This window comes from Pipistrellus hanaki, assembly GCF_964339955.1.
Source record: "Pipistrellus hanaki genome assembly, chromosome: 3".
NCBI lineage: Eukaryota > Metazoa > Chordata > Mammalia > Chiroptera > Vespertilionidae > Pipistrellus > Pipistrellus hanaki.
The window spans coordinates 17,736,538-18,889,970 of record NC_140505.1 but is presented as its reverse complement, the minus strand read 5'-3'; the positions used below and the strand labels follow the sequence as shown (position 1 = coordinate 18,889,970).

At 38.2% G+C, this 1,153,433-nt stretch overlaps 1 protein-coding gene and 2 pseudogenes across 11 annotated transcripts; 1 reads left to right on the top strand and 2 right to left on the bottom strand.

The window, feature by feature from the left end:
* Positions 1-8,715: 8,715 nt before the first annotated feature.
* Positions 8,716-9,174, bottom strand: LOC311620646 (large ribosomal subunit protein uL24-like; annotated as a pseudogene). The gene has a single exon. The product of its transcript is annotated as a large ribosomal subunit protein uL24-like (transcript).
* A 195,061-nt stretch (positions 9,175-204,235) lies between these two features.
* UNC5D (unc-5 netrin receptor D) lies at positions 204,236-700,234 on the bottom strand. 9 transcript variants are annotated; one of them, XM_084879252.1, is made up of 17 exons: positions 699,828-700,234; positions 426,309-426,527; positions 412,650-412,793; positions 384,170-384,273; positions 308,811-308,991; positions 307,811-307,978; positions 305,931-306,095; positions 289,347-289,379; positions 272,329-272,514; positions 265,463-265,840; positions 260,471-260,555; positions 241,275-241,443; positions 238,625-238,852; positions 230,904-231,053; positions 224,768-224,932; positions 219,393-219,571; positions 204,236-205,921 (listed from the first exon to the last, which is right to left on the bottom strand). In XM_084879252.1, the coding sequence occupies exons 1-17, from the start codon at positions 699,946-699,948 to the stop codon at positions 205,717-205,719; spliced, it is 2,880 nt and encodes a 959-aa protein (XP_084735378.1). In that variant the 5' UTR covers positions 699,949-700,234; the 3' UTR covers positions 204,236-205,716. The 9 variants fall into 9 exon arrangements, with proteins under 9 accessions (XP_084735378.1, XP_084735380.1, XP_084735381.1 ...); XM_084879254.1 differs by having other exon boundaries at positions 272,368-272,514; XM_084879255.1 differs by lacking the exon at positions 230,904-231,053.
* Positions 556,795-557,445, top strand: LOC311618539 (small ribosomal subunit protein eS1-like; annotated as a pseudogene). Its single transcript has one exon. The product of its transcript is annotated as a small ribosomal subunit protein eS1-like (transcript).
* Positions 700,235-1,153,433: the final 453,199 nt, after the last annotated feature.

Below are 1,153,433 nucleotides of genomic sequence, written 5' to 3'. Positions count from 1 at the left end.
ACTTATTTGCAGATACATTAAAGACAATTAGCAAAATATTATAGAATGTGTGGTTTATTTCTCCTATTAGCGCCTCCAGAACAGCTCTCCCACCTTTCAAAGTTCTCTCTATATCAGTCAGAATCCCAGAGGAAGCAGATGCCTTATTCACATTGGTATAGTTTGAGGAAATATAGTTTAGGAGCTATTTACAAGCCCTAAACGATTGTGCAGTGTGTGGAGACTAGTAACTATAGGAGAGTTCCTTGACTAGTTTTAAAAGGCAAAAAGAACAGCCATCTTAGCTGAGCAAACTTTGTGGAGCATGCTGACTGAACTTTGTTTAAGGGAAGCATCCAGGGGTAATGCTTCTGTAAGGAGAATACTAAGGGAATTAGTACCCTGGTCACATATGTCTCCCCTCCTTCCCTCCAGTCTCCTGGTGGTGCTCCCTATTGAAAAATCAAAACTGATGCAATGGCAAATGCAAAGTCCAAAGAGAGTCCATTGCTGCCATCTATACATATAGCCTTCCAAGGCACAAATCAAAGTGGAGAGTAGGGAATGGACTCATAGGGACAAAAGGAAGATATATATCACACCTCTGAGCCTCAGGTTACATATATACAAGACAGACCCAACCAAACTGGCATTAAATTAGAAATACTAATACATAACAGGAAGATATCTAAAATCCCCAACTATTTGGAAAATATTTTCCTAATTTCTCTGAAATTAGAAAGCACAACATATCAAGATCTGTGAGATGCATATAAGATAGTACTTAGAAGGAAATTTATAGCTTTACAATTAAATTAGATTTTTAAAAAAGTTTTCAACCTAATGACTTTAGTGTTCATGTGAAAAATGAAAAAAAAAAATAAACCTTAAAGAAGCAGAAGAAATAAAATAAGGTCTGAGGAAAAAAAGTACAATATAATGGAAAATAGAGAAAAATGATGAAACTAAAAGTTGGTTATTTGATATCAGTGAAAATGATAAACTTCTAGCTAGACTGGTCAGGAAAAGAGAAAAGCTAGAAATTGTAAGTATAATTAATGAGAAAGGGGACATTACTGTAGATTCTTCAAACATTAAGAGGACATAAGGAAATATTTTGAAAAAATGATATGCCAATAAATTTGACAACTTACATGAAATAGCATCTACCTGGAAACAAATTGAATTTATAGTTAAAAATCTCACACAAAAAAACAAAAACAAAAAAACTCCAGACCTAGATAGATTCACTAAGGCATTCTATCAAACATTAAAAAAAAAACCAATTCCACATAAAATCTTACAGATGAAAAATGAAAAGAAAAAATAATTTATAATTTGTTCTACAAAGTCATCCTGACACCCATGATACTTCTCTTTTCCTCACATGCACTTAGCTTTGACCAGCATGTCCTATTTGTTCCACCTTCCCAATATATTCTGAATCTTACCATGTCACCCTGCTTCCACTGGGGCAACTCTAATTATAGCTAGCATCACATCTCTCCTGGATTGCACAGCCTTCCTTCACTCCTATCCCCTTCACTTGGCAGCTAAAGTGATCTTATTTCATCTCAAACCTGAGGGTAGTCAAGACAAAATCCACATATTTGATCATTATCCATACTGTGATCTATAAAATACCTTCATACAGGACTTCTCAGTTCTTATATCTTATTTCCTACCCTTTTTCTCCTCTCACTTTGTCTTAGTAACAATGGTATTGGTTCTGTTCCTTGAATATACAAAGCTTATATCTGCCTTTTATACTTTGAATTTGCCACTTCCTCTGCCTGGAATACTTCTCTTGCACACCCACCTCCCCGCCCCGATACCTGCAATTCACTCACAATTTTGTTCAAATGTCACTTGATCTGACAGGTTTTCCCTGACCATGCAACTTAAAATAGCTCCTCAACATTTAATTAATTAATTGAAATTTAAGATTAATTAATTCAATTTAATTAAGTAGCTCCTCCTACTGTCACTTTCTATTTCCACATTCTGCTTTCTTTTATCTTAAAGCATATAAACCATATTAAATTTTGTATTTATGTGTTTAAGTATTTATGATCTGTCTCCCTAATAAGAAATTTAAGTTTTATGAGGGCAGGTCCTTTTTCTGTCCTGTTCATCTCTATATACCCAGTGCCGAGAACAATGTTTCGCCCATAGTGAGTACTCAATATATATATGTGTTTTTAGAATGAAATGTTGAGAAAAATATCATGCCAGATCAATACGGTATATTCCATTAAAACTTGACCCTGCATTGAGATTTAGTTATTCCCTTTTGTTAATTTCATCCTATAAGATAAAAAAGAAACATAAGTAATTTCAATGAAACAAAAGAAATTCAAGGCAAGTTTAGATTTAAATATTAAAAACATCAATCATAATAATGCCCTATGTTTCAATAACATTTATTGGTTTCCTTGGTACTTTCTTATATGCTATCTGATTTAATCCTTATAACAATCCTTTATTAGCATCTCCATTTTGCATATGAGAAAATGAAAACTCAGTAGAGCTCAGGGACTTGAATATGATCATGCTGCTGAGAAATGACAAAGACAAGATTAGAAGCTATGTTTATCAGACTTTTCACGAAGGATTTGTTCTTTAAATCACACTCCCAAACCTAACTTGAATCCTTTCTACTCTGTGCCAGGTTGAAGGTAAAACAGATAAACAAACAAAACAATAAAAAAAAAAATTAATGACATTCCAGGGCTCACGTTATGAAAATGTATATCCTCTTTAAAAGCCAAACTCTAATATGAAAAAGATTATTTTCTGATTCTGGGACCCTGAGAATGAGCTAGAAGAGGAGCTTGGTTCTGCAGATACAATTACAATAATGGGACTGGAGGCTTTATTATGGGTGTCAAGCAGAGAAGACCAGCAGGATGGAGTATGCTTGGACTGTATCTGGTAAAAAGTAGAGCCAGTGGGTCAAGAGTCAAGTGATTTAATTAAGAATAACAGCTGTAAATATGTAGCTTATGAGCCATATACAGTCCGAGTATTTTAGTTTGGGGTTTATTTTCATTTGTTTCCTACTAATGCAAAAAATTAATTGGTTCTTATTTTAAATAAGTTTTACATATTTCATATTAAAAGGACTTTATTTAAAGTCTGAGTTTCTCAGCTTTCTTTTAAGAATTGGAAGATAGAAAGACAGCTAGTTTACTATGTTAAATCATGACAAACCATAACATGGAGTTGCAGCTACCTTTTTCCATGGCACATGTATTTTCTACTCAACACATTTCCCATTTTTTAATTCTACTTTTCTGCTTTGCTCATTTATATTGTTCACTTGGCCTCTGTAGATGTTTGTGCTTGTGACTACTGATTTAACTATTCCTAGCTATGAAACAGCAGGATGAACCAGATAATCATCTGAGGTGATGTGATATGAATGGGCTGTAAGAACTTGAAGCACCAAATTAAATAGCTTTTGTTTGGGGAAAGAGTGTTCATAATGAATGCATTGTAGCTAGGCTAGATAAGGAGCCAAACAAGCAACTTACCTTGCAGGGCTGATTCCCCAACCTGCTGCCTTGATATATGAGCTGAGGGTATTTATTATGAATTACGTACTTCCCCTTAACTGTCTTCTCATAAAGGCTTGGGGAAAATCTCCAGAGGTACAATATAATACCTTATTTATAACTACCAACATACTACCCAAAATACAGATCAACTATTTCTGTTGGTAGCATATAGAACAAAGCCACAGGGAAATAGGAAACAAGAGAAAGGGGAAAGGCAGGTCATTAGCTATTTCTAGCAAAGACAATACTGGATTGGGTCATCTTTTAAAAGTCCCTGTGCAACTTAGGATAACACTTAGGCATTGGGTGTTGTGAAGAGAGAATATTACCTACAGTGGGAGGGGAGTTCTACTCTACCCACTGCTGCAGAAAAGAATGAGAAGAGCTCCCCAAAGAGGAGGAGGCACCTATGGTATAGATCTTATGTTACTAGAACATGCTCAACTCAGATTCTTCATGATAACTTCAGCCTGCCTGCAGAGGAAATGCATTTTGGGATATTCGCCACCATGAGATAAGTTTATAAATGTATACTCTACCTTTGAAAGGCAAAGCCTTTTAATGTGGGGGAGGAAATTCAGTTTGGGGGTGAGTAATAGGGTGTCCATATGGTCACAAATTAAAGTTATTATCTCTAATTAGCAATATTATCATTTTTATCTTTGTTTTTGTCACTTATGTCTCAACACCTTATTATCATGGGAGGGGATAAAAAGGGTTATTTATAAAGCTCCACAGGATCCTAATAATGCTGAGACAAAAATGAAAGAACGGAAAAATTATCTTTCTTTGCCTTGTATCTACCATTCTCTTGTTTAAATTGGAGGTTTTCAAACAGATGGGCTCTTGAATTAGGTGACATTTAATGTGTTTTTTTAATTCTACAGTTCTATAATTGTATAATAAGATATATGATTAGTAATTGATATGTTTTTTCAGATCTACAATATACAGTGAAAAAAGATGGAATCCATGACCGTATTAATCCATAAAGAAAAGCAAACTCTTTGTTCTTGACTCAACAGAGCCTAAAAGCTTGGAAGGAGCATATAAAACCATTTAGTTTTCAACGTTGTCAGTGTGCCCTTTCTTTCCATTTCCAACTACTAAACCCTCTACTTGGGCTTGAACAGATCCTATGATTGGAAATGTAAAACTGTTCTGAGTGACTGATCTTTAGATTGCAAGCTTTAGGAGTATAGATTTTTAGCACCATGTCAGGAAAAACATTTATATAACAGAAATACATTGAGCACCCATCATGTGCCAAACACTGTGCAATATATTGACAGTATAAAAGCAAAGTCTTGGAAGTCAGAAAAATTCACAATCAGTTTAAGAGAATACGTGTAGACAAATAATATGTATTTCATATATAATATGTAGAAGAATGCATATATACCTGACATGGTATTAATGGGAATTTTTCAATTGGGTTTTTTACATCTTTTTTTTTTAAATGTATATTTTTATTGATTTCAGAGAGGAAAGGAGAGGTAGAGAGAGAGAAACAACAATGATGAGAATCATTGATTGCCTGCAGGACTTCTGCTGGGGATTGAGCCCATAACCCAGGCATGTGCTATTGCTGGAATTAAACCCGAAACCCTAGGTTTGCCAAACGCAGGGTCCAGGTTAGATTCTGATCAAGGGCATTTACCTAATTTGCAGACTCCTCCCTGGCTGGGGCCAGGTTAGGGCTCATGCAGGAGACATCCAATCAGAGTGTTCCTCTCACTTTGATGTTTCTCTCTGTATTTCCCTTTCTCTTCCACATTCTCTAAAAATCAATGGAAACATATTCTCAGGTGAGGAGGAAGGAAGGAAGGGAGAAGGAAAGAAAGAAAGAAAGAAAGAAAGAAAGAAAGAAAGAAAGAAAGAAAGAAAGAAAGAAAGAAAGGATGTGTCCTATGAAAGACACATCTTGAAAATGCTAAAGAAAGTTGTCATTTTTTTCTTGGTGAAGGGACCAGGGTCCATTTTGATAAAAACACCTTGGTGGCTGCAGTGACTGGCAGTGGCTGCAGCAGCAGGGTGATGGTGCTGATGCCTTTCCCTGATCAACCTGGTTGTCTGCCACTAAGGGAGGCCAGACTGCAGCTTAGGCCTGATCCCCAAAGGAAGCGGGCCTAGGCCATCAGTAGGACATCCCCTGAGGGCTCCTGGTATGTGAGAGGGGACAGGCTGGGCTGAGGGAACCCCTCCTTAGTGCACGAATTTCATGCACCAGGCCCCTAGTAATTATATATAGTGCCAAATGGGTATTTGAAACACCAGGGGACAACTTTGCAAAATTTGGGTTTGTCTAACTACTCTGCTGTACATCTGAAACTAATACAAAATAATTTTGAATATAAATTACAGTTGAAAAATCAAATTGTTTAGCAAGAAAGCTAAAGCATCTTAAGGTATCAATAAGCCTGGTCCCAAGCTTTTAGATCCAAAAAACAAAACAAAAACAAACAAAAACCCTAAAGAACTATTTGCTTCTTATTTCAGGATCCTTATTGACATATCACCCAGGTTTTTGGTCTTTTCTAAATAATCCTAGAGACAGATTTTCAGCCTCCAAGTAAGAGACAATTCTCTGCCTGTAGAATCAGAAATCTTTAGCTCTGGCATTTAACATTCTTTCTATCATCTCAACTTTCTTTCATGTACTATGATATTAAGGAGTGGTTTTAAACCTCTTTTAGAGATCTGTATTTCCATACTGTAAAGCAGTGGGGACTGAAATTGATTCCCCCTCCCCATATTTACATTCCATGAATTTCTTGCATTTTACCATAAACATAGTGATACAGAACATTACTTTTTAATCACTTCATGCCCAGCAGTGATTTTCAAATGTCTTCATGTGGATGGCCTCCATCAGAATTTCCTGGGAAGATTATTAAAATTATGGTTACCTGGGCTCCATCCCATTCATTTTGGAAGAATTTTGGAACTGAGAGTCTTGAATCTGTATTTTAAGCTAGAATTAAGAAAATTCTTATTTCAAACCATTTTAGGAATTTATAAGAAAACACTGACTACCGTATAATTAAAATTAGCAGATACTATTTTTTAATTTAAAAAGCCAAGGAAGAGATCATATTCATAAGCATAAACAACAACAACAACAACAAATAATTCTTCTGAGCCTTCTAGAATCTTAACTCCAGACAAGAGAAAAATTACCATCTGTTTTTTATTGTTTTTGTTTTTGTGGTTTTTTTTTTTTTAGTATATTTTTTAATTGGTTTCAGAGAGGAAAGGAGTGGGAGAGATAGAAACATCAATGATGAGAGGGAATCATCTATCTGCTGCATCCTGCATGCACCCCAGGAACAAGTCCAAAACCCAGGCATATGCCCTTGACTGGAATCAAACCTGGGACCCTTTAGTCCGAAGGCCAACACTCTAGTCACTGAGCCACACCAGTTAGGGCTATCATCTATTTTCTTAAAAAGACAGTCTACATTTCTGCACATAGATTGTAGTGCACAATGGTAGATCAATGCTTATGCAGTAACAACCAGAAAAAGAACAAAAAACCCACATATTTCAATGCATCAAAGTGCTATGAAATCAATGATTATGGAATTATCTAAAATTCAAGAACAGTAGAATATTTCTAAGATGGTCTCATCATATTCAGCCTCTACCATCATCTAAGAGCATTTCCCACTTTTGGACAAGGGCTGATGAAAGCAATGGCTGAGCATCTCTTTTGTGGGAATAAAAACAAATAAAATTTGGGGGAATTTCTGTTGTGGTGCACTAAACTTAGAAACTTGAGAAAACAAAAATTTCTGGATAATTTTCCCTGTGAGACACTTGCTAAATTTTGGTGTTGTGAAAATAGTTTCTCTGGTGAATTCTTCTATTTAAAAAATAAACTATACAAATTTCATACAAACTCTTCTAAAAAATGCAAAAAGAATAAATACTTTGCTCCTATTTGCAATGCTAATATAATCTCAATTCTAAATTTTTTTCAGAGAACATTGCAAAACAGGAAAATTAAAAATTAATATCTCATAATTATAGGTACAAATATCCTTGACACTATTAGCAAATAAAGTTCAATATTTGTAAATGTATTTTTAAAAGATAATATGTAACAACCAACTTGAATATTTAGAAGTGCAAAGTTGTTTTCAAATTCAAAAATTAGTCTTTTTAATTTACTACATTAATAGAACAAATTCTAAATTTGTTCTATAATCACGTGATTGTTCTATAATCACGTGATCATCCAGATAAATGTAGAAAAAACTTACAAAATAATCTACTATGACTTAAAAAAAAACTTTTATCAAAATAGAACTAAAGAATATATTTAAAAAAACAAACCTAAACAAATATCATGTTCAATAGTGAAGTATAAGAGAGTTTGCTCCTGAGATAGAAACATGAACAGGATGCTCACTGGAGACCACTGTGTTCAGCATTGTGTACTTGAGGTGCTAAGCAGTGCAATAAGCTAAGAAAAGAAACAAAAGGCAAAATTATTACAAAGGAAGAGGTGAAGCTATCATTACTGACATTATGTGATAGATAAAATATGCCAATACATAGAATCACTTTCAAAAATATAGTGTAGCTAACAGGTGAATTTAGCAAGGTCATAAGACACTAGATCAAAATTTAAAAATCAATTTTATTTCTATATACTAGAAACCAACTTGAAAATTAAACATACCATCCTATATAATAAAAGGCTAATATGCAAATTGTCCCCACCTACCCCTGGAAGTTCGAACAACAGAGAGTTTAGACATGCACTTATCATCAGGAGGCGGTGCAGAACATGGTAGGCTTTGGCAATGTGGCACTGGCAGCGTGCAGCAACAGAGGCACTGCTGGCCCTGATGGTCCCTGATGAGAGCAGGACCACGGCGGGATGGTAGAGTAGGTGAGTGGGTGGCACCAGGCCAAGGCGGTTTGAGCAGGGGCCCTGATCACACTGCCAGATGCCCCACAGATTGGCTCTGATTGCCTGCCAGGCCTAGAGACCCTACCTGTGCACAAATTTTGTGCCCAGGCCTCTTGTATAGTATCAAACACTTTAAATGCCTAGAAAAATATCTTCTAAAAGATATGCAGAACTTAAAAACTGAAAGTTACGGCATGTTTTTGAGAGAATTATTTTTCATTTTAAATTTTTAATGAAAGTTGTTTTTAATATACTTTATTCTTGTATCTTCTCAATTGTTTCTTCCTTGTACTTTCCCCTTTCCTTTTCTGCTTGGCGAGATATGGCTTTATGTTCAAGGTTCTTTTTGCAGTCTTTGTTCAGCTTCAGTCTAGTGATAACCACCTTGCTGGGGTGAATGCCCACATGAACATTTGTACCATTAGCTCTCCCCACCTTGCACTCATTCAATGTAGATGACATATTTCTTCCTGTAAACCTGGACTACTTTGCCAATTTGCTGCCCTTTGTAATGTCCTCAGACAACCTGAACTTCATCATCCTTTAGGATGGGCATGGATCAAACATTGTTCTTCGGTCTCAGCTTTGTGGAAAGAAGAAAAGACATAATCTTCATTTGGAAGTGGGAAGGTGAATTGAAATGTTTTATATGGTTCTTGCTCCAGTCAAAATCACAAAGGGATTGACCTTCATTTTGACTGCTTGCGCTTCTATGATGGCCAACAAGAGGAATGTTAGACTAAATCATATTAATATTGTGATAACACAGTATTGCAATAAGGTAAGAAAAGAAACAAAAGGCAAAATGATTACAAATGAAGAGGTGAAGCTGTCATTACTGACATTATATACCAAATTTCTCCCAATTTTTCTCCCAATTAGTCTCAGAAATTGGCATTTTTTTTTTCTTTTTTAAAAGCAAGTCCTGGTGAAACTTGAAAAGCAATCTAGAATTGATGTAGAGATTCAAAGTCCTAAGAATGTTAAGACAGCTTAAAGAATAAAAAAGCTGAACTACTTTTTGGCTTAGTATTTTCCTAAATATTAAAATTCATTATAAAACTCTGATGCAAGGATAAACAAACAGAGCAATGGAACAGAACAGAGTCCAGTAACATATGCAAAACAATTATACTTCTAGTAATACACTTGATAAATATACATATGCATGTATTCACTGCTGTAGTAATCTTAAATAGAAATTGTCCCCAAACTGGAAATTATCAAAATTCCCATTAGCAGCTTAATAAACAAAAATATTAAGATAAGTTTTATGTAGTACTATAACTGAATAATTTATAAAAATACTACCTACATTTTTTAAGAAAATCTTAAAAATTTAATGTCGAGCAAAGGAAGTCAGTCAAAGCTATAGAAACAGGTGGTAGTTATCCTGAAACAAGGAAGCAGTGATTGGAAGAGAGAGAAAATGGGTTCTGTGGCACTGGTAAAATTGTATTTTTATATTTGAGAGCTGATCATATATCAATAATCAGTTTGGGAAAAATCATCAAAAACTAAAAGCTAAACCCTATCATATTTATAAATATGTATTTATAGGTATTTTAATAAAAAGTTAAATAAATCTGTATCAGCCTACATTACTAAAGAACTCTAAACTAAAAGTTATTCCAAAGCTTTATGCGTAAGAATTAGATAACTATGAAATGAATGAATGATGAACATATGATCTTACAATCATTCAAACAATCAAAATTTATGGAGAACTTACTGTACAAATGCACTGATGAATGTCAAAATGAATTGACCAAAATTTCTTAAGAAGTTCATAATATATAAGACATTACAAACTCATAACAGTAAGAGTATTAAATGGTGTGATATAATCAAAATGTCATATGGTAAACACCAATAACTTGCTATAGGATAGTATCTATTTGAGAGTGGGTGGGGGGAAAAGGCCCATAGTAGCATGGTATTGAAACAGACCTTGAAGGCTAGATAAAATTTCAGCAGCTGAAATAAACCCAAGTTAAAGTAGTATTCCAGGGCTGTTTGCTTCAATTCTCATTTTTATCTTATATTCAAAAATATAATAGTTCATAAAATAACACATTGCTTTCTATTTTGAAATATTTCTAAGTTAGGCAAATACACTTCCTCTCCCCCATCATAATAATATTTTCTTTTTAGAATGCCTCCCATTCTAGCTTCATTTTTGTGTGTGTGTGTGTGTGTGTGCGCACATTTCAGCTGTGTAGTTTTTGCCATTGTACTTTATCTTAGTATGTTCAAGGTCATTATTTTGAATTTTTTCTTATCTTACAGATTGTTAGCACTCATCACAATTTACACCAAATCTATATGATGGTATAAATTGACTGTAGCATGATCAATTTCATATTTTTAACTCTCTTAGTGATTGACCATGTAGCAATTGATTGAGTCGAAAGTATAAGGATTCAGCAATCTTTATCTGTAAGAGTAAAAATGGATCATATATCAAGGTTTATATATTTTGATTGTCTCACTTTGGTTTTCACACTTCATCGCAGTAAAATGATAAATTAGGAAAACACACTTTGCTCAATCGGAGACAAAATCCAATCTCTATGACTTTCTTACATACTGGGATACTTTTTTATTATATAATGGATGGGAGATATTATGCCTATTCCAGGCCTGTTTGCTCTCAGACCCATTGTCTGTGCCTCCTCTGCTTTACTCTGTATTTCAAACAAGGCAGAAAGCCTGTTTCCAGCTGTTTTAGTCAGTGAGGGTCCTGGTAAAAGGGTGAAGTGTGGAAATAAGAGAATATAAAGGTTTTCCTCCCCCAGCCCCATTTCAGGCAATGACTTTAGGACCAGCTCCAAGTAACATCAACAAAATGAATAAGACATCCCCTTGTTGTATTCTCCTCTCAACAACCACAATTGGTATCCATTCATAGACAAAAATGCTTTTATAGAAGTCATATGATCCAGCACCACATGACAAAGGACCCAGGAGGATCCTTAGCCCACCATGCATTAGGTGTTAGGCAAACAGATCTAGGTACCAGCTGAGGACTTTGAAGTGGCCCATGAGCTGGCTTCAGTCCCTCATGGGTACAGTCTGGAAGCCCTAGAGAACACTAACTCAGATAATCACCAATGGATAAGGGCCTTCATAGAAGTCTAGGAGTCCTGTGGAGAAATTCCAGCATACCTCTGAAACAAGCAAATAAACAAAAATCTAAGCTTGGACTCATTGGACAGGATAAGAGGAGCAGTTTGACTTTAACCTCATAATCCGCCCTCAAGGCAGCAGCTCACTGCCAAGGAACCCTCTGGGCCAGTGATTTTTTTTTTCCTGTGGGAGAAATTGGATGCATATGAATGAGTGCCCTGCTTCCCCAGCTGTGTGAGACTCTGCCAATGAGCCCCATTTCTCTCTCACCCCACTCAGAGTAATGACTCAAGAGCTGCACAACTAGGGGATGGTGAGCAGATAGGTGAATGGCAGCCAGAGCCTACATACTATCATTGCAGACTCCACTGGGAGGTCTGCCAATTGCTGAGGCATCTCACCTGTAGATACCCCCAACAGGCTTACAGATGGCCCTAGCACTCTATGAGCTTCACCCATACACCCCTCCACCCAGTGGCTGGCCCCCTGTGCATGCAGCTATTATGGCAAGGGCAAGTTTTGCAGAAGACTAGTGAGCACACACAGAAAGCTGGCCCAAATCTGCAGGCCAGAAACAGACCTCAAAGTTAAACACTTAGCATTGCTTTCGGGAAAACATATGGGAGGTTATTACCACCTGGTCTGATGCATTGCAGGATCCAAAGAAGGCATCCAAAGTTAGGGAATCTACCACAGAAGAGCAAAAAGTGGGAAGCAGACATATCCATAGAGGATCTAAGTTATATCCAGCATCTATAGCTCATCTATTGTCATGAAATATTTGACAAGGGAACCAAGAATGCCAAATGGGGAAAGATAATCTCTCTCTAATAAATGGTGTTGGGAAAACTGGGTAACCACATGTGCAAGAATGAAATTGGACTCCTAGCTTACACCACTCACAAAAATTAACTCAAAATGGACTAAAAATCTAAACATAAGGACTGAAGCTAGAAAAATCCTAGAAGGAAACATAGGAAAAATCCTTTTGGCATTGGTCCTGGCAACAATTTTTGAGAGATGTCACCAAAATGCAAGCAACAAAGCAAAAATAAATGAAACTGAATCAAACTAAAAAACTCTTCTAAGCAAGGAAACATTAACAAAATTGAAAAGTAACTTACAAAATTATGAGAAAATATTTGCAAGCCATATATCTGCTTAAAGGTTAATCTTAAATATATATATACATAACAACAACAAAAACAACAACAAAAAAAGCAATCACTCTTATTTTAAAATGAGCAGAGGACATGAATGGACATATTGCCAAAGAAGATATAAAAATGGTCAACAGGTACATGAAAAGATGCACAATCATCAGGAAAATGTCTATCAAAACCACAAGATATCCCTTTATACCTGTTAAAATGGCTACCACCCAAAACAAAAGAGATAACAGGTGTCGGCAAGGATGTGGAAAAAAAGACAATGCTGTATACTGTTGGTGGGAAGGTAAATTTGTGTAGCCATTATGGAAAACAGTATGGAAATTCCTCAAAAAATTAAAAAATAGAACTACTATATGACTTAGCAAACCCACTTCTGGGTATTTATCCAAAGGAAATGAATCAAAATATCAAACAGTTGTCTGCACTCCCATGTTTATTGCAGTATTATTTACAGCAGCTAAAATATGAAAACTAAGTGTTCATGAATGAATGAAGATGTGATATGTATCCATATATATTTATGTATGATGTATACATGAAGATTTACATAAAGTTCTGATATGTATATATGTGTATATATGTATATTGTATATTTGTATTCATATACAATGGAATATTATACAACCATGAGAAAGACAGAAAACCTGCTATTTATGACAACATGGATAGAACTTGAGGGCATTCTGCTAAATAAAAGAAATCAGACAAGACACTGAAATATTTCCCTTATATGTGGAACTTAAAAAAGCTGAACTGGTAGAAATAGAGAGTAGAAAGGTAGTTTCCAGGACCTGATGGTCAGGAGAAATGGGAAGATGTTAGTTAAAGGTACAAACTTCTAGGTATAAGATGAGTAAGTTCTGGGAGCGAATGCATAGCTTGGTGACTATAATTAACAAAACTATATTATTCACTTGGAAAGTTGATGTGTCAGGGGATATTAAATGTTCTTCACACACACACACACACACACACACACACACACATACACAAAGGTAATTAAGGTGATGGAGATCTCAACTAACTCTACTATAGTAATAATTTATCAATGTGTAAGTGTATCTATTCATGTTATTTTATACCTTAACCTCACACCATGATATATATCAATTGTTTCTTAATAAACTTGGGTGGAGAGGTGTGAAAGAGCTGCATCTGTTTTATTGTTTCAGTTCTTTCCTAACATAAGTATTATGGTTTTAGCTTCTGTTGGGACCTCCAGATTCTTGGCTTCAATTAAATTGCCTCCTTCTTCTATTCCCCTGATTTCCTTCTGAATGACCACCTGCCAGTTTTTTACTTCTCAGTCTTCTGTTACTTATATAAATAATGCCCTGCATTTAGTACTTCCTCTTCTAAATATTGTCAATACCGTTGGATGAATATGTCCTGACTAATATAGCTATCCATGTTTCAAATGATAACTTTACAACCATATTTTACTAACACAATTGTTGATTATTTCATTAATGTCACAAGGAGTAGGAGACCAATACTCTTATTTGACACAATTGACAGATCATGAATATGGAAATTATTGTCTTATTTAAATTAGCCAGATAAGCTCAAGACTGCTTAGCACTCACCAACATGTCATCACATATATCTATCAAATTTATAACAAGATAGAGAACAAGATGTGCATTACTTCCCTTTTTATAGATGTGAAAACTGAGTCATAATAAGGTATCATTTTCATAGACTCTTATGGTCTAAGGGATTAAAGAGATAATCTTGAACAGGATTCTCAAATCAGGGTAATATGTAGATTCTGTATTAGCATTTAATCTAAATAGTCTGAGAATTTTCATCCACCTATCTTCATTTATAAGTGTATGAACTGAGATCCCAAAAGACAAGAAGGCTTGGCCAAACAGAAGGTTCAAAACACTTATGACTCTTGACTTCCAAAACCAAATCCAAATCAAAGCAAGACTCCAAAACTACTCTTACACTTACCTCCAATATCCCTGTTCTTTTTCTGAAAAGACAAAGATAATGAGTTGTTTTTTTAATCATTGATACTAGATATTAATTTCATAATGGCAATTCCTGGGTTTTATATGATTCATAATCCTTGTAAATTCTAGAACAAGGCTTTCCATTTTAATCAGTGCATAATTACTAATTTTCTACTACATTCAAAATACCATGCTATGCACATTTATAGCCAACCAAAATTTAAATCAGGTTCTTGCTAGATAATTTGGACTAATAGACATATGCATTTATTTAATCGTTTATCAAATATATTTTGAGCATCTACAATGAAATAGACACACTATTTTATCTATTAGCTAGAGGCCTGGTACATGAATTCATGCACCAGTGGAGTCCCTCGGTCTGGCCTGGGGGGATCAGGCTGAAACTGGCTCTTACACATCCCTAAAGGGGTCCCTGATTGCAAGAGGGTGCAGGCCAGGCTGAGGGACCCCACTGGTGCACAATTGGGGCCAGAGAGGGCCAGATGGAGGGCTCCAGGGCCTGTCTCACCCAGTCCCAATTAACTGGACTGCAGCAGCAAGCTAACCTACTAGTCAGAACATCTGCCCCCAGGTGGTCAGTGCACAGCATACCAACTGGTGAAACATTCAAATGAATGGTCGGACCCTTAACATATTAAGCTTTTATTATATAGGATGGTATAGCAGTGAATAAGATAAGATAAAGATGGTCTTTGCCTTCCTAGAGCTTCTAAACTGTGAAGGAATAGACATAAATAACAATTTCAGCATGCAGTAAATATTGTATATGAAACAAACTGGACAGTATTATGAAGAATAAAGGATTTTAGAAATGCTGTGTACAACCATGCATATTTTACACAACACAACTCTAGGGGGCAAAATTCATATCATGGGCATTGCAGATTTGTATGTTTATTAATTTTCCAGCAGATGTCAGTAAAGTGTTCTGTTCAAATAAGTTTATATATGAAAATCATTTTCTAACAAGCAAGTAGACTCTTGAGGAAGGACTGAGTTGTTTTTTGTTTTGTTTTGTTTTTTCCAGTTTGCCCAAAGAGACCATGTGGACTAGCAAAAGCCCTGAAAGGGGGAAGTAACTTTGAAGAGAAAGTCAGATAAGACAATTTTGATAAAGTGACATTTAAGTTGAGATAAGTAAGAGCAAGTCATTTGGAGAGCCAGAATAAGAACACTCCAGAAAGGAGGGAAAAAAAAAAATACATGTGCTTAACATTATCCGCTCTTATTTTTGGTTGGTTTGTCTTGACATTATATTCTGACAATTAAAAATTATGAAGTTCTTTGTAGATGAATATACTTTCATTAGCAGAGTCTCTGTTTTGCATGGTTTATTTTTCTTCTGGTGATGACCTAGTATCCTTGCTGTCTCCCTTAAGCACACATATCCAGAGTTTTTTAAGGAAGTTGGGAATATAATCGTTCATCATATAACCTAGCCAGTTGATCTCATATGAATCGGGAGAGAGAAAAATAATAGTAGCAAAAATTTGAGAACTTTCATGACTATTTATACCATTTCTTGAGCATTTACTAAAAACAAGGCAATATATTAAACTGAGCAATTATACTAGACAATCTGACCTCATTTGTCACTACAAAGATAACTTCCACAGCTATATATCAATATTTATCTCTTTCACCCCCCCACTTTCTTCTATGTATCAGGTAAGGTATTTTTGCCTTTTATCTATAAAACAGTTAAAATACCTACAACTTAATGTTATTTTGATAGCTGCTAACATTTGTAAAGTGTTTATTGAATGTCAAGTACTATGCAAAGAGCTTTACTAATTTTAGCTCATTTAAACCTCAAAAACCTAGATCAGCTATTGTTGTAATTAATTTCCAGAGGAATCTGAAGCAAAGCATGCCTCTGATTTGTCTATTGGAATCCCCTGATTTCAGAACTCTTGCTATCAATTCTAACGATGGTACATGGTCTATAGAAATACTTTAATAAATATTTGCTATTACTAGAGGCATAATGTACAATGATAATGTATATAAACTCTATAAGTGCAGATCCCTGCCTCCAATGTGACTTTAATAATAACGCTAAGAGCCCTAGTTGGTTTGGCTCAATGGATAGAGTGTCAGCCTACAGACTAAAGGGTCTGGTCAAGGGCGCATGCCAGGGTTGCAGGCTAGATCCCCAGTAGGGGGCATGCAGGATGCAGCTGATCAATGATTCTCTCTCATCATTGATGTTTCTATAGCTCTCTCTCCCTCTCCCTTCCTCTCTAAAATCAATAAAAACATTTTAATAGTAATAATAACCCTATGAGAAGATACTTTAAGTCATCAAGATTTATTTAGCAAAACAGGCCAATCTATCTCAGCTACATTGTTTTATGTTTCTCTGTGCTTTCACGGGGTTTCTGACCTCCTTTGTTTCAGAAATAAATCTTCACCTTCCCCAGTGTACTTCTCAGGGTGAAGCACTCTTCAGTCTCTCCTTAAAAATACCCGATTTTAGGGAGAAGGAGAGATAGAACTTGATTATAATTGTCTGTATTCATCAGGTCCACCCTTCCAAGAGACTCCTACTGGCATCTCCTAGTTGATGCAAGTAAATGACAAAGAACAACAATGAACAAAAAAGTCCTCTCTCTCCTCTGATGTATTGTATAGGAATACTGTTAGAATATGTAGTGTTGTGTGGCAGACTTGGCAGAAATGTGCAGTTCTGAAGTACAAGGAAAACCCACATCATATATTAATTCGATAAAAAGACAATTCAAAGCCAAGAGACTATTTAGACATGTCATTTTATTAAACATCATAAACTCTGCTGTGTTATAGGCACAGTGGAAGCAATAAACCATTAATAAGGCATCAAGCAATAGCCAAGAGCAGAGTCTGAACCAGCTTTGATCAAGAGCAGGTGTGAACACAAAGCAGAAAGTAAATTGTTCAATCCATTAATGGGAATGGAGTTAAACAGTTTTGTCTATCAGTAGGTGATAAATCATTGCATCTCAGAGGGAAAGACTATAATAGTTCCATAACAAAGCTCAGTGATTCTAAGCACTCTGTGGTAAATCTTTTATCAACCTCAGCCTGGCATCTCTGTCCCAGGAGTCAATTTGTACTTTGTGTGTTCAGCCCAAATCAGTGCCCAGAAAAGATTTCAGTGAAAGGGACCTGTGAGCAAACTTCCAAATGTTCAAATACCAGATTTGGATAAATACCCACAAGTTCAGTGGCTTATATTAACTGTTGAAACATGAAAAGCCATGCTAGAATATGTGAGAATAGGCATTTGGGGTAGAATTAAATAAGCTCTTCAGAGAAACTAGGAAAAGTAAGTCCCTCAAGGAAATAGGCATCCAAATATTTTTAATTGTTTCAAATAAAATATTGAGAGGTATTTCTTCTTTTGTTTCTAGACTGTTGTGCTCCAGAATCTCTAAATATGGCTTTTTAAAACTGAGAACTCCCTCTGGCATTGCAGCTAAAATCCCAAATGAGCACCCTGAAAAAGCAGGGCTCTCACTTAGAAATTTAAAAATCACAAAGCAGACCTCGACCTACTTAGATCATTTGAAAATGGGCTCTTTTTTTCTTCTCTTGCTTTTGTCATTTTCATCCAGCTCTCCAGGTCATAATTACCTCAATATGCTTACTGAAATTCTGCCAAGAGAGCCAGCTTCTACTCAGACTCTGGAACTAATCTCTAACTAAATGAAGAACATCCACGAATTGCTGAAGTGTGGCAGTAACTCACTAGCTCAACCTCAAGGTCAGTTTTACTATCCAGTCTTTCTGACCTTGGAAATAAGCTTTCTGATAACTGGATTCTTGCCATGTTCTATAGTTATAATAAAGTTGATACCTTGAACTCCTGAATATCAGGGGCCAGATTACATCCCTGAACCTTAATTTCCCCAATATTTGTTTTGTATCTATATATGTCACCAACCTATTTGTATGTATTGTTTATTACTCTGCATTAGCTTTATTCTTTCTTTTCTCCCTTCCAAACTTTTATTGACTGTCTATATGGAACTGGAGTTAGAGAGAGAACCAAATTTCTAACCTTTAGAGGAATTGTAGCAACATCAAAATTTAGATTTTGGATAAAATCAGGAAACTACCTAAAATTTCGATTCTATTGTACTCCATTTAGGAACTAAAGCTGAGACCCTAAAAAAGACATTACATATGTTTCTTAAAGTTGATAAGCCTAGAGTCTTAATTGATAGCCTCTCCTAATGATGTTCACATTGCTAACTAATCTGAATTGAATTGGTTTCCTTTTTTGTAAATTTTGCCTAATTAGATTGGGCAATATCAGAGTAAGAGTTCATCATGAATAAATCTTTGCATTAAGGAAAACTATTTAGTCATTTTTATCATAGACATATAAACTTGTTCCCTGATTATGATAGTTTTTTTTAATTTCAATTAGAATGTTTGCTTTAGGCTCTGTTCTGTTGTGCCCTTTTTCCAAATGAAAGTGTGAGGTTTTCCACAAAGGTATTTCCACAAAGGAATTTTAGAGACTCGCCCAGTATTCCACCCAAAAGATTCTAGCTTTGAACTTGATTAACAACACATACATTTAGATTTAAACTCAGAAATTATAATCCTTCACAATAAAAGGATAACTATCTTTTTTCTTATTTTCCTTTCTTGCTGTGACATTTGTCCATGTTTCTCATGCCAACAGCAGTCTAAAGCATCTAAAGTCTCTGTTGTTGTAAGGAAACTCTCAAGCCAAACTGATCCTATGTGTTCTCTCTCTCTCTCTCTCTCTCTCTCTCTCTCTCTCTCTCTCTCTCTCTTTCTCTCTCTCTCCATTTTCATCTCCATCTGTCATCTCCCTTTCTACACACACACACACACACACACACACACACACACACTTCAAATTTTATTTATTCCTTTAAATAGAAGATAAAGTTGAAAAGCAACAAAAACACAAGTGCAGTTCCTCTGTGTTTTTGTGCTTTCGCCATGATGGAGGAGACATTCAGAACTGCATATCTAAAGCTACACACATTAATGAGAAGCAAGCATTGTGTATTAAATCATTAATGGTTAACTTTGAAAATTATGGATTTTACCAATTATCAAGATGTTGATAAACACATCCCTTATTCATGGAAATGGATTTGATTTTCTTCACCAAACCATCTGTTGCCTTATTCAGTTACCTTAGAAATAAAGAACCTGGAATTATTCTGGGCCCTGGGGTGAGTTTGTAAAAAGTTGTATATCTCTAGAAAAGAAACTAAATTTTCAGTCAAAGGACATGAGGTTGAAGCTCAGTCCCTATGTACTTTAATTGTATGCTATTGTACAAGATAGTTCACCTCTCTGTAGCCTGGCATTTCAATATATTTAGAGATTATTACCAATTAATAATAACTGCTATGTACATTTTATTAGACTTTGCAATTTTTAGTACATTTTTATTGTGGTAAAATATGCATAACAAATTTAACATCTTAACAAATTTTAACTGTACAAATCTGTGGCATTAACTACATTCACATTCACATTGTTTTCAAAGACCAGTACCATCTAAAATATTTCACCTTTCCCAAATGAAACTTGATACCTGTTAACTCCCATTGCCCACCATCCCAACCCCTGGAAACCCTATTTTCATAAATTTGACTATACTAGGAACTTCAGTAAAAGGCACCATACAATAATTTTTCCTTTTGTGATGGGCTTATTTCACTTAGCTTAATGTCTTCAAGGTTTATCCATGTTGCAGCACGTGTAGAATTTTCTTCCTTTTTAAGACAATAATATTACTAGAGGCCTGGTGCACAAATTTGTGCATGGGTGGGGTCCCTACACCTGGCCAGCGATCAGGGCCGATCAGTGCAAGGCCCATTGCAGCCTGCCAGCTGGGGGGAGGGGCTGAAGGCCAATTTGGGCCCGCTAGCTACGGGGAGGGATGGAGTATGGGAGGTTGGCTGCTGGCCCTTAGGAGGGAGCTGGCCCTTGGCACCCCTGGGAAAGGGACTGCATCCACTGCCACCCACCCCTGGTTTCTTGTCCAAGCCTGGGGCCCAAAGGTCCTAGCAGGGTTGGGAGAGGTGGTGACAGTCCTGGAAGGAATGGACACCAGATACCAATGCAGATGCCCGGCTGAAGGAGGTTGGCTGTGGGATTGCACTGACCACCAGGCGGCAGCTCCTACATTGAGCGTCTGCCCCCTGGTGGTCAGTGCATGTCTTAGCACTAGTCAACCAGTCGTTCCAGTCATTCTGGTTGTTCAATCACAATGGTCACTTAGTCTTTTATATATGATAGATACTGTACATTAATATACCACATTTGTGTATTCATTCACCTGCTCAGAAACTCTTGGAGTGTTTTCACCTCTGGGCTAATGTGAATAATGCTGAAGAGAATACAGGTGTTCAAATGTCTATTGAAGTTCTTTTTTTTTTTTAGTATATTTATATCCAGTAGTGGAATTTTCAGGGTCTTATGGTCATTCTGTGTTTAATTTTTTGAGGAATTACCATACCACTCTCCTTTTTGTGTTTTAAATAAGATGATTTCTGAAACATTTATTCTCTATAAAATATTAGGTTAGGTGACAGTATAGTCTGCATTTTTAGATAATACTTGAAGAATCTCTTCTTTTGAATTTTTCTTTTATTTGAGCCTCAGAATTGTCATAAAGTGAGGATCTTATTATAGACCTTGTAAGTTTGTTATGAAGTTTAAATATAATAATTGTAGATTAAACTTCTAAAAATTGTTGGAACAGGTTAACATTGGTCAAATATTGGTAATTTTATATACCTCCACCTATATCTATGTTAATATTTATTTTCATTTCCAGACCCACTCTCTGTATTTTGACATATACTCTACTCTGTATCCTACGAGACAGTTGCACAAACAGCTCTCCTGCTATTTGGCTTTCAGTTAATTCAGAAGGGATAGGCATTAGATTGCAGAGGAGAAAGTATGTTTAGGATATTTATTCCCCAGATTTCTCATTGCCAGATGACAGTTTGGCTAGCAGCTGCATTCCTCCAATAATCCCATAGTGCTTCCCAGGTGGCCTCCTAAAACTGTAGAAATAGCTTCAGCTTTATCCATATTTTTGCTCCTTCAGGCCTCAGGGTGCTAATAGCTCTCCGACATTGAGTCCCAGGATGCACCACCATCATTTGTTGGTTTTTCTTAAACATATCCTCACTTAAATAATTTTTTTATTAAACTCCTTTGAATTATCCTGTTTGAGTGTGCCATGTTTTGCCTGCAGAGACTCAAACTGATATAATATTTAATATCTTTGATATATTAGTATTTCCTTGCTTTGTAATAATTGTTCAACAAATGGTAGTAACTGTCACGAAAAGGACTGTGAATTTTTGCCTTATTATTTCTCTCTGTCTTTGGTTAACCATATTTCTTATCTCAGTTCAAAATTATTCAAAGTCCAGTGGCATGACCTCCAAGTAGTCAACAAGCTGGAAAACAAAAGAAAGGAAGCTGAATCTAGCTCCTGAGTCCTTAATTCTTTCTTTTTTAAATTTAAATTCTTTATTGTTTAAAGTGTTACATGAGTCTCCTTTTTGCCCCATCAACTTGACTTCTCCCCAGCCATTCCTATCCCTGCCCTCACCCCCATACTATCTGTGTCCATTGGTCATGCTGATATGAATGCATACAAGTCCTTTGGTTGATCTCTTACCCCCTCACCCCCTGCTTTCCCTCATAGGTTGGACAGACATAGATGCTTCTATCTCTCTGGTTCTATTTTTGTTAATATGTTTATGTTGTTCATTATATTCCACAAATGAGTGAGATCATGTGATATTTGTCTTTCTCAGACTGGTTTATTTCACTTAGCATAATGCTCTCCAGTTGCATCTATGCTATTGCCAATGGTAAGAAGCTCTTCTTTTTTAGAGCATCATAGTATTTCATTGTGTAGATGAACCACAGTTTTCTAATCCATTCATCTGATGATGGGCACTTAGGCTGTTTCCAAATCTTAGCTATGGTGAATTGTGCTGCTATGAACATAGAGGTGCATATATCCTTTCAGATTGGTATTTCTGTTTTCTTGGGATATATTCCTAGAAGTGGGATCACTGGGTCAAATGGAATTTCCATTTTTAATTTTCTGAGGAAAGTCCATACTGTTTTCCACAGTGGCTGAATCAGTTTGCATTCCCACCAGCAGTGCAAGAAAATTCCTTTTAATCCACATCCTCGTGTTGATTTATTAATGATAACCATTCCGACAGGTGTGAGATAGTACCTCATTTTCATTTTGACAATGAGTCATTGTCAAATGATCAGTGACTTTGAGCATGTTTTCATATGTCTGTTGGCCATCCTTATGTCCTCTTTTGAAAAGTGTCTATTTATGTCTTTTGCCCATTTTTTTATTTTATTGTTTATCTTCCTTTTGTTAAGTTGTATGAGTCCCCTATAAATTTTGGAGATTAAACCCTTAGCCGAGATAACATTGGCAAATATGTTCTCCTATGCAGTGGGCTTTCTTATTGTGCTTAATCTTTTCTTTGTTCCATTATCCTATATAATAAAGAGGTAATATGCAAATTGACCATCACTCCAACACACAAGATGGCCACCCCCATGTGGACACAAGATGGCTGCCACAAGATGGCTAGCTGGGGAGGGCAGTTGTGGGTGATCAGGCCTGCAGGCGAGGGCAATTGGCAAACAAGCCTATAGGGGAGGGCAATTGGGAAGTGGGGGGGGGGGGAACTCAGCTGTCTTGAATAGATATTGATAGGAACTAAGTTCTCTGCCTAAAATTTTATAGGGGAGGTCAGTTGGGAGTGACCAGGCAGGCAGGGGAGGGCAGTTAGGGGTAATCGGTCCAGCAGGAAAACAGTTAGGCATCAATCAGGCTGGCAGGGGAGTGGTTAGGGGTAATCAGGCAGGCAGGCAAGCAGTTGCAAGCCAGCAGTCCTGGATTGTGAGAGGGATGTCCCAGATTGGAGAGGGTGCAGGCTGGGCTGAGGGACACACACCTCCACCCCTGTGCACAAATTTCGTGTACCAGTCCTCTAGTTAGAAAATAATTTATTTGAGAAGCTAAATAATCCAAAGGTTACTTTGGGTTTCTATTTAAGGAAAGAGATTGACCTCTTGTTGAAGATGAACTGTCTTTTACCCAGTAGGTGTCAATAAGTGGAAGAACCTAATTGCAATACAAGTTCAGACAGAATAATGGATTTACTGTGAACTGCTGAATCTTAAGTTGTAGGACCCCTCACTTGTACAAGTTCCTTTCAAGACTGGCAGGAGGCCAAGAACTGTGTGCATAAGGTCATATGTGTTTGTAAATTTGCAAAAGTAAGACAAATTATTCTTTCCACTGTGCCTTCCCCACTATTATATTTTCTCTTATGATGGGTAGAATTGAAGTAGCTGTGGATATTTTGTGGGATAAAAGCAAGTTGAACTGGGCATTCATTGGGTTTAGTGGGAGACGATTATGCTGTTTAATAGTATTTCTCAGTAAAGTTAATTTACTGCTAGCTATTACATAGAAAAAAAAATTGCTCTGGGAATTCTATTTCTAGCCACTTTGCTGACTCAACCATTGTGACATTAAGATGCAAAAATAGAGGATGTATCACAATATAAATGTGTTCTTCAACACCTGGCACAGAAATCTGAATTGTGGCAGGAAAACTAGATTTGCAAATATGAAGCTAGAAGCTTGTTTATATAAAAATTCTTTTTTAATCATCAGACAAGTAAAATTTTAAGCAGAGAACTTAGTTCCTATCAATGTCTATTCAAGACAGGAATATAATAAGTAATGCAACATAAAAAATTGTAAAAGCACCATGTAGTTTTATTTTTGTACGGTAATCATACAGAAAATATTTTATCTGAGTTTATGTTATTGTAGAACATAAAACTATAGGAATACTAATCTAGTAATGAGTATTTCTGCAATAGCTCATAAATGAAAGAAACTTGACAGAGGTTTTTCATATTTTGGCTACATTACTAAAACAATTATATGACATTACTATAATGAATTGTGAAATAAAAAAAACTTTTCTAAACTGATTCAAAAAACAATATTGATCAATCATTTACTACTATTATTAAGTTTGTTATATCTTTCATGATTCTAAATGAATATTAACTCTAATTAAAATGATTTAATACCTATTTTATAAAATCTTCTGGAAAATATTAAAAACAGAAACATCAACACTAACAGATTCTCAAAGACAATACAACACCATTTTCAAACTGCTGAGAAAATAAAGTTGCTTTTAACATGAAATGCTGTACCCAGGTAGGTTACCAGGCAAAAGAAGAAAGCACAATAAACATACTTTCTGATAAACAAAAAACTGAGATAATTAATACAATACTAATTCCAAGTAAAAGAATTACTAAAAAGACCTATAGGGGAGAAAATCAAACTAGAAGGAAGCAGGGGGATATAAAAAATTTGTTTAAATAAAGAATTTTTAGAAAATATGTCAGTAGAATTTAAATAAGGATGACTATCCATAATAGTATTAATAATGCAATCTGTTGTGCTTAAAGTTATTTTAAAAACTAAAGCAATAATATAGTAATGAAAGTAAATCAGGGTTAAAATATTCCAAAGTTCATATATCATTGCATAAAAGGATAGAGATGTTGGCCAACTAGATTTTTACATAAAGAATGTTCATATTTTTAAGAGTAACCACTAAAAAGAATATTTAAGAAGTAAGAAAAAGCAATAAATAAAAAGAATGGCTTAAAAAGAAGATGTTACAATTAAATGTAAATTTGAGTGTGAGAAAGAGAAAGAAGCAGCATCTGAGATACAGGATTAGCCTGACAATTACAAGTAGACTTCAGAGCTGTTAGAAGTAGGCCTGTCACTCAAAGCCAGGCTATGTTGTTCCCCTGTTGGACATAAATAATCTCACAGAACACCAACTTCAGACAAAGTCACTGTGAAACCATGATAAAGTGAGACACAACAAGACCACTTTATAATATTGTCTAAACATTGTCACTGCCACTGGGCAATCCAGAAAATACCAAACATCTCCCTCTTCTGGCTAATATAAGCGAATGCTACTTTTTCTTTTAACAATCACAGCTTTAGTTTCACTCTAACAAGCTCTCTCTATAGCTCAATTATAAAATTGTCCCTATTTTGTAACAGTATTCAATCCAAAGAATAAACTTCCTGTTTTCTGAGATCCTCCCCCAAATCACCCAACCAAAGCCCAAATCTGATAACAGGTCCTTTATAACACCTTCTTACTGAGGTTACCCCTCCCCGTATTCCCAAAGGGGTATAATCTCCCATGATACAATGAGTTATAAATCCAAGTTTCAGTTATTGATACATTGCTGGGGTCTTTGGCTAGAGAGCATTATCATCTGTAATCACAATAAAATTAAGATAGTATTTTAGTTTACCCTTCTGATCAATTTGTTTCTTCATGAATTTTAGAGTAATTCTGCCAATAGTCCTCGAACCATGCATCTCCACATCTTTTGCACCCCCTAAAAAATACTGTTGGAACTTTTCATTTTCTTAAAAATTTAGAATAATGTAGTGAGAACTGACATTTTTTCAGTATTGAGTTTTTCCTTTCAGGAACATGATGTATTTCTCCATTTATATACATCATGGGATCCAGAACACAAGCAAGAGATTGGGTTTTGCCAACAGGAGGGAACGTTTAGCTATTGTAACATGAAGAATGAGAAGGAAGAATAGATGCAGATTAATTTCATAGACTTATAGAACAAATCCAGATTTTACCAACCCCTCCTTGGTCAGAAGAGCGACAAAGTCCTAATTCTGTACTTCAGAAAGGGATAAAGACTAACCCAATCAGACTTCTCCAAAATCTAGGCAGAGCCCTAGATTCTAACTTCTCCAGCTGCTCTCTGGAAGTCAGATACCAGATTTTGGATAACAATGCAACAGTGATAGTGAAAGGCAAATTCTAGAATACTTTCCCTGCATTTACTCACATATTGTGTAACTGATGTTATGAATTCTTTCTAATCAGTTTTATTTTGTTTTATTAATAGGGGTTTTAAGCTGTCATTTCTGTTTTAAACGTCTAAAAATAAGGAAGCACACACACACAGACTGGGAAAGTAATGCAGTATGTCTTTTGACTATACAATCACTGCACCAAAATGCTGAAGTATAAGACTACAGCATAGTTTGTAAACCAATGTTTATCATACTTTTATAAATTTTTTTTTTACATTATCTTCAAAGCAGTGCCTTGGGATTTTGAGCCATGACTAGTCTAGGTAGCTGGCACTGACATATTTTTTGTGGATACCTCTGACAACTCACAGCCCCACTAGTCAGCCAGCCTACAGTTGTATTTATGGACACCTTTGAATTCAGTCACACAGCAAGTAACACACACAGAAGAAGAAAAAGCAATGATAACTGTTAAATAACACTTGTTTTATTTTTCTATTTTTCTCAGGCATTATGTCAATAGTTAAAATGAATACATTAAAGGGGGGTAGGGAAGGCAGGGGGAGAGATCAATGGGGGGAAAAAGAAGACATATGTACTACTATTTGTAATATGTTAAACAATAAAATATTTTTTAAAACAACAAAACCAAAATAAAATAAAGGAGGGAAATGCCTGCTATTAAGGAAGAGTAAACTATAGAAAAATTAATAAAAACTTTCAAGAATTGTTACATAGAGGATTTTCTTTCCCCAAAATGAAGCATCATTTTATTTTTCCACCTACATATGTCAATTTAATTATAAAGCAGATTTTATAAATCAGAAGCAATAATGAGTGCTGGGTGAGTGTGTGTGTTTTTGTGTGTAATTTTAAAATATGCAGTGTGCAGATTTTGCACTCCAGAGAATTAATCAAACTGTCAGGACCAAGACCAAAAGCTGAAAAGCACACACAGTATGTCATGGTAACTTAGCAACCAGAGCTGAAGAGGTTAAGACAGAAATTGCTGTCATTTTCTTATATTTAAGAATTTCTACCTTGTAATCTCCCTGCCCCCTCACTGAACACACATTCTGATTCCTCTAGGTAGTAGTTCACTGCATCAAATCTTTCATATATTTTAATGGTCTTGTGTTTGACAATTTCTATTTGTGGAAGATAAGAGGAATTACCTACTGAGAATGAAATTTCAAAGCATCTGTGAATACTTCATTGATCAGGACTCAATGAAGTCTTTTGTGCATAACACAGGTGTTACCAAGTTGAGTCATAATTTTTTATCAGCTCATGAAACACACATATATAATGAGACATTCTAGATATATCAGTTTAGCAACAAAGCCACATGACGAGTCCCATGCCAGGTCTGTTCTGGAACTAATGGCAATCACCTCTGTCAGGATGACAACTGCAGCAGCCCCTGAGTGGGCACCACCATAGGGCCTTCGTATGGTAGGTCTTTTTGATCAAGGACATTCTAGCTTAAAATACATAAAGGAGTTGTTTATATTGAGGCTTGGGCAAAGAGCAAAAATTAAGAGAAAAGGAAAGCATTATTAGTGTATTTAAAATGCTGATATATTTTAGTTTTACTTAATGTCCCAAATGGTCTTAGATTAGTTGAAAGACAGGTGAAAGAAACACTTATCTCATTTCTCCTAATCTCATCAACTTTGGCCGGTTATACTGAGCTCTCTATTTAAGAAATATATATATTTCTTAGAGAAAGGGAGAGAAAAGGAGATGAGAGAGAATTATTAATCGGCTGCCTTCTGTTTAGCCTCTACTGGGGTTAGAGCCCAAAACCCGGGTATGTGCCCTAACTGGGACTCAACCCATGACCTCCTGCTTCATATGTCAAAGCTCAACCACTGAGCAACAATAGCTGGGCCTGAACAGTCTTTTTTTTATTTTTATTGTTGAAAGTATTACATTTGTCCCCTTCTCCCCCACCATCCCCATATCCCCATTGACATCTTCTAGCCTGCCTTTAATCCCTCACCCCCCATCCACGCCACAGAATGCATTCAATTTTTTATTCCTTATCCATTTATCCCAATCACTCCATCTTTTCTTCCCTCCCGCTCCAGCCTGTGCCTGCCTCCCACCCCAGGCCTTCACCACCCCATTGTCTGTGTCCATGGGCAATGCATATATGCATACAAGGTCCTTGATTGATTACCTCCCATTCACCCATCCTTCCCCACCTTCTTTCTGAGATTCTGTACTCTGTTCATTTGTGTCCATATCTCTGGATCCACTCTGTTCATCAATTTACTTTGTTACTTAGATTCCACATATGAGTGAGATCATGTGATATGTATCTTTCCCTGACTGACTTATTTCACTTGGCATGATACTCTCCAGGTCCCTCCATGCTGTCTCAAAGGATAGGAAATTCTTCTTTTTTTGCTGCTGCATAGTATTCCCTGGTATAAATGTACCAGAGCTTTTTTATCCATTCATCTACTGATGGGCACTTGGGCAGTTTCCAGACTTTAGCTATTATACATTGTGCTGCTATGAACATAATTGGTACATACATTCTTCTGATTAGTATTTTGGGTTTCATAGGATATATTCCTAGAAGTTGGATCAATGGGTCAAATAGAAGTTCCATATTTAATTTTCTGAGGCAAGTCCATACTGTTTTTCATAATGACTGCACAAGTCTGCATTCCCACCAGCAATGCACTAGGGCTCCTTTTTCTCTACATCCTTTCCAGCACTTGTCATTTGTCCATTTGTTGATGGTAGCCTTTCTGACAGGTGTGAGATTGCACCTCATTGTCATTTTAATTTGCATCTTTCTGATGATCAATGAGTTTGAGCATATTTTCATATGTCTCTTGGCCTCTTTGGAGAAGCATCTATTTAGGTCTTTTGCCCATTTTTTAATTGGATTGTTTGTCTTCCTTCTGTTAGGTTGTATGAGTTCCTTCTACAATTTGGATATTAATCCTTTATCAGATGTATCATTGCCAGATATGTTTTCCCATACAGGGGCTCCCTTTTTGTTTTATGGATGATTTCTTTTGCTGTGCAGAAGCTTTTTCTTTTGATGTAGTGCTATTTGTTTATTTTATACTTAGTTTTCTTTTTCCCTATGGACCTAAACATTCTTTACACTAGATTTTTACATCAAGAAAAAGAGACTTACTTGTGGGAAGCAATGGCCAAAAGAGAAGTGGCACCAACTGCATAATCCTTTCTTTTCCCCCTGGGCTGTTCCTATGACAGGTTGCTTATCCTATATAATAAAAGGGTAATATGAAAATTGACCCTAAAGATGAAATGACCAGGAATGACCAATCACTATTATGTGCACTGATTATCAGGGTGTCAGTAGCTCCCACAGGGGAGCTCCACTCAGCCACAAGCCTGGCTTATGGTTGTGAGTGCTCCCACCTTCTCAGCAGCACTAAGGATGTCCAACTGCCACAGTCAGACATCCCCCTGAAGGCTCCCAGGCTGCCAGAGAGATGTCTGACTGCCAGCTTAGATTGGGTCTAAGCTGGAAGGTGGACATCCCCCAAGGACTTTTGGGCTGCCATAGAGTACAGGCTAAGCTGAGGAAACCCCCTGAGTACACAAATTTTCATGCACCAGGACTCTAGTAAGATCATGTTATCTTTAAGATAGAAGTGGCTGGTAGTAGATTGAAGACTAATATCCCTTTTTCATTTTAGCATGATTATGCTTGTTTTTGGTGGAACTTCTAAAAGAAAAAGTCAGAACTTTTAGGTACAGTGTGAAAAAAGAAGAATGTGATTATGCCAGTCATGGTAACTCTGACTTGAGATTCAGTTCTCTTTGTGCCTTTTGCTATGCACCTCTCCATCCAAAATAAATGCCTGTCTCACTGGTTTATCATTCCCAAGACTGTTAAATTCAGAAGCAAGATTTGAATGTACATTGGTTTATTTACTCTTAAAATGAGCAGGACTTAATTATCAATCATTGGTTCATCTTAATTAAGAAGACACAGTAAAATAATATTCTAGAAACAAAAATAGTCTGGGGTCAGAATTTATTGGAAATAACTTCGTTATAAGTTTTTGTTTGCTGTTGTTTTGTGAAATCGTAGTTCTTCTAGTTCATAAAGATATTAATATTGGAGTTCTAGATAAGTTAGCCTTTCCAATTATTGAATAATTTAAATTTTAAAGTCTGAGGGCAAGTACTAGTCACACACACACACACACACACACACACACACACACACAGAATTCACTTTACAGATCAAGGGTTTGTTTCTGCAATAAATATTAATTTAGAATTAGCTAGTGAATATTCAGAATATTTAGTTGTTATTGGTAATAATGAAAAGTTGGTTAGGATAGAAAACTAAAATCTTATTTCTACAACTCAGAAAGTACAATTGCCAATTTCTCTAAGAAAATACTTGAGAAATTAATCAAGTTCCAACTGGCATAATTACATTGACCAACACCAGATATCTAAATTCATCTGCTTTTCTGAGGAAAGGTACTTTCTTGGCAGCTTCAACTATTTAGATCTCAGTGTCATTATTTGAAAAATGCTAGGATCTTTAATGCCTATTCAACATGCACTCTTTGTGCCTAGGCCATGTCCTCCACGCTGCTCTCAGCACATTCTATTGCCTCAGCCCAGCTCCTGGATGGCCCAGGGTTCTTTCTTTGGCCTAACATATTTAATTCTCTGATCTTTTATACTTGCTCCCCAAAGTAAATATAATTTAATTTTTACTGAAATCTATTTGGCTATATAGAATAATTGGGGCAGGGGAGATTCTTCTCTTTGATCTCTCTTGTGCAGATTACTTGGATTTGAGTTTGAGATGACATACAATGCCACACTGTTTTCCATAACCCAATTTCTTTATCAATAACTAAGGTGAAACTGGCAGGTGCCTTTGGTCAGGCATCCAGCCAAAGATATATCCAGGAGCAATTCACTGGAAAGAAAGAAGGAACTTTCTCTTCTGCCAAACTTCCCTCCATGCCTGCTGCTATTGAAAGGTATTTGTACAGGAAAAAAAAATCTCTAAAACAAATATAAAAAGCAACAGTTGCCTCTGTTTACATTCCCATGGCATGTGACCTGATTTTTTTTCAATCCTCCGTGAAGTCTGGACCCTTGTTTCCGAGTGAGAGCCAAAGCAAACTGCTTTCAAGAGTCTCCATCTCTGTCTATTTGCAAGCCATACCCAGTTTGCCCATTAGGCAGACATCTGGCATGGGTACAACAGCACAGCTTCCTCGTGGAGCCTCAGTCTGAGACAGGGGCCAAGCTGTAGTCTGTGAAAACTCATCTGAAGATACAGAGGTCAGTGTCGGATAGGATAAATGAACTTGTTTTTAGCACTAGAAAGAAACAGAAAACATTTGGGGACAATGCCTGGCCTGAGGCTGATACTGTTTACTGGAGAAGGGTGAAGAGTACAGTTGTCTGCCCTTGAAAATGCTGCTGCAAAGGGAAAGAGTGACTGTGGTGTGGAGGGTGTGTGTGTGTGTGTGTGTGTGTGTGTGTGTGTGTGTGTTCACGTGCATGCCCACATGCTAGAGAGGTCATATAAATATGTAATTATTACCTGAAAACTGAAGACTATCATCAAATCATTCCATAGTAATTCCCCAATTCCTTCAAACCATTCTTAAGATCTTTTTAAAAAGAACAATTTTTGTAGGAAGCAACATAAGCTTCCAGTCTATTTTGCTATCATTTGCTGTAGTCATTTATTGAAGTTACTTCCTGGCATTTTGGACAAAGCCAGTACTTTGAGAGCCAAATTTAAAATGTTGTGAAAGGATGCTTTTGTACTTTAGAAAAGAAAATTCTGCAGATCTCCTTTGTGTGTGAGAGAGAAAATTATGATGCCTGGAATTGCTTAAACTCAAGGACATGTCCTTGATAATTTAAACACTGATAAAAATACTACTTTTATCTGTTTGTTATTGTCCCCATGGGAGTTCAACCTGGAGACCTGGAGTTCTATTGGTCGCTATGATGTGCCCTGACCACCAGGGGGTGGTGAGGAATTAAGGAAGGCCCAGGCCAGCATAAAGCATGTGTGGAAGGGAGGCCCAGGCCAGCAGCCAAAGCCCTGATTGGCCCTGATCACCAGTCAGGCCTAGGGACCCTACCTGCGCATGAATTTCGTACACCAGGCCTCTAGTAATAGATAATCCCAGAACATCATGAATTAAACCAACATGAATTTATTTAGTTAACATTCCTGTGGATTAGAAATTTAAACTATTGTATCTACTGGTTCTTCTGGTCTCGGTGGGGCTCCCTAAGCAATCAAATCATCTCAGCTAGGTTACTAGGAGGTAGATGGAGGGGTGGTGGTGACTGGGCTACACTTCTCTCTTCTTCTAGAAGGCTAGCTGCAACATATTTACATGTGGTCACAAGGAGCCAAGCAAGCAAGTAGAGGCCTTGACTTGAAACCAGTGAAATGTCTATTAGTCCAAAGCAAGTCATAGACCGAGGCTCAATTTTACCAGGTGGGGAATTAGACTCCATGATTTAATAAAAGGAGATACAGTATTATCTTGGAAAGGGGTGGCTACAAAGAGGGAGGAACCATTTTTTAAATCTACCTTACTATTCAATAGTACATACAACATGCTAGGTAACATATTTTCATCAAATTTTATAAGAATCCAATAAGTTAAACATTAAAAGATTAAATATTTCTGCATTTTATTTTTTAAATATATTTCTTTTTTATATATTTTATTGATTTTTTTAGAGAGGAAGGGAGAGGGACAGAGAGTTAGAAACATCAATGAGAGAGAAACATTGAACAGCAGCCTCCTGCACACTCCCTACTGAGGATGTGCCTGCAACCAAGGTACATGCCCTTGACTGGAATTGAACCTGGGACCATTCAGTCTGCAGGCTGATGCTCTCAAACCAGTTAAGTCTAAATGTATTTCTTCATTGATTTCAGAGAGGAAGGGAGAAGGAGAAAGAGATAGAAACATCAGTGATGAAAGAGTCATTGATCGGTTGCCTCCTGCATGCCTCCTACTGGGGATCAAGCCCACAACCCAGGCATGTGCCCTTGGCTGAAATTGAACATGGGCCCCTTCAGTCCACAGGCTGATGCTCTATCCACTGAGTCAAGCTGGCTAGGGCTATTTCTGTATTTTAAAGTTGAAGAAACTGAGGTTTTAGAGACTAAAAGCTTGTGGAAGAACATATATAATAAGCAGAAAAGCTCAGTTTTGGGCAAGAATGTATGTGATCCAAAATCTTTTTCTTTATTAGATATATTTTTTTCATAGTTATCAAATTCTGCTTTAAAATTCTTATAACTTTATTCATCTCTTATAAATATTTATTTTATTTGATTTTATTACTGTATCCATATAAGTTATTCCCGTGTACTCTTATTAAAAGAAAAATTGAGAGATGCTAGATTTGGTGCAGATTGAAACCAAACATTTTACCACCTTACAAAAAAACTCAATAGTAATTTATACTCTAGATTAATGTCATACTGAAAATATTTCTTGACTATTCCATCTTTGTGACTACACAGGAGTCTAGAGATAGTAGGAGGAGAGAGTCTAAGAGGCAGGTAGATAAATTTAGGAGAATGAGAGCAAATAGATAACGAATGTCTTAGAATAGATGTGTAATTTTAGTGGATCCATACGTGTTGAGTCTCCCCCGGGAAGGTCTAGGGTGAGTGCCTTATTCATGGTACAGTGGAAAGAGCCATGTCTCAAAAATCTGCATACTGGCTCCCTGAGGCCCCTGCATGACTAACTAGCTGTTTGAAGTTGGTGTATCATTTTACTTCTCTTGGCCTCAGTTTCTTCAATAATAAATGAAGGGTCTTAGTATTTTAAACAACCTTTGATATAAACTATTCCAGCACTCTCATTCATTACACAAGAACACTTTGAAGAGGGAACTTCTAGGGCTGAAACTCAACCTGCCTGCCATGCTGTTTTCTGCCTGCCAGAATAAAGTGCTATCTTTTCTCAACATTAAAGAGTCAGCTTTTATTTTTTTTATTTTTTAGTTTAAATTCTTTATTCTTAAAAGTATTACATATGTCTCCTTTTTCCCCATTGACCTCTCCCTGGCTGTTCCCACCCCTCAGCACATGACCTTACCCCTTTACTGTCTGTGTCCATGGGTTATGCTTATATGAATGCATACAAGTCCTTTGGTTGATCTCTTATCATTCCCCTCCCCTGCCTTCCCTCTGAGGTTGGATGATCTGTTTGATGCTTTTATGTCTCTGGGTCTATTTTAGTTCATCAGTTTATGTTGTTCATTATTTTCCACAAATGAGTAAGATGATGTGATATTTATCTTTCTCTGACTGTTTTTTATGAGTCAGCTTTTAATAAGAATATGAATGTTCCATGTGCCTACCAAAAGAGATATATTTTCTTATTTCTCATAAATTGCCTTATAATTAGCCTTGTGTTACCCTTAATGGTCTCTAGTCATTGTGTTTGTAAAATGGTTGTGAGACCTGCACAGATTTTATGTTCTCCTATTGAACTGTGGATTAACATAATTATCATTTTGTTCTAATTGAGTACAAGCACATAGTGACAGCAGCAATGCTTCATCCTTATAAAAATATCACCTAATGTTCACTAATTGTTAGTGACATTCTATCAAGTTATACCAATGTCTGGGTTCAGTTTCTTTTGGAAGGTTCAACTGAAGAGAAGGCCTAAGGGGAATGTTTAGGGAAACAAATTCTCTTGGCTTCTGGAGGAACACTCTTGACTTGATTTTTTTTCTGGCTTTTAGATTAAGTTAGGGGATAAGAGCATGAAGAGCTCTGGTTTTGGTGGGGTGTTTCAGAATAACAAGTCACAAAGAATCCTCACACCCATCAGATGCTCAGCCAGACACATCAGGTTTGGCATTCTACACAGTGCTTGGGACCATAAAATTAGTTTTTAATAAGAATATTCATTGGCTGGCTTTGTGCCCTGTGTAGGTCTCACTCAAGAATCTGTAACACCAATGAGTTCGTACAAGATTCATGGTATCAGATCCTGGTCATTTGGGGCCAAAGTAATAGCAGTAAACTCTGATTTGGTAAAGTCTTACTGCTGATCTTTGCCATATCCATAAACTAAGCATTTCTATTTGCTTTACTATCTCAAGTTGCTTTTTTTAAATAATAGGATTAAAAACTCTGAGCATACCATATAGAGATGGTATTCCAAATCCGAGGTTTGTGATAAGATTTTCAAAATCAAATAGTTACTACTTAATAGTAATAATAGCTGTTACTGTATTAGTCTGCCAAGGCTATCATAACAAAATACCAAAGACTACATGGCTTGAATGACAGAAATGCATTTTACTCACAGTTGTAAATGCTAGAAGTCCAAGATCAAGGTATCAATAGGTTTGGTTTCTTCTGAGACCTCTTCTCATGGCTTGTGGATGGCCACCTTCTCACTGTGTCCTCACAATGATCTTTTCTTTGTGAGCAAGTAACCCTGGTGCCCCTCTTTGTATCCTAATCTCTCCAGTTGTATTGGATTAAGGCCCACTCTAACCACTTTACTATTTTAATTTAAGTATTTAAAGGCCTTATCGCTAAATATAATTATAACCTGGGACACTGGAGCTTCAATATATACATTTTGGGCAACACAATGTACACTGTAATATTTAATTTTTAATAGTCTTTATTTCTGCAAGGTATGATTCTAGTCACTTTAGATAAATTAAGTCCAAGGTTTCTCAAGCTCAGCAATAGGACATTTTGGACTAGATAATTCTTTGTTGGGTTTGGATGGGAGGCTGCCCTATGAATTGTAGTTGTTTTATATCATCCCTGGCTTCTACCCATTAGATGCCAGTAGTACCTCTAGTAGTGACAACCAAAAGTGTCTTCAGACATTATCAAATCCTAAGGCCAAAAATGGTCCCATTTAGACCATGTATTAGGTCTAATCTTTACCACCACGTTATTAGTTAACTTTTTAAAAATTGACTTTTTGACAGAGAGAGAGAGAGAGAGAGAGAGAGAGAGAGAGAGAGAGAGAGATCAGTTGTCTCTCATAAACACCCCAACCAGGAATTGAACCTGCCACTTTCTGGTGTATGAGACAATGAATGCTCAACCAACTGAGCCACATTAGCCAGAACTACCAATCAATTGGCCAGAACTACAAGTTAACTTTTAATATCACCACTTCATAGAGAAAAATTCTGAGATCAAGAAGAGGCGAATGATTAGAAAAGGTCACATGGAGAGTAAATGCCAGAATTTCAACTTATTCTTCTTTCCATGATATTAAGTTGCTCATTAATGGCTACTCTACACTTCTTCAACCTTCCACTATCTCCAATCAAGTTAAGTCAAACTCTGAAACTAAACTGAAAAAACAATTTAAAAAAAACTAATCAGTAATTAACTATATGATGATACTTTTTAATCTTTGTGAAAACCAAAACCATAAATGGGTTGTGCCTTCCCCAAATACTGATCAATTGGCATTTTAGGTCATCAACCTGACATCACACTAACAGTTCCATCTAAAATCATCATTAATAATTGGGAACTAGTCTTGAGGATATACTTCAAGGGCAATAGATTATAAATTTTAGCTTAATCTAACCAGGTGTCCACTCCTAAAATATATGACACCCCAATTTTTTTTTAAAGGAGAGAATTTAGGATATTGGCCTTTGATTTATGCAAAGAATTAGGTACAGAAATAATGTTCAAGTCATGCCTTGTGAGAAGTTTAAAAATGAAGGATCTTTGGATAATGCACCCCAGAAATTGTGGCAACTTCAAAGTGATGGTTATTTTTTTCTTCAGCCAAAGGATTTATCAGATATTACATGGACTTTTAATAATCTCCAAAGAGGAGAGAAAACTAAATGATCGTGCAATTGTGTAGGCTAGGGTATTCTGGGAGAGATCTCTTTCTAACTCTTGCTTCACTGTGAAGCACAAGACTTATCCTAGCATACCAATAAATGTTGTACTGGCCATAAAAACAGTCAGCTCTAGTATAAATCCAACTTCAGTATTTAATTCCTTGACCTTCCCTGACACTGATTCCCACAAGCAAGCTACATGCCCTGTGAAGTTTCTCCTTTTTATTGGCTTTAAATTTACCATCTGATCACTTTGTAGCTCCAACACTCACCATGCATGAGACAACATAAAAATGGACTATTTCAGAGACCTTCATGTTTCGAAACATCTTCATCTATCCTATTCTGACTATTCCCTCTGCCCCAACTCTTCCATATGGTAATGAATCTCTTGGGGGAAGGTGTGATTGTGGTGTTTTTTTGTTTTGTTTTATTTTTCAACACAGAGTTGAAGCAAATGAGAGAGAAATCTTCATTTCAATTCAGAATGATACTAAGCTGAGTCCTCTGGAACATTGTTTCTGCTTTATTAGGAAAACAATAACTTAAAATATTTCAAGTTCCCATTGTTCTTGCTACAAGTTTTTAAAGATGTTATTTTAAAGTATGAATTTTGGAGATGTCTTTTTAAAAAAAAAAAAAAAAGTAATTCTTTATAGGGATTTCAAATAGAGCCTTGTTTATTTACAAAGGTACTAGAGGCCTGTTGCATGATATTCATGCAAGAATAGATTCTCCTTCCCCTGGCTTCACTCCCAGCCACCTGGGAGCCAGCAAGTCCTCATTTTTGTCCAGAGCACCACTCCAGTAGCTCCCTCCACTGTCCCCCTTCCCCTCATAGCAGGCTTCACACTGCTCAGTGCCTGCATATGCAAATTAACCTCCATCTTTGTTTGCTTAATTTGCATACTCACTCTAATTGGGTGTGGGCATAGTGGAGTGATGGCTAATTTGCATGTTTCTCTTTTTCTAGTTAAGCTATTTTAAACAGTATCTCTGTTTCCCCCCTCCCCCTTGAAAATATTTCTCCTTTTACTGTTTTGAAATTTTAAGTTCTATTTTATCACAGTTGTTTTTCTTAATTATTAATTTACCAAGGAAAGATAAGACACACTTTTTATCCCAACCTAGGAACATCTGTGCTTATTATTTTTAATGAGAGGATATCAAAATTACTCCTGAGGATTTTTCTAAACTATACCCCATGATTCTCCTCCCTGCAGAGATGCAGATGCACTCAGATATGCTACAAATCACAGAGCTACTTTTACCATTGCAGCCATCATATCTCTCAGATATGTCTGGGGTGTAAAATAATATTGAGAACTGGTGGTCTGTATTAAATAAAATGTTTTGTTGAATGGAGTTTGTTAGAATATTTTTCCCCCTGAGTACTTTAACCTCTTCGCATATAAGCTTACACAAGCTGTTCCCTCAATCTTGAAGTCCTTTTCTACTTTTCTAGTTCAACTTTAAGTGCCTGGCACAGCCATCTCCAACCTGGAGTGCCTACTCCAGGCTCCCAGGCAGAAGGAGGTGTCCCAGCCTCTGTATTCTCGTTGTACCTTGAAGTCTGTCCTTCCTCTTACCAGACTTCAGGTCTTGAAAGCTAGGGATGATAGAGATCATCTTTCTATCCCAGGTACAGAGAAACAATTCTAAGACATATATTGGGGGCTCAGTAAATGCCTACGAGTGGGTGAAAATGGACACTTTAAGTTTTAGGGAAATGAGAAGTGGATTGTGGGGAGAAAGATAAACAACTTGAAGACAACCTGGTGGGCCCTTAACAGGGTTGAGGGATGGAGACCAAAGACACATGCAAGAAAAGGACAGAAAAAGGCAGGGAAAAGGTTCTCTTGAAGCACCGAGGTTGCTTCTTTAACAATCTGCTGTCCAGTAGACTCTTCTTCCTAATTTGGGTGAAAGTGTAAGTGGTAAAATTTCACCCCACCCAGAAGTACCAATACTTGTCTTGCTCCGGACTCAACATGGCAAGCCAGAGGAGCCTCACTGAAATGGATTAAAATAACAGAGATGTTCTGAAAATTTGATAAAAGCTTCAGGGTAAATGTTATTTGAACATCACAGGCTGCAACAGGAAGACTAAATCCTGGAACTTATGAAAAAATAATGAAAAGGATTTGAGAGTGTTGTCGTTTCTAATAATAAAAAGAAAAATGTTATCATTTAAATCAGTCAGCACTGAAAGAGCCTGGCAAGCCCCATGAGAAGCAGAGTTCTGAGAGCAGGAAACTCCCTCTGCTTTGCTTAGAGTGACAGAGGGAAATGCTCTCTCCTTCTTTGTGTTGAAGCAGAATAAATGCCAGAGCAGGACTCAGGGCTCTGCAGCAAGAAAAGACCACGCTCCTTAAATTTTTTTTTTCTGACTTTGTTGATAATCACTTGCCCAGCTGCCCAGGGCTAGTGAAAATTAAAATGGTCTTCGCCTATGGCAAAGACAGGATGGTTCCTCCCTGTCCCTGGCTTGCTAGCATATTTTTCATCTTAATTCCCATTCATTCTTTGAGTCTCAGCACTCTTTAAAAGCCAGAGAAATTGAAACACAGAGTTTGCTGTCACAAATTTGGAGAAAGTTCTGTTTGGAGAAAGCCTTAGGTAAAATTACACACACTTGCATGAGACCTGAAACACCCCAAGCAAGGGAGGAACATGGGAACTCAGGATAAGCAAGTTATCCAGTGTTCCAGGTGCTCTGGGACTACATCCATGGGGTCCCTGCACATTTCTTGGCAGCAAGTGGGGATTGAAATGGCAAGTGGAATTTTTTTTTCCCCTCTCTGTCTCACCTACTAGAGCTCCTATCTACAAATCACAGAATGGGGCAAAATACCTTGCTAGAATTTGTGTTAAATCATTATCACAAAATTGAATAGAGTAATGACAAATGCATGGCATTGAGGTGTCCCTGTCAGAATTCAAATTTCCAGATAAGGTCAAAGCTCATTTTGCCTCCCCGTTATCTGGCTGTTTCTTAAATCCTCTCAAGAGAAGCTGTGACTTTTAGAACGACTCGGTGGATGGTGAATAAATGGAATTTATGAATATGCCCTCTTTTCTAAGGAGGTTCCCTATGCTGAGGAATTTGACAAACTAAATTTAAAATTGGGGCTAAGAATGACTGCTAGCAAAGATGAAGTAGTCCAATAGAAAGAGCGGCCACATGGTGGTGAATCCAGATCTTGTAACTTCTTGCCCAGAATGCTTTTTACTTCAGCACACTCTCTATTATCCAGAGAGTAGTAATATTCTGAAAAATAAAAACAGTATTTTTTAATCTTAACTTTATATATAGTTTTTCTGTGCCTACACACACTAAAGTACCATCTATGGTCTTGAATGTAGCATGTGTCACCTCATATAGTTACTCACTTTGGGGGAGGGGAGTACAAGTAAAGGAGAAAAGCCATCATGCATTCCCTCTGTATATAGTGCATATGAACATAATGGAGAACAAAGTTGCCTTACACATATGGAAAAAGTAAGAACTTCAGAAGTTCTTACTTGGGAAGAGTCACATCATAAAAAAACATCAAAATATAGGCATCAGATTTGTTTGACAACAGCCTTTTACATCAATCATAGAAAAGCAGTTGGAAAAGAGTTGTCAACATAATAACACTCAAACCTGTAAGCTAATTTGCATGAGTTTATTTGAGCCAAACAGAAGACATCTTGAAAGCAAGATCTCAGCAGACAAAGAAAAATGCTCCAGAAAATTATAATTATGCAGGGTTTTTTTGTTTGTTTGTTTCTTTTTTAAAATATATTTTATTGATTTTTTACAGAGAGGCATAGAGAGTTAGAAGCATTGATGAGAGAAAAACATCAATTCAGCTGCATCCTGCACAACCCTCCCTGGGGATGTGTCCGCAACCAATGTAAATGCCCTTGACCTGAATCGAACCTTGGACCTTTAAGTCCACAAGTCGATGCTCTGTCCACTGAACCAAACCGGTTTGGGCCAGGGTTTTTTTCTTATACATTTGGAATTAAGGATGAAACTAAGGAAGACTGATTACATGGAGGTGGGAGAGAGCAAGATGGGAAAATCTCTATGATGGAATTACAGGCTAGTTGACATGATTATGTGTTCTCTTAGTGGTGGTTATTCTTCCCAGGGTTCTGAAAAAGAAGATCACTGGCATTTCAAATGTGCCTTAGCCTAGATGAACAAGAACAATGGACAGGGCAAAGATAAGCTTTTTATAAATTGTGGGTGAGATCTGCCCAGTTAGGCATTTATCATCAGTTCACCCTCTGAGATTACTTTTAGTCACTAAACTTGTCAGATTTATTATAGAGCCCCCTTTACATTCACAGAGACAACTGTAGATTTTGCCATTGATGGGTAGATACAGGATTCTTTGATGACATGCAATAGATCACGTTCTTTCTTGGCTTTTGGCTGAAGTTCCAAAGACTGAACACATCATTGCAGATGCATTCTGTCTTGCCTCTCTAGAATGTAACCTCTGTGAAGGCAGGATTGTTTTTCTTTTTGTGTGTGGTGGTGTCTTCAGCACTTAAAATAAAACCTGGTAGATAGTAAAAAAAAAAAAAAAAAGCTGTTGAATAAATAAGTGAGTGAATGAATGGTTGAGAAGTTAATGAATAGATGAAAGGCTTAGTGTGTCTGGGATTTGGGCAAATATTTATTTCCCTACTGTTTTAAGAACAACTTCAGGGTAGTGAGTTCCACAGTGGCAGCCTAAAGCAGAGTCTTTGTTTACACAGTATTGCTATTTTTCCCCTCTTGAATTAAATGCCTTTAGATAGATCATAAATGCTATTATTTAGCAAGCTTTCTGCCCTCATATGTCTTACACTTGGCTGACTTACATATTTATTTTACCTGCCTGCATTATTTTTGCAGGTGTTTTAGTTTGTGACCTGCTAATTTCACTTTAAAGATGTTCTGGAGAGCAATGTTACAGAGGCCAAAGCCATAATTCATGGATTCATTGTGAATTGAGCATTTGTTATGAACTGGGCTAGTAAGTGCGAGAACCAAAGATAAAAAAACCTCTTCTTCAAAAGGTGAAAACCTAATGTCACAAAGAGTCTGAATCCCACACTCAGTAGGCCCTCCAGTTTAATACCAACAGCCCTTCTTTTCTCCCCAGGAAGGCCATATTTCAGCAATACTCTCATTCTGATATATCATTAGTTATTTCCTTATTTCCTTTTACCCACGTTTTAAATTTTTTTTCATCTTTTTACTTATCTTCATTAAACAAATCTATCTCTCTCTCTCTGAGAAGTCAGGTTCCAAGCCAGGATCCTGTGTGTGATTTTTTAGGTTCACCCAGGCTTTGCCTGTCACCCCTCATGGAGAGAAGCTGCCCTCCCTGATGCAGACTGGCTGAGTAATCGGACAATGGGTCCATGCTGCCTGTCACTACTTGACCCAATTCAGCAGACAGGGTTCAATCATATATGAGCATTTATTCCAATACTGCCGGCCATATGGGAGAGTAGCAGGTCATCCACAAAAATCTGCTCTGCAGCCCCCCATAATCCAGCTGCTGATATAGGGTAAGACATTACAGGGAGAAATGTGCACTATAGGCATGGGGAAGTAGGAGGCAGGGGTGGGACTCCATTGTTTGGGCAACAAGGTTGTTAATCTTTCCATGATGATAGGCAGTTCTTGAATGAAAATGCTTCCAAGGTTGATTCCCAGGTCCAAGGTTGACTCCCAGTTCCCAGGGGCATACAACCCACAGCCAAGTTTAAATGTCCTTTCTTTAACCAGAACAAGGCAATCATGGTTATTAGAGCATTATTAATATTTCCCATAACTATAGCTAGTTCCCAGGATTCTATTTTTGCCCCTAACAACTGTAGTTCTCTGGAGAGACTTGCAGTCAAGTTCTCACCCACCCCCAGTCCTAGCGCAGCCATGCTCGTTCCAATTCATGCCTAGCTACATTCCTAGCCCAGGTTCCTCCATGAAGAGGCCACCTTCTCAGGGGCCTTGACTCAGGTACTTTTTTCTACTTGACTCAGTACCTTTCTATGCTTCCCTCTTTCCCAAGCCTGGGAGTTTATAAAGAGGCAGGAGCCTTTGGGGCTTTTCAGCAATGAGGTGATTTCCCTTTCCTGCATTGCTCCCATCTGACCTTTGCCTGTTTCTGTTCTGTAGGAGGAAGTTGAACACTAGGAGGCTGGAACTTCTTTGTTCCTCTTGCTTCCTTCTTTGTTCCTTTGCACCATCACAGTACATGAATAAAGGCTTGATTATTACTGATTTTTTTTTTACACTCTGTACATCCATGAAGGTTATGGGAAACAAAACTGACTCCTGATTCTCCTTGTCTCCCCACTTTTCTTTTTCCCTCTTTCAATATTCCAGGACAAGTAGAAAGCATAGCATTCTCTTGGTTTTTGCTTATTTGAGAATATGACTTCACTTCTGTTTATAATCCATCATAGTTTGGAGTTAATTCCATCTAGTGGAAGCCACTAATGATATCCAATTGTGCTTAGAATAACATTTAAATTCTTTATTATTATGGATAATAAAGCCCCCAAATATATGACCCTCACTTCTTCAAACTTACCCTCCTATTAGTCTGCCTCATTTGTTACATTTCAGTCATGCTGGTCTTCTTTCTCAATCACATACAACTCTTGCCTGTCAGAGCTTTTGTGCACAGTTTCACCCCTGCCTAAATGTCTTCCCATAGCTCTTAGCATGGCTATCTTCTCATTCCTCAGCTCAAATGTTGCCTCCTTCAGTAGTTGTTCCTTTTCCAGTGTGTTCTTCATCAGGTCATTCTTCATTCCATTGCTTTGCTTTATTTTTATAAGTTTTCACTGTTTTCAAATATGTTGTTCATTTACTTACTTGTTTATTACTAGAATGTTGCTCTGATTTATCTTATATTCCAGGGCTCAGGAGGAGGTCTGGTGCATGCATCAGTGTACTTTCCTCCTGTCCTCCTTTGACTTCCACCAACATTCAGGTCACCCATTGTGCTCTTAAAGCTCTGGGTCCAGGCCCCATTAATGGCCTATTCAGTGCTCTATTGTACAGTCCCATGAATTCCTCTCCTTAAGTGTATTTTATCATTACTTTATCTCAATGAGCCATTCTCAGAACTAGAATTTACCATCATTTCAAACTTCTAAAATTTTTCTCTCTTAGACAATAATTACCACATCCCTTTCTTCATTCCAACTTATTTTTTCCTTGAAGCTCTTACTGATTTTAGATACTAAATCCTTTTTCTTCTAATTCATAATAAGTCCGCTAAATTCTGTTTTTTTTTCTTTTGTGCTTAGAACTTATAACTAAATATTTCAGTTACTCTCTTAAGCTTCTAAAAGTTGTCTTTGTTATATGACTATACATTGGACTTACTTTGGCAATGTACTTGGTCTGACAATATCAATGTAATGGGCTTAACAATGAATGGACTTAGCAATGATGATATTCTTTTCCTTTCATCTTGTTCCAGGGTAGAGAGTACAATTAGAATCTCAGCTCTGTTTGGTAACCCTTTAATTCACCCCTGTTGTGCTCTTTCTTTGCTCAAGCCTCCAACTGTACCCTCATGCTCACGTTAAGACCATATCTTTTCTATTGAAAATAAAATTAAAAACAAAAACATCAGATTCCATCAGACATGAATTATTCTAATTCCTTGGTTCCAATTTTATCTTCAGAATCTCCAATCCTTTTTTTCTTCTGATTTATCTCAGAGCAGAAGTGTACGATTTATTCATTTATGGTCTGTACCTAGTACACTCTCTGGTAGACATGTATTATCTATTGATTGAATAAATGAAATAACAGCAGATGGGCAGTTCAAAGTTTATTAGCAGAGAGTGGGATGTTTAACATTCTGAACACCAATACAGATGTGCATGACAAAACTGTAGTCTGGACTAGAATGAAGCTAAGTTTAAAAAAAAAGCATTGCCTTGGTAAAATTTGTGGGAGCATTTAGCCCCACTATCACACTGGGAAAATGTGACTGTGTGATTAAATAGATGCCACCCTGGTCCTGAAGCCAGGAGACATGGTTTCTCGTCTTGACTCTGCTACTAGATGTCATTAGCTCTCTAGACCTTGATAACCTCATCTGAAAATTAGGGGCCTGATAGTCTCTAATTTCTCTGGCTCTAAAAGTTCATGATTCTTGTATTCCTTTGTCATTGTATCAAACTGACAACTAAAAGTGAGGACCTCATTATAGAATGGGTGAGCCCAGATGAGAGGGTAAATATCTCATGCTGGACCCCAGAAGGAAAGACAGCACTAAAGACATACTGAGTTTATTTTATTGTTTTATTGTTTTATTTGGGCCTACACATCGTGGGAGACATGAAAACTTGAGGCTTAAACCTCAATCTTTGTACTTATTTCAAAAAGCAAAGATATCAGTCAAGATGTAGATCTTAGTTAGAAGTATATATTATGCAAATAATTATGTACTTTTCATTTTGATGCAAAAGGAAAACATTGAGGGCTTTTATACATGAGATAGACCTTTATTTTAGACTAGGGGCCCAGTGCACAAATTCATGCACTTTGAAAGTAACTGTGGGCCTCGAGGCTGCAGTAGGCACAGGGACTCATCTCGGTCCATCCTCCATGCCCTTGCTTAGCCCCTCCCACCACAGCCCCTGGTTCCCTGTCTTCTGACAGCCCTGCTCCCACCACAACTGCTTCCACACACTGAAGGCGCAGGCCCCACTAACTTGCAGGACCTGGGCATGTGGGAACAAAGAATTTTCAGTAACCACCAGATGCTCACTCTGATGACAGTGACCAGCAACCTGCCTTGGTCTGGCGCTGCACACGCGTGTCCCCCCTCCCCCAACTCACCTGCTTCACCATCCTGCTGCAGCCAATGCCTGATGCTGATGTCTGCCATGTTCTACTCATGCTCCCTGGTGGTCAGCACACTTCATAGCGACCACTTGTTGGGTTGTTCAGTTTTTCTGCCGTTTGGTCTATTTGCATATTAGGGTTTTATATATATAGATATCATAGATAATAGTCTGGCTACGATGAGTACAGTAACACCTATTAATTTTTCAATTATTTCAAGTGGACTATAGAACAGAGTTAATTATAGATTTTGAGTGTGAAAGCTCTTAACTTGCTATTCACTTTTTAGTTATGGCCAAGAAAGATAAAGGAACTGAGTAAAGATGAGTAAAGTCATTATTCCTCACTTTTTTCAGAATATTAATGTTTTTATCCTTTACATACTCAAAAAAACATGATTTTAATTATTACTTGTAAAACTTGTAACATTATATTTTTTTTCTGTATATTATTTCTACTCTAAAGCTTCACTTAATCCCAAGAGAAATGTGTATAGGACTCTGCATGTACTCTTACTGATAAGCTCTGCCAGGACCAAGAGGATACAAATAGCAGAACCATATTTCTTTTTTTCTCAAGCATATTGTTTCTGTGTCGCTATGAAGCTGAGAATAACCTCAGTAACAAAGTTGTTGAGAAGGTAGATATCCCTGATGTTATTATTTTCATTGTGTGTGTGGGGGGGGTGTATTTATTCAAAGATAGAAGTTAATAGACTTTTTGTATAATCAGATGCAAAATGGTAGACACATTGGTGGGCAAAGGAGTGTGTACCTTAACTGGGCTTGTTGATTAAGATCATGTGGTAAGACCAAAATAGAACGTTTCATTTCCATCTGGAATAGCCAGCTTTAAAGGAATAAATTTTTTGACTCAGGAATCTAGAAATGAGTGCTGCCATCTGTCTTTCCACAAAGAAAATTGGGCAAAAGGGGGTAATTATGAAGACATATCTCATGAATATGATATTGTCTTTATATAAAACAAAAGCTACATATTTATTTATGTGTCCATTGCCACATATCAGCATGTCTGGGCCATTATTGGTTACTGGAAATGATGGATTCTTTACAAGCAGGGGTAAAGGCTATGAATTAAACTGCATTGGAAAGACAGTTGGATGTTTAATAAATGCTTTTATTTTTTAACGATTGAGAGCCACTTTCAGTTGCATTTATTTTATATTTACCTAGTGGCTATGGAGTGCCTGTCATTCTGCAAAAGCTACCCTTGTAATGCAAATGGTCAAATTTGGACACATATGCAGTCACAGTTTCATATACCCACAAAATGCACTTGTCTAAATACTACCTGGATTGGGTACAACTCTAGTCATCTATGGATGAATAAAAGTGATAAAAAGCAAAACAGATGCTGGTTTAAAAGAAAAGGCAATTCAATCACCTTTTAACTTTCCCCTTAATAGCACTAAAAATGATATAACATGGATTTATTCATTGTTTACTTGAAGGAACTTTTGCATCCCCATTCGGAGGTATTCCTTTCAAATAACCATTAGACATGCATTTTAAAACTCCTGTAAAATCACACACCCTAGCTCCTTCAGGCCACTGGTAGATAAAATACCAAATAAAAACTGAAACGGTTTCCAGTTTCTTCATTTCCCTAATAAGCAGAGAAGCCTATTTTAATACCTGAATATTTAGTTGTAATGTATATAATTTCATAGTCTTGCTGTAAAAAATGTTTTTTCTCCTGTACAAAGACATAACAGATGTAATCAGAGAATATTATGTTGTCTTATGCATCAGAGGAATAGAGCTGGTATTAAATATTCCACAAAGTACTCAGACAAAAGCATCAGAAAAAGGAAATGGCATGACTTAGAACTCCTTTCACCTTTCAACCCCGGGGGGCCTCATTATATCAGGGAAGATATTGGCAAAAGTCAAATGCAGACTGGGCTATAAATTGTCATGGGGAGTGGGAGTGGAAGGAAGAGCTCTCATCATGTCAAAAGCAGCACCCTCTCAAGGACCAAATAAAGTGCTGATTTTACATGCTTTGTTGATCATCCGGATACTGAGTAAGGAAGGGGAGGTTTGATAGATGAGACAGCCCATTTAAAATTGCAGACAGTGGTAAGTGATGGAGTTGAATAACAATGACCAGAGAACACTTCATGCTCCATCAGTTGCAAATCCTAATTACAGACAAGACACCTACAAGTGACTGAGATTTGGAGGTATCATAGTCCATGTTTATCAACAACTTGGTACAGCCTCTGTGGGGGCATCAACTGTCAATCTCCATTGTATTAATATTCTAGGTTTTATATTCATTCAGATGAAAAAGTAATGAAACTTCAAAACAATGTAATAATATTACAGTATGTCTAAACCTACCTTCTAAGACACTCTTTGTGCTTTGGATGATGCTTTGTGTCATTCAACAAGACTTTTTTTTTTTATGCTGCATTGGATAATAAAAGAAATTGCTATTGCAGAGAAATGGCAATGTCTAAAAACTTTTCTGATGGATATTTCTCAGTCCCTAAAATATATTCTCTTAAATAGAACCTTTTTCTTTATAAATGGGAAGAGAAACTGATTTGAAAGGAAATTAAATTATTTTCATATCCCAAAATGTATTTTTAATTTTATTGAGCCCCTACTAAATGCCAGATATTTTATATATGTTGTTTGTTTGTTTATTATTTAACAAATATCCATTAAGTAGAAAATCCTGTTCAAGAAAGTAGTGCTATAGCTGTAAAAAAAAAAAAAGTAGACAATCTTTCTTCTTTCATGGAAGTTGCCTTCTGTTTATGGTAGAAAACAAATGAACAAAAAAGCAAATAAAAACAAATATGGACTATGAAATTATTATAGTAGAAATAAACTATGTATACCAAATATTAGTTGAACATCTGTCATGCACAAAACAATGTACAAGATGCTTCCAATCACAGAAATGAACAATAAAATAAATTTCCTGCCCTCAAGGAGTTTACAGAAGTATAGAAAAATTCAAATCATCAATCCCTTAGTTCATTTAAAAGTATTATACATGTAACCTGATATGTGGTTTTACCTCTAAGCTTAATTTATAAAATATCTTCCTCAAAAAGTTTGTATGAGAGTAGCATAATAAACAGTGGATAAATTTTAGGAGATTTGTGTGCACATCTGAATTTAAATCTAAGAGAGAAATTTGACTGTATATCCAAGAATCCAACTGAATTATCTGAATTTAAATCCAAGAGAGCTGCTTAATAGAAAATTTTATATGCATAATTTTATAATGTCAACCTGTTTGGGGGAATACTAATGTGCATTTCTCACTTTTTCCAAAGTTTGATATTGGGTCAGATTTTTGAAGGAGGAGTACAAGTTGATTTGGTTGTGGAGGATAGAGGTGCATTATAGACAGATAAAATAGCATATAATGGCCCTGGGTTGGTTAGTTGGAGTGTGACCCATTCAAAGAATTGAAAGGGAGGGGAAAGTAAAACAAAATGAAGCTGCAGATGGAAAGGTGCATAAGAAGGAGCCCACAAATGTTTTTTTAAGTGGTACTTTAAGCAGAGGTCAATATGAGCATACTTGTTTTTAGAAAACATCACTATATTGTGAAATAGGGAACTGATTGAAGACAAGTATAATGTATACAAGTAGAAGAATTAGGTGGCTCTTGAGGTAGTCCACTCAAGGGATAATAGTTACTTAGGCCAAGTTACTGCAAGTTACTGGGCCAGAGATGGAGAATGGTAGATACATGAGAGATAATTAAAAGGTATAGTTCATAGGATTTTATTGTAGATTACCTATGGAGACCAAAAGAAAATGAGATTTCAAGGAAGACATCTGTTTGTTTGTTTTTAAGTTGTATAATTGGATGAATAGAATAAATGTAGAGCTATTCAGTGAGAAGACTAAGTTTGGATGAACCATAAAAATTTACACGCCTTGATGAATTTGAGTTGCCTTTTAACATTCAAGTAAAGTTGACAAATAAGTATTGATAGCTATTTTCCAGGTACTGCATCAGTCAGGGTTCAACCAGAGAAGCAGAACTATTGTAGTAAAAGCTATGCCTTGTCATATATATATATATATATATATATATATATATATATATATATATATATAGTTGTGTGTGTGTATGTTTTAGGAAATTGGGTAACATGATTTGGAAGCAGGTTAAGCAGTTGAGTCTCTTTAAGAATGCTGTCTCTGCATCTGATATGGAACTTGAAGTCCATAGGACAGACAGTAGGAAGAGAAGATAACAAGCAGACTGATTCTACAAATATAGAGAACTGGACTCCCAGGAGAACAGACTGAATCCCATATTTGTTCTTACTTCTCTTACCTTGGTGATGAAGGTATCTTCTATTGATAGAAGCCAGGACCCTTCATTACAGAGCTACACACACACACCCCACAGTCATATCTGGTGCAGGAGTCAAAGAAGCTGAGGGAAGATCTAGATTATAGGGGTGTCGAACTCAATCAGAGAAGGGGCCAAAATCTAAAATCCAGCCTAAATCGCGGGCCGAATGGTTTACTGAACAGTCATAAACTGACAATGTCATAAACTGACAACGGAGTGCAGTGATAACAGCGCGGTGCGGGCCACATTGCAAGGCCTGGCAGGCTGGATTTGGCCCACGGGCCTTGTGTTTGACACATGTGATTCTAGAAGAAGGAAAAGCAATTCCAGGCCCAGCTGCTGGTTCATGCCAGCAAAGTCAGTCAGCAGATTATAGAATTGTATGTAAGCTACAAAATGGCGATTACTTATTTTCTGCCTTTTAAATTCACCAAGAATCTCCTAGGTGGCCCACCCTAACAGGAAATATACAAAAAAAGCAAATTCTGGAAAATGTAGTTCAGCCCAGCCAAGTTGACATATCACAAAGTCCTCACAGGAACAGTGTTATTTTGAATAAGTACTATGATGATTAAGACCATTTTTTCTGTCTTTGTATACATGACAATTTTCATATCATTTTGTAGGCTTAAAAGTAGCCTCTAGGGACTTCTTTCCAAGCTTGGGAGTTTAAAGAAAACTTTCTAGATTGAGTGAAGTTTTAAATAATATGTGTAAGGGGATCCTAGACTGAAAATCTTGAGTTTCTCTTACTTTTGCCCAACTTCTGCAACCTAGGAATATCTTCTCTGTAACCTTGACCCCACTCTTTGTGGGTTCTTTATCTTCTCTTTGTCATCAGTCTCTACTGTTTCAAGTGACACTGGAGAAATGTGTCCTTGTTAAGAGATTCTAAGTCTGCTTCCTATTCATAAAATCTTTGGGGCTCCAGATTAACTACATTCTCTGTATCAATTCAGAGTTTTTAACAGAAAATTTGTTGGTAGTACCCTAAATTTGGACTGTGCATTAGACTGTGCATTGGCCTTTGGTATCCATGGACATTCTAGATTTTATATGTTACTAGTTAGAAATGGCAATCAATTGCATCTATAAACTCTGCAAGTCTCACAATTTTTGCATTTTCTATATTTCTTTAATTCTTTATCAACTGATTAGTTCCTATCTGAGCTATTTTTCCTTCAGTATTTTGTCAAATAATGCCAAAAGCAATCATATTTTTAGTATTCTTTATTTCCTTTTCATTTTCCTAAAGCCACAGGTTTACTATGCACATTATTTACCTTCTGGACCATTATAAGGAATTGTTTTACAAATTGTATGCTGGAACAATAGTGATAAAACATGTTTCTTCAATTTACCAATCCCCACTATGTGGCTTAGAAGTCAAAAGCTACATATTTTAATTCTGTTGTTTTTATGGAGGCACCAATTTTCATGTTAGATTCTCCTAGATTATGTAACAATAACAAGCACCCTCACACATTTTAATGGCTTACAGTAATAAAAAGTTTCTCACTTACATTAATGATCATTGTTAATTGGCTGTGACTTTACACACTCTTTATTTTGGGAACCACATTGAAGGAATAGTCCTGTCTAGAGCATGCCAGACAAATGGCAGAGGGAAAAAGAGTGAATAGTTACATGATTCAACAGCTCTTAAGGATTCTGGTTTGAAGTGGAAATTGTCACCATCATACACATTCTATTGGCTAAAGAAAATTATATGATCAAACAGCATTATGAAGCAGGAAAGTATTATGCTCTCTAAAGGAAGAACAACACATATTTTGAGTAAATACTGCCATCTAACAAAATTTAAGCTGAAAGGTGTCGTTCAGTAGTAATAGAATATAAAATAAAAGGACAGGAGATAATACTAGAGCATTAAATGCAGACATGTATTTAGCAGGGGCTCTATATAATGCTAAAAAGTACTTTGTTTTAGAAGCCAATGGGGATTATTAAAGGTCTTTAAGAAATGACATAATGATATTTTAGTTTATGCAATGTTAAAACAGTGATAGACATAGGAAGACCAATTAGGATGTTATTTATGTAGGTTCAATGAATGATGATAATGGCATGAACTAGAGCTATGGTAACAGGAAAATATGGGGGAGGGGGATGTTGTATTCTCATTTGGTAGGCAAGAATTGTATGATAAAAGGTAAATTTTAAGAAAGAAAGGAAAGTTGACAAAAATGAAAAAAGGATAATATATTATCTTTAGGGACATGGCAGGGAATAAATACAGTTAAAGATATGTTTTATAGGTGGCTTGTAAGTTTGGCTTGTTTCTTCATGAAGGCTTCAGATTTCTGTGTGAAATATAGGATGCTCACTTAGATGAAAAGACATATAATTTGGATAGAAGAATTTAAGGCAGTTTCTGAGAGGAGTATGAGAGAGAACAAATAAAAGTTAAAACTGTAAGGTAATTAAGAGTCCTGCCTACTGAGCGTGTAATGACTTGAAAATAGACATTTGGTTGTTTTTTTCCACCAATGCTAAACAACCTAGTGGTTTGAAGAGAATATAAAGCTGGGGTTATAAAAGAAAGAGAAGGTGGAAATGCTGAGTTTCAAGGTAATTGAGGATGTTAGTGAGAATGTGATTGAGGTTATAAACTAATTGGTTTTAGACAAGTTAGGGAAATAAGTCAGATGAGAATCAAGAGACAGCTGATAATCTGGAAAACAGTGAACAGTCATGGGGCCCTTCCCTCTCTGCAGTTAAAAAGTAGAACATGAGCATGATTGATAAGAGTCTGAGGTAAAAGAGTGGTATAGTTGCATTTAACGTTTTTGATTCAGTTCTCATTTTGGCTTGGTGATGAGGATTAGGACAAGGCAAAGTGCACAGCTTGAGTGGTGCTCAGGCAAAAAATATCTTCAGAATTGAGTGAGTAAAATAAATCTGAGAATAGTTGGAGTGATTATGAAAATTGACATTGAAATCATTCTTGGTGATGTGTAAGGTAGATAAAATTTATAAGGCTTTTTTTTTTTTTGAAGATGCCATTACTACAGGGATGGCTAGGGGGGGGGGGAAATAAGAGAATTATTAAACTTGTTGATTCCTGCTTGTGGTTGGAAGGATTCTAAAATTACCTTATAGAATGATGTGGGTTTGAATGTGGATGGAACCTATATCTTGTATCTGACCAATAGAACATGCAAAGGTGATGGGGTTTCATTCCCATGGTTTTGTAATGTATATGGCATAGATGAGGGCCTTTTGCAGATATATTTAAAATCCTTAATCAGTTCACATTTGGTTTATCAAGAAAGAGATTTTTTTTTGTTTTAGGTGAGCCTGGCTTTTACAGATGAGTCATTAAAATAAAATCTGGAGGTCAGAGATGGAAAAAGCAAAAGAAATGCTCCCCTGCTGGCCATTAAAAAGCCAAGAGCATGTCATTTATTTCCAATGGGCCGGGGAAGAGCCTTTAGGAGCTAAGGATCTCATTCCTATAATCACAAGGAAATTAATTCTGCCAACCACCACGTGAGCTTGGAAGAGAACCCAGCCCTTGATTGTATCCTTGTGAGATCTTGAACAGAGGGCCCAGCTAAGCAAGGCCAAGACTCCTTACCCATAATAAATATAAGTTATGCAGCAGTAGAAAGTGAATATACTAAGTTAAATCTACCACCTGTTAGTAGACTAAAGGGTTTTCATAAACTTGTGTATAATTCTATTTAAAAGAAAAAAAAAGACTTCAAATATTTATTTTTACATGAACTTTTATCCAGAGACAAACATGACATGGTTTCTAATTTAAGATTGTAAATTAGAGCATGAGAAACAAGCTGTGCAGTAGATAGATACAGAACAATAGGATGGATCTCAGTCACACTTCTCATTACTTCTACTCCTTTTATTCAATTTGTCTGCATGGAGCAGGAATGAAAGGAGCAGGCATGTCCAGACAGAGGAGCTGGATCTGCTAACAGTCAACACTTCAGGAAAAGAAGCTGGGTGAGGAGGGGAGTAAACAATGTGAAGTTGGTGAGGAATCTGAGACTGAGAATGAAAATAAAGTGGTAGAAAGGGAAACAGGGGCAAGGGAAGAAGAGGAAGAATCATCTCAGTGGCTGATTGATAGACACATGACTTCATGATGGCTTCTAGCATTTATCCTTTCCCCTAAAGTAATTTATCCCTCCAAGGACTATGGGAGAGCTTGCCTAGCTAGCAAACAGTAATAGCAATTTTCTCCACATTCTGAGTTCTACCCCTGCAAAATTATTAACAGTAACATTTAGCCATTCCAGGGCACCAAATAGATATGGATTAAATCTTCTATTTTTTAATATATTATATTGATATCTTACAGAGAGGAAGAGAGAGAGATAGAGAACTAGAAACGTCGATGAGAGAGAAACATCGACCAGTTGCCTCTTGCACACCCCCTACTGAGGATGTGCCCACAATCCATGTACATGCCCTTGACCGGAATTGAACCTGGGACCTTTCAGTCTGCAGACCAATGCTCTACCACTGAGCCAAACAGGTTTCGGCAAAATCTTCTATTTTTTATTTTATCATATCTGTCAGCTTCATTGCAAGTGAGCAGGAAAGGCTTTGTGTCTGTTGGCTACAACAAAAATTAATGACCATGCAAGAAGAAAGCATTAATGGTTAAATGGAAAAACGAATAAAAACGTTTAGTAATATATGAATTCACATCACTTCTACTTACATAAAACACATTTAACATTTCAGTTCTGTTCTAAAGGTTCACTTTAGAGCCAGAATGCAAAACTTTATGAAATTGCTGAGTGTTTCAGACTAAATTATGAGTAATACTTTGGGACATGGTTAAAGATTTGTTAAACATACCACAGAGCAATTTAAATTGTGCAATGACTCAATAAGGTAAAGGAGATACATGGGAGTGTTTGATTCATTATTTATGGAATTACACTTGAGCTATCGCTACAGAGTGATTTTTCAATGGTAAGCATATATTCTTGACTTCTGTGGCTCATGGTTATTGGCAAAGGAAATGTGGAGTTAATTAACAATTAAATATGGGGAAATGTCTTTATTGAACTCATAATGCTCTGGTGACTCACTGGCAGAATTAGAATAATAGCCAATATAAACTTTCACCATGGTGTATGATTTGAGAGTAATTTGAGAGTAATTTGTATATTTGAGATACTACTTTTAAAGCACAGTCCATTCATTCATTCAATAAATGTTTGATAAACATATATCCTTTATTCAGAATTATCATGACATACCTTTTATACAGTCCAAAAGATAAATTAATCCCTTTCCTTCCCCACTTATAAAAGCTCTTTGACTAATTACATTATATAATAATCTTGTCAAAAGTCCTTTACCTGCTGAGAATTCAATTATTTGGGGCAGGCAGAATTAACCACTAATATGTTTATAATCTGTGTATCCAACTGTGTTGCCAGAGTAGTCAGAGAGGAAATTTATTTGGCTAGTAAGTTAAAGATACTTCTTTGCTACTCCATACTATGTTAAACCAATGAAGTTGGTGTTCAGAAATGTATAAATTTGACTGAGCTAGAATAGGTATGCAGAATTTCAGAGTTACATACTTCATAAAGCTACATCAGATGTTTTGAATCTGTTAAGCAGATGAAAAATTAGTAGAAAAAATACCATCACCCCCCACCACCAGCCACCACTAGACAAGAGGAGGGAGGAAAAAAAGGTTCACAATCAGTAACTCACAGGTAGGCACCATGAATAAGTGTCCGAAGAAAATTGTACCAAGCCTGAAATAAAACCAAAAGATAATTGTGGAGATGGCTCAATGAGAGCTAGTCCTGTCTCTGAGACCAATGATTTTCAAGCAAGAAAAAGGCATTTCCTGACATAGAGAGAGAAAAAAATACAAAAGGTCAATGAAACCAAGAGCTAGTTCTTTGAAAAGATAAACAAGATTGATAAACTTCTAGCAATGCTCACCAAGAAACAAAGAAAGAAGACCCAAATAAACAAAATCAGAAATGAAAAAGGCAAAATAACAACAGACCCCACAGAATTACACAGAATTGTTAAAAAAAAAAAAAAATACTATGACCAACTCAATTAAAACAAACTAGACAACCTAGAGAAAATGGACATATTCCTAGAAAAATTCAACTGTCCAAAACTCAATAAGGAAGAATTTAAAAATCTCAATAGGCCAATAACTACGGAGGAAATTGAAGCAGTCATCAAAAAGCTTCCAGCAGCCAAAACCAGTTTGGCTCAGTGGTAGAGCGTCGGTCTGCAGACTGAAAGGTCCCAGGTTCAATTCTGGTCAAGGGCATGTACCTTGATTGTGGGCACATCCCCGGTAGGGGGTGTGCAAGAGGCAGCTGTTTGATGTTTCTCTCTCATCGACATTTCTAGCTTTCTATCTCTCTCCCTTCCTCTCTGTAAAAAATCAATAAAATATATTAAAAAAAAAAAAAAGCTTCCAGCAAACAAAAGCCTGGGGCCAGGCTGCTTCACAGGGGAATTTTACCAAACATTCAAAGAAGAACTAAAATCTATCCTCCTCAGACTATTCCAAAAAATTCAAGATGCAGGAACATTTCCAAGTTCCTATGAAGGCAGCATTACCAAAATCAGATAAAGACAACACACTGAAAGAGAATTACAGGCCAATATCTCTCATGAACATAGATGCCAAAATTCTAGCAAATAAGATCCAGCAGTACATCAGAAAGATCATACACCATGACTAAGTAGGATTTATCCTAGGATGCAGGGATGGTACAATATCTGTAAATAAATAAACGTGATACATAACATAAATAAATTGCAAGATAAAAGTCACATAGTCATATTAATTAATGCAGAAAAGGCATTTGACAAAATCCAACACCCTTTCTTGATAAAAACCCTCAGCAAAATAGGAATAGAGGGATCATACTTCAACATAATAAAAGCATTATATGACAAATCTACAGCCAACATCATACTCAATGGGTAAAAACTAAAACCACTTCCCCTAAGAACAGGAATGAGACAGGGATGCCCACTTTCACCACTTTCCCAGGAAGTGCTAGCCATATGGAAGTGCTAGCCATAGCAATTAGACAAGAAGAAGAATTAAGGTATCCAAATTGGAAAAGAATACATAAAACTGTCATTATTTGCAGATGACATGATACTGTACATAGAAAACCCTAAAGGCTCCACCAAAAAATTATTAGACTTACTAAATGAATTTGGCAATGTAGCAGGATGCAGAACTTATGCCAAGAAAGCTATGGCATTTTTATACACCAATAATGAACTTACAGAAAGAGCATTTAAAAAAAAATCCCATTTACCATCTCACCAAAAAAAAAAAAAAATAATAAGATACCTAGGAGTAAACTTAACTAAGGAGTTAAAGACCTCTACTCAGAAAACTATAGGATGTTGAAAAAAGAGATAGAGGAAGACATAAACAGATGAAAGAACATACTGTGTTCATGGTTTGGTAGAATCAACTTCATTAAAATGTCATACTACCCAAAGCAATCTATAGGTTCAATGCACTTCCTATTAAAATACCAATGGCATATTTCTCAAACCTAGAACAAACTCTCCAAAAATTCATCTGGAATGAAAGACACCAAATAGCTGCAGCAATGCTGAGAAAGAAGAACAAAGTAGAAGGGATCTCAATACAGATAACAAGCTGTATTACAAAGTCACTGTTCTCAAAACTGCCTGGTACTAGCACAAGAACAGATATATAGACCAATGATTAGAGAACCCAGAAATTGACCCAAACCATTATGCTCAATTAATACTTGACAAAAGAGGCAAGAACATACAATAGAGTCAAGACAGTATCTTTAATAGAGTTGGAAAAATTGGACAGATATATGCAAAAAAATGAAACTAGACCACCAACTTACAACATATACAAAAGTAAACTCAAAATGGATAAAGGACTTAATATAAGACAGGACAGCATAAAAATCCTACAGGAATACACAGGCAGCAACATAGACATTTGCTGAAGCAGTATCTTCACTGATACAGCTCCTAGGGCAACAGAAACTAAAGAGAAAATAAACAAATGGGACTATATCAAAATAAAAAGCTTCTGTATAGCAAAAGAAACCATCAATAAAACAATAAGAAATTCCCCACCCCCACTGCATGGGAGAACATATTTGCCAATGTTATCACTGATAAGGGTTTAATCTCTAATATTTAAAGGGAACTCATACAACTTAACAAAAGAAAGATAAACAACCCAGTCAAAAAATGGGCAATGGACCTCAATAGTTACTTTTTGAAAGAGAACATAAGGAAGGCAAATAGACATCTGAAAACATGCTGAAAGTCACTAATCATTCGAGAGATGCAAATCAAAATGATAATGCAGTACCATCTCACACCTGTCAGAATGGCCAACATCAACAAATCAACAAATGACAAGTGCTGGCGAGAATGCGGAGAAAAAGGACCCCTCATGCACTGCTGCTGGGAATGCAGTCTGGTGCAGCCACTGTGGAGAACAGTATGGAGCTTCCTCAAAATATAAAAAACAGAACTCCCATTCGACCCAGTAATCCCACTTCTCGTAATATATCCTAAGAAACCAGAAACACCAATCAGAAAGGATATATGCACCTCTATGTTCATAGCAGCACAATTTATCATTGCTAAGATTTGGAAACAGCCCATCAGCAGATAAGTGGATTAAAAATCTGTGATATAGCCCTAGCTGGTTTGGCTCAGTGGATAGAGTGCCAGCTTGTTGACTGAAGGGTCCCAGGTTTGATTCTGGTCAAGGGCACATGCCCAGGTTTTGGGCTCATCCCCAGTAGGGGGTGTACATGAGGCAATTCTCATCATTGATATTTATCTCTCTTTCCCTCCCTCTCCCTTCCTCTCTGAATCAATTAAATATTTATTTTTAAAAAGCTGTGGTATATCTACACAATGGAATAAAAAAGAAGGAACTTTGAACATTTGTAACAGTATGGATGGAACTGGAGAGCATTATGCTAAGCAAAATAATCCAGTCAGAGAAAGATAAATATCACATGATCTCACTCATATGTGAGATATAATGATCAACATAATTTGATGAACAAGAATAGATCCAGAGACAAATGGCAGGGGAGCAGTGATGTGTGTGTGTGTGTGTGGAGGGGGGGGGGGTTAGAGAGCAACCAAAGGTCTTGTATGCATGCATATTAGCATAACCAATGGACACAGACACTGGGGTGGTGGGGGCTTGCCGGGGTGGGAATGGCTATGGGAGGGGAGGAGGGAATCAAGCAGGGAAAAGGGAGACATATGTAAAATTTTAGACAATGAAAAAAGGCATTTTCTCACTCCCAGTTACCTTTTTCTGAATTTGAAAACCTTTCAAAGCAGAGAGCACAATTTTCTTATGCTCTATCTAAACTCATATGTATCTCCATATACAACTTCTATCTCAATCTACCTTTATAAAATTTTGTCATGAGAAGGAAGATTATATTTAAAGAACTTTTTCCACTCCCATCACCTTCAGAATAAAAAAAATCCTAATTGCTTTAGACTTAAGCAAGAACTATTATTTTTTTTCTACCATTCAGTCATCTCTTGTTTTCATTTCTGGACTCCATCCACTTTCCAGGCATTTCTCTTAACATCCTGACATTCAAGTTGTTCTGTTAAGATCTTGGCCACTTTTGAATAGCATCTGTGATTCTGCATCTTATTAAAACTTCAGAGTCATTGACAGTGGGTCTTTTTCACACTCAAGTTGAGTTTAGCCTGACTGAGCCCTCTTTATACCAGAACTCTTTGTCTGTGCTCACTGACCAAAGGAAGTTATGGATTCTTAGAAGGACCTTGGCTCTCTCTAGACATTATTGACATTGTTAGCTCATTGGCAAAGCACTTTAAGCAGTGTTTATTTATAGGCTCTCCTTCAGTGAGTTGACATGAGGCTCCCAAATGCTGCTCAAATCACTACATGATGAACTGCAAAACTAGATGATCTCATGGCACTTTTGCTATTAGCTCCTAAGACACTCAGACATGTGTATCTCCTTTCTGCAAACTGTGGATAAATCAAATAATAGTGGTTTGACTTCACAGTATTTACTAAAGCTGGTCTACAATATGATTTTGTACCTCATAGGAATAGTCATCAGCTGAAATTTTCTCTGGTAAAGTAATGAATTAAGCTGCCTAGGAATTCAGCACTTACAAAATAAATAGGGGAAAATACCAATTACAGAGACCTTTTATATTAGTTTTTAGTTATCTCCAGTGGTCATCTGCATGCCTTGCATATTGCTGTGTGATGGTATTTTTTTAATGCCAATTGTTTACATTACTTTAAGATATTCTGACAGTGTCCTTGATTTAAATATTGCACAAGTATTCACTGTTTTAAAGAGGTGATTACAAATGGGATTTGTATCCAAGCCATTTCCCCCAAGCAGCTTCTCAGCTGCAGGCCACTTAAGTGTGGTTAATTCATTAGAACAAGAAGAACTTGAGTTAAATGCATTAGTGATGAACTGTTCATCTGTAATAAGGCTGACTCATGCTGGTAATTTCTTGCATAGTTATTATTCAACGTGTACTCTAGAGTCCTGGCTGATGGGTAAGAAAACAATGAGAAATTCAGCTTATCTCTGAGTACCTGAGTTTAAGAATATTCATTCCATGGTGCCGGCATAATTTGAGCATCTTGGTGTAATACTTCATAAACAGATCACAGTTAAAATGGGCTAAGCACAATTCTATACTTCCAGACCATTCAGGGAAGTCTGGAGACCCATGAAATTTAGGGAATGATAGTAGAGGGTGGGTGAGGTTATTCTTAAAGACTTATGTCTTCAACTCTGTTTCCTAAAATTATCTCTTTACAACAAAGCAAGCCCTTCTAAGAGCCAGAGACACACCAGCAGTCCCTTATTCCCTGAGCAAATGAATTAATTTGGCAGTTGCTATTCCTCTCTCCAGACCAGCCATGTGCTCTAATTGCCTATTTCCTCTTTCCTAGTTCAGAATAAAAGACTCTCCTAACACTTCCTGTGTTAAATCAAAGCACATGTCAGCATCTGCTGGCCTCTAACAAATGTTCCTACTTGTCCTACTCCCTTCTTTTCCCCTCCCACCAACAAGCCTTCCATCCCAGTCAGTGTATTCACACCCCTCTCTTACCTCCTTTCATGCCCTTTCTAGAGATTGAAAGTTTCAAAGGTCAGGTCTCCAAATCTCATTATTTCTTCTTTAAGTGTTGTGCCTATAAAATTCAAACTTATAAAGTAATAATCAACTACATGAATAGATGTTTTTTAATAAAAAACCCATGACTGAACTTTTAAAATCAGTGATTTTCCTGCTAGTGGGTTTATAAGGCTCTCTAAGTCTCTCTCTGACCCTAATCAGATATTTAGAAATATGTGCATTGTAGGATTCCTATTATAAATCAGCATACATTGCACTACCAAGGATTAATCTCAAATTTTAAGAGAATCTTACTCTTTCTCCTAAAAAAAATAAGAAAACACTATGTAAGATGTATTTAAGAATGAAGATTAAATAGCATAACCATTAGGAATTGAAATATGTATCAAAGGAGTCAGCATTCTCTAGTACAGTGGACTCAAGACAAGACTAAATATCAAATGCTACTTGAGGTCCTTGTTAAAAATATATATTCCACATTCCAAAATCCTGACCTTCAACAGCATGGCTAACAGCGGAAAATCTTTGTTTTTCACCTATCAGGTAGTCAATGTATTTGTTCTGTCTTCATTTTTTAGGATGTTTTGTTCATGGTTATTCTGCAGTGACTGCCACATATCAGTGGCTCAGTGTTTACTAGTTGAATGAATCTCATTTGGAGGTGGGATTGAAAACCATTGAATTAGTCTATGGGACCTTGGAGCCAGATAATGATTGGTTTAAATCATAGCTCTACCTGTTAATACCTGTGTGACCTTGGGGCAGCTTTAATCTTTTTGAGCTTCAATTTCTTCATTTTTAAAATGATGATCAAAAATCCTAAAATAAATATTTTTTGACTTAGTGAATGAACCTTTCAGGTCACTATAAGGAATGGAGATGATAGTTGCTTAAAACAATGCCTCACTCAAGAAATGGCATCCATTGTTATTATTTAGACATGGAGGTAGAGAAGATTGGTTACCCGGGATTATTTTTATGAGAACCTAAGGAAGTTCAAGTGAGTACCAATGAGGTTGACATAATGAGGTTAATAACTGGCCCTAAGGACTGACACTGCTGGTCTTAACTCATGTCATTTAAAAGAATGAAATAATCAGGTTCTCTCTGTGATAGGAGTTTAGTGTAAAGACACATAAGAACTGACAAAGGAGGGTAATCAACCTCAAGGGTAGTGCAATGGAGCCCTGTAGAGAACTGGAGCTTTCAGAAACCCCTGAGGCCTCAGTATCTCCACAGAGTCTAACAATCGATCTTTCCCCACTCTGCCTCTGTACTCTGCTTCTACTCTGCAGTTGCCATGTGCTTGTCAACATAAACCATGATTCCTCTTTCAGCTTCCTTTCTGGACCTGTGCCTATCTTTAATACTCTATAATCTTTCATGGTAAAATTTGATCCTCACTTAGAAAGTTTAGTCACAGTCTAGTGTAGACCATTTGTACTGAATAGACTTTTCATGCCAAGCTACCTCACATACTTTGGGTAGCCTCCACAGGTGACTGCTTGTGCCAGAAATTCAACCCATAGCATAATCCTTAGTGGTGAGGGTAGCAAAGTCAAATGGCTCATAGTTTAACAACATGTGAATAAGGATTTGTTTTGGGACATTTTGTCTAAGAGAATTAAGAGGTTATTTTACTCTTATTGCTTAGAGACTGTATTGAAGAAGTATCTAGAAACTCTGTGTACCTGTCATCCTACTGATCCCTTCAGGGTAGTTTCTATTGAGAAAGGACATTTTATTTTATACTATATAATAAAAGCCTAGGTGGCATCCTGCCCTTGCGCAACATCATCACAAGATGGCTACCACAAGATGGCCACCCTCATGTCATCAAAAGATGACCACCATAAGATGGTCACAACAAGATGGCCAACAGAGGAGGATAGTTGTGGGTGATCAGGCCAGATGCGGAGGGCAGTTGGGGGCAACCAGGCCTGCAGAGGAGGGAAGCTGGGGGAGACCAGGTGTGCAGGGGAGGGTAATTGGGGGTGACCAGGCCTGCAGGGAAGGGCAGTTGGGTGTGATTAGGCCAGCAGGGGAGGGCAGTGGGGGTGACCAGGCCTGCAGGGGAGGGCAGTTGGGGGTGACCAGGCCTGCAGGAGAAGGTAATTGGGGGCAATCAGGCTGGCAGGGGAGTGATTAGGGGACAATCAGGCTGGCAGGCGAGCAATTAGAAGCCAGCACACAGGGATCATGCCTAAACCAGCAGTCCAACATCTCCCAATCTCCTGGATTGGAGAGGGTGCAGACCAAGCTAAGGGACACTCTCCACCCCCATGCATAAATTTTGTGCACCGGGCCTCTAGTATCATTATAATAACCACTAATGGTAATGCTAAACTTTATGTACCTTTAAAAAATCATCTGGTAAGATATTTTAGATCATATCACTATCTATTTTTTCAGTCCTTAATCTTTAATAATCTATCTTTACCATTATAGTTATATTGGTATACATGTGTTAAACTTGTAGATAATGCAAGCTTAGTTGGATTACTCAGAGGGAAAATGTATACAGACACCTCTGAGGCAAAGGTTAGTAGTCAGAGTGTAGAAAGATGCTGAGTGCTTCAGGGCTGTTGTCTCCCAGACTGTCTTCAGCTTTGCCCCTCAGGAGCAAGCTGTGTTATCTTCTTAGGAGGGGATGTACATGGACTATAGCACAGGTGAAGAGGAATAAATTTTCTCTAAATCAGCATGATAAGAGTTGGCACAGATAAAAGTAACAGCAGCATAAAGGGTATATCAGAGATTAAAGCCTCCCATGACTAGAAGAAGAAATCCAGGTGAAAAAAAACAGCATCATACAGGAGCCCTGGAATTCTGCCTCACCCCCTCTACACATGCACATACCCATAAATGAGAATTTAGGAGCTGGGTGCCAGTCATTCAACTAGCTCGGTGGTTCTCAACCTTTCTAATGCCTCGACCCTTTAATACAGTTCCTCATGTTGCGGTGACCCCCAACCATAAAATTATTTTCGTTGCTACTTCATAACTGTAATTTTGCTACTGTTAATGAATCGCAATGTAAATATCTGTGTTTTAGGCTATACAGTAGCTGTTCTCAAACTATGGGTCACAAACCACTGCTGTAGAGCCTAAGACCATCAGAAAACACATATATTTACATTACGATTCATTAACAGTAGCAAAATTACAATTATGAAGTAGCAACGAAAATAATTTTATTGTTGGGGGTCACCACAACATGAGGAACTATATTAAAGGATTGCAGCAGTAGAAAGGTTGAAAACCACTGAGCTAGAGGGTGATTATGCTTATATTGGTTACCTATTGGTGCATAGCAATTTGCCCCAAAACTTCATGTCATAAAACAACAAACATTTATATCTTACTAGAGTCCTGGTTCATGACATTCATGTACTGGGGGGGAGAGGAGAGCGGGAGCGGGGTCCCTCAGCCCAGTCTGCACCCTCTTGCAGTCCAGGACCCCTCGAGGGATGTCTGCCTGCTGGCTTAGGCCTGCTCAACATCCCTTGAAGGGTCCTTAGTGCTGCCACAGAGGCAGAGAGAGGCTCATGCCACCTCTGCTGCACTTGCCAGCCCTGAGCCCAGCTTCTAGCTGAGTGGCACTCCTCCTATGGGAGCGCACTGACCACCAGGGGGCAGCTCCTGCATTGAGCATCTACCCCCTGGTGGTCAGTGATATCATAGCAACTAATCCTTCCACCATTAGGTCAATTTGCATATAAGAGATTTATTATATACGATAGTTTCAAGGATTATGACTATGAGTGTTTCTGGCTCAAAGTCTCTCATGAGGTGGCAATGAAAACATCAGTTGGAATTCTGTTCTTGTCTAGTGCTGAATGATCTGCTTCCAAGATCACTTAGTGATGTTTGCCTAGTAGCCTCAGTTCTCACTCCATAAAGTTGCTTGAGTGTCCTTGTGATATGGTAGTTGGCTTTCCCCAGGCAAGCAATCCAAGAGTTAGTGAAAGGAAGAAGCTACAATGCCTTTTATGTCCTCATCACAGAAGTATCGCTCTGTCACTTCCACCTAACTGCTCATTAGAGATGAGGTCTGCCCACACTCAAAAGGAGGAATACTAAGCTCTACATCTTAAAAAGAGATGCATCAAGAATTTCTAGACATATTTTAAAACCACTGCAATTTTTACTCTGGTCACAATTTATATATTGTCCCATGTGTAAAATATATTCACTCTGCCCTCCTATAAGTATCCCAGTATTAGCTTGAAATCCAGAATGTTGTCTTCTAAATGACATTGAGGCATGAATTAAGCCTCTCAGATGTAATTCCTTAGGTATAGACTCTTGTGTATAGTTCCTCTTAACCAAAACACCTATGAACTAAAAAGGCAAGTTATTGCTTCCTCCCCATGCCCTATATTCAATGGCAGGATAGACACAAGATAATGGCTATAAACATGGAAGATACAATGGAATCACTGGTCTGTACCAAGTCTGAAATCCAATCTAGCATAGGTTGGCAGTTTCTTGATTGGGACACAAGGCCTGGAAATAATTTTTCATGATCCTTGGCCCCTTCTTTGTTTTGGTCTTTTGATTCATCCTTCCTTTTTAATGAAAAATAACATGTATTTTATGAAAGGTACATGAAAACAGTAATGTTATGAGCCCAATTCCTGTCAGCGGAATAAGGTGGGGAGTCCAAAGGCCTCTTTTTATTTAGTACTATATTTGGCCCTCTCAGTTTAAGCTAACAATGTTTCTGTTGATGTAATTCTTTTCCTAAAACTTTGCAGGTCTCTTGCAAATGTTATTGGGCTCCAATTCATTAGATGAATCTACACATATAAATCAAGATAAGCTCTTCTCTATGTGGGGTTCTGTTGAGAGACAATATCCTTAAGCTTCTTAAAGCAATATTGTTTAATTGAGGGGAGCTCTGAGACACACGGGCCTGCAAAGAGCCCCATTTTCTGACTAAGTGATATTCTGAAGCTGCACCATTAATTCTTATGAAATCTTAATAAGAGATTTTATTGTTAGCTTCATTGTTAAACCTGGCAGAAACCTTGATTTGTACAGAGACTATTTCTTAATTTTTCACTATCTGGAGAGGTTGGTAAATTTAAAGCCAAAAACACTAGCTTCTTTTTAATTTAGCAGACTTTCTATAAGCTTACCTCTCTCCTCACATTTTACTATACAGAGAAAGAAACCAAGTAGCACCTTCAATATTCCATGTAGAAATTACCTTGGCTCATTCACTCTGCTCATGAAGTCACTATGATTGCAGGTTACAGTGCTGTGAATCTGCCTGGCACTATCTAACAAGGAGCCCTTCCTTCCAATTTCTAATGAGATAGCTTTCACTTTCCTTTGAGCCTCACTGACAGTCTCCCTAAAATGTCCCAAAGTTTACTAACAGCCTGTTCAAAGTACACAAGCTCTCACCAACCCTCTCTTCAAATACTTTCTTCTGCACAGTATTTAGTACCAATCATTCCTCATTTTGGGGTATCTGCTATGGCAGCAGCTTATTTCCAGGTACTAAAATCTGAATTAGTTATCTATTGCCACATAACAAGGTATCCCAAAATGAAAAACAATAAACACTTATTACCTAACAGTTTCTGTGAGTCATATATTTGGAAATGGCTTTAACTGTGTATTTCACAGTTAACAGTATCACACGAAGTTGGAGTCAATTCCAGAAGGAAGCCACAATATTGGCTTCACATATTTCCACTTCTGTCACATACATTAGAAGCAAGTTATTAGGTTTAGTCCCCAGTTAAGAGAAAGGGTATTAAACCCAATCTTTTGAAAGAAAGTGTATCAAAGAATTGGTAATCATATTTTTAAACCACCAGAAACTGAAGACTACTTTGTAATTGGTATTGAAACCATATTGGCCAAGCTAGTGCTCCTCAGCAGTTGGGCGTAAACCTATGATCTGGGAGGTCACGGTGCACATGCCCAGGCTTGATCCCCTGTTGGGACATGTGGGAGGCAGCTGATCAATGATTCTCATCCTTGATGTTTCAATCTCTCTCTCCATCTCCCTTCCTTTATAAAATAAATAAAAGGATATATTTTTTTAGAAAAGAGAGAGAGGAAAAAACAACCAAGTGATGAAACAATATTGTACCTGAAGGGAAAAGTGACAGGAAAATAATGACTCCATTTATAATATCAGAATTTGCCAAAGCTTTCAACTACCAATAAACTCCACAGAGCTAAATCTCAGTCCTTGCCTTATTTAAACTATTAGTAACATTGGGCATAGTTGATCACTATTTCTTGAAATAGTTTTTTCACTTGGCTTCCAGGACATCCCACCCTTTTGGCTTTACTCTTTGTATAACTAGCTGCTTGCTTTCAGCCTCATGTACCACTTTCTCATCTCTTCAATGTCAGAGCCCTAAAATTCATGCCTCAAACATTTTTTCCCTACATTCAGTCCCTTGATGGCATCATGCAATCTCAGTGATTTAAATACAATATGCACTTATGATTGCCAGGTGACTCTTCCTCAACTCTAAAATCATACCCATCACATCTCTACTTGAATGTGGAATAGGTGTCATCAACTTCACTTGCCTTAAACTGAGACCTGGATCTTTGCCTCAAACTTACATTCTTCCTCATTTCAGTACTGGCAACCCCTTCCTTCCACTAACTCAGAATTTATTCTCATTCATATTCTCTCTTACTTTCTTTCTCCTCTTCTTTCATTCCCTTCCTCCTTCTCACGACACTTTTAACCAAAATCAGTTACTTCCACTTACAAATATGACCACTTTTCACAAGCTTCACTACTATCTCTGTGGTCGAAGCCCTGCTTTCTATCTCCTGGATTACCAAAGCTGCTGACTTCCCACTAAGGTTTCTTTCTATTCTGGGCCCTTATTATCTATTCTCAGCACATCATCAAGTAATCCTGTTAAACACAAACAGGTTCATGTTATATCTTTACTTTAACTATCCATTACCTCCCTATCTCATTCAGACTAAAAGCTGATATCCTTATAGTAATCCATGCGGGCCTGCAAGAATGACTTGTGTCACTTACCTGGTCTCATTTCCTCTAGTTCTCCCATTTGCTCATCCTGATCCAGTCACATTTCCCTGCCCACCCTTCTTCAAACATACCATACATGATTTTGCCTCCCCACCTGATTATTGCCTCAATACTCTGTTCTCAAATCCATTCGATCTGCTGGCTCACTGCTTCAGACTCAGATATCACATTCTAAATGAGACTCATTACTCAGATATCACATTCTAAATGAGACTTTCCCAAATTACCTTATTTAAAGTTGTTTCAGCAATAGACTCACATCATCTTTTTTGCTTTATCTCCCCCCCCCCCACCAAAACTCTTATCATCATTGAACAAACCACTCAGTTTACTTATTTTTATGGAATGCAAACTATGATGGAAGTGATTTTTTATCATTGCTATCTTTTGAGCACCTAGCACTATTTTTGGCGCATAGGCATCATTCACTGTTTTTTGAATGAATAAACAGACTATTGGTTTCTTTACTCTTCTCTGACTGGTGTTTCTTCTTTCTCTCCTCAGACCATCAACATCCCGAATTAACTCCACAGAGTGGTGAGTTATGATTTGTCTTCCACAGGAGCCTCTTCTCACTTATTTGGCCTTACATTGCTCTCCTTCGACTTGACTTTCTCCAGCACCAGAGTCACAGCCAGGACATATTATTCTACATTTGTGTGCTCCACTGTTCTTCGTCTTGCTCATATATTCATGCCTTGTTTATCTAAACAGTTCCTGAGAACTATATTCATTGCCTTTTTTTCCTGAGCCACCTTCTACTGTAGGGGTGTCGAACTCAATCAGAGAAGGGGCCAAAATCTAAAATCCAGCCTAAATCGCGGGCCGAATGGTTTACTGAACAGTCATAAACTGACAATGTCATAAACTGACAGCGGAGTGCAGTGATGACAGCGCGGTGCGGGCCACATTGCAAGGCCTGGCGGGCTGGATTTGGCCCGCGGGCCTTGTGTTTGACACATGTGTTCTACTGCTTTGTAATTATGCAACATGCTCTTGATAAATACCTACCTCAGAAACCACTGCTAACCCAAGGGAATGAACTTCCTAACCCCACGCAGCTGACAGAAGATGCTCCTTCAGGACAACACAGTGCTTTTGTAAAATGTGTAGAGTCATTTTCAATTTATACAGTAATAAGTTCCAGGCAGAACCACCTGAGCTACACAGACACTCTGTTCTAATGCTCGCACACTTATTATCCTGTCTTTAGGAAATGGAATCCACTTTTCCACATGGACTGGAAATCCTTAGATGTTAAAAAATTTTAAAAAGCTCCACTAAGATTTAGCTTCTTGCCATGATACCCAAAATTGTTTCGCCATTGTGTAAGGCATTATAAAACACTGCAATTTACATGCTCCTGAGCAAGTGCTTCTTAAAGTGCTTGCCAGTTAGTTTCATTTCAGAACCAGCTTCAACTATCCCTGAAGTTACATGAGAAAAATATCTTCATATGCAACCTGAGAACTATAAAACAATGTCAAAATCAGTTATGTCAGCTGAACATTGTCATAAGGACAGCTCTACATTTTTTGATACTTTGAAATATTAAAGAAGTTCATCAAATGATTACATAAATAATTATGCAAGAATTATACATAGATCTTTACTTCTGTGAATTTAACATAGTTTATTTTTTCCCCCTAAATGAATCTCCTTATTATATCATGACTCTGGTTTTTCTTAGGAATGAGATATATTGAAAATGTCTCAATCAACGCATCTTCTTATATCTCCCTTCACCTTTGATACTATGTTTGTCCACTTTGGTTGCAATCAATTTTCTTAGGCACATACAAAATCTAAATGCTTAATCAGGAATATTAGAGCTTATGCCTAACTCTTCCTGAAGCAAAAACATGACTATAATAAAAAGAAAACAAAGTTCTTAACTATATCCATTTGCTGAATTAGGACTATCTTCTAGTAGTTTATTAAACTTTAGTTTATTAAAATATCATTGAGTTTATTCACAAATAAACTAGATACTTCCTTTTTGCATTTAAAAAACCCCTCAATAATCTGTTCCTTCTTGTTGAAACTTTTGTTAACTTAATGTTTTAAATAATTTTGGAGACTATATAAAAATGTGAAAAATATTGATCATATATATCACTTTAATTTTACTGTTAAGTGTCTGGTGCCCCAGAGTGGGCATCCATTGATATCGGGGTTCTTGTCCCAGCATTAGGAAGGGTTCTCAGCAATCTGGAGAAAGGAGCTGCATGTAGATTCAATAAGGAGTCCAAGGATGAAAGATAGTTTTGAAAGGCATTGGGGGTCAGAGGAGCTTCAGCTAAAGGAGTTAAAGACTAACCCTTGATCAGGACCTCATGCAATTTATTAACGCAATTTCTCCTAAGGCAAGGTGGAGATTATACAATACAAAAGGTAGGGCTTCAAATAGTAGGGTTTACAGAAGCATTGTCAGTTTGGAGACTAGCCTATAGCTGTTCAGGTGATTTGGCCAACAGGAGGCAATAACATGTAGAGTAAAATGCTCTGGGCTGTCTAACAGCAAGCAATCTTATTTAGGTTTGGGAGAGATGCTTTTTAGCCTTTCCAGATGATCAGCCCTGCTGACATGCTGGAGTTGGCTTCCAGCAATTGTCTTATACATATAATGGGAATCTGTTGCTTTTGTTTTTATAAGAACTATTACTAAAGTATCATCTTAAAGACTAACTGTTAAAACAGGAATTTATCACACATAGCTACAAGATGCATATCATATTATATATATATATATATATATATATATATATATATATATATATATATATATGATTACAGAGATGCAAAGACCTCAGAGGTTTTCTAGCCCATGGATTTATGACCTTTATTTCACTCAGCATACCTGAGAAATACACTGATCATCAACAGAAACTCATGGTAGTATATATTATTTTCTTATAGCTACTATGAAAAATTACCAAAAACTTAGTGGTTTCAAACAACACACATCTATTATTTTATAGTTCTATATGCCAGATGTCTGTAATGAGTCTCAGAGCATTATTCTGGAGGCTCTGAGAGAAAAGGTATTCCTTGCCTTTTCCAGCTTCCAGAGACCACTCCACCTGCATTCCTTGGCTTGTGGTCAGGTCACTTGGACCTGACTTCTCTCACTCTATTGCCTCCCTCTTATAAAGCCATCTGTGATTACATTAGCCCCACCCAAATAATCTGGGATAATCACATCTGCTAAATCCCTTTGTAAATTTTAGGGATTTGAATTTAGACTCTTTTGATGGGGGCAAAGGAGACACTATTCTATCCACCTAAATAGAGTTCTCAAGAAAATGAGTGGGGAGTATAGCAACACATATTATTTGAAAAATAAGCAGTATGGTATCGTGGTTAAGACTATAGACTCTGGTGCCAGATGGCCAAATTGCAAATCCGAGTTTTATCATTTAATAGCTATGAAATCTTAAGCAAATATTGAAATCATTGTTTTCTAGTCTGTTAAACCAGAAATGACAATATTAGCAACTACCTCATATGGTTTTTTAAAGATACAATGAATTTATATATGTACATACATGTAGAAAAGTTCATAAGACATAGTTAATGTCCATTAACTATTTGCTCTTATGTGCCCTTGTGATATGAGAAGACTAATTCTATCCAAATATATTTTACAGTTGAGGAAATTGAGTTCCAAAGAATTTAAATTTAAGTAATTTACGCAAAATTATATAGTGACATTTAGATTATAAACTTGTCACATTAGGATTATTTTGTATTGTTGAATCAGCATTTAATGAAACAACTAGAAGCCCAGCAAGCCTTGCCTACCCCTGCCAGTCTTTGATAGTTATGGCTTTAGGGCCACAGGCTTTTTATATATATATAGATCTTTTCAGTGGTGTCATAACTGTAAAAGCACCTATTTTCTTATTACTAATACTTCTTAATTGACCTGGTGACATTAACACACTTCACTCTTGCCTTAGTAATGGGAACCCCATGGACATATTTTATTTCTTTCTCAATTTTCTGTAGCTTGGTAGGGTTATATTACATTCTGTAAAGGGTAAGATATTTTGACAAGCTGACAAGAATTTGAAAAGTCCCCGAGGCCTAGTATTTAAAATGATAAACTTGTCTTTGACTTTTTAACTAGATAATTTAGATGACTTTAAATTTCTATTCAAAATGTTTGTAAAATGTTCTTATGTTTATTGATTTGATGTTGCCAATTTATTAATTCTGCAACACAACCAACCACATAGCAAACTATTAGAATAGCCAAATTAACAGACCATTCAAAATGATGAATTTTGATCATTTTTATTATGTAGAGATTCTCATTGGTTTCTAATTTTTAAATATGCTTAAGAATATTTCCAATCTAGAGTTAGGATTCTGAGAGTATGTATTATATCTTTTGTACTTACAATTCTTCCACCTTTATCAGATCTGAAATAATTTTTTTGAAATCTCTTTTTACTGGTGTGTTATGCATAAAATACAAAGGAAAAACTATTTTATAGTGAGAATTACTAAGACAAGACATCTTTCTGATAAAATAGAAATTTTCTATTAAAAGTTAGTCTTTTGCCTCATCCCTTACCTAAAAAATTGAATAGAGACATAAAAAGAAACATAGAAATGTATTTGGTCAAAAAGCCCTCATGTTGTAGATGAGGAAAGATGCAGAGAAACATAAAATTGAGCAAGTTAATTTTAGACATCTGAAAAAAATTCAATCATAGAATATTTCTTTGGCTGTGGACCCATAACATTTCATTTGATTGTGAGTAAGTTACATTTTCATTCACTCTTAAGCTTTTTTCTCACTCGCTCTAATCTTTAGGAAGAGGCAAATAAGTGTTAATTATCATGCAGGTCTTGATGGCACTATACTCTTTTTATAAATGATTTTTGCAGTTGTTTTGCTGCCAGCTAAAGATAGTCTTGTACTCTTAACATATTTTGAATGACTGTTATATAAGAAATGTTTACATATTCCTAAACTACTGTGCTTATTAAGTTGTCAAGCATCAGCTTTGCATTCTTCTCCTTTTAATGTAATTTTTTTAATCCACTCTGAAAGAAAAAGCGTAAACCTTTCTTAGATTCTACGCCCTCTCTACCTTGTATCTCCCCTCACACTTCTGACCGTGATTAAGTCACTTAAAATACAGTGTTTGACTTTCCTCATCTGTAAAATGAGGCCAATGACACATACAAAACGGGATAATTATAAAATGAAGCATATATAACCACTAGTTGTGATTACAATTCATTCTTATTGTCAATTAGAATATTTATTTTGGGATGGCTCACTCCTGATGCTTCCTATAAACCTGATGCCCATTCTGGCACCCAGGTTTCCTCCCTTACTGACTGCCTGTCAGCTCTGCACACCAGTGCTCCTCCAGGAATTGACTGGCTGTGAAATCACAGAATTAAATACCCCCTTTTACCTTTTCTGTCTCTCTCTTTGTTTTTTAGGTCTCCCAAATTTTGAGCTGATTCTCTCTTTATGTCTTCTTTCACATTGCAGAGCCAGACTGACCTCATCCCACACATATTAATACTCAACTCTGTTGAGTACCTAGTTTGTTGCAGATTTCACATATAGTATTTCCTGCAAGCTTCAAATATACCTATGGAGGAAATGTCATTATATGTTATAAATGATGACCAAGACTCAGAAACATTAAGTGACTTGCCCAAGGTAATTCAAAATAAGTGACATTACACACTTTGAACCGAGCTCAACACCAGGTTTCTCAGAGTCCTAAGGAAGATTAGTTGTTTCATCTGAGGTTGTTGGTCTGGAAGGGTCAACACTTTAAAACCATCTTTGGTCCTCATTTTAACAGCTACATGCTGGCATTATCATGCCTCTGGAATAAACTGCAGTTTTTTCTTTAACCAAAGAAAAGGTAGTCTAGTCCATTCACTTAATTTTCACTTTAAAGTGATTATCATAGTTTGTCTATACAAGAAATAAGAATCTGAAAAAATATGTATCTGAGAGTCATAGAAAGACATGGTAGTACCTGTAACTATCGTGGTAGTAATGGGTATGGAGATAAATAGATAAATCCAAGAAATATCAAGGAAGTAAAATTCAGAGGAGCTGTTGTTTGACTTGGATGTAGAGAATGAGCTGGAGCAGAATGTCAAGAATAGGTTCTAAGTTTCTGATTTTTCAGGATGGTGAGTGACATTTATGAAGAGAGAGAGTACTAGAAGAGACCAATGTATCAGATGAGTTTTGCTTCACAACAAGAGTCCTCAAATCATTAGTGATGTAATAAACAGAGGTTAGGAAGCAGAAAGCAGCTTAGTGTTTACCAATAGCTGGCGGTAGGGATTAGGATAAGTGGCAATGGAAAAACACTGCTAATATATAGAGAGTTTCTTTGGGAGGCACTGAAAATGGTCTAAAATTATATTGTAGTGATGGATGCACAACTCTGAACATGTGAAGAAACACTGAATTAATTTTATGGTATGTGACATATATTTCAACCATGGTGCAAAAAAAGCCCTATAGTTCTATTTCTCATTTACACTGCCTGTCCATTTCATGTAAGACAGAGACTCTGTTCCACAGCATATTCATTTAGAAAACTAAGCTGATGATGTCTCCACCATGCCAAATGTCAGTGATTTCTTTGGCTGAAGGAGAGGGAATGTGACAGATTTTTACAGCAGCTCTTAAATGCTTATCCTTGGAAGTGATACATGTCATCACTTCTGCTCATATGCCATGACCAAAGCAATTTATGTGACCACACCAAACTTCAAGGGCACAAAGAAGTGCAATACCAGAAAGAAGAGATCCAGTAACAGCGCCAGTGACTATTCCCACCAGCACTGAGGAGAATGGCAGGAATTAAATTGAAGACATGTTGAGTTGAGGTGCCTTTAATATATCCATGTGTCAAATAGGCAGTTAGGTTTGTGGAGTTAGGAACTTAGAGGAGAAGTCTGGGCTAAAAATAAAAGACAGGTGGTCATTGATATGTATGTGGCTATTGAAAGTCATGGATATTGAAGAGATTCCAGAAGAAGATGCATCCATAAATATCCTATAAGGTCACAGTTCTCCACGTCATACACATAAGCACACACACACACAACACAACACATCACATCACATTTGATCCTGACTTCTCTCCAGAGCCATCTGGAATTATAACTACTATTAAGAGAAATGGAGAGGGTGTCAAACTCTCTTTGGTGTCTTAAAAATATTGAAGGTGACTAGAAAGCAATTGGTATTTTATGTCTGTCAAACTTTATTTAAAAGGCCACCTGCTCAATGAAGGCCCTGAAATTACCAATGCTCTCTTTGTTCTTTAAATTCCAAAGCACTTTATTTAGATCTCTTTTATTGTAAAATTTCTATTCTATCACTAAATGTGTTTTCATGCTGTTTTATCTCTCCCACTAGACAATAAGCCTCTTTATTTGTGATCTGTTTTCTAATCTTTTTTTTATAGTCATCAAAACACATACCACCATACCTTCTACATGCTAGAGCAAAACAAACAAAAAACATGTTACATAAACATTTGCTTCCCAGAAAAACTGTTAGCTCCATAAGAATGCCTTTAATTTATTTGTGGTTTGCTTTCTGCCTACCATAGAGATTTTTACATAGGCCAATACTTTCATAAATATATTGATTGACAAATTAATTTAGATAAAAATTAGAAACAGGTATCACATTATTTTTAGAGATTATTTGTGTTGTGTTGTTTCCATATGAAAATATATATACAAAAATACCTAATATGTTCCCTTCAGTTTTTAACAATTGAAACTTAAATATTCAAAGTTATTAGCTCTTATGAAGAACAGGATTAAAAAATAAGTTTACCTTCTTTGTCTCTGAAGTCTCAGACAAATAAGTTATTGTTTTATCAGATAGTTTATTCCTTATAAGGTATTTATGCCCCTAAAATTTTATAATCAAAATGTTAGGGATGCTCAGATAATTAATTCTTAGACAATTGAGTTTTTAATTAAATATTGTGTATTATATATTTATGTAATATATTCACATGTGCACATATATGGACATATAAGTGATCATTAATTCAGTCATCACAGTAAAGTAGTTTATAAGCACTTTAAAATATATTGAAATATTAGAGTTGCATAGACCCAATGTAATTGTACATGTAATTTCATTTGATAACACATATATAATAATTGATAGTAATAATCAGTTCAAGAATACAAATATATGAAATGAATGCTCAAGTAAAACAACTTACCTTGCAATGATTATTATTAAAAAGTATCAACTTAACTGCGATACCAAAATGTTATGGAAAAAAACACATAAAATATTAGAACAAAAATATCCAAGAAAGGTCATAGTCAAATATTATATATAAAATCTAAGCCAAACAGTTAATAAGTCTAGGAGACTAAATTTATTTGAATATTTTATAGAGTGATTAAATGAAGCCATAGCCTACAGATCAGTGGAATGGTCTTAAAGGCCCAAAACTAATTCAGCTAGTTTGTAATTGTTGCATAATCTTCCAGGCCTCATAATAAATTAGAAATTGTTCCCACCATAAGAGATCCTCCCAAGACATTTCTTTTTTTTTTTTTTTTTTTTTTTTTTTGGTTAATCCTCACCCAAGGATATTTTTTCATTGATTTAGAGAGAGTGGAAGGGAGGGGAGGAAAGGGAGAAAACATCAATGCAAGAGAGAAACATCCATTGGTTGCCTCCCACATGCCTCCAACCAGAGCTGGGATTAAACCTGCAACCCAAGTACGTGCCCTTAACCAGGAATCAAACCCAAGACCCATAGGCAGATGCTCTAAACTCTGTGTCAAATTCGCCAGGGCACAAATTCCCCTTTTGATTTGCACTACTTCAATCATTGCTTGATAAGTCCAATGTAAGTAAAGATTTATAAATTAATATATAAATCTACATTTATGCAAGGAAGTATGTAAAAATAAATAAATATAATACAAGTAACAAGAACAAGCTTGCTGTTGTAAATTTAATGGACCTGTGGGTATTGAATCACAGGAAGGTGGAATTGAATTGGACAGCACTGAAACAAATTCATGAACCAAAATACAATCCTGATGTGTGATTTGGCTTTCTTTTTGAAACCATGCTTCAGTGAAATACTGCAAATCTTTATTTAGTGCCTATTGTGTACGAGTTACTTGCCTATGATACAAAAATGAAAAGAATACAGTTTTTGCCTACAAGGAATTTAGACCCAAATTCTACATAAATCCTAGTTATTTTGAGAGTTGATTCTTTCTTTTCACTCAAGACTGAAATTCTAGTTTTCACTTCCTTACAGAATACCAGACTCTCACCTCCTTTGGACAATGAGTTAATTATAGTGCTGTGTAAACCATTTTACTTAGCAAGGTAAGTGAGTGTTGACTCTTCTTTTTGGGAAGAGTCTAGGTGGCAATCAAATATTTCTACGTGATGAGGCTGTCATCCTTAAATTTGCAAGAATAACCAGTCGCCATACTGATCCCAACAACAGATTAGCTCTGTCATATTTAATTACCTCAGTTTTAACACAATAAAAAAAATTGTCTTGCTTCTCCCTTTCCACATACATATAAGCCATGCAGGCTGATATCTCTTGAATGCCTTCGCTGGGCCGCTCCACGCCCCCTGAGCCATCCAGTCACATATAATGAACTGTAATGTAACTCACTGCTAACCTAAACCAAATAATCCCAGCCCTTGAGATTTAGCCACTCGGTTGAGGCATGAATTAATTCCCAATCAGATTCCAGCTCAGCATTTGCTACTGACGTAAAGTCATTTCCAATTACCAACAATGTCTAAAGATAATCATGGAAACTCACATACCCATTTGTATCCCTGGAACAGACAGGATACACATGGACACACTGTATTCCTGGATCAAAGTGGAGACCTACTGAGTGGGAATAAGTAGATGATATGAAGCTGAATCTTGGCAGTGGATGCGTTTGCTGTTAGAAAGACTGAGATTAGACAGTCAATTTAAGACTTACATGCCTTTACTTCATTTGGTAGGTACACTTTAAGAAATGTTATCTTCCTGCCCCACATCCATCACCCAATCACCAGCCCGCAGGCCTTCCACCAGCACCTATGGAGAGCCTGCAGGTATCACCAAGTTAAATCTCTTGACTTTGACCACATTTTATTACCAGGACCCAACTAAAACAATAAAAATATATTTTAAAAAAAATAAATAATGTTTTTCATGAAGCAGAAGTTTTTAATTTTAATGAAATTCAATCAATAAATGTATTATTTTATGGATCATGTTTTTGGTATCATGTCCAAAAAATATTTGTCTAATCCAAGATCAGAAAATTTTCTTCTATGCCTTTTTCTATAAATTTTATTATTTTAGATCTTACATCTAAGTTTATGATTCATTTTTAATCAATGTTTTGTATATGATATGAAGTATTAATGTTCTTTTTTGCATATAGATATCAGTTGTTTCAGTATTGTGTGTTGAAAACACCTTACTTTATTCACTGAGTTACTTTTGTACCCTTGTTCAGAATTAGTTATTCATATATTTATGGATCTATTTCTCAAATTTCTGTTTTGTTATGCTAGTCTGTGTGTCTATCTTTATACCATTAGAGTCTGTTTTGTTCTCTATAGGTTTGCTATATTCAAAATCAGGCAGTTATTAGTTCTTTACCTTTGTTCTTTCCCAAAGTTGTTTTGACAATTTTAGATTAATTGCAGATTCATATGATTTTTAGACTATAGATATTCCTTCTCTGACTGATTTTTTAATTTAATTCCAGTTTGGTCAGAGAATATAGTTTGTATGACTTGAATTATTTCAAATTGTTAAGACTCGCTTTACTTTCAGACTATGTTCTACCTTGATACATGTTTCCTGTGTACTGGAAAAGCATGTGTATGCTTCTGAATGGAGAGTTCTACAGATGTCACTTAGATAAAGTTGTGGATGGAGTTGTTCAAATATACATCTATATGGATTTTTTTTTGTCTACTTGGTTTAAATTATTGAGAAAGGTATTAAAATCTCTGACTATAATTGAAAAATTTTCTATTTCTCCTTGTGGTTGTAAAGCAAAGTTTTCTGCTTCGCATATTTTGTAGCTCAGTTAGGAACACAATATCTTCTTGATGAATTAACACCTTTATCATTATGAAATGGCCTTGTTTGTCCTCAGTAATGTTATATGCTCTAAAATCTGCTTTGTTTGGTGTTAATATGGTCACTTCAAATATTATTTTCAGTCTCTAATTTTTAAAATATTTTTATTGATTTCAAAGAGGAAGGAAAAGGGAGAGAGAGATAGAAACATCTATGATGAAAAAGAATAATTGATTGGCTACCTCCTGCATGTCCTACATTGAGCACAGAGCCCACAACCTTGGCATGTGCCCTGACCTAGAATCAAACCAGGACTTCCTGGTTCATAGGCCAATGCTCAACCACTGAGCCACACCTGCCAGGCAGTCTCTAATTTTTATTAAAGTTCACATCATTGTTTTATGCACCATGTGCAAGTAGCCATTTCATTCTGAATTAGTCTAGCAGCTTTTAAAATTTAGTGGAGGATTGTTAGTTTCTTAGGGAAGTGAATTAAATATTGAAGTTGCTAATGAAGGATATTCTAGTTGGATTTTGAAAGTCTGCAGTTGTGTTTGTTTGTTTGTTTTTGTTTATATTTTTGTTTTTGTTTTTTGGCATTTAAAATACACAATCTTCAATTTTTTTTCAAAGTTTACCTCCTTAAGGAACTTCTGCATTTCAGTTGGGGGAGAGGATAATTTCTGAGGCCAGAAAGAAAGAGAATTGGCTTTTGAAGTATAGATAAAGAATATATTGATTACTTGTGTTTTAATGCCTCCTTGTTAACTAGATGTGAAGGGGAGGAAATGTTGATAGCTGCTTATGATGCAAAAACACCCTTTATTTCTACTGAGATTAACTGAAAACTGCTGAACTAGTTATCACCAAACTTTTCAATGTAAGCTGTTGCCAACTCTGGAGCAAAAATGATTGTAACTTCACACTCTTAATACTAGATATCCAAGTATGTTAAAACACATATAATGCTAGTGAAATTGTACACTGGTATATAGAAAAGCTAACATTTGGCTTATAATTTCATATATGTCAAGATTTTTTGATTGAATGATTCAATATTTAGACTAAATGGTCATATAAGGGTCCTGAAATGAAGCTTTCCAAAATTTCAATTATAATCATCCCTCTCTCCAAATGCCATCTTTTATTTTCTTAGCTTGTGACCTCTAGTATGCTAACTCAACAGCCCATTGGCATTATTAGGACCTACAATTTATTGATCTACCACTTCTTTACCTCTCATGTCCTTCTTTTTCTCCTCATATATAATTCCATTGTCCCTCTGAGCTGCCTTACCCACTAACTGCACCTTTCTTACTACAGAGCATGGCCAGGATGCCCCTTTTAGGATAGAGTCATTTATTCACCCAACTGCTGTTGGCTCATAACTGCCCTCCACTCAAGCGAGTTGACTTGCCCAAGATTACACATTCTCCCCGGGACCACGTCATAATCAGTGACTGGTACAAAGGCCCAGCTTTTTGTTTGTTCAATCAGCGACATCTCTGAAAGGCCATTCCAACTCTGTCTTCTCAATGGAATTGGCTAAGGAGTTTACTCTGTTGAACCATATTGCATTTTAACTTCCTCTTTCAGATCCTGCTCTCCTTGCAGCCATTCAGGTTTATTCCCCAACTGCTTCCTATAGAACGCTGGTACACATGTACACAAATCTCCATTTTGGAGTGTGTATGGCAAGGAAAAAGACCTAAAAGTTAGGATGAGGAATGGTGCTAAGAGAGCAGATTATGAAGTCCACTTGGGGGGAAGGACAGTGTTACTGGTTGAAGGTGGAGTTATGATAGGTTCTTACATAATGCAATGGTGTAATTGTTAAACTAACTTTGGTGGTAAACTGAGTTGGAAGAGAAACCACTGAGAGCTACAATGCCTCCAGCATTTGAAAGCTATAAGAATTTCTAATTATAAGAACTATACAGTTGAATAGCTGTTACTGAGGGGTTGTTAAAGCACTGTAGAAAGATAACAAAAGGCCAAGGGTAATAAATCATCTATTTAAGGCAAACAGTGAAAGCCTCCTTGACAGCATGCAAAGAATCTGTCATCTGCTGCAGCTGGATAAAAAAGAAAGCTAAATATCAGGCCCAGGACTTCGTTGGCAGTGAGGTGCCATATACGGTTAAATTCTAAAACCTGAAAAGTTTGCTGCTCCAAGGTTAAGGCCATGATTGGGAAGTAATGTGACTCTGAGGCTTGAGATGGGAGCACATAGACATTTGAAAAGTTTGAATGCCTAGATTTCCCTGAGCATTCTTGGACTGCAGCCATGGCCCATTTCCTTCTATTAAAGGCTAATGCTCCCCTCTTGCTTGACTGGAGAAGAATCAGCTTCCAGATTCATTAAGGTTGCGTATGAATTGATTTCCTTGTAACTGTAAGACTTGGAGTTTCAGGTTTTCTCTGCTGTCATCCAGAGGATGCCCTCAGCTACTAGAGACTATCCATAGATTCCTGCCATATGTTTTTAGATAGTCTCACTATATACCCTGTTTCCCCGAAAATAAGACAGTATCTTATATTAATTTTTTTCTCCCAAAGTTGTGCTAGGTCTTATTTTCGTAGGATGTCTTATTTTCGGGGAAACACGGTAGAAGCATAGGGCCAGCAGAAAAGCAAAGATAAGTCTACTGGAAATACAGAGCCTTATATATTTTAATGTAATCATGAAAGTAGCATCTCATCACCTTTACCATAGTCTATTAGTTAAAATCAGTCACAGATTCTATCTATATTTATGGAGAGGAGACTGCATATACATAGCAGGTGGGAATCATTGAGGTCACCTTCGTATCAGAATTCATTTGCCAACTTTTCACAGGAACAGATGCAGTGGTCATGGCCTACAAGGAGCATGGTGACCAGGGGTTCAAATTTTCATGGATTTGAATTTCTCTATTAGGGTAACCACCTAGACTAACCAAGGTGGTCATCAAGGATAAGAGTAATCTAGCATGGATGATAGAGGATGAAGACTATGAGTATCAGTTGTGGCTCCAAGACCAGTAGCAGTAGTAGAGACTATAGTTTATCTTATCAATAATTATCTTATAAAATTCTCTAATAAAAGAAGCCATTTGGAATCCTGGAGAAGTTGGTCTCAAAACAATGAGAACTTATCATGCAAAGCAAATGGATTTAAATGGCACAAGAAGTGGACTGTAATGAATTCTGTGTTATGCTTTCTAGATCTCCCCTGTTGACACTGAAGCAGTTATTTTCCCTGCTACGAGAAGTGTTGCCTCTGGTGACTCACAACTGACGCCCTCCCCAGGCATTTTCCTCATCCAAATAAAATTCCTTGCCCAAATTGACCCTCACCCTAGAGGAGATCAGGCTCTATACCTCCTTTCTTAAATTGAGGACATTCTTCAAGAGTCATTCCAGTCTCAGAATACTGAAGACCTCTGAAAGGCCATACCAGGGATTAATTCAACTTCTACTCAAATCTGCTTTCCTTACTCATTTAAAGTGTTTTTCCCAAGAGTACTCCCTAAAAAAATCCACCTATAGGCAAATGTCTGCTTTAGAGTTTATTTCCCAAGAAACATAATTGATGCCACTTGTGCTAAACCACAACCTGGTTAAATAGAATTCTCTTCTCATTCCATGTTTACCTTCATGATGTTGATTATGTCCAGAAAAAAGAACACGGCAATGCTTACTGGACTCACTTTAAATTCATGACCACTAAACTCAAATAGATGTCTAGTGATGCATAGAAATCTTACTATATTTTCCTTGTCCATTAACTTTCAACTTCTTTTGGATTACTAGTTTATTTGTTTTCCTTCCCTTTTCATATCTCCAACACCACCTATCCATTCTCAGTTTCAGCTCTCAATCTTGTTGATATGTTAATGAGAAAATAGAAGAATAGGTAAAACTTCTACATACTTCCCCCATTACATGTACTCACCTGCCTGTATTTGTTCCTATTACTGTTCATACAATTCATGCCCTTAGAAAGGACTATTTCACAAGTAAAATTTTGTACCACACCCCTTTGTCTCAAGGACATTGCTCCAGAAGTTCTTGCTTCATTACCACGTGTAATACTGCTTTGCAGTCTTTATTAGATATTCCCCATCTGCACACAAACATGTTATTTTTCTTCTCAACAGCATTTTATTACCCAGTTACTGCCTAATTTTCTATTCTTCTTTTAAACAAAGATCCTCAAAAGGATTGTCTATGCTCTTATCCTCAGTTCATCTCTTCACATTTTGTCTTGAACCCATTCCAATAAGGCTTTTCCTTTAACCTCTCCTTAGAAACTACTCTTTTGAAGACCACCAATGACCACCATGTTACTAAATCTAACAGACAATTTTCTTGTTTAAAAATCTTTATTGTTGGAAGTATTACATAAGCCCCATTTTTTCCCCCATTGACCCTCTCCAGCCTACCTCCAACCCCGCCTCAGGCCTTCACAACCCTATTGTCTATATCCAGGAGTTATACATACAAGGTCTTTGGTTGATTACCTCCCACCCACCTACCCTCCACCGCCTTCCCTCTGAGATTCTGCACTCTAACAGATAATTTTCAATCTTTGTCTTATAATGTCAGGAGCATTTGACACAGTTAACCACTATCTTGAAACACTGTATTCACTTGACTAGGATTCCATGACATCCTGGATTTCTTTCTACATTATTAGACACTCTTAGTCTCCCTGCCAATTCCTCCTCCTTTTCATAATGTCTTATTTTTATAGTACCCTAAAATTCATTCCTTTTGCTTCTTCACTCCTGAGGCTTCCTGCCTTGATTAAGTTCATCCATCTTATGACCACCACAACCCCCACACACAAACAATATAAAAACTAGTAACCATCATTTCTATATCTCTTACCTAGGACTTTTCTCTGAACTCTTGATTCATCTATCCAATTTGTCTTTGTAACATCTGCACATGATGTCTCATAAACATCTCAAATTTTCAATATGCTTAAGCCTAAAATCTAGCTCTTCACTCCCAAACCTTCTCCTCCTCCTATCTCTCCCATCTCACTTATTTGATACTCAACTTTCCATTTGCTCCGTGTATAAGTCCTGGAGTTGCTCTGAAACTCATTCATGCACTCTCTTTTTGCATTTGGGCTACTCTAACAAACTGCTATAGATCCAGTAACTTATAAACAACATAAATTTATTTCTCATAGTCCAAGAGGCTGAAGATTTCAAGATCAAGGTCTAGTAGATTCAGTGTCCGTTGAGGTCATGCTTCCTGGTTTATAGACAACCATCTTCTCACTGTGTCATGTGGTGGAAGGGACCAGAGAGCTCTCAGTAATCATATACCAAAGGCCCCACCTCTGATTACATTACATTGGGGGTTAGGAATTCAAAATATGAATTTTAGAAAGATACCAACATTCATCTGTACTATACACTATATCCAGTCTACCAGTAAATTTGTCAAGTGTTTTTTTTCTAGAGGGTATCTAGAAGCTGACCGCGTTTCAACTTTTCTTCTGCCTTCTCTAAGGCATCAGTCTCTCCACTGCAATAGCCTCCTAATTGGTCTTTCTGATCTCTCACTCTCACTCCCCTATAGTCTATTCTCAGTACAATCCTCTTAAAACCAAAGTTTCATATGTCATTCTTCTGCTCAGTACCTTCCAAAGGTTCCCTGCCTAACTCAGGGTAAAAGTCAAAATCCTTCTAATGGCTTCTTTGTCATTTATCTCCTGGAACCCCTTGGTGCTCTGAATTCATCTCACAGAATACCCCCCTCTCGCATTTTATTCTAACATAATGTCCTCAAACATTCATGCACTCCGCTTCCCTTGGACCTTTGCAGTTGCTATTTCCTCAGCCTTTAATGCTTTCCCTAGATATCTGTGTGTGTGTGTGTGTGTGTGTGTGTGTGTGTGTGTTTTCTATTCTCCTACAATCTTTATCAAAATGCTACCTTCTCAGTGAGACTTTCCCTAACCACATTATCTAAAAGTATACCCTGTCCCTTTCTATACACTTTCTATCCCTCTTTCCTCTTATATTTTTATCTCCATAGCTTTCTCCACCTTCTAACATACTATAATTTAGCCACTACTTTTATGTATTATCTGTATCCCCTGACTAGACTTAACCTTTCTAAGGAGAGAGATTTCACATTTTTAAAAACAAAACAAAACAAAACCCAGTGTTTATATTCCTAAGGCCCAGAACAACAGATAGCACATAGTGGATATTTAATATTTATTGAAAGAATAAATCAATAAAGAGATAGGTGAATGAGTGAGTAAGTGAATGAATGAAGCTAAACTCTTTTATTAGTCAGGGAACCAGCAGGAAACAAGGGAAAGATTCAAGTGGGGAAATCTAAGTTTAAAAAAGGGAATATTTACAAAAGTGTGGACAGAAGTGAAAGAGACCAATAGGGGTGGTGACACACCCAGGTGCCAGGAACAGGGGAGGGGGGGGGTGTACTTGTTATTCCTGTACCTAAGGAGTAAGGAAAGGAGTCACATGCCACCATATGAAGAGAGTGGTTGTGAGACAAAGCTATCTAACAGGAGTTGTAAATGTCAGTAGAGGAACACAGCCAATCAGAGGTGACTCAGTAGGGAAAGAGCATAGAAGATAAATAACCAGACCTCTGCCTTCTCTTGCCCTCATATATCCTGCCAGTGCCTCCCATTAACTAAGCCCAACTGCCCAGAGGACAAAGAACCTGTTACATTTCCAGCGCCCATGCCCAGAGTGGGGTAGGAAAGGTCTGAGAGCAAATCTGGAAAGGCAAATGGAAACTATCTGCTTTTACCCTCTGTCACAAATAATATCTTATGGATGGGATGTAACAAAAGTATGTTTTGAAGTTAGCATACATTTTCTGTAGAAGATAAATTTTATTTATGCTAAATACTTCCTATCTCTTTGCCAATGCCTGTTCATCACTATTTTCTTTCCTTTTAAAAAGAAAATATTCATTCTTGGACAGTTTAGTTTTGTTTTTTGATTTTTGGTTTTTTTTTTACTTTAAATCACAATAGTTGAGATTGTTTTCCCTAAATCAAATAATAACCTTTAAGAGAATGTCTAAAGGCTACATTCTTTGGCCTATTTTATTTAGATGACTAGGAAAAAATCACATTGAAATTTGCTGAAGGCACCTTTAGAAATTTTTTGAAATGAGTCTTTTTTAAACAAATGGAAGTAGAATAAAAGAAACAGAACCAACCACACTGCTGTGGAAAGAAAACACAGCCCAGGCTTAAAATAGCATCCAAACTGCTGATGAGAAAGAGGAACATCTGGTAAAAAAGAATGCACTTGTCAGGGGGCACTTTTGAGAAGGTGCCTAAAGCATTTAGGACATCTGAACCATACCAATACCATAATCCCCTAGGAAGCTGGAGCAGGAAACAAAGGTTTGGAGTTGCTCATAATGTTTAGGGTATAATGTAAATGTTTATTAAATGTTAGGTTTCTGTCCTAAAGTATTGGGATTTCCTATACTATCAAAATTTCCCCCTGTCTTCATTGTGTTTTTTACTTTAATGGAGCTTAAAAAGAAAAGGAAAACACATACTTACAAAACAACAACAAACAAGGTAAACCTTGACTCAACAAGGAGGGTTGGTAAGATGAATCAGTCAGTGGAAAAACTTTGGTCCAATGCAGGAGACTCAAATGTAAGTTCTGTGGATGTAAGGGGTGCTGGCATAATACAGAATTGAGTAATAATACTGGAGAACTTGACAATGATGTTGTTTAGGGACTATTGATTGTATGGTTCTACTTGTGAGCCCTGAGAGGCATGCATTTGCTGTGAAAATGCTCAGGGCGGTTGTTTTGTTTTTCTTGAGTTTTGCTACTCTGCAATGTCTCTACTTTATGCCCTGAGTTACCAGGATTTGTGATCTATTTCTCTTTTCTCCCATTTCTCCCTTACAACTGAAACAAGCTAGTACCTTTTGCTCCCTCTTCTTTTATGTGTGATTTCTTCTCTACCATTCTTTATCAGCAAAGAACTTGTGTTTAGTGTGATGCTGCCTATTCACTCAGTAAATGTTAGGTCATTTCCAGTAAATCTCATTGCCAAATCACTTTCCTCTTTCTGTGAACTCTTGGCATCTCTGAATCAGTGACCCTCCCATATTGTCCTTCCCCATGTCAGTAATCTTATCTGTAAATGACAAAGGAATTTATCTCTAATAACTTCTCTTTATCCTGGAGACTCACTCAAAACCCCATTTTCTTCCTTTACATGCAGCTGAGAGCCCTATCCAGGCCTTTAATCAGTTTTATCTAACTTACTTGAATTCTGTTCATCTGTTCTCTTTAAACCTTACCCAGATTATTTTATCCATTATTATCTACAAAATCAGGTAATAACATAAGACAAACCTAGAACGACTTTGTTTGGGGAGGAGGTATTGAGTTGAATGTCACTGCCTTTGTGCCCATATACACATACATTTGCCTATAGGAACAAAAACTACGGTACCTATATCTCACTCCCACTCCATTCATGATGATGGCACACCCTTATAACTACTCTACAAAGAAGTTATTGCCCTCTCTATTACCACAAATAAAAATCCTGAGTTTTAAATGGGCAATTGTCCAAGATGATAGTGTAGGTAAGTGGAAGAAACAGATAATGAAACTACTTATTTAATTTAGTACTTTTCAACTTTCATGTTCATTGGAAACATGTATCTCAGTCTTTGTCAATATTTACTGCCCACAGAATTCACCTGGGCATCTTGGCAAAATGCAGATTATGATTTAGTAGATCTAGAGCAGAGCTGAAGATTCTGTAGTTCTAACCAAGTCCCAGGAGATGCCAAGGCTGCTCATGTTCATGGGGCTTTAAGTAGCCAGGACTTAGTATGGTTTTAAGAAAATATTTTTGCCAGGCCCCACCAAACTAATAAAATTTGAAGAGAGGGGCCAACCGACTCACTTAGAAGTGAATCAGAAATAAGATGGACTGATGGATGAATGCATAGATAAATACATGGGAAAGCAAGACTATAATAAAATATAAATATTAGAAGCTAATTGTTGGCTATATGGTTATTTACTGTAAAGTTCTGTACCTTTTTTCTTTTTACAATAAAATATTGGAAAAGTGAATTTGGAAGAAAAACATTTTGGAGCTTTGAAACCCTTCCTCTCCTTCAGTATATATTAGCCATATCGCTCTTCTCCTTTAAAATATCCCCATTTGTTACACTTTTTTAAAAATATATATATTTTTTATTGATTTCAGAGAGGAAGGGAGAGGGAGAGATAGTAACACCAATTATAAGAGAGAATCATTGATCAGCTGCCCCCTGTATGCCCCCTATTGGGGATCGAGCCTGCAATCTGGGTATGTGCATTTGACTGGAATCGAACCCAGTACCCTTCAGTCCGCAGGCCCACATTCTATTCACTGAGCCAAACTAAGGCATTACAACTAAGGCATTACAACTTTAAATATTTTTTATTTTATTTTATTTTTGCTATAATTTTTCATACTTGTTTCACTGAATGGGGACAGTTCAAATCTTTGAGGTGATTTGGTATATTGCAAAATATGAAACTTGGGGTCAACTAAACATATCAAGATTTACACTGTAAATCCACTTTGCCCTTCACTTACTAGTATGCAATTTTAGCTAAGTTAACTTGTTGCTTTTAGTTTTATAATATGAAATGTGGTAATAATGATAATAATAATAATTTTATGAAATTAATGTGGCAAGTTGGCATATTTTTCAAAATATATTTTTATTGATTTCAGAGAGGAGAGAGAGAGAGAGAGAGAGAGAAAGAGAGAGAGAGAGAGAGAGAGAGAGAGAGAGATGGAATGAATCATTGATTGGCTGCCTCTTGCACTCCCCTAACTGTGGACCACTCCTGCAACCAAGTAAGGGAACCAGGATCAAACTGGGATCGCCTGGCTCATAGGTTGATGCTCAACCACTGAGTCATTCCAGCCAGGCTGAAGTGGCATACTTTATATACTTTTGAAAAACACTGAACCCTGCCCCTAGTATGTGCTGTCCCAACCAGCCCGGTAGGACATGGCTTGCTGCTGAGGTACCACATGCCTCCTCAACACATCCACACAGAGGCACACCTGATTAGCCAAGCTTTAGACTAGTAGCCAGTGATACTGACTAATCAGTAACATCTGTCTTGTGACTTGGTTCAAAAAGATGCACTAAAATCATAAATATATCTTTTAGTAATATAACCAAGAGATTCAAAGAGAAGAGGTAGTTGGTAGTAGATTCTAAGCTAGAAAATCATATAAATATATGGTTTGGATATGCACCTCATTTGGGTCATATCTAAGATTGGTAAGTATAAAAAAGTTTATTGAGGGAGGAGGAAACAGTAACAGGTAGCAGAGAGAAGCAGAAAAGTGAGAGGCTGTGCATATTCTAAGATATGGATAAAATAGCACCACTTTCTGACTTAGTTTTGTATTGCAGTGAAACCTAAGTGTTCTTGGTTCTGACCTATATTGTGCCTAAGATAGATTTCTTATTGAATTTTCACTAAACTCCCCTTTTTTTGAGCAAGGTTGAATGGAGAGCTATCAGTCAGGATAGACTACAATATGCTGCTGTAACACAAAAATCACATTGGTTTATAATAACAAATATTTCTAACTCACATCATACTCATGGTTGACAATAACAAATATTTCTATTTCTCACTCAGCTCAAGTTATCTGGGACTGTGTTCCACAGTATTTTAGGGCTTGATGAACAAAAACTTCTTTCAGAAACATATCAATGATCAATTACATGGCTAGCCACCATGACTTGCTTCACAAAACTACTGCATGAAAGTCATACTTGTCATTTCTGTTGCCATTTCACATGACCACACCTGAGTTCAACAGGGCAGGGACCTATACCCTTAGGGATAGGCACTGATTACTCTATCACAAAATCTTCTTTTTTTCTTTTTTTTATAAAAATAGCACAAACGAGAGATAATATATAGAAAATGGCTGGCCCATAGGATAATAAATCAGTATGACATTTGTCCTTGTGGAGTTTTTTGCCTTATTAAAGGCCTTTATCAAAGTGTTGAAATGTTTTTTATTCAGTCATTCTTCAGATATATATATACTGTTTGTTCTATGCCAGGCAGGGTGCTAATGACAGAAATAAAATGAAGAACAAGATAGACACAGATCCTACACACATGGTGCATAGAGAATGATGGGTCATATAAACTAACAAATAGGCAGTTCCAAAGCCTATTATGACTCCTATAATAAAACAAGTACTGGGTATCTGAAAACATGGAGAAGGTAAATCTAATTTAGATCTGGGACACACAGATCTAATTTAGAGGGAGCGGCAACAGCTGGAACCAGACAAATGAGAAGGAATTATCCAGGAGAAAGATGAGGGGGTTGTTTCCTAGATAGAGGAGACAGCAATGTTACTGACCCAGATGTGAAGAGAGCATGGAACATGCAAGGAATTGCAAGAATGGAGAAAAGTAGGGCAAGCATTTGTAAGCTATGCTACAGAAGTTGGACTTTGTTCTAGGCAATGAGGGGCCATGAAAGGGTTTTAAAAAGAAAAAGAACTTTATCAAATTTGTGTTTCTGAAGCACTGAGAACATAAGCAAGTTTCTAGGGTTTGTGGCTCATTGTAAAAGCCATGCATTTATTGGCCAATTCTTACATCCTATGCACACAGTTGTGCTTATTAAACGAAAAAAGAATGGACCCATGTTTCTGCTTCACTATGTTTTCTCCATTCTTCATCATTACTGATTTGTACATGGCATGCAGCTGTACAGTGTGCAAAGGTGGGAGCAGAGGCAGAGAAATGGGAGTGAGACACACAGGCCCTCAGCCCATTACTTCCTCAAAAGTTGCTTGCACACAAGTCACTGACTACGCTGAAAACTCTCATAACAAGTTAATTTAAGGACTTTGGAAAACATAAATCTGTTTACTATGGGCAAGTTAGTGGGGAAAGTTTTGAGCACCTGTAATAAAAACAAACAAACAAACAAATAAATAAATATGTGCTATAATCTAGTTGTGGAACAAATTAATTTGGTATGGCATAATTCACTTGTATCATGTGGACATATCTTGTCAATAATCTTTTTGGAAAATAAGATACTAAGGTGGTACTCTTCAGATATTATTCAGATGTATTAACTGAAACCTTTCTTCAGTTATGTGGGTGATAGAGTAAGACAAGGGCCTTTGGGAGACTTGATTAGCCTGACCCCAGAGCCAATTCTGAATACTGAACTCAGTCCATTTACACACATTGTCCTTTCCTGGTTTAGGTTGGGTTTTCCAATTTGCATTTGAAATTCAAAATGTCAGGCCTAATACTCCCACTGCATCTCTGAGGGCATGACATGGCCTTTATAACTAAATGTTAAAACATAACTCGATGCCTGATAGTCGCAATTCCATTTTCCAATCCGTGGTGCTGTCACAGGCTCTGTGCGATATGCTGTCAAGCAGGTTGGTTGGGCTGCACAGAATCCAGTCTCCTTTATGGATAGTACTCGTGGCATGAGGAGCCTTTCAGAGGCACCCCCTTCATATCACAGCCTACTGGCAATGTCTAAAATTCACTTTTATATCTTCTTTGAAGATAATTCACCAGTTAAACCCTTTTGGACAATCCAGAGAGTCAGGCACCACAGATGTTGCTAAAACTTATTATTTATTATGAATTTGGGTATTTTGAGGCAACTACACAGAGAAAAGCTGTCTTGCAAATAGGTAGATTCACACGCTTGTTGAGGATGGCCTTCCACAGTATGCAGTTTGCTTGAGTAAGAGAAGCAGCGTAGTGAGTGTGTTCCAGGATAAAGGCAGCTTAAAGACTCCAGGGAAACATAGCTATCAGCAAGTTGAATAAGAGATGTCCACCTAAAAGCTAGAACCAAAATTATTTTTCATTTCAATGAACCAGCTTACTATGGAGATAATAAAAAAGCCACCTTAGTAGGACTGAATAAAGACTGACAAAAACATTTTGCCAACATAAGGATGAATGGTGAATCTTGATGGAAAAAAACACAGGTTGTGACTTCTCTTAAAGGAAATGGCATAAGTGTGGGGGAAGGGAAACAATTATTATATGTGTGTATATATGGTTTTGACCTGTTAGTGAAACTTAAATAAATAATAAATTTAGGGAAATGAAAATAATATAATAAAGAATGTTCCATTCTAGTAGTGGAGGAGTTTGTTGGAAACCAACTGTTCATCTAATGAGAAAAGCTGGGCAATTTTTAAAAATTGTGTCTGAAGACAAGATGGCATTACCATGGCAGCCAGAACTTGAGGGCTTGGGATGCCAGAGAAAATATTATTGAGACAAATGTTTTTCTCTTCAGTCATTTATCAAGAACCCAGGACAAAAGACAAAGAAGCTAAGTGGAAATCAGAGGCTGATTAGAAAATTTGACAAGACTTTCAACAATATCATGGGAATGGAATAACAAACGTATTTCAGGGCTCACCAAGTTGTAGGGACCCCTGTAAACATTACAGTCTGTTAGTTAAAACCCAGAAAGGCTACCTTTTAGGAGTAAGAGCAACAAAAAATAGACTCAGCATCACACATTTTAAAGCCTTATCTTGAAACAGCACAGTCCTAAATTCTAAATTCCTGTCCCAAAGCAAAAATAAATCTCTGGAGAATGATAACCATAGCCAGAGCCTCAAGATTTTTTTTTTTTTCATAATAATGTCTGACACTCAGTCAAAAAATATTTAATATGCCAGGCATAAGTATGAAATGACTGAAAACAAGGTAATGAAATTATTAAAAACAAAGTAAATTGATCCAAAATGTGTGTGTGTGTGTGTGTGTGTGTGTGTGTGTGTGTGTGTGTATGCCTAAGCAACCATTACAACTGAACGACCAGAACAACTGGAATGACCAACTGACCAGTCACTATGATGTGCACTGAGCACCAGAGGGCAAACACTCAATGCAGGAGCTTCCCCCTGGTGGTCAGTGCGCTCACAGGGGAAGTGCTGCTCAGCCAGAAGCCAGGCTCATGACTGGCAAGTGCAACTGCAGTGGCAGAAGCCTCTCCTGATTCCGTGGCAGCATTACTAAATGATGGTGGCAGGCATAGTGGGCTGGGATGAACGTGAGCAGTGCAGTGCCAGATCAAGCTCCTCCCTGGCCACCTGCTGCTTAGCACACTGCCACATCCCTCAGGGGATGTCTGACTGCCAGTTTAGGCCTGACCTACAGGGATTGTGCCTAAACCAACAGTTGGACCACCCCTGAGGGGTCCCAGATTGCAAGAGGGTGCAGGCCAGGTTGAGGGATTCTCCCCGCTCCCCCAGGCCCATGCATGAATTTGTATACTGGGCCTCTAGTATTCAGTACAAGCAGATTCTTATGTGATCCAGATTTTATAGTTATCAGATATGATTAAAATAACTGTTATTAATATGTTAAAGATACTAGAGGACAAGATAAAAAATTTCACCAGAAAATGAAAATGTATAAAAGTAGTCATATGCAAATTCTAGAACTGAAAAAATAAAATATAGAACTCAGCAAATGTGTTTAAAATAGATTAGACATAGCATAAGAGAAATGAACTCAAGATAGAACAAGATAAGGACCTAGAAAAATTAAAGGATGTAAGATGCATATGGGACACAGTCAAAGGCTATGATATATGTATAATTAGAGAGGAAAGGAGAAAGCAATATATCTATCAAGATTTTTTTTTTTTCAAAACTAATTTTTAAAAAATCAGACCCCCAAAGCAAAATAGGTTTCTAAAATCCCATGCAAGTCAATTACAAAAGAAACCACCTAGACATACTATGGTAAAACCTGTGAGAATCAATGACAGAAGGAAAATTTTTATAAGCAGCCCAAATGGGGAAAAGGGCATGTATCCATTAAAGAAACAAGGCAATGTTTAAAACTATTTAAAATAATCTGAGGATTGGGGCGGGGGGGGGGGGGGGGGAGAGAATAACTGTCAATATAGAATTCTACCTAGAGTAAAAATATAAAAGTATACTTTAGGAATTAATGCTAAAAAATGTTTTCAAATAACCAAAGACTTCAACAAGTGATATTTTTCACCAGTAGAATTGCATGAAAAGAACTATTAAATGAATAATTCAGGCATGAGAAAAATAGTCCCAAAGGAGAACATGAAAATACTGGGGAATTGATGAGTAAATGTAGAAGTAAATATGTATATAAGCATACATTAATACTGGTTATGTGAAATCAGTCTTTAGGGGTAGAATTTAGGTGGAATACAAAACATGACAAAATTGCACAAAAAGTAAAATGAGTAAAGGGAATTAAGTGTACTTAGGTCCCTGCATTTGTTTGAAAAATTATAACTATTTCAATTTATACCAGATTTAATAAATCATGCATTCATTTTATCTTCTCTAAAATAACTCAAAATGAGAAATTGAAAAAGTATAACTTACAAACTAATAAAGTGGGGAAATTGATTGATAAAAAGTATACTAATTGATCCAACAAATGTGAGCAGAGAAACAGGAATAGGCTGGGTGGGATAAAAGGAAAGCAAATAGTAGACAGATTTAAAACCAAATACATCAGTAATTACATTAAATTTAAATAGAATAAATACCCTAATTAAAAAACTAGGCTTACTGGGTTAGATTATATCATATATTCAATCATATGCTACTTATCTGAGACACACCTGAAATTAAAAAATACAGAAAGATTGTAACAGTAACCACAATATCCTTAGAGCATATCAATAATTTTTTATTATTGACCAAAAAGTAGACTTTAAAATAAGGAGTAGATAATGAAATCAATCATAAAAGTGGCAATTCACTCAGAGTGTGGATTTTTTATGAAGATAGAATAGTATTTTGAGCTTTCAGCTTCTGTCAATCTTTCTCAAGAGTTTACAAAGTTTGCCGGGACCGGTTTGGCTCCGTGGATAGAGCGTTGGCCTGCGGACTAAAAGGTCCCGGGTTTGATTCCGGGCAAGGGCATGTACCTTGGTTGCGGGCACATCCCCAGTGGGGGGTGTGCAAGAGGCAGCTGATCAATGATTCTCTCTCATAGATGTTTCTAACTCTCTATCCCTCTCTCTTCCTCTCTGTGAAAAATCAATAAAATATATATTTTTTTTAAAAGAGTTTACAAAGTTATAATTTATTAAATATTTGTTTTTATAATGATCAGTTTATGATTTGTCTCCCTAGTCATTATAGATTCAATAAGGGTAGAAATTTTACTCAGTGTTGTATACTCAAGATCTATCATAGAGCCAAGTAGTAGCTCAATAATTTTTAATTGAGTAATTGGATGGATGGATGAATGGATAGTCAGTCTGGGCCCCAGAAAAGCATAATATTTTGTTTACATGAGAAATAAGATTAAGCTCTTTGTGGATAATGTTTCTATAACTTTCATATATTTTAAAAAACTCTAATTATAGATTTGTATTATGTAATGAGGAAATACTAGGTATATCTCAATTATAAAAATAAAACAATAGGTTTTAATAATTATTATAACTTTACTTGATGAGTATTATAGCATCTTAGAAACTTCCTCAAACCTGATTAAACTTGACCCTCACTCTCCATTTATTTAATTTTCTCCTAGTTCTTTTATACACCTTTTTAAGATTTTCATGAGAAAACAGGTTGTTAGAAGTGAAACTGTGGACATTCCTGGATCCCCTGACCAAATGTCATTTTGTCTCACAATTTTTCTCTAATAATTACTTTAGCTAAACTTACTAGTTTGCGGTTGTTTTAAAAATATTTTTATTGGTTCTTAGAGAGAGAGGAAGGTAGAATGAGAGATAAAAATATTGGTGTGAGAGGGAAACATTGATCGGTTGCCTTTGGCAGGCTTCCCCCCGGGGATGGAGCCCAAATCCCAGGCATGTGCCCTGACTGAGAATTAAATCAGCAAGCCTGTGTGCATGAGATGATACTCAACCAACTGAGCCACACCGGCCAGGTTAGTTCTATGGCATTTTAAAATCATTTTTCCAGCTGCTTTACCTTTAATTCTTATACTATTTAGACTATAAGTATTTAGATAAGAAGACAGCAAAACACAAAAGGTACATGGAATTAAGACTATATTTTAATTGGAACCACAGTCTCCTAATTCAGTCATTCCCTATGGTTTTATTGCTGATCATGTTCCTACTTACCTCTTCTTACTCTATCACATTCATGGTCCATGTCACCAAACCAATTTGTTATAAAGAAAGAAAAGACATTCTTTAAGGAAATCTGTTCAGATAACACTGTGTTCTCTAGAACATTCAAATTATTTGGGCATCTGCTCAGCTTTAGTTTTTGCACAGAAAAGTACCTGTCTCATAGTCATAAATATGCTGCACCTTCCTGCAGACCTATAATTGAGTCAGTTTGGTTTCCCTGGCAACCACCACGATTAATTAGAATACTTGAGCATGGTAAGTTTATAGATGCAGAAAATACTTCATGTATAAATAGTGCAGTCTGTTTATGCTCAAAGGAGTTTTCCTCCTCAGTTGAGAAATGGGATTTTTTTTCCTCCTTTTTGTGTGGATTAATTACATTTTATTCCTCATAAACTCTGTAAGTAATATTCAAAGATTAATGTTGATTACACGCTTTCAGCCAGCATTGGCACTTGTTAGGTGATTTCTGGCCTGAGTCCAGGGCCCCTGCTGGGTGAGGCATGATTGTACCCACCCTGTATTTAGTGACAGAGCTGATGAAAGCATCCTCTGGGTCCAATCGACATCCCTGTTTTCCCATAAAATTAGCATGTGGTACAAGCAATTGTATGTAAAAATATTTGTGTTAAAATCTATTTCTCCCTATGAGAAACTGTGCACAACACTAAAAGGAGTTCATCAATTTGTTATATATATATATATATATATATATATATATATATATATATATGAAATTTGCATATATATAATTTATTTATCTATTAAATGTTTACTTAGCTAGTCAGTCATTTATTCAAGTGTATCATCCAGGCTATTTTATTTAATCTTCATAATATTCCTATGAGGTGTGTACTATGAATCTCATTTAGAGATATGAAAGTGGAGGCCTTAGTAAGTTGGGCAAGTCACAAACAAGCACTAAGTTTGGATTTTGAAGCTATGGAGGTTTATCTAAATCAAATCCCAGACATTCACATATCTTCCCTGGCTGTCATCACATTCCCTCTGCAGTGGCCATGGAAGAAGGAGTGAGACAGATCCTGACTTTATATCAAAAGTTTCTGACTCTCTCGGTTTGCACAGAATCCATCTCCACCCTCCTTCTAAAACAGATGAATCAGGGTACATGTATAATTTGTCCTTGTACTGAGACTTACCTGGCCCTAACCTGACTTTTTCAACCAGTGATAACTGGAGTTTTAAGCTGGTTCTAAAAAAATGTTTTTCAGATGTATGTGTAACTCTTATACACCCAGACTGGAGGTGGGATTGGGAAGGTCAGCTAGGTAGAGTGGGAAGTGCACTGAACTGGTGCTAAGAAGTGCTTTCCTTAACCAGTTGTTTGTTCAGGGAACTGCACTTCTTTATTGTTCAAAAAGATAGGACCATCTATTACCACTTAGAATTTTAGCTGGTAGAGGTTCTCGGCATTTCTTATAGAGGTGACACGAACACCCTCTATTCAGTCTATCCGGAAAATACTCTCTAGAGCTATCTAGTTCTTTCCAAGCTATAGTAGGTACAATGGAACTTCAGGTGTTCACCTTTTCCTACTCATGGCTAAGTGTATGACAGCCTGGGGGAAAAAGTTTAAAAAATTGTAAACACTAGCTGATTATTTCTGTGACTCATCCCACCAAGATTATGTTTAAGGTGTTGGCATCAGGCATAGTTTGGAGAGAAAATGGAATCTTTTTCAGTGTCAACCTTAGAAGTTAAGGATCTCCCCAGATGATAAACTTCTACACTAACTCAAATAATGAGGATGTTTTTTAAAACGGGGGGGGGAAATGGTTGAAAGCTCTATAACAACTTGGGCACATTATTACTTCCTATGTCAAAATTCTTATGAAATGTGCATTAACTATTTTCTCTTATTTTCTTTTTGTAACTTTTAAATGAGGCTCCTTAATTCTTACAGCTTGTGTTTTGATAAACATATGTCCATTTTATCCATATGCTTTGCTTTTTGATAAATATGTTATTACTAAAGGGTTGGTGCATGAATTCATACACAGGTGGGGTCTCTTGGCCTGGCCTGCAATCAGGGCCCATTGGGGCTGGCTGGCCAGCGGGAAGGACTGCGGGAGGTTGGCTGTGGAAGTGCACTAGTCACCAGGGGGCAGCTCCTGCATTGAGCACCTGCCCACTGGTGAACAGTGCGCATCATAGCAACAGGTTGGTCGACTGGTTGTTTGATCGACCAGTGGTTAATGTTGCTTAGGCTTTTATATATAGAGATATCACCTTTTATTTATTGTTTCTCTACTTATCCCCTTTTGTCTTATTTCATATGGCAGTCCTCAAATCTACAATTTCTTGAGAATTTCAGATTCTCTCATCAAATTCCTTCATATCATGAATCTGTATATAGTATTTTTTTACTCCAGAAAAGAGACTAAGTTTGGCCTAGGGTTCAAGAAATGAATCCCATAGATGTGCTTATCAGCAGACCCAGCTAGTGTCTGAGGCTCCAGGTAGACACAAATCATTGATGATGATCTAAATGCCCTATCTAATGAGCAGTTGAATTCACCAACATCAGTGGTTCTTCTTCATCAAAGAAGTGGCAGAATTGTGGTTGCATTGCAACCCAAGGACTCTTGGCCCAATATCCTTTGAATGCATATTAGCATGACATTTGTCCTCTCTGACGTGTCATTAGATTTTTGTTTGTTTTTTTTCTGGTGGTTTCCAAAATGGTATCTCACATGTCCAAAGACCAATCCTTTGGCTATAAGCAGCACATGGCATAGGCATGCTCTACTCTAGCTCCCACTTCTCACATCCATGAAGTCCCTTCACCAACACCGCTCAGATTCTCTGTCATGAGAACCACAGCACACAAGAGACAGGGGTACAACCTCTGATGTTTCCAAATCTGCCATTTCTCAGGGAGCCAAAGCAGAGTTGGATTCTGTGCAAAAAGTAGGGAGAGTTTCTTCCTTTCTATTGTTGAGCTGCATTTTGTCACCTGGTACCTAACGCAGCTTTGCTTAAGAATAGAGATCCACACATTTTCTCATAAATAGTTTTATAATTAACAGACCTCATCTCTTAATCACAGACTCCCAGCCCAGTACAATGAACAAGAGAATTGGAGTTATGTGTCAATTTTCCTCCTCGCCCTTCAGTTTACATTTAGAAGCTGCTCCTCAAAGAACACCATCTTGCCTATGTAGCAAATTTTTGTCTCCCCTTTAGAATCAGGATTCTTAAGCATAACTGTTTTAACAGGACCTATGTTTGAGGGAAAGAGGTAATAAATTAGCCTTTTATTTATCCAGAGAAAAATATAAAATCTCCATATTTGGAGAAGCATGACATGCATTTGCAGCTTTTAAGAAATAATTTTTCAGACTTCATCTACAATTCAAGAAAAATCAGAATTCAGAACAGGATCACCTTGGAGAAAAGGATCACTAGAGAATTCTTTGAATGAATTTCTGATGGTTCCATGGTTTGAACTGAACTGAAGTACTATGAGAAGAATGTACTCCCTCCAGAGAGGGAGAGAGTGGGGCAAAGTCCCAGGGCACTAGGGAGCCAGTGTGCAAGCCTAGAGCCAGGATAGAAACTTAAGCACAGAGACTGGACTCATCCCATGGGGAGTAGGGGGAAGAGCCAGTTCTGGAAAGGTTCTACCCAGGACACAGATCAATCAGACACCAACATAGCAGCATGCCAGGTTCAGCACTTATTGACTCACATGCAAGACTGGATTTTGACCCTCTTATATCACAGCTGGTCTTCAGGCAATGACTGACATGCCCACTACTATATATATATATATATATATATATATATATATATAGCCGGGTACACGGCATGAAAATTCGTGCACTGGGGTGGGGAAGGGTCCCTCAGCCTGCCTATGCCATCTCACAGTCAAGGAGTCCTCAGGGGATGTCTCACTGACAGCTTAGGCCCGCTCCCTCTGGCCACAGTCTGGGCTCCCTCTGCAGGAGGTGACCAGACAGGCTATCAGGGGACAGCACTGCCTCCATCACCCCACTGCAGCCACTGCCAGCTTCCCTCTGTGGGAGGTGACTGGACAGGCCAATGATGGGATGATGCTGCACCCCTCCATCGCCTCTCTGCTGCCACTGGTTGCCACTCCCATGTCCATTCCCTCCCTCTGCCCACTGGCATGTGCATTGGCTGGCCTGGCACGACCTGTTCGCCAGCCCTGCCCCCCCACTGACTGGTTGTTCAGCCCTGCCCCCCCACTGACTGGTTGTTCTGCTGTTTGATCAATTTGCATGTAATGCTTTTATTATATAGGATATATATATATATATATATTACATATATGTGTGTACACACACACACACACACACACACACACACACACACACATATATATATATATATATATATATATATATATATATATATATATATTTACATATAGCAACCAGAATTAAAATCTTTAGCACAGTTGAGGAAAAGCCCTCTCCATACTCAAATAGTATGGGACCAAGAGAGCAGCATTTGCTTTTTGGTTTCAGCCTTCTCCATGGTTATATTGTGCCTGTAATGGTCTGTATGCTACATAGTATGTTAGACAATAAGAATCCACTGGACATTTTTGAGCAGTCATTGTTTCTGTAACAACTCAGAGTGACCTTCAGCCTGGGGTCTGCTACTGCCTTTGAGACATTACAGTGTATTTATTAAAATTTCAATACTAATTATATTAAAGATAGTAATAAAATTATCTTTTATTGTGTCTGTACCTTGGAAAGTAGGAAGAGCACTGGGAAAAGAGCATAGGGACCAGGAAGTTCACCATACATGCTCATGATAAGGAGGTGTTTATTTTTGGTACTCTCCTGTGAGTGTCATCTGCACCAGAGTCAAGTTCCCTCTGTCATTTGAGTTGGAACTCCTCATGCCTAATATTAGTGACTAACTCGTGAAGAATAATCTAGTTCATAAACCCAGTCTCTTATTTTTTTTTAAATTTTTCAATTTACAGCTGACATTCAATATTATTTTATTTTCTGGTGTACAGAATAGTGATTAGATATTTATATAATTTACAAAGTGGTCCCTCCAATAAGTCTAGTACCCATCTTACATCAGACATAGCTATTATAATATCACTAGAGGTCGGGTGCATGAAAATTCATACACTGGATGAGGGGGTCCCTCAGCCTGGCCTGGCCCCTCTCACAGTCTGGGAGCCCTCAGGGGTGGGAGGCAACCTGACAATCAGGGGTAGGCAACACCCCATCACACTTCTGCTTCTGCCACTGCTAGCAGCACAAGCCTCAGCAGGCCCTGGTTACCTGAGCCTCAGGCAGCCCTGGGTGGATGGGGGTTTGAGGGGATTGGGGGACTCCACAGGCAGGTGCACAGTGCAGGCCCAGCCTTGCTGCTCAGATGCCACCCCAGCAGGGCCAAGGGGACTGAGAACTACCATCTTGTGTCTATGGGTGCTACCATCTTTGAGGGTGTGGCAGTCAATTAGCATATTCCTTCCTTATTGGCTATGGGCACCACCATCTTTGTGACAGCATGAAGGTCAAATAGCATATTCTCTCTTTATAATATAGGATTGACTATTTTACATCCCCATAACTGTTTGGAAACTGCCAATTTGTACCTCTTAATCCTTTTATCTTTCTTGATAGAACAATCCTGATAAGTTGATAAGATAGTCTTTTATCTCTACCCGCGCACACACACACACACACACACACACACACACACACACTCCTTTTTTCCAGAAGAGAAAAGTAAGACTTAAAGAGTACAGTGTAGAAATTGTGTATTCCAAATCTGACTTTCCTCAATATGCCCTCTCTTCCTTGCTATTGCTATCTCTTTCCCAAGTGAGTGCCCTTTAAGAGGACATTCTCTAGTACATTGCAGTAAGAACGGAAAGGGCACTTTAACTATATCAATACCAACAGACCATTCCTTCTATTTCCTTTTGAAAATCACATATTTGAAGGTCAAAAGTAAACTCTTTGGTGGCAAGTTTTTTGTGGTTTTTTTTATGCTTTTTTTTTGGTCCCTTCTCTTGGGTAGTACAAGCAGTTGGCACTCCATATGCATTTGCTCAATATACTGTAGGCCAGCTGCAGAGATGCAGTACGTCTGTGTGATGGAGCAGATTTCAAGGGCATATCCATGGAGGAGCTGCCTGCTTCCTATTTGCCAGTTTTCTGTGCTATTTGTTTGTGTTATTTAGTTTAAATTACCCAAGCACCCCTGCATCAGCTCCCATTTCCAGTTACTGTTGCTGTCTGTTTATTCATCATAGTTGCTATCAAAGCACAGAGCATAAATAAACTACTTAGTAAATACTTCTGAGCCAAGCATGAGGAATTGTTCAGCTGTGCAGAACCAGACAATCATTTACTCCCCGAGAGCTTCTGGACACAAGGCCTGATGTGCCTTGACAGAGGGTGGCTCTTTGGCAGTGAACTGGGCAGTCAAGTGCTATGCTTAATTGGCTCAAGGACCCACCCTCCACTAATCAGGTTATTCCCACTGGCTGGCCCTGGGCAGGTGATGCTGTCTGCACTTTCTCACAGCAGATTCTGAGAAAATGGAAAACAGACATACCACACACACCCACGACTCAACAGGCAGTGAGTGAGCAGCACTGCAGGGGAAGAAGCAACTGGAGAGCTCCTCACAGCCTTGGTAACATATCTTTCCACCAGGTCACTCTATGTCACCTGCACACATACAGACACAATCTCAGTGCCTCATGTCTATGTGCTTGATTGCACACCTGCATACACATGCACACACACACACACACACACACACGCATGCAGGCACGTACACAGAAACATATACTTGACAGAAATCTGTCGGCCTTTGGCTGGCTACTCAGTCCCAAAACAAAACATTAGAGATATGATTCATGCCTGAAATTTGACAGATCTTCCTTCAGCTTACACCTTGAAAAGATGCACATGATTGGTGTAGAACAGGTGCCCAGAGGCAGGTCATGACCAATGTCCCTGTCCACCAACTAAACTCACAGGCATCAGGACTCTGAGCCTCTGTCAGGAGAGGAAAATTTTTAAACAGAGCAACCATCAAGTCTCTCTAGCCCAAACCAGTGAATAAAACCGTCATCTTCCTGTAACCAGTTATAAAGAGGAAATCTTATGTTCCAGTGTCTTCGTGGTGTCCAATGCCATTGTGTGTGAGGTAGTCTACAGTTTGCTTTACTATTTAATCCCCTCAGTATAAATTGAGTTGAATTCTTGACATTCGGTAGCACACACAAATCCATTCATCTCTGTCCCTTTTTTGCTTCAGGAACCAACCTTGCATTGCAAAAGAAATGTACACAGCGTCCATAAAGACCCGCTGATAGGGTGATAGATCTTTTTTAAACACTGGGGCATTGCAGGATTTTATGAAGCAGTAAAACTTTCTCCAGGCACGAGAAGTGCAGACTGACAGAGACCATTTTATCTAGAAGGCATTAAAGTATAAGTGCCACATCAGACAAGCATGATAGAAGAGAGAAAAAAATAATAATTTTAGGAAAGGCTGCCAGCTCTTCCATCAACATGGGTCAGACCAGGAGGTACCTAACGGCCTTCAGGAAACCTGAGAAAGGGCCGGCCTCTGCAGTGTCTAACAGAGGCACGTTGCTCCTGCTCTGCCCTCTAATTCCAAAAAGCAGCAGGAAGTTTAAATAATTCCAAAAAGTCTTTTCTGAAGCAAACAGTTTAGCAACTAAGAGAGGAAATTGCTTTCTCATCTCATTCTATTTCATTTCCCCCAGCCCTTTAACAACTGCATGTCATTTTATTATTTCACAAGGATTTATTGAGCACCTACTATATACAAAACAGGGCATTATATAATGTGGGGCCATTTTCTGCCCTAGGGGATCACACATTCTTAAGGAAGGAGAGGCACCATACTAGTTACTAAACAAAATAAACTAGGTCATTTCAGATTAGCATGAGAACTAATAAAGGAGGATATTATGAGAGATTGGCAAAAGGAATGAGCAGGGAGAAAACTTTAGATTGTGTGGTCTAGAAGAAATGTAAGAAGAAAGTAAGGTGAGCTTTACTGGATGTCCTCACTCCTAAGTCTCATTAAGATCTCATTATTGGGATATCCCATAATCTCTCATTCATTCCACTTTTCTCTCTCTCCTTTTTCTCTTGATAGTTTGACTCAAAAACATTTTGTTAAGGGGGTGTCTGTCCCAATTTAAAGGAAGTGTTTTTGATATAATTCTAGGGTTCCAAATGTCTTTAGTTAGCCTCTTACTTTGATGCAGTTTCCTGCATTGTTTCAATTCAGCATCTCTTCAGTTTTAGTAGAGAAGCTGAAACCTCTTACCACCACGGTGTTTGTTCTTCAGATAGATATGTTTAATTTCTTTATATAACCTTAAAACATAGTTACCATTTCCCTAGTTTTGGTTTTTCTAAAAGTGACCTCTTCTGAGACACCTCAGATATTCTACTTTGCTATATAGAAATATGCATTTCCATAAAGTAAGGGCATGTAGTTCTTAGTTTGAACTCAGCATGCAAAGCCCAGCAACATAGCAATAGACTCAAATCACTTCCTCATCCAGGTTTACTGGTCATGTCCAAGACTGCCTAGAACAGAACGATTCCCCAGGCTTCATTTAATCTGTTTGCCTTCCTTGGTATGGCACTAACAGATTGAAGTTAGAGTTGGGCAAAGTGATTCCTTAAAACTGGCTTTATCATTTCACTTCTCTGCTCAAACCTGTCCAATGTCCCCTCCTTGCTGAATGTACAGTGCTTCCCTGACCTCTGACCGCCAGAAGATAATCCTCCTGCGATTCCTATCTACAGAGCTTTCTTTAGGCTGTGTCTGCACAAACTGCTTGTTTCTCTCACTCTTTCTAATCCTGTACCCCTCTTGCTTGCCTCTTCCATGAAGCCACTCTTGTTTATTTCATTGTTTTGTTTTTCTGAACTTCTATTGTGACTATTATTCACTTTTCTTTCACAAGAGACTTCATATATAGCAACATAAACCTGTTATAAAACTGGGAATGGAAGGTCCAGGCAGTATATAAACACACCCATATCACTATAATAAATCAAGTAGCTACATATAAAATGCATCAAAAGATAAATTTGGATAATACAAAATTATATTGCATATATTATAGTCTGCATATATATATTAGAATTTGCATATATGTATAACTTATTCTCTTTAATACATTCATTGGCAGATGGTAAGTAGTCACCAAAAACTTATTGAATGACAAAGATTTTCTTTTTTTTAACTTTTATTTATTTTCCAATTATGGTTGATATTCAATATTATTCTGTATTAGTTTCAGGTGTACAGCAAAGTGGTTAGACAGTCATGTACTTTACAGAGTGATTCCCCACTTCAAGTACCCACCTGGCCCCATTCATAGTTATCACCATATTATTGACTAAATTCCCTGTGTTGTAATCTACATCTCTATGGCTATTCTGTAACTACCAATTTATACTGCTTAATTCCTTTACCTTTTCACCCAGCCCTCCAACTCCCCTAACTTAAGTCTGCCCTCTGTATCTATAAGTCTGTTTCTATTTTGTTTATTTTGTTCATTATATTTCATATATAAGTGAAATCAGATGCTATTTGTCTTTCTATAAAATGACAAAGATTTTCAGTGTTATACTTTATTTTGCAACCCTGACTGGACTGGGTTTAAACACATGGGTAAAAGTATTTTCACAGATTTATTTCTTGCTTGGAAATTATTTTCACATAAGTTAAGTCGTAAGTGATTTTCAGGAAAAAGCATATTTTAGTGCATGTTTATTGGAAAAGAATATTGTATAATATCTGTATGTTTTATTAAAAAAAAAAAAAAGCTAGGAAGCATGGTACTACAAGTACAGCCTAGTCCAGTGGTCGGCAAACCGCGGCTTGCGAGCCACATGTGGCTCGTTGGCCCCTTGAGTGTTGTTCTTCCACAAAATACCACGTGCAGGCGCGCTCGTACAGTGCGATTGAAACTTCGTGGCCCATGAGCAGAAGTTGGTTTTTGGCCTGGGTGAGTCTATTTTGAAGAAGTGGTCTTAGAACTCAAGTAACCAAAGAGCCTCATGTGGCTCATGAGCCGCGGTTTGCCGACCACTGGCCTAGTCTGAGTATAAAGGTCATTTGATGTCAGTGGAAGATGGCCAGAGGTTGCAAAATTAAATACCTACTTATGTACATAACTTTCACCTGTCCTGGACTCCAGCTAAACATTTAAAAGTGACTTTTCACCTGGCCTTCATGGCTCAGTGGTGAGTGTAGATCTATAAACCAGGAGGTCAAGGTTCGATTCCTGGTCAGGGCACATGCCCAGGATTGTGGGCTTGATTCCCCAGAAAGAGGTGTCTAGGAGGCAGTCAGTCAATGATTCTCTGTCATCATTGATGTTTCTCTCTTTCTCTCTCTCCCTTCCTCTCTGAAATCAATAAAAATATATATTAAAAATAATTAAAATAAAAGTGACTCGTCCTCTAAGTAGACCAGTGCATGGGCCACAGTAATGTATGCCAGCTTGAGCGTGACTGCTGCCCAGGGTACAGCCATCTCCCTCCCAGCAGCATGCTGTGCTTTACACCAGCGCCAGCTGATGGAGATGTGCTTTATACCAGTGGCTATCTCATTGCATAAAGTTTAGTCTTTCTAGTACTTTTGCTGATCTCCATATCATTTAGCCATTGTATTCATCATCCTCTAGTCAAACACACCAGAGGATCCTAAATGGTGTGTAAAGTGAACATCTGTCCACTGCAGGATGGGCACATCTGCACCTATTAATATTTCATCATTTCCCCAAACCAGAGGTCAGATGTTCACAATGTGCTAATGTCCTGGCATCTCTCTCCCATGGATTTCATGCCCCTGAAGCAGATCTTGCAATTATGAGGAAATGGTGTAGCTGCGGCAGCGAGTGTGTAAGAGATGTGGGGAGCCTACCTCCCATTCTCAATGGGGGGGGGGGGAGCTATTTTTAAAAATTGCAACTTCACAGAGGATGGAAACAAGGAATGTATTTGCTGCTTATTAACATGAGATAATCATCTTTGTCTTGTATGATTGTTTAGAATAAGTATGATTTTCTTGCTTGAGAGCTCCCTCTTTTCTCTTGTTTTTAATGTAATGATCCATGACATTATCTTATTTTTCTTTCACCTTCTATCAGAATAGCTTACCAACTGTAATCTTTCTTCCTCTGGGCATTTCTCAGTCTCTTATGTTTTACTTCATATTATCATTTTACCCCAAACGAAGAAGGCAGTGATCTGCTTCTTCTGGACACCTTCTCTCAGCCACTCCATTTGCTTGGATTCCCTGGTCCTTTTCCTTGCAATTCTGTCATATTGGGTTTGGTACAACGTAGGAAAACAATTTCTAGCAATAAAGGTAATTGTGACCATTGGACATGGCTGGAAGGAATTAATGGCTGCAAAGGGCTAACAAATATTGGCTGTAGAGGAGAAAAATCCTCATGCAGATCCTTCTCAGAAACATTGCCCTGGTTAATTACCAATTGCATGATGTGTTAAATATCTAAAAATAACTATAGATTGGCCTTCTTTGCCGAGTTGAAATCACAGCATAGGGCCATAAAGAGAAAATACGTTTTTAAAACTTGGATGGTTCCCCAGGATGTGTGTGTGTGTGTGTGTGTGTGTGTGTGTGTGTGTGTGTGTAGGGGGGGTATGTGTGCGTGCGAGCACACATGCATGCGCATAGCTTCCCACTTTCCAAAAATACGAGGAATCTTCCGAGACCTCCCAAGCTGTCAGGAGGTTTGGAGACAGCACGTCCACATGTTCATTGCCCCTTAGGAAACGAGGCTCTGGTTTTCTTCCCAGCTTTGCAGTGTCTGTAAGCATCTTGTTAACAGCAGGTCAGCTGTGCAGAATTCTCGGTCCTTATCCACATAGACCTTTGTTATCAAGGGTAAGAGAATGCTTTTTTCAAGCCTGCTTTTTTTGAAGTCTCCCCTTTGTTAGAAATCATGGTTGCTACTGCTTTTGTGAATACATTTCCTCAAACAAACTTCCTTCCTTAAATAAATTGTCTGGCTCCATTCCAGGTTTGGCACAATGATGCTCCGCCACTCCCAGCAGCAGGCGCCGCACCCTCAGGTAACAGTCAGCATAGTCAGTACAGGGCTTTCTTTCTTTTCCTAACAAAAGAAAAAGAGTAGTTTCGCATCTGGGCAACAGTGGAAGCATTTGAGTATTTGCTATCTTTACTATTCATCTGTCAATCATTACAGACTTTCTGTATGTTCCCATAGAGCTAACTTTGATCAGGTGTTACAGAATGCAAAAGAGAACATACTGATGGCATTTTACATATGGACAGCACTCCGCAGTTTACAAAATATTTTCATAAGTGTCATGTTCTCCTTCCACTAACAGATTAGATATGATAAGCTATAGTAACATTCTATTTGGGGACAGAGGATTTATGTGTGTCCACTTTTTTTAATTGGGAAAGGAGCTAATATTTACCTAACATTGAACTAGGCATTGTGGTAAATTTTTACATATATTATCTTATTTTTCCTCCTAACAATATTGTAAGACAAAGGTTACTGTCCAAATCAGCCTCAGCAAAATGAAGTAACTTCTCCTAAATCACATATTTGAAGGCAGCTCCAATACTTGCTCCTTTCCACTAAGTCACACAAACTACTATTTGTAAAAGAAATGGTTTCTGGGTAATGTTTTTTAAAGGGTTCGTGCCAAGGAGCCACAGTGTTTTGGTATTTCAGCATTTTTCAGACTTTGGTGATGGTGATGAGGTCGCAATGGAGAGTGCCAGGTGGGATTTCATTGGCCATGGTGATCTTAGCCCAGACTGATTTTCAGCCTCTTTACATGGCCCAGTGCAAACGGAACTGCTGTCCTGATCTCCATGGCCAGTTTTCTGGGCTATGAGGATGGGTTCAGATTTCTGTTCTACCCATGAGACGGGGCAATTTGAGTTAGCAATTTAGATAATGCAAAGAAGACTGGGTTTGGTAGATTCTGACTGAGGTGAATAACCAATAGTCCTGCACATGACCCCTTTCTCTTGTCTTTAGTCCCATAATTACTAACTCCCAGAACCAGACACTGTCCAGTTTGGGAATAAGTTGGTTCTTCTCTATTACTAATTTACCCAGAAAATAATTGTATAGACCACAAAGTGACAAAGTGAGTTTAAGTCATACTAGTATAAAGAGATGCACAATGCCAGGCCCATGTGGCTCAGTGGTTGATCATCAACCTATGAACCAAGAAGTCACAATTCAATTCCTGGTCGGGGCACATGCCAAGGTTGTGGGTTCGGTCCTAAGTGCGCAGTATGCAAGAGACAGCGGATCAATAATTCTCTCTCATTTTATTGGTGTTTCTATCTCTTTCTCCTCTCTGAAATCAATAAAAATATTTGTTTAAATATGCACAAATAAAGAACTAACAAGCAAAATAGAGACAGACACATACATAGATACAGGCAGAAAGTTGGGGGGGGAGGCAGGCTGGTAATGTAGAGGGTATGAGCAAAAAAGAAAAAAAGAGAGAAATCCCACGGACACCACAGTGTGGTGATTGTGGAGGGTGGAGGATAAGAGGATAAATAATGATGGAGGGAGATTTGACTTTGGGTGGTGAACACACAATATAATGTACAGATGATGTATTGTAGAATTGTGTACCTGAAACCTGTATAATTTATAATTTCATTGCCACCCAATAAATTCAATAAAAAGGAAAAAAATAAATAAAATATAAAAGTAGGTTCACACTTGTCAAAAAATGAGCATACATTTATACTTCTAGTGGGACTCTAAATATTAAGATTTATTTGAAGGGCAGTTATACAATATGTGCTGAAAGTTCTGAAAAGTTCACACTATCCACCACTATCTTTCCTCCCCCAACCCCCAGGAAAATAGCCTCTAGGAATATGTTACATGAAAAAAATCTTTTTTAAAAAAATATATTTTATTGATTTTTTTACAGAGAGAGGGACAGAGAGTTAGAAACATGGATGGGAGAGAAACATCGATCAGCCACCTCCTGCACACCCCCTATTGGGGATGTGCCTGCAACCAAGGTACATGCCCCTGACTAGAATCGTACCTGGGACCCTTCAGTCCGTAGGCCGATGCTCTATCCACTGAGCCAAACCGGTTTCGGCTGAAAAAATCTTTTGTAAAAATAGATTTATGAACTCAGTTGATAATCACATGTCAACACACTATTGTCATGTCAAATTGAAGACTTTTAAATTACTTTTCTGAGGTATCATTTATGTACACTAATCAACATAATTAAAGTGTAGCACTCAATGACTGTGATTTACATTTTTCCCATGAAATGATCAGAAAAATCAAATACTGAACATTTCCATTGCCTCCACAGTTTTCTCATGCCCCTCCGAAATCCATCCCTCCTTTTTATTGCTAAGTAGTATTACATTGTAGATATGTAGCACATTTTGTTGATTCATTCATCTGTTGATGGACACTTGGGTCGTTTTTAGTTTGGAGTATTACAAATAAAACTGCTGTGAATATTTGTATATAATCCTTTGTATGGACAGATGTTTCATTTCTCTTGGGTAAATATATAAGCAATAGGATGTCTGTATCATGTGATAGGTAAATGTTGAACTCAATAAGTAAAAATTATTTACGCTAAACAAACAAAAAATAATAATTAAGTAAATTAATGATGCTACCTCCAAATGGAACACTATGCAATAATTTATCATTTTAAATTATGATACTGAGGATTATTATGAACATGAGAAAATGTTTATAATATATTGTTAAGTGAAAAAAATTAAAACAGGCTTTCCAACAATGTGCATGCTCTTTAGAAAAACAATGAAATTTTTATAATATTGTCAACAATGGTTATCTCTAAAGGTAGCTTTAATTTCTTTCTAGCTGCCTTTTGTTTCTAAATATTCTGAGACAAAAATGTATAATCAGAAAAAAGTAAATATATAATATATAATATAAAATATACAAAAAGGTAAATATATAATATATACAATAAAAATAAATATATAATATATACAATAAAATATAATCTTATATAATAAAATCCTAATATGCAAATTGGCCAAACAGTGGAATGACCGGTTGCTATGATGTGCATGACCACCAGGGGGCAGATGTTCAATGCAGGAGCTGCTCCCTGGTGGTCAGTGTGCTCCCTCAAGGGGAGTGCTACTCAGCCAGAAGCCAGGCTTATGGCTGGTGAGCACAGCGGTAGTGGTGGGAGCCTCTCCCACCTCCATGGCAGTGCTAAGGACCCCTTGGGGGATGTGTCCACCTGCTAGCTTAGGCCCACTCCCCATGGCAGGTGAACATTCCTCAAGGGGTCCCAGACTGTAAGAGGGTGCAGGCCAGACTAAGGGATGGCTCCACCACCTCCCAACCCCACTGCATGAATATCGTGCACTGGGCCTTTAGTAAAAATACAATAGATATAATAAAAATTAATATATACAATAAAATATTATAATAAGACTGTAACCTTTACCATAAAATATATAATATGTAATAAAATATTATACATATATTATATATATATATATATATATATATATATATATATATATATATATATATAGGTTTTTAAGTCTCCCCAAAGGCACATCTATTCTCTGAAGGAAGGAGCTTCCCAGTATGAGAACTCTGGGGAAAGAGAGAGTCAGAACAAATGTTTAAAGGTAGTATCCCAGTTGTTTTGCTTCTAGCCAAAAGGTAGACGGTCAGCTATTAATTTAAATATAAATTATAACTCTTAACTTCCTTCTGGAGTAAGACTTGGAATAAATAAATACATTCTAAAATATTTCTGCCATTTTACTATTTACCAAGTGTTTTTAACATGAATTAACCCAGGTTAATCCTCCCAACCACTCTTTAAGTGGCCCCAAACGAATTTATTGCTAGAGTAAAACTAAAAATTGTGACTTTAAAATTTAATAGCAGATAAAGCTACCCCTTCACATATTTTAATCTAAAGTATAAACTTTTGTACTAGCAGGTTTGGCACAGTGGATAGAGCATTGGCCTATGGACCAAAGGGTCCTGAGTTTGATTCTGGTCACTTACTTACCTTGGTTGCAGACTCCTCGCTAGCCCAAGCCCTGGTTGGAATTCATGCAGGAGGTAACCAATTGATATGTTTCTCACATCAATGTTTCTCTCTTTTTCCCTCTCTCTTCCATTCTTCCTAAAAATCAATGGAAAAATATCCGCAGGCAAGGATTAAGAAAAAAAAGTGTAAACTTCTAAGAAAGCACTTATTGGCTTACTTTGCACTGCCTGTGTTTACAGGTGCTTCATGGTGGTGCCAGAAAAGGGATAATTCTGAAATGCCGTTTGTGTTACTATGAGCAATTATAGATATAGAAGCAAAAATCTTGTTTCTGGGTTTCTCCATGTCTATACATTTAAGCATAGAAGTAGATCCCTACATGAGAAGATGAAGATTAACTCAGTTGGTGTGTATGTGTATGTGTGTGTGTGTGTTTGTTTCCAAAAAATGATTACACACTTTAACAGTTGACAGGTCAATTTTGAAAATGAAATGTATTTTCATAAACACTGCCTTTATAATTACTCAAAGTATGAATATATTTTTGGGGAATATAAAAATATATTAGAAGCCTAATGCATGAAGATTTTTGCAAGAATGGGCCTTCCTTTCCCCGACTGCCAGTATCACCTTCACTCTGGCCCAGAGCCACCTTTCTGCCTTCCCATGCTGCCCAGAGGTCCAGAGTGGCTGGAGCAAGGCAGGATGCTTGCGTTGTCACCATGGCAATGACATAGGCATTTTGCACCATTTAGTATCTGCATATGCAAATTAACTCGCCATCTTTGCTGGATTGTTTTGCATACTCACTCCTTATTGGCTGGTGGGTGTCATGAAGGTACAGTCAATTTGCATCTTTCTCTTTTATTAGTATAGATATATATTATACTTTTTGCCTTAAATTTACCATCTTCTGCTCTCTCCCCATCTCAAATAATATTTTGCTCAATGAATGATGAGTGATTTCAACTCTAAGATTCAAGTTGAGTAAATCCGGGTCAGTACTACAAAAGCTAGGATGTGTTTGGTAAATTTTGCAATGAATGTTCTCGCAATGATCCTGCTCCAACCTTGTTCAGGGAGAGGCTTATCCATTAACTTTCCATTGGAAACATCCTATATAATAAAAGCCTAATATGCAAATTGTTTGACCTGGAGTTCAACCACTTGCTATAATGTACGCTGACCACCAGGAAGAAGCACAGAACATGGTGAGTGTGGGCAATGCGGCACTGGCAGTGGGTGTCAGTGGAGGCACTGCCAGCCCTGATGGGCCCCAGCAAGAGCAGGACCAGGGCGAGATGGTGCAGCAGATGAGCAGGAGGTGCCAGGCCAACACAGGTGTGAACAGGGCCCAATCGCCCTGCAGATGGTGACCAGTGGCCGTGGTAAGAAATGGGGCCACTACCTAGCTGATGAGCCAGGTAGGGGGTCCAGCCTTAATAAATTGCCCCTCAGGCAGGATGATGGAGCAGGTGAGGGGTTGGTGCCAGGCCGCAGAGAGTGCCAGGTGGGGCTGTGGGGCTGTGAGGCTGGGGACACCAGCTGGGGCCCAATCCCTGCAGTCAACCCAGAGCGACCCCCACCCATGCATGAATTCATGCACAGGGCCTCTAGTATATAGTAATCAGAGATTAGAAACTCACACATATTAAACCATGCTAAAACAGCAAAGTCATCTACTTTCCTTCCTTTAAAATGTCTAATCTCTTAATATTGTCATTTCTTTATTTTTATAGTATTTATACAATCTATCTAACTTCATTCCAACTTATAATATGATTATATACAAATATTTTTCCACCTAAATTATAAGCTGTCTTATATTTGTCTTCTTATTCATATATGCATCATTTGTAGAACTCAGCATAATGACTTTGTACCTAGTAAGTGTTCAATATATTCAATATGTTACTTGAATTGAATTTGTTACATTGATTTACAGTCCATTTTATAAAATGCTAACAAATTAATGTACCTTAACAAACTGCTTTCATTGTACTTTTTCTGGCATAATGATCACGAGCTCCCCACTGTCACCTACTGTCAGTCTTTTTAGTGCTAGATTAATGCAAACAGTGTACTTCCTGTTTGCTCTGTGGATTTGCTCTATGTTGCCCCAAAATTCCTCTTCCTCTCACCACAGCAAGAGAGATACCTGCCAAGGTTTCAGCATCTTTAGAATGATCAGTTATTAGTCTTTCTAGTTCTATCATGTAACTGCTCTGTACCGTATCAAGGACTATGACTTTTACTCTACTTACAAGTCAGGAAGGTAACCTATCACAGCTTTGTGTATTTTTCGGTAGAAAACATAGCGCTCCTATGTCAGAGACAAAGAACATGTGTTATAGCAACAGCACGTGCCAGAATATTTGCATTTATGCTATTTCTCTGACCCAGTAACACAAAGAAGGGCGGATGAAACCATCACATGGAGTAGATTCCATTGCAGGGGAGGAACCCTGAGCTTAGGTGACCACAGTACATGCCTACCTGCTGCTCCAGATGGAGACGCTATGTCTGTCTTCCAAGACTCTAAATAAATGTCATTTGCTGTGGAGGGAAACACAACCTCTACCTTTCAAGGATATTTGCTGTGCAAGTCTAAAGTGAGGGCAGTCAGTGACTGCTTCACAAGTTGTGCAGAAATGCAAGAGACACCCGGAGAACTGTCTCCCAACAATTCTATGTCATCCCTAGTAATTTTGGTAAAATTCTGGTAAATTTTCCCATGAGTATCCCACTCCAAGGCCTACTCTAATTGATCTGGTTGACAGAGGCTAGGACAAAATCCATTCAGTTTATCTCAGATAGCATTTAATAAAGGCTATTAAGAACAAGGCCCCAAGCATCAGGAGGAAGCCACCCTGGGATCCAGGACTCCCAGGACCCCAGATCCAGCCACCTGAAGAGACCACATAAGCCATCAGATTCTACATTAGAAAGTCAAGTGACTTCCTCTCTAAGTTTCTGTATGGACTTTTCCATTTATTATGACATTAATCCAGGGGATAGTAGAGTGTATTGGGAATTTTCCAAGCTCTGCCTTGGCTTATAAGAAGTAAATTTAAATCAATTTTGTCATCCACAATAACCCTTGCCAAAGAATTGGGGTTAACCTGAATGTATTCTAGGGTAAAATTTGTGTAATTGATGGCATCAGCTTGTATCAGACACAAATTTCTAACCAGCTTTTCTAATTAGATGACACTTATCATTTGGATAGCTGTCCATCATTTAAATAACTATGCAGAGTGAACATAAATAATGAGTTAGTTATGTCACCCAGAAATGTCCCCTAATATTCAGGGATAGCTTTACATTAGAGAGAACTACAGTCATCTGAGGGCCGCATGATCTATTGTTGGTGTTTCCTTAAACATTTGAAAGTCTCTTTTATGTTCACAATAAGGTACAATCACCATGTTTTTAATAGGGGCAAGTTAATAAACGTGTGGATTTCTCACAAGAAGTACCATCCTGAGGGCACACTTGATATCACTTGAAAAAGTTTATAATTATTAGCGCCTGCCCAATAGAATTTACATCAGTCTGATGGCCGAGGTTGACAGTACCTCCAAGGCCTCCTAGTCACAGATTTAGGTTTTCCAATTTGACTTTAATCATTGTTTTTGGAGGAACTTCCAAAGGGCAGTCAGTCCAAGCTGTCATGTATATCCACACCACACTCCTGGTAGCATTTGTTTGTCCCATGGATTAACTGGGAATACGGTGGCAAAGACATCAAAAGGTGATGACAGGTAGAAACTGGGCCATCCTCTGTTGTTTCTGATGCACCTGTCAGGAAAGTTAAGAGAATATGTGATCAGCCCAGCTGGCATGGCTCAGTGGTTGAGTGTTGATCTATGAACCAGGAAGTTATGGTTCAATAACCAGTCAGGGCACATGCTCAGGTTGTGGGCTTGATCTCCAGTGGGGGTTGTACAGGAGGAAGCCAATTGATGTTTCTATCTCTCTCTCACCCTCTTCTTTGCTCTCTGAAATCAATGAAAATATATTTAAAAAAAAAAAAAAGAAAGTGTGATCAAGTCATGGTTGGGACTCTGTGGTCAAGAATGGCAACCCAAAACTCAGTTAAAATTAAGGCATTTGCAATAGTTTGGGAAAGGTACAACAGGGCATTTTTCTTTATGAGGAAGGCCCCGGAGGCAATTCTGAAACACAGAGATAATTACTATCTGTTCCCACCAATATCTCTCAAGGTCCAAGTTGTTCCCTCCTCAGGTGCCAAGATTGTTGTTTTTATTCTATTGAAAAAAAAAAAAAAAAAAAAAAAAAAAAAAAAAAAGGCATGTTCCTTACATGCACTCAGAAGTTCTGTCTAAGAGGGTCAGTGCAAGATGGAAAAAGTTAATTTTTATAAATTTTACAGAGACCCTTTAAGACCACCAATTTTAACCCTTCATGATTTCCAAAGGGGCATTCTGAAAGTGGAATACTCAACTAAGTAATTATTACTATTTTTTAAATTTTATTTTATGGATTAAACAAGAGAATATAAAGGTCTGAACCAAAAATAAATTTCAATCTCTAGGTCCCTTTGGGCTAGGTTATCATTCAAAATATATGCCAACTGGACTGACATGGGTTATCATTAGGGAAAAGAAAAAAAAAAGGAAAAAAAGATGTATGATGTTAAATTTCTCAGAAAAGTTTTCATGCCCAAGAATAGTCATGGAGGAATACCAAATTTTCAAAACAGGTTTATATTATTTTTTACTCCTTTTATCCTGATCATTACCCAGGAAGCAGCTAAGAGAAGATGAAACTTCTCTAGGGACAACTCATCCTCAGAGCAAACCGCCTTGTTAAGGTGTACAGAAAATAGGAAGATACAGTCAGAAATCCTTTTCAGTCGATTCTTGAGGCCATTCTAAGCACAGAAGCAGATGCCTCTGTATGAGGAGTATGGAAAGTCCATCAAGTGTCTCTACTATTAGCTTATTGCTGAGCAGTGTACCACTGCACCACAGTTTCAGTTTGAAAATGATATGGAAAGCTGGAAACATGGCACAGTTTATTTCAATAGCCACGTGATGTGGCCAGAGTTGGCTTATTGGGCTGGCAAGGCAGCACTGTTACCTGCATCAGCAACATAGAGTCCTCTCATCTGTGGTGTTCAATGTGCTGCTGTGTATGGCATAAGGATGGCCCCTGGCAGATAAGGAACCTTAATATAATGGACTAATTCAGGTGAAGGGATGCCCATTAAAGCTGAAAGTCCATCTATTATATAAAAGCCCAGCAACCATTACGACAGAATGACCAGAACAACTGGTCACTCTGATGTGTATTGACCACCAGGGGGTAGATGCTCAATGCAGGAGCTGCCCCCTAGTAGTCAGTGCACTCCCATAGCAGGAGCGCCACTCAGCCAGAATCTGGGCTCATGGCTGGAGAGCATAGCGGGGTTGGTGGGAGCCTCTCCAGCCTCCATAACAGCACTAAGGAGCAGTGAGCCAAGTAGTAAAAAACAAGCACAGGGGCAGTAAGGAGCAATGGATTCTGGACGTCAAGAGGGATATCCAACTGCCGGCTTAGGCTTGATCCCTGGAGGAATAGGGCCTAAGCCAGCAGTCGGAAATTCCTCAAGAAGTCCCAGACTGCAAGAGGGTACAGGCTGGGCTGAGGGGCCCCCACCTCCAGTGCATGAAATTTCATGCACCAGGCCTCTAGTTATATAATAAAATATGGTTTTTTTTCCAAATGTGTATGTTAAAGAACTAGCAAATTAGTTTGTTTACCTGTTTTTACTTATGTAGATACATTTGTATAATTAAAATTAAGTGTGTAGATAGAAAACATTTTATTTCACAGAAAGGTTTTCTATATGTATTATTGTAATTTTAAATTTATACTGAATAGGTCTAATAAATGTGCACATTTAACCAGACACCTCTAGTAAATAAATGCATATGGCTCAGGAATGGATAAGTTGAAACTGCTGCAGAAAGTCATGCGGCATGTAGTGTGATCACGTGCAATCATTCACCAAAAATTGTTTACAAGTGGTGACTCTTGGATTTAAATATGTAGACTATAGCTGTAGATATGTGGTATTTCCTTATGTTAGTGAAATTACTAGGAGGCAGCTGATCCATGATGTTCCTCTGTCATCAATGTTTCTATCTCTCTCCCTCTCCCTTCCTGTCTCTGAAATCAATAAAAAATATATTTTAAAAGAAGAATCTTACAAAAACAAAAGAAAAACATTTTCACCCACAGAAGAATCCTCATACCCATTAGCAGTCACTAACTATGCACCACCATTTCCACCCAGCACCTGGAAACCACCAATCTATTTTCTGTCTTTATGGATTTGCCTACTCTGGACATTTCATATAAAGAGAAATTTACAGTATGTGGCCTTTTGTGTCTGGCTTCCTTCCCTTAACATAGTGATTTCAAGTTTTAGCCTTGGATATTTTTTTTGCATTTTTTTAATATTTGAGATATAATTCACACAACATAAAATTCACCATTTTAAAGTGTACAACTCAGTGATTTTTAGTATGTTCACATTGTTGTGCATCCATCACTACTATCTAATTCCAGAGCGTTTGCACTACCCCAAGGGGAAGCTGTGATAGCAATGATTCCCAATTCTCCACTTTCTCCATCCTTGGGAAAGATTCATCTATATTATACCATGACTCAGTATTTCAATTCTTTTCATGGCCAAATGTTCCATATTTTATTTATCCATTCATCAGCTTGAGCTTTTAAGAATAATGCTACTATTAACATTCATGTACCAGTTTTTATCTGGGCACATGTATTTCAGTATTCGTGGGCATATAGTTAGGTGCGGAATTGTTGAATCATATGATAACCATTCACAATGTTTAACTCTTGAAGGAGCTGCCAAACTGTTTTCTAAATCAGCTGTACCACTGTAACATACCAGGAACAATGTGTGAGGGTTCTAATTTCTCCATATCTCCATTAATCCTTGTTATTATCTTTTTATTTTAGTCATCCTAGTAATTCTGAAATCATATCTCAATGTGGTCTTGATTTGCATTTTTCAGATGATTAATGATATTAAGCAATATTTAATGTGCTTATTTGTATGCTTATGTATCTTCTTTGGAGAGATATCTATATATATCATTTGCCCATTTTTAATTGGTGTATTTATCTTTTTATTAAGCTGTAAACATTCTTCATGTAGTCTAGAAGTAAATTCCTTACCATATATAAAATATTCAAATGCCATATCCTCTTCTATAGGTTGTCTTTTTGTTTTCCTCATGGTGTCCTTTGAAGTACAAAATATTTTAATTTTAATGAAGTCCAATTGTTCATTTTTCTTTCTTATTCTACTTAGAGTTATTTTGACATTTGGGCATGCTCTGTCTTTAAGGTAACTAAAAACATGGTTTTTGTGTAGTCTTATCTTTCCCTTTTTATTAATCTACATTCTGAAGAAAGTATTGTGAGAAAGAAAGCTAGGCAACCACACTTGTCTCCAGGTACCTAGAAGTCCAAATTAAGTACTGTTTATTAAAGCACTCCTAGGGTTTCTGATTCAGAAGGTCTTGCGTGGGGCTTGAAAAGTTGTGTTTCTAACCCATTTCCAAGTGTGTTTCTAACCTATTTGATACTGCTGGTCTGGGAACCCACATTAGAAAGCATTGTTGTTGTTTTTTCTGATGAAAACCAGCCACTTGAGAAAATGAGGAAAGAAGAAAGGATTATTCCCACAACAGAAGAGTGTGCACTTGACCCCAGATTAGGTTATATTTAAACTGATTGCTTCCATCTGACACATGGCTTTGGGGGGGGGGGGGAGCCAATGAAATTATCTTAGAAATTGAAATTGTGAAATTATGGCAGTAAAATATGAAACTGAAGCTGAAATAGTAGAGGTGAGGGTAATAGTTATGAGGCCATGTGCTTCTACTAGAGCTCAAAGTTTGTGAGAACAGACATAGAGAAAAAAAGGAGAGAAGCCAAGACTGAGACAGGTGCCTATTTAAAATAATGATAAAAGCTATAAAGAAAATGGAATAGGATTACCTAACTGAAAGTAAGTGGTTACAGATTTAGAGCTGGGCAGTGAGGCAGACAGCTTGCAAGTTGTATAAATAAAGAAAAAGGCTACCTCTGAGGAGGTAATATTTGAGCTGAGGACTGAATGATCAGCAGCAGCCAGCCATGCAAAAATCAAGGGAAGAGAATTCCAGAGGGAATACCAAATGTGAAGGAAGGTCTAGGAATGGGAATGTCAACAATAAAAATGGAAGCTTTGAATTAACATCTTTATAGCTCTATGACCAAAAGCCAAAATGTCACTTTCTCACCAGATCTTGCCTGAAAAATACTGGAATAGGAGACCTAGTGAATTGATTTGGTCCAAGTACTTATCACTAAACCAATTGCTGTGGTCAGGGAGTAGGATGTTATGTAAATAAGAGCTTGAGGCATGGAAACTGTCACCAGCGATGTGCTGGAAGCTAGGTAGCCACTCCAATTTGTATCTATTACATTAAGTCTCAAAGCTTCTGAGTGTGTATCTATACACACACACACACACACACACACACACACACACACACTCACACACACACTTTCCTAAGCATACAATTTGAAAAAAGTGCATGCTTATTATACTACTAGAGGCCCAGCACACAATTAAAATGTACACATGTAGGGTCCCCTAGGCCTAGCCTGTGATCAGGGCCATGTCCGCCAACCCAGCGACGCCTTGCGTGCACTGCAGATGCTGCCAGCACCCCACAATGCTCCACGGACACTGCCAGTGCCCCAAGATGCTCTGCAGATGCTGCCAGCACCTTGCAACACTCTGCCAATGTTGCTGGCACCACGTGACTCTCCACCAATACTACCGACGCCCCTGGGGGAATGGTGGCGGGGAGGACCCAACGGGTGCTCCATGCGTCTCCTGGTGACTGGTCATTTGGTCATTATGGTGTTACAGCGTTACGGCATTACAGCCACTAACCTTTTATAATATAGATGCTGCTTTGTATATAGCCTTCCTTGTGATTCTACCATCTTTGAGCTACCAAGCGTACCTGTTAATAAAGTGGATTTTTTTTCAATAGATGGAGTTACACATATGTTGCTATAGATGCGATTTGATATGTATACTATTTTGTTGTATTGAAAGAAAGCTTTAAAATTTCATATGTCAAATTTTCTGAAGGTGTTAACATCAATAGATACTTTAACACTTAAAAATGTCGAATTTCGTGCCAAAAAAGAGCATTTGTGGGAAGTTTTAATCCATTACTTTATTTTGGAGAAAAAGTTATTGTATTCTTCTGGAAGCTTATGGTGAAGATTCTCCATCTCAAGATACTTGTGAATGCTGGTTTAAATGCTTTAAAAGTGATTATTTCAATGTGAAAGACAAAGAATGTCCAGATCAACTGAAAAAGTTTGAAGACAACAATGACAAACATTATTGGATAAAGATCCTTATCAAACTCAAAAACAACTTGCAAAAAGATTAAACATTGCTCAGCAAACAACTTCTGATCATTTACAAGCAAAGGGAATGATTTTAAAGGAAGGAAAATGGATGTCTTATCAACTAAATTAAAGACAAATGGAAAACCAAAAAGTCATCAGTAAAATGTTGCTTCAACTGCACTAAAAAAAACATTTTTTGTGCATTGAATTGTGATTGACAATGAAAAGTGAATTTATTTTGAGAATCCCAAATGCACTAAATCATGGGTTAATCCAGGTCAACCATCAACATTGACTACAAGGCCAAATCGCTTTGGAAAGAAGACAATGCTCTGCTTTTGGTGGGATCAGGAAGGTGTGGTGTATTATGAGCTTCTAAAATCAGGTAAAACGATTAATACTGATTGCTACCAACAATAAATAATCAATTTTAATCATGCTCCGATCATGAAATGACCAGAATGTTCCAGAAGAGATAGCAAAGTAATTTTGCTTTATGATGACTCACCATCACACACTTCAAAACAAGTTAAATACATGATAAAAATATAATTGCCTGGCAAGTATTAACCCACCCACTGATTTCACCAGACCTTGCTTCTTCAGATTATCACTTGTTCTGATCGAGGGAACATGCATTTTCTGAGCAGCACTTCAAAACATATGAAGAGGTGGAAAATTGGATCTCTGAATGGTTTGCCTCAAAACAAGAGTTCTACTGGGTCAGTATCCACAAATGACCTAAAAGATGGGGAAATGTATAGCTAGTGATGGACGTTACTCTTAATAAAGCATTTTTTATATTTCTCTTGAAATTATCATGTTTTCTTTGATTACAAAATTTGCCATTATTAACCATTACACCTTGTAAAGTTGCAGCCATCTTTAATGCTTTCAGTTTACAAAGTGTGGGAAAAGTAGGATCATCACATTAAAAATGCCAGTGTAGAAAAGGGCAACGTGGAAAACAATATCTGTACTATATCCTGCTTTCTAGAAAAGCAAAGACTCCTGGCCACCCTCAGTGTTGTTCTTTAGAAGAATTTCTCTTGCCATAATCTTTCAAAACTAAGAAGGGTGCTGAACAGAGCTTTTCTAGTAGGGCCCATTTCCCTTGGTGGACCCTTTATTATTGATACACTTATAGAAACCCAGAGCTTACCTGTATAAAGATTAAAGTTATAAACCTTAAAATGTGGTTCTGGCTGAGCCAGCAGTAATCATAAGAAGTGAGCAGGAGCCCAGCTGACAGCTCAGTGGCTGAGCCTTAACCTATGAACCAGGTCATGGTTTGATTCCAGGTCGGGCACATGCCCAAGTTGTGGGCTCAATCCCAGTGTGGGGCATGCACCAAGAAGCTTATCAATGATTCTCTCTTATAATTGATGGTTCTATCTCCCTCTCCCTCTCCCTTTCTCTCTGAAATCAATTATATATATATATATATATATATATATATATATATATATATATATTTAAAGTGATCAGGTTATCAACTATGTTTAACTTACCTCTGACATGGGACTGACTCGGTGATGTTAAAGCAAACCCTGGTTCACTAGGGGTGGGGTACATCTGGCCAGCGGGGCTCCATGTGGCCCAAGAAATCATTTGATCTGGCCCTGCCAAGGCATCAATGGTAAGTTAATTAAATGTTTGACCAACTATAGGAGGCTAATTTTTAAGTTGATAATTTTGTATATCCTATAAATGATGTTATAAATATCCAATGACCCTTGGCAGAAAAAAAGGCTCCCTACCCCTGACTGGCAATGATTATATATGTTTATAATCTGTGGGAGATCTTAGCTGTTGGAATATGTGACACAATAAGTGAGAGAGTAGGAAACAGTTCTTAAATATTCATAACTTTGCCTTTATGGATTTACTATTCATGAACACATTCCTACTTTCAGTCTTGGGTATTGATTACAACTGGTGAACAAAAGAGAACTTGTAAAAGGATCATTTTCTTCTCTTACCAGGTTTAATATATCCTTTATTTACAGACCACTGAGGGAGAGGGGAGTATCAGCAACTCAGAATTATATAAAAGGAAAGGAAAAAATGATCTGAAGAATTTGATGCTATTAGAGATGCTGGATAAGTAACTTTACACACATCATATATGTAAAGTCAATCTAGTTAAAAAAAAGTCAATCCAGTTAAAAAAGTAGATGTCAGTATGCCTCAGTTAAAGTCAATCCAGTTAAAAAAGTAGATGTCAGTATGCCTCAGACACCTTAAAGTATTTTCCTACAGGTGGCTATTTTATTTATAATAGATGGTGGACAGTAGCTCTGAGACTTCTTCAGCATTCCTATTTATCTTTCTCTAGGTCAATGATTTTCAAACTTTGTAGACATAGAATCAGGTTTTGTAATGAGTTGCACAAAATTCCTAATAAACAAAAGTATGTTGATTAATATACTTACATGTACAAATATAAATAATTCCAAATTAATAACATATACTTGTGAAACAAATCAATAAGTAGTCAAGATAATGCATGGTCAGTTGCAATGTGTTAAATGTTCATATGACATAATTGAATGTGCAAACTTTCATTTTAATTGAAGTTTTAAAATGGTCTGAAATAAAGTGAAATGGGAGATTTGAGTCCTTTGTGAAACCTATCACAACCCTGAGGAATAAACATGGTTGGGTTGGAAAGGCACAGTCTATTTTACTTCAACTTTCTGTGAAGCAATGGGTGGCACTAGTTTAACTTGTTTGTTAAAAATTGTCTTTCTGAAAGGGAAGGTAGGGGACGGTGGTGGTAAGGAGGAGAGATCAACCAAATGACTTGTATGCATGCATATAAGCCTAACCAATGGACAGAGACACCAAGGGGTGGGGGTGAAGGCATGAGCGGGGATAGAGAGTCTATGGGGGATAAGAACACATGTAATACCTTAATCAATAAAGAAAAATTAGAAAAAAAACAATTAGGCGAAAGAACTAAAAAAATTGTCTTTCTATAGTTCTTTTAAGACCAGAGTATCTTCAGAGATATAAAATCACACTCTAAACAGAAACTATTCAGGCCCGACAGGAGTGGCAAGAAATATTCAAAGTGATAAATAGCAAGAACCTACAACCAAGATTACTCTACCCAGCAAAGCTATCATTCAGAATTGAAGGTCAGATAAAAAGCTTCACTGATAAGAAAAAGCTAAAGGAGTTCATCACTGCCAAACTAGTATTATATGAAATGCTAAAAGGTATTATTTAAGAAGAGGAAGAAGAAGAAGAAAAAGGTAAAGATAAAAATTATGAATATCAAATATATATCTATCAACAAGTAAATCTAAAAATCAAGTGAATAAAAAATTTGATGAACAGAATAAACTAGTGAATATAATAGAATCAGAAGCATAGAAAGGGAGTGGACTGATAATTCCTGGGGGAAAGGGTGTGAGGGGAGCAGAAAAAGACTGGACAAAAATTGTACACCTATGGATGAGGACAGTGGGAGAAGGGTAAGGACAGAGGGTAGGGTGGGAACCAGGTGGAAGAGAGTTATGGAGGGGGGAAAGAGGGGAACAATTGTAATAATCTGAACAATAAATATTTATTTTAAAAATCACACTCTAAAAAATTATTCTGGTTGGGTAAGTGACTCCCAAAGCCATCAGTGAGTGACATAGTTAGTACGTGCCCAGGAAATACTGTTCATAGTTTCTGTTATATTTTCCTTTATGTCATTACTCTTGGAAATTTGCCAACATAGAAATGGCTGTTTCCAATTTTCCATTGCTGTAATTCTGTTAAATGTCAATTTACAAGGGAGTAAGTATATTTGATATCCTATATGAACAAGTCTGCATATGGCAGTCCTCCCTTATCTGTGGTTTTGCTTTCTGTGGATTTAGTTACCACCGGTAAACCACAGTCCAAAATTTGTAAAAGGAAAATTGCAGAAATAAGCAATAAGTTTTAAATTGCACACTCTTCTGAGTAATGTGATGAAATTTCTCAATGTCCTGCCTTGGACATGAATCACCCCTTTGTGCAGCATCTCCATGTTGCCCATGCTCCCTGTCCATTCGTCACATAGTAGCTTTCTTGGTTATCACCTCGACTGTCCTAGTATCTCAATGCTTGTGTTCAGGTCACCCTTATTTTACTTAATGATGGACCCAAAGTGCAAAAGTAGTGATGCTACCAGTTTTGATATGCCAAAGAGAATCTGTAAAGTGCTTCCTTTAAGAGAAAAGGTAAAAGCTCTCAACTTAATAAGAAAAGAAAATAACCTTATGCTGTTGTTAAGATCTACGGTAAGAATGAATCTCCTACCATGAAATAAGGAAAGATATTTGGAAAGAGATAGACCATATTTATATGACTTTTATGACAGTATATTCTTATAACAATTCTATTTTTTAGTTATTATCTCTTATTGTGCCTTATTTATAACCTTTACCATAGGTCTGTATGTATTATATACATATATATATTATGTGTGTGGTTTGGTACTATCTGTGGCTTCCCCCATGGATAAGGGGGGTGGGGGGGGGAGCTACTGTACCCATCCATGTTTACATAGGAAATTAGAACTCTAGGTGGTGTATATAGGTTGGTGGGAAAAGAGGCATTTGGACAACTGTTGATAAAATAAAAAACAAAACATTAATGACCTAATATGGAAAGATTTGGACCATTTTTTATGCAAATATATAGACAACTAAGTGCTTGAAATACTTTCACTCTGTGATTTTTTTTTTTCCAAAAGATGGCTGGTAATTTAAAAACTTAATAGCCGTGGCCTGTGTGGCTCAGTTGGATGGAGCATCATCCTAGTCACCAAAGAGTGGAGGGTTCAATTCCTGATCAGGGCATATACCCAGGTTGCAGGTTCAATCCCTGGGTTAGAGCATGTGCAGGAGAGGATGTTTCTCTCTCACATTGATTTCTCTCTCTCTCTCATCTCTTCTCTCTCTAAGATCAATTTAAAATATCACTATATAAAAACTTACTGAAATGCAACAAAGTAAAACATTATTTAGGACTGACTTAAGTATTCAGACCTTTGGGTTAAAGTTCAAATTAGCCCTGTAACCTTAATAAGCAATGTAATTTCTCAGAGACTCCCTTTTGTGCATAAAAATTTATTTAACCATCTGGGTTTTAATAGGACTCAACTGGAATGTTCTCAGTGTGATACTGATTCTTGGAAGAATCAAAACAAATCAGAATTTCTGGAGCGGAAGCCAGATTTTGGTATCTGACTTGTTTTTTCCTCTAGGGGTTCTGACATACAGACTAGGTTGAGAACCATTGATTTGGTTAGAATCGAATTAGCCACTCAGAGCTTCTTCTCCATTAAGTCTTTTCTAATATCCTGGCTCAGTGTTCCTCAAACTTTCGGGTGTATTTTAGTCACCACAGGATGGAGGGCACTTATTACAATGCAGGTGTTGGGTCCCATCCCCAGTTTCTGATTCAGGAGGCCAGGGGTGGAACACACAATATACGTTTCTTACAAGTTTCCAGGTTCCTCCAGTTCCAGGGAGTGCACTTTGGCATTATTGCACTAGCCCTTAGTCAACTCAGGCCTCCTCCTGGAGGTATAGGTGGGCACACATATTTTCTATTTAAAAAAATTAGAAGCTTTCAGTTTGCAAGCAAGTTTTGAGATAATCTCCTAAACACTTCATTTTACAACTGCAATTTTGAAACTTTTAGAAAAAAACTTAGAAGTAAGTTTTCATAATCTTAGATTACATAAAGGCTTCTTAGATGTAACACCAAGAGCACAAGAGAAAAAAGAATAAAATAGATTACTTGAACTTGATCAAAATAAAAATTGAAAATGTTAAAAAAAAAAAAGAAAAAAACATTTATGCTTCACAGAAAGTCAAGACAACTTTCAAGAAAGTAAAAGAATTGCTCATAAACTGGGCCAAAAATATTTACAAGTCATTTATCTGATCAGGGAATTATATCCAGAATCTATAAAGAACATTTGCAATTCATTTATTAAAGGATACATAATCAAAATTTTAAAATATACAAAGGATCTGAATGGACATTTATCCAAAGAAGCTATATAAATTGTCAATAAGCATATGAATTGTTACTCAACATCATTAGTTATTACAAAAATAAGATATCACTTCACATCCACCAGGGTATGTATAATCAAATAGTTCAGTAAGTATTGGCAAGGATATGTAGAAATTAGAACCCTCATACTTTGCTTGTTAGGGATACAAACCAGTGCAGCTTTGGAAAATAATTTGACAGCTTAGGTTAATAATAGAGTAACTATATGCTATAGCATTTCCACTTATGATGAATAAATCCTTAAAAATGGTAAATTCATAAAAATAGAATAGTATTCAGTAATGAAAAGTAATAAAGCAATGATGCATGCTACTACACAGATGAACCTTGAAAGCATTATGTTAATTGGAAGAAGCCAGTCAAAAGAGAACACATATTGTATGATTCCATATAAATACAATGTTTAGAATAGGCAAATACATAGAGACAGAAAGTATATTAGTATTCTCTCAGGGATGGCGGGTTGGGAGGAATGGGGGAGGGGAGGAAGAGTAACTGCTAAAGTGAGGCTTCTTTTGGAGTCTGAAAACGTTCTGAAATTGATTGTGTGATGCCTCCACAACTCTGTGAATACATGATAAGTCATGCAATAGTGTGCTTTAAATGGGCGAATTGTATGGCATGTGAATTAAATACTCATATGCCTATATGAATTTAAAAAAAAAAACCTGCTTTAAAAACAAACTTGAGGAAAGAAGAAAAAAACTATACAACTCTATTAAACAAAAGCATGCCAAAGAGGGCTGTTTGTAGTGGAGGGAAAAAACAAAAATACCTATAAAGCAAATCCTGGGATGGCAGTGTCTTCAGACTGGAATTCACTTGAACCAGCTTCTGGTTAGTTGTGAATGACTGACAAGTTTGCTAGGACCAATAATGATAAAGATTTGCTTTCTAAATAACACCACATCGGGTAGCCTGGAATTGGAGTAAAAAGTCCTGAAGCAGCTTATGTATAGAGAAGAAAATAAATACATACATGGTAATAATCCAAGTAGACTTGATCTGGCACTCACCCCTGCAGCATCAAACATCCTCTGTAAACTTTATAGAAATGCAAGTTCCTGGGCTCCACCTTAGACCTACGGAATCAGAAATTCTGGGAAGGGAGACCAGAAATCTGAGTGTTAACTAGCCCTCCTCCTGACTCTGTTAAGTGCAGGATTTAAAATTACTGATCATCAAGAAGTTGAGAGGGAAAATTGTCAACTGATACCTGGAGAATATTTTCAAATTGCCTATCTCCAAGCCATAGGCATTCTGAAGTGTCCCTTTTATACACACCCACACACATACCACATAAAGGCAGAAATTCTAAAACAAATCACTTTTCCCATCTGAAGAAATCCATATTCATATTTTGTTTGCTTGCATATTTGTTTTTTACCACTGCTCTTGTCTGAGAGACCCAGTGTCTTTGCCCAGCACATTTTGCCATCCCTAAGACCTTCTATAAGTGCCTTGATCTGAGACCTACATAGAAAATGTTTGCTGATAAAGAGAGCTAGGATGGACTTCAAGTTAAATATCTTTTCTCACCTTTAGGAAACAGCAAAAATAAACAGATGCAATTTGTTATACTAGCATTGTTGACAAGATTACCATGAGTGCTACAGGCAAAGACAGCAGCAAAGAGCTTACTCTATCTGCCAACTGCTCTGTGTCTTAAGGGAACATGTTGACTCACTGAATGCCTGAACTAAGCCATTTTGCAGAATAAATGAATCTTGCCTCTGATCTCGGCACTTGATGACTAGTATGTCTTGGACTGTGTTCTCTGTGTCAGACACTATTTGTCACATGATTATATCACTAGCTCCTTTTCTCTCTTTCTCTTTCCATTTTTCTAAGTTTAAGAGAAGGATTCTGTCAGCTACCACTAATATCTGAATCTTTCATCTAATTCTCACAATCCAACCTAGAAGAGGGTATGGACCTCATTAATGTTTTAGGTTTCAGTAATAACTTCTTATGCTCCGGAATTCTATCATAATAAGATGATATTTGTTTGTCTATTAGTTCACTTTTATCAGCCCAGAGATCTGGAAAAGAATGTCCATAACACATGCTAAATCAATTGGAAAAGGCAATAATATTCAATGCATTTGCTTTGTTCTCTAAATCTTGGGGCCCATTTTAACAAGGAACACAATATGTAGTTAATTTATATCTGAAATCCCATTACTTTCATTTCCCTCCTTAGATTTTTCTGGTCTGTCTAATGTCCCCAGTGGAAATACTTTGGGTCCTCAACTTTATCCTAGTTCCTTGCTTTCTTCTGTACACATTTAACATATTCCAAGGATATATTTTATTGCTCTCTGGTCCAGGCGCCTTGTAAAACCAAACACTAAAAGAACCATAAGGACACATATGTGATACCTTAATCAATACAGAAAAAAAAAAAAAAAAATATATATATATATATATATATATATATATATATATATATGCCTAAGCAACCATTAGGACTGAATGACTAATGCAGCATCAGCATCTGGCATTGTTCCTTCCACACCCGACTGTCGCCTCTTCTCCTGACTCCACCAGAGCCTTTGGGGCTCAGGCTGTGATGGGGAACCAGGGTTGGTGGCTGCGGACGCAACTCCTTTCCCAGGGGGACTGAGGGCCGGCTCCCTCTTCAGGGGCCAGCGGCCAACCTCCCACAGTCCCTCCCCCTAGTGCATCCCCCAGGCTGGAAGGTCCCAATCAGCCTGGCCCAGATTGGCCCTGATAGCTGGCCAGGCCTAGGGACCCCACCCATGCACGAATTCGTGCACCAGGCCTCTAGTATTCAATAAGTATTAAGTCTCTCATTTTATTTTACCCCAACTAAATACATCATTAGTAGATGTATTTAAGGCTTAGGATATTAAACATCATTATATAATTCCAAATCTCAAGGAAACAAATAATGACATATGACTAAACTTCTAGTCATACAGCTCATCAAGGTAAATGAAATCATGAGGACATGATGCCATTGGCAGAGCTAATGACCCTCAACATTGCCAACTAACACACCTTGACATTTATTTGATTGAAGTAAATATAATGCTAAAGAACAACTAAGAATCTATTTCTCTGGCTCCTAGAGCAACAACTATGCACTATGTTTTTTAAAAAAATGAAATTGCAGTTCTCAGATGTTATGAAAACTACTAACTTATTTTTCCACAAGTTATTCTCCTATTCCACTATATTTTGCCCCACATTTAAATTAGCAAGGTAATTCGCAACTTAAAATTCTGTCACTTTTTGTGTGAAATGCCTGCATTGCAGAAACTTCTACTTCTGAATCACCAGCTTCTGTAAAATCACAGAGAATCGTGTGGAGCAAGCCTGAGGCTATCATTTCTAGCTTGGATTGGCCTTTTCCTCTGTAACCACCACAGATAGAACTTGTTGATTTTTAGGATCCTAAAAAGAAACAAAAGTCACAGAGCAATAAATACTGTTTACTTGGTTCAAACTTTCATTTGTCAAACTTTGAAAAGGTCACCTCATGTCCTAAGAGTCAAAGTTTAATTTTTCCTTTCAAATCTATGGGCCCAGCAGATCAATTTTCTCAGTGAAGTGTGTGTGTGCGTGTGTGTGTGTGTGTGTGTGTGAGAGAGAGAGAGAGAGAAAGAGAGAGAGAGAGAGAGAGAGAGAGAGAGAGAGGTCAGATCCTTTAAAAATAACATCCAAATAATTTCAAGTTGGGCACAACACTAGTATTTGTGGTTAAAATAAAAACAGAAGAATAGTCAGTTCTTAGCAACCATTTCTAATTATCACACAAGTCCTCTGTTTTCCTTCCTTCTGTCTTCCATCAAAGAAGAGGTATATATGCAAGAGAAAGCTGGAGGCATAACATCATTTACCTGAAAGGAAAGCTTGTGTGTCATGCAAAGGCACAATTTTCATTGCAAGGAAAGGGGGAGAGGGGGTGAGGAGGGGGGGAAGGAGGGAGAAAAAAATCAAGAGGGAAAAAAAAGAGACTAGAAAAGAAAGGCCGAATCATTTTGTTCTGTTTGCATTCTGTTGGATTTTTCACTGTCAGAACTGACAAGCTCTGTGCAACATTTAACATAACCCTCTTCTTAGACTGTTGGGCTTGTATTGATGAAATTAATGCTTTGCAATCAATCCTTTGAATGTAGATGGATTTCTGGTGCCCAGTTCAGCAGATCCATTAAGAAGAAAGTTAAGGTCTTGTAAACTGCACCTATCAGCTTCTTTTTATTTAGTGGCTGAAAGATGACAAATTTTCTTTTATTTCTGGCATTGACAAGATTATTCAAATTATAAAGGAAGAAATATAATTTTAATTTGAACTAAATGCTGATGTTTTGTCTACAAGGCAGTCCCAAAGTGCAGTGTTGATGGGCATTCTGTTTCCTAATCTGATCAAAAAATGGCTCTTTGAATCTCTCCAGAGATCCTATAACATTTTACACCTGCTTTGTCATCATTCATCAATATTCATAGACACATGTATAATTTTTAAGACACCGTACAGAGCTCTATTGAGGCTGCAGGGGGGGGGGGCGGGGAATAAAACAGCCTCTGTGAAGGAAGTAAACTGTGCCCTTCAAGACCACATACTCCTGCCCCACCTCTGCACTAATTAGGGTCCTTCCCCTGTGTACAGTGTCTCCCTGCTGTCCACTGCTACCCAGAACCCACCAGAAGTCCTGGTGCCTGCTGCTCCCTTTCCTCTCCATTCCCCAGACACCTTGCTACAATGCTAAAGGTCTCTAATTTGCATGCATATGTTAATGCTCTATAAGAGCTTTGTGTGTTCCTCTGCCAGGCAACATGCTTACATACTTGCGTTTGGGGGCTTTACACTAAAGAAGAAACCTAACATTCTCATGATGGTATTTGCTGATTTTAACAGAGCTCAGGGCCAATTCACAGACCATCTCATATCCAGACACTTGCAGGAAAAGCAACTTCGTTCTACCTCCTATTTCCTGAAATATGAAAAATGAATAACCGGCTCCTCAGAATGATTCTGCACCGGTGATTCCACCCTGCGCAGCAGGCGATGGCCTCTGGACAAACACACCAGCCTTGGGGACACCACTGGCAGAAGTCTAGATGTATTTGTCACTCTGACAGCACTGCCATGTGAGTGCCCCTTGGTAGCCACATCAGATGAAAGGTACAGGTGTTCCAGCCTAAAGAAAAGCACCTTCAGTAGTTATTGATGGTAGGAGAGGAGGATTCAGAGGGCTGTGCACTCTTCAAGTACCCTAAACTAAAACTCGTATGGGCTGATAGAAATATCTCCAGTGGGTCATTGCCATTGCCCTGATCCCTCCACACTTTGCAAACTTCCTGGCACCATCCCTTTCCCCTCATTCTCTATCATCTTAACAACAGCATCTAAGTAGGACCCATTTTAAAGATATATAAGATATTTGTCTTTTGTCACACACAGCTTTGAGACTAAAGAATAAGGCATTGGCAGGCCTGATTAATTTTCAAAGAATATGAAACTATGCCAAAACTGGTTTGGCTCAGTGAATAGAGCATTGGCCTGCAGACTGAAGGGTCCCAGATTCGATTCCGGTCAAGGGCATCTACCTTGGTTGTGGGCAAGTCCCCAGTAGGGGGTGTGCAGGAGGCAGTTGATAGATGTTTTTCTCTCATCGATGTTTCTAGCTCTTTATCACTCTCTCTTCCTCTCTGTGAAAAATCAATAAAATATATTTAAAAAATAAGAATATGAAACTACTTGGGAAGTTTTTCTTTTTTCCAAGTCCCCTAGCTTCAGGTATTCATTGGATAGATCTGTTTGGTGGCACCATTTTGTGCCGAAGCCACCATTCTGCTTATATTTTTTTCCTCCCCAAATAACTTGGAACCATCTGGCATGCAGTAAACAGGCTTATGCATTAACTGACTTTGCTCAGGAAACCTAGCAGTTAGTAATTAATTTTATCCCTGAACAATGCGGTGGAAGTGATAATCAATAGGACAAAAATGGACAGCATTGGAAAAGAGCTGAGAAAACACTGCATGTCTACAGATGTAGAGGTTCCTATGCATTCACTGAGATCAGAAATCAAATCCATGCCAGATTATCTTGTAGTTTATGGATCCTAGTTGGCTGCATAAGTGGCAACCTACTGATCATAAATTCCACACCATCTTCCCTTAATGACCTTAATGGGTTGCTATCATTTCACTGAGCTATCATTCAAAAAATGCCCATCTGGTATCCATAAATACATGCAGAGGAAGGTGGACCTTGACATTTATAAATGCAATTGGAGAATATCTTCAGTTCAGGTAGCCTCAGGAGTTTCTCTGGTAAAACAGTTTTCCTTCAGTGAGTTTCCATAATTTATTCAATAAATGCACCAATCCCCAAATAAAAATAGTTATAACATTAAAATTTTGTTTACATATGGTGAGAAATAGAATAATGCCCAGCATCAGGGACTGGTTAAGTCTATCATGGTTGTCTGAAATGATGAATTAAAACTTTAAAATATATTTACTTAAATTCAAAGATAATGAAAATAGTTAAGTGACAAAAGGATGGCACAAACTATATATGTACCAGAATCTCTACCATCTAACAAAACTACACAGACCTATTGGCAAGTGAATTTCACTCTCTTGGTCTCACTTTTTTCTTCTCTATAATAAGTTTCCTGGCTTGAGTTCTACCAGGAACCTGATCAAGGGTTTGAGTATAATAGTTTATCAAGCAATGACTCCAGAAGCACAGTAAATAGTGAGGAAGAGAGATACAGAAAAGAAACAAGGTGTTAAGCAATGAGTTCACCCTTTGGAAAACTGGAGATAAATCCATTTGAAGAGAATCAACTGGAAAGTGCACATCACGTAGGAGCTTTCTACTTGGGAATAGGGAAAGAATGGTAAAGAGAAAAAAATAGAAATAAAAGTAAAAAATCTAAACCTTCTGGAGAGCCTTTGAGATGACTGCTTATCAAAATAGTCCACCAGCATATTTATTCATTAACACTTCTGGCTTATTGTTTGCCAGTTGCTCCATTTGAACCAAACATGCTTTCACCACCACAGTACAAAGAGTTGCAGGAAACCATCTGAGTATAGGAGAAACCATCTAAGGTGGGCCAAAGAGATACAAGCAGGGTACCAAGAGCATCTGCCAGAAGGTAGTTGGATTAGATGACCTCTCATGCCTTCAACCCCTGAAAACTTATTTAGCAGATAGTGATGTTACTGAATGGTCTTAATACAATAAGCTTTAAAAGCCAGGAAAAAAAATAGCCTGGCCAGTATGGCTAACTGGTTGAGTGTCAGCCCAGGAACCAAGAGGTCACTAGTTAGATTCTGGTCAGGGCATATGCCTGGGTTGCAGGCTCAATCTCCAGGGGCAGCTGATTGATGATGTTTCTCTCTCATCAATGTTTCTGTTTCTCTATTCCTTTTCCTTTCTCTCTAAAAGTCAATAAAAGCATATATATTTTTTAAGTATAAAAATAAGTAGGTGATGGGAAGCTGGTAAAATTGTTCTTCGTTTGGATTTCCCAGAACTGACCCTTTGTCAGAGATCAAGTGCAAGTTGTGTAGCTAAGAGGATATTAACAATAAAAACAACAACAACAAATCATAGTTACACAAAAATGAGTATGGAATATATCTAATAAAGAATGTGCTACCAATTAGTTACCAGTTATAAACTAGCCCTTGATCTCACTGGTAAATTCTGAAAGACAGTGCAGGTTATGCCCCAGAAATTCTCTATGACAGCTGAGGAACCTGAATGTTTATCCACCACCTCCCATCAATTATTTGTGAAAAACTACTTCAAGTGGGGCATTAACTCCCCAATACTTCTGGCCTACACATGGGTGGCATCATGGGCTGGAGTGGTCAAAGAGTATAATTGGGCAAGGAGAGCTGGTGCATGGTGTGGGAAGTCAGCCATATTGCATGGCAATGGTTAGGACTGAGAGCCAATGGACACAGTGGTAACACTGAGAGCATCTGCTGTAGAGGAAGATCCTCTCTCATCGATATTTCTCTCTACCTCTCTCTCTCTGTACAAAAATGTAAATTATTTAAATCTTACTTGTATACAAGGATGAAAAAAAAAACCAGCAACAACAACAAAAAAACCCTCCTTCTTAAAATCTAATTTAACCCTATATTCATGACTGGATCTGTATAATATCAGAATATTTCAACTCTCAAATCATGTGGTGATTGGTTGCTTAAGTAATAATTATTTTTATATGCCCATCTAAAATAACCATGCTGTATTTCAACAAAGAAAAAAAAAAAAGAAAAAAAAGAAAAGATTGAGCAGATGACATAAATAGCTCACCCAAGTTAATTTCTGGGTTCTTACCTTGTTGCTTCTGGACCTCTCCCGATAACACAGAATAATTCCAAGTACAGTGCTAGCATGATTTAATTTAGAAACCAAAATACAGTTTAGTGTAGTGCCAAGCTTTAGGATGAGCTTTGAACTGTAATGACCCTCCTTAATTTCAATGTATCATTATAACTACCAATTTAATTTTTCATGTTTTAGAGAAATATAGGGTTCAATCAGCATATTATTAACAATTAATGGTCAGATTTAGAATGGGATACTCTAATTTTAATAAAAGCCTTCACAGAAAAAGTCAGTGAACTCTACGGAATCAATCATTTATAAGCAGTCTTTGGTTTTCAGTGAAATATTTATGAATGATAAAATTATTTTGACAAGGCAAAGTTTGACAGGGAGGCCATTACTGACAATATGACATGGTTTTATAAAAATTCCTGGTTACAATTAAAATAAGGTAAAAAGCTAAGCCAGAGGAAATGGATAAATTCTATTTTAAATTCCTCAAAAAAGAAGAGCATTAATATGAACATCCCCATGATCATATTTGCAACGTGTTCTCAGGATAAGACTAAAGAGTCAGCCAAAAATCAAATTTGAAATCTACATATATAAAAGCCTAAGTGACCATTTGACCATTTGACCACTCAACAGGTAGCTATGACGCACAATCATCACCAGGGGGCAGACACTCTGACCAGTAAGTTAGGTTGCTGCTGTGGCCCTGTCAGCCATAAATCTGATTCACCTGCATCCCAAAACCAAAGAGGAGGGAGGAGAGAGACTGATTCCTTGTGGAATCAGCTGTGGGTTAGCTTGCCACTGAGGCCCTGTCGACCCCGAATCTGATTCACTGCACCATATTACCCTTCAATGTGCGTGAATCCATACACCAGGCCTCTAGTAAATATATAAGAAAATAAAACTATTCTCCAGTGTCTTAGTAAGCAGATGTTTGGATGTTTCTACAGTGTAAGAATGGCATTTGGTTTTTAGCTGGTTATACACATGAAAAATCGTCAACTTTATTTTTTAATATAGAATTGCCTACCACTCCCATGACAACTTGCTACCACAGAAACAAACAACATCATGTTATTCAATACAAGTGTAGCAGAGATCATAGCAGGTAAAATTAAGAATGTGCATATCATGGGCAGAGTGAATTGGTGCCACCACCTTGGAGGGTCACTGGGAGAAAAATTTGCCTTTCAAGCTCTTTCTTTAATATATATATATATATATATATATATATATATATATATATATATATATATATATATATCCTATCTAATAAAAGGAGAATATTGTAATTGACCATCACTCTGTCACAAAGATGACTGCACCCATAGCTGAGGCCAAGTTCCCATAAGGAGCTTTAATGAGCAATCAGTAGGGATCTGAGGCTACACTCTCCCCCGCCCCCATGGGGCTTGGCAGGGGACCTCAGGCCACATCCCCCACCCTGGCATCAGGCTGTAGGACCTCAGGCCGCACCCTGCCCCAATGCCAGGCCAGGGGACCTGAGGCCACGCCCCCCACCCAGAGGGACTTGATGGGGGACCTCAAGATGCTCTTCCTGTTCTGGTGCTGAGCTAGGGGACCTCAGGCTGCTCCCCCTGCCCCAGCTCCAGGCCAGGGGACCTCAAACCGCAACCTCTGCCAGGTGGGGCATGACAGGGGAGCTCAGTACCTGGCAAGGGGAACTGAGGCTGCGCCCCCCTGTCTGGCTGTGCTTGACAGGGGACCTCAGGTCGTGCCCCCAACCCAGCGGGGCTTGATAGGGGCCTTCAAGGTGCACCCCCAGTGCTGGGTCAGGGGAACTCAGGCTGCACTCCTGCCCATCGAGGCTTGACCGGGGACCTGAGGCTGCATCCCCCTGCCTGGCAGGGCTTCACAGGGGAACTTAGGCCACGCCCCACACCCAGTGTGTTTTGATAGGGGATCTCAGGTCTTGTCCCCCACCTGGCAGGGCTTGATGGAGGACCTCAAGGCACTCCCTCTGCCCCATTCTGGGCTGGGGGACCTCAGGCCATGCTCCCCGGTCCTGGTGCTGGGCCAGGGGACTTGAGGCTATGCCCCCTGCCCAGCAGGGCTTGACAAGGGTGGGACTGGCCGGGTCTGGATCTAGCCCAATAATGGCAGGGGCTGGCCAGGTGTGGGTCTCACTCGATTTTGAGGTGCATGTGGGTGGGCTGGGACTTGACTCTGGGTCCCATGCTGTGCCCCAGACTCTGACAAGAGGAAAGTTTTTAAATACATTTTACTGATTTTCTTTCACCTCTGACACTTCTATTATAAAGGGCAAATAGCAATATTAAATTATATCCTCTAATTAATCCCCTTTTAATGTGCACAAATTTCGTGCACCAGGTCACTAGTGTGTGTGTGTGTGTGTGTGTGTGTGTGTGTGTGTGTGTGTGTATTTCGGAGAGGAAGGAAGAGGGAGAGAGAGAGAGATAGAAACATCAATGATGAGACAGAGTAACTGATTGGCTGCTCCTTGCATGCCCCCTACTGGGGATTGAGCCTGGAACCCACACATGTGCCCTGAAGGAGAATCAAACCATGACCTCTTAATTTATAGGTCAATGCTCAACTACTGAGTCACACTGGCTGGGCTCAAGCTCCTTTCTTTCGATAACATATTATACATTTAGCTTTAGACTTTGGTAGCAATGCCAAACAAAATGATGGTTGATATTTGTTTTAATCTAATTTCACATGCAAACTAATAGGATTCCAGGAGTAAGCCGATCATAAATGGGTTGAGCGCACAGTAATTTGCCTACTGCTTCAAGGCTGCCCACAGCTCCACAGGACCGATGTAGATCAAATCAACAAAGCCTTGGTGTTCTTTGAGAACTATATTTTAGTTGAGGAGCAGAATTATTTATGGTGAAATGGATCAAACAACCTTAAAGGTCAGCAGCTTGGTTTATTCTCTTTTTGTAATATTCCATAATATAAAACATACCTAAATACATTAGAGTAATTTAAACTTTCTGGAACTAGTTCAAACTTATTTACACTTGTTTAACTTTGTTAAACATAGGACTTCATGAGTATGGTGAATGTTAAGAAAAGTAAAAAGATTTATGGGTCTGATATATAGATTTTAAGTGTAAGTAAAGTCACATTAATTTAGAATAATTGGGCAGATTGGAAATACACAGAATATAAGAATGTTAATGTTATTTTTAGCACACCTATATATAATATATAATTGAACTATTTTCAGGAGGCTGTGAAACACTCTAGTTGTAATAGTAATGAGACTTTTCTATTTTTTAACACTAATCATTGACTTGTTCAAGTGGTTTCAGATACATGGAAACCATTTCCTTTAGATTGTGCGGATGATGCTGGCCTACCTTTATTAGGAATCTGACTAAGGAGAAATTATTTTCTACAGATGGTACAGAATTTTTAACTAATAGATCCTACTTAAATAATCACAGATTTCAAATTAGTAAAATTAGAGCATAATCAATATTTATTCCATCTCCAAGATAATTTGTTTCTGGAGGAATAGGGTTCAAATTCCATCAAGATAATTACTAATACAAGCTTTCACTCTCTGGACTTATAAAAAGTGATTTTTAAAATGTGGGTGATTGTAAAACCATGGTGTTTCTGACAATCCAGAGTAAGCTCTGCCTACATTTCCAATTCCCTCCTTCTCCCAGGCAAGTTCATCACCAGCATATTTAAGGATTCTCATTTATAATCCTTTCGAAATCCTCCCTTCCTTTACATTCCATTCAGTATCTCACTGGTGCAGTGTCTTGTGCCTCCTGTGAACCTCCCTTCCTCACCCCTTACCCGCCCCCCCACAACAAACACACATGCACACACACTCACACACACCTCCTCCAAAACACTCTGGATATTTTCCCAAACACAGTTCTGATCTTGGTATTTTTCTATTCAGAAACAGAGATCCCCACCCCTGAGAAATAAAGTTCAAATTCATGAACATTAAGTGAATAAAGGTTGAATAACACAGTTAAACAGTTGTTTTGGTACAATGGGAAAAAAGTTGTTCTTTTCTTGTCATTTTGTTCTGTATTAATATTCTTATCTGTTCAATATCTACATTAACTGTATTCTAAAATAATTGGGAACATTAATTTAAAACATGGAAGTGAGAGTGCTCTGAAAGGTGTAAAACTCTAAATATATGCAGGTTGTCACTATATATATATATATATATATATATATATATATATTAATCCATTTTTATTGATTTCAAAGAGGAAGGGAGGGAGAGAAAGATAGAAACATCAGTGATGAGAGAGAATCATTGATCAGCTGCCTCCTACAGGTCCCACACTGGAGATTGAGCCCACAACCCATGTTCGTACCCTGACTGGAAATCAAACCCTGACCTCCTCACTTCCTGGTTCTTAGGTCAATGCTCAATCACCGCACCATGATAGCTGGGCACTATATGTATTTCTATGAAGCCTGTTGGCTTCTTTGCTTAACAAAGTTCTGGCATTACCGGGTTTCTTGGGTTATCAAATACAATATGAGGTGAGCCACTTCTTTCACTGGTTCTTAATTTCCCTTCTGACAGAAGTAAATAAGCTGAAGTCAGACACACTTAGCTCCTTGCTGTGAAAAACATTATTATTCTTTTCTATAATTATTGTGCTTAATTTTGTAATTCTTCCCTTGTATTTGACATTTTGGGACTCTGTGTCCAATTTTTGTGTAAATCCATTCAATTTAATCTCACTATCAGCCTCTTGAAACAATGGTTTCAAAACACCAGGCTTCAAAGTCTCTCTCACTCCTGCCTTCTCTGATTCCTCACTTGGCATTTCCAACATTCATATGGTCTCTTTCAAGATCACCACATAACAGAAAGGATGCAAAAGTCCATAAGGAGGCATTCCAAGATGCTTGTAAACCTAATTTTCTGGGTCCTTACTGAGAGGCACTTTTATAAAACATGCACTAACAAAAGCTCAGTCACCTATTATAGTGCATTAAACTTAATCCTCTGTGGACTTTCCTACTAGACTGAACTCCAATTTGTTTAGACATAGGAGATACCAGTTTAAAGCAGTTTAAACTGATGGGCACACACACTTGTGACACTGAATCTAGTTCTTTGGAAACAGCGCAGAAGACACATTCTGGCAAAGATTTCTCAGGACTCCGATTTGGCATTTTTATCCTCTGCATTTATATAGATTCTCATGTATCAGATCATTTTGTTGCATTTTATTTTTCTCCACCAAATTAAAAATGATGGAAAGAAGGGAAGAAGGAAAGAAGAAGAGAGAGAGGTAGTAAGGAGAAAAGACAAGAAAAGAGGTAAGGAAGGCAAAAGTAGCCAGTCCCAATTTTTTTTTAAATTCAAAATAGTGAGATAAGAGTGCAGAAAATAATCTCTTTAAAAGGCCAACTCTAATGCATCCTCTCCATCTCCTACATAAAGGATAGCTTTAGCAGTCTTTCATTTTCTTAGTTCACTTCAATTCTGATTTCTACTAATGATAAAGACATTCTGTCTCTGCAGCTGAGAAACATAATAAAATATTGTTTGTTAACACATATATTTGTGAATTAGCATGAGCCAACCCTGCTTTTGTATTAAGGCTCAGGGTAGTTCATTCAGATTTAAAATTTATAGAAAGACAGACATGTAACCTTTGTTCCCTTACATTCCCCATGTAGTTATTTGGTAATTAGACTAGATCCATCAACATGATATATGTTAGACCAGTGGTTCCCACTGTGGGACACATGCCCCACAGGGGGGCAATTTTATTTTTAAGGGTGGGGCGGGCAATTTGAGAATGAGTTACTAACAGTGAATTTTTTGCATTTCTTATGGCTCTAGGGGCTTCATATATATTATACAAATATATATTGTAACACATTTATTCATTTCAGTTCTCTATTATATGTTTTTAAACTTTATTTGCTATTTTTTCATATAATTTCATATTAGTATTATTTTTTAAAACAATTTCTTAGTGATTTATTCCTCAGCACTTCCACTGTTCTTGCTTCTTTTATTTTTCTCTTTCGTGGATGCCATGTTTTTTGGAAGCTTGTTTAGACGAAGTTAATGGTCTTTTAACCTTCCTCCATATGAATAGAAGTTCACTTTTTGAATAATAAGAATTATATGTCACAGGGTTGGGGAGGACAATAAGGATTTTAGAGATGCTTAGGTGGAGCATGGCCAAAAAAAGATTGGGAACCAGTAGTCTAGACTCTCTAGTGTGCACTCTGTGTGGTTGCTCCTGGCACTTACATTGTATTACAAAATAATGGCAAAATATGAGTTGTGTTGTGAGTCTTGGCATAAGACATGAAGTATAATTTTCAAAGGAAGTCTTATTGGAGAAAACCACATGCCTTGTCTTTTCCATTTACTCCACACCCATTCTGGCCAAACATCTCTGTCCCCAAGTGTGATTCTCAGCAAGTATTTTACCTATGCCATCCCACCTGTACTGCACACACATTAATCTTTCCTTTCTCCAGCTCCCTCCCCCCAATGTTTTACAGGGAACATGGATTTAATATCTGGTCTTCCCTTTTTTCCTTTCCTATGATTAATTATTAGCTAATTACAACCGTATTAGAAGGTGGGGGTTAGGACCTTCTTTCTTGTTTTAAAAAGTCCCAAGTAAATGTATTGAAAAATACATATAGTCAATTATTTTTGGTCTTTGAATTTGGATGAAATATTTAAAAGGAGATGCAGTGATAAACAATTATCATTAAGATAAAATATGTTTCTTCTAGTTTTTTTCTTGCTGTATTAATTGTCATAATTTTTTAAAGAAATAAAGTATGTTTCTTTCCTAAAATATTGTTGAAAGTTATTCTAGTTTATTACTCACCTGAATGACACAATGAACAACGCAGCTGAAATCAATAAACAAAGGAAGGGAAGTGAAAGCAGACTGAGTTGCATTATAAAACATAATCTACATTACAACAGGAGTACATTCATAGAGAAGAAAATTAACAAGGTTCTGTTAGTAGAATAATGAATAGTTTCAAAGGTTCACCACATCAAAACATCCTAATTGTGTTCATTAATTCCCAACCCAACATTACTGTGGGAAAACAAAATATGAACAAAGTAATAATGTTCCTCATATTCTCAGAAACCTTCACAAATGCCTGGAACTCATTACATTTACTTTGCAACAGCCATCTTAATTACCGTGGCAATATGATGGATACAACCATCTCTAAAGATGAGGACATGCATTGATCTGAAATATGATTTTCAAGGTTTGTATGGGGAGAGGTTGAGAAGAAGATATGTGACCTTACAAGTCAAGATAGAGTTTCAGAGCAAAGAAAGAAGGTAGTGTAATGAAGAATTTATAACATATAGTGTAGATTTAAATTCATTGTACCCCAAATATGAATATGAATCTAGGTTCTCAGAGAATAACTAAATTTATATAATTCATGGGAAAGCAAAATTAGTCAACTTGGTAATTTGGAAACATGTAGGCGAGATGTCCAGATGAGTGACTGGTGTTTTCCCTCCTCAAACTGGTTGTTTTGGCAATATTAGGCTCAATATTGATGTCTGTGTTCGAGGGGAAATAAGTTGCTGTGTTGCAATTTTTCACTTTTAATAATATTAGTTCAAATTTCTCCAGTGCCTTTTATTCCATTAGCTTAAAGCACTTTTCAAACCACTAATGAATTACATTTCCTGACATTCCAGCAAGGCAAAAAGCATCCCATTCATTTTCATAGCAAAATGCTTCACTTCTAGCAGTGCCAGCATTAGAGACTAGCCACATGTTTTTCTAAAACTATATTTTTATCATCTTCTCACTTCCAATTTTATTTTCTGTTTTATAGGTAATCTAAGGTGCTAAGAAGTTTAACAAAATTACCCAAAAAGGAAGAGTTCAGATTCCCCATCTTCATTAATTATGTCTGTTTTGCAGCTTAAATTATCCACAGGAAATTGATCTCCTCAGAGTTTCTAAAACTCTCAGTGGGAGCAAAGAACAAAGGAGGGATGCTCCCCAGCCCAGTCTCTTATCACCAGGCATCTCCATTATTTTCTCCTTATTCATCAGCCTGGAATACAAAGCACTGAAAAGAACACTTGGTGTCACAAATTATTTCCCAAAACTGAGTGAATCATTGACAACACCATCCATCATACCATGAGAGAGAAAGCAATTGCCAAAGAGAACAATGTTAATTTCAGGTTCATTTAAATTCTTCTAAGTCACTTCTTTGTAGAAATCTATCCTGAGTGAGTCCTTTTGGGTGTGTAAGCAAACACATGAGATGAGATGAGAGCAACTGAAGGAGTCCATTTTGTTTCTACTTCAAACAATGAACTGTAAGTTCTACAGTTATCATTTCTGCAATTTTTGTTTCTAGAACTTTTCATCAAGGGTAAAGGATGGCTCTTATCTGTTCTTTGTTTACTCTGTTGACCATATTAAAATACTAGAGGCCAGTGCAAGAATTTGTGAATAGGTGGGGTCCCTCGGCCTGACCAGTGATTGAGGGTGGAGGGTGGGTGGAGGGGCCAGCCACAGGAGGTTGGCTGTGGGTGCACAGTGACCATCAGGGGGCAGGTTCTGCATTGAGCGTATGCCCTTGGTGATCAGTGCGTGTCATAGCAACTGGTCATAATGATTGCCTAGGCTTTTATATAGAGAGATGTAAAATAACCATGATATTGTTGCCCCCAAGTAACCTACCATGATTACTGCATTTAGATCTTTAATTTCATGTTTGCATTACTAGAAAGTTAGATATATAGTTCTTTTTAAAACACATAGGCCTTCTTTTTTCCCCCTCTAAGTCAAAAGAAGTGGCAAGAGTGCTCTGTTCCAAGTGACATAATTATGGCTCCATAAACCTAAGAATTGCAGCGTTTCAGAGACAAGAACAGGGTAGAAGGAGGTCCTGATATATCTCTCAGAGGCTGTTATATTTCTGCTTTATACAAAGTGCATTAGAAGGTAAGGGAAGAGCAAGAGGATTCAATAGCAAAATTCAATAGCTTACTAGTTTTCTGAGTCAGAACTTTGTATAGTACAATAGAAATATATGATAAAGTCTAAAATTATTAAATGTATGCACAGTCCAATGGTAGTTCAAACATATTCTAGAGTCAAATTTAAATCTATAAAAATTATTTCTTGCCCAGCTGGCGTGGCTCAGTGATTGATCTATGAACCAGGAGGTCAGGATTGATTCCCAGTCAGGGCATATGCCCAGGTTGTGGGATCAATCCCCAATGTGGAGTGTGCAGGAGACAACCAATCAATTATTCTCTCTTATCATTGATTTTTTTTTCTCCTTCTCCCTTTCCCTCTCCCTCTCCCTTCCTTTCTGAAATCAATAAAAATATATTTTAAAAAATTATTTCTTAACGTGATAAAAACAATATCAAAAGGTACATAAGTTTGCAGAAATAAAGAACAGCCTGTCTGGATGTGTATAGTCTTTCTAAACACACACTAGAAAGCAGATGAGGTAGAAAACACCTTTCATAAGCTTCCACATAAAACCGTACCGGTAGTTACTCCCTAATGACACCAGATGGCCTTCCACAGCCAAGTGTTCACTTAGATTTCCCCCACATTATAGAAAGTTGAAAAATATTCAGGAAGCTGGCAGGGGGAAAAACAAAAACAAAACAAGAACTAAATGTAAGTGAATTGTAAGCATTTTTATATTAACACTAGAGGCCCAATACATGAAATTTGTGCAAGGGGCTCGGCTTCCATTGCCTGGATAGTCGTCTGGAAGGACATCCAGAAGGATGCCTGGTCTAATTACCACATTATGATTTTATTATTATAGATAGCCAAATTTAAAACTATAGAAAAGCTGAGACTACCTGTAAAGTTTTTTTTTTTATAAAACTCAATGTGTTATTTGATTGATATATTTACATGATATCATTGATATTCATAACCATTTCCTTTAGAAATAGAAAAATGGATATCATTCTATTTAACTAATGGATATCAATAAGATGCATGGAAATCAAGTTCATGCTAGAAGTCAGTGAAATAAAAAAAAAGAGAGAATTTAGGGAAATAGAAATCATTTGGACCTTGAAAACCTAAGTAAGAATTGGATAAAATATGAAATTATAAAGTCACCATATGCCATTTTCTATCTTCTTTTTGAAATTACCTTTCAAAGAAAGATCACTCTCAGACCCCAAGCACAATATGTTAAGATCCCAGAATAAAACATGCCTTACACTTTTTATTCTTATACTCCTATGCCCTCCCTTTGCTTTCTTTTCTTTAGATGTTCTCTTATGATACTTTGCTTAAGATGTTGAGAATACAAGTCACTGAGATATTTCTGTTGCTGTGTAGCTCAGACAACATGAATAATTGAAGCAGATTAAGACAGAGGGACCAGATGAGCTGCCCTTGAAAAGTTTCATGCCTGCTATTGAAGAAGGAAGTGCATCTTCAGATAAGCCCCTTGACACACACTCCTTGATAAAGGGCATCTCTTAGACTTCTCCAGTATGTTTCCCATGGTTTTATCAGGCTGTTGAATTAATGTCACTAACAATTTTCTGTCACAGACAATGGTTATTGCTTTCAGTTTGGGTGATGTGTGTTATTTCAAAGATGGACACATTCTCCAAAAGAAGGGAAAAAACACACACATTAAATTGGTGATCAATATGTGAATTTTTATTTCATCATCAAAGTTGGCTTGCATCTTGCATAGATCTTCACTTCCTGTGTTCATCTGTTTAACATAGAGCAAAATGCCATAGCTACTACCACTTTGTGTGAGCACTTCCAAAAGGAAGGAACATATATTTTTCTGTATCTATATCATAGAAAAAGGAGATAAGACCAAACCAGGTGCTTTGTTTTCCCTGTTCCTATAGGCAAACAAAGTGCCTTCCCTGCAAAGTCACTAAACAGAAGACAGGGTAAGAGTATTAAAGCCTAAGAAATATTACATTTGTACATTTTTTGAGGGGAGGGGGAGGGTGGTTTTAGAGTGTTCTAAGTTTCTCTTTAACAATGGTCTTGCCCTATAGCTCAAAGAAAGAAAAGCCATGTGTACACTTGTACAATTTTGCTTTTCTTTTCTTTTAGAAACCATGAATATAGATTTGAATTTCAGCCCCTACTGCCTACAAGTTTTGAAATCCTGGAAAATGTTAGTTTAAACTAAGTGTCTGTTTTTGTAAAATAGAGATGATAGTTTATTTGGTTTTAGAGTTAAATTTGAGGTTATAGTGAGAATTTATATACTATGGTAATTAAATGAGATTTTTGTATATAGACCATAGTAAGTGGTGCTAAATAAATATTGGCTTTTCTTATAATCCAAGATAAATGAGGGCTCCATCTAGACTTTCCCACTTTTATGGGCAATGTTAGGTTATAAGGCCACAATAGCTAATTTAAGAAATAGTAGTTTTTTCATCCTGGTTTGTTTCTCATAAAAATTAAAGAAAATTATCTGGTTTGCAGAGCATAAAAATAGAAACATTTTTCAATTTCTTCATCAAGAGCTTATTTTGCATAGAGCTTCATAAAACATTTTCCCTTTCTGCTTCCCTTCCTCTTCTCCTGCCTCTCTCCTTCCTTTCTCTTTTCTCCCTCTCTTCCTTCCTCCTTTGATCCTTCCATCTTTCCTTGCCTCTTACTCTTCTCCTCCTCTCTCCTTCATTCTTCCTTCCAGTTTGTGCAAATATCTCTTAATTCACTCCCCAATTCTCTATTGCTTTACAGTTGTTCCAGAGAGTCTCTCACATTCAAACAAAACAGAACTTTCTTCCAGGTTTTGAGAGTAAAATATGTGAGCAAACGTGTGTCTGACACTCACTTTGTAATAAAATACCGAGTCACAGGGTATATGTACCTATAACTTTGCCAGACAGTGCCAAATTGTTTTCTAGTGTGGTCTTAATAGTTTCACTTGGGCAGTATATCAGAGTTCCTTCTTTTTCCTGGTTCATACCAAACAATATGATGTTGTTCAATTGTTCATTTTTGCCCATCTGTGGGCATATAGTAATGATTTTTAGTAATTTAATTTGCATCATTGACAAGTTTGAGCTTCTTTTCAAATGTTCATTGACCATTGAATTTTCTCTTGACTAAAATGCTTACCTATATCTTTTGGACATTTTTCTATTAGGATTACAGTTCTGTGTTTGTTCTTGATACAAGCCCATTGGCAGTTCTAAGGGGCACATATATTTTCCCACTCTGTAACTTGTGTTTTTCTCTGTTTATGATACTTTTTATGAATAGGAGTTCTTCATTTTAGTGGTAATTTTATTAATAATTAATTTTTCTTTTTTAGTTATCTTTATTGTTAAAAATTAACAGATTTCCCCTTTTGATTCCCCCTACCCCAATTGACCCTCACCACACGTCCACTCCCCAGGTTTTCACTGAACTATTGTCTGTGTCAATGGATTAATCATTTTATTTATGGTTGGTGCTTCTTACCTGTTTTAAAAGAAATGCTGTGCTATCCTGATTTTGTCAACTCAACTCTCCTTTCCCTTGGTTTTCTAAGAAGACTGAGTTAACAGACACTTGAAAGTGCCGATTCAGGCTTAATGCAACAATGCTAAACCATACTTAGAACAATACTCCCATTAAATATAAAGTGATTCACTAGCAAAAATAATATTTTATCATTTTATTGGTATGATGGCATTGTCAAATGTTCTCATTGCTTGTAGACCTCTAGATTTGCTGGCCTAAAGCAAAACCCTTCATACAAAATCACTAGGGAAAAATACATTCCTACAGATAGCTTGATCTAAGAGAAAATGCTACAGAAATATTGTTTCTCTATCAGATAAAGTGGTAAGAGACAGAAGGAATGACAGGATTATTAACGTATCATTCACTGTACTTCAGTTTTACTCAGGAAGTAAGAATTTCTAGGCTATTAAAGAAGTTAAAAAAATTGATATAATCCCAGCTCTAAAGAGCTTAAAAATCTTGAGTAGGATAGGATAGAAAATTCTCTAGGACATGGTTAAAATCTCACAATGAGATTCAGCATCTTTCTGCCTGTTCTATATCACCAGAGAAGTTTGGTATTCTTTATTATATGGCTTTCAGGGTTGTTTTACTGTTTGTTTGTTTGTTTTTAATATATTCTCATTGATTTTAGAGAGGAAGGAGGATGGAGAGAGAGGTAGAAACATCAATGATGAGAGAGAATCATTGATTGTCTGCCTCCTGAGTACCCCCCACTGGGGATTGAGCCTGAAACCCCCACATGAGTCCTTGATTGGAATCAAACCTGGGACCCTTCAGTTTGTAGTCCCATGGTCTACCCACTGAGCAAAACTGGCTAGGGCTATGGCTTTCAGTTTTAATAGTGAAGACCTTCTTCTTAAAAGATACCCTCCAGTTACTAATGTCCCATGCTCATGCTCCACCATCCTTGTGCCATGATTAATGTTTATCCCTGGGCTCAAAATGCCCATTCTGATTGCTGAGGCTTATAGGCACACATCAAGAAAATACAGCTACAAATCATTCTCCCTCAATAAAAAGGTCAACTTGTATTAAATTAGTTCATTTACAGAACTCATTGAAATTAGCAGCATGTTCTTAAATTGCTTTTTGATTGAGGACATTTGCCTCATTAATTCTAAACAACCTGAGAAGACTATTAAAGTCTCCCAGAAAAAAATGACCAAAAGATAAGATGCACAACACACTTTACTTCAGGGGTAAATGCTAAATCCCAGAAAATGTACGTGCAGAGAGAGAGAAATCCAAGATTAAGGAGTTTAATTTCCACATTCTACTGTGGAAGTCTTCCACATTAGAATTTCTCATCTATTTTTTTTTCATTTATTTGTGCTTTCATTTTTCCTGCCAGAAAGAACTGTCTAAAACACAAACCCAGTAATATCATACAATGGTTTTTTTGGTTCCCCTTGCCTTTAAATAAAGCCATGGAGGATCTAGCTTCGGTTTCCCTCCAACTGCCCAGCTAGTCTCCACCACCACCACACCCTTTTTGTTCCCTAAATTTGCCAGGCTGTTTCACCTTGGGAGATTTTTATATGCTTTAACTTCAGCTTCTTAACCCAGGCTTATTTTACTCATCTTGTAGAACTCAACTCAAGTGTCCTTTCTCTGAGCAGCCTTCTCTGAAGTCAGCAAGCCTGCCCTGGGTGCCCCTTTTCTGCAGTTACCCTTACTATAGTACTTGTCACACTAACACAATGGCTTGTTATTTCTTCTGTATCACCTGCTATAAGTTCTGTAGGACAGAGACTATCTTATACACGATGTTATTCCTGGCCCCATTGTCTGAGCCCTGGTGGCAGCTCAATATGTCATAGATGAAATGAACATATGAATAAATTGATTAGCTCAGCACTTATTGAGCACTTTTCCTGTTCAAAGCTGTATTCATGTATAAGACACTTGATGTCACTGTACAGGGACATATCCTCCATGAGCATTCAGTATTGTCTTGGACAGGAGTCATGCATACAAAGTTCTGGAGTGTAAGGTAGCAGAAGCTTCTGAATAGGAGAGTTCTCAGAAGACAGCAATTATTTTGGAGACATCAGGGAATCCTCCTGGTATGGAAGTAGGTGGGCAATATGAATGCCAACTGATGCTCTATAGGATTTGAATAAGATAAAAAGGGTACTGGGAAAATCATTCTGATTGGGAAGAAACAATATGATCAAGAAGCCAAAGGAAGAACATTATTCATACATTCATTCATTTACTTATTAATCAGTAATTTGCCCTAGCTGGTTTGGCTTAGCAAATAAAGCAGCGGCCTGCAGATTGAAGGGCCCCAGATTCAATTCTGGTCAAGAGCACATGCCCAGATTTTGGGGTCAATCCCTGGCTGGGGCATGCAGGAGGCAGCCGATCAATGATTCTCTCTCACCATTGATGTTTCTATCTCTGTCTCCCTCTCCCTTCCTCTCTGAAATATATATATATATATATATATATATATATATATATAGTCTTTAAAAAGTTGTTCAACCCCTCCCTAGTATGGTGAAACACTGTGCTTGGCACTCAATTTTCAGTAATGAGTTAAACAAATCCAGTCCCTGCTCTATAACACTGTTATTAAGAGGAAAGAAAAACATTATGTAGCTAATTATATAAGTACTAGTGACCTGGTGCATGAAATTCATGCACATTAAAAGGGGATTAATTAGAGGAAATATTTTAATATTGCTATTTGCCCTTTATAATAGAAGTGTCAGAGATGAAAGAAAATTAGTAAAATGTATATAAAAATCTTCCTTTTGTCAGAGTCTGGGATGTGCTGTGGGACCCAAAGTCAAGTCCCCACCCATCTGTGGCACCTCAAAAACTAATGAGATCCAGACCCCGCCGGTCCCACCCCCATTGGGTGAGATCCAGATTTGGCTGGCCCCACCTCCATCAAGCCCTGCCCAGTGGGGGTGCAGCATCAGGTTTCCTGTCAAGCCCTGTCAGGTTGGAGGCACACCCACAGGTCCCCTAGCCCTGCACCGGGTTGGGAAGCATGGCCTGAGATCCCCTGGCCCAGCACCTGGGCAGGGGGGTACCTTGAGGTCCGCCATGAAGCCCTGCCCAGTGGGGGGCACAGCCTGAGATCCCCTGTCAAACCCCACTGGGAGAGGGGGCACAGCCTCAGGTCCCTGCCAATTGCTCCTTAAGGCTTGTTAGGGAATCTCTGCCTCTGCTGTGGGCGCAAACATCTTTTGTTATGGAAACACCACCTCTGCTGTGGGTGCAGCCATCTTGTGTTACAGAAACCCACCTCTGCTGTGGTTGCACCATCTTTGTGATGATGTGATGGTCAATTTGCATATTCATCTTTATTAGATAGGACTAGAGGCCCAGCACACGATTAAATTGTGCACGTGTAGGGTCCCCTAGGCCTAGCCTACCATCAGGGCCATGTCCGCTGCCGCACGATGCCTCACACACTTCGTGGACTCTGCCAGCGCCCCATAACACTCCCAGCTCATACCCTTCCCCCGGGGGGCGCCACCTCCCTCCACCTCTGGCCGCATCGATCCCTGCCCCACCACCTCCACTCACTACCTAGGGACTCGTGCGAAGCTTCCCACCCCCACCCGGCCAGTGCCGTTCCCCCATGCCCTTTTCACCATGCAGCACCCCCGCCAGCCCCGCTCGAGCCCCACCTCACTACATGAGCCCACCTCGCTGCATGAGCCAGAAGTCCTGGTCTGAGAGAGGACTTCTGGCTCATGCTTGTGATGCCATAATGGCATCACGACCACAGGCCTTTTATGATATAGATTATCTACTTATAATTGTAAGGCACTATATATGATAGGTAAGAGGATGTCATTGTTATCAAGGGAGTGGGATGGGGAAGGGTATATTTATAAGGGATAAAATGTGAGCATCCTGATAGCAGGGATATAGTAGGTAAGATAGAAATCAAAGAACAAATAACCAATAGCATAATGTCCCTTAAAAAGCTGAGGGGGCCCTAACTGGTTTGGCTCGGTGGATAGAGCATTGGCCTGTGGACTCAAGGGTCCCAGGTTCGATTCCGGTCAAGGGCATGTACCTTGGTTGCAGGCACATCCCCAATTGAGGGTGTGCAGGAGGCAGCTGATTGGTATTTCTCTCTCATTGATGTTTCTAACTCTCTCCCTTCCTCTCTGTAAAAAAAAAAAATCAATAAAATAGATATATTTTTAAAAAGCTGAAGGGGATGGTCTCTGGAGAACATGGAACATGGATAATCTTATATTAAAAACAAAACAAAACACAAAAAACTGAGAGATGCTGGGCCTAGGCATCAAGTTTAGAGCTTCGATATGGTAAATGGAGGATGCATCTGTGGTTTTATTTCTCTGTGAACGTGGAGAGTAAGTAATTCCCAGATGGTGAAAAAGAAAGTTATAGAAAGAGAATGTTGTAGGAGGTTTGAAGAGCATGAAAATAGGCATTTGTGGAAAGAAATCTACAATTTAGTTTGACTCAGGGTTTGAGTTGTGGGAAATTAAATTGGGAGTAGAAATTGGGGCCAAATTGTAGGGGGCATCAGTTATAAAGTTTAGCATGCCCTCCCTTCAGCTTCTGGCTGCCTTATTGGAAAAGTGAGAAAGGAACCTATCCTAAAAGCTACTTTAAAAACAAATTTAAATAAAGGAGACTTTTTAAAATACCATTATTCTTCTTGGCTGTGCCAGGGGAGAGAATGGAGTCTTGCCTTTTATTCTATGCTACTTCTAGACTGATGAGAGAATGAATTCTTGCTGAAAAAGTACATAGACCACCTCACAATCTCTGCATTATCCGTGGACAGAGATGGCCCTTATTGATGGTATGGCACAGTCTATGAGATGGTACTATCACAATAAAATTTAGAAACCATTCCATTCATGTATCTCAGATCCCCAATCACAAAGCACTGTTGGGAACAGAACACATATCATAGCTTGAGTCATGAGACCAAGGTTCTAGCACAGCTACTAAATGACATTTAAAAAACTTACTTTAGTCCTAACTGGTTTGGCTTAGTGGGTAGAGTATCGGCCTGCAGACTCAAGATCCCAGGTTTGATTCCGGTCAAGGTCATGTGCCTTGGTTGTAGACACAGCCACATCGATGTTTCTCTCTCATCGATGTTTCTAACTCTCTATCCTTCTCCCTTCCTCTCTGTAAAAAATCAATAATATATATATATATATATATATATATATATATATATATATATATATAATTTATTAAGTCCTGTCTTCTTCATTTATACAAAGAAATCCTTTGATTTGTCTAGTTATTGAGTATCTTGAATTGCAAATATTGTTAAGTCACTGTTTTCATTCCTATCACAGCTTCTAATCAGTCATGTTTTAACTGTGACTTTCCACACTATAGAGGTCAAAGAATTTTAGTGAGTCATGTTATGGCAACCTCTTAATTCTTCTAATCAGTCTGGTGGTCTTCTCTGGACCCTATCAAGACATGATATCTACTTTGAAGCATAATCAAGTATAGCATCTAATACCAGAAGGACAAACATGGTTTGGGAGAAAGATAGGATTATATTTTCTATTTTCATTCTAATCTGTCTCACCAACACCTTACATTATGTGTGGTGGCCTTCAGTCTAGAGAATAGTTTTAAGTTAGTATTGGGGGACAATCTACAATTTCCCCCACGTGTCATCTTTTCTGGCTTATTCACTTTCATTCTTTAACATTTTCCCCTGGGGACATTCTCTTGAACATGCTCACACTGAAAATACAGATAGACAATCCACCATCTTCTTAACCAGACTTTGGGACATGATCTCCATGTTTCTATCCCAAAATGCAAAGAAATAAAAGTAAAAGAAAAGCACAGGCATGAATCCAATCAACCTCTTCTCTTGCTCTGCTTCTGAACTTGACCAAGAACCTAGCTAACACTGACTTGGAGGGAATTATGAGGAGCATAATTGTAGAGTATGTGTCTGTTTGTTTGCATAGATAATTGTGTGCAAGATTATTCTTGATCTCTGAAACTACATGTAGACAGATACATTCCATAAATTGGAATTTGAGAGCATATTCTGGGCAAAGTTTGAATAAGTATGTGTCCCACTACCCCTTACTGTTTACTGACCTCCCCACCACCACCTCCCTAAGGTGTTACTTGCAATGAAATTATCTTGAACTTTATTTTTTTCATATGTACTAGTAGAGATCTCTTTATGTCAAACTATATAGTGTCAACCTAGAGGAGACAGGCATACCGTAAAACTGCATGTGCTCAGGTTACTATTAATTTAGCCCCAAATTTCAATTTCAGACAGCCTGAAGCTTGCCTCCCTAGTTACCAGGGCTCTCATCATCCAATAGCCCTCTGCACCCCCCAGAAACCTCTGGCTAACTCATTACCCTCTCTGCATAAATATAAGCATTGGGTAAATGAATTTCCCAGAAAAAAATGGAGAAAAGCAATGCATGAGACAGCATGGAAGGTTCTCTCTGCTGCCACCCCAACATGGTGGCACATTGGTCAGCATAACATAAGTGCCAAGTTAATTAGTAGAAATGCTCCTTATGTCTGCATAATTTCTTGCACATCTTAAAAAAATATCTCTACCTGACACTGTATTCCAAGGTTACGGTTTTTAATGAGCTAGTATGTGTGAAATATTAATCCTGACACATGAAAATGGAACTGCTGCTGACAGGAAAGCCCGGTGTGGTTTTCAAACTTTATTTTTATTATTTTTAACTCTAGGTTTTTATATGCATATTATGTTGTCTGGACACATAAATGATGCTAGATTCCAATAATACAAATTCTAAATGCTCAGTCCAATTGAGTGAGTTACACTTTATGGTTTCATTATAGCAGGATTTTATGCATCCTCTGACTGAGTCTAAAAATCCCTTTCTTTTATAGAACAACTACCCCATAATTTGCACATTTATCTTTGCAAATAAATAGAAAAACACATAAAGACATATGAGAGAGTCCAATCTACATCCATACTTTATTCTTTTCATGACCCAAGCTTGATATTCAACCAAACTGCTGATTGCCCAAGACAAATGAAAAAAAGCACTGGAAAAAAAGAAGCTATTAAGTACTTTTTGGGTTTACTTCTCTAACATATGGAGATGTGTCACTTAGGAATGCTACTTCTGGCTTCATGTCTAAGAGTAGCTTTGTGTAGAACAAAGAGTACACATATACAAGTGAGCAATAGTAATCTTGTAGTTATTTGTATGGAAAATACAGTAATTAATACGTAATAGCACAAGAAAAAACTGTTTCATGCACTCACTACTTTAAACTTACTTTTTCCCACCCCTGTATTTATTTTCTCCTTGAAGTGAACCAATGATAGACACTCCTGGGCTGATCATCAGCTCATCAGTGGCAATGGCACTGTCTTGACATTCTGTCTGCTCATCCTCATGCCTGTGGTCTCTTGAGTGCATGACACCTGCTAACCCCTTTAACAAAGGAGTCAAGGCATGAAATAAAAATGTGAGAGAAAGCCTTATTATTCCTAAAAATGATCTGTCTTTTTATTCTGGAAATGAAGTCTCCCCAGTTCCCACACCTCACTTTATGTCTTGCAGGCCAGGAGTGAAGCTTGGGCCCAACCTAGGGGGATCTCTGGCACAAGGGATGGCATGAGATCACCATGGCTGATTTACACCAAGCATAATTCATCCCCTGTCTCTAGGAACAGGGCTGACTTCCACTGGAATGGAGGGTCTCCTTCTACCTTAACATCAGGGGTCCTTTAGAAGATAATAAGAAAAGGTGGCTCTTGGGTAATCAATTAATCATGTAAGATATACAGAATGGACATTGTGCTCCCAACTTGGATCATTAGGAAGGTCTTCCTTCTACTGACAACAGTTTGCCTCTATATGCCTTCACCTATTAACTTCGGGTGACAGTTCACTCCTGGAAGACTTTAGGGCTTCAGAAACCGGAATCCTCATTCTCAATTCTAACACACTTATAACACCAACCATCTTCTCATAACATGTGATGATACTCTCTGAAGAAGCGCTGAGAGAGCATCCAGGAAATTATAGTGGATTTTCATATAAACTTCATAATCTATAAAGTTTTTCATCTGCATTATTCTATTTTATCATTAAAAGGGTAAAATTACAGCCCACACAGGGTCCACCTAGAGTTCCCAGCTCAGATGACTAGGGTAGCCCAGTCACTGGGCCCTATAGGACATTTACAACACAAAGCTACTCTACCAATTTCATGAGACATAGTAGCTCTACCTAATACATAGAAATAAATACAGGGAAGCAGTCAAAATGAAGAGACAAAGAAACATGTTGCAAATGAAAGAAAAAAAGAGAACTATCCAGAAAAAGAACTCAATGAAATAGAAACAAGCAAACTACATACACAGAGTTCAAAGCAATTATTATAAGGATGCTCAAGGAAATTACTGAGAACCTCAAGGAACTAAGTGAGAACAAAAACAACATAAGAAAGGACCAGTCAGGAATGAAGGACACACCAACTGAAATGAAGAATAATTTACAGGGAATCAAGAATAGAATAGAGGTTGCTGATAGTAAAATCAGCTATTTGGAATATAAGAAAGCAAAAAACACCCAATGAGAATAGAAAGAAAGGAAGGAAGGAAGGAAGGAAGGAAGGAAGGAAGGAAGGAAGGAAGGAAGAAAGAAAGAAAGAAAGAAAGAAAGAAAGAAAGAAAGAAAGAAAGAAAGAAAGAAAGAAAGAAAGAACCAAAACCAGAATCCAAAAATATGAAGACAGTGTAAGGTGCTTCTGACACAACTTTAAGCACACCAACATTCACATCATGGGGGTACAGAAGAAGAGAGGGAGAAAAATATTGAAAACCTATTTGAAAAACAATGACTGAAAATTTCCTTTACCTGGTAAAAGAAATAGACATATAAGTCCAGGAAGCACAGAGAGTCCTAAACAAAATGAACCCAAAGAAGCCTACACCAAGACGCATCATAATTAAATTGCCAGAGGTTAAAGACAAACAGAGAATCGTAAAGCAGTAAGACGGCAAGAGAAGAGCAGTTAGGAGGAGGAAAGGGAAGAAGAAGGATAAAGGAAAGATTAAAAATATGAACAATAAAATGGCAATAAATATATACCTATAAACAATTGAATGTAAAAATCCAAATAAACAAACAAGGAGTCTAATGAACAAAATAAACTGATAAAATAGAATCAGAGTCATGAAAACATTGAACAGAATGACGAGTCTCAGAGGGAAGGGAGTGGGTGGGAAGAGATTAACCAAAGAATTTACATATATGCATACATGCATTGCCCATGGACACAAACAATAGCGTGGTGAAGACCTGGGGTGGGGTGAAATCCAGGTGGAGGGGGGCAATGTGAGAAAAAGTGGGGGACATCTGTAATACTCTCAACAACATTTTTTTAGAGTGAAATTTCTATTTAGGCAAGACCTAGATGGAACTCAGGGGATGAAACTGGCTTGCTTGTCCAAGGTTACATAGCTATCTGGTTACAGAAGAAGAGCTTAACTAGAGATGGCCTGACCCTAATTCAGAGCCTTTTCCTCTTCTTCTCTGAGATTGCTATTCCTCTTTACTAGAGCCATCGTGCCAACTGCATCTCCACTGTCACTCCAGCCACCACTCCTGCCATGATGCTGGTTCCACAGGCACACTGTCTATAGAATCCTTCCCAGCATCTCTGAAGATAGTTATAATTAGCTTCATTTTTTTATACCAAAACCATGAGGTTCAGTTAGAGCTAAATTTACTTGACCAAAGGTAGAGTAAATGTCAGCAGGGGATTAAAATCCAAGCCCATATCACTCCAAATTCTACACTTTTTTCAATATGGGGATTTTCCATCACTTTTAGTCCCAAATGAAGGAGAAAGGGTAAAAGAGGAAATGAGGTCAGGAATAATACTTTTTTCTCCTAACATTAATGTAAATTCTGATCCAATGTGCTTTTTATTTTGAGATTAAGAGATTGGACAAATGGTTATTGGAGAGTACAAAGCAAATAGAAAATCTTATAACTTACTGTATTAATTGGGGTAATTTTTAAAGTGAAAGAAGGCCCTTGTGAAAATTCTGTCAGGACAATAGATGTAAACAAGGATTGTCCTAGGAAAATGAGGACATATGGTAGCCTGAAGTATAAACTACAAAAGTAAGAGCCTACAGAAAATAAAACAAAAGGGGAATAAAATCAAGTAATATACAGTTTAAGGTTCTGGCATCAATGTGCACTTTCTAGTCCCCAATTCTCTCGCTTAGACTATTCTCTGTTACTGCTCCTCATACAAAGTGCATCTGAATTGCTTTCACAAAGTATAACTCCCCTTATAAGATTTAAGTCAGGGATATGTTGGCTTTTTTGTTCCAGCAAATCTTGTTTATCTGCCTTTCTAGTCTCCCCAGCCTTCTTCTCAAGGCCAAGCTTTTAGGGAGAAGAGGTTTCAGAAGAGCCAAATGATGAAAAGAGCTTTGCCCGCTAAAACTGCGGGGAGCAATGCACCATGGATCCAAAAGAGATTTTAAGAATTCTGTTTGTGCTTGTTTTCTTCCAGTGACCTCTAGGGAAAACTTTCTTGGAAGAAAATTGGCACTTGAGCCTGACAAGATAGTGGGAAGATCTTTGTTCAACTCTACAGACTATGTTGAACTATTTGGAGGCTTTAAAGGAAATCCACCTGAAAGGGAGCTAACCAGGAGTCCCTACCAGTAAATGCAGATGTGATGTGATAAAGACGATAAAACTTGGTGTTTTTGTCTTATTGTTTCTGTTTTTCACTGTGTAAGTGAAGTCAAAGCTTTCGGCCATCTGGTTGCTGGGGAAAATGGGGAGGGGGTGAAAGAAATGATATCCCACTTAGTATGACCTTATGGGAATACTGAAAGAAATCCAAATAGCAGTTCTGTCACCATGTGTATCCTGTACGTCTGCTATGCTCACCAGCCTATCAGGAGTGAGTATGCAAATTAACCCATAAAATCCAAATAAACAAACAAAGAGTCTAATGAACAAAATAAACTGATAAAATAGAATCAGAGTCATGAAAACATTGAACAGAATGACGAGTCTCAGAGGGAAGGGAGTGGGTGGGAAGAGATTAACCAAAGAATTTACATATATGCATACATATTGATGTATTCAACCAAACTGCTGATTGCCCAAGACAAATGAAAGAAAGCACTGGAAAAAAAGAAGCTATTAAGTACTTTTTGGGTTTACTTCTCTAACATATGGAGAATAATAGAGTAATAGCGTGGCTTGGGGAACTTGGGTCCCCAAGCTGCCAGAGAGAGAGCAGAGATGGAGAGCTGGCGGTTTGGAGGACTTGGCAGAGCAGGAGGCCATGGGACAGAGATAGAGCAGGAAGGGAAAATTCAGAGCACCGGAAGCACCAGGAATTCTGGGAGTACTAGTGCTGGTGGCAGCCCCAGCACTGGAAGCAGAAGCCCAGAGTGCAGGGAGTACTAGGAATGCTGGGAATTGTGGTTCTGGTGGCAGGCAGATCTCCTAGACCAGGGGTCTTCAAACTTTTTAAAGTGGGGGCCAGATCACGGTCCCTCAGAGAGCTGGAGGGCCGGACTATATGAACTACTAATTCCTACTGTAACACCTCGGCTGCGCTCACTGCCCAAAAAACCTGGCGGGCCGGATCAGACTCCTCTGCGGGCCGCATGTGGCCCGCGGGCCGTAGTTTGAAGACCCCTGTCCTAGACACTTGACTAGAGCAAAGTGAGTCTGGAGCAAGTTACTATTGCGGTGGGGGATGGAGGGGAAGCAAAGGTGAGAGACATAAGGAATATCAAAGTGTCTAGGAAAAACTAAAGGGAAGATATCCTAAAACTTCCAGGAAATCTTCACCAATGAAGCAAAGTGGGGGAAAAGCCTCTATTATTCTGTAAGCAACAAACCAAACTGGGTTGGGGCCTCGGACAATTTGCTCATATGATTGCAAAGACAGACAGAAACTCCTGGATTGGAAAGGGCTCCCCTGAGGGCTCCCAGATTGGAGAGGGTGCAGGCTGAGGGGCCCACCTCCGTGCATGAATCTTCATGCAACAGGCCCCTAGTGTTATATGATGACAGTACAATGTTATTGTCTATACATCACTATATCAGCAATCATATTCCAATGTATAAATGTATCAAAGAAACATATTGTATATCTTAGACTTACACAATGTTACCCATCAAATTTATCCTATATAATAAAAGCTTAATATGCAAATCAACCAAATAGCAGAACAACCAGTTGCTATGATGCACACTGACCACCAGGGGGCAGACACTCAATGCAAGAGCTGCCCCCTGGTGGTCAGAGCACTCCCATAGGGGGAGTGCTGCTCAGCCCCAAGCCGGGTTCACAGCTGGTGAGTGCAGCAGTGGTGGCAGGAGCCTCTCCCACCTCTGCAGCAGCACTAAGGAGCAGCGAGCCAAGTGGTAAGGAGCAGTGAGCAGGTGGGCAGTAAGAAGCAAGTAGTCCTGAACTACAAGAGGGCACAGGCTGGGCTGAGGAACATCCCCCGGCCTCCTGCCCGGGGCACAAGTTTAATGCACCAGTCCTCTAGTTTAATAATAAAAAAAAAATTAAAGTAGCTGCACTTCTCTACTTGGTTTTGCTCAGTGGATAGAGTGTCGGGCTGCAGATGGAAGAGTCCTGTGTTTGATTCAGGTCAAGGGCACATGCCCAGATTGTGGGCTCAATTCCCAGGAGGGGACATGCAAGAGGCAGCCAATCAACGATTCTCTCTCATCATTGATGTTTCTATCTCTGTCTCCCTCTCCCTTTCTCTCTGAAATCAATAAAAACGTTTTAACAACAACAAAGTAGCTGTACTAAATACAACTCTGAATTAGACCACCCAGGAAGGGAGCTCCTGGCTGAGCAGGGGCACATGCCCAAAGGCAGAGAGGTGCCTGGCCTCTTTGATCATGTTCACTCTTTGTACACAGAGGTGGCATCTTGTATTCACGCCAGCCCTGACTACAGAGATGGGATGTGTTGATCGGGGCAGTCTGTGCCCTTTGGTTGTTCAGCAGGGTTGGAAAAACACAATCACAGCTCCGACCAAGCCGCCTGGTGCTGCACATGCTGCTTTCTTGCTACTCAGCGCCTGATTGATGAGAGAAGGTGGTTGGAGGGGAGAGGGAGATGAAGCGGAGTGCTTCAGGTGCTCCAAATTAGGGATAATTCAGCATATTAGCCTAATGAAGTCAAAAAGTTAATTTGTAGCTGCCAGCTGTTGAAAGGAATGTTGTAAGCTCTGCAGCCCCACACAGCCCAGTGGGGGCAACGCTAGGCGGAGCGAGGCACGCAGAGGACTTTGAATAAACACAATCAGTGGGGTCTGCTGAGAAAAGCTTGGCAGTGGCCAGGTGGCCTCATGGAAGAACAGATAATGGAAATAATGACAGTAGGTGTCCAGAGCTCCAATGGGGAGAGAAAGGAATATTTCTTTGCTCTGGCACTGGATCTAATCCCTGGTTTACAGCATGCTGTTGTCAGCTGGTGCCAGGCTCAGAGGCCGGGACTACTACAGGGATCACACAGTTAGTGTCATTTCTTGGTTTCCAGCCTGCTCTGGCAATTTATATTCAGGTCTCTCATCCTCCTAGCTTTTTTTAAAATCTCCCAACTAAATGTTTTTTGTTGTTGTTGTTGGTTTTTTTTTGTTTTTTGTTTTTTGTTTATATTTTTACTGATTTCAGAAGAGAGGAAGGGAGAAGGACAGAGATAGAAACATCAATAATGAAATCATTGATAGGTGCCTCCTGCATGCCCCACGCTGGGGTTTCAGCCGGCAACCCTGGCACATACCCTGAGCAGGAATCGAACTGTGACCTCCAGGTTCATAAATCAGTATTCTACCACTGAACCACACTGGCTGGAACTACCTAGATGGTTTCTTAGGCTGGCCCATTCCCTGCACTGACTCAGGAAGTGTGCCTTCTAAGACAAAAGCCATCGTTCAGGTGTCATGCAGGATGGGAGGTGGGTTCTTTCCCAGCTCAGTGTTGGGTCCCGGTTTCTATGAGCTCTTGGACTCACCATCTTCCACCCACATGTAAATCTTACTGGGCATGAGGATGGCCGCCAACTTCGGGCAATTATCCACCTACCTTTAAACCCTAGAGAAAATGCAAGTGGTGTGTGAAGGTTTAAGTACACTATAGTTCAAAAAGTGTACAGGTGAAAAAATAAAAAGACTTGCTGTCTTTGTAAATGTTTCTTTTAAATCCACAGCACGACCCTTAACCCCGCCATGCATTTAGTAGACATTCGAAATATAGCACATCTCATCCTGTGTCTCTGTGTGTTGTCGTCCAGTAGGCTACCATCTCCTCCAAGGAGCTCCCAGAGACTGCAAGAAAAAATAGGTCTGAATAGATATCTACTGAATGAATTCAGTTAAAACCTACTCTTCAGATGAAAGCCATCACAATCAACCCTCGTTCTTGCTTTACTGCCATCAGATAGGGAAAACGGTTCACTGCATGTGTTTGAATATTAATCATCCGCAAAAGTTTGCTAATTGCCTCATGTTCTCTTCTGTCCTGAGCACTGCTCCTTAAGAGCATTACCACTAATTCAAATGCATATGTAACTGGCCCGCTTTCTCTGGACTGAGTTTGAGTCTTAATCTTAGAAAAGAAAATGCTTCCATTAGGTCAGAGACCAGTCATATGCAAAAAGCGTATCCCCTTGCTTGTTGGAGAGTTATGCAATGTTGTGGTTGTAAAACTGGGGCTTAATATCTGGCTGGTGATTAAGTCTGTAATCACCCACTCAGGGTAGTGATTTAGGAACTCAGCAAGCGAACTGTTGAGGCTTTTCCCCTGGGGCTAGAGACTCCATCAGCTGCACTGCTTTTAATAGCAGCTCAGAGTTCCAAAACACAGATCTAGTGGGCACTCGGTATGTCTCAATTCATTAAGACCTCATCACAGCACCGCAATGTTGATTTTCTCATGCAAGCAGTGAGGATGATCATCATTTTACAGAGAAGGAAAATGAGGTTTACTGGTAGAAAGGTTAAGTAAATAGCCCAAGTTTGCATAGCTTGTAGGCTGTGAAAGTATCATTTGAGTCCAGAACCATGTAGATTTAAAAGCCCATTGTATCTGTTTTTCAGTCTGGGGTTCAGGTCTCCTATGTCCTCAGGCCAGTGAGATCACTAAGAAAGTGTGTTAATTTTTTGTTTAGTTACAATGATCGTCCTCAGGAGAAACATAAGCACTTTTATCATCATTCTAACCACGTTCTCACCAAAAGTAACCATGTCATAATCATGTAATTAAAAGTCCAAGTTTGTGTTTATGAGTATATTTCTTCCAAGTGATAACCAGATAATATCAGGGAGCACCTTATAATTCGGTATTTTACTTTGATATAAATAGTCAAAAGGTGTAAGAAATTAGAGCCATCCAACCCAGCAATCTCATACAAATTAAGCTGCACCAAAGCTACCAACACCACAGCCAGGTGGCCAGCCCCCCCCACACACACACACAAAGATGCCCATCTCTATGTATAGGCGTAGTAACAGAAAGGTAGTAGTAAATATTAAATTGGGACTAGTTCTCTCTCCTTTCTTAAAAATATTATTTTATTGATTTCAGTGAGGAAGGTAGAGACAGAAACATCAATGATGACAGAGAATCACCGATTGGCTGCTTCCTGCACACCCCACAATGGGGATGAGCCTGCAACCCAGTCATTTACCTTGACTGGTAATTGAATTGTGACCTCCTCCTTCATAGGTTGACGCTCGACCACTGAGCACACTGGCCAGGCTACTATTTCTCTTCTTAATCATAGAGAAAATTTACCATTTGAAGCAGACTTCAATAATGCAGCAATACTGAGATTATTAGGATCTTTAATTGAAGTAGACAACTTTACAGAATGAAACTTCATTAAAATTGGCAATTATGAATTGATTGGTGGCAGCTTTAAGTATGTGTTCTCATTAACTTGAATTAGCCAACAATGCCTTAAAGGTATTAATACTAATTTGTAAAACACAATTACAAATTAACATTTTCTGTATTATTGAAGTTAAAATGCTGAAATTAAATATAGGCCCAAACTTGAGGCTATATTGTTCAATCATTAAACCAAACAGTAATTTTGTTTCATCAAAACAGCATCATGTGTTATATTAGTGTTATTAATTTAAATTTTATTGAATTTAGAGTGTTGTTTTTATATTTAATTTATAAACTTGCTTTGGTTTTACATGAAAGATATAAACATAAATATTGAGTTATATGTTAGTACATATCAAGTAACATTTAAACAAAATAACTAAAGTCAGTAATCAGGGTTTACAATAATTTTATTTTTACTTTAAAATAATTCAAAATATTCAAGTATGAGTGAGATTGTATTGCTTTCTCTAGGAAAAGGCAAACATTAGAATATCAACTTAAAAATGAAGTGAACTAGAGTAATTCCAAATGGGTTTGCATTGTCAGTGAGTGGACAGGGGGTAGTCTCTCCATTAACCTATTTCAAAGGCAAAATCATGTTTGCATGTAAATACATTTGTGTGTATACATTTACATGTATATATGTATATATATGTACACACACACACACACACACACACACACACATATATATATTGATTCCCCACCCCAAAAGTTACTACAAGATAACGATAATCCTCTTGTATAGCAATATTAAGAGTCCCTATGGTTGAATTGGTGTGTTTTTGTTTTGTTTTGTTTTGTTTTGTTTTCTACTTGTGATTTCACAATCAATTTTAGCCCTGAACTCTGGAGTTTTTCTACTATTTAAGCTAAAGGCTTAAGACTCCTCAATGACATCAGACTGTGAGACCAAGTATCTAACATTAATGAGATGGTATATCAAGAAAATCAAAAGGAACAGGGATTGAGCCTGCAACTGAGGACCTGGGACCCTTCAATCCACAGGTTGACGCTCTATTCACTGAGCCAAACTGGTTAGGACTAATAGAACACTAATAAATAAATGGGCTTGAAATTCAAAGGAACAGGAAAAACATACGTGCAAATGGTCCTGTGTCATGTTAAAACTAAAATTCTATGATTGCTTATATTGCCCTATCTAATCCATTTATACACAAGATTTATAATTCATTGTATATTATAATATATAATTCATAACATATATTTTAATATATAATTCATATATTCACTAGAGGCCCAATGCACGAAATTCATAATTCATGCAAGGTCCTTGGCCCCAGCCTCCCCACCCCTCCCAGCCCCCACTGCTACTGAGGCCAGGGACCTCTCCTCTGGCCCCTACCCTCTGTGGCTTAGACTGGAAGAAAGGATGTCCAGAAGGACGTCCAATCTAACATATTATACTTTTATTATTATAAATAATATAAACATATGGTTTGATAACAGTTCTAGAGAAATGGCTCTTAGCCCCCTAGCCAAAGTAAATACATTAAAGGCTAGTCTCACACTGTGTTAGAGTTTCTACAGGAAAACCATGTTGACGGAGAGCCCTCTGCCAGGAATGTAAATTGCCATGTGTATAGGGGCCCCGCTCATGTTGCTATGCACCAGTGTACTCTCAATCAGCTTAGGCCTGTTGCAATGAAAGAAAGCCAGCCAGTTAAACTCTGCCACTTCCACTGCAAAGATAGATGAAGACTTCCTTCTCCCAATCATCAATTCACACTCACCAGGCGTGTACCACACTGTCCAAGCGTCTCCCGCCCTGAGTCTGGAAAGGAGAATGATGGCTGTGCACTCACCTGTGGCCCACCGGCCTGGTTACGTGGGGAGAAGTCAGCAGACGTGCTCCAGGTCCAGCTGCTTGGGTTGATGTTGAAAAATGTTGAATAATCAAATTGCCCATTTCTGCTCAATTGCTCTAATTTATTATCCCAGGCATTCTGAATGCTAATGAACACTACCTATCACGCCAGTCCATGTCACTCTTCTTTATGATCTTATTAAAATCTCCACGTTTCTTAGCCCAGTGAGGACGAGGAGAAAGTGGGACAGCTGTCCTCCTGCCTCCAGGGTGGTTCAGACACCCGCCCTGTCACTGCTAACGGCTGAATGATTTAGGCCACAGGAGCAGCCCCGGAGTGATATTTTTATACCCGTGACAGGATTGTATAACTTTGAGAAAGGCCATTAGCGCCTACAAAGGAATAAGCAGGAGCAGGGGAGCAGGTGAAAAACGGGCAAGTAAATCTTGGGATTTGACTCCTCATAATAAAATGCCCTTCACGTTTAGATTTAATGAGCTGGTTATCTCACCAAAAGGGAAGGGGAGTCTGTCACCCCAGCTCCCCGGCTCTCTTTAAGAGGTACCGGATTAGGGAAGGGAGATGCAGTACACAACAGATGCCTGGTCCTGCCTGGTGCAGGGTGGCATGGTGGCCAGAACGCAGCCCCGGGGAACAATTAGCGGCCCTCAGATCTTCAGGGTGGTGACTGGGAAGGGAAGCCAAGAGGTCATGTGTGTGACCCAAATAGGATAAAAAGGGAATAAGTTGTTAGTTAGTTAGCCTCTTAGCATATCTGTCAGTTCTTTGTATCCGCTTCATTGAAATGGAAATAACACTATTTTGCTAGCACCATATGGTGGGGACTATTTGACAGAGGCCTAAAGCCATATTGCCTGGTTGGGGAAGGGGGGTGAGCAAGAGTCTCCATTTTAATATTTTACTTTAATATTAACCATGAAAGCTTCCAGAGAAAAAGGATCACTACCATTTTCCATTTGAGGAGTGGCACATGCATTCAGTTTCCTCTTGGAAATGTTTTATTTGTAAAAGGAAAATAATATTTTTGATATTTATGTGTGCATAATATATATTAGTAACCATTTCTCTAATTTCTGTTTTTTAGGTATGGGGCAATCATTAGGTTTTGATTTAGATAAGGCTCATATATAAGGCTGTTTTTATTTTAAGTGATATATGTAATGTGCATGTATGTGTGTATGTGTTTGTATGTATGTATGTGTAAGCAAATACATAAACTTCCTTAATGCCTCCTAAACTTAGCAACTTATGGGTCCAAAGTCAGAGTCCTGAAGTACATCTATACTATAGGTAACCTTCTCCTACTGAACTGCAGGATACATTGTATTTTTCCAGGTGTTCAATGAGAGTTGTAAACAGGACAGAGAATGTGTTTTAAGTTATTTTGGTCCTGGATGACACATCTGCTTTTCTTGCTAGCCCAACATGTCCTAGTGGTTGTTAACCTATACCTGCTTAAAAGGGGTAGTGCCAATCTTCTTACTTCCATCCCCCACCCACCCACTCCCATACCTAGTCACAGACCCCTGGGTCGCTGTGCTCCCCTCTTTTTTTTTGTTTTTTGTTTTTCTTTTTTAATATATTTTCTTGATTTTTTACAGAGAGGAAGGGGAGAGATAGAGAGCTAGAAACGTCAATGAGAGAGAAACATCGACCAGCTGCCAACGTACATGCCCTTGACCGGAATCGAACCTGGGACCTTTCAGTCCGCAGACAGGCGCTCTACCACTGAGCCAAACCGGTTTCGGCAAGTGCTCCCCTCTTTACTGTTGGGCATTCTTACCTCATCTCTCCATGATGTTCATCTCTCTCTGTCTTGTAAGGATATTCCTTCCCACATATCCCCCTTTCTAGCATCATCAGTTTTACTGAGGAGGTGGAGAGCATATCTCAGTCCAGGTGCTGTCCCCACCCTCAATGAATGTAATCGTTATAAGTTTAACTAACACACACACACACACACACACACACACACACACACCCCTCTTCTCTCAGGGGAGCTGGGTCACCTCCAGGGGGCTGGTTGGAATGCATTTAAACATAGCCTCAGTGTACTGGGATGTACTTTCCTCTCCAATTTAACCCTGCTATTGGGCCAGACTCCTTTATGTTAATATTTTTCCTCAAAGCCCTGGAGTCCCTCCCTGCAGTCTGGTTTGCATCAGGATCTATTCAACCCCTAATAAAAATTAGTACTACTCTGAATCCCAGTTGTGTCAGGTTTATGTTCTTAACCATTGGCTCCTAAATTCCCCCAGGCAAATCATGAAACATGTCTCTACGTAGGGTGAGGTTAATAAAAAGTTTCATTGACCCCCACATTCTTGCATATCCCAGATTGAAATAACCAGCTAGCACCACTTAATATATGAGGAAAATAATTAGAGGAAAAGCAAAAGAAAGAGAGTCTGGAACTTGTTAGCTTGAGATTAACTGATTTTTCTGGACGTGATATATTAAGATCCAAGCTAAACAAGGGGAAATGTTATAAATGTTAGTTATGCAATGTTAAATCTTGTCCAAATAATCATGTTAATATTGACTGTGAAGATGTTACATTATTAAATTTGTCAAATTTAACAACAAAAAAGTGCCCACAGAGCACGCTGGTTGTCTATTGTATGTATCACCTGCAGTTCATACTTGGTTTTATATGTTTTAAGGTATCTGTGTGGATGCCAGCCAAACAGAACCATTTTAATATTAGTCTTAGCTTTTTTGTTCTACTCACAACACAGCTATGGGAAGAGAAAGACAGGATACAGCACTTGTTCTTATCAGCAGGCCAAAATCAAGCTACTTCATCTATTTCAACTCTCTTCTGGGTGGCTACCGTGTGAGAGGTATGTTTGTATATGCATGTATGCGAGTGTATATGTGCAGTGCACATGCATGCGATAATCGCTGCCATTCACCTGTGAAGAGAAATATTTAAAGAGAAATTACTGCTGAAACCGGTTTGGCTCAATGCATAGAGCGTCAGCCTGTGGACTAAAAGGTCCCAGGTTTGGTTCTGGTCAAGGGCATGTACCTTGGTTGGGGGCACATCCCCAGTAGGGGGTGTGCAAGAGGCAGCTGACCGATGATTCTCTCTCATTGATGTTTCTAACTCTCTATCCCTCTCTCTTCCTCTCTGTAAAAAATCCAATAAAATATATTTTAAAAAATAAAGAGAAATTACACTAATAGTCATAGCCTTTAAAAGCAAGACACGTGTACTATACATTCCAGTGAACGAGAGGTCATAAACGTTACTGTCTCAAATGTAATGCTGCTTCCTTTGCTTGGTACTTGAACAAGCGTAAAGAGCCCCATGGCAGAGCTGGGCAGCAGAGTCTGTGAAATGGAGGTGGCAGCATCTTCACTATTGCTGCCTGCCCCTTTCTTAGCCTTTCTATGCCATGCCCTTCCTCTGCCACAGAAGAAAAGAGGTATCATCCAGTCTTGCTACCATGTTGGTTATTCAAAGTGTTCTATTAAATGTGCACACATTTTCAAAGAAGGTCATTGGGAGAACCTAATAGCTCATAGAAAGAAATGAAGGGTTGAAAGTAAATCCAACCCTATATAATAAAAGGCTAATAAACAAATTGTCCTCTCAGGAGTTTGACTGGCGGGAGTTCGACCACTCGCTATAATGTGTGCTGACCACAATGAAGGAAGGCCCTGATCCTCCCTGATCTGCCTAGGGACCCTACCCATACACAGATTTTGTGCACCAGGCCTCTAGTGTATCAATAAAGACAAGGAGTAGATGTTCAAGGGAGTAGAGTGAGATATGCAGCCATAGCTCCTAATTCCTTTATGTAGGCTGTCACTTCCTTTGCCAATATTGACACACTACATGGAAAAATGGAGTTGATAGACTAAGTTTGGCTATTTCAGAGTTTTCCAGTTTGGGTAGAGAGCTTAGAGATTGCTCAGCATTATATATCTTAAAAGAAAACTACACACACAACAAAAATGAGGCAATTGTTAACTCCAGGGAGAACCAATGGCACAAGAAGACAGTGTATTACATTGCCCCACTTGGCTCATCTGTGAATGCTGAATGTATGTTTAATTAAAAAGTGTATTGGGAGGCTAGGAGTGGTTGTAAAAGTTATGTGGAAGTTGTAGCCTAGGAGTTAAATCCTCATCTTTTATTGAGAAAAAAAGGATTTTCTAAAACTGAAAATTTAGAATTAGCAATGTTATTTGGAAACCTGGAAGTAAATAGAAAAGTAAAAGCAGCTGCCTCTGCTGAATGAATGTTTGGAAATAGATGTGGCAGGGAACTGCTGTTTATCATTAGAACAATGTAGGGGATCACTTGATTTTTTTCAAGTTTGTTCATGTATTCTGATAAAAATAAGAACTACATTAAAATGTTTCTAAAAGCCTCAAGGCAGGAGAAGCAAGTATTGTCATCTTGCAAGATATGCTGTAGTTTTAGAAATTCAGACCAGTGGAAGAAAATATAGTGTGTTTTCCTTGTGCCTCTCTTTAATAATGAGGAGCCCTCTCCCAGACAGCCCACAGTAGGTCTCTTTTTATATAGTATCTAGAATTGATCAGATACCTGTCCTTAAAACAACTGCTGGCAAGGAAATGAGATACCATGTTTAATTTAGGCTAATCAGAATTTGCCTCCAAGTCACGTGGGGGATGGAAGAGTACACCAAAACCCAATAGGTGCTCCATTAGTAAGACACAATAAAATAATTGGCTGTGGGGTCAACAATTGCAGAGAGGAGGAAGTTGGGGGAAGATAGAAAAGGGTATAGAAGGGATAAATGGTGATGGAAAAATAAAGAAAAAAAAGTATTTTGTAAGAAAAAAGCGTCTATTTTCACACAAATAATTTTTTATAAAACCCACCTTGTATTGCTTTCCCCTCTCTTTTTGTTTTAAATCACTAAAACAATGCTGAAAGACTATAGAAGTAAGTAAGGCACATGTGGGTTCTTATCATTGTGAATGTACCAGGATTTGAAGTTTATCGGCTTTAGGCCTATACTCAAGATGAAGGAAAAGCATCGCATCTGTAATGCTAATATGTCAACATGTGGAACTGTGTTATTTGGTTTTATCCAGTTTTATAAAGGACATCTGATTTTTTAAATTTTTTCCTGTTATGTGTTGGTTCTCAGTACTTACACAATTTAACAGACCCATGGTTCTGACAACAACTAATATCTGTAATATGTACTAAGAAAGAGTCCTAACTCTTACATACCATATCCTTCCAGATAATGCTTTTCCAGAAACCACACTTTCTAAAGGAGTAGGTTTGCTTAGTATTGTTGTACAGGCAATATATATTATAATGGAATATTACTCACCCATATGTAAGAAGGAAATCCTGTCTTTTGCAACAAGATGGATAGACATTGAAAGCATTATGCTAAAGGAAATAAATCAGACAGAGAAAGACAAATACTCTATGTTCTCACTTATATGTAGAATTTGAAAAACCTTAACTCATGGAAATAGAGTGTAGAGGTAGATGTCAGGGGCAGAGGGGTGGGGGAAATGGGGAGATGTTGAACAAAGAGTATAAACTTCCCCTTAAATATGAATAAGTTCCGGGTATTGCATGGTGACTATAATTGATAGCATTGTAGTATATACTTAAAAGTTGTTAAGAAAGTAAACCTTAAATATTATCATGACACACACACAAATATAATTATTTTAGAGTATGAAGGTGTCAACTAACTTTATTGTCGTAATCATTTCACAATCTATATTTGCATCAAATCATGTTGTAAACCTTAAACTTATATATGTTCTGTTAACGAAAAAAAAACATTGAAACCTGTAAAGAATTTTAGTGAGTTTATTTGAGCCTTACTGTCGACAACTGCCTGGAAGCAGAACCTCAATGGATTGAGATAATGCTCCGAGGAATGGCAGGGTTACATTTCTATTTATACAATGAAATCAAAGAAGGGACATAGGTGGGTTACATGAAATTCATTGGTGATGGAGTAAGGAGGTGGGAGAAAACAAAGCTGTGGAAAACCCCTGGGATTGAATAAAAAGTAAAATGATGGGTGAGTACTTGTAAATAAAAGTAAAATGATGAGATGAGAGCAGGAACAATTAACATGATAACGAAGGAATTTGAGGCATGGTCCTGGCACCCACCACAATTGGTTGTGCCCCAAGGGCTTCAGAAAAAGGGAAGTTACAAGTTACCCAGGCATCTCATAGATATGTTATCTTAGAGGCAAAGAGGCAAATGGGCTCAGTAAAGAACATCTAAATTGATCTTTGTCAGGTGAGATATCAGCCTACAACATAACTACCCACTATAGCCTGTTTGTAGTTAGAGTTTTAATTTTCAAACCATCTTTTGTGGTTATTTTAGGTCTCTGAGTTTGCAAGACTGCCACGCAGTTCTTCCCTGAGCTTGTCAGGTTAGCATGTGGCTCTTTTCCTTCACAGTTCTATATTAATATTATTTCAATAATGTCGGAAAAATCAATAATGCACACTTATTATAAACATTTTAGAAAATTTTCAAGAATATCAGGAATTATATGAATGAAGATCACTAGGTATTGTGATAGAAAAAAAAAAGGCCCTTCTTTTTATTTTTATTTTTTTAATTTTTATTTCTTTTGCTGTAGCCTTTCACAATTTATGAGAAGCACCTAGTAATTAAACCTCAAGATTGTTTGTTCCTCTGGTTCAAACAACCTCTCTGTTCAAACCGCAAGACAAAATAACTTACTCTAGACTACATTCTTGCATACATACCCCTCCTTCCAGCTGTTTGAACAACTCAGGGATTATTAGGAGAAACTTCCCTTCTCCCCTCCCCTTGAAAAAAGCCTCTTTTGAACTTTTACTCTGAGAATGTTTTACAGGCTTTGGAAAAACACTGACACTTCCAACTCTTCTGTCTGGATTGCTTCCTGAAGAACTAACAAAGACGACCCCCCTGATGACTGCTCAATTTTAGCCCAAATTCTCCTCCCTTTCTTGTCACCTAGCAACAGCAGCCAAGGCTTTAACGGGGAAAGTAACTTTTGTTCTTTGCCCTTGTATTGATTAGCAATGAACCAGCCCTTTTCTTTCTGGGGAAGTAAAATAAACTTCTTATCTGCATCTATCACTTCTTTGAGTTGTGAATTCTTTCAGGGCCACTGTCATTGGCCAAAATCCTAAGGCTAGGGATCCCACTCCCCAGAAGTGACATCATTAATGGATTAATGGTAACAGCATGTTGAGGAAGTTCTTTCCTGGTCTTGTAACTGTGTGTACTGCTAAAGTGAAACAATAACTTGTAATCTGCCTTTGTTTTCTCCAGCACATTATGAATTCCACCCCCAACCCCACCCCCAAATCATTAAAGTCTCCGACAAAACAACTAAAAGAAAGACAAAAACAAAGAGAGAGTCATAAGAGGCAGTCTAAGTACAAGACTTTAAATGAGAGTAGCCAAAAATTCACCTCAATGTACCCCACCTCAGTCAGCATCAATTAATAAAAACAGTGAGGGTAATGCTCTATTTATTAGGAAATCAGATTTCAGGCATCATCAACCATCTGTAACGGAAGAATGACATTTTTCTTTTTGAGTAGAGAGGAATCCAAACACAATACACTGTGTAAATGATTCTGTTTTATGAGGTCTGTAAGGTTGCTCTTTTCATTATCATATATTATATATACTGCATTCCTTTTAGCAAATAGAAATTAACTTCTGTGTATATTGTATGGTTGTGTTAATGTCTTAGATTCCTCTTTCGAATGTTCTTTTCTTCTTAATGGTATATTAAACTAATGATGTTGATGACACCAATGAAGTGTCTAAATGTTTTAATAGCATCTGATATATGGTAGGCGTCCCATAAAGTTTAATTTTTTTATGTACCATCATAGAATGTACAGCTGTGCTCATATGTTCTTGGGTCATTTTTGAATATATTGCTATAATAGAGGCCCGGTGCACAAAATTCGTGCCCGGGGGGAGGAGGGAATGGCAGGGAGGGTGTCTCTCAGCCTGTCCTGCACCCTCTCCAATCTGGGACCCCTCATGTGATAACTTGAGAGGGCAGGGCAGGGCGAGGATGAGCTCCCAACTCCGCCCCGCAGGGCGGAGTTATCCCTAGCCCTCAAAACCCCTGGACTGGGAGAAATTCGCTCTCTTCGCCATGCTGCCGGCATGAGTTGGGGGGCCCATGCTAGCATGGAGAAGGCTCTTTTGTTTATTGCATCGGACTCGGCTCCCTGGTGGTCCTTGGGGATCACGAAGTCTGGGCGTAACATATGGGGGAACTCGTCCGGAATCCCCACCCAGGACCATGAGGGACCCCAATCCGGAGAGTCTGACTGGCCGCGGTAGGTGTGTGAGCGCTCTGGAGGGATGTAAAACCCCTCATGGAATTGGTGCCCGAAAACGCCTGGTGGACGCACCATGAAGGCCACGGGCAGGAGGATCAGAAGACGTTCTGACCTCCCTGGAGGGCCCTAGAGGGACCCTCATGGGGAGAGGAATGAATCCTCTCCAGGACGAGGTGAGCGGCGTGAGCCGTTGCCTCACCTGCGGAAAGTGAGCCTTTCCCAGGTCTGAGTTTGGTATCTGTGGGCAACATGGTGCACCAGGATGGAGCCGGCGAAGTGTGGCCGGGGTGGCGGTGCGGGGCCTCCTGGCGGCGTTGGGTCGGAGGGGGTGCTCCCGCGGGGCTCAGTCTGCGCGTTGGAGCGCGGCTGGGCAGTGGTGGCCTCGCTCGCGGAGCAGGCACCTGGGTTAATTTGCTGGCTGCCCGGAGAAGGGAAAGTGGAGCTGGGAAGCCGCTGGGGCGACCCGCGCTTTCTCTCTGGGGGCCGCCTGAGTAGCGTGGCTGGGGCTGCAATGGCAGCAGCCTTGCTCCGGGGGCCTGGGCTCTGGTGGCCTGGGCCGGCATGGAGGCATCTGGTCCCTGGGGACATCAGGTACTGGAGAAGAGCTCAAGGGTTAATCTCTGTGCTCAGTAAAGTGAAAAGGCCAGTTCAAAACGAGTGCGCATAGTTTTGGGCTGTGCTTAAAACTTTTCTGTGTACAGAATGAGCCAGAATGAGCTTTAAAAATGGTGAAGATAACCGGGAGATAAATTAAAACTAGTTTCCCAAGTCATTGTAAGCAGCTTTTGAAATTCCCAGCCTTGAGGCAGAAACTAGATGATAATGGCTGAGAGGCTTCAGGTAAAGAATGTGTTCATTTGCATTTGAAATGCTGCTCCAGCAGCAGGTGATTGGTGGTGAAGCAGCCCACAATGGTTAGTCTTCCTTGTCATTGGTATCAACTAAGCAGAGTCATATAGCTACTTAAGTATGAATTGTGATTGACCTATGATTTCCTGACATTGTCTTAAATCCTAGTAAACTGCCTCTGGTGTGGAGAGGTCTAGGGAAGGCCGGAAAGCGCAAGACTATTAGCTCTCCTACAAAGAGATTATTAGTGCTTTGTTTGAACTTCAGAAAAAAATAATTTGAGATCTGAAAAAAACTGTATGATTAGACTTGTTGCTGAAACTTTACCCTAAATAAGCAGGATGTATTAGAAATGTAATGTTATTAATCTAAAAAAATGCCAAATATATTTGACTTGCCAGCTTTAAAAGCTCAAAGTATAAATTGAATTAGGAAAAGTTAATTGCAGTAACTAGATGCCTAGAATATGGCAGGCTAAACTGTATTATATGTGTTAAGAATAAGCAGTAATGATCAAAGATCTCAAGGGTTGATTTATTCTCATTTGTCAGATGAAAAAGTATGTAATGCTTACACTTAAAAAATTATTTTAAGTCAGTTTTTCTGAAGTAATGTTTAATGTAACATGAAACTTTTATATTTGATTTGTTTTGTTTTGCTTTTCTCATATGCCATTGTTGTTGAATTTGGGCTTGTACCTGCATCTTGTATTTTGTTTAAACTTTGGGAATCGTTTTTAGTTTCAATCATGTGTATCTACTTTATAGGTTTAAGTAGACTTCATCACAAAGGTTTATAATTTATTTAGAATTGTGTTAAAACAATGTGAAAACAATTATTTGTATGATTTAACCCCCCAAGACTGCTTGGACAATTTTCACCGATGTTCTGCATGGGAGGAGTAGAGGGGGCTTAGAAATGCAGATAGATCTGTATCTGTAGGAAAAATGTGGCATTTTGAGTTTCAAGAGGCTGGGGGCCTGGGAACAGGTACTGGACCTGCTCCCTTCTCCCTTCTCCCTTGCCTATACTTTAAAATTTGAGGCATGGTTATGTATTTTCGGAAGATAAGATTTTTATAAAAATTATAAAGATTATGTCCTGGCAGGTTAGCTAGGCGAGGCAAGCCTGTTAGTTTCCTGATGGGCATTGGGGCACCCTATTTAGTCTTGAGAGAGCCAATAGGACCCGTACATCAGCCCAGGAAGCCACCGGACAAACTGCCTGTTTTCCTTGGACATCAAGAAGGACTGTGGTCCTCGGAAGGAACACGTACTGGGGGAATGCAGCTGTTGAACTGGTCCAAAGTGGAACAACGGGTCTTTGAGGAGCTACAGAAGGCTCTCATCTCAGCAGCTGCCCTAGCCTTGCTGGACGACGCGGAGCCCTTCCACCTCTACGTGAGTGAGGTAAGAGGCATTGCCAAAGGGGTTCTCATTCAGACTCTAGGTCCCTGGAAGAGACCTGTTGCCTATCTGTCTAAGAGATTGGACCCTGTGGCAGCAGGGTGGCCAGCGTGCTCCCAGGCAGTGGCCACCACAGCATTGCTGGTGAAGGAAGGAGGCAGATAAGCGGACTCTGGACCAGGAGCTAACCTGGATGGGTCAGGCTTTTCTCCTGGACCAGCCCTGTGTCTGGATTCATAAGACTCTGACCATCAACCCTGTCAGCCTGCTTCCAGATGATGATGGGGGAACCCATTCATGACTGCACGGAGGTAACAGAGGACAAGGTACTGTTCACGGATGGGAGCAGTTATGTTCAGGATGGGACCTGATATGCAGGGGCAGTGGTAGTCACCTTGGACCACACCATTTGGGCACAGTTCCAGAACTTTTGGCCTTAATCCAGGCCCTTTGATGGAGACACTGTGCCATCCACAGAGGAAAGAGGGTTACCAACTGTAGCCAGAAGGAATTGGCTGAACAGAAGCAAGCCACTGAAGGACCAGATGGTTAATGGACCCTCCAGATGACAAGACTGTTGGTACCAGAGGCTCTAGGTCAGAGTTGCCCGGTGACACCAGGTTAAGTGTCACCAACTTCTGAACTTCTGTGAGGCAGAGTTGCTAGAAGTACTATCTGTGCACAGGTAAATGCTAAGCAAGGTAAGGGGATCCCCCCTGGGAATTCAGGTCCCAGGGAACCTCCCCAGGAGAGCATTGGTAGGTGGATTTCAGAGATTAAACCACCAGCATTAAGGTCTAGTTTTTATAGACACTTCAGATTAGGTTGAGGTATACCCCACTATCAGATAACAGCCCCACCTTGGTAGCTAAGGTATCTCAGAGTATAGCTCTAGCCTTAGGACAGGTAGGTGCGACTCGGGAGGAAGGGGGTTTAACTAAATGTGTCTTAGAATCGGTGAAAATTGGACCAACCCCCTGTCCTTTGCCCTCTTGAGGGCCAGGTGTACCCCTTACTGGGACAAGTTTCCCCGTTTTGGGAGGGGATCATGTATGGTAACCATTTTCTTGCTCAAGTCCTTACAGGCTCTGCAGTTTGCTTGTTCCAGATGCACTGCCAGTGCCCACCGCAGACCCTGTAGCCCCGGAACTCAATGTGGGTAAAGAAATTCACTGCCCAACGACTCAAAGGGATGCTGCACTGTTATCCTGAGCACACCCACTGCTGTTGAAGTAGATGGCACCCAGACCTGACTACATGACTCCCAGCTCCTGCATGGCCTGGATCCTGGCAACTACAGGCCAGGAGGAGAACTGGTGCCTGCAGGAGGGGAACTGGACTTCAGTGAGGACAATACTGATGGGAACTGTGGTACTAAGGGTCTTGATAACTGTATTTGTTGTTTATGCTGAAAGGAAGTAGGCTGAGTCAATGATTTGACTAGGCACATTAGACAAGGGGGGAATGAGAGGGCAGGGTGGGGCGAGGATGAGCTCCCAACTCCGCCCCGCAGGGCGGAGTTATCCCTAGCCCTCAAAACCCCTGGACTGGGAGAAATTCGCTCTCTTCCGCCATGCTGCCGGCATGAGTTGGGGGGCCCATGCAAGCATGGAGAAGGCTCTTTTGTTTATTGCATCGGACTCGGCTCCCTGGTGGTCCTTGGGGATCACGAAGTCTGGGCGTAACAAACTGACACTTGGACATCCCTCTCACAATCCAGAACTGCTGGTTCCTAACTGCTCCCCTGCCTGTGTGATTGCCACTAACAGCTTCTGTCTGCCAGCCTGATTGTTTCTAATTGCTCCCCTGCTGACTTGATTGCCCCTAACCACCTCTGACTCTGCCCTGCACCCAGGACTCAGGATTCCCTCTTGCAGCCAACCACAGGCACCCGGGATCCGGGCTTCTCTTCCTCAGTTCAGCCATAGGTGCCCAGGCTGGCTGCTGACTCAGGGGATGGTGGGCAGGTGGCTTTGCCTGTGTGCAGCCACAAGTGCTGGCCCTAAGACTGCAGGGGGGGTGGCTTCTCCATTTCCCAGGCCACTGCCAGCCACAGGTACTGGTGCCTGGGACTGCTGAGAGGGCAGCTTATGCGTCTACCAGGCTATAGCCAGCTGTAGGTGCTGGCACCTGGACAGCAGGCAGGCAGCTTTTCCATCTTCCCTTGGATGCAGTTGGAGTAACCTCTCTAGCTAGCGGTGGCCTGGGATCCCATGGATGTGATTAGGGCAGGTGGCTTCTTCATCTCCCGGGTGCAGCCAGCCTCAGGCACTGGCACCCTGTTTCTTATCTCCCCGAAGACTTGGGGTGGGCAGCTTCTCCAGCTGGCTGTGGTCTGGGATCATGGGGCAGGCAGCTTCTTTGTCTCCCAGGTCACATCCAGCCTTTAGAGCTGGGGCCTGGTTTCTCAGTCTCCCTGAAGACGTGGGGCAGGAGGACTTGATGCTTCTGCTGCTGGCTGCAGTCTGGGATCAGGGGGCAGGCGGCTTCTTGGTCTCCATGGCTGCAGCCAGCTTCAACTGCTAGCTCTTGACTTCTCCAATCCCACAGGCTGGGAGAGGCTGGGGGGCGGGGCTGCTGCCATGTTTCCGATTAATTTGCATACTCACTCTGATTGGCTGTTGGGAGTAACAGAGTGGTGTGATTTGCATGTTTCTCTTTTATTAGTGTAGCTATTAAGTCCTTATAATATACTATTATAATATATTGCTAATATTAATTCCATAAGCAAGGTGGAATTCTTGATACTCATGCCGATGGAGCAGTTAGGGTGCTAGAAGGATAAGTACATTTTACAAAATTATGTGGATGTGTAAGGTGATCAGACATCCCACTTTTGGCGGGACAGTCCCGATTTTTAACAATTTGTCCCGCGTCCCGGGGCGTTTTAAAAAAGTCCTGATTGAATCTTTCCAAAAATCAGGAGTTTTTAAAAATGCTGCGGGACGCCGGACAAATTGTTAAAAATCAGGACTGTCCTGCCAAAAGCGGGACTTCTGGTCACCTTAAGTTGGGGTACAGGGGTGTGGCAGGAATCCAGGTTCTTTGGCCTCTAGCTGCAGGACTCTCCTTGGAACAATTGTGGTCTCTACATACAATAGAAGATTTAGGACAAAACTTTTCTTAGTTTTTGCCTAATTTCACCCCCAAATGATGTTCAATTCTACATTATTGAAAATGTAATTCTGTTAGCAAGCTCTGCCTTTACATCATAGAATTAATAATATCTTTAGACTCTATTTAAGGGACCACCAAAATGGAGAAAGATTACCACGGTGTAATTCCTGGGTATTTCCTAGGTCTAATAATAATAAAACAACTGACATTAATTAAGCATTTGCTATATACCTATCACTGAGCCAGTCACTTTTTATGCATTCTCTTACTCAGTCTTTAAATAAATAAATAACTTCCTTGAGATATGTACTGCTACTTTCCCCAAATTACTGAAAAGAAATATGGCTTTTCAAAAGTTAAGTAGCTTACCAAAATCAAACATTTAGTAAGTGAGGTGGAATGGGGATTCAGATCCAGGTTTTTCCAATTCTAAAACCTAGGGTCTAGTTCTCCCTGCTAATTTCAGTAAACAATTTTCCCGCTAAGAAAATGCTCTTTAGCTCTAAAATTCTATTACACTTTCTAAGCTAAGTCTTAATTCTCCACTTTGTCAAGACACAGTCATCTAAGCTTCTAGCCCTTGCTCTACAAAAACCTCAAGAAAACACAGTTCAGGTGTTTTCAATGATCATAGTCACTCGAACCTCATTACTTCATTTGCACTGACTTGTTCTGCTCTGATCTCGTCCTGTTAAGTGGTTACTAAGGTGAAACGGGGATATACCTACATTACCTTCTTATCATATTGTGATTTATAATATGAAGTATATATTTGGTCTAGTTCCAGTTTCTGGCACAGGGCTCTTAAAAGCCTTTGGAATTTCCTGTGACTAGAGTGGTGAAGGTGTCTTTGTTATGCTAATGAGCACCTTTGGGAAAGCACCTGAGGACAAGGTCTGGTTGCCAATGGAGCTAACCCTCTGATTGGAGGGTTGGGCCATTGACTCCAACCCCCCACCACTGCTTAGCCAATGGTTTAACCAATCCTGATTAGGTAATGAAGCTTCCATAACACCCCCCCCAAAAAAAAAAAAAAAAACCCGCAAAAAAAACAAACACAAGCACCTGAGTGCGTCCTCAAAGGCGCACACACAAAACGGGGTTTGTTGAGTTTCCCAGTAGATGAAGACTGGAAGGTTGGTGGAGAGTGACCAGCCTGGAGAGAACTTGAACACTCCCCACCCTTTCCCCCAACCTGCATCTCTTTCGTCCGGCTGTTTCTGAGTTACATCTTCTTATAACAAACCTGCAATCTGGTAAGTAAACATTTTATTTGAGTTCTCTGAACTGTTCTAGAAAATTAATCGAATCTAAGGAGGGGGCACCTCCTATCTGTAGCTTTGGGTCAGAAGCACAGGGGACAGTTGGGCTTTCAATTGGCATCTAAAGTGAGGCAGGGTGGGGACAGTTTTGTGGGAGAGAATGCTTAACTTGTAGGATCTGACGCTATCGCCAGATAGACTTGGTCAGAATTGAGTTCAATTGTAGCTGGTGTCAGAGACTTCTTGGTGATATGGAGAAAAAACCTACCTCTTGAAATTGGTGTCAGCATTGAATACCTTCTGGTTGGACATTTTGTGTATTCATTATTATTGTTGGTGCAGTTTGGGGTTTCTCTTGCTCAGTAGTTTGTATTACTGGATTTTGCCTACCAAGCAGCAGAAACATTTGTTCCCCTGCTTCCCCAGCTCCCTTTTGGCACCACTAAATCCAGTAATTAAAACTATCACTGCTGAAACCGGTTTGGCTCAGTGGATAGAGCGTTGGCCTGCGGACTGAAGGATCCCAGGTTCGATTCTGGTCAAGGGATGTACCTTGGTTGCCGGTACATCCCCAGTAGGGGGTGTGCAAGAGGCAGCTGATTGATGATTCTAGCTTTCTATCCCTCTCTGTAAAAACTCAATAAAATATATTTAAAACAAAACAAAAAAAACCAAAAAAAAAAAAAAAAACAAGACAAAAAACTATTATCACCTTCCTACTGTAGAATTTCCAGAGATCAGAGGTTCATATTAAAGAAACTCTTGTATACAACTTCCCCTTTTAGGTAGGAGTTCTAGACTGAGTCTTATTAACATTTACAGAATGCCCTGGCTATTCCTTTAGCAGCTCAGGAAACCTCCTGGCCCTGAAAGGTCATGCCTAAATTGGATTATTAGCTTTGCCTGGGCAAAGACTGGGGAGAAGGTCTATCAGGGGTCCTCAAACTTTTTAAAATGGGGGCCAGATCACGGTCCCTCAGAGAGCTGGAGGGCCGGACTATATGAACTACTAATCCTACTGTAACACCTTGGCTGCGCTCACTGCCCAAAAAACCTGGCGGGCAGGATCAGACTCCCCTGGGGGCTGCATGTGGCCCGCGGGCCGTAGTTTGAAGACCCCTGGGACTCTATACCCTGAGAGGCATTCTGAAGAACTGTGTAGTTGAGAGAGGTTAAAATAAAAGGAAAACAGCATACTCCAGGCAAGTGCTCCATACAGACCTGATATGCACACACAGTTAAGAATGGGAGAAGTGTGGGACACCTCTATCCGGAGACACTCCTTCCAGCCACAGGAGAGGCACATGGAGCCATTTTATTTTGTCCATTGACTAATCCTTGCAAATATCTTCTAAAATCTCTTGTTTCCTAAATGTAAAGTTGGGTGTGCTAGAGGACAGAACTCTAAATCTGTATTATTTATGGACTAGCATCAGATTACTAGAAATAGTCTGCATTCCTATTTAGCTGCAAACCGTTCTTAACCTAGTATAGAATCAAAGGACAAGTGGACTGAAATGATGAAGAGAAAGTTTTGTTTTTATACTCAGCTTGTCTGATGAATCTGAGATTAGAATTACTCATGATCCACTTTATAGGCCTCTGTGATTTCTGCCACCTATCTGAACATGTGAGCAGTGAGAACTTGGGGAATGCCATGATGGCCCATTGTCACCTGGCACAGCCTTGAAGTTCTAGCTTCTACAGGAATGGTTTCCAAAAGGCCTCATGGGAAGCAGTGACCCAGGTTGCTAATGGAAATATGTTGGCCTTGGAGAAGTAACAGTTCCACCTTGTGGTTTGTTCCCCCCATCTTGTTTAACATTAATAGTCAATTACTTTCCGATGCCTTCTTCACTTTCCAACACCCACCTTTCTACTAGGTCAGTGGTGGGCAAACTCATTAGTCAACAGAGCTGGTTCATCTAGTACAGTTTGCTGACCACTGTACTAGATGAACTGTTCAATGATGTATTCAAGACTGTATTTTGCAGTGAAAAATAACTTTACTAGGGAGAGGAATTCAATATATATTTTTTAAAAAATCACTGTTACAATAAAGGAAATTTAAAAGTAAGACAACATTGACAAATGTTTTTACCATGCGGCAGCTGGTGGATATTATGTAATAGCTATATACCTAGTCTCCCAAAGAAAAAGCTTAAAGGGTAGTTGTGGAAATATAACCAGGAATTAAAGTAAGTTTTTACATTCAATTCTGACCAGTCCCCTGTTTCTTCCACCCCCTACCTAAAAACAATATAATTGCTTCCAACTCAAGTGTCTACACATAATTCAAACCTCTTCCAATCACCAGCCCAAATTCCTACCCATTTCTCAAAGCCTCACTCAAGGCCACTTTCTCTATGAATTCATTTCCTTCTAATTTCCTTTCTCTGAGCCCTGTGCCATACTTCTTTGCCTTTAAATTGGTTACCTATTATAAGAGTGTCCAAATCCTTTCCTTATATTTGATATACTAGAGTCCCAGTGCACAGATTTGTGCACTGGTAGGGCCCCTTGGCTTGGTTTCTGGGGATTAGGCCAAAAAACGGCTCTCCAACATCTCCCGATGGGTCCCAGATTGGAGAGGGTTATTCTTGGGAGAAGCACCCTGGAATCAGGCTCCCTTCTCTCTTCTTCCAATATTATGTCACTTTCTCTCTATATCTGCCTCGCTTCTTTCATTTCACTTTACCTTAAGTTTAGCAGTAACTGATGGTTTGTGGGCATTTAGCTGCAAAATGCAATTATTTAGCAAATAGGATTTACTTAGCCTGGAATCTAGTCATCCTAGGACAGGATCCTGCTCAATGTCAGGCCCTTCTGCCCAGGTGGAGTCTGGTGGCACAAGGGAGGGGGGAGCTGGTGGGCCTCCTTCTTCCCACTCAAGCTGCTCCTTCACCCCTTTTCTTCCCCAGAAGTTGCCCGCTGGCACTAATGTCCACCCAGAAGGAGAGAAGCTATGGTCAGTTTCCCAGTCGAGAGAGGCAGTGGGAAAATTTGCTACCTTCACTGGAAATCATTATTAAGAGGATGGGCCAGCATGGGCGTCAAATGTTTGGGCCGCAGCCAGTTGGTCCTGCACATCTCATCATTTAGCTAATTGAGTCGAAAACTTTCTGTAAGGGCCAGACCCAAGACCTCTGCAATGGGCTAGACACCCAGTGGGGAGCCAGACCCGAGGTGGGGAGCCAATGGGCTAGAGGCTGGGTGCATGGATTTATGCACCAGTGGGGTCCCTCGGTGGGGTCCCTCAGCCTGGCCTGCAGGGATTGGGCCGAAACTGGCTCTCCAACATCACCCTAGAGATCTCAGCTTACGAGAGGGTGGTTCTTGGGTGATGCACCCTGGAATCAGGCTCCCTCCTCTCTATGTCACCCGAGAACTGCAGCTGCCAAGTCACAGCAGCTAGGCAACTCCTGCATTGAGCGTCTGCCCCCTAGTGGTCAGAGCGCATCATAGCTACTGGTCTGCTGGTCACTTAGGCTTTTATTTTATATATAGAGATATGCTGGTCATATCTTGTCAACTAGACTACATGCTTCTTGAGAGCAGGAACCATATCATATTTTCTATTTCATAAAGAATCTAGCACAATGAAAATAACAGAGATAATTTTGTTGAATGATCTAATTCCTTGTATATTATAACTCATGTTTCTTGATCAGAGTATTGTGAATATACACTCCCTGGGGCTTGAAATCCATTGAAAAAATTCAGAACAGAGAGGTGTTTGATGTATGATGACATACTTGGTCGTGTTTCTGGTTTATAACTCCATGTGATTTTAGGCAATTTATCTTTCTTTCTGCTACTCCAGCTCTGACCTGTCTGGGCTCCCACAGCCTGAAGTAATGTTACATCATTAATCTGACTTGCATTGAATCTTCTGTGTGCCAGAAAAAGGCATCTACCCATAGTATATTTTCAATCAGGCTTAATACATGTAACACACCGTACAAGCATTATGTATGTTGAAGATAATTATAATTTTAATTGCGTTTGTAAAAGTGTGCTTGGCATTGAACCCGATGAGAGAAGCTTGTAAAACCTCAGAGCAAAGATGATCGCACGGTTAACCTTTGGCCTCATGCTGGTTTCTGCTCAGCTTAATCAGGATTTTTAAATGTATTGATGTGATAAGTAAAGGTGCCTCCCCCCCCCCCCTTTTTTTTTTTTTTTTTTTTTTTTTTTGCATTTTCCACTTTAAAGTGAACAAATACATATAGGGGGCATTCCACATCAATTACACCTTATTCTTTTGGTAAATTGCTTTTGCCAAAGAAATCTTTTTCTTTTTATAAAAATGCCTCATTGTCTCTTGGTATATTAGTTCTTCCCTGCCCCTTTCTTTATCACAGTGAAATATACATGTAAATTTTAAATTGTTAAATGGTACTTTTGAGCTTACACTAAAAAATAGCAGGGTTTTTTTCCCTTCATACTATTCACTCCTAATTCTTGGTCCCCTGAGGAAACTCCTTTCAACTTTGTAAGCTATTCTTTTATATTTACTTCTAAACCTGTAAGTATTATTTCCATACTACTCCTTATTGGATTATATTTTAAGCTTTAAATAGTCTTCATTGAATGCCTACAAGGGAGGATGAGAGCTCAGATTTCTGCAATACTTAACAACACACCCACCCACACACATACAGACACAATGACATGCACATACAATGCAACTACATTTATTCATAAATACCCTATTTCAGTATATTCTTTTCAATGCAGCTTTATCACGTTTTTGTTAGAGTACTGTCGTGCTAATATTACTGAGACATTAAAGAAACATCATACACAGTTGAACCAGGTAGGTTATCACAATCACATTTTCTGATAGAATGTTAAGCCCTTCCTTAGATCTCATTATCACATTTAATTTTGCTTAGCTATCTCTGTATCAATCACAAGCTTATCTTCAGAGTCTCTAATGGATTTGGAGATATGCCCTGACTATGCTCAAGCACATCAGGTGTGTTATCTGTTTTATTTTCCTACTGGAGATTTTACTTCTGGAAACTACAGATTTCCTGCTCCAGCTTTAATTGGTTGCTGGCTGAGCTTGAAGCACAGCAGTCCTCTGGGACTTTTGCCAGCATCCGGGGTATTCCCTTCCTTCTTTGGTTTTGAATCTTTGTTTTCTGGATTCGAGATTTATCTTCTTCTAGTTTTATCTCTTGTTTGCATGTACATATTTGTTAGAAGTTTCCTAAGAAAAGAAAAATTCAAGAACTTTTCTGTCTGAAAATGTCTTTTCTGTGTATTGACATTTAGTGATGGCTTGGCTAGTTATAAGATTTCAGATTCTAAATTATTTCCCTTAGCATGGAGATGTACAGTGATATTTTTTCTCAAGTGTTTTATTTACTTATTTTTCTCTTTTTTACTCTGGAAACATTTAAGGACTATAAAAGGATTTCTATTTGAGGTGTTTTGAAATATCAAGGTAGTATGTCCAATTGTGGATCTTTCATTTTCTTTAATTATTTCATAAGTGTTCTCAATGTACGTCATGCTCTGCCATTCGAGTTGCATTTTATTAAAAAAATTCCTTTGGTAATTTCATCTTTAATGTTTATTTGTTCTCTCTGAGATTGCTGTTATTTGAATACAAATTTATAAGTTTAATTCTTTAATTTGCCTATACTTTCTTATCTAATTTTTATATATTTTGTTCTAGGTTTTGGAATTTTTTTTTTATCAATTCCAGTCTTTTTCCTCATTTTATTTATTTTAACTTCATTTGATATATCTTATTCTCACGCATGTTTACATCTTAATGTCCTACATGTAGCCCTAAGTAATTTGTGGTTTATTTTGTATGTTTGAAATTCTTTGCAAATGTTGTAGTAATATACATATTGTTCTGTAACTTTTTTTCCCCACTCAGCATGTTCTTGTGATGCATACATGTTGATGCATTCACTTTAACAGCTGTAAGGCATCCCATGCATATATTCTATATCCTTTACTTCTGTCTACCTTAGATTACAAACTACCATGGAACACAGATCAAGTCTTTAAAGCTCATTGCATTCCACCAGTACTAAAAAGCAGCCTAGTTTTAATTGCCTGAACCCTGGTGTCAAGTAGATCTGGATGCATATCTAGAATTTTTCATTTACCAGCTGTGTTACTTAGGGCAAGTTACTTAACATTTTAGGTCTTGGATAGTTATTTATAAAATTTTGAATACTAATAGCATAGACCTCATCATTCTATTAAATAAGTATGCAGATTTCAGTACAGTATTTGATAATATGAATAAGTCAAACAATGAAGCTGCTATTATTTTTTATAATTACTTATAGTAATAAATGGGTAATATGCTAATTAGACCAGACATCATTCCAGACATCCTTCCTGATGAAGCCAGGGCTGGAGAGAAGCCAGCCTGAGTCCCTAGTGTCTGTGGGTAGCTTGAGGAAGCAGCCTGGGTCCCTGGTGCCTGCTGGTGGCTGCAAGAGGGAAGCCTGTGTCTTGGATGCCGGCATCCAGGGGAAGGAAGACCTACTCTTGCACGAATTTTTGTGCATCAGGCCTCTAGTTATATAATAATCAACAACTTACTGACTCATAGAATTTTAGAACTTGTAGATCAACTATTTTAGGATGTTTGAATTATCTTTTACAAAATCCCCTCCAATAGTAGTTTGTTCTCTTATGGATATGTTTAGTGACTTGAAATTCTGAGAATACCCCTGATTTGGACAGTTCTATGAAAATGATGCTTACTATAAGGAAAAAATTTTTTAAGTTTCCCTGTAGTTTCTGTGGAATTGGTTCTAGTCCTATCACATGGGACCAGGCAGCCCTTCTCTAATCCCTCTCCCATATGACAGATTTTCAAATATTTGAAGACAAATATCAAGTTCCTTGAGTATAATTATATTGAAAATAGAAAAAATAGAACAGAATGAAAAGTTGGGGGACTGGAACATGTCAGTATTGGATGAAGCATTACATATTGAAACATAGGGGTAAAAGTAGATATAAGTACCTTAGAAATTCCTTTCTACTGCTTTCTCCAAATTGAAAAGTTTTCTGGAGACCATCCCTTTGAAGAAATCTTGTAAGTACTGTTGGAAATTTTTGTTACTACCTTTTGGGAACCTGCCTTGGCAGTATTAACTTAAGAGCTACCAAATGGACTGGGAAATAATCTTTATCTTATAAAGAGGGTCTTTATTATAACCTATTATACTTTAAGCCTGAAATGGATACTAATAGAAGGGTATGCTCTGGTTTTACATGGCAATAATGTGGTGTCTGAGCAGTCAAACTTTACTGTGAGGGAGGCTGCCCAGCAGTGTATCCCAATGAAGCTTTCTCTTACCAAGTGAGCTGTTGCCACTCTCACCATGTGACAGTCTCAGGGGTTTATTAACAAAGGCAATTCTGCCCCTACTTCCCCTACTTGAGCTTCTGACTTTTGTTCCAGGTAGTCTGTTCAAAACATACACACCAACAAAATATTTTCAAATGGAACCACTTAATAAAACTATCATCTTAGATTAAAAAAAAAACAAAAACATTGGGATATAAAGCCTTCTGATTGAGCCATATGCCTTTTACTGCCCCCAAATCTCAGCAGATTCTCAGCCTACTGGGCCGCCTTTGAGATTTCAATAGATTGCATGTAGGCTTTGACAAGTTACCATGAGAGGCTAGGACAGGTATTGGAAAACTATGGCTCTCAGGCCAAATTCAGGCTGCTATGTGCTACGCACATACTAATGAACTAAGAATAGATTTCAGGCCCTGGCCAGGTAGCTCTGTTGTTTGAAGCGTGGACCCCTACACCAAAAAGGTTGCGGGTTTGATTCCTGATCAGGGCACATATCTAGGTTGTAGGTTTGACCCCTGGTTGGGGTTGTGGGAAACAACTGATGTTTCTCTCTCTCCCTTCCTTTCTCTCTAAAGTCAATAGACATGTCTTCAGTTGAGGATTAAAAAAAAAAAAAAAAAAAATGAATAGCCCAACCAGCATGGCTCAGTGGTTGAGCATGGACCTATGAACCAGGAGGTCATGGTTTGATTACTGGATGGGGCATATACTTGAGTTGCAGGCTTGATCCCAAGTGTGGGGCATGCAGCAGGCAACTTATCAATGGTTCTCTCTCATCATTGATGTTTCTATCTCTCCCTCCCTCTCTGAAATCAATAAAATTTTACAAAAAAATAAGTTTTTATTTTTTATTTTTATTTTATTTTAAAAAAATATATATTTTATTGATTTTTTACAGAGAGGGAGAGGGATAGAGAGTTAGAAACATCGATGAGAGAGAAACATCAATCAGCTGCCTCTTGTACACCTCCTACTGGGGATGTGCCCGCAACCAAGGTACATACCCTTGACCAGAATCGAACCCAGGACCTGTCAGTCCACAGACTGACACTCTATCCACTGAGCCAAACCAGTTTCAGCAAGTTTTAATTTTTTAAATTGTTGAAAAAAAATGACCCAAAGAAGTGTGAAATTATGTGATACATAAAAAATTATACCATCAAATTTCAGTGTCCATAAATAGTTTTATTGCAGCACAGGTACACTCATTTGTTGATAATTGTGCTGTGACTGTTTTCCTGTTACAGTGGCAGTGCTGAGTAGTTTACACTTTAGCCTACCAACTACCTTGCTCATCCCTGAATTAGGGAATGAAGATGGGTAAATGGGAGGAAACAAAAACCTCAATCTGAAGGGGTAGATTAAAAAAAAAAAATCCTAGTGGCATCCTAGGAGGAAAGGACTTACCCCAAAGTAACAAACAGTGTCAACACAGAGAACACTATTTGCTTGTCTTAGTGAAAGCCATGAAGCTTTTTTTAAGGTTCCTGAAAAGCTACTCCCAGATTTGGGCAGCTCTATGAAAAGGAGCCTCGCTGTAAGGGATTTAAAAGTCTCCCTGTAGTTTCTGCAGAATTGGTCCTAGTTCTCCCATGTGGGACCAGACTGCCCTTGTCTAATCTGTCTTCCATATGACAGAGTTTCAAATATTTGAAGATAAATAATAAGTCCCTCTGAGTCTAATTGTATTGAAAATGGGGGTAAATAGGAAAGAAACAAAAGGAGGGGAATTTGTACTTGTCAGTGATGGATGGAACCTCACACACTGAAAAAGACTTTAAAAAAAAAATTTATCAATTTCAGTGCTGGAAACCAAATTCAGTTTCACTAAAAAAGAGATGTTGACAGGAAGCCAGGAAGGCTGGTCAACAACCTTAATTGCTCTAACCTTTAGTTGAGATATTGTTAGCTAAAACAGAATCTACCTTGTTTGTCCCGTGAAAGTTTGTTATTTCCTGCCTAAGGGCTACATGTAAATTTCTGTTTATATTGCTGAAGATGTTTTCCCCAAAGCTTCAATAAAAGGAAATGGCAGGGCCAGAGCAGTAGTAGTTCTCCCACTAGAGTTGGACTACTGCCTGGCCCCCATATCACCAAATTGAATTTCTTCAAGTCTCTTTTCATTTGTGTGCAGCCCTTCTCCAGAACCTGAACCCTGCATTGGAACACTTTCTATGCGGGCTGTGTAAGAGTCCTACTTTTCAGGATTGGCAATGGCTTAGATTTAGACAAGAATGGAGATAGTAGGAGGGGCCAAGCAACTTCTGTCTTCCCCTAGTGACTTCAGATTTTGAGTTACTGATGTTGATGATAAAGAAGGAAAACAGACCTGCCAATTCCTGGGGTAAGAGAAGGAGTAAAGCAGACAGCAGTGACTTGAAAAGTTGTTGAGAGCTGATGCACATTTAGTATTGTCAAGAAAAAGTTGCCGCCAAAACCGGTTTGGCTCGGTGGATAGAGCATCAGCCTGCAGACTTAAGGGTCCCGGGTTTGATTCCGATTGAGGGCATGTACCTTGGTTGTGGGCACAACCCCAGTAGGGGGGGGTGCAAGAGGCAGCTGATCAATGACTCTCTCTCATCGATGTTTCTAACTATCTCTCTCCCTTCCTCTCTGTAAAAAACCAATATATATATATATATATATATATATATATATATATATATATGTATATATGTATATTTATATGTATGTATATATAAATATATATGTATGTATATATTTTAAGTCTTTGTTTTTTTTTTTTTTTTTAAAGTTGCCAAACACTTGAACTTCCACTAAAGAAAGTTACCTGCTTGTCTTTTCAGTTAAGTGTTGGGTGTTGTTTATCTGACCTAGGGATTATTTGATTCCATAGGTGTGTGCTCCTTGGACTGTTCCTTGGATGTACTCTTTGACTTGCTTTCTAGTACATTGCAGCTCCTTAGCAGGGGAGAAATTAAACTAGAAAACTGGAAGGCACATGATTTTTATCGATAGCCGTGCAAATGAATTTTTTCCAGATATAATTGCGTTCTATTTCTACAAAAGATAATCATAAATATTACATTTTTATTGCACTCTAGGCTATCACTTATTGTTTATTCTAAAATTTGTCAATATCCTATAGGGCAGGGGTCCTCAAACTTTTTAAAGTGGGAGCCAGATCACGGTCCCTCAGAGAGCTGGAGGGCCGGACTATATGAACTACTAATTCCTACTGTAACACCTCGGCTGCGCTCACTGCCCAAAAAACCTGGCGGGCCGGATCAGACTCCTCTGCGGGCCGCATGTGGCCCAAGGGCCGTAGTTTGAAGACCCCTGCTATAGGGCATCGGTTATCCTATCTAATAAAGACAGAATATGCAAATTGACCAACACTCCACAACAAAGATGGTGGCACCCACAGCCAATGAGGAGGGAATATCAAAATTGACGTGACAAAGATGGCGGCGGCTGGGCCAGGGAATATTGAGTCATTGCTATGGCCGCTCTGGGCCTCTAAGCAGCATGTGTGTGCAGATGTGGAACGGCCGGGGCAGAACAGGACGCCTGCTATGAGGGGATTGTGGGGTGGGGTGAAGGGAGCTACAGGAGAGCAGCAGGAGGGCAGAGCGAAGGCGGAAGGCAGTGGCCAGAGCAAAGCCCAGGTCCTGGGTGCTGGAGCAAAGGCGGTGCCAGCCAGGAGAAGGAAGGCCTATTCTTGCACGAATCTTTGTGCATTGGCCTCTAGTTACCCGCTAAGATATTTAGCCCAAGAGACAGGGAGTGTAGAGCCCAAAAACTGGATAAAGAAATCTTATTATTTCATTATTTACCACCACTAGCCCAAAACCCTTGTCTTGTCGTCAGTTTTTCACATATTTATTATTTGTTTGAAAGGTATAACAGCTTCCAGTCTGTCACTTCTTTGGGACTTTATTCTCTTGTGAAGGCTCCCTTGTACACGTAAATATTCAATAACATTTGTATGCTTTTATCTGGTTAATCTGCTTTATGTCAGTTTAATTCTTAGTTTAGCTGGAGACCCAAAAAGGGTAGAGGGAATTTTTTCCTCCACCAAAAATTTTAACTCTGATTTTTGTTTTTGTTCCTTCCTTTTACTAAAACCTGGCTCTTCTTTAAAGAAACTTCTTCCTCTCCTAAACTTGCTATTCCACCAGAGGTGGCTGGTAATCCTCTTTCCTTTTCATGGTCACTTCTAGACTCTCTTTTCCCTAAAATTTTCCACTTTAATGCTCATATTTTGAGATGATACCAGCCACTGGGTCTCCTAGTTGCAATAGTCCACAGATACCAAAGTCAATTTCTATTATTCATATTCTGACTCTGTCAATCTATGCAACATATTCCGGTTTTGTTTTATTTTTTAATATATATATATATATATAATTATATATTAATAATAATATTATTATATTATTATTAATAATATATAATATTATTATATATTAATAAATATATAAATTAGCCCTGTGCAGGAATCTGTGCACCGGTAGCTCTTTGCAGGGCCTGGCTGCTCCAAGCCCACTGCACAGAGGCTCTCTGCGCCCTGGCCTGGCCGGACTCCCATCCACAGCTGAGCAAGGAACGCTTTCCTTATTGCTGCGGTGATGAAGCAAGCATTCCACTAGGCCGCTCATGCAGCCCACTCTCAGGCTCCCCCTTCTCCCCCACCGCCCCAGGACTGGGAGATTTCAGCAGGGCTGAGAAGGCTGGGTGCCGCCATCTTTTGGTTATGGGCACCACCATCTTTGTGATAGAGTGATGGTTAATTTGCATATTACCCTTTTATTAGATAGGATTTTTATTGATTTCTGAGAAGAAGGGAGACAGATAGAAACATCAATGATGCATGCCCCTACTGGGGACCAAACCCGCAACCTGGGCATCTGCCCCTGACCTGAACTGAACCCGGGACCTCTCAGTCCACAGGCCAATGCTCTATCCACTGAGCCAAACTGGCCAGGGCCATGCTCCTGTTTTAATTCTGGAGATTTTAGTACACGTATGATCCCTCTACTTCCCTGCCCTCTCAGTTTATTAAATTTTGACTCTCCAATGATTTTCACCTTTCACCCTGCCTTAGTAACACGTTACAGACAAGTGGTTCTCAACTGTGGTTGCTCTCAGAGGGTATTTGGGACTCTCTGGAGAAGTTTGTGATTGTCATAGTTGGTAGGTGCTATCGGCATTTAGTGGGTACAGGCTAGAGATGTTGCCAAGCATCCTCCATAACACATGACAGCCCCTCACAAAGAAGAATTATTGAGCCCCAAATATTAATAGTGCCAATATTCAGAAACCCCCAAATAAACCATGTTCACAACAAATACTCCTCTCCACAATCCCTATTTCAAGAATCTCACTTTCTCATTTCCTTTAAAAATCTCTCCTTTATAGTAAGGCTCATCAAACAAACTGATTAAACTTGCTTTCTTCATTTTCTCTACATTTTTTTTCTTGAATCTACTTTAAATAGATTCTCTCCATATACCATCTAGTAAAAAAAGGGATACATAACCAGAATCACACCCCTGAAACCTCATTCCTCTTTCCCATGTCTAACTTACTTTATATTTTACTTATTTAACCTTTACTCTCTGTCTCCTCTCAGAGAAATGAAATATCTGTGATAGTGGATATTTCACTTTTTTTTTTTTTAATCATTGTTCTATTTCATTGCCTAGTATAGTGTTTTCCCCATGGTAGAGAGTCATTAAATATTTCATAATAAATTCAATACCTGGGCAAACTAGTAAGCCAATACAATGCAAAAATTAAATAATAAGTTGGTGTTTTGTTTGTTTTTTGTTAAGAATATAAAGAACAACAAAAATAAAGGATAGTTTGGGCCCATAAAAGCCAGAAGAGAAGCATTAACTCTCCTTTTAGTGACAACAAAATGGTAGCTGACTTTAGCACTTTATATAATTTTTCATTTATGATGTCAAGAGCTCACTGATATTGATGATCTTTCTCAAAGTACTTCAATTTCTAGAGATACAATTCTAGGAAAAAATATCATTTTTGTTTTTCTTAGTATCCTAACCAAATTATTGAACCTATGGATCAGAGGAAGGGAAGGAACAAGTATAGGTTACTTATAATTTTTATATGCATGTCTTAACAAATTATTTGACCTAAAAGTATGAATTGATAGTCACTGTGTAGTTTTCTTTGTATTAAAATCCCTGCATAGGACTTTTACAATAGTAAGTATTTTTTCACACATAGTATTTCTTTTGATCACCGCATAGCCCCATGTAGGAAGTGTGGCAAGATATTCATGATATTGATTTAACAGACATGGAAACTGACGCTCAAAAAGTAAAATTGTTCAAGACTCCACTGATCTGCATGAGAGCTAAGATTAGAACCTTCCCCAGTTAGTGACTTCTTCACCTACTCTGGGCTCTTGCATGGCATCTTACCCCCCCGCACTCACACCTTTGAAAGGAGGGATACATTGACCTTTTCTCTGACCCTAGAGAGAGCAAGGTGATTGGCTCCAAGTCATTTCATTATTTGTAAAGATGCCTCCAGCTTTTAAAAGTAGTCTTTATAAGGTTGAGAGATATTTACAACTCATTTTCATCAGTTTTAAGGGTGCATTTGTAACTAGTTATACAGGAACATGGTTCAATCAAGCATTCACAGGCAAGCATTAAAATGTAAAGGTTGCCACGGACTTGCTCTATATGTAGAGATAAGAAATGCTACAAAGACCAAAGAAATGGGTTGATGAGAAAAAATAAATTGAAGAAAATTTGCACTAAGTTAATTTAGGATGGAGGACCCAATTTATCTCTTACACATCCTTAGAGAAGTGAATCCCCAAATGTGAATTGCAAGATGTTATCCCATGCTCATTAAATAGGAGTTAGTTGCTGATAAATATCTGAGAAATATTGAAACAATAGCCTTGGCTGAGTGATTAAAAATGCACATTAGCATAACTTCTCTTTTCTCAGATTTGCTATTTACAAAATGTGAGTAATAATGGCACTGACTTCAGTTGGTTGCTAGGGAACTGAGTAAATCCATGTAAAGTGCCTAGCACACTGAAAGTCTAGTCCCCTGCTCCCCTTATCTTGCTTGCTATCTGTGATTTACCTTTCCTCAGTTTGTTACCATTGTCAACCTCGGTCCAAAAATATTAAATGGAAAATTCTAAAAGGCAATTCATAAGTTTTAAATCGCATGCCATTCTGAATAGAATAAAATCTCTCTGTCCTGCCTGGGATGTGAATCATCTCTTTGTTAAGGGCCTCCATGCTGTCTGTATACACTACCTGCCCATTAGTCAGCGCCCTTCTTAGTTATCAGATCAACTGTCTTAGAAACACAGTGCTTGTGTTCAAGCAAGTTTCATTTTCCTTAAAAATGCCACCTTTTCATGACTTTTACTATAATATGTTATTATACTTGTTCTAATTTATTATTAGTTATTGTTAACCTCTTACTGTTCCTCATTTATAAACTATCGTAGCTGTGTGTATAGGAAAAAATATAGTATGTATAGGGTTTGGTATGATCCCCAGTTTCAGGCATCCACGGGGGGTTTTTGAACATATCCCATGAAATAAGGGCAGACTACTCTATTCAAAGTGTCAACTATTATGTACAAACCTTTCTCTCAAAGAAATAAAGAAATCTTAGCATGACGTCTTACTCACGTGTTTATGGTGACGCCTTCGTTGATAACAAACCTACTACACTGCACGTTGTATGAAAGAATGGACCATACAATTTATTATGTGCAGCTCATAATACTGGGTAATGATGATAAATGACTATGGTACTGGTTTATGTATTTACTATACTATACTTTTGATTGTGATTTTAGAATGGACTACTATAAAAATCAGTTTGCTGTAGAACAGTATGTATGCTACGCCTGCAGCAACCTCATAGATCATTCACCATGCTTCTCGATTGCATCTCCCCCCCCCCCCCCGCACTTGATTTAGTTTCATGTTGTTTTGTACAGTAACATGCTTTACAGGCTTGTAGCCTAGGAGCAGTAGGCTACACCATAGACCTTAGATGTGTAGTAGGCTAATACCTTTCAGGTTTGTGTAAGTGCACTCTGCAGTGTTCAGACACAAAATTGCCAAAGGACACATTTCTCAGAGCTATCTTCATCAATAAGCAGAACAGTACTGTATACTGTTCCTTGAACATTTATCTTGTGTTCAGTGAGCTTGATATGATCATCTCCTTGTAAAGATAAAGAGTTTCTTGGCTAAAGTCATGTATTCAGAGAAGGGCAGACTCAGAATTACTAACTATCCCAGCATGTGTTGGTCCAGTGCATTTTATTAACTACTATGCACACTGCCTCTCTAAAATAAGACAGAAGCTAGAGGCAGTTGGTTGCTTATTAAGAACCATGCTAAGGGCTTCACTTTTTTGTTATTCATTTAATCTTCAAATTTAGTAAATTATCTAAATTTCTTTTATCCCTATATTTCAGTTGAAATAGAAAAATGCCTAATATCAAATGCTAAGTGGTAGTCAGGCTTTGGATCCAAGACTCTGATACCATGTAGCAAATGCTAAATAAATATATATATATTTTAATGAATAAGTACCCTATCAGAATGTTTGATCAAATTCTAATAGACATTGGCTACATAGAACAAACATAAATTAGTTCAAAGTACCCTAATCCACTCAAAATTAGTTCCTAACAAGATCAAAATAATTTTAAAATATTTTAAAAAGTATCTTAACAGTTTATAACAGGTTCAAGTTGATCTGTGAAGTTTTTATCTGGATAAAAATAGTTGTGGCTGGATCTTTGTGTCAGTTACAGCATTTTTCTAGTTAAAATCTACTTTGACAAACTCAAATTGAATTTGTGCTATCAAATTATTCTGAATTTTCAACTTGGTTCTGCCTAATCATAGTGATTTACCTAGTTTAGTTAGTTAGAAACAATTCTCGTTTTACAAGTAACTTTTAAAATATGCTTAATCAGCTTTAAAGTGCTACATAACTTAAAGTGGTCAGAAATAACAGTTGGAACCACTCACAGCCACTATGTGGATAGTCTTACCCATTTTTACTAGTTCCACATGATGATCCAAAAAAATTACATAATCAAAAAAGTATAGGAAATGTTGCCTATACTCCCCTCTTTGAAGAACCATAAAAAATATGAGATTCATCATAGAAATAAAGAGTTTCAGAAATCTAGTTTAGAGTATGGTGTTTCATTTTCCATAGCTTTCCAAGCTTAGTTTGAAAACAAAAGAATAGCACAAAACAATCCTGTTATCTTTCTGTGGAAATGACATTGTAAGAAAAGATCTGAAAAATACTGGTTTATGGCAATTTTTAATCTTTTAATTTATACTCACTAATTTAACTAGATCAGAAATCATCTTTGAGTAGATCATACTGTTTAAACTGGCTCTGACCAGCGCTCCATAGCTATTGAGTTCTTGGGTGCGTCCAGCATTTAAAAACCATTTCTAACAGATTGAATCAGTGAAGATGTATCTGAAATGTACTTATTTTCTTAGTGGGAACATGGAGAGGCAGAACATTTTCTCTGCAGCCTGTAGAAATAACTCACACATTTTGAGGAATAAGGTGAATGGTTATCTCGGTAATGGTCTGGCTAGGATTATCTCAGAGTCCACAAAACTAGATTCTGTGAAAGTCGTGTATGTGTGTGTTGTGGTGAGGTGGCCATGAAAAATGATAATTCCATCTTTGCTTCCATAGCCTCAGAGGCTCTCCTTCTTGAGGCCAGAAGGAGAAATTAGGACCAATGTATTAACAGGTACATTGATGTGGAGGGCATTCCAGCCCTTGCCCAGATGTGGCAGGAGGTACATAGAAAGGGTCCTCATTGGGATTTCAGAGTTCTACTCATGGAGTATCCTAAAATGTCAATAAAAGACTCTTTATTCATAAATAACTGATAAGCAGGAATTTACGTCTGTACATTTATCTTGAAAAGTCTGTAACCATCCAGTTGTTTTGTTTTTTTTGCAAACTCTACATAAAACATCCAAACCGTCCATTTTGTTCAATACAATATAACACAGCTATTTGGCATTACCAAATATATATGTATATATATTTATAGATATGTACATGTGCTGAAAAAGAAGCCAGTGCAGCCTTTTCTAAGAAGTCCATCCAAGTATTTACTGTACAACATTCAGAATTTACATTGATAATACAAGGCACAAAAAGTGTGGTATGAAGCCAAGGCCATGCTTTATTCAAACTCTCTCCTCTGGCTTGCTTCACTCCTTCAGCCTCATGTTAAATTAAGTGTTCAGTTTTGTTGTTGTTTTTTTGTTGGCATTGAACATGTCAAATAAAAGGTGAGAGTGGTATGGGGTTGAGGTATGAATCACTTGAAAGACATTCCCCCACCTCCCCCCTCCCGCCCATACACCTTCCCCAAATAAACAGAACAAAATAAAATGTTTTGAAATTCTCCCATACAGAAATTGAGATAAATAATTAGTCATATTTTTTTTGAGTTTTGGTCAAAAGAATATGCCAATTTTTCTCTAATTGCTTATATTTGGGATGTTTCTAGGTCAACACTTATTGGATTGCATGTAACAATTAGAATCAGTTATGAAGAATGGGACTTTTTAAGTCAGTCTTTATTCTAATTTAGAAGATTGTTTTCCTGACCAGAAAGTTTCCACAGACTGAATTTTACCCACTTTCTTGCAGAGAAGTTTTGAATGGGAATGATTGACATAATCTAGGATGGGCCTCGGAGAGAGTTTCAGATTGAGATGAGGCTTAGATTAAGCCCCTGGCAAGGGGTGAGCTCCCTTTAGCATCATCAAACCTCCCTAATGGAGGGATATTAGAATTACTAGGTCTATTTTTTACTATAATGTCTTTATGTCAGTATCGGGGTCCTAATGCATGACATTGTGCTTACAAACTCCCTCAAAGATCATCTTTCCGTATCATGATTCAATAGAATCACAGGTAAAACTCTACTTACTATATCAAATAGTAAGAGAATTGTATCATTTGTCTAATTTTGGAATTTGTATGTATATGATGTTTGAAATAGTGAAATACATTTTGGGCTTAGTCAAATTTGAGGCAAAAGGACATTTTCATTAGAATCATGCCTTTTGTAAAAGTATTTAACATACATTTCCATTCATGCAAAGAATTACATTATCAAATTTAGTAACATTTAATAATTCAGGGCTATAACTTTTTTGGGGGGGAAAAGAAAAAAGATATACCCCCGACAAATTCAATATTAGGGGTGGGAGATTTTTAAACTTAGGCCTAAATATGAAGCTTACTGCCTATTTTAATCTTTGGGTTCAGATGAAGGGCTCTAAGACATTACGTTTAATGTTATTTTCTTAGGCCCACTTCATGAGGACATTCCAAATCCATGATCTTCACAGCAAAAGGAAAAAGCAAAGTAGCTGCTTCAAAAACCACAATTATTCTACTTGAGTTAAATTCCTACTTAGATCACAGTACTACACACTAGTGACTAATGGCCAGGTCTGATTTCCATCCCCTTTTGCGTTTTGAAAACTACAGTATACAAATTGATATTTTGGTTTTTGTGGACAACCCTGGAGTGGGGATGTGAGGAGTCTATGGTAGACACTGGCTCTCCTAGGACTGCTTTTGCAAAAAACACCACATGCTGTCAATACAGCCAAACAGCTTTATAACTGCAGCTTTTGAAAGAGTTTGGAAAGTAAAAACACAGAATATGCAACACGTCTAAACTCAGCAACGTTTTCACTTTGTGACATTTGACAAAATACATTTTTTTTGCGTGTAGTTCAGGAAAATTCTATGCAGACAAAACAGTGGAAACTGCGGAAACAGTGGTCATCCAGCTTTTGGCTAAAGCATCAATTTTCAAATACACAGCAATGGCCACTAATACCCAAGTGCTACTAAAATTTTGTCACTATCTGTCCAACAACATTTTGCTCTCCCATTTGCTATGGATGTGGACTCTGGTCCAGTCGATGGGAGTTACTAAGGATTCAGAAGTTTATAATGTTTCATGAGGAACATGAATGAAAACTGCCACACAATGGGCCAGAGAAGCACATTTCTCAGCTCCTTCATGATTCCTGGGACCTTCACAGATCTGGAACAAAGACTTCTGAGAGAACGTCACCTTCAACATATCTGTGAACTATATTATTAAACACTTTACAGAGGGACTAAGAAATTCAAGAGAAAAATGGCAAAAAAGACAAAAGCACATCAAAAGATTTTATGACATTTTTGAAATTCACAGGTGGATTTGCCAGAAGTTTGGCAAGTGGAGAATACTATCCAAAACTAATTATGCCATTATAACATTCTACCTTTGTTTATCAAATCTTGATGTTGAGAATTTCTGGATTTATTACAACTAAATTTTTTGAAGGAAATTAGTTGCAATATATCCAAAACGTTTAATCCAAAAAGAACCCCATTTTAATCACCTAACTTAATATCCCCTCTCAAAGTCAACTAAAAAACAATACAAAACAAAAAAAGAAAAACAGAGGGACATGACAAAGGATAACACACTCGAAGATGAAAAAATAATAAAAAAGAGAGAAATCTTCCCCTCTTTAAAGAGAACTGTGTCAATTCCTATTCATGTCTTACAAAAAGGCCAGTAAAATTTTTGTGAGAATGCATCTGAGTTTTATGAGACTTTCTGCATCAGTAAATGAAGTTTGCATTTAAATCCATAGTGAGCTTCCTTTTTTTTTTTTTTTTTTTTTTTTTTTTTGGCTTATACGGTTTTAGTGTAAACTACAAAGACTGCACAGGCAATGTTGTAAAAATCGTAAATTAAGTTGATAGTGCTGCAGTCTGGTGAAGCTGTGAAGTGTTCCATTTTGGTGGCATAATTTTAGGTCAAGTTTAAAACATGATTATTAGACGTAAATACATTTGAGGACCAAAAGACTTGGCATTAAGTAGGCTATTTTGTAAAAAATTTAAGTAGCCTCCCAAGTATTAAAGGGCACTTTTAATTTCTTGATTGATTTCACATTAGGATAGTAACACTTCTAAAGTAAGGGCTTGGAATGACAAGTAAATCTCTTTCAAGAGGGGGAATTTGTTTGGGTCACAGTGAGTACCCACCGTCTGCCAGTTCAGTCCACGTGTTCTGTAATTCTATGCTCCCCTGCCACACCCATCCACCCACTTTAGTTTGTAAATCTCACAAGCCTGGGTTCTTTTTGGAATTCTGTTGTAAAATAGGATTCAAACAATCCTGGCATGAAATGGGCACAGAATTTCATGCATTTCTATAGAAGTCATATGTGGGATCCTAGCAGAATTAAGAGAAATGTAAGGAGGGAACAAAACGGGCTGTAATATGGATTTGAATCTTGGGCTGAAATCAGAGGTGAATCATTGTAAACTGCTTCAAATGTTACTCAATATGATATGATGGTGAAATGCATTTATAAAACCTAAATAAAAAGAAAAAAAGTGGATGGAGGAAATTCCAAACATTCAGGGATTGATAACAACCTCTAAAAAATAAATTAGATAGATCCTAGGGAAAGCATTAAAGTTTTTTATCTGTTTTTTTTTAAGTATAAGAAATTTATCAAAAATCTAAAAAGGATCTGTGTGGATTCACAGAATAGATAAAACAATTATAAAGCCAATTAGAAGGGAAGAGGAAAAAAAGGGTAGGATGGTTAAAAACAAAAATCCTCCAAGAGGGATATTAACATAATATTTATAATGTGTCTTCTACTAATTATTTAACAGTTAATGCGGGTTCTTTCTGCATATCACCCATGCCAATTAATCTCAAGTTTACTTTGGGTGATTGACCATATATTTCCACTTCTTTCTCTCAGAAATTATATCAGGGATGTCAAATGATTTATACGTTTATGCTTTCTCTCTGTTGTTCCCTAGAAGGAATAAACAAGTTGAGCATACTAGCAAAATGATGTCTTGTGATCTCGATATGGTATGTTGAAAATATGCTTGATAGTTCTAAGAGGATTTGTTTGTTCTATGTAATATGCCTTTGGTTCCTGAGAAAAGCAAGATGCTTTTGAATTTCACGTAGCAGAGGCTTCTAGAAGATATAGGGAACCATACCCTATATACCACACATTAGGTAAAGAAATGGCCAATACCTTCAAGGGTTCTCCAGCCCCTTACTCATGGTATCATAAATTCATCTTATCTTTAGGTCTTTTTCCCTTACGTGGAGATTCACCACATTTTTTTTTTATTTTTATAAAACATGGGATCTACAAAAACATTGTTAAAAAAATTGCTCATATCACCAATGCCAGGTACTCCCCACCTCCCCCATTTCCTGACTATTTTTATTTTATTTCTATGTAGTCAACCTCTAGGTAACTGATCAGCCTTAGGACCTTGGTTGTGGACAGCTAATTAACACACCCACCAGAAGATGAGCAGGAGCAGAGTGTTTCAGCTTTAGTCTACCCTGACATCTTGTCAAAAACCATTCAATAGGATCAAAGATGGAGTAAAGCGTGACAATGGGGGTCATGAATTATCTGTGGATTTCAATTTTCCACGGTATCATAAAGCAGCATGTTAATGGTGTTATAGAGAAAGCATACTCGGTGAGATCAAGTTATCAGAGCTTGAAGGCTCCCCGAACAATGCATATGGTTTCTAGGACATTGTGGTAGAGGTCTATTTATTCAGATGTCATTTAGAGCAAAGGCTGTCTGCTAATTCCCCAAGAGGCAAAAGGAGGGGGAATATAGCCCTATGAAGAGATGTGGCGATAACATAGTCCCGAAAGGCTAGAAAAATGTCAAGAACTAGATTGTAAAGTTCAGTAAAACCCCCTTATACCTGTAGAATAACAATGTTAGGGAAGTGGATAAAGACCTGCATCCTAGAATTACAGCTTATTTGAGGACTGCTGCATCTGCAGTTCATGTTTCCTTGAGTCTAATTTAACCTCTCTTGTCTCCAAATCCATGCCATAATCTGTGTACTACTAACATTCTGCAATTTGAATGGCTTAGCTGGGAATAGAGATAGTCCTCTTTGTTGAGTTAGGAGAAGGAAATTTCTACATTGAAAAGTCTATGCTGCTTGAAACCCCTTCTCCACTATAATGGGTAAGGAAGGAAAATGTGGGTAGATTTGAAGAAAGTGAAGGTGGGGTATACTGCCAGAACTCTTTTATGGTCTGTCTTACCTCTCGATCTTGTTTCCATTTAGTGGCTAGGATAGGTAAGTGGCTAGGATAGGTGGGTGCTGGTGTGATGGACTCAGGTTCTAAACTCTAAATGCCCTCCTTGATGTTGTTCAAGTCATAGAAATGGGTTGGTAACCCTGTTCAGTTCTGAAAGCCAGTTTTACTATGATTGCCAACATCACAGATGCCAGGTGGTAGATATACCTTAATAATCTAGTTCCAGAATCAGCTGGTCCTTTGGGGGCACATCATTAAAAACATGTTTCAAAACATGCACTTATTCTCTGCCTTTATTGTAGCTCATCTTTTGCCAATTACTTCAGTCTAGTTATGCCCTTACTTTTATCCTTTACCATCTTAAATCTGAGAAGTTCATCAAGTGTTAACCTAAGTATGGATTCGGTGGACAGTAGAGCCCTCTTTTGTTTAAGAGAGCTTGTACTTTTGCCTACTAATATATTTTACCTATATTAAATTCAGTTTCTTCAACCAGAGATTCTCACTGGTTATAAATGAAGGCTGAATTCCCCAAATACCACTGGCAGAAAGCTGCCTCCTTCTTCCATTTTAAAGCATGTGTCCCGAAGCTGACCGTCACTCTGTCTCTTGAGAGGAAGTGGACTAGAGTCCATTTTGCCTGCTGTAGTTGAAGTCGGCTTCATCAAGCTGGGATTCCGTAATGTTTGAGAGTTTCGTGTGTGTCCTCCCAATCTCTTCAAGGGCACAGGCCAGGGAGTCAAGGTCACCATCATGCTGATGCCGAGCTTCCCACAGGTTCAAAATGACAGCAGATGGGCTACTTTGTGTAGCAAAATAAGATAAATTCCTAGACAGAGTTAAATAAAAAGAATTACAGAACAAAAATGAACATAGAAATAAAGGAACCAATAGAAACCACTATAAGAAAATTATAAAGGAATTGTAATGGATATTATTATAATAGAAGTACAAAGCTCTTGAGGCAGGTGATGGGGAACTCTAGTTTGTATCCCAGCACTGAACTGAAATTATACTTTGGGATATTACTAATGGCCTTCTTATCCTCCAATTCTTTACTTAGTCGTCATCTTCCTTGAGTTCTGGATGTGTGTATTTCTCCCTGATTAACCCCCTTAAAAGTCTCAATTTAATTAGCTTATGTGATGCTGTAACTCATTTCTATATTTTCAAAATAAGCTGGTTCCTCTTTATCTCTTGGTTAACATATGGGCTGCTGAATTTTTAATCTTTGATTTCTTCTTTCCCTCCTCAGTAGGCTCATGTACTAAGTGGATTAGTTACCACTCTACGTGGATAGTGTCTAGAGCAGCACCTCCAGTCTTACAGATTATGTGAGGCAGTTACAAACATCTAAATGGCCTTGAAATTACTCCAATTAGATCTCTCCTCATTATCCTCATCAAAAAATATATATTTAATTTCCATGCCTCCTATCTCAGTAATTACAACTATTGTTCTACTTTTTCACACTAAGGCATTTATTTTTGACTCTTCCCTTTATGTTGTTTGTTTCTTTTTAACATACTCATCAGCTTCAACCTTCTCCATTTATAGTACTTACATTTAATTTGTGCTCTATCATGTATAGCTTGAATCACAACAAAAACTTGATATCTCTCCAAACTCTAATATACCCTGCATTCTATTTCTTCCATTATTGTATCTCCTCCACTTATGTTCAGTGTATTCCTTAGTTTGTCTCAACCTAGCTCAGGCAACATGTGTATATTTTTACTCAATACTCTTTTTGTCCTTTCAGCCTTTAATGCTGACTTAGGTAATACTTCGCTTCTTGCTTTCATTCAATGTAATTTGTTCACTAGAAATCCCCACTTTCTTTACCCCCGTTTATCAGATCCTACACTCCAATAACCTGTTTCAATTTTCATCTCCTCTTTGCTCAAAGTGATTTATTTCTTCTCTGTACTCTTTTTATGCTTGTGCTTAAATTGTCATGTGAATAAAGTGGTTAATATATTTCCTGTGTATGAGCTTGGCCTTTCCAGTGTGAATACAGACAACTTAAGGGGAAGGATCACAAGTAGTAATTTTCTGATTCTGCAACAGCACTTATCATAATACTGTGACAGGCGTTTATTCAATATCCATCAACTGAGTAATTGATTGGCACAAGCTTTTTCTTAGATGATGGGATCTTTGGTGAAAAACAAAATGGTAACCTTTTTGATTATAACTCTGCTATGATAAAGACTAAGGCAACACAAAGTATTAAAGGTCACAGTTTTTCATAGGTACTTTTTACAACAGGGATAGAAATGTCACCTCTGGTAAAATTCTGATGAGTTGAAAAAGAATTTCTAGAGTAAACCAAGAATTGCCTATATTGAGGTTGGCACTACTTTTTATCACCACATTCAGTATATAATAACAAAATAAGTGGACTCATACAGTGAAGAACACTTGGAAGAGAAGACAAGCTTTTTAAGGGCACATTACCATTCACAAGCAATACATGGAACTTTTGAGTGAATAAAGTGCTATTTTATTCAAAGGTCTTAAGGGACTGTTTGATTGCCAAATAGTGTAAATATCAGGGTACTCTATATACTTATTACTACTTCTGAATCTTTAATTAGGAAAGGGAGAAGGCCAGCTTAAAATGTTCTCTAGTGTCTTTTTCTACTTATCTCCTCCTCCACCCCACCCCCCACCCCATCCCAAGGGCCCTCGAATCAATATTGTTATTTATTTTTACATTAAAATAAAAAATGGCAAAGCAACCTTAACCTCACTTGGGTAGTTGAAGGGATCCTAGTTTCTTTTATTAAAAAAACAAACCACCACAAAAAAACACATTCTTTTGAATACTGTCACTTCTTTCTAGTCATGTGGACTGTTTGTGGGAAAAGTTATATCACCAGGTCTAGACATAAATTGACACACCCCAACCAATATTTAGGCAGGGTGTACAAACTAGAATAGCTGAGAAAGTGGTAAACTGAGAGAGTAGGTCTGAGTAGACTCTGCATGGGCTGTGTAACCATCTTTTTCCTGTGTAACATATGAGAGTGAAGACCACAGAACATACACTTATTCCTGGCATGGGTAAACAGTTCTTTATCCTCTCCATTTTCACTTAAAAAAAAAACACAACAACAATTCTAGCAAACACATCAATAGAAGCACAGATTACTTGTCTTCTTGAGGGTTTATATTTGCTATTTACCAATAATGGACTATAGTCCTAAGGGAGTGACTTTTGGAATTCCTATGACTCCAGTAACCCCAGGTATTCTTTATTTTACTGCAAGGGTTCAGAAATATTTCTGTAAAGGGATAGATAAATATTTCTGACTGAATAGGTCTCGTGTCTCTACAGTAACATCAAAGCAACCATAGACAATACATAAATAAATGAGCATGGCTATGTTCTTGTAAGAATTTATTTAGAGTACTCAAATGTGACTGTTATATAGTTTTCCTATGCCACACAATATTACTTTTCTTTAATTCTCCCCCGCAAACCTCCTCCTCCCCGCCCCGCCCCGATCATTTAAAACATGTAAAACCTATTCTAGCTTCTGGGCTATAGACAGCAGATGGTGGACCCTTGCCCCCCACATTGTACTAAAAACCCAACCTGGGTCTCCAGAGGTAGTCACTGTCTGAAGGAGGATTAGACTAAACTTTTTTGGTGCTGCATTTGGAAAGAAGCACCTAGAGTAAGGTGACCAGAAGTCCCGATTTTTAACAATTTGTCCCGCATCCCGCTGCTTTTTAAAAGTCCCGATTTTTGGAAAGAATGCACGACAAGCTAGGGAACGGCGGGAGAACAGGAAGGGAATATACGGCTTTTGGCGGCCATGTGGCTATTTAGCCAGGATATGAGTTTTATATTGTTTTTATTAATTTTATAATGTTAAACTTTAATAATAACAAATAATTGTTGAGAACTGATTATCGAGAACTGCTTATCAAAGTTCCCATTGTTGATCAGTTGTTAAAATTCGACCACCATTGCTTGGACTTAATGAACAATGGCATTTTTTGGGATTGGCAACGACGAAATCATTTTGTAACTGTCTCTCAGACGATACACATCATACTGCGTGCTAGTAAGCTAGTTGAACAAGTGATGTCATTACAAATCAGCTATTCAAATAATTTAGGTAAGTAATTTACTTCATAAGTACATAAATTTTCTTGAATTTATCAGACAGTACTGGTATTATTTATATTTTATAGTGGCGGCAAAAATCTAGAGCCACCTTGAAAGTGACACTTACAACTATACATATTTATTTATTTATTTATTTATTATATCGGTAAATTGTACTTATGTTGAAATTTAAAAAAATATATTACAATACTATTTTTGTGTTCTATGAAAATTTTTGTTGCTCCATATAGACCAAATTTTTAATCAAGAAAACCCCCCTCCCCCGGTCAATGATGTCCCGCTTTACCAAAGTTAAAATCTGGTCACTTTAACCTAGAGGGCCAACATTGCAGAATCCCAGAGCCACATGTTCTGCCTCAAGTACTCTGTCCCCTTTATCCTCAGTAACTGCTCCAGATCTTAGACATTTCAAGACTAGCGAGGAAGACCTGGGCATAAGAACACAGTAAGAAACTTTAGGAGAGGCACACAGACCATGTGTGGGAGGTTGTAATGAATATTTGTCCCAACACAACATTTAAAAAAATTCATAAATCTGTGGGGGTGAGAGGGAAGGTGTTATACATACACCTGCCTAGCTGGAGAGGGAGTGGAGTGGAGAATGACTCCCGTCAGCCACTTGATTCTGAAAAGTCCTGCAAATGTCCTGCTATGTAAAAAAGGCACCCAGGGCTAAAGGAAGCTACATGATCCAAAGGGACAGAAATATAACTCTCATTTGGCACAGGTCTCTGAACATATTGAAGCAATAAAATGTGTTCCCCAAAGCACGTTCAGATTTATTCTCTGAATTTATATAAGGTTGCTTGCTCAGCATAACATACACAAATCTCACATTCTACTTAATTTTTAGTTGATACATATAGGAGCATATCAACCTTATTAAAAATGATTTAATTAGCTTTGCGATAAACAGACATCCTATTAAACTACATTTACCTATCTATGCCAGTATAATTAATATATAGAAAACCCTAAAATCCCAATGCAATAGGCTATTCCTCAGACATCTGAAATATTTTACTGCTTGCTTATGTGCAAATGCACTATGGCTTTTTGAAAATTAGTATACCATATATTCATTTGGTCATCTTCATACCACCCTTTTAAAATTATGCTGACCCAAATATATGTGATCCATTTTGCTTCCTAATTATACTGGTGCATTTGGACACCAGCAAATAAATGTACATGCAATTCAGAGAACATTGTTAATTTTAGAAAAAAGAATTCATAGCAATAGTCAATTTAAAATATTCCCTGAATATCTTTGCTTGTTTGAAATGAAATAACATTTAACAAAAACAGTAGTCCTGAAATTCAGGTTGAATGCCTCTAAGTAAAACTTACTTTTTTCTTTGAAAAATGTTTAAAGAAGTAAATGCTGTTTTCAGTTTAGATGCTTCAAATTGTTCTGTTGTATGTAGCAAACTTCGGGGAACCTTTTATCATAGAATTTTCAAATTCTGACTGACTGGGGTAATTTTGAAAAATAAGATTTTCTTTTTCGGTGATGTCCTTATAGCTGTATGCTATAAGATTATATACTCTGTAAATTTTAGGAATTTCCTTTGAACATTCTGTGTCCTCAGTTCTATTCACTTGTCCTAAGCCCTATGGATTCAGTGATTTTATATTTTCCCCTGGAACCCTCCCTGAAAGAAAACAGCTAAACTGTAAAAAAGCACACGCTAAGACAGCTTTAATAGAGGTATTCGCCTAAGTTCACTGAATAGTAATAGTTGATTAAGTTTAATTTTCTTTGCTAGCTTACATGTGTTCTATTCACTTGAGTTCCTGGGAGGTTGTTTTATTACCATGATTAATTTCATCTGTCTGAGACTTTCCCACCCCCCCATCCTTGAACCCCAGTTAAAATCCCATACTTAATGTAAAAACCAGGGCAGAATTAGGAACACAAATCTTGACCTTAATAATTTCACTAACCTGTGTGGGGGGGCCACAAACTGAATTTTTATATAGAATCTGTTTCCAAAAGGCACTAAATCGTGGAAATTAGGTTAGATTAATCATGGAAATTAGATTAGATTTTAGGATTTTTGGAAATATTTACTGCTACTTCTGTTTTGTTCTTTGGGTAAAAACAGGAGGGGAGGCTTGGAGGAACCATGAGACATGGTATGTTAGGTCTTTATATACTACTATAAGAGGGCTGATTTTATGAAAAGGAAAAATCACTAGGTGTTCATTCACTGTGAATTTAGAGATACCACCCTTTCTTTAGGTCTCGAAAGCTGTGATTCAAATGCAGGTGTCTTGGGAAAAGGTAACTCCATATCCTCAGTCAGTTAATAGAGGTCAGATAACAGCAATGGAGGAAGGCACAGGTCTGAAGCTCTGAAGAGCTACCCAGGGCACATTACACTTATAGCTGGACTTTTGCTCAAGTTCCAGATAACAAAGCTTTTATTTTAGCTGCTATTCAGAGCCATATTACCAGGGGGCCAATAAACCTATTCACAAGCTGTGAGCTATTCTTGTGACTGAGAATGATTTTCCTACTAAAATATAGAAGGGGCCGAAACTGGTTTGGCTCAGTGGATAGAGCATTGGTCTGCAGACTGAAGGGTCCTAGGTTCGATTCCGGTCAAGGGCATGTATATTGGTTGTGGGCACATCCCTGGTAGGGGGTGTACAGGAGGCAGCTGATTGGTGTTTTTCTCTCATTGATGTTTCTAGCTCTCTGTGGAAAATCAATAAAATATATTTAAAAATAAAATAAAATATAGAAGGGGACCACATTTGAGCTGTAGCATTCTATCCTTAGCATCAAAGATACCTCACAACTGGTACACGCCATAATTTCATTCAGAATTTAGGATCTCACTTCTCACTTTCAAGTAGAAGGGAGCACTTGCACCTGTAATATGAGTGCAGCAAATTTGTTTATATTCTATAAATATTGCCATGTATATTAAGACAACTACTTTTAATATTAAAAAGTATATTTTTTGAGTAGGCTGGCAGTATAAAAAAGTGAAAACTAAGCTTAGCTGCCTATAATCAATTGGGAAACATAGTTATAAGAATAATGCATAATCCTACTGTATAGTACCAAATAGGGAATTGAGACATAGTCATAATGAAAAAAAATCTTAATATCCCTGCTATCATCCTAATTGTCTCATTTAATGAAAGCCTCTCTTATGTGACCAAAACCAATCCTCTGACTGGTTTTTAAAATGCAAATAGAAAAGAAAAACACATGTATTGCATACGGTAGTAACTGGACACACCATAAGCATGTGATTTATTCATCAAGCTTTCATGTACAAATTTTATATATATATATATATATATATATATATATATATATATATATATATATATATAAAATTGATTTTTTTTTTTTTTTTACAGAGAGGAAGGGAAAGGGATAGAAAGTTAGAAACATCGATGAGAGAGAAACATCGATCAGCCGCCTCCTGCACACCCCCTACTGGGGATGTGCCCACAACCAAGGTACATGCCCTTTACTGGAATCCAACCTGGGACCCTTCCATCTGCAGGCCAACGCTCTATCCACTGAGCCAAACTAATTAGGGCTCATGTATAAATATCACCTCACTGGGCATTCAACAGACAGCAAAGCAGCTTTCAGGGTAAAGCCAGCCGGTTACATCACCAAAATGTAACCTGTGCCGATTGCCCTCTAGTGCCTTCAAGTGAAATAAAGCTGGGATGGAGCACCAGAAGGAAAGGACACAGGACTTTAAAAACATGCTGAGTTCCATACTTTTTGCCCGAAAAGTGCTACCTTAATTCTTTGTGGCCAACAAATTTGGCAATATACTTTCCCTCCTATTTTTTTCTTTTGCCTTTCAATTGTCTGGATGCTTCTTTTTTTTTTTTTTTTTTTTTTTTTTTTTTTAATGTATTAAGAGCCCTGGAGCTTCCAGGACAGCCTGTGAGTTGTCAGATGAGAACAAAGCCAATTGTGGGCCCTGTATCAGTTCTCCAGTTTTATTCCTGACAGGACAAGTCCATATTAATTTCTCATATGTGGAAATAAAGGGCATTGAAAACTAGCAAATCAGATCTCTACTTTTCTTCGAATTGGGGTATATCATGGACAAAGAGGTCTTATTTAAATTAATTTTCCTCTTCAATAACCTTGAGACATTTTGAAACATCCTGAGGGTGATGCAGAATGACCACTATTTGTTCCAAAAGGAAAGACCACTGTGCTAATCCCGAATGAGGGAAGGGCTGAATGTCCATACTTCTCCCTTTGCAAAATACTATGTGCTTGAATAAAATCTCACGGATAATTGAGGGAGAAAGTTAATCACCTAAAAGATACTGTAATAAACTAGGTATTCCTATAATAAATAGGAATATAGGAAGGACTATATCCTATAAATGAATTATAGGAAGGACTGTAATAAACTAGTCCTTCCTATAATTTCATTTTCCCAAGTTATGAAAACATCCTATTCAGACACCCTGACATTGTCTGGGTTTTCAGTACTGCTTGAGACAGCATTGTGCATGGGGGTTATTTAGACTCTAATGGGGACTTGATATGTCCATCTTTTCTGAAAACTAAATTATCTTGAAGGAGAAAAGCTTATTTCCTCAAAGATCAGGACACATTTACCCCTTGCCTAGAAGGTATGGGAGGATGACTTTGGTTTTCCTGGAGGAACATAAAGAGCTGTTTGCCCATACTGCCTTAAGGAGGGACACCTGCCACTTACAAACCCTATACAGCTTGTTCATGGCTAAACTTGTCTCAGGGCTGTCATTTTCAGCTTCATGTTAGTGGGGAGTTTCATGAGTCATTGACTTTGGTGGAATGAAGCCCAAATGCCATCACTTTACTGTGTTAGATCCCGCTGGCTTCACTGTAAGGGCTCTTTACATTTCAGACCCTGTGTAAGTCCACTGGGCCAGAACCTGAAAATCTGATTTGAACTTCCTCAGATTTTACCTCCAAGGACCTGCACAATGCTATATCCCCCATATATTAATCCTCCTTAAAAGAGTCATGAAGATTGTTTTTTTAGAAATGGCAGCCACCCACCCATTTCTACATTTAAGCATTAGAGTGTATTTCCTAGCCTCAAGCTTTTAGAACCAAGAAAGCTTAGTTTAGTGTAATCATAATAAATCCTGAAACACAGGAATGGAAACATCCAGTCTTAGTGGCCACTGGAGTGACCCTGCACAGTGGTCTTCCTGTCTTTTCTCATCTTCTCTTTCTCCTCTCTCCTTTCTTTGCCTATAAGAAAGTTGAAGCTGGGACTGTTCACTTCTAGTGAATTTTCAACAGTTATTCAGAGACAGATGAATAAGCTGCCTTGTGACCTTCCTCTGTCCTCTCCCACTGCCCTCTGGCCATTTCACCGTTGCTGTGTGTCCAATTAAGGGGATGGACAGAAAGAATGAAAGGGTATGACCTTAGGGTGAGAAGATTCTGCTTGTCATTAGAGGTCCTGTTAAAAGGTTTGGTGGAAAAACAAGTTATTATAGTAATGTGTGTATCAGCTGCGAGGTTTGATGTATTTCATTTGTTTATGATTTCTTCACCATCACCCATGAACACTACCATCTGAAATACACTTGAACTATTTCAACCAGTTGACCAATAAGAAATCTGTCTCTTTGGAAGTGCTTACAAGTTTTCAAATAAGTATACTATTATTTTCTTTAAAAGTGTTAATACGATGTAATTTATCTGCTGTTTTCCATTTTGGAATTCTTTCTTCCATTTTGGCTGCCTTCTCTCTATTTATCCTCCTATCTCTCATGCACTTTATCCGGCACCTGTTCCCATAACAACTTGGTCAAGCTGGCTATGGTTTCAGAAGGGTTTCTGGACAATGAAAATCATGAGATCTTAAAAAAGAATTATCTAATGCTTTCAGGTACTATCCATGATCTGAGAGAACAGAGGCATTCTCCACAATGTTCTTTTCAGACCAACTTTCAACATCCTTTGATGCTTGTTATAACTATTCTATTTATTAGAAGGCAAGTGTTTAAGGTCAAGTATACTATCTAATGAAAAAGTTCATGTCATTCATTTAAGAAAAGTTTATTGAATTTCCCCTAATATGATATGTGGAACTGTAATAAAAAAGTAAAGTATCATAAAAATACAAAGTGCTGTGGAAGTTTAGAGATGTGAGGATACTTAGAGTTGAAGCAGCTTCCATTATTATTTAATTTACCTAGTCCTCAGCACTGCTGCCTACCATCAACTCCTGTGCAATCAATTCTTCAGATCTCAGCCCTATCCCTCTACCCATCATGTGTGGTCAAGAACACTGAAACTGAGAATAATTGCAGCTGAATTTATAGAATAAATGTGCAATCTCAGCTTTGATATGCAGGAGGTATGGATTCTGAGTAATAGAGTTTGCTCACAGAATCTATTACCGCAACTGTTACTTATGACATTATTTGCTAGTCTGGGAGCTTATTTAGCGCGATCCATATGCCAGGCAAGTTGCAAGGCCACCTGTGTTGGTGCCTTATAGCACAGCACTGGCATTTTTCACATGTTCATCGATTGCTCTACTAAGCCTTTAACTTCATATTTCATCTCTTTTCTCTCCTATTCAGCTCTAAGTAGAAACTTGTTTGGCAAAAAAGGCAGATTATCATCAGTGACATTTGCATTTACCAAAAAGAGGGTAAGAGCATTTTCACAGGCAAGTAAATAAAAGCAAATGATTCCCTCCACTTCCTTTGCAAACTCTTCCTTCATGATTTGAGGGCTGATGCTTTACTAGCTTTTTAACACTTTTGGAAATTAAGAAGAGGGGATGAATCAGGTAAATGCATTGTCACAAAATCAATGTCGGTGAATTCTCTGCATAGAAAGATGAACTATGTGATTATCTTTCTCTTGTGATGCCACAGTTGATGAACTATCAAGCTGCAGAAAGCTTTCTTAGCCAAATACAGTATATGGGCATACTGACAGTGTTAGATTTCTGTGGTCTTACACACGTTGATGATCAGTTCTGTACTAGATCATTTATAACCATGAGAGCAAGACCAGTGATTCGGGATTACACAATAGAAAGTTGTGACAAATTGCATAGGAAAATCCCCTTCGTCTCTGTCACATGTTTCTTCCCATGTAGAAGAAAATCTATTTTCGGTACATTAATGAAAACATAAAAGGCATCCGACAGTTTCTGCAAAACGAGAATAAAGCTAACATGATGCAAGGTGATTCTCAGCATTCTTTCTCCTGTTCTCTGAATGCCTTGGTGGCCATCTCTGCTGGAAACACAGCAGCCTGCAGAAGACCCTACCCTGTGTTTCCCCTCCTAAGAGGCTGGGATGAGACTCTGACTGAAGCAATAAGATCCTATGGAAGTTTTACTGAGTAAGGGCAGGCTCATTTAAATGAGGGGCCAGCAAACTATGACAGATAGGGGTCCTTGCCTGTTTTTTAATACAGTTTATTGGCACACATTCATGCCCATGCTCTGTTGATTCACACTACTGGAGCAGAGCTGAATCATTGCCGAGTAGTTGCAACAGACCCCATATGTTGTAAACCAGTTGTTGCCAACCTTTTGGACCTCACGGACCACCAGTGATCCGTGGACCACCGGTTGGTGACCACTGCTCCAAACTGGTTTTCTTAAACCAGTGGTTGCCAACATTTCAGACCTCATGGACCACTGGTTGGTGACTGCTGGTCTAAACTATATACTGTGTGGCATTCCTTCCCAACAGAGGAATCTTGTAAAAGTTTGCTGACCCCTAGTTTACATCATTCTTACTTCATAATTAGAGTACATTTGGAGAGTTAAATTAGAGAATACAGGGGAGGGCAGGAAGTGCCATTCACTGATGTTGAATATGTTAACTAAATGAGATTTAAAGATAGAAGTAGATTACATATATACATATATTCATGCTATTCCAATTTGCTATTCATTGTGAAAATGTCAAAGGGAGTAACTAGCATTTTTGGAAAAATGACATTTTCTAGGGACCATGTTAGAAATTTCTCAGAAAGTAGGTCATCTATATTTCTTAGGTCAAGGAAGCTTAGACATTCCTGGAGAAGGGAATCTTCTAAAATAAAAGCAAGCCCACAAACAGACACATCAAGTGCTCACATTTCTTGACCTTGGACCCTGGAGGGGGGAAGTCTGCTCCTGTGTAGCCCTTTATTGCTCATTAGAGCTCAGAGACAAAAAGATGTGAACCCCAGTCTCCCAGTTTGAGATGCATTTTCCCTGCTGTTCAAGGTCAGAAACTAATGTCTTTAGAGGCAGTCATTGTAGTTCTCTTACATATACTGTAAATGGAGAATAAAATAGAACAAGGCAGGAACATGCACAAGCTCATTCAGCAAATTAATGACGGCATCCATGGAACCTCTGAAGAGTTTGTGGTAATTACTTCTTATAAATGATGAATTAAAAAACATAAATTATTCCCTGGCTGGCATGGCTCAGTAGTTGAGAGACAACTTATTGGAGGCCAGGGTTTGATTTCCCATTCAGGGCACATGCCCGGGTTTCAGACTCAATCCCTGGTGTGGGGTGTGCAGGAGATATTTGATCAATGATTCTTTCATCATTGATGTTTCTATTTCTCCCTACTTCTCCATCTCTGAAGTCAATAGAAGTATATTAAAAAATAATATATAAACTTTTATAGCCAGGTGGATTGAACAAGGAGGGCCCTGTAGATCTTTTGATTTCAAACACAATGTTATTTTAAACCAAAATCTGTTTTCTGAATTAGTTTATCATTCTTGTAGCCATGCTGCTAAGAAAGCAAACTTGCCATGGTATTCATCTTATAAATGAGATATCTTATCCTGTTTGAGTTGCTGGGAAATATTCAAATTAATTTTTTTTCCCTGTCCTCTGACTCACTTTTGTATATTTTCATTATCTATATATGTCCTTTCAAGAATGAATCTGTTCTTTTTGGGCCTGCTATCTCTGTAAATTCCATTTTCTCTTGCAAAATCCTTCTGATTTTCCTCGGTGAGCCTGACTACTTTCTAGTGGGGTCCTTACTCTTGCATTTTGGATCCCTTTTGGAATAGGAACAGCTCTCTGTTCTTTGTTGGCAGACATCTACCTCACTTTCATAGAAGAAAGAAACAGGTAGCATGTCTGTGACAGTAAAGAACAAAAAATGGAAATGACAGAGCCAGCCAAATAGTAGGAAACTAAGGCACTGCATAAAAAATAAAATAAAAAAATAGTCTCATAGAAAAGGGAAATAAAATGATCCTGGCAAAACTACTTGTTCTCTTTTTTACTCATTCTAGAGCAGGGGTCCTCAAACTTTTTAAAGTGGGGGCCAGATCACGGTCCCTCAGAGAGCTGGAGGGCCGGACTATATGAACTACTGATTCCTACTGTAACACCTCGGCTGCACTCCCCAAAAAACCTGGCAGGCCGGATCAGACTCCTCTGCGGGCCGCATGTGGCCCGTGGGCCGTAGTTTGAAGACCCCTGTTCTAGAGCATGCAAGGTGGATTCGGGAGAGAAGATATATTATTTGTCAATGCTTGCCCTTGCTAGTTACGCATTAAGGGCAGCTAAAACCTGCCTGCCCATCACTAGTGCTCTGGTGGCATCACCTTGAGTTTTCTTATTTACTCTCAATTCAACAACGTTAGCTCAATAATGAGCAGTGTTGATTTAAGCAGCAGATGCTTTCATGGTGCCTGAGCAAACTTTTGCTTGTCTAGTGCCCTCTGCCTACACACCTAAGAGTTATCCTCATACTTTCTTTTTTTGTATGGAGGTACCTACCTCTGTAGGCTGAGCTTTTCTCCTTTAAGGGTTAACTAATGCTTAACTGTTGGTAGGGAGGAGGTTTGAGAAACTTATTTCTTCTTTGTATATATCTGTCTCAAGACTGTGCTATGTTCCCTCACCAACGTGACATAGCCTAACCCTCCCATTTGTGTGGCTCAATTAGCAAGCCTGAAAATGGGAGTATGGCCAAAGGAGGGCTTTTTTGTTATGTCCCCAGAGGCAGAGTGGGGTAGCACTTATTTAGCTGGACCTCACATGAAATATGGCCAGAGAAATCAAAGAACCCAGAGCCTGGTAAGCACAAGGGCACCCCCAACCCACTTCATTCTTCAAAGCTCTTCGAGGAAACTACTCTTTCAAAAGTTGCCCCCAATTACCTGTTGATGCTGTTTTTCTGTGCTAACATCTGCCAGTCCTTGCCTTTGGCATTGGGGGTGTCAAATGTAGCACAGATCCGCTGTCTGATGGAGTAGGGGATTTTGAAGGCTCTGGGGCCAGTCTGTGCAGGGAAAGTGCTGTCCTCTTGTGCAAAGAAAGTGATGGTTTCTCTTTCACTCTGAAACCAGACAAGGAAGGCATGATCAGATCCAAGTGGAAGCATACCTGATTAACACTTCTATTTTTTAAAGAAAATCTGTGTTAACACATACAGACAAAAAAAGCTTGCCTATTGTGATGAATTCTATAAAATAGATTGACAAGTTCCCCTCTCTACTAAAGTAGTAAATAACTGCAGTAACATAGTGAATCATGTGCTGGAGATTTATAGCAGCCTCTTCCCCTCAGGAGAGTAACAATGATCAGCTTCCTACATCTGACTATATATCGGGTGAGAGAGACTTATATTTTTATGGTTTTTGTTTGCTTTGTTTTGGGGGAGAGATCTAGAATCACTAGAATGAAGCTACCAAATGGCAGATTTCAGCTCAGGGATGACGCTCTGAGAGTCAGGACAGACCTAAGATGATGGCTGGGAAGCCACTTGTCAGAAAAGCGACCAAGGGGAATAGATCGTATGTTGATCATCTTAAAGTTTATGTGATTCTATAGAAAAAAATGTGGTCTTTTTTTAGAATTAAATTGCTTCGGCAGAGTATGATCCAGGCATGAGTCAGTGATGAGACCTTGACTAGTCTGGAGTGGTGCAGGCTGGAAGGTTCTGCCTCCTGTTTGCACCTGTCCTTCTGATTTAGAGTTGTTCAGTGAGGATTTGTTATTTCAGTACATCATAGCAATTGGGTCATCATACCCAACATGAAATCACACAGAAATGGGCCACACTGGAATGGACACTGATAACTTTATGTAGACTGACACATTTTTAAGGCCTAAAAAGTACTTTATTGTATAATTGCCATGATTATTATGTTACAAGACATATTTCCTGACTTAAGGCAGGACAATGTGCTTAGATAGTGTGGTAGAAACTAGGAATAGATGAAGAAAAGGAATTCTGTGAAAACATGGTAGTTATTATAAAATAGTACCCAAATGTGTTAACATGAAAAGGTGTCTTGCTAATGAAGCTGAAATCATTGAAGGTAGCCATGCCATAGGCATGCAGTAGACAAAAAAATGGCTTCTGGAAGCCCTCCTGGTATCTAGGAATTGACCAAGTCACCAAGCTCTGTCTTCACTGTTGGTAGAAGAAAGATCACCTTGATATTTAAAGTCTTCAGAAAAAATGAATAGAGTGGTATAGCTTGAAGGTGAATGAAATATTATGAGATTAACTCTAAAAATAAGTATTTTTCTATTTACTAACACTTTACTAAGTGTGCCCTGTTTCTCTTATACATTTTCCAAATTTAAATATTTTCCATGCATAAGGATGACACTTTATGTAACATTTATGATGCATTCTAGAAGACATCTGGGCCAAGTAATAAGAATCCTGTAGATACATCAGATTTTTTGATTGTTTAAATTAAATATTCAGAGGATCAGTAGATTTTCATGCTCTGCACATCTGAGATAAGCAGCTGCTACCTGGTTAGCTTGGGAGTTGTAAATCAATGAGAAATTCCAAGTATTCTGTCTTTTTGTAATAGACAAATCATCCCCAACTTCCACACTTTTGGAAGAAAGATAAGGAAAATTGTTTGAAGGAAAAATTGTAACATATAAGATTCCCAATTAAAGTTGTGGCTACCAAAAATAGATTCTTCAATAATATAATATTAATAATGAGTGATGAAATAAGCTACTTGATGATTCTTCCCTTCTCTTCCATATTAGTATAATTTTTAGATCAGTGATACTGTTGCTTTATAGAGTGTAAATTGGTGATATTTGTTAATTCAGTTCGGTTAAATTTAAGAAGAACCAGCCTGCTTCTAAAGATTGACACAATAATAGCCACTCTAAAGAACAAAAAGATATATTATCTTGATTACTGAAATAATTTTTAAGTGTGAGAGGATATGAATGATTGTATTTATCTTGTAGATAAGAGGCCTGGAGGAATATGATGGATGTGAGGTTGAACATAAAGAACCAAATACTTTTAATGAGAATAATCACTGCATTTAGATATTTAAAAATCAATATTATTTTACATACATAATTATGTGTGTGTGTGTGTGTGTGTGTGTGTGTTTCTTTTACCTCTCATGGTTTCATTGTTTAATTCATGAAATAGAACACTAAGATAATCCATTAAAGTAAGGTAGGAATTGGGAGCCCTAAGCCTAAATATACAAGGACTTTGAGCAGAGGGGAGTTATTAAAAATGTATTTCAAATAAATCTTTAAAAATCTTCAAAAGTTTTAGTTACTTATTATATTATTATTATTATTATTTTATTAATGAATAAAACCCTATTACTAACTTATTAAAAACCTAGTGGTCATGAAGTATAATGCAATTTAATAATTGCTCTGTTATTCCTGATTCACTGATTGTTACATATCTGGTCTGAAATTTATTTTTCTTCCTCCCCATCTAATCTCAAATTTTCAGCAGTTTATGTATGTTTACTTTTCCTTGAACCATCTACCACAAAAAACAAGATATTTTTAAGGGGAAAAGGATGGTTTTTATTCATCAAATATATCACCAGCTGTATGCTTTTCCAAGGAGTGAGACAGTCCTAAGTTTGGAAGGACCTTGAGTGATATTCAATCAAGACAGTTCTTGTCAGGAAGATCTATATGTAAGAAATATGTTATTTCCTTCTAGATCTATAGAATACTAGTAAATACTTATTCTGGCCCATCTCACTAATAGTTACATCTCTTCCTTCTAAAATATTAAGGAAAAAACATACCAATGTTCATATATTTTTATACTCAAAGACAAATTGCTGTTTGCCACTAATTCCTAAGCCCCCAAAGAGGAGACTTTTATTATGGAGATGGCCCATAGTTAGGACTGATAAATTAGGCCTCCTTGACTGAGATTCTGGTGTAGCATGGTATGGAAATCCATCCAATTTGTGGTCTTGAAGTCATCTCAGTAGGGGACTCTGGCTATTCTATTACCTTGAACAAGAAGTTTGACATCTTTGAGACTGTGATAGCATGTATGATTGTTATAATAGTAATCCATGGAGTTGTAAAGGTTGTACTTGTATGTGAAAGCACATAAAATGGTGTTTGAAATATAATGGCTTTCCAGAAAGTTATCAATTTTCTTCTGACATAAGAAATTATAACGAACTAAATTTGCCTAAGAATTACAGTCTATTCCAAAGAGATGGAGATATACTGGGCCAAGTTTCAGCAGGAACAAAAAACTTGAGCAATTAATAAAACAATCTTTATAGGATCAAAAGTGTTCATAAAGCTTCTAAAAATGCAGTAGCTTACAAATTGGATGACTGACGTCAACACTGAATATCTAAGTATTATTCTCATACTTGTCTCCTTTTATCAAGATATACTATGTTATTACCTTCTTCAAGGCATTTCAAAGTGATTGTACACTTTGTGAAGCATTAAAAAAGTGACTGGAAAGTAAAGGATAAGATTATGGTTATTAGCTCATTTTTCTTTCATGCACTTCAAAAAATTATTTAAGCAAGGAGCAAAAGTACCAGGATGTATCAAATCATAGCAAAGATACCAGGATGTACCAGGATCTATCACAATTCCTTTTACATAAATATTCTGTAATAACAGAATTTGAGCTGTAATATCTGAGCACCTTAAAAAATAAAAATCTTTTAAACTTAAAATTCTTCTGTTGACCTGTTAACATATTTAAGGCAGTTTGTTTCAGAGGCATCTTTATGTTCTGACTTTTCCTTAATGCTCCTGAATACCAGAAGGAAAACTTTGGTATTTTTTTCCTTTGTTTTTATTTTAAAACTTTCCTCTGTTTTTTATTTTACTTTGAAATATATTGTGTTAAATATGCCATGGCTGTTCAAGAAAGATACTCTAAAAATATCCCACCTAGGTTTCTGGATATACCTTCCCTATCAAAACTACTTTAGCACATAATGCTAATTGACCATAATGAATGCAAATACCGTATAAACATGTCAGTTAAGACAGCTATCAATTTTGAGGCACAGTTCTTTGGAAAGTCACCCGCTCTTCAGAAAACTATTTGGGGAATTAGCAATACTCATTTTGCATGAACAATGAATTGACATGAGAACGAAGGAAAGTAATAATGCTATAAGGCTACATATTGTCAAAGAAAAAAAAAAAACCCCAAAATCTCTGAAATGGAATTGTATGTGTGCAAAATGTGTTTAACCTTCTGCCGAGTTGAAATGAATAAGTATATATTATTTATATCTTTACACAGAAATATGTATGAGTGTATGTGTATATGCACACACATATTCATACACACACACACATACTATAGGTGAACAATAAAATGTATGTGCTTTTCTAAACTAGGCAGGGATTACTTTAGAATTGCTAAAAAGAAGCATCACATGCCTCCCCTGATTCTATCCCTCGGCTACTCTCAAGTAACCAATGGGAGGGAATGCCTATCACAATCACGGCAGATATCTGGTATCTTTTCACAAAAGTTCCCACTGTGAATTCTCCTGTGACTCCCATTCTAATTCTGCCCTTCATTAGTGATACGACATTGGACAAAGTCTTTTCCATCTTTGCACTTCCATTTCTTTACTTTGTGGAATGAGATTAATATCTACTCTATCATATTATTATATTGTTGAGTCTAGGTTTAATGGAAATGGAGATGTGTAGAACCTTGAACCTGGAGGGTCTGAGAAACTGTAAGACAATAAGGAGCCAGGACCCTGAAGAAGAAATGACAGCTATGGGCAATTGACTTCTGGAAAACTAGTCAGAAGCACATAAAACTACACAGTGGTAACCTTGTGCCTCCTGCTGGCATGTGTGTGTCTCAATTGTACAGAGACCTAATAATGTGTTTCAAATGATGTTACAAGCCTACCATGGACTATTAGACTGCTTGTGGTTTTGTGTATAAAAAGCTCTGTATCTTCGCCAAAGGTCCCTTCACAGAGCCTAAGTTCTGAGGGGTTGTTTCCCTGAGTGTAATTCAAAGCCGGAGAAAAAGTATATTTTTCCCTTATCAGTAATAAGGATTCAAAAAGTTGACAAATGCCAATGAGAGGGAGATGGTGATAATCAGTTTTCAAAAGGTAGAGCTGCCAAAGGCAAATGACTTGTCCAATCAATAATGAGGATTAAAACAGTTAGTGCTACCTGTATAGTAGTAATATGACATGATAGGTATATTTTTCTTATTGTCCTTGAGAAATGGGGTCAGGAGGCCTGTAGACCTAGCTCTCACCTCTAGGATTGATGTCTGCACTTGGAGGATCTGTTCATGGCCTTTGAGCTGCCGGATGCAGATTTTGCAGGACAGCTGGGTGGTGGTGGGCGTGTAGCGCTCCAGGGAGAAGGCACAGTGCAGGGGCTGCCGGTTGCTGCACCACACGCGGGAGAATGGGACTTCCTGCAGGGAGACAGGGAGAGAAGAGGGCTATGGTGTGCAGAACCTGGCTCCAGTGAGACTTAATAGCAATAATTATGGTGATGATGACGATGATTGCAACAGAGATAATTGCCCGAGTGACTTTGGCGGAACTGTTGTAGAAATAATGTTCCAGCATATGCCAAGCAGCACAAAGGTAATTAATGTCAATTCCAATTGATAACATTTAAATTCCTCCAGCACACTGCAAGAGCTCAGATTTCACTTGGTGACACAATTAAAAAGAATGCATCAAACACAACTCAAAATGCTATTCCACTTAAAGATTCTTAGAACACTCCTATGGTCCATTTTCCTACCCAAGCCTGGGGAAGGATGATACCTTTTCTCACTGAAATAAAAATTATGCTACAGAACTGATTGCCCAGAACCTGTCCCAATACCACAAACTCATGCTGAATTGTGTTAACTGAACACAACAATGTTGACGTATCTAGCATAAAAATTATACCTACTGCAAAACCACATACATACATGCACATCTCAGAGAGAGACACAAACACAGTGGGCCTCCCACAACAGTCTAGTTTGCCAACTCTTCATTCAGTTATTGTAATTTCTCTCACAATTCTGTGTATGGTTCCAGCTAATGAGCAGACACTACATAAACAATAAGAAATTAGGTTTGGTCCCCACTCTTAAGGGATTATAGACAATTGAGTGGCAAAAACAATTGTTACTATATGAGGAGGAAGATTGTAAAATCTATATAGGTCACCCTTTACCCCATTACCACTTAGTGCCTGGCACTGAATGGAGTGTGCTCAGGCCTGTGACTTTATGATAATGTGAAATAGAGGTCAGTCGATATTCTGAGGTTAGAATATTTACTAAAAAGTCTCTTATGCCTACTTATACTGGGCTAGGTCCTTGGCAATGATCACCCTCTAGTACTGTTCATCCTCAATTTTTCTCTCTCTGTTCTCACTAATTTGCACTTTTAGGTATTGTCATAAATGTAGTTTTCTGTAATATTAACATTGAAAGGTGGCCTGGAAGTTAGATATTCTGAAAGTTGACTGGAAGTGAAGCCAGCATGTGTTATAAGACCAGGGGCCATGATTAGAATTCAGTCTACTCCCTTTGAGGAACTATGAGTTACCTGGTTATTCCTGAGCTCTACTGTACACACTTTGTTTCCTAATTTTCATTGCAGTAGTCTCACAGATCCTGATTTTGGATACTTTTGGGGGTGGGGGGCGGGGATAGAAGGGGTGTACTTTAAATAGTTACACAAATGAAGAGAGGAGAGTCAGCTTCAGGGAGTATGAGAGAAAACACTGAATCATTAACCCCACATCCCAGCAAGAAATGGAAGGGCTTTGGTTTTTGGTTTTATTTGTTTGCTCTTGATCCTGAATCAAGGAAAAGGCAGTGGACCTTTGTCTCAGGAAGTAGAAAAAAGGGCTCAGAAAATGTCTACGTGCGTGATACTGTGTGGTGTGTTTTCATTGCTGTTTGTTTTTGGTGTGTGTCTGTGTGGTGTTTCATTAACTTCAATCTTGGGTAAGATGTGGGCTGTTAGGATGCAACACCATCCTTGCCATCCTCAGTCCCCCCCCCCCCCCCCACATGGAAGGGGCTGGAACCTACATTTCACAGACTCTCTAGCTAGCATGGGCACCAGAATGGCCCCTTGATGCCTACCATGCTAAACCCAGTCCCCTGCCTGGCTCTCAAGGGCTCCCATCATCTGTGGCCCTATTCTTTTTTTTTTTTCCTTTTCTTTTTTTAAAATATATTTTATTGATTTTTTTTATAGATAAGAAATGAGAGGGACAGAGAGTTAGAAGCATCGATGAGAGAAAGAGAAACATTGATCAGCTGTTTCCTGCACACCTCCCACTGGGGATGTGCCCACAACCATGGTACATGCCCTTGACCGGAATGGAAACTGGGTCCCTTCAATCTGCAGGCCAATGCTCTATCCACTAAGCCAAACCGGTCTCGGCTATTGCCCTATGAACTCTCTTTTTCAAACCACTAAATATTTATAGAGCTACTTTATACCATCTCTTCAATAAAAGGAACTAGAACATAGGGCTCTCTGGTTAAAAGGCAGTTTTTCTTAACTAAGGTGGTTTTGCCTAACTAAGCTAGCTAAGGAAGTTTTTGTTTCTAAAATTCCAATTTAAATAATTACTGTGTAATATAAGCTCTTGGATTGCAGGTCCAGATAGAGCCGAATTCAAGGTCCAGCTCTTAAACAAATGTACATTTTTTTTTTTTTTGTAGTGGATGTCAGTCCTTGGTAAAGCTACCCGCCCCTTGCCTTACGCCCTCCCCCCCATGACATTGTCCATTTATTGAAAAATGTCTTCTCTAATATTACTGCTAAATTTCTTATATTTTCTTAAAAATACTGGAAGAAAGGTAGGAGAGTAATGCCCACTTCAGAGATAATCTTTCCTTCCAGAAAGATAAGAGCATCAGCGCACACAAATCCTTTTTTCTTTCCATTCCACTGCACACAATCAAAACATTCAAAAAATCTGATTTTAAGAGAGTATCAAAAGAATAAGTTTTATTGTTGACTTGAGTAGCAGCTGCCAATAGCACTCAACAAAACATTTTTAGAAAGAATTAGAAGCACTATGATTAGTGTGTTTTGAAAAGGGCAATCATCTTTGCTTGCATTTATTACAAAAACACAAAAAATAAAAGCCACCAAGATGCTCACTGAGCTGAGAGAAATTATGGGGAAAGTAATATGGAAGGACAAAGTGTAGCAAAGTTATGAGTGTTTAAAGAATTCCGGAAATGTTTTCATTTTGATTCCCATTATAATTAGGTTGCTGGCAGATGGAGAGAATGTAAATCATATCCTAGCAGGAGACAGACACTGGGTTCTCCAAGATACATAGCCTGCTGAAAAGACAGCTGCTTTTATCCTGGGGAGGTGACAGCCTGACTTTGTGTGTTGTAGGATTTAAAAAATAAATTAATATTTTATGGTGTACTGTTTATTACACCGTCTCCACCCCACAGCCAGCGAGGAATAAATGAAATCGTGATTAAGTGGCAGTCAGGTTCCAGGGACCTATGGAGAGCGGAGCTATTTACCTCCTAGGGGAGGGTTTCTAATCTGTGGAGGGCACAATAGCAGAACCCTAATTGTGGCAGGAGACTTAAAAAGCCCGAGATGACGATTTGAGGACTAGCACTGGGGGCCTCATTTTTTTCTTGGAATCAAATTTGATGGATGCTACTGCAGCCAGACCTAAGAACTCATAGCCTTCCCTGTCCTCTCACACATACCTGGCTTCATAAGCAATAGGGCTCTGTAGCATACTTCCCATAAAGTGTAACACCCCCCTCTCCCCCCCAGAACCACAACCAACAGGATTTAAAATCTATATAGGCTCTCATTCACAGCTCTGGATCCAACCTTGAACTCATAGCACTCAGAAAACATTTCTTGTGTGGCTGGTTGGTATCTTATAGAGGAAATGTTCTAGGTACTGGATTCTGCCCAGGCTTGGTACCTTCCTGGGACACTCCACCCTTCCCAGAAGCCAATGGGAATGATTCTTAGGAGAGTAGGTCTTGGGTACCAACTGGAATTTGTTGATTCTCATATTCCTGATTTGAAGTCAGAGAAAGGGAGGTGGGAAGAAGAAGAAAAGGGTACCAGAAGTCTTCCATGTATGAGGTTGAACGGTGACAGGGAGATTTCCATTTGCAGAAGAGATCCATGAAATACGTCAGGAACAGTCCTGAGATTTTCTATCCCACAGTAGCTCTGTTAGTTCCTGTCCACTAAGTCCTAATATAAAGCCATTCTCTGTTCTCTATACCCAGGATGTCAGTGCACATGAGGTTCAAGCAGGCCAAACACAAACCCTCCCCAAAATGCTTCCATCGGATGCCTGGGAGCAAGCTCAGCATGGCCATTAAGACACGCACAATCTATAGACACACAAGCTGGGAAATTTCCATGGTGACAAGGGCAAGAAAATTGGTGGTAAGGATGGTAGCGAGAGAGGAGGAATGAAGCAGAAAGCCATTTGTGGATAAGAAAAATGAAATGGAAATGAAAACTCAGTGGCAGGCCTCCTGGTATAGGGAAAAGTAAATTATTTCTCAGCCTTCCAAGACTCTCTAGAATTATGCTCAATTATAGAAGCCGATATATACATGTTCACAACCTCTAGCCCATTCCAACACTAACTTGTATTGGGTTTCCTGTAAGCCAATGCCCTTTGGCTCTGCCTGGCCCTGTTGTATCATCTGAGGTACGCAGGCACTTAACTCCCAAGCCTTCTCTACCCAGGGTTCTCTTAGAAATCCCTGGTATTGGAATTATTGTTTAAGTACTGCTAAAAGGTTATGGTTCTTTCACCTGGATTTTTATCTCAACGCGTTAAACTTAATAGTGACTTTGGACTGAGTCACTTGCATTAGATCCAGTGAAGTGATACCCTTAAACCTATAAAGATTAATACGGAAGAATTTACATGAATGTTAGTGCTTGTTTTTAATAATATCCTAATGTTCCATTTGGACTGGAAACTGAATACTGCTTTCTGGGAAATAGACACATAGGTCTAGGACATCTTAAACAAAGTCTTCATCCGTAGAAAACATCCCTCCCTGCGCAAAGATGCTGAATGTGCCCCCCAAAATCATTCAGGGATGTGAGAGACATTATTGTTCCTTTGAATTCACTAAAACTGTGCAGAGAGAGGCAATTCCCAAGGTAACAAAAAAGTATGAAAAGAAAATAGGAATGTACGGCCCTGTCTAATTTGAAAATTCTGTATTTTAGAAATTGAAAGGGTTGGCAGTTCAGTTTTTTTCTAACTCTTATGATGCAGTGAAGGTTTTTCTCTTTGTGCTTTGGCTTGTTCCCATTCTGACAAGCTGGTATGCCTTGTGCAAGATTTTTTTTTTTAATTTAATGAATGCTACAAGGATGAAAAGTTAAAAAAAAAATGCAAAGGGCTGTGCAGGTGATGTTGATGGACAGAATGAAAAAGTTTGAAAGCTTCCTGTGACTTAAGATCAATATGAGTCCACCAGAAGCCTTTTCAGAGTTAAGGAAGTGTCCGGTCACTTGAAGCATGGGGACTCTGACTTCAGAAACGATGGTAGACCAGCTGGCTGCAAATGATGACAAACCTTACTGAGAATTTCCATAGAATTCAGTGGTAGAGTCATATGTTAAGAGATCTTTTTATGCTAAGCAATTACTCCAATTCCCTAAAAGTTATCCAAGGAGACTCTAGGCCATTTTGCAATTTTTAAAAAATTATATAGTTATATGAACTATAGCTATATAATTTATATAAATATATATATATATATGAGAAAGGATTCTAAGGAGAATTATCCTTTATATATATATATATATATATATATATATATATATATATATATATGAGAAAGGATTCTAAGGAGAATTATCCTTTCTTTGCCTCTCAATTTATAATTTTCACATCTTTCCCAATTCATTTGATAGCAAGCAATTAATATATTCAGGATATAAACCTCTTGTTCCCACCTGGTCAGCCATAGTTCTTTACAAGTGAAAATCATCCTGAAGAGGTTTCATTAATGCTGAACATAATTAAAACAACATATTATAATGAACTGATTTTTAATAAAAACAAACCAACAAATAAACCTTGCTCTAAGTTATTAAATTGCTGCTTTCCACATGTCAAGTAACCATTTGAACATGAGAGAGGAGACATGTAGCATTACCTAAGTTGTAAGCTCCCTTTCTCCCACCAGTTAGAAACTTGCACATTTATGCTAATACGTTTAATTACCTGTGTGTGTAGCCCAAACTGTTACATTTTTCTGATAGTTCTGAGATTATATCCATACTTTTAAGGAGGAGGAAAGTCAAGAGTACCCTCTTCAAAGGTTGTGACACGCTTGCTGGTTAAAGCTAAGCTGTTTTGCTAGAAACCCATTTGGCCAGTACCTGGCAAGCAGTGAATGGTTTGATTCTCCAGAGGAATGGGGGGATGTCAAGGACAGAAATCTGAAGACTAAAGGTATTCCCTTTGAAATGCAGCAACTTTGGTTCTTCCAGTAGCTGTCCGCCTTGGTGCCTTTCATCTGACACCACTTCCTGTAGGACAGGGGGAAGAGAAGAGGCACAACAATGAAGTATCTAGTTACTCCTTCCATAGATGTGTATGCTCACCATCAAGTATCGCCCAGTTCTCCTTTAGTCTCCATACCCTTGCCTGGTCAAGACTAAGGATTAAGCTGAAACTGGTTTGGCTCAGTGGATAGAGCATCAGCCTGAGGACTGAAAGGTCCCGGGTTCGATTCTGGTCAAGGGCATGTACCTTGGTTGTGGGCACATCCCCAGTAGGGGGTGTGTAAGAGGCAGCTGATCTATGATTCTCTCTCATCAATGTTTCTAACTCTCTATTCCTCTCTCTTCCTCTCTGTAAAATATCAATAAAAATATATTTTTTAAAAAGAATTAAAAAAAAAAAAAGACTAAGGATTAAAACCTGTTAATAGGATTTGGGCAAAAGAAACAATTGTTCATTATGTTATAATGCTTAGGCTTTTAAACACACTATGCCTTTCTTTAAAAGACCTCCATTGCACCAAGCAAATTTTAACACTGTTGAATTTCCACAATTGTATGAATTCCATTCTGATATGACTGTAATCTGTATGTCAGGTTAGGGACAAAAACATCCCATTATATTTCACAATAAAGGTAGACACAGCGCCTCCTCTCTGGTTCACTTGTTGGTCACTAGCATAGGTATTATCCACATTTATTCTTTGTCTCAAAACAGATGTCACAGAGGTCATGTTCATTTGTTCTAATGTTCATAAAAGTTATGCCAAAGGCCAAGTTATGCCAAAGTTATGAGTCAATTTTAGCTCAGAAAAAAAATCAAATTTCCGAGATAAGTATGCCTGCATCTTTCACTGAGAAATTGTTATAAATACATTTCATGCAAACACAATGCACATACATTCTATTGAGTAAACCATTTAATTGGTTCCAAATTTGTGTTGTTCAGAAACATTGGGGAGGTGATACAGTAAGTGAGATAATAGATAATGATTTCTGAAAAATTTTAAACCACCATGGGCTGAGGCTTTTCCTGTTACTAGAGATAAGAGACCTACCTAAACCTATTTTTTTTTAAACCCCCATTAATTTAGTTATAATTTTCTTGCAAAGTTAAGATAAATACAAAAGCTGAAATCCCTTAATTATGTTCTGTAATCTTCCCAGATTCTAAAAAAGATTGTAAGAAGGCAAGCAAAGAGGTTTATAAGTACAGTATAAATACATTTTAATTATAAATATAACTTACAATTATCAGTGAGTAAAAGCTGCTCTGAAGGTGATCTTAATCTATCTCTTGTGTATGTATAAAATAACATTAATAAAAACATTTCTGACTGAAGCAGCTACCCAGCTTTAATCCTTCATGTGCATATAAATGGGTTGCTAAGTATCTTTTGTTAGGACTAAGTGTTTTCATTCTGATGGCATTTTCTCCAGCTCTTTTATCTTGTTACTGGGAGGGTGTTTCTGAAGCCCCTAAGTCAATGCTGACCTCTGGGATATGGAAATGTTTTCTGTCTAAGCTGTCTAATATGGTATTTATTCACTAGGCACAGTTCAACTTTTGAAAAGTGGCTAGTGACTAAGGAATTGAGTATTTCATTTTAATTACATTAAAATTAGAGTCCCACAGGTGGTTAGTAATTACTGGACCTAACAGTGCTATGCTAAGTGATTCCTTATGTTCTGGATCTAAGACTTGGGTAATACAACATGGTAAATAGTATCTGGTTGGGCCTCAAACCATGGAAAGAAGGTGGCAGGATGGGGAGAAAGGGAAATTCATTCCTAATGCCAGCTTGAGGTCTTTCATAGATGCTGGCTACTGGTTCCTTCTTTTGAGATTAATGAGTGTCCTCTGGAGCTATGCTTGAGCTGGACTTTGAGTGTCCAAAAATGAACAGTCTCTACCACCAAGAAGCTCACTGTCTATTGAGAGCATTGGAACAGTAGGCTAATATTATCACAGTACATGTGCATACAAATAGCACAATACATGTATGCCTAGAAGTTAAGGCAAGACAAAGGGTGCCTACCCAGATAGGAGGAGAGGCCAGATAGAGGAAGTGCTGTTTGAGCTGAACCTTAAAGTAAAATAGGGACTAGCCACCAGCAAAGGAGGGAGAGTGCATTCTGGACAATGGGCAGGGTTTGCACAAATGCATGGAGGGAAGACTTAGCTGGAGTGGAAGGTGAGGGTGGAAAGTGTGTGGCTGGAGATGATGACCATTTAGGGCAGGGATCATGAATTCTTACTTGCTATGCTAACATTGCATTAACATTAATCAGGATTTTAGCTGCGTAGGAATCTTCTGGGGGTTACGTATTCTTCTAAAGAGTTCTGATCTTGTAACCCAAAATGGAAACACAAGATTCTAATCTCATTTCTGTGTGGTTTTTGGCCTCTGTCCCTTACTTGAGTTCATTCATAGCTAGGCAAAATAATTAGCATGATAATAATACTGACCTTTTTTTGCAATTCTAGTGCAAGGTTAGAAACAAAGTACAAATAAAACATGTGCTTTTTAAAACCATATTTAAGCTGCAGAATTACAACAGTATCCACTCTTCACAGTATATTTGACCAGGTGTTCTACAGTGCACCCCTTTTCTTTATATCTATCCTGCCTGGTTGTACAGAGAAGTAAACCGAGGTGAGGAGGTGGAAGGATTTCTTTGAGGTCATGCATTACTTAGTGGAGAGCTAAGCTATTTTAATATTTTGAAACTACATAGACTCTTCCCACCAGAAGGGAACTTTCAAGTTTTCAATCACTAAGTACCTTTTTACAGTTGAAAACATGCAGATCCCCTCCCCACTTAAAGCCACATGGTTGGTTAGTGACCACGTTAAGACTAGAATAGAGAACCTGTTCATAGTTCAGTATTTTTTTCTACTAGATTTCCCTATGTTATACTTGATTTTTTTAAAAGAAAAGAAATGATGTGGTCAGACTACTATTAACCCTGTCCCATAAATAATTTTTCATTGATAAGATATATGTAAAGATGATACAAGTCAGTCTGTATTAGTTCTAGGGTTATATAGACTAAGTAGTCCCTGAAATGCAGAGTGGAGAATAGAAAAAGAAAAAGAAATTAAAAAATGGATACCTACTTATAATTATCACAGAGGAAAATGGTACCTTTTAAAAGTTTCTGCTCTAGTCTCCAAATTTAAATACAACCATCAGTTGTTTGCTTTTTTTTTTTTTTTAGCTTACTATGTATTGAACAGACTGTATACAATTAACAGCATCTCCTAATCTTGCACAAAATAGCAAGCAATTATAGTAACAAAAGAATTAATTATTAATTATTGAAATGAAGGAGCCCAATAATGAACTAATCCTTGCATTTATATATATTTGTAAAGACACAACCAGTGTCATAATTAAAGAAATAAACACCGAGTATAAGCTTTAAAACACTATTCAAGTAGAATAAACTGTACTTAACAGTTATGCCCCTGGCTTATTGTATTCTTCTCAGGGGCCAGGCCTGGACATCTGAATTTTTATATGCTTCTCAGCCGGTTCTGAATCCTGGCTAGGGTTGGGGATCAGTGATACAAATATCACTGCTGAGCTAGTTCTGAGTCACCCACAGGGATGCATCAATCAGGAGCGGGGCCTGATGTTCTTGTGTTTTCTCCTATCGGCTTCCTATATAACATGGACCCTCTGTTAAATCTATTGTAAAATTGATATTTGCATTAATTAAACTAGAAAATTGGGTCTGACCAGTTTCTTATATGTAATATGTCACTAAAGGCTCTGGGTCCTGTTTTTCCAGTCTCTGCTTCATCATTTCACATTGGGAGTTGCTAGTCATCCGGTTCTAGGAGTTGTGGCCAAGAAACTTGTGCTCTGTGCCTCACTGAGCTCTTTATGTTGATTTAATGAGACAGGCAACAAAATTCAGGTGTGCTTCAGGGATAGGAAAACAGGCAGACCAGATTTACATATTTATGAGACAAAACTGTTTGAACTTAAGCACACACACACACACACACACACACACACATACACACAGAAAAATTATGTTGCTGTGGTGTTTTCCTTTAAATGCTTTACGTGAACAATATTTCCCAAGGTTGCATTATTGATAAATACAAGAACTACATCTGGAGGAAATCCTTTGAAATTAGATTCTAAATCCACATTAATGCCAAGTAAGTAATGAGTACCAAGAGGTACTGAATAGGAGTGCTGGGACCAGCAGAGGAAAAAAAACAAAACACACACACACACACACACACACACACACACACAACACAACTAGTTGTGTTTTTTTTCCTTTCTTAGATAGGGCAAGTGCTTAATTTCTTCCTTTCTTTGTGTCAAGGTTTGTATGAGCTGTGTGTGTGTGTGTGTGTGAAAGAGAGAGAGAGAGAGAGAGAGAGAGAGAGAGAGAGAGAGAGAGAGAGAATACAATAACAAAAACCTAGTCCTTATAATGTTACTGCTTTGAAAAAAGATCACCAATCCTCAACCTCTGCTTTGAATTCACCAAAGGAGGTGATGTCAAACAGACATAAAATGGCAGCTCTAATTAGTGCAGAAACACAGCAGTGGGAAGGACACAAAGTCATTAGGCACTTCTCACCCTCTTCTCACCTTCAGGCAGATGGCATTTTTTGTTTTTAAAGACCATACCAGAACTGATGTGATTTTCATAGAGATGTTTTTAGATATATTTATCGCAACAGATCTGAAACTAATTGAATTATGTTTTGCCAAGGTGTTTGAGGCATTTGTTTTTGTTATTCAAAACTACTATGATTCAGATAAAACATTCCCAGAGCAAATGAGCAGCAAGAATCATTGTTCTGCCTACAGGAGGTAAAAGGAAGGAAAGTGTGGCTGAAAATGGAGCATGTTTCTGTTTGGTTACTAAAATCCTCTACAGGAACATTTTGTTGTTGTTGTTGGGACCATTATCTTGCCAGAGATCCTCACCTAGCTCTAAGAGGACTGGCAAGTGGGGTCTGGAAACTGTGGGCTTTTAAAGATTTTATGGGACATAATTTTCCAGTGAGATCTGAATGACAGGAAGAATGAATCATGCCCCTTAATCTGACTTCCTTCTTAGTTAAGAGCACAGGTCTAGTTGGGGATGTATTAGTTTTCTTTTAGATATAAAAAAAATGCACCACAATAAATATGGTGACTGTACCACCACACTTGTATCTATTTCCAAATCACAAGGAACATTTCCATTACAGTGGTAACTGAGGCAAATTCCTGGATAGGCTTTTTCTGTAGAAATGCTTCATGAAAAACTACATATTAATTTTGATGAAGAAGTCAGGGTTCTATCAGCATTGTAGAAAATGAGTCACTACCATATACAATATTTTCAGCTCAGACCACACAAGTCAGTAAAGCTCCTATTAACATGTGAAGTCTTTCAGAGATTCAACAAATGAACTGACATAAGGCTTTCTTAAAGGGGGACTGTTTTAATGGGTTAGTAACTACTGGTATATAATTCTCCCCTCTAATTAAATACTACATATGAAGCCATAAGAAAGAGATTATTTGGGATATTAAGGTTGTTTGAATAAAACCCATGTAAAGAGGTGTGAACACATGCACTTAGCAAGGGAAGAATCTAGAAAGCAAGATTCTTTTAGAAGCAACACCCAGAGACTAAGGCCAGGAAGCAAAACAGTTGTGTTCAGAAAAGCTAAAAGTTATATTTCAATCATTCCGTGGGTCACAAAAGTTATTCAACCAAGACCGATGCTCTCTCAGAACCCCAAGGGGGAAGCATGTCCTTTGCTGCTCATGACGGCTGTCACATACATCCTGTCAATAACATGTACAACCAAACCCAACTTGAACATCAGCTTCATTCGACATAACAGGAGCAGAAAAGCATTGCTGGAGGTAAATAGATTACAAAAAATGGGGTCAAAGTTATTCCCCCAGAAAAAAACACTTCTCTAAAGCAAAAATAGTTTGAAGGAACATCTCTAAGTGAAATTAAGGTCCTTTGATTCAATTTAGAGGGATTTTTTCATTTTTTCCTACATTTGACTAAGAAGAGTATATTACCCACAGTAGGGGATAGTGGTTGGGAAAGTTGTTTTCAGGACCTCATTCACACTCTTCTGTGAACGGTTGAGCTGTGGTGGAATCTGGTAGCAATTAACGGAAATAAAAATAGATATCTGGAAAGTCTATCAGAATAAACTCTTCAGGCAAATGTTTAACTCACTGGTAGACACAACAGCAGGGCGACCATTATTCAGAGAAAATTCCAAATTGGTTATGAAGGCTGACTTCCAAGGCGGCTGTGACGAACAGATCCTCACAATCGTACCAGGAGGCAGTGGGCTAAGCACATGAGCCAGAAGGCTGGCACTGCTCCATGGCCCTGCATGCTCCCCTCAGCTTCCTCAGCCCTTGGAATCTGGCTGAGTTACTGTACTAAACATCCAACTTGAGTTATGGTGCATTTTATAATTGTTAAGTGATGGTCATGCTCTCAGTACATCACTGAATGTCTTATGTAGTTTATTGAGAACTCCTTTCCCTAGAAGTGATAAAAACAGATGAAATGTGTAAAATGCCAATCATAGAATGAGGTGTAACTACTTATGCTGAAGTTCTTTACAGTGCAAAATGGCATCCCTGTGGTGAACAACCTTTTATGTATAGCTAGCTATTAAGTGTGTCCTTGACCTGTGCTACCTAAGAGATAGGGAAGGTTTGGAAATGCAAGTTGGTACTGTCATCTTTATGGGCTATGTTCAGGATTCAGGTGATGTATCCCTGGTCCCGGTAAACATGAGTTTTCCAGCTCAGTGTCTTAAACGCTAGTTACTGAGGAAGTGCTCTGCAGAATGGACTCAATGACCTAGGCCTGGGCTGGCAGGGATCTGGGGTGAGGTGTGTCAGAAGAGCTATGCTACTTAGGTGTGGGCAAAGCTTACACAGGCACTTCTGCACCATCCTTTCTGCTATTAATAAATCCACACTCTGTGGGTAGCTAATTTAAGATATATCTTACATGATTAAAAGTATCAAAAGTGGAAATGAACCTTGACCATCTCTGCCCCAGTAGCCCTGATAATTAATAGACTCTGATAGGTATGATTAATAATTGTTGTTCTCTAACTACAACCTTTGGTGAATTCAAGCAATTTTCTCCTTGCCCTCTGCACATCAAATAACTTGTATCTGCTGTTCATCCCGTTCTCCATTCTTGGCAGGGTAACCCTTTCTTTTTTGCTCCTAAATTTCATCCATCCATGAAGGTTCACAAAGAGTTCTCAACAACTCTTCTCCAGTTCCTCTACTGAATTGGGTCTCTATTTTTTGAATTCCGACTTCACATCTAGTCAGTTTTACAATTTAGCACACAATGCACTAATGTAACCCTTCTCTTTTTGTGACTGCCCGGTACCTGAGTGCCTTGTTGGACACACAGTAAACACAGCTCTCACTTCAAGATAGGTATCCCCATCAGGCCAGTGGTGTGGATTCATTTTCCAGGCCTTCCGCAATAGAATTCTCTATTGATACTGATCTTTAAGAAACCCCATGCTTTTATGACACCAGAAGAATTATAGAGATAGGGCTGACCTGAAATGCACAAGGGGTATTGTCCACACAGTAGACTCTCAGGTTGTAATCCAGGGAGTTGCAGGACATGCAGCCGAAAACTGCCACCTTGAGTTGCTTCACAGCACAGTCTGTGATTGGTTCCCCAGTGAGGGCATATGTCCCAAAACTGTCTAGGAGCACATGACATGCAAAGGGGTCCAACAGGCAGTAACAGGATGTGGATTCATCCTCCACTGACATCACCTCCTGTTGGGAAAAGGTGCATTAAATTCTCTCAGTTTAGAAATAAAAGATGTGACTGAATTTAACAATTACTTTCCAAGGACATAACTAACTGAACAAATATTTTCAGAATTAGGTCATTTTCATTGCCCAAATTTTCTTCTTCTTCTTATTTTTTAATCCTCCCCCAAGAATGTTTTTTCCACTGTATTTTTAGAGTGGAAAAGAGAGGGAAAGACAGAGAGAAACATCAATGTGAAAGAAACACATTGATTGGTTGCCTCCTGCACGAGCCCTGACCAGGGCTTGGCCTGGGGAGGAGCCTGCAACTGAGGTATGTGCCCTTGACCTGAATCAAACCTGGGATCCTTTGGTCTGCAGGACAATGCTCTATGTCTATCCACTGAGCCAAACTGGCTAGGGCTGCCCTAATTTTCTTGATGTTTACTATTCTTTGGTCAAAATAAATGTTTGGCCTAAACTGGTCTGGCTCAGTGGATAGAGCGTCGGCCTACGGACTGAAGGGTCCCAGGTTTGATTCTGGGCAAGGGCATGTAACTTGGTTGTGGGTACATCCCCGGTAGGGGGTGTGCAAGAGGCAGCTGATCGATGTTTCTCTCTCATCGATGTTTCTAACTATCTCTTCCTCTCTGTAAAAAATCAATAAAATATATTTTTTTAAAAATAAATAAATGTTTGCCTCAAAATTCAAGAAAATATATTCAGTGCTGGAATTCTACTTAATCTATATATATAAAAGCCTAAGTGACAATTATGATCCTCAACCAAAAGACCGGTTGACTGGTGGCTATTATGTGCACTGACCACCAGGGGGCAGATGCTCAATGCAGGAGCTACTGAGCAATGGTGACTTGGCAGCTGCAGTTTTTGGGTGACATACCAGGAATCAGAGAAGAGGGAGCCCGATTCTGGGGTGCATCACCTGAGAACTGCCCTCTTGCAATCCAGGACCCCTCAGGGGATGTTAGAGAGCTAGTTTTGGCCATATCCCCACAGGCCAGGCTGAGGGACCCCACCTGTGCACAAATCCGTGCTGGGCCTCTAGTATATTATAACAAACATTAGATTCAAAGTTCTATTTTTCGTTAATTTGTTCAATGCCAGATTTTTTTTTTCAAAAAAGTGTCTTAAACATTTACATGAATAAGTAAACATTTATGTTTTTTAAAAAAGGTATTTTTGATAAGGTAGTATATATATTTTTCAAATATTTTATCCTCTTTCATTTCACCAAAATCATTCACGAGGAACCATTAAATAAATAGTTTGATATATTCTTAGTACATCTTATCCACTTTCTCTGATAAGAATTTAGGTACGTGTGTGGCTGGTTTGGTAGAGCATAAATCTAATACCACCTGGATCTACAAGATTGTGAGGAAGTGCTGAGAAACTAAAGAGGAGGAATCCAAGCAAAGCAAAACTTAATAAAAAAGAGATCCAAACCTGGCTCAGCTATGAAACTCATGGAACTCCATGCCCCAGGAAATTTGCCTATGGTTTATGAGGACTGAATAAATAGCAGAATGCATTTTCAACAGAGAATATAGACCAGTTTGCAGACATAGCTGGGCAGAGTAAATGTAATCTATTGCAGCAACTGGCATTTTTCTTCTCATAGGAAAACACGATTTTCCTTTTACTTCTTTTGCTGGAAGTAACTCCTGGGAGGTCTGGTCTCAGCGCTAGCTGGAACAGGTCATTGTGTTCCAACAAGATAATTCACCTGCTTTCATGCAAACTGACTTCAGAGGGACAGAAAAGGAATCCCTATCAGACAGATAAATCAGAGGTTTCCCTTAAAACAGTAATTCCACTGCAATCTTTCTTTGCTGTGACTCTCCCTTGTTGTGACCCTTGTCTCATGTTTTCTCACTTTCTGTTCTTGTCTCTTTTGTTCTGTCTTTGTACTGTAACTCTTTTACAGATGCTCATAAACACAGGGAGGCAGACACTCAGAATAATTTTCAATGCATTCATTAATTTACCAGAATATATTTAGCACCTACTGCATTCCTGATTACTTAAACATAGATTTGTAATAATTCCTCTGATGATAAAACAGATACTGTGATTTTATATAATCCCTATTTATATAATCCCATATAATCCCTATGATGACAAAAACAGATATAGTGACACAGTTTTATGTCCCAAAGATATATCTATGAGGGTAATTACAACTGTATTCTAAAACCGAACAAAAATAGCGTGGGATTCTCTCATCTTTTTTCCATTATCCTGGAAAACCACTAGCCGATACCTTCGGGGGGTTATAAAACACATGTCACCAGCCCTCTGTAAAACAAGAAATGCTCTCAGATTTCACAGCTGACTCTTGGTATTAAGAGAGCATAAGGTTAAATCCATCCTGTAGGTGTAACCCAAATCCTGGTTTTCAAAAAAAGGAAAAATAGAGTCTCACCTCCCACGTGCCCTGCTGTGTCCTCTTCTTTAAATGGATATTCCAGTGCTCAGAACTGACATCTGCACAGTGTGGTATGGTCAATGCGAAGGGCGTGGTGACAATCATGTCTGGGGGGCCGCAGGTGACTTCAGGACTCAGGAGCACCTCGGATCCATCGGACTGGAGGCTTTACCATTGGGAAGGAAAGGAAGAGAGGGGCATGTAAAGGAGGGAGCTTATTTGAATGAGAATTTAGTTACAGAAGAGGTGAGGGTGGGGAGTGTGGGTTCTCTTCAGCCCGAGCACAGTCCTATCCCAGCATTCCTCTGGGTCAGCACCACATGCGGAGGGCTGGGCTAGGCCACAGCCATTCATAGGAGCTGCTCAGGCATCCAGACTGGGCTTCAGCCTAGATTTCAAATCTGGGTCTGAGAAGCAAAATGACAAATGCTTCTGCAGAAATAAAGGGCAGGACAGAAGAAAGCAAAGATGTGACCAGTGTGTCACGTGCCACCTATGGAATCCTTATTCTTGTTGATAACGTTGTCAATGACCAAAGCCAAGAATGTTATAGAAATGACTAATCTGGTAATCTTAGTATCAGATTCCTTTCTTCGAACACATTCTATAAATATGTTTAATGCTAGTAGAGACTAAAACAAAGTATTATGAAATAAAGCAACACTTGAAACACACCCAAACTGAGTATGTGTCTTCTGGTTTTAAAAACATTTACTTTTTGCCAAAGTATAGCAATAGCATAGTAAACAGCTCATTATAAATGTACACGATCAAATACATGTGTGTGTCTGTGTGTGTGTGTGTGTATGTATATATATATATATATATATATATATATATATATATATATATACTGTTTCCTATTTTATATCTAAATTTAAAATCATTTTACCCAAAGTTGGTGTTCGGATTTTTCTGCATTGTGAGTTATTTATGATGGGAATGCAGAGTCATGAAACAGATCAAAGAAAGTGAAGCTTAATTAAAGGGAGATAATACCACCTCAGTGAATGCCTCTCTCATTTTCTGTCCAAAGCTGACAATTCTTTCTATACAAGCAAAGCAAAAGGCACCTGAAAATATGTCTGCATTTACCTTTAAGCTGGGTAGGCAAGCTATGGGCTAGGTTTAGAAAAGTGGTGTGTTAGCAATAACAAATGCTCTATGAACATCCTATGAATATACTTGAGGTTTGAAAAAAAAAAAAAGCGGGGGGAGGGGGGAGGAGGGAAATGCCCATGTGAGCTATAACCAGCACGGAGTGGCAGCCTGCGTGTGGATGCCTGCCAGGCCCATTAGAGAGGGCTAAGCGCTTTCCCTGTAATTGCCGCCTGCCTCCATCGCTGACAGGAATAGCAGAGATGCTTATGAGTGACCGATGACAAGCTCTCCTAAAAGAACTATTTAATTGCTTTCAGAGAATCATCCCCCTTGCTGAACATATTGTTCAAACATATGGGGATTTGGGGAATTGTTTAATGCCAAATGAACTGAAATCAGCTAATTAGATGAACTCTCACACTCGTGAGCAGCGCGGCTCCTTTCCGTAATAACTTAAACGGCATTAGGAGTCACAGTACAGGCATGCATGGAGAGGGAGCTTCGCGTTAGGCAGGCATCAGGCATTTCCATACGTGGAATGGAAGTAAATCAAGATTTATATCTCATCACTCCGCTGTGAAACAGTGTCTGGGTATAGGTTTCTCTAGTGAAGGAACAGAATTTAAATCTCCATTTATCCCCTCCACGATTAATTAAAAAAATTTTTTTTTTGCCCTTTTCTGCTACCTTTTATTTGCAGCAATCAAGAAGATTTACAAAATATTAATTAAAGCTCTTCACACACCTGGGGAAGCAGGTGTGAACAGCAGAAGGTCACAGAGAAGTCTATCAAGGCAATGGCAGCAAAATATCCCTATATTTCTACTCGCAGGCTCCTGGTCTCTGTGACCAGGTGTACTTTCCTCCTCTGTTACCAGGAGGAGATGTCTGGTCCAGGTGCTGGCTACTGTGACATCCAAGGCAAGATGGAGGGAAGCGTAGTCTGAGGGTAGTCATGGATACAGACGTAGGGCCTTTGAGAACAGAGGGCTGGGGAGACTTAATTAGGCCTGGGCATAAATGAAGATTCATAAGGAAAGTATGGATGGCATTTACATTTTCCCAGATTATATAGTACATGTCAGGAAAGTAGCCATGCTCCTGCTATAAGAAAAGGTGACAGTTTTCTAAAATTGCTGAGAGCTAATAATAACTGTGAAATAATAACAGCAGCAATTTCAAGACCATAATGTGAACCTCTTCAGGGCATCTTTTACCACAATGTAGTTAGAAAAGTCTGGTTGTGTGGACTTTTGCTTCTTGTCCTTTTCATTGTATTCTCTGTCTCTTTTTCTCTATCTCTTCTATTTATCTGTCTATCTATCAATCTATCTATCTATCTACCTATTTATCATCTATCTGCTGTGCATGTTTATGAAAGCTTCTGGATGGGGAAGATCAATAATTTAAGAGTCAGGTCTTTGTAACCAGGTGGCTTGCTGAGCAACTGTATGGAAATATGGCTGTGAATTAAAATTTCTGCTCACACAGTGCAGCAGAGGGTTCTGGGAAGAACTGACAGGTCTGCAGCTTTGATGCAGAAAACACAGGGTGGGAGAGGGTGCACAGGAGCAGCCTGGTAATCTGGTCCCATGTTGCTAACCTTGTTTAGTCACCAGGAGGGGAAACCCACAATAGAAGTGGCTGCAGAGAACATAGGCAATGGGCCAAAAGAACATTCTTATGTCCTCACGGTGCTCTTGGTGGCATCATCCCTGAGACCTCATCCCTCTTCTTACCTTTTCTCTGTTATTAAAACCAGATGCTGTGGCAAAAGTACCTCACTTTCCTCACTTGTAAAATAACACCGACTCTAAGATTGCTCTGCGAGTTAAAAGAAACATAAACAGCACCTAGTATATACTCACTGGGGGGATAGTTCTGCTCCCAACTCCAAACTCCCAACTCCCACCCCTACTGACTTTCCACTTGTCCTACTACTATCATAACTGTGCTTCTTTGAGGTGGCTAATCTATTCCACAAAAATTGTCATTATATCAACACATGCTTTGACAAAATGTTCAGTGCCTTAGAGAAGTACTATGGGAATTTAAGGCATAGAATTTAAGGTAAGGATGCTTTTCCATCCTTACCTTCCAGTCTGAGCTCAACTCAGCAAGCAGAGGAATCCCACTAAAATGTCAATTTGTTCCCGCCTCAAGAATTCCAGCTGGTGCAGCTGCTCCGGAGTGCTCCGTGGGGCCTGGAAGAGTTTTCCTCCCGATCGCGTGGTTGGCTTCCCCAGGCCCTTGAGGTCTTGGCTCAAATGGCACCTGCTAATGAAGTATTCCCTGACTGTGCCTAAGCAATGCAATTAAAACACTCCTACACCAAAAGCTGGCCTTCTCCCATTCTCCACAACATGTATTGACCATTTGTTTACTTACTCTTTTTTTTTTTTTTCTTTTTGCCTTCCACAAACTAGAATGTAAGCTCTATAAGGCCATAATATTTTTTCCCTGTTCTGCTTTGTTTATTATTATATCCCCAAAGCTGGTTGTAAGCACTAAAATATATTTGTTGAAAAGGACATAGGAGCATAAGGTGGTTCCTACTAATGAAACCTGGAAAATTGTGAGCAAAATAAACCATGGTACCAAAGGATAATAATCCATTGAATAACTTAAGAACCCATTAACTACATGCCTATGAATGAGTGAATGAGAAGGGAAAGGTCTTGCATACAATAGGAAGCAGCTAATACATGTAGAAAAATCATCATTTGGCAACCAGCATTATTAACTTTTGACCCAGTTGAGAATTATGAATGGGTGCTCATCTATTTGGTGAACATTTAAAAACTAATAAGGAACTATTTATATGGTATCAGAGTATCTTTGAAACTAATCACAAAGGGTAAGATATGGTTTTATAATGGGAAATCTTGGCAGCCACTACCTAACCCAATTACCCAAGTTCACTCTGCCAGGAATGGGATGAGTCAGCAGAATATACCTCCTGTGATGACACAGTGAAAGAACTAGGCATCACTTCTGTAACATTCCCGCCAATAACACAAAACCTGAATTTAATTGTAAGGAAATATCAGACAAGCCCCATTTGAGGGGTATTCTGCAAAATAAGTGATTATCTTCTAAAAAACCCATATATATAATGAAATAGAGACGGTTTTAGGAACTGTTTCAAATTCATAGAAACTAAAGACATGTGGCAATAGAATGTAGTGAATGGACTTAGATTTTCATTTGCTGTAAAGGACATTCGGATAAAAGGTGAAATATGAATAACTGTGGAGTAGATGATAGTATTATATTAATGGTAATTTCTTAATTTTGATAATTGTGCTGTGGTTAGGTAAGAGAAATTGTTTTTCGGATATATGTACATGCTGAAGTATAGGGACAAAGGGAATCTTGTTCACAATGGCTAAAAAATAAGTAACTGTGTATGTGTGTGTTTTGTTTGTGTATACACGCATATATGGAGAATTCAGCAAATGAAGTAAATGTTAACATTTGTGAATGCGGATGTGGGATAGCTGGGAATTCTTTATACTATTGCAACACTGAAGGTTAAAATTGTGTCAAAAACAAAACAGCACAATGTTTCTTAAATAAATAAATGAATGAAAATAGAGGCCAGGGAGAATTTTTCCAGGTTTCTTACAATAAATCAGCCAGCTCACTGACTACAGTATAAAATGTATATTGGAGGGTGAGAAAAGTGCTGCATTGGGTCGTGATGAGGTGATGGTCAAACCTCATCACACAGTAACTAATATTCTGCCACCTGCCCCCACACCACTGCCACCAGAAGGTCATGCTGGTGAAGGTCAGCTACAGTGCAGCACCTGCTAACTGGCAGGCCTGGAGGTGATCTGTGCACATTTGGCTTCTGCTTTCAATATTTTTTTACCTGATTCTAGACTTGTAACCTGTCACTCTCTTTATGCAAAACAACCAGCTCTATATTTTGAGATGAGATTTTCATTATTGTTGTTTTCTGCCATGTTGAGCTTGGTAATTATCCTCCCCTCCTCTCCTCCTTATGGTCTATAGTATAGATAAATGTAGGTTTGATCACCTTACCCAGAGAATCACTCAGGAATGCAGGCAAGAGAGTAATGATAGTTTTACTATGCCAGACCCTGGGTCGATACATAATTAAATCATCTTTTAATGGAACAGACATAAAAGGCAGATAGATGGAAGCTGCACTTAGTGTTAAAATTAAAGCTCAGAAAGGAAGATAGCTCCAGTCTCCTACAATTTTCTACCCAAGAAGATTCAGAGTTTTAACTAATATTATTCTCTTTTCATTAAAACCTTCAGATATTAACCTAGGGTACTAACATTGCTGTGGATAAAAACCAAGATTTGGGGTTTATTATTTCTGTTGTTTTTCCTTGAATCAGAAACCTCTCTTCCTCTGGAGCTCTAAGATCAGCCCCAGGACAATAGTATTACAGAACTGATCTCCTGAAGAGATGGGCCTTGTAAAGCCAGCATGGTTACGATATCATGACCAGGTCTGAGGGCTGTAATTCTCTAGCTGCCATGTATGACTTAGGCCAGTGGTCAGCAAAATGTGACTCAGGAACCACGGTTTACAGCTCTGTTGTCTAATGAGTTTGCTGACCACTGACCTAGACTCTTGATTCCAATAATTATAAGCTGTTTTTGTTCCTGTGATTAAGCCCCTATCCCAATGGTCGGCAAACTCATTAGTCAAACGAGCGGCAACCCTCAGCTCACAAGTTGCATGTGGCTCATGAGCCACAGTTTGCTGACCACTTACAGGCAAACAGACTCCTGGAAAAGGAGATTAGGAGATCAGAAGCAGAATAGAGGGGGGAAAAGAGTGAGGATGAGCAAAATCTCCTCTTTATCCTAAAAGATTCCCTTTTTTTAATCTTTAAGTGGCTCTAAAACTGCAAGGTGGTTCCAAATTCCCTTAGGCAGCTTCTTTCGAATGATGTTTCTGGACACCACCAATGGAAATTCTGATCATTTCCCCTTAGGCCCCAGAAACCTGCTCTGTTTACTTGCATTCCCTACATGCAAAGGAGCAGTAGCACTAACATTTGAGAAAAGTTGGGCAGTTCTTGAGAAAATATCCAAAGCAACACCTCACACAGTGAAGGCTAGGAAGTCTGTCAAGTACCAACAGGGGAAGCTTTTCAAATGGAAAGTGGATGCCTGTTAAGTTGAAATGCTCAATATCAAGGCCTTGGATGATGCTACTGGGATGGAAAATTCAGCTGCACAGGAACTGGTCCTACATGCCTTTTCCTGAAGTAGCATCTATATAATAAAAGCCTAAGCAACCAGAAAAAACAGTTGCTATGATGTGCACTGACCACCTGGGGCAGATGCTCAACTCAGGAGCTGCCCCCTGGTGGTCAGTGTGCTCCCACAAAGGAAATGGCTGCTCAGCCAGCTCAAGGCTGACTGACAGTATGAAAGTGGTGGCAGCCTCTCCCGCCTCATGGCAGTGCTAAGGAGCAGCAAGCAGAGTGGTAAGGAGCGAGCAGGTGGGTGGTAAGGAGTGAGGGATTCTGGATTGCGAGAAGGATGTCTGCTTGCCCGCTTAGGCCTGTTCCCCCTGGGAATCGGGCCTAAGCCGGCAGGTGGACATCCCCTGAGGGGTCCTGGACTGTGAGAGGGCACAGGCCAGGTTGAGGGACTCTCCCTCCTCCCCCTCAACCCCTATACATGGCATGGATTCCGTCCACCAGGCCTCTAGTGTGTATTAATAAGCAAGGATGTCAAGTTAGAGGGTAGGTTAGCAGTAACTGGAAATAATGTTAAAGCTCATCAAGCCGTTATATTCCATTAGTTGGAGCTGGGAAAGGAGCAGTTAGAACAGTGGGTTACAACAGGCAACAAGTGTAATAACCAAGGATAGAAGCATATGGCTCTACTATTAAAGGGTTTAAAGATCTGGGTCACCCACCTGGTATTATCTGAAATAGGATCACAGGAAGGGAAATGGTACCAGGGGAACTGGCGAGGGAGGGAAATTACACACTAGAATAAGGATCTGATTTTGCTGAAATTTGAGCAGTACCACACTGAGAGATTAAACTGTTTGCATATGTTAAATGGCTTTGGTTTACACACATCCACACATAGGGTGTTTACCAATTAATATACTAACGGAATCACAAATCATGTGCAAATCACCAGTTCCTAGATGCAATTTAAGCCTCATCTCTCATGCAGTGTCAGGCTTGCGGGTAGCTTGTTTACTGCAAGTGGAATGATGGCTCCCTGAAAGTGCTTTAAAGTAAAAGCAGTGAGGGGAAGGGAGAGAGTGATCTATGGGGCACACAGCACTTTTTATATCTACTCGGCTGTTCATTCATTTACATTTTGAACGGGGAAAACAGCCTTTTCTAGAGGAAGTCCCATTTCACAGAATCATTTCATTTTAGGTGGGGAAAGGAGCTGGGAGTAATCAGGCCCAGGTCATTCTTTAACTGAGGAAACAAAGGGTGTGGCATGGTGTCAGGTGGAATGACCGGACCAAAGCCACACCTCACTGTTGACAGAGCTGGGACTAAAATACCCTGTCCTGTTAGCATTGGTGGCCGTGGGTTGGGTCGGGGGTAAGGCAGTGGAAAGAACAGATGTTCCCTGGGGACATAGTCTCCAAACTTAGGATTTTGGAGTTAAAACATTGGCATGGGAGTTGTTAGGTTTGTATTGATAGACACTGGAGGTATATAGAGTGCTCAGAGTAGTCTGGTATCAGTTTCCTATTAATGCCATACTGCAGACCTACTGACTTAAAAATATCACAGATGTATTATTTACAGTTCTTTAGGTCAGTACTCTCACTAACCTAACATAAAGGTGTCATCAGGGCTCCAGAGAAAATCCATTTCTTTGCCTCCTCCAGTTTTAGAGGGCACCTGCCTTCCTTGGCTGGAGCCCCTTCTTCTGGGACTAACAGGATAGCATCTTCACATCTCTGCATGTGACTCTGCTACTACTGCCTTCCTTGTATAGGCCTGTCTGCATAATCTCAAATAATCCCTTATTCTCCAGGTGCTTAACCTTCATTACATCAGTAAAGCCCCTCTGCCATGGACAATAAAATATTCACAGATTCCCAGGATTAGGATGTGACTTCTTTTTGGGGGGATAGGGTGGCATTCATTCTTCTGTCTACCACCAGGCTCTTTAAAAAAAAAATTATATATATATATAAAATTGATTTTTTACAGAGAAGAGAGAGGGATAGAGAGTTAAAAACATCGATGAGAGAGAAACATTGAATGGCTGCCTCCTGCAAACCCCCTATCGGGGATGTGCCCACAACCAATGAACATGCCCTTGACCAGAATCAAACCTGGGACCTTTCAATCCACAGGCCGAAGCTCTATCCACTGAGCCAAACCAGTTTCGGCTACCACCAGGCTCTTCATGGGTTATTCACTTTAGAGTTAGAACCTAGAGACCCCCTGCTATTGTCTCCTGGTCCAGCATTTTCTCCCAGACGCCATACAAAGAGACCAAGGTGTTGGCTGACCTTTGTGTTATCTTAGCTGTTTCAGCTGTCAGCAGCCTCACATAATTTCCAGGGTGAAGCTCCATGTCTGCATGCAACTTGGCATCCTGGGGAGTTATTATGGTTTATGCTAAAGATGGTAACCAAGGGAGTTAGAGGTTGATCACCGAGGTTTTGGAAGGGCTGTAGGGGATCACCTTAGAGGGCACAGAGGGTGGCCCCAGAGGGTGTCTTCTCGCAGCATTTTTATTTAGGCTATAACTAACTGAAGCGGAAAGGATGACATATATTAAATATCTTAATAGGACAGGTTATGTCTCCTTCCAGCATGGGCAATAAAAGAGATGGCACATACAAATAAAAATAATTACAGTCATGGTGTTCCTTTACAATGTGCAATTACACTCATGAACTGGTGACTCTCTCGTTGTATTAAGGCACCTTCCATTCACATCTATTAACCACATAAGCACACCGTTGTTAGCTTGTCAATGGCACAGTAATTAAAGATTTCCCTGGACCACGCTGCTCACTGCACTTTGTGAGCTCACAGGGCCTTCCAGAGCACTTTGATTAAAATGGCAGCAATGTTTATTTGTGCGTGTTTGTTTGTGGCCCGAGGGAGGTAAAGAGGAAGGGATGGTAAAGGGCATGATATGGGGAAATTTTCCTTCCCCCTCAAAAGGCGGATCATAAAATGACAATGTGAGGGTTCCCCCCTCCCCCCGCTTTTTTTATTTTCCCTCCTTTGTCTTCACCTCCTCAATTTTTTGTGGGTAATGGCATTATATTCTAACCTAAATGACTTTGTGAAGAAACTGTCAGGATTTTACTGAGGCAGAGAGCATAGTCTTCTAAAGGTGCATCAACCCTTCTAGGCCATTAGGATGCCATTTGATAAATTGCACCTTTTATGACACTGCATCGCACTGGTAGCCTGAAAGAATTAATGTGTTTTTGAAATAGCAGCAATTTACTCCCCTCACGCTGGCAGAAAGAGCCCCTTTGTTTGTAAGTTAGGAAGCCCCTTTTCTCCTCAGCAGCTCCCTGGGCCTGATATGAAGTTAATTAATGCCAAATTTCCTCCAGAGGATGGGTGTATGCCAATGGTCAGCAAACCGAGTCTTGGGAGCCACATGCAGCTCTCTAGCTGCGGTTTGCTGCTCTGTTATCTGAGTTTGCTGACCACTTGTATATGCCATCAATTGGATTCTTCCAAGAAAAATTTGTCAAAGTCAAAGAAACAATCTGGATTCAAATTCATGGCTGACCATTGAACAGAAATGGTGGCAGGAATAATTTGTTCATGTCCATCCATCTTATCTAGCAAAGAAAGCATGGCAAAGTGGACAGGGACAAAGCTTGTTCAAGGTGGCCTAAGCCACCTGCCCTCTTACCTGGCCATTGATCTCCTAAATCTAACACCAGCCCACCTGGCATCCAGAGGTAGGCTCATACAATCTACCTCTAATGTGTAAGTCATAGGCCAGAATGTTAAGGGAAATAAGAGGGAAATTCAAGGGAACTGATGTAGGGTGTACTTTGTATCTTCACAAAGCTCTTGATTTTACAATGAAGAGTTAATAGTGCTATCACTGGATTCATCTGGTATCGGTCAAAAAGGAAAGATCCTAAATTCTTTTGCATCAATGGCACGAGCTAAAACAAATCCCATGGACTTTAGAGAGCTTATCTATGTAATTAAAAATACAGCATTTTGTTTTATAGCAAAATATAGCATTTACACGGCACTTTTCAATTTTCACAGGACTTTTCATATATAAAGTCCCTTTATTGTCCTCACCCAAATCCTGGAATGCAGTTAATAATAGACAATAACAATAGATAATAAAATTGAGGTCCAGAGAAAGAAAATGAGTTGCTCAAAGCCTTTTAGGTTATAAGTGGCAAGGCAGAGTAGAATTCAGGACTTCTGAATCCCTGTGTTCTCTTCATTCTATGATGTCCTCTCATTTCTGATAATCCTTCATTTCCTATGTGATGCCACTGATCAAATCTGTATTACTTTCCTGACAAGTTATGTCATTATCAGTTCAATGAACTCCAGAACAGGCAGATTCTTTCCCAGCTAGGAAGGCACAGACCACAAAGGCAGGCACAGAATCTGCCCAAAATTGTGACATTTTTGCTCTGAGTGGTACTGCTACCATGTGCTATAGCCAAAATCTGACATGGAATTTCCATTCAGAAGTCAATATTTTCCTTGGTTATAAATATTACTTTTGCCTATTATTAATTCTTGAATCAATTTTCTTCCTGCCCCTTTTCTTATATGTCAAAGTGCTGTGTTTATTCCCTGGAAAGAAATCCAGAGTTGCTCCCCAAGCAGCTATTATCACAAACTCTCAGGTGACCTTCAGCTGGCAAATCTCTCTCTACTAATTAATCACCAGCTCCCAGGCCAGAATTCTGGGAATTATCTTCAACTTCTTCATCTCCTTCAACACACACTGCATATACACATGCACATGTGCACAGATGACCTTGCTGAGTTCCTCCCCAAGTCTCTCTCAAAACTCCCCACTAACAGCAATGTGAGGATTGGAGAAAGAATTTAAAATGTTCACAACTAGAGAAAAGGATATTCAAAAGTAGAGTGACTAATTTATTATGCAAATTGAGATACTTTTGAGGGTGAAAAGGGGGCATTATTAATAACTGTGCCAGGCAAAATGAGGCATACCATTATTTTCACTATGCTCACAAAAAGGGTGTGGGTATAATGAGACTTGAACTTGAGTGGTGGCAGTGTAGATGAAGCAGTAGATAAAATATATCTAAAACTAGAGGCCCGATGCAGTGCAAAGGGCATGGCCCTTGCATCTCTGGCTTTGTCTAGAACACATGTGTCAAACACAAGGCCCGCGGGCCAAATCCAGCCCGCCAGGCCTTGCAATGTGGCCCGCACCGCGCTGTCATCACTGCACTCCGCTGTCAGTTTATGACATTGTCAGTTTATGACTGCTCAGTAAACCATTCGGCCCGTGATTTAGGCTGGATTTTAGATTTTGGCCCCTTCTCTGATTGAGTTCGACACCCCTAGTCTAGAAGGTCATCTGGAAGGTCGTTTGGCTGTCCAGTCTATTGTAATTAGCCTATTACACTTTATTATTATAGATGTAAATATGACTTGGTCTCCAAATTCTTAAGCCTTACCCACTGGTTCAATTTACCCAGTTCCACGCTTTCATATTCTGTTCTAATTTGCTTAGTTCTAAAATATGTGATACTGTTTATTCATCTGTGCTTTTGTATGTTCTGTTATCTTTGGCTGGAATGCCTTTTACTCTCTTTCAATTTTTAAGTCAATTGTCACTTCCTCTCTGAACCTTCCCTGAGTCTTTGGATGGGGTTCATCCTTTCACTACTGGCAAACATTTGTGTATCTTTGTCACCACATGAATCACACTGCAACATCATTATTCACTTGAGGAACTGGGTTTGCTTTTGGCTTCATCTGTTACTGTATTAAGTATCTTATTTTCCTAGTAATTGCTAATAATTGTGTTTAGTGGAACTACCCATGGTAACATTTCATTTTGATTCTATAACTTTCAGTGACCTAATTATTAAAAAAAGTTTGATTTCATTGGTAGGACTCATTTTGTTCATTTTAAAACTTTAATCTTACATCTGATTCAAACTCCATTCCCATCACCCAGTACCCATGCACAGGGACACACACAGTCATGCACACGACCATTAGCATATACAAGGCTCTGGATTCTTGGTCTAGAGACAAGGGAGCAGGTTGAGCTTATCCCAGTGGCATGAGCTTATCCCTATGATAATGTGATAGAAAGGAGAAAGAGAGGAAACAAATGTCATCTCCTTACTTCTTCCTGGGGCAAGACAATGTTCTTTTTCATGAGTGACAAAAGTTTCAGAAGATAATCCTTCATATAGATGGGTGGGTGATTCCAAATGGCCTAACAGACATACGGTGCAGGTGGCTAGACTGCAAACAGTTGCCCTAAGCATCTGTAGTTCCTTGTGGGTGTCAGTTGCATCTGCCAACTGGCCCCCCACTGACAGCATCTTGACCCTGCTCTCTGAGCTTTTTTGCTTCATACTGAGGTGGCCCCTGGAAAACCTGTTTTCAATCTCCTTTACCCAACTCCTGGCCAGGGCACATCCTCTCTACTTCTTGGGAATATGGGAGCCTGGAAATTATGGAAGTGCTCTTTGCCCCTCTCCCCTTGGCTTTAGCAGTATGTCCTTTTTCAGCTTTTTCTTTTGCTGTTCTCTGGTAACATGGAACAAATCAACAAACTGATGGACAATGAGAAAGTCAGGTATCCATGTCCACTTCCTGCAGGTGACACAAAATTTTGAGTAATTCTCTTGGGGCTGTTTTCTTAGCAAGGGCAGGGACAGCCATTTTTGATACCTGTACTCCTCCAAAATGTGACTCCTCTTTTTGTCTCTTCCAGCCCCATTCTTATATTAATAGAAAGGGAAGGAGCATGGTGTGTGAGTGGATGGGTGAGTGGTAGTGCCCATTCTGATGAAGTGATGCTGCAGGTGCTACAGGGAGGTAGGACTATTAGCATTGGCATTATAGCTGGAAAATACCGGAAATTAGAATGTTGGAGTACTTAGTTCTTTTTTTAAGGGATCCTATATCCTCTACCAGAAATAAACAACTTCATGTAAGGGATCCTATTTTTCTTGGTCCACAGAACCAAATACATTTGGCACTTAATAGTCCTTGAACTGAGCTCAGAATATCAATAGTGAAGACTATCACAGAAGTCCACGACTTTCTTGTAGTGAGATAGTACAGTGTTTTTGCCATAGCTGGAGGATGGCTTGGGACAGAACCTGGTGGGGAAGTCCTCTAAGCCAGTGGTCACCACTGGTGGTCTATGAGGTCCAAAAGGTTGGCACACCTCTGGTTTAAGAAAACCTTTGGAGCAGTAGTTGCCAACCAGTGGTCTACTGACCACTGGTATAAGCTAAAGTATGCTAACAGATGAAAATCAACTCAGCAGGTCTGAGCCATGTTTTCTCCCTGTGGCAATGTCCTGACCTGGTGTCAGGGTAGAACCAAAGACAGTTGCTTTTATTCTGAGCTCAACAGTCAGACCACTGAACTAATTGTGACTTTATTCCCACAGTGACTTTCTTCTATCATTCTAGCCTTCTATTTGGTCGTATCTCATGCTTTGCTATGAAAGCCACTGCACCATCAAGACACCCCTGAAAAGTGAGTTTCATAATACCACCATGTCTGCCTCCCCTGAGATATACCCATTTGATAGCAAAAAACAAAACAAAACCAGAAAAAAAAAAAAACACAATAAAACAAAACAAAAACAAAAACAAAACAATAGAAGAAAAAAGTTAATTGAAATATTCCTCTGGGATGAGCCTAAATTCTAAAATATGTGCCTTTTTGTAAATTTTTCAGTAAGATTATTTACATTTCCAATTTTAGTCTAAGCATTTGGTCAGGAATATCCACATGACAGTGTAATTGAAAAAAGAAATGAATGTTTGCCTTTGGTTTCATTTTATTGCTTCTCAGAAGAAAGCTCCATATAATAATTTTCTGGTCCAGTTCTCCACTCTCCAACCATGGGGTGGGGAGGATGCACAAGAGAGCTGGGAAGACTATGGCACATCTATACCATTTTCTTTTTATATTTTTATTGATTTTAGAGATGAAGGGAGAGAGAGAGGGAGAGGGAAAAATCAATGATGCGAGAGAATCATTTCGGCTGCCTACTATGCGCCCCAAATATAATAAATAAAAGAACACCTAATGGATATATTTATATTTGTAATGGAAATATTTATATCTGTAATATGCATTTCTATTATTAAGCATAAGCACTGTCCCTCATCAAGCATATCTTACTGGGGATCAAGCCTGCACCCCAGACATGCCCTGACCGGAATCAAACTGTGACCTTCTGGTTCATAGGTCTACACTCAACCAATGAACTACCTATACCGGCTGGCTGGGCTCATTTTTCTTATTGGGATATATTTGGGGGAATTTCTGAAATGAGACAAATTACTTTTTTGATCCTCTTTTTTAAGCACTTTAATTTTATTTTAAAAAATCAAAACATAGTTAGAGAGGATCAAAAATTATCTCCCCCCATCCCCAATAGCTCCTAAAAAAATTAAAATAAAAAGACCCAATTGCTTTCAAACTAAAGTTTTGGAATGGAGACAGGCTTTTGAGAATGATGACTGCCCTGCCAGTTCTTGCCCTCTAAAAGGACTTGAGATAGAGGAGTCATGCTTGGCCATGAGCTAGCTGCTTAAATACCCTGATCCAGGAGGACACCTAGGGCTCATCACCACAATACCTAGCAGCCCCAGTGTCATGCCATTGAGTTTTTGTGAGGCCACTGTATTCCCTGCTCATGTGAGGTCACTAAATGCCCTCTGTTTTGTGAATGGGCACTGCATGCAACCTAACTTTGCTCTGTGGAAAGCCCTGGATTAGAGTTGGAAGGCAATGTTCTGGCATCAGAGTGACTTCCAAGCAGGGAATAGTGCCTGGCTTTAGAAACTCTTAAAGACTCCCCCCAACCTTGTACTCTATAGATACTAGAAAAATGTATCTGGAATCTAGAAATCATTGAGGGATAGCCCTTATACCTGTCTTTGTTTGGCTCATTTATACTGATCTTTTAGATTCAGTACAAGTGACAGACAACTCCTGAGAGCCACCCTCCCTACCATCCCCTCTGAAGTCTATCCTAGAATAGATTCAGGGGCCTTTCTCTATTTTTCCATTGTTTTCTGTGAAATCCTCTATTGCAGTGTAATTCCACAATGAATTACAAAGCTGTTGTCTTCCCAAACCCAGGTCCCTCTCAGTCCGTTTTATAATGTATTTCTATTATTAAGCATAAGCACTGACCCTCATCAAGCATGCCTTACTGGACTCAAGAATAATATGCTTAATTAAACCTAAATTGGGGAGTGTGAGATAGTCTAACACTACATTGTGAGACAGAAAATCTTGCTTTGGTGCTCAGTCTTGCCTAACTTTTCTTGGACTTAATTTTCAAATCTATAAAAATTAGGATGCCTAAGTTATTTACCATATAGAATTGATGTGAAAGTTAAAGGATATACTGTAGGTAGAATACTTAATCAAATATAAATATATCCATTAGGTTTTCTTTTATTTATCATCTTTGAGATGGTTGTATGACTTTATTTCCTACAACCCCTTATAATAGCTCTATAAGGTAGGTGCTATTGCTTTTCACATAAGGACACTCACAAAGAGCTTCCGTATCTTACCTAAGGTCACACAGATAATAGCAGGGAAGCTTAGATCTGAACCCAGGGCCTCTGATGCCAGAGTTCACACTCTTATTCACTGAGCTCAGATGTTCCCTAACGTGTCTGCTGAGATTCAGCCCTGGAGTGAGACCTGCTTCTAGTCTTTCTTCTCTCAAGTCTGTAATGTAACATGCCCTTCTAAGAAAAGTTCAACTTGATCCTGCCTTGCCTAGTTCTCAGTGCTCTGACAGAGCTGTTCCAGGAGATGCTTCCTTACAGAGGCCAGGAGGAGTGGGGATCCAACATCAGAGAACTGTCTCCTGCAAGTCCCCAGCATCAAGGAGAGGTGGTGTCCTTTAGTCCATGAGCTCTGGAGTTGGAGCCAGATACTCTGAAGGCAAATCTCCACTCGGCCAGTAAGTAACAAGCCTTGGAAGGCAGCTTTGCTTCTTAGAATCTTTTTTAGATTCCCCACCCTCTACATTTCTAAAACTGGGATAAAATCCTTCTCTTTGGAACATTACTGTGGAGATTAAATGAGTCAGAGGTATGTAAGAGTACATTGAAAAATTACACTTAAATAAAGGCAAGTGATTATTACCTTTTCAAGGATGTAAATTCCCCTTCCAGCAAAACATATAATGTGTGTATATATAGACAAAAAATGATCAGACATCATTTGCTAAGCACTATAACCAACCTGAAGGCCCAGATTGCTAAAAGAGGTTGGAAAAGCTTCATTAAGATGTGTGGTCAATTCTGAAAGTGTAGACAGAGCAGGGACATTGAGGAAGGAAAGCAACATCCTTCCACTTAATGAAAAGCACAGTGTCTCTCTCTGCTCTCCCAAGAAGGACAAGGTACATTCTGTCCTGACAACCTCACCTAAAACTTACCAAAATATCAAAATATAACCAACCATCTGAGACTATTTGAACACAAGGTGTTATTTTGAGTCTGCAATTCATCCCACACAGCCATATCTGGGAACCTGGTACAGAATTTGCATCAATGACATCAGTGACAGTTCCACTAAACCACCTCCCTGCTACACCAGGACTTAGTGCAGGAAGGAGCAACAGAAATGTAACATCAGTAGGAAAATGGAACAGACTTTAACTTAAATACAGCACCTAGGTGTTGTTTGGAAGATCCCAGGGTCATTCTGTGTGTGTGGAAGTGATGGAATCAGGAAATCCAATGCTCACACCTGTGAGCTAACAGGAAGGGCACTGTGATGGCTACAGAGGCAAAGATGAAGGAAACAGCAGCACCGCTGCATCGCCATGACATTGAGGAAGATGGGCCTTGCTCTAAACACACGTTCAGAATGACAGAGGGTGACATAAAGTGAAAATGGGTGTTTAAAAATATTAAAAAGAAAAGGTGACACTAAATGGCCTTCTCCTGATTAATCACAGGATGAAAAGCTGAAAAACTCAGATTCAAACAGCCTCCTGGAAGGATGGGGGGGTGGGGGGGATTAGCCTAAGCTTTTAAAAAAAAGAAACAGAAAGGCATTTGCTATTTTTAGGCCGATGCTCTAACCACTGAGCCAAACCAGTCAGGGCTAAACCTGTCTTTCAAGGTGTGTGTTCTTTCGTGAGTTTTTAAGTATTTATCCTTCTTACTTTATAATTACAAGATGCCCTAATCAATATTTCCCACATTTTTGAGCCATTGTATTTAATTTCTTGTACATTTGATGCCTTTTGGCACATTCTAGTCTGACCTCTTAGGAGGAAACGAGATATGGATGGGATGGAAGTGAGCTGTAAATTAGGTGCCTTTGAAAATGTGAACTATGCTTAACAATGGGGATATGGTTTGAGAAATGTCTCACTAGGCGATTTCATGGTTGTAAGAACATCACTGAGTTACTTAAACAATCTAGAAGGCACTCTTACATGACTGGCAGCAGATAGGTTTGTTACATCAGCATCACCACAAACGCATGAGTGAAGCACTGTGCTATGACACATCATTAGGTGACAGGAATTTTTCAGCTCCATTGCAATTTTAGGGGCAACTGTTATATATGTGGTCCGGCCTGTGCAGCGTTTAGGAAAACGTTAAGCGGTGCAGGACCATACTTGATTTTTGCAGGGTGATGTGTTTACAAGCATATGTGTAATTGAGCATGATCTCAATGTTAAACAGATACGGCTTCATATATAAATCAACCAAAGGGGAAAAAAACACGAGGTTTATTCTTATATACAGAACTACATTTTGGGGTTTTGAAGAAACTCCTCAACCCTCCTGTTCCTTAGTTTCCCCTAAGTAAGTGGAGATATTTAGACACTAGCATGTTTTCAAGTGCAAAGGTAAAGATCTAGCTTTACAGGACTGAGGAACTAACAGGAAATCCCAACAGAATAGAGTTTACATGCAAATCCTCTAAGAGCCTTACCCACAGCCAGTGAGCAGAGCCTTCTTCTATCCATTCCTCTCAAACTCTGTAGAGCATTATGTTAAAACCACTGGCCACCAGCAAATCCTTTTATGGAGATAGCTATCAAAATCTGTTCAACCATCTGTCTCTCTGGCTGTTTTTCCTTTCAGTGTTTTTCCTTCGTGTGTTCTTTGCTAAAAACAAAAAATCTATTCTAAAATAACCAAGATGCTAAGACTGAAAATGCCAGAGGTATGTATCCAGTTTGTGAGAGAAATTGCTTTCTAAAGAGGAGGTAGCTTTATCTTGTGCGGTGGAAGGCAACATTTCCGCAAATATTATAGCTGTGCTAAGAAAATAACCAACTCCTTTCATTAAAAGAATATGTGACAAGATTTGTATTTGTTCATGTAATTGAATTTAATGCTGCTGAAATTTGTCAGATCTGAAAGCTGTTGGAGCGTACACCATATTTTCACATGAGGTAAATTTCCTAAGAAGTTGTCTTTCTTGCTTATTGCAGCTCTTCTGCTGACCTTGAAAGGTCACAGGTCAATCATAGCCTGCATTTGCATAAACCCTAGCACCAAACAGTGCCTCCAGGGTTGATTTTTCTTTTTCCTTTTCTTTTAAGAAGAAAACTGAGGGAGGCAGTCTGTTTGTGGAGAAGCCCTGCTTAGGACTTGCCTACCAAGTCACTGTTTCACATTTAGTATCTGCTGTCTAGATGTCAGAGACTTACATTAATTACCTAAAAATGCAAGGCTGCCTGTGCTTTAATTCTAGCCAATAGTTTTGCAGCTGATTTTTCTTCTGTAAAGTCAATAGCTCATAATTGTACCTACACACCTCCATGTCACAGATCTCACAAACTTCAGATTTTCTGCAGAAGCTCTATTCCATATTCAAGATGTCACTGACATATCATTTCTTTCTGTCCCTTACCTGGGTTCACCTTGGTTGATGGACATATAAATCTCCCAAGAATTCTCCTCTGGGATGGCGCCATGTGGTATGAGTAAACTCACCCCTAAAACAGAAAAAAAACCGAAGGTTATTTGTAACTTTTCCAATTATTGGGCACCTTGCCGATGCTCACAAAAAAGGACCTTCTCAGAGCAGTCTGTGAAACCTCGATCCTTGCAAAGTTCATGAAGTCCAAGGTAATAATGGAGAACCCATTATTTACTAACAGTGACATAAAGAAAAATATATTATTCAAGTGTGTATTCAAATTAGGTTTCATTTAAAGTCTTCCTACCATTTTTAAATTCTCTTAAAAATTGGATGTCCTAGACTATCAAACATATCTGAGAATATAAAAGTTTTCCAATTATCAGTTAATCTACTCTGAAATTTAAAAAAAATGTTCCTCTCTATCTTGTTTCTACCCATTCATTTCCTGAAAGAGCATCTTGCAATGATGGGTGGGCCATTAACATTTTGCTAGAGCCTAGTATAAAATAGTCCTCTAAAATGTGCATCCTGAAGTAAGTTTAGGGAAGAGATTAGAGGAGAACTGTGTTTGTTTGTTTATTTGTTTGTTTGTTTTTTTGTCAAGAAAACTGGAGAAAGAAGAAGCCCAGATGAGCTTAGGAACCTGATAGATTGTTGCATTGGATCTTACAGGTTATTGCATGGCCACTATTTGGCCACTATTTGCAAACAGAAGTTCGGAAAGGTGACTGAGCCATATTCATCTCAGCAACAAATTGGAAAATACTCAGTAGCCTTGCTTCAGTAAAATCATGCAATGCAAGCAGGGATGGCATCGGGAGGGCACATGACGCTGGATTTGAAATGCCTCCTCTTTCTCTTGAATGCTGCGAAGTAAATATTTCATTTTGGACAAGAGAGAACAGTCTAGAGAGGGCAGATATTCTCTCTAATGTAGCCTTTGTTTATAAAAAGAAATGAAATAGAAACACAATAAGATCTCTATAAAATAAAATCTCAAGGCATCCTCTTATTCTTTGAATAATGCAGCTCTCACCTTTCCTCCTTTCATTTGAGCTAATGTAATCACACAGAAAGCTTTCTGCTTGCTGATGATAATTTAAATCTAGAGATGGCAGGCTTTAGTGACATCCTTTTCTGGGCCTGTTAGCTGCTACAGAATCAAGGAATGCAAGACTCATTGCAAAACAAGGTATTTGTGATTCGCATTATTCAGTGGCACACTAGTTATCATTATCATTCCCCAGCCCTGAGAATGAGGCGCAGTTAAATCTTGCTTATAGCTTTTCAGCAAGGGTATCCATTTATATTCTCAACCTTAATGCCAATCGTAGGAGGTTTGTCATGGTTATACTTGGGAGGCTCTGATCAGGCTCCTCCTTTCACTGCCCATTTTCCCTTAAATGTAGTTGGCAAATTAAGTGACATCTATTACTTCTTCCTTATGTTGAATAGAAACTGTAATCCACCAGATGTTCAGTGTATGTGGGTGTCAACCTGAATACATAGCCTAGACATTGTATATTCTCTCTCTGTTGCCCCTCATTCAGACTACCTAGGCAATTATGACAAGAGACATGAAGTCACTGTTGTTTAGCTATAGAAGTACAGGAGGCTAAGATCAAGCATTAATGTATTCTAGGCAATTGACCCAAAAGAACAACTTTGTATCTCACATTTCCCCTTCCCATGAGGTATAATTCATGTTGTAAGTGTATACATTAATGAGTTTTGACAAATGTATACCCTCCTGTAACCATAATCATAATCAAGATACAGAGCATTTTCATTGCCACAGAAAGTTCTCTTGTGCCCTTTAGAAGTCAGTTCTTTGATGGCAATCCCAAGTGATCACTTACTTGCTTTCTGACATGTTGATTAGTTTGCTTATTCTAAACATTTAAATACATGAACTCACACAGTATGTAAAAAAACAAAACAAAAAAAACACACACACAAAAAACCAAACACAACAATAATGGCTTATCACATCAATAACTCAGAGTACAATGCTTGGCACACAGTAGACCCTCAAAAGATAAATCATAAATATATTAATGAATGAATAAAATTCAAAATTCTGAGTAAAAAAAAAAATAGGTTAGGCTTTGAGATAAGCTATGTTCTGTATGTCATGAGGGCCTGACGGCAACTCGGATCGAAGCAGAATAAATATGTGTGTGGACTTAGGGGAAAGGGCTGTTTGTGGAACAGATCCTATCTTATTTCTTTCAAGTCAGCTTAATTCCCTGTGTTTAGATGGAAACATTCCTCATAATACTTCTAAATTCAATCTGAATCTATAGGATCATTGGAGCTTTACACTATTTTATCTTTCCTTCAATCAGAAAACATATGATTATCCTTCAAACATACTTCCCTTCTCCCAGGCAAACATGCAAATTCTACATGGAGATGGAAGATATTCACACATTGACAAGGCTTCTGGCAGGGTGATCGTGTTGGTTGCATGTTATGTTGTATGAAGGAGGAACGGCACTCTGGGGCATCTTTATACTCGTGTCTCCCTAGAGAAGTAGCCATTTTTAATATATCACTCACCAGTTATGTCTGATTAAGGAAAAATACACCCTTCCCCAAACTCTACCTGCTAACCTGACAGCCTTTTATTTGATACTACAACAGAACCACCTGTCTGAGTTTCTTGTTTCATATTTTGCATAATGAATGATTTTTATAGTGTGGGGACCACCCCAACCTTTTTGAGAAATCATTGCCAGACACCAGACAACAATTTGGGATGGACAGCATTAGAACAATTTAATTTCTCTGCCTTGCTTCCTTACACATTAGCTCTAGAGGCATATTTTACATTTTTAAAATATATTTTATTGATTTTTTTACAGAGAGGAAGAGAGGGATAGAGAGTTAGAAACATCAATGAGAGAGAAACATCGATCAGCTGCTTCTTGCACCCCTGCCCCCACACACACACTGGGGATGTGCCCACAACCAAGACACATGCCCTTGACTGTAATCAAACCTGGGACCTTTCAGTCCGCAGGCCAAAGCTCTATCCATTGAGCCAAACCGGTTTCGGCCATATTTTATATTTATGTTCTGTAAATAACAGAGCATATGTTTCACTTCCCCACACATATTTTTCCTAAAATTCATTCCCAGTGAACAGATTCAATTTTGTGTGGGACATCTTGTTAGAAACTTTAAAAATACCTCTTTACAGAGGAAGCATTTGGGAATCAGAGAAAATGCTATCAAAACTTTTAGGTTTCTTCTTCTTCTTCTTCTTCTTCTTCTTCTTCTTCTTCTTCTTCTTCTTCTTCTTCTTTTTGGGGGGGGGGGTTGTTTTCAGGTTCCTCATCTTTCTTTTTATTTTATTTTACTTTATTTTTTCCCATCATAATTTATCCCCTCTATAAAACTTTTAGTTTTCAGCAGCAGTACTTCTTAAGTCCAAAGGGAAGAAAAAGAAAAATCTGTTTCACCATGATTCCATCTCTTTTCTTTGAGCAACATTAAACAAACATAGCCAGTGAATGGGTTGATTTTGGCACTCCCTCCACATGTGTGTAAACACATATCAATAAGTGAGGGGATGGGAAGAGAAAGGATGGTTGTGGGCCAATTTATTCAACCAGTAACTATTGAAAGTCTGCTAGAATGGGTTAGAATGTGGACATAAGATTAATGCACAATAACTCAATGTACAACTTCTATGTTTCTGATTAATATATCCTACTATCTTTGAAAGGACAGGGTTTGCATCTTTTAGTTTCTCTTTTCAGAACCCACACTTCTAGTTCATAAGTTTCTTACATTGGGGCACTTGGTAAGTACGGCTGACCAATTCCCCATTAAGCTATCTGCCGTTATTACCAGAGACATGCATTCACATTTAAACCTTTGTCCTTACTACGTCCTAAAACGCTGACCAAGAAAAATGTAGAGTTTTGGAAGTTTAGAAAAAAAAATCATTATTAGATCTGTATAAGAGGGCTATTTGCCTGAAACGAAGTCTTTAAGAAAGCAGTTGATATAGTAGAATAAGACTATTCATCAACTTGAAACAAACAGGGGTCTCAAGTCGCTAAGCTAGCAGAGGGTCCGTCAGCAGGAATGGTCACATCAGACTAGTCCCATTACAGATTTCATTTTCTAAGATAAAATGTTTCACTTGGAGAGAAAGGTTCTCTCTCCCCTAGAGAGAAGTTTGACAAGACCCTAAACAATATAACCTGTTGTTTGGTCAAACTGGCAGATCAGGGCACTCTTTTTCCATAAAGTAGCCAGGATGATTCTGAGCACTTCCTATGTCTCCTTGCTTAGAAATCAGAGGAGAGATGGCCCTCTTTTGTCCTCCAGTTAGATCTTAGGTGTCTACTTTGAAGACTAATCTGAATATAGAGTAATTTTTAAAGTGTTCTGGGCTGTACAGATCATATAACCAAAAGGAGGAAAAAGATATTGAGAACTAAGTTATTTATGATATAGCCTTAAAACTGTAGTCTTGCTCATCATGAAGTAACCTAGCAAGGGCTGTGGACATCAGTGTTGAATAGGTCAGTCACTGGGGAAGTTCAACTCAGAATGTCATTTCACTAAATTACTTACTAGTGCATCAGCCATGCTTGTCCATAAACCTGGGGCTTTTCAAAGAATGTTCTCAGTGCTTTCTGATCATGTTCTAGGAAATATATTTCAAATGGGTTTAAACTCTGTGGACCATCCCAAATATTTTGAACAAATATGGCCACCAACTCTAGTTAAGGCATCAAATGGACTGTTCAGTCCATGATGGGATGAAGATTGCAAAATCTCATCTCAGCCTTGCTTCTTGTTTGCAGTGTAAATCAAGTAAACTGTTGGAGCCACGGTACTTGAAGGTCTGATAAGGGGATGGTAAACATATTAAGAATTAATCTGATGGGACTTAATTGTGCAAATACAAAACATTTAAACAAATGCTGGAAGATACACAAACGCACACTTACCACCCACCTGTATTTGGCATTACTAAGCGTCCTCCTAAATGGCCAAAGACACCAGTTGTCCTCAGTTCCGTCCTTGTGGGAAGCGATGACAGATTTTGGAGGTAGGGTGTTTTATTTCTGGGATGCACTGTACTGAAGTTGCGGTTGTTTCCATGGGGAAAGGTCCCAGGATGGTTCTTGCCATGGTACTCGGCTCTCTCAGACACTCCCAGCGAAACCATGAATGAGCTCTGAACTTTGACTTTGATGTCTGACAAAGGGTTGAAGAGTGAAGACTCGGTCATGAGTTCCTTGTCCAGAGGGTCCTGTAGACAGATGGGCCCACTGTAGGTGCGACTCACGGTCAGGTCTGGCTGCATGGAGGAATTCAGGAGCAGGGAGTTACCTGATAAAAGAAAAGGGCTCTGTCACTCAGAAACTAAAAGGTGTCACAGTTACCCTTTTGCATCTGCTTCCACGAATTGCATAACAGACTGTATGATTGCCTGCTGCTCCAATCAGAGCTAGACCTTCAGGGCCACCCCGAGCATCTAGATTGGCTCTGTGAGACCGGCCATTAGTGACCAGATCCCTGGTCTCTGGCTTTCCTAGGTGGTTCTCTGAATGCCACTAACCTAAATCATTCACTTTTTAGAGTTCCTTACAAGCTGTCTTTTCAAAAACAGGTATTTCTGATACACCATCAGGTATTTTTGTTGATGTGATTTTAACTGGCAAGAGAAACTTAAAAAAAAAAAAAAAAAAAAAAAAAAAGAGGAGGCGGAGGGAAAAAGATGTTTTATAATCCCTTTTGGAGCAAAAATAACATCTGTTCATTTTAAATGGCACGAGATGACACAGCATGGTGCCTGGGTTGTGCTGTTTATAACTGAAGCTGTGTGGGTGTCCACACATCTCCTGAATTTCTGGGCATTTTGGAACTTGGGGGCGAGAAATGATGTGTCCCCGGAGCAGGAAGTTCAGGAGACCCAAATTTGCTCTAATAATGCATATGTCACTCTGAGAGGGAAAGGAGGCATCACATGGGGCGAGGGAGAAATATTCTACCTGGAGAATGGCTTCCTTTTTGGTCTCAAAACAAATGGAAAAAACAAAACAATCTTTACAAAAACATGAGAAATTGGACTTACTCATATGTTGGGGCTTACCGATTTTTCCTAAGCCATATAATAAAACGAAATGCTGTGATATTTTCTTGTGATGAAGTAATCTCATTTATTACTAAATAACAAAATAACCCTCAGTCCCAAACCTCCCACCCATATCAGTCCGTCAATGTGACATCTCGAATTGAAACCCAAACCGTATTAAACCATTTTCCTTTCGCGGCTGACAAAAATGTTTAAAGTATGGTATTTTTGAAGATGTTGCAATTCCAGGACATATTGTATTAGACTCTTTTGTTTTTCCATTTTCATAATTTGTAGCAACCCCAGCAGGAAATCTGTAATTCTGATTTTCCCCAGTAAAGTTCTAATGCTCTAAGAATCCTACATAATAAGAGGTTCAGAATGAGGTGAAATAACCTCGTAGGCCTACAGGCTCCTTGGCGATGCATTTTTTCATGCCTAAGGCTCCTGTGCTAAGACACAGGAACGATCAAGGGGCTGTGCTTTTTTAACAGGACTGCATTGAATTCTACAGGCACTATCCTTGCTTTTATTTATGGTTTTCCCAGGCAAGAAGCAGGGCTTAAGATCCATCTAACATCTTGAAAGAGTTGGGAACAGGTATTTCCACTGAGACCTGAAAAATCATATCCCAGAGTTTCATGGCTATTGTATCTCAATCCCTCACCTTTTGAAGATTAATTTCTGGCTACTCTTAAAAGACCCTCCTAACTTAAGTGAATCCATGAAGCAAAAATATTTCTTAGAGTTGTACTTAAGCCTAACATATGCACTTAAATGGAAAATAGGATTATAGAGGAGAGGGGGAAAGTAGGTTTGCACTTGTAATGTAAATAAATAATACAATAATTAATAAATAGTAATACAAGAATAAATTCTGTGTTTCTTGTACTCACAACTGCAAAACTACTTTTGCCCACCCCTGGAACAGTAGCTATGCATAATAGAGTCCACAGTTGACAAAAGTTGGCTGCCAACTTGATTGAAGTCTGATCAGGAACAAACATCTGATTATCCCAAATTTCTCGCTGGAAATCCTTTTTATGAAGTTCCTGGTGTATTCTGAGTGTCTCATTCTATTGAACAGTCTCGCTTGTCACCTTGCTGGGTGCTAATTATATTTGCTCAAGAAGGATGTCTCCAAGACAATGGAGGGCAGAACCAAGGAGCATCAATGTGAGGTGTTATCACAACAATTAATAGGGTAGAGTGGAATTTGAATAGAGAATTCTTTCTTATATCAACTAGTTTTGTGAGACTCCTGGTTAGAAAATATTAAAATGGTAAAGATTGGAAAGGCTTACTATACACATAAGCTCAGAGAAGCGCCATAGTAAGGAAATGTGTTTAAGCTTCTCCCAGTCAGCATTCTCCAAATGAGCCACTGCTCTAGCCTGCTGCCTGGTGCTCTGTGAATGCAGTAGCCTCCAGTGCCCAGGCAATGGGAAATAACCAAGTTCTAGAACAATATTCACTACATTTATTGAGCAGTTTCCATATGCAAAGGGCTTGTAAGTCATGTTATTCCAGGTAATTTCATCCTCAGAAGAACCTTTGAAGTGGATATGAGTATCTCCATTTTATAGCTGTGAATTGAGACTCAGAGAAACTAACTGATTAACTAGGTCATTTAGCAATTTTGGACTCATCTTTATGACTTCAAAGATTCTGCACTTGTACACGCAGCTCTCATACCACTAGCTTTCCTCCATTTTGAAGTGCTTGGTCTAAGACACTGATATCTTATTATTTGATGATTATATATTTCTAGTTTCTTAATTTTTTTTTTATTTCAGTTGACATATAATGTATTAGTTTCAAGTGTACAACATACTTATTAAACATTTTATAACTTACAAACTGATCACACACCTGACACCATACATAGTTATTAGAATATTATTGATTATATTCCCTATGCTATACTTTACATCCCTGTGACTGTGTCTATAACTGCCAATTTGGGCATCTTAATCCCTTCACTTTTCATCCATTCCCCAAACCCCCTGGCAATCATTTGGCAACCATCAATTTATTTTAGGATTTATTTCTCTGTATTTCCTGTATATCCTTTGTAGAATTTTGCTTTATGGTTACCATGCACTTCCTATATAAAAAGCTATGTTAGGGGAAACCGGTTTTGCTCAGTGAATAGAGCATCGGTCTGTGGACTGAAAGGTCCCAGGTTCGATTCCGGTCAAGGGCATGTACATTGGTTGCGGGCACATCCCCGGTGGGGGGTGTGCAGGAGGCAGCCAGTCAATGTTTCTCTCTCATCAATGTTTCTGGGTCTCTGTCCCTCTCCCTTCCTCTCTGTGAAAAATCAACAAAATATGTCTTTAAAAAAAAAGCTATGTTATAGCAGTCTATTTTAAGTTGATGATGGTTAGGTTTGAACACATACTAAAATCACTATAGTTTCAACATTTTTTTGCTTCCTTTGTGCATATGTTTGTATGTATCTCTTAATTACACATTTCTCTTTCTATATTTGCCTTTTTACCTTTGTACTAGCTTTATATTGGTGTATCCACTGCTATTACTAAGTGTTTGGCTTTGTTAACAAAAAAAAATTTATTTCCTATATTTTGCTATTCATACTTTTGATCATCTCTTCTTAAAGAAGTCCATTTAATATTTTTTGTAATACTTTTTTTTGGCCAGTGAAACTCATTGTTTCCCCTTTCAATGTATATTATAGCCTTACTGGGTAGAGTCATCTTGGCCGTAGTTCTTTCCTTTACATAATTTTGAGTATTTTGTGCCAATCCCCTCTGGCCTTCTAAGTTTCTGTGGACACATCAGCTGACAGTCTTCTGGGAGTTTCTGTGTACATAACTATTTACTCTTGCTGTTTATAAGGGTCACTATCTGTTTCTAAACCTGGGCATTTTAATTATGTTGTATCTTGGTGTGGGCCTCTTTGGGTTCATCTTGTTTTTGACTGTGCTTCCTGGAGTTATATGCCTATTTCATTTTCCAGGTTTGGTTATTTATTCAAATAGGTTGTCAATCCCTTGCTCTCTCTCTTCCCCTGCTGGTACTTCTATGAAGCAAATGTTGTTACAATGTTGTACCAGAGGTCCCTTAACTATAATCATTTTAAAAATTCTTTTTGCTGTTCTGATTGTGTATTTTCCATTACCTTGTCTTTCAGATCACTGATTCAGTATTCTGCTTCATCTAATCTTATTTGATTCCCTCTAATTTATTCTGCATTTCTGATTTTTTAAATAGTTTCTATCTCTTTGTTGAAATTCTCCTCACATTCACCTATTATTCCCCTAAGTCACTTGAGCATCTTTTGAGCTTTCTATCTGATAGATTGCTTGTCTCCATATCATTTATTCTTTTCTGAATTTTTGCCTTGTTCTTTAATTTGGAACATGTTTCTTTGTCTCCTCATTTTGGCTGACTCCTTGTGTATATTTCTATGTATTAGGTAGATCTGCTATGTCTCCCAGTCTTGGCAAGGTGACTTTACTTAGTAAATGCCCTTTGGGGTCCAGTGGTACCATCTCTCTGGTCACCTGAGCTGAGTGCTCCATGGTATCCCTTGTATGGGTTGTGTGTGCCCTCCTGATGTAGTTGAATCTCGACTGCTGCTGTCACAACAATAGATGAGACTAATCTTTGGAAAGACTGAGAAATTTCTTGGGCTATGGAAACAAGGTACTGTGCAGGGTCTGACCCCATGTAGCAGGGTTCACTTTAGTTGAGCTCTGGTGTCTGCTGAGTCTGCCCTTGGGTATGTCATTTGTGGGACATTTGGGGGGGACTCTGGTGTGGCAAGAAGTTGGCCACTCAGGGTGTTGTGGGCTCTTGGGAGGGACTCTGATGCATCATCCCAGGATGAGATTCTACCTGTGTCTGGTCTGCAGCCACCAGTTAGAAACTTCAAAGTGACATGTGGTTGGTTGTCATCTGTGCTGGAAGAAGTTGGACTGTGAACTGCGGGTGGCTGTCAACTAATGCCAGACCTCGGGCCACTTAGCAAGAGGTTCAGGGCATTCTGAGGCCAGCTGCCATTTGATTGGGGTTTATGGACATTGAAAGATTTTAGAAAGTTAGCAGTATAAGCCAAGGCAGGACACCTATGTGAAAGAAACACTGCAAATAGTATGGTTGGTGAGGCAGCAGGGTGGGGCAGGGTCTCAGATTTGGCTTAGACCTATGCCTGAAGATTGGGAGGGGGAAGGGCTCAACAAAGGAACAATGGCCTCTACCAGTACTCTTCTCAGGGAGACAGCCACCTTGACTCCTGCCCCCACCAGCCCTCATTTTAAAGTTAGTCAGGTCACCTCCTCTCTGTCTGCCCCTGGTGCTTTGTGAGCTATTGCCCCATGGCTGGAGCTGAGCCAGTAAGTAAGTTTGTGTTCCAGTGAGTATGCTCATGGTATCTGTAAGTATTATAGCTGCTAGATCTGTAGCAGCCCTCCATCCCCCTTGATCACAATCCTGGCTTATTTTCACAGCCAGATGTTATGGGAACTTCTCTTCCAGGCTGTGGAGTTGTGGGCTGGAGAGCCTGGTTTGGGACTGAGACCTCTCAGCTGAAATAGCTTTTCTCATTTTTAACTGCCACACCAGGGCTGTGGGACATGCTCATTCTGCTTCTCAGCCCCTCCTACCTGTCTTGGCTTGGGTTCTTCTTATGTCCTTGATTATAGGAATTCCCTTCAGCTAGTTGTAACTTTGATGTGGTCACAGGAGGAGGTGAGCACTGTGATTGCCTACTCTGCCATCTTGACCTGAGTCTCTATTTCTAGTTTCTTATGGATCTTAAATATTAGATCTTAATTGAATTTATTTCTAATAAAATAATATATATTAATCCCTATATGAGGCTACTCAGACTCAGACATGAAACTTTGGTGCCTAGAAGTGAATGATGAGCCTTAAAGCAATGTTTCTCCCAATTTATAGTGATCTTGGGTTTCCACTTCAAAACCTGCCAAGCAGTGAGAATTCCTATTATCTGGTACTGGTGATATTGGTATGTAATAGCCAGAAATAAAGGTGATGATATTGACAACGAGAGGCCACGTAAAAAATCTTCATCCACTGAAGAGAATTTCTTACTTTTTTTCTTTTTTTTTCTCTGTAAAATTAAAGCTGTGTCTGTCTCATCACCAATCAGAAATAGATTTGGTTCCTAGAAGAGAATTCAATGACTCTTCCTTCATTTTGAAAATGAGCATTGCTGTAGTTTGGTATGATAGATGTTCTTTTGCCCACAACAAAAGATTGCTTGACTGGGCACAGCTGAGAGTTATTTAAACTAGGAATTTCATTTTTTTCTCTAGCAAACTGACTCATCCCATATAAAGAGTCTTCTTACTTATTTAGAACAGAAGTACAAAAATAATTATACCTAATAAACAGTGTAATATATATTTGGGAGGTTGCAGTATAGTAGTTGGTCTTGAATAATCAGAATTTCAGTGATCTAAATTATATATCCTCAAAGCAGTCTTGTTAAAATAGAAATTTGGATAATCTGTGAAAAAGGAACTTAACTAAAGATGGAAATGTCTCATTTAAAATGTTGCTAATGGTCCATTGAGAGCCATTTGTCCTCACAATAGCCAAGCACTTAGGTTTCCTAATTTATTAATACAATTTGGCAGCGGCCCCCAGTGCCAACTGCTATGTTCACATAGGGCCAATGAGCATGGAGGTCCTGTGTGAACACAGCCTTTGGTCCTGAGGACGTGGTGTTGGAGTAACCTATGCCGCTGACCTTGACGGACTGTTTTGAAGTTGAAGGTCTGGAAGCCACCTGTCAATGCAGAAGAGTCAATGACGTCCACACCATAGTCACTCTGGCTCCGTCTATAAAGGGTGACACCAATGACGAGGACTGCAACAGCCACGACTGCAGCACCCAAGCCCGAGTACAAAGCTATGTCGCTGGCATTCTCAAGGCCTGAAAGACACAAGAGAAATCCTAAGTGGCCAACATGGGCACAGAGCCGAAGAGCCACCCCATGATACAAAATGAAATGCTATAGGGTTTTTGGAGCTACTGCTCAAAGAAAATTATATATGCAGCTAGCCACAAGTTATACTCTCTTTCGCACAACCTTCACGCTTCTAAAATACCTCTGATAAATCAAAGGGATGCTAGTCAAATATCTTAACTGCATCAGGTAGCTTACCATGTAACAGAATCTTGAAGACAGTCAATTTTGCAAAGAATATAATATTTTCAAGTAAAAACAGGCAACTTCTCAGGAAGTCATATTTACCTAAACATTATTTTTCATAGTTTTATTTAGAGGGAAAACATGAGACCCACATACAATGACAGAATATGGGTGAACGGTTTTACGTATATATGGCCTGGGCACATGCATTCACAGAGAGTGATCTAAGGTTAGAAGATAACACGTGGTCTGTGAGTCAAAGGTGTAGACCAGAGTTCTCAATTAGGACTTCGAGCTGGGGCACACGTCGTTCATTTTAAGAGAACACATTAACATCTGTTTAGAATATATACAGTCATTATGAGAGACTTTCTGTTGTGAGATACGAAGAGGTCTTGGTCCTGGGTGCTCAATGTCCATGGTAAATGTTTTCTAGCACCAATTAGATGCTAGGCTTGAATACTTTTATTTGTGGAAGAGGACGGGTCTCTAAGAGGGCACATGCTGTTTCTCCCATACCTCTCCTACTCCATCCTATTGAATGCATGGGCAAAGCAAAAATAAAAGCATTAGTTGGAATTGAGACTGAAGGTGTCTCCCCATCCCCCAAGATATGTTGAAGTCGATTTTCAACTCTTTTGCTCAGTGCACATTGGGTATGGTTCATTCCTAAAGAGATGCAGCATGGTTATTAGAATTCAGCACGAGGATTATCCAAGACTACGTAATCCTAAAGGAGGTGTAATCTTGGAAGGTGTGTGGAAATGGAAGGTGGCAAATGCTAACTACGTATGTAATTAATCTCTCTACAGATTATGTGGTCAGTGCACTTAATAGGTCCAAAAGTAATTGCTGTGTCACCCTGTGCTGGGTTTGGAGGATAAAATAAACCCATTATATATTTATTTTGTAATTGCACAGCACTTACTATGCATTCACTGCACCCTAATTTGATGCTTATGTTATCAAATGAGTAATACTAACCGCACAAGTAAAGTGAATTTATTTTCAACAAAGTTAGTGGACTGTAAAATAAGGTGCTACCAAATTAAAGAGTGAACAAGGAAATCAAGCAGAACCAGTTCGGTAATAAGGCAGTAAACCCAGAAAAATTATTTGTGAGGGAGAACACAATCACCCAAAAGGTCAGAGGATTATCAGGCACTTTAAAAACAAAACTTCCCATTGATTTGAGAGAGAGAAAGAGGAAAGGGGAGAGAGAGAAAGATCAATGAGAGCAAAACAGGTGATTAGCTGCCTCCTGCATGCCCCCTACTGCAGACTGAGCCCACAGCTCTGACACGTGCCCTGAAAGGGAATTGAACTGGTGACCTTTGGTGCATGAGAATACACTCAACCAGCTGAGCCACACTGGCCATGGCTATCAGACACTTTGAATAACCACAATAGCCTAGGAGAAACAGGGCTATGTTTTAAGTTTTAATTCCGACTTTGTGATGGCCCAAAGGAAAGACAGGATGGAGGTATTTATGGTTGTTTTCTTTGACTAACCCTGGTTCATGATGAGTCCAAAATTCCAATATCTATCTGTGTCACATGGGGGGGAAAGTTCCAACATCTGCCTGTGTCTTAGCTCCTCTGGATTCTCATCTTTATCTTTATTAACCAATCCCTGCTACCCAGATTCCTTTGAGGGAATAATAAATTATTCTCAGAAGAGAGAGAGGACAGGGAACCTGACAGATATACCGTTTCCCCGAAAATAAGACAGTGTCTTATATTATTTTTTTCTCCCAAAGTTGCGCTTGGTCTTATTTTCAGGGGATGTCTTATCTTTCCATGCGCTAGGTCTTATTTTCAGGGAAACATGGTAGAAAGCCAGGGTACCAGGAGCAGTGAGAAAATTTTGGATTGAAACCATTGGCCTTTTCTCCTCTTCCCCTCCAGTTCCTTGGGTACCTATGACTGATGACACTTATCATCATAAAAGGTGCATCTGGGGAGAACACACCTGCTCAGCAACTGTGCACCTACAGAAAAACAGCCTGGCAGCATACAGAATGCAGCTGCTCTTTGGCTGAGTTGGCAAAGTACAGACAAAGACATCTTTAGCTTCCCAGGTCCTAAAATAGGAAGGGACAGAAGCCAGGAGAATGACCAGGGCAAATACGTCTGCTGAAAATGGACATGACCTGACAGGAACATTCTGAGACTAAACTGAGGAGCAAGAACAAGTTGTCTTTGCTCCTCTGGATTCTCATCTGTATCTTTATTATCCAATCCCTGCTTCCCAGGTTATCAGGTAACCAGAATTATTTTCCCTTCAGATATGAATTCTGTGTTTAGAAGAGGAATCTACATGTGCTTTTAGATTGAGGTTTAACTGTGTGATATGGATCATTGTGTTTCCTTTCTCAGGAATGTTTACAAAATCTACCTGACTTAAGGAAATTAAATACTAAATTATAGCATTAAAACAATGAGTAGAGGGTCTTTGGAGATAGAGTGGGTAAAGAAGGGAGAGACTTCTATGATGAGTTCCATTCATTATAAGGTTCTTCCCAGCATTTAGTGCAATCTAAATGCCAGAAGTCAATGGACTTCTACATAAAGATAAGCACAGTGGTATCTATTTTACAATAACAATCTGTCCTAGGAAGTACAAAGTTCAGGATCTAATATTTTCTTTTTCTTTTTTAAAAATATATTTTATTGATTTTGTACAGAGAGGAAGGGAGAGAGATAGAGAGTTAGAAACATCAATGAGAGAGAATCATCAATCAGCTGCCTCTTGCACACCCCCTACTGGGGATGTGCCCGCAACCAAGGTACATGCCCTTGATCGGAATTGAACCTGGGACCTTTCAGTCCACAGGCTGACGCTCTATCCACTGAGCCAAACCAGTTCCAGCAGGATCTAATATTTTCATTATTCAGTATTTGTTGACAGCCAACCATGCAATGGAAAAGAGGATGCAAGGCTGAAATAATACATGGTCCATATTCTCAGCTGTTTCTTGACTAAAAGTAGTAAATCCTGGTATCCAAGTACAACTACAGGTAGACACAAGTATTCAAAGCTACATGTGTATGTCTCAAGAGAGGGACCCAGCATCCTCACCTGCAGCTCAAAATCTCAAATGACTCACAGTGCTTCATTCTTCTTTGTCTTCTTTCTTTGCTCTTCTTTTCTCTATCTACCTGCTTTTATTTAAGTTAATGCTTTTATTTTCCTTAATTCCCCTCTACACCAATGTCTACTCTGTCCTTTCAAGAGAGTAGAGTCGTTTTCCCTATAAGAATTTCTGTGTGCTTATAAACACTCATTGATTTTTTTTTTCCTGACGTTTGTTCAGGACTGGCCCAGAAGACCTTGAGGTTTAGTTCCACTTTTTCTACCATGGGTATATGTGTGTCTGTGAGCACATGGGCACTTGGAGAGGAGCCACTGCAGAATCATCACATACATGTGTGCATATGCATGCACATAAGCACACATTCAGCTCTGGTAAGAACATCAGGAACTACTGCTACTTCCCTGAGGAACTGCTCTACTATTTTGACCACATGGTGAGGGCATTTCCAGCGCCTGACAGCCTCTCCACATCCATTCCTGTGCTCCTCCTCTTCTTTGCTGTATGTCCCAAATGCCATTGTAATTAATTTCCTGCTAGGTAGATGCCTGCTAGTGAAGGGTCCTATTTACCTTTCATATTACAGGGACAGGTCATTGCTACACATCCCTCACCCCAGCAGGCATCTAGGCATTCCCCATCTCTGTCTGCCTATCAGGTGACAGCTGAAGATCCCCTCCACCAAGAAAGTAACTCTGTCCTGGACAGTCTCATCCTCCCTGCCAACCCATAATCATCTAAACTCTTGTATCTCTTATGGTTCCTAGAACTCGTTTTGGATGATATTTTTATTGTAAAGTATATGAATGCCGATGCATTCTTCTTTATTGCATTAAACTTTAAAAAACAGTAATATCTCTATATTTGCACCTGAGAAATTTTGCAAGTCATTGTGTGAACCTATTTATTAATTACTTGCCTTGCCTCAAACTATGGGAAGAGAAACATTAAAGGAACCACAGTCTGAGGTTAGTTTTAGAACCCCTGCCACAGGGACTATTTTCTTATGCATTTATACACATGTACATTTACACCTGTGTGCTCGCTCACATGCCCTTGTGTTGCTGGTTTCTTTGCTCAAGTGATTTTGAACAAAAACTTTGGTACCCCATGATGGATTGGGCTATTCTGTCTTTTTTTTTTTTTTTTGGTGGGCACAGGATTCTTTTCTGTGACTTTCTATTTCATAGGCGAAGCTTGACAAATTGATGTCTTATTGATTTTCTCCCCTGTGTTTTCATCCTTATTTTCCTGTACCCAAGAATCACAAAAGCTTAGGCAAAACTTGGAAGGACCCAGCCTGATGGCAGGACAGATTGTTGTGTACAAGCTATAGGTCAGAGACAACAAACAAACCATCTGAGAACTGACTGAGAAATCTCTTTATCTTCAAATTGTTCAGAAAGTACTACGGAACATGTTCAATAGAGAGTTGGAAAGTAGGACCCTGGCAGGGAAATGTTTATGGGTTTATTTGGGCTGGAGAAAAGAGCTGTAAAGTGAGTTGTGATGATCTTCAATGCAGAAAGGGTTGTTACAAGGAAAGAACTGGCCCACGGTAGGTGCTCAATAACCCTTCATTTATGCTGAAGCTAGTAACCAACTCTCCCGCCATCTCTATCAGGGATGAAAAGGAGGACGTGGCCTTTTATTACAGCAACTGAGACTCTGGTTAGATATTAAAATGACCTTTTCTACAATGAGGGTTGTTAAAAACTTCACTGTAATTCTGAGGGAGATTGGAAATCTCCTTTCAGAGAGTCTCTAAAAGACAGCATGAATTTAAAATAGTCTGCAGTTATTTATTTTTGGGGTCAAGTCTGGTGAGAGGAGCTAAATGACCTTTTAAAGCACCTTTGAACTTCACAGTTCAGGAAGTGGCATTAACAAGTTCAGTAACTTTATGAATTACAACCATCTTAGTCATGTTTACTAAGCAGTGTCCCCACAGGATTAAGTAGAAGGGCCGTTTACTTAGTTTGCCTTTATCTCTGTACCTGTCTCCCATCTGAAATATATATTAACGCCACTGGTTAATGGAAATTTAACTTAATTCCCATGGGATAAGCTTAACTATATATCAGGTTAGAATCTATTTTACAGGATTGGATAGCAACACAAAATTAATGAAAGAACATAGCAAATGCCCTTCAGAACATGTTATGTTTTTTCTACCTCCTATTAGGTATACAATGACCATAGATCCCATTTCGTAAAGACAACAATAACTTGAACTGGTATATAGAGGAGACAGTGAATTACTAAGGCATCCACACAGGAGGTATTCACAAAGAGTGAGGTGTGAGAGAAGCTAACCAATGGACAATTAAAGGACCATCTGCTGTTCTGGACATAGAAGGCTATAGCCATTTCATGAACCCCACCCCCAAGTCTCCACCCCAGGCAGTGCTATGGATACAGTGATACGCCAAAATATTAACTGCATGCTGACATACGATATAATAGAAGTCTTTGTTAGAGCTATTTATACTTGCTGTCACCTAGAAGCAACATTTTTTTTAACACATGAGAAAATAGCTTTTAAATGGTCAACCATTGTGAGCAATTCCAATCATATTTGAATCTCTCAACCCCTTTTACCAATCAACAAACATCTCAGCTTCTTTTTCAATCTCCCATCCCCAAAAACATTATTATTGTGGTGATTGTACCTTTATTGTTCTAGTTAAAGACAACAATAGCAAATTCTTAAGTAGTGCTTATAATATTATATGCCAGGCACTGGCCTAATACGTTACACTTATTAACTCATTTTGATCTTCCAACAACCTGTAAAAATGTCCCCATTCAAACATGCAAACCAAGGCAAGAAAATCACTTGCTTTGCCCAAAGCTTTCTGGTTGGTAAGGAGCAGAGCTGGGATCCAATCCCAGGCACTCTGGTTCCAGAATCAATTGATTAGGATAGGTTCAGCCCCTCTCCAGCTGTTAACCCCTGGCCTTCTGACCACTCTACTAACTACCGCTGGACCACAAGAGTAACCCAGAAACTGAGCATTGCTTGTGCTCCAATTTTTGAAACCATAGATGTGACCACATTCTCATCCCACAACCAAATCTATTTGAAGATGTTATATTTCCTTTTTTACAGATATGACATAAGGTAGAAACCACGCAAGACTTTGTAATTAGACAATGACAAAGCCAGGGTTTAAATGCACATCTGTCTTCACTCCCAAGTTGCTTATCTATTTCCCTGCGTGGCTTCCTAGCCTCATCTCTCTGCTCTGTATTTTCCTGTGCCAGGTTACCTAGCCTTGCTTGGAGGAAGTCACAAACCCTACTAGCTAGCTGGGCCTTATTACAGCTGAATAATGACTTCATTCATGGCCCGTGACCAAAAACAGTTTTCATTAAAACAGTTACTCTGTCGAAACCGGTTTGGCTCAGTGGTAGAGCGTTGGTCTGCGAACTGGAAGGTCCCGGGTTCGATTCCAGTCAAGGGCATGTACCTTGGTTGCAGGCACATCCCCAGTAGGAGGTGTGCAAGAGGCGGCTGGTCGATGTGTCTCTCATCCATGTTTCTAACTCTCTATCCCTCTCTTTCCCTCTGTAAAAAAATCAATAAAATATATTTTTTTAAAAACTTCTCTCTCATCGATGTTTCTAGCTCTCTATCTCTCTCCCTTCCTCTCTGTAAAAAATCAATGAAATATATTAAAAAAAGAAAAAAAGAAAAAAAAAAGAACATCCATCTGCAGACTGAAAGGTCCCAGGTTTGATTTCAGTCAAGGGCATGTTCATTAGTTGTGGGCACATCCCCGCTATGGGGTTTGCAGGAGGCAGCTGGTCAATATTTCTCTCTCATCAATGTTTCTAGCTCTCTAACCCTTTCCTTTCCTCTCTGTAAAAATCAATAAATATATTTTTAAAAAAACACAAAACAACAACAACAAAAAACAACAGTTATTCTGAACTTTGTTTCCTTTTTTAGGATTCTTGCTTCTCACTACTTCTCTTTTAGGTGAAAAAATAGAGGTCCTCCCATGTGAGTTCTCTGCCCAACAGCTCAAACTCCCTCTGCTTCTCAGGCAGTCTTTCTTGCCTCTTCTCTGCACCCTGCAGAGCTGCTCCTCTTCTGTGTCAGGAAACCCTGATCACATCCTCTGCTGCCTCCATTGGGACCTGCCCTCCTTCATGGTTCCTTGTTTGTCTTGCATCTTCAAAAATTTCCTCCATCTTCCAGCCTTGCCCTTTGCCTATAAACATAGTCTAGTTTCCCTACCCACCTCTCCCCAAATCCTTGCTGCAGCTCATTTCCTAATAAATTTCTCACAGATGCAGCCTCCTTTACACCCATAGAATCCTTAGCTCTTTATTTGAAAAGAACTTTATGCATTTTTAACATTAATCATTTCTTAATACATGTTTCATAATTTTGCTAACCTTTTACCCCCTGCCCCTGTTAAAGGAATAAGTTGAATATAAAATAAGAAAATGTTTTAGGAAAAGTTTCACTATGCAAAGAGAAAACTTGTCATCCAACTACCCTTTCTCCAACAGTAGCTACTCTGGTTAATATCTTTGCAAACCTTTCAGAAAAAAAAAAAAGAAAAAAAAGAAAAAGAAAAGTAAATGTCCTTTATTTTTCTTTACCCAAGGAAGATTATACTTACTTTACTGTACTTCATTTCTTCTTATATTTGCCTAGTCCATTGATAGGGTGTAGGATAATTTGACAAGCCCACTATTTCTATATCATTTGATTGTTCTCTCTAAAGTCTGTTCTTTACCCAAACCACTGTCCAAATGTTATTTTCAATAGCAATGTCTCTGTCTTATTCTCTGCAGCAGAAAACAATAGCCAATCTACCTTCGAGGGGAAAAAGTCCCTTAAATTTGATTCTCCTGCCTTCATCTTTCTTATTGTTTAGTAACTATCCTTCAGTCTCATAGTTCTATAAATGGGCTTTAAAGTTAGGTCTTGGCCTTTCTTCCTTTCTCTGTGCTTACCTACTTGGGTAATCATTTACATACCAGCAGTGCTAAGTTCCTTAATGCATAATAGTTCCCCATCAAGATCTCCTGCCTCATCTCCTGTCTGAGATATCATCCCACATTTTTGTCCTGCTTGGTGAACAAAACCACTTGCATGTTTTTGTGTTACATCTCCAATTTGTCATCAGCTTAGAGGAAGTCACAAATTCATCATTCTTATTAAGTATTTTCTACTCATACATCTTTTTTTTTTAAAGGAAGTTTTTTTTTTTAATATATATTTTATTGATTTTTTACAGAGAGGAAGAGAGAGGGATAGAGTTAGAAACATCGATGAGAGAGAGTCATCAATCAGCTGCCTGTTGCACACCCCCCACTGGGGATGTGCCCGCAACCAAGGTACATGCCCTTGACCGGAATCGAACCTGGGACCTTTCAGTCCACAGACTGACGCTCTATCCACTGAGCCAAACCGATTTCGGCTACTCATACATCTTAATGATTTTTATCTCCAGGGCCTCTCACATTTCAATTTCAACAGTTGATGCCCACACTGTAGTCTGTTACCTGGTACGCATGCTCCCAGTCTTTGATCACTGAACCATTTTACACATGGAATACTCTTCTCAAGCTTGATTCTGGTACTGCCATTCCAATACCTTTCAGTGATTGTGCTGTGAGTCCATTCCAATAGGAAGTTAATTACAGCTCAAAATACTTTATGTTCTGCCCCAACCCATTTTTCAACTGCTTTGGCCTCTTCTCATCTATATGAACCCTACTCTGAGCAAATCTGATTACTCACTTTTTTCAAATAGACCTAACACATCAGTGGACGTTTTGCCCTTTTACTCAAAGACTTTGCCCCACTAATATTCATTTCAATTCTAATATTTCCACCAAAATTGTTAATAAAGGGAATCTCATTTATAAAATATTTCTTGATAGAGCCATGAAGACATGTTTTATTCTTCCTTTTAAGTTGTCAGACTTAGCAAATAAAAAATAGTAATTTTGTATTTCAGAGCAACAAAGAATAATTTTAGTATAAGTATTTCCCATGCTAATGCTAAAAACATTGATTGTTTATCTGACATTCAAATTTAAGTAGGAGGCCCTTTTGTTTTATCTGTTAACTACATTTGGAATGCAAAAGAACTGTGCTTTCCCCCATCAGATAGAAAGACCAAGTTAAAATGGGCAATAGAATAAAAAAGAACAGAATTTGAACTCCAGACTTTGAAAAAATGACTTTATTAAAGATGTTAACTCTATGAACTTTGAATATACTAACAGCTGGAGAGATGGGTGCTGTGAATTCACTTAAATAAGTAACCTGCATTTTTCTGTTGCTGAAGAACATGTTGGTTTACTACTTATTTGTAATTTCTATGCTTAGTCCTAAATTATTTCATGAACAAAATCCTATATCATGCCCATTAAGGGCAGAGTCAACCATATCATTGAAAATAGTAGTAAGAAAAGGCATATGCTTATGATGGGATAAAAATGAGATAATAAGAAAACTGAAAGTGGTAAGAACTATAGATATTGCACATGTATATGGGTTGAATTGATTCACAGTGGGAACAATTTTGAAGGATAAAACAAGTCATGCAATTTGTGTTAAGTGCTGTAGTTATGTAATCGAAAATAATCAGCAGGAGATGAAGGAAAATGATGGGCAAAATAGAAAATAAAAAAGGCATGGCGAGAAGATCAGCATCAAAGTCTGTAACGTAATGCTAGCATAAAAGAACTTAGGAGTCTGTTGGGAATTTAAAGATATTGCCCAAAGTTGCAGACACGATTCTACTATAGAGGAAGCTGGTATATCCTGGGAAAAGATGCGGAATGGAATGTCTAAGAGTGAGAAGCGCATTCCCAGTTTTCAGACTTTAAAGTAGTGGTTCTCAAGCTTTCTAATGCCGTGACCCTTTAATACAGTTCCTCATATTGTGGTGACCCCCAACCATAAAATTATTTTTGTTGCTACTTCATAACTGTAATTTTGCTACAGTTAATGAACCATAATGTAAATATCTGTGTTTTCCGATGTCTTAGGTGACCCTGCTAGTGGTTGTCAACCTGTGAGTTGCAACCCACAGGTGGAAACCACTGCTGTAGAGCCTGCATTAAAGGGTCGCGACGTTAGAAAGGTTGAGAACCACTGCTTTAAAGACACAATCAGGCTGTTATGGTGAGAATGCTTCTGGGAGGCATACATTTGGGCTTTAAATGATTATTAAACAGTGTTTCCTTCCCATTTTCCCAAATCATTTATTATCTTCTACTGGCTTGTATTGAAATTGGGGGGGAAGCAACTTTTCATATTTTTCCCCATCAAGCTTCACTGGGCAAAGACTATTATGTAGAATAATTGCATAATAAATATCTGCTACCTGAATGGGCAGCAATGGATATATAGAAACAAAGTCTTTATTTTCACATTAACAATAAAAGGCCCACTTGTGGAGTTAGCAGGAAGATGTCAGACCACAACTTAAATAATTATTGAATATCTAATACATATTAGGCACAACAGTGAATGCTACAGGTTAAGTGTCAATGACTATCTGTCTACCAGAAGGCAGGGCTTTCTGTCTATATCAGAAAGGGAATCCAGGCCAGTGTAAAGGTACTGAAAATATTCTTTAGAAAGAGGGAAATAATCTGATACTTGGCAAATTATAAGAGTAACTAATTCAGACTTGGTAGGGTGTTGGTGGAGGCCTAGCAGAAATGACACCTAAGCTGAATCTGGGAGGAAGAATAAGTTAAACAGATAAAGGATTAGGTGAGGAAAAGAGTTTCTAAGCAGAAGTAGCAAAGTGTACTAGTATAAGGTAAGATATGCCAAATTGGGCATACGTTATTCTGAAAACTAAGAAGCTTTGTTTGGCTGAAAAATATAGAAAGTGGTGAGAGGGCAGGAAGAAAAATGCTAATAATTAAGGTGATTAAGAAAAACTGCTGTGATTTTAAAAAAAAAGTTGAGATCAGATCATAAACATATTACTTACTTTTGACTTCATCTTAAAAGTAATGGAGAGCTATTGAAGAAGGTTAAAAACAGAATTGATGCCACCAGAATTTATTTTTAAAAGATCACAAATAAAATGATGTAGGGCAAGAATAGACACAGGGAGGACATTGTAAAAATCATGGTTAGGAATGAAGATGGCCTTGAACTTTCAAACTTTTCTGGGCTACCATTTCCTTATCATTTGGTTTTTCTCACACTTTGCTGGCTGTTACTTCTCTGTTTCCTCTGCAGTGACTTCTGACCTCTTCTACATCTAAATGTTGATATCCTCAAGGGCTCAGCCCTCAGATCCTTTCCCTTCTCTATTTGCACTCATTATCCGGTGATCTCATTCAAACTAATGGCTTTAAATATCATCTGGAAACAGACAAGCCCCAGATTTATGTATTTACCCAGGACTCACCTCTGACCTCTATACTCAAGTTTTCAACTTGCCTATTTAACCTCTCCATTTTGATGCTTAATAGGTATCTCAAACTTGGCATTTGTAACACTGAAGTCTTGTTTCTTCAGAATTTACTATGTCAAATTTTTCTCTTGTAGAAATGCCAATACCATTTTGTAGTTGCATAGCTAAAATTTTGGAATCATTCATAACCCAATTTGGCATGTAATACCTTCTACATTCTGTTACTTCTGCCTGAAACTCTTTCCTTCAACCTAATCCTTTTCTCTTAATCTCAATAGCCAGTCTACCAGCAAATTCTTTGGACTTTGCCTTTAAAAAATATGTAGCATATGATGTGTTTTGACAATTTCTAATGCTATCTATCTGTCTCAAGCCACAATAATCTTGAACCTGATACTGTAAATGTCTAGATAATTGTCATAAATTATTGTTACAATAGGTCATTCTAAGAGGTTTCCTTGCTTCTGCTCTCATTATATGTTTACACTCAGCACAGCGGGAACAGTTTATCCTTGAAAATATTCAGCCACATCACCATGGACAAAAACCCTCAAAGGCTTTCCATCTTGCTCAGAGCAAAGGTCAAAATCATTACAATGGCCTATACTATACTTGGCCATTTGTCCCACATCTCTGATCTCAGTTATGGTGGTTCCTCCCTTTGCCACTCTGCTCCATACATCCTGGCCTTCTTACTGTTCCTCAGACAGTCCAAGCGAGCTTCTACCTCACAGCTTCTGTCTCCTGCTGTTCCCTTTGCTGGGAATGCTCTCCCCCAGATAGCCAGATGTTTGTTTCATTGCTTTTCTTCAGGTCTCTTCTTAAACGTAATTCTAATACAGGGAACTTCCTCTCACATCTAATACACATAAAAGCAACATCCCCTCCAACCTTCCCTGAGCCCCTTACCATGCTTTATTCTTCCTCACAACATGTGCCCCATCTTCATGGCACTTAGCACTATATATTTTCTGGATTGTTGTTTTCTTCTCCCCTCACTTAAATCCTGAGCTATGTGGAAGCAGAAACTGTATCTGCTGTGCTAGGTGCCAACTCTCCACCATCTAGAACATTTCCTAGCACAGGGTAAGCACTCAATAAATACCTGTTGAGCCCTAGCCAGTTTGGCTCAGTGGATAGTGTCCACCCTCAGACTGAAGAGTCATAGGTTTGATTCCAGTTACTGGCACTGACCTCGGTTGCAGGCTTGATCCCCAGCCCTGGTTGGGGCACTTGTGGGAGACAACCAATGGATGTGTCTCTCTCACATCAATGCTTCTCTCTGTGTCACTCTCCCTCCCTTCCACTCTTTAAAAATCAATGGAAAAATATCCTCAGGTGAGGATTAACAGCAACAACACATAATATATAAATACCTGTTGAATTAAATGGAATTATGTACAAGAGTACAATGAAAATGGAAAAGTTTGATGAACTTGAGATCTCTTTATGTGGTAGAACAGAATGATTTATTGGGTGCTGAGCAGGAGAAAAGAGAGCAAAAAGATAGAGGGGCCAAGAAGGCTTGTCCAAGTTCCTAACCTAGACAACTGAGTTGGTGGGGTACTATTCACTGACCTAGAGAAGACAGGAGCAGGACTGGGACAAACAAGGATACATTCCAGTTTGAAAAAGTTGAAATTAAGTTCATTGAGAGATACTCAGCTAGAGATGACCTGGAGGTAGCTGACTCTGGCACTACTCGTTGGATTCATGCTTAACTCTGCTAGATACAAACAACTCTATGGAAAGCAGATGAAGAGAGAATCTGTGTTTCTAACCTAGATTCGAAGGAGAAGCTAAATTCTGTTCACCCCTAGGATGAACACGCTGACCTAGTCACTGCTCAGGTGCTTACAGCCTCTCCGCATATCCCAAAGGCTCCCAGAAATCTCATTGTCTGAATGCAGCCATTTCTCAGTCTGACTCGGGGGTGCATGTTTGCCATTCGGAGCCTACTATATTTTACTGCACCTCCTGACATTGTTACACAACATTTATTGAAAGCACATTTGATGGTAATGAAGTTTCTATTAACTATGATTAAATCTCATAAAGCACCTGAAGATAATTTAAGATGTGCAGAAGCAGAAAATGAAACATTCAGCTCAGTACATTAGAAAACGTAATTGATTAAATTATCTCATTTACAATAAGTGCTTTCATGAGCTATGCACTGCACATATTTTCCCCCGTTTGTCATTATGATTTGCCAACAGATATCTGAAGATTTCACTTTCTTTTTTTCTCTCTCTCTTTTTTAATTGAATTTATTGGGGTAACTGTGGTTAATAAAACCATATAGGTTTCAAGTGTACAACTCAACAAAACACCATCTGCATACTACATCATGTGCTCATCCCCCGAAGTCAAATCTCTTTTACCCACTATTTGTCCTCCCTTTTCTCTCTTCCACCTGCCTCTCCCCTTCATTCACTACCCATCACCACCCTCCTGCTTTCCTCTGGCAGTCACCATACTATTGTCTGTGTCTGTTTTGGTGTTTTTCTTTTGTTTTATTTTTTTCTTTTTATACACCTCTATGCAACTGTGTGTGTGACCTGAGTGATGTTTTCTTGCTACAGATCCTGTGCACAGCTATATATAGGAACAGGTTGTTTCTCAATTATCTTCATAATTGACTTTGATTTTGCATCAGTGATGATTCATGCACTCTTCAACCAACCCCCTCTTTCACTGAGCAACCGCAGCCCGAATTTGTATAATGCATGCCTAACCATGCAGCTTACAGAACCCCGGCTGGATTCCTCTGGGAGCCTTTTGCAATCACATTGATTCTGTTAAGGTTTTATTTTTAGGAAATGACAAATTAAAACAGTTTAAGCGATTCGGTTGCCGTATCTAGCAATTAAGCTTGGTGTTCAGGAGCGAGAACCCCAAGCAAAAACTAATTCAGGAGTCCCCGAGGACTAGGTATAGCTACTGTGGGGTTTATGGCTGAAAGTACAGATGTAACCGAATTAGAATGGCACAGGACTCACAAATTAAGCATGAAATTAATTTTTAAAAAAACACACATGCACTTCTAGGTAACTCTCACATGGGCTGCCACATGGATACCTATGATCTTGCTTGTGCTACACCCCAGAACTGGCAGGTGGCACAGGGTCTGTGAGCAGGTAGAAGTTGAAGGTCTACTTATCCAAGCTTGATAAGTAGGGTCTGTGAGCAGGTAGAAGTTGAAGGTCTACTTATCCAAGGTCTTGACTCGGGCACTAGTCAAACATGCAGCGACCTGTTCCCCTTCTCCCTCCCTCAACATGCACATATACAGACACACAACCACACACAAACAACCAGGTCTCTCCCCTCCAATCTTCCAGGGAGTTCAAAATCAAGCATACATGATGTAGGAGGGTTGCTACCCAAGTACTAAAGGTTACTTTATGGGCAGCAGACTGCATGGAAAAGAAGAAAGTGTTGTTGTTGTTGTTGTTGTTCTGCAAAGATTTCAGACTGCAAGAAATGGGTTCTTTATATCTCGAGCCTATAACTGAAGCAACATAATAAACTATGAACATAAATAGCTTTACTAACCTTTCTCTCATGTTTCCTGACCCCTGTCCCATGATACCTATTTGTGTCTATCTTCACAGCCTCTTAATTCTTTCAAAGAAGGTGGCTAGTAAGAGCTATTTGAATTTTAATACCCTAGAATTAAAAATATCAAAAAGCATTCATTTTATACTAAAATGGGCAATACTGACCAGGGACACCTTCCACAAGATTTACAGACCGAACCTGCCAGGCCCTTTTCTCTCTTCCCTACTGCTAAGAAGCCTTGTGATCTCAAGTATGCCTTACACCAAGCTTGTCAAACTCAAAGGCTAACATGGGCCAAATAAATGAGGCATGCGGCCCATGGGCCGTGAGTGTAACATGCTTGCTTTACACACTAATGGGCCTTGGGGAATATATTACAATGTAGATAGTCTCTAGACAGTGGTCGGCAAACTCATTAGTCAACAGAGCCAAATATCAACAGTACAACGACTGAAATTTCTTTTGAGAGCCAACTTTTTTAAACTTAAACTTTTTCTAATGCCACTTCTTCAAAATAGACTCACCCAGGTCTTGGTATTTTGTGGAAGAGCCACACTCAAGGGACCAAATAGCAGCATGTGTCTTGAGAGCCGCAGTTTTCAGGCCACGGCTCTAATGCCCCTCGCCCCATACCAGGAATTCCAATTCCTTTGTTTTAGTCTGAGGTGGGGCATATTTAACAAACTCCCGCCACACCCCAACATTCTCATGCATGTGGTCCCTGATCTACCCTTTGCGAAATATTTTTCTAAGAGGGAGGTTCTCAAGCCTAGCTGCCCACTGGAGTCACCTGGGGAGCTTTGTAAAGTAGAGATTGTTGGGGTCTAACCCCTACCCCCATTTTTATTATACTGGTTTGGGGTACAGCCTAGGAATTGGGATTTTTGGAAGTCCTCTGTGTGGTCCTCAAGGTCAATTAAGGCCTGACTATAAAATGGAATGCTGAGCTGCCACCCCTTCAATTTCTGTTCTTTTCCCCAAATCTCCTACCTGCATAAGATGGAGATAACACAAAGGTCCTCCCAGGAAGCAAGCCTGTAATTACAGGGCTCCAGCCAGCACCACCCTCTCATTTCCAGTTTCTGATGGTTTTACTGGTTCCTCATTTACCCCTTTGCCATGGATTTAACAGTTTGCATCTCAGGCACCCCCTCCTCCTCCTCCTAGGTGGAGAGGGGTGTAGTCAGGCTTATGTCCAAGCTGCTTTTCATGAAAGTGTGTGCTGATAGGTATTTATTAATTGTAATGCTGTAAATCTCTTCAGAAATGAGAATTCTAGATGACAGTTGTAGAGAAATGGGCTTACAGGCAGGCAGAATCAGGAGGAGAGATTTACTTTTATTCTGAGGGAGGAGAGGGGTATGCATATTTCTTTCTGATTTAAACCTCTGATATGTGACTCCAAACCCAATGAGCAGAAGCCCCGAAAGCCCTGGATCTTTCGAACAAACTTCAGTTCTGTGGGGCTCCTAAGCAAATACAACAGTAAGGCAGCAGATATGAGAATAAATTATAGTCACAAGAGGAAAAAGAACTTACTTTGGGGTTTTATCTCATGAAGAGGTTTTTTATCTAAAAGAAAGAAAGAGAGAAAAAAAGTTGCATTTAATAAATTTACATGGAGCAGATATATTTCCTATATCATTTGGTCTATCTCTATAAAGGAACATTTTGTCTATTTTTGCAGATTACATATATAATAGATTATATTGTCAGTATTTTTCCTTTTTGCTCTATTTCTTTATTTTTCTGTTTTGCAATATATATATATTTTTTTAGTATGATTGCCTCATTCCTTTCTTTTTCCTCAGGCTTACTGGAGTTTCTTTCTGTTGCATTTGCTTGATTCTGATCCGCATGATGAGAGCTGTAAGCTTGCAGGCTATCCCTTTTTATATACAGCCAGGAGACGGCTCAGGTAAGGGATGCTATTTCACTCTATATGGTAGAAAAATGAACCAGGGAATAAATATTTAAAGGGATCCTGCCTTGGTCGGCAGTTATAAAGGCCTAGATAAAAAAAAGTTCCAAACTGTGTTCTTTATGCATTCTCTTTGGGTATGCATGCGGTTTTGTGGGCATGTTTTAAGAAATCACAATTTTTTGTTTCATGTCTCTATTAATTGTTAAAATGTGCGCAGTTTCTCTCAGTGGAAAGGTGTCATTTTACAGTCATAATGTTAAGCAGTGAAGCAGTCAGATGAGGTGGGTACGGAGAAAAGACATTCAGACTTTTACTGAGGCGGGGCCACAGGAGCTAGAGCCCAGGTGAAATATTTTCTTAATTTTCCCCATTGCCTTCCATCCTGCCTGGTCTCCCATCACTGGATAACCATGCAATAACTTTCTTAAAAAAAAATATTTTATTTATTTTCTACAGAGAGGAAGGGAGAGGAATAGAGAGCTAGAAACATTGATGAGAGAGAAACATCGATCAGCTGCCTTCTGTACCCCCCCCCCCCCCCCACCGGGGATGTGCCCACAAGCAAGGTACATGCCCTTGACTGGAATTGAACCTGGGATCTTTCAGTCTGCAGGCCAACACTCTATACACTGAGCCAAACTGGTTTTGGCAATAATTTTCTAAATCACCCTGAGACTGGGTGCCTGGGACTTACGCTGTTTTATACCACATCCTCTCCACTCCCCATCTCCCCTACCTGGTCCCATCCCTGCCAAGGGCTCCTCCACATTACAGAAGCCTGGGAAGCGCACACTTCAGACACCAAGGCCAAGGTTCCAGAAGATTTGCATGGCGAGTCAGCCCTCTTCCTAGTCCTTTCAAGGGCTCAGACGTTAACAGTCAAACTCCAAGCACTGAGGCTGCTGCTAGGCGGTCACAGAACCACACTGTGATGGGGGGACCTGACAAGGTCACCTTGTGCAGCGCCCTTCCTCCGTTTGCCTGAAGGCAAGCCGCGCACAGGGTGAGACACTGTCATTTTGGATTATGTTTTTAACCGAGTCAAACCTAGTGCAGTCCCCACTTGAGATCTTCATAAATATCATCGCACTGACTGCACCATCACCTCTCCCAGGCAGATAGATGCAGCTCTGCTCGGAATTCTTCATGGAATTCTTCCCCTAACCCAGTCCTTCACTTAATACTGGTTTTGACAGGAAGCCCTGGCAGTGAGATGTAAGCCCATCTCCTGTGTGTTTTGCCGTCTGATTTGTTAAGGGAGTAGCTGTTAAAAAGTTGCACGTAAATCATGTTCTTGCCAATGGGCCCTCATTTTTTCTTCTTCTTCCATATATGGGGAAAGTTCACTGGCAAATGGCAATTTCTGGCAAATCTTTCTTCCAATGAACAATCCTCGTAAAAGATAATAGTTTGTTCAAGTTGGTATGCTCATATTCAGATTGTTATACAGCCAGGTTGCTTAAAACAGGACAATATTCGCATTCAGCTTCTCACATCAATTTAACGCCATCAGCTTTCCCCAGAGCAGGTGACGCCTGGCGAAGTCCAGATGCTAATGCACTCAAGAATTAGAATAAAGCCACTGTGGGGTCAAACCTAACCTCCGTTTTTTGCTTATTGCACGCTATCTGACAGCATTTGGCATGGGCACAGTGATGCTGGCAGGCCCGGGATGAGCCATCTAACGTGATGCATTGCTAGGGCTACACAGAGAGACATGCAGAACATCTGTTTAGGACCCTGGCTGAGCTAAACTGTATTATCTTCCTTCTAAACCACAGGAACGGAGGGTATGCCAGGTAGCAAAATGAAGCTCCATTAAAAATGGGTGCTATATATAACTACTCCCCAGAAAAATAAAATTGAATGCAGCCAGGCTGTGAAAAAATCAGGGTGGTGCGTTCCACTGGATATGGCTCTGCGGGAAACAGAGTGATTGAAGCTGACAAGCTGAGGGCAAAGGTCCCAAGATAGGCCTCAGGCCACAAGGCACATGTACAGGAGTGGGCATTTCCCCCCTGAACCGGCTCTGGTGCCCTCACATTAGCGGTGTGGTGTTGTGGGATTAGTGCAAACTCTCAGAGCCCGGACAGGATTTAAATATTGGATTGTTTGTCTCCTTTCTATGTGGTCTCTGTCCTTCTCCAAAGTAAAATGCGAATGATAATTTCCTTGAAGATTGATGCTGGCGACTAAACATGATGAATGTGAAGTGTGCAGCACAGGGCTGGCACAGGTGAAGCATCAATAAATGGTAGCTAATAACTAATATTGTCGTTTCAAAATGTTATAAAAAGGATCATCCTTGTCACTTGTTCAGAGTGAAAAAAAACTAAGAGCTGCATGATTCTTGGAGATGAGTCACCACCCCATGTTCTAAATCTAGTGCATTTCTGGGGTGCTGGGAAAGGAGTGAAGGCCCTTGTAGCTGCTTTATGGGACTGAGTCAAAACTTCAGCTTCTTGATAGGGATAAAAACGGGCAGGGACCAGAAGACCCTCGCAGGCTCCCTAGCTTTCACCCGCCATAAACTAGCAGGATAACAAGCAATGACATCCCATTTGAAATCTATTTGACATGACTTCTTAGAGCAGAGTAAGATTTATTCCAAGGGATTCTGCTGGACTGTGGGATTTGTTGTGTGAAGGGCCAGGGAGTCATGTGGGTCAGTGTGCAGACTCTCGTGGAAAAGCCTGGAAGCCTCTGGTGCCCAGGAGAGCTTTAGTCCTCTAGCATCAGCATCAAAATTGGGTCCTGGTGTATTTTGTGAAATACTGGTCTCATGCCATCAACCTGATAGCAGAAAGCATTTTCCCAGCTTGAAATGTCTAAAGAGTCTCTAATTCATGAGCTTGAGAGAGGGATGCCCATCAACCTCACTATCTTTTGTGAGGCCTGTCCACCCCACTGTCGATGTCCTTTTATTCTGTTTGCATAATAATTCTCTCACAAGGCGGAGGGCCATGCACCCACTTGGCCTTGGTCAACCAAAGCCTCTTTGCTTTGATTTTACCTCTCTCCAAGGCCATGTTCAAATGACTCCTTAGTAAATTAATCCATTAGGGCCATAATTCTATTCATGTTGGCTGCACATCAGAATCACCTGGGGAGCTTATTTTTTAAAGAAAATGCCCATGCCTGGGCCCTATTCCAAGAGCTCCTGATTAATTGGGGTTTGTGTTTTTGGAATTACTGAGGGCACCACCACTTCCTGGCAACACATCTGGGGGTTTGTGTACTGAACTTCTTTTGGTCCCTGCCTCCCTAGGAGGCTTTGGGGTAGCTACGGTATCTGATGGGCCCAGAAAGATCCCTTTTGTATTCTGCAGACAGAGAAATGTAATTTTGAGCCAGTGGCAGCTGAGCTTCAGTTTGTGAAAATTTTCCAAAGACCTAAGGTACATTCTAAGACATGTGTCAAACACAAGACCCGCGGGCCAAATCCAGCCCGCCAGACCTTGCTATGTGGCCCGCACCGCGCTGTCATCACTGCACTCCGCTGTCAGTTTATGACATTGTCAGTTTATGACTATTCAGTAAACCATTCGGCCCGCGATTTAGGCTGGATTTTAGATTTTGGCCCCTTCTCTGATTGAGTTCGACACCCCTATTCTAAGAGGTACATTCTGGGTAATTGGACATTGAAAATAAGTAATTAAAACTTAGTCTTATTATTTGTGTATTTATAAACTAAAGAAACTGGAGTGCTGTTCTTTTTTTTTAAATTTAATAGTGTCTTAAGTTATGTCATGTGTTCTTTAGGTTATCTATGCAAGCCTAGGCCTTTTCACTTTACTTTATACTAGAGGCCCAGTGCGTGAAAATTCATGCACTGGAGGGGAGGTCCCTCAGCCCAGCCTGCCCCCTCTCACAGTCCAGGAGCCCTCAGAGGCGGGAGGCAACCAGGCAATCAGGGGAAGCGACGTCCCATCACACCTCTGCTGCTGCCACTGCTGGCAGAACAGGCCTCGGCCAGCCTAGTTACCTGAGCCTCAGGCGATCCTGGACAGCTGGGCAACCATCATCTGAGGCTTGCCTGTGCTTCGGGCCAACCTTGCTTGGCTGGAGGGCTGAGGGGACTGAGTGCCGCCATCTTTGAAGATTTGGCAGTCAATTAGCATATTCCCTCTTTATTAGATAGGATATGTACTAGAGGCCCGATATATAGAATTCATGCAAGGGGCTCGGTCCTCACAGCCCCAGCTTTGTCCAGAAGGATGTCCACACTGTTGTTTGGCTATCTGGTCTAATTAGCAGATTATGCTTTTATTATTATAGATGAGATTATGTGCATGTGTATACTTATACACATTATATATATATACATATATATATTATGTGTATACTTACACACTTAATATATATATATATATATATATATCAGAAAACTGCATGAAATTGATACTTATTGATCATTTTTACCTACAAAAATATGGAATTATCTTTTATATATTATTCTGCAGTATGCTTTTGCTTCCTAGTACTGTACTATATTGCAAATATTGCTTTTTCATGTGCCATGTATTATGCATTTCTGAGAGGGAGAAGAGAAAAAGAGACAGAACAATTTATATATTTTTGATGGTGATTTGGTTCTTTTCCACCTTTCTTGCTTTCTTTGTTACATGGGATGCTCCTAAAGCATTTCCATGGTATCCATTGTTCTTAGGAGATATTTATAGCTGCACCCCTACCTTCCCTCCCACATGCCCACATCCAGCCTTATCTGCTCTTTCCCAGGAATAAATGTGGCCAGCTTCGTGCAGCCCACATGCTGCAGATCTAGGAGAGCAGGCCTGGGAGAAGTAGCATGTGTGGACGGATACAGTCAATCTCCAGCCTATAGATTGGGCAAGGAAGGGGCTGCTTCCTAAAACCTGTGGGCTGTGATTATTTGAAACCGGTTCCTATGAGTTTTGACAACTAACAAATATACTTGATACCAGAGTCTGTGTTCTTTTTTGAGATTCAGGCATAGAGCCGCACATTGAACTAAACACCCACCAGACAGAAAGCCCAGACAGATACTCTTCACCGGGCAATAATCACAGATGTCATTATAGTTAATGATTACCATTTTCTTCTTCACTAACCCAGCCATGTCCATTTCCATCTCCAAATATCATTTTTATGATTTCTTTCTTCATTGATCATATTCTTTGAAATCTTTTTCATCCCATAAAAAAACGTATTTGTTGACTATTTTATGTACCCTCCAGTCAGTACTTTTTAATGGTTTAGGAGGTGCTTCTGAAGTCTGTGGAATTGTCAGACTTCTCTGTCCCCTCCAGACTTTTCTGATCCTCTAGCATCAGCACACAGGGATCTACCATGATTCCACATTGCCCTAAAGTCACAGCCAACTGCCCTGCCTATCTTTATGGTCTCCTATTAGCTGATCCCACCACAACAATTAGGACTTAGTTTCCACAGCACCTCAGCACTAGTTCATGCCCTAGTCTGAGCAATCCATTACCGCTCCTGCCCATGCTGGTGCCTCTCCTTGGATGTCCTTTTCCCTCCAAACCTCCTACATAAAAATGTCCCAACTCCCAGGCATAGATCAATTAAAGAAAAACGAAAATTTTTCAATTAAAATTTATGTATTAATTATAATAATTTTAAGTGTACCACATACTGATTAGACATTTCTAAATCTTATTGTTCACCTGATAAATCTAGTACTTATCTGACACCATGCATAGTTATGACTATCTTTCCTACAGTGTACTTTATATCTCAGGGACTGTTTTTCTACTGGCAATTTGCACTTCTTAATTTCTTTATCTTTCCACACCAGTCCCCCTGAAGCCCCTCCCGTCTGGGGGACAATCAATTTGTTTTCTACTTCTGTGAGTTTATTTCTGTTTTGTTCATATATTTGTTTTTCAGCTTCTACATATAAGCAAATTTATATAGTATTTGTCTTTCTCTGTCTGAATTATTCTACCTAGCAAAACTCTCTAGGTCCATCCATGTTATCACACATGTTAAGATTTATTTTTATGGGTAAGTAACATTCCATTATATATGTGTACCACATCTTCTTATCTATTAGTCTATTAATAATCATTTAGGGTGCTTCCATACTTTGGCTATTGTAAATAATACTGCAGTGAATAAGTGGGGTGCACATATCTTTTCACAGTAGTGTTTTGAATTTCTTCAAATATATATCCAGAAGTGGAACTGCTGAGTCATATGGTAATTCTGTTTTCCATAGTGGCCACACTGATTTATAATACCACCAACAATGCCTGAAGATTCCTTTACTCCACATCCTGGCAAACATTTGTTATTGATTAATTTATTGATGGTAGCTGTTCTGACAGATGTGAGGTTATATCTCTTCGTAATTTTAATTTACATTTCTCTGATTATTAATGACTTTGAGTATCTTTTTATATGTACTGCCCATCTGTATGTCCTCTTTTGAGAAATGTCTAGTCATATCCTCTGCTCATTTTTTTAATCAAATTTTTTTTGTGTGTTTTGGGTGTGAAGATGTATGAGTTCCTTAAATATCTTCTCTCATTGAATACGTTCTTTTCATTTTGATGATGGTTTCCATCACTGTGCAAAAGCTTTTTTAGTTTGATAAAGTCCCATTTATTTATTATTTTTTGTGATGTAAATTTTTGGATTATGCTTTCTAAATCTGTGAAAAATCCCATTATATTTTGATAGGAATTTTATCTATAGATTTCTTTGGGTAGGATGGACATTTTAAAGATGTTAATTATTCCTATCTGTGAGCGCTTATCATCTTCCATTATTTTCAAATTTTCAATTTCTTTAATGTCTTATAATGTTCCAATTACAAATCTTAAAATTTTGGTTAAAATTATTCCTAGGAATTTTATTCTACTTGATGCAATTGTAGAATATATTGTTTAATAATTTCTCATTTTGATAGTTTGATATTAGTATAATATATAAGAATATTTTGTCAGTTTATTTTGTTCATTGGATTCCACATATAAGTGAGATTTCTTTGTAATTCTGTGGTGTCAGTTGTCACGTCTCTTTCATTTCAGATATTATTTGGTGTTGGGAGCCAGCAGAGTTGAGGCAAGCAACTCAGTCTTAAGGAAATAGAATTAAGTTCCTTCTAGCAGAAGTTATGTGGTGCCCTGAGGGCTTGGCCAGAAGATAAGATAACCTGCAGCTTAGCATCTCCTGTCTTCCTGCCTCTTCCCCTTCCTGATCCTCCCCCCTAGATGGCCCAGCCTTGGAATGTTGCACCTTGGAATGTCACACCGCCCCTGGCAGTTAGCCAATCCTGTGTTGCCAGGTACCAAAGACCCCCCTGCATAGGCAACCCTGCCCCCCTTTGTTTCTGCTGTATAAATACAGCCATTTCAGAGAATAAAAATCGGAGCTTGATCAGAACCTTGTCTTGCTCCCATTCTTTCGCGTTCCTTGTTTGCCTCATTCTCTTAGGTGGTTCCTGCGGGCCCCCGTTGTTGTCCCGCAGGCCGGGACAATTTGGGCTATCCTTTCCCCCCCCTTGATGAGTCTTACTATAGTTTTATCAATTTTATCATTTCAAAACACTGACTCTTTGTTTCATTGAACTTTTCTATTTTTTTTTAGACTACTTTGTTCCCACCCCCACCTATCTGATCTTTATAATTTTCTTCCTTTCCATTTCTTCAGACTTTTCTCTCTCTCATTCCTTTAGTTGTGAGGTCAGATTGTTTATATGAGGTTTTTGTTTGTTTGTTTTTTAATGCAGGCCTGTATTGCTATAACTTTCCCTCTTAGAACTTTTTTGGCTGTGTCCATAGATTTGGGATCATGGTTTTCATTTTCATATGCCTTGATGTCTCTTTTGAATTATTCCTTGATCCCATTTTTAACCCATTCATAGAATGTTATTTAGCCCCTATCTGTTTTTCAGTCTTTTTCTTGATTTCTAGTTTCATACCTTTATGGTCAGAGAAAAAGCTTGATATAATTTCATTTTCCTTAAACTTACTGAATCTTGTTTGGTGTCCTAATATGTGGTCTATACTAGAAAATGTTCCATGTACACTTGAAAACAGTGTATATTATGCTGCTTTGTGGTGAAATGCTCTGATGATATCAATTAAATCCATCTGATCTAGTGTGTCAGTTAAGGCAGCTGTTACACTGTTGATTTTCTATCTGGAAGATGTATTCACTGATGTCAATGTGGTGTTAAAATCCCCTCCTGTGACTATATTACTGTCAATCTCTCCCTTTATGTCCATCAAGATTTGCTTGATCTATTTAGGGTTTCTATGTCCGGTGCATAAATGTTTACAAGGGTTATATCCTCCTTTTGGATTGATGGCTTTATCATTGTGTAGTGTCCTTCTTTGTCTCTCTTTTAACATTTGATTTGAAGTCTATTTTGTCAGATGTAATTATTGCTGACCCAGCTTTTTAAATTTATTTCCATTTTCATTAAATATCTTTTTCCATCCTCCCTTTACTTTTAGTCTGTATATCTTTCATTCTGAGGTGGGTCTCTTGTGGACAGCATATACATGTGCCTTATTTTCTTATCCATTCAGCTACCCTATGTCTTTTGTTTAGTTCATTTAAGCCATTTGCATTTAAAGTGATTATTGTTGATACATATTTGTTGTCATTTTATTCTTTTTAACTATGCCCTCCTTTTGTTGTGTGATTCCATTTCTGGGAATATATCTGAAGAAACCCAAAACACTGATTCAAAGCATATATGTATCCCTATTTCATTGCAGCATTATTTACAATAATGAAGCTTTTGAAGAGACCCAACTGCCCATCAGTAGATGAGTAGATAAAAAAGAAGGAAATTTTACCTTTTGCAACAGCATGTTTGGACTGGGAGAGTATTATATTAAATTAAATGAGCCAGTCATAGAAAGACAAGTACCATATGATTTCACTTATATGTGAAATCTAATGTACAAATTAAACTAACAAACAAAATAGAAACAAATTCATAGCGACAGACTGGCAGCTGTCAGAAGGGAGGACTGATGGGGAACTAGGTGAAAAAAGTGGAGAGATTAAGAAAAAAAAAACAACTCATGGGGGTAATAGAAGAGGATAAAATGGTGAACATACAATACAATTTTAATGACAAATACACTTATTTTAATAGGTGCACTAGGAAATATTTTAACTAAATATATATAGTGTTACAATGTCAGTACCTCTGCAGGTCATGAAAAACATAAATTTTTCTGAAACAGGAATCACTTTACTAGAACACACACACACACACAGTTCTTGTTTTTACTATGGATGCTAAATGCTTTGAATGGATTTGCCTATTTCCTTCTAAAGAAACAAAACACATCCTTTCTATGTGGCACTATTATAACATTTATTTTATAGATAAATAAATTAAGGCTTAAGAAACTTGCTCATAGTGTTGTAATCAAAATTCAAACTCATGAAATCTGACCCCCAAACTCTTGAGTTTTCAGCCTGTTCTTTTCTAAACAGGGTAAATGTTGAATCCTGTAGGCCCAGCTCATTTATTTCTCGCAATTCTAGGTTCATGTTTATCCTTAATTTGCAAACAGGATAACCAGTATAAACTGAGAATCATAGAGGGCAGTGGAAGGCTATTCACCTTTTGCTCTGAATGCCAAATCAATGCAGATCTATCCTGGGTCAGCCTCATGGAAACTCAACCTCTGTGTCTGCTAACAATGCCTAGTTCAGAACTGCTGCCTTCCCTGTGCTTCTTAGGCATATATTAACTACAAAATATTTTTACTTTTGCTATAATGATTTGCATTTCTATCAACTTTCTGGTTGTATGGCTTAAATTTTATTTCCTTAAGAAATGTTTCTAAGTTTTCTATATAATAGGTTTTCTGTCTCCAGTTTACATTATCATGGGGATTGGTTCTTATTTGTCTCTTTAATTTTCTTGGGTTTTTGTTTCACTTTGCTTTGTTTTTGTCTTTTTCCACTGTAAGTACTAATGTGATCCTGCTTCTGCTCTCCAGATGCCCAAATTTAATTTTAAAGTCCTTCCTATTTACAGTGGAGGTGTTTTATTTCAATTCTTCTTCTAAAGTGGATAAAGTGAACAGGATGTGCCTGAGAGAAACTGCCAGAGATCATGTTTCTGAAGCAAGACATAGCACTTCCTGTCCAATTTCACCAAAATAATGTAAGGGTTGTACAAAACAAGTTGGGAAGTTGATATATATTGGGAAGTAAAGTAGATAGGAATAGGGTGGGGGGAAAGGTTAGAAGAGAGATGAGGGCAAATTAAATACCTTGTTTTCTATTGGCTGAAAAATAAATTTTTACTTTGGTTATTCTGTCATAACAATGTACATGTAGCACAGGTCTATGAGAAAATAAACATGGTGATATGGGGGAATTTCCTGGATACAAAAAGGTATCTTAACTGTTTTAGATCCCTTGCTCCTCAAAAAAAGCTTCACAGTTATGATACCCCTCCTTATTCCTAATGAGTATACTGTGGGTGTGGGACCTGTCCTTTTCGCATCTCCACTCCTCCTACCAGTCTTTTGTGGTTTTTTCTTTACATCCTTAAAGAATTCTGTTCAGTAGTCTTTGGGTGGTTCTCAATGATCATAAGTCTATAATTTAGTTGTGATTTTGATGTGATCATAAAGGAGGCTAGCACTGCATTTACCTATTCCACCATCTTGACCAGAAGGCTATCTTTAATTAACAGGGGATAAAAACAGAAAAGTCTACAGTGGGTAGATAACAAGACATTTTATGATAATTTGTTGTATATGGTTAATCTTCATTCTCTTTATGCTCAGTTCTACTCATGGCATTTAAATTTAAGCACAAAAACTAAACATTTAGCTTTATAGAATTAAAAAAATGCTTTTACTAGGACACATGAGTATGAGGCTCTCTCTGGTTTATTTTATTTTTTAATTAAGCACAATGGAAATTTTAGTCATTAGCCATTATACTCTTTCTCTTTAAAGCTTGTTAGTCACTGGTCTTCTTATTGCATCCCATAATGGTGAATGAATTGTTTCTTGGGGTATGGGGGAGAGATTGTTGCTAAGCTGCTAATGATACCATATGTTCTCAGTCCTACACTCTTATTTACTCTTGTGGATTTGCAATACTGTATTCACATTTGCTATGGAGTATACATGAAGGCAACTCTGAATGAATCAATTGTTTGTTATGCAGAAAGCAGCTATTATAAAAGGAGCACCTACTATGTACAGTAAATTGAATGAAAATGGGTTTTTAAAACTATTAAAACTACCTGGGAGAATTAGCAAGCAGCTGGAAATGTCATGACAATTTAAGAATGGATTGTGCTAGCATGTTATCTTGCTACACCATTTTCATTTCTTTGCTATATAAAGTTTACACTATAATTAAGCAATTGTGCAGTGCAGCTGGTTCTGAAATATGAACTTATCCAACAAAAAGTTTAAGAAGGAGTCAAGAATAATTCAGGACTTTTTGCCTAAAGAAAGGAAATAATGGGTTTTGTTAAGGTACAAGGACATCTATCCATTATAATCCTATATAAAAATAGGCATCCCACAAACCATTAACAAAATGTTAAAGTTGTTTCAGATGCACTCAGCCAACTCTAGAATGGTGTCCTAGGAAAGATAGAGAAGGGACGTGGGTAATTACTGTAAGAATGTCAATTGAGAATAGCCCAAGAGAAAATGCTTAGCAAGAAGACCTTTATTTTGATGTGATTACAGGCTCACCTTTTCAGGTGCTTCTTTTAGGTCATTTAAGTAAATCATTCAATAGGTAATATTATTAGATTATTAAATTCGAGCTTGGGGTTGTTTAATTGAACCTGCTATTGTCTTTGTCCTTGATGTGGTTTCCAAACTGTCAATTCAAACTTTTCTTATCAATGTATCCATTAGAAATGAAAAGAAACCACAATTTAACAGATATTTCAGTTTCTGAGCTATCAGCTTTGAACTGACCTATCTTACATCTTGACCAGAAGGCTGGATTAACTATCAGGTAGCTCAGCCTTGAAGATTTCCTCTCTCTTTCAGGCCCCTGTGGCATTTCTCTGGCTTCAGTCTTACTACACCTCAAGGCACTAATCCCCTCTGAAGCAGATCTATTTAATCTTCTCAAGTCAAAGCCCTTAGTGTTATATCTGTTGGAGTTAAGGAAGAGGGAGCAGGCTTTTTTTATTTCTTAGGATCAAGCTAAACACCCTGCCATTTTCATCCTTCTGTTCCTTTCAATGAGGCATGCATATGTCATTTACATCTGGTAGTGCTCCTTAGAGCACAGACAAGATAAGTTCAGCAAGCAGAAAGGACATGGTCAAAAAACTACCTGGCTCTGGTGTTTAAGTTTAGAAAACATGGATCTACACAAGTTCTTATTTCTCAACAATATGTCACATAATTATCTTTCTGGAAAGAAAAGCATCACAGGATTAGCTTATGCTTTCAATTTGGATCTTTGCACTAACTGCTATTGGCAAAGATGACCTAATCTTACTATTACCATTCTGGGGGCATGTGATTTCTTTATTTTTACTGATTTCAGAGAGAGAGAGAAAGAGAGAGAAGCATCAATGATGAGAGAGAATCATCGATCAGCTGCCTACTGCCCACCTCTCACTGGGGATCAAGGCAACAACCCAGACATGTGCCCTTGACTGGAATCGAACCCGGGACCCTCCAGTCTACAGGCCATTGCTCTATCCACTGAGCAAAACTAATTAGGGCGGGACATGTAATTTCTTGATGAGAACACCTAGGTGTGGCCATCTGTGACAGCTTCACACTAAAGTTTTGTGCTCCAGTCACAACTAACCAAGCAACAGTCACACCCAAATATTAAAGTGATCATTCAGAGCTGGCAGCTCCTTCTCTTGGATACTCTCAGGGATCACAAAGGCAACCCAGATGCTGTGTTGAAAGTTAAATAAAATAAAAGAATTATCGGTCTTCTAAGAGAAGTTGAGGAACTGTTTTAGGGTCTTGTTTGGCATAGATGAAAACATATAGAATGAGGATGGAGAAAATTCCCAAATTGTAACATGACCTAGATTCTTCACAAAATGACTGCTCCACAAAGCTGTAGGCAAGTGCTATTTTAATCAAACCCAGCATTCACTGAATCTCTATTCAGATAGTTTCACCAAGACCATTAAACAGAGTGCCAGGGGTATTGGCATCTTTTAACTAGAATGCTCTTCATTGCTTCCTGCAGAGATAGTAATCTGCTATCCATTTTTGTTAATATTGGTAGCCACTTTGAAAGGACAGAATATACCCTGGTGTTGGACTCATAAACATATCCCTTTTTAAATTATATCTATATAGCTATATCTATATATCTATATCCATATCCATATCTATATTTATATCTATATACATGCCTAAGTGATGGTTACAACCAGTTAACCGAATGACTGGTCACTATGACATGCACTGACCACCAGGGGACAGACGCCCAAAGCAGAAGCTGCCCCCTGATGGCCAGCTTACTCCCATAGCCAATCTCCTCTGGCCAGTCAACTTCTCATGGTCCCTTTCCCTGGAATGGGTGAGATAGCCCCGATCAGCCCCAATTGCCCCTGATAGCCAGTCAGGCTGAGGGACCACACCCATGCTCAAATTTGTGCACCAGGCCTCTAGTATAAATATATTTAATTAATTTCTAACTCTGAGGGACCACACCCATGCTCAAATTTGTGCACCAAGCCTCTAGTATAAATATATTTAATTAATTTCTAACTCGTAGCTATCAATATTCTTGATCACATCTGACAGAGTTACTAATATGCACACTATAGACAAAAGATGCTGAGAAAACATGCTTAAGCAGAAAAGGGAATGCAGGCATGAGTAAATTGAATAGAAAGAAAAGGCTCATGTAGCATTCTAAATTCACACCTACAATACTCCAAACCTTATTGTCTTCCTGGTTATATTATTTTCACTATGAGTAATGGGAATGAGATACCCATTAAACCACACACATGTGACTAAAACCATACATGGTCAATGCCCACAGGAATTGCTTAAAAGCGACTGTCTGAACATGGCCATTTCTGCTCAAAGGAAGGAACTAAACTTTGGAACTTCTCAACTACACATGCAACTTTGTAATGGATAATTTTATGTGTCAGCTTGACTGGCCATCTGCTGCCCAGGTAATTGGCTGAACATTACCTGGGTCTTCAAAGATGAAACCAGCATTTAGATCCACAGATGAGGAAAAGCAGATTGCCCTCTATAATTGCTTCCCAAGGCCTCACCCAGTCTGTCTAAAGCTTGATCCTTCTCATGGTAGAATTCTCCTGCTTGCCAGTCTGTCAACTGGGACATTGGCTCAGCAGATCTGGGACTTGCCAAATTCCATAATCAAATGAGCTTATTCCTTATAATAAATCTCATTTATCTATCTATCTATCTATCATCATCTATCTCATTGGTTCTCTTTGGAGAAGCCTGACAAACACGTACCTCAAATTTTAGAGTTAGGATCTAAGGTGTCCAATAGCCTCTCAGTGCTGGTAATTCATTTCAGCACTAAACAACTCGATCACTGAACTTGATAACAATTCTTTCTTACCTGAAGTGCTAACCATTATCCATCTTCAATGGTAACTGAACTAAGTATTAGTCAACTAAGGTTTAGGGCTGATATCCTTTAGTGCAAACCTTACTGGTGGTTGATGGGAAAGTTACAACTATGATTATCTAAAATTCAGTTGATAACTAAATAGTTATATTATCAATGCCTCTTTAGAAGACTTGTAAGTATCACACTTCTAACTGTATCTATATGGCTACATGTTAAAAAAGTCATACTTCCAAGGTATATTTCAGAAAAATCTGGTAATAGTCAAGAATAGTCAGAAACATATTTCCTCTTGCTACTGAGTTTGTTTTAGGTTTCCTTACATTTTGGAAGGGAAAAGGCATTTTGAGGAAGACAAATGGTTGGAATACATTCATTGGAGTGCAGGGCCCTTTCATCGCTGAGACTGGGGGCTAGGTTGCATTCTATTTCAGTCCTGTGTATTGTATCTGACATACGCAGCTACTCAATACTTATAATAGCAACAACAACAACAAAAAGGCACCATTGTTGCTCATTTAAAAACATATTGTTTTAACTAATGTATTAAACATATAACCTTTTTAAAAAATATATAAGGTAGCATGTTTCAATATGCTTGCTATCAAAGGTACCCAGTTGTATTGTTTTAGAAAAATAAATCCAACTTAGAATAGCTATTTTCTTCATCCTGCCATCTTCCCAAATAAAAAGTGACACACTAGTATTGAACTATGTTATTTTTTTGTTCAATCCCCTGAATCTTTTGTTCCTTAAGGACCTAAGCAAAATCAGTACACCTTAGCTCACTGATTGGGCAGATGGAGAATAGGTTCATATTTACTGAGCACCTACTCTGTGCCATGAAATATCAAGTATATATTTTTTGTCACTTAGTCTTCACAATAACCAAACATGGGTACCATTTGGATTACTTACAGTCAGAGACATAAGCAACTTATCCAGGGTCACAAAGGTAGAAGGGACAGCACCAGAGGAAAACCTGTCTCTGTGTGACTACTGGATCCTCCCATACTCAGGCAGAGTCACTTGGAGATGGAAGAATGTAATCTCAGGAATAGTGGCTTGGGAGTTTTGAAATGCACATTCCATTTCTTGCTCTGCCAGACCAATTTGATACAAAGCCACCCACCTCCTCAGGTATCATAAATCCCAGCCCCCACTTGTAAGATAACAGTCACAACACATCCCTTGCCACAAAACCATGGTCTCTGAAGATGATTAAGTGCTTTATAGTGCTATATAATTCTTGGAAGAAATATAGGCGTGGTGATAAGAATTTCACCAAACTTAAAATGAAGACTACTAAAAGAACTGCTAGGCTAAAAAGTCTAAAATGTCTTCTTACATCATTTCTTCTAAAACCTTATCTAGTTAAACAAATGTATACACTTATAAAACTTATAATGATAAATCATTCCAAGTCACCCAAGCTTTACTAAAAATGTTTTTGTCTGCTTTTCTACACTTTTCATCTATTTTCTTTTTGCTCTTGGAGATTTTGCTTACTTTTCTATACTTTCACCCTTGAAGATTTTGCTTTCTGTTAACATATTTAACACAAGGAACAATTATGATGTTTCTTTTCATATTACCGACAAAGACTGAAGTTGCTAAACAGAAGGTGTTACCTAGAATGCAGAGACCATCTGTGCAGTTTTCGGATTCCTGGCTTAGCCCTTCGCAGAATTTGCCCCCATTCCTTGGGGGTGGTGCTGTGCACTCCCGGATCCTCAGATGCTCACACTCTGGGCTGCATACTGACCATTCGCTCCATACTTCCCAGCTCCCGTCCACTTCAAAGAGAAACCAAAGGAACCACCATTAGAATGAATCTGGCAGTGGTCAGGAGACTCACCCCAGGACTGCTGTTCTTAGAGCTGAATTTTAAAGCAATAACCACCACAACAAGAAACAAAATAGCACATTCATTTATCTAGTCTCCATGGTTTCTTTCCTAAAGAGATAGACTAGCAAAAGCAGTGGTATAATTCTCTAGCTCTTTCAGGATGAGACCAATTACTGAACTGAGGCAAGCATTCGTCTTACCAATGCCCTTAGGTTGGCTAACAATGTCATTATCCATTCTTCCCCAGTCTTTCATGCTCAAGTGCAGCTTGGATGGACAGATAAACAACGTGCGGTAACCAGTGGTAGTCACCATGTCCTTGGGTGTTGACAGTTTAGAACAGAGAGCAGAATGAACTATCTCTAAGCCCTAAAACCCCCTAAACAATAAACCCATATATATTGATAGTATTAAACTAAAACAGGTCAGTCAAACCCCAAGATACCAAGACTTATATAAATAGATTTCTTGGATCAGAAATTGCTGCTGTATGTAGAAATGAACAAAACTGAATTTTACTAAAAATCAACCCTAGAGATCATGACAGCTGTTCGAGGCAATTGTCCTATTACCTCCTAGGAATACACCAACCCTGTTTATGTGGGTTATGGATTTTCAGTTTTTAATCAAGAGCAATTAGGAATAGGGTAACAAAAAATACTGAACTTGAAACAGAATGACTGAGTCCTTGACTTCCAGTTTATTGGCTGAGCAACCCTGACAAAGTCACTTGGCCTATTTCTGTCAACTTGGGATAATAAAACTCACAACACAGAGTTAAAAGAGATTGCTATATAAAAGTATCTTGCACATAGTAAGCACTCAATAAATGCAAAATGAAACTCCAAGAAAGACACTGCTGGTGAAAGCCTCACCTTAGCTTTGAGTGGAACTAGATTTGAAATTTTAGACAAGAGGCCCTAGTCCAGTGTCCTTGGAGTTAATGTTTCATAATGCATATGAGACCCAGGATCAATTTGTTTCTCAGTGGGAGGATATGTTTTCCATAAAGAAAGTCATCTTCCGTCTCATCTATTTCTCATTGTATGAATTGGGTTAGAGCCAGTAAGAGACGAACAAAATAACTTAAGAAAGCCATATTTGGCAAGTGTAGTGTATCTCTATTCAGAAAAGGAGGCAAGCATAGATCAAATGGAGAATCAACCGCTGTGATGCTGTACAATCTCTGCCAATTTTATTGCAGATAAATACAGAGCTAAAACTGGTAAGCTTTGTGGATTGACAACAGATATAATAAAGAGTCAAATTTTTGGTTCCTGGTTTGTGTTCACAGACAACTTAATTTCTACTAGCTATTATAAAAAATTAATGCCACAGAATGGGAGAACCCAGGGAGAGAAGGGTATGGCTTAGCCCAATCAAACACAGTAGATACAAAAATATTTCAAAGCATTTGGATTATAGATGGTGTGTGTTCAAGGTCAATTGAGTATTAAAAACTACATATGCCCCCAAACAGAGGTATTTCACCCATGTTCTTGCTATTACATTGAGTTCTACAGTAGCCTTTTGGACAAAGGCTCTCTTTGAACTTGGGAGAGGGTTACTTTGAGCAAGAAGGGCTTATGCTGAAAGCTTCACACCAGCTTACTAGTGTTGGTGGGTCAGAAGGGGAAAGGGAGGAGTCTGTGGATATCTCACCAGGACAAAGAGAAGTGCAGGTAATTTTCTGCACTGACATTCCCTCACAAAAGGCCCCACCATTGAGAGGAGCTGGGTTGGTACAGGTCCGGGAACGTTTCTGCCATCCTCTACCACAGCGAACATTGCAGGCTGACCACTCTGTCCAGGAAGACCAGCCTCCATTCACTGAGAGAGAAAATGGGGAGGGGAGAAAAAAAAGGAGAAAGGTTTTTACTGATTGCCTACTATGTGCAAGCCACTGTGCCAGTTGTTGTGAGTAAGGCATCCAGGGACCAAGAGACCCTGCAGACACACACAGTGGCTGCTCCATCATGAGGTGAGCGACTAGGCTTATCTCATCTGTGCCCCTCAGCCTATTCATCTGATATAAGGAGGGACACAGATCATTTTCTTTGCTGGAAAATTATGAAAAATAGAAAGAACTCATTACCATATCTCTAAAGCACTTGAAAATCCAGAGTATAAGAAGAAAATATCAGCATTTGAATTTCTATTACTTTAAGTTCCTCAAAAAAATAAATCCCAGGGCTTATCTATTGTAGAAAGGAATGCCTTTACTTAAATAGCTTGGTATTTCTTTTAAACAATACCCCAGATATTCAGCAAATAGTGATGTTTGTTTATGGTGGATTTTATATGCCAGGAGAGAAAGCAGGTCTGGGGAGGCTGGGGGAGGGGAGCAGAAGTTGCCCACCTCAATTCTTTTCCAATGCAAACACAATGGAAGAAAATAAACAGCTTCTAAAATTATTTTCTGATCAAAAGTGGTTGGAAATGTCACTGCCTACCTCATGGAAGTCCAATATTGAATGAAGGAGCAAACATTAATAGCAATAGAGATGTGTTCTCACCTGCCAAGCGGGAGAGGCAGGAGAGAACACAGTGGTGGATGACCCCCTAAGACCTTTCAGCTCTGAAAGTTAAATTGTAATAAAACACACATCCCTCTACTTCTCTGCTTTCTGTACTCCATTCCTGGCCTTTGGGCTGGTCTTACCATAAACTACCACTGTGGCGGACAGGCTCCTCCTCTTGGCCACAATGTTGGCTGCCATGCATGTGTAATTCCCAGAGTCTGAGAGCCGGGCCTGCCTGATGATCAGGTTATGGTCAGCCCTGGTATCAATGTTCTCATCTTGTTCAGAGTCAATGGGCTCCTCGTTTTTCAGCCATTCCACCTATAAGAAGAAAGAATGTTAACTTTACCAGTCATTTAAAAAACAATAACACTTTTTTTTAATTGGAAGGTGAGCAATTTTGATGTGTGGAAAAGAGCAACAGCAATGATCCTCCTCCCCCCGCCCCCCTTTAGTCCATATCCCATCCCTTTTAATTAGAAACTTTGGTATATTCAGGAAATGAATCCTCAAGTTAATAAACTGGAGGCAGGGAAAGGACTGCATCCTATTGACTTTGACCCATTTTCTAAAAACGCAGTGGAAGAGAGAAAAGAGGTGACTGCAATTAGGTCATTTCATTAAATTTCATTTTATTAGAATTCTGAGGACTAGGATGATGTTTAAATACTGGTACAAAATGGAGCCCAGAGAGCAGCACGTGTACTTTGTGCTGAGAGAATATTATGTTGTCAGACTAGTTTCAAGTCAGAACGTTTCACTTTAAACAAATGTTAATATAGGGGTGAAAATGTGTAAAGGCCACTGTCATATATATTTGGACAGTCATAGGCACAATAATTCAAATTTCAGTGTTCCCTAGTTTGGGGTATAAGTTTCTTTGGTGATCATTTATATCATTCCGTCATTGATTCAGTGGCTATTTAGATGGGGTTAGACATCTACCACATTTAAGGTCCATCCTGGCTTCTGGGGAAGCTCACTTCCCACATCCTCTGAGCGTAGGCTAATCCCATCTCAGATTTGCTTTTTCTAACCTACTTTCTTCTTCCAATTCTATCTAATCCTATCCTTGATTCAAACTTCTCTTTACTATGGGCATCTGAAGAAGACAGAGATGGAACCATCGGCTCCCTAAATCCTCATCCTCCCCCGAGTTGGGGTGCACTACCTGTACCTCCCCTATTTCACTGAGCAGGCCAGTCCTCCCCTGAACTAACACATCTCCTTCCTCATTGTGTTCTCTGCTTCCACATCTGAATGACATCTTCACTGTTCACACCATCTTGGTAGCACTGCACACATCTCTTGCTTGATAGTAACCACTTAGCTCCAGTTATTAGCATATGCTGCACACAGTAATTACCTAGCATGGAAAGCAAGGGCAGTGGCTACCCCAGAGCCATCACACAGTAGCATATGCACAAGAGCATTGTTCATCATTCTGCCCACCATTAGCACAGATCACTGAGTTGCTTTTAGAAGAAGATGCCTCATTTCATGCTTAAATCTTGAGAATTCTAATGAATCACAATAAACAAGTGGCATCTGTTATATAACAATTGGATGTAATCAAGATATGCTAATCTCTATAAAAAGGGATTATCAGAAGAAAACCTTTAATGATATTTATCTCAAGTGCCGACAAGTAATTGAGAGTTTAGAGTACCCTAAATCATAACCATCTCAAATCCTCCCTAGAAGAAGTTAATATGAAAAAGAAAATGGTAGCAAATAGACCAAAGAAGAGGTCTGAGAACTGCTTAAGAACATGGAGATGAGCTGAAAAACCAATGCGATGCAGGGTCATGAAGGGAAGAAGCAAGCTGACTACCCACCCCACAGCCTAGCCTGAAGGTGTGGCACTGGCTAATGACCCAGGGCCCAGAAGCACTGCTCTGATGAGCGAAGCAGGACAGTGCAACCAAGTTTATGTCGCATCTGGCCACCAGTCTGTGACAAATGTCCTCCATTCCCCACTAACCAGCATAGTTTATTCTTTCACGAATTTTATATTTTATGGGTACGATGAAAATAAGCATTTCAATGCACATCCCCCCAAGACAATAAAAGCTGGGAGTAACACTGTCACCAATACCTGGGATGAAACACACACTGAAAGCCAATAGGACTGGATTTTTTTTTTTAATACATTTTATTGATTTTCCACAGAGAGGAAGGGAGAGGGATAGAGAGCTAGAAACGTTGATGAGCTGCCTCCTGCACATGCCCTACTGGGGATGTGCCTGGAACCAAGGTACATGCCCTTGACCAGAATGGAACCCGGGACCTTTCAGTCCGCAGGCCAACGCTCCATCCACTGAGCCAAACCGGTTTCAGCAGGACTGGAGTTTTGAAAGAATAGATCTGCCTGCTAAAAGTAGGTCTGGAAGTTCTGTCCCACCCCACTCTCTTCCTGACTTTGAAATTCAGAGTGTAAATTGCCTGGTTTTCTGATTAATTCCCGACTCCTGAGATTTGTGGCACTTAGAAAGCTGTTCCCTTGTGCCCCCACCTCAGTGATCATTTTCCTCAAACAGCCGGTCAGGAAGCCAGGAAAGTCAGCCGTGGTCCATAAGTAAATTATTCCTAGTGAGTTAACTAGCCCCCCCAAAAAACCCTGTGGGCAGTATCCCTGGAGACAAAGCAAAAGGAAGGCCCAGCACCTGGAAACAGAGGAAAGCTCTCCTGACCAGATCTCCTACAGATTATCTACCACTGTGCTGTACACCTGGAACTAATATATATATTGAATTTAAACTGTGATTGGGAAAAATAAAACCAACCAAACAAAAAAACTTGGCCCAGAGACTATTAAAGCCATAATCAAGTAGAGCAGCGTTTTTCAACCGCTGTTCCGCGGCACACTAGTGTGCCGCGAGATGTTGCCTGGTGTGCCGTAGGTGCAGACAAGACAAGAATTTTATAATTTTTCACTATTTTGTTTACTTAATATTTCATAATAAAGTAATTATAAAATACTTTCTTTGTGTTTATTTGATTCCTATTCAAGAGAATTACTTTATATATAGTCAATATAGGCACAGAGTTAAATTTTTTAACATTTTCTAATGGTGGTGTGCCTCGTGATGTTTTTCATGAAACAAGTGTGCCTTTGCCCAAAAAAGGTTGAAAAACACTGAAGTAGAGGTTTGGCTTTAAATTGAAAATTTAAATCATGTACACAGTGCAGTGGCCCATAAACTAAGAAAACACTTGCCACAAATTGGATAGGTAAGAGGTTAATGCTGTGATGATCTGAGGGCAATCTGAATAGTTTAAAAACTACTATATGCATATGTGTGTGTGTGTGTATATATATATATATATATATATATATATATATATATATGAAGATTAACAAAACACACACACACACATACACACACATATATGTAGCAAGTTCTCTTCCCTTCACTTCCCTATCCTGCTTTAATTTATCTCCATCAGCTAGTCTTAAATATAGTAATGCATTTTGTTCTTATAATTATGATCCCAGGAAGTTACGGAAAAAAGTAGTAGGGCTATAAACAAAACCTTAACCACAATAAGTTATTTTTTGTTAAGAAGAAAGAAAAAGGGAGAATTATGCCAAAGTTACATTCATGCCAAATAGAGCTTTGTTTAAATAAATCGTGTTTCAACAATGCATTAAAAATCATGATTTCAACTAGTGAAAACATGAAATGCTCATAATACATTACAGTCAAAAGGCACAATTGAATGATTACTGTTATAAACCTATAAAACAACAATTATATATATATATATATATATATATATATATATATATATATATATATGGAAGAATATGTGGTCATTGAATTTTTCAGAGAAGACTAGGGAAATTTCTTTTCTTCCTATTGGTTCACTATGGCACCTTCAAGGAAAAGCTATTTAGTGATCTGAAAAACAATCACTTCATGTTAGAAATAACTCTTTTACTCTCATGTAGCACAGTAGTTTTCAAACTTATATTTTGCCATAAAATGTTTCCTCAAATTAGTTTATCTGAAGCTTAAAATTAAAAACAGGTTAACAAGGAAAGATCTTCTGACTGGTGCAAAAGTGAGGGGCCCTAAGCTGTATAAGCTTGGCCATCGCCAGGACCAAGTTTGCATAGTTCCAGGGGAGATCATTCACATTTTCCCCCTTCTACATCAATCATACCCTGCAGAGATGTCCAGTGCACATCTTTTGCCATCTGTCCCTGTCATCTAATCTATCCCCCTACCCACTTGCATGTACTGTGGACATATACCATGATCTGCTGTTGGGTCTCCCAAATCATAGTTTGAAAAACATCGATATAGGATGAATGTGGTGTCATAGATATGCACATTCTGGTACCCTTGATGGTTATGCTGTCATGGCTGAGGCCCATCAATCCAATTATGCCAATAAACAATCAACACATTAGTAGGCTTATAATTGTTGGGCAATTTTTATTCATAACCTAATAGTTTATCCATTTAACTGACGGCAAGATCTTTATGAGAAAATCAGTTTGGTATTTTCTGGGCTAATAAAAGTGACAGATTGCTTTTGGGATTTATGCTTTTGTCACTTAGAGAAATTTTAAAACATTTTTGATGAGCTAAGTGCTCCTAATGTAGACTAGTTTAATAAATAAGGTAGAAAAAAAGCATTCCCTACACCAGCCATTCCAAACTCAAATGGTCCTGGGGGCCAGGGAAGTAACATAAATCACAGCAGTGGCCCTGTGTGTGAGACATCCATGTGCATTGCTTGCATATTAATGACAAGGGGCCATTCTTCATTTCCACGAAGAAATGAGCTCACTCTCATTTTTCTTAAAAAAATGTTACCGCTTTGCTTCTCCTTTTGTTTTCCCACTTTAGATAGAAACAAGAGTATTAAAAAAAATAACAATGCTAGTGCCCTAAAAAATGACAATGAGCTCATTTTGCTTAAAATCTCTTTCGCTTTTCATGTTTCACAACGGTCTTCAAATTTATGGACTATTTAGCATCACTATGTATGGGAAGTGGTGGCAACTGTGACAAAATGAAGATCACAGGACCTGTGCAAATATGTACCCACCAGGCAGGTCAGACTGGGGTTGCCAGTGTAAGTGGATCTTGCATCTTTCATGAGAAGCCATGGGTGCATATTTTAATGTAACATTCATTGATACTAACATGATGGATCAGATATTACAAAATATATTGTAAGGGCCAAACATAGCATATACATGAATCAGAAGCAGATTTACTTTCTCTTTTCCACATACCAGCTTTCTGGCTCCTCGTGATTGTTTCACAAAAAGGAGCTCACTGTCCTCCCTAAAGTTAATTCTTTTTCATTAGTTAGGAATTCCCCCATCATCCTAGAATATTACTGTTCATGCCTCATGACCCACTCTCAAGGCTTCCTCACAGAAGTGACTGGAAGGAATCAAAAACCTTTTGAACTTATGTACAGTATTCTTTAAGTATCATAAAGGCATCTGTACTGAGTTTAGAAATTATTTTACAAGAGATTGTCAACAAGAAAAATCCTAATTAAACTCTTAACAAAAGCAATACAAATTTTCAAATTAGCATTATGGGATCAATACATTGACTACTTCCAGGCTAAGGAACATTTGTTTCATTGATCCAAATGACCTCAGGCAAATAGGTCATCTCTTTGACAGAGAGGCTTAACATTCTGACGGTTGTTGGAAATAAGCACTCCTCAGAGAAACACGTCTTCATCTGGTTTCTATTTATTTCATTTACATGGATGATCCAAGTTAGAAGCACGTACAGAAACACGTTACTTAGAGATAATGAGCTGATGGGTCTGCAGGATGTCCACATTCATGAACATAGTGCCAGGTGCAGATGGTCTGCAATTTGTAGATTTTATCAGTTTATAAACAAATCTGGAAAAAGCAGACCACCATGCCAGACAGTTCCTGATCCGTTATTTTAGTTAGCTGGGGACAGGAGGTATATAATTGACCAGTCTATAGATTTTTCTCAACAATAGTCAGCATGGTATAATTGGATGGGTGGGAGGGAGCCATCTTTGAAAGAGTGGTAGATTATTTTGCCTGAGACCTGGATTACATTTGAAAATGTCTGCATGAGTCTGATATTTTATCTCTTCTGACCTTTTGCGAGATACACTTATTTATACACATACATAAACCTTACACCTAAATATTTATTTCCATCAGATAGTAACTCAGAATTCCCAAGTTCCTGTTCTTAATTTTAATATTCTGTAAAAGAATGAGAAGGTAACTGATGTTATTAACCATTTATAAATGGGGAAGAAAATATTAGACTAGAAAGAAAAAGCCACTTTAATAGGCAGGATCCAAAGCCTTTTGTCTTTTGACTCTAGATGGTATCAACTTGAATTCTCCCTTCATATTCCACAAAAAATGCCAATGAACACCTGTTATTGATATTATCTGCCAAGTGTTTCTATGCCCCAATTCCAGTACTCCAGTTAGATTCAATATAAAATAAATGTAACTTTAGATTTATAACATTTGAAGCTTCTCAGTCCATCTACTTATTACCTCTGATCACTTTCTCCACTACTCACTGGCAAGCTCCTTAAGAACATGAACAATTAAAATCTTTTTATATATTATACTAGAGGCCCAGTGCACAAAATTCACACACTGGGGTGGGGGGTGGTGGTGAGGGGGTTCCCTCAGCCTGGCCTGTGCCCTCTCACAGTCCGGGAGCCCTTGGGGGATGTCCGACTGATGGCTCTCACAGGAATTGGGCCTAAGCCGGAAGTCAGACATTATTAGTGCTGCTGCAGAGGCAGGAGAGGCTCACCACCACTACTATGCTTGCCAGGCATGAGCTGGGGTTCTGGCTGAGCTGCACTCCCCCTGTGGGAGTGCACTGAACTGCATTGAGTGTCTGCCCCCTGGGGGTCAGTGCACATCATAGTGAGCAGTTGAGTGGCCTTAGCATACCATTAGCATATTATGCTTGGATTGGTTGAATGGCCAAATGGACACTTAGCATATTAGGCTTTTTTTATTAGGATAGCAACTACTTCAGAGCATGTTCACTGGCACCTGTGGAATACATGTTCTAACCCAAATTGAGGTACATGCAAATTTAGAGACTGGGAATAGCACATACACACATACAACAAAGGCTCAAACAGCATTTTAAGGTAGGGCCAAAGGAGAGAGAGATTATTATTTGCTTTAGATCCCACAGTCAAGTATAGATATGATCTAGCAGAAACATTTTTAAAGTAGTTGCTAAAAGAAGGCAACCTTGCCTGATGAAACTGGGTAGAGAGATAAGACTACACTAGAGGAATGTAGAGTATATCTAGGGAAATATTGGAAGGCCACAGCAGTTCACAATGTGGTCACAGCCTCCATACATACCTTCTCAAACTTTTTGTAAAGGTACCATCTTAGCAAATAGCAGGTGTGATTGTATTTCTGTGAGAAAACAGAAGGCTGAGGTATGCATTTTAGTGGTGAAGGGCTAAGATGGCACCCATGGACACAAGGGTGGGGACACAGTGGAAAAGGCAGAATGAAGATGGGGTTCCACAGTAACTATGGGTGGGCCTCTGGAGTTCCACGCCAAGGAATTGATCTAACCAATAAAAGCCTCAGTCACTTGAAGTCACATCATGGCTGTGCCCAGTCATCCACATAGTTTGCCAGATGTGGATGCAATGATCACATGTTATTTGCAAAATAATATTCACTTATATGTGCAATCTAAGAAATAAAAGCACACATAGAAAACCCCATGCTCGTACATATAGTGAACAAATTGGTGGATGCCATAGACAGAGTGGACTGGGAGAAATGGGTGAAGGGGTCAAAAGATATAGACATAAAAAATGTCACAGGGATGTAATGTACACCACGGTGATTAAAGTTAATACTCCATTGCATATTTTGAAAGTTACTAAGAGGGTAGATCTTGAAAGTTATCAGAAAAAAATATTTTGTAGCTATGTAAGGTGATAAATGATCACCTCAATAAGTCTAGTTAACATTTCACAGTGTATGCAAATATAAAATCATTGTGTTGTACACCTGAAGCTAATAATGTTGTGTGTTAATTATAACTAAATGAATGAACAAATGAAATTAAACAATATTTGTCCCCATGTAGCTCAGACAAAATTATGGTAACCCTCTTGATGTTATCTGCTATCTTATTTTGCTTTTTGTTAATGAGAATAAATGAGTGGGACAAGTAGTCCCTATAATCTGATACAGTCAGCAGTCTTAAAATATTTAAGGAGGCTGGTTGCATCTAAACCTATTGGGTGACTTACAGAAAAGCACTTGCTTTCCTGAGTAAAGGGGAAGGCATTTGTGGTGTTCACCTCTATGGACAAGGATGTGATTCTGAACAAATAGTAGCTGTATTATGATCTTGAATAAAAGGCAAAGAAACACAGAGAGATACTGGTTTCATGTCTATACTCACAAGGGCACACATAGCTATTCAATACATCATCTCACTTAATCCTCACAATACCTACCCCCCAAAAAATAAGTAGGCCAAGAAAATCTTATTCCTCCCATTTTGCAGATTATGTGATCTAAGTCAACATAGTTGAGAAATCGTAGAATTTGACCTAGTAGTCTTCAAATAATTTTTCTACCACAAGACATGAGCCATTTTTTTCATGTCTCTTGTTGACCAAATAAATGGCGGCTCCTTACCATTTCCCACAGTTTGACTTGGCATATCCACATGTGTCTTAATTGAGACTTCACCACTGATAAGCATGACATCTCTTTTCGCATAAGGGAGCAGATTATCTTCTAATGTTAGTTTAGGCCATTACTCTCTTTCCCACTTTCCAAGATTAGATGTCACCTGTCCTCTCTCCTTGTTAACATTTCCTTCAAGTTATTTATAGCAGTACTATCATGTTTCCTCTTCGTCTTCCTTCCTTTTCCAATCTGTGTAGATTGGTTTTAAAGCCACCTACACAGCAGTTTCGTCAATCTAGCTCTACTTATCTGATTATGCATCACAAAAGGAAGCAGAAATTCAGCTTAATTGGGAAGCCACAGCAGCAGAACCAGGCAAGCGATGGAAACCTAATGATCACAGAGAGAATCACACTCCCTGATGCTGAATGAAATGACAGACCTGAGGATCTCTGTAGAGACCTGACTTCTAAGGAACTTTATGTTTTGACATTGTGTGTCTCTTGTCAGATCAGTGTTGTCCTTTCACTTCCCTGCTTCAGTTATGAAAGTCAGGAGCAGCCTCCTGTTAGTTATTTATATTTTATTCATTTTGACAGGTAAATGGTCACGGGGACAGTGAACACCAATGTTAACAGAAAATGTAACATTGTCATGAGTACAGATGAGACATGTTTGCATGAATGTAAAGCATTCTCAAGAATGGTGATCAGAGAGAAAAGGTAGCATTAAATGGATGAAACATAGAGATGAAAATGGAAAGAGAAATGCAATCAGAAGATGATTTTTAAGGGTGGGCACAGGCTGCCATTTGCCATTCAGCCGTGTTTTCCACAGTGCAAGGGCTCTCACTCCTGGCTAAGTCCACCTTTGCTCACATAGCTATTCAATACATTATTTCACTGCCATCTGCTAGGGCAAAAGGAATTTTGGTTTGAATATTTGATGAAGCAACCTGTAGAAGATGCTTCCAAAACTTGGTATCCTAGGGAATGACCTAAAATACAGTGAAATGTGCTGATTCATTTTGAGGGGTTATTTTAGGACGGGAAGAACTCTCTAGCCAGATGAGAAAGAGCTGGCTTTCAGGGAGCCTCATAACTGTTTCTGTATTCCTCCTGCAACTTCTGATATCTAAATAAGGTTTTTAAGGAGGTGGTGAGAGGATATTAATGAACAATTCCATTTCCCTATTCCTTACTGTCATGTAATATATACTCAGGTGCTGAGACAATAGCCATCTCATTAATGATTAGAACATTCACGATTCTAAATGTTCATATCAAACTGGTTTAAAATGCTGACATAGAAGTCATATACTTAGATAAAGAATGCAAACACAGATCACTTGCATATACTCTACACACACCATCTGAGAAATCAGATCTGTTCAGAAGAACAATTCCATCAGCCACAGTGAGAGGCTAATCATGTAATGATCTGCCAAGGAAACGCTGGGACAAATATGGATTAGCTCAGTTCCATATACTGGGTGGCTGAGGATGAATTAGCATAATCATAAATTTGTTCCAATTACAGAAGGCAGTTATCGGAGACCAGCTTATAGCATTATCAAAATGAAATCAGCAAAGTGCACTGACATTCCAGGTAGATGCCATTGAGTTAATGGTGCTTAAAAAAAAAAAAAGGCTCTGCACCCATTCATCTTTCATTCCTTTGATTACTGTACAGTCCATACAAGTTTCCTTTCAGCTGACAGACACAGAGCCATTGTGAAAGAAGAACAACTACATACTATAAGAAAAAAAAAATGCTTAACGTAACAACACAACTGCAAAATAACCAAAGTCTAAAGTCTCCTGTGTGTAATTTCTCCAGGTCAGTGGTTCAGAGACTGCTTTTAAATTTTAGACAGTAATGCACATCATCTCTTGTGTTCTTCCCAAAATATTGATCAGGAATAAAGCTGTGACTAAGCCTGTCATTACCTGCTCCAAACAAAAGTTCTTTGTGCAGAAAGGTAGCGCTGTTTTGCAAAAGTGCTATTTTGCAAAGGATAGCCTTATTGCTTTTTCCCCATTTTGCCTTCCGTTATAAATAGGCCATTTCTTTGTTAACCATTGCCAACCTGGAAAGTGTGCAGAGCAGTGGAACATATTTTTTAAAGGATGCAGCAGACTTAGTCTTAAAGTTTTAGAGCTGAAAGGGCAATTTCATTAAATAGCTAAGATGTGGCATCCAGCACTTAAGAAAACAGGCATTAGGAGATACTCAAGAGATGGCAGATGAATCAGAAGGCAAAATCTTAAGGCAAAAGGGTATTTCTATTGTTAACTAAATGCAATAGGCTTTACAAACATCTTCCTTTTATTGATGGTCTGCTCTGCATAAGATTCTAGGCTTTTTCCCATCTTAAACCACTTGGTGAGGTGGAAGTTAATTATGTTTTTATAATAATAATAAAACTAACCATCAAAGAACTGAAATATTTAGACATGCTCAAAATTCTGCCATCCTTTTAAAAATATGTTCTTTTTATTGATTTTTAGGGATAGAGGAAAGGAAAGGGACAGAGATAGAAACACTGATGCAAGAGAAACATGAGCCTCTGCCCACCCCATACTGTGGATCAAACGCACAACGTGGGTATGTGCCCTGATTGGGAATCAAACTGGTGACCTCTTGGTTCATGGGTTGATCTTCAACCACTGAGCCACATAAGCCAGGCTCTGTCATCTTAAAATAAGTAAACAAATGAAAAATCATTCCCCCCCGCCACAGACATCTCTCCTGAATTCTTTACTCATCCCTCATCATTACATTTCACTTTGCCTTCCCCCCCATCAAGTCACTGAAATTGCTCTTCCTAAAGTCACCAATGATCTCCAAGTTGCTACATTCAGAGCACACTGTTTTGTATTCTTAGTTGATTTTCAGGGCTAATGATACCTTTCTTGAATTTTCTCTTCCACTGGTTTTTGTAATACCACATAGTTTCTGTGTATACCTCTTGCCAGTCCTGCTGTTTCTTTTCTTGGTTTCTTCTCTATCCAGACATGAAGCATTGTATTTCTTAAGGTCTCAGGATTAGGCCTTTCTCCACATTTGGTTATACAATGTACCTCCCCTGCCATATGATAACTTCAGACTCATGTATTCATGGCTATACACTGAATATTCCCAAGTTGATATATTTTTAAGATACAGATTCTTATAATCAGGTGCCCATTCAGCATCTACTTTTGTATGCTTCAAAGATACATTAAACTTAACAGGTGGAATTGGATTTAGATTTTTTTTTCGCTTGCAGAACTAAAGGGATGGATGATTTCCTTACCTGTTGGTCTGACATGAAAATATTTGAATGTTATCACTAAGATTTTTGGATAAAAACCACATAAAAAATTATATTCTTGCCATAATGTATGGAACATATGGGATAAAGAGAGGCAGAGAAAGTTAGGAGCAGAGATTATTAGGAGATTGACAATAATCCCGTGAAGAAATTGTGGTGGAATGAACTGTAAGGTTATGATTGGGTATACAGTAAAGAGCCTTGATAAGAATGAATACAAATTTGTGACTGATCTAAGATTTGAAGACAGAGTAATACAAATTTGGCACCCATACTTCTGACTTGGACAAGTGATATAGGAAAAGGACATTTTTAGATTCTATACTGACATGCATTAACTAAAAATCACCCTGGTCCCTAATATACAAAGAGTACTCTCAAATTAATAAGAATAAATAATGGGAGAAAGACCAAACATGGTAACAGAAAAGTAGTCCAAATACTTGAAAATTAACTCAGTGATACATACAGATAGGTTTAAGATGTATATGATGCATTTAATCAGCTCCAGACTGATATAATCAACTACTTTTTGAGCATATTTACTCCTCAGCCTTCAGCACAAATTGTATCCCAAGCTATAGGCATATATGAAATTATGCAGAAAGTGTAAGATGGGGAAAAAGAGTTTCAGATGCAACCAGAAGAATAGCAGCACTTTAAGATCAGAAAATGGGGAAATGAGGATTGATCATGAGGTAAGGTAGAAATCAGAAATGTTTGTGTCATAGAAACCAAGAAAGAAAAATATTTTAAGTTCATCCATGCTCCACTTAATCACAGGAATATGCTGAGAAATATGTCATTAAGTGATTTGTCATTATGCCAACATAGAGTGCACTTACACAAACCTAAATGGTATAGCCTACTATACACCTAGCCTGTATGGTAGGGTGTATTGTTCCTAGGCTGCAAACCTATACAGCATGTCACTGTACAAAACAACACTAGATTAAATCAAGCACAAAAGAAAATGATGCAATCAAAAGAAGCAGTAAACAAACTGTGTGAGGCTGCTGCTGGTGTAACAGAATATTTTTTTTTACAGGAAACTTATTTTATAAGTTCAAGAGTACACTCTAAAATAATGACAAAGAATATAGTATAGAAATACATAATAAATGCCTAAACCAGTAACAGACACTTATTATCATTATTAAGTACTATGAACTATCAAAATTGTATGTGCTATACTTTTATAGGACTGGCAGGACATTGACTTTATTTACTCCAGCATCACCACAAGCACATTAGTACTATGTTATACTATGATATTATGACCATGACATCCCTAGGTGACAGGAAATGTTTTTAGCTTCATTATAAACTTAAGTAGTTTGTCAGTGGTGAGAAAGTTGTTGTGATCCAGAACTGCACTTAAAATCACCACTGAAATAAACGTGAGCGTAAGTAAAGCCCCAAGTTCTAGTTTAATATGAAGATCCTTCTATAGCACGTTAAAGGATTCCACTCTTATCTTTGTTAATTTCACAGTGAATAATAAAAAAAATGCTCTCTTCTTCTGTTCACTTGCCTCAATATTCACTAAAACTTCCCCAAAGTCAATTGGCCACTTGAAAAATAAAGTAGTATATCTATCTCACTCCTTAGAACAAAACTAACACTAGGTATATAAAATCTTATAGAATAAAAGGCTAATATGCAAATAGACTGAATGGCAGAACAACCAAACAACCAGTCACTATGACATGTGCTGACCATCAGGGGGCGTGTGCAGAACATGGCGGGCATTAGCCATGGTTGGACGGTAGAGCAGGTAAGTGGGGGCATCAGATCAAGGTGGGGCTGCAGTCACTGTCACTGGGGCAAGCCTCTGGTGTTACTGAAAATCCTTTGCTCCTGTGTGCCACGGTCCCACCTGGCACTCGCACCTACTGCAGGTGTTAGCCGTGCTTGCACCCACTGCCAGCACCGGCCCTGCTCGCACCTGCAGCTGTCACTGGAGCCACTGCTTGCACCTACTGCTGGTGCCCAGTGCTAGTCCTGATCACTTGGTGCCATTAGCAGGTAGGAGCAGTGGCTGAGGAAGCTAGTCTGCCGGCAGACAGAGGACTAGGAGCTGCGGTGGGAAGAGCTGGGCAGGTAGAGGATGAGCTAAGACATGCTCCTGTGCTACTGCAACCTCTCAGCCCACAGTTCCTTTCAAGGTGCATGAATTTGTGCACTGGGCTCCTAGTATTAAAAATATAATAAGTGAAGCCATCAAAGAACTGTATGAAAGCATGGGTGAATGTATTTGTAATTTTACAATAGAAAAGAATTTCCTGCATGGTGTACCAGCCAAGTTCATAAATATTGACTACTAGTGACCCGGTGAACAAAATTTGTGCACATTAAAAGGGAATTAGAGGAAATAATTTAATATTGCTATTTGCCCTTTCTCTATCATGGAAGTGTCAGAGACGAAAGAAAATTAGTAGAATGTATATGAAAATCTTCCTCCTGTCAGAGTCTGGGGCTCACCATGGGAGGTCTCCTGTCAAGACCAGGGTCAAGTCCCCACCCTCCCTTGGCACCTCAAAATCCCGTGAGACTCAGATCTGGCTGGCCTATCCCCCATTGGGCTAGATCCAGACCTGGCCAGTCCCACCCTTGTCAAGCCCTGCTGGGCAGAGTGCATAGCCTCAGATTCCCTGGCCTGGCACCAGGACGGGAGGCATGGCCTGAGGTCTCCCAGCTAAGACTGGGGTGAGGCATGTGCCTTGAGGTCCTCCATCAAGCCTGCCAGGTGGGGGACACTGCCTGAGATCCCCTGTCAAGCCCCGCCAGGCAGGAGGGGTGTAGCCTCAGGTCCTCTGGCCCAGCACCAAGAGGGAGACATAGCCTCACGTCCCTTGTCAAGCCCCACCTGGTGGGAGGCGTGGCCTGAGGTCCCCTGTCAAGTTCTGTTGGTTGGGGGTACTGCCTGAGATCCCCTGTCAAGCCCTATCAGGAAGGGGTACAGCCTAAGGGCCCCTATAAAGCCCCATAGGGGTGGGGGAGGGTATAGCCTCAGGTCCCTGCTGATTGCTCCTTAAGGCTCCTTATGGGAACTTGGCCTCAGTTGTGGGTGCAGCCATCCTTGTGACAGAGTGATGGTCAATTTGCATATTCCCTATTTATTATATAGGATTAAAGTTCAATATAACAAAAGGATGCCCCAAGAAGGATAAACATGAAAAAAAAATTGTAACATATTACAAAGGGTTATTATTATCATAATCAAGGGAGATATCAAATAAATTTTGCAACTTGTACAACCAAATAAAAATGAATGCCACTTAGTATGTCTGACCAGTATCTACTGAATATCAGCTTGGTTCCTATTATATAAAAATAATGCTAAAAATCAATAGGGAACAAGCATTCTAATAGAAAATGAGCTAAGTATTTGAATAGATTATCTAGAAGAGAAAAATAAAATGGATAAGTAACATAGGAAAGCTGTTCAACCTTTCCAATAATGAAACTGAAAATGAGATATTACTGGTAGCTTATTACCATGGCAAATTCTGATACTATATACGGTTGGCAAAAGTGTAAATGAATGGGTGATATTTTATGTGATAGTCTAATTTTAATAGAATGAGGAATGTTTCCATGAGACATTACTGAGTGTAAAAAAGGCAGATTATAAAATTATATTTTTATTATCTCTATATTCAAACACACTCAAAGATCTGGAAAGCAGTTCATGAAATGTTATTTGGGTAGAACAATTTTCAGGGGTCAGAATTTTCTTCTTTATAGTTCTTAGATTGCTGTAATTTTTGGTATGAGCTATTCACCAGGTATTTCTGGCTTTCTCTTTTACATGTACAGTTGCACTTCCTGGTCCCTGTTTAGTTTTTTCTTGGGGGGGGGAGGGGGAGGATCATGCTACATGTGCTGGCCACTGAGTTGCAGTAAAAGTGATTTGTCATTTGTAGGACTGAATCTTTAATTTCCAATAGAGGCTCCTTAAAGGTTTCTTTCTCTGCCAAAACAGCACATAGTTTAGAGCAGTGGTTCTCAATCTTTCTAATGCTGCAACCTTTTAATACAGTTCTTCATGTTGTGCTGACCCCCAACCATAAAATTATTTTCATTGCTACTTCATAACTGTAATTTTGCTACTGTTATGAATCATAATGTAAGTATCTGTGTTTTCTGATGGTCTTAGGTGACCCTATTAGCAGGTGACCCTGATATTTACATTATAATACATTAACAGTAGCAAAATTACAGTTATGAAGTAGCAATGAAAATAATTTTATGGTTGAGGGTCACCACAACATGAGGAACTGTATTAAAGGGTCGTGGCATTAGCAAGGTTGAGAACGACTGGTTTAGAGAATGGCTACTGTCTTAGCTTTGGAACTGTAGTAAGAGAGTCAGTGAAACGGAGCACCAGGCTGACATGTGATGGCCATGTAATATGAAGGAAAAATAAATCTTTGTTGTTTTAAGTAATTGGAATTTCTAGGTTGTTACCTAGCCTACCCTATTTTCTACAATCCACATTATTTTACAAGCAGATATAAAAGCTCTTTTCATTAAATAAATATATGGTCCCAAAAATATTTTTAATACTCCTTGTCTCTAAAAAGTAAACACATTATTTGAAATTGCATATCCTTCAATTTCGTAAAGTAATATATTAACTAGAAAAACAATTCATTTCTAGATAGGTAGGAGTCTAAGTAACTGTCCACATGGCATTTTTTTCTTCATAGCTGTCCTCACCTGACTATTTTAGACAACTTGATTTTTGCATAAACTTACACTGTCGTAGATCATAGATCACGAGTCATTGCATTAAAAAAATCTAACCTCTAAATTCAAGGAGAAAAACTTAAGTGAAATTCTATTATTTTTACATGTCATACTTTGCTTGACTATACAGTTGCATTAACACAATTGAGTTTTTCATTTGTTTTTATTTTTTAAAGTAAGTTTCATGGATTGTCAACATTCCACTAGAGATCTGAAAAGAAGTGACTTTGCATACCCAACATATTCTCATTTGGGTAGGGTGTTTACCTTTCTCATTTTAATCAGCCTGGTCAATTAAATTGGATGCTTTCCTATTTGTTTCTATCTAGTTTATCCTCCTCTGCCTTGCATTCTGGTTTTTATGAACTAGCTCAAAGCTGCTGTTTGGTCTTCATAACACTACAGGGAATGCTTAAAAAATAAACTAAATTGCCTCGTGCCTTTTTTTTCAAACTTGCTGAAAATGAGATTTTTCAACAGCTTCTATTCCATAACCTTCTCCTTCCTTTTTAATTTAAATTTTGGTACTAAAGTGAGTTTACGATATTCCATTAATATCACTAGGGAAGACACTTGTTGTTTATGCAATGTACAGATTAGTCTACAATTCTTCCCACTCCTATCCATCACTGTTGTAGGATTTCACAACACTCATATATAGCATATAAGCAGTTTAGTTGCATTAAAAAATCCACCTTTTCAGTTTTGATAATATTATTATATTTAAAATCATTTTTCTTGAAATATTAATGTCTATTGCATGTAACATTATTATATTTAAAATCATTTTCTTGAAATATTATTTAAAACAAAAAGAAGACAAACTAAGCTATGGAAACAGAAAAAAAAATTCACCTTTTCATATTACTTATTTATTCATGATTGTACATTTACAAAAAAAAAATAATTGGCAAATAAAATCACTATGCAATCCCAAGACCACCATATACTGTTGTTTGAAAGAGGTGGTCCTTATAGATTTCAAAACACTTGAGGAGTTAATCTCGAATAGCACACTTAACAAGGAAAAACCATGATCAAAACCGTTAAGAAAGGTAAAATCTACTTTGAAATTAAATATTTCACTATCCATTTGGGGAAAACAAAACATGCATGTGTATATCTCAAATGAGTGTAGAGTTCATGAAGAATCAGCTGAACAAAGGATTTAGAAAATCGGTAGGATACTAGACCATAAAAGTATGCACTGCACGAATTCTAGAATCTACGTAAAGATTATCAAGAGTTGATTTTGTGTTGTACTTGCCTATTAAGTCAGTGTGGAGTTAATTTCCCATTCTTCCTCTGTAGAACGACAACAATGTTCCCCTACCTCACAGGGATCTCAGGAGATTGAAAATGAAACTGTGGATAAATGGATTTTTGTAAAAGTGTAAAGCAATAAATTAATGTAATGTGGTAGCAGATTCCAAGAACACACAGTCTCATGTGGCTCCCATTCAAGGGGCCAAAAGTTTTAAATGAGAGCAGAACAATAGCAGGCTGAATACAGGCCCTGCAGGCTAATCAAAGAGTTCAAACTCAACCCTGAAGGCAATAAGGAGCCACTGATAGGTTTTAACTAAAGGAGTTTCGCTTAAGAAAAATCATTCTGGCATCAATGTGAAAGGTGACAAGTGATACTGAGGATTAGAAAGCCCAGACAGGAAGTCATTACTCCACTAAATGAGAGAAATAATGAGGGCCTAAATAAGGCAGTGTGGTAAAGATGGAGAAGACAAAATGCAGAATAAATAGCATTGATAAGCAGTGATGATGGAAAATGAGAGATAGCATGAATGAAGAAACTAAGCATGACTCAGAAATTCCTAACCTGAACAACTGGGAGCCTTAACTAAGACTTGGGGTCTGGACTTTCAAAGTCAAGTATGTCTCTTGGACCTGTTAGCATTTTGTGCCATGAGACATTTTTAAGAACTGATGGTTTACTTAAGCAACCGGACTCACCCAGCTAAACAGACATCCCAGCTACATGCAACAGCTGGTGTTTTTGGTTTGAGAATAAAGCAATCTGTAGAGTAATCTTCAATGAAAACAACACTTATTTGGGACTTCAGGTTGGTGGTGATAATTTTATAGGTCAAACTATAAAATAACTTTACAATTCTTGAGTTACAATGAAGCCACTCTGACCTTTAAATATATCTGCCTTTTTTTAATTTTATTGATTATAGTCTCACATAATTGTCCTTATTCCCCCATTCCCATCCCAAACCCCTCCCTAGATATGCCCCCCCCCCCAACTCCCGTCATCCATGGCCACTGGCTAGGCCCATATGTATGCACACAAGTCCTTTGGTTGATCTCTTCCCCTTACCCCTATCCACCCTTACTTTCCCTCTGAGGTTTGAGAGTCTGATTGCTGGTTTTCTTTCTCTGGGTCTGTTTATGTTGTTCATTATTTCCTCTAGATGTGTGAGATCATGTGATCCAAGAAATACCCTTGTAAGAACCTAAACTGCAACAAGTCATAATGGTTATGCTGAGAGGCAAATGAATCAGTCTGTAAGTGAGTTCCTTTTGATTGTGGTCAACAAGTGAGGTATACAAACATCAGAAGCATCACATCTAGGATGTCAGCACTCCTTGAAGAGAGCAATCAATCATTTATTTTCTGGATGCAAGATAAAACTGTAACTGATTTAATGTAGAAAAGGGCAACATCTGGCTGGTGGTCACAACTCATTTTCATATAGCCTGTTCTTTTAGGTTTATACACCATTAAGTAGAAAACATAAAAATAAACAACCACTTCATACTTATTTTCATCATTTTACAAAGTGCATTGTACCTGGGATAGAAAAGAGGGCATTGTACTTGGAAACACTTATGATCAAACTAGAAGCCTTTTGCACAAAATTCGTGCATAGGGGGTGTGTCCCTCAACTCAGCCTGTACCCTCTCCAATCTGGGACAGCCCTCTCACAATATGGGACCACTGGTTCCTAACCGCTCGCCTGCCTACCTGCCTGATTGCCCCTAACTGCTTCTGCCTGCCAGCCTGATGGCCCCTGAACCACTCCCTTGCTGGCCTGATTGAGGCCAAATTGCTCCCCTGCCAGCCTGATCGCTCCCAACTGCACTCCCCTCATGGCCTATTTGCCCACAACTTCCCTCCCCTGCTGGCCTGATCACCCACAACTGCCCTCCCCTGCCAGCCATCTTGTGGTGGCCATCTTGTGATGACATGAGGGCGGCCATCTGATGATGATATCATGCGAGGGTATGGTGCTACCTATGCTTTTATTATATAGGATTATTTCTTCCATTTTGAAATAACAATCTCTTTTCCCTTTTCTGTCATTCTCTCTGACACATCTACACATAATCACCCTCCTTACCACCACTACCACCATCACCTGAATGCTATAGATAGATTTTCAGGTGTGATTACTGATTGGATCCATCTCTGGAATACAAAAAAATAAAAAATAAAAATAAATAAAATAAATAAAAAATTTGAAATATAGACAGGAAGGTTGTTTGGCCAGGAAGTGCTAAAAATACCAAACAATCATCTTCTACCAGGCTCTGGGCCACCTGAAAACCAGATATGTGTCAGCTGTTTTTCCTCCACCCTGACCACTGTTCTCAGGCAAACATCAGTAATAGTTCAAGTCCATCCACTTGTTCATATGTCTATGCACACTGGTTGGTAATAAATAAATCCCCTGAATGACTCCCACTCTTCTAACTTGCCACTGCAGGGTGACCTTATATTATCTTTTCCTCTTTGGGGCTGCTTATCTTTAGCCTGATTGAAAATGTTATAGGGATGTGATCAACCTATGTTACTTGTTCTTGGTTCTGCATTATCGTCCTCTCCCCTTCAGGACCCTGGAGTTAGAAGACCATTTCCTTTCCTTATGCTTATTTTTGCTTTAAAACCAGACTCTTCTCTCACAAGCTCATATTTTTTTTACACCAATCACAGACTGAGTGGAGTTGTTCACTTCCTCACCCACACATCAGTAATCCCTATGCGTGGTGGAAGGGCAGTAGCACCAGAGGGCATGATGGCTTTATGAACTACTGCGACTTCAATAATGCACAGGGCCTGCCTTCCCTCCACCAGGCCAGTCTGTAGGTCTAACTACTGATGGGGCTGCCCGACTGCATCTTATTCCAGGACCAGATTTCACTTAAATCTGTCCAGACTACTGTGTGCAGTTTATTTTTTAAGCTTTTGTTTTGTTTCCTTTTGACTCTGCTTAATGCAAGAGGTCCAAAGGATCCCGCTTCCTCTGTATTTCATACAGAGAAAGTGCTAGAATTGATACATTTTTTTATGAGAGTGATCATTTCTGGCAGCAGAAAATGTATTTTGCTACCCTTTGTCCTTTTTCCATTGAGAAGATAATGTTGGCACAATGACACAAGGTCCTCAGCCATGGAATCCCGGGTGGCAGGAGGGAGGCCCTGTCTGTGAAGGAGGAAGCACCTTCTGGGTTAAAATAGCCTCAGGTCCCATTGCTGGGGTTCAGTCAGGAGACCCTGACAAGAAGCTTATAAGAGTGAGAAAATCACGATCTAACTTACTAGATACAGTGACTGGTTTGATTATTTCTCAAATTGTATATATTTCACTTCTGACTGAGGGGGTTTACCCAAAGGTGGTAAAATGTGGCGAGACCATGACAGACAGGGACAGATAATGGAAAAGGTCTACTTGGGGCTAATGGAAAGGCTGGTATGTCTGCATGTTGAATAGGTTGGCCTGCGGTTCCTCAGATTTCTCCAATCTTGGGGAGGATTGGTTCCATAATCTGACATCAGGGACAACTTAGACTTGGGGCCAATGCTCCTGAACATAAAAAGAAAGAAAACTAATCATCGCAGATATAAGGTTGACTGTGTATGATAGATTTTTTCTGTGGTTTCTTTCCCTCAAATTAGGCCAATAAGGGCCCATTCCCAAGCTCTTCCGATCCACAAGTCTCCTACCGCCTGAGATTTAAACAAGAAATAAGATTAAACCATTAACGAGAAATTTAACAATCAAACCAGAATAAAACTATTAAAATTAAAATTTAAAAGTAATTTAAAGAATTAAATAATAAAGTAAACATTGAACTAGAAACAAGACACTAGAAGTGACATGCCTAATCCAAAACTTGGATTTAAAATCCTGAGTTTTTTGTCTTCTCAGCAAAAAAAATAAAAAAAAAATAAAAATAAAATAAAAAAAAAGTCTCATTATCTCAACCACTAGAAGTGAGCAATGGATCCTCTATGCCAGTACCTTTCAATCGAGCTTCTCTCTACAACAATGAATTTCATAAGTATTTCTTGTCTGAGGCAGCTCAGCTGTGCCTTGCAGTGTTTAATGAGAAAGGACTGCCTGAGGAATTTACAAATCATCTTTAATTAAAAATATCCTCACCCAAGGATATTTTTCCATTGATTTTTAGAGAGAGTGGAAGAGAGAGGGAAAGACTGAGAGAAATATAGATGTGAGAGAAACACATCTATTGGTTGCCTTCTGCACAGGGCAACCGAGGTATGTGCCTTTGACCAGAATAGAATCTAGACCCTTCAATTGTCAGGCCAATGATGCTCTATCCACTGAGCAAACTGGCTAGGGCTACAAATCATCTTTTTAATTGTCCTTATTTACTCAGCACCCTCACCTTGTGATCAGAATTTTTAGGTATGCACCTTACACCTATGAATAATGTGGGGAGAGGGAGAATGATAGCTTGCTCTAAGCACATTGCATGGAATAAGAGAAATTAGAACCCAGCCAGAGTCAGGCAGGAGGCAGTTGGTTGTTGTCAGCCAGAATTGGCCTTAAATAGACAGCCCTGAGGGGAGGAAATCCATCTATTTCAAACTGCCTTCCCTCCCTAATTGTCTAGCTCCATGGCATTATTTTATCTCAATGGATTACTGGGTATCTGCAACTTTCTTCCCCTCTAGCTTCCTTCTTTCCCATTTCCCCTGTTTTACAACAGAAACTGACTCCTAACTGAGGGAGTCAGAGTGATGAAGGGGTGTCTTTGGTTTGGCATTCATTACAGGGCTCAAAACTAAATGCTGGGTGATAAATATCACCAGAGAGCACAGCCTGCCCCAGGAGAAATGATCTTTAATGGACTTGCTCTTAAAAGTATCTGCATGTGGCAGCACTAAATACCATGAAGTCTCAGGTACATATCACAGACCTGAAATGCATGAATATTAAAGAAGAAAACAGCAGTGGAGCAACTAAAAGTAGAGGAGGAAGCTAAGGGAAAACCACATCCATCAGCCTTACTCTCTTTCATAAGGCCAGCTCTAGGCAAAACCATAACATAGGTAACACTTTTTTTCTAGAACATTCTTTCACCCTTTCTCTCTTCTTCCCATGCTCCTTCATCATTCCATTTCTATCATGTTCTACCTTCAGAGAAAATAATTATTTGGAGAGTATGCAAATGACAGAGCCCCGGATGTCTGTGTTTTAACTAAAGTGAAAGGTTTAATCTACAAAATGATTCTCCAATAGTAGAATTTCAGGCAAGAATGGGAGAATGAATGCCAGGTGGGAACGGATGGAAGTTTTGGGAAATGAAACCTTCCTTAAATTATACCACATAAATGGTTTTCCTCATTCATACAAACTCTTTTCCACGGGGCTAACTGCTGTTCTAACTCTTTTTATTCTTTTCCCTTCCAAGAATGGTGGTGGGATGCTCAGAGATTGGAGATTATCAAGCCTTTCAAGTGTTATGCTGTAAAAGTCCAATTACTACTCATGTCATTGATCACACTCTCTCCATCACTCCAGCCAAGTAGAGGAATCTTAGAAACCATGCTTGTTGACCATGTATTTACAATACCATTTAAACAGCTGTCACCTACAACATAGAGCGTGAATTCATACCTCTGTGTGTTGTATACATGCGTGTACTTACAAAAATGGACTTTGAGGAGGCTAACTGAAGTGCTGCAAGGAAGTTAGCAGCATATAATGTAACATACGTGCTTAAACGAACCTCCACAGTCTCCAGAACACATCACTTGGCTTACTAGTTCCATCTTGTGCACGTTGGCTTCTATGATCATATTGTTATGTCACCAGAATAATAAAAGTCATAAATCTTCATTTCAGAATTGATCACAAACCTAGGCGAAGAGGAGGCCGCCATACCTGCTGTATTGTCTAAACAAACCCATGGAGGGATCTTGAGTCGTTTAATCATGGTGCTGTCACTTGGTTCGGGTAAGCATATTTTCCCTTCATTAGATTTAATATATAATCTCATTATAGAAATCTGACACTCTGCACCGACTCTCAACTCATAAATCAGCTTCTACTTCTATTCCTGAGGCCGGAGGAAGGGGGGGAAAAATAAGCAGCAACAAACTGTGCTAAAAATGCATAGCACAACACGATTTTATCCATTCAGAGGATGCTGCTTGGCCGCTCTGCTTATTTTCATTGTTGATTTAGCCTAGTCCTGCTGTCACATAGACCGTCATGCTGACTTCCAAAGATTCATGCGCCATCATACATTTTAAAGCTTTTACTCATGAATTTTTTCAAAAGGTCACTTCCTAACTTTCCCCCCATCTAATCACATCAGTTACTCTTTTTATATAATATCATGCAACATCTGGGTGCTTTGGGACCATCAACATATCTATTTTTATAGCACGTTTTCAACATGTCCTGTACCTTGTCTGGTGTTAAATGGGATGGAAAAGAAAAGATGACATATACCCTGACTTCAATACATTTTTTGGGGGGGAAAGATCATTTAATCCCAACTAAAGAGGTTTTTCTTTAAAAAAAAGTTGGCATGTACATGCTGACATATCTATAATGAACAGACATCCCTTATAAAATTCATTTTGTGGACATAATACTTCTTATAAATTTTAAAAATTGTTCTAACATCAATATTTTTTTGAACAGACAAAATGATGTTGTTCCTTCGTTTTATATCTTGTCCCCTAAAACATCACACTGGTCAACTGAAACCATATAATATGCTTCAGTTCCAAAGAGAAACAAAGCCAGCCTCAGAAGATGTGAATTCTATTAAGGATTCGAAAGATATTAAAATACCAGTATGTGTTAACTCACATGTAATGTTAACATGCATTCCTGTGTTATATGTATATAGTCATAATGTCTTTGATGGTAACAAGTTACAGAGCATTTCATCTCAAACTTTTCTCATCTTAACTTTTTTACCTCCCCAAGCTAATTTATGTTTCAGTTATCAAGTTATAACAGTGTGCCTTATTGGTTCAGTGATTCTTTATAAAGGAAATAAAATCCTCCTCTCTTGATTTCAAATTTGTAGATCTGCTAAAATGAAAGTACTATAAAAATAATCACAATATAAGACAAAATGATGGAAATGTCCAAGAATGATAATTTACAACTAGAACGTAGCCCTTCAGGTTTCTTGGATAAGGACAATAAACTTTCACACTGCCCCCTGTTATATATGGAGATTAGTATAAGTACATATTATATTTAAGGATCTAAGCTGGCCCAAATGCAAACAAAATATCCCCCGCAATTTCAAACTTTCAGCCAGGTCTTTGTGTAAACTCAGAATGGGCCTCAAAGAGCAACTGGTATATTGTTGAATTTGGTTCCAGACTACTGTATCTGAAAAATTATACTTGTTTTGGGTGGAGTGTGTGTATGTGTGTTTTATATGTGTACGTCTTTTTGTCTGTGCCTGCCTGTTTGTTATATTATTGAAGCGATGCTAGAAGACAGGAAGATTGAGAAGGCATATGGGCACTTTACTCTTTCATGGAGATTGACAAGCTATAACACCAAATTCTACTCTGAACTGTGCTGCTGAAGCTTCCCTGTGTGCAGGCAAGATTGAATAATTCAGACTTTGGGGAATGTTCTATTATTGGCAGGTATGTTCCTGGGATTGCAAAAGCAAGGGCAGGAAGCTAAATTCTGGACTTCATCCAAACCCTACACTAGTGGAGCTTTGGAGTGGAGCTCCCCAAAGAGGGTTAAGATTTGCATTGTGTAAGTTCAAAGGTGACTTTATGGTCTGACTTGAGGATAAGGAGGAAGGAGAACAAGGAAAGGTCAGAAATGGAATACTTTCAGAGGGAGAACCCTATGAAATATTTAACTCATAGCTTTTTTTCTTTAATGATGAGAAAAAATATATTTAATTTACTGCTGTTTTTTTGCTTTCTATACTGAAATCCCCTTTCATTAACCTTCAACTTCTCAGTAAGGCCTAATATACCTTTTTTTTTCTGATTATACTAGGAGAAATAAAGATTTGAGACAATGAAGTATGTTCTAGCACACATCCTTTGCATTGAAGCTGACTGCACTGCAGCAGTTTCAAGAGGCCAGGAGCAAAGCAAGCAGTGTTCTTAGCTGGAGAAGGGAATGGTGAACAGGTGATCGTGACTCCTTCATGTCAGCTGACAGGAAGATGGTTCAGGAGTGGGTGTGAGACACATTCTGTCTCTACCAAATAAAGAAGAAGAAGGTGACTGGAGAGGAAGTTTGATGGTAAGACTACATAAGAATAACTTGAAAACTATAACATGTTCTTTCTACTGAACATAGAAAAGGTTAATATCAAGAACCAAATTGGCCGACATAGGAGGGACTTGGGGGTAAGATCAGGCCAGCAGGGGAGGGCAGTGTTTGGTGGAGCCTTCAGTGGGTCATTACAGACCCTGGGGTTTTATTAGGAGTAGAGGCCCAATGCACAAAATTTGTGTAAGGGGCTCAGCTCTCACAGCAGCCCCAGTGGCTGCCTTGGCTCTCTCAGCAGCCCCAGCTGCCTCACAGCCCAACTCACTGATCATTCTGGAAGGTCATTCTTGAAGGTTGTTCCAGAAGGTCGTTCTGCCCTCTGGTTGGATTAGCATATTAGCTCTTTATTAGATAGGAATAGAGGCCCAGTGCACGAATTTGTGCACTAGTGGGGTCCCTCGACCTGGCCTATGGGATCAGGCTGAAACTGGCTCTCCGACATCCTCCAAGGGGTCCCATATTGCAAGAGGGTGCAGGCCAGGTTGAAGGATTCCAATGGTGCATGATCGGGATCAAGGAGGGACCACAGAAGGGCTCCAGGGTATGTCCAGCCCATCTCACTCAGTCCTGATCTGCCATGCCCCAGCAGTAAGCTAACCTACTGGTCAGAGCGTCTGCTCCCTTGTGGTCAGTGCATGTTATAGCAAGCGGTTGAGTGGCCTTAGCATATTATGCTTTGATTGGTTGAAAGGATGACAGGATGACTTGGCACTTACCATATTAGGCTATTATTAGATAGGAGGATATGACTCACATTGGACCTAATTTTACACTATTCACATTTAGAATATAAAGCTTCATCTAGCAAAATTGGTGAAATCTAGATAAAAGCTTACACCTTGTAACTCTTTACCCATTTTCTCTTCTTGTATAAACCATGCTATTTGGATAGACTGCCCCTACTCATAAATAAGTTAGTTGTCTCTATCAAACTATTTTACCTTCCTCCTCAAATTTTCTAGAGCAATTACTGTGTGTATGCCAAATGAGTACTTAGCTACTTCTGTATTTTAAATTATTTTTTCATAAATCCTATCTCAACTAAATTAAAAATTTCTTTCTGTTTTAAAAAATTTCTTAAGGCATGAAGTACATCTCAGGGGACAAATAGTTATTTTTAAGATGTGACTATATTGCTTCTTCTTATGAATAAGTGCAGAAAAGATCTATATCATTCTAATAGAGCTGCTGAAGTATAAAAGGATTTAGATGGTAACAAAGTCCATTATTTTTATGCATGACTTCTTAGATACCAATTAAATACCCTAGAGAATTGGATACTCACCCAATATCACCAATTGAGAAGACAATGTGTATGAATACTAGGTACAATACCAGGGGACATTCATCTCAATAAGATATCATGATATTTTTGGCTATTATCCAGATGATAGCTGGTTAAACCCAGTTGAATATGTAAAAATTGTGGAGAGAATGATAGCTTGACCATTTTTAGGATCCATATAAAACCATTGGTAATCCAATGAACTCTAAAAAATTACTCTAGGAAGCAGGCTGAAAGAAACTTTTGTAATATTATTACTGTTTATCATATTAGAAAAAACTGATGAGTTGAGTTTCATGAGCAAGCATATTAAACATGACCACTTATTTCTGTTCAGTGTTCTAGTATAGTCGGTTTAATCAATCGTCTACCTGAAGAGATCTTGTATGTCACCTTCACCACCTTCAAGTCATAGGATTTCAGAGATGAAAGAGATTTAGAGTCCATCTAGCTCAAGTTCCCTGTTTTTGATCTGAGAAAAGTGGGGACAGAGGACTGATGCAAGTAACTTGACATTATACAACTAATCTATAATTTTTGGCCTGGTATAGTAACTGTAGTTAGCTAACTACTCACACCAGAGAAAGATATACCAAGTTCTACACTACACCCTTCTCCCCCACAACCAAATAAAATGCTTAGAATACTGGTTCTGTAAATGTGCACTACACAGAACAGATGTGTAGAGAAATCCTTACTAGTACAGAGCAACTAAAAAATAGTACATAACATGAAAAAAAAAACCTTTTTTTGAAAACATAGCTAAGCTGTGATAAAATAAGATTAATAATTAGAGGCCAGGCATCACAAGGAGTTTCCTGAGTTAAGTGAACCAAGGAACAAGCACTTCCTACCATGTTTCCTCCAATCCCCAGGGTATTTTAGTCACACAAACAGGGCAGGGACAAAGCTTGGCATTCCAGTAAAATAGGTGGTCATCAGAGACACCTGTACAAAGCAGTACCAATAGAGGGCAACAAATGACAGAAGATGCACCAGGAAAAAAACACAGTCTATAGAAAACACCCTTTCTTAGAGTTGATAGTAAGTGGAACAGAGCAAATAATAATAATGATAATGATAATGATAATAATGATAATAATAATAAAGTCTCACTTCATAGTTCCTTACAGTCCATTTTCCAAAGAGGCCAGGATTTATATAATAAAAATGTCAGGGAAAACTTAAGCATCAAATGAATAGTAGTCCAAGTCTAAGTAGTAGAACCAAGTTACAAATACTCTCTAGAGAAAGACATTCTAAGCATAGGCCACAATGAATCCCTACAGATAAATTCCAACAAACATGAGCTCTTTGTAGAAAAATATCTCTTCAGTATATAAGGAAATAAGTCATGAATGAATCAGTAGAAGTCTCAGATTTGTAAGACTGATGATATGTAATTAACAAGAACAGGATATGAGTCTTGATATAGTCAAATAAAAACATATTAAAGTATAACATGAAAATAAATCTATTAGAATTGATCAGAAAATACTAAAATAAAATTCAAATTTAAAACTCGAATGAATAAAATTAAAAATGTAAAATTTGACATAGTTGAAGAGAAACTTTATAAACTGACACATACATATCAAGAAATTATATACAAAGTTGTACCAAGATAGAGAGGGAAATAAAGGCATATATAGTCATGTGGTTAAGAGGCATGGAAAAATTGAGTGAAATGCTCTAACATAGTTGGGTCCACATGTGGTCCATGGACTAATAGTACTGGCATTAGCATATTCTCAAGACATAAAGTAGACCTACTATGTAACAGGAATTTGTGCTATAAGTATATAAACAAACAAATCCATATGATACTTTTTTTGTCAGGTAAATTTGGGAAGCATTGGTCTAATATATCTCTAATCCAAGTTCTGTTCAAGGACATATAAAATAGTGGATTGGTAACATTGCAAAAGATAGTTGAACATTTAATTAAATTAACACACTACATCAATCCTCGAGCTTGAACTATTCAATGGCTCTCCAACAGGATAAATAAAAAGAAATCCTCACAATGAAAATGAAAAACACCAGACAACAAGAAGATTTTTAAAAAAATTTCAGAGAAATTTTTCAATTTAGAGTTATAGGTTGCAAAATACAGTCCAGCCTAGAGGGAGATCAATCCAGAGAAAAGCAGACAAGAAGGCTAGAGGAAAGATTTCTTCAAGCTAATATCCACTAAACACTCAATATCTAAAGTCCTTTAATGTATAAACAGAAGATTTTCACACCTGACAGAAAATATTGGGGGTTGAATGACTGATAGTCACATAGAAAAGTGAGAAAATGAAAGAAAAAAAAATCTTATATTTACTCTCTAGTGAAAACAAAATTTTGCATAATGACAGGAATCATGCCACATCTTGCTCACCTGTGACTAGCTTTTACATAGTCCTACTGATAGAAATATCAGATAATGATCTTGAAAAGTATAACTACATTGGGAAGACAGGGGAGACTAGAAAGTGTGCCTATATAAGGAGAATCAAGAGGAAAGGGAATGGTAAATTCCCCTTTTTTATGAGTAAAGCAGTAAGCACTGTCTCAATTTGACAAATGAAGGCACAGCAATTGAAACTTAAGTGGAAATACCAAACCAAAAAAAAAAAAAAATGTTAAAATGATTATAGGTAGTCAGTTCTGAAGAGCAATGAATGAATTTTTTAAAAAATAGCAAACTTCCTTAAACTAGTTGACTAAATACAAGCATGCTTAACTTTCATACAATACCATTTTATCTACATCCCTGCTCACTGGCAAAACATTGAAAGTTTGAAAATATAGATTGTTGCTGAGTATGTGGAGCCATAAAGATTGGTTATGGCTGGCGAGAGTTCACTTTTACATGTAATTTGTCATCGAATGGCAAAGTTGGATATGCACTGACTCTCTTATCCAGCAATTCTTATGAATGCACCCAAGAGAAACTCCTGCACATCTGCACAGGAAACATGTCAAGAAAGGAAATGACAGTGTTGTTTGCATATATCTAAGACCTGGATACAATCCAAAGGTTCTTAAGTAGGAGAAAGACTACATAAAATGTGACATATAATGAAACAGTATGCAGCAGGGAGCCTAAATGAACTAGAATTACACACATCAACTTGCATGAGTCGCAGTCATAAAAAAAGGCATGAACTAAGACCAAGATGAGCACAATTTCACTTACATGAAATTCAAATCCAGACAATACTAAATGGTATCATTCAGGATATATTTTATATGATACAACAGAAAATTAAGGAAATGATTAGCCAAATTTCAAAATAAAAGTGATCTTTAGTGGGAAGAAAAAGTGGCTGTATGGCAGGATGGGGGGAGGGGATGTCACCCAGCAGTCTTTTATTCTGTAAATTGTTTAGTGAGTAGTTTTTTCTCATTTAAACAAAAGCTGTAAGTTACATGTCCTCACTTATTTTTAAAATATTTTATTGATGTTTAGAGAGCAAGAGGGAGATGTGTAGATGTGAGAAACACCCAAAGCTGCCTCCTGCACACTCCCTACTGGGGATTGAGGCTGCATTGAGCATGTGTCCTAACTGGGAATAGAAACAGCAACCTTTTGATGCATGGGATGACACTCAGTCAACTGAGCCATATCAACCAGGGATGTCCTCTTTTATATTTCTCATTAAATTAAAGCAAACCTATCTGATTCACCCACATATCAAGAATTTGATTTCTCAAATAGACTGATCACAGCCTCTTCAAACCTAGCTTCTAGCTCTGTTCTCAATTTTGTTCACTTTCTCTCCATTTCCCACTTCCATCATTCCCTTCATTTGTGCACCTGGGATGGTGATTCTTAGCTTCTAAGCTTGGGTCCCTCAGCAATGCTTTTCAACTTTTACTTCCTATATTTACACACAGCCTTCCTGTTCTATACTGGCCCCTGGGAACTCCTCTTCACATATACTGTTTCCAAGGAAAATCCCACCTGGATTGACCCAGATTATAAATAGATACCAGGAAAAAATAAAGGTTGTGTGTCTTTACTCCAAGCGTCCTTTAAGCCACATTGACTCTGCTGTGCCAAGCAATGCAACGAGGGAGACAACGTGAGCATCTCACTATCTCGATAGATAAGAAAAGTTCTATGAGCAGAGCCTGCTATTTGTTCACAGAGCCAAACACCTGCAAGGCCACTGAGACTATAAGAACGTGAAGGAATTTAAAGAAATAGATTAAACAAACAAGTGAGACAATTTCTTGACAAGGTATCTATCTCATTCTCAAAGAGAGCATCATGACTTGTAAAGATGCTTTGGATTTTTAGCAATGAATGTTTAAACTCCCTGGCTTCTTTGCTATAAATACTGTCCCAGTATTACATAAAAAAATTAGTAGCCCTAGCCAGTTTGGCTCAGTGGATAGGGTGTCAGCCCACAGGTGGGCTGAAGGGCCCTGGGTTTGATTTTAATAAAGGACACTTACTTTGGTTGCTGGCTCAATCCCCCACCATATTTGGGATGGGTGTGGGAGTCAAAAAATCGGTGTGTCTCTCTCACATCTTCCCCTCCCCCCCTCCAAACTCCCTCCCTGCCACTCTCTCTAAAAATCAATGGAAAAATACCCACAGTTGAGAATTTAAAAAATGATAAGAGACTACAACTTTTAAAATATACTAGGAAGTCTAACCAGTGGTCAAGGACAAAGGGGGTTGGAGGTATGCTTGGGGAGGGGTTTGGGATGGGAATGGGGGGGGATGAGGACAAATATGTGATATGTTAATCAATAAAGAAATTTTTTTAAAAAGAAAAAAATATATTAGGAAAATAAATTAGTAATCTTTTTTCTATAGGTCCTCCACTTTGTACTCCAGGGTAGTGATCATTAAAAAAGAATGAAAATACTCCTGCTCTCAAAAACCTACCATGGAAAACTGCTTTATCAGGGTTAATAAAGGCTCCAGACACTGATAATAAGATATTACATCAAAGAGGAAGCAATAATAATAGAAGGAGCTAGGTGACCACAAGCCTTCCCCGAAGTCAATAGCAGAGCAGAAACCAAAGCCTCAATCATCAGCCACTCTCCATCCTAAATTCCTGGTGCTACAGAGTTTTAGGTATGCTTTAAGTAGTTGCTTTTCTTACTCAGTCTTCATAGTTTGGGTTGACAGTTTGCAACTTCGTTCTATTATTTTGAGAAATTTCCTTCATTCCAGAAATATCTTCCCATGAGGATTCTCAAACTGATGTACAAATGTGATTATGTAGATGTGACAAGATTCGTTTTTTCCCCTAAGAACAAAATCTTAAAGACAAACCAAATCTTAGCATGTGACAAAAATGCAATATCACCTCCTTGTGATATTTTCTTGTTCTTGACATTGTATTGCCTCAATAGACCGTACACAGTTGCTTGTACTTTTTATAAATGCCAAAATCAGTTAAGTATTTTAGATTATAATCTCTTGCCTACAGAGGCAAGATTTACCTTGTCCAACAGACTTCCCTGGCATAACATCATGCGGGAGTATAATGAACTCCATTTGTCAATGACATAACTTTACAGTATTAGATCCTGAGTTGAATATTGCTAAGAGTTATCACTTTACCACTTGCTCTCTGCAGCTTCTGTCACTCCTGACTTTAGAAGGAGCTGGGGATTCTTAATTTATTTAAGGTCTCAGACCCTGGAGGATACTGTGGGAGCAGGTACCATTGTCCCATTCATTAACGGTGTTAACAATCGTAAGATTAATGTTGTTTTAGGATATAGCGCTCCAATTCTAGATTTAGGCCACATCATTACATAATAATTTTGTACTTGAAAGATGAGATCAAATCGCTAAAGGAACAACACATCCTACAAAGAAGAGATCTTTGGGATTTCTTTTCTGGCTTAATTGGAATACCCACTCATTCTTCCCTTCCTGCAGATGCTGTACAATGATTCACTGTTGGCAGAAGGGACTCCAGATAGTTCAGGTGGAGCAGTTGACTTCAATTATTTTCTAGTAAGAAATAAATGGCCTGGCTACTGCTGAACTCTGGATGCCTTTACTGTAATGCCTGGGAATGAAAAGAGCACATGACCTCGGTTGCCTTAGAGAACAACTTTTATCTTGCTAACTTTGGAAATAAAGATGTAGAGAAACACAAAGCCCTGCTTTTTATAATGGCTATGATGCATATTTGTAAAAATCTAGATTAATAGATAAAAGAGGTCCAAAACCATTGTCTATACTTATTTCTAGTTTGTCTTCATTTATAATTAACCAGACAGCATCTGCAAATTGCCAATAGATAAACCATGCAAAAGGACAGCTGTAGATAAGATTGAGGTGATAGTATTTTTGTATAATCTACTAATAAACCGTTTGTCTATGCAATGCTCATTTCAAAGATTAGGATCTGGACAATAATCATAGAAAACTAATGCTATAAATCAGTGATCTTTTTCTTGCATATCTCCCATTCCATAGCATGAAGATTAAACATTAAAAATACAATGTAGGGGGGAAAAAAGAAATACTTGTATAATGTTGGAGTTTCCTAATAACACATAATTGAATATATACAATCACACAAAGCACTTTGTTACATGCACACGCACATACACATGCACACTATAAGGAGCTCAAAACCAGAATTTTTCATGATAAGGAAGCACCCTGATAAATGTGCCATAGTCTGAAAAAATAAATTATTTTCCCTCTGCTGGCTTGTGTGGCCCTTATTTCTATTATAGCAGCAACTTGAATATTTCTGCACTGTGTATAAAAGCAATAGAGTTTACATATGATTATGCTTAGAATTATAGCTAGCCAAGAAGGTGCAGATATAAGATATTTTCTCTTGATGAACAGTTGCTTTCAAAAATATATATATATTTTTTGTTTGTTTTAAAATGCTGGTGAAGTCAGACAGAAACATCATTAAGATCTGCTAATGAATCATCCTATTTGCACTGGGAATATGTGTTTGAACTCAATGCTATATCTGTGTTTGAAGAAATACAATCACTGGTTAACAAATGTGTTACATTTAAGGTGGTATGGCTGGATGAATACTAACTACAAGCTAGAGTTGGGTCTGTTATGCTAGAAAAATACAGTACATCAGTGGCAACATTACATTTTCACCTAAGCAAATACACATTTATATTGTTATGTTAAGTATATTTATCATGTCCAAGTTAGTGTTTTTAAAATTAATATTGCTCTTTATCACTGACATTTATTATAAAAAAACAACAGATAATTATCATAAATGATCTCATCATTCAGCAATAAGCGCTATTACAATTTTGGTGTCTATGCTCTTCTATTATAATACAAAAAGTCATTTGTATGTATACAATGTACCCATATTGGGAGCAGAGGGAGAGATATTAGTAGATATAGAAGTATGTCTTTAAGTCCTACAATACATATTTAATCCCCACCCTCCCAGTGCATAACTCACAAATATCAATCATGCTTTTACAATCACGGTGTTTATGGATTTACAATCACTGTTCATGTAGAGAGCGCCTGGGAAGGCACACGGGCATTTCTTTAATTATTGTCAGCTGAATCCAGTGGCATGGCAAAGCTAAGTCCTGGAAACACACTTTGCCAGAGGCAGGAGTGTTGTCAGCTTGACCTTCAGCCCAAATGCCAGGGGGTGGGTTTTGTTATTTAAATCCAGCCAAGCACAGGAATGAATAGACTGGGGCCCACCTAAGAATGCACATAATCTCTTTTGTCTTGACTTTTAGTAAAACTTCCTGTTTTTCCTTGTTGTATAAAATAAACACACTGTATTGGCTTAGGGTCCCTGTGTCTGCCCCTGTCCCTGTCCCAGGATAGTGGTCCCACCCAGCCCCAGTGCTTTCCTTCTGTCTCTGTGTCTGTCTCTTTCTTTCATTTTCTCCATCCCCAGCGGCCCTTACTCAGTAATGGGATCACTCTCTAGCCAAGCTGATGCAGAAAAGAAATATTCACAGGTTCAAGCAGTGTTGTGGCAATAATATCCAAATTAAAGATGACATCAGGGCAAAGAGAGAGAGATATGTGTGCTGGTTTTAATTGGCTCCTGACCAGTTTTCAATGTTCTTCCAGTATTCTCTCTGTGCTTCATTCTACAGTTGTTGTTTTGTTTTGTTTTGTTTTTTTTTTTTTTTGAATTTAATAATAAATTTAATTTATTTGAGAAGGAGGATAGAAGGGAAAGTGACAGATAAACATTGATGTGAGAGAAACATCAGTTGGTTCCTTGGCACCCTGCCCAGAGATCAAACCCACAACCTGGGTATGTGCCCTGTCTTGGAATTGAACCCACAACCTTTTTGGTATACAGGGTGATGCTCAACCATTAGAGCCACACCTACAAAGGCTCTAGAATCATTATTGATTCACATTGCTTCTGACATCCTACCACTTTTGTAAAGGAAGTTTTAACCATGTAGGAAAAATGTGCAGTGTAGTTTTCTTTGATTTTTCCATGTGTAAATGGGCACCTCTTATTTCTCAACTTCACTTATCTTCTAATTATCTGCACGTCTAAAAAGCAGAGAATAAATTCTATCTGCCTTTTCTAAATCTAGCATAACACCTATTCAGAAAGTGTTAAATTTGCAAAATTGTAAACCAATGCTTTGCATTATTTAAAACTTTATTTAATACTATGTACTCTAGTCCTCCTCCCCGCACCCTGTTTTTTTTCTTTTCAGATGTTCTTATATCACTTATAGTATTCCACACATGGGTCAATAGTCTCTGCTGACCTCAATAGAGAGATGATACTGCTGAGTTGGTTAGAAATCCTTAGTCTCTTGAGTCAAGGAGATAGCTATCTTCTAAAACCCGAATCCCCCAAAGTAAAATACTTTTAGGGAACTAAATCCCAAAAGATATGAGTAACACAGTATCTAGATATAAGTAACACATATGTTACTCATATCTAGACCAGTGGGTTAAAGACAAAAGGGGTTGGGTCTAAGTCTTATTCTTTGACTTAAATGTCTTATCTGTCTTGCCCTTGACCAGCAAGAGTCTAGGAAGACAGAAAAATGAACAGAACTCTATATAATAATGTGATTTGTTTGCCTTGTCATTATGGATTTTCAAAAGATGACCCATATCTACTTGAATGTATCCTGATGTAAAGACCCTCAGATAATGCTACTGTGAGAAAGTGAGGCTGCATGTGTTCCACCCAGGAAAAACACCTCCCTGACATTACATATGCTGAAATTAAGAGTGGAAGAACTAGAAACAACAGAATTCATGCCTAGCCAGCTTGGCTCAGTGGTTGAGCATCAACCTATGAACCAGTCGGCCACAGTTCGATTCCCAGTCAGCGCACATGCCCAGGTTTGGGCTTGAGTTCCCAAAGTGGGGTGTGAAGGAGGCAGCCTATCAGTGATTCTCTCTCATCACTGATGTTTCTGTCTTTCTCTTCCTCTCTGAAATCAATTTATATACATATTTTTTAAAAAGAGAATTCACTTAAAAGGGGGGTTTGGTTTTTTTTTTTGATGGAGAAATGTTGTAAGTGGGTTCAAGGAATCTTCTAGTTTGCATGCCTTTCTTTCTCCAGTTTCTTTCATCGTTCTGCTAAAAGGTCACCTGGAGGCTAAAACTGCAAACCAGACAGCAGGCATGCATCTTCCCAGCAGAACACAATGCGGGCCCAATAGATTAAAAAATTGATTAATTAGAGAGACCAGGCTGCTGCTTCAGCTTCCTCAGAAACAATACATTAAGCCCAAATAAGGGGTCTGTCAACCTTCCAGAGGAAAAGCTTCCATGTAGCTAGCTCAGGAAAACTTGTCCAAGAGTTTCAAGATGCTGAGACATTTATATTAAGACAACAAAATCAGACTTTTGCAGAAAGAAGGAGTGGGGAAGTGGGGAAATATATCTATTTGAACTCTCAAAATACTAGACACGGGAGGCATTAAACCCAGCTAGGGGGCATTTCAACAACCCTGTCCAAAAGTCACTCTCTGATTGCTCAGATTCTTAGATTGCTCAAAACAGAATGGTGGGTAGACAGACAAAGACCTCTAGAATCCCTATATATTACGTTTATTTCAGCTATCATGTATATTTCTATCCCAGCTCTATCTGGGACTGAAGAGAATTAGTCCCAGAATTTCACTAGTTACTGCTAAGTCTCACTGATCTGTGTCTGCCTCAATGGAAATTCTAATCATCAGACATCTGACTCTTAATGAATTCACCTCAGATTACACATGTTGAAAAGAGTGCAAGTATGAGAAACAAGTGAGAATGCACTTGCAAATCTTTTTTTCATGGAGTAATGCTGCAAGTGGGTTCAATAAATTTATAGTTTGCATGCATTTCTGCTAGCAAGGCACAAATGCGATTATTCATAACCCTTCAAGATGATCAGAGAAAAACTTACACATGAAGGGAGAATATGTAATACATCCTTGAAGCAAAATCTGAGACGCTTTTATCAGTGAGGACAGAAGCAGGCTCAAAACAGGCAGACAACCTGGGTGAGGGTTATAGCAGGAGCATTCTGAGCGCTCAGTTATTTTCAGTTGATATAATTAACCCAGAGACCTTTAAAAATGCTCACAGTGGTGCTAATTTGTAGACCCCGGAACAGAGTGTGATCATAAACTTGACACTGAGGTCTACAATCAACTTTAATTCTCAAGGTCTTATAAATATCAAGGGGAAAGAGGGCAGGAAGAAGAGGGAGGGAGAGGAAAGATGTTGAATGAGCATAAATCAACAAGGCTACACTGAAGACACACTCCTTGGTTCCCCGTTGATGGATTACTGACATCATGGTGCTAATGAGAAATAAGGGTTTTCTTTAAATGTTCAAAGCATGGTCATGGACTGTTTGCAATGGGCCCGAGGGAAATCCCATCCCCTCTTTCTCTGTTAACTACTTGTATTTCAATCTTGTCTTTCTCTTCTTACTAAAAGGATCAGGAGATCAAAACCTCTGACTTTTATATAAGCCTCGGTTTTAACCCAGCAAAGCCTGGATTTTGACTATTAGCAATTACAAATTCCATGACACCATGATTTCTCAATTTGTGGAGAAAGAATTTTGAAATTTACATAGTGAAACTGTGGGGAGGATTGCATCTGAAACTGGTGAGAAGCATAGTTGATGGCCCAATACCTGAACAACCTTTATTGTTTTCCCCTTGTTTCATATAGGTATTATGACTGCAATGATGGGCTGCACTTGAGGTTAGGGAACGATGATGGTCTCAAGTTACCTGCCTAGAAAAGACTAGGGATTTGTTATTTATCATATATCAATTTTGATCTACAGCTTAAATAAAATGATAAAACAACCTCTCTGGTTTTCATTCTCGTCTCCTTCCTAACCCATTAGCATTCTAAAACATCTTTTAGACATTTAGAAGACACTAAATTATTTTGAATCATGTATGGACCAATATGCTTTATAAATCTCAATTGTAGAACTTTTAAAACAGAGATGGACTGAATGAAGAAAGAGATTCAAGACATGAAAACAGATTTAAGGCAGTAGTTCTCAACTAAGGGTTGATTTTGCCTCTCCCTCCTCCCTCCCCAGGAGGCACTAGGTAATATCTGGAGATATTTTTCATTGTTCATAACTGGAGGGAGGTACTAGTGGCATGTAGTGGAGAGAAGACAGGGATGCTATAAAACATCCTACTCTGCACAGGGAAGCCATCCAAGGCTGACTTATCTGGCCCCAAATATATAAGTGCTAATGTTGAAAAACTCTAATTGGTGTATATTAAGAACTTTCCCTCTCCTGTGGACAAGAATTAGTAGGATGACCAAAAGCTGTGTTCCTTTCCTTAAGGATAACTTCCTAGCAGGTTTCTAAGCTTGAGATATTTAACATCCCAGTAGGTGTTAACACTGTTACACCATACTTTACCAGATTTGGAATGGAGCAGGAAGAAGAGGACACCAATTCCTTGTTACTAGAGATAGGAAAGAAAGGCATTTTGAATTATGCAGAAAATGCATCTTCTAGAGTTTAAGTGCAGCATTAAAATGTCTCATAGGTGCTCAATGCCTCATTAAAATTAAATGTGTACTTGCCAAAAAACAGTACTTCCCGTTAATCTTTGGAGTATATACTAATTAAGGTCAACAAATGCTTTGAGATTAGCCAGGAACCCAGCTAGAAAAGCAATCTATTCATATGCCCCTCTTCAGATTGATTTGATTTGGGGTTCAGATGAGCCCACTGGCCAGTGCCACTTGGTTTACCATGAAACATAGATGCCCATTGGCTCAAGCCTTAGTGAAAACCCTAGGAGCACAACTACAGTTCATCCAGTGAAAGACTTGGGGAAAGAAGGAAGACAAAAACATTTCTAAGAATATATTTTTCTATGTGATTTCTATTGCTTTTGTGATAAGAGACCTGTAAAACTCAATAATATGACCCATAATATACTACTAGTAAAATACAAAGAGAAACGACACAGTAAAAGGAAAAATCTCTTGATCCTAGAACCTGGTTTCTAACACTGCTTTCATTAACCCCCTCAGATCCTACAGATCACGTGCTAAATTTGCAGCTATAAAATGAGGTGAGAGGCAGCAGCACTCTTGTTAATTCTTAGTAATGCAAAGATACTGCTTTAAGATCTGCATTATCAATAAGACAAGTAGAACAAGTGTTGTAAAGGCTATGGAGAGAAAGGAATTTTCATTCACTGCTGGGAATATAAACTGGGAAACAGCCACTCTGGAAAACAGTATGAAAGCGCCTCAAACATTAAGAATAGAGTTACCATATGACCCAGTAAGCCCTCTTCTGAGTACCTAATGGAAAAATTTGAAAACAAATGTATTAACAAAGATATATGCACCTCTATGTTCATTGCAGCATTAGTCACAGTGGTCAAGACATCTATCCTTTCATAGATAACTGGATAAGGATGATGTGGTACATATATGCAATGGAATACTACTCAGCCATGAGAAAAGGTGAAATACTGCTATTTATGACAACAAGGATGGATGTTGAGAATATCATGGTGAGAAAAAAAGTCAGAAAATATTAAAAGAACCATATGATTTCAAACTTACATGGGATATAAACTGAAAGCAACAAATGAACAAACAAGAAAAACTAAAAACTCCTGGACACAGACAGTGATGTGGTGGTTACCAGAGGGGAGGGGATAGGTGGGTGTAGTAAAAGGTAAAGAGGATCAAATATATGGTGACGAAAGAAGATTTAAATTTGGGTGGTGGGCACAGGGTGCAATATACAGATGATGCATCTTAATATTGTACATTGAAACCTATATGATTTTATTAACCAATTGTCACTGCCAATAAATTAATTTTTTTTAAATGGCAAAAGAAGAGATCTATATTTCTATAGATCAACAGGAGTAAAATCAACACTCAGCGCATTGCTCTTAGCTGCCTGTCCTGGAGTGGTTGGAGGATTTTCAGGGTATTAAATTATGATATGGTGCTACCATATGCACCCAGGAAAGGGCCTGGAGACATAAGGTCCCTATGAAATTGTGCCAGCCCTTTATCTTTCGATTAAAAAAAATCATGGACAGTACTTACAATTGGAATCTGTGAACCTAAACAATATTCTGTTTTCAAAATCTGTCTACTTAGAGGTCCCGCACTCCTATTTTCCCAAGCAATCTTGAAATAGTGGTATTTTTGCATTGACTCTGTGACTGGAGGCAAGAACTGGAGTCCCATTTTCTCTTTTCCTTTCTTTCTATGAAATGATAAAGAACATATTATGCTGACGATCATAAAACCTTACAAGTTGTAGAGTATGACTCAATTTCTAATGAAGGCTGGCATTACTTTTTTAAATGAAGTCTGTATGTGTTCTCACTAAGGGAAAGAATATGCCTTGCACAGGCCACGGACTTAAACAGGCTTCAAGATTTGACCAGGCCCACCATCCCAGTGACCTCTGACTTCCCAAATGGTGTCCACTCTTTTTTTTCCTGCCAGGCAGAAAGGTAAATAGCTATGCAATCCTGCTAGCCTAAAACTGAAAAGAGAGTGAATGATAAGATCTTTTGGCATCAGTAACATATAACTTAATAGACTTTGATTTCATATCAAATGAGAATTAAATGGGAATATGGAGGAAAATTCTGCTTAGTAGTCATATCCTATATGATAGAAGGCTAAGATGCAAATTGTCCCCTCACGAGTTTGACTACTCACTATAACATGTACTGACCACCAGGGGATGGCATGGAACAAAGCAAGGCCTCATCTGGGAACTGGAAGCCAGGGGAAGGAAGACCCTGGCTGGTGGCCAAAAGGCCCCGATCGGTCCTGATTCAGCCAGGCCAAGGGACTCTACCCATGCACGAATTTTGTACACCAGGCCTCTAGTATATAAATAATTATATATATGATGACTAATGACTAATAGAAGTCTAGAAATGTGACCTACTTGTCTCTCTGAGAAACTTTGGAAAACTTTCTAAAGCATAACCTATAATTTATGAATGTATATATTAAACAACTTAACTAGGCTTTGAGTGGGCCCAAATTCTAATCAACTTTCAAGTTTCTAAAAGGCCATCTTATAAGAGATGAGAAACTAAAAGAAAAGACATGCCCTAGGGGGGTTAAATTTACAGTTCAGATGATCATTACAGAACAAGAGCAAAAGAGATAAAGGGTCAGAGAGTTAGGTTTAAAGGACTAAAGAAGAGAAAAATAATGTCTAACAAATTAATTCCACAGAATATATTCCTTTACTCATGGTGGAACTAGAACAAATTTTAAAATTTGTAGTTTATTAAACAGGAACTGTTCAGTAGATCAGAATTCAAGAGATGTGATAGTTAAGATGACAAGTGTGAAAAGATTTCTGAGCTTCTAGGTAGGTACTTCAGATTTTGAAAGACACATTATTTGGAATCGGAGCAGAGATTTTAAGTTTGACCTTTGACTGAGTGGCCTTCAAGGTTATCTTTCTCCAGGCAGGTCTGTGATAAAGAGAGATACCTGAAATTGCTAATACTAGGGCTCCTGTCATGACAGCTTGTCATTCTCTAAAGATCAAACTCTTTAATCAAACCTGAATTGAAGCTACTCAGTCCAGAGAGCATCATACCAGGAAGGAAAAGGATAGGTCTGACATAGTACTAATTTTGAGTTACAGTCTTTGAGTACATGGAGTCTTGAAGGACTGTGTTCTTTAACTCCACAATCCTGTGTGGAAAGATCATAATTTGATCAGAATATGAGTGATAGGTCAGGAAGTGAATAAATCCTCAATTTTGTGTAACTGAGGAACTTTAAGACCTGGAAAATATTTGGCCTGTTTTGGGTTTAACACTGTTACACACAAAGTTGGAATTAAAGTATAAGCAGAAATTGGGCTTTTATAATTGGTATAACTGCCACTTTTGCTTTTTTAAAAAACATTTTAAAAAATTATGAAATTTTATAGAGACATTGTAAATATTTTTCAAAAGAATAAAATGAACCCTATACATAATTTTAAAGGTCAAAATATTTTGGGGGGCAGTTAAGTGCAATCAGGCAGGCATGCAGGTGAGCAGTTAGGAGTCAGTGGTACCAGATTTTGAGAGGGATGTCAGACTGCCAGTTTAGGCCTGATCCTGGGGATCTGGCCTAAACCGGCAGCCGGACATCCTCCAAGAGGTCTTGAATTGGAGAGGGTACAGGCTGTGCTGAGGGGACCCTCCCCCCTCCCTCCCGCCCCGGCAAGAATTTCATGCACTGGACCTCTAGCTAATAATTAATAAACAAGGATAAACTGTTTTTGCATATTCATAATCATAAACCTACTTGGCCCCACCCTGTATGTTACCTGTCAGATACTACTACAGGCATTGTATTCTCATTCTGAAAATTCCTTCTGTCCTAAGAGAATACATATATTACACATTTTATTACAGTGGTGCCTCGCATAAAGAACGCCTCGCACAGCGAACGCTGCACACAACGAACTTCATTTCATGATTCATACAACGAACTTCGTTTCACAAAACGAAGTCGCCCGAGCTTCCACGACCGCTTTGCCCGAGCTTCCACGATCGCTGCCGATGTATTGCATCCTTCCGCGCAGGCACTGCAGGCAGTCGTTAGTCACTGCGCTTAACTTAAGCACGTATCGCGGCAATCGTTCTTCATTACGAATTAAATCACGCACATATCTCGGCAGTCGTCCTTTTAAGTTAAACTCAATACACTGTATCCGGATTCAGCTGAAGCAAACAGGATCAACGATCTTTACTCCGATACTCTTGTCCGTTATTTCTGGCAGATGTTGGAGAAAAGAGAAAAACAAACGACTTTGGACAGGTTTTTCATGAAACCATCGGCCAAAAAGCAGAAAATGGATGAAGATGTGCAAGATTCGGTAGACTCTACTTAGTCTGTCTTAAAATTAAAAAAATGTGTGTTTTTTTAAAAAAAATTATGTTTTTAGATGTATCTAAATAAAAATAATAACAAAAAATTTATCTTTTTTATGTCATCTTAGCATATTTTATGCTACAGAACGAATTATTTTTTTTAACATGTATTGTTATGGGAAAACGCGTTTCACATAACGAACTTTTCGCATAACAAACTTGCTCCTGGAACGAATTAAGTTCGTTGTGTGAGGCACCACTGTACTATACACATCTTCACAGGCAGACATGATACCTGCTTTAGCTGAGTCCCATCATCATCTTTCTCAAAGCCCAGCATTTAAGCTGCTATGCCTTATGGTTTAATGGCTATGAGACAAGTGTCTGTTCTCAAAACAAAAAGATATGTAGGAGATGTAGAAAAAAATATTTCATTCTTATGGATCAAAAAGGAAATAATTGTGTTGTTTTTTTTTTTAAGATGGGGAAAAAAAGTGTGAAAAACCTTGATTGGTACACAATCAGTTCTTAGAATAAAAATAACAAAAAGATCCCATGCAAGGCTGTACCATTGGCTTTTTCATCCTTTCCTTTCTGTCCTTCTCAAGAGCAAGAGAGCATCATGGCAAGGGGTAAGAGTGACAACTGGTCCCGAATCTGAGCCATAATAAAGGGCCATGGTCTATCATGTTATGATCATACTGGCTTGTTGCTGTTGCCAGGGGCCTAAAGAGCAGGATCAGCAAACTCACAGTTCAAACAGCAGCTCTTGAATAATACCAGAGTGTGAGAGTCTTTTGAGATCATCTTTTTTTTTTTTTTTTTGAACCTGGCAAGGATGAAAGTGCTCTCTCCTACGAAATGGAGCACACCATCTCTTTCACCTCTGATTTAAATCTAAGAAAAATCCTAATTAGCACCAAGAGATGCCAATGCCAACAGAATAGGCTAAATACTCTTGTTAAGAGGTTACCACCATTTTATTTCATTATTATAGTTTAATGTACTGACAGTGTCTAATCCAATACAGGCCAGACCAATCAGAGAAGATTATGAGAAGGTGAAAACTATTCCCACCTCTCACATCCTTCCCGAAAATGGGCTCATTATAAAGCTCCCTCTAAGTTTTACAGGTAAAAGGGCTAATGGAAAGATATATACATATATAATACCTTAAAAAAAAAAAAGAAAAAGGCTACTGATTAGGTGCCTCAGGCATTTTAGATGGAAGGTGAAGTCTAACTACAATACATAGAAACTCTTTGAGGCTCCTACCTGCTATCTAAATAAGGGTATTTTTGGTTCCTGTGATAACTGAACCTGAACTCAGGTAAAGAACAAGTTTTTGATTCAATTACGAAGAAATGGTGTGAGTATTTAAAAAATAGGAAGAGGCAAACTCCTTCAGAATACAAAGCTGTATTTGGACTTGACCTACAAAGAATGTGTGCTACTGATTAGAAACCACTTTAGGAAAATGTGATGAGACCTCTATTTGGGAAACAAATAGCAATGGACTGTACTATGTGCTCAGATGTGATCATGTTGTAGTTCAACTTTCTATGCTACACACATTTCTCTCTCATTGGTTGAATTAAGGGGTTTATCAGTTTTTTTCTCCATAGGAAGCCAGAATGACTGACCTCAGGCAGAACTGCTCCCACCAGGGTGTGGAACCTGTGAAAGTGGCCTGTGATTTATGGACTGTCTGAAGGAACACACAGGGATGCTGCAGCTGGAGTTAGGCTGCATTTGCTGAGTTAGTAGGAATGCGACCAGAGGCTCCAAATGTTTGGATGGTCAAGATACACAAAGGCCTCATGAGAACAGGAGGGGAGGATATGCTTCCAGAGGGCCCCAGGAAATTCCCTTGCTATAGAGGAGACAGCCAGGGAAGGCCTTTGTGGTGGCACCTGCTCTGTGAGGCAGCCTGTGTCCAGGTCTTTACCTAAATCAATGGCTACACTGGGAGAAATTTCAGCCACTAACCAGGGGGAACATTCATCAATGTCTGAAGACATTTCTGATTGGCCCAACTGAAATGGGGTCAAGGGGCATGTTCTACTTCATCAAGTAGGTGGAGCCCAGGGATGCTACTAAGAACTTCCTACAATTCACAGAATAGCCCTCATGACAAGGATTATTGGGCCCCAATTGTCAACAGCACTGAGGCTTAAGGAAGCCTTACCTAAATCAAAAGAAGATATCCTTTACTTGTTTAATTTTAAGATACTCACCATCTCCATTGTGACAGATGTTCAGTTACTAAAACTGTTACTTATAGTTATGAAACCTATTGTTATATTCTGTTTGCTTCTCCCTCCCAGAAGAAATAATTTACACAAATGAATAGCTTCCCCATAATTCCAGGCAAGTGCAAAATAGCATTGGGGGAAATGGGTGATCAGAACTCTAATGTAATTAGGAAAAATATAATCGCTATCTAGATTTGCTTACTCTATAGCGTCCTTCTATACCTTGTCTCAGGCAACAACAAGATCTTCCAAGATTTCTGCTTTCTTTTTTCCAAATATAGTTTCCTCCCCTTGTGCACCTTTAGAATGTTACTTGTTTTATTTTTGTGAAGGGTGACTGGCATGTCTCTTCTTCAGCACAAAGTAGTGAGCCTGGGGGCGGGGGAGGAAGGGCTGAGAACATAATCTTCTATGGCCTTGATGAGGAAACACTACAAACATCTCTTTTCCTTCCTCCTTTTCCCTGTGATTTTTGATCTTCCATTCCTACATACATAACAATCTTATTGTCTATGTGTCTTTTATTGTCAGCCAGCTCCAATCCCTTTGTGAAAGCAGGCAGGGTATAAATTACAAATAAATAAATGCCACCCAGAAGAACCCTTGCCTACATGCATCATGTGCTATTTATAGCAGGTTTCACATAGCCTTCATCAATGAACTGCCACCAGTCAGTGTTGTTAAAATGATTTCTTACAACTAAGGAGCATTATCATGTTTTCCAAGCAGGCAAGGCAATGAGTTATTGTAACTTCTGCTCAACTTCTTATTAAGAGCTGAACTGCCTCAGAGCCAGTGTGGGTTTCCTGGATAGGTGAGTAGACCTTGGATAAGTGACAAAACAATTGGAAGACAAACACTTAATGGGTCAAGGAAAAATGGGTATCCCTTTCTAAGTCAAACGATTTTGTTGTGTATGGATATATGGGGTGACAGCCCCAGAAGCCATGTGTAGATGTATCACTGTTACCCACAGGAAACACCTGGGTACAAATACTCCAAAGGAGACACCTGAGACTGAGGCAGGACGGGGGCATCAGGAGGAAGAAAGAATGGAAGGCCCATTCTTTCCCCAATAGGATTAGGTTATGGCGCCAAAGAAAGAGGGTAGGCAGGGGACAGAGCCCTAGAGGCCCCTTTCATGAAGTCTGTTTTGTGTAACTTTGTAGAAAAATCCAGAGAGGGGAAAAAAAAATCAACCATAAGAACCATTCCCTTATTTACTTTATAATTGCACAAAAAGCACTTCAAAATCAATATGCACTACCACGTTCTCTTTTCCCCTTGCATCAGTATTTGTAACCTTTCAAAGCTAAATAATTTGTCTCTCTGTACTCTAGAACTGACTATGCTTCTTCTACTGCTCTTAATTCCACCAAATAGATAGATGTAGGTCATGGGAGGCGCAGGAAATGAATTCACACAGCGTTAGCAGGAGCTCCCTAGTCAGAGCCCGGGACCTTGCGCTGCAGATTGTTCTCATTTTAGCGCTCCCCATGCTAGAAATATGTTTTGTTCCGTTGTTCCTATTTTGTACCCTTTGCTAGTCCTTTGTGTGTTGCTTTGTTTAGTTTACAGTTTAACACAGAAGCAAAAATAGGAAATCTTGTTTCTTAGGAAAAATGAGTACCATATCACTTGCCTTGATTAAATGGAAATTCTATGTGATTCTACAAAAATGCATAAGCTCAACAGAACAAAATAGCTAATATTTTTAATCATACTTGTTTATAAACCATTTTCTAACTGATTTAAGATTTTAACACCCTAGGAAGATAGATATTATCTGAGCTGAGATTCGGTGATCATCAGATCACATTGTGAATGAGTGGTAGAGTTAAAATCAAATGCCAGGGTTTTGTTTTGGTTTGTTTGCTTGCTGTTATTTGTTGTTGTTGCTTTGCTTTTTTACTACAAAGTCTGTGTTCTCCTCTGTAAATCTAATGGGTGACTGGTATGAACCAACTATAGAGTTTTGATCTATTCTGGCCACTGTAACCTATAGGTGAGTGGCTCTCTGCCTCATGCCTGACCCAGATCTGTGACACCACATCGCTGAACCCACTGCTCTGGGCCTCCATAGGACTGGACACTAGAATTGCAGGTCTAGCCATTCTGACCAGACACTTTAAAGGCTGTATCTGGGATCTCAACAGAAGGTGACTTTCCTCTCAGGGAACAAAAGAATGTACTCAGCGTTGGACTGGAAGGTGTATGTGGACCTAAAATTTTTGGCTGTGGTTTAGGAAAAGTTTGTGTATCAGAAAAAGGTGGGGCATGAGGGATCACTTATAAGGGAATATTTAGGTTTTAGACCTGGCAGCAAGCTAATAAGCATATAGACTGCTGATTTACCTAAACACTGTGGAGCTGTAATCCAGTCTTTTCCACACTATGTCGGGTCCCCAAAAACAGCATTGCAAGTCAGGGAGCAGACAACCGAGCTGCGGTGTCAATGGCACCATCAAGGGAGGCAGGGAGTTGTTCAGAGCAGGCCCCAAGCACAATGACCTGGTGAGAATTACCTGGGACCTGGACTACAGGAACTGCCGGGTGGCATGTGAGAACCAACTTCTCTTTTGTAAGAAGGGAGCTGATTACTAAAGCTGGAGTCCTAGCAAAGAAGGTGAGACTCCATTAACAGGCAGTTTGTAGAGATGTGGGATGACAAGGGGTAGTTTTGTCTGAAATGAATGATCCAAGGACAGCAGGGTTAGATCAGCCACTGGCTTCACCTCAAATATGCAGAGTAAACAGTTTGCTTATAGCTGGTTCTTGCTCTTAAGTGCAAGAAGGCCCTGGTTTCTCAGTGGAAATGCAATAGATTTTTATTCTTGAGTATGGGAAAAATGGTGACGCTTTTATCATGAGCCTGATAAATAGAGAGAAATGCCAGACACATGCAGAGTGCAAATGCTTATATGGACCCGTTAGAAATTCATCTTGTCATGAGAGTATTGCATGAATGATGCATAGGAATTATTTTCTGGCTAATATAAAAGCATATTTAATATGAAAATATTCATGTTTAAGCCTGCCCTGCAGAAAGAGCAAGAGCTATGAAATGTGAATCTCAAAGCAAAGCTCTATAACAATGGTAAATAATCCCTGTACGTAATCACGTAAGGTCAGGCTCAAGGGTTATCATGCTCAATATCCTCATAGTACAGGTGAAGAAACTGAGGCCCATGGAGACAAAATATATTGCTTATGAGCTCTAAGCAGAACCAGAATAAGTTCCTCCTTCACCTATCCTGCTGCTGTGGGAATGGGCATCCTTAGGCACTTTTCCTCTTCAATAAACACTGTGTCCCCTGCTCTGTCCGGGTGCTGCAGCGACAGAGACAAATGCAGCTGAGAGGACCCATGACCAGGGGATCAGAAGAGCTGGTTGAGTGGCTGCCATGACCTCACCAGCTGTGTACTGGGTGGAAACCATCAGGCCCCTCTGGATCTCACTGCACCTTCCATAAAAGGAGGCAGTCAGACCAAATGCTTCCTAAGACTCCTTCCAGTTCAAATAGTGTGTTTCCACAGAGCAGAGATGACAGGCCCACCGCCCAGAGAAACTGCTTCCCCTCCCAAAGGATGAGATGTGCAGAGAGGGCAGTGCTGTCATGATGCCCCACCTTAGGCCCTTGGCAGAAGCCTGGCTGAAATTTGGGAGAAAGTTTGTGACCTTACGGCATATTTTTCATTTTTCCTAGTAAACTATTCTGGCTCTGAATTAATCATAATAGCTCTGGTCCAGCACTTTAAATCAGTTAACTGAATTAGATGGCGACAATTTAGTCTCTCTCTCTCTCTCTCTCTCTCTCTCTCTCTCTCTCTCTCTCTCAGCTTCTCTCTCCCTCCCTCTATTTCTCCCTCCCCCTCTATCTCTATCTCTATCTCTATCTCTATCTCTATCTCTATCTCTATCTCTATCTCTATCTATCTCTATCTCTATCATCTCTATACAAGGAAGAATTTGGATCAGAAGGTGCACTCCTAAAATTCCAGAGAAAATCCTGGGAAATGGAGCGATAATTCTCAATGTGGGCCCTGGGGAGAGCCAGACCATTGTCAAACATGCCCACTGCCATGATACACCTCAGTTGCTGGATGATGGTCAGTGTCAGAAGGGCAGTCAACTCTCCATGAATTCTGAGATATGACTACTACTCCTGATTCGAGTGCCTACTAATCCCTGATCATTTACTGATTATACAAAGCAACTGCAAGCAGGAAAAAAAAATAACAACAGAAAAAAAACAATGTTGCTGGTCAATGAGGGCGAGAATGTTTGACCCTGGTCCAAATAGCTGTAGCACAATTTTCCCCACAAATTATACTGTCATAATAACATTCCCTATGAAAGGTAGATATGGTCCAGCATAAAAAGTTCATCTCAACTCAATTCAGAAAATGAAAGGCCAAACTAAAGCCTTTTCTACATGTAAACAGCCATTATCTGTTCATTTCCAAGTTAAATATATACTAGAGGAGGTGGTCCCTTAGCCCAGACTGCACCCTCTCACAATCCTGGGACCATCACTCCTTACTGCCCGCCTGCTCACTGCTCCTTACTACTTGGCTTGTTGCTCCTTAGCACTCCTGTGGAGGTGGGAGAGGCTCCAGCCCCTATCACTGAGCTTGCCAGCTGTGAGCCCTGCTTCTGGCTGAGTGGCGTTTCCCCCAGTGGGAGCACACTGACCACCATCGGGAAGCTCCTGCATTGAGCATCTGCTTCTTGGTGGTCAGTATATATCATAGCAACTGATTGTTTTGGTCGTTTCACTGTAAAGGTCATTTAGGCTTTTATTATATCTATACTAATAAAAGCCTAGGTGGCCCTCATGCCCTTGCATCATCACAAGATGGCCGCCCCACATCGCCACAAGATGGCTGCTCTCACTTCATCACAAGATGGCTGTCACAAGATGGCTGGCAGGGGAGGGCAGTTATGGGCTATCAGGCGGGCAGGGGAGGGCAGTTGGAGGCAACTGGGCCAGCAGGGGAGGACAGTTGGGGGCCATCAGGCTGGCAGGGGAGAAGTTAGGCATCAATCAGGCCATCAGTGGAGCAGTTAGGGGGTGATCAGGCTGGCAGGCAGAAGTGGTTAGGGGCAATTAGGCAGGTACACAGGCAAGTGGTTAGGTGCCAGTGGTCCTGGTTTGCGAGAGGGATCCCAGATTGGAGAAAGTGCAAGCTGGGCTGAGGGACCCCCCCTCCCCATGCACGAATTTCATGCAGTGAGCCTCTAGTAGATATATATGAAGTTGCCAGGCAAGAAAATATTCTAAACAAATAACTCAATAAAAAAGGGAAATAAAAAAGCAGGGAATTAAAAACACACACACAAAAAAAACAACAACTCATGGTTATTGTAGAATTAAAACACAACTCTGGATCTAGGCATCATACAATTACCTCATTTGTAATGATCTCAACACTTTTATGACTTGGAGGAGAACTTAGGATAGTGATAAATAGATCAGCACAGTGACGTTATAGCTGCACGTGGATATTCACTTTTGTGAAGGTGAAAGGATACGCCTTCTAATTATGGAGTGGCTGACAGATTTAAAATAGAATAAAATGCCCAAGTTGAAGTAGCTTCTGCTCTTTGATTTAAGACAACACAAAACATTGCTGCCATTACAGTAAAACCTCAATAAAATGGGCTAATTCAGGCGAGGAGGAGGAGTGTCTGTTAAAGCTGAAAGTCCCTTATATAATAAAGTAGGTTTTCCAGAGGCATGCGTTAAAAATTTGACAAATTAGTTTACCTGTTTTTACTTATGTAGATACATTGTGTCATTGAAATTAAGTATTCTGAAAAGTTTAATTTCACAGAACAGTTTTCTATATATGTACTACAGTAATTTTATACTGAATAGGCGTGGTAAATGTGTGCATACACCAGTCACCTGGAATAAACAAATGTATAAGACTGGGCATGGCTTAGCACACGTGGGAACATCAGCCAGCATATGTAAAAACTGCTGTGGAAAGTCAGGCCATGTGACAACAGAACCAATTATGTACCTCACCCGATATCGTGTGACCCATTCTAAGCATTCACTGAAATTTGTTTATGAGCGGTGACTCTTGGGTTTAAATATGTATAATAGACTATAGGTGTAGATATGTAATATTTATGCCAGTGAAAATACTACAGTGTTTTTTTCCAAATAATGTGAAAATTTGTGAAAAACAACAGTGAATTAATAACAATAAAAAATAACATTTTAATTTCATTATAAGCAAGTATTGGTTAAAAGCACTTATAAATTAGCAGGGTTTTAATTTTCATATATGACATACAGACTGGAAATTCTGCCCATTAAATTTGAAGTTTATTAAATCAAGGTCCTTAAAATTGAAGGTTTACTGCATTTGGGTGAGCAAAGGTTTGCTATGGCAACAGTACTGGTAGTTTGGGAGGAGAATGGCAAACATAAAAGGCAGGGATTAGAAGCTCTGGGTGGAAAGTGAACCATGGGTCTGTATCTGACCTCAGCACCTAGGAAAACCACAAGAAAACCCACACAGAGGATGGGGTCTCAGCCCAGACCATGACTGTGCATGCATCTAAGATAGGTGTCTTCATCTGTAGAAATAGGGGCTGGCCAAATCTATATTATTATTAAGATTCTATCTGGGTTTGACAATCACCGATTCTATGAGTTATGTATTTTCTGCTACCCTGTTGCAAATTTCTATTTTTCAAGGGTAAGTCTCCTACTGCAATACAACATTAAGCCAACTCCTCATAGTGTCTATGATAGCACGCTTGTTCTTTATCCCCTTCATACACCTAACTTCTTCTTGAATCCATAGAAACTATCAACTATCACTTTAGGTTTATTTAGTTCACCTAGTAATTTAATACCTAAACCATTTCTGAAAATAATTAAGTTCAGATATCTTTTTAAGACGATTGTGTATCGAGTGTAAAGTCTCTCAGGTTCAATACTAAGGAAAAGGAAAGAAAGAAAATCTAAAGGAGAAAAAAGAAACAGTACCCATTACTCTGGTTCTATAATATTCATGCCCACTTTTTACACTGACATCTTCAAAATCAGGATGAATTTTATAGTTGATACAATCTTAAAATTAAGTGGACTTTTTTAGTGGCATATAAAGTAATGGTTCTTTTTATAATAATGTCATCTTATAGTCTACAAAATATGTTATTATTTGTCACATGTAGATCAAACTCCAATTGAGAGAGAGAGAGAGAGAGAGAGAGAGAGAGAGAGAGAGAGAGAGAGAGAGAGAGAGAGAGAGGGCAGGGGAGCAGGCAAATTTTTATTGATTAACTGAGAATGGCATTTGAAATTTTCTGCAATGATGACCATTTAAAAATCTTGGGTTGTTTTTCACAGAATCAAAGGACTAGATTTTGTTAAGCAAAGCTGCCCACTTCTGAGGCAGAAGAATACCCATATACTATAAATTATCCTCCAAGCAAGAGACTGCATGACTGCTGTGTAGGGAATGGTGACAAATTAATACAATAATGATGCCCTGAGCGTGCTAAGAAGTGGCAGCCCCTGCTCCTCTGTCATAGCAAGATGATGAATCAAATAAATCCGGGGAGAAATTACTAGATTAATTAAGCTAGGTGATTATGTCTGAACATTATTGTTTGAAACCCGTAACTATTCTTGAAAGGTCATTGGGTTTGACTCAAGAAGGTGTGGATAAAGCCGATAAGAAGAATTAGGGAAGAAGAGACTCATACGATGGAATCAATGGAAAGCTTTTTTCACTTGGGTCCTGTTTTAAAAAAAAATAAATAAATCTCTGAGTACGGTTTTTTTTTTTTTTTTTTTTTTTTTTAACATCTGTATTTAACTTAGGGAGATGAATAAAGTTGTTGCATTTGTCACTATTAGTAAAGGGATGTTGGGGTAGGTGGGAGCAAGGCATCTGTTTTTGTGAATAAAGAGGTAGGTTATAAGCAACTTGGAGTGTTCACCAATGTGCCCAGAGCCAGCCTCGATTTTCACTTGAGTAAAAATATATATCTGACACCAACAGGTCCAAAGTCTGGGAGAAAACACAGCAATTGTAAACCAGCCAGGCGGCTGCATATAGAGACCTGGTCTCTACATGCAGATGCAGGCTTGCCTGATTGTATTATCGGAAAGTGTTTGAACTCATACAGAGAAATAATGAAACATCTCTTTTGCTAGAGCTCTGGGGATGCCTGGATGATACATATTCCCAGCCGGTGCTCTGGGGAAAGTAATAGCCACACAGCAAGTGGAAATCGTACCTTGCGAGTCTCGCTTTAATCATTTTCAAGCACTCGAATCTTTCAGATGGCTTTGAACCCAAATGAGCTGAAGGCTACGTGTGCCCTGCAATCAACGCAACACCTTACAGAATCTAATTAATCATCTTCATTCATTTCTAGCCTAAGAGCATGGTTTCCATGGTTTACCAAGCACCATCATCACATACAGTAAGTGCAAATAGCTAACCAGAGACTTAAATTCCAATGGGGAGGCTGTGTTTTAATCTTTTCGTTATAATTACAGTTTGAAAGTAAATCCTACATAGAACACATATAGATATTTTATGGGTTTCTAAGATATTATGATGATCTTTTAGTATGTGTAAGATGCTCTGGTGTGCTTTGCAGAGTTTAGATCTTGAGAGATGCTTGTATATTTGATTTCTTTCTTTGCATTTTTTTTTAAATCTGAGCAGCCCGAGGGAGAAAAATCCATGTGGTATTTTGCAGACACAATGGAACACGAGGCCAGCTGCCCCTGTACGAAGCACAGTTCCTATCAGTATGAATGGAAATGACACGCATACATCAAGAGGAAAAAGAGACCCCACGGGTTCTAAACCCAAAGCGGAGAGACAGCCCTGCTTCTCTGCCATGAAGCCATTTAATTAAACTCTTATTTATTGCCACCCACTCCAGCTTCATGGGTTTCAGAGAGCAGCGGCGGCGGCCGCCGTCTTTGCTTATTACAAAACCAGCCTTGCTTACTTTCCAAAGGGTTCGCAGATCAATAATCATTGAAACATATATCGCACAGTCTGACTTGAGGACTGAAGCCGCCGGTATGCCTTCAATGAAAAATGAAGCACACTTATTGTATTTGTAACTAATGTTCCTTAAAGTAAAGCAAATATTGATATTCCAGGCACACATAAAAACCAAGATCTATAACGAAGTGTGTAAAACGCACCCTGCATGCATTTAATAATCATACTCCATTTTCAATAACGGGAAACAAGGCACAATGACTGCTATAATTCACCAGCCCCTTTTTTTCCCCTCGGCAAGCACCACATTGTTTTATTACAATATAGCAATCCTGCCGCATTACATTTTACAGTATGTGTACAAGAACCATAAATACACTAGCCCCGTCTAAAATATGCAGCCGCAGACTCTCCCGGCTCTGGTGATGCTTGCAATTTTGCTTTTTATGTGGATTTCACATTTTGTTGATACGTTTGCAATGAAATCCGTCCTGCCCAGCAGAGAAATTATTTTCCATTTCCATTAAAAGCTACAGCAGTAAATAAACCCATCAGAGTTTATGTAGATAGCCACTTGAATGTCGAGGGCCGCCCGTTAAAGTGCCAAATCCTGTGTTAAACATTTGATCAAAGAGAACCTGGAAGGTACACTTTCAACATTTTTTTTTTCAAGTGATGGAGTTTTAAAGGTATTTCATAATACTGTGCCAACCGCTGCAGAACCCTCAAAAATCAGGGGAGGTTTAGGTTTGTCAGTGAAGCAACTGTATAGCTTATGGCCACCGAATGCCCCGTCGGGCAGGAAATGAAATGGTAGGTGACACTGGAAAGCAGAGAAAGGCTACCAGAGAAAACTCAAGTTCAAAGACGGCTGGCTTGGCACACGCAGGCATGTGCACTCAAAATAAGCATGCAATAGGTTACAATAATTAAAGGTGATAAATAATTAACAGTCCCGTAATTGAAACGATCCTCTTTTAAAGAATAAATTAACAAGGACACTTGGGTAGGCAAATACATATATGGAATATGGGTCAAAACAGCTGGCTGAGGAGAGGGAAGAGCCACAGCAATTAGTTAATTTAGAGAGATTACTGTGAATGGTTTTGCGATGTCCCACTTAGGTTTTCCCATTAAAAAATGTGGTTGCAATAAAATGAAAAAGGACAAGGGGATGTTTGTATCCCCTAAGGCTACGTGCCATGCAAGGCATTAGTCATTCTTGCCATTCTTGCATACTTCCTCCCACTGCAACCTTAGGACAGTGAGGAAGTGGGCACTGCCAGGCTTTTATTTCTGTAAGTGGGCAAATCAGCTTAGAGGGAGGGGCTTGTCCAGGGGCAGAAGTAGGGTTGGGATTCCTGTCTGTTGGTTCCAAAGCTCAGGTGTTGGTGCATGAAGGTGCACATCAAATACAAAACTGAAGCACTCATCATAAGTCAGGTGTGCTGAGAATGAATAGATGATATCAATTGTAAAGACCGATCATGTTCTCTTATGTAACTCTGGTGTTTAACACTGACTTTGGCTCTGTACTGAGCTGCAATGGATGCTCTAGTGGGTATCTACATAAACTCTGGTGGTTTATTTACTGCTAGAGCTCTTAATGGAAATGATAATTTCTCTTCTGAGCAATAAAATGTGAAGAGAGGTATTCCTGAAAATGAAAGGCATGCATAGTAATTGATGAAAGAAGGAAAGAGGTCTTCAGTTCTACCCCCCTAACCCTGTTCTTGTCTCTAACCTGATCTACCCATGTGGCAGGGGTGAAGAGAGCTGCTGCCATGTGTCAATCATGCACAAAGGGTATGACCTAAGATGATTTTCTGTTAGTTTCATAGCGGAAACAGAGAGAGAAAAAACCATACTGAATTTATATATAGTTACATTTATTTAAATTTATAATTCTGCAATTGCATGTTGTGAATGTCCTTTGGAAAATTAAATAATAATTAAGACATAACAAGAGCCATGTTCCTTAATGTCTTTTCCAGGAAAAGAAATTAAAAGTGGGCAAGACTCAGGGAATCCCTTCACTGAGGGAGAGGAATCTAGAAGGGAGAGGAATCTCTCTGAAGGAGAAAGGCCGAGCATTGGCATGAACTCACTTCCATGCAGCTGGGGTAAATAAATGGAGAAGCTAAAGAAGAGGATGCTGAAGAAAGAGGAAAGGAGAAAAACAATGGTGGGGGGAAAATGCAGGCATAAGGGAATAATGAAGTCATCAGAAAAATAATAAAAATAAAATAGAACATACGCCTCGGGTGTTCACAGCACATTCTCTGTTTCTGAGCCCAAAGTAATAGAGATTTTACTCAGCCAAGGAAAGTAATAAGGGGAACAAATAAACATAAAAATGACTCAACGCTTGACATGCTGGATGTATTGACCAAGTGCTTCCCAGACTTGGCATGTGATTGGTCTGACAGCAGTTGTGGAGAACAGGAAGGCGACTATCACCGATCAGACACTGAGGAGAAATTACCATCCCAGAGGCATGGGGAAGTGATAATTTATTCTTCTTGCTGACTCTATCACTTGGAGCTGAGATCCATTAGTCATATTGATTCTAGACCTTCCACCTTGACTGGTACAGAGCACTTGCTATGACAAAAGCAAGTTGTTCCCATTCTTCATTGTTTTACTTTGAAAATAAATGTGTTTGTCTATGTGCAACCATGACTCCAACAGCGGCTCCCTCCCTAAAACCAAAATACATCACTATTGTTTAGGAAGAATTCATTAGAGCTGATCAGAAGATGATGAGCTATTATAGGATAAGTGTGGTGAGGATGAAGTTGGACTGAATTGTTTTAGAAAGAGAGAATAACAGATGCAAAGCTCAATGTGATCTGGAGGCAGCAGCATACTCTTTACAATGTGAGAACTACATAGCAGCAGAACTGGTGCCCCAAACATGCCAGTGACGTGGTATGGACAAGCAGCAAAACAGAGAAACAAAGGGTTAACGGACTTAATACTACTACTAATAATCATAACCATCTGCTGTGCTATGTGATATAAATATATCATCTCACTTAAGTTAATCTTCACAGCACCCATATGAAGCATTGTTATCCCATTTTACATACGAGGACCCTGAAGTTGAAAAAGGTTAGAAATTAATGCAAGATCAAATAGCTAATAATAGGAGGTACCTGGATTAAACTCCACCTTATCTGCAAAGTCCACCCTCTTAAACAATATGATTATAATAAATAAAGCTTCTGTTCATTTATATGGGGCCCTCTAAAGATTCTTTTTTATACCTACTTGCTTTCTAGTAGAAAAAAGTAATAGTTCCACTTCAAGAAATCCCAATGGATTATACTTTGCTAGTTATGAGGTTGAGAAGGGAATCTAAAACTTATGTCTCCTGCCTTCAATATGTCACATTTCCTCAAGTCATGGCAAGTGGAGCTGAGATGTGAGAGTGTGTGTACATCTTGGGTTTGAAGGGACCACCCTAGTGGAGACTGAGGTACACATTCCAGAAATGTGTTCCACAGCCCACTGTGCACGCACTGAGGTGCTGACATGGTTCAGCAGGCTCTCTCCTTTGAAGTGACTTCCTCTGCGGGATGGTGGCCTATTGTGATTCACCCATTGTGGGCCTTTTTGACCCACCAGTTCAAGGCTAGTCTACAGCTTTGCAATGTGTGTTTTATGTCATGTGAAGCAAATTGGGCCTTCTGAGATGTAGAGGTGGAATGCAGACAATGAGCACTCTTTGGGAAAGAGAGCATATACCTGTCAGACCCCCTGAGCTCCTCATTCTGATTTCCCCTTTATCTCTTTTATACAAATTTATTGCATCCTTCACTGTCCCAAGCTCATGTCCACCCAACACATGTAACTCCTTGATTAATCTGCAAAATCTAAGATAATCATTTCCATGAGGGATTTTTGCCTTTTTTTTTTTTTCATTTAAGCATCCCCTAAACATATATTTTCTGAGTGCCTATCACATGCCGGGTATTCTGCTAAGGGCTGGATGTAGAGAGCTCTATGTGACAGGGTTTCCACTGCCTATAATGTGATCACAGGCCAGCGGGCGTATGGTAACAACTACCTATTTAAAAAATATATATATTTTATTGATTTTTTATAGAGAGGAAGGGAGAGGGATAGAAAATCAGAAACATTGTTGAGAGACAAACATCGATCAACTGCCTCTTGCACACCCCCTACCGGGGATGTGCCCGCAACCAATGCACATGCCCCTGACCGGAATTGAACCCGGGACCCTTGAGTCCAAAGGGTGATGCTCTATCCACTGAGCCAAACCGGTTTCGGCAACAACTACCTATTGATGCTGGGCTCAATTCAACAAGAAAATTACAGGGCACTTGCTATATGGCAGCCACTATGGTGGATACGTACAGCATCTTAGATTCTAAACTACTTGTGAGCAGAGACTCTGCCTTCTGCATTCTCAAGGACAGGTGACATTGGACAATGATGTCTGGAGATAGTTTTGGTTGTCACAACTGGGGGTAGAAGGCAGGGTAGAGGTGCTACTGTGCTCCAATGGGAGAGGCTGAAGATGCTACCACATCCTCCTACACGGAGCAGAAGGGCCCTCACCACACAAAGGAGTACATAGCCTTTGCCGTCGATAGTGTTGAGGCTACAAACTCCTGCTCTGTCTTATGCTCCTTCAAATCCGAGTCAGAGTTTAGTATTGACTGGCCAGTAGCAGAAAAGGGAAGGAGATTATCTTTGGTAGAATCTGTCCTCAATTGCCTCATGGATCTGCAGTCACTTCTGGGAGCCAGGAAAGCAATTCAAGCCAGGAATAAGAGCGTGATTAGACCCAGGTACAGCAGTGATTCAAAGCAAAATTTCAGACTTCAAAGCAGGCAAATGAAAGGGATAATGGTCCTGGCACTTTAAATGGAGCAAATAAGCTAAGCCACAATAGCATGAAGGAGACTAGATTAAATAAGCCTGACGGAACAAATGCGAGCAGGGTAAGAGCAGATGCAAGGAGCGACCTAGACAATGGGGAAAGGGTAGGAAGAGAGGAGAAACTCTTCACATGATGAATGACAGAGGTGATCTGGGAGAAAACAAAAGCTCTTTCTAGGACCATGGCACCAAAGGACCTGTGAGAGGATATCTCCATTATCTGGATGAAAAGATCCTGCCTCATGACAACACTCTTGTCTTTTGTCTGCCTTGAACCCAGGCTTTAGCGAAATACGAAAGCAACTTGGCACAGAGCCTGCCAAGCCAAAGCTTTACCGGCACTTCTAATGGGCTCAAAAATCACTGGCAAAGAGAAAGATCTCAGCACATTTTAAAGGAAAATGTGGAGCAGGTACAAAGGAAGCCAGTGAAATCTTCAAAGGCTCTGTCAAATAGTGGGGAAGTCCGCACTGAATACAGAGGTGAAGGGCTTGGTGAGGGGGCATCTAATGACACGAAGATCTCTGACCCCTCTCCTCAGCTGCTACCTTTGTTCTGCACCAGGGAAGAGAGGGTGCCCATTAGGTAAGCAGTGCAGAGTGAATGGGGGTGAGTCAAGGCCACGTTGCTGAGCGGCAGCAACATCAAGACGGGGAAGCATAAATGTCTGCATTGTCTGCACTTCTGCCAGTCAGCGCTGAGCGACCTCTGCAACAGAAAGAACAAGAGGCCCAGGAAACACAAGCCTGCTTCTTACAGGGGTGATGGAGGCCGGGGTGGTCCTCCCAGCACCAGGCAGGGTACTACTGAGAGCAGGCTTCTGCCTCTGCTTTCTTTTTTCTTTTTTTTTTCTTTTTTTAATATATTTTATTGATTTTTTACAGAGAGGAAGAGAGAGGGATAGAAAGCTAGAAACATTGATGAGAGAGAGACATCGATCAGCTGCCTCTTGCACACCCCCTACTGGGGATATGCCCGCAACCAAGGTACATGCCCTTGACCGGAATTGAACCCGGGACCTTTCAGTCCCCAAGCCGACGCTCTATCCATTGAGCCAAATCGGTCTCGGCTGCCTCTGCTTTCTTATTCTAGTTCTTGAGAACTTTCTGCAAGTTCAAAATCACTTACAAATAAACAGTTCTTAAGAAGTTAGTTCCCATGATGGCATAGAGAAATACATATTGAAAACTTCTTACCAGTTTCTCTGTTGCAGGGGTCCTGAACTAAAAAAAATCATATAGACATTGAAAAACAAAGAGAGACAAATTACCAGATGTACTGATTAATAATGCGGATTTTCTTCAATAGATGGGGTTACACATATTTTGATATATACGTGATTTGATATGGATGCTATTTTGTTGTATTGACAGCAAGCTTCAACACTTCATATGTCAAGTTTGCTGAAGGTATTAACATCATAGATATTTTTACACTGAAAGATGTGGAATTTTATGCCCCCCAAAAAAGAGCATTTGTGGGAAGTTTTAATTCATTATTTTATTTTGAAAGTTATTCTATTCTTCAGGAAGTTTACACTCAATATACTTGTGAATGTTGTTTTAAATGCTTTTTAAATGATGATTTCTATGTGAAATACAAAGAACGTTTAGGTCAACCTAAAAAGTTTGAAGACCAACAATTACAAGCATTATTGGATGAAGATAGGTGTCAAACTCAAAAACACCTTGCAGAAAGATTAAACATTGCTCAGCAAATAATTTCCAATCGTTTACAAGCAATGGGGGAGATTTTAAAGGAAGGAAACTGGGTGACACATCAACTGAACAAAAGACAAATGGAAAACTGAAAAGACATCAGTAAAATGTTGCTTCAATGGCACAGAAAAAAAGTCTTTTTTGCATTGAATTGTGACTGGCTATGAAAATTGAATTTATTTGAGAATCCAAAATGCATAAAATCATGGCTTGATCCAGGTTAACCATCAACATCGACTGCAAGGCCCAATCACTTCAGAAAGAAGACGATGCTCTGCTATTGGTGGGATCAGAAAGGTGTGGTGTATTATGAGCTTCTAAAACCAGGTGAAGCTGTTAATACTGATCACTACTGACAACAAATAATCAATGTGAACCATGCTTTGATTGTAAAATGACCAGAATGTGCCAGAATACAAGGCAAAGTAATTTTGCTTCATGACAACACACCATCACACACTTCAAAACCAGTTAAAGACACGTTAAAAGATCTTGCCTGGGTACTAACCCACCCGCTGTATTCACCAGACCTTGCTCCTTCAGATGACCACTTGTTCTGACCGATGGCACACACACTTTCTGAGAAACACTTCAAAACGTATAAAGAAGTGGAAAATTGCTTTGTTTTCCTTTTTCTTCACCTATCATTATGATCACCCCCTCTACAGAACTGGTTCATGTTGCTTATTATTTGAATGCTTTAATTAAAAAGGAAAATGTAAGTTCCCTGGCTATCAGGAAGGAGACACATTTTCCCATGTAAACCTGTAATGTTCATTACCATGTAACACGTACCTCCTCTAAATATACCCAGATATTGTAACTAAGCCTCCCACCCCCTTATCTTCAGGGGACATGATAGGCTCCTAGAGACCCCATGGATGCCCAAAACCACAAATAGTATCAAACCCACATGCACTGAATATTTTTCTTTATACAGACATATCCTTTAACTTACAGGAAGCACTTTATGGCTTCTCTTAGGCATATCAGGATTGACAGCATTGCTCCTTTTTCACTTTGGGGACATTATCCAATAAAATCAGGGTGATTTGACTACAAGTACTTTGACACTGGGACACCAAGATGGCTACTGAGTGTATAGTGGCAGGAGCATCTACAGGCAGATATGCTGGCCAAAGGGAGGATTCATGGCCTGGGCAGGATGGAGCTAGCTGATGGCACTGATCTCATCGTGCTACTCAGAACGGCATATGGTTTAAAACTTATGGAATGCTTATCTCTGGAATTATCTATTTAATATTTTGAGATTGGGATTGGCATGGGTAAGTGCACCCAGAAAACAAAGCCATGAATAAGGGGACTACTGTAGACAGATGACCCTGTTGAAAGGGAAGATTCAATGACTACCTAGCCTCACACATAATGTATGCACCAGAGTGACTGCTCCTATTAAAATTTGGTGACATTATCTGTAGGAAATGTTCTTTTGGTAGATCTGTTCTTCTGTTTTCCTGCAGGGCCATGTCAGAGATGCCTTCTGAAGGTGACCTTCAGATAATACTGGTGAGCCAGCACATGAACCCTCAGCTGACACTTCCTGCACCCAGAAATCAAGGCGTAAACCATCACTTGTCACTGGCGTGGACCAGTGCTGGCAATCCATGCAGAATGAGGAATATCACACACGACTAATAAACACATCTACAGAGAGAATCTGTTGGGAGGACTGACAGCCAGATCCGCGAGCCAATACTGAATCAACAATTAAAAGAACAGTTCCAACTCAGTGAAGTCAGAGCCAAAAGAGATTCAGTTATATTTAAATAAAAAAATCTCCACAGCAGGGGTTTATCAGCTGTTCGGCTCGGAATGGTGGATGTTTTTCTTGGAAGCTTAACTGATATAGCCAAGTGCATCTGAGCTCTGTGTGCATCTGCAGTTGCTAAGCCAGGGCTGGTGTGCCTGTGATCTGTGGCGTGGAAGCCACAGCAAATTATACGAACCCAAGCCCTGGGAGTTTCACTAAGTTACTCTTTCCCTCGCTGCACTTACTGTGCTGAATGTAAGGTGGCTCCGAGAGAAGATCGTGGCTCCTGAGGAGTTTTATTAAGCGGGGGAGCTTAAGAGCTGTGCCGCACAATGAAAGAGGCCCTAGATTCTGGAACAGAAGCTCAATTGCAATAAGATCTCTGGGTATACCTCAATAGCACCTGTAGGCAGGTGTTTATCCTGCGGGGCTAAACTACCCAATGAAGGAGAAATGGACACGCTCTATTTTACTAGCACTTATGTGAAAAATGGCCCACGGTGCCCGTGTACTTTCTAGGTGCCCACAGTTGACTAAAAGCAAGAGACGTGACCGAGCGTGGCATTACTGCCCACATAGACTATAGCGTCAGCCGTTAGGATTTGGGAAACATGGCAAAGGATTACCAGGAGAAGCTGTTGCTGTAGTGCTGCTGCTTCTGTCGTTTTATGAAGTTCTGCTTAAAAAAACAAAGGCAGTCCGCGGTTACTAAGTGAATCAGGATGGTGTGTGTGTGCTTCCTAGAAGCATAAAAATCGGTGCTGCCTCAGCAGGACTGGGATGGAGTTCGTGATTCCTGCCCGTGAGCATTCCTGCTGAATTACGGAACTGTGGCTTTTTATGGGGAGACCTCCCAGGCTGTGTCACTCCTGCATAATTCAAGATATAAAGACTGCTTATTGCCACTAAACTGTGTAAGAAGGCACAGGGCAGAGAAAAAGGTCTATGCCTTCATTATGTTCATTTGGAACTCATGCATTTCTTTTTCTTATGTGTTTTCTTCTGTACATTTTTACTATTGATTGATTGATTGACTGATTACTAACCTTCTAATTTGCCCTCCCAACTGCCCTCCCTCTTAATCCATTTGCATTTTCTCCCCCAATTTGAGAAATCTTAGGCACAGTATGACAATATGTTTTATTTGGAGGGAAAAAGAATGTAATTTCCTACCAGGAAAAAAAAAACAAAAGGAGGATAAAGAAATGGTCTGTTAACAGTGTCTCTCCATCCCATCACAGTCTGTCCAAAGTCCTCACTACTGATACTGAACAATTCGGCCAAACAATCTCTAGAACTTGAACACGATGCAGATTCCAATGTCACAAAATAACAGGGTTTAATTGCCACTGACGAACAGTAAGGCTAGACATAGATCATAGAATGAGCACAAAATAGAGGAGAAGTAATAGGTGCGCATGTATTCACATATGGCCTTCTATTATCTTAACACTAGTCACTGAATATGTGCGAAAGGAGATGGTGGGCCACTTAAGGACAGGCATGCCATCTCCCTCAGCATGTAATGTCCAGCACATAGAGAAGCTTCATCAGAGTTTAAAAGAACAGGCTTAGCCTTGGCCAGTTTGGCTCAGCAGTTATAGCATCGGATGCCTGTGACTGAAGAGCCTTGGGTTTAATTTTGATTAAGGGCACACACCTTGGTTGCAGGCTTGATCCCCCAGCCCCAGCTGGGGCACGTGCAAGAGTCAACCAATTAACACATCAATGTTTCTCTCTGTCTATCCTGCTCCCTTCCACTCTCTAAAAATTAATGGAAAAAAATCCTTCGGTGAGGATTAACAAAAACAAACAAACAAACAAAAAGAGAGAGACAGAGAGTAACCGGCTCAGAAGCCAGCTGTTGGGGTCACCACATCATGAGGAACTGTATTAAAGGGTGGCAGCATTAGAAAGGTTGAGAAGCACTAGCTTAGAGAGATGCAGAGAATGTTGTCCTTAGTTGAGCAGTCCATTCCATTAAATTACTCTCTTTCTCAGATACTTCTGAGAAAGACATGTGTCAGCTGGGATGGCCCTGGACGAAGTCAAGGACTGGCTGGCTGTAAACAGACCCTCCAAGGCTGTGTAAAGTACAGGTAGATGGAGGAGGCCAAGGACATTCCCAGCAAGGAGAAACGAAGAGGCACAGAGACAGGGCTGTAAGGAACACAGTCAGAGTGGAGTGTGTGGAGCTATTTAGCACATAGAAAAAGTAAAGGGGAGGCAAGACCAGCAGCCAGCAATCTCATTAATCTCATCTGGGGCCTCACCCCTTGCCTTGAAAAGTGTACAGTAGTCCCCTCTAATCTATGGAGCATATGGTCTAAGACCCTCAATGGATGCCTGAAACTGAAAATAGTCCCAAACTGTATATAAACTATGTTATTTTTCCTATATATACATGCCTATGATAAAGTTAAATTTATAAATTAGACACCGTAAGAGCTTAACAATAACTAATAATAAAATGGAACAATTATAACAATGCTCTGTGATAAAAGTTATGTGAATATGGTCTTTCTCTCAAAATATCTCAACTGTCCTGTACTCATTCTCTTACTGTGACGATGTGATTTGATACAATGCCTATGTGATGAGATTGAGTGAGGTATTCAGATTGCCACATAATTTGGAAAGGTAAAAATTATTTATCTAGAATTTCTCATTTATTATTTTTAAACCCTGGTTGACCATGGGTAACTGAAACAATGAAAAGTAAAATAGTGGATAAGGGAGACCACTGTAATTTTCTCTCCCATGTTTCACAGTAAAAATAAATAAATAAATAGGAAAATAAATACAAATCAGGAACTTTAGATATTTTCTATCCTTTCCTTCCTCAGTAAGGAACTAGAGCTTCCTAGATATGGATGTGATAAAAATTAACACATTAATATAATTTACTTATGGACCAATATTAATGACGATGGTATTTGGGCTGTAGACATTCACTTTTTAAATAACTTATATTAACCTCATTTCCCATCTCCCTTACGATAGCAAATTTTTTAGCAGAAATATTTTTAGAGAAGTAATTTACTGGCACTTAATTACTAGTATTTAAGCAATTCAATATTCTCTTTTCTTAGAGTCCATTAGGTTTCTATTACAATATCATACATTTGAATGAAATGTGGCTTTCTGCAAAGGTCCTCATTGTCAGTCTCCTCAAGGCAAAGTTTATCTGGACTATTAGACATTCTCTTGGCTTTGGCTACACCAAATTAGATTAATTATTTATACCTGAGGTCCGCTGCTTCAGAACGCGGGCGCCTCACTTAGCATTTCCCCAGTGAATTATTAAGAGTCTTAGTTTTTAAATAAAATCCTCATTTCATAGTCTGTTTGATTGAGCTTAAACACAATAGTCTAGCAATTCTCATATTAAACAGTTCAATGTCATAAGATTCTCTCCTGGGTTTCATGCCAATGAACACGTCTGAAATAAAGGAACCTTTCATCAAGAATACCCTCCCAGGGCAGAAGGGCAAAGGACTTCTGACCTGCAAACTGTCTGGCATCGGTCTGGGCTGAATTATTAAAGCAAGTCATTGATAGCATGCAGACTGTACTGTTTATATATCAGGAATAAATTAGGTGAAAGGGGCCTTAGGAGCACTCTAGTCTCCTTCCTTATTTTCCAGAGAAAGAAACACAGATTAATATCTCACACATGGCCTTTAGCTCATAGTGACTTGCTTGTTCCAATGGCCCCCTTTACATATTGGTCAAAGGCATCCTCAGATAGTAAGAGATGGCACAGTCACTGTTACAGGCAGGACCCTTCATTGCACACAAGAAACTCTGCTCTGGAAAATTTCTGCAGGAAAGGACTTTATTAAAAATGAGTGTGCCAAGACTCCAGAAAAGCCAAAGTGCCAGGTCTATCTTTCAAGCAGCCAGAAACAATGTCCAACGATACTGCAGGGAAGGCGACAGTCACTTTGCAACACCTTTACAGTTTAAGAAACCAACCTGGATCACACTATGAGACTTAGGATGGGTGCACATTCTTCCAGATGCCAACAAGAGCTGGCATCGCCACACCACCCTCTCCAGAGGAGGTTTCTGCACAAACACCACCCTCCACTGCTCACTCCTCCATCCCATTGTGTGTGAGAACACCTGACTAGTGTGGCTGAACCATGAAAATGATGAGAAAAGCATTTTTGGGCTTTTACCTGAGGGAGGTAAGATTTACAAAGAAATTACCACACATCAGGAATCATGATAACAACAACAGCATCCACCAAGTCTACCAAGATTAATAGAACCCCTTAAAAAAAACCCACAAAATACACTGATTTTCACAAAGGCATCTAGAAAGGGAAATGACCTTTTTCCCCTAAACTCTGCATCCTCTTCCCCAATAATTTGGCTTCTAACACTCATATGGCTCTGGCACACTTTATAACGTAGAAAATACATTATTTCATTCCACTTCTAGACTTTCCCTCTCTCTGTTATACAAGCATTCTGACCTAGTGAGCAGGCAATGACAAAACTCAAGTGGTGGACAGCAGAGAGAACCTTTTCCTTACCCATAATGCATTGTTCTAGGTCCATGATCTTTTTGAGTTTCCTAATTCCAGCTCAGTCTTGACTTCTTGATGAGATAAAAACAAGAATAGTGTCTGGTGGCTCAAGTCTAGACTGCCAGTTTCTTAGCTCTGGGGCCCTGGTTCCCAGACACAGAAATGTTTTGAGGAGCTGTTTACCTTGATGTGAGCAGAATTAGCCTTAGACACTAAGCCTTTATGGCAAGTTTTATTGTCCAAGGCAAATATAACCTGTTAAGATTTACAGGCTTTATTAACAGCAATAACCATTTTATAGCCAACATCAGTAAATCAGGGTTTATTGAGAACTCTACAATTTTTATCTGTGGAAAACCATTAAAACGTCGGATTTTCATTGGACATAATTTCTAACTTTTATGAAAGATAGATTTTCCATTTAATGGGGGAGCATAAAATAGTGCAGTGTGGGATAATGAATTGTTTTGAAAGGAGCAAATTGGTTTTAGCTAAACAACAAGTGTCAAGTCCTAAAGTTGCTATCTTTAGTTAGAACTGCCCCAAGGTTAAGGTTAAAAGTACCTGTAGTGGCAAATACAGTCCAGTACATATAGCTATAGGGTGAGCTCACAGAATTTAGAAAGGCTTGAATTATTATCCATTCACATTCTAGTATTTTGGAGAAAGAGTGTGACCTATTATTTCATCCAAACCAGTATCTAAATGAGTCTGGTGAGACTCTTCAAGTTCATGCACCATTTTTCCAAAGTGTTTTTACTAGCAATACTAGCATTCATAAGACTCTTTAATGGGGCAAGTAAGGTGAATAAACATTGATAGTCACAAGTTTCTGTCAAAACCATTTATTTCTTCCCGTGTGCTAGATTATAAGAGAGGGAAGCAGGGAGCTTTTTGGTGAGTGTCTTTGTCCTTTGATGAAATTGAAGGACAAGAACAGAGGGCCCTGGCTGGAGAGGCAGAGCTCATGGGCAGCCCAGGGTAAGGAGGGATGGTCTTAGCAGCATCCTGTTCTTCACGGGGCAGAAGACATGTTAGATATTGGGAGAGTTTCAGTTTTAATCTGGTTCCCCAACCATAAGACAGCCCAGCACTTTATTTTTATTTATTTATTTTTTTTTTGAGAATCAACAGTTCATGAAACTTTAGAAGAGAAGGAACACAAATCACAGTAATCTCTACTATTTATTTAGTATTAGAAATTGTGCTAAATGGCCCAAACCGGTTTGGCTCAGTGGATAGAGTATCAGCCTGCGGACTAAAGGGTCCCAGGTTTGATTCTGGTCAAAGGCATGTACCTTGGTTGCTGGCATATCCCCAGTGCAAGAGGCAGCTGATCGATGACTCTATCTCATTGAAGTTTCTAACTCTCTATCTCTCTCCCTTCCTCTCAGTAAAAAAAAAAAAAAAAAAAAAAAAAAAAAAAAAAAAAAAAAATCAATAAAATATATATTTTTTTTTTTAAAAAAAAGAAATTTTGCTAAATGTTTTGCATATTCTTGAGGTTGTTTTCTCTTTGACTCACAGCAATCCTAGAAGAAAATTATTGTTGTGATTTTCAGATGAGGAAGCTGACGCCCAGAGTGGCTAGTAAATTGCTAGCATTTCTCAGTGCTAGTCAGGGTTTAACCCTGGGCCTATTTGACTCCAAATTTCATACTTTCCCCCCACTGTGTCACATTAACAATCCTCAGTTCCATTTCTACCTCACTGATGTACACCAGGAAAGAGAACCCTGTGATAGACATTACTATACATTTATCAGAATACATCTGGTAAATTCATGACAGTGAGGTATGTCCGGGCCATGACTGAATGTAGGAAAATTGTAATGAGGGAATATAACCCTTAGCCTTCTCACCTTCCCTTTTATATGCCCCTTTTCTGCTCCTCCAGGCACACATGTCTATAACTAGAAATTCTATACTTCTCTCCCCTAGGATAACAGCAAGCCCCAGCTCTTGCCCCCATCAACTACAAAAGCATCTATTCTCAGTAGTCTTAGTCTTAGTTTTATCATAAGATTATCTATTTCCAATAAAGAAACAGAATTTACAGCAGGTTTAGGATTAGCATACTAGTGAGAAGAGATTTTAATCCAAATACCTCTAATTCTAAGGGTGGACAGCCAAGTATTATAGCAAACATGTATGCTCTCACTGACCTATGGCTCCCAAGCTCCAAAAAACTCAGGAAAGGAACTAAACCCACAGTTGCATTAAAAAACAAACAAATAAACACACACACACACACACACACACACACACACACACACACACACACACCCCAGAAACTATTCCAGAAAGGAATGACTGAAACTTTAAGGTTAGATTGGCTTCCTAGTGATCTGAAAGCTTGAACAAGGCCCTGTAAAGGGGGTGTGAAAACACCCATAGTTTTCTAGAATCTCATGGAAGTCTTTTGCAAATTAAATTACATAAAGAAACCACTAAACATAGTACCTGGCACCTGGGGGCATTCCATAAATGGTAGTTCTTTCTATTCTTATATAAACCGCCTCCTTTGGTCACATAGATGAGTTAATTGCCAAAAAGTTCTATCTTACAGTAAGAAGACCATTGTGTATGTCTTGTTAAAACAAGACTTGGACTTGCCCCCAACTGCCTTTCAATGTGCTAAGTAGGAGACCTCCTATGCCACTGCAGGGCAAACCCAACAGCCCTGCCTGCCACAACCCTTTTCAGTGAGGGCCCCTCAGCTCCCTCATCCCCCCCCTCAACCCCCCTTACCCCAGGAGGTGGGCAGTGGGGAGGGTGGAGCATGGACTGCTCAGGGAAGATGCATAATACTAATCACAGTGACAGTTAGATAACCAATCCATTTCCAAGCACAGTTCCCAATTACTACCATTCCCAAGAGTCATTCACTGCTGGCTCCTCACAAGACTCTGAAGACAGGATGTACAAAGATACACTTTTCAGGAGCTGCAGACCACCTGATAGGCCTTGGCAGACATCCCCACCCCGGGAGACCCCAGCTGTGGAAGGTTATGCACGTTTGCACTTTCCTTCCCCATCCTTCTCTTCCTCAGCTCTCAGCTCTCTTTCTGCCTTCCCTTCCCCAACAACACAGATGGTGGTAATAACTACAGTGTGAGCTACTGCTGAGACAAGGAGCTGTAAATACTGGTGCGCAGATAGAGGTAGGATCAGCTCATAAACAAGTGAAATTCCAAATAACTCAAGGGCTGGGAGCGGGGACGCTTGCCTGCATTAAGATGATGCTATAAATGCTTGCTAGGGCCCCACAATAGCCCAGTCCACAGTGTGGTTGAAACATTCTCCATATCCATCTATAATATAAAATATAGGAAACAGAGCTTTCCCCCTGCTCCCAGCACAGAATTTGTATCTTAAACCACCCTCTAACCCCAGTTGCTCCTCAGAATCAGAATAGCCCTCTTCAATTTTAGCCAGCCTGACTCGAAAATGTATTCCTAAAACTCATACATGATTAACATGAAAAAGTGATGTGATGTCAAAGGGAGGATGGGAAGTGCGCTGAGGTGATCAGTGCCCCCTGCAATTTCACGTCCACAGGGAACTTGTGCCTGTGACCTGATCTGGAAATAAGGTCTTTACAGATGGACTGTGACCTAGAATAGTAACATGAGGTCATACTGAATCAGGGTTGGCCCTCAGCCAGTTACTGTGTCCTTATCAGAAGAGAGAAATTCAGCCCAGCGGAATGGCAGAATGGCTCAGGGGTTGAGCGTCAAACTATGAACCAGGAGGTTATGGTTCAATACCCAGTTAAGGACACATGCCAGGTTGCAGGTTGGATCCCCAGTGTGGGGCGTGCAAGAGCCAGCCGGTCAATGATTCTCTGTCATCACTGATTTTTCTATTTCTCTTTCCCTTTCCCATTCTCCCTGAAATGAATAAAAATGTATTTAAAAAAGAAGAGAGAAATTCAGACACACAGAGAGGAAAGTACCATGTGAAGACAGAGGTACAGACTGGAGTGATGTGTCTACACGAGGGACACCACGTACCACCGAAAACCCCTGGAGCTAAGAGAGAGGCACAGACAAATTGTCTGCCAGAGCCCACAGGAAGAACCAATCCTGTCTTCACCCTGATTTCTGACTCCTAGTGTCCAGAACTGTGAGAGAATACATTTTTATTGTGTTAGGCTATCTAGTTTGTAGTAATTTGTCACAGCAGCCCTAGGTAACTAATAGAGAAAGTGAATCCCTACAGTTTGGAAATTTGACAGGAGGGTAGGTACCACAAAAGAAATTACGCTTTCTTTTGGATACGTCTGTGCTGCATCCTCTCTCCCCTGTTCAGCATCTGTCCCGAACATTTTGCCACTGACACTGGTTTGTGTGGCCACTGGAAGTTTTCAGATCCGCTCTGCTCCTGTGGTGACAGCTGAAGAGCACCCTCAGAAGCTAATGAAGATGGAAAATGAGTTGAGTGAACAGGCAGAACTCATTTGCCTTCAAGAACAGAGGCAAGAAGTGTGAAGGGATGTGCAAAGAGCTGTTTCCAAGCTTCAACTGGGTAAAGCCCTGCCCCAGTGGTTGAACAGATAGGAATGCTGCTTCCCAGAGGTCAGCCCATGTCCCCACGGGAACCCCCTCTTCCAATGACAGCCCTGTGGAAGATGTTTTACTCACTTGATAGATAATGGGAGAAAAACGCCAGTCTAATGGATTTCACAGTTTTGTCTGAGGTAGACCCTCCTATAACCTCAAATATTCGTCAAAATAGAAAACTAGTTTTCATTCACAGCCAACAAATATGTACTGAACTTCTGGATCTAAAAGTAGTCTCTTATTTTCTAGAGATACAGCAATAGAAAAATAAAAGAAAATGTCTCTCAAGAACTATATATTCTAGTGGAGTAGACAGACAATGAGCAGAGAGAATACAGTAGTGTGTTTATGATAAGGAGAAATTATAAAGCAGAGAAGGGAGCTTGAAAGTATCGATATATGCAAATGGGTGGGTTAGTGACCCTTTCAATTAAGTGTCCAGAGCAGGCATCACTGAGCAGGTAATATATGAGCAAGCCTAAAGGGAGGAATGTGGAGAGGGCCACCTGGGAAGGCACATGGGTGTTTCTTTATGTTGTTGTCAGCTGAGTCCCAGATGACTGGAAGGGTCTCGTCTTGGATACACAGTTCCCAAGATGGCGGAGAGTGTAATCAGCTTGGCCTTCATATCAGCCCAGGAGTAGGCAGGGGTGGGTCTAGATATGTAAATCCAGTCAAGCACTAGGAATGCTAGGGCCTACTTAAGAATGCAAATAAGCTCCTTTGATCCTAAGTTTTGGTGATACTTCCTGGTTTTGGGGGGATATAAAATAAATATGCTGGGAGGGCTCATTGCCTCTCCATCAGATAGAAGAGTGTCCCACCTGGCTCCCAGCTTGCTTCTATTTCTGGGTCTTGCTTTCTTTCTTCTATTTCTTAATCCCCAGCTCCCCCACCCAGCAACTGGACCCATTTCTTTTCCATGCTGGATTCGGAAAAGAGAGAACACCTCCACAGGAATGAAGCAATCTATTAGCTGCAGAAGGATGTTCTAGCAGAGGGGCCATCATGTGCAAAGGCCCTGGGGTACAAGCATGACTGGCACACCTGAGAGGGAGTGAGGAGGCCGGTGTGGCCATAGGGAGGTCAGATGAAGAGGAGCAGAAGATGAGGTCAGAGAGAACAGCAGGACAGATTACGTTGGGCCACGTGAGGCACCAGGAGAACAGAGACCTTTACCCTGAGTGCTTCCAGGAGCTGTTTAAAGATTTTAAACACAGTTAGCCCTTGAAAGGCTGCAAGACCTTTGGTAGGTCATTGACTGGAGCATCAGTTTTCTTGCCTTTAAAATTCAGAGGCTGTGCCAGGTAAATATCAAAGTTCTCCTCCAGCTGTAAAAATTGATTCCTAGACATGTGAGAATGTTAGGTTCCCACAGACAGGGAGCTAATGAAAACGTGACCTTCCTCCCCGTTTCTCTGCCAAAGTTGACAGTGGCGACCCGACTGAGGCTTGGAAGGCAGCCTGGCTGTTAGTGCAGCCAGTGTGACACGGGCGAGACATTTTTATGCGTGAGCGTTTGGGAACAGGGATTTTGAGAGATGGGTAGTGACTGGAGTGAACTGCTGATGCCCAAATTAGACTCCCAGGAGCGCTTAGGGTGTCCCTTAAATGAGGCTGACATGTTCACCTGTGCACCGAGCACTCTGCTGCCTGGCACCTGCTCAGGAGCAAGGTGGTGGCAAAGGAAAAAATCAAATATATTTCTTTCCCATTAAATAAAAACCTAAAAAAATAAGCCTTTTCCTTTCTAATCACTTCATATCATGCATGGAGTATTCGCTTTAATTTTCAAGTCCCTTTGCTTCATTTCTCTGAACCATTAGAACCTTGACTACTGTCCGCCCAGCACACTTTCTGTCTACACAGGCCAGTGTGTGTGTCTTTTCGTTCCCCTGTATGTTTTCCGCCCTTTTGTCTGCTCAACCATGAAATCCCACAACAACTTTAGCTAGAATGTGAAGCAGAGGCTCCTTTTGTTTTCCGTTGTTTGACTTTTTGAAATACCTCTTCTTCTCAATGAATAAACCAGAGCTCGAAGGACAGCTCCCCAGCTTCCCAGAGAAAAGCCACACTGTGCAAGGCTCCCCTCGGGCCCGTGTTTATGAACTTGCACTCCCGGTATTTCTGATGCACCAGCGTCCGCCAACACTGCTTTAGTCACTGTATTACTGGCCTCTCAGAACATCTTTAACAGCGACTGGAAGGTTCAGGAAACCATCCTGTCATCATAGTCTCCTATTACTGACAATTATATTCAAAGAGTATGGCAGAGCATGCAAAAAATAAAGTCCTCACTGAGGAGAAAGTGTAACAGATCGCAGTTGTGTGGCTTCAGCCCCTTTTACATCATGTGAGCACAGTGCCCCAAACCTAACGAAGGCTCCCTGATGTTCCAGGAGCCAGAGAAGAATGGACACATGCAAACACCACTGAACATGGACACTCCTTCCCTGGACACTCACTCACACGGCCTTGCTGGCTAGAGCTCAGATCGGTCTATAAACCATGTGCTCATCAGCATGCCCAAGGTGACTGGCAGAGGACACAGAGGGTGCCACCTACATGATCTGAGGCCACCAAAGCAAGAACACAGACCAAATTCTATCCAGGCTGCCCAGAAAGAGCTCAGTGTCAACAAGAAAGTAGACGAGAGGCAATTTCCTCTTCCAACTTATTGCCTTCGCTATTTCTTCACCACCTTTATCATTTGGATCCAGAGGGCACGGATGCCAGACACAGGCTTTCACTCCACACGGATGAGCACACAGGACTCGCCCTCCCTCTTGGGAACAGGCCTGGCCCAGGCGCCTCTCACCTCGGCAGCAGGAACTCCCTCTGGCGGCCGGCAGTGCAGCACAATCATGCCTTCGATGGGAACCTCCTTTCCCTGCGGATCTTGCTCGAAGTTCTTCCGTAAATCTGCAAACAAGTGGGGGATATAGGACACTTAGCTCCAGGGCCGGAAGGACTCTCATTTGCTCCAAATACAGTAAAAACATGAGCTTACTGTCACGACCTAGATACACACGCAAAACTCATTGTTTCAGGAGTTCCAGAATGCGAGGATCATTTCCCCAAATATGCACAGGCCCATTTAAAATAAACCTTAACAAAACTGTGCTTAATGCTTGATATTGATAAGAGGATAAAAGATTTACTGGGGAGCCGGAAAAACAAAACTCATTTCATGAGTCTTTGCCGGCATTATCTGCTTAGCAACAGATGAAACACTTGGCCCAATAAATTGCCATCCACAGCTATTATGCAGCTGAGATGTGTGTGATTTTTTTTTTATTAACTAAAGAATACATTATTAATCTGTAACCTCTGGCATTTCCTTAACCCTCTAAGGGGCTCTAGAAGATGATAAGAGTAAGATTACCTAATAGTCTTTTATTTGTAACCAGGGAGAAGGGGCCACATGGAACCACAATAAAATCTATAACCCAGCCAACCAAACACATAATTAGAAATGCAGTGCCCTCTATTCAAACACAAGTGCTGGGTATCTGTGTAGTGCCCTTCACAGAGGGCTCCGGGCACATTGCAAAACAAGTGGCGCTGTTAACCTTTTACACGTGGAAGGGAGATGTGTGGAGAGGGTCATTGGCTGGCCAGCGGTCACAGAGAACATCCATGCCAGTGAGAAATTCACCACGCTTCCGGACATGCGGGCTGACTGCGCACCAGCAAAGCTTCCTCAGGGAAAAGGACGCATGGACAGTTCAGAAAGAGCTTCATTTGCATGGCTTTCCACTTGAGCAGATGCTTCATGAACAACAGGGGACTTGACCTTTGCTTCCATCGAGGTGTCATAACAACACTTGAGTAGTTTTACAGCACCAGCTGAATTCTTGCAGTCACTTGAAAGCCCGGCAGAGGAGCGCACAGACAGGTTTACAAGTCCTCCTCCATGGAAATGAGCCCCCTCCCTCCCTGACAATGTATTTTTTCTTCAATTGAGTATCTCAAATTACAGGCTGTGGATTTATTGATTTAATTTTCTTCAGTGCTTACAATAACATGAAATATGTTCCCTGTAAAGAGCAGAGCTCCAGAATCAGTTACATCTTTATAAATTTTATAAATACATTAAGCTTGCTTTTAGCAAGTCAAAAACACTCGATGAATAACAAGCACAGCAATCCATGAATTCACTTGCTTTTGAATTTTACTCCTAATGTTTTCCCTCCCAGAGGCAACCGATGTCTTCTGTCAGTGGTGCTGTACATTACGAGATCTGCATGAGTGTCTAGGAGGCAAAAGATCCTCAAATAGGCTTGTATTGCAGGCAAATGGCTGGACCCATTTTCATATTTCTCTGTTGTCCCCAAATGGTAAGGCCAGCTTCCTTCTGTTGGAGATCCATATATTGTCACAGCCTTTATGATTCAGATTTCTCATGTTAAGTGTGATGAAGGTCACATAACTGATGACAAAACTGTGAATGAAGGGAGTGTGCGTAAACTCCAAATTTTTTAAAAAAAATCTCACGTTTCCTCCACACTCTTACCACAAACTCTCTTTTGCTCTCCCAACAAGATATCATTGAGTCAAAAATCCCTTCTCCACCTGACTCATTTATTAGAAATATACAGAAATTAGTCTAAATGAGAGAGTAAGTGACTAACATAAGACATCAGTTTGCTAATGGAAAGGGTTATGTTTTGTGGTGACTTTTGTTTAGTACTGTGTTTGCCACTTTTTCCTTCTCTTTGATTGCAAGATCTCTTAAAGAAAGTCTTGCTCAATGGTGCTAAATAAAGATTGCAGGCTGACAATACCAGGTAATCTGTAATCAACCTGATGAAGCACAGAAAACCAATTGTTTAATAATTAGATATTTACTAGTAAATATGTATATAAAAAGGAAAGCCCTGTATTGACAATGGGATATAAACAAGAAACTTTGAGACCTTTCTAGTAGATCCCATACAACCAAGATCATTTAAAGAAAGGATCTACCCAACCTCTTGCTCTCCCCAATTGACCTTTGAAATAACTGGAAGAGTTCCAACAGGAAGCATATCAACACCTCTCAATGTGGAGATCCAAAGATTAAATGGAGTAGGAGGTTAGAGAACAACTGGGGTGTCATATATCTGGTCCAGCTTCTAACAGGCAGCCATTTAGGAACCAGACATCTCACCCAAATACCACGAAGGCCTGGCTTGCACCTAACACTGGTAGCAGGGACACTGACATTCTGGACTCCCAAACGAGGGCAAATATACCAGACAAATTTCTGCTAGATACTGAATATAATCCCAATTATGGAAATAAACTCTTAGAATCAGAGGTAAACGATTCCACCTCTGATTCCCACCAAAGGTCACCCAACCTAATTGGCTTCTGAATTGGTAAACTAAAAACTTTTATCGCCTGTCTGACATCCAAGGCTTGAAAGATTCAGATGGGAACCTATGCAACTTCTACTAGTACAGAAAACATCCCCATCCACATAAAGAGGATTATAATAAAACTAGAAGCCCAATTCATGAAGATTCGTACTAGAATGGGCTTTCCTCTCCCTGGCTGCCAGCACCACCTTCCCACTCCAGTCCAGCCCCTTTCAGCTTAGGCCCCAGAGTCCCCTTTCTGTGCTGGCCCTACGTTTCTATGATGCCCAGAGGCCCTGAGAGACTGGGAGTGGGGCAAGTATCCCGCCCCCATCATTCAGTACCTGTCTATGCAAATTAACCGCCATCTTTGCTGGGTTAATTTGCATACCACTCCTGATTGGGTGGTGGTGTAGCAGAGGTATGGTCAATTTACAAGATTGTCTATTATTAGGTAAGATGAAAAAGATGACCTGACTAGTGTGGCTCAGTGGTTGAGCATTGACCTATGAACCAGGAGGTCAGGCTTCAATTCCCAATCAGGGCACATGCCTGCGTTTAGGGCTGGATCCCCAGTGGGGGGCATGTAGAAGGAAGCTGAGCAATGATTCTATCTTTCATTGATGTTTTTATCTCTCTCTCCCTCTTTCTTCTTCTCTAAAATAAATAAAAATATATTTTAAAAAATGAAGGAGACAGACGAAACCGGTTTGGCTCAATGGATAGAGCGTCGGTTTGGGGACTGAAGGGTCCCGGGTTCGGTTCCGGTCAAGGGCATGTACCTTGGTTGCGGGCATATCCCCAGTGGGGGTTGTGCAAGAGGCGGCTGATCGATGACTCTCTCTCATCGATGTTTCTAACTCTCTCTCTCTCTCCCTTCCTCTCTGTACAAAATCAATAAAATATATTTTTTAAAAAATGAAGGAGACAATTCATAGAACTGATATTAAGTGGCTTCTTCTTAAGATACAAAACAAGAGACATTTTAGATAATTTGTAATTTAAGTTCTTTAAATTTAAGTTCTTTAAAGCTAAAAGGAAATAGCAACTGAGAATCTAGAATAGGGAGTTATATATAGAATAACATCTGACATCAAGGAAATTGACAGTATGCATAAAAAATGTATACAATAAAAACTGCTGAATTAGTAATATAGAGGTGGTAAATAGCATGCTGAATATTGCAGAAATCTGAACTAATGACACAGAAGACAGGTGTAAAACATAGCAAGGCAGTTGTTTTAACAGAAAATATTAATGTAAATAATAGGAGAAATAAAAAGTCAAAGGGGAACTGTGGGAAGCAGGCCCCACCCTAGAAGGTGTGTGTGTGTGGGGGGAGATGCAGGAACAAAGGGTGAGGTTGGGGTTATAGCATTTTGAAGCTTAGAGAGATATCAAATGTCTAAGGAGGGAATGGTGAGTACTGGTGCCTCAGGACTTAAGGAGTCATGACCTAGACCTCCAAAGAATGATTGCTCGCCAAACTAGTGCTGGCATCTCAAGGGGGCACCATTAAGCTGGTTTTGCAAGCATTTGGGGGTTGGGGGAAGCTGGAAATAAGGGTCAACTGCTACTTCCCTGATGAAGAAATTCTGCTAGGATGATGCTGACAGAGACAAAAAATGAGCAGGAAGAAGTATCCTTGCCTCCCTCTTCCTGTGGCTAGTCTCTTCTGATGCTCCTATTGGTGGATCTGGCTAGAAAGTCCCAGCCCAAGTGTCCCCAATTATGGACCAGTGATTAGAGTGATGAGAGGCAATAGCTTGGGAACCAAGAAATTTCAGTTTAGGAAATTCTCTCTAATACAGCTCTTATAATTGCTTACCCCATTTGTTTTCCTCACTAGATCTGGTTTTATGAAAGTGAGTTGATATCTGAAATTCTCCCCCTTAAATCTCCACTGCCTATTGAACATCGGGTACAGAGCAGGTATTTAATAAATACATGCTGATTAAGTAAGCTAAGAGAAAAATAGCACAATGTTAATGATGAAGAAAAGATGAAATAATTAACAAGAGATAATGCTGAGATAGGGAAATACAATAGAATATAATAGGAAAGTTAGAAGACAATAAGCTGAAAGAAATGATAATTAATACAATCATCATAATTAATCCTTAAGCTAAAAAAAAAAAAAAGACTTGTGTTTTCAAAAGAGGTCATTGGATACATGGCAAAATCATTTTAAAAAGAAAAAAAGATACTAGATATGTCATAGTTGAAAATTTGAATTTTAACATAATTAAGGAAATTTCAAATAATTATTTTACAAGTTTATTTGTAGTAAATAAGAAGAAGTAACTAAAACTTTCATGAATAGGAAGAACTAACATTGTTAAAATTTCCATGCTACCCAAAGCCATGCATATATTCAATGCAATCTCTTTCAAAATTTCAATTTTTCACAGAAATTTTTAAAAATCCTAAAATTCACATGGAACCCCCAAAAGACCCCGAGGAGCAAAAGCAATCTTGAGAAAAAACAAAGCTGAAAGTTTCACACTTCCTAATTTCAAATTTTATTACAAAGATTTAATAATCAAGCGTATGGTACTGGCATGGAAATAAAAGAGACCAATAAAACAGAATTAAGAGTCCAGAAATTAACTATCAAATATACATCAAGTAATATTTGACAAGGGGTCCGAGCATATTAAATAAGGAAAGGGTTGTCTCTTCAATAAATTATGCTGGAAAAGCTGGATATTCATATGCAAAACAATGAAATTGGGCCCCTAGCTTCCACCATTCATAAAAATTAACTCAAAATGAATTAAAGGCTTAACTGTAAGAACTAAAACTATAAAGCTCATAGAAGAAAACGTAGGGGGAAAGCTCTTTGATATTGGTTTTGATACGAAAAGCATAAGGAACAAAAGCACAAATAAAGAAGTATGACTATATCAAATTAAAAAGTTTCTGTGCAGCAAAAGAAATGACCACCAAAGTGACAAGGCAACCTACAAAATGGAAGAAAGTATTTGCAAACCATATGTTTGATAAAAGGTTAATATCCAAAATACATAAGAAACATATTCAACTCAATAAGCAAAATACAAATAATCTGGGGGGCTGGGAGAAAAAAAAGGAAAAGGAGCTGACTAGACATTTTACCAAAGAAGGCATACAAATGACCAACAGGAACATGGAAAGGTGGTCAACATCAGTAATCATCAGAGAATTGCAAATCAAACCCACAGTTAGATATCATTTCACTCCTGTTAGAATGTCTTTTACCTAGAAGACAAGAGATAAGTGCTGGTGAGGATGTAAAGCACAAAGGACTCTTAGTGCTTTGGGTGGAAATATAAGTTGGTGCAGTCACTTTGAAAAATAGTATGAAAGTTTCTTAAAAGTTTAAAATATTGCAACTATAGGGTCCAACAATCCCTTTTCTGAAAATTACCTGAAGGAAATAAAATTGCTACCTTAAAGAGATACCTGCACCTGTACGTTGAGGCATTATTTACAGTCATGGAAACAACCTAAGTGTCCATATATGGATGGATATGTCACACACACACAAGAATTTTACTCAGTACTATTTGCCACACATAGATGAATATTAAGGGCATTTACTAGATGAAATAAGTCAGATAAAGGCAACTATTGTATGATCTTATGTATGTGTGGAAGCTGAAAAAGCTGAATTACTAGAAACAAGGAATAAATTGGTGGCTACCAGAAGCTGGGAGGTGAGGGAAATGGGAGATGTTAGTCCAGTTATAAGATAAATAAGTTTTGGGGACCTAACATACAGCATGGTGACTATACTTAATAATACTGTATTAAATACTTGAAAGTTACTAAGAGAGTAATTTAATTAAAAAATTTTTTTACTCCTCATCCCAGGGTAAGTTTTAATTTATTTTAGAGAGAGAAAAGGGAAGGGAGAGAAAAGAGGGGTATAAAGAGAAAGAGAAAGAAAGAGAGAGAGACAAATGTGAGAGATACATTGAAGGTTGCCTCCCCTACAAGCCTGACCAGGGATCAAACTTATAACCTGGGTATATGCTTTGACTGGGAATTGAACCCACAACCTTTTTTGGTGTATGGGACGATGCTCCAACCAACAGAGCTACCAGGCCAGGGCCAAGAGAGTAAATTTTAAATGTTATCACTACAAAAAAAAAGGAAAAAAAAGAAAGAAAAAAAAAAGTATGTGATGTAATGGTTACATTAACTAACCTCATTGTGGTAATCATTTCACTATATAAACATATACCAAATCATCATATTACATACTTTAAAGTTACCTAGAATATAATGTTATTTGTCAAATATATCTCAATATTTATTTTAAAAAAGTAACTGACAATGAAAAAATAATCAGTCTATGACTAGAACTTTCCCCTAGAACTCTGATGTATACCAGAGTATAATTAATCAAATCTGTTTTTGTTTTTTAGGAAAAAAACACATAGGTACTAAGTTTGTATTCCCAAACAAGCTATTGTTCATGAGCAAACTGACAATAGTCTCAGACATCATTGAACCAAGCGATTTTAATCAGCCTCATATCCTTCCTGAAAACATTACCTTTTTAAATAAAACAAATAATGAAAAGACATGCAAAGCAATGAATTAAGTAATTGGAAGTCTGGTTTTTATAAAAACTGGCAGTGGGCAATTAAAACCACTTACGTATAAATTGAAATACCTTTTGTAATATATAAAATTAGTCATGTAATTATCCAAAACCTCTGAAAAAAGAAATGCGTAACATATCATAAGCATGCATAATAACTAACCTATAATAATAAAAGCATAATATGCTAATTAGACTGGATGGCCAAATGACCTTCCTGATGAAGCCAGGGTTGCGAGGGCTGAGGCAGCTGCTGCAGCTATGAGGGCCGAGCCCCTTGCATGAATTTCGTGTATCCGGCCTCTAGTGAATAATGACCATTTAAATAGGTCTTGTGGCCCAGATATTCACTAGGCAGGACTGCAAACCATGGAAGAGGGTGGGGCCTGGAGACAGAGCAGAGTATCTAGTTGAATTTTGGGTCTTGGGCTTACTATCACCTTTATCTCTCTTTGCCTCAGTTTCCTCATCTATAAAATGAGAATAATAATTCCTTCTATAGATTTTTTTTTTTTTTTTTTTTTGTGTGTGTGTGTGTGTGTGTGTGTGTAAAAATGAAATGCCAATACATGTAAAATCCTTTTAATAGCATAAAAGCACAACAGGACAAAACTACAGCAGCATTAAAATATGTGTTGTATGTTAGGATGGGGAAGATTGTTCTAAACCTAAATTGAAGGAAGAACAAATGCTTAAGAAAAGTAAGGATTGATAGATAATATTTTGTCAAAATTAAACATCAGTTTCACCTAAAACATTATAAGCAAAATTATAGGCAGAGGCTTAACAGCTTTAATATAGAAAGGACACTTGTGAAGGACAGTGAGAAGGATAAGTACCTGAAAATAAAATGGCAAAGGGGCACGAAAACAGTATTTACAAAAAAAGAAACAGAAATGGCTAAGGAAGATATTTAGAAGGACCAATATCACTATTTATTAAAGAAACATTATTTTTTTACATCAATTAGAAAACCATTAATATACCCCTTTACTTATCCAAATAGCCTTTACAGCTTCCAGACTCAAGAGACCACATGCTGTATGATTTCATTATTTTTTAAAATATATTTTTTGTTGATTTCAGAGAGTAAGGGAGAGGGAGAGAGAGAGAGATAGAAACATCAATGATGTTAGAGAATCACTGATTGGCTGCCTCTGCATGCTCCCCACTGGGGATTGAGCCCACAACCCAGGCATCTGCCCTTCACCAGAATCAAACCCAGGTCCCTTAAGTCCACAGGCCAATGCTTTATCCACTGAGCCAAACTGACTAGGGCTGTATGATTCCATTTAAATAAAATGTCTATAACAGGTGAATCCATGAAACCAGAAAGTGGATTGGTGATTACCCAGGGCTGTAGGTGGATGTGGGATAAGAGGCATTGAAAACAGTTTCATATTTTGGTGTGATGCAAGTGTTCCAAATTTGACACTGGCAATGGTTGCACAACTCTGAGAATACCAAAAATACTGTTAAATTGTACACTTGAAATAGGTGAATTTATTACTGGTATTATGGATTATATCTCAAAAAATCTACTATTTAAAAATTCAGTTATATTATTTAATAACTAGAGGCCTGGAACATGAATTTGTGCATGGGTGGAATATGACTGGCTGGGGTGGGTGGGTGGGGGATTGGGGGAGGGGCTGGCCAGGGGGAAAGGCTGTGGGCAGTTAGCCCCCTGGTTGAACTCCCTGTTGAACTCCTGGTTGAGTGGACATTTTGCATATTAGCCTTTTATTATATAGGATTTACTCTTGAAAAACAAAATTAAGACAATGATTAGATAGCTACATAAAAATGTAGTATAGTGATTTTGCTCAAATCTTCATTTATGATGCTGAACAACTGCTAACAATCTAAGTATTTAATAATATAGGAATGGTTAATAGACTTTGGGGCTTTCATATAATAGAATATCATGCAGACATTACAAATGATACAAACAATTAATACAACAATGACCAAGATGAATGTGCAGAGAATAATGCTGAGTGCAGAAAGCTAAGCCCCCAAACTTACATACCATATGATTTAATTTTTATATAACACTAGAGGCCTGGTGCAGGAATTTGTGCACCAGTGGGGTCCCTTGGCCTGGCCTGCAGGATTGGGCCGATACTGGCTCTCCAACATCCCAAGGGGTCCCGGATTGTGAGAGGGTGCGGGCCAGCTGAGGGACCCCACTGGTGCACAATTGGGGCCGAAGTAAGACACAGGATGTTGGCCAGCCAGGGAGGGACAGCAGGAGGGCTCCAGGGCATGTCCAGCGTGTCTTTCTCAGTCCTGATCACCCAGAATCCAGCACCATGCTAACCTATCAGTTGGAGCCTGTGCCCCCTGTTGGTCAGTGAACGTCATAGAGACTAGTTGACCAGTCGACTGTCTACCCCCCAAGTGGTCAGTGCACATCCATAACAAGCAATTGAGTGGCCTTAGCATATCATTAGCATATTGTGCTTTGATTATTTGAACGGATATCTGGACAACCGGACACTTAGCATATAGGCTTTTATTATATAGGATGACTTAAATGACAACAATGTAGATATGAAATGGTTACTGGGGAATTAAAGAAAGGGGAAAGGCAGGAGGGAAGTGGATATGCCCATAAATGGGCAACATGAAAGATTATTTAAAATGATATAAACGTTCTCTATCTTGATTTTGTCCATGTCAATATTTCAGTTGTTAAATTACTACAGTTTTACAATTTATTACCATTTGGGAAACTGGCTAAGGGTACACAGGTTCTTTTTATTACTTCTTGCAACTGAATGTGTCTGCAATTATCTCAAAATTAAAAATGTAACTAAAAAAAGAATATTTAAAAGTTTACAAGTAAATGTTTGAATATAAAATAGTTTTTAGTGAATGAGCTCTATCTTTAATATATTTTTAGCAAGAACTTTCTTCCTTCAAATCAGCAATTATATCTTTACAGAATGTATCTACTTACCTCCCAAGATAGGTACATCTGCATTAAAAACTGGTTTCTGCTGGTAGCTATTCTCTTAATTTACCTTTAGTTTTCAGTAAATGTGCTGCAGCCTCCTACATTCACTCAGCTGCCAGGCAGTGGGGGTGCATTACTGAACTTGACATAGACCATTCTAGCCCTCCCACAGCATATGTTTCAGCAGGAAGGATAGACATTAAAGAAGTGATTATGAGGTATTTAGATGACTGAGGAGATAGAGGGTTGGAAAAAGTTCTCTAAAAATGCATCACAGTGGGACCTACCTTACTAAATCTAGTGAGTGATTCCAGGAAAAGATTCTCAGAAAAAATCATAAGTAAGCAAAGACAGAGCAACTCACAGGCCTACATAATACACAACAGAACTCATTTATTGTTTCGATCAGAGTTTTACTGGCTTAATGTGTTTTTTTTAGACATCTTTATGCTCTCTTGTTCCTTTCTTGCAAGTCTCTGCAAAATGCTTGCCTATCTACCGCTCTTTCCATATGTTAACGCACCACATAAGGACATTCTTTTATTAGACTTGGTCTTCTATTCATATATATTGTGAGGTTGGAATATCAATAGATTCCCACTTTGTGCTCTCACTTATAATCATGCTCACATGGTCTATGGGCAGAAGAAAAATAATAATTGTCACATTCTTTGGTATAAGGAGACTCAACCGAACTGCACACATACACATCAAGATTGATGATTTAAAGATTTTAAAATAGCAACTGGTGTGGGATTACTATATATGTTATAGGAAAAGCCCGACAGAGAAACCACTCAATATTTCAAAGATCTGCAACTGGATGATTATGGGTATATCACTCATCTTCTTCATTTCTTTCTATAGTTTCCAAAACTTCTAGATGAACATGCGTTACTTTTATAAGCAGTAAAAATCAATGTCCAAAAATTTTCTCTTTCCTATTAGCTCCTGAGATCCTCTTAACTAGACTGAACTGAATCAGAATCGAGGGAGGAAATATTTTGGGTTTGGCTTTTATTATACAAGTTTCACTCCTGCGATGTCTATTAAAGAAGGAAGCAAGAAGCACTGTATTTTTAAATCTTCAGTGAATTCCAAAATATCCTCCTTTAATTTAATTTTCATCATGGGAATCTGTGCACAAGAACACCTTTTTTTTTTTCCCTGCTGATTACCTTGCCTTTAGTACTGGCAAGAGTATATATAGTAATCACTTATCAGTAAATACTGACTGAATGAGTGAGCTGATTTCAATTCATCTAAATATTTATTCTAATCCAATATACAACAAAATCTCCAAGAATTAAGATGACTAGGAAAAGCAAACACATGAATGGATACATGTACTATAATGATGTTAAAGTAACACACATTCATTCACTCACCTTCACGCATGTGAGTATGTGTGTTTGAATGACACTGACAAACATCAGCCCTGGCCTGGTTGGAGCATCATCCTGCCTACTGCTGCTCCTGCTCCATCTCTCTGCCCTAGTCAGCTCTAAAGTAGAATGCCAACATGGCCAAGAATAACTGGAAGCCAAAATATCAGAAAGGAATAGGAGGGCAAGGTGATGGAGCCAGACCCTAGATTAACTTGTAAATCACGTAATCAGCAACAGGATCACTCAGAGTCAGCAGCACCTGCCAGTAAGTGAATTTGGGGCTAGAACATGGGAAGCAGCAGCCTCCCTTTCCTCACCCGGTGCCTTATTTGGCCTTTTTCTAATTTTCCTTTCATGCTACTATGTTAGGAAAGTCATTGTAGCACAAGAAAATCAATAAAAATTCAATTGCAAATAATAGCTCTTTGCAACTCAGCAACACTAGGGAGTTATTGGCTCATTCAATGTTCTGGACATTAATGCAATGAAATAAAAATAATTTACTCATTCACACCAAATCAGCCAGTGAAAAATCATAATCCTTTTTTTTTTTTTAAATAGGCATGGTCATAGTCATTTAAGATTGCCAGAGGATGATACAATGTCCTATTAGTGTCCAACTACAATGGTATTCAAATCAGCTTTGAATCTTCCCCACCCATATTTTTTTCTGAATAAACAAGTCACATTTGTCATACATAAAAGGAACTTGTAAGTTGGCCAAATACAGATCAATTGTAATGAAAGGGCTGTTTTAAATGCAGAAAAGATGGATGAAAATCAAGGTCTGGTGCCCTCATTTGGTTCTGCCTCAGTCTCCAGCCCTAGATGGTTATGGCCTGAGAAGTCAGCTACTCACTTCAGTTCCCAAAGGAAGCATAAAAAAGGCTTCCTGTCAAGCCAGTCCTTTCCTAGAAAATAGTGTTCTTGTATTTGGCACATTATATATGCCTCTCTTGCCAGCCTGGCTTAAACCTTATGCCTTGCTTAGATCTATGAATTCTTCAATTTTCTTAACCCAGTCATCCATATTAAGACTATGCTGCTCTTATCTGTCATTTCATGTCTTTGCTGTGGATCTTCAAGTTCTGATCTCGCCAGTCTCCTTGAAAGAAACTCACACTGAAGCACAATTTAATGTGTAGATTCCCATATGTCAGGGGTGTACAGGTGACATCTGTTAATTCCTAAGATTTGTGAATATAGCAGAGGTAACTCCTGCTGAGTAAATCTTGCTCGATAGGGAAGAAAAGACATCTTTGGCCCTAATTGAATTGCCTGGGTCTCTTCACGTTCCCCTTGACCTCACCTTGGAACCAGGTAATGAGCAGGATCTAGGCAAGCGAGCAGTTGGGCTGAAGCCAGCACTCCTGTCAGGCAGGCTCCTGAAGGCTGTTTTCAGGGCCCTGGAATAACCTGGGAGCATTGTTAGAATCCCATCCCTGCCTCTGTGATCTGCAATTTCTCTGCGGTTATCAATCAATCATTTTATAACCAGCACTGTGTGACATTAGCCCTTCCACAACAAGCAGCACAGTGAGTCAGGCAACAGTGATGGTGCAAAGGGAGTATCCAGAAGCAGGGACGCATGGTGATGGGCAGAAACAGCTGCAATTTTACAAAATGCTTAGGCACTAATTTGACCTGCCTTCAGTTGACCTATTCCCTTATTACATTCCACTATATTTGGCCGCTTTTGTTTACAAGGACATGCAAAATAATTCATTGGTATCCCCCAAATTGAAAATTTATTAAAAATCAGGAGGATGACAATCTTAATTTTGAGTCCAGGACTAATTGGAAACCAAGAAAGACCACAGACCAGGCTTGAAAAAAGAGAGTAAGGATCACAAAAGAAAGCAGGCCTTAAAGAGACTGTACCATGGCCTGATGAGAGGATGAAGAGATCCAGTGCCATTTCCATTAACTGGGTGATTTCATAGTTTTTAGCACAGATGTTGCTCCTCTTACTTTTGTTCCTCTTGAACAATTGCCTCTCACTCTGTGCTGTCTTAATGGCTTCTGCTTTTACTCATGGCTTCTGATAGTTCAGGGTCACTGCTGCCTGCTTCTTCATCTGTCTTTTTTCCTTCTGTTGCCTCTATCAATGGCAGATTCTCTTTCAGGATCAAGTTATACTCAGAGGAGCAATAATCTACAAGCACATAGTTACTTTATCCTTCTTGAGTCTATTCACATGCAGCTAACCCGCCTAGTTGTACATTCCTGGACCCATGGACATGACAGTGGGCATCTGTGAGACACAACATGGCCACCTCCATCTCAGAAGCCACTCAGCACTAATTCTTCCTTCAGGGACTATGGGCGAGAACTCCATATATGGAAACCACTCTTGGGGAATGATTTGTGGGGTTTGCTTTGTTTCCAAGTTCCATAAAAGGCACCTTTTGCACATTGATTACATTGATTTGGCCATGTCAATACATCAAGGACAATTGAAGCTTGACCTAAATAGCAAATCTCAACAACCTTCAACAGAGAACAGTTGTTAGGTGAAAAATCCAAAATCCTCTGCTCCCTTGTTCTTAAGGCTTTAAATCAAATTAAAAAAAAAAAAAAGCTAATAATTCACATTTTGTATCTTTACATCATTTTCTACTGAAAGGCATAGAGGTAGAATATCCATAAGCTCAACGTTATATATTTTTGTATTATTGCTATATTTAATGTGCTATTGGGAATATTGACTCTTGTTTGAATGCAGAAATAGCTACTGAAACAAAGTACTTTTGATGTAGATATTTTGTTGTTGTTGTTGTTAAAGTGAAGCCCCAGAAACCATTGTCTAGACCAAGCTGCTCAGTTGTCCAGAAGCATACAGAGAGATTACACTGCTCATATTTCTACTTTCCAGATTCCTATCCATGATGTTAGTTAAACCCCACACCCCCTGCAAAAGCACCAGAGCATGTGTGCAGCTCAACATACTGATGAACACTTGAATGCAAAAAAAAAAAAAATCAATGGTTGAAGGGATAGAGAGTTTCAATAACAACACAGACATGAAGAATAATTCCTGACTTTCCTCAGCACTCTCCTAGCCCTCCACAGGAAATTAAAAGGATATGAACTAGCAAGGAATTAAGAAGAAATGACTTAAAAATAAACTTAAGCTTTACTATTAGTGCTACAGAGGGATTGGGGCAGGAAAAAGGGAGGGAAGAGTAAAAAACAAACAAACAAAAAAAACCCCCAGCAACAAAAAGTCATATAAGTTTTGAACTACACTTAGTTTTTTTATCTTCCCCCAACCCACTCTTGACTCAGGTTTCCCTAAAGCCAGAAGGTCTTGAGCATGTGCATTATGGGATATGCTGCCAAATATCCAGCACACCTGCCTCCTGCTTGGCTGTGTAGAGCAATTGAAGGTAAGTTGCAGTTTGTCTGACCTTCAATCAACCTTTCCAAAAGGATCTAAGAGAACAGTTTAGCCAGAAGTTGTTCACTTTTTGGGTAATAAAATCCATAACAAATAATGCAGATAAAACTAAAGCTGACAGGAAAGAACTGACCATTCAGAGGTCTGGGGGATGCTTTTAAGAAAAAGAGAACAACATAAGATTCTGAAATAGCATCCAGCAGGGGTGTTTGAGGAAGAAAGAAGTCACTGGGGCTGGACAATGAAGGGGAGCATTGAGGTGCAAGGAAGGTACCAGGGATCTGGGTAATTCCCAGGGGGCCAATAACAAGAAATTCGGAAAGATAGTCAGGGAAGTTTAGCCAAGAGAACAGTGTGATCTGGTTTGTATTTTTAAAATAATCTTTCAGGCCACTGTGTGGAGAATGGATTTTAAGAGGGCAAGAATAAAAGCAGTAAGATTATCACAGTAGAGAAATAACAATTGTTTGCACCAGATGGATAGAAGTGGATACATTCAGAATATGTTTTGGAGATAGAGTTGACAGGACTTGATGCTGGTGGGATGTGGCTGAAGGAACCTGAAGAACCTAGATTGTGATACCAAGGTCTTTTCACAACATTACCAAACCAGGAAAGGGTGGATAAACACAGCTTTGCAGGAAAGTTGATGATAAGGAAAACCAAGAGAGCTCTCTCTGGGAGATACTGCATTTGAGATGACTAGTAGAGATCCAATTGGATATTATCTCAGGTGGTCAGTGAGCAAAGAAATTGCGAGATGAGATGCAAGCTCAAGGCTTCAAATAATTAGCAGATAGGCAGTAACTAGAGCCACAGAGTGAAAATTTTCACCTAGGGAAAGTCTGTGGATTAAGGAGAGGCATAGAATACCACAATATTTAGAGGTGGGAAGAAAGGGAAGAATCTGCACAGGAAAATAAATTTTGGTCATTAGAAAGGAAGAATACAGAAGACAGCAAAGTTACAAAACATTCCCAGAAATTGTGTTCCTAAGGTCATAAAGATGGATAGCTTTTATTAAATACTGGAGGCCCAGTGCACGAATTTTCGTGTACTGGATGGGTCCCTCAGCCCAGCCTGCACTCTCTTGTAGTCTGGGAGCCCTTGGGAGAGTAGGCCTAAGCCTTCAGTTGGACATCCTTAACACTGCCGCAGAGGTGGGGAGAGGCTCCTGCCACTGCCACTGCGCTGGCCAGTCATGAGCTGGCTTCTGGCTGTGCGGTGCCCATTCTGTGGAAGCGGACTGACCACCAATGGTCAGCTTTTGCACTGAGCGTCTGCCCCCTGGTGGTCAGTGTGCATCATAACCACTGGTCATTCTAGTCGTTCCGCCCTTTTATTATATAGGATTAACCTGTTAACCAGGGAGCTCCCTTTTTAATTACGCAACTTGTAATGGGCTCGTACTCTTTCACTAGGACGTGTCAGTACTTCACGCTTGGAGGACGTAATTTCATATTATTATTTTTATTTATTTATACTTAATTAAAATAAATGATATATATATATATTTTTTCATTTATTTATATATAAAGCACAAAGGAAAATACAAAATTACAAAAAAATAGAAAAGAATACCAACAAAAAATTTGAAACATTGAATTAAAAAATTATAAATTTTACAAACAATTATAAAGATTACAAAAAATATATACCGTCCCTCTCAGGGCGCAACATATATTTCCAGGACATATTCATACGTCCTACCCGTTCCTGATATTGTTTACATTTGACGTATTTATAGGTCCTGCTCAGTTAACAGGTTAAGAGCTCCATGCATGATTTTCACACGCAGCAGGTTTTAGTCTATAATAGAGTGCAGAGCTAGTTACTTGAACCAAGAACTCAAATCCAGCTCTTCTTGATGCTATTGTAATAACCTGGTTATTATTTAACAGGAAAGGAGGAGATAGAAAGCTAAATAATATAGATGTGCCATTTATACAGCTCTGCCAAAAAGATGCATTTAACACTCTCCAAGTGTGTTCCCTGCTAATTGATGGGGGAAGGGACTGGACAAAGGCAATTTAGACATATCCCCAGTAAGGTCTGAGTGATGTGGGTATGAGCTTTCCCGTCAATCACATATGGAAGCGAGTCAGAGGCCACAATAGGGTGACCGCTGCAAGTATGAAAACCTGAATAAACTTCTACACAAAGAAATGCACTTTCTTGGTTTTTACTCACTAGTGTGCTGCGTTACTGTGATTTCTGTTGCAGGGGGGTGCACTCCTCTGCATCCACGTGACTCATGGCCACATGGAACACCCACAATGGACTAATGGGCTTTAATTAGCTTGGATGCTGGACCACACCAGGTTGCAACATGGAACGGAAGTTCTGGACACTGGCCTTGCTTTCGGCTCTGAATCCCCAGTTATCCCTTTTTCTAGGACTGGTTTAAGAAATAGGGGACTTTGCAACCCAAGGAATGTAACTTCATGCAAATAAAGTATTTTCCCACATTTTATTCTCCTGTGGGGAATTCTAAAAATTCTTATTTCAGTGGTACCTCAAGAACCTTAACCTCACTCCCATGAATGAGGGAGGAATTTGATTGCTGGGTAACATTCTCACATTTCTGCACTCCTATGAGCCCATCTAATCTTCATGCTTAAGATGGTGTATTAAATCACCATCTCTTCCTTAAATAGCTAATTGCAGCTATCATTTCAGTTTTTCTATCTTCAGTCAATTTTTTAGAAAAGGTTGTGCAAACCATCTCTGCTTTCTCATTTCCCGGTGATCCCTATAGATCCTCTATAATCTCACTACTGTATGTTGCTTTGCCCAGGTCCATGGAGGCCTTTGTGCTTCCAAATCTCATTGATCCTTCTCACTTCTTACCTTAATCTTATGGTGATAATGACACTACTGACCATTTATTTCTTTACGAAAACCTCTGGTTCCCCTCGGATCTCTCAGCACAACTTCAACTTTCCCCCCACAGTCTTCTTCATGGCTTTCCCTCTTTTTGCCCTCCCACCCCCTTAACCATTCACAGAATTTAATGGGCCTGCTGCTCCTTCTCTCCTCACCGGCAGTTTGGGAGAATGTATAGTATGGGAAAACACCTTAAGCAATTCTGATAAAACTCTACATCTCTGACCTTCTTGAGGAAGATCTACTGTCCTAATGACTACCTACTTGGCAATGACTCCCAGTTATGAGTTTGATGTTAATTCCTGGGCTTCAGACTCAGAAATGCGACAGCAGGATGAAACAGTTCACTGAATAGTCATTCCGTGGGTAGTTCACACATACCATGATCAAAAACTGAACTCTTAGTTTTGTCTCCTCTGTTTGCGATGTCATTAATGAATCATTATCAATTCAGGCAATTAAGCCAAAAAACAGAAAACCCCAAACCTGGAGGAATTTCTAAATGCCCACCTTCCCTTCCCTCAGCCAAGCAGCCATAGACACTTGTTAATTTTATCTTCCTTGAACCTAAAATGTGCTACCTCCTCTTCAACTTACAGCTGTCCCTGCAAAAGTTCAAGTCCCATCAGTGGCCTCATAGATGGGCACAAAGCTTCTTTGCCTTGAGTCTTGTTCTTCTCTGGCTGTGGTAAATGGGAGGGTGGGAGGCGGCTTTGAAAACATGTTCACATCACTGCCCTGCTCACGACACTTCAGTGGCCCCAGACCACATAAACAGAGAATGCAAACACCCTCCATAATCCAACCCATCTACTTGCCCCAGTAGCCCCATCTCCTTTTTTCCCCACATAGACCCATGTAGTTCCCATAGTGTTCCATCTTTCTGTGCTTTTAACTCAAGCTCTCTCCTTAACCTGTATACATTCTTTAAACTGGTAAACCCCTTCTTCCTTAGGAATTAGCTCAAAAATTGCATCTCAGACCTCAAGGATGAGTAAACTGTCCCTTTTATGGGTTCCTAAAACACACCGTGCTTTCCATTAGCCCAGCTCAATGGAAAAGACTTGTTCATACATATATCCCTTCACTAGGCTATAAACTCCTCAATGGGAGGGATGGGATTTTATTGTTGTGTTACCCAGAACAAGGTAGGTAATTATTCACGGATGGCCAACACTTCCACCTCTAAGCACTTCTGCACCACTTAACAAATCTCTAGAATGCACACTCTTGACTTTACTTACTCTGGTGGTGAGATATTAAACTGACTTAGAAATAGTATTACCAGGCTCAAGATTCCTCAAAGTTTAACAAAGATAAGTTTTGTTTTTGTTTTTCTGGCTTAATATCTGCCTGCATTATCTGTGAGAATGTTTCTTTAGTGGAGAAAATGAGAGCTGAATCAAAGTAAAATCTACACCTTCTTCCATGATAAGCTTTCACTGAGATTTTTTTTTATAGAAATGGCCATTTTCCAGGAAGTTTAAAGTTTATTTTACCACAAGAATGGCAGGCTGAATTTAGTTGCAATTTCCGTAAAAGGTTGTGGCCATATTTCTGCAAATTCTTCTTGGTAAAATAATGGTTGGCAATAAATAACATGAAGGAAAATTATTTGGGGAAATTCTTTTCATCATCCACAGAAGAATATATCATAAAGCAATGTGATTCTACCTGGTAGTTCTCATCTTTAAGTTTGATGTACTCCATTGTGTACATGGTAAGCAAAGGTAATACAATTTATATCAATTCCAAACAGATCATTCTGCTCTGTTCATAGAATCACCATTGTTTATAGTTCAGTGTTTCTCACACTTTCTACTGAAGTGCCCATATTGGCAGAGCAAAATAAATTCACATCCTCAAGACATTTACAGGTAGAGTCTAAAAAGATGTGGCATGCACAAAATAAATAGTTTTGAAGTTCCAAGCTTCATCTTCCCAATTCAAGAAAAGTTTGCATCCCACCCCACTGGGCACCACTGCTTATATTTTAAGACGTAAAGGGGATGATAATTGATGCTTCAAAAAATGGACTATCTTGTGGCTTTTTATTTCCCAGAATACCCAGCAGTGTTCTACAGGAGGCTAGCATTTTGAGAGACATGATGTGTGTAGTTAAAAATGGCCTATTATGTAAAATGCTTCTCAATGTAGGTCATTTCAGTGTTTTCCTGTGGTTCAATACACAGTAGACATGTTTGGAAGGGATGTCTACAGACTTCTCAATTCACCACATCAGGAGATATATGCTATGGATTTGCTCATTGGTGATTATATCAACCCCAATCACTTGATTAAAGTGGTATAAGGCTGGATTTTCTACTACAACATCACTGATTCCCCCTTTGTACTTTGCAAGTATATTGTGGATTATGTAAACATCCTGTTCCTCCTGAAACTTTCATCCACTAGGTTTAGCATCCATAACGCTTGTCTGAGTCAATTTATATATGATAGAGGCTAAATCATAATTTTCCTTTTCCTTCATTCCTTCTACACTTATTCATTTATTCTACTGTAAGCAAGAGCTCTTTCTTTCTCTCGTTTATATATTTACATATTCACCCATTCATTAATTAAAAAAAACAAACATATGAGTATAGAGTCATAGATTCTTTATCCCTCCCCTTCCCACCCTGACTAACTTTATTAAGCAATTCATGCATTGGGCAGCATCCCCTCTACCATCCCAGATTCATGGATTCATATTTAATGAGTTATAATATCTCACTATCACTTATTTTGATGGTCAAATTGTCCCAATTTGGTCAGCGGGAAGCCCTTCTATGTGGCTGCTATTTCCTTTTTACATGTTCAAACTGAGGGACATTATGAAAAATGACTGACAATTACACTTTAGAAACTCGGTGCAATGAAGGACCAAGGAAGGCAGGGACTGTTTGGATTAAAGTAGGTTACAGAAACCTCTCCACTGGATGCAAGCGATGCTCTAGTATTTTTGTTTCTGTTATAAAAGACATTCCTGAACAATCAATGAAATGTGGATAAGGTCTTTAGATTACATAATAGTATTCTATTAATGTTAATTACTTAATAGTTATGCTACAGTTGTGTAAAAATATCTTTGTTTTCTTAAAGACATACACAATAGAGTATTTAGGAAAAAAGGGTATCCTATCTGCAACTTAATCTTTAACAAGCCAACATATGGATCACAATTGTCTATATTCAAACACATACGTAGATAAACAGAGGACGACAGAGAATGCCCAAGCAAATGTGGTGGTAAAATGTTAACATTTGAAGAATACCAGTAAAGGGTCCCAGGGAATTAGTTGTATTATATTACAACTTTTCTGAAATTCTGAAATTATGTCAAAATAAAAATATTTAAAAAAAGCTGCATTAGTCCATACCTTGCCTCCTCACCTAATGCAGCAATTCCTTCTAAGGTATCAACAACAGACATACATCCCTATCTTGTCCACAGTTCCCAAGAGACAGTGGCCACAGGAGACTGTTCCATCACTAGGTATTTCTAGTTGCCAGCTTGAGCCCCCCCGCAATATGCCATCTTAAACTTAGCTCCGGGGATGCTGCCTCTGACATAGGAGCAAAATGGAATACTCCTGTCTGCAATTCTATATGGAGTCAGTTTGAATGTGTCCCTTATCTTTCTTTTTTTAATTATTTTATTATTATCTGTGTACATATTTTGTCCCTCATCTTTCATGATATAAATGAAACAATTTCCTGAACTATCACCATGGCTGCCACCTACAGCCTGTTCCATGGACCAGTGTGGTTGCACAGGCCCCATTCTTGATTGAATGCTCTAATGTTGATGGCTTGAAACTCTTAATAATTTTTAAACAAGAGGCCCCACATTTTAATTTTGCACTCGGTACACAAATCACGTACCCAGGTCTACTACGACATGCCTATGTGGCACCTTGGTGTAAACTGGATCCCTGTGAGCACAGGTGTGCCCAGGAAACAGCACCTAGTTCCAAAAAAAAAAACCAAAAAAACAAAACTAGCTCCCTCCTCCGATGCTTACAAACACATTCTAGGGTGCACATGCATCCCCTTCCTTGGCTACGTGCTCTTACACAGCACACAGCTTCATCAGTAGGCCTGAACTCTCATATTCTTCAGGAATATTCGTATAGATCAATTTCTACCTGAAAGCCAGGTTGGACTTTGGGTGGAGTAGAATATTTTCTCTTGACTTTGGTTGCATTCCTCCATGGGGAGGGAGGAAGTTTCAAGCTTTTGTGCAATTTCTACGAAGTGCTCAGAATCGGTCTTCACATATTTTCCATAATGTGGCTGAATTCCATGTTGTGAAAAGCAGGAAGGGGATAGTACATGTAGAGCAGGCAACCTCAAGCTGTTTTTAGAGCTGTACGGTGCACATCACAGACCTATATGGTTGTAATAACTCATCTGCTCCCAATTCCCTCTTCTTTATTGCAGTGAAAATTATTAGGAGATGTGCAGAAACCAGGGAGAAATAAGATGATCCTTATCATAATGTCCTTATGATCTAGGGATTGTCTAAGAAGTCAGATGCCATGTCAGCCCCATGGCACAATCATGACACATAGCTAACAATAGCCCTTTCATGGAACCATAGCTGGTATCAAACATTTATAATACAGAGGATATACATAAGGCTCTGTATTAGACTCAGAGGTCAAGACAATGAAGGTAATGCAGTTGAATCTTAATGCAGGCTATAATCTAATAAAAAGAATCCAAAAGTAACTTCAAAATAACTCTGATTCTGGGAAAACTATAAATACCATGGGAGAAGTACTAAGTAAATGCTATGAGAATTCTGAGTTGGATATTGATCATTTATCAAACTTGAAACTGGAGATGCTAGAAGGTTATCTTCTTCAATGGCTCAGCTGGTATGTCAGGCTGGTGAGATCAGTTCCTTTAAGGGATTTGGTAACTTGGTTTAGTAAAGGAGACAGCCCACAAGATGGGGCTTGGATGTAGGAATTAGTTGGGAAGACATTCCTACGCTCCCAGGAGGGGAAGAAATATGAGCATGTCTAGAAGGGGGAAAGCAAGTCACGTGTCCCAGAGTCAGAGCTGTGCTAACTCAATTGGCATTCAGCACACCTATATGAATGTAATAGATGAAGCTGAAAATGGAGGTCAAGGTTGAATCTGAATACCAGACAGATGTGGCTATATTCATGTATTTTTATAATTAACTATGCAATTAGAGGGGGGCCATTTACAGTTTTAGCAGCTGAAATTATATATCAAAGTCATTAAGTAGAGATCCATATTTGAGATTTAATTGGATATCTTTCTTATGTAGTTTTCAAAAAGATAAGACTCCCCCCCCAAAAAAAATCCCCGAATGAAAATACCATTTTTACCATGTGCCTATAAAATTAGCTAGGGAGTTTGACAGCTTTGAAATGAGATTTTCCTTTAAGTTCTTCACTTATTCTTGGCATAATTGCATAGATATTTTAGGAGTGTTTCAAATAAACAGCATATTTAAATTTTATTCTAGATGTATCATTTATGTATAATTTTAAAAAATCAATAAAATAGTGGTTTCCTGCTGTGTTTGATTCTAAGTAGTCAAGAAGCTATGTGACTGTAACAGGCAAATGTTTCCTTCATTCCCTAAAACCTCAACTTTCACACTAAAAAAATAAAAGGCCCCAGTGTCAAGAAGGGATTGATGGACCAAGGGTTAATGATATAGGCAAAACATTTTGTGAGCAGATGAAGAAGAGGGAGAAAAACAGGAAAGAAAAGCAATGGCTAAGCAGCCAAATGTTTGCCCGTGAAAAGAAAGAACAGTGCCTAATTGAATATTCCCAGTTTTGACAGCCATCCAGCAGCAGCGGTAACAGATGCCGCAGCAGCCCAGCTCCCTCCAGCTGGATTGAAACAGACAAACTGGAGAAGGCCTGTGGGAGCTGCTCCCCAGGGATGGACTTCTGCCAAACTGGTAGGGTAAGATGTGGGCCGGCTTTATTTATTTTTTACCTTTAGAAAAATCACCTTTGAAATGGGGCCTCATCTCTCTCCAGCCCCAGGCAGTTGGATGGGCAGCCAACATCTCTGACACCATGTGAAATTACTAAGAGACATACAAGTTTAAGATGACAAGAACACTGGCTACATATTATTTTATAGCCACTAAGGCAACAGCAATGTGTTGTGATTTTATATGTATACTAGGGGCCCAGTGCACGAAATTCATGCACTCGAGGAGGAGGGGGTCCCTCAGCCTGGCCTGTGCCCTCTCAAAATCTGGGAGACCTCAGGGGATGTCCAACTGATGCCCTAGGCCAACTCCTTGTGCACTGCTGTAGAGGCGGGAGAGGCTACCACCACCACTGCTGCGCTTGCTAGTCATGAGCCCAGCTGGGAGTACACTGACTAGTTGGGTCAGACTCTGGAGGGGCAGCTCAGTCAATTTGCATATTACCCTTTTATAGGATAAAATATTATATTATATTATATTATATATATATATATATATATATATATATATATATATATATATAAAACTATATATGACTACATATAATATAAATATATAATACATAAATGTATAAATAGATAAATATATAAGTTTAATACATAATAAAAGTATATATAAGTATCTACACTAATAAAAGAGAAACATGCTAATCGACCATACCTTCATGATGCCCACCAGCCAATCAGAAGTGAGTATGCAAATTAAGCCAACAAAGATGGTACATTAATTTACATACACAGGTGCTGAGCTGCTGGGGTCAGGAGTTCCACATCATCCCAGCTGCTCGGGACCTCTGGGCAGTGTGGGAAGGTGGAAAGGCTGCTCTGGCCAGAGCAGAAATGTGGCTCTGGCCAGAGCAAAGGTTGTGTCTATAGTGAGGGGAAGGAAGGCCCATTCTTGTACATCTTTGTGCATCCGGCCTCTAGTACATACATATAAATATACATGCAAAAACTTGACGGTGAGGAGGAATGCAACTAACTCAGAAACAGATCAGGAAAGCAATTGCTGCTTTTCTCAAGGAGATACTCAAATGGCCATGAAGTTTTCATTGTATTTGGTTTTCAAACTTCCATTGCAAAGAATAAAATGAGCATGGCCTAGGAATAAGAGCACTCAGGGAGGGGTAAAGGGATGTAAGGTCTGGTTTCTTGTACTCCCATCCACTGGTGGCCCTTGGTCAAGTCAACTAACCTTTCTGAACATCACTTTCTCAGCCAGTAAGTGATAGAGTTGGATGAATGGGTTAAATCGACATTTCCCAAATAGTGCTTTCTAAAAGTTTTTGAGGGTCTTGCTACTCAAAGAATGGCCAACAGACCAACTAGCTGGGTCAGCATTATCTGAGAACTGTGACTTTGGACTGGACTTACTGCATCATTTTAATTGAGTCATCTGTATTTTAATAGGATTACAGTTTATATACATGCATGTTAAACACTTTTAAACACTGGTCCTGCATCCAAAGCAGCCTGATCATAGAATCACGTCGATAACTTCATACAAACACAACTCCCTCCAGAGTCTGACCCAATCAGTCTGCACTAGAAGCCAGAAATCTCCATATGTCACTAATTTGCCAGGTTGGTCCTTGTCAATGAAAGTATGAGTTATATAAATAAATAAGATAATTGTTTTATATTTTTTCCCTTTAAAATAGAAGGATCTCAAAGGGATATCATGCCACTGAGCTTCCTGGTGTTTTTGCAGAGATTAGCTAACCATTTCATGTCCACCTACTCCAGTCAACACATCCCTCAGCTGAATGCCCCAGCCACCATGAAGGTAGTGCTCACTATGGTTTTGAAATTGTTAAATTCTTAATGGATCACTGGCTAAATGTTGGACACGATAGCAGTTCTGTTGTTGGACTACAATAATTTAATGAATAATATAAAAATGACATGAATTTTGCAAAGTCCCTTCAAGAAAAATGTCATCAGATTCATAAGCTACATTCATCTATCAAAATCCTTATTTTGCACATTAAAATGTCTTTAGCACTTTAAAAACCAATCTTAAAAATAACATAGTGACAATTATATCCAATTTGGTTATTCATTTTTTGGAAATAAAGACTCTTCTCAGTGCAATGTGTTATTTGCTGGGAAGTGCTTGCAAATAGCAGCCAGAAATCTCTTATTTCAACAAAACATGAAAATTATAAAAAATGTGTGTTTGTGTGTGTGTGTGTGTGTGTGTGTGTGTGTGTGTTTGTGTGTATGTTTTCTTCTACAAGCAAATCAAAAGAATTCCAAGCCAGGTCCTAAAGGCAGTTTTTTCCCCCTTCACTTCTGATGTCATTAAACATAGTTAAATTCCAATTTGCATTTTAATGTATACTGGTCCCTGAGTCAGATGCAATATTTAATGACAAATCAAGTCTTGACTTGCATAATTTTAAATAAATTCAAGAATCTGCCACTAGTGGCATATGAAGAAATAAAAAATGTGTTTCAAATAATATTAGCGATTATATTAATTACATAATATAGGCCTTATTGATATTGCTTTTATAACTTGAAACTTCAATCTTTACCAGTTCATATAAACATATCATAAACAATAATGACAAAATGAATTTTATTTGATCCCTGAAGAGATTTATAAGATTATTAATCCAATGATATCAGGTGACTCCAAAAAAGTCAGAGGTGAGAAAAAAATCATTTTCCATTTCTAACATTCTTTGATCCTGTCACACTTGGGAGAGCTAGATAGCTACTACTGGCCTAGAATGGGTTTTTGGAATCCATATAGCCATAATCTGAAAAAAAAAAAAAAAAAAAGGATCAAGGCACTAAAATTTTAATTCTGTTTTATTAGTTTCAGTAAGTATTTATGCACCTACTGGTGAATGATGCTGGTGCAAGGGAGGCTGAACTACATCACAAAATAATAACTAGTGATTGATAAGAGCTGACTCTGTGTCAGGTAGAGTTTTAAACACTTACAGTTATCAATACTTCTACTCTTCCAATAAATCTATGAATAGGCACACTTTTGCCTTTGAAGACATTAAGACTCAGAGAGATAAATAAATCATCCATCATCACAAAACTCAAGTAGTGGAACTAGAATTGGAAACTGCAGGGGCAAAGGCACATGCCAGCCAGGAGAGGGGTTTCGCAGAACAACAAAGTGCACACCCTTGGAGGTTATAGGAAATCAGTAAATGTGGGTCTGCGCCATTCATTGCCAAGCTTTTTAGGCCAGGGGAAAAGCTTAGAGATTTCTAGCAGGTACCCGCCAATCAGGAATTAAGTGAGCAAGTATGGAAGTGAGAGAGACGAAGTAGATAGATTAGGGAGATGCTACTGTTAGTAATTCATAGAATGTGTCAGAGAAGTAGAGGAAGACAAAGAGAGGAAAAGTGACCTTGAGAAGAAGAAATTTGATGGAACCTATGTTGAAATCCCCTATGCTGTATCGCCTCTCCCTTCTTTAGACAGAGTCCAGTGGGCAATCTGCTTCCCCTTGACGAGGGTCAAATCCCCTAGTTAGCCTGGATGAGACCATGCAGGGAATTCAGAGCTAGATGTATTAAGGGAGAGTAAAATCAAACATAGTCCCTTTCTCAACTTACTTGTGACTTAAAGTCATAAAGTATTTGTTGGCTAACATTAACTAAATAAGTATAGAAAAAATGTTTCCCATGGCTCTTACATCAAGAGTGCGGTTTACAAGATGTCCGTACTCTGGGCTTCCTGGGGCCCCGTTGACACCAAGGAGAGGGACCCCCAAATTGCCAGTGCAGTGACGATGAAATGCACATTTCGAGAAAGAGATTTCATTTCCCAAGAAGCATACATGTCTCCGCAAATAGCAATTCACTCCTATTCTTAATCCCTAAACTATCGACAACTGCTATGAAGAATTTCTTGAGTCTCAAATAAATCCCCCCTGTCCGATATTCTCCACGACACTCTCAAAAGGCAGCATTTGAATAAAACAACAAGAAGCATCTCTGCTCTCTGCCTCTCAATTTCTTTCCTGAGGGGCTTTTACACTCCTGAGCACACAAAGGAGGTTTTATGGGGATACATGGGGGTGGGTAAAATGAAGACACTCTAAAGGAGGAGAAAGGAAGTTGTGTATTTCTCAATAGTCTTGAGATAAAGAAAACACTGATGCTGAAACATGATAAAGAAATCTTGGACTCCCTTGAAAAGCAATTTTGTTCTTTTTTTGTTGTTGTTGTTCCAAGTGTCTATTTTTTTAAGCCCTACTTGGGGCAAAGAAATGCAGTTTTAAAACCCATTTTCATGTTTTAAGATTCAGGGTAAAGAGGTTTAACAGCAGGCTATAAAAATCCTTTACTCTTTAATGTCTTATTTTTGCAGATTTGCTGGAAAGTACAGTCAACAGTCGTTGCTCAATTCTTCCCATCCGTGCCCCTTGAACTTCACCATTGATGGTGAACAGCAGAAGCCATTTGTGTGGGTTTTCTTTCTCCCGAGACCTGTTCTTTCCTGGCATTGTTGAGACACTTGCACTCTGACAATCTAGGCAGCCTATTTAGCCAAAATGATTCGCTGGTTTTACTCTAGAGGAGATTATCAAACACTTAATGGACAACTTTAGAGGAGTCATTTAGTAGAGGTAGAGGCAATTCTGACAGAGTTCTACTGTCTGCTAATGCATGTTCTGCAGAAGCACCCGGCATGCCCAACCCCTCTTCAACCCTTTAAGTCTTGTCTGTGTTCCCCCGGGACGGGGAAGTCACCCAGTACTCACAAGCTATGCGCACAGAGGCCTTCCTGCTCTTGGAGGTCCCCAGGTGGCTCCAGGCCACACACTGGCACCAGTAGTCTTCTGGCCCGTGGAAGTCCTCCACCTGCTGCCTGGTGACGTTGATAAACACCTCCCGGACCTTCAAGCCTGATGGGGAGACAGAGCAAATCCACTGAGGCTGCTGCATTTCTCAAATAGAAAGGAAGGGCTAGCCAAACCTTCCCTTGTTAATTAAACCGTCCTGTTTTTAATCAAGGAGCAGTTTTAATTACTCTGACAATAATATATTACTGCTAATTAAATCCCAACAGTGGACTAGGCTGGAAAGAAGGAGAATAAAATATCACCAACCAATGACGCTCCAATACAATATAATAGTTGCCCTAGTGCCTGGACATAGCAATTTTTTTTTTTAACCTTCCTTGGTGTAAAATCAAGTATGAGAAATGTAGTACCAAATTAGGTGCTGGGATTCTAGAAGCTAAAGAAGCCTCAACATGCCAACCCCAGTGACAGAGTTCCAGGTGGTTCTAAATGCCACACCCCTGAGTGTGGCAGTGGGGACAGGGTCCCTTTAGCAGTGTGGCTTAGAGGCGAAAGGAGACAGCAAACATGTAGGGTCCAAGGAGGGGCCAGCAAGTATGAGGCAGACCAGTGGAACTAAGCTAGTTTGCAGGCCCTGAGCGGTGGAGTGAGGAAGTCCTTTGGACCCGTGGCGTGAGGAGATGAAAAAAAAAAAAAAAAAAAAGAGAGAGGGTTTTGTAGAAAGAGGGGCTGAGGGTATTTTTGTAAAATGAGACATAATGACGATCTTGACCTTTTAATATTGTTGCTGCTGTTATTATCATCATTATGATTATCATTATAATCATCATAAATGCTTTGCATTCTCCTTCTACTACTTAGAAAGTCTGCTAGGTGCTGCCTACTGGGGAGTGGAAGTTTCTTCCAAAACTCTGACCTAGGACTACCAGCCTTTCTTTCTTGGGAAGGACAGTCACCTTGACTAAAATGCCAGGAATGAAAGGGTACACCCCTCACTAGCCAGTAGTTAAATCATCACAAGCAGGGTCACAGCCTTCACGGTGGGCATGCTCTGCCCATAGAGTGAACACTTGCCCAGGCTGGGCCTTGTCAGGAGAGGCAGCGTGGGAGAGGAAAGGCGATGCCTGGTAAATTTCACTGAAGGGTCTAGCATCATGATAAGCCTTCAACCGATTCACTCACTCCATTTCTACAATGCACCAGTGTAGCCGATGTAATGGTATCCCCACTCTGCAGAGGAGAGAACTATGACTGAGAGAGACCCGGTCACTTGCCCAGTCACACTATCTGTAACCAGAAGACCTGGAGTTTGGTCTGTATCTATCTTACACCAAAACCAGCACTGCATGCAGGTCCCTCTTAAAAAAAAAAAATCAATTCTGTCCTGAATTTTAAGAGCATATACTTCAATATGGAAATAAGACTAAATATGGAACATTTAAAGAAAAGTTAAATGCATAACTATACTTTTTAAGTTCCAAAGACATTCAGGGGATAGATCTAAGTGAGCCAGGGACGCTCAGTGGAGGAGGTGGACTGTGATTATACATCTCAGGTGGGGGTAGGATTTAAAGAACAGGAACGGAGGTGTGAGATTAGTCAGGCTAGGGGAACATTCCCTTCCACCCAGTCAATAACATGCTATTTAGAGTGTGTGATGAGAGAGAGCATCATGGTCACATAAATTACCGTGTACAATTTTGGTTATACTTTCTAAATTTGTAGGAGGAACCACATATAGGACATCATGTTGAAGATAGTCGATAACTCACACTTCTGCTGTTTGTGCAAAGTGTGCAAGTGTGGCTTAGAGGAGAAAGGAGACAACAAACATGAAGGGGGGGGGTCCACAAGAGATGGAAGGGTCCTGAAAGTTTTATCCTATATGGAATAAAAAAGAAGCCTTAGAAGCATTTTTATTGTTGTTGCTGCCCCCCACCCCCACCCCCACAACACACACCACTTTGCACTTAAAAGTAGTGTGAGTCGGAGGATAAGAAAAAGAACAAGGCAAAGTTGCCCAGTGAAGAGAAAGGGAAAATGTCATGGAAAGAGAGAATAAAAATGGCTTTCTAGGTCCTGACTGGTATAGCTAAATGGTTAAAGTGTCAGCCCCCTGAACCTAAGGGTCTCGGGTTCAAATCCAGGTCAAAGGCAAGTACCTGGGTTGCAGGTTGATCCGTAGTAGGGCGTGTAGAGAAGGCAACCAATCTGTGTCTCTTTCATATCTGTTTTTCCCTCTCCCTCTCCCTTTCTATTTTCCTCTCCCTCTTCCTCCCAGTCTCTCAATATCAGTAGAAAAAACAACAACAAAGACTTGTCAGAACAGAAAGGCTGAATAAACAAAAAGAAGGAAGAGGGCTGTAGAGAAGAGGGCTTGTTTTATATTTCTGTCTTTGATTTGAGGCAGATGGAGAGTATCCACTTTGAGTAGTGAAAAGGGAGGAGAGAGAACACCATAAGAGTTAGAGAAACAATAACATGACAGAGCTCCCCTGCCATAGCACTCGGAGACATATTAGCACAGAATACATCACCATTGGGGGAGCAGGGGTCTCACTGGAAGATTTTGATAAGCTTGAAAAGCCAGGCATGCCTTCAAGCCAATGGAGAACAAGTCTATGTCTTTACAAGAGTATGTAAACTGTTGGATTCCTGTCTTTGGGAAATGAAGGCAAACATCTTCGCAAAAATGGTTCAAGATTATCAAGTTTATCCAGCAGTAAGTTTCCACATCCAAACCTCAACACTTGCTAGGAGTTAATCCAGGCAGTTGGAGTTCTAAGGGTACCTGGGATCACTTTTAATGAGTGTGGTAAGACACACAGAAACAGAAATGCCTGCCATAAAGGATGGAGGAAGGCCTTTAGACGGGGCTAAGGGTACATTTGTAAAATGAGATAAAATGAAGACCTTTACCTTTCAAAGCTTACTCCCACAAATCCCTGGGAACAGGAGGCACAGCACACCATGCAGGGCCACACAAGGAGGCACCAGGGTCCATCAGCAGGTGGAAGGGCAGGGGAAAATGTGGGCAAGAGCCTTTTATGTCATTCCCAGTGGAATGAATTGGAGAGGCAGGGTAAAGGGATTTAGAATTGGATAGTTTGAATTCCAGTGGGTTCTGGGACATAATGGCTATCCCAGTTGTTTGATACCTGTCCTGGGTTAGGCCAGAGAAATATTATTGGTCTAGAGCAGGTGTCAGCAACCTGCGGCTCCAGAGCCGCATGCGGCTCTTTTGAAGCTTTACCGTGGCTCCGACAACTTGCAAGCCTGTGTGAAAATGAAGGCAACGTCTTACAGCCCTGATGTGCTGACACTGTGCACTGAGGTTCAGGAGCAAAAATCCCATTAACCAGGTAAATTAAATATTTTAATTAGCTATTAATTTGCAAAAATATATTTTACATTGTTAAGTGAAAAAGTCCTTTTTTTCTTCAGATTGACAGCTAATTGCATGATCCGGTATATAGCATTAAGGTAAGAAACAATATATGCAGTGTTACATTTGTTTTAAATGTCGCAATGGTTTTGCGGCTCCCAGGTTTTGTTTTCCTTTGGAAACGGGTCCAAGTGGCTCTTTATGTCTTAAAGGTTGCAGACCCCTGGCTAGAGAGTAAGAGCTCAATACAAGACGTAGTTGGGAGTAATAGCTCTGGATTGGTTGGTGTACATGTGAAAGGCATGCTCACAGGCAAATTGTTTGTTCTCTGGAGACATTAGCCAACCCGTGGCAGGGCAGTCCCTTCTGAGTTGGCTAAGCCCCGAGATGCCAGGGCTCCATATACAGAAACCAGAAAAAAGCGATTCTTAAACATGGTAGACAGCTGTGCATCTGCTTTGTAAAGCATAAACAGTAGGCCATTGGCCCCACTACTAAGGGCATAAGTGTTCTGACCCTATTCTTGTCTGGAAATTTACAACCCCTCACTCAGACTAACCAGAGTCAAGAGGAAAATGTTCATATCCCAGTTTCAACATTGGAATGGCTCAGTTACAGGTCCTTCTCTGAGCTTCCCAGTGATTAGAAAAACAAAAGCAATGCAGCATCAGGTGGATGGCTTCTTTCAGAGGCTCCAGTGACATTACCATCTCCTCTTCCCTGCAAAAGTAGTATGTCATCTCTCTGGATTAGACCTTCTTTTTCTAACATAAGGTCATCTATCTTGTCTAACCATACTGTCCAGAGACCCTTGGAAAATCATGAATCCTTTGTTATCTATTATAATTTTTATATCATAACAAGAAATAACTGTATTGAATAACAATTTTAAAGCTAGCATATTCACTCTCAAATCTTCATTATAGCTCTGTCTGGTGATATATGCATATATATCTATATCTATATCTTATATATGTGTATGTATATATACATATATGCCATAAATAAAAATCACACACACACACACACACACACACACGAGAAGCCACACATAGAAACCATCCACAGAAGCAGCTCTAAAGGAAACTCAACCCACCTGCCTGCCCTGACATTCACCAGTGGTGTTGCCAGAGAGCCATCTCTTTCTACATTTTCAGAGCTGGCAGCTCACCTGCTCATAGGATATGCTATAGGGGAGCAAAAATCCCAGGCCAACTGAAGATGGCATCCCACACCTAAGAGTAGCCTTCTACCTGATAAGTTGTGTAACTCGAATAAGCATGGAAAAATCCAACCCTTTTAATTATTGTGTAAATTAAAACCATCGGCCTTTTTTATGGAGTAGAGTTTTACAGAATATAAAAATACGACTATAAGACTGATATGCTAATAAGCTCCCAACACCGGTGGATGGTTTAGTTGCAGATAGACTAATGCTGGCAGCAGTTGAATAATTGCTCTGCATGTACTAAACATAACAGAGCAGCACAGAGCTTCATCATTTGTCAGCTTTATTTGTTTAAATGAGAAAAATGCTGACAGCATTTATTGCTGTAATCCCCTTACTTATCAGATAGAAAACACTAGTGATTCTTAGCAGGTCTAATCCTGTTGGGAGACTAAACGTTAGAGAATCTTCAAACTAATTGAAGGTATATGCTCCCTTGTTCAAAGAAGAGAAATATAGAAGATAGGAGGAAAGAAATAGAAAGAGAAAAAAAGAATGAAAATCATTTATTTCTGGTCAATTCTAAATAAAAGGACTCTGGTCTCAGTGCCATGTTGTTCTGCAGAAAATAAAGGATTCTGGAACAGTATTTAACATTCAGCACCATGCCAACTGCAGCCCTGTGCCTACTAACAGCATCCCCACGCCTCTTATCTACTGTTCATTATCACGCCTCCACAAAGCCCATCAGCGGCATTCTGCCATGGCGATAGCTGCCAGCCATTGTTCAGACACACCTGGTAATGGGCACTTGGGGAGGGCTTTAACCCAGTTCTCCAGTGCTTACCATTCCTCACAGCTTTATGTTCCTGAACAGTTTGGATGTTCTCTGTAGTAGGACACTTGGCATAATAAACCGAGTAAGTAAAATCAAGAAGGGACATGAGAATTCCTCTCCAGCCTCTAAAATGTTTTTCATTTCTCAAGCCGCATGGAAGCAAAAGGAGACCAGCAATGAGGTTTTGATGAATTGTTTTCTCATTCAAGTCTCAGTTCCTGTTTCCCTGGGCCATTTAGTCCAGTGGTTTACCCACTCTGTGCCACGGTTTACCGTACTGTCATATTTCATAATTGAGAATGAATCAAGAGAATTTTTCGGTAGCTCCCATAGACAAAACTCAGAAACACTATTCTAAAACAATTCCTGAGTAGTATAGGGCTTCTTTCAATTCTCTGGAAAGAAAATAAGAATCGAACTCCCATGAAAAGCCACCCTTGTGTATGAAGAGCCTTCTATAAGGGACCATCATCTCCTTAAGAAGCTCAGTCCTTCTGATGCTTGGCTTTGGCTCTGAGAAGAGCAGACTGACAGAGAAGAGCAGACTGAGACAAGGTCACACAACAGCAGCTTTTCACTCACCCTCAGCAATGGCAAAACCTTCTGGGAATAGCTACCAGTCTACCAAGAAATTGAAGGCTCTGTCCTCACCCAATATTTAGCTTGGCTTCAAGGGCAAGGCTTCAAGGGCAAGGCTCTGGTAAGGAAACAGAAATCTGAAACATAGTTGAAGTTTCAAAATTATGAGATGAAGGAGAGCATTTTTAGGGAATCAAGCCACCATTTCTTGGAAGGAGGGGCTTATATATCTCCAGGCTACTGAAATAGGAAATTAAAGGTAGATAATTAGGAGTTAGAACCATACTTCATTTTACTGGCAGATGCTTAATTAGGGCTAAATGTGTTTTGCCACTTCATTCCAGCAACAAGATTAAAATATGTTTTGATTTAAAAAATTGTCCTCCTTTGAATGTGCACCATGCCTAACGAACACTCTCTAGTTTCCTGGATAACAACCACTCCACATATCCCTCAGAAGCACAGCAAGTTCAGTCTTAAGTACAGAAACTAGAACACACCCAAGCTCTCCAGTGTCCTCCACACTAGAGATTAGAATTAATCAGTACCAAGGTCTCAGGCAGAGGAAAGCAAATTAACATGATTGTGTTGCTTGATAACACATAGAAGGGAAACTTAAGAGGCAGAGTGGGCATGGGAGGGTTATTTCGAGGACAGCACCCTGTGAATGACTCACATAGACATCACACTCCTGATCTGGTGAGAAATACCTGCGTGATTTCCAACCCTGCTGCCCCAATCAATGACCTTCCATTCCGGAAGTCACTAAAATCAACCCCTGTTGGGAGATCATGTCCGGAGGTAAGGACATTTTATCATACAACTTATATCTCCCACAGTGCTGCCACGGGCTCTGAGAACAATGTAAAGGCCAAATGTAAATGGAAAGAGTGAATCCCAGGCAAGTAAAATGTTATTCTGGAAAAGACAATTGTTTACCTGTTAATAATATTGGCCAGTGTATCGTTCTAGAATTGTACAAGTCCATAATTTTGTATTGTTGAAGTATAATCACCAGGCACTTGCCCCCCTTTTTTTAAAATGGCAAATTCATATGTATCACTTTGAAGGCTAACCTTGATTGAGTACTTGCTACACAGCAGGCCCTGAACTGAGCATGTCATGTATATTAGTTTCTGGAACCCTCACAACAGGTCTATGTGGCAGATATAATTATTATTGCTATTTACACAGGGGGAAAATGATGTCAAGGGAGGCTAAGTAACATGTCTATCTGAAAGATTTTGTAGATGGAGAGCCAGATTTCAGATATGGTGGCATCTAACACTCACACCCATGCTGTTTTATTTTTTAAATAATTTTTATTGATTTCAAATGGGAGAGGGAGAGAGAGACAGAAACAGCAATGATAAAAGAGAATGAATTGGCTGTCTCCTGCATGTCCCACACTGAGGATCAAGCCTGCAACCTGGGCATGAGCCCTGACCAAGAATTGAATAGTGGCCATCTGGTTCATAGGTCAATGCTCATCCACTAAGCCATGCTGGCCAGGCCTCATCCATGATCTTAACCACTGGACTAGCCTCATTTTTTTCTTTTTTTAAATATATTTTATTGATTTTGTATAGAGAGGAAGGGAGAGAGATAGAGAGCCAGAAACATCGATGAGAGAGAGTCATTGATCAGCTGCCTCTTGCACACCCCCTACTGGGAATATGCCCGCAACCAAGGTACATGCCCTTGACTGGAATCGAACCCGGGACCCTTCAGTCCCCAAGCCGACGCTCTATCCATTGAGCCAAACCGGTCCCGGCCTAGTCTCATTTTTTAAAAAATAACCTTATACATCCCACTTCAAGTAAAAGAAAACCACTTCTGAATGTTGCACGAACGAAAAGAGTGAAAAAGCCCAAAGACACTGGTCCAAAATTCAGGGTTTAGAGTAAAGCTCTGCTCAGTGTCAGGAATTTTTATTAGGTTACATAAAAATGGCTGGCTGCTTTCATATCTCTGCTAGCGATGGAGTGAGAGTAAATGATTTCCAGATTTTTTTTTTTTTAGAAAAGGTTAAATTAGACACAAGAGACAAGTAGTCCTTCATACTGTGTCACAAGTTTACAGGAGGAATGCATATGTTTTCCTGAGAATCTTTACGATTCTGTCAGCTCTTCCTGAGAAGCAGAGTGATGGACAAAGTGCAATCTGGGATGGGATGGGAGAATATTTCTGTGAAAGTGAGTTTTAAACCCACAAGCTGTCAACGCAACATCTGAGAAACTGACTGTTTCTGTGCTATGTGGTCTAAAATATATGTTTCCCGAATGTACCGTGGTGATTTGTGAATCATTGAAGGCAACTTCAAATTAATGGTTTTGGGGAAGGTACTATATTTAAATCCCCATCATCAGGGTAGCAAAGTTCTTAGACATAAACTTGAAAGATTTAATACATTTTTAGTTCTATTCTTCTCCCTTTTTCTCAACACACTCCATTAACCTCATATCCCCAGAGAGTGCCTCCAGTTGTTTAAAGAAGAAATCACACACAATGAAATCCCTGAAATGATATTCTTTAAGAAGAAAAATATTAGTTTCCTGGAGTTGAGACTTTTTCCATAATGCCCTGGAATACACATTATTTCACTCATTGGAGTTCGGTATCTCTAAGGTAGAATAAGACACCATTAGGGAAACGCTTGTCTTCATTGCACATAAAGAAGTGGTTTTGGTTATTGATAACTCAAGCTTCCCACAGGCTACATTATCTTGATTGCCAATGATGGTTTTTGCTGGTGGTGGTGGCGACTGTTTGTGTGTGTGTGTGTGTCTGCTGATTTGTTAGATGAAAACTTGTCAGTTCTGTGTTTCTGATCACGCCACCCTTTTCTCAGAGGTATGATTCCTGGATTGGGATTACCTCTCAACTCCAGATGTTAGCAGAGAGAAACCACGAGGGAGAAGAGTTCCCATATTTCCAGACGAAATAAGGCAGAACAAATGAAAGTATCCCCCGCTTGTGCTGAGAACGGAATGTGTACATTACTAAGAGGTATAGCCATGGCTGTGCAAACATGCTCACTCCTGTCAAATAAATTGAACTTTTTGCAGGAAGGAACTGGAGCCCCGGGTTTTTCCCAGCTAAATTGCATGAAAACACACAATCCTTTTTCTTCTTATTTGAACTGTTAGATGACGGGGCCAAATTACCAGAAAGACCAAAGGCAGTTTGCAGCCTTTAGCAACTGAAAGGGCTTACTGCCTCCAATTTGGAAACACAAAAGATTCTGTGTCTTACTCCAAACACTCCCAAGGTCCCATGCCTTTCCCATTAGTTCTGCAAAGAAAGAAACCTGTAAGTAAAAAGAATATCAAAATGATCTGGGATTTTAGAAACCGAGAGGGCATTGGCCAAAGACATATAAGCAGTTACTTCTAACTTCTTAAAAGAATAGAGATATTTTTTTCTACCTCTGGCCAAAATGGGGGTCCCAATCCTTGCTCTCTCAGCTCACTCACTGCTGCTGGACTGGCAGGGATTCTTTTACAAACCCAATCAAAAGTCATTAAGTTTGTAAGGACCATGATGCCCTGAGCTCAAGTTCAGCACCGAAAAACCCGAGGGAAGCAATGCATCTATTTTCCAATACCTGAGGCCATTTTGCTTCCAACTTTAATTGCACTTAGGTATTGGTTCTGGGTACAATATCCCCACTCATCTTGCTCCACTTTCCACTATTCGACTATTAATACGGAGCTTAGGAAACATAATTGCCGTGCGAGGTAGACAGCAGTTTTCATTAACTGCACAGACGAAAACTGTTTAGCGAGAGGCCTTTCTTTCCTATTGATTCAATCAAAACGACTCGGAAGAAAAGGTTGTGCTTATTAAATTCTTTTCAAAAAGGTAGCTGTTAAAATTTAAATTCTTTCTCAACAGCAATTAAAACATGGTATATAATCTCTTCAGAGTTTGTCGTTGATGACTTTTTGTTCTTTCCAGCTCCTTGAAATTTGTGGCTTTTTATTGGTTGTTTTTTTTTTGTTTGTTTTTTTGCTTTTTTTTTTTTTTTTTTTAATATAGAAAATGGAAATGGAAGGCTTTTACATGGAGACAGAAAATATAATCAGCGCTGCTACTTGCAAGACAGAGAGTTGCCTAGCAATGCTGGGGGAATTCAAAGGGGGAAGCAATAACAAAACAGGATGTTGTGAAATTACAAGAGGGTACAGTGTCAAAGTGGCTCACAGCACTCATCCACAAGTCTTTAAAGGAGAGCGGATATGGGATTTTCTAGCAGTGGCATTAAAAAATAGCTGATCATTTTTCAATGTTCTTCCTCCCTTTCATTTGGAGCAGCTTACCCAAGGGAACTCTACTATTTTGAGTTAAAAATCTAGGACAGACACATCTGAGGATAGAACAGACAGCCCCACTGAGCCACTGGTATGTATCCTTCCCAGTTGGACTAATTGAGTGCATGGTGCGTACACCTTCTATATGCTTCCATTGTTTCATAGGCTTTTGCTCCTGTGGTAACTACTGTTCGCTTTGTTGCCCTCTCCCAAATTTGAGGGTCATCCTTTAAAATTTTCATACCCAGATATCTGTCCCAACACCAGATCTATCATGATCCCAACCTTGGGGACACAAAAGCAGAATCTTCCCTGATACCAATATTCCATGTGCTGTCTTATTTTGCTTCAATTAGGACAAATCCATTGTGGGTTTTTTTTTTGTTTTTTTTTTGTGTGTGTGTTTTTTTGTTTTTTGTTTTTTGTTGTTTTTTTTTTTTTTTGTGTGTGTGTGTGTGTGTTTTAAAGACTAACAACAACAAAAAATACCCAACTGTACCTGGAATCCTGGAAATCTCCAGGTATCTTTGGTTGTAATAAACTTTTGTCTAGTAGTGCCAGCAACATGGCACAGAATAAGAGACTGGCTCTTAAAGAGATTTCAGAAATGGTCAGGAATAAATAAATTCCACAGGAATGACTAGGAGATGATACACTTAAGAAATGAACAAATTGTGTTCATGGAAACAATGAACAAATTGTGATGGGGAATGCTTAGGCATGTGCTGAAACCCATCCTTTTGTCAGGAAAGGGATTTGGCAATATTCCGACTGAGAAGGAGAACATAGGAATCTGGATGTCAAGGTGGCTTATAGTGTCAAGGAAGCACTAGTATATCTGAAGTGCAAACCAGGAGATACAGGTTCTAGAAAGAGCCATGTCATGGACTAGTTGTATTTCCTGGAATTTGAGACTTTTAGTGCCTGAAACAGGGATGTTAGGATATCACAAAGATACCTTCTAGTTCTCACATTTAGATTCCAGAATTCTAAATATGCTTTTGGATGACAGAACAACATCTGTAAAACAGGCACATTTTCTTTTATCTTCCTCACACCAGTTCCACATCGGAATGAACAGGAAATTGTGATAAGATTTTAGGTATTTATACTGGAATTCTAAATTAGTTCAGAACTGTATAATATTAAATACTGCACACACACACACACACTCACACACACACATTCACACCTCATATATGTAGCTTTTTGCCTTCCCTGTTACTGATTCCTAAGCAGAGGCAGAATAGTGCATGAAGATGTTTTTAAAATAATTTCTCCCTTTTGCTCTGGAACACAGCACACACTCAGGTTACTTCCTTTTTGGCTGCTGATAATACTCTCCCAGACACCTTAGAAGGTATGACTCTAGATCCATTTCCTTTTCATATTATCTGTTCTCTCTTAACAACTTCTCCATCTCCGTGGCTTCATTCTTTACTGATAATTACAAGTTTACTTTTTTTATCTCTGAACTTTACCAAGTTCCAGGTCTACAGCTCCTCATTATGTTCCATAAACATTTCAAATTCAGCTTGCCCAACCAATAATCCCACACTTTTCTTCTTGCTGTAGTAATTAATTACATTAATTGCAATCCCCTTCTGATCCTTTAAGAGATTAATTTTTATTTATCCATCTTCTTCAATCACTCATTAATCATTAGTAAGTCTGATATGTTAAAGCGCTTCTCACACCAGATATCTCATCTTTATTTCTGTGGCCACTGCTCTAAAAATAGACCCTGCTTTCTCTCAACCAAATTATCCAAGTCTCCTAACTTCCCTGTTCTTTCTTCTCCTTACACAAACACTTGTGCCAGACTCATCCTTTGAAGCAGAGCTCCAGCCACTGTCAATATAATCAATCCCCATGCCCAGCAAAATATCCACAAAAGTAAGTAAAGAACACCTCACCCTGATATTTAAGGCCTTTCATACCATTAATTGAACAAATGCTTTCAGCAATCAACTGCTATTCTCTAACATCAATTTTATTTTTTAACGAAACCAAACTTCCTGTTGAAAATATACCAAGCTTTCTTTTGTTTGCTGATGTTGATTGTAAGACCACTGAGACTCCTCTCTGTCTACTTAGTATAGTATCAATGACAGCTACATGAATTTCATATTCATCAATGTCCCTTTCAAATGCTATTGCTTCCATGCCTTTCCTGATAGTCCAAATCAGATGTGGTGTTTTTCCCCCCTCCATAACACTATCTACCTCTCTTAGATGTTTAATTTGCACTGTACTTATGAGTATATTGACCTTACACTTATCAGTAGGTATAAAGCTCTAGAGATGAGTATTTGCATCTTACCATTCTTGGAATACTTTGAAAAGCCTCACCTACTGTATTAACATTGGGATATAGTTAATAAATTAAACTGAATTAAAACTTCCTAATTATACGTTGGCTTTTTGACTTATTTAAAATCTATTGATTTGGAACTAATAAAATCAATAACTTAGGGTGATACTAGATTGGATTTATAATTATATTAAATTTTCAGGTAGTTTGAGGAGCCAAACTTCAAAAGCATATACTATTTCTGTTATACAGTAAAATATAAAAAGCTGTAATTTTTCTAAGTTTTGAGTCAAATGATCTTGCTATGAGATCCAGGACAATCCCATAGTTTACATAATCTCCTTGAGCCTCAGTTTCCTACCCAGAGGACAATTGCAAAGACAGTAAGATAATGTCTATCAAATGCTTAGATATGTCCCAGTAAATGGTAAGTGCTTGATAAACATTAGGAGTATGATCATTATTCCCATCATCATCATTCATTAGCCAAAGTAACCAAACTAATAAAGAAAAAAAATAGTCCTAAACTTCTTTTACATTGGAAATCCCATTCAAATTTGGCAATCTACTTTGGACTTTGTCATTACACATTGAAAGAGCTTAAAGAACACTCAGAAACCACCGACTATGGAAAAGGAAGTATGCAAAAACAATATCTAGGAAGAAAGACTAAAGAAACTGAAATTCTGCTACTTTAAAAAGGTATTTGTTTGATGGAAGATTTGTCTTAAAATATTTAAAATTCAAGAAAGAAAACAGGGACTGCCTAACTTCATTTCCAATGAGAATATTAACTCCCATGCAAAATTAGGCATCAAAGTTATACAGAACAGGAAAAAGCAATGCTTCTGTACCATACTGGAATAGACCAGCAGGGAGCTGTGGAATCATTTAAAGATAGGACTGCACCTTATTCAATAAAGACAATGGTGGGTGACTTACACAGTTTTTCCCAGCCATATAACAATGTGAGGACCTGAAGAGCTATCATGGATTCTTCTGATTGCTTCACATTCTTACCTGAACTCTCATCCAGACTCTCCTCAGAGACATGCTCATTTTGATGGACCCACTCGCCATTGCATTTGAAGAATATTTGCATGGCTGGCCTTGCTTTGCATCTCAGTGCGATGGGATTGCTCTTGATGATATAAGCATCGTCTGGCTCCTCTATGAAATGGGGCAGTGTCCCTGGAGCTGATGGGATGGATTCAGGGAGGACTTCTCCATTGTCAGTTCCTGTGAAATTGAAGAGGACATTAGAACAGAGCCTGCATAGGCAGCACATACATCAGGACACAAAGAATAGCCACACCAATTCTAAGAGTCTTTGCTGAAAAACTTTGCATCATATTAATGCAGCATGCTTATAAGCTCTTGTACATAAATTATCTTCCAGTGTCTCTGGACAAGCGAGAATAATGAATAGGAGTCCCCCTCTTACTATAGCTTCAAATCCGCATGTCTTTGCTGAGAGAAGTGAGACATAGTGAGAGGCTGGCTCTTAAGATTCAGTCTGATTTTTTATAACAGAGTAGTATTCCATTATGTAAATGTACCACAGATTTTATTTTTTACAACATGGAGAACATTATACTAAGTCAGAGAAAGGTAAGTACCATATTATTTCATTCAAATGTGGAATTCAATGAACTACCACCTAAAATAGAGACAGACTTACAGGCAGAGAGCAGGCAGACAGCTCTGGTTAAGGGAGTGAGGGGATTGAAGGATAGAGGGATTGAGCAAAAAAGAAGAAAAAGAGAGAACTCACGGACATGGACAACAGTGTGGTGATGGGAAAGAAAGAAAGAGCAAGAGAGTGAGAGAGCAAGAGTGAGAGCAAGAGAGAGAGAGAAGGATGGATGGAGGGAGAGGGAGAAGAAATTAACTAAAAAAAGTGATTTAGTCTGGTGAGTGGTTACCTGAAAGTGAACAATAAATAATGATGAAAATAGATTTTGTTCTCCCACAATCAGTGTGAATAATGGTTATGTTGGTGGAGGCTGCTCAGTCATAAGACACATCTAGAAAACTCCAAATTGTCCACTTTCCTTGCCTATGAGCCTTTGGAGGTTGTCTGTTATCCTATTTAGATAGGGCTTCTTCCAAATACTTATCAACTTAACTACTCTTGCTAGAATGAATGTATGTTTTTCTTCCTGTCATTGGCCATCACTCTTTATCCCCAGCACTCCTTCCCTATTTACTATGAATCCCATTTTCAAAACTAAGAACTAAAATGAATCACTAAAATAGCTATGCACTTTTAGTTGAGGATTTATAATGACATCTGTTCAAAAGGAAGACATAGGTATGATTTTCCCCTAAATTGAGGGAACTGATGAGTAGAGTGAAGCAATATAAAGGGGGGGAGGGGGGGGAGCAAGAGCCCAGATGTGGCTTCATTGCCTATCCATTACATTTAGCAAGGACCTAAGTCCAAGAAAACTCCCTGAAAGTCAAGGAGGAAAGTGGAGACTGCTGAGCAATGTGAGATGACCAAGGGAATGAGATTTGTGCCTTCCAATGAGAAAGAACAAAGAACACAAGCACTAAGATTCCAATACCAACATCAACAAGGCCCTGGAAAGATTCATTCCCATTCAAAGCAAAGCAGTCTTAGGCTGAAGCTGGGAAAAATAACCTAGCAAAACCACTGGAAGAACCATCCGGTTCCTCAGAAGAGAATCTAGAAAACAGGGTCCACCCTGTGACCTACTCTGGCTTTCTGTATGCTTTAGGTGTGATTATGAACAAACAGAACCTCTCATTCACTCCACAGTGAACACTGTAAATCATCCACCATCATCAATGTGATAAAACATACTCTCAACCATAAACACACACACACACACACACACACACACACACACAAACAACAATGTAAATCAGTAAGCATTGTCAAAGGCAAATATAATTCACAATATTAAGAGTACTGTCTTAAGAGCTTTTTAAGGGGGCATTCTCAATTGTCAAAAGAAGGGGGGCTAACATACAGAGGCATGGCTGCCTACAGTTATATTTTTTGTGCAAAAAAGAAAATAAAGGAAAAGTTATAAAAAAGAACACACAAGCACTTGCCAATAGGCACACACAGCACTGTTTGTGCCACTACAATAAATTAAATATAAAATAGTATGATTCTTCAAATGATTTTTTCCATAAAATACATCAACTTAAGGGGGGAAATAATAATTTAAGATGCTATAAGCTTTAAAATACACTTGTAATAGAAAAGTTTACTCATGTGTAAGTAATTGGAAGTACCAAAAAAATCACCATAAAGCAAATACTCTAGTTAAGAGAGCAAATAGTATGTCATAAAAGTATAATAAAGTGACTCAAAAAATGAAATATGTATAGAAATACATGTAATAAGATGGGTTTCAGGATAGAATATGATAAGGTTTTTAAAAAATGCTTTAAATTATATTTACAATGGACTTCATAAAACATATATATTAATTCATTTTGTTGCTGACTGTTCATGCCAATTTCCCTCCTCAATAAATACCAAGTCCCCTCAGGCTTTTATAAATCAATGCATTAGAGAAAATGACAAAGGTATTAAAAGATTTTATATGGGCATCGAACAGCTCACACTCATCAGGGACTCCAGCTCTGCCCAAAGTAATTCATTGGTGCAGAAAATGGTCACTGATAATGTACTGAACCGTATGGTAGCCTCGGAGGACAGCCATGGGGACACATTTTGAATGATGCGTTTTTGCTGAACTGGTAGCAATGCATGGATGTCTAACATAACTACTGAAATGGGGGACAGGGATCACACAGAATAATCTCTTAGCAAATAGCAAGACCACATTTACCCGGCTTCAATAAAACGACAAATAAAGACATTAGATCATCAGATAAATCAAGTTTTAACCATCCGATTCGCGAAAACACAGAGAGATCTGAAAGCAATTAGGTTGCCCTCCTGCTACGTTCATAAATGCCCTGTAGATAAAGTAACAAGTCAGCCTTCATCTGAAACAGAGCAGGGGAAGGGAATGGAACAGTCGGCAGGCTAGCTCAAGGACCTCCATTAAGAATCAATCAATCTTAATATTCAAAGGAGAAAAAAAATTTTAAAGGCAGAATGCAACATTATATCTTTATTACTGAAGCCATGTCAAAATCACATATAAGTAGGAAAAGGGCCAGGACCCATGAAAACAAAAAATAAAAACAACAACAACAAAAAAGAAATGTATTAGGGTGGCATTGGGAAGGTGAGAGATGACAGGTATACATTTGTACACATCTTACCATTTATTTGCATCCTTCCAACAAAGAAATGACATAAATGCAAGCAGAAAGAAGTCTGATATATTTTTCTTTATTTTTTTGCTTTGCATAGGAAAGTGTTGGGAGTCATGTTTACCTGACGCGGTTGCCTATTCTCCTATCTCTCCCACAAGTTTCTCCCTGGGCTCAAGCTCCAGATCCTGCAATGCCCTGCCTTTCAGGTGGCTTCTTCGCAGCAAGAAGTCTCGATTCTTCCAGCAGGTTTTCCTTCCTTACCCAGGGCACTGAGTCACCTTCCTCCCTCTAGTCCAGTGGTTCTCAACCTTTCTAATGCCACAACCCTTTAATACAGTTCCTCATGTTGTGGTGACCCCCAACCATAAAGTTATTTTTGTTGTTATTTCATAACTGTAATGTTGCTAATGTTATGAATTGTAATGTAAATATCTGTTTTCCTATGGTTTTAGGTGACCCTGCTAGCGGTTCTCAACCTGTGGGTCACCAGGACATGAGGAACTGTATTAAAGGGTTACCACATTAGAAAGGTTGAGAACCACTGCATCTATCATGCTTAGCCCCACCTAGTGGTTTAGAACGGAACTGTTCGGGAAATTCTAGGGAAAGGGAAGAAACTTAAGGGGGAACTTTTAAGGGGCTTGGTTGCTGACAGATTCTGTTCTTTACAGGAGGAGCCAGGAGTGAAACATTAATACATGGCTTGTGGAAGACTGCACGGAAATTTTGGCTTCCAGGTAAATTTACTTGTAATCTCCTACAGTTGCCACTGCTGTATAATTCAGATAAAAGTTTTAAAGCTGGTGTGAAAAATGTTGGTGACTGGCTCAGCCCACTGCCTTCTCCCATATCACTTTTATAGCAGAGACTGGAAAAGTCACAGATTTTATCCTTTTGCAGGTAAGAATAGTTACCAAGCACTGATCTAGCAAATAAGTCATAAACACAAGTTTCTGAGAAAGCTTTTATTTTCCTGACCCTTCTGTCTTTTGTCCCTGCCCTTAACTGGGAAAGATTATGAGGGACACAGATGTACCAGCACTGACAACACTGAGGGACTCAACTAACACCAGCCACAAGGAATCCACCTCCTGATAATTTTATTTTTAAATCTTCACCTGGGGATGTTTTTATTGATTTTAGAGAGAGAGGAAGGGAGAAAAGGAGAAGGAAAGGGACGAGAAGAAGGGCCAGAAGAGGGGCAGAAATCAATGTGAGAAACACTGATTGGTTGCCGCCCTTACGTGCCCTGATTGGGAATCGAACCTGCAACCTTTTGGTATATGGGATGATGTTCCAACCAACTGAACCACCTGACCAGGGCAGAACAATTTTGTTTTATATCTCAATTTTTTAAACTACTGATATTCAGATTTTCTCTTGTTTTTGCAGAAAACATCACTTATTGATACAACTAGATCTTTCTTCTTAAAGCCAGAGCTCCAAACTTCAGTTAATTAAAATAAAGAATTTTGGTAAGCTAAAAAAATGTGGAAACTCTGTTAGCAGAAAGGAAATATCAAAGCTGCCATTTATTGAGTGATTGCAGGTTATGGTAATAAGCCTTGTATATAGATTAAGCCATTTCAGCTTCACAGCAAGTGGCTGAGGTGGGTACAGGAAATGTCCCATTTTGCATTGGAGGAAATGCTTCAATGATGTGTTTTATCTAAACTCATATAGGTAAATGAGAATTTGAACACAAGTCTCTGACTCGAGCAAGCTCACAATTCAATTTCAGTTTAGAAGAATGGATTCTTAGAAGCCTGATACTGTAATTTAGTGCCTGGCTTATGACCATAGCATGCAGTTCATAAAAACCAAAGGATGATATAAAATGATGTACTATGTGTGTGGATAGTCATCTTAAAGATTGTTCATTTATCTTGTCAGCTAGACTGCAATTCCAGGTCAGGATGGGTGTGTTACAGACACATGCAGAGAAACTGTTGAAAAATAAATATTTTTGAGAGAACAGCACAGCAAGAACTCAACTAATTATATTCAACAGACTAGGCATCCTCACTGAAGTCAGAAGCAGACAAAAAAGTCAAAGAATAAATGTTGTTTGAGAATAAAATAATGAGAAGGATTTGTCTGTGTTTCATTTGGCAATAGTTTCATCTCCTTTTATGTGGAAATATTGAACTTCCAAAATGCCAATTAAAATACAAGGAGTATAACAGTAGACAGCGAACCTCAGCAAGATGAAGGGACTGGTACCAGGTATTGCATTCCATTATGTTTAACCAAAAATCTCCCAAAATGTGACCATTTGATCTGTTAAATCTGTAATGGGATTGGGAACCCTGGAAGCCACAGTCATTCCAAACTGGAATTTATAAAACCCTGGTGAGGTGTGCTGGTGTTCCATGGGATAAGAATAAAGATAAAATTGAGTTTCACCAGATTTTGAGAAATTCTAAATTATTTTTATACTTTTTTCCCAAGATACTTTGAAATACATTTCATTTTTCTTTTCTATTTCCAACATACGCTTGTCTTCTCACTAGTACAAAATATTATTTGTTCCAAAGTCCTATTATAAACAAATACTACATCTGGTGAAACAAAAGATCTTTATAATCAAATAACCAACAATCTGGGTTAACTCTGCAACCTTGAGTGAGTAACTTAATTCTGAGGTTCCATTTTCTCATTCATAAAAATGGGCAATTAAGATTTATTAGTATTTTGTGACATTAAAGTATTTTATGATGTTAGAAATAGTATGTGGTAAAATGTTACCACCATCAGCATCACTGCCTGGATAAATAAGAATAAACAAAGAAAATAATTATAATTATGATCTCTATGATTTCCATTTCCAAAATTATTATTCTAATATTTATATTTCAAGTTTCTGATTACTATTATTTTCACACCAGAGGCCTTATGAGATAAACTATAGTTTATAACATTTCCTTACTATTTACTATCTAAATATATGTTAGTAAAATTATTTTAGTAAAATCTCTGAAAACATGCTGTGAAGCATTTATTTATTCATTAAATGTGTAGTGAATGGGTATACCATACACCGGGCACATGGGCATCCTATAATAAAGCAATGTGAGGATACACAATGGATTTCCTGTTGGCCAGATCTGAAACTACTGCCTATGATAGGTAAGCAGTCAGGCAATTTCGTAGTATTCCAGAACACCTCTCACTGCAATATTTAGATAAAGCAAGACACCTATTGCTCTTTAAAGTCTACTCAATGTCTGTGAGCATATTGGCCCACAGAAATATATGCAAGTCAGAGTAGAAAGCCTTGCTAGGGAAACCAAGTTACATAGTCTAAGACAATGCAGTGGAGCTGGATTCTCTGCTTTTGTTTATGTAAATGTGACTTGTCTCCATATGGTTACTTAATTATATGGGGGATGCATTATACCCATTTAATACAGAACAACAGCCGGAATTTTACATACCAAATATTTAATGTAATTTATGAAACACAGACTTTTTCCCCCATGCCAAAATAAAAGTTCCTTTTTTTTTTTAACTCAGAAACTATTCTGCCTTCCTCCCAACCTCTAATAGAAATGAAAATGTTTTATATCACTGCATTTGCATAGTTCATCTCACCTGTGTAGATCTTAGATACTATGAGCCTAAGATATTGTTCTACCGAGCAGATCTTAAATTCTGCAGAGTGGAAGATGGTAAATACTTACAACACAGTCAAAGAAATCTGAAGATCTATTCTTAGTCCTTCAAACAAGAAACTCCAGATTTCAGTTTAGCTTATAAAAACACATTAATTATTCCCCATAATTACCACAATGTACTTTAATTAATATATTCAGTTCTTTGTATCTGACAGATGTGTGCATGCCTACTAAGGTTAGGCAGTTCTAGGTGCTCTGGATTCAAAGGTCACCCAGACATAGCTAATTTCCTCAGGGAGCTCATGGAGTAAAACTAGAGACGAATAATTAAAGAACGAGGACAAACATCCAGCAGCACACTGGAAGTATATACTAAGTGCCACAGCAGCACATAAGAGAAGGGAGCAGAGGAGGCGGGAAGAAAAGAGAGAGAAAAAGAGAACCAGATCCCAACATTCCTCGGGAAGGTTAAGACAGGCATCTCAGGGAAGATTATAACCCAGCAGGATTTGGATATAAGCCAAACAGGAGAATACAGGAGAGGGCTCTCTAACCCAGGTCATGGCAGGTGCCCACATGTGCCATGAGCATTCAGAGTAGAATTTAGGTGGAGCTAAATATTACCTTCATTAGAGTCAAAGAGTTTAAGATTTATACTAAACCATCAGCCCTATTGAGTTCCAACATTTCTCCTTCTAAGTGCTTTTCCAGAAGGGCTTTCTGAGATGTAGGCACAAAGTAACTGTCGAATGATAAACAGAGAGCTCTCTTGGTTTGCAGCATGATCCCTACGGCCAGTGTAAAGGGATTCTGTGTGTATACTTGGAATGAGGGAGGAACCAAGCTGGTTCTTGAACAGATAGCACAGGGACTCTTTCCACTTCAGTGGCACAGGTGACATAGCTTCCCAGGGTCAAAGGGGAAGTTTTTGTTTGGGTTTAGTTTTTAAATTGCAACCACCATTTTAGCTCCCACTTGAGTCATGCACAAAACCGAGTTGTAAAAATTGGGTCTAAGCCAGTTCCTATGGCAGGCCTTGTCTCTTAATGGAAAGGAGCAGCATACAATCAGATTCAGCATGAGGCTGCTGTCCCATAACAGCTTCTCCAAAGGAACTACGAAGAGGCCAAGGTTAGCCCAATAGTTTTCTATGTGTCCTGGGATTATTGATGACTTAAAATTTTTAAAGTGTTTTGCTTTTTCTATATGTTCAAGTGTGTTCTAAAATAAGCACTTTGAATCTGGAAAGATATACACACAATTCCCTATTCCAATGAAAGAATATAAGACTCTCTATACTACAGAAACTTCTAGATTTTACTTCCTAGCATCTAACTTCTAGTGTACTAAAATGTAGAAATCAGGGAAAAACTAAATACATATTTCCCTAAGGAAAATATATAAAGAATTAGGTTATAAGATTTAGAAAACATAATTATTTTAAGATGAAAAAAAGTAATATTTTGCTGAAAATAGTGGATGAGATGGAGCTTATAAATTGTTTCTTAATCTCCCCCCAACAACGGATACATTTGTATATGAATGTGTACCTCTGACTAGTTTTTAAATTCATCTAAAAACCTTGTGGGGTTTGGGAAAGGTTTTGCTTTCACAATGTTATCGCCTTTCATTTGTAAGTGACAGTTTTCAAGAGTGAGGCCATTCATAGTTATGGAAAAATGGTTGTTTTAATACAACATTGAATGACAGAAAACCAAACAATCAAACACCATTCTCCTATTTTTCATCCTTGGAAAATTACCTTTTGGGAAGAGCTTTGTGGTTTATGTTCTGCACACTTATACAGCAGGGACTTTCAATCTTTTTTTATGACAAAAAGAAGAAACAAAAGGGTGGGAAACAAAAGCATGAGGAACAAACACTAAATTCCCCTTGAAATGTATACATCTCTATTAGATGTCAGGGCACATTTTAAGAGCTCAGATTGTGACCATTTATTTTCATATCTCACAATTTGAATGTGGCTTGATTTGACTGGAACACATTGGATAGGATTTGCTGTGTGTGATCTGGACTCAGGCAAAATAGACTGGGAGCTTATGATAGATAAAATCTGAGCCAACTCTCTTATCTGAGAAGCCATCTGGGCCCTCACAGGTTAAACAATTTGCCTTAAGAGGTCTATGGAGCAGGCTTAGTTAACGTCTCTCTAGTGACATCTAGAATAGTATTTTTTCCCCATTATTCTATGCTGCTTTTGTTTGAGTGAAACACAAAAGATTAAATTTACAACTGAATTTTGTATTATTTTATATTGAGAAACTATACCCAGAAAATCTCTTTCATGATAGCCTTGTAACTTGCAAACATTCTAGTAATCAAGTAAAATGAAAAATAAGAGTCTTTAACATTTCATGATGTATTTTCTATTGAAAATCATGGCTTATTATAAAATGCTAAGTTATAGAAAGAGCAGACACACACACACACACACACACACACACACACACACATATATATATAAAATTTGTTTATAATCACACATATGTGTGTATATATATATATATATATATATATATATATATATATATATATATTGTTATCTACTGTCACCCAATTTCCAAAGACTAATACTATATAATAAAAGGCTAATATGCAAATAGACTGAATTATGGAACAACCAGAACAACTGAACAACTGGTTGCTATGATGTGCCCTGACCACCAAGGGGAGTATATGGAACATAGTGGGCATTGGCTGCAGTGGGATGGTGGAGCAGGTGAGCGGGGTGCCAGACCAAGGCTGGGTGCTGGTTGCTGCCATCGAGGCAAGCCTCTGGTGGTTACTGAAAATTCTTTGCTCCCACACGCCACAGTCCTACCTGGTGCTTGCACCTGCTACCAGTGCCAGCCCTGCTGCTGGCCTCAATCACCCCTCAGGATTTCTCCAACTCCCCCTGCTCCTGAGGAGAGATTGGGGCCAGCAGCCATCAATCGAATCCTCTGCTGGTAATGGGCTTGCTTGCTCCCACTGCTGGTGCCATCAGCAGGTGCAAGCTGTGGTTGCTGGCCTTGATCCCCCCTGAGGACTTCTCCACCTCCCCCTGCTCCTGAGGGGTGATCAGGGCAGTAGCTGCCACTCATACTCGCTGCTTCTGCCAGCCTCAATCACTCCACGTCTTCAGCCAGTGCTAGTGGGGCCAGCTTTGTCAGTGCATGGGAGCGGTGGCAGAGGAAGGGGGGCTGCAGGCAGACTGGACCTGGGGCGGTCGTGGGAGGGGCTGGGCGGGGGCATGGAGGATGGGCTGAGACCTGCCCCTGTGCCTACTGCAGCCTTACAGCCCAAAGTTCCTTTCAAGGTACACTAATTCATGCACTGGGCCCCTGGTAATATTAATAATTTGGTAGATATCATTCTCATATCTTTCTTTTTCAGATTTATATTTAATATCTTGGCTTTCTGTATATAGGGTATATATATGTTCATAAGATTTTATTTCATTTTTTCATGGTATTATTCATTTTTAATTAAACTAATTCTTAATGACTGACAGAATTGTCAGTTTTTATCTTGCTATTTCTTTATTATTTAACATTCAGTTATTTCAAAATTTTGATTTTATATTGATATTATGATTCTCCACTTATCAAATGTACCCTAATTTTATCTGGATTTATAAGTTCAGCAGAGTTCTTAGAATCTCTCTACCTGGAGCTTCAAATCTTTACTTTAAATGGCCTCTAAATGTTCTTACCTAAATTTCCCCACTGATCCTTCAAACTTCTGCCTAAAACAGTACTTATTGCTTAGCACCTTAGACCCATTCTTTGGCCTAGATTCCCTAAATCAAAAAATGGCCCTAATACTCACTGAGTTCCCCATGTTACAACCAGGGTACCACCTACCCTTTACCTGCTCAGCCCCTACATCCAATTCAACACTAAGCCCTACTGGTTCTTTGTCCTAAATATCTCCCAACTTCAGCAACTGGTCTTCATGCCAACTACCCTGGTCAGCACCATATATCCCTAAATTACTATGATTGACCTTAACTATCTTCTCCAGCACTCTTGCCTGCCCTCATTCTATACACTATGAGCAGCATGAGGTTTCCCAAAACGCACATTCGATGCCATTTTGTCTTAAAACCCTTTATTTGGATAAAATCCATATTTGATATGGCTTTCTTTATGATTTGGTTCATGCTTACATCTCTAGCTTCATACCTTATCTCCTTATCACCTGGAGGCTATAGGGCCTGTCTCTCAAATATTTCTGGGATCAAATGCTCTTTGCTGTGACCTGCACCCATGACTTTCCTTCTGCCTGGAGTACTAATCCCCGCTCTGTTGCCTAAAGCCCATTCTCATCCTTAGCTTAGTTGACACATATGTGAAGCCCCACTGTAACATTAAGAATTCTAGGTGGCATTCCCCTTCTTTGTTCTTCCATAATACATTGTCCTACTACATAATTACTCATGTACATCAGTGTACCTTCCTCTAGACTCTAGGTTCCATGAGGCAAAGGAAATGAAACTCTAAATAACAATCAGATAAATGCAACTGGGATGAAACTTTGTGACCATTACCTTTGCAATAAATATGTCTTAAGTACATATGATGTATGGATAAAATAATTTTCAAATGGACTTTGAAAACTGGCACAGCCACCTATATATTTTTCTCATCCTCACCAGCATTAAACAGAATATTTTGGAGAATATTTGATAATTTAATAGTAAAAGTAAATAGTAATTGTTTAATACATCCATCTCTGCTACCAGCAAAGTTAAATATCAAAACATGTTTATTAACTAATTTATTTTTTATAAATTGCATAGTCATATTTTTACCATTTTGGTTTTGTTTTCTAGTATTTTAAGATGAACGTAGGTAGCTGTACTATCTACATTTATTTTACTGTATTAAAAGTAAAATGTAACTTGGATGTATGGATTCCAATGTTTAAGTATCAAGTGCTTAAAAATATCAATAACTCCTTGCTTTTTATGTTATTTCTTCCAATCAATTAATTCCTTCATTCTTCAGCTATTTGGAGTAATAGTAATCAAGAAATCTGTTTCACTATTCCAAAGGCAACAGAATATTGACTCAAATGGTTAGTTCTAGATAAAAAAAAGAATGCCTTATGCAGGAAAAAGTTACATTTTCTAAAAAAAAAAAAATCAATATTTTATGTGGAAGATTCATAAAGCAAAGAAAAAGGAATAGGATTTCTCTTCAATTTCTAAAAGAGATGACTTCCTTCTAGAAATCATCTAAGCTGTTGATATGAGGATGATGCTCATATGAAGTTCTTTAATTCCTGTGTTATTTTTCCTAATTTACAGAATTAGTAATTAGAATTGAGCCTGCTGGGATGTGGTACTTAGTAAAGACTGATCATACACCTCAAGGCAGTAGTGGTCAGTAATAGAAGTTGTGTCCTGATTTGAATTGACAGTCATCTGATAAAGAGGTGGGGCCCATAGAACAGAAGGGACTTAATTTCCTCATTTTCCTTAGAGAAGATGCTAGACACTGTCAGAAACAGATTTATACTAAGTTGTATCGGAAGCAAAAAATATTCCCCATGATGTATTTTATCAAGAGGCAGACTGATGCAAAGGAACAAATGTGGGCTTCGGAGTTAGTGCTAGACCCAAATCCAGGCTTTCTTATTAATTAGTTATATTATTTTTAAAATATCTAACCTACCTCAGGCTCCATTCTACCCCATGTAGAAAGAGAAAAATATAGTACCATGAGGCTACCGTGTACATTCAAGTAAATAAATAGAAATCGACTAGGATATTATATGACATAAAATAGGCAATAAATATTTAGTAGAAATGATTGTTAGGATTTTATTATTAATTATTAAAGGAATATTAAGGAATGAATGGACAGGTGAAGAATAAACAGAGATATGTTTGCATCCTGTAAATTGTTTTGTAAGGAAGAAATTGCTAGAGCAAGAGCCCAGTCTACTCAGTGGCACTTCAAGCAAGGTTTGAAAATGTACCTCCTTTTTCTTTAGGAAGCAATATCTAAGGTCATAGTCCAGTGACCAATTTTGGAGACTTGAGTGTTCTTGGAGGATTAAGGCCACTGGTCTTTTGCTGTAATGTGTTTGGTAAAGAGCTCTATGTATATCATTTGAAGACCTGAAGTTGTACCTTGAAAATCTGGCATTTGACTTATGGAACTTAGAAGAAGAAGAAAAAAAGAAAAAAAAAAAAAGCTTACCACATACTTGAGTTGCTTAGTATTAACTATTCAGCATAATTGCACTGGGGTGAAGCCTGGTATGAATTCTGTCAGCAAGAAGAATGGGTGGGGGGAGAGAGCACTCTAATAGAGCCAGTTTAATTACATTATGTGATTTAATTATTTAGCTGTCTCAGCATCCTATCTCTATGTATAAATGAATATGAATCAGACAATCACATGCATATGGTTAGGCCATTTCGGTTTGCTATTTGCCATCAATGGGTTGATTGCTTGCAGGTATCTATGGCTTACAGCAAGCACTTAATTTTGTTGGCATCTAAGGTGTGGGTCAGGAGATGGGAAATGACCTGTGTTACTACTGAACAGGTTTTGAAATTAAAAGAAACAACCAACATTAGTTGGTACTTTGGGAGAAGATATTAAACCATCAATCAAATGGGTCAATGTGCCCTAAAAGAAATGAAACATTTCCTAACCTAGAGGTGACTTTCAGGGCAAAGAGTCCAAACAGGATCAACATTTTATTTTTAGGTAAATAGAGAGAAAAGAAGAGGAAAGAATGGATGTATATATTATTACACTATCATCTTTTTCCTCCTATTGCTAAGAATAGTTTTTGTAGCCCTAACATACATTAAAACAATTTTATCTACAGTGCTCTCCTAGTCAAATACCGTTTCTTTGGCCATTTAAAATATAAAATTAGAGAAACAATGGCATTGCAAAATCCCAGGACGAAAATATTTTCCGGTGATCTTACTTAAAAATGGGACTATATGCCTTAGCTGGTTTGGCTCAATGGATAGAGCGTCGGCCTACGACTGAAGGGTCTTGGGTTCGATTTCAGTCAAGGGCACGTATCTTGGTTGCAGACTCCATCCCTGGCTTTGGTCTAGGCTCATGTAGGAGGCAACCAATTGATGTGTCTCTCTCACATTGATGTGTCTCTTTCTCTGTCTCTTCCTCTCCCTTCTACTCTCTCTAAAAATCAATGGAAAAATATCCTTGGGTGAGAATTAACAACAACAACAAATGGGATTATATACTTTTCATATAGTGTCAGATACATCTAAATCATGAGTTTATTAATATATATGCTTATTTAGAATTGATCTTTAAGGAAATCTAGAATCATTAGCCCAAGGGCTCACAATCAGGAGACCAATGGGATGCTTATAGCAAGGGTTAGAATTTAACATCAACAAACTGCAAAGGAGACAAAAAGCATACTTAGTACCTATAGCTAAAGACAACATAACAATGTCAAGACATTAAAAATTAGTGTTAAGACTGTGTCCACAATAGTGCAACAATGGCAAAAGAAAACTAAAAGTATGATATCCTAATTAGACTGGACGTCCTTCTGGATGACCTTCCAGGTAAAGCTGGGAATGCAAGGGAAACACGGGTCCAGTGCCTGACAGCTGCCAGAGGAAAACCTGAGTCCCCAGTGCCAGAGAGAAGCTGGTACTGGCAGCCGGGGGAAGGAAGCCTACTCTTGCATGAATTTCATGCACCCTGCCTCTAATCTAGACTACAAAAATGAGCAGTTAATTGCAAAATTCACAGTAAACCTGATTGGAGTTGCTCACTTTTTGGAAAAAATTCTCTGCAATACAATGATTGTTAACACCTACAAGGGATTAAAAGACAAAAAATACCTCCTTGTTCAGCAGCTCTATATAATGCCACTGGTAAGAAAAAGGACTAGCTCTGGAGGTCCTTGAGGCAAAGTATATGGGAAGATCCTAAAAGTCTCAGTTCCAAACAAAGAGAAAAATAGTAACCAAAATGTCTATAACTGTTTACTATTTAATGTCTCAGAGTGCAGTTGATAAGGTTTTTAAAATTTTATATTTTTTCCAGGTGATTTCACATTACAGAGAAAAACCTATAATAAAATATGATGAAAGCAGAAGTGAAAACGCATCCAAATTTGAACCATAATAAATACTAGGAATCATTTACTCATTTGCACATGACTGGGTCAGGAGAAGGCGAGTGTGCCTGGCCATGTGGCTGGAACAGAGGCGGTCATAGAGGGTATTGAAAGATCAGATATATCAATATGCGACACCCACTGGAGCAAACTAGTTATTCACGTGTCATATGTAAAAAATTGGGGAGGAGGGGTCTCAAGTACGCAGGGACAAGCAGTGTATTCGGGATAAACATTTACCTCTCCTGCTAAATTCTCTTTTCCCAGATCACTGAAAATAGAGTTTCTTCATATAGAAAAAAAAATACTACTTCATTTCTCAACAGTTCAAGTTCTTGGAAATAATGCTGTAGAACTTAAAATGATAACATTGCAGAAAAAAAAAAAGAACTCACTTGTTTTCCATTATCTTCTGTCTGGAGTCCCCACCCCACCCTAATTCCACATGCAACTATGATAGCCACAACAACTCAGGAGGCCCTAGATCTAGGAATTTGCATGGCTTCCAAGGAACAACGTTTCTGAGGCCGCCTCTGCTTTCAACAGAACCAGGTAAGATGGATGAGGCGAGTTCCCGCTCTTATTATAACCCCAGGGTCCAAGGACTCCTGGAACCACGTTCTGAAGAATGTGCTGCTCCCTATGCCTGCAGAGGACAAAACAAACCTTCAAGATAAAAGTGGACCCTGGGTTGGGCGAAGGCCTGGGCTTGTCGCAAGTGCCCATTATGGGTTTCCTATTAGTAGATGGAGAAGACTAGACTTCACTTAGATTAATTATACATCAAAGCAATGTGATCAATTGACAGCAATGGACTTAAAAGGAAACTACTAGAACAGAATCATGCTTTTCCCCCCCTTTGTTTCTCAGGGAACTGTTTCACGGCAGGGCCACTGTCACACGGCAGCGAGTCACAGAAGAATGCAATGCTTAATGAGCCAAATATGAAGATAATTGCGCTAGTTATATTTGGGACACACACAGAATAACATAGGTTCTTTATGAACACTCTAGGGCGAGAGGAGAAAAGAGGATTTTCTTTTTTAATAGCTGAACTGAATTTTACTATGACTAAATACCTTTGAAGTAACACATTAACTTTTTTTTGTCTTAATTGGGCAGAAAAGCAGAGTCAAAAGACCGCATTCATAATTTCAGAGGTTCTAAAGGAATTTTAAGTTGTGCTGAAACTCCAAAAGGATTTTATCCATGTGACTCAAGTGAATAATCAGATCTGTCATTTTCTGAAAATTATCTGCTAAAGCAGTATCTCACCATAGTTGCTTTATAATTGTGAATCAATTTTCTCTATAAGCCAATCACAATGCTATTGTGATTATGAGTAAAATGTGTTTTAAATCATTAAAATTTATTGAAAATGGAAATATGTCTAGATCCGCTTAATATATTTTACTATGTTCAGTGGTTAGTAAGCAAAGATAATCATTAATAGGTAAACACTGTTAATCAAGTCTCTATAAGCAAGTTTCAGAGCAAGGGTAAAAGTCAATATGATGCTGTGTTTTGAAATAAAAATGTGCTTAAGAGAAAGACTAGATGGATATTGGGTTCCTGTAAAAGCAGAAAGGGTCAGAGTGGTCCAAATCTATCTTCGGAAGCTTTGCAGGTTAATGTAGAAATCATTTCATTTAATGTATAGTTTACAAACAAGGAAAGTGTCAATCATAGAACCCAAGTTGTCTAGACATACCCAATGAGTTCACAACAGAATCAACATTAGGGGAATAGAAAGACCTCAATACATATAATACTGAGGTTCAAATACAATAAAATAAAAATCTGACATTTAAACCCAAAGTTACCTTAAACTTTTGCATAAACAGTGTGCAAGATAAATATATCCCAAGGCGTTTTAGGAACCGGTTGAAATCACAGAGCTCACTGTAATCATCTATGCAAGCTCTTGGAGTTCTGTGAGGGCTCCACTGATCAGAAAAAGGGCAACTGAACCATCTCCCTTGGAGGGAATTTAGACTTGGCTCCAGATGAGAGCTCATCAAAGACTAGGAGAATTGAGTTTGGATCATATTACTGCCAAAGGATGCACACCTGATTAGCAAAGTGATTCCTGAAATCTGACTTTAGACATCTAAGTAAGACCCCAGTTATCTAAAGCATTATCACAAAATCTATTCTAAAAATAGTCTAAGAACAAATAAACACCTTTAAAGATTAATTTTTAGAATTAGAAGATATTCTATGAGGATACTAGGAATTGGGAGGGGGGTTGCATGTAGTGCTTGGGTGGATGGGGAACATGATGTCCTTCAACCTATGACTTTGGATGCTCAAATAATAATATGAATTGTTCCTCAAGGGATCTGAAGTTTAATATCTGAGAAGCACAGAGAGCCTGATAGCTGATCACTGCTCTAATTTTTAAAAACATTTTGATTAAGGCTGGGTTATAGAGAGTTTGTTCATTAAGATGTTGATGAGACCCAATTTAGATAAGTGTGTAACCACCTCAGAGCAGCAGCTTAAAATATCATGTAACTTTACAGCACTGAAGTGTGGGCATATAACAACAGAAAGACACATTAAAGAGGTCAATAGAGATGTTTTAGATGCAAGAATCATCTTGTAACCCAGGATTATATTATTTTATTAGATTCGTATTGGGCTAAAAATGAAATTCTCACCAACCAAAGGATTGATGGGGTTGGAAATCACAGAATCGGATCAACTGCTCTAAATCTCTGTATTTCTTAGTTCCTGTTTTTTTTTTCGTGTGTGTGTTTTTTTTTGTGTGTTTTTTTTTTTTTTTTTTTTTTTTTTTTTTTTTTTTTATCTTTCTCTAAATTAGGTCAGTTTTTCTACTAATTTTTTTTTTTTTTATGTCATGGCTGCTGTTCCTTTTCTGTGACAGGACTACCAATCTTAAAACTTGGTCTGTTTCCAAGATTTCTTTTAAAAAAAACACACAAAACAAAAACCAAACCCATCTGCACAGCAAAGAAAATCAGCAACAAAAATGAAAGGACAATCTACCAAATGGAATAAAATATATTTGCAAATCATATATTCAATAAGGGCTAATATCTAAAATAAAGAACTCATGTAGTTCAAAAGCAAAAAACTCAAACAATTATATTTTTACAAAATGGGCAGAGGATCTGAATAGACGATTTTCCAAAGAAAATAGGTAGCCAATGGATACATGAAAAGGTGCTCAACATTACTAATTTTCTGGGAAATGTAAATCAAAACCACAATGAGACATTAACACATACCTGTAAGAATGTCCATTAACAATAAGACAAGAAAAAAAATAAGAGTGTTGGTGAGGTAGAGAAAAGGGAACCCTTGTGCATTGTTGTTGCACTTATAAATTGGAGCAGCCACTGATAAACAATCTAAGGAGTCCTCAAACAGTTAAAAATAAAACTACCATATGATCCAGCAATGCATCTTCTGGGTATTTATCTCAAGAAAATGAAAACACTAACATATCTGCACTTGTATGTTCACTGAAGCATTATTTAACACACACACACACACATATTTACATGCACAATGGAATATTTTTCAGCCATAAAAAATGAAATCTTGCCATTGTGACAACATGAATGGAGCTTGAAGACATTATGCTAAGTGAAATAAATCAGATAGAAATACAAATACCATATTTTCTCACTTACATGTGGAATCTAAAAATAAAATAAAACAAGTTTAAAACCCAGAGCTAATAGATACTGAGAACAGATTGGTGGTGGCCAAGGTAAGGGCTGAGGGGTGGGAGAATGAATTAAGTGGATTGAAAGGTACAGACTCCAGTTGTAAAGTAAATCATAATGACTGCAGTTAATGATACTGTATTGAAAATTTGAAAAGTTCTCATCACAAAAATATTTGTAACAATATGTGGTGATGGATGTTAACTAGACTTATTGTAATTATTTTAAATATAAACAAATATCGAATCATTAGGGTGCACACCTGAAACTAATATAATATTATGTCAATTATACCTCAATAGAAAAAGAACAAATAATAAAAATAAATGTCTAATTTACTCATATCTTAGTTGGATAACAGGATTATTTTAATGCCCCTAAATCTGGGAGGCATTTAAATTTTAGGATAAATTGGGTATCAGAGAGTCATTTCCATAAAAGTCATAGGTCCACTCCACCATTTAGTTTTGACATTTTTCTCTCACCCTTACCTATTCCTCTTCTGCTTAATTACTCTTAAAGAACAAAACCAAACCAAAGCCCTTACTTTCAGAAAAAAAAATGTTTCATTCCCTCTATTTTCTAATATAGAACAATTAAGATTTGTACAACCCAAAACACATTAATTTAGTGGTTAAGCAACAGACTATCTCTAATGGATGCCACTCTTTATCCCTCCCTAGCAGTGTCTCCCAAGATTCATAATCTCTCTCTCCCATTTTTTTCTTTGGGGGTGAGGAGGGGAGGCAACCAAAATTTTTTGGTGGCCTTGTCTTGATAAGGCAAAAAAACCCACAAACAAACAAGCAAACAAAAAAACCACACACACACACACACACACACACACACACACACAAAAACAAACAAACAAAAAAAAAACACCAACAAAACATACACACACACAAACACACACACAGAAAACAAAGGATCAGAAATAGTATAAACATATTGTTCCACTAGTACTATCATCTTCAAAAGGTAGACAGGCTGTATTCAGATTTTTCATATAAGTATTTGATGCAGGTAATATTTTAGTAATAAGCATTGATTAAAATAATTATGTAATAAAGATCAGGAAAAATAAAAGAAACATACCACTCAACTTAATAAAACATTTTCAACACCTTTGTTCTGTGATTTTCTCTGATATGGTCCAGTTTCAGAAACTCAGTAGTAACAACCACCACTCTATGCTGTGTTTTTTTTTCTACATCTATTCCTCCTTAATGATTGTTTTTTGTTTTTTTAATATGGGTATGCAACCCTAGAAAACATTTAAATGATTGTTTCTGAACTTTACAAAAATTGTAATAGAGTGTATTCATTCCTGATTATTTTTTCAAATCTTGAGATATAACTCCCCTACCTTAAAATTCACACACTTAAGTTATACAATTGGATGGTTTTAAGATATTCACAGAATCTGTACATAGTACCAGGTGCCCACCACTCAAAGGCAAATCGTCTCCTGTCACCTCATATACAGATTTTGTAATTTAGAAATCCAAACAGAAGACCTATATGTTCATGTTGACCAATATCACCCCAATAAAATTTAATAAAAAGGTAAAAAATAAAAAAAGAAATAAAAAATAAGATTTAAAAAAAAGACATTCACAGAGTGTGTAACCATCACTAAATCTAAATTGAGAATATTTTCATCAGCCCCCAAAAAGAAATTCTATACCCACTGCAGTTATTCCTCCTGCCATGACTCCAGCCACTGGAGACCATTCATCTACTTTCTGTTTCTATGAATTTGGCTATTCTGGACATTTTGTGTAAATGAAATGATAAAGTATGTAATTATTTGGAACTGGCTCCTTTCATTTAGCATGTTTTCAGGGTTCATCTTTGTTGTAGTATAGCTCATTGCTTCCAGTTTTGCTTTTTTAAATTGTCTTTAGAGAGAGGAAGAGAGAGGGAGAGAGAGAAAGAAACATTGATGGCTGCTCCCTGAATACACCCTACTGGGGAATGAGCATGCAACACAGGCATGTGCACTGACCAAGTATGGAAATGATGACCTCCTGACGCATGGGACAATGCCCAACAACTAGGCCACACCAGGCAGACACATCCTATATAATAAAGATGTATTATGTAAATAATCATTACACCTGAAAGCATAACAATTGACTGTGTAACAACCAGATCACAAAACAGCAGGAGGGTGGGGCAGTGAGCTGCAGGAGGGGGCGGGGCAGCAAGCTATGAGGGGGTGCGGAGGGATGGGGGGAGCTACAGCAGGAGGGCAGTGCAGCAGGCAGAGTGCTACTGGAGGGCAGTAGTGAGCTACTGGCGCACAGATCTGTGTGCCATTGGATGTGATATATATTGTTTGTTTATCCACTCTTCAGTTGATAGATATTTGGGCCATTTTCACTATTGTGAAAAACTCTGCTTTGGCTATTTGTGAACATGTTTGTGTAGACATATTTTCCTTTCTTCTGTATAGCCTATCTAATAAAGAGGGAATATGCTAATTGATCATCATGTCCTCAAAAAGATGGCGGCATCCAGAGCCAACAGGAGGGATTATGATAATTTACTGCTATGCCCTCAAAGATGCCTGCGCCCACAGCCATGAGGTAATGGCGCCCAGTGCCCTCAGCCCCACTAGGGCAGCAAGCATGAGGCATGGTCGGGCCCACCCCCAGACGGGTCCGGCCACTCTGCAAACCTGCCTCTGAAGTCCCCCAGTCCCCTCAGCCCCCCAGCCACCCGGAGCCAGCCCAAAGCATAGGTAAGTCTCAGATGTGGCTGCACAGCTACCCAGGGCTAGTCCAAGGCACGGACAAGCCTTGGATGGCAGCTTCCCAGCCAATGTCCAAGGCGCAGGCAAGCCTCAAATGCCAGCTTCCCAGCTGTCCAGAGCTGGCCCGAAGTGCAGGCAAGCCACACATGGCTGCTGCCCAGCCGCCCAGGGCTGGCCTTAGGCAAGCTTGAATGGTGGCTGCCCAGCCAACCAGGGCCTCCCCAGGCTTGGATAACCAGGGCAAGCCAAGGCTTGCACTGCTGGCAGTGGCAGCAGTAGAGGTGTGATGGGGGCATCTCCTTTCCCTGATTGCTGTGTCGCTTCCAACCACTGAGGGCTCCTGGACTGTGAGAGGGGGCAGGCCAGGCTGAGGGACCCCCACTCCAGTGCATGAATTTTGAAGTGAAAATACTGCGTCATATGATAACTATATGCTTAACTCTTTTAAAAACAGCCAACTCTTTTTCATAGTGGGTAAATCATTTTGTATTCCCACCAACAATGTATAAATGTTTAAATTTATCCACATCCTCTTTAACACTTATTTTTTCTTTCATATTACAGCTATCCTATTGAGAGTTAAGTAGTATCCCATTTTGGTTTTGACTTATATTTTCCTAATGGCTAATGGTATTGAGCCTCTTAATATATTTATTAGCTATTCCTATTCTGATTTTTTTTTTTGTTTGCATTCAACAATGTTTTTAAAATTCATCTTTGCCAATGCATGTGGTGAGAGTTCATGCATTTTCATCACAGTATCCCAGCTATTTTCAACTACTGTGCTGCAAGAATTTTAAAACATGTGATACCTGACTGTTTAGTCAGGGGCACTGACCTCTTTTCCCTTAGACTGTAAAATCAAACAATGACAACAGCCAACACAATGATAGCCATCTGCTGTGAATGAATAAAAATTATACCTATTTTTTTTGTCAGATTGGCAAAAAACAATGTATTTTTGACATGCTACAGAATTCTAGTAATTAGTTTATGTGTGACATGAGGTGAAAAAGGTTGAAAATTGCTGCAAAATTTTATTGGGTGAATATATCATGATTTACTTATCCATTCTTCTGTCAATAGCAATTTAGGTTCACTTCATTTACTTTTGCTCTGCTATTGAGCATAATCCTGCTTTAAACATTCTTTACATATTTTTGGGTATACTCTAAATAATCCCCCATTTCTTTATCTGTTCAATAAATGCCTACATAGTGAAAACTGGCTTTGTACAACATAGCAGAAGGTAAAACTGTGCAACCTAATAGGCCACATGCTAAACACATACATCCAGGACTATTGGTGCATGAGTATGTGTGCTATAAACATGAAAGGCTGCTAAGCAGAAGGGACATGATATTTATGTTCTAAATAAAGGGACAGGTTTATTTATATGTACACATAAATATAAATATAGAAATTCATATATAGAATGTCACATATATGATATTAGAGGCCCAGTACATGAAATTCATGCCTGGCCTGTACCCCGGGGGAAGTCTGACTGCCAGTTTAGGCCCAATAGGGGTATCAGGCCTAAACCAGCAGTTGGACACCCTCTTGCAATAGAGGACCCTGCATGTACCAATGGCCATACTTTTCATACAGGTGAAAGGCACCTTGCTGTTGTATGGGCAGCTGCATTTTTTTGTCCTGATTATAAAATGTAGTGCATAACATGATCCTCATGATCCTTCTGAGGCAGTAATACCATTTCCCCCATCTTATGGGTAGGAAAACTGAAGCAGAGAGAAGTTAAGTAATTGGCTTTGTCACATAGTTGTAAGTGTCAGAATCAGGGCTGGCCACAAAATGTACATGCATGTCATTGCTGCATCATCCTGTTTTTCAGTGTTAGAGTAGCCTTGCCAGGTTTTAATTTTTAAATCTAAGAAACTGTTCCCAATATACTAGTATAAAGTAGGGGCACTAGGTCTAGCCAGCCATTAGGGCTGATCTTTGGGGTGACCTGCGGGTAAGGTGATTGGGGGAGGGGTATCCCTACCTGGCACCGCCCACTGGCTGGCCCCACCCCCTGCCGCCACTGCTAGTCACCTCTCTTTGGGGGGTCCTGTGCTGAGCATCTTCCTCCTGGTAGTCAGTGCACCTCATACTAACTGGTCATTTCTCTGGTTGTCCCTCCAAAGGGGGAAAAATCTATAAACTACAAAAAGGCTAGACCACATCACAATCTTAAATCAGCACCTTACAAATGTCTGCACTAACATAATCCAATGGCCGAGAATAATGCATGCAGCCTCTTGAGTGAGGATGAGAACAGAATCAATGATCATAAGATGTTTTCTTGGCTATCATCTAGCTCATCTTAAAATTCAGGCAAAGCTTGAACTTTGTTTTACAATAATGTAATTAATTTAAAAATGCTCTTGTATTTTTTAGTAAAATTGCCACTCTGAAAAGGTGAGCATGTTGAACTTGGGATTTCTCATACACTTGCACACTGCCACTTACGCAGGACAGTTGAGCTCTTCTTGGGGAACTCCAAATAAGAAGACAGAGATATCCTCAGGATTGCTGCCCAGATAGAGAGAGGGAAAAGGGCCCAAAACTGGAGCCTGCAAGGGAAACTGGGCAGGTGCTTTTGGGAAGAGCAGTACAGACACCTGAGGGAAATTAGAAGAGTTTATGACTACCTTTTCCATTCTGTATCTGAGGTGCACCTAGCCTAATGTTGTGCTTACATCAATTCAAAATATAAGAACAAGATGGTCAACACAGTGGCTCTGCCAGTGGTGGCTTGGCACCAAATGACAAGCCAGGTGACACCATCGAGCTATGCAAAGAACAAGCATCCAGTACCAACCAGAGCAGATTTCCAGAGGAAAACATGCCCAACTCATTCTGGAGCAAGGCCCATTATGTCCACAGTAATGACATAACAAAATTCTTTCCTGATAGAATCTGTCTTGTTCTAGATCTGTACACAGCTGATGGGAGTGAAAAATATAAACTGAAAGATTCCATAAGCAATGTCCACAAAGTGGTCTGAGTTCAAAAATGAGACATTATTTCCAGCCACGTTTCACAGATTGCTTTTTTGGAGACTAGAATCTGCGTTAGGCCAGGAGGGGTGGGCAAAATTTAAATTTGATAGGAAAGCACGATTTGAAACAGCGTGGACAAAAGCATGGGGATTGGGTCATTTGTGAGGAATATGCTGGGGATAACAGTTCCGTTTAACTGGCTAGCCGGGTACACGGGGCAGTGGAAAATAAGATAGAAATGCCAACTCAGCATCTCATTACTCAGCGATGTGAAAGGCAGCCCACAAATACGATCCCTTCCCCCAGGGGCAGCTGAGGCGTCCTGATACGGCTTGGTAAAATCTATACCTCAGGAACATTCTTCTGACAGCAGCAATATTATCATTACTTATGATGTTCATAAAGTGTTTGAAGAAACAAGGGGAAAAACAGTTTTATATTTATTCTGACAGTTTAAAAGGTTGCTGCCATTATGTATGAATTTTTGAAATCTGTTTTTTGTTGATTGCGCTGCCTAGGCCAGCTCTATACCTAACGAACTACAGAGGAACATAAAACTCAATGGAGACAGTAAATTACTTGAACCCGAAATCAAATGACAATTTCATCTGTACCTTTGCACTGCCAGTGCTTCTATTGGGTTCCATTTACCAGGAAGATGAACAACAATAATTTCAGGCAATTAATTCAGATCTTTGGCAAGGCTGCAAGAGTTCTGCTGAACACACGAATGCTGCTACAGCATAAAGGATAAGAAACATAATTTGCCATGCGTCAAGTTGAGAACTCGTGTGTGTGTGTGTGTGTGTGTGTGTGTGTGTGTGTGTATGTGTGTGCGCGAGCGTATATGCTACTAGAGCTAGCTGTTCAGAAATTGCCCTAACCCTCAGAAATCCATCCACTGTTTCATAGACACTCTAGCAAGCTGGACTCTGATATCAGGGTAGCAGTTTCATTAGACCCTCTCTCTTCCGAAGGATCCAAGGTATAAACTTTCAGAGCCGGCAACATAATCCTTCTCGTCAAATATTTGGGCGACAGGTGGAAAATTGTTCTGCCAGCTGAAGAAGACAAAATCCATTCCTTCTGGCAATTTTCTGCAATAAAAACTCCAGAAATGAATGTGCAATAACTTGTGGAAATAAATTTCAAATATTATCACACAAAAGCAGTGTGCTCCAAATCACTAACTGTAAACCAACTCCTGCTTATCTGAATTTTAAAATGTTGATTTCTCTTTGTGTTTGAATTGCCACTAAGGAAAGGAAAAACATTTTCAGACATAAAAAGCCAAGGCAATGCCAAATTCAAACAAAAGAAAGGCATGTGGAAAGCGGTGTGTGGTGAGTAGCATCTCTCAGGTCAGGATGTGAGGACTCAAAGACCGTTTTTGCCCATTACTCCATTCCCAGCCACTGGGAGATTGTCCCTCAGATTAGAATGCTGCGCACAAGCCAGCCTGGAAATATATGCCGGGGTCTGACTCTTCCTGGTTGGTTACAGCAACTTCCATCTGCTGCGAGATGCAGAGATGGATGGCTCTGGCATTCGGATAATGGGTCTTTTAAAGGTTTCTCTCAAAAGGCCTCATTTGCTCACTTCCTAACTGTAAGAGCTTGGCAGATGGGTATGGGATGGCATGGGGAGGCTAAAAGGGTTTGCATCCAGTTAATGACAGAGAGGACTGCGTGTCAGCACTCTGGGTCTGTAGTCTTGCACATAAACTGCTCAACCCTTCTTCTATGTAAAGGGCATCCGTAGGTCAGCTCACGGGGCTGCTGAGATGCCTAATGGATCCAGTTGAGGGACAGGTGGGGAGAAAGGGTTTGGAATACCATTCTGAACCACTGAATTAAATATATTTTCTTTGATTTGGATAATCCGTCCCCTCCTTTCACTTCTAGTTTACTTATGTGGTTTATGTTGGTAATGATAAGCTATTGATTCCAATTTATTTAGTTGGAATTGTATGAAGTTCATTTGTTAAGTGTATCTTTAAAATCGCTTACTAATATTAAATAAATCATGTCAATAAAATTACCAGATAAATGTACTATTTATTGTTAAAAAGCAAATTATTAAATTTTCAAAGACCCCTTTGCCAGGTAAAACACCATTTTACATACACCATTTATTAATGCAACAATTTCTCTGGTGCCATTTCTTTGTCAGGAATGTGAAATGTAGCAATTAGAGGAGACAAAATCCCTTCCCTTCATGTAGCTGACTTTTTTTTTTGGGGGGGGGGATATAAAAATGCCTATATTATCTAGCATGTTTTAAAAAATAGCATGTTAGATGATGATGAAGTGCTCTAGAGAAAAACAGAAAAGGGAAGAGATTAGAAGTACTGCATCAGAGGGAATTGGAACTTAAGACAGTGTGGTTTGAGAATGACCCAGGAAGGCAAAGGGCAAAAGGCAAAGGAGGGAGGAAGCAACACACATGGATACTTATGGAAGAACATTTTAAGCACAAGTGCAAAGATCTTGAGAAAGGAGATTGTCTGTAATATGTTCCATGGTTTTGGTTACCCACCATCAATAATACCTGAGAATATTAAATGAAAAAAATCCAGAAATAAACAATTCATATGTTTCAACTAGTGTACCATTGTGAGTAGCATGATCAAATCTCACCACCCTGTTTCATCAAGCCTGGATATATCTCATGCCTGTCCAGCATCTCCACACTCTAGAAGCTCCCTGCCTAGGTTAACTAATTGAAGGTTGCAGGATCCCATGGTTTATATTCATGTCATCTATATTTTATCTAATAATAGCCCCAAAGCCATTCACATACATTTTATGACAATATATTACTATACTTATTCTATTTTTTATTATTAGCTGTTGTTGTTAATCTTTTATCATCCCTAATTAATAGATTAAACTTTATCATAGATGTCTGGGTATACCATAGAAAAAAAACATAATATAGAGTTCTGTACTGTCCAGGTTCAGGCCTTGGACCATATCATCTGTAGATAAGGTGGGATTGCTGAACTAGAGAAGTCACAGGAAGTAAGTGTGGAGCCAGGTGTATATGTGGGGGAGGGTGGAAAAGTGGCAAAGCCCAGAGTGGAGGAGAAGAGAATTTAGAAGGGGGAGGAGTTAGCGCAAGCACACACACAGCCTTTTAGGTCCTGGAATTTGAGTTTGAGTCTGAGTGAGATGATGGATGTTCAGAAGTTCTGGGCAGAGGAGTCCTGATCTCACCTTCTTCACAGCAGCTCAGATGTTGCCTTTCCACTAAGGTCTATGCAACCAACCCTACTTTAATACCACAACCTGTGTCTCTCTTCCTTCTCGACTCCTCATGCACTGACCTGCTTACACTTTCTTTTGCCACAGTACTTTCTTTCACCTTCTAATTGTCTAGATCTTTTTTCTCACTATAAGGCATATTGTTTACTCCCTGTCTTCTCTACTAGAATGTCAGATAAACAAAGGCAGAGACTTGTATCCAGTTTTCATTCTGACTGCCTTAAGAACCTAGACACCTCCCTGGCACTCAGTAGGAGCTTAGTAAGGCTGTGAACTTTATAAATTGCTCTTACTGAGTCATTAAAGCAGATGTGAAGGATGTTAAGAATGCCTTCAAGACAGCTCTAGAAGGCTTCTATATTTTGAATGACAGAGGGTTATTGTGTGGAAGTGGGAACCAAAAAAAAAAGAATGGGGGTCCTTTATCCTCCAGGTAGAAGAGAAAGGGTGGAATGAGGTTGAAAGTACTCACACCTTGAATGAGTTGCTGTGAGAAGGAAGCAAAATGATTTGCCAGTGTTTCTCTTCAAAATTTCCTTTCCCTCAAAAGTTCAAAAAATTGTTCTTGGTCATTTATAAAAATCCTACCTAATAGACTGCAATAGAAAAAAAAAATGTAATTGAAACTCTTTTTTAGTAAATCTAATTCATTTTCTTGTAGAAAATGGTAAAAGTTTCTAAGAACCAACAAGAATGCAGCCAGGTAAGTAATGAAGTGACTGAAGGCCTGATTATTCTTTCAGTGTCTACATATGTGGAGAGACAGCTGCCCTTCCCTTATTCATTATTTCTATATAAGAATGTGTCTTTGAGTAATGGTCCTCAGAATGCATAGTTAATTGAGGTCTAGTACAACACAATTACACTGCAACCTGTTTTCAAATTTAATCATTTAATAGACATATACAGTAAGTATCCTTAATTTATACCCTAATTAGAAGTTGTTATACTTTATAATGATACATTTCTATATTCTCAATAAAAGTAGAGCTTGCCAAGCAAACAAAAAAATGTAAATAAGACTGTGGGAAGAGAAGTCTGATGAAGCTAGTTCAAAGACTTGTATTTCAAGGATTTCATAAATCTCCATTCTACAGAGAGTCTAATTTCTCCATTTGGTAATCTACTCAGATAACTCAACTTTACTTGCATGACTATCTATATAATAAAAGCCTAAGCAACTGTTACAGAATAACCAGAACAAGTGGTTGCTATGATGCACACTGACCACCAGGGAGCTGATGCTCAATGTGGGAGCTACCTCCTGGTTGTCAGTGCACTACCACAAGTGGGAGCACGGCTCAGCCAGAAGCTGGGCTCACAGCTAGCAAGCACAGGGGCAGTGGCAGGAGCCTCTTCCACCTCTGTGGTAGTGCTAAGGAGCAGTGAGCCGTAAGGAGCAATATGCAAGTGATCATAAGGAGCGAGGGGTCCAGACTGCAAGAGGGTGCAGGCCAGGCTGAGGGATCCCACCCCCAGTGCATTAATTTTGTGCACCAGGTCTCTAGCATAAAATAAAAAAGTTATAAAATCGCATTTTTTTAAAATTTATGGTTTAGATTTTTAAAATGTCTTTTACCATAGTAAAACATCAATAACCCCCATTAGTTGATATTCTATGGGAATGAGGTATTTTAGGTGGGTGTGTTTTCTGCTTAAAATTATAGTATCATGCCCTAACCAGTTTGGCTCAGTGGATAGTGTCAGCCTGTAGGCTGAAGGGTACCAGGTTTGATTCTGTACCTTGGTTGCAAGCACACCCCCAGTAAGGAGTGAGAAGGAGGCAGTCTTTTGCTCTTTTTAATAATCAGATGTTCAGAAGGTTCTGGCAATGGTGAAGTGCATTGGGCTACCATGGTATATTACTCATGTATTTGTGGTGATGCTGCTGTAACCAAACTCACTGTATCGTCAGTTGTATCAATTACAGTAGGAGGCTACATCACCTAAGTTTCTGCAAGTTCATGCATTGAGAAAATCAGTTAATGATGAATTCCTCATAATGTATTCTCATTGTTAAGTGTCTCATGACTGTACTCACATGTTTATGGTGATGCTTGTATAAACAAACTTACCGCATTGCCAGTCATAGAAGAGTACAATACATATAATTATGTACAGTAAAAAAAAGTTAATAAACAATCCTCTTACTGGTTTATGTATTTATTATGCCATACTTTTTATATGATGTTAGAGTGTACTCTTTCTACCTACAGAAAATGTTTGCTGTAAGCGAGTATGCCATGCTATGCTGGCAGAAGCCTCATATACCTCAAGTTTATTGCATCTCTTGATTGTATCATTTTCTCTGTGATTGATTTAATTTCAGGTTATATTGTATAGTATCCTGCAGTACAGGTCTGGAGGCTAGGATCAATATGCTATACCATCTAGCCTAAATATGTAGTCGAATACACCATCTAGGTTTGTGTAAAAGCACTCAATATTCTCACAATTATAGAACCACCTGAAAAAAACAAAAACATTTCTCAGAACGAATCTCCATCATTAAGCAGTGCTTCATTGTACCAGACTTCATTTCAGTCATTTCTTGTTTCAGGATTTTGCATAAGTTCATGGAGGTAGGTAGCAGGAATGATCAGAGTTCAGTAAAGAGGTACTGCTCTGGTATCGGCCCTCAGGCATAATGTAGAAATCACTTTTGAGAGAAAAGACCCTGGGAGCTTGATTTGCTCAGAGCTGTGAATTCTCTTACACATGCAGGAAGACCAAGAAATGATTAATTGAGGTCTTGTTGGTTGGGTTCATTAATGGAGGCTCTACTATATAATTGGCCTTTTCCTCAATTAGTCCAAATTAGTAAATTTTACTGTACATTTGTCCTTGTCAAGAATGAATTAATAATTTATGTGTGACATTAAATAAATACCAGACATGGATTTATGTGTATCATCTTTAGTATCTTCAGTACATATCAATTTTCCTGTCAAGTCCTTGATAGTGTCAGTGCCAGTAGCCTCTGTTGGAACAAGCTGTCCTGTTCCCAATGAACATTCCCTGCCATAATGTTCCCTCCACGGACCTAATCAGCACTCTCAGACTCCAAAATAGATACATGTCCTACCTGAATCAAACAAGTCATCAAGAGGAACTTTAAAAAATATATATTTGTATAGATTTCAGAGAGGGAGGGAGGGAGGGAGGGAGGGAGGGAGAGAGAGAGAGAGAGAGAGAGAGAGAGAGAGAGAGAGAGAGAGAGAGAGAGAGAGAGAGAGAGGAAAAAACACCAATGCTAAGAGAGAATCATTAATTGGCTGCCTCCTGCATGCCCCCTACTAGGAAGCCAACCGTGACCTCCTGGTTCATAGGTAGATGCTCAACTACCGAGCCACACCGGTTGGACCATCAAGAGGAACTTTCTTGGGACCTCTGTAAACCAGTTAGGAAGAAGTGTGCAAAACTCAGCCTTAGAACAACAAGGGATTTGCTTCTGATTTATAGAGAGCTGGGCCAGCTGTCTGTATCCGATACCACTGATGAGGCTATGGTGGTAGTGAATCACCTGTTTCTTGGGTTTGGGGCAAACTCCTAGGACAGAGGGTGGAGAGGTTATTTGCCACAATCTCAACTATGAAGCTCTGTTTTCCCCAAACAAGTCATAGCTAGGAGGTGAGAACTGGTCACAGGTGAGAAAACATACAAACACTCAATGGGTGATGCCTATTTCTATATACTAGTGTTACTGCTGAGAAAGACTGGGGAAAGTATTTAGTGGAAGGGAAGACTACCGAATAAGTGGTGTATTATATGTCCCAGAGTCTGCAAAAGGTATGCTTCCCTCACTTAAAACATTTTTTTTTCTATTCCCCCAGAAAGTCAGATAAGCTAAAATCTTTACATGGGATCTAAATTGGCCCTGGAATCCTTTCCAAGCTGCAGGGCTCCAGCAATATGTACCCTTTCCTGGACCTCCCTTCTCACTTCTTGGCCCTCATGCATCTCCCTGTATCCCATGCAGGGCTGAATCCAGGCCCCTTGCCCTTTTCCCCATTAACTTGATAATACATGTATTTGTCTTGATTGATCCATATGAAATGAAGTTGTGCTCCTCCTGTGGATTCCAATACTCTCTTCTGGCCCTCATTCCACCATGCACTACTTTCCTGTGCCCACAATTTCTGAGTATAGACATTTATCCTATGACGCAGCTGAAAATATGAGTAAAGGGCATGTGTCAGCAGCCAGGCACACCTGAACCAGCACCACTTCAACCCCCAAGCCTCCCAGGCCTCCATGTCCTCCTATCTAGTACCATGCAGTTTATAATATCTACCTGGAGGAGTGGTAGCAAGAATCAAAGGAAACAAGCAACTAATTTTCCATTTTCATTAGACATTAGCTATTACTATGAATACATTGAAATTATTATTTGTTAAGTTTTGAAAACACGCTTGCTTAATCAAACCTGAGGCATCCACACTGCTCAATTTCATTTTCTGAAGATGACAGATTTCTGCCAAATACCTCCAGTTCACTTCTAGTCTGCCAAGGAAGCCATGCATCTATATTTACCAATGCTCTCCCTTGCAGCTCTGCCTAAGCTCATCACTAGGATGTGTAATTAAGGGCTTACTGCTCCACTGGCATTCCAAAAGGCATAGCCCCTACCCCCGTGCCACCTGGCAATGTAGCAGAAGTTGTTTCTTGTCATTTCCCTACCTGAAATCCTCTTTGTGGGAAGGAAGTTGGGAGAGATGTGAAGCCAGTGTCTACTTCCCAGTGGTAATTCAAAAAATATGCAATTTGGCTTTTTTGGAGGGCTTACTGTTGACTTGCCTATTTAGTAATTACATGGTTAGACTTAAAGCAGTGGCTTGGTACTAACCATCTCTGTCTCTAAAGCTCATTGGTCTCTAAGAGAAACACAATCTTTCTCATTAGAAAAGTCCCCATGCTCTCTGATAAAGTAAAAATGTCAGGCCCTCGGCAGATGAGGATAATTTAAAAAATTGAAATGATCTAGACTTAGGTCAGATTGCTCCCTTTTCTTCCCAACTGCATCTGAAAAATAACCATCAACTTTAAAAAGAACAAACAAAAGACCCTCCAAAGTCACTGTATTAAAATGCACTGATGTCCAGAGAGTGAGATAACACAACAAGGTGCCAGGAAGTTCTCAGGTAAGAATTTTGAACTTTCAAAGCATCCTCATCTCCCCAGGCATTAGCCAATTCTTAGAATGGCACTGGGAGCTGCCATTATTAAACTCATTTTACTGAGAAGAAGATTGAAGACCCACATCTGCCATCAGGCCCAGTGTTGTTCATTAAACCCGAGCCCTCACAACCTGCTTAGTTCCCAAAGCAAGGTTTCTGTGTGTTTCCTTCCTCCTCCTCTTTTATCAGGAACAGACACTCATAATTTCTCCACCTGAGAGACTGAACTGTCCTTGTCCTCCAGTACCTTCTCCAGAAAGCCAAGTTTAATCAGAATTGAAGGCAGACTGCTCTACTGGCACCAAGAACCATGGCACTGCACCCACAGGATGAGTCTCTCAACAGGGATTGATGAGGAGGAAAGTGCTGATGGAGATGTTCTCAAAAGACACCCCTATAAAACCACTTTCAAAGGGGATGGAAGAATTTGTCAAACAGGATTCTGAAAGGCCAGGACACCATTAAATAAATCAGTCAAAGCAACATGGCCCATCTCATTTCCTCCTTGTCCAACAGCCTGGACCCACAGTCAAGCCTGCCCCACTAAGGATTCACAGGCCTTTCCATCTCACACTGCTTAGATGCTTAGATGCCTACAGAGTCACCGCCACAGCTGGACCAAGTGGTCCTGTTCTGAATCCCCTGCTCCCACAATATTCCATACAAGGACTTAATCAGTGTTCGCACACTCCTAAATGGATGTGTCCTCCCTGAAGCAAACAGCTCTAGGAAGTATATGATAAGTTACAATCTTTGAATTATGAATTTTAGAGTCAAACATTTCAATTCAAAAACTGGCTCATTTTCCAACTGTGTAGCTTTTGCCAAACTATTAAAATCTTTGAACTTCAGATCCTTTGTCTCTGGTACTGAATGATTATATCCATCTCTCTGGTGGGTTCTTACCAACATTTCCCTCCTTTTGAAGAGAAACCTTCTCTACACTCCTCCTTTACAAAGCCCTTCACATTTTTAGCCCATCAGGATAATCCCAACTCTATTTCCCTTACCAGTAAAAGGCAGAGGAAACCATGTTGACTATTACGATGCGAATGACAATAAGTTAAGGGATATTGGGACTTTAAAAAGATAACACCCAAGAAGAAAAGACCTTTGTTCTCCTGGTAACTGGCATGTCCAGATGTGATGGCTGGAGCTATCTTTATGATGCGTGGAGCAGCCTGAGTACACATTCAACTCACTGAGGATTACAGAGTTCAAAAGTACTTGGTTTTCTGAGATCCTCAGTGAACTGCTGAATTAATGACTTACATTGCATAACATAATAAATAGCCTTAGATCATCTGAGTCAGGGTTTTTATTCCTACTACCTGAAGCTTGATGACAACGTAGTAAATGAATATAATGACAGTCTCTAACATGAAGAAATTTCTCAAGGTCAGTATTATTTGAAACATTTCAGTATATTAACTTCATTATCAAACCAATGCTCTGGGGCTGTTAGGAAACAGCACAGGGAAGCTGAGTAACCTGCAGCATTCACTCAGCAGGGAGCAGCAAGATGGGCATTTGAGCACAGGCAGTCTGGTCAAGAGCCAACCACTGTGCAAAATCTCCTTCCTTCCCACACACTATCTGCTATGGGGGTAGTAAACTTAGTTTTAAAAAGCTAAAACCATAGAGAGTCCATAATGCAAAGTAGGAACAACTCAAATATACTGGTAGGTTTGCAATCATTGTGTCCCATTGCTTCCTACAGTATCAGGCTTCTTCTCACCCACTGTGAAACCTCCGAGTGGTATCCTGGTGGCCCAAACCACTATCACAGATGTGGTCTCAAATTATTCTCTCTTATACCCGATTCTCAATGCTAGCTTTTCTTCCGCTGCTTCAGGCTACTTAGACTCTCAAGGTATTTTTTGAACAATTGATTCAGTTTCTTCCAGCTGGCCTACCAGAGCAGCTTTTGACCAAAAGCACTCGGATCCAGTTTCTTTTCTTGTCTCATAAATAATCCCCTGAATTTCTGACATCGTTATCCACTGTTCCCAAATAATTTGATCCAGATCATCCTGAAGGAGTCCCACATGATTGTATCTTAGTAAAGTCTAGAACAATAACTCCTTTATCATGTAGGTGTCTACAGGAATCCAACTTAGCTGTTCTGCCATTTGCAGAGGGAACTGGAGGATGGAAACAGGAAGCTGCTTGGTGAGAGGGAGTTGGACTCTGTTTTACTGTGAGGGAAGAAAAGCCATCATAGAACCACCTTTACCAGATGAGGGCTTTATTAGAATTCTGATTCTGAAACCTACACCAGACTCAACTGATCAAAATTTTAGAGACAGGGCTCAGGAAGATGCATTTTCAACCTTTCCCCAGGTGATCCTAATGCATGCTCAAATCTGGGATTTTCTATCATAATGGCCAGAAAAAACAAAAGAGCCAACAGAGTAGACAGAGGGTTTGAGTGGTATTTAAGCACCTTCATATGACATCTAAGCATAGGGTAGAACTGCCTTCTCCTTCTCCTCTCTTCATGTGCTCTCTTACAATGTCACAGTCCGGTTGGGGGCCTCTCCACCATTCACATAAGATCAGGTTTACAGTGAGACAGACTACAGTAAACCTTTCCTACTGGCAGAGGACGCATTCCAAGACCCCGAGGGGATGCCTGAAACCATGGACAGTGGAGAATAGTACCTAACTCTTTCTCTTTCTCTCTCTCTCTCTCTCTCTCTCTCTCTCTCTCTCTCTCTCTCTCTCTCTCTCTCTCTCTCTCATATATATATATATATATATATATATATATATATATATAATCTCCCCCAAATTGCCAGCATCACTACTGTTGAGCTTTCAGGCCATTATTAAGCAAGACAAGGGTTACTTGAACACAAGCACTGAAAAATCATTGCAGTTGATCTGATGCCCAAGAAGGTTACTAAGTGACTAATTGGTGGGTAGCATATACAGGGTGCAAACACTGGAAAAATGGATGATTCACCTTCTGTGGGGATGGAGCAGGATGCCCCAAGATTTCATCATGCTACTCAGAATGGCAAGTTATTTAAAATTTATTTCTGGAATTTTCCTTTTAATATTTATGACTACAGTTGACAGCAGGTAACTGAAAGCAAAGATAAGGGGGACCTAATGTATATCTAATACTTCTTGGTATCCCCAAAATGGCTTGAAAACTAATAACTAACACTTATGGAGCAATGCCTATGCACTTAGGTATATGAACTCTTTTAACCATCCTTACAATCCTATGCAACTGTTATTTTTCTATACTACTAAGGTCAAAGCAAGAAGGTTAAAATCACTAAGGTTGCTCAGCTGGTCACAATTGATTCAGGATCTGGGCCAGAATCTAGTTCCAGAGTTGGTGTTCTTTAACAAAAGTCTGTAAAACAGAACTAAGTGAAAACTTATGTGAAGGACTAAGTGGTTGTTGCTTCTTTCCAATCAGAAAGTCCTGTGAATGTGTGACACTCCCTCTCTGTAAACTTTATTTCATCACCCCCTTCTCTCCCCTGCCTGGGGTACTCTTACATCTTCATTACTTTTCTGCCTACCTCTTACCCATCCTTCAAGGCCTATAGCTAATTAAGGTCAGCCAAATATGGCAATCATTACATGGGTTAAAGTCATAGAAGACATTTCCTAGTTTATAGGTTTATTTCAGGACATTTATATCTTATGTGTTAAATGCTAAGCCCTGTACTGGGCACAGAACTAGCCTGCGTAACAGAGAGCTATATTTAATGTTCTTTTCACTGTCCCGGAATCTTTCTTTAAATGTTAAGATAGCATCAGACACAAAAGACACATTTTATACCTACTCTTCTAAAATGATGATTCAGAGGGAGGAACACTAGGACTAGGAGTGGGAATTAAAATTCTAACTCCCTTCCTATTAAGAAAACTTCCAATACATTTTTAAGCATTCTAATTAACAGAAACTTATGCTACCCATTAGTCTTAATTTCTCCATAAGGGAATGCAGCTATAACAGAGAGTGAAATACACATGTTGAGCTCAAATATTCTCTGACACCTTCCCACTATGTGATCTCAGACGAGTCATTTTACTCAACTGGGAATTTGATGTCTGAGCCCTTGCTTTGCTGTGTGAATTGGGCAATGCTGCAAGTCACATGGGGATCTTATTAAAATAAAAGTTCTAGTTAAGTCATTCAGGATGAAAAACATGACTTTTCCCCACTAAAATATCCCAAGGGATATGACTGATGCCCTTGGCCTACAAACCACACTTTGAGAAGCACAGTTTCCTCGACTGATTAAAGAAAATAAAGGTAGCAGTATCTGTGTGATAGAGTTTAGTAAGGTTTAAATGAGATAATCCATATAAAGCACTTAGTGAACAGCCTTAGATAGCAACATGGTGCACTTGTAGATATGCTATACAAAAGGCTGTTTATTAAATATTAGAGATCCAGTGCATGAATTCATGCACCAGTGGGGTCCCTCAGCCTGGCCTGTGGGATTATGCTGAAACCAGCTCTTCGACATCCCCCAAGGGATCCTGGATTGTGAGACGGCACAAGTCAGGTTGAGGGACCCCACCAGTGCATGATCAGGTTTGGGGAGGAATGTGGGAGGTTGGCCAGCAGGGGAGAGAGTACAGGAGGGCTCCAGGGCATGTCTGGCCCGACTCTCTCAGTTCAATTTGGCTGGACCCCAGCAGCAAGCTCACCTACCCTGTTTCCCCAAAAATAATACAGTGTCTCATATTAATTTTTGCTCCCAAAGATGCGCTAGATCTTATTTTCAGGGGATGTCTTATTTTTCCATGCGATAGGTCTTATTTTCAGAGGATGTCTTATTTTCGGGGAAACATGGTACTAGTTGGAGCACCTGCCGCTTGGTGGTCAGTGCACATCATAGTGACTAGTCAACTGGTTGACTATCTGTCCCCTGGTGGTCAGCACATGTCATAGCAAGCAGTTGAGCAGCCTTAGCATATCAGGCATTGATTGGTTGAATGGACAACCATACAACCAGACACTTAGCATATTAGGCTTTTATTACATAGGATTAAGAGGACTGAGTTCGGGGAGATTTCACTTCCATTTGGGTGGTAGATCAAGCCTAAAATTTGATCTTGATCACACACAGGTATAAAAACACTGGATAGACATAAACAGTACCTATTCTTTGTACTGAGAAGGAATTTGGCTTATAGGAAGGACAGTTAAGTCCTCACTTAATGTTGATAAATAGCGACTTATAACAAATCCTGTTTTACCAGAGCCTAATGATATAAAAAGAGTTAAGTTACTATGGAATCTCATCAATATTATAATAAAATTATGTTGAAGGAAATAACTTATTTAAGGACCCGCTATATGTATCTCTCATCTCTAAATTTCCCACACCCTGGGACTCTATTGGTTCAATTCTGTGTATGCATTATTGATGATATGCCATGATGTCCTTACCTCAGTGAGATTGTGCAGAAATTAAGTAGGGTCAACTCCCCATAAATTGTGTTTATAATTGGTTGTGAGAGTCTAACATATTTATTTCAAACAGGATTAATAGGCTCATGAAACACTGGTAGCAGCAGCCTCTCTTATCTGCTGAAAACAATGCCTCATCCTATTGCAGTCTCCTTTGTATTTCAAATCTGTATTTTATTAACATAAATATATATACATACATATTCACAAAACATTCAAAATTTAAATATTAAGTAGTTTGCAAGCTTTGCAAATAATCACGCCTCCCACACTTATTTAATGCTCAGATTAAGAATGGAAACCACATTCAACAAACAGGAATCGTTCCTCAAACACACACAAACTTCTAGTGAGTGAATAGATCAAAGGAATCGCAAGATAGTATTTGCTCACAGGCACAATAAATACCCAAGCAGGAAGTCTGTAAGGCAGCTGGGAATTTTGTATTCATTAAATACATTCTAATGATGATAAAAATGGGGTAATTTAATCCAAATCGTTTATTTCAATTATTTCAGTTCTGAATGAGAAGAGATATGATTTTTAAACATCTTTTCTTTCTTCCTTGTCTTTTCCTTTTTTTTAAATGCATACTACCCAAGACTAGAGAGGATCCCTGACATGTTTGTTTTATAGCACGTCTGCTGCCCTTGCACAAATTCTTCAAAAACAAGGACAGACACCATTAAGCTCTGGCTCTGGGACACATGGGAGATGGTCCCCCATGAGGAGCTCCTTTTCTCTCCTGCACAGCACTCCCCTGCCTCCGCCCAGCGCCTTGGTCCACTGTGACCTACACAGGGAACGCTTCCGCAGGATCCCTTCCACAGGCGCATAAAAGCAAGCAGCCATCACCACAAAAGCAACACCTACAAGACAAACATGCTCTCAGTGAGCCACAGAGAGCTCTTCTGCCTTTAACCTTGGCCTGACAGGTCCTGGAAGTGATGGAGTTCTTTAGAGAATTTATTTCTGACACTAAGCCTCTGTATACAGATGGGCTTATTGTGTCTGCTTGAGCAATCACATTCATTAAAAAGTTATTTTTATTGCTGAAAGTATTACAGAGTTTTTTTTAGTTTTATTTTTAACTAACCTAATTTTTAACATCATACTTATCAGGGGTCCTTACCCCTCAGTGTAGACAGTCTCTGGTGAATTTGATAATCATCAGAGTTGATTACTTGCTTTAACTCATTCATTCATAAGAACACATTCAACCAACCATCCATCCTTTTTGGAACAGCCATGGAATGGAAAACTTTGATGTAAGCCGGAACATAACAAGCAACCCTCAAGATGCCCATGGCCGCCCTTTCTGGTTTGGTTCAGTATTGGCCTGAGGACTGAAAGGTCCCAGGTTCGATTCTGGTCAAGGGCATGTATTATACCTTGGTTGCAGGCACATCCCCAGTAGGAGGTGTGCAAGAGGCAGCTGATCGATGTCTCTAACTCTCTATCCCTCTCCCTTCCTCTTTATATATATTAAAAAAATCAATAAAATATATTTTTTAAAAAAATAGATGCCCATGGCCTCGTCCACAAAAGGGAAACACTCTTGGTGAATCGGATTGGATGTATAGTATAACGGGAAGTTCAGAAAAGAGATGTCAAGGGTAGCTTCACAGAGGAGGAAATATTTAAATCATTGGTTAATGAGCATACACCTTGACTAGAAACATAAGGGTTTAATAGAAGTATTTTTCATCTTATAAGCCTAATATTGTCAGTAAAAGAGATAAAGACAAATCTTCTTGAAAGTAAGCAATAGAATACATGGCCTAAGGCCATTCAAAAATGAAATCTATTCTTTAAAATAAAAGATGATGGTACTAATTTGTTTTTGTTGTTGTTCAATGCTGTCTCGGGTTTGCATGGTGCAAGACAACTTTTATTCATTGCCAATTTGATATCTTCACTTGCACAAAATTCAATTAGATTATAGATGTTTTACCTTTCTAGCATTAACATTATTTATTTGGTGGCAAGATTTGTCATTTTGGTCATTAACAATGAAAAAATGTCCATGAGGGGGAACTAATGGACAGCAAGGCTAAAACTCAATCTTCCAAAAGGTTGACTAAGCCAAGTTTCTTTCTAAGTGCAATTATTGACTTAAGGTAGGTAGGTGCTTATCAGGTGTCTGGTCTGAACTGTTTGCTAATGTAATGCAAGGACTTGCAAACTGGCAGGAGGACAGTAATAAATGAAACCAAATCCTGCCTTTGTCACAATTGCACCCAAGTTGTGCTGTTGATTCTTAGCTAGAAAAACTTTTCATTTCCTCAAGCTATTGGTCTGATCCAATCCCTAATTTCTTTCCTCAATTTTATTTGAAGATCAATTGTCAAGATTACAGTTAGGGTATTTGAAGAAGCCAACTGCTGATTTAAACGTGAGAGGTGCTTACAGTGGTATTATTCACGTCCTGCTTCTTTAGTTTCTGTTTCCAAGCAAGGAAGTTGCAAAAAATTGCTGAACATTCTGAAGCAAGTGTTGGGGAGGAAGAGCTACCCAGGGAAATAAGAGCACAGGAATGAAAGTAATGAAAGAATAGGTAAGTTCTAAATAACTGAAATTTTTGTCAACTATGGTATGAGTTCACATTTTCTTTAGTGATTTTCAATTTTGAGCTAATGAAGCTAGGTTTGTAAATCTCCTATACCCATCCAACCATGGCTCCATGGTCATGCCTAATGACTAAATCCAGTCAACCCCCTTTAGTGGAACAGGCTAAGCATCAACACCCAGGTTGTCAACAGGGCTAAAACTCAAGTCCTGAAACCAAACATAAACCTACTTGCTTCTCCACCCAGCCTTGCATTCTCTTCCAGGTCTACTAGAGGGTGTACATCTTCCTGTTCCTACAAGTGTGCAATGATTCTATTTCTCCTGCTTTCCCAGGATGCTTATCTATCATGTTTGCCTTTCTTTCCTCTATATAGTTTTCCAGTTTCCCTGTACTAATCCTTCTAGTCAATATTGATCTGTTCTAAAACTCTATTATGTATCAAAAAGAATATCTGGATTATATATTATTCCACTCTTCTTCACAAAATGGTAGCCTACACTCATTACTCCTTGTAATCTAACCATTAATCTACTTAATCTAGAATCATTCTACCAATACAGTTTTCACAAACATCACTGATGGCTTCAACGGCAAGAATTTCAATAAAAAGTTTAAGTTCCCAACTTAATTTACACATATAAGGACACATTTAACCACTTCCTTATTCTTGAAATGTTGTCATCAACTTTTCTAATTTTCCCTCGAATCTAAAGGGATATATCTTCTTGGTTTCCTTCAAAGCCATGCTCTAGTCAACCATTAAAATGTCAGAATTCTTCAAGGTCTAGTTCTAAGCCATCTTTTTTCTTTTTACCCAGGCTCAGAGCTGTAATTACCTCCTGTAGATTGGATAGTTCCATTAGATGTCTAAAAGGAACACAGACTGTAGACTTCAATATACATAAAATGTCCAGAAATGGAAAATTTACAGATATCTAAAGTAAAGTAGCTGTTGCCTAGGGCCAAAGCAGTTGAAATGGGGAATAACTAAAAAGGAGGAGGTTTTTATGGTGATGGAAGTCTTTTAAAATTAGATGATGATGTGGCAATGCAGCTCTAAAAATATAGTAAAAATTATTGATGCAAATTACCCTATATAATAAAAGCCTAAAATGCTAAGTGTCTGGTCGGCCGGTTAATTGTTCAACCAATCAAATCGAAATATGCTAATGATATGCTAAGGTCACTCAACTGCTTGCTACAATGTGCAATGGCCACCAGGGGGCAGACGCTTTGATCTGTAGGTGAGCTTGCTACTGGGGTCTAGCCAATCAGAACTGAGTGAGATGGAGCCCTCCTGCTGTCCCTTCTCAGCTGGCCAACCTCCTGCATTCCTCTCCAACCCCAATCATGCACTGGTGGGATCCCTCAGCCTGGCCTGCACCCTCTAGCAATCCAGAACCTCTCAGGGGATGTCAGAGAGCTGGTTTCAGCATGATCCCACAGGCCAGGCTGAGGGGACCCCACTGCTGCATGAATTCATGTACAAGGCCTCTAGTATCTTAATAAAACTTAAACAGTTACATAGGTAGAGATCATGTTTGTTTCTCATCCATTTCTCTCACCTCCATTTGCAATCTATTTCCAACTTCTACCAATTAGACTATGAAAATATTTCATCACTCAGTCATTTCTATCATGTTCTACTTTAAGTTAGCATCTTCTTTTCCCTGATCTACTGAAATACTTTTTTCACTAGTGTCTCCTATCAGTTCTGGTACCCACAACAAATGGTTCTCCACACTTCAGCCAGAAAGATTTTTTTTTTTCTGCTTAAAAACCCTTTATTGGTTTCCAAAATCCCATTGATAAAGATCGTATTCATTAAATTGATCTAAACAACCCAAAGTGAAGGCCATTGACTCCTCTCCAGTCCCTCTCACCCTAGCCTCCCCCTTCCCCCACCTCTGCTGGGGCAGCCACATGTTTCTGTCTGCAATGCTCTTCTACCCAGCTGTGCTTAATTCTACTCCTCCTTGGGTAGTAGCCAAACTTGAGGGTAATTACCCTGATCCCTATGTCTAAGTCAACTATCCTGGCTATTGTCCTCACAGAAACACAATTTCTGTCTTCAGAAAGCTACCTCTAGCTTATAAACATTCACCACTGTAATAATTTGGGGTAATGTCTATCCCTCCCAACCTCACAATGAAGTTGCATGAGAGCAGTGGGTACAAATGCTTTTGCCCTTTTGCTCACATAGTATCTTCAGCACTTAGACTAGTGCCTGCTTGTAAATGATTATTCAAGGAATAACTTCTCTGCCAGGAATAGCTAACAGCAACCCCTTTCATTAATGAATATAAAATCCCTTTCCTTATGAGAGATTCAAAGGATATTGCAGCTATTTTGTATTATTTCCATGACATTTTCATATATACACACTCATGACCCTTAATACACCTGTGAAATAATCTAGTTTTCTGATCTCCATTGAACCCAGGTAAACTGAGAGCTGAAAAGAACTTGTTAGCTGGTCTCAGAGAAGCCCAGAAAAGAGCAGCCAGAATGGAAACATGGTGAAGCATCAGCTCCAGTAAAATGAGGTGGAAATCACTTTAAAGCTTTGCTCCTATTTCACAGAGCCTCTGCCAGCCAAATAGAAATATTCACACACTTCCAAAATTCTGTTAGGAAAATATGTTTTGACATCCTTTCCTTATCTCTGCATACACTGACTTTTCCCGGTACTTCTATTCCGAGCTATGACAGCACCTATGGCAAGTCCAGATTCCTCAGCCTCTTTTCCTGTGATTAAAAATAAGCTTCCAGCCATCACTTGGCAATAAAGTTAGCTGTCAAGCATCCAGTCCCAACTCAGTCACTCCTTTTTATGCCCTGGGCAGAACCTTAAGCTTACGGGGGCCCATCCCCATAGCACCATCCCCAAATCCAAACCCAGAGAAAGGAATTGGAAATACTAGGAAGAAAAAGTAGCAAATCTACCTTTCTAACATTATTCTACTAGAGATTTTTAAAATAGTTTTTTAATAGAATAAGATTAAAACAGGGCAAAGGAAAACTCCTTTTATAAAATAGAATTTAAAAAACTTGAAAGATGAAGAACTAAAATCACAAAAAAAATTTGGTGACAGACATATTTTGATGGAGATGGGCACAACATTATAATCTGTCAGAATTATTCTGGACAATTGCATCTGAATAAATACCTCAAACACTGGACTCAACTTATGCAAGGCACATGCTTTAGACATTAGAATTCCGCCAGTGTGTAAAAATGGTTTGAATAGCAAATAGTTGAATGGAGAGTATGCTTTTCATCACGGTGACTATCTGCAATTCTTAGGAAATCAATTCTTTCTAGAGATTATAGATTTCCTATCTGTAAAGTGAGCATAATAACACTTGGCTTTCACACAGGATTCGTTGAAGAGTAACGAAAATATTGTAGCATAAGGAAAGGTTCTAGAAGTTTAGGAAAGATATTATAATACTATGTTCCCTTCATTAGGGCAAATAATCCAATCATGTATAAAAGTTCATTATAATGCAAAAAATAGTGTTTGAGGTTAACAGCATGCTTAACACCTTATTTAATTTTCTTTAGAAACTTTTTAAACTAAACTCTTAGGAATTGTTTTGAAGAGATGCCAACAATTTAATTAGACACTTTGTTCCTGGAAAACACATAATGTTGTATTTAACTTTAATACTAAATGCCAATAATCTCATGGAGAAGATAGCTTATATATTTGCTTATCGTTTAGGAGAGAAAAGGCCAACTAACTGGAATCTGCAAACATGTGGAACAGACAAGCAAGATGGGAAGATGAAAAAGGTCATTTTGAGAATTCGACTCTTCAGGCAGCACTCATTTTATTAAAGGGATTCATCGACTAGTAAACTTTACCTAAATCATCTCTCACAGTAATCAAATGGTAGCTACTTGACAACAAAATTTTATGGAAGTAAGCAATAAATCAAATTAATTTCTAACTATTTTAATGGATGCTCCCTTTGGTTAAGAGAAAAATTCATCTATGAATTTCAGTAATTTTTCCCTGCTTTATTCCAATAAAACTTAAAAATGCAGGGTCTGCTGTTCACAGAAAGATGTGGAATAGTTTACAAATTAAAAGGGGAAAAAAGTATCCATTAAAACCCACTACAAAGCATTCTGCAAATCAGACTTCAGATAGAAAAAAAAGCAACAATATTCTATTTAATTGAAAAAGTCCCAAATACTCAATATTAGATTTTTTTTCTTGCATCTTTGTAACACTAGCAGCTCTCTCTCTCTCTCTTTCTGTTTGATCCCATTTAAGGGTTTGGGTTTTTTTGTTTTGTTTTGTTTTGTTTTTTTGGTTTGTTTACATTTTTTGCTTTGCAATCCAGACACCGTAAAGTTACCTTTAAATTATCTGTCAAGTGGAAAATCACATTTAGTGATTATAATCATGAGACCAACAGCGTAAGGAAATGCTATAGAGTTTTACAGCAGTTAGCTTCTAGAACCACGTGACACGTTTCCTGACACGCATCCAAGACACACCCTCTCATATAGATGGATGGCATGCTCCCTAGTTTTAAGACTAGCAGCAGACGCTAACTTCAAAGCAAATGTGTTTTGTGAACAAGCTTCCCTGAAGCAAATCTTTATTGTGAACAAAATCACAATATAGATAAGAGCAAATTTTCGGTGCCATCATGCATATGACAGCTTCTGGGACTCCGAGTTCTCAACCACTGGGGGGCCAACTCCAGCTTTTCCTCCCTAAGGATGAAAGTGCTGGCCCGAGAGTCACTTTATATGTCCCTCCTTTGCATTCTGATGGAGTAGCATGCTCCATTGACAAAGTCATTTCTTCCAACTTACATCTTGTCATAGTGAAAATAAAAAGTAAACTGATGAACTACAAGATGAAGAAGTCTGTGTTCTGGGAGCAGAGCAATGACACAGCTATCTGCTGTCTTTGACCTAAACTTGAGGCTCATTCTTTGCTGAAGGAAATAATGGCAAGAGAATGAAGACTTATATTTAGATTCTAGGAAAGAAATTAAGCAAGATAAATTCAGCATTCAGGAAGCAAAGGAAAATAAAAAAATTGGGAAGTAGAATATTTGAGATGATTTAATTATTATTTATCAAGTGTTTGCTTCATGAAAAGGAGCTGCTGAAGGAAGCTGAAGGACACTTGTCTTCTTACAGGGTTACTATAGTGATGAGAAGAAAGTGGGAAAAAATACATTAAGAAAGAAGGGATCTGATTAATAAGTATTCCCACATAAGCTAATGACAGTAATATACATGGTTGATAGACAGTTGGATTCTGGCAAATAACAGGTGCAGTTATTTGGAAAGCAACCACCTGAGAGTATAATAAGAAAATACTATTAAAATGGTGGAAGCATATGGCAGGGGATAGGGGGAATCTAGCAAAAGGATACACTTGCCATGACATGCCATTTTGACAATCGCTATAGACCCATGGTCAGCAAACTGCGGCTCTCCAGCCACATGTGGCTCTTTGGCCCCTTGAATGTGGCTCTTCCACAAAATACCACAGCCTGGACAAGTCTATTTTGAAAAAGTGGAGTTATTAATAGAAGAAGTTTAAGTTTAAAACATTTGGCTCTCAAAAGAAATTTCAATTGTTGTACTGCTGATATTTGGCTCTGTTGACTAATGAGTTTGCCAACCACAGCTATAGATTATTCCTAGAGGCTGCAAAAACAGAAATTTATTTTGAATTGTGGATTGTACCCCACAAAGGAATAATTTCTAAAGTGTTGCCTTCTTCTGGGGGTATATTTTTGAGCATTTTCATTTACAAGCTACTAAGAATAATAATGCTGCAGTTCCTCATTTTATGAAAGTAAACACATAAACCATTCAACTTAAAAAAATAATTAAAATTAAAGGACATGGTGATATAATGACCTAGTATTGGGCTATCATTAAATGATGACATATTTTGTGTAATTCAGGTGGAATCTAATTTACCAAACAGAGGGCTATTGTTTAAACCCAAGTCTGTCATGCGAATAGTCATATTGATAGTCAACATCTCTCTAATTCATTTAATGTATTATGAAAAACTAGACATGGTAAATTAATTATCATATGTTCTCTATAACAGAACATTTATATTTCATTTTCTCAAAAGCTCCAAACATGAAGAGATATCTTCTGGAAAGACAGCCCTGCTTGATGATACCTATTAGAAAAATACTCTCTTTCCCTAACTTCACTCTGAGTCTCAATGTAAATACTTCAATGTAAATAAGCAAATCGAAACCACTTTAATATTTTTTTAAAAAAACTAATATTAAAGCTGTAAAGCCCTTGCACTTAACATTAGTGGTTTATCATCACAGTCTATTTGTGGTTGCTTTCCAAATAACTGCACCAATTCAATTATTTAAGCACACTGAATTTTTTAAAGTAAATAATGAATGGGGAAAGGGATGCTATAGGTGACTGGATAAAAAGAAAAGAAACAGAAAAAAATTGTTAAAGAAATTTTTGGTTAAATAAAAGTGTAAAACTGTTTCTAAGATTTCAAGGTACAGAGCAACCTGCAGCCATCCAGTTGGAATGAGAATCAGGAATAAAGGCTTTAGTGTCTCCTGAGCCCCCCCTTTTCCCAGAGTCCAGTAGAACAATAATGTTCATAATGAAAACCCTAAGTCACTCAAACACTAAATGCAGGTCTACTCTATCTGCCAAACCAAGCAAAGGCATCTTAGAATTGCTTAAAGACATTTCCAACCAAGATTATCAAGGTGCTTGCACCAGTTTTGGTACTATAAAGAAAACTTTGGTTATCTAGAAATTCCTCTCCCATGAGAAATCAACTCTTTCTAGAGATTATACATTTCCTATCTGTAATCTTAAATAAAGTAGAACAAATAAGGCATTTCTATAGTTACATTCCTGACAGCTAAAATAAAATGGTATTGCTAAATTACAAATTCCCTGGTTACAAATAAAGAGTTATACATGGCCTCCCTGGATCTTCACAATTTTAAGAACAAAAGATGCTATAATAATTATAGTAAAACAGTGGTTATATTTAAGTTTGTATGAATAGTGAGCTCTCTCTCTCTTTTTTTTAATTGGTCAGTATTTATTAACTGTGGAAACTAAAAGATAATCCTCAATAAAAATATGCATGAGTACAATAAAACTGAATATAATTGTCATTGAATGTACGTCTTTGATAGATTGTCTCAGATGATGTATCATGATTTCTTAGAAATTGGAATATCCTGGGCTGCTATTGTAACCTTTGCTATAACCCAAAGAATGATGTTAATCTCATCCAAAAGCACCTTCATAGAACTACCCTGAGTAGTATTTACTTGCATATCTGGACATCATGGTCCAGCCATGTTGACACATAAAATCACTCAATACCAAATTTCATTTCAGTTTCATAAGGCATATGCATCAGGTGGGATACTACACTCTGCTGTAAGATCAGCAGCGACTGTAATGTTCCACAGACTCTGACAATTGTCACCTTCTAAGAAGGGTAACTGGACTAAAATTGCTTAGGTGTTGAACACAGAATAAAATCATCCACCAACCGAAACAGGTTTGGCTCAGTGGATAGAGCATCAGCTTGCGGACTAAAAGGTCCCAGGTTTGATTCTGGTCAAGGGCATGTACCTTGGTTGCGGGCATATCCCCAGTAGGGGATGTTCATGAGGCAGCTGATGGATGTTTCTAATTCTCTATCCCTCTCTCTTCCTCTCTGTGAAAATCAATAAAATATATATTTTTAAAAATCATCCACCAAATCCTACTTATAACATTGCGACCTGAGTTGTATACTATGGTTTGGGATTCTGCCAGGGTCTAGCACAAGGGTTCCATGATAGGAAGTCTCAAGACTCAGTGTCCAGTCTCATGAACAGTGAGTTGTATGATCCACAGAAAGTCACTTACCCCCTCTCAGCCTGGGTTTCATTGGAAAATAAGGCTTCTCTGTCTCTACAATGGTAACACTCAGGGGAACCTCTCCAGCTATCTCCAGAATCTCCCATGAGTTGGAAATTGGAAATGTGTGATACTTTGTTTTCTTTTTTTTTAATTAAACTTATTGGGGTGACATTAGTTAATAAGATTATATAGGTTTCAAGTGTACATTTCTATGATATATGAGCTGAATAGTGCATTGTGTGACCAATACCCAAAGTAAAATCATCTTCCATCACCATATATTTGACCCCTAATCCTTTCACCCTATACTTTCCTACAAACAATAATGCTAAACTCATTTTGCCTTGTTTTCTAATTTTAAAGACAGACACGTTATTTAATCATATTTCCTTACCTAATTCCCTTCTGACAAATCTGTCATTGTCACTATCACTGGATTTGATCTCATGGATGATTACAATAAAAGCAAGTTAAAAATAATGGTTTGTTATATTTTGACTCTAAGCTTAATTCTTTATTCAGACTCAAATCCTTACAAGTTTCTCATGAAGTAGGAAAGGGCAAAGAGCTTTTTTCATATTTATCAGAAAGTGACAGACTGAGATTTCCCAAGTCTCCTTGGGCCCCATGCTTAATCAGCATCAGTACCAGGATCGAACATCCTCTGGCTCACTGTCCTCAATCTGGGCACTCAGGTATGCATTTAGGGGATGAATAGCATCAGATGGTGCGTGCTGGGCAAATTACTATTGTAGAGGCAATTTAGCATACGTATGCATAATAGAAATTAGAAGATGCTCCTCGCAGGGCTCAGCAAATGGCTTTTATATCTACTCATGCTAATTAGGAAATTACTGAAAATATTTTCCATATTTAAAACAGCAGCACTCCTCATTGATATGCCACTCTCTCCTTATATGGCAACCCTTCTATGAATCAGAGCTGAATAATAATCCATCACTGTCAAAGGTAAATGACTGCCTAGAAAAAAAAAAACAAAAAAAAACCAGTATGACATTTAAAGCATTGAGAAATAGTCAGCTAGTCCCCCGTGTGATCCCCACGCTGCAGGAAGACACGAGTGAAATGGGCACCAGGGAGGATCCACAGCCAGGGAGGCCATGTACAACTCATACCTCAGACATCAGGGCCTGTCGCTACCATTGTGTTACATGTGATATTTCCATGTTATTCGTGGAACACCTCTTTAGGTTCTGATAGCTCCATTTTATAGATCAGAAAACCAAACCACAGCAAAATTAAAACACAGGGCCTAGCTGTTATTAAAAAGGACAACACAGATTGGCAAGCAAAGTCTCTTTATAGGCAAAGCCTTTGCAATTTTCATTGTTCCATGTTGCCTGCACTACCTGGAAGATTGCAGATATCTTAGTGGTAGAATCAGGGTAGGTGGCTTAGCCCACTGGAAATCAATCTAGGCCCATGGTCAGCAAACTGGGGCTCACGAGCACATGCGGTTTCTTTGGCCCCTTGAGTGTGGTTCTTCCACAAAATACCAGGTCCTGGGCAAGTCTATTTTGAAGAAGTGGCATTAGAAGAAGTTTAAGTTTAAAAAAATTGGTTCTCAAAAGAAATTTCAATTGTTGTACTGTTGATATTTGGCTCTGTTGACTAATGAGTTTGCCGACCACTGATGTAGAATATGGAATAAAAAATGACCCAAAGCAGTCTGTGCATCAGATTGTACCACCATTTAATGGGGTAATAGTTTCCTACCTTTGGGATTAAATGAGATGTTTCTCAAATAAAGTTACATTGTGTAGCATACACTAAAAGTTTCTTCCTAACTCTTTCCAAGTCCTGAAAATATTAATACATTTTAGAGAAAAAAATGTATATTAGTTGTTTATTTCTCAGTAAGGTCACTCTGAAGGTATTTAGGAACAAATATTGCCTCATCCCTGGGGATATAGATACAATTATTATTATAATCATCAGCATCAGAATAAACTTTGAGGCAAATAGTACTAGTAAGGTGGATGGTAATCAGTCTTTAATTACTATATCACTAACACCCTCCCACCTACCCTGTTTTTGTATTTTGCTTCTCAGAATTTGTATCTCATGGCCTTTTGAATTTCTCCTATCATAGAGGCATGGCACTCAATGAATATTATATAAAACAGCACAGTGACTTAGAGTGTCACTACCACAACATCCTTGCCTCCTAAAAAATAAAATAATTTTATAAGGAGGGCTCTTTAAGTTCTATGTATTTATTAAAGTCTTATGATATCAAGGCTCAAGCAGAGGCCATATTAGTGTGACGGAGCCAAATGGTGCTGGCCCTTGAAGGATAAAGTAAACATTTCATGGTAAAGTCAGTGAAGAACCATCAAGGGGTCTAAGAAGGGGAGTGATGCCATCCAATTTACCTTCTAAGATCACTTTTCCAGGTAAAGGATGGGATGAAGAATTGGCATCAATGAGGCCAGTGTAAGAGATTGGTTAGGAAGCTGTTTCAATGACAGGGACTATGAAATGGTGCCTAGTGTGGAGGAAATAAAGGCACTAGGAATACAGTTTGGAGCATAGGTGGTAAAATTTACTCACAGGTTGGGATAGAGTGAGGAAAAGAGGGAAACTGAGGGTAACTGGTGAAGCCAGGGCAGTGTGAGCAGAGGCAATACTATGCTCTGGCTCTTAGGGAAGGCTCTGACAAAAGCAGAATAATAGATATCCCGTGGGGTTGCAATGTCTTCCTTTTTTCTTTTTTTCTTTCCTTTCTTCCCCTTAACAGACTCTGACATGCAGCTTGACATTGATGTCTTGGTGATTGAATATAGTAAATATGCTTAATTCATTATAGGCAGAGATAACAGACCTCAGCTTTCCCTTAAGGGTCATTCTCTAGATATGATTATATCTTACGCTGAAGCCAAGTCTCTGGAGGCAGCCAATCGATTGGCCAGTTCACCAGCCCCTCCCCATCTCCCTGCATTTAGAGGCAGCACACATTTCCTGCCTGGAGTCTCTACCACTCTGAGCCTCTCAAGCCAGAAAAAATAATTAAAAAATTTTTCTCTGTTCTTGAGATTCATCCTAAGCTAATATATTGATCTTCCCACTGCTCCTGTGAATGGTGTTTTTCAATCAATACCTCTTAGGATCACGGAGGTTGTAGGTAGGTAACAAATACATTAAAATAAAATAAATGAACCAAAAACCCTTAGTGTTCTCTGTGCCTTGACACTTACCTGTTACAATAAATGGAAGAATATAAATTCTCGAGTCACTCTGCTAAGCAGGAGTTTAACATTGCGGGAAGAACTACTACTCAGAAGAATAATGCAAATTAAAATGTGTCCATTTCCACGTTCCAAGCCTAATTCCCTCAGTAAAAGCCACCCTGATGGGTAACTCAATTTAATCTGCTTCAGCACAACTTCTTTGGTACCAATGTTTGAAACAGAGAGACTATGACCACTTGCGCTCACACATACATACCTTCAACTGGTGGTGTGGAATAAAGACTGAATATATTGAGCTCTTGATAGCAAATGAATTTAGCAGATACACAAATCCATCTAATTTGGCCACTATCAGTAGATGGCACTACCAGTTGGTTGTGAGATGTCACTCTGAATTTAGGAAGGACCAAACGTTCAGAATCTAATTTGTTCACAAGGATTAGATGCAGTCTGTTTCACTCTGTGATGATCATGGATGAATCTGCAATTTGGAGGCCTGGCCACTAAGACTTAAAACTCCTGATGGCCAGGGTTTCTTTCCTATTTCATTTGGGACTGAACAGACACACTAAAAAACTTGGAAGGATTTTTTTTTATGCCAATTAGTTGCCTTGACAATAATGCCCATTTTTAAATTTAATGTTTGTATTTGTGGTCTCTCCTGTTTCATGAGGTTAGTATCTATACCAAACATTATTAATCTGGCACGTATTACTGAATCATCACAAAGTACTGAAAATTGCTGATGAATTAATAAATTCTTTTTATTAGGCTTCATTTAGACAAGTGTTCTAAATTCTAAGGTCCCAATTTTAAGAGGGTTTTTAGTGTATCCAGAACTGACTGACCAATATAACAAAATAACTAGAATGTGTGTTATATTAGCAACATAAAAGTCATCAGTTACTCTCTGGAATGGAATGGAATGGAATGGGGGTATAGTAGTGCTCATTTTGGATTTGAAAATTATGTCTTGAAAAAGTTACACTGTTTCTGAAACTTCAAAAGGAAAAATTAAAAATAAACATGTGAAAAAGCAATAAAACTCATGTTTACCTCAAGTTTAGAAAAAAAAACAAAACATGCTAATAATCTGAATTACCTAAAAAATCAAATATTTCTCTAAGGAAGAAATGTAAATTCCATGAATACATACACTGAGTGGCCAGATTATTATTAATATGCTCTCTGAATAAATAATAATCTGGCCACTCAGTGCGTGTGTGTGTGTGTGTGTGTGTGTGTGTGTGTGTGTGTATTAGAGGCCTGGTGCAGGAATTCATGCATGGATAGGGTCCAGCCAGCCTGGCCAGGGGGAGGGGACAGGGGCAGTTGGCTGGTCTGTTTGCTGGTTGAGCTCCTGGTTGAGGGGGCAATTTGCATATTAGCCTTTTATTATAAAGGATATACACTGAGTGGCCAGATTATTACGCATTCAGAGATCATAATAATCTGGCCACTCACTGTATATCCAAGCCACTGCTCAAACACAGCCTTCTGAAATGCATGAGAAAATGCCTTGAACTAAACAATGTTCCTTACTCTTAAAATGCTATTGCTAAGTGACTTTCAACCTCTAGATTAAAAGGTATATTTTGGCTTGTTTTAGGCAGAAAATTACATACTTATAACTTGTTCTACCAGATTAATTTGGTAATTAATCAAATACATCCTATTTGATGGACTAAGGCCAAAAGCATGCACTTCCTGAAGTCATAAATATCTCAACTAGGATGATAAAAATGAACATAAAAAGAGAAAATATTTGGGGGAATTTGGGTAGAATACAATCCACATATGCTTGTGACTAATGAGATTATCAAAGTGTTAAAAAAAAAAAAAAAGTACAGGATAGCCGAAATCGGTTTGGCTCAGTGGATAGAGCTTCAGCCTGCAGACTGGAAGGTCCCAGGTTCGATTCCGGTCAGGGGCATGTACCTTGGTTGCAGGCACATCCCCAGTAGGGGGTGAGCAAGAGGCAGCTGATCGATGATTCTCTCTCATCAATGTTTCTAACTCTCTATCCCTCTCTCTTCCTCTCTGTAAAAGATCAATAAAAAATATATTTTTAAAAAGTACAGGATAATAATCAAATTTCAGGCACAAGTGAGTCAAGGAATATGGACAATATTGATTTTTTTTTTAAATGCAGTTAGGGGGAACTAACTTTGGAGGAAAGATTCACGTTTAAGTCAAAAGTTTAGTGTGAAACATTGTGCTTAAAGAAATATCTATCATAAGGTCAGACCCTGGGCTCAAATTCAAGGGGTACTTAAGACTCAAGAAGTGCTTAGCAGTTACAACTAGAAAGGCGAGGAAGAAGGAAAAGCTGTATTATGGAAGTTATAGTAAATGACAGAGCATAGGCTTACGAGATAGAGAGAAATGTGCTCAAATTTTGGCCCAGCACTTATTATGTTTTAAATTTGTCAAGTGTAACAGCTTGCATTTATTGTGTGCTTCCTCTGTGCCAGATACTGCATAAAGTGCTTTAGAAGCAATACAGTGAGTATAGAAAAAAATAATAAAGGAAATTCATCATTATTGTCCATCCATAGAGAAACAATTAAAATATCACAGAAAATTTATAACCTGGAATATTGTGTGGGTATTAACAACAATCATTACATCTGTATCTATAAACCTGGATAGATAATCACTATTCAATATAGCTACAAATAAATTTAGATATCATTATCCTAAAAGGATCACAAATTATACATATTCCCTACCTACCTTTCTTTCTACCTGCCCACCCACCTATCTACCCTCCAGCCACCGATCTATCCACCTGTCTACCTCTATGACACTTCAAATCCAATTTTTTCAGAAAAATGTTTTGTCTATTTAATAAGCTGTAAACCCTAGTTGTCTTGGAAACTGGAGGGTGTTGGAGTGAGATATTTAAAAACAAATCAAAACCAAAACAAAACACAACCGAACAAAATACTATTATAAAGTTAAATGAAAATATAAAATTCTATCCATATTAGCACAAAATTGAATTATTACATATGCATATGGATGATGACTGGAAGTTCACATTTTTTAATAAAAGCATTGCCTTGAGATGATGATATTGTGCACAATTTTAGTTTTAAATTTAAGTTGCTTTAAATATTTTTCAATATTAGAACTTCTTAAAAAGACTAATCCTTATTTTATTTCTGAAATCAAAGATCAAAAACGATGTATGGTCAATGTAGAGTTTAGAGTACCTATTATAGAGTTTAATACAGCAAAATACAGATAAAACTAAAAGTTTCCAAGCCTTAAATATGTAAAGCACAAATCTGCTGTATAAGGTGGGTTTTCATTTTAAGTAATATTTATATATATTTTTTGTGGATTTCCATTGCACTAATTGCAAAGTTAAGGACAAATACACCTTTCTGAGCTCTGATGAAAACAGGAATGCTATCACCCCTCTGCTTTCTGCTCCTAATCCTCTGTCCTGTCAGATGGGCTTTGAGCACTTTATTCAGTGTTAAAGGTCAATCCCTTTTCTGGTAGAACAAGTTTGCCCAGTAAAATATGTGCAAGGCTTTACGTGTCAAAAAGCAAATAAAGTCAGTTAGTTGGCTTCAACAAAGAATCTTTTTCATCCAGAGAACCAAGTAAGAGACTTTGCCACTGAGACCCCTTTGAAAGAACCTACTGATATCCCAAATTTTCACTCAGTTCACAAATTGCAGATGTTTAGAGAAAACTCCAAATCTCCACTTGAAAGTCCAACTGTCATTTTAAACAACATATCCAAGCTGAAATCCTCAGTCCACACCCCAATATACTCTAACAAAAAAATTTCCTCCATCTCAGGTAAGGCAACTTTATCCTTTTAAATACCTAGACCAAGACATGAGGCATCACTGTTGATAGATGTTCTCACATCCCAAATCCAGTTATCAGGAAATCTTGTTGGCTCTCCATCCAAGGTATATCCACATTGTACCTGTTTCTTGCCAAATCCACTGCTCTTGCCCTGATTAAAGCAATCAGAATTGATTGCTTAAACAATTAATTGTAATAGCCTCATGCCCAGTCTCACTACTTTGTCTCTTAGGCTCCAGCAGTCTGACAGAAGCCAGAGTCATGATTTGAAAAGGTAAATATCATTTCATTCCTCTCTCAGAACCCTCAACTGATTTCTCCCCCCCTCCCCCCCATACTTCCCCTGATAACTGCACACTTATTCTACAACCCCACCGGATTCTCCCACGGTAGAGATCCTGCTTGAGCTCTTCCCTCTGCCTGGAATGTTCTTATTTGACATCCAGCTAGCTAACCCCTTTAATTTCAATGGTTATCCTCTCAATAAGGCCACCTTAACCACTCCGACCAAATGGCAACCTCTCTTGAAATCTTTTATCTTGCTCTATTCTTTTTTCCACATCACTTTGACATTCTAACTTCTATAATTCATGTGGTAATGAGATTTATTTATTTCCTGCAGCACCTCTACTAGAATTTAAGTCCTATAGAAACAGAAATCTGTGTCTATTCTAATGACTGATGTATCCCAGTAACCTACAATAGAACAGACTCAGATAGTAGACTTCAATTAATATTACTTAGTAATGATTTCTACTTTACTTTATCATACCAACTCAAATTAAACAATGAAAAGTAATTTCTCTTTACCTTTCTCTGCCAAGAAATCTCTTCAAGATTCCTAGGAACTCCACCAAAGAAGGATCTGATTCCTATCATGCTTAAACAAAACAATTCTCAAAATCCCACAAATTCTTAATCCAGTCAACAATTCTCCTAACGAAACTCTTCTAGGTATTCCAAAAGGCCTCTGGGTTGTTTTGGTTAGCATCACTATTTTTCCCATTGACTTAAAGTTTCATTTATTTTTTAAGTGACAAAGTGTGTACTGCTGTTGATAACTTTAGTTTCTCTTTGTTTTAGAACAATAGTGTTACCAATAGTATAATCACATCATATATTTAAGAGCAAATATAAAAAAATCTATTATAAAAAAAAACTAATCTATTATCAATATTCTACATCTAAATCACTCTTACTAAAGAACTGAACACTAAAAAGATCTTGAAAATAGTCTTAGCACTTCATATTTTTATAGGAGTTGTAACTTGTTAGGTATCACCATTAGAAACCTATGTTATGTTAAAGGGATCCAATCAGTAATGCATTCCTGAGGACCCAGTGAAGAATATATATATATATATATAAAAGGCTAAGGGAGTAGATATGACACCTAGTGACCACCAGGGGGCAGACTCTCAATGCAGGAGCTGCTGAGTGACAGTAACTTTAGAGTGCCTGCTAGCATTCTGGGACCCCTTAGGGGATGTTGGAGAGCAGGCTGATCCTCTCAGACCAGGCTGAGGGACCCCAGCTCACTCCACCAACATCCTTTCAGCCACAATGCCACCCTAGGTACAGCTGGCTGGGGAGGGCCCACGGGAGGTTGTCTCAAGAGCATGTCCATCCAGTCTTGCCTAGTCCCGTTCCTGCTGACCACCTTCTAATTAATTTTCTTTCAATGTGCACAAATCTGTGCATTGGGCCACTATTCCCCCATATTTTAATGTGCATATTAATGTTAATCCTATGACCATTAATCCACAAAGAATTGACACGTTTGTCCCAATAATAAGATATTGAGAACAGCAATTACTGACTTCAAATCCTATATATTTCTTCTCCAAAAAAAGAAAATTATTTTAGTCCCCCTTATCCAAGGGGATACATTCCAAAGCCCTCAGTAGATGCCTGACACTGTGGATAGTAAGGAGCCCTACATATACTGTTTTTATCTTATATATGCACTAGATGCCTAGTGCACAAATTCATGCACAGGTGGGATCCCTTGGGGGGAAGGGACCACAGGAAGTTAGCCAGCCCAGGAGGTTGGCTGTGGAAGTGCACTGACCACCAGGGTGCAGCTCCTGAATTGAGCATCTGCCCACTGGTGGTCAGTGTGCATCACAGTGACTGGTCAACCGGTTGTTTGGTCATTCTGGTCCCTTAGGCTTTTATATATATAGATACCTAAGCTAAAGTTTGGTTTATAAATTAGGCACCATAAAGAGATAGCATAACTAATAAAACCAAACAACATTATGACAATATACTATAATACAAGCTATGTGAATATGATATTTCTCTCAAATATCTGATAATATGACTACTAAGCATGCAGAAGGGGAACAATTATGGTGTGGCTACACTGGACAAAGTGATGATTCACATCCCAGGAGGAATAGAGCAGATGGCACCAAGATTTCATCACATTACTCAGGATGGTATACAATTTAAAACTTATGAATTGTGTTTTTTTTGTTGTTGTTGTTTTTTATTGATTTTTTACAGAGAGGAAGGGAGAGAGATAGAGAGCTAGAAACGTCAATGAGAGAGAAACATCGACCAGCTGCCTCTTGCACAGCCCCTACTGGAGATGTGCCCGCAACCCAGGTACATGGCCTTGACCGGAATCGAACCTGGGACCTTTCAGTCCGCAGACCGACGCTCTACCGCTGAGCCAAACCGATTTCGGCCTAAAACTTATGAATTGTTGATTGGGATTTTCCATTTAATATTTTCGGGCCACAGTTGATGTCAGGTAACTGAAACCATAGGAAGCAGAACTGCACATAAGGGGGGACTGCTGTTACTTCCTAATGAATCACAGCCTCTCAAAGGCTAACAAATAATTTATTGGAAATTTCAGGAGACGTTCTGCTCTGGTTTGAGGTAAAGCAGCCTTTCTGGTTCTGTGTGTGTCCTCATTCCCAGAAGCCAGGGACAAAGCTCGTCAAAGCTTCTGAGAGCAAACAGTGTGGGTTCGACACAGAAAATGCAGCAATGATGTCCTGAAGATATTTCTATAAACTGCATTCCTATCTCCAAGCACCAAAGACAAATAACCTTTCTACAAATCTCTCATTCTAAAAAGAAATCAATCTCCAAAGAGTTGCCCTTTCTTTAACTCAGAAAAATTGCTAACTCCCTCTTCAACAGTGACTAGTTTGAAATGTAATTTAAATAAACTCAATAGCTAAAAGTGAGGATCTACGGTATAATTCAACCAATAGAGCCTTAAATCCCTAATGATCTAATTAAAAACAGGTTAGAAAAATGCTGTTTTTGACTTTTTTTTGCTTCCTCCCACTTCAAAAAGCATAGAATGTTTAATGTTATTAACATATTTCAATATTATCAGCTTCAGATTGGATATTCATAAACATTTAAACTAAAGCCCAAAATTAAAGGCCAAATTTCAGTGTCGATTCTTCTTTCAGAGATGAATATACAACTATAAGTGAAGTGTGGTATTCTGCTTGAAATCTAGTTCCCTTACAAAAAAGTAAATTTAGCACCAAGCAGTTAGGGTTGGGAAAACACAGGCTTCTGAAATAAGAATCTCAGTGAGAAAAAATATTGAAACCTAAGTTTGTTTATATGTATTTTTGTCAGAATATTAACAACTTTGCAACTATTTCATAACAAATCACTTTTTGTAAAAGCTGCTGAAGGAAAAGAGGATTTCATATGAATGTCTCTAACCTATAGAGTGTTGCTCTGATTAAATATGTTTAGTCACCAAACTGAAAGAACAAAGTGGATACATCAACACTTAAGCTAAGGACACTGTGCTAGGCTCACATAGGTTGTGTCACATTTTGAAATAGGCTAACCAAATGTAAACACTTTTGAAGCAGTAAACACAAATGTGTTGATTATTTTGGATATATATCTTACTTTATAATAGAGATTCTGAATATTGGCCCCTGATATGTTAATACTTGAGGATTATGAAAAGGATGAGCATTGATTAAATGTATGTATTTTAAATCTGTATACAATTATTTCTGAAAATGAAATTATCTGTTTCTGAACATAAGGCCATTTGTCCATTTTCATTATTGATGTCAGCTCCCTGGTGAGGAATTAACAATTCCTTAACAATATTTACTTTCATTTACCAATGATCATGCTCAAAGATTATGCTCCTACTTAAACCACTAGTATTGGAAAAGAAGAAAAAGAAAAATGCGTAATTACTTTGTGACTAGCTAGAAGCACTGAAGACATGGTAGAATTATGTAATTTTATAAGTCACACTGTGTATCCAGATGCAACTGCTGAGTGACAATCAGTGTGTGCTTGGTAAAAAGTGAATAATAATGTAATATTAAGCTTTTGGTTCATGAGATGAAGCTAGTTTTAAGTTTTTGTTTTTTTTTATTTTCTGTGTTGCTTACTAGCCACACAAGATTGTCTTTGATTCTGTGTCAGAACAGTCTGTGCATAGCTCCATTCCAATTTTCTCCACACACACAGATTCAAGAATAATTTTTTCTGGCACAAGAAAACATCATCATTAGCAGTGGCATCTCTAAACAGTGAACATCATAAAAATCATTCTGAAAAAAAAGAGAAAATAAACTGATTTTCAGTGATGTGATTTATACTTTGAAATTATGCAGGTAAACACCCAAATGCTATGCTGGAAAGAGGAAACTGAAGGAAGGGATGCGGGGAGAGGCAAAAGAGAAGATACAATCATATGAGTCTTGGGCTTATGGAAGCAATATGCACACTGGGAATAATCATTATGGAGAAGGAAAAGTTAATTCTTAAACTCATCAGAGACAGGGGGAGGGGGGCAGAAGGCTACATTCTAAGGTTTGAATACAAGAAAATTAGGCCCTAAAATAACTTCAAAATTAGGTGAAATGAATTACACACACACACACACACACACACACACACACACACACACACGCACACACACAGAGGCAAATGTCTTTTCAAGCACAAAGAAAATTAACTTAGAAGATTAGAAGGAGTGTCATTTAAAGTGCAGCACATCAGATAAGCCACAAGGACCCACAGGGGGCTGGCTGCCTGGTAAAGGCAATGGATGTTGCTAAACATTCAAATGACGGCCCTGCTATAATGGTAACAGGGGGAATGAGAGGCAGGCATTGGAAAGAGGGAGCTAATTTCAGGAGCAGGGGGTGGGGGAAGGAGATAAGAGTACAGAATGAAAACCAATATTAATGCCAGAATAGGTTTCAAAACATCACAAATCAATGTCCAGATCCTGGGCTGTGAAGCCTAAAAAACACACAAAACTACATATGCTTAACCCTTCCTTTATTTATCCTGCCTGAGCTTTGAGGAGAAAAATAAACAGAAAGGAACTGTAGATGGAGGCTGTCTTAAGTTCCAGGAGAGGTCTGGGTTTTCCTGGAGGCTAGGCATAGGACATGTGCCCTTGAAGAAGGCAGGACAGGAGATAACAGAGACTGAAAGTTGGTCTGGAAATATACTAAGGCAGTGGTTGGCAAACTCATTAGTCAACAGAGCCAAATATCAACAGTACAATTGAAATTTCTTTTTAGAGCCAAATTTTGTAAACTTAAACTTCTTCTAACGCCACTTCTTCAAAATAAACTTGCACAGGCCGGGGTATTTTGTGAAAGAGCCACACTCAAGGGGCCAAAGAGCCACATGTGGCTTGAGAGCACAGTTTGCCGACTACAGCACTAAGGGAAGCGGCTAGTTAGTGGTGGTGTTGGGGAAAGACGGTTAGTTTCTGCTCTGACCTTGGGTTGTGAGGTTGCTGGTGAATGCCAGAACGTGTTCATCTCTCCCAGAATATAACCCTTGCTCCTTATCAGTCTTCACAGACAACACCCCAAATCATGTCCCTACTGATTGAAAAATAACCAGAAATGTGTCAAAGTTTAGAAAGAGGAAACTGCAAGTATTTAGTAGGACACCTTTAAGCTAGACAAATAAAGTAATACCCAGAGAGATGGCATGTCTGGTGGCCTTCACAGCAGAGTCAGGACTAGACCCTAGCATCCCTTCATCGAGGTGGGTATCCTACATTCCAGTACACTTGCCGAGGTCCATGGCCTACTCAGTGGTTCTTAAAAACATGTGTTTATAGCAGAGTCAGTTGGAGGCTTGTTAAAAGATGACTCCAGACAGGCTCGTATGCTCAGTGGTTGAGCGTCAAACAATGAACCAGAAGGTCACAGTTCATTCCCAGTCAGGGCACATGCCTGGGTTGCAGGCTCCATCCCTGGTGGGAAGAGTGCAGGAGGCAGCCAATTAATGATTCTGTCATCATTGATGTTTCTCTCTCTCTCCCTTCCTCTCTAAAATCAATAAAAATCTCTTAGAAAAAAAAGGTGTCTCCAGCAATACTGGCCCTAACCCAATAGCATGAGAGAGCAAGTAGGCCTGAGCCAGAAAGAATCACATACTCCAGCTCCCACACGCCACCATGACACAAGGGACATTAATTGAGGTCTCTATATGTGCACGATACTGCCTGATATTGCAGAGTTGATGATGCTACAAACTCTGCCCTCAAAGAACTTTCAATCCAGTAACTGCACTATTTATTTTGGGGAAAGCACCCAGTGGGCACTCTGTAAACAGCAGTTGAAAGTGATGGTGCCAGGACCCACCAGCTGGTGCTCAACCATGTTCAATAGTAGAATGGAGTGATATCTTTTCGAGCACAATATGGATTGCAAACTCCCCACAGATGTTCAGAATAGAAATGGGCAGGGTCATTATGGTCATAAGTGCCAACAACATGGATCTAGGCCACATTTTTAAAAATATATGAAAGAGGGACAATAAATTAGGACCCTGACCATCTAGTTGAAACAAAAGGAAAATAGTACATAACTTTGGGGACAAATAATTATTATGTTTGCCTCCCCTCCCCCTTCTCCCATGCACCTGTTCAGAGGGATCAGGCCTGCCTATAGCTGAGTCCTCTGGGAAATCAATGGAAAGCACTGTTCAAAGCCAGAAGCTGTTCAGAGGCACCAGGTAAGCCAGTGGCACTTTGGAAAGCTAAAGGTCTTACACACCAAATACAGAAGCAGAGGCAAGCCCGAAGTTTAAGTCCAGGAACAGTCAGCACAGAGGAGGAAGGACTGGGTCTGGGTGGCTATGGTAGCTTCTAAGTCTTTGCCATTCCAATGTTCAACTACAACTGGGTCCCTGAACCACATGCCTTGTTTATTTGACCCTTTTGTTAAGGTTTAGGATAAATAAAAGTAAACCAAAACCAACCAAGCAAACACTGGTCCCTAAATATTCTTCCTGAAACTCCCAAATGTGAACATTCCAGGTTAATCCTCCCAGACCCTTCCAATGAGGACCCTGAACTCAATCTAGGCTTTCTCCTCAGACTTCAATCCCCGACGATTGGAAGTCATTTACCTAATGAACGGCCAACTGACTGAGGCTCAGATAATCAACTGCAACCACCTAAGGAGATGTTTATAATCCACTCCTCTGGTGGGCCTCCTCTCCTCCACTATAAAGTGGTTCACTCCACTAAAGCCTTATATAAAACTTTAGTAGCGGAGATAATTTATCTTAGCTACCGCAACCAGCAATGAAATCTCAGCAGCCTAATACAATGAAGGGTTATTCCTTGCCCCAATAAAATCCAAAGCAGGTCAATGGGGGGCCTCCTCTGTGGAGAACTCAGGGACCCATAACCCTGCCATCTTCCGATGCCACCATCTCAGCATGTGGCCTTCAAGATGCTGAGGCAGAGAAAGTGAGAGGCCAGGAATCACGCTGCCTTTTAACTGCCTCCGCCCAGAAGTAACAAATCATACTTCTGTTCATTGACCAGAACTAGTCCCCTGGCTTCATCCTAATTACAAAAGAGGCCAGTAAAAGTAAGGAAGCCCGAGGAATATATAATGTGCACAAATGCTGCTGTGATAGCACTGGTTCTTACATATGTTAGCATACAAATCTTATCCAGAGGGTCTTAGTCCACTTTTCAACAGTTGCTATCCCTGTTCTGGGAGCTAGGAAACATTCTGTTTGGGTGTTTTAGTGAGGTAGCTGGGTAACTTGAAAACCATTTACAAATCAAAACAAAACCCAGTGTCAAACAAAAAACTCATTTTGTTATCTAATATATTAAGGATCAGAAAGTAGACAAGATTAAGAATGAACTGTGGTAAATTTTCAGGAAAGGGGCGAATAGAACAAGAAAGGAACCATCACAATCGATATTTCTGATGAACACTTTGCATGGATTCACATCTGAATGTAAATATCCTGTGCTACAAATACACACACACACACACACACACACACACACACACACACCTTTAGTTGTATGTACAAATGGCAGGTACCTATGTAACACTTCAAAGAAAATGGTATGGTATCTATTATTCTATTATTCTGGTGGTTTCTACCTGTGACCATTCAATATCTTTGATTGAGAATGCAGACTTAAGAAAAAAAATTTTTTAGATGTCCTTCACATTGGTTTTGAACTATAGGGGGGCACTAAGTTTGTTAGGGGGGAAATGAGTGTCTGAGGCATTTGCTCAGCATCCACCGACCTATCTACTCATCATCCATCAAATGCTGAATGACTGCTGGGTGACAGGCACTATTGTGAAGTTTTGAGATGCAGCAGTGAATGAACCTGACAGAAATCCTTGTCTTCATGGAATTTACCTTCCAAATTAAATCTGGATTCCTTAGTTTGTAAGATTATTTTTTCTAGTTGGTTGTTTTCTTTCAGTCTTTCTTTAGTTTCACATGGGTAAACTTGAACATTTCCAGATTCTACATCCTCTCTCATTCCTCCCATGTTGTCAGATGAGGTTGACACTTTTCCTGTAATTGAGGTCATCAGAGCATTGTTTCTTAGAGGTTCTGTCACCCACTGTCAGGGCAATCACATATCACATCTGAAGAAACACTACATTCTGCAGTGGACAACTTCAATGTTATTGCCCCGTTTTGTTTGGCTTGGTTCAATGCTCCATCATTCTGGTAGGATGGTGACTCTGGTTTACCTCTCTGATGTGCTTTTGTTACCCTTACACCCATGCCATTAACCCCCCAAGGAAAAGTTGGTTTCCCACCCTCATGCATGTCTTCCATCCCAATATCATTTTCATATTTCTTTCTTCCCCATTTTCTACTCATCATTCTTTGTGTCAGGATCAGTGACATGTCATGGAAAGGTCCAATGTGAGAGGAAATAAGGGTTCTATGCTCATCTTTGCCACTAAATACTTTTGTGACTTCAAGCAAGCCACTATTACTCTTTTGTGTCTCAAGAGAATTCTGGGTTCAGAGTTTCTGAGCACAGAGCATTTTCTCCATCTTTTATTTACCAAGGATCTTTAGGGTAATCGTGGCTACATGCTCTGTTTTTTTATTTTCTTAAATTGTCTCTATTTCACACACCTTTTCCCATAAGTATGCTATCATTCTTGTCAGACTGCCTTAATCCCCATTAGAAGCACAAGGTTACAGTTCATATGGTTGCTTACCAGGGCATTCTGCATTCAGATCAAAAGCCTTCCACTTTTCTCAAAGTTTTTTCCAAATAGTCCTTTTTCTAGCTTCCTCCCACTCTACCATTTATGTCAGCTTAAGACCACTTATCAGCTTACTGTTCATCCTGCCAACCCACTCATGTCTCCAGGAGACACTCATCATTCCCTTGTTTGTGGGCTGTTCTCCTAAGCTGAAGCTCACCAAACCCTCTCCCCATCTTTAGGACACAGGCTCTGAACTCCTGCTGTTCCCTCCTGCACCAGCAGCATTTCCAACTATGCCTCAACCACCTACTCACTCTTTCTCTCCTCCTTCCTCACCCCCTCTCTCCTTTATCATCAAGTTTTTCCTGACCTTTGGAGATTGTTCAATGTTCTTTTGAGGGAAACATTTTGTGTAACTACACAAATCTCAGTACTCTTGATTTCTTTTGAAAAGAAAATAGATATTTTTTTTTATTAATTTCAGAGAAGAAGGGAGAGAGAGAAAGACAGAAAGATCAATGATGTAAGAGAATCATTGACCAGCACTTCTTGCACACCCCATACTGGGAATCAAGCTCACAACCCTGCATGTATGTAGACCAGGAATCAAACCATGACCTCCTGGTTCATAGGTCCCTGCTCAACCACTGAGCCATGCCACCCAGTCTCCTTTTGCTGTCTGATAATAGATTTACTCCCTAATTTCTGCATCAGTGAGAAACTTCATTTAAACACTGCATATTTGAGGTCTGTCTAGGTCTTACAGTCTCTTTCCACTTTGTTCGTGTTGTCTAACCTCCTTAAAGACGGGATCTAGGAAAATTAAACAGCTTTTCTTGTCCAGTACTGAATCACAAAGCAAACACTTCAATGTTTGCTTGTTTTGTTTTGTTGTAATTTATATAGCCATTAAATGGTTGGCAGTAATCCACAGCAAAGCATCAATATATCTCATTGTAATGGCAGCTTCCTCTTTTAATAACTCAATGGATCTTTAAATACTCACCAAATGCCACATTCTACAATAGCCATGAGGCAAAAGATGTGTCGGCTAGTATATGTTTGTTTGATTCATTAAGTAAAACATATAAAAAGTGGATGTGGTCTACTGAATCATGATAGCATTGCTAGCTCCCAGAATATTAATTAAGTCTTAGCCAAGCTGGAGGAAAGAATAAGAATACACACTAATAAGAGAAAAATATGATATGATGATATGTGATAAAGCAACAGCTGGATGTTTTTACTACTTTTCTTTTGGTATTAATTGCTTTAAGGTCCATTGGGGAACTTGCATCAGTCCAGTAAAAAATTAGTCAGTGTTTTTCTCCCCCCCCCCCAATATTTTATAGGATGGTTTGCAAGGTGTTGCAATTCGTTTTAATTTTAGCCTCCAGTAAATGCTTTCTTAGCTAAGATAGGAGAAGCTCTATGCAGAGCCTTCCAGTTGCAGTGATGGGGGTGGCAGGAAGATGCTCTCATTCCTCAAGTTCCTATTTCTCATGAGATAATTTAATCAAAACTTCTACAGCATAAAACCAATCCACAGAGGTATTTATTTACTTAAGAAATCTCCTCGATGGCCATTCCCTGGATATTGGGTGTTTGAATTAAATGTGCAGTAATGAAAAGTAGTTAGTGGCAAAACATCATCTGTCACCTCTACTTGCAGAAGCAAAGTAACCAATAGTACTTCTCCCGCAATGGCTCTGAAACAGAGGGGGGAATTGAGCAGAGAGCTGTGATCAAGGAATCAGCTCCATGGTATTAGAATCAGGAAACCCAGGTTCAAGTGCTGGGACCCCTATTAGCTTTCTCTGTGAACTTAAGACTATTCCTGTGACCTTCCTGAGTCAGTTTATACAATTACAAAATGGAAATCCGTCTCAAAGCATGCTTGCAAACCTGAAGTGAGATAATCTCTATGAAAGCATGTTTTAATGATCCACAAATTACAAATGTGTAACCTTGGTGGGGAATGGAATTGTGCTTCTCCAATCAATGTCATACAACCCCTATGCTAATTCTTTATACTAAGTGTATATGTACACATCTCCCTTTCCCAGCTAAATGATAATCTCCTTAATGTCAGAATCCTTGATGTCTACTAGCATATGTGTGTTGAATTCATTAAGTAAAACATATAAAATTGGTTGGGATCTACTGAATCATGATAATACCTATTGCTTGCTCCCGCAAGTCAGTTACCCATAGGCCAATTTCCCACAGGAAAACAAAGTTACTCTAACCAGAAGAAAAGATGCCCAATAAATCATTGTTATATTAATGCATAATTTACACAAAACTATATCATGTTATGTTTTGGTCACAGAATCATATTTGAAAGAAGAAACACTCTGTAAGATCCCAAGCACCATCCCATGTTGTTTCCAAATAATTTTTCACAGATCTGCATTAATACCTGTCTCAGTTAATTGCAATTATTTGCATATATGTTTGTCTCCTAAATTACTAGTTGCTTTTGTTTACTTTTTTTATTCCTAGCTCATAGACAAATATTTATGCATGATTTTACTAACTATTCTGCTGGAAAGTCATTAAAAAATCAAATTCCTAAAGTATTTACTTAAACCAGTGATTTGTCCAATACTATGTTTAGAACATCCCTCACCAATGGTACACAAAAAAACAAGGAAGGAGTGGCTTGGTAATTATGCAGAATCCATTATGCATTCAAGAAGGACAAAAAGTTCAGCATTCTTTCCTTCATTCTCACACTCCGAAAAAATGTCTGTGCCATATACTTAAATCTCTATCATATTTTGAGATTTCTTCCTCCCTTAAGGTGTAAAAACTGTGCTGTATGTCAGACACAAATGTAATCACAGGGTCAGGAAAACTGATTTTGAGGTGAAAATCTCATATTGATCATTCAGGTCTTCTTGGGGAAAAGCATTATAGTTTCCTTCAAATGCCTTTTTTGGTTGAATGGAAATATTACGCAGATTCGTAATATCTACCTTTCCAACTTCTCTGAGGTAAGGGAGCAGTTAGTGCCATCAAGCTCCTAGAATAGTAGGGGAAGTAAGGCACAGAAATGGAATTAAGTAGGTTATTCTGAAGTGAAGCGAGTCATTAAATCAAGACTGCATAGTTTCTTTCCCCCAAGTATATGCACTCAATGTGGGCCATTCCAGTGTGTTGGTTTTTTTGGTTTTTTTTAAAGACAGTGTTTTTGGTAACATAAGTTTCTCAGCATGGGTCCTGAAAATACCATTTAATTCTATTTTTTGCATACTCCCTACAGATGGATAGTAGCCTAAGTGCCTTCCATACATTATGTCATTTACTTTAACTTGCAAGATAATGCAATTAAGGCAAGTATCATTACTCCCACTTTAAAGATGAATAAAATGAGTCTCCTGGAGCCTAAATGAATTGCCAATGTTGAAGCTGAATCTAGTTGGTTCCAAATTTTAACCAAGGATTTGTCCTGATATTTAGAAGGATTTACCTATGCTAGTCTGATAATGAATTATATTCATAAAACTTGATTTAAAAAAAAATCATAATGGGATGGGAGTTCCTGTCAAATCATGAGAGCATTTTTAACTTTCTGAGAGAGGTGTAATAATAGATTATTCCATATTATCAGCTACCACCCTCTGCAACTCCCACCTTCCACACGGCAGAAAAAAATTTATTTTCTCTCTGGCCAGTTTTTTTCCATTTCTAACTCCAATTACCAAGGGCTCCCCCATTTTCAAAGAGCTCCTCCACTCTCAGTGTTCTTCTAACCACCTGTGAATGCAGCACACCAAAGAGCAGAATCCTAATTAAAAAGTTGTCAGCACTGTCCCTTGGTGATCACACCTTCTCTGCCTGGAGGTGTTCAGTGATGACATATGCTGGTATCCAGGAATGAAAGCTAAACAAGACTCCAGTCACTTTGTAAGATTAAAAGTCCCAGAGCAATTTGCTGCCACTGGCCAGGTGATAAGCCAGTTAGTGCACTAAACTCCTCATTTTGGATTGTGACATATTTTGAATGAATGGAGAACACTGGCCTCCATAAATACAATCCTTTCAGGAGACTGAGGCCACAGACAATAGAACCACCAACATGGGGATCTCCACTGTGTATGGGAGAGCTCAGGATTGAACATTCAAGTCTGACAATTTATTTCACTTCACAGGGGGAAAAAGAGCACCTAAATACAACTTAACCACAGTGAAGTTGTGCTACTCAACATGAGGGATGATTACGGTTTCCTAAAACAGGGCAGGCAAAAATAAAAAGAATTACTGGTGAGAGAGAGAGCAGAGAGGAAGGATGGAGAGGGAGAGGCGGGGGAGAGAAAGGAAAAGAGGGAGAAGGAGAGGGAGAGGGAGAGAGAGATATCCTTATCTTTACCAAACTCTAAAACCCTTTGACATCTTCTTAATGGTTACTTGCCACTCTAGCATTGGCAAACCCTGGACCACAATCCTGCTTTCAGGTTTAGTTGGTTTCCTCAATTACTGTATTAGGATCCTGTCTTAGCTTGATTTATCTGACTCAAGTCAAGAACAGGCAAAGTCTGATCCAATAATAACTTAAATTGGGATTATTATCCTTAAAAATGATTTGGCACATTTCTGAATTTCTTTTCAAAATACAAAATTCATATAGAGACTGTGTGTCCTTTTGATAATATCACATAATTTAAGACTTGGTGTGAAGAAAAATAGCAAAGGTAATCCAATACTACCTTCCCATCCAAACTTTCCTAAACAGGGATCACCAGTGTTGAAAGCCTTTGGTTATCAGAAGTGTACTGCAGGATTGGATCCCACAGACTTGTTGAAATATGATGCTTTGTGATGGAGAATGAACTCTGCCTACTCCCAACATCTGCCCACAAGTTCTAGTTTTGCCTTAATAACACACTGAATGTGAATTTTCTTTCTTCTCTAGCTAAAGTTATTAAATATTTGGAGACAGTTATTAATAGATAACTCAAATGAGTCTGATCCCCCTCTTCCCTCCCTTCCCCGGTTATAGTGCCATTATGGCTGAAATGCCTTTAGACATAAAATAGTGGCACTCGAAGACTCTGAACATTAATGCTGCTCACCTGAAAAGGATGAACCCAGCAAGCTCATGGACTTCAGAATTTAAATGATCTTCTATCCTTCCTCCAGAGCTTAACTTGTGCTTTCAAACTGTCAATCCACCCACTTTGAAACCAAGTAACTTGGTATGTCCACACACCTCCCACACGTCTTCTCATCCTTTTCCCAGAATACAGTTCCATGACAAATTTGGCATTCGAAAGAGAAGAGCAGGTAGCTACAGCTGAGTCCTCAGGAAAGGACATTGGATGTTATAACATGGCCACCCATTACCTAATGTAAATACAATTGGCACTTGAGTTAGGGGCAATTCTTAAAGAAGATGAGGGCATATTACACATTGAAAACCTGTTTGTCAAAAGACATAAGTGTCTTCACATTTGAGCTTTATTACAGCTATTCACACAACCTGGAAGTCCACCCATTGGCATAGAGTCTCTAGGAGAAAGCATCTTTGACACTGATTTGTATTATAGTAGAAAATGTGAAATTAAACTGTAGCAAGCGAGACAATTTCCCCATTTCCTCCTGACCTCTTGCTAAAGGGAACACAGTAAATGTGCTATGTAATACAACTACGCTCAATGAAACACAATACATCATTAGCCTGCACTGCACATGTGAACGTGCAGCTCTACTGTTTATGAAAGTTTGATGGGCAAATAGATTTTAAAGTCTAATGTATGTGCACATCAAGTTTTAAAATGATCAAAGGATTTTTCATTATATAAAATATTTTTAAATCCAAAAATTATGAATGTAAATGCAAGCATGTTGAAATTCAATCACTCATTTTCAAATGAAAATAACTGAATTTATGTTTTAGAAAAGGGTCAAAGAGAAATGATCTCCTGGGCTAATAGAGATAATTTTTTTAAGGAAATATCTCCATCTTGTGGGCATTTAGGACTCTATGTTCTGCATCATTTCCTCTGTGTTGCATTTTTACAATTTGTTTCAAAAAGCATGCACTTGAATGTAAAGCTTTTGATGGGGGATTCAAAGATAATATACAAATCCTATTTTCTGAGCACTCACAATCCAAGGTTGAAGAGAGAGAGACACACACACATAGCTGACAAAAGAGAGAAAGTGCTAATACAAGACCTAAGGTTTTAGGTAAGTACAGCAGGGTTGGAGAGAAGAATTTTGACTGCCAGGTGAGATTATATTGACCTTAAAATCTCTACCAGATTTCAATAAGTCAGTATAAAGAAGAAACTTATTTTCAACATTATGATCAGCTTGAGTAAAAGTGGGAAGGTGTGTATAGGTTTCCCACTGCTGCTGTAACAAATTAGTACAAGTGTGGTGACTTAAAACATAAGTTCATTATCTTTTGCTTCTGTGGTTTAGGAATCTGACATGGGTCTCACTGGGCTAACTCAGGGTCAGCAGAGCTAAATTTCCTTCTGGATATGCTAAGGGAGAATCTGTTTTCGTCATTACCAGCTAGTATCAGCTACTCACATGCCTTGGCTCATGGTTCCTTCCCCCACCTTCAAAGCCAGCAACAGCAGATCGAGCTCATCTTACATCCCACCACATGGCTCTTCTTCCACAGTCACATCCCCCTGAAGCTCCTCTCCAACTTTTAAGGACACTTGTGATTACATCAGGCCCATCTGAGCAATCTGGGATACTCGCCTGGATTATGAAACCCAGCTGATTACCATCCTCAGTTCCTCAGTTCCACCTGAACTTTAATTCCCCTTTCCCATGAATCCTAACAAAGTCACGGTTCTGGTGATTACACCCTATGCGGGAGGATGGGGGAAGCATTATTTTGCATATCACAATGGAAGAGGACCCAATGAGAGACGAGTAGACTGGGTTTCACATAAAGAAACAAAGGCATATGGGAAGGATGTAAGGGAACAAAAAATTGGAAATGAGGGGAATGAGACCCCTCAGAGGCTTTTCATCATGGAGAAGTATAATCTGATTTTGTGATGAAGAACATAACTCTGGCAGCTGTATGGAGACCCACTAGAAGGCAATCAAAGAGCCCAGGTGGTACTCTGAAGGATCTGAGCTGATACTGTGAATGTGTGAAGGAAATCTCAAATGTGAAAAACAATATAAAGGAAAAAGACAAGACTTAGATGATGACCAGGGTTCTGGGAGAAAGAATAAAGGGTTCTAACAGCACTCAAGTTTCAAATTGGAGAAAAATATGACTCTGTTATCTGGGTTTGGGAACATGTAGATAATATGCAAATATGTTTGTGGGGAGACTATGACTTAAGAGGTGGTAAGGGATAGGGACAAAGGGAGGTTTACTTAAGGTCATAGGAGTCAGTAAGATCAGTCAGGAAGACTAGCTGAAATATGAAAATACTGGTAAACAGCCAGACTGACCTTCAAAGACTACCTCCACTTAAAATGTGCGCAAAGGAGGAAACTAGAATAGAGAGAGTCAATGAAAACTTAAGGACAAGATGGCTCACAGGAAAAAAAAACACACAATAAAAAAAGAAAGCTTGAGCATATGTTGAGCAGGATAACAAAGACCTATAAACCCAGAAAATTACAACTAACCTGGGTACCCAAGTGCTGGAGTCATTCAGCTTAATAGAGGTCCTTCTCTAGGTGAAAGTGGTATCACCCTTCACAAATACACACAGGTGTGAAGCTACCTGGGAGCGAATCTTTAATCAACAATAGATCAGTAAAAGGTTGGAACTCTGCATGTGACTGTGGGCAAAGCATATCATAGCCAAATTTGCTGGACATTTTCTACATTCCGATCACTGTTTTAAGCACTTCATATTAAAACAGATGCCTGTTTGAGGAGAATCCAAGATGGCTGCTCGGGTAGGCAACTAGCCGCAGCCGCACACAACAATTTTAATAAAATACAACTAAAATATAAAATGGACATTACCCAGAACTACAGGAAAGTCGACTGACTGGAAATCCTACAACAAGAAGCAAGGAGAAAACCAGAAGGAAGCACGGAGGAGCTGTAAAAGCCTAAGGTACGGAGACACGCGGCGCACGCGAAGAGGACGGAGCCGGAGAGGAGGGAGGCCGAGTGCCTGGCGGGCGTTCCCTAGCGGAAAGGAGATAAAACTCTGACTGTGCTGGGCCCCTGACTGCTCTGAACCCCCGTTCTGGGCCAGATCCCGGGGACTCAGGCTCAGCCATAGGGAGCTGGGCTGTAAGTCGGAACCCCGGGGGAGCGGAGAAAGGAGGTCCCGGAGGCGCGCACACTGCCCCCAGAGAAGGGACGGTCGGCTGTGCCGCGGGATTGCCCTGACGGAAAGGAGACTGGGGCTCCAGACTGCTGTGAACGCCACCTCCAACTCCACTTCCAACTGAACTGAACCCCAATACCGGGCTCATTGTGGGAGAGCATAGACTGTTTGGCAGCAGGCGAAAATCGAGGGCACCTTTCTCTCAGAGGCGCCGGCAGCGAGCACTGAAGGACCCGCAGAGGGCGGGGCTGACGGAAGCCAAAGCTGCAGGCTCCACCCTGAAACCCCGCCCCATCTGTAACTGCGAAATGCGACAACAAAATAGATCACAAACGAAAGAAATGGAGGACAAAAAGCGTCTGGATATAGAGTTCAAATCTACGCTTATAAGGTTTTTCAAGAATTTCCTAGAAAAGATGGATAAGGCCTATGAGGATATGAAAAGAGACCATCAAGAAATGATAAGGGAACAACAAGAAATAAAGAATACATTGTCTGAAATAAAAAATATTCTACAGAGTCCTAAAAACAGAAGGGAAGATCGCAAGAATCAAGTCAAAGATTTGGAACATAAAGAGCCAGAAGACACTCCTCCACAGAAGCTAGAAGGCAAGAGAATCCAGAAAATTGAAGATAATGTAAGAAACCTCTGGGACAACTTCAAGCGAACCAACATCAGAATTGTGGGGGTTCCAGAAGATGAGAGAGAGCAAGATATCGAAAACATACTGAAATAGTGACAGAAAACTTCCCCCACCTGGTGAAAGAATTTGACTTACAAGTCCAGGAAGTGCACAGAACTCCAAACAAAAGGAATCAAAAGAGGACCACACCGAGACACATCATTATTAAAATTCCAAGAGCAAAAGATAAAGAGAGAATATTAAAAGAAGCAAGAGCAAAGAAGGTAGTAACTTATAAAGGAGCACCTATACGATTGTCAGCTGACTTCTCAACAGAAACCATGCAGGCCTAAAGGGAATGGCAAGAAATATACAAGGTGATGAATAGCAAGAACCTACAGCCAAAAATAAGCTACCCGGCGAAGCTATCACTCAGAATCGAAGGCCAGATAAAGAGCTTCACTAATAAAAAAAAGCTAAAGGAGTTCATCACCACCAAACTAGAATTATATGAATTGCTGAAGGAGGTTCTTTCAGAAGAGAAAGTAAACAAAGATAAAAATTATGAACAACAAATACGTAATTATCAACAAGTGAATCTAAAAACCAAGGAAATTAAAAAAATCTGATGAACAATATTAACTGTTGAATATAATAGAATCAGAGGTATGGAAGGGGAGTGAACTGACGATTCTTGGGGAAAAGGGGAGAGGGGGGCGTGGGAAGAGACTGAACATAAACTGTGCACCTATGGATGAGGACAATGGGGAGAGGGGAAAGGGCAGAGGGTGGGGTGGGAACCTGGTGGAGGAGAGCAATGGTGGGGGGGGGGGGGAAGGAACATTTGTAATAATATGAAAAATAAAAACTTATTTAAAAAAAATAAAATAAAAAAAAATAAAAAATAAATAAAAATAAAAAATAAAACAGATGCCTGTTTGTTTTTAACATATACAATATCCAGGCACCATTCTAAATGCTAAAGAGACATCAATAACCAGACAAAGTTATTGTCTTCATGAAATTTCTACTTTAGTGGATACAACCCATCCAACAGCCCATTAAGGCTTGTAATTGTTGTTTTCTGTTTTCTAGAGGAGTTACCTGAGCAGCTATTACTGACAGAGGCAGGAGAGTCCGAGTGGGAAGCAAAGCTAGGCAGTACCACTATAGGTACTGCCTCTTGCGATGAAATCTGTACCCAGTGTGAAAAAGTGATTCCTAATAGACTTTTAAAAACAGTTTGTTGTTTCCATATTAGCTTTAGTGGCTTTCTAAGTTGCATAAACACTTTGATTTACTTTCTCTCTCATAACTCATTTATTTTTAAACACTGATCGTTATATCAGTAAAGGAAACATAGTGGGACTCTGCAGGCAGCAGCAGAGAGGAGGTGGCTTGCCACGTGGTAGAAACAGGACAGTATTTCAGTTTGTGGAAACACAGGAAGGCAAGGCCTCAAGAGTTGCAAATTCAGTTGGGAATGCTTTTAATACATAATCTCTGTAAGTTGTAGTTCTGCCAGTACATTTGTCAAGAGTACAGCTCCAACACCTACCCAACCCACAGAGGCACTGGCTGTATTACACAGGGTATGATGTTCTGAATAAGGAAAAGACATCCTCTGTCTTAAGAAAGTGCCAACGATATAAAATCCACCTGCGTTAGCTACATGCCTACTGATGGTTACAGCTGTGAGGGAAAAGACCAAGAACTTAAAATTCCAATATCACTTAAATCTGAAATCAAATACCTTTTAAAGTTTTTGAATCCCTACTTTATTGCATCCATTATTAGGTGATGTCTTTGGCAAGAATCAAGCTGTTTTTCCAAGTCCATATATTCGTAGACTAGGATGGGGGCCCATTTTCCTTGCTTTGTCATTTCCTGTCTCTTATTAGGTGAAAGTGTCATTTAGTCCAAAAGAAATGTAGAATAAAGTACTAATATTATGAAGTAGAGGAATCCCAGCAAATTATTATTTTTTGTTAAATTTAAGAATTTTCTGTGTATAATTGATATTTTAAATGCATGGTTTTTATTGGTTAAGAGAATTCAACATATTTAAAATATTCTCTGTATGATTAAAATTTTAAATGATTGATCCATAATTAAAAACTACTAAAACTGTAAATTTAAATTGGTAGCTATAAGAAAAATTTTTTGAAATTGTAATTAACATTGTAATATGCAGCAGAAAAAAGATCAACTATATTCATAACTTTAATTCATGAGATTTATAAGTGTTATTTAAGCATGGGGAAAGTTTATTTATTATACAATTTAAGTACAGTAAAAGAAAATGGTATATATTAAATTTATATGCAGTTTAAAATATTTAAGTGATTTAATTAACTAGGTTGTAAAAAACACCTCTTTAAAAGTGCTTGCTAAAGTAGCTAGATTTAGTAAAAGAATAATTAGATTTGTAAATGGAATTAAAATGGCTTAAGAACTCGGTTTCTGAATTTGTAATTTTAATAAACCAACTATTAATATTTGAAATGAAAGTAGGCCTTAATCTTTCCAAGCATTAAAGCCACGTTAAAGGATACCAAAAAGTTCACACATATATCATGGGACTACCCAGGGTGTCTGTTTCCTAATCTATCATGAAAGGTCTGAATTAAAGAATCTCTAAAATCCCTCCCAGCTCCTTCTAAGCATCCATAGGTCTCTGTCCATCCTGCTGGGCAGTGTGTAAAGTTTATTCATTGTCGGTCACATTTACAGTCTTCAACAAGGGGCAACCGGATCTAATTCAGTTCTTATCACAGAAGCACAGTTCTGACCTTAGGCAAGCTGTTTCCCACCCACAGTTATCTGCCTCTCCCAGGAGCAGCCTTCCCCGCACCTGCTGGCTGGGATGATGTGAGAACTAATGGAGAGGTGCACTTCCTCATTCTTCTGGAGAATGCTTCTCTACAAGATCTGCTGGTAACAACTTTCTGTTTTGTTTGCTCCTACAATGCTGAAAAGCGTGAACAACTTTAAAAGGGTGGGATGAATGTGCCTCTTCTCCAGTTGGAATGGAATTGCTATTATTACGTGTTGCAGCCCATTAATGGGTCTGTATATCGGATCTTTTCACCTCCTCCAGTTGACTGATGGGCTCTCCACCCCTGCACACAGCTCCACGTTGCTTCTGTTCATGGAACCTTTCCAGAGGCAGCCCTGAGCAAGCCTCCTTCCATCAGAGTGCAGCACAGAAGTAGGTGAGCGGGACTGTGAGCAATGCAGAGGCATGCCACAGAAACTCAGAGAGAGGAAACTCTGGAATGAAAAGCCCACTCATCTACAGAAACGATGGAATATGGCCTTGTCAACAAATGCCCTTCATTCTCTACCCAAACCGCCCATCACCACTCTTGTCAATGAGTATAATACACTGTAACTTCTGCGAACTACCCCATGGACTCACCATGTTGACAACCTTGTAACCTCCACGGAGGATCTTTGTTCTCAGAACCCCCACATCTCACACTCAGAACACAGTGTCACAGCCAGCCAGGCAGCCAACCAGAGGGATCTAATGGGCTTATTTTGCATTAATGCAGAAGTGAAATGTGGTAATAATAAGCCAAGAGCTACTCATGAGCCAATGGTGAAAATCATCCCGGCCATATTCCCTGCTTCTATTTTTCCAAAGAAATAGACTACAGGATGGACAAAGTCTAAAAAATATTAACAGAATGAATCACTCCGTTGTGGATGGAGCTGACAAGTGAGCCTTCTAAATGCGTTGAAGTAAAGGGCAAGGTGATCCAAATTAGCCTGAAGACATATGCACAGAACACAAGAAAGGGAGATAAACAGGCAGAAAGAGAGCAATAAGGAAAAGTGTCTGAATGTGCCAGCCAAGGTTTAAGAGATGTGCAAACCTTTAAAACCTTTATTACACTCTAAACAAAGAGGGGGGGGGGAAATGCAGGGGTGATTAATAAAACATACCCTCAAAAATCAATGAATAAAAATGAATTGGCATTGTGGTTTAGCACTGTAGCCACTGTGTCTTCCTGGTTCAAACCTTATCTACCCAGGGGATTCGGAGTAATTTGATGAAGCCATGTGCATTTCAGAGGTTTTGTGGCCCTGGTGTAATTTCAAATGAACAAATTCAGGCTTTGCATTTCATGTTGCAGCATCTGGGATAGTTCCTCATGTGGAATTTGTCTTATCCCGAATCTGCATTAGGAATTTTGAGTTGATTCCACTCTGGTGTTTCCCGAAGCTATGAAGACAGTCCCGAGGGAGATTCTGACCTCTTCTAGAGATGTTTTGAAAACTGGAATCCTCCACCCCTGTCTTAGAAAGCATCAGAGCTGGTATTCCCCATCTCACTGTCCAATTAAGAATCTTAATTTTCTGGGAGTAAATAAGACTTGATAATCCCATTTTTATAAATGTGGTGTTTGCACATGTAAAAAGCAAGCTTAATGTTTCCTCCTCCTCATCCCAAACTTCCAAATCATTAGGGACCAGCTCTCCTGTTCCTCTGAGCTGGCGGACACTCAGGGGCTGCTATCACCACCCCCAATGTTCATGGAGCTAAATCACAAAGGACAGTGACACTCCTCTGAAGACCGGGGCATATTTAAAAATACCCAACGATCCATCTTCCTGATGGCATAAACTCAGGCTAAAAATAGATGTAACGACAAGTTAGAAATCAAAACAAAGGCTCATTATTGCAAAAGGAAGGGTCTAAATTTGAAGTAGGGTACTTTCCCATTTGACACTTAGTACAAGTAGATTCCACCCACCCCCATAATTAAGCCTGTTTAAAAAAATAATAAAAAGAAAAAAAAGAGAGAGAGAGAACATTTCCTTTACCTGATCTGATAAATAATGCATTGGTGACAGTGACAGGTTTGTAAAGACTGGGCTGGCCACTGTGGGGTTTATGCATCTTCTTAATTCTCTTCTGTCTGATACATGCCATGACCTTCAACTCTGTGATTTGAACATTTGGCCTCAAATGTCAAAAGGCTTGTGCAGTGAGCGCAGCAAATTCAGCTCTGTGTGACTGGATTCACCACAAATTCTGAAATGAATGTGTGTTCAACAAGCAGTTATACTTCAGTAACGTCTCAGCAAGAAAAAAAGATTGGGCCAAGATTTAGAAATTGAAATGTTATTAGCTAGCCTCTCCTTGTTATTGGAAACATTATCATTTCTGATTAGAGGCTTAGTATCATTGCTTGAAATTCTCTAGCCTCACCTCACCGACTAAGGATGTCCCAAACGAATGAATGCAATAGTCCCTTGAGTCCACAAAGAAACAAAGGGTGTCACCCATAGAAAACCAGAACAACTTGTGAAGTCAGATAAAATTAGCCTCTCCAATAATACCTCCTTTTCCATTTTACTGCTTTCTGTAAAAGAGCTAGAAAAATGATAGGTTGATACATCAACCAGTGACTTCGACTGAGATAATCTACAACTCATGAACCTTCTAAAATGCTTTCCCCACAAATGAACAGAAGGAGAAAGACAGAGACAGAGAGAAAGAGAGAGCCAGAGAGCGAGCAAGAGTGGGAGAGAGAGAAAGAACAGAGGGGGAGAAAAAAAGTTTTTATACCTAATAAAGATGCTACCATTTGGATAAGAGTAAGAAAAAAAATAGGAAAACACAATAAAATATGAGACTTGCTTGAGGTACCTTGGCTTTAAAAGGCTGCTCATACTGTTTTATTCTATTGCTTCCCTTTTGAAGCACGTCTCTGATGCTGGATATGTACCAACCACTTCCAGCATCCCTAGGCTTCGCTCCTGGTGCACCTGTTTTCATCCATCTGGAAATGTCTTGTTATTTAAGATCAGCATCTTTGTGGCATAAGGGAAGGCTTCCTTGCCAGCCTTTTTCTCTTATTTATTTCCCTTCAGATGCTATTTATTAAAGATTTTGTGTTGGAGTGAAGGGAAACTGAATCCCATAGCTAACAGGTCAGTGATGGTGGCCTCAGAAAATGGTGACACTATTTAACCACTGATCATGGTGAGTCCTCAGCAGCAAGCAGCTGACAGGGTCAACAACCACCATTAGCAGTGCTTTTCTGCAGAAAGTATCCTGATGATCACTTGTGCTAAATCACTGAAGTCACAGCTGGGGTCAATAAAAGGTAGGGAAAGGTCTTGGTAGGTATGAGTGTGTCAGAAAATTGTCTTTTCCGGAGATCAGTGGGTTTCCTCCTCTGCTACACTAGGGTGTCACCCTGCGCAACCTCCAAGGCCCTGCTCTAATATCCTGTTCTTATAAGTGGAGACTCTCCTGCTGCCACATTATCAAGGCGTAGAGCAGGCAGCAATGCTCTTCAGCCATCACCAGAATTCCCAACGCCCAGTCCACCACAGAGCTAATGAACAAATAAAACTTTATAGGTTTTTATAGGAGGCTCAGTTTTTTGTTTTCAATTTGAATATGTTGTTGGAAGATGTGCTTGCCAACCATTCATGAGATTCTAGGATCACTTGGGACTGTGTAAAAATCCCAATGATATGGGGCTATTTTTATAAGCTCCTTCATCCCAAAACAATGATTGAACCTGTACTGTGCAGACAGTGGGCAAAGTACTGAGGATAAGAGAGTAAATAAGACCCAATCAGTGTCTATAGGTAGAGTATTCCCTTTAGGTTCTTAAGGGACTCAGGTTAAGTGCCTTGCAAACATATTAAGACAGTAGAGATCTGCCTCAGACATGTCTCTTCCCTATGGGTCTGAGGCAATAAATGCAGTCCCAACACTTCTCCAAACCCCCCACTTAGAATCAGGCTCCTTATCCCTGCCCAAAGGGAGCACCCAAAGCAAAAGGATGACCGACCACATTTCAAACAGCGTGAAAGACCCTTGTAAAAATGGATATGTGGTTCTATTACAATAGAACTTGGTAAGTTATGTGTACCTATCAGAACTGGAAGGCATATTCACACTTGTTAAGTTGGGAATGATAAATGATTTGATAAGAATCAACAGTAGTTGGAGATAGTTAGGCCCTGGTCATTGTCATCCATTGAGACAGAGGAGGAAAGACAATAAAGGGAGTAAGTGGTCAGAATTTGTTTCAATCTTTAAACTGAGAAGGCACCAGTCTGGGGCTTAAAAGAAAACTAAAACAACAGGAGCCCAAAGAATCTGTGATTATGTTTGGAATCAGAAAATATCACTTAATTTTAAAATATTTAATTTTAAGTAAGTGTCATAAAAAGAGAAAGAGGAAACCCTGGCTAGGTGGATCAGTTGGTTGGAGCAACATCCCATATACCAAAAGGTTTCAGGTTAGATCCCAGGTTGGGGCACATATGGGAGGAAACCTTTCCATGTTTCTGTCTCATCTCTCTCTTTCCCCTCCCCAAATTCCTCTCTCTCTCTAAAATCAATAAAACCATATCCTTAGGTGAGGATTAACAAAAGACTGAGAGAAAGGGGAAGAATTAAGTATGTGTCACATGCTGGTCATTTCACAAGCTATGTGATTTAATTAAGGATGGGTATTATCATCCTGTTAACAGAGCTAAAAAATGAGGCCATGTCAGAGACAACAAGAAAATTTGCTCAAGGACATGCATTAATAAACTTCTGAGCCAAGACCCAAAACCCCATCTAAATCCACTACAAGAAAATAGGTAGAGGCATGTCATGCACTAATAGATTACAGCTGCTAAGAAAATTAAAAGTGAGATACATGTTTAGCGGTTGCGATCTTGCAATACCTCAGAGAGTGGTCCAATACCCACACCATAAATCATGTTTCCCATTGTCCTTCTCTAACAAGCCAGAGAACATGACTAAGAAAGTGCAGCATGAAGGCCCAGATTCTTTTGTAATGAAGTGAGGCACAATGGATTTAACAACTCTTGACTTTTACCAAATATTCTGACAAATAAGGTCAATTACATCAATAACTCTTTCTCCCATAGCCCACTGTGGTCAGGCAGGTCCTGCCTCATTTAACATGTTATTCGTTTTCAGCAGGGTGATGCTGTGACAATCGCACTGAAATCAAAGCTTTCTGGGGTAACATCATCACTACATTCTCACAGAGCTGTGAGGACACAATGTAAAATCTCAAGTAGAAGTGAAGATCTGCAACTGCATAGGCATCCACAAACAGAACTAATTTTGCCTAAATTTGTGGTGACTTCTTGTGTCCTTGAGTAGTGGATCCAAAGTGTGTTTCCTGCTAAAACCGGTTTGGCTCAGTGGATAGAGCATCGGCCTGCAGACTAAAAGGTCCTGGGTTTGATTCCAGTCAAGGGCATGTGCCTTGGTAGCAGCCACATCCCCAGTGGGTGGTGTGCAGGAGGTAGCTGATCGATGTTTCGTTGTCATTGATGTTTCTAACTCTCTATCCCTCTCTCTTACTCTCTGTAAAAAAATTAATATATATATATTTTTAAAAAAAGAACTAAGTATGCTTCCTTACCCAGCAGCATTAGCAAGCAGCACACAGAAATGAAAGATTTTGGCTCTATCCCAGATCTACAGCATCAGAACTTCTCCAATGCAGTCCCAGCAATCGGTGTTCACAGCCCTCCAGGTTAATTGGACATGCATCCAAGTGTGAGAACCACTGGCCAAAAGAGAACAGAAGTCTAGTAACCCTACAATGCTAGGTCACATTTTAATGAAATTCCTTCCAGAACACAGGACCAGAAACATGCTTGCCTCTTTTGAGAAATGAATTATCTTTCTTAAAATAAAAACAATCTCAATGATGCAGCCCTCGGGAGAGATACCTTTACTGCTGAAACTATAATCTTTAAATGCCTGGTTATTTTATATGTTTGTTTCACAACTGCCATCCTAGACTTTTTAAACTTTATTTATTTAAACTAAGATGAAAAATAAAATAAAAACCCACCCATATTTCCATCTCCCACACCCTGCCTCTGGCAACCACCAATCTGTTGTGTATTCTATGAGTTAAGTATAGGATGAGGCAAAATAGGCTTACAGTTGTTCATATGGAAAATAATACAATCATTAGCCGAAACCGGTTTGGCTCAGTGGTAGAGCGTCGGTCTGCAGACTGAAGTGTCCCAGGTTCGATTCCAGTCAAGGGCATGTATATTGGTTGTGGGCACATCCCTGGTAGGGGGTGTGCAAGAGGCAGCTGATCGATGACTCTATCTCATTGAAGTTTCTAGCTCTCTATCCCTCTCTCCTCCTCTCTGTAAAAAATCAATAAAATATATTAAAAAATAATATAATCATTATAATAATACAAGAATAAACTCTGTATTTCATGTACTCACAACTGTAGCCTACTTTTGCCTCACCCTGTATGTGTGTCTGTTGTGTTGGGTATGTATATGGTTTCACATATAAAAGAGATTACACAATATTTGACTTTGTCTAACTTATTTTATGTAGCATAATGCCCTCTAAATCCAACCATGTTATTGATAATGGCAAGATCCATTCTTTTTTTATTGCTGAATAATATTCCATATCTTTACTATAGTACATAATGCACAATGAACATGGGGTGGAAATCTCATCTCGAGTCAGCGTTTTTGTTATCTTACAATAAGTACGGAGAGGAGGAATTGCTTGATCATATGATACTTCTATTTTTAATTTTTTGAGGAACCTCCGTAACATTTTCCACAGTGGCTGCACCAATATACATTCCCACCCATAGTGCGCAAGGGTTACCTTTTCTCCACATCACACCAGCACTTACTATTTGTGTTTATAACAGCTATTGTAATAGGCTTGAGGTGCTATCTCATTATGGATTTGATTTGCATTTACCTGATGAGTAATGATAGAATATCTTTTAAAAAATATATTTTATTGATTTTTTTACAGAGAGGAAGAGAAAGGGAGAGAGAGTTAGAAACATTGATGATAGAGAAACATCAATCAGCTGCCTCCTGCACACCCCCTACTGGTGATGTGCCCACAACCAAGGTACATGCCCTTAACCGGAACTGAAACTGGGACCCTTGAGTCCGCAGGCCACGCTCTATACACTGAGCCAAACTAGTTAGGGCGATATAGAATATCTTTGAGTACCTGTTGGCCATCTGTATATCTTCCTTGGAAATATGTCTAGCCAGATATTCTGCCCATTTTACAATGGGTGTTTCTGTGTGCAACCTTTTTTTAGGATCTGAAGATCTACCTGTCCAGGCGGGAGAGGTTGAAGAACCTCTATGGCAAGAGTCATGGCCACTTCTTGCTATGTAGCATGAAGACATTGAGACAAAAGAGGAACTCTGTCAGGTTGGTAGAACTCAGAGCATTTCATATGTAAATCCAGGACTTTAAAATCCAAGTATAGTGTGTGTTTAAATGTGCTAGGCAATTAAAAGAAAGCAGGTTCAGTATTAACATTTTTTTCTTATACGCTTTTATCTATTTCTCTGATTCTGTATTTTTCTGCAGTTAGGAGAAATGCAGAGAGAGTGGGGAGGGAGGGGGAAAAAAGAGGACTTGCAAAAAAAAAAACAAAAAAAAAAAAAAAAACAAAGCCAGCCCCCTCTCCTGAGTGTAGGCAGAAGGTTAATTTTATACTCCAGCTAAGGAAAGATGAGGGATGTCCTAGTAGGCAGGAGAGTGGGTGGATGGCAGATGTCTCACTCTGCCTTTTAGAAACACACGTTGGAAAGTGGAGTCCTGAATATTCTACCCTCTTGAGATGCAAGGCAGCAAAGAGGCTGCAAAAGGGAAACACAGAAAAAAAAAAAGAACTAGGCCAAACAGCAATTAGGAGAAGAAATTAACTGAGAAAATGCCAGAGGACTTTATCCTCTCTTTTTTTTTGTTCCCCTGATACAAACTTAAAACTTAATGTTAAGCAACAAAATTATTCTCTTATTCAATTTGCACTTCTCTTTAGTGTTTTTAGGACTCTGTAGCCAACCTGGACCCTGCATGTCCCTCAAATTACAATCACTTAAATTGGTGTGACTGCAGGTTGCTGGAAATTTGAATACTCACAGGCACTGCCACACACTTCCAGATTAACTTTGCCTTAGATATCCTTTTTAGTGCATCCATTTTTCAATGCCCTCAAAATGCACACATTCACTTTGTCAATCTTCTCTCTCTCTTTCTCTCTCTCTTTCTCTCTCTCTCTCTCTCTCTCTCTCTCTCTTTCTCTCTCTCCCTATCTATCTATCTATCTATCTATCTATCTATCTATCTATCTGATTTCAGAGAGGAAGGGTGAGGGAGAGAGAGAGATAGAAACATCAATGATGAGAAAGAATCATTGATTGGCTGCCTCCTGCAAGCCATCTACTGAGGATTGAGCCCACAACCCAGGCATATGCCCTAACTTAGAAGTGAACCATGACCTTCTGGTTCAGATGTCAGTGCTCAACCATTGAACCACACCAGCCAGGCTTTATTCTCCATTTTGATGAAGATAACACACAGAATGGACATTGGTAATGACTAAGAGAGAATTCCAGATGATAATTCACTTTTCTCAGTGCTAGAAAATGCTATTGGTGACAGCAATAGAAATTCAAATAGAAAAATGTGACTTTATCCACTTGCCATTCATCTGAGGTCAGTAATTAAATAGATTTTCTTACATTCCAATGAAGACATCCAGCATTCAAAAAAGAGGCTGTGGGGATTGGACTGATTTTTGCATAAGTGTATGAGCCAGAAGCCTGCAGGACAAATGCATTATTTAATTTTCTACTATCTCACACTAAACAGCTTTTCTGGACTCTAGACATCAATTTGTTCCAATACTAAAGGCTCCAGTGGTAAAAAGGTATAAAAATATTCAAAGTAAACTAATGCCTCTGAAAGTCTTGGATCAGAATACTAATGCCTCCATCTGAAGAGGCCATAAGTCTGTTATCTTTCCATTAGAAACCTTTCACATAAGTCCATTCGGACAATAAATACCTGCAGCTCATGGAACGATAGTCAGCAGTATCCATTTATTTTTTTATGTAATGCCCTTCTTTGTCTGCAGGTCTTGTGCAAATTCATCAGCAACACTGTGGTTGAGCTTTAAATCCTAAAGAATTCAAAGAAAGCTACCACAGTATCTCTTTTTAGCTAACAATGGGTGGTAACTAGGAAACATCAAGTAGATTAGATGCTTGATAATGTCTGTTAATGAAGGAAATTAGAATTCTCTTTTACACACACACACACACACACACACACACACACACACACTGAAACTCTAAGCAATTAAGTTAACAAATTGTATGGTGCACTTGTGACTCACACCATTGATTCATACACTAATTCATTAAATATTCATTTAGTGGTTGCTCTATGTCAGGCACTGAACTGCACTTTGAATTGGATAACTACTGCCTTGTCCATAAACAGGTTACCATATAAGGAGAAGTAATTGATATAACTCTTTAATTAAACAAATGTGTTAAACCACTATTCATTGCCTGGTAATGGGGAGTAAGGGAAGCAGGATCCACAGGAAAGGTTAGAGGCTTTCCAAAAGAAAATACTTGAAGTCGGCCTCCAAGAAGGAAGTGACTTTTCCTTATCAAACATTTTTCAAATTTATTCTTTCACTGTCACAATGTGCAGAACAAACAATGGGGATTTAAAGACAGAACTCAACTGCCAAAAGACCATAGGCACAGAACCCTCCCTGACAGAGCTAGAGACTTTCAGAAACAAGTGCAGACTAAAAGCAACTTGTATTCAGTAAAAAGGGGGAGGTGAATCAGGACTCAGCCTTTGCTACACACAGACACGAATACAGGAGCAAAATTACAACACAGCATATGGGAGCAACCAATCAATGTTTCTCCCTCACATCATAGCTCCTCTCTCTTTCTCTCCTGGCCCCCTTCATTTCTCTCTAAAAATCAATTAACATATACTCAGGTGAGGGTAAAGAAACAAACAAATAAAAAATGGAAGCGTGCAGAGAGAAGAATATGGAGTTGGGTCCACTTAGAGTGGGGAGCTCAAGACAGTTATCACTAATCACATTAGGAGTTGAGGGGAAGAGAATATGTCACCTCCAAATGCCACTTTGGCATACTGATTATTTTGAATTAAAGGTACTTGAGAAACAACCAGTGCAAAGAGGACACTCAGACCCTTCTTTGTTCCCCTAAAAGCAGGAAATAAATACCTTATGTGAAAGGTGTCCTCCTGTACCAGGAGGGTAGGAAGCATCAATATTGCCAGAAAGAGAATAAATATAAGCAATTAGAATTGCTGGATCATCTGCTATTTTCATTTCTAATTTTTTCATAAGCGTTTGAAGCCTTTAATTCTTTAGTTTATCTTCATTTAGTTGTGACAAAGACCAATTCTGGTTTGCCTAAATTAACTCATGTATATATTTGTAACTTTACCCAGCCATCCCTACCCTCTCTCCTTTGGCAACCATCAGCTTGTTTCATGACTTATACTTGTCCCCAAACTCATCAAGTTGGATATATTAAATGTAGAACTTTTTACATGTCAGTCATACCACAATAAAGTGATTATAAAACAAAGATATGTTGGTACAAGAAAACCAAATGTTCATGGTAGAGAGTAAGACATCAATTTCAACATCAGGAAACCACATGCCTAAAGATCTGGAATCTTCCCCAGCCAAATTGTAAAAACATTGAAACAGAAAATCTTTATTAAAACTTAGTCGAGGGGTTGAAATCTGGTCCTTGACCACCCCTTAAAACATCTGTAGTTTAACTATAGAGATAAGATCACCATGTATGAATCACTGAACCATATATTTGAACCACATGATTTGAACCGGGAACAATATTAGGAAAACAAAAATAGCACTCATTCATCAAAGAATATATACAAACCAATTTTTGACAAATGGTTATGTGGCAGAGTTGTTTAGGGAAGATAAACATTGGCAATAGCAACTAATACTTGCATGGGCATTACTATTCCTGGCTCTAATCAGGGTCAGAGCAGAACAGGAAAGCTTCACACAGGTGAGATTCAAAGGGCTTCAGGGTCTGGTGTGGTTCAACTTTAACAAAGGGCCTGAACAGACTGGGAAGGTACCAACAGAAGTTAGTCACTAGACTATTTGTCTACCTGGAGACAAGCTCGAAAAATCAAAATACAATAATGAACATGAAATTTAAAAAAAGACCAAAGAATACAAAAATCTTAAAATTCATGTTTTAATTTTTTCATAAAACAGGCTTCATGAAAAGCTGCCAAAAGCGAATGTATTTTCAGAGAGATCTGGTCTGACTGGGTTTGGAAGATGCACCCTCTACCAGTGATTTATGTTCCTGTGATGATCTCCAAGCACACACTACGGAGTTAGGAGAATGAGACCATCAACACACACACACACATTCAGAAGGTTTTTAGGATCGCAGAGAAGCCCAGATGGCTATGCTTAGATTCTGACCTATGAAGAAACATTCCTCCAAAACAAAGGGATGGAGTGAGAGCCCCCAGGGGCCCATTGCTACTGCTTATCATTACAGGTCACCAGAGAGACAGAGTTGAACTTGAGGATGACTGTGGTTAGAAAACAGTGAGAATTAGTGAGCAGGTTGGGGAGAACATGTACTGGATCTTAATACCTTTAGGTCCCTACATAGTATAATCAGGTATATTTTCTTGCAACTGAAAATAGGTTCCTTATCTCCTTTAGTTTAGCTTTAAAAGATGAATGATGTCAATGTGAGAGATGTTCAATACTCTGATTCAGTTAAGAATTATGTTGTAGATTTTTTTGGTTTTGTTTTGTTTTTCTTCAGCAACCCAAAAGGTCCTGGGGAGTAGATACTTTCCATAGCTAGAAAATGACACTCTTCCTAGAAATGACAGGGATAATGTTGTCTATTTCCCCTTTTGCAGGAGGTAAAAATTAAGCCTGAGATATTAAGGAGTTGCTTTTCCATGGCTTCAAGAGGCTTCTGCTAAAACAAGCAATCATTTATCACAGATCCAATGTTCTAAAACGGACATTGGTTCTTAAATTTGCCCAAGTAGTGATACACTTGGAATCCACTCATACTGCTCATTTGTGTGGCCATCTATTGCTGCCCACTGGCAGACAAGAAGCAGTAAACACCAATGGTGAAAAACACTGATCTCAGAGAAACTGTCAAAGGAGAATATCCCACCAAATTAAGGTTTCTGCAGATAATAAAATGCTACTCTCTTATTTTAGTAATAACAGGACACAGTGGACTGGCTTTCAGGATGCAGTCACTCTGCTGGGATACAATGATGATTACTATTTATTGAGATCCTTTTGGTCAGCATTTTAAGTATCTTTCAAATGTTTACAGAAACCTGTGAGGGTATGAATGCATTATTATCCACATCATAAAATCTAGAATGAGGACTCAATTTAAATAACTTGCCCAAGGCTACTCAGTGTGACAAAATCAATATTGGAGTTGGACTGTCTAATAATGTATCAGGGCAAATTTCCAGACTCTCATCATACTCTCCCTAAACAGAGGTCCCTTCATTCCCACACATGGGCTTTGCTGTCTCTACAGCTAGCCCTGACCTCAGAATTACCTGTCATTTGCCTACCACTTCATGCCCTAATTCTGGTAAACAGGATTCTAATGGTTTTATCCCTGCTCATATAAACCAATATCCCAATTCTCTAGTTCTGGTTCTCTGCCTTACATGTTCCTGATAATCACTTAACTGGTTTTAACCTAAACTTTAACCTTATATTTTAGTTCTTGTGATTTGCCACAGATTTTGCCAAAGGAAACTATGTGAAAACCAGGATCAACACAAACCTCCCACTGAAAGTGGTCTGTTTGACTTGTGTTAAATACTACCTGCAATATATAAAGAGAGATATATCTACATTTCCATATCTATATCTGTAGATGATACATGATAGATAGATGATAGATAGATAGATAGATAGATAGATAGATAGATAGATAGATATTAGGGAGTTATTGCCTATGTGAGTGTAAAGTCATTTATAGTTTTAGATATCTAAGGTGTATGTACAGCTTTGCCTAGAACAGACCTGATTTCATACCAATTTTCCTGACATAATTGTTAATAATGTTCCACTTAACTCACAAAACAGTCTCTGTTTGAACAATACATTTTTTAAAGTTACCTTAATCATGTGCAGTATTAAGTTATTGCAAAGGCACTGCACAAACATAATTTAATCTTTTTATTTTAATTTTTTATTGATTTGAGAACACACACACACACACACACACACACACACACACACACACACAAGAGGCCCGGTGCACAAAATTCATGCATAGGTAGGATCCGTAGGCCTGGCCAGCAATCAGGGCCAATCTGTGGGGCAACCAACAACCAGCAGGGCGATCAAGAGACCCACTTTGGCTGGCTTGGTGCTGCCTGCTCCCTGGACTTGTCCCCCCTGACACTGCTAGTTGCCTCTCTCCATGGGGCAACCAGCAGGGTGGTTAGAGGGTCCCACTGGCACCTGTGTTATCTGGCCTAGGGCCTGAGGGCTGGGGGCAGCTCCTGCATTGACTCTCTGCCCCCTGGTGGTCAGTGCACATCATAGAGACTGGCTGTTACACTGTTTGGTCAATTTGCATATTAGACTTTTATTATATAGGATGTATTACTTGGAATGGAAAAATTGTGAATTAATTTATAATAAATCAGAAACAGCTAAAGAGAAAAAATGAGCTGGTGATATTATTTGTAAGAACCAAGCAGTATGTAGTGCAGACAAAGATATGAACAAGAAAAAAAAGGAAGGTCTGAGACAGGAGAATACAGGGTGAAGGAATAACATATATTACTTGGAGTTCTACGAGAAGATGATTGTAGAAATAATGGGAAAGAGGCAGTCTTCAAAGAAATAATGGCTAGCATTTTCCAAAAATTGTTAAAAGATTCCAAAACTCAGATCTAAGAAACACAACAAGTTTCAAACAAGATAAATTGAAGATGACAACCATATAAAATCTTGTGAAACTGCAGAACATCAAAAACATAATTAAGTATACATTTTATTCCTTTTGCTACATTCTCATGTTAATGCACTCCTTTATATGTATATTTCACACACAAATATTTCAATAGCAAAAATAATCAAAATAGTTTCTAGATATTTTCCTTCTCTTTTTCAACATAGAATCATATACTGGTTAGTTCTAGTAAGTAGGAAAAAAAAAAGTCTCCAGGTGTATTTTTTGGTTTTGCTTTTTATTTAATTTTATTTTTAAATATGTTTTTATTGATTTTAGAGAGACAGATGGGAGAGAGAGAGAGAGCTATATACCCCAATTGGCTGCCTCCTACATGTTCCCTACTGGGGATCCAGCCAGCATCCTGACTGGGAATCTAACCAGTGAACTCCTGGTTTATGGGTCCATGCTTACTGAGCCACACCCACTGTGTGCTTTTATGTGTGTGTGTAGGTTTTGTTTGTTTGTTTGTTTTGTTTTTAATTAAACCCAGAAAGGATTCAGACTCTAAGCCATCATTACTTTTAGATATAGTCCCTGAAAGTTTGAGAGTTACCAGAAATCTTCAGCTCCTGATATATTGAACAAATTGTGATTACTTCCTATTGTGAGTTCCATATGGAGTTATTGATCAGTATTTACATGGCAATAATCTATGTCAGTTTTAAAGAGTTCTGGATAGTTTCACCTGCCAGCAAAACTGAATGCAACTTGTTGAAAGTACCAGTATCTTTTTCAGCTAAATATGTTTTATGAAACATCAGGAGTAGTTTTTAAGTACAGAAAAGGCTATTCAGGAATTTAATTTCTGCGATAAAATTCAATTTAAAATATTTATAAGAGCCAAATATAGATTTTTTTAAAAGTATATTTTTATTGATTTCAGAGACGAAGGGAGAGTGAGAGATAAAACATCAAAGATGAGAGAGAATCATTGATCGGCTGCTTCCTGCATGTCCCCTACTGTATGGAGCCCACAATTGAGGCATGTGCCCTTGACTGGAATTGAACCTGGGACTCTTCAGTCTGCAGGCCAATGCTCTATCATCTGAGTCAAACCAGCTAGGGCTAAACCTAGATCTTTTAAAAAATGGTTAAACAATTAAATATTATTTTTTATTTATAGATCTAAGAAACTTATTATTTTATAGAGTGCTCTGAATATTTGTTTTTATTATAAATTTAAACATATTCAAACACTTGAAACTACATTTATACTTATAATATTTAGAGTATTTTAATGGTCTCACTGATAGATATTAGTAAATTACTGTTAGAATCAAATATATTTAGCTGATAATGTAAAGAAATGAAAAATTTATAAATCCAGTACTCAATATTTACAAGTTTACTAAGAATGAATTTTAGATCATGGTCCTAAATTAATTATTCAAATTACAAACTTATTAAGTTAGAATTGAATAGGATAACCTATTTTTTCTAATAGTCCAAATATTCTTAAATATTCTAAGTGTAAGTTTTTATGAACTTACTTTTATATAAATATTAATATAATGAAATCAATGCCTCTCTTCCTTCATGTTAAAACTTTCTAAAAGTATTTTATGCATGCTTACTCCTAAAAAAATAATTATTTCAGCCCCCATATGTTACCTTCCAAAGTAAATTTGAAATTGATTTCTCAGTATACCTCATAACCTCATAAAATGGCCAGAAATTCAAGCTAAGAGGCTGACTGCATCTTGATATAATTATAGGACCAGAACACTATTTATAATTTCCTTGTCAACAACTACCTAAAAAAGGTGGATTCAAATATGTGATATTCAAGTCTTATAGCATCTTCCCATCCACAGTGATGCTATATTAGTTGACTGGATTTTACATCACTTTGTCCTTTAAGGTATTTTTACTTTATCTTCAAATAAGATTTCCCCACTTATATAGATTTTTACCATTTCATGTGGTTAGAAACATTATAATCATACTAGGGTTCCAGTGCACAAATTCGTGCCCCTTGAAAGGAACAGTAAGGCATCGAGGCTGCAGTGAGCTCAGGGCCAGGTCTCAGCCCATCCTCCATGGCCCTGGGTGTCCTGTCTGCCAACAGCCCTGCTCCTGCCACCGCTACTTATATGTACTAGCAGCACCTGTCCCTCTCACATCTGCTGAGTGTGTGGAGCTATTGGGGCCTGTGCTAGCAGTGAGTGTGAGCAGCTGCTGCTGCCCTGATCACCTCTGAAGAGCAGAGGAAGGTGGAGAAGCCCTCAAGGGCAATTAGGGCCAACAGCTGCTGCTCGCAGCCACTGATAATGCCAAGCAAGTGCAAGTGCCTCTGGCACTGGCTGTGGGTATGAGCGGGGCCAGCAGTAGGTGCAAACACAGATCTGGTGCTGGCAATAGATGTGACTGGGTCCATCACCAGCAGTGTATGTGAGCAGTGGCTGCCAGTCCTGATTGCCCCTCAGAAGCAGGGGGAAGTGGAGAATCCCTGAGGGGTGACTGGGGCCAGCAGCACTGTTCGCATCCACTGAGGGAATTGAGCAACCAGGGCTGGTGCCAGGCGCCAGCAGTAGGTGAAAGCAGTGACTCCAGCACTGGTAGCAGGTACAAGCAGGGCTGGTGCAGGCAGCAGGTGTGAGTGCTGAGTGGGACTGTGGCACGCAAAAGCAAAGAATTTTCAGTAACCACCAGAGGCTCACCCCAATAACAGTGACCCGCACCCTACTTTGATCTGGTGCCCCCACTCACCTGCTCCAACATCTCACCATGGCCTACATCTGCCATGTTAAACACTCTGAAGCCTACTGCCAACACTGGCTATGTTCCACACGTGCCCCTGGTGGTCAGCATGCAACATAGCAACAGGTTGTTTGGTTGTTCTCCAGCTTGGTCTATTTGCATATTAGTCTTTTATTATATAGGATGTCTAGTTAGATTATGATCATCTCACATGGCTCTGCTGTACTATTTGATCACAACTTCCAAGGTCATTCTATCTCTAATTTTCAATCCTTCAAAACAGGAAGATTTATGTATTATCAGGTCAGTGACATTTTTTGCTGACAATTAATTTTTCCAGTTGTTCCAATACTACATGAAAAAATTACCAAAATTTAAGAGTTAAAGATAAAAAATGTTTTAATACCATTGTAAATTTGTAATATAGCATCTTCTCTATTCCTGGAGTGAAGTGCAATCCTAAACATCTGCATTAGTGTGTGGATCATACTTAATTGTTCATGAGGATTCTTTAATTAATCTATTTACTGTATTTAACATATTCTAAACAAAATTAAGACTCCACCTTAATTGAGCTGTTGTTTATGAAATAGAGATAAAATGATTAAGACATACCCATATAATCAATGAAAAGAGCATTTTCCTAACCCAAATAATTGCACCTCCTTCAAAAAAATAATACTCCTCAATTTTTCTAATTTTAAAGGTCATTAACATTATTTTGAAGGTGAGCACTAGTTAATGAAAAAGGAATCATGAATTATACTGAAAAACAAAACAAAATTTGCATGCATGTACAAACACATCTAGTCATACTACCTGAACAATACCAGACCAAGGGCTGATTCCCATTCTTTCATTCATAATTGATAGCATCACTGTTTTGAGTCTCTCATTTGCCAGAGAAAATTTTTTAACTCTAACAATATAAAATATAAGCCTTTGTTATTTTAATAGATCTTGCTCTAGGAAAGTACTTTAATAATACTTTTCAGGAACCTAACTTGCTTTTAAATTTTGGAATATTATTAAAAATGCATGATTTTGAAAGAATGGTATAAGAGACACTTCAAAATTAAATTTAAACTATAGGAGATAACCACTCAAATTTATAGCATGATAATAAAAATTATATAAGGAGAAAGACAAGAGGAAAACAAAGAGCAAGAAGAATAAAAATGATAATCTTATTTTTATGAAACAGTTTCTTATAAAAAATATATATTGTATAATAAAAATGAAAAGATTTCTCTCTCATCGACGTTTCTGTCTCTCTATCTTTCTCCCTTCCTCTCTGTAAAAAAATCAATAAAATATATATATTTAAAATAAATAAATAAAAATAAAAACGAAAAGAAAATTTTCTACAGTTCCAGGTCAAAAGTTTAAAAAATTGTTTTTCTTGCTACATAGGTACTACTTATAACCAAAATAATTTTAAAACTACTCTTTTTCGTTTCCACTCCATACTCCCCACTACCTTGACCAAAGAAAAACTATTTTCATTTTGAAGAAAGTCTAAAGCAACAACTGATATCTTTTAGAATATAAAATTAAACCAGTCAATTTTTTAGTAGAAATTTCTGTTTTAACTAAAATGTTATCTAATTTATTTTTATATTTCTGTATTATGGATGTATGAATGAACTAATTTATAGAAAGCTATACACTATAGCTTTCTTAGATTTAATTAGATTTAATTTACTCTTAATCTATCCAAATATTTTATAAAGTTCACTTGGTTTTTCAATAAAGTCTAAAATTCTTACTCTCCCACGTCAAGTATCATGCTTTATTATTTTATCCTAAGACTTACCATTATGTTAAACATTTTAACTACTTAATAAATAAATAAACTAGCTTAAAACATAATTATAATATGTCACAAAATAGGCTAGGAGTCAGAAAAAGAAAATTTGATAAATATCACTTAACTGATATAAATAATATTTTATATAATTTATATTTTAATTATCTACTTTATTTATATAAAAATATAAATTAAAATATAGTGTTATTATCAGTAAAAATGGTCTTCTTTATAACATAAAGCCAATACTTATTTTACATTATAATATCTACAATTACATTTTCCTTATTCTTATGGCCTCTGACTACAAATGATTTATAAAACAAAAAATAAATATATACATACTGTTCATGTGTGTTCTATTCACTTATGTTAATATTCTATGCTAATAAAATATGCAACTATTTTTAATAGTAGTCTTTCACAACAGAATTAAGTAAATTTATATGATTATATTTTTGTTGGAGAAGATAGCTAGAAATTAGTTCATTTCAATTTTCATAATCTTTTTTTTCTTTAGGCAGTCATTAGTGAGTTTTTCTTCTTATACATTATTCTCATTATGATCCAAGATATAAATTTTAGAAATCCAGACAAAGTTTTATATAATTTAAGACTCAATATTATATCTTTAATAAATGTGCTAAGGACATAAACGTTTTGATATGAAAGAGGAGATTCCAAGGTACCTGTGAATAGTATAAATTGATCCATCTCATTTTAGGTCCTAACCACTGCATTAGATTATCCATCCTATAATTTGATTCTTGCTATTTTTAGAGAAATTTGGCATACCAATGAAAATTTATCATTCAAGATGTCAGGCAAAGAAGATAGCCAATGAAGATTAATTTCAGCTTCCAGATTCAGAATTGGAAATCAAGTAATTACTCAATTCAATTACAAATTTATGGGCCTACTGTGTGCCAACACCATTAATTGTCACAGGTATATTAATGTATAAGACATAGACTCCTACTTCAAGAAATCTTACAGATAACTTTTGAATATCCATCCCTTTGTTTATTTGTTTAACTACAAACTCACTATTTACCTGTGTAACCAACTGAAACAATCTTTATTCCAGTCCCAAGAAATTAATTGTTCCTGTCACTAGACAAAGCTGCCTTGGCCTTGAAAGTGATTGAAGATCAAAAGGGCTCAGCGAGGACAGCCAACTGTTTGTTGAATTGAATTGATAAATTGAAAACCTTTACTCTCCATGTAAAATTGAAAAATATGTAAAATGCAATTTCAGTGCAAGTGAGATAAGAGATCGCTTGTTGTTTCACTGACAAGTGACCCACTTTTCCAAGTCTCTCCACCATCAAACATTCCCCCTGATTTTCCACCACTAAGCAGACATTAATTTCATGGAATGATGCAATAAACCCAGGATGCTTCACCCAAGTGATTCTTGTTAGAATTAAAATATTCAGCATAAACAGTAACACAGTGAAAGGTTACTGGGCCTTTTCAGCACCGCGGACAGCGTCACAGAACCAGAAAAGGAGGAAGTGTAGACCTATCTCAGGGATGTTGAGTTTCAGATCACTGTAATAAGTAATATAGTGACTATAACAATAAAGCGAGTCATAATCTTTTCACTGGTGGAGGGTCTCACCTTCATTTTGTAAAAATGCAACACACATGAAGCGCAATAAGGTAAAGTGCAATAAAATAAAGTGTTTCATAAAACAAGAAAATGAAAATTAGAGATTTTCCAGTTGAACCTTTGCCAGGTTTTACTGAATTATAAAACGGTTCCATAATAATAATATCTTCAAAACTTGGAGAATTAAAATTGTTTGGGGGAGGTCTATAATAATAGAGGTCTTCCTATAAACCTGATTCTATTTTAAATATTTTACATGGCCAAAATTGTTTAATCTTCCCAACAACACTACAATGTACATTGGCATTTCTTGGCATTACTTTCCTATTTTATAGATAATACAATGAGATTAAATAACTTCCTCAAGGTTAAACAGATACATTACAGATCCAGGATTCTAAGTTAGATCTCCAGATGCCAGAAAGCATGCTCTTCCTCTGTGACACAATAAAGAAGAAAATTTAGTAAGTTAAAATCAATATGTTTTAAAATACTATGGCATAACACTCTATTTAAAGTTAATTATAATTTGTGGAGAATATTGTTTCCTTTCTTCCATTTACCAAGTGTCTCATGTTGCTTCATTTATTTCAACAATACATTATTATTATCTTAAATAAAGCACAATTTAAAAATTATTTTAAATTAGATATTAAATTGCAGTAGGTTGGAAACCAAATACATCTTATAAAATGTAGACTGTAACTTGACTATGTACTACTGTATAAAAATAGTACAAAACTGCTGTCATTATCTGATGTGCAGAATTCTTGTATTTTATTCATAAAAATATCCTCTAATATAAATTTATAGTGTTTGTGTTTTATTTCTAAATGATGACATGAAAGAGGTTTTAAGATATTATTTTCAAGCTTTTCTTCTTACACAATCTGTTATATTTATACCCTTTATAGCCCGCAAATAAAGAGCTGAACTGAAGATGATTTTTACTATATTCTTCTTTCTAAAATTTGTTTGTCCAATGTGGAAGCATTAGGTCTTGAAATTTTAAAAGGCAGTTTTAGGGAAAATTCAAACAAAATGTTAATTGTTTGCAGTAGTAAAATAATAAGATCAGTAGTTATCATGGACTGGAGCTGGGCAGGTATAAACCACAAAGATATACCAAGAAATGTTTGGAGGTTATGGAAATGCTCTGTATCTTAATTATGGTGGTGTCAGACTCAACCAAGAGTTTGCTTTAAGTGAGTATACTTTATTATACATAAAGTTTGCTGTAATGACATGGATAAAATAGGGGAAAATATTATTTTATGCTTTGAAAAAAAAGCTTATGGAACTCATTTCTCTCCAAAATAGTTTCAACCTAAAGAGTTAAATAACAACAACAATAATAATGAGGGACTTGGATTCAAGACATTACAGATGGTATAGCATAAGTATCTAAAATGTTAAGATTGACAGTGTAAACAACAATTGGGGTTGAGCAAACACACCTGTCTCATAAAACACTAAGTTATTGGTACATGGATGAGCCACTGAAATAGTCACATAGGAATAACAGGCTACATGGAGAATAAAGTAGCTAATTACGATTTATAACCTCCATTTTTCACTACTGCTATGGAAAATCTATAGTTCAAAATCTTTGGCACAACACTTGATCTCTTATAGATGCTAACATTCACAGCAACTTAGGTCTGTATTAACAAAGCAAAAAATGAGGGGACAAATGCAACTTTGAAAAAACAGGCCATATTTGTGCTGACAATCAACTGTGATGTGTGTTTTACACATGTAAATGAAGCATAAAACAGCCAACAGATTTCATGTTCACTGCCACCACATTTTCCATTTAACTAGCAAACTTAGGCAAAGGCTTAATTTCAAGAGCTGGATTTACTCCAGCTTAGCAACACCTCCCCATTATCCCAATAAGTAATCAATTACCATATTACATTTATTTGTAAATTGCCTACTTTTCCAGTGATTATTTACTATTTATTTGAAGGACATAAAGCCTTTAACAAAAATCAAAAATGTTCAGGAGAGTAGCCACTATCCCACCCAGTGAGGGTTGGTTTCTGCTGATATTTTCATTAGTGAGCTATCTTTTCTCACTACTGTGGATTCTCCCCACTGTCCCCCAATTAAGCTTTGTTAGAAAATTCTAATGAATGAATCCTTGCTGCTTAATAGACTCAACATTAACTTGTTAATCTCAAATATTCATTCATGGGTATCCAACAAAAATATAATATATAGTGCTACCTGTTCTGAGTGCTGGTGTAGGGTTCATGTTATACAACAGAAAATAAGTCTTAAGTGAGAAAGACGAGAGCCAGGAAGAAGCACCATCATTATTCTACAAGAAATAGGATTAAAAATAGGATTTGACAAACTTGTGTCAGTGAATGAGGACAAAGAAGTTTGAGCAAGTTTCTCGCCATATCAATGCTTTTGCAATATAATCCCCTAAACACTTAATTTCTGACTATTCATCCTCATTTCAACTGGAGACCTGCTTCAATGATCTCTATTAAATATTGGAATTCCACAAAAGATTTAGTTTGGGGGGAAAAAGTTGGCTGTTGAAAGTGTTTGTAAACTACACCAGTGACACATTCACCAGACCCAAGGCAATAATGAGCTTCAAATGCACAGGCTCTAAGTGGCCCTGCGCCTGAATGCCCAGCAATTATATTAGCAGGAAAGGGTGAATATATCCCAGAAGCTTGAGTCTTATGGATGAGCATTACAGGGAGATTCTTAGGTTGGTCAAGTTGACTTCACACTGGAGGTTATTAGTGAAGACAAAATTTTCAAAGAGAACCAATTAAGTTACCCAAGCCTGGTCAGTGTATAGGGGTTGAAGAGGAACTCTTTCAGGATCTTAAAGCAGAAAAATCCTAACTCAACTAATCTCTGACCAACAATTTCTCCATATTTTACCACATTCACCTCCTCCATATCTAATAGCCTCACCCATTTTTTTCTGAGAGCAGCATAAATCCCTTTGTCTCTGGAGGCTGATGATGGACAAAGATACCCATCCCTATTTGACATATATCTTGCTAAAACACATGAAAAAATCTTTGCCAATAAAAGCAGTTGGGCACGTGGAACTTTCTATAGCTGCAGTCTGGAAAATACCTGGGTTTTTCATTCTATTTTCCTACCTGTGTAGATGCTGCCCCAGGTAGTCACAGCCGAGGTTTTGAGGATAGTGTTCACCAGCACATGTATGTATGTACACTGACCTATGTGTGTGGGAACAAACACTCACTAGAGCAGTGGTTCTCAAGCTTTCTAATGCCTCGACCCTTTAATACAGTTCCTCATGTTGTGGTGACCCCAACCATAAAATTATTTTCGTTGCTACTTCATAACTGTAATTTTGCTACTGTCAATGAATCATAATGTACATGTCTGTGTTTTCCAATGGTCTTAGGCTCTACAGCAGCGGTTCTCAACCTGTGGGTCCTTACAGGTTGAGAACTGCTAGCAGGGTCGCCTAATACCATAAAAAAACACAAATATTTACATTAAGATTCATAATAGCAGCAAAACTACAGTTATGAAGTACCAATGAAAATCATTTTATGTTTGGGGGGGTCACCACAATATGAAGAACTTTATCAAAGGGTCGAGGCATTAGGATGATTGAAAACCACTGCACTAGAGGAAGAGAAATAAGGGACTTGGGTAAGCAGAGGTGAAAACTGGCATCGAATCTCAAGCATGTCAGCATCTCTTTATAGATTTCATGTAGCAAGCTTGACAGAGTAATTCAAAAGGAAAACAAACCAAAACCAAAACCCCTAAATTCTGCTTACTGTATCTAACTAGGTCTAGAAGTCCTCCAATTCTACCAAAGCTGTTTTGGCAATGCCAGAGGAATAAATCAAGAGAGATGTATTTCACCTTTAATGGAGCAAAATGATTGTAAAAATCAACTCATTCATCATTTTCCATCAGTGGGAAATTTAGTAAATAGGAACAGAATAGGAGTCGATAAGTGTGCCTGAATGATACCTTGGCTTTTGCTTGTATACTTTTAATTTGGTAAATAAATGCCTTCCACTGGGCATGCACCCTAGAGTCCAAGCAATGACGTGGATTAAGTACTATGTTAGCTCTGCAAAGCTGAATGCGTCTCCGAGGTCCAGCTAACTATAACGGGCCTGGAACATTCTGCCTAAATCTCCCTGCTGCTTAATTTCAAACACCAAAAGGGGGCATGTGGGGGCAACAAAACCCTGAAGTTAAAAATACCTCTGCTAACTGCATAAATAAGAGATACACACCTTCAAGGTAAGAACTACAAGTGTATGGATGCCTAAAGCCATCGTAAGCTATCTTAAGCATGATCATAAATGAATCTCTAAGCAACTCTCCAGGTATAATATTGAAAGGGATATTTAGCAAAGGAAAGATGCCCACTGTCCTCCTACTTGGTTTCACAAAAGGAATGCAAAACGCAAAATGCTTGATGATTTTCTAAATTCCCAATTCTAGGATATTCAGAGGAGAAAAGCAAACCTTCACATAGGTTTTGTTACTCCTTTCTTTTCCTTATTTATTCCTTACTTATTTTCCCTACTCTGCTGGTCAGAGTGCATATAAAGTGTTACACTTTAATATCTATTCCCTAAGTCCATTCAGGGGCGAGGAAGAAAACTTTTATGAGAAACATTTGAAAAACTCAGAATTACTCAGCCTAAAAAAGAAAAAGCCAGTGGAATATATTGGTTAAGGTCCTTCTTTCCAAATAAATTTGAAGGGCTACCCTAGCCCAGAGGTCGGCACTCATTAGTTAACAGAGCCAAATATCAATAGTACAATGATTGAAATTTCTTTTAAGAGCCAAATTTTTTAAACTTAAACTTCTTCTAATGCCACTTCTTCAAAATAGACTCGCCCATGCCATGGTATTTTGTGGAAGAGCCACACTCAAGGGGCCAAAGAGCCGCATGTGGCTCGCGAGCCGCAGTTTGCCAACCACTGTCCTAGCTGTTTTGGCTCAGTGGATCATATCACATGTCGGCCTGTGGACTGAAGGGTTCCAGGTTTAATTCCAGTCAAGGGCACATGCCTGGGTTGCAGGTTCAATCCCCAGTAGGGGGCGTGCAGGGGGCAGTCAATCAATGATTTTCATCGTTGATGTTTCTAACTCTTCCTCTTCCTTCCTCTCTGAAATCTACAAAAATATATTTAAAAAACAAATTTGAAGGGCTGTCATATTTGGAAGTCATATACAGCTCCAAAGGCTAAAAGTTATAGGAATAAATATATCAGATAAATTCAAGGGGAAAGTGAACTGCTTACACATGAAATGAACTTAGGAAGTGGAGAAATTCCTATCACTGGTGTTATTAAAAAATAAATGTGAGAATTAAGAATCTGGGCATTTAAAAATGTGTTCAAAAAGTATAGTAGGAGTTAAACGAGATGGTTTTCAGGCTTTTCCCCACCTGAAAGGGTTAGAAAACAAGACATCTGTTATGTCACCAAAAAGCAAACTAAAAGCCTGCCAAGGTAGCTTTTCTGAAGGGGGTAGCTGGGCAGGACTGTGGGAAAACAAGGGATTTGAAGAGTTAACAGGAGAAAGTCCATTGGTTCTGAGGGAGAAGAGTCAGATCCCTGGAGGAACTTACCATACTGTCCTTGAACGAGTCAACTTGACCTTCTAAAGTACAGCTTTGTTCAAATTGATACAAACACTTACTTAACTTACAGGCATGCTGTGTAGCTTACCATAATCCTGAATGACACAGTATACTGAGCACAGCAGTGTTTTCACCTGGGGGTCTCTGAGGCTGTGTGCATCAGCATTTACCACATTTTGTGAATGGATAAACAGAAGCACCAAGAAGCTAAAAGTGTAGCTAAAAGAATAATGCATTTAGCCAGGGGCTGAAACACAACATTCCCAGATTTCAGCCTTTTTACTGACTCTGTTTCCACAGAGACTTAAAAAGTGATGAACATTTGAACAAGGGAAAAACAAACAGACAAAAACAGAGTGAAAAGGACTTCTCTTTCTCACCTTGGCTAGAAGAGGAACAATTTCACTCTGTTCTGGACCACTCACACTCCAATAAATATCTCCACCACTATCCCACAACCAAGGGTTAAACAAACAGAAAACGTTAGCGATCCTATAGAATCCACTATTTAAGTTTCAGCCTCTAATATGCCAATTTCTTGCTTATATAAAGATAAATTTATTATATGTGAAGTGACCTGCTGAAAAACCGAGGTTAGAATATGAGGAGGCCTGAGGCCCAAGTGTCCCTATAGAGCCATTCATGAGGCGCTGGACCTCAGTGTCACCTCAAAATCACCTAGAGAGCCCCAGTGTGGCTCAGTGGTTGAGCATCCACCTATGAACCAGGAGGTCACGTTTCAATTCCAGTCAGGACACATGCCTGGGTTGGAGACTAGATCTCCAGTGGAGGGCATTCTCTTTCTACCTCTCCTTTCCTCTCTGAAATCAATAAAAATAAAAAAATTTTAAATCATCTAGTGAACTTCATCAACAGATGCTGAGGCCTCACCCTAAGCTTACCAAGACAAAAACTAGAACAGTGTCTAGGAAACATTTTTTTTTCTAAGCTTTATAGATGATTTGCAGTTCATACAAAAATCACATGGCTTGTATCACATTCCTGACCTGATACCCCAGCACTGCCTTGTCCAACATGGTAGCCACATGATTCCCAAGCACTTGAAACATGAAGGATCCAAACTGAGATGCATTGTGCATGCAAAAAAACACACCAGATACCCCAAACTTAGCACTAAAAAGAGACTCTAAAATATTAATTACATGTTAATAATATTTTGCATATGTAATCTTAAGTGAAATATATCATTGAAATGAATTCCTCCTGTTCCTTTTCATTTTTTAACATGATAATTAGAAAATTTTAAACTATATATTTAGCTTCTGGGTAACGTATTAATTACCTCTTGCATGACTATAGACTTTCGTATTTTCAAAGCGTATGCCTTCCCAAGTGTCTCATTTGTCTCATTGTCCAGACAAAGACCTCAATGGAAGGAAATTACTCAGGCTCACTCAGAACTGTACCCTTTATTAACTTCTTTCAGTATATAAACCTCTTACTGCTCTTTTATGCCTTGACTCACTCCAGCTCCTCTGAAACCTTTAGCTTCAATTAAAGGCAACAGTAGTCACCCTTCATGCTTCTGCAGAAAAGACACTGCCCTTAGTTCTCCATCCTGCAGGGAGGGGTTTTCCAATGACTATCTTCAAAGCATGGTGCCTATTAAACATTACAGTCACAATTACAAATTGGCCGATCGATTATTACTTGCCTAAATGGTGTTGCCTCACTCATTTGTCACTTTCCTATCTATTGTGCCCAATTATTGAACACTTGAGTAAATTTCTATGCTTATGCATTTATTAATCAACTGTTGGAAAGAGGTAAGTCACGTGGTTTCTAAGCTGAAGGAAGTTTCATCAGTTAGGTGTGTTTGTAAGAGATGATTGACTGACTCTACACTGGAGTAGGAGCAGCTGGCACAACAGGAAGGACATTTCAGAGAAGAAAAATGTCATGAGTGAAGGTCAGGAGGCTTCCATAACAAGGACTTGTGTAGGGTACCACAAGTCCAGCCTGGCTCCTGGGAAGGTGCTTAAAGACACCTGTATTGACAGTAGTGTGCATGCGTGTGTGTGTGTGTGTGTGTGTGTGTGTGTGTGTGTGTGTGTCTGTATAGGGGAGATGGGTGTTAATTCTGAGGAGGTGCCCTACTCAATACAATCATGCGGTATGCACTTGCCTCCTGAACTGAACAATAAACATGGTTCTCTGTGCAACTGGAATTAGCTCATGCCATATAACTGCCACCAAACCAATGGCTAAGTTACATTGCAGCTGCTTCTCAAAAACAAAAGGTTTTCACTTGTTGGGGGTCAGTACTGAAGGAAGAAGGACACTCGGATTCCAGAAGCTGCTCTTTAAGTAGAAACACAGTTACTGAAACACGGTGGCTTTCTGTGTCCTCCTCTGTGGGACAATTAAGAAATTTGTACCCCTTGGCACTTTAATTTACAATGACCAAATTATGGTAGACTTGAAGGAATAGACACTTTGGAGATAGACTATTTAATTAATACTTCTCAATCTCAGTTTCCAAACTCTAAAGAGAGACAGTACCACGTATCTCATATGATAACTATTATAAACTTACAAGGGATCATTTATATAAAGCACAGCATGCACTCAATAAATGACTTCTCTCATTACTATTATTTCAAATGATGTCAAGCCACAGCCAAATGTTTATGCACACAAAATCAGCATTGGTTTTACCCAAATATGAAAAATAATTCCCTGTGAGCACAGATATTGACAATAATAGGAAAACAGAACTACAGCATTCATGGGAAGACAAGTCATCTTTTGTCATTTTCTATTGTGGAGGCAATTCTTCCACTCATTAGTGCTTGAATCCAATGAGTGGTCTCCTGCTAGGCATTGAAACTAAGTTTCCTGACTTTCATTGACAATGGAAGAAGATTGTTTCTTTAAACAATAGCCCAACCTTCTCTGACACCAGCAACAATTCAAACACACTCTGCTCAGCAAAACAAAGAGTAATGGAGAAAATTGTCTCCTGCTGAAACTCAGTCCTCTCCAATGTCATTTTAAGCAGGGCATGTTTTTATTAGCACGATCTTCTGCTTTGCTGTTTCCATAGAATCCCATTAACGGCCATCCAACTGCTGTCATTGTCGTCTGCCATAAGCTCACAGGAAAGGGGCCGCTACAACTGGCGCAGACTTAGAGAGTATAGGGTGGGTCTCTCTGTGCTGCGAACAGCTCCAGGCATCCTATGCATATACCCTCAGTTAACACACCAATAATCACTTCAGAATTAAAACAGCTTAAAAATTATTGTTGAGAAAGCGTTTTATTAGTGGACATGAAAAAGGCAGTAGGTTCTAAGTTTGGCTTTTATCTTTGTCTTTCAGGGGGGCCTCAATGAAAATGTCATATTCAGAAAGGTCCACTCCAGAACAGGTGGATATACAGGGTGGGACAAAAAGTAGGTTTACAGTTGTTCATATGGAAATAACACAGTAATTAATAACAAATAATACAAGAATAAATTGTTTCATGTACTCAAAACTATAAACCTATGTTTGCTCATCTACTGTAAACATATATTTGTTTGCATTTTTTTCATTATTTTTTAAAGCTAAATGATGGTATAAGAAAAATTCTAGATTAGTCAAAAAGTAATCTAAAACTGAAGGTTGGAATTATTTGTGCACACACACACACTAGTATTTTATGGCTATAAAAATGTATGTTCACAAGAAAAGAAAATAATGCAACCAATACTGCAGTGTATACCATATCACACTAGTTTGTATACAATACTGCTGACAAGTAACAAATGGGTCTGGCGCCTTAGACCACTCGGCCATCCTGACACTTCAATAACTTATGACAAGTAACAAATGGACGAATTACTAGAAAATCCCCATTATTAAAGCATAAATTAAAAGTCTCTAAAAACAGCCCTTCTACTCCTTCACTGAATCTCTTCCATAGAGATTTGACATGTATTTGTCAACAATATAAGTGCCTTCCTTCCTAAATCATGTTTATTCCCTCTTTCAAATGCAGTTGCCAGGTGAGGCCTAGAAATCAATGCCATGGCTGACTCTGCAGGCAAAGCTGGCTGAGCAGAGGCAGGTCTCTCAAGTACAGAGGGGAGAGGAAACTGCATTTCAGACTATGCAGTTTTATTTTATTTTTTAATATATATTTTTATTGATTTCAGAGAAGAAGGAAGGGGGAGAGAGAGAAACATCAATGATGAAAGAGAATCATTCATCGCTTGTCTCTTGCACATCCCACACTAGGGATCAAGCCCACAACCCAGGCATGTGCCCTGACTGGGAATAGAACCGTGACTGGTTCATAGGTCTGTGCTCAACCATTGAGCCATGCTGGCCAGGCCAGCCCGTGCAGTTTTAGATGTACCTAGAAGCCATGCCTGGCCACAAAATGCCACAACTCACTCACTCACTGCTACTGTGCTTTTCAGATTACATACTCAGACTAAGATTAATGTCATGACCTTTCCTGAAATCAAACTTTGATTGGTGAAGTGGGAAGAAGGAGGTAAAAGAAATAGCATTTGGGGGCAAAAAAGTCCCTAAACGAGGATGGGGTGAAGGAAAAGGTACATATAGGGTGGGAGTAAGGGACATTTTATACCTTCACAATTTCCCCTGCATCCAATCCTACAGAAAAAGATAGCAGCCATCACACTATAACTTAAGTCAGAGTGGTCATGCCAGAACAAAGGGGTCACATATCATTTCTGACCTGTACCCTACTTGACTTGTCAGACACTTTATATAATGGCGATTTTTTATAGCTCTCCAGGGTTTACCCCTTCTCTACTGAGGCATGAGAGAGATATACACATTCCCTTCCAAAGTACTGAAATAGCAGTCTCTCCAGAAAAAAAAAAAAAAAAAAAAAAAAAAACACAAAAAAAAAACATGGTGTTAATGCATTTAATGAATATGGCATCCTTACAATTGTTCCACTCACTTACATCCTAAACTGTAGGCTATTAAGGGAGGAGGGCAGGGCAGGAAGCACCTCTGGCTCCCTAAGGGGGGATTGGTGTCTGCACTAATGCATTTGCCAGTCTATTCTTGAGTTGTGGCTTCCACAGGCTCCAGACTAATTGTATTCCAATTAATGGCAGTCACAGGCACTTTACCTGTGTTCTATTTTCATAGGTGGCTTCCAGATACATCATAAGGCAGCTCACACAGTTCCACGCTGGCCTTCACCTTTATGAACAGCCAGAAAAGCATCAGTGGAGGGCAAATAAATAGGAGGAGATGCTGTGTTTGTTGATTCTAATGAGAAGTTTCCTAGGAGATTAGATCTTGTTCTTAAGTCTTTGATTTAGAGGATGCTTATGAGTTATTCACCAGATTGTGAATGCTATTAAACTAAATATGTACAATACACTTCTACCAGAGAGAAGGGGGGGCTTTAATTTCATATTTTATTTTGTACCAAAAAAAAAGAGGAAAAGGAAAAATAGCTGTGCAAATAATTCTTCATTAGCTGGCCGCAAAGATGCGGGATCCCTCCTGGCAGGAAGTCCAGTCAGCTGTTTAATTGGCGTGACTTAAGATGCTAGAGCGTTGTGGCCGCACAGAGACCCACATGCAATGTGTATCACACTGATTGCGAGGCACTGATGCCCCTTAAGAAGTGCAGTGGTTCAGAAGTCCGTGCTAATGAGCCAGTTTGTTGGCTCTATTTTGGGAAACAAGCAGAAATGTGAGTTCTTCTACTATTCCTGATTCTTGAAGATTCTGGCTGCTTCTGCCACCGCACCCTGTTTGTTCAAGTTTTCTAAGTCCCGATGCCTAGCGGAAGTCAGTGACCATCCGTGGGAACTCAGGCTGTTTCCACCCCAAACCAATTATTAAATATTGACACCCGCCTCCATCACTTTATCCATCCAACCCTCAAAACACTTCCTTGACCCAACAACAAAAGGTCTAGGGATTTGTGCTGAAGTTTTTGGACATGACTATACAGAGAGAAGACCAATGTGTCAGAGATGGTGAGAATAAGTGCATTCCATCAAGTTAGTTTTTTTCTGTATTGATTAAGGTATTGCATATGTGTCCTCATTGCCCCATTCTCCCCTCCCCCCCCCGCCCCATACCCTTGCTCATGCCTTCACGCCCCTGGTGTCTGTGCCCATTGGTTATGCTTATATGCATGCATACAAGTCCGTTTGTTGATCTCTCCCCATTATCCCCAACCTCTCCTACCTTCTCTCTGAGGTTTGATGCTTCTCTGTCTCTGGATCTGTTTTTGTTCATCAGTTTATGTTGTTCATTATATTCTTTTTTATTACAGGAATATATCCCAAGAAACTAGAAATGCCAATCAGAAAGGACATATGCAACCCTATATTCACAGAGGCACGATGTACCATAGCGATGATTTAGAAACAGCCTAAGTGCCCATCAGCAGATGAGTGGATTAAAAAACTGTGGTACATCTACACAATGGAATACTATGTTGCGATAAAAAAGAAGGAATTCTTACCAAATTAGCTTTATGGAGAATATGATATTACTGCTGAGAGATAAAGGCTAGTGGGGTGGGGACTTTCCTGGCAAGGTCCAGCTCATTTCCATTATTATTGGTTTTTTAATTTGTTGTTGACATTTTTGTTTTTGTTTTTTGTTCTTTTTGCATCACAATCAGCAACCCTGACCATGCTTTGTATTATACTCTAACATTTATCTTAAAGACAGGAGAACAAATGCTGTAGCATTTGTCCAATTCAACAGATTACTTCCCTGCTAAATCGGGCTGCCACAGGCTCTGAGCCATGGGGCAAGGTGGGACCACAGTGAGGGCTTTAATATCATCACAAATATACACTGTGATGAGCAGCAATATGCCCAAATGTCTTTACATGTCAAGTATGGAGCGAGCTTCTGGCAACTGCAGGTGAAACAGAACTGAAATGAAATGCTGGCAGTAACTCCACAGGCTTGTGAGAGGGCAGGTTGAGTCTCTGATAACAACTGCTCCCTGGGGACTGTAAGATTGCTGTTAGCAAACCACCAAGGGAGGCAGAGGTTACTGTCATAAACCACTTGGATAACCACTGAACAACTGAGAGGAATCCTGAGCAGTGAGAGGCAGAAAGGAAGAGGGCATACTCTTATAAAAAATTAAATTAAATATTTTAGAGAAATTAGCTCCAAGGTATCCAATCCCCATCTCTGTTTTCAAAACGTGTCATTCATTCTGCAGCAGGCTCAGGGCCTGGAAGGAAGGCTGCTGGTGGCTTTCATCAAGAAATGAAGGCACTCACCTGATTTAAACTAGCTCACCTCAGCACTGCTCGATGGAGTGGAAAATGAGCATAGTTCACATCCGGAAATCAGAGTCAAAAGTCCCATTGTCTTCACTCCACTGATTTACTGTGTGACACAAATCTGCCTTGGATGCTCTCATATCTGTGAGTCAGGGATAATGACTCTTTTGTTGGTTTGCTTAGAAATATAGAAGCAGAAATATAACGTGCCTCGGGTGTCTCTTAGGCAATCACTTCTAAAAACGAAGAGACAGTTTCTTTTCAACAGGGAGATTTAATAACCAAAAGGTGAATACATGCCATAACAAATAAGTATATGAAATGGCATTAGCATGTTTAAAAGAGTAAATGTGTTTGTGTAACACCTAGACTTCTGTCATTTTAAAAAAAAATCTATTTGTTTGACCTGTTACTTTAAGTAGAATAAGAATGGAGAATCAGTACTGGCTGATTTGTTGCATGTTACATTGCTTTTCTGCACACTAACTATTTTCAATTGGTTCTGTTGGATAAAATAAATCATTTATATAGTCCACTCTTTAGCCACATCTAATCTTGCCCTGTGGAACTTATCTTGCCCTGTGGAGTCTGATGTAAAAACCCAACACAACCTTCCTCAATGGAGTTCTGGATGCTAACTTCTAACAGCAGATCCCACCTTCAAATGGTTCCTTTTAAAGAACCCTCAAATTGCCAAATTTCATCTCAATAATGACTGAGCTTGCTATCCAATCATGAACATTAAAAATTATACAATTACCATCACATATGTATCGGCTGCCTTTCAGGTGAAGTTTGGCATGGTATCATCAGTAAATCAAAGTCATGCTCATTTTCTTTTCTCCCCGTTGGAAAAATCACAATAGTTACTTCTGACTTGATTCATATATGAGAAAGAAAACCCATCAACTCAAATACACAAAGGTAGAGAGAGTGAGGCCACCTGTTTGTTCTTCACACACTTATCCACAGAGATATTTTTAGGGTCATCCTCAACTGTATCTCTTCTGATTGATTAGTGATTTTTTATATTTACATCGTCCAGGCATTTACAGATCAATTTGTTTCTGAAACACTGATGAAGACAAAGGCCAGATTTAAGTGTGTTTTCAAATGGTCATTTTTAAGAGGGGTAGCTCTTTCTTTTTTCATCTTGCTCCCCACATCTTTCTGTGCCTGACATCTGGTTCTCCTTTTCTAATTTAGTGACTAATCTAGCAATGTAGCCAGCAGGTGCAATCTCTAGACCAAGTCAATTTTCCTATGATTATGCCTGACCCTTCTTGGTACTTTGGAATCTTGCATCGATCATATAAGGGTGATGTAATAGCAAAAGCAATACCAACACTTCACTTTGCTTAGTGCTTTACAGTTTGCAAGGTGCGTTCCCAGAGGAAATTAAACCCAGATCTTTCAATATAGGCTCAGTTTTGTTCCTACTCCATTGTAGTTCACTTTTTTATCCATAAAATAATTCCAAAGGTTAGGTCACTTGCATGGTTGAAGATAAAAAAAGGGGGGGTGAGCATAGAGGGGGATATATCATTTTCTCAATTACTTAATACTAAAAATGGTGTAAATAAAAGTGGGCACAAAAATCAGGGAAATAATAGGAACAGCTGATGATTGCAAATTCAAAATAAGTTGGACATTTCTCCATTAGCAAGTGTGAGGAAAACACATGTACCCTCTAGGGTCAACATGTAAGAGATGCATGTAGCAACCTAGTGAAAAAGGAGTCAAATAAAAAATATTCAAGAAACCAGAGTAATTGCTTTGTGAAACAGGGAAAAACTAAGTGGCCAGGAGATAAGAGAGAAGAAGACTTTTTCCTCTCTAACTTGGAATATATTTTAAATAATTCATGGTGTGCATTTATCATTTATTTAATACATAAATAAATACAATAAAAAGGAAAAAAAATGCTAGATTGCATTGTCCAAGACCATATGGATATTCACTTTTCAAACCTGACTTCACATTAGAATCAGCTATATATTGAGTCACTTAGCTGTTTCTTTAGAAAAAAAAACGTTTTGCATATAACTTTTAGCAGAAAATTTGTAACTTTTGATAGAATACCGGGAAAGGCAACATTTTCTAAGTTGACCCCTAGATACTTTTGCTTTAATACAGACACCTAAGCCCCAGATCTCACCTTCCTCAAACAAACTTCTGATTTAGTGGGTCTGAGAGAGGTCTAGCCTCCTGTACCTTGAAAAAAGTCCCTGCATAATTTGGATTCACACTCCTAGTTGAGATACATTTAGTACTGTGGTAGTTATCAGAGATTTTTCCAATATATGACAAGAGATAAAGAAAAATAATGATGCTCAACATCCAGGGCCTATTTCTATGTTCAAGTTTATTATGATTCAGAAAACTGACCCTTAAAACATTGAAGAAAAACTAGGAAAAAAATAATAACTGTGATAACAATAACATATCTTTAAAGGTAAGTTCTAAAACTCCACACAGGCCAGAGTTTACAACGTGGTGAAATCAGACAAACAAAAACAATGCTGTTTTATTTTCAAGAAACAACTTCCTGTGATTTTTTTGGCCATATTAAAGCTCCTTGGTTCTTAAATCTCCCTTCTTTAAAAATGAAATTATCATGATAGCAAATCAGGTCTGTCTTCCCTCTACAGTTTTTGGTTGCTAAATAGGAGCTGGAAGACCTTCATTAAACTAACAACCATGCTAGATGATTTTTGAATACAATAAATTAAGATTGTTAAAAAGAGTGCATCAAAGGTACAAAAAGTAGGCTACACTTTGAGAGTAAATAAAATATCATGTGTTAGAACTACATCACAACAAAGCACTTGCCATAAATTTTAAACTTTAATGACAACTAAATCCTGAACTAAGACATGCCATGTAAATATCCAAGAAGACATGAATAAGACATAAGGCAGTGTTTCTGCTGTTGAGTCTCAGGCTTAACAGAACTTTAAAACAACCTCTTGGGTTTGCTTCTAATCAAGATGGCTCTAGGACAGTGGTTGGCAAACTCATTAGTCAACAGAGCCAAATATCAATAGTACAACAATTGAAATTTCTTTTGAGAGCCAGATATTTTAAACTTAAACTTCCTCTAATGCCACTTCTTCAAAAATAGTCTTGCCCAGGCCATGGTATTTTGTGGAAGAGCCATACTCAAGGGGCCAAAGAGCCGCATGTGGCTCACAAGCCAAAGTTTGCCGACCATGGTTCTAGGACACAGGTTTTTTTGTTTTTGTTTGTTTGTTTTGTGTGTTTTTTAAAGCTCTCAAAATGATTCTAATTAAGACCCATAGGTGTAGAGTCTACACTTGATGAAATTCTACACTATAGGAATTATGTAGACATATTCTACTGGGGTACTGGGGCATGAGGTGGGGGGGTGGGGGTAGACAAAAACTCTGCTATTACCAGTTTAAGAGATGGATCAGAGTAGCTGCTTTTTCCTGCACTTTTTGTGGTTTCCTAGGCCAGCCTCAGTACTTTCATGTGAAATGTACAAAGATCTTAGCCAGCCTTTCAGTTGAATGGGAAGATTTGAGGAATTGGAAATAAGTATTGTGGGCTTTGCACATTATTTCAAGTTCCCTGGGTGGAGAGGACCTTTCATCAAGATAAAATTGTCTACTTTTACATTCTGTCATGTGACCTAGATGATGGCAGAAAGTCAAAGGAAAATCACTCATCATCATCACTGCCACATCCACCACCATCTTCATCATTCTCATCACCAGCCCATTTAATGCCTGTCATCAGCACAGTGATAGCAGCTATTTTTAGTTAGAATGGTACAGTCAAAGGCTCTTGTTCTGGCTGTATTCCTAATGAGTTTAAGAGAGGAGGAAACAAACAGCTGAAGATTTTTCTTTTCTTTTTTTCTTCTCTTTGCAAAGTCTTTTAAAACCCCAGTCTCCAGCTGTCCAAGTCCAATTTGTCTAAAACTGGGAGGAGGAGAGAAAACAATCACAACCCCTAATTAGGAAACCTGAAAGGTGTATCTTCAGAAATCCAAGTGCAGCGACATGGAATAGATGTAATGCAGATTCCTTGTGCACTGAGGGCACGGTGCAATTCACAGTTGCTCTTCCAAGTAAACAAACCCAAACTGGTACTGGCAAGTTTTATATTCAGCTCCTAGCATTATTCTACTACATGGGCCACTCGCAGCCACACAATGTAAACAAGAAACTACCTTGCAGTGAAGATCAATAGGACCGGGACTTTTTAAATGTTGAGAAGGAATCCAGTGTTAGCAGCACGTGCAATAAAGTTCTCTCTCTCTCTCTCTCTCTCTCTCTCTCTCTCTCTCTCTCTCTCTCTCTCTCTCTCTCTCTCTCTCTCTCCTCCATACCTGCCTTCCTCCTTCAAACTTTTCTGGGGCTCTCAATGGTACCAGAGATTGGTTCTTTGTCTAGATTACTAATCTTGTGAGTGGAACAGACATCCTACTAGCTGTGCATGATAAACAGGGACCTGCCAGAGCAGCTCCCAGTACCTGATAACAGGCAGTCTACTCAGTAGATAAGGTTCATCAGAACAATGGCAAAATACCAGGTCTTATTCGAGAATTTCCTTTCTAAAAGGCTCCCGGTGCTTTATTTGCATGCACTGATTCATTAAAACAAACGAAATACCTTCCATTTCTTAAAAAATACATCATTTTTGTCACATTACAGAGGATAAAACCATGGCAGAGATAGGTTAAATATTCTGCCTGTCGATATAAAGAACACTGTGGTATTTAGGATTGGAAGTCAGATCTTTCTGGTTTGTGGTTCACATTTTCTGTCATTGCATGCAAAAAGCAAAGGACCAAGGCAGTGTAAAACAGTGAGCAACTTTAGCCAAAGGGGACACATCGGAAGTTTCTGCCTGATCATTTGTTTTTACTTAACACAATAGTGCTTATATTTTTAGCTAACATCTGATCAGAAGAGCCAGTACCAGCAATCCAAGCAGAACACTTTATCCCCATTATTGTCAGTGTAGACCATTAAAAAATATTCCTAAATGGTGCCCATTGGACAGTTCAAAAAATAGAGACAAGGGGCAGGTGCTCATGGAACCTAATATCCAATAAAACTGCATTCCAGATATATCTGAAACATTTATATTGAAATAGATGTAAAGTAGAACACTAGACACTTACCAGAGGCAGTTTATACACCAATAAAGTAACTGGGAGATAAAAACCACCAGGAAGGACAAGGTGGTAAACTACAGTAGGTAAAAACTTCTTACCATGAAAGACGTTCTGCTCATTGTGAAAGACCAATCTTTCCCCTGTTTTTAGTATTCTCCCAGTGTCACAGAGATAGGATAGGACCTAAAGTGACATATGATTTATTCTTTCATTTTGTATAGAATCATTCTGAGCAGAGAAGAATCATTTCCTATGTCCAGTCACGAACACCTATGGAGCTCTTTTTAATACAATATGCCAAGAACCATTCTAGGTGTTGTGGGTATAAATGGGTAATGAAAGCAAACACAATTCTTGCCCTCCTGGAGATTGCATTCAAGTGGAGAAAGGGAGAAAATAAATAAATGTATGCAGTGTAATCTCTATACTATTTATACCATGAGATTTTAAAACAGCAAAGTTGGCTAATGGAATCAAGACTTGACAGAGGCTATGTTGACAGGCAAGTTGGCTGGGGTGGACTTCTCTAACTAGGTGACATTCGACCCCATATCTAAATGAGAACTATTTCATTCACTCCGTCATTCAATTCATGAAATACTTGGTCACAGTCCACTTTTTGCTCGGCAGTGTCCTGGTCATTCAGTTAACATTAAAAAGCGCCATTTGAAAAGCCTGGGCTCCAGTAGAATTATTTAGGAGCATGGGAGGAAAGAGAGAATGCTGCTTCCCTGACATTAGAAATGGTATTTTTAGTTTTAATAGGACTCATCCAATTTATGTTTGCAGCTTTCTCATTTCTTCACAAAATATCAATAAAATCCAATTCACATTTTTTAAAAAAAATCACAAATGCACCTGGTTTAAACAGCTTAACTGGTGAATCTCAGCATGACCTGTCATCCATGCTGAGATAGGACACATCTGACTCCAAGGTAAAAACAAACTCTTGGAGCCCAGAAGCACCTGCAGAAATTTTCCAGTCACAGGGGGAAACGCGCTCTCCTCACCAAGAAGCCTCCTGAAACTAACCTGACAACCAGCTTTCAGTGCTCTCTCTCTCAAATCGAAGGGCATTTTCCACCTGGATCACAGGAATAATACAAACTCATAAAATACTGGTCCTGCAGACTTAGCAATCAATAAGGGCTTCTTTCTAGGAAGGGGGGTAGGGGGGGGCTGCACTCAAGATAACCTCCTCTCAATTCACTGAAGTTAAGATAAAGTCCAGTCACATTCCTCACTGTGGCATACAAAGAAAATAAAAAACACAGTTCCCATAGAAACACAGAATCCATCTTGAGGAAAATCTAAAAATGACAGTCATTTGGAGTTTTGTCCTAAGAATCAGAAGATAGAAATTCTATTTACGCTTCTGCACCAATTTGTTGTGCAAGCCTGGGCAGGTTACATAATCTATTGGAGGCTCAGTTTTCTCATCATTGCAGTAATGACATGAGGCTTTCAAATGTCTCCACAGAGTCCAGAGCAACCTGAGCAGCTCTGCTTTTATCTGTGTTGACTGTATTTCTGCATAAGATTTCACTTGAAAACATGTGCCCTGATGTAAAAATCAATTTCATAATCACTGGAAGAGATGTTCTCTGAAGCCTCTTTCTACTTCATAAAACCAAGATTCCTAATGGCTCTCAGATCTGTGGTGTGGCCGGGCAGGAATGGGAAAAACTTTCTGAAAAAAACAACTCTTATTCTTCCTTACAAAGCCACTCGCTACCTTCCCCTTTTCAAAGGTAGAAGAAACCACTATGGTACCACCAACGTGTTGTTTTGGCAACTGAGCTTGATTGCAGTGAGCTTCCTAAGGCTTTTGCTCTTTTTAAAATTGTGTAGCTTAACCCTAAAGGTTTCCCTTGCTTGAAGTGCATAAGGAGAAAAGGCAAAATCAATAGCATCTTTGCTAAGCTGATACTTTATCTAATAAGTATATGTTAAATGCTTACTATATATCAGGTACTACTTGCTCTTGGAAGTTAGATTTTCTCAAAATAGGGCACAATCCCCAATAAAATCTGAATCCAAGACCCAAACCAATGGGGAGTTGTTCATGTTCATGGATTAGAATACTCATTCTTGAAATTCTCCCCAATTTTATTTAGCGACTCAACTCATTTTTTGTAGATATTGAATGTTGAATCTCCAATTTTATGGAAAGCTAAAGGCACTAAATAGTCAATATTTCTGAAGAAGAATAAAGTTGGAGGATGAAGATGACTTAATTTCAAGACTTTCTATAAAATGATAGTAATCAAGAGAATGTGGAAGGATGGAGCTATAGAACAGTGGAGCACAAAAGAGAACCAAGAAATAGAATCACACTAATACAGTCGACTGATTTATGACTAAATACAATGGCAAATTATTGAAGAAAATATAGTTTTTTAACAAATGGTGCTTTAACAATTGGATAATCTATATAAGTAAACAAATAAACCTAAACACATAAATCAAACTCTACAAAACTAATTCAAGATGGATTACAGACCTACATGTAAAATATAAAACTATAACATTTCTAGAAGAAAATAAATGTGAAATGCAGTGATGCTGGATTTAGCTCTGACATCAAAAGCATGATCTTGATAAACCAGACTTTGTAAAAATAAAAACTTTTGTTCAGCTAAACACAGTGCTATGAGAAAAAAGAGAAGCCACAGACTAGGTGAAACTGTTTTTTAAAAAAAGAAAATCACATTCAGAAAATACATATAAAACTCTCAAATTCAAAAGTAAAAGCAAAAACTCAAATTTTTAAAAAAATGTGCAAAAGATTTGAGCAGCCATATCACCAAAGATATAGCTAAGTCAAATAAGCAGATTAAAATATTCTCAACATCGTGAGTTATTAGAAGAACATAAACATAACAAGATATCCATTGCTATTCTTTAGGATGCTAAAGTTAAAATAAACACCAAAAGATGACAACAGCAAGGATATAGTGGAGCTGACAATCTCATCCATTGCTGGTGAGAATGTCAAATGCAAAATAATACGGCCAGCTTAAAAGGTAGTTTGGAAGTTTTGTTAATTATGTACCTAAGATCTATCATTCTAGCACCTTGACAATCAAACTGTTTATGCTAAAAAACCATATATAATATATATATATATATATATATATATATATATATATATATATATGAATTCATACACACATATATACATACACTACATATTCCATATTACAGGGTGGGATAAACATAGGTTTACATGTGTAAGAATGCAAAACACAGTTTATTCTTATATTATTATTAATTATTGTATTGCTTTCTATTCAAACAACTGTAAACCTACTTTTTCCCCCCCTATATATGTGTGTGTGTGTATAAAATTCTAGATGTGTAAATTTGTGGTACAATGAAAATTACTGAAATACATTCAAGACTAGGACACTAGGAAACTATAATTGTAAATGCCACAGACTAGCTGTAGAACACGTTTTTTTGTTTTGTTTTGTTTTGTTTTGTTTTGTTTTTTAATCTTCAATTTCCTAAGTCTAGAGGGTTATTTCAAGTTCTAAAGTGATATCTAGGGGAATCCTCTCAAAGAAACATAGCACTTCCTGCATATTTTCCCCACCTGGACTTTCTCATACCTTACCCAGTAGCAAATTCTCCCTGGGAAATATTTTATGAAGCCAAGACTAATACTGTCTTTAACTCTTAAAACTTTTTTTAGACTAAAAGATATTTTTAGGACCAGCCCAATATGACTGAAATAAAGCACATTCTTGTAAATTTAAGGTTACTACATTTTATTATGGTAAAGGCATCCTTGAAAAACAGTATTAGTAATAATTCTCAGTAGGCAATGTAAAAATATCTAAGGTCTGCTAAGTATTGTCATCTTTAAAAACAAAAATCCTCACTGAGGATATGTTTATTGATTTTAGAGACAGAGGGAGAGAGGGAAGGAGGGAGGGGGAGGGAGGAGAGAGAGAGAGAGAGAGAGAGAGAGAGAGAGAGAGAGAGAGAGAGAGAGAGAGAGAGAGAGAGAGAGAGAGAGAGAGAGAAACATCGATGGGTTGCCTCCCCTATGTATCATGACTAGGAATGGAACCCACAACTTATTTTTGTGATGCTCCAACTAACTGAGCCACCTGGCCAGGCCTATTGTCATCTTTTGATATGACATTCAATTGATATAATTAGAGAAGACTCAGTTGTTGTTGTTTTTTTTAAGAAATAAAAGATAAATTATAATCAGAAGATTAATTTGTATTTTCTTGTCTATCCTATCTGAGACATTATTTCACCAAAAAGTCTGAAATATTATAAAAGGGAAGAAGAGGTGAAATCTCAGCAAACCCAATGGATAATTTGTATCCCACAATTAATTTGACTAATATTATATTCATAAACATACAATGCTCAGAAATATATAACTTTACATTTCCCTCTCTTTCAGTCCATTCAGATCTGCAAACTTAGAATATGGCTAACACTTGAAGTTACATACACCAGGATTCTAAATTCAGCAGATAATATTCATGTAGGTATTATTTTTACATATTCCAGTTTAGCACAACAAAACAAAATATATCATCACATGTAATAATATTTTCTTACAGGAAAGAAGTGCTAAAAGCTGGTCAGAGTTGTAAATAGAAATGAAGTTGAAAATTAGAAAATAAATCAACTCAGATAATGTGATTTCATAAGTTATAAAAAAAAAAGTTGTGAATAGAATGTCAACTCCTAGAAACAGTTTAACATTAAGGAGGCCTTCATTACCAAATAAACAGGCACCTTAATGGAATTTGCAGAATTTTTTTTTAACATCTAGCATCGGTTAAGCATTTCCAATTACCATCAAATATATATTTCCGTAACCAGGCCAGCTTTCTATGCAATTTAAAGCCAGTCAGTCAAATCTAACACAACGTGAACCACAGGTTCAGCTTGAATCTACACCTGTGAGATTTTGTCTTCAGGACGTCTAGAATTTCAGAACAATGCAACATATTAATTAGGGTATAAAGTTCATTTTCATTGGGAAGTAATATATTCTTATCATGTATGACATGATTTCTATCATAAAAACTACCCCTCACTCCCAACCTGGTCTTCTAATTGCTCCTCCTTTTCCCATCATCTGGGTGAAAGCAGCTATTGTTACTTGAGTTAAAATTGCTGCTGGTGTTGAAAATGAGATTCCTTGTAGGAAGTCTTTCAAATCCTGGTTTCAACAGCTTTCTGCTTAAATATTGCTTTTTTTAAAAAAAGTTTTGTTTGAATAAGTGTTTTATTTGTAAATATTTACAAAAATATTATAGAATATAAAATCCTACTTTTGCAGATAAGAATATTGAAATACCAGGAGCTTAATATATGAAGTTATTTCAGCAGCTGCTAGTACAGTCTGTCTTTGAATGACATCATTTTGTTCAACACTGTTCCCTTATAACTTTGATGTGATGCCATAGGAATGCTTGTTTTTTTTTTTTGTTTTTTTTTTTATCAAGAAGCCTACAGTAAATCTGGTTTCATTACAAATGTTGTTTTGCTTAAAGTTGCAGAACCTGTTGATGACAGTAAGTGAGGACTTACTGTATACACCAATGTTTATCAAACTGGAATATACTTAAAAATCCTCGATTTGAGAAATCTTGTTAAAATAGAAATTTTAATTCTGGGTATGGGGCCTAAAAATATGCATTTCTAAGACTCTTCCAGGTGATGTCAACTCTGCTGGTGTCAGGGCATATTTAGAGGAGCAAAAGTAGAGACAACCATTGAACCTGTCTTCTTCCAAGTCCAAGCACAGAAGAAATCCACATCTTTTGTAACTGTATCTATTTCTTCTCTTCATCCTCAAACCTGCTGCTGGTTGTTGGGATAGTAGTGGGTATCTCACATATGGGACTCAATTTTGAACAGCTCTCTTGGCCTCTTCCCAAACCATGTAGAAGCCCATTCCTCTACAAATATCTACCCTGCTGGGCAAACCCTCTCCCTCATACTCTTGTGTTCGTTTTCTAATAGACCGGCCAAAAGTTATCATCTATCAGAATTATTGTATTTCTTTTAATATCAGAGAGGCTAAAGGGACTTCATGTCCTCTAGCAGGCTCTCTTGGGCCCACAGGGAAATGAGGTTGGAGAAGGGAACACCATCTGCAGGACCACAGGCTAGCAGAACAAGTGTAAAGAGCACATGTCAACACCCACGCACTAATCTTTACACAAGCCAGCTGGAGAGCTGGCCTGAGATTAGATCTGGTGGGAGGAAGGGAGAGAAAAGCAGAGGAGGAAATGGAGGGAAGATGGCCAGGGGAGCACAGAGCAGGGACAGGGGCACTCTGCCCATCCAGCTGTGACCGTCTGGATTTAGCTTGGCCTAGTCAATCAGAGGGTAGTTGAAGAAGATGGTGGTGATGATGATCCTTTCTGAAATAATCCTCCATATCAGCAACATAGTTTTCTTATTGTAGGTGAATTCAAGACACTGGTGTATTTACATGTTTCTGTACTTCAAGTACCTCTCAAGACTCTCCATGTCCCAGTGCCTAGTTCACTGTCATCCACACAGTAGGTGCAATATGTGAGGAGGACAGAGGACACAGTACACTACATAGAGTTTTCCTCCTCCAGCTGTCTTTCCAGAGCAAACAGCAATATCAAGGCGTGAACACACAGCATCTTCCCTGAGGAGGTGCCCTGAATGCAGCTTTTATAAATGTGACACCGTGACAGGGGACCGCTGACCAACAAGCTTTAGTAAAAAGTGAAAGCATTACAAATGGCTTACGCTTTCACTTCTGTGATTTACACCGTGTAATGTGATGGCTAGGCCTGATTAATAAATACAGGTGATGGAAAGCAGAAACAGGAAAAAGGAGCTAATGCTAACTCATGTATTCCCTGACTCCCAGGACCTGATAAAGCCTGCCTCGTAATGACCTAGCAGTGTGTGACTATAGCACTAGAAGGAAAGAATGGGTCTAGGAAGCAAAATGAATGTTCACAAGGAGTGATTTCCAATATAGTACTGGAAGTGAACACTAGACCAATGGAATCTAAGGGGCTACAAATATGGAGAAACCTTAAATTGAACTTGATAGAGACTAGAATAATTTAAGGGGTATTAAACTTTTCAATCTCTATTGTTTTGAGCTAATACAGAAGAAGAGGTAAGGACATTATAGGTAGTCTGAAGAGTAAGAATTAGTGATAAAGAATTTATAATTAGGGTCCTAATAGAGAATCCTATCCTCCACCATCTGAAGTTCAAGAGGAGAAGCCATGGCCAGACAGCTAACGTGCTCATCAAGTTAGCGGATGGCCCAAGGAATCCAGTCTCCTAGAGTCTCCTGAGACTATACAGTTTGCATCAATTGCAGATTCCTAGGATGCATCTGATAAAGAACCAGTTTCCTGTGGACCACTGATGATATCATCAGCAGACCAGACTCCTTGCAGGTTAGAGTGTAATATTCAGAAAACTGGAGCCTTTCAATGACCTACCTGGAGCAAGAGTAACAGAGCAGAAAAGCAATCATGCACAGACTGATCAGAGAGTGCATGGGTAAGCAAGTGAGCAAAAGCTTTCCCGGTTTCATCCATTATTTACGAGGCAAAATTAAGATCAGTATTCCTCGCCTTTCACTACGAGTCCAGCAGTGGAAAGTAAGCATAAAGGATCGCAGCATTTGCGCAGATAATGCTCACTTTGCTGGTTACTGATGAAGGCTTCTAAAAGGATCTTTGCTGTATATCTTCATCCGAGGCAGTATTTTAGAAGGTTCGTAACATTAGACATATTTTCTTTTGTTCTAGACTATAAACTCAGGTGATGATTTTAGCCCACAGAGATTTAGCAAGTCACCTCTGTGTCCTAGTCCAATTTCTGCCTCACCGCCTATCAGGTTAGGTAAAGACAGCTATGAGGTCGAAACAAGCAATGTCTCTTCCCCTCTTGCAGTTTTTCTTAAGAAAACCCTTGATGGTAACAAGGTTTAAACAGGAGATACACAAGCAGAATGAGGTGTCTTTCTACTGCAGAACCACCTTAATTGTCTACTATTTCTCCCTCAATGCATTTTCCTCATTTTTTAGCAGTACCTATGGTATGGTTAAGTGGACTATTCATTTTAAATTATGAATATTTCACCTTCTTTTGTAAGAAGGGCACAGCTTGTCTGGGCTGGCATTCCTAAAATTATATAATCCTAGTGGTTCAATTCTGGCAATTCTAAGAAATATTATGGATGTAGGTTGGATTAATACATTCATATCAAGATGTTAGTGAGACTGACTGCTTTCTGGGGACTCTTCTATGCTAATAAGCAAGCAATATCTATCAGCTGTATATCCTTTATGGCCCACACTCTGTATGCACGCATGGCTCAGGAAGACAAATAACTCTGAAGGAAGGGCAACAGTGGAAATTGCCATTTTTCTAATCCCACTTCTCCTACCTTTCCTTAACAGTTGAACTGATCAGGGAGGGGTTGTGAATGTCTGTAATTGTAGTCAGTTTAGAGAGTGGGTGGAAGTGATCATGGTGGTAGAATATTTATAAAACTTTGTCAAAAATTTTCACTTTCCATAAGTTGGTCTAGAAAGTGTCCATCGAGAAATCAAATAATACCTGTATTAATTTTTAAAATACACACAACAACAAAAATAACCCTCCACACCATGTTGTTCTAAAGGTCCAAAGCAAAACACAGTTAGAAAAGATGGATGTCATCTTTTGTTTTATGAGCCCAAAATGAACTCTGTATCTGTGGGTAGGCCTATAAGTAAGGAAGATAAAAGGCCAGCAAAGGAGAAAGAATCCTAGCTAACAAAATTATATCTTAGTTGCTGTCAGAATAATCCAGGATAAAGAACACCATGATTGTTAAGCACAATAGTAAAATATAGATCATCTGAATTCAGATACTGGCTCAAATATTTCACGAGGATATGCACACGAATACACACTCAAAGTGGATATCTTAAAGATACATTATAAATGCATTTGAATTTTTGAATTAATTTTCCCAGTTGCTTAGCATGTGTTTTTTGTTTGTTTGCTTTTGACTCCAGAAACAGAACCTCAACTAAAGTGGCTTTCAGGTTAGGTAAAGATAGCAAGAAGGTTGGAACAAGCAATGCCTCCTCAACAAGGACATGTACTAACAGGCAAGAGTCGCAGCGGGCCAAGTGCTTCCAAGATAGCCGCTGCCCTGGTTGTCATTAAAGACCCATCGGTTTCCTTCTTGCCACGTGGCCATTCTCAAGCTTGGTTTTTTGTGGTTGAAAGAGGGCTGCCATTGCTCAAAGCATCACATCCTTATTAACTTTACCCAAAAGCAGTTTCTCCCCACACTGCTGTTCTTATCATCAGGGAACTATTTCCAGGAGTTCCCAAGCTGACTGTGCTCAGACCCTGCTGTCAAATGTCCTCGAAGGTACTATTGTGCCACATGCCCACCCCCTGGCTGCTGGGGCTTCAGAAGAAGTGACTATTGTATCTTTGAGCCATACAGACAAGAATAGCAGTGCTGGCAAAGAGGAACCCTAGAGCGTAGGCAACCAACTGTGTCCACAGCCAGCTTTCACAATCAAAATGTAACGTGTTGTATTGAATTAAGATCAGTGAAAAACCTATCTGGCATCATTAAAGCAGTCCTAAATTCCAACTCTCACTTTTCTTCTTACCTCTTAAAGAGACAGAGATGTTAAGTATACAGACTTCTGACATACGTATGCCTGCAAATTTGTGATGCCTGATGTAGAAATTGGCGTATAAACAAATTCACAGAGAGAATGGAAAATTGATATGCAAACCCTTCACTTTGGGTTGAGTCTGAAACAAAGTAAAAGCTCTGACTCGCTGAGAAGATGGTCTCAGAACAGCAGGATGACAGCAGCTGAGATGAATTTTAAATTCTCCCCTAAACCTGCAGACCTCTTTGACTTGTTTTGGGCCTTTGAAGAAGAAAAAAAGGCAGTGCTGTCTGCATCACCAGCCAAACGGTGGGGAAATGCCAGAGGGTCTTCCTAGCATTCTCAGTATATTGCTTTGTTCATAGAAACCAATTTTGTGCTTGACCACTTCCAGGAAATGAGAGCAAATTCATACCTTCAAGGATAAGATAAATTAATTGATATAAAGAGAATTTTTTTTATTGAATAGTACCATTATTTTTTAAGTACTGAAATGAAATTTGGAGCATGTCCATGTAATCTAAAATGCACACAAATCACCAGCAAACCGGTATGCCTGAGAACTTTTGCAGAGGTGTAACATTCCAACACATCATCAAATTAATTCTTTATACATTCTGTAGGTCAGCCACTGAAAGAAAAATCCAAGAATTTAATGAAGAGCTCCCAGAAACATCTTCAGTGATGGGGTGTGGGGGGGTGGTGGAATAAAGCAAGTTGAATGGAGACTGACCAACAAATGCCTGTTAGGAAGCACTGCTATCATCTACTGATGAATTTAAGGACTAATGAAATATCACCTGGCAGAGCTGGATGCTGTCTACACTGCCCATGATCTTGCAAAACTTCACAGCATAGTGAGGGTAAAAAATGTTAAACAAATAGCCACGTAAATCTATAATAATAAAAGTATAATATGTTAATTAGACTGGATGACCTTCTGGACAAAGAAGCTGGGGCTGCTAGGGAAGCCCGGGTCCCAAATGCCTGTGCCAGCAGCTGGGGGAAGGAAGGCCTGCTCTAGCATGAATTTTGTGCATTGGGCCTCTAGTTAGTATATAATTAATGATTATGACATAGTGGTCTGAAGTAAAATGGCAAGTTGTTACAGAGACACCGTGATCCCATTTAGAAGGAGGGGTCAAGAAGCAGCTCTGCAAGGGACAGGCCCATGAGCATGTTGATGCCATTTACAAAGTCACACCTGCTGACCTGGGATTATTATAAACAACCCCCTCTTTTAGGCTCTAGACAATTAGTAGGTGTTAGCCCAACAACAACCAAGAAATACTAGTGCTCCTGGTATATGAATAAGCTTGTTCAGCGCCTGAGGATGGGGAGAGCTTGGTGAGTTTAAGAAATGGAAGACCAGTAAAGCTGTGAAATAACAGAGCGAGTGGTCCTAGATGGGGTTGGAGGGTCCGGATGAGCTGATGGCATACCGTATTTTTCGGACCATAAGACGCACCGGACCATAAGACGCACCAGTTTTTAGAGAAGGGAAATGAAGAAAAAAAGATTCTGAAACAAATAGTGTCCTAAAATATTTTATGTGCATTAAAACCCAACATCACAGTCATAAACACATGTAATCAACCCTGTAAAGTAAACAGCAGCATTTAGAACCATTTTAGAGCCGGGCAAGCACACAGAGACCACACAGAGCTGGGCAAGTAAAAAAACTTTTTTTTTACAGTATATGTGTAGGCTATATTTGGACCATAAGACGCAGGGACTTTTTCCCCTCACTTCTGGGGGGAAAAAAGTGCATCTTATGGTCCGAAAAATACGGTATTTGGGATTTTGGAGTTCATCTTAAGCAACATGTGAAGTCTTAGAAGAATTTAAAGGATAATGTTATCCAGTTTTGAGTTTTAAGAAACAGTCTCAAGCTGCTTTGTGGCATATGGATTAGCAGAGGGCAAATGTTGAATGGAGAAGCTGGTTTGGAGAAGCAACCTCCAAGCAAATGTTGATGGGAGGCTATGGTAGCTTTCCCATCTAGAGCTGCAAGTGCTTGAACCAGGATGTCACAGGGGAGAGAAAGATACTGCATGGACTACAGATATATTTCAGCTGAAGAGGATATATAACTTGGCAGGGGGCTGTGTGTTGGTGTGAGGGAGCAGGGAAGAAAAGCACCTACTAAGCGTTTAGCAAGATGTTAGGTATAACAGAGTTTTCAAGTAGTTCCTGCAGTTATCTAACAAATCAACATCTCTAGTAAGCAAGTTGAGAAGATTGTAAATTATTTTACAAATTGTGAAAAACAAGGCTAACATGGCAGGCCAGATTTCTAGCCTTTAAAATGTCTATTTACAGTGTTGGCCCATCACTAGCCTCTATAAACTGGAATTTCAAGACAGTTTCTGCTATTCCCAGAACTGATAAAAATGACACCCTGTGATGAAACTGTTTATATAACAACACAGTTTATGTGGAACACCTGCTCTCCTATGAGGGTCAGGAATTTTGGTTCATGCCACATAGAGAGTGTCTACTCTATCAGCCCCCAATAAACATCCTGGGCACCGAGTCTCTAATCAACTTCCATGATTGACAGCACCTCATGTGTTGTCATGAATAGTTTCTGGAGATTAAGTGGCTCCTATGTGACCATATTGGACCAGAGCCAGGTGACAATTGTACCTAGTTTCCCTTGGATGACACACTTTCTCCCTGTAATATATTGTAGCCATGAGTACAAACGGGATGCCTCCAAATGAACTATCAAACCTGAGGATGGTCTTGATACGATGACCAATGCCAACGTGTAGATTTCAGACTGAAATAGAATAAACTAGGACAGGATATCAGAGAAGAGAGAGTGGACAATGCAGGGCAAACACTTTAGGGATATTACTTCAGGGGCTACTGAGTCATATATCAATATCATGACATATGATATTGATATATGACTCAGTAGCCCCTGAGTCATATACCAATATATATGACTCAGGGGCTACTGAGTCATATATATTGATATATATATATGACAAATATCCAGTTCTAAGTGATCTCTCAACTCATGGTTGCATGGCCCCAGCTCTCGGGCTTTTATCTTCCTGTCCCCAGGGAGATAAAGTCACCAAACCAAGAAAGGAAATGATTGGCAACAATATTTTCTTGACATTCACGTTAAACTTCCCAGTGTCCCAGTGTCTGGCTCTCCACTTTGCTGAAGAATCAAGTTTACATTCTGTAGCTGCGAGCCACACAGAAAGCTCTAGGGAGTGTGATAGAAGGGAGAGAGGAGGACATGCTGATGTCTGAGGAAAATAATGTGAGAGGCTGAGGAAGTACCTGAGGATTGTCTCCTTAATAAGAGATGCTTTCTATAGTGTTTTCACTATAGAATGAGCCATTGTCTCTATCTGGATGGAAGGAAACTACCATCACACATAGAAATAGACACTTTGAGCAGTTTGGGGGATAGTATGTTGATTATTCATGACCTCTCCAAGAATTTGAAATGATTTACTCTCTAGTATTAAATCTAAAAATAAGTATTTCAGAGAAAATCTTTTAATGCAAAGTAACAATTCTGGCAGCATAGGCAAGAAAAGTCACATATACTTAAGGATGATTATATTAAGACATGGGCTCCACCTCATAGTCTCTTCTACTAGCTTTCTCTCTTTTTTTTCTTTTTCTTTTAAATGATACTGAAAGGCTGCTCAAATGAGTGTTGTCTCTTATGCTATCACATTTGCAAATACTTTATATGGTTAAAGTCCTCTATTTTTGATAGCCACATCATTAGGGAAAAACAATATTTATCTCTTCTTCATTTCACAACTAAATAGATTTAGTAACTGTCTAAATATTCAAGGTACAATGCTAGAGATTAGCAGTGGGAAAAAAATAAAAATAGTTCCTGGTATTTTGGTTTTTTGTTTTAGATTTTAACATTGGACCACCATTGTTTTGAAGAAAAAAGAAAAAGAAAAAAAAGGTCTCCCTTCTGACCTGAGATTTCCAAAGCCCTCATTACATATTATCCATGTATTTTCTGATTAGTTCCATGAAGAAGGAAGGATAGCCTGATGATTATTTTTTATAAACATAAGTACTGAAAGCACATTAAAGGGAAAACAAATTAATATCAGCCAAAGAAAGCTGAAGTAGGCTGAGGTATTCCCATTCTTCCCTTCATCTATTCATCCCACACACATATCAGGTGACAAAGACCAGGTTGTCTGCTAGATTCTGGAGATACAAAAGGGTATGACATTCAATTTACATTACCCTTGATGTAAAGATTGTCCCTTGTGCCTTTCTCACTACTAATGTGACAATTATAATGACAAGATTTCTTGCATTACATGGAATAATAGCTCTTCATATTTACATAGAAACTCTCCCCCTACTTCCTTAATACTCATTCTACCTTGATGACACAGAAGCTGGGATAGTTTGATGCATTATTTGTAATAATATTTTGTAGTTTGTATTTTTGTGTGTGGTTTAAACAGATCAATTGAGCTATGTTATATAGCATAAATTCAGCAGTCACCTTAATTTGTATTTCTTTAGACAGTAAAAATAAATGGTTATCATAAATTCCAAATTATCAACATGTATATAAAGTAGGGAGTAAAAGCCCCAATACTACCCGAATCCTATTGTTATTAATTTTTAAATATATCCTTCCACATTCTTCTAGGCATAAATATAATGCATAGTTTTAGAATACTATTTAAAATAAAATGTGCATTCACAAAGTGCACATCATGAAAGTACAAACTTTGTATTTTCATACCTTGAAACTAGTTCCCTGACAAATCAACATTATAAATGTACCACAAATTGGATTCTACTGCTCTGCAACTTTCCGCATCAGCATATATTCACTAGCTGCATCGCTTTCATACATTATTTAACTGTACTCTATTCCATGGGCATTTAGGTAATTTCCCATTTTTCATCATGTAAAGAATATATAGGAAATGTTTTTATGCATTTAATTTTCCTCGGCTTGGGAAGAAGTACTTCTGTTACACAAACCTTGTTGTTTCCATGACAGAGTGGTCAAGTGGTTTGCTAAAAATAGGTGTCATTTAGATTCCTGGGACTGAAGAGAAAAGAGAGGGGGTGGGGGGGAGAGAGAGAGAAACAGGAAATATAAGGTAGAGGAAGAATGGGAGGAAGAAAGGGAAGAAAAGGGACAAAACATATTTTTTATACCAGGTATATATTTTTTTTATTTTTTTATTTCAACCACACCAGTTTAAAACTACATCATCTTGATTTAAGTCTATAGGGAGTTATCCAATATAACTATAAGCTACTCCAGAAAAATGCCTTCTTGACACTTTCAAAGCAAGTTCTTTCTCCTTTCTTTAAAACACACATCACCTAGGCCTTCTGGCTCTCTGAGTAGCACCATGAGGGTTGGCAAGAACAAGCACCTTACAAAGGGTGACAGAAAGAGATCTGATTGGTCTATTTTCTAAGTAAGATTGGTGATGTGAAAGCACCAGCTATGTTCAATATAAGAACTATTGGAAAAACACTGGTTGCAAGAACTCAAGGAAACAAAATCACATCTGAAGGTCTCCAGGGTCGTGTTTTGAAATGAGCCTAGCTGATCTGCAGAATGATGAAGTTGCATTTAGAAAATTCAAGCTAATTACTCAGGATGTTTAAGGCAAAAATTGCCTAATTTCCATGGCAAGGATATAACCAGTGATAAAATATGCTCAATGGTTAAAAAAAACATGGCAGACCATGATTGAAGCCATGTTGATGTCAAAGACTACTGATGGTTATTTGCTTCATCTAGTCTGTGTTTTTTGCTTAAAAATGCAAGACGCAGATTCAGAAGACCTCTTCTGCTCAGCCTCATCAGGTCTGCCAAATCCATTAGAAGATGATGGAAATAATGATCCAAGAGGTGGAGACAAACGGCTTGAAAGAAGAGGTCAATAAATTGATTTCAGATTGCAATGGAAAAGACATAGAAAAGGCTTGCCAATCTATTTATCCACCCTAAGATGTCTTTGTTAGAAAAGTCAAGATACTGAAGAAGCCCAAGTTTGAATTGGGAGAACTCATATAGCTTTAAGGTGAAGGTCACAGTTCAGAAAAAGCCACTGGGGATGAGACAGTTGCTAAAGTTGACCGAGCTGAATGATATAAGCTCCAGTCCAGAATATGTTCAAAATCCAGGCATTGAATGATGGCAAATAAAAAAAAATCATCTATTTTTAAAAAACAATCAAAAAATACTATACTTCACATAGGAGCTGCAATATTGTCTTAAGGTGATTTAAGGTTTTAGTGAGAACACTTTCCTGGCAGAAAGGCTGCATGATAATAAAAAACAGAGGAGAGAATGGTCCCTGTCAGAGCTGCTTTTTGTTTTCAGTAAATAAGGTAGGACCCTGGAATCTGTGCATGTCACTGGTGCTTTTCAAATATGCAAAACTATACTGTTGTGTACCATTTGCAAGTGCCTGAAAGGTGTATTCCTAATTTATGTAAAGCATTACTGAGAATGATCTATATGACAGTGTGATATAAAAAGCAAAATGCAAGTCATTTCTCATCAAAGATAATTTGAAATAGTATTGTGTCAAGGGAGTCATTACATTACAGAAAATAACAAGTAGAAATAGGTATTCAGACATTTAGTTATATTTGCATAATCATAGGAAGTAGGTATCCCATGTCCTCTTGGGGCTAACTAGCATACAAATAACAGAGTAATTTCCTTTAAAGAAACACAGAAATATTTTTTAAAGAAAACAAAGTATGAGAGTTATCAAATAGATACCTCTGACATCCATCCTTATTCCAAGAAGTAGAAGCCATATGATTCCTTTCTTTTATTAACATAAATGGGAACTGATTAATAAAATCATAGAATGATCTGCACCATGAGGTCATTTTGGTAGCCAAAGGCTGCAAGAAGATCAGGTTTTGTTGTGTGTTGTTTTGTTTTGTTTTTTTCCACTTTCTGTGGATTCTATTTTCCAGGTGGTAGTCAAATAGTGACACTACCTCTCCCCAGAACCTGTCTGTATCTTATTTTACAGTGGAAAGGGACTGGAAAGGGGACTTTGTGGATGTGTTCTGCAATGAGAGAAATGAATTATCAGAGTGGACCCAATTGAGATTCTTAAAAGTAGGAAATGGAGATGAAGCTTTGAGAAAAGGGTCAGAGGATACAACTTTGTTGACTTAAAGATAAAAGAAATGGGCCATTAGATAAGAGGTGTGGGTAACCTTTAAAAGGTGGAAAGGAAGCCCAGCCAGCACGGCTCAGTGGTTGACGCCAACCTATGAACCAGGATGTCATGGTTAGATTCCTGATCAGGGCATATCCCTGGTTGCAGGCTCCATCCCTAGTGTGAGGCATGCAGGAGGCAGCCCAATCAATGATTCTCTCTCATCACTGATTTCTATATATCTCTCCTTCTCTTTTCCCCTGTAAAATCAATATATATATTTTTTAAAAAAACACAAAAAACACCAAAACCCCTTTCTCTTAAAAAATAAAAGCAGGAAAGGAAAAGCGTTTTCTTTAGAGAGCCTCCAGATAGGACTGTGGCCTTATTAACACCTTGTATTGAGTCTAGAGAGACCAATCCTGGAATTCTTACCTAAAGAATTGTGAAATAAGAAATCTGCATTGTTTTAAGCCATTAAGATTATGGAAACTTGTTATGGCAGAAATAGGAAAATAATGTATATATAATTTCTTCATCAAGTTTGGAGAATTAAAATCATCACATTCTCCAGTTCCTGTTATAAAGAGTAAAAAAAATACAAATATTTGTATTTTACACTGAAAGATAAGACTATACACTAGGTAAAATAGATGACTCACTAACAAGACTAACATTTTGCTCACTAACTGGCCCTGTTGACCAGTTTTCATGCCCAAAACTGCCTAATCCTAACTAGTTCTTCACTTTCCAAGACCCAACTCAAAATTACCAACACAGGCTTTGATCTTGTAAATATCCTCCCTCATTTTTCTCCTTTTGGGAAGCTACCAAGAATCCTTAAGTTGGCACTCTCTTTTACAGCAATAAGTCTACTATGCTAAACTTACTTTGCCTTGTCAATATTCCTATTTTAAAGGAAGTTACACACAACATGGGGCAGGCCTTCCATTGGCATAACTGAAATTTTCATTATATAACTTTAAAGATAAAGGCATTTGAACCCAAAATATACTTTAAATTCTGACTAAGGTGAGAAGGGAACTTCAAGTATAGAATCGTAGAAATGCAAATATATGTTGATTAAATACCACATTTTTTTTTCATTTGTTTGTTGTTGCTTTTAATTATATATCCAAATTTTAGATGTATTGTTTGTGACGTTAGGATAAGTCAATCTCAAAAAAAAAAAAAAAAGAAAAAAAAAAGAATTTGCTTGGCTTATGCTACAAAAAAATAAAACAAAACAAAAAAATGAAAAATTTAATCTGGAGTGGAGAAGTGATGATGGGGAAGAAGACTCCTGCCTAAGGAAAATATAAAAGGTGGATTTTCCCCCCCATTTCATAGCCTTTTGTTTCACAGCCTTAAGTCTGAACAAATGTCTCACCTTAACAGAATTAGGTCCAATCACAAATGACTGTTCTATCTATGCCTAAGGTATCCTACATGAATCTCTCCCAAGTTGTGTTCCCTCCACTACATGCCTGGTTGCTAGTCACAGATAAGCTCACATACGCTCTGACTTCCTACAAACAAAATGGTTCACAGATTGCCTTAAAACATTTGGAGATTGCAACTAAAAGCCAATTGCCTTTTTACATGTGGACTTTAGTGTTTGTTCTTGGTCTTTTTTTTTTTTTTTTTTTTTTTAACTCTTTCTGAACCGTAAGGCAAGTAGATTGGTACATTAGTTTAAGCAGTTCACATGACAATGAAGAAGAGTTATAATCCATTACATCCAAATTACATCTGTCAGTTGGAATCAGGTTTTCACTAGTGAACATGAGCATTTAATCCATAGAGAGTAATTAATGAGATATTTGAAAATGGAATCTACACATCAGTAAATTTAGAGAGACTTTGCTAGGATTAATGAAATGACAGAGTGGTATCAATGAACAGGAAAATATTTCTTTTTGTTGTTTATGTAACAAAAAGGGTATTTTTTTTTTTTTTGCTTAAAAAAGTTTTCATAATATTTCATTTAATCTTATACCTTAAAGATGTTTGATTCTCAAAACTTTCTCTTCAGAATTCTTTTTTCTTATACTGTAACCAACACTGAGAAAGTTCTTTTATAAGAATCTTATGAAAAACTAGAGGTCTGGTGTATGAATTTGTGCACTGGGGTGGGGGTCCCTCAGCATATCCTGCACCCTCTCACAGTCTGGGACCCCCAGGGGGACATCCCTCTCGCAATCTGGGATCCCATGCTCCTTATCACCAACCTGCTCACTCACCACTCAGCTTGCTGCTCCTTAGTGCTGCCTTAGAGGTGGGAGAGGCTCCCGCCACCAAGGCTGTGCTGGCCAGCCATGAGCCCTGCTACTGGCTGAGCAGAGCTCCCTCTGTGGGAGCACACTGACCACCAGGGGGCAGATCCTGCACTGAGTGTCTTCTCTCTGGTGGTCAGTGCACATCATAGGTACTGGTCCTTCTGGTCGTACCGCCATTGCTTAGGCTTTTATTATATAGAAAAGCACTGCCATCACAGAAGATAACACTAACCTCACCAGTAATAATGAGGACAATCACTGCTAATTATTGAGGATTTGCTATGCATTTAGGCTTTTTAAAAAAACTGGATTTGTTGGTGTGACATCGATTAATAAAATTATATAGATTTGAGATGTACAGTTCTATAATACATCATCCATACATTGTATTGTGTGTTCTCCACTCCAAGAGCTTTTCAAACCCATTTTAAGTTAATGCTCTAAACAGGTCTGCATAACAAGGCCCCTTAACAGGCCGTGATAATTATAATTATGTAGACATAATTGTATCTGGATATCCACATAGATATCCTTGCTCATTTCCTTTAACTTCTCATTGCTTCCATACATTGCTCCACAAGACTGACTTTTTTATCAGTCAGAACATTAACTTCTAGAATTCCATTAAGGAGGTGAACCGTGGTTGCAAAATCTTTTCTATACTGCAAAGTAGTTTTCAGTTTTGGTAATATATATTTAGTCATGTAAAGAAAGAAAAGGGAAATTATTTAGCAAGCTGTAATATTTTCTGTGGTTATAAAATAAAAAGGGGGAAGAATGTGAGGGTTTTGTGGATTAGACAATGGATACCGGCATTAACAAAATTACAATCATGTATGGTCCTGTTTTCCAAAGAGCAGATCATAAGCTAGTTCTTTACTACTCTAATTTTGTGCTGAGAGCCTACAGCATCTGCATGATCTTGAACATCTTAAAAATGTAGATTGGTATTGGTACTAAACCCCATCAAATCACCACAGTCATGCCATATACTTGCCATGGATCTATTTGACCTTAAACCCGTTTATTTGGACTGCTATTGCAAGACTTTCTGGTTTAAACCCTTGAAGCTGTGAAAACAGGAAACCCACTGCCTGCAGGACTACAGGTTGAGCATGCACCAAAGAATGGTGGACTGAAGATTCAGTGCTGGGCTATTTAGGAAAAGGAGCCAGTGTAAAGCTCCCTGAATTAGCTTGCATTTTAAAATCACCCTGCTTAATAGAAAGCTGTTTCCTGATGAGGACTGAGGAAATTCCTCTTGGTATTATTTGTTACTCATTCTGACCCTTTCCTCAATGCTTATGTCCTCCTCTTTTGGAAATCTGGTATTATTTACCTTCTTGCTCCTTCTCCCACCAAAGGCTGCTTTTAGAAAAGAAACCCATAGCATTCATTTATACAATATTATACTACTAAATATATAGATGACTCATCCAAAGTTATTTTTTTTAGTTATAATTAAAATAATAGGTATTTTTATTGCATACTTACTAGGTTCCAGGCACTGCTGCTAAATGTATGTACCCACAAAACCTATTGGAATGGGGAATGTATTGATCACTGCATCATCCTATTCTACCCAGGAAAACAATGAAGATCAAAGACCTTAAGGAAGTTGTCCATGGGCACACCTACGAAGGGACCATAGTAGGATTCAAATACAGAGAGTCGGGGTCCTCCCCCTGGATCACAATTCTATTTGTCTTTCTACTAGCTTTTGTGTACTAAAAGCATTTATTCAATGTTAAAGTACTTTGCGGCATTGGCAAACAAAGAGATGTATTTTCAGCAGGTGTAGAAGGTGATTTGGAGTCTAGAGAAGGAAGGGTTTATCTATGAAAAACTTAGATTTTTTTAAGTGCTTAGACCTCAGGTTCTCTTATTTCAGACTGCCCTGATGGGCCTGAGAATCTGCATATGTAGCCATGCATCATTTGCAAATTACAATAATCACATTTCAAAAGTCACTTCTCACTTTCAGTCTTAGACTCCCACTCATCATCACCTTCTGAGTTCCAGTTTTAAAAGAAAACAAACAAACAAACAAACAAAAAAACGGTTAGCCCTGCCTCTATCATTTTCCATTAGAGCTTTGAAAGAAACTCCAAAGGTCCCTTCCCCACAGTCACAGACTCAGCCACTTATGTTTAAATTTAATGTGGCAAACCTCATGCCATGTTTGATAACAAATAACCCAGGGTACTCTTCAATGCCATTTCCTCAATTATATTTTCTCTCCTGCTCAAACAAGATAAATGGGGGGAATCCAAGCCATTTTTCATAGGTCAGAGATTCTTTGCGGACCAAGTTTAACAACAGAGCAACAGCTCTTCTAGAATTATGACCTGCGCCCTGTTTCCCTCCTCCAGCTCTCAGTCGATTTCCCTTTCACAGCACTGAATCTCCTCTCTTTTCACACACACACACAAAAAAAAAAATAATTAACAGACGAAATCGCTCAATCTTCAAGTTAAAAAACAATGAGGTACTGTTGTGAAAAAGCTGAGCAATTGATTTATAGGCTCTCGGGCTGAGTGATTTCCTTACTTAAATTGTGTGTGTGGGGGGGGGGGGGCATGTCTGTGTCCCTCTAATGAACATTATGCCATATTCTGCTCTTAGCTAACAATTTTAATAACTCCTTATTAGAAAGTCCATCTTTAAACATGAGCATATAATGCTCTTACAGTGTTTGGGTTAAATGGCTCGAAAAATCGGTGATTGCTGATTCTATTTTCTTCTTCCCCTTAGAAATGTTTACTGGGGGGGAAAAAATAGAAAATCTGAGAGGAAAGTAAAAAAGAAAAATCAAATTAAGAATGAGTGCTGACATTCCAAATGGAGAATTATCACCTTTATCATTCTGAGTACATAGAACAGTTGTTCTGTGCTACAAGACATGTCTGAGGAGTAAATGAATAAAATAAACCAACTACATATGGCATCTGAAATGGTAGTGAAACTGAAACAATCTACTACAATCATCTACTGCATTACTGCCTGCATATGATTAGAGGTCTAGAAATTGGAAAACATAAGAAAAAATTTCAGTTAGAAAGAACATAGTCCTTTTTTTTTTTTTTTAGCTAAATATCGACATAAATCTGACGAGGGTGCCTACCGTTGTCTTTGCTGAGAAGAGGAAGGCGGAAGGAAGTGAACACAAAGCGACTAGTGTGACCCTGTCGAACAGAGTTACCAGCCCTGTTGAAAAACTGGTGGCATGTAGGTTTCAGGTGGTGTAAGAATTTTAACAAGGAGCTACACACAAGTTTGTGTGCAGAATGACAGCATGAACAAATCAAAAGAAGTTCAGCACTGGGAGAGATCGATATCTTATCACTTTCATCATTTAAAAGTGGACTGGACAAAGAACTGAGACTCAACAGTAACAAACAATCTCCAGGCTGGTGCACAGAGAAGGGGTGGATGGAATGGAATAGACCTTTCCCATCTTAATTTCCATTATTCCACAGCTCTAGCAAAGCTCAGAGATTTACACTAAGGGAGCAGGGTGCTGTGAGCAGCGGCTTCTTGCCCAGGTTGCCTTGGACTTTACATGGCATTCTCAGAATACCCGTTGGAGTACATTTCAAGGCATGGCAGGGAAGATCTTGACTTTGTTCACCACCTCAACTTCAGGGTGTCCTCAAGAGCTCCCACTAATACACTGCCCATTCATGCAGATTCCAAGCGGAGTCCCAGGCTTTGCAGAGTGTCACACTCACAGGGTGGCCACACCGCTGTGAACTCAACAGACCTAAAAATGGAAACCTTCAGTCATTCAAGACTCTAGGGCCATATCTGCGGTAGGAAGATAAACCTTCCTTGTGGGAAGCAAATACCTTCCCTGGGCCTGTCAAGTTAAGGAATAAGAAAGAAATAAACTGCAACTTTTACTTGCTAATTAATTAGCACACGCTCTAAATGTGGGTCAATTGCTCACCTCTTTCTTCTCTTTGTCCCAGTTAGGGTTTGTACAACTGCTGCCATCTGTAACTTTGATTAAGAGGCCTGCATTTCATTAGGCAGCCAAAGCGCTTCAGGGAAAAATCAAGAGCCATTTGAAAGCAAAGTCCCACCAAATAAATGGGCATTCACACCAGAAGGTTGACTCTATCAGCATGGATCTGAAAGATAAAAATTACTTTCACGTTAAACAGGAAAAAGAAGAGAGAAACTGGGACACAAGGCAAGGCGTCTTTGAATGTCTACATATGGTGCCCACACATTTATAGCCCATTCCATGAATCAAACCAAGTCTTCAATGAGCCCTATTCTATGTGCACAACCCATTCCAAACACGGTGGGAAATAGAGCTGCTTTATAAATATACCCACCAGTTTCTAAGGCCATGGTTTTCTAATTATTATTATTATTTTTTTTTTTTTTTTTTTTTACTGCTGTCACATACATGTGTGTGCAATGGTCTTAGCTTTATTAAGAAATTGAGGACATTTCAATTACAAAATGAGCCTGGGAGCTAAGCTTCAGTCTAGAATTTACTTTAAATCTAGAATTTATTTTAAATCTAAACCTGCTTAGACTCAGTTTCTACTATTTCCTCCTGTGCTCAACCACAGCCCACTCTCATCCATAAGCCATATTATTTCCCACATTGTTCCCCAACATAACATGGGCTTAAACTGTTTGTTTGTCTTTCAAGACAAACAAACAGTTTGTCTATTGCAAGATCTTCAGAAACCTCTCAGACAAAACCAGTCAGTTTTTCCTATATGAACTTAAAGGGATGGGTATACTTCTCAAACTATCTTATAATTTTCATTCCCTCCATGGGACTGTGGGCTCCTCAGTGCATGATCCAATTACTGTAATATGTATTCCTAACCCTTAGCAAGGATATTTAACTAGGACACTTGTTTGTGACAAGTATTGCAGGAAATGCCTCAGATGAGTAAAAGCAACACTGGCCCTAAAATAAAAGGCGTGGATTTCAGCCAGGGCGCTGGTTTGACTGGTGGCAGGCTGTTAAACAAACTGCTTAATGTCACTGTGATGATGTTCCCTTGTCCATAAAATCAGGAAGATAATAAACTGACCTCTTGTTAAATTGCTTTAATGTGGTCATTGATATGAAAGAGTTCTTCAAGTTGCAATGGCCTGTTAAATCATCACTAAATGCATGTTATTTTCTCCTACTTCCCAGCAGGGAGATAGAAGAGAATAAGCCTAGTCCCATCCAACACCTGCAATCACAGAGATTGCAGTCTTGTAGCAAAATATTCCGTGTGCATTCAATCAAAAGTAGATGAGAAAGGTATTAACAAAATGTCAGCAATATCCAGACATTAGAGAAGTGATTGTGATAAAGGATATAAAAGTGAGATACAAACTTTCTTTTCTTTTTTTAATTGTTAGTCCTTAACCAAGGACATTGTTTTCCTTGACTTTTAGAGAGAGTGGAATGGAGGGGGAGAGACAAAGAGAAAAACATCAATGTGAGAGAGACACAACTATTGGCTCTTATCCAACTAGAGACAGGAATCAAGTTTGCAACTGAGGTACATGCCCTTGACCAGAATCAAACCCAGGATCCTCCAGTCCATGGGCCAACACTATCTACTGAGCCAAACTGGCTAGACAAGAGACAAGCTTTCACAGAAGCACCAGAGCCATGGTCTCACTCCAGGGACACTCACAACCTCCCCAGCACGCTGGGCTCCATAAGTAAGCACTGCTGAAACTGCAGGGGCTCATGTCCTTCTGGAGATGGGGCCGTGGGAAGCAAGTCCTGACACAGTGGCTATCAGACCACAAAGCAAACATCTCCTTTGCAATTCTGACTCATCTGCTGGAGTTTATTACCAATGAAATATTAAAGCTCAGCCTCAAGACAATACAAAAGATAAAGTAACTTAGCCAGTAAATTCTATGGTGAATAAAAAAACTATACTTTAAAAAAAAAAATAATATCCATGAAATCCCAAATTAGCAAAAAAAAAAAAAAAAAAAAATTACTTTTTTTTAAATAAAAAAATAAAAAGTAATAAAAAGAGCCATCTCATCATGTGTAAACTAAGGACCCTGAACGAGTGAGTTCAGTTTTCTTGTAGTAAGAGTGACTTGAAGCAATTCAGAAAGTCTCCCCAATGTTCTTTGCTTTTCTGTTTAAGGGCATCACAAACACTTAAAGGAGAGTAAGAGATACAGTTGTCTGGCCCAAGTTACATATCAAAGAATGTCATCAACTGCCAAAGGGAAAACACAGCACCTCCTCCTCCAGGCTTCCAGATGCCTTTCACTTCACCTTGACAGATGCTATCTCCCTCTGCGCAGAGCAGTGAGGGAGGCCTAAAGGTTATTGGAGATTCCTTTACACCAGGTCTCTCCTGTCAAGATTTCCAGGCACTGGTTACTGAAAAATGTATTTGCACTGAAACAACCCATAACACAAAGCTCTTGTAAAACCCCAAAAGATAAATGCGCTCTTTCCAACCGCTGCCACACTCGCTTTTGATATCACATCCCACCTTCCAACATGTGATCCTGGTGGTGTGGCTGCACTGCATCCCCTCACCTTTCAGGTTAATGAAGATTTAATATGAAATGAAAACGCTGGCACAGAACAAAAGCAGCGGAATCAGTGACAGGAAAGCAGGGAAGGGAAAGGTGGCTCAAACTCTGTTAAATCAAGCCCAAGCAGGTGTGCAAAGCACAGGGCGACTCTGTGCTGTGATAAAGCTTTAGGCGAGAATCAAGGGAGCACAACTTCAATATTTCATGCTAGCACAGTGGCTTGGCAGGACAAAAAAATTAATAAGTGCTGTGGGAACCATGTGCTTCAGACTGGAAATAGAGAGATGCATGAGATACAGCATACTCATGACGATTTGATGAAACTGGAAAGAATATAGATCATTTCCTCTTGAATTAAATTTGAATTATTCAGTCTTAATAACAACAGTTAAAAACACACACAAGATAGGTCCATTGCTAGATCCTTCAGAAGATTCGGTAGCAGAGCTGGTGAGAGGATCTCCCCAAGGCTGGATCACCAAGGAAGGGCTGGTGTGATCCCATGGCTGGGAGGGACCTGGTAAGAGAGCCAGCATCCTCTCCAATAGGAAAGTCTGTACTTACAAATCACCCAGGAGGCAGGGCCCTGAAATCAGCCCAGGTAAAAAGAACAAGATAAATTATTTGGACTGTCCCAAGTAAAGGCAGCATTTAAGAGTCATTTGCTCTGTAAAAATCTTTCACGGCCACCCCAGTAAACCCACACAGATCTCATTCTAAATCCTCAGAGTTTTTCCTCCACTCATCTGGAACATTTCAGAAGCTGATTTTTACATTGATTAGCATACTAATTTGACTACCTTGTATATTTAACTAGATCATTATTCTTCCTGACTGAATATTTTAATGCGGGCACACACACACACACACACACACACACACACACACACATACATATACACACACACCTTTGTCTCTCTCTCCACAGAGTTTAGCACAGTATCTTCCATCTTATTGTCCAATAAACATTTGTTTAGTTAATTAGAAGGTAACACCTTCAGCAAGAAAATAACAAATAGTGATCTTTGACTAATCACCTCATGGTTACCTTATTTCTCTTAAAATTGACAAAAAACAAAAAAACAAAAAAACAAAAAAACAAAAACAAAAAAAACCTGCTCTTGATTAAACAGAAGAATTATAACTATGGCATACATACTGTTGGTTTTAGTAATATGCACAGATCAATTGATATATTGCTATAATTATCAGTTTATATCAATATCAACTGTATATGATCCTGACTCTTACTTCTTCATCTAATTTGTAGTTCTACAGCAAATGTTTTGTTTACTCTGCTTTACAAGATCAAATTCAAATAAGTGTCCCTTTCGATTTGGTTTTATACTAAAAAGGCATGATAATTTACAATAGAGTAAGGCAGTATTACCAATTTACAATGTTATAATCAATATTAAGAAAAATGATCCCCAAGTAATCCTGAAAGGGTATTCCTCACAAAAGCTTTCAGCATTCCCCTAAATAAAAGATCATGCCTTATAAAGCAACATCATTATTTCACACACAATGGAGAGTTCATATATTAAAATATGTGCCCCACGTTATAATATATTCAAAAATATTAATGTATGATGTTATATGTGTACAAGATTATATATGTGCAAATATATATTACAGAGGCAGCCTTTTATGCTAAAGTGTACATTGTTTAGGCTAAGAGACAATGAAAGCTAAAAATTATGAAGTCTCAATATCCCTTTTGTGACTCCACACAGGAGCTTTTGTATAAATGTGAGCTGTAGTTTTTCCTTTGTCCTCATTAAGTCACTGGCTTTCTTAACTTGGGATCAGATAGAGATGCTAAGGCAACAAAGGGCACTTAGATGACAGGGGATGCAGGAGATAAATAGGAGTGCAGCCATATGCTTGGCAGGTGGATCCGGCAGTTGGATTGTAGGGCAAGATACCCCAGAAAGTCAGGCAAACCCATGGGGAACTCTACTGCAATTAATCTGGGGAAGGGTCATGCAGACACAGTGCCAAGTATGAAGAGTACAAAGATAATAAAAGGAACAGTGAATATAATGACGAATCTAGGATGGCAGAACCCATCAGGCTCAGTGGGCTCTTTATACTGACAGAGTATAAAGAGAGAGGGGGAGAGGATGTTAGGATCTCCCACTTAGGGTTGTGATACCATTCAGGAAAAGAGGGAAAAGAGGAACATAAACTGATTCACGGGGTTGTTGGAAATAAGCTGAAATATAATTAAACAATTGGAATAGTGTCAGAGAAAATGGGAGAAACACTAAAGAGGGTGTCAAATGCCCTCACCAAGCAGCATTGTGACCTTGGCAGGACACGCAAGACCTAGGCTTCCATTATCTCCTGTAAATGAGCAGGTGGAATTAGATGGCTTCTATTCCTTACTCAGCTCAAGACACTGCAACACTAATATTGTCACTCCTATTTCCCCAATCAGCAATATAGGCAATCAAAAGTCATTTTCCTTCACATGGAGGTAGCTCTGCAAATAAGATTAGAAAATTTTCTTCTCCCCTTTCTAAGGTTTTCCCAATAATCAAGGACATCTGCTGGAGGACACTTACACACCTACAACCTGATACAACCAGGGGCTTTGCCGTTCACTATTTCGGGGTGCAGGTGAAGCCCAATGGGAAAGTAATCTGAATAGGACCACCATAGAAATTCCTGAGACCACAATGACAACTCCAGGATATGATGTTCCATTCCATTCTTCACCCTTCCTTCCACAGCACCCTGCCACCCAACAACACCTTTACAGGTAAGGTGTAAAAGAGGAATACCCAGGTTTTTTCTGCTCTCTCTACAGCTTCCACTAGCCAATGCTGTGGAATGAGTTCAAAAACCAAGGGACTTTCCAGGAAAGGTGAGGACCAGACACTGGGCAAGAATGAGGCAAGTGCAGCCAAAATCACAGAGACTGGGTCATGTAGTAGAGAAAGGATGCTTCCTACTCTTAGCAGGAGACATTGGAATGCATAAACACTCAGGGTAGAGCTGGGTCTTAGATATGGGATGAACTGGAGTTTGTAAACTTCTATACACCAACTTAACTTGTAGTTCAAGGGCACAGGCAGGATCTGGCCTCAAACAGAAAGGCTAGGCAGCAGCCTAGGTCACAGGGATTGGCAGATGCAAGAACCTGGGGCAAACAGCACACCCAGGACTTGACTATTGATCCCAGGGGACAGGAGCCTCTGCTCCACATGAAGTATCGTAAGGCCTTTATAATCTGACAGGAGATGGAGAGCTTGTCTCCTACTTCAGAATTGAGCCGATTTCCTGAAGTCCTTTATGCTCTGCCCTGACCTGATGTTCCAGGGAAGTACTGTGAGAGAACTGAAGGGTTGAGACCCAGGGAAAAGTGAGTCACAAGGTAAAATGTCCTGTTTGGGGAGAAAATGGCACTCAGCTAGAAAGGAGATATATTTAAGAACCACATGTGCATGCCCTTGTAGGAAAAGCTGCCACAAGACATTACAGGCAAGGAAATAGGAGAATAGGAGTTAGGAAGCCAGCGTGTCTATCCTCACAGCAGAGATCTGAAAAACACTAAAGGTTTTGGGGGGGAAAGGATGAGAGGTGAGTGATGAGATAGCAGTGCCCGTGGTTTATAATCACGCAATCACCGGGCACCAAATGTTACACAAGGAGTTCTGGAAAGCATCACACAATAGCCGCCAAAGCCCTGGATGGCCCTGGAGTGCCTGCAATATGGTGAGAGATAAAGGATGAACCTCATAAAAAGGGAAACAGAAATAAAGTGTATGTCCTAGCAATGGACAACTTCCCTCAGGAGGAAAGAGAAGTTTTAACTGTAAACTCGAAGCCAGTGGAGAGACTCAGAAGAAGAGCACATAAAAAGGCGCAGATACGACCCTTCTGTGGAACCCTTCAGAAAAGTGACCCGCCATGTCCAGTGATCCAGCAGTGCCCACCTATTATAAATGACTTCCCCGGGGCTTACCTGGAGACTCCTCTGATCTGTATCAGGACTTTCCCATGTAAACACAGATAAACTGGAGGAACAAGGGCAGATGAATCAAAGGGACTCCAGCTGTCCCTGTAGTCCTGTAGAGGATTACTAACTCAGCCCCAGGCTGCCCAGCAGGAAGCTGGGTCAGCAGACAGGAAGGTGACATGGGGAGCTTTCCCACTGTGCTGCAATTACAGAGATACTCTGCTTTAATCACCCCAAACCCGGGACCTGCAGAGACAGGCAAGCACTCTCTGTCCCGCTGCTCCTGCTGGGCTCTGCAGGAGGCTGTGTGCAGCCAGGGCTGAGTTCTGTGGCTCTTGGAGGATTGCAAAGGCAGACAGGACACCTGTGCTCCACAGCACAGGACGACAGCCGCTCCACACCTGAGCCTGGACAGGGTTCTACCAGGAAGGGTCTCTCTGGCACAAAGGTGAGGGGACTACTGTGCTCTGGGTCATGCTGGACATCCAAAATCAATTCTGTGATGAAGGTCTCCAATGATCCATGTTGCCAGACAGAGAGTTTTTGCTGGGCAACAAGGCACCATGCAGGGTATGATCAAAGAGACAAATTAAATAGCACATGGTACTCTTTTTGCAGAAAAGCCTCATATCCAACTGGAGAAGATGATATGCATAAAAATAAATAGGTGAGGAGAGGCAAGAATTCAATGGATGACAACCCAAGGTTACCAAAGGCAAGTAGAAAGAGAACACGTATATTGACATGTGGTGGTCAAGGACCTTGTTATGAGAAATGTATGGCTTTGCTATCCAGAGGAGATGGTGAGTACACGGATTGAGGGAGGTGGGACAGTGGCTGATGGACGGTTATAAACAGAGGCACAAAGGAAGAGGACTGCTGGTTAGATAGCACAGAGATCCACAGTGCAGAAGGCTTGGGAGGGAGTCCATCATCTGGTATGGCAGCCACTGAAAACTTGGGAGTTGGAGAGTGCCTTCCAGAGGAGTCACAGGTTTTAGGATTTGTCTTCCCACATATTTCATCAGCTCTCTTTTCTATTAGTGGCAATCATTTGCATAAAAGTTTCTTCTTTCCCTCCTTCCCCTCCAAACAGCCATACTTACAAACATATAACTTGAGCTGCCTAGCCCCATGCTCTTCCCAAGTCAAACTAGCCACCATTCCATGGGTTTTACTCATTCATCACTTTGCCCTATGTTTGTTCTGTCATGCAAAGGACATTTCATAAGCCAACATAATTTTTTTCACTAAATACTTCATTCTGTAGAAATTCTCTATGGCCTACTGTCAGAAATTATGATAAACAAAGCACTTTAAGCAACGGTCTTTAGAGAGAGGCTGAAAATTCATACGTGCCCGTCTTTGTTCTCATCACTTCTGCTTCCATGCTTCCTTGTGCCAAGAGAAAGTGCATGGTACAACTGATCACACAAATCTAAGGGGTTCCCCCCAAAAATGTCACACTTAGCATGCTCTTTTTATACTCCAGTAGTACTAAGGCACATTTTAAGTCGTTTTTAGAACTTCAGTTTTACTTAAGATAGAAAGTGGTAAGATCTTTCGTGATTAAAAAAAAAATAACACAATATAAACACTTCTTCAGTACAAAGAGATACAGGCTGTAGTTGGCAAAAATAAACTTCTGAGGATGCCTCACATTTTCTCTGAGATTCAGAGTGAGGGAGAGTGTGAGGAGGTGGTTTTACCAGGAATTTTTTTATATTGAAAGAGAATCTAAAAATAATCAGCATTTGGGATTCCAAATACCACCCTGGGCTCTTACTCTGAAGGGATTAAATATAATTCCCCCTTTCAAAAATGCAATAGAACTAATGGGACAAATTCAATTGCCCAGCAATCCCACTGTAGCTTTAAGAACTGCAGAGTCCATGAAATTTGCCTGAATCAATAGTTTGGGTTAGAGAAGAAAATTCTCAATGACCTTTATTTATTCCAGTGCTTTCTCTAAAATGTTGGTGATTTCTAACAAATGGAACTCCCACTGCTAAAATTAAATATAGATTGTAAAGCTACCACCATTAATCTTATTTGTTACTTTTGCTATTGCATGAGGATTGGTTTGCCATCATTGCGCATGGTCTGAACTGTAACTCATGTTTATTTTTCTTGTGCGTGTTGTCTTCTTTATTAGATAAGATTTCAACTGTGGAAGAGGGGGTTTTATCCCTATTTTTTATAGGCAGTATTTGTCATGCGGGCTTTCTTTTTCCTCTCTCTCTCCTTCCCAAGCACAAAATCAGTGTGGCAATTAGCAAGGTGTAAATCATTAGAAGGCATACTTCAGGAATTCATAGGAATTATCTTGTTCCTGTTACCAAAGTGTTGGCAACAGACAGTTTTACTTCAAATAGTTTGTGGTTCCTCTGTGGACAGTCTTACACAGAAAACAGACTTACAAAGCTGATTCCTTTCACCTTCCCATGGCAGGTGAAATGGCACAAACTCACATGTGAATTTCTTTCCCATATTAGATCGTAGTTATTATTTCTCCCTAAAAGGCAACCCCACTACCTTCATCTGTTTATCAGTCTCCCATAATTTATTGTAGATATAATTTATAGATGAATTCTACCTTTACAGTACACATGTTTTTTTAATTAACTACAAAAATAAGAGACATAGAAAAAGTTATAAAACGAACATTTAGTTCCTAATAATAAAATGAATGTTCTCATTTTTTCTTAAAAGTTCCAATTGTATATTAAAATTTGACCTGCTAAGCTAATTAGAGAGCTGGAAGACAACTCTAGGAGTAGGGGTGGAAGGTAATGGGTGGAAAGATTGAGAAAAAAAAAACAAAAACAGAAACTCTTGGGCATGGACAACAGTGTGGTGATTGCAAACATTGAGGGGCATGGATGGAGGTGGTAGAGGGCATAGAAGGAATAAAAGGTGAGAGAAAAAATTAAATTAAAAAAAAAACCTAGTCTTACCTCCTTATTAGGGCAGAGCTTCAAAGAATCTCAGGCAAAGCTATGAACACTTAATGCTCAATCAATGTATTACACAGCAATGAACTGTGTTTTATTTTTAAAATTACATGCCCAGTGCATAAAATCATGCACAGGTAGAGTCCCTCCCTAGCAGCTGCTGGCTGCCATCTGGGGCCTCTTTTCACACCCACCATGGCCTGGTGCTGACCACTCACCTGCTCCACCATCCTGCTGTGGTCCTACTCTCCTGGGGGCCCATAGGGGCCAGCAGTACCTTCACTGCCAGAACCATGTCTCTGACACCCTCCATGTTCCATACTGCCCCCTGGTGATCAGCACATCTCTAACTTCCAGTTGGTCAAACTCCTGCCCATAGGGACAATTTGCATAATTAGCCTTTTATTATTTGGATTCTACAATCCCAAATTATCGCTAATTCTGCTTACATCAATCAAGTATTTGGATATATATTTGCAATCTCTGTTAGAATCTAGAGGAAGATTAGTTACCACCTAAATGAGATTATAGTGTGTCCTTCCCAGATAGCAACAAGTAAGCATCTGGGACCCTGGGCATGAGGTGGGTGGAAGGAAGTGGGAAGGGAGTTAGGAGGTTGCTAATTCCTACTAACCTCCTTTTGGTTTGGTCACTTTATGGGCCAAATCTAGTTATACATCAAGCATGCCAAACTTGCAGGCCATGTGCTGCAAGTATGTAAGAAATGTTCTAATAAAAATTTCATAACTTAATGTTTACAATAACCTATTTTACATAATCCTATATAATAAAAGGGTAATATGCAAATTGACCAACTGGGGCAATGACCAAAATACCCTAGCCCCTTGCCTCAGCCAGCCCCGCCCTCAAGCAGGCATCCCCACCCCAATCCGGGGTAGGGACATCTGCAAATTGCCAGCATACCCTTGTCCTGGCCAGCCTGCTCCCAATGGCCTCCAATGGGTGGGCCGGCTGGATCCAGCAGTGCATGAATTCATGCACTGGGCCTCTACTAATATATAATAAAAGCCTAATATGCTAAGTGTCTGGTCATCTAGTCTTTCGTTCAATCAATCAAAGTGTAATATGCTAATGATATGCTAAGGCCACTCAACTGCTCACTATGACATGCATTGACGAACAGGGGGCAGAAAGTCCACTGGTCAACTAGTCACTATGATGTGCACTGACCACCAGGGGGCAGGCACTCAATGTAGGAGCTTCCCCCTGGTGGTCAGTGCGCTCCCACAAGGGAACATTGCTCAGCCAGAAGCCAGGCTCATGGCTGGTGAGCACAGTGGCAGTGGCGGGATTCTCTACCTCCTCCATAGCAGCACTAAGGATGTCCGACTGCCAGCTTAGACCCACTCCCCGTGGGTTCCTGGACTATAAGAGGGCACAGGCCAGGCTAATGGACCCTCTCCCCAAGTGCACAAATTTCATGCACTGGGCCTTTAGTTATTAATAACTAACTACAGTGTTCACTAACGACTGATTATTATAATCATGTTGCATTCATTTCCCTTACGCACCTTATGTGCAGTCGCACCATTTCTCTCCACTAATACTAGCAATGAATATTTTAGCAGCTGATTGCCATGTCATTAGTCTTATACTGACTTGTTTGGTGTATACAACAGAAAATATTTCACTTTCGAAGAAGAAGGAAACTAGGTTTATTTGCATTATGCTTATTTATTTGTGCAGTTATTCAGTGTTTGGTAAGTTAATGTTCAAGAGAAATATTAATTTTTATTAAATGTTCTATTATTTTATGTTAATGATTACTCATTTATTTCAGCCCTTTGTATTCAGCATGTCTCTATCGAAATAAGCCTACGTTTCTATGAAAATTTAAGCTTTTTTTTTTTTTTGCAGCCCACATAAACTGAAACCTCGTTTATTTGGCCCGTTTTAGGCTTTGAAACATACCGTGTTTCCCCGAAAATAAGACATCCTCTGAAAATAAGATCTACTTACGGGTTTCCTTCTGAGTGAAATATAAGACATCCCCCGAAAATAAGGCCTCCCCTAGGCTAAACATGAGAAATTTGGTCCACTGATTCTGAAAGAAATGGCGTCACAAGAAATTCACCAGGAAATTCAGGAATTGGATTGTTATGATGATGTTCCAGAAGATGATGACATGATTGTCATTGAATAAATGAGTAAATTCTTGATACCGTAGGATTCACAGTTTGTCCGTGTTGACAACTACTGTACTACCGTAGCGTATAAAAGTATTTTCATTTAACAATAAATGTGTACCGTGTTGTTCTTCATGATAAAATAAGACATCCCCTGAAAATAAGACCTAGCGCATCTTTGGGAGCAAAAATTAATATAAGACACTGTCTTATTTATGGGGAAACAGGGTAGTAAGTTCACTCTTCATGCACAAGAGCTTTCTGCATTCTCTAAGCTGTACACAACTCTCTAGTAACATCCCAGGAGGCTGTTTTCATAGTAGCTGTCATCCTAACCAGAAATGGGTGAATAGCTCTGGAAAAGCATTCTCCCTGGTGTTTCTTTCCTCCAGCTTCTTTAACCATGCAACTTTAAACGCCGAACATTGCATCCTCATCATCTCTGGACACCTGGCTGGGAGCACTGCACAAACGCTATTTAAAACACTTTCTGTCACCACTGAAGTGAATTACTTCTTGTATGAAACAGCAGAGGGACAGTTTACGGTTAAAGCAAAGTACAGCAACAGTGGTAATTTCTCCAACTGAAACGCAGTATCATCAATACACATTTAAGATGTACATAAAGCTCCTGGCATGTCACCAGAAAGACATGATTTCCCTACAAAGTTCATAGTGTTTTCTTTAGCTAATCCGTTGTATTAAAAAAATAGCCTTTTAAATCCACATCACTCACTTGCTTATTCCTTCCCTGAAGACAAACAATTCCCAGCGCATTTTGGAAAATAAAGCACACCAAAGGAAGAGAGATCGGTTTGATCTCCGGAACCCTGGTGCTCGAATAAGATAAGGAAGTGCTTGTTCTGATGTGTTTATCAACATTATTAGTTTTTTTCTATAATGATATCAAAAAGGGGAAGATAAGTTTGGACTCATGAATTTTTGAGCTAACTCTGGGATTTAAACTTTGAAATAGTGAACAACCACAGACAGTTGATTCTGGTCCTTTCTCTTAACTCTCTATTCCCTTCTGGATATCTTACCTTCTGGGTAAGCAATCCTAAAGGCAGGACAGGGTACATTCAAATAAGGACATCATCTGCCTTATCAGGGGGCCTTTGGCTGCATGAACTGTTGGTTTTATTGCACTAGAGATAGTAATTAAGCCTTCACCAGCTCAGGCATATGCCTCAGAGCCAGCAGAACAAGCATGGGGCTTCATATTATGGGATGCTTATTAACTAGAAAATAAAAACTGTATTCAAGAATATGTCTGATAGGAGAAGGGGAGGATAAACACACCCATGCTTTATTGCTACATGTACCTTTTGTTGTTGTTGTTGTTGTTTTTCAAAGAAATGCCTATTGTACGGTGGAGTAGGTAACATTTTCCCGTGCATTTGCAATCATTCAGTGTAGCACCATATGGTGCGGTAATGTCCCTGAACAGTGGGGCACAAATAACTCACAACTCACTTCACCTTGTACTCATTTGTTTAAAAAGTAAAACTATTCTGAGATGCAACATTGCAGCTTGAGGTCCTACAGCATAGGATGGGCAAGGCACTTGTCAAGTTACCCTTTTTCACACAGGAAGCCACTGAGGAAAGGAAATACAAGAGGAAAGGGCAAATCCTTTCTCCCAGAAAGGATATCTCTGTGAGCCACTGCATGGGAATGGGAGTGTACCAGGCAAAGGGAACTGCGATTCAGTTTAGCTGGCCCACACAATAAAGCAAGCTACAGTTGGCTCTAGGACTATTTTTTTTTCTCCTGGCACTCCATTGGGTTAAATAAAGAGACAATTCAGTAAATATATATGTGAATTGGGTGGATTAAAATTTTGGGCCTTTTGACCCATTTTGAAATTGGGTGCTTATTCCTCTATTTCAAGAAGTTTCAACTTCAAATATCAAACAATAGCTATGGTAGATAAGCCACCCTGCTTGTGTGAAAGTACATTAACTCTGACCTCTGACCGGCCAGTGTGGCTCAGTGGTTGAATGTCAAGCTATGAACCAGGAGGTCTTGATGTGATTCCTGGTCAGGGCACATGCCCAGGTTGCAGGCGAGATGTCCAGTTTGGGGCATGCAGGAGGCAGCTGATTGGTGCTTCTCATCACTGATGTTTCTATCCTTCCCTCCCTCTCTCTTCCTCTATAAAATCAATAACAATATATATATTAACTTCCAAAGATATACTGATTAGTCAGTATCGAAGAGCCAAATTAAGTGATACATCTTATCATGCCATTATCAAAGAGGGAACAGTAGACTTAGATCAGAGGCCAAGATCAACAATCCAAACAGTAGACATAGGCCCTTGTGACTCCTCCAAAACCCACCCAATTAGACAACTGTTCATGGTTCATTCGTGTTTGTTCAGTTCAGAGAACCATGAGCCCACAGGTCCTAGTTATGAAGGCTTATAGAACTCTCATTAACTCTAAGCATCTACTTCCTTATGAGACACTTTGCCAAAATGCTCAGCATAATACACCATGAGGCAAGTAAATCTACAAACAAGCAAAAAAAAAAAACAAAAAAAAAAACCCACCAACAAACCAAACAAACAAACAAAAACACAAAAACCTCTAAAACCCAGAATGATAAAAGGCTGTATGAGAAATGTCCAAAGATATACACTTCAAGAATTATGACCTAGACCCAATTTTCTTTCTAAAATGAGTCTCCTAAAGTGATGACCGCTATTAATATACAGTGGTGCCTCGCATAAAGAACGCCTCGCACAGCGAACTTTGGACAGGTTTTTCATGAAACCATCGGCCAAAAAGCAGAAAATGGATGAAGATGTGCAAGATTCGGTAGACTCTACTTAGTCTGTCTTAAAATTAAAAAAATGTGTGTTTTTTTTTAAAAAAAATTATGTTTTTAGATGTATCTAAATAAAAATAATAACAAAAAAATTATCTTTTTTTATGTCATCTTAGCATATTTTATGCTACAGAACGAATTATTTTTTTTAACATGTATTGTTATGGGAAAACGCGTTTCACATAACGAACTTTCCGCATAACAAACTTGCTCCTGGAACGAATTAAGTTCGTTGTGTGAGGCACCACTGTATGACAAACTGTAATTTGGTTCCAGTTCCTCTTAACCTACCACATAGATTTTCAACCAGTGCCAATCCCTCTCCTGCCAGGTGTTACCAGACAAAGGCTTTATTTCCAGCTCTAATCCTTAATGAGCTTTGCATGTCTTTAACATCTGTATTTTTAAAAAAATGATAATGTCAGCCTAACATGTGCCAAAATTGAGAATATCATCATATTCAAGGGAAGGAACTATTAAAGAATATTATCCTGGACATAAGAACCCAATTTTACATTTCTCTCTTCCGCACTAATGGCACCCAGGTGTTAGAATCATAACTAAGATGTAGCAATCCAACATCAATCATCATGAGGTATAAATGAGAACATATCTTTTTTATTATTTAATATGTTTCCATTGATTTCAGAGAGAGGAAGGGAGAGGAAGAGGCAGAAACATCAATGATGAGAGAGAATCATTGATCAGCTGCCTCCTGCACGCTCTTACCAAAGATCCAGCTCACAACCTGGGCATGTGCCCTGACTGAAAAATGGAATCCTGACCTCCTGGTTCATGGGTCCACCCTCAACAGCCAAGCTCAGAACACATTTTAATCGCTATGCTCACCATCATTTCAGTCTAATACACCTTTTAAAAAAATTTAAAATAAGTTTTGTGTGAAATGTTTTAACAGGTACATTATAATTAATTCAAGAGAAATGTGACTTGGGTTTCTATAGCTGTGATTGACGCGGCTGTTTTACCACCTACTTAGTGACTTCATTTATTCAGCCTCACTCCGTGAAGGATAACAACCCTGATTGTGCTACAACCATCATTTCTTATATTGTTAGGAAACTATTGTGGTCCTTGGCTCCATGCCAACAAACAGATCGGATTCAATGGCCTCAGCATGACTTTCATGTGTGATTCATTTTCATTATTTAATTCCTTTCTTTTTCAGCTAACAGGAAATAAAGAAGAGGCTGACAGACTGTTAAAAAATATATACAACATTCTAAACAACACAAATCAAAGTGAACCATAAAAATCTTGGGAAAATTACTGTTGTGTGTGTGTGTTTTGTTTTTGTGTTTTTTTCCTTCAATAGCAGTTTTAATTTTAAACACTCAATACTCTTATGAAATCTTCTAGACACAATTACTTTGAAAAGGCTTCATATATTTTAAAGGGATATGACAGAACACTTAGTTAAATGTTATATTAAAGATTCATTGCGAGTTAAATATTAAAAACTATTCAACAGATTCCAAATGTGGTTCAAATCCATCTGTTACTAGAAACTATATTTTTTCTTTATCTTAGCATTGCCATATGCCTGGCAGAGCACCCAAGATCTTTCTAATTATCCATTGGAAAATTCTCTCTAGAAAAGAATATCCACAGTTAATAGACGGCATTTAGTCTACACTAAAGATTATCACAGAATCATATTTCAGGAGGTTCAAGACAGGAAGATCACAGATATGATTTAATGAGAAACAGCCTTCCTCCCAAAGGTATGTTAGCTTCTCTGAAATTCTGGATAAAAAGTCATCAAAACTTGGTCTCGAGGCATAAGGGAAATGAAGAAAAGAAGAAAGGAAAACACATCTGGAATAGTCCTAAGAGTGCGGGTGCAAGGAGCAGAAAGGAGATGGTTCCCAAATGTAAAGCAAAAAGTAAAATCCTGCTGAAACCGGTTTGGCTCAGTGGCTAGAGCATCGGCCTGCAGACTGAAAGGTCCCAGGTTCGATTCTGGTCAAGGGCATGTACCTTGGTTGAGGGCACATCCTCAATAGGGGGTGTGCAAGAAGCAGCTGATCGATGATTCTCTCTCATCTATGTTTCTATTATAGCTCTCTATCCCTCTTTATCCCTCTCTCTTCCTCTCTGTAAAAAATCAATAAAATATATTTTTTAAAAAGAAAAATCCTGCAATGCAGAAAATATATGGGTGGATTTAATTCAATTTAATTCATCATTGCTTATGCCATTAAGAGTATGATTATTCAATAAGGATAGCATGGCAGAAAGAGATCTAATGAAATCCTTACTAAACCAAAGCTTAAGAGACATAGTTCTGCTCAAGATAGTCTATTCTGAGGAAAAAGAAGATACAAATAGACAGAACATCTAGAATCATCTATATACCTTCCCACAGCAACCATAATACATATTCCTAGAGGAGCTGTTTGCAAACAAAATAGACACACCAAAAGAGAAAGAAAACTTTACAGGACAGACCTACAGATGGACATAGCTAACTAGACAAACGCTTAGTATGGCACTCAGACCAACCAAGAGACGCAAACTGCTGAGACAGTAGATTTGCACTTAATAGGGGTTCAAGACTTCTCTGACAAAGGCAAGAAAAAACCTGAGGGATCAAATACATCTTCCCAACTCCTCTTCATAAACTACTGCTAGTGTTTTTCACCTAACTGTAAACGCACTATCCCTGAAGGGTATATATACTTGAATTCTATTTCAAAGGCTCTGAAACCTGACATTGAAAGAAATACCACTCTACCTGTTCATTTAAGTAAGACTAATTCAAAGTGTAGCTCAATGTACCATGTTTTCTGTGCTCCAGTCAGCATGATCCAGATGCTGAAAACCCAAAGCTAAAAAGCAGGTGACTCCCAAGGGACCTTTGGAAGCTCATCTCCAGGCGGAGAGACCACCTGAGAGACAGGGAGTGTCATCACTCTGAGTCACCATGGTTCGTTCTGAACTCCCAATCTTTGCATCATTAGGTAAAATGTATTTAAAGTAGAATTAAATATATTACATTAAATATGTCATCTATAGTATCATCTTAATATATTTTACAATGTCTTAGCTCAATGTGCTATAATGAAATACCAAGATTGGGTGGGTTCAACAATAGAAATTTATGTTCTCACAGCTCTGGAGCCTGGATGTCCAAGACCAGGTTACCAGCATGTTCGAATTCTGATGAGAGCTCTCCTTCTCGCTGTTTCCTCACATGGCCTTCCTTTGGTATGTGACGTGGAGAGAGCATGCTCTCTAGTGTCTCTTCTTACAAAGGCTCTAATCCATCAGAGAGGCCCCAGTCCCATAAACTCACATCATCCTAATTACCTCTCAGAGGCCCATCTCCAAATACCATCACATCGGAGATTACGGCTTCAATACCTGAATGTAAGAGGACACAAGCATTCAGCCCATAACAAATACCTAATATAAGTAATATATATTGTTTATGTGCATCATGTAATGTAATATATTTGATTATGTTTTATTAAATTTATATTACATCTTAATTTCTAGTATATAAATTTATATTAAATATTTAACTTTACAGAAAAAAAAGTGTAATATGAAATGTGGTTATGTAACAAAATGCCTAGTCAAAGATAAACTGTAAATATATTTGCAAATTTCTTTAAAATATTTAAGTTTAAAAAATCTTGTGCATGTGTGTATGTATGAATGTGTGTGTGTGTGTGTGTGTGTGTGTGTGTGTGTGTGCTGTAAAATATTAGTCGTTGGTTTGTGGTTCTTTTAATTTCTCTGTAGGCTTGTGATTCTTCAAAACAAAATTTGAGAAAAATCAAATTAACCAGAATGATGTTTTTAATCTAAATAATATTATGATTACAATTACCCCACCTTTAAGGTTTCTTTTTTTGCTAGGCTTTTGGAAATATGTCACGTAATGGACCTACCTTGATTTGTTTTGTTCCCTCATGAGCTCTACCACATTATTAAACCACTACTTACAATTAGAAACAAAAGCAGAATAGCACCTGTGCTCAGAGGCACACTGTACAGGAAATCTGCTTGTTAAGAAACAGCAGAGGAAAGTATAGACAAGTGGAGACAGGGAGGAAGCAAACAAGGCAGAGCGAAAGGAAGGAGCGAAGGGCACTGTAAATGACATGTTCCCGCAACCTCTCTGTTGCGTCCTGCCCCACCATGACAGAGTGATGAATGAGTTTGGCTCATTTGGTCCAGCAGCTAAGGAGACTAAGTCGAGCCACTGTCAAGGCTCCTGCAGTCCACAGTCCTATCATTATAAATGCACTCTTCATGCCTATTTTGTTTTATGAGTGTTTGACTAATATCATATTTTCTGTCTTAATGTTTGATTTCACTATTTTTATACTTGCCATTTTGTACTATTATAGAAACAGAATGGAAGCATTTTTGAGTTTCCATAATTGAGCTATGCATGTTCTATTATGGTCTTAAGAGTGATGAATATTTTCCCCTCAGGGAAAGTGTAGGTGAACATTCCCTCATGCAATACCAACATACTGAGACCAGCATGATTCATTTACGGTCAAATTATCATCTGGGGAGGGTTCAGTTACTACTGTGGTGACCAAGCATAGTGTATCCAAATATTTTTTTTTAAATATAGAAACAAGATGAGAAATTAGAACAAAGAAAATTTAATGGCAGATAGGAATTGTAGAAGGACATGAAAGCAGGAGGATAAAAGGAGGTAAGAATTCAGCAATCGGCATGGCTCAGTGATTGAGCATCCACTTATGAACCAGGAAGTCATGGTTCAATTCCTGGTCAGGGAACATGACTCGGTTGCGGGCTCAATCCCCAGTGTGGGGTGTGCAGGAGACAGCTGATCAATGGTTCTCTCTCATCATTGATGTTTCTCTCTTTCCCTCTCTCTTCTCTCTAGAATCAATAAAAATATTATAATAAAACCTCAGTAATCATTCCCTCTATAGGTAGGTAGGTAGGTTGATGGCTGATAGAATTTATCAAAACATAATAGATAGTTACATAGGTAGATGATGATAGATGATAGATAGCAATAATTACTAGTTCTAGAAGATGCTTCGTTATAGGGGAAAAGACAAAGTGATCCATGATCTTTTTGGAAATGCTGCATGCTATATCCTCTGCAAGATTCACAGTGACAAGAAGAATAACCAGGTTCTGAGTAACAAAAACACTGGTACCATTTTAAGATATGCAGCCTGTTGTTACTTCCACTAACTAAATTATAACCACTACAGGCATGTCAAATAGCAACACATTTCAAATTGTTTTATTAATCATATCCTACTTGGAGTTGTACAAAAGAAGATTGCACTAGGCTGATGATCTCTATTATGACATGAGCTAAAAAAATAATTTCCATTAATCTTAAGTGATTAGGCTTTTTATCAAGCTGTCTACCATGAGACAAAGTAGAATATGTAATATATCTTAAATGACAGTAATCATGCTTTAATAACCCTGTTTTCTTTTATTAACTGCTTTTCAATACATTTCCAATTATACCCAGAGCTTCTAAATTACTCATGGGAAGGAGGCTCCAGGTTTTATATTTCTAGCATCCTAGATTTCTAGACCACTGGTGAATTCATTCACTTCATAAATATGTTGTAGGTGGTGAATACTGCTCTAAGTGAATATAATGACGTATACAACAGATCTGGCTTTTGCAAAGATGCAGAGGAAAGAGTTAGTGAACACTTATGTAAGTAAATACAATGTGACTTGCTAGGTGCACTGATAAAACAAATACAAAACAGAGAAATCACACCAGTTTTGGAGGGTCAGAAAAAAAATTCTTGAAAATTACATGTCAGTGAGACACAAAGGAGTGAAATTAAGATAAAATAAGAGTGATTATGTGTGCATGGGATGGGGTGAGGTGGCCAGGTAAAGTGCATATGCAAATGCATGAGGCAAACATGAGTTGGAACACTAGGAAAAATAGAAGTTCATTTTTATCTCTAAAAGAGGATGGGCATAGGCAAAGTAAAAGAGAAGGTAAGTTCACTCTATATGTTCTCACACACTCCAAGATGTCTGTCTGCTTTAAAACATATATATGTGATTAGTTCATTAAAACAAATTTAATTTCAGCTCAGCCAGTGTTGCTCATTGGTTGAGCACCAACACATGCACCAAGATGTCCTAGTTCCATTCTAGGTCAGGGCACATGCCTGAGTTGCATGCCCAATCCCCACTAGGGGGCATACAGGAGGCAGCTGATCAATGTTTCTCTCTCATAGATGTGTCTATCTCTCTTTCCCATCTCCCTCTCCCTTTCTCTCTTTCTAAACATCAATAAAAAATATTTTTAAAAAATTTAATTCCAAGTATGACAACATTTTGGTCAAGCATCCCACAGGCCCATAGAGGATCACCTATTTTTCCCTCCCTCCCTCTTTTCCTCCCTTCCTCCCTCTCTCCCTTCTCTATACCACTCAAATTCACAACATTTTTGAGGCAGTGTGTAGGGTGTAAAATGACTTAAATATTACAGTGGCTTCTTTGGCTAGAGATTTAATTCTTATGTTTATGTCTGTCTTAATTTCTCTATTGCCCGCCTCTCACCATCACCAAAGCAGGACAGCTCTTTCATATCATAATTAATATACACTATAGGTGAAACATTTCATTTTCAGTTGTAAGTTAAGGCTTCTGCATCATTATTTGTTCATTAAACATTAATTTTTCCCCCAGCAGGTTATTTGCAAAGTGTTGACTAGTTGACAATCTAGCTAGCCTCTAGAAAAAAGAACTGCAAATTACACCCAGTACTAGGATTCTATTCCCACTCATCAGTGTGTGGTATCTGCAGGAATCACTCCTACCACCTTGACCACGGGTATTCTCAAACCCTCATCTCCCCTGACGGTAAATGACTGGTGACTGTGTTACTTTGTTTTCCCTCACACTTGTGGTGGTTGGTAGGTTTGTTTGCATAAAGACTGCAAACTAAAGAGATAATTCTCCACAGGCAGAATTTTGGACAAGAAGTGGTAGGGAAAGAATTGTGTGAAAGCACATGCTATTGGGTCTTCCATCTGAGAACTTCTCTTAAAACTACTCCCTCTGTACTTGTTCGTCTTCCCTTAACAATATATTCTAACATTATCTCCAAATCAATTCATCAAGCTCTTCATTTTGGTAACAGCCACATAGAAAGCACTCCACTGTGTGTGTATAATGTACAATGGTAAATTCAACCTCTTTTCTATGTGTGGACATTTAGGTGTTTCCAATATTTTGCAATTACAAACAATGCTACAATAAATAACACCTTTATACCTATGTAATTTCTACTGCTGAACAAAGAAGAGTGCATACAAATATCCCTATACCTGCTCACTTATATAAAACGAAATAGAAAAGATGTTCTAGGCATAAACGGGATAAGTTATACCCAAGGGGTAAATGGGAACAGAATGGAAAGAAATGATTAAATAGGATTCAGGTAGAAGGGATGGGGGAGTGACACTTCTCTAAGTAGAATTTTTCATGTATTTCTGACTTTAGAACTAGGCTAATGTGTCACACATTATATAATAAATAATTCAAATTAATAAATATGGGAAGATGGTATTTAAACACTAACAAATATAATTAACTTTATTATGAATGAATGGCATAATCACAGTGAAGGGGGTAACTGAAGTAACCTTGGAATATAACATATTGACTATATAATCTAAAGCTAAAGACCCCCAAATAAAATGCACACCAATAGTCGGTTTGTTGGCACAGGAGTACAGGTTAACAACTTCTATCTCATAGATAATGGGAGTCAGCTTTCCCATTGGGGGAAAAAATTATAGATAAGAAAGAAGACTGAATTCCTGTGATGCTGGATTGAAATGAGAAGTACTTTTAATATATATACACTGAGGGGTATAGGCAAAATACAAATGTGCACATGTATATGTGTGTACACTTTTGTGCATATATATTCTAGCTCTGTAGACTGAGGAGGCCTGAAGTCACTGGTACTCCAGTAATAATAATACATGTATGTGTAACTCTGATCATGGCATCTAAATGCTATGCTTTAACAAAAGGAAGCAGGAGTCCTAGTAAAATGCCCTGATCCCAGGACTGGGACAAGCAAAGCACAAGATAAGCTTGCAACATCTCAGGTGCCAATCATAAGAATTTGCTTTTAAAATGTGCCTGAAAATGATGGGGACATTCCAAAGGATACACCACTAACTGGAAGCACCTCCCAGGAGCCAAATCTGAGATCATTTTAAGAAAACAAAATAAATAGTGACAGCAATAAATCTTAGCCCAAAGTATAAGAATCCATGATCTCATATTAATACAAACAAATGAAAATGAGGAAAAGCAAGATCTTTATAGTAAATCCCAACTGATAAATGAAAAAAGAAAAATGAAACCACCTGGCAAATTTCGGAGTATGAACTGTGAGACCAACAGTTACTAAGGAAAGAATCCATAATGGACACTAAAATTAATGTGTAAAAGTATGAGTACAGAGCCTCCAAGTACGATAATTACAAAGGGAAAATGGTAACTTTTCAGTTACAAATAGAAAAAGAATCATCCTCCAGTGGAGAAACCTAGCCGATAACATACTAACTAAATGGCCCATGTTCCCATCACCAATAATGAGATAAGGAAACAGGATGTGCCTCCTGGCATAATGTCCAGAGAAGGTCGCGATATTAACTTGGTGTTATTCTAAAAATGTGCAATCTAAATATAGCCATGAAGAAGTATCAGAAAAAAGCCCCAAATGACAGATAACCTTCAACATATCTGGCCAATACCCTTCAAAAGTTTTCAGATCATGAAGTAAAAAAAACAGACAGAAAGCCTGTTTCAACTGAAAGAAAACTAAAAAGTTATGACTACATGTGATCTGGGGTTGGATTCTGGACCAAAGTAAAAACAGCACTGGCGAAACTGTCAAAAGTCTGTAAAAGGTCTATAGATTTAATGGATGGGCCAACTAAGGCCAGCTGCTCACCTATTTTTACGATTCAAATTTTTTAAACACACTCATTACCATTCTCTTGCACTAACACGCAGATGAGAAGAAGCTACACTGACCCTACAGCCAACACAGCCAAACAATTTATTCATAAACAATATACTAGTCTCTGGATAAAAATAGAATATTGGGTAAAGGTGCATTTCATGATTTTGATAATTGCACTGTTTTCTTTATTTTAAAATGTTAATTTGGGGAATCTGAGAGAATGGTTTACAGGAATTCTGGTTGTTTCCTGCAACTGTTTGGTAAGCCTAAAAATATTTCAAAAGGTAAAGTTCAAAAATAAATCTATACCTTGGAGCCCAGTTATTTCCACTGTCAGAGTGGTCTGGTCATTTGTAAGATGAATTCTTCCATGGCTTAAAACATTGAAGTTGGGCCCTTCATTGCCTCTGGTGAGAAATGGCTACCCTTACAGAGGGCTAAATATGGAAATGCAAACCCATGCACTTAACCAGAAAGGGCTCTTACACAGAAGCCCTTTATGGTCACCATCTATTCCATGCCAGGCTCTAGGCTGAGTGCTTTATACCTATTTTCTTGTAAAGAACTGCATTTGCAAAGAGGAAAATCCATTTACTTTAAATATGTCTAATTCCATACATACACTTTTCAGTAGATAGTAAAGTAAGCGAGCAAAAGCTAGAGACGAGCAGCAGGAGACAGTGATTCAACTGTCAACTGGGTTATTTTTAGCAAAATCCCTCCATGTCCTGCAGCCCAAACATATTAATGAGGTTTTCTGCCTCTACTTTGTTATAAATATTATCTGAATAAAAGGACTCACATCAAGCCCTGTGATACAGGTTAATACCATAATCCATCAGATCTAAGGTTGTTATAAATATTATCTGAGTGAAAGAACTCATATCATGCCCTGTGATACAGGTTAATACCATAATCCATCAGATCTAAGGTATCTCACTGGTTATAAATTGCACCAGTATTTTATGTACCACTAAGAAAAAACTTTTCCCGTTTTAATTGGACAATGTCATCAATTACCAATACTTCCCAATTCAGAGATAATAAAATGTGTTTCTTTGAATAAAATACAACATATGTCATATGGTCAACATATATTTTTGGAAGTTCCTTTTACTAATTTGGATTGTTCCATGTATTAAAGAATGATATTCCAGGTTTAACTTAACAAAAAAAGTATTGACTGAAGCAGATGATCAGTTAAAAGTTGTTGCTAAGACTCACATTAACAGTCAAAACTAGAAAATATCAGATCTGATGGATAGAGGAAACTTCACAGGTGGTTCTGAGAATCCAAATTACCTCCTGCATAGCCTTTGTTGGAAGCTAATGTCTTTCTCATACATCTCTTTCTCATACATTGCAAGCTAATGGCTTTCTCATACATCTCTGTGTTCCTATTGGTGTTCTACTCCAGTATCAATGACAGTCAATATCCCACCTGAAAGAAATCAGTCCATTATTTCTAAGCGTTCAGAGTTGGCATCTTGAAGACACTGGAATAAATGGCTAATTATTTTGTGCCTGTAGTTCTGAATGTTTGTTATTGTGCAGAGGCTGCATGGTCTCATAACTTAAGGTGAAACTGCCCTATTTCTTTATTTGTATGTTTATTGTCCATGTTCAAATCAAGGGCAGACAGGAAATTTCATACAAAGTATTCATTAGTATTCATCTAGCCTAGCTCCTTTATACCACAAATGAGAAGACAGAAGCAAAGGAGGGTGAGAATAATTGCCTAAGAAAAGGAAATAAGATCGATTAGAGCAATGTCCACCATATTCCAGGTCTCTCCATGCTTGATCCAACAATTCCATTCCATCATGCAGAGAACTTCAGTTCAATATTTGCAGCCACCTTGAAATTCCTCCACTACCAACATACCATTATCACAGTCCTAACTCTTTTCAGATATTTTGGCACCCAATGAACTTATTTTCCTTCTAAAAAATGAGTTCAAAATGTTGGTGTTTGAAAAAAAATTATATATATATATATATATATATATATATATATATATATATATATATATATAATGCTTTAAAAGCCCACTTGCATAAAAAATAAAGCCATCTGAAGCAACAGCAATTTTGCAACACAAAGCTCCCATCTGGGGAGACCAATCAGGAAACACAGTAGGAGTTTTAAACTATTATCAGTAGCTGTAATTTGAATTCTTAAAAAATATATTGCCAATTTCATATCAGTTCTTGGAATGTATATTCATGGAAACACATAGCCCTACTATATACCTACCATTGTATCGGCTTCCAGACTCCTAAACTATGTACTCAGAGAGCAGAAATTAACAAACTGAAACCAGAGAGGCAGACAATTGACTTATAATGCAGCTGCAGTTAACACTCAGATGCATGGAACAGCGAAGACAATCTTCTTTCCAAGTAATGACGGGTAAGCTATAGACAGTGCACTAAACAAGATAGATTATGGAATTCTGGAACACACTCAGCATTCCAGAAAATATGTCAAGCAACACATCAAGCCAATCAGCAGCTCAGCAAAGCCCAAGGTCAGAGACCACGTCTTCCATAACTCTGACTTAATGAAGTTCAAGAAAACCACTTTAGAGGAAGAGGTACTTGACAAAATTTAGGGTGCAGAGATTTCTAATTAAAGCCCTGCCTACAGCCCAGAAGTCTTCTGGTGTGAATGACAGGGATTCAGCATGTTACAACCATTTGGAAAGGCTATTCACATTGGCACGTGAGAGAAAACAGGAGATACTGATAGAGGACATGTGAGATAAGCACAGCACCTGACGGGGGTTGATAAATGTACTGAGGTAGAGCCTTCAAGGAGAGAAAAGAAAGTGGCAATGGTGAAGGGACACACACACACACACCCTAGAAGAAAACAGATTTCTAGTGCATTGTTATTTGAATCTGCACACTAACTAGAATCATTTCAACTGATTTGCAAAAAATGGAAAGTAATCACAGTCAGCTAATGCATAGAAAATCTCCATTAATGCTCACTTCTAAGCATTTGTGGCATAATGATAATTAGTATTCATAGATTTAGATTCAATATCACTTCATGAATCATCATAGAAAATCATCAGAAACACATCCATTTAATGATATAATGTAGAGTATTCTTTGAATTAAGCAACTGTACTCAATACTGAGGGACTAGCCGAAACCGGTTTGGCTCAGTGGATAGAGCATAAGCCTGCGGACTGAAAGGTTCCAGGTTCGATTCTGATCAAGGGCATATACCTTGGTTGCAGGCACATCCCTAGTAGGGGTTGTGCAGGAGGCAGCCAATCGATGTTTCTCTCTTATCAATGTTTCCAACTCTCTATCTCTCTCCCTTTCTCTCTATAAAAAAAATATGTCAATAAAAATATATTTTAAAAAATACTGAGGGACTAGGAAATACAAAGTCATAATATAGGTATTGAAAGAAAAGACCTAATAATATTGTGCTGCATCAAAACCTGGTGATCCACATATGATACAAATGATAACTTCATTTATCAGGATATTCAATTCACCAGAATAACCCTTGCCAAAGGTGAGTATTTACATAGGATTGCCACATGGCCCACAGTCTCCAGTGATATAGATACATGCAATTGTATATGCATAAGTCTTCTCATCCCATAATTTGCAATCAAATGGAAGTTGGTAGCTATGTAAAGAATTGCTGTTTTGAGCCGGGACCGGTTTGGCTCAGTGGATAGAGCGTCACCCTGCGGACTGAAAGGTCCCGGGTTTGATTCTGGTCGAGGGTATGTATCTTGGTTGCGGGCACATCCCCAGAAGGGGGTGTGCAAGAGGCAGCTGATCGATGATTCTCTCTCATCGATGTTTCTAACTCTCTATCCCTCTCTCTTCCTCTCTGTGAAAAATCAATAAAATATATTTTTTTTAAAAAGAATTGCTGTTTTTAGAGCATTAATGGTCCATATGAACATGCAGGGTCATGGACATGCTCATACCATAATGCCTTTGCTAAGTATTAAAGCAAGAACGTAAAATTAAGTAAAAATATATGCATTCAAAAACAAATATTTGCTTAAAAAGATACAGCCTATAGGTCCATTTTTCCATCTACATCATATATTTTCATAAGCAATCATAATGAAAAATAAGTTGATTTTTAACTTATTTATATAAAAATACAGTTTCCACGTATCCCAGTAAGGACTTGCTGTGATATCAGCTCTATAGGGCACTAGAACATATAGTACGAATTCTTACAACTTTATGTAATTGGGTATATCACAAATCAACGACTATTTCATAAGAAAAAAGATAGTTGGAATGGAATGACTCAGGAGTTACAACATTTCTTAAAGAGGAGATGGAAACTGAACTATGATTTAAATACATGATATAGCAGATAATAACACAGGGAGCTTGTCCTAAAATATCTGGATAGTAAGCAATGATCCGGAGCCTAGACAAAATTTTCCCATTGCTCAAAATGTGATATAAATATGGAAAGGTGCTATTACAGATGACAGTAAATCATGATTCATCTGGAAGGCAGTCATATAGAAATCTCAGCTATTTATATTAAAACAATATCAATAAGAAAAGAAACAGAAGGAGGGTGGGGAAGGAGGGGAGAAAACAGGGAGGAGGAGAAGAAGAAGCGAGAGGAGGGGAGAAAATGAAAGAGAGAAAAACAAAAGAAAAGGAAAAGAAAGTAAAGAAAAGAGAAAAGGAAGAAAACTAGCTAGCTGGCTAGTTTCTGGTCAATAAAAAGCATGTTGTCAAGACAACAAGTTAAATTGCTTTACTTAAAGAACTATTAGCCAAAGCATGTTTACTTATTCACACAGCTGAACTTTATGTGGGGCCTAGCATGTATGAGGCACTGTGCTAGGCACTGACAATATAACACTGAAAAAACTGAAGTGATACTGAAATGAAGGCGTTCATTTGCCTGTGCACATCAAAGCTCAATAAGACATGAACAGGAGTCCCCAGCAAAGGAAGTAAAGATTTATTTAAGGAAATGGCACCAAATCCGGAGTGACAGATGAGCTTGTGCCCAAAAACCTGTTACCTGATGCTTTTAGGGAACAGAATTGTAGATTCTAAGAGAAGATATGGACTGGCAAATCAGCAAAGCCAACATAGTAGTGTGCAATGATATCTATCATGGGGGAAATAAGCAGGTGGAAGAGGAACACATAAAAGTGAAATTAACCCAGGTTTGGTGGGCCAGGGAGTGGCACAGAAAATTCATCTCTTTCCTTTTTCCTTTCTTTCCTCTTGATTCAAACTGGCCTTGTCCATCTAATAGCATGCTGACTCACTGGCCTCCCTCTTTTCTTACTTATTCACTCCCTTAAACATTAAGTCCTTAGGACATCAGATCAGCATCAAACAGTCTTAAGAACAAAGCCTCAGTTCTATGGACCACAGAACAGAGATTCAGTGAAACTAAAGATTAACATCTAGGCCTCTGTTGTGTTTCAGTTTTAGACCCAGAAAAGGGAACAACCCAACTGACCACATCCTGGAGAAGCCAGACACAATGACGCCATGGCTGACATCAGGACCAGATACACTGATAAACTACCCTCCACCCTGGCTCCAGCCAATCACAACCCTAACTCCCATAGATATTCCCTTAGATTAATGACTGTCCCCTTATAACCCATCCCCTAAAACTCACCAGGAAGCCAGGTTTTTAGAGCATTGGCTCACTCACCTATGACTCTTGGTTTGGCGCTTTTTCCTTAAATAAACCTTTACTTTCTTTGCTGCAAGCTCCTGTCCGTGTCTTATTGTCTTTGATGTACGCAGGCAAACAAACCCCTTTAGTTTGGTAAAACTTGAAGAAAATGTCCTCCAACTTTAAGAATGGTAGGGGTGAGAGAGATAAAAAAGGGAGGGAAGAGTGAGGCAGGCAGAGGCATTATCATGCACAGAGACATGAAGTTAAGAATAAACAAATAGCAGGAACATCAAATGAGAGGGGCAACTAGGTCATGATAGGGCCAGAGGAAATCAGGGGCCAATCACGCAGAGCCTTGTACATTACTTGACTTTACTCTACCGGCAACAGAGCCATTAAAGAAATTTAAGCAGAAAAATCGCATCATTAGACTCTCACATTAGGATGATCACTTCAGCTGCAATGTGAAGAAGAGAATAGAAGGCAGGCAAGACTGGTATCAGGGGAATCAATTAGGAAACTGTGGATGAACAAGATAAAATATAATAGTAGCCAAAACAGAAATGGTAGGGGGAAAGGGAGGGGTGTAAGGGTAAGGATCAGAAAAGTTTAGAGAGAATAACTGTTTTTATTACCATTCATTTGCATACCTAACATATTGAGCACTGGCCATATTCCTAGTGCCAGTGCTGCTTGGTGCTAGGAAACACACAAATAGGATGCAAAGCATACTGTTAGACACTGTTTGAATAACAAGAGATGTGAGGAATTAGAAATGAGCCATAGTGTCCTGTGAATGGGGACATTGCATAACTAGGTTCTCAGTGGCTACTTCAATCTGTTTGACAGATCAAGATGGAAGACCAACAAAGCTATTTTTAAAAGGCTTTCTGGAATGGTTTTGTCACTGGGAATCAGGTTTGCAGGCTGCTACAATTTAGACAAGGAACAGAGGCTGAACTCAATATGCAGAGTTCCCATCTGGACACACATTTACTAATAAAGTAAAAAAAAAAAAAAAAAGTAAGTGTGCCGAAACCAGTTTGGCTCAGTGGATAGAGCGTCGGTCTGTGGATTGAAAGGTCCCAGGTTCAATTCCGGTCAAGGGCATGTACATTGGTTGCGGGCACATCCCTGGGAGGGAGTGTGCAAGAGGCAGCTGGTCGATGTTTCTCTCTCATCGATGTTTCTAGCTCTCTATCTCTCTCCCTTCCTCTCTGTAAAAAATCAATAAAATATATTTAAAAAAAAAAAAGTAAGTTGCTTTGACTTGGCACAGAAATACAGGTTGATTGCTAACACTGTAGGAAGGTACACTGTGGGGTTTGAGCTGAATAACGGCATTTAAAAACTTCCCAAAACAGTCCTTAGATATTTTCAAAGTTCTTCACAAGAAAGGAGTTGTGGTGGATTAAAATTGGACACAAATTCATTAACATCATCCCATCCAGAGGTTGGTTCCATACCCCGGACGTTTGAATCACACTAGACTCTGACTGCACTGACTAATGGGCCAGTTTCCAGGTCCAGTCCCAAAGAGATTGGCAGCTCTCACTTCTTGTCTCTTGGAGCACTTGCTCTTGGAAATTGTCGGCTATGGGAGAAGAGTGAATATCCCGATACAAACTGTGAGAACTGTGAGCCACATACAAAGCCATTGGAGCACAATATGTTGTGTGTAGAGAACAGCCGCAGAGAACTGAGGTGCTGAGCATTGAGTGAAGAACACATCTCAGAAATAGATCAAAAGCAAGTCACACAGTCCAGCCCTTCCTAACCTACCCAGAAAACTCAGAGCTATATAAAATTGTTGTATAAGCCACTGAATGTTCATGTGGTTTGTTATGTAGGAATTATCTAAAGATAATTAGAATGGCCAAAACCGGTTTGGCTCTGTGGATAGAGCGTTGGCCTGTGGACTGAAAGGTCCCAGGTTTGATTCTGGTCAAGGGCATGTACCTTGGTTGCGTGTGCATCCCCAGTGGGGGGTGTTCAGGAGGCAGCTGATCTAGCTCTCTATCCCTCTCCCTTCCTCTCTGTAAAAAAAAAGAAAAAGAAAATAAGATAATTAGAATGGAATTATAAATAAATGAAGAAAACAAGGCCATCTTTGGATCCTAGGTAAAAATTTACTTCTTGGGATCAAGTGAATGTCTCCCTCACTTTGGGGAGATTATATTAGCAACAAAATAAGTGCCATGGCCAGTGATCTTGGATACTATATGGACTAAGCCAGGTAAGATGAATTATGCATAACAGAAAGGGAAGAATCAGTTACTTTGAAAACACATGCATATGAAATAGCTTGAGTTGCACTTAAGTTCACTATACCCTTCTGTTAACATCCTGCAAGATGTTAATTTTAAGTGCTTATTAACAAAGATGTCATAAGCGCATAACGATTTCCACAGTGAACTTTTCCAATGACAGCCTGTCACTCATGCACTGGGGCACTGTCCCTGCTTTGCCTAATATATGAAGGATGAAAAGACAAGAGGGGGAAGAAGAAAGAATAAACACATCAGCACAGAAAGAAATGACCCACTTATTTTATCCTACTTGGAGTGTAATAGCAAATAAAGACTTTACAAAAGGGAAAAAAATAAGAATATTCTTTGATTCCAATAAATTTTCATGTATTCAACACAACCTTGCAAATAATTACTGAACATACCCAAAACAAACTGTGGGCAGTCATTAATATTTTATTTATATTGCGTTTTAAAAATAAAGTTTTATTGATTTCAGACATGGAGAAAGAGGGAGAGAGAGAGAGAGAGAGAAACATCAATGAGGAGAGATAATCATTGACTGGCTGCCTCCTGCACGACCCACACTGGTGATCAAGGCCACAACCTGGGCATGTGCCCTGACCAGGAATTGAATCATGACCTTCTGGTTGGTAGGTGAAATCTCAACTACTGAGCAACACCAGCTGGGCTGTATTTTATATGTATATTTCACTTATTTTCAGACTAAGGAACACACATTATTTAAACTCCAAACTTTGTATAGAGCACATAGAGAAAAGTTACCCTCTCAACCCTATCTTCAGCCACTCTATGCCCTTCCCTGGAGAAAACAAATATATTCCGTTTCCTGTGTTTATTTCCAAAAATATATTAGTCTAAGAGTACGCATGCTTTAACATAATTATATTTAAATGTATTCCATATATATTTGGTATATATGCACATTTTATATAAAAAATTTATGTATATGAATGTAGCTACATAGATGTAATTTTCCACCTTCTCTGCACAACAATTATATAGTCTTAAACCTTTCCACTCCAAATACATTTTTGGAGGGTTTTCAATATTAACACACGTAGAGGTATTATATTCATTTTTAGGGTAATAGAAATAGCATAGCTATTGTTATTCACAACCCTATGGGTAAACATTAGGATGCCTGCAGTCTTTGCTCCTTTCCAGCAATGCTGAGATGACTGTACTTTTAGATGCACCATTTGCTAGTATGCAATACATTTTCAAGATGTAAAACTTCAGGGTAAAATGGTGTATGTGGTTATAATTTCGATAATTACTGTCCATTTTGCATATATAGATACTATATAAAGTTATAATCCTAAAAGCAATAGATGATTTTATCTATATACATGACCATAGCATTAAATACTGTTTAGATTTTGCCAATTTGATACGTGAAAACTTAGTGTTTTGGTATGTTTGATTTTATAATTCTCCTCTGTATTATTCTGGTGTGTGTGTGTGCGTTTTAATATATATATATATATATATATATATATATATATATATATATACACACACACACACACACACACACACACACACACATATATATACACACACACATATTTTCTTGATTTCAGAGAGGAAGAGAGAAGGAGAGAGAAATAGAAACATCAATGATGAGAGAATCATTGATTGGCTGCCTCCTACACTTCCCCTACCAGGAATTGAGTCCACAACCCAGGTATGTGCCTTGACCAGAACCCATACCATGACATCCTGGTTCTCACTGGGCTTATTCTTCATGTTTAAGAGCCAACTGTGCTTCCTATTCTGTGAACACTTGGCTCATATCCTTTATCTACTTTCCTATCAAATTATTGTTTTTTTTTTTTTTTTTTAAATCTTCTAGGAATCCTTTGTTAATGAAGAAACTAGCTTTTTGACTGTGATAGGAGTTCCAAAATCACTTTCCTAACAGCATTATAATTTACTTATGAGGGTTTTGCTATGAGAGTTTTTGTTGTTGTTGTTAATCCTCATGCATTAATTTTTAAAAAGAGTGGAAAAGAGAGAGAAATATCCATGTAAGAGAGACAAATTGATCAGTTGCCTACTACATATGCCCCAAGCCAGGCCAAGATCAAGCCTGCAATCCAGGATATGCCCTTGACCAGAAGTCAAAGCTAGACTCTTTGGTCTGCAGGCTAATGCTCTAATCACTGAGTAAAACTGGTCAGGACAAGAATTTTCTTAAAGTAGTTGAATTTATCAAAGTTTTCTCCAATAACCTGGACATTTGCAGTCATAGTTGTGAAGACAACCTTTGTTGATTTATTTTGCTTTAATGAATCCACTATTTTGCCCTATAGAAAACAAAGAGATATTAGTGAAGTGTCATTAACAAATATTATCATTGAGAAATCTTTTTACAACAACAAAAAAAAATGTCTTCTAAGATCCTTTTAATGAATCCTTTATTCCCAACAACACTTGAAGCAATGCAATTATAGTGTTATTTTTTAAAATGGAGACAATTTCTTGGTATTCACTACACAATAGAATTTCAGGTGCTGGTAGTTTTTATCTTATAAAATTATTGAGAAAACGATGTCAGCAAGATGGAGGACTAGAGGGTCTCAACACTTGTCTCCCCCACAAAACAGCAAAACAATAAGCAACTACAAATCAGATGAAAATGGCTCCGGGAAAGCTCTGGAACATAACGAAGAAGTGGAAGAAACCTTGCAGAGCTCAGAAACCAAGGACAGCTGTAAAGGCAAACACAAGAAGCATTTTACCTTCCCACCCCCTCTCTGAGTCCAAGCACCAGAGTTGAGCTACTGCCATTCTTCCACTACCCCAGTGGCCAGAGTTGGACACTGAGCCATCATTGCCATGCAGGCTACTGCTTCACCCTGACCCCTAGGCCAAGAGCACCACTGTGCCCTGTCATCCCAGGACCTGTGCTGCTCTGGTCCCCACATACTCATAGGGTCCACGTCACTGCAATGAGCCCCAGAGACCCAGACTTCACCTGCTCCGGAAACACGCACAGGCCTGCATCTCAGACACCAAAGGAACCACCACAGACAGTAAGTTCGCCTATGTCCCCAGACCCAAATGCTGCGGTTGCTCTGCAAGCACCTGACCCCTGTGACCCTGGCTCTGCTGCTGCACAGAGTGTCAGCATACCAGGCCTGGTACCAGGATGGGTACACTAAGATAAGACATCTCCCCACAGGCATAAAAAGAGAGAGGACCACATCATCCTTCACCTCTGATTATAACAGCCCTAGCAGCCACTGCCACTCAGAGATCCTCTACAGCGGGGGCCGCAGAAAACCCAAAAGATGACATCAGCTAACAGAGATGTACAGAGACTGTGCCACTGTGGCCTCCCAGAAACCAGAGATGCTGAACCCCGCCCACCTGGCACTCTTGCAGTCAACTTCAAGTGAAACTTTTCCTCCACCAGTCAACCCAAAAAAGGCTAGAAGAGGAAACTGCTCCCTCAAAAGCACAGATATCAATGCATAGCCATAAGAAGCATGAGAAGCAAAAACAGGATACCGCCAAAGGAAAAGAATAACATCCCATTAACTGACCCCAAGGAAATGGAATGAAAATAGCAAACTTCACCTTTTGTAGGTGATGGTTATTTAATGCTACAAACTTTTTCCTTCCTGCACGATAATAATTCTCAGGTAGGTATGTGTGAGCACACACTGTAATTTAGCATTCCATAATATGTGAGGCTTTAAAATATTTACAATGGCATATGTCAACATGTCCACCTTTATAAAATGTAATTAAAGTGTACAGATATATTTAATATTCTGAGCTCAGCGCTTTAATCATCAGAAATAGTTTATAAATCCCTGTTTAAGATCACTTACCACTTCTAAAAGCTATATACCTGTTTAAAAGTTTTATGAGACATGTAGGAGACTAGGAGAGTAAGACAACCAAAAAAATAAAGGATCTTTCAATGACCTTTTGTTTTCAAAAGGACGTTTCATGGCTTTGGAATTGAGGCCTCTGATACAAGTTCTTGCACATGTGGATCCCTGCAACTAGTGTTCATCCATCAAAAGCTTATGCATACTTATGCCAATGTTTCAACTTGGCTTGAAATTAATAAAGTTAATTTCACACACACACACACACACACACACACACACACACACTGTTCTAAAACCTGCAGAAATATCCTCACAAAATAATGTGGAACCTGAAGACATAAATTTCTATTTAAAAAACACATAAAACTTTTTTGAGTAATTTGCAGAATCCTTTCTTTCCCATTCAATAGGATCTGAACATGGTCTACTTAATGAAAATAGACAATTATGTTGGAAACAGCAAAAACTGTAACAAATGCAACAATCAGCAAGTACGAATTGGTCACAAAATAAGGTGCATGGATTGGCAATTAATGCAAATGCAAATGCAGATGACAGCATGTTCTTACATATATTTCCAAACATAACTTCCTCATTCCCATTACATTAAATAAACTATAAACCTCACTTTAATAAAGAATTAGAAGAAAGATGGAGCATGAAACATTTCACTATTTGTAAATAATCATTTGGAAAATGTAAACTCATTTTGGGGTTGATTTTAAAGATTTGTTTTGAAATGAAAAGTGGGGAGGGGTAAAGGAGTTTATTATTTCCTCTATATTCTCTAAATCCAGTATTATTGAGTTTTACATGCTCTTGAATTTTATTAATGTAAACTAGGGGCCTAATGCATGAATTTGTCCATCTTGAAAGGAACTATGGCTCTGAGGCTGCCATAGGCAAAGGGGGAGGGTCTCAGCCCATCCTCCACTCCCTCATCAGTCAAGCCTCTCCTGCCACAGACTGCGCCCCCCCCCCCCCCCCCGGCCACAGGCCCCTGTCTGCTGGCACCACTCCCACATTCTGATGGCCCCAGCCCCACTGGTACCCACTGATGGTGCAGAGCAATTGCAGCTGGTGCCAGCAGGAGGTGCAAGTAGCTGCTGATGCCCTGATCGCCCCTCAGGAGCAGGGGGAGGTGGAGAAGCCCTCAGGGGCAATCAGGGCCAGCAGCGGCTGCTCGCATCCACTGATGGTGCCCAGTGATCAGGAATGATGCCAGGCACCAGCAGTGGGTGTGAGCAGTGGCTCTGGCACCCACACAGTGCTGGGTGGGACTGCAGTGTGTGGGAGCAAAGAATTTTCAGTAATCACCAGAGTCTCACCCCAATGACAGCAATTGGTGCTTTGCCTTGGTCTGACGCCCCCCCACTCACCTGCTCCACCATCCTGCTATAGCCAATACCTTCCATGTTCCACACATGCCCCTGGTGTTCAGCATACATCATAGCAACCAGTTGTTCAGTTGTTCTGTCATTCAGTCTATTTGCATATTAGCTTTTTAGAATATAGGATTATTATTTCATTGAGAAAAATACTTGTTGAGAAAAAATTATGTGCTAGGCACTTTCATTTAGTTAAGATAAACACATGAATACAATTGACAAAGACACCTCCTCTCATGAAGTTCAAATTTTAATCAAGGAATCAGTTTGCTATAATCATTTTCACTTCTATTTTTTTTCACCTAACATTATACTCTTGGGACAGACCTCCATTATATGACTACATCACAATTTACCCATTCTCAAGTTAATGGTCATTGAGATAATTTCTGAACATTTTCCTATAATGTACAATTGAACTGTAAATACATTTGTACATGTAATTTGGTAAACATATGCAAGTTTTTCTGAGGCAGTTATTTTCAAAATATGGTTCCTAACACTTCTTCAGGGGACCCAGAAAGAAAAAAAGTACTAACAACACTAAAATGTGACTTTCTCTTACATAGCACTGATGGTGTGAAATCAATGGTGGGTTAAACTGTGGGCACCTTAGCAAGACTGACACAGTGGAACCAACCTCTACTACAATCACTCTATCTTTCACTGCCACACACTTAACAGCAGAAAAAAAAATGCTTGTCTCAGGTCCTTGATGAAGCAGAAAACAGTCATTCATTTTATTAGGTCTCTAACGTTGAGTACATGTCTTTTTAAGAACAAAAACTACAGCCCTGGATAGTTTGGCTCAGTGAAAAGAGCATCAGCCTGCGGAAGGAAGGGTCCCTGTATCTCTCTCTCCCCTCTCCCTTCCTCTGTGAAATCAATAAAAATTCATTTAAAAAAAAAAACAAAACGAACAAACAAACAAAAAACTACACAGAAACCCTTCTGTTGCATATTGAAGTAGAATGGTAGTCTTAAGGAAAAGCCCTTATATAATTGAGTTATACACTAAACTAGCATCTCCCCTCCCCATGAGACACCCTGTTTTACTTAAAAGATTGAAAAAACATATATTCTGACCTGGGTATTTAGCAGTAATTTTCATGAAAATAAACAGTGAATATATTTTCAAATTTAAAAATTGACAGAACTTATGCCAATAATAAAAATTGTGCATTCATTTGAAAATTGGGATTTTTAAAAAACTATTTTCAGCCACTGTGAATTTTCCAGCTTCCTAAAATTCAGACTTTTCAGTGGAAATATTTATGAACATCGTTTTAATATTGCTTTATGAATTGTGTCAACACTTGGAAGGTCTCTTACAGAAATCAGTGAAGCAGTATCTTTAATCGACATTTGCATGATGTTAAAATACTATGCATGATGCCTTGGCTGCTGTGGCTCAATTGGCTGTGCTTCGTCCCACACAACAAAAGGTAGACAGTTCGTTTCCCGTTCAGGGCAGGTTCAGGGCCTAGTGGAAGAGGAGGTCAAACAGGAGGCAAACAATCTGTTTTTCTCTTACATTAATGATCTTTCTCTCTCTTTCCTTTCCTCTCTAAAAATCAGTAAAAATTTTTTAAAAAATTACGCAAGCTAACACTGTAGAAATAGAGTATAAAAGTTCTTTGATAGTGTTTCAGATTTCTAACATTAGAAAACTATCACTTGTCATGTTTTGGTGTAAAAAGGGTCATGTGAAAAAGCTATAAGAACACTCCTTTTGTAAAGTGCATGTGTGTACACACATCAGTGTGGGGCCAGATTTCCTTCATATATTGCAACCAAAATAACATATCACTATAGACATTAATCCCAGAAGAGATCATTGTTGTTTCCTATTAAGTCAAACATTTATAAGATTTGCAAAAGAAACAAAACAAAACAAAAAAAAACAGCCCACAAACACATACACATACAAACAGTAAAATAATATTGATTTTTTTGTAAAGTTTTGTTTTTTAAAATAGCCATTTTTCATTAAAATATGCCATTCATATTTTTATATGAATAATATATAATGGGTTAAATTATTTAAATCTCTAAATATAATAATACTTTAAATTTGTCTAAAATCTGGTGTCTGATGTTGGTAAACATCAATAGAAAAACCTGCATAAGTAAAAGATATTTGTGGTTCTCAGTAATTTTTAAAACTCTGAAAGGATTCTGAGAAAAAGTATTTGAGAATCTGTGTTCTCAGATACATTTCTAGCAGAAAAATGCTGGGTTCAAAATAAACATACACAGCTTCAACTTAATTAGAAAATGAAAAATCATTTTTTAAGTTTTAATAATTTTACATATAAGTGTTCTCATTCTCTACACCTTCTCCAATTTCTGGAATTATAACAACTTTTAATGTTTATCATCCTGAGCACAGAGAAGTAATATATCATTGTTGTCATAAAGTTCCTTTTTGCATGTCAAGATGAGAGCATCTTGTGTAGTAACTCTACACTAATTTTCACAGGCAGATCGAAAGCTTCTACAGCATTTTTAAATCTTTGAGTACTAGTAATAAAAGAGCTTTCTTTTTCTTTTTTTTTCCTGAATAAGTAACACTGGATATATCCATCTTATACTGTAGCATAAAATAGACTTTGCAATCATTGAACTTGAACTTGTGTTGAATATTAAAACTATGCTTAACAGTATTCCAGACACCTCTAATTTTTGCTCTTCTGCTTGTAAATCTTGTGCTCACAACTTGTTCAGTCCATAATATATTTTTAGTGAAAAATGCAAATTACATTAAAGCATAAAGAATAATTTCCTTTTGGTAAAATATCACCAATGATATGGGAATTAAATCTAATTTAATATCTACACTAATAAAAGAGAAAGATGCAAATTAACCATACCTTTGCAACACCCACCAGCCAATCAGCAGTGAGTATGCAAATTAGCCCAACAAAGATGGTGGGTTAATTTGCATACACAGGCAACAAGCAGCCAGGGACAAGCCACTTGCCTTGTCGCCATGGTGATGATGCAGGTGATATGTACTGCCCCACCTGCTCCAGGCCTCTGGGCAGCATGGGAAGGCAGGAAGGCTGTTCCAGACCAGAGCAAAGGCAGAAAGGTGGCTCCGGGCAGAGTGAAGGTGATGCCAGCAGCCAGGGGAAAGGAAGGCTCATTCTTGCATGAATCTTCATGCATCTGGCCTCTAGTATTTGTATAAGCAATTAAAAGTATAAGCATATGCCCAGCCCACATTGTTCAGTGATTGAGCATTAACCTGTGACTTAGGAGGTCACAGTTTGGTTCCTTGTCAGGGTACCTGCTCAGGTTGTGGGCTTGATCCCTAATAAGGGGTGTGTAGGAGGCAGCCAATCAATTATTCTCTCATCATTAAATGAATATTATTTTTTAATTTCAAAAAGTATAAGAATAGACAACAAGCTGTCAATACTATATGTATCAGGTAGGAAGATGGGGATCAAGATCAGAGGGAAGAAAAATGTTCAGCTTCGTCTTTATACATCTTTGTATGATAAAAAAAAAAATCAAAAAATAAATCTGTAATCTGAAGAAAGACAAAAGAAAACTGAATATTCACTTCACATTTTGTTCCCAATCACATGTTATTTGTAGCTCTGGTTATGTTAAGCCTTCATTAATCTTTAGTAAACTTACCTGGGCTTCCATCACATGACCACATTGGCTATACAGTATAAATTTAAATTGAATACTACAGAGTTCAATAGAATTAAAACGTCACATAAAAATATGATACACACTAGGAAGACCATCATAAGGTGCATGAAACACTACACCTGAGGCCAAGTCACTTATTTTCTTTGTTACCTGTGATCATGTCAAGGCTCATAAGAGTGGACTTACAAGAAGGAATATGTTAGACTTTGAGCAAAGCAAGATTGCACTCAAGAATCTCCCAACCAAATCCTAAAGAAATCATGTCACAAGTGTCAGAGAATGAGCTCTAAGCATTTTGGGGATGAGGATGACACTAATTAAGATGATTCTAACAAAACATTTCCAACAATATTCATAAGAAAATTCTCACTTCATCCCAAACAATGCATGCCAGCTGCAATGAAAGTCAGTAATTTTGAACTGAGTACAGACCAAAGGTGACTGGTGAATGCCACATTTCCATCATATATTTAAGCAATCTTCTTTTCACAAAGCTGCTAAAAGAGAATGGCTAAATATATACCCTACAACACCTACCACATTGTTGTGTGTGAGCTAGCACAACTGCTGCTCATGGGACCAGTCTCTGTTTGGGCTGTTTGCCACAAAGAACCTAATTCTGTCCTAAATGAGTCAATTTTAACTTGTCAGTTGGTGTGATCTGTTGACCATACTCACACTATAAGGCTCAAAGCCATTTTCAAACATTGAATTGTTCTTTACTATCCTTCTAATAATGGCAAGCATTCCTCTCTTATAACTGCTTAATTTTAGTTCAACTAAAGTCAAGCTTCAATTAGCTTAAAGAATAATGGCTATTGTGCCCTAATGTTTAAATTGTCTTGTCTGCATTGATGTATTTGATTCACATTACATTGATGTGTTACTCCAAAGAGGTCCAATGTGGTTTTACAGAAACAAACAGAAACAGGGAAAGAAAATCATTTCTGTGAGTGTCAATATGTGACAGACAGAATCATTAGGGAGAAAAAGGATGTGCATGTGAGGAGAAAGGAAGGCTGATTGCCCTCTAGAAATAGTCACATTCATAATTCTAATAAAGAGATGAATATTTAAAATAGTGACACTCCACTATTTATAGTTAAAATGAGCAACTGATGCTACTGTACATCCCACACCATCATACAAATTATTAATCTGATTTTCAAGTATGTTATCAAATACTTAATATTTAAGCTTTAAAATTCTTGGTTCTACAAAGATGTAATAAAATATTTATATACAAAGAGATGAGTGAAAGTAGGTTAATAACAATAATAAATACAATAATTAATAAATAACAATACAAGAATAAACTGTGTTCTTAACCATAAGCCTACTTTTGCCCACCCCTGTATATACATCTACATATGATTATTTTTATCTCATGGCTTTATATTTTTCTGAAGTTGAGATGCTCATTGAAAATTCTCTTCTTCTATTTAATCACTCCATTTTCCTTTAACCATTAAGACTGCTCCAACTATAATCCATATATCCACTATGCAACTATATATTGAAAAAAATGCAATAAACTAGTACATATCATTAAAGATGAAAATACACCTTAAAATCCCCTTCATTACCAATGTTTTCTATTAATTCTACAAATGTCTACATGGACAGAATCTTTGCAATACTAATCAGCTTTCACTACTTTCTATATAAATCTATATTTAATTAGTCATTATCAAGGAAAGTCTCTAATCTGACTTGCAATTCCATTCAAAGACACTGATTGTCTCCACACAGTTCCTTTGCGAGGTCCTACTAGTCTAAATAATGATAGCACTAGTGGCTGAGCATCAACCTATTAAGTCAGGAGGTCAGAGTTCAATTCTTGGTGAGAGCACATATGTGGGCTCAATCCCCAGTGTGGGATGTGCAGGAAGCAGCCAATCAATGACTTTCTTTCGTCATTGATGTTTCTATTTCTCTCTCCCTCTCCCTTAATCTCTAAAATCAATAAAAAACAAAAATTAAAAATAATGATAGCACCATGGTTTCAACTGACAAATTTTGCCCATCTTACCCCAAGCCAGAGTTCACTTCCTCTTTTCCCCAGGAGAATATACAAAATAGAGAGCATCAGAGAGAGCAAAGAGCTTTGAACTTCAAGAATACTTTATTCTCTTATTAAGAATTTCAACAGGATAGAAATGACTTGGAATTCTTCCAGAGAAATTATGTACCATGACCCAAAAGGTCAGGGTCAACTATATACATATTCTAAAGATCACCAGAAATTAAATTTGCAAATATTCTTTATCTTTCAACTGGTTTGTGATTCTCCTCACAAAGAGTGGACTCTGCTTTTTAAGTTAATTTTTTCTTTCTGGTCTGTATTAGAACCATAAAATCCCTGTTCCATCCTTTGGACATTATCCTTTTTCTTAGGTACTTCCATGCATGAATTTTTATTCAGTATTTGAGGTTAAAAAATGTCTAGTATGTATTTCATAGCCTTTACATTTTTGTGAGTGCACAGAAGAACATTTACAGTCAAAGTTTATAGCAAAGTTCCAGAAATAAAAAGCTGGCATATTGTGCTTCTGAACATGCAGCTATGTCTACTCTGCTTCCCATGCATTGTACTGTCAGAGTTGACGAAAATCCCTTTCCTGAGTAAAAGGCATCTCTCTTTTTAAATGGAATCAGAGGAAAGTTATGAACATTGAGGTATATTATTCAAATGTACTCAAAGCAGAGTACATCAGAACTCTTATTTCTAGAAATGCTCCCTATGACCAAAAGAACCAACCACATAGTAGGAAACTTTTTTCCAGTTTTTTTTTTTAAGTTCAAGTATTTTCTAGCAGGTATTTTTATTCCATACTTCCACTACTTTAACTTATTTTTTCTTCTGATGCAAGCAATGAGGGTTATAGAAAATTCTTGAAGAAACTCATTCAATGAATATAGCAGGTCAGGAATAAACGTAGGCATGAAATGTAAACAGCACTGGCTATAATCAAATATATTGGATTACAAGAATTCTTTGCAGCTCACACATGGAGAAAATGTGCATTTTAAGGTAAATGTCTATAATTTAGCAAATACAAAAGTTAATATATAGATTAAGCACTGCCATATTTGAAACATTAAATGCAATTGAGTTGCACTGCGTAATTCTTTTCGCATTTACTATTGCAAACCCATGACTCAAAGGGCTAGAGTTATGTATACATTGCCATTATATTATTTCCATATAAGCACACAAACCCACTTATGTAAGTATTAATATCTAGAATATTAAATACTAACAAAAGAGAACCATCTCACATTTTTTAAACATGTGCTTCCTAAATAAATTTCCTATCTATTAACACAACCACATTTCTGTCAAAATGACATGCCCCTCTGACCCTCATATAACATCTCTATGTTTCTGAGAGATAAAATATAAGTGGTCTGAAGCACCAGAGTAGTGGCTAACCATTCTGAAAAGCAAAAGACTCCATATAGTAGTAAACCTCTTTTTGAGACCGTAGTAGTTGGAGATGAAATTGTAAATGGAGAAGTGTAGATTGCTTTGATTTAGAAAATTGTCATCATTAAACAGTTTACAAAGAGCTGACTGTTTCTGCATCATTATCCCCAATGTGTCAAAGTCAGCATTTTCCTAATATTTAAAGCACTCCTAACTTGCTCATAAATATTATTTATATTCCTGCACAGCCATCCAGCATATCAAGGAGTATCATTTAGAGTCTTCGATAGTTACATAGTACAGAAATCGGAGCCAATGCATGTGAATCTGAAATAAAGCAAAATAAGAGCACAGTTTTCTCTCCAAGGAGAATTATGGAGACCATGGAATTGTACTACCAAGTGTCACCCAAGGCACAAGGCCATTGCTTGCTTTGCACATGGAGAGTTGCCGAAAAGGTTAGCAGGGCTTGTATGCATGTAGCAGAAACTTGCTACTGAGCAACTCAATCATGCATGAGGTGCAGGCCCATGTACTAGCATTGCCATTTATTTTTATTCATTTGTTTTGTGTTGGAAGAGGCCTTCCTTGCTTACAAATAATAGAATGAGACCCAGAATTGCCTTTTTTTTTTTAACCTCTCTATCTATTGAAATCCTAAAAGAGGCATTTCAGTTCACTGCCTCCAACAAAAGGCAGCTGACCAGCTGACACTGGCCACAGCCATCTCTGAAATTCTCAAGCTTTTGTCAGGAAGACCAATTTTGATTAGGCAATCTCACATAACCTTCAGCTGAATCCTTCCTGTAATTCTTGTGTATGTTAACTACTTTAAGCAAAGAGAATGGTGAAAGCAGGCCTTAAGTGAAATTTGCAAACAATGTCATTTGCATTCAATACAGCTTACCAAAGTATGTAAAGTGCCTATTGTTTGCGAGACTCTGAGACTCTGAGAAATTATGTCTGCCATAGATGAGGTGGTACCACATGTGCTGTGACTGGAGAAACGATCCTGTGGCAGCCACGAGGTAAAAGGGAATCATTCAGGAAAGAAGATTTCAAATTTGTCCATTAAAACAGCAGTTCTTAAAGTAGCTAATATAAAAGCTTAATGTGTTAAAAAGAAAATGCCAACATGGGAAATGTTTCCCACATAACTGGGTAACTTATTTTATCCATTAAGCAGCCTTAGAAAACATGGAGACTAAAGTTGCAAAGAAAAAGAAAACTACAGAGAGAAAAAGCAATTTATAGAATGAAAGAAGATTGTAAAACGTACCAAAAGTAAGGAAAACAGATTAAGAGTGATCAAAGGAACCAAGGGCTTTACAAAATACTATTTATTTGTTTGCTTTTGTCTGTCTGGTTGACAAAGATTAAAACAGAATGATGACCTGTTGGGTTTTGAGGTCATGCCCAAATCACCATAACCTTATATGTATTGCTGGAAGATAAACTGGCAACGTATATCAAAAGATCTGAAAATGGAAATTGCCAACCTAGTTATCTACTTCTACAAGTAATCCTAAGGAAAGTGTCACGTTAGTACATAAATATGTATGCAGAGCAACTTATAGTAGCAGAGAAAAATGAAAACGCCGTATGTATGCAGTAATAGAAGACGAGGCCAATAAATTAAAGTTTTAATTGAGTCTATGAAACCCAATCACAGTGATGACTCTGCATACATAATTATTAAAGAGCAAAGTATATAATGCATTGCAGAGTGAAAAAAAAATGTTGTCCCAGAGAAATAAAGCATACTATAAATATCTGTAATAGAACACATATTACTAATTAATATTGTATCTCAGATCCCTCCTCCCTGACCTGTTAAGCTTTCTGCATTTCTTGCCTCCTCATTCTTCTCTGCCTCACCTCAGGCAGGCATTTTCTCTTAGATTTTTTTAATACCATGTAAATTTAAGAAGAAAAAAGGATATACAGAAGAGATACAAATCTGATACTGGATTTATTTATTTTATTTTATTTTATTTTATTTTATTTATTTATTTATTTATTTAAGTGGGAGTTTTATCAGGAGAGAAACTATAGAAAAAAATATTTTTAAAGATACAGGGGCTGCCACAGCATTTGAAAGGTGTAGAGAGGAGGACAAAAGCATAGGTTAGAGGTGAATTATCATGTTTCACATATTTAAACTTTAAATACTCAAAAAAAAAAAGAATTTGTGTTAATTTCACTTTATATGTTTCATTTAAAGTGGGACCATTCTCCTTTGATTATAGAAATGGGAAACAGATTTTTTAAAAGGAGAAGCTTGACAGACTGGACAAGAAAGTGGTTATTCTATTTTATTTTATTGATTTTTATAGATAGAAAGTGGAAGGGAGAGGAAGAGAGATAGAAGCATAGATCAGCTGCCTCCGGCACTGGGGATCAAGCCAGAAATCTGGGCATGTGCCATGATAGGGAATCGAACCAGCAACCTGTCCCTGCACAGAATGACACCCAACCAACTGAGCAACACTGACTAAGATGAGAAATAGTGTATTTTGACTCCACACTGAAAACAACAATTTGTGTCTCAATGCACAACAGTGATTCTCTTTTCAAAGTGTGGTCCCCAGAGAGCAATGTCACTTTCACCTATTAAAATGCAGTCAGAAATGAAGTGTCATATTGTCTGTAGCTTACTCTGAAATAAAACAACAACATCCCTCTATATTAGATATATATATACAGATATAAAGGAAACTTGGCAAATATTAACAATTCTATAATCTAAATGAATCATATTGAACCACAGTCTAGTTGTGTTGTGTTAAAACAGGTCTGTGCCCAGGAATGTGGATTGTTGCCAAGTACCTCAGATTTCTCTTAAGCTGATGCCATACATCACATTAAAAACACTGCTTTGGACATCTTCCATATTTCTTAGTAAATGATGAATTTGGCAGAACTATCATCTACCCCAAAAGATATAAGCAACTTCTTACTTTAATAGACCAAACCTCTGCCTGGTTTTGTGGGGTTGCTTTTCATGCCCACACTCCCATTATCTGCAGAGAGTGGGTTACCTACAACTTCCCTGATGGTTCCGATTTTCCTGCTCCTATCACAGAAGATCACACGCAACATCTTTTGAGTCAGAAGGAAACATAATTTTAGAAACTCACTGCGTGATCCTCAACGGAAGATCAAGTCCCACACAAGGAATAAGAACGAGTCTCAGGGGACAAGAGCATCCTTCCTACTGCCTGTCTGTCCACAAGACAAGATCTGACCTACTTGAGATTCTGAAGTCACAGGGAAAGATCAGAACTCATAGAACTGGCTTGTTGAATTTTATACTATTTACAAAAATTATCTGTATGTTGCTCCGAGTCCTAAAAATTCTATAGGGGCTTTGTTCAGTCTGCAAATAACCTGGGGGAGAAAGCACTTCAAAGAATCGTTGGTAAGTTAAATTTTTCAGGCTGTTACAAGATTGAGAGACTAGAGTCTTAAAGATGGGAGAGAAAAAGAAAAACCTATGTGCATGCAGTATTGATATCTTACCCCGTTTGGGCTACTGTAAAATGGCAGTGTTTGGCATTTTGCCCTATTCTCCCCAAATATAAAAAAAATTGGGGAATCCACATGTTTTTGTATAAGCCATCTATGTAACATCTTTTCAAAGGTGTTTGGCTCATAAAGATGAGTGAACATTGAGTGTCACATTTAAAAAATATTAACTGCTGCATGATTCACTACTAATCTCATTTGTACAAAATATTTGTCACATCACTGCCCACTTGGTAATAACACATTTTGCTTAGTCATTTATCCTATCAAAGATGTTGCTGTTTTGCCTAATTTAAATAATTGTTAGGCATCTCAACTTTCTTCTGAGTACTTGTGTAAAGGTCATATTAGGATGAAAGGCTAGAAATATTTCAAAATGGTGAAAAAGAAGTAAATTTTCATACATATTTTATTGATTTTTTTTTTATAGAGAGGAAGGGATAGGGATAAAGAATTAGAAACATCAATGAGAGAGAAACATCGATCAGCTGCCTCCTGAACACCCCCTACTGGGGATGTGTCCACAACCAAGATACATGCTGTTGACCAGAATCAAACCTGGGACCCTTCAGTCCATAGGCCAAAGCTCTATCCACTGAGCCAAACCAGACTTGTCCCATTTAAAAACAAAAATTCCTCCCTCACCTATCCTATTACCCCTTACCTTTCTAGTTTTGGCTGGTCTGCTTATAATCTTTTTACCTAGAAGGCTTATCTGAGTATTAAATTAAGTGAGAATAAAAATATATGTAGCAGAATTCTCTAAAAAATGATTGCTGTTTATGTTTGCCCTGCCTCCCCCCCCCCAAGTATATATAATATTTAAAAAATGATTGGCAAATGTCTTCTTATATTTGACATCGTTTTGATTCTTATAAAAATCACTTCAGCCTGGCCAGTGTTTGAGCAACACCCTTGAATCAGATGATGTTTTGATTCCTGGTCAGGGAATATGCCTGGGTTGCAAGCTTGATCCCCAGTAGGGGGAATGCAGGAGGCAGCTGAGCATTGATTTTTTTCTCATCCTTGATGTTTCAATTTCTCTCCCCCTCTCCCTTCCTCTCTGAATTCACTAAATATATATATAAATATATATAAATATATATATATATATATATATATATATATATATATTAAAATCGCTTCTAGGTTATATTGGAAAAATATGAATTATTCCCATATTATTTATATGGTTGGAAATTTCTAGGATTTTGCTCTGAGTGCTATTAACTCCTGAAAACTAAAAGCTCCATGATTTACCAGGTCTACCTGTTAAGAATGCAGATTTTGTAATAAAAAAAAAACACATGATAATTTCAAGAGAAACATCAAGTGTGTTTTATTCAAAGTAATGTCCATCGCTAGCTACACATTTCCCCCATCTTTCAGGTAATTTCTGGATACCATCCCAAAAGAACTTTTCTTGTTTTGAGGTAAACCATTCAGAGACCCAATTTTCCACTACTTGGTACGTTTTCAAGTGCTGCTCAGAAAGGGCATATGCCATTGATCAGAACAAGTGGTAATCTGAAGAAGTAAGGTCTGGTGAATGCAGCAGGTGGGTTAATACTTCCAAGGTAAGATCTTTTAAAATGTCTTTAGTTTTGAAGTGAGTGATGGTGGGTATCATGAAGTAAAATTATCTTGCCATGTCTTCTGGCACATTCTGGTCATTTTATGATCAAAGCATGGTTCAAATTGATTATTTGTTGTTGGTAGCAATCAGTATTAATAGTTTCACCTGGTTTTAGAAACTCATAATACACCACACCTTCCTGATCCCACCAAATGCAGATAGCGCATTGCCTTCTTTTTGAAGTGATTTGGCCTTGAGGTCGATGTTAATGGTTGACCTGGATCAATCCATGATTTTGTGCTTTTGGGATTCTCAAAATAAATCCACTTTTCATCCCCAATCACAATTTGATGCAAAAAAAAAAGACTTTCTTTCCTGCAGTTGAAGCAACATTTTACTGATGACTTTTCGGTTTTCCATTATCTTTTGTTCAGTTGATGTGGCACCCATTTTCCTTCCTATAAAATCTTTCTCATTGCTTGTAAATGATGGGAAATTGTTTGCTCAGCAAAGTTTAATCTTTCTGAAAGTTATTTTTGAGTTTGACATGCATCTTCATCCAGTAATGCTTATAATTGTTGGTCTTCAAACTTTTTCAGTTGACCTGGACATTCTTTGTATTTCACATAGAAATCATCACTTTTAAAGTGTTTAAACCAGTGTTCACAAGTATTTTGAGATGGAGTATGTTCACCATAAGTTTCCCGAAGTATACTATACCTTTTTCTTCAGAATAAAGTAATGAATTAAAACTTCCTGCAAATGCCTTTTTTGGCATGAAATTTGACATTTTTAAGCATAAAAAATACCTATGATGTTAACACCTTCAGCAAATTTGACATATGAAGTTTTGAAGTTTGCTGTCAATACAACAAAATAGAATACATATCAAATTGCATCTATATCAACATATACCGTATATAACTCCATCTGTTGAAAAAAATCTGCATTATTAATTGGGACACCTAGTAGTTATGTCAACATAGAATATAATAGGTGAATAATCACAGATATCTGCCATTAAAATTGACAGAATATGTTCTGATGTTCTGATATCAACCATTTATGAACTATTGAACATTAGATTAAGAAAATCATTCTATTCTCCTGAGAATATATTTCACTCTTAGGAAGGTGGCTGTCAAAAGAATAAATTTTAACCAAAATACGTTTTTACCTACCTAACATCTGACAGGAAATTTTTGGCCCCTAAGCATCAAGGTTGGTAAGAAATCAATAAATCTTGCCAAAGCCATTTGGCTCAGTGGATAGAGTGTCCCCCTATGGACTGAAAGGTCCTGGGTACCATTCCGGTCAAGGGCATGTGCCTTGGTTGCAGGCACGTCCCCAGTGGGGGATATGCAGGAGACAGCTGGTTGATGTTTCTCTCTCACCGATGTTTCTAACTTTCTATCCCTCTCCCTTCCTCTCTGTAAAAAAATCAATAAAACATATTTTTAAGAAAAAAAAATCAATAAATCTTTATGTCCTCTTATGTAGCTATTATGTAAATTTCAAACTAGAGTAACCAAATCAAAGTCCCATTTATTACCCACGCTCTGCATCCTAGTTTACTGATACATAATCAGTTTTTTCTCCCAATTGTACATCCCAAATGATCAAACACATTTTGAAGCTCAAGCAATGAAATTTTGACTTGGTTTCTAGGGACAAAGGACAAAAGAGAAATCCTCTGTACATTGCGAACAGAAGACCCCATATCATCCCATTTCCCATGCAGTGGTAGTCTCTCTCCAACCCCATCTGCTGCCTCACTGTTTTCATCCACATTTCAGAACAACAATGTAAACCCTAAGGCACACCAAACTAGTGAGCATATTGCAAGTAAAGCAATTAGTTACTAAATAAAAACTCTCCGAGTAGAAATAACTCTGGTCTATGCACAACCATTAGCTATGTTGCTTTAGCTGTCACTCAACAAGTTTGTTCTGTTCTTCCAGTTGTCCAATGCCAAGGCATTCCCAAGGATAATTCTATTGAGACAAGTACATCCCTGCTGTCAGAGGGAGAAGTGTCCTGTCCTATTGTGATAAAGTGCTTTTTGTGTATTTTTTGTGGGAGTGGGGTGGGGTGGACAAAAGTGTTTTTGAACATTTTCTTCCCATCAGCTGATCTGTGTTTTCCAGTCTAAATATGGTGTTCCACTCTGCCTCCCACTCTCTGCTCCGGCAGCACACAGCTGGCCCCAGTGTCTTGAACCCTCCACACTCCAGATGCCTTCATGCCTCTGCACATGCTGTTTCTTCTTCCTGGAATTTCCTTCCACCCCTGATGCCTGTAGAATTCCCAGGCATCCTGAAAATTCCAAAGCAAACCTCATTTCCTCGGTGAAGATGCCACTGTAAGCAAGGTAATAAACAGAAGGCAAGGAGGTAAGGAGTCCCATGCCCTGACCGGGACTGAAAACACCATCATGTAAATAGCAGCCCTGTAACATTAAAACGGGTCACATCGTACGGTGGTTCTTTGCTTATTTCTCTTTCTCTTCCACCATTTCCTTAACTCTGCATAGTGTATGTGAGAAAATAAGTGTTTTCTTGTCTTTTTACCCCTGGACTGCACACAGCTGACTATGAATAACTAATGAAGGAAGGAAAAGGGAAAGGAAGAAAGGGAGGAGAAGTGGGTAGTGCTGAACAGTTGGCAACACACTTTCTACTACATGATGCTATTAGAGGGATGGTGTCTCTCCCTAGGTTCTCTTTCTTTTCTCTTCAAACAAGATTATCAGAAAATCATTTTAGGCATAAAAGAATAGTGTAGAAGGAACTCTGCCATACAAATGGCATTCAGTCAAATGCCCAGGGGGAGTGAAGGAAGCAGCCTTATAGCACATACTCACCCATACCTAGGGAGCCCGGAGTAGAGTTCCTGTCTGGTCACTTTCCAAGGCCTGGGCCTGGGATGGAGGAGGAGGAGGAGGAGATTTAGATCAGAAGTAGGTCAGAGTGCACTCACCCGGGCAGGCAGGGCTGGTGCATGGAGAGAATGGATGGCACAAAAGGGAGAGGGGTGTCAACAGCAGACATGAAAGCAGTGAGGGAACTAGAGTGTTTCTAAAACATGAGCCAGGAAAAAAGCACATGGAAGTCAGAGACAGGAGCAGAATATCTCTGCTCCCAGACCCTTACTTCTGCCACAGCTGCCCTAGAACCAGTCCTGCAAATGGTCTGGTACCTAACAGAAAACTTCAGCATCCATGGAATGTATGAATCAGAGTTATAGACCCAAAGTTTGCTAGCTCAGATGATCCGCTTCTCAGATCCATCCGCGGGAATCAGCTTTTTAACTTTATTTTTGGCAAATCATCTCACTGACCTTTCTTGTTTTACACACACACACACACACACACACACACACACACAGGCACACACTACACACCTCAGAGAAGTTAAACTTAATTAAAAGAAATATTGCTGAAAGCATCACTGAACTTATTTATTTATTTATTCTCTTTTTTGATTTCAGAGAGGAAGGCAGAGGGAGAGAGAAATAGAAACCCCAGTGATGAGAGAGAATCATTGATTGGCTGCTTCCTGCATGCCCCACATTGGGGACCAAGCCCACAACCTGGGCATGAGCCCTAACAGGAATCAAACCGTGACTTCCTGGTTCACAGGCCAATCCTCAACCACTGAACCACATCAGCCAGCCAGGCATTACTGAATTTTAGACTCAAAATCACTGAAATTTAAAGTTATTAATTGCTCAGAATGAAAAAAAAATTGACAAAAGAAAAACTTAAAGAAGTAGCATATTTTAAAATGTGGAAATTTTTTTCCTTCTCAGGAAACGCATTTGGCAGTCTGCCCTGTAAAAATATGTTCTAATGAAATTTCTACATTCTAAGGGAGAATATGTTATCTTTGCTTCAAATGATCATTTAACTCCTCAGAAATTAGGTGTAAAAAGTAAAGATATTCAAGAAAACCAAGGGATGAATGTTGAAGGGTTTCACCTTGAATTTCCTTTTTAAACTTTGAACTAGCACTCTGATTATGAATAATGCACACAAAAATTTTAATATAATCATTTGCATTCTGCAAACATGTTGAATCAATGAAAAAGCAAATGGCAAATTAAATTTTTACCACATGTCAATCAATTTGGATAATTCAGCAGTGAAAAATATCACAAACACAAACATTTAATAATTTATACTTTGACAGTAATAACTAAAAATATAATTACCCATTTGGAAATGTGGAAATTAAACCAACAATTGGCTTTCTTGGTTATCTGATTTGCCTTCTTTTTCCAGACTAGGAAAGGGTAATAGTTTCTTTCCATAGTTGCACAAAATAAGCTTTTATAGTTTTTCCAAAACAGATGATCAGAAGTTGAGTTTGTTTGAGAGAAAGCAGTCTAGCAACTTATTTACTGAAAGAAGCAAAATTTAATGTACACTGATCATCATACCAGAATGCTCAGAGAACCTGGCCACACATTGGGCATATTCTCTTAACTCTTAACTCAGTATGAATAGCTGACTGATCTCTTGGTGACTGGAGCATAAGCCCAGAAAGACACACTGAATAGACTAAATGTATAAATAAAATGTCAGTAATGATCCAAAACATGGCTTCTTATATCAGAATGGGGGGAAAGAAGCATTCTGTTTAAAAGCAAGATTTAAATAAGCCTGTGCCAAATAACTTTCCTGTATCTAAGAATTCCTCAAGAAAAGAACTAATTCTTAATTGCAGAGATATTAGCAACCACCATGGCAACGCCTATCCAGAATCCTCCCCTGTACACTGCTAGGTGATGATGTTGAATTGGGGGTGAAGAGGGATTTAAATGTATTAAGGACATTGATGCTTCCTCAAGTGTGCATCTGGAAAAGACCCCATTAAGATCATTCAGCAGTTGAAGTCTAAGATGTATTATACAGAATTTATAACCAACACACTATTTCTGAGTCATTACTCTCCTATGATGGGGTCATCATTCTGAATATTACTCAGGGAAAAGGAGCAACGCATATAAATAAATAAATATGAAAAATGCAAGCGATCGCCTTGACAAAACAGTTGAGGGGAGTTATTGGACAGCAATTGCTCACTGACATCTGTTCATCCAGCTGTGAGTTGAAAAGACAGAAAGCAGGTGCCAATTTAAGTGCAGCATTATAGTTCATTTCATATAAGGCAGTGCTGAGAAGAGAAGAATATCCAAAACAACAGTAAAGCTAAATATAAGATGTAGAGCCCTAGCAGATTTGGCTCAGTGGACAGAGTATCGACCTGCAGAATGAAGAGTCCCAGGTTCGATTCCAGTTAAGGGCACATGCCCGGGTTGTAGGCTCAATCCCCAGTGAGGGCGTGCAGGAGGCAGCCAATCAATGATTCTCTCTCATCATCATCATTGATATTTCTATCTCTCTTCCTCTCCCTTCCTCTCTGAAATATATATAATTTTTTAATAAGATGTAGACTAAAAATAACAATTTCATTGCATCTATCTGGGCTTTTTGTTTAAAAATCTACATTATTAGGAGAAGGCCCTTTCTTCAAGTATTACTATTCTACAGTTGGGAAGAAAGAAAAATGTGTGCTTACCAACCATGTGCAGGCTACTTTCAAGCAGAAAGGGAGGGAGGGTGGCGGCTCCCTCTGACCCTCTGTCAGTGATGATAACCTGAGAGCCGGCTCTGTCCCCTGTGATGGTGGCTGGTTTTCATCATTCCAACCAAACGTTAACAGCACTGAATCTGGACACCCAGGAAGACTCCTGCATAAATGCATTAAAGCACTACACAGCTCCTTAGGCAATCATGGAACTCTCCACGGGCATAATTAACAAGGATTTAACTCAATGTTTAGATTTTAGGGACTGCCAGGATGGTTAAGGAAGTAACTTGTCATAGAAGGCAGGACAAAGCCTAGAGTTTTGAGCTGGGAGCTAATTCTTCTAAGTAGCAGGGAGGTTAAATGATGTCCCAAAGCAACACAGCTAATAAGGAAGGTGGTTTCAGCCCTCAATCCCGAGATCATTCCTCATTACCACCCGCTAACTAAGGAGAAGCTTAGCTCTTTTATCATTGATTCAAATATATATATCATGTATATATATATATATATATATATATATATATATATTCATATATGTATGTATTTAGTTAGTTATCACTAACTCTTATTAAATTGATTACACACCCCATGCATTTTAATATATGAATAGCCTTTTAGAAAGTGAAATCTTATGCAATCTATCATTTCAAAGGTTGACTTCCTATCATTTTATGAATTGCATTAGCCAAAAACAATGCACATACCTCATGTTACAAGTAAATATGTCTTTTAAACAGATATTTTTAGACCCACTATTATGCAGCATGATGGAATAATCACTTTTTGCATGAATGCATTTTCCTGAGAAGTAAAGCTAAGAAATTTCAACACTGAAATTGCCTAAAGTTTTTAAGTTGAAAAAACAATTATAGTTAAATTTTAAAATGCTCACTATAAGCTAGTCATGGTACTAAAAGTTATATATCAGGAGTGGGAACATCTGGCCTGTGGGCCATATAAGGTTGGCAAAGTCATTTGGTCTGGCCCTGCCAAGGCATCGGGGATGAATTAATTAAATGTTTGCCTAAATATAACAGGCGAATTTTAAAAAATATATATTTTTTATTGATTTTTTACAGAGAGGAAGGGATAGAGAGTCAGAAATATAAATGAGAGAAAAACATTGATCAGCTGCCTCCTGCACACCTCCTACTGGGGATGTGCCTGCAACCAAGGTACATGCCATTGATCTTTTAGTCCGCAGGTCAATACTCTATCCACTGAGCCAAACCAGTCAGGGCTAACAGGCTAATTTTTAAGTTGATAATTTTATATGGCTTGTAAATGATGTTATAAACATCAAAATAGCCCTTTGAAGAAAAATGTTTCCCTACCCCTGCTTTACATAAATCATATAATTTAAGTCTTCTAACAAACTTATACCTTACATACTAACAGGTTAATTGACTAATAAAATGTCATAAGCTACTGTATTTCCCGAAAATAAGACATCCTCCGAAAATAAGACCTAGCGCATGGAAAAATAAGACATCCCCTGAAAATAAGACCTAGCGCAACTTTGGGAGAAAAAATTAATATAAGACACTGTCTTATTTTTGGGGAAACAGGGTAGTAGTTGATAAAGCATAGATTTAACTCTAGGTAGTGAATATATACACCTACATATGACTCAGCCATTCCAGTCCTAAATATGATAACTTGTCCAAGAGATTGAAAGCACATCCATACAAAGACTTAACATGACATGATATTTGTAACAGTAAAAAGTGGAAACAACCCAAATGTCTACCAATAGTGAGTGGATAAACATTGTCACATAGATATACATTGGAATACTACTCAGCAATAAAAAGCAACAGACTACTGATACACACAACAGGACGGATCTCAAAACAATTAAGCTAAGTGATAGAAATTTGACCAAAAAGAGCATATATGGAATAATCCCGTTTACATGAATTTCTAGAAAATGCAAACTAATCTATAGTAACACAAAGTACATCACTGATTACCTGGAAGTGGAGTATATAATATGGAGGGAGGTATTTATAAGGGGTACAAGAAAACATATCAGAGGAATAGACAGATTTATTATCTTAATTATCATGATGGTTTTATGCTTGACTATACAGGTCAAAATTCATCAAATCAGGAAGCTTAAATGTGAGTAATTTATATACATTAATTACATCTCAATAAGAAATCCAGGCAGTCCAACTTCAAAGCTAGTGCCCTTGATCTCCCTAACCTCCCTGCTGTAATTTGATACTTTGCTTGTTGCTTTATTGTTTCTAAATCTATCTTTTGGTTCTTCAGTTTATAATGTTCTTTATCATCCATAAATAAGTGAGGTCATTTGGTTTTTCTCTTTCATTGACTGGCTTATTTCACTCAGCAAGATGTTCTCCAATTCCCTCCAGGTTGCTGCAAATGATGAGAATAGATCTGGGGGAGATAAGAAATCAACCGAAGGTCTTGTATACATGTGTATAAGTACAACCAATGGACACAAAACTCTGGGGAGGGAGGGCATGTATGGGGGGGGGGGGCAATGGTATATGTACAAAGATAATAATTTAATTAAAAATTAAAAAAAACAAAGCTAATGCCCTTAACCACCAGAGTGTATAGCTTCAAATATTATAAAAAGCCCCACCTAGAAAAAGCATATTGATTTTAATTCAGTGTTACTTTAGTGTAACATAGCTTGTCTTGCTCTATAAGATATAAAGACTTAATTGACGCCTGTTGTTCTAATTAGTAATTTTGTCACCTCCCTGCAAGTGAAATCCTTGAAGGCAATTTTGGTTTTGATGAATGTGTCCCTCCACAGAATGGCCCCCAAACTGCTGCTGTTTTCATCGAAGGTGCTCTGTCTTTCCCAGCTGTCTCTGATCTGCACAGTTACTTTTTGCCTTTCTAGGTGGGACTTTTTTTTTTAACTTATTCTTTTCATCTATTTTCTTGACTGTCAATGATTCTTACACCTTCAGTTGTGAAGTTTCATAAAGATGGCAAGCATATACCACATATCAAATCAAGTAAAAAAATTAGTATAAAGGTTCTGCACTATAAGAGGCCTCTTCCATGCCTTTTGTACAGAGTAAAATGTTCATTAGAGGAATTTTATTGACATTAATGGTTAATTCACTTAGAGTATTAGGGTTGAATTTGAAGCATTCCAAAGTATCCAAGATCTGGACACTAGGTAATCGGTAAATTACTGCTGCGAGTTATGGTATTATTTTAACACTAGAGGACTAGTGCACAGAATTCGTGCACTTGGGTTGGGGGGAGAGGATGTCCCTTAGCCCAGCCTGAGCCCTCTCATAGTCTGGGAGCCCTCTTGGAATGTCCGACTGCCGCCAAGACAGGAGAGGCTCCCAACACCACTGCTGTGCTCACCAGACATGAGCCCAGTTCTGGCTGAGCAGCACACTGACTGAGGGGACAACTCCTACATTGACCATCTGCTCTCCTGATGGTCAGTACACATCATAGAAACCAGTCATTCTGTTGTTCAGTCAATTTGCATAGTGGGATCTTATTACAATATATAGGATTTTAAAACATTGTAGTGCAGCACCCTATGTTCTAAACATAACTTTGTAGTAAGAGATTTACCCGCAAAGCATGATTGAAACAAAGACTAACTCTCCAGCTTCTGAGAGATCTAAAAGTTATACAATACTAAATCAGGATTTGAAAGTAGCCCATTCAAGTAAGGGGTTTAAAGCTTAACTTTCATTAGCTACATGGGAAGTCCACAGCTAATCTCAGAACTGCTTATTCATAAGGGCACCAGGTACCTGGGACCTACTCCTCTCCCCAGATGGAACAGAAAATGAGACAGTAAGAACTTGATTACAATGGTATGTTAACCCCACCTAGAAGAGCAATCAAGATTTGGAGCTCTAGCCCTAACCAGTTTGGCTCAGTGGATAGAGCATCAGCCTGCAAACTGAAGGGTCCCAGGTTCGATTCCAATCAAGGGTATGTACCTTGGTTGCAGGCACATTCCCAGTAGGCGGTGTGCAAGAGCCAGCTGGTCAATGTTTCTTTCTCATCTATGTTTCTAACTCTCTATCCCTCTCTCTTCCTCTCTGTAAAAAAATCAATAATATATATATATATATATATATAAAAGACTTGGAGTTCTAGTTTGTCAGCTCAGTTACTGCTGGAGTGAGGACCAGTGCCTTCTCTGCTTGGTCGCCACACCACATTCCAGCTGCCCAGACCTCCAACTAGGCCTGCTCCTCCTCCTGACCAACTGCAGTTAATATGAGAGAGTAGATGGAGGTCAGTATTTAGCACTAATTAGTGGTGGCCTGATTATGAAATGTCTTGGCCAAGAAATGAAGTGTCTAGAACTTGTTTGGCTTACTATGACTGGTCTGCCCACATATAGTTAACAGTTGATTATGTTTAATTATACTGCTTACTTACCAATATTTTATTTTTTTAAACCACTTTTTTTTTTTTATAACAATGCGCTGGGCATCAAAACTCAACATATGTAACCATAGCAACTAAAACAAAAGATTTGCCTAAATTTAATGAGCTCACTCACATAACACCTTTGCACTTCAAACAATACTTCACAAGAGATTACTATGACATAAAAGCTAGCTATTTGCATCTTTTGTTGCTATTGCCACAATCCTCCCTAGAATCTAGAAGATTTGTGTTTGAGAATATTAGACCATGAACTTCAAAACTGAGCTTTTAATAATCCTGCCCTTTGGCCTGAGAGTCAAATAACAAAAACCTCCAAAAAAAATGCAGACTTAAGCTAACCCTCCATATAATATTATTATGGTTTTGAAACTGCTAAGTGAGTATAAACCTAGCATCACGTCATCCTCAATTTTAGCAGGTGTAGCCCCGAATCAGAAAGCTCACCGTTCACCCCCAAACAGAGGGCTCTTGCCAGGTCAACGTGAATCCTGACCACACACAATGGAAGCTTCAAGACATCCTTACATGAGAAGTGTTGTCTACCTTCAGGCCAGAGGGAAAATAAGTGCGGTCAAAATCATAATCATGACTACCATACAAAGCACGTGCCATATGCTAGGAACTATGCCTCACATGCATTGTTGCCACGTGCCCCGAGCTCTGGGGAAAGAAAATGTTTTCCCTTTTTTAGATGAGGACCAGTGAGGTAGAAGACTCGGCAAACATCCTGCAGGTAATAGGAACGGAGGCAGGATGGGAAGGCTGAATCCAAAGCCCATTCGTCTATCAGGAGGTGTGACTGTGTTCATTTCACATTCATTATCCTTCCTCGTGAGAAAACCGGTTCACAATGGCAAGGAAACATGAAAGAAATGTGTATGTGAGTTAGGCCAGACAGCAAAGGTTGATCCATGTTCAGAGGCTGAGAAACTGACGGGCAAGGTAAGCTCAAGTTGTTTCCTCTCTGGTTAACCAGCGAACCAGCAGAGAAACAGTGCAAAGGGTGTAAGAGGTAAGGATAAGACAAGTGTTCAACTGTGCCATCAGTCTGCAGGTCCCCTGGAAGCTGTGTGGGCACTGCCAGCTGCCTGGCTGTATCGGTCTACCATACCCAGGGGGCAAAGAAATCTGTGCTGAATATTCATGTCAGCGAGGCTGGGGAGAGGCAATGTGGGTGCTCATGGGTCTATAGCAAAGGCAGCTGCAATGGTCATCAACTTTGGTGCTTAAATATTTTTTTGGATCATTGGACTTAAAGCAAGCCCAGTGGCCTCCTGCTGTGCCTTAAAACTGTTTCAAATGCCCTATAGGCTTATACATGAATATTTCTCTCTCTCATCTTATTCCTTTCCTCTGGTTCTTCTTTTTCCAGCTTTTCTCTTTTTCAATCTCTCAGCCCTTATTATTTTAAGCCTCTCAAAAAAAAAAAAAAAAAGAAAGAAAGAAAAGAAAAGAAATCTCCTTTGGACAGCAATTCCTAAAAAAAAAAAAAGAATCAAGATTGAGATTACCTTAATTTAGCAAACAACAAACCAACCAAGCCATTGTAGGCAACCTAAGCACCTCAGAAAGCACTTAAAAGAAAGGCAATGCGGCTGCCTTACATTTCTGATATCCGGGGGCAAAGAGCAAGAGTGCACTTCTCTCCTACAATCATTTTTAAACTCACTTATCACTTTATCCACATTTTGTATAATACAGTGAAAGAATACACTTGAAAGCCAAAGCATCCACACATTAAGGAGGCCTGTCATGGTTCATATCAGGTTCAATTTTATCGTTTGTGGGTTTGTTTGTTTTTTTATTGCTGCCCCCGGCTATGCCGCTATATGATAATCAAAGTCAGCCTCTGCTCATATCATCTTATGTATATTTCAGATCTCCAAACTCAGGGTGAGAAGCCTAAATGTATTTTGTTTTTTCAAACATTCTGAAAAATGATAGAGGGCCTAGCAAAAACGTATCTAGATTGGATCTAAATGGAATTATGCCACCACAGCTGAACTGAAGATCCACTAGAATAATGCAATAGCTATTTGCCCAGTATTGGGGCATCAGCTAGCGGTTTTGAATTATTTTTCTAGTTACCACTTCTGGGTTTATTTGCCAGAGTTTAAAGAGACTTCAGAGCTCATTTAACCCTCTTCCCTTCATTTTACAGATGAAGAAAATGGGAATCCAAAGAGTGACATGAATTATTGATGCCACAAAGCTAAAAGCAGAATAAATGTAATTCAAACCTTATCTTCTAATTATGTCTAGTGTTTGTTTTAATAGAATACAGTCTCTCTCTTATTTTTCAATCCAAGAAGCACTTTTTGAGCAATTAATATGTGATGAACACTGCGTTAGATAATGGAAATCTTGTATGAACGAGGGTTAAGGGCTTGGGTTATGGAGTCAGAAAAATTAAGACTTTGAATCTGGCTTCACTACTTACTATCTCCAAGACTTTGGACAAATTACTTAGCATCTGTGAAACTACAGACAGGTTATTAAATTTCCAAATGTATTTAGTTATCTCCTTTTTGTAAGTGTGAACAATTCAATGAGATAATGCAAATAAAGAGCTCAGCATAGTGCCTGGAATTTATTAAGGATTCATTAAATGTTAGCTATTATTATAATTACACACTCAAGTCTTTTTTTTTTCAATATATTTTATTGATTTTTTATAGAGAGGAAGGGAGAGGGATAGAGAGTTAGAAACCGGTTTCGGCCATACTCAAGTCTTGTCCATACCTGCTCAAGTACCAGAAGACCCAAGTTTAGAAACAAGCAGAGAAACGAAGAATATAATGGAGACTGATCCATGTGACATGTGCAAAGGGTACAGAAGCCTTTGATTCTGTTTAGAATGAGGCTATGTTAGCAAACTGGGCTAGGCCACAGCTACAGATTTTTTATTTTATTTTTATTTTTTTACTGGTTCACCTTTTTAGCAAACCTTGTTGTGGCTTAATACGTGGAAAGGAGTCTAGGAGAAAGAAATATCAAAATACAATTGAAATAATAGACTTTAGCTATTTTAAAAAATATATATTTTATTGATTTTTTTTTTACAGAGAGTAAGGGAGAGGGATAGAGAGTTAGAAACATTGATGAGAGAGAACCATAGAAGAGCTGCCTCCTGCACACCCCACACTGGGGATGTGCCCACAACCAACGTACATGCCCTTGACCGGAATCAAACCTGGGACCCTTCAATCCCCAGGCTGGTGCTCTATCCACTGAGCCAAACTGGTTAGGGCAAGACTTTAGCTATTATTAACAGAAATCACTAATGATGTTTAACATTTTTTCTGGTGCTTTTCTATTATTTGGTCTCATCAGAACTCCAATCTAGTTTATTGCTTTCAGGATTGAGGTATGATTTTCTTCATCATTTTTTCAAGTATAATTCACCCCAATTTAAAAAAACCTAAGAAATTAGGAATATTATCTACCATGCTACATGTATATACTGAAATATGCCTATCTATCTATCTTACTATATGTATATACCTATATAAATACACACACACACACACACACATATATATATATATATATATATGAGAGAGAGATCAGAAATATATAATCTTCCTATATGACAGAATAGGACTACAACAGAGGACTAAAACATAGAACTTAGGAAGTGGACAGTTTCAAAATCAAATTTTGGCTGACTTTGAGCAAGTGAACGATTTAACCTCTCTGAAAACAATTTCCTGTATGAGAGAAATCATATCTACTTTATGGGTACCAGTGATGATTAGAGATTTAATACACACAGGAGTTAAGCAGACCAAAAGGAAGAAATAAAAATGGCCAAACTCCACAAAACAGAAAAAGAAAACCTGGAGAAAAAGATGACTTTATGAGTCATCTAAAAATAAAAAATAAAAAAGAAATCTACAAACACACTTATCAGTATCTCAGGAAATACAAGTGAGATAACAGACTAATTCAGGACTATGTGTTTTAAAGCAGGGATTTGGGGCAAGAGGATGTAAGAAAGACAGAGAAAAAGACACATAGAGAAGGTAATGTGTATGTGTGTGTGATTGGGGAAGAAACAAAAATAGAGTACTTCCAAAATGTATTAGGAAAGAACCAATTCACCTCGGTGGTAATATGCTGAACGATACCCTGGGGCCTCGGAGACTAAATGCAGTTCCTGATACAGACTGACTGCCGTGGAAGAAGTTTACACATTGGGCCAATCCGACTTTATTACGTTTATATGTAATGTCTGGGCTGGTGTATTAAAATTTTCTCTCCAACTCAAGTCTGCTCTGCCTTGGGAACTGCTATGTTGTATCTGAAGGCTCAACACCAACTAAAGTTGATAAGAAAGGAGACCCGCAGATATATTTTGAAGTGTAATTTGGGTAATTATTACAGCAGGAAGAAAAAAAAAAAGAGTGTGAGCTCATGCTGTGAACGCAGCTATTATTTCACAAAATAAACTGAGCCTGAGTCCTTGTCAGAAAATGAATGTCAAAAGTCTTTCTCCAAGCCAATGTTTAGACTTGACAATTAAAGAACAAAGGACATCGCAGATGATGATTTAATTTTACTTTTCTGTGGAGGTAAAAGTGCTCAGTGTCTAAAGAGCACAATTTTCATGGACTCAATAATCCTTGATTAAAAGGATTTGAACCAATACTGTGACTTTTCAAAGGGATTATCTACACACCACTAATAAAATATTAGGCACACACACAAAAATCATTCTTTGTTAAAAAAAATGATTCCCAGGGTATCTTTGCTTTAGGGTTTTAATTTTCTTTACAAATCCTTAAATAGGGGTTGCATCAACTGAAATTTGGGGCCACTCTAATCTTTTCTGGTGTCACTGCAGTCAAAAGAAAGAAACCATCCCAGCATTTAAATTACAGAAATGTCCATGGAAACTTTTCATCACCCTAATCATACACTCCAAAAATTAACCAAGGAGCCCACTGTTACCTATCGAAGATCTTATCCTAATCTTTTGTGAGTTATTTAAGTAATGTCTCAAACAGCTGTCACCTCAAACATCCAAATCTCTGGGTTCGCACTTCTGATAAATGACTCTTGCAACATTGTACTTGTGAAATCAACTGACCAGCCTGGAGCTTAGAACTCTAGGTCAGGCTGTCACCTTCAATCCATCACTGGGGATGTGAAGAGAGTCATAGTTTTACAACTGCAGACCTTGCCAACCTCAGAAAGTGCAAATTGCAGTAAGCACAATGGCAGTCAATTCAGTGGTTTAGGAATTCACTTCTCATGCCCCTCCTACAGCAGATAAGCACCTTGTTCCAAGGAGACATTTCAGTGGTAAATGAGGAAGAGAGCATTCAGCCACTTGCCTTGGAAGAGGAGCCCTGCCAAGACTCCCTTGCAGGCATGGAAGTCTCGAGGACAGGAAACTGTCTTCCTGCCTAACACAGACCATGTGGCCTTTTCCATGAATTGGGAACTCAATTAGATCTTGGGATGTTGGGATGAATGGACAGTTGTATGCACAGGTTGTTGACAGGATATACCCTGCACAGGAAGCACACACACAGAAAAAGCACTCCTGAGCAAAGAGCATCACTATAATCATTTGTAAAGACCACTTAGTCCATGTTAAAATTGATATAATTTACACAGTTCCGAGTAAGCTCTATGCTCTGAAATATCCTTTGGGAAACATGGCGTAGAAAATATCACTGCAGTTATGTTTCAGAAACCAGTGGGTGTCTAATTTGAACAGGTGACTCCTCCTGTTCGTCTTTCTGCCATTCCGTGCTTTGCCCTTCTTTAAAATGCTCAGCTGCCCATTTCCACTAATCCAGACAAATTTCCCCCTCCACAAGTCAATCCGGTTGGGAGCAATGTTCATTATAATTCCACCACAGCTGAACCTTAAGACTAAATAGAATGACACTACTTCTCGGAGTCAAACCCATTTATACATCTGCCATCAGCCAGGGGCCCTGTGACACCCACACTCTGGTATGGCTGTGTCACTGGGGATTGCTGACTCTGCAGAGCTTCACCTCAGGACCCATGTTCTCAGGGCGCTGGTAGCTTGTATCTAATTTCTTTTCCACTTGAAACCTGCCTTCTGGGCTCCTGTGGATCTTCCTGCTTCTTAGCTACCAGCTGAGCCTTGCTGCCTTGCCTTTTAAATGTCTTCTGGTTTCTGACCATCTATCTGCCATGACCTGCCCCTTCTCTCCTAAAAAGTTTCCTTCCTGATCTGCTACTTGCTCTGATGTTCAACAAGGATTCATTCATAAAATCAGGAATCACACACTTCCAGAGTAGAAAGGAGTCCATCCACCACTGCCCCTCGAACAGTCCAGTCAAGGGAACAGCCTGATGAGTCTTGAATGAATCCACAATGAAATGTTTTTGTCCTCATTCAAATTTGGCAAAAAAATGTTCATTATACGGAACCAAAATCATTGTTAAAGTTTCTACTCATGGGTCCCATTTCTAACCCTTCAGTCAGAACAAAATAGGAAATAAGAAATATGGGCTTTGAAGGCAAAACACCCCAGTTGGGATCGTGAAAACACCTTACTGTGTAAGTTTCTGCATAACACCCAGACTCTATCTGCGAGCCTCTCCCTTGAACATGTCCTATAATAGTTTACTATATTTCTAAGCTACCCAGAATGGAAAGTACTACCTAATGTGTGTTCAGGCCAATATATAGAGGAATTATGACTATCTTCAACACGGATGCTATTTTTCTAACAACACACTCTTCATTCCCCCTGTTGACTTATGTATCCCATACCTGGTCATTTCACCCAGACTCCACCTAATCCTCCCTTTACTTCACCCACTTGCCAAGTTATTCTAAGTTTTCTCAATCTTAGTTTTCTTCCTGCTTTTCTTGACCTGATATTTGCATCTACCCACCTTTGTTAGAAAACCATGTATGAGCCTCTTGAATTTGACTAGTGATCTCAAGATTCTCAGCCTAGAAGTATTTAAGAAGCATTAAGTTAAGTCCCCTTTAAAAACAATCACCAGAATTTTTTTTTTTATCTGCAGCCCCAGGCCTCTTAATGTAGGTATCTCAAAATCTGTTTTGACAAGTAGCTGGATAACCATTAACCCCAATTCCTAAAATTCTTTTTTTTTTTCATTGACAGAGACTGCTTTGTCATTTTCCTACTGAATTCTATTTACCTGCTTTAGCCCTGATTTCAAGGGTCTCCCCTCTCTTGGCCTTCATGAGTTTAAATTTCTCATTGGCTAGGAATAACCCTCTTCATTTGGAAAGAACTTTCAGCCTTTCCAAGATTTGCTTCTACTTTGAGAAACATGGCTATCTCAGATACAGTCCTGCTGGTAAATGAGGTGATAAGTGGTATCATTCAACAGGGGTCCTGACTCAGGATAATTATCCTCCTCTGCCCACTTCTCACATCAGTGCCCCCCCCCCCCCCCCGAAGAAGAAGAAGAAGAAGAAGAAGAAGAAGAAGAAGAAGAAGAAGAAGAAGAAGAAGCAGAAGCAGAAGCAGAAGCAGAAGCAGAAGCAGAAGCAGAAGCAGAAGCAGAAGCAGAAGCAGAAGCAGAAGCAGAAGAAGAAGAAGAAGAAGAAGAAGAAGAAGAAGAAGAAGGGGAGAAGGAGGAGGAGGAGGAGGAAATTGAGGCTAAGAATAGTCCTTAAGAAATAAGACTGCTTTACAAACACTGTCTTGGAACAGGTATAGGATGACTTCACCAGCTCAGAGAACCAATTAGGATTTATTGTCTATAACAAGACAGTTGCTAATTTGATAGAAAAAAAGTGCAGCTTCCTTTCATCATATGATATTCATTTTCATTTAGCAACACGGCCCTCTCATACTGAATAGTAGCTTTGAAATTTTAATTGATGATGTTTCTTTTACTCAGTAATCACAAACACCAACTTGAATCATTAAGAGAGAATGTAAATGAAAAATAAATGACTGAAGGAACCTGTGAGTAGGGCTCATGAAGTTGTTTAATAAAACAAGCAATGATAAAAGTAAAAGGTAATATTTGCACAGCAGTTTAGATATGAAGTGCTTTCTTAATATGTACATTAGACATTTTAAATACTTTAAAACAGCAGGAAAACAAAAGATGGAAATGATGTAATGAGTAACTTAAATTGCATATGAAATTAGGAAAAGGATTTTTACTATTCCTCTTTTTGTCTCTAAGTGTCTTTACATTTGCTAGGTGTACTAGGTAAGCACTCAATAGACATGCATTTAATGAACAGATGAGAGAAGGACACATCATTACTCTTACATTTGCCCAGAACCTGTATACACAGAGCATGCTCTCAAGAGCACTGAACAGGGACCTTTCCTTTTTCTTTTATAATATATTTTATTGATTTTCCACAGAGAGGAAGGGAAAGGGATAGAGAGCTACAAACATCAATGAGAGATAAACATTGATCAGATGCCTCCTATTATCTCTCCCCGCCCCCCACCGGGGATGTCCCCACAACAAATGTACATGCCCTTGACCGGAATCAAACCTGGAACCTTTCAGTCCACAGACTGACGCTCTATCCACTGAGCCAGTTTCAGTGGGGCTTTCTAACAAAGAAATGACAACTTGTCAACCTGAGAGCTGAGAAAAGCAGTGCCTTTGCTATCAATTGTCTTTGAACAAGTGGTTAAACATATACTGGAAACACACAGCTTGGGTACAGATTAAGCTCCATCACCTAGAAGCGTCTTAGGCAAGTAACTTAAACTTTCTGTGCTACTACTGATTCATCATTAAAATAGAATAATAAGAATACCTACCTATAGGATGTTCTCAAGAAAACTAGATTACTATATGTAAAAATGCTTAGAAGTAAGCTTCACACACTGTAAACATGATACATGTGTAGTAATAATATTTCCAGTATCTGACACAATGCTTGCCACAAATAGTTCTGAGTGATATTTATTGAATAACTGATTGAACCTTCAAAATTGTTTCTACTTGGAAGAAATGTATTTATTTGAGAGCATAAAAGTTATTTTCCGTAACTTATATTTTCCAAATCACTCAAATATGGTAAAGGACAGACTAGAAAGCAGCAGACAGGGAATTTTTGCAGCTCATTAAAAATAGTACACTGCATTTTCTTAGGAGCCACATGACATAGAGGAAAGGTTGTGTCATGCATACTCAAAACAACTTAACAATACCAATTAGGTAGCCCATTCATTTTCGGAGAATATACACTAGTTTGTTGAGGCAAGTTTAGTACTAATTACTTCTGTTAACAGGGGACAGCATCAGATGTTACCAGAGAAGTTAGAAATTAGACCTCGGTCCTTGAGTTCTGCTGGAAAAGAATTCAGAGCCAAGAACTCTAACAAATCAGTTTATTTAGAAAGTTACAGAGATAGAAGAAATGAGCCACTTGGGCTGCGTGGGCTCAGAAAGCAAGTTACAGAAGCAAAACAAGGGCTCTTAGGACTTAGAAGAAAGAAAGCAAAGGTAGGTGCCTTGAATGTCTGGAGGGTTTTTATCTGCTTTCCAAAGGTGGGGATTTTAGGGAAGGTCTCAGAGGAGAATCTTAATAGAATACTCATAAGTTTTCCAGGTATGTCCTTTCAGAGTCAGGGTCTCTACTGATTGGTCAGACCTAGAGGAGAGGGTCATTAGTCATTGTGTCTGGTTTTGATGTTCGCCACAGCATCTCTTAACCTGGTCTTGCAGCTTTTCTGGGCCTGGAGCTGAAACACAACGGAGGCCTAGATGTCATCTCTAGTTTGACCATAATTCTGTCTTTGTGGTCAATAGACCTAAGACTTTATTCTTAAGATTATTTAATGCAGGACAGAATCTCATTGTCCTGAGGACTTAATGCTTAAGGGAGTGGTTATGCAGGGCTTATATAGGAGTTCTATGAAGTTATTCTCCAGTCCCATTGTTCCTTCTCTAAGGGGGTCTACCACATGACTAGCAACATGCCAGGGGAGGAAAGATTAGGGGGAGGTCTGAACCGCATGACTACTGATATGAAATGTCAGGGGTTCTAAATCACATAACCAGCGATGTGCTTGGGAGGAAAGACCAGCCTTTGGGGTGAGGTCCCACCTTATAATAGTACTTTTCCGCATTTTGCCTGTCATTAGACATTTGAGCTTTCCACCCTGATGACCTGTACCTGGCATATCAATCCTATTCTGCTCATGTCTGTTGATCCTACATCACTTCCTCAAGATGGTCACAGGTCTAATACTGACTGAAGAAAGGCTTTTTAAAGTTTAATTTTTTTAAAAGCAATAGATAGATGCTTTAATTCCATTTTTGTTAATTTTTAATTTTTTAAATTCTCTATTGTTTAAAGTATAACATAAGTCTTCTATTTCCTGCATTGACCTCTTCCCAGCTGCTCCCACTCCCCAGAACATACCCTCACCCCCGTACTGTCTGTGTCCATTGGCTATGCTCATATGCTAATATTTAATTTTTATAAAAAAGGAAAGTAGAAAGAAAAGAGAGTAAAATGTCAAGATGTGTGTGTGTGTGTGTGTGTGTGTGTGTGTGTGTGTGTGTGTATTAATGTCAGATATGAAAATTATGTAATGGATTAATATCTACTCACTCTGCTGGGTTAGTGTTAGTTCAGCCTTTTGAATAAATATTATCTGATTCTATTCTGATCCATGTGAAGGTCATATTAGCCCCCGTGTTAAAACTGGATTGTCAAGGCAGAGATGCCTGGGCTAAAATAAAAAGGTTAGGAATCTACCATCCAGAAATACAGCTTGCTTAATGGGAGGACTTGCTGCTGAAACTAGATATTATGTGACAAAAAGAAGTACTGTATGATTGTCTCTTTAAACCTGTCAATCACCTCTTAGGAGAGTAGTAAATGCATCAAATCATTATAATGATTTAGAAAGATCATTTAAGAAATCATAGCACTGAGCCAAAACTTTGTGCCATAATTAGAAAAAATTAGAAGCATTAAGTTACCTATAAATAGGAAATCAACATATTAACCTTTAGTTTATTTAAAGAGGCAGACACAACATGCATTGCAAATGAGGGACACTGGAATACACTTATTCCCTATTCAAATCATGATAAGCTCCCTTGAGAAGGCAGAGAGGGGATTAAAGCAGTTTCACCTAGTCAGTCCCTTGGGAGAATCCAAAACTATATTATGTGAAAGCAACAATTTGAGTCCTGGAGTGTGAGACCACAACTAAATGAATGTACCCAAAGCAGACTCGTATTCCAACATGCTAAGAAAGTGAGCCTGTAAAATGCTTTACCTGTTTTATCTCATTCCATTTATGAGGTACTCCTGTGAAAGAAACACTGTTTTACTGTGTTATTGTTTTGTTTTTTTTTAATCTAAAGGAACCAAGAAACTGGGAAAAATGGAAGAGAGAAACCTTCATTTGTTTTTAATTCTTTACACAAGGAATAGGAACTGTTAAATATTTGTAATTCACATGTCTGAGAAATAACCAGGTAATACATATAAGCATGTGCCATATTTAGAAGCAAAAAAATTCTGTGAGCAAGAAAGTAAATAACCCCTTTAATAAGGCTAACTCTGATATAATGACATTATGTATTGTATTTATCAAAATAATTTTCATTTCATATTTTTTAAGTATTAAACATATTTTCTTCTTCAACCAATTCTTGGTTCTGTAGGTAACAGTAAAAGCTAACGTCTACTTTAAGGCACAGAGCTGAACATTCCGTGTGAGTGTGTGTGTGTGTTTCTAAGATATTCCTCATAAGAGGCCGGTGAAATAGGTACTGTGGGCTTTAGTTTCCTGCCTACAAAATGGGTATAAAAATATCCACGTACAGTTTCCAAAGACTTCCTTATAATTTGCACCAGAGTGTTTGTTAACTAATATAAGAGATGATGAAATGACAGATGATCAAGACCCAGAAAGCCAGGAGCCTCCCACTATTCATAGGTAGCACTCCAATAGGAATCCTGGTGACCCAGGAGCCTGGCCCTTGATCTGCCTGTTCATTGGTCTGGTCCTGTTATCAGCATGCTATTGACTCTGCTCTATAGTTAGCCCTCCAATGCCAATGCTTGTTGTAGTCATGAGGACAGAATCAGGTCCTACCCAAGCTTGCAGAAGGGTTATATGACAGCAGCCAACTAACAAATGTTTGTGTTGAAAGAATTTGGTATTAGGACTGCTACCATATTTCCCCGAAAATAAGACATCCTCCGAAAATAAGACCTAGCGCATGGAAAGATAAGACATCCCCTGAAAATAAGACCTAGTGCAACTTTGGGAGAAAAAATTAATATAAGACACTGTGTTATTTTTGGGGAAACAGGGTATTATTATAGCCCACTGCTAAAAGCAAGTCGTGGTGCAAGGAAAATATTATATCCACTTCAATTCTCTCTGGTGTCCAAATACTACTGATATTTCCCAGAAAAACATGACAATTGTGGAAGAACATACTATATTTGGTCACTTTACAAAGTTTCAATCACATCAGAAGCTTACAGCCAAAATGTAGTCTTATTTTCTGGCTTCCTCACTATGTAAATTGAAATCAATTTATCTCAGTCGAGTAATTCTCTTAGCAATCCACCATTTTAAAAGAGAAAAAGGCAGGAGCTCATGCAACAAAAGTGACAGTGGAGTGGTCTTCATGGAAATACACATTTCAAAAAGACAAGAACTATTATATCACGGGGAAACAGGCAATCCTATTAAGGAATACAGATTAACCTGACCTTTATCCAAGGGCACATTGCATCAAGGATTCAGACAGCTTCACATGCAGCTCTTTAAGGTTCTTAGCTATTTCTTAAACAACAACCACCAAAAAAAATGTGGTCTATTACTGACCAAATTATGAATGCAGGCCGAAAATGGTAGCAAGTCAACAGTTGCAAGGCCAGTGGAGCACACAGGAAGATTTGGCCATGTTTCCATAAATGAGATGTTAAGTTGGCCTGAAGGATATATTTTTTTTTTTATTTTCTAAAATTTATTTTTTTATTGCTGACAGTATTGCAGATGTTCCCTCCAGAACCCTCATTTTCCCTCTGAACCCAGCCTCTGCCCCACACTATACTCTATGTTCAGGTGCTATGCATCATATGTTCTTGGGTTAACTTCTTTCAGTCCTCCCCCCTCCTCTTTTCTGAGATCTGTCAGTCTGTTCAATGCATCCATGCTTCTAGGCCTATTTTGTTAGTAAGTTTACTTTATTAGATTCCACCCAGAAGTGATATCATGTGATATTTGTCTTTCTCTGAACTGGCTTATTTCACTTACCATAACACTCTATTGGTCCATCCATACTGTCAATAGGTTAAGAGTCCTTCTTTTTTATAGCTGCATAGTATTCCATTGTGTAAATGTACCACATCTTCTTTAACCATTCATATACTGTGGGAATGTATAGGAAGTTGTAATGGGGTTTTATACCTCATAAAGGGGGGAGAGTCCAGATTTTATCACCATAATTTTGCAACTCAAATCAAAATGCTTTGTGAGCTTAAAGAACTGAACATAGACAACATCCTATATAATAAAAGATTAATATGCAAATTGTCCCCTCAACTGGGAGTTTGACCTGGAGTTCCAATAAGGGGTGGGGCCGACTGGCCAAATGCCACAGTCATCCCCTCAGCTGGCCCTGCCCCCAATCAGTCCCTGCCACCCAGACTGGAGGTGGGACCAGGAGCCCACCTACCACGCTGGCCAGACCCCACCTATACATGAAATCATGACTCTAGTCTATAATAATCTATAAAAATCTAAATAATAAAAGCATAATATGCAAATTGACCAAATGGCCAACCATCTGGACGACCTTTTGTACAAAGCCAGGGCTATGAGGGCTGAGGCTGTGAGGGCAGAGCCCCTTGCACAAATTTTGTGAATTGGGCCTCTAGTATAGTTATGAAATGCTACTGTAGCGGATCACAGAATCCTTTCTATTTTCTAAAAAGTCTAGATGAATAGACTTCATGTTTAAGGAATATTGATGAGGTCCTTCTCTAAGGCTCTATGGATTTGACTAGATTTTCTGTTATCTGAAACTCCTAAGTCAATATTAAATTTTTTGTAGTATTAGTATACATACACACTCAGATCACTCTGAATGATTAAATTACAGCTGTTTCAGAAACTCACAGATTTACACTTTAGTTATCCAAAAGTCTTTGGTGAAAATCTGTATTCTTACTGAGAATGTGTCACACAGGGGCATACCCTGATATAGTGCAGGCTCTATTGACTGTGCTTAGGATAATAAAATTTTATTAAATGGGAAGTTACTTTCTCTGTCTTTAGATAGCAACAATCTATAGTTCTCAGATGGAAAATAACAAAATTACTAAACACCAATGTGGCATTCACACTAATAAAGCATTCAATCATTAAATATACAGAACTACTTTTAATTCTAAAACAACCTTAAAAAGTAGGTATTATTAAAATGTAATGGATGATAAAAGGATCAACACAAAGATACCCATCCCTGGTTACACAGCCAGGAGGAACTGAGGCCTGCTTCAATCTCCATGTCTGACTCTAACCCTATCTTTTCATACTGCCTTAGGGCATCATGCATATATTATGTGCTTTCTCTTTTTTTAATTTAAATTTGTTTTAATTTAAATTTAATACACTTTTAGAGAAGAGGAGAGGAAGAGAGAGAAAGAAACATCAATGACAAGATAGAATCACTGACCTGCTTCCTCCAGCATCCCCCTTACAGGGGATCGAGCCTACAACCCAGGCATGTGTCCTGACTGAGAATCAAACTTTGTCCTGTTTCATAGGTCAACACTAAGCCACTGAGCCACGTAGGCGAGGCTACTGTTTATAAAGCTTACTTGATACATCATCTGTCGGTTTCATTGCTATTAATGAGTGAACGTGAACTAGCTCTTAGGACTTTCTGAAGATCAGGAAGATAAATGCTCCGTATACATTAGTCCACCGAAGTATTTTGACGTTTATGTAGATTTGGACTCCTATTTGGGCAGAACGGCAGGCAGGACTCTGAAATGACAGTGAGGTCATGCAGTATCTTCCAAGAACTGGGGAAGAAAGCAAATTACCGGTAAGTTGCCTTTGGATAATTAAATAGTAAAATCAGAGCAGAAATGTGCAAAGTCTCCTTTCAGAGACACTCTCTCTTAAGCTTGAAATTGTATTAACATACTTGGTGGCTGGCTGGGGAAGGAGTATTAACCAGAAGAGAGGATATCAGAACTTGAGGAAAAGAGGTTAGTCACTAAAACAAGGTTCAGCAGTGCCTGTCCTCCAACTGACCAGAAGGTGTGTTATGCAGCCCCAATAACTAAGCTGTCTTGTCCCAACAAAGGCAGTCCTACCGTGGATATAATGGGCAATGTTTGCTTGGAATCATGAACTATTTGACAATCACCAAGCTTCTCTGAGCTTATCTCTGCTATCACCAAGCAGTCTGACTTCCCAGGTCAATGGAAACAGAAAAGTGCATATGATAGGTGGAAAGAAATGTCTACTCTCACTGATGGTTATGTTTCTCATTGTAACACATTGAGCAGATGGTCAGTCTGTTTTCTAACCGTTAATCTCTTTCAAGTATTTGTTAATGTGACTCAGCATCCTTAGTGGAGCTCATCCTGATATACTGTGAGTGTTTAATTTCTTGACTGATAAGCTAAAAATCATACTTTGACCATGACACATTTACCAAGATACTGTTACAACATCCTTTGTAGCCGGTGAAATCAGGTAACCAGAACAACCCAAACTGCCTTCTTTTAAACATCTTCAGAACCCATTTAACTATCCAAGAACAGAAGTTCTCTCTCAGCAAATGAACAGAGTTCCTGATTTTCAGTAACAGTTATACTAATCCTCTTCTGACACATGATATTTGGGGAAAAATTAATCATAAGTTTTATGGGTCATTGAAATAGCAAATGATGACCAAAGATGTATTGAATGAGAACCAAAATGTTGGGCTACTTTTCTAACTCCGCTGCTAATTAGCTACATAAGCTTGGAAATGTTATTTAACTGTTCTGAGCCTCAATATCTTTATCCATAAAATGAAGAAATTGAAATACTAGTATATGCTGTCTAAGGACCTTCAGAAGCTCTAACAATCTCTCACTTTAAGATGAGATGTTAGCTTATCATCTAAAAGTCAGAACATTTATTTTATGCTCAATGACTTCATTTTCTCTCAAATATTGGCTCTTTGGCTGTCAGAGCTGCTCTTGGTGATTAAATGAATGTCTTCTGGTGGCCTCTAATATTGGCAACCCGTCTGACAGTATATTTCCTGAAAGGCAATAAGCAATGAGAAAACTAATCTCTGTAGTCTCTGCATTATCTGTGACCTTACTTATTCATCACACCAAAATGCAGGCTCGATAAAAATTTAACCTAATAATTATGTTCTCGATTAAATCGGCAATCATTTTCACTTAGGCTCACATGAACCATCCCAGAAACCAATAAGCTAGGAATTGCTATATCAAATAAGATTAAAAAACAAAAACAAAAAAACAAACCTTGAATAGTTAGGGCAATGCATCTGATTATTCTAAGATGCTATGTCAGTATTCTGTAAGCATGTATGTTCACATCTTGTGAGTTAGTTTGGCAGATCGACAACCACAAAGGGGTTTTGTGTTCACTGAATAAGTACCATCTATGTGTCTCACTTATAGCGACAGATGAGGACTGGCATCTATTCAAGGACAATTAGCAAATGTATTTGTTAAAGCCCCTTTCACACCTCCAGTGTCAACTCCAATCATTTATTTATATCAATTAAAATCTTATGTTTTAATTACTTATTATTGACTAACAAATGATAAAGTATACTTCCCTAAATGTGTTACAAACTCACAACTGTAGTTTTCCCAATCTATTTAGACTTATCAATAGTGTCATATTTACATGATTGTTTTTTAACATGATATTTCTTGAATTCAACTATCACCACATTGGATCAGTCTTCCATCAGGATCCTACTGATTAGTTAGTCCATTCCCAATCTTGCCTCCAACAATTCATTCCCCTTCCTACATTCAACTGATTTTTATGAGCTGTAAAGCTGATCATGCCAGTCAGTCTTCTGATCACCATTCTTCAATAGCTGTGTGTACTCTCAGCTTAAAATCCCAACTTCTTCCAATAGCATACAATGTTCTTCACAGTCTGACCTACGGTGGTAAAAATCAGATCCAGAATCAGATTGCCTCAAAATCCTAGATATGCCATTTACTAAATAACTATAATATGTGACTTTGACCAAGTTATATCTGCCTGTACCTAAGAGATAACTGGGGTTGACAAAACCTACCTACCTACCTCATTGTGATTTTTAAATTGGAATAGATTACAAATTTGGTCATACATATTTTTTTCTTTTTTCATGATGTAGTCATTTCTCACATCTTTTGGTCTGGGTTGATCCTGTGACTTATTTTGGACATTAACAGAGACTTGTAACATATTTGAACACTGAGGTTTGTTATCTTGCTGATCTTGAAACCTTTTGACTGTCTTGTGAACACGTATGGTTTACCCACTGATTGACCAGAGTCACAGGGCCAAGTCATCTCCATTGCCCCAATCAAAAGCAAAACAACCACCAGGCATGTAAAGGAGTTCATCCTAGATCATCTAGACCAGATAAACTGCCAGGTGGGCACAGATGAATTGGTGAATCTAACCAAAATAACCCAAGCCTGGCCACATACGAGCAGAATTACTCTGCTGATTCTTAGATTCAAGAGTAATAAGAAATTATTGTTCTACATAATTAATTTATGGGTTGTTACACAGCAAAAGCGAACAGATAACACAATTAAATGTGTTAATATATGCAAAGCACTTTTGAAAGTTCCAGGCACATATGAATATAAGATATTATAACTCAGTAGTGTATACCTCACTTTATATTATTACTTGGACCTTGCTTTCTATTATTATCAATGGAAATAATACTATTTCTATTATTAGCATGCTTTCCATTATAAATGGTACTTAAAAATCTGGAACACACATATGCTCACATCTCTAGGCCTTTCTAAAGTTTATCAACCTAGAATGCCATTGTCCTTACCCTCACTTGGCAAACTCCCAATCCTCTTAGTTTAATTATATCCTCTTTTGAGGATTATGTCCTGACACCATTATCTTTAGTCATGCCAATTGCCCTTTTTGTGAATTCTCAAGAACACTATGTTTATCTTTTCCCAATATAGTATTTCCAAACTGTAATGTAATATTTGTATATTTGTCACCCACACTATTTACAAGTTCCCTCAGGGTAGGAGCTATGTCACTAATGGGCATTAGATACTGTTTACTTTCAACACCTCTTTAACATGGTGCTTAATTCAACCTTATCTAACCAACAGGAGTTGACTCTCCAAAATTATTTGCATTTAAAGATTTAAAATGGTATTAAATGAAATTATATTCTAGCTGATTTACTATTGTTTTTAAAAATAAATTAATATGACTTTACATATACTGTATTACTATTAAATGTTAACTCATTTGTTTCAACCATTGTTACAACTAATTTATGTTTTTGAAACTTACAATTATCATCAACATGAAATACCTCTCCAAAGTGTGTGTCAAATGATGTGTATGTTTTCTAGGTCCTCACAAAAATCATGGATACAATTGCTAAATGAAAATGGGCAGAATGACTGTACTTTTTTAAGCTATGAGAGATCTCCCTTGAGATAACAGTCACTTTTGTGGTACCCTACCCATGAAAAGTAATTCTACTTGATCAAGATTATATTTCTTCCTTTCAATCAAAATATGTCATGAAAGAATCCACATATTTTCAGAAATTCAGATAGGGCACCTCTTATTTCAACAATACAGGAACTCTTTCCAAAAATGAGATTAGACTAGTGTGAAATGGCTTGTTTTTAATTAACACATTATGATGGTTAGTGACCACCACATTTTTTTCTGAGTGCTCAAAAGCCATCTGTTTAGTAATTTTGACTAAAAACTTTTTAAGGGAGAAACTGTAAAAATCTATTATTTTCAGAATAGAAATAGTCCATCAATTTAGAAAATTAGAACAATATTTCTGTTCTCCTGACACCTTTCTCATGCTCAATGAAGCATCCAAACATTGAACTGTAGTTAATTTCACCACATCAATTCATATGAACAAAAATTAGAATAAAAATAATGGCTTAATGTGGTGAGCTCTTACTATGTGTCAGGCAGTGCTTGAAGCTTAGTGGTACATAAACTCATTCAATCTTCAAAACAATCCTATGAGGGTTGTACTATTATATGTCTTTGTAACAAAAGAAAAAATATTTATAAAAAAATTGTAACCTGCCAAAGTCACATAGCTCCTATGTGGCAGGGCCAGGATTCAGACCTAGGCAGCCCCATCTTATGTCCATCCTCTTAACTATCATGAGGGAAACAAGAAGAAACAATGGTAATAAGTCTCTGATGACTGGTGTCATCAGAAGAAAAGAAAAGTCAGAGAAAGACCACCCAAAAATGTCTGCCCATCTCAGAGCTTTCATTCTGCAAATAATCATAAAACTTCCATGTGGAATGGGCTAATCATGTAGTTTTCTATCACTTAGAACATGGCTTTATTTCATTTTGTGGAAGAGGAAATGTGATGAGCAGTCTACAATATGCTCACATGTTTCCTGCACTGCAGTTTAGAACAAAGGCATGATCACTGGAACAAAGCACCATGATATCAAAGAGCATGATTGTACTCAGTGACAAAGAAAAGATTTCCATGAACTCTATCCTTCTAATAATAGAAGGATAAATATTTGAATGGACGCATGTTTGCAATTTAAATGAATGTGTATGCTTTGTATTTTTAAGAGAAGCACAATCCATACTAATGACATATCATAGGTGAGCTCTAACAAAACAAATGTGGATGCATATCTATTCAAGCAGTGACCATTATCCTGCCCGTTAAGTAGAAATTTCCATTGAATTTGAACTGATTATTCCTTTCAAAGGACCTGCTGAATTATTTTAAAGTGGATACACAGTTGTCTGATAGACCTCTCTTAACATATGGCATTAAATTGTCAAATGAGTGCATAGTGATAAAGCCAGGTACTCTGCTGATGGGGGAAGGAGGAGGAGGAGAGAGATTGCCCAGGGGTATTAATTTGGCAATTTAGGTTAAAAGCAAAATAGTAAATAAACTTCAGACAATGGTGATAATTTAGTGAGAGTTTCTACTATGAAATACTGTCCTAAGTTGAAAGACTAAGTGCTAAAACAAAAGGGAAAATTCAACACCAATTCCATACTTCCTTTGATCCAGGAATCGGTGCTATGATCTGAAGTCTCTCCTAAGACAGCTGGTGTCATGGAGTCCATTAGTATTCTGAGATGCTAATAATTTGTTAATAAGCCTACTGAACATGTCAAAATTCATTTTAAAATACCACCCAGTATGACAAATCTATCCCCGTTCCCTTCAAAAGATCCTTATATCCAATTTCTACACCTAATGGTTCCTATTCACACGGATGGGACTAGACTACACTGCATTTTCCCCAAACTTGAAATGTTGTGTGAACACAAAGGGAGATGATTATTGATAGACAGGGCATTAAACTTTAAAGTCACCAAGGAGATCTGACACTTTTTCATCTAGGCAGAGAATGTATTCCGGACATATTTTTAAATGTTCGACTTGCCTAAGGTAGTAATTTCTGACATTTTCAAGTGGTAGTAAAAGCTACAGGCAGTAAAAGCACAATTACATATTTGACAATTATGTCATCCTGGTTAAACAGTTTGGATGTTGCTATAAGCTGTGTCGGATCTTGCCGCAAGAGGTGTTTTCAGAAGCTGGGTTATGACAGCAGAGCATCACAATGATTCATGGTGCTTGTGACAGCATTCAATTAAATTGTTCTTAACTGATTTTAATTAATTGAAAAACAATGTTAGTTTGGGAAACATGAATGTACCTCTGAGAATGAAATACAGATTGAATGGAATACAGCACTAGCAGAACAGCCCAGAATTTTAAAAAGAATGAGGAAAATTTTTAAAATGCTGATGTTTTTTCATCAATCTAACAAACAGATGGAAATGTATTATGCCAAAGTGAAGTCAGGAGTGTTTATACAAGGATTGCAGACACACAGATTAAAACATAGCCCACTGCAGAAACCGGTTTGGCTCAGTGGATAGAGCGTCAGCCTGCAGACTGAAAGGTCCCAGGTTTGATTCTGGTCAAGGGCATGTACCTTGATTATGGGCACATCCCCAGTAGTGGGTGTGTAGGAGGCAGCTGATCAATGATTCTCTCTCATCAATGTTTCTAACTCTCTATCCCTCTCTCTTTCTCTCTGTAAAAAAATCAATAAAATATATTAAAAAACAATAACAACAACATATCCCAATAATTCTCTTCTAGGGCATAACATAAGGTTCTCTTCCTTATACTTTTTTAAAAAATTATTTTTATTGTTGAAAGCATTATAGATATTCTCCTTCTCCTTCCCCCCCCCCCCCCCCGACTAAACCTTTTTAGCCCATCTTCTCTCCCTACTCTGGGCCTTTATCACACTATTGTCTGTGTTCTTGGGTTATGCTTATCAGTTAATAATAATGCAGACTTTTTTCAATAGATGGAGTTACATATATGTTGATATATATGCAATTTGATAAGTATGCTATTTTATTGTATGACAGCAAGCTTCAAAATTCCATATGTCAAATTTGCTGAAGGTGTTAACATCATAGATATTTTTACACTTAAAAATGTTGAACTCTAACTGGTGAATAGAATGTTGGCCTGTGAACTGAAAGGTCACAGGTTTGATTCCAGTCAAGGGCATGCATATACCTTGTTTGCGGGCACATCCCCAGTCAGAAGTGTGCAGGAGGCAGCTGATCAATGTTTCCAACTCTCTATCCCTCTCCCTTCCTCTCTGTAAAAAAAATCATTATATATATATTATATATATGTGTGTATACACACACACACACACACACACACACACACACACACACACATATTTTAAAATGTCGAATTTCATGCCAAAAAAAAAAAAAGGAGTATATGCGGGAAGTTTTAATTCATTACTTTATTTTGAAGAAAATGTTATTGTATAGTTCGGGAAGCTTGTGGTGAACATCTCAAGATACTGTGAACGCTGGTTTAAATGCTTTGAAAGTGATTATTTCAATGTGAAAGACAAAGAATGTCCAGCTCAACTGAAAAAGTTTGAAGTCCAACAATTACAAAAATTATTGGATGAAGATGTTTGTTAAACTCAAAAACAACTTGCAGAAAGTTTAAATGTTGTTCAGCAAACAATTTCCGATCATTTACAAGTAATGGGAAATAATTTAAAGAAAGAAAAATGGGTGCCACATCAACTGAACGAAAGACAAATGAAAAACTAAAAAGTCATCAGTGAAATGTTGCTTCAACGGCATGAAATAAAGTCTTTTTTTGCATCAAATTGTGGCTGGCGATGAAAAGTGGATTTATTTTGAGAATCCCAGATGCACAGTCATGGGTTGATTCGGTTAGCCAGCAACATTGACTTCAAGCCAAATCTCTTCAGAAAGAAGACAATGCTTTGCGTTTGGTGGGATCAGGAAGGTGTTTTGTACTGTTAGCTTCTAAAATCAGGTGACACCATTAATACTGATTGCAACCGACAACAAATAATCCATTTGAACCACACTTTGATCACAAAACCAGAATATGCAAGACACGGCAAAGTAATTTTGATGATAACGCACCATCACACACTTCAAAACCAGTTAAAGACACATTAAAAGATCTTGCATGGGAAGTACTAACCCACCCACTATATTCACCAGACCTTGCTCCTTCAGATTACCACTTGTTCCGATCGATGGCACACACACTTTCTAAGCAGCACTTCAAAATGTATGAAGAAGTGGAAAAATGGGTCTCTGAATGGCTTGCCTCAAAACAAGAAAAGTTCTATTGGGATTGTATTCACAAATTACCTAAAGATGGAGAAAAAGTGTAGCTAGCAATGGACATTATTTTGAATAAAGTACTTTTGATGTTTCCTTGAAATTATCGTGTTTTATTACAAAATCCGCATTATTAACTGCATACCTAGTAAATTCCTTGGTTAATCTCTTCCTACCTACACACCCAGTCTTGCCTTCCTCTGAGATTCATCAATCTGTTCCATGTTTCTATGTCTCTGGGTCTGTTTTGTTCATTCGTTTATCGTTCTAGTAGATTTGATCAGTTGTCTTTGCCTCCAGGACCATCCCTACTCTTTTCTCCATCCAACTCCTCCACCTACATGCCTTGCTTGCTGGTGATGAGGATATAACAATGTATTTTAAATTCTATACAATTGTAATGTTATTGAACCACAGCTGGGACACCATGCCCATCATATACATTTGTTGAATGAAACAAATGATCTCCACGATAACATACGTTGAAGGCTTGCTGTATGGCAAGCATTTTACATACACAATCTCACATCAGCTAGATGAAAAGAGGGAGATGGTTATCCATATATTATCATAAGAAATCAAAGGTTCTCTGAGGTTAAGTAATTTTCCCAACCAAGACCAAAGGAAGTCCAGCATTTGAGTCTGCACGTTGGACTATGCCTACGTGACCTTCAAGATCCCAGTGATCACATGACCCATCTGCATCAAATGAATGCCTCACATCTATGGTCCAAACTCTGTGGCACAGTATCCTTTTCTAATAGTTTCTGAAATAACCTTCTCACCTTTATGACTCACTCACTACTTCCTATACACATTCTCTCTTCTACCCCTTCTATTTTTAGGTGCCTAAATAAGCAGCTCTTTTGCCATACACCCTGCCTCAATTCCCTGACATATTCCCTCCTTTCATGTAATTGTATTCAGCTCCATAGGCCTGTTTCAAATATAATCCTCATGATGCTTTCTCCACATCGTCCTGTGGCAGCTTTGTTTTCTTCAGGCTTTCCAAGACCTCTTTAAATGGATCAGATATTTGCTGTGCTAGAGTAGACATTATCTTTAGTCCAATTATACGTTGGTTGTGGGCACCCTTGGAGAGGGTGCAGGCTGGGCTGAGGGACACACCCTCTCCCCATGCAACCAGGCCTCTAATATATATATATATGTTACTTCTTGCCCTAGAGAGCTTTGTAAATTATCTGTAAATTTTTGATTGCCTAATAATTTTAGGTAATGAAAGTATAACTTCCCCTCTATTCTTTATCTTTCATTTATTTTATTTGCTTATTGAGAGATTTCTTTAAAAATATATGAAAGCAAACAATTCCACGTTCACATTGAATTATAAACTAAGACATAAAACAAAAAATTTAAGTTTCAATTACTAAGGCACTGTGGTTTTTCTAAAACAGGCACTTGTAGCTTTCAAAGAATATTTGAATAAAGTATTTAAGTATAAATATCCAGTTATAAGAATAGAGGCCAGGATGAGCCATGAAGAATCTTAAATAGTACCAAAAATATGAACACATGTGTATTTCATTTAGAAATAACACCATAATTCATAATTTCTCAAAATATGACTAAAATTTAAAATTAATCAGAATTTAAAATCAGCATACTTGGCTGATGATTCCCAAAATGTCAGTTGATTATTTGTAGCAGAACACCTGGCAGGTGTGTTGGGCATGTAATTTCTGGGTTCCCACCCCAGAACCATTCAATAGCAATCTCTGGGGGCTACAACCTTGGAATCTGCATCTTAACTAAGCTCCCTAGAAGAAGCTTATGTCTTTTGAGATTTGAGAACATTCCAAAATGGTTAAGTAAAAACAATAACTTAAGTGACAAAAATGTGAGAAAAATGACTCAGAGGAATTCTGGTGTTTTAGCCAAGAAGGAAAAATTCTGAAACACACTGCTTATAATAACTATCCACCATTAACCTTTTGGATTCATACTTAGGTTTTAATGGTCTTGGTTTGTTATAAGCTGACTCACACTTCATATTTATATTGACAAAGAAAAGTTTATTTTTCCACACACATATTTTCCATTTTACAAAAACTCTGAAGAACTTGAATGAGCTCTTAGGAAAGGACTGGATACTCAGTTATTTCAGGTGTTGTCCCTGAACAAATGAAGCGGAGACCAAGCCATCTAATGTTCAGTCTAACTCCTCTGCTCCTCATTGTCACATCTGCAACAGGAGTGTGCAGGGCTTGTTACTATGTTTCCTTCTAATTCATGACTCTGGGTGGAAGGTCATTCATTCATCTGAGTCATGCTTCAGTTTCTCAGTATATAGGTTGGAACAGAGCAGTGATGGTTGGCAAACATTATTTCATGTTGATACCAACAATTGTGGGGTTTTTGAAGGTCCCAAGGATTTAAAGGTCCCCAAATTGTTCCCTGTTGAAGAATATGATAGAGCCCCGATGAGCAGGAATAAGCTCTTAGCCAGTGTTCTTTATGGAATGCATTTTTCTCTGAAAGGCACTAAACATAAAGCACACTATAAGCAGGCATGGCTGTCTTGCCATAGCTATCCCCACAGAGTCCCTCAAGGCTGTTATTCATTCAACCTGGATGTCTCCCCCCCTCCCCTCCCCACCTCTCCTCCCTTCAAGCAGTGAAAGCACCGGTTTCATGTCCCGTCATTTTTACAGCATAATGGCTCTTCCGTGTTAAAGTCTAAAACATCTATGGCATGGAATAATCATTATTGATTCACAGATCATGGCTCTGCTTGTCATTCAAGTGTAAACATTAGCCATGCCTTCACTTAAGTCAAAACCATCCCTTCTCAGAAATTGTCATTTGGTATGTAGTATCAATATTGATTGAGCTTGGGTTCCGACTACCAGATGGCAGACCTGTGAAATTCTAATATAGCTTATGATTCAAACAGATTATCCTTCGCTGACAGGCAGCAGAGACCGTAGTGAAGGCCAAAGTTTTTATTTCAAAAATAGTAATTAGAGTTGACAGCAGAAGTGTAAATAGGGCCCAAATGAATAAACCTGCTAATAGGCCTTCCCTGTGGTGGTTGTTAACCCAGGACTGTTTGGTCATAACACACTTTCCCATGTCTATAGTTTCACTGTAAGTAAGCCCTTGGATTCATGTCACAAAATGGTGTCCCAGATGAGACTGGGGCATCATATTAACCAATAGGAATCTGGTTGTGTCTTATCAATGGAAATCTTTGTTAATTGCTTGCTGACAGAACGCCCTTCAGATGGAGACCCAGGATACACAAAAATGATGTGCCAGGATAAAAGTTGCCCTCTCTCTAAACTTATATTTATAGATGTATATATATCATCATAAAGTAAGTAACTCTATTGCTTCTATCGCATTTTCTTCTTTTTAGTAAGAAATATGTAAGGCATAATCAAAGCCGAGTGAAAAAGCTGCCTCCATAGCAAATGAGAAGTGGATTACCACAGGCCTCAGCACATACCCTCAATAGCTCCACATCAATCAATAATTAGGGCCCGCACGTTCATACACTCCAAATGAAAATTTCAGGAGGGGCCCCCCTGCAGTGTTTTCCATTGCAATCAATGTTGTGCTTCTGACATTGAATCAATATTAATTGTAAAGTCCCTGCATGGAATTTCCATATGCATGTGTAGGAAAGCAAGGTCAATTTTATGCCAAAGCACTCACTCCTCACCCACCCAGAAGACTGCACAAGAGGAAATGCAAGGTTAATTAAACCAAGTACACTGCAAATGATGATGTATTGCCTTTTCTTTCTATTTCAAACTCCATCATTTAAATCTGAAGTGATTTAAATGATTTTATATTAACTGGGGCTTCCTTTCCCCCTACTCCTCTTTTGTTCTCATTCTCTCTGGAACCTTTCCTCACTGAACTCAAAGAATAATTTTTAGGTCTTCCCACTGTCCTCTTAGTAACTAGCACCAGGCAATGAGCGAGTCACAATCATCTGTAGAAGACCTGCTGCTTTGATGAACGATGCCTCCTCACCCAAGTCTGGTGGGAAAGAGCCAAGTCTAGATTAGACAATCCCAGGTGGATAAGGAACACTGTCCAGATAGCCTGTGACGGGTTAGCAGTAAGCAGTCAATGCAAAGTACAGCATTTACCTCAAAACAACTCCTGTGCTGGAATTCCAAGCTACAGTATTGACTATCATTTTTAGTTTCCCAACTATGAATAACCTTTACTAACAAAATTTTAGATTTGCCAAGTTGTCTTTCAACTGAAAATTTCAAATGACTAACTGAATTCAACAAAAATGACAACAAACTAAAGTGACCAATGTTTCAGATTCCTAAACAATTCCAAACATAAGTGGAACTTTAGACTTAAAAAAATGTCCAGCTGAAACCGGTTTGGCTCAGTGAATAGAGCCTCGACCTGCGGACTGAAAGGTCCCAGGTTCGATTCCAGTCAAGGGCATGTACCTTGGTTGCGGGCACATCCCCAGTAGAGGGTGTCTAAGAGGCAGCTGATCTATGATTCTCTCTCATTGATGTTTCTAACTTTCTATCCCTCTCTCCCTCTCTGTAAAAAATCAGTAAACTATATGTTTTTTTAAATGTCCATTTGTCCCAGAAGTGTATTCCAATTTAGAGAAATGTTCTCTGTAAGAAAGTCTTGATGTCAAATTTAAGAGATAACTCATTATGGTGATAATTCATTACACCTAAAGGGAAAGTAAGTGATTGTGCTAGTAAGACTTAAGACACGGGGAACTAACTCACCAGCTCTCAAACTCCATTTTACCATTAGATAATTCTAACCATAATTTATTTTTTTTATGTTTATTGTTGAAATTATTACAGATGCCCCCTTTGTTTGTGTTTTGTGTTGTTTTTTTCCAATTGATTCCCTGCACCAGGTACCTGTTCCTCCCAGGCCCTTCCCACCCTATTGTCTGTGAACAGGTATGAGGTGATGCATCAGTGTCATTTTAATTTGCATCTCTCAGATGATTAGTGTCTTTGAGTATTGTTTCATGTCTCCTGGCCATGTGTATGTCCACTTTATTTTCTCCTTATACTCAATTGAAATTTACCTTGTCACTTCAATTGGCTGATCCTATCTTTCTTCACTTGAAGTCATACAGAACAAATATAACCTCTCTTTCATATGTCTTCACATATTTGATGACAACTAGGATTTGTGTGTATATTAAGTAAAATAAAAAGCCTGAAATTATCGCATTTCATAAAAATGACCTTCAGAGGAAAGCTTTATGATTGGGAAGGGGAGGGGAGCAGAATTATCAATGGCACTGCTTCAATTATTCAGCCTAAAATAATATAGTACATTTCTGTGGCTTTCAAACTAATATAAATGAATATAATAACTTCCTTTTGTTCATGGCCGATTACATTATATTACAACAGCACGACTTCCAGGGCTAGCATGCAAAAGTAATTTATTTTTCTCCCACATCTGTAACTATTTGGGAGAGCAGCTAAGTCTTCATAATTATGCTGCAGACACAGTAAATAGAGCAAACCCAATAGGTCACACTGTGACTATAGTTCAGGGAGAGAACAATTATTTTATCCCATATAATTTGCATTCAACATTTCGTATAGAAAACTAAAAAGGAAAACAAAACACTGGCTTACAGAATTACTACAGCTTTTTAATATTCACTCTTTTTTTTCTATTTAATGGCTTTTCTGTCTCAAATAGAAACACATACACACAGTGTAAATGACATGCCTGAACAATTTTCATTAAAGAGTCATTTCCTTTTAGGTTATGATTCATTTTACTTTGTCTGACATAGATTAACTTATTATAAATTAACTAAAATTGCTGGCATGTCATTCAATTTCTCTTCTTTTACTCTTTCCTTCTCTCTCGACCAAAACAATTCTGACTCTGTGAGGAATAGTCAAAGTCAAGGCACAGGGTTTTCTACTTTCATCACTTTCAATACTGCCCATCCCTTTTCTTTTTCTAAGCAGAAGAAAACCTGCTGTCAAAACTGTAAATCACCAACATGTGCCTTCCTGGAAATATATAACAGAGAGGCCAGCTTTAAGAAATGAAGCCATTGCCGGGACCGGTTTGGCTCAGTGGATAGAGCGTCGGCCTGGGGACTGAAAGGTCCCGGGTTCGATTCCGGTCAAGGGCATGTACATTGGTTGCGGGCACATCCCCGTTAGGGGGTGTGCAAGAGGCAGTTGGCCGATGTTTCTCTCATCAACATTTCTAGCTCTCTATCTCTCTCTCTTTCTCTCTGTAAAAAAATCAATTATATATATATATATATATATATATATATATATATATATATATATATATATAAATAAATAAATAGAAAGAAATGAAGCCAATGTTTTAGTGTGGGTTTTTGTTTTAATATTATTAGTAGTAAAAAATAGGGAGCATCAAAATAATTCTCTAGTGCAGTGGTCGGCAAACTCATTAGTCAACAGAGCCAGATATCAACAGTACAACGATTGAAATTTCTTTTGGGAGCCAAATTTTTTAAACTTAAACTTCTTCTAATGCCATTTCTTCAAAATAGACTCGCCCAGGCCATGGTATTTTGTGGAAGAGCCATACTCAAGGGGCCAAAGAGCCACATGTGGCTCTTGAGCCCCAGTTTGCCGACCAGGGCTCTAGTGATGCGGGGAGGGGGGGGGGGGGAATCAAGTCCATCACAATTTCCACTGACAATCAAAGGATTCTGTCTAGATTTCCCTTGTTTTAGAATCCAAAAGGCCTCCTTGGGAATTTGAGTCCCTTGAGAAATGCAGTCTAATAGCTTTTGTTTTTAACATGAGAGAGCCCTGAAATGTACAAAAGAAAACGTAAAGCATTAGGAAAAGGTCACACAACTCAGACTGCTAATGAAGTGCAACCAGGGAACCCTGGTCAGAGGACCAGCCTGCAGAGGACAATGCTTTCAGTGGATCATTTGCTTTTGGGTTCTCAGTTCATTGACAATGACTGAGATGAAATAAGACACACTTTAGCATCTTTGCCTGTGGGTGTGTTTGCTGGCTGCTCTCTGAAGGCCAGCCTCCTCCTGTTGATAAACAAGGTCCTCACAGTGGACAACTGATTTTAGGCATTCACGGCCATGAACTTGAGTACCATTATCTAAAAGCAGAAGAGGGAATCCAATCAACTGAAGTACGGTAGCAACCATACTTGGGTAAAAATTGCTGTTTAATATTTTAATCTTGCTGTTTTGGGTTCTGTACTCATGTAAAAGTTATTTTGATTTTCTGAACTTATGTATGCTATCCCAATACTACATTGAAGATGGTTTGATTATTCCATTGATTGTGATCTCACTGGTTGCTAAAGCACATTTTTCTGGGAACTAAAACAGATAACTGAGTTTCAGTTGACTCAGTGGCCCCAGAATAAGAGCACAAATTATCCTAAATTGCCTCAGTAGCTACAGATAGTGCATTCCTGTTGACTAAGTGATCGCAGAACCGGACAGCACAATTATTCTAAATTGCCCAGGTGGTCCCATTGTTTCTGTTCAGTGATTTGTAGATACTTTAGAAAACTAACTTGCTCAGTTTCACATCTGTAAAATCAAGAAACAGGTTCCTCATTCCAGATCCAAAGATGTAATCGATACCTTTGTGATATTCTGCCAATATAAGCCAGATGTGGCAAACTGTGGCTATAAGATTTGGTGCTTTAGCCCCTTGTCAGCCGCCGGCCTATTAATAAATGACTCCATAATTCCACTTTTTTGAGGCGTCCTTTGTAAGATGGGGGTTATACCACAACACCACTAAGTAAATGTTCATTACCACACAACTTCTGTTAAGCAACTGAAAGAACAAAGCATAACTAACTACCCTCCATCTTGTGAAGCTGGGACCCCAACTGCAGGAATGCCAGTAATGTCCTAACTTCCCCAACCCCCATCTGAGTGGACCAATAAAGCTCCAGAAACACAGCCAAGGTCCAAATTAGGCTATACCACAGAGAGGATGGCTCAACCTTAGAATGTGTTGGTCACTTCCTCACCGTTGTGCTGTAAAACTCTGAAATAAAACCCTGGCCAGAATGGCCAATCACTGTTGCCCACGACCCTCACACCACCCTCCTTAGCCCACCCAGATGACTAGTCATATATAATTTTTGTTCTCTTGAGCCTGGCTCTCTCTGTGTCCCATGCCGCTACTTCGGCAAGTCCAGTGGATAGGGGGTTCAAGCCGGCTTGAATATAGACACTTTGCTTTTGCATCGAATTTGACTGGCTCCCTAGTAGTCTTTTGGGGACCCTGAAATCTGGGCATAACACAACCAAGGTTCATACTGGAAGTTAACTTTCAGATCATGTGATTCTGAGTCCTGTTAACACAGATTTAAATATTGGTTCCATTTGTGAGCTACCTGGGCCTTGGGCAATCTATTTTAATTCTCTAAATTTGCAATATCCCACATGATAACCATAGGCCACTGAGCACTTGAAACGTGGCAAGAGTGACTGAGAAACTGAACTTTATTTAATTTTAATTAATTAAATTTAAATGTAAAAGCAGGTACTTTATTCAATTATTGGAACAACTTCTAAGCACATTAGAACAACTTGGTGTACATTTTATGAAATCTAAACATAGATTATTTCCAATTAAAATTTAGCATCCAAATTTAGATGTCTTCAATGTATAAACAATCATCAATTTAAAGATAGCATAAAAATGTAAAATATCTTAATAATGTTTATATTGATTATATATTGAAGTAATAATATTTTGCATAATCAAGTTAAATAATAAACATTATTAAAATTTACTTCACATGTTTCTTTTTATCTTTTTCATATGACTACTACAAATTAAAAATTAGATATGTGGCTTTTTTATGTTTACATTAGGTGATGTTGTTCTAAGCCTTAGATTCCTTATCTTTAAAATGGAAATATAATAACTACACTGTAGGGTTTTGGAAAAATTAAAATGCATATATAAAAACATATCCTTTAGTGTCTAACACACCACTCAAAAAAATGGCAATTTCTATGAATTAGACTGCCCACTACAGAGAATGGCTTACTTATCTTGAACAACAATTAATACCTTAAAATACTAATAAATTATCTGAATTTCCTAGATGAACATTTTTTCTCTCTTTAACATTTTGCAATACAAGATCTTAATGAATGCTTAATATGTGTTCTCAGAAATAAAGGAATTAAAGAAATTTATCTTTTCTTCCATCCTATCTTGAGATAGCAACCTTTCAAAATTCCTATTCTCTTTGTTCTTTGGAGCTCTAGCTCTCTCTCTCTCTCTCTCTCTCTCTGTCTCATTTCACACACATACACACAACTAACACTGTTATACCTGGTCATGAAAATACGGTTCTTTAAAGCAGTTTTGATAAATCCTCTAAAAGCCTCAATGTTGCACAGCATCCAAGGAAAAGAAAACAGAGAGAACCCTACAATTCTTCCATTGAGTAACAAGGTCATTTTGTGTCATCACATTTCAGTTGTATTGGGTTCCGCTTTCCTCTTTAATGATGCTGGAAACATCCAGGATCCTAAGAAAAGGAAACGATGGAGAGATAGAATTTCTTCCATGAAAGGATTTTCCAGATTTGGCTCTCAGCCCATCTCCATTTGGAGATTCAGAGCTTCTCTCATTCCTTGAAATCCAATGGCACCACTGAACTGCTCAATGCCAAATGAATATTTCATATAGAAGGGTAAGTTGTTGAATTTATCCCATCTGGATTATAGATTCAAATTCTACCCTTCCTCCCTCCCCCCATCTCTGCTATTTCTCACCCCATTTAACCAGGCACAAAAATGTTTTGTTTCTCAAATCAATGGCTTTCCCATCATCAGGGAATTTCTCAAGTCATTCCAGGCTCCATATCCTCTGTGTCTCTTTCTCCTGATAATTTTAGGTTTACACTGTACGAGGAGTTCCTTTACTCATCTTGCCCAGATGCTAATCTTCTTAAATCATTCTATAATTATGAAAACCAAGAAATTAACAGTGGTACATCACTGTTTTACATCTTATTAAAATTTTACAAGTTTCCTCCACAGATGTCTTTTTGTTTTTTCTAGGAAGCAAAGGATAAGTCCACCTTGCTTGGAGATGTCATAACTCCTTAGCCTCTCAGTCACGTTCAGTCTATGGCAGTTCTATTGTCCATTACCTTGATTTTTTTTTTTGGTGGTGGTGTTTGGAAGATCAACTGGTTAGTAATTTTGTGAAAGTCAATCCATTTGGGTTTCTTTTATGTTTTCTCAAGATTAGGTTTGTGGTTATGCACTTTTGGCAAGAATAACATAAAAGTGATGTCAGTCTTTCTCAGAGCACCATGTTAAGGGATACATGATGCTAATGTCTTAGTACAGCTGATATTAACTTGATTCACTTTTGAAAGTGGTGTATTCAGGATTTCTACATTGTATATCCTTCCCTTTCCCCTCTGTAATTGAATAAGTACCTGGGAGAAAATACTTGGAGACTTTACAAATATCTTGCATCAAGCACAAATTTTCACTCACAATTTCAGCTTCCATCATTGAATCTGACCTGTATCAAAACAACTGCGTTGTTTGCCCTATGTGATTTTCTATTTCCCTCATTCTTTCTACCTTCAGCAAAGAGGCCATGGAGCTAATCTAGGGGTGAGGTGGTAGGGACTGTCCAATTGTGGGAAAAGGTCAAAGAGGCTCAAGTGGGGAGAAAAGACTGGCTTTCACGAGACTAGGAAGGAACCAGGGGAATTGGGTTTCAAGGAATTGAGGGGATGAGGGGCTGTTTCTGTTGTGTGCAAAACTCAGATCTGTGGGAAAGGGCCCTAAACAGTCAGCAAATGTTTCTCCCTAGAGATACAATTTGCAGAACAGAGAAGAGGCCCCTGTGACTGAGCCTGTGGTCTGTACAGAGACCACCAAGAAAAGCAGCCTTGTGGGCAGCATCTCTGAGAATGACTAGAAAGAGCCCCACAGCTCACTGTGAAGCTAAGAGGGAACCTCACTAACTTAAGACCCGGCTCCTACCATCTGTTCCAAACATCAAACAAGACCCCTAATTTTTGAACCAATTCAATAACAATCAAGGGACAAGCCAAACTTGAGTAAGTACTATGTGGTCTTAGTATTTATAGCATCCCACTGAGTATAGATACTGAGCCTTATTTGACTTACTAATTTTGTAAAAGAGATCTTAGTGAGGGTATTAAGGAACACAATCATCACCTATGACAGCTATAGTTTAATGAATGCTAAAGGAACCAAGGATTGGAACTTTTCTATGCACCCCCACCAACAAGTCCTCCGCAGTAGTTAAGAAGGGAGTTGAGATTGGATCCAGTGAAGGACAAGGGGGAGGACATGAGACCTGCTGGCATGAATTCTAGGGCCCTCTGGCTCTTCAACTTCCTGAAGTGGACTCAGCCCACCTATTAAGTGGAACACTCTCCTGAAGGGATATGATGCATCATATAAATACTTTCACCTGCTGTTACATCATTGGAAAGGAAGGAACAAGTAATTGAACACAACATCATTTCAGAGGCACTTCCACCCTCTTACTCAAGTTATTTCTGATATCTAGATTCCTAGAATTTATGGAAAAAATGGGAAAGCTATAATTTAGAATAATTTTTCTTAAAAACTAATTCTATGACTAGTTATGAGAAATTTTTCTTAGGAGAAAAATGAGTGGTATGACACATTCACCTTTGTGCGAGGCATTTAAAAATGTGGTCAGATACAACTGGTTACTAATACACTTCACTAGTTTGCCTGGATCAACCCTGTTGATTCAAATGAATGGAGACAAACAAAAATTTCCCAATGCATTATTTAGAAATCTTCTCCCATTACTTAAAATTGGTTTTGTTCTAGTAAGTGTTTTTAATTGAACTAATTTCATACATGAGTTTCAACTCTAAAGCAGCATTTTTCAACCGCTGTTCGGCACACTAGTGTGCCGCGAGATGTTGCCTGGTGTGCGGTAGGTGCAGACAAGACAAGAATTTTATAATTTTTCACTATTTTGTTTACTTAATATTTCATAATAAAGTAATTATAAAATATTTTCTTTGTGTTTATTTGATTCCTATTCAAGAGAATTACTTTATATATAGTCAATGTAGGCACAGAGTTAAATTTTTTAACATTTTCTAATGGTGGTGTGCCTCGTGATTTTTTTCATGAAACAAGTGTGCCTTTGCCCAAAAAAGGTTGAAAAACACTGCTCTAAAGAACCCACTAATGTTAATATTACTATGTAGTTGAGAGTGGATATCACAAATTGGAATTATATAATTTGCTGAATGCCCTTAGATTTAAAAATATAGTTATTACAGTATAGGGTGTAATATATAAATGAGTGGTGTGGTATACTTAGTTTTGACTCTCGAATAAAATCAACTAATTTATTTAAAATAAATTCAAGTTGATTTATAAAAATCTCTGGAAACTGACAAATGTCCAAATTTCAGCACTACAATAATTATAACAAAAAATATTCCACAAAGATGAATTAATAACTAAAGTCTGACTCTGCAGCATACACTAATTCTGGTTTATAAAATCCCTAATGGGCTTTGTAGCAATGCAATTTGGCAAAGTGAGTAAAATTCTAACATAGCAGATAAAGATAATTAGAGATGCAGAACAAATTTTTTAAATGCCTTGCATACAATTCAGACACTAGTTCCTTCTTCAGGAAGGGGAAACTAGAGTGGGAGGAAATACAATGAATTAGGAAAAGAAAAAGGGAAATCGAACTGTATCCATCACAAAGGGATTTGGGACTTCCGAGCTGTTAAAACCCTTCTAGCTGTTTTGACTTTCTGAAATCTCCCAAGAAACTGGCCAACTTTCAATTAGTGTCTTGCTCCCTAGAAACAGTCTAACTTCAGTTAGTTTGCCAAAATGGGGAAAGACAACTGATGGTCTCAGGAATTAAAGAAAAACCAATGAGTAAATGTTTTAGGAAAATATTAATATATGCAACTATTATAATAGTTAAGTATACAATTAAGTATAACAGGAGTAACCAGTTAGATTTTAAAGTGAACTTCATAATTACAGCAAATGTATCACTCTGAGCTACATCTGTATCTGGTTAGCTGAAACTCAGCAACACAAGTGGCAGAAATGGAAGAAACGAATGGATGAAACTAAATTTAAAATGAAGATTTATCAGAGGAGGAATGGCCTTTAAGATCATACAATCCACCGCCCACCTCATTTAAAAAATGACCCAGCATGGCCTGTGTGGCTCAGTGGGTGAACCTTGACCTGGAAAAGGTCACAGTTCAATTCCCAGTAAGGGCACATGGCTGGGTTTCAGACTGAGTCTTCTGGCAAGGGGACTATAAGAGGCAGTTGGTCAAAGATTCTCTCTCAAATCGATGTTCCTATCTCTCTCTCACTCTCCCTTCTTCTTTGAAATCAATAAAAATATATTTTTAAAAAAGAAGTAACCCAAATATCTAAGAAACAACCTCATGGGTAGATAAGGTTGGGTACAGAAAAATCTCTTCCATTTCCCAGCTCAATGTGGTTCCCAATGCAAAAGCCAGCGTGCTACCCCACAAGCATCTCAGAGGCATCTGGACATGGTAGATTATGGCCACAAATGTTCCTCAGACTACCAAGGATGTTGCATAAACTCATATAGACATTTCCTTTACGGTACTTATTTTTATAATAGTTGGTTGGTTGACTTGTACGACAATCAAGAAGTGATTTGAAATCCCATCACTGTGTTTTCTCTCAGTTTATGAATAATAATTCTGAAGAGCTCAGTTTTCTTAGGGTACTGGGCATTGGTTAGGGAGTTTTGTTCTAAAACCCTTCCCCAACAGCAGCCAAAAGTAGCTGATGTTTGGCTATTCCTCCCACTTAGACACACTCTCTAGCCACACTTTTTTCCAAGTCCTTTATGTTGGTTATGTTTGACAGGCAATAAAATACAGCCTTATTTCTGATGATAATGCCTTTTAACAGTTGTCAAGATAGATTTAACAGAAGGCTACAGTAATTCATAGCTCCCAAACAGCTTTCTTATTTTTATTTAAGTAATTTTGAATGTTTTCCTTAAAAATGACACGCTAAATTTAAACCTACATTACTAATATAATATCACCCCACAACTGTATACACACAATTTTGAATCATTATAAATATAGTGTTTATTAAAATACATTTCATTGCCCTAACCAGTTTGGCTCAGTGGATAGAGCATGGGGAGGTCCCAGGTTCGATTCCGGTCAGGGACATGTGCCTTGGTTGTGGGCACATGCCCAGTGGGGGATGAGCAGGAGGCAGCTGGTTGATGTTTCTCTCTCATCAATGTTTCTAACTCTCCCTCTCCCTTCCTCTCTGTAAAAAAAATTTAAAAAATGTATTTAAAAAAATACATTTCATTTTTTATTTAACAGCTACCAGCTGTTAAAATGTGTACACATTTTTGAGACACCCTATATTTCTGTTTCTAATATTTTTTAAGTCTAAAGTGTCATAGGAAAGTTACTAACTATAATCATAAGATCTCACTTCTGTGGTCTACAAACTCTAAACTGTAGGTAGACAGCCGTGAAACTGCTGGATAACACTTATAGGCTCATTGTTGGGTTCATGGATGGGGGCGGGGGGGGGGGGGGCGGAATCTGTGAAATCCCCTACCCACTGGGGGAAGGCCAACTTTTCTCCAGGTGAAACACTTTACACTGGCCTTACCAGGCAAGGTTTCCTCAATAAGAAGCTTAACTTGATATGAAACAGTGATTTTCTTTATAATTCTGTGCTTTGGATCAAAAGAACAAATTGTTTACTCCAGATCCCTGAATACATGTAATGGACCAATTAACTTAATTTTCCCCTTTACCTCATATAAAGAGTGAGAGTGAATGCTACTCAGAGGGTCAGTAAAATTCATCTATCAATCTCCTATGGGGAACCTTTAAATATTTTTACAGATTCATAGAATTCTAGAAATCAAACTTATGTGAATCTTCATCTGAAACAAGTTACTACTTCTAAACAAAACTATGGGTGAATGTACAGGATAATGGTTAGCTTCTCCATGATACAAAATGTCCTAGAATGAATGTCAAAATTCTCCTAGGGAGGCCCAGGGAAAGATGTTCAATGAAGATAAATTGGTCTCATTCGGTAGAAAATGGGCTAGGGAAATCAACAGGCTATTTCCTTATCCATGAACCTGACAAAGAGGCTAGCAACACTGTCTAATAATTTCAGATATATGTAGCAACCATTTTGGATTTGTGGGCCACATGAAAGTTTTATGAGTATACAATTAGTAATATTGAATGACCATATAATCTTTATATAACACCAGAAACACAAGTGCCACCATTTAGCCAATGTTGGTAACTATCTCAAAGCCAAGTAGATGATGCTATGTTAAAAATCACTGGTCAGAAAAAGTATAAAAAGGAAAAGTGCACTCCAGGTCAAAGGAGGAAAACTGATTAAAATAACTGGATTATAGAGTAAATAATAGAGGGTGAGAATGTCTTACTTATAGAAAATACAAATGATATTTTAAAATAACTTTTCTGTTGCTAAATCAAAAATAGATGTGGTTTATCTGCCGGTGACAATTGATACAGATAAGTGAAATTGTCAGGAGGTAATATATCTCCAACTCATTGCATTAAACTGGGGTTTCGATGGATGATGCTAGGTGTGGCAAAGAAGGCAATATTCTTGCCATTTTTCCGCAAAGAAAATCTCACCCAAAGTAGTGAATTTTTTTTAAATAGTTAAAAGAATATTTTGTAACCTGTATGTTACAAAATATTCCCTATGTTTAATAAAAGCCACTCATACCCTCTGTGTGTTTGTACCTGTTTTATATGTACAAGTAAAGGCCCAGTGCATGGATTTGAGCACTGATGGGGACCCTCCGCCTATCCTGTGTGGATTGGGCCAAAACCAGTTCTCCAACATCTCCCAAGGTGTACCAGGCCAAGGGACCCCACCTATATGTAGGGGACAAAAGGACTTTAAAGAAATCTCAATAGATAATACTCTATAAAAAAAAAGAAAAGAAAAAAAAATTGCATGAGAAAATTTACTCAATCTAAAAGATATATGACAAGGAAGTTGTGATGTAATGTGTTAAATTAAAACTATCTTCATAAATATATTTACAAAAATACTTTTTGTTTGTTAATCCTCACCGGAGAATATTTTCCCATTAATTTTTTGAGACAGTGGAGAGAAGGAAGGATGAAGGAGAGAGACAGAGGGAAACACCTATGTGGGAGAGACACATCGATTGTTTGCCTCCAGCAGGTGCCCCGACCAGGGCCTGGGAAAGAATCTGCAACCCAGGTATACATCCTTGACTGAGAATCAAACCCAAGACCCTTTGGTATTTGGGCTGACACTCTACCAAGAAGCAACAATGTTCATGATTACAAAAATATTTTGAACTCATACTTAGAAATCCAATTTTGTTTGTAAATCAGTTTTTTATTTTAAAAAATTCACAGATTGATTTTATACACTCTATCATACTCAATCTTTGCTTACCTGCAGGCTATTCCCTTCTCTCATGAAAAACATTTTCTTATTCTCTACCAATGGCAATCTCAAGAGTGAATCCTTCCCCAAATAATCCCCCAAGAGCGCTAAATTGTAAAATGAATGATGTCCAAACCATAGACCATATGTAAACTGATAGTATTGGTTTAAGCCAACCTGGGAGTTCATGAAACATTGAAAGTGTTTGTAAAGATTGAAAGTCTATTTAGATTTTAAAAATACAGATATTTTCATATCAGTAAAAGATTTGCCAATAAAACAGGAAATTCCTTATAAGGTGGTTCACTCTGAATTTTAAAAATAAATATCCATAATAAAAAATGTATAAAGTTCCATTAGTATTATTTAAAGTAGTTGAATTTATGATAGATGATAGATGTTGCTGCTCCAGGGTGGGAAACCAAGAAAATTTGTTGTGATATAAGACCTGTTTGAATAGCAACATAAAGTTCAATACAGAAACACACACACACACACACACACACACACACACACACAAACACACAAAAGAACCCACTTTTAAAAATCCTCTCCCAATGATATGTTTTTTCTTGATTTTAGAAAGAGGATGGGAGAGGAAGAGAGAGAGAAACATTGATGTGAGAAACATTGGTCGGTTGCCTCCTGAACTCGTCCTGACCTGGGATCAAACCCACAACCTTTCTGGTGTACAGGATGATGCTCCAACCAACTGAGCTACCTGGCCAGAGCCTGAAATAATACATTTAAAATGGGGAGCATTTTTACCTCAGAAAATTATAGTATTAACTTTTATAAAGTCCCTTGCGTATCATCAACTTCAGGAACACAGGTGTCTATGGAAAGTTATATATACATGGACAAAATCACAGAAATCCTTTCTTCTAATAGCCCCTCCTCCTTTGCTGAAGATATCTCATATGTGACCAAAAAAATCCAATAATCTATTTACAGAATTGATTAAAAATGGTAAATAAAATGGTATAGTGTAAGTTCAGTTTGTTGTTCCCTATACAAGGTCAGGAGACTACTTTGCTACATTTACTTAATTTACAACTAAATTTTAGCAGTTAATAGGTGTAAAGAAAAGAAAAATATGCAGTGAAGTTGGTCAAAAGTTCTGGCAGCCAGGGAGGCCAGCTAATGCTGTCTTGTGGCCTCTGATATGTGACAACAGACAGGGATATTCACAGAGTAGCCACTGTTTCACAAGATATTAAAAAAGGAAGCCAACTATGACTGGGTTTTCTCTCCACTTACATTTGAAGAGAAGCAAAATGCTTTCAGACCAAATTCCTGCCTCTGCCAATTGCTTTGAGCCTTTGAAGATTTAGAACTGCTCCATAGAATCCTGCTGAGGTGAGTACTAAATGATGGAAAATAACACAATATTTTAGTACCTAAAGCAATAACTGAGTTCATGTGAACGGGGAGGTCATTAAAAGTAGGTACTCAAAAATTGACCAAAAAAAAAAAAAAGCAATTCACAGTACAGATAATGTAAAAGTGAGACAGATCACAGTACAGAGAATGTAAAAGTGAGATGGATACCTTTATTTAGGATATTATCATAACACCATTCCCCAGATAAAAATGAGGAAAATGGGCTAGAGAGAATGATATCCACGAAGAAGCATCAAAAGGCACAGCAAGATGTATTTCCTATGATACTGAAGACGCAGGCCATGGGGACAGTGGAGCAAGGCTGTCCTAGACCTCAGCTCTAAGGCATGTTCACAGGGGAACATTCTACAAAAACCCTTCATGTGGCCAATAAGAGAGTGTTCAGAGCAGTAGAATAGCAATGTTGGAGTTTCAAAACGACAAGAACTTTGGCAAAAAATTCTAGTGGGAAAGAGTTGTAATTACTCATTTAGTGAAAGAATCATTCACATGCAGTGACCAAGAGGTGACCTTTGATAAATGCTGTACTTACTGTACCCCACTGAGCTAGGGGCTGGCTATGAAAATGTCTCTTCTTTGAATGAGGGCAGTGAGAGCAAAGAGGAAATGAGGAAGCCCAACATTGCCAGCAAACGGGTAAATTTTCATTAGGGCAAGGACTTAGAAAGACTATTTGAAAAAAAGGGTTTCAATATAGAGAGAAGTTTGCCCACAGGGAGAAGATACACAGAAATGGGATCACAGAACGGAGATCTGAGGCACAGCGAAGGCCTGGTGGGCAAGTGAGGAGCTGAATGAGTTCAGGCAAAAGGAGCAGAGAGAGAGGACTTTGTGCTTGGACTGACAGTAGAAAGGAACAAGCTAAGATATATAATGAGCTGGCAGACGGGTACACATATGCTTTAAATAAATATCATTTTGGAACTTGGTTAGACAATGAAGAAGCAGAGAGGGGACCTGAGAAGGGAGAGACAATATTTGGCTGGAGCATTCGGGAGATTAATCTGAGGATGGAGGGCAGATTGGATGGATGGGGGAAAGGCACCCAGGATAGAAGACCATGTAAATTCAGTCTTGTAAGCTGGAGAAAACTAGGTGACAATGAGAATGAAAAGAAGGAGGGGTACTAAATTAGAATTTGAAGATTTCTAAAGAAATAATTTGTTATAAGAAGTGCTCAGGAGCATTGCAAATATCGCCAAGCCCGTATGATCTCCATTCTGGTTGACAGCTGGTAAAGAGAGTCACCAAAACGAGGATGTGTTCCAGTTGAGTCAGCTCATATTAGCAGCCCTCCCCTAACCCCCACTCTAACAGATTAGGGATTTCATAGACCAATGCAGATTCAGGAAAAATATTAGGAAGATCAACTCTGGATCTGATATACAACACAGGACACAATGGACTCTCACTAAACATTGAATCATAAATACCAAGACCCCCTACTATCTTTTCAAAAAGATCCTCTATTGCAGGCATTTTATGGAGTAACTAGAGATCATTTATAAATTTTTAATCATTCATAAAGAAAAGGTAGCTTTTCTTCATACATATTAACTATATACATAGTAACTACATGATTGAAAATACGATGCTCGATTTCCATCATAACTGTACCCAGAATCCTGAATTTCTCATAATTATACAAGGCCAAGTGTATAGATGCTATCTTCTATTTCTGTTTTGGCTCAAATTTTCTCTTAGGTAATGGGAAGCTGGGGATCTTTTCCTCATGGAAGAGCCAACAGCAAGTGTAGCCTGAGTTGCTCTCCACCCCAATGTCTTTCTGAAGTAAAGCAAGGTCACGTCAGAGCATTTATATATGCGCTTGGAGGTAGGGGAGATGAAGGTGGGAAGAGTCACCACCATCCCTGAGGCTTACTCTGGTAAGCAGACCCGTTTATTAACCAGCCATGGAGGACTAATTCCTCCTTATTTTACATTTGGGATGCATTCATTAATCACCAGTGTGACCTACAACAAAAACACAATGCTGACAACGTTTCTCCTCATTGCAAAGGGTCTGTCAGCCTGGGAGCAATTTGCTACCCACATAAAATTTATATTATGTTTGTGTTCTTGAATAGTTTACAAGTTCAGCATTATATAGCTTCTTATTCCCAGCATCATCTCTGCCCACTGTAAATACCAACACGCCAAGTTACAGGTGGACAACTGAGTGAAGCTTCAACTATTTCTTTGGAGTTTATTTACCTCTTTCGTAAACACCCAAGGTATTAATGATGCCTTAAACTCACTGGTGGAAGCACCCGTCACTATTGACAAAACAACTGAGCTCAGGGGCATTGAGTTGACACAGTGTCATTAGATTCAGGAAATACACCCTGTCTTCCTCAGTGTAGCTGATTAGGGCAAGATTTTGTTAGAACTCTGCATAGTCTCCTGAGCTGGGGTCCATAGCAGGGAGTCTGGGGGAGGGCAGAAATTGAACTTCCTCAAGGCTACACATCCTGCATCTTTCTCAAGACTACACATCCTGCATCTTTCTCAAGACAAATCATTCACTACAGGTGATAATAACTGGGATTTACCATACTTCACAAAACTTAACCATTAATGGACTGTTTTTAAAAGATAGTTTTCTAGATACTACTTCACAGACTTGAACACATGGAACTCCATCTCCTAATTCAGATACCCACTGAAATGACTGACAATTAGATATTTTAAAATAAGAAGAAATCTGCTTATACAGGGTGTCCCCAGCTCAATTGATGGGTTTTTTTTTTTTCTATTCAAACTTAACCCATTGGAATTAATAATTAATTGAAGTGTGTATGCATTTGGGGGGGAGATCCTATATTATTCACACCATACTTCAAGGACTTTTTGCTAGGCATAATGCAGATTGAATCGAATTAAGGAAAGCATGGCCTGATGGAAACCTCTTAATGGGAAGGAAGTATATACCCAGGAAGATTGCAGAAATGATCCCAGGAAATTAAGTTTGCTAATGCCCGTTAGGTAACAGCAGTAGGGCTGTGGGTGAGTGGGGGTGTGTTGTGAGGCACATGTGACTGTCCTGGTGTATCTGTGGGAAATGAGGGGCTGGCGGGCACTCTGAGCAGGGATCTGACATCAGAATTCTGCTAAATTAAACCTGGCTTCCATTGGGCATGAAAAATGGAGCAGAGCCTCACTGGCTGTGAATTAGAGGATCCAAACCAGGTGAAGGAATGAGGGAGTAGTCCAACTTTTTCCTGAAAACCGCAGTCTATAGGCAGAAACTGGCACATAGGGCAAGCTGCCTGCGATACTTCTTTTGGTTCTGGTCACTCCTGCCCAAGCTGCTGAATCTCTAAAATTTTCCCTTCTCCTCTCATTAATGACTAGCAAGTTTGAAAGCATTCCACATCATCTCTGAAAGATGTTGCAATTACCAATCTTTGAGAAGCATACATAAGCAAAATTTTGAAGAAACAAAGTGATTCTCTTCCTAAGAAAAATCACTATGACAAGATATAAGAGAATTTATTTTAAATTTTGTTCTTTTAGTAAAACTCAAAGGGTCACTGCATCTCTGAAAAGAAGCAGTCAAGAACAGCGGGAAAATAAAAAGCCCAGCCTACATAATTAGGGACTACAATAAAAGCAGAGAAGAGCAGTCAGGAGTGTGAAAAAAAATCAAATCAGTAAAATAAAAAGCTTGAGAAAAGAAGCTTTTCCAAGACTCAAAAAGAAGGATAAAGAGATAAAGATTACAAAGGAGAAGCTAACTGACAATGAAGGCAGGCAAAGGATGGACAGTCTGCATTATAGGAACATCAAACAGATACCAGAGTAGATAGAAAAAAAAAAAAAAAAGAATTATCAAAGGAAAAAATAATTGAAAACTCTCCTTAAGTGAGAAAATACTCTGAAAACATGCAATCCATTTACGGGTCAGTAAAACACTAACCTAAAAATATATTCCTGCCAAAACCGGTTTGGCTCAGAGGCATAGGCCTGCAGACTGAAAGGTCCTGGGTTCAATTCCGGTTAAGGGCACTTACCTTGGTTGTGGGCACATACCCAGTGGGGGGTGTGCAAGAGGCAGCTGGTGGATGATTCTCTCATCGATGTTTCTAACTCTCTATCCCTCTCAATTCTTCTCTGTGTAAAATCAATAAAATATATTTAAAAAATAAGTAAATAAGTAAATAAATAAATAAATATATATATATATATATATATATATATATTCCTACCAATGGACAAACTAATAGTTGCAACACTAACTTATTTATTTTTTAAAAAGTCCTTTTGCAAAAATACATGTTCATTGATGTCTTTGGAGAGACAGTAAGGGAGAGAGAAACATTGATGTGAGAGAGAAACATTAATCAGCTGCCTCCCATACATCCACTACCTGGGATGGAGCCCCCAACCTGGGCATGTGCCAAAACTGGAATCAAACCAGCGACCTTTCATTACAGGGGATGACACTCAGCCAACTGAGCCACACTGGCCAGGCGCAATGTTGAATTAACAGTGATAGGTAACTGTTGATAGCACTGTATCATGCAAAATTCACCACACTTCTCCTCATATACAGATCTCCATGGAACATGATACCATAACTCAGAAGACTCTTAGTGAGTATGGAATTTAAAAAGTGGAAAGATGAATAAATCAGAACTTTAACAACACAAGCATAAAGTAGCCAGATACAGCCATACCAACAGCTTAACATGTGTGAATCCACCAGCAAAGGCTCCTTCTGACTTGGAAAGCGCTTGCACTGCCAGGTCACGTAGGGCTCCGTGGCATCACTTGTCTGTGGCTGGGCTGTGGGGTTATTTATTAGCTATGCTAATATAACCAGTCAGATTTCACTTAAATATTTCTCGCCACAAAACAATTCTTACCTCCCCCGCCCCCAAAAAATAATCAAACAAAAATATCATCCATATATCTCATATTTGATCTACTACATGTAAATATTCAACATTCAGAGGGAAAACTTACTGCCATCATCACCATGTAGTAATGGTACAAATCACTATAACCACCTGTACTGACAACTTAGAAATTTTGAAAACTTTACTGAGAGGGTGACTAAATGGATATACATCAAAGCCTTTATAGCCTGCAAATATTTTTTTTTAAATAAGCATTTTAAATTCCCATAAGTCATTGATGAAAAAAAGATCCTATATTAAACAACAAAAGAAAACCTTATTATACCTCTATTTGCCTACCTTCCAAAAATATCATCAGAATTCACACATATCTTATACACTTTTCGATAATTCTTATAAATGTTAAACTATTTCATTTACAAAAGGACTTGATGCTATAAAAAAACTTCAAAACCTCAAATTCAAACTATTTAGAATATAAATAGACTGTTAGGTACAGATATATAAAACTTAAAGCATACAAACAAAACTGTAGTTAGAGACAATCAAAATTTTATATATAATTTTAAGTCTCATGATGCCCATTTTACAGATGAAGAACCGTGGCACAGTGATTTTCTCAAGATCATAGAGACACTAATTGGTAAAAAAAAGATTAGATCTCAAAAGTTCATGTTTCTTGAAAAAAAAATCACAGGGACTCCAAAAGTAATGAAAACAAATTAAATAAACATCACTTCCTATAGCCGAAATATGAAGAAAAAACATATCTAAAAAAAGTTACCAATTTTCAATTTTTTTTGTTGTTGTTTTGTTTTTGCTTTATACTGACACTGGGTAACAAAATTATACAGGTTTTATGTGCCCAATTCTACAACACATCATCTGTACATGGTATCATGTGCTCAGCACCCCAAGTCCAGTATCCATCCATCTCCATTTATTCCCCTTCCACCATTCTACACCTCATCAATGCCCTGAACAGATACCAATTTTCAATTGTATTGGTCCAGAGGAAAAAAAAAAAAAAAGCAGGTCACATTCTCTTATAAGAAAGACAGGATCTGCCACATTGATTTGTCAGGAGATTAATTTGTATTTATGAAACTTTTTTTTCCAATACACTTCATATAAAATTAGGAAACACTAATTCATTTGTAACAGATGGTCACTTACGATTTGAACTTTCATTCCAAAATATGAGATTACTTCTACCCAAGGTTCTTTGAAAAAAGGGATGGTAGCAAAACCAAGAAACAGAGGGAAGATAAATTTGGTGAAAATGCAGAAAGCAAAATGAGAAAGAATTAGTGACAGATGACCACAGATTCATTTTCCTATTTCATTGTGTTTTAATTTAAAAGGAGACTTTGAGAATTGATACATTTAAAACACTTTTAACAATATGCTAAGTCATTTTGCTGACTAAAAAGAAATGACTGCTAGATTCTGTTTTTAAAAATGTGAGCCCTTGTCAAAACCAGTTAGGCTCAGTGAATAGAGCATCAGCCTACAGACTGAAGGATCCTGGGTTCCATTCAGGTCAAGGGCATGTGCCTTGGTTGCAGGCACATCCCCAGTGGGGGATGTGCAGGAAGCGGCTGATTGAGGTTTCTCTCTCATCGATGCTTCTGACTCTCTGTCTCTCTCTCTCTTCCTCTCTGTAAAAAAATCAATAATATATATATATATATATATATATATATATATATATATATATATATATATAATTTTTTTTTAATGTGAGCTTTTTAAGCCACCAGGAGCCCTTCCCAGTAGGCATCTTCTTTCTCAGGGTCCACACCTGCATCCAGATCCATCTTTAGGACAAGAGCACATGTCCCCCAGCTGCTGGGAGCAGTAATGACTGACAGCTTTTAGCTGAGCACTTGTCTTCCAACAATCGCTCTAGGCCAGAGTTCCTCAAGCTTGGTCACTTCTTGGAGCTTTGCATGGACTCTTTAAATTCAAAGAGATACACCTAACCTACGTACCATTGATAAGTAGGGCCAACAACTTAATAAGTGTCCAAGTCTTAACCACTTAGCATCCTTGGGGCACTACAATGTTAAGCCTTGGAAGATGAGATACTACCACCTTCATTTTCTGTTTGCAGTTGATTTTCACATGGTCCTTGCTTTTCCTCATACTGAAAACCTGGCTTTGGAAGGAAAATGGCAATCACATGCCAAAAGTGAACTATCTTGAGCTTGTACTTCCTTCAGAGGCCCTGTGCATCCATCCACCAGGGAGCTAGGAGGCAATCAGGTGTACAGTTTGGACACCAGCCCTGGGCTAATTTCTCCCTCCAAGTAACATTCCCTCCCCATGGAAGCCAGGTGCGGTGACTGCTGGGGGCAGAAAATAAAATGGGGTATTTTTAAAGTCATAAGCACTTGCCTCTCTTTGGAACCACTCTAAAGGGCCATTCTATTTTCATAGCTACAGTGGGATCATCCTAGGCCTCTGTTGTGGGTGGAATGCCTTTCAGCATCTCCCTCCCTCAGTCCTGCTCCCTGCACATCCCTCAGAACTGACTCCCGGTGCTCTCCACAATCAGCATCCTGCACGTGGCCTGCATCCCCGACCCATGCCGGTCACTTAAAATAAAATGTTTGGGAATTGAAGAAAACATTATATTCTCCAGGTAGACCACTGAACTTGTACTTTAAGTAATATTTATATTTTACACTCCCCCCCCCCCCCGGTTTTGTTTTGGGCTACATAAACACTCAGCAATTCAAACACACTTTCCTCCTGAAAATCCAACAATTTCAAAAAACAGTGTAGCTTTAACTCCATGCCATTGCTGCTGTGCATGCATTCTAGAGTTTTATTTCAGGGATGGGTAGATTGACCAAGCGTTACAACTGCCAATACTACACTGCACGTGCAGCTGAAAAGAGCTTCCATCCTTATCCTTATTGTGCTTGCCACAGTATTTTTATCAAGAGTACTGTTCCACAAAAACATCAATAGAGCTATTCTTAGACTTACAAATGATTTAAACATATCCATTCAAAGGAAAGTCACTTGTCCATCTTATTCCAGTGCCTAAAGCAATGTCTAGCTAATTATAGATGCTGAATACAGTTATATGTTGAATGAAAGAACCTTTGAAATCCTGTTTTCACACTCTCTTTAAGGATGGTTACTTTCCTGAAATATAAGTCAGAATTCATTAATGTCCCTTAAAAGGTCAGTTGTGTTTATTGTGACACATATATATGCTAGATGCCCAATGCACAAATCCATGCGCCAGTGGTGTCCCTCGGCCCAGGCTGTGGGATTAGGCCGAAACCTGCTCTCTGACATCCCCCAAGGGGTCCCGGATTGTGAGAGGGCACAGGTGAGGCCGAGGGATCCCACTGATGTACCATCAGGGCTGGGGAGGGACACGGGAGGTTGGCCAGCTAAGGAGGGACAACAGGAGGGCTTCAGGGCATGTCCATCCCCTCTCACCCAGTTCTGATTACCCAAACCCAGCAGCAAGCTAACCTACCAGTCAGAGCATCTGCCCCCTGGTGGTCAGTGCAATTCATGTGAGCAGTTAAGCAGCCTTAGCATATGATTAGCATATTACACTTTGATTGGTTGAATGGATGACCAGATGACCTGAAACTTAGCATATTAGCTTTTTATTATATAGGACATATATTTTTAACCTTTATTGTCAAAAGTACTACATATATCTCCTTTTTTCTCCCACTGACCTCTTCTAGTACACCTCTCTGTCTGTGCCTCAGGCCTTCACTATCCTATTGTCTGTGTCCATGTGTTATGCATATACGCATACAGTGGTGCCTCACACAACGAACTTAATTCGTTCCAGGAGCAAGCTTGTTATGCGAAAAGTTCGTTATGTGAAACGTGTTTTCCCATAACAATACATGTTAAAAAAAATAATTCGTTCTGTAGCATAAAATATGCTAAGATGACATAAAAAAAATATGCTAAGATGACATATTTTTATTTAGATACATCTAAAAACATAATTTTTTTAAAAAAAAAACACACATTTTTTTAATTTTAAGACAGACTAAGTAGAGTCTACCGAATCTTGCACATCTTCATCCATTTTCTGCTTTTTGGCCGATGGTTTCATGAAAAACCTGTCCAAAGTTCGCTGTGCGAGGCGTTCGTTATGCGAGGCACCACTGTACAAGTTCTTTGATATGTATATATTTTAAAAAAAACAAAGCAAGCCCAAACAGATGTGTTCTGCTGATGAGGAATGGCAGGAGGCCATTCCCAGTAATAGAGTAATATATCCAAAATGTACCTTAGAGACACATTCCAATGTTAAGAGATAGAGATTTTTTTTAATTGCAGTCACAAGTACAGTGCCAAAAATTGGCAACTGTAAGCAAAGACTGCCCATAAATTTACTGTATGTTATGATCCACTGTTTTAAATGGCCATGAGGCAGGTGTCTGCTGGAGATTTGTACAAAGCTAAGAAGTTCATAAAAATATAAATGAACAGTGAGCTCTGTCTCAGATCTTATGATTTAAGAATGGACAGATACAATGTTTTACTTTTAATTTCAAGAATATACCAAACCACACCAACTACTACTATGCAATAATTATACACAGTCTGTTAATCTGTCATAATAGCTAATTAAGTAAGACAGCCTGTTAGGCTTATTATTATGGTTATTATTATAAAGCTAGTCGTAAGAAAAAGGAAAAAAATAAATAAAAACACAAAGACATTATTTTCAGATAAATCTGTGGCAAATTCATACCATTGGGGTTTGCATCCAATACAGTAGGAAAGAATAGTATTTACTCTCATTTGTCAAATAAGAAAGTTTCAGACTAGAAAATTTGCTGACAGCCACAGGTACATCAGTGGTCAAATGAGGATGATCCAGGAAGATGTGAGGAACTAAATAAAAATCAATCACCTAATTCTCAACCAGATAGTGAGTTGACTTGTGTGGTTTGTATTCTTAAATCTACTCTACCATTATCAAGGCATATTATTCGAATGCACTTTAAAGCCTAAAGTCATAAATTTTTTTAATACAAATCAACAGATGTGACATTTCGGCGCCATGAGGTTGAATGAAAAAGTCCATTATTCTTTTTTTTAAAAAATATTAAGTGTCTATAACGTGCTACATACTGATAAAGAAAACACAATCCCTTACAGTTTAGTACAAACTTACAGAAATAGGCAATCCATGAATTGCAAATTAATACAAATGCCACCTTTTAAGTACTGGTTTCGGAGAGGAATGATTTATTCTGCCCGGGGGACTTACCAAAAGAATCCCCACTGGAACACACCTTGGAAATGGGCTTAGAAGACTAAGTAGGAGTTCATCAGCCTGGTGGCATGTCAGGCAAATCTGTGTCTTAGACAAAAGCATCTGCAAAGGTGCAGAGCTGCGAGAGGCTCATGATGCATTTCTGTGGCTGGAATGTAAAGCACGTGGTGGACTATAGTGAGTAATGAAAGGAAGAGGAGAGAGAGGTCAAATTACATTAGCAAGCCGCCGGTACTTCATCTTAAAGGCAACAGAGAACGGCTGTCGATTTGGGGTAATAATAAAAATGAGGGTTTTAGAAATAGATTTCTGGTACTGGAAATGAATTACTGGGGGATATAGGAAGGCAGCCAAATCTTGCTCTCGTACCTAATATTACAGGATTCCATCTTGAATTTATAAAGTGATTGTTTTTCAATGTCTATAAATCACTTTGACAAACAACACAATGATTGGGAGCATTTTGCTGAGAAATGAAATTTCCAGATCAAGAATCTTCACTGTGAGGGGGACATTCTGGGCTGGAGCTTGGACACAAGCAACTGTGATCCTCAGTCCCAGACACTAGCTCACTCTGTTTTTCCAATGAAGCCCTTCTGAATGCTTTCAATACAATCTTACCTCCTCTTATTTGGGTTAAAATTCACTTCCTACAGAGTACAATGCTTGAAATTTAACTATGCTTAGAAGGAATTTTGTAAAGCTGGTATGCCTCTGTTCCATTGTTAAGTGAGCTTTTAAATCGTGTCAAATGGAACTTAATATAAAAGCCCAATATTTCAGAAACCAGAGTGGTCTATTGGGCAAATATTCACACAATATTTAAAACATTCAATATTTATTCCATTGGCCATAATTTGTCATTTCCCATACATTAGTCAATGTAAACACATGCTAACTGAAAACAGAAGGAGGAAAAATGACCCTAAAAGGGAAGAAGCTCTCATTGTGATAACATGCCACAAATAAAGTATTTATTTTTTTAAGTTTCATTTCAATCTCTTATTATTTGCACCAAAACCAAAGAGGCCCAAAATGACCATTAACCTGTTAACCGGGGAGTTCCCTTTTTAATGATGCAACCTGTAACGGGCGCGTACTCTTTTATTATACTAGGACGTGTAAGTACGTCACACCAGGAGGACGTAATTTCATATTAATTTTTATTTATTTATACTTAATGAAAATAAATGAAATATATATATATTTCATATATATATAAACAATATATATATATTCGTTTATTTATATATATAAAGCACAAAGGAAAATACAAAATTACAAAAAAAATAGAAAAGAATACGACCAAAAAAAAATGGACACGTCGAATTAAAAAATTATAAATTTTACAAACAATAATAAAGATTCCAAAAATAGCCGAAACCGGTTTGGCTCAGTGGATAGAGCGTCGGCCTTCAGACCTAAAGTTCCCGGGTTCGATTCCGGTCAAGGGCATGTACCTCGGTTGCCGGCACATCCCCAGTGGGGGGTGTGCAAGAGGCAGCTGATCGATGTTTCTCTCTCATCTCATTGATATTTCTAACTCTCTATCCCTCCCCTTTCCTTCCTCTCTGTAAAAAATTAATCAAATATTAAAAAAAAAAAAAAAGATTACAAAAAATATATACCATCCCTCTCGGGGCGCAACATATATTTCAAGGACGTTTTCATACGTCCTACCCGTTCCCGATATTGTTTACGTTTGATGTATTTATAGGTTCTGCTCGGTTAACAGGTTAAAATGTTGTGTGCTGGGACACAAATTTAACTTTGTCCCACTGCCTATAATTCTCCCCTTACATCATGAAGGAAACCTTGGAGGTGTTAGTCATCCTATATAATAAAAAGCTAATATGCAAATAGACCGAACAGCAGAACCACCAGTCACTATGACACACACTGACCACCAGGGGACAGACGCTCAACACAGGAACTTCCCTCTGGTGGTCAGTGCACTGCCACAGAGAGAGCACCACTCAGCTAGAAGCCAGGCTCAAGGCTGGAAGCCTCTCTCGCCTCCGCAGCAGCACTAAGCATGTCCAACTGCTGGCTCCCCTTAGGGAGTGGGCCTAAGCCATCAGTTGGACATTCCCTGAGGGCTCCCAGACTGCAAGAGGGCACAGGCCAGACTGAGGGACCCCCCTGAGTGCACGAATGTCATGCAGCAGGACTTAGTATCCTATATAATAAAAGCCTAATATGCTAAGTGTCCAGTCAACTGGTTAGCCATTCAACCAATCAAAGCATAATATGCTAACCATAAGCTAAGGCCACTTAATCACTCACTATGACTTGTTATGACCACCAGGAAGCAGTCAACTGGTTGATCAGTCGCTATGACATGCACTGACCACCAGGGGGCAGATACTCCGACTTGTTGGTAAGCTTTCTGCTGTGGTCTGGCTGATAAGGACTGGGTGAGAAGGACCGGACACATCCTGGAGCCTCCCATGGTCCCTTCCTGGCCCCAAATGGCTCCAATTGGGACTGGGCGAGATGGGCTGGACACACTCTGGAGCCCTTCTGTGGTCTCTCCCCAGCTGGCCAACCAGCCACATCCCTACCAGGCCCCAACAATGCACTAGTGGGGTCCCTTGGTCTGGCTTGCACCCTCTCGCAATCCAGGATCCCTCAGGGGATGTCAGAGTGCCTGTCCTGCAGGCAAAGCCTAGGGACCCCACTGGTGTACAAATTCATGCACTGGGCTTCTAGTAAGTTAATAAGAAGAGACAAAAAAAAAAAAAAAAAAAAAAAAAAAAAAAAAAAACAGGAAACTACAATAAACCCATGATTATTTCTTGCTAGCACAGGCTTCATTTTGCAGCATCAGATATACTCTCTCTGGAGATGTAATTGGTTACACACACACACACAAGCAGCTGAAGAGCTTAATTGAAACAACCTTCTTCCCAAATCTACCAGCACATGAACTTCTAAACACTCCCTAATATAGTGTTTTAGAAAACAGTAACATGGAGAATTTAGGATTGTCCTCATCAGTTAAGAAAATATGTCTGAAAAAATTTCCCTCCCTAAAAAGAGCAACAGTTCATATTCTGAACCAGTAATGAGCCTCCATGGAACACACACACACACACACACACACACACACACACACACATCACTATAAGCCAAATTGGATTTCCCTTCAGAGGAAGAGTGCAAAGATGAGCACTGGGAGCCCTTCATTGAGGAATAGCTCTGGCTGACTCGCGCATAACAAAGTGCTGTTTACTTTTAGGGTTCTATTTATGCCACATGCACATTGTTCATCATTATTAAATGATCCTTTTTTATCTTTCTATGACAGTTACATATTTTAGTGGGTGACAGTTTGCCTTTATAAGCAGCAAAACACTAGTTTATTAGTATGCTTGTGTGGCATAAAATAGACTTCATTTTTTACTGAAATAACGGGAGGAAAGAAACATCAATTGTGCAGGGTTCAGAATAGCTCAATGGGTAGAGAAGGGACTGGCAATAAATTAAGATAGGTTTGTTTTATTTATGAGTCTTAGGTATTCTTTCCCTGGTGCTACTGCACATGAATTTTAAGTGGCCCTTTGATGGGCATGTCCATCTGAAGCGTCATCATAAACTCTTCCGGCAGTTTCATAATTAATCACTGCTCTGAAGTAAATGTGAGGAAGAGGGTACCACTCAGAAAATGTTCCCCGTCTCCTGACCAGAGCAGTGCAGGCTACCTTATAAAAAGGAAAAGAGAGTGCCGAAACCGGTTTGGTTCAGTGGATAGGGCGTCGGTCTGTGGACTGAGGGGTCCCAGGTTCGATTCCAGCCAAGGGCATATATATTGGTTGCAGGCACATCCCTGGTGGGGGCTGTGCAGAAGGCAGCTGGTGGATGTTTCTCTCTCATTGATGTTTCTAGCTCTCTATCCCTCTCTCTTCCTCTCTGTAAAAAATAAATAAAATATATTTTAAAAAAGGAAAAGAAAGAGAAAGGGAGAGTCATTATTATGCCACTGAATCACTGAAATATCCAAGGATGTTCTTTATTGGCATTATTGGCTATCAAATCCCAGCCCAACTCCTCTGGAGACAACCAGAAGGACCCTGAATGTCTTCTTGGAACAAGGTCTGGGACATACCTCAGGCTGGTGATTAATGCTGCAATCCCTGGAGTAGCCAAAAGAAGACACCGTTTGAGGGAAATGGCATTTAAGAATCACAACTGCCACAAGCTCCCTATGCCATTGTTCACGTTTATATTTCATAATAAACGTAAATAAGTAAAGTCCCACCTGAAGATAAGTCTTTCTTGTATGTGCATTGGGGAGGAGGCAAACAGTCCATCTCATGCAGAGGGCCATCATCTAGTACTGCCAACGAGGCCTGAGTTAGTAGATCATTTCTATAGCTGCTCGTAGTAAGCACCTCATTGGGTAAAATATGGCCCCTTCGGATGATGGACCGCTCCGGAGGTGTCTGCTGTGCGCAGGTGCAGTGCAAGGTACAGATATTAGGCCTGGCTGGTAGCTCCGTTATTTGTTTCTCACCTGACAGGTGAACTGTTCTCTCTGTATTTCCGAGAAGATGTAACTATACCTGTCACTCCAAAGGCAAAACTCACCCAGGAATAACACTGCCGAGTTCCTCTTGCTTCTGATTGCATTCTCGGGATCAGAGATTTGGCAAATCACTGCCAAAGAGAGAAGCAATCATTGTCTCAATTAAAATCTTGAGAGACACCACTTACTTGTGTCTTAGCTTAGGCTGGCGTGGCGGGGAACATGATAAGGCTTGTTTCTTCTCCAGTAAGTTAAAAAGGAAAAATAAAAATAAAATCAATCCCTAGCAACAGATAAAGCCTTCTTATTCTCTACATATGCACCCCTCTCTGCCTTCTCCCCTCCTCACCTCATCCACGTTTCTCCCAGCATCCACACACCCAGGCCTGGAGGGTATGTCTGATACTTATTTTCATTATATCACTTTAAAAAAAAAAATATCAGTCAGCTTTTTGCACTCTCCTCTTGTGCTAAAGTTGCTCCTGCCCTTTGAAAATATGAACGCCCTTGAGTGATTTTTATATTTTCAAAGGGTAAAAGTGCTAAAGAGCACTTCTCTATTTCAGGGAGGAGGAGAAGAAGTAAATCAGCCTGCCTCAAGTGTTCACTCGGTAAAGGTAAAAATGAACAACCAACATCGGGGGGAGTTGCTACAGCACCTGGATTTATATCTGCGGCACCTGGAGTCCAGGGCTGGAAAACAAAACGCGAGGCATCGGCCTCTGCTCACATCTTGGTGGTGTCTGCTTCCAGTGGAACCAACCCTCTCCGAACTACTATTCACGATGACGCATGTCTAGCGTCATCTAACTTTCACTCCGGACAGTATTGTAAAGTGGGGGGACCTGGGTCCACTCCCTACCTCTCCCCTCCTTTCCTGCAGCCAGTCCCCGGAACACCTGCTATCCCTGTCGCAAGCTAATCCTCGGTTCATGGGTTCCCCCTCCCTTTTTTTTTCTTTTCCCCAGAAGTCCACAGTTTTGTACTTAAGTCCACCGTCTCAGCTGCTGCTTCTCTCCACCTCCCCATCCCGCTACTGGCAAGTGCACTCCAGAAAGCATTGGATTTCAGAACTTAAAACCTCGGAACAATCCAGTGGTCACCTCTCCTAAGGACATCTGTGTTTTCCCTTTCTCCATGGAATACAAAGTTGTGTCTTCTGTAAAATGCAGTCAGCCAGGGGAAAAGCATGTCTTAGGAGACCGAGTCTTGCTTGCCCTTAACTTATTGCTGCCTGGGGTGTCCTCTTACTGCCAGGCCGTCCTACTCAGAATCGATCCCTCAGCCAGCTTGGTCATCGGTTCCTCTGGGTAAATGCCGGCTTCCAAGATTTGGAGGCTCTTGGCTGTGCTTCCGGAGCAGCCTGTTCCCTCACTCCCTGAGTTTCCCAAGGCACCTCATACTGTAAAGTTTATTCTGGAAGCTCCCCCATTAGACTGTGAGGTCCTTGGTGACATGGGGCAGTGCCTTTCACTTCTAGACCTCAGTTTCTAGCACAGCCACTCAAACATATGAGTCATAGTAATAGATCAGAATTATTTTAAGTATTTTACCTGCATAATCTACTTAATCCTCATAATACCACTACATTGGAGGTACTATTACATACCCCCAGTTGACAAGGAGAATAAAACACAAGGAGGTCACCAAACTAATAAGTGATAAAACTCAATTCTAACTCAAATAATCTAATAATAGTGACTGTGTTCTTTACATAATCTACAGTGCCTCTTTCAAATATATGTATACAATGAATATACTCATTACATGTTTTGGGGAAAATATTTTAAAATATCCAGACCCATCACCTATAATCCATATGACCCAGGAAAAGTTAAATGCTTGCTAATTTTATTTCTTTCTCTGCACCCCCTTTGAGGACTAAATAAAATCCGGCTAGCACTGTCATGGATGGGTAAAATATGTGTTAATTCCACTGTCCAAACAGCCACCAATGAGGTTAATTCTCTTAATGAGTCTCAAGCAATAAAATCCTAGTAACAAATGGAGGTTACTAATTTTACCTGAGGTGATCATTTGACCTATAATTAATATGTCCAACTATCATCTGTACATCAACACATGCACAATCTTTGCCCAAAGCAAGGTCAGTCATACACCAACTTCATGGCAGAAGGCTCACTGTTGCGATTTTCCTCTGGATGTACACACGGGCCCTGGATCCAAGGAACATGCAAGCTAGGGTCTAGTCACCAGCCAGCAGACTGAGCCTGCCAGAGCCCCAGAGAGCCAGATTCCATCATTTCTGCACTCAATGTTCAAATGGGAAACCAGGATTGGTGTTCAAGGACATTTACATATGAGGATAAATTGTAATCTATAAACTGCTGATAGCAGAGACAAGAGTCAAAGGCAGAACCCCAAAAAGATGGATTCAACACACTTTTGCTTAGGGAACTCCTTCCATACCTGGTGACTAAGAAAGGGCTGAGGAAGCTACTTTGGAAGACAAACTACAGCTGGGTCTAAAAGGAATATTATACCCAAAGAATCCTGGACCCTCATGTGAATCTTGTATCTTTTTTTTTTTTTACAAGGATGGAAGGCACCCGGATGTGATATTAAAAAGGAATACAGGTTTTGGAACTGAATTCACCTGTGTTCACTTACTTTCCCACTTATTGGAAATATGGACTTAAGGAAGTATATTTGAGTTTTAATTTTCTTATTTATAAAACAGGTAATAATGCCTACTTTGTAGGATTGTGGTAGGAATTAAAATGTATATATGATCAGCCTCGAATAGAATGAATGGCACATAGCAGACATTCACATTTTCATGTATAATTATCTAACAGAGCTCAGCTAACACAAATATTCGTTGCAAGAAGGTAATTCCTCATCCAGTCTTCTATTCACTTATTCTTTGAATTACTAAAGTGACAAAAAACAAAAATACAAAAATTCAGAAAACAGTAAGTCCCTATCAAGGTGCTTAACGAGAAAACATAGATAAACGTTCAACTTCCTCCACAGATGACTAACAGCTACAAAACTCTGATACCACTACATATATACAACACTCAAAGGGGAAACACCTTTGTAGTGAGGAGTTGCAGATTCATTTTGGAGGTGAGTACTCTGGCTAGGAGGGATGGTGGAGAGATGGATGAGCTAAGAACCCTAAAAGTCACAACTTGCCAAAAAATGTGGTCTTCATATTTTTTCTACATCTTACTTCAGATTCATTTTATTAATTAGTGTAAGGAGAAGGTGGGAAGGAAACTTGACAAAGACTAATTAATTGTCTAAGAAAAATCCATGTAATTGTTTGTTTCTATCCATCTCAAAAAAAAAAAAAATACAGAATATAACTTAAGCATATGTAATGAGGTCATTGCTCTTGGCTACATAAAGATTTACCACAACTGAGACAGTCTCTGTACAAATAAAAGTAATAAATATTTTAAGTAAATGTATCCCTATTTATCTAAGTCTACAATAGTCAGGAAAGCTCCTGTTAGCACTGGTCTGATTCATTCTGATGCTGAGATAAAATCAGTAAAGTAAGTCCTCACTTAATGTTACCCATAGGTTCTGAGACATTAATCAAAACAATGTATAATGAACCCAATTTTAACACAGGCTAATTGATATAAGCGAGAGTTAAGTTCCTCAGGCATCTCATCAACATTATAAGGAAATGAGGTTGAACAGAACACTGTTATTCGAGGACCCAGGATTGGCTGTATATGGAAACACACCAGGAATAGGAAAACCATCCTTCAACGTTGTCTTGGGAGAGTTACAAACAATAAAAACACCTCTGCTCTGAATATCAAAGCAGAAATCCACTCACTGCCATCCAAATACTGAGAGGTAAGAATGACTGGGTGTCTTCTGCAGTTAGCTCAGGGAACACAAAGCTCTGCTCCATGCCCTTCTGAGCAGGTTGCTGCCAGGGGCTGTGGGCACTGAAAGGGTGTGTCCTCTAGCTCTGGCCAGTTGCTAAAAAATGAACAAGATGTGCTATTTTCACATTACTCAAATCACTGAAAATATATAACAGAGATACTCAGCATGTGCTGCCAAGACGTGAACATTCCAAAAAGCTAAGAACAACAGAACTCAAGTATTTGGTTTAGTACTTGGGAAACTGGTTGGTTGTTCCTCTTTCCCAAAAAATGGGACATAAGAAAGACCAGCAGAGATCAGCAGACTAACCGAGCACAATAAGGAACATGGCTTCTATCTGAAAAATGCCCCTGAGGTGGCTGCTTTTGGATTATCTATTGAGGAATGCTATTTTATTTAATGCTTTCCTATATTTTCAAACTTCTTACAACAAACACATAATGTTTTTACAAATTGAGGAAAAAACAAACTTTATCTCAAAAAGCTATTTGGAATAGATGCAAATAGAAATCCCCTTAGTTGTGTTGATCTAACCATTTAGCCTACACGTGATTTACAGAGTAGAGGATGCCAGCTCCCCCAAATTTTGCTGTATGCCCTGCTGGTTCGGTGATTATGTCTAAGAGATCCCATGCTACTTCTTCAGAATGCTCACTCCGAAGTTGTAATCAACTCAGGATGTGTTTTCCAGGATCATTCATTAGGCTACAAGGTTAATGGTAGCTGGAACCCTCTTATCTCCATTCCTTTTCCTATAATCATTAACTTTTTTGGACTCTAAAGCCAAATACCTAGGACCCTTAAGTACTCTTCTGATTTCACAAATTCCCAACTCTATGGCTCATTCAATTGGAAACCTAGCATGCTTTTTTCTCAGACATGGAACCTTTAAACACATGTACCAATTTCTTTAGCTAATTTAGACTGTGATAGCCACTAATATTGAGGAAGTATATTATCATTTCCATGGCTTTTGTATTTTAGTAGTATTTTAGCACAATGAATTCACCCAAACAAATTAACACCTAAATGGTGGAATAACAGAACATATTTATAAGCTCACTTGAAGGTATTGGTTTTTTGTGTATTTGTTATTTGCATTTAGAATATTGTAGAAACCTATCTTACAACAAACATAGCTGTGTGCTTGGTATTGAGGAGACACAATACCAAAAAAAAAAAAAAGTATCTGACCTCAAGTGGTAAAAATCAAGAGAGAAAGGTATTAAAAAAAGCTAAAATGTGGTCTGATTGGTATAGAAAGTGTTTCATAAAAGTGATGCCAAGGTATGCAAATATATCATTCAATAAGAAGAAAGCAGTCTCTAGGAGTGGGGAAGATTCATGGATTGTGGTCCATAAAGACAGTTGTGTTGAACAGGGGCATGAACAAGGACACAGAGACGTGAGTCAGCACAGTGTACTTGGTAAATACCCATCATTTAGTTGTGACATGAATATTATTATTTGTTATGGACTCAACTATGATAAGGATCTTGGACCTGACACATATGTCTCTTCATCTGCTTTCCAGTACCATCACATTGTTCATACTCCCGGGCAGTGTCTGATAGCTCTGTCCTTTGCCTATGGAATGGATGATGAAATTCTGTAGTAAGCTCAAGAAAAAAAGAGTCAGGGACCCACCAAGCTGTTTGATCCTGGGCATTGAACTTCAACTATACCCATCTCAATGATCACTAGTGGGAAAATATAATGAGAATGATTGGATCATTTCTAAGATCCCTTTAATTTTCCAATCCCACTGTAGGTCAACCATTTATCAAATATCTATTAAGTAAAAGGTATCATATTCTGTTCAAGGGTATCAAATCTGAGCAAAACACTATGGCTGCTTTCAAAATTTTACAGATAATATGAAGCAAAAGAGAAACAAGCATGTTAAAAACAATAACACAAGGAAGCAGGTCTGACTGGAGGGGAGTAAAGGAGAGGAAAATGGGGAACATCTGTAATAATGTCAATAACAATAAAATATATTTTTAAAGGTATAAAATCTGCAAGACAAAGGAAATTCAGGGCCAGTTTTGAGGCAGAGGATGGAGTCCAGTTGAGTAGATGGTATTTAAAAGGGCAGTAACAGTTAATACCAGACAAAACAAATTCCCAATGCATATAGCAGACTTTCCTACATTACAAAGGTGACATCACCAATCATTAGAGAAAGGAGGGGGATTCTTCAGTAATGGTCCTGAGATAATTGGTTGTTCACATGAAAGAATGAAATTAAACCCCTAACTCAAACTGTTACACACACACACACACACACACACACACACACACACACACAAATCTATTCTAGGTGAAATAAAGATACAGATATGAAAGACCAAATTATAAAATTCAAAAGAAATATAAAATACATTTAATGAGGTTTAGGAAGAATTTCCTAAGCACGACACAAAAGAACTAAACATAAATGATTGATAACATTGATTACATTAAAATTAAAACTTTAGTTCATGAGAACAAAAAATTCAATTCAAGTCACCAGAAAATACCATAAAGTAAAAAAAAAAAAAAAAATGAATTTCAATCATACAATAAGGATTGTTAAGTCTATATGTATATCTACACATACATATATATCTAAAACTCCTATAATACATAAGATAAATAGAAAAAAATGTACAAAATCTTGAGTAGGTGTTTCATAGAAAATAAATGGCAATAAAATATGTAAAAAATGTTTAACTTCATTAGTAATTAGGGATATGAAAATTAAGCCCATGCAGAGATAATCATATTATATTCACTAAATTAGCAGAAATCTCTAGGCCTGGAAACATCAAATGTTGGCTGATGTGAAGTAATGGAAACTCATATTGCTGGAAAATTTTTGGCATTATCTGGAAAATTTAACATGTTCATGCCCTAGTTATTGGCAATCTATTCTCAGATAAATACGAAACTCTTGAAATATTTAATAGAGCTCCTAGTTTATAGAAATACATATGTGTGTAATTTAAATCATAAAGCAAAACAGTATAGTTCTGATGTAACAGCAGACATATACACAAATGTTCCTAGTAGCAATTTTCCTAATAGAAAAAATCTGAAAACAACTCAAATTTCAGTTAAAGCAAGATAAACAAGTCAATTATGCTTTAGTCCCCCCTTTGAATGTTGTAGTTGAAATAAGTGAACCAAAATTAGGACTTGCAGCCCTGGCTGGTGTTGTTCAGTGGTTAAAGCTTCCACCATGCACTAAAGAGTCCCAGGTTTGATCACCATTCAGGGCAGGTATCTGGGTTGCTGGCGGTTCAATCCTGGCCCTATCAGGTCTTGTGGGGGAGGCAATTAATGGATGTCTCTCTCTCACATGGATGTTTCTCTCTTTACCTCTTCTCCCTTCCTCTCTCTAAAAACAAACAAATAAAAAACGTGCAATAATAACATAGATGAAACAATACCAGGTATGAAAACCATGGTGAAAACTATAATACACTATAGTACACTATAATATAATTTAAATATACCTTTAAAAAATCAAAAGTAAACTGTGTTTCAAAGAACATACATATCTGTTTGAACTATTTATAAAAACAAGGAAATAAGCACGGAATGTGAAGGTGATGACTTCCGAAGGAGAACCTAAGCGGTGAGTTCAAGAGAAGCACAGATACAAGTTGACTGCGCTCTCCTTCTGAAGTGTGGTGTAAATTCACAGATATCCAATAAAATTTGATGTTTAAACTATATTCATATGCAACAATTAATAGATCACCAAATGTTTTACAGCATGTGTCTCTAGTTTCACAAATAAGGAACCACTGGGAGCTGTGAAGGAAAGGGTCGTATTAGAAAAGCTTGCTTTCGGAAGAATTCCTCTGCCTCACTTCCTACAGCGCTGGAGGTGTACCAGCTGTCCCTGCACACTTCTTTTAGCCACAACTGTGGTGCTGACTGGGATTTTGCCCTACACTGTAGGAGTAGGTACAAGCCTACATCCTTCAGACACTGACACCAGTCCAAAGATATTAATCCACTCATCAATATGTTCATGTATCTCTAATTGCTGGGCCTAGGAGACATTAGATGAGGGGTACAGTAGGCATCTCCATTTGTGGGCCCTGTGCTTTTTTCCAGAAGGAAAACATATGGTACAGCCTCCAACTCTGTGTTCTTCAAGTCCCTTCCCTTATTATACAATATAATGTTTCTTATATAATCTCACTCCTTCTATTCATTCCTCAGTGCTTCCATCCCAGCAGGAAATGTCTAGCTCCAAAAGGTGGGATGTTCTGTGCCAGCATCTAATTTCACTCACCCATGTCATCTGAGATCCAACGTGGACCGATAAGGCCTAATGCGGAGGGGAAGGCGATTCGTGAGCGGTCACCTTCACCCTGTACACTTTTGCTCTGATAGGGATTCTTAAAGATCTTCTCTACTAAGAAAAAAAAAAAAAATCAGCCGAAACCGGTTTGGCTCAGCGGTAGAGTGTCGGTCTGCGGATTGAAAGGTCCCAGGTTCGATTCTGGCCAAGGGCATGTACATTGGTTGCGGGCACATCCCCAGTAGGGGGTGTGCAAGAGGCAGCTTGTCGATGTTTCTCTCTCATCGACGTTTCTAGCTCTCTATCTCTCTCCCTTCCTCTCTGTAAAAAATCAATAAAATATATTTTTAAAAATAAAAAATAATTAAAAAATAAATTTTAAAAAAATCAGTTTCTACAATTTTACACCATTAATGCACTCATTAAGTCAGTGGCTCTCAATCTTGTGTTCTCAAACTGAGAATCACCAGAGGAGCTTAAAAAAAAAAAAATCAGTGGGTCCTGCCTGCTGAGATTCTAACTTGATTGTTCAGAGATGCAGGTCCTGGCATCAGCTGACTGAAGACATCAGAATTACACTGTTTATCTTTCGCATTTGAAATACAAGCATGTGTATTTCTACAAACAGGGCCTGCATTAAACGTTTAGTGGCCACCTTTCAGTCTACTCTGTTTAAAAAAACTGGTTAAATGCATGTGAAACTATAAAATAGCAAGTTTTAAAAGATATATATTTTATTGATTTCAGAAAGAAAGGAAGAGGGAGATATAGAAACATCAATGATGAGGGAATCATGGATTGGCTGCCTCCTTCATGCCCCCTATTAGGGACAAAGCCCACAACCCAGGCATGTGCCCTAACCAAGAATTTAACCATGACCTCCTGGTTCACAGGCCGATGCTCAACCACTGAACCACACTGGCCAGGCTGAGATATCAGTTTTTAAGTGGGGGGGGGGGGAGCTAATGCTGACCCACATTGAAAGCACCTGTCTATCATTTTCTCACTTAACCCAATATTACAGATGTTTAACTTCCTGCAAGTTAAAAAATAAATGGCTTTGGGTGATAACCAGGGATTTGAAATTTTTAAACCTGACTACCATTTCCAGCCTCGAGATCCATCACTGATAATTGCTAAAAATAACCAAACTCTGAATATTTTGACACCTAATCTCCAAGAATCAGAAGTTTGCAACACCCTTTGCGTCTTACACTTTCCCAGCAAGGTGGCTTCGGCATGAATAATCATGACAGAGGCACCAGAGTGTATAAGTTCCAGCTCAAGTACAGGGAGTGCTTTTTGCAAGTTCCCAGGGCCTTCAGAGATGCAGAATTCACTTTAAAATTAAGAACAAGAGGGAGAGCGCGAGAAGAAGCATCCGAAGCTTTTAAAATCATATCCACTCTCTTTGGATACAGATTGACGGCCTTATGGGGGAATTATTTGTATGTTGCGGCCAACCTCAAAAGCTTTCTTCTGAGCGGCACAAGTCAGCGCTCATGTTCCTTTATATCTGCTCCAGCCAGTGTCCATGGCACCATTTCAATAACACCACCTCCTAACAACAGACCTGGCCACCCATTCCAATTGGGAAGTTTTACCTTCTCACCACAATGTAAACCCAGATGCAAACAGAGAATAGTGAACATTGGAAGTAATTTACTTATCCAGATAAGAATTAGTAGCTGTGTGCTTAAATACCATTCTAAAGTTACTTCCTTGGGTTAGGCAGAAGGTTCCTGTTCTAATTCATGGCACTAACATCCCTTATGTATTAGTAAATAGGAAGGGAATGCATTTTTCTATGTGTACAGCTACTGGTAGGTTCATACTGACCTTTTTTTTTTTTTTTTTTTTTTTTTTTTTTTTTTTTTTTACCAAGGATGCAGAATTTAATTCATTAGAAAACTTAAAATGTACACTAAATTGCAATACAAATATATAGCATCTATAATATAGACCTCTTTTACAATATTAATTAGCTCTGCTACACTGAACCAACTTGAGTCTTTCAATATTCTATGATTAAGAACACAATCAAGGAGGGGGGATGTAGGGAGGATCGGTCCTATTTCAAAGGTGTTTAGAAAAATATAAACGTAAGAGAAAAACAGCCTTGATCAGAAGGGTAATATGATCAATAGTCTTTAGTCTTCTGGTATCGTTTTTCTAAAATTTCTTTGTGCCTCCATTGATTACTGTTGTTATAATAGTCCTGGAAAGGAAAGAGGCAGGAAAAATGAGACTGGGAAGGCCTGGATTCAGGGGCCAGCTCTGATAGAAATGACCTCTAACAACCAATCAATTTACATTGCTTTTTTAGACCTTGGTGGTTCATGTGGAGAAATGGGCTTTGGCTGAGAAACGTTAGGGTTGTTTTCAGCAATATAATTTTAAGATTCTTTTTTAAAAAAAATATTTTCTATTGATTTCAGAGAGGAAGGGAGAGGAAAAGATAGAAACATCAATTATGAGAATCATTGATTGGCTGCCTCCTGCATGCCCCCTACAGGTGACCAAACCCGCAACCCAGGCATGTGTCCTTGGCCAGAATCGAACCTGCGACCCCTCAGTCCGCAGGCTGATGCTCTATCCATTGAGCCAAACCAGCTAGGTCAAGATTCTCCTTTACAAATTGGGAAACAGAGATACATTCTGTGATCACATTAGTGTGTGTCAATTGGTAAATAAAAGGCTACTTAAACTCTTTCTATTGTCTTCTTTCACATCACGCTGTGCTCCTCCACAAACCTAGAGAAGCTTTACATGCATTGCTCAAAGTTAGAGAAAATGAGGATTAACTGATTCCATGAGCCTTTAAATCTCAACAAAATGTGAAAAAGCCGTTTGATTTGAGACAAACTGGAAGTCTGAATCTTGTGAGTTATGAGCCTAAGGTTTTATACTAAAATCATTTGAAAAGACTTCACATCTGAAAATGTAACATGAAATGTCATATATATGCTTTCTATTAAAAAAGAAAATGTCAATCTAGCAACTGTGGGCCTGGGCTCCCACCTAAAGTCAGCTAAGCAACAATGAGCTCAGGCACTGGAGGGATTCCTAACCCCTTGGGCCAGATTCCCCTCCCAACTCTGCTGCTATAAATTGCACAGGTAAGCATTAGTTTAGAATGACTGATTTAAGAGAAACTGATTCATAAAACTGAAGTTCTTTTATTGTTGGTACATTGCTGAAAACGCTTAAGCCACAGTTACCAGTATCATCTCTGAAGTCACACTAACCTTGACCTGCACATTCTATTTCCAGAGCATGTTTTTCTTGAAGGTTTTGAAATATATTTAAAATGCCACGAATCACTTCCAAAAAAAGTACTGCAAATGATACTGAAAACAATAGATATAGCATCATAAAAGGTTAGAGTGGAAAAGAGTTTTAAAAATAACCTAGTCACTTCTCATCTGAGAAACGAAAAGAACCAAGGGAAAAGGTGACATGTTGAAGGTCACGTGGTCTTGAACTGTCCAGCCCATGGCGATGCTTAACTGAGAGAGAGGGGAGTTTTGACTTGAGAAGAGACAGGGAGGAAGATGAGATGAAGAATTGGAGGTTAGATGGGAGATACATGGAGGAAGAGAGGGAGGGCAGTGCCTGAATGAATGAGCTGATGTTCAAGTCAAAACTGTGTCTACACCTCCAGTTTAAATGTTATTAATTTCTTTTAAATTAATAGCAGAGAACCTTAATGATATGTTTGCTATAATGATGATGTATGACAGTCTCCTAATATGTAATACATACACACATATCTATGCGTTGAAGCACTTAGCACCTTGACAAATATGAATAATTGGCTGTGCGGTGATGGTCTTCTCTGTGGCAGGATGTGGTATGATAGAGCCATCGTTTCCATATGCTCTCCCAGAGGTCACTGGGCACTTCAACCCGTCCGCTAAATGTGAGAAATAGCCAATATGGTGTGTGTGCTTTGTTTTTTTTCTACAAGGTGAAAAAAAAATGTAATGACAATTTTTTATCCAGCTTTATTTCTTTAAAGCAAACCCCAAGTGCTGACATCCCACCCACACACCTCACACTGACTAAACCTGTAAACCTCCTGATTGCTTTTTTAAAGGGGAACAGCTTAAGAAATTTCCGGATGCAAGTTGCTGGCAATCACTGCAGCTTCTGGTTCCAAGACGGAGCGAGACACAGGGTTGTCTGTTTAGAGGCAGGAGAGTTGAACTCATTCCAGCTCCTTTCAAAAGGCTAGTAACACGCATTTCTCTGGCAAAGAATTTTATTTTGGGGGTTTGTATTTCTTCCCCATCTCTTTTAAAAAATAGGTTAGACCATCCATAAAGACACATTGATGAAAATTGTTATTGGAAAGCCAACTGCACTGTGCCACTACACTGCATTCCAATACAAATTAAGACTTGATAATCTTGTTTTATAACTGTACACAGAAAGAAGAAATGAGGCACACTGCAAGCAAAATTAATAATAAAAACAACTTATTTGGTAAACTATGCAGATTGAGGAGCCAGTGTTATATTTCTAAAAAGTACTTGATATCCATAATGGCATCATTAAAAATAAAACTACAGAACTAATTTGTAATTTTACCTACTCTAATGAACACTTTAATTCCTTTCCTTTTTAAGAAAATATTGTTGCTTAGCAAGCTCCTCAGAATATTCTACTTACCACCATTCCATATTAAATGATTTAATATATCATTTTAAATATATTCAAAATTCTACTTTCCTCCAATCCCTCCTGACACAGCTCCTACCGCCTCCTTTCCCAGATGGGGCAATTTCTGTTTATAACCATGAGAAGCATAATGGCATGTATACCAAGAAGAAAACAGGTATCATTTGCAAATGTATATTTATTTGTTTCTCTTATGCTCAGGCATCCAGAGCCCTGTCTCAAATGTAATGTCAGAAGACTATTATAGTGTCCAAATAAGTGTAATCCATCTATCTATAGTAATAAGTGTATAATATGCTAATTAGACCGGATGTCCTTCCAGATGACCTTCCAGACAGAGCCAGCCCAGAAGGAAGCTGGTGCCAGCAGCCTGGGTAAGGAAGGCCTACCCTTGCATGAATTTTGTGAATTAAGCCTCTAGCTTGGTAAGAAAATAGAACAACATGGTAAGAAAGTAAAAAATGCCCAGACACCATTTGGGAACTCAGCTTCCAGTCCCCGTACTGTTTATGGCTACCTATCTGCCCTTGGTTGAAACATCTCTAAACCTCAATGTCATCATCAGGGTGGATGTGAAAATACAAAGTGACCACAACTGTCAATGTACCTTATAAGTGTCCAGTTTCATGCAAATGAATTACTTAAAACAGCAGTCCATGATGGTGTCACATCATATACTTAATCATGTTTCTAGAATAGCAGTCCACCTAGGAATGTAGACTTTACAATACATTAAGAAAACAAAATGTTGAAACCCTCTAACAGTTATTTAATTTTCTCTAGCAGCTAAATGTTCCTGATGCTTTATCAAAATAATAAGTAAATTTTAGAAATTTTAAACTTTTATACCTTAACATAAAAAGGTTAAAGTTAATATATATATAATTTAGCTCCTGCTATTGGACAAGCACTGCCAGGTGCTGAGTAACAGTACATAATGGGTAGAGATGACTGTCTTATGACAAAGACCCCAATCACCAGCTCCTACACCACATGTGACTATAACAGTCCAGCTCCTTGGGGAATATTAAGACCCCAAATGAATGCTGCCGTTTGTTTGTTTGTGTTTGTTTGTTTGTTTGTTTTTAACCAACTGGTTTTGTTCTACACTATAACTATAGTGTACTTCTCTCATTATCCTATACTCTGGATCATTTTAAGAGCTACAGTAAAATGAAGGAACATTGAAGAGGGCTAACAGTGCCTCTTCTTTAACAAAAGTCTTGGGCAAACTGTTCAACTTCTGGAGGACTCAGTTTCCTCTCTATTACAGGAAATTAGATAGATGCAGACGTAAGTCCTCAACTACTTCAAAATAAAATTCAAGAGTTTTAAAGTATTTCATGTATCTTTACAAATGCTGAAATGAAGACATTATATTGCATCAGAATGGTGCTCTATTAGTTTTATGAGTGGTTGCATGTTTGAGTTAAAACTGACATTTGTGCTTGCCTAGTCTTCTGTTGGCATTTTTTAAATAGTCACACATTAAATTCCACTTCGCACTGCCTTCCAAGTAAATATATATATATATTGAAAATAAAAATCCTGAGTGACTATCATCTATGGCCAATGGATTATGTCATCAGGGAGCATGGCAGAAATGCAGAATGTCGGGTTTGCGAAATCAGAATGTGAATGTTAACAAGAAAGGCAGTGACTCAAATGCACATTAACATTTGAAAGGCACTGATTTGTGAGTTTCAAATATACCATATTACCGACTTAGCTTCCCTAACCCATGATCATTTATTTGGTCCCCCTCCTCTCCCAGTAGATTGTATTAAATTAAACTCAAATAAAGATGATAGTTTCTAAATAAGTACTGTTGCAAGCAGAAGCCACCAATCACTTTCAAACAACGCTACACAACATGCTACAAATGTATTTAGAGGCAAATCTGCTCATTCAATATTTAGTAAATAAATTTGCTTTTATAGTAACTTATCAAAAGTTATGAATATTAAACATAGCTATCCCACTACTGGTTGGGTTCTTGAAGCAGTCAGAAGGATTTCTTCACTTTGGTCTCGTCAATCTCCTGCTTCCCATGCCTGCCTGCCAGTCAATTATCTTCTGGAATGTCTGCAATGTCATTTTCCCTTCGACTTACCTGATTGAGAAATTACATTTTCAATTTGGACAACAAGAAAACATTCGTAAATCTTCTCTTAGTCAAGTTGCGCTTGTCAGGTGATATTTTCCCACATAATTCCTCCTATCCTTACAGGGTTGGTTTCCAAAGGGATCCGTGTGCCAATGTCTCCCTCTGGGGAGGCAGTCTCTTCTGCACTTTCTGAACCAGAAATGTGGGAGCAAATAGTCAGGATCTGCATTGAGTGAAGCTGCACTGACCTCACTTGAAAGACAGCTTTCGGCTTTGCATTTCCCTTATTTATGAAGGTAACCGTCAGAGGACCCGATCCTATAGGAAGAATACAGCCTTCACCTTACTCCTGTCTTCTTGGAAACAATATTAGGAAGTCATTTATGCCCTGTGGCCATCTGATGTCATAAGAAAAGCATAATACATGCAGGCGTATCATTTTTACTTTAGCCACATAAACAAAACTTTAATATTTCTGCCCTTCATTTTTAGTTCGGTGTAGGAGGGGGTGGGTAGGGATGGGAGGATTAAGGACACAGTATGCTGTGCCCACCATACCACACACAAACCCACTTTCCAAAGAAATACTCCAAAAGCACAACGGAGTTTGCAAACGGAACACACTGACACCCGCCTAATTCTGACAATTATCTACGCACGGCATGTGTATGCGCACAATAAGGCCATCCGATGCAATGTGGCACAAACAATTAGAAGTTCTTTTCAAAGTGGAAATGCAGAAGAGAATGAATATCTATTTTCTATAAATGAATCCAGCCATCTGCCTTGTGAGAGCAGCAGCAGGAATATACCCAAAACAGCAGAAACAGCAGCCTCTGGTGTTAACAATCTATTCTCAAATCTCATGCTCCACATTTTGCCAGCAAACAAGGCTAAAAATATAAGACATGCAACAAATAGTCTCTTGGGATCTGCCATTCCATGGATGGTGTATTCAATCAGAGTAATATTTTTTTGTTGTTGAAATTCAAAATTGGGGAGGAAAAAAAAAAAAAGCAAGCTATCATATTAGACACGGGCATTCGGAATGTTAAGCGTGAATCCAATCCCAAAGTATATTAAGCTGAATGGTTAGAGGGTGGTTGTTTTCACACAACATAAATCTCTGAGATTTATCTGAATATATTTATAGATTTATTTAAGCTACTCTAAAGTCCTCTACAGCTCTCCCAGTTATAGAGATATAATTTTAGTACTCTGTCTCACCAGAATATCAGGGGCATTTTCTTTTCGGCGCAGTTTAGAAAATTGGCATTGCTGTGGATTCTAGGGCTGGCCTACGTGGTTGGTTCAAATCCAGGCTCCGCCTCATACAAACTCCATGGTCTTGAGAAAGTGATTCAGCCTCTGTGTGCCCTTAAAAATGAGAAACTAATATTATCTCATAGAGGGAAGACCTAAATGTGTAAAGCTTTTAGAATAATCAATGGCAGACACTATAGGGAACAATGACTATTATTCTTTTATAATCAAGCCAGGCTGGAAAAATGCTTTCTCGTAAAAATAAGCATAACCTAAAAAGTGTAGCAGACGATGGCCCATTGTCGTGTCAACGTTGGCCATGTAAGCCAGGGAAGGGGTGAGCAGATAGGTGTCTTTATCTGGAGTGCGCAGTCGAGAATGACAGAAGGAAGTTTCCATCAAGCTGTCAGTTCATGAAGGCATCGGGATAAGGAGGACAGAAGAGAAGACAATGACAGGGCTGGTCAAGTAGCACTGTCTGGAGTACAGAATAGTCAGAATTAGTGGCAAAGGTGTAATCAGAAGCAGGGCACATCTGGCCTCTCTGTGAACACATGTGCTCATCCACTAAGAGGATCTGTATCACCACCACCACCTTCCTTTCTCAGTACACCTGTCTTTGGATTATATTTTAATGCATGGGATCAGGGTCTCCAGCCCCTGTATTAAAACAGGAGTCAGAAAAGTCTAAGGGGAAGGTACCAAACATTCCCCATCTCCTGATAAGCCAATATTTTTCTTTTTTTCTTTATTAATTAAGGTATTACATATGTGTCCTTATCGTTCCATTGCCCCACCACCACCACCACCCCCCACTCATAACCTTACCCCCGGCTGTCTGTGTCCATTAGATAAACCGATTTCTTGATGAACCTTCAAAGTTGGCACCATTTTAAGTTGTAGACAATATTTCGTAGAAGGAGGTCAATAAAAAACCAGTGTACAAGTCAGTGAGGAGATAGAAAAGTTTGTCACAGTCAAGACCATGGCAAAGTGTGACAAGTGCTGCGGATACAGAGCCAGGTCACAGCACTGAGACGCACTGCTGGGTGGGAAAAGATAGTGCCTCCAGTCTGCGCAAGCCCGGAGCACAACCCAAGAGTCAGGAAAAGACAAGCCTGGCAGGAAATTGAGAGAAAAGACTCTTTTCTGGGAGCCCTATAGGACAGTTTTTTTGTTTTTTTTTTGTTTTGTTTTTTTTTTGAGGAAAGGGGACGGAAAGAGGAAAAGAGGTGGAGGTGAGTCGGGATACGCTAATAACATAAAGGAGAAAATGACTACAGATTTAATACTGTATGAACTAGGTAGATAAGGAGATTTAAGCATGCACAAACCATATGACCCTATTATGCCTATAAAATAAGCATATGCTTCTCTTGCCCTTAATGCTTTGCTACAGTTACTGTAAGAGATTTCATTGAGAAGGAAATTTTTAAAGCAAGGCATTGTGCAAAAGCTCAATCTGTCTCCCTGCGTTAATTTTTTAAAATATATTTTTACTGATTTCAGAGAAGAAGGGAGAGAGAGATAGAAACATCAACGATGAGAATCATTGATCAGTTGCCTCTTACACGTCCCACACCGGGGAACCAGCCCACAACCCAGGCGTGTGCCCTGACCTGGAATCGAACCATCACCTCCTGGTGCAGAGGTCAATGCTCAACCACTGAGCCACGCCGGTAGATTAGGACATCTTATGTACAGAATCTAATACAGGATCCCAACCAGAGTGAAGGCAGTACTCCTTGATGCAAAGAACAGAAACCAATCAGTATGACAACATGATGTAGATTCAATTAACACTTGGCAGGTCATGAATAACTTTTAAACAACCTTCTTTTAAGTTGGAAAGTGTTGAAATGTACAGTAAACATGGCACTAAAGTGCCTTCCTTAGAGCATGCCACCAGTCGGGTACATAAATCCAAAGAGGCAAGTCTTGCTTACCAGGGAGAGAAACAGAACACTGCTATTTGGGCCACCACTGATTTCTGCAGACACTCCTTACCTCAAGTATCTTCCTCTTTCATCATATTCAGAGCCTATCATCAGAAATCCTACTCTGATCTTCAGAAGGTTTTTCATTAAGTGTGGAAAAGGAAAGGGAAAAAAAAGGTGGGGGGGGGGGGAGTCATTGGTGCAATCACGAAAACAAATAAATGATGAATAATTGTAAAGAGAACGCTACTGGGTTGTTAAACATGCTTCCATCCTTGAAGCGAATGGCATACTTCTGTAAGCTCTGTTAAGTAGGAAAGGCTGACTATCTTGGTTCAAATCCACATGAAAAGGTTTGCAGAAGAAAAAACAAGTTACTTGAATAAATAAGAAGAACCTGGAGCCAACCGGAAAGAGCCCGGTGAGACTCCTGGGCCAGCACGCCCACAGAGCGCACCTGCCCTTGCTTTGACTGAATGGCCACCTCCCTGGGCTGGGAGAACTTAAGTAGCATTAAAGCACACCCTGCGTTCTGAGCACTCCAATTGTGCCCACCTGTCCACAGCCAGGTACACGTGGCTCCGCAGGTTTCGCAGCAGCCTGCTGACTGAAGAATCTCTGACAGATGCTACCGGTAATGGACTTCATGCCCCAGAAAGTAAAATACGACGAGGGAAATATTAGTTGGATTTAGTGCTTCCACTCCATGTGTCTCGAACGTTACTACGATCTATGTCGCACGTTTGTTGTACATAAGCCTGCAGCGTGTACAGTATGTTTTCCAGGAGACCTTTAAAGAACAGCTTGCCGACAAGAGGTGCTAGCCTTAGTTTCACAGCCAGCACAACTCCAGCCAAAGAGGCTTCTGGCATGCTCCCACTTCTTGTGTGGGGCTGGCTTCCAGACAGCTCCGCCAGCCAGAGTCTAAGGGGTCAGGACACAGAGTCGGTCACTGCGAGGTATGGGTAACGCATACATGTAGGTTAACATGGAGAAGAGAAAAGGCCGGCTTTCCCCCCATCGCAGTCAATGGAAAACAACTCGGAGCTGACTTTGCAAGGAGGCTTCTCAGGATTAAATGAAATGGCTGAAGCTTGTGCTTCTTGCAGCGAGAAAAAGAGAACCATGCGTCCTCACCGTCCCTCAGTGTGCAACCACTGAGACGCCTTTGTAAACCTTTCCTGCTTTTTAAAAAGCCTGCTCCATTAAAAAAAAAAAAAAAAAAAAAAAAAAAAAAGAACTTTTCAGGAAATGCAATGCATAGTCACTGAACAGGATCATAAAACGGAAAGGCTCAACCTACTTTTAAAAAACAATCCCTTATGCCAGACAGCAGGGCTGCTTTCACAAACCGTTAGCTTTTATAAAAAAACGAGATTATGTGGGTCCTTTTGTGGCCGCCCTCAATCCTTCCCACCCCTTTCTGTCTCGCGGCCACTGGAGTCTGTCCAGGATGGCCAGCGGAACCGAGGGGGAGGTGGCCACATCAGTGCCATCTCTCACCAGACCAGCGTTAGGGGCATCATTTAGTGCAATGACATATTCTAAGCCCTAATGGATGCTACCAGGGGGAATGGAAAGGGAAAAGGAAAGAAGGGCGGGAAGGCGAAGCTTCCCGATTGTTTCAAAGGTTTAAAAAAAAAAAAAAAGCCCCAATACCCGAGCTCTGTGCAAAACGCCTCTGATCAGCTTCAACGCAAGTCCGCGGTATTTGTCTCCAAGTTCACGCTCCCCTTCCTCGCTCAAGGTGGAGCCGAAACCAGTTATACTATACCATTTCCCTCTGCTGGAGTCCAGAGAACCCGGGAAAACGGGGTCTAACATTTTTAAGTCGGATTCCCTGCTGCTCAGTGGGGCCCGAGCTCGCAGGCTCCCGGGCTGGGAGGACGCGCCGGCCAGCGGCCTCCGGCCAGCACTCCCCGCGCCCCGCACGGAGGGCGCAGGTACACGCGGACGGACGGTGCGCTCAGCCTTCCCAGCTCCTGCAGCCACGCAGCCTCCTCAAACCACAGCCTGGGGCTACCCAGGAGCTAGTGTCGCCCAAGGGGTGCAGAGCTTAGCGGACTTCAGCCCCGGCGCCACTCCCGCAAGGGGAAAAGGTGCCCTCTCCAAGCCCACCCCACTGAGACTCGCGTCACCAGACCCCTCTTCCCAAGAACTCTCTTCCCACGATGGGCGCCCACCCAGGAGCGGTCTCGCTTTGGAAGGAAGTGGAGGAAACGGGGAACAGCGAGCCTGGAGGCAGAGAGGTGGGGGTACTCTGGTCTGCAGCAATTGGGGAGGGCTTGGGGAATGAATGGAGCGAGCCCGGAGAGTAACAGGGGAAGGGACCCGTGAGAGCAACCTGTAGGATCACTCCCGGTCGCAAACTTGGGGTGGGAAGCCATGGTCCTCTCCGAGGTCCTCCGCCCGATCCCCACCCAGCTGGGCTCGGTGCGCGGAGAGGGAGAGAGAGAGGTGCGGGGCTCAACTTGGGGAGCCGGCGCCGTGGGTGTGGGTCCCCCTCGGTCCTCTAGCCTCGCCCCCCAGCCCAGCCGCTCGCTCTGCCCCGCGCTTACCTCGGGCAGCCGCGGCCCCCGCCGCCCAGAAGCACAGCCCCAGCCACGGGAGCCACGGGAGCCACGGGAGCCACCGGCGCGCTCCTCCCGCGCCTTCTCCGGCAGCGGCCGCTCTCCCCATGGTCTTCGCCCGCTTCCCCGGGAAAGACGGTTCCTCTTCCTTTTCCACGCCCCGGAGCCCGGAGTCACACCGGCGAGCCCGGGGATGATGAGCGAGCAGGTCCTCGGGGGGTCTCTAGCGAGTGACTGCTCCACGGCCGCTCCCTACAGCCGCCGGGCAGGGCGCCCCGAGACGCCGGCCGCTGCACACCCGGAGCAAGAGCGCGCCCCCATGGCCTCGCGCGGCGGGGCGAGCGCTGCCGCCGCGGCCGCTGCCGGAGTCGCTGGCCGTGCCCGCCGCCGCCGGGCCGGGGACGACCGAGTGCAGAAGCCGGTCCGCAGCGCTGGTGAGACCCCCGGGCCTCTGGGCTCCGCCCCTCCGCGCGGAAGCCAATGAGGATGGAGGGGCGGGGAAAAGGGCGGGGCATGGCGGCGGGAGGGGCGGGGCCGGAGGCCCCGGGGGGCGGGGCGGGAGGCGCAGGTGAGCCCTGCTGAGACCGCGCGCCCCTCTGCACCTCGGGTGTCTCCATGCTCCGCAGATGCAATCCGCGCCCGAACCGCCTCCAGACTTGTGTTCGCGGAGCCCCGCACCAGCCTCAGGGTGTGAGCAGAGCTGGCTGACCTCTCGGAGGCGAGTCCGGCGCCCTGAAAGACGTGGCCGCCTCGGCAGCCCAACTCCCAGCCTGCTGCCTCCGCGGAAACTCTGTTTTGTTCAACTTTGAGCCTTGCTGTGGTCGTGCTTCTCCTTCTAACATTTTTTTTTAACAGCAGATCAGATAGCACTCCTGAAAAACTCAAAGGAAAAGGAAAAGAAGGCTTTAAATGCCAAGCTGGGAAGAATACGCTAGAATAAAGCCATTGTTGCAATGATGCTAAATATGCCTGCATGTACCATGACATGACACTCGAGAGGTATGGGGGAATTACAGTCATGGGTGCTTTCAGTGATATGTGATCCATATTCATTTTACCACTCCCCCAATTCCTTTGTCTGTGATCCTAATCACTCCGGGATCCCCTAAATTTTTTTTAGAAAGCTCTCTCCCTTCTGATGGCTCCTGTTGTGTTTGCTGAAATCTAGTCTCTGGGAATTGCCATTAACCTAGGTCTCAGGGAAAGGAAGTCACGCTGGGCCCTTCCTAGAGGACAGACTTTTCTTTAAAGTGTGAGTTGTTTTGAATAGACTGTCAAGTCTTCATTTAACTGCTTTTGGAAGTTCTTCATGGTTGATTCTTATTCTCCCCTCTGCAGAAGAGTAATTTAAGAGTGATTGGGTTAAGTCAGGACACACTTTTCAGAGCAAAGAACACACCTGGAGAGTGGACCCTGAGTCCAAAGCTCCAAGGTCAGAACACCAAATTCTCTCTCAATATCCAGCCCCCAAAAGGGTATCATAACTCAGCTGGTCAGCATATGTGTCCCCTTTTGCCTGGTGGACCCCAATAGAAAATGCAGTCTTAGTCTGAAAGAAGGACAGACAGCCTTCCCAACGGTTCCCCATTGCCCACACTCAGTATTGATGCAAGTAGTTTTTAAAAATCCATTTTTCTTGCAACGTGCTATTTGTTTCCAAAAACACCTTTCTCCGGAGAATAAACAGCTTAAAACAAGGTAATTGTTCTGGGTAAGGTAATTGCACTAACTCACTTTCTTCCAGAGAAAAAGAGGATGATAGGCAGAAAGATTGATTCCCTGATCCACACACATGCCCTCCCTCTCCTGTGTTCCAGCAGACATGTGCATGTCAGGGGAAAGAGCTACTGTTTCCTCTAGTCTTCTTGCAGCTCACTAAAAGGTTTGGGACCTGGTCAAGAAAACCATGCTCTGGTTAGAGAGCAACCAAAGGACTTGTGTGCATGCGTATTAGTATAATGGACGCAGACACTGGGGCTGTGGGGGCTTACCTGGGTGGGAATGGCTGGGAGGGCGGGCAATCAGAGAAAAAGGAGACATATGTAAAACTTTAGACAATAAAAAAGAAAAAAGAAAGAAAAGAAAACCATGGGGAAGGAATGCTTCAAAACCAAGTGATGTGGGGCTGGCTAGGGACTTGCTGAAGATCTCTTTAGAATCTTGGTAAATGAGGGTTCTGTCCTTTTTCCTCTCAGAAGGTGAATTGAGAATTAATCTACCAAATATGCTTTACCTGTCTTCTGGAAAATAGTCATTCATCCTCTGACTTTCCTTCTTCTTCAAGCTATGTGGCAGTTCTATCACAAATGAGCATTTCCGTACAAAGATGAAAAAAGGAAGTGTAAGTGACCATGTTTCCAAGATAGTATTTAAATATCACTGCTGTCCCCAGAGGGGAACGAAAGTAAAAACAGTTTTATTTTGAAAAACTATCAAGGAAATGATGAGACAATAGTAGGTTCATAACATAAGTAACATTGCAAAGACAGATGCGAGAGAAGGGAGGAAACCAAGAACCTTCGATTGCGTACTCTGCTCAAAGACTAGGTCTTTCATATAATTTTGTTTAGAGCAGAATCAAACTCTTCAAGATAGGCACTCTGACCCCTGTTTGGCAGGTGAAGAAAGTCAGGTGAAGAAAGTGAGTAGAGAAGTGATTTGCTCAGGGTCACATGACTAAGTTGCTGAACACCAAGAATGAGGCACACAAGCTTGAGAGCAATTCTAGGCCCAAGATCAAGACTGAGGTAGTGTCCATTCCATCGGGTTTTCCAGAGACATTCTACCTCATCCACCTCAGTTCGATTTAGCTAGTGGGCTGGGAAAAATTGAATCTTCAGAATTAACCCCACGGTACATGCCATGTATTGGATGTACAAAATGTATCATTTATGTTCCACATATTTAAACACCCTGTATTAACCTTATCCTGGCTATTTTGAGACATGTATGAATTGTATTCCATTTCCATTAGCGATATAGGTTCATGTGTCTGGCCAAGGAGAAGAGCCTAGAATAGTAGAATCAGGATGTGATTCTCATCCCAAAGGTCTAGTCCCTGATACTGCCAGAGGCTGGTTTTGTGGCCTTGTGCAAGTCAATATCTCCTATATTTCATTTATAAAATGAGAGTGTTTTTACTAGATGATTTTAATACCAATCATATTTAAGATCTATCATTTTCAACTCCATCATGTTACTATTTTGAATACTCAATACAACAAAATTGGGAATTAAATCACCTCTTCTGGAATTGGGACAATTATGTCACAAATATGTTGTGAGAGATTATTTTGAATTACAGCCAACGTATAAGTATTAGCTATGACCAGGTAATATTAATATAATGAATAGACTTAGTAAAGTATTTTTCTAAATTCTTTGTTATTTGAATTGACTATATTTATTTTCCAACATGTTACTAATATACATAAAGGTAAAGTGATAGAAATTTTTAATTCCCATTGTTTTGTTTTTATTCAAATATAATTAACATATATTAATTTTAGAAGTACAGCATAATGATTTGATAGTTGTATTTTGCAAAATGATCACCACAATAAGTTTAGTTAACATCTATCACCACAAAGTTATAATTTTTTTCATGTGATGACAACTTTTAATATTTCTCTTAGCAATTTTCAAACATACTATACAATATTACTAACTGTAACCACCATGGTGTACATTACATTTCCAGAACTTATTTATTTTATTTTATAACTGGAAGTTTGTACCTTTTGACCCCCTTCACCCATTTCTCACACACACAGCACACAACACATACACACACACACACACACACACACACACACACACACCCTGCCCCTGACAACCACCAGTATGTTTTCTGTATCTATGAAGTTGGTTCTTTTGTTTTGCTTTGTTTTAGATTCCACATATACTAGTAAATAAGATCATATAGCATTCGTCTTTCTCTAACTTAGTTCACTTAACATAATGCCCTCAAGGTCCATCCATGTTGTCACAAATGGCAGGACTTCCTTCTTTTTCCGTTGCCTATTGATAATTTCTAGCCAAGCTAGTCTCAAAAAAATAGAAAATGTTTAAGTCAAGTCAAACTTAGAGGAGGGGACATAGAGATCAGGCATAGAGTGATATGTCCTTCCAATTATAATAAACTAGAGGCCCTGTACATGAAATTCATGCATGGGGGAGAGGGGTCTTCTCAGCCCAGCCTGCACCCTTTCCAAATTGGGACCTCTCGGGGGATGTCTGACTGCCAATCCCGGAGATCGGGCCTAAACCAGCAATTGGACATTTCTCTCACAATCCTGGACTTCTGGCTCCTAACTGCACACCTGCCTGTCTGCCTAGTCGCCCCTAACTTTCCTCCCTCCCCACTGACCTGATCGCCCCTCACTGCGTCTGCTTGACAGCCTGATTATCCCTAACTGCACACCCCCTGCTGGCCTGGTCGCCCCCAACTGCTCCTCTTGCTAGTCTGATCACCCCTAATTGCCCCCCACTGCTGGCCAAGTCGCCCCCAACTGCCCTCTCCCTGCAGGCCTCCCTGCAGGCCTGGTTGCTCCTAACTGCCTCCTCCTGGCCTGATCACCCCTTAGTGCGCCCCCTCCCTGCTGGCCTTGGTCACTCCATGCAGCCTGGTTGTTCATTTATTTGGTTATCCTTCACTAACCCCCCTGCTGGCCTGGTCACCCCATGCAGCCTGCTTGTTCAGTCATTTGGTCATCCCTCACTAACCCCCCTTCTGACCTGGTCGAAGACTGCCATCTTGTGAAGGCTTGATGGTCAATTTGCATATTAACTCTTGAGAGAGAGAGAGAGAGACAGAGAGAGAGACAGAGAGAGAGAGAGAGATGGGCTTATGAACATTGATTAAAGACTTAAAGGAGAAGAGCTGAGAAGGTTCCACAATACATTTGCACACCACTTTTAGTTAGCCTGAACTGAACAGGTAGTGTTGGTTGTAACCACTGTAATCATCTTTCTCTCTTTCTTAGGGCCTTTTAAAGCTGCACACCCACCTCTTCCTAGACTCGGGTCAGACAGGCAATCTTCCCACATATGGGATGAAAACATTGTAGCATTTCTCTTTCCTGAACCTGATAACCATTTCTAGCTCTGCCATTGTCTCTGTTAATCATACAATTATGATAATAAAAAGGAAAGGCCAAAATCAACTGGATGAAAGGGCAACAGCTGGCAACTTCAATTGATGAACTTGGCAATACAATTAAATGAGATATTCTACAAGCAATATTGCTATTGGGAATATGCTCCACGCCAGTCATTTCCCCAGGAAGATCTTGTTCAATCAGAGCAGCGCAGTTAAAAAATGCATGCGACTTACAGAGAGCATGCCAAATTTTATTCACCACTGTGTGCTCAGAGCCCTGCTCATGATTCATGAACCCGTGGAAGCAGGGGAAAGGGATGTTAACAGCCAGGGAGCTGTGAGTGCTTCCCATGTGATGTGCTATCTGTGTACAATAATCCCGGTTAACAACCTCGCCTGTAAAGGCGATATGGGATCGTTTGTTAAGTAAACTCTCTCTCACACAGAATTAGAGAAGTCTATTTTAGACATTCGGCTATGAAGCAGCAATAAAGTACGAAAATCCAATACATTTGTTTAAAAAAGGGCAGCAGGGCACCAAGATAAGACTCAAACTAAACAAGTTTTTTCTGACTCTGCAAGCATGCCCTTCCCATGTTGCACCCTGGGAATTCGCCCTGGAACTAGGCATCTTGGAGTTTCAACTGCAGATGCTGACACAGACAAATGAAAGAATTTAAAATTAATAACAAGAAACACAATTCTTTGGCAGTAAATTAATGTGTTAGTGCTTTAAAAGATAATAAGCTACGGTTTGAAAAGAAGAGATGTGTTAGCTCCTAGAAGATGTGGTGTCTGATGAGAGCATAACATACAAGGCTTGGGTTACCTGACCTTGGCATTCAGCATCAGAAACATGACCATCGATGCATTCCAGCATTCTGCAGTCCTTGTGGTAGCTCAGGGGTAGCTTGGAATCTTCCCATAGTGGGAGAAAATACCATGACTCTTACTGTTGAATGGAACATGCTGCCAAACCTGTATGGGGTGTGCATTTTTGGAAAGTGTTTGCTACCCTTTTTCCCCCTCTATTTATTCCTTTCATAATCCTCCTTAGGACATCATTTATATATTCATTCTCTACTCTCTACATACTCTGGAAGACACTGTGCCTGCTGGAGGAGACAAGGAAGGAGACACCCAGAGATAATGAAAGTAAGTTTATAATTCCAAGTCATATGAATACCGTGTAGCCTTTATTAGAACACACATGTAAACCACACAACCATCTCCAAATAGAAGGTGGAAGGCATGAGGGGCTCTGGTCAGGAATAGAATTAAGAGTCAGGAATGTGACAATGGAACAAACTTCTATCCAACATCCCCATTACTCCTCATTCCTCTCATAAGATCCAGGGGTGTTTGGGTTTTCAGATCTGGCCAACTACCCAGAGTGAATGGTTGGGGGACAGTAGGGTTGTATGCAGAGTTTCTAGAATATGGACATGACTAAGGCCATCAGATGTCCTTATACATTAAAGCTGCCTGTTTTACTCCAGAGCAAGGGCTAAGAAATAGAAGGATGGGGTCAGGAGATTATTAGTATGTCCAAGTTGGAGACTAAAAGGGAACATATTGCCATGAACCAAAAGGAGGTGGTATCTGGCCTCTGAACAAAATGTGACAAACTCAAGGGTATTGTACACATTTGGGGAGTGACTTATACAATCAGATGAGAACATTTAACCATAACAAGCTACTTGTACAAATGCCAAGTAGAAGTCCCTAAGGAAAAAAAGGAACGGGTTCTCTGAAAAGTAAAACAAAAGAAATGAGCAATACAAGTTCTTTCTTTTTATTTTTTGTTTTTGTAATAAATCCCTGTCACTAGGAGGAAAAAAAAAACCAATTGTTTATTCATTTAAGTGGGACTTAATTAAGTGTTAAATGATTTTCATTGGTGTGCAAAGAGAAAATGCTGGCTTAACAAACAGAATTGTTTCCAATTTTCAAATAAAGCTTTGATATTTTTACTTTCCTGGCCCAAATCCTACCATACCTGAATCCTTTCCTCCATATGTGAAGCAAAAAAGAAAAAAGAAAAACTATGAATTTATAATTTATTATATCTTAAGCTCAGGCAGTGGATTTAAAAGCATTCATTAGTAAATGGCTGTCATGCATTTTGAAGGGAAAAAGATCTGCCTTACATGTTAAGTAGTATTTTACTGAAAATAAAATTTAAGAGCGTACCATTTGCAATTTAATTTAAACACATATTCTACTCATCTTGTCAGGTATAAGGATGACTTCATCCCAACTCAAGTACTAACTTCCCTTGAGACAGACATTATAGTTCTAGAATAGATTTTGGAGATTACCAGAAGGCCAAGATCATTATTAGTACTTTGGTAACAAATAATTCAAACAGAAAATAAAGCTAGAACTCCTTTGATTCTCCTGCAATCAAACTATTGAGAACATGACAATATACTTCTCTGTTGAGAAGAGAATGCAAATGACATACACAAACACACACATATGTATATGTATATGAATTGTGTATATATGAATAAATGACATACACGTGTGTGTGTGTATCTGTGTGCACGCGTGCGTGCATGTGTGTATAAACAATGAAACTGAAATATTTCAAGGTATTCTTTAACACTCTGAATAAAAAGAGATGTCTTCTGTTCAAGATGGTAAAGTAATTGTTCATCTTAATCCTTTTCAACTCTGAATGAAAGGCAGCATATCAGAAAGAAAAGTGAAGTCACACAGTCTGGTTCTAAACCAAAATAAATATTTTTAAAAATATATTTTATTGATTTTTTTACAGAGAGGAAGGGAGAGCAAGAGAGAGTTAGAAACATCGATGAGAGAGAAACATCCATCAACTGCCTCCTGCACACCCCCCACTGGGAATGTGCCCCCAGCCAAGGTACATGCCCTTAACCTGAATTGAAGCTGGGTCCCTTCAGTCCGCAGGCTGGTGCTCTATCCACTGAGCCAAACCAGTTGGGGCTCATGATAAATATTTGTATGAATCATCAACAGAACAGAATTGCTGAATGGTAAGTGAGGCTAACTCCAGGGAATTTAATTTCTAGGCTCTGGCTCTTGAAATCAGGCAGTGGTAGATGGAAGTCTGAATAATGCAGTGTAATGAATGGTTCCATGCTTGATGGGACATCAGAGCTTAAGAGACTGGGATGAAATTATCTAACTCAAGAGGAGTGCCTCAAAAAATGCATCTCACTGCCGAGACCGGTTTGGCTCAGTGGATAGAGCGTCGGCTTGGGAACCAAAGGGTCCCGGGTTCGATTCCGGTCAAGGGCATGTACCTTGGTTGCGGGCATATCCCCAGTAGGGGGTGTGCAAGAGGCAGCTTATCGATGACTCTCTCTCATCGATGTTTCTAGCTCTCTATCTCTCTCCCTTCCTCTCTGTACAAAAATCAATAAAATATATTTAAAAAAAAAATGCATCTTACTAAGACTGGTGTTTAGGGAAGTAAGAATTCCCAAGGCACAGCCTTTTCACTGGGAAAAGTTAAAATAATCTATTGAAAATTCTAGATCTAAAGAATACAAAAATTAAAATTACACAATTATTGGATGAGTGAAGATGAAGAGTTAACTGGTGATGTGAAGAAGATATCAGAAGGAAATATCTAGAATGTCATATTGAAAAACAAACAAAAAATAAATGGAGGAAAGAGCAAAAGACATATTTTGAAAAGGTCTAATTTGGGATTTCAGTATCAGAGGAAAAGAAAGGAGAAAGAGCAGGTGCAATATTTGAAGCGATAACATCTGAACATTTTATAATCAATGGAATTCATTAAGATAAAGATTCAAAAACTGCTAAAAATATGAAGCAGCCATCAAAAGAAAGCCACACCAAGACATTTGAAGTAAAACTGTTGTGGGGAAAAGAACATTTTTTCTTTTTAATGGAAGCAGTAAAAACAAAGGAATGGCAGAGTAGCAAGAATAATAATTGCTTACAAAATGATGGAAGTAGTAAGGCAGTGGAAGAGTATAATCAAAAGATTGAAAGAAATGCTAACTTAAATTCTGTATTCAGTGAAAATAACCTTCAAAATGAAGGTAAATAAGTACACATTTATATACAAATAAAACATGAAGGAATTTATCATCAGCAGATACACATTAATAGCAGTACAGGGAGTTATTCAGGCAGAAGGAAAATGATACCATGTGAAAGCAAAAATATGAAAATAGAGAAGAAAGGCAATACAAAATGACGTTTTTGTAAAACAAAAATTCATTATATCCAACAATAAAGTCATAATGTGTTTAAATATATATGTACATATATAAATTTTAGTAGTGGGCATAACTAATACATAGTGTTAGGAGTGAGGGATAAAGGAAGGCATAATAAAATATAGGGCAATAAGAGAATATTTTGGCTGCTGGTATTGTCCTTTTTTTTTTAATTAATATACTAGAGGCCCAATGCACAAAATGTGTGCAAGAGTAGACCTTCCTTCCCCTGGCTGCCGGCACCAGCTTCCCTCCAGCACCTGGGACCTGGCTTCCCTGCAGCCTCTGGTAGGTACCCATAACTAGGGTTCCCTCGCATCCCTGGCTTCATCTGGAAGGATGTTCGGCCCAATTAGCATATTATGCTTTTATTATTATAGATTTTTTATTTATTTCAGAAAAGAGAGAAAGATAGAAACATCAATGATGAGATAAAATCATTAATCAACTTCTTCTTGTATAACCCACACTGGAGATCAAGCCCATAGCCCAGGCATGTGCCTTTGACTGGAATCAAACCTGGGACTCTTTAGTCCACAGGTTGATTCTCTATCCACTGAGCTAAACCAGCTAGGACTGTCCTATTTCTAGATGTAGTTGATACTTCTTGACAGTTCGCTTCATACAAAGTCATTACATTAGCCCTAGCCAATTTGGCTCAGCGGATAGAGCATCAGCCTGCAGCTGCATGGTCCCAGATTCAATTCCAGCCAAGGGCACATGTCTGGGTTGTGGGCTTGGTCCCCAGTGGGGAATGTGCAGGAGGCAGCTGATGAGTGATTCTCTCTCATCATTGATGTTTCTATCTCTCTATCCCTCTCCCTTCCTATCTAAAATCAATAAAAGTATATTTTAAAAAATCATTACATTATACATTTCTGATATCTTCATTTTCTCTATATATGTTTACTTCAACAAAATCATTTAACTAAAATTATGTCAAAACATCATAACTGTATAGCATCAAAAACAAACAGCAAAATGGGGAATATTTTTCTAATTTATATGGCAAAAATTAGTTACTATTTTTAAAAATAATATGCTTCTATATATTGATAAGTAAAAGTAATTTAATAATATTATGTTCAAATAAAAGGCAATTATCCAGAAAAGGAAATCCAATAAACACATGAAGAAGTGATCAATCTAATTAGCAATCTGAGAAATGCCAATGAAATCTATGATGTAATACTATCTTTCACCCATAATATTACCTATACATCTTACCTATATATATATTTGTATAAAAGCTTAAGCGACCGTCCAAACATCCAACTGACTGATTGGTAGCTATGTTGTCCACAGACCACCAGAGAGCAGATGCTCAATGCAGGAGCTGCTGAACTGTGGTGACTTGGCAGCAGGCTGAGAGACCCCATCAGTGCATGAATTTGTGCACCAGGCCTATAGTAATATTATAAGATGTACCGTAATACAGAAATGGTTACAATATGAACAAGCAATGTTCACTCATAATTTACTCATGGAATATTGAATTACTAATACCCTTTGGGAAATTACTCAAAAAATATGTTATACTATAATCACAATTTGATAAAATTATCTTGTAAACTTAAAAAAATACTTGTATATAATTTATATATACAATGATGTTTATTTTTGTAGGGGCAAATAAAAACAAAACAAAAATAAAATCTGTATAAATCTTATGAGAATATTCATCTAATAGAGGAAAATTTGAATAAATTGCAGTTCAGCCACATTATAAAATATTATGAGCTATCAAAAATATGTGATAAATCTATGCATATCTAATACATTCAATATCATTATTTTAGGAAAGTAAGTCATGAGCAGGAAAAATCCCATTTCAATAAAAACCAACAAACCACCTAAAGAACAACAGAAAAAGTAAATATATTACAATACATGTTTGTACATTTTTATAAACAGAAAAATGTGGAAATAAAGTGCAAAAAGTTTGAGAGTGGGAAGAGATTACTATCTTTATTTTATGTATCTTTTTATTATTCCACTAGATAAAATGAGCATTACTTATTTTTTTAAACATATTTTATTGACTTTTTTACAGAGAGGAAGAGAGAGGCATAGAGAGTTAGAAACATCGATGAGAGAGGAATCATTGATCAGCTGCCTCTTGCACACCCCCTACTGGGGATATGCCCCCAACCAAGGTACATACCCTTGACCAGAATGGAACCTGGGACCTTTCAGTCCGTAGGCTGATGCTCTATCCACTGAGCCAAACCGGTTTCGGCAGCATTACTTATTTTTAAATTCAAAAATTCAACAAAAGAAGTAAGAAAACATTATTTTCTAATTATAAAACTAGCATAATTCAGACATTTAAATGTACAATATGTAATGGAAACAGAAAAGCACACTTCAAATAATTTTGATGTGAATATAATTACAAAGCTCTAAATTAAAATGAATATATATGTGTGTATATAATGCATATAAAATATATATTACAAATACTAATATATAACATGTACATTTGCATTTGTATGCATGCATGTGTGTATGTGTATGTGTAAATATGACCAAGTCGGGGTTTTGGTTAGTGCTAAGAGGTTCAGTCATAGAACTTTGTTCAAAAAGGCTGCACTTTTCTCTTCCTGTGTGCCATCTTTTGACCCCCAAATAGCCACATAAGACTGGCCGCGGGCCTGGAATATTTCCTTTCAGAAAGATAGGAAGGCCTCCAGCCTGTGCTAGGCATAGAGCCCTGTTTGGGAGTGTCTTTCCCTGATCTGGCCTTGCTGTATGCTTCTTTTTCTGCTTAAAAGTGTGCTTCATATAGCTGTCAGGTATGCCTCCAGCTTTCTGTCTGTCAGACCCCACAGGAGAGGGGTCAGAACACTTTGCTTGCAAGAGGAGAAGTGTGCGTGGACCATCACCCTATGCATGAGTTTTCAGAGGAGTCCTGCTGGCGGTGGGAATCCTGCACCTACTATTGCTGCCTCTTCTTTTGGGGAGTAAGTTTTGTTTAACCTAATATCTGTGTGATTTGTGTCTTTCCTGAAACGCCAAATGGAGGGAGCTGACCACCGGGGCCAGCAGCTCCTGGTGGAGAGGATCTTCTCCCCTGGCAGTGATAACAGCTGTCCCTTACTCGGCCAAAATAATTTAGTCCTTGAATACTTGAAACCTGGTAGACATCTCTATAGGTGCTAAAAAGGTATTTGTTCCATTTATTCCAATTTTCATATGTATATTGACTAGCAATGATTAAACTATGAGTATAAAAATCTTATGATTGACTATTCCAAACCCAGATCCAAAGATATAAAGCAAAATACATGTCATTCTTATTAAAATAGTTAATGAACTAGAAGACTATCCCTCTGTTATCTTAAAAATAAAGGGTCAAGTGAGAGGCAGCAAACATGTGAGATCCAAAACAATGGGTATTTAAGAACTACTGATTCTGGCAGAAACCCACATGGTGTTGCAATTAGGGGGTGAAGGCAAGGAGTTTTTATGAGAAAGAGAAGGGGAATGTTTAGAAGAAAGGAATTTTTATTGATGTTAATAAGTCAAGGGAGGAATTTCTATAGGTACAAACAAACTGAAAATATTTGTTAGCTATATATGGTGATGTGAATTCTTAAAGAATGTCTTTAAATTTCAGTCTGGTAGTCAGGATGTCTGCTGTCCTGTTATAATAGCTTTGCAAATGGTTGTTTTGAATACAGTCTTGGTTTGACCCAGCCCAAAGGTTACTTTGCTCACTGTAAGCATTCCAAAGATTTGATGGGTAAGAATTTTAAATGAGTCCCTCCTGAATATAGGCTTGAGGGTGAAAAATGTATTACCTATGTAGTTACAGAAAAGCAAAACCATGAAATTAACTCGTGCAAGATGGGTAGTGTCCTAGGGTATGTAGCAAAAGAGAAAAAAAAAATGTCTTCTTGGGAGAGCAAACTCTTGAAAACTGGGATTTTTGCCCCATAAAATCCTGACAAATATGAGCATAAAATTTACATGACAAATACTAGGAAAAGAGCCTACATAAGAGTGCATAAACAGAATCAATGAGCTAAAGAATCACATTACTGAGAAATTCAGATATTACAATTTTGTTTATAAGATTTAAATAAGACTTTTTAAAATATTGAATGAAATAAAATACTTGAAGACAAGGTAAGAGGCAAGATGTCATACAAAAAGACTAAATAGATATGAAAAAGAACTGAATAGATTATTTCCCTCAGGAAGTTCACAGGGTATTCAATTTCAAGGAGTGCATCATATTTTTCTATGTATAAATATGATCCTGCACACAATTAGTAGACAGGAATTGTTCAGTAAGTGTTTGTGGTTGATATAATTGTCCAAAATGCCACTGAAGATAGAGGCATGCAGGGCAAAATTTATGAAAATAGAATTTAAAAAACCACATAATAATGTAACCCATAGAGATATTGTTATATCTATCTTACTTCGGTGGCTGACTTTACAATACAATAACTATTTCAGAGTTTTCAAAAATTGATAAAGACACATTGTGACTATGAAAGCATTGTCAACAAATCCTATCCGCAAAATACAAATTTAAAAGTTGATTAAAAAAAAAAAAAAAAAAAAAGATGGGGAAAAGTGAGACAGATCAGAAAGACAAATGAAAAGACCAAGAGCTAAGAGCAGTGGGGGTCTATGGCCCACCCTACCTTCCCAGCCTGATCAATGAGAACTATAGCTTTCCCAGCACGGACCTGGCCAAAAATCCCACCAGTTTTGCTGCCAGAGTGGAAAACTCAGTTTTGGGCAGGGGGCACCCTGTAGCTTTGCCTGCTTTAAATGGCAAACCCAGTAGGAAATGGCAGAAACAGCTGGGACTGTGCTACCCGAAGACTGAAGTCCCAGTTGAGGGAACATTCAGTTAGGCAGAAATGAATGTGAGATTTTGGAAAGATGAAAACCTTAGAAGTGCTGAGGTGAGTTCTCTGTAGATACCATGGTGATTGGGAAGCTATATACAAGAGCAAAAGACCTGAAAGAATCCAGCAAAGAGTAAAAGGCAAGGGAGATGGAGGAGCTGGCTCAACATTGAATATGCACCCCAAACCACAATGAGATCTAACTGCATACAATAGCAGCCTTAGGGCTCTTGGTGTTTGAATATAAGTTCTTAAATCATTGGCTCACCACAAAGCTATGCGGACACAAGGGCAAACCCTAAGGATCCAGATTAAAAAATAAAATGGAAATATTAAAAATAAGCAGAACTATCACTCACATTAAGTGGGAGACAGATTTTAGAGCTTAAGTCTAGGCAAGATATTAAAAGTAAAACAAATTAAAGAAAAAAACACACACACAAAAGAACAGAACCTGGGATGTTGCCATAATATGGTATTTTAGATGTTTATTTTTTAACAAAAATGTTGAGCCAAAGAAACTTGAAAATGTTATCTATACTCAGGAAATAAGACAGTCAGTACAAACTACTGACTGAGGCAAAAGGTTGGATTTAGTAGAGAAAGCTTTTAAGGCAGTTCATACGTTTTTTTCAAGGAAAGGTAACCATGTTAAAAATATTAAATGAAAATAGGATAAACTGACTCACTACAGAGGCAATTGAATGCTAAAGATAAATAGAAAATAGAAAAAAGACCATTACAAAAAATAGAGCTTTAAGACATGCAAAAAATAAATAACAGACAAAATATAAGTACCAATCTGTAATTTCTTTAAAGACAAATGGATTAAAATCTATGTGTTGTTGTCTACAAGAGACTCATATCTAAGGACATACATAGGTTAAAAGTGTGAAGATGTATAAAGAAATTTTATACAAGTAGTACACAAGAGAGAGTAGGGACTATACTAGTCTCAGACAAAAAAAAAGAATTCAAATTAAAAAAACACCTATATTTCCAAATATCTCCAAAAAATTGAAGAGGAAGGAATATGTCCTAATGTATTTTATAAGACTAGAATTACCTTGTTACCAGAGCCAAAGATAGAAGAAGAAAAGTACTTTTTTTTAATTTGGATGTAGCTCCAAGTTTTTTGAAAAAATGTCTTTATTTTCAATAAAAGATAACCAAATGATTATTGATGTCTCCTTTATTCTTATATTCACGGACAACCGAACCAGTCTGAGATCTCATGACACCACTGCATGATTTTGCCCACAGTCTCTCTCTGGTCTCATCTATCCCACAAACTATTTGGCAGATAAATACTTTTAACTTTCAAGTACAGTCATATTTTCTGGTCTCAGCATATACAATGAATTCTTGCTTTTTATCTAAAGAAAATAATTTCAGTTGGTATTTTATAATATGTACAATGCTCTGTGTTCTCAAAGGTTAATATTAGTATATTATATCAAATAGTATGAAACCGTTTAATAAATGCCAGCTCCCAAAACCTATGAATTTGAATAATAAATATATTCTCCTTCTCTTTTAAACTGTCACTTTCCATAAATTTATTTTCTATGGGTTAATACATTAAGTAACATCTCTTTTTGTTTTAAAATATTTAATATAGCAAATAATGTATACCTCACAAACTCTAAGAAACAACTACTTCTTTCCTGGCAAAGCAAAGAGTTGGTTCTTTCTATGATGTGGCAAATTTATCTCAGTATTTAAAAACTATGGATTTTCTCAGAGCATATACTATGACAAAAGTTCACTGGTAAATTCAACACTGCAAGAATCTTGAACTGTGAAGGTCAATCCACATAAGCAAAATAAAGAATGTGCCTGACATAATTTATATTTTGATTGATTTTCAAAATGGTATTTTATTTTCCTTGATGTAAATAACATTACTCTATTGCCAATGTTTGTTTGTTGGTTTTTTTTTTAAGTTTCAGACTGTCCCATTGGGTACATTACCCCAGCCCTTGAACTTATGGTCATTCTATTGAACATAAAATAAGACCTTGATTCCATTGCCGTAAAGAGAGCTATTCTTTATAAGTAAGTCATCTCTTTTTCTATATGGTCATGAGATGGCCTTATTGTTTGTGCAAATGTGATAATGGTTATTTTAAAAATGATTATCATAAAATTTTAGGGTATTAGAGAAATTTCTGGATTTGACACAATTTTAGAATAAATGAATTGAGGATATGAAAACTAAAATCTGACTTAGCTTTATACAAACCATGTTATTTATAAGTATTTTCATTAATTGTTTACTAATTAGCATTTAATAAAAATAACAATTTTGCCATATTGGACAATACGAAGTTGGCATTCAAATTCATGCATGACTACAAGGATGATCTTGTCACTGCTGATTAAAATCTTTATCATTGTGCTCGCTTTAAGAACTTGTTCTCAGGGGTTTGAGCTGAAATCATTTGGTTACATTGTAATCCCAAGCCCAGATGAAATGGATGAACAAAAATGCTCCATTATGACACTGAATAATAGAAATTACTAAATACATAATCCTACCTGTTTCTGTGAGATTGTGGTGTGTAGTGAGTGTATTGGAGAGTTCTAATTAGTAAGCCCCAGGCTGCAGACAGTGGCTGTTTTGAAGGGATAGAACTGAAGATGAGGAAGGACCTTCAGAGAAACTTCTAACATATTATCCTAACATCAGGGGTCGGCAACCTGAGGCTCCGGAGCCGCATGTGGCTCTTTTGAACCTTTGCTGCGGCCCCCAGCAGGTCCCACACTAGCAGGGCAGATAGCAGGGCGGGGCGGGGAGCTGTATCACTTATGTCGCAATGGTTTTGCGGCTCCGAGGTTTTTTTTTTTCCTTCGAAAACGGGTCCAAGTGGCTCTTTATGTCTTAAAGGTTGCCGACCCCTCTCATAGATTATCCTTCTTCATCCTAGTGTCAGAGGTCGGCAAACTGTGGCTCGCAAGCCACATGCGGCTCTTTGGCCCCTTAAATTTTTAGCAAAGGCCAGCTTAGGAATACCCTAATTAATAACAATGTACCTACCTATATAGTTTAAGTTTTAAAAATTTGGCTCTCAAAGGAAATTTCAGTCATTGTACTGTTGATATTTGGCTCTGTTGACTAATGAGTTTGCCAACCACTGCACTATGTAATCTGAACTGGTCATTAGAATGATCATATCCACTGGATATTTTAGAAAATATAAAAACACACATTGCCAAAATTTTTAATTAACATTTTTTCTTTTCTTTCTTTTTTTTTTTTTTTTTTTTTTTTTTTTTTTTTTTTTTTTTGCTGTTGTATGTCATCAAAATATTCTGGTGTTATGACACCACCAAATAATGTGTGTATGAAATAATTTTGAAGATATCCCAAATGCCATCAACCTCAGATAAACTATTTTACTTCTAAATTTTTCTTTTAATGGCTGGTATAGAATACATGTTCATTCTTTGTGATAAAATCACAGGTTAGAATACTTTCTAACTTGATAACAAAATGCTTAAGTAGGAGTGGGGATTCTTTTTATACAGTCTAAATGGCACTTATTACTCTCTATTAAAATATATCTGCATCATTTAAATCCATCAATACTAAAACACAATTAGGTTTGTACTTAAGTGATACCTAACACAATTGTATTGTGCTTAATTATATGTCAAAAATAGACTGCTTATGTGTTCTTGTTGTGTTGGGTCATAACTTAAAGCACATCTATTGTACAATCCTTAAGTATTCTGTCACAGTATTTAACTTGGCCTCAGCCAGCATTGCTATTACTGCATTATAGAAAAATATGTTTGAAAATTTAACCAATTATTGTTGTTTTTTTAAACATAAGGCAGGCAGTATTCCTTTCATCTAAGGGTTTTCATGATAACCATTACAAAAATAATGTGTACTCAGAAAAATAAATATAAACAAGGCAGACTTTCAAATACTAAAAAAAAAAAATGTCAGAGAAAAGCCACTTGGTAAAACTGAATCAAACCAATTGTATTGTGCATGAATATTGTTGTAGGAGGATTCTATTTGTTGAGAAGTGAACTGCAGATCATAAAACAGGGGGAAGGAAGGCTGAGTGATAGTTGTGAAAATGACCTGCTCACTCTGAGTCTTCACTTACCAGGCTATGGACGTGGGGAACAGGTGATTGTTTACTGACAACTAGGGAGAGGCTTTTTGAATTGAAATAGAGAAACACTCCTGGCATAGAGTATGTATAGTTAGAGGGAAAGCACAGACACAGCATGGGAAATATTGTGCTAATCATAAATTCACTGTAAACTAATACAGTTGTTTTTATCTGTAGAACAAAGATGACATTCCTTGAGTATACAACATCTGCTTGGTGGCATTTTTTCTCCCTGAATACAGTTATTTAATTACCAGCATGTAATTAAATGATGCAAAGCATTCCAAGGTGCTCAGTTTAAAAAATCCAATAAAAATGTAAGCCTACTATTGGCTATGATAATCTTATTATATATATTACTTAGCCTTATGTTTAACATGGCATCTCATAGCCAATCATAGCCAATTGATATATAAAAATATCAATTATATATATATATATATATATATATATATATATATATATATATATATTATTCTTATACATATAAGAGAGAGAAAGGAGGGAGAGAGAACAAAATTATATCTAGACTCTTCTCATATATTAGACATGAAGGAAGGGACAAGCTTTGCCTTATTATAATACTTTGAGTTCAAACCTCACAGTAAATGAAGGTTATAAATATGTCCACATTGATCCAAACCATTTTTTAGCACTACCTTCCTGCCTTGGTACCAATTGATATTTTGGTTGTATTTCCCTCCATGATTTCATTATGATCCAAATAAGACATGAGAGCAAAGCTCTGACAAAATAATTCATCGGTGTGTATGACTCTCTGGTGAACAGTCACAATTGCTGGTGCAAAACTTGTCGAAATGACAAATGATTCAAGGGCAGTGGAGAGTTGAATGGTAGTATTGCTGCTAAAAAGATCTGCCTTTTGACTATTGTGAGGGTTTTCTCAGCCTGTGTTCTAGTGAGTGACTGGGCCCTTTTCAAATTCAGTTAACATTTCCTTGTTAAAGCTTTGGTTCAGGTTGTTCTCATAGAAAAAATGTCCCCACATGTCTGAGTGGTGTCATGTTGAAGAACCTCAAATACAGTGACAGCTATACTTACTCCATTGTGTAAGGGAGGTAGATGGAATTAGACTGCCATGAACACTGGGCAACTCAACTTTTAACACTAATCTCACACTTTTTGTACTTCCCAAACAACCAAATAAAAGACAGAGTTAAACCAGACATAATTTGACACCCTAACACCCAAGAGGCATGGTTTCACTAGTAAAATCTTGAAGAACTGAAGAGTTAGTAACTTGAAGTGTATTTAATAAGCCAGATTAAGCATAAGATCACGATCCTTATCTGAATAAACAAGTACCATAAAAATAATTGACTATAAGAGTCAAAACCTCAGTGACACCATAAGCATAGAAGCTGGGGTTAGGCGATCCAAAGACGCATTATAAGATGAACAAGAACTTTTTGTAGCAATTATAGATCATCTTTGATGGAGTTCAGCTGATGAATCAACTGATTTTGCAGCTGAGTCAGACATGGTTAGTATCAGCGGAAAGGGAGAAAGACTGATTCTGAGTCACTACAACTAGCTGAAAGGGGAATCAACGTAGTCCATCTCTTCAGAAAGTATTTCAAATGAACTTACAATGCGGTTAGAATAGAAAGATAAATGTGCACCTGCTGTGCTGCTAAAAATATCAGCTCAAGTTCCTATTAAAAGAAAAGCACATTCATGAGCATACAGGAGTCCCCTCCTTTATCAGTAGTTTTGCTTCCTGCTGTTTCAGTTAACCTCAATCAACGATGGTCCAACAATATTAAATGAAAACTTCTAAAAATAAAGAATTCGTATTTTTAAATTGCAGGCCATTCTGGAATGCTTTATACAACTTCACCTTCCTGCTTCCTCCCACCTGGGGCATGACTCATCCCTTTGTCCAGCATCTTCAGGCTCTGGACCTTACATGGTTGTGAGAGACTTAGCAGCTGTCTTGGTTATCAAATGATTGTCCTGGTCTCACAGTGCTTGTGTTCAAGTAACTCTTATTTTGCTTAATAATGGCCCCAAAAGTGCAAGAGTAGTGATGCTGCCAAATCAGATATGCCAGAGAGAAGCTGTAAAGTGTTTTCTTCAAGTGAACGGTGAGTATAGTAAAGCATAATAAAAGTGTAATATGGTAATTAGACTGGAGGACCTTCCGGACGAAGCCGGGGCTGCGAGGGCCAAGCCCCTTGCACAAATTTCACTCATCGGTACTCTAATATATATGTACTTATTTATTTAATTCTCACCTGAGGATATTTTTCATTGATTTTAGAAAGAATGGAAGAGAGAGGTAAAGACAGAGAGAAACATCAATATGGGAGAAACATATTGATTGGTTACCTCCTGCAAGCACCACAATCAGTGCCCAGGTGGCAGAGTAGCCTGCTTGAGGTATGTGCCCTTGACCAGAATCGAACCTTTGGTCCACAGGCCAACGCTCTATCTACTGAGCCAAACCAGTTAGGGCAAGAAGGTATTTAAATTGAGAGAGAAACAGTTATAGTTAACATAACTGTCATTTTAATATGTTATTATAATTTTTATACATTATTAGTTATTGTTAATCTCTTACTGTGTTCAATTTATAAATTAAACTTTATCATGGTGTGTACATAAAGGAAAATACATAGTATATAGGGGGCTTGGTACTGTACATTGTTTCAGGTATCCAGTAGGGGCTTGGGAACCTTTCCACATGGATAGAAGGGACCATTGTATATTTTGCACCATCAAGAAGTCCCCACAAAGATTTTGCCTAGAAATTAAGACTGTTTTTCTAATTGTTTTCCACAGTATAAACATCAGAGGTACTGCTCAAAATGGTCATGCTTTTTCTATAATTTTTGTGATAATGTTTTCTTCTATAAAAGGTTAAATTTTTTTTTCTGAAACCCTTATAACCAAAATCTCTTCATTTTTAAAAAAAACAGCAACAGAAGCACTTTATGAGTGAGAGAAAGTGGGAATGAAAATGGACTCTCAGCAGCTAAATAGCTGATGAAAAAATTTCTCTTTACAGAAGGATTAACACTAATGACTGAAAAAGAAATGAGAATTGAGAAACTACCTTTCTGTAACCTTTAATGAGTTACTGCATCTAGACAGCGACATTCACTTTTGATTACTATCATAATGAGAGGGAAGCCTGGAAATTATGTACCATCCATCAGAACATACCACTACATATAAACTAGTCAGAAAAAACTCCCACTTGAATATGATAATTAGCAATGTGCTTAAAATAAAGAACACGGAGCATGCTAGTATTGTAGAGATAAACTTCACAACACAGTCTGTGATAACTTCTATAGGAAATATGACTAGATCCTATAACTATAAGACAAATGCAAAAAATAGAGAGATGGAGGATGAATCATAAATTAAAAGACACATAATAGATATGTTAATCAGTCACAAAGTATATATCTTATTTGGGTCCCAATTCCATAAACAAAGAGTACAAATAATCTAAGAATTGTGCAAAGTGAGTGATATATGGAATGCTTACTGTGTCTGAGGAGCACTCCGTCATTCAGTCTTTCTCTGAGGTCAGAGGCACAGTAGATCCTGGGACTGTCATAGTCTTCCAGAATCTCTCTGACTGAGGATATTTTAGGCCCTGGGTACAGTCCAGAAGTTCCAGAGAATAACTTTCAACCTGTGATATATGACAGAGTATAAATGCCCAGTTTCCTTGACATTCTGTGGGACAATTCTGACATATGCCCCACCCAGTGTCTCTGAGAGTGTCCAGTGGGATTGAATCCCATTTTCACACAACAGTGGTACCTCTCCATCAGCACACTCTTACTTTGCAGTTTGCTTCCCTTGGGATCTATCCCACAATAGATGTGCAGTCAAATCATTGTGTTTGAAAGTCTCTTGATATATTTTCTATCTGACTGGCTATGCAAAAATTTCAATTACACTATTTTTATTTATTTTATTTTATTTTTTATTTCTAAAGTCATTAAATTTTTTTATTGATTTCAGAGAGAAAAGACATGGGAGAGAGAGATAGAAACATCAATGATGAGAGAGAATCATTGATCTATTGCCTCCTGCACATCCCCCAGTGGGGATTGAGCCTGCAAGACATATGCCTTGACCTGGGAATCAAATTATGACCTCCCGGTTCATAGGTTGATGCTCAATCACTGAGCCACACCAGACCTTAAGGTAATTTTTAAATTTTGCTTTATATTTATCCTAGTAACCCTGTGCGCAAATCTGTGTATAAATAGCTTGCTGCTGCTTGCCTCAGCTGGCCACCTGCCCACTGCCTCTGGTAGCTCTCTGCTGCTGGTCACTGTCCTGCACTCCTGAGCTCTCCACCCATTGCCCCGCCCTCCTGTAGCTCTTTGCCCGTTGTTTGTAGCTTGCTGCCCCACCCTCCTGCTGATATGTGATCTGGTTGTCACTCAGTTGATTATTACACATCAGGGCTTAACGGATAATTAGCCTATTCCTCTATTATTATATAGGATAACATATAACTATTTAATTTTCAAAGTCTAATTTATAAAACAAACTATATTCAGAGAAGTTTAGCTTGAATAGTTTTTTCCTTTAACTTATTCCCACATACCCTCTATAGGCATCACACATACACACACACACACACACACACACACACACACACACACGTTTGTATCCCTTTCCCCTTAGATAAATGCTAGCAAACTATACATACTCTTCAATACTTTTGAGAATGCTTTTTAAATTCGCATTGGGCTGAAACCGGTTTGGCTCAGTGGTAGAGCGTCAGTCTGCGGACTGAAAGGTCCCAGGTTCGATTCTGGTCAGGGCCATGTACGTTGGTTGCAGGCACTTCTCTGGTAAGGGGTGTGCAAGAGGCAGCTGGTCAGTGTTTCTTTCTCATCGACGTTTCTAGCTCTCTATCCCTCTCCCTTCCTCTGTAAAAATAAATAAATAAATAAAATAAATAAAAATAAATTGGCATTGGGACAGTTCCTAAGAAGACCACCTGTCATGCCAGAAGCTGCAGTTCAGTGATTGTGTGGAAGGGAGGAATCCATTAGGCACAACGTTGAGGTTCATTACATACTACAGTGAACATTCATTTGTAATGTTTTATGGCTTTTCCTAGTGAAATTCTTAATTACTATTTACTTATTATTCTTTGTTTGTGCCTTGTTTTGCCAGATAAAAATGGCTCTTTGATTTGCCTGAGTTAAAGATGACTCGTTTGAATTCTGATAGAGTTTCATACAGTTTTTTTTGTGTTTTTTTTATAAGAACAGGCTGCAGAATTCCCTCTTACACACACATCCCTATGCTACATGCACACCTCATGCAAGAAGAACTTAGCTTTCCAATATATTAGCAATTTAGAAACACTGTCCTTTTGTTATTTCCAATTTAATATAATACTTTTTGCATTTAATGGAGTTCATAATAAGAGAAACTGGATTGGTCAATTTCATTATGGATTACTGTTCAATTTAAGTCAATTTTCTTTTGTGGACCCTCTAGAATTAACATAATGAAGTAAGCTCTGGTGCCAACAGGAAAACAAAGGCCATTTTTTCTAAGTTATATGTGCTTTTTTATTTTTAAAACTAAAACACATTTTCTTTAAATTGTGTCCCAAAAATTAGTGTTCCCTTATCACCTCAGACAAAATACAATTTCAGATTCTGTTTTATCCCATTAAGTTTGGAAAATGAAATGGGCACTAGCCAGAGGAAGCAAGTACTAGGAAATGCACTTGTTGATTTAATAACAACCACTTTCAAAACTGGTGGGTGTGTGGGTGGGGAGCATCTGAGAAGAAACCTTGAGGTGGGGGGTTAAGGAGCTTCCATGAATGAACACTTGTGGTGTGGAATCGTGGTAGTTGAATTGCAATGCATGATTGCTGCACTATGGACACTTTGTGAAAACTTGAGTAAATACACAACGAATTACACACAGAAACCAATCTTAAATAATAAAATAAAAAAGTAATATTCCTACTAAAATCCCATTTCAAAAATCAAAATCATTCCATCTAACATTATTTTAATAAGATTAAAACTACCAAAAATTGCAACATAAACAAATAAATTAGAAAATAAATATCAATTTCTAAAAAAAAAAGTCACTTCTGGTTCTCTTTATTTTTAATATGTATATTTTCTTTTCATTTCAGAGAAGAAGGGAGGGGGAGAGAGAGAAATATCAATGAGAGAGAATCATTGATCAACTGCCCCCTGCACGTCCCCTACTGGGGATCAAGCCCACAACCTGGGCATGTGCCCTGACCAGGAATCAAACTGTGACCGCCTGGTTCGTAGATTGATGCTCAACCACCGCACCATGCTGGCTGGGCTTTAATTCCTTTTAAATACAAGCAACATTTGATTTAGCTATAACATTATACATAAATGTTGAGTAAAAGTAGGTATATTAATGATGATGGTTTTTATAACTTTGACCACATGAGATCATTGGTGACTTTGGGAAGTCAACTGCAAATATTTATGGGATAAGTAGATGAGGAGGAGGAAGTGGAGAAAGCTGATGCAATTTCCTCATGCTTTTATTAAAATAATATTTATTACTCTTTTAAGAAGCCTGAGTATATATGAAAGGGAAATAAATTGATAGTGTGAACCATAGGACAATTTTCCGATGGAATTATTGCAGATTGAATGCAATTTATTTTATTTTTAAATAATTGATTTTTTTTAATTTCAAATAATGAAAATACATTTTAACTGGTGATATTTTCATTTCTATACAAAAAATATATCAAACTAAGATAAAATGCAAATTTGCCTCCAAGGCAAGCCCCCATTTAGTATTCTGGTTTATGCCTGTTGGCCTCTAATAGGCAACCATGTGGATCATTTTCTTGAATATTTTTCCTGATTTTTTTTTATGCAAAATAAAGAAATGTGAACATATGGCATCCATTGTGTTTACTGGTGCTTTTAACAATGTACTGCGGAAGTGCCTCTGGGCTGTGAACTTCACAGTCCCCACCCCCTTCTTTGTCTCCTCCTTTAGGTTGGGGAGGATGGCTGGGGTGGGCATGAGTTGGGTATTTTCCTTCCCTCAGGCCATCTAGGCTCTGATAATACCCAAGCCAGTTAGGTTCTGCTTAATTAGTTACCCCTAATTACTTTTTAAAAATTACACAACCTCTGATATTAAAAAAAATTTGCATTTTTCAAGTGATTATCATTATAATCAAACCTAGTCTCTACCAGTTTTATTTTATGTGCATTAAAAAATTATTTTACATCTTCTTATACTCTTCGTCCCTATTCCTCTCCCTCCTTTCTATCTCCCTGCTCACTCACAAGGTAACTTATTTTTCCTTTATGTTCTACTCATGTTTCTGTTTTTGATTTGCTAGCTTTACATGCTATCTTTGCCACTCAGCTACTAGTAATGAGGCACCTGGGAGTTTATTTTACTTGCACTCTCTTCTATTCTTTTCTTAGCCATTTTATTTCTATGTTATCAAGCCATCTTATATTTCTATACTGTTCAGTTACTCTTATCCCCACATGCTTTAATTTTAGCTATAGCAAAATATAGTCATTGCTCACCACAAGTATGTTACTAAACTTTTCTCAGTCATTTATTGGCTGAGTAAAAATACTAAAATCATTTCTTTAAGTGCCACTAATTAATAGATATTATTTGAATTTTTCCATTTTAAATTGTTTGTCTGTATTTGTTATATATGGTTTTTAATCTATATATATAAAATCCTAAGCAAATGTTATGACCAGATGACCGGCCAGTAGCTATGATGCACACTGACCACCAAGGGGCAGATACTCAATGCAGGATCTGCCCCCTAGTGGACAGTGTGTTCCCACAGCCAACCTCCTTAGGTCCCTCCTTGCTGGCTGGCCAGCCCAATCAGGACTGGGCTAGCTGGCCCTGATCAGCTGGGAGGGACCCCACCCATCATAGCTTACTGCTCTGCCCCCTCCTGTAGCTCTCCACTATCTGCTTGGTGCTCACTCCCCTACCCTTCTGCTAATCTGTGATCCAGCCGTTACTCAGTCGGTCATTACACTTCATATTATATCTTTATTATATAGGATACCTTCTTCCACATCTCTCCACCCTTGAATTAAATTTTCAGACATTTTTTTCCTAATACTTTTGTGTTTATTTTTAAGAATTTCAAATATGAATACATTGCCTAGCCTTTGCTTTCCCCCTCTATATATCCCTTCTAATTATTTATTAATTTTTTTCTTTAATTTTTACTTTGTCCTTCTATGACTACTAATAGCCACAGTAACTATTCTCCTTGTATTCTTTCTGCTCATTTTCATTTTTGTAGACCTTTTACCTTCCTTTTATTTTTTCTCTCTGTATTTATCAGCTTCTGTTTCACTCCCCTCTATTGTATGGCTATTTCCATCTGCACATATTTTAGCCCTTTCTCTTTTAATCTGAATAAAACCAAAGTGTTTCGTGGGAATAAATTTGTGTACCGTATATTAAGTTTAGGTTTGGTTGTGAGTGTGTGTGTACATGCTTGTGTGTTTATATTAGAATGTTCTAGTAAGTATCTGCTTTTATTCACAGAAGTGCACAAGCTTTCATTTACTCATGCAAACTGTGATGAAATCCTTACCTTTGAGGTTCTGGAATAACCCAAAGCCAGGATATGACTACAGAACAAAGCCAGCATATGACTAAGTCACAAACTAACCCAGAATGTGTATGCAAAATAGTCTACAAGGAAGGTGAACAGACATTCAAAATCTGACCAAATTCCATAAGGAAACTTTTGACCAAAACAGAAAATAGGAGGTGCCTTGTTTTCAGTAAAGTAGGTACAATGCTGGGATTCTGGTCACAAGTGTACAAGTAAATTCCAGCTCTTGAATATTGGATTTAGTTATTTAAAGAAGTTGCATAAGTCCTTAGACTTTACTTGTTCTGTAACTGAGAGAAATTAGCCCTACTTGATATTCTCTTGACTTAATTATCCAGGTTCAGAGGAAGGAATTATTCACTAACTACTGGCTTGCTTCTAATTATTTAAGTAGCTTTCACATATGGAAAGCCAGAGTCTAAATCTTTACCAAAAGTGGTGTCACTAGTTTTCATAACACAGAGATCTGTGTCGTCTCAACGGACTTATTAGCACATAGAAGATTTTTTAAAAAAGAACAGCCACATCTACTACAGTTTCTTTAAGGCAGCTTTACAATAAGTGCTAGGCAAGCAGAAGACACAGAAGCAGAGACGGGAGATGAGGCAGCTGAGTCCTGGCTGTTGGGACTGCTTGCATGTTGTTGCTGTTTTGATTCTAACCTGAGCTAGAACATTCTTAAAGAGGGTCAAATACGACAATTAAAACATTTGTGCACATAACTTTTTCCATGCCTTAACCATTAATATTTTTGCAAGTATTTATGTTGAAAATTGTCTAGACTTCTAGAAACGAGGAGGGAGATGTGGCAGTGGTGGTGAGATTAAAATGAAATTTGTAATATCTTACACTTACTTAAGAAGATAAAGGAAATCAAATCAACAGAGTAATTTCTGACTCAGAGAGGCAATTTAGCAGTTTGACTATATGAAAAATTATGGATTTAGGGTAAATATTTCAGATTCAAACATTGCAGGAAAGCTACTCAAGGTGGTCTTTAAAAGATCGTATGCACTGTTTTGCACATCACTGATTGGTCTAAAATAGGGGTTGTTAAGTACACAGAGCTGTGAAGCCTCCACAGGAGAAAGCACGATGCATAGGTTATACTTAACACACAAAATGTGGAGAAATAAATAATCTGAGAGAGAAAGATATAATCTGGGAGAGTTTAGAAAATAATTCTTTATGTAGCCACTTTATTTTCTCGACTAGTCAAAATGGCTGTTATACACTCATGGACCATAATAAATATTTACTCCATAAATGAATGCCTTGTGCCACAATTAATCGTACCACCACAATGTAGAGAAAAGGAATAAAGAAAGTAAATGGAAGCAGAAATGTATGAAAAAAAGATATTAGATGAGTGTTTATTTGAGTATAGTGGTTATAAGTAAAAACTGGAGCTTGGACACACCTACATTCAAATCCTGATTTTTACAATCTATTCTTGTCTGTCACTTTTAAGTTCTCTAAAACTCAATGTTTTCATCTACAGAATGGGGGACAGCAACAGCACTGACCTCATCAAACTGTTATGAGGATTGACTGCTCTCAGTTCTGTTAAGTACTTAGCATACTATTAGCATACAGTAAGAACAAATACAGTAGAACCTTGCTTCTCAAATTTAATTCCTCCCAGAAGTCTGTTTGAGAAGCAACTTGTCAAAAACCGAATCATTGTTTCCCTTTAGAAATAATGTAAATTGAATTAATTTGTTCCAGACCCCCAAATGATACCCTGTTTTAACCTTTCTTATATACAGTGCATGTCTTATGTATTGTTTAATCGATAAACAAACACATATTTTGTTAAATTTATTGACACCCCTCCCCCTTACTGGAATCACTTTCAGCATTCCTTCCAGGGGTCAGTATGTACCATCTTTGCTTGTTCACATATCATTTCATTTGAAATGGCTGTGACTGGCTAACTGCTTTTCCTTCACCCAAATCAACAAGTTTTTCTACCTCTGTTTCTTTCAAAACCTTAGCAACATTAGCATTCTTTTTTAAAAAAATATATATTTTATTGATTTTTCACAGAGAGGCAGGGAGAGAGATAGAGAGGTAGAAACGTCGATGAGAGAGATACATTGCAGCTGCCTCTTGCACACCCCCTGTACATGCCCTTGACAGGAATCGAACCTGGGACCTTTCAGTCTGCAGACCTAAGCTCTACCACTGAGCCAAACCGGTTTAGGCAACATTAGCATTCCTGCTGGCTTCTTTATGTTTTAAAATTGTGCTAGTCATTGACTTCCCAAAAGCATTCTCTTCTTTGTTGCCTGGGAGGTACTTTTGTCATGCTAAGGTAGCAGCTTGAAAGGGCTGTCAATTTGGTTCCACAACCAAGATTGTTTTTTCCCTGATCAACTTGGTCAAGAACTGGAATTGTTTGACAGGAAAGACTTTGGAGAAAGGTTTGACTGAAAACACTAGCTATCATCCTTATTATATTATTAAAACAACATTATGCAGTCCCACTTATTTATTTTTGCTTTTGTTGCTTGTGCTCTAGGTGTCATATATATAAAAAAAAATCATTGCCAAAAGTTCTTCCCCTGTGTTTTCTACAAGGAGTTTTATGGCTTCAAGTCTTTAGTTTAATTCAAGTTAATTTTTATGAGTATAGTAAAATAGAAGTCTAGTTTCATTCTTTTGGATATGAATATCCAATTTTCCCAGCAATGTTTATTGTTTTTTCTTCATTGAGTATTCTTGGCTACCTTCTAAGATATTAATTGAATGTATATTCCTGGGTTTATAGTCAATAATACTGCATCCTGTATTTGAAATTTTCAGAGAAATTTTAAATGTTTTTATCACATACAAAAATTGTAACTATGTAAGGTGATAGATGTTAACTACTCTTGTGGTAATAGTTTCATAATATATGTGCATATCGACTCATTTTGTTGTACACCTTAAACTTATACAATGTAATATGTCCATTATAGCTTAATAAAACTGGAGAAACAAGCAAAAAACACATTATGATGGCATATGCTGTCTTGCATAGACAGAATCACTTCAAACCTCATTACAGTAAAATCACTTAGCCCCTGAGATATCTCTCAATTTGTACCTCGGACAAAGAATGTTAACTTAGCAAAATAAGTTAGTAAAAAAACAACTATTAAGTGCATTTACAGGTTCTATATTAAAATAAAGTCTGTGAAGGCAAAAGAAATTTTGGATCTCCTCCCACTTCCATGTGGGGTGTGTTGGCCTTGATTGGAGACATTTCACTAGACGTTGATTTGCACATTGTTTGGAGTAATTACACATGGAAAGTTCACTTCCTCCTAGTAACCAGAATATTGAGACCTGCTAAGAAATCAGGAGGGAACAAAGCCTCCAATTTGGGCTGACCTTTGTCAAAATCTGAAGGGTTTGGAAACCTTCCTCCTTCGTTTCCTTTTGCATAGAAATAACCTGCAATCTAACCTTAAATCTACAAGAAAATGGAAAACAATTTTATGCCTTATAAACCATGGTCTCAGGAACACTGTACACCTCTGGTCACTAAGAGGCTCATGTGGCATGTATGATACGAAGGCTTGACGCAGCCAGAGAGAAAGAAGAGGCCAGTCAAGACTCTCCTAAGAATCTTGCTCCCAAAGTCTGCAGAGACCTTTTTGGTAGGAGGGAACACAATCTTCAGCCAGCCAAGAGTTAAAATAAGGAACTCACTAGATCTGGATTATATGCAGGTACAGAAGGGATTCCGGCTAATGAAGTGGAATTAAGCACAAGAGAAATACTCTGAAGTGGATGAAACACACTTTTCTCTGCGGCAGCAACACAACCACAGAAAGCAGGGGCCGGTGTACTTGTCACCATTGCTGGGCCTCCTCAATGTTCACAGGTTAGGCAAGGTGTCCTCCCCATCAGCTTCAAAGTTAAGACTGTGTTCAGGTTTGAAGCAGCACAAAGTGATATCAGAATGTTTTGTCTGTAGTTATAATGGTGACAGATGTCTCTAGCTGCACACCGTTTGTGGGTGAAGAGAGGTTATTACTGTCATTATTTCTTTTTCATCAAGTGCTCACAACAAACAAGGTGCCATATGGGAGGGAAAGCTAGTTCCCATCCTGCCAGGGCCAAGTGTGAATCTGCAGGGACTATGCTGAATAGGGATTCTCCCTTGGGTGAGGAGGAGGGTTCCAGCCTGCATCTAGCTTTGATGCCTTTGGGGTTAACAATGTGATTTTCAGCTGTTCTCCGTGATGCCTCGGAGCCACTTCAAATCTTTGTCAGATGCCAACCCAGTGGGGACAGGCTGACTTTGGTCTCTTCATTTCTTCATTTGGGAAGCTCAACATCCAACCCCCCTGGAATATTTTCTGAGAACTCAGATTAATCTTGGCATGAGGGGAAGGGCAAGAGAGGAGCAGGCATCCCACCAGTCCCCTGAATCAAATGGAGCATCTGGCCCTACAATATTAAAAACTCAAAAACATTGCGTGTGAGAGAACAATAAATACTAGATCTTTGGGTTACAGGCATTTTGTAGTATATTGTTTAACCCACATTTCTGTATAGAAGGCGATATCATTACCTCCATTAGACAGAGGAGGTCAGGAGGGTGGTCTAAGTAATCCATCCATGTTCATACAGCTGGTAAACCACAGAGGCTGGCTTTGAATTCGAGCCTTCTGGCTGGTTCCGGAGTCCACCAGATAATTTGTAGTTTCTGTAGGCTTTAAACATTTTAGAGGCTGTATTTCTGTTGCTGAGTTAATAGGACCTCAGCTTCATAAATAGTTTTCAATTAAATAATGACTTTCCATCATCCTCTTTGCAGTACACTTCTTGTCATGATGTAAGGAAATTCAGAGACCCTTCTGTTGAAATAGTGGATCTGGCCTTATTACGGAGCTATTGCTCATATTCTTTTTAAAAGCAGTTCTATGCCTCCACAGACATCACAATCTGTATTTGAGAGGCTGTCTGAAAGAGCCTTATTATGGCAGCATGCTGCTGACAAGCAATGCACTATTGCCATCTATTGTAATGGGGAGTAAGTTGATTTACTGCAAAGGCTAGTGAGCTAATAGGAAGGATTCAATATGCAGCTGGGAACTGCAATTCATTGCTCTCCTCTGTTCAGAAGCATCTCTCAATAGCTCAGGGCAACCTACATACTACACTCTTGTGGACAGTATTTGACCTGAAGAAACCAAAACCTGGCTCAGTCCAGGGTCATGAATCCAACTCACTGATGATGAGGCTAAGGAAGGTGAGGCAGTTCTTTCACTATTTTCCTTTAAACTCAGTGGGAAACATCAGTACCACTTTTTGCAAAAGCAGCATTTTGCAGACAATCTCATTCAAATAGCATTGCAGGAAGCAAGGCTGGGACTAAGCTCCCAGCGGCTGGCTTCCCAGAAGACAGTGAAGGAAATGCTCTCCTGTGCTTTCATGTAGGCACCATCTCCTAATCCTCAAGGAGATGCAAATAAAGATTCACTGATTTTGGAGGGATACTGAGTGTATCCCATTGCCTCTCTGCCTTCCAAGCCCATCAGAAACCTTAGGGCCTGGTATTCCCTGCGTTTCGTGCTGGCCTTGAATGAACTTGTGATCTGCTGACTGGCACTGGGATCACTCACAGGACCAGCCAACATGCTAGGCTTTCTCATTTCTGATCTGCCATGAAGCAGGCCAGCGTCTGCTGCAGATCTCTGGAAAGCACGGCAAGGCAGCCAGCATTACTTCCATTTAGCCTGTGGCTGTTTAAAGTCTCACACACCCCAGCACATCTCCAATAGTGTCAGTTCTTCTAGGACAGTGGTTGGCAAACTCATTAGTCAACAGAGCCAAGTATCAACAGGACAACGATTGAAATTTCTTTTGGGAACCAAAATTTTTAAACTTAAACTTCTTCTAACACCACTTCTTTAAAAGACTTGCCCAGGCCAAGGTATTTTGTGGAAGAGCCACACTCAAGGGGCCTAAGAGCCGCATGTGGCTCGAGAGCCGCAGTTTGCTGACCATGGTTCTAGGAAATTAACTTTCTATTTATGCTTAACCTCTGGCTTGCTGTCTTCCCTCCTGTGCCAAGATGGCACATGTCTTCAGTTTGGTATCCCTCTGTTCTGTCTACTTTCCTGGATTCAGTGCTTCTCTGGGGATCATTAGAAATTCCCAATCCAGCTCTGAGATGTAGGAAACCCCTCTGGTTGCATTGATTTCTCCCTTTTTCTTTTTGGCTCTTCCCCAGACTCCTAAGAGAAGTGGGACAGACTCGATTAATTGTCAGAACCTCCCAGTTATGTTTTCTAGAGCAGGTTTGAACTTCAGAAAAAAATTAAAAATGGAGTTATAGTTCTGTGAGGCACTATGGAGTTCATTTGAACAACATCCCTGGATAAGAAACCCCTTCTACAGGACTCAGAAGACATTGCTGGTGCCTGGGACATCCAGCTCCCTTGTTGGCCTCATTGAGTTCCTTTCTCTTCCTATTCTTCAGTTCAAGTCAACAAATACAACTGAGCTGAAACTACAAGTCAGGCATGGAGATGGGCACAGACATACAAGGATGAATAAGAAATTACCATTAAAAAAAAATCTTTATTCTCAATGAGTTTATGGAGCCAGACATGACATACAGATGCCTCCAACTGACTATTTCAGGGACATGATAGAAGTGTGTGTGACACTGGATGAGGCTTTGGAAAGTTTCCTGGAGGAGAAATATCTGAGCTGAAACTTGAAGCTAAGCAGAGTAAGGCAAGTGAAGAATGACAGAGCAAAGAACAGAAGCAAGTTACAGAGCATGACTTGGATATGAAACCAACTGCAAGAGTTTGATATCACTTGCCTGTAAAATGTGCAGCAGGCAGACATTCAAAAGATATTTATTTATGGAAAAACAAAACAAAACCCAGCAACAATGTAGGCAAGCTCTACCTTAGACACCTAGAAGGATCTGCTTGCTTTGCCTACATCACTACCTCCAGTAGTTTGGAGTGGACGTGCCTGGCAGTGTCATTGGATTACTCTTTGTACTTAGCTAAACAACTCTGGATGGTGCCACAGAAGTCTGAAATATCTGTAAGCCTAGGAAGAGAAAGATCTGGACAACACTTGTGTGTAGACTTTACCCAGACAACTTTATGGCTCTCCTATCTAGCAAATGGTGCCAACTTTACTTTAGAAACACCGAGAGTTCTGGGAAACTTCAGCTTGCAGAGCCGTTACAGGGCTCAACTGCCTCATTTGTCATGGATCCACTTTACTTGATTGGGCAATTTAATCAGCATGAAGATGAATCTGCTGCATTCCCCACATAAGTATGCACCATTTCTCTCCCTCTCTCTCTCTTTTTGGAATCTGCACTTGGTGAAAGAGACCTTCCCAGGAGCTTTCTCTAAGGATGGGAGTGCAGGAGAAAATAAGAGCCAACACAAACATAAAGCCCTAAACTTGACTATGGCATAGCCAGCAGAAATAAGGCAGAGTTTGAGATGAATTTTAGGTTTGCACACGGCCCATGTCTCCCTGTCTGTAACCAGCAGGGAAAATATTCCATCAATTTAGCATTGTAATCATCATTGTCCCCATAAAGGAAAGTACAACTGCCTTGTCTAATGAGAAAGTTCTTTCTTCCTGCTTTAATCAGCAGATTGGACTCTCTTTTAGGCTTAAACAATAATGGTCGTATAATCTAACACGGTAAAAAGGAAATCAGCAAAAATATCTAGAGTTATTATCTAAGCCACTTAAAGAAAACTCTATCTGCTCTGCTTTTTTACAGACCTGGAATTTTAATATCATAGAAGGCAAAAATACAGCCACAGAATTTTGAGGTAAGTACAAATTTCTGATGAACAAAAAATAAAATGTAAGTTTTCTTGAATTATCTTTAGTTGACTAATAAAACTTTGTCACACTTATTCTCTTCTAAGAAAGCTCCTCAGAAACACTAGCTCCTAGAGAATTTTTCCTCTGCTAGACTCCTGGAGTAGCTGGTGAATGTAGTTTAATTTGGTTATTAATCACGTGGGATGACATCCCTGATATTGTGTATCGAACTGTTATTCATCTCTGGTATTGCCATTTAACTCTTCAAGATTTAATGAGGTGGCTCACCATAGGACAAAGAATGTGGGTTTTAGGGAGAGAACAATTTGGATCTGAATTAGATTAAAAAAAAAAAAAAAAAAAAAAAAGCTGGCTTCACCATTTATAGCTATGTGGGCTGACGCAATTGGGTAACAATTCTGAGTCTCCATTTCTACATCTTTACTATTGGAATAATGGTACTCCATTTTACAGGGTTGTTATAAGAATGAAATAAAATATATTCATACTAGTTGGCATAGGAAGAGGTGAAATTTTAACTATCAGCATTATTTTATCTTTTGAAGTTGATTTTAAGCTCTTGATACACTTGCTTGGGGAAATCAGCTGCCAGTGAGAAGTTAGACTCCCCCAAATCTCCACATAGTGTATAAAGGCTGAGAAGAGACAGTGAGACTGAGAAAAACACGCCCATCTAGCCTCCCCACCCCACCCTGGCATCCCATTATTCTATCCTCCCATCCCAGGCACCACAGATAAGTGAGAAAGCCTCCTTGCTATCTGACTGCAGCAGAAGGAGAGACCAAATATAAAACATCCAGGTGGCCCAGGGAACTCTCACAACCATGAGGGATAATAATTAATTTTTGTTTTAAGCCACAAAACATATTATTATTTTTTCTAAGCATGCTATTCATTACATGTTTTGTATTTCCCAAGAGCTAGCCCCTCCCCCACATTATGCAACAGTCACTATAGGTGGCCTATTATTTCACTTTTATATCTTTGTTAAAGTATTGATACACCACATCAATGGATCTTCATAACAATATACAGATTTTAAACCACTTGACTTTTATCTACATGCATTTTTAAAAGGAGTTCTCTTTTTTCCAAACTGTCTGAGGGATAATCACATACCTTTTAAAGCTAATGATTATTTATTGATAATGTATGGTATATCAATACTATGTCCAATTCATATGTAAATATGAAAATAATTTCACAATGAAAAATATGTATTGTATTGGTCTTGGCAATGATATTTTTTTAAATCTGACTCCAAAAGCAAAGACAACAAAGCAAATACAAATAAAGGGGACAACTTCAAATTAAAAACCATAAAAACAACAACAAACAAACAAACAAACAACAAAAAAACTTTCTGTGTGACAAATGAAACCGTCAACAAAATGAAAACATAACCCACTGAATGGGGGAAAATATTTGCAAATCATGTATCGGATAAAGGGTCAATATCCAAAATACATAAGAAATACAACTCAATAGTAAAAAGAACAAGATAATCTCACTCTGATTAAAAATGGGCAGAAGGTCTAAATAGACATCTTCTCACAGAAGACTACAGATAATGAACAGGTACATAAAAAGGTGCTCAACATCACTAACCATTAGGAAAGTGCAAATCAAAACCCTGAACAACTTTAAAAATGACTACTATGAAAAAGAGAAGAAGTAAGTGTTGGTAGGATGTGGAGAAGAGGGAATCCTGTTAGTGGGAATGTAAATTGGTACAGCCACTATGGAAAAACAGTAGGGAGCTTCCTTTCCTCAAGACCATATAATACAGCAATGCTACTCCTGGGTTTTTATCTGAAGAAAAAAACAACACTGATTTGAAAAAATATATATATGCATCCCCAACTTTATTGTAGAATTATTTACAATAGCTAAGATATGGAAACAACCTAAATGTTCATTGGTGTATGAATGTATAAAGAGTGTATAAATTCAGCTATAAGAAAGAATCAGATCTTGCCATTTTAAACAATGTGTATAGACCTGGAGGGCATTATGCTAAGTGAAATAAGTCAGACATAGGGAGATCAATACTGTATGATCTCACTTATATGAGTTACCTAACAATAAAACAACCTAAGCTCACAGGTACAGAGAAAAGACTGGTGGTTGCCAGAGTAAAGAGGGTCAAAGGTATAAACTTTCCGTTTTAAAATAAATAAGTCACTGGAATATAATGTAGAGAATAGTGACTATAGTGAATAATAATCATATTTGAAAGTGGCTAAGAGAATAGACCTTAAAAATCCTTATCACAATAAAAAATTGTAACTATATATGGGGATGCATATTAATTACACATTATTTGGTGATCATTTCACAGTATTCAAATATTGAATCATTATGTTGTATACAGGAAACTAACATAAAGTTTTATGGCAATTATAACTCAATAACAACTTTTTTTTGCACAAAACTGAGAGATTGCATAACTTCTAGAGGAATCTTGTCACAGAAAACAAACAAATAAAAAACACCATTGATTACTGTGAGAAACTAATTCAATATCCATTGTATTTAATAATATCCAACCTTATTCTCTATATGGTTTTTAGCTTGTTCCTAAATGTATTTACTTTCTACTGGAGATTATCAAAGATATTGGACAATTTGTTAAAATAAGATTGCAGAAAAATTCAGATGGCTATTAATAAAGGCATATGCCTTTATCACTTCATTAAAATTTTAAGTGTAATTGTTAATTCTAGAATACTATTCAAAAATCATGGCGCATAGAAATAAAAAAATATAAATTTATATATATATATATATATATATATATATATATATATATATATATATATATATCTTTATTTTAGGGTTTTTTTCCCCACATTCTTTTTAGGTCCAAAAATATATATCTATAATTTTATAGAAAATGGAATGAAAATTCTCACACAAACTTAGATTAAACAGTACACTTAAATGTCACATTTAGTCTAAACTTCCAGATGTTTAGCTAATAGATAAGTGATAAATAGATAGATAGATAGAAATGTTCATATTGCCTTCATAGCCTGAAAACAAACATGTATTTCAGTTATGTAGAAGAGACAGTTTCTGGCACTAAATTCTGTGCATAGCAACCTAACACAAATCTTGACATTTGAGTTCCTGGTTAATAACAAAAGAAATCCTTCAAAAGAAAATTGGCTAGAAGATGCAAAAGTTTACTTCATTCTTACAGTGACCCTAAATAAAAATAAGCATGCAATGTTATATTTCAATTCAGTGATAGTATTTGACTGTATTTGGTCTGATACAGCAAACGGGGTGAAGATTGGCAGGAGCTGGAGAAAGAGTGAGTTAACTGTATTCACTTCCTGTGATAAAGGAAAACAGAATTGAACACTGAGATGATGAAATACATAGAAGATGACAAAAGCTGTATAAGAGAGAAACCAGAACCAGAGTCAAGAAACTATCACCTGGTATCAAGTTGAGCTGATGACAGAAAGAGGCACAAGAAAAAAAGCAGACCCCAAATGTCACTGGATGTAAAAAACCAACAACAATAAAAATACAAAACAAAAAAACAAAAACTAAAAACACACCAAATAGAGCAATTTTCTATAGGGCTAAGCTAGTATTTGTGATGTCCCCCAGATGTTCCCTGGCACCTGGTAAACTGATGCAAGATGAAGGCCATGCAGCCCACATTGTCTTTTCTCTTTACCAGCAAACTCGAGGAAGCCCTTGAGAATGGATGATTAGCATACTACTCTTGACATGTTCAAATCATTCTGCATTTTCTTTTCACAGGGGCTGAGTAAGAGGTAATCTAGATTGTGATTATGCTCTGACAAGAATCTGGAGTTCAGATAACCGGCACTTTGATAAGCACATTCATTTGCATCACATACTGGCTGTCTGGATGGCAAAGTTAATATTCTGATACCGATTTCTAGTCTTTCCTATAGAAAAGATCACACGCCTTCTCTCAGGATAGAGATGCCTGCTTGTGGAGAAGGATTCACAATAATATAATACTACAACAGTAATGAAGATGTTAGTGACTTCTCATTTATTAAGTGCTTACTCTGTGCTGGGCAATCTGCTAACACTCGTTTACTTTCATCTTTATTTAGAAATATTATGCTAGTAAGCAATACTATGACTATTCTTATTACTGTTGATCAATTAGGAAACTAAGGCCTAGAAAAGCCAAGAACTCATAGTTGCAAGGAGCAACTTTGAATCCTCTGAGAGTTTACACAAACATGTGCCTATATATGTGAATATTTGCTTGTATAACTCATCACTAGGCATACTTATAGGATTTCTATGTCTGTATGAATTACATATTCATATACATCTCTATATATACTAACTTCTGGGTTTCATCATGTTGAACCAAAACATAATCACAGAGTTTATTCAAGTATATGAATTTATTCAAGTATATAAATTTACCTGTTCATCAACTTACAGAATTAACTCCAGAGTTTGTTGTTGCAAACAAATTCAGGAATGATCCTTAATGAAATGAAATCCACAAAAACTGCTAAGTAGTTATGTGTCACATGTAGATGAGGGATTGGCAAACTTTTTTTTCTGTAAAGGGCTAAATTACTGCCTTTATTGCAATGTCTCAATTCTGCCATTGTTTATACATGAAAGCAGCCATAAACACTGTAAAAAGTGAGCCTGACTGTGTCCCAATAAAACTTTATTTACCAAATAGGGCAGATTATTGGCCCATAAGTGTATTTTGCCAACTTCTGATAAAGAACACACACATTCTATACTCAAACTAGATGTATGCATTATAAAACTATTTCTTTTCTACTTTTTATATCATTTATTTCTAACACTGGTATGATATTCAGCTGGTCTTTTTAATAGTACTCTAATAATTACTTCTCATAAAAAGTATTATAATTAAAAAGACTAAAAAATGAGAATTCAGTTAGATGTTATGATTTATTGCTGTACAGACTTTATTGTACATGATTCTTGATTCCTTCATAGACAGAATTTTAATTCACACTGTCAATAAATTGAGTTGGATGAATTGGACTTTTAATGATAAGATGCTGAGACAAGTTATATTTTTAAGGATAAAATGCTGAGATTATATTTATATGTGTAGGTGATAAATGATTCTTTGCCATTTGATCTCAATATATTTATAAATGCCTTACACAAAGAGTTAATATTTAAAAATATTTCCTGCTCTTGTTATGAATATAAGATGAATTTATATGTGTTTTATATTAAATTTGGATTTCTTTTACCATCAGAAAAGGAAATATTTTTCATCATTCATGATGTGCTTTTAAAATTCCATTCAGCTAGGGTAATTAAAAGGCCCAATTCTTTCTATTCAGTGTCTGTCTTTCAGCACTGTTTTTCTTTTCTTAGGAATTTTTATCAAAGATCTAGAAAATGCTAATGAGGGGTAAAGTTCTCTATCTTTTTCTTAGAATTAAAAATATACATTTATTAGGTTTGACATATTATTTTACATTAACTGATCTAGTGTACAATACTAGTGTTCATTAAAAAAAAGAACCCTACAACACTAATATTAAATACTGAAGCTTAAACAATACAAATGCTATTTTTAAGGGCTTACTATTTCATGTGAAAGACAAGCATATAAAAATGACCCAGTTTCAGACTTCCTAGGTCTTTTCTGATAGTTCTCATGCTCCCATTTAATGACCTTCGGGAATAGGTCAGTGCAGAAGAGAGAGCCAGACTCCGTAATAACAGAAGCTTGGACTGGCGTCCTACCCTTCAGCTGAGCTGTGCATAAGTTACATAAACCAAGTACCCCCAGTTTCTTCTCTTGTAACTTGAGATCAATGGTGATGATCTCATTTGGTTAGGGTGAGAAAGAAGCAAAATAGCATAGGATGGAGTGTGAGTGCGGCACATACATCTTCTCTTCCATCTACAAAGAAGTGTGGCCTTGCCAGTATGGCTCAATGGTTGAGTGTCAACCCATAACCAGGAAGTCATGGTTCAATTCCCTGTGAGAGCATATGCCTGGGTTGCAGGCTCAATTCTCAGTGTGGCAACCAATCCATTATTCTCTCTCATCATTGATTTATCTCCCTCTCCCTCTCCCTTCCTCTCTCTGAAATCAATAAAAAAAAATCTTACTAAGAAAAGCCTAGGTGGTCCTTACACCATCACACTGTCACAAGATGGCTGTGCCCAAAGCAGAGGCAAGGTTCCCGTAAGGAGCCATAAAAGAAGGTAATCACTGATGACTGAAAGGGTCAATGTAATGAGCTGAGATAACAGAGTTATCACATTTCAAAGCTGAATACTCATTTTTTTTCAAGCAAAGAAAATGATTTCATTAAGAAGTAATCTAAATGGTTGAGGTTAGACTTGAGCATGATGCCTGAAGAGGCTTTGGTGGCCAAGTCTGCTCAAATGCACAAATCTTCCTTGTATTTGCTAAGTATCCAGGAGGAGAAAATGGAAGGGGTATGCAGAAGACAGGAAAAGAGAGTTTTATTTAAACAAACAAGCAAACCCTGGGCATCATATACCCTTAACCTAAGAGGGGGAACTTTCAAGAACATCGCCTGAGGTGCTGCTCAGTTTTGCAGCAGAAATTGAAGAGAAAGATGGGGATTTTTCACCGGCAGAGTTCCTACTTCACAAGAAAAGCAAGACATTCTTTGTAAATTGATTTTTTGAGGTTCTCTTCTGAGGTGTGAAAGAAACCACAGCATTGTTTTTCTATTAAACAGTTTTTGTTTGATTATTGCTTTTTTCTCTTTAGAGAGAATACAATCCCTTAACCTTACCTGACTTTAGCTCCCAGACTTTTTGATGCTAGAGAGTGATTTCTTAGAAAAGGCGGTTGGCGAGCCAGAAATGTCACACTATCCTTCTCTTCAAAGTGCAATTAATTTTTTTTTTTTTGGGGGGGGAGACTTCTCATCTGTGCATCTGTTTATCAAATGTCAAGCTATCATGTCAGGACAACCTGCACCTTGTCTGGCTGGTGATGTGCCTGTGGGTACCAACTCAGCCTGGGCCATGCTCACTCACTTCCTCTCTTGGTGACTGAAATCAGGCCTCATGCTGACTACACAGCTGGTCCATCCAGGAAAAGCTTTGCCGTTTCTCTTGCCTGCTACGTGCAGGAGGCCCAGTCTGCAACTCTCCCCAGCAGTGTACCCTGCTATTGATCATGCCTTGAAAGTAAGAAGATTTCTGTGAGTGGCTGTGAGTACCTGTGTGTGTGTCAGAGAGAGAGAGAGGAGGGGTGTGCTTTCTTGTTGAAATGAAACAGAATATATGAGTAAGAGAGACCGTTTTTGCTCTGGTTGGCACCCTGCATGAAAAAGAGGCTTGTGTCTCCGCTTTCTTAGGGATTCAGGTTCCAATGAATGTTTGGGGGCATGTGTGCCAAGGAGAAAGGATTTGAGAGCATGGGGAGACCTGGGAGAACTCATGCAGGCAAATTCAGCAGCACCAGAGAGCGAAGAAAATTCAGTTCCGAGGCATGGTTCTGAAGCTGGGGTGTCCACAGGTTGGAAACCACTCCTGTAAAGGGGATTTTGTCTGAATCTGCACACTAATACTGCTTTCTGTAGGGGACGGGGCACTTCTGGGACAGGACTAAGCTGCCAGGTGGGCAGGGGATATGCCCAGAGATCCTGGTGGCAATTGCCTGGGCTTTGCTTGGGCTTTGGAACTCTGTCTGGGATCCCTCATTGGCACCAAATTCACATTCTTATGCACATTATTTTTTGCAAGGATTAATATACATTTCTCTCCCCCACTAAACCCGCCCAGTTACTGGATCAAACCACACTGTGAGTTGTTTTAACCTTGACAGTCTGTATTTTCAGTTTAATTAAGTCCATATCCTAGGAAATACCTTCCTGCAGCCTCTACAATAGACACTCTTGTCAGGCAGGGGCTAATCTTCAGAGCTCTCTGGACTAGGCCATAATTAATTATAAGAACAAAAGTACAATCATTAAAAATTATTCATCTTCGATCACACCGAGGAGGTGTGCAAAACATAGACTCGCTTTCCAGGGTTACTTTGTCACACACCGTCCACGTGTTCATGTGGGATTTGATAGAGACACCTCAGTGGAGAGGCTGCCTCCCCGCCTCAGTCATTTGTTACCGGTGAGCTCGTAGCTTGAGCTGCAGTAAATCCCCAGGAGACAGAGGTTTTATGGGCACATTTTTACACTTTTCATTACTACCAGGAAAGAAAGAATTTTTCTCTCCGAAAGCTGGTAATTGTTTTTAGCCTAGGCTCCCTCTAACAAGAGCAAAGTGTGTGTGTGTTTGGTGGGGAGGGGTGTGTATGGGGGGTCGGGGGTCAGAGGGGTGTCTGTGTGTGTAAGGGCTGATTGCAATGAGGAGGGTCCAAAGGTGTTTGCAATTGGATGGTTAGATTGAAACACATTGCCAGGCATTTTAATGATTGCCAATGAAACCAACATAGTGAGGGGCATTCACTTCCATATTTTCTCTGTAGTTTCCTATCATTAGTTAAATCTCAACTAAGTAGCATGTTAGCTCCCTAGAGCAGCAATTGTCAACCATTTTAACCTCATGGCACACATAAACTAATTACTAAAATTCTGCGGTACCAAAAATATATATATTTTGCCAATCTGACAAAAAATAGGTATAATTTTGTTTTATTCACACCAGATGGCTATTGTGTTGGCTGCTGTCATTTTTAAGAAATGACAATTTAAGGGAAAAGAAGTCAGCATCCCTAAATAGTCAGGTACTGCCTGTTTCAAAAATGGTTGTAGTCCACCGGTTGAAAATCATTGCCCTTGATGACCAGCTTTGTATTCCTCCTGTAAAATGTGGAAGTGGCAATGAATGCAGAAGGCCACAGAGGGCTCTGGAAAGCTGTAGGAGCTTTCTAGATGTACCCACAGGGGATCTGAAATATACAATGCATGATCATTCCATGCAGACTCTTCAACTACTATAAAGAGTTCCAATGAATGTTTGGGGGCATGCGTGCTAAGGAGAAAGGATTTGAGATCATGGGGAGACCTGGAAGAACTCATGCAGGCAAATTCAGCGGCACCAGAGAGCAAAAAAAATTCACATCACACAGAGACACTATTAACATTGCCAGCAAAGATGACTCCAGTCCTCAATACACAAATATGACAAGATTTTGGCTGGATACCATCTTGTAAGGAAACAGCCAATACCTGAGGACAGTGACTCTGGGACACATGGGAGGGTCTTTGACTGACAAATGTCAACGAAAGTTAGTGATGCAAGGGAGCCCACATCATTTCTCACTGTTCGAGCCCAATAATAAGAGTTCAATCAGACTCAATTATTTTAATGTTTCCACCTTATCTCCTCCTGAGACAATGGCTTAAGTAGAGGTTTTATCAACTGTTTTGGCCAGTAATGAATTCATTGAGAGCTGAAAAATGCCCTCAACCAAATCACAGCAAACACTATGTATTTACTAGTTACACACACAGATGAGATAATGTCTGGATTGTAGCATGGAACTCACTCTTTTATCTAGAACCAACGGTAAAGATATTTTCATTTAGAAATATAAATGTTGCAAGTAATTAAATAAGACGATTATCTTGCAAAACCATTATTTCTATAACTAGAGGCCTTCATGCATAGGGGGTGGGTCCCTCAGCCCAACCTGCATTCTCTCTAATCTGGGAGCCATGATGGCTTAGGCCCACTCCCCATGGTTCTCTGCTCTCTGCAGACCCTGGCCGCTCCATACCCACTGCCCAGAGGCTCTCCATGGCCCAGAGGCCCTTTGCAGCCAGGGTGGGACTCTTGCCTCGTCGCCATGGCGATGAAGCAAGCATTCCTCCAGGCTGCTCATGCTGCCCACTCTCAACAACTGCCCTACGCCCACCCCCCCACACCTGGACTGGGGGATCTGGCAGGGCTGAGGAGATTCGTCACCACCATCTTGTGGCTATGGGCACCACCATATCTGTAATGGAGTGATGGTTAATTTGCATATCACCCTTTTATTAGATAGAATAAGAGAAGCCTGCTAACTCTGCCCTCTCTTATTCTCCAGCCCAAGATTTAGTTGGATGGGTTCACTCATAGCTTTCTTAACCCAGCTGTGCATTTCAGCTACTACAACTCTGTTCATTTAGCACCTGCTTCTTAATGTGTAAATCTTTAAGTCCTTAAACACCCTTCAACACCCAACTTATCATGTGCTCTCCTATTTATAACATCCAAACTCACCATGAAATCCATGGTCAGTTTTGGGATTCCCTACCCCCTGGATATCCATTATTAATGAACTTGTTTTTCATTTTAAAATTTGAAATGATTTCAGATATACTGAAGTGTTGTCAAGTTGGTACAGAGCTGTTCAGCTTCCCCTAATGTTAACATCTTACATAATCATGGTACATTAATCCAAACTAAGAATTTGTATTGGTCTGATACTATTAACTAAACTGTAGTGGTTATTTGGATTTCTCCAGTTCTCCAAATATGATTCTTTTTTTCTGTTTCAGGATCCAGTCTAGGATTCCACAATGCATTTAGACATCACATCGCTGTAGTCTCCTCCAACCTATGACAATTTCTCATTCTTTCCTTTCCTTTCTTTTTTGTTTGGTGTGTGACCTTGACACTCCAGGGTACTGGATATGTATTCTGCAGAGGTATGTCCATTTGCGTTCGTCTTAGGTTTTCTCATGATTAAATGGAGGTTATGAGTTTGGGAATGAATACTAAAGAGGTGAAGTGCCCTTATCATCACATTGCAGCAGAGGTGCCTGCTAGCATCGTGACTTGTTATTGGTGTTGTAGCCTCAAACACTTCAGTAAGCCATTGTCTGCCAGGTTTCTCTACTGTCTTTTTCTTTTTTTCTTTTCTTTTCATATTCTATTTAGTTATTCACTAAGTTTAGCCCACATTTTCGGGGAGGAGAATGTAGGTCCACCTTCTGTAAAAAGCAGTACCAAAGAATGTCCAGGAATATATTAAAAGTCACAATGGCAATTAATAAGCATGATGGGAGAGAAGTTTTAAGCTTTTCATTTATCCTGTTTTTCTTTAACAGTTTGCTCACTCATTTTAGAATCTCTTAGTAGATCTTGCAAGAAGCAATTATTACTATGATGGTCTAATGGTGATTTCCTATTTCCCTCATTTATTATTTGGGATTCATCTATTAGGGATATTTGGTCATTTACTCTATCATTTATTTATTTAGCATGCGATAGACATTTATATTACTACTAGAGGCCCAATGCACAAAATTCGTGCAAAGGGCTCAGTTCTCACAGCCATGGCAGCTTATCTTGTCCCTCGCAGTCCTGGCTTCATCTGGAAGGTCATCCTGAAGGATGTCCAGAAGGATGTCTGGAAGTTTGTTAAGCTGTCCAGTCTAATTAGCATATTATGCTTTTATTACTATAGATTTGTCCTATAATCTAATATTCAATTTATTTTGTTCCAGTGCTATCCACTGGGAGCTTGTATTTCTTTCTGAGATACCAACATTTATCACTTCTTTAATTTTTGGCACTTCAAGATGCTCCAGGGTGATCTTGTATTTCCTGGACCCTAGAATTAACTATTTCTCCAAGGAGTCTTGTTTTCTATTATCAGAGAATGGCATTTAGAAACCAAGATCTAGGCACTAGTTGTGCTTGTTGCTACTGGCCCGTAGTTGCTTTGCTTTTAGATTCTCTCACTGTACAGAACTAGAGAATATTTCTGTAGGGATACTATTCCATGTAAATTTTCAAATCTATATTTTAGTACATCCCCACCCTTCTCTTCTCCTCTCTCTCTCTCTCTCTCTCTCTCTCTCTCTCTCTCTCTCTCTCTTTCTCTCTCTCTCTCTCTCTCTCTCTCTCTCTCTCTCCACACATCCTTGCTCTCCCTCCTTTCTTTTAGAGAGAGAGAAACATAGATACAGGAGAGATAGCTATATAGAGAAGTTTCATACCACATCTCTTACTCTTACCCACTTTTCATTTCATTTTGTAATTTCTTTCTTTGGCACTGAGAAACTTGGCCCCTGTTATTTACTGATTTGTTAAATTCTAGTATACATGCAAATTCATTTCAGGAATTACTATCCTGTAATACTGAAAAATAGAATTACCAATTATAGTCAGTATTTATGTAGAGTTCTTTTTTTGTCTTGTCTCTTGTTTTTCCATTCAAACCATTGTTTACCAAATTTACGTAGGTCAGCTTATTTTTTTTCTGACATATTTGTAATATAGTTAGATTCATTTGTCAAAGTCTGTAGTCCATCTGAGATCCCATAACATTTTCTGTTTGTTTGCTAATTTGTTTAAAAAATATTTTTATTGACTTCAGAGAAGAAGGGAGAGGAATAGAGATATAGAAACATTAATGATGAGAGAGAATCATTGATCTGCTGCCTCTTGCACACCCCCACTGGAGATAAAGCCCACAACTGAGGCGTGTGCCCTGACTGGGAATGGAACTGTGACATCTTGATTCATAGGTAAACACTCAACCACTGAACCATGCCTGCCAGGTTGTTTGTTTTAATTTGCATGTAATACATTTCACTTTTTGTGGTGTATAGTTTTTTGGGTTTTGACAAATACACAGAGTCATGTATATGCCTCCCCAGTGCCATATTAGAACTGTGCTATGTCCCTATATATTCATTTGCATTCCCCCTTCTTCTCAAATTACTCAAACAAATATTTATCGGTTCTTCATCCCCATAGTTTTGCCTTCTCAAGAATGTCACATAAATAGACCCTATTATATGTAGGCTTTTGGGTATGTCTTCTTTATTTAGCAAAAATGAATTCAAGTTTCATCAAAGCTCATTTCTTTTTATTGCTGAATAATACTAAATTGTCTGGATGTTCCATTGTTAGCTTATCCATTTATCTGTTAAAGGACATTTTTGACTATTTCCACTTTTCAGCAATTATGAATAAAGCTGCTATAAACATTTGCATACATTTTTTGTGTGTGAATGTAGCTTTTTAATGCACTTGAGTAAATACTTAAAAGTGTGATTATTGGGCTCCACATATGTTGAGTCATATGGTAAGTATATGTGTAATTTCATAAGAAACTGAGAGAGGGAGGGAGAGAGAGAGAGAGAGAGAGAGAGAGAAAGAGAGAAGCATGGATATGAGAGAGAAACTTCAATGGGCCTGGACTCCAATCTGCCACATTTTGGTGCATGGGATGATGCTCTAACCAGCTGAGCCACACTGGTTAGGGCATTTAAAAAAATTTTTTTATTTCTATCTATAGCGCTAGAACATGTGGGACACTGTATATTTATTATAATTTACTTGTTGAGGCTCTATGTATCAAGCACTATTCAAATGTCTTTTTTAAAGAAAAGAGTTCATTAAGTGTAAAAAAGAAAATTAATCTGTATACAAATAGATAATTTTAGAGAGTGATGAGTGTATTAAGAATATTGTTCTGTGATTGAGATGAACCACTTTGAAGAATTACAGCCTTAAAATGTTATCACACACCCCCCCTTGACTAAGAACTTATAAAATTTTACTGAGACCAATCAGTGCATCAGGAGTATTCTAAAATGATGCTTTGGAAATGTATTATTCAAAGAAGATTACATAAACTATAATCCTTCATTAGCCCTCTAGATCTAAAATATTTTGCTTGTATAGCAAGTGAGCAAGCATCTGTTTTTTGGTTGTCCATTTTTAAAAATTTTATTTGGAGAATGAAGGTAGAGAGCAGAGGAAGAGAGATCAGAAATAGAGGGAATTCTCCATAGTCATCTAAGATACACCCTGCATTGACTGACAGTTGACTTAAAAAATGTGCTATTAAGGAAAATTAATTCAATTGGGTTACAAGTATTCCTGTCTTTAGAAATGGAAGACACATTAAAAAAAAAGAAAATGATGAATTAGTTTAAAATACATCATTTAGAGAGACATATAATATCCTGGGTGGAAGCATGAACAAAATGTTTAGCTGTAGGAGGTTTAGGAATTGATTTTCATAATATTGAATTTCTGGTTCAATAATTTTCCATTTGGGATGGAGGTCCAGGTGTCAGAGCAGTTTCTCTGATACCATCACATTTTCCTTAAGTAGAAACACATTATTTACCTAAGAGAAAGAGTCAGATTTTCTGAAACAAGATATTTTAAAATATTAATCATGGAACCTTTGCCAATGGAATACCTTAATACTGAGAAACCTAGGGTTTTATCCAACTTAAGTTTTAGATTTGCTGACACTAAGCTGAATACATTCAACCTATTTCTGGCCTTCCTTAGAAAGACTGAGCTTGGAAGGCATGAATAGATTCACTCATGATGCAAATGGAACTGAGACCGAGTGGCAATAACTTTAATGTGGAACATTGCTGTTGATATCCACTGTGCACCCTGCTTACTATCCTCCTACCCAGTTCTTCCAGTCTTATGAAACTCACATTTGCCTGTTGTCACTTGCTCATGTAGAGAGGATGTAGCTGGTTTCTGGAAGCAGTTCATTTTTGGGGGAGGGAGTTATTTTGGGTGTCCCTGGAAATTAATGACTTGCCAGAATTATGAACAAAATTATTCAAGACAATTTGGAACACTTAGAGTCACTTTTCTATAAAGAAAAATAAATAAATAAATAAATAAATAAATAAATAAATAAATAAATAAATCTAATAATAGAGAAATATGCAAATTATTCAGGATGCCATCACAGTAACAATAAGGACCAGCAGGCTGCCTGGGGCTACAAGGTAGGCGGAGGGGTTAGTGAGGGGTGACTAAACAACTGAACAGCAGACTGCATGGGGGAGGGTTATTAGGGGCAATCAGGACAGCTGGCAGAGGCAGTTAGGGGTGATCAGTCTGGCAGGATGGGGCAGTTAGGGGCTATCAGGCTGGCAGGCAGGCAGGTGAGCAGTTAGGAGCCAGTGGTCCCAGATTGTGAGAGGGATGTCCAACTGCCGATTTAGTTGGACATCCCACATGGGGTCCCAGATTGGAGAGGGTTCAGGCTGGACTGAGGGAACCGCCTACCCCCATACACAAATTTTGTGTACTGGGCCTCTAGTAAATAAATAAAAATATAAAAATTCAGAGAATGACTTGTTAAGTTGGAAGAGTTTGTACTGGTCTATATTAAATTCTCTGTGGGATCATAATTCCAGGAAGCATTTCTCTACTATCATTCACTGGTTAATGATCCTACAATTGTGAAAGAAAGATGGACAGGCACTGGACACGTAGGAAGATTGGCCTTATTTAGCACTGACTTCCTCACAGCTTCTCTTTAGCTGATCAGCAACACATTTCAGATGCATAGAAGTGATTTTCAACTTGTTGCTACATTTCCTCTGCTAAGATATGAAAAAAGCATTAATGCATAAAACATGGATGAATTCCATAGGGGAGTTTTTATATACACACACACATATGTAATCTTTGATCCAGTTTTGATATTTTTCCTTGTCTCTGATGGACAGATTTCTGAAGTCAGAACTTCTGTTCTTGTCTGTGTTCTATGCCATCATTAAACAGCATTTCTCTCAAAGCCAAAAAAGACAGAGCCAGGTATGGGGATAAAAGGGGGAGGAAAAATGAAGTCCTTTTTCTCATATATTAAAACAGACAACATCAATACTTTAATAGTAGGACTTGCTGAGGGAATTGAAAAGAAATGAGTATTTAAAAATTGTTAACGAAATAAACTATATTTAGGCTCACTTAAGGAAAATAATCTAAAAAATTTGATTAAAAAGAAGCCTAGATTTATTTAATTATAGGTCAAATTTTGGGTCCTGTTAAAGAAAATGCTATTTTAATCATGTAGGTGATCATCTGTTTAGTAAATAAATACAAGTTTTGGTGACAGAAATAAAGCTGCTTGTCAGGATATGCTAGGGTCCATGTGCTAGAGTGCCTTCGTGTCCCAGAAGGTGTCAGCTTAACACACTCCTGTCTGTAGACACCATAGGTTCATGCATGTATGTAATGATCTGCATTGCAACAGCTCCACCTATCGGTAACAAAGGGCAGGGGCCGGGCCAATGCAAATTGACTTCAAGGCAGGTTTTACTGCTTGGCTGTAGTGTTCCTCACATCTAGGGAAAAGAAGGCAATAGGGCATGGCTCCGTCATTTTGAACCTGACATTGCATGTTCCCCAAACTGAGCTGAAGGACAAGCTGTCATCGTGTGTTAGTTTAGTGGTGGCTCTGGGAATTAACTCTGTTACACACACACACAAAAAGGTTCCTCAGGGAATAGGCTGACTAAATGAAGAGAAATGCTGCCTGAGGATTTCAAGCTTCTTATTACTAACACATATTGACAAAGATTTTCATCCCTTGGAAACTGTGGCAGTGACCTCTTCTTCCATCTGCCAGGTGGTCATGGGGAAGGAAGTTCAGACCTCTTTAACTATAATGAGCTCTGAACATTCGATTAAGGAATTTCATTCTGCAAACAGACTTTCTGGCTTAGGATTTCAGAGGCCTTGGAGAGCAGGCTGCATACTGACATGCCAAGATATAAAACTGTCCATCCTCCACATTCTAGGCAAGGGAATGCCAGTAGGATAGGTGGCGGATGTTTAGCAAGGTGCTGCGGCAGTGTTGATGTTGAAATTAAGTCGATTTATAGAAATTTCAGAAAATCGTTGAATACTGATAATTTCCTTATCTTTCATTCCAAATGCAATTGGAGCCATTGCCATGTTGTTGTTGTTATGGGAGAGGGCTACCTAGCAACACTGGTGGTCCAATCTTCGGTTGAATAGCTTTAATTTTACCGTCTGCTTCTGATTGACCATTCCTCCTTTGTTTTCCCCAAATTCAAAATGGGCAGAGAAGGAAGACAGGAGGCTTATTTTGGTGTTTTCTAAGTAGAATCCAGGCCAGGGCTGATGGGAAGGAGCAGACAGGCCATTTCTCCTTATTTCCCATGAGCATTCACATTTTAAATCAGGAGCAGGTTTATTGACATCATATAAACATGACTTCCATAGTCATTTATTTATCTTAACAAAATAGCCTCAAGGATCTAGCTGCAGGCCCTCATTTCTATCAATTCTTCCTCTTTGAAATGATATATTATCCTAAGAATCTGAAGCAGGAATACAGCCATTAAAGAAACAAAGACCTTCCTGACAGTAGGTATGGTAAACACAAACAATGAAAAGGCTAAAAACAATAGCTGATCTTATGAGGGTACAAAAGAGGAAGCTTAGTGAGTTAATAGCAGCCTTGACATTTAACTTTAGAGTGAACCTTGTCATCTGTCAGAACCCATTCTAGAACCATGTATACTCAAACAGTCAAGTCCTGCGCAAAATAATATGAATCACAAAATGATTCCCTTTCTTATTGTCTCACCAAATAGCTCCTGTTCAATCAAAATACACTCAATGAGCCTTGCTGGCTTTAAGCCTTGGTGATTACCATCACAGAAGTGAGGAACAGCAAAGGTGAAACATACAACCTGGAGTTAAGTTACTTAAACTAAGAAAACAAATGTACCCACTTCTCATGCATATTTCACTGGGTGTTCTAAAGATCAAAACAAAGCCAAACAAAATTTAAGTTATTACTTGAAGAATATATGGAGCAGACCACTATTTCCCAAGGGATTCTTTTCGTGCTTAAAGATTTTAAAATATAGCAAGGAGATAAAGTAAAGAATATGCATATTGAAATTAAATAGCAGAAGGTTCAGTAATAGTAGTAAGGAATATCATAGAATATCAAAAAAGGTAGTAATTAATTAGCAAATAAGTGGCACACCATATTCTATGAGTTTGTAAGGAGTGGTTACTTGTGGTCTGGAAAAGCAAAGGAAGATTCTTGTGGCTTTGAAAGAGAAATAAATTGGAATTATTATATGGTAGGAAATGAGAAGGCGATGAATAGGGAAGAGTCCAGTTCTATATTTATCCTGTGTAAATGCTTAATTTGCATCAGGTTTGTATCCTTGATGGCCTTAACATAATGGAGAACGGTCTTATCTCTAAATGTCTTGTGTTAGAGACAGGGGTCCTTGGCCTGAAAAGCCAGCTTTTCTACACCTTAGAATTTTGAGCATAATGCATGGGAAGCTCCAAGGATAAAGGACAAAGACTAAAATGCAGAGGGAAAAATAAAACAGGGCACACAAGTTTTGTTCCCCTTTTCTGTAACTTGCAGTGGGCACCCTGAAAAAGACAAGTGGTAAGTCTTTGAAATCTCCACTTTTAAGTGCCCCTGGTCATGTTTCACACACAAAGAGGCACTCTCATTTATTTGAGTAGCAGAACTGTTTTCTCTCTTAACTCAAGTAGAAAAATACCCTTGAAAAAATATATGCACCATAAGCAAGATAAATCAGCATCCTTGCCACAGTTGAATTACCGGTAGTTGGCTATAGACAGTGTTTTATGGGCTGTTTCACTACCACTTTAATTAACGTCAAACAAGGACTATAGTCTTTCTTTGCTCTCTTTTTGAGTCTGTGAAGCTGCATTCCATATGTGATGATTATAACACTGAATCTTACCCTTTGGGAAATCAAACTGATATTGCTCTGAATTGTCTATTGAGGGTACAAGACATTCAAGTTCTTTAGATTAAAAGAACAATGTGAAGAGAGTCTTGCCTTCTATGTCCTCCTTGGCTGTTTCCTTGTTCCTCCAACCCAATGGCAATAAAAAGATAAATTGATAGAGCTAACATTGGAGTCAGGGGTGGGGACTGAGCACATGAAAAGATGTGAGTAGGACTAGGAATGTGGTTTTATAGCTAGAGTCAATATTTCTAAAGTTATTAAAGTTTTCTGATGAACTTTAAAAAATAAAAGTTTAGTTGTTACAATCTTTATTTAGAAGATTTTTGAAAAATGTATAATACATATTCCTTAATTTTCTTTGTGGTGCTATTTGTATAGTTACTATTTTTTAAGCACATGTAATGTCATAGGTAATGTACTAAGTGTTTTGCCTCTATTACTCTTGCAATCTTCACAATTACCCTAAACATTAGTTATCTTTATCCTTACTAAACTGATGAAGGAAATGAGGCCAAGATCAACCAAAGGACTTGTATGCATGCATATAAGCATAACCCAAGGACATACTCAGTGGGAGTGGAGCGGGGGGGGGGGGGGGGGGGGGGGAGCATGTGCAGGAGGGGGGGCTAGTGGGGAGAGGTCAATGGGGGAAAAGGAATAGTATCTAATACTTCGAACATTAAAAAATTAAAAAGAAAGAAATGAGGCCAAGAATTGGTAGAGCTCATGCAGTAAACTCCTTTATCTTTGCTTTTATTTACCCATGGTCAACTCTAGTTCAAAAATATTAAATGAAAAATTTCAGAAAGAAACAATGTTTAAATTTAAATTGCTCACCATTCTGAGTGTTGTGATGAAATCTCCCACCATTCCTCTCTGTCCCACTGGTCCCTTTATCCACAGTGTCCATGTTGTATACACTCCTGGCCTGTTAGTCACTTAGTACCCCTCTGGTCTGTCAGATCAACTGTGGTATTGCAGTGCTTGTGTTCAAGTCACCCTTATTTTACTTAAAAATTGCCCTAAAACATCATAACAAGAATGGTGCTGGTAATATATATATATATATATATATATATATATATATATGCCAAAGAAGAGTTACAAAATGCTTCCTTTAAGTGAAAAAAAAAAAAAAATATATATATATAACAGTATATCTAGTGTTTGATACTATCTATAGTTTCAGACATCTACTGGGCTTTTTGGGAGCCTCTTTAGATAAGGGGGAACTATTGTATGAACGCAACACAAACTCTTATACCCCAAGCCAACACACTTTATAATCACAAGGCCACATAGCCTGCCGATGATCACATTTTAGAAGAATTAAAGAGAAGTCCAAAAAAAATTAATTAATCTTGGAGTAATTGAGACTTAGTGTGGGCTGAATCTTGTGCCAACAAGTAGCTGAATTTGTCTTTGGGAATTTCCATAGTATCTATAATAATAAAAGAGTAATATGTTAATTAGACCAGACTGCCAAACAGTGGAATGATTATATGGACAACCTTCTGGATGATCTTCCAGATGAAGCTGGGCTTTGAGGACTGAGCCCCTTGCACTAATTTCATGCACCAGGCCTCTGATTTGTTTATAAATGCTCATTCTGTGTGAAGTTTTATAAATGTGATAATTTAAAAATATGACAATTTGGCTGAAGAATTCTTATCTATGATGGACAGCAGATATGAAGGTTTGTAGGGGCCAGATTTTGAACTACAAGCAACTCTTACTACTGTTCAGCTGTGGAATGGGCCACATGACATTATGGGCTCCTTTCTTCTCTCTATCATCTGAGTCTGTGGTCAGCTTGTTTTAAGGAGAAGGAGACATGTTCTCAGTTGGGTTTGGCTACAGCTGGAAATTTACCTGGGAAGGGGAGAGATTTCTCTGTGGGCCCTGGGCCTGAAAAGCCAGCTTTTCTAAACTCTAGAATTTTGTGTCATTAGCATAATGCATGGGGAGCTCAAAATGGTAAAAGCCTGCCAACTCCCTGTTCAAAATCAAAGTTCCTCCACACCTCCTACTGTCAAGAGTGCTGTTATTAATTATCCTTGTTATTTTTCTAAGGTGGGACAGATGCATACAGCTCTATGCTGTGTGTGGCTTTAAGAAAGGTCACTAATTGTCCCACCTGGAAAGGATTGCTCACAAATATGACTTGTTTGGACTGTTTTTTAAAAAAGGGCTGTTTGTGAGCATGAATTTATTAGTGTTCCTTCATTTTCCATGGATTCAAGAAATGAACAATTGTCACATGCCCAGGTTACTGTCTCTGGAAATATCCTCTCTCCCATGAGGGGATCTAGCATCTTCGATTAGTCAGTGTATTTGAGTGTGTGTCTGGGACTCTGGGTATGTTATTCTGAGAAAAGTAGTGACAGAAGAAGGAGAAATGGCAGCTTATTCAGCCCTGATCCTTTCTGACCTTTCACTGTCACTTCAGTGAGCCACCCTCTTTACTCTGAGTCTGGAGAATAGAGAAAGGACAAATCCCCCTAACTCGAGAGTTGAGACCAGGTTAGAATTCTAGCTTTCCCTAAAAACTCGACTATTCAGAGCCTTGGTTCCCTTGGCTATGAAATCAGCGTCATGATGCTTACTCTCCAGGTTTGTTGTGAGGATAAAAATGAGATGATGTAAGAACAGAAATGTGACAGGAAGGATATCATGCAGCTCGAGTGTGGTGTAAACAGCATGACCTTTGGGGAGTCAGGATCAGTCCTGCTTCCCCCTTGCTTTGCGTGTCCAGCTTACCTGGACTGGGATTAGATGCAGGAAGTGGACAAGGAAAGTTGGGAGGGGACAGAGCCAAGGCCAAACTGCTCTGCTACCTGCTGCTAAAACAATCTGGAGCTCAAAACTGTAAATATCTTCTCACCTTCCCCATAGTGCAAAGGCCAATCCTTGGTATTGGACATCCATTACCCTTTTCCTTTTAGACCTCTATGGCTAAAATATTTCACAACTTCTTTGTTTTAAGTTATTCTGCGTCCCAAGATCCTGATCAAACAGGGTCACTGGTTTTGTTCTGCAAATTCTCAGCTCTGCCATCCACTCTCCAGGCTCAAGATCTGTTTGGCAGCATCCTTTCAGATGTTTTTGCCAGTCCATCTGGTTGGATGGGGCCAGAAGACTCTCTCCACAGTGGGTGGGATTGTTGAATAAGAGTGGTGAAAACAGGTGTCTCTGTCTTGTTCCTGTTCTTATGTCTCAGCCCCCTTGGCTAGCAGGATGGAAGGCGAGGCTACTCTCTGGTTGGGAGTAGCTTCACCCTTAGGAATGAGTTAACCCTTCCGCTATGTGTTACAGCACAGGAAGTTTCCACGTCCAGCACTGACTTTGTTCTGAGGTCAATCAGCTCTGCCCACAGGCCTCTTGGTTCCAGAGGTGCCATGCTGCTCCGCTTCAGGGAACTGTCACCAGCCCTTCTGGGCAGATAGGGCTGGAAGACACTGATCAGCAGGGATGTGGGGGCTGTGACTCAGCACCGTCCCTGTGGACAAATTGGGCTCTAGGGCTGGTGAAACTCTTTCTTTGAGTCAGGCAGATCTACACCCTGCAGAGTTTCCTGGTCAGTGTGCCCCCAACTTGGTTGCACAGAGGAGCAAAGCCAATGGTTGGGGTTAGGAATGCAGGTGTGAACTTGGTCTGCCAAGATGCCTGTGCTGTTTGTTGCAAGCCTCTCCCCACTTGTCCATCAAAGTCAGATCTTCAGTGGCTGGGCCCCACAGATTCCCGTTTAATCCCTGTGGTGCAAAGTCAGAATAGGGATGCCCACAAAGTGACCCTCAATGCTGGGGAAGGCTGGTTGGTTGGCTCCTTCAGTTCAGTCTTCCCACTGGAGGAGCCAGAGGCTCACAGGAGACCTTCCACATGGTGCTGTGCTGTCCTGGGGAGGGGCAATGTGGTCAACATGTAGGCGATTTTCCTCTACTGTAGTGTGTCTTGGTCTTTGAGGTGCAAGGAGGTGCTTCAGCCTCGCCTCTGTGTTCTAAGTTCCTCTCAGTGGTGTCTTGTTCTTGAATAGATATTGGTTGTTATTCTGTGGGGAAGTGAAATCAGGAACAACTTATGGTTCCATCTTGGTGATGTCACTTATTCTTCAGTGTCCTACATCAAATTTATTGGAACAATTTTTTTTTTTTAACCTGCAAGGAACTGAAGAGATACTGATTGTGAATCATTCACACAGATTTTGTGTTGCTGCTAAGAGGTAAATATTCATACTGAAATTTTACTTGGACAAGTAAAAGAATAGTAAGAGATTGGCTTAAAAATAAATAGGTTAAGCTCTTTGGTTTATAGGTAGTTTTTTTGTTTTTTGTTTTTTGTTTTGTTTTGTTTTGTTTTTGGTGGGATGCAGATGTTTCACTGAAAGAGAGCCAAAATATACTCTCTTAAAATAAGCTGCAGTAGATGTCAGAAAGTGACTCATAGTGTATTAACCCAGAGAAGAATGCAAATTGTGCACATCAACCCCAGTGTACCAAAGTATAAATCTAAAGAGACTCTATACATTTTTGTGTGTGTGTTTTTTTGTTTGTTTGTTTTTTTTTAGAATTTATGTGTTCCTCCTTCAGTATTGAGAAGAGTCCTTTGCAAAAACAAAAACAACAAACAAACAAAACTACCTCTCCTTCATTAGTCCACAACCAGCAGGGAAAATGTCTTATTCAGTCAGTGAGACAAAGAGAACATCTGGTTGATTAACAGATGTTAATGCCAGAATAGCTTTGGTTTGATCAATGCAGTAATCAATCATGAAAGCTATAATTTTAGCAAGGTTTAGACTGTTCCATTAAATATAGATGGGACATATCTGAAGTTTCAAATAAAAAAATGCAACAAAAATGTTTCTCTAAAACAAGTATTTGTGGAACATCTGCATACATATAATTTTAGATACAATTTTTAACATGTCCATATGGCAACCACCTTAAGCAAAAAAAAAAAATGATATAGTAGGGGAAAGGTGAAGATTTGTTTTTTCCTTAGAGTTGGGGGAGAATAGGAATTTAGCTTGGCTATGAACCAAAGAGACAATAAATAAAATATGGGCTAAAAACAACTGAGATTCAATTTATTTATTTAACAGAAAATTATTTAATAGATATTGTGTATTTTATATACTCATGGTATGGTATCTGAATGTAGTTTTAGTTTTACCTCTGTCAGTAGACAAAAGTAAAAAAAAACCCAATACAACAAAATAAAAAATTTAAGAGAAATAAAAGTAAATTGAGAGTAATTTAATAACCAAATAATTAATAACTACTTCCTCTTCATTAAGCTAACTCAGATGTGCCATTCTTCCACAGTAGGGCTTTATGATGTCAAGACATCCTATGTATTGTAATAAAAGGCTAATATGCTGATCTACTAAATAGCAGAATAACCAGTTGCTATGACATGTAGTGACCACAAGGGGGCAGATGCTCACTATAGGAGCTGCCCCTACTGGTCTGTGTGCTCCTACAGGGGGAGCGCTGCTCAGCCGGAATCTGGGCTCACAGCTGGCGAGTACAGCAGTGGTGGTGGTGGTGGTGGTGGTGGGGGTGGTAGCCTCTCCTGCCTGGGCTGCAACACTAAGAATGTCTGGCTGCCCCTGAGGGCTCTTGGGCTGTGAGAGGGTGCAGGCTGGGCTGAGGGAACCTCCAAGTGCACAAATTTCATGCACCGGGCCTCTAGTAAACAAATAAAGATGTTGCAAACTAAAGTAAAGAAAGAATGTAACATGTTAGGAATATAACAAGTGGGAGGGATTTGGAGGTGGATGAACAAACAAACAAACAAATTTCAAGTATTTAATGGAAAACTTTAATGAAATGAATTTGAAAAAAAAAAAAATTACTCACTTGCCCACAAGTAGTTGCTACACTTGCAGAAAAGAAACAAAATCCCAAGGGAATATTTTTAAGAAAATTTCTCATGAACATCCTTTATGTAGCAGGGCTATTTACTTGCCATCATACCAGGAATCAGAGGTCTCCCATTAAAGGGCTGCATCCACAGTAAAGGTAGTGACATAGATAACTCCATTGCATGGATGCAAAAAGGTACAGAATAAACAAAACGTTTGAAACCAAATAATTGATAACTACTCTTGTTTGTTAAACTGAATTCAGATGTGTTAGTTAATGTCATCTAGTTTTACGCAATCAGAAAAATAAACTTGAATTCTCTAACTATACATAAAGATCAAATGGATTGAGTGCTTTTTACATTCAAGGATTTATATACATCAATTCATTTAAATAGCACAATAACATGAGGAAAGATACATTTTTTTCTCTCTCTACAGGGTGAGAAACAAAGGACAAAAAAGATTAAAACTTGTCCCGTATTATGTGGCTATTAAGTGGTAAAATTATAATTCAAACTCGGACACATTTATATACTGATGGCTTGCAGTTTTGTGTTAAACTGCAATTTTTTAAAAAAGTTATACATGTTATATATTGTTTTTGTTGTTATTTTATAGTTTTGCTGAAAGCCTAGCAGGGTATGGCCAGATCTGATGTCCTGTTGATAAGAAACACAGTACTTACTTTATCTAAATAAGCATTTCCTTTTTCCCCCACATCTAAAAAAAAAGGTAATTAAGCATGCTCTGACATAAAACCAAATCACTTGTGTTATTTTGGAAAGCAAATCTTTCAATAATAAGTGTTAAGCCCAACACTTTAAACATTTTTATTAAGAAGAAATGTGCAAAATGTCAACCAAGGGGTGTGTTCTCTATACTTGGTCTAAAAAGGATATTTAATAGCCTGTCCTAGGAGAGAGGAACTTTTGAATCTATGAAGGATAACACTGTGGTCAGTGTCACATATTCTCTTTTAGGTTCAAAATGAGGAAATATTTTCCTTCTCAGAAGCATTGATTCTTAAAAATAATTAAATGCATAAGCTTCTTGGTTCATTGATACCAAATTTGGTTCATTTTTTACAAGTTGACGGGAATGAAAAGAACAAATTTAACTTCCCTTTGTATTGATTTGGACCTTCTTTCCTTAATAATATTAAGTATCATGCACATTTATCTGGGTTCTCCTGAGACACAGAACCAATAGGATATACATAAAGATGTAGGTCTCTCTTCCTCTCTCCTCTCTCTCTGTCTCACTGCTTTATAAGAGTGAGGAGAGATAGAGATTTATTTTAATGAATTGGCTCACATGATTGTGGCAAATCCAAAACTTTTAGGACAGGCTGGCAGGCTGGAGACCCAGGGAAGAGTTGATATTGTACTCAAGTCTGAATGCAGGGTGCAGGTAGACCACCCTCTTCCTTGGGGAACCTCAGCCCTTTTTCTTTTAAGGCCTTCAACTGATTGGATGTGGCCCACCTACATTATGGAAGATAACCTGCTTTTCTCAAAGTCTACCAACTTAAAAATTAATCTCATTAACTATTACCTTAACTGAAACATCTAGGCCAGTATTCAAACAAATATCTAGGCTATTTGTTAACTATAGCCTAGTTAACATGTAAAATTCACCATCACGCAATGAAAATATTTCTTCTAAGCATTTTGTTTTGTTTTGTTTTTGGCAAGGAGACAATGACCTCTTATAGCTAAATCCAGAGATAGTAAATGACACTTGAAATGCAAGATCTGATTTCACAATTTGTTTCCTCTACACACATAAATGTACATTTGTCAGTTACATAGCTCTCATTTTAGGTGGCTAGAGAGAATGTCAAATAATAATATGATAAAATACTCCAAGTAGAAGTGAAGGAGTTTCATGTTACACTCAAATGCTACATTCTGTGCCAGCTCTGATGTCTGTGTCTGGGACTGCACACTATGTAATCTCTTACTATCTCTTTTCTTGTCCCAGGTGGACGAGCTCTACCTTGGATATTTCTGGAGAGTTGCGTGTGCCATTATGAGGGACAGACAGGGAGCACTTCATGTTGAGGGGGTCCCTTTGCTTGCTTGTGGTGTTTTAAAAAGTTAACACCCAACCTGCAATCTTTTATTTTATGGGACTTTGAAAAGCTGAATTTTTGTGGAGCTGCAGGGCTTTAGAAAATGAATTCAGCTGACACATTGAATTGGGATGTATCAAGATGGATGGCCGATTCATATTCCGGCACATCACATGACTTGCATTAACTTAGTGTGTCAGCAAAAAAAAGTTTAAGGAGGGGGAAAAATCAGTTAAAAGAATTTTATCTCTAGGAAAACTAGGTTTAGGAAACCTACGGTCATTAAATAAACTTTATATTGTAAATTGTCATAGAAGCTTTAAAGGCTGTAATGAGGTGATGTTTCTGTTTAAATTTGAGTGTCAAAATAATCAGTGGCTGAGATTTTGGAATGAATGAATGAATGAATGAATGAATGAATGAATCAATGAATGAATCAATGAATCAATGAATAACTAAATCAGGGAGGTATGAATGGAAAGTGGTAGATGTAGCCTCCTGCACACCCCACAATGGGGACTGAACCCACAACCTGGGTATATGCCCCAACCTGGAACTGAACCGTGTTCTCCTGGTTCATAGTCAATGCTCAACCATTGAGCCACTCTGGCCAGGCAGGACTGACCTTTTAAAAAGGTTACCATGGTTATTGTATGAAGAATGATTGGGAAGGTGAAAGATGGAATCAGAGATGAGTTGGAAGGCTATTGCAATGTGCAAGTGAGAAATGATGGTGCCACACAGGAATATAGCAGCTTCTGATGGAGGGAAAATGCACAGATTTGAGATGTGAATCAATAAATTATAAACCTAGTTCTAATGATTAATGCCATCTAAATATCATTTTCTAAGATGGAAAAAATACTCCTCTAGAATTTGAATTCTCCCTGAATCTGTGGTTATTTATTTATTTCTGCTACATCCTTTCTTATTTTGTATACTAAAGGCCCAGTGTGTGAAATCAGGCATGGAGGTAGGGTCCCTTGGCCTATCCTGAGATTGGGCCCATCTTCCACCCACTTACCAGTACTCAGTCCCACCCCACTACCTCCACCAGCCAGCTGGTTCCCCTCACCAGCCCCGGTCCCACCCCATTGCTGCTGCCAGCCACCCAGTTCCCCTCACTGGCCCTCATCCCACCCCACCACCATCACCAGCCACCAAGTTCCCCTCGCTGACTTGGTGGGGGCAGTCATTCTGGTCATTACACTTATAGTTGCTGGTCTTTAATTATATAGGATTTTATTCTTTTTAGGTTCTCCTTCATAAGAAGTTGTAAAAATAGTAAAGTCCTGCTATTCTTCATTCAGCTTTCCTCAATGATAACCTTTTTTTTTTTTTTTTTTTTGCAACTGTAAATCAAATTTCCAGTAGCATCATGCATATGGCAGAGTGAGAATTTGGCAGAAACAGCAAGAAAACATGCACCCCACATGCATGAGTACAACACTTCAAGCTGGTGGGGGCAGTGTTACAGTTTGGAGCATGTTTTCCTGGCATGATTCGGGCCCTTTAATTCATGTGGAACAACGTCTGAATAGCACAACATACCTAAGTATCGTTGCTGATCAAGTTCATCCTATCATGTTGATGGCGTATGCCAATGGAGATGGATTCTTCCAACAAGATAATGCGCCATGCCACAGTGCTCGTATTGTGCAGGAGTGGTTTTAAGAACATGAGGGAGACTTTACCTTGTTTAGCTGGCCTCCACAATCACCAGATCTCAATCCAATTGAGCATTTGTGGGACGAAGTTAGAAGAGCCATCAGGCAGCTGGTTCCACAACCATCAAATCTCACAGAACAGGACACTGCTATTCATTAGGCATGGTGTCAGATTCCTCGCATCACCTTTCCACATCTCGTGGGTCAATGCCAAGAAGAATTGCCACAATATTAAAGGCAAAATGTGACCCAACGAAGTACTGATGGTGCGGTCATAATAATCTGGACACTCAGTGTGTATATCTATCATAATTATTATTTATCAAATAAACAAAAAAGAAGAAGAAAAACTTTGCCATTTGCAACAACCTGGATAGCCCTTGAGGGCACATCAAGCCCATAGAAACACAGAGTCGAATGGTTATTTTCAGGAGCTGAGGGATGAAGAAACTGGGGAGATGTTTATTAAAGGATACAGATTCTCAATTATAAGATGGGGAAATTGTGGGGGTCTAAGGGATAGCCTGGTGCCTGCAGTTAACAGTATAGTATTGTATACTTCAAGGTCGCAATGTGAGTAGAGCTTTAATGTTCTGAGCTTCAATGTTCTCACCAGAACACCACCACCAAAACTGCAATTATGTGAGTTGAAGAATGTGTTAACTCACTTGTTTTAATAAACACTATGCAATTTGTACATGTATCAAATCATCACATTGTATACGTTAAATGTGCACAATGTTATACGACAATTATATCTCAATTAGTAGCCCTGTGCATGAATCTTTGCGCCTTCAGGTTGCTGCCACCCTCTTGTAGCTCCCCTGCCCTCCTCAGAGCTTGCAGTTCTGCCCCTCCTGTAGCTCACTTGTTTGCTGCTCTGCCCCATCCTGAAGCTCTCCACTGCCCACTTATAGTTTGCTTCCCCACCCTCCTGCAGATCGGTGATCTGGTCATTAAGTGGTCAGTCATTGCACCTCAGAGCTTAATGGGTAATTAGCATATTCCTCCCTTATTATATAGGATAAAGCTAGTAAAAAAAGAACAGTAAAAAGACTACTCACAAGATGGTAGAAAATGTTTGCAAATCACATATCTGATAAATGAGTTGTGTATAAAATATATGAGACTAGACTCCTACAACTCAATAATAAAAAGACAAATAATCCACTTAAAGATGGACAAATAATCTACATAGATATTTTTTCAATGAAGACATATAAATGGATGATAGTAGCATATGTAAAGATGTCCCCCATTAGTCATTGGAGAAAATGGAAATCAAAACTATGATGAGATAACATTTCTCATCAACTAGGAAACTGTAATCTAAGAGAGATAAGTTTTGTCAAGTTAGTGAATATATTAGGAGCCTCATGCATTGCTGGAAATGGTGCAAGCACTTTGGAAAAGAGTTTAACAGTTCTTCAAAAAGTTAAACATAGAATTACTATTTGACCCAGCAATTCCACTCCTAAGTCTACAGAAGAGAACATATGTCCATACAACAAGTTGCACAGGAATATTCCTAACAGCATTATTCACAGTAGTCCAAACGTGAATACAACTCACATGGTCACCAGTGGATGAACTGATAAACAAAACGCCCTTTATTATTCTGCTAGAGTAGTAACGAAGTACTGACACATGCTACAACATAGATAAACTTGAAAATGTCATGCTAAGTGAAGGAGTCAATCACAAGAGGCTACACATTATATGGGTCCATTTATATGAAATGTCCAGCATAGACAAATTGGTAGAGGAAGAAGGTAGATTAGTAGAGTTTTAGAGCTATCCCCTGGGGAAAATGGAAAGATTGGGAATAATAACTAAAGGGCTCAGGGATTCTTTTCGGGGTGATGGAAATGAAAAAATTAATTGTGGTGAAGCCTGCTTAACTCTTAATGTACTAAAAGTTGTTGAATTGTACTTTAAATTGATAAAGTGTATGCTGTGTGAGCGATATCTCAATAAAGCTGTTATTGTGGGGGTGGAAGGGAGTAGTCTAATGTGAATCTGTTGTTCCCTTGTGTTTAGGGAGAGGACTGCTGCGTCAAAGGACTTTTCTTAGCGTTTACTTCCTACTCTTACATGCTAGCCTTTCATGCTTGTCTATAGGTGCACAGAGGGTGGTCTGTCTCCAAGTTCCCACCCCTCTCCAAGCACTGCTAGACCATGGTGCTTTGCCAGGCTGGTGATAGAGGTTGTGGTCCAGCCTCAGTCTTAGGCAGACCCACCCGCCATGCCTGGACCTCAATGGGAGGGCTTTCTCAGCCTTCTTGTCTCTCCTCTCCATGATAACCAAAGCCTCCTTTGTATCAGTGAGAAATCTTGAATAGAAGAGCATTTGTGACACATTCCCCAGTGGTAAGTAACCTCCAATGTATGTTCTAGGGCCCAATGTTATTTTTTTGTTTTTTGCTTTTCCACTAGCAATGAGTCTTTTTGTTGATTCTTTGATCCCTCCTCTTATCCCCCATAAGCCTCGGTGTGTACCCAGAAGGTAATAACATGCGTTAGCCCTCCTTTGAAGCTTAGGGCTGCAGTTTCCCATGAGATAAATGCCTGTGGTGGCAGATTAGGGGTGTAAGGCTCTGCACCTTTTCCATGGTGGCATCTAACCCCCTCCTACATATCTGCACTGACAAAGCAGGCATGTGGAGGGTCACTCTGATCCCCTGTCCTGCTACTAGTGTTTCTGGTGAGCGCCTGATAAGGATCCATGAAAAGGAGCCTTCCCATGAGCCCACCAGGATAGCTAGAATAACCCTTGCCTCTCTCTGTGCTGTCCCAGGTAAGTCATTAATGCCTCTCTTGTCTTGCCTGACAGGGGCCTGTCTCTCTCTCTCTGGTTATTCAAGCTACTCTGATGAAGTCAAGAAAAGTGGTGATTTTTTAGTTAATACAACTTTTTCTCATTGTTAATGTGGGATCCAAGCACTTTCCTTTTTTTTTTTTTTTTTTTTACTTCCTAATGGAAGGAAAGTTCATTTTTTTGTCACTAGAGATAATTCTGCAAAAATCATCTATGTAGATGCATTTGCACACACTGAGGAATTGTTTTAGTGGAAAATATGACCAAAAGCAGAAATTCAATGTTAAATGGCTTAGTATGTTAAATTTGAATTGCTCATGCCAGATTTCTTCCCACATTCTACAGGGATGTTAGCAATTTACATTTCCATCCCTTATTTTGCCAGCAATAGATATTAAAGAAAACATATTTGCTGTTATTAGTGGTATAAGGTTATATTTTATTATTACCTTAGGTGAATTTATCTAATTAGTATTACTTTTGTTATTAGAATTTTTTTTCTTCTAGAAATTGCTTTTTTTCTATTTTTGCCAGTTTTCCTATAGGGTTATTTATATATATTGTATTTAAAAAAAAAACTCTATGCATTACAAATATATGCACTTAGTTGGTCATTTGCATTATTTTTTCAAAGCCAAATCTATTGATTTTTTATTTTATATTTTGGCATACAAAAAATTTCATACATATATTTAAATATTTATTTCTTAGGGGTTTGGGTTTCTTGTCTTGGTTCAAAATGTCTCCTCTTCTTTAGCTTGTATACCTATAATCTTCTAGATTTTCTGCTGAAGGTTTTAATTTAAATTAATAAAAAATAAATTTAAGTGTGTAATCTATTTGTAATTTATCTTTTATATGATCTGAGAAAGAGGTGTAATTGTATTTTCTCTTTGATGTTCATGTGTCCTTTTAAAAAGCATGTTTTTGCCATTGAATTCAAATACTCCTTTACTGCATATTAAGTTGGCATATTTTCTTAGATATATTTTAGGTTTGATATATGGTCTTAATAATCTACTTACTATTGCTCTTCACTATCACATTAATTATATTACAGTGAGTTTTTAGTATATTTTGATGTCTGGTAAGGCAAATCCTTATACTACTTTTACTTGTGTTCTTTTGTTTCATTATTTTCTTGGCTATTTATTACTTAACTAGAGGACCAATGCAAGAAGATTCATGCAAGAATAGGCCTACCTTCCCTAGGCTGCCAGCACTTTGCTCAGGCCCAGAGCCACATTTCTGCCTTCGCTCCAGCCCAGAGCCACCTTTCCTCCTTCCCACACTGCCCAGAAGCACAGAGTAGCTGGGGTGGTGCAGAACGCCTGCATCCCACCCTGGCCGCTCAGTGCCTGTGCATGCAAATTAACCCGCCATATTTTTTAGTTTATTTTCATGCTCACTCCTTATTGGCTGGTGGGCATTGTGAAGGTACGGTCAATTTGCATATTTCTCTTTTATTAGTGTAGCTATAAACTTTAATTATTTATAGAATATCAAATCAGATTATATCAATTTTCTTATCTTTGGGTGAATTTTTCACAGTGAGCATGAATTTGTTATTAATAACTAGCAAAAAACAAACAAACCCATGATATTAAAAAAATAGAAACAAGGGGAGAATATTGAGAATGAGGTCATTATTGTCTACTTTTGCTATACGAAAACTAGATTCAATCATTATGTTGTAGGATACAAGCTTTGAGGTAGATAAGGCGAAAAAGATATGTTTTCCTTGCTTCTGAATGCTCTAAGAGTACAAAGTTTTGTACCACTACTGGCAAATAATATCAGCCTAATGTCCTATGAAACATTTTTGCAACATGAAAGTAACATTTCTGTTTCATACAGGAATCCCATGAATTGTGGTTGGGGTATTGCAGATTGACTAGGGTTTGGTTCCTAAATTATGCTTCAAGAATTGCTGGTGCTTCTCTTGATCCATAAAGGTGTCCTTTTCTCAAAAGATATGGAAAATGCAGCTCATTTTGTTAAAAGCTTTGCAGAAACTGTACAAACAGCTTTGTTTCATTATACATTTCTCCAACTTAACATGGAATCTTGTCTCTCTCCTCCCCCCCCCCCCCCCCCCCCGACGAGGAAATATATTGAAAATTGTAATGGAACTCTTTGGAAGATGTTGTCCTGGGATAGGTAGAATGGGGAGTGGCAGGTCAGATGAACTCACTAGGTAATGAACAAGATGGGCCATGTCACTGGAGTCATTAAATAAACTATGTTTATTTAAATTACTCTGGCCAAAGTAGATTTTTTAAAAAAAAATCTTAGAAACATGATGTATATCTGAGATGACGCTAAATTCATATGTGTAGACATCGCTTATCCCTTGATTCTGGGAAAAAGCAAGATTTATAAGTGACATAGTTAAAATTCTCAGTGCCCTTTCTAATACTGTCCTGGTTAAGTCATCATTCATTTTTATTTCTGTCTTGCTTATTATTTCCCTTTGAGGCTGACTGCTGGTGCTTGGATTACTTAAAAAGAAAACTCTCCCATGCTTCTGCCTCTTGTCAAGTCTTATTCTCTGGGAAGATGCTCAGCATTATCTTTAAAAAATGTTCAATATGTCTTATTTTCCTAAAGCAATCACTAGTTAACTATCTCTGACTTTTGCAGAGGTAGGAGGTAGGAATACACATCGAGGCAGAAAGACTGTAAGACCTTGACTTTATCTTATGCAACATTACCATTTCCTTGGGTATGTATAGCTGTTCTTCTGAGGAAATGGAATCCCTTATGCAACCATTTTACACCTGTATCTTACAGATTATGTTTACAAACACTATACACACCCACATCCATGTAAACGGATTACTTAGCATGATTGTAGTTTAAATTCCTGGGAGCTAAGACAAGGCAGGTTTTATGTGTAACAGCTGTGAGATGTATATAGTAGATCACAGGATGTGGAGGTTGGAAATAGGCATGTCCCTGGCTGTGCTGTTAAGAGAGCTGCAGAATCAAATCTCTAAGGTCTTTTCCTCCTCTAAGATTTTTATCCTCCCGGGGAGAAAAGAATAATTTCAAGTGAAGGCAATAGACCATACATACAAAAGCGTGAAGCATGGCAGAATTAAGGCTGGAACTCTGGCATTCTATTCCCAGTCTACAATGGTTCCATGCAAACCTTCCTTTTGATTTAGTTTCTTTCCCTTGGCTTGTGGTTTGGAGAGTAGATGCTTTAGAAAAAGCGATTGTTCTGAGATTTTTGACTTCAGATGAAATGGATCTTCCGCTAGTGACCAGAGGCTGCTGCAGCATCAGGGAAGCTGACACTGCCCATGCCCCTGAGGCTTGACCACCTTCTGCCTGAGCAGATGGCGGGCAGAAGCAACATCTGGAAAAGCCGAAGAAAGCCAACGTGAAAATGGTCTCTGAAGCCAACGTGAAAATGGTCTCTGGATGAGAGCTACAGAATGTGGTGGGCTGTGCCCTGCACCTCTTGTCCCAGTTTGTGGTACATTCTATTTTTGCTCTTGCCCTTGACTGACCACAGCACTATTTATTTCAGTATTTGGAAGGCTGACTTCTTTTTGTGCCTTTGAGTCTCAGCTTATATATTCCCTCCTCAGAGCAGCCTTCCTTGATAAACCTCCTATGTTGTTTTACTCCGTAATTCTCCATAGTCTGTATTTTTAAGTCATTCATACCAGTTACAATATGTACAAGTCCTGTACATTTTTGTTTGCTGACTTATATTTTCTCTGTTGTGAAATCCTTGAAGGTTGAAACCACATAGGATTTGTGTGTGTGTGTGTGTGTGTGTGTGTGTGTGTAGTGAGCATGTTTTGTGGATAAATACGTTTCATAAATGAATAGATCTGAAACCAATTTTTGTATAATTTAAAATTATTAATATTATAGCCATCCTTTAAAAGACATGTCATCTGGCAGATCACATATGGACATTAAATAAATGGTAGTGTAAAATGAGAAATTATTTTTAAAAGTGAAGAATCATAGCAGGTAGGATTAAAATATGCAAACATCTAAAAATGCTAAGAAAAACAAGTACATGCATTTAAAATTACATTATAAACCAGAAGACAATAAAAGGAATAAAGTTTGCTTCCCAGAGGGGTGAGGGAAGTTGTTAATATGTAGTACTGATATATGATTCAGAAAACCTGACAACTTTAATTTTTTCCTTTCTTTTAAAAAATCTGTATATTGCTCTTTGGAATAAAAATGTTATAACAGAAACATAAGTGAACAGAAATCCAAGTTTAGTAAAACAGACTATAAGAAAATATCAAGCTGCTATACAAATATTAACTTCGTTTGGCTATAATATATTTTATTTCAGGGCACAAGGAGACTCAAAAAGGAAACTAGAGAACTTCCACTTTTAGGAAGAAGGAATAAACCTACTAGTCTGTATTCTGCCCCGAACTACAACTAAGCAGGTTGAAAATTATATACAAACAAACATAGGAGGACTCTGATAGATTGAAAAGAAGGCAGAATGGCCAGGGACCTTACCTGAGGAACAATACATGGTGACTTCTCCAGGTTTCCAGTTTGCCTTATATATCCCCGACTGGAAGCAGCAACTTGAAAATAGGCTCAAAGAAACAACTCCTTCCTCTTGCATTTTTATCCAAAGGACAAGGAAAGGAGGTGCATAATACAGAAAAATTTTAGACAATCCCTCTTCTCCAGCCAAACACCATAAAAACACTCCATCTCACCCAAGTCTGCAGTAGTCAGATCAGGAACTTAGACTTTCACCCTCACCCTCACCCTCACCCACACCACTGTTAGAGAAGGTTAAGTAATATTACTCAATATTACTCAAGGTTGAGTAATATCACCAGGTGGTAATATTATTCCCTCCTACTTTCCAATAGTATCATGTGAGGATCTTGGACATTTTTTTTTACCCATTCATTTACCCAACAATAATGAGGAACGCCTCTCATTTTTTTTGCTGGGATAAGATAAGAAGAATCTTCATGACCTAACCAGTTTGGCTCAGTGGATAGAGAGTCAGCCTATGGATTGAAGGGTTCCAGGTTCGATTCCTCAGGTCAAGGGCATGTACCTTGGTTTCTGACACATCCCCAGTAGGGGGTGTGCAGGAGGAGGCAGCTGATAGATGTTTCTCTCTCATTGATGTTTCTGACTCTCTATCCCTCTCCCTTCCTCTTTGTAAAAAATCAATAAAATATATTTAAAAAGAAAAAAAGAATCTTCGTGAAGAGTCAGGACTTTTATTTCTATCCAGCAGCAACAAAGCCACTCCAATGTCACATCAGTGGAAGCTACATGGGAAGCAACAATAAAGCACTCTCTTGTGTCCCAGCCAGGTGGTATCAGTGAAGCTGACCGAAGATTTGGAACTCCTATCCCTGCCCAAATGTATGTCAATGATGTCGAGTGAGGACTGTAGACTTCTGTCTATATCAACAAGATATCTGTCTTGTCCTCCTGCTCTGTTCCTTGCCTAAGCAGTGTTATAGAAAAGCCAGATAAAAAAATAAGATTAGAAGTTACACAACATAATATAAAAATATCCAGATTTCAAAAGAAAACCACTCACCATGAAACAAACCAGAATATCTCAACTTGAATAGAAAAAGGCAAAGATGACCAATAGATGCCAACATGGACATAAAAAAGCTACAATTATCTTAGAATGATACAGTAACCGTCATAAAAATGCTTCAATGAATAATTACAAAAATGCTGAAAAAATGAACAGCCTAAACAAAGCAAAGAAGTAGACACTTCCAGTAAAGCAATAAATAAAAATAACCAAATGAAAAAAATAGAAATGAGATATAATGAAATTTTTATATCAATGTTTTATCTCAAAAGCAGAATGGGGGGGGGGGGAGAATCGCAGAATGTGAAAATAGAACAATAGAAATCACCCAATATGAAAAACAGGGAGACAATATACTTTAAAAAAGTATAATTTTAGCAACTTATAGTACTCTAACTATAGATTTGTGTCATTGGAATTTCAGAAGAAGAGGAGAAAGTGAGGCTGAAAAAGTGACTGAAGACAATGGCTGAAAACTTTCAAATTTGCCAAAAGACATACACCTTTAGATTCAAGAAACTGAAAGGATCCCAACATAACACATTCAAAGAAACTCACACCAAAACACAAACTTATGAAAACTGAAGACAAAGAAAAAATAATGAAAGCAGTGAGATATGAAAATAATAATTTAACTGACAGTAGATTTCTCATCAGAGAGTATTGAGGCCATGAGGGAGTGGCACAACATTTTCAAGTGTGAAAAGCAGCGCAATTTCAAAGCCAAATTCTATATGCAATGAAAATATTCTTTACAGATGAAATAAAAATCAAGACATTCTCAGATGAAGGAAACCTAAGAGAATCATTGCCAGTAGACTTACTCTAAAAAGAATAATAAGAGGAAGTCCTCTAACTAGAAAGAAAATGACAGAAGAAGAAAAAAGAAAAAAGAATGGTGGATAGACTAAAACTCTTTCACAACCAAGGTGGTATAAGTGAAAATACATAAATACAGTAGGCACCAATACATTTTCAATATCCATACTTGATTTTTCAGATTCAACAGTGAATGTACAAGAAAGAGATACACAGCTCTTAGAGTTATTTAATTCCAATAGCCCTCTCTCTCACTTATAGTACATTGATTTTTTGTTTTATAAATGTGGTTCATGAAATGATTTACTGTTGACATTTTGGGGGGATTTCTAGATGACATCATTTGAGACATGTGAGAGGTTTTATGTTTTATGCTAAGTTTTTCATAGTTGTCAATGGTTAAGGACTATTTTGTATTAGCCTGGGGATAGGTGTTTTTGAACCATTTAGGTATGATAAGTTTAAATCTCAAATGCATATGTTATAGAGTTTTAGTGAAGGTGGCTTTTTCCAACCACAGAAACTAAGCCAAAACCAAATTAAAAACAAAACAAAACAAAACAAAACAAAAATAAACAACAGCAACAACTAGAAAACCCCAAAGAGACTTCTGTGATTCTACCTATTCCGGTGTCTATAATTTTTTAGTGTACTCATTTTCTGTGTCTTTCAATGCTAAAGAGGTTTTTATTTTGCATGGCAATCTCAGTTTCCCCTCTCTGCCTTGAAAGGACCAAGCCTGATCTCTTGCCCTTTCATTCATGTTCCAATTCTAGTTCTTGTACCCTTTAGAAATTAGAGTCTCCTCAAAATGCTTATGGTAGTGGGTTACCTATTACAGGAGATATTCCAACATTTATGAAAATGATACAGTGATTCCTCAAGATCTTTACAAGGTTTTGATAATCTAATACTGCTTAAATATTATCTCACACTTCATTCCACTAATGATATCATTATCACATGAACACTGAGTATAAAATGTTCAGGGACCAAACTAGATGTCTGATGACCTACCATGATAACATGATTAGAACATAGAGCAAAAATGTAAAAGCCACTGTAAGAAAACACCTCATGCCCCAGAGAAGTGCAGTATTGGAAACATCACATCTTTTCCTTGGGGATTATTATAAGCAAATACTTTTGAAGCATGGACAAATGACTGACGGCGCTCTTTTACAGATAATGATAAATATAGATGGTCTGTTCCTAGCATTAATGACTCAATAAATAAAATCTCAAGACACTTTTCGAAAGTACAGTGTGAGATCCAGGGTGTCATAGGCAGCTGTGCCTGCTAGTGATGTGTGGAAAATTTGATAAAATGCCTCAAATGTTCTGAAGATTAAAAGTGCCATATACCATGAATGATGAGTGACGATCACAGTGCTAGAGAATGGCCAAGGAAATAGAGACACTCCTGTTATCTGGCACAAGTTGCTTCCTCTTCTGAAACACGGTAGCATTGCTATTTATTTATAAAGGACTGTAAGACACCTCAAATAAATCTCGTTCTCAAGAAAGGAAATTTTTCTAGACTCTCTTAAATTAGTGAAAGTTACTCGCTTGGTAAACCACAATAGGAAATTGTCCTATATCCTCACGGGGGTATCATTTTAGCATATTAGGCAACTTAACTTACTCCTTCATTCTCCTTCAGATTTATGTGTAATGGTTAACTACTTTTATGGAAGAGCAACATAGACATAAAATATGAGATTGAATAAAACAACTGACATTTTAATTCTACATTTGCCAGCACATTCTATTGGTTAAAGGATCATTTACTTTGTTCATGTGAAGTTTGAAGAATTATAACAGTAGGAGTTAACTTGGTTGATCCAGCAATGGATTATGCCAATATATGTAAATGCTTTCATGTTCTGCTTAATAATGAAAGCAGTTGGGCATATAGGGTGACTCATCAGGCTTTTAAAATTCAGGATGGGATGCATTAGTAAAATTACTGTGAGCAATGATTCAGCTAGCACAGCTGGATCACCTTCAAAAACGCTGTTCTGGGGCACAATTGTTCAGTAGGAGGCCGTTGTGATTTTGTGCCTAAGCTGCCTTGCTCGTTGGGTTTAAGGATATACAACAACATTCATTTCCCTTGGAAAGACCCAGTATTATGCTAGGTGAAGAGTGGAGTGGAGAAGATGCTGCAGATGTTCACAGCTAAAGATACTAATGCCTAATTAGCTTTTTAAAAAAGGAAGAAGAGAGGAAGAATGCCATTAAAAGTAAATTTCACATAACAAAGTGTGATGCACAAATTTAGCAAGTATGCAATGAATATGAAATATTTCTAGCTTTTTGATCATAGATCTTCAGCACATAGGAGCAGGTGTCATACAAAAATATCAGTTCTGGCTCTTTATTTAAATGAGTTTCTCTCTCTTGATGCTCACTGACTCAGATTTACTGCTCCAGTTGGCAATATTCCAAGAAGACAACAAACACCCACTTTCTTTAAAATCTATATATATTTTTTTCATTTGGGTGCATCTTCCGGCAGGAGACATTGTTAGGGCAAATAGCTGCATTTAAGATCCATTCATAATTCCTAAAAGAAAAAAGTAAATACTTTGGAGGCACACAGAAAAGGCTGCTACTGATTTCTGCTGTCTCACTTCAAAATATATCCATGTTTTTGCAAGTCCAGAGCAGAGAAACTGAAGTGCATTAAGTTCCATCTCACATCCAGAAGATACTGAATCATGTTTTCTGAGTTTAATTTTATATTTTCTGTGAACCTTCTATAGAAAAGCACTTCAATGTTATGTTTGACCAGAGCCAGATAATGACATGACATTTAATATTTGTTCATAAAAACAAACTTTACTGTACATTCCGAGTCATAAAATTGGCCAAATTCTCCATCTTTTATTTAAGAGCTCTTCAGAGCTTGATGTGAATGAACAAAATGTTTCCTGACACACTGAAACTCAACCACATTTCACAGTCCCATTCCACAATCTTTATTGAACTTGGAGAAAAGACATAAACATTAAGAAGAAATAAAGGAAAATGAGAAAAAGATTTGGAGAAAAGGAGGTGAAAAAGTTAAGAGCCTGAGAGACTGAATATACAAATGGGTGACGGGCAGACCATATATGAAAACAGAAATATGATCCCCAATCTGCAGCCAACTTCTCAGGAAGCCAAGCCCTTTATCTACAATGAACATCCCAGTAGGCCTGTTTGTAGGTCTAACTTGTGAAAAGCCAGATTACCATCTCTAAGAACAATACAGGAGGGTAAACAATAACTACTACAACAACAAGCCCCAAGTGACCAGAACTTGATTAACAACTGACAGCTTTCCTGAGTTTTGTTCTTACTTCCAACTGAAGGATCAACAGAGGAAGCCATATATGCACTCAGAGTCAATCACATGGTGTGTCCTTTTGTAACTAGCTTGCCTACAACTTCCCAGTCTAACAGCTTCCACTCAGAGCACACTGGAAGCCTTCCTTTTTTCAGTACAAAACTTTCCCACTTCTCTGATTACCTTGGAGTTTCTGCCCAAATGCAAGTGACAATGGCTAACACACTCCTACAGCAAGTTCTGTAGTGTCTGTTCTCACTTGATTGGTCCTTCATTTATTGTCAAAGGAGAAACGGAAAAAAAGGGAAGAGTAAGAAACAAAGGAAGGGTAAGAAAAAGATTTAAAATTGCTATGCAGAAATTGTGGTGTAGTTTATGTGTGGATATAAATTGCCCAATAGATTATTAAAAGGGGAATGAAATGTAGTCTTCAAACTCAGGTGTATCATTCAATGGTGATATTCCAGTTCTAAAGATTGACAGGTTTGAAGCAGACATGGTCCTAGAATATCTTTGCCACTGGGTAAGAAGTAGTCAACGAAACAGGGATCCATGTCTAAAACCAGAAAGAAGATGGGGTTTGGGCTTCAAGAACAAGGCAGAAGTCCTATTGTTAAAGCTCTGTTTCAAGTTCAGTAAAGGTCTAGTAGTCCGGTGGGAGAGTGACTTAAATTCCCTTCAGTGGGGACCACAACAGCCTCAGAAAGGACTGAGTTTGAACGAGGATACAATGACAATCACTATTGCAAGATAAGAAGCCGATGAGGCTGGAATCCAGAGAAATAGGCATAACAGACATGATATCTCATTTCTAGGGTAATTTGCTTTTTGACTATTTTATATTGTGTATCTGATTCTTCAATAATAAATGTAAGTCATTTGATGTCAGTGTTGGCTGTTTTACTGTTAATAACCTTATGTATTTGGAAGTTCAATTCCAGCAAGCACAAAGAAGCCTACATGTATCATTTCTTTTGTAAAAAACAAACAAACAAACAAACAAACAAACAAAAAATACAATTCCACATTTATTCAGTGTCTGCTCTGCTCAGTGCTAGGAGCTAGGGCTGTAAAGATATAATCCCTCAAGAACCTATATCCCAATGGAGAGATAGACATTTAAATCAAGCTATTTGCTGTTAACTCACTATACTGTGGTAGCTGAAACAGAACAGATTTCTACGTCCTCTTTGCTACCTTTGTACTTTTCACTTCTGAAGCTTCAGAAGAAAAGATTTTATGCTGGATCTTATGTTGGGGGTTTAGGTAGCCACTAGTCAGTTGGCGGTGGCTACAAAGCCTTACAAGTGTATGCTCCTTTTAAGTTCCCACTTCTTACCTTCTGCCTTACATCTAATACAGACTTAAATATCACTGCGATGCCTGTTACCCCTGTTTCTGTATCTCCAGTCATGAATTCTCCTGGAATAGCCCCCTGTCTCTTAAAGGAATAAAAAATTCAGAGTAAATTTTTTAGAAGTCTTTGTATATTGGAAGTCTTGGTAACCTCACAAACCTGCCCAATCTTATCCTTTCCCCCACTTATTATATATATTTTACAGGTGATTAAAACTAAGGATAAAGAGTTGAACTGATTTTTCCAATTATATAGACAAGTTTTCTAACTCATCACAGAGATAGTAGTGGGTCGGGTGGAGTATGGCTCCGGAGGCCTGGTTTCAATCACAATGATCTATTATCCCTTATCAGGGTAAAGTGGGAATAATTCCTGGGAGGAAAAGATGATTCAATATATGAAAATCAGTAAATGTGATATATTACATAATTATAATAGAATAAAATATAAAAATTATAGGATCATCTTTTAAATGCAGAAAAAGCATTTGAAAAAATACATCCTTTTATGATAAAAATGCTCAAAAAATTGGGTATAGAATGAACATGCCTCAACACAATAAAAGGTATATATGACAAACCCACAGCCAACATTCAACTAAATGATGAAAAGTTGAAAGGTTTTCTTTTCAGGTCAGAAACAAGACAAAAGTAACTACTCTCACCACTTCTATTCAACATAGTACTGGAAGTTCTTGCCAGAGCAATTAAACAAGAAAAAAGTAAATAAAAGGCATCCAAATCAGAAAAGAAGACATAAAATTGTATTTGTGTGCAGATAATATGAGCTTATAATATAGAAAATCCTAAAGATTCTGCCAAGAATAAAAGCTTTTAGAACTAATCAACAAATGCAGTAAAGTTGCAGGGTCCAAAAATCAATGTATGGAAATCAGTTGCATTTCTATACACTAACAATAAAACATATGAAAAAGAAGAAAGGAAAACTATTCTATTCTATAAACAATAGCGACAAAATAATAAAATACTTAGAAATAAATTTAATCAATGAATTGAAAATTTGTATGATGAAAACTTAAAGCTTTGATGAAAAAAATGGAAGAAAAAAAAAGAAAGATATTTCATGTTCATGAATCTGAAGAGTTAATAATGTTAAAATGTCCATACTCTAAAAGCAATCCATAGATTCAATATAATCCCTATAAAAATTCCAATGCCATTTTTTCACAGAAATATAATAAAAACACAATTCTAAAATGTGTGTGGAGCCACTGAAGTCCTGAATTGCTAAAGTAATCCTAAGAAAGAAGAGCAAACCTGGAGGAATCATACTTCCTGATTTCAAACTATACTAAAAAGCTCTAATAATCAAAACAGCATGGTACTGGCATAAATATAGACACAAATATCAGTGGTATGTTGAAAGATATATCTGTATATTTTAATTACAAATCAATGACAATAACTCCCTATCTGGATTATATATTTCAATTGCATATTTTTTACAATCCTACAACATTGATGGTACACTTGACTCAAACAAGACCTTATTAAATAGAACTGTGGTTATTTCTAGACTCTGCTATGGTTCCTCTTCAGTTCTCCTTGAATTTTCTATAGAAGTTCAGGTACCCATGGGAGGAAGAACTTGTGTTTATCTTATACTTGATTGCAGCAGTTTTCAACATTGTCATCTCATGGCATACGTAAACTAATTATTAAAAATCTGTGGCACATCAAAAGATACATTGTATTTTTTGCTGATCTGACCAAAAAGTAGATATAATTTTGATTCATTCACAGCAGACAGTTATTGTTGTGTTGGCTATTATCATTTATTTTATTTGACAATGTAAGGGAAAATAGGTCAGTGCCCCTGACAAAACAGTTGGGTATTGCATATTTAAAAAAAAAAAACCAACTTTGCAGCACAGAGGTTGAAAATTGCTGATTTAGCACATGGAAAAATTTACCCTTCACTCTTGGCACTGGAAGGATATTATGTTGATAAATGCAAAAAAAAAAAAAAAAAAAAAAAGCCTGATTTTATTTCTTATAAACGTAGCTCAAGCATGCATTTTCTTTGTCTATAATTAGACGGTGATAACTATTCTGCCCACCTCACAGAATAATTATGTCTCATATCACATAATGTACCTTAAAAAATGGAAATTATAATATGCCAAATTAAAGAGGAAGACAGGAGAAGAGTAACCTCAATAAAATGTCTATTGTTTACCATGCTTTATAAACTTAACCTCATTTAGTTTTTACAATAACCCTTTTAGAAGGGAGATTCAGATAAGCTGAAGAATAATTTATCAGATAGATAGTTCATATTAGCTGAATAATTTCACAAAAGGACAGTGGGAGAACTGGCATTTTAATACGATGCATTATAAATCCCCAAAGTCTTGTTATTTTTGTTTCTCCATTCCATAAAGATGAGAGAGAGTGCCACTAAAAACAATGTATCTGGCTAAGTATTTTCAAGATGTAGGCTGATAAGAAGAGAAGCAAAGCAGAATAGCTGATTATTGTACAATCTCTGAATCTTCATGATGAATTAGAAATAGTGCCAGTTGAAGAGAGTTAAAACACACACACACACACACACACACAAAAAAAATAAAAATAAAAATAAAAAACAACAACACACAAACCAACAATGAATCAATGACTCTTCTCATGGCTGCTTATGTTACCTTGAGCAAGCCACACAGATTTTTTTCCAGTAACCTCTCTCTACAATGCATTGCAGTTGGAACTGACAATGAGAAATTTAATTAAGGCTCTGCTCCTAAAGTGATAAACATGCAGCTAATAATTTACTAAAATACTGTTAGTTTAAAATGGAGGTATTATTATAAGAACAAAAGGCTTTGGGCTTGCAGCCCTGAGTTGGAGTTTCAGGGTATTTAGAAGCTGGTCCAATGGAAAAAAAGAGAGGAAAGTTGAAGATGGAGGTAGGAGGAGTCATTGGCAAGTTATACATTTGCAGAGCAGTGACACTTCTCTCTGGGAGTCATTTTTCTCATCTGTAGAAAGAGGAGGTTAGATGCCATCATCCCAGGATTCTGTTTTTGTCTCTGACTTCTATTTCTCATATTCCCATATTTGATATGCAAGAACGGCAATGCACAAAGAAGCCCACTCTTCTGCAGGAATAATACAATTAAACTTTAATATGAACAGTTTACTGACAGATTTATCTACTCTCAGCTGTGAGCTTTAGAAAAAAAAAAAAACATTAAAAACAGGCTACCGGGAGGCTAAGACTTCCCTTAACAAGGACTGATGATATCCCGGAGCGCATTTGATTCTCCCACCGGCATTAGAACAGCAGGGGCCTGTGTTCCCACTGGTGGGACAGGGGTGAAGTGTCAGGCATGATGTATTACTAGGGACTGTCATGTAAAACGATGAGGCCACTGCCCTGAGAGCAAGGCTTATCATTGGCCATCAGAGAAATAGCAAGGACACTCAGTCACCTCCTTACATTTCATGGAAGAGGATGACTTTAGGCAAATGGAAGGCAACTTGTAAGTACTTATGTTAGGAAACGGCTCCCAAAGGTCTTAACAGATTCATTTTGTAAACATTGGTCAAGCAGTTCATCAATGCAGGAGTCCAAAATGCTTCCCATTTTGATTTATTTCAGTTTCCCAAGGAAAGGAACAGATAGGAGCAGGCTGGTAGTTAATAAGGAGGGAAACATCTTCCCTTAATTCACGGAGGAAGTCAGAGTTTGAAAGCTTAACTAATTAAAAGAGACCTTCCTCACTTCACTGGGGATAGATCTGAGTTTCAGACATGCTTTGGTTTCCCTCAGTATTAGTATCAGAGGGCTTTGTTTAGTGAAGTGTGCAAACTGGGGGAGTTATTAAATGGTGTGGGGAAACAGTTTTTCTTTATTAACTGAAATGCTGTGCAAAATGCAATAGTTCCCCTCATTCCTTTTAAACATTTATAAAATGAAACATTTATAAAATATCATTTATTTATTTGTTTGTTTGTTTTAAGTAGTAGGTCTATTTATTTAACATGCACCAAGGTTCAATTCTGATCTTAAATATGGGGCCGAAGGAGAAAACTCAGCTACATAATATATAAATATTTAACAAATGACTGAGCTATCGCATGTTTCCTCTTAGACCTGTCCTGGTCAAGACTGGAAATTTAAGGGACTTGATCGCAGTGGTAACAAAACTCTGTATACCTTGCCGCCTTAAGTAAGGGACAGCATCAATGGGAGATACTCTTCTCTGGGATTTCCAGATCACGAACAGACAGAGAGGAGTGGGGTTACTGTTCTGAGCCTGCAGATGCCAGTCAGGAGATCGACCACCTTACTCCCTGAATAACACTGGTTATCTGACTGGAAATGAGTGAGATCCTGACCTCTGGAATGGGAAGATCTAAGACGTTAGGAAACTCCATTTCCTTAGGAATTTGCTCTTAATTTCCTCTCATAAAAAATGAGACTTGCTTCCCATGGTAGAGACATGCATGGAGGTAGGTGCATCTTGGGCCTGCAATAGACTCTCCTGTCCATCCATCGTCTGTTAACCAGCTCTTCTCTGAAGCCATCTCAAGTTGGTATTAGGCAGAGCCCTAGCCAGATTATTTACTCTTAAGCAACAGGCTCTGAAACTTGGTGATTCCAGGAGCATTTCCCAAAGTGAGGGCCTTGGAACATAGGAATCAGCTAAGTCTTTGTTAAAAAATCATATTACGAAACCCCACCTAGATCTACTGGGGACAATCCCAGGAATCTGTATAAAAGTTTTATCTCTGAGTGATTCTTATATTCCCTAATGCTGGGGAATGCCTAACCTACCTCAATGATAGAAGAGCCTAATAGTAAGAAAACTGTAGCGTATAAAACTGCCTGGTATCATCTGCTCTCCTCCCTGTGAAACTGATGGACAGTCTTCTAAAATTACCACCCCTCTCCCCCCCCAAAATGCCAAGTTTATTACAGTAAAGGCTCACAACAAGGGCTGCAGCACTTAGGACATTCCAAAATTAGAGTGTAAGGGATTACACTCTAGGGCTGGACCCCTAAGGGACACAGTGAGGCCAGGCTGGTATGGCCCAGTAGTGAGTGCAGTAGAACTATATACCATGGTTTGATACCCAGTCTGGGTGTTGGGCTAGATCCCCAGTAGGGGGTGTGCAGGAGGCAGCTGACCAATGATTTTCCTTCATCGTTGATGTTTCTATTTCTCTCTACCTTTCTCTTCCTCTCTAAAATCAATAAAATTATATTTAAAAAGAGAAATGTGAGTCATATTTCTCAGTAGCTTTAGTCTGTGAACATTTTATACAGATATATTCCTTATCATTGCTTTTTTTAAAAAAAAATCTCAAACTGGATACAAAACTGTTAACAATAAGGCATTCTCAATATCCCGCAATGATTTTGACTCATCTACTTATCACTTTTACTTAGACTTAAGTACCAGAGCAATCACAAGCATGTCTCCCTGCCAAGCAACTGATTTAATTCTTGCTGCCCCAAGTTGTCGGAACTTTTGTTTTACCTTAGTGAGTAGTGGGGACTGGGAATCACTACCACAGCTCAGAACTTGGTTACTGGGCATTTGCCTTCAAATAACCATTTGTTTCAGATGATTTTCCTTCTGTAGCTCTGTTATTTCTGGCCCTTTAAATATGATCACTTTTATATTACCTTTTGCTCAGCCCAAGGTAATAAGCAGCAGCAGGTGCCATGCATCATGGTGAGTGTTTCCCATGAAGGAGCCGAATATGATTGAGCTAACAAAAGGTGCTTTGTTTAACGCAGTCGATAAAAATCAGCCACACTTCACAATATATCCAATGTCTCTTGTCAAGGGGGAGGAAATTAGAAGCATGACTTGTGGCAGTATCTTTGCAGAAATCTGTTGAGGCAGAAGAATGCTTAGTCTGTGCCAGTTCTGGTAATGAAGTGCTAGAGACTGATTCAATTGTTGGAGTTAGCAGATTATAAAATTACTAGATGTCCAATGCATGAAATTTGTGCAAGGGGCATGGCTCTCACAGCCCAGGCAGCTTACCTCGGCCCTAGAAGCCCCAGCTTTGTCTGGAAGGTCCTTCTGGAAGGACATCTGGAAGGTCATTTGGCTGCCCAGTCTAATTAGCATGTTACCCTTTTATTATTATAGATAATATATCTATTTATCTATCTATCTATCTATCTATCTATCTATCTATCTACCTATCTATCTACCTATCTATCTATCTCTTCAATCTTTGTCAGTCACAACAGTACTCAGAGTTTACTCACAATAGAAAATATGGTTCAAAGCATCTCAATCAATTATCTTTCTGGGAGAGTAAAAGCTTGAAAAACCTGGTTACTCAGCAAATAATTTATGTATATAAGCTGTTGCCTTAACTTATAAACTCTTTCTTAAGAAGCTAATAGTGAAAAAGAAAAAACATTCTCTTCCAGATCATTTCCCCAAGTAAAGATTTCAGCAAGTTTTTCAGGCAATAAATGAAATGTCTTCATCACTGGACACTACCTAGAACTTGGCATCTTTAGACCTGAGATGCTCTCATTTTCAGTGCCTTCCCAGACTTCTTATTCTGGAGGTTGTCTATGTTGGAACTTCTCAGATCTACCATTTTCTGATTTTGGCATAAATGAATACAAAGCCAAGCAGAGAGACACCAAGCACTTTAACCTTCCAGGGCATGATAGCACAACGGCAAAATCACATACCCTAGACCAGCGCTTTGAGTCCTGGCTCTGCCACTTGCTAGCTCTGTGGTTTTGGTAGGTGATTCAACCTTTCTGTGCCTTGGTTCCTTTGTTGTCAATTGGGGATAATTTTAGCAACTACCTTTTGCATTCATGAGAATTAAAAGACTATTTCATTTAGAGTAGTATCTGAAAGCAGTAAGTGCTCAAAATTGTTATCTACTATTTTTCAACATATGCCTAGTGTCTTCTTTGTCAGTAAAGGCATGGAAACTGCCCCAAGTAAAACAAATATATGAAAAGCTACATTCTTTCTTTCTTTTTTTTTTTTTTTTTTTAAGTTAAACAGTATCTTATGGAAACCAGAGAGGGAAGTGTTATTGGTTTTCTGGGAGTTCCTGAGTCATGAGTCCTAATTGTTCACATTTATTGTGGCAACATTCTACATGAGAAAAGGCCTCAAGAAGACAAATTAATTATTTAGTCACAGACTTTATCATGAAGCATACTAGAAAAATGCCCATTATGCCTTGGCAGGCTCCTGGTATATGTTTCTATCTCTCCATAGATAAAGTCCAAACCAAGGAAAATAAAGAGGCCAATGGTAAAATGCCTCTTTAAAAAATATCTCAGACGTCGAATGTTGGTCTTACTAAGTTTAAATAAATTTTGGGTAAGTTTGTTATGTAGTTGATAAGAAATCCAAACTTTGGCATGTAATTTTCCTAGTTCCCTTTTTGAAAGTACCGCTAGGAAGATTTTCTTCAGTATAGCATTGGAACAACAAGCTGGGTCAGAATTTTATTTTTATATTATTGCACTGTATAATTTAATATAGCAGATTTCTATATTGGATGAATACCTTTTAGATTCTACATGTCTTTAGAGACTAAAATTCAAAAAAAGCAAACAGAAAACCAACTCCACAAATAATAACCACCTCCCTTCCCCAGATTTAAAAATATATACAGAGAATTAAATTCATGGAAATAATGCCTTAGAGTCCATAAATCTTAACTATTCTCCATTTACAACCATTTAAGAAGCAACTGATTTCCCTTAGCTAACATTTAAACTAAAACTAGAGCACCTGCACATTACTATAAACATCTTAATAGCATGTAAATACAAGACCACCTAGGATACTGAATTATTACCAGCTATTATAAACACTTAAGGTGGAAAAAGGAATTGAAAAGCTACTTTCCCATCCTGTAGTGGGTATTTCAACTATTCCCCATGAAGCAGTTTGCTCATCAGAAGACATAGAAGGCACTTCCCAACCCTTTGGAATTCTGTAGGACCATAGAACTTGTTTGGCCTATATAAATTGAACAAAAGTGATGCATACCACTTTCTGGTAAAGCATTTTACTTTCATTGCTCCAATCGGTCATCTGCCCAGGAATCTTGATAGTATATGTGATGTGGAAGCGCCATAAGATTAGAGCAGTGATGAATGCTGAGCTTTCACATGGAAGAAAATTAACCTGGGGTTTATTCAGACTTCTGGTGGACTTTGCATGAATGTGTACTTTTTCTTCATCTTTATTATATAGTTTTAAGGTACAGACCTTGATGTTTTGATATGTGTATATATTGTGAAATAATTGCCATAGTCAAACAAATTAACGTATCATCACCTCACATAGTTATTTTTTCTTTTCTGTGTCCCCCTCCCCCCCACTTCCCATGGTAGTGAGAACTCTTAATATGTATTCTCTTGCCAAATGCCAAGTGTATAACACAATGTTGTAACTATAGTTACACTGCTAGACAGTAAATCTTCAGGACTTATTCATCTTATTCATCTTGCATAACAAATTTTGTGCAATTTGAGGGCCATGTGTTTCTGCAGCATGGCTGTAGGGTAGATTCTACTTGGTACACATTTCAGAACTAAACAGACTTCTGAACTCATAGAGGTTGGGGGAAATCCTGACACTTTGAACGTTTGTGGGGAAAGAGAAAAAAGAGAACAGGACACATGAGTTTCATAGCAAATTCTTGCATCTTCTAGAAATGGTGTAGTAGGACTTTCTCAGCCTATCTAATAAAGAGGGAATATGCTAATTGACTGTCACATCTTCACAAAAATGTTAACTCCCAAAGCCAATAAAGAGGGGATATGCTAATTGACTACCACACCCTCACAAGATGGTGGTGCCTAGTCCCATCAGCCCTGCCTCTCCAGCCTCAGTCCCCCAGTCTCCTCAGCCCCGCCTCACCCATTCCCCACAGCATCCAGCCTCATCCAACCTCAGTCCCTCAAGTCCCCTCAGCCCCACAGGGAAAGGCAGTTGGGGACAATTATGTCAGCAGGGGAGTGGTTAGGTGGCTATGAGGCTGGCATGCAAAGTGGTTAGGGGCAATCAGGCAGGCAGCTGAGTGATTAGAAGCCAACAGTCCTAGACTGTGAGAGGGATGTCCAACTGCTGGTTTAGGGCTGAGGGACACCACCCCTTCATGTACAAATTTCATGCACTAGGCCTTTAGTTTCATATATAAATGACTTAGATATCAGAAAGAGGAACTGGTCAAACTTAAATATTTGTCAGTAGCAAAGTCTGTTAATATTTTACATGCTGATCCATGGGGAAATAATAAGATAAATAACTGAAAAAAAGAACAGATCAGAAAGAAAACTCTGTAGCTGTTTGGAATTTTAGTAAGATTTTGATCAAAATGGTCAGTGGAAATGTGAGAATCCTGAATTGAAACTCAAAGTTTTCCCTGCCATTCTACTTGAGAAAAGAAATGAAGCCCCATTTTGTATTGCTGACAAATGTTCCCAGGTTGAGTTTACCCTACCACCAAGAGACACTGAGAGATTAAAGCACTCTAATTTCTTTAATGTGGCTTTTATGAAAAATAACAACCTAAAAAGCATGTAGTGCTTAAAATAATGCAAAGAAAGCTAGCTAATAGCAGACATGAGCTGAAAATATGAATCTTTTGATTGGTAGTTAATTGGGGGCAGTATTATTAAAAGACATGACTCCTATTTCCAAGCTGAGGACATTTAAACAGGTTATTTAACTTCATTAAATTCACTTGCCTTACTGTAAGAATTGATTGAATTCTAAATGTCTTTCCCACTTGACTTTTTAATTTTTTTCTTCCACCAAACCTCAACGACTTCTTTTATTTCTAATATCAAAGTATCATCTGTAAGAAGTAATGTGAAGCTGTAATAAATTTAGCAAAGAAGAGTAGAAATAATATAGCTAATTCTTAAACACTTCCTTCATGCCAATTACAGCCACTTACTGTGGGAGGAGCAAATTCTTTCCTTCCTGTCTCAGCACTCCACTTCCTTTCAGGGTTAGATTCTTCCAGCCTGAGGCGCTCTACACACTTCCCACCCCCCTCCCCAGCTCCTTTTAATTGTGCTATATGGAAACTTTGTGGTACCTCAAGCAAGAAAATTTCCCTATAATTAAAAATTTCCACTAGTGATCCTTCTATCTCTTAGCATTAATTGAAAATCCGTATTCTCCAATGAATTACTTTTCCTAAATTCCTTTTCCAATCATTCTAGGCTCCATCGCCTTAACAATTGTTGAGGCAAGTTGATGGAGTCAGACTTTTTTTTTTAAAAAACTTCTGTCATGCTATGGCTACTTCCAGACTCTAGTATTTACCTTGGAGTTTTATGCCATTTTCTTTAGTCTCCTTTAGAAAGCCAATTTGGTTCAAGAAATTTATCTGTCCACACACAGGGCATTTCTTCATCTGTTGAAACTAGTATAATATTTCCCTTACACATTTCCTCTGGATTCTGTTTTTTTGCTACTGTCTTGACTTTTACATTTCTTCCATTTCAGATATGTAATAATAATAATGCCTACTAGATCTTATTATCATTCAGTATGGGGTAGCCCCTAAGATGCTTGTGTGTGTGTGTGTGTGTGTGTGTGTGTGTGTGTGTGAGTGACTTTAATATTTTTATCAGGCCCTTATTCTAATTTGTTTTCTTTCTGACATGGTTTTCATCTTCTTCATAACTTTGGATCCCTGAAACTCTCCCAGTTCTTGTAGTCTACCAACTTCATCTGAATTCACTTGGCTTCCTACAAATCCTAGAACCCATGGTAAAACAATTCAGTGACATCTCATTAACATCTTGCGATTCTCCACCACCACTCCAGAGCTTCTATCAAGTCTACTTTATATACGTATCCCCAACCCTGGATAACCCCAACAAGCATCATGCCCGCTCTTTCTGCTGGGTTGTTAGCGATAGCCAACGAAAGTAAAAAACTAAAATAATTGGGTCCACTGCAATTTCATGCTAAGTAAACACAGTTAGGTCTTCCTCCCTGCTGCTTTGCCATCCTTTATTTATTTATATGTGGGGGATGCAAGAAACATCCTTCACAGCAACTCCTCCACATTATTCCACATGTCCATTTCCTTAGGTTGTCACCCCATACACTTATTATCTGAAGGTGTGAATCACACCTAAGATATTGGCAGAATAAAAAACTTCTGACCTGAGTTTCTCTTCTTTCTTCAATAATCTCAAAAATCATCAGTGTTCTTTTGGTATTCCTCTCTGTCTGCTACAGCATCACATAAAATTGCATCCCTCATCTTTGCCAATGTTTTCTCCTATGCACTTTCTCATAAACCCTTCTCTTTCTTTCAGACCAGCTTCCCTAGATTAACTCCCTCCTTTAGCATTTCTTTCAGCTTCCCCCATCTAGAATTTTTTTTCTTTTACTGTGTCAGAGAACATGACCAGATTATATTATTCTAGAAAAATCATTTTTTTTTCTTGGTCATTCTTTCTGTAGAATGATCAACTTGCCTCTATTCTGACATTTGAATTAAATTATGGTCTCTGCCTCTGCCTGGCTTTTGAGGTCCTGACGCTTGTTATTTACACTAACTTTGGATATCTGCTCTGAATACAATATTTGAATATTAAAGTGAGCCATCAGGATATTTGGAGCTAACAGTGACATGAGTTTCATAGTCCATAGAAGATTGGATGCAAACATTTATGGGAAAATTGCAGCAAGTCGTAAGGAAAGATAAAGAAAAGAAAGTAACAATGGGCTGTGCTAACAATGAACTGAAGGAATAATTCCAAAATAGGTCGCTAATCATTCAAACCACAGCATCCAAGCTTTTGGAAAACACAGATTGTGGATCAGTCCCCCAGGAGTCTAAAATGGCCCCTGGTATAGTAGCAAGATTTTTTTTTGTCAGTAACAGAAAGGTGTCCCCAGGAGATGTTTAAAACCAAACAATAAATAGGTATGTGAGCAGGATTACTAAGATGGCTGGTGGTCAGTCTCCTATTTTATTTTATTTTAATATATATTTATTGTTGAAAGTATTACAGATGTCTTCCATATTCCCACCATTGACCCCTTCCACCCATCAGCCTCCTATTTTAGATATGAGTTCCCTGAGGCATAAGGGCCATGTATTTTTTAGATTAGTATTTTCATAACTAGTGAGCTTTTGATCAGTATTTATCCTTGATTTACCAGACTTTAATGCACGGAGTAGGATTTAGTGAATATTCGGTGAAGTGAAATGAAATATAATCAGATGATTACAAAACTTAGGACTGGAAAAAAACTATTTGCAGATAGATCTTGGGAAGCTACAACTCAATGAGTACACAGTGTTCAAAGTTGACACCAAGTTTAATTCAGGAACACAAATTTCAGACTCTGCTCCTTTTTTACAACATATTTTTTATTAATTTCTGAGAGAGGAAGGAAGAGGGAGAGAGAGAGAGAAACATCATTCCTGAGACAGAAATATTGATTGGCAGCCTCCTGTATGCCCCCTACTGGGGATCGAGCCTGCAACCCAGGCACATGCCCTGATGGGGAATTTAACCCTGACCTCCTGGTTCATGGGACAACACTCACCCACTGAGCAACACTGGCCAGGCCAGACTCATTGTTCCTTGGATGAGAAGGTTATCTCCTGATATACTTCTACTCATGGTCAGAACTGACTTGTAGCTCAGTCTGCAAGTAATCCTCCCAATGTATAAGGCTGAGAAGGCCTGGCAAAGGTAACTGGCCAATTCTTACTCCCTTTTGGTAAGCTTTTCTTTCCTCCAAAAAGATTGATCTCAGTCATTCTTGGATATATACTGACTCCATTTTCAATTGAATTGAACTCAGATTGCTTACTGAGGCAACTCATATTATCTTTAAACCTTTCTGTTGTAGCTGTTATTGTGATCTATATGACACATCTCTACAATCTGTTGAGATACCTGGTAATATGCACACTTAAAAAATTTCCAATGGAAAGAAAAGATTGAGAATTCACTTTATAGAAGGGACAATAAAAGTGTCTCATAGAGGTCCTCTTGCAATGAGAGGTCCTATAGAAACAAAGGTCTGGTTCAAACAACAGGAGTTTTCAGTAAAATTGCACGATCAATGCTGGTAAGTAGAAATGCTTTTTCCTTTATTGACATAACAAAATTCTCACCCAAACACAGTGCCAATCTGGGCTCTGGTGGGCAGCATGTGAGGCAGGAGAGCAGATTCATGCCTCCCTAGCCTCTGGATATATTATTGGTTTTCCTTTTCCACTGAACAAACACAATATGGATCATGAAAGTGGGACCTTTAGGAGGCTTGTTTATATACATATGAATCAAAGAGGGTGGTATGGTAAACATAGCAGAAGTTATGATGGTTATTTTTACTTTCTTAATAATGTATAGGCAAATGCTGTTTGTTTGCGGTATTTAGTATTTAATATATTTTTATAGTTTTAATGTTATATAATTGACATTTGGTAAATGGTATTAAAAGTGCACAACTTGCCGAAACCGGTTTGGCTCAGCGGTAGAGCGTCAGTCTGCGGACTGAAAGGTCCCAGGTTCCATTCTGGTCAAGGGCATGTACTTGGTTGCGGCCACATCCCCGGTAGGGGGTGTGCAAGAGGCAGCTGGTCGATGTTTCTCTCTCATCGACGTTTCTAGCTCTCTAGCTCTCTCCCCTTCTCTCTGTAAAAAATCAATAAAATATATTTTAAAAGTGCACAACTTGTTAATTTTTCAATCAAGACAATGAACATATCTATCACACTCAACAATTTTTTATGTCTCTTTGTAACTCCTTTTGGTCTTTTCCTCCTCCACACCCTTGTCCCTGATCCAGACAACAGCTGATCTAATTTCTGTTACTATAGTTTATTTCACCTTTTTACAATTTTATATAAATGGAACCTTACAGTTTATGCTCTGTTATTTAGCTTCTTTCATCGGCAAAATTATTTAGAGATAAATTCATGGTGTTGCATATATTTGTAATTTATTCCTTTTTAATCTTGAATAGCATTATATGGTATGAATATATTGTAAATTATTTATTCATTCCCATATTAATAGATATATTGATTGTTTCCAGTTTTTAATTTTATATGACAAATAAATAAAACTGTTACAGCCATTCATGCACAAATAATTTGAATATGTATTTTTATTCCTTTTGGGTAAATATCTAGGAGTAGAATTTCTGGGTTGTATATCATGTTTATGTTTAACTTTTTAAGAAGTTGTTAAACATTTCCCAGACTAGTGGAACCATTTTACATTTCTACCAGCAAAAAATATGAGTTCTAACTGCCTCATTGTCTCACCAATAACTTATAAGATTATTCTTTTTTAATTTTAGCCTTTTTACTGGGTATGTAGTAATATTTCATTGTGATAACAATTTACATTTTCCTAATGACTAATGATATTGAGCCTCTTATTCATATTTATATGCTCATCTATCTATCTTTGTGAAATGTCTATTCAATTATTTTTGCCTATTTAAAAAAATTGGGTTATTTGTGTCTTTAACATTGATTCATAAGTATTCTTTATTTATTCAAACGTCAAATCCTTTATCATATATGTGTTTTGCAAGTATCTTCTCAAAGCTCATGGCTTATCATTTCACTCTTATTGAAGTATCTTTTGAAGAAGTTTTGTTTTTTATATTGATGAGGACTAAATTATGATTTTTGCATTAAAAAGCTATTGCTAAACCCAAGGTCATTATGATTTTCTTCTCTCTCTTTTTTTTTTTTTTTTTTTTAAGATGATTTAGATTTTTAATTCTTACACGTACTGGTAAGCTTATGCTCAATTTCAATTTAAGTTTTATATAAGCTGTAAGATTAACATTAAGGTTAATGTCTTATATATCATTATCCAATGGTCCCAGCACCTTTTCTAGAAAGCTATTCCCACTAAATTATCTTGGTATTTTAACCAAAAGATAATTGACCACATGAGTGTGAATTGAATATCCTATTCACTTCCGTGGTTCTTTTTTTTTTTTTTTTTTCCTTTCTTGATGTCAATGACACATCATCCTCATTACTAAAATGTTATAATCAGTTTAGAAGTAAGGTAGATGACTCTTTTCCAGAACAGAATTCTTTCCTAATAACAGACATTTCCAAGTTTCCAGACCAGAACTCTTCTCTGAATTACAGACATATTGTATATACTTAAATCCTTGCTATGGGTCAATTACTTGGGAACCCCTCAAATAAGTCAAAATAAAAAAAAAAAATGTTTAAATCTAGGCACAACTTTTTTCACTCAAGTTTATGCTTTCTCCTATATTTTTAATTTTATTAAGGGCATTATAAATGTCAAGAGTGTCTCTCTCTCTCTCTCTCTCTCTCTCTCTCTTTCTCTCTCTCTCTCTCTCTCTTTCTCTCTCTCTCTCTCTTTCTCTCTCTCTCTCTCTCTCTCAATATAACTCAGTTATATAAATTTTAACTTCAATTATCTCGTTGACCACTTTTCTCCATAACCATTGCCACTGCTTTCACAAAAGCTTGTATCTTTTCTTTCCAGGATTATTCCTTCACTCTGGTTTTACCTATACTTGCCCATCAGAACAATCACATAATTTTCTTTATAAAATTCTTCTTCAATAGTTTCCAATCAGTCAATCAGTGACAGAACCTTTTCGTTTCAATCACTGCCACCCTTGCCTTTCCCCTAAGCGCCAGTACTGCTGCTATCACAATTGAATAGGTTTCCTTAGACCCACCATTTTCTTTTGTGCCATTGTGCATTTGTTCCCACTGCTTGCTCACTCGAAGGGGGTGTCTTCCTTATCAATCATTTATTGTGTCAAGCTCAGGCTTTATGTGTCTGTGAGGCTTTTGCTGGTCTCCCCACGTACAGTTGGGATTCTTTCTTCTAAGTTTCACTGCCAGTGGCTCAGGCTTTCTTTTGTTTATATAAATGTGCACCCCCTCCCCTCTATTCCCCCAAAGACTGTCTGAGCCTTTTAGAAAAAGGATCACATGCTATTTTATTTTTCTATCCCCTTTACCCAACATGGCCTAGAAGGAGAGCTAAGTATATGTAATGGCTGAAGTACATGTTTAATGGTTGAAATATATATTGTATTTAATGGTTGAATAAATAATACATCAAATATTTATATACACAAAGTTAGAGATGGTGAATTAGAACAGAATGGATGGAGTGGGGGGTGAGTGATGCTCAGGAGCCTGCAATCAGAGGAGCTTCTTCAGAGGAAGTGGTCTGGAGGTGAGCACCTGATATTTAGACCTTGAACTTAATCTCAACATCAATTTTCACTTTACCCTACTATAGTTTCAATACTTTTGAGTCATTTTTAACCAGTCCCTCACAACAATTTTATCTAGTCTGTTGAGTCTGAGGCAGAGAATTAGGGCTAAAATTCCCATTAGGAAGATAAACCCAGACAAAACATTCAAGTGCTTGGTTGTCAAATAATAATTACATAATTTTTGAAGGCTTACCTTTTGCTTCAATAGTAAGGAACTATTTGGGAAACCATATTGAAGGCTTTACTTACCCCCCCCCCCCCAAAAAAAAAAAAAGAAAGGTGATGGTAGAGATAAAGACACAATAAATGGCTTGAGCAACTCTATTCATATATTTTTTTTTGGGAAAAGTAATTGACTATTGGCAGAACCAACATTTTAATCACATTTTCTCTTCCATTGACTCACATTCTTTCAATCCAGCTTGCTGCTCACTGAATTGGAACACTGTGCTTCTTAATCTTGCTCCTTTACCGAAGTTCACCTGGTGGTTAAATACTTTCAATGCCTTTAACATTCTTTAAAAAATGCTATTAAATGATGCTTAAAGGCCTTTGACACAGTGAATTTTTTTTTTTCTTTTAAGAGTGGAGATAGTCCAATGTACTAAACATAGTTGCTGTCATAGAGCAGAATAGCGAAAGGAAGAAGCTCAAAAGCAGTGATGTTAGTGTGAGGGGCAGGACAAATCAAGTAAAATTTTCATGCCAACAACCTTTTTTTCCTGTTTTATCTTTGTATAAACTGTTTTCACAGAATTGGCCTTTTACACAAAAAGCAACACAAAAAATGTTTTCTTTTTTTGAGGAGGGGTGGAATGGCAAAGTCAATGTAAAGAATAGTGGAACATCAACCACTGCACTTGGTGAAGGCTGGTGAGAAATAGACATGACAGATAAGTAAAGCTGCAGGAAGGTCATGATTAACACCACAGGAATTCCAACTGTGACCAAGCTTTCTTTATTCCTAGGTTCACTACCCACTAAAAAATGGGTTTTCACAACTAAACAATCCATCAATCATAAATCTACTCAATGTGCTGGATGTTATGGAGAACCATAAATCAAGTATAAGATAGTACTTACCTACTAAGAGCTTATGGATTTTCTAGGAAGGCAAGACCACGCTGGCATCTTCTCCAAAGAGGATACTCAGCTGCTCTGCTGTTGCTATAGTCCTCGGAGTCCTCTGCAATAAAATCAAGGTAAAAGAGTTAAGTGAAAAATAGTAGGGCCTTGGGTTCAGAATTTTAGTCCTAGCTAAATGCCTGAGATAAAAACGCTTCAAAGGAACATTTGGCACTCAAGGGAATCATACAAGAGGGAAACAGTGGACCATTCTGTTTTCCCCTCGAGTTCCTCTGTGAAGGTACCACATGATAAAGATTATAATATTATTAATTTAAAAATGGAATTGTTGTGACCTAATCCACTGGCTAATGTTCAGATATTTGGACAGAAATGTCTGAAACCAGGGAGGCTTACTATGCTATTACTTCATGGGCTTCTTTTACTGCTGCTCCTTATACACTTGCCCATCAGTAAAGTACTGGTCTAACCATCTATTTCCTTGAGATAATTATGTTTTTTTCCGTTTCCAACACTCGCAGAAATCTTAATGGTTCAGTGGTAAGGACCACTCATCCACTGATGTTCTTCAATTTGTCTCCATGTTCAAAACTGGTCCATTGAATGTAGTTTGGCCTTCTTTAGCCTACATAAAAAGATTTGACTACATTATTTTCCCCTGGGTCAATGGGTGCTTATGAGTCATATTTATATTAAAATGGGATTCCACTCACGTAATTCTTCCTTAATCAAAATATAGTAAAAGGTAAGTTGTGACCTCCAACTGCACAACTCTCAATATCAGCTTGTCTTTAAAAAACCTATATATATAAAAGGCTATGTCACCATGTGACCAGCTGGTAGTTATGATGAGCACTGACCACCAGGGGACAAACGCTCAATGTAGGAGCTGCCAAGCTGCAGTAACTTGGCAGCAGCGGTTCTCAGGTGATGCACCCTGGAACCAGAGAAGAGGGAGCCTGATTCTGGGTTGTGTCACTCACAATCCAAGACCCCTTGGGGATGTAGGAGAACCGGTTTTGGCCCAATCCCCTCAGGCCAGGCTGAGAGACCCCGCCTGCCTGAGGGACCCCTACTCACTCTGCAGATGCCTTTTAAGCTGAGGCACTACCCCAGGTGTGGCTTGCTGGGGAGAAACCCTGGGAAGTTGGCTTCAGGGCATGTCTGGCCCATCTTGCCAAGTCCCACCCCACTAGCCACCTTCTAATTAATTTCCTTTCAATGTGCACAAAGCCAGAGCACTAGTAGGAATATAATATGCAAGCACTTGGTTCCTTAGTTATAATTTATTAAATGCCCACTATATATTAACATTTATATGGGTCATAATATCTCAATATGTAATCCATATCTCATTAATATGTAGACAGAGGCCTTGAGAGGGTTAAAATAACTTTCCAAATAAGACTGTAATTTCCAATTATAATCTCTCTAATTTCAAACAGTATAGATTTTCTTCCATGTTAAATGTCTTGGGGCTGATAGTACACTAGAAACAATTGATATCTCTGCTCTGAGATACATGTCAGTGTAAAGATTATTTCCGAATCTTAACATTTACAGGGCCATTAAAATATTTCTTAAAAGACAGCATTTTTCTTTTTTAACTTTCAGAGAAACACAGAGTATTCTGGATTAACTGGATAAGTAGTGCCCTCAACTGATATAGATATGTAAAAAAATTAGCAATTTTCACATATACAATAAGGTCCTAAAATATTTATTGCTTTTTAAGCATTAATTAAATGCCCACTGTGTTCTAGACACTGAAATACATGCCAGGAATACAAAAACATTATTGTTCTCAATTAACAGTAAAGTGGCAAAACTGAGTCAGTCATCTCAGCAGAGAAAATGTTAGAGATAAGTAGATAATTAGCTTGCTTGGCAGACAGCAGTTTCTACACACTGGACAGCTCATTATAATTACTAAAAGATTAGGAAATAGTAGCACTATTTTTTTTCATATCCCTTCTCTCTTCCTTAATACTTTCAGTTTATAGTATATTTCCTCATTTTCTGAGAAAATAGAAATAATCAGAATAAAACTTTCATAATATCCTGCAACCTCATTCACCATCTAAGGTGCTTCTAGGACTGAATTCATCCCAACATCCCAAGGACATCACTGCAGTAGTTCATCCTTGCCCATCATTAATAATTCATTTTATTTTTTTTTATAAACAACTAGTTGCCCAGTGCACAAAATTTGTGCACATTAAAAGGGAATTAATTAGAGGAAATATTTTATTATTATTTTTAATATATTTTATTGATTTTTTACAGAGAGGAAAGGAGAGGGATAGAGAGCTAGAAATATCGATGAGAGAGAAACATCGATCAGCTGCCTCCTGCACCCCCCCCCCCCGCCCCCACTGTGGATGTGCCTGCAACCCATGTACATGCCCTTGACCGGAATCAAACCTGGGACCTTTCAGTCCATAGACCAACACTCTATCCACTGAGCCAAACCAGTTTCGGCTAGAGGAAATATTTTAATATTGCCATTTGCTCTTTCTCTATAATAGAAGTGTCAGAGATGAAAGAAAAATAGTCAAACATATATGAAAATCTTTCTCCTGTCAGTCTGGGGCATGCCATGGGACCCAGAATCAAGCCCCTGCCTACCTGCATGCACCTTGAAATCATGCAACACCAAGATCCGTCTAGCCCCACCCCCATTGGATGAGATCCAGACCAGGCTGGCCCCACCTCTGTCAAGCTCCACTGGGTGAGGAGCATAGCCTGAGGTCCCCCATCAAACACCACAAGGCAGGGGGTGCAGCCTCAGGTTACCCACCCTGGTCCGGTGCCACACAGCCTCAGATCCCTGCTGATCACTCGTTACAGCTGATTATGGGAACCCTGCCTATGCTCTGGGCTCAGCCATCTTGTGTTATGGAAATCCTTCCTCTGCTGTGGGCGCAGCCATCTTGTGATGGTGTGACAGAGTGAGGGTCAATTTGCATATTACTTCTTTATTATATAGGATTATTTTAGAGTAGTTTTATGCTCATAGCAAAATTGAAAGTACAGAGATTTCCCATATATTTCCTGGCCCAAATTTCTTCCATTATCAACATCACTCATTAGAGTTGTATATTTGTTACATTGATGAACTCACATTGACATATAACCACCCAAGTTCTATAATATAATTTAATGTTCACTTTTTCTATAGATTTATATGAATGTTATAATGATATGCATTCATTATAATAATATACAGAATACTTTTACTCTTCTAAAAATACTCTTTTATCCACCTATTTCTCCCTATTTCCTTACCAGCCTTTGTCAACCACTAATCTTTTTTAATGTCTCTACAGTTTTGCTTTTTTAGAAAGTTGTATTGTTAGATCAGATAGTACATAGTGTTTCAGATTGGCTTCTTTCAGTTAGAGTATGAATTTAAAGTTCCTTCTTGTCTTTTCATGTCTTGATAGCTCACTTCTTTAGTCCCGAATAAGACTCCACTGCCTTATGGATCAGAGTTTATTATCCATTTACCTTTTGAAGGACATCATGTATGCTTATGCTTGCAAGTTTGTACAATAATGCAGGTTTTGGTTTGAAAACAGTTTCAATTAATTTAGCTAATAAGGAACATAATTGCTGGGTCTTATGGAAGGGTACATTAATTGTTTAAGGAAATACCAAATTGCCTTCCAAAGCTATATCATTTTGCATCTCCACCAGCAATGAATGAGAGCTCCTATTGATCCACCTGCTCATCATCATTTCATGTTGTCAGTGTTCCATATTTTGGCCATTATAATAGGTATGTAGTGGTATCTCAAAATTGCTTCAATTTGCATTTCCCTGATAATATATGATGTGGAGATTCATTTTGTATGCTTATTTGCCATCTGTATGTCTTTTTAAAATAATATATTTTATTGAGTTTTTTTACAGAGAGGAAATGTGAGGGATAGAGAGTTAGAAACATTGATGAGAGAGAAATATTGATCAACTGCCTCCTGCACACCCCCCACTGAGGATGTGCCTGCAATCAAGGTACATGCCCTTGACCGGAATCAAACCCAGGACCTTCCAGTCTGCAGGCCAATGCTCTATCCACTAAGCCAAACAGGTTAGGGCAGGGCCATCTGTATATCTTCTTTGCTGAGGTGCCTGTTAAGGTCTTTGGCCAATTTTTAAAACAAGTTGCTTGTTTTCCTATTTTTGAGTTTTAAGAATTTTTTTTGTTTATTTTGTATAAAACTCCTTTATCAGAGGTGTCATTTGCCAAAAATTTTTTCCCCCAGTTTGAGATTCATATTCTTAGCATTGCCTTTTAGAGAGCACACCTTTTTAATTTTAATAAAGTTAAGCTTATCAATTATTTCTTTCATGGATCATGTTTATCTAAAAAGCCATTGCTATACCTAAAGTCATATAATTTTTCTCCTATGTTATCTTCACTGAAGTTTATAATTTTGTATTTTGCTTGTAGGCTATGATCCACTTTGAGTTAATTTTATTATTGAGCTAAATATATATATATATATATATATATATATATATATATATATATATATATATACACACACACATATATATATTTATATATAATGTGGATGTTCAGCTGTTCCAGTCACAGTTGTTGGAAAGTCTACCTTTGTTCCATTGTCAAAGATCAATTGACTATATGTGGCTCTATTTCTGGGTTCTCTATTCCTTTCTATTAATTTGTTTTATCTATTTTTCACCAGTACCACATTGTCTTGATTAATGTAGCTTTATAATAAATCTTAAAGCCAGATAGTGTCAGTCCTTCAACTTACTTCTCCTTTAATCTATTTTTTTAAATCTTCACCTGAGGATATTTTTCCATTGATTTTTAAAGAGAGTGGAAGAGCAATGGAAAGACAAAGAAATATTGATGTGAGAGAAACACATGGATTGGTTGCCTCCTGCATGTGCCCTGACTAGCATCCGGGCCATGGAGGAGCCTACAACTGAGGTATATGCCCTTGAATTGAACCTGGGACCCTTCGGTCTCCAGGCAGATGCTCTAACCACTGGGAAAACCAGTTAGGGCTCTCCTTCTGTCTTAAAAGAGAAAAACAGCCTCTTATGTATACACACTAGAGGCCTGATGCATGGAATTTGTGCAAGAGTAGGCCTTCCTTCCCTGGTTGCCAGCACTGACTTCCTTCTGGCACCCAGGACCCAGGCTTCCCTTATAGGCCAGCTTTGTCCAGAAGGACATCCAGTCTAGCTAGCATATTATGCTTTTATTATTATAGATTCATATTTATCTTCATCCACATTATTTATCGCTTCTTGAAAATCCACATTTCTATCTAGAATTATTTTTTTAAGTCTAAAGAACCATGTCTAGATTTCGTTTAGTGTAGATCAACTGAGAAACAAGTCTCCATTTTTATTTATCTGAAAGGGTTTTTATTTTGCCTTCATTCTTGACTGCTGTATTTTCAAGATATAAAATTCTGAGTCGGCAGATTTGGGTTTTGTTTCCCCCTTTCAGTATTTAAAAATCATGTTTTACTATTTTATGTATCCCATTGTTTCTGATAAGAAATCAGCTATCTTTCATATCTTATCACACATTTATGTAATGTGTCTTTTTTTTTTTTTTGGCTGCTTTCAATTTTTCTTTAATTCAAAGTTTTACTATGATAAACCTAGATTTGATTTCTTTTGTATTTATTCTCATTGGAGTTCACTATACTTCTTAAATCTATAAAGTTATAGCCTTCATTGATTTGTAGATTTTTTTTAGCCATTACTACATCAAATATTTTCTCTGATCTCTTTCTGCTCTTCTTTTAAAATTATGAATATATTATGCAAATCATTTAGTATTCCCACATGCTTTTGATCTTTTCTTTTTTTCTCCCATTTTTTTTCTTTTTCATTTCATAGTGGGTACTTTTGTTCATCAATTTTAAAGTTCTGTGAATATTTTTTCCTTAACCTCTAGTCCACAGTGGAGTTCATTTAGTGAACTATTCATTATTTCTGACATTAGTTTTCATTTTTAAGACATTTATTTGGTCCTTGTTTATATTATTTAAGTTTTTGTGTATTTTCATATTCTTTCATTATAAGGCTATATTTTTAATATTTCAGTTCATTTTATAATAGCTTTTTAAAAATACTTGTATGCTAATTCCAATATCTTGATCACTTCAGAATAATTTTCTTTTGATTACCTTTTCCCTTGACTATAGTCCATATACTCTAGTTTCCTAATATGTATAATTTTTATTGCATAATTGACTTTGTTGATGCATTATAGAGATGCTGAATTCAGTTATACTTCTCTGAAAAGCCATGATTTTTATTTTAGCAGGCAGTGACATTACAGTTGATCACCTTCATTGGGCAGTTTGGTTTACAATTTGTATGAGGATCTATTTTGGCTCTGACTTTTATTTTAGGTATAGCCTTAGTCAAATCTTAAGAGTAAATACTATGTCCTAGTATCCTTATCTGCTTGCTTTTGGTCTTTCCCCAGTGTAATCAAATAATGTATGTGAATGTATGCGTATACTTTCATTTGTGTGTATATGTACACATATACATATATTTATTTATCATTTTATAATTGTTATAAACTATTGTACTATTTCTCAACTAGAATTAGGTACAATTATTTTTTGAAGATTTTTCTCTGTCTACATTAGCTATCTGATCAAGGTTTTGTTTTGTTTTTTTAATCTCTTCAGAAAATACTTCAACCTTGTCATCTATTCATATAAAGTGGTAATATGCTACTTTGTCTATGATGGTGTCCCTGTAACAACCTATTTGCATATTGATGCACACGCAGCAGGGGGCAGGTGGCCAGAGACAAGTTCCCAGGCGTCTGAGGAGAGCGCCTGACAGGAGCCCGGACTGCAAAGGACGAGGAAGCGGCCACTTTCAATCTCCCTGCACAGGCATCCTACCCAAGCTCCCACACCCCTGGGGGAACAGACAAACACCCTACCTCAGCCCCTGCACCCTTGCGGGGGGACAGGGAGGCTTACCAGATGGGGAGAAGACCCAGCCTCTGGGGTACACCTCCAACTCCTGATCTCTTCCCCTACCACCCCCCACCAGGGGTGTCCACAACAATAGCATGTTGGCAACCAACCATCAGCACCCCTGAGCCGCAGCCTGCCACTACCTGTCTCTCCTCCCTACAACTCCAGACCCGGGTGGAGGCAGGCCTGAGTGGCCCCCCCAGAGTCAAACCCTCCCTCCCAACAGCAGCAGCAGCTCTGTCTTTGACCTCTCTGAACCTCCCTGGGGTACTGCTAAGCTAAACCCACCCTCCTTGCCTACCTGGCTCCGCCCTGGCCTGGCCCCAACCCACTCCAGGAAATTAGAGCCCCACCCTGAGCAGAAGCTTTTGAAAAGCTTAGAAATAATTACAACTACTCAAGGTCCAGTGTGTAGCTTAGCTCCCACACAAATACATGCATAAAGCTCCTGTCAAAAGAGGGTTAGCTTATGGTTCCACTCTAAGACACCTCAGAAACAAGAGTTTATCTTCTCAATGGTTTATGTCCTCTGAAATGGAGATGTAATTTCATTTTGATTAAATTTATAAAATCATTAATTTTTTGTATAATCTTACTTAGCTAGTAAAAATTTACTCTTAGAACAATCAATGTGCCATTTTGACCTTTTCTTATATTTAAATAATAAAATTCATGTTAGATATTAGAAAGTTGTTATTGTAACCTAGAGGCCCAATGCATGAAATTCATGCAAAAGTAGGCCTTCCTTCGCTCGGCTACCAGCACTGGCTTCCCTCTGGCACCCAGGACCCAGGCTTCCGGCTTTGTCCGGAAGGTCCTCTGGAAGGATGTCCTGAAGGACTTCAGGTCTAATAAGCATATTATGTTTTTATTATTATAGATTGCTCTAGCTTTATCTTTTGCATCTTAGCTTTTAAACTTGGCCATATTCAATAATACTTAAAATTTCTACTCCATTTATTTCTTAATTGTTACATCACTATTTGCCAGATCTTGAGGCTATAAACTATTTAGGAAAATTTTCTTTTTTGGGGGGAAGGTTCACCCATGAAGTCTAATCAAACTTTAATATCTAAGAAATAGTCAATAAATATTCATTGTTTAATGAAACCTAGATTAAAATATAACAATCAAATTTTATTTCTTATAAAATGATAAACATTAACCAATAGCGTTTTAACAAATCTTTCTAAGAAGCCATCATGAGTCTTTGTAAAGGTGAGGTGTTTTATTCATGATGGAGCCAATCTTAGGCGTGGGTACCGATCTTCTAGGGAAGTATAACTCCTCCTTCTTTGAGACAAATTTGAAGAAGAAACTTATTTAGTTTTGAGATATAAACCTTTTTTGGGCAAAGGCACACCACCATTAGAAAATGTTAAAAAATTTAACTCTGTGCCTATATTGACTATATATAAAGTAATTCTCTTGAATAGGAATCAAATAAACACAAAGAAAGCATTTTATAATTACTTTATTATGAAATATTAAGTAAACAAAATAGTGAAAAATTATAAAATTCTTGTCTTGTCTGCACCTACGGCACACCAGGCAACATCTCGCGGCACACTAGTGTGCCGCGGAACAGCGGTTTAAAAATGCTGATCTACCCATGCACCAAAAGGTCCCTGGTTCTATTGCCAGTCAGGGCACAGGCCTGGGTTGTGGGCTTAATCCCCAGTAGAGGGTGTGCAGGAGGCAGGCAATCAATGTTTGTCTCTCACTGATGTTTCTATCGTTCTCTTCCTTCTCCCTTTCCCTTTCTTGTTCTCTCAAAATCAATAAACACATTTTTTTTTTTTAAAGAAATAAGGCATTTAGTAATATCAGGGCCACCGCACCTTGAAAGGGGCCTAGATTCCTAGGCCTGACTGGATCTTTGAAAATGGACTATTTATTTACTAAACTTAACTTTAGATATGGAAACAAACAAAATTTGCATGTCCTTTTTTTAAATTCTAGTTCCTCAACAAGGACTGGGCCTTCCTTGGGTTCTGCCTCAAGACAGGGATTTTACTGGTCTACTTTCCCAACAGAAGTCAACACTCCTAATCAGCATTGCACTTAATCTAGTTCATTAAGCATTCAAGGCAACCAGAAGGTTAAATTGCACAGAACAAACACCAGTGAATGGGTGTAAATGTAATAAAAGTAGGAGGTGTTCCTGGAGGGCAGAGAGTGGCAGACCTGGTAATTTTGTGAATTGTATCATTAATAAAATATATTTTATTCTATTTGATGCTGACTTTAGGAAGGTTCCTGTATGTGATGATTACATTTTTAAGCAGGCAATTTTTTCCTGTGTCTTTACCCAAGGCTAAAGGGAAATTTAATACAAAATTGAAACAGACTTAACTGAAATGCCCATTAAACTTTTAGTTGTGTCCTTTAAGGAGTTTTTAAGAACTATATATTCAAAGCTACCAATTACAAAAAAAAGTAACTTTAACAATTGCATAATTCATAATAAGGAACCTACCAAAGAAAAATATGAGATCATGGTTCTATATTTTTAATTCTAAAACATCTTGTAAGATTTTTAATGATTAATAATATATATATATATATATATATATATATATATATATATATATATATTTAAAACAAAACAAAACAAAACAAAACACCCTTATGTTTGGGAAGAAACAACCATCTTATTGGTGATTAAATTATTTCAAGTTAATTGAAAGACAAATTTATTTATGTTATTTTCTTTTATATCTCACAAACCTAGAAGAGTACTATGGCATTAATAAATTAATTATAAAGCCATTACTTTGAATATTTTTTTAACATAAATCTATTCTACTTTTTATGCATAATGCTGAAAACTATATACTAAACAATATTTGAAAGAAGGTAAACTTCGTTAGCGTCATTCTGAGAAATCATTGCCTCTAATTCATCTCATGCCTCTCATTCCTAAGGATGACTTGCAAGAAAAACATAGAAATTGGAGAGCTTCACTCTATTTCTAGGATCAAGTGTCCATAATGCCAAATTGCTATTTTAATTTCAATTAATCATCAAACTGTCACACATTAGTCTATATTTTTTGACCCAACATTTAGTGAGTTCCTTCCATGTGAAAGATCCAGCTCTGGTTACTATGATATATTCAAAGATGTTTAAGGTTGAATCTCTCTTTTGCAGATAGTTTATAATCTATAGGAAAAATAAACAACATTTGCTCACAAATATCTGTAACCTACATGCAAAGCAAGCAAAAGACAAAACTCAGAAAGAATCCCTGGTAGAAAGGCACACCTACCTCAAATGTTATTGTGGTGGCTAAGAATCAGAATGCCCCGGTTCAAATACTAACCTTGCCAAGATGCTGTTCAATTTTGGGAAAATTATTTATCTTCTCTTGCTGTAGTTTCTTCACCTGAAAATTTGGAAAGAACATTTTTACCTCAATAAATTGTTATGAAATGAGACAGTACATGTAAAATAAGAAACTAGAGGCTGACATACTCTAAATCTTCAATAAATAATGACTATTTCAATTATCTAACACATAAAAGTATCTCATTATTTAAATTTTAGATATACCTTATGTTGGTTGGGAAAATAATATTTGGTTATAATATATCATTTTAAATATGTAGATAGAACAAGCAAAATTCTATCCACATGTGGAAGTGAGCGAGTGGGAGACAAAAGTAAATAAATGGAGGGATGGAGGGATGAAGGGATGAATATGTAGATAGAAAAATTTATGTGGTACATTGGGAGGTGGTGATGGCTCTCAAAAGAAAATAATAAGGAAGAGAAGGGAGTAGAAAAAATGGGAAGATTCTAATTATAAGTAAGATGATCATGGAAGACCTCATTGATAATATATTTTCAATAAAGATCTGACAGAGTAAAAAAATAAGGTACACAACAATCTGAGGAAGGCATTACAGGAAGTGGAAACTGCATCAGAAAGTCCTAAGTGTGTATAAAATGTGGGTGGGGTGGGGTGGGGTGGGGGAAGCAAGACCAATATGGCCAGAAGAGAGTAAGTGAACAGAAACAGTAGCAGTTGAGATTTGAGAGGTCATGGGCAAGGTTAATGGTGTAGGACCTCTAGGCTCTTGAAATATTTTTGACTTTTACTTTGAGTTGAGTAGAAAGCCAGTAGAGGATTTAAAGCCAGAAGTAATAAGATTTGACCTACATGGTTGACAGTAGATTCTGGTTTGGCAAAGATTAAAAAAAATAATAATAACAACAACTAGGAGACACGTTATGAAAATGTGATAATAATTCAGGTAAGAGAAAATATAAATGTGAAAGTTGTTCCTTTGAAAGTATTAACAGAATTAATATATCCATATATATCTATATATCTATATATCTATATATCTATATATCTATATATCTATATATCTATATATCTATATATCTATATCTATATCTATATCTATATCTATATCTATATCTATATCTATATCTATACCTATATCATCTATATCTATATCTATAGAGAGAGAGACCAATATTGTACCAGCAATAAAATATGGCATATTAGAATAGACATAGAGATATTAAATAGTATTAAGAAAATATTATACCAATTTTATGCCACTAAATTTAACAACTCAGACAAAATAGGTAAATTACTTGAAATTTTAAAATGACAGAAAGTGGCACAAGATAAAATAAAATCTAGAGATTCATATACCATTAAAATAGTTCAACTGCTTATCAAATATCCTTCCATAAAGAAAATTCTAGGTCCAGATTACTTTAGTGATTAGTTTTATGAAACATTTATGAATGGAATACTACCAATCTTGCACAAATATTATGAGAAAGTAGAGGAGGAACCATGTACCAACTTGTTTCATTAGACAAACAAAATATTCATAGCAAACTCTAACAAAGATATTCCAAAAAGAACATGTTATATACAAATATTACTCAGGAATATAGACACCAAACTTTTAAAAAATGTATTTGCAAACTGAATTTAGTGATATATAAGATGATAATATATCATGAATAAGTGGGAGTTATTCCAGAAAAGCAAAATTGATTTGACATTCAGAACCAGTCAATTGATTTGACATATTAACAGAATAAAGAAATCTCACATTGCCATCTCATTAGGTGCTGAATCCAACACTTACCCCATGATTCATAAAATAATAATTTAATAAGATTATTAACAAATACTAAATCACTTACATTAATAATTAATACAATTTCAATTACTCCATAATAATTTAAAACTTTCAACAATCTGAGAATAGAAGAAATCTTTCCCATCCTGATGAAGTCCACAGCTAGCATTATAGTTAAGAATAAAACATTGAGTACACTCTCACTAATTTTATCTGTATTGACCTGGCTGTCTTGAGTCAATAGGATATGATAAGAAAATAAAAGACATATTTATTAGGAAAAAAGAAATAAATATTCTTTATTCTCAAATATATGGTCATATGCATAGAAAATCCAAAAGAATTTATAAAAAAAAATACAAGAAATAAGTAAAGTAAATTTGTTAAAGTCAGAAGATAAAATGTTAATATATAAAAATCAACTATATTTCTGTATATTAGTAACAAACTATTTGAAATTTAATTTAAAAATATTTAAAATAACATAAAAACACAACAGACAAGAGTAAATTTAACATGCATGGTGCTAGACTCCTACACTAACAGCTATAAAATATAGCTGAATAAAATTATGTAAATGGAGAGATATACATATTCATACATGGGAAGACTTAAATCATTCAAAGATGTCAGTTCTTACCAAATTCATGTATAGATTCAATAACATCTGCTTAATATTGTTTAACCAAGCATTTTCCAGAGTTATTGAACATGAAAATCCACTTTACTTGGAACAAATATTGACATCTCCAAGAACACTAGTTTGAGAATTACATTAATATGAAAACCACTTATGTATTTTCATAAGAAGAGTTTGAAAATAAAGGAAAAATAGATTTTGAGTCCCCAAGATGGCTTTGTCAGTTTCAAAAGCACACTTTAAATTTAGACTTAAATTATGTTGTATTTTTCCTAGTCCTGTCTAACTAGAGAGGAAATTCAGTATCTTTTTCTCTAAGCAACATATTTTCTATGAACTATAAATCCCAAAGGTCAGATGTATTCCTGTTTTATTCACCTTTACATTAGCCAGTATCAGGCATAGTAACTGCATGGTGGATGCTTATCTCATTTCTTTATTCCTTCATCCATTTATTTCTCAAACATTTAATGAGTTCTCACCAAGTGTCAGGTGCTGTTTTAAATCTTAAGAATATAAGCAAAACAAAGCCTAAGTTTTCATAGATCTTAAAATAAATATTTGTAAAATGAAAGAATGTGTGATGCTAATACACATTTATAATTTTACGAGAGGCCCAGTGAACAAATTATTGTACCTGTGGGGTCTCTCTGGCTAGCCTGTGGGATTGGGCCAAAATTGACTCTCCAATACCTTCCAAGAGGTTCCAGATTGCGAGAAAGCACATGCCAGGCTGAGGGACCACACTGGTGCACAATTGGGGATGGGGAGGGACTTGGGAGGTTGGCCAGCCAGGGAGGGACTGTGGGAGGGTTCTAGGGTGTGTCTGGCCCATCTCCTCAGTCCTAATTGGCCAGACCCCAGCAGCAAGCTAACCTACCTGTCAGAGTGTCTGCCACCTGGTGGCCAGTGCATATCGTAGTTGACCAGTTGACTGTCTGCCCCCTGGTGGTCAATGCACATCATAGTGAGTGGTTGAGAGACCTTAGCATGTCATTAACATATCACACTTGGATTGGTTGAACGGCCCACCAGTCAGCTGGACACTTAGCATATTCAGCTTTTATTATATAGGGTGTTTTCCTTGCATATAATTTTATTGGGTTTCCTAACAATTCTACAGTGTAGGTAGAACAAAGTAATAGTTCCATCTTATAGGTAAGAAAACTGAACATCAGAGACAAGAGGTTGCTAAGAGAACCACAATGATGAAGCAAGGACATGCATCTTGGTCTCCAGAGAGGAAATCTCACTTCTGTTCTTCTTCTTTTAAAATGGGCCAAAGAAAGGATAAAAAGAGACAAGCCCTAAAACTTAGGATTTATTAAACCTGCCACCTCCTTTTCCCAAACATAGAAAAAAATGGGTGCTTGAAGCACTGGCTTGTGCTCCACAGCAGCAGCGGTGGCTGTGATGATGCCTTGTTAAAGAGAGAAAGAAGCTGCTTTGACAGAAGTTTCCTCTTGTGGCCTATGGAGGATCAGACATTCATCATGCCCTGTTATGTAGTTATCACATCTTAGACACTGCCCTCAATAGCACGCATGTGCGAAAAGCAGATTCCCTCTCCCCGGGGAAGGTCAAGGCTGATGAGTCAATAATTAAAAACCACCTCAACAGTTGACACTTGTGACTCCCTGAGAAGCTGCAAAAGATTCATGGAAACAAAGAGAAGTTTATTCTTATGAAAGCAAAACACACTTTGTCAATACAGGAGAAGTAATGTGCAAATGAGAGAAAGGCCTGAGAGGGCATGGATGGCAATTAGTTTAATGTGAGTTAGGAATTCAGAGGTTGCATTCAATACAAGTCTGATGTGAGTGGTTGTACAACCACAGACATGCAGAGAGGTGGGCCATCAGAGGATTCCGCTGCCACTTGGTAGCACTGATGCACTTGAAGGGGACTTAGAGTTTTAAACTCCACAGCTTCTGATGACTTACTCTCCCCCCCCCCCCCCCCGCCCCCAATGACAAAGGTAAAGGGAACAGGAAGATGCATTTTTTAAATTTGAAAAAAACCACAATAAGCAATGTTAAAGCTAAAAGGAAGGCCATTTGTAATAAAGGTATCACTATATATATATAAAAGCCTAAGAGACCATAGTGACCGAATGACTAGAATGACTGGAAAGACTGTTGACCAGTTGACCGGTTGCTATGATGCACACTGACCACCAGGAGGCAGACACTCAATGCAGGAGCTGCCCCCTGGTGGTCAGTGGGCTCCCACAGAGGGAGCACCACTCTGCCAGAAGCCAGGATCATGGCTGGTGAGCGCAGCTGCCGCCACACCAGAAGCCTCTCCTGATGCTGCATCAGTGCTACCAAGTGGCAGCAGCAGATACACCGGGTCAGGATGAGTGTGAGTGGCAAGGCACCCGGCCCTGGTTCGGGCTTCTCTCTGGCCACTTGTGGCTTGGTGAACTGCTGCATCCCTTGTGGGATGTCTGACTGCCGGTTTAGGCCTGATCCCTTCAGGCCTAAACGGCAGTCGGACATCCTCCAAGGGGTTCCCGGAATGTAAGAGGGGGCAGGCCAGGCTGAGGGCCACCTGCATGAATCTGTGCACTGAGCCTCTAATGTTAAGATAAACCCCAATGCCCTAGCCAGTTTGGCTCAGTAGATAGAGCATTGGCCTGCAGACTGAAGTGTCCCAGGTTCAATTCTGGTTAAGGGCATATGCAATGGTTGCAGGCTTGATCCCCAGTGGGGGGCGTGCAGGAGGCAGCCGATCAATGATTCGCTCTCATCATTGATGTTTCCATATCTCTCCCCCTCCTTTCCTCTCTGCAATTAATAAATATATACATACCAAGATAAACCTCTAACAGCTAAAGACTTAATTGTTGGTGCTAAACAAAAGTATCATATTTCTCCAAAGAATTATTTGATTGTTATTAATAAGAATGTGCATTGATACAGCCCTAATGACTGGATTTGGGGTGGAAGGAAAGTGGGTGGAAGGCTCTTCTGAAGCCTGAGAGTCTGTTTTTACTTCAGTTCCCAAGGAGCCAAAGCCTTTCTCCTGGCCTGTGCTCCCTGTGAAGTGTCATCTACGTTGATTTTATTTCTGCAGGCCTCCACGTGCTGGTGTGTGGTGCTGAGTTAATTTAAAAATATCTTTATATGACTTTTTGTCCTTCTTATCTAATTACTAAGAAAAATTCCCAGAAAGATATAGGTGATCTTCTTTAAAATTATATCTCTTCTTATTGCATTTCAAACGAGAATTTTTTTTTTTTCCTGAGTCTGCATCAGCCTATTTATTTCTGACCCCTTTTGGTTGTGTGTGCTGAGATGGGTTCCTCCATGGGTCTCTAATTTCTTAGATGAAAAATGATAATGAAAAGAATACTCACCTCCTATGGTTTGTGAGGAGTAAATGGTTTCTAATAGTGTTCTGCATGTAATAAGCAACATATGTGTTGCTTAACCATTTTTAATTTTTATGCCCTGCATGTCCAATGATCGTAACTAATTAACTCATTCATGTAGTGTATTGTCAACACAAGCTTAATGAATTCTTGTGCTAGGACACATGATATACAAAAGGGAATTGAACAGTACTATATTAACATACATATACATGGATAAGGACACATATGTAATTGGAGCCAAATAATTTGTAATTTGGGAAGGACACAATAGTTTGAATCACAAAGTCCAGGCTCTCTTCTTTCCCTCATCTTAATGAATTTCCAATGCCTGACTGGACAGGTGAATCAAAAGTGTGCCTCCCACATTGCCCAGTACAAGCCCAGTCCATTGTAAGTATGTAATAAGTGCTCAGTAAAGAGATTTGAAAGTAGCATAAGCAACAGTCATGAAAGCTAGATTGATTCGTGAGCTTCACATCCCAGCTGAGTATTATAAGATTCCTAAATCTACGCTGAACGCTAGTCTATCTGGACATTCGAGATGTTAATGCCAATAAGGAAATGGCAGATGGGGAGGGAGACACTCATTATTTCCAGAAAACTGCATGGATGCCGGCTGAGAAAGATGTTTCGTGAGCCACTCAGAGGCTCTTGTTATTGACTGTTCACAGGCAACTGCTTGTCATCTGGCTTCTGACAAGAGCATGTAGTTTTCCAAAGTGAAATCACTTTCCTAGGTAAATGTATCTTGTGATCTATTCCACTTTAACGGAACTGACATATTTGGTGTTGGATGCTGTCCTTGTGGAGATTTATCATTTAATTATAACTGAGAACACTGACTAAATCCCAGCTGCTTGGGGAAATTACCACATTCTATCCGAAATGTAGGATTCTCAGTAAAAGACCAGAAACTTATTTCTATCCACCGACTCAAGATTTGGAATCCCTAAAAGTAACAAATGTTTCAGGCTCCAAGAAAAAGAGAAGCCCTAATTATGAGGTATATACTATATTCCAAATTAGAGGAACACACACATGAGCCGCTCTGGAAGGCGATTTAGTGGTTTGGAAAGAGATATGTTAATTCCTCCCTCCACGTGGCTACCATATGCCCCTCTACCTCTATCACGTGTGACCGGTGGCATCCGGGAAAACGTATCTCTGTGCCTCTGGGGAGCCATGCTGCTTAATCATTCTGTTATGGTGAAAGGAAACAGAGAATGTTGCTTCTGGGTTTTTCATTTTTTGCTCTCAGAACCTCAAAACAGCATTAAAGGATGGAGCTTTCAGGCACCTTTTTCATTAAGGAAATTAATTCAATGTTACAGAGAGATATGGGGCTCGCACCATTTATTGCAAGGAGGCACTGAGTTCTGTTTTTACAATGCAGAAGTCTGAGCAGGGGTTCTCAGTCCTGGCTATATGTTATAATCAATTGGGGATCTTTAAAAAAAACACCAGGGCTTTGCTCCCCACTTTATAGATTCTGATTTAATAGGTTTGGGGTATATAGTCTTGGCACTGGTATGTTTTAAAGGCTCCTAAGAGGGTTCACATGTGCAGGCATGGTTGAGAAGCATTGTCCAGTGTAAACTTATCCAAGGCAGTGGCAGAAAGAAGGATCTTAAATTGTAGAATGTCTCTGGTAAAAGCTGAGTCTCCTCCCTGGCTCCAGCTACAGATGGACATGGCTGCTCTAGTTCCAGCTTCTGCGGGTGACCACAAATTTTGGGCTCTAGTGACATCTTTCATGCCTTGTCCTAATGGCGCACTGGTGCTAGTGTGGGGCCTCAGCTCTCCCATTTCCTTAGGTTACCTTTGTTTTAAATGTTTGGAGAGAGCTCTGTTTTAATGGAAGGACGCTTGGTGATAGATATCCCTTCTTTAGAAAATTTCCATCACACGTTATATTTTCAAGTCAGTCACATTTCTTTGGTCCCCTTAAAATTTACCAATACTTTCTTCTATTTCCTCTTCTCATATTTTGCCTTAATCTTTCCTGATCAAGCATTCACTTCCACTACTCCAGCTAATCTATTCTTCTAACAAGATCAACTGTGAAATAAAATCAATCTTAGTCATTATCTTACATGACTTCTCAGTATTTGACACAATTATTCTCTTTTGGATAAGGATTTATCCCTTGGTTTATGGGGTTCCCCGTTGTCTATTGGTATCTCCATGTCAGTCCCTTTTTCTGGATCCTCTTGACCTCCTGAACCCTAAATAGAGTTAGAGTGCCAAAGGGATCAGTTTTTGATTCCCCCAGAGATGCCACCCACCTGAGGCAGAGGGTGCAGGGGAAACACTGTGTTCTTCTTTTCCTTATTTGCCAATCTTTCCCCGTTTTCTCCCATTGGCCAAACCCAGCGGAAACCTACTGACGAGTGAGCATGGGAAATACCACCTGCTGACTCAGATTTTGCAGAGCCAGGGAGGCCCAAGGAGTAGATATGACAGGGGAAATATAATTGTTCCTTTGTTTACTCCTAGGAATAAACAGAGAGGGACACATCAATGCAGAAAAAAAAGAGAACAAAGAAGAAAGGTGATTTGGAAGCAAATAAAAGGACCTACATCACTCTCAAACCTACTCTCTTCCACCTTGGGAAAGGACAGAGATCAGCAGTCCTGCTGGCTGTAGCTGATAAAGGAGCTTCAATCCAAGTGCATCTCACTATCTCCTTGTTAGGTTTAACCCCATCATGTTGACTTCTTGTAAGATCTATTCCAATGGCTTCTTGTAAGATCTATTCCAATGGCTTCTTGTAAGCTCTCTGCTTTTGTTATGTTGCCCTGCAATCACTTGGCTACACAGAAGCCAGGGTCTTCTTTTTAAAATTTAAACAGATCTTGTTACTCCCTTGCTCAAACACTTAGCCTCAGGCGCATGGCCCATGCTCATGCAAATTACGTGGTGCTCAGTTGTGTGGACTAGAAAATGAATGGCGCCTATCATTAAGCAAGTAGAGACCCTGCACGCAGCACAAACAAATTCATGACTGTGGTCTCTGGAGCCACACAAGATCGATCCAAACTGTCTTGGTCTTACCACTATCATTCTGCCCCTTGATCACTACACCATGGCAGCTACACTGGTCTTTATTTTTAAAAAATATATTTTATTGATTTCAGAGAGGAAGGGAGTGGGAGAGAGAGATAGGAACACCAACGATGAGAGATAATTATTGATTGGTCACCTGCTGCATGACTCTTACTGGGCATAATCTTTCTTCTCTGGAATATGCTAAATTTATTTAAATCCAAGGGAGCTTGCATTTGCTGAGTTTTTAACCCAAATGTTCTTCACCCACACCTGTGCGAGTCTTGCCCTCATATTTAATTCAGGCCTCTGCTCAGAACTTTTTCTCTCATAGAGGCCTTCCATTCCCACCTGTGTAAAAGACAGCCCTGAGCCTGAAGCTAGTCTACTATTAATTTGGTTTACTTTCCTTGCATATATCTACCAACATTATATTGTCTAGAGAAAGAATATTATCTTTTCTTCTCTATAAAATATTAAGCAATTTTTTGTCTTATCTCTTTTATGACTCCTGTAACATGTACCAAGCCCACAGTAGGAGGAGCTCAATGTGTTTTTAAATAAATAAAATAAAAACAATCAATGAATAAATGGTGGGAATTTGCTCTTGCCAGAACTGAAAGTGTCCTTTATGTAAATACCTATGACTGCCAAAGAAGTTACCACCAAATCCTATAGAAATCTCAGAGGGTCAGAGTGTTGCTATGTTCCACGCAGAAGTCAAGGAAGTGATTTTCTGCAAGCTCCATCTCACACCTGGACCTCAACATACATTTTATTTTTATCAGTTTTTCCCATGTTCTCCCAAACAATTCCTCCAGGCACTAGCCCTGACTGCACACCCAGACTCTCAGTCTCACAGGGAAATCATTCCATCCACTTCCTACCCTTATTCAAATCATAGAGACTAGAACTCAGTGCAAGGGGCCAAGGAGAAGAATTGCCATGGATACCCCCTCTCATTTCTAGCTGTATTTCCTGAGCTTCCAAAGCCAGTGCTCTTAAGGATATCATGACAATGGAGGGCAGCATTCTGGGCACAGAAAAGAGGGTGTGCTATCTAAAAAGGAAGCATCTGATTCCCAGCACAACCAGCTAGGTGATTCTGTAGTCAAATATATCTTACTAGGAAATACAGGTTATGCAAATGCAAGTTATTGATACATTGACTTGTTTAGGACAAAATAACAGGATGTCTGAGGTGTGCTTTAAATAACCCAGTTGTAATAGGGAGAAGAGTGGGAGAAAAGAGATGAAACCAGATTGGCAAACAATTGTAATTTAAAATCTCAGTGATGGGTACATGAATATGCTCCTGTGTACTCTTCTACCATCTGTGCCTGAATCTTTCCACAACCAAGAGCCAAAAGAAAGAAACAGGCAAAAGAAAGGAAGCATTAGTTTGACATCAGCAGAATACCAAACACTTTGGAACTTTGTTTGTAGTTCTGAGTTGTCTGTTCTTCCTTTAACATGCTTTCACCCAGCTGGCCACCTGCCCAGGCATGGCCCTATTAAGCTTGACCTTCGGGTTGTCCAAAGTGGGTCTTTTCTACTTTCACTAAGGGTCTACCTCATATTCCTAATCAATTTATGGGCGAAAAAAAATCCAGCCATGTAGGCTAAAGCATTTGTGTGTGTGTGTGTGTGTGTGTGTGTGTGTGTGTGTGTGTGTGTGTATGGGGGGGGGGGCGGGAAGGCTGTCTCTTATCAAAACACCTGTGTTCTTGCAAGAATTGCTTTTGGTCTTGAAAAATAATAGACATATTCTTTCTTAATTGTCCTTTCCTCCTGTTGGTATTTATGACCATGGACAAGAAAAAGCATTGCAATCAATACTTGAAAAAAATAAACCCTCAGAAATTCTTTGGCAACTCCTGAAGTAACCCTGCTAATCAGCAGCAAACTTGGTGCCCGGGGAGACGTTTCAGTAGGTCTGCTTCCTCACAAACAGAAGGATGAAGTGTATTAACCGCAGGAAAACCTTCTGATGGAAGAACCGGGCGCAAACTTCAGCAAGGTGGTTAACTCCATTCTGAAACACGCGAGGCAGCCTGGGACAAAGACAGGTGGTACTTGGCATCTCTGCGTTTTTCTTCCCATCTGCTCCATATTATCTGTTTCCTGCCAGGTTCCCAGTGTTTCTATGTGGCTCTGATTGTTTTCATACTTAAAAAAAAACCAAACTAATTTATTGTGAAATGTTACAGATTTTAATACTAGTTACTTCTCCCAGGAGAAGTTGAAAGAAGCCCTGAAGAATGGATAGTGGGATTTCAGCACCGAGAACACTCTGAAAAGGATACGATTTTCCTTTTGGAAACTTTACCAGATTCTTCACATCTGGAAAAAGCAATAATGAAAAAATCTTAGAGGCCTGGCTTCTAGTTTGTACTCCAGCAATAATTAGTTCAGTGACTGGGGAGAACTGACTTACCCCTCAGGACCCCTGTCTTTTCTTGCATAAAATGAAAGTACTGAACTGGGGCTGTAACATCCCCGAGCCCAGCTTCACACCTGCACGCAGGTGGTGTGCCCTCCAAACGTGTGCTGAGTGAATGAAGAGAAACTACTTCAGCATTACCATTCTAGGATGCTAACTTGCACCTTGAAAGCAATGATCTACTTATGTGCCTGTCTGGGCCAGGTACCAGCCACTTGACCAATGTGCTAGCAAATTTCATTTGCTTCGCTGGAAACTGACAGAAAATGGGGCCACATTCTCTAGTAGTTCACATTCTTATAAAACATTAGAGGCCCAATGCACAAAAATGTGCAAGAGTAGGCCTTCCTTCCCCCGACTGCCAGCACAGGCTTCCCTCTGGCACCTGGGATCTGAGCTTCCCTCACTGCCCCAGCTTCATCTGGAAGGATATCTGGTCTAATTAGCATATTACACTTTTATTATTATAGAGAAAGTTCAAGGGAACTTGCAACTGAGAGAGATAATCTGTGCTTCAGACAGATAGCTGATTCATATTTGTGCAGGGGACAGGGTAGGTTCTTAAACAACATAGGTAAATTATAGACTGTAAAGTTCTATATAAAGAATAAGACAATCAAAATATATAAAATAAAGTAATAAAGAAGGGCCATAGCCATGGAGTTGCATCTATGGAATATGTGCTTTAAAGATTCAGACTATTCACTGAGAGGGATAGTGGTGTTTTTATAATGCATTTTTTAGACTAGTTCAAATTTTCTGGAATATTGTGAAAAATATGTCGACAATGCCAAATTTCTTTGTTTTGTTTTTTAGACATTGGATAGCATATTTGCTAGAATACATTCCTTTCTATATTCACATTTATTTATTCCCTCAATAAGTTCTTATTTGAAGATATGATAAATGCCAACTACTCTGAGTTACAGGGGCTATAAAGAAGAAAATACAGCCCTTTTTACTGACAATCTCATGGTGTAGTTGGAAAGGTGGATAGATAAACATAATTGCATCAAAGTAAAAAGTGTTGTAGATAGATACCTTGAAATAGTGTGATGCAATATTTTGAAATAACAGAGAAGGACAGGGTAAGAAGTACCTAAATCTTAAACTGAAGGGTTTAAAGTGGCTTTATTGAGGAAGTAGATGAGCAGAGTGAATGAAGTTCACTTTCTACTCTGTATAGATCGGGAAGAGCATGAATGTTCCTATCCAAAGAAAACAAATTATTAATTTGGCACACAAGGTAAATAAGGAAGAATATCAGAGATTAAAGTTAGCAGAACTCAGTGAAGGAAGTGAAAAGTTGAGGTTTTACGTTTTAGTCATTAGGGAATTGTGTAACTCTTTAAAGCAAAGATGTTAGTCTTTGCTACTACACCACAAAGGTAAAAAGCCATTTTCACACATACCAAGGGTACATGCAAGCAACATGGCATCAGTGTTGATGCAAACCTTGATCACCTGGCTGAGGTAGTGTTTGCTAGGTTTCTCCACTGTAAAGTGATGGTCTCCTTTTTTCCATGCAGTCATCTTTGAAAGGAAGTCACTATATGCAACCCAATCATAAGGCGAGAACATTATACCACATCTCCTTGAGGGCAGATTATCTACATATATTATTTTGAATTCTTCTGCCTTATTTGGTTGTTTACTCATTTATTTTTATCAGTATGGCACTCATGAGTACTTATTTTATACATCTGGTTGGTTGTAATCCAGCTAGAGGTCTGATGCATGAAATTCATGCCAGGATAGAGCGTCGGCTTGGGGACTGAAAGGTCCTGGGTTCGATTCTGGTCAAGGGCATGTACCTTGGTTGTGGGCATATCCCCAGTAGGGGGTGTGCAAGAGGCAGCTGATGGATGACTCTCTCATCGATGTTTCTAACTCTCTATCTTTCTCCCTTCCTCTCTGTATAAAATCAATAATAAAATAAAAATATATTAAAAAAGAATAATATTCAATTTTATAATTATATAATAGTGTGATTACATATTCATATATAGAGACACATTTTGGTTGCTTACTGTTTGGAGTAATTATAGATAAAGCTTCTATGAACATCAATGGCAAGCTTTAGGTTGGGCATAAGTTTGATATCAGTAAGGTAAATATCTATGAACATGACTGCTGAATTGTATCACAATACTATGTTTAGCTGTGTAAGATATTGTCAAACCATCTTTCAAAGTGGCTATATCATTTTGCATTACCACCACTGGTGAATGAAAGTTTCTATTGCTCCATAACCTTGCTAGCATTTAGTATTGTCCTTCTTTTGAAAATTTTAGCCATTTTTATGCGTGTAAGTAGAATCCTATTTGTTGCTTTAATTTATAATTGATTATAAATTATAAAAAATGTTGAAGAACATTTATTTAATAAGTTTATTTGCCATCTGCATATCTTTGGTGATATGCTCAGGACTTTTGGCCATTTATTAAATTTAGTTTGCTTTCTTACTGCTTAATTTATAAGTTCTTTGTGTATTTTTGGATACAAGTCTCTTGTCATATTTGTGCTTTGCAATTTTTTCTCCCATTCTCTGGCTCTTCTTTCTGTTTTCTTCATGGTGTTTTTTGCACAACAGAAGTTTTGTGGGTTGCTTTTGTTGTTGTTGTTTGTTTGTTTTGTTTGTTTGCTTTTAATAAAGCCCTATTTATTTTCACTTCAATTTTACTTTTGGTGTTGTATCCAAAAATTCATTGCCAATTCTAAGTATTTTTCCAGAGTTTTATAGTTTTGAATTTTACATTTAGGGCTAAGATTCACTTGAGTTAATTTCTGTGAAAAGTGTTGGATATTTTTCTATGCAATGTGTTGTTGGTTTTTTTTTTGTTGTTGTTGTTTGTTTGCATCTGGACATTCAGTTGTTTCAGCATTATTTGTTGTAAAGGCTATACTTTCTCCTTTGACTTGTCCATACTCCTTGATCAAACATTAGTTAAGTTAATTATATTTGGATGGCTCTCTATTGTTATGTTGATTTATGTCTTCCCCCCCCACCACCACCAATATTGCACTGTTTATTACTACAATTTTATAGTTAACACTTGAAATTAAGTTACTGTGAGTTTTCCAAGTATATTTTTCTCACTTAGTAGTAGGTTGGCTAATCTAGGTTATTTGCCTAAGTGAAAAGAATACAATTGAAAAACTAAAATCAGTTTATGTTAATATATGCTGAATATGTTACAGATATTTTGAATAAGATTGCATTAAATTTTAAGAAAAGTTGACATTCTAATAATATTTAGTCTTTTAATCTACGAACACCAACTGTTTCTACTTTTAAGCAAGTAGTCTGACTTTTTAAAATCAGTTTTGTAGTTTTTCATGTATAGCGTCTCTACATATTTTGTGCGTTTATAGTTAAGAATTCAATTTTTAGTGTTTTTTAAATGGCATTTTCTTTGATTTTAAATTGTTTATTGGTGGCATATAGTAAAGTATTTGACTTCATTATATTAACAATTTATATTGAAACTTTGTTATACTGCTTATTAGTTTCAGGAATTCTTGTTGATTCTTTGAGATTTCCTATATAGACAATCCTGTCTTCTGAGAACAATAAGTTTTGTTTTTTCCTTATCAAACTGTGAGTCTTTTATTTCTATTTCTGGTATGATTGAAGCTACCAGTCCTTCCAATACCGTGCTGAATAGGAAGGAGAGTGGACATCATTGCTTTGTTACATGTTAGAGAGGAAAGTATCCAGTACTTCACCGTTAAGTATCATGTTAGCTGAAGATGTTTTTTTATCAAGTTGAGGAAGTTCCCTTTTATTGGTAGTTTGCTGAGAGTTTTTATCATAAAAGGATGTGATGGCAAGTAGGGAAGAGAAGGTATTTTATAAGCCTAAGATTTAATCCCAGCTGTTCAAGGATCTGGGACTCTGGGCTGTGACCTTCACAGGCTATTTCACCATTTTTATAGCTTTGTTCCTCCCATAGATGAGACAGGAAAGCTAAAGGGCCTGGAGTGACAACAGTGCTCTTCCCTCATTTCAACTAAGCCTTTGGTAAAATCTCTTCCCCTGGAGAGTATGTCTTTGTTTTGAAGAACAGTGTGGAGTGTATTTCCCGATGATTGCTCTCCCCAGCACTGAGTTCTCTGGAACTGCAAGATCATCTTTCTTAGATATCCACCTGGAGAAACTAGTTGGTTCATGGAGGTAAAACCTGCGAAGGTCAGAGGGCTCCAGGACTGCAGTTCCCAGGATTTTCTTGCTTTAATTGTTTCTGTGAGGTTTTGACTCTAGTAACCTCTGCTCTAAGTCAGTGATTGGCAAGCTCATTAGTCAACAGAACCAAACATCAACAGTACAACAATTGAAATTTCTTTAGAGAGCCAAATTTTTTAAACTTAAACTTCTTCTAATTCCACTTCTTCAAAATAGACTCGCCCAGGCCATGGTATTTTGTGGAAGAGCCACACTCAAGGGGCCAAAGAACGCATGTGGCTCATGAGCCGCAGATTGCCTATCACTGCTCTAAGTGAACAGAATATCTTGGCTTCCCTGTCTTATCAGATTTCACATTGGTAATTTGCCCTTCAAAATTCAATTATCTGATTGATCCAAGGAAATTCATTGATTTTTAGTTTGTTCAGATTATTATTATTACTATTGTAGCTATAAAGACGGGAATGGCAATTCATACGTTTAACCTGAAATCAGAGTCAATACATTACTCTTCATCTCTAATTTGGGGGAACATAAGCTTTAGAACCTGCTCTGTCATGTGTTTAATTTATCCTGTAAGCTTCTGTTAGTCATGGAAGCAAAGAAGCATGTACTCCTTGGGGCAAATAAGGTAATTTCAGTTTAATTGAGAATATGCTGAAAGCATGACAGATAATGTGAATGAATTGTCAATTTTCACTATGCAAAAATCTTTTATAAAAAAGTTTTAATGTAACATTTTCTGGATGGGGCTGTTGAGAGCATGGAATCATTTATCCCAGGTATTCGGTGCCTAAGTTCTATGGGAGGTGCTGAGGAGATGTATATATTGAACTTAAAGACTAGAAAAGGTTATAGAATTATAGTATATTTAAAAATATTATTGCAGAATATTCTCCCAGGCAAGAGAAACAGGTAAGTTAACCCTGGAGATAAGACACAATAAATCCTTGTGCACTGCTGGTGGGAATGCAGACTGGTACAGCCACTATGGAGAAACAGTATAGAGTTTCCTCAAAAAACTAAAAATGGAACTCCCATTTGACCCAGTGATTCCCACTTATAAGAATATACCAGGTGTACCAGTTAATAATACAGCTTTTTTTCAATAGATGGAGTTATACATATGTTGATATATATTCTATTTGATATGTATGCTACTTTGTTGTATTGAGAACAGGCTTCAAAACTTCATATGTCAAATTTTCTGAAGGTGTTAACATCATACATATTTTTATGCTTAAAAATGTCAAATTTCATGTCAAAAAATGAGCATTTGCAGGAAGTTTTAATTCATTGTTTTATTTTGAAGAATGTGCTGCTGAAAGTGATGCTGAAAGTATAGTTTGGGAAGCTTACGGTGAACATGCTTCATTTCAAGATACTTATAAATGCTGGTTTAAATGCTTTAAAAGTGATGATTTCTATATGAAAGGCAAAGAATATCCAGGGTAACCAAAAAAGTTTGAAGACCAACAATTACAAGTATTGTTGAATGAAGATGCATGTCAAACTCAAAGACAACTTGCATAAAGATTAAACATTGCTCAGCAAACAATTTCTGATCATTTACAAGGAACGGGAAAGATTTTATAGGAAGGAAAATGAGTGCCACATCAACTGAATGAAAGACAAATAGAAAACTGAAAAGTCATCAGTAAAATGTTGCTCCAACAGTACGAAAGAATTTTTTTGCATTGAATTGTGACGGGCAATGAAAAGTGGATTTATTTTGAGAATCCCAAACGCACAAAATCATGGCTTGATCCAGGTCAACCATCATCACCTGGAAGGCCAAATCACTTCAGAAAGAAGACAATGCTCTGTGTTTGGTGGAATCAGAAAGGTATGGTGTATTATGAGCTTCTAAAACCTGTGATACCATTACTACTGGTCGCTATCATCAACAGATACTCAATGTGAACCATGCTTTGATTGTGAAATGACCAGAATGTGCCAGAAGACACAGAAAAGTAATTTTGCTCCATGATAACTCACCATCGCACACTTCAAAAAACACTTAAAGATATGTTAAAATATCTTGCCTGGAAAATATTAACCTTCCCGTCATATTCACAAGACCTTGCTCCTTCAGATTACCACTTGGTCAGATAGATGGCTCACGTGCTTTCTGAGCAGCACTTCAAAATGTATGAAGAAGTAGAAAATTGGATCTCTGAATGGGTTGCCTCAAAACAAGAGAAGTTCTATTGGGACAGTATCCACAAATTACCTGAAAGATGGGGGACATGTGTAGCTAGCAATAGACATTACTTTGAATAAAGAACTTTTGATGTTTCCCTTGAAATTATGTTTTCTTTGATTACAAAACCTGCATTATTAACTGGTACACCTTGTATCTCAAGTAACTAGAAACACCAATCAGAAAGGATATATGCACCTCTATGTTCATAGCAGCACAATTTACCATAGCTAAGATTTGGAAACAGCCTAAATGCCCATCAGCAGATGAGTGGATTAAAAAACTGTGGTACATCTACACAATGGAATACTACGCTGCAGTAAAAAGAATGAATTCTTACAATTTGCACCAGCATGGATGGAATTGGAGAGCATATGTTAAGTTAAATAAGCCAGTCAGAGAAAGACAAGTATCACATGATCTCACTCATTTGTGGAATATAATGAACAACATAGACTGGTAAACAAAAACAGATCCAGAGACAGAGAAGCATCAATCAGACCATCAAACCTCAGAGGGAAGGTAAGGGAAGGTGGAGGTAAGGGGGAGAGATCAACCAAAGGACTTGTATGCATGCATATAAGCCTAACCAATGGACACAGACAACAGGGTGGTGAGGGTGAGAGTGGAGGGGTGAAGGGGCAATGAGGGGGATAAAGACACATATGTAATACCTTAATCAATAAAGAAAAAAAAAGATTAAAAAAATAAAGACACGATAACAAGTGAAAAGAAACAAAGAATTCCAGGATGGATGAAACATATAATTTCTTCAATTCAGTCACAGCAGGAAACGAATTGCACATTCCAAAGGTATACTTAAAGATAATTTAAAGAGGGAATTATTTGCAAAGAGTTCAGCAAGGCTAATGGAAACTACCTAGAGTTAATAAACTAGTTACCACCTCACCTAAAGTAGGACAGGGAAGAAGTGGTTATCAAAACTAAGAAAGAGATATCATCGTAGAAGAGAGTTGTTGGAGATCTTTGACCCTCAGTTGAAGAATGTATTTTCTACCAATTCTAGCTTGACAGGCAAAGATGCACAAGTATAAGTCTCTTGCCATATGATGTCCCATAGTTGCCTATCATTGGCTGAACACAGACAGAGGCAAGAAAGTTCAGGCAGTCCATAGTGTTTAGTCTTTCTGGGCAAAACACTAGAAAAGAGGGAGTGAAACTGGTGAAGATGCATGTGATGGCAAATTGAGATTATGTAGCACAGTCCATTAAGTTTGTCCATCAGCATCCATTCTTCTTTCTTTTTCTAGAAGGCAATCTGTATTCCTCTTGGAGTGGATAATGCCCCATAAGCTCTTATACTATCACAAAGTGGTATAATTTCAGCTAGATTTCCACCGAAAGCCAAAAATATTAGCCCTCACAAAATATGCTCTGTATCATCCAAAAGGGGGAAAGGGAAGTTATTGAAATAACATAGCAATCAATTAAAATTATATATATATATGCAATAGTCTTGACCTCTATAGCTGCTTATAAAGACATTGAAAACCAAAGTTTCCTTTTTCTGTCACTAATTGCACGATGGAATTTTTTCTCAAGATGAGGTGAACCAAACAATAATTTTCAGAACAGCTGGGTCCTTGGTGGTCCTGATTTTATTGAATTGCCTCAGTTTCTTATTGGTTAGTATAATTCATTAAGAGGCATCCAAGTGAATATGCTAAATTTCAGTGAAATCCCCAATTTATCTAATTTTCTCCTAGTAATCTAGAGGAATCATCTCAGCCAGTAAAGTGATTACCTTTCTACTTATTGGTTAAATGGCCAGAAGGCAGCCTCAGTTTTTCAATTTAATTTGTATTCTCCAGGAGAAGCACTTCTTTCTTGGGCACTCAGACCTCCAAATCCACTCAAGCTAATGGAGAAGGGAAGTAGAAACTCCTTAAGTATGAGGTATTATATTGAGAGTGGCCTCTTCTGTTGGCACCCTCTGTTCCCAGGATCAGTTCACTTTGCTAATGGGTAGGTATAACAATTGCTCACATGCATAAGGAATGATTTGCATCTTATAGAAAAACACTCTGACCCTGATCATACCATAAACAAATAACTGCCCATTCCATGATGAAAGTAGATCCAATGTAATAAACCTACCACCAGGTAGATGGCTGCTTTTTCTAAGTAATAAGCTTATTTGGGGTCTAAGTGTTGGCACTAAGTGGCCATTGTGTGATCAACTTTAGGAAAGCAAAGTCTCTGCTGTTGAGCTCAAGGTTTGTGTCCATCACTGTCACCATGACCACTTTTAAAACAGGTTAATTGAGCCAAATCTGGGTGGTTAATAAAAGAGGCACAAATAAATAAATGAATAAAAGAATTGTCAAACCTCAGAGGGAAGGTAGGGGAGGGTGAGGGTAAGGGGGAGAGAACAACCAAAGGACTTATATGCATGCATATAAGCTTAACCAATGGACACAGAATATAGGGGGGTGAGGGCATGAGTGGGAGGGGTTTGGGAAGATAATGGGGGATGAGGACACATATGCAATACCTTAATCAATAAAGAAATTAAAAAAAAATAAAAGAGGCTGACATATTTAGCAAATGGGATATTTTGTTTACCTCCTCTCCAGAGGGTGCCTTCTAGTAGGTATTTACAAGTATAGTTAACATTCTCTTTCTATTCTCAGAAGCCCAACTACTTATCTTCAGTCTTTCATTTTTGTGCCAAATCCTTGACCACTCAAACTATTAGCAACTGTCTATCATTCAATGTGTCTCTATACCTTAGATAATATTGTTTTTCAAAGAAGATGGACAAACAGGTTTTTCTGCTTGAAGTTCTGTATACTGGAATGATGCCCTTTCACCATTGTTTTTCAGAGGCAACCATCAGTAGGGCTTTAATGTACCAACTATGAACTTCTAGTTGATACCAGCATACTATTCATACCTGTCCATAAACCAGGCCCATGCATTGCCCTCCTCTGTGAAGTGATCATATGTGTGGGTGGAAGGAGAGGTTGCAACAGAGAGTACTAACAAAATTTGAAGCACCTTCTAATGCGCTTTATTTGTAACTTTTGGATCTTCTTACATTTGGTCTAATATATGTACAACACCACTAAAAAGAGGAAAGAAGTAGACTACCTTGCACAGCAGCCTACTCCTAATTCGAATTCTCCTCTTTCTCCAAATACTATTGAAAACAGGTAGATTTTTGGATTACTTAGGAAATTGGACATCAGAATACATCCAAATGTGACATTTGTTGTCTCCCAGAAACTATAAAGAATTGCCTCCCCCAAATTTTGTGCCTCCTTGTATTGAATGATTGATTGAGTAGTACATGGGCAGAGACTCATTTCTCATTAGTGGGGCATAGAAAATTCACCAATGTGAAGGGCCCTGCACTTCTTTCAGTTTATCTCTCAGATTCTGATATGAATATATCTTACTTAAGCATAAACAAACATTCTAAGAAATAACCAGGGAAAATTATTATTAATGAAATAAACCAATGTAGTCTCTCCTAAGATACATCCAGGATCTCAATGCCTTTCAGACGAGTGATAGAGGATTCACTTATCTCAGAGCATAGATAATGAGGCTGAGTTGTGGTCTTTGCCTGCTAAAGGCAAACTGCTCTTGATTATTTTTGTTGAAGTGGACTAAAAAGAAAGCATTTGTTTAGTCAATATCTGCATTGCCAAGAAGCTGGGCTGATTTGTGATAGTAGATTCCTGTTCCAGAACTATAAGCCACAACAGGCATCACCATCTGATTAACTTTATAACAATTTATGGTCACTCTCGGAGGTCCGTCTAGATTTTGTAAATGAAACAGAAATCACCTACTCCTAAATATTGGAAGACCTTGATGGTGTCACAAATCATCCCACCACTCCCAGGGGAGGGCTAATGCCTTGGGGTTACTATTCTATTGAGGCTAGGGATGCAACATTTTCTAAATTTCAAGGCTATTAAGTTCTGCCTTTATTCATCCAAAAGTATTGGGTGTCAAGGACTTAATATAATCCTAGTAGCCCATTGCAGGAAGATTCCTGCATTAGGGCTTCCTGCTGTGCTCTCCCCTGCCCTGTCTGCTTCCCCTCCTTCTCCCCCTCTACCCCCCTTGCTTTCCTTCCTTCTCCCCTGTCCTGCTTGTTTGCTTCTCAGCACTTGGCTTCTTTCTATGCTGTCTTTATATGCAAATTGACAGCTATTTTAGTTGGGTTAATTTGCATACTCTCTCTGATTGGCTGGTGGGCATGGCTTGGGTGTACCAAAGGTGCAGTCAATTTGCGTATTACTCTTTTATTATATAATATGATTCACCAAGCCTACTAGAGTAGGGGTGTCGAACTCAATCAGAGAAGGGGCCAAAATCTAAAATCCAGCCTAAATCACGGGCCGAATGGTTTACTGAACAGTCATAAACTGACAATGTCATAAACTGACAGCGGAGTGCAGTGATGACAGCGCGGTGCGGGCCACATTGCAAGGCCTGGCGGGCTGGATTTGGCCTGCGGGCCTTGTGTTTGACACATGTGTACTAGAGCCTAAATGTTAAGCTTGACCTGTCTTTTCCTGTGATATTAGCCTACTTTGAAGTTAATGAGTTAAATTAAAAAACACAATGGAAAATATTTTTCTGAGGTCAAGATCCAAAAGAATGATCTATAACTATTGAAGCTAGAGAAAAATAGATCAGATTGTTTGGAGAAATTATTAATGTTTCAGTTGGGAGGGGAAAAAATGAGGTGTGAAACATGAATGTAATCCACTTACCAGCAAAGGAGGTTTCCAAGGACAACTTTAAGCTTGTTTGGATTTTCAACAAAGCCAGGAGTATTGTTCTTTCCCCAGATACTGCTTCTTTCTAAAATCAGTAATGGAATAGGTTTTATATTTTTGTTTATACAGATAAAAATGGTTCATCTCACAGTCATTAGGAAGTGTGAGAGTCTTGTCTGAAAGCATGGGCATGCATGTTTGTTTCATAAAACATAAGAGACAAGTGGAAACCTGGATGGTAAATGGGAGAGGGGCACATTTGTTCATCAGTGGATCCTATGCTATTGCTCCAAGACAAATCTGGACAATGATGCCAATATTGTTTCATCAAAACTTGTCTGTATGTGGTGTTCCCTGGAAGTCTATAATAAAACCAATCCAGACTACCGATTTTTTCTCTTTCTTTTTAAACTTTGTTTTCATGGACATAAAGTTTTATTTCCAAAGAAGATTGGTTTAAGTGATCTAAGTATGTGAACATGCTTTATTTTTATTATAATTTTCCACTCTAACTTGTATGATCTAGGCTTTTGATAAGCCAGTAAGTTATTGTGATTTCTAGGAAAATAGAGATAAGTGTTAACATTCACGCCAATTTTAATATTCTGTCTTGAAGACAATGATCTGTCACTAGCACACTTTTGGAATCCAACACAGAAAATAGCTAAAATGACAAAAAATATTATAAACTTTGTTTATATAAAAATATCTATATATTTATTAAATGTTTAATATACATAAATATGATGATAAGTATAAGAGTATAAGAGTATTGGTCTCTTCCCACAGAACTTTTATTTAATTATTTATTTATTTTTTAATATATTTTATTGATTTTTTACAGACACAAAGGAGAGTTAGAAACATCGATGAGAGAGAATCATTGATCAGCTGCCTCTTGCACACCCCCTACTGGGAATGTGCCTGCAACCAAGGTACATGCCCTTGACTGGAATCGAACCTGGGACCTTTCAGTCCACAGGCTAACGCTCTATCCACTGAGCCAAACTGGTTTCGGCTCCACAAAACTTTTAAATGGAAAATATCACAGAACCATTGTTCTAAATACCACTGTGGTAAGTACTTCACAGAAGAAGTTCTTTTGAGAATGGATAATACTAGAACTTGACCTAGTCAGGGCATCAGAAATTGCTTTCTTGAAAATGGGGTTTAAACTAACACCTGCAACATGAGTAAAATTAACATGTGTCTTTCACACACATTCCAGTGAATATTTATAGAGAGGAAAGTATTTCAGGGAGAGACACATTATATAAAAAATATATATGAATTGGAAAAGAAGAAGATATGCATTATAAAAACAAAAAAGATCTGGAGTAGTGGGGGCATAGAGAGTAAGTGGGAAAGTGTTTTCAGTTGAGAACAGAAATATCATCCAGGGCCATGAAAGGCAATTGAAGGATGTTAGATTAGGTTGGGCTCTATTATAAAATCAAGAAGACCTTTAAGTGTGTTAAACATGAGACTTGACATAAAATCACATTTGTGATTTGGGAAGATCATATGAGTTCTGTGTGGGAATGCATTATATTTTCTATGGAAATAACAGATCATTATTAGAAAAACCAACATGAGCCAATGGTATTTGGTAGTCAGTTTAGAATGGAAGGGGCCTGGTAAATGCTAGAGGTTCAAATGTGAGTGAGGGCAGAGGGAAAGAGTGTGATTGAGAACTTTATATGGAGAACAGAGATGGGAGTACAAATAAAACAAAGTCCATACAAATGGTGGAATAGGGCAAAATAAATTTAAAAAGGTCAAGTATTTGGGCATTTTACCTAGTTTTCAAAAGAAAAATGATAATTATCCCTTTTTAAATGAACACTGTCTTCATTCTTTTACTTAATAGTTAACTGAATATGTTTTATATTCAACTATAGTGTAGGGCCCTGAAGACACTTAAGTCTCTTAAACATCACATAAAGATATAAACCTCAATTTCTTCTTCTATCAGTTTGGATATGGTTAGGAAAATTGAGCTATTCCAAATATTCCTGGAATAAAGGGGTTCAATATAGGGGATAGGGTTTATCTTTAACAAAGACCTTCTGGAAGGTTGCAGTTGTAAGACTGGGGTAAGAGTCACTAAAAACTTCAGCCTGAAACACCAAGTGGGTGGTTTTCAAAAGTACTGTGATGAAGCACTGCAAATTTGAAGTTTCTGAGAAAAAATTCAGACCATTTTCTAGGTTACTGTGATAGAGACAGTTCACAGTGAAGTCTAGAACACATTGCATTTGCTCACAGTGACCTCCACATGATAATGGCTTCACCTCCATTTTGCCTTCTGAACTTATTTCAAGTTATTTTTATTTGTATCCTCTACCCCTCTAATGCAGGCTGTGTGGGTTGACCAGGCCAGCAGAGGGGGCAATGAGGGATGACCATGTCAGCAGAAGGGGGCAGGGAGGGGTGACCAAGGTGGCAGAGGGGGAAGTTGGTGGCAACCAGGCTGGCGGGGGATGGGGGAGCAGTCAGGGGCAACTAAGGTGGCAGAGGGGGGCAGTGAGGGGCAACCAGGCCAGCATGGGGGTTAGTTGGGGGCGATTAGGCCAGCAGGCAGGTGAACAGTTAGGAGCCAACAGTCCCAGATTGTGAAAGGGATCAGGCCTAAACCGGCAGTTGGACATCCCCCAAAGGGTCCCAGATTGGAGAGGGTGAAGGCTTGGCTGAGGGGAACCTTCCCACCCCATGCATGAATTTTGTGTACCAGGCCTCCAGTAATGCTATAAACCTAATAAAGGTTTACCAAGGTGTTGGAGAGTCTTAAAGCAAAAGTTGATCATTAGTGGAATCCCATTCCTTCCCAAAAGATACCATATCCCTGCCTCGCTCAGCTACTGGCTGTGAGTAACTTATGGGTCTCAATGCAAGTGTGGTGATGAATCTCAGAGCACACAGCAGAGGCCCTTCCCCAAGAATGCACTCAGCTACTGGAGGTCTCTGAAACACATCTTCATGATCTTCACCTCATGTCCACCTAATGAAGGATCTAGTCAATGGCATCTAGAAATCTAGCACAGTTCACTCCTTTTGTCAACTTAGCATCCATAGTGCTCCTTTAATCCATGCTTAGCTTTTGAAAAAACACCAGAACAACATCTGCCTAACATGATGCAGCCCTTTGACTATAACCAAATACATCCTCATCTTCTCACAAAAATCAGGAACATCAAGTTGTGTATCCTACTTTATTCACCCTGGATGATATTTATTACTCTTCTAGTAAGTCACAATCCTTTTGGTATCCTTTAACTTAAATATTGGCTTATAGTATTAACCACTATTAGCACATCTGATCTCAAATAGAAAGTGAATTGGAGAAAGGAAAAATAAATATTTCTGTGTATTCACACACACATATATACATATTAAAACAATGAAAATATGCATAAATAATCCAGTGGCCAATTTTACAATTGATCACAAATATATAATTACAATTTATAACTTTCTCTACTGCTCATTTCATTTTTCTCCTTGCATTCGGCCAGTACCCCAGATGGTTTAGTTCTTATCCTGGTGCGTCTGTGCTTTTAGTAGTCTTGATGGTATTTTGTTATTGTGGTTTCTCAGTAGCTTTTACTATAGAATATGGGGATACTAAAAGTTTCCATAGAGAATCTCTGGGTTCCAGGCACGCTCCTTTATACCCTATTGTGTAACAGTAATTCTGTTTCCCCGTGATAGTCACCCAGACAACATACACTCTTCATCTGCTTGAGGAACACAATTAGCCACTTGTCAGTCTCAACTTTCAGGTCAATGTCACATGGATGTTTCTCTCTTTTAGAAACTGAGACCTTGAATCAAAAGGAACCCAAAGTTTTGAGGATGAAAAGCAACAAACTTCTAGTGATCCATTACCTGTCATAGGATCCATTCTCATTTCCACTCTTGGGTTCCCAGACTTGTGGGTACCAGCTACATGCTGGCTCATATCACGTATCACAAACGTATCCCAGGCTGTATCATAACGGAGTATCCAAAAGTACATTTTGCTTTTCTATGAGATCACGTCTTATAATGTATGCTTCTTCTCTCAGCTAATAGCAAGTGAGTACCTCTATCCTCAAGACTGCCTGTCAGAGGCTGTAGAAACTACACCTTAAGCAGCAGAGAGATATACACAATGTGGTTCCCTTTACTTGTGTTCAGGGATAAAAACAGTCCCTGCAATTATCATTTTGTAATAAAAAAAAAGCTATTTAGTAGAGACACAGGAATATGCTATACTGATTAAGAAGGGAAAGAATTACTTCCAGTTTGTGGTTGGAAAAGGCTTAATGGAGAAGACATGAGGTAGAGGAGTTCTTAAAGGTGTGGAAACAAGAGCAAAGGCAACACGTAGTAATTGCAGGATCCCAGAGAGCAGTGTGACTTGGTGAAGATAAAGGAAGTGCAAGTAAGAGGAGGGAAAGGAAGTTTAAAGGGTGGATGGATGTGAGGCCTCTGCAGGAACTGAAATATCAGTCTCATCACTTCTTACTGCAATGGGAAGCAATAGGAAGTTATTCTGTTTGTTTGTTTGCTTTCTTTCAGAAAAATATTGTTTCAAAATATTACAGCAGAAGAAAGGTCAGAGCTTAAATCCTGCTTGGTTGTATAATCTTGGAGAAATACTTATCTCTCTGAGCTTCATTGTGAGTAATGTAGGTGATAATACATCCAGGAGTGACAGTACATTCACAAAATTAAGAGGAAATGCCTTGTGTCTTGTCTTTTATTAAATAAATATTCCTTGAACTACTTATGCACCGACCTAGGAAGTGGATAATGATGACAATGAAGCTGAGAACCACGCTGAGGAGGTGTCATGTATGGGCACAACCTATGACTCACCCTGTTCTAGGCTTCACCAGCTCTTTTGTGAGGTAGAGTTTGAGGCCAGGAGTGCCACACTCTGAGGCCATTGGGCATGAGGAAGTAAGTGATGGGACACTTCTACCAACCAGTTTATTGGATCATGACCTACCGTATTTTTTTTATTTCCCTATTCTTTTCCTTTCCCTATTCTTTAGGGTGAAAAATTACTTTTTTACAGTTTGTTTCAATCACACAAATTATATACAAGTATACAGTTTCATAACTTTGAATATTCTATTAAAATGTCCATCGCTTAAACCAAATTGGAATTTTAACGAGCTTTCATACCAGATTCCCTGTCCTCAGTTCCACCTCCTTACTCCCCACTGCAAGCCTCATGCATCTTCTGCCTCTTGGAAAGACAATTTGATCACAATGCATCATACTCATTGTAATAACAACTTGATCTGGCGATGTGCAGGCACTGTCATAAGCACTGCACATATGCTGTTTAATGAGCAAAACAACCCTATGGGGTACGTGATATTTTTATCCTGATTTTACAGACGAGGAGAATGGGGAGGAAGGGGGTCAAGTAATTTGCCAAAGCCTTACTGAGAGGCGGAACTGCTATTCTAAACTTAAGTGCCAATCACACACTTTACCTGCTTCCTGTAGCCCAAGCTGCAGGGCATCGGATTCCAGGGGCCCCACCTTGACCCAGTGCCCTCCACAGTTCAGACCTACTGCAGTTGATTTGCTCATAACTTAAAATGCTTTTTTTCCCCTGAGATACACACTGCCTCAAATAATATTCCTATATCTTCCAGTTTTGAAATTTTTAAAATTTGGAGTAAAAATTAATTTAGATTTTCTTCACAGCAGAATCTATCCTCTTCAGTTTCCTGCTCTTTCCCTCTCTCTGAACTCAGCCCCAGACAGGGTCTGTTTGATTTGTGTCTGGATACTTGGATGGGCACCTACTTGGTTAATTACAGCACTTTTTCTTTTCTTTTTTTTTCTTTTTTTTACCACCTCATCAGACTGCAAAGCTGGAGTCAGTTTGAACTAGTGAAGCTACTGAAAGGCTCTTCAAAGCCTGCATGGGAAAACGAAAGAAACTTGCAGCAGTAGAGTAATTTGAGGAAAGACCAGAAGTGCCTAATAGGATTTTATTAAATTTTGATATATATGTAAACCATTATCTCGCCTTTCCATAAAAGTACCTACCATTTATTATCTATCCCTACCATTTATTATCTATCTGTCTATCTATCTATCTATCTATCTATCTATCTATCTATCTATCTATCTAATGCATTGCAAAATTAAAAACTTTTCAAGCAAGGGAACAACCAAAGTTTGGGTTCAGTATAATCTAAAGGTGGGCAAGATCAAGAGCCAATGCCCCAATATTAGCAGCCAGCCACATCTGGGTTACATCTTGACCATCTTAATACTAGTTAACACTTATCTAGGACTTACGCTGAGCCAGGCACCATCTAAATATTAACTTTAAATCTTTTCAACAATGCTATTCATTAGATTGCGTTACTGGCTTTGTTTTACAGATAGAGAAACAGAGGAATATAAAAGTTAAATGCTTGTTCCAAGTCGCTCAGAGTCTGTGGCAGAGCTAGAATTTGAACCCAGGCTCACTTGTTTCAGAGACCAGGCCATTATGTTGTAGTCCTCTGGTTTCTGAATTCTTACTTCTCCTTATATTATAATACTTTTTTCCCCCCTCCACTTCAAATATATAATTCTAGACACCTATGGAGTGCCTGCTTGGACTTAGCTTTATTTATCGAGGACTGCCCTATCTCCCAGCACAATGTGAACCTCTTATAGCCTGTTCCTACCATAGTATTCTCACCTCTTGGACTCTACCCAGCAAGGACCTACAAGATCCTCAGAGTTGAGAATGGAGGGTGAACTCTGAACAGTACAACTCCAGGAAATGTTTGTGAACTCCTGCTGTTAGAATTCCCAGGCTGCTCTGCTTCCCCCCTTTTCTGGCTCCTGGTTTTAATAATGTCCTTGGATTTTGTGTGGCACCTGAGAATTATTCCAATCAATTTCCTTTATGATGAAGCCAGTGTGAGATGGTGACTTGTACACAAGGGTCTCCACGAAGCCACGCTGCCTCCCTTCAGCACGTTTTTGCACACAGGCCACCTGTCAAACAGGCATCCAATAATAAATACTATTTTGCCAAACCACACACATACTATTACTCTTCCCCCAGTGAAGGGAAGGCAGACTCAGATAAAAACAAAAGTGGCTTTAGCTATATTTCACCTTTTCACATTATTTTTTTCTTTTTATTTGTATAGCTAGAAACTTCCATTTGGTGTTTAGTCAACAAATATTTATTTCCATTAGGTATTTAGCCAACAAAAATATTTATTTTTATGAAATATAAATGCACCATTGAATCTAATATTAAGTCCAGAAGCCACTTTTTGCTCAAACTGAAAATAGCATTTCTTGCCTTGAGAAATGACTGAAGCAAACCCTTCTGAAAGCACAGGGCACTGACTCCACAGTGAAAGACATTGTACAGCCAGTGACAGTTCTGAGTGGAGGGGAGGCACTTAGCCAGAGCAGCAACAGCAGTGAAGCAAAGCTGAGAAGGATAGATCATAATTTTATTCTTGTACTATTTTCTGTTTTGAGAGCAGGAAAACATGTTTATAGCATAGTGTGAAATTTTAAGAGGCATGTTTTAGTTCTGTTTAAAAATTAAACCTTTCAGCTTATAAATTGATGCACATGTTTTAGAAAAACAAGTAGGTGCCTAGTGTGTTGCTAAACTATTTTAGTATTCCCAGCTCTTTTGGTTCCATTACCTTTCCAATTCACCTCTGCCCAGGCCTCACACTGACTGCCAGTGCTGTGATTGCCTTCTCTTTACATTACACCACAGGTGCTTGGCAGAGGAAATTCATGATGAGAATGGATTGATAGTCACTAGTGCCCTGTCTTGCAGTTCAAGCTTTGCCTACATGCCACAATTGGGTGCTGTATCTAAAATGTATATGCATAATTTATATCTACATGTTTAACTTCAAAATTTGCTAAATTATTTTTGTCTCTATCCTTGGGTTCTAGGATCTCCTTATAGGTGAACTTTATGAAGTCAGGAAACATTTATTGAATGCAACTCTGTGCCTGGTACTTTTATAGATGCAATTTTTGTTATTTGGCATTATTTTACCACATGGTAGGTGCCCAGGAAATTTTTGAGTGAGTAAATATGTGGACACATTGCTATGTAGAACTACTTGAATATTCATTGGATCTCTTTCCTTCCAAGATTTACCATTCCACTGACATATTTCAGTCAACACTAAAGGGTCTTGGTGGTGATGATAACAACAATGACTTTGATTTACAAAGTATCAACTGACAACTTACGTAATGTTTCATTTGTATTACAAACTGGAATACAGTTGGGAATTTTTTGGTGGGTAGGAACAAAACTGATTCAAGCTAAGTTAAATAAAAGGGCTCGTATATAGAAGTAGCAACAATAACAAAAAATTAACTGCCTCCCTCTTTTGGCCCTTTGAACGTTCTAACTAGCTCGGCCAAGAAGAAACAAGCAATCCTTAGTGTCAACTTACAAAGTGGTTCTTAACCAGGGTCTCTTTGCTCCCCAAGGAACATTGGATATGTCAGGAGAAATTTGGGGTTATCCCATGGGTGGGGAGATTGTGATTGCAGAGGTGAAGTATGCTGCTAAGCATTCTACATTGCACATAACAGCACCTACCCGCCAGTGTCAGTAAGTGCCAGGTTGTGAGACTGCTGGGGTGTTACAGTGAAGGCAGTGCAGGGAGGTGGCAATGAGCACAGATTTTAGAGCCAAGCAGACCTGGGCATAAATTCTGACTCTGCCATTTATTAACTCTGATGTTATTACAAGGTGTTTTGGTGTATGTGCTTCAATGTCCCAATCTATTATAATGGAGTAGAAGTTATTATTGTGTAAATTCACTGGGAAGATTAAATGATATAATCAATACAAGTAAGACACTTAACATTGTTTAAGACACATAATACTTGATAATAAATCATAGATGTCATGTTCTTCACCTGAGATAAAGAGTTGTTTCCAAAGAAACTTTTCTAAGTTAACGAAATAAAAAATAGAACAAACAAAAACAGAAGACAAAAGCACAGAAGTAGATATGCATATGTGAGCCAAGATCCCTTTTCCTAAAGTCACTGAAGCCCAGCCTCCAAGAGGTCTGCTAGACTCAGCCCCCCTTTCCTCTTGTCTTTCTCTGTGTATGGAGCGCAGATATGATGAATTCAAGTGACTACAGGGAACAGGCAGGTAATATATATGACACAAGGAGCCTGATGTTGGCATTTTAAATATATATGAATGTCTTCACTTCCACAGAGAAGTATAGTCTCTCCCATTTTTCTTGAGTCATGTCATTCTCTTAATCTTTTATTTTTTTGCTCATGACAGAGACATGGGTATTGAAAAATATTTCTTTCCTTTAATTCATACAATAGTGCAATAACAATGATGTGTGGCAACTAACACTTGGCCTTGATGTTGGAGGATAATTGTGGGTGTGTATACAAGCTGGAGAAGGCAGGCCTGGCCTTAAAGAGGCGGCTCCTACTTAAGCTCATTCGGTTGTTGAAATGTTGGAATATAGGGCGGTAGATGCCAAATCCTTTTCACTTTTGAAAGGAAGACAGAATTCTAGAGTTTTATGTGAACTCTCTTGATATTTAAATATTGGTATATGTTGTTGAAAATCGCTCTGTGGATAAAACAAAACATGGCTGAGGACTGAATTCAGCTTCAGGGCAGTAAGTCTATTGCCTCTAGACTAATAAATAAGGCTTCTTTTTTTAAACTTTTTTCTCATTACCATTATTCAACATTCCCAACAATGTCTAATGTATTTGCTATTCAACAATTATTATTGAATGTCTACTGTGTGCCTAGTGCTGTGTTAAGTGCAATTGGTATAGAGCAGTAGCTGGCAAACTCATTAATCAATAGAGCCAAATATCAATAGTACAACAATTGAAATTTCTTTTGAGAGCCAAATTTTTTAAACTTAAACTTCTTCTAACACCACTTCTTCAAATTAGACTCACCCAGGCTATGGTAATTTGTGGAAGAGCCACACTAAAAGAGCCAAAGAGCCACATGTGGGTCGCGAGCCGTGGCTTGCTGACCAATGGTATAGAGGGTGCAAAGGCCCTGACGCAGACAGGTTACTTCTCAGAACTGAGGAATAGCAAGAGGCCAGAGCAAAGTGACTGAGGACAACTGTGGAAGAGTCTGTGGGCTCTGGTAAAAGTTTGGATTTTGCTTCAAAATGGAGAGCCATTGGAGTTGTCTGGGCAGAGCGGTCACATTTGTCTATTTGTATTTGGACAGGATTGCTCTGATTTCTATTGAGAATAGACTGTTCAACAACAACAAATGTGGGTTTCTCTGAGAATAGTTGAGGTTGAACTTGGTAGCACTCAATTGTGAACAAAGCTGAAATCGGCTTTTCAACTTAACACTGCTTTTCCCAACCCTCTCAGTTAGTTCCCTATGGAAGACCCCACCCTCTCATTAACAGACACATAATAAAGATCCCCAGTTAATACATGCAAAGGTCATAGCCCAAGGCCTGACACATACTATTCTTTTAATAAATTCTAGTTATTACTACTGCTACTTTCCCTTTACATTACTTAGAAGACTTAAAAAGTATTGAATTTTCAATGTATATAAAATGCATGTATACACTACTTAATAAATCTGTGTTTAAAACTAACAAGAATAGTGTCAGTGGCTTGTGTGTGTGTGTTACTTGTCACTGTGTTGGCTCCGATTCCTGATGACCCTATGAATGGGAAATGTCCACAATGTACTGCCCCCAACAGCCCTGCTCAGATTGTAGACTCATGCCTCTAGCTCTTTTCATGAAGTCAACCCATCTCATATTTGATCTTCCTTCTTCCCAGCTGCTTCTATTGTTCTGAGTAGTGGTGTCTTTTCCAGAGAACCCTGCCTTCTTATGATGTGCCTGAATAGCTTCAGTTTTGTTGTTTTTGCCTCCAGCAATGGATCAGTATTAATTTGCTCCAGGATTGATTTGGTTATCTTTTTGTTGTTCTGTGTTGTCCATGGCATTAACCCCCAATACCATATTTTAAATGAATTTATTTTTTTTTCTTAACAACCTTCAATACCCAACTTATGCATATGTACATAATAATTGGAAATACAAAGGAGTGGAAGATCTTAGCCTTGGTCTCTAGTGACTTATTAGTGCTCTTGAACTTTCCTAATTCTACCATTATTGCTTTTCCAAGTTTCAGGCTTTTCTTGTCTTCTTGGCTTCAGTCTCTATTTGGATTGATGACTGAACCAAGGTAAGCAACATCTATAACAATTTTAATGTCTTCATTGTCGTTTAAAGTTGTGTATTTCTTCTGTAGTTTTGATTTTTGCCTTATTAATGTACAAATGCAGTCCTGCTTTGACATTTTCTTCTTTCATTTTCATCAAAAGTCATTTCAAAATCATTGCTCCTTTATGCCAGTAAGATAGTGTAATCTGTAAATCTTAAGTTATTTATCCCAGCCATATCTCCTCCTCTTTCTCTCACTCAAGCCCAGTGTTTTTTTTTTGTTTTGTTTTGTTTTTGTATATTTCTACACACACATTAAACAAATAAAAATATAAAATGCACCCTTGTCTCTCACCTCTGCCTGTAGAAAACCATTCTATCTCTCCACCTTCTGTCCTGATAATGGCTTTCTGTCTACAATAAAGACTATTCATCAGGAAAATCAGAGGCTTACAGAGGTTAAATATTCAATGAATGATAAAAATCACTATTAGCAAAATGTCACTTGAATTGAGTGAATTTTTTTAAATAGGAGGAAAAGAGAAAGATTCTAATTTAAATGAATTGGAGCTGTTCTATTTCACAAGACTGCCAGAATATGTGTGTATCTCAGGAATTTTAAGTGGGAAGAGGCAGCATCCCATAAATCTTTCCTGACTATATTCATATCTGACCCACTTTAGACAATTAGGTCCCTCGTGGAGTATACACAAAAAGGAGGCGGGAGACAGGGTGGATGCTGCTGTCTTATTCTTTTGTCTTCAGAGAAAATAATGGCCTCAAGAGACCAGACTTAGTCTTCTTTTAACGAGAAAGGTGTGGAGAGAAAGAGCAAAGGCATAAAAGAAAGGCAGCTAGAAGGACAAGGAATAGCTTGGATCATTTAAAAACTTCATAGTGAGTTTTATCATTGGCATTTATTTATTATTTTTTTGCTTTAGAGAATTCAGTGGGTTAAAATCTAACATACAAAACAGATATAAGGAAATCTTTACTTTTTTATAGGATTCAAGATAGGGCTGTCTAAAAGACAGTGGTTTCTTAGTTGTATTTAAAACAGAACTCAATTGCAGGAAAATCAGTTTGTAAACAGCCTTTTAAGAACTGCTCTTTAGTTATTTATTAATTTATATACATTGTTTTATTAGTGATAACTAGACCCCCAAAAAACCCTGTTTAAGTCTTGAATCCTCATCTTTAAATTTCTGAAGGATCAATGATAAAGAGACTGAGAAAAACAGATGATACCAGCACTTGAACAGACTTTGAAAAGAAGAGGAGACTCACCAAGATCTTTTGAGCCCCTGATGAAGGGTTCTTCCTATTTGATTAACAGTGTGGACCAGACAGGACAATCATTTCAGTAATTTCTTTACCTGTGGTAGGGAGTGACAGACACAGCCCTCTTTCTAAAAATCACCATTCCATGATTCCTATTACCTGGACTTATAAATGTCCTCCTTTATGTTCTATGCCTGTTTAAATGAAACATTTTAATGAAAATACATGTTCTACACACTCAAATAAAAGTAGGTGGATTAACATCTTCTAGACTCAATGTTCTTTAGAAGGTGGTTCCATTTTTCTGTTAGTTCATTTATAGATCTGCTGCCTCCAGTTTGCAAACCATAGTAATTTGGTTTAACCACTGGCCTGGTGTGTTACATCTTCCTCTGAGTTGAATACCTTCCATCTCTTCACAGCTTCCTGTTAAATATTTATTATTGAACAATGCTGGAAATCAAGTGAGGTTTTGCATCCAACCAAGACACAAATGTTCCATGCTGAGGCCCTTTGCTAATTAAAACCCCAGATCTTGTCCTTGTAATGAACATTGCAAGAAACATAAAAGAACAACCAAAGTCGCCAGACTGCATTGCCAATACCATACAGTTTTTAAAAAATGAGAGACATAGAGTGTGATGAGACTTTCTCTTTCCTTTTCAGTTTTAGGTGATATGTCAGTTGCCTTTGCTTCAATACAGAGTGTAAAAAATTGATGTACTTAGTAGGACAAGTTTATTTACTTGATTCATTTTTAGTTTTATTTTTGTTTGCTGAGATTAGTAGTAGAAGACAAAGGTATATTTGATGTATGAGTTTGGTCAGATAATTTTTTTTACCTGAGTTACTCTGGGGAAAAATTGTTCTTCTTTCTAACACTGGCTTTTGTTGCCATATGTTCACCAGTGGTTAGTGCACCTTTTAATAGATAAAGTTAGGCTCACTCTAAAGATTACATTATTGATTGATCTGTTTTTCCCCTCTGGTATCCTACTAACAAATCTACACCAAAGCTGTCTTGGGGTCTATCTTTCCAAAAGAGAGTTCCAGCCCTGGCCAGGCAGAACAATGCATAACAATGTATTAGAAACACAATGACTCCTATGTCCAAAACATGTTAGCATTCTCTGTATTTTATGTGATCTCTTCTAGGTCTTGAGAAAACATAGTCAATCTTGTCAAATTATTGTAACTTTTGCAAGTTCTCTATCAAGATTGTTTCTCTCCTCAACCCTTCCATGATGGAAACTGAGTACAAGGGAAGCTACCGGAAGAATGGCCTATGGTGTTCTGCCACACAGGTGGTCCTTGCTGACTTTTCTAGAGGCATCCCTCATTTTGCTGGGTTTCTGCATCCCTGAGTGTTCTTTGCTGATGTCTTCTCAAATGCGGTGGTCCCACCTGCTTCCTTTGGATATCTTGTTAACACCTACTGTTTAGTCTAGGTTCCAGCATTCATGACACATGTTCTGGGGTCAAAGACTCACAATCTAATGACTGTTAATATGAATCACAAACCTTGATAATGGAGTCCAATAACAGGATGTGCTTCATTTAAAAAAATTACAAAAAAGTTAAATTATTGTTGTTTACATATCTTAGTAGTATGTAAATTAAGACCTGCTTCAGGTGGTAACCCATACCTATAGTTAATAGTCCCTGCTAACCTCTGGAGGGATATGTTCCAAGATCCCCAATGGATGCCTGAAAACTTGGATAGTATGAAACCTTATATATACTATGTTTTTCCCTATATATACATGCCTATGATAGAGTTTAATTTATAAATTAGGCACATTAAAAGATTAACAATGATAATGAAATAGAGCAAATGTCATAATATCTATACTAATAAAAGGGTAATATGCTAATTAGACTGGATGTCTTCTAGAAAAAGCCAAATGGCCAGGCAGAAGCTCAGGCAAGCCATGGATGGTGGCAGCTGCTGCTGCAAGGGCCGGGATGAGGCTCTGGAAGCCGTGGTGGCTGGCAGTGGCAGCAGCAGCAGCAGCGTGATGCCTTCCCCTGATCGGCCTGGTCGCCTCCCACGGAGGGACACCAGACTGCGGCTTAGGCCAGCAGGCCTAAGCCATCAGTAGGACATCCCTGAGGGATTCCAGACTGTAAGAGGGGGCAGGCCAGGCTGAAGGAACTCCCCCCGCTCCCAGGTGCATGTATTTTTTAGCACAGGGCCTCTAGTACAGTAATAAAACTTATGCAAATGTGGTCTCTCTCTCTTCTTTTTCTTATGATAATGTGAAATGATAAATTGCCGAGGTAATGAGATTGAGTGAGGTGAATGATGTAGGCATTGTGACATAGCACTAGGCCACTATTGACCTTTTGACCCATGTGAGGTCCAATAGTGAAACTAGCAGGAATTTCTTTCTCTTTCATAATTTCATGTCTAGATGTATTCTTACTGTATGTATATCTTAGCAGCCTCAGTGTGTGATTTTTTTCTTTCCTTATCAAGTTGAGAACTTCCACCTTTTCACTTAAAGAAAGCACTTTGCAGCTTCTATTTGGCACATCCAAATTGCCAGAATCACTATTCCTGTGCTATGGGGGTAACTGCTTTTAATGTAGGAGACATTAATATTTGACATTAGGTATAGGATATGTACCAGGTATCACTTTTCTGCCAATCGAGTTGTTATTTGGGTAAATAAGAAATTGATACAAAGTGATAAACAAAAACTATTTAGCCATAATTTCTTCCTGCAAAAGAAAAATATAGGTCAAGGGAAAGAGAATATATTTGAAGTGACTTAACTTTTTGGTTATTGTTGTTTTTTGTTAATCCTCAGCTGAGGATACTTTTCCATTGATTTTTAGAGACAGTAGAAGGGAAGGGGACAGACACGGAGAAAGAAACATCAATGTGAGAGAGACATATCAATTGGTTGCCTCCTGTATCCACCCTGACTGGTGCTGGAGATTGAACCTGCAACCCAGGTATGTGCCCTTGACCAAAATCAAACCCTAGACCCTTCAATCTGTGGGCTGATACTCTATCCACTGAGCGAAACTGGTGAGGAGTAACTTCTTAGTAAAGCAAGTTTGAGTCAGCATTTCTTTCAGAAGACTTTAGGCTACTTTTCTATAATATTTTATACTGAATATTATTGTACATAGATATATTCAGTATAAGCATCTATTGTAATTAGCAACCCAATATTTTCAAATTAATGAATGTATAGTCATACCATGCTGTTGCTACCTGGAGGTGGAGATGCTAGAAAGAAGCTATGTGTTCAGCTTTCTAAAAAGTCAGAAAAATAAAAGAGAAACAATAGAATGGAGGGGGATGGGTAAAAATCAGAACAGAGAGGTAACAAGAGTCTACAACAGAGGAGCCCAAGGAGAGACTTTTCAGATTTTTCTATGACATCCATGGCTTACTTATTATTCTCAAGAATATTTTACTCTCTGTAAAAATATCTCATGAGTATTTCTCTGTAACCTACAATGTCTTTCTTTCTTTACTTTGTTGCCCTTGTTAACTTTTCCCTTTCATGCCTAGTTGTTTCTATCTTTCAACAGCTCGGGAGCACAGAAACAAGTCAGCATTTTAACAGATTCAGACTTGTAGGAAGCAAAGGCTATAAAGAAATAGCTGTCCTTGCCTACTCCTTCAAGAGCCTCTCCAACATCAAACATCTGCTTAATCAGAAAACAATGATGCTTCTTTCAGACCCAAAATGGTTTCCAGTCCATATTAATCCTTGGTTATGAAGTGCTTCCTTTCAAAGATCAGAAATAAGCCAAAGAAACAAGTAGACAACACACACACACACACACACACACACACACACACACACACACACACAAACACACACACACACATCCTAAAACAAAACAAAAAATATCCAAAAAATCATCACACTTATATTTTTATATTGAGGTCTAGAAAAGCTAAAAAGAAGTGGGAATTCTCTAATGATATCAGAGCAAACAATAATTCTTCCTTGCTGGTCTTGGTATTTACAGACCACCATGACCCCCAAAGCAGGGGTAGCCCCTTGTAGGCAGAAAGGTGATGTTGAGGCTCATGGCATTCTGCAACACTTCCTCACCAGTTCACTGCTCAGGAAGCACCTGCACTAAATATTTTCATGCCAAGGCCATGAAAATCCAGGGAGTGCAGCCGTCCTCAAAATTTCTCATTTCTTACCTGCCATAGCAAGGTCATGAGGTGGCTGCACAAATGAAGGTGGGATAGATTGCATATGGCAGGGCAAGCAGAAAACAGAAAAGGGATTAGACTGAATGGCACCGAGGCCCTTACAGAGACTTCCTTCTTGCTAAGGCAATTCATAGCATAGGTTGAGCAACCGGCTTTCTCTCAAACGTTCTGCAAGGCTTCTTCTTACCCACTCTGAGTCTTTCTACTGTTTTATGAGTGTGTTAACACATGGATATATTTCTTTTAGTTTTAAAATAATATTCTCATGGAGAGTACTCTTTCATCCAATTATACTGGTAACTAGAGGTCTGGTGCACAAAATTTGTGCATGGGGGTGGGGGGTGTCCCTTAGCCCAGCCTGCACCCTCTCCAATCTAGGACCCCTTGGGGGATGTCCGACTACGGGTTTAGGTCCAATCCCTATGGCATCCGGCCTAAACCTGCAGTCGGACATCCTTCTCACAATCCAGGACTCCTGTCTCCCAACCACTCGCCTGCCTGCCTGTCTGATTGTCCCTAACATTTTCTGCCTGCCAGCCTGATCACCCCCTAACCACTCCCCTGCCAGCCCAATTGACGCCTAACTGTTCCTCTGCTGGCCTGATTGCCCCCACTGCCCTTTCCTGCCAGCCTGGCCCCCCCCAACTACCCTCCCCTGCTGGCCTGGTCCCCCCAGCTGTCCCTAATTGCCCTTCCTCCCCTACAGGTCCAGTTTCCCCCAACTGCCATCCTCTGCTGGCCTGGTTGCCCCAAATTGCCCTCCCCTGATAGCCTGATTGCCCATAGCTGCCCTACCCGGCTGGCCAATTTGTGGCAGCCATCCTGTGACCACATGGGGGAGACCATCTTGTGCGAGGGTGTGGAGGTAAATTTGCATATTACCTCTTTATTATATAGGATTCTGGGATTGTTTTGGTTCCATGTTCCTCAGCTCTATAAGCCTCCAATTTCAAGGAACCTGTTTCTTCTTGAAAGTGCAAATGAGCCAAAACCAGATTGGCTCAATGGATAGAGCGTCGGCCTGCGGACTGAAAGGTCCCAGGTTCAATTCCAGTCAAGGGCATGTACCTTGGTTGTGGGCACATCCCCAGTAGGAGGTGTGCGAGAGGCAGCTGATCGATGATTCTCTCTCACTGATGTTTCTAACTCTCTATCCCTCTGTCTTCCTCTCTGTAAAAAAATCAATGAAATATATTAAAAAGAAAAGAAAAGAAAAGAAAAGAAAGTGCAAATGAACTCAGCTCACCTTGTGAGCATGCTATAAAGGCCCAAAGGAAATAATGCATGAAAATGCTTTCCAAATGAACATATTAGGTAATTGTATATGATGAATAATTACTCTATATGTCTTATATACTTTTATATATATATATATATTTTCTAGAGCTTTCCAGGTGACAAACTGGGTATTGCTTTTGTAAACTCAGAGCTCAGTCTTACCGTTACTTTAAACAAAGGAGACCCAGGCACTACTATGAAATCTATTTCATTGAAAAGCTCTCTACAAGTGGGGATCCTAAGGAAATGCTACTTCAAAGGACAAATGGAACTGGAGGAAGAGGAATGCCATAAGTACCTCTAAGAAATTTGTTACAGCAAATTCTTGCTCCTGGTCAATTGCTGAAAGATATTCCTATGCTTTTAAAAAATGCTATTTATTTTCATCCTCCATTAATATATTTTCCTCCTAATGCTCTTTACTTTTTCAATACACATTTTTTAACTTTATATTTCAACTTCCTCATTCTATTCTTAACCTGTAATCCATTCTTCTTTTACATAGTTAAATTTTTATCTCATGACCTTTAGTCTTTTATCTTAATTTTTCATTTTCTCTACTCTCATGGGTTTAACCTTTTATCTCATTGGCTTCTTGCTCTCTATCTTTTATTTTACATCTCATCTATTCTTATCTTATTATTTTTAATGTTTAACCTTTAATTTTATTGTAATTTGAATTCTTATTTTTAACTTTTTTTTTTTATTCTTTTTATTTTCTCTCATACTTTACTCTTGCTATTTAGGTTTTTATTTACATTTAATGGTCTGCCATACAGTCATTATTTTAAATAAGGAAAAAATATTTATCCTTATTTTAAATGTGTGTTTTTCTTTAATTTTCGTGTGTGTGTGTGTGTGTGTGTGTGTGTGTATGTATGTATGTATGTATTTACATGTATATATATAATTAAAACCACATAGCATATGTAATTCAAAATTGGTTCTCAAAATTAGTGTAGCTCAGAATCACCTGGGGGATTTATTACAGTCACAGATGTCTTGGCCCACATCATATCTATTGAATCAAAATTTCAAGTGATTTATAAAGTAGGAATATGAACAATTAAAATGAAAAATAAATCATGTTGTCTATTTAAAGAACACTTACTACTTTTTAATCAGGAAAATGCAATAAATATCATTAAAATGTAGAATCTCCTTCTAGCCATTAAAAACAACTCATTATCAACAGATGGCTGATACTCTAAAGTTAATTCTACCCTGAGAGCATATCAGTAAATGGGAGACTCTTATTCTAGGCAGCATGATGTTTAACACACATTATCAGCTTACAAAGTAAAAAAAATAAAATAAAAAAATAGGGTGGCTCCCCAAAATGTATACACACACTTTGAATAAAGGCACTGTTTATTGTCAGGGAGCACATGAGACTTGGTTGGAAAGTTTGTAAGGAGGACATTCTGAGAAAAGGGAAGTATGTGGAAGGCCACCTGCCCAGTTTATCAGAATTCCGACTTAAGGGAGAGACTGAGGGTAGGGTAGTGTCGAAGATGGTGCCCCTAATTATTCCTTGACCTTTTTAAACAAGTCTGTGCACATGCAGACCCCCAGGTGTTTACTGGAATCCTTATGCTTAATCCCTGGATGCCCTTGCCTAGAGGACAATGTAAACACATGTGTCCTCCCAAGATTACTCACCCTACTGATTGTATCTAAAGTTAAAAATTCCAATAGAAGCCTAATGAGACAGGCAATGGAGGCTGCCTGGTTGTTATAGCCGAACTGTCCCTTAGCCCTCTTTCCCAGCAAGGGTTGTATCAGAGTAATCCATTCATCTGTCATCCAGGGGCTGCTTGTCAGCGCAGGAAGTTTATTAAGGTACACTTCATTTTCAAAATTGAGCTATCAGCTATTAAAGTGTTTATATATTTTGCTAGGACATCCTGCATATTAATAATGCAAAATATTAAAAAACTTCTGTAGGATTTTTATGCTACTTAAACTTTATTTTAAATCTTAAAACCACAAAACCTCAGACGTAATAACAAAGATCTTGGTGGCCAACAGATCTGGGAGGCAATGAGACATTGCCTGGCTCATTAGGCTTCTATTGGAATTTTAACTTTAGATGTGATCAGTGGGGTGAGTAATCTTGGGAGGACACATGTGTTTACATTGTCCTTAGGCAAGGGTATCCAGGGATTAAGCATAAGGATTCCACTAAGGAACACAGAGGGGCTGGCTTTCCTAAGCTTCACAAATTAGGCAAATTGCCCTGAACTTCATAAAGTCAAAGCCACTCTGATTAGGTGCCAACAGAATTTTGTTTATTGTCCATATTTATTACATAATTGGAAGAAAACTCAATGAAGTTTTTTTTTTTTTTTTTTTTTTTTTTAAAAAAAAGGAGTTGATTTTTCATTTTCGTACCTGTCCAAAACCACTGCTCTTGGCTGATGGACATACATCCTCACTAATTTATTTTTCTTTATCAACTCCATGAACATCATCTGGTTTGCCAGAATTTATTGCAGTATATATCATTTTTTAAAAACTTTCAAACCTTTATTGCTTTTAATTAGCTGTCATTAGCTCACTACACAATCCATATAAAACATTTGCCAATTCTCTTATTGATCACAGTGTTGTTCATCCTAAGGCTGATATTCTACACAAAAAGAAAATAGGCTTAATGTAAGTTTTATGGCTGCTGACCCCAATTAATGGAACTCTTTATCACCTTATGTACAATTAGCTGGAAGAATACAAGGCTATGGCTATTACTGGCCTTTATAATTTTTTTTTGTCTCTATGGATATGAATTGTTGCCAGGTACACTGCTGGAGCTAAATATAATCTCTGGTTACTATATTATTATTGTTTGTATAAAACATTTATCATAATACTAGAGGAGCTATATCAGATAACAATGCAATTTTCAGCAATTCAAATTTGAGATGTGTGCTGCACCTCCATTTTTTAACTTGTTCCTTGGTAACTTGAAATTACTCTTGGATAGAATGAATAATTGCCTTTTACCACAGAGGGGGAAAAAAGATGATACCTTCTCTTATAAGCAGATTACATAGATTTTTGTCAAGTGAAAGCTGGTCTTAATAAAGAACTGGCATTTTTGTCAACTGTTAACATGAGTGGCATGCTCCCTGGAGGGAGAGGTTGCTGGATCCTCTGTGATAAGGGTTTTAAGGGTGGAGATTTTAGGGGAGGTCCCAGGGGAAGATCTGAATAGAATATTCAGCAGCTTTCCAGGTGGGTCCTTTCAGGGTCTAGGTCTCCACTGATTGATTGTTGGCACCAAGGTAGGGTTCATTCTCCAATGCAGTTGGTCCTGAGGTCAGCCATGGCATTGCTTGTCTGGTTTTGCAGCTTTTCTAGACCTGGAGCTGAACTACAACTGAGGCCTAGATATTATGTCTAGGGAGGAAAGATCAGGGGGTCAAAACTGAATGATCAGCAATATGCTAGGGGAAGATAGGTCACCTGGGGACAATGTCCCATCCTTCAATTGTCCTTTGCTAGGCACCAAGGACTTTCCAAGCTGGTGACTTGTGTACTTGGCCCATTGTCATTGCTCTGCTCATGTCTAACTGCCTACCACAGATGGAGAAGGTTGGTGCCAGATTTCATCCCAATGCTCTGAACCATATGCAATTTAGAACTTATGAAATGTTTATTTTTGTAATTTTTCATTTAGTCTTTTTGAAGTGTAGTTGACTAAAACTGTGGAAAGCCAGACTGTAAATAGAGGGGGCAACTACTGTGACTGCATTTGGTGAGTTATTTCATGTAGTTAGTTAGCTATGCTTATATTTTCAACCAATTTATCTTGGTGACTATACCAGGAAGTTATATGACCCAAGGAAGGAACCATATAGGGGCAGGTTAGAATATTTGGGAAGGCTTTCTTTATTACAAATAAAACAAACAAAAACAAACAAACAAACAAACAACCCCCCCCACATTCTACATTTTACTTAGACAAGGAAAAAAATACTAACAAATTACAACTCAAAACAAAAAAACTAACCAACACTACAGAGTTCCTATGGTTTTGGGATCTTTCTACCTTACAGAGTCCTGTGAGTCAGGGCACTGAGACTTAAACTTCATTAGCTCCACCTAAATCCACCTCAGTTCCTGGGAGCTTTATTTAAAATAATGATGGAGTTTGGGTTTGTCTGCTCTGAATATTTTGAGACCTAAATGATGTAGACATAAGATTTGAAGGCAAGTAGACAGTTCGGTGCTTGACTGTGACCACTAAAAACTACTTTTTAGACAGAATTTTGGTCTTTTTTGCCAGGTGTATTTAGGAGGCCTCGGTGCATAGAGCGAGCGCGAGTGAGTGGGTTTAAGAGCACAGACATGTCTTTTCTCATTCTCAGCTTTTACAAGAGGATGTGAGCCCAAAGCTTACCTTAGCTGGCACTTAAAAGATAAGGCTCCACACTTTACAGCTCTCCAGATACTTGTCAGGAAGTTCACTGCCCTTAAAGCTTATCCAAAGCGTGGCTGGTGGAAGGAATGTTTATCGCTCTCTCTCTGGAGGAGATGCATGCAATCCATTCCTCTAAAAACAACTATCCTCTTCTTAGCACAAGGAATGAGTTCTCAGACATGGATGGAGATGGTAACTGAATGGGTACTCTCTGGGATTACTATCTACTAGGAGCCCAGTGTGTCAATTCACACAGTGCTGCTCACCCACCTGCAGCCCTGCCTTGACACCCAAACCTGTGCATACAGAGCTCCAGCGTGTCTGGCCCAGCCCCCAAACCCTCAGGCCTTCTCTGGTGGCTCCAAGCCCTGACCTCAGACCCTTGAGTTGCCTCTGGCTGTTCCCACCTCCACTTCTGCCCTGTCTCCAGACAACACCCCAGGTTAAGGCTTATCGATCATTAGCATATTAGCTCTTTATTAGAATAGATTAGTACTTCCTGATGGACACACTGGCAAGTCACCCAGCTACTCTTTACAAATCTCAATGCTTTCAGACAGAAATATTTCTTCCAGATGTTTTTGTTTCTATTTCCATCAGACTTTATGAACTTCCCTGAGTCTAAAGATTTTAAAATTCTATCATTTGCTTACTGGGACCAGGTTATCCTCACACATAGTCTGTAAAACAAGCACACCACTTTCATGTTTAGAAAAATTCCAGTACCCCTTTTGCATGCAGAGTAAAATCTAAATTTCTTAACTTGGGTTTTTTTTAAGTCAATTTTAACCCTTATGTTCTCATTAATTCATCTAGATTATGAAATTTACAGACTTTACCCAAAACTTTTTTGCTCAGAGCTGATCCCAACCATTCTATTCTATCTATAATTTTCTCTATCTGCATAGTTATCCTTCAGAGAATAATTAAATTTAAACCATTTTCATGAGTATTCTTAATCATCCAAAAAAGAGTTAATCTACTTCTTTTCTATTCATCCATTCCCCTTATCCCCCTTGGGGTGTGTGTGTGTGTGTGTGTGTGTGTGTGTGTGTGTGTATCCAATATACACTCATTACAATTTCCTTGTGCTGTGTGTTTCATTCTCTCCCATGACTATGTGTTTGCGTAAATGGGTCCATGATACTCATCATACTTTCTTACACTAAGGCAGAACTTAGATACCAGGATGAGAGCTATTGCCCAATTGTTTTGGATAAAAAACTTCTCCTCTCTCAAGTTTGATTCTTGGGCACCTTTGTGAAGTAATGGCAAATGTAAAGTCAATTAGAGACCTGTGACAAAATCCTGACTTTGCCATTATTTACAAGCTGGGTGACCTTGAGAACATAAATTAACCTCTCTAGGCCTGGGGTTAGTCATGAGCAAAATGGCTAGCATAAGGCAAGGAACACAAACAGTATGAGCTTGATGAATGTGGTTGTTCTATCCCCTGTTTAAATGCCCCAGTTCCTGCCTCTGTGGTGAGGACTGTGAGTCTCTGCCAAGTCAAGGGCAACATCTCTACATCTACCTCAGTCCTGAGCCCTGGGGATGCAAATGTGATTCACTCTCTATCTCTATGACTGAGTCAGGACAATCCTCTTTAATACCAATTCCCTAAAAGAAGCTTAAACATTCCTCTCGATAACTGAAAAAATGGTGTTATGCCAACAAGCTATAAATGGATTCCTAGCAGGCAAAACAAGAAGGAAATTTAGTGAAGGTTCTGAAGCCAGGAAAGCATTTCATTCTGCAAAAAGCCATGGGTAGAATTCCTTCGTTTCGCCCATAGGCGCCAAGTGTCTTTAGCTGCTGTCATTTTCTTACTTGACTTTTTAAAATTTTATTTCCTTACAGGTAGCATTTTACTAATGCCTTGTGGGCTGAGGACTAGCTAAGGGGTTAGTGATAACAAAGTAAGATTGATAGTGCTTCTTTATATATCATATAAAGGTCAGTGACTATATTCTCTTACACCACAGATAAATTTCATTCACGTACATAGACATAAACAAGTGAGCTAACCCTCTTAGGGATGATTTGCTGCTGAAAAGTGCTACAACACGTGTGTGTGTGTGTGTGTGTGTGTGTGTGTGTGTGTGTGTGTGTATTTAACGGATTGAAGATATCTCAAAGTACCTCATAACAATGAATGTGTTACTGCCAACCCAGGGGTTCTGCATGGGAATGAGGCAATCTGTCTGTAGCTGGTGCTGCATCTTCTTCAGTCAAAGATATGAAGCATTTTTTGAAATCTATTTGAGGCTATAAGACTGTGTTAGAACCTAAAATATATTATATGCTCTTCTCTGGTTCTTTTTTTGAATCCCAGTAATATTCTTTTACTAACCCACATGAGGAATAGACTTCTATGAAATGATTTATCTGAGCACAGTACACCCCTGGTCCACATACCAGCAGTCACTCCTGTGAACCAGCTGCAACTCTCTGAGGAGCACTTCTCCTCCTCCTCTGGATGTCCTGTGGTCTAGTAATCTCCCATTTGTACCCTTAATGTCTAACCAAGCCGTTATCACCTCTATCCTAATCTCTCTCTCTTCCCGCCCCCAATTTCTCTCTCCCAATCTCTCTCTCTCTCTCTCTCTCTCTCTCTCTCTCTCTCTCTCTCTCTCACACACACACACACACACACACACACACACACACTCACATAAAAACATACCAGTCATTCTTCCTTCTCTCCACACTATGGATCCTTACAATTTCTATCATTTCATATAAGGAAAATTATAATGAAAAATGAGGGAGAAAAATCAACATGTCATCATGTGTCCAGGCATTTCTATAAACACGATTATCTTATGTGTAGAAACAAGTATTCATCTGTGTGATGTGTTTTGGTCTAGAGTATTGTATTTATTTCTGATAAGAAATTAAATACTTAAAACTTGTATTTTTTTAAGTGGGAGTGGCTATTCTGACTATATTCTTTCATTATTTTGATGTTTAAGTATGGCCACTGCAAAAGAGAGGTTATTAATAAAATACATTACAGATGCCCCTATAAAAATGTCAAGTTGATACAATACATAATTAATACTTAGAAGCTTGCATTGAAAAGAACTCCCCAGATTCTATCACCCTATCCCCTTTTAAACCTAAATGTCAAATCCTCACCTTTCTCTATGGAAGTTTATTACCCTCCCCATTTATACTGTGGCTACAGCTCCAGCTGAATGTGACCCAGCCATGCCCTCACATCTAGTTTATGCCTACAATCAGGTGATCCCTGAGAAAGGACTAAGCCTTGGCTTTATTTCTAATCCTAGATATAAAATAACATCTCTATGTAGTTAGCTCATCCCTTCACTGTCTCAATAACAAGATATGTTTTTCACTTTCAAGCACAGATAAGACTTGTATCAAGGTTGTTGGGGAAGGAATTGCAATTTTTCAATTTAAACAACTGCTCATACCGGTGAAGTCTTGGTTAAATAAATTCCCAGTGAAACACAGGCAAAGCAAATCTATTAGTACATTAAATAGAAAATTTGTTGCTGCATTAGGTGTGCCAGTGGGGAAAAAATGGAAAAAAAGAGAGCATCTGGGTGTGATCTGATAATTACTCATTAACTAGTGCAATTAATAAATTCTCCAGACAATTACCTTGACCCAAATATTTGCTCAAGTACACAATTATCATATAGATGGCAGATGAGAAAGAGGTCTCAGGCATAATATTGTCCTGCTTTACCTCTTCTGGCCTACGCCCAGTAGTGGTCAGGTGGTCTCACTCATAGCCAGGTGTTCAATTTACTTGTGTTTGGTGTGGAGATTAGATTCGGGGAATATGGAGACAAAGAAGTGAAAGCAATCTATGAAGGGAAAAGTGATATTTTTTCCTTACTATCAGCTACAGATTACATTAAAATAGTATTTGTTTTACTCAGTGGGCTACTATAACAAAATATCACAAACTGGGTAGCTTAAATGACAAACATTTAAGTCCATCAGGGTGCCAGCGTTTCCAGTGTCTGGTGAAGCCTGTGTCCTGTGAAGCCTCATAGGCTGACCCGATCAGAGAGAGACCTCTGTTTCCTTCATCTCCTATTAGAACACTGATTCTATATTGGGGATCCAGGTTCAGAACTTCACTTAAATCTAATTATCTCCTAGACACACTACCTACAGATGTCATCACATTGGAGATCAAACATCTGAATTTTGGGAAGACTCATTCAGTCCTTAGCAATATTTTCTTGATTTACAAAATGAATAAGAGACAAACAAACAAATATTATTTAATAGCGATATAAAAAAGCCAATTAAAAAAAAATCTCAGTCTCACTGCTGGCCAGAGATAAGGCAATGTGACTGTGCCCTGAGGCTGATGAGAACAGGACCTGAGTGCTTTGTGAGAAACCTCCATCCTCACATTTCTCCTTTGCCTGGTATCTCAGGAGACTCAACCCTGTCACTTGCCTCCCTGAAATCTCCCCAGCTTCATTATCTTTCTTGGAGGAGTTTAACAAGAAGTATTGCATGCACTAGTCCACATAGGGCCTAACTAGCACTTTGTAGAAATGTTTTTTCCTGTTTTATGTCCCATATTCTTGGCTGTTCTAAACACTTATTGGTCTTTTAGCCACAAAAGTATATTCAACAAGAGTCATCCAGAAATGATCCAAAATGACAGCCAGGATCATTTTCTTTATGGAAAAGATTATCAGTTTCAGTTATAAAATAGATTTTTATATCTAGGAATAATATACATGAATGTGGAGTAAGACAATATTTTGAAGTGGAATCCATGACATATTTTTTCAAAAAATAAAAAAGGGAGGGAGTGACACATGGAGGGAGGGAGAGGAGAGAGAAGAAGAAAGAGAAGAAGAGAAGAGAAGAAGAAGAGAAGAGAAGAAGAGAAGAGAAGAGAAGAGAAGAGAAGAGAAGAGAAGAGAAGAGAAACGAAAGGAAGAAGAAAGAAAGAAAAGGAAAATAAAATGAAAACAATAGAAAATATCTCACTATATGGTTAAGCATTAAGCATTTGTTTTATTATATAAACTTAAATGCACAAAAAATATTGTGCATACTTATAGGATTACAATGCAAAATGTATTTCCTACTCTAGGGTTATGTTTAATAGGTTTTGAATGCTACTCTAAAAGAAAGTGAGAAATAATACTAAAGGAAGAGAAATAATAACTTTGGAAGTTAACAGGACATGCCCTTTACATATCATTCAAGTGCAGGTAGAAAATTAATTGGCAAGGCAATGACTATATCCAGCACAAAACGATAACAGTCCCTCATCACAGTGGGAGCATCATGAGGTTGAGCCACACCAGTGTCTTGTCCTCTCTGCTCTAAACACAGGCACCATGCAGCCAGCAGGGTGAAACTGCTGATGGCCCCCTGAGGATGGAAGCATGAATGCTTTCAATTTCACACTTGTAAAATCAAACACAGAAGAGGGCCAGCCTAGAGCTGTTATCTACTACCTGAAATTACAGTTAAATGTTTTCCCTGGGTTGTTTTCTTCCTTTATATACCGCCTACACTTTTTTTGTGAAAGAAATAACTGAATAAAAAGTAAAAACAACCTTGACTGATGCATTTGTGTGACTTCTGAGAATGGATTGCCTGTCTAGAACGGAAAGTGCACTGAGCATTTCCTATGGGTAAGGTAGCAATAGCAGGGAGGGAGGGATGGTCCCAAGCCTAGCTTTTGCTGGCTCTTTTTGTCAGTAATGATTGACAGGGAGCTTCAGCTACAATGATGAGAACATCTTCTGACCATCTCTTTAAAGGTAACTAAGACTTTTAGGCATTCTTTTTAAATTATTTATCCTGAGGGGATTTTTATTTTACTGGAGATATGGGGGAGAACAAGAGGACTTTGAAAAATAGTCCCTGAGAGAATAATGCTGAACCTTGACCACTAACTGGATTAGGGATATATATATATATTGAACTTTGGAAAGAGAATCTCAGAGGCAAAACTTAGGAATTTTGCGGTTTTGCCTTATGATCTCATAGCAAATAATTTAATCCCAATTAACTTTTTCTGTAACAGTTGGTAGAATAGGGGTTCTGATAAAATAATTTCAATTTAATACACATTAACAAAGTTACCTATATCAAAGTCCTAGGGGCATAAAGAGGAAGAATACCTCATCATCTTATGGGCTCAATATGAAATAACAAACCTTAATATAAGGCATCACGGGGTATGTTCCATGTGTCTTAGAGAATGGGAAGTCTAAGAGATGTTGAACTAGGCTGAGAGGACAGACACACCTTTGAGCCATCCTTGGCCTCTCATGGAGGATCCACCACAGCTAACAATGCCCACCTCTCACTGTTGCTTCTCAGTGTTCCCACCAGACCCACCCAGGCCATCATCACCTCTCAAGTGGATTCCAGCTATAGCCTCTAATTCTTTGAGCCCACCAGAATATTTGACTCCAGGGAATTCACATTTTTTCCCCCTGATTTATTTTGACTAATTTCTGCTGATCCTTTAGGTCTCAGCTTAAATATCCTTTCCCAGGGGAGACATTTATTGACCTCAAAACTAATTAGATCTTATGGGCTGTGTGTTCTCATAACACTGTGTATCCCAGCCCTCCATTATAATACTTAAACTATAATTTCTGGTTTAATGTCTCTCCTGCTACTTTGCAAAAAAATATTCACTATTAAATTAGCACAGTTCTAATATATACTAATATATCTTAGATTTATACTAGTTATACTAATATATGCTATATATCTTACTATGTAAAAATATACATATATATGATATATGGCACTATTTTTGTAGTTTATATGTTCTTCATTAGAAAGGTAAAAGTATTATTAGACAAATAAATTATAAAGAGAACATATTACTAATCACCACTCAAAAGCCAACCTCACCACATTTTCCCCTTTGTTATTGTAGAACTCCAAAAGGAGTGGCCTGTGGAATCTGGCTGAAACCAGCTCTCAGACATTCTCTGAGGGGTCCCGAATTGCAAGAGGGCACATGTCAGGATGAGGGACCCCACTGGTGCATAATCAGGGCTAGGGGAGGACACAGGAGGTTGGCCAGCCAGGGAAGGACTGTGGGAGGGGGCCAGGGCATGTCTGGCCCATCTCACTCAGTCCTGATTGGCTGGACCCCAGCAGCAAGCTAACCTACTGGTTGGAGCATCTGACCCCTGGTGGTCACGCAGGTCATATGGAGTGGTTGAGCAGCCTTAGCATATCATTAGCAGATTATGCTTTGATTGTTGTTCCATTTTTCTGCCATTTGGTCTATTTGTATATTACTCTTCTATTATTGTATATAGGATACACACACACACACACACACACACTGAGGGGCCAGATTATTATGTGTTTAGAGATCATAAAATCTGACCACTCAGTGTGTGTGTGTATGTATATATATGTATATACATACACACACACACTGAGTGTGAATTCATGCATGGGTGGGGTCTGGCCAGCCTGGCCAGGGGGAGGGGACATGGGCAGTTGGCCAGCCTGCCTGCTGGTTGAACTTCTAGTTTAGGGGATAATTTGTATATTAGCCTTTTATTATATACGCTATACACTGAGTGGCCAGATCATTATGCATTATGAGTGCATAATGATCTGGCCACTCAGTGTGTGTGTGTGTGTGTGTGTGTGTGTGTGTATGTAGTGTTTGCAAGTGGAGTTCTTGTGAGAATAGAAGGCTAGGTACTTGATACAGGGCAATCATGGCAGTGTATAACTCAAATATGCAGCACTCTAATATACTATTGCAGAGTAGACACTGAGCTTGTGACACCTGAGTCCAGAGCTTATCAGCTGTTTATTTTGGGGCAAGTAAAATGGAATAAAACAGTCCTCACAATGACTCTGCATACACATAAATGGTCTTAAGGTAACATCTACTTTCCCTGAAGAAGAAAGCAACAAATAAGAAAGGGATTCACACCCATGACCTCTACCTCACTTTAAAAGCATGGTGTGGGACCTCAGCACCTCTAGGCTCATTCCACAATGTCATTCTGAAATTTCATTCTTAGAAATTGTTTTCTGTTTTTTTTTTTTGTTAAATTTTACAATTTCTTTTTATGAAGACAATGTTGGTAGGTTAGCAAAGGGCCTGGTTGACTCAGGAAACTTCAGACAATATCTCCAATCTTTTCTACTTAGATTTCCCATGAGTTCATTCTTACAGTTGTGTTTACAGAGCCTGGGCCTGGGACCCTGGAGCAAGACCCCAGCACTCACCTTTTGACATCCATGAGGTTCAAACATGTTTTCTGTTGCTATTATAACCACAGGGTTTTTCAATTTTCAGGAATGCATAGTTCAGAGGGGCAATTCCTGAGACACTTCCCCCCTTGCCCTCTACTTCTTGATAACTCAGTAAGCAGATTTCTTTGAGAGTTATGTTTTCAGGGAGTGGTTTCATGCCAGGATTCATCAGAGCAGGATCTGGTATCTGCATTATTTAGATTACCTCAGACAGACCTAAAATGGATTTCCACCTCTCTAAAAATGCCCCCATTTGAAGGATTTTCTGTATAAATCTTTGTTAAAAATTTTGATATTTTTGAGGGAGTTGAGATGGTATGATGTTGTAAGATGTGACTGGATCTTGGCACCAGAAGCTCTGGACAATGGCATATCAATGGGAAGTGAGGGAAACTTGGGACAGAAGTCTGATGTGCTGAGAGAAGTATTTTATCATTAAAATTGCCTCTTCATGGTGATAATAAAAAGCAGCCCAACTTTAATTGGTTTTATAATTTTTAAAATTTGTCTTTAAATACTAATTACATCTTTGTTGCCTGCACAAATGGGGAAGGGTGGGGGTGGGGGGAAACAGACCATCTTGATTGTTTTCCCTTCTGTTTCCTAACTTACAAAATTTGTAATTTTAGTATTATCTTGTTTATAATGCTAAGTATATATAAGTTAAGCTATAACATTGACAGCATCTGAATTTCTGTAAAAGGGCAATTATGTTCTCTAGACCCTGTCATAATTCTCTTTGATCTTTGAGGTCTGCACAGTATAATATTTTGGAATTAAACATATACTGAAAATATTACAGGAAAGAAACATGAACTTTTCCTTCTGATTATCTGCCAGTTCCTTAAATTCCCAAGCTTTTGAAATAGGGTTAACAGGGGGCTAATTTCCAATCAGGTAATTCTACCAACAAAAAAAAAAATCTCTTTCTTGGCTGTGTATAAGACACGAATGCTTGAAGCTTCTAAGAGACATCCCATGCTTAAGAAGTGAAAAAATAATCTTTCCTAAATGGGATTAAATAATGTGTGGATAAATATGTATATAATATTTTAATAAGGGAAGTAGACTGTTTTCTTTCATTTTAGATTACATTCATGTTGCCCTGAATTGAGAGTACAGAGGAAGTTGCTAAATTACATTTAATAACAGAGCCGGGTGTTTAATGTATATTAATTAAATATCAGCAGATGGTAAAGGGGGTTCTTGCTGAGTATGAATAAGGAGATAGAGAGAGTTCTAACTGCCATGTAATTAAACTGAACCTGCAAAAACAATGGAGGTGCGATTACTTTTTTATTAACACATTACACTTACATGTGATGTGGAAGATTTAATTACTCTGTTAACTCCCATTATGTTAATCCAAGTTGCTCTCACATTGAGTTGGTCTCTGTTCCCAATAAACACAATGCAGCAGCCTGAGTCACATTATTTTTAAGTGTTAGATTGTCATGTTGTGCAAGTTGAGAGATGGTTCCCACTTGGCTCCATGCCTGGTGTGCATCAGGACCACAAGGCAGCCAGTTATCACCTCTGTTTCCTGCTAAATGTTAATGGGTAACACCAAAACTTAATAGAAGAGTAGGCACAGATGGGTGAACTTATTTTTCTTGCAGTTACATGTCTTGGACATATCACATTTTAAAAAAATATATTTCATCAATTTCAGAGAGGAAGGGAGAGGGAGAGAGGGGTAGAAAGATCAATGATGAGAGAGAATCATTGATTGGCTGACTTCTGCAGACCCCCTACTGGGGATCAAGCCTGCAACATGGGCATGTGTCCTGACCAGGAATTGAACCATGACCTCCTGGTTCATAGGTCAATGTTCAATCACTAAGTCACCCCTGGCTGGGGGACATATCATATTGGCAACGAGGTTTCAACCAAGTTAGAGAAAAAGTGAAAAAGTTAGGAAAGAAGATGACAAAATTATTTCTGTCTTGAGATTGGTAAGCAAGTAAATTGCCTTGAGTTGCAAGCAAATCCACTATCTTAGGATATATTTGCCTTTCACGATCACTAGTTTGTTTGAATGAAAAAGTATTTATCAACTTTTGGTCATTGATATATATTTTAGAATTTCATAATAATGAGAGAATCTATCCTTTTCTGGAGGTGCCGGTCTAGCTCCCACAAAGTTTTCATAGAATTCTCAGCAAATTGAAGATCTTAATTAATGAAAGAACAAATGCTGTGTTATTACTGTGAGCTGTGTCTTTAATGAATAACCTGTGATTGACCTATACTTTCCCTAGTTTGATTATGCTATTGGGTCGGCAGCTAAGTAATTGCGGATTTTTTAAAGAAAATCAAAGACAATTTTTTCATGGAACTAAATAACTTTATTCTTTAATGTATTGCCCATTTTGATCAATGACCTTTTGCCATCTTTCAGGCAGCATCATAATCCCACGTTCAAAAAACTTCTGTTTTTTATTAGCAAAAAACTGAATCAGGTACGATTTGACATCATCATCATTATTGAAATTTTTACCATTCAAGGAGTTTTGTAAAGATCGAAACAAAAAGTAATCAGATGGTGCAAGGTCAGGACTATATGGTGGATGTGGCAAAACATCCCAACCAAGCTCCATTAATTTTTGCCGAGTGACCAAAGATGTGTGTGGCCTTGCATTGTCATGATGGAATACAACACCTTTTCGATTTGTCAATTCGGGCCACTTTTCTTCAACTGCATTGTTTAATTTCGTTAGTTGTTCAATGTAGACATCAGAATTGATCGTTCGGTTGGGTGGTAAGAGTTCAAAGTAGACAATTCCTTTGTAATCCCACCAAACTGATAACAAAACCTTCTTTTGATGAATATCAGCTTTTGATGTTGTTTGAGTTGGTTCACCTGGCCTGCTCCACGATCTTTTCCGCTTGATATTGTTGTAAACAACCCATTTTTCATCGCCAGTTATCAGTCGTTTTAAAAATGGATCATTTTCATTACGTTTCTTTAGCAAATCGCAGCTGCTAATGCATTGCGTTAACTGTGATTCTTTCAGTTCGTGAGGAACCCATGTATCGAGTTTTTGAACATAGCCAAGTTGTTTTAAGTGATTTTCAATGCATGTATGTGATACATGAAGCTTCTCTGCAATCTCACGTGTTGTACTGTGACAGTCCGAATTGATTATTGCTTTGATTAGGGCGTCATCAACTTCAACTGGACGACCAGAGCGTCTTTCATCTTTGAGTGAAAAATTACCAGAACGAAATTTGGCAAACCAATTTTGACACTGCCGTTCTTTTAAGGCTTCGTCACCATAAACAGCACATAACTTTTTATGAGCTTGTGATGCGTTTTTCCCTTGCGGAAATAAAAAAGCAAAATATGACGAAAATGTTCCTTTTGATTTTCCATTTTTCAACCAACGCCAAACAAAAACTACAAAACAGATCAAAAAACTTTTTTTACTGATTAACAGCTGAATAGCCAACTATCAAATACAAAATGTGTTTTACATTTGTACTATGTCTGCAAACCTAAAAATTCAACTGAAGCCATATATGTGTGAAACCCGCAATTACTTAGTTGCCGACCCAATATATGAAAACTCTTTCCATGGAGGCAAGGTATGAGTAGCCAATTGTCTGTAATTACCAGTATGGTTAATGCTCACGAGAAAGAATCTATGTGACAATGTCAATCTTTAGTGATTATTTTCTTTCCAGAGGGGAAAGTAGTCAGCTCTTCATCTAACCCAATTTTATAACTAGAAAAGTAAAAGCATTATCAAACATATAAGCAAACCATAAAGAGAAGAATTACTAATTAGCACTCAGAAGCCAACCTCATTTCCCCTTTGTTATGATAGAACTTGATATCTACGTAACTGGTTCTCCGTGTCTCTTCCCAATGTTGGAGCTATAAATGCTTATACCAGGTATCACCAATTGTGAGTATCTATTCAAATATGCCCAAAGTCAGGGATGAAAATGGAAGTGACTCAGCTCCTAATTAAGCCAACCTTAGTTCTAATTTCTGTTTTTTGTTTTTTTTTAAACTTAAGTACAGGTCTTCCAATATGAGTTTCAGACCAAACCCTCATCTTAAACTCTACTTTCTATAACTAAGTCTTTATTTGGGGGGGCTCCTAACTCTCTAACTTGCCCAGTATTCAAGTTTGTTAACAATGTAGATAGTGTAATAATTCATCCAGAGCTGATTGAACTATTAGCTACAAAGCTCTGATGACCTTAAGAGTTTTCTGGTTTTGGCCATATCTCTAATTCTCAGAACTTACATTATCAAAAAAAATCCTATATAATTAAAGGCTAATATGCAAATTGTCCTCTCTACCATGAGTTCCACCAGCAGGCAGGCCAGCCAACTGCTCATGTCCCTTCCCCTTGGTCAGGCTTGCCGGACCCCACCCATGCATGAATTCATTCAGATATCAAAATAATCTGGCCACTCAGTATATTTTCCACTTCAAATTTGGAAGTTGCTTTAAAAATTACCTACTTAAACTCTCTCTCTCTCTCTCTCTCTCTCTCTCTCTCTCTCTCTCTCTCTCCCTCCCCCCCCCTCTCTCTCTCTCTCTCACACACACACACACACACACACACACACACACACACACACACTTTTTTTTCATTTTAGTAAAGCAAGACTCAGAAATCTGTGTGCCCTGCCACTTGTCAGACTATTTAATTTATGTTACCTCACTGCAACAATAGGACCCTTTCCAATGATGAAACATCCCTGGATTAACTGGGTTGAATTAGTTTAATTATGCCTGGAAAGTAGGAGTGGATGTGGTCCCTTATGAATCCAGCCCCAAATCCTTTTGGGAGCACTGCTCACCTGCATGCAGCTTTTAATGAGCAAATAGAGCCATGTGTAAATTAGTGCAGTCATTTCCATTAGACCTTGATACACTCAGTGGGTTTACACCAGCTGTGTGCACTGCCAGAAACCCCAGGAATAAAAGTCAGCTTTGTTCTCTGCTTCTTATAACATAGGCCAAGTGTCACATGAAATGTATGGACAACTTTCTCTTTGAATCTATTGTTTCTTCCTTTTTTTCTGCAGCAAGATTTGCAGCTAGAACTGCCTTCTCCAAAGGCAGGGTTTGAAACATAGACCAGTGTATCTAAATGTGCCAATGTGTTCACTATAGTTTTAAATGGCACCTCCTTCTAAAATTAAACTTAGAAAATCAGCCCTCAACTATTAAATTATAAGACATAATTAAGAATTCATTTTTACTAATGCAGATAATTTCTCTGGGTCATTGAAAATGCATATGGCAGTGCAGTGGAGCCAACATAAATTCATTTTCTCAAGTCAGTCTTATTATTTTTCTAAGAATCTGGATAGATGTAGACAACCTGACACACTGTGGAAGGAAAAGAAAAAACACAACGTTTCAGACATAAAACACGCACACACTATGATTCCCAACAATAAATAAACCTACCACGGCCTTCAAAAATCGAAAGAATACAGGAAACTTTTACATCTAACAATAAGATAAAACATTATATGTCAGGTGTTCCTCCATCATGGGCAAAGGAACATCAGATTTTTCTAAATCATGGGAAGACATTTAGGCAGAAAAGTTCTTATTTTCCTTCTACTCTAGAGTTAAATAAAATGCTCTAATCTCATGGACAGTGGACCCCAGATCATTTTGGGGCAGAAACTTTGTAATTTCAAGCACGGTGTTTCCTAAGCTGCATAAATCTCAAGGAATTAGTCTAACAAAGTCGACTTTCAAAAGTGGTTAGAGGGCAAAGCATATTTCAGGCCCTAGAGGAAGACGTGGAAATTGTATCAGCTTACACTATAGAGATGTGAACCACACTGACTCAGGTTCCAATCGGACTTCACAGGACCAGATTAGCCGGAGCTTTTCCCCCAAATCAGAAAATGTCCTTGCAGATCTGGATGTCTCTATTCTATGCAAGTGAGTAAGACATAATATTTCTCAGTATTCCTGAAATGTATATCCTACAAGGAATGAGAGAATGGCTTCTTTACTAGGACTCTTAAGACATAATAAATTATTCAAACAGTTCTTATTGAAGCTCGTGACCAAAGTTTGGATTTGTCATTAACTATTCTCTTTTCTGTATACCCCACATAACTTTTTATGTAGGTTTTACATTCAAAATTATTCAAGTAAACCACCACCTCAACATTCTTGTCCAATAATCCACCATCTCTTGCCTGATTTCAGTTGCCAGGATTCCTTCCTCTACTGAGTTCCCTGCTTATACTCACATGTCTTTACAGCCTATTTTCAGAACCCTGGCCAAAGGGATCCTTCTAACTTGTAAGCCAAATCATGCCATTCGGCCAATAGCTTCACAATCCTCCAATAGCTTCAAAGGTAGGAAAGTGGTCTTCACTACAATACTGATGTTACTTTTTAAAAAAAATAAATATTTCATTGATTTTTTACAGAGAGGAAGAGAGAGTGATAGAGAGTTAGAAACATCGATGAGAATCATCAATCAGCTTCCTCTTGCACACCCCCCACCGGGGATGTGCTCACAACCAAAGGTACATGCCCTTGACCGAAATCGAACCAGGGATCTTTCAGTCCACAGGCCGACGCTCTATCCATTGAACCAAACCGGTGTTGGCTGATGTTACTTCTTTTACCCTTTCATTTGCTTTCTCTCTTCCATCTGACTTTCTTGCTCATTCTGAAATATATCAAATATACTCTCAACTCTGGACCTCTGAATTTGCTACGGGAACTCTCTATAGCTGTGAAGAACTTACTGTGGGGAAATTGTGGCATAGCACACTCTACGTTTCTCCATCATCTTTGCTTAGATGTTCTGTTATTAGAGAGGCCTCTCTTAGCCAATCTTAGCAAAATATCCAACTCACCCATTCTACATGCATCATCAACTTTGTCCATCATATGTATTCTCATCGGTGTGATCTGGACCGACTGATTCACTGACTCCCTTGTTCCTCTCTGAGCTTTCTGAATACAAAAGCTTTCCTATGGTAGCTCCTGCATCGAAAGAGTACGTGCCATCTGCTATTTACATAATATATATTTGTAAAATGAAGGCATATTTATAAGATTATTGTAATTGATTATAACCAGATAAATTCATTCTGAATAACCCTAATTAATTCTTAATGACCCAAACAGATCCTGGTTGGTCAAAGAAGACCCAAGATCTAAAATTCAGCTTTCATGGATTTCACCACTCAATTAACTTCTGAGAGCGTATGAGACAGCAAGATCCTTGAAGGAAAGGTTATCTCTTTTTTGTTGTTTTACCTTCAGCACCTAACAAAGGCATGACCCATAACAGATACTTAATAAATGCTGATAAATTAAAATTTTGCCAGTACAACATGCATCACACCAAGTCTGACCAGTCTAAACAACATCCACCCACTTTAAATGTAAATTTAAATGTTATTAAAATTACTTCAACAGCTTATCTGCAACCAATTAATAAACAATTTATTAATTATAAAAGAAACCTTTTATTTTAGTACAAAAAATAATATGCACCAAGATTTGTTTGTTAGAAGTTCTATTATCACAAATAGCATATAAAATTGGTGCAGAGAGAGGCTTTCTGACTCATAGTAGAAAGTAAGAGATTAAGATTAGTAAAATAGAACACTTGAACTTTAAAAATATATATACAACTATAACTTTCATGTGGCAGATTTGAAGACTTTCTTCCAATTAAAAGTAAGATTAGTTCTGCCTGTTATATAATTCCCTGGGGAAAAATTTTATTTATATGCAAAATTATTGATGGTCTTCACTTAAAGAAAGCAATTATGACAAAAAATTGCTAGCAAGGGACAATTATCTAATTATAAAGTCACAGATACTGTGCTAATACACTTAATATTACTAATACTCTAACATTTCATGGGCACTTCACCAAATGTCAAGCATTTTGTTAAGAGCTTTCAATGTGATGCTTAGTTAATCCTTAAGCAGCCTTATACTATAGATGTTATTATCTCTATTTTTTTGACCAAAAAGCTGAGATTTATATATGTTGGTTTTCTTAAGATCACAAATTAGTACTTATGAATCTGGGTTCAAACCCAGGTTCTCTGGCCCCAAAATCCAGGTTATTAGTCTCCAGTTTTATAAGCTACTAAAGGCCCAGTGTATGAAATTTGTGCATGGGGAAGAGGGTGGTATCCTTCAGCACAGTCTGCACCCTCTCTAATGTGGGTCTCTTTGAGGGATGTCCAGCTGCTGGTTTAGACCCCATCCTGGGAATGGGCCTAAATGGGACATCCCTTTCACAATCCACGACTGCTGGCTCCCAACTGCTCGCCTGTCTGTCTGCCTGATTGCCCCTAACCGCTTCTGCCTGCCAGCCTGATCACCCCCTAACCACTCCCCTGCCAGCCTGATTGATGCCTAACTGCTCCCCTGCCAGCCTGGTCACCCCTAACTGCCCTCACTTGACAGCCTGATCATCCCCCAACTGCCCTCCCCTACAGGCCTGGTTGCCCTAAACTGCCCTCACCTGCAGGCCTGGTCCCTCAGGAGCACTGCTCACCCTCCAGTACCAGATTGTCAAGGGGAGGAGGGGAGGTAAGCACATGTGCAATAGAAGTCAAAATGGTACAAGGTCCTGTCAGGAGGTAGTCCCATCAAAAGCGCATAAAATCTTGGGAAGTTCATTAGTTATTTTGAAAAGGCTCCTGGTTCTTCCCAAACCCAAGATGACAAAAAGTTAGGGGAACAAAGAAGTTCTCCCTCTCTATCCCTATCCCTATCCCTATCCCTATCCCTATCCCTATCCCTATCCCTATCCCTATCCCTATCCCTATCCCTATCCCTATCCATCTCTATCTCTATCTCTATCTCTATCTCTATCTCTATCTCTGTCTCTATCTCTATCTCTATCTCTATCTCTATCTCTATCTCTATCTCTATCTCTATCTCTATCTCTTGTTCTCCCTCTCTCCCCACAACTCAGGACTTGAACTAGCCCTATTGATTTGAGAGTTCTCTCCATAAGCAACCATGAGAGTCTAGTCCCACCTGGGGCCCACAGCAGACCACATGGGCTCTAAAAGACTAAACTGAAACTTAGTATGAAACCGAAACTTTGCACAGTGGCCTTTGTTTTGCCTTTGCTAAAGATGCAGTAGGATTTCATCCTTACCTAGATGGGCAAAGATGGGACATTAGAAACCCAGGCTATACCACAAACTCCTGTGCATGCATCATTAGAATGCTTTCCTCAAGATCCCATGGTTTTCCTGATTTTCACTTACAACATTGGGAAGGGGGATCTTACCCTTTTCCCAGGCAGATAATGTCAGAATTGAGTTGAATTGTAGGATACTCAGATGGGTGGCCTAGAATTGCTTGTTAGATGTGAGGAGAAATCCTAATCACCAGCTCCACATTGAAACTTGGTGGGCAGAACCCCTTCCTCAATAAATAAAGAATTAACATCAACCAGGATAGTGTGGTGGGTAAGGAGGGAATCCCAAATGGAATTCAAACTATAACAAATGACTGTGACTCTTAATGCTTGAATAATGTGAACAAAATAATTACATTAAAGGGGGTGGGAAGAAAAGAACTGACCTAAATAATGTTGGAAAATAAGACTTTGCTTATGCACTGAGTGGCCAGATTATTATGATCTCTGAATGCATAATAATCTGGCCACTCAGTATATATAATGAGGCCCAGTGCATGAATTTGTGCATGGGTGGGGTCCAGCCACCTTGGCAGGGGGAGGGGACATGGGCGATTGGCCAGCTTGTCTCAGTTGAACTCCTGGTCAAGGGGATAATTTGCATATTAGCCTTTTATTATATAGGATATACACTGAGTGGCCAGATTATTATGCATTCAGAGATCATAATAATCTGGCCACTGAGTGTATATTGCAAGGATAAAAATAAAAAGAACTGCATATGTCATTCTCATTAGTATCCTTAGTTTTCATGGGGATATGGCTAGTAATTATGAAACAAATATATGTATATAGTAGGATTGAGAAAATAAATAAATATATATTATACAGTATATAATGAAAATCAGGCTCCTCACTGTTGAAAAGAGAAATTACATATAACAAAATTGGCAAGGCTATATCTGTGTGAATGCGAATATACAAATATTTCATTATCTTTGTCTAAAGAGAGACATGTAAGCAAATAGAAATGAACACATCTATTACCCGGATCTTGGTTTCTAAACATCATTCTTCAATAAAAGGAAGTAGAGCTCCTTGGAGAAATGATTGATTATAGGACTGTGGCAGGAGAAATGCAAAATCATCTTGGAATATTTTATGGTTCCAGGAAGTAAAAAAGTGCTTAAAACATAAAGAAGGCCTGACAAAAAAACTCAGGAGGCAAATGAAGATCTCTCATTGGCCAAATGTGTGACAACTTGAACAAAAAAATATGACATTAATAGATTATAATGCCAAAAATAAAATATTTATCAGACCAAACTGATAGAAATAAATAATTGAGTAAATAAATAAATTAGGGATCAGGCAAAGCATCTTTTTCCAGAAGAATTCCAATTTAACAATGTAGAAGAAGTGATAGAAATAAAAATAGTTACAGATAAAGTTAGTAACCCGCCCCACCATTCTTTTGACATTGTTTCTGAAATGGATGATGCAGACTAATATGTAGCTTGAAGATAAACAGCATGTATGTATAAAAATCCTAGGAACTAACTTCAAAAGATACAGACTCCCTCTTGCAGGTAGTTCAGCTTTAGCCATAATACCAGGATGATGCACACCAGACCATCACTTGACCAGTTCTGAGATCTTTAATGGAATGAACTGTGCTGGTCTGCTTGTAGAGAACTTTTCAACCTCCCATTTTCTTTTTGTTCTGTTTTCCCTCCTCCTCCTTTGCCTGCATTGAGATGTTAAGGTGGTCTTTGGGATGAGTGTCTCTCTTCTCAGGCTTCCAGCTCTTTCATAAGCCATTTTTCCTTACATCAGCACCTGCTTCTCAAATATTGGCTTTGGAGGTGGCAGCAGCCTAACCTGCAGGCAGCTGAACTTGTGTTCAGTTTTAAGTTCAATGATGGATGCTAAAATTAGTGGACAAAAAATGATGAGATAAAAAAAAAAGACATTTGCATAATCTCAAAGTATCTCTTCAAAAGATAGGTATGAATTGCAAAGGGGAAATAGTAACTATGAAGTGGAGATATTTAATATACACGGCTTTAAGAAAGTGATCTAAATTAACATCACCAATAATAAGGCACATCAAAATTATGTGCTCCCTGTTATGAAGGGTACAGCATGATTTCTGTAACCTCAACCTAATCCGGAGTAAGTATCAGAGAAATCTAAATTTTAGAAGTATTGAATAAAACACCTAATCAGTATTCTTCAAAATTGTCAAGTACATGAGAGATAAATGAAGATGGGAACTTTCAAAAATTGAAGGGGAAAGGTGCATAATGATTAAACACAATAAATGACTCTGAATTAGATCCAGAACTACAAATAGACACATCAGAGTTCTGGAGTCTCAAAGTCCTAGATCAAGGTGCCAGCAGAGTCAGTTTTTAGAGGCTTCTTTTCCTGGCTTATAGAGGGTCAACTTTCTGCTGTCTTCTTCTATGGCCTTTCTTTTGTGCATTCAGGAAAGTGAGTAAGAATTCTGTTATCTCTTTCTCTTCTTGTTAGGATACTAGCTCTCTTGGATTAGGGTGCCAATCTTATTTAACCTTACCTCCTAATGGCCCTGACTCCAAATACAGTCACATTGGGGTTTGAATTTCAATATATGCATATTTGGGGAACAAAATATATATATATACTAGAGGCCCAGTGCATGAATTTGTGCATGGTGAGATATGGCCAGCCTGGCCAGTGGGAAGGGACATGGGCAGTTGGCTGCTGGTCGAACTCCTGGTCGAGGGAGCAATTTTCATATTAGCCTTTTATTATATAGGATATACATGGGTGGCCAGATTACTATGCCTTCAGAGATCATAATAATCTGGCCACTCAATGTGTGTGTGGTGTGTGTGTGTATCTATATATATATATATATATATATATATATATATATATATATATATATATATAGAGAGAGAGAGAGAGAGAGAGAGAGAGAGAGAGAGAGAGAGAGAGAGAGAACAAGGAGGGAAATGAGAAGACAGAGGAGGCAGAGACTAATTCTGCATAAAATGATGTAGTAGAAGATTGCATGTCTTATATATGAATACTTATGGAATAGGTTTGCTGGGGCAATACCCACAATGTGAATACCATATAAATCTTAAGTTAGTGACACAATGCTCTACATGGAGTGTGTGTGTGTGTGTGTGTGTGTGTGTGTGTGTGTGGCGCATAAAAACACTTTATATTCTCATCAGACTGCCAAGTTATTTTTATAACTTCTGAAAACAAGGGGGGAAAGGTATTTACCAGCAGAAGTAGCTCCATTAACTCATACTAGCCAGATCTCAATTATATTCAATCTGAAATAAAATTCCATGAAACAGACAAGAATGACATTTAAATGCAAGGAATTGACAGACTTCTTTCCCCACCCCCTGCACTCTAAATAATAGTGTACAATAACACTTCCTAAGTACTTTGTTTGACATTTTTCTGCGATGAATGGAACCCCTACTAGCATCACTAGCTTTGTAGGATTACCTCCAGGGAATGCGCAAAGCAGCTGCCAGTTTTAACCAGCCAGGAGAGAGGGGGGAAATGAAACAAAAGGTAGGGTAAAATAGAGTAAATCCCTGCAGTAAATTCAAGCTGTTTTGTTTGCAAAACTAAAAGATGAAACAAATATTATAGCTTTTGGATACATTAGTGAAAGAAAACCAAACACTTGGGTATGCATGATTACAGTCCAAACCAACCAAATCAGAGACCACAATAAATCAAAGAGGGGAGGGGGGAGGAGAAAAATAACACCAACTTCCATGACATATATCTGGATATGTTGAGTTTATTTGCATGCTTGCTCAGTCCTTTCGTCATCTGAGGCAGAATTAATAGCTGTAAAATTGTCAAAGCTTTTTCTCATTACAGTTATTATTGTAGCTTCCCTTCAAGCCCTGGACATACCTGCCTACAGTTCCATCTGAAAGTGAGGCAGAGAGGCTCTTACATGAAAAGTCTATAGTACTGGTCAGGGGCACAAGCCACATCCGGGACCTTTGATTGGCATTTAAAATGGATTGAGGGTTGCAGTTTAGTGGCATTGAGCCTTAACCTGTTCCAGGTAACACTATATGCAGGTAACTGATATCAGAATTGAGTTAGATAGTAGGACACCCAGCTAGTGTCAGAAGTGTTAGGGGTATTATAGTAGGATAAAAGGAGAAATACAGGAGTAGTGTAGGCTTTTCCTACTCAGCTAGGAAATATTTGTTTGGGAGAAGGCTTGGGTGAGTTCCTGATTAAGAACCAGTGGAGGCATCTGAAGGCATTTGATTTATTCCTGCTATCCTGCTCCCTGGGGCCAAGCAAAATGAATAGCTGCTTATAATACTCTGGATTGAGGCAAATACCTAAAGCCATTCACAGTGGAAGCCATGAAGCATTCAGGAGCATTCACTTTCTTTGAATCATCAGCAACTAATCTTTGGCATGCCTGTTGCCAATGACACCAAAGAAGTAGGAAAGAATAAGGCAAAAACAAAAAAATTGTGGCACTTTACTAATTTTTCTACCTATGAGTTATAATTGCAAAAGGTTACTTATAATAAACTGGACAAACTCTCTAACCTTAATCAGGGAAACTTCAGTTAGTTAACAGATATCCATAAAGAGAGAGGAGAATGAAGTATAAAACTTTAGCAGGGCATCTTTTATCGTAGATTAAGATTTGGTCTCAAGGAGTGTCAGGTGGTATTCTGTCAGCCTGGAAATTTAAACAGGATCCACAAATGATGCTTTGGAATCAGAGTTGTCATCACCTTGCTTGTCAAGTTCTCATAAATCTTTGATTGTTAGTCTCCAGGAAGCATTGAGAAGTAAAGAGGAAAGGCTGAGACAGAACAGGTAAGTATAAATGGCAAAAGAGATTCAAACATAAAAAGGGGAGAAAGGAAGGGAGAGGGTCACATCAAAGTGGTTTCATGGTCTTGGATAATAGTTATCCAGCCTCAAAAATTGTACCAGTACTACACAGAGTAAAGTCTGAAGCAAGCATCCAACATTTAAGAGATTGGTCTCTTATCAGTCTTCGACACAACTGTCTGCCCTTTATTATTTTCTAACTATTCCATTTCCAACCTTGTGTGACATGTCTCACCTCTCATCTTTTCACCTCTTCCTATAGAATCATCTGGATGAACTCCTGCCTCTCCACTCTTGGTTCTGATCTGCTGTGATTCCTCCCTTCTGAAATGGCCTTTTAGTAACAGAACCATTGGTTAAGCTCTGTTTTTCCCTTTTTACATTTCTTCATAGAAACCTTGAATTAAGAAATCTGAGCTCTATCTCATCCCTAGCCCAGATCCCAAGGTCTAAGTCCAAAATTTTGGAACAGTAAAAATTGTAAAGTCAGTCTTCATGCCAAGGTACTCCAAATCTATATGCTACATATCCAAGCCACTTAAGCTTCTGAATTTTAATTTTTAATCTAGAGAGCTGATTACCAACATGTCCCTCATTACAAGGATGTTCATACAGTAAATGTGGAGTGTTTTAGAAATTATAAAGACCATGAAAATCCACATTTATTTGAGAAATGTTGTTAAATTCTCCAAGCTACCAACCATTTCCTCCCCTGATTCCAAGGGAGAACTTACTTGTAGGGCTTGATACAGTACCCCAGGAAACCCCCCCTGGCACCAACGTGAACTACAGATACTCCTGGGAGGGTGGGACATGAAAGGAGAGCAGCTAAGCTCACATGAGCAGATGCCAGGCTTGAGGTATGGTTTCATGAAGCTTGAGAATAAATACCCATCCCCCCCCCACTCCTGCCTTCGTGACTGCTGGTGGCACCATAGGACAAGGACGGAATGAGACATGTACCTGGAGGAAGTTGTAGGCCAGGCACTGGACAGACCAACTAAAGACATCCAACCTAAAACTTAGGAATGTACAAGAACAATGCAGACTGTTTCAGAGCTAAAGAACCTTCTGTCGGTGGGAGGAATCTTTGAAATGAGTTTTCAGACAATTGCTGTGATTCCTAGTAAATATTTTCAATTTGCCTCCAGGACCTGAGGAATAGGGAGTTACAGTTTGGAAAACTTTAAGGGCCACAGTCAGGACAGAGAGCAGGTGAAACAGAAACACATAGCTAAAGGAGGCCTTCCTTGAGGGGTGAGGAAGAACCCCTAAAATTTATCAAAGAATAATGGCAAATGTTACAGAACCTTTGGTTAAGATGCCATTTGGGCCATGGCCACAATATTCTGAACACCCTCCTATAATGTATCCAACAATGTAATGATGGCATTTCTTTTTTAATCTATTTTTATTGATTTCAGAGGAAAGGAAAGGGAGAGAGATATAGAACATCAATGATGAGAGAGAATCATTAATCGGCTGCCTCCTATATGCCCCTAATGGGAATCGAGCCTGCAACCTGGGCATGTGCCCTTGGCTAGGATTGAACCTGGGACCCTTCAGTCCACAGGCCTACACTCTATCCACTGAGGCAAAGTATCTAATGGCTTGCATTTCTTTTTTTTAAATGTAGTTTTATTGATTTCAGAGAGGAAGGAAGAGGGAAATAAAGATAGAAATATCAATGATGAGAGAGAATCATTGATTGTCTGCCTCCTTCACACTTCATGTGGAGATCCAGCCTGTAACCAGGCCATGTGTGCTGACCAGGAATCAAACCATGACCTCCTGATTCATAGGTCGATGCTCAACCACCGAGCCATGCTGGCTGGGAAATAATGGCATTCCTTTATGCACTGAATCTTATTAAATTAATACAGTTTTATTTTTAAAAAGTATGAATTTGAAGTAGTTCTTTCTCCCTAGTTGACTTAAATGTCTTATTGTTCTTAAATAAAATATCAGGTAATATACTAGTATACTTAAAAAGATTTTTACAGCTTCCTTAGAACAAAATTAACAAGGTGTTACTCAAATTTTTTTTTACAGTTTTCTGGTATAATGCCCATAAAGCTTTCACAAAAGTAATGGGAAATATGTTCATAATTTTCATCTGGCACATAACAGAACTCAAGCTCTGGAAGTTAGGGTTCAGCCAGCAGGGCCACTCTTCCGTATTGTTGATTAAACTACTTTGGGGTACAGCTGATATTTGGATTTAGTTATGGTAAATGTGTGGGCCTGAGAGTGGACAACAATGGTGGACAACAATGCTGCCAGCATTGGGCATTTGGGATATATGGTGTCAAGTATACTGTCCCTTATATTCTTCAGGTCATTGGCGAGAGTGCATTACATACCTCAGGTGTGCCCAGTTTTTTTATTTTGTTTTTTTAGCCAAGGAATTTAGCTGTACACACATTGATTATGCTTCTGCACTATATCATTGTATAACAAACAACCCAGAAACTTGGTTTGTAACAATAGTGGTTGTTTACATTTCTTACTATTCTGAAATTTGGGCAGGAAGTATGGCGCTTACTCACCTCTGCATTATGGTGTCTGGAGACACACACTGACTGACTCAATGGCTAGACGCTAGAAAAGCTGAGCCGGGGCATCTCTCTCCTCTTTTCCTGTGGTTGGTGTGGCTTTCCACGTGGTCTCTTTGGCATGGTGGCCAGGAGGTGCACTTCTTGAGGAACCCTTCCCAAAGGCTTTTGAGAGTGTCCATAGAATGTGTTCATAAAGGCTAAAACTAAGAGAAGAGTTTTTGTTATTCATTTAATATTGTGAAATAATATCTACATAGGGAAATGATACCTCATATTTAAATTGCCACTAAATATCAGTGATGTGGCAGTGATGAACAAAATAAATGGAATGTAATAATGATGGACTTAATGAAAGCCTGAAATTGAGAAGCGTATGGCTAACAGGTTATAGAACAAGCAGTGGAAACATAAAAAAATAAAAAATAAAAAATTTAGTAAATCTGTGAATTAGTCACAGTAATATCTCCATAGAGGAAACACAAAGTGAATTACTATTTTACAAGATGGTGATTTCACCACTCTGAGTCAGCTTCATTTATCATCACATGTTGCCAATATAGGTGTAACTCACAGATGCTCCTTGGGTTTATGAATAAAAACTTTTTTACAGTTAAGGTCTCTAATGCCCATGATATCACCCAGTTTCCAGGTTATCAAGTGCATAGACCCTCCTTAACGGAGGGGTAGTAGTAGAGAATATGATCATTTTATCATATTTGGAATGTGAATATACATCAGTAAAATACCCATATTAACAATTTTGAAGGCCATAATAATTCTTTTTATCTACTTTCTGGAGATTGCCTGCAACCCAGGTTCTCCAAGGGGTCCTAACTCCTCCAGTAATAATACTTCATATGCAGTCTTTTCCTTATACCCTACATTATTCAGAGATATTCTACTGACTTCCTCAGAAGATCATTATTTAAAGCCATGAAGTACTGCGGAAGCAGGGCAGTGTAGTTCTACCTGTGGAGAAGCCACAACGTGGGTGGCATTCAGTGTTCTAAGCACTTTACTTATAATTAGATCTTCTATTCTTACAACAACCCTATGAAGTAGTTCCCATTAATTATGTCCATGGTACAAATGAGACAACGGAGACACTAGACAGTTAAATTAATTGCTCAAGACATTACTCAAATAGTAAGTGGCAGAGCTGGCAGTGTGAATCCAAGGTCCATATCCTTGCCTCTTAAAGGGCTCATAGAGCATATTATTATAGAAAATTATTAAATGACCACTGAGAAGAAATGATTTTTAGCTAAGTTCAAATTTAATAACAAGAATTACGTCTTTTCAGAGCTTCTCAAATCTCAAGGGCAGTTTTTCCCTGCTTGGTCCATTGCAGTTGATGGAGCAGAATGGAAGGGAATGGAATCTAGAGCTCTATCTACTCTTTGTTGTGGGAGAGATGCTGAGAGATGCTATCAGTTGGAACAGCCATTCCAACAGGTGGATCATGGTTTCTAGAGATTATGGAGGTTGACTCTGAGGAAGTGTGATTGTGTGTTGTGGTCAGCAGTGTGTAGGTGTGTTAGAAACATTGTTACCCAGACCTGCTCTAGATTTCAGGGAATCAGACAGAGTCTCACATTTGCTTTATTTTGCATTTTTGTAGCAACTAGCCAGGTTTTTCATATGGACATAATTATTTGTGTTTCCTCCTTTATGACCTTTATGTCCTTTCACCATTTTGATGAAATTTTAGTCTTTCACTTATTCATATGTAAGGTCAAAACAAATGCTGCTTTGGTTTAGATTCAGGTACAAGAATAGTTTGAGAGTTACAAAATTTTGCAAGCATAGGCTCTGGTTTGAAGGATTCACTAATTGTGTGCATTCATCCATCTATTCATCAGTTATTGAGCTTCTAAGTGCTCAAATGTAAACATTCCTGTAGGTAAAGGGAGATTCAACCAGATGCTGTTCCTACAGTCAAGTTGATCAGAGACCAGTAACTAACAGAAAAAAATGAGATCATTCTACTATTAAATAAATGCATTTTTAAAATTAGCATTCCTTTGAATTTCCTGATTGGGAATGCTCCCCCACTTTGTATGTGGTTTTTTGTTATTGATTTTAGAGAAGGGAGATGGAGAGGGAAAGGGAGAGGGAGAGGGAGCAAGTGAGGGAGAGAGAGAGAGAGACAGAGAGAGAGAGAGAGAGAGAGAGAGAGAGAGAGAGAGAGAGAGAGAGAGAGAGATGAGGGAGAATAATTAAATGGCTGCCCCACACACCACCCATAATGAGAATTGAGCCCACAGCCTGGGCATGTGTCCTGATCTGGTTTTGAACTGTGACCTCCTGGGTTATTGGTTGACGCTCAACCACTGAGCCATACCGGCCAATCTGTGGTTTTGTTTTTGGTGGTAGGCAATATTTATCTTTGTATAAATACATGAGGAACAAGGTACTTCCACTTTCTTTTCACCCAGCAGTCAAGACTCAGTCATTTCATGCAGAAAAGATGCTCCCATCCCAAACTTAAGATTTAAGTTTGAATCTTAAGCAAGTGACACAAACATCAATGGCTATGGTACTGGTAATGTACTACAATACCCAAGTTTAATAGCTGTGTAGTATAGATGCAGCAGAAGTGTCCTAATAGGGTGTGTTTGATAAAAGACTATGGTTATATTTCCTTATTTCTAAGACCTGGAAGTTGCCTCCAATTCAATCCTTCTGCTTGGGAAGTCTTCTCCAAACCATTTAGATTATTTTGAAAAACTCCTTTTCTTTCTCAAAAATAGTAAAAGTTGGTTTCTCTTAAATGAAAACAGAGTATAATAACCAAATTGAAGTTAAGAGTAGGATGATAAGATAAACACAATTCAGACTCAATTAAGCAGTGACGAGTTAAAATTTGCTTCATTTATAATTTTCATAAAACATGTTTTTTGTTTGCTTGGTTTTTTTTTTTTTTTTTTTTTTTTACTTTTGTTTTGGCACACTGTTTGGATCAAGAAACTTACTTTAAAATAATTACCAGAAAATTAGTAACTGAACCCATCTAATGATGGAAAATATTTTATGGAATCCTGAAGGAGAGTTTCATTCATTGAAAACATTAATCTTTCTGCCTTGACCATGTTTTAACCAGCTTGAGATAATTATCTTAGTGCTGGCCATCCTATATTTATTTTTTTATTTTTTATTTTTTAAAAATATATTTTATTGATTTTTAAAAATTGATTATGGTCTCACATAATTATTCTTATTCCCCCATTCCCATCCCAAACCCCTCCCTAGATATGCCTCCCCCCAAAACCCCCGTTGTCCATGGCCACTGGCTAGGCCCATATGTATGTACACAAGTTCTTTGGTTGATCTCTTCCCCTTACCCCCATCCTCCCTTACTTTCCCTCTGAGGTTTGAGAGTCTGATCGCTGGTTCTCTTTCTCTGGGTTTGTTTATGTTGTTCATATTTCCTCTAGATGTGTGAGATCATGTGATCCAAGAAATACCCTTGTAAGAACCTAAGAACTAATGCTTTCCCCCAGCCCTTTATAAACTCATTCATGCACTGCATGATTTGTATTAATGTTTGTTAGTGATATAGTGATAGTTACCCATCTTGTGTGCAACCATAATTCTTTTTTATGGCTGTATAGTATTTCATTATATCAATATACCATAATGGTTTATCCATTCTCCTTTTGGCAGATATTTGGGCTTTTTCTAAATTGTGCTTCTACAACCATTCTTGTACATGTCTTTTAATGAGCACGCACACACACACACACACACACACACACACACACACATGCACATGCACGTGCATATGCACTACATACACATCCCTGGAAATGGAGTTGCTCAGTCATATCATCCAATATTATACAAATTTAAAAATAACAAAACTGAGAGCACATTTAGAAATGAAGAATTATTAGGTAATTATGAGTTTCAAAGTGATCTCCCTGGAGACCAGACTTTCTCAAGTGTTTAGCATCAACAAGTTGGCAAATAACCACAGCAGCTTATTTTAGCATCCCCTCTAGGCCTTGGAGGGATATTTACTTTTCTACCTGTGCGATATTGTCTCTATTTGAATAGACTCTGAAGTAGGTCCTATGCTCCTGAGGCAAATTAAAAATGAAATCCAGGAAGAATTGACAGGCTGTTCCCCAGAACTCCAAACAGGTCTAATTATGTTACAAGACGTTTAGATGGCTTAGCACAAAATAGTCTACCTGCCTTTTGAGGGCTGAAACCTGAGTAGAATTTCCCCAAAGTGCTTCTCTTGATGTGCTCAGGGAAGCTTCAACGTTACATATTAATGTAGGGAATAATTGTAGGTTTTTGTACTACTTAATTCATTGCTGTGTTTGCCTTCTGTTTTGACATTCAGTAGTATATAGATGGTGGCACGATGCCAATTCCGTACCTGAATCCCCAGCATTACTGTTTAAATCATCCCCAGCATGGATGCCTTTGTCCCTGCCATCACTCAGTGAATAGTGTAAGGTTTTGCTTCATCAGCCACAAGCTGGGCAAAACCTCAGTCCTGGAAAGGGCGTGGAGGTGAGACAAAGGGAGCACCCAAGCAGGGGAGTAATTTGTTCAGCTTCAACAACTCCCACTAACAGAACCTTCTCTGAGTGGGGCAGGACAAACGTTAGTGTCAGCTGTCCCCAGCCTGTTCGCAGGCAGTCTGCCAGAGTGCCTCCTTTGTGTTAGAGTGTTAACAGCAGGAGCCGAAAAGTTCCCCAGATGATCTTGTCTTGCTTTTTCTTTTGTATAACATCCTGTGTGACATATCCTGGGAGGAGAGAAATACAAATAAGGTGGCAATAAATGAGCAGAACTATCTTAGGTGGTAATGTATTTCCAAAGGTGTCTGGGGAGTTAGTGAGGATGTCATAGTTACTGCCCAATTTATGTGGCTTTCTATAATCATTCTCATTTATCTGCAATCATGTTAAAAGCTACTAGCGACCTTATCTATTTCTACATGGGGATCCATTATAAGAAAGCACTTTTCTTTACAAAGTGAGATCCAGTCTTCCTTGTTCCCCAGAGGGAACTATCAAAGGTTAAATTATTTTCTAGGCAGGCGCTCCACACCACTGAACAACTCAATCTATGTTCTTTAATCTTCACATCTCTCACACTGCAATTCCTGTGCTAGTTCATTAGCTGCTTACACAGAGAGGTCCCCTTTTCTGGAAGGCTCTCTGACACCAGAATGGTCTTGTTTGGGCTTCTTTTTTGTTTGTTTGTTTTTTTGTTTACATTATAAATAGCCAGTAAGAAGGGCAGGGTTGTACTTGCAAACTAAATTGCAATTGTAATTTTTGGTTTTTTTTGTGTGTAGGGGTGTGAGGTGAACTAATGACAGGTTTAGGGTCCAATATAGTATGTAGCTATTTAAAGTAAATTTAATTAAAATAAAATGAAATTAGAAACTTTATTCTTTAGTCATATTGGTCACCTTTCAGGTGCTCAATCACCACAACTATAATAATAAAAGAGTAATATGTTAATTAGACCAGACAGCCGGATGACCTTCTGGATGTCCTTCTGGATGATCTTCTGGATGAAGCCAGAGCTATGAGGGCCAAGGCAGCCACTGAGACTGTGAGGGCTGAGCCCCTTGCATAAATTCGTGCATGGGGCCTCTAGTATAATATAACTAACTACTATCCGATTGGACAATATATATTATAGAACATTTTCATCATCGCAGAAAGGTTGATTGATGGCACTGCCTTCCTTTTGAACAAGAGTTTTTCTTTTCTTTTTTAAAAAAAATATTTTTATTGATTTCAGAGAGAAAGGGAGAGGGAGAGAGAGACAGAAACACCAATGATGAGAGAGAATCATTGACCGGCTGCCTCCTCCACACCCCACACTGGGTATTGAGCCTGCAACCCATGCATGTGCTCTCACCAGGAATGGAACTGTGACCTCTTGGTTCATAGTTTGAGGCTCATCCACTGAGCCACACCAGCCGGGCTGAACGATAGCTTTCCTTAGACATCCTTATAGCCTAGACAGGTTGGCAAACTCATTAGTTAACAGAGCCAAATATCAACAGTACAACTATTGAAATTTCTCGAGAGCCAAATTTTTTAAACTTAAACTTCTAATGCCACTTCTTCAAAATAGACTCACCCAGGCTGTGGTATTTTGTGGAAGAGCCACACTCAAGGGGCAAAGAGCCACATGTGGCTCAAAAGCCTCAGTTTGCTGACCACTGGCCTAGGCTGTTAGAAACTTTATGTACTAAAGTAAACCTACTTTAATAATAAAGTCCATCAGAGACATGAATGGTAGAGAAATGGAACTGATGACATGGCAATACTGAATTGTAACTCCCTGAGATTTTTCAGTTAGGAAACGTTCCGCCTATAGAGGTCTTGGAAAATTACATGAAGTTAACAAAGCAATATAAGGAAGATAATACATAAATGTATGACCTGGTTACTGAGAAATGAAAGATCACAATACTGATGGATACCTGTCAATGACTAACTAACACTTCAAGCCAGTGACATAAGAAATGCTATCAGAAAGCACCAAATTAACTGCTGTGTGAGTTACACTTGTTATACAAGAAGTTTCAAGAATGAGAGTGGGTAGGCAGGTGATCCTTAAAAGACTTCACAGAGGAACCACACCGGACACACCCTTTTGATGTGACCAGTCAGCACCTTCCAGGATGGTGAGCTGTGGGTGGCGATCAGCCTCCAACATCAGCAGGATCCCTTTCATCGTTAATTGAAGCAAGATTTCCGAAGTCTGGAGGGCTACACAGGCCCCTTTCACTGCTTCCTGCATAATTCCCAGAACTGAATGCTCTGTCAGAAAGGGCCCTCTTTCTCAAAGACAGGGTGTCTCTGCTGCGGTAAGTGAACCATTTCTGCCATCTTTGGGCCTGGTACTCAGATCACCATCTCTACCACAGAAGCCCTGGCCTGTCGTTCCTGCAGACATCATGGAGACAGCCCACCCCATGATTAGTTCCAGCAAAGGAAAGAGGAAGGATTAATGGCTGATTAAAAAGATTACAGAACACAGACATGATTAGGAGAATAATCTTCTGGAAAACCAACGCCTCATGGGACAAATCCTGCTGGGCACTCCACAGTCATCAGTGTCCCACCATGACTTACAGCAAGAGTTCACCCTGGAAGATCAGCCCCGGGAGGAAGAAGTCCCTGTGGAGACCACTAGGGATGGACAGAATCACACGCATCTATCTTCTTTCCAGAAAGAAAAACAGGAGTCACTTTCCATGATTTCATGAAGAAACAGAAAGTGTTTATAAAACACGATTTATGCATCACATTTTCATTTTTTTTCTCTTTTTAAATATGTTTTATTGATTTTTTACAGAGAGGAAGAGAGAGGGATAGAGTCAGAAACATCGATGAGAGAGAAACATCGATCAGCTGCCTCTTGCACACCTCCTACTGGGGATGTGCCCACAATCAAGGTACATGCCCTTGACTGGAATCTAACCCGAGACCTTTCGGTCCGCAGGCCGATGCTCTATCCACTGAACCAAAACGATTTTGGCTATGCATCAAGTTTTTAAAAAATATATTTTATTGATTTTTTACAGAGAGTAAGGGAGAGGAATAGAGAGTTAGAAACATCAATCACCTTCCTACAAATGGGAATGTGCCCAAAACCAAGGAACATGCCCTTGATCAGAATCGAACCTGGGACCCTTCAGTCTGCAGGCCAATGCTCTACCCACTGAGCCAAACCAGTAAAGGTTGCATCAAGTTTTTTTCTAAGTGACATTTAAGATTTATTTACGAGCAAGATAAACACTCCTCTGGCAAGCACCTTACAACCTTAATGTTAGAAGCAGAATTAGCAGGAACTACACAGGGTTGTCTTCTCTCATCTTTAACATTTCTATAAATATTTAAGTTGGCTTGTGTGTGGGGGGGGTGGGGGGGGAGAGGGGGGGACGAAAGTAAGCATGCAAATTCTTGGAGGGAGAAATTTGCCATTCAAGAAACTTCTCCCTTTCTCTGACTTAATCATAACCTCAAAAGCATTAGCCTTCCAGAAACCTGACCTGCCACACGGAGTTGCCAAAAGTAGATGGAAGCGGAGGGCACAGGAGGGCAGAACTCCAATCAGCTTTAGGAGACCCTGACACCCTGGTTTATGCTTTCAGATCCCACAGTTCAAACCCAAATGGCTTCTCTTACACAGAACAGGATCTTGATGAGCTTGTCACCTTATAAACAGTTCTCTGGAGAGATGTGCTGAAGTTATTTGAATATAATTCATCCAGGCAACAAATTGGCCCATCACTCTGCTCACAAATCTCTCTCTTGACCAGGCTGCCAAAACAGGAATAATGTTCCCCTTGGAGGAAATCTTCCTCTAAACTATGCTAATTGTGTGGAAAATCCATTGTTTTTGTTTTTGTTTTAGATTAAAATAATGGGGTGGGGGTGGGGGGAAACCACACCATGTGATCTTCTAAGAATCAGACATTTTTAAATAAAATCTTCCAATAATTCTGTATGTTAGGAATTATTCACATTTTATATATGAAGGAGATTGAAATTCTGAGACATTAATACACTTCCCAAGTTATACAACTGATAAATTAAGAAAGCCATTCTCTCATTTCTTATCATTGTTTTAAAGGGAAGGGTCCTTGTTAAAAAAAAAATACATGGTTCCATTATATTGTGTAAAAATAAAGTTGTAAGCTATAGTTTTTATGATGGGAGAAATCTTATGTAATGGTTTAACTTTTTGAACATGGATTCATTGACCATGTCCTACCTGCTTGACACTGTCCTTTAGGAAGAAAGTATCTAAATTTCTGATCTCAGAGAAACAAGTTCTTTTTCTGCTAGAAGTTTCAACTTAGGTTTTTTCAACTATTGTGACTTTCTGAGAACCTGTCATGGCTTCAATGGGAGTAGCATGTAACTACCTCCCTACATATTTAAATGTATGTAACCTGTGAACGTTCAACATTAATCCTTCTATTTATTTTATTTGTGCAACCTTATTTTCAGAATTTAATTTTTCAATAACTTTGATTACTGCATTTGCTTGGCACTTCTATCCTTTTTTTTCTCTCCTCATGTTTTTCTCTTCCCCTTCTCTCCCATTCTCACTCTCTCATTTTCCTGCCCATTACATTATTTTATTTTTAAGAATTAAAGTTGTACTGAGTTTCACATGGGTAAAATTTATCTTTTCATTGTATCTATATGAGATCATGTAAGTTAACTAGACCTATTGTGGTAATCATTTCACAATATATATAGGGTATCCCAAAAATGTACACACACACACTTATAAAGACAGTGTTTATTAAAATACATTTCATTTTCAAAATTGAACTATCAGCTTTTAAAATGTGTATACTGTTTTTGGGCCATCCTATATATATACCAAACTGTCATGCTGTGGACTTAAAACTTCTACAGTGATGTATGCCAATTATTTCTTAATAAAGCTGGGAAAATTGTACTTAGTTTATATTTATGTTTCTTGTATGAACTGTTTTCTTAATGGATAGTTATTTTTTTATTTTTAAACTTCATTTTCATAGTTTTCCTCTGCTCTTTTTTGTGAGTGAGGTTCTAATATTTGGTCAAATTTTGTAGCTGGAGAATATTTCCTCAGCTTTGGGGAATATATCTGTTTTCATGGCAGACACCCAGGATTCAAAGTTCTTTTCCCTGGCATAGTGGAGGGCAGATATTGGAGTAGGTCTGTGGCCAGATGGGTGGTCCTCACAGAACATGAGAAACTGTATTGCCTTTATAGGCCAAGAAGGCAAAGCAAATATTCAAGCTAATGAGGATTAGCATAGTGAGAATTGGTGGCTATTGTGGTGAACTGGAGAGTGTACCATATCTACATCCTTTCAAATGAACAGAAAAGTGAAACTATTTTTCTTTTTTGACAAATGAAACAAGTCTTCTGTCTTGATAAGAACTGATCCTCCCTTAACATGTGTCATTAATGAATCCTACTTTGTGTTATGTGTAGAGCTGGTCTTCTGGGTGTAGGATTTTCCTGTCCCTTTTGGCAGAAACAATTTATGTAGGACACTGTCCTATTTCTATAGCACGAGCACCTGCTTTCAGAGTCTCTTGTGTCAGAATTCCTGATTATTTTGTGAGGAGTAAACTTGACTTGTTTTATCATGAGGGCAAATACTGGTGCCTACTTATATGAAAATGCATACTTGACATATTTTTTCAACAGCAGCTATTAATTTCTGCCTGTTTTACCACCTGTGGGAGCATTATGTTCACTTGCCCTAATACAGTTGAATTTAGGCATATCTTACTTTGGCCACTGCAAAGGTATGCAGAGGCCCTTTAAGTATATTTGTGTTATCTGCTCATCCTCTTTTACTCCTGCATTGAAGGATAAATATAACATGCCCCAGGTAACTACTGCTCTGGATCTCAGCAAATCAAGCCAATGTAATAGACCTGACCCACTCCCAATGCTTAGAACAGAGCCACTGCAGATCTGTGGGCATGAAGTAAACGCCTGTTATTGTAAGACTGATCTGGGAACTATTCGTTACTGCAACAAAGTTAGCTAATATAGAAGTTGGTACCAGGAATTGGGTGATGCTGTTATAAAAAAAAGAAAGAAAAGAAAAAAAGGAAACAACAAAACTAAACAAAATATATGTCATTGGCTTTAGGGCAGGATAGTGAATGGCAAGGAAACTGTTATAGAAGATTGGGAAAAAGACAATCCTATTATAGAGGTAGACAGTTGATTAAACTGCCTCTTGCAATATCTTAAAAGTGGTCAAGATATCTGACAAACTCATGCCTTTGATGTAGTAGAAAAAGAGAGGATGTTGATAGTTGAGTTGACTGTTACTGGTAGTGTTCAAGAAGGTTCTAAAAAATGATATTAGTTAAAAAAATTAAAAAGCAATTAATCAGTTTGAAATTAGGAATGAGGGGAAAGAGAAAAAAATCCATAAATGTTGTCAGTTGCAAAGTTGAATGATTCAATTCCATCTCTTTGTCAACCAAAGATGGGTGGGTGGGTTGGAAGAGATTAACCAAAACACTTACATGCATGCACCATAACCCCTGGACACAAACAATAATGTGGTGAAGTCCTGGGGCAGGGGGAAGGTCTGAGCTAGAGGGGGTTAATAGGGGACATATATAATAATTTCAACAATAAAGATGAATTTTTAAAAAGATAAAATTGAGAACAGCTTTGAGTGAGAAAGACTTGGTGATACCCAGAGCAAAAAAACAAAACTCAGAAAAAGACCTAACAAGGCATGACAACTGCACTTTTTGTTAAATCCACTGATGGACTATTCTGATCCAATATAAAAATGACTCATAATAGATACTCAGGGCAAGTTCCCACAGACATCTAAGAAACTCCGAATCAGAAGAAATGCAGAGTCATAACTTGTAAACAGTTAAGAATAGGAACACCTGCATAAGGAACTGGTAGAATAAAATATATAAAAGTAAACTAAATCAAAATATAAAGTTTTTGACAAATACATTTCCAGACTGGACTATCAAAGATAATTAAAACCTTTCAGATGTAAAATGACCCTTAAGTGCTCACATTTTAAATAGGCAGAAAGCAGGCTGGGATGGATGCTGCTTAGCCACAGTGGAAAGAATATTTTTCTGACATGCTTTTCAGATACATTCAAGGAGAAAAATGAAAAAGGAAGAAATTCATAAGAAGAGAGTTCAGAGCTCATGGAACAAAATGTTCCTCCCCAAGGACAATTAAAACGGGTGCCTAATCAGTTCTATGTTACTTAGATTGGGGAAACTTGTAAAGTTTTCCGGTGAAATTTCAGAATTGCTGTGGATCAATGACTAGCACGTGTCTCCCATTCTTACCCTTTCTGAATATGAGTATTGATGCAGTTATCCCATTTCTGCTCAGACATTGTATGTTTTTTGTTGTGGGGGAGATAACCTGGCATATAACGTCTTTGGGTAAAGAGAACCTATAATATATGTCTCGAACCATAAAGTGACTATGATTCCAGAGGTACTCAATTTTAAGTCTGATGCCATGTTTAAATGGGATTTGGAGTTTCTTTATGAAGTATGAGGTGAATATATTTTATATTACTAATCAAGTGAATATTTTTGATGAAGAGGTAAGCCCGTGGTTGATTTTATTATTCAGTGCTTACAATGTTCACCCCCTATCCTCTATGCTTTGAGTATTTCCTGTCCCACTGATTGTGGGCTTGGTCATGTAATGTACTTGGCAAATGAAAGGTATCCCGGTTCCAAGCACAGACTTTACTGGCATCACAGGTTTACACTCACTTTATTGTGCTCTGATCTTTGGCCATGAAAACAGGACGCCCCAGATAGGATGTGCTTTTGCCTGGGTTCTAGAATGAGAAAACAATTGGAGATTGACTTGCATGGCTCAGTGGTTATGGTTCAATTCCCAGTCATGGCACATGCCCAGGTTGTGGGCTCCATCCTCAATGTGGGGTGTGTAGGAGACAGTCGATCTATGATTCTCTCTCATCATTGGTAGTTCTATCTCTCTTTCTCCCCCTCTCTGAAATCAATTAAACAATTGGAGAGGAGCTGAACCTAAGCCACACTCTAAATGAAGCTTTCAGAGCCAATCTTCTTATACAAGAGCAATAAATTAATATTCATTGATACAAAGCAATGGCATTTTGGTTGTGTGCGCTGTCACAACAAAAGCTGATTAATACATGATCCTACTTGCCCATACCCATTCTTTGTATTGAATTCCACTAACTGAGTCCTTATTGTAAGTTTTGCCAAGAAGACTCATCTTATTTTAGAGAATCTTTTCATTTTTATATGTTTGTAAGTTCCACCTCTCTGTCAGATTTAACTCAATAGAATATATTTATATTTTTAAGAAATAAAAACTATTTCAGTCTGGGGATAGCATTATTTCATTCTTCCAGTAATATCATATGCTTATTCTTATATTTTCATTTATTGTGTCTTTTAATGGAATTTTAAGAAGGAGAAATAGTTTGCAAATTTAGTCAATCATCTTGAGCAGGCCTATCTGGTTAGACTCTTTTTAGTCATATTGGCATTAAAAATGTGTACCCATAAAGAGGTTTTTGCTGGGTAAAATGGACATCTCTTGTTTGTGTGAAGGTTTTCAAGCTCTGATACAACCAGATTTCAATGGCGGTGAAGGGGTGGGTGGTATCAAAAATAACAGAGAAAATGCATTGTATCTTTAGAAGGTTTCCTGGACCCAGTGTACTTCTCTAATAATACTCTGCTGATTCTAAACAAAAATTATCTGATAAAAATGCTCTAAAATCCAAGTGATTTGAATGTTAATGACAGGAATTCTATGCAAATATAATAGCTATTATCCATTTGTTAAGGCACAAGAATCCTTCTATTTTCATTGTGAACTGATGAAACAATTTGTGGTATTAAAAAATTATTTAAAAATTATCCTGAATAAATTGAATTAAAAAAATATTCAGGGAGTTAGAAGCTAGAAAGAAGTGCTCAAAACAGCCTAATGTCACGGAGGAGCAGGAACTGTTTTCTAGCTTAAACTATGACATTAAGAATTCCTATAAATACCCTGCTATCTTTAGTAGTTATACTACTGGAACTTTTTAACTTGTAGATTTGCATATTACTTTAACAGTTACTTCACACATTAGACAATTGTCCACCAGAATTTTTCTCTAGGTATTATGGAGTTTGAAGCTAATACAATCACAGGCTAGAAATGGACTTTCCAAATTCATCTAGCATCCTCCATGCCAACAGTTTCAGTGCTCTGTATCTGCTTTCTGCTCCACATTGCTAGTTTAGGAGCTGTTAGTAAGTACACTTTCAGCTTAGCATATTTTAGGAAGCACTTATCTAATATCTCCCCAATTTGCATGCATGCACATGGACATCTGAATGGTTTAAATTATACCATTATTTCAGGAAATTTTTGATGAATGTCATCAAGCCATTAGTTCTATTGTTATCAAAACAAAAAGGAAGAAACAAACCAGATGATTCCAACTCTTTTAGCCTTCTAGGATGCAGAGCAGTTATGTAGTTTCTAAATGGAATTCTTTTCTTCTTGAATCTTAGAGTAGAATTAACAGCACAAGCACCAGCTCTATCACCAGTCATGCACACTAACTATGGTGAAAATCCTCCAACATGACCCCAGGGATCCCACCTCTTGATAGTCATCTACTTGAATAGTCCTCTCCCAAACTCTACCAGGTTTGGTCTATATGTAAATATAATATGGGGGGAAAACGATGCTATAGCATATTTGAGAATACAAAAGACACAACTTCTGTTTTGGTCTCTTGCTGTCTCTTTGTCTCTCATCACTTGCTCTGAAAACTACTATATTGTGAGAAGTCTATGGAGAAGCCTGTGTGGGAAAGAGTTGAGGCCTTTGCTAACAGCCAACGTGACTATGTGTGGTGAATATTACAGCCCAGTCTAGTCTTCAGAGACTGAATCTTTGTCCCACCACTTAGCTACAACTTCTTAAAAGATTCTGAACCAGAATGACCCAGCTAAGCAACTCTTGCATTCCTGACCTTTAGAAACTCTGTACATAATAAATGTTCACTATTTTTAATTGACTTATTTTAAGATAATGTGTTATATAATCCTATAACATAAAAGCCCAGCAACCAAATGGTACAACAACCAGAATGGCCAGTCGACCAGTTGCTATTACAAGCACTGACCACCAGGGGGAAGACAGTTAACACAGGAGCTCCCCCTGGTGGTCAGTGTGCTCCCACAGTGGTAGCCTAGCTCTGCTGATTGGGATGAGTGGCACTCCCACAGCAGGCAGATCCCCACAGGATTTAATTTTTTATCATTCCTTATAGAAATTACTTACACTATTTTTATTTTTTTAAATATATTTTATTGATTTTTTACAGAGAGAAAGAGAGAGGAATAGAGAGCTAGAAACATCAATGAGAGAGAATCATTGATCAGCTGCCTCTCGCACACCCCCCACTGGAAATGTGCCCACAACCAAGGTACATGCCCTTGACCGGAATCAAACCCGGGACCTTTCAGTCTGCAGACCGACGCTCTACCACTGAGCCAAACCGGTTTCAGCTATGCTATTCAGCTAATGTAGTAATAGTCAATTACTACATTGACTCTATCATTACAACTTCTGTTTGTGTAAGGAAATAAATGTGGAGATTTTTTTTAAGTCACTCAAGTTGTATGAATTCATCAATGCAATTATAATTTACTTCATTCCACAGGGATACAAGAAAATATTTTGACTCAGATCTCTTTATATTCAGAATTTATTTTTTTAACTCACTCTAGGCCCTCTGTAAGATAGTATCAATAGGTATTTTAATTATCATTGAGACAACCTTTACTTTGAGATTTACTGTCAAATTAGTGTGGTTTTTGCCTGGATTGAATTAAATATCTATAGAACTTAAACAGACTCTTGAAAGCCAGTTGGAAAATTTGAAGGTAGACAGTCAGCACTTGAGTGATTTCATGAGGTATGACTTGTTCATTTAACCTTTCCTGACTTTGAAAATTCTATAATGTATTCCAGGATATTTGACAATTTCTATAGCTTTTAATTGATGTGACTGACATGTGACAGACAATTGTTTTGCATTAATTTCAATGATAAGAACACATAGGTTTGCTTACTTGGGGGTGTCTTTTCTTTTTATGTCCTGTCTCATAAAATTGTTATCATGAATTTATAGCATGAAAATCTGTTTCTCTGCTCCTCTAAATACTAGCACACAGTGATGTTTTCCTTTCCAAGCAGCTCCGCTTTAGCAATTTTTCTAAAAATAGTTCAAATGAAATCCAAATGTAAAACTCAGTAACTATTTGGTACTATAATTCAAATTCTACCTAATAAAAGAGTAATATGTAAATTGATCATTACTCCAACATATAAGATGGCTGCCTCATGTGGACACAAGATGGCTGCCACAAGATGGCCTGCAGGGGAGGGCAGTTAGGGGCAATCAGGCCAGCAGGGTAGCAGGTAGGCATCAATCAGGCTGGCAGGGGAGTGTTTAGGGGGTGATCAGGCTGGCAGGCAGAAGCAGTTAGGGGCAATCAGGAAGGCAGGCAGGCGAGCAGCTGGGAGCCAGTAGTCCTGGATTGTGAGAGGGAAGTTGGACATCCCAATCTGGGGTCCCAGTTTGGAGGGGGTGCAGGCTGGGCTGAGGGACACACCTCACTGCACAAATTTTGTGCACTGGGCCTCTAGTATTACAATAAAATAAGAAGTAGATAAATAAATGAATTATGTCCTATATAAGTATATAAATGCAAACAACTATTTTGTCACAATGAATCTTTTAAGAATGTTAAAATTTGAAAGAAAAGTATTATAAATATGTTATTGAATGAGTAATATAATGATTGCTTGTTTTCATTATATTTAATATAGTGATAGCTCTTTTATTTATTTTGCTTTATTTAAGCTTATCAACAGCCCTTCTGGATTCCAGATGAAGAGAATAATGCCATGAAGGTTAAGTCATCTGTTCAGGCACATAAAATGTAAGAGATCAAGTCAGAATTTAATTCTCATTTCTCCTCTCCAAATATTGTGCTCATTCTAGCATACACTCCTGCTTCTCAAATGATATTGATTTTACCGTAGTCTTTAGTCTGTTCCTACTACAGCAATATACGTGAGAGAAAATGCTGTTTGCTTTTACTTTGGGAAATGAAAAAGGACCTAGTACTTCTGCTTGCCATTTTGATAATCACTCTGTAACTGAGCTTACACTATTATGTGCAAGCCTTTTCTGATAAAACTTCACACCTTTTCATTTAAAGGCTATTCTAGCTTTGGCTTCAGAAAGCAAAGCAAAAAGAAAAATGTCAAAATGATTACTATCAATAGCAGGGAAATCTAAGATTTTTTTTTTCAGGAAAATAATTAATTTTACCCATTATAATTAAAAAAAGTCAAGTGTCCTGATATTTGCTTTGAACACCTTACAAATGAGCTGCTATTGACAGAAAAATAGTCTGCATATGTGGATGAAGAAGTACTAGCTATATATGTATTTTCCCATAGAAATACAGGTGTAATAATAAAAAAAAATGATTTTTAATGCTTTCATTCCCAGGATTTCTCTCCAGTTACTTAAATAAAACAGTTTTTAATTAAGGGGACTCTCTACAGAGGGACTGTAAGATTCAAATAAAGACAAAATTCCACAGAGACATCTTCGTAATTCAGGGTGACATGTCAGCTAAAGCTATGGAAACCATTCCTCCAACCTGGTAGCTGCTGCTTTATTTAACATCTGATCAACCCACACCTATTTAAAAATCTACTTTATGCATCTTATTCTTTCTATAGAAAATAAGACAAAGTGGAAACAACTCTTTTGGAGGACAAAGGGTTGCCTTCCAGATGCAAAATGCCTTCCAGATGCAACAGAGGACTTGTCATTTTGATGTTCAATTCAACATTTCATGGTGGTTTCACTTTGTTTTAGACTAAAACCTTATTTTTACACCTACACAAAAATATTTATAATTATATAATTTCCTACAAAAATGTAAAAAAAAACAACCCACACAAATAATTTTATAAATTATTTTTACAGTAATTTACCAATACTTGAAAAAGGGATCAAATTCTAATGTGTTAGTGTTTGCAGAAATAATGTTGAGTAGCTTCTGTTCCAGTTGAAGAAACTGAGTTCACAGCTTTGGACACAAATCCAGGCATAGAGAGGGGTGTAATAAGTAGTTATCAAAATGTTTTAAAAAAAAAAAAAAAGCCCCCCCAAAACAGCTGGTAGCAGTTGAGCATCAACCCAGGAACCAAGAGGTTGCTAGTTGGATTCCTGGTCGGGTTAGGGCATATGCCTCAATTGTGAGCTTGGTCCCCAGTAGGGGGTGTGCAGGAGGCAGTTGATCCATGATGTTCCTCTCTCATTGATGTTTCTAGCTCTCTCTCCCTTTTTTTCTCTCTAAAGATCAATAAAAACATATCTTAAGAAAAGAAAATTATCAGGAATTACCTCAATTGATAGCTATGATTTAAAATGATGTAGCTAGTGGGTGAGATGGTAGGTATCAGATTTATATTCTCAGTTACAGAGGAACTATAACTTTAATTTTTCTAAAGATATATTTTAGTCAAAAAAGAAGAGTTACAGAAATCTGCTCAACATTCACCTAAGACCACTTAAACCCGACCCCTCCTTAAAAAATGTATTCATGTAACTTTTAATGCATCACGTAGTGCCATTTATGTAAGCATTAACTTATTGATAAATATAGGAATTTAAGTAACAAGAAATAGGTTTCAAGGTCTCTTATGTATTGCTGTTTCTCTGAACTTGTCATAGGACTGGTGACTCAGGACTCAATGGATGGCTGATTTCATAGAAAGCTTATCAAAATAAAGAATGGGGATATTTACTTAAGAAACCTATGTAAAATCCTTGGTTATGGGAATACGTGAAAGTCTTTCTTACTTTTATCATTTTATTGCACTGGTGCATCAGTGCTGTCCAATTTCCAGCACAGATTCCTAGCAGGCAGGACTTAGACTGTTGAACTTCTTTCAGAACAGCTGGATGTGCAAAGGCATGCTTAATAAATGCCATTAGACAAGGCTCGCCTGTGTTTAATATTTATTGAACACCTATAGGGACCTTGAGACCTCGGTCCAGGATGAAAAGCTTTAAAAAAGTCTGTACCTAATTAAGAAAAACATGGTCCCGCTCCCAAGAAGCTTATCTGCTAAAGCAGACAATGCTGATGTGGGTGCACAGAGAAAATTAATTTTTGTAGCTAAGTGCAGAAAACAGCAACCACCTTTATGAAATTGCAGGATTTATCTTCTCCTCTCATAAACTTGTTTTCTACGGAGGGCCTCGTGTTCAATGCCTGGCAAAGAATGAAGGTGGAGGAAGGAGTCTGGAAAAAGGACAAGAGGATGAGGCAGTGTAGAAAAGGAATGATAACAGATGGCAGGGTGGTAGGCTTGATGGCACGAGGGAAGTTGCAGTTGAGGAAGAAATAGAAAATTTCTGTAGGTGGTTGCTGTGTTTTTCATATTTTTAATAATTATAAAATATACCATCATCATCATGATTAATTAACATTTAACTTTGGGTTACGAAGGAAAGCAAATAGGAATGAATCAGACATTGATTTCCTTTCTTGTAGGCATGCTAAGGAGCACATCTGTGATAGAGAGTAGAATTGGCATGGATTTAAAACACAGCACAGTTTATTAGGATTGGTTTCATTATGCATCCGTGTTTGTACAGCCAGAGATGAGAGAACTGAGAATAACTTGGGAAATAAACACATACTATGGTTTTGTTTATACTTCCATTGCAAAAGATATATATATATATATATATATATATATATATATATATATATATATATATTTAGTTTATTTTTATTTCATATCTTGAATATAATAAGGTCAGCACTAGAAAGTTTGGGTTATGTGTGGAAGATAACAACTACTTGAATAATAAAAACATTTGTCTTATATAGGAATGTTTTTAATTAAATCAAGGAAAGAATTTTAGCCCCCAATTTATATGATTCAGAAGTTATCTTTGGCCATATTAATCGTCATTTTATTTTTAATTGTGTGATGATTTTATTCCTGATCTCTTGGGTTTAAGACAAGCATGTCAAACTCACAGCCAGAAGGCCACATGTGGTCCATAATGAATTTTTTGCGGACCAGGCAATATAATGGTATGTAAGAAACATTTTAATAAAAATTTTGTAACTTAATTTTTACAATATCCTGTTATACATAATTACTAATAACAAACTATAACGTTTGCTAATGACTGATTACTATAATCATATTGCATTCATTTCCCTTACATGCGCAGGTGCACCATTTCTCTCCACTAATACTAGCAGCAAGTATTTTAGCAGCCGAATGCCACATCATCAGTCTTGGGCTGACTTATTTGGTGTGAGCAACAGGAAATAATTCACTTTCAAAGAACAAGAAAAATAGGTTTATTTGCGTTACGTGTATTAATTTGTGCAGTTACTTAGTGTCTGATAAGTTAATGTTCAAGAAAAAATATTAATTTTTATAAAAATGTTCTATTATTTTATGTTAACAATTACTCATTTATTTCAGCTATTTGTATTCAGCATGTCTTTATTAAAATAAACCTATGTTTCTATGAAAATTGAAGCTTTTGTTTTTTGTGCCCCACATCAACTTAAAGCTTGTTTATTTGGCCTGTTGTTAGCCTTTGAGTTTGACATGCTTGGTTTAGGACAACAGTAATCAGAGAGATAAGAGGAAGCATAAAAAATCCAAAAGCAAAGCTAGAAGTGATATTTGGAAGCAAACCAAATATGTTAATCCCCAAATCCCAGAGACATCACAGGCAGGAATGATAGGGATTATTCGAATCAAAGAAAAATATCAAGATAAAGATGGTAAAAGCCAGCAAATGAGGCAAAACCCAAGACATATTTTTCAAGCTAATGATTTCTAGGTGGGGCCAATCTTAGATTAAAACCATAAAAGGCAAAGCAATGGAGGTCATATATACCTACAAACACACCTCACCCAGTATCACTTACTAATACACCGAGCTAATTAAAAAAATATATATCTAAATAAAGTTTATGAGAAAGATTATGATTCAAGTATATCAAACAATAAATGAGATTATTTTTGTAATGATAAAAATCCTTTCAATATATCCTTGCCTTCTTTGTCCCTTTGTTTAAGGTTCCCTTCCAATCACTTTACCTTGCAGTCAAATTCTATTCTATATCAGGGTCTCTTATAACACAACATGTTTTCTTTAAAAAAAAAAAAAAAAATCTGAGTCACCCTAACAAATGCAATTGCTCCTTTCTCTTACCCCTCTTTATATTTTGTATAGATGCTTTATGTAAAATTTGTTATATCCCATTGCATCTTTTGTTTTTCTATTTATCTAACTTCTCTTAAACAGAATAGAAGCTTCTTTGGGGCAGGACTTATTCATTATTGCGTGTTCTGAAATGTGTATCATCTGACACCAACATTTAGTCAGAAGTCAGTAAAATTTTGTTGTAACATTTATACATGTTTTTCCAGGAGGAAAAGACCTGGCTTTCAACATATACAGTAGTTGGAAGGCTGTGTGTGCCTCCATCCTACCTCATACCTGATTCTCTCTTTTATCCATTTGATAATCTTTGGGTACCCACTGTAATTAAGATGCTCAGCCATTTCCAATAATCTATAGAATAGGACTAATGGGGTATTTTGGATGAACTGTGGGCAGGTAAAAAAACAAATAAATCTCTATACATTTTGATACATATAGGAATATTTTAATATAGAAATTTATAACTATGCTCTTTTGGAACGAATGCAATCACACAATGAAGATCAAGATACAATTCTATTTGAATTTCATCTACATAGGAGAACTCTCCTTCAAATTCACCTTTTAACTTGTGGTAAGTCCACATTCTGGAGTACACTGTTCACTCAAGCAATATTGCTGATATGAGCTTCTCAAAATATTTATTTTTAAAAATATTATCTCAAAGTATTAAGATTTTGATGTGTGTTCATCATTATGAGGTATACTGGAATGAATCATATATAAATCTTACTCCTAAAATCTTACCCCTAATGTAGTAGGGGATCAGGTTTACTTGAGGAAAGAGTAAATGCAATGAAAGTTGTAAGAAGGAGGGAAGAAGATGGAGGAATTAGCGTTGGGTCCTGAGAATGGGTCAACTTTTAATTATAGACTCAGGGAAAGAACAGTCCATTGACAGAATTGCAGCTTTCATAGAAATGGACCATTATGTTTGTCTCCTAGATAGAAACACACCTAACAAATGTCCAAAAGAATGTCTGCTCTCCCAAAATGTGTTTCCTCTATGGAAGGTGGATTATAAACCATTTCTTCATGGCATTTATTCTCCTGTCAAAAGGGGATACTTTAAGTGTTAACTAACACCATGGTTACAGAATAATGGAATTCTTAGAGGAGGAAAAAAAAGGGGCTAAAAAAGCTAACAAAAACAATGCAAGACAAATCCAATAAAGTGAAATGATCTTTCTGTCTCTACTTTCCAGCCTTTTCAGGCTTTGAGCAGTAAAGGTGTAGATTTTTTTTTTGTGTCTTTCTTTGGGAAGGGGTGGGGGTTGTTGAGATCAGTGAGCAATAAAAAGCCAATCTGTGTAGCCCTGGGAGGTCCCTGCTCAGTAGTTTGTAGCACATGGCTGGCACTGAGATTGAGGGATTGGGGAGTTAACCAGCATGCACTAAAGCTTTGAGGAAAGGTTCCCTTGGGGAATTTGACATTTTATTGGGAAAATAAAATTTTATTGACTGAGAATGGCTAAACAAAAACTCTTACCAAAGGTCCTGGGGAGTAAAAAGAGCAGTGGGAGAACTGGGATGCAGGGGGAGGGAGTCTCTGACCACCATTCATTCTAGTTTTCTTGTAAGGCTCTCTCTCTTCTGCCCAGGCTGCCCAGGCCCATCAAATGTCTGCATCCAGCCCCTGGTCTGGAGGGCCCCACTCTCCATCTGGGGTTCAAGGTCATAACATGTGCTGTTGAAACTCTGGGCTGGGACCTCTGTTGTCATGGCTACTCAAGGTTTTGAGCTGCCAGAGCATCTCCACTGGTGAAATAGTACCCTTATGTTAGAGACAGGATCTTTCTGTGATCCAAGTGGAGAATTAGATAAATTAGAGAATTAGTTCTAGGACCATGAACTAACTGAGAAAGGCTATCAGAGGTCTTCAAACTACGGCCCGCGGGCCACATGCGGCCCGCAGAGGAGTCTGATCCGGCCCGCCAGGTTTTTTGGGCAGTGAGCGCAGCCGAGGTGTTACAGTAGGAATTAGTAGTTCATATAGTCCGGCCCTCCAGCTCTCTGAGGGACCGTGATCTGGCCCCCACTTTAAAAAGTTTGAGGACCCCTGGGCTAGATAATACCTTGAGAAACTTCAGTTTTCTCAAGGAACAAAATCTCTTGAGGAGCATTTCTAATAGTGTATTGTTCATGATGTAACAATGATAGTAATAACACTGCTGATGATAATAACAACAAATAATAAAAAACTCACAGCATTAACTATGTTTCAGGCATCATATACTATGTTTTAGGCATCCACCAGAAGGAAATGATCTATAAGATAAAGCCTTACAATGCTACCTTCCTATGTTGCTCCTGGGACAGAGAATGGCTATATGAAAACAAGCAAACAAACAAAAATGCTTTTCTCTTCTTGGGCACACAGGAATGTTCAATTTCCTGGACTTAGGAATAAGCAGAGCTTCCTGGCCAATGAAAAGTGGGTGTAGCCAAAACAAGTTTGGCTCAGTGGATAGAGCGTCGGCCTGCGGACTGAAAGGTGCCAGGTTTGATTCCGGTCAAGGGCATGTACCTTAGTTGAGGGCACATCCCCGATAGTGGGTGTGCAAGAGGCAGCTGATTGATGATTCTCTTTCATCGATGTTTCTAACTCTCTATCCTTCTCTTCCTCTCTGTAAAAAATCAATAAAAAATATTTAATAAAAAAGAAAAGAAAAGGGGGTGTAAGTGTTTCATATCGCTCCCTGGTGAGGTCATAGCATGTCATATGACATTCTTCTCTTTTGGAAAGTAGGGTACAGAAGATTTAGTGGAGGACCCCAACGAAACCCACTATAGTCTTTCAGAACTTAGGTTCTATGAGCAAGTTAAGGCTCACAGAAAATTTTCTGTGTGATTCTTTCCTCAGTTCCTCTCAGGATGGTACACAATTAGTAGATATATGGTATTCTAGATGTATAAGAAAGTGTTATTATATTTATGGGTGCCTTAGGTCATCAAGTCTTAAGTTTTTCCTGGACTCTAAGAAAGTCCGCTCTTGGCAATAATGATGCTATAGAATAGAAAGAGCTCTGGTCCCTGAGTCACTTTTGGGCAGGGAATTGCCAGGGATTTTTACACTTATCATATAGAAGAGATAAATAAGCAATTTTTTTTGTGTGTATTCACTAGAATTGGGGAGTTCAAGCATTAACACAGCATAGCCTAGCCTGCTCTGGATACTTCCTCTCCAAAACAGCTTTATCAGGAAGAGTTGCTTTCCTACTTCTTTAACGTATAGCCACATGAAAGTGTGTCTGTTGTGAGATGAATATTTATGGAACTATCCTATTCTGTTTACTCAACACTGTAGAACATGATTTCTCTGTCCCTGCTCTTCTTCAGGGACTTTATCATGTCAGTTTATCTCGAAGTAAGAGATATCTACATACATAATAGGAAATGTGTTCCAAATGATGGAAGCTATGTGAAAAAGACAAAGCTAAATACCCAAGAAAGGAGAAAAAAAAATGAGAGGAGTAATGCCATTACTTGAAGAGAAGGGAAGGTTCAGAAATGTTTCTATTTTCCCAAGAGACTGAATTTTTAAAAGGGTTGTGATGATTATGAGAGCTAGGGTGAGGTTCTTATGATTCCAATACATTGATTAAGTTAAAGCCTAACTCTAAAAGGAGGTGAGTTCTATGGTTTGAATCCAGGAGGGGAGGGCAATGTATATTGCAGTGTTTTATGGATCCAAAAGATGCCTTATCCCTGCCGGTGACCAGAAATGCCAACTAAGAGGGACAGGAGTGGTCAATGTATGTTACTTTCCAGCAACTAATTCAAAGTCCTCTCTTCTCTAAGAGGGATGTTTAGCTAAAGATCTCTCACATTTCTGATACATTTTAAATTCTGAGAGTTGGAATCAGACAAGATATTGACAATCATTATACAACTTTCACCTATGTCCTGATCCCCTCCGCCCTTGTGAAGTGGACTGAACAATGTAACATTTAATAAAAGCCTAGGCATGCTTCTTTCACTGTCTGCTTGCCTTGGGCTTGGAGAGTGAGTGGGAGAATGGGAGTTGAAATAGAGCCCTGCTGTACAAAGGAAAGATAGCCATCACCTCGTTGCTTCATACGTTCCCAACTGAACTACATGCTACTTGAGCAGAACTCAGTTTGATATTCCAATTTACCACTTCCCCATCTCTATCCAGTAGTACCAAGTTCTTAGCATTTAATAATTTGATCTCCACAAGAGACAAGCTGCATGCTTTCATTATGTGTGACTCATGTTTATGAATTGTTAGAAAAACAAAGACTAATTGAAGTTTTGAAGATTAACATGAAATTTGGCACTCGTAATTTAAAGACTTTTACACAAAATTTTTATTATGAAGGCAATCTTTACTCTGTGAGCAACCGTGCATTACTTAAAGCCTCCAAGTTATAATAACAAGAACATGAAGTTTGTAGCATGGAAATTAAAATATTTGAATTTTTTAATAAAACAAAAGTATAAAACTTTTTGAATTTACCTCTTTTCTTATTAATTTCTCCTAATTCATTTGAATAAATCATCACTTAGGATGTTTGTCAGTAATCTTTTCCCTTAGTACTTAACCTCTAGTCAGGGAACATATGTCATTCCTTTGGACCCAGGTGGTACTCATATGATATCATTCATACCTGGAGATTTGATAGGAATCGTATTTGTTGAACAAATATGAATTTTCAATCACAAATTTTTATTAGATACCTATTATTTTTTTTAAATGTTGCAAATACTTTTTTTTCTTAAGAAAACAATAGGAAATTCATATTACAATAAAGGAGCAATTTGGGGAGAGAAGATGGCTAGTTCTTAAGAAGAAATTTTGCAAATTTTGTTTTATAAGTTGATGTACCAGAGCATTCAACCTCCCTTAGTAGGATATATAGTAAACCCTAATTCCAGTTATAATAAGCCTCTCAATTTGTTAATTTCTCAATCAGTGTAGATGACTGATTAACTTAATTGATTAAAGAACAAAGGTCTAGAAGCTCTGGTTATCAGAGTGGACTTTGCTGCAGAGCAGCCAACTTAACTCATTTCAATGATACAAATGTGCCCAGCTCCAGTCAGCCACCTAAGCCTAGAGCAGTGTTACTCAAAGTGTGTTTGGGGGCCACTTATGGACCAGGATACACGAAGGAAATGAGAGTAAGCACTGAGAAACATGGCAATTTATAGGGTAATTTTATGCATGTTAAATTTTATAATAATTTAAAAATTAGAGTTCTATTTTGTGGTTTTATTAAAGTATTTTTTATTGATTTTAGAGAAAGAGGAAGGGAGAAGGATAGAGAGTTTGAAACATTGATAAAAGAAAAACATCTATGGTTGCCTCTTGCATGCCCCCTCCTGGGAATCAAGCCCACAACCTGGGCATGTGCCCTGACTGGGTATTGAACAGTGACCTTTCAGTACACAGGATGATACTCAACCATTGAGCACACCGGCTGGTTGAGAGTTCTATTTTGGATATATTTTTAATTTCATGTTTCTACTAAGTGATTTTTAGTAGTTTATAAGGATATCTGTTTCTAGCATATTAAAAGACAAAATAAATTCAGTCTTTGACCATAAATAGTTTGAGAAGGATTGGCATTAGATATATTGTCTTGGATACAAGATTGTGCTCTAGAGCACATGTGTCAAACACAAGGCCCGCGGGCCAAATCCAGCCCGCCAGGCCTTGCAATGTGGCCCACACCGCGCTGTCATCACTGCACTCCGCTGTCAGTTTATGACATTGTCAGTTTATGACTGTTCAGTAAACCATTCGGCCCGCGATTTAGGCTGGATTTTAGATTTTGGCCCCTTCTCTGATTGAGTTCGACACCCCTACTCTAGAGCTAGATTGCATGAGTTCCAATGCCAAAGTCATTCTTTTCTAGCTCTGTGATAAAAGGCAAATTGTTTAACTTCCATGTGATTCAATATTTTTATTTCACTATTAGAGACCTGGTGCATGAAACCCATGCACTGAGGGTGACGGGGTGCCTCAGTCCAACCTGTGCCCTCTCTCAGTCTGGGACCCCTCACTCCTTTTCACTTGCCTGCTTGCTGCTCCTTAGCACTGCCATGGCGGCAGGAGAGGCTCCCGCCACTGCCACTGTGCTCACCAGCCCTGAACTCAGCTTCTGCCTAAGTGGTGCTCCCACTTTGGGAGCACACTGACCACCAGGGAGCAGCTCCTGAGTTGAGCGTCTGGCCCCTGGTGGTCAGTGCACATCATAGTGATCAGTCATCCTGGTCATTCTGCTGTAATGGTCGCGTAGGCTTTTATTATATAGATGGAGAAAACATTAGTATCACCTTCTGTGATTGTTGTGAGGATATAAAGCTTTAAAGTCTGTCACATTGTGAGGACTCTGATAATCCTTGGATATAAGAGAACACAGCTGCAGAATGGTAGCACAGTCATGATAAGAATTTAGGAGAGTAGAATCTAAAAGATAAGTTCTGTATCTAGAGACATGGAAGCATAGAACAGAAATCGCAGAAGGAAGGAGGGGTGGGGTATGTGGGAAGAGATTAACCAAATAATTTACATGCATATATGCATAGCCTGTGGACACAGACAATAGTGAAGTGAAGGCCTGGGGGAGGGGTGGGAGCAGGGTGGAAGGGGTCAATGGGGTGGGGGAGAAAGGGAGGCATTTATAATACTTTCAACAAAAAAGATAAATTTTAAAAAATAAGTTTCTTAATAAGAATCACTGGATCCTGCAGGATTTCTCTCCAGAAATGTCATGTTGATATGCTAAAAAAGTATAACCCCACAGAAAGCATATTATAAGAATTTAATAATTTAATTACAGTCTGCCCTATATCAGCTTGTCATTGAATGGTAACAAGGCTGTAGTAAAACTAACTAGGTCTAAAGCAAATAACTATTATCCTTTCTATCTAATTTACCTCCTTCCACTTACCAATTCAGATAAACTACATAGCACATCCATATCCCCTCTATTGGTAAATGTGTTCAGTCCTTCCTTTTACTATTTTCAATCTAAGAGATATGTTTCTATTCATTTTTCTTAAACTTGTTCTATGAAATAATTTAAGTGAACGAAGGATGTATTTTATTCCTATGCCCCTCCCAACCAGATTTTCCTTCTTCTGCTACTACTCAAGGCCAATCACATCATCCCTCTTTAGTGTACCTCTTTAATAGTATGCACATTCAGTCACAGACTATAATCTCATGCAATTTGTACACAAAAAGCCAAGGTAAAGAGCTAGAGGCTCTTTTAAATCCTTGGTTACTTGTCCAATTTCTGGAATGACAGATCTAATTAATTATATGTTTGAGTGATATGTTTTGGTCTTAGCTTTATTTTTTTCAGTTCTGTAATCTGAGCCTCACTGCTCTCACTGCTGAAATAATAATCATCGTCAATCGCATGGCTCTTTAAATAATAATAACCACCATTTAATGGGATGCTCCATATTCTATGAAGTATGTGTATTACATATAACACTTAAGTTACATCTAGATTTTAATCCAAACAAAGACTTAGAGAAGTAGGTATGATTATCCTCCAGTTTACAGATAGGGAAACTTGAGTTTAAATACAGTGTGAATAAATTGTTCTAAGTAACACATCTAGTAAAGAACAGAGCTGGGATTTAAAGTGAGATCTTTGACTGAAAATCCATTTTTACCTTGATATCCCCAGAGGAGTTAATAGAAGTGAGTGTGGTTGTAAATCAAGTTATAATACAAAACTGGCTTTTTCATTCTTCCATTCCCACTTCTAGAAAACTCCAGCCCACCCGTAGCAGCTCAGTAAGGTGATCTTCAAAGTTCACTAACGATCAGTTCCAATTACTTTACTAAGCAAGAAGAGACAAGGTTAAGTGGTTGTCTTCTCAGGCAGCCAGAAAATTTGCCATTTTTCATCTCTGATACCAACTGCTTTTCCTACAGGCATCTTCACTGGTGGACCAGATGCCAAAACAGATCCATATTTCTGAGGCTTACTTTTGCTCAAACTCAATGGGTTCATTTGCTAAAGAGGCTGACTCCAAGCCATGCTTAATCTTCTGCTCCATGTGCTATGTTTGGCTCACAAACTGCCCCTCAAGGGGAGGAGGGGATATGACAATAAAGAGAGAGTTATGGACTGTGAAACTTTGCCCGACAGTCTGTCTTTCCTGGAATTACCTAGGAAAGCAAAAATGAATGCTATTAGGGGGGCAAGTATCTTGAGTTGCAGCTCTCGTTGGGCTCTGACATTGGTAAAACTCTTTAATGGCTGAGCTTGGAAGGCCTACACAACAGCTGTGCCGGGAGATAGCACACACTGAGTGTGATTAGGGTAATGTTTTCTTCATTGCTTAAGCAATAGAGGAGAGGAGCAAGCAAATGCATCAGGCTTTCATGTCAAGCACAGGGAACAGGAGGATGCCAGACAGTTACAAAATGGTAGTCCCTCTGATCCAAATATAATTGAGTTGTTTAGCCCATGCAAAATAGGGAAGAGAAGAATAAGTATCACTTCCCCTTAAAAAACAAAGTTTAAAAAAAGAACTTTAGTCACTATACACAAATCATGAGAGAATCATGGATAATGTTGTGGCGTTGTGGTATAATAATTAGAAAGTCTAATGCCTTCCCAGATCTGCCACCCCATTTTTATGTAACATTTCAAAAGGCATTTCCCTGAATTTGCCTCAGTGTTTCCTTCTGTAAGTTGGAGATAAGACACCCATTTTAACAACATCAGACATTTTGTAAGAATCAAATGCATGACAGATTCTAAAAGTTATTTTGAAATGTAACTATACATCATCATATCCAAACTGGAGGCCCAGTGCAAGAAATTCATGTACTCGGGGGGAGGGGTTCCTTAGCCCAGCCTGTGCCCTCTTGCAATCTGGGAGCCCTTGGGGTTGTCCAACTGCCATGGAGGCAGGAGAGGCTCCCGCCACCACCACTGCACATCTGGCCCCTAGTGGTCAGTGAACATCATAGTGGCTGGGCGTTCCACCATTAGGTCAATTTGCATATTAGCCTTTTATTATATAAGATTAGATATTTGATCATGCAGTATATTCAATATTTGATTGTGTAAAACAGAAAATATAGGGGGAAAGAATATAAAACCCCAATGTGTTTTGTGTCAGAAGTTTAAAAATAAGCTCTTAGCTAACCGCTTCTAAAGCCTTCTTACATTTTTGTTTGTTTTAATTTTTACCTACTCAGCTTCTTTTAAAACATGCTAAGTACAGACAATGCTTTGCACAATATCAAACACATTCTATATCTGAAATTTAGAATTCACCGCTTTTCTTCTAAAATGGCAACTGTCAAGACTATTTATTCTAAAGACAGAGGAATCCTTGATTTTACTTTACATTTGCCTTATCTTCCAGTGGAGGAATACATTTTTATTTTATTTTATATTTTAGATAGATTTTTATTGATTCAAAGAGGGAGGGAGAAGAAGAGAGAGATAGAAACATCAATGATGCTACATAATCATTGATTGGCTACCTCCTGCATGTCCTCTACTGGAGATCGAGCCGCAACCCTTGATTGGAATTGAACCCTGGGACCCTTAAAGTCCACAGGCTGACATTTTACCCACTGATCCAAACCAGCTAAGCTAGGGTAGGAATAATTTTTTAAAAAAAGCAAGACTCTCTCTCTCTCTCTCTCTCTCTCTCTCTCTCTCTCTCTCTACACACACACACACACACACACACACACGCACGCACGCACACAGACACACATGCACACCATATTTCCATGGCAATACAAAACTTTTCATATGCATGACCTTAGCCTGAGCATGGGTGAAGGACTCACCCTGTGTTTCTCTTGACTTCCAGTTCAAGACAATGGGATTGATTACAGACCCACTTGATTTTTCATGTAACGTAAATTTAGCTTTAGATTTTTTTTCTTGGATGTCCTGTCCTTTGCCAACATACCTTACCTTAAGGACATCATATAAATGTTTTTACCACATTATGGCAATGAATATATTATTTCCAAAAGGAAATGCATTGAAGAACCACATTCACTTGCCTTTATAAATTCTATATATTTGTTATAACATTGGTCTCTATACCTTTAGCCATTGTGATGGTTTGTTTTATACATTGACTTGCCTGGGCTATGAAGTACCTGATATTTGGTCAAAAATTATTCTGGTTGTTTATAGAGGAAAGTTTTAGATGAGATTAGGTTCTAATTGGTGGACTGAGTAAAGCAAATTGCTCTTTCTAATGTGGGTGACCCTCATTCGCTTAGTTGAAGGATAGAATAGAACCAAAAGGCTGACTCTCCCCCAATTACTGAAACTAAACCATAAATTTTTCTGAGTCTCACCCTGTAGGTCTTGGACTTTGTCAGCCTATATAGTTGCACGAGCCAGTAAGCCAATTACTTATAATAACTTCATGTCACATAAGTTATGGGATGTGATATATACAATGATAATTATAGTTAATACTAGAAGCATTGTGCATGAAAATTCATGCACTGAGGGGGGGTGGGTCCCCCAGTCGAGCCTGTCCCCTCTCACAGTTCAGGAGCCGTCAGGGATGGGAGGTAACTCAGGCAATCAGGGGAAGGCAATGCCCCCATCACACCTCTGCTGCTGCCACTGCTGGCAGGACAAGCCTCTGCTGACCCTGGTTACCTGTGCCTTGGGCCAGCCCTGATTGGCTGGGCAGCCACCATCCAAGGCTTACCTGCACCTTGGCTGGCTCTGCTTTCCTGAGCCTCAGTCAATGGTGGGTGAAGGAGGGCCCAAGGCCCCTGGCGGGGCTGAGGGGACTCCAGCAGCAGGCGCATGGAACAGCCAACCCTGGCTGAGGAGTAGTGGATACTTTCAACAACATGAGTTATAACTGCCAATATGGTGAACACCACAGTCAAGCTTCATCTTCAGGGGAAGGAGGAAGAGAGGGATGGGCAGCTTGTTGGAGGAGCCTGGGAAAGCTGTCAGTCAGTGGAGGGTGCAGGAGGACCCTAAGCCCCTGGTGGGGCTGAAGGCACTCAAGCTGCAGGTACATGAAGCAGCTGTCCCCGCCCCACTGTGTGCGACATCATATTGTGATGGCATGACTGTCAATTTGCATATCACCTCTTTAATATATAGGACTAGATTGTTTTTTAAAACCTGCTAAGAGAGCAGACCTTAAAAGTTCTTATCACAAGAAAAATATTTGTAACTATGTACAAATCACAATGATGATTAATGTTAAATTGATTTATTGTGGTGATCATTTACAAAATATACAAATAATTAGGTTGTACAACCGAAGATACTATATTACATGTCAATTATAAAAAAAAATTGAAATAGCTTTTTATTATATATATTGGTTCTATTTCTTTGGAGAATACTGACTAATGCATTCAGTCACATTTTTCCTACACTGGTTTTCCAGGTAAATTTCAGCATATGTTGCTTAAAAAAATAATATTACTGTGTGTATGTATCCTCTCTATATATAAAGAGCCAGTGTCCATAACATTCAAAATGACTGAAGGCTTGACTGAACACCAGAAGTCAGTGACCCAGCCTCAGCGACCCAGCACTGACTTCAGAATGGGCTGTGATCAGACCCGGACAGAGGCCTAGAGAGAAAAGAGGGTCTGATCTCAGGCAGTCAGTGCTGGGTAGGCATAGTGGAAGTCAGTCCTGCAATAAGTGAACATAGAGTCAATTAATATTAAATGAACAGAGGGTCAATTAATATCTCTTTGAGAGGAGTTGAGAATATTAAATACAGTGTAGAGCAATTACTTATATTATCTATATGTATAAAAAGGCAGTGACTGTAACAACCGAAGGCTTGATCGAATCCAGAAGTCAGTCCTGCTGTGGCAACCCAGTACTGACTGCTGCTGTTGTGGGCATGGCAACCCAGCACTGACTGCTGAAGGGGCAACTAAAAACTGATCAGGCCTGGAGAGAGAAACAGGGTCTGATCCATAGCATCCATGGCAGCTATTGATCAGCCCTTGCCTCTCTTTCTCTCCAGACCTGGCCATCAGTGTACCTCTCTCTCTCTCTGGACCTATGCAAGGGCTACTATTGTATATATAAACAATTTATATACCGATAACTATTGCCAGTAAAAAAGATATTTATTATAGTTAAATTCACACTACTTTTTAATGTGCATCTAAACTATTTCTGCCTGTTGTTTTCCTTCATTTTTGGTTAGTAATCCTTTTTTTTTTGGCTAGTTTGTTCATGTTTTCCATCTATAAGATTGATGGCCTTAAACCTTTAACTCCTGCTTTCCTTCTTTTGGGTCAGAAAGATATTAGGTTAGTCTTTTCAGACTGTGTTTAGATCCATACATCAAAAACACAGTAAAATTGAGATGACTTCCTTAGCTGCCTTCTCAAACCAGTTGACCTTTAAGATTCTTTTTCCACTTGCGGTTTCTTCTTTGTACTCTGTCTATACAGTTTATGTTGAAAGTACTATAGGAAAACATTTCTTAAAACCTCAAAACGCTACACGTTTCCATTTTTATAAAAATTATGTATTCATTTTTAGTACAGAAAACAAAGTGTTTCAAATAAGTTGGGGGCAATAAATATAGTTTTATAAAGAACACAATAACTTCAGGTCCTGGATTCCTAACTTGGAGCTGTGTCAGTTTGGGTAAACAACTAAACCTTTCTGATGGAAATAGCACTGCCTACCTCACAGGAATTGAGATGCAGGTAGTATTTGATTTGTAATTAACTTAAAGTTACTACATAAACTGTTAATATAAAAATGTATTAAATTTTGCTTCATTTTCCAAATAAATGGTACTCAATTTGTAGTTCCATATTTCCCACTTCCAATTTTTACATTAAATCAAAGTTATAATCTCTTATCTCTTCAGTATTAGATAGAGGATGTATACATTCTGGAACCTCTGAGCCTATCTGGTTGAGCTATTCTCTGTGTTTTGTTGTATGTGAAAAGTATGATGTTATTTCATTGGAATTACAATTAAAATATGACCCAGAAGCTTCATGCCAATGTTTCTCATGGTCTCTCTATTTCATATTTCTTCTGATGGGATTGGCTTGACCCTATCATCTCAGGCCATTTTGTGGTGATCAACTGATTGACAAAGAGAGGCTTTATGTTTTTATAGGATAGATAAGTTTTATAAGATTTTGCAGGGTAAAGCAGATAAAATAAAGCTGTAAGATAATTAATTTCATTTAGAAATGCTAAGCTTAGAAATCAATATAATAGGCAAAAATTATTAAAAAGAAACAATATTTTAGTTGAGCGAATGATGGGGAATCTGGAGATATGGGTTCCAACCCTTTTAATAAATGAAATAGTAATGGGATTTTATGTAAGTCTTTTTATCTCAGTTTCAGATTTGTGTTTTTTTTTTATTTTGTTTTGTTTTAAATATTTGTTCTAGCTCTTTAAGAAACTTTCTAACACTGAAATATTTGATGAATGAATGGAGAAGTCAATAAAAGTTCCAAATATAAGGCAATCAGGATGTGAGAAAAGCCTCAAACATTACTTATCATGATGTTCATAGAAGTGATGTTGGAATTTCTAAAGAACAGGAATAAGATTTCACATGCCCTTTCTTCTCTTTCTAAGTTCATACTATATCCCTATCACATAAGTGAAGAAGATGCAGGTTCAGGACCTTTCTGATGGGGCAGGATCACCTGCTCACAGACAGGTAATAATATTCAATGCTATTGTGACAAGTAACCAACAAATTAGACCTCAGTGTCATGGTTCAGTGAACGGAAACAGATAGTCACCTTCACGTGTAAATCCATTTAGTTGTAATATCTGGCCTCGGCTGGAGTTCAGTCCCTGACAAGTTAAAAGGATGCCTAACAGGTATGCTTGTTTCTCCTTGAGGGAATGATAACATGGAGGCAGGTGGGAGAGATAAGGAAATTGAGTCCTTTGGGGTTTCTTTACAAGCTGTTTACTAAAGATTTTGACATCTGAACATGCTGTGCCAAGGAGTACTACTTTCAATTGTATTCAGCACCTGGACAGTCTCCTTTCCCTTGGCCTGCTAGCCCCACCTTCCCTGCTGTCTGACTTCCATAGTCAGTCACCATCTTCCTTCCCAAAGACCAGTTAAAAATCAGAAATGCAAGGAAGTAGGCAGGCTAGCCTGCCGGCCACTCATTTCTTATAAATCATCTGGCATTTTTTTTGGTTTGACAATTGCACCTCATATATTTTAATATTGGTTTTGAAAGAGGAAAGTGGAGAACTTCCATTTTTTTACAGCTCCCTGTAATTTCCACTTGCTCTTTACTTATGTATGAAGTCGACTTGGGTGGAAAGGTTAGAGGCAGATGAATTTCCAGCTTCACAGCTTGGGAAAGGCTAATAAAATGTGCAATAATCTTAATGCTAAGGTTTCACGGAACTGAAAGTATGTTTTATATTCATAGATGACACTCCTTAAAAATGATGGCAGGAACCTTGGATTTCTAAGGAGTTTTTTCCTTTGATTTTGCTCTATCCTAACCTGTTTAAAATGTCTTAAAGAATTATAAAAAAACAAAACAAATAAGAGCCCACTATGATTTAAGTGGCTAACACTTTCAGATGCAATAAATAAGAAATATAAATTTGTTTAATTTTAACTGTTTCTGGACTAATTATAAAAGATCTGACAACTTTTCTAACCCAAAATATTTATTAATCTTCTTACCTGTGAACTTTGCTTTTCCTAACTTTTATTCATGAATAAACTAGCTTTCTGTAATCTATTCAGTGCCAGCAATTGTGCTTACCATTGCACTACAAAGCAATATGTTCAAAAGAACATATTTTATGGAGATTCATTCTTCTCAAAGTACTCTCATTTTCATTACATCATTTTAGCTTAACAATAAACCTTAAATACTACACTTTTATAGATAGAAGGGCCCTTTGATACCATTACTTTTAAAATAGTTCCCTAAATTATGTTCTAGTCTCTAATTTTGGATAATTCACTATATTATGAGACAATTTCATTTAAAAAATCTTTTTTTCTTTATAATGAAAAAATAACACTTATTCTTTTTGAAAATTTAGAAATATCAGAATAATAAAATAAAGTAATTTTTAAATCTACCATCAATAATTAACTGATATTAATATTTTTATATACTCCCCTTTCATCTATGCAAATATATGTAATTGGTTTAGAATGAATTATTACTGTAACAGTCTACACATATATAGTTGTATTTGTTGATCTTTGAGGTAGAATTTAATCCCTAGACCAGGCCTGGTTATCAAATGGCACCAGGGAATCAAAAGAGAGGGAGTAAGGACCAAGGAAGAAAAGAGGGGGGTAGGAGTGAGGGAGTGAAGAGGAAGGAGTACAGAGGCTAAGAGAGGTGGTGGAAGCTTAAGTGCACTATAGTGTAACGCATCCCTGTAACCTCTGACATATACTAGATTTTCGGTGAATTTGATACAATCTCATAAACTTAATATGATAGATATTTTGTGGAAACTGCTAACAAGATGGAATGTTTGACCTGGAGTTATAATGTCTGAAAATTACACCATCTATATATTTAGATTCTGAATCAGGAGTGTTTGAGCCCTTGGGAATGATTAGAAGTGTGTGTGTGTGGAGGGGGGTGGGGGGGAGTAGGGGGAGGGAGGGCTTTATATTTCCAAAAATCATGACTCAAGGGTGAAAATGAAGCTTTAACTAGTTCTCTGAGAGCCAATGCTCTCTGATGATCTCTGAACTGTATGAGCAATTATAATATGACTTTATACTATGTCGTTTAAATGATCTCATATTTTTGCCTCTTGTTTAGGCAGTCTTAGGGATGGGCATCAGTATTTCAGAGACATTTGAATAAGTGCAGGTAAGGCTCCATTTAGCAACTGAGACTTGGGACTCAGGTCCAGAATGTGGGACATTGGGAACTGCCATGAACTCGGTAGAAAAAAATGTGCAGGAAGGTCAACTAACTCATCTACAATTTATTGTAAGGTTCTAGTCTTGGTAGGGAACAACATTTCTTACTGAAACTATGTCAGAGGACGAATTAGATGGATTGAGACTGAACACAGCAGTATGTTTCTCGTGTGGTGTCCAAAGATAGATGCTTAAAGCTATGAAATCACTCTTCAGAAAGGCTCAGCCATCATTGGTTGTGGACTTTTAGGAGAATCAAGTTAGTCATAAGGTAATTTGAGATACCTTGGGGCTGACATCCATGAGACCTAATGCAAGTGTAGGTTGAATTCACTGATGAAGCTCTGCTCCCTACTATAGTGCCTTCTTTTGTGACAGATCTGCGGTGAAACATTGTGCCAAGAGGCCTTTCGATGGGTTGTAAAAATGCTATAAAAACATGAAAATTGCTGCCATAAAAGAAAGAGTTATAACAAAACAGGGAACCTACTAAATTTGAAAGCTAAGAAATACTGAGAAATAAAACTGTTCCACATATTCCAAAGAGTTTGTGGGTACGGCACCCCCAGAAGCATTTATACAGGCAAGGATTATTTACATTCATTATATACTTTAGAAAATCTCTCAGCATTCTGCCATTAGGTATGTGGTCATCTGGCTTTCCCGGAATACATCCTTCACTTCAATTCCTCCTTAGCTGTGTTGGCTAAATTGAAGAGTGTGAATTTCTTCTGATGTTTCATAAAAGCCCATTTCATAGAAAAGGGTATTTAAATCCCTTTGAAGCCAGGGAGAAATGATGCCATGTTACAAGCGTAGTTCATGAAGAGGTCGTCAATTTGCAATTAATAAAAAGCTCATTTGAAATATTCCCTACTAATAAATTTGAGGATCAAACTTCCTTCCTGACAACAACACCTTTGCTTTGCTTTCCAGTATTTGTTTTCCAATAAAATTTCTGGATAGCCATTAACATCAGTAATTTGGGGTAAAGTGTGCAGAGGAAATCCATATTCCATATGCTTTTTATGCAGATGTGGCTATAATGAGATACAGTAAGCACTATTCGTATCTCTGTTATAAAATTTTGAACATGCTTAAGCAATAGTCATAAACACATTAAATAACACCATCCCAACCACTAAGAGTCTCTATCTGCCAGCTGGGTGAGCCCCTTATATATGTCATTTTGATGTAATGCACTCCCGTTTGTGCTGTTATTAGATGCAAAGTATTTGAAAAGATGCTAGATTGAATTGAAATCTGATTACATCTGGGTTTGGGTTTTTTGAGATATTGCCTATTTTCCTAAGATACACTGTTCTGTTTTCTTTTTAATCTCACAAATATATACACAAATTTACATCCTTTCATTTCAATCTCATCTTCTCTATGTTCATGGGTCACATGGGATTTCTGATTCTTATTTTAAAATGTAATCAAGGTATAGGAATTATGGAACAGTATATCATAGATTCCAACACAGAAAAAAAGCAAGGAATAAAGAAAAGAAGAGGAGGCAAATAAAAGAAAGAAATGTTTAGCATTTGACATGAATATAGATAAATGGTCTGCTGCACATTGGGTAAGAGTCCTGATATTTTCATGTTTTACTTCATTAAGTAATAAACCTGTAGATCATTCAAGAACATCTCTATAATCCTAAGTTGCTTCTCACAGTATTTGTTTTCCTTATATAAGCACCTTTCATACAGGGAACTAAAAATCGATAGGAACACATTTGATTACCTCTCACAATTGCTTTATAATTTGGAAGACAATGTGGTGGTTCAGTATGGGTCACAGAGGACACTTTCACATAAATTTTTTTCAGACCTTCTCTCTGAAAAGTCACATATTTCCATGTATCACAATAGAAATATGAGCATATATCAGGATAATATTCTCTATCGTACCTTCTAAAATATTCAAGTTAAAAACAACACATTTATGTAAAACTTCAATTCCTCTAACAAGCCTCAGAGGATGAAAGAGAGAAATCACACAGGGACTTCCCTGTAGAAGGAAGTATAGATGGTACAGGGATGGCCCTCTCTCTGTAGGGGACTGCAATTCCAAGGGGATGGCATTATGAAAAGTGTACCAGACAAGGAAACTGAGCACCAAGACAACCTTACAAGAAGCATTACCTTGGTTAATTGGGCACAGTGCAGAGCTGATCTCAGAAGTTCTGTCCTGTCCAAGCCCCAGAGTTAATTGGACCCAATGAGACACATTCTGCCAGTCAGATTTACAGAGAACATATGTATAAACAAGAAGCCAAGGACTTGTTTACAATAGGGAGAGAACTTTCTTGAGTCTATGGTATTCATGATTTCCAGCCAGTGCCTTCCTGATATATATATATAAATAATTGGTGAGCTTGGAACTAAATCCAGGGAGGTGGATATTTTTTAGAGAGTCCAGTGTCCCAAAACACACAAGGTTACACATTTACCAACAGTCTCATGGTTTACTTCCACAGAAGGCTGTATCTTCCATGATTGCTGAAATTTAGTACATTAGCCCTCTATTTCTTTCTCTCAACATTGCTTATTCTCTTTCTTTTGAAGTACTTGAACACCACCATATTTCACCTATACATTACCTAGTAAATGCTTTCACCCTTCTTCACACAACTTGTTAGACTGTATAGTCTTCAAGTCCTGTTTTTTGTTTGTTTGTTTTTCTAAAGTGGCCCAGACTGTATTACTGGGGGGGGGGGGGGGGCGGTGGTGGGTGTTAACATCTATCTATGAACCAGGAGGTTATGGTTTGACTCCCAGTTGTGGGTTTGGGGGAGGCAGCCAATCAATGGTTCTCTCTCATCATTGATGTTTCTATCTCTTCCTTTGTCTCCTTCCCCCTTCCTCTCTAAAATAAATACAAATATATTTTCTTAAAGTGAATTCTAGTATTCTTACCTCACTTCTGCCTCTTATCACTTCATTCTGGAAAATGTTAATAACATCCTATAGGATATCCTTTCATTAATCTCTCTTCTGGGACTCAGACTTCCCAAATAACTCTGCATATTAACACCTAATCAATTTTCCTAAAACAATAACATCCAGTTATTGATCTCTTTCACATTTTGATAATTTTCCACTTTATGAAGCCCAGACTCCTCAATTTGACCTTGAAAGTCTACTCCTGACCTACTTATCAAACATCATTCACCATAGTTCTCCAACAACAACAAAAAAACCACCTCTCTTCTCTAGTCTTTCATCATACCATTTCTGTTTTCACTTTCTCAATAATATGTTTCACTTTGTTCTTTTCTAAATCACTATCTAGTGCTACTAGAAGCCCAGGCTGTGCCATTTTTAATTTTTCCCTTTCTTTAACTTCCTATGTATGCAATGTTCTGGATACTTGTGCTTTTTTAGAATTTTATTTGTCTGTCTGTTTCCAAAACTAGAATACAATTCACAGATTTACAATCTAGTTAATTTATACCAAACTAAAATGGCCACAAAAGGCAAAATATATATTTTATTGATAAGTCATTGCACATGTAATTTTAAACTCTTTCTGCCATTTGCCTTAGCCTGTACTGGCTTGCTCCTTGTGATAAAACTTCAGTGAACAAGATTTGTCATTTTACATCATGCCACAGACACTTAATAGTTTACTAAGTGATTTGCAATGACAAAATAACAAGGACTTCTCTTTGACTTATAAAACCAACTGACTGAACAAACAACATACCTCCCCCAAACAGAAAGCAATTTTTGAAAATAAAGGTGGCAAGAGTTTATTTATATCACTATTTTTTTTGAGTTGGATAAAGGGTCACTTAGCATTTCTGAAACTGCATCTGCATTGAGCTGTAACCTGTACTGACACATCTCTTAATCCAGTGCATGCTTTCTATGTCTTTTGACAGTTCTACTCTAGTTGACCTTCAATGACTTGCCCAACAGCACTGTCCTATTGGGCACAGACCAAGTATTTCAGTATTTTCTCCCCTGGCTATGTTTTGCTGCAGATTGAGTACCAGGAAACAAAAAGGTGTGTGTGTGGTGGTGGTGGGGGGGCGGGGGGGGGGGGCTTGCCGACGTGGCTCAGTGGATGAGGATCGACCTATGCATGAGGAGGTCATGGTTGGATTCCTGGTCAGAGCACATCTGAAATCAATAAAAGTATATATATATATATATATTTTTTTTTTTTTAAGGGGGGCTCACTGTTTCTGAATTTCAGTGAACTGACCCATGAGTACTTCTTGCATTCCCCATATTTGGAGCTTTTTTTGTGAGTACCCATTGCAGAGTAACTAGACTTAATAAGTGACTGATACAGCAGAAAAATGTATGGGTTTGGAAACCACTGAGAATAATTTCAGATCTCAGCTCTGTCACAAACTATGTGACACCTTGAACAAGTTATTTAGATGATTAGATTTTTGTATGCACTTATAGTTAACAAAGAAGCAAAAGAATGAATTTACCAATGTTACTGTGAGGCAAGGAATACGGTAGGGGTAAAGTTGTAGCTTTGAGAACAAATAGCCTGTGTATAAATCATAACTGTAATACTAATTCAAATTGTTCCCAAGGTCCCCATCAGTAAAAATAAGGAATAATAATAATACTAATCTGATAAGGTTGCTGCGAGGATAGAATGAGTTAAGGTATATAAAATGCTTAGAATAGTACCTATCATACAGTAAGTGACTAAACGAATTACATAAAGTGTCTACCACAGTGTCTCAAAGGTTGCAATGCTCTATAATATTAACCTTCCCTCTCCTAACTGCCTCGCATGCACTTCTTCCTCCCACTGTTTTTATTGTCAGAAGCTTGGAATTTACAGTCAGTTTATCATTCATTTTTTGTTGTGAACTGCCAGGCACCAGGGTGGGAACTTAGAAGTCCCTCACTCCCAGCTGGACACTTAGCCACAGTGAATCCAGTATTTGTGAGACTTGAAACTCATACAATTTTGAGAACCTTCTTTGAGAAAAGACTACAAAATGAGAAGTGAATTTTTGAACTGGAATGCATGGTGTTCCCTGGGCAGGATGGCTTTTCCTGGGCTCTTTGACAAAGAATGAAATGACGGATGGAAGATGGTATAGTAAAAGTGGAAATGTATTGAAGAACAAGTACAGACTCCCATGTGGGGAGAGGGGAAAAGTCCCACTGAGTCCCTTTTTCCATGGCTTAAAAAGGCTGCAGTTCTTTGTGCCTTAATATCCTCTCTGATTGGTCACCGTCCTCTTCTGATTTGATTACTATAGCAACTTCTAAGCTCAAAGGTCCAACCTAGCATGGGACACAAGAGGCTCTTCTCCTTCCTCACTGATCCCCTATTGCCTCTGGGCTTTCTTCCTCCTTCTCTTTATTCTGTAAATGTGTACCTTTTGCTACTTCCAGCTTTCTTGTCTTATGAAAATGTAACTTCTGCTACTCCCTGGTCTTATGGAAATATAACTTCTGATGCTTCCAGATCCCAGTAAAATAAGAATTTGGGGGAAGAAGGGGTGAAATAGGCAGGTTTAGGAAATTTTAAAAATTAAGGGGTCCATAGAAAAAACACAGGGATACAGAATTTAAAAAAGGGTACATTTCTATGTATAAAGCCAGAAATTAATCTTTGGAAAATTCTCCAAACTATAGAGCTTATGTAGTCAAACCTCATTTCTCAAGTCTCCCATTTTGAACAATTTGGTTCTCTACCAAGTTATTCACAGAAATAAAGAAAAATATATGTAAAATATAATGTTTTTTTTAAAATTTACTAACACTTATGACCAGGTAACATTAGGGCCTTCTCAGGGCCTTGAAAGGGAGGATCCTATACTAGTACAAATCAAGCTTCCTGAAGGCAACCCATATTAGCTCCACCATAAATCTCCTTTGTCTAAGTCTATTTCCTTAGTCTGGTGTAATCTAATAAACCAAAATCCCACTTCAACATTTTAAGTAAACAGAATCAGTTATCTTCCCTTTGTGTGAATTTGTTAATTTTTCTTTATTTCCCCAGAACTTTTTACCCTCCCTCTCTCTTTGTTCTTCAAACTTTCTCTCCTTACTGGCCTTCCCCCTTAAAACTAAAAATAGATTAAAAAATCTCCCTTTACAAAAACAGTGTTAAATACTAACTCTCCACTATTGCCTTATATTGTAATCGAAATACAATAGTTCTATTTACTGGCTTTCCTTCATCACTAAAATTCTTACAAGAGAAATCACAACTTCTGCCCATTCTTTTAAAACTTTTATTCTCACATAAACCTATTGAAAATGGGCTTCTTCCTCTGTAATCTATTGGAAATGCCTGGATCATGATTATACATGACCTATTTGATAAACTCAACTGCCCTTTAATTTCTCAGTCTATAAGACATCAACATAGCATTTTCATTGCTTGTGACATTTGGATTTTTGAAACTTTGTTATTATCCATCTGGCTAAACATACACATTGGCTAAGAAAGTTTCATTTCTGAGCACTTGACCCACTGAAACTGCATATATAAAGTGACTATTTCCCAGCTCATTCCAGTCTACCTTGTTCTGCTGCCTCCTTGTTGTGACATCTCCCTCATTGAGAGGCTGTAAATCACATTTCCAGACCACATACAGGGCACTGTGAAAACTGATGCTCATTAATTGTGTTAAGTGAAAGTCATGAGTGGAGTACCAAACATTTGTTATAAATCAAAATTAACAAATGTGACTCAAGTTCTCTGAAGGCAAAACACTTCAGATCTTAAATGATATGACTGTCAAGAAGCAAGAGAGACACATTTCTTCCCAAATATGTGCATACATAAAATGCAAAGAAGTGAGCTATCAGGCTTCATAGGGAGACACATATCTGTTACTTGGCCCCAGAAACAAGTTAATTTAGCGTTATAAACCATTAAAGTTTCCTTTTCAAATAGATCAATGTGGAAAATCCAGATGGCCAACTACTCAACTCATAAATGTAAAAACTAAGCTTTAAAGCCTGAATCTAGTCAAAGCATTTTACTTACTTATTGCTGAACATTTTTCATTATATTTAAGAGAGAAACATTACATTCTTCCTTAAGAAAACAATCATGCTGTCTCTATCAAGGGGATTCAGTTTGCTGAACTGGTGGGATAGGAAAGTATTAGAAGTTGAATATCTTAGAAATAAATTTAAAAATTACCAAACATCAGCTCTGACCCAAATGCTCTGCTGCTAGATCTTGAGGTTACAAAAACTTAGCGCGTTCAATCTCTCTCTCTCTCTCTCTCTCTCTCTCTCTCTCTCTCTCTCTCTCTCGCTTTAAATTCCCAAACTCAGTTTATTGGTAAAGCCAAAAATCATCCAATCCCCACTGGTTATTAGGTAAAAATCATTCTAGACCATTCCTTCTCCTTTACCCTCACTTTCTTACAATCCCATGCAATGCTGTTTTATCTTCTGAAAGTCTTTTGAACATGATCACTGATATTTTCTACATTGCCACTGCCTACTTCAGGCTTGCAAAATCTCCTAGCAGGATTAGAGTAAATGCTTTTTATCTCCAATTCATCCTTCTCACTATCTTCCAAGAACCCTTCTGTCTAGAAAATCAGTTTATGCTGGTCTCCTGCTTAAAGTTTCCTAATGGCTACTTATAGCCCATGTGATAATTTCTTAGCATGGTCCAAAGACTATGACTGGTATTATTTCCATTCTCACCTTTATTTCTCCCATCATCGAGTCTTTCTGAATTCCTGGTGATTCTCCCAGATATACCATGTTCTAGCATGTTTTTATGCTTTTGTACCTTTACTGCCTGGAAGGACTTCCTCCTTCTTGTTTGCTTGGATATCTGATAGTTATCTTCAAATGAGAGGCTGAGTGCATGAATTTGTGCACCAGTGGGGTCCCTCGGCCTGGTCTGTGGGATTGGGCTGAAACCAGCTCTCTGACGATCCCCAAGGGGTCCCAGATTGCAAGAGGGCATAGGCCAGGCTGAGGGACCCCATCAGTGCATGATTGGGGCTGGGAAGAAATACAGGATGTTGGCCAGCTGGGGAGGGACTACTGGAGGGCTCCAGGGCATGTTTGGCCTGTCTCGCTCAGTCCCAATTGGCCAGATCCCAGTAGCAAGCTAACCTACTGCTTGGAGTGTCTGGCCCCTGGTAGTCAGTGCACATCATAGTGGTTGAGTGGCCTTAGCTTATCATTAGCATATCATGCTGTGATTGGTTGAATGGAAGACTGGATGACTGGACACTTAGCATATTAGGCTTTTATTATATAGGATATCACCTACAGCTGCACTTTAAGTCTTCACTTAGTACCATATCCATGTGTGTTAACACTTGAGAACTAAGCACAAAGTCTTTGCCTTTTGTTCAGCATAAGAGATTGCTTGATCTTGTAGAAATGTCCAGTGAGAGGTTATATGAATTACTGAGTGTCTGAACAATCTAAGTAAAGGAATGGGAGGAATTCTCTACTGGTTTCCATACTTGTGTGCTTATGTGTGGGTATCAAACAGATCCCTAGCATCTCATACCTCAGGACAGACAGAAAAATTTGGGGTGGAAGGTGAGAAGTACCTTAAGCTAAGCACAATTGATTTTTTTTTTCCAGAGTTTGTCAAGGAGCAACTGGGGTGAAACTAGCAGCCAAAAATATTGAAGTGATGCTCCATACACAGAGATTAACATTATAAATGGAAAGTTATTTGCAAATGTATGACACCTCTCTCTCTCTCTCTTTCACACACACACACACACACACACACACACACAGTCCTTGTTTTGCAACATTCTAATACACATACATTTTAGTCATCTTGACTCACAGTTAACTTAAATAACACCAGTTGCTCAACACTCAACATGGTTTAAATTTTAGTATATTAACTGTAAGTATAGCTGGCCCTCTGTATCCAAGGATTCCACATCCATGGATAGGTTCATCCAATTGTGGATGTAAAATACTGGGAGAAAAAGTTACATTATTGCTTACATGTACTATGTAGTTAGGCGTAGGATGGCTGCATCTATACTGAATATGTACAGACTTTTCTTCTTGTCGTTACTTCCTAAACAATGCTGTATTTACATAGCATTTACATTCTAATGGGTATTATAAATAATCTATAGATGATTTAAAGTACAAGGAGGGTAAGTGTAGGTCATATGCAAATGCTACATCATTTTATATAAGGGACTTGAGCATCTATGGATTTTGGCACCCATGAGGAGTTCTGGAGCCCATCCCCCACCCATACTGAGGGATGAGGGTAATTGCAAAAAGTACACACTCCATTGCTAGTCCTCCCATTTACAATCTGTAATGTAAATAATTGTAGTGCATCATGATCAGTGACAAATACATCACTCCTTTTAGAGTCTGTCAGAGATTGCTCACCATGCATCCTCAGACTCAGGCAACAGGATACATACTTTTGTTGCCTCCTGTCTCCTGCTTATATAACTCTGTGATGTTTTACAAGTATTAATAATGAAAAGAGAGACCTGGCTAGCAAAGATGAGATATCAGCAAAAAAACGAAAAGTGATGACATTGGAAGTGAAATTCGAATTGGATTTAAATAGAATTATAGAAGAAATAGGTGACTGTGGGAATATATACACAGCTGCCATTCAAGAGACCCCAGATATGCAGCCACAAGAACTCAATAAAAGCAAACTTGCCGACATCAATGAGGGAAAACGTTATTACAAAAAGGGTGAAGATGTCCCAAAGGGAGTGATGCTGGCAAAAGACTGCATTAAAGAAAACCTTAGAGATATTTCATGACATTGAAAGTCCAAAGAATAAAGTGTTGGAAGATGATTCAAATTGAGAAAGGAATATGACCATTTGTCAAGACATGAAGAAGATGCTTAGTGTATTTTGTTAAGTTATGCTATGAGGAGAAATGCACTCTTCAAAACACTTTTTCTTATAAAGAAATAAAACTAATTCTCAGTGTTTCTAATGTTTTTAATCAGTGTGCTAAATAGATGTTCATCTTATTTTTTTATTATCTGTATACATTCATAATTGACACTAAGAGAGAGTGTTTAATGTTTTGACCAAAAAATAAAAGAATTAAAGTTCATAGAATAATTGTACTTTCCCATATTGATTATTAAGAGCATTTTGCTTGTTTTTTTTAGCTTGCATAGTCATTGTATGGTCCTGTGCTATTGCACAAAATGAGGGCTCTTTCCTTGTACGTGTGCATAAAAGACAAATATATTTCTATACACCTATACAGATAAACTATGAGAAAGAAGGTATAGAAGCTGAGTCTTAAAGGCAGAGTAACTGCTCACTAGTAATACAAGAGGTGAGGAGGATTATAATGGTCAGCATGTGCAGGTAGTCAAATGTTTTTGATGGAGCACAGGGAGTTTGGAGAACTAAGGCGGTTTGGTACACTAATGCTCAAATGTGCCCAAGGTAAAGAGCAGCCGGAGATAAAACAGCAAAGGTCATCTGGTGCCAGGTCTACTAGTAATAGGGATTTCTCTGCTTGACTAAGGATTTTGATTTTTATCCTTTAGGTTATGGGAACCTCTGAAGGGTTTTCAGCAGATGAGTGACACATTCAGACTTATTTCAGGAGATTCACCCTGAGGAGTTTTGAGGTTGGTTGGGGTGGGAGCCTGGAGCTTAGAGGCAGGAATATCAGACACTGATGCAGGTAAGAAAGAGGAGAGGCTGAACTAAGACCCATGTGAGTATGCAATCACTTTGTCCTTATTAAAAAAGTGATGTTTCCTTAAGATCCAGTTTTCCTACATGTCTCAGTACAGTAGGTCCTCAGGTCACATCAGAGATCTATCCCGGCATGACATAATGCTATTTTCACTGTAAGAACCCACCTACAAAAGCACCTACATCACTCACATGGAACACATACAGAATAGTAATGAAGTGAAACAATTAAAAAAAATTAAAACAATTCCTGACTTTTACTTGTGGTAAATAAATAATAAAAAACATAAAGCACATATGGACATATGTCAAAATGACAGAACACACACACACACACACACACACACACACACATATATATATATATATATATATATATATATATATATATATATATATATATATATATATACTAGAGGCCCAGTGCTTGAAATTTGTGCATGGGGGTGTGGGAAGGGTCTCCCTCAGTGCAGCCTGCACCCTCTCTAATCTGGGACCCCTTAAGGGATGTCCAACTGCCCATTTAGGCCCAATCCCACTGGGATTCACAATATAGGACTACTGGCTCTCAACTGCTCGCCTGACTGGCTGCCTGATTGATCCTAACCACTCCCCTGCCAGCCTCATTGATGCCTAACTTCTCCTCTGCCAGCCCAGTCACCCCTGACTGCCCTCCCCTGCAGGCCTGGTCCCCCCAGATGTCCTCTCCTTCAGGCCTTATTGCCCCCAGATGCCCTCCCTTGCAGGCCTAGTCCCTTCTCTGCTGGCCATCTTGTGGTGGCCATCTTTTGTCCACATGGGGGCAGCCATCTTGTGTGTTGGAGTGATGGTCAATTTGCACAGTACTCTTTTATTAGGTAGGATGGGAGATGGCAACGTAACCAAAAAACAACAAACTTTGAGTCTGATATAACCCGAGGACTGCCTGTAACTCTCCATTTAAACAGATTAAATACCATGCCCTCATGGAATGAACTACAACCACACTACAGTCTACTGCATGAATTAAGGAGAGTTGCCAACCCTGCTGGTTAGGCCGAATACCAGCTACCTTCTTGCTTATTCAATCAATGATCCCTTGCCTTCTCTCCCGCACGGACACCTTGTCGAACATAGCTTTGTTTTCCCTAGCCTGATTAGTAAAAACTTGTTCAGGTAAGATGCTTCGTTAACAAATAGTGCTCTCTTGTTCCTTTCAAGCTGTCTCCTACATTTTAATTTATTGGGCAATGCTAATGAACTCAACAGGGGACCTAATAGTTTCTCCTGGGGATAGAGAAAATTAGAAAATTGCCTCGTAAACATAGGATAGTGAAGACAAAGAAATGCCAAATTCAGATTTTAATGATACCACTTGTTGCATGGGTAGTAAAGGGTGGGGATGTCACTGAAGTTTGCTTTTTCATATATTAAGATTTTAAAGGACTAACAATACTCCAGGAACAACTGTGATGTTTATTTTATAAGCAACAGCATTGAAAACTGAAACTAATGAAACTATTTTCTTCTTTATATTAGAGATTCCAGCTTCCCAAGTCATCATAATCTTAACTTGTCTTCATATTTTTTTTTTATCAGAATTTTACTTTTTGAATCCAGAAGGCAATGCCTCCTCATAATTGTAAAACCTCTTTGAATGATATTGCTTAGCCTCATTGATCTGAGTTTTATTCCACAATAAGGGGGGGGGGGGAAACAAACCTATTATAAGTGGGCATTGTTATTTTATAATCCTAGACCACATGGTTTTCTCCAAGTTTGTCCACCAGCCTTCAACCAATGTTTTTGCTTCAGCCATGTTGATTCTTTATTATTAGTTCTGCCCTTGTTTGAGATTCTGTTCCTTGCCAGAGAACATGTCCTAATTTATTTTTCTTTGTTAAGACATTTTCTATTGTAGTAGAGAGCAGTCTGTTATGTGTACCACACACTTGGCAGATTTCCTTATTTCTCATAAAGATAACATTAGCAAAGAATACCAAGGATAACAATGTCCCTCACCAGGCTCTTTCCTAGGCTGTTGCATCTGGCCTCTCTGAATGGCATTCATTAGAGCCCAGGCACCAAGATAATAATATACCAAAGGCAATGATGCCAGCTTCCATGCTCTGACAAATTACCTCCTGGACTTTGTTCAAACTGAAATCAAAACACCCTGAATAAGTTTTCCCATCTCTAGAAGTTATAAAAATATATGAGAAGCTACAAATAAGATTCAGAGTTTTTTTTTTTTTTTTTTTTTTTGGATGATGGAAAGAGATACTTACTTTATCTACATAATAGCAAAGACTTCACATATTAATACAAAGAATGAGAGTTCTCCATGAACATTCAAAGTGATAATGCATAAAATATTGGAAGTGCAGGCCACATATTTATATCCACAACAGTAAGATAACCCTATGGTCCTTAGAGTCCTGAACTATAGAAAAAAAGTGAATTAAGAGAGTTTTCTGAATTACTGTATTAATCAAAGTTATATTAGTTTAATGTTGAATGGCTACATTACTCAAGTGCTTATCACAATGTGATTATGCCATGAATAATATGGAAAATAAAGGAGAGCGCTAGGACATTCATGCAGGAAAGGTAATTACTAATTTTTCAGACTCAAAAAACAGAGTATAGCATGGTAACTGGGGAAAACCACAATAAAGGAATAGAGTTGTCAGAAAAGCTGCAATACCAGATTGACAATGAATCAAAATGTCACAGTGATTGCAAGTATTTGTGGAAAGCCCCTGAAGTTCCTTATCAAATCATGTGCTACACACCTTGAAATTACTTATTTCCTGCATTGACATATATACAAATATACCATATTGTTGTCATTATTTGCATCTATGTTGGTACATTCATATATAGATGTACATATAAATTCCTCATATAAGGCTTATTTAGCATAGCTTAAAATAATTCTATGAAAAAAATCTGTAATTTTCATTAACACGTTAAGCGCCATCTCACTCACTGGTGACTGACACTATACTTTCCATCCAGAAGACAAAACAGGCTGGGCATTTAATGTGTTAACTGACATTCTGCTGATCATTCTTTTAATTGACATTTTATATGCATAGTGCTAGAATGTTTAAAAATACTGTAAACTAGTTAGAGAATAGATTTTGGAGTTACTGGTTGGAAACTGTTGAAGAAAATTCTTTGGTAAATACTATAGTGTTTAACCAGAACATTCTATTTTTAACAATACTTTAACAGTTAATATATTTATAGTAGTTATACATTTGTTATGTTCAACAACATCTGCCTTTCTTCTCAATCCTCCTATCTAATAAAAGAGTAATATGCAAATTGATTGTCACTCCAAAGAAAAGATGGCTTCCACAAGATGGCTAGAAGGTGAGGGCAGTTGTGGGTAGTTTGGGGTGGCCAGGCCAGCAGAGGAGGGCAGTTGGGGGAGACCAGGCCAACAAGGGCAGTTGGGGGAACCTAGGCCTGCAGAGGAGAGCAGTTGGGGGGGGGGGGACCAGTCCTGTAGTGGAAGACAGTTAGTGGGACCCAGGCTTGCAGGGGAGGGCAGTTGTGGGTGATCAGGCCAGCAGTTAGGGCAGTTAGGGTGACTGGGCTATCAGAGGAGGGCAGTTGGGGGAGACCAGGCCTGCAGGAGAGGGCAGTTGGGGGTGAGCAGACTGGCAGGTGAGGGCAGTTAGGGGTGACCAGGCTGGTGGGGGAGAGCATTTAGGAGCAATCGGGCCAGCAGGGGAGCAGTTAGGTGTCGAACAGGCTGGAAGGGGAGTGGTTAGGGGGCGATCAGGAACCAAAGCAACCCCAATTATGAGAGGGAAAAGAAAGTTCTGGTAGGGCATAAAGTACAGTAATGTTGGGGAGCACACAAGACTTGGTTGAATAGTTTATAAGGAGGACATTCCAAGAAAAGGGAAGTGTGTGGAAGGCCGCCTGCCCTGTGTTATCAGAACTTGGACTTAGGGGAGTGCTGAAGGCGGTGCCCCTAATTATTCCTTGACCTTTCTAAACAAGTCTGTGCACATGCAGACTCCCAGGTGTTTACTGGAATCCTTATACCATATTTTCTGGCGTATAAGACGACTTTTGAAACAAAAAAAAGTCAACATTCGAAAAATGTCATTCATTAAAAATTTAATTAAAAAAAGAACTGGTGTTGCCTCGGAAGTGTGGTGGGGGGTAGTCTTATACGGCGAATATAGGCCTAAACATATGTTTTAACTGTAAAATTAGGGGGTCGTCTTATACGCTGGAAAATACAGTACTTAATCTGTGTGTGTCCTTGTGTAAAGGACATTACAAACACATGTGTCCTACCAATATTATTTACCCTGCTGACTGTATCTAAGAGATAAAAGCCTAATGAGGCAGGTGATGGAGACTGTCTGGTTCTTTTAACCAGGCATTCCCTTAGCCCTCTATTTCACAGAAAAGGTTGTGTTTGAATAATCTATTCACCCATTGCTCAGGGTCTGCTGTTCAGCCCCAGCACAGTAACAAGAGCCAATCAGAGCATTTTCAATAATACTTACCATCACTACTAAAAAGACAGTTTTTGCTGGGAGGATAGATACAAGAGAGAGAGCTGTAACGATTGTCAATTGTTTAAGAATTTCCCACTGCCCTTGGCAGATTTTAGCCCCTTCCCTTTAAGATAAGCTCTTTCTAAAGCTCAACTAAGCCATGTCCCTAAGGTAACATTTATACAGTTTTCACTGTGCCTTGAGTCACAAGCAAAAGCAAATTTATCAATTTTTCTAGCCATGCTGTTCTCAGGAAGTGTTTGCCTTTTTAATTGCCAAGCTAGGGTTCATTCAACATAATTGAACAGCTACCTGATTAGAGGGCACAGGCTGAGAATGGCGAGAGGCAGCTGTCAGGAGTCTCTGGCATTTGAGTGGGCTCCCTCTGGCTGCTTTCCTCCTGCTGGGGTGAATGGAGCTGAACCCTTGGCTAATGCTATCTTGACTGAGGAGGAGGACAGGGAGTCCCTTTGACCCAACCAGTCAGCCAGCAGCAGGGAAATATACTGACAAGAGTTTCTCTTTCAAGACCAGATGTTAAAGGAAAGCCTGGAATTTTAGGGGTTTCATTAAATGTGAGAATCACACCTTCTTCTCATCACCTGCAAAGAGCTGCAGCCTCCCTGGGGGAGAAAGGCAGCCTCACTGGCTGAGAGCTTCTTCCACCACTCCTGCTGACACCTGTGAATAGGGCTGGTGCCCTGAAAAGGGATCTGTTTCTGTTCCTGAGAGGCCTCCAGACAGGAAGCATTCATACGGAAGGAAAGAACATTTTTTGGGGAGCATTCATCTTTGCCATTGCCACATTGCTCTTCTAGCAACTAAAGTTCATCAGCTCCTGAAATACAATCATTTTGCAATGCAAACAGCTGCTCCAGCATAATTTCACTTTTCAAAACGTTAGTCAGAAACTCCTTAGCCCATCCACAAATTTTCACTTGTCCCTCTCACATTAGTTAAAGCAATCTCTCATAATTATCCATAATTTCTCCCACTCTTATATTATAAAATGGAATTTTAGAGTTGTTAGGAGTAAAGTTTTTGGAATAGGCTTACTTTGATGGAATCTATTTATTTATAATACCAATAGTCAAAGTATAACCTTATATGATTTTAGATGCAAAGAATAAAGCTAATTGAGCATACATTAGATTTGAGTTAGTGGATTCCTGGCCAACATGAAGGTGGTAGACACTGGTGACTACAAAGGGCAAATAACCTAGCCACAATCGCATACACAGTGGTGTTATTGGTGAGGATCTCTCTATGTTCTCACCTGTTGCTGGTTGAAGTGGGCTTCTTGCAATATGAGGAGAAAATGAATTTTCTGAGATTCACACGGGGGAATGAGTGGCACTGACTAGTATTTGTATGGAGATTAAAACCCTGAGTTCCCAAGGTCCCCTCTCCCTCCAACCTACCATGAAAGAATTCTAGCTGAGATTTCAATGGGGGTAGGATTAAAGCCATTCCCTCGAGTTTTTGTTCGATATTTGCACAGTCTAATCCAGCATCAGATTAGTTTAGCTGTGTTCCCAACTGCAGTCCATCAGTTCATTTTGTGTCAGGTCTGCATGGCCATGAGTCATGTTGTTTCTAGGAACACGGGCAAATGCAAGGAAGCAGGAACAAAACCAGAGAGAGCCAAGAGAGTGAGAATTCCTTTGTCTGGAGATTTTTAACCTTCTAAAATCTCGTGCACTTGTAGTGACCCATCCCCTCTAGCCAATCCATGGTTCCCAGGTTAGACTGGTGTCCCTACCTCACTCCAATTCACTGCAAATGCTTCCATCTCCACCTCTGCTGGACCCCCCCCACCCCCCCTAGAAATTTGCAGGTAACGGTCTGGTGGTTCCCTGGGGAGTTTAAAGTTGCAGCTTCCTAGTGAAGCTGCTCAGATGGCCATGCTTTCAATGTCTTTCCTTTTGCTTTTTTGCTATCCTACATAATAAAGAGATAATATAGGCAAGTTGACTGTCACACTCTTGCACAAGATGGTCGCACCCATGTGGTCACAAGATGGCCACCACAAAATGGCCAGCAGAGTAGGGCAGTTGGGGGCATTTGGGCTTGTAGGGGAGGGAGGGCAGTTAGGAGGGCCCAGGCCTACAGGGGAGGGCAGTTAGGGGCAACCAGGCCATCAGGGGATGGCAGGTAGAGGAAACTGGGCTGGCAGAGGAGTGCAGTTGGGAGCAATTGGGCTGGCAGGGGAGCAGTTAGGTGTTGATCAGGTTGCCAGGGGAGTGGTTAGGAAGTGATAAGGCTGGAAGACAGAAGCATTTAGGGGAAATCAGGAAGACAGGCAGGAGAGCAATTGGGAGCCAGCAGTCCCGGATTGTGAGACAGATGTCCTGCTGCTGGGTTTAGGCCAAATCCCAGTGGAATTTGGCCTAAACCCAGCAGCCAGACATCCCTTGAGGTGTCCCAGATTGGAGAAGATACAGGCTGGGCTGAGGGACAAACCCCTACACCCAATGCATGAATTTCATGCACTGGGCCTCTAGTTGTTAATAATAGATAATTACAATGGTAATAGTAGCATTGCTTTTATATAAGTGGGATACATTTTGGTGTAAAGATGGAATAGCCTATTATTTCTGCAAATATTCAGTGAAGCGGCCCCTAGGGCACCCAAACAGAAAGAAGCATTTGATTACTACTTCCCAGGGGAAGCTTTCTTCTTATAATATCTTGAGAAATTAAATTGGGAAAGGGAAGTTTCTCCTTCAAACACTAGACCTCTCTGCTCCCGAGATCACCCTCATTTTATTACTATAATCAGGACCAACAACATAATTTGCAGAAACTAGTGAAAAATGAAAATAATAAATCCCTGGTGCACGAAACTCGTGCATGGGTAGGGTCCCTAGGCCTGGCTGATAATCAGGGCCAACTGAGGCCTTCTGGCTGCTGGTAGGGGCTGTCCTTTGTTCCGTGCTGCTCCCTGGTGGTCAGCACATGTCATAGTGAGCGATCGAACTTCCAGTCTCCTGGTCAAACTCCTGAGGGGACACTTTGCATATTAGCCATATATGAGAGAGAGAGAGAGAGAGAGAGAGAGAGAGAGAGAGAGAGAGAGAGATTTCAAGACAGTGGCAACAGAGTCATAAACAAAGCACAGAGATCTTCCAAGTATGGGGCTCTGTATAACTACAAAATGTCTCACAATCAGGACACTGGCATTGACTATACTTAATCCCTTTCTGCCCAGTCCTTGAAGTGCAGCATTCTTGGTCAATCTAAATTGCATAGCTTATTGTCACAAGAGTGATAAGGGATTTTAGTTAATAAATTACATAGAATTGACATAATTTAAAAGTATCACTTCATGTCACTATTTATTTGGCAAAGGTTTAATTCATTAAATAAGTCCTTCTGGTTTTCAATCTGTGAATGAAAAAAAAAGGGCCACGTGCTAACCTGACTAACTCAGAGAAGGCCTGTGTGGTGGCCTTACAAACTCAAGAGACTTAAAGTAATCACAGAGGATGCTCTGAAATTAAAAACCTTTAATTGAAGAGCAGTTTATAGTGGGTAGTCATGTCCTAAGCCAGGCTCTTCCTTGACAAAAATCAATTTCCATCTTTACTGAGCCTATAGTATTTTTACATCTAAGATAACATACCTGTGAAATGTCAAAGTAACTTGTAACTTCCCCTTTTCTGGACTCCTCAAAGCATAATCAAATGTGCATGGGGGCCAAGACGGAGACCACAAATTCCTCCATTTTTATTGAAATCATTCTAATTGTTGGCTATTAACTATCCTATATCCATCTAAATAAAAGAAGTGTCTATCATTTTACTTTTTATCCAATTCCAGATGTTTCCTGGGGAGGGGACCAGCAAGGGGCCAGGGCATGGTGTGGGGGAGCTTTACTTTCTCCTGCCTCCCTCATCTATCACCAATGGATTTCATGTAGTCCACTTACATTTCCTCCTTTGATGGTGATGTATAAAACAAGGTGAAAAACTGCCATTCTCAGAGCATTATCCCAACATGGTGAGAATCTTCTTCTGGGCAATTATTGACAGTTTGGCTCAAATAAACTCACAAAAAGTATTTACAGCTTTGAATGTTTCTTTTTATGTTAATAAATCCTTCTTTTGCTAGCAGATATCATTTCTAACCATACATTTTTGGAACTAATGTTCAACTACTAGACTGCCCTACTTATACACAATTGAAAATTACTTTTGTATTTTTACCCAACAATGTCTTTTTGGCTCTGAAACCAGGTTCAACCATCTCAATTTGAATTTGGTTCTTTTGATTGTTAACTATCCTTTCTCCTTTTCAGTTTTCTTTAGCCTTTTATTTGAACTAGTATTTCTAAAACATGTTTTATTTCCCCCCTCTGCAGGATCTTTAGACATTTTTCCTAATTTTACTCTCCATGAAATTTTGATACTATAAATATATTGCCAACCTGTTTTTGGGAAGGAAGAAATTTTACTCTGCCCTTCTAGGTTCTTTTGCCTTGTTTAATAATTAAGTCAACATAAAAGAGAGTAGCAAAAGGAAATAACCAAACTTAGTTACATATGTTCATAAAGGAACCCTGTATATATAAGAGAGAACCTACTTACATAAGAAGCTCAGAAACAGAAAGGTAAAATGAGGATTATGTGATATTCTGAATCAAGGAATAGAGTAAGGTTTCCTGGGGCTTCAGAAGGGAGAAGGGACATTCACAGGATGATAAGAAGAATAGATGCTTAGTAATCAGAAGTTTGTCCTGCACTATAGGTAGGCCATAAAAAGTTATTTTAGGCAATAATTCTTATTATGGGAAAGGCCCCAATTTAAATTTCTTAAGGGAGAGGTGAAAGTTTCTCTTGAGCCTGCAGGGTCTTGCCCTCAGCTCAAACTAATTCCCATGACAAAGTAGCAGAACTTGGGAAAACCTGTTCTGGACCCCTTCATTGTTTTATGTTTTCTTTCTCTCTCAAAAAAGTCCAAAACAAAACACTAGCTTTCACATCCCGGAGCCTCTTGACTAAGCTCAGAGTTCCATATATCAACTGAGAATTTGCCCACAAACATTTGTGTTTTATGACAAGTGTGTGCTGTGAATCTATCTGCATTTTATTTATTCATTTTTTTAAACATTGTATTTATTTATATTATTGATTTATTTTTTTTTAATCCTTACCTGAGAATATTTTCTGTTGAATTTTAGAGAAAGTAGAAGAGAGAGGGAAAGACAGAGAGAAACATTAATGTGAGAGAAGCACATCGATTGACTGCCTCCTGCATGTGACCTGACCAGGGCCCTGGCCAGGGAAGACCCTGCAACTGAGGTATGTGCCCTTGACCAAAATTGATCCCAGGACCCTTCAGTCCACAGGCCTATGCTCCATCTACTGAACCAAACCAGCTAGGGCTACATTTTAATTACAACTTTATTTTCTTGATTTCTGAGGCCAATTCTATTTATAGCTAATATTTGAAGAGAATGCTTTTAGGGCCAAATATTAACACAAAGAAGTGGTAGGGTTTAGGAGATGTGACTCCAAACTATGGGATAGTGAGTATTTTTTAAAATATTTTATTGATTTTTTACAGAGAGGAAAAGAGAGGGATAGAGAGTTAGAAACATCAATGAGAGAATCACCAATTAGTTGCCTCTTGCACACTCCCCACTGGGGATATGCTCGCAATCAAGGTACATGCCCTTGACCTGAATTGAACCTGGGACCTTTCAATCCACAGGCCGACGCTCTATCCACTGAGCCAAACCAGTTTTGGCAAGAGCATTTTAAAGTGAAGGAGTTTGAGAGAACACAGAAGCAGGGAGGCCACTCACCTCTCCTCTATATTTATCCCTTGAAATAGGTAATAAACCCTCCTATGAGAGGTGCCCTCCCTATAGCCAAAAGGAAGGAACATCCTTATCTCCAAAGACAAAGCAACACCAAAGAGATTCTGAAAAAAAAAAAAAAAACAAAACACAAAAACAAACAAACAAACAAAAAAAACAGCCACTTTTCTTGAAGACAAGATAAAACTTTTCCAAATCTTATTCAATGATATTGTTCCATTGCTTGATAAATTATTTCTTCTGTTTCATGAAGACAGGGAAAGAAGATTATAGTAACCACAAAGTATTTACTTCCATATAGCAACTAGCTAACCATGGAATGAAATTTAACTCAGCTTGAAATAGAAAGCATAATTTAAAGCAATTTATGTTCTTGGAATTATTTTGCTTGGACCACCTTGAAATTATATTGGTAAAGCAGGATAGCTAAAACAAAAAAATAAAACTCGGTGAAATCACCAAGCCTCCCCATTATCTTGTTTTATCAATCTCTTTTATGTCTATACCTATTATAACAGCTCCTGAAATAAAGAGATATAAGTTTTCTTTTTCCATCTAGGGAGGAGCTATACAGTAAGCAATGAAATCACCAAATGGGAAAGGGTATGAGAGCAACTGAAAACAGAGTTGTTAAGAACATATGTTGCCTGGATGAAAAATAAGGAAACAATTCCCAGTGTAGAACTACATGATTTTCATTGCTTATGCTTGCTTTTATATCTTCATTTAGGAATGGTCATTAGCACCTATTATTTACAAATTATTGTGCTAGATGTTCTATGAAATTGGATTTAAGCTATAGTAGATTTTTCTTCTAACCCTGCTTCTAAAATATTTATATATATGTTTACAAGGTTTTATCTCTATTGCAATTAATGGCTCCTTCCATTTACCCTCCACAGACACCTCTAAGGCTCTTTTATAATTAGCTGCAAATGGCTGTGAATAAGGCACATCCTGGAACATATATAATGACTAACCTTCACAAGCTTATAAAATATTCAGTGATGCAGTATTATTTCTCCGAGTTATATTAATCTTAGTTTGAAGTGAGAAGGGAAGCAGGAAAGATGAAGCTCAACTTTTTAACTGGAAAGCACATTTTTCTCAAAGAGAATCCAACCCCCCTAACCCAGCTCATAATTTTTCATTGGTACACTATCTGCGATCTGCTTCAACATTTGGGGTACAAGTAAGCTCACTTTTATTTTTTATTTTTTTTAATAGTTACTTAAACGCCATCCCCTGTTATTGCTAAGAGAATACTCAGTGCCTGCCTCTTAATGACTTCTACCATCACCAAATAATCCAATCCTGAGTGGATTTCCTCAGAGTACAGTATGATATTCCTGATTCTCCCAGTCAGGTGAATAGACAATGAAAGTCTCATTAGTTTGGAGCCTCCTCTGACCATCCTAAAGTAGCTTTATTAAAGGGCAAACCTATCTTCCTTCACACAATTTACTCTCTACTTAATGGGCTGGCAAAGTATGGCCTGTTGGCCAGATCCAGCCTGTGGCCTGTTCTTATATAAAGAAGGAGTGGTTTGATTTGTTTTTAATAATTATTATTTTTAAGCAGTTATAAACAAAGTAAAAACAAAAACAAAGAGAATGTGACAGATTCCTTTTGTGGTCCTCAAAGTCTAAAATATTTGCTATATTATCTCTATAGTAAATATTTGGTAATCACTGTTTGTAGTAACATGACCTTGCTATACTCTTAACAGTATTTAGCATAACTTTACTATTCTAGGAGGTTCTTGTTCAACAAAAGAAGTTGCAAATAACTTATTTATTATAAGAATTTTCAGAAAGACCTACTTACTTTTAATAGAAAAAGCATTAATAGGAAGTTTATATCTCAAGATTCTTGAACCCCTTGCCTCAAACTTCTCCTCTGTCTGTGTCCACAAATCTTAAACTATTATATCATGATCTTTACTCGTAAGGATCATGATATAATAGTTTAAGATTTCCTATTGAAATATCTGCCTTAAACCAGACTTCCAAATCTCAATAGATCAGATCTTATCCTTCCTCTTCCAAGATGCTGTCAGACTCTGTTGAAGCAGTGGCTGTTCTTGACTTATTAAACAACTCTTTTTTTCCCCCCAGGAGATTTTGGAGACTATTATAGAAAAAAAATATTCTAACATTTGTTAAAATGGTAAGGATGACTTTATTAGGACTATTGCAATGGGAGTCAATTGTATCACAACAAGAGAGAGAAAAATCAGGCTAAACTCTGACTATACCAAAGGCAACTGAGGATTTACAGCCCATGAGCAAGAAAAAAAAAGGGGGGGGGGCGGTCACTAGATGGAAAGTTTCTAAGAGGAGAAACATCAAGAAGGGGAATTTTTGCTAAACTAACCACAAGATTCTTGCTGAAGAAAGATAAGATGTCAATAGTGAGGGATGAGGAATTTGATCAGATATAAATGTGATTCAATATTAAGGGTGGGGATTCTCACTAAACTGATTTAGCAAGATTCTTGCTAAGACTTTGATATGCAGCTTTTCACAATGACAGGGGCCAAGGTCAAGGCCTAATTGAGAACATGGCTCCAAACCTTAGTTACTGTCTTTCCCCAAAAATAAGACATCCTCCAAAAATAAGACCTACTTACAGGTTTCCTTCTGAGTGAAATATAAGGCATCCCCCTGAAAATAAGGCCCCCCTAGGCTCTGTCACAGAATGCTATTGCTAAACATGAGAGATTTGGTCCACTGATTCTGAAAGAAATCGAGTCACAAGAAATTCACCAGGAAATTCAGGAATTGGATTGTTATGATGATGTTCCAGAAGGTGATGACATGATTGTCATTGAATAAATGAGTAAAATCTTGATACTATAGGATTCACAGTTTGTCTGGTTTGTGTTGACAACTACCGTACTGCTGTACCGTATACAGGTAATAAATTTCCTTTTATTTTCATTTAACAATAAATGTGTACTGTATTCTTCTTCATGGAAAAATAAGACATCCCCTGAAAATAAGACCTAGAGCATCTTTGGGAGCAAAAATTAATATAAGACACTGTCTTATTTTTGGGGAAACAGGTAGTTAAAGGAGAAAGGCTTTGTCAGGAGCCAGCATTCTCCAGCCACTCTCCACACAACTAAATCTGTTTTATTTTCCTCATTGTAGATATCCTATCTTAAGCAATCTAATATCTTTAGTTGCTTGTTTTATTTTATATCTCTGCTACTAGAATTTAAGTTACTTAAAGGCAGAGATTACATCTGTTTTGTTTGCTGCTGTATCCCCAGTATCTAGATGAGGTCTCATTACACTGTAGTCACTCAATAAATATTTATTAAATAAATATTTGAATTGCCTGAACAAGTCCCTGAGATGTCACTAGTACAAATAAGTCTCACCCAGTTCTAAGCATCCTTGCCCACTGCTGTGTTGCCTTTTTTAGTTCAGATCTCTATATATTTTCAATGGTGGTGCACATTTAAGTTTGCTAAATAGCAGCCATTTTTATTCCCTAATCACAGTCTCAACTATTGGTCTTATAAGGGTGGAAAGAATAATTTTCCTTTGACCTTTGTGAATTCTTGTCTGAGGCACCTATAACAAAAGACAGATTAACAAGAGAAAAACATGTATAATATAATGCATTTTGAGTACAATCCTTCAGTTCCTCTGAAAAGTATAAGTTATTAGGCCAGGTTCCTATCTGTGACCTGATAAGTTTTTCTTTGCCATTTTGCTGGTTCTTTCCTGCTGCAGATCTCAATTAGGAATATCTCAGTAGACAGAAAATGTCTCCTTGCTGCATTCAGTCTCAAAAAAGAAAAATTCAGGGTATATACCTCTTCCCTCTAGGATGGTCTTTAGCAAAATTATTCAGTGACCAGTTTTGCACAAGGAAGTATATTTGGAAGAGAAACTTTCCAAGTCACAAAATGTCCTCTTGCCCATCCTCCAGGGCAGTGGGTGTCTAAAGGGAGGAAGTACTTGTTACCACAGCTTCTGGGATTGCCGCAGGCAACCAGTCCTCAGGAGTCAGGGCCTTTTGGGACCTGCTTCTGCTGAACAGAGCCAAGGTCATATCCCTTCCTGACTAATCTACAGGGGAGGAGCAAGGCCTGGCCCTCTCATACCAACTTAGAATACATCTGCAGCTTCAGAATTCACTGTAATGGTGGCTGCACTCCCATCAAAACTACATTGCAGTTCCACTTCTTCCTCTTATCAACCTGTTTTCAACCCTTTTCTTCCTTGCTATTATCCCCCCCCACCCCCCCCCCCCCCCCCTGCCAGAGGAACAAAGAGGGAGAGATAGAAACATCTATAATATGATGAGAGAGAATCATTGATTGACTGCCTCCTGTATGCCCCCTACTGGGGATCGAGCCTGCAATCAGGGCATGTGCCCTTGACTGGAATCAAATCTAGGAGGGCTCTTCAGGCTGCAGGCTGAGGCTCTATCCACTGACAGAGCAGCTAGGGCTTCCTTGGTGTTATTCTTAAGAGTTATCCCAAATAAACCTTTGGTGCCTTTGGTGTAGGAACACCACAAGACAACTTAGCAATAACTTCTATATTTACTGTTGAAAACTCCATCCCATTATAATAGGAAATAATCTATGACAATTTACTTACAATTTCTTTACAGTTTGATAATAAAGACTCTAGCATTTCAATAGGGAGGCCAAGCAATGTCTAAATTTTTATTGAAATAGAACTAATTAAAAAAAATAAAGACAGGTAAGAAAGATAGAAGTGAAAGATGAAATTAAGATTGAAATGCATCCAGGAAAGAGGCAAATAGCTTGTCCCCAATTTTGCATAGAGTGCTAACAAGTGATCCAAATAGTAATTCACATTTACAACTTGTCTGTAATGTCTAAAGAATTTTTACATACATTTACTTACTTTCACATCTCAATAGTTCTGGGTACAAAGAGGTTAAAAAAAAAAAGATTTGTAAGAAACAGTAAAAGCCCTAAATACACTCTCTCTGCAATGTAAGAATATACCTTAGATTTATCATCTATAGGAATTCTGTGAGAACCCAGTTAAATATCACTCATAAAATATGTAACATGGTGCCCAAATATAGTAGGTGCCTGATCAATGTTAGAGACCATCATCAGAAATCATCATCCCCACCCCAACTCCTTTATAACATCCTGCCTGGAGCTAGAGGGCAGAGCTTTGTGGTTCACAATTGATTTTCAATCTTACCAACATTGGGACTCTGACTCCAGGAAGGTAAGAACTCTACTCAAGATGAATGGGATAAAGTGTCATAGAAGAGATTAAACTCTGAGTCTTCTGAGTCCCTGTCCACAAGCTGTTCCAAGAACTTTCCACTCGTGTTGGAACTATGCATTATCCCTCAGAGGATGCGACTCCTAGTGGGTAGATAATAAAACTGAGAAACTGTGAGAAGTGATATGATTTCAGAGAGTAAGACAAAGTACGGAAGGAATGTCTTCTCTGTTCCCTGGATATTCAATCCAGTTTATCCTTTAGCAACAGTGAAAACAGGCACCAGACATTACACATGCAACAGGGCTAGGATGGCCTGGGATGATTAAGCTATGGAATCTCTAATAGAAACTTTAATAAGGTTCTTAATGTGAGTTGATGCTCATTATTGACTCAAAAACCTCAACCTCTCCCTGCCTATACCCTTGTATAAATCCTCTTTCTCTCCCTGTCTCTCCCATCTTTTTCTTCTTATAAAACAAGAATGATATATTGCATGTTTTTCTTAATGTCCTCGAGATGCTGTTCAGTTAGTTTTTTTTTTTTTAAATTTGCTTATCTATTTACTTTTTAGTTTTTAAAATGGAGATTAGTTGAGGAGATTTACACAGGCTTGTGAGGAGCTTTGGGTATTGGCAAGCTATTAGCTTCTGAGATCCTTTAGGCGTGATTCTCCAACACAACAATTCCTGGAGTGGAATGTTTGCAAAGAGGCTCTCATATCACTCGAAATGTGCAGCTCATATTTTAACACTGCTTAGGAAAGCCAAACTGGCCATTTGTTCTTGCTGCTTCATTTGCCCTTGCAACTTCCTAAATTTTTATTTTTATCTTAACATAAAACTTCGAAGTTTCCACTTCTAGTTAGAGACTACTCAGGACAAAGTTGAAGAGTTATTGAGCTGTTTTGTAACTTTCTAACTCAAGGAATCAAAGCAATAGCTACAAGTGTCCTGGCACCCAGTTCTCTGAAAGAGACAGTGATAAAGCTGAAGTGTTTCAGATTTTCTGTTGAGATCCTGCTTAGTGGTTCCCAAGAATACTGGCCTTACTGAGTATGTGGCACATCTGGAAACCACATTTCTCTCCTCATTTTGAGGAAATAGATGTCAGAGTAAGTAGGGTTGAAGAAAAATTAGCTCTTAGCCAGATGTAGTATTAAGGAAGACTCACTGAATGTTTGAACCTACAATATGGAAGATACTTGGAAATCACCACATTTCCTTATCTTCCTTATCTTCTCCTTATTTAGCATTTCGGGAAAATTAGATGCAACATGAACAAAAGTTTTACTTATTTGTGGTGAAATGGTTTGCCTGAGGCCCCTCCACATTAAAATTGAACATTAGGAATTAAAAACAGAAAGAATATCGTGAGATGAATCTATGTCATGACCTTCAGCATTGCTGAATAATCTATTGTGTTCTCTTTCATGTTAATATCTCCCCCAACACCTTGGCTTCCAATCCCGAGATTCTGAGGTCTTGGCAATTGGCTCATAAGCAACCTTAAATTTTAAAGTTTCTTGCCAAACAACAACAACGGTCAAATAGGTATGTTCAAATTTTATAGAAAAATTAAATATTTATTCCTTCAGGCCAGAGAACTTTATGTAGTGTTTATACTAAGAATCAATTTTTGGAGACAAATTGTAAGAACCTCAAAGGCAATTACCTAAAGTGGAAATGTTGAAAAAGTCCCTTTAATGAAATTACCTCAAGAAAAGGGAGCTATACTAGGAAGGACTATTTTCCTTGTGTTAAATTTGTGCTCAAAATTGGAATTGCTCCTTTTACAAACTAAGAGGGGTAGCTTGGGAACCTTTTTATGGCAAAGTGAGTCAATAGCTAAAATACATTAAGAATCTGTCAAGAGCCCTAACTGGCTTGGCTCAGTGGATAGAGCATCGGCCTGTGGACTGAAGGTTCCCCGGTTCGATTCCAATCAAGAGCATGTACCTTGGTTGCAGGCACAATCCAGTGGAGAGTGTGCAAGAGGCAGCTGATAGATGTTTCTCTCTCATAGATGTTTCTAACTATCTCTCTCCCTTCCTATCTGTAAAAAATGAATAAAATATATTAAAAAAAAGAATCTGTCAAGAGCAATGACAGAGAAACAGAGTATTTTTATTTTATTTTGTTTGTACTCAAAAATTTTCAATAGTTTATTAATGAAAAAAATTAAATATCCATAGAAATTGATAAGATAATAGGGTGGAGAACTAATTACTCTACCTAGATTTTATAATTAATCATTAGCCAGTCCAGCGTGGCTCAGTGAATGAGCATTGACCTATGAACCAGGAGTCACAGCCAATCAATGATTCTCTCTCATTATTGGTGTTTCTATCTTTACCTCCCTTTCCCTGCCTCTCTGAAACCAATGAAAATATATTTAAAAAAATTTTAACTCTTACTTTATGTAATACTATCCACCACCCATCACTCTAACCATTCATTAGTCCATCTTATTTTATTGACCTTTTCATAGTAATTTATAGATTTCAGTACTTTATATCAATACACACACATTAGTGGGTTTCATTAGTTTGTGTGTATTTGTTCATTTAAAACAAATTCTTATTTTAATAAAGCTTTGTAAAGAATCTTATGCAAATCATTTCACCAAGAATAAGTAAAACTTTCCTGTATATTGTGTCTAATTTTCCAGAAATGTTAGATTTTTGTGAAGTCAACCCACTAAAGTGATGTCCATACTCAACATTTACAAGTATCCATTTTCTGTCTTCTGTTATTATATTTTAATATTTTTATACTAATACTTAGGATACATTAAATCACATCATCTCATAAAACTCAACAATCATACCATACATGTTAGGAAAGTATAAACCCTTTAATTTAAATCAAATAGTTTAGAATAAAATAAAATTAATAATTGAACTTTTCTGTTTCTTCCCTAATTACCAGGCTTACTCCCTAGCATTAAATTATTTCTGCTGCCTTTGTTTAAACCCAGGTAATTAGGGAGATGAAAGATTATTTCAGAATATTGAACTAATATAAAAACCCCACTGATTAAGGTAAAAGAAAATCAAAGAACCCAATTTTTCCTCAATTAGAAAAAAAAATCAAATCACACAAGAGATTAAAGTCACTAATAGATTTTGCTCTATTAAAATATAAGAAACATGAGAAACAAAGAAAACAGAAAAAGATTGATTGTCTTCTAGTTTATTAATATTTTGAACATGCTATTATGCTCTTTATATTCTATCTATCTATCTATCTATCTATTCATCTATCTATCCAACAAAAAATACGTATTGAGTTTTGCTAAAGGCCAGTCCTAAATAGGCCCTGTCCAATTCTCATAGAGCATCCAGCCTGGTGTGGCAGTGAGACTAGATAGGCACAGACCAAAGTAACTAAGGCTACTGTGCATGTATGAAAATGACATAAGTCATTTTGCTTGGAACTAAAGGAGTCTGATTTAGCCTGTGGGTAAGGGGAAAGCTTGTCTCAGAAAGTGATCAGGATGATTACAAATTTATTCAATAACAAAGAGAGGAAAGGTATGCAGACATAGGACATATGACACCTGTTACAGGGCAGAACATGACATATTGGAAGAATTTTGAGAGAGCTAGTGTGGCAAGGTTCTAGAGAGTGATACAAATAGCAAGAGGCTTTAACGGTAAGGAGCTTGAATAAATAGTCCCACTAAGGGCTTTCTGTTTTCTGTATCCTTGGAACAGTGGGAACACTAAAAGTTTTAGACAGGAGCAGTATTGAGGGAGCACAATCAGTAATCTATTTAGCTTTATTTTGAAAATTAAATTATAGATCTGAAGAATTAGCAATGTGTTATTATAGAGCTCCAGGTAAGAGAGTATGGCAGCTTGAGGTAGGTCAGTGACCGTGAAGATGGAAGGAAGGGATGGAATTTGAAAGATATTCACAGTAAAAAGGCTTTGAGTGGACATTAGCAATAAATGAGAAATCTAGGTTGATGAAGTGAGAGAGTCAAGGGTATCCCAAGGTGTCTAGTTTATGCAACTGGTTGAATGATGATGCTATTCTACTGAGATTAAGGGCACTGAAAATGAACCAGATATTTCCCCCCTGTACACAGGCAGTGAATCATGAAATCAGTTTTGGTCATGTTGTGCTTAACGTATATTTGAGGTATCCAGATAAAGATGCTGATGGATAGAGAGCTATATACATGGGTCTGGTTCTCAGTAGTGGGGCCAGAGCTGAAGGTCATTGGCATGTTAATACTAGTAAAAAGCCTAGGGTGGGATAAAATCTCTAGGTGGTATTAGAGAGTAAAGGGAAGGTGAGATTCTAAACTTTAAGACAGCAAGTTATTTAATGCCCGGTAGAGGAGAAATTATTTTCTAAGAAGGTAGAGGGAGTGACCAGAGAGGCAGGAAGACAACTCGGAAAGGAATTCCAGAGGCCGCTAGAAAGGTATCTCAAGGGAGGAGAGGTTCACTGTCAAATAATGCTGAGATGGCAAATAACATGGGCTTGATTGAGGATTCCAGTACTAGCCTTTTCAATGCAGTGATTGGAAAAGACACTACATTTTAGATTTTTGTGTGATTGCTCCAGAGTAGGAATGGAGACCATGAGATTAAAAGTTTGTCAGTGAAAGAAAGGAAACAGAGGGGATGAGACTTGGAATGGTTTTGGGACCCAGGGAGCATTTTTATTAATATGGGAGATACTTCGGCCTTAAATATCAGAGGAGAGGCTTGAGCTGAGAAAACAATTGAATATACAGAAGGAGAGGTTATCAATATTCTGAATTTTTAAGAATTGGTGAGCAGGTGGAATCCAATGAATAGGTAAATGAATTGTCTGACCACAGACATGAGGAGACATAGGTCAATTTCATCAGAGAAAAGAATGATAGACTAGAGGCAGAAGGAGGTAAATTGATACTTGTTACTGTAAAAATGAGTGCTTTCTTTCTGGTTGCTGCTATTGCTTTGGTTGCTTCTATTGCTCTGGAAACAATTATCAACTCACAGTAGGAAGAGCAGTAAGGGTGGCTGGAATTTTAAACAGTGAAGAAAGCGTATAATAATTGTTGCAGAAAGTGGGAGAATGAGTCAACTAGATACTTACTGAGAACCTATATGAAGCTGGTGATTGTAAGTACCCATGGAATTGATCTGTCTTTTTGTTCCACATAGTGCTAGGCCAGTGGTCAGCAAACTCATTAATCAACAGAGCCAAGTATCAATGGTACAATGATTGAAATTTCTTTTGAGAGCCACATTTTTTAAACTTAAACTTCTAACACCATTTCTTCAAAATAGACTCGCCCAGGCCGTTTAATTTTGTGGAAGAGCCACACTCAAGGGGTAAAAAGAGCCGCATGTGGCTCGAAGTTTGGCGAGCACGGTGCTAGGCTACTGGTGAGTAAATAAGAAGAAAGAAGCCAATAAAGGTCGTCTGGTCTGATGCTTAGTTGGAATGAGTGAATAAACAAACAAACAGTAGAGCAAAGGATATTGCCAAAACAGACCATAGAACCTTCACTGGATAAAGGGAGAAATTGAATAAATAGAGAGTTAGAGGTGTGCAAAAAGATAAAAGTGATTAATATGTAGGGAAAATAGCTGAGCTGAAAGGCTTGTGCAGGAATAATTTTTTTGTTTTTTTAAGGAGGACAAGCTAGGAGAAGAGAAAACCATGGCCTTAGGTTGATAGTTTTGAATTCATAGTTTTAAAAAGACTGACAGATATGGTTACGCAATGATGTTGAAGTGACCCTGGGTGGTGTTAGGACTTGGGGTAGTGTGGAGGATTATAGTCACACAATTAAATATTCAACAAATGGGCCTGAAGAGCTGGGAGATTGTATCTAAATGGAAGACAGGATGGGATAATCTAATAGTACAGACTCCGACATACCAGAGCTTTCAAAGTGGCAGAGAGATATGTATATTAAACTCTTACATGCAATAAATGTGGCGAATGCTCCAGTAGTGATCTAAATAAAGCACAGTGGTTCTCATAAGAAGACCAAGGACACTAACTCCATTTGCAAAGTGTGTCCAAAGAGGATCTCCAAAATGACATAAAATTTTAGCTAGTGATGGTGAGGGGTGTCGGGTGGAGAGGTTAAGCAAAAAAGAGAAAGTGCTTTTGGACACAAACAACAGGGTGGTGATTGCAGGAGCAGGGATGAAGGAGAAGTGGATGGAGGTGGAAGAAAGTATAAGGGGTGGATAAATGGTGCTGGGGAAAATAGAATTTAAAAAAAAGTACTAAACTGAACCATTGCTCTTAACATATTAATTGTAATTCAAATGCCAATTCCTGTGTCAGGAATTATATTCCTTGTAATGTTTACATGTAATTCCTATAACAAAAAGGCTTTCTTATCTCCAAACACAAGTCCTCTCTTTTGCCTTAAACTATGTCTTTAATAAACAACATCCTTAATCAGATTGTACCATTTCCAATGGTTTCAAAGTTGTAGAATTTACATGGTCAGTACACTGTTTTCAAAGACATCATGAAAGATGACAAATTCTCCAGAATATTCCAAGTCCCTTAGGGGAGTGCATAGGAATCAGCTGTGGGCATTGTCCTAGGCACGCCTGTCAGAGGAACAACTGTCTTTATAATTACATAGCTCTCCCATGCAAGTTCTTTTCAGTGCTGCCCTGTCTTCATTGGATGCACATGGTTAATGAGGGAATGCTTTGTTTGCTGCATTATTTCTGTCATACTTATGGTTTCTAGCAAGTAATGGTTTTAGTCACTGTATTGTTTCTGAGTATTATAGTCTTCTTTACTCATTCTTAATCTGCAAAGTACTTTAAAAACCTTGCAATCATCAAAGTAAAAGATGCAGCCCAGTGCCTCCCTTTTCAGCATTGCTGCAGGGCTCAATAATCTATAGCTCATGTAATAATTTCATTTAGCAGCACAATAAAAGTCAAATTAGTTTCCATGAGACAGTTATGTATGATAATCTGGATTACTGTGGCCTTCTACTGAATGTATTAGCATTGTAATGCTATTTCCGTTTCTGGGATTCTGGTGGAATTTCTTCCTTCTGCTTATATTTATTGAATAATTATGAAAACTCAGTTCTTAAAGTCTTAAAGAAATGCATTTATACCAAAAAAAATATTAATGTGCAGTGATAATGATCTCAGCTTCCAATGTATCACTTCTCTCCTTTAAAGAAGTTATTTTAACCACCACGGTTCCAAAGTATTTGAAAATGTGCCTCAGTAAGTCTGAAGCTGAAAACTAACAGCCAAAGCCTATGTCTCTACCTGGTAGGGGCAGCATCTGCCAGAGGCTTTCAAAGCAGCTGTGTCTAAACATAAGTTGTAGTTTATGTAAAGCTTAAGTAGTAAGAAGTAGTTTAGGTGTGGGAAATTTATATGGATCCTAAAGGCCAGGACGTTTCAATGCAAACCCCAAACAAATCTTACTTGGCACTTCTGTAGACCCTGACAAGCTTACTATTTATATGAATATGCAAAAGGCAATACTTCCAAAGGGATTTAATGAAGTTGGAGTTCTTATTCTACCTGATTTCAACAATTACCAAATATTTAGTTGCAATAAATAGTTAAGACAATTTGGTTTTGGTGAAAAGATAAACATGTAGATCAATAAGAACACTAGTCCAAGAAACTTGCACAAACATACAGTTAACGTATGTCAACATAAGTTTTGACAAATTGCAAAGAAATTCAGTGAGAGAAAGGAAAGTCTTTGCAAAAAGTGGTGGTATATCAATTGAATATCCATACCATAAAAAAAAGTAAATCCTTATACTACACCACACACAAGCATTAATTTGAAATTGATCATAAGCCAAAATGACAAACCTTAAACAATAAAACTACTAAAAGAAAACATAGCAAAAATATATTTGTGACCTTGCAGTAGAAAAAGGTTTCTTAAACACAGAAAATTTGAATCATAGAAGAAAAACTTATTTTGATCACAATTGAATTAAACTAAAAAATAAAAATATTTGTTGCTTAAAAGATGCCATTTTTAAAAATCAAAAGAAAAGTCAGGCTGGGAGAAAACATTTGACATGCATGTGTCAGATAAAGGAGAAAATACATATATATATATATATATATATATATATATATATATATATAATTTTAAAAATATTTTATTAATTTTTTAAATTATTGATTTTAGAAAGGGAGAAGGGAGCAAGAGAGAAAAAGAGAAAGAGAGAGAGAGAGAGAGAGAGAGAGAGAGAGAGAGAGAGAGAGAGAGAGAGAGAAAAGTTAATGTGTGAGAGACACAGATATGTGATCTGACCAGGAAAAGAACATGTGACCTTCAGGGAACAGTATGATGCTCCATCCAATTGAGCCATACTGGCCAAGGCTACAATCCCTTTTAATTCAATATGACAAGTAACCCAATTTAAAAAATAGGTAAAAGATTTGAATAGGTATTAACCAAAACAGATACAAATGACTAATAAACACATAAAAAGATGCTCAATACCTTTAATCTTTAAAAAAATGCTAATTGATAATGCTAAATGATAATCTACTATAGACCCATTAGAATGGCTAAAATGAAAAGGACCAAGAGTATCAAGTGTTGAACTCAAACATTACTGGTGAGAAAGTTAAATGATTAATCACTTGGGGAAAAAGTTTGACTCTTTCTTTAAAAGTTACACCTGTGCCTACCATATGGTCCAGATATTTCACTCTTACATATTTACCCAAGATAGAGATTGACAATTAGGAGGACATTTCAACATTAAAAATAATTGGTCCTATGGAGTTTCAGTCTCAGCGACTATAGACTCTTATTCAGCTGAAATTTAGTTTTTTAATTTCTAAACCCCAGGCTATTTTCTCTGTCTGCTCCAGCTGTTACCCAAGAGCTCCTGCTATGCCAGATTGCCATCTCCAGGCTTCTGTACATTTTTAAAGTGCATTTTCCCACCCTTCTTACTTACAGCTGCCTCACCTCAGTTCACAAGACAGCATCATCTGAGTGTTCTGTTATCTTAGTGCTGCCGAGTGTGTCCAACTCAGCAAAGCTATGCACCATGGAACATCATTTAAGTGCTGTGAGACTGGACTCTGGAGCAGAAACTCACTGACAATGATTCCTTTTTGAGCATTTTTTTCATTAGTCATAGAAGAAAATAAAGAAAAGAAGCAAAATATACACTGTGCTGCTCAAAAATATGTTTATGGTTGGGAATGAAGGACACAGAAAGTGTTAAAGGGAGGAAGAGAAGAAAGAGAAAAAGAGGGGGGTGAAGTGAGGGAGTTAGAGTGAGAAAAAGGACTAGGAGAGGAGAGAAGATATAACAGATGTGCAGAAAGAAACCTGACTTTATTCTTCATTTAAGACTTCACCTTCTAGGATTTACTCTTCCAGAAAGAATTGCAAAATGAATCTTGATAATACTCAATCATTCTCCCATCAGGTTGTAATATGTTTGTTTTATATTCTGCTAATTATTAGTTAGGTTCATCCAGTGCAATGTACTTATTCTTTGAATGTTTCTTTGCTTCAAAATGTATATAGATAGCAACAAAATTGATTAGAAAAAGATGACAAGAAAATCATGAAATTAGTAATGCACAGTATACAAAATAATCAATTTAAACATGCATAGAAAGAAAGTGAATACAAACTATATGAAGTGGGCAACATTGATGTCAAATCTTGCCTACTCAGAAGCAAGGGCTAAATTGTCATGGGACAATAGTTATCGCATGCATAACGCATGATGTTAGGTGCAATCCCATTGGTCTTTACAAATAAAGCCAGTTAGTTATTCAGAAGTCATAAACTGTGGTATTAATCACAACTATCAACAAGTCCCAGAGATTTTGAGAAATATGTACAACAATTATTTAGAATTTAAAATGTGTTATTTGTGATTACTCTTCCAGATGACTCAAATTCTGTGTTTCTTATTTAAAATATAAAAATGCAGCCTAAGTCATGATATTCTTTGAGACAATATATTAAGACATGGCTAATTAACACAGACATTATAAAAAATAACTGATATCTTCTGGATACATATAAATTTAAGTTTTTAATATTTGTGTATGATTCTCCAGAATTCTTAGAAGATAAACACTTTTGAGAGGGAAACATTATCTTCCTGGAAGAAAAATATGAGATATCAAAACTGAGTTGTACACATTAGTATCATCTAGTATCTGAGAAAATACATTCCTGAGATTCCACTTGAAGAGATTCCATTTAAATAGTTCTAGGGTTGAGCATAAGAATTTGCATATCAAAAAGACTGTACAAGTTATTTTGATGCACATTCCTCATTGATTGTTTGCTTAAGGATACACAACTCAATAAGAACAGGATCTAGACCAATGGTATTTCAATTATGCCATCTAAGCAAAAAAAATCAAATATAGTCATTTTTTCCCACTGTGAAGTCATACACTGAGAATGAGACCTTAATTCAGGGCAAAGACCAACAAACCAGGTAAGACAATGTAAATTTAGGCAGTTTTGGAAGTAAAAGGCTCTAATCAGTACAATTCATGGTCACTGGTGAACTGAGTGGGTCTGGAAAAAAATGGGACTAGAGGTAGAGTAGTAGGAGTGGCAAAATTCAGAGTAATAGAAATTGGGAAATATTTTGGGAGGGTGTAGAAGCAGCAAGTATCATCACAGGTTTACTGCAAACACTAATCAGATAATGAACATCCCAAGAGAGTAGACAAATGTCAATGTCAAATCAACAGAGACACACAAAATGCTGTAAAGAGCATCAAAGAGTTTAGAAAAGGAAAACCTGCCAGCAATGGCCTTACGGGAAAATTCCATAATATGGCCATTATTGTTCCACCCAGACTTTTATGTCCTCATGGGCCTGGGCATGACTCCCAGTTTCCACTCCCATCTCTATTCTGTAAGGGGACTGGGGCAGCTCCTAACATCAATTTGAAAGACTATTTCAGGAATAGCACATTAAGTTAAATTTTCACACATCAGAAAGCACTTATAATAATAAAACTTAATATTAAGAGGGAACATTTGGAACATGTGAATAAACTAATGTTAGTTTCATATAGAAAAGCATGACATGAGATTTTATGTGAGATGGTTCTGAAATTGGTGTCTTAATCTGGACACAAGACAAAATGGTAATTTCACTAATAGCAAAGAGTAGTTTATAAAAGGTCTGGAAATCAACCATTAATGCATTAATGTAAAGGAAATGAGAGAGAGAGAGAGAGAGAGAGAGAGAGAGAGAGAGAGAGAGCGTGACCAGAGAGTAGTGCTAAACCAAACTCCAAACTCAAGCCCACTATCCTATATAATAAAAGGCTAATATGCAAATAGACCGAACAGTGGAACAACTGATCCCTATGACACCAGGGGCATATGAGGAACATAGCAGGTGTCGGCCTTGGCAGGACAATGGAGCAAGTGATCAGGGGTACCAGAATCAAGGCAGAGTGCCAGTTGCTGTCATAAGTGTGAGCCTCTGGTGGTTACTGAAAATTCTTTGCTCCTGCATGCTGTGGTCCCATCCACTGCTTGCACCTGCTGCTGGCACACAGCACTTACCCCAATTGATTGCTGCCAGCCCCAATCGCCCCTGAGGGATTCTCCACCTCCCCCCCTGTTTTTGAAAGGTGATTGGGGCAGCAGTTGCTGCTCATCCCCCCTGCTTGCGCCAGCCCCAATCTATCCTCTCCTTCAGTGGGTGTGAGTGGGGCCAGGGCCATCAATGTGTGGGAGCAGCAATGGGAGTGGGGCTTCAGGCAGACAGTGGACGAGGGACTGTAGCAGGAGGGTCTGGGCAGGGGCTTGGAGGATGGGCTGAGACCTGCCCCTGTGCCTATTGCAGCCTCTCGGCCTACAGTTCCTTCCAAGGTGCACGAAATTGTGCACTGGGATGCTAGTATTAATATATAATGAACTGACACACCAAACAGCTATTTTATTGCACTAAAATTACCTCAGAGAAACAAAATTCATGGACTCAAGCATCCTGAATAGGGATTAAACCTTTTTTTAAATTTTTTTTTTACAAAAATGTCCTGCTTAGAGCAAACTGCATGATAGGGTCTCTGGTTTTATTATTATTATTATTATTATTATTATTATTATTTTAAATATATTTTATTGATTTTTTACAGAGCGGAAGAGAGAGGGATAGAGAGTTAGAAACATCAGTGAGAGAGAATCATCGATCAACTGCCTCTTGCACTGGGGATGTGCCCGCAACCAAGGTACATGCCCTTGACCTGAATTGAACCTGGGACCTTTCAGTCCACAGGCTGATGCTCTATCCACTGAGCCAAACCGGTTTCGGCTTTTATTTTATTTTTTCCTAATCATATTGGGTACAGAATATAAAAGACAATGAAAGGAGTCCTACCAAATTCAATCTAATACCTAAGAGAATGCATACCTACTATAGGCCAGAAACTTTGTCAGACATTAGAGACCAAGAACCAATAAAAGGCCATCTATTGCTTCACAACCTCAGGCGCTTCCAGGGTCTGATCTGAAACTCTTTCCCCTACACGGAGAGCAAGAAGAGGCCTAAGAAAGCAGCAGACCATGCAGATTGGTGGGTGGCAGGTAAACAAGCTGCTGCTGTCTCAGGCCCCAGGAGATGAGCCCCACGGCCGTCTCCCAGAATCTTCAAGTTTATAAAAAGGTATTTACGAGGGTCAGCTACGTTTCTGGCCCAGGCCCCTCACCTGTTACCTCGCTCCCTCCTGCTGCGTCTTGAGAAAACGTCCGGTATGGGGTGTGGGGAACCTCTCTCCCAAGGTCTCCGCAGGGCCGGGAGCCTGTGATCGCCCAGGTCCAGCCTGAAGGTCATCCGGAGGTCAGATCCCCTGGATGGCCTCCTCTACCGAGATCCTGCTTGAGGAGCTCCAATTCCAGAGAGAAGCATAAGCAACAGCAACACAACACCGACCCCGTGCCATTGCTCTTCGCTTTATCGCCCTTCACAGCTGTTGTGCTTTTCGGAGCCTGAAGTCTGAACCCTCCAACTGCAAGACATTGGGCTTAGCGATTATTACCGCGGCCTGGAACCTAACCGGCACTGGCCCGCAGGTGTGCCTGCAGGGTACCCACAGGTGCAACAGAAGCCCGCCCACCGGGTCCTGGAAATAAATGTCTGGGGAGGGAAGTGCACAGAGGAGCCCACAGGGCCAGGTCCCCATGGAAGGCCTAGCAGGAGGAAGGCCTTTCTCCAGGTGAGCACAAGGGAGAGGGGTGGAGAGGAAAAGCTGGGCCTAGGACCAAGGCTTGGGATAGCCCCCAGCGTGCACACATCCGGGGTAGTGGGCAGTCTGCTGTGATGATGAGGATGTGGCATGCACAGGTAGAAAGGGGAACCCAAGACCAGGGTTCAGTGGTTCTGGATCCTGGGCATAGTCGTGGGAGCAGGGTATGGGAAAAACAGGGGATGCAGGTACAGGATTTGGATCTGTCCCTCCAATTTAATAACAGTGGGATCTTTGAAAAGTTAGCTCCCCATTCATGCCTCAGTTTTCTCACCTGTATATTGGGAATGATGAAAATGATTCCAACCTTGTGATATGGTTTTGAGGATGAATAAAAACAGTGCCTGTCAACCAGAAGTGTCCTAAGTAATGGAAATAGTATTTTAATATGGATAAGTATGTTAATATTAAGAATATACACAGGGGTGGGCAAAAGTAGGTCTACGGTTATGTTTGGTGATCTTTTGGGTTCATAAAGCTATTGTGATAATCATAACTTGGATCTCTTTTTCCATAGGAACAGTGGTATGCCCACCCCTTCATAAAAGGTAATGCCCATCCCCTTTATAAAAGTTAATGAAGAATTTGGAAGCAATGTGAAATGGCAATTAATAACATCGACTGGAGTCAGGTGGAAAGACTCACCACTAGCAACTCACCAGGCTGAGAACTGCTGCTGTTGAGACTAAGGCCATCAGAAAACACAGATATTTACATTATGATTCATAACAGTAGCAACATTACAGTTATGAAATAGAAACGAAAATAATTTTATGGATTGGGGTCACCACAACATGAGGAACTGTATTAAAGGGTTGCGGCATTAGAAAGGTTGAGAACCACTGTTTTAGAGCCATTAAACAGGAGGTGAGAGTTCTAGAACTGCTATGGTTTAGGAAGGAAATGCGATATATGATATTTACCTCCTACAAAAACATATCCCAAGAAAGCAAAATGAGAGTAAAATGTAAATAGTTTCTTTTGGCTTTGGGAAGCAAATGACTAATACTTTGGTGGTGGTTGAGGTGGTTGTGGTAGTAATGCACATCTATACATGTGTGTTTATCTATGAAAATACAGCTTTTAGCTTTTTTTTTTTTTTAATATGCATTTGTGACATTTGCTTGGCCAATACATTGGCTTTCAGCCCTACATTCTTTTGCCTGTGATTACTACAATCAAGTGGGGCCAAAAATTTCTCTCATTGCAGTCACTAGCAAGACTCCTGACTCTGAGAATTAAAAATGTAGTTAGCCTATGAGGCTGTTTGGCTTCACAGATGACTGGAAATGGCAGAAGCCATGGTGTGCTCAGTCGGAGATGGGAGGCAACAGTATGAGGGTGCTGGCACAGAAGACCACTTAGAATAAAATTAACAGGCATTCTAAGACATTTACTTACTTGTTGGTTAAAAAGCACTTTAAACATTTTTATTAAATTTAATGGGGTGTTATCTATAATAATAAAAGTATAATATGCTAATTAGACTGGACAGCTGAATGACCTTTCAGATGCCCTTCAGGACAAATTTTGTGCATTGGGCCTCAATTTGGTTAATAAAATTGTATTGGTTTCATCTGTGTTTACACCCGAATTCAAGTCTCCTTTTATCACCATTTATCCCCCTCCCCAACCTCTCCTACCTTTCCTCAATCCTGTTCCCCTCTGGTAATCATCATACTATTGTCCACAGCATAGATGGAGAGTATTATGACAGGTGAAATAAGCTGAGTCAAAGAAAAACAAGTGCCATATGATTTCACTTATATGTGGTGTGGAATCTAAAGAACAAAATAAACAAACAAAATAGAAAAAGACTCATAGGTGCAGACAACAGACTGAATGCTGTCGGAAGGAAGGGAATTTTGTGGGGCTGGGATTAAGCAAAGAAACAAAACAAAAGCACTTTTAAATAACATGTTTTACTAATAACTCTCAAAAAACATTCTTGGTTATTATTATTCTATCGATACTAAAGGCCCAATGCTTGAAATTCATGCAAAAGGCTTGGCCCCCTCCACTGCGGTGGCCACCTCTGCCTCATCTCCCACCACTGCTGCTTAGTCCAGAAGGTCATTTAGGAGGATGCATGGTCTAATTAGCATGTTATGCTTTTTTTATTATAGACTAGAGGCCCAATGCATGAAATTCGTGTAAAAGTAGGCCTTTCTTTTCCTGGCTGCCAGCACCAGCTTCCCTCTGGCGCCTGGCACCAGGGCTGCCTTCCCTCCCACCACCCACAGGCACCCGGGACCCAGGCTTTACTCTGGCCCTGGCTTCGTCCAGAAGGGCGTCCAGAATGATGTCCAGTCTAATTAGCCTATTGCCATTTTATTATTATAGATTGTTTTCCAGATGAGAAAAGGGGTTTTAGATATGTTAACTGATTTGCCCAAAATTTCACATGAGGCAATGATGGAACCTCTTTGGTATCCATGCATTCCTGTACACATTCTAAAATATCTTATTGCATGGAAAATGTGCGTCTGAAGTTTTTGAGGTGGTGGGCAGAAGACTAGGATCATGAGAAAGACTAAATAGTAGGTTTTCCAAGCAGAAGAAAAGTAGAGTGTATCATTCCACCTTCCTGGTCACAATATTCATTTAACTGGTTAACTGATTCTGCTTGAGGGATGTCCATATAGAAGCCTCATTCAGTTGGTGTGTACATTTCTCCTGAAAAATTCATTAAGCTATTGATCACTTCTCAAGATTGAAGAAACAAAGGCAAGCCATGCATGGGCTCATATAAATGAAGTTAACACAATTCCATTCCTCTTCTCTCTCAGAACCGTACAGTGGCTGCTGAGGAGTGAGGATTGCATTTATGCTCTCAGACACTTGGTGCACCATGCCCTGCCATTCTTGAATTATTTCTGTTCTATTTTCCGGGCATTGATCCTTAAATTTGCTTGGACTTTTTCAATCCCATTGGCAAGACTTATTTTAATGTTTGATACATAAAATTATCTGACTCTTCAAAAAATTGTGCTAGAAGCCATGGAATAATTTGGTAGGTTTTTGAGGCGTATTACGAGTAGGAAGGCGACCAGGAAATGCAGGGGTTAGTGAAAAGCAATGTGGACCTGCATGCCTAATCTAGTCTATCAGCTCCCATTTTATTTTATTTTTAGATAGTTTGAGAATATATATCATCTTGTTAATTAAATTTATTGTGGTGACATTGGTTAATAAGATTATATGGGTTCAAGTGTATGTACGTCCCTATGATACAAGATTGTATATTGCATTGTGTGCCCACCACCCAAAGTCAAACCATCCTCCACTACCTTATACTAGGTCCCTCCCCGACCTCCCTCCCCACACACACACACCACACCTTCCCTTTAGTAACCACCATCCTGTGCCTTTCCATCTTGTGCCACACCTAGAAATGCTACTATTTAATGTATTATGCATTGCAATTTAGCTTTCTTTCTCTTACTCCTCCTGTCTATTCCCTGAAATATGTATATATAAAAGGTAGTTCTTTTCTCATATAACAGGTAGTTCTTTTCTCAAAGGAATTTTCCTGCCGTGGTAGGAGAGGGAATAATAATTAGATTTAGATCAGTTAACAGTGAGCCAACTTAAGCAAAACGTAAGAAAATATTACCTTTTTATTTTTAAAAAATGCAATGTAAACCAGAAAGTGTTAAACTCTTATCAGGGGAAACCTATGTATTTATTTTTTTATTTTTTAAAATGTGTTTTATTGATTTTAGAGAGCCAGAGGAAGGCAGTGGGAGATGTAAAGAGAAACACTGATGTGAGAGAAGCATCAATGGCTGCCTCCTGCAGACACCTTCCTGTGAATGGGCCTGCGTCCCCTGCATGTGCCCTGACCAGAAATGAGCTGGTGACTTCTCGTGTATGGGATGATGCTCAACCAACGGAGAGACACAGGCCAGGACTCAGGGAAACCTTTTTAAAAAAAGTGCTTCACTCTTGTTATAAGATCCGAAGTTTCAAAGATGCTTCTAAACTGTGTATATTTGAAAGCTGTTGTTAAATGCCTGTTGTCCAAGTCATATTTTTCTTAGAGTTAAGATGTGATATTAAGATGTGTAGCTATAAGTATATGAGATACATGAATAGGAAAAGCAGGACCAGGATAATAATTAGCTCTGAGTGTATATTTAGTGAGGTGCAACCGTCTGTGGAAAGGTGCTAAGAAATCCCATTCTGTCTCAGAAAAAGACAGATCTCACCAAGATATTGCAAAAGTTTCAACTAAGAAAAAATATGGACCTGTCCAAGGATGTCAGTTTCTTGTTGCCAACTAAGTGTATGGGAAGGAATGAGTTTTTTTGTGTTTTTTTTTAAAAAAATATTTTATTGATTTTTTACAGAGAGGAAGGGAGAGGATAGAGAGTTAGAAACATTGATGAGAGAGAAACATCAACCAGCTGCCTCCTGAACACCCCCTAGGGATGTGTCCACAGCCAAGGAATATGTCCTTGACCAGAATCAAACCTGGGACCCTTCAGTTCACAGGTCAACACTCTATCCACTGAGCCAAACTGGTTAGGACAAGAATAAGTTTTTATATGTCCTAAAAATATCCCAGACCTGCTCCTCACCACTCACAGTGTGGTGACTCAGAGGGTCCTGCTTTTGGTGCACTTTCATCCTAGAAGACTTTGAGAGTTAGAAGAGTAATTTGTCTGAAGCATACTCCAAAAACTCAAGAAATCTTGCTATGAGCATGAATTCCCCTGTAACCTAATATTTCTATTGAATTTATAGACTGATATTATGAATAAATGTTGGGTAGACAGTCATGCGGCTGGGTGAAGGGTTCCTTCAACTATTGATCTCAGCACAATAAAGAGTAAGTGGTGCCAGTGGAAATTTGATTTTTATGTGATGGAAATGTGCTGAATCATCGATTATAGTCATGCCCCATGTGTTTCAGGGACATTTATAAAGCTTCAGGCCTAATCAAATCAGACTTGGAGAACGCAGAGAAAATATTTGCAGGAAGCATCAGGGAGTCATCAAAAATATGATTTAAAAGAACAACATTTAGGGCCTTCCCGGAATAATGCTGGAAAGACCTCAAAGATGTTTGAACCTCTTAAAGTGTGTTTGCATGAATTTAATTCCTATATATTAAAGGAAAAATAAATTATTTAAGCAAGGTAAAATATAAGGGAACAAAACAGCTTATGTACTACAATGGCTATGGGAGCTTTAAAAAATACAAGTTACCAGGAAAATAGAATGTCCTCTACAATTACATATCTTACTAAACTTGGGAGGGTAAAAATAACTTGATGATCTAGGAGCAAGTAGATATTTTAAAAGGCTTGATATAACATTATACAGGGATGGGCAAAGGTAGATTCAAAGTTGTTCATATGGAAAAAGACCTACAGATTATAATTATTACAATAGCTTTAGTAATGGTTTGCATACTCACGACTGTAAACCTACTTTTGCCAACCTCTGTAGTAAGCAGGAAACTAGCAGATGAATTCTGCAGTATGGCAATCTATGCATGCATAAAATTCTTAAGTGAATGATGATAAATATTAGGGTGTAGAGCTGGAAATGGAGAAGCACTTACTAGGGGGATTCAGATATTGATGATGTGGTGTAAACTTAATTTTATTACAATTCAAATTTTATTTGGAAAACTCTCATGAAAACTTTGGCTTTGTTGTGAATATTCTGTTACTTAATGTTTCTGATCTCCTAAAGAAAACATGATGACAATAGCATGCAGGTTAATTGAAGTGATGTGACACATTTGCAAAGCCTAGCCTCCCTGTGTGGTTTGTAACCACATTATTAGGCAATATGTTTTCTTTTTGAATCACCTCACCTCATCAAGTAATGTAAGAACTAATGTAAGAAGTCCCTGGGGGCTTACCATTACTAGAGTGTAAGGTATTGGACTTTGAACCAAGAAATCTATAGTTTAGACTTCACTTTTCCATAACTAGATATATGACCTTGGGCAAGCCATTTAATTTCCCTGGGCACTTAGACTAAAATAGTATTAATAATTCCAGTTTATTATATGCCAATATTCTGTTAAGTATACTTTCTTATCTCATTAATAACCCTTCTAAGTAAATATTTGACATAGAGACAAAAAACAAAAAAAACAAAAAACAAAAAACCCCTGAAGTTTAGAGTTCTAAGAAAATTACTCAAGGTTGCCAAACTAATAAAGAGTAGACATGGGGTTTTAATTGAGGCATGTTTATTCTAAAACCTATGTATTTGTCACTTACTAGTGGCTGGGTGCACGAAATTCAGTCCAGCCTGCACCCTCTCCAATTGGGGACCCCCTTGGGTGATATCAGACCTCCAGTTTAGGCCCCATCTCAAAATCTGGGACTGCTGGCTCCTAACTGCTCACCTGCCTGCCTGCCTGATCACCCCTAACTACTTCTGCCTGTCTGGTTACCCTAACCCCTCTGTTTGCCTGCCTGATCATCCCTAACCTCTCTGCCTGCTTGTCTGATTTCCCCTAACTGCCCTCCCCTGCTGGCCTGATCTCGCCCCTAATTGTTCTCCCTCTGCCAGCTAATTTGGTTCTGATTGGTCAAGTTTTTATGCCCAACAGTGTCAAAAGCTCCGCCTCCTAGGCAGCCATTGGCTCCTCACAGTATACCAAGATTTGGTTCTGATTGGTCAGTTTCTGTGCCAGTCAACATCCAAAGCTCCACCTCCTAGACAGCCATTGGCTCCTCACAGTTCACCCAGATTTGGTTCTGATTGTCGGTTTTTGTGCCTGTCAGCGTCTCCAGGCCTATCTCTGGGCCTGATCAGAGAGGCAGTATGATCAGCAGCCCCCTCAGAGGACTGGAGGAGAGAAACAGAGATGTGGTTGCTGGCAAAGCCCGAAGAGAAAGAGAGAGGGAATGGCTGATCAACAGTTGCCACAGAGGCTACAGATTAGACCCTACCTGCCTTTCTCTCTGGGTCTCTCTTTGGGCCTGATCTGCAGCCCCCTTAGCACTCAGTGCTGTGTTGCTGTGCCAGCAGCAGCAGCCATCAGTGCTAGGTCTCCATGGCAACCTAGTACTGACTGCAGGACTGACTTCTGGTGTTTATGTTTGGTCGAGCCTTCAGTCATTACGGACACTGGGTTTTTATATATTAGGATGCTATTCTGCCTTCTTAAGAAGTATGTACCTTCCTAGCTAGCTTGGTCACATATTTGTTAAGAGCAGAGTTGGGAACAGAAAGTTTGAGTTTAAATCCTGCTTATTGACACTTAACTAGCTTTGTGACTTTCAGTAAGCTACCTATACTCTGTGACTTGTTTTCATCTGTAAAATGGGAATAATAGTATCTACCTCTTAATGTTATTATGCAATATAAGTAAACCATTTAGAAGATTGATGCATAATATACAATATTAATATTAACTTTAATATTAATTTATCTGGCATAAAATTTATAGATATATACCAAGAGAAATACAGTTGAATCAATGAACAGATATTTATTAATGTATTAAGATATTTCATAAACCTGTACCACATATTTTAGGAAACAGTATGAAAAAATTTTGACACAGTTCCAAAACAATAATCATTCCACAGAGTGAAGTTTCTCCCTTCCTGAAACTTCCCTTTAAAGTGCTATTAGCCATAAGAAATTAAAAGGTCAATAGAGAAAATAAAGTCTCCTACAGAGGGTTCTGTATTCAGCCACACTCTACCAGATGACACACTCTTGTGCCTTTTGTCATGTGTGAATATGATGTCAAGTACATTTTCCCCCATTTTGGAGAAAGGGGGATGTTATTAAATGGTGTATTAGGAATAACATAGTTTTATGATTATTACTTTAAAAAGTATTCTTTCATTATTTGGATTTAAAGATTTTGTGAGTCTCTTTATTAGTTATGATTTTTTTCCCCTTTTTGGCCTGGAGATGATATATTAATACTTCATGAGAACTTATTTATATTTATAAAGTTTCAAAAAATGAAGCTTCAAAGCCAAATATTTTGACTTTGGGACTCATGCATTACAACAGTTGATGCCTGAAAGGTGGAAAGTTAATTGTATTTTCTTAAATGGAAATGATTCTTTCTTAAAATCAACAAATTAGTAATTTCACAGGAACATTTTCCAGACAATTACTGCTGAGATTTTATTAGAAACTACAATTTTGAATTTTGGGAACCATTTACATAATATATATTATAGAATCTCTAGTAAATAGTGTCTCCGAGGTCTGCAACTTGACTTGAGGTAAAATGAGGAGAAGCATTTCTGAATCTGCCTAAGGCCACAAAGTAAAGTGAAATAAAATATAGAAATCCCAACTTGATCAAAGTCTCCTAGGACATCTTTAAAATTCAACTTGGTCTCATCTACTATATATACTATGTGAGTAGAAAAATAAATCCAATAACTCGACAAATATTTACTGAATGCCAGTGTGTGCCAGGCATTTTTCTCCTCAATGGTCACAATACAATCTCAGAGCCCTGCAGGTTATCATCACATTCAATTTGAGGAAAATGAACACTCTTCGTATTTGGATTTAGCAAATAGTCACTCGCCTACCCCTCCTTGTGGGTAAAGTATACTTTTCTTAATGTTAGGCTTGGCCATGGACTTGACTTGTCCAAAAGGTGTTTGCTATAAGACAGGCTCCAAGCAAAGACTTGAAATGTGTTTCTGTACTAGAGAAGATGTCTGGTATTTCTGACATTGCTGAAAACAAGATGATTTTTGCAGCTCACTTGTCTCAGTAGAATAAGACCTATGCTGAACAGATTTACTCTAGGTAACTGTCCCATAAAACATTGGTAACTGATTTGCTCCAGCCAACCTATAAACCTGAAGCTTGAAGCATAGCCACCCTAGTTTACCCCCAAAAATGTGAACATAATAATTAATGTTTTTTTGTTTGTTTGTTTCATACTACTGAATTTTGGGGTGGTTTGTTGTGCAGCACTAACTGACTGATAACATTGTTTTATCTGAAGTCAGATAGTTAATAATCAGGAAAAAAAAAAATAAAGGTTCTTATTTCATATTGCTTATAATCTAATCAGAAAAGAAGATAACCCTATGCCCATAAACTTCAACTGATAACCTAGACTATACAGTTTAAACCATAAGATCTCATAGTTTTCACAAGGGAAAGATTAGTGGGAGTTGGAATATAGACATACCATTTAAAACTGTAAAATAACCTAATGTCTCTACTGAGAGCATTAGAGTGTTACTTCAACATATGTTAAGTAGGACTAGATTAGGAATGGACAAAACGTGGCCTAATTGCCATCACTCCCAGATCTTGAACCAATGCTATGGACCCCAAGTCAATTCTGATACTCATTCATGCAGTGCCTAGAAGGAGTCTCAAAATTCTCAAAGTAGTACTGTAAGAAGTGACAGCTAATTGAATAGAGTTGACATATGAGCTCAAATATGTATCTCACTTCATCTTGGCAGAAAATCTTTTGAGAGATATTAATTTCTTCCCCTTAAAAGCAAATATTCTAAGGAAAATTGATAGCAAAATATTTATACTAGCGATAGATATAGGATATCATTCATTTTGCTGAAAAGGGGATACTGTTTCTTTTATAATATAATAAGATGCTTCACCTGGACAGGTTTTATTCATTAATTAACTAATGATTTAAATTAATATTTATTGATAACTTCTAATTGGTAAACACTGAAGAAAAAAGTTAAATACTTCACAACCTCTGTGTTTGATATGCTTAAAGTTGCAAAGCAGTTGAATAAAACAAAATGAGAACAAAACTTTAGCAAGTAATCTAAAAATATAAAAGCCTAATAGTGCAGTGTCCCCTTGGGAGTTCCACCAACTGGGAATTCTATTGCTGTGATATGCGCTGACCATCAAGGGGCAGCGTGGGCTGAAGGAAGGACAGTGGCTGGCAGCCACTAGGGATCCTACCAATGCACCTAATTTTGTGCACTAGATCTCTAGTGTGATTTTAATAAAGAGTATCCAGGGTGAGCAAGTGAAAGCAAAGAGGTGAGATATCTTTGAGCATTTTCAGGGCTTCATAGAATCTTTAAGACATATTTGGAGGCCTTCCCTGGCAGGAAATCACCAAGTAAGCTCTACATGGAAATGTAGAGTTAGGTTCAGTAGCCCAGCATGACTGCTATGGATGTTGTATTCCGGGGTTTGTGCAAAATAACATGGCCCCCTTAGCATTGCTCCACGCAGTTCTCAGAAGCCATTGATGATTCAGTTGAACATTTCCTAGCATCTTCAGCCTATGGGAAAACACACACACACACACACACACACACACACACACACACACACATTTTCAAGAACTCCTGGCTTCAAAAGAAACCCAGTTCTCCTTTGAGGTGGTTGAATTATTTGCAGTGTAAGTGGAGGTTTTCATTCTTCCACTCAGCATTCATTTTAAGATCAGATGTGTGATCTGTATAATCCTGGGTCATTTATTGCTCCTCTGTCTTCTTTCAAAAAGTCTGATTCCTGACTCCCGTTGGAAGGCAGCTCCCGCCTGGATCCTTGCTGGTGGGTAGGTGCCATCGGACATGCCCTCCAACAGGTCCAGAGGAAAAGGAAGGCGCCAGAGGACCAAGTTCAGCCAAAACCAACTTGAGGTTCTTATCAAGGCCTTTGAGACAGATGCATACCCTGATAGCACGGTCCGAGAAGAACTAGCCAAGCAAATCCAGATTCCTGAGTCCAGAATCCAGGTGTGGTTTCAGAACCGGAGAGCTAAACAATCAAATGACCCCAAGAGGAGGCTCTGTCCAGAGGATGATGCTGTGGCTCCTGGATCCCGCCAGGGTGTATTCACTGCCCCCTGCCACAATGGCCTCCAGGGCCTTTCCCTCCCATGTGGCTCCAGCAGAGGAACTCTACAGAGCAATGTGGGCCACTTCTCCTGGGGGGCGGAGCAATTCTCCTGGGGGGCAGAGCGTGCTTCTGGGCCAGCAGGCCTCTGGGGTCACACTAGTGTGCTGGGGGCCAATGTGGTCACTCCCCACCTAGAGACTCCAGCCAAGGCACTGGGAGAGCTTTCCAGGAATTTCCATCACTCTTCAGCTATGGGTGCATTTCCTGCTCCCCAACAGCCCTTCCAGGTAGAAGCTGGTGGCATAGACACGCATCTGGGGGGCCCCAAGGCACCCATATTTGGGGACTGGGCCCTGCAAGGGCAGGGGCAGCATTTTCCTTCTGATGGGCAGCAGCCATGGTGGGGCTGGAAGCCTCTACCTGCTTGGGAGCCAGTGATGGCTCCCCAGCAGCCACTGTCCCAGAACCCTGGAGCCCAGAAGCAGCCACCCCCGCCACCTTCAGCCCAGGAACACTGGATGGATCCTACTGAGACCAGATGCCTCAAGGAGGAGGAGGAGCCCTACCTGTTTTGACAGACTGTGGACTGAACGGTCCCAGGTTTGGTTTCCGTCAAGGGCTTGTACTTCCGTTATAAACTCAATCTTGTGGGAGGCAACTAATTGATGTGTCTCTCTCACGCTGAATTTCTCTCTGACTCCTGCTCAGGTTTTCTTTGAGAAGTTTTATAGTATAGATTTAGATTCATGATCCATTTCGAGTTAATTTTTACCTATGGAATAAGGTATGGGTTCATTCATTTTTGCCTCCTATGCTATCTGATTATTTTAGCACCATTTCCTGAAAAGGTTATTCTAGCACAACTCAATCACCTTTGCACCTTTGTAAAAAAACAATTGCCCATACATGTGTGGGTCTTTTTCTGGACTTTGTTATGTTCCACTGATTGATCTATTTTTACACCAATACCACACTTTCTTGATTGCCATAGTCTTATATAAATCTTAAAATCAAATGTAATCCTCCAATTTTGTTCTTTGTCAAAGTTATTTTGGCCACTTTAGGTCTGTTGCATTTTAATATGAGTTTTAAAGTGAATTTGTCCATTTCTACCTTAATAAGGTTGCTGAAGTTTTATTGTGATTGCATAGAATTTATAGATTAATTTAGAAGGAACTGACATCTTGGTAAAACTGAGACTCCTAACCCACGAATATGGCAGTAAAGCTCTTCATTATTGCATCATCTTTCATTGCACCCAACAACGATTTACAGTTTCTAATGTGGAAACACCTTTCACATCTTTTGTCCCTAATTTATTCCCAAGTATGTAAAATTTTTGATACTATTATAGTCTTTTTTTTTTTAATGTCCAATTTGTGGTAAATGGAATTACAATTGATCTGTGTATCTCAAGCGTGTATTCTACTACCAAATGGAGCTTCCTTAATAGTTCTAGTAGCTTTCTGTAAATTTCATTAGATGTTCCCACCTCGATGAGCATGCCATCTATGAATAAAGACAGTTTTACTCCTTCATTAAAAAAAAGTCTGATTCCTTTGATTCTCACACAGTATCACACCTGTTGCATGTTCTAGTAGAGATACTCCTCATTATTATCATTTGCCGTCTCAGCCATTACAAATTCAGTTCCTGGTTCAGTGACTCCTTCTCCATGCCAACTCTTATCACATCCCATGAAATTAAATGTCTTACAAACTTTAATTTGCTAAGCTATACATCTTAAGCATACTCCTCCTTTCTCATCTTTAGTCTGATCTCTTCCTAGTCATCCTCGATGTTGTGTTTTTTTGTTGTTGTTGTGTTTTTTTTTTTAGAATGAACCTTTTAACAACAAAGATAATTTTACTTTTCCTGCTTAAAAGCCATCTATGGCTTTCCATTCATTGCTTTTAGAATGTCAACCAAACTTCTTGAGTCATTTCTCTATAATATAGATCCCACCTATCTCTATAGTCTCTTATCAAGATCCATGAATCATTACATTCTATGTTTGACCTGTGTTACATTTCTTTTAGATATTCACATTTACTACACTAGTACTTTCTCACTTCAGGGCACTGAAATTGGTCTTGTCTTGCAAAAGTTCTAATACTTCTTTCTTTCCTAAATTCCTTAAGCCAGCTTCAACCTAAACATTACCGTGCTTGTAATGCTGATAATTAATCCACTAGATAAAGGAGGCTGCCCTTGTAATTTTTCTAATAATTTGTTATAAACTCACTGCATAGCATTTATCAGAATTTATTATAATTTATTAATTGTATCTCAATTCTACCAGATTGAAAGTTCACACAATAGTGATCACAGATGTTTCTTTCATCTTCGCATCTCTAGTGCTTAGCATAATACTTGGAAGATGATGGAACAAATACATATTCATTAAATAAAAAATTACACTTTGGTTAGTTACAGTGCAACAGACCCAGTGGCTCAGTACCATCTAGGATTCATTTTGAGTCATAGGCTCTATAGACATGACAGAAGTAAGGAAGTTGGGAAGATAATTTGAGGATAAATAGTTGAGGGTCTTGATTCCAACAGTAGTGGCTGCAGGCAATAAAAATGATACCTCTCAGAGTACACATTTTTTTTAAGTACTCTCACCTGAGTGCCCTCTTCTCAATTTATTGTCAACTTTCTTGCAAGGTAAGGATAGCTAGCTATTGCGTCTGCTACACCATTTTTTTTATTCTATGGCATTCAGGCACAGAGTATCATCTACGATTATACTGGCAGCTAAATGGCAACAATCGAGAGAAGATTTGATGTAAATAGAACAAAGACATTATTTAAATAGAGTTTTTGGTGAAAAAATTTATATTAAAAAATATTTGCTATATCACAATGAGTCTCCCTCCTCATTGTCAATTACTAGGTTCTAGTTAACTATAATAAACTAGAGGCCTGATGCATGAAATTCGTGCAAGAGTAGGCCTTAGTAGCCCCAGTGACTGCCTAGATACCTAGGCTACAGCCACTTGATCAATTTGCATATTACACTTTTGTTCTTATAGATTAGAGGCCCAATGCATGACATTCATGCAAGAGTAGGCCTTTCTTCCCCCTGCTACCCTGGCTGCCTACACTGGCTTTCCTCTGGCACCTGAGACCTGGGCTTCCCTACGGCCCAAGTTTCATCCAGAATGAAATCCACTCTAATTAGCATGTTACCCTTTTACTATTATAGATAGGGGAAAAAAAACTATCAAAATATGGATTGCATTGATAGAGCAATGATATAGACATCTTTGACGTTATCCAGATCAATTTTCCATGCAGAATCTTCATGATTTGTATAACTGCTGTTCCCACCAGACTTGTAACCTTATGCAGCTGATTTGAGATCAGCCAAAGGATTTATAAGCATGCATTTAAGTCTAACCAATGGACAAAGACACCAGGGAGGTGAGAGTATGAGGAAGAGACAATGGGGGGAGGGGGGTAAGGACACATATGTTATAACTTAATCAATAAAGAAATAAAGAGAGAGAGAGAAACAGACTATTATACTTGAGATGCTTAGATTCTCTTCACATAGATGAAATTCCAATGGGTAACTCTTTACTTCATTAAACTGTTATAGACATAGCCATGCCTGGTGAAGAATTAAAAGAGATACACTTTGGGAAAGATTTTAAACAGGCACAACTTAATGTTATAAGTTGGATTCATTTCATGGTACTGAAATGTTTATATGTTGTTTCTGCTGTCAAGTAGCTTGCCACATGTGAGTGCTATTTAGATATAAAACAACAACAACAAAATAAACTCAACAAAAGAGCTAAGGGTTCTTTCAGCTGGTTTTCAAACATGGGTAAATTTTTTTTTGTGGTTTTGGTGATGGTGAAACTGATGTAGTTTTATTCATCCACACAACTATAAATAAAAAGACCAATGAATGGCCAAAAACTGTGTGAGAGAGAGATAGAGTTTGTGTGTGCGTGTGCGTGTGCGTGTGCGTGTGCGTGTGTGTGTGTGTGTGTGTGTGTGAGAGAGAGAGAGAGAGAGAGAGAGAGAGAGAGAGAGAGAGAGAGAGAGAGAGAGATAGAGAGAGAGAGAGAGATAGAGAGAGAGAGAGAGACAGAGACAGAGAGAGACAGAGAGAGACAGAGAGAGACAGAGAGTTCAAACCAGCAAACATATGTCTTCTCAACCCCACATTAGGCGTCTGCAAAGAGGACCTAGATCTATCCCATACCAAACTATACCTAGATGAGTTCATAGGATCCCATTCTTCATAAAGAATAGCCTGGAGTGTTTATTCTAAGCATCTATTCTTTACCCTGGACTTAATATGAAAAACTTCCTAGGGATACACCCTAGGAATGTGCACTTTAAACAACCCCCTCCTGTGATTCTGTCCCAGACTACTGCTTTCATAAGGATAGTTGAGATAGGTTGGATCTCAGCTGAGGCTGGGTCTGTCACATGGGGAAGAGCTACATTAATCACAAGTGAGGCTTAAATTACAAATATTATAACAGTATAACAGCATTTATTGAGTGCTTAACATATGCCAAGCACTGTTAAATATACTTATACATGTTTTATTTCATTTATTCTTTATAACATGACTAAGAGACAGATGCTGTTATCATCCCTACTTGAAAAATGAGAACACTCTCAGGGTTGAAAATGTTAAATAACTTAAGCAAAGTCACACAAATACTGAAATATAACTCTCAAAACTTTTTAATGTAAGTATTTCACTGCATTGTCTACTAGAAAGAAATAAGTAAATATTTCTTATTTACCAGTCAAGACCCATACAGACCAATAAAATTACATAATTCCAGTTCTTGTTAAATCACATGGATAAAGACAAGATTGACATTGTCTCTCAAAGGCAATTGTAGTCTTCTATTACTTTTCTAGATCAGACATTAAGTCTGATTCTTAAATGCTCTAAAAAAATACCATAGATCAATTTTTTTTGCTTGTTTTAAAAGTGTCTTCTTCTTTCTCTGTACTTATATTCTTCCTAATTTTTCCCTTTATGATAATTCATTTTGACTATGCATTTATAGAAAGGGTCTATGTACCATAGTGAATGTCCACTATATACCAGGCGCTATGGTAATATTAAGGATAGTGATGGGTAACAGTTTTAGTCCACATATGCAAATAAGTAAACAAATATAAACACTACCATATGATGCTTCGGCTGAGATAAAAACAATCCCAAAAGAGACCAGTTTTAATGAAGAGGATCAAGGAAGCCTTCTCTGAGCAGGTTTCATTTATGCTGAGACATAAAGAAAGGAAAAAACAAAGTATCTCATAGAGAAATAAAAGAAAATTCAAAAGTTCTTCAATGACAAGGACCTTGCATGTCAGAGTACCTTAGAAAAGACCTGTGGGGCTGGCATTCAATGAGAAATGGAGAGTTGTTCAGTACTGAGATAGTATTTTATATGATGAATTAAAGAAATTGGGTGTTCTTCTGAGTTGAAAGGGAAGCCACTGAGGGGTCTGTAGAAGAGTAACATTATTTAATTTGCCCCTTAGAAGGATCACTGTTAACAATATGTGGAGAAGAGATATAGCGGAGTGGGAGGTACTGAGAGAACTGTCAGTAGTCTATTTCAGTCATTCAGATAAGAGATTATCAGTGGTCTGACTAAGGATATGATTGGGAGGAAAAAGGAGTGGGTGATTTTAAATTATAACTCACACATAATTAACAGGAAATGAACACAAACGTTGGAGGGGAGGGGTTTGGGGGACTGAATGAAAGAAGGTGAAGGAATTAAGCAAAAAACATCTATACATAACATATTGACACAAACAACATTGACTTTAAATCTTTATGGTTTTGCAAACCAAGTCACTCCCATAAATTTAATTAAAAAAGAAAATGAATTCAGTAGAAGAAAAAATGAGAGAAAAGGATCAAGGGTGACTTTTCAGTTTCTGAATGTAGCATCTTTGAAAATGCTTAGATGGAAAATTTAGAAATAGGAGATATTTTTTGGGAAAGGTGGAGAGAGTGGGAAAATGAGAATGATTGTAATAAAATGCTGTTTTAATAAAATCTGAGGTATTTATAACAAAACAAGTGCAAATGACCATTGGATATGCAATCTTAAAAATGTAATAGGTAGTTGAAACTGATTTGGCTCAGTGGATAGAGCATTGGTCTGCAGACTGGAGGGTCCCAGGTTCAATTCCGGTCAAAGGCATGTACCTTGGTTGCGGGCACATCCCCAGTGCGGGGTGTGCAGGAGGCAGCTAGTCGATGTTTCTCTCTCATCAGTGTTTCTCTCTCTCTTCCTCTCTATAAAAAATCAATAAAAAATATTTTTAAAGAAATGCAATAGGTAATTCTATATAGAAATATAAATTTGAGAACAATCAATAATTTAAGTCCATGGGAGTGAATCAGAACATGTAGACACAGAGAAGTGTTTAGAACGGAGCCCTGAGGAACTCCAGCATGTAGAGGTCAGATTGAAGACGCTAAGGTATCAAAGAAATCTGAGAAAGAATGGCCCTTGAACAAAGGAAAAAAAAAAGATGATGTTGTCTTGGAAGCAAAGATAAGAGTGTGTTAGGAAAAAAAAAAAAAAAAAAGAGGATGTGTTCAAGTATATTGAATGCAGGTCAAGTAACATAAAGACAAATAATTTGTACAGTCAATTTAACACAATGGTTATCATTGGTGACCTTGACAAAAGCAGTTTCAGAGAAAAGTGGGAAAGAGTAAAATCGGATTACAGAGGGTCAAGGAGTAATGGAAACAGAGCATGTTTTCAGGAAACTCTACCATAATCCAATGCACAGTCTAAAATTTTCAACTGTATAAACCGTGGAGTGCTATCATTTCAAGGTTAATGAAATGACCTGTGTACTTGTCATGCTGGTAGTTCCAAGGGTCCAGTGATGTGATCCACATTTGTCCAGGTCCTGACTAAAATTTGCCACCAGGTAGCAGTTGTCCACTCCTGTTCAAATACAAGCAGGAGCAATTCTGGGTCCCATGGCTGCCTGGGACTTCCAGGACATCCGTGGTGATTACCGTGCCTTCTGATTTAAGACTGATTGAAATTGTGCAGGGAGAACACTTGGAATTTGGTGCCCATACTCCACCATCTTAAAATCCTATGATTTTTCTCAGTCCGGACACTCCTCCCATTTTCCATTTCAAAGTAAAGAATTTTAGTTCCTCCCCTCTTGCAACCATTGGTTGGTTAGAGAACAAGATTAACATTTTTATATAGAAATGTGTGTCATTTTATATTTTCATTGTATATAAAAACTATTTGCCACAAAGGAAGAAAGCTAGAGTGGAGTCAAGAGCAGGTTATATATTTTTTTTGTTTTTCATGTTTTGTCTTATAAGATGGAGTTCGTGTAACATGTAAGATGCTAATGGAAATGCTCCAGTATATGGTCCTTCATAGGAACACAGAACTGCTGGCAGCAAGGTCTGGCCCCAGATGTTAAGATCACTGCCCACTTGTCTAAATTTAGTGCAGAATATCTGATCCTGAAAGCATAGAAAAAGAAGGGGGTTAAAATTCTTGATTTAGGAAAATATGGGAGTCCTGCAAGAAACATGAGTAATGGGTTGGTTCAGGTAAAAGGAAAAAGTCCTAGTTACTGGAACTGGGATGCAAAGCAGATGTTTGTTTTAAGAAACAAAGCAAAAGTTCAATGGCAACAGATCAGAGCAAAATCAGATAAAGTCCAGATTGATATTAAAATTTCAGGGCTACCAGTTATGATTTCTGGTTAGGAGACAACCTAAGGGACCTATACTCCAAGGCAGGGCTAATTTAGTAGCTGATGATTCAATTAATTATCAAAGAGGTGGACACTGATGGGACACTGGGTTAAGGTCATAATGGCTGTCATTAGCTATAACTCCTCATTTAATGTCCTCACTTTTTTATCTGTCCTGCCCTGTGTCTTCCACTTTCTTATTGAGATATTCCTCCATCACATCATGTGTAATACATCTAAAATCTAGCTTTCCCGTTTCCTAATTAAAAAAAAAGTCTTCTGGATTATCTCTCTCTTAATTATCAAAATATCATATAAAATTATTTGTCAACCCACCTTCCTTTTAGATTAACTTTCAAATATTTGCCAAGTTTTAGTTATATTTTATAATATCAATTTCATTTTATTTCTCCCCTTTTATATTTCCATTACCAAAGATGTAATGAACTGTAGAAAAAATAAATGTTTTATAATCTTATGCACCCAGGTTCAGATCTTCAGTTTACTATTTAGTACTACATATATGATCTTTCACAACTTAAATATAAATATCCATTGTCTGAAAATAGTAATAATAATTAATATTATTAAAATATTTTTAATATTGTATAAAGGTAAAATTATATATTTTAAGTAAAATCTGTATTGTCACCTAATACCTACTATGTACTTAATAAACATTAGTTTCTTCTTTCTCTCAAAATTTATTCAGCACATACTAGTGGGATAAATGGTGAAATTTTTCCTGTTATGTCTGTGTCCTTTGTCTTCTGCATTCTTTTCTGAATGACTAAGTTCATATCCCTCAAATATCCTTAGTCAAATATTTAACAAATTCTCTGTCAATAAGATAATTCCTAACTTTGGATTCCTATGATTTCTCACATAAATTTCATAAATTCAGTTAGAATTACCTTTTTACTGCTTCTTTAAAACATCATGCTTTCAGACCTGTGTTTCCCACCACTTTTCCTGCTTACAAGTTTCCCCCCCTCCCCCGCAATTCTCAGTCTACAAAAGCTCTCTCCATTAATGCTCAGCGCTAGTGTCTTTTAGCCACAAAACCATATGATTTCCCTTAGAGTTTAATGAATATTTCTTCTTTAAGATTAGGACTTACTGTTTCCCTCCCTCATTTGTCAATTAATCATATATAGGGACTCCTATTTGCAATACTTTCCAAGTGTCATTTCTTGCCCCATTCAGCTATAAAACTAAGAGTGCTGCTCTCCTTTGCTAGATTTCATTCATTAGTATGCTTTCTAGGACTAGGCCTGTGTAAGACACTAGACACTTGCTACACTTCATTTACTCTTTTAAAAGTAACTGAAGATTCTATTAATACAATCCCTCATATCTGGCCATCATCCCAGGTATAAAGGATAATCATGATTTTTCTCACACTCCTAAAACGTGCATTCTTTGACTCTCACCTTGGGAGTCATTCCCCTTCAAGAAAAATACTTTTGATGTTAAGGAAAAAGAATTTAAAAAAAAGGAATGGAGAGGAAATGTCTCTTCATACACACATAATTAAAACAATGAACTATGGATTATTTTTACAACCCTATTCCTTTAAAAATATTATTCAGTTATAAGAGCTATAAAATCAGTAAAATGATTCTGAAAATCTTTGTGTACTATAGGAGATTTTACAGAGGAAAAAAAATCAAAAGAAAGAAAACAAAGTTGGTGAAATCTTTCTAGACAGTCTTCATAGGAGATGAGTTAATTTAGAAAAACAGTAGCAAACCCTCACTAACAATAAATGTAGCTTAAGCATGAGTGACATTTTCTCTCAACATGCAGTAAGTTTAGGGACTATCTAAGCATGTGGATTACTGTGCTTCTCAGTGTCCTATCTGATTCATCGGCTGTGTGTGACTTCTGTTCCCAGGGTCACTGTATGAAACAAAGGAGTTTTTGCATTTCCTGTCACATTTCTACTTTTGAACAAGTTGGAAAGAGGAAAGAACAAGCAAGCATGTTCCCTTCCTTAAAGCCAATCCTTGAAATGGTACACAGTAATCAGTCACCTGTTCATGACTTACCTGTAGGAGAAGTTGAAAAATTTGATATTTATTCCAGATAACCAGGTGTCAAGGCAACATTCAGATTTTCCATTACTGAGAAAGAGGGGAATCCTAGATATTACAGGGCAACTAGAAGTCTTTCTTAGAGTCAAAGCAATCCAGAGAATTTTCAAAGTAGAGAAAGTTGCAAAAGAAGCAAATTGGATCAAGAACAGGGCTGTGGTTCAAATGACCTGTTTAAGTAGAAGTTTGGGAGGCGGAGCAGTTATGAATAATGAAATTGCCAAGGCACAGAAGAGAACGTCCTTGGGAATGAGGTGGGGATCTGAGAAGCAAGTTTGGATGAGTCAGGGAAATAGATGCTAATGTGGTTCTTAATGAGCAGTGCTTGGAGTGGGGAGGAAGCTTGTCCCAAGGACCCAAGTTGTTGATGAATGAGGAGTTATCAGGGGCATGATAAATGGTAACGGTAGAGAGAAGAGGATGATATAACTGAATGTCATGAGCCTCAAAGGGATAGGCTTTTACAATTACATTGGTAAATTAATGATCTAAAGCAGAGGTGATAGCACAGATGACTCTAGATCCATCTCTAGTTTGAAGACATGAGAAAATAAACTGCCACCACCTCAGAGAGGATAGAGAAAGTAGAACCCTTAAAATATTGGCAGGTGTCATTTAAGATAATAAGACAAGATGTTAAGAAAAGTTTGTTGGTTGATGAGCTGCCATTTTATACAGGGAGGTGTAGGGAGGGTGGAGGACAAGATTGGTGCAGGCTTCAGAGGAATGTGGAGATGATCATTGGGAGAGGAGAAATGGGAATGTCTTATTAAAACGGGGAGGAGAGAAAGGCCCCATGCTCTTTTTTTTTAAAATCTATTTTATTGATTTTTTACAGAGAGAAAGGGAAAGGGTTAGAGCTAGAAACATCAATGAGAGAGAAACATCGATCAGCTGCCTCCTGCAACCCCCCCACCCACTGGGGATGGGCCTGAAACGAAGGTACATGCCCCTGAACGGAATTGAACCTGGGACCCTTCAGTCCACAGGCTGAGGCTCTATCTACTGAGCCAAACTTGTTTTGGCCCCATGCTCTTTTTACAGTCACCTTGATGTGAATGGACACTGGGCATAGTGGCCAGTGGACTTTTCACTCTGATGGATGATGACAGGTCCAGAAGTTAGAGGCTCAATATGCTGCATAGACTGAATGAAGGTGGATTGAAAAAAGAAGGCTTGCTCATTGCTTGGTTTGGTATGGTAATTCCAGAAACGTGGAGGCATCACTCACTATCAGTTTACTGACATTAGATGATTTAAAAACTTCTCACAGAAATACCTATTTTAAGAGCTAAAGGAAATTTTAATTTTTTGTCCCATTACTAAACTAATATGTAGTTGTATAAAATATAGACATGCATCAAGAAAAAATTTGAAATCACTGGTAATTTCATTTTACTAAACAAATCCATTTTAATTTAAATAATAGGCAAATGCTTTATTAAAAAAAAGTATGTCAAAATTAACAGTTTTGTATAATGGTAATTGAATTTATTCAAAGTGTGTAACTTTTGCATCATTTTTTGGTTTCTTGCATAGTCTGTGAATACTGTACATTTTCAACCTCAGTAACTGGACTCCAAATAAAATTTTACTTTCTTATGTGATTACCAAGATTTAGAGTTGACATTTGCCAGGTGGTTCATCAGAGCCATGATTTATTTAATATAGAACTAATGGTGAGGAATGCAACATCGATGGTTCCATTTTCTTTACAGTGGTTGACTTTATGATGCAGCTTCATAGTCATAAAAAGACACAGCTGAAGGTAAAGTTAGAAATCATCACCTAAATTTCCCTTGCTTTCCAGATGAGAAAACAGTTGTAAAGAGGAGTCAGTTATCCTGTTACTGAGCTAGCGTGTGGTACAAATAAAACTGGAGCGGAGGTCCTCTGTCTACAAAGACAATGCCCTCCCCCCAATCCGTCGCTTCCATAGCACCTGGTTACCCTCTGAGGATACATTGCTCTGGGGGTCTGTTCAGGAAAAGGGGAGCCAGCAACCTTCTGTACTGCTTCATGATATTTGCTGTGTTTCCTTTAACCATCCACATGTACCAAGCTGTCCTTCCTCTTATACCTCATCTGATCTGTCTTTCTCAGCACCAAGCACAGTGTCACAGGCAGAGGGGATCTTCAATAATGTTTGCTAAATGAGTGTGTGACCACATAAATGAAGTCTCTTAGGGTAGGATTGGAATCTTTTGTTTGATTGTTAATCCTCACCTGAGGATATTTTCCCATTGATTTTTAAAGAGAGTGGAAGGGAGTGGGGCAAGAGAGAGAGAAACATGGATATGATAGCGACACATGGATTGGTTGCCTCCAGCATGCACCTGGACCAGGGTTGGGAATTGAGCCTTCAACTGAGGTAGGTGCCCTTGATTGAATGGAATCCATGGGCAAACACTCTTGACAACTGAGCCAAACTGGCTAGGGCTAGAATATTTTTAAAAAGTGTATTACTGACTGCAGAGGGGTGAGCAACAAAATCTCAGTAGGAAGCAGTGTTGCTTTACCAAGACACAGAATAAATGGCCAAGAAAGGAGGTTGTTTAGAGGTGTGTTCTGAGAAGGAGGAGCCAATTTAGGGAGGACCCATGACATTTATACAGAGATGAAAACTCTAGGTTTTTTTTTTTGGGGGGGGGGGCATATCTTTGTTTTTATTATCTCAGAAAACTGAAAGTTGTGAAAAAAAGTATACCAGGCCTCAAATCCAGCCTCTCTATATGAATGAGCTTAAATAAGGCCTTTTGTGTTGATTATCTGATGATTCATTCTAATGTAGCAGTCACTTTGGACTATGCTGAGGAAAAAATAGTACAGGATGTGTTCAGGTGGCATTTTTGATTCACAGCTTTCTTTTATGATTTATTATTCTAATATAGTCAATTTGAAAAGCAAATAGTTTGATACCAAGTGACAGATTGTTTTTCTTTAGTGTGGAGAATGCCATGTGGACAAGTCTAGGAGAGGAACTAACAGAGAGTTGAGGGGGCTTTCTTTCCTCATGATCCCTCAGCAGCAGGATGGCTCTAGAAAGGAGAGATACTTTGGATGAAAGAAGCATTTGTTGAAGCCTTTTGTTCCTTTAATAAACAAGTTTGAATACCAATCTAACTAGTGCCACGCCCTTTACTAAACTCAGTGGAGAGGTTACAAAAGCAGGGAGTAGTCATAGGCTCTTATGGGGAGACAAAACATGCTATAAGAAACAACTAAAGAATGAAACTACAGATCAGTGAAAAGGCCTCATAACAATTGCATCCTCAAGTCAAGTAACAATATGCCTAGAAGGGAAAAAGTGCATGAAATTGATCCTAGTGGTTTGGGATGTATCAGGGAAGGCTTCAGAGGAAAACAATAGGGCATTGCATTTTAATTGTATTGAGGCATTTACAGAAAGCTGGTCCCTGGGGTCAAGAGTATAGATGTGGTTGCAGAATCTCTGGTGTCTTAATGTCACTTTTAAAACTCTAAATAGAAGAGAGGAAAAGAGAGGCATAGAGAATTGAGTACAAAAGAGAGAATTATAAAAGTGTACTAATAGCCCTAACCGGTTGGCATCAGCTTGCGGACTTAAGGGTCTCAGGTTCAATTCTGGTCAAGGACATGTACCTTGGTTGGGGGCACATACCCAGTAGGGAGTGTGCAGGAGGTAGTTGATCAATGTTTCTAACTTTCTATCCTTTCCCTTCCTCTCTGTAAAAAAAAACAAACAACACAATAAAAAAATTTATAATATATATATATATATATATATATATATATATATATAACAACGCAATAAAAATATATTTATATTTTAAAGTGTACTAATAGATATTCAAATGGGTATAAATAAAGGGAAATATATATTATTTTTATGGAGGAGAATACTGTGATAATATAAATTCTAAGTTTATCCATGCATTCAATCCAATTCCAAATAGTTCTCCAAAGTCTTTTATGGACTTGATGTGGATAAGACAATAAGATTGTAAAATTTATTTGGAAAAGGAAAAGGCCAAGAATAGCCAAGAACTCTGAAGAAGTGGGGAGGGTTCTTTGCCTCACCAGATACCAAGACTCTGCTATCAAAATGACAAAAGTTTGTGAATCCCGGGATAAATAGAGAAGCCGAGGAATAGAATACAGAGCTGAGATCAAATCCATATCTTTTAGAGTTCATGTTAGAGATAGAATATAAGATTGATTTGGGACAAAAACCTGACTTAGGAGCAACATGGAAAACAAAAGTTATAAGCAATTTGCTAGCCAAAATGGATTTGCTTCATAGTAAGTTCTGCTTTCCAGTGATTGCCAGAGAAACCGATGTCTTTCCTTTCGTCAGCTATTTTCTGAATGTCTATTTCAACTTTTAAAGTTTAATACTATTTTTGTATTTCTTCACTGGATTGAAGTATATAATTTAAAATTAAAAGGAAGTGTTGCCGAAACCAGTTTGGCTTAGTGGTAGAGCTTCGGTCTGCGGTCTGAAAGGTCCCGGGTTCGATTCCGGTCAAGGGCATATATGTTGGTTGCGGGCACATCCCCTGTAGGGGGTGTGCAAGAGGCAACTGGTCAATGTTTCTCTCTCATTGACGTTTCTAGCTCTCTATCTCTCTCCCTTCCTCTCTGTAAAAACTCAATAAAATATATTAAAATTAAAAGGAAGTTTGAATGGCCTCACTTGGACATCTTCAAATGTCATCTCCCTGGTGAAGCTGCTCCAGATTCCCTGAGGCAAAATGCACTGTGTCCCCTGAGTTCCCTGGGCTGTCAGCAAGCATGTATCATTGTATCATCGGGTGTTTTTTTCCTTTGTATCTGTCTTTTCTTTCAGAGGGTGAGCTCATAACAGGAAGAGGCACTATCTTCTCATCTGTGCCACCTAGGCTGGATAGCATGTTTGGCCTATGGTAAGCATTTAATGAATATTTACTAAATGAAAGAAAGGATGACTACCTCCAGCTGCTTTGGCTCAATGGACAGAGCATCAGCCTGTGGACCAAAGGTTCCCAGGTTAGATTACAGGTCAAGGGCACATACTTTGGTTGGAGGTTCCTCCCTGGTTCAAGCCTTGAGGCTCATGACAACCAATCGATGTGTTTCTCTCACATTGATGTTTCCCTGTGACTCTCCCTCTCTCTTCTACACTCCCTAAAAATATAAATTGAAAAATATCCTCAGGTGAAGATTAAAAAAAAAAGAACGGATGACTAGAGCTCTCTGAGATGGCTTTAGATGAAATACTTTTGAAATTCAGGGACGGGGCCCAGACACTACATAGGGAATCATTTCTAACTCTGTGTTAAAATTCAGTAATGAAATAAGAGTAGAGGATGTTAAAGATCATACAAGTAAAAACAAATACAAATTTAATTCATCCAGAAAATATTTCCTTTCCAATTGGAGGCATTTTAAATGCAACTCACTTATTCTCAATACTAAGCTGGTAATTTTGTAGCATAAAAAGAAAATTATATTTTATGTTGTTGCCCTCGCATGAAACACATTAATTATATTCATGTGAACAGGAACTAAAGGTATCTTGAAAATTTGAAACAAAGTGATTTCTCAGTTACAAGAGGTGAACCAATTAAAATCAGATATTGCAAAGAAAAGTTTGTGATAGATATTTTTGAGAGAGCTTCAGGGAAAATGATGCATGTACATCATTTGTTACAGCCTTAATAAGACAAAGAGAAAAGGAGGCCTGGCAAGACTATTGCATGAACTGTGTCATGAACTAGTTCAGTGCATTGGTTTGAGACACTTGTGAATTTCCAGAAGAAACTTCTCTATCTTTTTACATAACTAATGATCACTCCAGTCACCTGTCCATATATATATATATTTCTCTCTGACCCTCTGTATGATTTTATTAAGGGGATATGAAAAAAAAAACATTCACTATGTTCTCTATTTTAATGCTCTGTTGTCCTCCTTAAAAAGTTCTATTGGTCAAGACTTCAGTCTTTGCCAAGTTAGTAGCTGATTTTTGTAATTTAGAACTGTGAACTCTAGAAATAGATTTTATATATTTTTTTACGTTTATCCTTATTGTTGAAAGTATTACAGATGTCCCCCCTTCTCCCCCCACAATGGTCCTTAACACTCCATTTTCACCCTCTCCTCAGGCCTTCACCACACTATTTCGTGTTCATGAGTTGTGCATACATGCATATAAATTATTTAATAAATCTCTAGATATATCTTTTAAATTATTAATTTAGATAAATGGTATATTTTGAGTGCTAATTCCATGATAAAGGTATTTGATAATTCTCCTTTGGTATATTCCAATTCATAGTTAACTGAAGCATACCCATTGTGAGAACTTACTGTTCCATGACCTTTCTGTATATCATAGAGTTCAAAACCTAGAGGAGCATTATGTAAGATATATAAACAGATACTTTGTAGGCAGACTATTTGGGTTTGAATTCCCGCTCTCTCACTTACTAGCTTCTTTAGCTTGGGCCTATTACTTAACCCTTTATGCCTCTATTTTCTCATATATAAAATGTCAAGGATGACAATAAAAGTATCTAATCATAACAATTTTTTTAAGGTTTGAAAAAGTTATTTTCCATTAAAGCATTCAGAATAGAGCCTAGCACACAGAGAACTTTGTAGATACAGTTAACCCTTGAGCAATGTTGGTTTGAAATGTGCAGATCCACTTATATTTCTTTTTTTTTTCCTGTTCAATAAATACCTGTACCATTTTCAATCCAAGGTTGGGTGTTTTGCCAATCTTGATCTACACTATATATAGGGGATTTGATATCCATGGGGATCCTGGGACCTATCTCCTGTGGATACTGAGGGATGAATAAGTGTTGGGAGAGTAAAAAGTGATAAGCAGATTTTTTGACTAATTGGGAGGTCGGGACCTCTAGCATCCCAGTTGTGCAAGAGTCAACTGTATTTCTTTGTTATTGTCATTATTATTTGTATTGGCTTCTGAAGGATATCATAGCATTTTTCAACCTACTCATTACTTAATAGATGTCCAAATAGGGAAAGTAGAGACTTATGATGGAATCAAACATGATTGGCCTGGCATTGTAATGTATTTACTTGAAAATAAAGCAAGTTTTGTGTATGGGTTATAGAAGCATATATCAGAAAGGTGTTTCGTGGAGAAAAGATAAAAAACTACGAAATCATTGTGGCTGTCTTCCAATAAAACTTAACAAAATGGGCTGGGTTTGATCTAGTTTAATGACACCTGAGTTACACAAATATTGATTCTGTTGTGTTGAATGTGCTTGTTGTGATATGATGCACAATAAATAGACATTGATATCAATCTTTGCTTTTTCTGCCCTTTCTTTGTTTCCTGTCTCCTATCTATGGTCGATTAATCAATGAATACTAACAATGGGTTTGTATTTGTGCTGGCTGTCTTCCTTTTGCCTCTGCAGATTCACTTCCCACAATTCCATATTCTTGCTGGGTTGCTACGATGAGAGTAGAACCAATGGATGTGAGTCTATAATGGCTACATGTGTGGATTCCCATGTCCTCTGAGTTTCAAGTGGGTTCAGCCAATGGGGATCCCATTCAGAGATCAAAGGAGAGAAGACAATTGATTCCAGGGTAGCTCCTTAGCTCACCTTTCTGCAACCAGAGCAGCTGTGGTCTTCCAGGGAAGTACTATTCCTATCAAGACAGGCAACATCACAACTTGTTTCTCTTCAGTTTCTGGAGCTATTTGTTTACCTCCTACCTTTGAGCTTATGAGAGATAAGCCTTTATTTGCCACATCCCACCTTGTGATTTCTTCTGCCTCTAAACCTTTGGAAGGAGTGCCCTTGAGAATGAATTCTCCTAATTTAAGTGTTGTCGCAAGTTGATCCTGGGAAAGGATCCAGGGTGTTTAACTAAGGCATCCCTTGAAGTAAACTTTAAACATGTAGATGTGGGTACATTCAAGTAGTTGCTAGTGAAGAGGCTACTCTACGTACACAGAACCAAGGGCAGGCCTAGGACCGAAAAGACCAGAAACTTTAATTTCAATTTTAAGCATACGCAAAATAATTCAATTAATTGCTGGAGGAATTACACCTCATGAAACATATGCAGTTGTAAATCACACAGCACTTTATTATTCACACAAGTTCCTGATGCTGCATGTATAGGCTTAATGGGGATCCCAGTGGTGCTGTCCTCTGGGGTCCAGCAGCTGGGCTGGTCCAGTCTAGCATGCAGAGGACCATCTTTCCTTACCCGAGAGCTCCAAAAGGACATGCCTTTGTGGCTGTCTCCACAGGCAAGCACTGATGGCTGGTCAGGACCCATTTTTAAAGCCTGTTCATACCTATACCAGTTCAGATGGCTATCAATGAATTATGTTGATACACACATATTAATCTCAAACAGAGTGAGGGGCTACATGTGATTATCTCTAGGGAGAGTACATCACTCACATAAATGGTTATCTTAGCAAGTCATTCTGAATCAGTAACTGAAGTTCAAATCCTTATCTATGGAGTACACATGCTTCAGGACAGTGGGGAATGTGGCCTTAATATCACACTTTAGGTTTCAAGAAAGTTAACTCAAACATTTTAAAGGCTTTTTAACATTTTAGACATTTTTAAAGCATTTTTATACATTTCTATATATTATTACTACAGCAAGTGTGCCTGTTTGGACCTTGGCTGACAAAAACTCTGTCTTCCAGAATCAATCCCACAAGAGCAGAACTGTCATAAGCAGTCTCAGCCCCAGCATGTGGGGATTGGAATTTACTCATAAAGGGTAGTCAGTGTGTTGACTGTCCAGGTCTGTGAGTCACATGGCATGCTGGAAATGATTTTTCAATAATTAGGAAGGAGAGCAAGTTAACAGAAAGCTGGTATTAAGTGCAGAGCAATGAGGGATGAGATAAAGTTCTTTGGATATGCAACTGATAATTCAAGGCCCAACTCAGAAATTTCAACTTCAGTTTTAGGTCAGGCACCCATGTGAAGAGGAATCTAATCAGGTGGACAGAGAAGAGTACAACTGTGGTACTGGGATACAGGTGCAGAAATTTCAGATCCAGTGTCAGTGAATGTTGTGCCTGGGTCCAGGAGTCATCCCACAGGTCTGTGCTTCTGCCTTGCCTTGGGGTGGTACTAAAGTAGACATGCTGTAGTATATGGAATTGTCTTCTTGAGTTCTTTCTAAATCACTGGAACCAATTTCAGAGCAGTCTGTAGTATCCACCAGGCATCATGCCACCTCTTTCTAGGTCCCTAGCTCATCATGTTGAATCTTAATTCTTTATCTCCCCAACTACTACTACCGTGTTTCCCCAAAAATAAGACATCCTCCGAAAATAAGACCTAGCGCATGGAAAGATAAGACATCCCCTGAAAATAAGACCTAGCGCAACTTTGGGAGAAAAAATTAATATAAGACACTGTCTTATTTTCGGGGAAACAGGGTAGTTAGAAGCTATCATATTCCAATATCTAAACACTAAGATGCAAGAATGCGTGTTTTGGGAATTCTTGCCTTCCACCTGAGATTTGCTGCTGCTATGCCCTTTTATCCAAATTGTAGCTCCTGGAATGAATCCATTATCTTGGACTTCTCAGCTGTGCTTGCCTAGACCAATTTCTGTAGCCAGATTAGCTATCCAGGCTTACACCCGAAACTCAGAGAAGGGGTCTCTGACCAACAGGTTTCATCTTGATTCACTGTATGCTGCCCATCCTAAGTGCTTTACCACCCTAAAAGCCTCCTGTCTCTAAATCGATCTATTTAAAAAACATACTGTGATTCTTGACCTTGAAAACTCCATGCACACATGAGATGTGAAATACCGTTGATTTTTAACGGCACTTGGTTAAAAACAATAAAAGGGATGTGTGAAGTAGTGAAAAAGCATCTACTGAGAATCAGGATGCAGAACTAGTGATGTTTTTAATGTCTGCAAGAAAAAAGAAAAAAAAAAAAGCCAGGCCAAACGTGATATATGAAGAGTGAGAAAAGTGCAAACTAATGGGTGGCTGGTTAAATTCATCTTCAATAATTCATTTAGAAATGAGTAGTAGAATAAAGCCAGCGCAATCTGAAAATGTCAAGAAGAGAGGCCTATGAAATGACTTTCCAACTGTTAACCAAGGTCAGGAGAAACATTAGCCTGAAACCATGAAAGTCCTGGCTCCCAATTTTCAATTTTAACAACCAGATAATATGCCTTGTTTTTCAAGCGATAGTCCCTATTTTTTTTTTTAGAGGAACGAAAAGGAAACAAACCCAGAGATAAAAAAATTTAATCCAGATTACTCTGGCCTTATCTGTTAAAAGGCATTAGTTTAGTAGAAATGGCACCGGGTGTGAATTATTCAATGTCCACATCCTTCCCAACTTTAAGGATTTCTTTAAAGCTAGGTATCAAGACCATTCATAATTGATAAAGCGTTTGTAAACCCTCAGCAAATGAACAGTCAAGGGACACATTAATAAAACATCTTTAAAAAATCTATGTCCCTGGGTTGATTCTCATCATGTTGTCCCAAGGCAGAGTGAGAAGTCTGCTCATCCTCCAGGCTCTCAGCCAGGCACTGCCAGTCTGCCAAGGTGGGAGAGGGTGGAGGTCTTTAGGAAAATAGGGCCACCCTTTAGTTATCCACACCTCTCCAGCTGATTCTGAGCTTAGGACCTTTTCCCATATAAATAAATTCTTAGCCACATTTTTTTTTTTTTGCTGGGTCACTAACTATAAATTTATATCTAGACCCTTTGACATTTCTATTTACAAAGCAAACATTCAAGATCCTGGGGGAATCAAGAGCTAGGCATTTAGGAAAGGCCAATGAAAATCTTCACCTCAAGGTCACTGTGCAGATTCAGCTCAGGCTAAAGGAGCAGTCAGGGTCACTGAATGCCACCGCTTTAAAGCAGTTTAGTGGTTTGGCTCATCTTTTTCTTACTGGATAATGCAAAGGAAATGAAAATGTATTTTACTGACATAGCATCTTTTTTCTTTGTAATGAAGAGTCATGCAGGCACAGGAAAAAAAAAAAGAAAAAGAAAAAAAACCCCAGCTATTAGCATACCAACCTGTCACTGCCCTTGGGCAGAGAATGGATTGTCAAAAAAAAATCTCAGTGTAAATAAGATCAATGGGCAAAGGTTAAAATTCACAAGCAGGAGAGCACCAGGGATGGTAAATCCTATGTGACAAAAACTCCCCTCCTGGGTATGACTTGAGATTATCCAGTAAATATTTCTTTATCAGACAACGTTTCCCCATGTCCAGGTTCAGAGTGGTGAACAATTTTGTCATTAGTGATACCACCAAACATTAATTGAACACCAGCTATATACGTATATAGGGTAAGGTGACCAGACATCCCGCTTTTGGTGGGACAGTCCCGATTTTAACAATTTGTCCTGCGTCCCACGGTGTTTTAAAAAAGTCCCTATGTTTGGAAAGAATCGGGACTGGCCTGCCGAAAGCGGGACGTCTGATCACCTTAATATAGAGCCTTGTAGGTGCTGAGGATATAGTGATATTTTAGGATGCAGTCTGTGCTTTCCTGAATATTTCACTCAATTTGTAGAGGTAAAACTCATAGGTAAACAGAAAAAATTATTCTTTAAAATGGCATAAAATTTCAAAATATTAAGATAGCACAGGGCTCTTCCAGTATTGCATAAGTTCTTTCATGATGTGAAAAAATTCTTCCCTGTTATTCAAATGAAGAAATCTGGGACACCCTTTCTTGGAGATTTCAAAACAGTAACTAAATAACTTACTTTAAGTAATTATGTTTTTTTGTTTTTTTTTAAAGAATAAAGACACAAACATATCTATGTGTGTAACTTCTGGCTACCTGTGATAAACCATGATTTAACTTCCTAGGAACAAGAGATCACCTCTTAAATAATATTAAAACCCTAAATCTGATGTTTCTTCCTCTCACCTACCCTATCCCCTAATTAAAACCAATATATCCAATTGAAGTTAATAAAAAATGTGCTCTCTCCTTCTAAATGGCATTTAAGTGCTGCCAGTATCCTAATCACTCACTCCCTATCCCTCACCCAGATATTTCCTCTTGTAATAATCTTGTTATTCTTGTAGCAACACAATTCTCTCCAAGTGCCTTCTGTATCCTGGCAGGCAATGGGCCGTGTCCATCCCCATCAGTACAAAGGACACAATGAAAGAGATCCGGAGGTCCAGCATTTAGCGCAGAGGTTTTGGCAATGACATAGTCCTAATTACTTATGAGCACTGTCAGGTAAACCACCCAATTAGACCCCTGCTGCCACTTGGCTTCTGTGCTGCTATAGTCTTTTCCAAAGCACAGTCCACCCAGCTATTAAAATAAAGAAGCAGGCTAACATTGCCTTTCAGTCTCTTTGCAGAAGAATAAGTTAAGAACATAAAGAAACACACACACACACACACATACACACACACACACACACACACCCCAGAACCAGTGGCACGGAAGATTTCATCATCTGTTTGACAAGAGGATATTTAATTAACTCTCCTACCTGTCTCTCCTTCCCTGTATGAGACAAACAAATCAAGGAGCTTTGGAAGAATAATTAATTCAAGATGTAAAACCAGCATCAGATTAAAAAAATAAATAAATAAAAAGAAGAAGAAGCAGGAGTAGGAATCTGCTGTGCTTAATTATCAAGGATAAGGAGCCTAAGGACCCTTGCTAAGAGCTTTGCTACCAAACATTCTTTTGAAGCTGGGACTCAGATGGTACTGATCCATCAAATGCATATATATGAAGTAAACCCAGGCCCCTAACTTAGGGCCATCTCAGAAGACAAAGAGCACACCTTTAAACAATGCATCTGGAGTATGAAAGTAGCTCTACTGACTCACCTTGGAAGTGTGTTTATGGCGAGTTATTTCTCAATGGAAAGCATGTGTTTCCAGGATTGGAGAAGAACCTTTGCCCACCACCAATTTATGCTTGCAGAGGGCCCTCGCCTCTTCCTCCATCTTCATTCAGCCTGCACATGGGAACAGAAGTAACTGATTGATTGATGGAAGGTGTACCTGAGTATGCTCAGATTTACTCCTCCTGCTTTCTACTTTGGGACTGAACTGAGCCTGTCAGCAGGAAGCTTCTATTTTTGGCTACAGAGACCCCCAAAGGGAAGCATTTGATTTTCTTGTTTCTCCTGTGACAGAGATGAAACATTAACAAGATCATTGTATCACAGATATTAAATCCCATTCTGTCACATTCTTTAATACAGGTATTCTGGTTTTGCTTTAAAAAAAATTAAAATAGCTGTGCTCTTTGATATATATGCTTTTCTCTTATTTTAGAACTTGGGCATGGAGGCTGAAAATATTTATTGGACCTCAAACACCTCTTTCACTTAAAGGGAGGAATGCTATATACCATAAGGATCATTTCAACAATGTTCTGTTCTCTTGTTAAATTAATGGATTCTGAATATCTTTTTGACTTAAGGCAAACAAGATAAACTTGAAAGGAACAGTCACACACTCTGAAATTATTCTCTTTAATATGCCTCTCAATTCAAAATGATAAAACTTGGAGAATTGTCTTAGGGGGGGATTCTCAAATTGAGCAACACGGGTCAGGAAACACTAGACACATTTACAAGAAATGTCAGACTAAGAGCAGGCTATCATTTTACTTCCTGTGGCTTCAGTCTATTACATTCCCTTCAGTAATAGTTTGGAGAAATAAATTCATAAAACGAGCACCCTTGCAGGGCCTTCTGCAATGAGAATCATCTGCTTCCCTTGTGACAACTTTAACAACAGCGTGTTCTCCACTTCTTGTAAAGGATTCCATACACTGTGGCCTCAGGGTCTTTCTTCTCACTCTGATTTTCCTCTCTCAAAAATCTTGATTTATAATTAATTTCACAAATTTTTTATGCCAGATCAAGTTTAGTCCTTTCTTTCTCCCCAGAAGACAGTGCTTTTGGACTATCTCCTGATATCCATGCTTTTCAACCTGGGACATTTCTTTTTCTCCTCTTTATACACCTGATGTGCACAGCCAAGTATAATCTCTGCCAGGAATGTAGTTCAAGTCAGAGTTTGGGTACTAAGAAGAGTTAATGTCTAACTTTTGCCATGTACCAGAAACATTTAAAGTATTATAATACCTTCAAAAATACAAAAACACATAACACAAGATTATTAATTTTAGCATTTTTTAATAAATGCAAAACATTGAGAATTTAGTAAATGCCCATGCATGGGAAATGAATTGAATAAACTATGGTTTATCCTCATAATAGAGAACTGTGCAGATGACAGTAATAATGAGAAAGATCTCTGTGAAGTGATATAAAGGAATTTCTTGGTTATATTGTTAAGTGAAAAAACAAACAAACAAACATATACAAAGCACCTGTGAGTGTCTATAGTATGCTACTTTTATGTAAAAAAAGGATATAAAATATATCTGTATCTGACCATTTGTGTAAAAACAAATACAAGAGTAAATCAGAACTTAATGAGATCGGCTACATAAAGGGAGAAGATGGGATTGGAGTGAAAACAATAGGGGGATAGGAATGGAATAAAAAGATGAGGGAGGAGTCACACCTCTCTGAATGTAGCTTTTTAGAATAGACCTAGAAATGAATGAATAAATTAAAAAAAAATGAATTGCCAAGGATACCCAAAATAGAATACAAGCAAATGATTTCAACTGTATTACAAATAAATGACATAAGTACATTGAAATATTTAAAAGAAAAGAACTAATTTAAATAACTTTAGAAAACAGCTTTTACATTCTATAATGTAAAAAATATATATATACAAATATCTTCTATTTCATAAATTTGATTTTCACAGAAATGTGGTTTAGCAACTCTGAAAGAACCTTGCATTTGTACAATAATTAAACATATAAGTAAATACATTGTGACTAATGAATGCTGGATTGCTCATTGTTGGAAAACAAAACAAAACGGGATTGTTTGGCTGGTGTAGTTAAGTGATTGAGCATCAACCTATGAACCTGGAGGTCAAGGTTCAATTCGTAGTAAAGACACATGCCTGGGTTGGAGCTTGTATCCCAGTGGGGGTTAGGGGGTATGCAGGAGGCAACTGATCAACAATTCTCTCTCATCATTGATGTTTCTATCTCTCTCTTCTATCCCACTCTCTGAAATTAATATAGACCTATGTTTTTTAAAGAGCTGGATGAAAGAACTTTGTTGTTTTTACAACTCTATTAAGTCTTATATTTCAAAATAAAATGTAAAAGAATACTACACTTAATCCTCCTATTAACATTATTATGTAGACATTATTACTCCCACTTGATTAATAGAGATTCAAATAGAAAGTACATACATTAATATTACTAAACAAAGGAGATAGTAGACCTAGGTCTGTTTGGCTTATATGAACTAGTTTTCCCAATAAACTAGCCTGCTAAATCTTTCCATGGTTGATGAATTCTAAAATTGCATAAGATAAGCATCATTTTGTCTTTTCTTCATGGTCCAACATGTGATGGACAATAATAATAGCAAACTTCTACTTTAACAGAGACCAGCAACAGTTTTGTAATATTACAACAAAATGAATAGTGATTGAGAAAATAAATGCTTCCAAATTTACCTAGAATCAGCACTGGCTGAACAAATTAAAGAAAATAGTAATGTCTCCTCTAATCTTAATGCTCTAAATTAAAAATTTAATAAATTTTTAGAGTAAGGGAAGTGGCAGCTCTACTTTACCTTGAAGAGATAACATGATTTAGGGGACTACTATATAGATCCTCTCTTGGAGCTTTATATACACTACTAGAGGCCCATTGCATGAAGAAATTCATAGAATTTCTTCAGCACTGGTTTTCCTTCCAGCAGCTTTGCTCCAGCTGGAGTCTGCCTTCTTCGTCTTTGCTGCTTTGCTACAGACTCCGGAGTCTGCAGTCTTGTCTTCGCTGAAGCACTCCACTCCTGTAGAACCCTTCACCCCCTCACCTCCCTCTCATAGCAAGTATCCTGCCCTGTCTGGCCACTCCGCACCTGGAGCAGCTGGGTGGCCGCCATCTTTGACCTTCTAATTTTAATACTCACTCTGATTGACTATGGGCGTAGCAGAGGTATGGTCAATTTACATGTTTGTCTATTATTAGGTAAGATTACATTCCATCTTCACAGTCTTCTATGGGTCAGGAGTCAGTATAAAGCTCATCCTCACAGGGGGACATGCAATGGGGTAGGTAACTTGCACAATGGGAAGTTTGAATCCAGACTTTTAGTCTGACTTGCTCTTATGAACTGAACAAAATATTCAGTATTAAATGGAAGATAAGTGCATTTAACTGTAATATGTTGTCCTTGTCTCTTGTTTCTTTGGTCTCTGTGGAAACCCAGTGTGCTTCTAGTACATAATTATGACTGCTGATTTCTTGAAAAGGTCAAGCAGTGCCCCTCAAGGTGCATTTTTCCATCACACAGCATGCAAGCATATCTCTTCCAGCTTTGTCATTTGTTAATATAGATTTCCTATATTTTCAATTATGTTCTTTTTGGAGAAGGTTAAATCTGATTTGAGGGCAATGAAGGGTTAATGAAATGATCTCGGTGTAATTCTTCATTATAAAACATCTCCTGTTTAGTTGTCACCTTCGATGATTTTATTTGGGAATTAAAAAAAGAAAGAAAAGAATCTCCTGGGGCAGCAACAACAGAGCAAGCTAATAAAGAAAAGGAGAGCTGCCTGCTCTTCAGCGATTTTGATCACAAGTGGGAAAGCATGTTACTTGTCAAAGGTGCTATTAAGAAGCTCACTGAGATATGAAAAGTGGAAACAGAAAACAACAACAACTCGCTTTGCTTTCCCCATTGCTCAGGAATATTTGTATTTGTGTGTTTAAAATGACAGTTTGAAATGTAAGACAGAAAATGCCTGGGCGACACAAACCTTTGTTTTCTGTTTGGTGCTTCTTGTATATGGGGATCCAAAACTGGCTCCCTCCCCCCCAACTCTTTCCAATCCTTCCTCTCCCCCTGTCCAAAGTGACTTCCAAATGATGTGATTAGAATCCTTGGAATTTAAAGTTGTATCTTAATTAAGGGGAAAAAATAAAGCAGAAGGGAGAAGACAGCAATAAATATGTGGGATAGTCTTTTACCGAAAGCAAAATAGATTTGCTCTATTCTTAATCTTTATTACGTAGCCATTTTGTGGAAAGTGTTCTAGTTGATGCTTTGCTTTTCTGACGCAAAAAGCATTTATATAACCCAGGCTGTTAAAATAATGTATCGGAGTGCCAAGTTTTCTGTTTTTTGTGTTTTTTCATCAGTGTGGAGGCATGGTACATCATCATCCTGTGCTCTAACTCACCACATCCCTTTGGCAAACCACACCTGGTCCCAGATCGAGTTTGGTTTGGCTTGATTTTCCTGAATACTTCTATTTCTATTAGAGCATCTATTACTTTCCTAGGGCTGCCACTATATGCCAAAATCAATTAAGTGACTTGAAACATCAGAAAATGTATTCTCTGATAGTTTTGATGGCCTGAAGTCCAAAGTCAAGGTGTTGGCAGGGCCACCGTCCCTCTGAAGTCTCTAGGGGAGAATCTTTCATTTTCTCTTCCGGTGGCTCCTGGCATTTCTTGGCTTGAAATGCTTGACGTAAGTCTCTGCCTCTGTCTTCACATGGACTTCTTTCCTGTAGCTTGGTGTCCTCTTCTTCTCTGTCTTTTATAAGGACATCAATTGTTAAATTTAGGGCTCAGCCAAATTTAGGATGATCTAATATAGAGATCCCACATTTAATTAGATTGCAAAGACCTCTATTCCAAATAGTCACATTCTGAGGATTCAGGTAGAAATATCTTTGGCAGGGGTGTTACATTTTTTTTTAACTTTCTCCTTTTATTGGGAAGCATATAATTCAACCCACAACAGATCATTTACCACATATTGTAATTCAGTTGTTGTTTTATCTTTTTCCTAGATGATAGCTCTTAAATATAAGACTCTTTTTACATAATTTTAATTAATAACATTTAAACAGTTTCCTAAAGAGCCCAGTCCTTTTTGCATTTTGGGTCCTTAGTTCACCCTGGTTCTTTTCTCCTTTTGTGTCCTTGTTAAGAATGGAGGGGATGGGGGTTACTTGTACTATTTCAAAATTTCTGAATATACCAGAAACTTGTCAATAAAGTGTTTCCTTTGCTCTTTAAAAATTAGAATTGTGGGGGAGGCAAGATGGTGACCTGCAGGAAGACAGGAAGGGAGAGTGTGTGAGAGAGTGAGGGAGCAATAGAGGTGTGTATGGACGTGTGTGTATGTGTGTGTGTGTGTGTGTGTGTGTGTGTGTGTGAGAGAGAGAGAGAGAGAGAGAGAGAGAGAGAGAGAGAGAGAGAGAGAGAGAGAGAGAAATAGGGACAGTTAGACCCTGCAGTTTGGAGGCTGCCAGTCTGGGCAGTCTTAGATGGCAAAACCACGCTGCTGCCTCAAACACTCCAGAGAGGACACCGGCAGCACAGAGACCATGCCATCTTGAAGAACAGAACTGCTTGAGACTAGAATCCTAGCCTTGCCAGTCTGGCCTCAGAAGCAAACCAGGACACTACAGCCTCTCTGGTAAAAGACCTGCGACCATTGCTGCAGATCCAGGGACACCAAGACTCCAGGCACCACAGCCGCAGATTTCTGTGAGTCACAAAGCCAATCCCCCTCCCCTGCTGCCTCCATAGAAACTACCAGACCCCAGCAGCACAATGAGGCTTTTTGCACACACAAAGCAGTGACAATTCTGCCTGACTTTGAACCTTGTAATCAGACATGGGAAGTTTGTTTCCTATGACTAGTCTCTGGGCCAAGTCAGGGAGACTGAGCTGAATTTGAGTCTAGCTGCTCATCCCTAGGGAGGCAGTTTTCTGCAACCAGGTCCTGTGCCCATGCAGGGCAGGGAGACAGTGCTGAACTTGAGCCTGGACTTACAAACTCAGGGAATTTGTTTACTGTCACTAGTCTCCATGCCCATGCAGGGAGGCAGTCCTGAATTTGAGCATAGGTGTATGACCTTGGGGAGATTATGTTCTGCAACCGGATCCTGAGCCTATGCAGGGAAACAGCACTAAATTTGAGCCTGGGGGTGCAAACCCGGGGAGCTTGTTCCGCATGACCAGACCCTGTGCCCACACAGGGAGGCAATGCTGAATTTGAGCCTGGGTGCATGGACACGGGGAATTTGTTTTCCACAGTGCACACGTGCATGACCAGACCCCACACCCACACTAAGTGGCAGTGCCACCTGACTTTGATTCTGGGAAAGCATACACAGAAGGCTGTTTACCTCAGGGCAGAAGTGGACCTCCTGCCAACACAGTGCAACTAAGCAAGACAGTCTCCCAAGCAGATAAAGGACCCTGAATCTCCACACAAGAGCCAGCAATGAGCACCAGTGACTAGACTCTTTTCCTCATTGTGTGCGCCTGGGATCCTTGATTTCTAGTGCATTCACACGAAGAGCCAGTGATGCCAATTCTTGGCGCATGTGCACACAGGGACCCTGATTTTCTGTATGAGGTAGCACCAAGCAGCAGAGACTCTGATATTAGTTTCCCAGCATGGACACAGGGAGCCTCTGACTCCTGACATGCAATAGGGGACTTTGATTTTTTGCACACTCCAATGGGTACTCTGTTTCAACATGGCGCGGGCCACACTAAGTCCCTGATTCTATGTACACACATGAGGCCACAATAAGCTACTATGATTCTGATCCAGGGCGAGTGTGGCTCCCACCAAAACCCAGCAACCTTAGGTCTTGGTGTCAGAACTCTTCAGTGACACATGGGGGGTGCAAAACTCCCACTGCATACCGACCAGGCCCTCACAACTCGACATTTGAACCTCCTGGTAATAGTTAGAATGGGGAGACAACGAAGCAATCTACAGAGGAAAGAAAAGGAGTTAAGAAAGGAAATAAGTAAAATGAAAGCATGCAACACAACAGAAAAAGAATTGAGAGTAATGATCATACAGTTCATACACTGAATGGATGAGAAAATAAAAAACCTATGCAAAAATCAGGAAGAAATGAAAAATGATATATTCAATAGCTACAATAAAAAACACCATGGAAGGCTTCAATAATAGACTAGAAGAAGCAGAGGACCTAATTAGTGAGTTAGAAGATCAGGTACAAAAACAAGCCCAATCTGAAGAAATACTAGAGAAAAAAATTAAAAAGTAGGAGGAGAGCCTAAGGGAACTTTGAGAAATGCAAAACTAAATAAAATACATATAATAGGGCTGCCAGAAGGACACAAAGAGCAGCAAGGATTAGAAAATTTATTTGAAGAAATAATGACTAAAAATTTCCCTGATATGGGGAAGAAAAAAAGTTACTCAAGTATAGAGAGTCCCAAACAAGATGAATCACAAAAGACCCACACCAAGACATGCCATAATTACAATGGCAAATGTTATCCACAAAGAGAGAATCTTAAAGGAGATTTTAAGAGAGAGACAGAGAGTTACCTACAAAGGATCCCCCATCAGTTATCAAATGATTTCTCAACAGAAAAACATCAAGCTGGAAGGGAATGGAAGGAGATATACAAAGTGATACAAAGCAAGGGACTGAATCTAGGAATACTCTAGTCAGCAAGACTAACAATCAAAATTGAAGGGGAAATTGGGAGCTTTGCAGACAAAAAAGGCTAAGGGAGTTTATCACTACCAAGCCATCAATGCAAGAAATGCTAAAGGGAATGCTGTAAAAAAAAAAGAAACAAAAAGATAAGAAGGAACACAGCCTCAAAAAATAAAAATGGCTACAAACAAGTACATTTCAATAATAACTTTAAGCATAAACGGACTAAATACTCCAATCAAAAGACATCGAGTGGCTGAATGTATTAAAAACAACAACAACAACAACAACAACAACAAAAAAAACACAGAACCCATATATAGTCTGTCTACAAGAGACCCGCCTCAGAGCAAGGAACTCACACAGACTGAAAGTGAAGGGATGGAAAAATATCTTTCAGGCAAATGGAAATGAAAGAAAGCTGGGGTAGCAATACTTATACCTGGCAAAATAGACCTCAAAGTGAAGGCCATAACCAGAGATAAGGAAGGACACTTCATAATACTAAAGTGATAGATACAACAAGAGGATATAACTCTGATGAACATTTATGCACCCAATGCATGAGCACCCAAATACATAAAAAATCTCCTGAAAGATATCAAGAGAGAGATCGACAACAATACAATCATAGTAGGGGACTTTAATACACCACTGACATCACTGGATAAATCCTCTAGACAAAAAATCCGCAAAGAAACAACAATCCTAAATGACTCACTAAATCAGAGAGACTTAATTGACATATTCAGAACATTTCACTCCAAGCTTTGAAATATATGTTCTTCTCAAGTGCACATGGGACATTTTCAAAAATAGACCACATACTGGGTCACAAGCAAAGTATCTCCAAATTCAAGAAGACTGAAATCATACCAAGCATCTTTTCAGACCACAATGACATAAAATTAGAAATAAACTATAATAAAAACAATCCAAAACACTGAAACACTTGGAAGCTGAATAGCATGTTATTAAATATTGATTGGGTTACCAGTGAGATCAAAGAAGAAATTAAAAATATTCTGGAAATTTATAACAATAAAAACACAACAATCAAAAACCTATGGGACACAATGAAAGCAGTCCTGAGAGGGAAGTTTATAGTTCTACAGGCCTACCTCAAAAAACAAGAAAAATTGTAGTAAATCATCTAATGCTACAACTAAAAGAATTAGAAAGAGAGCAACAAGAAAAGCCCAGGGTGAGCAGAAGGAAGGAGATAATAAAGATTAGAAGAGAAATAAATGACATAGAGACCAAAAAAAAACACCAAAAAAAACAAAAGATCAATGAAACCAAGAGCTGGTTCTTTGAAAGGATAAACAAGATTGATGAACCTGTAACCAGGCTCACCAAGAAGCAAAGGGAGCCGATGTTTGAGGTGCTGTATACATGAGTATAGTTGGTCTGACATACCATGGCAGAAGTGTTTTTCCTTTTGTTTATTAGATCTTGTTGAACTTAAGAAGATAACAGAGATAAGGGTTCAGATGTAACTGAAACCAAGATTCAGCTGCCTGTTGCCAAGACAGGAGCTGGTGTAAAAGCAAAGAGGTTTATTTGAGTGCCAATCACCTAAGACAATAAGGGACTCTTGTCTAAAGCCTATCTGAATATTTCAGTGACAGTAGAGGTTTTTTTAAGGAAGGAGAGGGAAAGGAAAACAAACCAAAAATCAAGGGAGGGGTTAAAAAGTTCTCTATATGCAGGCCAGTGCATTCTATTCTGGTAAGAACTTGAAACTAGTCAAGTGATAGTTTGGTCTGTGTCATCCTGGTCTTCATCTTCCTGATTTTGTGTCATCCTAGTTCTATGGCTGAAGAAAATCTTCTGAAACTGGTATTACTGAAGGTTGGAATCTGCATTTTCTAAAGTTAGTTCCTAGGATCCTTATACAAACTTGCTATTTACTACAAGCTACATAGTAATCACAGTCAGCATTTACAGAAACAATGTCAAAAGAATGGTGGGGTGGGTTACCATTCCCCAGTGTTACACAGAGAGATCTCAGCTTCCTGGTCTGTGGTACTTACAACTTTTTCCAGAGCACATTCTACGTCTTCCCTGCAAGGTTGCAAATTCAATATGATGCCATTAGCTGCTTCCCTGGCGTGTATATTTTTTGTTTTTTAGAAGAAAAGTGGCAGGTATAAATCTTAAGTTTCATCACCATTGATGCTGCCATTTTTGTCCATCTGTCTAATTGCTATTGACCACAGAAAGTAGTTTTTGACTGAAGCACAATGTAAAGTAATATTGATTACAGTAAATGAACTTTTCTGCAGTTGCTGGGTCAATTAAGGGAAAAAATATCTAGAGTTGCATCTCATGTAACAAAATCCAATTTTCATGTCACTGACTCATAGCCCTGGTTCCTTGGCCAAGCCCTATGATATCTGAAGTAAATCCCTTCTTTTGTTTAATATCAAAATCCCATTGCCTTGAGCAGAAGGATAGTAAAAAAGTAAGTCTCTTCTTTAACTGTTCAAATAGAGCAGGAGAAAATTAGAACAAAACATATTTTACTTTTAATCCTTCAATAAGAAGCTTTTCCACATGCATTTTTTTAAGAAATCAAAGCAGTATACATTTTGTTCTAGGTTAAAATCAAGAAATCCATAACAAGAGGATATCAGCACTTTGCAGCTGCTGTTACACCAGCAGGAGACTCAACTCTGATTTTGCTGAGATGACTGATAATGATAGCATTGTAGGCAGATGAAGCACCTTTCACCTTTAAATGCTTTATAGAAATCACTCCTGCCAGCTGTGACTGCTGATGCTTAGGTCTCTAAGGGCAGATGCAGTGACAGAAATGCCAAATGGAGGCAGAATGGAAAGAAAAGCACAAGGCCACAGGACAGATATAGCTGATGGCTAGAGACCCATCAGGAGCAGGGAAGAATTCTGAAGTTATACAGTGCTCTTGAAATTTGAACATGGGGGGGGGGGGGTAATGAAGGTCTGAACCTTGAGATCTGCTATGATAACCTATCTATAGAAATTCACATTGGCCTTTAATCCTGCGGCCTCAGTGTCCTTGGGGTGTAAAAGGAGAAAGTCAGCAGCTTAAATATATTCTAAATATATTTCTTATCCTATTTAGTTTTTATTGGGTGTTCATAGTAATTTGTGCTATGAAAACAAAAAGTGAATGGGTTGATGTGTTACTGTGTATGTGAGTACTCAATGTCTGGTAAATCTCTGTATCATTATTACCAAAAATGCATAGTTTACTTTAATCATTCATTGCAGCTTACAATGTTACATCATGTAGTGGTTTTTTGTTTGTTTGTTTGTTTGTGTGTGTGTGTGTGTGTGTGTGTGTGTGTGTGTGTGTGTAATTTGAACCCCAAGCTGTCATATGTGAATGACAAGGCTCATAAAGGGTGGTAAATTGAAGGAACTTGTATAAAACCATCCAGGCAACAATTGATTAATACCTGGTCCAGAGATGGCCTTTAGAAAATGTTACTATATGATGATTGAGGCTAGTTACAGGTTTGCTGACATGTATATTCAAAATATTTCCCATAGAAAACTTTTCATTCCTATGCCAAAAAATCTCAAACTCAGAATCTACTAAATATCTTCTTTTTTTGAATATGGACTTTTTTGGTAATCAGTATCCTATGACTATTGAAATTTTGTTTGTTTTAGAGTTCATATTCCATTATTTTAGTGATTCATACTGGTTTCAATGAAGAATCCCATGCCATCACTAGCCAATATATTTAGCAAATATATTTCCAATATGTTTACTTTATAGACTGCCTAATGAATTTAAGCCCTCTGGTGTCCAAGAACAAAGTAATGAATATCTTCATTACAACATTTGATTGCTACTAATTTATAAGACAATAATTAGTATAATTATGTTATCCCACTAAATAATTCAACTACTATCTCCTGCCTGCCTTTCTGTCACATTTTAAATATTAGAATTATGGAGTTTATGCCAAAGTAATATATCATGTGGTGTTGAATATTGGGAGAGCTTGGGTTAAGTAAAAAATTTCCACTCATCCCTGCAGCTCTATAGATCTCCTATGAAGATTGAATCATAGTAATAAAATGGAGCTGTGCTTGTGTGTGTGTGTGTGCGTGTGTGTGTGTGCTTTACCCTCAGTGAATAGGTTGTGCACTAAGCAACCACACTGATGACAATAATTATTTCATTAAATCATTGAGTGTATACTTTGTGTCTCTTTTCTAAAAAACTAGAGGCCCAGTGCATGGAATTCATGCACTCTCGGGGGGTCCCTCAGTCCAGCCTGCACCCTCTCGCCATCAGGGAGACCTCGGAGGATGTCCAAATGCTGGCTTAAGTTGGCATTTGGACATCTTTAGCACTGCCATGGAGGTGGGAGAAATGGTGAAATGTGAATAACCAAGAAAATATATTACACTCCTGTTAGAATACTAAATTGTCAGTTTCTTTCTTCATTTTTATGTCTTTTGCTTCATGTATTTTGATGCTTTGTTATTGAGTGCATACATGTTTATGAAAATTGTTCTATTTTTCTGATGGACTGATACAGGTTTTTTTTTTTTTTTTTTTTTTTTTGGTGTGACTAAAATAAAATGTGGTAATGTGAGACTGACTCAAAGGGCTCTTTTACATCAAGTGGGAAGGGCATCTTTGAAGATGGGCATCATTAAAGCTAAGCTAAGATCTGAGCAAAAAAGAATTATGCAGCCAAGCACTGATCTGGAAAAAAAGCATTTCAGGCAAAGAGAAGAAGAAGTCCAAAGACTGAATGAAGGGAAAGCATTTGGTTGGAATTTAGTAATCAAGCAAGAGGAAGTGAAACTAGATGAATTAAGTGAAGACAGTAGGGGCAGATTGTGTAGGAACTAACAGATATTAGCAAAAAGTTCAGATTTAATTTTTTTAAAATATATTTTTATTGATTCCAGAGAGGAAAAGAGAGATAGAAACATCAAAGATAAGAGGATTGGATGCCTCCTGCATGACCCATAATGGGGATGGAGCCAGCAACCCAGTCATATGCCTTGACCAGGAATCAAACCAAGACCTCCTGGTTCATTGGTTGATGCTCAACCAGTGAATCATAGTGGCTAGGCTCAGATTTCATTTTTAAATGCAGCATGGAGGGATCAGAGTATTTGGTGCGATCATTGGATGTGAATGAAAGCTGACTTATTATAAGAGTGCAAGTTCACCGTTTGATTTCAGCACAGGTAATCTATTTGGTTGAGGTCTTGGACATTATGCTTTTTTTTTTTAAAATAGATTTTATTGATTTTTTTATAGAGAGGAAGAGAGAGGGATAGATAGTTAGAAACATCGATGAGAGAGAATCATCGATCAGCTGCCTCTTGCACACCCCCTACTGGAGATGTGCCCACAGCCAAGATACATGCCCTTGACCGGAATTGAACCTGGGACCCTTCCATCTGCAAGCCGACGCTCTATCCACTGAGACAAACCGGTTTTGGCGGACATTATGCTTTTAAACTTTTCTTTGAAAGTTACTGAGAATCAAGGAATAATTATACTCAATATCTCTTTTGGAGAATATATTAAGAGGGATAATACTGGAGACTGGTTAACCATTGTACTGGTTTTCTATTAATGCATAAAAAATTACCACAAATGTAGTGGCTTAAACAAAACTCATTTATTAACTTATAGTTCTGTATGCAGATGAGAAATCTGCATGGGCTTGGCTGAGTTTGTAGCTTAGGATCTTACAAAGCCCCAAGCAAGCATTGGCTAAAATGTGCTTTTATCTGGAGGCTCTGGGACATATCCAAGCTATGCTTCCCTGAGCAGCATTAACGGAAACTTAACATTGAAAGAGAGACACATGTCACTAGTGCAATCTAAGTAATAACTAAAAAAACAAGCAAGAAAGAAACAGTAACAAACTCTGGAAAAGAGTTCTAAACTGTGGACTAATCTATATCAGACTCACTTTTATTAATTTATATAAATTTACTGCTTACGCTTCTTGAAAATTGCTTACCCACCCTTTTCCAATCTTCATACATTCTCAAAGTTCCCTGACTTTATTTTAGGGATTTCAGTGCCTCCATCTCACTGATAATGCAGCTTTTTAAAATATTTTTACTTCTTTTAAAAACTTTACTCCAATTTCATCCTATCAATGCTCGTTCTATTTCATCTATATACCCATTTAATCCATCTATCAATCATCCATTTAATTATTTATTTAACTTGAGGCCCATTTTCTCTGCAAGTTAAGGAGGAGTTGATGAATTTTTATTTAGAGCTTTCATTTATTATTATTATTATTATTATTATTATTATTATTGTGTAATCAATGACAGGCTGAAGGTTTATCTTTCTTTTATTTATTTTTTCAGAAAATAACTTTGAAAGCCTCCTTTTGCATTGATTAACTTAAAAATATGAGTTCAAGCCTTCTCTTTCCTACACCATTTTATAATATGTATGCAATCATGTGTTATTCAGTGGCAAGGATATGTTGTGATAAATGCTTCAGTAGGTGATTTCATTCTTGTTAAATATCATGAAGTGTACTTACACAGACATAGATGTATAGCCTACTACACACCTAGGCGATATTGTATAGCTTATTGCTCCTCGGCTACAAACCTTATAACATCTTACTGTAATGAATACTATAGGCATCTGTAACACAATATAAGTATTTGTGTATCTAAACATAGAAAGGATTTGGCAAAAATATGGTATAAAATATAAAAAAATGCTACACCTGTATAGGGCACTTTCTGTGAATGGAGCTTGAAGACCTGGAAGTTGCTCTTAGTGAGTGAGAGGGTGAGTGGTGAATGAATGTAAGGCCTGACTCATTAATGTACAATAAACATTGTACACTGAGGCAGCACTAAATTAATAAAAATAGTTTCTTTAAGAATAAATTAACCTTAGCTTATTGTGACTTTTTACTTTATACACTTTAAAATTTTTTTAAACTTTCAGATATTTTGTAATAACATTTAGCTTAAAGCAGATTCTACAACTGTATGAAAATATTTTATTTATATTTGTACTCTATAAGCTATTCAGTATTAACTTAAAATTTTTTGTTGTTGTTAAAAACTAAAACATAAATACACACTTTAACCTGGGCCTATGCAGGGTCAGTATCATCAATATCACCCTCCTCACTGCATCTTGTCCCACTGGAAGAGGTCTTCAGGGGCAAGAGCATGCATGAGCTGTCATCTCCTATGATAGCAATGTTTTATTGTGGATTATCTCTTTAAGGACCTATACCTAAGGCTCCTCTTTTGGTGAATGCACACTCTTTTCAGAAATATGTTCATGCTAGTTTGCTTGGTTTGTTTCTTTGTTTTCATTGTAGATTTGCTTGCAAGCATGACCCCATGCCAAAGTGTTTCAGAACACCATAGTGAACTTAAGGGGGCACAATGGGATATTTTAAATTTTTGAGATAAATATGATCCTAGTTGGCATTTATTGGACATGTGTTAACTACTAGCTAGAGGTACTTCAGTTTCAACAGCAAATCATGCTACTTTTCTTTTAGTGTCATATATTATATTATTTTCATTTTTGCCCTGTGATAAAAAGCAAAAGCGATGTGCAAATTGATGTGTACCAGGAAATGAGGATGACAATATGTCTGATCCCAAACTTTAGAAGTTGTGCAATTCCCAACAGGTACACACAGCTCATTAGTCAGTATTGAGGTTAAGAATGAAATAAGCATTCCTTTTAATCATTCATTTTATGTGTATTATATTTTCTGGCAGGTAATAAGTTGTTAAGACATAAATACTTTTCAAGTATTTAAACATATTTTGTTAAACTGAACTGTTCGTTTTTTGTTTGATTTCCCAAGAGTGCCATGAAAAATTACTGAGACATTAAAGGCACTGAGAACCCAGAAAGTTTGGGAGCTTCTGGACTAATGAAATAAAATATGTTTGATTTTTTCTTATAGCTGAGTACTCTGCTTCTAAAAAATTTCATTATATATTATATATTATATATTATATATTATATATTATATATTATATATTATATATTATATATTATATATTATATATTATATATTATATATTATATATTATATATTATATATTATATATTATATATTATATATTATATATTATATATTATATATTATATATTATATATTATATATTATATATTATATATTATATATTTTTCATTATATATAAAACATTTCTTGGAGATTTCCAAGAAATGTTTTAAACAGTTTATATAAGTGTAATATAATCTTTTAATTGTGTTCCTCATAACACTGTGGAGTGGGTTATGATATGCTGGTGTTACCTTTGGATTAAGATAGTTACCACTGTTAATCTCTCCTTCTGTGACATAGAACATGGACTATTTCAGCTCCTCAGGCCATTTCTAATTTAGTATTCTGTGATGCTACAAACCTGGGAGTCACTTAAAATATAACAGAAGGTCATCTAGATGGCCCCATGGTTTAGGTAAGAGAGAATGTCTTCTATGTGGAAGCAATGTTCTGATAAGTGTGTGGAGGTTGCGCTGATGCAGGTATGTCCACAATAAGAGACACCCTGGATAAGTAGGTGATGATACTTAGATTCTTAAAACTAGGATTACCAAGACTTATTTTTTTAAACTTTATTTTGCTTGGTCTTAGAGCAAATGGCACATTGGAAGAAAATTACCATATTGTAGACAGCCATATACTTAGGACTGAGTCCTTATTGTCCAAATGTTCTGAAATTCATGTCATATGGATAAAGAAAAAGTTCAAAACCACTTTCTTTTGATACTTAAATACAAAATCCCAGGGTATTTCCTTTAGGGAGGTAGATAACAGCTAAATTGTGCATTCAGACAGCCAGAGTTGTCTCTCCAGATATTTATGGAGATATTAAGGTCCCTGACTTTACTTTTCTAATATTGCAGTTGCTGCTTTTATGCATGAATAAATTCTTAATTACAGTTCTGAAGATACCATTATCATCCTGTCAATGCTATTTAAAATAATATTGAATGCTTTCTCAGATTTTTTTTTTTTAAAAATGCTCTGCCTATGAGGAGCATGCATTTCTTTCATGCCCATGCCTGTCACCTACTTTCACTCTTTTATGCTTTGAATAGTTCTCTCATGCCTTCTGTGTTTTGTATTAGTATCTGTCACTTACTGCCTCTTTTATCCTTTTTATCTCCATCTTCTCGGTTCCTCTGTGGGCTGAACTTTAAATTATTTTCTCTCTTTTATTTTTTTTACTCTGCGGTTTCTCTCTGATGTTTTCCTTTCATAGCACCATGATGTATTGTTCCTTGCAGAACCCTTCTTGTTGCTATGTTCATTTATTTTCCAATAGTCTTCATTAGATCTCTTCCTTTGTAATTTTTTTTCAATTCCTTTTATGCAAATTCTTATGTAACTCTTTTAGTTTGCCTGCTCTCTGATCTTTTGACAATTTTATTACAGTTTCCTCACATCATCTTTAATTTTTCCCCTTGATGTCTCTGAAATATAATCTCCCCACTTTTCTTTTACTGTTTCCATGATTCTTCCCCTCTGCCACCCCCTGCCCCCATTCTTGGTTTTATAGTTTTAAATCATTTATTCTCTTGGGTAATCTCTTTGCCTCTCTATCTTCCTTTGTTTGGAAGTGGTTCCCCCAAAAGAATGGGCTACTCAGAATAGTTTAGGTATTTAAACAGGGATCCAACTGATATCTTGTAGCACTGAAAGCAATACGCTAGGCCTGAGAGATGACAAATTGAGAGCCTGAGCTGGAGGCCACCAATGGGGGTTGAAAAAAGCTTAGGTTATATTAAGTTACAAGGTTTTGGTAGGTCACTTGAACTATATACATTCAACAGTTTTCTAAATTGGCCTAAGAAAATACATTTGTCTGGTGAGCTCCTGGTATTGCTTACTTTCTCTCCATTAGAAATTATAGTCCAAGATTCTGACTCATACATGAGGCCTATACTTAAAGTGATGACCATCTTTTCTATGGCTTCTGTACTAGCTAGCTTGGGATAGGGGGAAAATGATATAGGACTAGACAACTTGTTACAGCCTATGTTTTTAAGGCTTGGTTACTAATTCTGTGTGGGTGAAGTATATTACAAGTATCTCCTCTTGTAATATAACTAGAGGACTGATGCACAAAGATTTGTGCAAGAATGGGCCTTTGTTCCTCTGGCTGCCAGCACTGCCTTCGCTCTGGCTGGAGCCACCTTTCTGCCTTGTTCAAGCCCGGAGCCAGCTTTCCACCTTCCCACACTGCCCAGAGTCCGGGAGCTGCTGGGGCAGTGAGGAATGCCTGTGTCCCACCCGGCCCCCTCTGCTTGGTGCCTGAATATGCAATTTAAACCATCATTTTTGTTGGGTTAATTTGAATAATCACTCCTGATTGGCTGGTTGGCATCTTGAAAGTATAGACAATTTGTATCTTTCTCTTTTATTAGTGTAGAAGATGATCCCTGAATAATACATAATTGTTTAATAATATTTGATTGGTGAGTATTTTTAATTTTTCTCACCACTTCTGGGTGCAAGGTATCAATTTAGTATACTGTTCTTTAGGATGAGATGCTCAGAAAAAAGTATTGTTGTGGATCCTGGGGGCCAGAAAACTGACCCAACTGCTGTTGGGTTGAGTTTTGGGTAAGAAGGACAGAACATCTTTGTTGTTGATGGTAAGGTAGCTGCTGCTGAGCTTTCCTCTGAGCACATGGTCCTTTAGACAGAACATGCTGCTATGAATCTGTTAATCTGAGTTGATGCCTGAGGTACAGACCTGGAGCTGTTGGGTGACACCTATTATTCCCTTCTCTACTTCAAAGTTTTCTCACCCATAAGATGAATAGGTTGCACTCAGTGAAATTTAAAATCCCTTCCAGCTCCTTCTTCCTCTATCACAGTCAAATTCCACTATTAAACAATGATTTCTTTTGGTTGTTTAAGGCTTGTAGGTTTTCAAGCACTGCCATTAAAATGCATACCCGAAGGGAGAAATAACACTTTAGAGTGGTTTTAGACCATATATTGGGGCGGTTTGATAGATATCCTAAAGGGCAGGCCATTTCGGAAGCCATTTGTTAATCAACCAGGAGAAAAAGAACTACTAGGACCAGGGAGAGGCACAAATGGGGTGACAGAGTAGCTAACAGCACACAAAAAGAATGAGTGCTCATTTCACTCATGTATATTTTTTCAACTATTGTGGAGATTCTTGCATGTAGTCAGTACCTTACCCATTTTTCATAAGGAAATAAACTAAAGTGTAAAGATACTAAATGACTCACCTACATCCATCTGGGGAAGAGTGAGCATGAGAACCAAGGTTGTGGTATACTAGAGTCCATGCCCACATTCTTTCCTCTGCAGCAGATTGCTTTTGGCTTAGTTTTTACAGTGCTCCCTAGAGTGAGTTCTGAAGAAATAAAGTACTTCGAATGGATTATCACATTCAGTCCTCACAACTTCTAAAACCAAGTGATTTGTAAGTTTTGATAAAGTCATAACCCACCCCCCCATTCTTTTAACATTGTTTCTGTAAATGATGACTTGTAACTTTTTCACAAGTAGCTACAGAAAAATAACCTCTTTGCATAAAGGATTCTAGGAACTAAGCTCAGAGGAAGCTGACTTCAGTCTTCAGGTACTGCAACTCCTGGAGATTTGCTCACCTTCAACAGACAAAAACCAGACCATCTCTTGACCGGCTCTGAGATGGTTATGGGAGCAGACCTAGCTGACTCACACACAGAATCTGTAATGAGCTCACAACCTCTCTGCCCTCCTGTTTTATGTTGTTGTTTTTGTTCTGCCTTCTCTTTTCCCACTCATCAAAAGCCCTGTGTGCACTGAGATGTTAAAATGGTCTTTATGGCCCTAACTGGTTTGACTTAGTGGATAGAGCATCGGCCTAGCCTAGGGACTGAAGGGTCCCAGGTTTGATTCCAGCAAAGGGCACTTGCCTGGGTTGTGGGCTCGATTCCCAGTGGGTGGCTTACAGGAGGCAGCCAAATCAATGATTCTCTCTCATCATTGATGTTTCTATCTCTCTGTCCCTCTCTCTTCCTCTCTGAAATCAATAAAGAAATGTTTAAAAAAGAAAGAAAAAGAAAGAAAGAAAGAAAGAAAGAAAGAAAGAAAGAAAGAAAGAAAGAAAGAAAGTTTTTGTGACATTAGTCCACCATCTTCTTAAGTTCCCAGCTCTTGAATAAACCAAATTTTTCTTCCATCTGCTCCTTTCTCTTGATCACTGGCTTTCAGTGGCAGGTAACTGAACCTTTGTTTGGTATCAAAGTCAACAGACCAAAAAATAGGTGTATTTCAACCAGATAGAGTAGCAGTTTTCAACTAGTGTACTACAGGACACTGGCACACCACAGAATTTTTATAACATACAATACCTGACTATGTAGTCATGGACACTGACCTCTGTTCCCCTAGAATATTAAACAAAAATGACAACAACCAACACAACAAAAACTTTCAGAGTAACTGAATCAAAATTATACCTTTTTTTGTGCCAGGTTGGCAAAAATACAATATATGTTTTGGTGTGCCACAGAATTTTAGAAATTAATTTATGTGTACCATGAGATGAATAAGGTTGGAAATTGCTGAGATGGAGAACATAATGTTCCCAGAAGCCTGAAAACAGGAAAGAGGAAGTAAAAAAGGCCAGATTTGCTAAAGTATAGACTTTGAGAGAGTGTGTGTGAGGGCTAAAGAAAAGATGATCTGAAAATGTTCAGGTCACCAAGCCTCTTTAGCTGACTTAGGAGTTGTTAATTGTGTCTGTAGAAGAAGAAAATGTTAAGCAAGAGATTTATGTGATAACACTTGCAATTCCAGAAAACACTTTCAATATAAGAACAGAGATAGCAGTGTGATATGGAGTTTTTGCATCTACAGCTGCTTTTCCTTACACCTTTGTCCCTTAGTTCTATCATGGAGCAATTTGTCCCATGCATTTGAACCCTAGATAATGTTAAAAATACCAACAACCAACAGAAATAGAGACAGCTGCCTGATTTCAAGCAGCTGGATTGTACCCCACCCGGTTTGGAGATAAATATAGTATATTTATACACTTAAAACACCAGCTCTGCCTTGTGTTGGCAGAATTGCTTAACTTTTTTGAAATCTCCTCTTGCTCATGTATTAGGTGAAGCTAAAAAGAATACCTATCTTCACAGTATAATTCTATGAATTTAATATATGGTGAAATGCCTAATAAAATACAAAACGCTAGCTAAGTACAGTATAATAATAATATAGTGCACTAGGTATTTGACAACACATCACCACTGTATCACCATGGAAGCTGTTGCTGTGGGAAGAGTGTTTAGTGGTATCACACAGGGTGTTTTACAGCACTCTGTAAATGGAGAATCCAAGCAGGGAATGATGCCACCAAAAAAAAAAAAAAAAAAAAAAAAAAAAAAAAAAAAAAAAAAAAAAAAAGAAAGAAAGAGAAAGAAAAAATAGAGGTTTAAAATGCCTCTCAGCACCTTAGGAGGCACTATTGACTCTACAGAAACAATGGGACTACCACAGGAGAAAGACACCAAGTCTCACAGACAGTTATGAATTATAGAGCTACAATATTCCATGGTCACTACCAGTGTTTGGGGGTTTATAGTAGAAGAAAATAACTCCTTCCATTTAAACCAAGGGGGAAAAGTGTTGCATCTTATGGAGTTTGTCCTGGACAAATATATAAATCTCATTGGCAGGGGCCTTGATATAAGAGGTTGACTTGCTGGGAAAGGCAATAAGAAACCGAGGCAAAAAGAAATACATACAGGTAAAGGCTTAGACTGCGTCACACCCATTCCCATTGTAACCCTGACTGAGTGGTTCTGGATTTCCTGGTGAGAAGGATATGGACAGTGGCAAAACAAAAACAACAATAAAAAAAAAAAACCCAAGCAGAGTGCATTCACTTTATATTATCACCTCTTATATTACCATTTCAGAATATGGGATTATTCACTTCTCAGAACATATTATTAACTTTATAAAATCCTGTAGTAAAGAATCTGTCCAGGAGGAAGACCTGGAGAACTATTAGGGTAATGAGAACATGTATTTTGTGAGGGTGGTGGTTACGCAGGTGTATATATCTGTAAAAATTAACCAAGGTACACATTTAAAATTTATATATCTAATATAACTTGAGAATGATATTAAAACAAGATCACTCCCTATAGGTATTAAATGTATAACTTAATGAATTAAACTTACTTATGAGAGTCAAGATTCAAATAAGACAGTTCTCTGCAATACCCATTCAGCATGGCAGATATCTTATTGTAGAAACCTATTTCTGTTTGTGTGTGCAACATAGCACTCCATAAATATCAGTGGTGGTGGGGAAGCCATGCTGTAGTTTTGAATGTTCCTCTTTCTATTTGCCTTTGCCCAGGCTTGTGGCATTTACTGAGAACTGGAAGTAGTCTTTTTCAGCATCCCTATTGCTGCCTCCTTTTACCAATGCCTAGCTTTCTGCTTCTCTTGGTCCTTAAGAGAGTAGGCACACTTGTGCTTGTGATTAAGTTGCTGCTACACACATCTTCAAGTACCGGAAAGCACAGGCAGCCTCTAGGGTCCTTGAGTCCTAGAGCAAAGTCCTTCACACTCCATGGCAGGGCTCCCTGTTTCCTAGAAAATTCTTTCTTTTCCTTAGGCTCTGCTGAGGCCAGCTCAAGGCCAGAGCATTGTGCGTGTTATTGACAGGTTGGATGGAGAGAGAAGATGAGGAGGAGGCATGGGGAAGATGAACTGAGTTCCAACACAGTGACTTTAATTGCTTTTGCCTGTCAACATAGAGTGTTGTGAAGGAGAGCCAGGGAGAAAATGCACAAAGCACCATATATTACTGAAAAAGGCCCAGCAGCCACTAATAATGGGATAGTTCATGACATGAGTTATTTCAGGTTCTTCCAGAAACTTCCCAAATTATAACTTTACAATGCTTAAGTGTTAGTGGAGGTTTTATCATGATAACAACTAAAATTTATATTATACCTATCACACCAATGAGTCTCTAGACATTTTCAGAATGAAACATAAACCCTAATATATAAGCTAATTAAAGAAAACCCTTTTCTCTCAACCAGATCTAAAGAAGGAATAAAAATGTATAGTAAATTTGTCAAAGTTTTTTTTTTTATTGCTGGCAAGGAAGGCATAAGTAAAAACAACAACAATTCTCATATTGGGGAAAATAAACAACTTGAAGAAACCTCCCCATGGATGATAATGGACTTTTTAGGAGTTATCTGGTGGCAGATGTAGAAGTCACTGAGAGGAAATGATTAAGACGTGTTGGAGTTGGCCATCAGGGTTGTTTCTTGTTCTCATTCTCTAAATAGATACTAAGGGGTCTTGGGGCAGAGGACCAAGTGTGGGCTCTTGATTTAGACTGGCCTAGCTGGTTCCTTTTTCAGCTTTACTCTTGACTAGATCACTGAATTTAGACTTGTCACCTATCTCTTTCATTTCTAGTTTTCCCATCTCTTAAATGGATTTAGTAACTCCTCTTGTTAAAAGTTGTACTGAAATCATGTATGGTCAATAATTAGCAGTTTTATTCCTCTTCTGCCCTCTAACCTCTATGCCAAGCCTGAATAAACTTCTCCTTATTGAACACATCACATGTTCTTCTAATTTATGTCTGTCTTTCATATTATATTTTGAGAACTTTATTTTATTCATGATTTTATCCTTTCTGGCCAGTGTAATGTCTGCTACATGGTAATTGGAAAATGTTGAAACAAGAAGATTATTTTATATTTAATTGATGTAAATAAGTTGCTTATTTAGTCTTAGTCATTTTTCCAAGGCAGAGAAATTAAGATAACATAATATTTAAGTTATTCGGATTTAGTATAAGAATCGAGGGGGATATAAAGTTGATTAGAAAGCCACACCTTTGAATGCTGAACTAGTAGGCCCTGAGGGAATGAGAATGTTGTTATAGCACCACACAGCTTTTTGCTTTTTTCTTTCTTTCTTTCTTTCTTTCTTTCTTTCTTTCTTTCTTTCTTTCTTTCTTTCTTTCTTTCTTTCTTTTTTAAGATAATGGAAGAGAAAGGGAAAGACAGAAATAAATATGGATATGAGAGAAACACACTGATTGGTTGCTTCCTGCATGTGCCTTGATCAGGGCCAGGGCTAGAGATGAGCCTGCAACTAAGGTATATACTCTTGACTGGAATCAAACCCAAGAACCTTCGGTCTGCAGTCCAACGCTCTATCCACTGAGCAAAACTGGTTAGGGTGAGCACCACACAACATTGATGACCAGCCACCCTGGTCATTTTCTCAGGAGGTCCTGATTCTCCTCACTCTGGACATGGCAAGAAGCTGAGAGCCATATCCAGAAATGCAGACCATGCAATGTCAAAACCCAATTATTTTCAGTGTGTCTACCCATTCCTAAACGGAGCCTATCAACTGGACAGTAGACTTGATCATATATCCCATATAAGACTAAATATTTCCATTTGCCTTATCTGTCCTCCAAAAAATTCCATGATATGTATATAATTTCCCCACATTTATGGATGAAAACATAGGACTAAGAATATTTGGTAAAATTAATTTTTTTTCCCTAAACTCACATACGCAGTAAGTTACAGAACCATAATTCAAATCCAGGCTCAACAGATGCCGAAGTTCATGAATGATTTTTCCTCAATATCTATCTTATTGCTGCAGCAGGTTTAAAACCTGGTAGATAGAGTTTATAAAGGACATCATTTTCTAGAGAATAAAATACCTCCACAATGGCTATAAAATCCCATTTGCCAAATAAAGGAATGCAACTTTACTTTTATGTAACAATTTAATTTTCATTTACTGAGCTCCTGGCTGCCAAAGAATGGAAACTAAATTTCAGTTATTTAAAAACTCCACTCAGTTCAACACCCTGTCTTCATTGATCTTCGAGGCTGCATCTAAGATAAGAGTTAGTGGGTAAGAGGTGGTACCATAGAGATTATAGAAAAGGCTTGCTGTGGGAGGTGCCTCATTGGGTTCTGTATTATTATTCATTCATGGTGTTTTCACTGAGATGGCACTCTTCATATTTGGTTTCTCAACATCAATCCATAGAAATCAATCCTGGGGATTTCTTCATGCCCAACACTGTATGTCCTAAGTCCACCTCTTCCTCGTTTCCTTTCATGTCTTGAGCTCATGGAAAATTTTAGCTTTTCCTATATTTTACTGGGATTGAGGAACTCTAGGAAATATCATGTCTGTTTGCCTAGACACCACTTCCCCCACAGCCACCTCTAATCTATTGATTCTATACTACCCTGGGCCTAAGGAGCTCAATGGGGATTACTACAATTCAAGGGGCTATCTGTGGACAAAGTATAAGCCATCTCTCCACTCAGATTCCCCAAATTGGTGCAGAAATTCAGTCATTTCACCTTTACCAATGGGGACTCAAGATCTGAAAGGCAAGATTGTGGGTCTGAAGTGAAGAGGATAATGTTGGCCCTTCTGTGTATGGCTATATTGTACCCATCTAGATATCAAAAAGAAAGGACCCTGGGGTAGTTCAGGCACTTGTGGCAAATAGCATAATGGTCTCAATATCCTTCTTCTGTAATCCCTCCCCACACCCATGAATGAGGAGCTATGCTCTCCTAAATTACTGGTTCCCAAGCAGAAAGACTACATTATGATAGCATTGAATCTGGTGGGAGCATGGAGCTGTTTTATAGCTTATTCCCTGAAGACTGAAGATACCTACTGCTTCATATCTGGCTCTGATATCCAGAGCCTTATCAGCATGTGTAACATTCTTCAAAATAACTGAGGAATGGGGTGAAACTTGTAGAGAGACTAACAGTTCCTCCTGAGTGTAGCAGTTTGAGCTATTACTGACAATATTTTTCTTCCACTTCTTTCTGGGGGCATGAGTTGGGGTCAGTTGTTCAATTTGTGTAGTAAAGCTACTTATCATATTTCAAAGGACCCAAGGAAAGGGAGTTACAGCCTAGACTACCACATACTAAAGAATATATCTCCATCTTCCCAACTAAGACCAAAAGCTTAGGTCATTTCATTTTAATTTTGAAGAAAATATATAGTTGATGACCAAATTGCAGTGAAGCCCAGAGTTCACTCTCATGTGGGTCTCTTCACAGAGCAGTTCATAGATACCAGTATGCAGCTTTCTTCTTCAGAGCAAGCGATAAGAGACACACACACACACAGAGTAAATGAATGGAAGTTTGTCTTTTAAAACCTAAACTCAGGAGTTGTTTTCACCACTATATTTCTATAGAAGAAAATCCTTAGGTCCAGTCCCTACTCATGACCAAGAAGCAGGAACATTTGGAGTCATCTTAGAAGTCTGACTATTGCATCATCCAACTTACCTCCAGTAATTTTACAGAGTTTGATGTACACAAATCACATTTCCAGACACAAACACAAAGGGTACTGAGAGAGAGCAATGGGGAGTGTGACACCAGTAAGACATAACTCAGTGTGCAACCTATGTTTTCTGCTTCCACATATACTTATACTGGATATTTGGAGCTGATAGTCAGGCAAATGGTGCCCCAAAATGCCTCCATTTGAAAACTTTTTTCTCTTCAGTTGAATTCAAGTAAGCAAAACCCTCCAATTACTCCCAGGATGTTTGCATTTCCCTTAAAAGTCATTGTTTATCCAGTCATTCTTTAAGATTGTATGCTTTCTTTATATATCTAACTAAAGGCCTGGTGCACAAATTCATGCACTGGTGCAGTCTCTCAGTCTGGCCAGCAATCAGGGCTGATTAGGGAATCTCACCCAGTTCCTATTGGCGTGGAGAGTGTGTGTTAGGGGGGATGTAGGACTGTGGGAGGTTGGCTGTGGGAGCATATTGACCACAAGATGGCAGCTCCTGCATTGAGCGTCTGCCTTCTGGTGGTCAGTGCATGTCATAGCTACTGGCTGGTTGTTATAACTATATATAAATGTGTGCTCACTACTGACTTTGAGGTTTTAACAACAAATTCATCTAAAGTCTTTGCCATTCCACATCTTTTCTAGGAGTCAACCACCTTGTCTCTGTCACTGCCTGGAGAACAGAACATTTTTTCCAGTGCCTGATAGAAGCCACCCACCTCCCCAAGGTTAGAAAGGAAAAACATGAGAACTTTCCATTCCGTCCATGTAGTCAGGTGTCTTCCTGCTGATGTAATTACACACTTTTCTGCCCAACTTTGACTTTTGCCTCTCTATCATTCCTATCCTGAACACTTAAAGTAAAATAAAAATGTCTTTGAGGCCATTAAGTATGTTAAGAAACAATTCTATACAGTTCTAAGCTATCTCCTTTCTTCTTTAACAATGTAGTATAGTAATTACATCTCAAAATCCATTGAGAGATTTAAAAAAAACAGAAATGAAATGATGGAGGCCCAAAATCCTGGAGGGGTTATAAATTAATTATTTGTTTTTCAGTCTCTTAAGATTTTTAAAAAACTCTGTCCCTAACCAAGTTCATAAAACAATTTAAAGAGAAAAAAATCCTAAGAGACCATTTATGCATTCTTTAAAATTTTCAGGTCCCTACACTGGGCTGTTTGACACTTTCCTGGGCATAAGGGAGACAGAATTGGCAGATAAGTTCCTGAAGTCTAGGAGTTTCATACCAGTGTGGAAAGGTTTTGAGAATAACAATAACAACAACAATGCATACAAAAAAACCTAGGAAGTTTTTGTTTGTTTGTTTGTCTGTTTGTTGTTGTTCTGTTCTGTTTTTTGTGGTTTTTTTTTCCTAAAAATAATTCCCAGGTATCAATAATCTAGTCAAGTGATTTTATGCATATGTACATACATATATACATACATATGTACATATTCATGTATCTGTGATGCTGCTCATTATGTTATCTTTTTTCATCTTTATTCAAACCTGATTATCCAGTACTCTTACTATGCACAATTTGAAGACAAGAAAAGTAAGACTGATTTAAGTTGAGTAATTTATCATAATCAGTACATTAAAGGAACAACTTAATAAGATGCCTCAATGTCAAATTTTCCTCCCTGCGATGAAAATCATGAGAAAAAGAGAATGTAACAAAAATCAAAGTTATCTTAAAAATAAATAAAAGAAGAAAAGAGAATAAGACAGACATTGGCAAAAACTAAAATAAAAACTCAAACACAAACAAACCCAGAAATAATTCATTTTCACACACACAAAAAAGTATGTTATCTCACCCACAATCATTATGAACTATTTTTTCATACAAAAGAACTTGTGAAATTTATCTTTATAATTTTATTTAATTTTTTAATGTTTTTATTGATTTCAGAGAAAGGAAGGGAGAGGGAGAGAGAGATAGAAACATCAATGATGAGAGAACATTGGCTGCATCTGGCTTGCCCCCTGCTGGGGATCAAGTTTGCAACCCAGGCATGTGCCCTGACCAGGAATCAAACCATGACCGCCTGGTTCATGGGTCAATGCTCAAACATTGAGCACAGTGGTTGGCTAGGCTAGGATTTTATTTATTAAAAATAAAATTAAATATATATTTAATTTTATTTAATATATAAAATTATTATATATTTTATATAATATATTATATTATATAAAATATATAATATATTATATATTTTATACACTGTTGGAATAAGTGCAGAATTCATCAGTGAGGGAACAGGAAACAGGCACCACAAATCTAAACATCTTCTTTTTTAGCATCCTTGATTGGCTGCTTGTCTTTGCTGAGACCTTTTAGATATGTTTCCTAAGTATAGACTTCATAATGTACAAAAGAGATGGAGATATATTCTGTACAAAGTGAGAAAAAAGATATTTTCCTGGATTAACCCAGTTGGAGAGGTTCCCATCTTTCAACCCCTGTCAAGCTAAATGTGTTTGAAGTCCTAAGAGTTGTACAAGCCCCAGCTGCATTCATTTCAGAGAACCCATGCCAGGGACTATCTGCTAGAGAAGAAGCCATTATGCTAAATCATCTCTCCTCTGGCCACTGGTTGGATGGCAAATCTGAATATGGCAGCAATGCAAAATTCTAAGCAAAATCTCCCAATGGCTGAGCCATATAGCAGCCAGAGCAAAATGCACAACAGGAGAATTTCAAAATCACTCTCTGGGCGATGCTGGTACAGACATGGGGAGTAGCAAGGGCATATCAACTGCCAGTAGCATGTAAGACAGTTTAAGAAATGTGCGACTTTACCCTAGCAAAAAATAGAAAATGCTTTGTCACTGATGTTCTTGAAATAGCTATACCTCAAAGCCATATAGTAGACCTAGGAGGTAACCGAATCAATTTTGCATATTGCTTCACAGAGTAACAGTATTTTATTTTATTTATTATTTTTAAAAATATATATTTTATTTATTTTTTACAGAGAGGAAGGGAGAGAGATAGAGAGCTAGAAACATTGACCAGCTGCCTCCTGCACACCCCCCACTGGGGATGTGCCCACAACCAAGGTAAATGCCCTTGACTGGAATCTAACCTGGGACCTTTCAGTCTGCAGGCTCTATTCACTGAGCCAAACCGGTTTCGGCGAATAACAGTATTTCAGAGGTAGGAGAGATCTTGATGATTATAAGGCCTACCAGTGATTTTTTTTTTTAAGTAATCAAATTCTTTCTTCACTTTTTCAATATTTAACAAATATCAATTGAACATTTAGTTTGGAGGAGTGGCACACTTTGAAATGCTTAAGAGATATCAGTGGGAAAAAATGGGCAGAGAAATCTTTCATTATTAAACTTATAGTCTATCAAAGATATGTGGGTACTAAGTAAGAGATGATAAATAAAGTATGAAAAAATGAATGCTGGATAAAAAAAAAAAAAAAAAAAGTAGTGTTGGATAACAGAGATAAGACATACTGGAGCAGGCCATGGGTTGAATTTTAAATAAAAAGGTCAAGGTAGGTCTCATTTAAAAAGTACAATGTTAGGAAATAAGATGTTAGCAAAATACTTTAAAGAGTGTTTGTTTTTTAAGGCAGGGGTGGGTGGGTGGGTGGGAAGAGATCAGCCAAAGAACTGTATACATATATGCATAACCAATGGACACTGACAATATGGTGGTAAAGGTCAGGGGTTGGGGCAGGAGCAGGCTAGAAGGGGTCAGTGGGGGTAGGAGAAGGAGGACATATGCAATGCTTTCAACAATAAAGATTTAATAAATAATATATAGAATATATAATGGGTTACTGTGATATGATAGAAATACCCAATATCATAAAAGTATAAAATCTGTATGTAGTACATAATGGTTCTAGGATTCTACAAAAGAGGTGATGTTTTCATCATTTGGTAAATAGGGAAGAGCAGTCCAGGTAGTTTTAAAGGCTCTGAGGCAGGAGGGAGAAATTCCACCTTGTCAGAAAGGATCACTGAGGACCGAATGGCAGGAGCTGAATGAGCTATGACAGAAGAGGAAGGAGAAGCCACAGTGGCAAGGCCCCCTTCCCACCAACAGCAAAGGACACTTGGATTTTTTATCTAATGGTATTAATTTTTATCTTTTTATTCTAAGACTAGAGGCCTGGTGCACAAGTTCATGTACCAGTGGGGTCCCTTGACCTGGCCTGTGGGATCCTGCCAAAACTGGCTCTGTGATATACCCCAAGGGGTCCCGGATTGTGAGAGGGTGCAAGCCAGGCTGAGGGACCCCACTGGTGCATGATCAGGGATGGGGATGGACGCAGGAGGTCGGCCAGCTGAGGAGGGACTGTGGGAGGGCTCCAGGGCATGCCTGGCAACCTTCTATTGGATCTTGAAAAAAATGAATTGTTTCAGTGTCTTCATTTATAAATGGAGAAAAATGGGTTCCCTGTAGATCTAGGAAGCAATTTGCAAGAAATAACATCTTCAATTAGTGACAGAATTTAGTCTTAAACTCTAACCTCTTGCCTCTGATTGCATTGCTCTTTGAGTTGCTATTAACAGTTGCTAATCCTGTTCTTGAGAACTCTCTTGCTACCAGACTTTAGCTTTTGTGCAAATTTTAAAAATTATTTTAAGTTCCATAAGAGTATTACAAAATTCTAATTTGTCCATATAAAAACCTTTTAAAAAGTAACAAAAACACTGTCTCTCCCTCTCACTCCCATTCTCTCTAGAAAAACAATCAATGGAAAAAATATCCTTGAGTGAGAATTGAAACACACACACATACACACACTACACAAATTGCAATTAAAAAAAGTAACAAACAAAATAAAAATAAGAAACAAAGACACAACAACCAAAGAACAAACACACATCTCTTGTGACCATCATTCCTTATAAACCAGGAAATGATAATAGAAAGAAATTAGAAAATATTTAATCTCAGAATGAAGGATATTCCTTCTTAAGAAAAAAACAGTTGATAATTTGACACTGGATTTTCCTAGAGGCATATCTCTACTTGGGCATTTGTATGTCTCTTATTTTTTTAATTTTTAAATTTCTTCAATGTTATCGATATTTCTTTACAAAAATTTTAGTCTACAGGGTTTTCTAATCTATGGATTTCTACCAATGGCCTTGTAGTGAAAAATGCAACATTGATAGAAAATATCTTGCTCTAGTCATGGATGCTTTCCTTTTCATGTTACCCATCCACTTTCTCCTGTTCGATTCAGATCATTTTCATTTAGAAGAGTGAGCATGTACCTCTGTTGATAGCTAGGCTGTGGAGGACAGACTGTTTGCCCTGGAGGAGAGGGCAAGTGTGCTACATTCCCCCATGACTCAAAAAGGCACATGACCATCATCCTGCAGACTTTAAAAGGACTCCAACCTTTTATACTCAATAGTCATGACTATCTGTTATTATGTAGTGTAATTCAGTTGGGTTCAGAAAAGTTCAGTCACCATTTGTTACATACCAGTTATATCATACATTGTAAAGATACCAGAGGTTCAAGCACATGTGTCTTCTAGAAATACCTTCGATTACAGTAAATTTTGTAATATGCTCAAAGAGACCAGAGGAGTATACGTGAAGTGTTTTAAGGACACTGCAAGAAAGTAATTAATGTTGGTGTGGGACAGTAAGAAGCATAATATGAGAAAGTCACATACAGGAAGATAGAACTGAGTTGAAGTTTGAAAGATAAATCAGTGTTTATTAGACAAAGTGACAGAAGCACCTGTCAAGACAAAGAACAAGCATGAGCAAAAGTGAAGAGACATGAAATGGCAAATGGAGAAAACAATCATCTGGTTTTCTGTGAAGTGAATGGAAAGGAGACTGGCCCCTGGTTGTGAACGCATGCCCGGGTCATGTAAAATAATTTGCGTCTCATCCTTCAGGATTTTTAAGCAGGGGAGTGATAAAATGTGATTATTTTAGAAAATTCACTCTGATAGCAAAGGGCATAATAGTTTTGTGTGGAAAGAGGCTGGAGGCAGAAAAAAACAAGTGGAATGCAGTTACCATAATCTGAGTAAGAGATGTGAGGGTTTTGAACTAGGGAGTGTGGATAGAGAAGAGGGTAGAGATTCAAGTCGTGTGATCTAACCAGCAGAGAGTAGCTATGAACATCCAATAACCCTGCCCCTCTGGTACTTCCTCCATTCATTTGAAAATAGCAGTATTAATTTTGGTGGAGCAAATCACCTTGGTAAAATATAAAATATGGGTAACCAATTCAGGCTGCATGCTAGAAACCCTGTGATGGGCAGTAAAAGCCATCTCAGCCAGGTGATAAGTCCAACTCCATAGCAACTCTTAGCAGCAATAGTAAAAATAATGCAGCCCTCTATAAAGCTAGAAATTTAAACACAGATTTTTTTTTATTAGTCCCCAAACTTTCTAGCAGGCTCTCACACCCCATTTGTCAAAGAAGCGATGTGATATGTCAATAAACAGAGAGCATCATCAAGGAAAGGAGGTGGATCTGGGGCTCTGTGCTTCACCCAGAGATTTACTAGCTAAGATATTATGTTCCCCAAATGCCATAGGTTTTGTCTTAAATAGGATTTGTTGTACTTGATTTTATGAGCTGACAGAGCCAGAAATGCAATCTAAATCTCAAACTCACTTTCATGCTTTCCATCGTATCTATGAATATGAGACACCAAGATCTACCAAAGTTATATGTCTAATCAGGTGCTGATCTAAGAAAAGAGGCAGCTATCCTAACTCAGAATGTAGAGCCTTCTCACTATACCTTGATGTCTTTTCAAGGAATTTCTCCAAAGAATTTCCTTCCTTAAATGACTGCAACTCTTATGGACCACTTTGTGATGTACTAGCAGTGCCTAGTGTGCTAATCCTATTGTCCATTTCCTCATTCTTCACCTCCTACTGCCTCCTGAAAATTCTTGCCGAAGCCCATTTGGCTCAGTGGATGGAGCTTCGGTCTGCAGACTGAAGGGTCCCAGGTTCGATTCTGGTCAATGGCATGTACATTGGTTGCGGGCACATCCCTGGTATTGGGTGTGCAGGAGGCAGCCGGTTGATGTTTCTCTCTCATTGATGTTTCTAGCTCTCTCTCTTTCTCCTCTCCCTTCCTCTCTGTAAAAAAATCAATAAAATATGTTTTTTAAAAAAAATCTTGCTTAAATTTACTTACATTTCCTCAGTTCAGCGTTGTTTCCTTGGACCTTTCCCTCTCTCATCTTTTGTTTTGGGGTTTTGTTTGTTGAGTTAGGAGACCTTCTTTCTTCTCTAGCCCAGAAGCACTTTCATTGCATGTTGTTTACTGCTTTACATGCACATGATCAGAGAAAGCACTCTGGTACTCTGCTAATTAAACAAGCCAATCCCTTCCAGGGAATCTCTCCAGCCCTGTTGTTACCCAGAGGTTTTATGTCACACCAGTCATTCCCCATTCCCTTTTGCAGATTTTTCATGATCAAAGCATCTGGTCCCAATGAAACAATCTAGATATTTTAACATTTTCCCTTACTTTGTAACTTGAGAATAGGTCTTATTCATTCATTCAACAAATAATTTGAGTGCTTACTTTGTGTCAGGCAATGTTCCAAGTTAATGGGAAATATAGCAGGCCAAAATAGATGCCAAGTTTATTTGTTAATGGAAGAGATAGGAATTAATCAAGTAATGACACAAATACATAGTAATAAATTAATAAAAGTGTTATGAAGCATGATCAACAGATATAGAAGGATGACTGATTTTGTTTGCCATATGGGATGCCTGAATGGAAGAGAAAGTTAAGGGAAAGGTTTGTGAGTAATATACAAGTAGAGGCCAAGGAATGATCCAGTTGAGGAATGGGAAGACAAGCAGGAACATTGCAGGTCCAGGGGTGGTGGATGTGAAGATCCTGACCAAAGCATAGTCTGGTTGTGTTTGAAGAACTTTAAGGACAGTGTGGCTGGAACTGGGCTCAAGAAGATACTGAAAAGAACAGGCAAGACCTGGGTCGTGCAGGGCCCTGGTCAACATAATGAGGCTTTGGGATTTTATTCCAAGTTCGATAGAAAGTCTACTAAGGGTTTTAAGCAGAAAAACAAGATCAGTCCTTCATTTCAGGAAAATTACTTCTAACTTCTTCATGGAGAATGGATTAGGGAGTGAGAAAATTAAGTAGAATAGTGGAATAAACAGTATAGAATGTATTTTCTAAGCCTGGCAAGATATAACGGTGGCCAAGAGTATGGTGCAAGGCCTCCTCAGTGCAAAATGGAAGAACACTGTCCTTATTGTTGTCTGTATAAGTTGTGCCCATTGTAATTTTGCAATTAAGTGGCCCACCTCTTTCCCCCCCTACTTTTCCTTCCTTCCTTCCTTCCTTCCCTCCCTCCTTCCTTCCTTCCTTCCTTCCTTCCTTCCTTCCTTCCTTCCTTCCTTCCTTCCTTCCTTCCTTTTTTCCTTCCTTCCTCCCTTCCTCCCTCCCTTCCTCTCAGCCTCCCTTCCTCTCTCTCTCCCTGTATCTTCTCTCTTTTAATATGGCTTTCAACAGTTGTGTGATTGTAGCAATGTCCTTTGCAATAAGTGTTTATTCAGTGTCTTGTGTTATTCTCATTCTCTTTATTCAATTCCAATTTGAATTTTATTTTCATGCTTGTTTTATTTTAAAATTACCATTAGAAATCGCATGCTTTCCTTCACAAAAACAATAAGATAAATAAACAAACAAACAAAAACAAAGAAAATGGACAAATCCAAAATGTATTGTGGATGTTTTCCAGAAGGAATTTGAGATCATGCTAATGTGAAGGTTATTTTAAAACTAGTTATCAGGCTAAAGTATTTTAGAGCTGGGGGGAAGGTTAGAGATTATTTAAAGATGAAGAAACAGATTCAGAGAAGGGGAGTGACTTGATCCAAATCACACAACCAGAAATAGCAAAATCTAGGGTAAGCATAGTCCTGGACTAGTAATTATGTAACTGTAACTAGTTGATTCTACTTTGCTTTCTTCCCAAATCTCTACCTTCACACTAACTGTAACTGAGTTGCAACCATTGTGATTTCCACCACAAAATTCAATGAGATAAGCATTGCAATCTCCAACTAGCTGGCTGAATCCTTAGACTAATAGCTTTCCCATTATCAATTGAATTAAAACAATAATTTTCCTACTCCAAGCCCAGTATTGTATTTGTACAGCCATATTTGCCTATAAAGAAGGTTCATTCTGCTGATTAAGATCAGCTTATAAATTATCCTGCCATCTGCTATTATTTACACCAAAGTAAGAGCATCCACAGTTTCTCCTTCCGTTGTCTTATTACAGGAGCTGATAAAAATACTTGTAGTCAGTGAGAATTCGACTACACCAATTTAAAGCCTTGTATTAACAACTTAATGAACTATTTTCTCTCTCTTTTTCTGGGAACTCAGCTCATTTACTACAGAATAATTTAATGTGCTTTTTTTTTTTTTTTGATATTTGACAGGTGGTCTTTTTTCTAACCTTTAAACCATGCATACTCAATTTATAGTTTTCTATTTAATCATAGAAATGCTTCAAGGCAAATCTTTTATTTTTATTTTTAAGCCAGAGTGCAAGTTTTCTTTTTTTATTAGCAGCATGCTAAAAAACACACTATAAAGATTTATATATTGTTGATCTGGGGTCCTTGTTGCTTAGAAACAGGGAGCTTGAATTACCAGCAGCATCAGTTAGGATTGCATGCATATTGCTGTAGTCAAAGCCAACCTACAGCTGCAGGCAGAGGTTGCCATGCTCACATGTTGCCCTGCACATGAACTGGGAAGAGCATGCTAAGAGCTTGGCCTGCTGCTCAGACTTAGCCTCGTTATGAGTCTGCTGTGACAGCTGCAGAGTGGGAAACATCCACACAGGTCATTTGTGTTGGGTGTTCCAGGAAACCTAGGCAGCAATTGAACTATAAGGATCGAAAAGTCCCAGCAAACCAATCCTAACTATACACTCATTCCACGTTGGCTGAGGTTGTGATTAAAAAGCATCCAATACATTCAGTCTAAGAGTTCATAATTATTTTCCTTGGAAAATACATACAATTGAAAATATACATGATGCTGAGAAGGTTTAATTGGGATTTTGGACTTTATGTGTTAGAGTTTTACACACAAATAATGGAATTGACCACAAACAACCTTCTCAGATTCAGTCTCCATTCCCAGTGTGCAGCACTAGAGAGAATTCCAAACGCAAGTTATACCCATTAGCAAACATGGAGCCTCACCGCCTCTGATTCTCATCCTACCTGAGGCATTCATCACCAGTGCCAGTTCCCTGCAGGTAACTGTGGATGAGAGGAGGCAAACTTTTGGGAAACAAAAAAATGTGTCTATGTGCACATATGGGGATATATTGAAGTAAGGGAGAATCGTTGCCTTCTTATGTCTATAGACACATGTATTGACTATAGTTATTCTCTAAAGACATAATTGAGTAAGTGGATTTCCTCATTGGTTATTCATCAAAGTACTTTTAAACTTATAGTGTCTACTCCTCCAGAATTATAATTCTGGCAGAATTACATCCTGGGAATATCTATGCTAGTGGTGTGGGCTCTTACCTTCTCTCCCATAGTTGTGAGTGTGGTTTTTTGTTTGTTTGTTTTGTTTATTTTTGGCTTCTGCATTTTCTTAAATTCAGGAATTGCACATATGGCCTTCTTTCCATTTCCATTTTTATTTTTTAAATTTTAATTTAGAGAGAGGGAGAGTGGGAAAGGGAAAGAAAGAGGGAGAGGGAGAGGGAGGTAAGGAGGGAGGGAGAGAGAGAGAGAGAGGGAGGGAGGGAGGAAGAGAGAAAGAGAGAGAGAGAGAGAGAGAGAGAGAGAGAGAGAGAGAGAGAGAGAGAGATGCCCAGCCAGTATGGCTCAGTGGTTGAGCATCTACCTATGGACCAAGAGGTCATGGGTTCCTTCTCAGTCAGGGCACATGCGGGCTGGAGCACCAATGTGGGGCATAAAGGAGGTGGCCAATCAATGACTCTCTCTCATCATTGATGTTTCTCTCCCTTTCAATTCTCTGTAATCAATAAAATTATATTTTAAAATATAAGATAAAATATGACTTTAAAAAGTGGAATTCAAATAGGAAACAAAAGTTGCCAACTTTATCCTTTCCAAAGGTAAGTTTTAAGAATACTGTGATAGAATCAAACCCCTACATTGGGTGTTATTACTCAGAATATAATCCAAAATCAAATGTATTACTTTATCTCAATTAATTCAGATTATTTATAAATTTTAAGAGGTTCTTAATATCTGAAACCAAAGGGGTTATTTTCCTAAGAGACAAATTTTTACTTAATGTGATCTTGGAATCCATTGCAATTGATTTCTGTGTTTTTGAGATTGATATCAATCTAAAGCATCTGAAAATAGAAAGGCAGAATATTATTTCTATCCTTGCCTTATCACAAAATACCACCCTCTGTATGAATTAATAGATGAACCAGATATAGAAATCAAAGGTTTGGATAAGCAGCTGGGTTTTAGGAGCTGTTTATCTTTTTTCTTTTCTTCCTTGTGAGAAATGTATTCAGTGTTAATAATTCCTCAGGTACCCTTCATCTGGGACTAAGGAATTGGAGAAAAAAAAACCTGTGTACTACAATAATACCTTACATGTCCCATTTATCAATGTTGTTGACTTTCCATGACTAATGGGTCCCTGTGGTAATGTCTATACAGCCACTCAACATCACTTCGAAAGTTCAAAAAAATTGAATAATGGAAATCACAAAGATACCATACCTTTCAGTCTTAGTGTTTGTTTCCACTGAAAGCCAGGAGATTTTTCATACCAACTACTTAGTTCTATTGTTTTTCACCCTGTTATTCTTGAAGCTATAAATATGTGTAGGTTTTCTTTCCAGTCATTTGCAAAGATATCCAAGTGACAATGCTGTTGCTAATTTTAAAGCAATGCATTGAGAAAAATCCATTTCTGGGTACCAACTAATTGAAATGTAAACACATTTAATTAGTTAATATCACTAGTATGTAACCACCTTGTGCTAAGGTAGGTTTATTATCTTGATGAGGAAAATAAGATATTTTTTTGGGGGGGGGAGGGGCTAGCAGGCTGACTCTGTTTCTAATTAATCAATATCCTTAATGCACATTCCTGTTAGTCTATAGTCTAGTCCAGTGGTCAGCAAACTTTTTAGTCAACAGAGCCAAATATCAAGAGTACAACGATTGAAATTTCTTTTGAGAGACAAATTTTTAAACTTAAAGTTCTTCTAATGCCACTTCTTCAAAATAGACTCACCCAGGCCATGGTATTTTGTTGGAAGAGCCACACTCAAGGGGCCAAAAAGCGGCATGTGGCTCGCGAGCCACAGTTTGCTGACCACGGATTTAATCACTTCTCCTTCCTTAATTATCTGGTTGTACAAGACTTATTTTTCTAAACCTGAGTACATTTTACAGAGGCCATAAACCATGAATAATACACAACGTTGGCACCAGGCCAGGCTTTTAGGTGTGGTCTCACATCCCCCATCCCAATACACGGGGCTTTTTGCAAAGATCACAAAAGGTCTGGAAGTCTGATTCTTATTTGAGGGACAAAGAAATCAAAGGGTATAAAGAGAAAAGCTTTCTCCATATTGGTTGGCTCAGGGTTTGGAAATAGGCTTCCCTGAGTCACGGTACAAGTACATCTGGAAATAAGAGGGTTTTTCCTGTATCTCCGAGTACTCCTGTGTGTGTATTTTTTGGTTGCCTGGTAAATTCTGTAACAATTTAATTTATCTTTCCCAGCAATTTTAAAACATAAGTGTATTATTTGCATTGTACAGACATGAAAACAAATGTTGAGAAAATGTGGCCTACCCACAGTCACCCAATAATAAAGTGGAGGATTGTGAATTTGAATTTATGTAGTCTGGGTGTGGAATTATAGCTTTTTGTTATTGTTGCTTGTTTTCTTAAATTTTTTGTGGTTTAAAAATTTTCAAAATAAACATATACTAAGTTAAAGATAAATCATACTCACTTTTTAAAAAAATTGGTTCCTATTTTACTCATTTATCTTTTCAATGATGATGTTAGAAACTAGTGATCCATTATTTTTTAGTATCCAGTCATGGAGATGCAGAGAGTTTTCACTCTGAAATGTTTCAGAGATCAAGTCTTTTTCTTCTTCATTCCCCGCCCTCCCTCCTTCTTTTTCTCCCTTCATCCCTCCCTTCCTGTCTTCATTTCCCTTCAAGGCACCAAAATTTCACCTTAGCCAAGATTCAAATTCTGATTCAGATTGGGCGATTCCAGTATTAGAATAACAGATGGTAATTCTGGCCTATTTAACTAAGAATTTCCAAGAAGCTCTCAACTCAGAATATTATTACAATAATGTATGTAAATAAGAACACAAATCACATTAATGGGTCTGTGTATGCACACAAGTTTAGAATGGAAGGGTAGTAGTATTTGCCATGCAACACTATTGAAATGGAATGCTTAATTACTTCACAGGTCAGGATTAGAGAATATTATTAAAATAAACAACAATTTGATATCATTGTTTAAATATTTTATTAACTATTTAATAGGATTTAGAGAGTAAGGATAGATAATTTTCCTGTATAATTACCAAGTAATTCTGAAGATTAAATGTGAGAGAAAGCTTAGAAAACTCTCAGAGGGGTTCATGGGGAAAATAACTTTATTATTTATACTATGATTTGCTTTCTTTTATAAAGTGGAGTAATATTCTTTAATTTTTCTACAGATGATATTACCTAAAGGACTAAGAGAAATAATTTAGAGGTATAAAACTTTCAGCTGAGATTGTTAACATAATTTTAGCCACAGCTAATGCGACTCCAAATATCATAACTATTTTATATTATCTTATTTTTTATATTTTAAAACCGTATTTAAAACTTTCAGTCAATTAAGAATCCAATTATTCTTGATTAATGTGATACAGGCATCATTGCCTTAAATTTGGTTTGTTTATTAACTTGTGATGAATTGAATTTTTCAATATTAGATGAATTCCCCAAGTCACTGGGAAAACTTTACCCAGACTTATAATTCATATTATGCGCCCCTTTCCCATCATTAGAAAAGTGAGGATTTTTAAGGCACTCTGCAAGTTTTTTGTCTAAGAGAATCCCACTGAAAGATAAAAATAAAAGCTTTTTCCTTCACTTTTCCAAAGAAATATATTGCCTCCACTAACACTTCACAATACTAATCACATTTCTGCATCAAAAAATTATAAACTCTTAGGTTAGGTCTGAAAAAGAACTTCCATGAAACCGTAAAACAAACAAAGAAAACAAAAAAACCTAAATATGTTATCTTGAATATCAAATTTGATCCATTTGTTTCATTTTACAGTTAGAAGGTGAAGTCTTGACATGCCTTACCTATGTCAACTTCCTAATTAGATGTGAAGCTAAACCTAGAACACCTATTTCCTGTCCATTATTCATTGGCAATCATTTCTTTTATCTTGTAAGAGCTTCCATTTTCTTCCATATCCAGGCCATCTCTAGCTATTAGATATTTAGAGAGCCTGCCCTCAGACAGAGGCTGGCTTGCCTTTTGTTATCATTTATAGCTTTGTGTTTTATCTTTTATTTATTTGTTTGTTTGTTTGTTTGTTTATTTTTGGTTAATCTTTGCCTGAAAATATTTTTCCATTGTTTTTTTTAGAGAGAGTGGAAGGGAAGGGGAGAGACAAAAAGAGAACATGGATGTGAGGAAGACACATTGATTGGTTGCCTCCAGCCTGTGACCCAACAGGACCAAAGATCGAGCCTGCAACTGATTCTATGCCCTTGATCAGAATGGAGCCTGGAATCCTTCAGTTCACAGGCTGACACTCTATCCACGGAGCCCAACTGGCCAGGGCTATAGCTTTGTTTTTAATCTCAGGCTGATGAGAGTCAAAATCCCATTATGCTGCATAGTGGGTTCCCCTGAAAGCATATGGCATGCTGTACTAAAATAATTAGCACAATTACTTCTGTGGTCACCTAGAATGAAGTGCTCATTGAGGCAAGACACATGGCAGGGATAGAGGCTATAAAGGCACTTTCTCTTGTCACTTCCGGCCTGGCTCTTTTTTTTTTTTTCCAATTCTCACTTGAAGATATTTTTTCATTAATTTTATTTTTAGGAAGCATGGAAGAAAGAAGAAAAGACAAAGAGAAATATTGATGTGATAGAAACACATCAATTGGTTGCTTTCAGGGCCTGGACCGGGAAGGAGCCTGCAACAGAGGTTCATGACCTTGACCAGAACTGAACCCAGAACCCTTTGGACTTCAGGCCTATGGTCTTTCCTCTGAGCTAAACCCACTAGGGCTGGCGTGGCTCTTGATACAGCTGAATTCCTAATTTGCCACCAGCAGCGACCAAGCTCGATCCTACTCATGGTTCTGCAACTTTCAGGGACCGTTTAGGTCCCTGGTGGCTGAGTGCTTACATAAGTTGACTCCTTCCATTATTGAAAGGGCACTATTTGTTCTCACAGAATAAGCATTTATTCTACATTTGCATTTTTTCCCAATCTGTCATCTTCCAACAATATTATATGAGAGAAACTTTCTGGATGTCAATGGAATATCAAATTACCCTGAGCCCTACCAAAAGTGACTTAATTTACAGTGAAAAAAGCTGATAAAGGGTTGGGATTCACAGATTTTACCTAATATCTCATCACCCAGAAGCAGCTGGTCTTATAGATTGGTGGAATAGCCTATTAAAGGAACTATTATGGGACCACCTGGAAGACAATACCCATGAGTTTGTGGTGTTATTTTTAGCATGTGGAGCAATATCTGAAAATGCCACCAACATTCACTGCTATTTATCCCTCAGCCCATATACAAGATCAGAGATAAAGACACACATATGTGGTGGGATTTCTCACAGTTACACCTAAAATAACAAAAAATTTGCCTCCCATCTCAGTGACCTTTGGCTAATGATTAGAATTTTCAGATCCCAATGGAAGAATGTTATCATCAAGCAATACATAAATGATTTCAATGAAATTGGAGAGACTGGCCTATAGTTTAGACCTCCTACATCACTGATAGAAAGAGATATGAGTTGTACTGTAGGTTGAATAGACTGCACCTGACATTCAAGAAGAAATAGTGTGGTGCCCCAGCAGTGGATGAAAAGAGAGCATGGATTGAGTCCAAGAGATCACCATTAATTTCATGCAAGGGCAAAGGTGCATGGGACTGTACTGCAAGCTCAAACAGGTCAGAACACCAAGGTTGATCATTCAAGAATAAAAGTTAGGGCCACTCCACTGGGTAAAAACCAAACACAGATAATCAGATACTCGTGGAAAGTAAAAACCAAACACAGATAATCTAATATAGAAGGGATGTAATATCTCTCATCAACTGCCTTGAATCCAATTGCAGAATTGAGGACTATAGTCACTCTCTGTGGACTGCATAGAAATAATAGAGGAAATAATATCACCTGGTAGGCCTGGGTGGGTTCTAGAGTCAGGTAGGCTGCCTGGATTGCAGTCTGGTTTACTAACTTGGTGGCCTCATAATTTTATGTGCTTCAGTTTTGACTTTTATTTTTTCATTTCATTTTATTTTTTATTGTTAACACTATTAGATATGTCCCTCATTCACCCTCTTTACCCATGTCTCCCCCTCCCCATTCTCACCTCTCCCCATCTCTGGCCATCATCATAGTTTGTCTGTATCTATAGCCTATCATATATATTCTTTGGTTAATCTCTTCAGCTTCTTTCATCCAGTCCCTCTTCCCTCCAATTCTTTGATCTCTGTCTGTCTGTTCAATGTTTATGCTTCTGGTTCAATTTGGTTGGTTAGCTTATTTAGTTCATTTGATTCCACATATAAATGAGATAATAAGGTATTTGTCTTTCTGGCTTATTTCACTTAGCAATATAATCTCCAGGTCCATCCATGCTGTCTTAAAGGGTAAGAGTTCCTTTATATTGTATATATTGTATAAAATAATGACATTTACCTCCTAAAACTGCTATTAATATTACATGGGATCAGTGTAGAAACAAGCAAAAACTAAGTGCTTAATAAATGTTATTTATTAAGTAATAATAGCTATTATGTTATTGTTTATTGCTATTGGTCCTCTTTTCTTCCTTGTGACATCATATATTTATTTATGTATTTAATAATTTTCTCTTGTTTTATCATTTTTCTTTCCCTACTTTGAAAATAGGGTTTGTTGGTACTATGTAGTCAAGATTGTTAAATATTTATGAGATAATGGCAAAATTAATAGAGAAATGGACATTCATAGATTCCAGATTTGAAGTTATATATATAGTAAGGTTTTGGATTATATTCTCTTAGGGAGGAAAAATTATTATCAGTAACAGGTAAATGGCTATAGTTGAGAACAGTTTATTTTTATATACTTACGTTTTTAGTAGTATAACTATAAAAAAAGGAGTACATGTGGATTTTGAAAGCCTAAGTATTGGATTATATTAGATATTTGCTTTTTTATTTGATCTCAGAATTTCATCTAATTCCCTTTAGTAGTGTTTCTTCTGTGAGTGTCTGAATGGAAGCCTACATGGTCTGAGAGCCCCTTTCCTTGTAGTCAGGTGGCATGTAGCTTTGACCTAGGTTTTGCATAATTAGTTACTCTGACCTGGAACTCCAACTCTGCTGAAAGCAGTGCAAAGAGTTCATAACCTTTCACTGATTTGTAGGAAGCACCCTACCACCCTATGGCTTGCTTCTTCTCATCATACTTAGCCTCAGGTGAATGGAGGAAGCACATAGAAATAAACATGGAAAGACTGAAACCAATGGAAAATACCAGCCTCAAGAGACTAAAAGGTCAAAGTGTGAGAATGCCCAGTGACTCCATAGTCAATGGGTGAATTAATATCCTCACAAGAAGAATAAATGTATGATAATGAGCCAGAGAGGGTGGGATAGGAGGAGCAAGAAGAAAGTAACATTTTATCTCATAAAACACAACATCAAAAAACACACCTGTCAACCTTTCACAATATTTTTAAAAAAACACACAAAAACAAAATAAAACAAAACAAAAAAACAAACCCACCCTAAGATTTAAGGGAAAAACACACACACACACACAAAAATGAAACATAGGATTTTTTTTCGAAAGAAACATTTAAAGGCCAACAGGGGAGGAGAAAGTCAACTTCAAGAACACTACCAAAGAGAAGAAGGGATGAAAGCCTCATGCATGAAAAGCACTTCACTTCTCCCTGGAGTTATTTCTGAAAACATTCTGGTCCATCTGGGATCTGAGTGGTAAAAACATTTGACTCACTTGAAAAGGATTGTCCCTGGAGAAGATAGTTCTAGAGATAGAAGAGAGCAGAAGGAACTTGAGAAAATCAGAAGAGGTCAGGCATATTTTGTTAAAATTATTCCAACAGCTAAATGTTTCCATGTTAAGCAGCTAATTCAGGGGTTAGCTTTTAACAAGGCAGCAGATACAATAAACAAAGCCCTGGATTGGGCATTAGATGGCATATGAGCAATTGGATTCTGTCTCTGCCACTGGGTTCTTGGTTCATTTTCTCTAGTCCTCAATTTTTCAATATGCCAAATGAGTAGAAAATCTGTATCTTACCTATACTGAAGAATTGATTGTATATTAAATAAGATCATGTAAGTGATGGAAATGTATATGTTTTCAAAATGGTATAGAACAAAATAATGATTCTATGTAGAAATTTTAAGGATGAAATTTCTCAAACCTGACTTAAGCAGAAGAATTTATATATTCTGGAATGAACACTGCACAGCCTGTGGGAATGTGTGCCCGGAGGAACTTTGCTGCAGTGATCACAATCTATTCTCTGGAACAAGGGGCTATACCTGTTAAAAATGATGAAAAGTGATCTCCCTCATACACATTCTCACTCACTTGTATGGACTTTGAGGAAACTTCTATACTGAGTTATAGACATTTCTTCTGCCCCAGGGCTAGGCATAGGCTGTTCTGTAGTTTAGAAATAGAAAATAAAGAAAGGTCAGGCATTGTCATGACATTACCTCTGGTTCTTGCCTATACCAGTGGTCGGCAAACTGTGGCTCAAAAGCCACATGCAGCTCACTAGCCTCGGTTTTCCATTCTGTTGACTAATGAGTTTGCTGACCACTGGCCTATACGAACCGGGGTAGACTCAGCACATGACTGCACTGCCAAAACTCCACAAAGCACTGTTACAAAACCCTATAATTTAACTAAGAACCTCATAGGGAGAAAACAAGAAAACAAGCATGCAACTTAAACTCTCTTTCAACATTAGTATTATTTTCTCAACACCTCTTCAGCCACCAGTCCTTAGATTTCACCCAAGCAACTTGCCTCCCTCCTCCTCTTCTTTCTTCTTCCTCTTCTCTTTCCTGGTCACCAGTGGCCCATAGAGCTTCAGTTCCAAATGACTTATCCAAGTATTAATCTCACACAATCAGGTGTCATCCTAAGGAGAATTCTGCTTTTAGGAAAAGTAAACTTGTACTCAAAGAGTTACACCAGTGTCTTTGTAATTATATAACTGCTCCACTCAGCCCACAGGCATAGCATTGGGTAATTCTCTTTGACCTACTTTGAATCTCTGTGGGATTAGGTATATAGAAGAGTTAAATTTCTGATTTGTTCCTGTTTGGGTAAACCATATATCTAGTTCTGGTGAAAGAGCTTTGAACAGAAATGCTGTACTTCTTCAGTGAGCATTTTTTTTTTCTGGTTCTACTCTCTAGAGTTCTGTTTTTTTCTCTCTGCAATAGTAATGGTCCAGATAAACAATGAGATATGAATGGGTCTGTCAGTCTAGATCCCAGGTTTATCGGATGTGACACTAGCTGACAACTGGTGAATATGTAGCATAAGATTAAAAACAAAACAAAACAAAAACATAAAAATAACCAGCTTATAAATATTTGGTTTTAAAAGCCACAAGTAATCTGAGGCTCTTTGTTATAAAGTATAGCCTGATGGCTATAATAATATTAATCCAAGAAAGTCTAAACCCATCTGTAATAGCTTTTGAGTTGTCCTTAATTTGTTGCTATCTTGAGGCAATTGCCCTTCCAGACACCAAATTCCTCCCTCAAGCCCTATAGCTATTTTCTCCCCAAAATGTGTTAAAAGGCAGAACATATGATTTTATAAAACTCACTTTTTTTAAGTGCCTTAAATTTTTATCTTTAAGAAAACCCTGTTGAGATTTTTATATTCTGATAAAAAGAGATTTTCTAAAGGACAAAAGTATTTGAAAAAATCGACTTCCTCTAAATCAAACTTCATGTAAAACTACTGATAGTCTTTACTGTTTACTGATAGTCTATACTGTTTTGTTCTTCAGAAAGTTAGAGTTGGAATTTTGTGATTAGTCATGAATGGGTCTAATTTCTGGATAACAAAGTGAAAGAGAATGGAGTGTAAACAAATTTTATAATGTTTCAGCTTTGATCCCCCCCCCCCCTACAATGGGAATAAGTCTAAAATCTCCCTTAAAAGTAACGTGAGGATTAAATTAGGTATGCACTTTAAATATTTATTAGTGTCAGTCCCATAATAAATGTTCAACCAATGGTAGCTATTATTATTATTATATAATTCACTAGACTGAAATAGTCATATGTTTACTGCCAAAGAAACATTTATGAAAAAACTTCCTATTTACCTAACAAAATTATATATACAGCAAACAAATAAAATATTTCTTATAATAGTCTGAATGAATGATGGTATTATAGAAATGCACATTTTAAATTCAGCCCTATGAAACTATATAGTGACATGCTTAGTGTTTCTACAGTTAAAGTTTCTGTGGTTAAAACCAAAACATGCCATTGTGAATTGTAAAAGTCATTTTGTTGTATATTTCAAATACAAATAAAAGATAATATATATGAATTTCTAGAAAACTCACATTTTATTGCACAAAGGAAGCATCCAAATCAACTTGAAAAAGCTAGTTCTGTTGGAGGGGCACATGTAGAAAGGTGGCTAAGTGGTCTTTGTTTTTTTTTGTCACCTCATTTTCTGTAAATAATACTTTCTGCATCTTTTAGGCTTTTTGTTCACTTCCTCTTTCCTGTCTTTCACAACCACAAATCACATAAAAAATATTTGGAGAAAGAAATAAATCAAGAGAGAAAGAGAGAAGACAATAGTGTAAGCATTCATTGAGAAGAAATATATTGTGGTTCAATATATATTTTTCCTTTGTTAGCTTATATCATGTCTGTAAGTATTCTCTGAAATATGTTTATTTTCTCTTTTGTGTAGATCAGGACACTGAAGTCCAAAGGAAGGGAAAAAGTTCCCAGGAAAATGCCTGGGCTCATATATCTAGTCTGAGCTAGTTGTTTGCATGGAAACAGGTGGGCAAGGAAAGCCATTTAACACTGCTCAGTGTTCTTTACCTGAGATGACTGCTGAAGATCTGGGGTCAGAATGAACCACTCTCCTTTCTACTGTGCCTGCCATCTTTGCCTTGGGACAAAGTCCACAGAAAACAGTTCTGTTTTAAGACCAAACAATTGTAGACTTTGTCCAACTTTTGTGTTGTCATCTCTAGGCTAAGTGAAAGCTTGTTCAACAATAACACACACAACGCCGAAACCAGTTTGGCTCAGTGAATAGATAGAGCGTCACCCTGCAGACTGAAAGGTCCCAAGTTCGATTCTGGTAAAGGACATGTACCTTGGTTGTGGGCACATTCCAGTAGGGAGTGTGCAAGAGGTAGCTGATTGATGATTCTCTCTCATCGATGTTTCTCTCTATCCCTCTTTCTTCCTCTCTGTAAAAAGTCAATAAAAAAATAATAAAAATAAAATAAAAAAATAACGCACACACACAAAAACTATTTCTGTCCCATATTTAAGTGGGAATTTGCCAAAAGTAGGTGCATATTTTGCCTCTCAATTAAGTCATTGCCCATTGGACAGTTAACCCTTTGCATGCCCCTTTAAACAAATTCATCGTGCTACCCATATGAATGTATTTTCAAAGGTCTAGTACCCCTTTAATCATCAAAGCTGAAATATCTTGATTTTTTCTTTTATCTGGCACCAAATTAATTATAAAAGCTATATGTTAATATTGCTTCACTGTAGATCAATAGCTTTCATTACCTTTGAATCAAACATTTCCATTTTATGACAAAACTTCACAGTGTAATTCAGAAAATCCAAGATGATAAATTTGGGTAAAGATTTAAATGGAAGTGTTTTATCTTTTAATCATTCAACCAAGCTGCAATTCGGTAGCATAATCTGCTTAAACTGCACAAGTCTTCACTTCCCTAGGAATCAAATGAAAGCAAGGTTTATGACATTTTCCTGTCATTTTCACCAGTAATTCTCTGTGATTGATTGCTGGGATTCATGGGACTGGGGGGAATTACTGCCTACCAGCCAGTCAGCCAAAGCCAGCATGCTTTAGTGCAATTCCAATAGCACCCCTTCCTTCATAGCTGCATGACAGCAAGCACAGGAATTCTTTGTGAATCCATCATGTTGTTCTCACAGAAGTGGAAGAAAAATAAAAAAAAACATGCCACATAAGATAAATGAAATCTGATGTATACTTTACCTACTTTCAAGAGGGGCAATGCATGATTTAATGTTCCAGGTGGATTTACTTGTATAGTTCTTAGCTTAAGAGGTCTTAGAGAGCATGGCTATGCCAGGGCTGCCTCCTTTACTGGCACCAAACTATCAGAACAGAAGGATGGACTAGAAACCTGGATTTCTAGACTTTCTTGCTAACCAATGACTGGAACTCGTCAAACTTTTTCAGCTAATATTTTTACTATGCATTGACACCAATGTTAATGATAGTTTTTACTTAGTTACCTTCCACATTTGTTTGGGCTATGTTCCTGATTCAGGCTTGGAGGTAAAGGGGAGTCACCAAATGGAGTTCAAAAATGAAAAAATTTTGAGTATTACCCTGAGCCTTATCCTCACTAGATAGAGAGGTATAAATTTCACAATAATTTGTGGGCAGGACATTGTTAAATTGAGTATATCCATGAAAAAAAAGTCATAGTCAAGGTTTAGCTAATTCATTCAAAATCATGAGAGTGAAGCAAGGCCTCTTGATTCCAACACTGAGGGTATACTATTCTCTGTTGCCAGGTCATTAGATAGCTCTGCTACCTCTGGGGTACTGCTGGGCTCAGTTCCAGGTTAAGGATTGTTCTATATGCCATTAGGAATACAGAATGAAGACTTAAACCATGTGTAGGGCATGCCATTTCTCCTGTGGGAGGGCAGAATTACCAAAATGAAATGAGAAACATGCCATATTTTTTCCTCTTCTGATGCACCTGATACTAACACATATATTATCTTGTCAAAGCAAAGTCACATAGGTAAGCCCAAAGTCAGTGGCACCTGGATGTACATTTTATCTGCTGAGAAAGCATGGCAAAGTCTCATGACAAAGGGAATGGATAATGAAGGCCAGTGGAGGTAAGGAATAGCTAGGAAACACAATTTATCGATTTTGTAAAACTGAGGAATTGTTTGATGAAGGTTTGGAACCTCTTTACATATTCATAGAAGTCATCCAGAACAGAAAGAATGAGAAGGCTAATTTTCATTTTGTGAAATTCTAAATGAAAACAGGACTATGTAGCCAATATGCCATGATCATAATATGAATGTAATTTTCCTGTAATTTAAAAAGGGAATATTAAGTAGACATTAATATTCTTCCCAATATTTATTTATGGTTCCCACTTACTTTCCTCATTTATCCAATGGGTTGCCACTCTTTACTAATTAAATAAATACATTATTTTGATGATCACATCTTGGATTTTGTGGTATATGTATTCCACCCTCCCCAAAGGCAAACAAATGTTAAGGTGACCAGATGTCCCGCTTTTAGTGGAACAGTCCTGCCAAAAGCGGGACGTCTGGTCACCTTAACTAATGTTGATGTCTCAGGAGATTAAGTTCTAATTATTCATAACTCTCACCAAGAGGAAATCTAGTTTTCAAAAAGGGACATTCTAAATCCAAATAAACCATATCCTATTCTCTCTTAAATTCCTTAAACACCTTTGAACAAGCATTGAAAAAGCATTATCCTATTTCTTTTCTGTGCGTGTGTTACGGAAGTGTGGTGGAATATTGACCCCTGATTTATAATGAGCGAATAACATTGCATGGTAAGGTAACAGCAACACCCAACTTGAAGCTTCCCCACTCTTATTTCACTGCAGGTTCTGCTCCCTTTCATCTAACAGCAAAGACAACAAAGACTACTAGGAGCTTCCAGGGAGTCAGTTCACATTAAGGGTTTGCAGAGCTGAATTTGTTTATCTGTCACGCAAAAATATTTGTCTCTCAGCAACAAAGAAAAGCCACCATATTGAGGTCACTCTAATTACTCTACTGTATGCAAAAGATAGTTTTCTAAAATGAACCCTTTCCACCCCTTTTTTAATTATGACTTGTTCTCCTAGCTTAAGAAATGAAATTGAATGCACCAAATCAAGGTAGAGAAATGACAGCTTCAAAGTACATTGAGCCAGTGCTTATACAGACACAATGGTAGTTGTTGTTGTTTTATCTTTTACTCTGATTTAAAATGAGCTAACAATTTAGAGAGAGTAGTTCCTCTTTTTTAAAAGCTTGGCTTAAAAGTATAGCTACTTCGTTTGCCACATATAATACCAAAAAGGTAAGAAAACAGACTTGTTTTAAAAATTATGAAAGGCAACTTAAGCTACAGGTTGCTTTAAAGATTTTCAAACACAACCACTATGTGAAATACTAACAATTATTATAAATCATAAAAGCTACTTCATACGCACAAAGTTTCATAGTTATAAAGCTTTTTAAACTGCATCATTTCCTTTGATCCTCTTTGATCCTCTTTGAAACTCTGAAAGTCAGACATAATAATTGTCATTTTTTAATAAATAAAGGAATTAAAAACATTTCTTTCAATGTCTAATATCTGAAATATTCTGCATCAATTTCATATGTAAAATTTTGTGACGATTTCAACTGCTTTGTTTAAAATGTGTTTTCTCTTTTTAAGCTTAAATATATATTTTTTCCTAGGGAAGTGAGTTATCCTATCTAATAAAGAGAGAATATGCAAACTGACTGTCACACCATCACAAAGGAGGCAGTGCCCACAGTGGAGGGCGGGCGGGTTTCATAACACAAGATGGCTGCACCCACAGCGGAGGCCAAGTTCCCATAGTGAGTCTTAATGAGCAATCAGCAGGGACCTGAGGCTTCGTGGTGCTAGGCTGGGGCAGGAGACCTGAGGTTGCGTGCTCCCCCTACCCCCCTCCCCCGCCTGGCATGGCTTGACAGGGACCTCAGGCCATGCCCCTCACCTAGCAGGGCTTGATGGGGGACCTGATGCTGCTCCCCACGTCTGGGTGCCTGGCCGGGGGACCTCAGGCAGCTCTCCTGCCTGGCAGGGCTATATGGGGGACCTGAGGCTGCACCCCCATCCAGCAAGGCTTGACAAGGTACCTCAGGCCACACCTCCTGCCCAGCAGGGCTTGATGGGGGACCTCAAGGCACGCCCCTGGCCCTGGGACCTCAGACTTCACCCCCTGCCTGGCATGGGCCAGAGGACCTGAGGCTGCACCCACCCCTGGCAGGGCTTGACAAAGACCTGAGGCTGTGCCTCCCACCCTACAGGGTTTGACAAGGGTGCTGCCAGCCAGGTTTGGATCTTGCCCAATAGGGGTGGGACTGGCTGAGATTGGGTAAAGCTTGATTTTTGTGGTGCCGTGGGTGGGCAGGGACTTCACTCTGGGTCCCAAGGCACACCCCAGACTCTGTCAGGAGGAAGATTTTCATATACATTTTACTATTTTTTTTATCTCTACACTTTTATTATAGAGAAAGGGCAAATAGCAATATTAAAATATTTCCTCTAATTAATCCCCTTTTAATGTGCATGCATTTCATGGACCGGGCCACTAGTATTATATAAACAAGACAATTTTTAACAGAATAACTAAATTACTTAATAAAACCTATTTAACAAACATTTAAAAATACTTGGATACACACATGACTAAATAAGAATTGGTGGACCAATTAAAGGTCATATTCATAATTCATCAAACTAGGGTCCTTTGAGAGTACCATTAAGATGAAATTTGTGTAGACACTGATGTACTGCTTGGACATTTTATGAATTCTGTTCAAAGTTAGCATTCTTTGTTTAAATATCAATTAGGAACAGCTTTGAATATATAATATTAAGCCAAAGAATCATCTTCTTGAGGACCCACACCCACAGAAAAGTAAAAATTGAGCAAATTGTTTTTATACTCCCTACACTGTATGTGGAACAACACTCATTATCAGATTGTTTCATTTTGTTTGATTGAGTGATTTGAAATATTTTTTGTGTGTCTTTCCTGTATATACCCCACCTCCACAAATGCACAACCTCTTTCATTATCAACATCCCCTATCTGAGTGCTACATTTGATACAATTGATAGTCCTACATTGATGCATAATTATCACCAACATCCATAGTTACATCAGAATTTACTCTAGGTGTTGTCCATTCTGTGAATCTGAACAATGTATAATAACATAAATTTATCACTATATATCATGCAGAATAGCTTCACTGCTCTAAAACCTTCTGTACTATATACCTAGTCATCTTTCTCTCCTGCCTAACTTCTGGAATTTTCTTTATTTTAATTGAAATTTTTATTTAGAGTTTATTGTAGAATTCTATGCATTTGCAAGAAATTATAAAAAGATCCCTTTATTTTTTACCCAGTTTCCTCCATGATGATAACTTGCAAAACTATCCTATATAATAAAAGCCTAATATGCTAAGTGTCTGGTCCTCTGTTCAATCAATCAAAGAGTAATATGCTAATGATATTCTATGGCTGCTCAACCACTCGCTATGATGTGCACTGACCACCAGGGGGCAGACACTCTGATCTGTAGATGAGCTTACTATTGTGTCTGGCCCATTGGGACTGAGCAAGATGGGCTGGACATGCCCTGGAGCCCTCCCAGGTTCCCTCCCCTGCTGACCAACTTCCTGCATCCCTCCCTACCCTGATCATACATTGGTAGGGTCCCTCGGCCTGGCCTGTGCCCTATCGCAATCCTGGACCCCTCGGAGGATGTTGGAGAGCTGGTTTTGGCCCAATCCTACAGGCCAGGCAGAGGGACCCCACTGGTGCACAAATTTGTGTACTGGGCCTCTATTAGTACAATATAGAAGCAAGATATTAAAATTGATACAATCAAACTAGAGAATACTTGGTCAATGTAAGAACAGCTCATGCTACACTCTTACATCAACACTCACTTTTCTTCCTCCTCCACTGCTTCCTTAACCCTTGTCAACAGCTAATGTGTTCTTATATTCTGTTAGTCTGTCATTTTAAGAATAATGCATACAGTATGCAATGGTTTGGAACTGGATTTCTCTTGTTTACTGTAATACTCAGGAGATTCATACACGTTGTTATGTTTATCAGTAGTTTATTCCTTTTTATTGCACATAGTATTCCATTACTTTAATGTACTAGAGTTTAATCATGTATTCATTGAAGGACATAGGATTTGTTTTTATTTTTTGGCAATTAGGAATAAGATTAATACATACATCTGTGGATAGGTTTTTTTTGTATGTGTGTTGTCTGTGCAAACAGAAGTTTTTATTCTCTGCTATAAAGCCCAGGAGTACAATTGCTGAGTCTGTTGGTAGTTGCAAGTTTAATTTTTTGAGAAGTTAGCAGCCTGTTTTCAAAGGGGTTATACAATTTTACATTTCTACCAGTATAATTTTACATTCTGGTCAGCAATGTAAGAGTGATCCAATTTCTTCACACACTAGCATTATGCTGTCACTATACTTAATATTTGCCATTCTGATTAATATGTAATGATATTTTCTACTTTGAATTATCATTTGCATAATAGCTAATGACATTGAAAAATCTTTTCATTGCTTATTGCTATATCTATATCCTTTTTGCAGACATACAAATTTTGCTTTCTTGCTGAAGCCGATTTGGCTCAGTGGTAGAGCGTCTGTCTTTGGACTGAAAGGTCCCAGGTTCGATTCCAGTCAAGGGCATGTACATTGGTTGCGGGCACATCCCCGGTAGGGGGTGTGCAAGAGGCAGCTGATCGATGTTTCTCTCTCATCTACGTTTCTAGCTCTCTATCTCTCTCCCTTCCTCTCTGTAAAAAATCAATAAAGTATATTAAAAAAATTTGCTTTCTTAAATTGTTTTTTTAAATTATTACATATTTTTATCTTGAGTAAATAAATATCTACCTGTGTAATATTGTAAATATTAGCGTTTAGTCAGATATGTGAGTTGTAAAAACTTTTATCTCATACTCTATGATTTTGTCATGCTCCTAACAGGGTCTTTCACAGAACAGCCAACTTTAATTACTATGAAGTCTACTTTATCATTTTTTTTTCTTTTATGAATCTTGCTTTTGGTGTTTAAGTCAAAGTATTCTTTGCCTAGCCTTAGATTGTTTTGTTTGATGATATGATATGTTTTCTATATAATTCTTGACTTTTTGTCTGTTGTTTTTTTTTGTTTGTTTGTTGTTTTCCAGCTGTTGAGGGGGTGTTGCAACCCTAATGGTAACTTAGACAGTAGATCTTTGTTGGGGCATTTTTAGTCTGTGCTCATTGGTACTTCTGGGTTTCCAGATTCTTCATTTACTATCTTGGCTCCATGGGACAAAAAGAAAATTCAAGGAGCTCACCATGGTGTGCTTCTTCGGGCCCTGAAGTACCTAGCTAGTTTGCTTTTCCACTACCTTTCAAAGTCTTCTTATGCTGTGTCCAGAGTGTTTAGTTACACTGAACAGAAAGAACAGGGGAAAATAATGTGTACTCTATCTTCTCAAGAGCAGAGGCCCTGCCTACAGCCTTTGTTTCTTGATTTAATTGAATTTTGAACCTGTATGGAAACTTGTTTTTTTGTTGCTATTTTCTTCATTTGTAGTGAAATGTTTCTGAATATTTTAGAAACTAGCTAATAGTTTCCAGCCACTTTTATAACTTTCTTTTATTTTGTGTTATCTTCAAGATAATAATTTTCAATGCTTTGATGTTATGAAATATTTAAATAGAAATATAACCACACATAAACATTATTTATCTCCCTAGATAACCTTGTGTGATGTGAAATAGTTTTAATATTAGATTTCCTTGTTTTGTTTTTGCAAAGCCAGCTCTGTAGCAAACACTATTATGGCTTGTATTAACTATAAGCATGGAAGTTAAGTGAGACACCACTTCAGGTGTACACACTTGTGATCAGATTATTAAGTGTTTTTAATATGCTTTAAAGCATTATAGTCAATTAATTCAACAACTTGTTTTCTCCAAGTGTTCAAAATATATGTGTACTTAAGACACTAGATGTAAGTGGTTCTTTTTGGCCCTCTTTAATTTTACATGGCAAGTGCATTACTAGAGTTAGAAATATTGACTCAGAGTGTTAGAGCTGGAAGGTCACTTATAGATTCATCTCCCAAAATGTGGCACATGATAATATGCCAGGCTTACATGGAGTCCAGTACTGACAGAGCATAGTTTTACATTGTTAACCTATAAATTAAAGGCCCAAGTGAGAGGCAACAAGCAATTATTTAGAGCCAAAAGAATAACATATACTTACTGCTATGTGACTCCTTTGATTAAATTCTATATCAGTCTGAACAAAACATGATATAATCTCTAGTCTGTGGATGGCTTTAGCATCTGAGCCATGTGCCCAGTTACAGTTGTCTAAAAATAAATTTGATCGTAAGTAGGTGCCCTTTCATTACTGCAAATTTTAATGAAACTAGTCATTTTCCACTTGGCTGGTTTCACAAGTGATACCTCTCTCTACTATTTCTGGCTGTTACCAACAGTCAAAAACACAGAAGTACTGTAATTTTAACACAATTCTTTTCTGCCCCCCTTTTTTTTACCCCCACCCACATTACCTTCTCCTTATTTTTTGTTTGTTTGTTTTGGAACATAGAGTGTTTATTTGAAATCCACGCATCTATTTAAATTGGTGAACATGAGAAAAAGTGGAAGTAAAACTTTAATCTGGCTACTAATAAACAGAGTTCATACCTCCACATAAACAGAAAATAAAAGGACAATATTGCCATTCAGGTTTAAGTTAACTACTGTGTTTGTGTGTATGCATGTATGTGTTTGTGTGTACATTTATGAACTAACTCAAAATTATACAGCCTTTTATTTCAAAGTGATAAATTGCATGTGGTTGATAAGCAGTGAAAATTCTTCTCCATAAGCAAATTTGATTATTGAAAACAAAATTTATATTTTACTGGGGATTATGCTCATGAGGTGTTATGTTTTAAAAAAATTAATTAAAAACATTGCTGGTAGAAAACAGGTGGGTTAACTTAGATGTTTGTGCTGTTTCCTTCATTGCAGTCAACATAGTTCTCACTTAATAGCATGTCTACAACTGTTAACATTTTGGTCTCCAATTAATTCAAATGTGTTTTTCTAAAATGAAAATGATTATTTTTAATCACTGCCTTTTAAATATTTGATAAAAATTCCTGTGGATAAGCAAAATTTAAATTGAGTGGAATAGAGTGAAGGGTGTCTGAGAAAAACAGTCACAAAATGCCAGGTGTTGAAATAGAGACTCAAAAAAATCATGCTCATTAAAATTGAAGTAACTTACATTTCACACCATACACTTTATGACATGACATTTTCTAATTGTAGACATTTATGTTTATAAAAATGGGCTGAGCTGGAGGTGTTATAAAATTAGCAAGTTTGAATTTAATTTATGGACAACTTTGAAAAAATAGTCTTAATATTTTTTGCTTCTAATTACTTGATTTACATATCATTCCATCAATTCTGAGTTATATTAAGAATGACAATGAAGAAAATGAGATATCATTTGGTTAAGAATAAAGAAGTGTGAGTTCCAGTGCAGACTGCGGATCAACAATCTATGGCATATCACTTAGAAAGCTTAAATCTTAGATTTTTTAAAAATATGGACAACATGAAAGCAGAATTCAATACCCTCTAAAGTCATTAAATATTTTGATCCATTGGCTCTAAGAGTGGGACAAGAAATTTATATATATATATATTTTTAACTTTCTTCTAATGCTTCTGATCCATAGCCAAGTCTGGGACAACTGATACAGTTTCATTTTTCTGTTTCTTAAATTGGGTGATTTTAGGATTCAAGCTTTGGGGATAGTAAATGTTCAGTGCTACAGACTTAATTGTGTGTCCCATAATTCATATGGCGAAGCCCTAACCTCCAATGCAACTGTATTTGGAGTTAGGGCTTTCCAGGAGATAGTCAAGGTTAAATGAGGTCATAAAAGTGAGGCCCTCCTCTGACAAGGCTAGTGCCTCTATAAAAAGAGAAGAGAAACCAGAGCTCTCTCTCCCTCTCCACCATGTAAGGACACAGAAATAAGACTGGTCCTAAGAGCACCCATCAGAAAATAAGTCAGCTGGCACTTTTGTCTTGAACTTTTGAAGCCTCTGGAATAAATTTCTATTATTTAAGCCTATGGCATTTTATTATGGCAGTCCTAGTTGACTAATTCACTTGCAAACATTTGACAGCTAATATTAATGAGGTTGGGCAAAATCTATAATAAAGAATCCCCACATACCAGAGACTTAACACATTAAAGTGTATTGCATGCTAATATAACATCCTAAGTGATAGGAGGATGGTTTGTTTCCATTCAGTTATTCAGAGATCCAAGCCTTTTCACCATCCTCAACACATTTTCCACCCTGATAACAGTAGAAGAGAAATATTCCATTATATGGATCACAACAATAGCCATATGGCCCAACCTAAAAATAGGCTGGAATATGTAGTTTTCCGGTATACCCAGGAAGGAAATTTTAAAAATTGGTGATTTTATATGCCTTGGAAATGAAAAAATAATATGTAGTCAATGTTTTTCTTTACTGTGACTTGGAATAAAACAAAAATATAGAATTTGAGGGAGTGTTACTGAACTTATATGAAAAACTATTTAAATGGCTTTAACATGTCTTGCATGTTGGTATAAATTGTTCCTTTGAAATAGAGTCTAAGACAGATAGTAAATTTCATTAATCTTTAGTATGTTTCCTCTCTGTGGTAGGCAGAGTGATGACTTTCCAAAGAGGTTCACATCCTCATCAATGGATCTTGTGAATGTCACTATACATGGCAAAGGGAAAAAAGAAACAATGTTAAATGAAAAAAATAGAGACAAATTGCATATATGTGTATTGTACTATATAATTTTGTTTAAATCAAACACGCAAACACTGCATATGTGTGTATATGTGTGTATGTTTTGTCTAAGGCAAAAGCAACTCATGGAGAGAGCAAGAGGCTGTTAATATGGACAAAAGTTTGTAGACAAGAATGTGTTTTGTCTTTACACATTTTATATTTTTTGTTATATACCCCAACACACTACCTTGGCCTATTAAATATCTTAAGCAGAAAGAGTTTGAGAAGACAACAGAAGCAGGAAGGTCAATGACTTATGTAGCATTTTTATTTTAGTTACTAGAGGCCCCGGGCAGCTTTGCCCAGAAGGATGTCTGGAATGACTTCTGGAAAGTCATTCAGCTGTCAGGTCTAATTAGCATATTATGCTTTTATTATTACAGATATGCATTAATGATTGATGAAAATATACTACAATGTCATTGAAGTTACAGATGGAATGTTCTATTTTATAAACCTTCATATATTTTATTTTTTATTATGAAAATATATTGATTTCATAATCTAATATAAAATAATTCCCAAAATAAAGGAAAAGAACTGTTTGGATACATATTTGTTTTTATGGTGTTTACTTATATTAATGTCATTTTTGAAATAACCCTAGTAGGTTGATGTAACTATTGCTGTTTTTTGAGTTCAGTAATTTAGTACATATTGCATGCAACTGCACCCAAAGCTTCCAACTAAAGTCCCATGTTCTTTTCTTTCTCTCAGACTTCTGTGTTTATTGATTGAATAAGGAATTATATGTGCATTTATTGTATGGAAAATTAAATCTTTATTCTGATATTCTTATTTTTTTGTGGTTATAGATTAAATTACTGCTCCTGAGAGTTAGGAGCATAATTGCTCTTGAAAGATGGAGATATTCACAATATCAGTCATCTATGAATGAGGTAAGTTATTGTTTTTAGATAAGTTCTTGCTGGTTCAATTAAGAAACTGATCAATTCTTTTACAGTAGTGAAACATGGACACTAAGTATCAAAATAAGAATTTAGGATTGTTCAACATCAAAGCAACTTTTTCTGACTTTGGAAATTAATTAGTGAATCTTAAATCAAGGGCTATCACACTAACTATAAAAGAAGAATGTGTCTTTAAATAAGTGAATTGTATAGTATGTAAATTAAAACTCAAAACTTTTTGAAAACCTAAATGTAACTTTTTAAGCAGAATGATAAGACTTGACTTGGAAATTAAGAAAGTAAATAGAAAGAAAAATGATGGCAGAAATAAATTTGAATATAGCAAGCAGTTAATGCAATAACAAGCAAAATCAGTTAAAGATGATATTTCTCAGGTTAAATTTTAAAACATAGTTTTATATTTTCTATAAAAGATATACTTAAAAATAAACATAAATGTTAACAACTAAAATCAATATATGATGTCATACATTGATTTTAGTTAGTTTTAACATTTATTTTTATCCGTATATATATTATCAATAATATATAAACATTTTTATAATGTATAAACATTACTTTTTATCTGTATATATATTAATATATATAAACATACTTAGCTGAAAAACCTTAATGAACGTTTCCCAAAAACTGGCAGAACAAGAATAAAAGTAAGCACAGAATAGACTTCTAGATTCAGCTCCAACATGTAAAACGCTTGGAAGTTGTCACTTCCATTCTCATAAGAAAAAGCAGAACAAGCTGAAAATCAATGACTTTTCTCAGACCCATTAGGGAACTGAGATAGGAAGGTAAATTGCCACCAGGAAATCTGGACAGGCAGGCAAACCAGGAGTCACAGCTGAGATGTTTATCTGGAGTAGAAACTACTGGACCCATAAGCTAAATTGCTGGAGGCCATGTAGACTAGCTTAGGGTGAGAACCTCCCCTGGGGCATTTAGTCTTAAAGGGGTCCCAACATTCCGGAGAGTTCTACCTCTCTAAACCTTATTAGATTTTCACATTGAAATATGTCAGGAAAGAGTCCTTTTGCTCTGGCAGGGGAAGAATACTGGCTCCGACTGGGAGAGATATGTCCATCACAGACACAGCTCTCCATGAGGAAAAGATCTGACAGAACCTCATCCTGTCAGGGGTGTATCCCTATTACTTCTTTATCTCACCTAAGGGTAGGGAAGGCATACATCTGAAGAAAGAGCTGTCCACTAAGAGACTGAGCTGCTATACAAGATATTATAATTAGTTTAGCATGTGTCTGTTTTGTGCTATGCAGCACTGATTGAGTGCTGTCTTTGTATGGTACCAACATTGAGTCTCCCAATCCACGAAAACAAAATTCTGCTCCATTTATTTAAAATTTTGATTTCTTCCACCAGAGTTTTGTCGCTTACCACATATAAATCCTGTGAATGTTTTGTTAGATTTATAGCCCGATTTTCATTTTAGGGATACTTTTGCTAATGGTATTTTTATTTCAAATTACATATTTTAATGCAAGTATTTAGGAAAGAAATTAGAATTTGTATTTTAATCCTATTTTCTGTGCATTTTCTATACTCATGTATTAATTCCAGTAAGTATTTTGTTGATTCTTTGGAATTTTCTATATGGACAATCATGCCATCTGTAAGTAAAGGCAGTTCTATTTCTTCTTTCCAATATGGATACGTTTTATTGCCTTTACTTGTCTTTTTACACTCTTAAGATATTGCACTAAGATTTGTGTAGGGGCAGTGAACAACAATATACTTGTTCATAATCTTAGGGCATAGCATTCAGTTTTTTACCATTGAGTTTAATATTAGTGGCAGATAATTTTATTCCTTATCAGATTAAATAATTTTCTGCCTATTCCTACTTTGATGAGAACTTAAATCATAAATGGATATTTGGTTATATCAAACTTATTTGCATTTATTAATATTACCACATTTATTTTTTTAAATTAGTTGATGTAGTGAATTACATTGATTTTCTAATGTTGAGCTAGTTTTACACACATGGAATAAATCCCACTTGATGGTGGTATACAAACATTTACATGCCACATATTTTATCAATATCTATCTATCTATATCTATATAGATAGATAGATATAGATAGATATATAGATACACACACACACACACACACACACACACACACACCCCGTATTTTTCCAGCATTTAAGACGACTTTTGAAACAAAAAAATGTCAACCAAAAATTGGGGGCAAAAGACCAAAATTGCACAAAAATTACCTGCAGATCTCAATGGCAAAGTAAGTCTTTTCTTTGAAGTGGGGGGCAGTCTTATTCAGCGAATATAGGCCTATGTAAACCTATGTTTTAACTGTAAAATTAGGGGGCCGTCTTATACGCCAGAAAATACGATATTTGGATTTAGCTTATAAATGCAGATGCAAATAATTGTATCTTGTATCATTAGAGATTTATGAATCAAACCAACAATGAGATATAAGAACAAACTATTAAAATGGTTAAAATCCCCCCTCCCCCCAAAAAAACAACCCCAAAACAAAAAAAAATAGACATAACTAATTGCTGCCATGGTTGCAGATCCACAGAAGCTCTCATTCATTGCTGATGGGAATGCAAATGATGGAAATGCAAAATGGTACAGCCACTTTGAAAGACAGTTTGGCTATTTCTTACAAAGCAAACAATAGTCTTTTCATGTGACCCAATAATCACTCTCCTAAGTATACTCATAATTAATTTGAAAATATAGGGTTACACAAAATCTGTGCACTAATATTAATAGCAATTTTATTTATAATTGCAAAACCAGGAAAAAACAAAGATATGCTTCAATAGGTGAATAAACAAATAAATGTGGTTCATCCATAACTTAAATAATATTCAGCAACAAAAAGAAGTTGCTATAACACCACCAAAAATCATTCATGAGTATGAGATATAAATAGCTTTTGTTAATAAAGAAGCCTTGAATAAAATTAGTGGATGAATTACAGTATATATTGTGTATAAAATTGACAGAATAGATGAAGAAATTCTGTAAATTGACACAAAAAAGGCACCTCAATAAAATAAGTAGAAAAAATATTAAAAGTGTATGAGGAGAAATATATGAGGAAAAATATATGAGGAAACCCAGATGGCTATCATGTTAGTGAAATATTTATTCTCATTAACAATAAGAAAAAGGTAAGTGAAACCAACAATTATATTTTATATTAGAAAGCTTGATACTCTCCAGAATTGGTGCTAATATGTGACTACTCTCACACTTTGTACTCTAGTGGGAATGTGGACTGATGCCTCCATTAGGCAATGAGGGGAAATGTTTTGGTAACATTCACTGAACTAAATACACACAGAACTGGCAAGCCAGCAATTCTACTTCTGTAGAATTCTACTCCTGTATAAACTTTATGGAAAGTTTTCATAGATATATGAAGGAACTAGGTTGAGGATGTTCACTTTGTTATTTGGGGTAGCAAGCATTTTGAAAAGGAAATCTGGAAGAGAGAAGGTAAAGGATGCAAGCAAGAGTAGTAGGAAAGATACAAAGCAATAAAAAATGTGTAGAAATAGCAATATGGACAGATCTCTAAAACCAACTGTGGAGTGAGAAAAAGTAAGAAAAAGAATAACATTATGTAAATAAAATTTCATACATGCAAAATACCATTCAAAGTTTGCAATAATGTATAATTCATATTATCTCATTTTGAGAATCTGCACAACAGAGTGAGAAACAAGTTGTAAGTGCTAATCCTTCATTGGAGGGTAAAATCTCACAGAAAACAAGAGAGGTGCATGGGATGCTCAAACAAAGCGATGCGATGCTGTTCTACCCACTGCTTTATGATAAGCTCCAAAAATCACTGCTTATCTCTCATGTGTCTTGTGCATATTCCTGGCCATGTGAGATATTTTCGGACAGACTCTATGGACACAAATGTGCTTTGAAAGAGTCAATAGGAGGTTGGAATGGTGTGAGAATTCCTGACTACATTAATCAATAACACCACTTCAGGGAAATCATTTTACTTTTCTTTAAGGTTGAGAAAGGAGACCAGCCTCTTGGGAAGTCAGACCTCAAGCCTCCTGTAGTTGCATTTTGTGGGGTGGTGGGAGTATTGAAAAATCCCAAGCCTCAGGTGGAGGATGCATGGGGGTACCCATGGCCTCAGCACTGTTACAATGACTGAGGTAAAACAAAAGGGAACATTCAAGAAAGAAGTGATTGTGAAGAGATACGTGTCATAACAATATACAAACAAAACCATTAAAATGGTTGTCTATGTTGGGGTGAGGGGAAGTGTGGGGAATGTTGATAAAAGAGAATAAAAACAAAAGAGAATACTTGCTGAAAACAAAGCTAATAATGGGTCATGAACCAGAATATTAATTTTACATTCTTCATGTAAATTCAAAAATAGAGGAAAATAAACAAAATTCAGTAGATTTTATCATAATTATTGGCAAATAAGAGGGGTATGAAATTTCAAATAAGACTTTTTACATGTTAAATTATTGAACAAGCAGAATGTTATATATTGTGAAAGTTATTTTCCCTTTTAATGCAGATCTAAGTCTATATTGGTTTTGTTTAATTAAAAATATTTTAAAAATTATGCGATATAAGTCAAATTTCCTATACTACAAATATTACCCAGAGTACTGAGAAAGATCAGGCAGGCAGTAAAAGTCATGAATCTAAATAAAGATTGTTTACTAATGCATTGCCAAAGGTGTTTAATTTTGAAAGATCTTGCTTATAAACTAAATCCTTGAGGTCTTAAGTAAATAAAAGCTGTGTGTAAAAGAAAAGTGCTTAATACTAGAGGGGATTTAATATGTTGAAGCTCTCAGTGTCAATGGGATTGTATTAGGAAGTAGGGCCTTGGGGAGGTTAGGGTTAGGATTAGATGAGGTCAGGAACAGCCCCCATGAAGGGATTAGTGCCCTTGTAAGAAGAGGCACAGACCAGAGCTTCCTCACTTCAGGATAGAGTGAGAAGACCTTCTGCAAGGCTAGGAGAGGGCCTCACCAAGAACCACATCTGCATGGACCCATGGCTCCTCAGTCTCCCTAACTTGGAGGACAAATACATTTTTATTCTTAAAGTCACCCAGACTACGGGGATTTTGTTATGACAGCCCAATCAAACTAGGACAATTTGCTAAATCTCTTTTGCTTGCAAATTACAGAAACTCAACTCAAACAAGGATTGAAGAAACAGCAAAGAATAGACAAGAGACATTTACCACCATACCTTCCAAAGTAAGGGGTGCAATTAATCTCACTGTCAAAATCTTAATCTCAATCAAACAGTGCAAGGAATTGGCGTTCTCTCTTCACATTTTCTCTCCCCCCCCCCCCCCCACTTCTTATTATAACTTCTGACAAAGGGTTGACCTTTTCTCTGCAACTTGTTTATTTATTTTACCAACACTGAGCTTTTGTACATACTTTAGCATAAGACAAAAATCAAAAGAGAAAACTATACCTCTATCACAACTTCAGGAAATTTCATAGAACCCTGGTGACCAAACCAGAATCTTAGCTTTGTAGCCACAGAGTAAGATTTTAGGCATATTCAAACAAATGAGAATAGAGCAACATTACCAGGAGGAAGAAAGAACAGTGGGTCAGAAGTAAAATAATAATAATAATTGTTATTATTATTATTTCTGTTTGCAAATCTTTAATAATGGAGAAATTTAGGATAAGAACTAAAAATTCTAGGGATTTCTTGGTGGGTCTCCAAAATCATGTTATCTTTTAATTTTTGTAACATAAAATGAGTAATCATGTTAAAATAGACTGAATCATTTTTTTCTGTGATTAAAAAGTTTCAGAGTTTGTTCTGTTAAAATATACAATATTAAGTAATGCATGATTTATTTTTTATGAACTAATCTATATGAATTTTAATATTATGTATAAGTGATCAGTACCTGATACAGATATTTTATGTTAAAAAATTAAAGTGAACATGATTATAAAATTCTGACCAAAAATTATTTTACAAATTGAAAAATAATATTGTAAGAGCACCATAAAAATGTATCATTTTTTAAATGAAATTTTAAAACTTTTAAAGAATTGATCGCCCTATCTATAGTTTTAATTTTGAAAAAAAAAATTTAGGTATAAAAAGCTGCCTTTCAATTTACAATGAAATTTGTTGAGTGTTTAAAACACCTTCATGCTAGCCCTGGCTGAGTGGATCAGTTGGTTGGAGACAAAAGTTTGCAGGTTTGATCCTCATCAGGGCACCATACCTAGGTTGCAGGTTCAAACCCAGATCGGGATGTATATGGGAAGCAATGGACCCCTCCCTCCCTTTTCTCCTCCCCTCCCTCTCAACTCTAAATAGCCAATAAAAAAAAACACATATCTTTCCAAGGGAATTAAAAAACAACAGCACCTTCATGCTAAGTGCTAAGGCACAGGTTGTTTTATATAAGCTCCTTTTTATGTTTTTTATTATTATTTATTTTTATTTTTTTAAATAAATCTTTATTGTTCATATTATTACAAATGTTCTTCATTTCTCCCCCATCCATTGCTGTCCTCCACCAGGTTCCCACCCCACCCTCTGTCCTTTCCCCATCCCCCATTGTCCTCATCCATAGGTGCACAGTTTATGTTCAGTCTCTTCCCACACCCCCCACTCCCCTTTTCCCCGAGAATCATCAGTTCACTCCCCTTCCATACCTCTGATTCTATTATATTCACCAGTTAATATTGTTCATCAGATTTTTTTTTAACTCCCTTGGTTTTTAGATTCACTTGTTGATAGTTACGTATTTGTTGTTCATAACTTTTTTTTAAATTTTATTTTTTATTTTATTAAATTATTATCTGTGTACATATTTTAACATTGCCCCCCCCCCATACATACCCTCCCTCCCCAGGGTTTTGTGTCCATTGGTTGTACTTATATGCATGTATACAAGTCCTTCGGTTGATCTCTTATCTCCCCCAGATCTCCCTACTCTCCCTGCTGTAATTTTACAGTCTGCTTGTTGCTTTACTGTCTCTATATCTATCTTTTGGTTTGTCAGTTTATAATGTTTTTTAATATCCATAAATGAGTGAGGCCATGTGGTATTTCTCTTTCATTGACAGGCTTATTTCACTCAGCATGATGTTCTCTAGTTCTATCCAGGTTGCTGCAAATGATGAGAATTCCTTCTTTTTTATGGCAGCATAGTATTCCATTGTGTACATAACTTTTATCAACCATCCGTTCTCTGCACAATGTGCGTGCCTTCGAGGGCTCTGCCTTTCACTGCTCCCATGAGATTCCGCCTTACAGCCCAGGCTACCTCTGTATCAGCCTGGATCCCCAGGGTCTGGCCTAGAACTGGGGTTCAGTGCTGTGGGATCTGGGGTTCAGCACAGTCCAGAGCTTTTATCTTCTTCCTGCTAGGGAACGCCAGCTAGGCACTCAGCCTCCACCTCCACTCTGGCTCTGTCCTCTCAGCGCATGCAGCGTGTCTCCGTACCTTAGGCTTTTACAGCTCCTCTGCTTTTCCTTCTGGTTTTCTCTTTCCTTCTCATTGTATAATTTCCAGTCAGTAGACTTTCCTGTATTTCTTGGTAATGTCCATTTTGTATTTTAGTTGCATTTTATTGAAATTGTTGTGTGAGGCTGCGGTTAGGCGTCCACCTATGCAGCCATCTTGGATCCCCTCTCAGCTCCTTTTTATTTAATGATTAAAATATTTTGTCTGCTTGCCCTGGTTTTGGTTTTGGCTTTGACAGTGATACTATTTTTGTCAATTCAAATTTTAGATCAACTTTTATTTTATGAGCACATTTTTTTTTCTCCTAGCATTTATTTTGCTAATGTATTTGAAAAGAACAAGTGTCTGCAGCAAACATCCAAAACTGGAGAATGCCAGTAAACATTTTTATGTGGTGTTCAAACAGTGCAATATTTTAAGTTTTTAGCAAGGATAACATCACTACACATAATTATGTGTCAAAATTTACATTAAAGGCTTAATTTGCTTCCAATCTTGTTTTTTTTTTTTAATTTATTTGGTTTTGTTTTGTTTTTAAGAATACCACTTATAAGATTAGTTTAAAGCATACTGAGTATGAACTTATTAGTATGTATTTTATTTGCAAGAACAAATGCATCCCTGTCAGAAGCAGACAAAGCCACAACATCCTATCTCATAAAGAGGGAATATGTTAATTGACCCACATGCAGTCGCAAAGATGGCAGCACCACAACCAATAAGGAGGGAATATGCTAATTGACTGCCCAACCCTCAAAGATGGCGGCACCCACAGCCAATAAGGAGGGAATATGCTAATTCACTGCTATGCCCTCAAAGATGGTGGCACCCACAGCCACAAGATGGTGGTGCCCAGTTTCCTCAGCTCTGCTGCATTGGCAGGTGCGTGGCAAGGCTGGGCCAACTCCCAGGTGGGCCCGACCACTCCTTGTGCCTGCCTCCCTTAGTCCCCTCAGCACCGCCAGCTGCCCAGAGCTGTCCCAAGGCACAGGCAAGCCTCAGATGGCAGCTGCCAAGCCTCCCAGGGCCACCTGAGGATCATGTAACCAGGGCTGGCCGAGGGTTGCACTGCCAGCAGTGGTAGCAGCAGAGGTGTGATGGGATGTTGCCTTCCCCTGATCGCCAGGTCACCTCCCACCCCTGAGGGCTCCTGGACTGTGAGATTGGGGTAGGCTGGGCTAAGGAACCCCCTGTCCAGTGCATGAATTTTCGTGCACCAGGCCTCTAGTAAACTTAAAACATGCCAATGGCTGCAAGAGAGAGTGATTACATTGTGACCATATCTACCAGCAACTGGCCCTGCTTTTCAGGAATGTTAGCCATAACCTTCAAGGTTATGCAACATAAAAAAAAATCTACCAGGATTTTTTAAACTCTGTTTTCAACTTGTCATGAATATTTCAAAACATTAACATGTCTGTGCTGATGGTTTAGCCTTAATTCTCAAAGGAGAATTATATTTTCCCACTTCCTAGTTTCTCAATTGATTTTTGTTGGAATTCAGGATTAGGAAGAGCTATAAATTTCCCAGAAAATGCTGAGAAGGGATCCTAAGATGGATATACTAAATTTTCTTAAATATCTCGTCTCAAATAAAAGGCTTGATTCTGAAACAGAATGGCTTTTGATGTTACAAAGTGAAATCGGGTTCCCAAAGCAAACTAATAACTGCTTTATCTCCTTCTAGTAATTTATTCCTACAACCCCATTTGCCATCACTGATGGAAACAAGTGCTATTTAAAGTATCTTAGGCTCAATGATAAAAACCTATTCAGTGCATGGATATCTCTGTCCTAAAGATATAACAATATCTGTGTTTAACATTACTCTCTATTCAAAATTACCTTTGATAAAATGGTAAAAATTTGATAATTAATTTCTATAGGGTATGAAAATATAGGGAAATAGAACTAAGAACATATTTAAAATGATAAAATATCATTAGTATCTTATATTTTTTCTTCTGTTTTTTTGTTTTGTTTTGTTTTTGTTTTAAATATTGGAGGTTGCCAAACCCTCAATGCCCTAACTAAAATAATTTTTATAACTTGTTAGGATATACTTAATTTTTTTTCAATTGTTTAATCAGTTCTTCCTCCAAGCAATAATTTTCATTTTAGGAAAAATTTTGTTCAGCTCATAAACTATTATGAGTTTTATGCAAGATTCCTGTCTGGCCTTCCAAATGAGATATGTTCTGTGATCATTTCATTAAAGGTAAAAAAATAAAAATAGATGGTTTTAAAGGAAATATTTCACCTTTTTAAAGTCAGATCTAGAGCTCTATAAGCTAAAATCAGGATATTTTTAGCCAGGTAACTAGGGTTACACAGTGACAGTTCTCTTGCTTCTGCATATATTTATTATTTATTTCTTTAATCAATAGTTAATTAAATTTTAAAAATCTTTTTGGAAGTGTGGGCATTCCCAATAGCCCAAAAGTTTTACAATTTTTATTTCATAGGTTAATCCTTATGTGTTAAATTGGTATCCAGGACTCAGGCTGAAGGCACACAATGCTACAGCAGAGTGAAAGGTTATATAATTAATCAGCAGGCATTGGGAAAGGTCAGTAATATTACAGTTATTAACAAGTACCTTTTCTTTTGGGATCAGAAATAAAGACCATCAGTGAAAAATGAAGGCAGCTGAAGTTTGCACTTGTCTGCTTACACAATTCAGGTTGTAACTGACCTTCAGAAATTGCACATTGTCTGAATCCTGCATGGCAACTTACAATTCCTCAAATTATATGGAGCTGTGCTGCTGATCTGTATTGTTAGATTTATTAAAGTCCAGTATTTCAAGAATGTCTTTCTTCTGGTTAGAAGAATTTTAGATGATTGTAAATAATTTTAAAAATAAGTAAAATGCTAAATTTGATTCTTGATCTCCTTCTTCTAGAGTTGATATAAACTCAAACAGAATATAAATAGCTGGAAAGGTGCTTTTTAGGTCTAACATAGGTTTAAAGTTGAACAATGACTTCTCCCTCTTATACTGAGACACAGAAGTTTTGGAGACTGAGTGGAAGGAACTATAGAAGTGGAAGGAACTATAGAAGAAACTATAGAAGGAATTATAGAAAAAAAGATGTTATTTTATCTTCCTACTTTTTTTAATCACATATTTTCCCTTATTTTATTGATTTTTTTATAGAGAGGAAGGGAAAGGGATATAGAGCTAGAAATATCGATGAGAGAGAAACATCAACCAGCTGCCTCCTGCACACCCCCTACTGGGGATGTGCCCACAACCGAGGTATATGCCCTCGATCAGAATCGAGCCTGGGACCCTTCAGTCTGCAGACCGACACTCTGTCAACTGAGCCAAACTGGTTTTGGCTAAATCATATATTAAAAACTGTTATATTGACTTTTGGGGATACAGTACAGTTTTTTTTTCAGCTGTTTCAATAAACAATACTTTAAAACAAATCAAAGTACTATAAAGTGGAAGTTAGGAATATCTGTATGTGAATACTCAATGTAATCATACTGATAAGCATTGCACACACAAAACTGGATATGGATATTATACTATCTCACCAACTCAGAGGACTTTTTTCAATAAATATCTCCTAAACATAGGATAGAATTGTTAGAGATAGTTCTAGTACACATGTTCTGTAAAAGACAAGGACAATGAGGAAAGTACTTTTGAAATCATATCAGTAATAACAGATAAGTCAATTATTCTGAGCCTAGGTCTCTTCTTCTGTAAAAAGCATAATTAATATCCTGTATAATAAAAGCATAATATGCTGTCAGTTTATCTGGTTGTCCATTCAGCCAATCAAAGTGTAATATGCTGATGATATGCTAAGGCTGCTCAACCATTCACTATGGCATGCACTGACCACCAGGGGGTAGACAGTCAACTGGTAAACCAGTTGTTATGACATGCACATCTTCTGAGGGCTCCCAGACTGCAGGAGGGCACAGGCTGAGCTGGGGCCGCTGAATCCCCCCCTCCCCCAAGTGTATGAATTTCATACAGACACACACACACACACACACACACACACACACACACACACACACACTAGAGGCCCAGTGCACAAAATTCATGCATGGGGGGTGGGGAGGATTGTTCCTCAGCCCAGCCTGCACCCTCTCCAATCTGGGACCCCTCAAGGGATGTCTGACTGCCCATTTAAGCCCAACCCCAGTGAGATCAGGCATAAACAGTCAGTTGGACATCTGTCTCACAATCCAGGACTACTGGCTCCCAACTGCTTGCCTGCCTGCCTTCCTGATTGCCCCTAACTGCTTCTACCTGCCAGCCTGATCACCCCCTAACCACCCCCAGCCAGCCTGATTGATACCTAACTGCTTCCCTGCCAGCCTGTTTGCCCCTAACTGCCCTCCCCTGCAGGCCTGGTCCCTTCAACTGCTCTCCACTGCAGGCCTGGTCCCCCCCAACTGCTCTCCACTGCAGGCCTGGGTCTCCCTCAACTGCCTTCCCTGAATGCCAGGTCACCCTCCACTTCCCTCTCCTGCTGGCCATCTTGTGTCCACATGGGAGCAGGATTTTGACTACATGGGGGCAGCCATCTTGTGTGTTGGAGTGATGGTCAACCTGCATATTACTCTTTTATTAGATAAGATAGAGGCCTGGTCTATGGGTGGGGGCTGGCCAGTTTGCCCTGAAGGGTGTCCTGGATCAGGGTGGGAGTTCCCTTGGGGCATGGGGCAGCCTGGGTGAGGGGCCTGTGGTGGCTTGCAGGCCAGTCACATCCCCTGGCAACCCAAGTGGAGGCCCTGGTATCTGGGGTTTATTTATCTTCTATAAATAGAGTAGAGTAGAGCCTAGAATAGAGCCAAGCCTACTGTTTTCTCTGTGGCAGCAGCCATTTCTGTTGGGGTTTAATATCTTCTATAATTGAAACTTTGTAGCCTTAAGCAGAGGGCTGAGCCAGCCAGGATGTGCAGAAAAAGTGGCTTCCTCCCTTGCCAGGGGTAACCTAACTTCTTGCTCTTTCCAGCTACGTGGCTGCTGCCATTTCTGTCTGGATTTGTTTACTTCTATAATTGAAACTTTGTAGCCTTTAGTGGAGGCCTAAACTGGCAAGGGCAGGCGGAAGCTTGGTTTCCTTTGTTGCCTGGAAAACCAAGACTCCCTCCTGTCTCTGTGGCTGAAGCCATCTTGGTTGGGATTATTTGCATATTTACTTCTGATTGGCTGGTAGGTGTGGCTTGTGAGTGTTGTTTATAGGTGTAGCGGGGTGATGGTTAATTTGCATGTTACTCTTTTATTAGGTAGAATTTCCAAATCACAGAGTTTTATGAGAATCACTGAAAGACAATAACCTCAGAGAAATGGAAAAAAAAATTATGTGAACCCATGACTGTCTCAGCTTACTGACTTGATAAAGTTGCCAGGCTGTAGCACAGAAAAAGAAATAGCAGTGGATATGGAAATTAATAAATATGTTAATACATTCAATTAACCATTATTTGCCAAATTAATAGGAAATTTATGTTACAAAAAAAATAGTAGAAACAAATTCTAATGACATTAAAGAAGTTGGAGAGGGTTTTGATTTAATGCATAAATTGCACTAATATCTTTGCCATCTTTGAAAGGAAAATAGAAAATATGAATAATTTTAGTTAGGAAATTTAGATTTAAAATTTACATTGAAATTTCAAGGATAACATTGAAAGAATAAAAATCTACCAATAATTTACTTTTCAGTGGAGAAAAATAAAGATAGAATTATTTTTAAAAAAATTATTGCTAGGCTCATGTGCATATAAGAGAAAAAATAAAAATAATGGTAGTCTATACAAACTATAACTTGAGTTTGTATTATGTAAAATAGGTTGTGGTGCAATCAGTAGAAGGCTAGTCTTTGGGCGCCTCAGGACCTTCTCTTGCACCCTTCTACTACTGGGTTTCTTCTTAAAGTTCATGTCAAAGTCTAATATGGCTGCTTTGAGTTTGAGACCAGAAGAAGGAAAGCTAAAATGACCAAAAAAAATGCTTTTCCAAAGTCAGTTTTCTTTCAAATTACTCTGAAATCTCATAAAACATTTCTGCTTATATATCACTGCCCAGAATTTAGCAAAATGCTCATTGATGTTTGCAAGGGAGATTAGACAAAGTAATATTTTATTCTGTGTAAGTAACAAATTGTGTAAATAACAATTGATGACACAGAATTTGCCTTTATGAACCTCAGAACAAATAACAGTCAGTAGCTAAAATCAAACTGACCTTTCAACTGAAATTATAGTGTTCTTTTTCTGGGGATATAATCTGAGTATGGGTCAAAATTAGAAGTTCTATGGAATAACAAAGATGTTGAATGGTGTGTGGTGTTTTTTTTCTTCTTTTGGGATTAGATAAAAATAATTACTTTAAATTACTTGATTCAGTGATTCATCAATAGTGGGCATTCACATTTTTACTAAGCACTAAGAATTTCATCTGAGTCCATAATGATAGATGAATACTATTGTGCAAATCCCTTTACTTGGTATCCTATAACATGGTTGCTAGTTATTTAAAAGATACAGAATGTTTTCCCGTTAAAATGTTTTGGGACACTCATATATTTGGTGTAATGAAAATATCATATTTGTTTCTCATTCTTTTCCTCCATCTCTTTTTGAAAGAAAATTACTAGTATAGGCAAATTCATTTTGAACAGTATTAATTCACCACAACGTGTCATTTCCCTGATAGATTTAAACTGGGGATGAGAACATAAAAGCCATAGATACTTAAAAAAAAAAATATATATATATATATATATATATATATTACTTAATATATATATTACTTAAAATATATATATATAGTAAAATATATATTACTTAAAATATATATATTACTGAAATATATATATACTGAAATATATATATACTGAAATATATATATATATATATATATATCAATATATATATATATAATAGGATCCCTTGTTTCTTGCTTTGCAAATCTTCTGACTTAGTAGTGGTACCTCTTACAATTCCCCTGACCCTACAGACAAGTCTTAGGAATTCAATTCAGAAGAAATAGATTCTAGTGCATATATTTTCCTTTGCACCAGAGGATTTCTGAGCAGGTCTCATAGGGATTTGTAGCAGTGCATTTATTCCTTTTGGGTAGACCAGTCAAGTAAAAAAAAAAAAATCCAAAGGAGAGCATCAGAAAACTTTTGAGAATACATGAGCAGCAAAGATCTCAGTGATAGAACTCTATTAAATAAATGAGTACTACATAAATATTTTTTAAAAAAAAATACCTGGAAAATTATTTTAAAAAACCACTGAATTTTCCCATTAGAAATTCAAAGAATATTCAATGAAAATAACCTAAAATAAAAATTTTATTAAGCTGTTTTTTCATCTCAAAGAGCCTTCTAAGCAACCTTTTTCTTATCTGTCCTTTCTAACACATGCATCTTGGTATTTGAAGCCTACTGGGATGTTTTTTGAAGAGCTACCCAGTGTTACAAGACACTCACCTATTTTAAGTGATTTATTTTGTTAATTTTTCCATTCTTTGCTCAGTGTAGCTTATACAAGAAAAGTCAGTATTTGGACCTAAATACTAATCCTTCCTTTGGAAAACTGTTGTTTACCATCTTACATTTAAGGTTTTTATGGTTTCCCATCTTAGGTTTAAGTCCTTACTCTGTTATTCATAGACAGTCTCTTATTCTGTAGGTCAATGCTGTTATTTTAGATAGTCCCTTATTTTGTAAAATAATTATTTTAGTTTGAATAATAGAAAAAGGTAAAAATTTAACTGTCTGACCTTGCAAGCGAGCCATCTAACATAATAAGCAAATACTGATAATAATCCCCATATTCTCATGCCAAGTGTTTGTTCATTATGTATCCAAGGTTACAAACTGTCTGCAAAAATAGCTTATACAAAGCACTTTGTAAAGTCTGCAGAAGGTCGGGAAAAGCATATTTAGGAGACAAAGAACTGGAAGCATGCAAATAGAGAAAGCTTTCTCCATGTTTTTGGTTCAGAATTTAAGATATTCTGTTCTGAACCTGCTCAATAAAAGACTCCTAATTCATTGGCTTGTTAAGGTGTCTTACATCTAACTCGCTGATTTAGGATACAACAGTATGAGGCTCAGTCAGTATGAAGCCATTGTTTTTAATTTTCAAACTCACTCTTTGAAACACTGGGGCTGAAACTCTGTGGTTCCCATTGCAGTTTCTCCAGCTGCTCCATTAGGCCCTGCCAATGAAGACACTAGAAAGAGATTGTGAAAGCAGGAGGAGGGAGGACATACCTTCTGCCCATTCACTACCTTTGGATGTTTCTTTTGGCTACCAATTTGTTATAGTTTCTTTTCAGCAATATTTTACTCTAGCAGGGGCAATTTGTTCATAGCAGCAGTTAATTCTAGTTCACAGGGTATTTTGTTTGTTTGTTTTTCACAGTACTTCTAGAACCAGCCTCATGACCCTTCCAGCAAATCGACACCAGCCAGCTGATGTCCCCTCCACAGACACCTGTCCCCTCGCCTCTGCGATTCCTCTCTGAGCTGAGAGACACCAACACCTGCCAACAGAACCTACTCCTTAAAGTGTGTTAGCTCTCAGGAATCCTCTTCCAACTTTCTAAATTTTAATGTCCAATCATTTTCTTTTTTCCTCTTTGACTAAGGATTGAAACTGCTTCTTGCAGTTTTGTGAAACCTTACTGTTCCCTTCAAATTTTCATTTTTTTAATACCTAGTAATTATTATTTATCTTAAATTTTCTGTGAAAATAACTGGTGGCTTTCTTCTTATGACTGCACTATAGTTACTACACTTTGTGATCACAATTATACCAAACTTTGAATAATTGCCTTATTTATAGGAGAAAAATCTTCTCACACAGAAATTAAAGTGATGTCAAAGAATTTTTGTTTTTGCAAAATATCATTTTGGTATTTAATAGATATATATGTGGTAGGCATGTGAGGAATTTAGAGAATTTTTTATTATAACCTCGCCTGCAGGTTTTTAGACAATTTTATATTATGGAACCTGGATATGTATTCAACAATTATAATACATTAAGTATTTTGTGAGTACTATCATGCAGAATGAGCTTTAGAAAAACTTGGAGGAAGGACATTAATGTCTTCAGAAGTCAGAAGACTTCTGAAGAATTTTAATTGAGGATAAATTATAGCGGCTAAAACTAACAGGGTATATTTATAGGGGAAATTAAGAAGATGATCAATGGAGATTTGGAAAGAGAAGAACACAAATAGAGCAGAATATCAGAAGAGTTCAAAGTATACATGCATCAATTTTTAGCAGGAATAAACATTATGTAAAATATTCACTCCACCAGTGCACAATTGAGGCTGTAGAGGGATCCTTAGAAGGCTCCAAGACCTGTCTGACCCATCTCCTTCAGTCCCAATTGGCTGGATCCTAGCAGCAAGCTAACCTACTGGTAGGAGTATCTGTCCCCTGGTGATCAGTGCACATCATAGCAACTGGTCAACAGTCCACCCCTTGGTGGTAGTGCACATCATAGCAGGGGTTGTTTGGCCTTAGCATATCATTAGCATATTATGTTTTGATTGGTTGAACAGCCTACTAGACAATCTGACACTTAGCATATTGACCTTTTTTATATAGGAGATATATATAGATTTCAGAGAGGAAGAAAGAGGGAGATAGAGATAGAAACATCAATAATGAGAGAGAATCATTGATCAGCTGCCTTTTGCTCACCCTCTATTAAGCCTACAACCCTGGCATTTGCCCTGAATGGGATTGAAACCATAACCTCCTGGTTCATATGTTGACACTAAACCACTGAGCCATGAAGGCTGGGCAACCCGGAGCTTCTTAATAAAATTTTAGCAAATCAAGTAAAACAGAATATTGCCAGTAGCATTTGACACATTTGGTTTAACATTCTAAAGTCTAACAACATAATTAGTATGTTATCAATGTAAAAAAGAATCTATCATCATTTCAATTTATGCTAAATAAAATATTACTAAATTTAGTGTCAATTCTCAAAATAGAAGGGAAATTCCTCAACATTATAAAGGCCGTTTTGAAAATCTTTCAGCAAATATACCTCCTATTGAAAAATCAAATACTCTTCCCATTATTAAGAACAAGTTAAAGATGTTATCTCTCACTACCTCAATTAAATATTGAATTGGTGATTTTAAGCAGTATGATATTGCAAGAAAAAGAAAAGATACACAGATTGAAAAGGAAAAAATGAAATATTATTTGCAGGAAATCCAATCATTTAAGTAAATATGAATCAGCTTTATCAGTACAGATGAATGAGATTCAGGAAATACAACTATAAAATTAAAGATAATAAAAAATAATAAAAATTTTACAACTACAAGAATTTAGACAAGTGATAGTCAATAAGTGTTTATCAAGGTTTCATTACACAAGGTAAATATAAAATATTAAATTATATTTTCATTAATTTGCAATAAACAGTAAGTAATTGAAAAGAAAAGAGTGCCTTCTACAATAGCCCCATGAAATATGAACTATTTACATATCATTTACATTTTGTTAGGATTATAAGTAATCTAGAAATGATTTCAAGTGTGTGAGAAGATGTGTGTAGGCTATATGGCAAACTATGCCATTTTTATTTAAGGGTCTTCAGCATCCGTGAATTTTGGCATCCTTTGGATGTCCTGGAACCAATCCTCTGGGATAATTGTATAATATATAATGTATTATTTGATGGATGTTTTATGAAATACAGGTAAATTATAGGCATTATATTTTATATAGTATATAAGGTATAACATATATATGTATTATTTATTTATATATTACATAATGTATTACATAACATAAATAATTATATAAGTACTAGAGGGCTGATGCATGAAATTTGTGCACTGGTGGAGGTGTGTCCCTCAGCCCGGCCTGCACCCATTCCAACCTGGGACCCCTTGGGGGATGCCCAACTGCTAGTTTAGGAGCAATCATACAGGGATCAGGCCTAACCCGGCAGTCGGACATCACTTACAATCTGGGACTGCTGGCTCCCAAGCACTCACCTGCCTGCCTGCCTGATTTCCCCTAATCACTTTTGCCTGCCAGCCTGATCACCCCGTAACTGCTCTCCTGCCAGCCTGATCGACACCTAACTGCTCCCCTGTCAGCCTGATTGCCCCCAACTTCCTTCCCCTGCTGGCCCAATCACACCCAACTCCCCTCCCCTGCCAGCCCAGTCACCCCCAACTGCCCTCCCCTGCAGGCCTAGTCCTCCCACAACTGCCCTCCCTCCACTGCAGACCTTGTCACCCCCAACTGCCCTCCCTTGCTGGCCTGGTTGCTCCCAACTGCCCTCTCCTGCAGGCTTGATTGCCCACAATGGTGCTCCCCTGCCAGCCATCTTGTGGCAGCCATCTTGTGACCACATGGGGGTGGACATCTTGTGAAAGGGCGTGATGGTCAATTTTCATATTACCTCTTTATTATACAGGATTATAGAATATATAATCTTTATTGTATAGTGTGTAATCCTATATAATCCTATATAATTATATAATAGTATATAATTATATATATATAATTATACACTATATATCCACACACACAATGTGTGTGTGTGGATATATAGTGCCTTTGTTGTCTGTCTTGAATGCAATCAATAGATTGCATTGGATGACATTGTGAAAGTACTTTTATACCATAAGTTTCTACACACATGTTAAGTGGTAGTAATTAGACCTTTCCTTTGTGGTTTTCTAATCTTCTAATCTACACTAAATAATAATATTTTCTAAGAAGAAAACAGCTGGTAATATGAAAGTAGTTGTCAAATTCTATCATATTTTAATTGTCCTTTTTGTTTTGGTCTTGCTTCCTGAATCACAGTCATTCTGTCCAACTACAATGAGAAAATTCTAACTATTTCTTGATATTGCTGAAATAATCCATATTTTTGTTGATACATTTCAATTGACTTTCCTTTGTGATGACCATTCTGATAATCTGGCCCCATCTGTTTTATCACTTCATTCAATACCACCTTCTTCATTCTGTTGCTTTGACTACAGCTCTCCTATTCTTGCAAAGGTTTTCTAATACTTTATTTTTGCTCTTTGAAAGCTTTTCATCCCTCTCCATCATCCATCTTCTAGTCATCCTCTGTTGCTGGTGTTGTTTTTCTGTCTTTGGTCTACTAAAGTCCTGTATTTCCCAATCATAATTGAAGAAAGAGATAACTAATATTTAGTGTACAATTAGCCCATGTTTATTACTAAGCCCATGTTTATTATTAAATGTTCATATTTATAATCACAAGACCACAGAGCAATAATCAACTTTACCTGAGAGACATAGCCTAGCACAGAATCTAAGAACAGTGAAATGACAAGGCACTACATTTAATGACACACTACTAGCTGTCTTCTGTCAACAAGACTGGCTGCCCACTTAAGCCTCTTGCTGTCCTCAGCATCAAAGAGCTTTTATGATTTTCCATTTGGAGGTTTTGCATTTGTCAGTTGTAAGAGTTCCTGACCTGACTGCACTCCCTTCTGATTATTATTGGCAGACCACTCATCTCTAGAGGTTGCTCTGACAACCGGTGAAAAACAACAGATTAAGGGGCTTTCCAGGAACATCTCTAGACATAATTAATCCCTACCTTTGGTTTTAAACCTCATGTATTAGTGGCATCCCTTTCTGCTAAACCTCTATTCTAACAAGCTTGGAAGAAACCCGAGATTCACTTCTCTATTTCAGTACAACTAAATTATGTACTTCTCCCTGCAATAAGAGGTGCATTTCCTGTTATTCTTTTTCTCAGATTTGTTTAATGGAAAAAGTAACAAAAACAGTACCACTATTTGGATCTCAATGTATTATCATTCAGAGTTCATTAACTCATTGTATATCACAGTAACAATTTGAATAAGGGAGAAAACTTAGAATCATCCCTTGTCATATATTATAAAATCTAAGTTATACCCCAAGTTAAGAAGGCAGCAGGGAGTTATTAGATTAATTTGAGTTAAGGAACAGATCTTCCATGCATTTCCACTCAGAATTCTATTATACATTTTATTGAAAGCCCTCAACAGAACAATCTACAAAACATGGGATATTTTTAATTTTTAAAAATAATTGTCATAAGCTTTTGCCAATTCCCCACCCTTTCATGCTCTAGGGCAAAAATATGTGATAGAGGGAGGAAATAATAAAAAAAAAAGATTATTAGTACTCCCTATTATTAGTTTTTGCTCCCTCTAAGATTTTTAGTACAGTCCAGTGATTTGTGGTTCCAATCCATTTTAATGGTGCATAACTTGAGGGCCAATATCCAATCCCATATATATCTTACTAGCTTTCATCACTCTCAGTTCTGAGAACTCATAATGGCCATCCAATACACCTTTGTAAGGCCCTGATTGGCAGATGGCTGTGTGACTGTCTTCCCTACTCTTTCCCACATCCTGCAAAAATTAAAAGCCTGATGGAAGGTGGAATCTCAATCTTATAAGACTGTTCACCTTTGGTGACAGTAAGTTCATTAGCCTACCATCTCTTGGTTATCATAACAATTCTGATTCAGTTCTTCATATTCTGCATGAGTAGTGGAGGGCCTAGATACCACTGTACCCCAGGAATCACCAGGAAATTTTGAGCAGACTGCTGTTGGATTCTGAGCTGGGAGCGCTATGCATACTTTCCTCAAATATACTCATTTCTTTCTCTCAAAAATCATCAGTGTATATCCCCACTGTCATCATTAAACCATGCAATCAAATAGCAAGCAGATTTTAAATAAAAATTTACTGTAAAATAATATCTATATAATAAAAACTGAAGTCAGGCTGGTGTCACTCAGTGGTTGAGTGTCGACCCATGAACCGAGAGGGCACTGGTTCTATTCTGGGTCATGGCATATGCCCAGGTTGCCTGATCACCAGTAGTTATGCCAATAGATGATGTTTCTCTCTCATCAGTGTTTCTATCTCTCTATCCTTCTCCCTTCCTATCACTCTAAAAAAAAACACATTTTTTAACTGAAAATACAGGGCTGATAAAAATAAATCACAAGAAATATTGGATCATTTAGGGACTTTGAATCAAAACAAAGATGATGGTGATGATGATGATGATGATAGGTTACATTATCTGGGAATTTTACTAAAATGGAGATTCTGATTCAATGGGATATGTGAGTGGATCCATCATTCTGTATTTCTAAAGGCTCCCAGATGAGGTGACTTGTCTTGGTCATATATTGAGAGGGAGGAGAATAGCGCATTCAACATTCATATAAATTCACTGATATTGGTATGATTATTATTATTATTATCTCAATTTCAAAGATAGAGAAACAGGCAAAGAGAGGTCAAAGCGTGTCACTGTTCATGTAGCTGGTAGGTGAGAGTGCAGATTGGGAAGCCAGTCTAGCTCTGGAGTTAACCTCTGAAATTTTTTGAATGAGTGTCATCTTCAGTTGGCTGAAATGAGGTGAGTGTTTCAGGGGGAGGACGGACTGTATGTGGAGGTATAGTGGGAGAGAGAGAGGGACGATTTCAAGAAACTCAAGCAGAGTCAGAAATGTTATGGAAGCAAAATCAATAAGATATGGGAAATGAGGGTAAGGGTGGAAGGAAGAAGAGCCAGTCCAATGAAAACTTAATATTTCCAGCTTGTGCAACAAGATGGGAGTGAAGATGGAAAACAGTAGAGAAAGCTGAAGTTGGGGGTGGAATAGAGGGAAGATAAGGTAGGAACACAGTTCCAGATAAAGAGAAGGGATATGTGAGTTAGCCATCCTAGTGCAGATGTGGCTGATTTAAAGGCACTTGAAAGAGGCAACTGAGCTGTGTGTTGAGCACTATTTGGGATTTCTTGGAGATGCCATCACATATCATTTCTCAATCCAATAATGAGAAGTTGAACCACATAGCTGGGGCAAACATGTCCCCTCAGTTACTCTGGCACTGACCTACAGTTCCATCACTTGTTTAATGTCACTGATATAAAAATCACTGTAGAAAGAAAAAGAAGACTAAAGTGAGAAGTTGAAGGGTGGGTGGGATGGAGAGAGAATTTTTATTTCCACCAAGGAAGTGATCCCAGTCTTTCTTTCTATAGTGCCTTTAGTCCAAGAATTAAATCACTGTTAAGTTCAGCCTTACAGCCTGCTTCAAAATGCAAGCACTACAGCCCATGTTCATTCAAGACTCCTTTCCCCATGTCTATGCAAACACACACCTATGGGGTTTCTGCTTGCGCTATTACTTTCCTTTTCTCTCTCTTTATCAGAAACTCAGAGATAAACTGTCCAAGCAATCATTCTTTTCTGCAGCCACAAGTACGTGTAATTCCTATTTGTCCCCTTAAAATATATTGCTTCTTTTGTTTCATATGAAATCCTCAAATTTGTTTTTAAGAGAAATGATATTCTGTATGGCTTATTTAATAAATATATATATATATATATATATATATATATATATATATATTTATTTATATATATATATATATATATATATATATATATATATATATATATATATATATATATTTATCTCCAATCTAGTTTATCAGGGGTTATGAAACACCTTTTCTCCATGCCTGTTCCCACCCCATGCACAATTTGAGAATAGGGAGTAATTGCAGGAGTTGTTCAGATATAGTTGTGCTCCTGGAATTTGTTTGTCAGGGAAATGGGAGAAATCTGTAACTATAAAAAATAAAACATAAAAATATATACTTGAAAAAAACATTGAATTTAGTACTCCTTGAAAATCCAGGGTTTGCAAAGACATGTTATTCATTTTAAAAGCCTGAGCCTTGTCCTTTAGCTGCTATAGTTTGGTTAAAGTATATGCCTATACAGTGATGATAAAAATGTAGGCATTTTGTGTATAAGCATTCTTAAAATAAACAGGAAAAAGCTGGTCATTGTTGACAATAAAGGCGATGCACCTGTAAATTTAGTGCATAATTTTGCACTAGTTACAACAACGAACAACAATGATGAGCAAGGCTGCTTTTCATAAGCACATCTATTACTTTTGGTTGTTCTTCTATTTCATTCAATAGGACATGCCCAAATAACTGTGATTTAAAAATGCTATCAGCTGATTTGAATGCTCCATAGATTCAGTGCATTATAATAAAACTTGCCTCTCTAAGTGTTGTACTTAGAAGAAAACACTGTGTGGACTTTAAGTCCTCTGCATTGGCTGCACGTTTTTGCAGATGTATTTACAGCAGACCACTGGAAGTGGGTTTTAGGCTTCTTATATGCATATTCATAAAGCTGTCAAACAGCTTGGCGAGAGTTTTTACTTAGTTATCCCACTTTAAATATTAGGACTTGCTAATGTTCAGTTTATGCAAATCTTGAGTTGAGCTCACATCATTCCTCCAATGTTGTGGTCATAATTCCTCTGCTACAGAGCCAGAGACTACACAACAGCTGGGCCCTGCCGCCCTTGCCTGGTCTCTGTGCTATACTTCAAGGTCCTTCTGGCCCTTTAGAAATTGGGGACCAGACAGTCCTCTGAGGCAGGGTGGTCAGGCCTTAATCACAGCCCCATTTCCATGAGGAATCAAGAAACAGAGGAAGCAGCCCCAGACTATCAAGACAGGTAGTATAGCTCCGCTCCTCTCTTCACATACATGCTTCAGCCTGAACTACTATAATACCAAAGCCATCTTTGACACACATTTTTTTAACTGTGGAAAACAGTATGTGTGTGTGCATGTGTATGTGTATAGGACCTACTCAATTAGCATGAAATCATCATTCTCTATTTTTGAGAACCATCCTCTGCCTTTCTTATCTGAATTTCTTGCTCATTTTATAACATTCTATGGTGGCAACTCCAATATTAAATACATTTCTATTTGAGAAAAGTAATCATTATCTCTGGTTACTACTAATTTGCCAAAGATTTTCACTGTCATAGAATAGTAAATGGGGCTTTGGAATTAGATCACAATTAGCGTATGTGATCTAATTCCATGGCTAAAATATTGAGTACTCATATGAACCGGTATTTTAAACAATACAGGTAAAAGGTAGTTTAGTTTCCATGTGTGTTTACCTACTGAGGCAATTAGTTTACAATGATGAATGCTCTCTGACCCATCTTAAGCTTCATATTTCATGTCAAGATTCTGCAGTTGCTCCTCACTCACTCTGGTGTCCACATTGTCCAAAGAGAATAATACATTAGTCAATATGAATTATGTGTGATCAACACCATCCCTTTCCCAGCAATCATTCTTTTAAATTAATATCTTTATTAATATAATTGTAATTTTCCAGAGTGCAAAATTGGCTCTTCAGAGATAGAAGCAAAATAAAAAGTATTCAGAAAAAAAGACATCTATTTGTTGAGGATTTTGAAGTGGAGCTTTATGCATAAGCAAAGAATTGGGCAAGATGATGTTTAATGACCCTACAAATTTTGAGATTCTACTGGAATTAGAACCAGTTGAAGAAGTATGGGTAAAAGAAATTTAGAATATATATGTAACATACATGATTTTTCTTTTACTCAATGAATCCAAAATAATAACCCCATTTCTTAAATTTATTTATGAATGAGTTAAATGTCTAAATGAGGGCAAAATCTGTATAGTAAAAATGCTCTTATTTACACAAATAAACTTTATTATAATTACAATTTTTTCTCGATCCTCTTGGCCTTACTAAGGAGAATTATTGGGTTTCTGACCATAGAGATTTGCACAAGGAAAGGTTTCTGGCAACTAAACTAGGTCATCTACTTATAATGTGGGATGGAGGCAGTATAGACAGACTAAGCATTCAAGGGTTGTTGAACTAGGAGAGAAAAGCATAAAACTGAAGAAATAGTATGTAAAGTACCATTTAATAATGCTAGGTGGTTAAAAGAAGATAAATCTCATGTCAGAAAGAAGAAAGAAGAGAAAAACAATAGAAAATGTGTTAGGATGGGTTAGTCAAAGTGGTTCAATACTATAGTCATAAAATGTATGTTGAAGACTTACATAATGTGACATCAAATTTGCAGTGAATAAGAAAGCTCAGAAATACAGAACTCTCAGCATGAGGCTCAAAATTTAGTTACATATTTTTTATTGACCCAAAATGCCACCATATGACCTAATTTCTATAAAAATCTCAATACATTAAATGTTTCCCATGAAAATAGTTTCTAAAGATTAAATTGTTGCATATAAGATTATTTGTCATTTGTTAATACTCAACTTTATTATACCAAAGTGACATGATTTCCCTTTTTGCAAAAGTGCATTGTTACATTATGTAGTTGGATTGAGCAGTTAATTAAAGGAAAATATTATACACTGATTTATTGGCTGCCATAGTACTTTCAAGAAAGATTTCAGCCAATTATGAATTAAAGTTACTTTCTTGGCTGCTGTAATGAACATACAACTGAAGTGGATCCTGAGGGTAGTAAGTGCATGATGTTGTAAAAATACTAAAGGAATTCTGGATAGTTACAATATCTAAAGTTCTGCCAGAGCTGACCAGCAGCCACTGAATGATTACTTGATTACTCAGACACAGTTTGACTATGCAAGAGAGGGCTAAGGAGCCACTGGCTTTAGTAGTCAGAGCAACCTCTGTTGTTGCCTGCCTTATTGGGCCTTTATTAGAATTTTTATCTTTAGATACATCAACAGGGTGAGTAATCTTGGGAGGACACATGTTTACAATGTACTGTAAGCAAGGACACCAAGGGATTTAGCAATATTCCAGTAAACACCTGGGAGTCTGAATATGCACAGGCTTGTTTGGAAAGGTCATGGAATAATTAGGGGTGCCACCTTTGACACTCCCCTAAGGTGGAATTTTGATAAACAGGGCAGGTGGCCTTCCACACACTTCCCTTTTATCAGAATGTCCTTCTTAAAACTTTCCCCAGCAAAGGTCTAGGGGCTGCAATGAGATGTCACTTTAGAACCTGACTATAAAGAAAACAGAATTTTTCTTAGACATTTGGATTACATTACCTACTGATAAAGGGTCAGAACAGAGGTAATCATGGTCACCTTTGAAAAACCTTGACCTGAAACTCAAGATTACCTTAATGAGTGTGATACCATAGATAGATATAACAAGATTGAAAATTTTATTTTCCAGATTTCTTCCTGGGGAATATCAGGCTTAATGTGAAAAATAATGCACTTGCAAGGAAGGCACTTTGTGATCTTTGCTTGTTGCAGATTGAGGGAGACTGAGGCATGGAGAGCTGCTGGTGTCTCCAACCAGCTGAAAGCAAGTTGGAACAGCTGGAGAGAAGGACTATAACTATAAATAGACTCTCCCAGGGAGGAATTGCAGCAGGGTGTTAGGGAAGGAGGAAAGCAAAGATCCCACAGAGGCAGGATGTCCTAGGGTATTTCATGGAGAGAGCGGAAAGTAATTAGATAATGGGAAGTTTAAGGCAACTGCAGTTTGTGACAGAATTGGAGAAGAGAAAAAGAAAAGGGATTATTTTTATGGATTCCTGCTGTGGGTTAAGAATTGGATCTTCATTAATGTTCATTGAAAACTATAAGGAAAGCTAGAATTGTTTTTTAATTACGCATGCTAGACTGTGGTATCTTTAAAGTGATACCATATAAGAAATGGGCCAAATGAGATTCTTGTTATAGTGCTACAATAAGAAAAATTAAGTTCAACCATAAAACTATAAACAGGGAGAAATACTTGGGCAAATATTGGCATTGCAATTCAGAATAGTGTTTGGTAGACAGGCTTAAGGACTCAACATACCTGTATTATTGATATTAAGAATCTTAGTTTGATATCAGTATAACTTTAAGTGATCTAACTAAATTGATCTGTTTCCATAAAATATTACCATTAAACTCCAGCTTCTCATATTGTATGTACATAAAAACTAATGCATTGGATGAAGACCTCACGTTGCTTGCTTCTGCTGCAGGGCCTGTGTAATTACTCTACCTGCTCTCACAGAGTCGCTTCCCCCAACCTGCAGGGCCCATTCTCTCTTTTCTTCTAGTTTTGGTTCCAATGTTGTCTTATTAGTGAGACCTTCCTGACATGATTGTGTTATAAAATCATCCTTTTGTTATTATCTTTTGCTTTACTCTTAATTTTAGTGTCAAGCTAAAGTCAAAATTTTAGTGTCAAAATCTAGAGTCAAGACCCTTAGACCCAAATCCTAGCTTAATCATGACCTTGAGACATTTCTTAGTTACTTGATCTCTCTGTGATCAAGTAACTAAGAAATGTTTAGTTTCCTCACTTGAGCAATAAATAATAGCACCAATCTTCTATGATCCTTGTGATGATTAAATGAATTATTCTACGTAAAGAGCTTAGCATACTCTCATTGATATTTCTAACTCTCTATTCCTCTCTCTTCCTCTATGTAAAAATAATATATATATATATATATATATATATATATATATATATATTATTATTATTATTTTTTAATAATTAGCTACAAATATATTTAGCATGCAATTGAGGAGCAAGTGACCCAGCTAAGGAATGAGGCAACTTTTTAATTCCTACAATTTACTACCATCTCTAAGCCACAGCCTAAAAATTAGTACTCTCATTCACTCTGGAAAAGAAATGAATTCTTCACACCCATTAACTAATCATCATTTTGCTGAAGATAAAGTACATCCTAATCTGAGAGTTTCCATGTCAAAAATTTAATGATTTGGGGTAAATGAGAGCAATGGAATTATTTTATAAATTTTCTGGAAAATTGTCCTCATCTTCTAATTTTCTTTTACTATTGACACCAGATCACAGTGTTCTGAGGTGAGTTTCCAAAATAACCATGGACCCACATCAGAGAAGTGGCTTCAGACTGTAGTGAAAGCTTGAGTCCTGAGGTTGCCAGGCAACAAGTTATGTAACTAGTTAGCTTCTGGGAAACATTAGCACAAGCACCTCAGACATGCTTACCTCCCTTCAGGCTTCTAAGTTATTTCCTGACACTAGAATGAGTTCTAATATGAATCTTTGGATACACAGGCTATCAGTATTCACACTTATTTAATCTCATTGCACTTAAAAACAATAGGTTGGGTGAATTAAAAAAAAAAAACACCTTTAAAATAAGAAAATAAACAATTACAGCTAAGAAATAATCTGCCCTTTTCTATGCTGCCTCTCACTACTATGTGTCAGTTGGTTTTCTTTTTCACATTTTCCAAAGTTAATCAGTCAGAAATCAACCAGCAATCTTATAGTTCTTCTATGACAGGAACACCTTTATTAGGGACTTATAATTTAGAAGGCACATATGCAATCTGGAACCTATACTCTAAAGATTTTATCATTCTTTGAGAAAATAAAATAAGGATTTTAGAAGTTTTTTACTCTTAGAATGATAAAAAATACCAGTGATTTCTAGGGGTTGGGGGAATAAGAGGATAAAGAGGTGAAACAGTTGGGTTAAACTGCGGTGACACTTTCTGTATGATACTATGATGGTGGATACCTGTCACTGTCCATTTGTCAAAATCCATAGAATGGACACCAAGAATGGACCCTAACTTAAATTTTAGACTTTATATAATAATAGCATGACAGTGTAGGTTTACTGTTTTCAACAAGTGTACCATCCTGGTTTGGGATGTCAGTAGTGGGGAAGACTATGGGACAAGAGGCAGGAGGTTTATGGGAATTCTCTGTACTTTGCATTCAATTTTGCTATAATACTAAAAAAATAAAGTTCATTAAAAAACACATAAAAACTGATATTAATATCTGTAACTATAAAGATGTTAATATCGATATTTATAGCTATGAAGGAAAGTAAAAAAGGCTAAGCAGTATGGAGTGGGGTTGCTATTACAGAGAAGGTAGTCAGGAAAGTACCTGAGAAGAGATGCCACATGAGCAGAAACTTGAAGGAAGTGAGTGAGCAAGCAATGTGAGTATCTAAGGAAAGAATTTTTCAAGCAGCGGGAACAGCAAATGCAATCACAAAAGATAAATGGCAAAGAAAATATTAGTGCATTTCTATTGAAGGCCATTAACAAAGTATTGAATAGTAGATGTCATAACAATAGGTGAGAAAAATATAATCTCAAATCTTGGAATACTTTTTAAAGAACTGTCTGTGTAATCAATACTTTATTCTTTTATTTTTGCCAATGGGTAGCTTTGGAGTCAGTTAATTAAACTTTGACATGTTTAATCAATTAATATTTACGTACCAACTCCCATGTACCAGTCACTGCTTTCCCTGTTGAAACATTTGTCATCACTTACTACACTATTACAGTGACTTCCTTCATGGTCTGTGGACTTTAGTGTCACCTGTACTGATCCAATCTCTCTTGATCTACAATAAATTTTTCTAGGGGAAATATCTAATGCTAATCTTAACACTGAAAATAACTGTTATCCACCAAAATGAGTCAAATTTCTACCTGTATAATAGAATGTATGAAATAAAGCATTCCTCAATTTGAAAATAAAGGAAAACATCGACTATGAAAAAGTTTGTAAAATATTGTGCAACATTTTCACCTAAATTCCAACTTTCTTTGAGATTATGTATTTGACATCATGTTTACTGTCAGTGATGGTCCAGTTATTTTATAACTGGAAGAAGCTAGAGGTTAACTTTAGAATAGCAATAAAACAAGCTGACTTATTTTTCTGTAACTAGGAAAGGTAACTTAAAGTCATTGATTTTATTGCAATGTAAGATATGACCCAGTTTATTTTTAATCAGCCAGATTAATAGATTAATAGAGAGATCAACATCACTCTATTTCATTGATTATAGAAAACCTCAATTTTTTACAAATTTTAGAATAATTTTTTTTCAGATCATTGGTTTCATCACTAATGAGTTAAATAAAATATGATAAATGATCACTATTTACATGAGGATTATGTTCTTAACATTTTGAAAATTATGCTTTGACACATCAATTAGCTAAGACTAGAATTAAATGTATTTTTCTTATATAAATTCTGAATACTACATATGTGTGAAACTCTTCTACATATGTATTTGAACACATCTACAATCACACTTGTGAAATATCCTTTGGAGAGTTATAAATGCTTTAGAAATTAATTTTGCTTTATTTGATTTAGGATTTTCAAGCAAATAGGATTTTTTTTCAAATTTTAAATAGAATTTTGAAGATGGAAAAGGTTGATTTAGAACATTTATGTACAAATAACATTTCTCTGCAATATTTTGACTGCTTTGTATGAAAGCTCAACCAAAAGGCTGAGCAATGTTCACCTTCAGTTATCACAGAACTAGGGGATACAGGTGGGTTTTTTTTAATTATTGGCATTTAAACATAATCTGAAGCATTGGGGAGTTGGTAGCAATGTGCTTTTGAAGTGAGCAAAGTTATGGTCAAAGCCACTTGTAGAAATGGCTTCAGATGGAAACCATTAGTAAGAAAACATGCAAATTTATTTTAAAAATATATAATTCCTTGAAAGCAGAAACTTTTCTTTTTACATACTATTGTGTGATTCTACTCATATTTTCAGTGCTCAACAAATCCTTAAAGTTATCAATGGTGAATAGGCATCAATATGCATTAGAGATTTGCTGGTAGGAATTAAAAGATAACAATAAATTAAGAGGGGACCATATATTCTGTAAATAGCAAAACTGTACCAATAAACCAGGTTTAGAACAGCATATTGTACATATGAACAGGAGACTGCCATGGGTTTATGTTCCAGCTTAATCTAGTATTACCTATAAGACCTCTAGTAAATTATTTAAGCTCTCTGTGCCTCATTTTCCTCATCTGAAAAATGAAGTTATTAATTTCATCAATTGTGTAGAGTGGTTTGAAACATTAAAATACTAATAAAGGGCTTAAAAGAATTCTTAGTACAGAATGTGTACCATGTTAGTCTTAGCTACCATTGACACTACAAGTATAAATTGTACATGAGAGATAAAAGGGAATATAAAGTAACTCCCATGACCAGAGGGGTCAGATGATGCTGTTGCTTCTATTAATTAGCAAATTTTACCAAATTGGAGCTTTGAAATATATAAAACTTTCCTGTTTCTTGACAATGGGATTCTCCTACGAAATTGTTTACTAGATTTTTGTCTGGTGAATGTTTTTAACACATTCAATCAGGATGTATAGACTCATTGCAAGTCAGGATAAAAAGAGATATAGTATCTATTTTTTATTAAGATCACTAATGGCCTTAACTGGTTTGGCTCAAGGTAGATAGAGTGTCAACCTGTGGACTCAAGGGTCCCAGGTTCAATTCATGCCAGAGTTGTGGCTCGATCCCCAGGAGTGTGCAGGACAGCCAATCAACAATTCTCTCTCATCATGATATTTCTCTCTCTCTCTCTCTCTCTCTCTCTCTCTCTCTCTCTCTCTCTCTCCCTCTCCTTCTCCCTCTTCCTTCCTCTCTGAAATCAATAAAAAATATATATTTTTTAAATCACCAATGGATTATTTAAAAATACAAACACCTGGGTAATCATCAAAGTTCTCTAAATCAGGCATTATAAGAATATCTTCTTTAGATTAATCTGATGCAAGTAAAATTTGAGAAATACTAACCTTATCCAGTTACCTTCTTTTACACATTAGAAAACTGAGGTCTAAAGACATGGAATGACTTGGGCAAGTTCGCATTCCTAGTGACATCACTGGGTTCTGAAACATTGCCTCTTGTATCTAGATGGGTGCCCTCCCCACATCTCAATGAAGACTGCAGAGCACAAGGAAAGAGTGGCCCTACTCCATACCCCGATGAGCACAGACTGACACATCTGTACCAGTACTGATGGAAGAGACCTTATACCTTCCTATTCATTTGCATCTTGAAAAGAAATGTCTGATCTATTGCTTAGCAATGGCATTGTTCCAGTGTTTTAAGAGTTCAGCAAAAAAGAAAATGAAAAAAATAGAGGGGGGGGGGGATAAATTGTTAAATAAGCTGCCCACATCTCATTTTCATGTTTCTCCCAACAGAGTGTTGCAATGAACTTGGCAAAAGTGACGATGACACAATACCCTCTTTTATTTGCTAAAGACTGTTATTTTTGTGAGACTAGGGATACCAAAGATAACTGAGATGTCAAAATTCATACTGATTTTTTCCCCTTTCTCAGCAGAAGAATAAGATACAGAACTGCATTTTAAGAACTATTTCTTGCCATTGCTTTGTGTCGCCCTCACCCTTTGTTTTCACTGCAGGTAAAGCTCCCTTTGCAAGAATTCCAGTCTAGGCTCCAGAAGACATCTGGCAGCAGTAAGGGCCGAGATCTGCCTTGTGGAGAGTTATTGGAAAGATGTGAAAATTTCATTTTCTGTTGAACCAGCCAAGCGCATGTTGTTAAATGTCAAGTATGTCCACAAACAGCTGGAAAGACGAAGCCACAGAAAGCTTTGTTTATTGCCCTATAGCTTCTTATCCTGTACAGGAAACGTAAGTTTGTTTGACCTGTGGTTCAGAATATTAATAGCAGGTCTATCCTCGATAGATTTATTCTCTCTTTAAACAATATGTATGCCTATTTTTTTTCTCTCATTTTCCTTCCCATTAGTTCAATTCAGAAGTCATTTGAAGGGGGTTTGCCAAATCAGCTTTCAAATGGAGAGAAAGAGAGTCCTTCTACAGTTAATTCAAGCCTACAATAAGTTGCATGAAGATTGAGTTACAAAACAAGACCATAAAATGTGAAGTTGTCATAATACTGAGAATTTAATCATCATTATAATTGTATGGGCATTTTCTAAATATCAGGAGTCCAATGTTTACGATCATCTCTTGAGATATGAACATATGAACTCTTTCAATTCTTTGTGAATGCTCTACCCAAACTATAGCCTGTAATTTCTGGGCATTGCTACTGAGGAAATGACAGAGTCCCTTTTTATGGGTGCTGTTTTCTTTGGGAAAAAAATATTTTTAAATACCAAAGCATCATATTTAAAAGAAGACATAATCAAATTTATTTTTTAGATTATAACATTGAAGCTAAAAAACAAAAACAAAAAAACAAACAAACAAACAGTTAGGCTGATCCAAGTTATAATATCAGAGTTGATGGAGGTAGTATGGTCTTCTGTGTGTTTTGTTTGTTTGTTTGTTGTCAATTAAATTAAACACATATATGAAATAAATAAGTTCATATAGCAGGCATTGAGCTAGGCACAAGGCCAAAATGAACAACAGAGCAAGTGAAAGGCAATGAAGTTCAATGAGGTAAAAGAGCTAAAGGGAGGATTGGTGGTCAGGCAGGGATCAGGTACAACTTTTGGAGTGAGGGTAAGCAAATGTGGGACCTGAATGTGAGAATCTCTTCATTCCTGCTCTTTTTCTTGTCTAAGACAATGGAAGAGGAAAGGCATGGAGTTAAGAGAAAGGAGTAGAGACAGGGAGAGAGAAAAACAACAGTGCAAGGAAACTAATTTTATTGTCTGGAAAGATGGCTGGTACACATTGGGAGGGTGAGGAAGTCATAACATATAAGGATTTGGAGGATATTCTAATAACAATCGGGAGTTGCTGGAAAGTTTTAAGTGGAGTAGTTGTATTGCTCATTCTGTTGTACCACATAACGTTCTTGGTCTGTAGCTATTGAAACATGGCAAAAGCAGGATAAAGGACATTTCTGCTGAATGATTTGAATGATTTGAGAAAGTTGAAATCAGATCCTCTGTCCCCAAATGTATCTCCTATCTACTTATTAACTGTTGTCAAATTCCCAGACTTCACTCTCTTTATTCAGCATGCTAAGTTGGGTGTCTAGGCTATGCTATAGGGTCCTGTGTGGAGAAACACTTGAGCTGTCAAAAAGAGGTCATGGTGAGAATAACCACAAAGAGAGAAGACTTTATTGGGGACTAAGGTAAAAATAATATTCACAGTTCTTATTTGGTGCTATTTAGTTTACTATTTTTCCCATTCATAATGAAATCATGCGTACTAAGGTAACTTTGAAAACATTATGAACACCACCACAATGACCCAGAGAAGGTCATAGTGCAGCTGTCATATAACCAGGACAGAGCAAGTTAAATTTGACCTAAATCCCTAAAGCCTTCTAATTTAATAGTCTTTCCACCATACACACATTGTCTCTGAGAATTAAGTTCCATTGCTTTATACTTTTACCAAGCACTGACCCTAGCACCATCAATCATGGCTTATATTTCTCATGAATTCATCAAGTAGCTATGCTGACATCTTGCTCAGAAAGGCTCTGAGACCACTGCCTTCCATAACTTTTAATAACCCAGATAAAGAAGTCAAGTCCATCCCTTTGGGAAGATGTAGAAAAGCCATATATAAGGAGATAAAAACAAAAACAACCTGGCCAGTGTAGCTCAGTGGTTAAACATTGATCTGTGACCTATGAGGAGGTAGTGATTCAATTCCCAATCAGGGCATATGCCTGGGTTGTGTGCTTGATCCCCAGTAGGCATGCAGGAAGCAGGGGATTGATTATGCTCTCTCATTATAGGTGTTTCTATCTCTCCCTCTCCCTTCCTTTCTCTGAAACCAATAAAAATATATTTAAAAAATCATCCAAGCTGGGGATTGGAGGGGAAGGCACCAACTTCCCGGGGAGCCATCCTTCCAAGGAGAGCGAGGCCGGAGACACCCGCCCAGCTCCCCCGCAGCATTTGCTTCCAGGAACCTGAGGTCCTTCCCGGCGGGAGGGCAGGTGGGGGAGACCGGCCCGCTCCCTGGCCAAGGAGGGGAAAAAAAGAAAAAAAAAGATAAGAAAAACAGGAGTGCCAGCCAGCATCTCTAGCGTGGCTACTCACTGGGGAGACCAGGGGTCACCCCCTCCCTGCCCTGCCCTTCCCATGGAAACCTGGAGGGAGAGTCCTGCCTGCAGAAGATTGGATCTTTGCTAGAAATAAGGAGAGGAGAAGGAACACCACATAACCAGACATCCTGAGAAGAGAGGCCATGGGGAGACAAAAACATAGTCTGCACATGAAAGAAAAGCAGGCTTCAACAGAAAAGGAAGTAAACGAGTCAGAGGCAAGCAGCCTACCAGAGCAAGAATTCAGAATAATGATCATAGGATGGCTAAAAAGAATGGAAGAGAAATTTGACAATAACCAAGAAGAAATGAGGAAGAACCATGAGGAATTGAAGAAGAACCATGAGGAATTGAAGAAGAACCAAGAAGAAATGAAAAATGACATCGCTACCATGAAGAACTCAATAGAAAGCATCAAGAGTAGACTAGATGAAGCAGAGGACTGCATCAGTGAGCTAGAAGATAAGATGGAAAAAAATACCCAAGTAGAGCAGCTTCTAGAAAAAAAGATTAAAAAGCAGGAGGAGAGCCTACGAGAGCTTTGAGACAATACAAAACAAAATAATATTCGAATAATAGGGGTTCCAGAAGGAAAGGAAACTGAGGTAGACATGGAAAAAGTATTTCAAGAAATAATAACAGAAAACTTTCCTGAAATAGAGAAGAAAAAAGCCACACAAATCCAAGATGCTCACAGAGTCCCAAGCAAAATGAATCCCAGAAGACAGACTCCAAGGCACATTAGAATCAAATTGGCAAACAACAATGACAAAGTAAGAATCTTAAAAGCAGCCAGAGAGAGACAGAAAGTTACATACAAAGGAACCCCCATCAGACTAGCAACTGATTTCTCAACAGAAACTTATCAGGCCAGAAGGGTATGGGATGAAATATACAGTCATGCAAAGGAAGGGTCTGAATCCAAGAATACTGTACCCAGCAAGGCTATCAATCAAAATTGAAGGGGAAATCAGGAGCTTCACAGACAAAAAAAGACTGAAGGAATTTATCTCCACCAAACCAGCAATGCAAGAAATGCTAAAGGGTCTACTGTAAAAATAAATAGGAAGTGAAGAAGGAACACGGGTATAGAATAAAAATGGTGTCAAATGTGTACCTATCAATAATAACCTTAAATGTAAATGGATTAAATGCTCCAACCAAAAGACATAGGGTAACAGATTGGATAAGAAAACAAGACCCATACTTCTGTTGTCTACAAGAAACCCACCTCAGAAAAAAAGATGCACACAGACTGAGGGTGAAGGGATGGAAAAAAGTTTTCCAGGCAAATGGAAATGAAACAAAAGCTGGGGTAGCAACACTTATATCTGACAAATTAGATCTCAGAGTGAAGGACATAATAAGAGATAATGAAGGCCACTTTATAATACTAAAGGGAACAATACAACAAGAAGAAATAACCCTGGTAAATATATATGCACCCAATACAGGAGCAACCAAATACATAAAAAAAAAAAAAACTACTGGAGGACATTAAGAGAGAGATTAATAGCAATACAATCATAGTAGGAGATTTTAATACCCCACTGTCACCCTTCGACAATTCACCTAAACAAAAAATCAGCAAAGAAATATCAATCCTAAATGACTCACTAGACCAGATGGAATTGACATCTTCAGAACACTCCACCCCAAAGCCACAGAATATACATTCTTCTCAAGTGCACATGGGACATTCTCAAAGATAGACCACATTTTGGGACATAGGCAAATTCTCTTCAAATTCAAGAAGATAGAAATCATATCAAGTATCTTCTCAGACCATAATGGCATAAAACTGGAAATTAACTACAATAAAAATAATCCAAAGAAATCAAACACATGGAGACTAAACAGAATGCTATTAAACAAGGACTGGGTTACCAGAGAAATCAAGGAAGAAATTAAAAACATCCTGGAAACAAATGACAATGAAAACACAACAATCCAAAATCTATGGGACACAGCAAAAGCAGTTTTGAGAGGGAAGTTCATATCCTTACAAGCCTATTGCAAAAAAACTAGAAAAAAGGGTAACAGATGATCTAACTCTACAACTCAAAGAGTTAGAAAAGGAGCAACAAGAAAAGCCCAGTGTAAGCAGAAGGAAGGAAATAACAAAAATTAGAGCACAGATAAATGACATAGAGACCAAAAAAACAATACATAAGATCAACAAAACCTAGAGCTGGTTCTTTGAAAGAATAAACAAGATAGATGAACCTCTAGCCAGGCTAACCAAGAAACAAAGAGAGAGGACCCAAATAAACAAAATCAGAAATGAAAGAGGTGAAATAACAACAGACCCCACCGAAATACAACGGATTGTTACAAAATACTACGAACAACTCTATTCCAACAAACTGAACAACCTGGAGGAAATGGACATATTGCTAGAAAAATGCAAACTTCCAAAACTCGATCAGGGAGAATCTAAAAATCTCAATAGACCAGTGACTTGGGAAGAAATTGAAACAGTCATCAGAAAGCTTCCAGCAAACAAAAGCCCAGGGCCAGATGGCTTCACAGGAGAGTTTTACCAAACATTCAAGGAAGAACTAAAACCTATCCTCCTCAGACTATTCCAAAAAATCCAAGAGGAAGGAACACTTCCAAACTCCTTCTATGAAGCCAGCATCACCCTAATACCAAAAGCAGATAAAGACAACTCAATGAAAGAGAATTACAGGCCAATATCTCATGAACATAGATGCCAAAATCCTCAACAAAATTCTAGCAAATCGATTCCAGAAGAACATCACAAAGATCATACACCATGACCAAGTAGGATTTATTCCAGGAATGCAAGGATGGTACAATACCGCAAATCAATAAATGTGATACATCACATAAACAAATTGAAAGATAAAAATCATATAGTCATATCAATTGATGCAGAAAAAGCATTTGATAAAATCCAACACCCTTTCCTGATAAAAACTCTCAACAAGGTGGGAGTACAAGGATCATACCTCAACATAATAAAAGCTATATATGATAAACCCACAGCAAACATCATACTCAATGGGCAAAAACTAAAACCATTCCCTCTAAGAACAGGAACAAGACAGGGATGCCCACTCTCGCCACTCCTCTTTTACATAGTACTGGAAGTACTAGCCATTGCAATTAGACAAGAGGAGGAAATAAAAGGCATCCAAATTGGAAAAGAAGTAAAGTTATCCTTATTTGCAGATGACATGATATTGTACATAAAAAAACCAAAAAGACTCCATTAAAAAACTAATTGACTTAATAAATGAATTTGGCAATGTAGCAGGATACAAAATTAACGCCAAGAAATCCATGGCATTTCTATACACCAACAGTGAAATTACAGAAACAGAGACTAAAAAAGCCATTTACCATCGCACCAAAAAAATTAAGATGCCTAGGAATAAATTTAACTAAGGAAATAAAGGACCTATATGCGGAAAACTACACGACACTGAAAAAAGAGATAGAGGAAGATGTAAAGAAATGGAAGAACATACCATGTTCATGGATTGGTAGAATCAACATCATCAAAATGTCCATACTTCCTAAAGCAATCTATAGGTTCAATGCACTCCCCATTAAAATACCAACGGCATATTTCACTGACCTAGAAAGAACTCTCCAAAAGTTCATTTGGAACAATAAAAACCCCGAATAGCCACAGCAATCCTGAGAAAGAAGGGTAAAGTAGGAGGGATCTCAATACCAGACTTCAAACTGTATTACAAAGCCACTGTTCTCAAAACAGCCTGGTACTGGCACAAGAACAGACATATAGATCAATGGAATAGAATCGAGAACCCAGATATCAACCCAAATCCATATGCTCGATTAATATTTGACAAAGGAGGCACGAATATACAATGGAGTCAAGACAGTTTCTTCAATAAATGGTGTTGGGAAAATTGGGCAGACACATGCAAAAGAATGAAACTAGATCACCAACTTACACCATACACAAAAATAAACTCAAAATGGATACAGTACTTAAACATCTGACGGGAAACCATAAAAATACTAGAAGCATCCACAGGCAGCAAAATCTCAGACATATGCCAAAAGAACTTCTTCACTGATACTGCCCCTAGGGCAATGGAAGCTAAAGAGAAAATAAACAAATGGGACTACATCAAAATAAAAAGCTTTTTTACAGCAAAAGAAACCATCAACAAAACAACAAGAAAGCCCACGGTGTGGGAGAACATATTTGCAAATAACACCACTGATAAAGGTTTAATCTTCAACATCTACAGACAGCTGATACAACTAAATAAAAGGAAGATGAATGATCCAATTAAGAAGTGGGCAATGGACCTAAATAGAATATTTTCAAAAGAAGACAGAAGGAAGGCCAAAAGGCACATGAAAACATGCTCAAAGTCACTAATTATAAGAGAGATGCAAATCAAAACAACAATACGGTACCATCTCACACCTGTCAGAATGGCCAACATCAACAAATCAACAAACGACAAGTGTTGGCGAGGTTGCGGAGAAAAAGGAACCCTCGCGCACTGCTGGTGGGAATGCAGACTGGTGCAACCACTGTGGAGAACAGTGTGGAGTTTCCTCAAAAAACTGAAAATGGAACTCCCATTTGACCCAGTAATCCCACCCCTAGGAATATATCCCAAGAAACTAGAAACACCAATCAGAAAGGATATATGCACCCCTATGTTCATAGCAGCACAATCTACAATAGCCAGAATTTGGAACAGCCTAGGTGCCCATCAGCAGATGATTGGTACATGGTACATCTACACAATGGAATACTATGCTGCCATAAAAAAGAAGGAATTCTCATCATTTGCAGCAACCTGGATGGAATTGGAGAACATCATGCTGAGTGAAATAAGCCAATCAATGAAAGAGAAACACCACATGACCCCACTCATTTGTGGATAATAAAGATCATTATAAACTGATGAACCAAAAGATAGATATAGAGACAGTAAAGCAACAAGCAGATTGTCAAATTACAGTTGGGAGGGGAGGAGGATCTGGGGGAGATAATAGATCAACTGAAGGACTTGTATACATGCATATAAGTACAACCAATGGACATAAAACTCTGGGGAGGGAGGGGATATGTGGGAGGGAGAGAGAGGGGCAAAAAAAATCAATAAAATATGTAAAAATAAATAAATAAATAAATAAATAAATAAATAAGAAAACAATAAAAGAAAAGAAATATCAAAAAAAAAAAAAAAAGACATCCTGGACACCTGGGAACTTTTCACATAGATATTAGGTAGCATGTAATTATTATTACATTTTTAATATGTGAAAAAAAAAATATATATATATATATATATATATATATATATATATATATATATTTAAAAAATAAAAATGACTCAGAGTCATTGAAAACACACACACATATTTGTGATTAGAGACTCTTGGTAACCTCTGGGATCATCTTTCTATTCATTTAAGATTTCTGCCTCAGCATTCTTCATTTCAATATTGTTAACCAAAGCTTAATTACTCTTCTGGTCTCTGGAATGCTGATCAGAACCCCTTCCCCCACTTTTTCCTTTTTTGGTCCAATCACCATCTTCATCCAGGAAAAATAAAGTTAGTGCTAAAATCTCGACTTGCCAGATGCTCAGCACAATCCTGCCACTGCTACTAATCGGCAAGGAAAAAAATGTTCACATCCTTAGGTGCCAACTAAAATAATCAGAGTCAACTAGCATTTTAGCTTATTCAGAAAGATGAAGTGGATTATATGAAGTTTTTTTTCTCTTCCATTACAGAAAATGTTCATGCTGGCACTTTAAAGACTTAGTCGACATGAGTAAGTGCAATATTTTAAAGGTTTTTGATTTCTAATTCCATCTTTTCTCCGGAGAATATTCACTCTGCCCAGAGTCTGGCTACATGGGGCAGCCCTTGCTTCTGCTCCCAATCTTTAGCATTTGGACCAAAAAGCATTGAGAATATATTTTGACACAGAATAAGGATATAGGAAATGTTAGCTAAAAAGCATCGATCAGACTGTCAAACCTCAGAGGGAAGGTAGGGGAGGGTGGGAGCAAGGGGGAGAGATCAACCAAAGGACTTGAATGCATGCATATACTAAGCCTAACCAGTGGTCAGGGAGTTGGGGGTATGCATGGGGAGGGGTTTGGGATGGGAATGGGGGGAAGAGGACAAATATGTGATACTTTAATCAATAAAAAAATTAAAAAAATAAAACGCAATGCTTTTCTCCTTTATTTCCAGGGGGAAAAATAGACTTGTTCAAGACCTCCAAACAGGTTTCCAGGGTGACTGATGCTAATCGCAAGTTAGGACAAGGCATGCTGTCATTGCTAAGAGCTCTCACCATTCATAAAATGGCAAAGATGTTGGGGAGTGCTGCCTAGCAATGAGGCGACACAGGCTTCATAATGATCAAATTTGTTTTACTTTTCTTAAGATATTGCACAAAAGGACAGCTTCTTGCTGTCCATTTCAGACTTGAATTTTCTATGAGCCAGCTCTGGCTTCCGGCCAATGGGTTGCTGATTTGTTTGGGAGGGAGGGCGCAGTCTTTGTCATAAATTCAAAAAGAAAGACCAAACTTAAAATGTCTTCTCCAGGTGTTTTGTGTGTGTGTGTGTGTGTGTGTGTGTGTGTGTGTGTGTGTGTGTGTGTTTGTGTGTGTGTTTGTGTGTGTGTGTGTGTGTGTGTGTGTGTGTGTGTTCTCCCAGAGATAATCTGTGGTAAAGCTTAGCCAGGATTTAAAACCTGTGTTTCACTCAGAGATGCTAATCAGAAGAATATTTTTTGAGACTTATCTGATGAACAGTTATTCCTGAAGGAGAAATCATGTTTTTGGTTAAAGACAAGGACAACAAGGAAACTTCTGATTTGTAGTGGAGAGAAAGCTGTAAGGTGCTTAATCAGAGTGAATTCAAAGGCAGAGCAGCAGCCATCTTATTTTCTTCAGGACTAAGGGTTTATGAGCTTTAGCATTTAGGATTTAAGAACTTAAGTCTCAAGATTTTACTGTAAATTTTCCACTTACTAAGTATTTGTCTGGTGTTTAGGTCAGGAGTAGAGTGTACCCAACAATAATTTACAATAAATTTTAGAAAACGAATCTCTACCACTGAGGGTGAACCTCAACTCAAAGAAAAGACAAGGTCTGCACAGAGCCCAGGGCGAGAGAGGCTTCGAGCTGTAATCTAAACTCAGCTATTCACTCTTCTGCTTTGGTCTTGAATCCATGGAGGCGGGGGGCGGACACTAAATTTTATGTAGACTTTATTCTAATGATCAGGAGCTGTTAAAATGAGGTTTCCACTTATGTAATAGTAATAAAATCACTACATGGCACCATCAATTTCCTGACCCAAACTTGTGAAAGGGTAGAAGCAAAATGAAAGGTGGAGATACTGAGATAAAATAGAAACACAGAAATATAGCATGTTCTTGTCGCACAGAGATCTACACCTCTCCTTTAGCATCTCTCAGGTCTCTCTTCTCAAAGCTCACCCCCTCACACACTCTATTCCAGCACATGGTTCTTGCTATTCCTCTAACATGCACTCATACCTTTGTAATGGCTGTTCTTTCTCCTATGAGTGCTGTTCTATCAAGGACACTATACTAGTACAGTCTTTCATCCTAAAATTTTATCTACTTTTCTAATTTTAAAACATCTCCATAATACTTACTATCTTCTAGTATACTGTGTATTTAGTTCACTTATCATAATTTTGGTTTACTTTCTGACTTACCCTTGCTAAAATGTAAGCTGTATGTGGGGATGGCCCTTTTTTATTTTCTCCTAAATGTGTCCCAGAAGTGCTTAGAATACTGCCGGCTCATAGTAGGTACTCAACATAATTTTGTTGAGTGAATGAATGGATAAATGGGTAAGGCAAACTAATAGCTTAGTAGGATAAAATATATGAGAGTTGAGCAAAATTAATTTTCATTGGTTCATTCTAACAACTTTTTCTCCCACTGCTGATGAGATTCTCTAAATCAGTTTTATATTTGATATCATATTATTCTCATCAATACTAAAAGTCAACTAATATATTATTTTTAAATTGTTAAGAGCATGGACTTTGAAAATTAACTCTGTATTTGAAATTTAGCTCTGCCATTTGCTAGGCAGTCAGTACAGGTTAACTTACTTCATCCTGTTAAAAATAAATTTATCATTAAAGTGGGGATAGAAACACCCATTTCACAAGGTCATTGTGAGTAATAATCATGATGTTTATAAAATTCCTAACACAGTGCCAGGTGGAAACTCCACAAGTGTGGTTATTATTATTATTATTATTATTATTATTATTATATTATCCTGAAGCACCTCTCTTCCCTGACATTCTTAAAAGCCACAAATGTATAACTCTGCATAATAGATTCAAATCAAAGATGGTATTTAGTGATTTGGAAGATTTCCAGAGTGTACAGCTGGAATATGTATCATCAGGAGTGAATTATTACATCTCACTGGGCCTCAGTTTCTCTTCAGTAGTAGGAAAATTTCAGTTAGCATCTGTGTGTTTAATATCAAGTATCACACATTACATGTATCAAATAGAAAATAAAAACCCCTAGATTCTGATAAGATAAATTATTTAAAACTTGTAAACACTTTTGGGGAAAATGAGCAAGCTGTCATTGATCTACTATACAGGAAGGCCTCATTTTATTGTGTTTTCTTTATTGTACTTTGCAGATATTGCATTTTTTATAAGTCAAATGCTTATAGCAACCCTGCATTGAATTCATCCGGGGGTGCCATTTTCCCAGTAACATTTGCTTATTCCATGTCCCTGTGTCATATTTTGGTAAATCTCACAATATTTTTAACTTTATCATTATTACTATATTTTATCTGTGATCAGTGATCTTTGACATATTGTTGTAATTGCCATGAACTGTGCCAATATAAATGGCGAACTAAATCATAGATGTTGTGTGTGTTATGACTGTTTCATCAACCACTCCTATGCCTTCTCTCTCTCTTGTCCTCAGGCTTTCCTATTCCTGGAGATGCAACAATATTGAAATTATGTCAATTAATAACCTTACAAAATGATTTATAAATGTTCAAGTGAAATGAAGAGTCAATCAGTGTGACAAAATTCATTGTTGTCTTGTTTTAAGAAATTGCCATAGCCACCCCAACCTTCAGCAACCACCACAGCCATCAAAATGGAGGCAAAGACACTCCACCAGTAAAAAAAAAAAGGTTAAAATTCATTGAAGGCTCAGATGATAGGCATTTTTAGAAATAATTTTTAATTAAGGTATGTACATTGATTTTTTGACATAATGCTACTACTACATACTTAATAGACTATAATATAGTACGAACATAACTTTTTATGCACTGGAAAACTAAAGTCATTTCCATTGTGATATTTGCTTTATTGAGATGGTCTGAATCTAAACTCACAATATCTCAGAGGCATGCAAGTATGCACACATGTGCATGTGTATACACACACACACATACACACACACACTTATATAGAAAACTCTTTAACTTGGCCCAAACTAATTCATAATTCAATAATCAACTATTTGAATAAATATATGGCAATGCTACAAAATTTGGAAGGTTGGACTTAGAAGGGTAGAAAATACCAGCATTAAAAAAAAAAAAAAAACCCAAAAAACTGGGCCATTCACTTTAAGAAATGTGTAAGTATGAAACTTTATTTATGAAAAGATTGAATAAAGTGTAAAAGTAGATGCATAAAGTGTTCACATTTCAAGGAAAGAAAATATTTGTGGCCAGTTGGGTCAAAAAAGGCTTTACAAGGAATTTGCATATGGGTAACTGGATGAAAATGTTTGGTATATATGTGAAAGAGTATCTTGGTAATCTAGCATAAGGGAAATTCTATAGTATGTACAAAGTCTGGAGGGTTGAAGGTGCCTTCTGGGTCCAGGAATCAGCTGTAAATGGAATACAAGGATGAAAGAAATGCTGGAGGATAATGCATTTGGAAAAGATTGGTTGGGACCATCACACAGAGGAACATGATCATTAGATAAAATGTTTGGAGTTGACTGTCCAAGTTGTGAGGTTTTAGGTATTTGGGTAAGAAAAATAACATGAGCTCTTTTGTTCAGATGATAGCTTTGACAACTATGAAGGATGAATTGAAAACCACTTACAGTTTGACAGACAAACAGTAGTAATTGAATAAGCTCATCAACCTGGGTGGAAGCAATAGGAATGGGAAAAAGAAAATTGACTGAAGAGGCCTGAGGAGGTGAGATCTTTAGAGTTGTTTGGTGTTATTGACTAGACCTTCCTATTTGGCTGCTGTGACATCCCCTACTGGTTTTCTTTATCTTTAACTCCTTTTCTCAGCCTTTCCCATGAGTTCTTTCCTCCATCTTTATCATTGCTAAAGGTGAATTTGTGTCAACTTGTGGCCTTCACGACTGCTTCTATGACTATGGCACACATATTTTCACCTTGCAGCCAGACTTTCTCCTTAGCCTAACTTGTGTATTAAACTGTTTACTAACATCCTCTTACAGAGATCTTTAACTTCAAACTGTCATCTTTCTTTGAAAACATGTTCCCATTCCTCTTAGATTCCACATGTTAGTGTTGGTTATATTATGCATTTAGAACAGAAAGTAAATTTTGGAAATCAGTCTTTATTCCCCTTTCTCAATTACCCAGCAGATCTAATTTATCACCAGTATTTAATAACAATTATATATTCTAAATGCTACAGAATTATATGTTTTTGTTTGATTTCTGTTGTCATTCTTTAGTTTCTAATTTAGTCTCATCCATGAGATAAGGACTAGTTCCAAAGGGAGGAAGTCTCAGGTTTGCCTGAAAGTGTCATTATGTGAGTAAGTTCAAGGATGCATTGCAAAGCTGGGAAAGAGAATCGAAGTCAGAAGGAACAAGAGCATAATTGAAAAGGTGGAGGTATATGTTAAGTTCAAGGAGCCAACATTGGCATAATAACAACAAAACACACCTAAGTTAGTGGCTATACAACTATAGAGAGCAAAGACAAAGTGGGATGTATAGAGCAAGGCAAGAAATTTAGGAACTAGTCTGCAAATAGGAAATATACCCTTGAAAACTTAAAGTGCCTAATAGGTTAACCCTCAGTCTTTCTGTGTAAGTGTTGCCTTCTTCAATGCATTACCTACAGGATTGTCAGAATGGCTTTTCTAAAAAACTAACTGTGAACAAAATAAACAGATGAATGAAACAGAACCAGAGGTATGGAAACATGGAACAGACTGACAAATTTCAGACGGAAGGGGAGAAAGGGAAAGAGAGGGATTAACTAAAGATCTTATATGCATGTATGCATTACCTATGAACACAGACAATAGGGCGGTATAGGCCTGGAATGGGATGGGAACCAGGTTGAGGGGGACAATAGTGGAGAAAAAAGGAGGGCATCTGTAATACACTTAACAATAAGGATTTTTTTTCCCCACAAACTGGTACTCAGATAAAAGTTTATTATGAAGTTATTTAACAATCTAAGAACAATTAATTTAGCATAAATTAAATATAAACATTTTGAGAAAAGGAGATTAATTATCTTTTAAACTGATTTTCTTTTGAAAGAATGTTGGCAGAGATTTTTTTGGAGGCACAGGGATGGGGGAAGCCAAAGTAATTTTTGGCATTTTAGCATTCATTGTCAACAATAAAGATTTTTAAAGCACCTAAAAACCCACACAGAACATTAAAAAAAATAAAAAATGAAAACTAATTGTGATCATGTCAGTCCCTCACTTAACCCTTAAGAACTCCTTCTCATTTTCTTGATATAATCCTAGGTTCTTGCTATGTGATGTGTTTCTTCCTGATTTGGCCCCTGCTTTTCTCTTGCTTCTCATTTTCTTGTTACTTGACACTCTTCACCTGAAAATTTGGACCCTTTAAAGCTGAACCATGTCAGTTCTCTAAACATATTATGCTCTCCCATTGCAACATACTTCTCTAAAGGCATTTCACCCACCTATAATGCCTTCTCTACCTAACTTATTAAGGTCCTTCAAAAATTATCTGGGCCATCTTTTGTTGGGAAACTTTCCCTTAGCACACAGCCAACCTACCAACACCACTACCATGGAGTAGTCATCTCTTATTTATTTATTTATTTATTTATTTATTTATTTTTAATTAACTTATTTTTTAAATAAATTTTTATTGTTCAGATTATTACAATTGTTCCTCTTTTTTCCCCCATGGTTCCCCTCCATCCAGTTTCTACCCCATTTTCTGCCCTTACCCCTCCCACTGTCCTCATCCATAGGTTTACAATTTTTGTCCACTCTCTTCCTGCAACCCCCACACCCTTTTCCCCCTGAGAATTGTTATTCCACTCCCTTTCTATGTCCCTGGTTCTATTATATTCACGAGTTTATTCTGTTCATCAAATTTTTTATTCACTTGATTCTTAGATTCATTTGTTGATAGATATATATTTGTTGTTCATAATTTTTATCTTTACCTTTTTCTTCTTCGTCCTCTTCTTAAAGAATACCTTTCAGCATTTCATATAATACTGCTTTGTCAGTGTTGAACTCCTTTAGCTTTTTCTTATCTGTGAAACTCTTTATCTGATCTTCAATTCTGAATAGTAGCTTTGCTGGGTAGAGTAGTCTTTGTTGTATTATAGGTTCTTGCTACTCATCACTTTGAATATCTCTTGCCACTCCTGTCTGGCTTGCATAGTTTCTGTTGAGAAGTCAGCTGATAATTGTATGGGTGCTCCCTTATAGGAAACTAACTTTTTCTCTTACTGCTTTTATTTTATTTTTTAAAATATTTTTTATTGATTTTTTACAGAGAGGAAGGGAGAGAGATAGAGAGCTAGAAATGTCGATGAGAAACATCAACCAGCTGCCTCTTGCACACCCCCTACCAGAGATGTGCCCACAACCAACATACATGCCCTTGACCGGAATCGAACCTGGGACCCTTCAGTCCGCAGACCAATGCTCTACCGCTGAGCCAAACTGGTTTTGGCTTCTCTTACTGCTTTTAATATTCTCTCTTTGTCTTTTGCTTTTGGAATTTTAGTTATGATGTGTCTTGGTGTGGTCCTCTTTGGATTCTTTTTATTTGGGGTTCTCTATGCTTCCTGGACTTGTAAGTCTATTTCTTTTACCAGGTGGGGGAATTTTTCTGTCATTATTTCTTCAAATAACTTTTCATTATCTTGCTCTCTCTCTTATTCTGGAACCCCCATATTTCTGATGTTGGTATGCTTGAAGTGATGAACTTGTTGTTGTCCCGGAGGCTCCTTACATTATCTTCATATTTTTGGATTCTTTTTTCTTTTATGGTTGGGTGTTTTTTGCTTCTTTGTATTTCAAATCTTTGACTTGATTCTTGTGATCCTCTAGTCTGCTATTGGATCTCTGTATATTATTATTTTTTTAAATTTCAGTCAGTGTATTTTTAATTTCTAGTTGGTGGTCCTTTTTCATATCCTTGATGGTTTCGCTAAATTTATTGGCCTTTTTTAGAAAATTCTTGAAAAACCTTATAACCTTGGTTTTGAACTCTATGTCCAGTCATTTGCTTTCCTCCATTTCTTTAATTTGTGACCTATTTATTTGTCTCCACATTTTGGCTGCTTCCCTGAGTTGATAGAGTGGCTTTGTGTGCTAGGTGTCCAATAGGGCCCAGTGGCTCAGCCTCCCCAGTTACTTGAGGTAGAAACTCTTGATGCACTCCTTTGTGGGCTGTGTACAGCCTTGTTGTAGTTAAGCCTTGATTGTTGTTGATATCACTGGGAGGAATTGACTTCCAGGCCAATGGCTGTGAGGATCAGCTGTGTCTATGATGGGAGAACTTCTGTGTTGGAGACACCATTATGAGACAAGACTTGCTTCAGTGAGCTTTGGTGTTCACTGAGTTTGCCTACTGAGTGTGTCCCTTATGGATCTAAGGAATTGTAATCTGGATGGTTCCACTCTGACCCTTGGGTACACTGGCTCTTGAATCACCAAGGAGGTGCCAATTTAGCCTCTGCCTGAGGCCACCCAGCAGGAGCTATGGAGAGATCTGCAGATTCCTCTTCTTTGTTTGTTTTTTTGGAGGTGCCCAGATGAGGTCCAGCTGTGAAGCAATGCAACCTGCTATGGGGACTCGGGCCTTCTTTTGGATGTTCTGGGACTAAGCTGCAGTTTGTTAGGTAAGTTTAGAATTCAAAGGACCAGGACATTCATATGCAAAAGACTCTGCACTCAGCTTAGATTGGTCAGAATCTCAGGGCAGAGCAAACTACAATGGCTTCCTGTCAGCCCTGCCCTAAGAGGCCCCTGGGTCTCAGTATCCTGTGGTAATCGCTGCAAGTACCTCTGAAAGAAAGCAACCCTTGAATTTCACCACTGCCAGAAAGTCCAGTTTCTCCCAGTATGAGTTTGGGTCCCCAGAGTCATGCCTGGAACTGAAGTTCATAGCAGTCAGTTGCTTGTGTCTCCTTCCTGCTTGAAAAAGCCAACCACATACTCAATTGCCAGCCCTCTCCACACGTGCACCTCCATACCTTTGACTTCTGCAGCTCCTGTGAGTCTCTTTCCTTCTAATTGTAGAATTTCCACTAAGCCAGCATTCTTGTGGTTCTGGATGATATTCATTTTGTATTTTAGTTGTAGTTGTGAAGTTGTTGTGTGAGGCAGCAGTTCAGGTGTTTACCTATGCCACCATCTTGGTTTCTCCCCTCTGGAGTAGTCCTTTCTTAAGTCACATGGTGCACAGCTGGTTTCCCCAATGGTATTTTATGTGATGTGATGTGATGTGATGTGATGTGATGTGATGTGATGTTGTAGTATTGTATTATGTTGTGTTACAGTATATTAATATTTCTTGAGGACAGGGATATTTTTTTTCTGTTTGCCACAGTGCTATAAATAGTAGAGGTGGTCAATACACATTAGTAGAACAAATTAATGAATAATTGAATAACTTAGTGAACGATTTAGCTATGAAAAGAAAATAAAAACCTGAGATTAAATATCCCTGAGGTTTATAGTCAGGTGATAGGGAACATAATTAAATGATTTGAAATGCAGCTCTAATCCAATTCATTCTCTACATGTTCCTGTCTGTATCTGTTTAAAGATGGCTGGAGAAAAGCATGTATCACATTGATTGGATTTATTTCAATTTTATACTTCAAATCACAAATGGTTCCTCAGTGCTGTTTGGTAATCCTACCAGTTTCCTAAAAAATTCACTTTCCTAATTCCCAGGTCACTATTTCTTTCATCTTTTATGTCCTACCTCAAACTTTTAACATATCTGCTGATGAAGTTGCTTCTTATTTCCCTGAGAATAGACATCCAAAAGAAAAATGGCCATATTCCATATCTCTTCTTCACATCTCTTTCCTCTTCTACTCTTTCACTTAGTTATTTCTATAGTACTTATAAATCCTAATATAATACAAAATTATTTTTTTAAGTTTTGAACTTTTACCAACATCTTCCTCTTCCTACTTGAATGTAAGCTCTATGGAGGCAGGGTTGCTTCTGTTTGTTTGTTTTTTCCACTTTTGCACCCCAACCTATTATAATAGTGTCTGGCACATAGAAACTAATCAGTAAATATTTATAGGATGAAATAATTAAATATCTCACAAATAATTACCCATTTTCCTGTAACTATACCAACATAGTATACTGGACTATACATTCTATTTTAATGGACTATTCTTTTTTCTAAGGTAGACTTTCATTCTTATGATCTGGACACAGGGGCATCAAGGACAATCATGTATTTTGTTCACTGTGCAATAGTGGCTGGCTAAGTGGACAAGTGGTGGCTGAAAGTCATTTTCCAAAAGGATGGTGTTTTTTGTTTCCTTTTCTAAATAATTGCTGTGTGCAATAGTAACAATCCTAAGTAAATTTTACAATCTTTACTTATTTAAGAACATTTATCCAAAAAATTTATAAATTTTTTTACTTCACTTTTGGTCATTCATATTCTTATGTATTTAAATTCACAATGTTTAATATTTCATCTGCAATGTCTAATCTGCCATCAGTTATACTCAGTGAATTTCTTCTTTTGGGCATTATAGATTTACCTTTTCATATCTTGCTTTTAAGTTTATGAGAAGCATTTTGTGTAAGGCTATTATTTCCCTCTTGTTGAGGCAAGAACATCCTGACCACCCTCCCAATGTCCTGCAAATTGTGGATTTACCAGTTTGGTTGGAACAAGAACTGTTCATGTCACTGGGTGAGCCCCAAAGATCGGTCCCTCTAATCTCCTTATATGGTTCGTTCCAGACCTCTGGTAGTTCCACACATCCATGCACCAACCAATATTCAACCAGAGAATTTCTGCAAGTGTCTCCCAAATTGCTGTCCTCTTATATTCACAACTTCTAGTATTCTGTGAGGTTGGCCTCTTCTATCTCAAATTTGTCTGGGTGTCTGTCACTGCTAACACTATCCAAAGAACTCTGTGCCATGTTTTATCAATTTTATGTAAAACTGCTGCCTAAAAAGAGTATTTCAAGGTAAAAATATATATAGTTTTTTATTTCACTGAACATTTACCCAATCAATGGTTATGACATCCTTATTCGAAATCAATTGAGCATAAATTTAAGAGCTAATTTCTGGACTCTTAATCTCATTCATTGATCTATATATGTCTATCCTTATACAGTCTTGATTACTCTGTTTTGAAATCAGTGAGTGTGAGTCTTCCAATTCTGTTTGTTTTAAGATACTTTCTGGCTACTCTGGGTCTTTGAATATCCATGTGTGTTTGAGGAACAGCCTGTTAATGTCAAGCAAGGAAGTCAGCTGAGATTTTGATAGATATTATACTAAGTAATTCTTGCTTTTAATGGCATTCATAGAGGAAGTTAACTGACAAAGACATGGAGCTACATTTTAAAATTGAATTATTAGCTATTCTTAGTAAGTCATGATGCTTATTTTTCAGTCCCATTTACAAATTATGATTTCAAACATAATGAAACTTTTCATTGAGAAGACTTACAAATATGTTACAAAATTCTGTTTCCAAGTGTTTTTGATGCATTTACATGTTTTCAGAGACTTAAGTCATTTAATTATGAAAACATACTTCCAAATCCTTTTAATATCTGCATAAAATAAATTTTATTTTTGGGGAGAAAATTGTTCTTGCTCATTGTAAAAATTGTTAATATTTTCTTGACAGGACTAGTGTGTGTGTGTGTGTGTGTGTGTGTGTGTGTGTGTGTGTGAATAACTCCTAGATATCATATCATCATTCTTCAGCCTTTTTTATAATTATATTTTTATAAAACAGAATTCTTTTGAAGTTTTTTTTAATGTAATAAGAAAGCCACCTTGAATGCTACAAAATATTCCTTATTTAAGTATAAGTCATTGCCAAGATTTTAAAACCTAAATTTTATATTCTGCTTAAATAAATTTAAGTGAGCACACTTAAATTAAACTACTTCTTCAATGTGCTAAAAAGGGCTGAATGAGATTTGCATCACTGACCACCATCAGTATGGAGTACCCCACTCTTCCCTCAGGACACTATTAATCCTATATGACATTTTAAACTGATGAGGGTACTGATTAAATCTAAGTAGTTTAATTTTTTTAAGATGAATTAAATGAATACTAAAGTTTTATGTATTTACTTGCACTCATGTGTTATCTTGAACAATAGTTTATGTAGGTCCTACTTTGTAGACCTTTACCTACAGTGTCAAATGCTGCCAAGAAATCACGTAGATCTATGACAAAAATAATGCAAAAATTATGCAAGGTAATTATTTATTTATTCTAGTTAAAGTTAAATTATAATTTAAAAGCAAAGGTGATATCTTAAGAAATAAAATATTTTAATAAAATAAAACACAGGATAATCAAGTCCTTCACCAAGGACAGAGCAGTCAGTCAACTCTGTTAAATGATGAAAACAAGTAGAGTAAGTCAATGAGAGAGAACCAAGCACTGGTATATGAAAATGGAAATGTTGGGTGATTGCTAGAACTATTTCAGTGAAATAGTGTTATGAACAGAATTGTGACCCTAAAATTTATATGTTGAAACTTCAATCCCCAATGTTACCATATTTGGAGATTGGGCATTTATGGAGGTAGTTATTATTAAATGAAATTATAAAGGCAGGGCCCTAAACCAATATAATTTGTGCCCTTATAGGAAGAAACAGGGTCACAAGATGGCCCTCTCCCTCCTTCCCTCCCCTCCTATCTCTGTATATGTATATCTCTCCCTCTCTCTCTCTGTCTCTTTAATCTCCCAAACCCTTAATATGCACAGAAGAAAGGCAAGATGAGGACAAAGCAAGAAGGTGAGTGTCTACCAGAAACCAACTTTCCCAATGTGATCATGGACATCTAGACTTTAGAACTCTGAAAAAATAAATGTCTGTGGTGGTTTGTTATGGAAGTCCCAGCAGACTAACACATATAGTAAGGACAGAGCCTCATTAGAATAGGTTGAGGAAAAAGGGAGTGGTGACATAAAATTAGACAATTCTTTCTAAGGAAAGGAGCAAGGGAATTGAATGCTAGCTTGGCAAGTATATGGGATAAGGAAAAATACTGTTTTCTTAATATAGTTAATGGCATTGTATTTTATAATTGGAACTTTTTAAGAGAGTAGAACTTAAATGTTCTCACATACAAACCAAAAATAAATAAATACATGAAGTGATGAATGTGTTAATTTGCTACATAGGGGAATACTTTCAGAATGCATACATATATTAAATCATCACAATAAATACTTTAAAAATCTTACAATATTATATGTCAATTTTACCTTAATAAAGCTGAAATTTTAAAAAAAATATATCTGGAAAAGACAATATATTCAGAAATCTGATTTTCAGTTTAACTTCTTTTATAGTCTCAGTATGAAAAGGGGTCAGAGGAAATTGGATACTACCCAAGCAATGAGGTAGAGGCAGTAATTGGGAAAGGTCATGGACTACAGGCAAAATGAAAGGACCTAGTATAGAGATTGGCAAGAGGAAAATGGCCAAAACATTTCACTATGCACAGGTTACAGATAAGAGCGATGGGACTTGTGTACATAAGATGAAGACTTGCTCTTCTGATAGTGAGTGTGAATCGTGTGAAGTTGGAGGCATAAAATTTAAAACATTTTATTTCCCACCACTTCTATGAATTCTCGAAAGACATAATTATAAACCAATTTATTAACATTAGTCATTTTAGTAAGGATAATATTGGAAGTACATTAATGGATTATGGTATATTTCATATATTTGAAGCTATTGGTACAAATAATTTGCAATAGAATTTAAGGAAAAGCATGAATGGGAATATCACATTCATTAAGAATGAGTGGGGAGAATTATCAAATTATGAATTGTAGATACACCTAAGTTCTTTACTGTATTATAATTCATATACCAATTCTCATTACAAATTACCTAATCTTTTTATATCTGAGAGAGAATTTCTGAATAGTTTTAAGAACATTTATAAGCTTGTATTTGAGTATTTGTTTAATATTTAAAAGAAAATCAAGTCTTCACCATGAAATAGAGCTAATTTACTGTGCAGCAAGCATATTCAGTTAATACATTCTGGGTTCCATAAATACACTATGAAAGTGCATCTGTAATCTGAATTCATTTAATGGTTTTCATCTGTCTCCTTTTATTTTAAGAACCTTGGCAACACAATAGTCTCCTATTGGCTCACATAAATGATGTCCTTGGCAATGATGACCAGGTTACTTCAAATTCCAATGGTTTGTTTTACCATATCAAGGATCTTTCTGGGTGGACAATGAGTACAAAGTGTTTATAGTGAGAGTCTCACCAATAGGCTTGCTAAATCCCCCACGATACTTGTGTGTCCAGAGTGTAAGGGGAATGTTTATGAAGTTACTCCCTTCTGATCCTGTAGTTTAGAGCACTCTCCAAATTTCACCTATGATGCTTGAATTGTTTTACTGCTTCATAAAACAATAAGAAAGACCTACCATTTAAGAAAGATCTCTCACTGTTTGTTCCCTCAATCCATCACATGGTGTTTACTTACTATCTTTGATCACTTCAGATATAAGAACTGATGTGCTGCCAGAAGCAGAAAGCTAACAGGCTTTTGTCCTCTTCCAGCTATTAACATACTCTTATGCGTAACAGGAAAAAGAACAACCTCCCAAACAAAGTACTTCTGTACCATGTAAACAGCGTTGTGATTTAATTTGCTAATTTTCAAATTTGCAGTGGGAGATAAAAGACTACCTGGAAGCTGTCAGCCTGGAGATAAATCTTATTGTTAGCATGCTAGCCTGTTAGCACACATTTTAAGATTAGATCCGCTCATTGCATGGGAGTATGTCCTCTGCATATTCCATGAGCAAAAGGAAGCAAAAAGGTAACTTTAATGAGCAATGGTCCAGCCATGACTCCCGTGTGCAAGGATCATCTAACAGGGCTATTTCCTTAAAGCTAATCAGAATCTCTTATGTCTGCTTAGTGGCTTGAATCTCTCATGAAAGTGACTCAGTAAGAAAGGTCAGGGATACCAGGAGAAACTTTCTGAAAGTGGACAGTCAGAATAGGGATAGGCTCCCACCTTTGTAAAGTAAGCAGGTTGTGTTTGGGGCATAAAAGCCAACATTAGCAAATGTTGCCTTTGAATAAGGGGGGAAAATCAGCAAGTTTATTTTTTGTTCTGGTCTCCAAAGCTATAGGCAATGTAAAAAAAAATATATGAGTATCCCTCACTAAAATATATTTTGAAGCAAAGTGGATTGTAAATAACATTTAAAGTATATTTTAAATTATTTTGTCTTTCCCATTAGGTTTGAAAGTCCTTGAGTAAGATTATAGTAACTGGCATTGCTCCCAGTAGAATTTTTCATGTATCCTTTTATACCAGCAAATTTAAACCATTTCTATACCCACAGACAGGTATTGCCTTTACATCATTCCTATTTGCCAACAAGAGCTCATCATCACTTTATTCAGCTCAATGAAGTAATCATCATCATCATCATCATTACCATCATCCAACATTTCTTGAGTACTTGCAATATTCATGGCACTGTATTATTAATTCACAGCGACACCATTTAGGGTCATAATTCTAATAATCCACTTCACAGATTTTAAGGATAAAATGTGAATTTGTGTATGTGTAACAACCCAATTTGGCTGACTTGGTTGAGGTTTGAAACACTGCTTGAAAAGCAACAGCTCTATCTGCTCTACCAGAAATATCTGATTGTATCTGTTACTATGCATGAAGACAGGGAGAAGGATCCTACCTCTGAAATTACAATGAACAGTCTTAGGAATAAACATATAAAGGGCTAAATAAATATGTACAGTACATTTTACAGTACACAAATGAACAGTTAGCTAAGCAAAAACAAACAAAAAAAAACACGAAAAACAAAACAAAAACAAAAATGAAACAAACAAAAAAAAAACCAAGCAAGCACGAACAAAATTTCTAAAAAGTGGAAATACAGATAGGTACTGTACAGCAAATATTCCTTCTGGGACATTAATGATCATGTAGTCTGGAGCTTAATCTTAATGGACTAAATGAGGAAGATGCAGAAGATAAAACTAGGGCATGAGCTAGAAGGGAGGTTAAATTAGAGGCTCTTGCATAAAGCTAAAATATCCCCTATCCCATCCCATGAAGAAACATTAAGAAACTCTTAACATGTGGTAACAATGACGAAACCTTTCCTACAGGGGAGTACAAAAAAAAAGGGGGGGAGAGTGTCTGTCAGTAGATTTGGGGGAAGCTGGTAATGGCAAGGGAGAGAAAAAGTATGTCTTATAAAAATTCCTATTACAAACTCATCCATATTTCTTTTTAAAAATATTCCTCAAAGAGGAAGAAGTAAGAAGGGATAAATAAAAACATCAGTGATGACAGGGAATCATTGATTGGCTCCCTCCTGCCTGCCCCACACTGGGGATTGAGCCCACAAACCAGGGCATGGGCGGGCATGTGCTCTGACTGGGAATCCAACCGTGACCTCTTGGTTCATAGGTCGATGCTCAACCACTGAGCCACGCCAGTCTGGCACAAGCTCACTCATGTATATTTTAGGAGATAAAATACCATCCATTTGCTCCCACCAACACCAAAATAAAATTATCTTAAATTTAATGCTTACTCAGTGTAGCCCTGGTTTGCTAGAGTCCTCAGGCTCCAGACAGAAGCCAAATCAATTTATCTTTCAAGGAACACACTTTAGATTTAGAAATTTAGGCAACATAAAAAGTTACAGGGCACATGAACTCACAAAATACTAACAATCAACATGTACTTGGTATCTTTTGGCAGGCAAGTTAGAGCTACAGCTGAGGTAGATGTGGGCCATGGGGTGTCTTGGAGGCACACGTTGCACAGACTATCTTAGCAGGACATCTGGGTGTAGTTGGAGCTGGTTCAGGCAACAAGGAATCCCAGGAACAAGCCACATTAGAGTTAGGTTCTGAGTCTGAACCAAGCAAGGATTGCATGGAGTTCAGGTGACAAGCTCTGGAGCTGGTGTTAGCCTGGTGCCTGGGGTAACCTGGCATTACCTTGGCTGGCTAGAAAACCAAGACTATGCTTCTGTAACCAAGGGCGAGGGAGAGCAAAACAATGGTTCTGTCCAGTGCCTTGGACTCGAGAGAGAGTTCCCACAGCCCCTCTCTTATTTAGCAGATTTTCTAAAATTAGTTAATGTATTTCCTTTCTATGTAGTCCAGGTGTCCCTTAAACTATTTTTTATTTTTATTTTTATTTTTTTTTTTTGCTGTGCTCCAGGGCTGGTGAGTCTGGGTGCAGGGACTTTAGTGCTACCTCCTGCTGCAGATTGATGTGCTAGAAGTGGGAGTTCCATCTATAACAATAAAAGTGTAATATGCTAATTAGACCAGACATCCTTCCAGACAACCTTCAGGACAAAGCCAGGGCTGTGAGGGAAGCCTGGGTCCCAGGTGCCAGAGGGAAGCTGGTGCCAGCAGCTGGGAGAAGGAACACCTACTCTTGCACGAATTTCATGCATCAGGCCTCTGGTAGTATTATATCTCTGTCTCTTTTACCCATTTCTGTGTTGTATCTCTCATTTGTTCTGCAGAAGCTGTTCAGTCAACTCTCTGTTCTTAGGATAAATTGCTCTGTCTGTAGAGGTAAATCTGATATGTTCATGAGAGGTGAGTGTAGGGTCTTCCTATTTCACTATCTTGGACCAGAAGCCTGAATTTCATTCTTAAATTAAAATAGCACTGTACAGCCGAGCTGGCATGGCTCAGTGGTTGAGTATGGACCTATGAACCAAGAAGTGTCAATTCTATTCCTGGTCAAGGCACATGTCTCGGTTGTGGGCTTGATCCCCAATAGAGGGCATGCAGGAGGCAGCTGATCAATGAGTCTCGTCATTGATGTTTCTATCTCTCTCACCTTCTCCCTTCCTCTCTGAAATAAATAAAAATATATATTTTTTTAAAATAGTAAGGTACTCATGCTGGCTGGTGTGGTTCAGTTGGTTGGGTGTTGTCTCATGCACCAAAATGTTGCTTGTTCAATTCCTGGTCAGGGCACATGCCTGGTTTGTAGGCTCCATCCCTGCTGGGAGGTATGCAGAAGGCAGCTGATTAATATTCCACTCTCACATTGATGTTCCTCTTTCTCTCTCACACTCTTCCTCTCTCTCTAAAAATCAATAAAAACATTTAAAAAATAAGATAGCACAGTACTCCAAAGCCCTGACCTGTCAGCATACCTACTGCACTCTTAGCCTCTAGATTCTGATTTGGCACATTAGTAATTTCTTGTCCAGAAATTACTTGATTTTCTTATATTTCAACACATTTGATTCTTGATTAGTTGACACAGCACTCAATTGCTTTGCCAAGTCCTCAGAGCTCCTATGGCTGAGACATTACAGCTAAGTTTAATTGCATAAAACAGCTGAAACTAAAATTCACTTACTAGAGTACTCACAAAGACTAATGGTGGGAAAACGTTTCTGCAATGATGATTTCAACAAAATGCCTTGACATTTGCATGTGTCTTTTCTATTAAGTCATTCCAAATTGTTGTGTTTTTTTTCATTTTTTTTTTCATTTCAGCTTTCCTAAAAATGAAGCACTTATATACAGTAAAACCTGCTTACCAGGCACATTGCACAAGCTTATTATAATATTTTAAAACTAGTTCTCCTCTTTCATTTTCAAAAGGATTGAAAAGAAAAAAAATAACAACGCCATTCATCAGATGAGGTCATCTCAGCAGGACACCCAATTAACTCAAAATAAAGTCTCAAATGGTAGATGAACCAGAACTCGTGATAAGCCTCCCTCAGGGTACCATGACCAATTTGTACATTAAAATGTTTTAATGTGATCTTTTCTGGAAAGAGACATCTGATTTTGTCCCCATACAAAGATTAAAGATTACTGGGCTTTTTCTCCTTTCTAAATTTTTTTCATTGCACAGTTATTTACTGAGATGTTGGCAAAGTGGGTAGAGGAGAACAGGAGAAGAAAGAAAGAGGTAGAGAGAAGGATGTAGGAAAGGAGAGGAAGAGAGAGGAGAGAGAGAGAGAGAGAGAGAGAGAGAGAGAGAGAGAGAGAGAGAGAGAGAGAGAGAGAGAGAGAGAATCTAAGCAGCAGATGTTGAGAGTGGTATTTATTCACCAAAACTGCACGGTCATTCATTAAAAATCTCAGTTTTAATTAGCAAACACCTGTTTTCTGTTTGATTTTACACTGATATCTACTGTCTGCAATTTGCTTTCTTCAGTACAAACAATTAGAAAGCCCTGACAGTAATAGTTAATCTAATTAGTCCAGAGGTGCCCTGGGAGGCAACTATTGACTTGAAGAAATTACAGATACAAGCAAGCACAATTTCACTCACCTGATTGGATACGATGTGTGCACAGTTATTGTTGAGTGTCATTATTTCCTCTTCCCTTCTACTTAAATCTGGATTTAGTAGGAAGAGTGAGCTAATCAAGATTTTTAAATCTTTACTCTATACCATTCACCATACTAGGTTCAGAAAGTAGAAAAATGATACCATTACAGCTTCTAACATGGAGGAGGTTATAATCTTATGAAAGAGACAGATACATAACCAAATTATTGTTTACGTGAGGGACTTGGGAAAACAGAGGAGCTGAGATGAATCCAAATACTTACAAGCAAGAATTAAGATACTTCTCTAATAACCTTTGGTTGTTGCTGTAAGAACAGGATTATGACATTGGCTTTTTTTTCAAACTGAGAAAGCTGTGTTAATTTTAAAATTGGGAGAAGCTTGTTTATGAGTGTGTCATATGACTGAGTCTACTAACATCTAATTATTAAAATTAATGATTTTACATGATGTTTCTCTTTATATATATTAAGGTATGCATGATATTCTCTTTAATATTTATGAAGTTTAATTTTAAAAAATTGTCATTGTGTCCTAAAGTTTTGGAAATATATATCAAAGAGGAATCAATTGTCAGTCTTAATTCCATACACACATTTCAAAAATGGTGCAGTCAAATGACCTATAAAGAATATGCCCACAAGGAAAGCAAAAGCCAGAAAAAAAAAATGGTGCTGATAGAGATGTCTGGCAAAGCTTTTTCTTTGTTCCAGTCTCAGTCTAATACATGGCTGACCCTTATACAACATGGATGTGAACTGCATGAGTCTACTTATATATAGAGTTTTTTTTCAATACTTTTTTTTGATATTTCTGACAACTTAAATACACTCATTGAGAAGCCACATAGCTTTGTAATAGCAAGACAATTAAGAAAAGGTTAGGTATTTAATAAATGCATTTATTATATGTAAATACTAGTCTATTTTATCATTTACTAACACAAAATATACACAAAACTGATATAAAAAGTTAAAATTTATCAAAATTTACCTGCACCAACATTTATAGACTATACATGGCACACTTTGCAGTCAAGAGAAATATAAACAAATATAAAGATGCAATATTAAATCAGAACCACATAAAATTAACTGTACAGGGATTACTGTAATAATTTTGTAGCCGCCTCTTGCTGTTATTGCAATGAACTAAAGTTTTTAAGTATTCAATTTAAAATGCCACGTGACACTAATCACGTCCATGTTCCTTTCCCCAGTAAGTTGTGCATCACAGTAAAAGCGATCTTTCAATGGTTCTTGTGTATTTTTTCATCATGTTCAGTGTAACACTGTAGAACTTGAATTTGAACTTCTACAGCATGAGCCTCATACAAAATGCTACTAGTGATGCCAGTGCTTCCAGAAGCAGAGAAAAGCCAGGACATTACAAGAAGTCAAAGTGTTTTATGTGTTCCACAGGTTGAGGTCTGTGGTTTCCAATTATTTCAACATACATGAATCCAGTGTAAGAAGCATTATTTAAAAAGAAAAGAAGTTCGTGAAGCTGTTGCTACTGCTACACCAGCAGGTGTGAAAACCTTGCACTTTTTTACAAAATATTTTTTTTATATTGAATACATGCAGCTTTTATGTGGGTGCAAGATTACTATAAAAAAGGTATACCTTTCTAATGACACGACCCTTTAATACAGTTCCTCATGTTGTGGTGACCCCATAAAATTATTTTCATTGCTACTTCATAACTGTAATTTTGCTACTATTATGAATCATAATGTAAATATCTGTGTTTTCGCCAAAACTGGTTTGGCTCAGTGGTAGAGCGTCGGTCTGCAGACTGAAAGGTCCCAGGTTCGATTCCGGTCAAGGGCATGTACATTGGTTGCAGGCAAATTCCAGGTAGGGGGTGTGCAAGAGGCAGCTGATCGATGTTTCTCTCTCATCGACATTTCTAGCTCTCTCCCTTCCTCCTCTCTGTAAAATAACAATAAAATATATTTTTTTAAAATATATCTGTGTTTTCTCATGGTTTTCGGCTCTACAGCAGACGTTCTCAACCTGTGGGTTGAACCACTGCTCTAGACACTAATATAATTTGAGAAAAAAGCAAAACTGTTACATGACAACTTAAAACAAAAGGAAGACAAAGGGTCTAGAGCTGGAGAATTTAGTGCCAGGAAAGGATGGTTTAATAATTTTAGCGATGGTGCTAATAAAGAGCTTCATACATAATATTTCATTGCAATTTTTATGATAATCTTGTGTGCTTAATTTTACATATATAAATTAATGGGGAAACAGGTTCAAAATAGTTATATGACTTTTGTTTAGAGGTTATAGTTAACAAGTAGAAAATAATTGTTTTGACAAAGGTCCCTCTGATCCTTTTTACCATCTATCTCCAAATTGCATCTAATAAAATTAATATTCATATCATATTTTTACATATTACATCATATTTAATTATATGTGAGACCCAACCTAGGAGAGTTGCTGGCATTTTCATTCTATCATCTGATTGTCACAATAATCTCGACGCTATTGAGACATGCAATATTTCCATTATGTTAGAGGTAACGAAATCAGAAAGTAGCATGTCTACAAACCATCGGATTCTGTTAGACATGACTACACACTAGATAAATGAAGACAAACTGTACACCATTCTATATATAAGGAGATAATCATGTCAAGGAAAAGACAAACATAGGTAACCAGACTATTATCTACAATAAGAGATTCAATAGAGGCAAGTATAGGGATTTGGTGGGATATAATATAAAAAATTTCCCTTCCAAGCAGTAATACCCATTGCTATTTCTAAATAACTTGTGAGCCATTCGATATCTATCTTCCCTGTGTTGCGTTTCCTCAGAATAAAGTAACCCAGTTAGCCTGTTCATGATACTAGTTTATAAGCATGGAAATTATGATCAGCTGTACTCAGTGGGATACTGGTAAATGTTTAGGAACTGACACACTGGACAAAAGAAAAAAAATGGCATGATTTACACTCTAAATTTTAGGACATTTGTCAATTTCTATGGTGTAAATATCATCTGTTTCAAACTACCACCTTGATATAACTTAATGTGGAGCTGGGAAGAGATCAGCTTGCAAGAGCTACTAGGAGCTGGCCTCCTCACACTACTGGCATTGTTAATATTAGAGTGGGAAGTGCATTTCCTTAGTATCCCCAACTCCTTTGTAGTATTTATTCCTCCCTCCATGACAACCCATCAGTCACACACATATGTTGGGGACAACATTTCTATCATTAAAAATTTTAATCATTAGTCACCTCCCCTAGAGACATTTGTGGTTCACTATTTAAGAGAAAATGATAGCGAGAATAAACAGGTTAGGAATGTATTTTCTTTTCTTCCTTGAGATTCATGTAATCACAAAATTTAAGTGGTTGCCAGCATTAGGAAACCTAGCAGTACAAGAGCTTGTCTTTTTATAGGGAAGGCTCATTTTTGTAGCAATATTTTAGCAGAATCAATGCACTAACCACCTATAATGCAAGAAACCAGGTGAATGAGATAATGGAGAGTATTAAATCCTCACGTTGTCATTCTCATCAAAGGCTATTGATGCTGCCAAGACACTGGAGGGGTCTTGCAAGAAGTACGATGATCCTTTTTATAATTGTGACCCCTTTTTTACTTTACTGTTGAATTTTTAACTCAGTTAAATTTCCATTTCTTTCTGTCCTTTCATCCTAGAAGACTATGTTTATTTCTAAACATGGTCAGGTTGCAGCACTTACATCCTCTGAGTGTTGCTATTCTGCTGACGGACAATGGAAAGTGCCTATAACGGGCCCCTAAGTTACTTCTAGTTATAGAGAGCTGTGATGTTATGCTATTTTTCCCCTCCTCTATTCTTATCAGACAGAAAAAACAACTCTGGCTACTTTCTCATTCATATTTCATGGCTTGATTTGAGTACTGTTTTAATACTTCATCAGAAAAATTACCATTCTCTTTTATCCTTTATGCATATAATTTTAAAAGATTTGCTGAATTTTAAAATGCCCTCCTGTCAGATCTCCAGGCTTTTATTTTTTCATGAAATAAAAATACACCTCTGATTTGATAATAGAGTTCACAGAGATATTTGTTTTGAAATGTACTCTTCAGCAAATTATTTATTTTATAATAATAACAAACACATATAACACTTGATATGTGAAGCATTCCACAAAACACTTTACAAATACTAACTCACTCATTCCTCATAACAATTGACTGGTAGGGCTACTATTTGCCCAATTTTATCAGTGAAGAAGTTAAGGCAGAGAAAGGCATACAAACAGTCAGTGATGGAGCTGACATTGAGCCCAGCACAGCTGACCCTAGAACATATGAATTTTTACTTCTATCTGATAGTTTGACTAAAAACAAAAATCATGGACTATGGATTTGGCCTACCAAACTGGCCAAATAAAAGCATTAAAGAGTTTTCAATATTTAGGATCAGCTATTGCAGTTCTCCTAAAGAAGGAAACACAATATATCCAGCTAGCAATACAATATATTTAGTGTGCTTCATTTTTGAGACAAAGCATTTGTTTAAATACTTAGTTGAGTCTATGGATAAAGAGGCAGTAGCTCCATGGATTAACTGAAATCTAAACAGAGATATCAAGTAGGCAGTTTGACATCATAGTCCTCTGATTTTTATATTTTTACTAGAGGCCTGGTGCACGAAGATTCGTGCAAGAATGGGCCTTCCTTCCCCTGGCAGCTGGCAGCACCTTCGCTCTGGCCAGAGCTGCCTTTGTGCTGTCCCACGCTGCCCAGAGGTCTGGAGTGGCTGGGGTGAAATGAGACACTTGCATTGTCACTGTGGCAATACCACAGGTATTTCGCACCACCCCAGCTGCTTGGCACCTGTGTATGCAAATTAACCCGCCATCTTTGTTAGGTTAATTTGCATACTCACTCCTGATTGGCTGATGAGCATCACGGGGGTACAGTCTGTTAGCATGTTACTCTTTTATTAGGTAGATTCATAGGTCCTTTCAAAAAAGAGGAAAACATGAGGTAGGGTTAGAAGCCTTGGGTTATTTGTGGTTATTCTGAATGGCTTTTTTATGATGACAGGACAGCTATTTCCAATGTGGTGTAGGAGGTGATAAAGTTCTTAAGAAACAGAAATGCCCATGGTTTCTTGAAATGGTAGCTATATGACAATGGATTTTTAAAGCTGTTATTAGTCCATAGCTTCTAAAATTTTAGTTTTATATCACAGCCCATACATGAATGTAATGATTGTATCTTTAATCCTGATCATTAATAAGCTTTACTTGTAAGGCTCACCAAGACCTGTATTGTGTGACTTGCTGAGTAGGAAACTGAGAACCGATAGATTTTTGGATTCATGCCTTCATTCAGTGGATGCCTTCATTCAGTGGTTCCAAATCAATGACAATGTGAAGAGAAACCATGGGACATTCTGATAGAATGCCCTAACTTTTACTCTCTATAAATAACTGAGTACAAACTTATGTCTCATGACTCAAAGGCACATGCCTGCCTCTTGCCATGTCTGACCCAGGCAACACTATCAAAGATATTTTCAACACTGGTTTCTTCTTTCTTGATTCAGCTCCTAAAATAGTCAAATACCAACTTATTATTGATGACATTGTGCACCACGCTATTTTTTCAGCAGTGCTCTGGGAAAGAGTTGCATAACCCTCTGCATACTCCAACCCTGAAAATATCCCATTTTCAGCACTATTCAGGCTCCATGAATAGACCGTTTTCATTGCTAACAAATGTCAATTATTTCTCCTCTAGCACATAATGTTTTCCCATTTATGGACTACCCAAGTGACCTTCTGATTGCATTACTCATCTTTTAAGATTGCATTTTATTAAAAATATATTTTATTGATTTTTTTTACAGAGAGGAAGAGAGAGGGATAGAAAGTTAGAAACATCGATGAGAGAGAATCATTGATCAGCTGCCTCTTGCACACCCCCTACTGGGGATGTGCCTGCAACCAAGGTACATGCCCTTGACCAGAATTGAACCTGGGACCTTTCAGTCCACAGGCCGATGCTCTATCCACTGAGCCAAACCAGTTTTGGCTGCATTTTATTTAATTTAAAAACTCTAACAAGACTAATAAACATTTTATCATTTTTCCCAATTATACTACAGCTGTGTCTCTCAACCTTTTATTTATTAAGTTTTTGGGGGACAAGACCATTTAGACATGTTTTTCCCTAATTATTTCCCACCCACATAATTTTAATACACAGATTTATGATATAACTGTTTATGTACTATGGATCTTTGGAGTAATATTTGTGATTCTTCCTCACTAAAAACCAATTTTTTGCTCCTTTGCAGGCATTATTCTCCCTGTTGAGAATGCCTATACTACAGTATTTCAACGTAAAGACTGAGAACAAAGGTAGGTGGGAAGGGGAAGAAGCATGTAGCTTCTATTGTTGACACAGTTACCACCTACCCCTCCTTTGGTGATGAGAGGAGAGGCCCTCTTAAAACTGAATGCATGCATTTTTGTGTGCCATGTGGTCCATTTACATCAGACAGCATGTCACCTGCAACAGGTAAACACGCTGCTCTGAATCAGATGGCCACAATATATGGTTTCCATATTGATGACTAAAGGCCTGGTACACGAAATACATGCATGGGGCATGGTGTCCCTCAGCTCGGCCTGTACCCTCTCCAATCTTGGGCCCTTTGGGGGATGTCCAACCCTGCGGGATTGGGCCTAAACCAGTAGTCAAACATCTCTCTCACAATCCAGGACCGCTGCCTCCTAATTACTTGCCTGTCTGCCTGCCTGATCGTCGCCTAATTGCTCCCCTCCTGGCCTGATGGCCCCCAACTGCCCTGCCCTGCTGGCCTAATGGCCCCCAACTGCCCTTCCCTGCTAGCCTGATCGCCCCTAACTGCCTCTACCTCAGCTCCCACTACCATGGCTTTGTCTCAAAGGGAGTTAAACGTCCAGAAGATGGCCAGTCACCTGGTCTAATTAGCATATTACCATTTTATTAGTATAGATTTTTCTCTTTTTGCCATTTAATCAAAATTTCCTTACAGAATAGTTCACTTTAAATGATTAAAAAACAACTGAGAACTTTATTGAGGTAGCAGAGCTCAAGACCATTCTTTGTAGTCTTTCCAGAGATGCATTTAATCCAGGTCAAGAGAGATGAAAGGTCAGTAATTAGGGTTGAACTGAGGCCAAATGGCTAATTTTGTTACATCATCAAAACATGGCCTTAGTAAGAATTTTCCATTTAAAGGCTGTATGAGTGAACCTGAATTTATAAGACAACTGGGTAAGCGATGTGGGGGAGCAAGCCATTTTTCTCTACCCTTCAAGGTTCTTTTGGCTGGTCTAGTAGTTATATCTACATGCAACAGATCAACAAAAGATAATCAAATTTAGTTACATACCTATGTATGGAAACCCCACATACATGAGAGGTGCAGAGACAGAAAGAGAAAATGAGATGCATATGTACTCTGAGCTAAGGGTAAAGTAAGGCACCTTGGTTCTTCAGAGGAGGTCATTTCTAGGATGATAAGAGCAGATATTCAGTATTTAACAATTTTTGCTGCTCTATAGATAGGTCAAAAAGGTTATCTTTGAAAATCTCTTTTATGAATAAGACCCTAATCTAAATTACTGTAGATAGTTAAAAGAGGGTGGGGGTTAGGGCAGAGAAGTTTCCCTTCAGCCCAAAGGGCCTTGGTTGTCTTTAGTTCAAAATAATCCATATACCACAGAGGCAGATCTTGGGGTGATTCATTCAAACCCCATACAGTTCCATGCTTCCCCGGTTGTTAGTTTGTCTATTACATTGGCCTTTATAACATCCTTGTATTTTCCTTTTTAAAGTTCTTATGGGCTCTGTATTTAGTATTTGAATAATGGTTTTTAGGTTGGAAATTATGATTGTGACCAATTTACAAACTCTTTTATACATCCAATTTGAATAATATAGTCTAAGAGAACACACTGCATGCCTGGTATTTATGGTTTTGTATAAAAATAGTTCTATATTGATGTGAAAAGTTAAACTTTATTGAGTAGAATTTTAGGTGAATTTAAATGTGATATATTCAATATGTGAAGTAAAAGCACCTGCATATAATTTGTTTCTCACTAATCTTCAACTTTCAACATTGTTCATATTATTATGAAATAGAAAAATATTTATTTTATTGTATTTTTTTGTTTCCAAAAGACTTATTTCTCAGTTTGATAACAGAATTGCCTGGCATCTAAAGACTTTTAATCATTTTTAGTGGCTTGCATATTTAGAAATCACAATAAAAAGATTTTAAGCTTTTAAAAAATTATTTTTGCCTTTTCTAATTGGCTTCCTTATCCACATTGGCCTCTGTTTTTCCACTACTAGTGTATAAGGAAAGCACTTTATTAATTTTAATTTCTATTCTATATAAATTATTCAAAGCTAAAAGAATATAATTTTTTTCTTTCTGGATTCGGGGCCTACTGGTTGTCAGTATTGATGTTCCGGGATCCCTTTATTATTTAAATAGCTCATAACCAACTGCTTGACTTGATATTTATTTTTATCTTCACTGGATACTAATGAATATCCTCAGCAGTGAATGAGCAAACTTTCATTAATTTTGTAGTTTTGACTATTTACAGCATAGGTTTTAGAATATGTCTGTTCAAACCACAGACAGTATCTAATTTTAATATTGAAACATAATTATCCAGATAGGTGCCATGGCATAATTATTATAAAAGCAATTTTGTATCTAAATGTTTCCTTTATACACAACTACAGTCTGTAAAGGCAGAAAATATTCTTCCTATTTGGCAAATAAAAATATGCCAAAACTCAGAGATTTCAATCCTGGTATAAGGTAAACTGAGTTAGTGACAAAGATGAGAATAAAATTCTAACTCTTGGCCTCTTCCATAGGAATACATTTTCTTTCACAAATAATTATAGGTAATGAAGAAGTAAGCAATATGAAAAAAATTATGACATGTATGATTTCAAAAGCACCCAATTTGGTTCAGTAAGCATGTGCAGAGTGCTCCTTATTTCTCAAATGCTAAGCAAGAGTGTCTGATGGGGCCCACTTCTGTCTCCCTTGCACCACTATGATGTTTACCCCTTTAAAAGGCAGGGAATGGTATTCTCTTCTTCATTTCCAGATTGTAGGATAAAGGTTGTCTATGTGCTTTATCTACTATCCAGCGTAGTTACTATGCACAAATAGAAAAGTAGGAGAGTGGCAATTTGTAAGGTGGTATTTTACATTCACTTCATTTCTTAACCTAATGGGCCAGTGAGGAGCACTATTTCATGCTTGGTTAATTTCTCTTTTCAGGCTCTTCCTAGAGGATTAGGAACTTCTTAGGATTTGAGCAAAGAAACAATTTAAATGACATAACACTAGCTAAGCCCCAGAAAGACTTGCATTATCCCTTCTATTGGTAAAGTCCTCCTTATTCAATGGGATCATTAATGAAAGGTTATTGACATTTTCACATATTTTTAAACAGCTATTCTATCACTCATGCTAAAGAAAACATCATGTTATAATACAAATATGATAAAAGAAAATTGTCCTAAGCTAGTAATAGGATTCAAGTGTTTTGTTTTTTGTTTTGTTTTGCTTTTTATTCTTTAATCAAAGCAGCCTAAAACATTCAGACTCTTATCACTTCCATCACTGAAAACTGACAAGCTACATTGAGATGAGAAATGGATCCCCAAATTTCAGTGGTTTAAAACAACAAAGGGTAATTTTCTACTCATGCTAGATATCTGGATGGATGTAGGGTGCTAGGATTTGCCTCTCTGTATTTCATGATTAACATGACACCAAAGGAAGCACTGTAAACCATAAACTGATTCTTATTACTTCTGCCATGAAATGGCCTGTAGTATGTTGGCTAATATCTCATTGGTCAAAGTAAGTCACATGACTACACTGAAATTCAAGACCAATTCTATCAAATATTCTAAGAGAAAATAGGTATTATAAACAACATAAAACTACTCATGGTAATGATTTTTAAAATACTAAGATATTCTTCTTTTGCTGAAATTTTGAAATTTTACTGGAAGAAAAAAAACTTCTCTAAGCATCCATTACTCAAAAACAAATATGGAACTAATAACAAACTTTACTTCTACATCAGCAAGGTAAGGCAAAAACAAGTCTGATATAAGAGAAGTTGGAATTAAAAATGCATTTTTATTTTCCTAAACCTTGCTAGGTGAGTGGGAACTAGCTAAAGGAATAATATTGTGACAATAGCTAAAATGGCAAGGACAGAGATTTGGAAAAAAAAATTGATAAGAACCTGTGCGATGAAGTCACTGCTAGTTAAGAAATGGGAAACTGAGGAAGGGAAGAGAAGTCCAAAGAAGGATACTTAAGCAAATATATTATATAAAGTGCAAATATAATGCCTTGAGTCTATAAATATTGTTATTAAACAATATATATATATATAAAGCTTTTTATATATAAAATGCTTTTTATTTTTATTTTTAAAACTAGAGGCCAATGCATGAAATTCGTGCAAGGGACTTGGCCCTCACAGCCCCGGTTTCATCTGTAAGGTCATCCAGAAGGATGTCCAGAAGGTTGTTTGGCTGTCCTGTCTAATTAGCATACTACACTTTTATTATTATAGATACTTTTTTTAAAAAAAATTTCTGAGATGTATTAAAATCATGAACAGGATGACCTCAGGAACTCCAGTCCTATGCAGGGATGTTCAGCTATGCCTAATCACCTGAGCCCATCCCATTGTGGTATAGCACCTCTCTTGATGTCTTAGTGAGTTTTCCAGCAAGAAACTATATCTGTTTGCCTCCTGGTATAGCAGTGAAATCTTATCCCATAAAGTATCTTCAGAACTGAAAGAGGAAGGAAATAATAAGCCAGGCCGATTAGGGGATTCACAGTTAATCTTTTAGTCCTTTTCTTTTTGACTGACACCTGGAAAGTAACAAAGAAAATATTGCCTACTCAAATATATCTTTAAAAGTCTGGTGACTCAGACAATTTCACTAACCTAGCTGTAGTTTTCTAAAAATACCAGGCTTGTGGCATTAACCCTAAATATACTATCTCAACCCCAAATTCTTAATCTCCCAACAGAGTTATGGTCCTTTTCAATATGCTGTTATTCTAATTATTATACTTTTTACAACTTATTGAGTTGTAATGTAAAATAAAGTGCACATATGTGAAAGGTAAAGTTTTATGCTTTTTGACTTATCAGTAGATAGTGAAACCATCACTATAATAAGGATAGTGAGCATGCCATCATTCCAAAAAGTTTTCTTAGGACAGTTTTTAATTTATCTCATTATTCACCCTCAAGCCCAGACACCCACAACCACAGAACCATATTATATATATTAAAATCTGGATTACTTCACTCAGCATAATGATTTTGATATTCATATACTGCTGAGGTTCTTGTTCCAGCATTAAGAAGGGCTCAGCAATCTGGAGAAAGGATGTGCATAGATTAGGTAGGAGTCCTGAGATGAAAGATAATTTTGAAATGCATTGAGGTCCAAGGAGCTTTAGCTAAAGGAGCTAAATTCTCCTGGTCTCAGGATCCTTGCTTTTTATTAACACAATTTGTCCTAAGGCAAGGTGGAGATAATACCCTTCAAAGAGTAGGGCTTCCTACAGAAGCATTGTCAGATTGGGGAATAGCCTACAGCCAATCAGGTGTTTGGCCAACAGGAGGCAATAAAATGTAGATTAAGATGCCATGAGCTGTCTGGCAGCAAACAATCATCCTATTCAGGTTTGGGAGAAATATCTTTAGCCACTACAACAGGTGATAACATACATGACTCAGCACTTATTGAGTCCCCAAGTTCCATCAACTTTTTGTTGAAACTCTAGCAATTATGATATGCTGGAACTGGCTTCTGGCATGTACATTTTGTATGTATAGTTGTTTTTTTCTTCTTTTTATTGCTGAATAGTATTTCCTTGTAATATGGATATACTACAATTTGTTCATCCATTTACTTGCTACTAAGAATATTCATGCACAAGTTTTTGTGTAAACATATGCATTTATTTCTCTTGAATAAATAGCTATAAGTAGGAAGACTGAGTTAATAATAAATATTTAATATTTTAAGAAACTACCAAACTAATTTTTAAAGTGGTTATAGCCATTTTACATTTTAATAGGAATTGTATGAATTTCTAGTTTTTCCAGATTCTTACCCACAATTACTATTTTAATTTTATTCATTCTTATATGTATAGAGTTATCTCCCTTTGGTTATAATTTGATGACTAATAATATTGAAAAAAATCCTTATTGAATTTTTAAAAAGATTTTTAAACTTTTTATTCATTTCTTATGTTGAGTTTTTTCTTAATATTGTATTGTAAATATTTTTTTATATCTTCTGATTGAGAGTGGTTTGTCTCATATAATGTTATAAATATTATTATTCTTTCTCCACACTGTGGCTTCTCTTTTTTTTAAATTTTTTTTGATTAAGGTATTACATATGTGTCCTTATCCCTCCATTTCCCCCCTCTCCCCCACAACTCCCCACTCATGCCTTCACTTGCCTGGTGTCTGTGTCCATTGTTTAGGCTTATATGCATGCATACAAGTCCTTTGGTTGATCTCTTTCCTTTTACCCCCACCCTCCCCTACCTTCCCTCTGAGGTTTGACAGTCTATGTTAAGTGAAATAAGCCAGTCAAAGAAAGATAAATATCACATGATCTCACTCATTTGTGGAATATAATGAACAACATCAACTGATGAACAAAAATAGATTCAGAGACAGAGAAGCACTGATCAGACTGTCAAACCTCAGAGCAATTATTTTTAAATTTTATTTTCAAGTATTTACTCCTAATATGTGAGAATACACTGAGTATTTTAATATAATTCTTATATTATTCAAACCCTGTTGAATTTATCTGCTAGTTCTATTAGTTGTTTTGTAGATTCCTTTGTATTTTCTGCATAAAAAGTATATTTTTTGGAAACAATAGATGTTAACTTCTTTTCTGAAGCTTATTCATTTTATTTCATCTTATTACCTATTGCAATGGCTGACTTACAGTACAGTATAAGACTTATACATAGTACTTACAGTACATGGGCAATCATGCGTTGGTATATAATTTTCTTTTCTCTAGGGTTTTGAAATTAGAGTTATATGGGTCTAGTAACATGATTTTGGAGTAGTGCCTATTCTAATTTCTGAAACTTTCTGTAGAACTGGAGTTATTTCTTCTTTAAATATTTGATAGAATTCTCTAGCAAAGCTATTTGGGCCTGAGGTTATCTTTTGGGGAATATACTTGATAGAAATTTTTATTATTTAATAAAAAGAAAGATATTTAGAATTATTCAGATTTTCCTTTTTTCCCCTTGTACCAATTTTGACAAACTGTATTTTCTCAGAATTTTTCCATTTTATCTATTATATTTACATAAAGTTGATCATGTTGGTCTCTAATTATTCTTTTTAATACCTGTAAAATCTGTAGTGATAACTACTTTTGCATTCTTATCAAAGGAAATGTCTGTTCTTTCTCTATATTTTTAGACAATCTAGATAGCTATTGTATTTTATGATCTTATCAAATAATAGCTTTCAAGATTGTTAATATTCTTTATTAAAAATTTTGTTAATTTTTCTATTTCATTTATTTTTCTCTAGGTTTTATTATTTCTTCCATTCTATGTTGGTTTTAAATCGTTCTTTATTTTGTTTTCTTAAGTTGTGACATTGGATCATTGATTTTATATCTACTTTCTTTTCTACTATACACCTGTAAAACTTTAAATTTGACTCTAGGCTTGCTTTAGCAGCATCCCATAAATTTTTACTTTTTTCCTTGTCATTCAGTTGGAAATGTTTTCTAACTTTTCTTGTCATTTCATCTATATTTCATGAGTTATTTAGATTTTTTTTAAAAAATGTCTAGATATTTGGAGCTTTACTGGATATTTTACTGTTATTGACTTCTAATTTTAATCACATAATGATCTGAGAACACTATGTCAGTATTACTTTTAAATTCATCAGACATCATTATCTTCCTTCTTTAAAAAAAAAAAAAAGGTTTCTGAAGAATGTTCAGACATTCCTTACGTCCCCAGTGGCTAAGAACATCTCACATGTGACTTCATGGCAGCTCCTATTCTGAAATGCCCCAATCAAGAATACCTGTACTCATATGTTGATTAATATTTTCAAGAGAGTCTTCAACATTGTTCTTTCCCTCTAAGACCGTGATGTTAGCTTCTAAAATTTATTTTTTAGAGAATAATTTATGATTAATGTTGGGGAAGGATACAAAATATCTGACCATAAAGGTAGCATCTGAAATCTGAAACCACTTCCTAGATAAGGTCTGTTAACTGGAGGCAAGATTAATGGCTAACCTCATCCTCAAACTTTTCAGACCTTAAAGCAGTTAAATTGCCTTACATAGGTAATTTTATAAACAGGATCTAGCTCTAGAGAAACCTAAATATTTGAAAAGCAAAGTTACATGTTGATCTTTTTTTTTTTTTTTTTTTAGAAAACCTCTTTACCCAAAAGCCATGAAATCATCAACAGGGAGAATCATTCTTCACCTTGAAATTGTTGAATCAATAAAAAGGTCTTCGGCCCCCAGTAACCATTCATGTAACACTTTGGACTGACTTTGATGTAGATTCATAATCAGACTTGGATGAATCTTCCTTAGAGATTACTTTTAAAATATTCACCCAGAATACAGTTTTAGGGTTCTGGAATGCACATTATCCAAAGGCATCATGATAGCTTCATATAAAGCATCAAGTAATTACACAACAGCTTTATGAGGTCAACTGCATTTTTCAGAATGACCACCAAGTAATACAAAACATTATCACCAATTTATAGCATAAATTGGTTCTGAGAAACCAAAAATCCAAAAATTCTAAGAAGTATTTTCATAAAATTGATTATGACTCTTTCTCACTTCATAGAAATGATGCTATCCTTGGCTTCATTACTTTGTGTGTGTGTGTGTGTGTGTGTGTGTGTGTGTGCGCAAAAGGAAGTACTTTATTCTTAGGATCTACCAGATTTGAGATAGCCATCCTATTTCTTCAGGCTTCAGATGTAATGACATTATTTTAGACTTTGGACTCTAATGTTCTCCTGTTTATTGTTTACCTTCTCTGAAATTCTCTAAACCAGAAGGCACATATACATTGCTAACTGTATAAAATCTAAGAACAAAAGTATATATCTCACAGGACTTAAGACAGTTCCTGAAATGCAATGCTTCATAGCAGGAAGGTGTAAATCACCATGTAGTCCCTTGCAGTATTCTGCTACAATAACCTACTCCATGCTGTTACTTCACATTTTTGTATTTTTTTTCCCAGTAAATACAGTTTGAATCCTCAGTACTTCCCACCATCAATTGCTGTCCTCCAAGTACTTAAATTATTGAACAGTCTATTGAAGGAGAATGGAAGGTGCATTTAGAAGCTGGGTGCTGTTTTCTATTGATCAAAATGTTGTTCCATGAGTTAGTAATTCCTCCAGCTTCCTGATTGCACGTACATGACTACGAGCAGCTTTGTGACATCTCATGCTTTAGTTATCAACAGGGATGAGTTGTGGCTGGAGGTATGCAGAAAAATGCTTTTGGATTGTGCTTCCTGATATTAATTGGTATCCACATAAAGCTTATCATTACAATGGTATCTGGATATAGTAAAGGTGGTCAAAGAATCCAGAGATATACAATACCAAAAATATTTAAAATGAATTTTCAGTGATGCCTGCTGTAACAAGTGAGTTGTGTGAGCTCACTCTGGTTCATCCACAATTACAATGGGAGAATGAGACATGCCCAGACACTTGTTAATCAGTATACCCTCATCTGTGAGACACTTTCTGCAAAGTAGATATGAACTTGTTGCTGCATCTTTTGAGGGAAGGAGAGGAAAAGACAAACAAGGAAGAAGTGTATTTTTAAAGGCCTTACCTATTTAAAGCACTCCCAGATGAGATAGAAAGGCAAGCTGTCGATCAAATAAAAATGCAACTGCAATCACACTATGACTATTCAGCAGAATTAATCCCAATCGAACCATGATCTATTATTTCCAATGCATAGCTCACCACCACTGTTCTCAATCCTTGCTCTCTCCCTTTAGCTTTGTGGTTACTCTCTCAAAACGTCTCCCTGTTGCTTATCTGGTGAACACTGTTACCCATCTTTTCCATCAAATTCTTAGAGTGTTTTTCTATTTCCACCTATCATTCATGCCCACTTTCATAATGTTCCCTCCCCACTCTACTTCCCCCAGTTTATTCTTTATTGTCAATATTTACCAGCTGAAGATAGTGTGGAAAGTCATGCTAAAAACATTACTTTCATGGCCACACACATTTGTTGTTTCATCTGCTATTACAAATAAAGGTACAAATCCTAGAAGAGTTACATGTGGCCATCAATATACTAGTATATAAAAGGCTAATATGCAATGTGTCCTCTCAGGAGTTCAACCAGGAGGCCAGGAGTTCAATTGCCTGCTATGGTGTGGGCTGACCACCAGGGGGCAACATGAAATGAAGGAAGCTGGGGAATAAGCCTGGAAGACCCTGGCCAATAGCCAGAAGGCCCTGATTGGCCCTGATCAGCTGCCAGGCCTAGAGACTCTATCCATGCATGGATTTTGTGCATCAGGCCTCTAGTGTGTGATAAAAGGTGAGTGGTGTAATGCCTCAAGTACATTCTGCACTGACTTTCCAGGATCTCTCTCTCAGGACTCTGGGATAGTTAGCACTGTTTCTGCATATTTTCTTTGAATGGAATATTTAAATAGGGTAAATATGGCCATTTTTTCCCTCCACTTAGACCTGGCAGAACAAATAAGACCCACCAAATTTATATGCCCAATTACTTTTAGGTTAACAAGCTCTGAAGTGCTCTGAAAATGCTCCCCTAGAGTTTCATTGTGGGTTAATGGAGAATCATCCAGCCTTTCTTCAGGACTATTAGAATAATAAACACCAGGCAGTTCAATCAATTAGACATTTCACCAGGACCATCACTCAAGTGGGCAAGTAATTCAGATCATTCCCCAAGGAAATTTGACTTAAATGATCTCTGCTCTTTGCCAAAACTCAGGTAAGAGATTTAAGAATGATTCATCCGAGGATAGAAGTCCAAGCCTGTGGGAGAGGCTCTTGTACTGCTTGCTTTGTTGAATTTGTGTCAGAAGGACCAGGAGCAATGGCCAGATTCAGGCAATTAGGGTCCTATTGTTTTTTGTAGACAATGTCATGATCAACAAATATAGCCTCTGAATGTGAAGTGAATACAATAAAACCTCACCATTTGAAAGTGAATGTGAGTAGATATGTATGGATGGGTGTCAGATTCTAATTTGAATATGCAAACAATAACAAAATCCCCTGAATTTTAGAATACTTTCAGGGTGGTTTTGTAGCTGCAAAGAAATATTCTAGATGAAAATAAAGTAGCAAATTATTTTCTAATAGAGTTCTTTAGCCACCCTGCTCTTTAACACACACAAGGATGATTTATAAGTACTATGTCAATTAATTGTTTATAAATGGTACTTCTCAAGTGCTAGAGGCTCTTAGAAACAATTGTTTAAGTGTTTTAAATATCTTTCCAACACACTTACTTATACCATGAATTATTTAGAAGATATTTTCTCTATTGCTAGCATAAAGACAAATTTAGTTCAGTTCTAATAAAAATTACACAAGTTTGTATTGATGGTTTCTGGTAGACTTTGTTTCTGTATAACAGTATTATTATGCTAACTTAGCTGCAATTATAAAGATACAACTTCTTCCGTAGCAATTGATTTTTGTTTCTAAAAGACAGTAAGAGATGGGGAAACTATCCAAAATAGGCTAGAGTGGTTTGACATTTCCAATCCTAAAACTATGATTTTTCTTTTAATGGTTATTGTAAGGCCACATTTTAAAATAAAGAAAACTGGTGTGAGTTGTGTGTGTGTGTGTGTGTGTGTAAGCGGACAGGCCAATTGTCTTTCGGTTTTCTCCCATTTATACTAATAAAAGCCTTGGTGGCTCTCATGCATGACATCATCATAAGATGGCTACCACAAGATGACCATGCACACAGAGGAGGCAGGGCCTGGCAGCCACTCTGCGCAGTGAGGCCTGGGGGTCTCATGGCTCTGGGGGGCACAAAGGCTGGTCCCAGCATCTCCACTGCCTTGTACGGAGGAGTTCGGTCCTGGCCGAGGAGGTGGGTTGCAGCAGGGGAGGGCAGTTGGGGGTGATCAGGCTGGCAGGGGAGCAGTTAAACATCTATTGGGCTGACAGGGGAGTAGTTAGGGGGTGATCAGGCTGGAAGGCAGAAGGAGTTAGCGGCAGTCAGGCAGGCAGACAGGCCAGTAGTTAGGAGCCAGTGGTCCAGGATTGTAAGAGGATTGTTCAACTGCTGATTTAAGGCCTAAACTGGCAGTCAGACACCCCCAAGAGGTCCCAGATTGGAGAGGGTGCAGGCTGGGCTCTGGGACACCCACCCGACCCCCCAGTGCACAAATTTCGTGCACTGGGCCACTAGTAAATAATAAGGCCATTGCCAATCTTGTGTTTTGTTTGTGAGCTAAACTTTATAAACAAAGGTAGTACTGGTACAGCAAGTTGAAATGTTGAATTTTTACTAACATTTCTATTGACCTTACTTGATGTTTTGATGTGTGTATGAATACACACACAGGCACACCATAAACATACCCACTCTTATTGCAACATTTCAATACTAAAAGAGATCATGTAAGACAATGCATTTTCTCACTTGGAGATGGAAAGTAAGATAATATTCTCATTTTATTGAGGATAAAAAGAGATTTAGAAGGTTGCACATTGTTGGCTAAGGCACTGTGCTTTTAGATAAGAATTCCAAAATAAAAGGAAATTGTTTCTAGGCCTTCCAGAGAGAAGTGAGACAGTTATTAAGTTTTTTCACTCAGTTATTTACTGAGCACTTACCATATGCCTGACTTTTTCTAAGTGATGAGAATATATCCATGAACAAATTACATTCTTGCTATTATAAAATTTATAGTCAAGTACATATTTATTCCTTCACCACCTTTTAACTTGCTAATTATGATACCATGTCACATCTACAAATTTCTTTATAGTTTGCAATACATTTCCACATGCATTATTCACTTTTGATTACCATAAAAACTATATGAGTTAGACACTACCTTACCAGCTCCAATATATAGGTAAGCAAGCTGAGGCTCAGTGAGGTTAACTGGTTTGTGCAATGTTACCCAGCTCATTGAGATAAGCAGGACTCCACCTGGAACTTACTTCTGATTCCACCGTGGGGATCTTCCAAATACATTAAAGAGATTGCTATTTCTTCACACGAGTGATAATATGCTCAATGTTATTTTTTTTTTTATCTCATGCCATCCTGTAGTGAATTTTGCACTTGAATGCAAAATTCAAGGTTTTATTGAATGTCAGGTTTTATTCTACATCTAACAATGTATCTGTTTTTCTCTAACTACCACCTCTGTGTCTTTTATCAACAATATCAAAAAAAATGGCACAGCTATCCAACTCCTCATTCTATCCAGGCCCAATTTTTGTACCATCATTTTTTTTTCTCCTAAAATGAGTACTTGTTCATATATGGAAATGCCTTAAGTTCCCAGTGGGTCAAGAGAAACCTCTCTAACACTAGAGTATCAGCACAAAATCTTCCTATCAAAACTCAGGGGTACCCATTAGTTTCCATGTTAAAAGTGCCTTAAAGTAATATCTAAAGAGATTCTTTTGAGAGGACAACCTTGGGTGCTTATATTTTAAAGCCAGCATTTCCACAGCAACACTGACATTATGAATACAGGATGGAAGTTTCCCTTTATTGCTTATGGCTGTTATTTGAAGCTATCCCAGATTTAATATATCTGGAATCCACTTCATCTCTCTGGCTTTATTATCTCCACTCACTAAACCTTAGCATTTATTTAGGTGGCAGGTAACATTATTCTTGCTAAGAACTGGATCCCATTCTCAAGGGTTGTGGCAGCCAAGACGGCTTAAATATTGCATTTTGGGGGCTTCTGACTCTCCTTGGTTTCTGATCCATGGATGAAAAACTAGAAACCTACTAGCAACTTATATTTAAAGTCAGCACTATAACTTTGTCAAAATGGGAACATGATGATAAGTAGAAACTAAAATATATATATATTTTGTTAGAAGAAAAATGTAGAGAAAACCTTATCCTTGCCCTTTTTAGAGCACTTTCCACATTTTCTTTTCTTCTCCCTTGAAAACTCAGTGGTGGGTCTCCTGGGCTCGTGGAAATGGGACCCAGCAGTGACACTGCAGAACAGACCCCACCAGATTACAGTGTGTTCTTTTTAGGTTGAGTGGCTGACAATGCCAGGGAGCATTGTGCCTTGTGTTATGAGCACAGCTGGCTCTGAAGCTAAAATGCGGGGTCCCTGGGCAGCCCGGTAATTTCATCCTAAACCCAGGCAGTTAAACAATAACTAATAATGTGGCTATGGTTTGATCCGCCTTGAATAAAAGACCAGTTGCTGTTGTTTACTTTACAATGAAAGACACAGCAAGATTCTAACACTCTTTTCTTAACCAAATTCTCCCCCTCCAGCTCACAGCTATGGAAGAAAAACAAGGATGAACATTTTTCCCCAGGGAAGGAGTCTGGAAATAATTTTGAAATTAGTGATTAAGTGTGTACGAGTAGGGAAGGGTGGCACTGGATGAAAGGTGACATAATCAATCTATCAGAGTGTTTGTCTATCTTATATTAGAATCTCTGTAGCACATATAAATGTCTACATGACATTTTCTCTAGGGATAATGCCTAGACAAGCCTACCTGGACACAACTGTATTCTCAACTGTATCCATAGCAGGAGACAAAAGTTTAACTTAGAAGTTTGGATAGCATTATACCCGTTTGTCTGGCTCAGATGACAAAATAGGACTTAGGAGTAGATACCATTATCACACTTTTTCAAATGTTGTTGTTTTTTTATTCCAGTGTCCAATTTGAAAGGCTCTCTACACATGACTTTTTCATATTGAGTCAAATTTGGAAGGAAAAAAAACCCACATTTTTTCAAATTTTTGGCAGAGATGTAAAATTTGGAATTGTGTCACTGTCATCATAGAAAACGAGAAAGTATGTATAAATCTGAAAAACACACAATTGGGTAGCAGGTCCAATGATACTTATTGTCTTTGTAAAGCAGTCCTGTGGTGGCTAAGAGCATAGGCTAAGGCTCAGGCCCCATGCCTTGCTGCTCACAGCTACGTCACTCTAAAGCAAGTTATATCAACCCTGCTTGCTGTGCTCCAGTTTCCCATTTGTGGAGTGGAGATAATAAGAGTAATTAAATCATAAGTGTGTTGTGAATATTAATTAAAAGAATCTCTATAAAGGGCTCTGAATGTCATATGTTGCACATAACATCATGTCGGCGTTTGCTCTCGTGATGGTGGCTGTGGTGGTAGTTATATTTATGGCTATTATTTTGTGACAATTCCATTTTCTGACTTCAAGTCCTGTGCTTTGGATTTTAAAAAGTCTTAACTTAGGGCCACTCTCCTGGTATATTTCTCTTCATCTCTCTCCTCTTTGATGGTTTGAGACTTGTGAGTGCAGGGGAAGTGGGGAGGCTTAAGAAACTGCTGGACTAGTGCTGTTGGGAAAGTAGCCAATAACTGCATTTTAAACAATCCTCTGAGGCTTATTTTCAGGGTTTCCACTTGAGATGAACCCTTAGGTATCTGGTAGTTGATCCAAGAATGTGTATTTGTCCTGGAATGGTAACTGGGCAACTCCTTGGTGCTGGAAACCATCTGAGATGGAGCCAGGGAGGCAGGAGTCCTGTGATCTTCAGGGAGGAATGTCATGTCATGTCGTGCCACATGATCACAAAGTGTGTCACCTTATCCCCTTAAAAGAACATCTCCCTCTCCCTCTTTCCCTCCTTCTCCCTCTCTGAACTATCACCTGCACTCCCCTGGAGCTTGCTGAGATTTTGAGTGCTACCCCATGGCATTTGGCTGCTGCAGGAAACTTGGCTAATGAGTGGGCACCCTCTGTTTTAATCCTCCTCATAGCTCTTTATTCAATTTCTAGAAATGATCAGTATCATCCATCATTCTCATTTCTCATATGCCTCAACTTCAAAGGAAGGATTCTATCAACACTCCATCCTCATCTCTCAGCTTAGTCCTTGGTGGAAATTCGGGGATGACCACAAAGGTAGACCTTTTGGTAAATGTTTCAAATTCTTCCCGTTCAGCTCTCTCTTTCCCTCACTTGGAGAGTTCTTCTAGTTTTCTAGGAGGTTGGTGAATGGGATGGAGAAATAATTTTCTGTAACACCTAAATCTTTTCCTTCTCTCACATGTTCTAATTTTTAGCTACTAAATTTAGATATCAAAATATCTTTATTTTCCAACATTGATATGACAAGTTTTTCTGATGTTAATATCAACCCACGTTGGATATAGGCAATTGGAGAGGGAAAAACAACATTCTATTTAATGAATCAAATTTTATTCTGCCACAAAAAATTGACACAATTAACATAGAGTAGAGGAGGAAAGAGGCATTGGCATAATTACTTAGTTATGGCACAAATATTTCTAACAAGTGTACTAGTTCCCAGAAATATCTATATTAAACATAATTTTAAGATTTCTAGGTTATGCCTGGCTTTAAAATCCTAGTATAGACATCCAACATTAGGACAGAACATAACTAAAAATTAATGATAGCAACAAAAGAGATGACAGTGGCAAGCTTTTGAACATGGTCTCTTCATTCCTATATGCAGACACTAATATTTAAATCTTACTGATAAAGGCAAAAGCTACATGGTGCTAGATAATTTGCAAAGTTTCCATAGCTAATATAGAAGAGTAAGGCTATGAACATGAGTCTGATTGAGTCCATAACTCTTTCCAAACACACACTGCTTCTCATTAGAAAATTCTGACTCTTCACCCTTTTCAATGGATGGGAGAAATTATTTGCTCTGACTCTACTCTACCCAGGTCAAAACCATTTCCTTCGGATTACTCCCCATTAGGAATAAATAGTGAAGTTACTTGCTTCTATCATTCAGAAATCCTGTTGATAAAAGGCTGTCAGAAGGTACACATTATTAGAAGAGTAGAGACCAGAGAAATCTCTAGACCAGGGTCAACAATTATTTTGACTATCTCCTGTAAACCTTTCTCACATTTTGAGTATTTTGAACAGGTCTGTGAGGGAAGTGAGTTTTAAATTAATTTTCTACTGGCAGCTTGTATCTGTGATAAAAGCATCCACATAGCTAGGTGTCGACTAGTTCAGTCACTTCAATGCCCCATTGGGGTCACTTTAGTTTTGTTTTGTTTTTTTCTTCCCTTCCATCCAGAATAACACGGAGTTTGAACAAGACTTGGAAGCTATTTTGATATAAAAAACCAAGAGAGAGCTCTACTTTTAATAAGCTTTAATACCAAAGTATCAGCAGCACCCTCCGTGCTATGGCCGGAAATGACAGTTTTATTATCCTTTCCTTTGAAACTGATAAATTGGTTCAGTCTAAGGTCAGCCTTTTTAGCTGCCACAAAAAAAAAAAAAAAAAAAAAAAAAAAAGGCAAGAAAAAAGAAACCCACTATCACCAGAGTTATTTAAAGCTCTATAGAAAATTCATATGGTTGACTGAGTGTGGACTCCTGGATATTTGTGAAATTAAAAGGGATGTGTGTGTGTGTGTGTGTGTGTGTGTGTGTGAGAGAGAGAGAGAGAGAGAGAGAGAGAGAGAGAGAGAGAGAGAGAGAGAGAGATGAGAGGGGAAGACTAACATCATATTAAGTTTGAGCTCACTTTTGATTGTTTTTGCCTACTGTAGTGTCCGAAGGGAGTTGCCCAATATCACACTATAACAATACAGATAAGTGTGAGTTTAGTATCAGCTCCCCTTAGGGAATTCATCAATGGTTTTGATTCCCATTTCCCAAAGTGGCTAGGACCTAACTCTTCAGTGTCTGCTTCAGAAACCTCTCTCCGATGTGCTTTGGGATTGGAAACGCTCTCATTTCATAAGCGAAGCAGGTGGTGTGAGGAGTGTTCAGGACAGCTTCTCCGGGGACAGGGGTGTGACCACCACAGGAATGGATCTTATGTGCCCTGACATTCAGTACTTCCTGATTTCAAAATGGGAGATTACTTCCTAAAGATCTGTCATTTCTCTAGACAGGATGCCATGTGGTTCTGGAAGGTCAGATTCTTGGGCAATCTGTTTTCAGACCAAACTACCTAAAAGGCCTGGAGGACAGGGATGCTGTTGTTTTTCTTCTCTAAAACGGTGCACTCAGTTCCAACTTGTTATCACTACAAATTGTTGGTTTTTCTCCAGGTAACATAATTTTATTTTTTAATTGGAGATTTCAGAACTGAAAAGCTTTTAACATCATCTAGTTCTTTTCAATTACAGAAAAAGAGCTGAGGCCTAGAAAGATAAAATTGCAAAGATGGGAAGTAATTGGTTTAAGCCCCAGGATTTGATGTTAGTTCTCTTGAAACGCTTTTCTCACTATGCCACAGTGCATGCCATAGCTAGTTAGGAAGTTTTCATGTTTAAAATAATATAGAATAGCACTGATATGGTGAAGTGTTCAGTATTCTGGCAATGTCCCCAGTACCCCCCACACAATTAATTAGTTCCCTAACTGTAATAATGGTGTGCCTCAGCTTGACAATTTCAATAGATATTTACTGCATTTGAGTTCCTTAGTACTCAGAGCACTGAGCTTAATGATCAACACTATCAAGCATTCAGGAGGAATTTTAGCTCAGAAAAGGATTTTAGAAAATTGTAGCAACATTCCTGGTGTCTTCACCAAGCGGTGGAAGCCTTCATCTATTGAAACCACCCAAATTGTTACGGGGTCTCATAAGACCATGAGAAAGTTGTGAGGACAGTGATGTCAGCAGATGAAACTCCATCCTAATATGACAGCAGAGCTACTCCTGTCCTTGAACTTGCACAGGGGAAAGATGAGGAAGGCTGTATAGAATAGTGGCTAACAGCACAGGCTTTGGAGTAAGTTAGATGCAACTTGGAATCTTGTCTCTACTACTCTTAGTGAAATTCTGAATTTCTTTCCATATCTGTGTAACAAAAAATACTACCTAATTCTAATGAGTAAATGTGATAATTTAATTAACTTTTACACAGAATCAGGCTTAGAAATGTGATAATTTAATTAACTTTTACACAAAATCAGGCAGTTAAAATGGCATTTGATATTTTCATTATATTCTTAACTTCATGCAATCCTCAGATCAATTAATAAACAGCTATTTATGAGGCAGCACCCATGTAGAACTGAGTGCATGTCTTCTAGATATAGTAAATAAAGATAAAATTCTCTCTTCCCTCCAGACTTATTACATGTACTTTCCTATATCAGTTTCATAAAGTTGATGGAATTATGCCCAGGGAAAAAGTTCTCTGTCACTATATTAAATCCCCAGTTGTCAATTTTGTTAGGTATTTCTTATTAAAATAACATTATTAGTTTCATTCAGGTGCATTTTTTTTTTGCATGGAAGTATGGAAAAATTATGAACTGAAGTCTCACACACCTGGGTTAGACTTCCTGTTTCACAACTCTGTGTGGTCTTGGGAAAATTAATCCACTTTCTTGAACATATTCTTCAACTAGGTTAAGGGTGCTATTGCCTTAATAAAAAGTGTTGCTTTATTCTTCTACTCCCCAGACTCCTAAAGATTCATTACCAATGTCGTGTTGGCCATCTTTCTTCCTGCTCTTCAGCCTTCTTTTTATCTTGTCTTTTTATAGAGGGAATATTTCATATCTGAGGCCCTATGTCCGTGGTTGGCAAACTGTGGCTCGCGAGTCACATGCAGTTCTTTGGCCCCTTGAGTGTGGTTCTTCCACAAAATATCACAGACTGGGCTAGTCTATTTTGAAGAAGTGGTGTTAGAAGAAGTTTAAATTTAAAAAATTTGGCTCTCAAAAGAAATTTCAATCGTTGTACTGCTGATTTTGGGCTCTGTTGACTGAAGAGTTTGCCAACCACTGCCCTATGTTAACAATGTGGCGAGCAGGGGAAGAAGGGGAAACAGCCACATGTAGTATTTGTATGCCCAGCTGGCTGGCTGCTCTCACGGACTGTCTGCTTGCTCCCATGGAAGCACTTGTGTGGCCAGGCTCACTGTATCAGGTGCCCTCATTGTAGTTCTGACTGACCCCTGCCAAGACTTTTAATGGAAACTCAGGGATGCTGTTGTCATTGTTCAAGTCAAAGTAAACGTTATTAAGCTTGCGGACTGATGTGCTGTTCCCCAACATAAGCTGTAAATCAATAACATATTTACAGCAATTTTTCATTTCATACTTTTCATTTGAATGGAGCAAAATCCATTGTAGACAAACATTTAGAAGTGGAACAAGATACTAAGAAGGGATTTTCAAATATAGAGAACAAATATTTGTCTCTTCTAAATATCCTCCTTTCATTGAATTTTTTTTTTTAACTGAGAGTGGTTAGTAAAAAACAACCACTTGATAATATCGATGAGTTGAAAATGCTAATATTTTTGTTTGTTTGTTTTCTTTGAAATCACAATTGTCAATGACGTTGATGGACTTGAGTCAGTCTATGGACATAACTTAGTTTAATTTAGAAAAATTTTATGCCTGTCTATCTGAATATAATATATAAACTGCAGCATTACAGGGAACAGCAAGTTGTGCCAAACACTACTGTGTTCCAGTCTGCAAATATTTGACACTTTGGTTCTGAAGGTTGACATAGCATTGCAATCAATTAAACAAACAAGCTACAAGGGCACTATTGACTGGGAGCACAATGCTTCAGCAAATCTGGGCATTGGAATGCATGTGTAAAAAAAAATCCATCATGCTCTTTCTCAGCCATTTATGTATTCAACACAAGAGTTCAATATAGTGTCTAATACACTACAATGTACTATAAGCCAAACGGATCCTTACTTTAAAGAACTCCTCCTAACACTGCATTGCAACACTTAGCCTCATGGTATGAATTAGTTCTTTTATTTTAATGACTAGTGGCCCAGTGTATGCATTCATGCACATCAAAAGAAAATTAATTAGAAGAAATATTTAATATTACTATTTGCCCTTCCTCTGTAATAGAAGTCTCAACCAAATTCATGTTTGACAATGACAGAGCAAAACATACATGTGCAATTGGTGCCAGCAAAAGCTTTATTATATGTAGACTAGAGGCCTGGTGCACAAATTCATGTACTAGTGGGGCGCCTCTTCCTAGCCTGTGGGATCAGGCTGAAACTGGCTCTTGGACATCCCCTGAGGGGTCCTGGATTGTGAGAGGGCTCAGGCCAGGTCAAGGGACTCCACTGGTGCACAATCAGCACCTGGAATGGGCCAGCTGGGAGGGACCATGGAAGGGCTCCAGAGCATGTCCAGCCCATCTCACTAAGGCTAAATCCAGTTCAGTGGGACCCCAGCAGCAAGCTAATCTACTGGTCAACTATCTGCCTCCTGGTGGTCATTGCACGTCATAGTGAGTGGTTGAGCAGTCTTGGCATATCATTAGCATATTATGCTTTGATTGGTTGAAAGGCCAACCAGATGACTGGACACATAGTTTTTTTTTTTACTATATAGGATAAACTTGATTAATTAAACCTGCTTTCTGATTTAGCTAAACTTTTTCCAGCCCAGTGAAGCACCCCAACTTCTCTTTCAGGTAATTGCCAGCAACACAGTAGTAACTATCAACATGAAGGAGATTATTATTGTAGACCACGCAGGGAGGACAAAGGGTAAAATATTTAACTGTAGCAGTGTTTGACTATATTCTGTGCAGTGAGAAAAACTGAAGTCATTTTTAAGGTCCACAATTTTTTATTTATGTTCAGTCAGGTCAAGTTTCTAAGCTTGCTAAATCTCTATTTTCCGGCTAATGAAAAGAAAATAGGATTTTACCTACTCCAGGACTTCTGTGAGGATCAAATGAGATGCAGCATGGGAAAACACTTCACAAACATTTGGTTAAAGTGTTAAGTGTTTTCACCTGGCTATAAAGCAAATCCTGGGCTGAAGAAACTCCAAGGATACTAGTCATGAGAGAGAAGAAGCCAGGTATTATTACGTGATGTCATTACCTGATGCTGCAGTGACCATTTCTGGACTGGACTGGACTGTGGCCTGCATTTTGCACCATGGGGTCTTGGCAATGTTGGTTGCGATTTGATGGGGATGTTAGGCAGTCAGACATCCCTCTCACAATACAGGACTGCTGGCTCCCAATTGCTTGCATGCCTGCCTTCCTGATTGCTCCTAACTGTTTCTGCCTGCCAGCCTGATCAACCCATAATCACTCCCCTGCCAGTCTGATTGATGCCTAACTGCTCCCCTGCCAGCCTGTTTGCCCCTAATTGCCCTCCCCTTTAGGCCTGGTCAACCCTAAATTCCCTCCTCTGCAGGCCTGGGTTCCCCCCCCCCCCCAACTGCCCTTTCCTGCAGGCCCGGTCACCCCCAACTTCCCTTCTTTGCTGGCTTGGTCCCTCCTAACTGCCCTCCCCTGTTGGCCATCTTGTGGCAGCCATCTTGTGTCCACATGGAGGCAGCCATTTTATGTGTTGGATGCTCAATCTACATATTACTCTTTTATTAGATAGGATACTATACTGGAGGCCCGGTGCATGAAAATGTATGTACTGGAGGAGGGGTTCCTCTGCCCAGCCTATGCCCTCTCACAGTTTAGGAGTCCTCATGGAATGTTCTACAGACAGCTTAGGCAGGGAGTGGTCCTAAGCTGCAGTCTGGCCTCCCTCTGATGGTGGCAACCAGGCCGGCTGTTCAGAGAATGGCACCACCCCCACACCCAGCTGCTGCTTCCTGGCCTCCCTTTGCAGGAGATGACTGTATGGGCAATCAGGGGGTGGCGCTGCCCCTATCGCCCTGCTGCTACACTGCTGCTGCAGGGCCAATCAGGGGATGGCGCCACCCCCATCACCCTACCATTGCCACCTGGCCTCCCTCTATGGGAGGTGACCAGACGGGCAGATCAGGGGATGGTGCCGGCCCCCCCATTGCCCTTCCACCACCACTGGTCAATGCCCACCCCATTGCCGTCCCCTTTTTCTGCTGCTGGCACATATCTTGGCTGGCCTGGCACTGCCTGCTCACCAGCTCCATCCCCCACCAACTAGTAGTTCCACCATTTGGTCAATTTGAATATTATGCTTTTATTATATAGAATAGATTATATATATGTAGATTAGTCTGTCCCCTCTGGAAGCTTGACAAGACTGACTCATTTCTTTGATCATTTTGATTTCTTTATTCATATGTATATATTGTTTGTTTCTCTGGCCAAAGGCATTGACTTCAATAATTTTTTTTTCCCATTGTATTGGCCTTGATAACTTCCTTGGATGAGATCACATTATCAGTGATGTCAGTAAGACTTGGGAATAGAACTTAAGTGGGTAAATGGGAGAAGGTTTTTAGCTTTTTATCTCTCTTGCTCTATAGCAAATAATGTGCACCTCTAAAATAACATTTTGACCATGGACATCAGAAGAAAAAAAAAAGTTCTTACATTTGATCACAATGTAATGCCATATGTCCTTGGAAACAATATCTGAAAACCAATTTGGGGTCCAAGGGGAATTCTAATGATAGATTTTACAAACAATGTTTACTGCATGTTTTTTTATGTTCTAAAAAACACTTGTCTGACTTTAACTGATAGAATGTGGCAAAAAGTGGGATCATATTACTTTAGAAAACAATGCAAAAAGTGTTGCAAATTCCATTTTGAAGAACTCAGTTTTGGGAAAGTCTGTAGAAATCCACCATACCATTAGATAGCCACATAGAGATGTCATGAATAGGGTTCTGGTCTAGAGCATCAGTGAAGCCTGGAGCCAGCAGTCAGCATCAACTGTCATTATTGAAAGTGAGCCATCTGGCATGAAGTCAAGGCTTCACATGAAAGCAGCCCCATTTGATCTCTGACAGCAAGCTGTTAGGGATCTCAACAGAGAACCACTATGAGCTCAGTCAACAAATTCTACCGTAAGAGATAATAACTCTTTAAGCCACTAAGATCTATATAAGAATAGATAACTGAAGCAGGTTATGTTAGTTGATAGGAGTTTGAGCACATAAAAATCTCTACTAAGGAAGTTATATTTGATTTTAATATTCTTAAAATAGGTAAAGAAGAACTCTATTTTTATCATTCCCTTTTATTTTGTTCACTCCACTGTACTTAATTTTATGGTATACCCCACTTCTAATGTTGATCTTCTGAAGGTCATTTGTGAAACCTCTTAATTGCCAATCACCTCTGCTGATCTCATTCTAACCCCTAGCTTCATGGTTTCTCTATAGTTTTTGCAATGCCTTCAGTCTTAAAACTTTATTATTCTCTTATTTTACCACATATCACTTCCTCATAATTCTCTTCTTCAAACTTGGAGAAATATGAAGAATAGCACCTCTTCCCAAGTAAAGAATAGGCTTTGTGCTTGGAATACCAAAGCAGAGAGGAAAAGAGGAAGATCAAAGATATTCAAAAAGGAGAAAAAATCTACAAAAGATAAACTAAAGGGTAAGAGAAGTGTTATTATTTTGTATAGATTTACTGTATGTGTGGCTTAACTCTGTGACCTTGACCAATATGCAGAGGTCAAGAAGAGGGAGTTGGAAGAAAGGAAAAAAGTCCTGATATTTTTCTAGAAATTATAATGTGAAATCAACATTTTCTTAAAACACTATTTTATTTCAAAGGTGTTTATTCAACTGACTTTTCTTCAGATATATTGAGTTCCTGTTATATCTGTATTGGATATTTGAATTACAATTTTAGAGAATGTAAAACCTTCTTAATGTTTGAATCAGTATGAGTAAAGAATGCTGTCATCATCTCTATAGAAAGTGCCATCCCTACTGGTGGCAGGGAATGGGAAAAATGTAATGGACTTGGATCAGAAGGTGGGGTGGAGTCCAAGTCTCTGCTTCCCAGTGATCACATTTATTGGAAAAATTTTCCCCTATTATTTCTTAGCCTTTCCTTTTTTATCTTTTTATTTCTTCTCTCATCTACCATTTTCCTTTCTATTTTCAATGCTTTATGTATTTTTTTTTTTTTTGCTTTTTAAAATATGTGAAGTAGGTTAAAAAACAGGCAATTTTCTTTTGATACTGAAAACTTTTCATAAGCATAATGACTTCAGTACAAATCTGTGGGTGCACAGAGAAAAAAATGAGATACCATTTATGTCCATCTGTGTTATAACACAGAACTCTGAGAAGATAAACAACGTGTATGTTTGAACATCCATCAGCTTCATGGCTTCTGAATCAAGTAGGTATCCTGAGGAGATGGCTTGTCATTGCACAGCTGCTATCTCTATGATCTCTTTAGTCCCAGAGCCATTTATAGTCATGGCTATTTCAGAGACCTGGAATGCACAGATCTCTTGCCTGGAATCCTTATGACAAGAAGGAGAATTTGTCTTTTTAGCACCAAAAGGAGTAAGACCAATGGCACTAATGGGTTTCAGTCCTGGTTCTGTGAGATCTTGATAAAGTAAATTTACCACACTGAATTTTGATCTATGTACTCATAAAACAGAAATTAGCAAATAGAAGTGTATGTTAAGTATTAAAGAACACCAGGACACATCAATGACTTCCAATTGGCATATACTTTTTGAGAAGCCTTATTATTCAAGTAAAAGGCTTGGTCTTCAAATGATATAAAGACCTGACTCAAGATACTGAAAATTTTGTACCGAATTGCTTTTACTTTTGGAGAACATACACATTGGTGTCTCCTCCCATTTGAATGTATCTGATCTCTGTACACATAAACCAAAAAAATTCTATTTCTACTTAACATAACCAAAAAAGGCTATATCTTTCTAAAGAACTTTACAAAGCACCAAGGGAGAATAAAAGCAATGATTAATACTAACATTATAAAGAATAAGATATATACATACATCTGCCTCTCATAGGTCCTTCAGTGAAATATACCCAGGGATGGAGGGACCTACCTGTTCTTTAAGTGAATGGAGAACAGACAAACACACACAAAAGGAAAAAGATCTCAAAGATAAAAGTTACATGTCATTGTTTTTTTAATCAACTCTCAGGGTGTCTGCATATTTCAGGAGCTTGTGAATCCATAATACAAAAACTGTCTTAGATAGCTTGGCTCAAATGAAAAATACAAGAAATGTGAATGCGATGGAAAGTTTAAAGGAAGCAAATGGTAAGCTCATGGTTTCAAATTCTCAACCAAAGCCATGGATAGATGCCCAGGGAAGTTTCTATGACTACTCCCACATACTTTCTTAATGCTTCTCACTTCAGGGCAGACACAAATCAGAAGTTGAGTTTTAATTCTGAGTGCTGTTGAATAACAGCAAATTTGAATGCATATACTGACCAGTTCTTCTAAGTGACAATAGGGGAAATGTTTGGGAAAGAGTTGTTCTTCAAGCATTTAAGAACTTTCAAATAGATTTAAGTGATCTGGGTATCCCAATGCCAGAACCCTACTGAGATGCCATTGCCAGCAGAAATAGCCTCTCTTCTCTTCTGGGGAGGCCAACCATAAAATGTCTTCACATAAAAAAATACCTTGTAATAGAAAGTCATTTACCCTATTACCTCACCCCTGTCAACACCTCTCAGACCCATAGCTCAGCACACTGCAGGAGAACAAGAATGAAGTTTGACCTTTGAGGACAGTAATACACCCAGAATTGTAAGACTTTGCTAATTTATATCCGCAAAAACCTAGAGATATGTGTGGAAATTGATTTTCATTAAAGCCTTATAGCAGGATGGAAGCAACATCATTTTATATTGGGCTACATTTAGGAAAACTTTATCTTAGATTCAATATGCAAAGGATTAATTTATGCAGCTGAGAGCGGTTCTGAGAGCTGCTCAGCTGGTGAGCTGAAATCTAGACTCAGGGGCAGACTATGTTACATGAAGTCAAAATGTCAGAAACTTCTGGATATAATAGAAAGAAAGAAATCTAAATACTCAGGAGGAAAGCAAGGCACACTTCCCATGTGTAATTGACACATCAAGCCCATCATAAATAGCCTTAAAGGTTCTAGAGGATATGCCTTCACTAAAACATAAGAAATACATAAGTAAAGAGAGAGTCATCACTCATAATTAATTAAGTAATATATGACGGTGTCTTCTAAAAACCAAGGATAAAGTTAGGAAGCGCTCCCCTTCATGGTATTCCCTAATTTTGGTAACAATAATCAGATCCCAGAGTGCCAGAAGCTACATGGCAGCACTTTTAAATATATATATATATATTAGTGGCCTGGTGCACAAAATTCATGCACATTGAAAGGGAATTAATTAGAGGAAATATTTTAATATTGCTATTTTCCCTTTCTCTATAATAGAAGTCTCAGAGATGAAAGAAAATTAGTAAAATATATATGAAAATATTCTTCCTGTCAGAGTCTGGGGCATGCTGTGAGACCCAGAATCAATTCCCTACCCACTCATGTGCACTTTGCAATTTCGTGAGACCCAGACCGCACCAGCCCCACCCCCATTGAATGAGATCCAGACCCAGCCGGCCCCACCCCCATCAAGCCCTGCTGGGAGGGGGACGCAGCCTCAGATCCCTGCTGATCACTCATTACAGAAACCCTGCCTCTGCTGTGGGTACAGCTATCTTTTGACAGTGTGACAGAGTGAGGATCAATTTGAATATTACCTCTTTATTATATAAGATATATAAGTGTATATATATATATATATATATATATATATATATATATAGAGAGAGAGAGAGAGAGAGAGAGAGAGAGAGAGAGAGATTGATTCAGAGAGGAAGGAAGAGAGAGAGAAATAGAAACATCAATAATGAAAGAAAATCATTGATTGGCTGCCTCCTGCACACCTCACACTGGGGATCAAGCTAACAACCCGGAAATATGCACTGTGACCTCCTGGTTCATAAGTCTATGCTCAACATTGAGCAACACCAGCTGGGCACATGACAGTACTTTTTAATTAGAGTTCAGGGAAACACAGATTTCCCTTGAATGGCTCAGGGCCCAGATTTGACTTAGTTCACAGGCAGAGAGCTTTTGGCTGAAGGAGAGCAATGATTCTGTGATAGCACAGAAATGATTACCTCAAATCTTCCTCATAGCCATCTCCAAAGGGACCTGTAAACATTTCCCAGGGACTCTGTGTATAGACTGAAAGTAAATTCTCAACCATTTGTAGCTCTGAGCAAGTGCTAATCTCTAGGGATCAAGAACATCACTTCGGTCCACTTATCAGAGTTAAGGTTGTGAGGTTCAGGTGGTAAATAATTTATTTTCCCAAGTCAAATTACTTGTGGGTCCAAGGAGTCTGTGAAACCAAGGTCTTGTTATTTCCTTGATTGCTGAAAGAATAGTTGAAATAAGCTTCTGGCAGACTTCCCCCTCCCTGCCCCCCTTGATGCTGAACATGGTATGATTGATAATATGGCATCCAGGAGTAAGTGGAGACTCCTGGAAATAATGCTACCTTCCAAAATAGCACACACCAATTAATGCCACGTTACAAGGGAAATAACAAATATTAGGGCCATTATTCAATGATTGAGAGATTCAGGTTAGTGATTCTTATAATGATTCCATTTAATACTCCATTTTGGGTTATTTATAAAACAGATAAATAAAATGAAAAAGGATAGTGATTTTCACAAATTTTATGAGATTCTGAATAGCAAATTGCAACTGCTGTTTCATCTCTTGTTTCTTTATTGGAGCTAAGCAAACATGCCCCACCTCTGGAATGAATATATCTAGCCCCCTCCTCTTCCCCCAGCCTGTACCATTATCAGAGAACAGTAGGGTGTTTCCATTCACCAGAAGAGACAGAACACTCTCAGTGTTGGATCTCAAGGCTATGCCAACCTTCTGGCTGTCTTTCATGATTTAATCTCTGAGAATTTAGATTAGCTCAGCATCTCACAGGATATCCCCCTGGTTTACTATATGGATGGCATTATGTCAATGAAAAGGAATAAGCAGATACCTTTAGGCTTGACAGAAGGTGAGAGAAACACTCTTAAAGGATTCAGGATCCTGTCTTGCCTGTGGCATTCTTGAGGCTGGAAGAATTCAGTGGTTTACAGCATTTTGGTTATCCCCACCAGAGTGAAGGAAAACCTGCTATATCTTATTGAAGAAGGCATACTCCTCAAGGGGGTCAGTTTGGAACTTGAAGGCAAATACAGCACATTGATCCACTTTCCAAGTGCATTACAAATCACCAGCTGTAGGTGGGATCACTGCCCTCGCTGTGGGGCCTTGACTGAGCTGTAGAGCAAGCAGTTCTACTACTTGACCATGCACCAACAGTGCTGGAATTCTCCTTGGCTTATTGGTGGTGAAGCTGAATGAAGTCCCTAACCATTACTACTGGGAGAATCACAGCCACAAGGGTTTTAGAACAAGGTCCTCTAGCAGGTGATTATTCACTCTTTGAGAAAAATTTCTACTTGTCATTAGATGAGCAAGGCAAGAGGAGAAAAGGGGAGCATTTCAAGTGGAGAAATATCTTTTTTTAATCTTTTACCTTTTTCCTTTTTTTTTTTTTTAGAGAGAGAGAGAGTGGAATAGAGAGAGGGAAAGACAGAGAGAAATGTCAATGTGAGAGAAACACATTGATTAATTGCCTCCTACAGGAGCCCTGACCAGGGCTCATGCCAAGGAGAAGCCTGCAATCAAGGTAAGTACCCTTGACAGGAATTCAACCCAGAACCCTTCAAACTTCAGGCTGATGCGCTCTATCCACTGAGCCAAACTGGCTAGGGTTCTTGAGCAAAGAGAGACAGAGGATGTATGGAGTGTTCTGGAAACCATACTCCTGCTTGTTCAGCTGAAGCACAGTTTCTGCATGTGGAAAAATTCTCCCTGTGATAGGGTATAAAATGTGTCCAAATGAATTTAAATGAGTCTGAGTCACTCCCAGTTTTAAAACCCTAGAGCCAAGAATGGTTTGGGGAAGATATTTTTCACTTTGGTCAGGACAAAGTGTTCCATCCTAAGCCCTGCTTCGGTACGAGAAGATTCAGTGCACAGCTTGACACTGCTGGAAATCACTCTGCTCTGAAATCAAGTCAGTGTCCTGCAGTGGCTCAGAAAACAATATATAGCACAGAGCATTAAAGCTCATCACAAACTAACAGCTCTGTTGCATAAAAAAGCTGCCTTTGAATGGGTTGTATGGGTGAGTGTGTGTGTGTGTGTGTGTGTGTGTGTGCGTGTGTGTATTTTTAATAAATGCTCTGTTGTTGCAAACACTGTATGGCCATAACAACTGTGTTTATATAATGCTAAGTCATTTGGGATTTCAGTTCTTGGCAGGTTAAATATAAAATATTCATTTTCTTATTTACTGTTTTTCTGGTCCCAGCAATAAAACTTTCAATAGTGGATTTTTTATTTTATTCACCAAGCCAAACTCTCGGTGGGAAAAGAAAAAGTCAGTGTCTCTAGTCCCTCTCTTTCTCTTTATTATTTTGGGGGACAAAATGTTATAATGGGTGAGCTGACTGTAATCTTAACTGGGTGACCAACTTCATGAGTACCTTTTCATTTAAAGTACCCTAAAGAATATAATTCAGCTTGAATGTCAGCTGTTGTCACAAAACTCTCAATGTATTCCTAAGAATAATTACGTTTTGTTTCATTTTTATTGTATTTTTTCTTCTACTTGTCGGAGGGACAAGACACAAGAAATAAAAATTATGCTGAGTATGCCGTTGCCAAGAGGAAGAGGGTGTGCAGCTCCATCCTAGCAAACCAACGGTCCAGGGGGAGGCTTTGAGATGCTCAGAACCATGAGACAATATTAGGTACTATCTCCATCCACTCTAAACCTGCTTGCTTTGTATAATTTGCAGTGACTCCTGGGTAGACCAAACATACTTTTAAAAAATTGTTTTGTTTAATAGACCTTGTTAGAGCACTACAATATCAGGTTCAAGCATTAGACATGCTTTTCTAAATCTTTAGGCAATGTACATGGACCAGTACAACACTTTAGTCATACAGATATTTCGTATAATGTTCTTACTATTTTTGTTCAGTTTCCTTTTTGTATGTGAAAGAATCAAAGTTTCAAAAATTTTACTAAGTCTATCAAGTCATTAATTTGACATTCTACTCTGTCAATACTGAGCTTAACAAATTTGAACTCAAGTTTTAATTATGACATTGTAGTGAATTCCCCCAAGAAATACATTTTAATATACTATTTATTTTTTTAAATCCAAGTTTTCTTTGATTTTACTAAGGATATTCATCAGTTTTATCATATTCTGTCTTCTAAAACAAAAACAAATGTTTAGGCATTTTTTCAAAGAAGATAAGCAAATGATCAACTGGTATATGAAAGGTGCTCAACATCACTAATTATCAGATAAATGCAAATATGCAAATCAAAACTACAATGAGGTATTACCCCACACCTGCTACAATAGCTCTTATAAAACGACTACAAATAGCAAGTGTTGGCAAGGATGTGGAGAAAAAGAAACCCTTGTGGACTATTAGTAAAAATGTACACTGATATGGCCACTATAGAGGTTCCTTAAAAATTTAAAACAGAAGTACCATATAGCCAGCAATTTTACTATTGGATATTCATAGCCAAAGGAAATGAGATCACCATCTCAAAAAGACATCTGTACCCCCATGTTCATTGCAGCTTTATTTACAATAGCCAAGACACTAAAGTATGGATAAAATAAATGTGAGCTAGAGATACAGATACATATATATTGATACATATATACACATCCATATGCACACATAATGAAATATTATTTAACCACAAGAAAGAAGGAAGTCCTGCCATTTGTGACACCAAGATGAAATGATCTAATAGTGACTTCCTCATCTGACTCATCAATGAACATGTCATTAGACACAGTGAATCCCTCTTTAATTAGGTCATGCTTACAATTATATAATAATATTTTCTACTTATTTTTTAACAATTAAATAGTATAGCATTTAACTGGGTGTAATTTTTATTGATGAATCTGAGTCTACATTGTGTCAGGGCCTTATTTATATATTAGAGGCCCAATGCATGAAATTCATGCAAGAGGCTCAGCTCTCACAGTCCCTGCTTCGTCTGGAAGGTCGTTGGACATTTGGAAGGTTGTCTAGCTATCTGGTCTAATTAGTATATTATGCCCTTATTATTAGAGATTTCCTGAATACACTACTATTTCTCACTAATGAGAATGTACATTGACCTTCTATATCATACTTCAGCCTCTTTTCACCATCACTATACTTAGTTAAAACATATATAAAGGTCTTGTCAAATGGTTGTTACCACTGATGAGTTTTCTAGAATCTATAGTTCTAGATCTTCTAGAATCTCCCACTTTATGCACAGATCATTTAGTGGAAATCTGAAACTCTCACATTAGATTCTATGTGGTCTGTACAGACATAGAGATGTTCAGAGCCCTCAAGTAGATCATAGTATATGTAGGAAGACACAACACAGAGACATTTTAGAAGACAATGAGAAATAACAATGAGTATGCATGTCACTGCATCACAAACATTTAAACTTGAGAACAGAACAAATTCTGCAAGAAATAAAGCACTTTTTAACTTAAAGATGAAAGTCCTTCCCTCTCCATAAAAATTGGCTGTTCACAATTATTCAAGAATTCTCTTTACTCAAACATCCCTGAGAAATTATATTAAAATTGCAATAGCTAAATGGAATCTAAGCACTTTAAGATAGCCCAAAGATTATTGAGTTCTCTTCCCTCACATTGTATGTATGTAGTATTTTGTCATGATAACATTAAATATCGCTTATAAATATATTCTGTGAGATGCAGTGATATCAGGATTATATAAAAAGAAATCAAGTCTCATTTTGTTGGGGCCTCTATTTATTGACAATGGTTGAAGCCAAAATCTGCTTCCCTCTACTTTCAAATTATTGCTATTAATTTTTTCTCTTATAGTTACACAAAATACGTTTATTGCATCTTTCACATGACAACCTCTCAAATATTTTAAATCACCAATATGTAAGCCTTATTTTCTCCGGGCAAATTTTTTCAGTTTCTAACTAGTCCTTCTAAATACAGCAGTAAGTCCCCTCACTACCTTAGTTTAGTCACCCTTCAGGGATGTGTTCTAATCCTTTGATATACATTTTTAAATATGTGCCCAACAAATGAGAAGGACAAACAAGTAAAAATAGAGACAATTCTCTTTTTATTCAGGACACCACAGGCATATTGATCCACTATAAGTTAGATTTAGCTTTAGAGGAAACAATGTCACAATTTGACTTAAAATTACTTTAATGAATACATAACCCAAAGTCCCGCATTGCCCTTCTTTGATACTTTTATAATTGGTTTGTGAGTCCCCAAATTGGCAAAAATAGATAGGGGGATTTATAGGACATTGAACACAATTTTCTCAATGTAAACATTTGTAAGGTTTAGGATCAGAAGTTACATGTCTTGCCAAGATTTTATAACTAGTATTATGAAGTTTAATTTCCCATCTTGGGTTAAATATTTCCTGTTCAATCTTCCACTTGATTTCTTTAAAAGATCATCACCTGATTATTTGGATATTGATAATCTCTGATGATTCCACATAAATTTTCTTTCTCATATATTTCATATTTTAGTGTTAGAGTAAATTAAAAAAAACAAGCTTGTTGAAGGGGAATAGAAAATGCTATGTCTTAAGAATTATTTCTGATAAGAATCCCATAGCAACTGAGCCCTCCAGATATTTAACATCATCTTCAAATGTTATTATTGTTCATATTTTCTTCAGTTCTACTGGGTAATTTAAGAGCATCTCTTTAAAAATTGTTAATGCAGCATTATCCCTCAAGTTATAACATATAAATGGGCCTCGACCCTGAGCAAAACAAACCAAATTATTTCCACAGTAAAGAATTTTATATATATATTTTATTTGCTAGTAAATTGACCTCACATAGCCCATATTAGTTTTGGAATTGCTTTGTGTAGTAATGACAGTAAGCCTGCTACACTCTCCGTAGCTAATAGAGAAGAAAACAAAATGGGATTTTGATAGGTGACTGTTGAGATCCACATGCTACATTGGGGAGAATTGGAAAAAGAGAATCCAATTAGGATTAGTTAAGGCAAGTTTGTATGATGCCAGGAACATCTCATATACAAGAGTTATTCAGTAAGTGATTCACAGCTTTTCTGTTTCAGTCCAGTGGGCGGTAGCACTTCATGTCAGTGAAGTAAATGGGTCAGTCATGGCAGCAGGCTGTATTGAAAACTATACTCTCAGTTGAACACTCACGCACTATCTTAGGAGTGAATTAAAGTTATTCCATCCCTGTCTAAAATTGGTTTGTGCATTGAGGATAAAAACTAGAGAAGAGGCGGTAAGTCATTGTATATTTGCCAGCATTTATTTACTCATGTTGATTGCTCTTAAGTGAGACAAACAAGAGGATTGTAGTAGGTACCCCAGTATTCTCAATTGTGCCAGCTTGGATTTTATAGGTCATACACACCTTTCTTTCTTTCTTGGTTCCTTTTAGCTTCACATTGTTTTTCTACCCAGTACCCCACAATGGGACATGCCTAGCAACCTCTGGGTAATCCCTCATGGTTACTTCACTGCTATACCGAGGTCACTTATGTAAACTCAACATTCTGTAATACTACAATATTATAACATACATAGTGGTTCAGTGCCTCTGTGAGGCGAACGTGATAACCACTACACTACGGAAACGCGGTGGTTCAGTGCCTCTGTATCAGAATAGTCCTTTCTTCATAGTAAACCTAGTACTAGCAGATGTTGTTCCAAGCATGTACACATCTTGCATTGGTTCATAACTAAATTTTGCAAAACCAGATACTATTTTGTTTCTGTTATATGTCATACACATTACATTTCAGGACTTTCTTCTCTGTGCATATATTTTTTTCAAATTTTAATTTTCAGACTTATTCCCCAGCAATTTATTTTTAACACTATTTAGCATCTAGGTTCTAATCTTATAACTATGGATTCCAATGAAGAAACTGAGTGTTTGTATTTTACTTTATTGCTTCTCTTTTCCAAACTCTCACATTCTCCCTTGCTTTCTAAGTGTTCTTAGATCAGATCACTACTGGGAAGCACCGCTGCATTTAGAATCTTGTGTTCAAATGGACTGAGGTTATAACTGAAAGGGACCTGCCTCTGGATAATTTAGGGACTACAGAAGACACAAATCCCAATTACATATCCTCAATCAAACTTGTTTTTATCTTTATTTTGCTCAAATTTAAGCCCGGGAATCAATGCTACACTCATAGTCATGTAAGCTTGGCACAGGAAAAGGCCTAGAAATGATTCATTACAATTTCCACCCACAAAGAAATCACATCAGCTACTTGAAACCTGGTTACCAGATTATATTAGATTCCCTTGCAGTTGCAAGCCATGAGTTTGCCATTGCTGGGTGGCATTAATTATTATAAGATAATTTTTTCTTTTCTTGAGCTTATAACTTCATTACCATAATTTCCAGTTATTGGTCTTTTTCTGTCCTCTGGAATACCATATACAGTACCCTACTCTTTAAAAAAAAAATTGAATCTATAAGAGTACACCCAGTCAATTCTCTGACATTAGATGCCTCGCAGTATATTGTAATACCTGGTATAAGAAAATAATCTCATGTCTAACCTGCATGAGGATAATAGTGGTGCTGAGCACAGTTTTCTAAACCTAATTTGTAAAAGACGTATGAGTTGTCTGGTTCAATTTTTATTTCCTTAAGAAAAAGCAGATTCCTGTATTGAAATGTATGCATTTATCTGTGTATATCATGCTTTAAGATCCTTTCAGTGCTCTCTGCATTTTGTGATTTGCACAACCAGCTATGTTTATATTTGTATTTACATGAATCTTATTATGGAAAAAACATCTAGCTTGAAATCGCAATTACCATACCAGGGCTTTTACATTTTTTATTCAAATTTTATCTCTCTTTCAATCTTTTATTTTTGTTTTCTTTCCATCTTAACCCAGAAAGTGGCCTACTTTCTTGCTCAATAGATAAGAATTTACATACTGCATGCTTAATAAGAAAGTTTTTAAGCCATTTTATTACTATTTTCATGTTTTGCTAGGTTGTCATAGGCTTTGAGTAATATATTCAGCATTAGTTTCCTTTCCCTAGGGAGCTATACTTAAATAATTTGATTTGAGGTTAAGATTAAAAGATGACACAGCTTGTGTGTAAAATGGCCGTTTTCTGAAATGTGACATTTTTTTTTTACCTGCTATATGGTGTTTGCTTGCACATTTGTCAGCAGTGAGTACAGTATCATAAGGTGAGCAAATATAGGGGCTGATACAGCCTTTGGAGAATTCAACAGGAAGATAGACTAAGAAAAATACACTTGGAACAAAGGCAAAGACCTTCATTAGGAGCCAATTTACCTGGTCAAAGAAAAGCATGTGTCCTGGAGATGGAGGTACTTAAACCTCCTAGGTATCAGGAAATTGGTCTCATGAAACTCTGATCTCAAAATTCTTAAAAAATATATATATATATTTTATTTATTTTTTACAGAGAGGAAGAGAGAGAGAGAGAGAGAATTAGAAACACTGAGGAGAGAGAGAGAGAATTAGCTGCCTTTTGCACACCCACTACTGGGGATGTGCCCACAACCAAGGTACATGCCCTTGACCAGAATCAAACCTGGGACCCTTCAGTCTGCAGGCTGACGCTCTATCCACTGAGCCAAACCGGTTTCGGTGTGATCTCAAAACTCTTAATCCAATTGTAGCCTTTTTCTTTCTGGGTTCCCTAAACTGACAAGCATTTGGTTTCTCTAAACCTTTAAAAAAGAATCATATGTCTTATGCTTTCCACTTAGTATGAGCTTCTTCATCTAATATTTCTAGTACAAAGGAATCCTACAGTTAAATAAAACTAAATGCAAGCTCTTCCTATAATTGACTATGGATAGGATGGTTTATGAAAGTAAATAATGGAAATGAAAAAAAAATGATTACATTTGAAGGGTGGTAAAGTCTTCCCTATACTTGTAAAGGACAAAGAAACCCTCAGACAATGAGCACCTGCATTTTTCCAGAGACTGTTTTACTCATTTCATTCATCAATTTATTTCATTGTCCCAAAAACCTCATGAAGTAGCTTTTAATGTGTGGCTTGATAGTAATTGACTTGTCCCAGCTTATACAGAAAAAATAGAAGAGATGTTATAACAAACCTGGATATGATCTTGTGTGTAATGGGCACACTGAAAAGTCTTTATTCAAATGTAAATATTATGTGTGGAAGCTGGTTGCCAAGATAAGAACAGGCCAAGGTGGCTGTCTTCAGAGGGACTGGCCTGGGGCGTGAGGAGGCAGGGAACAGCATGATGAAGCAAGATGAGAGGCCCAAAGAGAATTTCACCAACTTCATAATTTTGGAGAGTTGTCCAACTAAGAAAATTTAAGGAATTTACATTTTTTAAGTTTTAAAAATTATTTTATTATTTCAATATATTTTTAGTGTTCAATAGGCAAAAATGATTAATAATTTCTTTCTGAAAAAAATCCATGTCAACATAAGCAATGGTATACAAGTCAGATACTAAAGAGTTTGGAGGGCAAGCTTTATTATTCAGTGTAAGAAGATTGTTATAGTTTGTTAGCTTCAAATGAAAACGATATATGACTGAAAGCTGTCATCCAGGCAACATATTCTGTTTGAAGAATTAAGTCATAAGACTGTAGGGAAAAATATGTAGATCTGGATGAATTAAGGAGATATGGAAAAGAAAATTAATTCTGACATTCTGTTTCTAATCTCAATATTCTCTTTTGAATGGACAATTTGAAATTCCAATTTGTGAGTAGAAAGCAAGCAACAAGTTTTTATCTTCATAGCTATTGAATAGATAGTTACACATAACACTAAGATAAAATTAATGATTTTTTAAAAAATGAAATTTGAAAGAGTGAAGTAAAATATCTGTGAAGTGATTTAGGCAACAACTATGTTTCTAAAAGTAATTTAATTATTTTTAGTTGTCAAAGCAGTTAAGAAGTGGTAAGCAGAGCTGTCCCTTTCTTATTCAACTATCATTCAAATGGTAAAACAAAACCAATACTCAATAATTACAACAATAAACATAAAATACTTAGAACTGAATTAAGCACACAGAAATAAATCAAAGTCTGGCCCATATGGCTCAGTTGGTTGAGAGTCATTTCATTCACTGAGGTGTAGCTGGTTCAATTCCTGGTCAGAATACATGCCCAGGTTGTGGCCTCAATCCCCAGTGGGGGTTGTGCAGGAGGCAGCCAATCAATGTTTTTCTTTTATATTGATGTTTCTCTCTCCCCCTTCCTCTTTATCTAAAATCAATAAAAAATATTGAAAAAAAAAGAAATCAAAATGCATCACTCTTAATGTAAGTGAGAGTCTATAAAAATTATAAGGAAATATAAGAGAAGGCTATTTTGAAATTGAGTCAAAGAGTTCTTATACTGAACATGAAAAAGTATCTATACTAGTAAAAGGGTAATATACTAATTAGAGCAGATGTTTTCCAGATAACCATCTGAATGTCCTTTCAGATAAAGACGAACTGGCTATCCAAGGCTTAGGCAAGCCACGGATGGCAGCTGCTATTGCTCAGGGCTGGCCCAAGGCTCAGGCAGCCACGGTAGCCTCCAGTGGCAGTGGTAGTGGGAAGATAGGGGCAGCGCCTTCCCCTGATTGTCCAGGTCACCTCTGGCAGAGGGAGGCCAGACTGCAGCTTAGGCTGGAGGCCAAGGCAGAGGCAGTTAGGGTTGATCAGGCTGGCAGGGACCAAGGTATGGGTGATCAGGCCAGTAGGGAGGCAGTTAGGGGCGATCAGGCCAGCAGTCAGGTAGTGGCAGTTAGGGGCGAACAGGCAAGTAGGCAGAATGATTAAGGACTATCAGGTGGGCAGCATGGTTAGGGCAATCAGGCAGGCAGGCAGAGGGGATAGGGGTGAACAGGAAGACAGGCAGGCATATGAGAGGTTAGAAGACATCGATTCTAGATTGAGAGAGGATGTCCATCTGCTGGTTTAGGCTAGATCTCTGTGGGATCAGGACTAAACTGGAAATTGGACATCTACCCAAGGGGTCCCAGATTGGAGAAGGTGCAGGCCTGGCTAAGGGACCCCCACTCTCGTGCTCAAACTTTGTGCACCGAGCCTCTAGTTGAGTATAAAAGAAAAAAATAATAATAAATTGGATATCAGCAAAATTAATGAAGACTAATTTTCAAAAAGCCCTGTGAAGAGAGTTAAAGAAACCTGGAAAGAAAGATTTTCAAAACACATAACTAATAAAAGTTTCTTATAAGATAAAAGTACAAGTTGAATTTAATAAATGAGAATAATATTTAAAAATATATGCCACGAAAGCAAATGTAAAAGGTCTTTAACATCATTATTCGTTTTTAAAAAGCAAAATAAAATCAAATGAGATACTACTACACTTCCACTGGCAGGGCTAACATTAAAAGGCTAACAATATCAAGCATTGGTGAGGAAGTAGAGCAACTGAAACATTTCTTGTAAGAATATAACATAGTACAACCACTTTGAAAATTGCTTTTCAGTTCCCTTTGAAGCTAAACCTACACCCATCATATAACCCACATTCAATTCCTAGGTATGTACCCAATAATAATGAGAACCATCATTCACATGAAAACTTGAACAAATATGTAAACATGTGCATTCTATTCATTCATAATGGCCCCAAAAGGGATACAACCAAAAAGGCAACCAGCAGGAGAATACATTTTTAAAAATGGAACACCCAGATAATAAAATGCTATTTAGTAATAAATTAATATATGCAATAAAATAAATAAATCTTTAAAAATAGTATGCTAGTGAACACAAGCAGATGCAGAAGACTAATACTATATGATTTTGTTTTCATGAAAATCTATAAAAGACAAATTTAATATATAGTGACAGAAGATAGATAAATGAATACCTGAAGCTGAGTATGGGACAAAATTGACTGAGATGGGGTCTAAGAAAACATTTGGGGTTTTCTATATCTTGATTTTGTTGGTGATTGCACATATTATATATGTGCATTATCCATTTTTCAAAATTCATCAGATTGGGCAATTAAATTAAATGGATTTTACAGTGTGTGAGTTACATCTTAATACATTTGATATTTTAAAAAGGAGGAACTTATCGAGCACCAGATACTGCTGAGAGGTCCAGAAAGAGGAGAAGTGAGGACTCCATTGAATTCTGCAATATGGGGGCTACTAGCTACTTGTTTTATAAAAGAAGACTAAATTGTGGTTGAAGTAGCTTCCAAGGAAATTGGATATAGAATATAAATAAAAATATTTAAAATTATGAAGATGACAATTGGAAGAAGTGGGTGGCAGCTAGCAGGGTTTGATTTTTGTTTGTTCTTAAGGCTGGTAGTAACATGGTACACTTATATATTTATATTAGAAGCCTGGGGAATGACATTTATGCAATAGGGTGGGGAGTGGGGAGGGTTGTCCCTCTGCTCAGCCTGCACCATCTCCAATCTGGGACCCCTTGAGGGAAGTCTGACTGCCCATTTAACCCGATCTTGGTGGGTTTGGGCCTAAATGGGCATTTGGACATCCTTCTCACAATCCAAGACTGCTGGCTCCAAACCACTCACCTGCCTGCCTGCCTGATTGCCCCTAATTGCTTCTGCCTGCCTGCCTGGTCACCCCTAATTGCCCTCCCCTGCCAGTCTGGTCCCCCCTAACTGTTCTCTCAGGCATGTTCACCACCAAGAACCCTCCCCTGCTGGCTCGATCACTCCTAACTGCCCTCCACTGAAGGCCTGATCCCCACCAACTGCCCTCCACTGCCAGTCTGGTTATCCCTAACTGTCATCTCCTGCAAGCCTGGTCCCTCCCAACTGCCCTCCCTTGCAGGCCTAGTAACCCCAAGTGTCCTCCACTGCAGGCCTGGTCCCCTCCTACTTGCCCTCCCTTGCAGGCTTGGCCTCTCCCAATTGCCCTCCCTGCTGGCCTGATTGCCCACAACTGCCCTCCCCTGCAGACCTGGTTTCCCCCCACCACCACCACCAAATGCCCTCCTCTGCAAGCCTAGTCACCCCTAACTGCCATTCCTGCTTGCCTTATTGCACACAACTGACCTCCCCTGCAGGCCTGTTCCTCCCCAACTACCCTCCCCTGCAGGCCTGGGTTCCCCCCAACTTCCCTTCCTTGTTGGCCTGGTCTCCCCCAACTGCTCTCCTCTGCTGGCCTGGTCAACCCTAACTGCCCACAACTGCCCTCCCATGCAGGCCATCTTGTGTCCACATGGGGGCAGCCATCTTTGACCACATGGGGTGGCCATATTGTGTCTTGGAGTGAAGGTCAATTTATATATTACTCTTTTATTAGCTATGATGATGAATTAGAAAAGGAAAAATGGGCACAGCAGGAGAATCAAGAAATTATAGAAAGATTGTTGAACAGAGAAAAGTAGAAAGTTTAGACTTAAAACAGATCATCATGAAAGGAGAGAAAGTTTAGTTTAAGGAAACAAAGCATGAAGGCAGGTAGCAATGTTGGTGAGAATGGAGAAGGCATATAATAAATAATCTCTGAGAGTAGGATAGAAATCATTTACATTTATAAGTCAAAAAAATTCTACACCTCTCTTGAGCATGGGTTACACTGTAGGTATTGTACTGGTGACTGAGGATTCAGTGGTGTGCAGAATAGAGCTTCATGTTTTGTGACCTCATGTATACCAGAGGGAAGGACAAATAATCTTTCAGTAAAAAATAAACAAATAATATTTTATAAATTAATAAATGCTATGAAGAAAATGAAGCAATGTAATAGGCTAGAAAGCTGCCAGGGGGGTTGAGTGAGGATGACTTTACATTAGTTATTCAGAGGAAACCTCTCTCTGACCTGCTTTCAGTCTAGAAGAAATCTGAATGAGCAGATGCCTAAGGTGAGTTAACTGGCCACCAGGGAATAAAAAATTGTGGACTCTAGAGAAATAAAGGAAAAGATGGAGGTAGTTATTGGAAAGCCATGCAAACTGGGCCTCATCCCCGGCTCTATAAAATCTTATTCCCAACTTGGTCTCCAAATTTACAATATCCAGAGAAGGGCCAATGCTGCTTCTCTAAAAGAGCCCCCACCTGGTGGGCAATGTACAATTTTAAAACCAGAAGAGAAAAGCTCAGTGGTCGAGAAACCATAACACAACACAGAGGCTGTGTTAATTTTCCACCTTCCCCTAGGGCCCTGCGCCTCATTCTGTTCTCTTTCCTAACAGCTGGCAAGCTTTTGTTCTTTTCCTCTGTAACTGTTTCTCCAGCAGGTAAAGCTCCACTTGGCATCCAGGGCATATGATTGTGATAAGCAGTGTCCCCATGACATTTCATTAAGCTGGTCCTTTTACCATCAGACTACTGGAGGCTTGTTAGAAGCACTTAATTGCATCCTGTTTTTGAAGCTGTAGCTGTACATCAAGATTCTGCTCTCGCGTTAATTTCTTTTTAGTGTCTCCCAAGGTCTTCCTGCTGATTAGAGTTTCCACAAAGACTTTCTCCTTCTGCCTTCCCTTCTTTACCTTTTTCTCCCTCCTTGTTTCTCTATAATTTGGAATAATGCTGTTGGCTGTAATAGGCATTGCTTTTTTTGCTAATGTGATTTTGTTTGCCTGGGTATCAGGAAGCTCTAAGTCCTCATGGGAGTATTATGGTTGAGAAAAAGAGATGATGTCCACTGTTCAATTTTCTCAGGGCATTGATTTCTTTCCTGCTCATTGATTGAATAAACCTTTTCAACATAAAAAAATAGCTTTAAAAAATATGCTGCTTCTATGTTTAATTGATCCTCTTGGGATTCCATGCCCATTAAGAAAAAGAAAAAAAAAAAAAAAAAAGCAAGCAAAACAGATAATTTGAAATGTGTCTTTTGAGAATGATGATGTCTACCTTTGCGTCTAACAACTGATTCTTGTTGAGCTTTACAATGTTTCAGACACTCTGCTCAGCATTTTACATGCATTATCTTGCTTAATCCTCACAATAGTCTGATTCTTTATGAGAGGTGCTAGGTGATTGTCACTTTACAGTTGAGCGATGGAAAGCACAGAAAGATTACATAACTTGTCCAAACCACCCAGTTATTAATTGTGGGGATGGATATCAACCCATGTATTTTGATTCAAGAGCCCAAGATTTTAAACCTGCATATTTCCAAGGAGAGTGGGTCATCTTTGTCACAGGATGAGATGTTCTTTTACCTGAGGCACACATATGTTTCTCCTCTCTTTTATAAAAAACTTCTATGTGTTCTCCTGTATGGTCACATGTTTCTTCCCCTTGACTCAGAGTATTCCAACAGGACTCCAAACTTCCAAGTTGAATTAGAAACAGTTTCTAGGGGTTTATCCAAACTGTATCTTGGCCATCTTTGTTGTTTCATTGTTCAGCCTCTTCTCTGAAGCACCCATGGCTGCCTAAGTGGCTCTCCCTGCTCCCAGCAGCACCCTCCTTATCCTTTTTTCCCACTCCCAATGAGTTTTCTTACAAAAACTTCCAATGATGCTTTTCCTGCTCCCACCCCCTCATTGACGGCCCATTGCTACAGGACATAGTTACACTGTGCAGTCATGGGTTTATTTACAGTCTTGGCTCAATCTACCATTCAAGCCACATTTCATGGCAATTCCACCCTTTTTACATCCTATCCTACGCTTGGTCACACCAGTTCACTCATTTCTCTCAGTCACCCACTTCATTTTTCATGCTATTTGTGTCCCCAAGAATGCCTTTTTTTTCTACCCAGAAAAATTATTTGCGTCTGTTGGAGCCCAGTTCATGAGTCACTTGTTCTAAGATGGATTTTGTGAACTCCTCCCTGTTTTCAAGCAGAACCAATGAACGTGGTCCCTCT

Excerpts from the sequence above, each read along its gene's own strand:
- UNC5D (XM_084879252.1), bottom strand. The coding sequence starts at position 699,948 with ATGGGGAGAGCGGCCGCTGCCGGAGAAGGCGCGGGAGGAGCGCGCCGG. Across the intron at positions 426,528-699,827 it reads GGGGGCCGCGGCTGCCCGAG|GAACTGACAATGGAGAAGTC; the intron begins GTAAGCGCGGGG and ends TCAATTTCACAG. Across the intron at positions 219,572-224,767 it reads TGCAGACATCAATCCTAGAG|AGTGAAAGAGAAACCATCAC; the intron begins GTGAGAGCTAGG and ends GTCTGGTTTCAG.